General features: G+C 46.7%; 62 protein-coding genes and 3 long non-coding RNA genes across 177 annotated transcripts; 32 read left to right on the top strand and 33 right to left on the bottom strand.

Moving 5' to 3' along the window:
* Nucleotides 1–14629: 14629 nt before the first annotated feature.
* On the top strand, nt 14630–15427 carry LOC121588967 (transcription factor 21-like). Its single transcript, XM_041907454.1, has one exon. The coding sequence runs from the start codon at nt 14686–14688 to the stop codon at nt 15301–15303; it is 618 nt and encodes a 205-aa protein (XP_041763388.1). The 5' UTR covers nt 14630–14685; the 3' UTR covers nt 15304–15427.
* A 20951-nt stretch (nt 15428–36378) lies between these two features.
* LOC121588830 (protein atonal) lies at nt 36379–38056 on the bottom strand. Its single transcript, XM_041907235.1, has one exon. The coding sequence runs from the start codon at nt 37656–37658 to the stop codon at nt 36723–36725; it is 936 nt and encodes a 311-aa protein (XP_041763169.1). The 5' UTR covers nt 37659–38056; the 3' UTR covers nt 36379–36722.
* Nucleotides 38057–43370: 5314 nt separating this feature from the next.
* On the top strand, nt 43371–48884 carry LOC121590080. Of its 2 annotated transcripts, none has more exons than XM_041909461.1 (5): nt 43371–43880; nt 46929–47091; nt 47281–47423; nt 47894–48035; nt 48128–48884. In XM_041909461.1, exons 1-5 carry the CDS (start codon nt 43790–43792, stop codon nt 48399–48401), a joined length of 813 nt encoding a protein of 270 aa, XP_041765395.1. In that variant the 5' UTR covers nt 43371–43789; the 3' UTR covers nt 48402–48884. The 2 variants fall into 2 exon arrangements, with proteins under 2 accessions (XP_041765395.1, XP_041765396.1); XM_041909462.1 differs by lacking the exon at nt 43371–43880 and adding an exon at nt 46476–46695.
* Nucleotides 48885–50064: 1180 nt separating this feature from the next.
* LOC121590081 lies at nt 50065–51628 on the top strand. Its single transcript, XR_006004385.1, has 3 exons — nt 50065–50336; nt 50400–50557; nt 50711–51628. It is a non-coding gene; the product is annotated as an uncharacterized LOC121590081 (long non-coding RNA).
* Nucleotides 51629–67090: 15462 nt separating this feature from the next.
* LOC121587775 (estrogen-related receptor gamma) lies at nt 67091–103569 on the bottom strand. Of its 3 annotated transcripts, none has more exons than XM_041904894.1 (7): nt 102994–103569; nt 87956–88102; nt 71345–71485; nt 70969–71272; nt 70146–70897; nt 69873–70045; nt 67091–69788 (listed from the first exon to the last, which is right to left on the bottom strand). In XM_041904894.1, exons 3-7 carry the CDS (start codon nt 71477–71479, stop codon nt 69626–69628), a joined length of 1527 nt encoding a protein of 508 aa, XP_041760828.1. In that variant the 5' UTR covers nt 71480–71485; nt 87956–88102; nt 102994–103569; the 3' UTR covers nt 67091–69625. The 3 variants fall into 3 exon arrangements, with proteins under 3 accessions (XP_041760828.1, XP_041760830.1, XP_041760827.1); XM_041904896.1 differs by lacking the exon at nt 102994–103569 and adding an exon at nt 101049–101268; XM_041904893.1 differs by lacking the exons at nt 87956–88102; nt 102994–103569 and adding an exon at nt 80515–81551.
* A 455-nt stretch (nt 103570–104024) lies between these two features.
* Nucleotides 104025–105862, top strand: LOC121591067 (cytochrome c oxidase assembly protein COX15 homolog). The gene is made up of 4 exons (XM_041911430.1): nt 104025–104357; nt 104438–104585; nt 104777–104909; nt 104982–105862. Exons 1-4 carry the CDS (start codon nt 104187–104189, stop codon nt 105835–105837), a joined length of 1308 nt encoding a protein of 435 aa, XP_041767364.1. The 5' UTR covers nt 104025–104186; the 3' UTR covers nt 105838–105862.
* Nucleotides 105863–105866: 4 nt separating this feature from the next.
* LOC121591066 (26S proteasome non-ATPase regulatory subunit 1) lies at nt 105867–109276 on the bottom strand. The gene has a single exon (XM_041911429.1). It carries the CDS (start codon nt 109083–109085, stop codon nt 105957–105959), a length of 3129 nt encoding a protein of 1042 aa, XP_041767363.1. The 5' UTR covers nt 109086–109276; the 3' UTR covers nt 105867–105956.
* A 146-nt stretch (nt 109277–109422) lies between these two features.
* On the bottom strand, nt 109423–112088 carry LOC121591068 (transport and Golgi organization protein 11). 2 transcript variants are annotated; one of them, XM_041911431.1, is made up of 3 exons: nt 111367–112088; nt 110795–111122; nt 109423–110723 (listed from the first exon to the last, which is right to left on the bottom strand). In XM_041911431.1, the coding sequence occupies exons 1-3, from the start codon at nt 111617–111619 to the stop codon at nt 110507–110509; spliced, it is 798 nt and encodes a 265-aa protein (XP_041767365.1). In that variant the 5' UTR covers nt 111620–112088; the 3' UTR covers nt 109423–110506. The 2 variants fall into 2 exon arrangements, with proteins under 2 accessions (XP_041767365.1, XP_041767367.1); XM_041911433.1 differs by having other exon boundaries at nt 109425–110723; nt 110795–111110; nt 111367–112087.
* A 303-nt stretch (nt 112089–112391) lies between these two features.
* Nucleotides 112392–119345, top strand: LOC121591069 (ubiquitin domain-containing protein 1). 2 transcript variants are annotated; one of them, XM_041911435.1, is made up of 5 exons: nt 112392–112624; nt 112898–114521; nt 116933–117328; nt 117408–117511; nt 118115–119345. In XM_041911435.1, the coding sequence occupies exons 2-5, from the start codon at nt 114443–114445 to the stop codon at nt 118268–118270; spliced, it is 735 nt and encodes a 244-aa protein (XP_041767369.1). In that variant the 5' UTR covers nt 112392–112624; nt 112898–114442; the 3' UTR covers nt 118271–119345. The 2 variants fall into 2 exon arrangements, with proteins under 2 accessions (XP_041767369.1, XP_041767368.1); XM_041911434.1 differs by lacking the exons at nt 112392–112624; nt 112898–114521 and adding an exon at nt 114588–114706.
* Nucleotides 119346–119520: 175 nt separating this feature from the next.
* On the bottom strand, nt 119521–148519 carry LOC121587920 (chitin synthase chs-2). 8 transcript variants are annotated; one of them, XM_041905262.1, is made up of 11 exons: nt 148410–148519; nt 146226–146546; nt 132329–132452; nt 127460–127989; nt 126185–127399; nt 125515–126105; nt 124107–125431; nt 123126–123302; nt 121383–121586; nt 120950–121312; nt 119521–120880 (listed from the first exon to the last, which is right to left on the bottom strand). In XM_041905262.1, the coding sequence occupies exons 3-11, from the start codon at nt 132433–132435 to the stop codon at nt 120656–120658; spliced, it is 4737 nt and encodes a 1578-aa protein (XP_041761196.1). In that variant the 5' UTR covers nt 132436–132452; nt 146226–146546; nt 148410–148519; the 3' UTR covers nt 119521–120655. The 8 variants fall into 8 exon arrangements, with proteins under 8 accessions (XP_041761196.1, XP_041761197.1, XP_041761198.1 ...); XM_041905263.1 differs by lacking the exon at nt 123126–123302 and adding an exon at nt 123841–124017; XM_041905264.1 differs by having other exon boundaries at nt 148367–148519.
* Nucleotides 148520–149760: 1241 nt separating this feature from the next.
* On the top strand, nt 149761–151095 carry LOC121588262 (stromal cell-derived factor 2). Its single transcript, XM_041905993.1, has 4 exons — nt 149761–149945; nt 150168–150366; nt 150438–150565; nt 150624–151095. Exons 1-4 carry the CDS (start codon nt 149867–149869, stop codon nt 150884–150886), a joined length of 669 nt encoding a protein of 222 aa, XP_041761927.1. The 5' UTR covers nt 149761–149866; the 3' UTR covers nt 150887–151095.
* Nucleotides 151096–151705: 610 nt separating this feature from the next.
* LOC121588695 (TLD domain-containing protein 2) lies at nt 151706–258383 on the top strand. 31 transcript variants are annotated; one of them, XM_041906952.1, is made up of 22 exons: nt 151706–152062; nt 153304–153348; nt 168481–169053; nt 170382–170511; nt 170601–171065; nt 171764–171917; nt 226428–226534; nt 227482–227775; nt 229736–230663; nt 231092–231716; nt 231790–231935; nt 232487–232621; nt 233473–233612; nt 234655–234690; nt 235603–235765; nt 235831–235972; nt 236068–236124; nt 236413–236490; nt 255203–255324; nt 255419–255578; nt 255670–255839; nt 256247–258383. In XM_041906952.1, exons 5-22 carry the CDS (start codon nt 170909–170911, stop codon nt 256380–256382), a joined length of 3750 nt encoding a protein of 1249 aa, XP_041762886.1. In that variant the 5' UTR covers nt 151706–152062; nt 153304–153348; nt 168481–169053; nt 170382–170511; nt 170601–170908; the 3' UTR covers nt 256383–258383. The 31 variants fall into 31 exon arrangements, with proteins under 31 accessions (XP_041762886.1, XP_041762903.1, XP_041762904.1 ...); XM_041906969.1 differs by lacking the exon at nt 234655–234690; XM_041906943.1 differs by lacking the exons at nt 151706–152062; nt 153304–153348; nt 168481–169053; ... (1 more) ...; nt 170601–171065; nt 171764–171917 and adding exons at nt 195701–195786; nt 197321–198194; nt 212936–213852; nt 219454–219525.
* Nucleotides 258384–266509: 8126 nt separating this feature from the next.
* Nucleotides 266510–300829, bottom strand: LOC121587770 (serine/threonine kinase SAD-1). 5 transcript variants are annotated; one of them, XM_041904873.1, is made up of 11 exons: nt 300497–300829; nt 298927–299380; nt 276484–276973; nt 276179–276397; nt 275875–276050; nt 275631–275772; nt 275305–275514; nt 275071–275208; nt 273866–273989; nt 271848–273791; nt 266510–271597 (listed from the first exon to the last, which is right to left on the bottom strand). In XM_041904873.1, the coding sequence occupies exons 3-11, from the start codon at nt 276702–276704 to the stop codon at nt 271103–271105; spliced, it is 3669 nt and encodes a 1222-aa protein (XP_041760807.1). In that variant the 5' UTR covers nt 276705–276973; nt 298927–299380; nt 300497–300829; the 3' UTR covers nt 266510–271102. The 5 variants fall into 5 exon arrangements, with proteins under 5 accessions (XP_041760807.1, XP_041760808.1, XP_041760809.1 ...); XM_041904874.1 differs by having other exon boundaries at nt 300428–300829; XM_041904875.1 differs by lacking the exon at nt 300497–300829 and adding an exon at nt 299780–300417.
* An 867-nt stretch (nt 300830–301696) lies between these two features.
* Nucleotides 301697–303938, top strand: LOC121590223 (15-hydroxyprostaglandin dehydrogenase [NAD(+)]-like). The gene is made up of 4 exons (XM_041909699.1): nt 301697–302475; nt 302557–302677; nt 302762–303191; nt 303261–303938. The coding sequence occupies exons 1-4, from the start codon at nt 302383–302385 to the stop codon at nt 303373–303375; spliced, it is 759 nt and encodes a 252-aa protein (XP_041765633.1). The 5' UTR covers nt 301697–302382; the 3' UTR covers nt 303376–303938.
* A 134-nt stretch (nt 303939–304072) lies between these two features.
* Nucleotides 304073–317985, top strand: LOC121601994 (nucleoprotein TPR). The gene is made up of 8 exons (XM_041930782.1): nt 304073–305069; nt 305366–311340; nt 311556–311720; nt 311796–312718; nt 315687–316072; nt 316252–316778; nt 316872–317034; nt 317134–317985. Exons 1-8 carry the CDS (start codon nt 304904–304906, stop codon nt 317394–317396), a joined length of 8568 nt encoding a protein of 2855 aa, XP_041786716.1. The 5' UTR covers nt 304073–304903; the 3' UTR covers nt 317397–317985.
* A 126-nt stretch (nt 317986–318111) lies between these two features.
* LOC121590588 (choline transporter-like protein 1) lies at nt 318112–323782 on the bottom strand. 6 transcript variants are annotated; one of them, XM_041910390.1, is made up of 9 exons: nt 323520–323782; nt 321770–322026; nt 321572–321685; nt 320543–320662; nt 320103–320209; nt 319532–320018; nt 319097–319465; nt 318637–319017; nt 318112–318560 (listed from the first exon to the last, which is right to left on the bottom strand). In XM_041910390.1, exons 2-9 carry the CDS (start codon nt 321833–321835, stop codon nt 318294–318296), a joined length of 1911 nt encoding a protein of 636 aa, XP_041766324.1. In that variant the 5' UTR covers nt 321836–322026; nt 323520–323782; the 3' UTR covers nt 318112–318293. The 6 variants fall into 6 exon arrangements, with proteins under 6 accessions (XP_041766324.1, XP_041766325.1, XP_041766326.1 ...); XM_041910391.1 differs by lacking the exon at nt 323520–323782 and adding an exon at nt 323344–323509; XM_041910392.1 differs by lacking the exon at nt 323520–323782 and adding an exon at nt 322135–322178.
* A 444-nt stretch (nt 323783–324226) lies between these two features.
* LOC121588659 lies at nt 324227–336833 on the bottom strand. Of its 2 annotated transcripts, none has more exons than XM_041906853.1 (5): nt 336521–336833; nt 331649–331850; nt 330736–330961; nt 329265–330639; nt 324227–329174 (listed from the first exon to the last, which is right to left on the bottom strand). In XM_041906853.1, the coding sequence occupies exons 2-5, from the start codon at nt 331792–331794 to the stop codon at nt 326191–326193; spliced, it is 4731 nt and encodes a 1576-aa protein (XP_041762787.1). In that variant the 5' UTR covers nt 331795–331850; nt 336521–336833; the 3' UTR covers nt 324227–326190. The 2 variants fall into 2 exon arrangements, with proteins under 2 accessions (XP_041762787.1, XP_041762786.1); XM_041906852.1 differs by having other exon boundaries at nt 334601–336833.
* A 450-nt stretch (nt 336834–337283) lies between these two features.
* LOC121588660 (protein transport protein Sec23A) lies at nt 337284–341396 on the top strand. Of its 3 annotated transcripts, none has more exons than XM_041906855.1 (4): nt 337284–337447; nt 337537–339770; nt 340136–340153; nt 340806–341396. In XM_041906855.1, the coding sequence occupies exons 2-4, from the start codon at nt 337542–337544 to the stop codon at nt 340893–340895; spliced, it is 2337 nt and encodes a 778-aa protein (XP_041762789.1). In that variant the 5' UTR covers nt 337284–337447; nt 337537–337541; the 3' UTR covers nt 340896–341396. The 3 variants fall into 3 exon arrangements, with proteins under 3 accessions (XP_041762789.1, XP_041762788.1, XP_041762790.1); XM_041906854.1 differs by having other exon boundaries at nt 337285–337451; XM_041906856.1 differs by lacking the exon at nt 340136–340153 and having other exon boundaries at nt 337285–337451.
* Nucleotides 341397–341733: 337 nt separating this feature from the next.
* Nucleotides 341734–343167, bottom strand: LOC121588663 (calcineurin B homologous protein 1). The gene is made up of 2 exons (XM_041906862.1): nt 342932–343167; nt 341734–342250 (listed from the first exon to the last, which is right to left on the bottom strand). Exons 1-2 carry the CDS (start codon nt 342996–342998, stop codon nt 341748–341750), a joined length of 570 nt encoding a protein of 189 aa, XP_041762796.1. The 5' UTR covers nt 342999–343167; the 3' UTR covers nt 341734–341747.
* Nucleotides 343168–344049: 882 nt separating this feature from the next.
* Nucleotides 344050–348770, top strand: LOC121588662 (prolyl 3-hydroxylase sudestada1-like). Of its 3 annotated transcripts, XM_041906858.1 has the most exons (6): nt 344050–344340; nt 346737–346827; nt 346884–347023; nt 347109–347309; nt 347372–347590; nt 347659–348770. In XM_041906858.1, the coding sequence occupies exons 1-6, from the start codon at nt 344184–344186 to the stop codon at nt 348618–348620; spliced, it is 1770 nt and encodes a 589-aa protein (XP_041762792.1). In that variant the 5' UTR covers nt 344050–344183; the 3' UTR covers nt 348621–348770. The 3 variants fall into 3 exon arrangements, with proteins under 3 accessions (XP_041762792.1, XP_041762793.1, XP_041762795.1); XM_041906859.1 differs by lacking the exons at nt 346737–346827; nt 346884–347023; nt 347109–347309; nt 347372–347590; nt 347659–348770 and adding an exon at nt 344957–346646; XM_041906861.1 differs by lacking the exons at nt 344050–344340; nt 346737–346827; nt 346884–347023; ... (1 more) ...; nt 347372–347590; nt 347659–348770 and adding exons at nt 344363–344785; nt 344957–346648.
* LOC121588665 (protein lin-52 homolog) lies at nt 348704–349658 on the bottom strand. Its single transcript, XM_041906865.1, has 4 exons — nt 349381–349658; nt 349220–349291; nt 349068–349127; nt 348704–348977 (listed from the first exon to the last, which is right to left on the bottom strand). Exons 1-4 carry the CDS (start codon nt 349406–349408, stop codon nt 348832–348834), a joined length of 306 nt encoding a protein of 101 aa, XP_041762799.1. The 5' UTR covers nt 349409–349658; the 3' UTR covers nt 348704–348831.
* Nucleotides 349659–350051: 393 nt separating this feature from the next.
* On the top strand, nt 350052–355391 carry LOC121588661 (ceramide kinase). Its single transcript, XM_041906857.1, has 8 exons — nt 350052–350807; nt 351274–351528; nt 351903–352121; nt 352193–352468; nt 352544–352894; nt 352971–353350; nt 353449–353621; nt 353693–355391. The coding sequence occupies exons 1-8, from the start codon at nt 350696–350698 to the stop codon at nt 353832–353834; spliced, it is 1908 nt and encodes a 635-aa protein (XP_041762791.1). The 5' UTR covers nt 350052–350695; the 3' UTR covers nt 353835–355391.
* Nucleotides 355392–355660: 269 nt separating this feature from the next.
* Nucleotides 355661–357123, bottom strand: LOC121588664 (ADP-ribosylation factor 2). 2 transcript variants are annotated; one of them, XM_041906863.1, is made up of 4 exons: nt 356978–357123; nt 356535–356696; nt 355948–356336; nt 355661–355872 (listed from the first exon to the last, which is right to left on the bottom strand). In XM_041906863.1, the coding sequence occupies exons 2-4, from the start codon at nt 356599–356601 to the stop codon at nt 355786–355788; spliced, it is 543 nt and encodes a 180-aa protein (XP_041762797.1). In that variant the 5' UTR covers nt 356602–356696; nt 356978–357123; the 3' UTR covers nt 355661–355785. The 2 variants fall into 2 exon arrangements, with proteins under 2 accessions (XP_041762797.1, XP_041762798.1); XM_041906864.1 differs by having other exon boundaries at nt 356892–356985.
* A 1284-nt stretch (nt 357124–358407) lies between these two features.
* Nucleotides 358408–361726, top strand: LOC121589445 (peptidyl-prolyl cis-trans isomerase CYP95-like). Its single transcript, XM_041908385.1, has 3 exons — nt 358408–358755; nt 358853–361243; nt 361307–361726. The coding sequence occupies exons 1-3, from the start codon at nt 358654–358656 to the stop codon at nt 361349–361351; spliced, it is 2538 nt and encodes an 845-aa protein (XP_041764319.1). The 5' UTR covers nt 358408–358653; the 3' UTR covers nt 361352–361726.
* Nucleotides 361727–362397: 671 nt separating this feature from the next.
* LOC121590819 (high affinity cGMP-specific 3',5'-cyclic phosphodiesterase 9A) lies at nt 362398–484988 on the top strand. 15 transcript variants are annotated; one of them, XM_041910841.1, is made up of 15 exons: nt 362398–362466; nt 363695–364550; nt 391044–391111; nt 397300–398179; nt 414977–415015; nt 424912–424974; nt 443768–443831; nt 461850–463472; nt 468511–468836; nt 472645–472796; nt 475109–475216; nt 476180–476306; nt 476397–476692; nt 476781–477033; nt 477791–484988. In XM_041910841.1, exons 8-15 carry the CDS (start codon nt 462056–462058, stop codon nt 479597–479599), a joined length of 4488 nt encoding a protein of 1495 aa, XP_041766775.1. In that variant the 5' UTR covers nt 362398–362466; nt 363695–364550; nt 391044–391111; nt 397300–398179; nt 414977–415015; nt 424912–424974; nt 443768–443831; nt 461850–462055; the 3' UTR covers nt 479600–484988. The 15 variants fall into 15 exon arrangements, with proteins under 15 accessions (XP_041766775.1, XP_041766776.1, XP_041766788.1 ...); XM_041910842.1 differs by lacking the exon at nt 391044–391111 and adding an exon at nt 392065–392577; XM_041910854.1 differs by lacking the exon at nt 391044–391111 and having other exon boundaries at nt 476781–476905; nt 476969–477033.
* Nucleotides 428442–430277, bottom strand: LOC121590822. Its single transcript, XM_041910858.1, has 2 exons — nt 430030–430277; nt 428442–429866 (listed from the first exon to the last, which is right to left on the bottom strand). The coding sequence occupies exons 1-2, from the start codon at nt 430103–430105 to the stop codon at nt 429139–429141; spliced, it is 804 nt and encodes a 267-aa protein (XP_041766792.1). The 5' UTR covers nt 430106–430277; the 3' UTR covers nt 428442–429138.
* Nucleotides 471610–472281, bottom strand: LOC121590823. Of its 2 annotated transcripts, none has more exons than XM_041910859.1 (2): nt 472152–472281; nt 471610–472089 (listed from the first exon to the last, which is right to left on the bottom strand). In XM_041910859.1, exons 1-2 carry the CDS (start codon nt 472234–472236, stop codon nt 471803–471805), a joined length of 372 nt encoding a protein of 123 aa, XP_041766793.1. In that variant the 5' UTR covers nt 472237–472281; the 3' UTR covers nt 471610–471802. The 2 variants fall into 2 exon arrangements, with proteins under 2 accessions (XP_041766793.1, XP_041766794.1); XM_041910860.1 differs by having other exon boundaries at nt 471636–472071.
* A 941-nt stretch (nt 484989–485929) lies between the features above and the next one.
* LOC121590821 (estradiol 17-beta-dehydrogenase 11-like) lies at nt 485930–487649 on the bottom strand. The gene is made up of 5 exons (XM_041910857.1): nt 487172–487649; nt 486766–486942; nt 486437–486693; nt 486218–486346; nt 485930–486150 (listed from the first exon to the last, which is right to left on the bottom strand). Exons 1-5 carry the CDS (start codon nt 487538–487540, stop codon nt 486078–486080), a joined length of 1005 nt encoding a protein of 334 aa, XP_041766791.1. The 5' UTR covers nt 487541–487649; the 3' UTR covers nt 485930–486077.
* A 3283-nt stretch (nt 487650–490932) lies between these two features.
* LOC121589459 (poly(U)-specific endoribonuclease homolog) lies at nt 490933–494334 on the top strand. 2 transcript variants are annotated; one of them, XM_041908403.1, is made up of 5 exons: nt 490933–491041; nt 491183–491286; nt 492483–493377; nt 493451–493883; nt 493966–494334. In XM_041908403.1, the coding sequence occupies exons 2-5, from the start codon at nt 491232–491234 to the stop codon at nt 494197–494199; spliced, it is 1617 nt and encodes a 538-aa protein (XP_041764337.1). In that variant the 5' UTR covers nt 490933–491041; nt 491183–491231; the 3' UTR covers nt 494200–494334. The 2 variants fall into 2 exon arrangements, with proteins under 2 accessions (XP_041764337.1, XP_041764336.1); XM_041908402.1 differs by having other exon boundaries at nt 490946–491066.
* Nucleotides 494335–494676: 342 nt separating this feature from the next.
* Nucleotides 494677–539461, top strand: LOC121603511 (protein tweety-2-like). Of its 4 annotated transcripts, none has more exons than XM_041932347.1 (9): nt 494677–494810; nt 496325–497326; nt 523610–523882; nt 525062–525286; nt 527453–527695; nt 530273–530670; nt 530748–531050; nt 531574–531743; nt 531826–531919. In XM_041932347.1, the coding sequence occupies exons 2-8, from the start codon at nt 497183–497185 to the stop codon at nt 531698–531700; spliced, it is 1713 nt and encodes a 570-aa protein (XP_041788281.1). In that variant the 5' UTR covers nt 494677–494810; nt 496325–497182; the 3' UTR covers nt 531701–531743; nt 531826–531919. The 4 variants fall into 4 exon arrangements, with proteins under 4 accessions (XP_041788281.1, XP_041788280.1, XP_041788282.1 ...); XM_041932346.1 differs by having other exon boundaries at nt 494683–494789; XM_041932348.1 differs by having other exon boundaries at nt 494683–494789; nt 530748–530981.
* A 454-nt stretch (nt 539462–539915) lies between these two features.
* Nucleotides 539916–541740, top strand: LOC121590017 (bystin). Its single transcript, XM_041909346.1, has 4 exons — nt 539916–540275; nt 540342–540468; nt 540536–541336; nt 541406–541740. Exons 1-4 carry the CDS (start codon nt 540005–540007, stop codon nt 541680–541682), a joined length of 1476 nt encoding a protein of 491 aa, XP_041765280.1. The 5' UTR covers nt 539916–540004; the 3' UTR covers nt 541683–541740.
* Nucleotides 541741–541878: 138 nt separating this feature from the next.
* On the top strand, nt 541879–548656 carry LOC121601931 (secretory carrier-associated membrane protein 5B). 2 transcript variants are annotated; one of them, XM_041930732.1, is made up of 8 exons: nt 541880–542028; nt 542361–542554; nt 542650–542910; nt 543129–543137; nt 543779–544113; nt 544208–544460; nt 544562–544704; nt 546745–548656. In XM_041930732.1, exons 2-8 carry the CDS (start codon nt 542498–542500, stop codon nt 546752–546754), a joined length of 1068 nt encoding a protein of 355 aa, XP_041786666.1. In that variant the 5' UTR covers nt 541880–542028; nt 542361–542497; the 3' UTR covers nt 546755–548656. The 2 variants fall into 2 exon arrangements, with proteins under 2 accessions (XP_041786673.1, XP_041786666.1); XM_041930739.1 differs by lacking the exon at nt 543129–543137 and having other exon boundaries at nt 541879–542028.
* On the bottom strand, nt 548310–549519 carry LOC121601947 (60S ribosomal protein L36). 2 transcript variants are annotated; one of them, XM_041930751.1, is made up of 3 exons: nt 549427–549519; nt 549021–549152; nt 548310–548695 (listed from the first exon to the last, which is right to left on the bottom strand). In XM_041930751.1, the coding sequence occupies exons 2-3, from the start codon at nt 549141–549143 to the stop codon at nt 548477–548479; spliced, it is 342 nt and encodes a 113-aa protein (XP_041786685.1). In that variant the 5' UTR covers nt 549144–549152; nt 549427–549519; the 3' UTR covers nt 548310–548476. The 2 variants fall into 2 exon arrangements, with proteins under 2 accessions (XP_041786685.1, XP_041786681.1); XM_041930747.1 differs by lacking the exon at nt 549427–549519 and having other exon boundaries at nt 549021–549186.
* Nucleotides 549520–549787: 268 nt separating this feature from the next.
* On the top strand, nt 549788–552284 carry LOC121601910 (histone H4 transcription factor). The gene is made up of 4 exons (XM_041930719.1): nt 549788–550190; nt 550271–550922; nt 551004–551317; nt 551413–552284. Exons 1-4 carry the CDS (start codon nt 549891–549893, stop codon nt 552142–552144), a joined length of 1998 nt encoding a protein of 665 aa, XP_041786653.1. The 5' UTR covers nt 549788–549890; the 3' UTR covers nt 552145–552284.
* A 530-nt stretch (nt 552285–552814) lies between these two features.
* Nucleotides 552815–555099, top strand: LOC121601920 (40S ribosomal protein S6). Its single transcript, XM_041930724.1, has 3 exons — nt 552815–552928; nt 553468–553675; nt 553778–555099. Exons 1-3 carry the CDS (start codon nt 552923–552925, stop codon nt 554869–554871), a joined length of 1308 nt encoding a protein of 435 aa, XP_041786658.1. The 5' UTR covers nt 552815–552922; the 3' UTR covers nt 554872–555099.
* A 597-nt stretch (nt 555100–555696) lies between these two features.
* LOC121591154 (zinc finger protein 420-like) lies at nt 555697–557075 on the bottom strand. The gene is made up of 2 exons (XM_041911566.1): nt 556839–557075; nt 555697–556763 (listed from the first exon to the last, which is right to left on the bottom strand). The coding sequence occupies exons 1-2, from the start codon at nt 557013–557015 to the stop codon at nt 555882–555884; spliced, it is 1059 nt and encodes a 352-aa protein (XP_041767500.1). The 5' UTR covers nt 557016–557075; the 3' UTR covers nt 555697–555881.
* A 99-nt stretch (nt 557076–557174) lies between these two features.
* LOC121591157 (39S ribosomal protein L34, mitochondrial) lies at nt 557175–557716 on the bottom strand. The gene is made up of 2 exons (XM_041911578.1): nt 557569–557716; nt 557175–557491 (listed from the first exon to the last, which is right to left on the bottom strand). Exons 1-2 carry the CDS (start codon nt 557589–557591, stop codon nt 557242–557244), a joined length of 273 nt encoding a protein of 90 aa, XP_041767512.1. The 5' UTR covers nt 557592–557716; the 3' UTR covers nt 557175–557241.
* Nucleotides 557717–562063: 4347 nt separating this feature from the next.
* LOC121591155 lies at nt 562064–604763 on the bottom strand. 10 transcript variants are annotated; one of them, XM_041911577.1, is made up of 6 exons: nt 604586–604763; nt 603472–603676; nt 594537–595450; nt 581327–581475; nt 573051–573131; nt 562064–571697 (listed from the first exon to the last, which is right to left on the bottom strand). In XM_041911577.1, the coding sequence occupies exons 3-6, from the start codon at nt 594595–594597 to the stop codon at nt 571527–571529; spliced, it is 462 nt and encodes a 153-aa protein (XP_041767511.1). In that variant the 5' UTR covers nt 594598–595450; nt 603472–603676; nt 604586–604763; the 3' UTR covers nt 562064–571526. The 10 variants fall into 10 exon arrangements, with proteins under 10 accessions (XP_041767511.1, XP_041767508.1, XP_041767510.1 ...); XM_041911574.1 differs by having other exon boundaries at nt 603472–603741; XM_041911576.1 differs by having other exon boundaries at nt 604559–604763.
* A 67901-nt stretch (nt 604764–672664) lies between these two features.
* On the top strand, nt 672665–864478 carry LOC121590582 (furin-like protease 2). 6 transcript variants are annotated; one of them, XM_041910381.1, is made up of 18 exons: nt 678967–679393; nt 682727–683363; nt 738450–738511; nt 767597–768633; nt 809439–809543; nt 809648–809839; nt 819262–819396; nt 837814–837973; nt 840849–841152; nt 841243–842430; nt 842519–842706; nt 845243–845399; nt 853834–854108; nt 856807–857083; nt 857177–857376; nt 857594–857872; nt 857974–858224; nt 861824–864478. In XM_041910381.1, exons 4-18 carry the CDS (start codon nt 768136–768138, stop codon nt 862181–862183), a joined length of 4569 nt encoding a protein of 1522 aa, XP_041766315.1. In that variant the 5' UTR covers nt 678967–679393; nt 682727–683363; nt 738450–738511; nt 767597–768135; the 3' UTR covers nt 862184–864478. The 6 variants fall into 6 exon arrangements, with proteins under 6 accessions (XP_041766313.1, XP_041766316.1, XP_041766315.1 ...); XM_041910379.1 differs by lacking the exons at nt 678967–679393; nt 738450–738511 and adding an exon at nt 672665–672959; XM_041910382.1 differs by lacking the exons at nt 678967–679393; nt 738450–738511 and adding an exon at nt 672974–673095.
* LOC121590583 lies at nt 742932–750022 on the top strand. The gene is made up of 2 exons (XM_041910384.1): nt 742932–746034; nt 746103–750022. Exons 1-2 carry the CDS (start codon nt 743819–743821, stop codon nt 746143–746145), a joined length of 2259 nt encoding a protein of 752 aa, XP_041766318.1. The 5' UTR covers nt 742932–743818; the 3' UTR covers nt 746146–750022.
* A 798-nt stretch (nt 864479–865276) lies between the features above and the next one.
* On the bottom strand, nt 865277–894825 carry LOC121589008 (galactokinase-like). Of its 6 annotated transcripts, none has more exons than XM_041907538.1 (9): nt 894330–894624; nt 892217–892408; nt 882220–882409; nt 878428–878570; nt 872382–872552; nt 872191–872316; nt 866994–867175; nt 866767–866876; nt 865277–865655 (listed from the first exon to the last, which is right to left on the bottom strand). In XM_041907538.1, the coding sequence occupies exons 3-9, from the start codon at nt 882379–882381 to the stop codon at nt 865350–865352; spliced, it is 1200 nt and encodes a 399-aa protein (XP_041763472.1). In that variant the 5' UTR covers nt 882382–882409; nt 892217–892408; nt 894330–894624; the 3' UTR covers nt 865277–865349. The 6 variants fall into 6 exon arrangements, with proteins under 6 accessions (XP_041763472.1, XP_041763471.1, XP_041763474.1 ...); XM_041907537.1 differs by lacking the exons at nt 892217–892408; nt 894330–894624 and adding exons at nt 882914–882997; nt 883209–883409; XM_041907540.1 differs by lacking the exons at nt 892217–892408; nt 894330–894624 and adding an exon at nt 894758–894825.
* Nucleotides 894826–895036: 211 nt separating this feature from the next.
* On the top strand, nt 895037–939717 carry LOC121603510 (extracellular serine/threonine protein CG31145). 5 transcript variants are annotated; one of them, XM_041932341.1, is made up of 4 exons: nt 902789–903245; nt 903448–903872; nt 917354–917417; nt 932978–939717. In XM_041932341.1, exon 4 carries the CDS (start codon nt 934944–934946, stop codon nt 936576–936578), a length of 1635 nt encoding a protein of 544 aa, XP_041788275.1. In that variant the 5' UTR covers nt 902789–903245; nt 903448–903872; nt 917354–917417; nt 932978–934943; the 3' UTR covers nt 936579–939717. The 5 variants fall into 5 exon arrangements, with proteins under 5 accessions (XP_041788278.1, XP_041788275.1, XP_041788276.1 ...); XM_041932344.1 differs by lacking the exons at nt 902789–903245; nt 903448–903872 and adding an exon at nt 895037–895055; XM_041932342.1 differs by having other exon boundaries at nt 902789–903668.
* A 4201-nt stretch (nt 939718–943918) lies between these two features.
* On the bottom strand, nt 943919–945943 carry LOC121589032 (perlucin-like). The gene is made up of 3 exons (XM_041907596.1): nt 945590–945943; nt 945173–945491; nt 943919–945091 (listed from the first exon to the last, which is right to left on the bottom strand). Exons 2-3 carry the CDS (start codon nt 945234–945236, stop codon nt 944670–944672), a joined length of 486 nt encoding a protein of 161 aa, XP_041763530.1. The 5' UTR covers nt 945237–945491; nt 945590–945943; the 3' UTR covers nt 943919–944669.
* Nucleotides 945944–946707: 764 nt separating this feature from the next.
* LOC121589503 (perlucin-like) lies at nt 946708–947399 on the bottom strand. The gene is made up of 2 exons (XM_041908467.1): nt 947290–947399; nt 946708–947206 (listed from the first exon to the last, which is right to left on the bottom strand). The coding sequence occupies exons 1-2, from the start codon at nt 947351–947353 to the stop codon at nt 946803–946805; spliced, it is 468 nt and encodes a 155-aa protein (XP_041764401.1). The 5' UTR covers nt 947354–947399; the 3' UTR covers nt 946708–946802.
* A 13910-nt stretch (nt 947400–961309) lies between these two features.
* On the bottom strand, nt 961310–997965 carry LOC121590546 (protein obstructor-E-like). 5 transcript variants are annotated; one of them, XM_041910323.1, is made up of 6 exons: nt 997886–997965; nt 995653–996103; nt 964480–964704; nt 962666–962854; nt 961962–962197; nt 961310–961374 (listed from the first exon to the last, which is right to left on the bottom strand). In XM_041910323.1, exons 2-6 carry the CDS (start codon nt 995711–995713, stop codon nt 961336–961338), a joined length of 750 nt encoding a protein of 249 aa, XP_041766257.1. In that variant the 5' UTR covers nt 995714–996103; nt 997886–997965; the 3' UTR covers nt 961310–961335. The 5 variants fall into 5 exon arrangements, with proteins under 5 accessions (XP_041766257.1, XP_041766253.1, XP_041766256.1 ...); XM_041910319.1 differs by having other exon boundaries at nt 961310–961422; XM_041910322.1 differs by having other exon boundaries at nt 961310–961422; nt 995653–996046; nt 997886–997909.
* A 6830-nt stretch (nt 997966–1004795) lies between these two features.
* LOC121588699 (splicing factor U2AF 50 kDa subunit) lies at nt 1004796–1009330 on the bottom strand. Its single transcript, XM_041906973.1, has 6 exons — nt 1009178–1009330; nt 1008305–1008976; nt 1008144–1008235; nt 1005599–1005721; nt 1005380–1005493; nt 1004796–1005303 (listed from the first exon to the last, which is right to left on the bottom strand). Exons 1-6 carry the CDS (start codon nt 1009179–1009181, stop codon nt 1004962–1004964), a joined length of 1347 nt encoding a protein of 448 aa, XP_041762907.1. The 5' UTR covers nt 1009182–1009330; the 3' UTR covers nt 1004796–1004961.
* A 285-nt stretch (nt 1009331–1009615) lies between these two features.
* LOC121589323 (protein transport protein Sec31A-like) lies at nt 1009616–1011534 on the bottom strand. Its single transcript, XM_041908131.1, has 2 exons — nt 1010477–1011534; nt 1009616–1010404 (listed from the first exon to the last, which is right to left on the bottom strand). Exons 1-2 carry the CDS (start codon nt 1010865–1010867, stop codon nt 1009917–1009919), a joined length of 879 nt encoding a protein of 292 aa, XP_041764065.1. The 5' UTR covers nt 1010868–1011534; the 3' UTR covers nt 1009616–1009916.
* A 4373-nt stretch (nt 1011535–1015907) lies between these two features.
* On the top strand, nt 1015908–1020273 carry LOC121587929. Its single transcript, XM_041905291.1, has 3 exons — nt 1015908–1016250; nt 1018734–1019621; nt 1019694–1020273. The coding sequence occupies exons 2-3, from the start codon at nt 1018734–1018736 to the stop codon at nt 1020174–1020176; spliced, it is 1371 nt and encodes a 456-aa protein (XP_041761225.1). The 5' UTR covers nt 1015908–1016250; the 3' UTR covers nt 1020177–1020273.
* Nucleotides 1020274–1022996: 2723 nt separating this feature from the next.
* On the bottom strand, nt 1022997–1045531 carry LOC121587933 (extensin-like). Its single transcript, XM_041905297.1, has 2 exons — nt 1045367–1045531; nt 1022997–1024920 (listed from the first exon to the last, which is right to left on the bottom strand). The coding sequence occupies exon 2, from the start codon at nt 1024558–1024560 to the stop codon at nt 1023391–1023393; it is 1170 nt and encodes a 389-aa protein (XP_041761231.1). The 5' UTR covers nt 1024561–1024920; nt 1045367–1045531; the 3' UTR covers nt 1022997–1023390.
* LOC121587930 (atypical kinase COQ8B, mitochondrial) lies at nt 1032341–1034831 on the top strand. The gene is made up of 3 exons (XM_041905292.1): nt 1032341–1034064; nt 1034127–1034319; nt 1034403–1034831. The coding sequence occupies exons 1-3, from the start codon at nt 1032527–1032529 to the stop codon at nt 1034760–1034762; spliced, it is 2091 nt and encodes a 696-aa protein (XP_041761226.1). The 5' UTR covers nt 1032341–1032526; the 3' UTR covers nt 1034763–1034831.
* On the bottom strand, nt 1034842–1035596 carry LOC121587934 (general odorant-binding protein 19d-like). Its single transcript, XM_041905298.1, has 2 exons — nt 1035485–1035596; nt 1034842–1035409 (listed from the first exon to the last, which is right to left on the bottom strand). The coding sequence occupies exons 1-2, from the start codon at nt 1035548–1035550 to the stop codon at nt 1035026–1035028; spliced, it is 450 nt and encodes a 149-aa protein (XP_041761232.1). The 5' UTR covers nt 1035551–1035596; the 3' UTR covers nt 1034842–1035025.
* Nucleotides 1035917–1040272, top strand: LOC121587931 (probable glutamate receptor). Its single transcript, XM_041905293.1, has 6 exons — nt 1035917–1036566; nt 1036629–1036798; nt 1037195–1038037; nt 1038125–1038418; nt 1038493–1038786; nt 1039145–1040272. The coding sequence occupies exons 1-6, from the start codon at nt 1036485–1036487 to the stop codon at nt 1039373–1039375; spliced, it is 1914 nt and encodes a 637-aa protein (XP_041761227.1). The 5' UTR covers nt 1035917–1036484; the 3' UTR covers nt 1039376–1040272.
* On the top strand, nt 1041550–1046706 carry LOC121587932 (forkhead box C1-A). Of its 2 annotated transcripts, XM_041905296.1 has the most exons (6): nt 1041550–1042622; nt 1042686–1043018; nt 1043523–1044081; nt 1044215–1044404; nt 1044516–1045298; nt 1045373–1046706. In XM_041905296.1, exons 2-6 carry the CDS (start codon nt 1042934–1042936, stop codon nt 1045595–1045597), a joined length of 1842 nt encoding a protein of 613 aa, XP_041761230.1. In that variant the 5' UTR covers nt 1041550–1042622; nt 1042686–1042933; the 3' UTR covers nt 1045598–1046706. The 2 variants fall into 2 exon arrangements, with proteins under 2 accessions (XP_041761230.1, XP_041761229.1); XM_041905295.1 differs by having other exon boundaries at nt 1041550–1043018.
* A 133-nt stretch (nt 1046707–1046839) lies between these two features.
* Nucleotides 1046840–1055195, bottom strand: LOC121588760 (mothers against decapentaplegic homolog 4). Of its 5 annotated transcripts, none has more exons than XM_041907081.1 (10): nt 1054992–1055195; nt 1052809–1053091; nt 1052466–1052722; nt 1052211–1052385; nt 1051946–1052128; nt 1051557–1051772; nt 1050501–1051461; nt 1050264–1050432; nt 1050031–1050148; nt 1046840–1049951 (listed from the first exon to the last, which is right to left on the bottom strand). In XM_041907081.1, exons 2-10 carry the CDS (start codon nt 1052870–1052872, stop codon nt 1049740–1049742), a joined length of 2355 nt encoding a protein of 784 aa, XP_041763015.1. In that variant the 5' UTR covers nt 1052873–1053091; nt 1054992–1055195; the 3' UTR covers nt 1046840–1049739. The 5 variants fall into 5 exon arrangements, with proteins under 5 accessions (XP_041763015.1, XP_041763016.1, XP_041763018.1 ...); XM_041907082.1 differs by having other exon boundaries at nt 1054977–1055195; XM_041907084.1 differs by lacking the exon at nt 1054992–1055195 and adding an exon at nt 1054745–1054970.
* LOC121588770 lies at nt 1054195–1056004 on the top strand. Its single transcript, XR_006004211.1, has 3 exons — nt 1054195–1054318; nt 1055629–1055696; nt 1055844–1056004. It is a non-coding gene; the product is annotated as an uncharacterized LOC121588770 (long non-coding RNA).
* Nucleotides 1055308–1056900, bottom strand: LOC121588762 (protein unc-50 homolog). The gene is made up of 4 exons (XM_041907086.1): nt 1056484–1056900; nt 1056345–1056410; nt 1055916–1056275; nt 1055308–1055854 (listed from the first exon to the last, which is right to left on the bottom strand). The coding sequence occupies exons 1-4, from the start codon at nt 1056731–1056733 to the stop codon at nt 1055718–1055720; spliced, it is 813 nt and encodes a 270-aa protein (XP_041763020.1). The 5' UTR covers nt 1056734–1056900; the 3' UTR covers nt 1055308–1055717.
* A 253-nt stretch (nt 1056901–1057153) lies between these two features.
* Nucleotides 1057154–1068094, top strand: LOC121588758 (ubiquitin carboxyl-terminal hydrolase 8). 2 transcript variants are annotated; one of them, XM_041907077.1, is made up of 13 exons: nt 1057368–1058189; nt 1058276–1058414; nt 1058478–1058800; nt 1058881–1059011; nt 1059098–1059410; nt 1060139–1060148; nt 1063032–1063132; nt 1065608–1065738; nt 1065918–1066017; nt 1066525–1066641; nt 1066735–1066944; nt 1067044–1067405; nt 1067468–1068094. In XM_041907077.1, exons 1-13 carry the CDS (start codon nt 1057404–1057406, stop codon nt 1067589–1067591), a joined length of 2847 nt encoding a protein of 948 aa, XP_041763011.1. In that variant the 5' UTR covers nt 1057368–1057403; the 3' UTR covers nt 1067592–1068094. The 2 variants fall into 2 exon arrangements, with proteins under 2 accessions (XP_041763010.1, XP_041763011.1); XM_041907076.1 differs by lacking the exons at nt 1060139–1060148; nt 1063032–1063132 and having other exon boundaries at nt 1057154–1058189.
* On the bottom strand, nt 1063224–1064182 carry LOC121588769. The gene is made up of 2 exons (XR_006004210.1): nt 1063831–1064182; nt 1063224–1063670 (listed from the first exon to the last, which is right to left on the bottom strand). It is a non-coding gene; the product is annotated as an uncharacterized LOC121588769 (long non-coding RNA).
* A 186-nt stretch (nt 1068095–1068280) lies between the features above and the next one.
* LOC121588759 (transmembrane protein 169) lies at nt 1068281–1076500 on the bottom strand. Of its 2 annotated transcripts, none has more exons than XM_041907080.1 (2): nt 1076147–1076500; nt 1068281–1070562 (listed from the first exon to the last, which is right to left on the bottom strand). In XM_041907080.1, the coding sequence occupies exons 1-2, from the start codon at nt 1076324–1076326 to the stop codon at nt 1069432–1069434; spliced, it is 1311 nt and encodes a 436-aa protein (XP_041763014.1). In that variant the 5' UTR covers nt 1076327–1076500; the 3' UTR covers nt 1068281–1069431. The 2 variants fall into 2 exon arrangements, with proteins under 2 accessions (XP_041763014.1, XP_041763012.1); XM_041907078.1 differs by lacking the exon at nt 1068281–1070562 and adding an exon at nt 1070573–1073365.
* A 393-nt stretch (nt 1076501–1076893) lies between these two features.
* Nucleotides 1076894–1077495, top strand: LOC121588768. The gene is made up of 2 exons (XM_041907093.1): nt 1076894–1077117; nt 1077195–1077495. Exons 1-2 carry the CDS (start codon nt 1076998–1077000, stop codon nt 1077402–1077404), a joined length of 330 nt encoding a protein of 109 aa, XP_041763027.1. The 5' UTR covers nt 1076894–1076997; the 3' UTR covers nt 1077405–1077495.
* LOC121588767 (mitochondrial import inner membrane translocase subunit Tim16) lies at nt 1077437–1078205 on the bottom strand. The gene is made up of 2 exons (XM_041907092.1): nt 1077832–1078205; nt 1077437–1077757 (listed from the first exon to the last, which is right to left on the bottom strand). The coding sequence occupies exons 1-2, from the start codon at nt 1077992–1077994 to the stop codon at nt 1077516–1077518; spliced, it is 405 nt and encodes a 134-aa protein (XP_041763026.1). The 5' UTR covers nt 1077995–1078205; the 3' UTR covers nt 1077437–1077515.
* A 161-nt stretch (nt 1078206–1078366) lies between these two features.
* Nucleotides 1078367–1094794, top strand: LOC121588763 (probable maleylacetoacetate isomerase 2). The gene is made up of 5 exons (XM_041907087.1): nt 1078367–1078467; nt 1078657–1078777; nt 1079085–1079262; nt 1093059–1093177; nt 1093251–1094794. The coding sequence occupies exons 1-5, from the start codon at nt 1078433–1078435 to the stop codon at nt 1093587–1093589; spliced, it is 792 nt and encodes a 263-aa protein (XP_041763021.1). The 5' UTR covers nt 1078367–1078432; the 3' UTR covers nt 1093590–1094794.
* LOC121588765 lies at nt 1087890–1089085 on the top strand. Its single transcript, XM_041907090.1, has 2 exons — nt 1087890–1088032; nt 1088204–1089085. The coding sequence occupies exons 1-2, from the start codon at nt 1087985–1087987 to the stop codon at nt 1088903–1088905; spliced, it is 750 nt and encodes a 249-aa protein (XP_041763024.1). The 5' UTR covers nt 1087890–1087984; the 3' UTR covers nt 1088906–1089085.
* On the bottom strand, nt 1089909–1090961 carry LOC121588766. The gene is made up of 2 exons (XM_041907091.1): nt 1090806–1090961; nt 1089909–1090705 (listed from the first exon to the last, which is right to left on the bottom strand). The coding sequence occupies exons 1-2, from the start codon at nt 1090851–1090853 to the stop codon at nt 1090034–1090036; spliced, it is 720 nt and encodes a 239-aa protein (XP_041763025.1). The 5' UTR covers nt 1090854–1090961; the 3' UTR covers nt 1089909–1090033.
* On the bottom strand, nt 1091152–1092346 carry LOC121588764. Its single transcript, XM_041907089.1, has 2 exons — nt 1092168–1092346; nt 1091152–1092082 (listed from the first exon to the last, which is right to left on the bottom strand). Exons 1-2 carry the CDS (start codon nt 1092219–1092221, stop codon nt 1091372–1091374), a joined length of 765 nt encoding a protein of 254 aa, XP_041763023.1. The 5' UTR covers nt 1092222–1092346; the 3' UTR covers nt 1091152–1091371.
* Nucleotides 1094795–1103386: the final 8592 nt, after the last annotated feature.

Consider the following 1103386-nt stretch of genomic DNA (forward strand, 5'->3'; position numbering starts at 1 on the left):
AAAGTCGATCAAAAAGGGTTCAGTGCCGAGTGGAAAAAGGACCTCCTCAGCATCCTTCGGTGCCCCGAAAAAAGGATACGCTCAGCCGAGCGCTTTCCAATCGATCGATTCGGTGGGTGTGTTTCGACAAATTAGAGAAACTGACGATAGAAATAAAATTTTAATACCATCCTTGATCGTTGCAGGCCCGCAAACGGAGTAGTGGTGTTGTTTTTTGGTTTTGGTTTGGGATGCGTGCTAAGGGATTATTGTTTTTTATTCTGCGTTATTTACATGCCAAGCCGCCAAAGGGGGAAAGTGGTCTTAATAGTCGTGACAAGGTATTCGTGGCACAAGGATACGAAGGAACCGGGTGGTCCCCTTGAAAGGTCGTGCGATGGCGTTGCGGGCGCCGTTTAAATTAGAAAGAACCCGGTGCCCGGTAATGGTTGTGTGAAATTGTTAATGGTCGTCGGTGGTCGGGCGATTGAAGCCATGCTATGATTAGGATAGCGCCATTGATCCTTTGGCTGGTGGCGCAGTAGGCCCGGGACTAGATTGACTTGTAAAACTATGTTTGTCCCTAGGATAGGATGATCATTCAGCGATCGAATAAAAGTTATGTTTATTTTTATGATTCATATTTTAGAAATCAGTTGGAAAAGGGCAACGAGTGAGTGTATAATACAGCGAGAACTAAAAATAGGTAGAATATGCTTTAATAAACTGTAACTGAGAACATCTCAATCTTCCTTATGAAGAATTTTAGTGCGACATTCTAATAACATGACCCAAATAGTGCTGCTTCTCATCACAGCATCTCTTTAGACACCGTTATGCACATTATCACATGTCCCAGTTGTCATCCCAGTCATCCACTGAGCCCCCAAAACTACTGCACATACCCCTGTAGCCTGTCTGCAGATCATCGCCAAACAAGGGGCGGGGGCCGACGAATTGCAGCAGCAAAGACAACAACGATCGAGCGAATCGGCTCGGGTGTGTCATGTTTCAGATAAACTGTGTGTGGTTTAGAACGTTAAGCTGCCAAACGAGACGTCACTAATTCAGCGATCAAAAACGGTGGCCCCAGCGGTGGCCAAACATCACCGTGCAACGGGTATTTTCTTCTTCCCCCGGGGGGCGTATTTGTTGCCTCCTTTTTTACCGCTTGTGTCCCATTTACACCCTTTCGGTGCAATAGAAGCATTTACATTATCTCACTGTCATCAATCATTGGGGAGGAATCGCAGTGGCCCACGCACCGTGCAATGAAGGTGAGTAGCTTTTAATCACACAGTGAAAATGGTGCCTTTTGGGGTCTCGTTTGTAGTCGCTTAGAAGCTGCTACAATGTAGTGCACGGTGTTTATTGGCACGCCAGGCAACTCAACAATAATGAATGTGTTTGCCCACCAGCAACACCCTAATCACGCCCGAAATCGCACGTGCTTTGATGGGTCGGGAGCGTCGAGGCAGAAGCCTAAAACCGAGCATCAAACGGACTGTCGTCCCATGCACCACAGGTGGTTTTGTTAGAAAAGGCTGGTAATTGGAGTTTAATGTTTGACATCGCGCATGGGAAGGTGCATATTGCTGCGGAATCAAGCGGGATGAGCAAAGTGCGCATGCATGCTTTTTTGATGCTGGAGAAATAAATCGAGAGATGGAGAGAGGGAGAGCAAGAAAGAAAGATGGAGAGAGAGAGAGCATAGAAGAAAAAACCCGAAATATCAACGTTTCATGCTGTACAGAAACATCTTCAAGCTTTTACCGAACCAATCTCCGAACCAAGAGGGACACAAAAACTCTCCCAGGCGCCCGTATTCCCCCAGTTGGCACATTCACCCCCAGGGTGAGGTTACGAAAAATATGATCAAATTACAGCTACTCCCAGTACGCCACCGTACTCTCGTTTGGCAAGGAGAGCACCGAGGAGGACGATGGTGACGATAGGCAAAAAAAAGAAGTCTTTTCCGCTTGAGTAGCGCCAGAACATAACAGAAAAAAGTAAGACGCACCTTTTGCACCACTGCTCTTAAGCTCTGGTCGGTTCTACTGGATGGCTGGCTCTTAGGTCACCGTGGTAATGTCTTCGTCAGCGAAGATGACTTTTGCCTTGAGGTGATAGGTTTGGTTCCTGCTGGAAAAAGGTGCATTTCCAGGAACGTCCACACGCTAGATATCTTCCCTTTTCTCCTATTTCCTGCTTTCGTTAATCAGATCTTGCACTGGCAAAGGGTGAGATGCAAAAAAACAAACACTGAACTATCACCGGCAGCACGCTCTACCTCTACTGCAGAGTGTTGCGTTACTAGGTTGCGCTAGAAATAGAAGCAGACAAAGTGTAGCATTTCGCAGCATGCTCTGCCACGTTAGAGTTAATTTTGACAGCTCTAGCTTGCTCCTATTCCCCCTGGGCTGTGTGTGTGAGTGTGTAAAAGCATCGAAAAAGCAGCATGTCGGAACAGAAGCTTAAAACCGATAAGGATGGGATCCCGATCGACGATCCGTCCATTCGCGGGTGGTCCCGATACTTCAACAACCGCACAATTCGAGGCCGAGCGAATGTAAGTATCCGGCACGCCTGCAGCAAACCTACCTTCTCTGCCCTACCGCCTCCCTGGCCGGTGGTAATGTGGCCTTTCAAAAGTTCGTCATCACGACGGTTCTGCTCGGTCTTCCCACGTTACAGGTGGCGAAGACGACACTGACACTGATGCTGATCGGTACGATGTACTACCGGTTCGTCCAACCGAAGGCACCCGAACCGAAGGCGTGAAACCAAAGTGGCGAGTGTGGGGCGGCAAGTCTGAAACGCCAACGGGCTGCTCTCCAACAGTTGCACCAGTAGCCATCTGCCGTCGCGTGAATGTGCATGATTTGATTTCGATTTCGATGCCCCAAAAACGAGATCTAATAAACGTTTGAAATTTCCAAAGTGCGCACGTCCCAAACAGGTAAGGGCATTCTAGCGCGCAAGATGATGGTTCTGGAATCGACACGGCACACACACACAGGCAAGAGTGCTCTAAGGTTAATCTTAAATGATGATGGAAAACAAAACCAAAGCAAGTCTGAAGGATTTTCGTGTTTAGACACAGTTTTTTTTCCGTGGCCCAGAGAGGCCTGCCCGCTCGGGGTAACGGGGTAGAGATGGTTCTTCTTTTGAATTCTTGAGCTCCACGGTACGAGTGCACTTCAATGCCCTCCTTCCCTAGCTTCTTGCAGCCTGTGGGTATTTTTCGGGGCTGCACACTTGATCGGTCGAAACGGTCCTTACGGTGCGTCGTCGGTCCGCTTTTAATACTGACCGGTATCGTTCGGATCGGATCCACAGTTTTTCCCTTGATTCACTTTCATTACGTATGCAAATCATCCAAATCCATGGGAATTGCGTGTGAAACCCCTCGTGTCTGCACACCAAAGGTGGGGAAGGTAATTTGGCTGCAGAGAAGTAAACAAAAGCTGCTACTCTCGAGTTGTGCAACGTGCAGGAGCTAAGCAAACAGCCTCAGGATATGCACAATCTGCCCTGGAACGGAAGAAGCGCTCGATATCGTGCAGTGTGTGTGTGTGTGTGCACGCGCACAATACCTCATCGTGTGTAGCGTGCCGGCAATAGAGCTCGGAAAATTAGAATCAATTTATTTCATTTCACGTCATCGAGCTCATGCTCTGGTCAGTGTGCCAACATTGTTGGATGAGGTTTGGCAACTTGGGTGACGTGCTGAAGTCGGCCGAAGCCGTTTGCCGATGGTCCTTTTATTTTCGGACAATTTTCAGCGAGTGCTCCCAGACCGAGTGTGCGAGGCTTGAGATCCGGTCCGGCATCTCAAGTGCGACTGAGACTGATACGAAGAATCAAAGAATGTGGACGCGCACAAGTGAGGTCCCGGAGACCGATGCGCCGTCTTGGAAGTGACTGATCGAACGGAGCCCAGTCCGTCCAGTCCGGGACGGGGGAGATTCCATAGAGTTCAAGTAGTGTGGATCGACGGCTGAACGGAGCGAATGAACGGAGCCTAAAGAGCACTGCGCGAGCACCAGCGTAAGTATGTAAACGAGCACCCACTAGAGCAGGATTTTGTTTTTGATTTCAAGCTCCACCGTACCGTACCGTACTGGTTCCCCTATGTCCAGGGCTGTGTCCAGCAGCCGAGAAGCAGAAGAAACTGTCCAGAAGTGGATCGAAGAAGGAAGATTGTTGGTGCGATTGTCCGATGAGGCTTCGAAATTCTTATTTTTGTTAGAATAACAATAAAAATAATCATAACAAAACGTCCGGCGGTGATGAGTGCGCGGCGAGCGAGCGCTCGTAGCCCCGTGGATGTGGAGAGGGCGGGAACTCCGTGGATGGTTTGATGGCGCGTGATGGACGCTTTCTTTCGGACGCGACGCGCACGGCGGGAAAGCGATTAATCATCCTGATCATCATCAGCGTTCGTTCTCATCACGCGTTCTCATCAAGCGCGGGTCCCTCTCGATTGGACGCTCTCGATCGCGGCTTCGGAACCATTCAGAATATGTAAATTCATGCCACTGGCCGGGTCCGGTGTTTGGATAACACTTTTTCGGTAGTTCCCGTTTATTTGGTGTGTGTGTGTGTGTGTGTGGTGGCTCTTTTGGATTCTCCTTTTTTGTGGAGCCCACCGTGACGAGGAGTCGTGAACAATGGAAACACGCCGTATCTAAAATGCTAACCAACCTTCGCTTCGGATGGGATTACGGGGTTTGCTTTCGGAAGCTGAGCACATGTCAGCCTGAACAGCTCGTAATTGCTCCAATAAACTGATCCCTTTTGTGGGGCGTGATAATTGAATTGAGAGCAAGAGAGCGAGTCATTATCATGCTGCCACTCGGGTGGGCCAGCCACTGGAGTGCACGGCAATGGATTAACGCGATCGGCCGCGGGTCGAGGGCACTTGAGCGCGTGCTCTACATATCTACTTATGCAGATGTGAGTTGCTACTGGGTCCTGTGTTGGGTTGTGCTGGCGCCGAACCAAAAGGAGGTACGAATCGATATGCAAAGGACGATGAAGAGGAACTCATTTCTTTCAGCACTTTCTCTTGGCAGGGACCTACTTCTTTTTTACGCATTCGATCGGGTCCCTTATCTGCTACACGATTTGTTCTATCATCGACGCTTCCGGGAAGGTTGATCACGGACACTTGATCATTTTCAACGGTCGATCGACCGATCGTTACCAGGTGATAGTGTCATCTCGGGGCCCCTGGGGTTCTTAAAAAGGTTGGCGCTAGGTTGGTGGCAGAACAAATGAGCTACCATTTGTCACGCTGATCGTTTTTTAATGCGCACAATTCGCTTCGGGATGCTGCTGTAGCCGGTATGACTGGGGGAACCCGTCATGTCGGGCGACCAAAAAACATACCACACGCTCATGTAAGGGTGTCAACGAAGAAGAAGGGGTTTTAAAAGAAAGTGCATTTTTTTCTGTTGGGTTCTGTTTTTGTGCTCCGCTCCGGGGAAGGATGTTCTTCCGATGGGTTAGAATTATGTCCTCACTTTCACCCGGTGACAGGTCGCCCCTGGTGGTGTTTTGTTTTCGGACCACTTTGGCACTCGTGCTCGACAAATATTGCGCACAGATGAGTGAGAAGGAGAGTGTGAGAAAAGAGCTCATCTTCTAGTCGCAGGACAACGGACACGGTAAAGTCGGTAAGCCTTACAACAGGTAGAAGCCCTGATGGTAGGTTTGGAAGTCAGTGGAAAAACAGTGTATCCGCTTCTTCTCGAACGAAGTGTTTACATTTTTTCAACACACACACTCACAAGATGCCAGTAGCAACAGAAGCAGTACCGGATATGAAGCCTCGAGAAAGATGAGTTGCAACCCGAAAAAAAAAACTTTACACAGTCTTACCTAAAAACGGAATGCAGGCACGGCCGAACAACAGGATGGTGATTAATTAGTGGAAAATTTGATTTCCGCTGTTGTTTGGCCTTATTGAACGGAAAGCTTGCTTGCTGGATCGACGAAGGACTTGGATCGGATTAATTATTCTTAGTCAACGTTAATAACGTTCATAATGCTTGTTTTGTAAACAAATCCAACCCGATGGAAGCCCTCCAAAACGGATGCTCTCGATTGCTAATACACAAAATCAAGGGTCTAGCCTAGCGGCAAGGTTTAAACGACCGACCACAAAAAAAAAAGACTCAGATCTCTGTAAACGGAAGCATCAATTTGTGCGTAATACCGTTAGAAAAGTTGCAGCAAAGCTGGCATACCGTGAAATCAATTGGCAACATACATATCGCAATCGATCATTCTGCTGCAACGGTGGCTTATGCGGCCTATTAGGGTGTCGGTATGGTACCGAACAGCACCGGAAGTTTACCGGTTATATTCAAAAAGGCACTAGAAAGCGGAAAGGAAGCTAAAGGTCGATACAGTTAATCATAAGTGGAACTCCCTAGGATCTAGAGAGTCATCATTACACCATTAGTCATGAGCTGGTTCCGTTGGATTGTGGCCATTTTGGAAAGGATCATCATTACTCATCTCTAAGCGCATCAAAGATCAGTTCATCATTATTGTTCTAGAGGATAACTTAGCCTAAACCACTATCGTTAAGTTATTATAAAAAGCTTGCTGCAAAACTCCTTTTGCTCCCCGCAAGTGTAGCCGTCTCGAAAGCATTGGTTTTTGTTCCAGAATCTTGTTCTATCTCCTGCTCACCATGCAAGCACGAGGCACACGCGTTCGATGCCCGACAGATGTTTCGATTTGCATGCTGAACGGTGCAGGTCGCGCGTTGTTGCGGTTTTGCGCCCTCAAAAACCACAACGTAAGCTTCAGTTTTAATTAAGCAATCAACAACAAAAAAACTGCCCTATTCACCATCAAATCATAAACTTTCAGACGATCACAAAAAAACGATCTTCTGCTGATCAAATTCAAGCAAAAAACGACGGCCCAAAAAGTCCTTGTCGCGAAGCCCTTCAAGGGTAACATGCTTCTTGTGTTCTGAAATTTCCCAGAATGCTTCGTGAGGGTTTGCCAGGGCAAGGAGTGAGTTTTTTTTTGCCGTTGTGTAATGTGAAAGCAAAAACCTGAAAACTAATAAACGGGAAAATCTAACTCATCAAAGTAAAACTACATCGTAAAACGCGAACACGTTTGCTGGGAGTTGCCTTCCCTGAAACGCGTTCCCTCAGCATCCTTGGGAGCTCAAATTAGAAGGCGTTAAACAAACAACTCCACTCCAGCCTGGTTGTGGAAGCGTGTGGAAGCGGCTGTAAGGGTTGAGTGGCCGGACCAACACCATTGACGTGCTAATTAATGGGCACGCAGCGCCGCGTGAGTTATGAGTGAGTTGAGGTTTCACGCCGTGCCGTACGCTTCGCGGTTCGCGGATTCGGCCTGTCCTATTAGTGATCGTTGATGTCTTCATTATTTGGTTCGCACAGGTCGGTGGTGCTGGCGTTCCGTACAAACGCGAAGAGAAATTAAACCATAAGTTGACCCTCTTTTTCCAGCATTGGATTCAGCGAGAACTTTTTTAAAAGGAAAGTTTGTATATCCAGCCCCTGATGGGTGTGTGCAAGACTTTCGGAAAGAGATGAGATTTTGTGTTTTTTTGCATAAAATAGTAACGATGCATCAGTTTTGCAACAATAGTGCCTTAAATGACGATCCTCTCTGCGTTTGGGTGTGCTCGTTTCACAGGAAGAGTCCGAGTTTGAAGCGTGGGTAATGAAAAATCGTCCGATGATGAGGGCATTATAACGTTTTTAGGCTCCAAAGCAAGCAAAATACCTCCAATGTCTAAGGATTACTTTAAGAAAAAAAGTGCCCTTTTCACTGGCGAATCTGCAAATTTGTCTTTATCGTTAGATGACACACGTTTTTAAGTGCTCTTTTGCCAAAAAAACGGCTTTTTCTTGTTCCGAATAATCTTTTGTGATCGTTTGACAAATGAGAACGTAGTTTCGGCAAGATTTATAGCCCTTCGCACGTTGCTTCTGCTAAAAAAGCGCATCCCAAAGACGCTTTTGCGAACCTTTTGCCTAAAACGGTTCCGCAAACGGTCGATTCGCGGCGAAGACACAGTTCAGGTGACTAACCGACTAACCTCCCCCTGTCGGTTATCGAATTAATCAAACTATAACCGATCCGTTTGATCTTCTACTCAGTTTGCGGACGGCAGGCAGAGCTTCTGAGGCTCTTCTGAGAATCCCATTCAGCTCGAGTTCTCACACGCTTCGACTGCACCGCACGAATCGAACGAATCCGGCGCCGAAACGCAACCAACCTCAAACAAAGAAGCCACCGATCGAAACCGATCGCTTCGGCAAAAACGGAAGTTGCACGGGAACAGGGGGGCCGCCCCGGGTCGAAAATCATGAATGAAATCGAAATTTGAATGAAGCAGAAGCAGACCCATTCCATTCGGTGGGATGTTTGAATGGTTTCGAAATGTGGCTGTGGTTTGGTAGTAAAAGTAAAAGTTAACGGTCAATAAATTTACACTTTTATTGCGCTGTTAAACCACTTTAACCGTCTGCTCGATGTTTACCGTGAGAAGGACACTGGTTTTGTCACTTGTTTGGCCGGTTAAAGGATAAGATTAGCGCCGCTTCCTCACAAACGCCTCACGCCTACAAATTGGAGGACGGTTTGGTTCGTCCGACAGGGGTTCTTAAGACGTCCCAAAAATGCTTCCCATGCATCGATAAGATCGACCGGCACCTGACAGGCCTAACCCCTGGGAAAGGGGTTGTCCCACAGCCCTCTTCCTGACCGTGCCGAGATCATGGTATATCCTTTTGTTATCCTTTCGCTACCTGTTACAATTTCTCAAGAGCAGCGTTTCGAACCGGCACAGGTTCGTCGCTTGCGGCATCGTACCAGTCTTCCAGTGCGCTCTGTCCATCAAAACGCTCAATGAATGTCGCTGCCGCTGTGGTATGGTTGTTTGGCGCGTACACGCCTTCGTGCAGCGCTTGTAAAGGTACCGAACCGCCACACAAACCGCAACTTTCAAACGCGTTGCCTTGCGCAGAGTGGATCGCTTTAGCAAACAGTCGTTTTGTGTTGTGCCCTATCCGCCGCAATTGTTGCAGCACCGAGCCGAGCGTGTTGGCTTGTTGTGGGAAATAAAATCTCTATCAACGGGCAGGATCCGCAATTTACTCCCTACCATTCGAACGATAGATCAAGGGAAAACCGATGGAGAGGAGGTGGGAAATAGAAATAATATTTGTACCTTACACCGCGCGCTTGGGTTCCTTTTTTCCCATTGAATTTGGAGGTCGAAAGTTATATCACCCCGGGGTTTGCACCGCGGGGTTGGGATTTTTCATTTGAAGTTGTACCGAATTGACACAACGGCTCGAATGCGCGAGGAACGCGGTGGGAGGGAGGGGAAAATAGAACAAAAATACAAATTAAAACTCAGGCAGAGAGCAACAAAAAAAAAACCTCGATCGATGGTCCTAACCTAAGGGACTTCTACTCTCTCCCCTTAAGAGAATACCTTTTGCCACCGAATGCTGACAAGTGTTGGGAAGGTTGTTTTTTCTCTCTCTCTCTCTTTTTGGTGTTTTGGCTTGTTTGGTGAAAAAGAGAAGTGCTAGAAACCGTATCCTAGCAGCGAACAGGTAGACGAACCTGAAGTGGCATCGCCGAGCTCTCGACATCTTGGGAGAAGAGATACACCTAACCGTACCAAGGGAGATGCTTGGATGGCCCCGAATCCGCACACACCGACCAGACCCAAAGCATTTATATTTGAAAATAATTGTTTCACCCATTGTACTGCTCCAAAAAGGATCACGGCCAGTGCATGATTATAGCCGCCAGACTCTTCAATGGATACGCGCTGGTGTGTGAGTGTGTGTGTGTGAAAATTATTGCGAAGCGGAAGAAAACGAGAGCACTTGAGCGCTGTGTGCAGGAAGTGGAAGATTTGGTGTGGCTATGTGGCTCTGATAAAAGGGCCAAAGCTTTCGAACAAAATCACACACAGGCACACACCCAACAAAAAAAAAACTTCCAATTCATCCAGAATCCCGGAAGAGCGCTCGAGTGGCACATTTGAAGGACGAGCAGAAATTGATTTATAATTATAGTTTTCGATCGTGTCGTCCGGAAACACCCACGCACACACATGCGTCTCAGTAAACTGTCTCAGTGCACTTTGATATGATTTGTCAGAACCATAATTGGCGCTATTGTTTCGTCTAATCATAGTTTTGCTTGCAGCATGCCATGCCCACCAAACCACCCGGAAACGAATGTCAAACGGCAACGGGAAAACTGGAGTGGAAAATTGGAGTACTTCTTATTGGCCACGGCCATTGTTTAGCGAGCTGTGGCAATGCCACTCGATGCTGGTGCGTATGCTACCGTATGCTTTTGCTATAAAGTGTTTACCGAAAGCAAGATGTTCAGGTGCAGAGAGCAGAGCAGCAACAACAGCAAAAAATCACCCATTTTGGGACGATAGGAAATTAATAGCAAAAAAATAAGCAAATTTGATGCGTTTGATGCATGCACTTTTCGTGTTTGCAGCGCTAAGAACACACAAAAAAACACACACGCTGTTCATGCTTGATTATTGCGCAGAAGAGTGCAGCTGGAGAGAAAAAATCTCTCCCAGAGCAACAAAAAAAAAACACACGGTCGTTTGAACATTATTTAATTATGACCATAAATGTTAAAACCCTAAAACCGCATGCACGTTCTCTCACCTGTGTGTGGTTTGACGGTTTTTTTGTGGGGAGCGTTTTTTTCTACTTCTTCTGTTGTATCAACCAGCCTTTAAAGTCGTTTGTTCAAGCCGCACACGTTTTCAGTAGTGCGGAAAATGTTTCAAAACCACATGTAAGCTTACGGCCCGACCCAGGTACACACGACGTTTTGTGTGTGAGGTCTTAGAAAAGACAAGATGCACAGTGATGTCAAAGAATAAAACACGCACAAACACACACACAAAAACGCCCCATACAGCTGAAACATGAGCCCATATTGGACCGGGGGCAATTTTTGGATGATCCGAATGCACCTTTTACACCAGCACCAGTTGAAGAGGAGGGAAGAGAGAGATTAAGCAACAGGGGAGCATAAGGAGCAAAAAGGGTATTGCACAAAAAAGGGAGCTTCAAGCGTTGAAAGAAGAAGAAAAAAAACGGACAGTGAAAAGGACAAGTAGGAAAGTGGCTAGAACGTTTCGGACAGAACGAGTAGCCAGGACAGGAGCGAATGAAGAGACCTCCCCAACAACGGAAGATGTGATTTTAATTTCCTGCGGTGTTGTTTTTTTTACTACTAGAAGCAAGCGCACTTCCTGCAGCTCCTTTTTTTCCCCCCATCTTCAGAACGGAAGCTTCAATAGAGCGTAATTCCCTCCGGTAGACAGGGTAGCCGGTCGGGTACAGCAAAGCGAAGGCTTAAAAAGTCACATGAGCTTGCAGACTTGCTGGGCTGCAAAGCTTTACTTCTCCGTCCGAAAGACCGGCGTGTAGAGCCGGCGAGTGCGCAAACGAAAACGCAAACGCCGTCCGAAGGTCAATTTCCAAGAAGGTAGAAGTAGTTCTCCCGGGTGATCCAAGCTAGAACCGTTAGCGGTCGAAGCGATTCGATTACCATGCGCCGGCGATAGAAGTGGCACAAAACGATCAGAACAAATATGATCTAAAAAAAAAAGCGTTTTGCGTTAGAACACGCACGCACCATACGCAAAACGCGTTGCTAGGAAGGTTGCGTATGGGTGCGTACGGGTGCACACAACAAGGATAGGGAGGGAGTTTTTGGTGGTGTTGAATTTTACGCTTTGCTGAAAGTGTTGGAACGTATCAAAACAAAGGCTAATCAATTAGTTTGGCAGGCAAATAAAGGACGCAAACCCACCCTTTTTTCACCGAGCGGTAGAACAAATTGTACCGCGTACAGTGACCGCCAGAAAAGAGGTGACGGATGAGAAAGGGCGACCTTAACCCGTAAAATGAGCTTCCATTGTGCTACGACCACAGTTTGATTGTTCTTTTGAAACTCACTGTAACGCGTAAGCACACAAATAAACATAAACATACAGCACACTCAACACTTATCTCGTATAATTCCTGCTTCATGCTGTGTGCAATTTGTTTGGAATGTGCTTATCCCAGCTTATCCGTTCCTTTGCAAATGCACAACTGTACCGCCCAGCACTGTAGCCCAAAGCCTCATAAGCTGCCTTCTTCTTCCATCAAAGAGCTTGCTTCAGGCTGAGGCAGAGCAGCCTCCCGATCAAGGGTATTGAATAACATTAATACTAAAACCTCCTAATCCTTTTACCGACCGACCAGACGTACTCGTGGGTGGCATTGCATGTCGGGCTCAGACGCCCGAGCCCGTGTGTGTGTGTGTGAACGCTGTGCTTCAATATTAGGGCAGGTCCCTGGGTGCTCTGTGCAATAAATTCTCCCGTTAAAAGGACCTGTCCCAATAGGCAGCGAAAGAGCAGATCAGATTTGCAGACCCAACACCCCTAAGAGGAAGGGGGAAAAAATACTTCAATGGTGGCGCCAGACTAACGAACTGTGTGCGGAGGAGCTTTGAAAGATTTTCCATCGAAAGGCGTTTTATTGGATTTTAATTTTTGGTGGCGTGTTTTTTTTTCTTTCTTCTCCTTTCGGGACACATTTTGCCACCGAGTCCGTTTATCATTCTGTCGCTAGATCTCCGCCCGGTAGGACGGCAATATCAACAAACAACACACGCCCAAGAATGCCTGCGGCTGACTCTTCCAGGCCCAATGCTGCCTCACCTAGCAGTTGCTAGAGCGAACCATAAATAAATGCTACCATTGCTGTCACCCCCGTTCTGTCCTTCCGCAGCAACACATCTTAAGGCTTTTGGTCCCTTTTTCCGAGGACGAGTATGTACGAAGCTACAGTTCACCTGTTCCGCTCACGAGGGTCCTTGTTTTCCGTTCGGTCGGTGGAATTTTTCGCAAGTTCGCTGACCGACTGCGGAACGATCGTTGGGCGATCGCCAACGGCGCACCATGACAGACAGGACAATGCCGTCGTTGAGGGCGCGAGAGACCTCCTGCACGCTGTCAAAACTGCACGCTCGAGTCATAAACATTGGCTGGGGAAAATGTTATGCATGCCCCCCCCCCCCCATACTCCGCACCACTTTCGGTTGAGCTGTGCCACTGACAGGGGCTCGGAAATCGATAATCATAAAATTATAATCCTCTCAGAGCGTATCAATATCAAAGTATCACCAAAGTTTGAGGGCAACGGGTGCGGCTGCCGAGCTACCACGGCGCTGTTCACCAGTTTGGCGCTGTCCCATTTGTCTCGACCCTTCCGATTCGTTGGACAGGTTCCGGTTCGCTGTGCACGAGCCGGCCTTAAAGCGAAGGGAATTTTGATTTGCCGCACCAGATACAACGACAAAAGGTAGCCACAAACCCGGGTGCCGTCAGCCAGCACGTGCGGGTTTTGCATTTTTGCGCACGGTCTAATCCACCTGCCCATTTTTTTGTTGCTTTTGCTTTGTGAGGATCGAGATCTACGGAGCGTGTATACGTGTGTTTGGTTGTGTGTGGCAATGGTACCGGATCGGGCAGATCAAAAGGAAAAGGGAAAGAGTGTACGAAAACATTACTTGTCCTAGCAAAAATAGGCCACTCGTCGGGTTGGGACTCGACGGTCCCAAAAGGACCCAATACGATAATCCTTTCTACTGAACCGAATGCACGTCCTCAAAGTAGAGGGCAGAAATGCAGGACATTCCGATTAATCTTACACGGCTCGGCATTGGGACAGGAAATTGGTTGACTGGTATTTAATTTCCGCACGGCTTCGGCACGCCCTATCTACGATCAGCAAATATTGGAAGCCATATCCGCCAACTCAGCCCGAACGGCATCCTGGAACGCCTTCTCATTAAGTAGCTCCCCGCGTTTTTTTTTGAGGGGCAAGATCCAAATTATGTTTCCTTTTTTTACAGTTTTTAAAAAGTCTCAGGGTCAAAGTGGAAGTTTCTTGTGGACCGTTTCGTGAGAACGTTACCTTCCACTCCGAGAAGAGGCTCCTGATCCACCAAAAATCCCCATTTTCATACCGAAACGTGCTCTCGCTCGGATAAAGCACGGAAGCTGATGAAATCTCAGCAGCTTCCTCGTGGGAACTGAACGAATTATTAAACGCAGAGGCTCGATGTTGGAAAAAGTACACAAACGCAACACAAACTAGCCCCGATGCGATCAACCCTTGACCCTCCCTTGGCGCATCAGTGGGCGAGCTTCCATTCCTGACGGCGGTGCCTTCGGGGCATCCGATGATGACTTCTGCGCAGTGGCAGGCAACAGTCGAAGCCGATGATTGGTGCAGCAAGGGGACGGCACGCGTTCGTGTTTGAGGGTTTTGTTGTGGGAAGCGAGCACAAAACCCATGGATGGATTGGATGGATGGAAAGATGGAAGAAGCACGGTAAAGCAACATCGAGAAGGACCAGCAGCACGTACAGTAGACAAAAAAAGCTTACAATCGCGTTTCGCTTCGTTTGCACCTCGGGGCCTCGGGATCCGAACCCGAAGAAGAGCCCGACGAACGAGAGAAGCCTCGCACTCGGAGCGGTATAAAAAGGCACCTTAGGTCGGACGAGTCAGATCAGTTCTTGAACGTCAGTCCTTCTTCACGGCAGCAAAGCAAAAGTAGATAGTGAAACCAGCGTTACACCATGAGTGCGGCAGACGTGTTCAGCTACCAGCACAGCTTTCCATCGTACTACGGTCAACAGTTTGGTTTGGCGAGTGCCGGATCGTCGTTCGAGCAAAACAGACTGGACAGTTACTACAATGGCTACGGTGGCTACCCGACACCGAGCGGCAACAGTGCAGAGTCTTTCGAGCCGGTGACAAACAGTGACAGCTTCCTGCAGCAACAACAGCTCTTTTCCATCTGCACTGACACCAGCAGTAGTGGCAAGGGAAGCCCGCTAGCACTGGCCGACCCGCAGAGTCTGCAACTTCTGCAGAGCCTAACGTCCGATGATAGCAGCGGCAGTAGTTGTAGCAGCAGTAGTGCCGGTTCGGAATGTGACATCCCTGTGACGGTTGCGGCACCGGCAAAGAGCAGCAAGTCCAAGCGGGGCAGCGGTGTGCCGACGGTTGTGCGGAAGAAGCGTCGTCTGGCGGCCAATGCACGCGAACGGAAGCGCATGAAGGGGCTGAACGAGGCGTTCGATCGATTGCGCCAGTATCTGCCGTCGTTGGGAAATGATCGGCAGCTGTCCAAGCACGAAACACTACAAATGGCTCAATCTTACATCAGTGCGCTGGCGGAACTGTTGGATTAGAGCCGTTTGCAGTTGGAACGATGGCAGATGCTCCAGAGTGTGTTTTTGCTTATCAGAAGGATGCAATAGTTAATTTATTTATGTTTATTTATGATTCGCGTTAAGGCTGAGAATGTACATAGAGAGAAGCTGTTTAATTGTTAAATACATTAATGGAAAATGTGAAACTAAATAATGCTTTTTTGTGGTTGTATCGGGTTTATTATGAAAGAAACGTAAACTATTCAAAATTGATCACTTAGTCGTAGATTTTTGTTGTTGTTGAGCCAAAAGAAGAAGAAGAAGTAGACTTTTAGCCCTTTATATTTGGTCTTTTAAGTCTTCTTCTTTCTCCCATAGAAGGATAGTCAGTCCTATGTATGGCGACACGATCCATTAGGGGCTTGAACCCATGACGGACATGTTGTTAAGTCGTACGAGTTGATGAATGTACCAAGAGATCGGCCTTTTAAGTACCACAGCAAATTATTGTAGGATTTAGTACAGTAACTATATGTATTTAATCAAAATCGACATTTCAATGTATATTTATCCTACGGAGTACTAAAAATATCTTCTACAACCGTTAGATAGATAATATCTAAAAAGGGGTTGAAGCAAACAATATTTTTATTCAAATTATAATAAGAATCGGGTTTCGTTGAAGGAATTGTTTAGATTAAAAGTGGAGTTCAATCTGAGAACAAACAAGTAGAACACATAGAAAACAAAACAATTGCTGTAAAGATCGAATGAGGTTCGATTCCTATTTTAATCGAATACCGGATGGCTCAGTATGTGCAATATTGATGACTCAAGGATGCAATATTGTATTTTTGTCTTATCATTAATGCTGAATCTTCTACAGACTCTAGTAACCACACTGTCGTCATGAGGCATGAGAATATGAGAGGCGTATGAGATGAACTTATGCAGACATTACAAAAAAATACTACAAAATATAGAACTGCTACTTTCTATCAGTCACCGTCCGACGTCTTCTATCTAGAATATCCTTATTCCGTCATCCAACTCTACTGTCCGTAACAACCGTAACATAGCAAAACATCGACCGTGGACGGCATCCTTCAAGATCCTTGAAGTCCTCGGAAGCACGCAAGGTGCCAAAACGATACTTCATTCTGCCGAAAATGATGGGTTTTCGGTACATGAACGTCACATGCACACAAAAGGAAAGGAAAAACGGCAACCCATCCCCGGCTTCAAGCACGTGGGTGTGATACGTCTGTGGGCAGATTTTAACAAAACAAACATCACGTAACGTATGGCCCTTTTCCCGATCCCGACAGATGCCTCCGTCGAAAAAAAAAAGGTACAAAGGATGGCGGGCTCGTCTCTTCTTGAGAAGCGAATCGAGCAAAGTTCTAGGAGAGCTCGGATAAGATAAGCAAGCCAGCGTTAGCAGCATCAGGTAGACTCGGAGCATGCCGTACAAATTTGCCAACTGGTACACAGACGGCAACACTGGAACTAATGTGACGTAGCGCCGTTCGCAGATGCTTGACGCAGGGAGCCTATCTCGTCGGATTCCTATCGCCCGAGTGATAGTACGGAGCAATCAAATTGGAAGGAAAAACACGAACACCAACGCTCAACTCAGCTTTTGTCGGCATTGTGGCAAATGGTTGTCGGTGGGCACGTGTTGGCCAGGCGGTGGGCTTCGTGTAGTAGTGATCGGACGCAGGCACGAGACAGGCATTTAATTTGGAGCATGATCGCGTTCCGTTTTTGAGCCCTGGCGTGCTCGGCGGTTTAGCGAACGAACGAACAAAATCACCGAAAATTAGTTCCATAATTTGCCGGCACGCAAAATGGGCATCATCTGAAGCGTGTGCAGGTTTGGTTTTTGGGGCGGTGAGGATTACTTGGAAATGCTTGCAGCGATCGTTTGGAGGGTGCCTACGGCGTGAGGTTGTTGCTTGAGGAAGGATCTTGAGTGGGGCGGTGAGGGTGGTATTGAAGAAATTGGAGGAGTTTTGTTCCCCTCCAAGCTTGCAGCGCAATAGAACTCCGGTCCGGAAGTGACCATCAAAGGAAGGCAAGGAAGAAACAGGAACCGTTTGCTCCTCCGTTTTCCATCTCATCTTCCCCTTTGATCCTTCCACCGTCAACCTGGAAGAAACCACCGACAGCATAAGGCGTCACTTGTTCATCGGTTTTTGGGGTGTCCGTGTAGTGTTGCCTGCCACATCCGAAATGGCAACATATGTTGCCCTTCAGATCCTTTGGGTGATGAATTTTCCTACAACTTTGTGTGTGTGTGTGTTTGTATGTGTGTTACGCAGACTGTTGCTGTTGTCTGTGTGTAAAAGAAGGAGCAGATTCGGGGCAAAAGAAACCGGCGAAAAGAAAAGCGTCTCAATCCCCCCGCCCCACACTTCCTTTGCCAACGTAAGCCGTGCGCCTTCCTTTGCGCACAACAGGGCACGATCGGTTTGATCCCTTTGCTTCCTTGCATCCTGCGTGTCTGCCGTACCTTTTGGTGCGGTTAGCTGTGGCTGTGGCTTTCCAACTGACTCTCACTGGCTCGCTTAGAAAAAAAGGAGCAGGAAAAATGGAATGGAAAACAACGGGAGAAACAGGGAAAAAGTGCATATTCACTAGCATGGTTTGTGTTGTGTTGTGTGCACGATCGCCACTAGTGTGTTCACAGAGCCTTACGCATGGCTGCGTTCCCTGTAAGGCGGACGATGTTAATTGTATTGTGTTACCGACGCGTGTGCCAGTCGCGTGGCTTGTCCGGTGGAAAAAATACATGAGGATGGTGGAACAGTTTAGCATAAAGGGAGGACCTTGTCCTTTTGCAGCTTGTAGAACATTTTATTCTGAATGTGATGAAATGTTTGGATAGTTTTGATGTATATCAGAAGTCAAAGAGGCTCATTTTTTTCACATGAAGGTTGATTGAGTGAGTTTAATAAAACGTACTTGTCATTTATTATTGTTAATGCTTTATCCATAACCCATATGAAATAATAACCTGACCAATGAAAGCTTATAATAGAACTTAACATAAGAAAACCCTGAAAAAGCGACTGTTTAATGAACCAACTTTATGTTACCTTTCTCTACAACTACCAATCCCATCCAACTGATTTTGTGGCTTCCTTTGCCAGAGTAAATGGAAAATCATTCCGGCATTGTGCGCGAAAACTCGGACCACCTACATTCCGTGCGCTCGTCCTGGTTAAACAAATCCCGCGAAATTTTCCACTATTTGTCAAGTGCAAACAATCATACTCGCACACACACACACACACACACACACACACACACACACACACACACACACACACACACACACACACATTTGCTAGGCGGACACTACGCGTACGGCCCGGGTTGTTTGGTTCCCGGGAACGCGGACTTTGCCGAGCGTCCGATTGTTACGAGAGCTGAATGGGACGATTCGGCCTGCGCGTATTGACTTTTCGCAGTTGGTAGCACCGGGCCAGTGCCCGTACCACCAGTGCCTGGACCAGTCCGTGATGGACGCATTAATTGGTTCAGACATTGAAGTTTGCACCCTTTGCTTCGGTCCTCGATCGCGGGGCCCGGTGAGACAGATTTGGTTTCACTTGACTTTTTGAACTCGAGGCTTGGTGCAGGGTAGCGTCAGAATGGGGTTATGTTGCGCCCAACCGGTGAAACAATTAGCGCTGGGCGATTACGTATCGAGTGAACGAGATGAAAAAAGAAAGAACAGGGAGGTAATCTACGAGCATTGCATAATACTGTCCGATGCTGGGCCGGTGGGTTTGCTTCTTGAGCAAACATGAACATTATTTATTTGCAAATTGACTTTTTTATTGTGCGCTATGTACGGGTACGGAGAGGCGAAGGATACACAAAAGGGAACGGGTTCAGAATTTACCATTATGAATATAAATTTTCATGATGAGTATGGATGCCTTCCGACAAACGGTATCATGGATGGGTAAAGTGTGGAAGTGCCTCAAACAACCCAACGACCCCTCTATCGAAGGGTGAGTACGGGCTTATGTCCACTCTCGAACGTTGCACCCGAGTCGAGAGGCGGCATTGCCATCGAGTGCAAGGGAAAACAAACGTCCATTACATCCATTGCATTCCACACAATCAATCTCGTGCATGCATTCATCCAATGAGGAAGAAAATATTACCGTTTAACTCGTTCCATGCTATTGCCGTTGTGATTCGCTTTACCTCCACTCTGAAGAGGAATTGGCAACGGACGGTTATCAGTGTCAAATAACTGTCATAATAAAGGCAGGTAGATGGTTTTGCGAGGGTCACTGTACGTTAGTTGCCCCAAAAAATGGCATTGTTTTTTTTTTGCAGCAGCAAATCTCTTCCCTTTAGGCCCCATTACTATACGCTAAACATCGATCATACTGCCTCGACAACTGAGCTCCAGACGCTCGAGCATTGGCCAGTTGCGTCCAGGTTCACTTTTTAGAGTTATTTTTGGTTTCAGGACTGCTTCACGTGCTCGTGCTCGGGTTTTGAAGGCGGCAAACCTATAATTATCTAACGGCCACAACTTTGTAGCGCATTAAGCGGGAGGAATAAACAACAAAACAACACAACAAAAAAACACACACACACAGCCAACGTACCGTATAGTGCGTGCGTACCGCAACACGCACCCAACACTGATCCCAAACAGGCCGACGAGGATACCCCGAGCTGGTGGATCCGTAGGGCCCTGGATTGGGCTAGAAATCCAATGACCGGTTGATGCGTTGGGTTTCGCTGTTCCTGGAACTGAGAGCGGGCTACGAGTGGCTTCAGTAAATGCTATTTATTATTATTCTAAAACGGTTAAACCTTATGCCGGACCAGGTCGAATGAAGATATCAGGTTCGTAAGAAATCAATCCAACGCAACGGTGAAATATAAAAAAAGGATACAGATACATTCAAATGTGCGCGTATCGCGCCGATGTCCAGTGCGTATGATTATCCCAGCGTGTGCTCATAACCACGGTGTTTGACGGGGAGAAATGGGTACGAATTGGGTGCCTCCGAACGGCGTCGTCGGATGGTTTTGTTTTCAATAATAACGCCCCCCGAACTGCCGCATCGGTTGGCGGGTAAAACAAACAAATCTACCGACGGCGATGTTTGGTGGAGATGTTAATCCATCACACAAAGGGAAAGGATTGGCAGGATTGGGTTAGGGATGTACTAGAGACAGTAGGAAACTGCTTTGGACGGACTAGTTGCAACGTGAGGCGTTGGTTAGGCATTGGCTTTCGATGAGTTGCATTAGTGCTGGGACGTGGTGGGTAGGATCGAGCGAATTGAGTTCTCGTCCTTACGCTTTGCCATGCTTGTCAGGAAGTTTAATTGGGCACAAAGGTCTCCTGCAATGTTGGTTGTACAACCATGTGTTGCGGACGTGACTGGATGAAAATGCAGTGCAGCAGCGCTCAAAGTGTTGAAAGTGATGATTGGATTGATTGATGCGAATGGATTGGTTAAGGATGCACTGTGGATATAAGCCAAAAGGATGCTGTGAACATGATTTTTAAGGAGATGATTTTTTATACGCTTTCGTCCCTGTACTTTCGATAAACGATAACATTTAAGCAGAAAGAAGGGACACTCTTTCCAATAATTTCAATCCGGAGGACCCTTGTCAGAAAAAATACGTAATATTTGCCATCACTAAAACAACTTCAATCTTCATCAAAGCTCATCAAAATTAAAGACTTTAATTCATTGGTTCAGAGCAAAAAACAAAAAACCATTCTAATTGTTTGGTTTAATTATTACGTTCGGAAGAGAATCCTTTCGCAAACATACAACCGATTCCCTCCTAGAAGACCGCGACCGAGAGCCCGCGATCGATCGAACGATCTCTGTTTGAACAGTTGATGATAGTCATTAAGTCAGCACGATCGGGCTGAGCGAACTGGGTCAAAATCGATTTCCGGTTTCGGCCAAACATTGGATGCCGAAAGGAGTACTAAATTGCTAACCACACACACACACACCTTCGTTTAAAGTGCCATTTTTGTCATCGGCAGAAATGAAGGCTGTTTTCCTTGGAAACAACAAAACCCTTCTATTCGTTCCTTCCTTTCCTATGTTCTGAGGGCTTTCAGTTTGGGCGTAGTATCATGCCGGCGAGAAAGGATTCATCAGAAGAATAGGAAACATAATTTAATTTCTAGTTCCGAAAAATGAATTTCCTAGATCCTCCGAGGATCTGTTTTCGTGTCTTTCGGTCTGTTTTTTTTCGATCTCGTTTGTAGCCGTACGTGAAAGGCGAGGACGCAAACGATGTTTCGGTGTGATAACAGATGTTGGAGATGTGCACGGGTGGATGTAGAGCAATAGCGCGAAAGAGAAAGAAAGTAGAAAAAAACCCTTCAAATGACTTCGGCGATGGCGATAAACTGTGTAGCCCATCCATGCTGGCTACGATCGTCCCGCCAAGAGGTGTAAGGATCTGTGGGACGCCTCCAAATGTTGCCCCGTCACGCTCGTGATGATCCGGAACGATCAAGGAGGAAAAATGATCGCGCTGTAGCACTGTAGCTCCGCGGTTTGACTAGGATATGTTCCGGTGGATTAAGCATGCCGCCGACGGAACACGAATCCTGTGCACCCTTTAGGTCGCGCACGCTGGCCAATTATTTATTGCTTCCGAGGTTTACGGTGCGCTGCCTGCCCGAAGATGCAAACGAACGCCCCGGAGAGAGGTCGACGCAGAAGAAAGTGATCCAGGCGTGTGAAAAGCGCCCGGCACCGGAAATTGGTTATGTAAATCCGGTCACCGCAAGCAGCAAGGATAGCGCGAACCCGAAGGAAGCATCCCCGCGGTGCAACCGGAAACAGGCTGCCAGTGGATGAGCAATTTTAAGAACAATTCAGGTCCTCCAGGTGATACTTCCGATTTTGAGGGGTCTGTTGTTTTTTTTTTCTGAGTGAGTTTGCAAGGTGCAGGTGATCTCAAGAAGAGGGGAACTTTCGCAAATACTTTTGCCAAAATAAAGCTTAACCCTCGGGTGCATGGGTGAGGCAAGCAAGAAACCAAAATCCTGCCCATGGCAGCTGAACGATTGACGCGAAAGGATCAGTTTCCTGGCGATCGTACTCGGGACTCGCAACCAACTGACGGAGGAACGCTTTGCACTATGCAGTACAGCAAGAAGCAAGGAAAAAGCCGAACACAACATTGTACCCATAGCAATGCATTGCGGACCGCGCGTGGACACGTGTGCGCCTCTCGTTTGAGGACTAGACGTAGACGCGCATCGTGGTCATTAGATTACTATCCAAAAAATAGATGGACCAGGCACACGGGATGCATTTAGCGCAGACTGGCCGAGAAACTAGATTACTCTGCGCTCTCGTTATTTTCCTTTTGCTTTCGGGTGCTTCGTTTGGTCCAGCGGTCCAGAGTGATCGTATGGCGGCGATCTTCACTTTTAGGGTGACGGCGCACGTGCTGACATATGTTTGATGGTTTTTATTTGTTTTCTTGTTACTGCTTCTTCTTCTTTTTCATCTCGGCATCTCGCCTGCCGAGTCTAGTAATTAGCTCGCTAGATATCGACCAGAAGAGAGAAAAAAGGATCGATCGAATATGTTTCCCCCATCCTGGTAACAGTTGTTGGAGTTTGTAGGCAAGATGACCGTAGCTCGCAGTGCGCTTGATTTCGTCCTTGTCGGACCACTCGGATCAATATCAAATCCAGCGTTAAAGTATCGCTTACAGATCGCGATCGCAAACGGGTAGAAACGATTCCATGTCCTTTGGCGCTATGGTTGAGTGATCTTGAGGGCTTCTGGTATGAAATTGACCTTGAAGAAATAGCTCCGCACGCGAAGACCAGCGGGTTGGTTCAATATTGGTACACCCATGGCGCATTCCCGGCTAGCCAATAGATTGGTTGACGTGCGTAGATTAGGTTAATTTGGACACTCACTGACAGGTTGCTGTCAGCAGGGGCGCCTCACCATAATTGGCGGCAGGTTCAAAGCGTCTCGCACATGATTGATTCGCTCAGTCGCTGTTGTTTTGTTGGTGACATTGAATGTGACAGTTTTGGGGATCGGTTTGATCATTTGCCTAATTGGAGAGTGATCTTGTGGATCTTGATGCTGCATTTTTCTCTGATAATCATGATAGCTTGTCCGTCATTAAACATCTTGCAAGAAAATGCACGTCAAAGTGGCGACTACCTGATCGCTTTTGTTCTCTTTACGCATTCACACCATCCGGAAGCTACGGCATAACATCACTCTCGGTACGCTGAACAAACAGTCGGTGTCCGGGTCTGTGATCTCCTTTCCGCCTTTGCCTTAGATATGACATCGAAACGCCGCCACCGCCCGTCACCAATTAGGGCCACAAAGCCGGGGCCGCCTAGGGCCACCTTCGCAAAACCGTCGTGTGTCGGAACTAGATCAAACGCCGCCGAAACAAACAACGAAGAAAAAAAAAGCGATCGCATGCCCGCAAATCATCGGTTTGCGGAGGGCAAAACAAACTAGCCAAAGGATGCGGACCACTTCCGTATCTCGAGCAGGAGGGCCGAAGGATTAGGTTGAGGGTGGATCCCGGTCGGCACGAGTGTTGCTTTAACTAATTGCATCCTTTGCGCAAAAATAATCCACTGCTACCGTAATGAGAGGGCGGACAGCGATGGAAGGAAAAGCGGGCGTGCTTCCGGGGGCAAGCAAGCAGACTGGAAAGCTCTGGAAATGTTCTCGATGCTATCACAGGCAGATATAGCATACACGTCTTGGAGATGGTCAGTTCGGCACTAAAGAGAAGCAGTTACCGTTAAGCTTTCAGCAGATCGGAAGGTGTGAAAAGTGACCGCAACAACAATGCTGCTTACCACTTAGCCTTTTTTTAAAAGAAAAGAAAAGAAGCGTATCATTCGTTTCGATTGGGATTTCGCTTCGGACCGTGAAACTGGTTACACAGAGCCGAGGGGCAGGAGTGACATAAAGGCAAAGCAGGACCACCGGGCACGATTTGGGACCCGGGGTTTGGTGGTTACGCTAAAATTCGATAAAATTTATCGATGACCCCGATTCGGTGAGCACCGTTTAACGCAGGCGGTACGACGCTTGGCAGTGGACCGCGGCCGTACGGAACGGGACGGAGCCAATAGAGTTATAAATCAAGGGCAATAAGAAGGATGCGCCAGTGGAATGAGGGTGGATATATGAGTGGTCCGGTTCGTAGAAATGAGTTTTAGATTGGCGGTTTAGGGGCGTAATTTTAGATATTGGGAAGAGAAATTTCTCTTTCAAAGGCGGTGGTCAAGATTTTAAGCGTTTGTTCTCCGGGACAAAGGATCGATTCAATAATCGGTATTGATCGTTTTCCAGGTTCGAGTCTAAAGGTTCAAAGGTTATTAGTATTTTATTGTGACCGCCCAGAAAAGGAGTTGACCATTGGTACACATTGGTGGAAGGTATTTCATTATGTTCTACAAACAGCTTATTAATGTGGTCTAGTTTCAAGACAAGTAAAGCTATTCAAATTTCATCATGTTAATATCCTCTTTAGGATAGCCTTTAAATGGTAAGCATTTGATTAAATATTGTCATTTGCGATAACCGGTTTGTTCAACAATAACCTCAGGCTATGAGATTTAACCTTGTTTCTGTTGGGATTAACCAGATGAAAACGGGTTTCACCCCATACATTGAGGAACGATATGTTTATGAACTTTTCATGCACAATAAATCGCCCAATTTCAGCAATACTAGTATTATTGAGGCACTTAGTCGTTGCTTTTAAAAAAATAGTTCATAAAGGACTTTGCCTCAGTTTGATCTTAAGTAGAGATGAATAGATTACTCTTCAGATCTTGTACTTGTGTTCTCATTACCCATTATGGTCTATACTCAACTAAATAACCATATAGCATACTTCACGTTCGTTTTAATTGTTTGGTTTTAATTTTTATGACTTTTATATCTGTTTCTATCTCAAATGAGGGCAAGTTTAAAAAGTACCTCAGAAACTAATTGATAGTGTATAAAACGTGTTTCTTTTTATTTTTTTTTTCATTAGAATCGTCATCGCCAAAGAAAAAAACAACCTGAACCCATAAGGTAACACCGAAACTGCGAACCCAAACACGACGCGGCCTATAATTTGCCGTTTTACTCAATCACCTCAATTCAATCCCAATCGCAGTCCCGATTGCAGGGCAGTTTATTAAGCTAATCATAATCCTTACATCCGGCAACACCACTTGTATCCCTCTGAAGGGTTTCCCTCAATCCAAACGACACCATAGCGCACGCCTCGAGGAAACCTGCTGCGCTGCCGTAGAAGCGATTCGCTTGCGCAACCTGCCAATTTGCTGCAAAAGCTTCAATCATCATCATCCACAGCGAAAGCAGCGCGTAAAGATCGGCCCGTTATCGTGTGGTGATCGTGGGCAAGCGTGCAAGTGGGAAGGATTCGGAAATGGGCTTTGTTTGTTTAACCGAAAACAGAGGACCCAGAGGACCCAGAGGACCCTGAGGACCAGAAGGATTAAACGAGGGTGCGATATGTGTTACCGGCACCGAAGCTGACGAAAGTGCCGCGAAGTTTCACGCCAGGCACGGTTGAGATTATTGAGAAAAGGGGTTTCTTGTTGCCGCGGTAATAATTTTCTCATCGCGCTGCACAACAGACGATAGTGGCGTGAGGCAGCCGGGGGTAGGATTTAATCGATTGTGATGCTTGAAGGGTCCCGCGGTTTGGCCCTTCGAAACTGGATCGCTTTACCGGGTTGCGGTGCGATGATGACGATGAAGCAAGGATGATGGAAATCTAGAGAAACTTGATGAAAGGGTGATGAATTGAGTTTTCATGGGAATCGAAAAGCAAAGGTGTGTTTGTAAGGAGAAAGGAGGGCTTCTGTTAGGAGGAGGAAAGGGGAGTTTGAAAAACAAACAAAATTGAGACATTATGAAGTGGCTCTACTTGAGGTGTGCGGCGTGAGTGTGTACGGCGTCTTCTGGTGGCGCTGAAGTTCGTCCCTTCGTCCTGCTGGAAGCCAGGTACAACGTGCAAGGGTGAGAGAACGCCAATCCACGCCAGCTTACGAGCGAAGGACCTGCTGCTGTCGACAGTCGGACCGAGATTCAGTTTTCGAGGAACTTGCATTAGTTTAAAAGATGTAGCGATAATGATCCAATTCGCACTAATGCAACTCGCACCAGCGCTCCAGAACGGGCCCAGAAACCCCGAAACAGATCGAACGCATTAGCGCCGAGGGGTTTCCGACAGTAAAGTGCACGGTTTTCATCACTCCGTTACTGTTGAGGGCAGCGTCCTAACAAGGGCAGCGTCCGAGAGGATGAAAGGCGCCCGCGCCCGGAGATTAAATCGCCAAAGCGGATCATCTCCACGGCACGTCGGCATTTTGTCCGACCAATTACGATCGTTCGATAGATTGACGATGCGTTAACGGCCCTGGTAGAGGAAGAGCCCGCTCAACCAGCTCAGAAAACTGTCCCTGACAGGCGGCATTTGGGAGGTATCGGTGTCGACGCAAACGGTTGTTCACTAACTGCCGCACAACGGTCTAATTGCCAGGTCCTCGGCAATCAGTTGCCATGCCGTGATTTGCACGTTGCTCGATGCACAAAAACTGACCGACGCTTCCGGAACAGGTTGCTTCGCGGCGATTGAGCCCCATTTGTACTGCCTTAGACAACATTGTGCGTTCGGTGATGCGTGCGGTACAAAGTATGATTGATGGCTCTATATTTAAGATGCCAACTGGTCGAGAATGCTTCAAGAAAAACGACCAAAAGAAAAACGAGCCTCATGCCACACTCTCTTGCGCGATTGGCGAACATCTTGCGATTGCCGACTGTCGAATTTAACAAATTAAAAGATAATTTAACACCTTCCCAAAAAAGGTTTTCCATCTCCCAATATCCAATACCTCTCTCTCGCGTGTCTCCTTTGTCCACAAACGCATGTGTCGGTGTAAGCGTCTCTTTTTTCTAATGACGATTTTGCACTTTTGAACAGGTAGCCTCTTCGGGGCGGTTGGAGTCTCCCGGCAATCGAGCAATCGGCATGATGGGGCGGTCTAAGATCACTTTAAGCGGTCATATCACGGCACGCTATTGAGCGCTGGCAGGCCAACAGAGGCTGCTCACAAGTGCTCGGCTCCAGCAATCGAGCCGTTCGGTATGCGGTACGGTCGCGCTGGTAACGGTACGCAACGGGAGGGGGCGCGAACGCGCACATTTAGAAGCCATTATGCTAAACAAGTACACGGGTCGGGCGGGCGGGCCTGAGTGTGATCTGAGCCGCCCAGACATTCCTACCATTCTTGTCATTGTTTTGCCGCTCAGGTGGTTTCTGATTGAACGAAGCGAAGGTGCAAAGAATCCGGTTGCCGTAGGGTTGCACGAAGGCACGCAGATATTGGAATAGAGGGTCAGACATCTTCCATTCCATTAGTTGCAGGTTATGCAGAGCAATATGAGTGGATTCCAATCTACGGTGAGAGGAAGGAACAACAAGATTGTGTTCTAATGTTATTTGAAGCATTTGACACCTTTATTAACAACTGATTTTATTTAATTTTTAATTAAAAAAAAATAAAATAAAGTAAGAAAAATGCGCTTTTGTTAAGCGGATTGCATACTTTAAGGCTGTTCAATTTATGAAGGTACGCGGAGTAACATCTAAACTCAGTAAAATGCCCTCACCAAATCAATTACCATCATGTTCAATGCCTCACATTTTTTGGCAGTGCGTAACGCATTAAAAAAACACCAAACGAGTAACGAACAGCGTGCCGTAATTGTTTCAACGCAACAGTTCAAACAACCCCATCCTAATTGAATAAGAACGTACAAATAGCCTAAAGAATAATGTCGAAAGAATTGCTTTATTGAAGCGATCGGTGTACATGGCATTACAACCGATTTACCAGCTCGCCCGGTAAGCCCTGCCTACCCCGGGGCCTGTAAAAACAAGTGTATACTGGTAATTATGTGCGTTTGAGCACAAGGGTGAGCTGCGTTTACCCGAAAAGAGTACATTCCTTTAAATAGCCCGAAGGCGTATAGCGCAATGCGCAAGGGAAGGAACGCGTTTTACATGATGTTTTTGCACACCCCATCCCATGTTGATGTTGTCGAGCAGTTTTGAGAACAGTGCGTTGTTTCAATTTGGATTAAGCATACTGAAAAAAAAAACGAATCATTCCCTAATGCATTTCTTGTGCTATGCACGGATCCCATAAGGATCCCTGCTAATATTTAGATGAGCATAACCGTGGCTTGGAACGCTTTGTTCATCGATCGAACTGGTCAGCGGGATATGATTGTATTGACCGAACGCGGGCATTGGCGGTAACGTTGGCTTTGAACCCAACACGCCCCGGTGGTTCCAGATGCTCCAGATCCACAGAGAAACGGCCACACTCTCGCGTGGTGCACAGTCTAATAAAGCGATAAAATTGGCCACGGTTGCAACGGACAATTAATATTCCATCACGCTGTCCTTACACGCTCCAGCCACACTGATCCTCCGATCCGCACAAAAGCATCCGCGACACGGTCGGGTGTCCCAAACGAAACAAAAGATGCATCATTCGAGGACGAGGACCCTTTGAAGGAGCAAAGGAAACTGGTTCGGCACAACCGAACCGCGGCCACCAGGATCGAACCGGCCGGGTCGGGTGGGCCGGTCTTTGTTGTGATTTACGCATGGGGAGAAATTTTCTCACTTAATAAATTTGTTTGACGTAAAGGTGCCACCCGCCCGGACAGACAAAAGCGGATTCCGGTGGTGCCGTTCCTTTTGTTGGCTGGTCCTGGCGTGCCGTGACTCGCAGGAGGTGTTTTGTGGTTGAAAGGTGCGTGGTGCGTGGAACTTTTACGCACGATTTCTTTCCTCTTCGCAGCATCCTTTCTGCTGCGCTGGGAAGGACTTCAAAAGCACGAGAACATGACCGTTGCTATTGGATACGCTTTGGGTTTCTTTTTTGGCAGACTTTCCTACGGCGCAGATCGTAACTCGGCTTCGTTTCGCGGTTCAAACAAGCAACGGGGCTTGATCGTGCGATCAGCGTGCAAAGGGTACGGGGAGCGCAGTTGCGGATCAGGTGTTGTTGACCTACGCATAACAAGCAAAGGATTTAAATGGCGCAAGATCTTCAGCCTGTATCCTGTCTGTGCAGGTAGGTAGAAGCGCGACGAAACAGAAGACACGATGATCAAGGTGCAGTAAGTCAAATTGCGTGTAATTTAATCCTTCCCAAGCATCTTCCCAAAGCCAAAACCCCGAGGATTGGTTACCCAAGCGATTTGGGAACTTCTTTATCAGCCTTACCAGCACCGTACCGGTGGTCCTGGGACCGGTACCGTTCAACCGAGGCTCAAATCGATCAGACTCGACTGGATCAGAACGTCCACTGCAACGGTAAGCCGTCTCGCATGACGAGACGTGAGAACAGCTCGAGAGTAGTCTGCAATATCGCAAGAACACCGGACTCGCAGTCACAGTCTTGTTGATTGTCTTTGGCTCTATCTCCTTACTTTAGCCATCGATCCTAACGAGCGAATAATGGCACCGAACGGATCATCATTCTACGGGTCCTCCAAGTAGCAATCATCAAGGGCCGCGTCTTTGAAAATTACTTCTTCCGGAGATATCCTGCCCAAGGGGTAGCGGGCTTTCCGCACTCATCATCATTAGCAAAGCACGCTAAATGTGTTTAATTGCCGTACCGTGCCGATGTCCTTAATTAATTTCGGTGTCGGCGTCAAAAGACCACCTTCGTAGAGTAAACAAAAGCACCCCAAAAAGGGACTAGCGGATATTGGGAAAGAAGATTGATGCACTGCATTCTTCCACCGGAACTTGTATTATTTGAAGACTCGGTCAAGGATATTCAAACTTATTGTAGTTACTGCTATAATATCAGTTTTCTACAACCTGCTTTGAAGATCATCGACTGTATGCTGCCGCTTAGAATGGATTCGTTTCACTGATCCGCCGGTCGCCTGATTAATATAACACATCTCCCCGGGAGGTACTGGAAAGATGTACGAGCAGCCTACGGGCTCTGGGTGTCGGCATCTTGCAAAGCGATGAAGGAACTGGATGTGTCTCATTCTAATCATTCGGTGCCAACCGCACTCACTAACAATGACCATCATTAGGCTCTAAACAGGTCGTAACAGGCGGTCTCTGTTTTCCACCCGATGTCAAGCTCCACCCCAGTTCTGGACCCATTGTGTTACCCCTTTTCTTCACTTGCTCGACTTTTTTTGGTTGTTGTTTCTGTTCTAACCCGCTCGTTTGTGTGCGGCCAATTTGCTCTATCGATTTGAGCACGCACGTCTAAAGTCACGCTCGGTACACGCGACTCGTGCCGGTCGGTCAAGCAGCGGGTAATGGGAAGCGCTCAAATTACAAAGTATTATTCATGAAGCCTAGCCTAATCTCTAATGAGACGTTACTTCGGGGTCCTTTGGGGAGAACGGCTTCTAGGGGGTTTGGTTAGAAGATGTCGGGCAAGTGGTCGTAACAAGTTAAAGTGGAAGTCCCAGTGCTGGATGCTAGCAGTGATTAGAGCGCACCATTGATTAGAAGATTCGTTCCGTTTGCGCATGCAAAGCCGAGCGCAAAAGTGGATTCTCATTAGCTTAACAAGATACGGAGATGCGTGTGTTCGGAGTGTTCTTCTGCCAAGTAGGTGATGATGATCGCTTCAAGCTTCTTTTTGTCGTCATCTTGTTCCCAGCCCCGTTTTTACCCATTGGGACGTCAGTTCTGATCAGTGTGGAGTGTCCTTTCGGGGTGAAAGGACGATCTGCACGTTCAAAAAAAGTCCATCAATTGCAGCTTTGAAACAAACGATTGTTGGGGTAAGTTCTCACGGGCTGGGGCAGTGTGAAGAAGAGGGAAAGAGTTCTTCAGGCGCTCCTCCGTTTCAGCGATCGACAAATTATCCCTTCAGAAACTAACACTACATTCCCACACAGCATTAAGCAACGCACCAAACTGTGAACCAAAACCGATTCGCCCGATTGAATGAATACGCAGCGTACTGTCGCTCACTCTACGTTCAACCCGCACTTCCAATCAAACCCACTGTGACTGTTATTTTTCTCCTTTCATTACACACAAAAAAGTATACACACAACAGCCCCAAAAACCCAACATCATTCCCGCGCGCATTGACTTTACCAGGACCTGGGAAGGTGAATTAAGGGATCTTCAAGATCAGGCACTGGGCTCGTCCGATAATTTAAGCGAAAACACCCCACAAACCCAACCGAACAGTCGAGCGTAATTTCGTGATTCCGAAACGATGGTCGGTAGTGCCACATCGGAAACTCAAGGGGGGATGCGATTCGGTGTAAGTGTGTGGAAGAAAGTCCAACCAAGGTACGGCCATTCATCCTTGGCTTGGCATGGTCTTTCTCGCCCGTTCCGGTGGCAGCTTCCGCAGTAGGAGACGGCAGCAAAAGGGAAGCGGTTTCACTTTGCTGGGGAACTGCGCCGGGAACTGCGATTATCGATAATCGCGCTTGCCGAATAAAAACACACACACACACACACGCGCGCAGTGAAAAGTATGTGAAAAAAGGCGGATGAGCCGCAGGGAAACATGTCCAAAAGCGCAGCCACGGGCAACCATTAGCTGCGGCCGGCTCTGGTGCAGCGGAAGACGCATCCTGCACCGTTTCGGTGACTTGTCTGACAGGCAAATTAGGGTACCACTGCCTGCAGTGGTTGCCGATTATTTGGGCACTTTTCGGGAACCCGGAGCGCGGGTTAAACGATAATTGTCGGTGCGCTGGTTAAGGTCACTGGTAAGGGTGGGCTGGCGGGGATAATGCGGCAGTGCCATACCGAACGATGTGGCTGCTCACACGGCTCGTTGGGGGTTTTGAGTAAGTGTTTATCCCGCGCGAGGAATAATGCACCGTGAAAAGTTACGGAAAACAGAAAGACTCAACGGGAAAGATTACTTCCTTCCTTTGTGGGTTTGGGGTTTCTTTTTTTAATTCATTTCAAACAAATGAGTGGTTTCGGTGCATTACTGCTCGCACAGAACCGTTGCCTTTCCACTGACAGCACCGTGAAGAATGGGTTTAGAGCAAAGAAAAAGGAGAACTAACTTAGGAATAGATTAGCGCAAGAAGAATATTTATTTCCTGCTCATAAGGAAGCAACTAATGACTTGTAGAATTACTTTATTCAACTCTTTATGAGGATGATTTGTAGTTGGTAAGTTTGCATTAAATTTAGACTAATTTGCATGAAATTTAAAACAAAAAATACTGAAAAAATGTTGCTCTCTCTCTCTCTCTCTCTCTCTCTCTCTCCAAATACAATCTAAATCAATACTCACTCCTCGAAAAGGGCTCAAACTATTAGCTACTGACGCATTCGGAAGGAAATCTCCCGAACGCCTTAAACAATTAAACTACTGCCATCGCAGCAACTCTGCGCCTGCCTCAATCATCGTTTTTCGATAACATGTGGTACACCTCGCGCTCGAAAGGACGGGGCAAAACAAAACACCCTTTTCTCCCGTGGCGGCATTTGGCGCTCTACGCACGTGTTGCGTAAGGCTGCAAAGGTAACAAAGTAGAAGAGCCGAAGGTGAATAGGACAAAAAAAAATGAACCACCCCGGGGGACAGAACAACAAAAAAAAACTCACTCAAACTCGACGAAAACATTTGTGCATCCTGAATCGGTGCAACCCCTTCAGGTCCTGACTGACTGAAAACCCGAAACCCGCCTTGGACATATGGTGTGGTACAAATCTGAATCACAACCAGCACCCAGCCACACCTGAGACGGACACTCCAAGGATACGGCCAGGGAAGGGTTAGTAATCGGTTCAAATGATATCAATACTTATCGAAACATGCACGATTGCATGATGGATCTAATGAAAGTCCTGTAGGAGATATTAATTTTTCCTTTCCTCTTCTTAGCTCGGATCCTGGCGGTGATGTTTTGAAAACACGCCGACTGGCGCAAGGATGTTTCCAAGCAATTGTATCGTGTATCAAAGGCAAATCAATCAAAAATCCCAGTAGCGCAAACCACACACACACCACAGCACAGCATAGAAAAAGAAAAGAGCCGCCACTGACCATCCTAATTGCACGCTGGGCATGAGGGCAACTTCCCTCCGATCTATGCGGACCTCAATCAGCGGGGTTTTGCATGTTATTGTGCTCCTTTTGTCCAGTGGTGGTATACCACCCGCTTTGCGCATTTTGTTCTTCTCATTTTTCACGCATCTTGGTGGTTTAGATCCGATAGATCCTTGCTGCTTCTAGGGCTTGTGCATGATTTCAACCGATAATAGAGTCCCAAAATATGGCCACTGTGACCGAGGCTCTTTGTTCTTTCTTCTGTGGTGGTCACTTTTGGTGGTCGGTTTTGAATAATAAAAAAAAATTGTTTGCAGGGCGGCGCTATTCTTAGCGCCTCCCGTTCCGGGTCCTTTGCAGCCAGATGCTTTGTTTGCAAAACAAAAGATAGCTTCCCAAATTTTGTAACTTCTTAAAAAATTGGTCAGTTTTGAAAGAAGCCAAAAAAGCGAAAGAAAAATTAATGCAATTATTTCAACTTCCTTATGATCGCCCCCAAGAATTGTGATCACTAGTTTTGATGAAATAGGATTTGTGTTTTTTTATGATGCAGTTGTTGTAATTCATTTGATTCTTTTTGAACCAACCAAAAAAAAAAAAACGGTAATGAAAGAAATGGAAGGAAAAACAGACTACAAAGACGTTGGTAATATTAAAGCAACATGTGCGTGACTTCTTGCTCGTATCTGCATGATGTTGCAGCATTGGTTAGGGACAAACGGAAGAGAAATGTAGTGAAAAAGTTACAAAACAACAGCAGCACAAACAGGAAAAAACGGAGGAAATAGACTCTGGGATGTTTCTGGGCACACGACGCACACCGGAGCTGCTGTTGCGCACAGCTGTGATCTGTTCGCGAGCACCTAGACACACGGAGCAGTAAGAAAAAAGGAATCTTTCTTAGCGCTCTGGGCACAACATAGACGAGCGAATCGGAAGCGTACGACAGGCGTACGACGAGCTTTCGGTTGGTGTAACATATTGGTGCGTATCGAACAGGCTGAAGATCACAAATGGGATCAATAAAATAATAATGATCGAGCAAAAAAACACTGCTACCCGGAAAACGATTTAGGAGAGATATGTTGGAGTTTTTGAAGAGTTTGCTACTGTCAAACAGAACAATGGATGGTTTCAATGTTACAAAAGAACATGATTGAGTGTGTTGAGGTTTATGAGATTTGCTATCCATTTCTAAGTGGAGATAAATATAGAGCTCCGTTTGGTTACAGATTTTCCTGGAAAAACTAGCTTTAAAACACTTCAACAGATTATGGTTCTATTCCACAACCTATATTGTTAAAGTTTTCAAAGATCTGGAGCATGCTAATGTAGCAAAATGACTTCTAGACGGATCGCACCCGTAGCCAACCCCTCCTACATCCTGTCAAGAGCAGGATCCTTCAAAGTCGATGATCATTATACCCAACAAAACGGACACAGTCCCTGACCGTTGGCCAAACTATGGACACCTCAGGGAAAGTGTTGCTTTCTCTCGAGTCACGATCCTCGGCCCAACCAACCGACCAGCCATCATTAGCGATGAGCGTTTGGCGTTTTTGTAACCGATCCTTACCGAAGTAGGCGGGTGTAAGCGGCGCCAGCCAGCACCATCTCGCAGTACAGGCACCCAAATGCGAGCAAATATTGACTTCTCATCCATCCAAGCTGCGCTCAATGAACTGAACTGCAACTCGGCACCGCTCAGGGAGGGTGTGACGGAGCAGTTTTAATTGCGCAAAATATGGACCGGCTTCGAATCGGACGTCCGCCCAACGATTGCAGCATAATTTATGATGCCACAAGTATTCCGCAAACCACCCGAACCCGAACCACCGAAAAAAAAACCCGAAAAAGGATCAATGGAAGCGCGTGGCAGCAAAAAGTTCGCCAAACGACGCCGTAAAGTCGATTACTGGCAAGGGCGTCTTGGCGGGATGTCGCTTTGTCGGTTGCCGACAATGTCCTGGGCCGCACTGCAGGGGTAGAATGGACAAGAAGGCAACAACGGATAATGTCACCCAAAGGGTCTGAAAAGGCCTGGCCTTTCCCGTACCTGCCCGTTTGTGTGAATTGAAACCTGCAATTGCGTTAACAGGTACTAAGTACTTACCGCTTAGGGGAAATTTGCAGCTCGTTTGTTGTGACAGTGTTGTTTGACAACGGGAAGCCAGCGGTCGGGGTGGTCGTTGACAGGTTGGCTACTAGATCATTATTTGCAGCGCGCTTGTTACATCTTGCTTCTAATTTGCAAGGTTTATACATTTATTAGGGAGTCTTTATAGATATCTTGTGTATTTTTCTTGAAGCTCCAAAGTTCCTGCATATCTAGAGCTGATAAACTTAACTGAAAGCATCCTTCAAAGGTCTGCTCCGCAGTAAAAACTAACCAAAATTAGCAATAATTTAAATGGTAAAACCCCCGTCAACCCCCGTTTGCACCGACCAAATCGCTTAACGGCGTTTTTGCTAGCTCCCTCTCCTCTGCCTGCAGTAACTTGGCCGTACAGCCAAGAGGAACGAACCCAGCGTTGTTTAAAATTCATCTCCGTACGGGGTTTTTCTTTCGCTCAAGAACCCTTATGCAACGTAAAAACGGTCCTCTTCGGATGTGTGTGTGTGTTTTTTTTTCTTCTGCTTTATTCGCACCCTTTCTTTGCATTTGGTCAATGTTTATCATTAGCGGTATACAGCGGCCCGGTCATCTCAACGCAACCCGCAGCTTTGGTAGAGTGAGTGCCGTGAGAAAGTTAACCCGCTAGCACAAGTCAGTCAGTCACCTTCAAACACTGGAGGACCGTTTTGGGTGAAGAATTCTTAAGCCTTAGGGAGCAAGCGATCGATTTCAAGGTTGGGAATTACCCGCTGTATTGAGAGGAAACTGAGCTGAAATAAGCGTTAAATATCAAACAATAAATACACACACACATACATAGAGGTATAATGTTCATACTTGTAGTTTGTTTTATTCGCTAATAACTAATCAATAATATTAATAAAAGTAACAGTAGACAAATAATTTAACATTGTTGTTTCAGTTTTGTTTTGTTTTTTTACACTTCAAACTTAACCTTATTGCTATCGCCGGTGCATCATTCACCCAGTGCGTCGCCCCACAGAATATCCCAAAGAAAGCTCCCCGAAAGCGTACGGAAGCGAGCTTTCGGGGCTGGTAAGGGGAAGAAAATGTAGCCTCGTTTTAGGTTTTGTTCGCTGTATACGTTTCACCGCAGGCTTCCAACACACCCCGTGGACTGTACAAAAGGGGATGCAGCCTCCCAGAACCTTCGCCCAAAGGCAACAGGCGCGACTACTACTGCAGCAGATCACACAACGCCGTAATGTAGGTCTGTGCCATCTGGAGCGTCTCGTGCTTGGACAGCTGCCGATCGTTCCCGAGCGAGGGCAGATACTGGCGCAGCCGATCGAACGCATCGTTCAGGTTCTGCATCCGCTTCCGTTCGCGTGCGTTCGCCGCCAGCCGGCGCTTCTTCTTGATCTGGGGTGGGACCTGTTTGCGCTTCCGCTTGCCGATCACACCGACAGCGCCGCCGGTGGTGCCCTCGGAGTGCACGTTGTTCGGGTCTGCCGCCCTGGGGAACAGACTCTTGGGGAAGGTGAGACAGGACAGGTCGGCGCGGGAGGTGGCATCCGTTTCGGCACCGCTCGGTGGTTCCGGTTTCGCTTTTGGTTTCCGGTTGTACTGGCGCTTTTTCACCGGCAGGTTAGGGGTGGGCGGTGATGTGCTGCAACCATTGCTGGCAGGGTGGATTTGGCTTTGTGCGGTGGCGAGTGGTGGTGGTGGTGGTGGTGGTGAGAGTGGAAGTGTGGCGGAGGGAAGTAGTGACGGCAGCTGGGAGGGTTTCTGCTGCTGCATGGCCATCAGGTTTTCTTTGTACTCTTCCACATCGACGAAGCTACGCTGGGGGGAGTTGGCAAGCGAGTAGTAGTCGGGGCTTTCCGACCCAAAGCTCGAGGGGCTCGGGGTCATCCAGCTGTCCGGATAGTTGTCCATAAAGCCGGGCAGTATCACCACATTGGGTGCAGCCGATTGGGCCACAAGGTTGGTGTTGTTGGCGGAGGTGGTGGTGACGGTGTTGGATGCGTACGAGTAGCTCGAGTTAAGGTAGCTCGATTCGGCTAAGGATGATGGCACTTCGAGCTGTTCCATTTTGACGTTTACACTGCCGCATGCGGGTTCGTGGCCGTAGTAGTAGAAGGGAGCGTGTCGGCCAAATTCACTTGTCATTTTTTAACACGATCTGTTCGCTAAATCGTTTCGTCACGGGAGTTGTTCAAAACACTGAATGCTTTACACTGACGCAAGGCACCAACAAACACCGATCAGTCAATACTGTGCACACATTCACGGGCCGGACGCTTTTCAGGATCTTTCCAGCAGACGAGTTCGAGACGCTTCGTTCGCAAGGGTACGTTCCGCAATGACTTCGGGTTCGGTTTAATCCGCTTGTATTTATACCCTTACGGAACGCTTCGGAGCTCACGGCCTTTGCTTCATCCACCTGATTCTTCAGGCTTCAGGTCCGTTGTGCGTTCTGTTTTCTTCCACCCTTCCCTCGAACGTCCCAAGATCGAAACATCCTGCCATTGTTCGTTTCGAGCTCGGGCACTTCGGCTTCATCCCCACTCCGGGGAGCGGGCTTTCGTTTCTATAGCAACTGAAAGGCAGTGCAGTGTGCAAGCTAACGCCAAGCCAAACGAATCGCAGCCTCCCAAGCACGTGCCGTTCGGCCAATCAGGTGTGCTTGTACCGGGTTGGACCGTAAAGGGGAAGTAAAGACGCATCGAATATTATAATAATTCCCCCCTGGCAAAGCAATAATAATAATGATAGTAGGAACGATATTTGAAGCCGTTACCAGTCCGGCAGGAGGGCCGAAACAAGTGCGCCTACTTTGCTCGGTGCGAATGGGCAACGAGAAGCGCACTTGGAATAAGCATTTGGTGAATTAATGCAAGAATTGCAAAGCGCAAAACTACAATGATGCAGATGACGTCTTGTGCTTAGGTCGTCCGCGCGAAGGCACCAAACGATTACCCACGATGCGTTCCAGGAATTTGTGGTCGCACGTATGCCATGTCCTGGAGGTGGAGTAGAAGATCCTGCGGATATGCCGTTGCCATGCACCCCAACAGCCTCGTCACGGTCTTCTGGGTGAACATTGAAGGCAGCAATGGTGCGCATTCAAGGATCTTGAGACAACACATGGGCACGAGGGGCCCGATCGGCTCGACTAATTTCAGCACAACTCATCGGTTTGGTAAGTCATCTGGCACGCGCAGGCATCATGCCCCTGCGCGATCGAATTTGGAACAGGATCGTTTAAACACGTGTTAGAGGGGTTAGGTTTTGGTGCTGTGGCGCGGGTGTGTGAGGGTGACTGGACGGGTGTGTGTGTGTGTGTGTGTGTGTGAGGAAGGCTTGAAATAAATGGTGGTCCTCGGACTAAAAAAAGTTCTTCAGTGATCAATAAAATTAATTTTTAATGGGGTTGTCTTGGGTTAAGGATTGGAGTGATATTTGTTGGAATCTATCCGTTCGAATAACAGTTTAGAAGTAATAAAATTGTCCCGTACTGAGGACCGTTATATCCGGATGTGAAAAGGATGTCAAAAAGAAGTAACTTTTACTTCTTCGATACATTTTTTTGCGATATTTTTTTATTTGATGTTTTTATTGTAATTTTGTTGTGAAAAAAGGAAAATGAGTTTAAAATTTGAATTGTATAGTCATTTTTCTTCTTAAGAAGCATTGTGATACATTATTTAACATGATAAAACAACATGTTATTCGATAAACTTATATACGACAAATCTACAATTGTTAGGTCCCTTTTATAGAGTCCTTTTATATTAAAACAAGTGTACTCATACTTAACTAAAAAAACTCTATGTATAAAAAAGAAGATAAACTGCCAATCGTAACAAGTTGTGCAATGAATTTAAATATTTAAAGCATTTTTCTGCATTTCGCTTCCATTGTGCAAGCGTTACGCGATGCGTTACGAAAAGAAGGAGGAGCTAAAATTGCCCTTTACGTTACGCTAAAGAATAGAAAGAGAGACAGAGAAGGGCTGAAGTACAGATTGCCACAGTTGAACTGGGAATTTTGACCGTTGAAGCATAGTGGTCGGCAGCTATCAAGCACAGTGGACTCGAATCGTACATTTTAATAAATACGTTATATTTGAAATATTGTATCCTTTCTGTGCCACGTGCGTTTTGAACATGTAATATATTGTATTCGTGAGTTTTATTGAAGGGATAGACATTTTCTTGTGTCCCAATTTGTTGTTATTTGTAATCATTGCTTGTTAAGTACCTGTTTCAAATTAATGTTAATTTGAATGTGAGTTGTAAGTTTGATATGTAAGTTGCATATCAAAATAAATGGGGATGGAATAATAGAATATTGCTACAAATCTATTATTTCATCCACAAATGCTCACGCCTTGAATCCGACGAGCTTGCTCACTTACTTTGAATCATCGCATTTTAAGCATATTTCACATTCACACCCAGAAAGCTTCGCAAAAGCACAACGGCTCAGAAGAATGTGAACCATTGCTTTTGAGATACACATTGCCAAACGATAGCAGAACCCTCGAACCTCCCCGACAAAGGTTGGTGCAAGCAGTCTATTACACTCCTCGCTCGAGAACGACGACAAACGGTTCGCATAACTTCTCAACAGGCCCGAGTGTGGCCGGGATGATCGTCCTATCGGTCGGTCATAAATAGTGCGAATGGATGGCACTATCGCTGCCAAGTGTGGCACAGTGCTATTGAAATGAAGTTGTACAATCGAGAAATGCATATCAAGATGCCGTAAATGCATCGTACCAAGAACCAATCGGCATTGCAAGCAGTTCCAACGGAATGGGGAAACGTTAATGTAAAATTACATCTTTGGAAATTGGGGCAAGGTAAAGGGAAACAAATAAATATAAGGATATTGCTGGGCATGAAACTTAATGTTAAGAAAAGCACAATAAACGACACGGCACTTGTTTGAACTATTTTTTTGCGCACGTTTCTTCAAGTGATTATTAGCTTTTTTGCCTTTGCTTTATAATGAAAGTGCTGGGTGGATAGCGGAGGAAATTAATTTGATTACAATGTTGAACCAACAAACTGTACAAAAACGCTGCATCGCCAATCAATTATCGTCGGATTTCGCTTCACATCGGGGCTATAAAAAATGCATCCAAATCTCAACGAAGAAAAGGAAAAAAATGTACTTCAATTATCTAATGAACGAAGCACTGTGCTGAAGAACGAAAGTTTTCATACGTTTTGCGTAGGAAACCTACCCGACCCGTGTCCATACTGGAATGCAATCAATATTTTCGGATATCAATACACGAGGGCGTTTAGCATTAAGCAGAAAACGTCTTAACAATCATGCGAAAGAAAAAGAACTCAAAGCATGCACAAAGCACCAAATGTTTCATTGTCGTTTCATAGGAAAAAAAAAGGTTTAATTTGAAAACAATGTGTTTCGGAGAATTGAGATATTTTTTTACCGGAACGGATATTTACCACCTGCCCTCTCAGTTGGACTCTAACTGACTATGGAGTCGAACTAGAAGGTATCCCTTTTTTAACAGCCACTCTTGTATTTCATGCTCCACCAGTAAAACAAAATACGAAGAATGGAAAACTCAACCAGTTATAAGCGTTAAGCTGAAAAAATGTGGACATAACAGACAGTAAACATCCTCCCGCTCTCGGTTCTCATTTGAAGCGTGCTGCCTCGTCCGATGCCGACCCGATACAAACGAAGAGAAACCGATACCGACGGGTGGAGTTGGGTGTGAAAAATCGCTTTCCAAATATCGCCCGTATTTATGTGTCGTTTTTCGTCCTCCGATTCTCGGATATTGATTGCCCAGCATGGACCATCACGCAGACACACGGCGTGATCTTCCTCCCTATTGCAGGACAAACCGCAAGAGCTATACCGTTTCGAGTGACGCACTCTCAGACCGGCTGGTGAACCGTCGTGTCCCTCACTGACCTGTCGTTTTGCTCCCGTCCAACCGGTGCTGTCGTCAACGGCGCGCGCCATTTCTGTCTGCTGTCACGCACGCGACAGTCAATTCTGTTGACAGTGAAATTAATCCGATTTTCCAACGTAGTAAAGCAATCGCAGCATGGCGGAAACGAAAGCGAATCGCGGATATCGTGATCGGGTCAAAACGTCACTAATTTAGTTCTTCGAATCCGTTTGTGCTAGGCGAAACGACTTTGTGGGCACAGCACAAAGCATAAGCAAAAACGTGGTAAAATTTAATTAACTTCATGCTTTGATCCGCGACTGCTGTGATGAGAAAGCTGCCGGAATAAACGTGTCAACAAGTGTTCTTTATCATTGGCAGCACACTACAGTAGGCCGTGCGGCTGGGGTGTTCGTTCTTTGGTGTTTCCTCCTTGCAACTTGTAAGAAGAAAAACGGGGAAAAGCTCGTTTTAATTGATATCGGAAATGGACTTTACAACCCTTATCAATTTTATTAGAGCAGCAAGAATTTAATGTAGCAAGGTATTGCACCAGCCGACAAGATTGTGCGCTTGTTTGTCAGATGCTCTTTGCATTGGTTCAAAAGATGCCTAATGTCTCGAGAGTATCCCTCGCATGCTACTAATTCCTGACAAAATAAACATGCTCCAACAGTCAAGTAATTGCGTATGAAGTGGTATGCATTTTTAAATTCTATTTCGTCTTTTTTAAGGCCCCTTTTTTAGAATGTAAGAACGCTTTTGAAGTTTGCTTTTCGAAGAATTGCTTATCAATTTTCGTAGATTTTCTTATCAAAATAAGAAACAAAGTAAATACTTTACGTATTGCCAAATGGCCCCATCCAACGATCCAAGATTTAAGCAAAAAAAAGGCAGCAAATTTATTGATTGTTACTAGCACGACTGCTGTACAATTAATCTTTGGCTCGTACTTGTGACGTTCGATTTGTCTGAGCCCTGTTCAATAGCTCCTTCACTCGATATTGTTTTATGCTGCATCATTCACACGAAGGTAGAAGGTGCAACAGGGACCACTGAAGATGTCTTTCCTTCAATGTGACACAGTTAGTATCAAGAGATGACCGAAAAAAAATAAAGCTTCTGAAAGAGGCAGTGAGTAAGCGTCCCATAACGAGTATGTAATGACGCGAAGCTTACTCATCGCTTTTCGGCTTGAGCCCATCATTGCTGTGCTCTTTCGTACTTTAGTATTGACAAATAATCTAAACGGCTCATAACATAACTACATTACTGCTCCACTTGATGTTCAACGCTGAGCAGTATTTAAAATGTTAACAGTCTTTGTGCTTTATTTAATTTCTTTGAAATTTGCCAATGCTTGATTTATATTTTTGTAAATGATTGCATTATTGTTTGAAAATAAATTAAATGATAAAAATATAAAGAAGAGAAACAATCCAGCAGGAATGGAAACAAATATTGTTAAGAAGTACAACTGCTTGAACGTATCAAAAGCATTCTGTAGGCTTATCTGTGTGTACAACGTATTGAAGTGAGTTGATTCAAGCGTAATTAAAAAGCATGTAAACAAGACATTTTCATCATCCTCTGATTACTCCATCTGTTCTTGAGATGGAATTAAAGCATTCCTCCTAAACGGAACCATCAGCGCGTGCAATTTGAAAGTGATTTAATGAGATTCAAACCGTTGCCGGATTATCTTAAATAAATTATTTATTTCCGGACTAGAAAGTAACTCTAATCGAATTCCCTTTAAAACATTCAAACAATTCAATAGACATCCGCACCGGCATATTTGCATTAGCTTAAGGAATTCATTTTTGAGCCTAGCAACGCCGAAGCGAAGAGTGTGAGTGTCGAGCACGAAAGCTCTATGGGGCTCTCGGCGAGAACTCATGAGCGCTTCCCTTCGCTGGCTATTTAGTACAGCATCCTATCAACCGAACGCGTCAGTTATCCGTCAGCAGTGCTTGCTTACTCATCTCCACTAAACACGGCCTACTTCCTGCGGGCGGAGCAGATTGACTCGTGTGCGTGGCGATGTTTATTGAGCCGGTACGAAGATACACCGGCCGTCCGTCGGTGCTTTGTGATGTGATTTATGCTAAACGTTGCAAGTAGCCCACTTAAACCGCTTGGAACACCATTAAAGAGATATCCTTTAACAAATGGACACTTCAAAGTGAGACTGCGAGGGCGTAGTGCGGAAGGACTTGCGGAAAAGTAAAAGGACTGTTTGGCTGGCCGTGCAAGATAAAAGACCGAGTGTTCCGTTGTGTATACACACACGCAAAAAAGTATTCATGTGCAAATAGTGTAGCGCGTGTGAGTGAGGGTGCTTTTTTTTGGTTCAACCATGAACACGAGCACGTGGTACGGTTTAAGGATGATGGGCTTTAAAATTTGGATATTCGGTGTATTTCTGCTGACGGTGATGTGTCGATGTGGTAAGTGTTTTCCCTAGGCGCCGGGAGGGCTACTCTCGCCAGTTGGATTTATTCCTTCGTTAATTATGTGACGATGGGGAGGACTACCGACCTTCCAGGAATTGGACTCCGGTGGTTCAGGGACTCCCGCAATTAATCTGCCTCTGTATCCCTACTTAATGAGCCTAAAAAAGGTAGCAGGCAGCGAAAGTGGCCAAGGTTTGTTAAGCGGATTATTCGGGAGGGAAGCTAACGGGCAATGAAAATTCCGCACAAAGACATTTTGTAAGTCAAGTCAAAGTTTGGGCTGTCCAGATGGCATGGTTTGGCGGTCGATTAGGCTTGTTAAAAACTATTTCCAGAAGTTTGGGAAAGGTTTCGGGGAATCACGCGGCCTTGGCTTGGTGGTGGTTATTTTTGTCTGTAATTGTGTCAAGTCTTGGCAAGAGTAAGTTAAATTTGTACGAAAGGTTAACATAACACCGCTAAGTGCAGCCTTTTGTTGCCAAGCGCAAACTTTTTAATTGAGCGCTTTCAAGACTTAAAGAGTCGTTTTTTTTTATATTAGCTTGATGCTTGCCTCCAGTAGCGCAAACATGGAAACAAATCATGTTGCCTATAAATAAAAAAACACTTTTGTGTTTTTTGCAAATTGCATATATTTAGGCTGTTTTGATTGACAGGTTACTTAATTTGTTTAACTTCTTTGAGTCGACCGGCATCAAAGCGTGCGCTGCTTTGCTTCGTAGCAAACGCCTAAAGTTATGCAGGTCGCGTCTCCGTTTCGGTTTACTAATTACCATTTCGTTTGAATTTTTATTCGCGTGCTATTCAGCGCTCTGTTGTGCATTAATGAGTTACTTCAAAGGACCTTGTAAGGATTGGCTTTTATGTGCTGCAAGTTTTGATTTATCACATGGTCCCACTCACCTTGCCGGTACGTGTGTGACACCACAACAGCACGAGCAATTAGTATTATTTTGTTATTCATGGTTTAATTTAACACAGGATGCGTTACACAAATCATCCCATCATCTAATTAACAAAGAGCGAGTAATTAAAGAAGTAAAAAGTATCAACAATAAGTCGTAAACCATAAGCCACGGTGAACGGTGAAGAATTTGAGGTTAAGTTAATGTTAAGGTTAAGCGAATTATTATGTATGGCTAGCTTCAGAGCACACTGTACGTTTTCATTACATATCATTAAATATAAAGCTGTTATACGATTGTAGAAAGCATAATGCCCATAAAACCTATCATCGTTTCATCAGCCATTAGATCCATCAAGGGAAAATCATTGATCTGGGGTCTTTGAAAGTCAAAAGTACAGCGTTTGCCATGTTTACCATCAATGCGAAGAAGGGATCGTGGTTTAATTTATTTTTGATAGCAACATGCTTCCATTCTTCAACCAAACTTTGCCCCAAATTGCGTCTGCTAAGCAGATCAAATACATGTTTAATGGTTTTGCCTACACTCACCTACCTTTCTATGCCTCCCACTGAGCCGGCAATGGTTTATCTCCTACTCGAATGAAGCAAAAAAGGTCAACAATTCCTTTTTGCAGCTTCTTGTCGGTGGCGTTCTTTGCGGAATATGTTCGTTTTTCATATTTTTATACACTCACTCGTTGATTCCTGAAACCCGTTAGGATTTCGAAAAACCAAAGTGCGTGGCTGTGTTTGTCTGTGAAAGCACACACGCGTGCACGGCACAGCCCTATCTGAGCACCTTCTCCAGAGTGTAAATCACCACCACGTTTCGATTTGAATTTCCATCAGTGTGGAAATGATGTATACAGCACGTGGAAGATATAACGGTAGCGAGGGAGGCTTTTCATTTTTATTTCGCAGAAATTAAGGTTAATAAACAGTATCGAATCGATCGCATTCTGCTTCAGACTGATTGAATAAGGGAGCACAACACATTCCCTTTTATATTTCAATCGACAAGGTAAATGATCTGGATTGCTAATTGGATTCATTTGCTACAAAGCAAACACAAACAGTCGGGTGCAATATTACACTAATTAAATGAGTATTTACGGGATACGGGGGTTTTCACACACAAAGGGTGGATGCCCTGACAACGTCAAATCAACAATGTGCCAATGACATAGAAGGCTTAAGCTGTAATACTTTTATTAAATTACATGAATATGACACAAAAAATGGATTCAGATACATAACACAAGCATGCCCTTGTGTCACTATTCAAACAGTCTGTTTTAAAGTTTTTTGCAGTTGCATCACCGACAAACCGACGTGACACTTCGAACAAAATGAGCTTCAAAAGTTGTCTCCTTATTTCAAATGAAAATACGTTAAACACTAGCGCCATCTCTATAATGATTCGCTTACTACACTGACACAGAAAAGAAACTGCTAAACCCCCTTTTTGTTTTTCTTCGCAAATTCCAATGCGTATTGTTTTATGTACTTCCCACATCTTTTGCATTGATTTGGAAACTTATAAAATGATTTTCCTGGGTGTTTTGTCCAATAATTCTCACAAAATCTTGCCTCACACTTCCTTCGCCATTTGTATTTAGAAAAGTTGTTTACATCGAAGCAGCAGTGAACAGAGCTTACTTTGACAGAAGTGTTCGCCTCACTGTCCATCGCCAGTCCATCATAAGGAGTCCATCGTCATAAATTTCCCAATAACGACAAAATATTAAATTGCTCGTTGTGTTGGAATCACCCTACCTTCTTCTAAATTGTCCAAGAAACAACTTAACTTCGTCCAAACCTTCCACGAAGTGGCATGGATGGACGTGAAAAAGTGTTAACCTTCATTTTAACACTCTCGAACAACATTAGCTGTCTACGCTGGTTAGTAACCTGGGTGATGGCTAAAGATTGAACAACATTGCTCCTTAAAGAGCTCACTCGATGCTGTTTCATTGCCCTTGGGATGTGATGGACAAAGTAGTATAGTATTTATTATTTTCCGACCTGAAGCTCTTAATTCTCATTGCTCGCTCGTTGAGGAAAAATAATGATCGTACCTATTACTGTTTTCAATAAAAACAAAATTCCTAACAATCGCTTCCATCCCATTCCAGCGACTGCTCAAACACTGTCAGCCCCACTGCCCGAGCCGGTCTGTGGCCAGATCTCGCAAATGCTGGACAGCTGCTTCCGCAACTCCTCCCCAACGATTGCCGTCGAGCTGCTGTACTCCGTCAAGATACCGGACACGGTGGAAGAAATTAGCGACCGGTGTCTGTGAGTCGTGCTCCTTTACTTGTCGGCGCCCCTTGTTGTGGGTCAGCCAGCACTGTACACTCTCAAGCCCGGAATGTTTGCGATTCGCACGAAGAAGTGTAATGAATGTTTTCCTTCCGCTTTCTCTCTCTCTCTCTCTCTCTCTCTCTCTCTCTCTCTCTCCCTATCTCTCCCTATCTCTCCGCACAGACTGTTCAACCGGGGCATGGAATGCGTTCAGCACTATCTGAACGTGTGCGTCGACCAGCAGGAGCGCAAAATCATCGAAAATGAGGTGTACGGAGCGAAACGATTGTACGAGTTCCTGTGCGGGGACCGCTCATTTCAGCAGGGTAAGCAAGAACCTAACCACTTACTGTGTGAAGGAAAGGAAGGAAAGGAAACTAACAGAGTGTGGGAAAGGAAGGATTCTTTGTCAGTGGATTGGCGCACTTGATAAAAGCTTGCTCGCTGGAGGAATGGCACGTGCATGAAATCTAGACATTAATCAAACCGTTCGATGCTTGGAGCTTCTAACCACCCCCCACCAAACCCACCGGTTAACCGGATAAGCTTGGGTTAAGAATGGAGAGCCTTTTAAGAATGGGCCAAGCAGCACCTTTCCGTTTCCTAGCGATGTTTAAAATAGATTAAATTATGTTCCTCTTGATGTTGAAAACGGGGTTTCTCCAAGCATTCAAACTCATTTTCACAATCTACAATGAACCACGATCAAGCTGTCGATCGTGCGGTCCTTAATCATTTCCCACCGATTGCACAGCGGATTAAGCACCTGTTTAAATTCCCTTTTTCTCCCTTCCAGAGTTTCTGCGGCATCGAGAATGCTTTCAGCACGTCCATCGCGACTGGGACGCGTGTTCTGGCAAGTTTATCAGCATTCTGAAAGAGGAAATGTCCAAAACGACCAAACAATCGATGAATCTCCAGTACATGCACTTTTGCTGGTAATGCCACTCAGCCGGCACACGGTCAGGAAATTCAATTCATCCCTGTCCAATTACTTTTTTCCTCCCCTTATTTTCTTTTGCTGCTCCAGCGCCCGGTATGGGTATGAAAAGTGTGTCTACAACAGTGCCCGCTACAAGTGCCGGAATGATTCGGCCCTTTTCCTGCGTACCGTCGCGAAGCTGCTGTCCACCGACAGACACTTCCTGAACTGTGATAAGATCGAGCACGCGGTTTGCTCGGGTGGGGCGGTGCGGTCGGCGTGCTGGAAGCTCACCGCACTGGTGCTGGCAGTGGTGTGGATGATTTCCGTGTCCGTTTTTGACTGGCGATCCTTCGGTCCAGTTGCTACCCGCTACCAGTAGGGTATGGTTTAGGAGCGTGTTAGCATCGGTTAGCATGGAGGCCGCTGGCCCATATAGATTGTAAGTGATGCTCGTAGGTATAAAAATTGGTGGTTTCAGTTACTGGCTAGGCTTGCGGACACATTGTGCACCGTACAACGTTGTATAAACATATATAGAGAGCGATTCAAATCCACTACATTCTTGTCACACTCGTAGGTTATTTAAATCATGTTGAACAGCTACACGTTGTATAGGGGTTTTATAAATGCACAACACTGAGCAGGAAAGTGGGACATGTACATCGTTTGTGTTCGAGTGTGTTTTAAATTGGGCATAAACTGTGTAGTTTGTAAGCGTGTGCGCGCGCGTCTGTGTGTGGTTGATTTTATTTAGGGATACAGGCATGTTGTGATACAAATTGCATTCTGTTCGTTGCACTCTTGAATACGAATACGAGATTCGTTTGCAAATTTGAAATAAATATATGTCATTAAATGGACGACCGAATGGTGTGTGTTTGTGTGGGTGAGAGCTAGCTTGAAAGAAATTATTACTTACATAAGGCGTCAATTATTGTTCTAATTTTGAGCAGGTGCTTGGGTTGCTCCATTTGTTTGCGATTGGCTAGCGCCTGAAAGTAGACAATTTTTTTTCTAGAGCAATTATTTGCCTATTCGAGTATGTTTGTATATGTGTATGTTTGAAAAGCTCACAAAATCAGTATGGAACATTAATCATTAAATTGTTAATGCTATAAAGCTAAGCTAGTATTCAGGCAAAGCTAACAAATGCATTGCATACCTTCAGGCGCTTAGTTGCGGCAGCATGGAATGGGCAATGGTATCGGACATTGTGTTGCGCTCTTATATGTTTTTCTTACATTTCAATATGGTAAAAGCTCTTCACCTTGTATGCGCCTAATAACGTTATAGATTTAGGGTCACTCAAAATTTGCTTAATCAACCCATCAACGACCAGCGTGTAAAATTTCATAAATAAATCTATCCCTTCTATATCGAGTTGTCTAATTCATCCCAGAGTGTATATTTTATGTGTGTAACACGTTTGCAATTATTTATATTGCCTTAAATTTATTGTTTTCTATTTCTTAAATTATTTCTCAAAAGCATGTAAATCTACGTATGGGAAGCAACAATAATATTGAAAAAAACGCTAAAAATACGAAATAGATAAACGAATATGAAAAAGCACCTCAGCCCAGACCGGCCGAAGGTAAAATTTCAAAATATTCTATTCCAACTTTGCAGCTCAAAATAGCTCCTATCTCAGCTCAAAATAGCTCCCAAAACAGCTCAAACAGAAACCAATCAAACTCAACAAAAAAAAAAAAAACGCCACAATCTCAATCAAAGCTACAACTCACCGTTCGAATCGGTACCGCGAATTGCCCAAAATCGGAACCAAAATCGATTCCACATCCTGCTCCACTTAACCCACGCGCGCGTTCGCGTACCTTTCCGACACGGTTGTTGTGCTGCTGGCCCTTGTGCCCGGCACCCGTCGGTCAATCTACTATCTGGTTCACTGAAACAAACCTCAGGACGATCACAACAACACATGGGCGCGAATCAATTGTGCTCGTTGATTATTGTCCAGGAAATGGCGAACACATTCCGGATCAATTTACGATAATTCTATCTACACTACACGCTAGCCCAACCGCTCGCACGTGTCCGGGAAAAGCAATCAGTTTCTAGCCGATGCCCGTGAACTTATTGCATTGCGGGGTAGGCGATGAAAACCCCAACCCTTGAAGCGTTAGCCAATGTTTATTGGTGTGGGTTGGCGTGGTACGTCGGATTGTTGCCTTACCGACGGATTGAACTTGGTGTAGCGGAACGGGTTCGAGTGGTGGGTTTTTTTCTGATTTGGAACAGGCATCTCTTCTGGAAGCCACTAGCTGTTGATGACTGTAGGTGCAATAGTATACAGGTACGATGTGCACACAACAACATTTCGCTTGAAGTGGTACTCACATTTAGCTGCGCTCAGCAGGTGATTGCTTGGATGCCTCGTGGGCAGTGCTTACAATTTCCATGGAAACTCACCCCACCAGCCGTGTGCGATGGCTAAGAGAGTGATCGTGTCAAAATACATCCAACGAGCAATTGTTACTTCTACGCAGCCCACAAAGGATTGGTTGGTCACGTTCGGTAAGCGGGGGAAAAAAAGATTTGCTTTCAACGCGATAAAATGAGAAAGATTTGGGAGAAGAAATAATCTGATATTGTTGTGATTTCGTGTTTGATTTCTTTCAAATGTCCTCAACCCTTCGCTTTCTCCGTTCAATCTTTCATTGCTCGAAGCATTCACGATGCAATGTCCGAAATGGTCGTGGCCGAACGAGCTCACCGTAACACGATATGTCCGAACGAACGAACGCCCGGCGAACGGTGGTCCTGCGGTGAAATGCGTCAAAGATTGATTACTCCCTTGGCGCCCCGAACGATAGTTGATTAGACAGTTTCGCGAAATATTAAATCCCATCCCCACGTTGATCCACCCTGTCTGGAAGGTTAACAGTGGAGGTCAGCCGACCCGCTTTTGTCTCGCTGGTGGTGCTGTGTGTGTGTGTGTGCGTGCTGTCGCATTCAGCCTAACCAACCGCGTGGAATGCTGTGTGCTCATGGGCGGGGAAGCATGCTAATTTCCACGCGCTTGCGGATCAATTCATCATGCGCGTCAGCGAGACAAATAATTTGTTACCCTTGGGAGCGGTAGGACATGATTCGTTCGGCTGCGGTCGTCTTCTGTTTAGAACTGAAGCGAACGCATCATAACGAACAGGACGAAGAGTGTCGTACGAATTCGGAGGGAAAGTCTAATTTGCCAATCCAATGCCATTAAGGCACGGGGCATTCATAACTCAACACAGCTGAGTTGAGCTGGTGTGGTATCTATGCGTGTTTCCGCTTGCTGTCGTTTTGGATTTCATAGGATGGCTTCAACCCGTCACGTCAAATGACAGGTGGAGCCGGGAAAGTCTAATTTATGGGCAAACACAATTTAGGGCCATATCCAGGTCCGCACGTTTAATCAAAAGTCCGTCATGATCACATACTTGCTGTTGCGCATCGCAGGTGTGTAGGTTACATTCTACTATTTTGCTGAGTAGCTGAAAGATGAATTGAAAGAAGGGTCTAAATGATTTCTGGTATCATTTTCGAAGGAAGAAAATATATAAATAATATTTGGTCCTTAAAAATAAAAGTGGGTAAAAGTGTATGGAGAGCATTCATAAATACTGAATTTTTGAAATAGTGACAAATCCTGGTTAAAGTGTGGTGAGTAAGTTTATAAGAACTTTATAGAATAACAAATATGGAATCATGTTCAAGAAAAACAATTACTTCCAATTTCTGAACATAAATGGAGCAAAATGATGCGATACATTTTCCAACAACGAAAGTGCGTTTCGCGTAATTAAATTCTGGAGCTACACTTTCTCGCGGAAACTGTTCCAATTCCCCGTGGGTTTTACGTACCTGGTCACACGAGGTGTCGTTATTTTGTGCCGCCAACCCTTTATTTATGCTCGTACAGCTTCGATGGAGCCCGTTCCTAAATCGCGCTGCTGTCTACCAAACTAAAATCCATCACAGCCCAGCCCTGTTCCCTTTTCTCCCCGAGGTACGGACAGTAAAAACAACAGGCCTTTGCTTTCTGTATGCCGCCCGTTTTGCTGAGGCCGCTGGTAGAGAGTATATTTTTAACACAAAAAAAGTAATTGTAATAATGAAAACAACAATAAAAATGTTGTACAAAACCGACGCCGACGCCGGATGGGCCGTAATTTTGCACGCTTCGCTGCATGTCCCAAAAAACCCCCACGATCGAAGCGTTCCGATAGCAACAAAACGGTCACCATCATAAAGCATAAAGCGCGCACCATGAGCACCACAGCACAGGGGACGACATCGTGCAGTCGACGAGTTGAATAATATTGCTTCCTGTCCGGCACCGGCAGCGGCAACCCTTTCCGATGTCCATGCAAGGGAGGGTGGTGGGGAAGAAAGAGGAGGAAGAGTGGGTCATGCTTTTACTATAGACATGCCAGCACACACGTGTGCACGGCACACACACGCACAGGGAGGAAATTGAGCGACATATAATTCAGTTTTTACTCGCTCCTTTCCGCTTTCTGACACAGCCAGGTACAGGTGCAGCAGCTCTGTGAGCAGTAGAAAATGGAGTATATTCACAAAAAGGACACGTTCGGTTTGAAACACAAATAAAGCGCTTTAAAAACGATCGCTTTGGAAAGCAATTAATCTTACCTAGCTAGTATACTCTGTCAATGGGGAGTTTTACGATCCTAGTCCGTTGTTTTACATGGAGTTTGACACTTGGCGACAGAAATCATGTCAAAACTCAAACCAAAACACCACACGCAAAACTTCTTCTTCTTGTTTGGCACAACAACCGCTGTCGGTCAAGGCCTGCTTTAACCCACTAGTGAAGTGAGCTTGGCTTTCAGTGACTTATTGTTACCATAGCAGGATAGTCAGTCCTACGTACGGGGGCACGGTCTATTCGGGGCTGGAACCCATGACGGGCGTGTTGTTAAGTCGTACGAGTTGACGACTGTACCACCAGACCGGCTTACTACACGCAAAACTAGCCTCAGTATTTCTTCTTCTTCTTCTTTTGTGGAGCAAGATGTAATCTTTTATGTTTTATAAAGCCTGTGCTTTATTAAGCCATATTCGAAGACTAATCGCACTTTTAAGGGTTTCGACTACTCGAGTCATGTAGTACCTCTCCAACGTTGGGGACGTTGTATTTGTGCTGTTGTCTTGTTGATAGTTCTGACATATCAATGTTGTGTTCATACTTTGTCATTCAAAGTTTACATGTTTGTAATTGTGTATGAATTAAATTATTTGTTTTATTATGTTTCCAGTGTCTGAGAAGTGAATCTTCTCTGATGCTAGGATATATCTGTCTTGCCTCAGTATTTTCTGCCTGAAAAGTATGTAAACAAACGCTCAACTTGTCGTAGGCTCAATCAGGTTGGCTCATGGATGATTGTCTTTTTTCTGAAGCATAAACAGTTTGTTAAGTAAGGTAAAAAAATTGTTTGAATCAATATTTTGAAATTTATTACAGGTATTTTAAAAAACCCCCTTTTAAAACCCAAAAACTCCAAAAATAAAACAAACCGATTTTAAAATGCATCTTGTTTTGAACACAAATGGTGAAATCCAATATGGCGGGCTGTAACTGTCAAAAGGTTACGGCCTGGATGATGAATATTGTTCCACTGACAGGCTGACATTTGCAGCTTGTTGGTTTCAGAAACAGAAATCGGTCCAATGCTCGGACGGTTGTAAAAATATCAATATGATGCGATGCTGATTCCCTTTGCTTTAAACATTAAATTAGTTTAGCACAATATTGTGCTATTTATTACATCCTAGATCATTGGAAAAGAATGCATTCCTACAAAGGGATTTTAAATTTTTGTTCTTGTTATTGCTCCTTTCAACACTATCCAACAATGTCTGTTGTCTGCGACCAGCGTGCGATAGACAAAAACACCCTGCCGCAGGTGCTTTCAGCCAGCTAAAATAGCAAATAATAATGCCAGAGACAACATAGGCTAGAGACATTGTGCTCGTGAAAGCCACTTGTTCTATAAGTTTAAGCACGAACAACAACAACAACAACAAAAAGGCCATGTATTCCATTAACAAAGTTTGAGCGAAGTTTAATGAGGGATAACGAGGGCGCCTTTACCATTCCTTTGACCGGCTGGTTTCACTTAAAGCCCGGCGATAGAAAACCTTCCCAAACGCTTTACGTGTGTTTAATGATGAATTAAACGCTTCATTCGTTCGTTCGTTTAGACAATAGAAATAAATGGAAGAATGTGAGTGAGATCCGTAAAAAGAAACGAAGCACCTTTATACCTTATAAATCCAGCGGGATTGATTCAACGAACCGGCTACAATGCTTAGTAATAAGTTGTACTAAGAACCGGGCTGTTCAGCATCGTTTACCACAGCTAACGGTTTGTTTTTTTTCCGCAAAATGTAATGCATTTTTTACACCCTTATCGTCGCTGCTCGGGGTAGGAAATATTTCGTAAAAGAAACTGTTTTCTTGTGAAAACTAATTGTGTGGGAGTTTGTATTGTTTTTCTGCCAACACTGGAAGGAGAGTCCGGCAACTCTGCAGCCTGCAATAATAACACACGGCTCATTCGCGTGAAATGAAAATGTCCTACAGCTTGGTGCAGGAAATGTTAGCTGAACGGTTCACCGAACAGCGCGTGTCCCCGGTGGGTGCGAATCTCATTTTTCCCTCCTACCAAACACAACCACATTCAGTGTGTGAGTGTGTCCTTCAGTTGTTGTGACATGCACTGATACTAAGGCATGAAAAAGAAGCCCCAAAAACATGGGAAACAAACCGTGAGACGCTTTACCTCAAGCAATGCTGTCGTGCCCATTAAAGTGACAGCACGGCGTGCGATTGACTTGCCCGTTAAATCTACCCACCGCAACGCAAACGAAGGTCAACACTGACCAGGGACCACATCATCGCGCACTCGGGGGGGGGGGGGGGGGGGGGGAGCGACACACGGGGACGTGTTTGTAATTTCATCTCTTCCACCACGTTGCACTTCAATGTTCCGGGTGGTGCCAATGTTGGCCCGTTCCAACGGCAAAGGAAACAAATGTGTGACCGTTCCAGGAGGATACGCTAATGGTCCCTAAAGCAATCAAATCAATCAAGGTCACCGACCGGACGTACTCAACACACCGTACATCATCATTGGCGAGCTGCACCGTACACCCGTCCTGTCCTCTTGCCTGTTTTTCCGGTGGCAAAGAGGGCCAGGGAATATTGGGAATCAATTCAAAATTAATATTAAAACATTCACCACGTGCGCCGTCCGCCGTCCGCCGTGTTGACTGGTTGTGTGTGAAATGTTTCAGAGAACCTGGTTTAAAAAAAGGAAGGTGGACATGTTGGGAATTTTTGATATTAATTTTTATGCTTCACTTGCCAACTATAATTTTATTGCTTGAATCGTTGGAAAATGGTATAAATACGAGTACAGCAAACAAAGGATTTATAAATGAATTTTCGTTCCCTTAGCTCCGGATAGTTCTTTATCAACGATCAAACAAGTTTGCCAGCATTTTCGTGTGATAGGAAAGGACTTGAATGAATATGAATATAGACTTTTTTAACGTTTTTTTCCTGAAGGAAAAATGTCACTTAATTGGAAGATGTTAACGCCGTAAGGACTTTTGAAGGATCTTTTCCCTGGGGAACAAATATTAATATTCCTCTCAAAAGTTGTTATCATACATCTTGCATTTGCTTTTGCCCTGGAACGACTCCTGGACGGATCATGGCAAACAAAGTTTGTCTTCCATATTTTGCTAATATACTTTCCTCTATTATCCTTTTCTCTCTCTCTCTCTCTCTCTCTCTCTCTCTACTTATGGCACATTTTGGAGGACCTTTTTCTAAATCTTCATCGACCACCACTAGGGCGGTTTTGGAAAAAAAAACCAAAATCTAACCACAATCAGTTAAATCTTCTTGCCTGCTAGCACACCCAAAACCAAAACTTTCCGCCAACACGAAAGACATGAACGGTTTGCCAATCCTTTTCATCTTGCGGCAGGGTAAAGCTTTTTTTTCATTTCGCCCACACACTAAACCGCTTCCATCGCCAGAGCAATCTTTTGCTGCAGTTTGTGAAAGCAGCCGCCAAGGAAATGAAATTTATGTCAACGCAATGATGCATTTCCTTGGTGCGGCACGGCCGCGCCACCGGAAGGATTCACCCGATGCCGAGTGACAGGAAGTGTGCACAATTTAATAGCTCGCCTCTTTCCACCGACGCCTGAGGATTGATAAAAGTGCACAAAGTGTTACGGTCCCACAAGACACGGGCTCACCTGCAAACAGGATATCAGCCATCTGCGATGGCCTTTTAGAGCGAACTGTCTAGTGGAAGAAGAAGCTAGAGCTAGAAAGCTTAAAGCAATAGAAGGAAGCTGTTCGAGGGTGGTGTTTGTGACCGAATCAAGCGTGACCCCTCTGGACTGGCGGGTTTAAAAAGTTGCTGAACTGTGGCAGGAACTGGTTAAAGTACACCTTTTCTCTCTTCAGTCATACGAGACCGCAAAAAAAAATATTTTAAAATTCACTTTATCCCACTGCAGAGCTTGGTACACCTCGGTACACCGCACACACACGCGGCAGGGGAAAATTAGAACCCCAGTGGGACGATTTATGGTGTTCCGTGCATCCGTACCATGTTGCTGCGGGAGAGAAAGAGAGAGGGAGAGCACTAAGCCAGAAAAGCCATTCCCAAAGATTCCAAAAAGAAAAACAATCAAATGGGGAGGACGAAAAAGAAATAAATGGTAAAAGTAACATTAAAAGCATTCGTTTCCCTTGTTGCCACAACGGGAAAGCCATACAGCGTTGACTACTACCATTGTTTCGCGCCAGTCTTACTTGTGTACTGATCCATTTGCACGCATACACACACATACACACATCCATAGCTGGTGTGGCTACCAAAACTTATTGCATTTTCCACATAACTTTAATACACCACACCGTAATGGCTGAATCCGCGAAAGTTCCGCGCCGGAAAGAGTGCGCCGGTGCGCGATTACTTTTATCAGATCGCAAACGGGGTACAAATTCAGCGCGTACTCAAAATTTGCTACAATAAATTCAATTACCCTTAGCTTATCAGTATTCCCATCGCGGCACGAGGGCTCCATGACACGCACAGTGCGGGTGATGTATACGTTTGACTTTTTTCGGGAGAGGGGGCGGTTAAACTTTTCCTTTTTTAGCTCTACGCATGCAACGATGATGCGATTCAGTGTTTGCGCCACGCTACTCGTTAGCGCCAGTGGTTGCCGTTGGTAACGCACTCACGCACACGCTGACGAACGGAGGGAGGCAAGGTTCGGTGTGCTAAAACGTGGAGCTTAATGGCTTTTGGAGGGTTGAAGGTAAAAACGGGTAAAATAAATGACGCTACATTTATTTACTTAATTGTTGGTTTCTTTTTTCCCGCTTTTTGCTACGCAACGCATCAACAGGTAAGAGTCGTTTAATGGATGAAAAATTGCATTTGAGGAAATAAATAGTATAAAAAATTTGTTAACTCGTTTGAAAGGCAATTTCGCTTTAGTTGTAGTGGGTTAAAAACATTATTTAACAGCGTGACATAATAATAATAATAATAATAATGATAATAATAATAATATTAATAGTAATAATAATAAAAAAATATAATATAATCATCATCATTATTATTATTATTATTATCATCATCATTTTTATTACTATTATTATTATTATTATTACTCTTATTATTATGATTATGATTATGATTATTATTATCATTATTATTATTATTATTATTATTATTATTATTATTATTATTATTATTATTATTTTTATTTTTATTTTTATTATTATTATTGTTATTGTTAATATTATTGTTATTATTATTATTATATTATTATTATTATTATTATTATTATTATTATTATTGTTGTTGTTGTTGTGTTGTTATTATTATTATTATTATTATCATTATCATTATAATTATTAGTATTATAATTATTATTATTATTATTATTATTATTATTATTATTATTATATTATTATTATTATTATTATTATTATTATTATATTATTATTATTATTATTATTATTATTATTATTATTATTATTATTATTATTATTATTATTATTATTATTATTATTATTATTATTTATTATTATTATTATTGTTATTTTTATTAATTAAATATTTGATTTTCATTTAATACATTTTGATAAATATTTTAAAACGATAGCTTTGCTTTGGTTGCTTTTTTACACTATAAAAAAGAAAGTTTTTCATTTATTTTCATTAAAAAAAAACATACACCCTCAGTCTTTGCGGAAAATAGGCTGCCGCTAAAAACACCAACACCGAAAGGATCTCACGGATGACGCACGACCATTTTTAAATTAATCCAAAGCTCCAAAACTGCACGTGCTGTCCAAAAATCAAAGCTTCAAACCGAAAGTCACTGCCCTTTTTAAAATTAATCCAAAAAAAAACTATCCCACAAAAAAACAACACACCCACAAAGTGGAGCAAGAGATGAACTGTAAATAAGATAACGACAAACTTGTCGCAACTCCGGCCGAACGCACAAACCGGGCTAATCAATGTGGCGGTGCCTTCCCGCTCACCCGCCCAGACCAGCATGTAGGTGGAATGATAAATGATTGCGCATTACATCGCAACGGTCGTGTCAATCCGGCCCGCCAGTCGGTTGGCGACTATTAATCACGCTGCCTCGCCATGTCACCATGTCGACAAATGTACACGCGGTGGGCAAGATAAAAGGTTACGTCCTGATAATTCTGCAAACGATTGGTCGCTTTATTAGCCGAGCCTGTCTCGCTGTTGGGATGAATTAAAGCTGCTGCTGTCTGTGAGGTGGTGTGTGTGTGCTTCGTTTTTGTTTATTGATCTTCAGCTTTCGCTTCGGTAAACAGCAGTGGCCGGCTTGCTAAGTGGAATTAATGATCGCTTTTGCGGGGGTAACCATAACACATGCTTGGTGGGATTTGGTCATTTTTTTATGATCCACAGCGAACGCTCGTACGCGGGGCAGCAGGCAGGCTTTAGGGCAGTGCTTTATGGAAGTGTGTCCTAACACTGTCCATAACTAACGGCAACTAACAACACACCATCAAAACCACAAGCAGTTTCACTCCAAGGGAAAACTGTACCCATTATCTTTACTTTGTACTAAAAGGACGCTTTTCGGTCCAAGCAAAGTCCAGGTGTCCCGAGAGCGAGCGAAGTGCCAGCGACCAAAGTCACAAAACACCGAAAAGCGCTTCCAGTGAAACAATTATCAGCACGGATAACTTCCGGCGCTGCGTGGTCAAAACCGGTAATTAAACCGGATGGACCCCGAGTTCCGAGCGCGTGGTGATTTTTTAAAAGCGAACTTTTGGGGCTTTTCCTTCTCGGCTAACCACATTGGCACACAGCTCGTTGCACACGTTGGAAATATAAAAAGATAAATATTATTATGCTCATTACAGGGTCAAAGGAGAAAGGTTTTTATTGCTGTGGTTGATGGAGGTGCAGAAGGGTGGTTTTATTTTTTATTGTTGCTGGTGGTGGGTTGTAATTAAATAAAACCACGCTTGAAACGGAAAGCAATGGAGACGCCTGGTCGTTTGTACGAGCGTGAAAATCCAAATTCAAAGCAGATTCAATTAAAGTTAGATATACTGGTACACTACAGCTATTTAGAAAAAGATCTAACCTTTTTCGAAACAATAAGACTCCTTCTGCTACTGGTGGGAAAAGTCAACACTCACCCCCCCATTTGCCGGGGGTTTCGTCCTACACAAGTATTACTTGGCACGCCGTTTACATGGCACCAGATGCGCATCCCCCCCCAGCCATTCCAAGTCATTGCCTTTTTGCAGTATCGATTGCAGCCCGCAAGCACAACCTCGACCCTCGGACACGAAATCGGAGTGGGAAATCACATTTGCGGTTTGCCGAAGCGTCAGATTAGCACCTCGGACGGCCTTGGACGACCAGTTGGCGCCGTTCCTTTGCACACCGCGTTGTTAAACGACATTCTTCGCTCGCTTCGCTTCTAAAAGGATAACCCACACACACACATATCGCGTGAAATGGGTGCGAATTTATCGCCGAACGCTTTGAATCGCAAAAACTTCTTCAAACGAGCGTGTTAGCATTTGTCGCCGAACGGGGGGTTTAGCAGCAGCGTCCATACAAAACCATCCGAATGTGGCGAGCGTCAGGTTTCTAATAAATTTCTCCTTTTACCACGATGGCTAGCAAAAGCGTGCTTAAGCTTCTTGCACACAGAGCACAGCGAGAGAGCAGAGAGGGAGAAAAGGATAACGGTCGAACTGGCAATCGTTATCGAACATGATTACTGCAAATCGAAGGCAGTTCCCCCCCCTCCCCTTCTCCACTTCAGAGCAGCTTAGTCTGAGGCGGGTGCGCGTCTGTGCTCTGCGAGGGAAGGAAACCGTTTACACTGCAGACGATCGATTTTAATTAAAACATTGTTGCTGTTAATTTTCGTAACCGATACGCCTTCCAATCGCTTACGCCCTCCAGTGCTAAAGGGAGAATGTGCTATTTAGATTGCATTTTGCTAGCCCGTCCCATTTAGGTGAACCTTTTATGTAGAACCAATATTTGTACAAAAAAAAAAAGAAAGAAAGAAAGGAAGCTTTCTCGTTTGTTGCTGTGACAATTTGGTGCAGTCATGCTGAAAATTGTCTTCCAGGCGGCTCAGGAAGAAATTTTCAATTACAAACATATTTGGGGAACCGAACTTGCCTGCAAAAGCGTCCCAATGTTTGTCATAGCGACAGGACGAAACCTTCGACACTGCTCTTGCATCCGAGCTTAGATTTAATGGTACCAAAAACACACTTTATTGGTTTGGGAAGAGTAATAGGTATTAAAAAGAATGTTCCAATTTTCTGCTTGTACACCACCTTCTGGTACCTATGAAGCTATCCTCCACTGGTATGGTATTGGTGGCACTTTGGCGAAATTTAAGCACCACAGCATCCTTCGCTTTCTAATATACAATTTCGCGATCGTAGTAAGCCACACTTTCGAAAAGGTTTCTATGGCGCGCTTCTATGGCAGCGCCACAGACAAACCCGCCACACCATTACGATGCATTTTGCCGAAACGATACCACATAAATCTGCACCTCTACAGTCGATGACAAACGATTTGTCGAATACAGGCAGGCGGGAGTGGGGAACGGACATCGAGACGATGTCAGGCACTACAGTAAAAGCTTCTGCATTATCGAGCAACGCGCCAGCGCTGAGCAATGCAGGAGAGGCAAAATTTCATTTTACAACAATCGTTACAAGCAAGCAACGCAGAGAGGGGAACAAATTTAAATGCAAATTGTGCAACGGGGTCACCGGGGCTGAAACACGCGCCGTGTCGAGTGATTTTCCCGCCGAGCAGGGACAGGGCACGACAATAGAGGACATAGTGGAGCGACTAAACAAGCAGAGAGGGAAAGGGATGGAAAATGTGTTCCAAGACGGGGACGCTGCGAGGTAAGACACTTCGGCTGTCGCTTGATAATTTGTGCGGCACACAAGCTTCACGGCCAACCGATGGTACCGAATTCCCCATTGCAGTACAGTTGCGCCCTCGCTGAAGCATATTTAAGCGCTACCACGCTACCGGCGCTACAGTGCAAAGAGATTGTAGCCATGGTACAGCAGGAACAGAAGTTTTCCGCTGCATGTACTTTGCAAGTCGAGGCCACGTGCCACGTACGACACTGTAAGTAGTCAAAAGCTTACAGACACGTGCAACAGCTACTCTGTTCGGCCGACTGCTAGGTATATGTGGAAGCAAGCGCTCCAAGGCAAACATGGAACAATTAGAGCAGTCACAATACATAATCTGATTGAATATGTTGTCGAAATAGCATTCATTCCCGGATGCAAATAATCATCCAATTTTAGCATGATTTTCTACAGTTAATGTTAACGGGTGTACTTTTTTTTGGGGGTAAAAACGGCTTCAAGCACCAACGAGCCTAAAGGTATGCAACCCACATGACAATCGCGCGCTTGAAATTTGGCCTTTTCAATGGAAAAGGCTCAGCTGTGTTGCGATATTGTTAGCGCACTGTTCTGTTCCTGTTTAACGGGACAGCAATAAACATTTCCAAAGAACTTTATGGAAAGTTTTGGTATCGAAGCATGAACTCATAAACCATAATTTCAAAAATAAATACAGCTGAGCAACTTCAGCAAATTGCACGAGGCTGGTTCGACTAAACAAATGATGTATCTGAAAAGCGGAAATAAAACATAATCGCTTAAGCATTGAACGTTGAAACTGCAACAACGACTGAGGGAGAGTGATCGTTGCTTACCCCTCTCTCTCTCGAGAGAGAGAGAGAGAGAAAGTATTACTCACTGTCACCAGCATCGAGCCGCCTTTTCCCCAGAGCAATTCGTGAAAGCCTCTGTTAGGCACCCTCAAAATCCTCTCCTCAAGAGCTTAAAGCGGAATATTTCATGCAAAATTGATGGCTACAGCACACTATACCCCAACGCGTGAGCTACGCGAGTCGTTTCACGCTGTATGATTTACATTTCAGCGGGGCGGTTCCGTAACAGACGCCAAACCACCAAAAACCGGCCATCGCTCGTCCACTCCACCCAAAGACATCGTACAGAGCAGAAGCCCAAGCAACAGTAACGGATGGACTGGAAGAAAGTGGCGAAAGTGGACGGCGGTGGCACGACGGTGAAACCCGTGCCCGTGTTAATGTCTCAATCGAACGCTTCATTTGCACTGGACTGGTACAATAAGCGGACAGATTGTCCCCTGGGGGATGTATTCCAGGCACGAGCAGCACACCGAGGAGGTGATGAAATGAATAGGAAAGCGCTTACCCGATTATGAGGATCTATTAAACAAAGCGCTCCGTCGAGGAAATGGGGCACTGCAAATGAGCAATTTGCTAGCTGAATTTATTGTTCACGGTTTAAAGAGCGAAAGCGGGAACGGAACCGAATGTTAAACGAGCGAAAGCATATTCAAGCAATTCTGTTCTAGCAGTTCAGCAGTTCGCAGACGTTTCTAAGAGACGTTTGGCAGAATTAAGTTTCAATGGGTGCATTCGTGTGTAAACTTGACGAATGGTATTCAAAGCATTTCATAAAGATTCTCTTTTAGTTGATTGTGGTAAAGAAATGTCCAAAGTAATCGCTTTGGAATGTATTGTTGCGACATCGAAGGAATGCTCGTTGTTGCTTGAATACAAGAACAAAAAAACACACATTAGGAACACATTCACATCAGATAAGCATGAGGATCGGTATTGTTAACGCAAATTGATCGCTTCAACTCACACAGGACATTTCCAGGAGGAAAGAGAGGGAGAGATCGAGAGAGACAGGGAACAACCGTTTTATTTCTTTTCTTCTAGGTGTTATTTTCCTTTTTTTTCTCACTCACCCAAGCGTTAGCTAAAACATTCCACTCAAATTGGCCTTTCAGTTCTCGGAAATGGAAACAGAATGCAGCAGAGAGAAATAATCAATCATTTCCAATGAACATAAACACCGAAACAACACCGAGCGTGATAGTACAATGAACTGAAGGCTTTTGCAGGAGGAAAGGCTTTCCAAGGAAAACAATGGTAGTAATTGGAAAATTTCATTTGCTAATCTTACAAACAAAATTCCAGAAAAATTTAATCTACAAATGCTGGTTACACTTTGACTTTCCATTGTTTTTGTTTTCTCCATTCATTTCCATTTGGACAAGTTATTGGCATTGTTTCGTGCTGCGTGCTCACCGCTCGAATCATAAATAAATATGTTTTAACAGTCTACCGTCCATTTGCTCAGCAAATGTTTGTGCTTTTGGACAAAGCAGTTAACCAAATCAATTTTAACAATAAAAAACAGTCCTCGCAAACAACAAAAAAAAACACACACACACACTCACACAAAGCCTACAAGTCAAGCACTACCAAAATCCCAATGCTCCTATTCAAACATTCGCCCAACAATGGGCCGCCAGATCGTTTTGGTTTGTCCGCCTCCCGCAAATGAATATTTATATCGCCACCGTAAATATGCATCCCTTTCGTACATACACACACACACACACACACACACACCACACACACACACACCACACACACACCACACACACACACACACACACACACACACACACACACACACACACACAAAGAAAGGTTACCACCGCCCAACCTCCCCTGCCTGCGCTCATGATTTATGCTTCCATGCGATCAGCTTTCTGTTTTCACAAAAATATTAATTTATGCTCTCTCTCTCTCTCTTTCTCGCTGTCTCCCTCTCCACATGCAGTCGAGCAGCATCGGGATAGCTTTTAGAGAGCAAAAAACAAACCTCAACGCTTACTTCGTTTTCTGACCTTGAAAGAGCACCTGGTGAGATGCACTACCACCACCACTTACAATTGCACTAGTTAGTGATGGCTTGTAAGAGCACAGGAGAAAAATGGTAAAACAAAATGAACTTTAATTGAACCAGCTGCATCTTACCGGGCGGTGGAAAAGATGATGGGCATTAGGCATCTACCCAACCGCCGTTCGCTGGCTCAATACTTTATGAACACTTTTCCGTTGAAAGCTGAAAGTTTGCTGTTGCACCTGACCTCCCTCGCCTCCCTCCCCCCCCCCCTCGCATGCTGACACCTTATAAATGGGTACGTTAAAATTTAAATGAACCAATCTAAATTCAAATGGCTTTAGGCTGCATGGGCATGCCGCTGCAGGCGCACACCAATACGGACCGGAGATACTATCCTGGTGGCTAGTGGTGAACGAACGTGCAGTGTTGAAATGAATCGTTCCCGGAGCGTGTGCCGCAAAATGCAGATTTGATAGTTTGTTTACTGGCTGATTATTACTTCCAACGCCCAAATGAAGATAGAGCACCGAGTGGAGCGAGTGCATGCGGGATCTAAACCCGGAAGGTGCACAAGTGCGTCCTCATCTAAACATTGACCTACGGTACGGCCTTGTATCCGTAGCTGAACTTAGCATCTCCATCCGGTAACAGATACCGGACATTCTCGGAATCACTTAAAAAAGAGATATTGCCTATAACTGTCATGCTGATAGCTTCCTTTTCAATGCTGGAAAAACTCAACGAGCTCAAAAAAAAAAAGGGGGGACCGGAAAAGGAATTTTGCACAGGCACAAGGCAAAGCATCTCACAATAAATATAAAATAAACTTTGTTATCTTTTCCCTGCAGCAAACATCACAACACCTCTACCATTTCACAGAACCCCCTGAGAAAGAGTAATCACCATCCGGGAGGAAGAAGACCAGTGGGGCAATCGGGGGCCTACGACTATTTTTACTCTCCCTGTTAGGCGATTGAATGCCTTTGCCTGGCAGGTGATGTTTCACTTCCGGCTTTGCAATCATCCGGACTAATATCGATAACCATTACCCGGTGTTAGTATCGCTTGCTATAAATACCGTACAATGAGCTGTTCACGTTAAAACTTACGTCCGCGTCCATGATGCAGGGCTTCGAATATATCGGTTCGAAATAAAAACTGACTTCAATTCGGACGTTGCGTTGTACAGCTTCCTGCACGGAACACAGCAAGCAATCCCATCGCCTTAAAACCCGCAGGCATGCCAGTCAACTTCCCGGAATCGGCGTGCTTCACCTGTCATACACGGAAGCCAAAAATGGGTCCGACATACGGATCTCGCATTTCCATTTTCGGATAGTCCAATAGTCTTTCCGGGCACGACAATCGGAGCTCGGGGGGTTTTTTTTTTTTTTTGGACGGTGGAGTTCCAGAAATTCCGCACACCCACCTCCGTGTTCCGGTAGCCAACCCTGTGTCACGCCATATGACCCGACCCGACGCTCACGCCGGAGGGATTTAGGCTGCACATTCGTATCAGCGGCATTTAACAGCAACTGTCACACAGCCAAATGTCCCGAACGTTCCTCTTTAATAGCACAGCGTATCTCATATATGCTCCCCAGCTCATATCCCTCAACTGCCAGCAGCTGTCATTTTCCCCGACGCTGCACTAGATCGTACTGTTTTACCGGGTATAGCAGACAATTCCATTGCCCGTCAGGTGTCACATCTTGTTTGACTGTTTTTCGCCATGAAACGGTCCGCCATACCACGACCGCGAGGAAGTAGAGACAAGAATTGGCCTACACTGCCTGTAGCCGTGTGCGTGCGGTACAGGTAACACAGCGGGCAGTTGTAACGAATCAAAGAGAAAGTCACTAACTTACGTTACGCTATGAGCTCCAGGTGTGGAATTGCTTCAGCTTGATGATGATGATGAGGATGCTGCTACTGTGTCAACAATGGCAAACGTAGGCGTCACCGGCATCGGTATCAAACTTTTACATTACTTCTGTCGCAGGTAAAAGTGACCCAACATTGGTAGCTTTCGTCAATATTTGCCTGCTACCTGCTGCTGTAGGAATGGGCATGGGCAACCCACAGGAGAGAGGCTGGAAATGAACAAGCAAAAATTGCCCTAAAGGCATTAGGATGACGGAACGGTTTTTACGGACTATTTCTACAAACAAATGGTCATCGTTTGTGCGTGTATGTGTGTGTTTGTGTGTCGGATGACTGAAGATTTAATAACTATTATTTAAAACAAAACATAATTGTAGAAAACAAATCATCGCTGTTGATGGAACTATGAACGAAATAACACATTTGAAACATTTTTAATTAAAATTTGTGTCTGTAAACAAAAGATAGCGCACTAGGATAGCCGGGAATGTACACATATGTACATTTGATTAGTTTAATTAGCAAACTTTTTCAATTAAAACAACACATCACGTGATCACATCCGCACATCCATATACGAACATGAGCATTAGTAGATGAACTGAGAATGAGATGGAATTAAAATAAAGTAAAGTAAAACGGTCAGTCAACACTCTGACCATAGTTGAATGGACAAACAAACATAATCACCAAAGTGTCCCCTTGGATAGAGCTGACAACGATAGATTTCTAAGTATTTCTTTCCTTTACCGCTTCTCCCTTACCCCAACACTTCCCAAGTCGTATTTTCCGCATTAGCAAAATAATGCCTGCTGTATTTCTATTTAACGATCCATCATCATCATCATTCGATAACCATTCCGCCGCCCCAATTCAGCTACCTTACGCGTGACGGTGTAATGTTGTTGCTGTTGTTGCTGGAACGTATACGCTATCTCTCTCTCTCTCTCCCTCTCTCGCCGTACAAACCATCACCATGACGGCACTTCAATTTCAACTAACATATGCTACTACTCGAACAATGTCCAACGTCTATTTTGTTAAACTATCGTCACGCACACAACGCAACAAACAAATCGCGCTATACAATCCCTGAGACAATCACCTTAAAACGTACCCACCAGACTCGCGCACCAGCCAGTGCCGCCGCTACAGCTTTCCCCATTGTTCCTCCCCCCCCCCCCCAACTCGACCTACACGGTTAAAAATCTTGGAAGATTTTTCCTACTCGCTACTAGATACGGCTACGCTCCCGCATTTACTTGCTGTGCTGCTGCAGGCAATGGATAAATTGCATAATCTTCCGGGAAACTGGTTAAAGAACAAAAACACTTCCATCCAACCTTAGCCTTTTGCTTTGCTTTGCTGTCGAAGCCTAATAATGCCTTTCTATTACCATCACACGTTCACGTTGTATGTGAAAGGACCTGTTGTTTCAGTCGAATTGTGGCTTTTTGTCGTTTTGTGTCGCTCCGCACCTTCGTAGCGAAGTTTATCTCTTTCACTTGCAATGCGGTTCGTGTTACATCTCTCCTCTACTGTTGCATATGTACATAATGAAGGGTTTTGCAAATATATGGAACTGTTTCTAAGCGGCTTCACACTCGGATTAAAGTTTGTTTCCATTCTTCTCTATCGTTTTGTATCGTTTGTTGCAGTTGCTTGAAGACCATTTCGTTTTGTATGCCCGGTTGCTGGTTTTGTAGTGTCGTTTTCTCTCCCGTTTCAATACACTGTTACCTTTTGCTTGTCTTTCTACGCTTTTTGTCTGAGCTTTGCTACGCTCGTAAGAAAATATTCAACAAAAACTCTACCCTACAGCGACAGCTTTGTAGAATTTAGCAACTTTCGAACGAAATAAAATCACACTGATCTGATTGTTCCTCCCCTTGGGCGTCTCTTCGCCACGTTGAACGATCGTTTGCTCTTGGATAGTTGTACTGTAATGTTACTGTTGTAAAATGGGGGACAACTTTTATTCACACCTTCTCTTCGAATGTTCCCCGAGTCTCCGTATCCAAGCAGCTGCTTTCATAAACGCATTTGCGCGTGTGAGATTCAGCTGCTTTGCCTCGTGAGAACACACTTCCACATCGTTTAAACCACATTTACAGTAAGTGTTTTAGTTCAGCATCAGCCATCGTTAGTTGCCTTCTCCCTCTTTGTCTCTCTCTCTATTGCAATCGTCGAAGAATATTCATTCTTCTATAACGCGCACAGTGTGCAAACGATAAAACATTACTTTAAAAACAATACACCTGCCATACCCCATGTAGACGCGTACCACACGCTCTCACTCTTACGCACACACTCACACACAATTACACAAATCTTCTGTTTGATGCGATTACAAAACATTGCTTTTTTTCTGTACATAAATTACTACGGCACTTGTACGGCCACTATACGGGGGTATAGATATTGCAATATGAATTCTTAATTTTGTTCCACTGTCCCGGGCCGCTCTTGTCTGTGTCTAACTCTAGTTGTGTGCGTGTGGTCGTTATTTATTTTAAAACAAAAAACTGACTCTCTAAAACAAACAATACTCTACTGTTGAGGAATTTAGCGTTTAAAATCGATTTTAAAAAGTAAGCATCAATCTCACTGGAGTTTAGTTTGATCATACTGCTGCGCTAACACACGCACGCTACAAACAGTGCATTGTAATTTGCGACAATATTAACTGCAGTGCCTCAATCAAACAAGCAGGTGAGGAAGGAGTTCACCTCTTCTAATATGAACAGCCATCGGACCGGTCCGAACATTGCTCGACAATTGACTTACGATGAAGGATTGCTTTCTCTTCACCACATTACTGAGCCGGCGTGTCTCGCGGTAACTTAAACACAATAAACGTATAGCATAAGAAGGGACGACTGCGAATCTCGCCCATCGTATTCACGTCCACGTAACGTTTGAAATCAATCCGTTTGAAACCTGCAACCCAGTTACACAAAAAAAAACACACACTGAACATCAGGTGCTCCCTCCCAATGGATCAGGTGGTGGAGCAACAACTGTTTGCACAGCTGCAACAAGGCGCGTTTCTCTAAGAAACCGAGTGCGCTACTAGCAGAAGTAGAGTAAAACAGATATATGTATGTGTACCTTAAAACTACGTAAACAATTCGAATAACGCTGGGGTAACCATTCCACGAAATTATAGTCACATCTTCCAACCGTGACTGCGCCCGAGCGCGCCCGTTGCCCTTGATCTCCGCACTCTCTGTGCGCGTCGTGCGTTTGTAGCCATTTTGTGTTAGGGCTAGTTGTTGTTCAAGAGCTTGAGCGGTTGCTTTAAAAAAAAAAGACACATCTTATCGCGAGACCGACTCGAGCATTTCGACGAACAGCTTGTTCATCGTCACATTGCCCTCGATATGCACATTCGTCCAGAATTTGCGTATAATGTGGTCCGCTTGCCTTAAGGATGGCAGCAGCAGCAGCAACTGTTGCTGATGTGATACTGCCTGATGTTGCCTGCCGAAAGAGAGATACAGAGAGAGAAAGAGACGTTACACCATTTGTCGTTGCGTTGTTTCTTACCCAAGCGCCAAAGCTTACCTTAGCAACAGCACACAATCGTTGAGCGCGTACAGTATCGAGTCACGGATTTTCTTGAGCGCACTGTAGTTATCCAGTCTGATATCACAATTTGACAGCGACAGGGCCTTCAGCAGATAGTACTCCTCCTTGGTCGCCGAGATCTTTTCCAATCGTTGGGTGATTTGTGCGAGCTGTTTGAGGAAAAGAGATGCAGAAAAGGGTCAGTCAGTAAGAGAGTAATGCACCCATAAAGCGAAAGAACGCTTAGCTTGCTTCGTTTTACAAACTTACATGGTTGTAGAGATCAAGCGCACCGCACTCCTTTGCCGATCGCTCGTCCAGCCAGAAATCGGTGGCAAAGTACAGCCGACCGTCGAACGGTATCGACCGGTAGGCAAGCATTAGCGTCAGCAGCTCGGCCCAGCTCACCTGCAGCAGCCGCATCTGGTCGTTGAGCGGCAGATCGGTGAAGCCCGGTATCTGCTTCGCCCACCCGATCACCCCGACCAGCTCCTTATCGTATATATCACTCAGCACGCTCAGTATTTCCTGCGCATCGCCGCCGATCGCCATCCGATCGAGGCCGGAATCGGCGGCAGCCGCCGTGGCACCACCACCACCACCGGGCGAGTGGCTACTGTTGCTGCTTGCCGACGACGACGACGACGAGGACGACGAGTACGACGAGCTGGACGCTTGGCCACCGTTGCGCTCCTCGGCGACGGCCATCATGCTGTCGCCACCGGTGCCACCGATCGAGAGCGGATCCGGCTCGAACGAGGATAATACTTCCAGGATCTTGATGTCCTCGAGCGTTTGGGCCGTGTACTGCTGGTTCGACTGAATGATCTGCATCTGGTACGGGTTCGAGCACGGATTGCGGCGGTACTTTTGCCGGCCGCCCCGCACCCGATCCAACCGGACGCCCTCCTTCAGCATCCCCATCAGCAGACACTTGCGGAACCGGCACGCCTGGCACGCTTTCCGTCGCCGCTTGTTAATCTCGCAGTCGTTGCTCGCGGGACAGGTGTACTCGATGTTTCCTGCAAAACACACATAAACAGGACAAATTAACTCACATTCTGAACCTACTAAGCAGTGCTTTGCGTCTAACCTTGAATGGTGCGTTTGAAAAATGCTTTACATGCCTCACAGCTGGCAACGCCGTAGTGGAATCCGCTCGCGACGTCCCCACACACCAGACACAGGCGGCGCGGCAGCTCCTCCTTGATCGTGTCGTGGCTCGTCCCATCGCTGCCAAAGTCCCCGATCGCGGACGTAGTCGAGCTGCAGAACTGGCGGTCCGGCGAGCCGGGTGACTGGGGTTTAACGCTGCCGCTGCTTCCACCGGCTCCACCGCTGCCGTGCAGCTCGGTCAGATGTGTGTCGCCGTTATTGCTGCTGCATTTGAAATCCATCTGCGGAACAGTGATGCAAAACGGGGAAATGATTAAAACGTGCCCGGTACAATGATGAGCAAACCACTTTACCTTTCCCGTGGGCGAATTGCCGTACAGTATGTTGGTTTGGGAGAGGCTGCCGACCGACGACGGCGAGGGACTGCAGCAGGACGTTTCGATCAGTTCCTGTTTGATCCTTGCAGGCGTTCCATCACCTGCCATCATCGACACCTACACACAGAGAGAGGAGAAGAGAGAAAAAATAGCAAAAATAAGCGTTTATTGTTAATTACAAAACACACGAAACCATTTTGTTCAGCAATTTAAAATGCATTGTTTAAAGAAAAAAGACATAAAATAACGCTCCGTCTGTCGCACCTCATTTGTGCGACACAATTATCTGCCCTATTGTGCAACGCGTGTTCGGTCGTGCAACAACAAGAACAGAAAAGTAAACGAAGCTTAAAAAACCAAACTAATTTGCCACTTTTGAACTGTCCATAAATATTCAAACATATTAAATCAAACTGCAAAACACGGGTCCAAGATCGGCACTGTCTGAAGTGCACAGGGGTGCTTTTTTGCAGCAGCGCCACGAAGAACTAAGATCAACTTAATTACGAGCGGGAAAGAAAGAGGTGCTGGAGCGGTAGAAGAAGAAGAAGAAGCAGCAAAACTACTCCGCTTAAGTAGAATAAAATTAATCGCATTCAATGCGACGCACAAAGCACAAATTAGCCATGACGGACTACGTTTTTTAGCCTGCTGCGCGCTTCGGTCCTACGCTCGTTCGCTGATCACCACCCAGCATCAGTGTATAATGACGCTTTGGGGACGCTTATAGGGGTGGCGGATCCTACTACAGCTCTGTTTGCTTTTTTGTCTGTCCATCTCACCCTCTCCATCGAGAGACAAAAAAAAAAGCACGAGAAATTAACTGCACCACACCGAACGTGCAACGTGCGCCCAATGGCACAAAAGTGCCCACTTGCAGCTACCGGTTAAAAATTGACCGTAATTAATTCTATTTTTTTTTTCACCCTCTCCGGCTTCCTTTTGTGTGTGCCTCTCGGTTCGGCGATGTACGTTTTACGATGTGTGATAACAAAAAAAAAAAAACGTGCATCTTCTTCACGCTAGTCGATTTTGGGCAGTGTGTGGCTTTTGGAAGAACCAGGAGATTGGCTTCATTTTTTGGGGCCCTCCGCATGATGCACTCATTTCCCTCGAAAAAAAAAACCCGCAAACCAGCGCCACCACGACACTGCTGGACACGCTTAATGCACAATTGATTGATGGATTTACTGCGATTCCCCGTTCCCTGTTACCTGTCTCTTGCGAGATCGCGCCAGAACGACGACGACGGCGACGATGATGATGATGATGGGGTGATGTTGGAAATGGAAGCAAGGACGGTAGATGTTTCGATACGGTTGCATTCGCATGGTAATCCCCCAAAATGCGATCCACAATTACAATAATCATTTCTACCCGCTTCTCCCCACACCCCACCAACCAAGGAGGGAAACTGCATGGTCAGTGAGTTCTGCAGCTCTTTCTATTTATTTTTTTTTGTTGCTGGGTGGAGGAAGAATAAAATGCAAGCAAACCAGCAGACAACCACCAAAAAAAGGCCCATTAATCGATCCACCAACTACTCCTACTGGCAAAAAAAATAAAAAAAAACGGGAAGCGTGTAATGAGCTGCAGTTTCGATGCAGATTGGCGTTTCTTCCTTTCTGTCCGTTTGTTTGTTTTGCTGTGCAAAAGCTGGCGTGCTATTGTGCTTGCGTGAGCCGCTGTTGTTGCTGTGCTAATCCTTCCGGTCGTTGTGCTGCTGGTGGTGGTGGTGGATCGAAACCTTGACACTGACCAATGACCCTTCCCCTACCCCCCAGTAAGGTGTGTGTAGGGTGGATTTTTTGCCAAATAATCATCATGCATCATCATCATTGCCACAATAGTGCTCACTGCAGCGGGATGACGACGATATGATGCAGTCGTTGCAAACCGCGTTGAGGCGTGAAGAAGATGCAGAACACCGTGCTTCCAATTCGGGCGCAAGGAATCCACAACCCCTCCTCTTTTCTGGGTTGGTTGGGGAGAAGAAGGGATTGAATGATGTTTGTTCGATCGAATGAGCCAAACTATTCGAATGGTGAAATATACTTCGTTCAAAAGGGGAACAGCTCCCAGCAGCTTCATTTATAGCTTCATGCCCCCCCCCCCAAACGGTTCGCTCGATTCGATTTCGCGTCCGGGGTGGGTCGGAACACGTCGCGAATGAGTCGAGACTTTCTGCACCCTTCCTCTGTGTGTTCGGTCGTGGTGGTGATTGGCGTTTAATTCTTACCACCGGATCCGTGTCGGATACACATTTTACAGCAAATCCATTTCAGCAAAAGAAGTGGAAAAATAGCAATCGCACAGCACAACAACAACATCAACAAAAACGACCGATCTCGTCTCGGTGGGGTTTTATTAATTTATCACAGCATGATGATGACGATGACGTACGGCAGGCGGAAGTCGTCTCCGTTTGCTGAATGCTGAACAGAGGAGGCAAGTGGAGGGGAGGTTTTGGTGCAGCTAGGATGAATTACAATTACTAAATTTTTACCATTCGATACTTCATTAGATTGCCTTTTCAATCGAGATTAAATGCCAAGAATTCCCCTGCTTTCTTTCGGCCTCATAATTCAAATCGATCGGGTTTGAGAACGCCACCAGGGTTGCTGTTTTGTGCGGAGCTTTCAAAAATCCATTCTTAATCAAAGCAAAAGTAACCGAGCCGGAAATTAAACGCTACAGCTTCTCCCGCACCTATTAATCCTTCCACTCTCACGGGACAGCTTTAAGGTCGTTTTGATGCGGGTTTGTTGAAGTATAAAGTTCGCCCGAAATCAGCATCCAGTCGTCAAATTGGCATCTTCCGTATACCGTTTGTGCTATGCTCGTAGTGAAGCGTAGAAGACAGCATGATCTTTGCTAGACGCTCACTTTTACTTTCAGCGTGTCTTCTCACTCCATCATCATCACTTTCAATCTCACCGTAATCTATCGCTTCCCTGCTTCGACGAGCGTGCTTCAACAGACGATCGAAAACGAAAACCATATTCCTGCATTCAATTTCCCCTGTGCTACTTCCCTTGTGTTGTGTTGGTGTGCTGCTTTCGGCAACAGAGAACGCGAAGATGGGCCGCGGTTGTAGTGAATAGAAGCAGCAGAGATCTCGGGCTAAGAAAACGTTCCATTCCCTCCGGGCCCATCGTAAAACGTTTGCTAGAAAAGCAATTAGCAAGCAGTGCGAAGTGGCGTAGGCAAACCAGCGTCTAGCCGGGGGGGGGGGGGGGGTGGAGGGAGGGAGGCGGCAATTGAGGATGGTTGAGGTGTTGTTGTGTGCGCCTCCCTGTTGTTTTTCTGCTCTCTATTATTCTCACATTCGCTTCGGTTTCGTAACAAAATTACAACTTCAAGTGAGATGGAGCAACATTTAGAATGCTTCTTGCGTATGGACCGGGGGGGGACGCACAAGTGTGGGGGGAAAGGACTACACTTAGCCACCATAACAGCGCGGAAAAAGCTCAACGGGGCTTTTTCTCTCATTCCACTTTTCCGCTTTTCGGCTTCGCCTTCTGCCTCGACCGTCATTAAAACAGCAGACCCCGCCCCGCCGGCAGCAGCTTAGGCACGCTTGGTTGACGCGCTAATAAAGCTCTCCGTTCTCTCTGTCGCTCTTAAAGCGGCAGCTTGGTACCACTTTGGTCGACAGCTTTTCTCATCCATTCGGCTACACCAAATGGGGATGGAAAGGGGACAGCGATGGTGTACAATGGGGTGTCCATGACATAATAGTAGTAAAAGCCTCTCTCATCTCGGTCAAGTTCAAGGCAATCTAGAGAGGCGGCTGTGCCAGCACCACTAAAACTACGAAGACGTGTTTGTTTGTCTCGATTGCATCTCGGACGCTCATCTGCTGGATACGGCGCACTGTTTTGTGCTTGGTCCGGCTCGGTCGGTCCTCCATAGCAATACCTTTCATCTGGGAAAGACGGGGACTCATAAATCAATGGGTTTCGCGCGTTCGGACTTTCTCGCAAAGAAAGTAAATGTTTTGAGAAAAGCATATTTTGATTAAACTGTTCCAGCAGAAGCCGCATTAATGAATCGCATTATAAAGGGGGAGGAGGCAAAAAATAAGAAATGCATGTCCCAAACAGCAGCCCAACATTGGGCCGGCGAAAAGCGACAACAACAACATACTGATAGGAACACATCGCATCGCGCGTTGAGGGTCAAACTTATTCCTAACCAAGTCTACCACCGATTTCATTATGTAAACGATTGCACTATCTTCCTGCAGGCTGAATCGAGCAAAACAAGAACAAACCAAAAAAAAAAAGACCTGCCATAGAACAAAAATGCTCCACTGCATACAGCCTGCCCCCAGCCTCCGTGGACCGTGATCGTTTTGCATCCACTTTGACCCCACGGTCACGGTGAAAGATCAGAGCGCGCGCAAACTGTCGACCGTCGGCAACGAAACCGGATTGTTCCCGTCGCTTACTAAGCCCAGCCGCCGCTCCGAACTGTTTGATGTAATCTTAGCCATGCCAGGAGCCATACAGCCTCAGCCCAGAGTATCTCACGATCTGTACGACATGCAGGGGGCATTGCATCCTACCGTGCACACCTCCAATAGTCAGGGGGAGATGGCAAAGTCACTACAGCTTCACATGATGATGATAACACACGCCATCGCCCTATCAGCACTTGAATACAAAAGCACCACTGAGCAGCTGAGGGGTATGTAGGGAACGTTTCTCAAACGCTGATCTCTTCGTTTCGGCTTCGAGGACTTGGAGCGTACTGAGGATCGGCCGGGATTCGTAAACAAATCCAGTCGCTTCCAGACCAAACTTTGCACGCACGCACAAACCGCATGCGGCGATGAGCGATCGCGAACCACCGCGCCAGGAGGAGAGCCTGCCGTCATCTTGTGCTTCCCCAACCTCGGGTGCAATACGGTTTGCTTCTTGCAGGCTGAAGTTCCAGTTCCAATGGAATGCATTATGCAACACGCCATCTCACTATCATTCTTCTGTTGTTTGCGCAAACATTGCGTTTAATGGGAATCTGCTCGGGACTGAAGATTCCTATTGGATGATTGTTTAACTTAAAATTTATAGTTTCTTTGATGGTATTTAGTAATGTTGTATTCGACGATGCGATCTTTTAACGAATGTTTTGTGGTTCATATAACAAAATAATTAAATTATATTATTCTGAGAAACGTTTTAAACTGATCGTTTAGAATCACGCAAGCAAAACTCGCAACCCACACAGTAGCAAAACTCATTTACGCCCGCCTTCTGACAGACGCTCTCTGTTAAATCCTGTGTTCTCTTCCCCCCCCCCCCCCCCCCCCCCACACAACTGCTTGATCTGTCCTCAGCCTCCATCCTGCGTTACGTCTCTGCACTCTGCCCCTAGCCGCAAGCTGACAGGGCTGACAGAAGTGCTGGCAAGATTTATCGTTCCTCGGAATCGATCGAAAAGTGCATCAGCATCGGGCACGGAGAACACACAGGTGTGTCTGCTGTGCAAGCGGCTCGTTCAACGTCTCTTTAATGGCCTCGTTAAAGTCAACCTGCAGAGTTGTGACAGGAAACGGTCAGATCAAATCACACACACTCAACCACTGGCGCAGGATCAGTGACGGGCGATTTGCGTGCGCGCGCTCGTTCGTTCCTTCTAATTCGCTGTCAACTTTTCGTCATCGGGGAAGGGAAGATAAAACACAACCAAAAAAAAAAAAACTCCAACTTAATCGTTTCCCCCTTCATGTTTCCTATCTGTTGCCATAAATCTTGCCAACACAGCGGTACACACACACACACGTATGCTGGAAACTGCACTGCAAGTGGTTGTCGTTCGGGCAGCCACAAATCACGGCAAAGGTGTAGTGATAATTAAATTAAAAATGCATAAAAACGTATCACCCCCCCCCCCCCCTCGAACAAATCGCCTTCAGAGGGAAGGAACGACAAAACTGCGTTTGTTTTAATGGATGGGGTGGTGACGCGCGGTGTGTGGTATCGCTCAGGCAGTCACACGAAATTAAATGTCGGTAAGCGTCCGTCATCCGACCGGGGGGAGCTGCTGGCTTTGTCAGAGCAAAACCAAACGAATTTGGTCGAAAACCTCGGAACGGATGCGGAAATTCCGCGATGAGCAACGGACGAAGAAGATCTCGTAAAATGCGAATGTCGCAACTTACTCACGGATTGGAGAGAGCGCGATGGAGCGATCGATAAGTTGCGTTTAATGGCTCACCGGTTTAATTAAACAACAAATGCCAAAATGCTGGCTAGCAACTGTTCAGCACAAAATTCCACCCCCCCCCCCCCCCCCCCCAAAACACAGCTTCACTTTCTGGAAGGAACACATCAGCTCTGTTTGTTCCCGCAAAAAAAATCCCACAATCGCCCCAAACACTTATCAATCCAGCGCGGTATACACATACACATTCGCCGCGCGCAACACACATATGGGGCCCCGTAACGATCGCGTTTTGCATAGCGTGAAAAAACACATTCTCGTTTACAAAATTGCTTAAAAGGTACAGAAACAGGCAAAAAAAAACCACGACAGCGGCAACAGCGACGACGACAGCAAAAAACGTACACCACAGCAACATCATTTCATGTACGGCGGCGAGAGGCAAACCTCGAGCCGGTGTTTCGTTCGTTCCCTGGCCATTGTGCGCGCTGGGGGTGGTTCCGCACGGCATTTGCTTAGTAGGATGCGATTAGTTTTAGTCATTTTAGTCATTCCGACGGTAGATTTTTCCAGCGTTCGGTCTACCGTATCCGTTCGTCAGCTTCGGTTAGTTTGTGCGTGTGCTGTGCGCGCAACTTTACTTATTTCGTGTGCTCATGTGTGCGTGTATGTAACATTCTTGTTTCGCCGACCGGATAATTTTGAATCTGGATTCCCTTTCCATTATCGAACTAGCCCTCCTGATATGATGGTTTTTATTCCCATTTTCAATGCTCGAAACAGTTTTTGCCATCGTTTGATGGAATTTTCTTTCCAATGATGGAATTATTTGAACGGAAAGTGCTCTATTATGGATGAAGACGAACTGATAAGACAGTGTGAGGATAAATTCAACTGTTATTACAGTCATTGCAGCTGAATTTTGGCTCTAACTCACCAATATTTCAATCTCTAAGGCATCATGTTACCTGATGTCAGAAATACTCTGTTCCACGAGTGTTCCAATTGAAGGTAAGTAATAGTTGAATTGAATTTTAAATTTTACAATTGTTATGCCAATTTTGGAAGTTTTAATGGAGAGAAGCAAGTTGGCAGTTGATATTTTCAGGTGTAAACAATGCCTTGGGAATGTATTAAATTTAAATTTGCTCACACACAAAAAGGAGAAACAATCAAATTACACGATTTTTGTGGTGTAAAATTACTGTTGTCAAAAATCTGGTCAAATACTTCGCACTTCAAATGACTTACAGACAAATACTGTTGACGACAAGACAAAAATAGGTGCGTTAGAGCCAAAAATTGATGCGCATTGTCAAAAACTGATGCCGTAGAATCCGAAATGAATGCGCACTGTCAAAAACTGATGCCTTAGAGCCAAAATTCAGCGGCAACGACTGTATCCCCACTCTTTTTCCCACTCGATGTGAGGCTTTATTAACAATTGAAGTAAAACGCAAACCAACAAACGTGTATGCAATTTATATCTCAAATCATCTATCGAAGCTAAAACTGATATCAAGATGGTTTATCCCTGTCCTACCGAAGCTTATATGAAAGATCATACAAATTTACGCTCTTCGGTGGTGATCAACGATGGGAAATAGTTACATCCCTCACAATCATTCAACCAGCATAATTGCGTTTGAGCAATTCAACCAACCAAATACGCTCATAAACGTACACACACACATGTCAAAGAAGAATAAAAGACTATTGATCATACGATCATTACACACCTTCAACGTAGTACACATGTGATGCAAAACAATCAAACAAAAACTGACAGAAAACAATTTTAAAAGGCGTTGAAAGCTCAACACAAATCATTCCGATCAATCACCGATCGACACCAACCTGCCCCCTAAGGGGGTTTGGGATTTTTTTTTTAAACAAACAATTTAACAAACATTACAAATTGATTGACATTTTCCACCTTTTTTCATTGCTCTCTCATCAAACAAATTTCTGACGGACGCTAAACACAAAAGCTGGAAATGGATGGGCACAAAAAGGGTTTCTTTTTTTGGACGGAATTCACACTGAACGAAATCATGCACATAAAGGCTCTAGCTCTTCCATTTGCGAACGAAATGAAAATCCAGTCCGTCCATTACCGGCGTTTCATTGCCACTCTTGCACCCCAGCAAAAGGGCGGCGGCTGCCAAAAAACCAAAAGGGAAAGGGTAAAAAAATCAAACTTCCAAAAATTTCTTTCCACCATCATCTCCACCCACACACCTTTACCCTCGCACGCACGCACATCACCATCAATCATCATCTCTCGGTAGTTTTTCTCGCACAACGTATCGAACCAACGCGTTCCCCAATGGGTGGGGGCAGTGGCGAGGTGTGTGTGTGTGGCGAATTTACAACAGGCGTGACACGATAGAACATCAAGCAAACCAAAAAAAGGGAGCCTTCCCTTGCAACCTCCCCGGACGGGAACAACAACACAAATCGCGTTAGCGTTTCCCTCACACAACACCCCCTACCCGCACTGAGTCGCTCATAAACCATCCGAACCGAAGCATCGATCGATGTGGATGAATGAAAGGATGGTTTGGAACGGGGGCCGCCAGGAGGTTCGTTGGAGGACGCCGTCCAGGATTGGACGTTAGAACGTACGAGAATGTAACACGAGAAGGTAACGCGCGTGTGTGTGCGCACGGTAAAGGGCTGCGCGAACGGAAAGGAAGCGAGCGCGAGGGCCACTGACATAATAATAATAATAATAGTAGTGCGCGACTACTTATCCATCCATGCCGGTCCGCGCGCCCCCCCGGGGGTGCAACAAGCGAGCACGAGGGTGAAGGGACAACACATTAATTGTGCAATAACGCATTGTACAAGCGGCGTACGGGTGTGTGTGTGTCGGTGTTATATCATCCCTCCGATGCAGCAGCAGCAGCAGCAGCAGACAGAACTCCGCGATCGATCCGATTTGCAACGAAATGCACCGAATTCAACAAACTCACCACTTCTTGCATCCAGCTGTCCATCGTGCTGCCGGGTTCGGTATCCAGTGTGTAAGTGTGTATGTGGATTGACTGTGGGCTGAACTTCTTTTCCCCTTTCACCGCTGTTCACACGACACTTGCTGGGTCCATGTAGCGCCTGCAAAGGGTGCTTTTGTTGTTGATCACAATTGACTTCCACCCCCTTTTTTTACCACACAAACCGGCAAACTTCAAGGAAATGACACTGTACACTGCACCTGGTGCGCATCCAGCAGTGCAACGATATTGTTTGTGGGTGTACTGGTGCACAACACGTCGAATACTCTCCCTTAAACACACACACGCTGACACAATCCCGCAGTGCCGCAGCTGGATTCGCGGGTGGGAGAAGGCCCAGTTACGTCCGCTGTCCGCCGAGTGAGAGTGAATGTTTCTGCTGTTCCCGAACGACCGGATTTACACCGGTCTCCACCGAACTACGGGGGTTTTCCCTAAAGCAGTATTTAACAGCCACAACACACACAAACAGAGAGACGCCAACACACAACGGTTTTTGGAACGTAAAAACGGAGATTCGATCACACCGCGATCGGTGTTGTTGCTTGATCGGGCTCGGAACACACTTTACTGGAGCTTACAATCACACACAGAGCTGGTAGGCACACACAAAGGTACTCTTTTTCCGCTGCCAAAACTGTGAAACAAGAGGAAACAGCACAGGCACACACATCAACTGCACATCCCTTCCTTTACCGCCTCCCACCCAGTGTGTGTGTGTTTGGCGTACTTATTACAGCGTTCTTTACGATCACACAAGCCGTTTGCGACTTGTTTTTCGGGTTTCTGTGTCTCTCGGTGCGGGCTCTCTACCGCTCTCTCTCTCTCTCTCTCTCTCTCTCTCTCTCTCTCTCTCTCTCTCTCTCTCTCTCTCTCTCTCTCTCTCTCTCACACACACACACTCGCACCCGTACGATCGTTTGGTTTGCGTTCGGTGTGGCCTGCTTGGCTCGTGTCCGTTCCGTACCGAGCGACGGCAAGTCTCGAACTGAGCGCGGTGCGATTCGCGAATTTTGTTTTTCATCTACCCAATCCCCGTTGCCCGTTGTTGTGTTGCGGCTCCGCCAATAAACACGTTGCGCGTCGCAGCCGCCGCCATCGCCGCCGCCACCATTACCTCACACACACACACACACGCGCGCGGATAGAGAACACTCACACACGATCACTTATCGGTGCGTTGCGTTTGTGGCTCTCGTTGCGGCGCTCTTCCGCAGGTGTGTGTGTGTGTGTGTGTGTGTGTTTGAGGGGGTGGGTGTTGAGAAGGGGTGGGTTTTTGTTTTTATTTCAATGGCTACTCGCGCTCGGGCCGAAGAACAGCCTGTTCACTCTGTTACCAATACCTATTACTAGTAGCGAGCGTGCCGGCCCTCCCTGCTCTCTCTCTCTCTCTCGCTCGCACTACACAATTTAATAGCTCGCGCGTTTTGATATGCGTTTCTTCCACCCCACTGAATGGGGGAGCTACCACACGCAAATTTCCGACGGCCTCTCCGTACAGACACACACACACAGCATCGATGTGTTTTTGTCGTCGCCGTCGTCGTCGTGTCGAGCCTCCTTCACTCGGCATAAGACGTTCGCTGATGACGGCGTCCAAACAGACAGACGACGTTAACAGTGAGATAATGACTGCTGCTGATGATTGTGTGTGGCCTGCCAAACTACCGCCCCCCGCCCCCCTCTCCCCCTCCACAGAAAGAGACACAGACGCGAGTGTGTGGCATAAGAGCGGCGAGGTGCGGCTAAAGGAGACGCATTCAAGTTCGCGGTTTGGTGGTCGTGTACCCAAAAGAACATCGCGGTTCGGATACCTCCACCCTTCTCCCCGTGTTTTGGTATGTCTGTGTGTGTGTGAGTTTGTGTGTGTTCGTGCGCGCCATGTAAATAACAATCTCACAGCTGTTGCGAATACGCATACGCAGTTGAAATTGGAGTTGGCACACTGACATCATCCCTTCACTCGCTCACCCTTTACCGACACACGCACACACACACACGGGCGCAACGACAGAACCGTGACAATATGCAACCAAGCGTAACTAATCGACCGGCTCCAAAACAAAACAAAAAAAAAGTTGAAGAATTCAACACACCGACAATCCCCAGATGGAAAAATTTCCTCCCCAGCGGGAGAACCGGCTAGCTGGCTGGCTGGCTGGCTGGCTTGCCGATGGAAAGTGAATGGCGCTCGGTCCGACGAACGTGCCGCTTGTGAGAAAAGGAAAGAAAGAGTTCTACCCCTTCATCACCTCCCCCCCCCCCTGTTTTGGAAAGAAACACAAACACACAGATACATAGACATAAGGAGCCGAAGGGGGAGGGTGGGGGGCTGGAGAGAAGCTGTTGTTTTTATTTGTTCGCTTTTCTTTCGCTTCTTTTGCGTTCTTCCGTACTTCCTTTTGGATTCTTGTTTTATCGACATTTTTGGGGGTGTCTGGGGGGTGGTGGGTGGCTTTCATGTTACCTTTCGCATGACTGCCAGACAAGCAGAAGGAAGGGACGCGGGGGATAATACAAGAAAGGAAGCAAACACTCTTTCCCTCTCCGACCAGGCCTGGCTGTCTGTACACACGCAATGCAGCTCTAAGAGGGGCGCCCGCACGGGACTGAGTGTGTGTGTGAGGTGTGCTTTTCCGTGTACCCAGACACGAAAGCTTTTGCCTTTTGGTGTTGCTGGGGACACAGGGGTTGAACAGGGGGACAGGGGGGCGTGGAAGGTTGGCCCGAGAAGGAAAGCACAAGCACTTCCTCCAAATCATCAATCTCAGCTGGCGCCGTACAGAAGAAAGCATGCGATCGTAGCAGGCGCTGGGAAGGCAACGGTAGAATCGATTCGTTTTCGTGTTGAAACCAGCACAGCGCACTGAATGAACGGAACGGGGAGTGGAAAATGTTGCGTCTCAGCCAGAGGTTCTAGAGGTGGAAGTCGAAACACTTTCATTTCTTTTCTTTGTCTCCACCAACCTTATGTATGAAGAATATGATTTTTTTTATATTTGCCTTCTTATTTTCGAACAATTTTGGGAGGAGTCTTGAGGTAAAGCGATTCAAGTGCGAGTGAAATTTGCTTTCCAGGAAGCAAAGCGGAAGTGGGGCGTTTTGTGACGGATTTCACTCCCTAGCAGCTACTAATGGAGGCGCCCAGTGTGTGTCCTTATTCTGTTCGCAGTCTAGTTTCCTCCATTTAAGAATTAAATTGTAAAGATGTTGGTAATCATAATGGTAAGCCCACTAATGAGTTGCACAAAATTCTTCAAAAAAGGAGCAAAAAAAAATAAAGGAAATCAATGCACCACGATGAACGAAATCAAACCCGTCCAGGCCTCTATTTCCATTCATTTTCAAGTTCAAATCAAACACAGCTGACAATCCCCAGCACAATCCGCATCGACCCCCGTCTGCAATCGCAGCGGTTTTGCCCTTGCACGAACGACACTCACTGTCCAACAGAGCTTGCTCGGGACTTTACTTTGCATATATGTATACGCCATTTACTCATTCCCCAAGCTTTTCATAAAGCGGCATATGTTCACACACAAAAAAAAACAAAACAAATTCAATTCGAACCATCTTTAAATTCTGCCAGCTTCTGAAGCTTCTCGCACTGCTCGCACTTCCTCGATCGAATCACCCGGCCCGAGCTGGAGGGGGTTCGATCTTGACCATGAGAAGGAAGAAGGCGAAAGCGAACCGGCCGGGCTCGATATGCGCTGCTCGCCTGGCGACGACTACTGCTGCCGGCCAGCTGATAAAAAGAAAACTCCCGAAAAAATGCTAAAACAATCTACAGAAGAAAAAAACCGGGAACCAGATTTACATTTTTTCGTATCTTTTCTTCGGTCTGTCTTCGTGCAGCATAAATTTGGCACCCCACACAGTAACCGTCGTGCTCTGTGAACCCAATGGCAACCACGGAGCCTAGACACAGAGGGTGGTAAGTATGTGTGTACGTTTTCCTTGGCGTTCTTTCCCGATCAGCAGCCTTCAAACTATTACCTATCAGAGGCGTTCTTTTGATCGAACTTTCATATCGCTGCCTGTTGAACAAATAACAACAACGGCTCACAGCACCCGCGCGCACGCAATACCCGCTACACAGCATGCCATGGTAAAAACCTCCATTTTTATGTCATCATCATCATCATCATGGGGAGGGCCACGGCAAACCTGGGGCCATGCTGCGAGTGGGCGCTGCAGCACAAACGCTGGTCACCAAGCTGCACTTGTGCAAGGCAAACTTGCGTGCGCTTGTTCGCAAGCTCGTAGCAAACTGGCCGAGCGATGGAGGGCTGATAACGGCAGCACCACACTCGATATTGTTTATGCAAAGTTCAAACAAACCCCCTCCCCAACAAAAAACAATCCACCCTCTTCGTCTCCAATTTGTGGCCACCTCCCCCCCCCCCACCTCCCGCTGTGTGCGAATGTTTGCAAGTCCGTAGTTTCCTTATCACCGTGTGTATCAGAGCGCGCGCTAATCAAAGACGGATGGGAGTGCACGATTGATTGGACGCTGGAGGCAAGAAGCCGACACAAGACAACGACTAAAAAGGGGTTGTAATCGCGTGTTTGATGATGATGTGAGAGGCCTCGTGGCCTTAGCCCAGGGAGGTGTGATCCCCTCCCCTCCTGATAGCGCCAGTAGCTTCGACGACGAGTGTTCGTGCCCTTAACCGGTTCGAGCCGGACCCTACGGACGACAGAGCTCACCGGCAAGGGATGGGACTGGGATGGCTCGCGCACTAAGACACGGTAACGAAGGTTTTGATTCGCTTGATATTCCGGAACCATTTCCCCCAGGAGCGCTAGAGCCCAATGTCCGAGTGAACGTTTCACGCGAAGGCATCGCACCACGATCACTTATCTCAAGGAATATGGATGACCTGCGGTGAAGCCCACACAGTATCCCCGCAGTGGCCGCGGTCGACTCTGGAATGAGCGGACCGGCAGCTCCGCGAACCGTGTAGAAGCAGTGGTTCCTTCTGGTTGCATGCGTAACGAAGCGCACAGCTTCGGTGGAAAGGAAGTGTCGCTTACACATTCGCGATACTCCGAATGGGTTTGGTTTTTGCCGGGAATAGGACCCACCAACACTTTGAGAGCAATTGATCGCTGCGAATACTCGGCTGGTTGAAGAATGCAATCAGCATCTCTTGGAATCACAACTCGGTTGATCTTGCTATTTATACCTGTCAGCAGTGAAAGTGCGCTCGGATTGATCTTGACCGACGGTGTGCCGATCTGCTGAATGGCCCCGAACGCTAACGGTAAACCTGCTGCTGCCATTTCCCCAGGAAAGAGTCACGTTTTGCCGAACGTGACACGATCGCGCCACAGACGCACGGTGGACGCATCAAACGTTTCCCTTTTCTCTTTCTCTCTGTACGATCGCACCCAGCGAAACGACACCGCACGAAAGCGTCGATTGACGCATGAGGTTATCGCCGTCCGTGGGTCGAGATCGGTACTGATCCTGATCGAGCAGCGGACAGCATCTGGGAAGCAAGCGCTATGACAAGCCGGCCGGGATGGGTGGTTTTTGTTTTCGGATTGTTGAATGGTGCAAGCAAACGGCGTAGTAGCGCTCTCCAGGCGCACGATGCACACGTCAACAGGCTCGATCGATCGATTGTGCGCGGAGTGGGCGAAGGAACTTACTACGAAAATAACAACATCCCGAAGCTTTCCCCCTCGTCACGTTGGGTTTGTTGGTGTTTAAGGGCCAAACCCATCACACGATTATCACCTAGGAAGGGGGACCGATCAAGCTCCCGCAGAAGGATGGTCAATGCCATCGGAAACGTGTCACCGTTTTGGAAGGAACGAACTACTACTAGTACTACTGCTTTATACATCGGAATCTTAGCTCCAGAGTGATTAAACGTCTGCTTTCACAGCTCAGTAATTCTTCAACGAAATCCCTTGAATTTCAACCGTTACGTAGCCAAAGCGCCAAAAACAGAACTCCGCTCATTGCTTACGCGTTCGCGGCAGAAAGCCAGCGGAGGTTTCGCTCAAGTCAAGTTCATGGTCACACGTCTCTGTAAGCGACTGTACACTGTCGTGAAAGTGAAAATTTGCTGCCATTCCGAGACAACCGCACAACACCCTAGGCGCAGCGCAGCGTCTAATTTTAGTCCATCCATTAATCCTCCGAGTCGCGCCAAAAGTCGTCCGAGCATCAGGCGGAAAAAGAAAACGACTAGCGATCCCAACGATCGCAAAAGGGTCGGGCGGCGGCGGCGACGAGGGGACGCAACTAAATCCAGGCTTCACAACACAGATCGTAGTCGCCGCTCTTCTTGATCGTTCAACTCTTTCTTTTCGCTGTCTTTTATTGTCTAGACCACGAGACATTGTCGATATGCGTATTTTGTCTGCGCCTTCCAGACATTACGACCTCCAACAACTCCACTACACAACCAACTCCCCCCCCCCCCCCTGCTAGAGGAATGGTTAGTTTCCAAGGTAAGATAGATCCAGGAAAAGAAAAAGAACTCAAACCACAGTGCAAACGTGCGGCAGAACACCCGGCCTCCCGCTTGCACCATTTGGCACCGGGAGTGCCTTGGTGGTTTCGTGGAGCATTGAGTGATCGCTAGGTTGCGCTTCGCGGTTTCTTCTATTTCTAGCCAGCTGTCTGCCTCTACCAGTGCTCGGCTGTGTGTGTGTGTGTGCTTGTGCGTGGTCTTAACCCTCCCAGGAGCAGCAGCAACAGCAACAACCAAAAACCTCCCAATCCATCCAAACGTACACCCGTACACGTCGCTTCCTACCGCCTACCAGTAATGATGGCGCAGATTTGAAATTTTAATTGCCCAATTCTTGCCAGACCGGAGATTCTTGTCGGCAAAAGTATGCGCGCGCCCGACGAAACATGTCGGATGTCTAGCGAATTTACCTACATTTTTTCTTCTTCGTTTGGTTGCTTGCTGGCTTCCTTGTTTTTTTTTATTAGCCCCCTCTTCCAGCCACTTCCGCACGCCGCGAACGAATATAATCGACCTTTTTTTGGAACCTACGGGTTTGCGTTTGCTTTCCGTCCTACGTTTCAGCCGGTTCTTTTACATCGAGGAAATTGAATCTTCTGCATTACGATCTACGGTACGTTTTGAATGTCTGATATTTAGCAGATTCCTGCACGGCGAAAGAATGTTATGGTGTGGTTTTAGCTTTGGTGCATATTTTAAGGATTTGTGATAAGTAATTTGACCTCCGACACAAAATCTGAACGATTGCAAAGTCACCAACTCTACCAAATTGTTCCAAGAACTAAATCCAATAGATCTACTATTCATTAAGGTCAACTCCAGCTCATGATATCATAAGACCAATAGAAGTTCTTGTACATTTATCTCATTATCTACATTATCAATTGAACAATAACTCTATCACAAACCTTTGATTCTTCAGATAAGGCTCTTCAAAGCGGTACTGCAGCAGCTGACGTTGGGTATTGCTCGCTGCTCCAATCAGTCCATTGTTTCTCGTCTGTCGAGTATGCAACCAGTGGCGGAGGCCCTGGCCGTCCCGGAAGTGGCTTTATCTGGAAAATGAAAATAGGGAGCAAATCAGACGAGCAAAAATAATATTTTCGTTCCTCCTTCTTCAGGTGTTGAGCGCCGTAAACATACTACACCAAAGAGCAACCCCCGTAACCCATACACACACGTGTACCCAAAATTATACCCCACCGAACTTCGATCAGCTTCGAGTCCATCTGGAATCGTGGAAGCCGGTCGAAGAAGAGAAAAAAAAAATCGCACAACCATCGGAAAGTTATGTATTTTTATTTTTGTTTTCTGTCCATCGCGATCACGCACACTACCACAAACGATGCGCTGCCACAGATCGATGTATCATCTACGTGTGTACCTATATATATATATGCTCCGCTTGATCAACACGTTTCCAGCTGAACTCGGTTGTACAGGGGGGGGTGGCATTTCTGCGTCGATTAACGCCGATGACTTTCTGTGTTTCTGTGCGTATGTGTGCCGGTGTCTATCGAGCGACGATCGCGTTAGCATCAAGCGGAGGGCCGCTATGATAGTCGGATATGATCGCCTTAACACACTGACACCATTTCTTGGGCAATTCCCCAAGTTCTGGTTCTTCCCGTCTTCGCCGTGCCGGTACACTAACCACAGTTCGGTGTGTTTTGTACGCGAGGAGCATTCTTTAGCTGCGCTAATGTTTAAAGCATAACATTCCATTCCATTTAAAATAATATAAATCCCAAAAAAAAAATGGCTAAAAAGTTGTTTCACATGACAAGCCACAAATTGACGCACTGAATCTGTTTTATGCTCAATTTCCATCCAGCTCCACACACGCGCTCCTTTCTTGAAGGGCACCATTATTGGCAGCAACAAAAAGGCGATTATCATCGTCTACAACATCATCAGACTAATTGTACCGACGAAAACCAAAACTGGGGAGAAAAGCTCAAGAAAACGGAAACAAATCCAAAACAACTAACCCAACCCCCCCTCGGGGTTTGCTGCTGCTAATGCGCTTTTCGCTCCCCACCCAGATCGAGAGAACGTCGTCATCGTCTGGGGTCTGGGGTGAATAATGAATCTTAACAATGCGTCCACAGTCACCACCAACCACCCCCCTTGTCTGAGCCAAGGGTGGAAGTTTTCGGGGGTTGCCAATTTTCGGGCCCGTTGACGACCGCCCGACACGCAAAGCCCATTTTCCACCAAACTGACAAGAGTGCAACCAAAAAAAAACCCCCCTCTGCCGAGGGGGTCGATTGGTCCCCTTCCCATTCTGCCAGGCATGTGTCACACATTATTGGACATATTTGAGCAAATTACCCTCGCTCGATTGACGGAGCGATGGGTGGGAGGGAGTGCGAGGGTAATGTCACGTCGTTTTTCCACCCGTCATGGAGCATCGCATCCGTTTTTGTTTTCTCTCTCTTCTTTTATGTGCGTCTGTGTCTGCGTTTGATTTTGTTTATTGCTGAATAGTGATTTTTATATTTAAAAAAAAGTTTTTATATGTGTCAGCTAATATAAACCTTACATGCCAACTATTGAAAGTAGAAATACAATAGGAATACAATAGGAATATAATAGAAAACAATTCAAGAAAAAGAAATAAATTAAATCAATAGCTGCTGGTTTGAATCATTTCCTGCGTCAATCATTTGAAGTTTTTAGATAAATCGTAGAAAAAAATGCTAGCATCCGACCCAACGGAAAGCTCAGCATCGCTCGAACCGGCAATGCTGGACGTCTCATTGCCCCAGCTGTGTGGCTCCATGTCGATCGCGTTTCAATTTTATATTCCTCCCTAACCATAAACACACGCTCACACTCGCAGCAAGCGTGAGGCAGTGCGTAAGGCAATGCGGCAACGCACCTTCCGTGCCACCGGCTGTGCCACGCACAAAAGACGCACACACGCACCCGCCACTTTATCCAAAAAAGCTAGCAGCACACCAGCCCGAAAGCAAGCGAAACATGGAGGCATTAGAATGGCCCAAAACGATGGATGGATGGATGGAGCAAAGCAAAGCAGCGAAAAAGAGAACAACACCACGAAAGCATAAGCCAACCAAAACGAAAAAAGAGCGGTGATGGAGACACAACTACACACGACGAACCCCGCCACCAGTACGAACGCGCCGAAGCCGAACCATCATCGTCATCATCATCGTACACACTTTTGTGCAGAATTGACTAAAATAAATCTTTCCATACTCTGACCCTGAACTTGACTGCTTGGTGAGGGGGTTGCTGCCGCTGCTCTGGTGTGTGCGCTCGCTATCTCCATCTCTCTCTCTCTCGTGCGCACACACTCTTTTCGGTGTTTGGCGCGTTCCCGAGCCCCGGCGGCCCAAAAAAACCCCCATCCGCATTGACCATCGTACAGACCGGCACACACAAACACACACACACACACACACACACACACACACACACAGAGAGGTCTCCTCTGCAACGCGCGATGCAAACGCCGTCGGTTTTCAGGGCCAAAGCAACGCCAGGTCTTCCCCCCGCCTGCTGCGTTTTGCCGGCTCGTCGCTTGGCGCAGTTGCTGATGTATGTGCATTTTGCTGCCCAGCCGGTCTGTAATGTGGTGGTACACGGCTTACTATGCGGCCCTTTTGTTTCTGTAACAACGATTCTGCTGATTGGTTGTACCTTTCTCTCCCTCTCTCTTGCTGTGAGCTGAGCTCGATTTTGGTGCTCTAACGTGTACACGCTTCTTCATGGCGTTTTGCTGGCAAAATTTAAGTTTGCCAATGCTACAACCATACTTCTACAAACTTCGAAGGTATGAGGTAACGAAACATGCTCATAATATACGATCTTCCCGTTCCCGACCCACACAGCGACAAACGATTAAATAACACTTGCAACAGTGTTGTGTAAAGAAAGAGAGAGAGAGCGCACGAAGATGGTTCAAACCGGATGCACAAAAACCTGTACTGCGGAAAGGACAGGGAGAGAGAAGGCCAGCATGAAAGAGAAAAGTAATATTTTTTATATGTTTGCGTATGCACACACACACATGCATACTTGATAAAGCTATACGATCGCGTGTTGCACAAGCCGGCACTGCAGTTTTTGGCGGAGTATGTGCGCGATATGCATTCGCACAACGGGTGCATCCGTGGCACGATGGTCCGTTTACCACTACGACGCTAACCACACAGCGCACATCGGGCGGTTCGGACCATTAGCGTTATGATAAGTGTGAAGGCAGGCAGGCACTGCAGCAGCTGCAGCAGCCGGAGATGCACCACACCTTCGCACAATGGGACGACGATCGAACCATGTTGCACAAACTGCTAAATGCCGGGAATGCAGCGAGGGATAAAATTGATGTAATTATCACAGCGAACGAGCGGAAGAAACACACGATTTGCCCCGTGCCGGGGATGTGCTCCTCCATTGTTCTTCTCTCTTTTTGGGGCGGTTTTTGAAGTTCCAGAATCAGTGTTTCAGGGGGGGTCTAGTACAATCAGAGATGCAAAATGTGGAAGAATTCTTTCATTTTTTTCTCCCCCTTTTGTTTGCAACACAGAATAGAAAAGACAATGATTTTGGCAAGCGGAAAGAAAATAAAATATCTCCAAAGTTTTTTGTAGAAGCTCTAAATTTCTCTCTACCCTGTATTATCCCCTCATTAAACAACGGCAAGACAGACAATTGACTATGCAGATTGAAGCTGCAGCATGCGGGGCAGCAGCAAGTGCAGTTGACGCAACCACTTCAACAACGTGGCCCAAATGATTCATCCCCCGCGTCCCCATCCTCTTTTGTTGCTGCCTGACCGTCATTGTTTGGGCGCAAGTGTGATCGGGGTGATCGACCTACCGTCGTCAAATTTGACAGCCTCTCATCAGGCGACGGTCGGCGACACGACGGTTGGTTGCGGTGGTTGTTTTGCGGTGCATTTAGCGTAGGAAGTGCAATAAACCGGAGGCGGAACAGCACGGCGGGATCGGTGTGCGATCGTGTGTTGAAGGCAGAGAGAACAACAGGCTCTAATCGATCTGGCAACAGTTGCGTTGAGAACGTTTGTATATGGAGACTTGATCACTTCAGCTATCAAATGCACGTTGAGGACATGTAGATCAAGCAGGTTGTTATTGTTCTAAAACAACATGAGTTTAATCAATCATTTAGTTCAATTACAAAGAAAGGAGCTGCAGCAAGGAGCTGCAGCAATCCATTCTGAACCTCCAAAGTAAAGGCTGGAGTCGTTTTGACAAGACCAAAGTTCTAAAGGTTATTCTTAATTTTGATGATCTCTTTGGCGTTATTCGTTTAAAAGCTGTTGGCCTTACAGGGCTTTAAACTCTTCTAACGTCTTCTATATAACGCAATAAAATAAAATAATGTAATTAATAAAAACTAATTCCCTCGCATTGTTTCTGTTGCCACCGATTTGCACCTCAAATGCCTACTACCCACCGGCTCACAACAGGCGGGCTTGGATGGCTCTTTAGCTTGCTTGCTGGGCGCTTTCCATATCATAAATCATATTTCGCACATTAAAAACACTTTCCGTTTTATTATCGCGCGCGCGCGCGCACGATTAATAATGCATGTCCGCGCGCGCTTCGACAGAAACGCCTTTTAATGTTCCGAAAAATCACCGAAATTGGGTGTTTTAAACAGCATATTAAGCGGTAGTGGTAGGAATTACATACCCGTAAACCGAGCGCAAGGGATTTATTTCATTCACGTATTCACCAAACCATTTACGACCATGTTGGACTCCGGTTGGGGGTTGGCGAATTTTTGTTTTTTTTTTTTTTGTTTTTTTTTGGCGGACTCATTCCATTTTTGCGCGTACGAAACTGTGCAAGTGTCCATCATCTTCGATCGTGGTCGTGTTGGCTGTTGAAATTGTTGCACGCCTTCCAAACACAGCCCTTGCGCCTCACGCAGCAGCGAGGCGGCATCGTAAAAACTGAAAAACCACACAAAAGAACCTTTTGCAAAGCGAAGGCACACCACACACTAAGAACGTGCGAATGTCGTTCCGATAATGTGCATTTTGACAGGCAAGCGACAGCCATAAGAACCGCGCGCACTACACATAACCAATGCAAAGCAAACACAGCAGTAAAGCCGCAAGCCACGCATCCGCGGGCGAAGGATCGATCGTAAAATATAATGCAAATCAACGGCCGATGGAGGCGAGTGAAACGCCTCCTACGCGCAGCAATGCCATTGGCCACCCACGCAAAAAACATCACACATTCCTCCGCTGCCCTCTCCACTCTTCAGTCTGCAGTCTGCGCAGGCACTCGTATGATCTCGTAAAACTAAAAACGCACCGGCCAAACGGTCCGCCAAAAGTGCCCGATCCCTATCTATCCAGGCACGGTGGTGTATGTTAGTGAGGCTCGCGTGTCGCTTTGGCAGGCCAGCGTTTTGCGTTTGAAAGGAGCCATAACCATTTTTACGATCACCGTGCTACGTGTGAGCCTTCTTTCTTTTGCGCCTCGCCCCCGTTTCGCGAACGATCGTCTCCCTCGTGTTTCCCCCGACAAGTGTGCGCATCAACAGGATGATGAGTGCACAAATCCCATTTTTTGTTGTTGTTGCGCTTAACGCTTCTTTGCGTCTTTTAATTGACTTTTAATTAAAATGCAACGATTAACGACCATTCCGAGAAAGGGGGGGAACGGACTGTGCAGCATAGAACGATTAATTGTCAACGGAGCTTTTTGGCAAACGGACACTCGCGTGCAGAGAGGGCGAGAGAACCAAAACCACACAGAAAAAAAGCCACTTACATCGCCGTTTTGGGGAGTCATAAAATGGTGAATTCACAATCCATTCTTCACAGGTCTGAAGAGCCTCCCATACGTCCCCCCCATGGGAGGAAGGTTACCGCATGCATGTTCTAGCGCCTTCTGCTGCTGCAGCATCCAGACTAGGGGTGTGCTCTGTACTGAAGCGCAACCACGACTCCGATTAGTCCGATTCTGGTTCCAGCAAAATCGGAATCATTTGTTCTGCCCGGAGTCGTAGTCATCCGTAATAGTCGAAAGTCGTCTGAAGTCCAAGTCACCCGGGGTCATCCAGAGTCACCCAGAGTCGTCCGGAGTCGCCCGGAATCGCCCGAAGTCGTCCGGAGTCGGAGTGATCAGGAGTCGGAGTCACCTGTAGTCGTTTGGAGTCAAATGAAGTCATCCGGAGTCGTTTGGAGTCAACCGTAGTCATCCGAAGTCGTCCAAAGTCGCCCGGAGTCTTGGGAGTCGCCCGGAGTTTTCGGAGTTGTCCGGAATCCTCGGGAGTCTCAGGGGTCGTGCGAAGTCGTCCGGAGTCGGCTGGAGTCGGCCGGAATCGGAGTCGTGCCGAGCCGTCGGAAGTGGGAGTCGTTCGGAGTCGTCCATAGTCAGCCGAAGTCGTTTGTCATTTGTCTGCGTGGTGTTTTTTTTTCCTCTTTCGCTTTGCACGTGCATTTCCTAACAGACTCCGATCGGCTCTGGAATAGTGATCGGTTAAGCTGGAAAAAATCTAGATTCTAATCAGATTCGACTCTGAATATTTCGAAACCGACTACAACACCCAGCATTATTCGGAGCCGTTTGGAAGCATCTTAAGCCGTCCGGAATCGTCTGGAGTCATTCGGAGTCGACCGAATGGCGTCCGAAGTCATAATCGTCCGAATCGTCCGAAGTTGTTCGGAGTCGTCTGAAGTCGTTCGGAGACGTTCGGAGTCGACCAGCGTCGTCAGGAGTCGACCAGCGTCGTCAGGAGTCGACTGGAGTCGTCCGGAGTCTTCGGAGTGTTCGGAGTCGTCCGGAGTCTTCCAAATGTTCGGAGTCCCCCGAATTCTTCAGAGTCGACCAGAGTCGACCAGAGTCGGCCGGATTCTTCGGAGGCCTTCGGAGTCCTCCGGAGTACTCGGCTCATCCAGGAGTCTTCATAGTCGTCTGGAGTCGTCTGGAGTCGTCTGGAGTCGTCTGGAGTCGTCCAGAGTCCTCCGGAGTTTTGGGAGTCGTCCGGGGTCGGCCGAAGTCGGAGTCATCCGGAGTCGTCTGGAGTCGTCTGGAGTCATCCGGAGTCGTCTGGAGTCGTCTGGAGTCATCCAAAGTCGCCCAGAGTCTCACGGAGTCATCAGGAGTTGACCGGAGTCATCCGGTGTCATTTGGAGTCTTCTGGAGTCATCTGTTGTCATCTGTTGTCATCTGAAGTCGCCTAGAGTCGTACGGAGTCGTCCGGAGTCGATCGGAGTCATCCGGAGTCGTCCGGAGTCGGATTGATCCGGAGTCGGATTCATACAGAGTCGGATTCGTGCGGAGTCGGTTTCTTCCGGAGTCGGATTCATCCGGAGTCGTCCATAGTCGGAGTCATTCGGAGTCGTTCGGAATCGACCAGAGTCATCGGGAGTCGTAGTAGTCAGAGTCGCCCAGAGCCGACCAGAGTCGTCCGGAGTCGACCGGAGTCTGTTAAGAAGGAAAACGTGCCTCTGGCCGACTCCAACTGCGGCTGACTCTGGACGACTCCGAACGACTCCCATTACGGCTCCGCACGACATCAACTTTCGACGACTTCGGACAACTCCGGATGGCTCGGACTTCGGCCGACTCCAGACAATTCCAAACAGCTTTAGATAATACTGGGCGGACCTAAATTCCGAGGTCAGTCTCCGACATGTTCGGAGTCAAATCGAACTCGACACCGGATTTTTGCCAACCCATTACCCATCTCTAATCCAGACAGTCAGAATGCATCAAGCGCCTGTCTAAATCCGTTTCCATTACCCACCAGCCAACACCAGCCAACACAGCTCTGGTAGAGCGAATTGCATGTGGCCCACACGTCGTACGGCAAAGGTGCGCAAAGCATTTGATATATGCAAATCATCTAGAAATCGGTTACGTTCCAGGCACTTTTTTTTGGTGTTTGTTGTTTGGTAATGGTATTCTCTTCATCCCTAACGGGCATGGGGGGGGGGGGAGAGGGCTTTGGTAACGCATGGCCGACCGAAACCATCAAGTACCATGCTGGTTGTACTTCAAGCTTCCCACACCCCACCTCACTCACAACAATAGGATCCGCGCGGTCCGTGTTGAAGCACGAGAGTGGTTGCACTTCTCGATAAATGCAATAAATGCGCGTATGACTTCCTTTCTGAGCGAAAAGGAAGAAAAAAAGCCACCCCGAAAAAACCTTCGCCCAGGTGATTGAACTATGCAGCCGTGGAGGAGTCACAAACTTTTTTGTGCTATTTGGTGGTAGGTTCTCCTTCTTTTTTTATTTCGAGGGAATTTGTTGCAAAAGCTCTCTACCTACTCTTCCCGCAGCGAGAAACACAGCGGCGAAGATTGTTCGTGATTTATTCATCTTTTTTTGTCGCTGTATTATTGCTGTTGTTGATGATGTTCTGGAGCTTATTCGGTACGCCTTGTAAGTGCGTTTCGTGGAGAGGAAGTAGGTAGATGAGGGGGCACAGTGTTGGAGGAGATGTTATATTCTTCATTACTTCACTAAAGGGGCTCCGGATTTTTTTTTGTTACTTAATTTTGTTTGGTTCCCTGTCAAGTTGTTTTATTACTGTTCTACCATCCTTTCCCTCAAACCAACCCCCAATCCAAAGGAACGAACAATCCAAAGTGTGCGCGCGGTGGAGACTGGACCAAAAAATCTCGTCGACGGCGATGACTTGATGATGATGGATTTTTCTTTAATTTTGCACTCGGTGCAAAAAGGACCCCGCACCCAGCCACCTTCATGCCCCTGTCCGGTGCGCGATCATCCGTTGTCTCGTGCCGCAGAATAGCAGCTTTTTTTTTTGCTGTTGCATTTCCGCTCTTGGTCAGCACACACAGGGTTTAGATGCAATATAAATTACTGACGTGCGACTTGCAGCTTGAACCGCCGCAGCAGCAGGGGTAGTAAGTAGTGTGTGGTGGGTTTCTTCTTCCTTCTCCTCCTTTTGTTATTATTGTATCGCTCCCCAAAAACTCTTCAGTGAACAAAAAAAGCACTCGAAATGTGCTGTGCAGTGCGACGATCCGCCTAAAGCTCCCATGTTTCGATGGGTCGATTCGTCAATCCATTTTTGCCGGAGAGATGATGCTCTTGATGAGTCTTGCAGCTCAAAAGGTGCCGGTGAGTGTGTGTGTGCGTGTGTGTGCATGTGTGGTCAAAAAGTTGTGTGTGAAGAGCTTTACGATGTGCAAGATGGTGCTTGATGCATATCGATTCTTAAGGACGCGGCTGCTTGGCGGATGCTGTTCTCTCTCATCACAAACGGATTAACGACTCCACAATCACATCACGCACATCATTTGGACGGGGGATAGGATGAGTGGTCGTGAAAGCAAATTCATCGAGATGATTACATTAAATTCTAACGATAAGTAAATTAACAAACCCTCGAGTGTACAGGTTTTTAGCTAATTTATGCATTCAAATGAGCGTTTTTTAACGTTTTATTTTGCAATTCTTTAACATACTGGTTTTAATGTTCAAACATACACCCGTTGCTCTCTTGCAGTTAGACTAAAGTTCTCAGCTGACACAATAAAAGCCCTAGGTTTAAATACCATACCTACTAATCAATTTAAATGTACTAAATCAATCTAAAATGGGCTACTAAATTAAGCCATTTTAGCGACCAACTTTTCATAAACACCATGCACCACCTTAATCCATAAATTGCGTAGGAAAAATACACTTTAATGAACTGGCGTGTGAAAATTAATGAAACAAGATCGACAAAACCAGCCGCACATTAACAATCACCCGTCCGACCAACCAACAAGGCGACACAGGCGGCAGGCCGAACCGGGACCGTTCGGTGAACGTGAACGCGCGCAATATGCAACACCCAGTCCGTCGGCGGCGGCGGCGGCAGCGTCGTCTCTAAGCCCTCCCTTCTTCTTCCTCTTCCTCTTCGTTCAATCCTAGGGCGAGGACTCATTATTTTATGCACCGTGATAAGTGTGTTGCTGTGCATCAGGCGCACCATGATACCGACCCAAATACCGAGCCCGTGTGCATGTGTGTGTGTGTGTGTATGTGTCTGTGTTTGGCTGCCCCATCACACATCGTTGTCGCAAAAAGGGCAACCCCTTTTCCTTCCAGCAGCGGTGGCATTATGATTTATCGTTCACGATTAGTTTCAGGCGAGCCACAGCAGCAGTCGAAGCTCGCAACCACATGGTCCGCCCTCGCCGAGGACAGTGGGGGTAAAAGGGAATTCTTCCACCATGTTTCCATCAACCCCCCCCCCCTCCAGTGGCCGACCTTTCAAATTTGCCGTCGCTTGAAATCGAACGGCACAACACCAGCGGCCGCCGCTGGACCGGGGAACCGGAATGGCAACGGTTGGATGCCGATTTCTATACAGTGGCCGGCAAAATAAAGTGGCCACTACTTACATTTTTACATTTTTCTAATTTTTTTTCGTTAAAAGTGAAGCTATCTTTGTGTTATATTTTTTTAAACAATCTTCATTCTTTGCTCTTAAATGTGCAATCAAAATTTATTGAAAAAATCAAAGGTTTACCAGTACCAAAAATATTTTTAAAAAAATTAGTCCAAATCACACTGACAAAAAAAAGTGCCCACTATGCAAATCGATCAAACTTATCGTTTTTATCGTTTTGTTTTGACAGATTTTTTGTTGACATGAGGTGTTTAGGCAAGCGACCGGTTGCATGCATTAGCATTTGGCATTGAAGTGGATTCGTACTTTAATTTTGGACAATTTGGCTCAGTTGCACAAAATGGAAAACAACACAAAACAAATTCCTCTGGCTGTCCGAAAATTAGTTGTTCGCGATGTTCAGAACGGGGAATCACATCGAGCTGTTGCTGGCAAGTATAGCATCAGCAAATCAGCAGTTGGAAAAATCTTTAAAAAATATAGTACGTTAGGTTCAGTGGTAGATCGCCCAGGCCGAGGTAGGAAGAGAATAACAGATAGCAAAACAGACACCAGGATCGTGCGCGAAGTGAAGAAAAACCCTAAAGTAACAGTCCTTGAAATCAAAAATACACTTCAGTTAAATATATCCGATCGAACGATTCGCCGTCGCATCATAGAACAGGGGTACAATAGCAAATTAGCCAAGAAAAGACCCTTCATCAGTAAGGCTATCAAATCAAAACGGCTCAAATTTGCTCAAGAGCATGCGGATAAGCCGCTCGAGTTTTGGAAAACTGTTCTTTGGACAGATGAGTCTAAATTTGAACTGTTTAACCGAAAACGGCGGTCCCATGTGTGGTGTAAACCAGGTGAGGAGCTTCAAGAGCGCAACATCCAAGGAACGGTGAAACATGGAGGGGGCAATGTTATGGTTTGGGGGTGTTTTTCTTGGGGAGGGGTAGGAAGCCTGGTGCGAATCAACGGCATTATGACAGCTGATACTTATATTACCATCCTACAAGAAAATTTAGAGGTATCTCTAATAAAAACAGGTCTAGAAAATAAATTTGTGTTTCAGCAAGATAACGACCCCAAACATACCGCGAAAAACAAAAACTTTTTTCAACACATGTCGCATAAAACCGCTTGAATGGCCTCCACAAAGTCCTGATCTAAATCCCATCGAGAATTTGTGGGCCATTCTCGATGATAGAGTGAAAAAAACTGGCGTAACTAATAAAGATAAATATTTTGAAGCCCTAGAGAACGCCTGGGAAAATCTTGACCCAAATCATATAGAAAATCTAGTGGAGAGTATGCCAAAGCGCTTGCAGTTAGTCCTAAGATCCAAAGGGGGGCACATAAAATATTAAATAGTTGTTGTTTGTGTTTAATAAATCAATTTGTTGAAAATAATTCATGTGGGCACTTTTTTTGTCAGTGTGATTTGGACTAATTTTTTTAAAAATATTTTTGGTACTGGTAAACCTTTGATTTTTTCAATAAATTTTGATTGCACATTTAAGAGCAAAGAATGAAGATTGTTTAAAAAAATATAACACAAAGATAGCTTCACTTTTAACGAAAAAAATTAGAAAAATGTAAAAATGTAAGTAGTGGCCACTTTATTTTGCCGGCCACTGTACATACACACCAGGGCCGGGGCACCGTAATCGATAGCACACATCTAAAGTGTGCCCGGCGGAGATATTTAACCTGCCGGTTGGTGGTGGTGGTGGTGGTGTTGGTGGTGGATTGGCAAAACAAATGGCAAACAAATTGTGCTGCACTCTATTTTATAGCCAAACGGTCAATTATTCTTTCGGGGCATGTTATGAGATGCGAGATTGCGGCGTGCACACACATAATCGTTAAAGCAAACGCGCGTAAACATGATACGGGGGGGGGGGAGGTGGGTGGAAATTTGTATTATTAATTGTAGCCGGGTTGTTTTTTTTTTTTGGTAAACACCAACAAAAAAGGCGATTTACCTTCTAATGCAACCCGCAGGCACCATTAGTGCGTGCATCAAAAGCTTTCGTTTCGCATCGTCGAGCTTCGATGCTTTTGAATGCACCACGTACACACACACACAGTGCTGGTGCTCCTGTCATTCTGTACCCATTGGCGCACAAAATTTCGGGACCGGAAATTCGTCTCACCCATCAAACGCTACACACCGTGCAAAACCGATCGATCGCGTTATAGCCAGTAGAGAAAGAGAGAGTTGTGTTTTTTGCGAGCGAAACAAGCCGGCCAACAACAACAAAAAACAGTCAAAACGTCTCCATGCAACTCTGTACGGACCAGGCACCATATGCAGCAGTTCACTGCGCCCAATTAGTGGTCGATTTGCTCGAACAACACAAACGCGCCTTGCTGTTGTTCTGTCCTCTGGATGCGTTTTTCCACAAGGTGGACCAAAAAAAAAAAAAATACACACAATTTTGCACACTTCAAAGACACGGCACGACGTCGTCGATTGGAGCTGTGAGTTCTAGCCGCCGGTGCGTGAAATTTAACCACAAGCTACAAAACATGTGCAAAACTCAGAACATTTAAACACCAAAACAGCAAAGTGCCATTCGCAGTGAAAATGGTCGTACTTTAGGCTAGAATTTACTCACAATTTCAGGCAGCTGCTGCTAAACACTGAGCAGGAGGTTCGAACTAAATCTTGGCTCAAATAACAATATTACATGCCGTACCACATCACCAGCAGCAGAAGGAAAACTGCCAGCACGCCAGCCGAAAAGCAGAACCACCGTCTTTCTTTACCGACCAACAACTGAGGAAGTAAAGAAGGTGGTCTTTCACAGTGTGTGTGTGTGTGTTTGTGTTATTGTGTGCGCTATTGCGCATTAAAGAACGAACCGCTGTGGAAAATTCGGTTTTGGAAAGGAAGCAAAAACAAAAAACCAAGCGCCAAATCCTTCAGGAAATTCTTAAAGCTGCTCGTCTCGAGCATTCTATTACACCGTACAATCAAAACAACAACACAATACAGTCAAAAGCTCCCCAATCTCGACGTAGCAACGTCGCTTTCAGTGTTTCGCTGCAGGAAGCTTTTCCCATTTTTTTTTTATTTCCCCCTTGTAATTCCAACCCTGCATCTCCATCGCTTCCGGTGGATGAGAGCACGAACACGGAGCGAACAAAGAAACCTTCGCCACAGAAGCCGGAGCCACAGGGAGCTACAAGGATATTCCGGACAAAATATCCTTGAACTCGAAACCCGAACGGTGTGGCAAAGTGCCGAACGGGACACGAACACCGGGCGCCAGAGGGAAGCAAAAAAAAAAAACAAACACTAAATACGAACCTGCAACGAAGAGCACCAACAACCGCGGCACGATATCCGCCTTTCGAACGGAACGATGGAAATGGAGAAAGAAAGAAAAAACGTAAACATGCCAGCAGCACAAGAAAACATACATTAGATTGTCAGCAGGCTGAGCGTAAAAGCAGGCTGTGAAAAGCCACTGTCACTTGTCATCGAAAGGAAGCTCTTGCTTTTTTTACACCCCACACACACGCGGTCAACAGCAACTGGGCGGTGGTGGTAGATTAAACTAGTATTCTTGCATAATTTTACACCCAATTCCACCACCCGTGCGTACGAGGCACGGTCGTAGAACGGTATGGAGGAGTGAGGACGGAGCAGTGGAGGTAGATTGTTAACATATGGTGCCCTTTGGTGTTGTGCCGCTTAATGAATGGCTGGGCTGTTGCGTATCTGTGCGAACACGCTATTTGGACGCACGTGCTTCATCTTCCCACACAACCAACAACACAACGATCAAAAAAGGTTTTACTTGATCAAAGGTAATTACCTTCGACATTGATTTGATTTAATAAAGAACATAACAATGTATAGCACACTGTATTGAGCGCGACACGTGCGTTTCAAATAGTTTCGGTTGTTTAGCGTGTGCGTTACGCAACATACAAACACCCCCTCGGAGAGAGTTCTTTCAATGGCCACGGCAGTACGAATCGCTGGTTTGTCCTTGCCCAGAACGTAAAGAATGTGAGAAATTAGATAAATATAGTAAACAAACACCAGACCAACCGTCGTGTGACGTGTGTGTGTGTTTGCGTTCAAGGATGCGTTCCGTGGATGGCAACACTGGTCTTGCGGGAAGAGCGCATCGAGGCAGAACGCGCGCGCAGCATCGGAGCAAGCGAGAGGGCGAACCTGTCAACTACGCAAGCTCTGCTACGCAAGGATACACACACCAGGGATGCTCAACTTAGATGAGGAACGGAATAATGGTTTAGCTCTGTTCTGTCCCATCTTTGGTGTACGGTTTATCTGACACACACACACAGTGAAGTACAAAAAAAGAAACACTTCTAATCGCTACAGTATGTCACTATCCATTAGGTACCAGCGAAAGGGTTGCTCATCCCTGACATTACACGCGCGTGTACAGGAATGCACTGCAATATGCACCGGGGGCCACTGTGTTGATGTGTGCGTTTGTGTATTGAATTTTCCTCTTCCCACTCTCCATCTCTCTCGCTCGCTCACACACACACAGCCATGCAGATACACATTTTTCTACTTACCTATCAAGCGAGCACCACCACCGACAGTTCTTCCCGATGGGGGTAGGCTGTGCGTAATGTTTTCGATGCGATAAATAATGAACTTTTGGATCCAGCCAATATCCTTTTGCCACCGTTGGACACTGGTGCTATCTCACCGTGTCACATAAATTAATCCGGAAGCGAAAAACGACACCAGGCAGGGTGGCAGCTGCGCGCTGTGTCGTGTGAGTTTTCTTGCACTCACCAAAACCGTACCGTACCGTACACCACGTCGGGGCTCTTCGTTCTTCGAACAACACGTAACAACACACACACACACGCAAACGCACGAGTGCAATGTTATCAGTACGGCACACACATGATAAACACAACACGCAAGGATCGGAGCAAAGGATTGTGCACGCAATGGATGCAACAGCAAACAGCAAAAATGCTTCCCTTCGCTGGATTTTCTTCACTTTGCACTTTGCTTTGCTCTTCGTACACTTGATCAAATTTTCTTCCTCGGACACTTGACAGGCAGGCCCAGGGCCAGGGGACGTTGACAGTTTGGTATATTTATTATTGTTCGCATGCGTCTCGCAAGCACAGCGCTGCACATGTTGAACAGCAAGTGGCCGAAGCAAATTTTACATTTTGGTGGAAGTATAAATTATGTCGAAAATTAATGTACTGATATTAGAAACGTCTATTACCCACAATCCGATAAATTGTGATTAATATGTGCTTGCTACTTCTACTTCACGTTCAAAGCAAATTGGAATGAAACGTCAATCGCACATGTGGATGGTTTGTCTCAACCGGGCTTGAGTTTTACTGGACGAGCCTGCCTGAACCGGAGGGAATAGTCGCTTTATTTAGAGAAAAAGCTACAATTTTCTATGTTCAATGACAACAACAAGCAATCACACCTTAGCCTAAAAACTCATTAACTTTTTAGCCTATCTTTTACTATAACAAACGATTTTCAAACTGGTCAGTGTTGTTGTGCTCCGCGGTCGAAAATTAACCCTTGCATGGATCGTCGCTCGTTGACAGCATGTTGACATTCGTCCCTGCTGTCAGCAGCCGGTCGAAAGAAAAATAACATTTCGCAACATTTACGCAAAAAGTGCATTTCTTTACCAGTGGTGCATCACTCGCCCCCCTTCGTTTGTAAGATTTTCCACCAAAAACCCCATCATTAAACGCACCCTGTGACAACGAAAACCATGTACAACTGTCTACGACTTGCTTCCTGCATTGCACGAACCGGCACCACCAGTACTTTTAGCAGTTTTTCCGCATTTAAAACCATCAGCCCCGCCAGATCATTCGTGAGCAATGCACTGCTAGTCAGCAAACCAAACGGCGGGGGAATTACCTTTCGTGATGCAACAAAGGTAAGGCCTGAGGTTAAATAGTGCGATGTGTGTGTATGCTCATTGGTAAACTTTTACCGTGCTTCCCCGGCCCCTTGTAGAAAAGTCTACTCACAGTCGGCCGAACGTTCCGGACGCCCGTCAGCCGATACTGCACCAAACCGAGCGTACCGCAGGAGCGGGGAAGCAAAGCCGTCGGATACTGGTTGCTGGGATGCAGCGGCATGGTCTTCGTCGCCGTCATACTAGGTGGGATTGTGTACTATGAGTTTGTCGTCCGTTGCGTGTGCATCGTGATGGAGGAGGTTGTAAAACGGACGGGGAAATAAATGTGTAACCTACAGACTGCATCCGTCCTTCGCGTTCAGAAGAGCTTTGCCTTTATTCTAATGCTAATGCCTGCATTCTACTTTCAAACCAACCGTCGTCGGCCGGTGCAGGAGGTGTTACGCGACTGACCGAGTCGGGCCTATCGATGGTTACGTGGAAACTGCTGGGAGAGCAAATGCCCCGTACGGACGCGGAGTGGCAGCAGGAGTTTGACCGGTACCAGCAATTTCCCGAATTTAAACTGTAAGCCCCCCATTTCTGGTTCGTTTCATCTGGCAACATTTGACGAGAGGTTCGCTTTCTTTCCCATTGCAGTAAAAACCAGGACATTACGATGCAAGAGTTCAAGCTGATCTGGTACATGGAGTACGGTCACCGCATGTGGGGCCGTGCGATAGGCGCATTCTACAGCATTCCAGCGCTCTACTTCTGGACCAAAGGGTACTTTAACAAGGCGATGAAAATCCGTGTCCTCGCATTCGGTGCCCTCATCGGCGCCCAGGGTCTGATGGGCTGGTACATGGTCAAATCCGGACTCGAGGATCGTTTCCACGAGGAGAGCGATGTGCCACGCGTTTCCCAGTACCGACTCGCATCGCATCTCGGATTTGCCTTCGTGCTTTACTCACTATTTCTCTGGTCGGCACTGGATAAGCTGCTTCCGGCCCAGAAACTGGTCGGTCAAATTCCGGCCGCCACGTTCCGCTTCAAGGGTTTGGCCCATGCGACTAAGGCGGCCGTATTTCTGACCGCCCTGTCTGGCGCGTTTGTGGCCGGGCTCGATGCGGGGCTGATTTACAACTCCTTCCCAAAGATGGCCGATCGGTGGATCCCGAGCGACATACTGGCGCTGTCGCCCGCGCTGCGCAACTTTACGGAAAATCCTACCACGGTACAGTTTGACCATCGTGTGCTGGGGACGGCCACGCTAACGCTCATCACCGGCATGTTTCTGCTTTCGCGCCGTCGACTGCTGCCACCGCGCGCTTACAAAGCGGCCACGGCGGTGGCCGCCATGGGCTGGATGCAGGTCGCTCTTGGCATTACGACCCTACTTACCTATGTGCCCGTCCCGCTAGCGGCCAGCCATCAGTCGGGCTCGCTGGTGCTGCTCTCGCTGGCCATTTGGTTGACGCACGAGCTGAAGCTTGTCAAGCGGCTACCGAAATAAATAAGTATTTACTCACCAGTATGGAGACATTCTAGAGTACACGGGTTTTATTAATATTTCAAACGATTTGAATCGAAATCGAACACAAATCAAACACGAAAAAGAGCTGCGCCACGCTTTTAAGCATCATCCTCCACGTACTCAAATGGTTCCGGCGCTTCCGGCTCCTTCAGGTCGTCGTTCTTCGGGCCACAGGCGGCAACCGGCTCGACCAACACCTGCTCCCCACCGGCCGTGTGGTTCATCATGATGATTCCACCGATCGCAACGTCCTTCAGTGGGGTGTAGGCCGTACCCTCGGCAATGCTGATCACCTTCAGCTGCTGGCGCATGACGCGGGCCGGATTGGACAGAATTTCGAAACTCGGTTCCGGCTCCTTCGGCGTCTTGCTCGCCGTCTTGTCCGCTGCCTTGTCCGCTCCGGTCGAAGCAGAGGCTGAGGTGGCGGTAGCATCCTCCCCGCTAGCTGGTGCCGGAGAAGCCGCACCCGAGCTGGCCGATTTGTCCTTCTTCTTGGATTCCTCCTTAACCGGCGTGGTGGTGGTGGTGGTGGTGGTGGTGGTGGTAGCGGTGGGTTTAGCTTCCTCCTTTGCCTTCGCAGTCTCGTCCTTGCTGCCGGACGCATCCTCATCCACCTCCATCTTCGTTTCCTCCTTCGCGCCACCGTCCTTCGCTTCCTTCTTTTTGTCTCCTTCGCGGCGCTTGGCGCGGGCCGCAATCGACAGCACTGCCGTGGTGACCTTTTCGCGCTCTTCGCGTTTTTTCTCTTCCAGCGGCGCTGGGTACGCGTACAGCGACGGACGGGCGGCCGATTTGAAGTCAATCTTCGGCATCTTCAGGTCCGAGTTCAGCGCAATGATGCAGGTCGGCGTGAAGGCTAGGGACAGACAGTGCGACAGCGGGAACCAGTACCAGTACTGGGTGAACAGTAGCATGCCCACGACGGCCTGCAGATTCGTGTGGCCGGTGCGCGACTGCAGACTAACCGTCACGTTACGTCCCCCGGCGTCGATGATTCCCTGCGCCAAGATAGCGCCGAACTTGGCCATCACGTCCTCGTGCTTGTTGGTGATGACCTGGGTGTACAGCTGCCGAAAGAACGTCACCTTCGGGCAGGTCTGGTCGGTGTGCTGGATCAGAATCATGGCGGACGCGATCAGCGCACCCTGGCGCACAAAGTTTACCGGATCGAACTTGGCCATCGGTTCGAGCAGTGCGATCGCTTCGCGCGAGCCCGTGCCGGCGCAGGCAATACCCAGCGCCATGGCAGCGCCATAGCGCACGTGCGGGTTGTACGATTCCGCCAGCAGCGAAACGACCGACGGGCACTGTTCCGGCGAGCGGAACAGAATGAATCCGATGGCGGTGACGGCGGCCCGGCGCACATCGTCGTTCACATCGCTGACCGCCACGTGAAGCAGCTTGCGGATGGCCTGATTATTGCCCGTTCCGCAGTACGCCATCGCGATCGTGTACATGCCGCTGCGGCGCAGCACCGGATCCTTGTCGTTCGACAGGGACGCCACCAGTGCGTCCGCTTCCTCCAGCCGGGCGTACATCGTGAGCGAAATGCCCACCGCCAAACCGCGCAGAATCTTTTCGTGCTGCGTTTCCTGCGCGTACGAAACCATATCCTCGATCGCTTGTGCATGCTTCGAGCCGAGCATCAGCATGCCCATCGCAATGCCGGCCGCCTCACCCGTCACCGCATCGTCCTGGTACAGGTTGAACTTGAGCTGCTCGTACACATCCTGCCGGTGGGTGCCCATCGCGGCCAGCCCAAGCCCCAGGCAGCCGCCGTGACGGACGTTCTCGTTCTGTGCGTCCTTCAGCTGCTGCAGCAGATAGTCGATGATGTTGGCGCCATGGTTCGCGTGGATCAAACCGAGCGCGTACAGACCGCCGCCCTCCGAGTAGCCCGAGCTTGGGCCGCTCTCCTTCGGCAGATAGCTTTGCATCAGCGCGAGCGAATCCGTCTCGTGTCCCCGGTGAATGACACCGAGCGAGGCGGTCGCCGTCAGCTTGGCCCAGTTCGTTGCCCTCGCCAACCATTCGAGATTGTCGCGCAAAAACTGATCGCTCGTGGTGCCGCTGTGCATGAACGTGTTCGCGATGACGGTGGCCGTGTGGCAGATCGACAGCCGGACCGATTCCTTCGTCGCGCGCAGGATCTGCAGATCGGCATGGTTGCTGCGGATGAGGAACTGGAGCTGCAGCTCGATCGTCACCTCGCCGGACAGGATGCTGGCCAGCTTTTCGATGTTTTTCTGGTGAGTTTTTTCCGCCTCGTTCAAGCTTTCCAGCGTACGTTCCGCCTTCGGTTCGGTGGCCTCGGTGGCAGCAGTGGTGGCAGTGGCGTCGGTCGTTGTAGTGCCTTGCGGTTTGAAGTTCGAAATCAGGGCCGACGGGATCGGTGCGGTTGCTTTCAGCGCTTGCAGCACCTGGCCCAGGTACTGCTGGGTGGCGGATTCGTACAGATCGAAAGCGATCTGGTACGCCATCAGCACGGACGATTCGCTCTCCTTGGTGAGTCCATCGAGCACCTCGGCGACGGCCAGCGGATCCTCGAGGAAGATCAAACACTGGCACATGTTGACGTAGTCCGGCACGCCCGCATTGCGGTACAGCTCGACCAAGCACCGCAGGACCGTGTTGCGGAAGGCGCGGTTCTGGATGAAGCCCATCGTCACCTGGAACGCGTACGCCAACATACCGGGCACGTCGTCCGCCTTCATGATGGACGCCTCGACAATGTCCATGCGGCGCGTCTCCAGCGCAATGCCGAGCGCCTGCTTGTACTGCCCATCCTCGAGGCAGCGCTGAATCATCCGGTTTACGATCGCCTCCAGCCGCGCGTCGATCGGTTTCGCGACCAGGTTGTTCTCCTCCGCCTCCACCAGGGCCACCCGCAGCTGGGTGTAGTGATCGATGCACTTGGCAATGATCGTGTCCACGTACTCGTTGCGTGCATTCACGTCGAACAGGTCGCCCGCGCCCAGGGCGTACGTGAGCGAATCCTCGAACGAACCGAGATGGTAGTACACCTTGGAGGCCACCAGTGCCGCCAGCTCGTGATGGGAGAAGCTTTTGTCCTCGTGCAGCATTTCGATCTTTTCGGCCGCCTCCGAGATTTCCGGCCAAAACTCGCCCACAATCATGTTCAGCTTGTTCAGCGCAAATACCTTTAGCTCCGTGACCGGTTCATCCAGCAGGCAGATGATGCCGGCGGCCGAGGTGATGTTCACCATTGTTTTTCCGTTTGCTGTGCGGGCTGCTCGGGACGGGACTTTTACTTGATTCACTATTATCTGGTCGCGCGCTACCACTAGTTTAGGAAATAACACACGAAATGATACGCCGAGAGAGCGCTGTTGATGACTTTCACAAAATTGCTTACAATGGAGGAAAATGCTGCGAATGACAATGACCAAACAACTTCACGCTTGACGGATGTCATTTCAGTGACAGCTTGGCGAAGGCGGTTTGGAATTGAAAGTAGCGCGGTCACGAACGGTCGCAAGGTTTGAAAATGTCATCCAGCCGTTACGTTCGATTTTGTTGCTATTACCATACCCGGGGGTGCATTTGGCTTCAAAACGCTTCATTTAACTAACCAGTAGATGAATATATTCATTAAAAAGCAGATTTGATCAGTTTTTGCGTAAAATTTACAGGAAGCTGTGTATTGGAACAGGCGATTTCCATATGTGGCTCAGGGCCCCCGTTTCATTGCCGTCAACTCGTAGTCCAGTGGGGGGGGTTCATTGAACTAGCATGTTCCTTTTTTAGACACAACTAGATACACTCGCTTCGGTTTGGTCTGAGCACCGACTTTAGCCACCGAACACTGCACTCCTGAGCCCTTATCATTGATCCTCTATCCTGCTATCTATTTTCGGAGCAGATGTTTCGTTCGAGATAAGGGACAACGATTTGCATGCTTTTTTTTTATTCGTAACGATATTTATATATTTTCTGCAACTTTGCATGCTACATCATGAGTTTTATTAATCCTATCTCGTTCGTGTGTTTAAGCTTCGTGGAATAACTTAAAATGAACGCAAATATCATCGATACAGAACCATTCTTTATCGTTCTCGAGGGTCAGTGCAAAAAAAAAAAGAGGAATATAAAAAAATGTGTAAAAATACTACCCTTTTTGTGTCTTCTACTCTCACAGAACGTAAATCAAACGGGAAATCTAATCAACTAGCACTCAATTTTTTGTGGAAATACTTTAGCTTCTTCTACTAAATCGTACAGAACAATGTTTTTTGTTGTTGTTGTTAAATCACGCTCCTCACTATCAGTTTACCAATTCCCTTTTGAAAACGCCAATATTTTAACACACCCCTCGCCCGTCCCCGTGTATTCATGTACACAAACCAAATAAACAACATGCTTTCCACTATCGCACTTGCACCATTGCTGCAGAACAAAGAGCTCACGGCCTGCTCTGACTCGTCCTTGCACCTTGTGTGTAGATGACGACCTCCAACAAAGGTTTCTGATGAATGGTTATGGTATGGTGCTTGCTTGTGTGCCATTTGTCGGGCTCCATCCATTATGTTGGAGTTAGTACATTACATTCCCCCTCGTACGCTTTTCCGATGGACACAGCTATGCATGGCCACCAGAGAAAATTGGGTCGCGGATTGAACCGCTCGACTTACTTCCGGCTGAGCCACATGAAGGTTTTGAACAGGAAGTAAGCCATCCCTACGCAGTAGATAATTTTCTCGCGCTGCTGCCTTTGTACCGAATCAATCTCGACCGCCAGTAGGCGTCGATTTATTTTAGCCACCTGGCGCCTTAGATGCGTGAGCTCCTCTGAGGGTGTCAAGTTTTCGACACTACCACCGAAGGTTGGTGTTTCTTCGCGCATGCTGAAAACGGATGGACAGAACTTGGTTAAACATTCTACATTGGCACTACAGGACTGACACTACACCCTTACCTTCTGGTCAGCGTAAGCTCATTGTTGTACTTTGAAAATGCGGACCGTTTAGACGGTTCCCGGCCGTGCGCTAACGATGGCCGGGAGAAGTAAGCATTGCTGCTGTTCGGATCTTCGATCGACTCGAGCGAAGCCGGCCCATAGTTATCCTCCTGGTAGTTGTCTTTGGCGTTCTCTTCCGGTTCGTCCGAGGCCGACGGAAAGTGATGCTCCGAAAGTGTGATTACGCGGGGCGGCGTCGAAACGCGCACAAACCCCGGATCCTTCGGCAGGATGGAGTTCTCCAGCATTATTTCCCGTGGGGCCGATTTGGTGCCTGATGTAAGAACTGGCGCGATTAGATTACCATTTGTTGGTGGTAGTGGTGGTGCGTGTATACACGAGGAGAAAAGGAGAAACGTATGTGAAGCAGGATGTATGTTAGTAGTTGGACACGGTGAAGCGGGGAGAATGCCTTTAACGCATGGATGCAACAGCGAAGAATATACCTCCGGTGTGTGTGTGAGTGGTTGTGTTCGTTGTGTTAGCTGATTAGGCCGGGCAACACCGGGATAGACACAACCCGTACTTACCCAAATGCTGATCCTGACCAAGCACTACGATACGGTCCGGTACGGTCATATCGATCTTGTTGTGGTAGTTCCACGAGTTTATCTCACCATTGCCGTTCGGCAGCAGGTCCTGGTCGTCGTAGTAGTCCCCGGTCGCCCGGATGCGCTTCGGCACTCGCATCTGTTCGCTGATGTCGTGCGTAAAGGCGGCGTTCTGAAACATCGCATCGTCGTCGTAGTTCGAGTAGCCTCCGGGACTTATCGAGCGGGCCATTTTGTAAGCGCGTCCGTGTGACAAAGATTCCGATGGGCCCCTCCTCCTGGACAGATGCAGCGGCAGCAGCAGCAGTTCGCTCGCTGAAAACTATTTATAATTGCACTGGTACGGGCGGGTGCAATATGCTGCAAACATAGATCTTAGCACCAGCGCGCACTACGGTTACGGCAATGGAAAGCGTACACCCTTTTTTTCGTCGCGTTGGATAATGTTTTCAGTTTTCCTTTTTGTTGCGCGGACACGAATATTTTTCGCTGTTTTTTCTTCCAGGCACCAGTCCGTTCTGGTCGGTCGGGGTTGACAGGACGGGAATGACAGCAGCGCGTTGTAACGCTTCGCACAAATAACGCACTCGAATTTGCAACAACTGCTTTCGCGCACAATTTGGAATGCACAACCGTTTTGGAGGGATAGTGAAAATAAAACGAAATTTCTTGATGAGACAAAATATATCAGTGCTGCTACGCCAAAATATAAATCTGCCCTATTTACCGTTGTTGTTCGGTGTTACAAAAGGTTTCTATACACACAACATGGTGTTTTGGTTATTTTCATGTTTCGTAGTAATTTTTGAATCACAATTCAAAAAGTTTGATTTTGGTATTAGTAAATGCGTATTTTTAACATCAAATAATCATAAAATGTCGTCAAAATCCTAAAAAGCCGTAGAATTCTGTCGAAACGTTACATCGCACCTTGCATCTTGCAACACCTTAGCCGACTAACGTCACTGCCTCAGGGCTGTCAAAAATGCACTGCCTGACCTAACCCGCCAATCCCTCCATTCGCTTTCGCAGCCAAGCAGAAGCACCCAGCAGAAGAGGGCAGCAAATTTAGTTGTGCGTAGTGGATGAGATTATTTTCCCCGTGTGCATCCATCGGTCGAGTTGTCGCGTGCGTGCAGCAACCAAGTGTGTGAAGTGATGCATTAAGAGCGTGTGGTTGGGCCGCGCCACCAAGTCACCAGCAACACCATCCATTTGCGCCGTCTTCAAAGTATTGGTACGCTGCTTCACACTCTTCGTCATCGCACTTTTCTTCGCTGTCATGCTCCTCCACCTACTGCTCATCATCCTCATCGACAGCAGCAGCAGTGCCAGCAGCAGCTTCACCGACGTCCTATCTACTTGAACCTACCATCGTCGTCATCATCACCACCACCACCATCATCAACAACAACATCATCATCATCATCATTGCCATTGCCATCATCATCTCGATTTCTCAAGGTGTTGAAGAGTAATATAGTGCTGCTTGCGAAAAACCCCTCCTCAGAAACGACAGCAGCAACACCTCGTGACGACGGTGTGTGTGTGTGTGAGTGGTGGCGCTTCGTCCGGTCATCCGGTCGGTCGGAAAATATGGTCGCGGCGGCAGCGGGACCGTATTTCCTGTGCGCCTGACGATTGAGCATGTCAGCCGACGGTGGCGGTGCCAGGAGCAAAATAAGGAAACGCAGACGACGATGATGATGATGGAGGAGCAAATACGCCCGACGAACGCGCACTCGTTCGCCCCCTTGCCGTAATAGTGCATGTGTGAGAGTGTGTGTGTGGGAGTGTGAGTGTATGGTGTTATTTTTTTCATCGCGCTCGATCGGTGTGTGATATTTTATTTCGTTCGTTTCGTTTCGGTTCATCTTCAATCCGTGCCCTTACCTTGTGACTGGTCGGTCCGCCAATCCTCCCCCCTTCCCTTCCCTGCTTGCGTCAGGCCACTTTGTCGGCCACGGTCCATTCCGTTTCCTTTCCCCATCGCGGGTGGGCAAGAAATATCACCGGCCAAACACGAATCGCTTGACCACATCCCCGTGGCCGCTGTCGGGAGTGTCAAATAGGCCCCGGCACGAACGAAGGAAAATCCGAACATCCCCGTCGTTAACGTACCAAAAGACGGCCGCCATCATATCTGTTTTGACTGATATTTTCACTACCATCACTGCTACTACTACTACTACCACTATTGCCGTGGCCGCTGGCCATTGCTGGTGCAGCAAGAAATCGCAGCAGTGTTTTCAAAATACCTCAACGGGCGCCGCACAGTGATTTGTTGTTATGAACGGTGCAATAAAATGCGTGAAGCAAGTATGGTTCACCTTGTGAGTGCATTCGGTGCCTGCTACTACTACGTGCGAGGGTATCAGCAGAAACAGTGTATCTCGTCGTCTGTTTGCTCGCGGTGTTGTTATCACAAAGCAGGCCGCGCATCGAGCCGCGAATAAACGTGGAGCACACACACCGACTGCATGCAGGCAGGGGGCACACACATACAGGATTAGGATCGTGTGGTGCCAGAGTGTGTGGACCTTATTCGAGAGCGTGTGAAACTAGGAAACGAAAAGAAGGAAATGTGAATACTCACAACTAGCTTAGCAACTCACCTTTTATTATACCCCGCGAGCGAACGGGCACCGCTGCAAAACCGGAAGTCGTAGGTCTGCGGCTTTTGCATCGTAACGACCCCCCCTCCGCCATCACTAGAACAACTGCAACTGAAGGATTTCATACAGCTCACAGATACCTACAAACATACAACACAAAAAAGCAAACTGCAGGGAGCTAAATGCTGTGAATTATCGTGTTTGCCAACTACACATCTCAACCCCAAAAGTCCCGCCACGGAACGAGGGGAAACGGTCGTAGAAAGCAGGCGAAAAAATACACACACTCACTCAAAAACGAACCCAGGGATCATATACAACGGAGTGTCTACAAAATTGCAAAATTGTGTGGGGGAAAAATCTTCCCCGGCGAAAGGAGCAGCAGCAGTAGAAGAATCATCCTCAACGAAAGTACCAAAAAAGCTCAAGACACTAGCGTGATGGGTAACTGCATCGGAATCAATCGGAACGATGAAACGCTGGACACTGGGTCGAACAACGTGTCCCGACCAGTGACGGGTAGGTTTTTTTTTTTGCTTTCTAGCGCGTAATACTAACCCCACACGATGATCGTTCTTGTGTTCCGTAGGTTCGCTCTTAACGCTTCATGTTGTGTAGTAGGTCCTCCTCGGAAATCGATAACACAGACGGGGCGCGGGCGCTGTTGCGTACCCCGCTACTACTGCGTGCAACCTATCTGACCGGTACGCAGAGCCGTTCTCGTCTGTGTCTCCCCCTCCCCACTTCCACCTTGCATTGGTTAGTCACACGAATCGTTCGATTCTTGCTGCGAAGTTGACTGTGGGGATTCCGGATTTGCATATTATTCCCATCGCACGTTCTCACACCGCACGCCCATGGTTTCGAATGGCATTTAAGGGCGGTGATGGGGTGGTGGGGTACCGTTTTAGGGTAGTAATGGTACGACAACCATACATACACACACACACACACACACACACACACACACACACACACACACACACACACACACAGTCGCTTGTTTGTGGTTGACGGCAGGCCAAAACGTAAATATTCAACTGATGGCCGGGCCGGGTGAGAAGGCGTGAGGCGTGCACGGAAGGGCAGCCCATATCAGTCGCGCAAGATCGTACAGAAATAATCAGCCGTACAAAACTACGGCTACGGCGGCGGCGGCGGCGGCCCGATTCGTTGAGTTCCGTTTTTGAGCGGAACGCAGGAATAGTGCAGCAATTCATGTGTCTGCCCCATGTGCTCGACGAGCTTAGCAAAAAGATGTGTGGGGATTGGTTGTCTGCTTTGCCCTTAGAAGAATCATTTCCTTGATAGATCTTTCCAGTTTGCTAGAGCTCCTTCTGGCTTCGGTGTGTGTGTGCACTATAGCGCGATTAATGCTAAACGCTACTCTAATAATCCGCCTGCACCTGCGGCATGATAGAGTCCCCGGAATGGAATGCGGAGGTCTGGTCTGTGTGGAACCGGTGTCTGTGTGGAAGGGGAAACGACTTTTACCGACCACCCCTCACCAAACATACACGCACACACACACCTACCCAGTCGGGTGCGTTCGCGCAACGCGGTGTCCTTCAAACACTTGTTTCAATCATTAATATCGCCGCTAGAAACGGCTGTGGGTGGTGGGTGCGGTGGGCTGAGTCGCGAACGGTTTCGGCAGCCAGGAGGGCTATATTGGCGATGGTGTGCGGCTGTGCTATTTTTGTTATTAGTTCAGCGGCAGCAGCAGCGAACGGCAACCGGCCACTACCGATGGTTTTGAGTGACACATTTTAAAAAGATCGAAACAAGAGCTAAGAGAAGAGAGAGGGAATGATAGAGAAGGTCGTGATATATGTGGGGTGGGTGGGTGGGGCGGAGCTCCCTTGGATTGAAATTTGCGTATGTTGCGTGAATGTGGGCACCGCGCAGCGAGTGCGTAAATGTCGTCACGTTCATCGTGCAGGCGGCACACATGCATGTATGCGCTTTATTCAGCCGCGAGCCCGAGCTAATGCTTTTTCAAACGTTTTTTTTGTGTGTCATCGTAACCCTTTAACAATTGAACGGTCCATCTGTCGATGGCGGCATACCTGTTGTTACTGTGCCGTAGCGTTTTTGTACCGTCGGTGGAGGATTACGCTTCCACATCGTTTAACACGAATGCGAGTCGTTATGATGGGAATCGCTTGATAAGCCAGCAATGTTTGAATAGATAGTGGAATAGTCAACCACCGGAAGGAAGGTGAACGACGAGAATGATTTATGTAAATATTGATCAGTTTGTGAATGTTGTTTCATTTCAATGACTTCGAGTGAGTTATTTTTGTAGTGTTGTAACTGGTGCAAGGTGAAGCTCCATTACGATTTTCCCGTATTTTTTGTACTTTTTTCATCCAGTCTCGTTTCCCGTCTAAAATTAGTAGTTTAGGTAATCTTAAAATATTGATCCTCATCAGGCTTTTTTACTTTTTTTTCGCAGCAAGACAAGATTTCAGCTTGAATAGTCTTAAAAAATGTGAAAAAAGTAGATTAAACTGATCCGCAAAACAGATAATTCCGATTCAATTGCCTATTTATCGTCCCAGCTATACGGGTATCATCTATCAAGGTGCGACAATGCATCGCAATAAACTGTTATCGTCCTTGTTGTTTGATAGCGTTGCGAATTAACACTTGACGCAAGCAGCCAGCAATCAGTTGGAATAAAGGAAACCTTTTTTATTGATCCTCTGATCAACGTTGTCCAATAGAAAACCAATGGTGCGGTTTCTGTTCGATTAAACAGAAAGTTTCCCATCAGAGAAATTTATTAATTTGATATTTACTAATATAATTTAAATATTTACCTATCTAGTTAAATAGAATTCTGACTCTTGTTAGAGTTTGAACTAATCAAATCGTACATTAATGTATATTTCGCTCTATATCTCCCTCACCCTCCGCACGAACAGGAACGACATCCAGCTTTGTCGGTGTTCAGCGCAAAAATCATCCACTCTGTCACGAGACAATACGCTGGAAATCGGAAGTGCCATTAACGGAGGGGCAGCTAAGAAGCAAACGGGACGAGTTCTGGGACACGGCGCCCGCCTTCGAGGGTCGGAAGGAGATATGGGACGCGTTGCGGGCAGCGACCAGTGCTGCCGAGGCGCTCGATTTTCAGCTCGCTCAAGCAATACTGGACGGGGCCAACATATCGGTCCCCAACGGATACCTCACGGAGTGTTACGACGAACTTGGTTCGCAGTATAAATTACCAATCTATTGCCTATCATATCCTGTCAACGTAGTTAAGGAAGACTACGGCTGTGACTCACCAGCCGAATACTCGGAACCGGTTGACGGTGGTAAGTTGTGACGGGAGATGCAATCTGGAGTTACGAGGCTGTTGCTAAAAACCGTTGTCTACTTGCCATTCCCATTTAGGTACGGAAGTGATTCTAAAGCTTCGCCTATCGTCGACGTGTACAGACGTTAAGCTACCAGTGTATTCTAAAGACACAATTGGGCAGTGTAAAAAGAAACTTCAGGTGAGTGACAATGTTGTGCCATCTCATCATAATCATGTTCAATCGTGGCCTCAACTGTTGCCTACAATCCTTCTCCACCTGATATTTCCTCATGCATTTGTTGTTGCCTAGGATAACGAATTATCGATTTCCCTTAAAACTCACTCATGATAACCTTTTATCCATGCCATATATAGCCGGTCAATAATTAATTCTTTACAACCGTCTACTTCTACTTCCATTTTTCCTTCCTCTTATGTACCACCACGCCGGCCTGTCACGGTACGTTTACGCCTCCTACACTCGAAATCAATTGCACACGATGCATCTCCTAACGACGACCGCTGACGAACGCAAACGGTGTCTCCTGGGTCGCGGTACGATCGCGTGCGTACCCTCCATTAACTGTCGTCGTTAATATCCTCGAACCCACAACACGACCACAACAAAACACATCTCCCTTTCTGGCGTCCGGTGTATCCTGCAACTATTATTCTACATCACGCGCCACTTCCTACCGTCGGGTGTGGAAATTGGTAATGACTGGAAAAAAACGACCGGCACTGGTATGGACGATGACGCTTTCCCCACTACCACCCCCGTCATCATGACGAATGCGCACAGGCTCAGGAAGGAATAGATGCATTTACTCAGCGATGGTTCTACGGTGGCAAATTGTTAGGTGATAAAATGCACATCGATGAGGCCCACATACAGCCCGGTTACATTGTGCAGGTTATTGTAAATACCGAGAAACAATCGTCATTAGCCATCAGCTAGCCAACGGTGCCGTTAGTCAAACGTTTCTGGTACGCCACCATCAACCAACCACGCTTACGGAAAATGGGAGTTTCCGCGGCACGCTGCAACCGTCGGGCCGGTGTGCGCTGTACACTAAAACTGTCTAAAACTTACGCTGCTGATTTGTAATCGACGCCCGCCGCTACCCCGCTGTAGTAGTGGTTCGACCGAATACAATCCGGCTTTTACTTCTATGATTACACTCTATCCCCTTCCCCCTTACCTTTGTTTAGCAAAACCATTGTGAGGGAGAGGGCTGGATGGGGTAGCAAAACAAAAGTAGAGTAGAGTAAATGTTATTTGCTAGAAAATGCTACTGGTAAGAAGGCTCCTGCGCAATTGATCGATGCTCTGTACACATTTCGTTGATACATATATACTTACGCGCAATATATCTACCTAACTTACTCATAGAACCAAACCCAAACGGATACCATACTAATCGAAACGATACAAATCCAACCAAGTTACAACGCAATGCATACGCTGTTAGGATGATTTTACGCGAAACACACCGTGCGTGTGCAAAACGCTTGCTATCTCCTTTTCTCCTTGCTAGACAAGATTCTGCTCTGCAACCATAGCAGTACCATGGCAGACACTCTATAGCCCTCCCCCCCTCAGATAGGAGAAATCAGACAACAAAATTTGTGAATACAACTGTGTAGTAGTTTTGTAGCAGGGAAAGATGTCTGCAAATGTCTGTACATTCAAGAGCACGTGGATGGTAAGCCGCGATGGTACATTTGCAACTGTATGGCGGGAGTGATGATGTGTGCTCTGCTGTTCGCGTGTCGGCACGGTGCAAACATTTTTGCAACACTAAGGGGAAACTAAGTGCAACACAGAACACAAACTACTAAGCGCAAGTGCAACGCCCCACGTGTGCGTGTGCGCATTATGTAGCAGTGGATGATAAATATTGATATTAACAAGATTTAATTTAAGCGAACTGATAGTTATTACTTTTAACGATAGGCTATACATATACATACACGAATGAGCTAAACAAAAATAATATATTTGGAGATAACAGAACATATTTAATTTGAAACATTCTAGCGTCGTTAGTTAGCATCTTCTGGTTACTGTTACTGTAATTACTGTTAGCATCCGAAAGACACTACATTTTCCCCCCTAACTAACCGTAGTAAAGTGTCATCATTCGTTGAGCGATTTGCCAATGGTGAGTGAGAGAGAGAGAAAGAAAAAAAGCAAGCCCCCCGTTGTAAAACATATAAAAATAAGTCTATCAATTTTATTGTAGAGTACAATTTGCTGTAAACATCACAATCGAGTTCCATTACATTCGCTTTCCGTGTTTCGCGCAGATCCCGCCACGGGGGGCCAGGGGGGGCCACACCGAAACGCCGTAAAGTGTCGAACCGTAATTAAGAGTAGAGGTGAAGTAAAGAGCGAACACACCGTATTTTTGTGTACGTATTTACAAAGAAATCGCTTAATTTTGAACGCAACCGCACATTGCTTTTGATTCGTGATTGGCGAAACATGTGGCAGTGTCTACTCGTGTCTGTTTCGTTGCCGGGCATTGGCTTACACTGGCTGGTGCGTAAGTTGTACAACGCTAGTAATTAAATAAATATCCTACACCTCCTCTGCGAGCAAAGGCTTCACTGCGGGTGTGCAGGCACCACCCGGCTCGTACGCTAGACGGGGCAGTGTTGGGCAGCGGCGCTGGGTTGGCCATCCACGCTCTCTGTTGTGGCGGCAGTGGATGTTGGGACGATCTCCTCATTTAGCTCATTTAGGCTGTACTAAATTGTTCTACGTTGCTGAGTATTTAGTGGTAGTGTTTATAAACGGTGTGCTTTACACAAATGTTGGATCATTTTGAGCACGGTATGTATAGAACGCAGGCAGTTTCTTCTGTTGGGTGGAACACAGTCCAGCAAAGGAAAATAACTAACACTCGCATACTACACCCTGGTACGAATGGCTCCACGAAAGGTGAGAACCGTTTTACGAGCATTGTTTGAATATTGACTTGTAAAAAAGGGCTTAACACACAATCTATCTATTATTGTATAGCTTTTTTTTTTTTGTTTGCTTTTTGAACATTTGTCATTCATATCCTCTCCTCGCATTGCATCATCTCTCTTAACATAATATCGAGTCTATAAATTATTGCGCACAACAATCACACTTCACGCTTAATGCAGACACACTCCTCGCTCTCGCGCATGTTCATTCATTCGTTCGTAGGTATTGATCGACCGTTAGTACACTACGCCACTCTACAATCCGATCGCATCTATGGTAAACCCTGATCAGATCCGGTGCTGCGTATCGTAACGGCGCGTCAGCAGTCGAAAGGAGGTTTATTGGGAAATATCCTCACGTGGCTCACAACCGTGCGTTACCATTGTTACCCCAGGTGACCTGGTTGCGGGGCTGCAAGCGCAGCGAGTTGCGATCGTCATCCTCAATTACCGGTTCGTACGCTTGGTTCACCTGGCCAGTGACACCGTAGATTTCACCGCCGGGACCACCGTTCACGTTGAAGATGTCCTTCACGCTAACGCCAGCGTTCGAAGTACGCGTCGGCCTCGGTGGGGCGTTATTATTTCCCTGGTAACAACAACAAACAAGAATGATTACAACGCACCACAACGAAAGCGATCATGGTTGAATTCTTACGTTCGGCACCCCCGTAATGCCATACTCGTTGTTGGCCCCGAGTGTCTGCATTTGCGACTTGCGCCGCTCCGCCATCACCGAGTTCTTGCGCACCTCCAGCGCACGGATCGTTTCGCGGCGCATCGTCATCCGGCGGGTAAGGATCGGGGTGGCGGTATTGTTCTCGTCGGCCGTCAGCTTCAGGAACCGCTTCTTGAACGCCACATCGAGCGTACCAATCTGTCGGCGCGGTTGCCGTGCCTTTTCGAGGTTCTGGATCGTGCGGCGGCGTGCGATACGGTCCGGACCGCTGCCCGAATCATTGTCGTAATCTCCATCGATGCCTTGCAGTCGTTGCAAATTCTTGACTATCTCAACAGCGTGCTGTAGAGGCAAAACGTGTGTTTAGTAGTGAGCATAAGCACGCTCGATTACACAATGGTTTGCGCCTTACCTTATCTATGAGAGCATCCTGCGACAGCTCCTCCGGCTTCTTGTTGCAGGCCCAGTTGAGCTCGGTCGAGGCCAGAATGTGCGACAGCGTGCCGAACCGATGGAACATCATTGCCACAAACTGAATGATCAGAATCAGGGCGAAGAAGAACACAAACACCAGACCGATCGGTTCCAGCTGGAGATACTCCTTGGAGATGTGCACCTGCGATGAGTTCACAATCGTTATTAGTAGTGGACGACGGTTCATTCGCACCATTTTACGGTTGCTGTTAATAGGTTAGGTTGAGTTTTCACATGAGATGGTTAACACGCACGTTGTGCCCTGGGAAATGCCCTTCTCCTGGACATGGCCGGTAGATATGGCAGAGAGCCCAGCGCACAACGGAGGTTAGTTGGGAAGGGTTTGAACAATTTTGAACATCTTGTTAGCACAGAAATCCGAAAGAATAGAGGGTTAGGAGCACAATTTTGACTTAAAAAGTGAAACAAAAAAAAAGGAAGAAGGGGACTTGGGGTATTGGTGGGGACTGGTTTGGTTTGGTAGGATAACAATCGGTAGGGTAATCGTTTGCGTCCATGCAAGACATAGCCATGCAGTAGTAGCGGTAATAGTAGTAGTAGTAGTAGTAGAAGTAGTACAGATAATTAAGCGTCAGACTGTCACATTAAAGCCCTTTCAGTTCGGCGATCCGCCCCTGAGTCCGGGTAACCGGTGTCAGATTTGTGGAATTTGGGCATTGGAATTGGGTTTTGGGGAATGAAAGTGTTTGCACTTTCCGTAAGCCATGCTGTTTAGATGGCACCGAGAAGGGGAAGGGATAGAACATGCATGCACATTTGGTTTTTTGCTTAATTTTAGGTATCCATTTTAAGCGCGTTTTTGTAGGAAAAAATGGAGAATGAGTTGATATTTTTACGGTCTTTTTGGATCCTTTGAACGCTCTCCATTGTACAACTTCGTACTTGTTTGATACTTTTTTTTTGAAAATCTTTCTTGTAACAACCTATCGTCTTATCATTTTATCAGGATTTTACTCTATGCGCACAGCGTACAAATGGAGGATACTTGCAAAAGGGATGACTGAGGGTAATGTGCAAATGAGGAACATTAAAGAAGTTGGTTAATTACAGTTTGTTTTGTTCGTTATCACTTAACAGTAATTGTGTGAAACAATGAAACAAGTATTGGAAATGTGTAACACATGCACCCTGAGTGACGTTAAAAACTTCATGTTATCCAGTGGTCCCGATCATCAGATTAAAACCCATTGAGTTACTGTTGCAATCTCGCCCGACACGGTTCGACCACAACAAAATCGGCATATTAGATGCGGCAGGTTATCCAAAACCAAACCCCCCCGCGAAAAAAAAACATCATCCATTCAAGTGAGGGAAGGGGTTCCAACTCTTGGGAAGGATCAATTGCACCCGTGTTAGAATCCCGTGGTGGTGGTGGTGGTGGTGGATTTAGAAAAGGCAGAGTAGAAAACGAAACACAACATTCACCATAACCGTTGGTCAAGGAAGTCCCTGGGGGTGGGATTTGGGGGGGGGGCACAAAACCAGACAGTTTAATGCTTTAAACAGCTGGGAACCAATGTCCCAATGGCATTGTGGGATTACGATGTGGGAGCAACGCACATAGAACATGGTAATGGAAGAAAACAACAACCACAAAGAAGGAAGGAACAAATACAACAAGAATAACAAAAAACATATGCAAAGAAACGTGAGAGCAAACCTCGGCTGTAACTTCGTCATAGGTAATGTTCGTTTTGACGCCCAGCGGCCAAATGATGTGCAGCTTGTCTTTGTTCAACTGCAGCAAGAACACGATCAGCACGAACAGTGCGTTGAACATGAAGAACGCAAACACTGACTTGTTACGCAGTTCTTTCAGGTCGACGGCGATTCTCGCCTGTTTTTTTGTTGTAATATGTGGTGTGGTGTGTTGGTGGCATGTTGTTGGTCGCAGTTTTTGGTTGCCGGTCCCGGGGATGCCGGATAAATTGCAGTGATGGTGGACAGTGTGTTGTGCACAGGCGTACGGTTCGCAGGTGTTGAGGTCGTTGAGGTTTATTTTTTTTATGTTGACGGGGTTGGCCGAAAGGGGTTCAGGGGTGGTGATAACCGTAGTGTGGGTGGTGGCAGTTCGTACAGTGTGTTGGAGCGGAGTTTTGAGAGGAGAAGTTTTTGTTTTTTTTGGTATGCACGTGTCAGGTATTTTTGTTTTTCGAATATCCAGAATACGCAGTCCGAAGAAATGTTGTAAAATGTAAATAATTGCCAAAGGAGAGAGAGAGAAAAAAAAAACAAAAAAAACGATCGAAAGTTAATAAAAATGTCCCGAATGGAGACATCCGGTGCAAACCATAGCGCAGCGTGGGCAGCGTGTATCAGTCTATCGAGCCCATTACAATGCTATGGTGGTCGCACCGGTGTCTCCAGGAGTTTACCTCTTGCGTGGCTTCATCATAGGTAATGTTAGTTTTAACACCCAACGGCCACTTGACGTGGATGTTGTCCTTGTTGAGCTGTAGCAAGAATACGATCAGCACAAACAGTGCATTGATCATGATGAAACCGAACACGGCGGAGTCGCGCAACTCCTTGAGATCGTGCGCAATACGTGCCTGCGTAAGGGGGAGAAGAGTATATTGCGATTAGCTTCTGTCGCTTCTCTTTAGCGCTATTGCCACCGGCTACAACCAAATTTCCTCACCTGTTCCTCCTTGTTTTGATCGATCGGGTATAGGTACTTATCGATCAGGTCCTTCCAGAACTGGATCTCGGTGCTGGAAATAAAGTCCACCTCGCCCTTCTTCAGATCCGGATCCTCGATCCAGTACGGGTTGGTGAGGAAGTCGCGCTCGTCGCGCTGCAGCGTCGAAGTCTCCGAATCTTCATCCTCATCATCGTCCTCCGTATCCTCCGCCACCGAGCCAAGATGGTGATCCTTCGACCCGGCCGACGCAGTGCGCTTGCGCGTATGATGTCCGTGCGGGTCGATGTGCTTTTCCAGATTTTCAATCTTCTTCGTAATGGCGTCCAGCGCATCGGCAATGTGAATGAGCTGCGCCTTCTCGTCGGTCGTTTTGCCGTGTGTGCAGAGCAAACAGCGGAACAGGCCCGCGATCGAGATGTCGATCGAGCCCTCCTCATCCGAACCATTCCCAACGCCACCCTGCAGGAAGCCAAGCAGCGACTTTTGCTTCGCCCGTTTGGCGGCCTCCTCGGCGTCCTTCTTTTCCTGCTCCATTTCTTTCTTCGTCTTCTTCGCTACCACCTCGCGCGTACCCCACGAGACCACGTTCAGATTGATGATGGAGTAGAGGATGAGCAGCAGGTACATGGACGGAATCGACAGCAGATAGATGATGCCGGACGCGATACACCAAAACTCTTGCGGATGCAGACAGGCCGCTATAAAGAAGGACCCCGTCATTGCTATCAGGAAAATGGCCGACGGTGAACCGATGCCGTCCTCGCCGAGCTGTAACGCGGTACCGACAATGACGGCCATCATGATCAATGCGTACACGGTGGAAAGTATCTGCGCGACCAGCAGCTGTATGTTGGACTTGCAGGTGAAGCACACCAGCATGAACAGCATGATCGGTATGATGTTGTAGTAGAACGAGGTCCAGTTGTCGATCTTGAACGCGGCCACGAACGCACCCACCAACATGAGGAAAATCGTACCGGGGCCGAGGATCGTACCGCCCATCAGCATCATCTGGTAGAAGATGTACAGCAGCGAGATGTTGTCGTTGATCTTGATCGTGCGCCTGTAGTCCATCAGCAGGTCCATAATGTTGGCGATGGTGGACGGTACCCAGCGGCGACGCTGGTTGTAGAACTCGTTGAACCCTTCCGGGCAGTGGGTGTAGGCGTCCGAGGCAGCCGAGTACTCGACGCGGTAGCCACGCTGCAGCAGCAGCGTACACAGCCAACGATCCTCGCCCTGATCGTACTGCACGTAGTGCCGTGCCTCGTCCGAGCGTGTCGTGTACTTGCGCATTACATTGTCGTCCATCAGACCCTTTCCTGTGGAGGGGGGAGGGGGAGTGGTTCGAAGAAGAATTAGTACTAATCCACAGACACATTCTTCGCACTGCCTCATCACTTACCTCTGAACAGTGAAAAGCAACCAGGACTACAAAGTACACAACCGATCATGTGCTCCGTTGCCTTCTGCAGCCAATGGCCGATAGCGTACTCGAACTTCTGGTACCATACCATCGGTCCCGAGCCGATCGGATGAATACGCCCACAAGCCGCACCCAGGTTCTTATTCTTCTTCATCAAATCGATCAGCAGCGTCACGGCGCTCGGGTTAAAGTCGATATCACCGTCCAGCGTCAGCAGGTAGGTGTTTTCCGCCATCACCTCCTTACGGTCGACGGAAATCGGCAGCTCCATCAGCCGGTGGCCGAGCAGATAGTACATGTACATGACCTGAGACCAACGCTTACGGTGCCGGATGCGATCCTTGTCCTTCAGGTGGGCAATCATCTTCGTTTTACCGGGCAGCGTCCACACAAGTCGTCCACCGTACGGTGTTGGGTACTTTTTGGGCGGTCTCAATCGAATGTTGGTCTGATGCACTTCCGAGGCAGCTTCGTCGATGGTGTCGACAAGAATCTTCACGAACCGATTGCACTGAATGTCCTCGTCGCTGTGGTCCGAAATTTCGAACGCGTCATCGAAGAAGATGTGCGCTGTTTGGGAGTTGGAAGAGAAACGATAGAAAAGTTAGTTAGTTATAGAGATTTCACTTGTCTGCTGACTGCGACTTACTTTCAAACTCGTAGTAATCGGGATCAACAATACGAAGATACTTCTGAGCCACGCGTCGTGCGCACTGGTCCTCGTCCATACGCATGATCGACTTGAGGAACACCATCATCTCCTCCTTCGTTTCGTGCCAAAGCGTGGCGCAGGCGTAGATGCGCGTGATGTGATCGGAGGACTTCACGCTCGGGCGCGGCAGGGCCGAACCGTCCGTGTGCACCGAGATCGTTTCGTAGTACTCGTCGCCCTTCTCCTTCTCGATCTCGGCCAGATCCTCCGTCTTCACGTCGGCCTGATCGTCGCGCCGGCGGTTCATCGCCATCGACTGGTCGATCAGCAGCGCGCTGTACATCGGCGTCACGAACAGCTTCTCCGTGTTGGCCAAACGTTCGCACTTGGGCGTCCAGATGTGCAGCGTGATCCAGGTTTGCGAGAGCAGCCACAGCAACCAGGCCCACGCCATCTGGCGTGAGGCGAAATCGTTCAGCCGGAAGACGGGCGGACTCTCGAAGAACAGATAGTCGGGTATGGAGCCGTGGAAGAAGCACGGATCATCGTTGCGAATGCCGCACGCAGCAATGAGCAGCGAAATCGCAACCGGCACGGTTAGATTCACCGGGAAAGCGTAGCTGAAACCTTGAATAAGGATTTTGCACGCGAATTTGCCGAAAATGTAGCACAGATAGGCGGCCAATATCTGGATGATGAGCACGTACGTGACCGTGTTGTAGGCAGCATCGATGTCGATCGTGTCTACCGCTTGCGCAGCTTCGACCAGATCGGGCAGGGCGGAACTGAACGGTAGAGCTACCTCCTCCACGACGATCTTGTGCGGACCGTACCCAGCCCCGAAGAGTGAGAAAAGATTGGCCACCTCATCACCGCGCACAAACAGTATTACGCTTACGAAGCAGAACAGCAGCAGAATCTTCCAAACCGAAAGGAACATGTAGGTAAAGTAGCGCGTTTGCTTGAGGTCCTCCTTCACGCGACCAAGCGATCGTACGAACGAGAAGGGGCTCTGTGGTGAGACGTAGTTTTCCCACCAGCCGCAAGATGTTAGCAGAGCTGACACTGGAATCAACCAAAGCACGGGACGATTCTCGAGCAGCGGCCAGACGATGAAGCCGGTAATTTGTGCCGCAATCGCAGCCAAATCGACGATCGATTTTACCGCCCGTTTGCCTTCCTTGTTGGTGCGCGAAAACAGACCCAGCATACCTGTTGAGGGATGGAATGTTTAACTGACTTGCTGAAAATGGTTTGGTCGTTCCTACATACCCGGTATAACACACAGACAGTTGGTCAACATTGCACCCTTGACGGAGTCCACCTCGGGCAGCACGACGAAGAACAGCAGCACCAGCCCGATCGTGTGGAACGATTCCATCAGGAAGACGAGCAGAAAGTGCGATTTGAGCGGTTTCTTCATCGACTTGAAGAAGCAGATACGCGTCGACCGGATGAAGGTGCCGATCTCGGGCACGGCGAACGCTATCATCAGCGCCCACATCCACGCTATCCGCTCCTCCTCCGGCAGCGACACGATGAACGATTTGTCCCGCGCCAGATCACGGTTGCAGTAGGTAATCTTCCGGTCGCGGCGCAACTGCGACGACATGAACAGCACGCAGCCCTTGGCCACGACGCCACCGAGCAGCACGATCACGAAGGTGATGAGGTAGGCGAAGATCTTCAGGATCTTGATCGTCAGATCGAGGCAGGCCTGGTCCGCCATCGAGCCCGTATCCTCCTTGATCGGAGGATCCCGGAAGACGTCCCATCCTTTCGTTTCCTGCACGGTGCGCTGACTGGAATTGAGGAGGGGTGAGATATTAGATTAATGGCGGAATTACTACGCTGAGTTCACACATTAGTCGGACACTGTTATGATTGCAAAGTTGTCTCCGAAGCAGTAAAGTGACGGTGGTCACGGTTCGTTTCCACGCAGTGTATCGAGACAGCGAGGTCACGACATTTTTTTGTGCGGAAACAGTTTGTTTTGTTATTGTTACGACCCAATGTTATTCGACGTTAGCTTTGTGTGTTTTGTCATGGAGCTCTCCTCCAAAATATTGAAGTCTCAACTTCAGCATGTCCGAATCGCATCACATCATTTCTCTAATCTTCGTTTTGCTACTGATACTACTAAAGTTACGTGCAATTAACCCATTTTGCTGTTCACAAGTCACTAGCCAAAAGCTTCACCAGCTTTGAGGTACCAAACATTCGATATCGTACTATCGAATCAACACGCACCCGTGAGCACGATACTGTAAATCACTTTCGTTTACTACAGCGTTACAAATATGCGTGCCTACCACCTGCCAACGATACTACACTGCTAGAAGTGAAAGTTTCTCTACAAAAGGAATGCGTGTGTATCAATCCTCCCCCCCCCCCCTCCCTCCCTCCCAAAAACAATGACTTCCCATCAATTCCAAAGACCAACAGTTTGGGCTGTTGGATTGTCTAGCTGTAAGGATTTAGCATACATGAGATATTCGTCCTCGTCGTCGATATCGTTAGCCACCCGGCAATAGTGATGGCTCTGATAGCCGATGTAGTTGTTAGCCTCTGTTCCGTTGCGCTGCGGCTTGGGAAGCCCCGGCAGCGCCATCCCGTTCATGGCCGTCCCGCTGGCATTGCTGCTGGGCGTTGTTGGGACCGATGCTGCTGGCACTGCAGCACTGTTCACTTTCCGATACATTCTGGTGCCATGCGGAGGGTGGCTTTCGATTGATAGCACCTATCTCCCGAACAATCTCAGTTGTATCCTTAGATAACGCAACTTCAACACTATAACACTTTCTCAAAGATACTGAGATCACGCTTAATTCAACACAGTTTCGCTATTCTTATAGCTTCCAAAGCACAAATTTCGAAGTTTTCTGAAGTCACTGGGCACACCAGTGAAGACGAGCAGGCACCATCGATCACACGCCGACTTTGCACAAACCGCGAAGGGCACAAACGGTCTCTCGTTGCTTCCGATCGCAATGGATGAGCCGGACTGAGCGCGTCTTTCGCCTGGTGGCGTTTGGCTTGGTCGGCTTTCAATTGGCACCGGAGTGTTGATTGGCCAAGCACGCCACAACAGCAGCACCAGCACCACCACCACCAACAACGACAGCGATCGCCTCACCGTGTCCATCCGATCACAGGGAACCGATCGAAGAAGCATGCCGTTTCGGTGGGTGACCAAAAAGTAAACGCACTTGACCATACGGTGGAAAACAAAACAAAACGCAACAAAAAACCGCGCTGCCCATCGCTAACAATCCTTCCCGCTATATTTTTTTTTGTGTATGTCTGCTTCGCAGTTTACTGTCGTCTCTAGCCATCCTTTTTGTGCGATTTTTCTAATCCACAACCACGTGCTGCATTCGACAGTGAGAGTGTGTGTGTTTAAACGCTAACCAGAGTGCAGCAGTGTTATGTGCTGATTGATTGAGCAGTGTTATGTGCGCTATGCTGATTGATCGATCTATGCGATTTGTACGCAACAGCAACCATTTGGCCGCGGGAAGTTAGGCGTGGTGAATAGCCGTAGGCACCGAGCTGCACATGCGTCTGGCATTTTCTCCACACATTGTTCGACCAGGTGAAATGCTGTTGCTATACATGCTTTCCCATCCAGTGTGCACTGAGCGTAGATGGGGGGTGTCTTTGTTTTAACAGCTAGCGTAACATTTGATCGGTACGTGGCAAAGAAGGGATACATTTCAAACATTTTCGATGATGGTTGTAGCATTTTGAAGCATTCTAAAATGCCCATTAGGAAGTGTGACGTTGCTGAAGTATCGCTTAAGGCGTTTGCATGTTTTATTAATAGTGACTACCCGTTCGTCATTCGTTCCGGCTCGCTTACCCTTCCCGGATACAATCGAATTTTTCAAGCCACACAACACACGTACCTTCCGACCAAAATCGGCTGCGAATGGCCGCACACGTGTTGATCTGCCCGAAATTCTTCACTTCTGCCTCACTTCTTCACGTTAAAATGTGCAATATTTTTAACTGAATTCAAATTAACGCTGCTGCCGCTATGCGCTAGTTTCTCCACCATCTCGATCGTACGAGCGCGGTTACATAAAATCGCTGATCGCGGTGGAGCAAGTTTCGATTAAATTTTGAACGATTTCAGTTTGCCGGCTGTTGCTTATTCTTCTCTCTTTCTTTCTGAGCCGTACGAGTGGCGTTTGAAGGGTGAGAGTGAGATCATTCGATTAAGTTTTTAAGTAACGCAATGTAGCAACGAACTAGTTAGTGCCGGTCTCTCCGTGGTCTCTCGGTAACGCAATTCGCTTGACATAATGCAATCGATTGTAAAAATTAAAAGCCAACGCTGTTTGCACGAGTGAAGGGGGTAGTTTTTGTGTGATGTGGTGCTACCGCTTCCGCTTGCTCCAAAGAGGACAATAATAATTCGCATGCCCATATCTCAAGCATACCTGCACGAGCAGAAGCGAATGTGCAGTCATGAGACGGAGATAATTTCTTACGTCAAACCGTGTAACCAAAGAAATGGAACTTTGAAAATCGTACACCCAGCTATATCATGTTCTGTATTCTCTAGATTTTCATTACCTCTGTTATTACTTCTCCCAAAATCTTTGAGTCCAATACCCGTGTGGTAATTGCTGTTAACAACTGTTTATCACAGCTCAACTGCCATTACTGAACGTTACGTACAGTAGTAGTAGAAGTCTTCCGTGCATTAGCACCAAATAACTATGCTCATAAAATGGCAGCGGGTCTACCTTCTCAGACCTTCTCAAGCAACGTATCATCATCTTTGCCTGTGCGGGTGCAATCCACCCCAAACCGAGAGAAAGAGAGTGAACTGAACTCTGCACTTCGGCGCGGTAACGCCTACATTCTTAGACCAGCGGCCAACGGGTCTTGGTTTGGTGGCTGTGGCTTGTTGATCAACAACACGAACCGCCGACGGTCGATCGTAAAAGTGTTGGGTGACGATTGAATGAAGTAACAGCACTGCTAAACCCCACACACCGCACCGCACAAGTTGCATAACGATCGCTCCTCACAGCCATCGCCGCTGCTTCGCTGTCCGTCCACCGCAGTCGCTACAAATGATGATGTTTATGCTATCCCACGGATTCGGATTCGGAGGTCTAAAGACGAACACCGCGGTGGTATAGTACTGCTGCATAATTGTTGTTGAATGCAGCGTCAAAGCAACTGCCCGGGCAGCTGGTTGGCATAAACAGCGATGCGAAAAGGGGAGGGCTTTGCCGAACAACAGCCAAAGTGCATCTCGCCGGCTCGCTGTTTGTGCGGGCGCTTGTTGCACAGATGCTGCTGATGGTAACAGATTAGCCCGTCGTTGTGTGGCGCTTGCAATAGCGCGGGCTGAGCAGAATGCAGAAGAAGATAAGACCCCGCGCTAGCAACTATCTGTGTGCGGATCAGTGCTGTGGTGTGCGCTGCAATGAAGATGAGCGTGTTGCTCTGTTCTAGCCAAGGTGGTAGTGCCAGAAGCCCTGAGAAAGCTCACCCAAGATCCGGGTTGTGACACACTTTTTGGGTGGCTTCTTTCTGCGGCATTCCCAAACTTGACCGCTGACAGTAGTGGTTCCATGCTTTGCCCCATGCTCCCCACGCAGCACTAACACACGCAGCTGCAAAACGGCACGGCTGCGCATATGGATGGCACACAAACCAACTGGAAGCTATCAAATCGTCAACAATCACGTTTGTTTCGTGCTAGTGGTGTGGTGTACTGAAGACAGAGAGAAGCAGAAACAAAAAACAAACACCGCAACGATCAAACCGAACAAGGTCGAATTCATTATGCACAGTTAAGCGATGGTACATTCAATGAGGGGTAGCTTCTTTCTTCAGGTGCGTGATAGACAGCAACAGCTTGGTGGTTACGTGAGGAGAAAGCTGACATGCTGCCAAATCGTCTCTCGGAACCGCGGCACCACACGGTCGCCTTCTCTTGCCAATTTGTTTGGTTTTGATTGTGTATTTGGGGGTGTTTGAAGGTAGTCCGAACGAAAGACTTCAACGGAGTGATAGGCAACGAACGCGCTTTAGAGTGTTGGTTTAGGTTTGCTTTTTTTTAAATTAATTCATAATTCTTATCGTTCTTCAGCTAAACCGTGTTAAATCATCACTTACCTTCCTCCATAGATGTCATGCGTCAAGGGCGTGCTTTCGTCGTCGGAAAAGTTGTCATCGCTCTCGTTGGGACCATTTGCCAGAGGTCGATGTCTGATAGCAGACATCTTCTCGGCTTAAGCCTCTGCAAAATGAAACGGAAAGAAAAGAAAAAGGATTATTAGTTTGCTTTCAAACGAGGATGATGTTTGTTTGTTTGCTTTGTGAGCTTAGGTTAACCACAACGATCTTAAATGCTGTTGTGCCTAACGTTTTTCGACGTTCAAAGTATACATGCGTCTGCGGAAAACCAGATTGTAGCAGCAAGCAACTGGTCAAACTAGTGACATTTACACCCCAAAAGAACCTGCTGAAAAGGGTAACTAATATCTCAATGGTGTGGTTTCCGAAGAGAGAAAGAAACGAAACGAAAGACACGACTAAAAGATATTCGAGAACGTCCGGTCTAGCGTAAAGGTATCGCTTTGCTCAAGGTCATGATGGGCTGATGATGGTTTATGTATCATATATCATACCAGCAGTAGTGTTGTATTATGAGAAAAAAAGGGTCAGCATTTGCTGCCAAACCGCAAATCCAATATTCTCTGCAACTGAAAATGAATGACGACATTACGCTATTTACAGCGTCTTGTGGGGCTTGTGAACGGCTCATAGTTAATTGTGTTCCAAAACGAGCCAATAGATCATTTCAATCAAGCTCAACGTACAACATTGTTGCGAAAGAAAATCACTTTTGCCGCTGTGAATAAGGGCAGAGTTACAGTAGCCGAATTTTAAGAGCTATGGTTCCAACAACAAAAAACTGAAGCGTTACATTCCAATAGTTTCAATAGCCTAATCCACCTCAAGCACCACTTCAATCAGCCACACCTTTTCCTTATTAATAACAGTGTCGTTCGTTGCTATCACGCACACACAAAAAAAGGTAGAAGTCTGCATGACTTTCAAGAAAACAAGTTCCGTGCTAGAAATAACATAAACCAAACCCATTGCCACCGGGATCCATTTGGAGCGTCTGGTTGCGGTCAGTATTGTAAGGTTTGCCCAAAGCCTCAAACGCCATTTGGAGCACTGTAAATCTTTTGCTATCGCTAAAATACCTCCTATCCTTTTGGCGAAGGGTTCACTTTGCACGGCACGGTAGAGAATGGATTGGATAGGATTTAACCCCTTGCTGCGTTGCTGGCTGGCTGGCTAGTGACTCATGCACCAATTGCTCTTGCCTACAGGGCGGACGAATACGAATGGACGAATAGTGCTGCGGCTATGGCGACGCCAAAATCCCACGCAACGCGCCGTTGTTAAACCTAACGAGCTGTGAACGGCCTAACAGATCCGTTCCCTTTTTGCCAACGATCGACGAATAATTGATCGACATCACACGCAGCTGGTCAACCGTTTCGGGCCGTTCATTGCTCTTCTTAAGCATTGGAGCGTTGTGTTGTGGAAAATGTTCTTTTCGGACCAAACCAAACCAAACGCCCCGAACCTGACCGGTCATCATCCGTCTTACCGTGCTAATAATTCATTCGCATCGGAAGGAAGGTGAACGTTGGCGGTGTCGTCGTCACCGTGTTGTACCTCCCCGAAAACCGATCAGGAAAACCCTCTGTCACACAATGAACGGAACAAGAAGTGTGCTAACTTCCTGCTTCCGAAACTGAGGTGAACAGAATCGCCCAATTACGCCACTGAGAATGGGTTTTTGTGTTCCGTTCGTGAAGATGCCGTGGTGGGTTGAACTTGAACCTCGGGTTTGAACCGCATTGAGCAAAATGCGGAGGGGGGGATGTGGGTAGTAGCTTTTGGGTGGCATAAAACAACGATGAGAGTTGCACAGAATAGAATGAAGGTTATGGGTGGAATGCGGAAGAGCTGCCACTAACTGACGTGGGGAAAAGGTTGAAAAGGTGATGTAAAGAAAGTTAAAGACACGTGTGGGTCTCATGAACAGTTCGGGGTGGAGAGAAGCTAAAAAAGGCAAACTGTTTTATGATGTGCTGTTTTGTCTATATTGTATCACGTAGGAGTTTCCGATCAAAGAGAGAGAGTGCTATTAACAGTAATATAGTTGTTGGCTCTATCTTGAATATTAAATTATGTCTATACCATTCCTTTAGATTTAGCAAGCATCTCCTCCAGTTGGACACAACAAACTCCCAATCAATTCCTGCACGCCCTCAACCTTTTTTGATTTGTATCGTTCAGCCAGCCGCCAGCTGGCCAACAACACTCCAACGCCACCAGAACCGGTTCCACTGCCACGCAGGAGGACCGAGAACAACGCCCGGCACAGAACACTTCCTCCTTTCTCGTGCGCTCATTGTACAAAAATGTGAACGGCCGCTCCAAATAAAAAGTCGATTCCCTTTCCCCTGAGGATCATGCTCTCCAAGTGAGATTTATTTGCTCCCCAGCAGCAGACGCGTGCGGCGTACGCCTTGCAAGCCGTTGAACTCACCGTTCTGCTCTATTCTTGCGTCTTCCACCTTCAGGAAGTGGACGTGTGCAGTGGACGATCGGCACATTCTGATTTTAAATGTCAGTAAACTCATCCCAACCCAAGCGCCCAAGCTTTGACCTTCACTCGGCTGGATTGCTGGTCTGTGCGTGCAGAGTTGCGACACTGGGTTCGGTTTAGGGTGGTGCTTAATTTCAAGCCCAACCCATGTCCAACCGATGTCTGGAAGTCTGTTAAAACAAGAGACACCAAGTCCTTTCAGAGGTGGGTTTTTTTCTTGCTGCCTCGCATTCCTCTCCGGTAGGCTAAAGCCATTAGTCAATCGATCGGTACAGGAAACCGGCGATCGCTGTTGCAGCAGCAGCAAATGCGAAGTTCGACGACCAGTACACACGGTCCTGCTGCTTATCGGTGATCGGCGAATAGGCAACATAAATTGCAGACAGGCAAAGTACGAAACCGAAGAATAGTACAACGAAACATAATTCTACGCAGGCTAAAACGTTGAGAGTTGAGACTTTCAGCCGTATAATACCCTTTCCTGCTATGTCCTGCACTCGTAGTTGTCTGCTGGTTGGAGTTGGTTGGACTAAAAGATTTACCGGTAATCATTCGACGAGATCTCCCTGCCCATTGCTTATTTCTTGCTGCCCATTCTGCCGTCCGATCTTTCCCCCTTTTCTTACTTCTAAATGTACAAACGAGGTCGTTCTGCGCTCGTACTTCTACAACGAACAAAAAAAAACCGACGCAAAACGCAACCAACTCGATCGCTGTCAATCGATTTATACTCCCTTTTTTATAAATGTACCAGAAGTGCGCACAGTTTTTTTTTTGTTTCCTTCACACATTTGCGCTAACCGCTGCAAGAGAATGGCAGATATAATTTAGTTTGCCGCGGTTTCATTTTTTTTTGCACCCCGCGATCTGCGTCACTTTGCCAACTTCCTTGGGGTTGCTGCGCTGTGCTGCGCAATCCGTACCGGGGCCGGGCGCGTTGCGATCGCGCCGTTGTCATGCCGGCCAGATCAATATGCAACCGAAGCGGGGTTGGGTCAATTAAAATGGTGCCACGTCTCAACGGCACCTCCCCGCCTGCGCTTCGGCTGCTCCGTGCAGTTGGAGCAAAAGGAGCGTGAGGTAGGTACGTGTGCTTGCTCTTACGCTCTGGATAGGTTGCAGACTTTCGATTTCTTTAGCTCTCCTGTACACACCATTTGCATTGTAGCTCGCGGAGGCTTCGAGGTTGTGGAATGTGGAGGTGAAGGAAGTGTTCAGTTTAATTGGAATGTGGTTGTGTCTGATCCTTAAAGAGCCGTGATAAATGGGGCCAGTTTTAAGGAACAGGAAAAGGAATCATGTTACTAATAGGAAGAGTGTTAAATGATCATCTAGCGTTTTGTACATTGGAGTTTAAAAATGACGCTTAACTATGTCGCTTTACTAGTCATGATAACTACGGGAGAAGGTTGTTGTAAATAAATAATGGTTAGCACATTAGCACTCTACTTGTTATATATGTGATTCCGTGCAGTGAGATACATAGTAGGACACTGCTTGATGTATAATTAATGTATTCTGCATCTCTGCTAAGGGCGAAGACTCATTAATCAAACAGCACCTTCCAGTACTGCCCGATCGGAAAAGGGCGAGTGTGGAATTTACTTAAGTTACTGTCCCTTGCTACTCCCTCTTTCTTACTATTCAATAGTATTAGTAAGATCCGACTCGCACCACGTCATGCTCTGGTGTGCAGTGTGTGATCAAGATCGGTCCAAGCGTTGCGGACGACCTTGTCTTCATATTCTGCACGCTCTGTTGCCCCCAGGGCTTTCGCCTGCACTGTGTGAACTCCCAACGTAGGGAGGTTCTCAACCTTAACGCTGGTAGCCGCACGCCCGTTGGAAGTTGCAGTCAGAAAGTAGTCGAAAAGCGCTACCCAACCCAACCTTTGCCATGTCCAAGCCCACGAAGCAACCGAACTGGTTTCTTTGTTGGCAAAATGTTCGCCTCTTTGCAACGTTTAAGTGCGTTCAGCTCAACTCTTTTACGAATTTCGAGATCACAAACAGTAGTACTGGAGGTTGTTTCAGCTAGTTTTGAATGATTTGCTCCTTAGAGCAGAACACATCAAAACCTTAGAGCGACATCATCATTAAGTCGTCATAATCTCGTTCAACGAAAGGCGCAGCACCATCAAACACGCTGCCAGACGATGAGGTGCAAAAAGAGTGCCCAAAATGTCAGCATTTATCTGTGTCCTCTATGGATTTAGACGCACCGACAGCACACCGTTTGTTAAGGTGAGTGTAAGAGCACACACAGACACACCGGTTGCATACGAAATTATGTCCTCCGGAAGGTTACCCATCGCGGGCCCTAGAGCCTCAGCATGCATTAGGAAGAGCAGCAGCGGATCGTGGATACGTTATAAAAGAGCAATTTGATGAGCACGATTTCCATTTCGGGCTTCTTTGCGTTGTGTTTTTGCTGACAGGTTTTATGTCTTCTCGGAGGTAGGCGAGGGGTCGTTCTAGTGCACTCTCTAGGCATGGGAATTACGGCGATGACCTCCGCTGGTTCGGCCTAGCAACACACGTAGCCCACAAATGCCCTCTTCTGCTGCACGTACGCAAGATGATTAGGATCTCTGCTCGCTAGGCAACACATTGCGTGAGTGTTGCGTGCTGGGCGGCTCTATTTCGGAAACGAAATGTATTTCGTTTGATGAGTACCCATCCCGCAGACACGTTTCACTCTGGGAAAGATGTGCGTTTTCTTTTAGAAATAGAATAATTAATAATTGGATGAAGCTCATTCACTACTTTGTAGCCTTTGCAATAACGGCTTCTGATCATTCAACCTGTGCGCGATAGCGTCACTATAGCTTTTAGTGTTGTTTTTTAGATCTAAGTTTTGAACAAAAAACCAGTACTGCCAAAGCCTAAGTAGAGCCCAGCCAGCCGTTCAACTTGGTCGACAAGGCACTAAACAACTCAAAAAAAGAATAATAAAAACAGAAAGAAAACCAACGTCAACCCAAGCTACTAGGGGACAAGCGTCTCGGGCGTGTACTGGATTAATTTCCTCACTCACGCCTCAAACCCAAGTGGAGTGGTCAAACCAGTTTTCTAGTTTCGTCCGGACTTGGCTCGGTCCAGCTGCCCTCTGCTGGCTTGAGCCATTTTTGCTACGCTTCGAAACCGATCGCTCACGAAAGCGATAAAGGAAACAACTTTTTCTTTCGTTTCGCAGGCGAACGAGAGAGCCCGTGGTGCACAATCACCACCGTGCACAACGGGCACAACGGGCAAACCAAAGCAACCCCAAACCGGCCAACGTGTCCGTTCAGGTGAGGGGGAAGTGAGTCTTGTCTTGGATATTCGCCACTGTTGCTGCTATAGCACGAATAAAAAGGTTTCAACGTACATTGGCGGCCGAACGTTGGCGGAACGCTTGGATCGCATGCTTACGGAGAGTTGCTCCATTTGCTTAACGGCAGCAACGGCAGAACTTGCTGGACCGTAGTTTTGAAAGTAGTTTTCGGGTACATGATCAACGCCTACAGGAAATGGAAAGGAGTAGTGTACACGTTGTATAAATACAAGTATTTGCTGTCCAATATAGTTCCTAGTAGATGATAAATATTGCAAATTTTCTGGCAAATGATCTTTAAGGCCAGCAGATTGTTTGCCCAGACTGTCATTAGAAAGGGCTTAGTTTCGCTTAGCTGCCATTCAACAACATGCTCTGACCATTGTATTTCAGTTTTCCTAACGATCCTCTCCTAATGACTGTACAAAACCACCCTTCCTCGGGTATTCAGATTTCGCGTGCCTACTTCTAACATGACGAGCTGTGATGATCAACACGATGATGGAGCGCATTGTTCGCGCGCAATACCGTTAGAAGTGACTGTATGTTACTGTAACACATTGTTACGGGCAGTAACATTAGACTTGTGTGCGCACTGCCCCATTGCATGGCCAAGAAACGGATGCCGGATCCTCGCGATTCCATTTGGGTCAAGGATGATCATCGTAACGGCATTTGCGATCATTCTTAATGGTTCTGTTATCTAGCACCTGTACCGGACGTTAGATCATTAGTATTGCACGCTGTGCTTGGGTAGTAGTAGATCGTTAAGACACGTCAGCAGCATCTTTGGCGGTGAATCATGTCAACGATTTGTTCAATGTTCAATGTTTGCCCCAAAACAGTTGCAATTTCTCTATCACTGATGATCTTCTGAAGTTTCTTCGCCAAAAGATGCTTCTTTTTTGTTGTTGGAATCAGCCATCTTCTCGTCTGTCCCATCACGGTACGAACCAAGCGTGTTTGGTCAGGCATGAAGCAAACGGATCGAAACCAAAACTTTGTTTTATCGCGATCAAGCCCACTGAAGATGACCAGTTTCAGGGCCGCAGCATTACCATCGAATGGTGATGAACCTGTTTCCCAGCCGAAAGTTTATCTGTCTGTGTGTGTGTGTTTGATCGTAAACACTTCTTCCATCGCAAATATCATCGCAACCTTGGCGGCACGACGGTCCGATCGAATGTCGTAACGCACTGTGTTTGGCTATCTTGCTGTCGTTTCGTAGCAACAACAGCAGCATCAGTAGCTTCCGTGGAAAACGAAAGTGAACCTGACCAGCAAAACAAAACGAAATAACACATAAAAAAACTGATGTGATAAACTCATCTCGAAAGGAAGCGGACGAAACCGGAAGATCGATCTAAAACGGGATGAGCGCGATTGGGATCTTCAAGTGAAAACGGAAAAACGGAACGGAGAAAGCCACCACTGCCTTTTGTAGGCGTTTGCGGCTTTTTCTCCGCATTTTCTTCACATTTTCCACCGATTGGATCACAGTTCACTGTTGTTCATTTTGCACATTGGGGGAGTGTGTTTGAGTGTTTGCCATTGCGATCAACCGGATGTTCCATAGGGTGGCACAGACACATCTTTGCATCAATGGCCGTTTGTTGAACTTTTGCAAACGCTTCCATATTTACATTGGCAAACAACGTGAGGGCGATTAAATGTATCGCAAGTGGAATGGGTGGAATCACTGTAATGGAGCAAACAGCTGGAGCTGGTAGTGAGGTTTGAGATTGTTGATTGAGCGTGAAAGACTCTTAATGTTGTTTTGCTGGTTAATGCCGATTGATTGGAAAGGACAAAGCGTCATACAAAAGGGTTAAAGACAGCTTTTTTTCTCTGAAGATCTGAACGCATTTACAAGTGAATGGGATGTAAAATAAAGCACTGACATCCTAACAATTCCCTAATTCCCTAAATTCTCCTAATTTCAATAAGCGCGATACCAGTCATGAGGCAGCATTTTTTGCTCCAAAAATGGACCATCATTTCTGCTTCTGCCTCCCTAGCGACACATCCTTCGCCTTGAGCGCTCTCACCATCATTACTGTGCTGCGTCTCATCAAAGCTGACCAAGCATTTGAATACAGCTTACCATACACCCACCATCATCATTATCCTACCCCAGTAGCAAGGTCGCGCCGAATGCTTCATTGTTTTAAAGGCTTCTACTCCCAACGACGAAAACCCTCGACCGCGCTACCGTTATGGTTATTAGCCGTTTTGGGCACCTCAGCATTCAGCTTCCCTCCAATAGACTAGCAAACGCCATCGCCGTGGTAACGCACGCAAATGACACGCAAAACAAATGGCGTGGCAAAATGGTGTTACACATTACCGGCATAGCTCTCACCAGGGCCAGGGTAGACCAGTGGGCAGGGCAGCAGCCGTCTAACATGCTGGACAGCGCATTTTATTTGCGTACCGATTCAGCGCAAATTGCACAATCCGCCACGCCACGCAAGCGCGAGGATTCTTTGAGCGATTGTCTACGCGACGGCTGCTAGACCAGCCCGTGTGTGTGTGTCGGTCTATCTGTCTGTCGCCCATTCATCAGCACTCAGACCTCGACTTTTGGACACTGTCATGTATTTTTTTTTCTTCTCACTCTCTCTCTCTCTCTGTTGGCTCAACTTTCCAAACGGCCCAAAACAGTGGAATTTTGTTTTTGAATGTTAGCAGCCTCTTGCAAACGTCTGTGGGAGACTGTGTATGAGCGTTTAATTTTAATAAAAAAATCCCCCCATGATTATACAGCGCGGTAGAGTGTCCATTGACGCTGATGTGTTACGGTCAAATCCATGCAGTGCGAAGAAGAAGGCTAGAGGGGAACGAGCTCTCCAACGACTTGCGGTCGATGCTGAACCGATCTTGAAGAGCTCCGTGGGGGGCTTGCTGAGGCAATTCGATCGGATCGGAGGTCACTGGATCTCGTTTCGGGTGGGGTCAAGACGGGTTTGGCACAAATCAATTCTTCAAACCGACCTTCATTATTCACACACGCGCGCTGCTTGGAGGCGATCGTCAGCATTCACCTCAAGATCGTAGAACTTTCCTTAAGCAGGGTATGCATGTGTCGAAAAATGCACCCATTATACGCAATATTCAGATTACAGCATTCAGCAGTGTGCTGTTGATCAGCAGCTTACACTTATTGTAACAAAACATGAGGCACAATACATTATATCACTCGTGAGAATCGCAAAGCACTGTTGCGAGTGCCACCACCACTGGTAAAGACAAAAGTGTGAACTCTGGCTCTGGCAGCGACCGCTGTGAAGTGATTTGTGTACTGCCCTGCACTCCCAATATATGCCCGATTAGCGTAACAAGATGGCTAACACAACGGGGCTGTTTCTGTGCAAAACTTAAGACACTTCTTCTGCATTATCATACTCATTGTGTCTTTGATCTCTGATGATCATATTTAGAAGCAATCTCTCCAGCCGGCGATGATCGCAGCCTAAATCCTTTCCCTTCCAACCCTTGTCCACCCTCTCTAGCAGCATAATTACATGCGTGAATGAAACTGGCACACAAAAGGAGGAGGGCGTAACTCTTAGCGTACCTTATAATAGGTGAAAATTTCTTTTCCTACGAAAATTGCATCCCTCAGTCGGCAGTCAATACAGCCTGAATGGGGATGGAGCGGGTATTTCGTCGAAACGTTCACCCGAAACGCATCCAGGCCACCGAGCGCACTAATCATCGCCTGTTATTGTTATTTCTAATCGAGAGCGTAATTGTGCGGGATTGATGCACTCCTCGGGCTTTTGGTGTTCGTCGCTTCTCCGTTTCGCTTCCAGCAATCAATCTATCGCAGGAGGCTACGCGTGCTCGAAGGGAAAGCGGTGCGTGAAAGCGCGAGCTGCGCACGCGCACACACATGCTCTCGGGCGCATCAGCTGGCGTATTATGTTGCAGACGTTTAATTTGTTTTCTATTTTTCTATGAAGCTTCCCTTACGTTAGCATAAAGGTTGGTGAGACTTCAATAGACATAGTGTTGTGGAAAATTGTGCATCTAAGAGTAGTTTGAATGAGAGATTGGGACCTATCACTTATTGTTGTTATTTTGTTTTAACTCACTCGTCTAACTATCTCGATGAAATGTTTCTTTTCTCAAGCTTTGAGCACAAATTGAACTATCACTTGAAGGCAGATTTATTTTCAATCGCAGGAACAACCGAGAGCACAAGAAAAATGCCTCCAACGCTGTGTACGCTTTTGCTTTGACTGATAAAACCCCTATTGCACGGCATTGTGCCGAGTATGCCGTAGTAATGGGTGGTTCTTCCCAATTTCTCGCCTTGTTTCACCCAAAACAAGCGCTTCATTGATCTCAGAAAAATGCTCTATTTACACATCACTGGAAGAAACCTGGATTGGGATGTATCACGCTACCAATACGACCCGGAACCAATCAATGAAAGCTGCTGTATACCGAGTGCGATACCTTGAAACGATTCTTACAAATTTTCCCAAATTCCACGAATTAGTTCTGATACTAAACACTGATCGTGAACCATTTTCTTTCATCCTCCTGCGATCACGCAAGTTTGGTTTGTTTGTTTGCATTTGTGTGTGACTTTGTTTTAGCCGCTTTCCACCACAACCGATTATCCAACATCTCTCACTGGTGATGCTGTCACCTGTATTTTAACAAACTTCTCTCTTCTCATTCACACCCGTTGCGGTTTATCGTAACCTTTTCATCGGGTTTCACTTTCGCATTTTCGGAACCGTTTTGAAAACCGGCACGGGGAAGAAGTTTCCACCGTTCCGTCCCGGTTCGCGCGCTTAGGTCGACGATCTGTTGCGCGCGTTCGCGTTGAACCATCTTCATCCACTTTCCTACGACTCCCTGCGCGATTCACCAGCTCTCCTCTTTCTTTATTGCTTTTCGCATATTTTAGCTCCCCATTTTGCTGCGTGTGGCTGTCTGCGTGAGGCTGTGTGAAATGATTTTCACTTTTCAAATCTCCATCGGGAGGAGTAGCTCTTGCCGAGCGGACCGTGTCGGCCCAGTGCGGCGAGCATGATGTCTCTTACGTTCATTGAAGTTTTGGCCTACTTGGTGGCTGGAAATACGCTACTCGCCTGACGGTGAAGAGTAAGAAAATGCCCCCAACCTGACCTGTCCTAACTTTGGAGGTCGTTGATTCGTTGTCGTTGCTTAGAGTTGAAGGGATTGATTACTCTGCAATGATCCATTTATCAATGTTCGAATCTTTGCACTCAATTCCTTCTCCCACATGACGTCAGTGTATTTAATAAGCATATAAGAAAAAAACGGGTCTTTGGCTTAAATTATTGCAGATAGCAGGGCCGTTACGATGCCATTAGTACTTTCAGAGTGAGAAAGACAGACTCCCTCATACATCGGGTTCAATGGCAGCCTGCTGCACAAAAGCCAGGTGCGATATTTCTTCGTACATGCAAAAAGGCCTTCCCTTTCCTTTCCCCCCGCAAAACGCACGCCCCTCTTGGCCAGTTTTAGAAACAATTTCACTTTTCTAGCAGCGTTTCATTTTCGGCACATTTTCACTTGTTTCATGTGTTTTTCGATTTAATGGGCAGAGTCGATCCACTGCTTCTCTTGGTGGATGAGGGGAGTGCTGTGTGGAGTTTACTGACGCCGCCCCGGCGGCCCATTACTTGTAATTGCCGTCTGCCGCGTGCCGGTGAGAAGAAAGTAACGTCCTTTCTCTGCTGCACAGTGCCGTAATTGGAGGCTTTGTGTAGCTTTGGAGGTTACTTTGCACTGCACAGGTCAAAAATCCCTTTTCAAAAGAGTTTGACGTGTTTGGTGCATTGAAGCGGTGTGCATGATCGTTGATCTAAGAAGAGGAGAAAAAAAGAAGAGGAAACCGTTCTCAACAGAATTCCAAACTGTCTTTGTTCATGCATCCTTTAGATTGTGGCGAAATACCAGCAGACCTTAGTAGAGGAAACAAAGTACTCCGTGATCGTTATCCATGTCGATCCACCCTTTGGCTTACAGCTTACATGCCATAAAGCCTTGAGTGCGCCAATCGGCGCACAAGAAGGTTATGGAGTTAATAAAATTCTTACGACCCGGGTCTGTTCAAACTCGCACCCGGATCACCACTTGTGATCGTTAACGATCGGGTTGAATTTACATGCAAAAAATGGCCCAGTCTTGCAAGAAAAAAAAAAAGCAACGTGCAATGGGCCCACAACAGCACAGCCGAGTACGCGTTGGGTGTAAAAGAACAGACCGATTGAAGCAATGCCCGTACGACTAAGCCCACGGTCAGTAACGGTCGCGTCGAGTGGGGCCTTGCAAGTGTGAAATAAAACCAATGTTTCAGGCACGCTTGTTTTTTTTTTGCATGCTCGCAACGGTAACACCCTCCACCCAAAGCTCCACCCAAACGTGTCGAATTTCGAAGGCTTTCGAATGGCCCGAGGCGCTGCCGTAGAAATCCGAAGCACCACCGTTACACGCGAAAACCTCGTATGCATTTGACATTCTGGGTGATTTGGTTTCTTATGTATTTTGTTTGCTCTCCGCCACGTGTGCAAGCGTGTGTGTGTTGTGCACCAGAAACAATAACCATTTAAGCTCGAACCGGAGCAACCGAACGCGAACAAAGCCGAAAACGCACGGGGTTGTGGTTGATCGCGTTCTGATTGGTGCAAGACATGCGAGACAACCACCACACGCCCGAGGTGGCGTTGATTGTTGAACCACGGGTTGCGGTTGGGCGTCGAGCGTCGAGGGTTGTTTTCCCCTTCGTTTCGACAAGCAAGTAGAAACAGAGCAAAATAATTAAAAAAAACAACGCGCTTATGGGCAATTGCAGGGCAAGATGGTGTTGGCCAGTGTGTGTAGAGTAAAGTGCATATGCATTATTTTGCATGTTGCATGCCGGTTGCAAGCAACGTTTATGTGCCTAAAGATCGTTGTACAAACCGTGCACTAGAAGAAGAAAAAAACGGAACGAAACCATTATGGATTTCCACCGGAAAATGTACATCCGTTTCGTTGTGAGTGTTGTGATTGCTTCACTGAAGGGTGGGCTGAACAACACACGGGGCTGAGGGTAAGGGCAGTTGCCTAAGAACAATGCATGATATTGTTTTGACAGCTCGAAAAGCGAGGAAATTGGTTTGTTGCAACTCCAACGTTGATTGTCTGTCCATATTCCGGAAGGATATTGGGAAATCTGCGCACTGCAACAGCGTTTAGAACGCATGGCGTTTGCGCAAGTCTTCTTCACAGTGCGTAAGTAAGCACTACTTGAACGCAAGCTTTTAATTAAAAGGAAACAAATAGTAAAATTAAAGAAATTTCAATTCTTTTGGACCTTATACTTTATCTTTGGAGACCAAAGTGTATTGAAAAATCTGCTAACAATCGATTCACTCCACATAACTTCATTGAACTTCACTCGTTAATGAATAATCGCGTACGCAATGACCACGCAATAAGCTACGCATGAGCTTTTTTTCGTTAGCTTTTGTGGAGGCATAATGAAGTGTATTTTAAATCATCGTTATACAAACCAGAGACTGGGTAAGACAGTTTTGTTTTGGTTTCTTGTGCAAAATTTGTCAAGCTCTAGCGACCATAGCGCAACCAGCCAGCGTGAAGGAAGAAAAGGTTTGTTTTGATAGTGGTGCGTGGGTCTTACGAAATGCCGGGGCGAAAACAGTAATTTCATAACATTAACTAATACATATTATGAGGGGAAAGCATGCAATGAAAATTGTCGTTCTATGAGTGAGCATTCCTTCTCCCGTTCATGACGTCAGTGTGTTTAATAAGCATATAAGAAAAAAAACGGGGCTTTTGCTTAAATTATTGTAGATATTGTCAAATAATAGGTTTTTTTTCTTCATTCATTTCTTATGGCCTTGAGCTAAAAAAACACAGTTTGCTGAATATCAAGTCAAAAGCTTTGGTGCAAAAAGGGCTTCTCCCACCTCCAACGCAATCAACCTTGATTGTTTGGGTTATTTTTACTTGACAATAATACATTAAATTTGATACACACAACAACAAAAAAATCCCTCTCAAACTTACCTACAAACGGCTCCAGTCAACAGTTGATCACTCCAGCCCAGCTGTCTGCTCCAGCTTCTTATTCAGCCTGCTTCAGCCTGCCCTTTTACTGCAGCTGCTGCACGGTACTGGGGGAGGGGGATTATGCCGCCTGCCTTATCCAAAAGCCGCTCAATGCCGAAAATCAACCCTCCGTCCCAGTGCTCTGTGGCTCTCTGGTGCTGTTTTCTTCCACTCTCGATCTCCTTACACGCTCGGCTCAGCCGTTATCTTACGCAACCACTGAACGGCGGCCCAATCATTGACGACGACGACGACGACGGTTCGGTCGACGCACACTGCCTTTCACCAGAAGCGCAACGAAAATATTGACACAAAAAAATGTAAGTTAAACATTTTGCACACACAAAAAAAATATATACATGGACAGAAAATAAAAATAAATCGAAAGTCTTAACCGATCAGTATTGTTAAGTGTGTGGAACTTTTGAAGGGTCTATCGATTGTCCGATTGATTGATTTTGGGAAATGGGCAATGGAATATAAAGATGCAAAAAAGAAAGTTTTTTTTTCTTCATTTTCTCTGCCCTTCGCGAGAGAAATATTTGGGGTTTGGCCGTATTTTAAACTGAGCTGACTGTCTGCATCAAGGTATCTTCGGCCGCGATATCGAATAGAAATATGTATGCAGTTTAGCTGCATCAGCACTGGTAGGCCACCGTCAACCAAACAACCAGCGCACGGGACACATGGGCATTATGTAGCAGCTACCTTCAAAGACCTTCGCAACATTGGCCACTATATTTCGATTGCCCACTCATGTACAAGCACACACACACACACACACGCTGACACATACTGACTCACACAAACATACACACACACATAAAGTCACAAATCATGTCCATCGCAGTGTCACAAACGCGGTGGCGAGTAACGATCCGCAAGACAAACGGAGACGGGCGAACGATCAAACACCCCCACCATCCCCCCCCCCCCCCCCCCCCTACATAAGACGTAACGGTGGCATACCGCGCCTGGCACTGCGTCAAGGTACGCAAAGTAGCTTCGAAACCAACACATGCACACGACGATCAGCACCCACACACGCGATCGGGCGCGCTCTGCATGTGGCGGCCCACCGCCATGCTTCTTTCGATTGGCCACCCCTTTTCCCGCAGCCCCTCGCTTCCCCCGGTGGGGGTTGTCGGGTGCTAGAATGACTAATGAAGAAACACCAAACCGTTCGCTTGGCTGGCTTACACAGAGAGCCACGAATTGTTATTTTGTATTGCTGTATTGCACCGCTTTTTTGTGTTGTGTGTGGTGCATCAGAATGATTATTCCTTTTTTTCACATCACAACTCTACTTTCTTATAATGCACCACACTGTGTTATTGGAGAATGATTTGTCGTCTGCTACAATGGATCTCAGTTTGCGCACAACTTGCACAACATTTCAACATTCACCGTTCAACAACTGATCTTGGGGCAAGAATTTCATGTTTTACGAAGAAGAATGACTTCACCTATGTCCACTGATTTCCGGACGATCGCATCCAAATGGATCGTTTTAGATTTTGCCTCATTCTTGCTCAGCAGCGTCACTAAAATTCGTTCACGCAGTCGCCTATCGGATGCCCCCTTTTTCGTGGACGACTTTTGCTTTTACGTTCCATGGCAACACAGCCACCACAGCACACTGGCAACCGTCCGAAAGCATCAGCGAACCCGCTAAAATCCGTCTTGTGCTCTCAACATCGTAAAGGTGAAGGCTTTGACATTTCGAGAGAGCAGCAACGTTGTCGTTGTGGCATCATTTCAGAACTGGCTGACGGACGGGACTGGAATTGCGAGCTTTAGATCTCGATGCTCTCATCATTTAGTTTTTTTTTTTGTTTTTTTACTGTCACCTATTTCATCCCATCACCATCACCACGGATTTATGTATGTTTTTCCACTTTAACCTAACTCACAAACGCAGAACGTAACGCAAAACCGTTTGCCGACCAACTTTGCAGCAACCAACCAGCACGAGATGGAAAGCGAAACTGGAGTGAAAATTCCCCCCTCAGTGCAGCGATCAAGATACTAAAAGCGAAAAGGAAAACCACTACACTGCGTGTACGGGAATTGGTTGCACTCGAAGAAACCCAACTCACTTCGTTCTTTTTTTTTTCTTTTCGTTTCGTTTCGTTCACCCACCACGTCTTAACACACAGCACAGCTCAAGCACACGAGAGACACCAACCGCCAGACGACGCGACAGCATGCGACCAGGGTTCGTTGTGATCTGGCCGTTGAAATCTCTCTCCGACCTGAGTGAAACGCAGCCCGCGAGACACACATAGCGCGCGCAGACACGGCCGAGTCTGTCTGCGTGTATGTGTGCGTGTTGGTGAGCGCAGTAGGCGCCCACTGTGGCAGAAGAAAACCAGTTGTGTAGTCTCACCTCCCCACCCCCTCCCCCCTCAAGTGCATGTGGCATTTGCAGGGAAGTTGGTGAGCATGCAAGAAGCGTTTGTTGGTGGTGGTGGTAGTGCTGGTCGTAGTCGTCGTGGTTGCAGAGTTTCTGCTGCAGCTCAACCAAACACCCATCTAACTCACTGTTGTACACTGTCTTCGGTGGAGCATACTCAACCCCTTTGCTTATATGTATTTGAAAGTGCAGAATCGATGCATTTTTGTCAACCTCCTTCTCTGCTTAGGTATGTATGATTCACGCGTGTGATGATCCTTGAAGATCGGCCGGGAAGCGGTGATGATTTGTCTGTTGTTGAACAGCTGATCTGGGATTCCGTTGCAGTGGATCACCAACACGGAACTTTAAAACTGACGTGTGAGTCATTGAACAACTAAAACCCGAAGGACACTTTTAATATTCATTGGTTTGGTGATATACCAGTACCATTGATCCGATTTCGCGTGCACTTTAGATGATCCATTCCGTGATCCACTATAAATTGAAGATTATAGCATGAGCAACTGACTCTTAAATAACTTTTATCATTTGCACTTCAGTTTCCGTCGGGAATCTAGTAGTGCAATCAAAACCTACCAAAATGAATGAATTCACATGATCATATGAAAAAAAATCCTTTGATCACCTGTCCTGCTCATTCAAATTCGTGAGATGTTCCTATTATGCAGGAACTGTATTCTAATTAAATGTAAAAGACGGCATTTCTTAAAAATTGAATTATTGCAACGGAATATAACATTAAATGTTTTAATTTGAACTCATATAACAGTTAGTCGGTTTATACCAGTTCGAACCCTGTCCATGTGTTTGACAGCCAAATGGACATGAACAGCGGGTATGGCGTAAGACAAACCGTCCCATTCTGATTACAGTACGTCAAGTCAAGAAAGTGTTGGTTTAATACATTACTTTGTGCTATGACAATAACAAACATTACTAATTTCAATCACAAATGTACGATTTGGCAACAGTAAAATCGATTAATTTCAAATTAGATTCTGTTTGTCCAATTGGTGCAAACATTGTCCCACCGTGCGCTGTCAGACTCTGTTTGACATCTTCAAAAATCTCATATTCCCCTCCCACTGGCATTGGCTAGAAACTGCTCAGTGTGCAAAGTGTGTATTGTGCGCTAAAGTTGTTCTCGGATAGGCGTTTTCTATTAAAATTATTCTTAAGGATGTACAGCTCGCACAGGACCACCGTTTCCTTCCTAGTCGCTCTCTTCAGCATAGCCGGCACGATCAATTTCATAGAAGGTGGGTGTATATTTTGGAATCCCTTTGTTTTGCTGACGCATGTGTTGGGAAGCGACGATTGGCCCACAGCGCCTCTTGTGCTTTGTGCGTGTATGTGTGTGCTATGCTCGCCGGTTTGCCAACAACTCTGAAAACCACGTCAGTGTTATCAACAGCACGGCGTGTCGGTGTGCATTTCGTGAAACAAAACGAACTCTAATTTACTTCCCTTTTTTCTCGTAGCTGCCCGAAACAACAGGCATGTTACCTGCGGAACAGTACTCAAGCTGGTCAACACGGACTACAAGGTGCGATTACACTCGCACGATGTCAAGTACGGTACGGGATCGGGCCAGCAGTCGGTGACGGCTACCGAGCTGCAGGAAGACGTTAACAGCCACTGGGCAGTGAAGGCCGCGACGGGCAAACATTGCGAACGAGGGTAGGAACATGTTCGGGAAAGCCTTGAGGGTCCTTCCTTATCTCATGTCCGTGTGTGTGTGTTTATTACAGGGAACCAGTAAAGTGTGGCGACACGATACGACTGCATCATCTGGCCACGAACAAGAATCTGCATTCCCATCACTTCCAGAGCCCGCTGTCCGGCAATCAGGAAATCTCAGCCTATGGCGATGAGCATGGTAAGCGACCGGACACAGTCCTCCTTTATCAAACGATTTAAATCCGATTTGCTTCTAGGGGAAGGCGATACCGGTGATCACTGGCTGGTGGTATGCTCCGGCGATAGCTGGGTGCGGACGAATCCGGTCCGGTTGCAGCACATCGACACCGACATGTATCTCGGCGTGTCCGGACGCACCTTCGGCCGGCCGATCAACGGCCAGATGGAGGTGATTGGCCTGCCGAACCCGTACTCCGGCACGGAATGGATCGCCGCCGAGGGTTTGTTTATCCATCCGACGGAAAAGGACAGTGGTGCGCACGTTCACACCGAGCTGTAAAGGCGACCGCTAGGAATAAACCCGGGTGTGCCCTCATTGCATGACTTCTTTTATTTATTGCCGATAATGGCCGGCACTGTAGGAAGGCGCGTGGGAAGCTAGGATGGGCGGAAAGGAATTTGTACGGTTGACTATTCGAAAAAAGGGGTAGATTGCTCGCGAACAATAGCTACAGTTTGTGCGGAAATATAAAATTGTGGTTCAAAATACCATTTTTTGTGTGTTTATATGTTTGCATGACACAAATATTCGACGATTATATTGATTACGATTGGAAATAATATTACAAGCAACATTGTTGTCAACAATCCGAAAGCTCTTCCACACGGTTAAAATTGTTGGTTAGTTTTTTTTTTCTTATCAGCTGAAGCTTTCAGATTGTTTTGATTCACAAACTCTTTATCTCTCCTGTTTGCTCTCTTTCTCTCTTTTTCTCGATCTCAGCAATCGATTTCCCTCTCTAGATTATCCGTCATGTTCCGTATTTGGACATGGTAAAATAAACTCTTGTAGATCATTTGCTACAAATATGTTGCGGCAAGAACAAAATGCGAAAAAGCCACATTTTTAATTGTATACAGTATTTTAAAAATTGACTAAAATTCATTGGATTCACTTACATACTTGAAAATTAACCTACAATTGATTTTCAAATGCTCTATCTCACTAGCTCGGTCTCGTGCACACAGCGCGTTGTGGTCGCAAACATCAAGGTTAACTCAATTGCTGCTCTCCCGCAAACACGTACACACCGTGCAAAGGCACACCACACATACACGCTTACGCTTCCTTAGGGGGAGCATCGACCAGTTGGCGAAAGCTTTTCCGCTCCCAATTGCAGTTCGGACGCGAAAGTATTCGCAGGTGCTTCGTCTACACTCCGCAGCGCTGTTGCAGAAAGACAGAGCGAGAAGAGACTACTGAAAAGGGAGAAGGAGATACGACAACAAAAGATAACTAAAAGAAAGAAAGCAGCAGAAGAAAAAAACACACAACTATCCAAATCGGTTAGTTCCGTAGCGCGTTGATCCAAGTAATCTTTTTGTCGGGTGTCGGCGTTGCTGCTGCAACAAGCGGGCGCTACACAGCACAGATCCTTGCTGGTGTGCCTGTAACCGTGTGGTTGTGTCCGTCGATGAACGCAAAGTGAAACCAAAAAAAGTAACATTCGTTCCGGTAAGAAGCATTCCAGTGGTGTTGTGGGCCCTTTATCAATATCGATTTAGCCATCCAGCTCCTATCGATTCCTTCCCGGGGAAGCTAGTAGTGCTTTCGTGGGGAGTGTTAATTATCTAACCCCTCGAAATCCTTTCGCAAGCACCCAGTTTCTATTGGGGGTTTTGTGTCTCTCTGTCTCTCAGTGTGTGTTTGTGTGTGTGTGCCGAAGCGATTGTTGTTATCCATCCGTGGCCCTCTGTTGTCGTCGTCGCCGTCGACGTTGTGCTAGGGAAAGGTGTGTCCGACTTTCGCGCGCGCGTGTGTGTATGTGCGGTCGTTGGTGTGACGACCAAAGGGTGTGTAGCTCTCTGTGTGCGAGAACCCCATTTCTCCGCTGGCTGTGCGTGCGTGCGTGCGTGCGTGTGTGCGAGCGAAATAGAGAGCAGCAGCAGCAGCAGGAGAAGATATATCGATTTTTCCCAACCTTCTCGGGCGCGGTGATGTGCCCGTTGATGATGGTGGTGTGATGTGTGTGTGCGCCTGCCGGAACGCGATGTTATGAAGCATGAGGTGGAAGCAAAATCAGCCCAATAATCGTTTGGTGACATCTCATCTCGTTTAAGGCGCCCACGTAGTTCTTGCTACTGCCATATTGCTTCACCCTTTTTCGGGCCAAATCAGCAGCACGCGCGCGGACGACGGGGACCGTTCGAGGAATGTTTTGCTAGCGGGCGTGTGTGTGTGTGTTTTTGTTGTGTACAATTGAATTCTCCCTAATCCAAAGGCTCGAGGCCAAAACCTTGGATTGCCTGCCGGTGCAAGCAGAAAAATCATTCATCTGTGCTCACACTCGCACACACGATCGCACCCATACTACTATTACTTGTGCCAGCAAATGTGCTAAGCCGGCATTTACGATTTATTCTTCACCGCTGGTGCGGGTACGTTGAAATTCAGTGTTAAATTTCTGCTGACAAAGGGCACGTTTGGGGAACTAAGCTCCAGCACTCAGAAATTCGAACGTGTATAGCAAAAATAAAAAATAAAATAGGGAGCAAACATAGTAGGCAGAGCAGCAGCTGCGTAAGGGCAATACACGCGTGTGTGGCGGATGCAGTTAGATGGGCAGTGTGGTGGAATTCTAGCGTGTGATCCAAGAATCCAACGAAAGACGGCGCATACTGTACAACACTGCCCAGAAGCGAATTAGTGTGTGCGTTTGTGTAATTCTGGATTGTGTTTTCTCCTTTTCTTCGCAGTGGAAAACGCGCTGATAGCGGTACGAAACTCCCGGCAGACAAAATGTAAGTCAAAATGTGTCAAAAAATTACTCAGTGTTTTTTTCGTTTATCGTTTCGTTTTCGTTGTATTTCGTCTGCATGGTGGCTATGAGTGCTCTGGCTCCGATTGTGTAGCCAGCTGTGCTGGAATGCTGTAACACACAACACAATTCTTGTCCATTCTTTCGTTCCACACGCGTTCGTAAAAATGACAGCATTTCTTGTGCCTGTGTTGTCTATTGCGAGGCAAGCGACTTCCACGCAGCAAAAGGGCACTGCTATATACAGCTAAATTAACATTAACCAGGAGAGTAAATCCGGGAAGAGCGAGCAAGAGAGCGAGTGAGAGACGGAGAAAGAGAACGAAAGAAAAAAAGTCCAACTAGATAAAAACAGGTCCGTCAAAGTGGAAAGCAGAGAAGAAGAATACAAATTAGCATAAGCGTGCGAGTGAGACAGAGATACGGTTGCAATAGAGCTTTCTCTAAAAAGAGATAGTTCCGTGTGCGCTAGCTCTCGCCCCGCTTTCTATCTCTTTCTTTCCCTTTTCTTGGTCTCTCTTTCTGTGAAGCTCTTTATCGCCCGCAGACAAACGGCGGATAAAAACAAGTTCTATTATTTACCCTCCACACACACACACGCGCGCGCGCGTCACACGTTCCCCGCTCGCCGCTTTTCTAATTCAATAGCAGCACTCGCTGTAGCACACATACCGATGCATTTCCTGCTCGATATATGGGCCGGACTAACCGACCCATTCCTTTCTTCGCTTGTGCCATTTGGCCGCACGTTTGTTGTCCCCGCGCTGTTTTAACCCCACAAACGTGCTAATTGTGCCCATATGGAGCCAGGATGGAAGGTAGAATAGAAGGCCCTCTCTAAAAAGCTCTTCGCCCTTTCGCTTTTCTGCGATGGGAGCAGCAGCTGGGGCTGTTGTTTACTCAATTGTTTTCATCCTTCTACCCTATACCCGGTACCGTTCGATGCTTTACCGATCGATGTAATAAGCAAAGTCTACTGCTGCGGAACTACTTTTAAGCTGTTGCATTTGGTTGGATCAGAATTGGTTGATAAAAGTTCCTCATGTTGTGCGTGTGTGTACGAACCGGGTTTGTGTTATTATTATTTGATTTTTCCTTGATAATCCGTATTTTGCTGGATTAACATTGAACTTTTTTACTTTAATGATGTTGATTTCTTAGCAATAAAGCATGCCTAATGGTGGCTAATGATGTATTTGTTTATGAATGCTTGAAAAACAATAACTTAATTTAGAGTGATGTGCCACTTTAGTGCATTAGTATTAATGGGAAAACAAACCTTTACAACACCTACCAGTCCCTTATTCCCGTATGAGGTCAGCGTTGCATAACGCTTAGAAAGCTTGACATAATTTTCTAATACACACTGTGTCGCTTACGATTCTGCGTGTCCTTATCGTTCTTGGGCGCTCATAAAACATTCAAAAACAATCGTGCCCGCTAGTACGCAATGATTTATTCGCCTTTTCGGTACAGCTTGTGTGTGTGTGTGTGTGTGTGTGTGTGTGTGTGTGTTTGGTGTCCTTTGGGAATGCTGACAGCTGACAGTGTGGAGCTGAGGAGGCTACATTTTCGTGGCTCTTCTGGTGTGTGTTATCGCCCGTGGAGCTTCTGCGAGGTGAACAAAAAGGATCTAGCAGTAGAGCGCTGGCATACACACAAACAAGCAAAATGGTTCGTATCGCAGCTAGTGGTGTCCTGTCCATGTGTTCGTGGCATCGCAGACAAACGTCTTCCAAGAGCGCTCTCATTTTGTAATGCTCGCTCTCTCACTCACTCTTGTGCCTGTTTTGTTGCATGTGTTTTCATCTCCAGTGCCCTTTTTTGCTCACTAAATCTCGCATGGAAGGAAACACACCAGCTACACGATAGCGGAGGAAATGGTAGAAAGGTTCGGTTGCTCATACACACTCTCACCGCTCTTCTTGTTTCGATGTTGCTCTGCAAACATTGCTCCACGCTCGCCATCGAACCAATTCCAAGGACACCCGCGATAAGGACGTACGCCAGGATAGCATCGATCGGAAAATGCTGGAATCGGTAGCACAACCCCGCTGCTACGTAATAGCGATATGAGGATGGGGATAGACGGTTAGCAGCTACTACAAAAGTTCCCACTAACTTAGCACTTACTGGTTTGCAAACATGCTCTTCAATCAGCTTCTGCTACTCGCGCTACAAAATCATCCAGCAAGGCTTCTGGCTAATGCTCCAGGCCAAAGTTATGCTACACGGCACAACTCCATGTGAACGTTTTGTTTTGCCTCTCCTTCTGGAGCCTCCGACTTGGCCCCGGTAAGCGCTTATCTGTTACGAAACAGATGCGAACGAAAGCGAGCTTGAGCAAACAGATCGCGCAACAAAACAACACACAAGCGAAAGCATAAACAACGCGCACGCACACTCGTGCGTCTGTGCGCATCTTTTCCTTACTGTTCCTTCCCTAGTGGTGGCAGTTTGTCGGAATCTTTCCGGGGTCTTCTTCCTATCTTTTCTCTCTCTCTCTCTCTCTCTCTCTCTCTCTCTCTCTCTCTCTCTCTCTCTCTCTCTCTTTGCTATGTTGCTGCTCCATTTCGATGTGTGTGTGCGTGTACGTTTCGATTACGGAGCCCGAAGGTTCGACCCGTATTCGACATGTGTTGGAGCTTTTCCTTTGCTGTTGTGTGCCGACCGACCATCCCGGAAGCGGCGGCGGGTGTTCGATTCGCTCTTACTTACTTGTGCCCATCCATCCATCCATCCATCGTCCCAAAGCTCGTCCGTGCCGCTCTGTTGCGCTGGAGAGATTACGTAACCGCTCCCCGATGGCGATGGTTAGAAGAAGTCCTGCTGCGGCTTGCGGGTGTTTTGCTTTGTTTTGCTGCCTGGCAGAAAATTATTTTCTAACTCAAAAGAAAAAAGGATATTATATAAAATTGCTCCGCTAGGATAATTGTAGCAACGTGACAACACACGGTGTAAAATGGAGCGCTAATGGAGGCTCTATTTTGTAAGGGAAGTTTACGTTTAACGTGGAAAAATCAATCAATGAACCAATGAGCTTTTAGAATGCAGCACCAGTTCAGGGCTGAGATATTGCGTTTCATTGCATGCAACATTATGTATCTTTTTTTGTTACCTTTTTAAGCATGTAAAAATTGATGTACGTGGCTATGAAGCTAAGAATAAATTGATTACTCATCAATTGAGAGCCTCAGTTGAATTCAATCAATGAATGTATAACAGAATTGTTTTCAATTCAAATTCAAAGCAAGACGTTAGTACCTCAAAGAAACAACAATATTGATCTAAATTAATCTGAAAGCTTTTGATAATATTTGCTTTCAATATAAATCAGGAACACGAGATAGAACATAAGTCAAAGTGCTGGAGCTATATCACCTCCAAAGCTTCAAAGCATGCAGCAGGACTCTTTCACAAACGAGCGACCTGGCGTCTCCATCATCACTACCACACACAAAAAAAGCTCTATTAATTAAATTTTAGATGCATACGGCCACACCATACAGTGTCCATGCTTTATTGATATTATATTTTATGCGAATGCCATCTTGGATTTAGCAATTTCGGCAGATTTGAAGCTCGCTACTCGGGGGGAGTATTGGATGTTTTAAAATTGTGCAATTTTGGGTCGGGCAAGCTTTCAAAAGCCATCGCACCCGTAAGACTGAAACACGAAGCCAGAGGGATGCGGACGTGGCCCTTTGACTGGCCCAAGAACTGCCCTGCCTGCCTGCGCGCGTGTGTAGTGTATAGGTTGGGCTGATGGGATACCTTTTTCGATCGTAAAAAGCGAAGTGAGTGGGAAAAGGACGGTTCGCAAGTGCGGTGCTATCTCTGTATGGACGGTTTTCATCAAATTTTAATGAGTTTTTACTTAGATACGAGGTGCTGCAGAGATGCTGCCTTTTCGTTGACCTTTTTTTGTTGTTGTTGTTGGGGGAAGGGATTTTAAATTCAAAACGGGGAAACACAAAACCCATAAACCCTGTAAACCAACTAACCCTAACCCTTGATGCGGGCGGCGGGTTCCGCCTTATCTGCAGCGCGAGGATAAAAAGCCGAATGTGAGCGGAGGAGCTGTATAGGTGGTGTAGAAGCAGAAAGGCACACAGAGGTGAGAATATTAGAATAAAAACCCGGGTGCGGGTATGTGTATGTGTGTGGGTGTGTGTTATAAACAGGTTACTGGCCGGGAATGCAAAAAGACGTTAAACAGGTGTCGCCTGATGGTTTGGTTGGCAAAAAAAAAACAATTTATAGTAAAAAGGAAATAAAACAAAGCTTTCGATCCCATGAGCTTTTGCAAGGGCAAGGGCGTGTTTGCATAAGCCGAAATAAATAGGATTCGTGCTGTCGCAATCTGTTACAGTGTTGCGAAGAATGCTGCAACTCAACCATTCGAGAATAATAACCTGCTTGGAAGCTTATGCGCAAATGACGGACCTACTTTTGCATCCTTCTTTATTATCTTCAACGTAATAAGTTTCCAAAAGAAGATAAAAAACAATTGGTAATACTTAACAAGAGATTCCAAATACGGTATCAAACGTGTAAGAACCATTGTCACATTGAATTATAGCAAGCTTAACGCACGATTTATTCCGATTACAATGCTGCTCTTCAAAAGAGATGTCACCATGGAAGCTAAACACAGTCGGCATCGAGTCAGTTGTTGCCGTGGTATTAAACATTTGCTCAAGCTATTAGCATCTGTACAAAATTGGTAGAAGGTCGAGCAACGTTTGACTCTTGTGTGTTGAAGTGTATATTTACTCATCCAAACAATAGGTGTGAAATAAACAAAGAGAAGCAACGGGAGTAGGTGGCCAAGATTTCAAAGATTTTGGCTCGAGTTTGTAAGAGTTTGTTTGATAACAGTCGTCTGCGTGAATGTTATCGTTACTACAACAATAATACATTTATACTTCAAAGCCCCATAAACCTACACGACATTGCAATATGAGGATCACGAACCTCACCCTACAACCATAAGTTCATCGGAATTATTTATGATAATATCGATTGCTCGATACGCCAGTTGTACACGTTGTTGTTCGGATCGAATCTGAGAATCGATCGATAAGAGTTTATCACATAACGTATTACGCGTCGCCCGCAGCTACTGTCGATGATGTAAAGTGCTTTGATTGCTTTCCTGCCTCTCCTTGGGGGGAGTGTTTTGATTCGGGTACGGGGGGGAAGGGGGGGCGAGTTCGGGCGGTGTGCTTTTGCCCCGCGCCGAACCGAGACCACATGCTGCTGCTGCTGCTGCTACTAGCCAGCATTGCAATGCATCACAGCGGGATGTAGGTTTATCTCATCACGGTGGATAACAGTTGCTGAGGACGCGCGCGCTTAGTGGTTCAACTGATCCCATAATGGGTATGGTTATGGTAACGATAATGGCATTCTGGGAAGCTTTATGTTTTTTTTTTCATCTTCTTCTTCTGTTGTGATGTTCAGATTAGTGATGTGCCCTCTGGAGCACACGCACGACTCTGATCCGACTTCGACTATTGTTAGTCCGATTCCGACTCCGGCAAAATGGGAACCACTAGTTCCGCCCGTAGTCGGAGTCTTCAAGATTCGAGGTACCCGGGGTCGGGGTCGTCCGGAATAGCCTTGAGTTGGAGTTGTCCGGAGTTGGCCGGAGTTGTCGGGAGTCGTCTGGAGTCGTTCGTAATCGACTGGGGCCATACGCTGCAATGTGCTAGTGATAAGGGATTTCAGTTTTGGTTTTGCGCATGCACCTCGTGTACAGATCCTATTTTTGAAGGCCGAGTCCGAGCGACTCCGGACAACTCGGGAAGACTACGGACGACTCGAGAAGACCCCGGCCGGCTTCGGACGACTCTAGACGACACCGACTTCGGGCAACTCCGGGCCATCCCGAATGGTTCCAGACGATTCCGAAAGAATCCAGATAATGCTGTGCTGTGGGATCTACCTTCCGGAGTCGACTCCAGATTTTTGCAAACTAAACCCATCACTAGCTTTGATGGTTGCGGTGCGTTAATGTCGATAATGACAAAAAGTGCTCGTAAAAAGGGAACCACCCCGTTATGCACTGTTGCGGATGGAAATGCTTACAGACTGTTTAAGCAGCAAACTTTTCAGACGTTAATCGTTATCGTTTATAGATAATTGTTTGTGTGTAAGTTGTACGACATTTCCTACTTGCAGGACCGTTCGTTGTGTCGTTATGTCGACATAAGTGCCTACTTTTAGGCGCCGTACAAAACCAACGTTCGACATTCGCATGAAGATGAAGAAGGTCAACCCGTGTTTCCCAAAAAAAACCTTCCTTCTCGTATATAAATCTAAACATATCACAACCGCAAGAGCTGCTAAATGGAGTTGGGATTAGCGATGGCTATAAGGAACAGACACGGTTCGAGAGCGAAACCGGGCCCAAGCTCCGCACTCCAAGTATCAAATTGGTATCACCGGAACGTGCACACGGACTATCGCGACGACCTAGTTTCGATCTTGCTGCTACTACTCCACCCGTTGGTATCACCACACGGGACGGAAGGCCAAAGTGTGCTTGTCATTCTCCTGCTCGGTCGTGTTGTGTTGGTTGTTTCTCTTTTTTTTTTTGGCACTGCAAAAAAGTGCTGAAATGAATACCTTCACAAATTTTCCTCTCCAGTGAGGCGCGCGCGTACGAAACATCCTGCCCTGTGCCCGGTTTAGTCGGGTCTTCCGAGTGCTGTTCATCTCGTTGGTTGGCCGTTTTTCTTGCTTCCTTTTGTGCGCTATCTTCCGGTTTCCTGATGGTTCTAGGTCCTGCCGAGGTTGTGCTGCCCCGGTGTGGTTCTTATTTTCCTTTCAAACTTCTGCTCCTCTCCCTTTCCTGCCCCATTCGAGACCCGTTTATTCCGCTCTTCGGTACGTGAGATAATTTTCTACCGCTGGTTCATTGATGTTTTCCGCATTCTCAAGTTCATCGCTACGGGGGTGGGGAAAAAAGTTATTTTCTACCGGTCATGTGTCGTTCTGTCATCGTTGTTATCGTGGCAGCGGGAGAAAAAGGCTTACCAAAGGAGGATGGTCTTTTTGTTTGCATGTTGTCGTTGTAGTTGTTAAAAGTTGTCGTCCGCTTTCAGCCGCTCGGGTGGTTCGAACGTGAGCCACTCATGGTGATCATAAAAGAAAGTTTTTCGTTTTTCACATAACGGAAGACATCTTCTCTTGATGGGCCATACCGCAACCTGTGTCTTTAATCCTGTGCCGTACTACGCAACACTGGAGAAGATGGATCCAGAAAGTCCTTGCATATTGCTTTTTTTTCCTCTTTTCATATGCTGGCTTGGGTGGAACAAGTTTCCAAATTTCCTGAAAATAAATAAATAAAACCAAAACACACCGTTCTAGAATGTTGTAGTGAAGCAATGTCATAAATAAAATTAGAAACTGAAAATGCTGGCCCCTATATGGGTCGTATATATATGGGTTGCACACGACTGATGCGACATTCCGGCGAGCAACGACGAAGAAAATCAAAACGTTCCATGGAAAAGCTAATGTTTCCTTTTCCTTCCTGCTAAATGTGGCAGTCTCAAGCGTAAGTGTGTTGTGTTTATCCTAGCTACGTCTTAAGCGACAAATAAAATATCTCCATGACAAGGGGGTACAACATTGTGTTTGGTCCTCGGCCCTCGCAACCACACTCGCACGTTATGTAGGACAATGCTGCCAAGCGGTCGGCGGTGGCGCGCCTTAAGTGGTGGCAAATAAATGGGGTCACATGAATGTTTCCTTTGTTTCTTTGTTTTTGTCTCAAAATTCCTCAAGTGTGCCCCTCTTCCTGCTACACACATATCTTCCGACTGACTCTCTTGTATGGGTGTAGCGAGGAGGAGCGTTGCGTCACTACAGAAAGTGATTGTTTTATCGATTTTGAATCGCAATACAAAAATGGTACAAATTTCGGATGGAACGGATTTTTAGCTCGGTCATGTTTTTGTTCCCCGTTACGTCCGGTACCCATCCGCTGTCTAGTGGGCGTTTAATGTATCGTTTAGTACCTGTCGCATCCATCACACAATGACAATGCGCAATACGTTGGCACACATGATGGCCATTGCCGATGTATCTGTGTGTGTGTGTGTACTAATGTTTGTTTCCGAAGGGTTTTCCAAATTAAACATTCGACATCGTTACACTATCCAAAGCTCTGCCTCAAATCCACGAAAAATCAATTACTTTATCGATTCTGGTTTTTTTATTTTATGTTTCGGTAAAGCTTTTTTCCTCCGCAAAACACCACCAAACCTCTCCACCAACCGCAACACGCCAATCGTTTCGACACGTGCGGCTATCCCCTTGGGAGGGAACGAGTCCTTGCCCATCGATTGGACACTTTCGCCGAAGTACATTCCCCTGAGTGGTCGATTCTCGTTTATCGTTAATTGCGTCACTTAATGACTTTTGGTGTGTGTGCAGCCCTTGATACGTCTCTGTGTCCAGTGTGGAATAATGGCGCTTGTGCCTTAGTTCAGCGCACTGTGTTTGTATAGATATGTACGTCCATTTATGTATGTGTGTGTGTATAGTAGCCATAAGTAAAGCGGAAGCCAACGATGTTTGAACCGCCCAATGGGAAGAGAATTACGTGAGCCGTTTTTTTTTCTTCCCTATGATAAAAAGGCATGGATTTTCTTCTTATATTTACTCTTCGTGGTGCTACATTTTCTCATCCTCGAGTGTTCCATTTTCTTATTTCTGATTTCTTTCAAAACATATCATCCAAAGACACCACCTCTCTCTGCGTTGTGATATCGTCCGTCATCCGACGCAGGCTTTCGCAGGGATGCCCTCGAGAGCATCGAAGCTGCCTTGCTCGAGTGGTTTAAACGGTTTGTGGCTAAAATGAACAGCCAAAGCAAATACAGGCCAGAACGACGGGCTGCGCCGTCATTTATGCGTGGCATTAGCGATGCGTGCGTGTGTGCTATGGCGCAAACCTAGAGGTTTTGGCGTGTGTGTGTCTGTGGTAAACGGGAAAGAAAACAGAATTGCGTACGCAGGCGAGTCATTGGATTTTTGCTTCCACTTTTGCTGTGCATCGCCACGGAACGCGTTGATTGTGCCATCACGGGTTGGCTAGGATGAGACCGTCACTCCTCCCGAATGCTGAACTGCCGGTCGTAATGGTATCTCGTGTGGCCTTTGCCTCTCCCGAACGTGCGTGATATTCTATCCCGTGTTCTGATTATCGCGACGATGAGTTTTCAGTTCTCGGTGGTAGACGGTGGTGTGGTATCCTTTTTCCTCTTCCTCCTTTGCTAACCGACGAACGCGCACACATTGACAGCATGATCGAAACGCTGAAGTTGGCAGGATTTTGTGTAAGTGGCTGCTTATAAAACCACAAATTTTCTTTATCGTTCAGGGGAAAAAGAGCAATCACACGCGTGTAGCACTTGTTCTTAATGGCACAAGTCGAGCAAGTGAGTCCTTCTTTGACATTTGATTTGAACGAAGCGTGATGCTAAACAGAATAAGTGATTTAAATTTAGAACGCTAACCAACAACAAAAACAGAACAAATACCAAATGATAACAAAAGTGGTATTGTTCCTTTTGTCTGTTTTGTCTATTTTTAAAATCCCTATTGCCGTCCATTTTACGTATTTTCGACTGTCAATCGCGATGCTTGGAAAGAGCTTGGCTTCCCACCGATAACGATAAGTGGCGCTGAGCGATTCCGGCTGCGATGTGCGATGGAAAGCGTGTCGAGCCGAGCGTCTCGTTTGTCACGTCAAAGCTCGAACGTCATGTCAAACCAGAGCCCAGAAGCTGGCAGCAGCTCCGGCACACGACCTCTTAAGGATCTCTTTCCCACCCATCTACATAGCGGCACACCCAACCGAACGTTCTTTGTACCGCTGCGTACTGCGTGTATGCTATTGATTGCTTGTTTACGCCATTCCACTTGAATCGCTGTCATCGTGTCTTTCGCAAGTGCAATTAATCATGTCAAGATTCCTGTGTCATTAATTTTCACTTGTTCTTTCGGCTGCGGCTTGCTCGCTTTCCGGGTGTGTGGGGGGAGACGGCAGGAGGAAGTGCCTAACTTCTTCAACATATTTTCGACTATTGCAGCTGGACGGTGGTTGGGGAAGGGTAGTTGTGGGTGTTAAACAGCGCATCTCCCAAGCCCGTACGAGGAAAATGATTTGGACGTGTGCGGCTGTTTGTGCGAACCACCCGGTGGCTCATCAACGTAAAAAAACATCGTTACATAATTTGCCTGCGTGTGTGTGTGTGTGTGTGTGTGTGTGTGTGTGTGTGTGTGGGGGGGGGGGGGAGTGGTTAGAACACGGGACAATGCAGCAGTGGTAGCAGAGTGTGTGCTCGTTGTTCGTGTTTCTTGTAACGAATCGGCCTGTTACGTTGTAGCACGCTGAAAAGACCCGGGTTACGTCCCCAGTTGGGATTTGCTGGTGGACGATTGTCGCAGTGGTGGATTTTTACCAAACATAATGCGAAACTGTCAGCAGCGACCGAAGACTTGTTTTCCCGCGGGATAGGTTTTGCTCAAGTTGTCTCAGCGGGCTTGACGCCCTAAAAAAGGTGAAAGGATTCGCTTTTCCATAATATGATGTGAGATGGGATTGAGATGTTCCCGGTCGTATTTGTTAGCTGGGATTGCCGATAGTGTGTCAGTGGTGGTGTAGTAAGAGTAGGTTGTGTTTTGGATACTGCTGTTAGAAATAAGCTAAATTTGGACTATTATTTGTGCGATACACGAGAGAAATTTTTCATTTGTTACTGTTACTGAGCTAAAAGGAGCATTATGAGTCTTGCAATTATCAGTCTTTAAACGCAGTAAAACTTTGTACAAACTAAGTTTTTTCAGGATTTAGTCCCTATAAGAAAGACATCGCAAGCTTATCCATTAATTCACTTTGCTAAAGGGTTCCGTGGGCAGTCCTTGACATATTTGGACAAAATTGTAAGGTTATCTTTACCACGCGATATCCTTTATTTATTTAGACCAAAAACGTATTAGATAGTTACTCATATCTCTCCTTAATATGAACTAAAACACTCAAAAATCGTTAATAAACAATTTTAAGCAACTTCTTCATTGTGAAGAACATACGACTTATTTCGCAACGATATTCACAATCTATTCCCGCACTGTTGTTGTTCCAAGGAACGCTTTACTGAGTGACGTGCCTGGCAAGCAAATTACACGGTTGGACAAATCTTAAAAATGAAAACAAAACACGTGTGTCGTCAGCAGCAGCAGCAGCAGCATGTTTTAAAAAGCATGTCTTATCAGTATTTTATCCTTGCAAACGGTCCCCAACGGCAGGGAAAACGAATTGCAATCGATTCAAGCTCATCTAATTGAATCTGATAAAGCGAACTTATTATCACGAAATACACTTTGTTCTGTTGCCCTGTTTCTGGCACAGGCACTGCTGCTTTCCGTCAACAACTCAAGTTTTGTATTGCGTCACTGCATGCGCGTGTGTGTGTGTGTGTGTGTTTCACTGTGTGGATTCGCATTCGTTTGCTTGCCGTGGCCATGATGTAGTGGCAGTTCGTTTGCTGTTGTTCCCAGTGTAATTGAATTTTATCACCACCGAACATAATTGCCTCTATATTGTCATCGTGCGAAAGAGTGTGCCCAGCCCACAAAGGAAAGGAGGACGGGAGGATGGGGGAAGGGCGATACCATTGGAGAGGAGAGAAGCCCGTGTACGGAGCTTAATGTTGAACGAGTGTTTGAATCTGGCTAATCCTAATTTAATTGAGACTGATGGCATGAAATGTGACCTCAGTCAACTAAAAGGCTTTCACGACCGGCTACTACTACTGCCCGGTACCGTTGCTGGTGTGTTAGTTTTAACTTTTTTTTGTTTTATTTTGGTGTGCAAGTCCCTTGCTGTAAGAAGCGTCAGCTTACTGACAGCTGCAGCAGTGGCTTCCTACTGGTGGTTTGATTTTTCTCCCTTTCGCTACAAAATATCACCAACCACTGCTGCTTCTGTGCGACTACCCGGCTCAGCTCGAGTGGTTTGCTGCACGTGGGCGTAAAAATCTCATAAAGCGAGAAAAGGATTATGTTGGAGATTTTGTTGTTGTTCCTGCCTTCAACAAAAAGTGGCGAAAATTACTTTGTTTAGGACTCGAAACCGTTGCTGGTCGCGTCGCTTCATATTCTCCACTATACGTATACGCGTGGGCGCTTAGGGAAGTATAACAGCCCCCTTTTACTTACTGCCTTATACCGTCCTTTCTGGTCGTTTGCTGATTGTTTGGCAGATAAGCTACCATCTGGCTGACGGCAACGGGAAAAGTGGCCGATCTTCCGATGGAATTTATGTTGCAGACGAGAGGGACAGTAGCGCACTGACAGGGCTGTTTCACACCGCTGTAAAAATAATTTGACTTTCGTCGAAACACTCCATTCAACCAGAACTGGGGGAGAGAGAAAAAGGAAAGATGAAAATTTAGATGGTCGTTTGCGGCAATGAACAAAAAAGGAAATGATTTACTCAATGCGCGGGTGTTTTTGTACGTGACATTTTCTAGAAACTGTCCATTGTGTATGTGTGAAAAAGATGCTTTTTTTTCTTCAAGTTGTTTTTTTTCTGGTTAGCCAAGCTGGAATTGTCAAATCAGCTCTGTACAACAAGCAGGTTTAAAGATATATAGATAGAATCTGTACTGGATCATAAATATCGTGATGCAATCCAAATTCTGCCTTACTTTGCCACCATCTTGCTCCGGCAGTCATCTAATCTCTCCAAGGTCAATGTCTCCCAAGGTTAGCTCTGAGCAAACATTCGCAGGATGTTTGATTGCGAATGGCTCTCGTGTGTGTGTGTGTGTGTGTTTGTGTGCTCTGTCTTACATAGCTCGCTGCTAATTTGATCGCACTTGACCCATAAAATCTAACAAGTACACTTTCGGTCGGCCACACTCAACAGTTTGGGCCCAATAATTGGCTGATCGCCAGCGGCTCTGTTTGAGCCTGTTTTTGGTGTCCAATTCTTGGCGCGCGATTGGCAACCACACTCTTGCATGCAAACGTGGCAGCCACGATGGTGTGCAAGCTTATTTTTGGCAACGATTGCTTGCGTAGGGTATGGGAGGATAAAAAAAAAAGTTAACAGTGCCTAGATCTATTATCCTTTTGGAGTTATTTCATTGGCAAATTGGTGTGGTGTCCCAGTTGTGAAATAAAATGATGTGAAATATTCAGGAATAGTTTTTCAAAGGGTCATTCAATTTTTAACAGTAGCTTCTCTGGTTGTTGTTCCGATTTTTTATCCATCAGGCATTTAGTCGCACAGAGAGTCTTTATATAGTAAAAAAACTCTTTATGATCTTTCGAGGAGGAAAGAACGAATTATTGTTGGGGAGTTTTTTATGGAGAATGCAAACGACTCATCAAAAACGTACGGTTCGAGTGTTGAAACCTATTTTGCAGCGAAAAATGTCCGCTTGAACAGACGCTTTTACATTTCTATGCAAACACATGCAATGCATTCTCAGAAGAAAAGAAGAAAAGGTTCTGGAGATGGTCGCATGCGGTAGAGTACTGTGGTGATGAAATCAGGTGTGAAAGATGATTACTTAAATCCCACTATACAAATCAGGCTTGCGGAACGTGTTTGCCTGCAGGGTATTGTGAATTTATCGGACACGGTATGTAAAAAAGGGGTGAAAAATCTATTTTAAAAATCGTTTAGTCTAACGAAAATGTCAGTTTAGCTTCCTCGTATAATACAGCACGTGCGTTTTTTTTGTATAACACAACACTACAATCTTTCAGGATATTTAAGTAAATTTTTGTTCTGAAGCTTTGTGATGCAACACATAAATTCATTATGCCTACCAATGTTCAAACTATCGAGATATTCATACATTGCTCTTTCTTCTTTACTTTCAGGTGAGTGTACTTCAGACGAATCAGCCAGATTGTAGTGTCAGCTAAGTTGTAATGTACTTTTGATGTTTTGTTTAATGTAGGTGTGCTTTTTCTGTATGTTGTGTGCTATTGACCGATGTAGCATTTTTATTCTTGTTTTGTATCTTTCTACTTTCTATGGCATGATTTACGTTTATAATATTAGCATTTCACGTTTTGAGCCTGTTTCACTTGTTTCAATTCAACAACAAACATGTGATTTTCATCTGTGAAACAGCTCAATTAATAAGATTAAAGTTTGCAACGCCAAAATAATAGATTTTAAAGTATCTATTACATTTAACTTTAAAGAGCATATTCTTAATCTAATTCAATCATTACAAATTATATGTTAAATACAGTGGAACTCCTCATAACGAGTCCACTCCAACGACTCACTCGTTATGCAAAAAACTCGTTATAAGAGGTACTCGTTATGAGGGGATCCACTGTATGCCTTATCCTCCGTGCAAGTGTAAACGATTGATCGTATAATCTGACCTTTTGTTTTGCAACCATTTCACCACGATCGTGTAATGAGGCGGACAGAAACGACACATTATTAGCATGGAATATTGCACAATCAACTTCGCTAGGATACCGACAGCCTATGACCTACTCTGGCCTGGATTGCCTAAACTCACGCTCATTTAATTTTACCACGCTACCACCAACTACTGGTGCTTTTGAATCAATTTTCGTGGCACGTAACGATTGCAAAACTCTCTTTCCCCCCATCGGTGCGCGATCGGTGTAAATATGTATGTTTGTACTTTTGTTTTACAGCTCTGTGTGGTATGTTTTCTTCTTTTCCTCGCTGTTTACTGGCACGAACCTTACACAAGCAAGCAATTTTTCGATCGAGTGATTGTGTTACCGTTTACACCTTTATATATATACATAAATATCTGTTGATTTCGTTCCCGTTTTGCGAGTCTGAATGTTTGTTTGAATTTTCTCGTGCAAAATTGATTGTAATATCTACCATTTGTTTACTGTAATGCAGATTTGAAGCTGTATGATTTTTCTTACTAAACCTCCGTAGATCACTATTGTACATCTGAATTTACCAGCCACGTTGGTAAAGATAAATTTTGATCTAATGGTCTTTTTTTGTGTGTGTTTTGGTTTCTTTTTCTTCTCTTCTGATTATTTTTTGGATTCTCCTTTCTTTCAGGTTCACACAATTGGCTACCGATTAAGTTTGTGCTTTCGAACAGAAACGAAACTCCCTCCCGCCCCGCAAATTGCGAACCGTTTACGTTCTCTTTCGGCAAAAGCGCCTTTTTGTTTGTCACTCGCGGTTCCGTCTGACTTTGTATCTTGTTTGAGTGTATTGTATTTTTATTTTAAATTCACCGAGACACATTCGCAATAAGTGTTCGGTCGGCATACTCGGCGTGATATGAGCATCGCACCTCGACGTCACATATTCATGCCATCCTTCGAAACATCACCTGTAATTTTGTTTTGTTGAGCAAAAAAAAAATCACCTTTCTTTCTTCTCCCCTCTTACTCACCTTCCGCATTCACAAACACTACCTCCGGTGAACTGAACACAGACACAGACCAAAAGCCATACCTCCAGTTGTGCACGAGCAAAAGTTGTGTGGCAAACGTTGATAGGGAAACGAGTTTTGTGGCCCGTTTCATCAGGCAAAGCGTTCAGTCCGCGACTGAATTTTCCAGTCAGCACCAGGCGCCTCCATCCGCGCCCCGGGCGATTCGTCTGCGGCTCTCACACACAAATGTACGTGTTTCATCCATTCTGCTCTTCTAAGCCTCTTTCTACCATTTCCGCATTTCCGCATTTTCTATTTTCTTCTTCATGTTTATGTTCCTTTTCCGCTCGTTACTTCGTTCTCGTTGGTTTCGTTAAGTTTCTTTCTCTATTATGCGCTGCTTTCCTTCCTCCTCCATTGTCTATTGCGTCATTATGCGTTTCATTGTGCGTGCGCGCGAGTGTGTGTGTGTGTGTGTGTGTGTGTGTGTGTGTGTGTGTGTGTGTCTATCGATGTCAGCATAAAGTTTATTGTTTCTTTCGCTATCAGTCGCTTTACGTCTCGTCAACACGTTCGTCTATAACTCTTTCTTTCTGCCATAATCTCGTTCACTCTTTAAAGATTCACGTTCATGTAATTCCGCAGGGTTGCATTATTTTTGTACTGTGTTGTGATGCTGTACTTTCGCCAACCGTGTTACTTTTGCTTTTCCGAAACGATGCCCAATCAGGGTACCGTGTATTGCTTATTTAATTTGCTCTTTTCCAACTTGTGTTGCGGGTATCAGAGGGCATTCAATGTTTGGTAGAGCGCGTATCATTGCTTTGCTCTTTTTTCCTTTATGTCCATGCTACTAAAACTTACCCGTCGAATGGTGGATTGTTTCTAAATTTAATAACTTCTTGGAACCAATAATTTGGTTTCTTGATAAAACGTCGCTATCAAAATTTAATTTAAATTTTCTATCTGTGTAGCTGAGACATAAAATATTGTTTCGACGGAAATGTAATTCGCTACATTTCACATACAAACTTGTCTTTTTGTAAGGCGACTGTTTCTAGCTGCCACGCTGTTCATGCTTAAGTCGACATTACATAAAAAGAGTTTGCTGCAAAACCGCCTGAAGGTATGCAACGTGCGTTACGTTGATGTGCCGTACGGAGCGATCCATACTCGATATAGATGTAGTGGTCGTTCGGAAATTGCCTCGTTACTACTTATTCAATGCGCTGGATGGTCGGAAACAATTCACAACAATCACTTTTGCCGTAATCGTCATCATTTAATCGACTTTCGCGCCAAATTTTCTTCAAAGTTAGGTCTAGTTCTCTCTAGAATTAGTGGAACGGTGGAATGCAGTGATGAGTTTTACTTTTTTCCTTATTGTTATTTCTTTCACATTATTGTTCTGCCAACGTAAGCCGTTATGTCAACGTGGCTCTTTTATTGGGGAAATACTATGGAATAAGTGTTACTTTTATTGGCAAACTTAGGTAATGAAATTGCCTTTGTTTGCCATTCGAAGTTCAATTTCCTTTTACTCCAATGTCCACCCTTTCCAACTTTCCACATCTAGCAGTGTGCTTATCAGTTATGGATAAAAGTACAATAATTGGTCGACAGTGATCATTGAACAACAACAACAAACCCTTTTCGTCAATTCCTAAAACAATTCGTTGGTTCAGTAATAAGAAACATTCAACGAGGTAAGCAACGTTAGTGCAGAAAAGCAGCGATCGCTCAAACCACTGCTCTCTTTGTATGTACGTTTCTCTACCACTCCCGTTTGGAACAGGACGCCGCGCTACCACGTGCTTGATCTGCATGGAATTTGCTCACGCTTGCCGATGCTTGGTCGTTATCCGCTAAGCATCCCGCATCCCATCGCCTCGTTAACATATCCTCGGCCTCTTCCTGCGCATCCTCTGTCTGTGGCTCATCATCGCCATCTCCGATTAGCTTTTTTGTCGTCGTCGTCGTCGTCGTCGTCGTCGTCGTTTGTCGCCGTCGAGGACACTGTTGCGCTAGGCGAAGGGCACGCGCGCGAGACGGCCGTTTGCTGCAGCGTTCGCTTTCGCCACCGAACCCTCCGCCTCGGTCGCGATGACAACGCCATCTCGTGACTGCTCGCCGAAGCAGCGCACCTTCAGTGGTGCCGGGTCGGGTGGCTTCAGCGCACACACTTCGTCCTCTTCGTCGCTTGCCTCGTCGACGGCCGGCAATGCGAACTCCATCGAATCGTCACTCTCGTTCGCTAGTGGTACGTTTTGCTGCTTACTTCTCATCTCATCGGGTAGCGTTTGTTGGGTTTTGATGAGTTTCTTAGTTTTCTTTGGTTTTCTCTTTCAGTTTTACGCGCTTGCACATTTTCGTTGTCATATTCATTAATATTAGCACCTTTTTTGTTTATTAGTTTTAGGGAGAAGGATATTTGAAAACAGTTTTTGTTTAGCTCCACAGTTTTGTTTCTGTTGTGTTCTAATATTCATGTTTTATTATAATTTTAATTATGCCATTTTACATTGTTCGCTAGTGTGCTAATTTTGAGTCATTACATTTCAATTTAATTATTTCATCATCCCCGTTCAATCAAAATCGTCCCGTTAATGTGTTTTTCCCCCTCGTCAAGCATCAGCATCCACTTATGATAATGTTTCGTTCTTGTTGTTCCATTTTGCTCAAACCCAAAACCAATAAATCGTGGCTCATCGCTGCCTGTTCGTTCCGTTCTGAAACCGAAACACCACCATACAAAACATGCAAACAAACAAATGAAACCAACTCCTTACACCAACTGCAAAACATCCCTACGCCATACCGACGCCGCTATACCGTTCCAAACCGTGCGCGATGCTTCTCTTCCCGTCGCTCCCTGTCGTGTAAACGCGTGTTCGGTGTGCCGCTTGCTGGGTCCCACACCATCCCACACCACCATACCACCCATCCATCCACCATCAGTCAGCGGCAGTCCGACGAAGCTGTCGCTCTTCGGTAGCAATAAAATGTCGACCACGGGCAGCCCACCAACTCTACCGACCGGACCGGGCCCTAGCCGGCAGCGGTCCCTGCGCGATCGGCTCCGCGAGGGCATTACCGGAAGTCTCACCTGGCAGTAAGTCGTTGTTTCCGTTGTTCTGCTCTTTAAACTCGCTGTTATGTTTTACTCACTTGGGTTTAGTGTTTACTTTATTGCGGAGACGGTGCGACTGGTGTGCGACACAGAGTAGGCGCCGTACACCGGTTCCACCGGTAGTGTGTTGTGTAGCGTTAGCAAGTCGGTAGCAAATGGTACGTTGCCAGCTGTAGTCACGTTCTTCCACACCTTTTGCACAAAGCGCGTAGGTAGACATCACTCACTAGCCACAATTTGCTTGCGGGTTTACACACTGCGCTCTACCGCGCGTTCCTAGTGAAAACATGCCAGCAGGCGGTGGGGTGGGTCAGTTCATCTCATGCCCATTGAAACAGTTAGAACGCATCATTTTGTTGTTTCGAACGGTGACGTGGAGGTACTTTTTAAAGACGTTTCACTGTCATTCGCAGCTAGAGTAGAAGTTGAGTAGTTGTTTTCATAGTAGTTGTTTTTTATCCTCTCGTACTGTCCTGTGTTGCGTGATACGTGTTTTCTCTATACAAAATTGTATTTTTAACTGTTTATCAAAAGCATAGCCAAAGGTCCCTCGAAAAAGACTCGAAAAAGTCTGCCAACCTCTCCAGATAACCCGCTCCGCAAACGCTGTGGTACGAAAGTGAAAAGACGGAAAAGGAACTTGAAACTCCTGTACAGCTTACGCAAAAACCGTAACTACTACGTTTCCAGTACGGGCGACGACTGGTGGCTTGAGGAACGTGATTTCCCGCGCCCCGCGACCGGTTTATGCGCTAATTCTCCGGTACGGTGGGCAAACTACATAGGGCACACTATTTATAGGCAGACTGCGATACGCATCCCGCCCCGGACAGACGGAGCGGGTGGGGATATAAAATACTGGATCACTGCGCGACAGTCTTGACACTCATTAGCACCGTTCGGCCGGTTTGCTGTGCGGCCCCGTTCTCGCAGCTTAAGTACACTCTTTTAATGGTCAACACGCGCTCGTGCTGTTGGTGGCGCACAGTGGCAGGCCGCAAACCGAAAGGAGGCCATTTCCGCAACCGGAAACCTGTGCCGGTGATGAGAGGGGAGAGGCATGACGGAGGGTACACACGCGGCGGTACACTCGGAATTAACGCGTGCATTGATCGTCGATCCGGTTGCGTCGGCTAAAGCACGTGCGTTTTTGTGCTGGACTGCGATTCGCGAACGCACGCCACGGTATAGGCGCGCAGCGTCATGCGTTCGATGCTATGGAGCGAGTTTGCATTTGCAGCTTTGGTTTACATGTGTCGTTGATCGATTGAAGTGTTTGTTTCTACTTCTTACTGAAATAATTAAGAGTGGTACTGTTGTTCGTTTTGCTGCTTTTATAACATAACCTTATCAGAAAGTAAAATGTCATTGCTCGCTGTGTTTCGTTAACTAGCTTTTAGATGTTTTGTGACATTTTGGTGTACAACTTGCTCATACATTTACTGTCTGTAGCGCTTTGCTGCTGTTGTGTAGAATTGCTTTACGCAATCGTTTCATGTTGTCAGCTAACCCTGCTTTACTTTTATATTCTGTAAGATGTGCATGCATGTTGTGATACGTTAAATATTAATATTAAAATATTACTAAAAAGATAGTGAAACTTCAAAGTAAGTATAATTGGAATTATTTAATAAATGTTTATTTAAAAGAATTTATTTCCAAATACATAAACAAACTACAGTCGTCCATTTTGTGTCAACCCAGTAGTACTCTCGGAGCACTTCTGGTAACATTGATGCACTATTTCCCCAGGGGGAATCAAAAGGCAACCGGGCGGTACGAACAAACCTGCAAACAACGATGGTTGACCTTTAGCAACGAATGGGGACGTGTCGGTCCCACCGTCGGAATGTTTCCACAAAGTGGTGGTTCCTTCGGGATCGCGCAACGGTTTATTGATCGGCGTGATTGAAATATCATTTTCAATTTATCCTGCAACCGAGCGGGCGGAATTGCGTACTTTCCTCACCGTGCTGTGGGGATGTGTTTTTAACCAATTTCACTCAATCAACCATCAGACTGTCCCTCCACACCGAGAGCGAGCGCTTGGTGCCAGAACGGTTTAAGCGCAAACGAATCGGGGCGAAACATTTTCGCATTCTTGCGGAAGCACGATTGCGAACGCACACCCTTTACCATCCCGCACATCGGCATGTGCGGTGAACGTGACTTGTCACATTTCGGTGCTGTCTGACATGTGTGTGCCTTCACGCGGAATTCGCCCCGTTTGCGGACAAAAACAAAAACCCGGAATCGAACGGCCGCATCCGGCGGGTGGGGGAGGCTTTCAATTCTTCTCTGTTTCGTTCTCTGTTGCAAATGAGCGCGAACGTGCGTGCGTATGGCCAGGTTGCGTGCCAAACGTCCGTACACACGATCCGGCCAAAGATTATGCATATTAAATTAGCCGCGGGTCTCACGAATTTCGGCTCCCAAATTTTGACTCGCACAGCACACGGGTCGCCTTTTGATGGGTGAATGACGGTGCATTTAAACTACCTGTGCTATCTGCATGTTAACCTGCAAAATGGATTCCCTTCTACCGTTGGGTGACGCAAGGGTGTTTTGACGCAGCGTGTAAGCAAACAAACGAGCCCTGTGTGGCCGAGAGAGTGGCCCACGCGCGTAAGCATTCAATTTTTGAAACGATATTTACCAACAGCTCCCCAGCCCGATTGATTAGGGGGCGGACAGTGGTGCAGCAAACTCTAGCGATCACAAACATTGGGGCCTGTTTTGTCCGGTCCAAAACAGTCGACCCGTCGGTTGACGGGTGACGCATCAAAAACCAAAATCGAAAACGCAATCCCGCTTGAAGAACAAAGTTCTCGCTACACTGGGTGAACGAAAGGTTGACTGTCACTTGGAGGGTAGACCACAGCGTGGACCGCCATCCCGGCCGGGGTGCAGACCTGTCTGTCATCTCCATTCGTGGTCGCGCTGGTAAAGGCTTGACCTTGCGTTACACAGAGCCCTTTTTATAACTCGGTTGCGGGTCAAAGCGGCTAAAGCTAAATTGTTCACTGGTGTTGACGGAAGTGATTTTTGTTGGGAGGCAAAAATACTCCGCTTTTTCGATTTGATACGACGTGGTGAAGCACAGGGCTAAGTCAAGTTTGGCTTCTCTTGGTATCTCTTGATCATCAAATCCGAATGCCCTTTTCCAATGTCACACTCTCACGAACACGATGAAGTAGATGGAAGGTCGAAGGGCTTTGCTTGGATGCGGTTCAGTGTTTTGTTGTTATGCTATTGTTATGGTGGGTATATCTGGCTTGACAGCTCTGTTTCCGTTATTTCCGTTTTCCGCAACGGTTTCTGCAGGTGAAGGACCTGTCCAAGCGAGGCAATCTAAAGTTTATTTGGACAAGGACGCACACGCGGATTCTATTAAATTGAAACAAGGTAGTAAAAGCTCTATGGTTTTAAAGAAACTTCACAAGTAAAGTAGAATCCAAAATATTATTCTTTGATTTCTCTATTCAATAAATCGGGTTAGCGTGTGTACATAATTGAAACGCGATCTTTAGCAGCAAGAGTTTAATATTTATTGCTATCTTCAAGCCCAAGTGTCTGTGTGGGTTCTGTGGTGTCATGCAAAATGGTTAGTCTGCCACTCGGCAGATTGTGAGATCGAATCTAATTTGGATCTCTACCGATACTTCTGAAATTGAGGACTTGGTTGTAAAAAATACGAGTTTTATATCACATAGGGCATAATATGGTTGGAAGTTACAAAGATCAGCAAATTTTATCGCGTGTAAAAAGTTTGTTTCCTAGTTAACAAGGGGCATTTATAGCTTGATTGCATGCGAAGACTGGCCACGCTACATTTTAAACGACTTCTCGTTCTCTCCTATTTTCGCTGTTTCATTTTTGTTGTTGTAATGGATTAACAAGTTTATGCGTTTTCTTTTGATACTGTACTTCCAGCGATAAAGGTGTAGTTAAGCCTATATTTTAACCATTACTTCGGTGGCAAATCGCCGATCAGCTTTCGCGAAGCTGATCCCGGCCAGCGAATTTATAGCGTGCGAAGGGACGGACTGCCTGCCGAACATGAACGTTAAGCTCCATCTTACAAGCGATTTACACGGCTGACCGCTTCCGCTGATGGAACTGTACGATATGTTTCACCTTACACCGGTGGCATCAAGCTCGCAACAATTGCATCGCCCAAACCGACTAGAGAGAAGAAAAAGGAACACGCTATGCGTCCAGAAGTGCGTGCGTGAAACTGGAGCACACCACGGGCGCGTGACCTTTGGCTTCTTGCAGTCGTTGTGCGCTTTCTTTCCTTCGCCCTGCACGCGGCGGACCCGCAAACCGGTAATCCCGATCCCACATATTCCATCACGCGGGACGCGAGAATGATTTAAAGTTCAATGCAATTCATCGACCTTGCCGGTGGGTAAATGTAAAACTGCCACTGCCGCTGTCGCCGCCGATTGCCGTGTCCAATGCGATCTCGTATTTCTTTTTTTTTTTCTCTGCGCCTCCTGGGAGACGAATTTCGCCTGCACGCACACTCAGTTTTGTTTCAAGTAAAATTCTTCAAGTAGAAGAGCGAGCACGACAAAGAGAAAAGCAAAACAGCGGAAACGGAGCGGATAGTAGAATTCGCGAGAAAAATACGGTCAGATTACGCGATAACAATTAAGGATTATTACCGTGATTGTTTGATTTCTTCTTTTGCGGGCAGCCCATTAAATAACGTGCTTCCGTTAACAACACCTTGTTGTGTGCGGGTAATTGAGATAAAACGGCCCGGGGGTGCAAATTTATCGGGAAGGGGAGGTGAGGAAGCCACACACTTACCCGCCGATTAGTGGGGTGAGGAAACTTCATTCCTTGTGCGCATGCCGGTGGCGTCATTGTATTTTGATGAGAAAGAAAAAAGGATAGATTAATTTGCGATGCTTCATTCCAGGCAGCTGATCGTCCATTACAGGAGGGGAGAAAGCAAGGAAGCCCAAAATATGTAGAAATGCTTCTATAACATTCCATGCATTGTTCCTTATCTCCCACCTGGTCCAATCATAGCTCGGTGAGTCCTTTATTTAGCTTCGTTTAACAAGATTATCGTATGTATACGATCCCTTTAATTTACGTTCGCCGACATTGCAAGGATCTGATACGGGTCTTCCCTTGCGGGCATTCTGTGGCAACACGCCGTATTACAGGCAAGGAAAATCTTTTTTCGCAATGCAAAAGATCCGACCACGCGTCCTTGCATGTCCCGCCGACCGTCTCAATCGATCCATCGTTCGATCGATCATTTCTGGGCGTGTGAGAGTCAAATCAAAACGTTTAATAATCAAACACCCTCAGCTCATATGGCGGAGTCCCCGTTCGTACGGCGTAGAGCAACGCACAAAAAAGCCACCCATGCAAAGGCGATCGTTTTTGCTAAAGCGTTTTGAACACTCCAGAAAGTGTCCGCTGCTTCTAGAGCCTGTTTACGCGCGTGTGTGTTTGTGCGGGGTTAGATCGCGATAAACAGCAAGGTGGAAGGTCAGCATCGAACCGGGCTTGCACCGGTTCATAACTTAATCAATTTCAATATTAACTTAACCATTATGGTCGTTGAATTATTCATCAGATTGCCGTTGTGCTCTCCGCCGCTGCAGGAGATGCTGGTAGTGGTTGCTCGCCGATGGTTGTTGGACCCGCTGCAGCCACCTTTCGCTGTGCGCCAAAGTTCTGGCAGCGAGCTGGCTCGAGAGCTGGGCTTGAGTTCGGGAACACAGGTGTGTTGCAAGCGGTTACAACGGATGGATGAAAATCTCGTTAAAATTGCATCGTCCTTTCGCTCCAAAGGCGTGGTGCGCCTTACTTGGTAGTACCACCTCCTCAGCGGTGTCTTTGCGCAGTGATGGAGGTAGAATAGTAGAATAATCAGTTTAACATTAGCCTGGTAGCCTGGCTTTAGCGTTGCACCGACTTTGCATTATTTGTAATGGTTAAGTTTAACGAGGGTAAAATTGAACTTTTAAACAATGCGAATTGAAGGAAAACAAAATTCATTATTTATAGTAGGTATCTTCTCACGTGATAGTAGGTAGTAGGTGTATTTAACGTAATTTCGAATGCAAGCGATTATTTTGATTGTGGCGCAAGCACTAACCTGTTGCATCGTAGAATGGCATTATTTAACATTCAGGAACTTTTCGTTCCATCGCCTCCACGGTACGGTCGAAGGTTCCTGATATCCTCTCGTGCTACTTCTTGCCAGCAGACATTAAACGAGCAGGTTGCAGGTTGGCAATTAAATGCAAACGCCGTGTCGAAACTGTCACCACCGGACGACCAAGGAGAAGCAGCAGGACCGAGCCCGGAAGACCTCATCCTACAGCGCAGCGGCGCACGGATAGCACTTCCCGCCGGCGCGCTGGGTTGGATTGATGGACGTAATCAAATTAGATGACACGAAGGAAGATGGGTTCCCTCGGCGATTGGTTTCCAGTGCCAGCGAGGACGTGGCGTTTGCCATCATGCAATATAATGCGCTGCACTGCTCGACCGAAACGCACGAAACGTCAACAGTATTCCACTGAACGCGCCACAGTTCCGCAAGCGGCATGTTGCAATTGCGTTATCAAGAACACAACTTCCGTAGGCTGTGCTCGGGCTCTGGAAAGCGGGGAAAATGCCGATGAGAGCCGACCAGCACGCACGCACTCTGACTGATGTTGGGTGTCCGCTTCAATTATGTCTACCATTTTTCATGTCAAATTTGTGCCGTTGGTTTCGGGCGGTAGCTATGTCCCACTCCATTTGTGCTCAATTGTATAATAGAGTTTCCTTTTGGTAGTAGTATACTTGTATTTTTTTTTGGGGCGTAACGAAGAGCCGTGTGAAATGTGTTGCAGGATCGAAAACGTTTCCATGTTACATATTATTCATATTACAATCGAATGAATATCAATTATTTTGCACATAAAAGCATGCAATCGCATTTATTGGATTATGTGTTCCGCGCGTAGTGGATGTATCTTTACAAACAACTCTTAACACACGGTCTATCCATGGTGTTTCCTGTACCGTTCTCGGTACTTTTCACTCGCGCTAGATACACATATTCTCAAGGCCATCAAAACACGGCCACAAACTCTAAGCGACCGAGCGAGCGAGCGGCAATCAGTTCTGACGTGCTGCCCGAGATCCGTAAGCAGGATAATGAAAATTTTAAAATCAAATCAAGCAATGCCCGCGCCTTCCAGCCCAACCTTAGCGAACCTTAGCATTCAGCTCTGCCCGGCTGGTGTTTAATGTGTGTGTGTATTTTTTTGCTGTACTTTTTGCGCCAAGAAGCAAACCATGCTCTGCCTGCTTTTGTTTCACTTGCGGGTTCGTCCATTCGTCCTGACGCCACGGTCTGTGATAACGCGAGCGCTTGTGCCGCGAATATATTTGCATCTCATCAGGCACGTAACCGAATTGTAATTCCACCAAGCACGGTGATGCGGCACCACGCGTAAAGCTATCAGCGCATCGTTTTTACGCTGGGACTGTGCGGAGCCTCCTGTGAAGCAACCGAGGGGTGGATAACAGCAGGAAAGGTGGTAATGATGTTGGTGGACACACCCACCGTCTAATGACGAATAGAACGATCATTTGGGTGGGATTGTCGTTCGTCGTGTGCCGGCGGGTTGTGCGGAATTCTAATTGCATCTCCTCGCAATCTCCGGTCAACGTGCTGTTGCGGAAGGTTTTTTTTCGGCGTTGCGGACGCAGCACAGTTTGCATACGTAAGTTGGATGCTGCTCGTAGGCGAACGAACGGTGCGAAACGTAATTATGCTCTTCGTTAGTGTGTGTGTGTGTGTGTAAACAGGGACACGTGATGTTTATCGAATCTAGCAAACAAACATCTAGAAAAGAAAGGGAGAGTGAGAGATCGACTATGCATTTTTAAGATTTTAGTAGGAATGTTTTGTTCACGTGCCATCCAAAATTGTTTTTTTATCAAAGATACTTATCGATCGCCAGATAAGCTTAATTTGGTATAACAGCCGCTGCTTTTGGACAGCTTGAACCGATCATTCTGCTAAGTTTTGCATTTGCTGGAACTATAATAAACAAAGTAATTCAGCTCCTATCATCTTCCAATAATCTTGAAGCGCCTTCTTGCACCGTACCAAACCCAATCCAGCTGAATGCGGTTCTGTGATCTTCAAGGGTACGACCGACCGGGCTTCTCTTAGATTGATACCGCAGCTGAAGGGCAGCGAAGAAATTCTATACCCTGTTGCCTAACACTTTGTGGCGTTGTACGGCCTTGAGCGGGGGAAGTTGGATTTTTCTCCGTAGCCTTTTTAATGCCTAATGGAATGAAAACAACACCCGAACGTCCTTATCCACTCTCGGTTGCGGGAGACACAATTACACCGAAAGCAAGTTTACAAACCCTTCCAACGTGTATGCCCTCCGTGCGGCCGTTCAACCCTGTTATACATAGCAGCAGCATAGGGTCGTTTTACATGGCGATGAACTCTGAAAACTATCGCATCGCATATACGCACCCCAAGACCCGTAAGCACATCCATCTCCGAAGAACCGTCCCCGGGGACAGGTTTGTTTGCTTCTTGCTTCGCGTTTGTCTGCTGCTTTCATTTTCGCACTGATGACAAATCAGTACTTTTAAGACGATTCAGCGCCCACATGCGTGCGTTTCGAAGGAAGGACGACGAATAATTCTTTATTGAATGTAAATTATCCACCGCGGTAACGATGCCATGCGATGATGGGGTTGATGTGCGTGCTGAAAAGAAATACAGCCAATGGTCCCATTATCGGCTACCGGAATGCCACATCCGGAAAATAATAAATTAAATGAAAAGAAAAATAGTGTCCACACACCGACTTGTAAACAACCGTACCAGAATCTCTCGACCCAGTGCTCTTGTTTGTGTCTTGCGCCTTTTCCGGTCTTTTGGGTGCTTCTGTGCCGCGATCGAACCGATTGGTGCAGGTGAATGTCGTGTGTGTTAAACCAAGAAGGAGCAAGTATGCGACTGAAAGGGGGATTTGTTCTTCCCTTAACGCTCTGTGTCGTGCTTTGTCAACAATAACTTGTTTTTATTTTGTTGTGTTTTATGGTGCTTACTGCCTGAAATTAACGCATGAATGTGCGATTGGTATGTTTGCTACATCGCTATCTCTCTCTCCAGAGCACAAGACGTGATTAATCTGTACTTCATCAGCGACAAGCAAAAACCTAGCCCCGTCGCGAGAAGGATGATAAAATTTAATGTCCCCAATTATTTGGATCGTGTAAGACGCGTGTGTTGATGTCAGGTCCCTTTGGTGCAGCTTAAGAGCACCTTCAACCTTGTTTATGTGTTCCAACAATTTAAAATATTTAAAGGGAACAGAACAAAGTTAATGTCGATAAAATGCGTCACTTGTATATTCAGGATTATTGGTACGATTTTTATCATATCAAACAACATAAATGAATGTAATAAGGTGTACTGTCTATTGTCAAGAACTCACTTTCATTACGTGTACGGCGTCCCGAACCACGCCGACCGTATCGGGGCCATCGAGTCTGTTGAATTGCGTGTTGGACGAATTTTGGGTGAAACATTTTATGTTTATTTTATTCAATTCTTACTCCATTCCGCGCCCACCAGTACATAACCGATTGGCTATTACATTGTTTCGTACGCGTTTAGTTTGATTTCGCCCTGCAACAACACTGTCGATGTTACAAGACATCAAACCCGCGCACACCCGTACACACAGTCAGCGGCGGGTACAGAGCCTGCCTGCCCAGATCCGATCCAATCTAGATCGAAATAAATTGAAATTGATCGTTACCGACGAGTACGACCCCGTCGCGCACACACCACCAATACGAAGCGAGGTGGATCGAGTACTACGAACTCCTCCAGTCACTGTGGCGGGAGGAACAGTTTTTCCACCCCATGTCGTCGATGTGCAGCAGTTTGTTGGCAAACGTGCCGCTGACAGCGAACAAGCATGAGTGCTGTTAGCGCGCGCACATTGGGCTTGTTGCGTTTCAGGTTGTGGCTCGATGATCGTACGCAAGGTTCACGCGATCGTAAATCGTCCACTGCACCGCGAAGAGATCTCTCGTGCAGGTCAGTTTTACACCCCGTGCAGCTGAAATCCATCGTTTTGGGACGCTTTTTGCAATTGGAAGAATCGATGGAATGGTGGGAAGAGCACAACAACAAAAATGGCTGGAAACGATCGTTTGTTCTGCAAGAATTATGCTGCGAGCGGTCGTGGTCGTGGCGTCTGTAAGACAAGTTTATGATTTCCGTTCAATTAATTCTCGAAACCAATCCGGCTCGGGATGGGATGATGGAAAATTGGCCCTTTCAAGCAGCAGGAAGAGATGGGACACGAACCCATTAAAAAATAGAGCAAAAGTCAATGTCAAATGTTGAACTTCAAACCCGCGCGGAGTAGAAGACCTAGGAAGAAGCTGTAGACTTGATTTATTTTTTCAGTCACAGCAGTTCCATATTTCTCTTCTTCTCTCTTGTACGTCTTTTTTATCGCTTTCTATCTCACCCATTTTCAGCGTTGAGCGGATCAAATTTGCTTCGTGGTCACGTGGAGGATCCACGGCGCAGCGTCCAAGCGTCCAGTAACGCGCTAGAACTCGTCCCAGACTGCTGTCGGGTACTTCAATGTCGGTCGTCTAAGAGGAGGTGGTTCGTTGTCTGCGGTGGTGTCACTCGCGGAGGGGGAGCACTGTGGTTCCAGCTCTGCAGCCGGTGGTGGTGGTCCGCACACCGCAGGTTGATAATGCCTTGAACTTGGATTGTTTTTCTTCGCCATCACCTCCCACCCCTAACGCTCCCCCAGGCATCGTCCATCTTGATCATCGTCAGAAGCGTATGAGCGATGGCCAACCGGAAGGCTTTCGGGCGACCGCGGTCAGGGACGGCTTTCCTGTCCGCCGGTTGATACGATTAATTGAAGCGAAATTGTTTTGACAATCGTGCATACCCATCGGCGTCGAGAGTGGGGCAAACTTGACCGAAAGAGGAAGATAAATACCCAATAGAAGGGAAAAAGAGCACGTCTGCTCTACTCCAGATGTGTTGTTTGACAAAGATGTATGCGTGACTAAGTGGGTGAGCGTAAGAATACATTATTGCTGCCCCCAAGAGCAAGTCGATCGCTTGGAATACGGAATTTATGAGCCACAGTGTTGCAGTTTATAATGCTGCCAGCGCGGTGCTTAAAGTTGATGTTTATGGACCATGGCTTGCGAACCGATCTTAAAGGCCGATGCTGTTTGTTCGAAGATATTGCTCCTATGTTTAGTCAGATGTTTGATTAGAATGATTTATTGGTGGAATAAAATGAAAACCTCTATCGGTGTTCAGTTTCAGGGGGGACGCTTTCAAGTCCCGCGCTGTGAAGCTTTAAACGAGTCATGGGAATTAATCATATCGAGGAAGCATGATCAAAATCATTGACCTTATGGTTTTCGCTCACCAGAAACGTTTGCCTTGTTTGCGGCGCTTTTGCTGAGCAAACCGTCTTAAATGCATCCTTGAACCTGCTGTCTGTCACAAACGGCACAAGCAGCGCAACCAGCATGATGGTGAAAGACTGATCCGCCAAAATGGCGCTTTACTGAGAGATTAGTTGACGTGTCCAAAGCTCACACACTACTTTGGCATAAACCGTGCCGGAAAGCTTATCGGTACAAAATTCACACGTCTTCGTCGTTCTGAATAATGAAAGCATGAGTAAGATAAAACAACTCTTCTCCTGCTCTTGTACCGTCTCCAACCCATTCGTTGTCCAATTCAAACGTCCAATAATCAAAAGCCGCAAGTGTTGCGCTTCCGGGTCACAGACACACTGGCTGTCAGTTCCGAACTGGAGCGCGCGCGCGCAAAGGCGATCTCGAGAAGCTCGAGAGGCAGGAAGGGAAAGATGCTAACCGCAATCCACCGGCTCCACCGGTTCCGACATTCCGAACAAAGCCGCTCTGCTCCGGATCTGGCCTGAGTCTGGGCTGACTGCGACGCCCGGGCAAGGAAAGGGCACTGAATTGAATCGCAAGTGATAAAAAGGGGTCCCTCGGTAGGGGGGCAACGACGAGGGTAACAGCGAGTCGCGGGTTTAGTACTATTGTTTGGCTAGGTGGCTGGTATAATCATATGCAAATCGTATACATCCCCGTTCCGGCGCGAGTGACACAGACACACACGCGCGCACAGACGCACTCTGTGGCATACATTAATAAATCGATTTGTTCCGCGGGATGTCGGCACATTTGCCCGGGGGGGAAGGTGGGGTGCTGATGCGTATGAGCGTGTCTTGTCTCTGTGTAAACTGTTGCGAAGAGATGCTGTTAGTGTGGCGAGCAATTGCTACCAGCAGACGAATGAAAAAAAGTCGTCCCAGACGGCGAAACGAGTTAAAGTTTTGCCGCTGTGTGGGCCGCGAGAAATTTAACCTGCTGCGTGCGCGTGACCCTGGCAACGTTTCATTCCGGTAACAAAATGCGGCTTCAGGCGGTGGGGACTGTTAGTGGAGTGCAGGAAGAAGAAGTTTATTCTTTGTCGTATTTAACAAGGGCCCAAGAAAGTCCAGTCTGAAATCACGAACCCTTGTCCTGCTCGTTGGCCCAGCACGATTCATACCATTAAACGGAAGAATTGGGAAGCGTCTTCTTCCGGAGCAACTTTGTTTGAGTAGGAATTTCCTGGGCACTGCAGAAATCTTTCCCTTTCCATGAAGGAATTTTCCTCCTTTTATCTCGCTTGTAAATGTCCTGTTGCCTGGCATCGTAAATAAATGGCCGACGCTTCCGATACGCTCAAATGTACTTTTGATGTCGGTTTTAATTGACTAGCTTGTTCGAATTTGATAAGGTACACATAGACACAGTCAGGCACCTGACCGTGGTCGTGGTTGTAGGTGGTCCCTTTCTTCAGCTACGCATGTCGGCCGTGTGCTGCTCCTGTCCATTTAAAGCGATCGAAACGACCTTTCACTCCCGTGTAATTGAGTGCCACGATCTCAAGGATGCACACAGGTTTGCCCGTTGTCGTGCGGCGTATAAATTGTAATAAAAAAAAACCTTTCCCAGATTACACAGGAATAATCCTCCAAAAAGGTACGACTACGGCCTCACAATGTTGAACACCTCCAAGATACGGATCAGCAGACACTTAATGTCACAGCAATTAATCATTAACAAGCGCAGCGGACGCGGCAGGCAGGCTCTCTGTGTCTTCCCCATTATCCGCGCAGGAGGTTCCTCGGAGTTTCCATCCGGACCGCGTGGTTCCGGAAGGGTACTTGACCACCGATCTGGCCCGATGATACTACGATCCACTATCGATCTGCTCGATCAGTCGACGAGTGATTCCTCATCGCAGCAAGTGCTCGATCGATTATGTGTTGCGGCAGTTCCGGAGCTGCGCTGGTACGAATGATGAAGTCATGCCTGCACTTAGTCCTCGTGCGGTACAGATCTCAGACTGTTTGCTGTGCACAAAGTGCTCTAGCAAGGTTTTCCGGGCAGCAAACGACATTGGAGACCTTGCGTAGGCGAGTCGTAAGGGGAGAGAGAGAGAGAGAGAGAGAGAGAGAAAAAAAAAACACACGCAGTCAACACAATCACAACCGCGCGCAGCTCCATTCTTCAACTTCTAGCGCTGACAGTTCTAGTCAGTCTCAAATGTTGACCGTATTTCTAGGCCGTGTGTCACGTTGCGGTGCGTGGTGTGCCTGTAAGCGTTGCTGTCATATTTTTGTTTGATCAAGGATGTGTTCCAACAGCTTAAAAAGTGCTACTGCCGGTCCGGTTTAGCAACTAATCAAGTGTTTGGCGGATCATATTTGAATTAAAGTCAGATTAGTGTGCAGTGTGGAAGTCGTTGCTCTCTGTCCAGTTGAGATTGTCAATTCAATGCTATTTGTCCAGGCTGTTGTTCCTTAATAGTATGGTTCCAGTTCATTTCTTGTTTTTGTTTTGTCGTCTTTTTCTACCTCAATGCACCCTAACCAATCTTACCGTGGGATAGGATTTTTCTCCAAACATTCACTACTTCTGGACAGTTCAGACACAGTTCAACAAACCGTTAGTATGCAGAACTCCGCGACACTACTACTGCGTGAAATCCGTTTTACTGCTACCATTCACAAACAACGGCAACCCTCCCTCGGTACAGGTATGAAGTTGCTATGTCCCGCCCGTCTACACAGTTCACCAAAGCGAACAGTTACGCGGCAAGAAATCGATTGACCAGCGCACCAAATTTGAAACAATTTTGTTGTCGCTGCTCGCAGACCCCCCACCGCCCTTCGCCACATTGTCCTGTTAACCGTTGCAAAACGGCACCCAGTTTGCGTTTGCAATCATGAGCTCATTGATTTGAGTTCGATTATTTATGGGGAACGTGAACGATGTATGCCCGTTGCTCCATTAAAACCCCGCTGACATAATTATGGCTGGCCCAGTTAGTAGCGATACCTCGTGCGCCTGTCGGTGGTGTAATTTTCATTCTATTTTATGACAAATTTTACACCCTCATACAGTCAGCGTCCGTTGCGTTGGAACTGAACGCTCGCGCAGCAAGGTGAACAACGCGCAAACTGATCGGCGTTTCGCCTCCATTGGCTTTGATTTAGTTTACTTTCAGGGATTGATGTTTTCTTTGGGAAATAAAACTTATAGGTAAGGTATGTAAAGGTATATTATTAACAAACGCTATACACTTTTTTTTATACAAAAAATGTTTTACAACGGAGCAATCAAATGAAACTGCTATAGTCGTCTATAGGACACCTGTATAAACATGATTAATGATGTGATATCGTTTGAACGATTTCAATGTTCATACCAACTCAACTAAAGAACACAAGAGGAGCAAAAAGATTACACCAACATCCATGTAACATCCACACATGGCGACGCTATTGTTTTTGGTACAAATACCTCTCTTTACCACTAATATACCGATGATGTGCAAATGTTATATTTTGCCAATGCATGTCAGCAATACTTTGTAACCGCCATTGAAGAGTGTCGCACTTGTGAGGTGGCGAGAGACATCCCGCACTGTTCCCAACAATTCCCACTCCCACAGAAAAGTGGTAAAAGCGACGAGGAAAAGGAAGGAATTATCATCCCAGACCGTGTTTGAACAGCTGCCCCACTCTGTGTGCAATCGATTCTATTTGCGCACTCGTGTAACATTGCTTCATTTATGAATATCGTCAGCTCGGCAACGGCGAGCGACGAGAAGAGTCGGCGAAAAGAATGGTAATGCAGTGCGGGGCGCTTCTTTTTTTTTGTTGCACAGCTTCCTGATGGTGGGTCTCTTCCGTTCAACCGGTTGATTGGAATGATTGATTGGCCACAGCGATGTTGACTGATGAGCCCCATCGGGAATGAGATACGTATTTGTCACCGTTTCCCTTTCCATCAATACACACACACATACATATACACATGTGGCCTCACATGCTTGCTCGATCAAATAAGACGCACTTGTCGGGAAATTGCAATTGCTGCCAACTACAGTACGAGAGAGATTCTGTTGGAATAGGCGATGTGTGGGGCACATATTTCGAGCTACGGCTACGCTTCTGCCGCGAAGGCAACGTGAAATGACAACGCGTGGAAGATGATCGTTACATTTCTCTTCTGTTTGCAAAATATTGACGTACATGGAAGCGTTGCGGATGTAACACGTGCTCAGATGAAAAAAAAAATCGTGCAAAGAAGTGCTGCAACTTCAATCAACCACGAGGATATTGAGGATATTAAAGGCGTATTCTCTTTCTACGGACTACTGGATTATAATAATATTCAAAAAATACATCAATGGCACTAGTGCATCAACATGTTGCCGTTTTAATGATCTCTCATTGAAACAAGCTTCCTTCATAAACTTTGAGGTGTTCATTGAAACTTTGAGGTGTTCATAATTATTCTCCAAACCGCCTTCGAGCTTACACTTTCAATTGGACGATATTTGTTTTTAACGATATTTGATGTACAATATTTGTACTTAACGACAGCGTGGGTAATTTGCAAGTACGTACAGCAGATACGTTGGAATAAAACTCATTAATCGCTTACAGGAACTCATTACTGTGACAGCATTAGCACGAGAAATTGCAATTTAGGACCATTTAACCCCATCATGCGCCGCATGCTCTCCTGATGCTCTCCTCTGCCCTGTCATCTGTCGTACTTGCCGATCCATTAGAAAAAGATATCTCGCCATTACAACAGACACACACGTTCTCACCCTTCAGCACTTTGACACGCCAATCCGATCCTTGATCCAAACCTCAGGCTGACCTTTTTGCAAACTATTCGCGTTCGTGCTGCCATCGCGAGTCCTCCACCATTAAAAGTTCTAGCACAACGTGCGCACAAGGACGCACCAGCAGCAGTGTGGGCAGTGTGTAAAAGAATTGAACGGGGAGGAATTTCTGCACCCTTCCCTCTTGTAAAGGAATTGCCACGCACAATATTCGCGCCATGCGGCTCCACAACAGCACACGCCAATGCTAACAACATAATCATCGGTGAGCATCATGGGTGCGCGTGGAGCTGCGTGGATCATGCTGTGCGTGCGTGCGTGCGTGCGTGCGTGTGTGGACGCAAAGGGCTCCAAGAACGGGTACGACAGCATTGAAGGAACTAGAGCTCCTGCCGAGAAAAAGTTGGGAGCGCCTTCCAGCATCCCGTCTTCGTCGGCGCTCAATCGTGTCATTACCGTCCGTCTGTAATCGTCAGTTTGACTGATTGCTCGCACATTACCATAATTGATAATTTGATCGTATGTTCTATAAATCCCCCCCTTCCTTCCCCCGGTGTGATGGCGCCTTCGCTAAGCACGCACCCTGCTCCCGGCCGCTGTTTCGGTACAGGCGGCGATGTAAATGGTAACTTAATTTATGTTATTAATGTCCTCGTCCGCTACGAGCTATCGAGAGTCTGATACGAGGAGGAGGAATGGGGGAATTGTAGCCTGCGAGCATTAATCTTCCAGCAGATATGACTCGCTCTTGGACGGAGCGTTGTGTGACTTCAATGCTCATGCCACTCCGATACCTACCACACGTTTGTCCAACGGCAGCAGCGGTAACTTCCGTCTGGATTTGTACTTTGTTTCGGGGCGGTTTCATCTAACCCTGTGTAAGACCCCCGCCTAGCTGGGGAAGTAAAAAAAAAGATGAAGTAAAAATAGATTACACCCCGTTCGGCGTGCATTTCCGAGCTCTAGTGCCCGTCCGGTGCTCGGTCCTTCCGGTGCTGAGAGAAGCAGCACACACAGTCACAGTGTATCAAGGTTTCCGGTTCCCCTGGAGCTGTGTGTTTCGCTCGCTTTTGGGGAGTAGTACAGTATTGGTGCGTTGCACTCCACTACCTGTCCTCGTGTGGGGCATTTGCACTCCAGTCTCCGTTCCAGTATCGCATCAAAGCGCTCACGAAGCAGTTACTCGGTGTTGGATCCCGGCTGGCGGTGCGCTTATGATTGCTGTCGATTGTACACTATCTAACCTTTCCTCCCATCCCCGTTCCATTGGTCTCTCTAGGGTGCAAACGGGATGGGGAATAAACGCCCTAAAGTCCTCGCAAACTAGCAAGTGTGTGTCGCCCAACTGGGCAAAGAGGTAGTATCGTACGAAATAGACCGCCACGCAAGCAGCAGGTGGTGGGATGGTAGTTGGAGGAAGCACGTCGCCATGTGTTCCGCCCGGTGACCTTATGACCGACCTGTCTCTCCTAGACTGCTGTCGTGTGTTGGCTATCCTTTTCCGTCTGTGTGCTTTGGTCACATCACATGGGGTTCGCGCTCTAGCTTGCGCATGCCCTTTGCCTGTTGGAGTGTGTGCTAGTGCGCGCGCGCGCGCGTTCACAGCCATCCGAGCGCGGTACCAACGGTGGAGGTGAAGGCCATATCCTCCGGTCGTCGCTAAGCGATGCAATAATCATTCGCTGCATTATTCTCCCCTCCCGCCCAGGTGGCAGCACCAGTTCGGTACACACAGCGCCTTCTCGGAGCACACGATGCGTGTCTCCAGTCGCAATAAGCGCGAGAAAAATACAAAAAAAGTGTAGATATCGAGCAGAGTTTACAGTCAGAAAGAGCTTTTTAACCATGTTAGAATTTTAAACGAGAACTTGTAACATATTTAACACACATACAAGGTTTTAATGTTCCCTAAAATGCATTCAAATGCAACCGTACGCAAATCCTTTCATGCAAAGCATTTTTATTTTTATGCGCTCTTTCTTTTCGCCATTGCTGTTTTGCATCATAAACCCACAGTCTGCCCCACACTCGGTGTCGGCTCCTTCATTCTGTTTCAACTTTCGACATTTGGAAATCCCACCAAGAAAGTGGACGCAAAGCCGTCTGGAGGGCTCGAACGAAAGCAAGACATGTAAAGCCTGAGCGCTGTAAGCGTTACAAAGTCTCAAGTGGAACCCAGCCGCCCACCCTCAGGCAGCTGCACAACTATTCTACCGTACCTATGGGGTTAAAATCCGCCCTGCAGACAGACACTGGTGGTGTAATGCAGCGCCCGGTACACCAAACTATACAGGCTTGCTCTAGCAGAGGCATGGGAGGCATGAAGCATTAGTTATTTGCACTGTTGTTTCGTGAAAGATATAAATAATGCATTACCCCTTGCCTGGGCCGGTCAGGTGCATTAAAACCACTGGAAGTATGATGAGCCTTCCCTAGTGCCGAAGTTGAGGTTTTAAAGTAACCAACCAACTTCTTGGATGTGATGTGATTCTGTTTAAACCATAAACTCAGGCAGCAAACATAACTATTGATCAATTGTTGTGCGTGCAGTAAGAGCTCACAAATATCTAACCGTCAAAGATGTGTCAAAGTTACAGCTACTGGTGGTTCGTGTTTGAACCTTTGAACTTTATTTCGGTTTGCTTAACAGCATATCGAACAAGCAACACACACACACAGACCCAACCCTTACACGAAATGATATTCCGCATTCTCCGTACTGCAGTTGCAGCAAGCAACCATGCACCAGCGTGTCGTTGTTGTGTTGTTGTTCTGTTTGCGAAAACCTACAGCTAGACTGACCCCGATCGATCGTCTGTCTGGCGCGGGCCCAACAGTAGTAGCGGCACGGGCGACGCCATTTGAGGTGGGTAGAAGTCCCGCGTAGAAAAAAGAAGCCAACCCCGATGGAAGCAACACCGAAATCAAGAAGAGCAACACCGAAGAAGAAGAAAAAAAGTACACAAAAAATACCCATCATAAACGAAGAAACGATGTAACCGTGTGTAAAACAATACACCCCGTTCGGTGCGGTGGCCATACACGTGTCGAATGTGGTTGCATCTGGGCAAAGGAATGACTGACTGGGCGGTGGTGTTGGTCACCGTGGGGGTTAAACAAAAATCGAAAGCAGAAAAATGGCAGAAGCTTGCTGCAGGCAAAGCAGAAGAAGCCCCATTATGCCCGGTGGCCAGTGGCCCAAATCGATGAGAAACGGACAGAGAAAAGAAGCGAGCGATGGCAAGCAGCAGCAACTCGTAAATGGGCGATACGTAACATACCGAAAATTCTTCCCGCTTGACCGTCGTGTTGCATGGTGGGTATGGGTTTTGCGCATGTCAAGAGGATGTGCCCTCCCGAAGGGTAGCAGCAGCAGCAGCAAACGTCCAGGCATTCCAGGGTCAACGGGGTTCCCTCCTCTTGGGGAGAGATCGTGGTGAGGGGAAAGGATTTTACGATATATTCCACGTCGGAAATAACTTCACATCACATGCAAAAAAAAACCAGTGGTGCTGGGGTTGCTGTTCATTGTCGTCCCCACGGGTTGCATTTCGGCGGGCAAAACACCGTGTGCGGACGGGAGCTTGCTGATGCACCGTTCCGACCCATTGGCACGTTTGTTTATGGTGTGAAAATTCCCATAAAAGCCACGCTTAATGCGGTTCGCCCCGGTATGAATGGGCCGAAGCTGATCGTGTGGAAATAAAGGCTCCCTCTGTGCGCGCTTCCCTCTCATCCGCCGGAGGGTAGATCCACTGCAGACGAGTGATTATGATGGAAACAACAGAAATAGTAGCAGCAGCAGCAACAGTAGCAGCAACAGCAGAAGCAGCAGAGCACCAATAACGTCAGGCACTTCTTGCTCAGCTTCCGAAGAGCTTACTCCCGAGAGTCCATTGTTTTGGGGATCGTTTGTTTCAGTTTTTTTGTGCCCTCTCTGTGGCATTTATCACCACTCCCCGAAGAGCCGTGTAAATAAACTACAACGAAAAGGGGTTACCGATAGTGGAATCCCTCGCGAGAGAAGCGTTCCATTGGAAAGGATACTTCAGTGCACCGTGTGGTATCTGGCAGTGAGCAAGGAGAAAGATTTATTGGTTTCAATTGGCAAAGGACAAAGAGTGTGCGTGTGTTTGTGTTAGTATCCTGTGGAACGTTTACACAAAATTGCACCGTAATGCTTTCGTATTCGCAACGAGGAGTTATGGAACATTTGACATTGCTTTCCGAGCGTTTAGACGTGGGTGAAATCAGGGTCTCATTACAGTGATGTCTTCATTCCGTATCAGCCGCAATGCTTAAATGAATTGATCGCTAGGGTACGATGGTATAGTTAACTGTTTGTTTTCCAATATAAGACATCCAGTTGTGGAATCTTTAAAGTCGTCCTGATACGTGTAAACCTGATCTACTGCATAGCAATGACTGCAGCGTTATTACACCCTTTTCAAACAACGATCCGTACCATTGTGTCAATAGAATGGTTTGAAATGTTACCTATAGCTCAAACCTATGATTAAATAGCATCCCAATCCGTTGATTAATTACACCCGCCAACCGGTCAGGGCATCCGATCAACAGCTCGTAAAAGATTGAAAAAAGCGTCCTCCCTGTACCTGCACGCACGGAGAATGATTAATCACACGACGCGTTGAAGCGGCGTGTGCGCAAGCGCGCGTGCCACGAATCATGCGTTACCTTCGCGTATTTGATGATGTCGATGCGCAAAAAAAGGGATGCAGGCGCACTCGCGCCAAAGTCACGCCGTCGTGCGCTTCCTGCGATGTTCTAGCCGGTGTCGAAATTGACCTTTTGTGCATTAAACTTGCAGCAAACAAACCAAAAAAAAAAAAAGCGAGAGGTATGGAAAACGGAGCGATGAAACGAGTCGTGCGAAATAATAATCGTCATGATGCGCGAACTCTGGCAAGAGGCTGTGGTTGGTGAAGATAAAAGTGTAATGGTGTGTGTTTGTGTGTGCAGTGTACAATGTTGAAATGATTAACATTTAGAGCGAACGCGATGCCTGACTAGAGCTCTGGAGGAGCCCTTGGCGGAAAGCAGTATAACAGAGAGTTATTTATCGTTCAAGGATCAAGGGCTCGCGATTACCGTCAGCCTGCGCCAGGGCGTCCGAGTAGCATATAAACGGTTTAACAGTAAGCTCTGCCGGTGTGGTATATAGAGAGCGCGCGAGTTAAACACCACGGATGGTGCCACGTTTTGCATGTTTTACCACCAGCAATACTCTCTCATAAAAGCCTGAAGCATACAGTATCATCAGTTAATGTCGTTGTTTATAGCCGGTTGAAAACAAACAATTAATTAGGTGGCGGTATTACACACTGCTCCTCTCAATTGGCGAGATGATAATGCTGAAGCAAAATTGGCAATAAAAGTATATGGTGTAAGTTACATTATTGTGGTTTTATTTTGTTGCTCAACCAGTATCGGACGTCTTTTTAACAGTGGTTCACCCATATTTATTTACTCTCATACCGCTCTGGCACTGAACATAGCTTTAATAACTAGATTTCGATATCTACCAATCTCATCAACCAACAAAATTATTACAATTAACTACAAGGGTTCCTTGAGGGTTAAATGGTTTTTAGATATCTTGCAGCATTATACTTTAAGAGTCACTCAACGGTACGATAATATTGTCGTTGATCGCTTGTATTGATTATGCTATTGCCTTTCAAAAATGAGCAACAATCGTCCTACGGCAAGTTTAGTCAATTAACTTTGTCAATGTCAATTGATTGACTTGAAAATCTACTGATATACTTCAAACGCTCTCAAAAATGCTATTCCTTTTATAATAATCAAATTCATAATCCTTTCGTGACAGCTCAAAACGACCCTTTGCTGAGGGTTGGATGTGGGCTTCGTGCCTGCTTATCGTAGCCAACTCTTATATCAACTGCATAATAGCCGATTTGTCCGAGCTAAGCACGTGTCAGAACGTGACAGTTGCCCCGTTAGCAAGCAGCTTGCACTGGCTCTCTGGGCGAGCCAACGCGTTTCAAACCTTCCAACGCGTTCGGAGGCTGACCCAGTGCGGTGCTAATCTGACCGCTTTGTTAGATGATTTTCGCGATGGGGCTCACACACACATACATACATACATTATTGCAGTAAAACCATAGCCCACAATTGACTGCTGGCGCTTGAAACACGCTTCTTAGCGATCGAAGCTCACGATCGCGGGTGAACAAATTGCACAAATTTGCGTGAGAACAACACTCTACCTAGGCGGCGGCACGATGAGATGGGGCCATAACTGACACCGTTCGCTACCTGTGCGAGGAAAGGTGCAACGAAGGGAACTACGTTAGTGTGTGTGTGTGTGGGTTTGGGCATGAGTCTGCTGAATAGATTTGTGTACCTACCGTTTTATGCTGCACAGCACACTCCGGCAGGGGAACGGTGGCGCTAGACCACGGCATCGAGTGACCGTTCGGTTGTGACCTGCCTCACGTGAATTACCTTTCACTTTCCGTTTGGCCACATGGAACCAGTTGCCAGGCCAGCTTAGGCTTCTAAGACGCGGGCTCTCTTAGAACTGGCTGCCTGCTACACCGCAGTCAACGCGTTGGAGCGTCGCGTCTGCTGTTAACTTCACACTGTTTTCAACAATCTTTCCGCTCACGTTGACTTTTAATGTAGGTTGACTTTTGATTAACTTTTGTGACAGTGCGCCATGAGTGATTTTGATTCGCCTAGTAAGGTAGCCCTTAATGTGACCGAATCTACTCTTAAGGCGAGCTCCAAGATTTAGTTCGCACCTTATGCCGACTGCTATGGAGAGGATCGTGATGTAGTTGGATTGTCGCGATATTAGATAATACAATATCAAGTTCAAGCACACGTCACTTTTAGTGTTAATTTAGATCAATACTGCGTGATGCATGCCCAAAGTGTTCGAGTATGACCTTATGCTTGAATGCTTGATTAGGTCGTGGTCATTCAATGTGACTTTGCTGTCATGTACACAAAAATCACAATTTTAATTACCTATTTCCGCCCAACCTTCTTCAACAATAACGATGCAACAATTGCAGAACTTCTCTGTGCCCAGAAGTTCTGCAATTACCACTGCTTCCAGTGAAACATCACGATCGCGCCTCGGTCTTGCACTGAGTGACTGTCGAGAATCACATGGTACGAAAGCTCGGCCTGATCGTCTTAAGTCACTCAGTGCTGCAGGAAGAAGAAGCAAACAGCAAAGGGCACTCAGGCAGGTAGGTATACGACGATCACACGAAAGCTCACACGCGCGCACTGTTCCAGCGAAGCACACGCAGCACACAGTGGTGGAACTCGCGCGCGAGCTTTTAGCGCACCCGAGGACCGACCGTAACCGAACCGAACGGTCGAGGTACGATCGTGCCGGTTTTGGCCATCGTGCCCGTGCTGTGCGGCTCGTGAGCGGTCGAGCTATTAAACATTTTCGAACGGCAAACACGCATTTTAGTCTCCAACCAGTTGCTCCAACGAACGCAAGCGCCGCCAAAGGCAGCAAAGGCTAGCGATTTCTTCCGCGATTTTCGTCTGTTTTGTGTCTGTGTGTTGTATGTTTTCTTACCCATCTGTTGTCCAGCACCCCTTGTACGATCCCTTACACGGCGAGCCTAGCAGGTATCGCGATGTGCACAAGTGTACGAAGAAAAGGGCAAACGCGTTTAAAAATCGATTATTGGAACGTTTTTCGGGTTGATAGGAGTTGTGTGCTACACCGCTAAAAAACTTGTCTATACAGAAACTGCCGCATGTGCGTGGCTTGTGTGTGACCCTCTTCGGGCGGAAGTGTGTGCGTGAATTTGCGTGATTTGTGTTTTGTAGAATGATTATGATAGTGTGTCGCAATCTGGAGCTATCGTATCCTCCAACCGGACTGGCGCAGTGCAAGGATTAACAGTGGCAACAACAAAAATCTTGCATAAATACTGCACTTTTCAATCGCTATCAAGCTAGGCTTTCCCGCTCTCTCGATACTGTTGGCCTTTTCCATTTCGGTTCGGTGTGCGTTGCATCGTGGCGCGAGGGTCGTTACCATCAGCTTTTTTGTTGTTGTTGTTGTTTGTTGGTTGCTTCGCTTCTTCGTTGACGCCACACCACACTCCATCATACTTTATTTTCCCAGCGCTCGTCCACCGCCCGCCCGTCGAGGGTGGTTTCTCTTTCCACACACCCTCACACCCGCTCTCAAACCCGGCTACTTCCACTGGTGGATCGCATTTCTTGGCCTAGGCTAACGGGTTTGTTTGCCTGTGTGTTTGCGCGCAGTGCATGCGATCGAGCGCGCGTCCAACGACAAACGATGACGACAGTTGCTATTTCTGCAGATCTGCCGAGACTGCAGAGTGCGCGGATTCGTTATCGCCGGCGGAACAACGAGAGCGAATCCGAGAGCATATAAACACACGCACACACACACATACACTCATACATCCACAGGGTGACGTTCATTTTGCAAGTGAAAGTTAGACGCCCTGCTCCTCTTTCGCTATCTGCCGGCTGTGCGCTGCTGTGCCTGTTGGGGCCACATGTGCTTTCGCGTGTGTTAGCAGGGCAGGGTAATGCGCCGCTCGCGCTATAGGGCTGTTGATCGCGGCATTGGATTCGTTTTTGTTACTCTCTTTCGCCTCCACCCTGTCGCTAAGATAACAACACTTACACACGTGTCGCTTGTGACCGGTTGTTCCTATCGTGCGGCGCCTGAGTGTATGTGTGTTGCGGAATGCCATTAGACCATTTTCTTACACACCATGTGCGCATCTTTCGCTTGCACTGGCGCGCTTAGTAGCACTGCGAGAGCGTGCAATGTCCTTTTCCATTCTCTCGCGGCCGTTTCTCTCGCCAAGTTTCCTATAAATACAGCTCCGCGATTCTGATTGTTTCTGGGTGGTGCGACACACCTTTTCCCGTCTAGTGAGTTAGTGTGCTGTGGCAGGTCCGTAAGGACGCACACCGATCAAGAACCGCAATAGTAAAAGCACAAGCTCGAGAGAGGGATAGCTGTTGCGCTAGTGACGTGCTATAAAAAGCAAACAAATGTTTTAGTTCTCGTCTCCTTTGATTCTGTATTGTGCAGCTCAACAACATCCCCGTAAATCAGCAATAGTGTGTACCAGTGCGATGTGACTGTAACATTTGTCAAAGCTAAAGATTTGATCGTGGCAGGAAACAAAATTGCTTGCTACTTCTTAACGTTTCTATCTAAAATCGTCTGCGTGTGCGTGTGTGTCCCTAAGTGCGTTTGAGTGCGTATAGTGCGGCATCTAAGCCGTCAGTGTGTGTGTTTGTGTGCGTGTGTAGATGCGTGTCCCTTATTCGATATATTTTGTGCGGTGGAGATTCGTAAATGTGTGTGATCATCTCCCGGTCGATGTGTGAACACGTGTAGTGGCTGTGTAATTTAAAGTGTCTGCTAAAAATCCGGAGAATCAAAAAAGGTCGCACCAGTACCTCCACTGGGCCTGTAGAACCCCGAACCCCGTAGCCTCTGAAGCTCAAAATCGAACCACCGTGGCCGCTGTTCCGTTGGTTGGTGGACGTGGCACGAAAAGGTGCTAAAAATAAGCTTCCCAGAACGCCATTTCGGACACATTTGCCCATTCTCCGCAAACTGACGATCGGGAGAGCGCAGCACACCCACACAGCGACGAAGGTCTGGGCAAGAAGAACCACCGTATCCTGAATCTAACGAAACACATCTTCTCCATTGCTCCGTTCGAACGAGCAAAAGCCCGGTGGTAGAAAGTGAAGAGCGGAGCAGAGTGGTAACAGTAGTAGTAGTAGTTCGTCAACAACCTGCGCTTGACCAACCTTCGTTACATCCCTCCCTTCCTGTGTGTTTATGTGCCATAACAGCAGCAGTGCAGTCATCGCAAGAACAAGAGCTGTGAGGGCACGTGCTTAGCGACCGAGTCAAGGTGTGATCGAGATACAGTTGCGGTGTACCGGAAGTAAGTTTGTAATACCGATATGCTCAATTGTGTGACTGTACTTTAGGAACCATCGATACAGAAGCTGCAAACGATTGTACTGTACTTTAAACGTCCGTTAATATATTGCCGTATATTAACAACGTATGGCATTAAATTCTCTCTTCAAGATTGAATAGAGGCATTAGAATCTCTTCAAACTAATTTAATCCAAAGAATCGAATACCCATTTTGTGTGGAGTATCTTCAATGCGGAAAGAGGCACTAACTTTGCGGCACACTTGTGCGAAGCTGCGGTGTGTCGCATCATTGCCAAGTCCTCCAGTGGGGCAGCATTCCAGCTGTTCACACGCACCCGCACTAACACACGCGCAGAAAACATCTGATTTGCCCTCGTCTGCCAACGATCATCAGCTCAGCAAACGGTAGGGATAGAAAGCACGGCCCCCTGCGACGAGTCCGGCTGCCACTAACACACATACATTCTCTTTAGTGATGGCTTAAAGCGGTCCGCCACCCCCAGGACACCAACCTCTGGAGGGTTCCTTTCTTTTTGAGCTGCGCACGAGACTTTTGACGTCCCGTGCGGGTTCCGAAGGGTTAGGAAGTGGGCTGGCCGATGCCTTCGTTTTCCGATAATCGTGACCGGTTTGTGTCGCTTCTTGCCCCTTTATTCCCTTGTTTCTTTTCGTATTCCTGGGGTCCAGAAAGCGGGATGATCCGGCAAAGAAAGTCGAGTTTGAAGCACACACTCTCTCATGCACTGCCTTTGCCGCGGTAGGGATGTGGGCTTTTGAAAAGAGATCTAATTGACGCTAATATTGGCCTCAATTTTGGGGGAAAACAGATGCACGTTATGCTCCCCCCTGCACGATGTTGGGTGTTGGTGCATAACCCCGGTATCTTCGGAAATTCTTCGGCTTGAGCACAAACACAAGCAAGAGCGCCTTTGTGTGCTGCTGCTGTTCAATTTTACCAACCAGAAACCAGAAACGAGCAAAGCGGCGGCTAGTTCCGCGATCATAATATCAGTTTAATGGTCTTACGGTCTCTCCAAAACGGTGTTTGTTCGGGCGCTTCACACAACGCAGAGCAACGCTGTTCGCTCCAAAAGTTTAACCACTCCGCGGCCGGCAACTCGCTTGCCCAATAGTGCACAGCCCCTCGCCACCCAGTCGCACACGACGCACCCAGAAGCGTCCGTTAGTCAACGAACGGCACACTCCATAAGCACCATAAGCACGTTGGCTGTGTAGCGCTTGGACACAGTTGAAATCTGGTTTTGCAGCCTGTTGCCTGCGCGAGCCCTCGTCGCGTCGCTCGACAGCGTTTGTCATATTTGCCTTCCTCGCGACTGATCGCGCGAGATTGGCCCGCGCTCGCTCGCCCGTGTGTGTGTCTGTGATCAGTTGGTGAGTTTTGTATCCGATGGTTTGGTTTGTTGATTTTTCTCCCATCTTTCCTGTTTGCTTCGCTGCACGCCTGCATACGTGCGTTGTGAATCAAGCTAACAACCACGCCGAACGGCGGGCCCATCCGAGACGCAAGTGGTAACCTTCTGGAGGTGTTTCATGCCGCCAAGCCCCACGAAACCAGTCGCGTGTGTAGCGGCTGATGGCAGGCAAGCCGACTGCTGAACCAGACGCGGAGTGCTCGCTCTCGCACAACCATGGAGCCTCCTGGAGCGGTCGCACTTGTGCTTAATGGCCTCCCCGAGCACGTGGAGCTACGCACGAGGGCAAGCGTAGTCAGCGCAAAGGAATTCTTGATCGGTTTGACGATCGGTTTTGAACGATCCACTATCCACAGAAGAGCTGGACGAGATTTTATGCTAATGCGGGCAATGAAGCGGTTGTTGATTTGGTGGATGTTGAAAAAACGGTTCTCAAGGTGAGGTGTCTAGCTAACTTCACATTGTGCCGGCGGGGCAGCGCTCACGGAAATGGTGCTTAATTATTTTGAAGCCGCTGCCGCAACAAGTCTCGTCAGATGTTGATAAATCCAGCAAATGTCACAACTGATCACCATCAGCAGTGTGCGACCAGCATTCTAGTACGCGTTCGATGTTGTGGTGCATGCTGGTGTTGGTAATTATTGATCTTTTCCTTTCCTTCCCAAAGCACATACTGCAGCCACTAGCAGTAGTAGGCACGCTACTTCGTGCTACCAGGATGCAATCGGGCCTGCCGGCCTGCCAACAACCGGCCTGCGCTCGGCTGAAGGCCAACATCCTCGAGCAGCAGTACAATTGCAAGAGAACTCGATCGTTAGAGAATGCTGTGAGTGAATTGGACGGTGCCGGGGGTCCCCGCCTGCCTGATTTGTTGTTTAGGGTTTCTTGATAGATTCTTACTTTGCCTACACACCATGGAGCTGTTGTAAATGGGATTGCTCCGCCACAACCAGTAGTAATAGCAGGTGGTAGAGATATGCAGTATGTGTCTGGGGTTTCACTTTCCAAACTCAGGCGTTTTGGGTTGGTTTGAATGGGATTTGAGGTGCGCTACACCGGTATGGACTGGTTTAGCCGAGATCATCGCTCCGGTGCGTTGCACACACATCACCCACAAGAAAGGTTGTTAGGAACTGGTTTGTAGCATTCCAGCACTTTCAACACGCACCCAGGCCAGTGCCCGGCAAGCTTTCAATAAATCCGTCTGGAAGCATTGTCCTTTTTTGTGGTTGAAGTTTATTTGACAAGTATCATCGATTACTTTGGTATTTGGTTGGAAAATCAACAGACGACGAATACATGTTCTTCCATGACTAACCTTAGCTTATTGTTGCTCAAATTCCCCTTGGATGCCTCTTGACGCAAATCGCTAATCCTGCGTCAATGTAAATCCCACTAACATTAAGTGAAAACTTACTATTCCTGGATAGGTGATTCCCAAAACTTATATTGTATTAAAATATTGTATTTTGAAGGTTGAATCCCACTATTATGTGAAAACTTACAGTTCGGGATAGGTGATTTCCAAAACCTTTGCACGATTCCATTTTGGAGGTTGAATTAGATCAGACTTTTTTTCTCCCCCACTGCCACCTACGGAGATGAAACTCCAATATGTGTGTGTGTTTGTGGAGATGCTCTATCTTTCATTAGAGAAGCGTAAATTAAGCCCAGGCACCTTACCTGTTCCTGGCCTAGCTTGCTCACCTTTTTTTTCTCCTTGCACCGGTTCACCTTAGCACCCTCCACATCCACACAGGCTGATCGTAGCCACGTAGCCTCACTTAAACCGATACAAATTGGCCCTTCTTCTAATGTCCATAGCTGTCTCGCTGTCTCCTTTTCTATTCGGTATACACACACACACACACACAGTCCACACAGACTGCTGACGCGTTGCGTGCTAGATTTGCACGTGTGAAAAATGCTCCTTTCTGACCTTTTTTTCTCTCTGAACCCCTAGACGTTGTGCGACAGCCTTCAAATAGCTCGCGATTCCATTGCACCCTGACCGGATTTCCTCCTCGCGTTCTAGTGGTGGGGACAGGGCGAACAGAAAAAAAATAAATTAAACCACCCCATATCCAATCGTTTGCGTATTGCGTGAGGCAATGCGGCTCCGGTTAGTGACATCAAGATGGCGTTAGCGCCGGGGCTTTGTATATACTCACTGATGCTGCTGCGGGTGCTGCCGCGGTTTCAGCGGTGGATGAAACAGAAATTTTACCACCGGCCACTAATTAGCACACCGGTTAGCGTTAATTATCGCTTCCTTAGAGTCCAGCGCGAGATTGCTTGCCACATAGCGTTTTGCTGGAATGAAAATATCACACTCAGTTTGCACTTGCGCGCGCGCGCGCGTTCGCTTACCATGGACAAAGCACCACGTCGCCGGGTCTCTCGGTGTTTGCATTCAGCTGAAGGTGCGCTGAACGTGCTGTGATGAGCCGGCCCATCACACGCTTGCGTGCGCAATCGAAAGCGAAAGGACAACAACATCTTCATACGAGGTTAAGTAGCTTATTTAAGATCGATTGAAGATTTTCTGTCGCTGCTTTTTTGTTGTTGTGTTTCACCCGTCGATTTGCTCTTTATTTGTTCTTTTGCCGTGTTGTGAAGGTAAATGGTTATTTTATTAAATGGAAAATGTTCCATTAAGTCACTTAAAATTTTGCATTGGATGAGCTGTTTTAAGTGCATCAGAGGCTCAGTTTGAAAAGGCAAAACATTCGAAATGATTCATACCTTAACTTTCCATTCGTAGCAACTTACAATTTCTCGAAAACTGCAAAAGTTCCCACGCAAAAGCAAGTAGTGTGATAAACGATGGTGATTTTTACTAGCCTGTAAGGCAGTAAAAATTCACTTTAAACCCTCTAACCTTCACAATCCTTTCGGGAGCGATCGCTCAAAACGATCGCTTTTGCCTCAATGGTGGTGCGTGCGTGTTGCACCGTCGACGGCCACAGGGGGTGGGTGGTTGGTTCACGACAATCAACAGGTGTACGTATCTCGTAAAGCATGGTCTTAAAGTTTGCATTCTCATGGATATTATAAACATAAAAATAAAACACAACCAGATTCTTGAGCAAAACGGCCCCCGCAGCACATTCCGTACGCGCTCCAACACCGCCGTCGGACTGCCGTTTACATGACTGTTCCCCTTCCTTTATCCCTTATCTCTATACTTGCACTAAGGCAGAGACTACGCATTGCAGTCAATGTCAGGAGCGACAATAATCACAGCGACCGCCACAGATTCTGACACCACTGGGAAACCAATAAACCACGACCTCAGAGTGGCGTGGCAGTAGGGGTTCGAATTCAAGTTGTTCAAGTTCAATTCAAGTTCAAGCGATGGGGAGGGGCATCAGGTTGCGGTTATTATTTTGCACTTCTCGTCATTCATCCGCACGCTGCAAGACCACCAACGATTAGCGGTTCTGCGGAAGGAACTGTGCGAGACGGGGTGACTTCAGGATGCGCCAAGGGAGTGGCTGGAAATGAACAAGGTTCAGGAATCTGCTGCTGAGATGTGATCGAATATATCAACTCCTAAATTGGTTAAATTTGAATTAAGATCACTCAAAATAAAGCACTGTAAATGTATATTGGCTTCTTGTGCGTTAATGCTCGAGGGCTTTTCATAGCAAGACTCGCAGAATCGTTGGAAGTAGTCGCACCCTTCGGGAGAACAGTTGAACTGTAGTGTTTCACAATATATGGACGGGACGATCGTAAACTCATTTGTTTTCATCCTCCTTACCAGATAGAACCGGCTACGACTGGTTGATAATGCAATCTCCTTTACACCTCAGGCTATTAGTAGCATTTATTAAAAGGCGAACAAATGATTCAGGCTTGCAATGTGTAAACACACAGAAAAAAACTGGTTCATGGTGGAAGCAATGTGCACAACATTTTGATTTATCATGAGATGGATGCTTTTATTAATGGTGCGCGAGTACTAAAATACTTTTGACTTCAAGAACAAATCTTTTAATAGTGAACTACGTCCAATGCAACTTTGTGATGTTCATTCCTGTTGCTGCATGTGTTGCTCGCTGCAATCGTGTGCATCTGTGCGCGGCAGCAAAGGCGTCACACCCCGTTGAGAACGGAATGCTGCTGCTGCTGCTGCTACTATTGACCACACACAGCTGGTGGTGCAGACGACGGAACCGATGCAATCCGATGCTGATAGCACTGGGTTGCACAAACTAACACCATCTAATGGGTGCTACCAATACCAAGCTGTACCGAGCGCAACGCCGAAGTACCGTGACTCGCGCTGCAGCATTATTTGCACACTGACAAGAGGTTGACCTTGGTCGGTTCTCGGTAGCACCATAATACCTTTGGTGTGGTTGCCTCTAGCAGTTACCAGTCAGAACACGGGCAACCACGCACGCATTCGCACATATAAGAACAAAATCAGACCGGAGACACAACGCACCGCACCGCGTTTGTTACTACTCGCGGCGAGGCGTTACACTTACGTGCAGCAAAACCGGTGTAAGACTGCACGACCGTGTGCTGCGGTGACATGGGACAGGTTGAACAAAAACAACCACAAATGGGTGAGCGGGATATGATGGGAAGGCACAACGGTCGGTTTATGTGTGGCGTTGTGGTGTGTGATCATACACTTTGCTCGAAGCGTAGAATGGGTGGGATATTTGCCGAGGGAGAAGCTAGCACCGTGAGAACATTATAGTGGGATGTATCTGAAAATGTAATATCTTTTAGATTTGTAAAATACTTTAAGTAACACTTCTAGACAGCCCATCGACGACCCTCCTTTGCAGAATAAATCAGAAGAGATGATTACCATTCCGTCGCTTGAACTTCCCGTTCGACACAAACAAGTGTCGGCAAGACGCAAAAGCGCACACACCTCCTCCGTACGTGTGCAGGGAAATAGCAAACAACTTTTGTTGATTCAACACCTTCAAGACACACACACCCTGGCGCACACACACTTGCCTGCCAACCGCGCAAACCCTTTTCGCGTTAGCGTTTGATTTCGCCTCAACAGAAACGTTTGAGCGGACTATGATGACAGCATTTTAAAAACGGTTTATACCTGTTCCGCGTTTTCGGTTCAACGATTCGGGGGCCCGTTTCGTTTCATATTAGCACCTCTCCCCGATGAGCGATGAGCTCATTCTGACTTTTTCTGGTTCCGCAGAACCGTGAAGAATTTGGCAAACGATCCCAAACGGAAACATCCCTTGGAACGTAACAATATTTCCTTTGGCTGGCTTTTAACTTTGTCCACATGGCGCACGTTCATCACTGCACTGATGTTTAGGGTAAGAATTTTTCATCACACACACATCGCAAGTGCAAGGCCGTTCATGGGGTGGCCCCCGCACGCGTTCGCTCCCACGTGGCGCTGTCCTCGATTAAGGCGACGTCCGCCTGTGTGTTTGTGGAGAAGGCGGCAATTAAAGTTTTTAAACGTGCCGCGTGGCAAATATAGACTCCTAACCTCTACCGTTGTAGAATTAATTATTGGAGAGCATTAGTTTCTTTTCGCCCTAACTGAGACGTTTGTAATCTGTTCTGATTGTGGCGTTTTTAAAGGCATTTAATTTATTATTCTTTGCTGGTCAAACGCTTAAAGGTAACGCTTTTATTCACATTGCCGTTGCTCTGCTACGAATCGAGCGACCTCCAAAGTTCGCGCGTGATCTCACCTTGAGCTTGCCCCCTCCCCCAAAAAAAGGCCACATGTGGAAGCTATTTGTTTTATTTGCTCTCTCAAAATGAAATGAGACCCAAAAAAAAATGGCAGCGCGACCCTAACCCAAAGTGTGTTAGATGAAGAGTGGCAGGAATCGAGAACAAATGTCAGTTTCTTGGCTAATGGTTATGGTTACCATGGTGCAGATTTGGTCGACCAGCACACTGTTGTTGGTGGTATTGCTGCTTGTGCTGCTGCTGCTGCTGCTGCTGTATGAAGCAAATTGAAGGCTGTCAACGTCGTCGGCTGTCTAATCGAAATGGACGGAAAGGGAATATTTTTGCAACCATTTTTGCTCGCTCTTCTACCACCCGCTGTGTGTTGTTTCTGTTGCTTCGTTTTGTTTTTTTTTGCTCTCCCAAAATGTTGACCTTTTTGCCGCTCGGTGTTCATTACCAAGCGGAAGATATTTGTATCAAATCGGAAGATGAAGTATGCGCCCGTAGTACCGTTTTGTGGATGGATTTTATAGCGCATTAAAATTTTGAATCCCAACAATCTCAAAAGAACAATCCGTTCGAAGTGGCAAACCACACTTTCCGAAACATATCCCGTCCACGTGCTGTGGGGACGGGTTTATTGGAAAAGGTATAAAACTGGCTGTAATTAAAACCGATATCTCAACCGATTTTAAATTGCACAGCACGTTTACGCAGACCGTGAATGATCAGAACGTTGGCCGGAACGATTTGCAAAACAGCATTAGGAGAAAGGAGAACGCGCTTGCATGTGCCGGCGAACAGTTAAACAAAGTTTTATTGCTCATAAAATGTGTGGGCTGCTGCCGGTACGACACTTGAGGCCAAAACACTGCCGCCTGTTCCCCATCCATCATCATCCGGCACAAAAGCAGCACAGTGTGGGCCGCCGTCCCTGCGCAAAGGGACGACGCAAAAATACTCCCACCGAAAGGCGAGCGTTTCGGTAGCGTGAAAGCACCACAACAACAACCCCGAAACAACATGCACTCTTCTCCGATGCACATCACGACACTTACTTTCACGTTCCCTTCGCGTTTCACCCGCCTAAAAATACGCTGGCCCCTCTACATGCGCACCTGCGATGCGATGGTGTGAATGCACCTTTAGATGCAACGTGCAACCGCCGGCACCCCTTGCGGGGTGCAGGCCCGTAGCCATTTCTGGCCGGTGGCCAAACACGCTGCCCGGTTAAATGCACCCGGTTGTCGATTGCATATGCACACACACACACACACACATACACGTTGCGCACGGGAATAGTGGACGTGGTGTGATGAAATCGTGTGCCCGAAAACACAACTGTGACGAGACGGGTTTTCGTGGGGGAGACGGAATGAAAAATGCAAAAAAAAGCGAAAACAAATTGCGAGGGGGCAGTAAGGAAAGTGACAACTTTTCCTCTAAATTTCCTCCTTACTCGTGGTGCCTGCGGTTGTTGGGGTGATCGATGGATTGACGATGGAAAGCGAAAGTATCTTCGATAAATGTGTGGCTTTGCTAATGCCAACGGGCATTTGAGGCTCAACAAAACGGACCCTCGGTGATTTTTAAGGAAGGAAAAAATGGTTAATTTGCACACTATCATTTTATGTTTGTGTTTTACAGGATTTTGCAGGGGTTCTCATAGTTGTTGAGCCAAAGAAAGAAAAAAAAAGCCTCCTTGATGGATAAATCGAATAGAAATTTCCAAAGAGCCTGTACAAAAGGATGCCATCTAGTCCAATTCCCATTATTTAAAGTTCACTTCCCCTTAGAGTCAAAGAAGTTTTGGACAACTATGAGAACCCCTTAGAATCCCTGTAACTAACAATATTCCTCCAATTTTTATGGAGATATATGTTGACCAATTTCAAGCCAAGCATAATAATCAGGTCATATTGATAAACAATCTGAAATCCGGATTGCCTCATGCACATTACGGCACAGCAGAGCTCTATCCACTTGACCTGTCAAATTAAACCGGCTTACTACCCAATGCCCCCGGACCGCACCAATTTGTCCTCGTTCTTTTCCCCAGTACTTAGCCCTATCTTTACTGCTCCGAAAATTACTGCTTCCAAGCGCGGCTGCTGCAGTCAAACGAGACGACAAAATAAAAACAACAACCATTCAGGGCAGGTTCGGATAAATCGCTCAACTATTTGTTTTTTATCATTTTATTTCCCGCCTGTGCCATCGGTCCCTCAGGTGCTGCACCTAAGCAGCAACACACACACACACACACACACGTTCTCGCGCGCTTGATTAAGATATCGAACTGTACCAGCCCGGGCCACGCCAGCAGCAACCCGCCAAAGCACCGTGAGCGCTTTTCGTCCGACCGTTCCGTCGGTCCTCGTTTGGCTCGGACCGGTTGCAAAATCCTTGGAAGGGTTATGACCGAAGGTTACGACGAAAGTGGAACGGAAATGAAGGGCCGCGCTGGTGCCGCGCTCACCGGGACACCACAAAACACCTCCAACGGAATCTCACCGATCGGGTTTTTCGGTTCACATGCTGCTGCTGCTCCTACTGCTATTACCGTGTGTCTGCAATGTGTCTCGATGTCACGAGACGCACGCACACCCAACGGGTCTGTCGTTTTGATGGCTCGCGGGCAGTGTAATTTTAGTATTTTTTTGTTTTATTTCCATTTCCATTTACCGAACGGTATTACGGGCGAAAAGTGTCGTGTCCCATTACGCCCCACCTTATTTGTTTGTGTGTATTCTAAACCGGGCAATTTTTCCTCCATCAACTAAGGAGGAGGAATGAGAAGGGCATTGGAAGTAGTTTCAATCATTTTCACAGTGAAACAATGTTGTTGTATTTAAATCTGTAAATTCCAGTTCTGATGCAATGCCTCACACATCGTGATTCTTCAATGAGAACCTGAAAAATTCTGGTCTGTTTCCAACTTTTAAGGAAGCCATGAAAATCTCCCCTCCGAAGTCCTTATATTGTATTCAAACATTGCATAATTTCAACTTTCTTATTTGTACGGTTGTCTGAAATCTCATTAAATGGGCTCCTGCGCGACTAACCAGTTTGACCTCAATTGCTCAAAGCCCATCCAGTCCATTTGTAATAAAATTATCTGAATAGGACAACATTACGCTGTAATAGCTTTGCGCGATTGCTTTCCCGCATGCCACCCGTTAAACGTCATCGAACAAATGGATCGCGTTCGCAGCTTTTGTCCCTTTTGTTGGTCGGGTGACTTAATGTTGGGCCATATTTCATTCCCCGAAGCATCGATCCATTAGCCTTCGACCGACTGGCAAACCGCGACACTGACAAAATAGCGTGTGTGTGTGCTATGTCCTAATGCCGGACACACAAACACGATCGAGCGTCCGTCCCAGTGCGTCTGAGTGATGAGCCGTTGTACGGGCAGAGGTCTTTGTGTTTCTTCCGTTTTGTAGTGGTCCCAGCTATGTTACGCTCCTCTCCTTAACACTTAACACGGTAACCCAAGCCCATCCCGTTTTGCTGACCAATCGATGCACCACCATCCGAGCGGCACTGGCTGGCGCACACTGAGCGGCACAATGTGCAATGATGCAACGGCGGCGACGAAGCGGTGGTGGTAACCCCACTCATACACACACACATATCATCGACACCGTTTCGTGGGCTCTGGGACGCGGCCGGCGGAGGTCGCAGGCACGGGCTAAGATTAATCAGTACTTACACAATTTTCAGCTGCATTTCGTAATTTTCATATTTTCTTTCTGCACGCTGGCATAATGGTGCGAGCGAGCGGGCGGCACATTGCGTTTCGGGAGTTTGGCGTGCGTTAGGTTTTCTTCCTCTTTGCGATTCGATTGGAAAAACAAACACGCGTTGGAAAACGGTTGGACTTGTGTGTGTGGGCTCGTTCCACCGGCAGAGCTCGTTCGTCAGAGTGTGTTGTCGGTTTACCAGACTAAATCGATTTTTATAATCATGTTACAGTGCAAGCGTTGCGTCTACTTTAAACAGATTTCGTTCTTCTTTCGCCATCTTTTCACAACACACTGACGAGGGCACTGGGTGCACAGAACTCACGACTGTCGTTCACACATCGAAACGGATGTGCGCGTCCGTTTCGTTCGGCATTGCATTCCAGCTACGGGTGCAACGATTCGATGCACATATGGAACGCATAAAATGCAGCGCATTGAGCAACAGCGGTGGCGGGAGACAGTGCTTTGATGGTTGCTGCAAGCAAGGCGAAATCTATTTGCTTAACTTTTATTTGTAACATGGTTCAATAATATTGCAACAACATTACTTGTTTGGTAAATCAATTAGAAGCAATAGAATAAAACCAGCTGCACCACAAAACGATGGATGATTCAAAGCTACCATGTTTACATTGTACGCTCTTACCCCCAGGAAAAGCATGAATGGTTTTTTATTGATGAATGAACGAAAGATTAATGTTGCCAAGAACCGTGGCCGTGACAAATTTCTCACCTAGCAGCTCGGAATGTGCTGTTGCACATAAAAAAGGCAATAAACTGGCTAAATCGATTACGCTTACAGGCGTCGTAAAACGTTTGTCTTATGTCTTGATGCGATTTCTGCATTCAAAAACAAATGGAATAAAAAAAATCCTCTTTCCCAAGCCAAGCTATAAAGTGACGCTAACAAGATTATTGATACGATATGCATTTATGAGCTGGATATTCGATGAAATCGTTTGCATTTGTCGGTCGTTAAATTTGCACCGAAACACACTTACCGGAGTGGAGTAGAGAAACACGACAGAAGCATAGCAAACATCAAGCAGAAATGATGAACTATTTTTAAAATCCTTAATTACTTTATTGTTTGATGAAGAATAATCAATCATTGTACTTTTGTTCATTTGTCATTTTTCTGAAAAACAAATGAAAGTTCAAATAATCTTTAATGGCAGTTTTATCAACCGGGCACCTCTTTTATAGCTCGATAGGTTACTAAATGGGAAACTAATCATTATACTCTCAACATGAATCGCTATTTCACGCATTATTTGTTGCGGGATGATGATGATTAGGGGGTTTCTCATGCTTTCGATTCAGCACTAATGCAGTGTTGCATTTTCCATATTACACATCACTGACGAGGCTCTCAATCGATGAGGGTGACGCGCCATCGCGAAGCGAATTGAATTTAAATCGTTAACTCGTTTCCCCATTCGAACCAAACCGTAGCTGTATAGGTCGATCGGCCTTCTTTTTTTTCTTCACAATTTATATCTAAACTACATTCATTTCCATAACTGATCGCTTCGTCGATCGATCAAGGAAGTGTGGTGCACCACCACGTGGCACAATTAGCGTCGACAACACTAAAGAGAGTGGCAATTGTTTCTCCATCAGAACCAGCACCACCACGCCGCTCCCGGCCTGTAAGCGATCGTCCTGCGTAGTTCTAATAATAATTTTGCTCAATTGTCGCGCTTAATTATTGCTGATGAGGAAATAGTCGTTTGGTAGAACTTTTGCTCCGCTGACGTCGTAGCTTACGGCGGTATGCAATGCCGAACAATTACCTCCGGAAATGGTTCATTTTAGTGTGCACTAAAGGCACGATCGCACGCACGATATTGCTGCTCAAGTGTACGGGGTTTTATCAATTTTATACGAAACAAATCTATTGATTTTGGTTGTTGTGTGGCTTTGGATGATTAATTTAATTTGTGCACAATTAAATTAGGCTTTTCGTGTATGTATTGTTTTAAATTGATTGGTCGTATTTTTTTTTTAGTTTAACCATTGGCTGAGTTGGATGCGCTACTTTGGACGATTCACACACAAACGCACAATCAAATAGAACTGAAACGTTACGCCTCCTCCATTCCTTGTTCGCCCTTGCCGCCCTCCTCAACGTCAGTGAAACCAATGATGGTATTCCATTCGGCGTGTTTTGATTTGATTTCGATCGATTTCCAACATTTTATTGTTACTGTCCATTTCCTTCACCGCCCCCCCCCCCCCCCCTGGTCCTAGCTTTTCGAAACGACCGGCCTCAGAGGCACTCGAGCGTCAAAAAACAGCGCCACAGCCCAGAGCTTCATAACAATGTTTGCTACAAGAATCAAGCGCGGCCGGGTTAATCCCCCAGACAAAGTGGCTGGCCGCATGCGATGCATTTGGGCTGGGCATGAGAAAGAGAGAGAGAGAGAGAGAGAGAGAGAGAGAGAGAGAGAAGGAGAGCGAGAGGGTATGCGATGTTGGCATGCGGCAAACAAACTGCGCACCAAGAGGGAAAAAATTCGTGGTTTCCAATTACACGTGCCAGTAGTACCACAACCCAGATGCCCCGAAATTGGCCTGAGAGTCGCGTGTGTGCGCTGGTCGTTTTTTTTCTTCTTCTTCCTCTTTGCTTTTTCTATCAGCCGATGTGCCTGCCAAACACTTGTTGCCTTCGAACGACGGTGGCGGTGTCCACATTTCGGGCCGGTTCGATGGAATTGAACTAAATATTTACCGACTGGTTTTTGGTGTTGCGCGGGACCTGCGACAAGTAATACGCCGATAACCCCTCCGCATGGCAGTGAACCGGTGGATTGGAGGTTGTGTTTACAAATCGATGAAAAAATAATGATCGAAAATGTAACTCCATGACGCTGCAATGGGAAACCGTAACGTAAAGGCAACATTGTTGCCTCAGTGGAACGTTGAACGAACCTTACCGGGTAAATGAGGCTAATGAAAAGTAGTCAGCACGGAAAAATCTAACAAGGAATGATTTATTCCCCAGCTTCGCTATCGATGCTCGGTTGCATAAAGGCTGCAGCCAAGCCCGTCACGTGTGAAACCAAAAGGTTCATTTCCTTGGAGCGCTGTAGTACACCGCAATATCCATTAAGGAATGATTAAAACTGTCGAGCGGCAGCCACACTACAAGCAGGCGAGAGGCTGCTGGAGGAAGACTCACGTGGAAAACCGCAAACACAGTATCACCCTACCGGTAATGTTCGATATTCACTATCACGACACATTGTGGGCTCTGTGCATTGATGAGCAAGAAAACTGTGTGATATTTGTGAAACTAGTATGCCTTTATCACATCCACGTGTAGGGAATCTGAAAAGAAACATTCAAGTTTCCGTGGTACTAGAGCAACTCTTTTCATGAAGTGATGGGCGCCCTCAGGGTTGGTTTTGGGGGGCTCTCAACTTTAAAATACGAATCCACTCATACACTAGGCTCCTGCGACCTTGGTCGTGAAGTAGCTTCACCACCATTCACAACGTCCGGCACTCGGCACCGCCGGTCAGCACTTATCAGTAATACAAGCGAAACGTGACTACTCAAGAGTGTCCGTTCGTGTGGCTTTAATAGCCGTTACAAACCATAATCTCACACTACGCTGCTCACGCCAGCAATGTCCCGTCGCTCACGAGATACTGCCTTGGCAGCCAAGGGCCAAGGTTCGGATAGCAGAGAGAATAGGCTTTCAGGAAACGCACAAACAGTACAATCGTTTGCAAACGGCATCTTATCGATGGCTCTTTGATGGACTTTGGAAGTAACTGCAGCTCATCGTTCCGGTTCGTTCGGTTTGTTTTTTCTTCTTTTTTTCTTCCCTTTCCTGGTTCCGCACTCCGCTCGACTGCTGGCAGCATAACACCACCATCACCACCACAACCATGACCAGCATATTAACCGCGCCGGGCAAGTACCGCTCGCGGAAGGACTACAGCACAGGTTCGATCCCAACGCTAGTATCACTGGACGAAGAATCTAGTCTCTCGACAACGACGACGACCTCGGTCTGCAGCGATACCGTGCTGCTGCAGAGCCTACGTACAGCTGGCAATAGCAGCAACAATACGGCAGCCAGCAGCACCGCCAACGGCAACAGTAGCCGAAGCAGCAGCAGCAGCAGCAGTAGTAGTAATATGAACATCAAGAACGGACTCGCCACAAAGCCGCCGAGGCGCAGCTCGCTCGGGCTGGCCCTCCTCGGAGGCGGAGGTTCGCGCAACTCCTCTAGTAACGCCACAGAGAAAAGCAACAAACGGCGCAGCTCGATCGCTGTCGTCTTCCTCGGTGGTGGGCGCAAGGACTCGAAAGCGTCCTCCAGCAGCTCACCGTCGGCAGGCAACGGACATCATCATCACAACGGGCATTCGATCAGCACGATCCCGGAGAAGTACAGCAAGACGGGCGAATCGGACATTGAGAACGACTCACCCAACACGGACACGTTCGTGATGTTGGGCGATACGGAGGGAACGAACGGTGGAGCACTCGAGCAGCAAGACTCGTTTGGCAGTGCGACGAGCGGCCCGCCAGGATACGACAAGAAGCGTCGGCGGTCCTCGTCCTGGCAGACGAAGCTGGAGCGCCGACGTCGCAAGGGCATGATGGCGTCCATCGACGGTGGTGACACGCTGCAGCAAGATTCGGCCAGCTTTAGCAGCTTCGGTTCGGCGCACGGTCTCGACTCGTCACCGTACGGGCCGGGTGGCAAATATGGGCGCGAAAAGCGCCACTCCTGGTGGAACATCTTCGTGCCGGATAATCTCAAGCAAAGGTGACTACTACGTGCGGGTTCGCTCTACCAGGAAGGTTGTGTTCTCGCGTCGCGGGTTCAACGTACCGTGCTGGTGGACTTACTCCATCAATAATATCACGATCCATGTCCGATGGATTGTGTACGGTGTCCGGCCGTGAGAGTACCTTTACACTCGTGACAATAGCAGTTGCCAAGTGCAACTCGGCAAAAACCCACTCCATGGTCAATGCACCTTAGGTGATGATGTTGAAACTCCGCGTAAATGGTTTATTCACGATCTCTTTGCAATTTATCATTATGAGTTTTACATTGAAACGGATACCTTCCTGTATCAACGCTTAACCTTTAACCTGACAAACACTAGCTGGAAATCATTTGTCAAAGTTTCGCCGCACAACAGAGCACACCAAACTCAATGCTCTGCTTCGACGACGGCGCTCTCTTAGTCTAGTCTCGGAAACACAACACTGCTGTTTATCAATACATCCAGACCTGGAGATAGCATAGCTAGGTGTTATCAGTGTGATAGTATCTTGTCAGTGTGTGTTTGAAGCGATGGCTTCGGGCATCTTACACCCTCCCAACGCGACGAAACTTTTACTGAAACCAGCAAGTTAGCGGCACATGTTGTCGCTTTAGCTTGCACTTGTAAATCTGACCGTGACCTACTTCCCTATTGCATAAACTGCATGCGTTGCAGTACGTTGCTGTCTTGCTCTATCCGGTCGGTGACTTTGACGACTATAGTTTCCAGTTGAATGAAAAGTCGTTGGATTGAAAACTAGCATGAAAACTAGGAACATTCCGCAAAGGAAACAATCAGAAATCAGTTTCAATTTCCCGCCTTATCGATCTTTTGTTGATTTACCGATTATCCCGTGTACCTAACTTAACTTTCTGCTCACCAGTTTTATTTGCCCTGTTAAACAAACAGTAGGCAGTAATCGTCACGTACCCCAGACCCACGGTATTATTGTTGGTAGAGGCGGCGAAGCTCCCACCAAAGCAGCACCGATTGATTGATCTCAATTGAGACCTATCTCCGTGGGAAGGCTGCTGCTGTTCTTGTGGCTGCGAGCGATGCTCGCTTTAGAAAACCGAGACCGAGACGGTTCCATTTGTTTGCTTCCATTTTCCGCACAGTCAGTGTCAGGTTGAAGGCTAACCCTCATTCCCAACGCATCTGGACATGGCTACGTGACTGATGACAGGCAGCTCGTCCCGTGCATGACATCACTTCATTGTCGAAGTCTGACAGTAACCGCGCGACTGCTGATGCTGCTGCTGGTTTGGTACAGAAATAGTTTGTGTTTGCATATCCAATGCCAGAATCGTACGGGAATCGTTTGAACCGTTTCTTCTAGCTTCCATCGTTTATTTATTCGTTTTACTCTATTTCTGAACAAATAGAACAGAATGGAGCTGCTGCTGTACAGCAAAGAAAAAGATGAGCACTTGAAAACTAATGCTCTTGTGGCTAGTGGCCAGCAACTCACACCGCCTGATTGCTGTCCATCGTAAAGCGTCGCATTTATCGGCCGTGTGCCGATGAGGCAACAAATGCCATAAACCCCACCCACCCTCCCTTCCACTGGTGGTCGATATCCCGCTTTCGCAGGCACGACATTTTGATTTTGACATAAAGCGCAGGGATAAATCGATTGGCTTTTAGAATACAATTCATCTTCAACCCATTACGCGCACGAGAATCGAGCGGAAGCAGCAGACGGTCGGGCTTCGAGTAAACAGTGCCTTTGCACGGCACGTTTGTCGTTGGCTTGCGGCGGAGGTGCGGGACAGGATGATAATGTCACCCAAGTGCTTGACGGCGCGTACTTCAGATTATGGGTTGCACTTATACCGTCACCGAACACTTCTTCCATTCGTGCGTTAGAAGTGCACGAAGAGTGATGGAGAATGAATTTTGAATCGATCGTTTCAATCGATTCTCTTGGCGTTACCGATGCTGCCTATTGATGCTTTCATATGCTGACATTTTATTTCAGCAGAGCGAAGATAAGAGCGAATTGAAGGATGATGTTCTTCTGATTGCCCAGTTATTGTAACCATATAAACGACCGTCTGGGTGCTTCCAATGTACTGTGCGAACCCTTAAAATGTTTGTTAATAATGGTGAGATGATGCAATATCTTAGCAACAAGCAACGAATATGATCCGCTTAACAGAGAGATCGATAGGGCCTTGAGATTAATTTTACCACAAACACTTGCGAACATTTGTGCTTACAGGGTTTTCCATTCCAATTAACAACTGTCCACAGTCAACTAGCAATCCTCGATTTGAAAAACACGATTGTCTACCACTTACAAACAAGTCAAGCCGTTTTTGGTACACTGTCCATTTCAATTTCACAATTGTCGTCTTCGAAAACACACGTCAGATGCGGCACGGGTTGTTTTGGTTTTGGCTGGAACGTGTATCACTTGTGTATAAGAATTGAACCATGCTGTAAACAGGTCTTGATTGAATATGAGAATATGAAAAAGTTGAGCAATATGGACATGCTAAGCAGTTTTATCATTTGGTTTTAGTTATTATTGGAGCGTTACAGTTTTTAAGTTATTTTGGGACGTTGTAATTTTTTTTTCATTGCTACCAGTAAAAGCACTGATTAATGTACAAATTTTGCATTGTATTAAAAATTAAAATATAGATAAAACTGCCTAACATGTCCATGTTGCTCAGCTTTCCCAACTTCAAGTGATACACGTTCCAGCCAAAACCAAAACAACCCGTGCCGCATCTGACGTGTGTTTTCGAAGACGACAATTGTGAAATTGAAATGGACAGTGTACCAAAAACGGCTTGACTTGTTTGTAAGTGGTAGACAATCGTGTTTTTCAAATCGAGGATTGCTAGTTGACTGTGGACAGTTGTTAATTGGAATGGAAAACCCTGTATCATGCAACCGAATGCGAATGTGGCATTAGATAACTCCTTCATCGCCACATCATCTTTATCTCGGGCTCCACCTCCTACACGAAGCAAAACAAAAAGCATGGTGATAAATCATAACTTATCTCCCTTCGATTGAACAGTCGCAGCGGGATGGTTCAATCAGTGCGCTCACATCGTACCATTCAAAGCGTACCACACCACGTGGAAGAAATATGAATCATTTCAAAATGTTTACATAACATATGTTGACACTTCGATCAAAACATGGCAGGTTATCATGCTACCTACAAAAATGCCGCAATGTTCTATTCGGTAATCATATGAAACATTTCTATGATCCTCATCCTTTATGACCGTATCAGATGCACCCGGTTTTCCGGCAGCACAAAGTCTCTGCTGACGCAAACAAACCACATCCTGCACCCCTTTAATCCATTGCGAACAGTACTCGAGATCCTGCAAGAACACAACCGAAGGATTAACGATCGCTCCAGCACAGTGTTTCTGCAAACACTTTTGCCTTGCCGTGTGAATGGCTACAATGCACATGCAGCCAAAGTTCGTTCCACTATCATCTGAAGCACGATGTCACGTGCGCCCAGGACGGGGGAATGCTTCCCCATGCCCTGTTCCGCCAATAGAACCCGCAAAGAAATGAGTCCGCACGATAACATTCCAACAAGAATGGAAGGGGCGACAGAATAAAAAAGCGCGAACACACACATTCGTCCATTCTCACCTCATACCGTCACGCGTGTGGTGTGGTCTCGGACCGTTTTGTCCGGACCGGACCAGATAAGCGGCACTAGGTTCCGCCCGACTGAAGTGGTGATACACAGAGCCTGCACACTGCAGCAGGAATCAATATTTGGGATCACCTTGCCGCCCCAATCCGCCCAATACAGGTAGTCAAGTCCTACAAGCTCCCTGTGCACTCTGTTGTGGTTCTGCTACGAAATCTTGAGCAAACCCTGCCGTCTCTTCCGAAAGAGGGCGAACGCTTATCAGGCGCGGCCCATCATCACAATCATCAGCGTGTGTCTGGAGGGGCCCACCTACGGTGGGCAGTACTTGTTATCGCGCAAAGGGAACGCACTTTGTCGCTCTTCGTTTGCTGGACGAACTCGGTTCTGCACAACATTCGGGTTTGTTATACCGGTCACGACGGAGGTCACTATATACAAGTGAGAGCGCGAGCGCGCGCGCGCCTGAGTTTTGATTCCCTACATATCATCGCTACTGAGGGGACATTTGTTGTTTTGTTGATGTTTGCTTGTTGTTTTTTCCCACCTTAGTAAAATTGCTTGTGATATCGTTTAATAGAGTGGAGTGCATACAGTGACAAACGAGTGTGCACGATTGAAGAAAGCAAAAGTACACAAATTCGTGAAGCTCGTATTCTGGGTGAAGCGTAGATTATCCCAGTAAAGTTGTCTTTAGTATCCTACCGTATAACTTGGGGTATAGGATTTCGGCACTGTTTGCAGTTTAGTTAATGTGTGTTGTGTAAAACAACAACAAATAAATTGTGTGTGTGTGTGACCTTGAATGTGTGCTTACGTAGTTTTCGCGAAACGAACGGGCACAACACCGAACGATGGAAAAGCCAAAGAAGATTAAAAGTCACTTATCTAAATTTAAGGAGCACTACTGGTAAGGAAATCCGTTACGCCGTGTTATCTCAAAGCGCGCAGACTGTGTTTATCCCTGTTCTATTGATGGTCGATTTTCGATAGAATGATTCATACGTGCCCACTCCCACTAGCGCCCTTAGATCGTTTAATGTGATGTGTCATCTAGAAGAAGAAAAAACAACTATATTACTTTTCTAAAACATCTTCTGGTATAGCAACAACATCTTACATCGCAATGTGTGTTGTATAACTTGTTTGCAAGTATATATTGTTGAATTCGCTTAAAATCAAGCGCCAGGCCATCGTCAGCGCTCATTCGAGCCATACCTAATTAGAAATCAGCTATCGGAGCTGGCGACCTAATTTGATTGAATTTGGTTGCGCTTTTAAAATGATAATATTTTTTTTTTTGGTGGGTCTCCGTTATCACAACCCGAACTACCAGAAAGGCTTTTGCGTGTAAGCCTCTCGTAACGATGCAACCAAAACTCGCAGTGCGCAAAGGCTAGAAAAAGAAACCTTATTCCGAGATAGGGTGTACCTTTTGCAGATTAGATGGACGGCCGAAAAATGTCTGGAACTGGAACCAAGGGCATACAAAACGAAATTTGTTTGCTGCCTAGCTTGTCAAAATCAGGTCATTGTGAGGATTTTCAGATTTCTTTTCCTCGTGAGATAATCATCAATGTTTGTTTATAATTTGGCAAAAGATTGGATCACCATTTACTTGATGAGTTTTGCTCTTAGTTGTAGAATTAGGACCTTTGTTGTTTTAGTGCGTTGTGTTTAATAATTAACTTTTATTTTCACTTCTTATGTTCACTCCTTTCCATTTGCAGCTAGCGCCATTTTCCAGTGTATTAATTATCATTTTTGTTTGTTTTTCTTTATCTGTTTATTTCATTCGTTCTCTACTGTACGTGTCCTGCATCCCATTGCCTGCACTCCTTGCTCCCTTTCCACGTTTGGCGCCCGACTGTCTCTAATGGCACGAATGTAATCTATCCTGTCGTCTGTGTGTATTCGTGTTGCACTCGTCGTCGATTTTTATTTCACTGGTGCACAGGACTCGTAGAGCTAGTCAGGATGTGATACTGTCGAAAAGCTCCGATACACTCAGTAGCCCGCCATACCGAAGGTTAGTTTTATTTGATTTATGTTTTTTTCGATTTTAAGTTCAATTTTTCATTTATTTCAGTTATTTTTTTAAGCACCACACGATCTCTAACGATCGGTTTTCGTTACCGTTTTAACACCTTTACTCACAAACCACTAGATTTATTGATTGATTGATTGGGTATTGTTAAAGCATTGAACTGCCGAAAAATGGGCAGCTCTGCCCGAGCAGGGGGGAGGTCTAACAATAATGTATGATCATAAATTTGTTTAACGCCACGTTTCTTCGACAACTACTACACAACGCGGCACTACGGTTGTTGTTTACTACAGGTCGAAACATTCTTAGCTTCCGCACAAGCGCCTGACACGCAATTTGCCTTCTTGATGTTGTTGCCCACAACGCGTGGGTCACGCGATGGTGGCCGGCTTCCCCGGTGTCACTATTTTCGGCCAGCATCGAATGCGGTACGATGCTCTATCTTAAGTCTATTTTTATCTGTCACTCCGCTTGCCGCAACGCAACGATGCGTGATTCATGAAGGGACTGGAGTGAACAAGGGGCCCTTTCCAGTTGACCCTTTGAGTGTGATGATGGATGGATTGTAACGGAGTGCCACAACAGAACAACAATAACAACAACATCAACAAAAACCAGCGATCAACAGACAGTATCGCTGTGTTGACCTTCACCTGGAAGTGGGTCTCGCACACTGCCGCTTCCCGTTGGTGAAGAAAAATATATGATTCGATCAAACGTAAGCCGCTAACCGATCGCACGCTAGGTAGCTACAGATGTTCGGCGATTTATCATCATGTTTTTGCTTTGTTTACTGCAACCTCGTAACAAAGCTTCGGCACACGACACTTCCTGCGAGCGGCGGCGACACGATAGATAGGTTCGTGTGTATAAAATCGTTTTCAAACGTTCATTTCGAGCGTTTCCTACCATTCGGTTTATTGGTTGCCCAATCAGATGAATCAAAATCGATTGAATGACCAATCGTGGGGGATGCCGGTTGATGGTCAACCGTTAACACCACAGCGTAAAGCTCTGTTGGACCAGTTGGCGCAATCTCTTGATTTATGTGTGTTTGTGGTGGTTTGCCAGATTTGTTTCTTTTGTTGGTTGAACACATTGAATGATTGAAAGTGTGTAAATGAAGTGGAACATTGGATATTATGAATGTTCCTGGACTTTGAAGATCATCAATATTAGTGGTAAGAAAAAGCACAATGCACAGATGCACTAATTAACAGGGTCAGCAGATTGAAAGACGTGATAAACCGTATCGCTTGATTGCATAACATTACTTTCGTTTGTTATTGATTCAGTCAGTGCGTTTAATTCGAGTTCGAGTTTCATGGTCCCACGTCCCCATGTGTGTACTAATTAGCCAAATTCGTTGTCCAAAATCGAGTACATTCGAGGGGAGAGGGCGGATGGGGCACCACAACCCAAGGGCACGTTTCGTAACATGCGTTACATTGCGTGTGCGGTATTGTATGTCGTGCAGTGTAACACTAAACAAAACTACGAATGACTATGTGCTTTTTCCCTTGCCGTGTGACACGGTTAACAGAGAGAGCAGCATATTTTTTTTGTTTTATAGTAAGCCGTATCTTTCACCTTGACATTAAACACCATCCTCCGAAATGCGCTCGGGGTGCGTAACAGTGTGTCTAATCGAAAACAATTGCAATACACACCGCCGCGGGGTAAAAGTGTGAGGTTGCGTCGATCGATTTGTCGAATGACACACACTGTCAATAACCTTCGGGATTTGTTTACCACGCTTTGCAACGGGGTGTGTAATAATGTCTCGGATGGGGGTCTACTAATACCGCGCTCAGCTCCGTGCATAATTAGCTTCGGCCCCGCAAGGCACGGACGCCTGGAGCGGACGTATACCGTTCGAATGTACTTCCTTTCCACACTTTGGGAATCGTTGCCTATTTGCATATCCTGTGTGTGTGTGTGTGTGTTCTTCTGCATATATGGCAGCATGGCGTAAGGCGGCAGAACCATGGCGAGTGTGGGATTGTGTCGAACCCTGCCCGAACAAATGAAGCCATCGGGCAATAAAGCGTACAATGTCCTAGATACACTACAATTCAAACTACTGCCTACTTCTGTGATGCTGAGCGAAAACTGAGGGATGAAAATGTGTAATGGGTGTTGGTAATGGCATGTTAGCAAGCTGTTGTTTAATCGGTTAAAAAGAACTTTAATCTTTTATTAGCAAATTGATTCTCACGTATAGTATAGCATGTATTGACTGACCAAGCCTAGTAATACAGTGTAAGGGCAGGTTGACAGCGAGGAAGTCATTACGCCAATAAGATGATAAAGTACAGATCATCCGATCATGACATCCTATCAACATCGAATCGATTCAACATCGAAAATTAAACAAAACATAAAAATTTAGTTTAAATGCATTGTCAGAACAATCTTAAGTATTATTGGTGCCCTTCAAGCCGACAATCGACCCCGTACAGTCACCACCAGTTAAGTTCAGTTCACTTTTAAGTTTGAAGTTAACACAGCTTCTCAAGAACTTGTCCGATTCATCAGTCTGCTCGTCTGCTCGTCTGCTTGCCGCTCGCTATTGCAAACCTTGAAAGTAAGAGGAAAGGTAACCTCTATGCAAGCTGATCTCATTTTGTTGAACAGATCTGCATTCGTTATGTTTAGTCATAAACGCAAAGATGTTCAACTATACAGGATTATTATGTTCGACTATACAGGATATTTTTGTTGTGGATGAAAATCAGTATCATTATCCTTTCTATCTTAAGATCATTTTATCTGAACTGTAATATTTGATGAAACTTTTTAAGTAGCGCACACTACTTCAAATCCTCATGGGTTCCCTTCCTTAGCTCATGGGTTGTTAAGAAAACTTGTGAAAAACACAACTACAACATAATGAAAACAGATTGCTCCATCCTCTCTCTCTGGAACGGTGGAACCCACTGGGGTCAACCTTTTTCCGGATAGGTTCAATGTCACTCGAATTTGCGGTTTTCGCTCCGCTCGATTGGCACCGGGATTGGGATCAATTTCCGGCCAATCGTCTGCAGTAGCGCTCCCTCGGTGCTTGGTGGTCGAAAGCGTGCAGCACTTTCGTTCCAGGTGGCCGGGAACAACCCAGTATGATGGACGCTATTGCTTGGAATCGGTGCACGAATCGGTGTGGTGTGTGGTGCCGGGTGCTTTGAACTTGAAATTCTTCACCCATACGCAATGCCCGATGGTTGGATGTGCGCATATTACGCAGCCCGCACCTGAAAAAGGGCTTGCTTCGCTGCTGCCAACTGCTGCACCGGCAACCCCCGTTTAAACCGTACTCCAATCGGGTTTCCTACACATTTGTACACCTTCGGAGAGCAGCATGCCAAAATCGCAATCATGCGGAACAGTCGTAACACCGCTTTGGAAACCACATAAGTAGTTGGAAATGGCTCGGAGGGTTTGGTGCGGAGCGAAGCGTCTCCTGCTCCGAGTGTCGTTGCTTGGCTGCTTTCGGTTCATTTCACTTTTTAAGGTATTAATTCCTTCCTTTGCTATGAGAACACTAATCGATGCGGTTGAGTCTGTAACGTCACGGATTGACAGATTTATCGTGCATAATTTAATTATAAGGCTGTGGTCAACCGTATCCAATCGATCCGTACGCTCCGACATGACCTCGAACAATGCTGACGACTTGATCGCTTTTAACGTCAGATGATAAGATCTTTCACTTTAATCAATAGATCTCCCTCGGTAGCAGACACTCTGTGTGTGTGTGACTTTGTCAGCCATAAACACACACACAAACTCGATCAAACTTAGCGACTCAGCACATGTATCATGTCGATCTACAACCAAAGTCCATCTATTTGTCTCGCCCTCATGATGCCGCCTCTTGCCGTAACTACTGCGTAAACTGCATTTTTACACCATTCGGTGCCAGATGTTACGCTTCCTTTACAGGTCACAGTACTAAGAACACACACACACGCGTAAAGGGGTACATACGTTCGCCTTCCCTTTCCTTAGTAGCTGGGCCTCACTAATGTGCGGTATCGATTGCGTTAAATCTACTACCGATACCGATTGTAGAGATTCTAGAGCCCACCACCGAGTAACCTTCGCCTCCCAGGGGGGGAAGTCCGTGGTGGAGGTACAGTCACAGTCATGTCCTACGACAACACCATACATCAGCGGCATCCACTGTGTAGTAGAGTTCGAAGCTACTGATCGTGTCAAATTTGTGTTATAATTATCTTGATTCACGCCACCCGCTAGCCATCAGGTGTTGTTGCCCTTCTCTCTCTCTCTCTCTCTCTCTCTCTCTCTCTCTCTCTCTCTCTCTCTCTCTCTCTCACACTCTCGATAGCTGACGTTGGGACACCGGCGCAGTGGTACACAGCAGAGATTGGCAAGTGTGCGGTGCGACAACGTTCACTGACTGTCATTCATTCCATTTTAAAAAGCACACTGGTTCGAAGCCTGCAGCTATAATAGTGCTGATTTCATCTCTCAACTCACTACTCGCTGTCAAAGACCCCCGTCGTGCCTCCTCTAGTGTAAGTCAGCCCAGTAAGTCAATGGAGCTTTCTGCGCAGGTTTTCTGTCGGCAATGGGAAGCACACAAATGCACCCAGAGACACCAACCAGCTAGCTCCCCCTCCTCTCCCCTGTGTAGAGGAAGGGTAGGTAAATGGGAGCAGAGCAAGTGAATGCGTACGACAAGTTAATCGTGCTCTACCGGAAGCATTCATTCTGGTTTAATGTGGTGCAAAAGTTTTCCTTGATGGCCGCGTATGGTATTTTCTCTCCAGCTCTACCCCTCATACTCTACCAGCCCTCGTACCCATTGAAATAGTGACCACGAACAGTCACCGCCACCAGGTCACTGGCTCATGAGATGTATGTTTGTCAGAAGAGATGATGCGGGTTGTGATCGCAGCCAACGAACGATGAACTATCGGCACTGCTCGATAGATGAATAGGCATCGGATGCGTAGTTGTTGGAGCTCAGCTTCACTGGAAGTTGATTTGAAACCTACACCTATAGTAGCTGTGCTGCTTCTCGGCGGCGACAAAGCATTAGTGGAGGAATTTTACCCGACTAAAGTCACACTTGCCAGGCGGATGCCATGATTTATGAACCTCGATGTGGCCGTTCAAGGAGAGAGATGCGAAAGGGAGATCTTGCCATTCGCGCGACAATGGAGGTCGTGTCGCGGCATATTGCTGGTGAATCGTCAAGAAGATTTTAGAGCATAGGAGCAGAGCACGGGAGGAGGTTTGGTGTGTGCCTGTTGCGGCACTATAAATCAAGTTCATAGACATGGTTTTTTTTTTGCTTAACTTTTAAAGCAGCATGAGGTTTGACAGGGTTGAAAGGTAACTTGCAAGAAGCGGTGAGAAACGATACAGTGATATTCGAGCTATTTGAATACCCATAACCCCCCCCCCTCCCCTCCCCCTTTCGGGTAGTTGCGACCAGGATTGTCGCGAAAAGGCAAACAGCTGCTTCTGTCGAACATGTACTCTCTTAAAGTGGAGCCTAAGTGGCAGGTGCCACTATTAATGTCAAATGTGACATGATGGCAGTTGTTGCAGTAAAGTTTACTCTATAGTATGTGATGTACATTGGTGCAGTGATCGATTATGCGTTTAATCGTAAATGCCCTCGAAACTGACACTCGGTACCTATGAAATGTGAATTTTAGGTATGATTTAAAAGTTGTCTGAATAGTATTAATGGAATAATACACATGTACCAGTATTTTTCAGAACCTTCCGTTGTTAGTAATTATAATTAGTGTGTTTCTGCATACTATCTATACTATAAACGTGATATATCTATTATCATTTCATCGTCCACTATTATCAGCCCATTGCTGTAAAACCACATACTGTAAAGCCTGCAGCTATCCGGTCATGTTATAAATGACTGCCAAAAAAGCTCCAACCGTGTAAAGTTACAGGATAGGAAACTGAGCAGCAGTTATAGTTGTTATAATTATCCAATTAGCAAGTGTGACAACTTGCTCCTGCCCGGTCACTCTATTAGCCATGGTTCGCTTTTCGGATCTGTTCGACCAGAGACGGGCATTTCGTGAGCTTTTAATTCTGCTCTTAATCGAACCCGATTCCTGTGTCGATTAACATGTGATCGGTTTTTGCTATCCATCGAAGTGAACATGATAAAAATAGAAATTTCGCAGCACACTAACAGCAAAAAGGGGAACGATACATTTCGCGGCTGTTAATTCAAATGGCGATAATTTAATTATCTCAAACTGTAATTAGCTATATTTAGACGATCTGAAAGGCAATTTTCGCACTCAATGCATTACTAACAAGTCTGTTTGATTATGCTTTGACCAAGCTTACTATGGGAAAAAGAAATTGTTTTTACTTTAGAGACCGTAGCCATACGTGTGTGACTATCTTAATCTATCATAAATTTATTCCCGCCAAGTAGACATCGCAAGTAAGTAGTAGATGGTAGTAAAAGTGTTTAACTCGCTTTTAATTGCTAATATTACTCCAAGCACGTACAATAAAGCCCTCGCCCCATAGATCCTGCACGTGTGTGGATAATCCTGCACGCCTGTTGTTATGTGTTACCTGGGCTGTGATTTACACTCCTGCGGGGGGTGTGTGTGATCTTATCGAACGATTTGAATCACAAGCCTGATAGAGAGGGAGAACAACAAAAAAACAGACAAGATCTTTACTGTCCATTTAAGTGAATTATACGACCGTTTTACGATCGGCAGCACAGCATTGTCGCGAATGGCCCAAGTAACGTGCCGTTCGTGCCGTTTTGGTTGGCATTCGAGATACATACCAGTGTGTGCTCAGTGAATAATATCTTTTCTTTTTTTTTTCTTTTTTCTCGTTACTCACCAAAACAGGAGCAAATCCAGGAGTGTCGATCATGGACTGGCCGCACCGTTCGATCTAGACTCGCTGCGCTCAAAGGTTGAGGGTAGATTCGAAAGCATCGATCGACTATCAAAAGGTAATATCTGTTTGCATCATGTTCGGTGTCCGCTGTAGCATTAGAACTGTTTGTACCAAAAACCGTAAATGGTTCGCGATGGCAAACAAGAAAGAAAAGACCCGCCCATTGCCTCCGTTCTATGTGTTCTGCACACAATGTTTAGCCACCCAATGCTGCGGTGGCATAAGCACCAGCAATCAATAAATAAACATAAAACAGATTCCTCGCAGCTAGTGCAACTTTGTTGCGCTTGCCAGCCAGCCAGCTCCAGCTACACGGCTTTCACACTGCTGCACCCACTTCGGAATCAAGACTGAGCGCCGAAACTATCATCCCTTAAGTGGCAAGTGCGGTGCTCCGTACTCTCCTCCAGCGGGCTTTATTTACATTTGCCCCGTTGCTCTATGCCCTGCGCGGCGCTCGATCTTCTTACATTGTTTCAAACAAATATGAGCTTCTTTAAAGACAGAGTATGCTTTTGTCAGCAGATTTATCAAAAATCTCACTCAGTTGTGTTTGGCGTCAGTGTGTGGGCTTCGAGCGGAAAGTGAAAACGTACAAACAATTCTTGCTTGCTGCTGGCCATCCCGAGGGGTCCATACGATCCGTAGTGTTTGACGAGTGAAGACGGATCGATAAGCTCCCGGGCGTTCCCAACCGTTCATGGGCGCAGAGATGCAACGAAAAACGTTTATACTGTGTCGCCGGGAAAAGCCGTTGCTGCAGTACGCATTTATCGTTGTCTTTACGAAACGGTTGAACTGCTGCACGCCGTTGCTGCGCATTGACCCATCGTACAGCTTGTGGAGCTTTCAGCAGCCAAATCAGCGTTCCAGCCCAAGCCAGCAAGGTTTAACGGACATCACTTTCCCTACTTGCCATATGTGGTTCGATGTTTCGGTGAACTGTTTTCGATTTACACTACAAATAGCTCTAATTTTCCCCGCTTGTTCCTCTTCCCGCAGATGGCGAAAAGAAGCGTTCGATGCCCACGATACCCACCATTACGTACACAGTGAAGGACCGGGACACGCTGACATCGGTGGCGGCCCGCTTCGATACGACCCCGTCAGAGCTGACGCAGCTGAACCGTTTGGCCAGTTCGTTCATCTACTCCGGGCAGCAGCTGCTCGTGCCGGACAAAAATGCCAAATCGAGCGCGGATGGCGAGTCCGATGCTAGCACGGAACGTTCCTCCAACAGTCCCACCGATGGTCGCCGCAAGGGCTCACAGGAAGATTTGTCCCAGGACGAAAAAGGTATGTTGAAAAAATCATTCCTACGAGTTTTCTATTCACCAACCGGTTTGAACGGACCAGCTCTACTGTGGTGCTGATTGGCCCATAGTGCGGGAATATACTGTGGGTTTGCTGTTTTCGCTCGCGTTGAACGAGCGAAATGAAGGGCGAAAAACGCTGCTGCGCGGCTGTCAAACCCACGTGTGTGTATTGGTGTGTGTGTGTGTGGGTTTGTGTGTGTTGTATTCTCTCTAGGGTGTGTTGTTGTCCACGCAGCTGTTGTCGATACAATTTTGCAACCCAAGGGTGCATTCGATGCGGTGCGAATTTGTTTGTGAATTGTGTTTGGAATTGCACTTTCCTAAAATTGCGTCCGACAGAGCTGGATGACGGTCTGGCACTGCTGCCTTCACGCCAATAGAGAAGAGTCAGACCGACGTCAGCGGGTCGGACTCGGTTTGTCCATGGGCAAAGTGCGGGAATCGGTGTAAATATTTGATCAAATGTTGAAAACGGTGGTGTTTTGCAAGAATGGAGGTAAGTGTGGGATGGAAGCTATTACGTGTGCTTCACTATCGATGCCACAAGCACGCTGGTTAGTAAATGCTTTTTCGTTTTAGAGCAAATGGTTTGTATGTGTGTTTTTATCGCAGAACGGAAATGCATCCGTTGTAATTTTGTTGTGCTAATTTGCCCATATGCAATTCACAGATGATGCTTCTGAGATTATAGTTCATTTTCAAATTATTTTAATTTCATGTTTTCTGTAGTCAAAGCACATCTGAAGATTATCGTTGCATTGAATGTAGGAAAATTATGGCAGTGGACCATTCCCAGTTAATAAAATAATACTAAATATTTATTAGTTGACATTTAAACTGATAAACAACACTCTCCGATACAAGCAGCACAGTATTGAGTCACAAGAGAATTTTGATATTTCCATTAAAACTCCATTACAGCTCACATCCCATCCGCAAGCGACAGGGAGAGGGCGAATTATTATTCTTTAAAACAAAGGCGCATTAATTATTAAGCCTTTGCTAATTGTTCGTAATGTTGTTTCTCATTCTGCTGAAACGTATTGCCAGTACTGGCCCCAATGGCATTAAAAAAGATTTGGCGGCATTGTAGCCCCTGCCCCACATGACGAACCGAGTGTGACAACAATGATAAGAAAAAAACTGGAACCATTTTCTCACCAACACACGCATGCAAAGCCGATAGCGCAATAAGAATCTTTGCGGGATTGTGTTAATTGTGCCTTCCCACACAAATGCAACTCATACGCCATCATACCACGTCGCACAGTCGCCGGCAACAGCTGGATCATCGTTGTTGGTTGGTTGGTTGGTTGGGTGCCGGTTGTGTTTGTAAAGCTTCCGTGCTGTGATCGTCGTACGTACACTGTTACCCTGCTGCGGATTGCCCAATAGGGACCGGCGGTGACAGATGCGACAGATGCGCTAGTTCGCCCGCCCAGTAATGTAGTGCGGCGTGGTGCGCAAATTGTAATCAAATGATTACTGCCGCAGGATCGGACAAGTAAAGACAATTGTGTAGTGTCTGTGTGTGTGCAGTGCATAATAATTCACCCAATACCGATTGAATGATTGTTGGAGGAAAGGTGAAAAATGGATTCGTGGACACTGGATTTTGGAGTTAACTTTTTGCGCGACAAGCTATCAGGTTTGTTACAGGAGATACGATTGTTGATCTTTGCATCGGCGTGTTTGCTTTGCTGCTGACGACATTAACTCTTCGCCTCCAGGTCGTTGGGCTATGTTGACACATCCACAAAGCGCTGTGTCTGAGATGAACGAGGTTTCTTTGCTTCTCCAAGCTTAAGGTTCCACTAAAAGTGGAACAGAATAGTGAATCACTCTGTACAGTACAGACACGCTTATCACGCTTAACACTACCCAAGAACACTATCCAACGTGATACTAATGCATCATATCTGCTACGCTTTTCTTTTTAGATTTGCTGGAAGGACTTCGCCCGGGCTCGCCGAAGCCGGGCCACATCGAGCGTGTCGCCTCACCGAACACACAGAGCGGTGGCGCCGGCGGTGGTGGCGGAGGCGGCGGTACGGCCGGCACGGCGGCCGGCGGTGCCGATGACGACGATCCCGTCACCATCCAGCGCTTCCTGAAGATTAACGTGCGGCACATCACCGACGGGCAGGGTGTGGTGGGTGGCGTGCTGCTCGTCACCCCGAACGCCGTCATGTTCGATCCGAACGTGTCGGACCCGCTAGTCATCGAGCACGGGCCGGAAAGCTACGGCGTGATTGCGCCGATGGAGTTCATCGTGAACGCGGCCATATTTAACGACATTGCCCATATGCGCGTGCAGGGTGCGACCGGTGGCAACGAGACGGCGGAGAAGGCCGAAATCTACCATCCGGCGCCGGTGGAGAAACCGTGCTCGCGCTGCGACACCCACTCGCCCGGCAAGGATTCGCTGCTGGTGAAGGACGAAACGTTCCCGGAGCTGGGCGTCGGCTCGGTGGAAGGGTGCGACGATCAGGAATCGATCTGCTCGAGCAACGAGCGGGACGGGGACGCATTTCCGAAAGCGTTCGAGCGGGACCTGGTGACGCCCAACAACCTGCAGCGCCTGCACGGCGACTCGACGGAGAGCGGCGGCAGCTCGGTGGAGCCGAAGGCGTCCTCCACGGAGCCGCCCCTCTTCCTGTCGTACGATCGTGACTCCTCCCAGTCTCACACGCCCAACTCCCTCGACCACAGTGCCGGTGCTTCGAACGAGCAGCAGCAGAAGCAGGCAGGCGATAAGACTGACCAAACCAAGACCAACAGTATCTTAGAGGATCCCACCATGCGCTCCCTGGAGGAGCGGCGGAGAAGCCTACTCGACCAGCACTGGGCAATCCCCAGCAAGGACAGGTTAGCAAACGCGGGTTCATTTTGGTGTTGATACATTGCCTCCATCATACACGTCATCACAGCACAAAACACAGCATTGCATGTTATAATTTCATTGGTAAAATTTACTAACAACATTCCTAAGGTGATAAAGCGATAGTATAGGCTTTGTTGGTGACTTTCGCGTAACCACAACCACCGAAAAGCACAATCTAACACTGGAATGAGTAATTTAAATTGGTTTAAAAAGTTTGTTCTACCTAAGGAAATTGTTACAATTTTATCATGTTTTTTCTCGATTTTGTTTTCATCGTTTCTGCTTTTGTTTCCGTTTCTCCCGCATCCCAAATTCACTGTGCGCCCCCTCATTCCCATCATACAACATACCGCTCCCGCATCATGCTTCCATTCTGCGCTGTTACATTTGCTCCTTACCGGAGAGCGTATAGATTAAAGTGTTATTGCGATCAATCATCATCTCGAAGATCTCTGGACGACGAAGAGGCGGCAAGCACCGGTAGCGGAGCTACGGCCACATCCTCCTCCACGGCCGGCGCCGGCTCGATCGGCGGTGGTGCCACGGGAGGCGCCCACGGTGCACACCACGCCCCGATAGCGCCGATCGCCGAGGCAGCCGGTGACGGGCAGCTGGTGAAGCAGTCGTGCCACGATTCCGGCATCGATATCCGTGACCCGGCCCATGGCTCCTCACTGACGACGGGTGCCACCGGGGGCAGTGGCAGCAGTGCGGCCAGCTCGGTCGCCAGCATCCCCATTGTGGCGCCGATCGCAGCGAAAAAAGTATACAGCGATGCAGACATCGTGCTGAGCGCGGACTGGGTCCCACCGCTCACGATAGCACCGACCCACCTGCACGACAGCTCGCCACGCAGCAGCAGCTCGCTGGTGTCGTCCGCACACCAGAGCACCCTGTCCACGCTGACGTCCGATGCCGGCGGCCGGAAGAAGACGTCCAGCGTGAGCTTCAGCGTAGACGAGCACGATGCGCACGGTGCTACCGGTCCGGCCGGATCCGGATCGCTCGATAAGGGTGGCGAAACGAAAAAGAACAAGGTAGGTGTATCATTCAAGCCGTGCAATTCCTGTGTTGGAGAACTAACGGTTGTATTTTTGCCTCTTTTTTTAGATGCTAAAGCGGCTCTCCTACCCACTGGCCTGGGTTGAAGGATTGACGGGCGAAGGTGGCAGCAGCAGCCACAAGTCAGATTCGATTGAATCAGCACCCAACACCGGTGACTCTAATCAGAGCGTATTTTCAAAAGTATTTTCCAGGTAGGTCCAGCGTAATGTTTGCGCCCGTGCGAACGAATACTTTTTTTTTTCTTAAGATTTGGTTCTGATGCACAGTTTATACAAGCAACGAACAGTTCTTCATAATACCGACTTGCTACTGAAGCAAAGGGTCACCACGTGTGCTGCAGTATGCGTGCAGTACCACAGCACTCTGTCCAAACTTTTTTTACTTAACTTTTCTTACAATTCCGATCACCACAACCAGCACACATATTATTTCGGTTTCAATATTTTTACAACACAAACTGAACACGTTTTATTAACTTTACGTTATGTTTAAAGTGCACATTTACCTGGCCGGTGCGATTTGTAAGCGCGTACGGCAGGTTCTGTTTCCGTTTGAGGTTTTTTTTCTAGTTTTTTTTTGCCAATTATTTTTGTTTTTGGTTTCCGAGCAATCATGGCTAAACTTAGTACTAATTCCTCTACTTGTAAATCGATGCCAAATTCCCTTCACGTTCGTACCATTTTCTATCTTTTCTGGAAAATCACGTCACACAAAAAAAAACCTATACCTCGAAACGAAAAAGCTCACCCATCACATTGGTTTCGGAGCTGGGCGGAAATTTGTTTTTGTCCAAGACGCCATCGGAAGACTCCGGGGGCTCGCCGGTTCCGCCACTGACACCGCACGAGGCGCAAACAGGGGGGTCGGTTACGGCCGGGTAAGACTTTGTACTTCCATCCATACGACTTACGAACGCCAAACCCCCGAAAGCATAATAGCCTCCTAACCCTATTACGTCACTCTCTTTCGCTGTCGTGTGTTCTGTGCCCTTTTGTTTCACTCTCTTTCACACTATGCTGTCTTCTGTACATATTTCTTTCGCACCTTTCTTCGATGTTGAAACACTTCTTACACTTCCTTGACTGGATGAATGCCACTAGGCACTTTCGGTTGAGATTATGATTTTACTGTTTATTGATGTGTTTGCCATCTTCACAATGTGTGTCTTTTTCAGTTGTGGTATTTTAATAGCTCAATATAGTTCTTATAATTTCATATCTTATCACCATCCTGCTTGTGATCATCGAAAAGATGAAAAGGATGACATGATAACGACAGACTACAGCGTCGTCCTATCTTCTGTTTTGCTTCCAATGTCCTCGATCGATAGGATCGTGCCCATTTTTGTTTGCTTACGATCGATTTTTCCCCAAGTTGTCCTTGATAAACCGAACCGTATTTCAAAAGTTTGATTTCACATGTACGTGTTTTGTTGCCATTTTGTAGGAATTAATGTAATAAGCTGGCGACTATCCTCACCAGATCGTGGAACATTTTTGCGTTCAACAAACACTTACGTCCTCGTGTGTAAAAAGCGCGAACAAAGGACGACGTTCTCTGTTCATTGTGTAGTTGTATTTGTCCTATTGTCCATATAGTTCCAAACTATTTCAACACACCTTTTGAATGTGTTATGCCTGTAGAGTGTATGCTACTAGCGGAACTAGCCAGTAAAATGCGTACAGTAATCTGCACTCTTTACTAATCTGTTTCCTTCGCCAATTCCAGACGATCATCGATCGGTACATTCATTCGCCAGCATCCCTCTGAGGGTAGCGCGAACAAGCAGAAGCCGGCGCCACCGAAACTGGACTACCGTTCAATGGTGTCCATCGACGATATGCCAACACTGTTCGTCAGCTTTGATAGTAAGTATTTTTCGTTTCTACCTATCGAGTTCACATCATCGTTACAACTGTAAAGAGGAACATTAAATTCACCCTTTGTTCAACTGTTTCACTTGACTGTTAGTTCTTTGATGGAAAAGTTTGTTTGCGTTACGTTTCAAAGTTACTTACGCATTGACATGCGGCCTGCATTTTTTTACCGCTTGTTTAACAGTTTAGTCTTGTTCTTGATTGCCGCTAACATGTTCGAGTTCAGTTACAAAATACCAATAATGTATGAATTTATTCTACAGTTGGTTGTTTTAGCAAATTTCTGGAAATTGCGTTTGGTTTTGTTTAATGTTGAAAACTTTATTGCACACTTAGATAACTAACATCTAGAACTATTCACACCAGCATACATTAGTTGATACTGCAAATCAATGCGCAACCAAATCTAATAATTGCACTTACAATGTAGTAAAATTTCACCAGAAATCGGCGATAGTTATGTAGCAGACACCTTAGCGCATTGTCTCACACTTTCGTAGTTTCAAAAGTATGTGCCCGCTGCGATCTTTTATTCATTATCGTTATCAATTTGTTGAATTTTATATGTATCTTCTGGTCATATATCAGGGTCGTATTTTCAGATTAAAATTCGAGACAAATTGTTCATATAAAAATCGTTGCTGCAAGAATCTTTCGTGCAAAGCCTGTTGGCTAGGATTTGTCTTCTTTTCGTTGTCGTTTTTCAATCGTTGATGTCTCGTTGTGGATATGTATTTTGGAATCTTTTTCACTTCTTTATCTCTCTTCTTTACATCTCTCTTCTGCGCTCATACTTAATCCCCTCGATACTCTGCGTGCTTTCCAACAAACTCATTCCCCACGCCATTGTACACAAACTACAAAACCAACTACAACAACTACTATTACTTCTACTACTGCTACTGCTACAATATCCAACCCTACCAATCAATCATCATCATCACTACAACAACTACAAAAAAACATCAACAATATGTATCAACTATCACTACTACTACTACAACAACAACAACCGTTGCTCACAATCTTTCAGTGAAGGCCCCATTGTTTCCTCAGCTTGAGAAACTTGGTAGGTTAAACACACACGTCACACAGTGACGGCGCTCATTTGCAACTCATCCTGTGCGGGTCCTGTCTTTATTTACACTAATGTTGTCCCACATCCCATGCTAGAGCATTGTTTGTATCATTATTATAACAAAAGTACATTATTTATCTGCTGAATGTCATATCATGTTATTTTACATCGATCTTCCTCCTTCACCACCTTGTTGTTGTGATCTTTCCATTTCTTGTCACACTTGTTCTCAGCAATCGAGCGCCGTACCGTTGTCATACTCGTAATAAATCTGTCGTCTACTCAGTCCTCTCCTCTGTCTGCTACCTCTATTGTGCACTGTACTGTTGTGTGTGTTTTTTGTACTACATAAGGAGTGTGTGTGAATGTATCTAAACGTTTCGACGTCTATGGACAAACACATCGTGTCCTTCGGTTTCTAATTTATACATCCTGATTATGTAAAATGTTTTGATTTTCTACAATTTGTGATTGCCTGCATGTGCATTATTTCACTATTAAAGCAAATCTATAAAATTATTTCTTTCAATGCATGAATTTTAGCAATTATATTTCTAGTTGTTTTTTTTCAACAAAAAAAAACTGCTCTTTTGACCAAAAGTATACGATATATAAAAAAACTGCGTTTTACACCACAAAATGCTTTTATATCAATTTGACATCTGTTTCAATACAAAAAGAAAAGAAAAAACAAAAAAGTTCTTGAATGATTTACTACTGTTCTTCACCGGTGTTCACACGGCTGCATATTGCATGGCTTTTACTGCTTACTAACAGTGCAATTTCTGCAACCCGCTTGTAATCGATTCATGTGTGCAAGGGAATAAAATGCTCAAGTCAACATATGTGCCTATTTCACACCTCGCTATCATTTCACGCTCTCTCGTCGCTTTCTCGCAATAGAGCTTATCCCACGACCGGCCCGAGCTTGTCCGGACCCACCGATGTACCTTCGGTTGCGCATGGGACGCAAGATCGGCAAGAACACACCGCTGCCGACGACGGTAATGTCCTACGGCAAAAATAAGCTGCGTCCCGAATATTGGTTTAGCATTCCAAAAAATAAGTAAGTAGTGTTGTTAAGTGATAACCCGTCGAAAAGTGCTAAACCGTTACGCTTTATTCCTTTAGGGTTGATGAATTGTATCGCTTCTTGAATGCCTGGGTGCAACACCTGTATGGTGAGCTGGATGAAGCTGCCATCAAGGAACGAGGTTTTGAGCTCATCCAGATGGATACCGAATGGACGGCGAAAACTGGCAGTCCGTCGAAGGTATGCTATTATCAACATCACCACCGCCACAGTTGGGATACGTCTTTGAACCGATCTAATATCATGCTTCTTCTTTTTTTTTTTTTGTTCTTCAGGACGGTCGTTCTGCCAGTGAAGGCGAAATCTCCGAGTATACACGTGAATCGTGGGAGGTAAGTGTTTCACGACTCAAGTAATGATAAAACTATACGTAATAGAATGAAAAGAATGGTTCAGTTCGGCGTGCGAAAGAAGGCAAGCAACGAGGACTTCAAACTTTACAGGATGTGCTGCCATGATTTCATTTTCTTTGGAATTTGGAAAGCTGACTAATGATTAATTTCTCGTCTCTGTCTCTCTTCGTTTGTCTTTTCCTCTTGTTTCTCATAACTTACTTAATCGTCATCCTTTTAATGCCCATCGTCGTCGATGTGGTTCCTACTAACCCGCTAACCCAACAGCTGCTAAAGGCACCGTTCGTTAAAACCTACAACATAATCAAAAGTCAAACTGGATCGAACGATTTGGACGGTTGTGAGGTTAGAATTGTTTAAACCAACTACTATTGCCAAATTTGAATTTCGAAACATCACCACAGACTATTAGATCTGCTGTACAATGTCACACAATTGCATTTTAGCTACTATACTATACTATACTGCCTGTATACAAAGAGATACTCTCCTATACAATAATCATTTCGTATATGTACAACACTTTGCAACAAATGTTTCGTACTTGTAGTAGTAATGTTTTCGTAACACACACTTTTCAGCGATTGATGTTTCGTACCGTATTATCTGCCCCATTTACTGTCCTCTATATATCTAAACATTTCCTTCTTTATCTTTTTACAAAAACCAACATATTATAACTTTCATTACATTGCTAGACCGTAGAGTTGAAAGTTATAGATGATCGTGTGATAGTACTGTTATTGTGTTTTGCTCGAATTCTAGTGGCATTTTGATGTGTATAACCATCATCTGTGTTTATGTTCTTTTTTTAACAGTTACATAGTGTTTGTTAAATATTTTTGTTAATCAGAGATTTTGAATCTATCATATCGAATGATAGATGGGTCTGATCATAAGATCGAGTATCGTTTGTATTTTGGGCGATCACATAACACTCGTATATTGATCTTTTTTTGTAAAACTCTGATAAAAATTGTGACGAAAGATACGAAACTGTAAAATTTATATAACGATTTTTGAGCATAGAATGATAAAAATCGTCTTCAAACAATCTATGTTTGTTTTATTTCGTTGTTATTTTATTATTTACAATTTATAATTTCGAATGAAGTGTTTTGAAAACATTGCTTCATAAGGAAACAGTACCAACGGAATATTTAGATTAAGTTAGCTTCCAACCACACCAGCTTTTAGAGAACGCGAGCACATTAAGTGTATGCTGACTATCCTTTTAGTGTACATTTAGAAACAAAATTGCATCCTTAGTTGAATAGTATTCGTTTAATGTTTAGACAACTTTACTCTCGAAACTTTTAATCCATTAAGCAGACAGCTTACCCATTTTGTTTGCTTCTGTTGCTATCGCTTGGTTTTGTTGTGCTTGTTTTCCTTGAGAAATTGTAATGAAAATTGTATCCTCCCCGCAAAAATAGCCATACATATTAGTATTTAATTGATCCGGAATTTTGGTGTTAAACGGCAGGCCGCAGGTATAGGTTTCTGTTTGATGTCAATTTGATGTGATGTTAGCAAATGTACTCCCCTGCATATATATATTTGTCTATGATTGTATGTCTATGACTGTGTGCTAACTAGAATGGTTCCAACCCAGCTGTGATATCCTACCAAATGTTGTAATCAGAGACATGAAGAACTCACACTACCATATATACATTGAGATTAATTTTCGTTCGTTGGTACTTGCCCGAAAACCGCGTTACTTAATACTACAAATACTATTTCATTTCAGTATAGATGAATTATCAAGTCGTTTTGAGATACTATTAACGTTTTCTTTTTTGTTTGCGATTACCAATTTCAACGTTCGTAAACAACAACATAAACTTTTATTTTGGCATACAGCACAAGTCGCGAATCGGGGTGTATGTGAAATTCATCCGATGACATAATCAGTGAGTAAGAGCGTTTGTTTGTTGATGATTGATGCCACGCACCGGCCAGTTAGTGCCAAAGGTTATCGACGCTGTTTTACACCCATGCATGGCGTATTAAATTTTTCGGATGAATTGCGTTTTAATCGGTCCTGTGGTGTTTTGGGATTACGTTCGGTCCATGATGTAATGTAACGAATGAAAGTTTTTATACGCAAATGTTACAACTAACAGCTCGATACAGTGCTGCCAATATAAAGGTCCGATTTATTAACTGCGCTATGCAGATGAATAGTTAAGCCCAAACTTTATTTTTCCTCCAACGAGTTTTGCAATATTTGTAATGCCAATGTTCTGCAAAACCCGTCATTAGGTGCTGTCTTCTGACCGCGTTGTCCCGCCGCTACGTCAACACAGCTGCCGCGCGACGAACGCACGCAGCTTATGTTTTGCCGAAAAAGTCAACCAAAAACCTGTTTCGCGTGGCAGTGGCTCTGTAAACGGCAAAATATTATCGAACAGAAAACAACGGTGCGCTCGATGCGGTGCCTTAAAAAAAGCATCCGCAAACAATTTACCGTTTCTAAAAATAGCACCGATGGAACAGGTTTTTACCACAGAACCAATCATTGTGGTCGCTCTTCTTCGTTGTTTTAAACCAACGAGACACGAACATCCTTTGGGATGGATGCCTGTTTTCGGAGGGCCGAAAGTCGAATGCTGGTCTGGTACAGACGGGAATCATTGCCTGATGTTTTTTTGTGAGCTATAATTGACGATATGAGTTACCTTTTAGGAGATACACAATAATTGTCACTTTTGAGCGGAGAAACGACCTCGATATGTATTGAAGATACGATACCTGTAAAGATGGAGGATGGCATATGTTTTTCGAAACAAAAAGCAATGTGCTGTAAAAACAAGACATACATTATGTACACAAAAATCAAGCTGAGTCATGTTATGGTACTACCCATGCTTATGTGGCAACAATTGATCGTGCGTTTGTGGTGGCACATACACTTGCCTGATAGATCGTATGCCATTCTCTATTCCCGAGCGTTAAATGTTTCCCATGGATCAGACCAGAAAAGATCACCTTCAGAAGGACGCGTGAAGGAGCTGTGCTCTGTTCGCCAGGAAGTCAGGCATCGATTTGTGCAGATCGCGTGACTCGCTCGCACGCACAGACACACATGCACTGCAAGATATGCCACGTGAGTAATAAAGCATATTTCCGGTTTGCGATCGTCAGTCCTGTACCATTGCGCCCGTACCTTGGGACTGATTTTTAATGGTATCTCCTGCGCAGAATGTCAGAACCAGCTCAGGAAGCGCAAAATTCTTCTGAAAGTGCATTCTTCGCCAGTACATATTTCCTTTCTATCCAGACGATGCATGTTCTGAAATGTCACATTTGCCCTCGCCGCCAAACAGTTTTGCTTCAAGTGCTTTTGTTTCCTAGAATTCTTACTTTTAGTCCTCCTTGGTTCTTGGGTTTTCGCGATTTACTAGCTTCCGCTATACCGGAACGCTAAATATGGCTATCACAAGAATGGTGAATGTTTCTGCGGTGCAATAAATCGAAACGCTGCTCTAGCGTGTGTAGTGGCGTACAGATATGTGCACAGACACACACGGCTCGAAAGTTACCATCCTTGATTGGTGTGCGAAGCTACAGTTCTTCGATGTTACAATCGCTTCCTACCAAAGGCTTCTTCTGTCCTTCGGGGTTACTATCCCGATCATCAAACACCGACGCTGTAATGGAATAGGACTGCCGCTGGGGCTACTTTGAAGTAGCGCGAATCAGGCTTTCTGAGGGAGTCTAGCTGACTAATCTCTGCAAAATTAACAGACGTTCGGTGAATTGGAGCGCAAACTCTCTGTTAATTGTAATTTTTGCTTTACAATTGCAGCGTGACGACTCGGCCTATCACACGGCTACTTGTCTGAGTCGCAATAACCTGGATGTTGTTGATGTGTTTTTTTTTTTCTTCTACCAGGCTATTACAAGTACAAACATTCCTAGAATTTCGTCTTATCGCCCAGCTGCTCAAAAACAAGCATCTTTTGCTGTAAACTGTAAATATACTGCAAATAAAAGTACAATTAATGGCGGTGGAAAAAAATCAACGATCGTCAGCACAAACGCGCGTTATCGATCATCACATAACATAGAGCAGTGATGAGTTTCCTGTTAAAATCTCGCACATCTTCCTAACCACAGCTGCCAGCTAGCTGACCAGAGCAGACGTTCTGCAAGACTGACTTTCCATGACATGGCTATAGATCTTACAGCACACAAGCATCATGTTGTAGGAAAATTCCCAAAAAGCATTAGGAAACGGAACACACAAAAAACCGGGTCCACAACAACTAGTTACCGAAGACGTCTTGGTTCCCGCCAGACTTGTCTCCCTTTTTGCCCTGCGGTGGTTGTATTTTTCCATCGGAAATCCGTCTTACCGGATTTGGACCGTTTTGTCTACCCGTAGTCACGCCGGAAACAGGTATATTAGCGCGGTGGAACCTATATCTTCCATAAGGGCTAATGCGCGGCGGCGGTGGTAGTGTTGGTAGTACTTCTTCGCCCTATTTCACCAAAACGCGGTGCGCTTGGGTGAATCTATTTAAAGCATCTCTCGTGCAGAACGGTTTTGTTGGTTCGCGGTGCCAACAGTCGTCAGAAGACGTCACAATACACCTTATATCGGTTGGTTGATGATCCTCTTGTTCAATGTGATCCAATTCTGCTCTCTTCGCCGGGTGAATATTAATGCGGTGGGAGAAGTCCGTCAAAAGGGAGGGAGGTAAGGTTGAGGGTGTAGGGCGGTTTGTTTTTGTTTTCGCGGGCGCTCTCCTCATCAAGCTACTACTACTGATCGCGAGGGAATTTGTTGTTCGCGGAGTGTACCCTTGAACTGGGGCGGTCGTGTTGGAATTTGAGAGCGCAAATGCTATCTTTCACTGAAAAAAGGTAGTATACATGGTACGGCACTGACTGTTGGTAGTTGGTTGTACGGTGGGACGAATTCCATCCAACGCAAAATGGCCACCTGTTACAGCTCGGAGGATCCATACGGTCAGTGGCAACAGGAAAAAGAGAGAGAGAGAGAGAGTGAGGTCCACTGTTTTGCAACACACGCTATCGTTTTGCGATTTTGCATGTGATTCAAACTGTTCTCTTCGCCTGCTAAACACTAAGCCAGTAAACAAACCGCACTTGGGGCCAGCAGAATACACACACATACGCACGCTCCCCTGTACTTTTGGCCTTTCGGAAGAGATGGTGCGCGGTTTGGCAGTTTGGCAGTTTACCTTGCCCCAACCGTAATAGAGAGCGGGAGTGAGCGAGAGAGAGAGCGTGAGAGAGAGGGCGTCATTTGCCCAATGCAGCAGCCGGAAGAGAGTGAGCGCGCACGAGAAAGAAAGAGAGGGTGAGTGTATGTATGCGTGAACCTAACTTCGATGGCCACCGACGATCGGTGATCGTAAGAGGTGTGTGCGCGCGCGCGCGCACCCTCTTCACTGGCTGGCTAGTTGGCCATTTCATTCTGCCTTCATCTCCGTTGCCGATCGCGTGCAGGAGTGAACGGATTTTCTCTATCGCGGTACCAATAGTGGCATTTTTGTGGTGGTTGCACCCTGGTGTTTGGGGAACGTGGTGTGTGGTGTACGATACAACACGCCTTCCAAGTGATAAGCTTACCTACGGTACAGTAGTGCTTTACAAGTGTAAATTCGCTTTAGTCCTATAATAAGTCATAATAGGCCGCCCAATAACAGTGTATGTCTCTTGCTCTCTCTTATCATGGAGTGTTTTGCTAGCCGAATTGTTTATGGACGTGATATTAAATTGTGCACAATCGTTAAAAATGGTTATCAAACACAAGCGTCTTTGTTAAGGATCAAATGCGCACGTCTCGGTGATGGAAGAATCGTTGCATTCAGTCAGTTTTGCGAATCGTTAACATCACCAGACAGTGGTTTTCCTTCAGCTAGTGTCTTTCCCTCTCCTTTGTTGTGTTTTGAAAAAGTACGCCTCTTGTTTTTCCACAAACATCACAAGAAGAGCTACACCTTTACAACACAACAACAAACAGTGGCCGTGTGCGATGGTACATTGCGTACTTTCCCAAACCGTGTGTGGCCAACAGCTGCATGAAGATAGGTACCAGCAGCAGCAGCAGCAGCAGCAGTAGCTGGCCTGTCTGATGAAAGTGTGGTCGTGGAAACATCCTCCTATTTTGCTGTGCTCTGCTCTCTGTCTGACAATCTGTTTTGTGCCGCAAACAGCGGTACGTAATTTCCCATCGTCAACTCCCGTTGCACATCGCGGTGATCGTGCAAGTCCAAAACGGTGTAATGTACGCTGCCTTCCTAACCCAAAACCGTTTCAATTCGGCGCTCTCTGCCGCGGGAGGAGAAGAAAGGCTCTCTTGACAAGGAGCGTAACTACTCTCACCCGAGACGCGATCAGCGAGATCTTGCGGATTATTGTGTCGTGCCTCTCCGTGAACTTGAAAGTAGGGCCGATCGGTAGTTACATCTTGCTCGGGATGAAATGACCATCACTTTTTCGCTGTGCTGTGTAGTGTACGATCACGGGTGAAGAATTTATTTCTTGCTGCTCTGGTGCAACGTGGTGTGCAGGTGGTACAGTGTGTGAACAGGTGTGTGTCACCGTCGGCGCATTCCATTCCCACAGGTTTGTTTGTGCCTCTTGGGTGGTAAATAAGTAAAGTCTGAGTGGCTTCCCATCCAATCCCTTGCAAGCCTAGAAGGGACCCGAACACGGATCACTACTGTGTACTGCCTGAGCGTGTTTATTTTTGTGTGTGTCTGTGTTTGTGTAGCGAATTAATGCCAATTCATCCTAATCTTCTCTTCCCGGTGTGTGTCAATTTAGTTTAGCCCGTATCATCTGTGCAATGATTCAGTGCCGGTGCCGCCGTACTGTGCTCCCCACAAATACTCTCTTTATGCACGCTGCTTTATTTGCGATTTGAGCAAGCTTCCTGTGTCCGACAGGCGGGTACTGTCGACGGCACAGAAGCCAATCCCGGTGTACAATTCAGCAGCAACACTTTGTGTAGCTCTCGCTCTCTTTACAAGTGCTCTTCAGTGCTGTGATATCTGTGCGCATAAACTGTTCGCCGTATTAGTTTATTGAATCAAGTAATCAAGATTTCGTGCCAGTTCCGTCAGTTGTAAGCTGGTTCGGGGTTTTGTTTTTTTGGAATAGGAGTGTCGTACGTTTTTTTATATCTCAAACATCAACGATCACACACGCACAGAGTACCGTTAGCGAAAACGCTCGTTTATCTTCCGTATCCTGATTGATATTGAAACGTAAGCGCGTAAATGATGTCGAAATCGAAAATCAACAAACTGACCAAGTATCTCAAGACGAAGGTAAATCTTTTTTTTTTTTTTCTTATGTTAATAGCAGTATATCGCTCGACTCATTATACATCATTAGGTGCTAAATCTATCGGCTTAAACAGAGAAAAAAGGACAATATTTTATCAACAGTTCAACCTATCTAACTTAATTGTGATTGTCCACTTTGGAGAGCTACGACAAAAACTCAAAAGCTGCGTTCACTTAATAAAGTGATTTCTCCCTTTTGCCAACTGACCCGCACGTACACGCACGGAGTGGGTACATGGGGAGGGCAAGAAATGCTAATCATCCTAGACCTTCTACACAGCAGGTTCACAGCAGTGTTAGATGCTGCCAGCGAGTCCGACCCTCCTCGCCCATTGCAAGAAGCAAAAACCCTTTTTTCATCATGCACTCGTGTGTGTGCGCGTGCACCCCTTACCAGCCAGGAACAAATTGTTATTAACCTATAGGAAGGCAGTGGATAGTTACAAAAAAAGTCGACCCTAGCTTGTTTTTGTCCGTTGCGTTCTTGTTTTTTTTTTTTTTTGCATACTTTAAGACACACTCTCCAGCACAAAAACGCGCTCACGCGCGCGCGAATTGTTGCGGTGGATGTTGTGTCATTACACGCCTGCATAGGGGTGATCCGTTCTGAGAGCGCGATCGATCGTTTGATTCGCGAGAGGGAGACGTGGACGAGGCGTGGAATGAAGGAACACCACCGCCGCCGTCTAACCTTTGACGACCCTGACCGGCTGCCCTGTCCTGACCGGTTCCACGGTGAGGAAGGAACCGCATGAACGATCATCGACCGTCGTCGTCATCGTCGTCGTCGTCGTCCGCTTACAAAGTATGGCTGCTCAGCGTTAGGTGTTCGGCACTCGTTCTCTCAGTTACCGATTCCGGTGTGTAGCACGTGTGTGGCTTCAAAGGCTACGAAATTATGATGTTGTTCTGAATAACATCTTTCGAGGATTACGTTTGTGTCTTATTTGGTAATATGACGACTCATCCTACTAAAACTCATGCAAACTCAACAATCAAATTCAGTAACCATGTTGTCCTCTGTTCTTCAGTATGTTGTACCCTTTAGAGCTGTACACGATCAGCAGTTTTTAAACGATCTTGGGCTTACCTCTAACTGCCGCGAATCTATTTTCTACGCCGCACGTGTCCCGTTGCGTCTGCCGCGGCTCAATTAATGCGTAATGCAAATTAATTTCTTTTCTAAAAGCACCACCTCCTTATTAACTCATAGCACACCCCCATGCTTACCTACCGGACCTCGTACTCCGACGATTGCTAATAAAATTCAAGAAGCACTCAACAGGCCAGATCACCGCGCCAAGTGCTCATCTGCATATTCATATGTGTGCACTGTACTCGGCCTGCCTGTGCATTTCGATTCATTGGTTTGCTCGTCACATTTCTCGGTGAGACACGGCGCGGGCATCGAGTGTTGCACAGTTTGCCATGTGCCAGCTTTCAGCCGCCTTGGTGTGATGATCGTGTTAGGCTACCACTCCTTCGTCTAACGCGATCGTAAATATGGTACGGGGTGAATCGAAAAGTGTTATTGACGATCGATACCTGCTGGCAAGCGTGTTGTACCGGGAACTGGTGAGGATATATTGGGATTATCTATAAATATGTCCTCGCTGCTCATCAGGTGCCTGTTGGATAGCATAGCAACACTTTGTTACAATCAATCGTTGCACAAATGAGCACACAGCAGCTGCATAATCGACTATATTAACGAATCGTTTGTATCCTACCCTTAACGTCCAAAGTTCAACCCCCGTTTGGAGCTTCAAAAGCGACCGAAATTACTTTGGATTTCTCTGTATCTTGCTCGAATTAGTCTTAAATATTCTTACTTGTATAGTAAGCAGAGGAGTATCTTTTGGAGCGTAACTGCGAAACTGATTGTTCACAATCTGTGGCTACGGATCACCACATACTTATATCGACCTTGATTGCGGAACACAGTAAAGCAAAAATGCCCAAAACTGGATCATCGGCACCGAGTGGTATCGATGAGAATGTGCGGCGCAAAGCAAGCAAACGGAACTTTTGTTTTCACTCACACACGCAGACAAAACACATTTGACCTTTCGAGCAAGATTGGATTGTTCGTCGTGTTCGGTATGAAATCGTGCCTCAATTTATTGGTGTCTTATTTAGCAAAATAAGAAGAATGATTTTTCTGTTCGCTTTATCGCTAGCACGTGTTAGCTGTTACATCACGCATGCTGCCCTCCCGCCTATCAGTTGTGATAATATAAATTCAAATGCACACCCAACGGTTCGCTTGGGTTGAAAAGCTCTCGCGAAAGCTCCCAAAGCATTGGACGTGTTGCAAGTGCGCGCCCTTATGTCAACGACCTTGCCCGGAAGCAGCGGAGCTTTCGTTGTGCCCCGTAAGCTTTTATTGGCCTTACACACCCACCCTTATGTACATACAACTCTCCCCACTGTGTATATACATCGTGTTACATGGTGCAGCGGCATGTATACCCCTGTTTCCCCTACAATTCGATGTTGGAACGAAACCTGTCACGAATACATGCGCAATGATATGGTTGGAAACAGAGAAAGCAAGCAGGCGCCTACTATGTGTGTGCGTGTGCGTCTCCTCTCTCTCTCTCTCTTACGTGCGCTCTGGAAGCGCCGAGAGACTGTCAAAACTGTGGCGCTGCCTCCCATTTTCAGTCTGGCTGGTGTCGTTGGGTAGGTGCGAGAAAGGTCTCTCGTTAGTAGCGGGCGATAGTTTGGAAAGGATTGTCCAGTCCTTCTTTTCGATATTTATCATAGAAAAAATGGATGCAATCAAAGCGTGTTGCACCGGTCTGTTTGACATCTGTGCCGTGTGATAATGAACGTCCTGGGAAGAAATATGTGTGTGTACGTGGGTCCTCCTTTGAGGTGAAAAAGTGCAAGTGTTTGTTTGCGTGTTGCCGCTGCCATTAGCAATAGCAGCGTTTTGACATTTCATCTCTTCGCCTGGGTGTGCTGCTGCTGCTGCTGCTGCAACTCGACCACCGGTTCACTGGGGCAACTTTTTCCTCCTCCGTCCGTAAACCGAGGCCACCGTGTACATTCACCCGTGTTCGAAAAGGGGTGTAAGCACTGCATCGTATATATCCCCCAGAACGGAGACCACCGCATCGAATATGTCACGAGACCAATTCCGTTCGTTCCGAGCCGAATCATCGAAACGTGCCAGCGTATTTGCCACCCCTTCCAATTCCTGAGCTGCGCGATGCAAGGAATAATCTTCTAGTGCAAAGAAAACCAAACAGGCGGCACACACAACATAGGTCAGCGATATTTTTAAGGTGCCACCCTTACCCTGTGCCGCCGCCCAGACCCGGTGTGCATATAGAATCTGTGTGTGCACCCCTTTTCGAAAATCAACAAACACAGCGAGAGCTGCTGGTGTGTAGAAAAGCCACCACATGACCACTAACAGCGACCGTACGCATACACACGCACCGACATTAGATAGAAGTGGTTGAAGGTGTGTGCGTGTGACTTTCCTTCCTTTACACACACACACACACAGCAACGCAGCGCTGTAAACATTGCGTGTGGATGCACGTGTAGAGCTATATGTTGTGCCTTATGTACACTAAGTCCACCACTACTAACGCACGCTGTTGTGCAACGTACGGGTACACATACGACGAAACAATCCACCCCGCTCTCTCGGTGGGGGGAGTGTGCTGTCATGTGCGTAGCATAAACATAAACATCAAAACATAGCCACAGGGTGTAGCGTGTGTGCCGGCTCGCTGCCTGGTTAGACAATCCGCAACATTATCGGCAACGTTCGGCAACAAGTGAAAGTGTTACATCTGGTGCTGGGTAAAGCATCGAACAAGCTGTGCTGTAAACACACGTGATAATGTGGTATTTGGTGCTTGTGGCCCTTTCGGCCACCCTGTACTTCGCCTCGAAACGCTGGGGCCGGCAGCTCTACTACCGATGGGGGCGCCTCATCCCGTTCCGGCGAGCGATCGGGAACAAATCGCGACCGCCGACGCCACCGCTGATCGATACGTCCGTTCCTGCCCACCTGCCGGCGGGTGGGGTGTCCGGCAGCGGCGAGGAAGGTTACCCTTTGCTGGGCGGCAAAGAGGAGTTCGATGACGGTCGATTGCACACGGTATGGTTTGGAGGTGTTTTAGATTTAATGGGAACATTTTATAAGATTTAAATGATACAACATAGATTGCTTTTCCTCTGATGACCATTTACAGGGTTTATCAATGTTTTTTGGTTGTTTCGCAAAAATGTTTATTTCCTTCCTATGTTTGTTTGGTTCCCATCGATTTTGGAGTTTCGTTCAATTGTATTGATGTCCAATGGGACGATACCAAATAATTCGTTGGAACGAACCAAACATAAATGGGAAACGATTAATAAATCGTGAGACGAGCTAAAAAAATACGCGAATTTAACCAATAACTCGTGGAAAACCCTGTATTCTGCAATATTTTGAAAACGTCAAGAAATTTAATGTGTAACTATTCAATACTGGTAGTACTTATGTCCTTCCAACTTATGTCCTCAACTCAACCAGGACTTTATCGCATCGTGCGATCGTGCCTAGCAACTGTATGTCCCTATCGGAAATGCGTGCACCAATTGATGATAACACACTACTGGCTTCAATTAGAATTGCACATCACAAGCAACAAACATCTGTTCGGAATATTCCACCAGTGAACATACATTCTAACAAGGCAGCGCTTGTAGCTGCTGTAGCGAATTGATTGATTAATGCCATCCCGCCTGCCTCAAGTGCAGCAGATCATGACCTCGTCCAACCTCCATCTCCAAGAATGTACTGACATCGCTTTCCATTCGCGCGCATTCTCATTATCATAGTAGGTTTTCGCTGATAATCAGGCATCCTCCGATAGAACCCCAGTTGCTTGCCCCACGCGGTGGTGCTCCACGGCGAGGCTGATAACGACAAGCAGATGGAGCAGGCACCAACGATGCTGCCATCTGGCCGTTCCCGGCAGGGCCATTACCCTGAAGAATGTCGTGGAAAATTTTCCACTAGAACGTTGGCACACTATTTATTTGCATTCGTTTGCCTCGCTTTTGTGTCTCGTTCTCTCCCATTACGTAATGGTAAGGAGGGAGTTGGAGAGGGTGAATGCACTTTCTGGAGATCGTTCTGTGTGCTACTGCATCCCTCACAGAGAACAGAAAGCATGTGGTAGGTAAAGGTAGGTTCTCGACGACCCGTTCACCCGTTCCGTTCTGCTACAGCGCTTTTACCGTTTGGCTAGACCCAACTGCCAAGTGTCAACTACTTGTCCATCATCAAGGTGAGATGATGTTGGCTGTGAAGTTAGCGACGAGTGCGCAGTGCGCTACGGTAGCAGCAGTGCGCGCTCTGGCAACGCTCACACCTCTGGCAGATGCTCAATTAACTCTTAATGACTGCCGATCGTGGATCGATTTTTAGGAGCCTTCTTTTTATGCCGCTTTTGATTTATGGAGTGGCTTGCCGTTTACTGCACAACCGTTGCGATCCAATTAATAATGTAACGGATCCGTGTTTTAACACTTCAAGGGGACTAGTTTACGCCGCATCATGCTGCTCTGTGTGTATGTGAAATTTTGTTTAGATTCGAGAAGACATTCCTTAATAAGTGTAATAAAGTACACAGCGACCACAGCCATTTTTATGCCATGACGCAATGAGCAGCAGAAAGTCAGGCAACTCTGCAGACTAGAGTCTAAGCTCTCGCGCCCCCCTGTTTCGCTATGGTAATCGGTGTATGCACCGGTCGTAAATCATCGCGCACGACAAAACCTAACTGTAACCAGCGGTACGTCGGTTGGCACCTCTTGTGCGTTGTGAGTCCTACCCGCGCGAACCAAAACAAAAACGGTGCATTGGGGCAGACACCCAGCAGCAGCAGTAGCAGCAGCAACAGTGCTCTAGCAAAGCCTAACTAGCTAACAGGCAGTGCAAACAGGGCCGGTTGCGGCGACACCTTGATAAAGGTGGGAAACCATTTAAAGTGTGCACGGGAAATCCCTCCGATCTCGTATCGGCTGTGCCGTGCTCCAAGGTCTACTCGGTAACTGTACACAAAAACACACACACACACGCACACACTGGCTTTATGGCGAGCAGGATATGCAGTGTGGTAGTACCGTTTCTAGTTGCACGAACTCCAATAGAGTTTCTATTGAGCAGCACCTGTAAATACGACTCTGTAGCGTGACGACGTACACATCGAGAATCGTCGATCAGCTACATCCACGGATGCCCGGATCCACGGATCAGGATCAATCGGATTACTTAGAAATAAGCGCAGGCTTATTCATTTCCTTTCGCGCTGAAGCTTAACTCATCTCATCCGAATCGCGTGAGAGTGTTCTCACGCTGAGGTGCTGCATCCTACAGCTCATGAAACGCGTCAGTAGCGCACGTTTCGCGCGATCATTTCAATGCCCACACCCATGAAACCCGCATTGTGCCGCAGTCACTGCAGGTGTGGTCTGCGACTACGCAAAGCTTGAAACCATCCCACTGGCGCATCATCATCATCATGTGCATCCCGGAGCGGGTATCTTGGCGATCTCACGATACTCGCGATCAGATTACACTCTGGGTTAAGCTGTGCTTGAATTGCATACCACAAAGTGCGCAACAGTTTAGTCACACATCGGGGGCAAACCGTACCACACACTCATGTGACGCACTCTGGCATGACGCATTTTAATAGTTTTGTTTCCCGATGGTGCAATAGTTGCGCATCGAATGACTGACACAGGCCTCCTCGCTCTCTCTCTCTCTCTTTCTTGTCAATTAAATCACTTCCGTTCCGCAGAATCTGCGGAGGCTGAACAATATCTGGTGTATCATATTGCGATACGTTCTCTAGGGGTTCTCTATTTTTAGCCCCAGCGTTTAATTAAACTCTTTCACGATCAATTACCAATCGACGCGGCGGCTTCACTGTTCCAATCAAAAGCGTATTGTATCGTTTCTGATTGGGGTTTTCATCCTTCCAACCTACCTACCTGGTCGAAACAACACTACGGCAGTCGTGAGTTGATCCCAAACGGCTAAATAAAGGTGTGAACAAGGTTATTGTTTTACAGTCGGTTAAACCCAAGAAAACAGCCCAGAACATTCAAATTTAGTCTAATCCCCGATAAAGCGCGCGAAAAGAAGTAACATGTGCCAAATGATCTGCCGACAAGACACATTCGGCTATCATTGGGCTATCCAGTTCGTGACTTCCCAAATAGAGCCTCACGTTCCAGCATCTTCCAGGCCTGGGGCCGCCGGGAAGGAGTGATGCGCACCATTGTACATTCCGCACGCTGTCAAATGCCAAACGTATCACCTGTGTGCGATGGGCGGGCCTGTCTGTCCACTACACTGTCCGGAGCGCTGTCCAGAGCACATCATTTGTTAGAGACGTTGAAGCTGCAGTCAACCATAGTCTGTTATGTTTGCCATTAGTGTTCACATCGGTTTGATTGAACGGTGATGGCTTCATTCTCCTCCTCCACCTTCCATCATTAACTCTGGCCATTCTCACTCCGGTCGGTCTAACTACCCATATCAATTCAGCTCAATTTCACAAGCCATCCCACCGAACAGGGACAGATGGGCCACTTTAAGCTAATTAGCCCAGTTGTACACAGGCAAAAGGTGGTGTGTTGGTGCAGAAAATTGAGCTATCGAGGAACTGTTTATGCGCACCTTTGCATCGGTGATCGCACGAAGAAATCGCCCTCCTAAACACGATCATGTGTGTCCTTTGTTGGGCTTTTCAGCATCCAAGGACGTCCTTCGCATGTGCCGTTTTGTAAGGGCTGGGCCTGTTTTATGCACAACCGCCACTGCCGCCGCCGCCACCGCCCAGTACCTAATGTAGCGTATACGACGCATCAGCGCTACACACGCCACTTTTCCGGTCAGTTTGTATCAAAAGCGCTACAATTATTCCACTCTCTTTAAAAAGCCACTTTGTGTGCCCTGCCTTCGGTCATGTGTGTGTGTATACGCGCGCATGCAATTTGCTACCGTGGCGCATCCACGACCTCACACAACGAGCGATAGACGCGGGAAAAGGGCGCTGAATCTAGATCTGACCATAAAACGCTGCTCGGGTGGCAATGCGGGGGGTTCGCTCTCTCTCTCTCTGTTTCGCTTGCTCGCTCTCTATCTCCCCCTTGGCTCAGTGAAGCGAACAACAACCCGCGGGACACACAGGCAGTTACAGTTTACGCGGGCGCGCGCGCACAACCCTTGCTGTTAGTTTAGCGCGAGACTTCCACCGAACTGGAAGTGGCGGTTCCGACACACACTCTCAACCAAGCCGAGCATTCATTGAGGGGTATCAAGTGCAGAAAATAAAACGTGATACATATCCGTGTCTCCTTTCCTGTCCTCTCCCGGGGTTTTATATCTCGGCGGCACAAAAGGTGTGAATTCGTACGCATATCCACCCCTCCTTCCGCGGTACGCCGTTGCGTTGTGTGCTTTTCAAGTAAGCGCTTTCGCGATCGTGCGTTTTCTCGCGAGCAAGAAGATCGCACAGTTTTGGTGACAGATCCGCGACGCAGATCGATCGTCTGAGTGTTAAGGTGTCTCAGTGTCTCAGTGTGTGTGTGTGTGGCTAGCAGGGTTGAATGAATTGCTTGTGAAAAGGATCTTAAACTGTGGAACAACGCCCTACCCAGGCTAGCAACAACAATCAGCTCTACCGCCTTCGTCATAGTTTGCTATTAAAAAAACCAACCACCCCCCGTCGATCTTCCCTGTGCCGTGTGATCTCGTTTGTGCGTAAACAGTAATTAAACGTACGGCGGCTGCTGCGTGGGGTGGCCCCGCGGGGTTGATGCAAGATCGTATCATAAACAGTGTGCCAGTGGCAACGTGGGCCATTTTTATCGGTCGTGTTTCTAGTGTGCACACATCACACCAAAGCCGGAATTGTTGTGCCTCTGGGGAAAACAGTGCGAAAAAGTGAAGGAAAGTTGCATCAAAACACTTCATCCACTTGGATCAAGTTCGCCCTACCACCACCAACACGGGTACAACCATGTGCGAACTGCTCAATCTGGCGCCGTACGGCGATAAGGTGCGCCTAACCCCCATCCCCGATAGATTTAAAGCCAACTCTTCTCACATCTTCATTTGTTGCATAATGGTGTGGTGGGTTTCTTACCTACCTATCTCTTCTACTCGTTCCACTCTCCCGGACGTATTTTGTGATCGCAAACCGTGTGCTCGCGCAGCTGGTACACACTACACTTAATTGAGCAATTATTATTCGATGGAAACAGGATGAGCTTTGAATGGCGCTTGCGCCAATTTGGCTGTAGAGCCCAATGATTTGCATTTATTTTTTGATGCAGGGCGATTCCAACCGAGGTTGCTTAAAGCGCTTATGTGCTTGTTTAGAAAGCTACCAACGACTGGAACGACGAGCATCGCGGATCGCAACTGTCGTGTGTATCCAGGCCCATCCAGAACAGACGATGATCAACGCCCCAGCAGCATGCATTGTTTGCCTTAGTAATGATAGATTCCATTGAAAATTACAATTGAATTCTGCTACGATTTTCATTGTTCTTTGTAGGCTGAATGTGGTGTTGTGGGTCCCTTTTTTTTCGTTAATTGCACTATCATTAGCATCGAGCACGGGTACTCGGGAGCACCCCAAGGGGCCTGGATTGCTGAGGTGCTAATCAACTGAGAGTTCTGATATTACTTGAAACAATCAATAGTTTATAGGAAACAAAAAAACTTTTGAAGTAAGTGATGATCTTTGAAGGTTGTCGTACGGATGGACCTAATTTGAATCTTATCCGGATCGACTCCAGATATAAGTCCGTGGATGATCGCATAGTACTTTTGAGATGTTAAAAGTTAAATTTAATACACTTTTTGAAATGTATAGCACTAATTGATATCTTAAGATCCCTCTACTATAAATCAACAGAATGTTTGAATATGTATATGCGTCGTAATATCTACGATCCTAGGAAATCTAGTGTCATTGTAATGACGTACCCAAGCAGATAAATTCTGTGCCTATTAATATTTGTAGGAGTAGGCGTGGCGCTGCACCATAGTGTGTTGAGGTCATTAGTAAACCGTAAACAAATTATAATCTTACGCAAATTAACGCACTCCGCAGCAGAGCGTTGCCTTACTAGCGTCACTTTGCGTAAACAAATCACATCGTTGCCAACATCTGCGAAACGTCCCAGCATCACGTTTTGTTTTCCATGCATTTCACCGTCCTCCACCACCATTATCGCTACTGAATGGGGAAAGATGTGTGATGGAGATCAAACGCGATCGTGTACAATGCAATGCATGGTGGATGGGTTTAACACCACTATTACGCATTGCAAAGCTCACCTGGAGGTAAAATGCCCTGTGTACGATAAGCGATGAAGGGTTGTTTGTTGCGATGTTATTGTTCTCATTCTCCGTTGATACTAATGGTGAAATGCGTGCGGCAGCGCAAGCGTGTTTCATGTGTGCCAAGTACGCAAGAGACGTAATAGAAGGGAGCAAGTAGCGTACATTCAATCATTGTGTATGCTTTAATATCACGCGACACGTGTCACTAGACCATGTTTTTGGGGTTTACAGCACACAGTCTGTGGCCGAGACGAGTTCATATATCATACTGCTAGTCGCGCAGAGCCGCCAAAACCAAACGCGTCGTAAAGAAGGCGTATGAGACAACATCGCAAGCATGATGATAGCGCCAGCGTCTGGTCCAGCTCCCAGCAAAGCAGTGGCCTGTAAAACTAAGCCGTACTATGCAGTAGCTTGGAATTATTTAATTGTTTATGGCACAAACTTTAATCTTCGTGGTGGCAGTAACGTTGGGAACTCGTCACTCAGACTCAGTCTCAGGACTGGTTAAGATTTATTTAGTATATCCCACCACCACCGCTCCAGCAAAGACATGTTGGCACGATTCAAGTAGGAACCTTCCAACCGTATGCCGTCAGAGCTGTACTAAAAATGGCACGGACAGATAATCACCATGCGTGCATTGTTGTGGATCACATAATTTGGTTTGTTTTGATTTGGTTTTGAATATCTTGTTTGTAGTATGATGTATATTGTGTCAACGTGTACACGTGTAGCCAAACATATTCGTACCTGTTTTCTCGTTGTCGTAAATTTCAAACACGCGCCTATTGCCTCCACTCTACCTCTACCGTTTTCGTTGTTAGAGTAAACGTTTCTTCAGTTTCTAGTCCGTTTCTGTTCGTTGTCGATCTGCTATCGTTTGTAGTGAAATGTAAGGTCAATCCCTCCCCCTACTACCGCCACCATCGAGCATACGGCATTGGCCACATACGGGAGCGGAGGCCATTTCTGTCTGTCTGCCTCTCTCCAACTTTCTCTCTCTCTCTTTCTCTCTTTCACTAGTGTTAGAACGTTAGTGTAGTAATTGATTCAAACCACCTCACCCCAAAACCCATAACCCCTCGCGCCTCTCATCTGCGAATGACAGTAGACAGTCATCCAAACACAGAGCTAACGCCATCATCATCATCATCATCATCACTATCATCATCACCGAGTGCAAGCCTCTTGTTGTGTAGAAACCGTAACTCCCCATTTGACAGAAGTTGTGTAGTGCTCGAGAATCCTGAACACCCGATCGGCAAACCACAGCCACGATCGTACCGCAGCGAAAATACTAACCGTGCGCTTTCTTCCCTTCTCTTCAATCCATCCTCCCCAGGTGCTGTCTATGAGCACAGATGACTACAGAAAAGCGACCCTGTTTGCGTCTGGTTCGTTCGATCAGGACTTCCAGATTCCGGACCTCGTCGGTCAGACCGAGATCCTCAGCGAGGAGCACAGGTAAGTGGTGGTGCAGAGCTTTCCTGTTGTCAGTTGGGACGTTTCAACTCATTCTTTGCCTTCGTTCGTCTCTTCTTGCTGTGGTTTTTTTTAGGGAAAAGCTGTGTGCTCATCTACCGGCACGTGCTGAGGGATACTCGTGGTCTCTCGTGTTCAGCACCTCACAGCACGGCTTTTCGCTGAACTCGCTCTACCGCAAGATGCACAAGCTGGAGAGCCCCATACTGATCGTGATAGAGGATACGGATCACAATGTAAGGAAGCGGGCGGTTTATTTCAGCCATTTTTCGAACGATGTATTGTTACCATCTTTTACTATCATCCACTTTTTCGAACGATCCTCAGGTGTTTGGTGCGCTCACATCCTGCTCGCTGCATGTGTCGGACCATTTCTACGGCACCGGCGAATCGCTGCTGTACAAATTTAATCCCCACTTCAAGGTGTTCCATTGGAGCGGCGAGAATCTGTACTTCATCAAGGGCAACCCGGAAAGCTTGGCGATCGGTGCCGGAGAGTAAGTATCCCGCGATAAGGGAATGTCACCTAGAATAGATCACGGCGTCATTGCGCGAAGATGACATTATTCAGTCAGCCAGTCGAGCCCAAGCAGTTGGACAGACATCGAGAATAGAGTAGGAAATGGGATGTGTTATTGTTTACATTACCTTGTGGGGGGGGGGGACCGAGCGTTCTGCGATCCAGCCACTGGTATGGCCAGATCACGAGATTGCTTGATAATGGCGTATGGGATTTGTGCGGGTGATTTAGTGATGGAGATAACGGCGTCCGAACTCTGGTCTGTGTGCGAAAATATTTTACTCATTAGCTGGCACAAACCGCTGACCTCGCCATACATACCACTGCCTCCCCCCTTTTATGATTACTTTTCAAACTAACGCTACTGTTGTCTTTTACTTTTAGCGGCAAATTTGGCCTTTGGCTGGATGGCGATCTGAATCAGGGCCGATCGCAGCACTGCAGCACGTACTCGAACGAGCCGCTCGCACCGCAGGAAGATTTCGTCATCAAAACGCTCGAATGCTGGGCCTTTGTTTAAAGCAACTTCAGCTCTTCAAGGAAGATGTACCGGGGGACAAAACATAAATCGTTCTGGTGGTATAGGAAACCCTCTAAAACCAAGCTTCAAGCCCCCCTCCCCGCATATATGCATCCACACGCGCACACACACATATGCACACACCGTAGGTACTGTACGATCGTCTACTACTGCTACCCCCTATACCAGGGTGGTTAGATCCTCAAGTAGGGAGTTCGTCGTTCGTTGGCATGAATGGAAAGAAAAGCTCGTTTTGAATCGTCGCATAGGCGGATTGTATTCACTACCGGGTTTTTCCCCAGATCTCGCAAACCTCGTGAAGAGCGATGCTGGGTTGTGTGCGTGTGTGGGTGCGTCGGCGTGTGACGTTTACCGATTCGGTGCAGATCGAAATCATCGGCGCTTGTGTGTTTTGCTTTTGCGCCCGTACGGTGATCAAGCGGACAAGCCCGTAGGCGTAGGGTGGCGGCACGGAGTGCAAACATTCAAATTACAAAACAAAACAAAAAACAACAACATAGTGATAATGTAGCAAGAGCAGCAGAAACACGTTTACTGTAGACTGTAAGACTAAAGCGAGACAGAGACAGACGGAAAGTAATCCCCAATCATCCTCTATGCCCTCCCCCCCCCCCCCCCACCATTTCTCTCCCACGCATATTGCAAACAAAAAAAAAAGAATAAATGTTGTTATAGTGTAGCCTGAGCCTGGAGCATAATTAGCAAAAGCGATAGAAATGAGACTTTAGCAAGAGGGAAGAAGAAAGATGATGCGGAAGGTATATAGATATATATTTAAAGAAGATAAGCAAACAAACAAAAAACACACACAAACACACAGGAGAAAAGAAAATTGTAACCAAGAAAGGATCAACTTGTGCGCGCAGTAATGATGTAATGTCGGAAGCTTAACGGAAAAACGAGCAAGAAGAGGAAGCCCAAAAGCGGAATGGATGCAGAAACACAGAAACGCATAACTATTAAACTCTATCACCAAGACCATAGTAGTTGAATATCTACACTTTATCCCTACTTTATCCCTCTTCGGAAAAAAACACACATACCCAACACCCGCCCCTCCCGAACAAAACGAATTATTAGGACAAAGCGTGCTAAAATTAATCCCAACGGTGTGATGCTTCTAACGTGGCATCATCCTACACAGACACACACACAAACACACCACACCAGTTAATTAAGGTGCAATATTAGGGCACCCACCAGTAGCAGCAAGTGAATGTTGGTTCATATATCCCGGTTTAGGAGAAAAAAAGAAGGGAAAATTGTCTTTAGATGGTGCTTTACTAGAGGAGTAGTGTTTGCATGGCAGCGTACAGCTAGCATACCGTGCTTTTTGTCGCTGTGTGTGTGGTGTGTCCGGTGTTTGTTTTGCCTAGTGGTCGTCAACCCGGGCGGAGTGGAGCAGGAAGAGAAGGAGCCCCGTACATGTTTAGTAGCGGGGGGGGGGGAGTTTTGTTAGCTCTTAGCAAGCACAGCGGAAGAACCAGCATGTGCGGTGGTGTTAGTGTGGTGCAGCAGGGAAGTAGCACAATGATGCAGATCCTCAAAAGCAAAATCAAACTCTCTTGTGCACCGCAACACACACCCACACCCAGGTTGTTCCTGTCGAAAGGCGTGTGTATGTGTGCGCATGCACTAACCGCCATTTACCATTGGGATATGCTCTGATGCACCACATTTTCCACGTCAAGAAATTCATCGGTTGTTTTTGTAGATTGTTATACAACACAAACACACACACACACCAGATCGATAAGTTGGTGTGATTTGAATGTGCAATTACCCCCAATGTGCTTCTCGTTCTCTTTCGCCCACTTGCTTGCTGGATGACATTTGAAACCACTGTGTTTTGAACGTTCTTGCTGTGTTGTTAGCGATTTGCTTGAAACCAAGTGTACGCTAAGAGTAACGTAGTAGAGCAAGACAACATTAACGAATGAGCCTCTCTATTGTTGATTGAACCTTTTTTTTTTTTTGTTTAAGTAAACACAAGAAGATGAAGTGAAAAAACAGTCGAAAAAAGAAACCAACAACGCAAGACACCGTTCAGCAGCGCACACGTTTACTACAATCCATTGCGCCGAAGCACGAAGAAGAAATGAACAGAACAACTTGTACTTGAAAGTCGATCGATTGGCTTTTTTTTGCTGTGGAAAATTATCTACCAAAGCGAACGGGCGCGCAAACACAGCCGCAAGAAGCTGCGCTCAGAGAAAGGGAAAAAACAAGCTAAGAGCAAATATTTACAAACAGCCACGCAAATTATTCGAGTGCAATGGATGCGTGAAAAACTCTAGCGTAAGTCAGACGGTTTTAGTTGATCGGCAACAACTGTTTATTGTTTAACTTTCGTTCATTTAACTCTCTTTTTTATTTATTACTTCTGTTTTCCCCTCTTTCTATTGGTGCGGCAATTGGTTTTGGGCCACTGATTGGAGCTTTCCTTTCTCTCATTCTCTCATTCGAAAGAGGACTAGCGAGAAAGTTGGCAATTTGGCGATAGAAAACACACCCAACACAAATCAGTAGTACAAACACACACACACACAACACAAAAAAACCGAATCCATTCGGATTTTTGGCGGAAAGTTATTTGTATGGTTGCCCCAAACCATCGCCTAAAGTGTGCGTAAATTATTTTTGGAGCAAAGCAAAAGGGGAAAAACAGCTTTTTCCGCTAACTTTTGATACCTAATGGGGCGAGTTGGTTGTGAAGAGCATTGCAAAACCGGCGGGGAACCGCTGTAAATGTTACTATTTGTTATTGATTCGATTCTGATTCGGCATTTGGCATTCCCGCACGCCGTTCATTCGACACTTTGTGATATTTACCCTTTCTCTGTTTGTTGTTTTATCTTTTTTTTCCTGTTTTCCAACTTTCTACAATTGCATTCTGTTGCGGTTTTTTTGTGTGTGTTGCAAAATGCGTTTTCTTTCGTACTCTCCAGTACACACCAAAACACTCTTATTTATTAAACACACGCGCATTCAGTTTGATATTACGGTTCGTTCTGTTCTTGGTAGATGCAAAGTTGGTGCGCTCTTCCACGAGGGTTTGTTAGGAGGATACAAAAACAAGTAATATACAGCTCCCGCACTCCAAACATAAATATCCTTTCCCAATCTATCCCCTTTTTGAGCTGATTGATGTTTTGTGTGTATTATTTTACGTTTAATATATATAAATATGTAGCCGTTACTCGAGTCAAAGCCCCTTCACCCCATCCCCCGCTACCCTTTTCCAATTGTTAATATTTTAACAAACTTTATATTTAAGACAGTAAAACGCGCGTCTACAACACGTTTAGTGTGTGACGGGACAAGAATAAATTCATTCATTTTAATTGATTGTGTTTTATATTTTCGTTATTTTTTCCTTTTTTCCCCTAAAAATCGACTGTTATTTTTTAGCATCCAACAAACTTTACCCAAAAGAGAGCAACCCGAATGAAAGTGAAAGAAACATTGTTGAGATGACGAATTGGCATCGTGTGAATGCTTTTGTAGTCAAGAGTTCGCATATAAAAGTAACTATACATAGAAAAGTACATATACCGTATTAGCCACTGTGTACGCGTGTAATACGGCAAACGATTGATGCTAGTTTTGTATGTTTGTTGTAATAAATGCACTGGGCAGCAGAAGGAAAGAAAAAGAACCGAAACTTATAGCCGAACAAAAACGGAAACTGTTTTTTATTATTATATAACTGGGCTGTATAACAATAAAATTACACAAAAATTAGTAACTTAAACGAAATTAATCAAAATAAACAAAAAAGAAAGACCATTTGAATGAACGAACCAAATCATACAAATCAATGATGAACAAACTCAAAATGGTAAGAGCCGAATGATAGCTGTTGTTTGACTGTTTGTGCAAAACTTGCTCAACACAGCCGTACTTTGGTTTTCAATACTCATAGTATTTTCGCTTTTTTTGTAGATTAATTTCCAAACCCACAACACACATACACATACAGATTCCGGATCCTGTAGCAAACCTTCAGGTACATACTATTGCACGCACTTGCACTTCCGTTTACATTATGTCCTAATTTATACCTTTTTTCCTTATTTTGTGTACACTTCATTTCAGCACAGAAGACACGGACTACACACTGCATGCGTACCAAAAACACACTAATACACTTGTTAACTCTGTGGAACCTCCAGTTGCATGATTGCAGTCACAAAAACATTCACATCCTACCGCATTGGCTAACTTAAGCGTATGGGAAGAAGCTCCCCCAATCAACTACCATTAGGACAAATGGGTTTTAGAGTGGTGTGTGTAGATGTGGTGTAGCAAAACAAGCAAACAAGTGTAGATTTTCATCCTTCTGAACCACGCTAAAATAATCCCTCATAATAATGCGCTAATAATCCTACTCGATATTGTTTAAGGGAAGTAACTCAAACATTACAACATACTGTCAAATGAAGCTATTCTAAGGGAGAAGCGGATAAAAGAAAGGGTATGGCAACAACGACACATCGTGCGTTGTTGTGCTGTTGTACGCGATTTGCAACTACATCCCGTTGATTGAAGGTTTTTTCCAAAAAATTTAGATACATTTATCACAGAAACCTCATTTGTTGAAGGTGCGCTCGGTTAGCTTCGCAAGCAAGAAAAAAAGGCAGGAAAGCTACAAAATAGTAGCAACATGTGAAGGACAGGATCAATTAAATACCGCGAGTGACACAATGCACAGGATGGTTGTAGCAGCTGCAGCAACCGATCGAATCTGTTTGTCTTGCACGCTAGAAGATTAGTACCAACCGAAACCAACACGGAACCAATCATACCTAACAAACAAACAAACAAACGAACGAACACAAAAAAAAACACAGGAAATAATCTGCCTGCAACTTCAAAAAGGGCAACGGATGCTTTAAACTTATGATAACATATAATCTACTAAAAAGAGAGAGAGAGAGAGAGAGAGAGAGAGAGAGAGAGAGAGAGAGAGAGAGAGAGAGAGAGAGAGAGAGAGAGTGTATTGTTCTTCTCGCCTCGGGGGCGAATGATTGTGCTATTGTGTAGAATCTTATAAACGTGGAAGAAAATCTCATTTTTTTCTTCCCCCCCCCCCCTGTCTGTAGGAAGACAGAATCGGTGTAGACACCGTGTAGACACTGGTGAAAGCGTGTGTTTGTAGAATGTTTTATAGATGTCCCGAAAACGAAACAAACTGAAACAAAACCTATATACTGCTAAACACTGTAAAGGGTCGCCAGTAAAAGCTGTGTGCTGGAATGTTGGGTATCTCTATGAAGAAGAATCGAAAGCAATCGAACCAACAGAACCTACGCCAAGATAAAATCCAAACAGAGAATTCTGAAACAAGCAACAAAGAAGTCCAACTACTTTGTTCGGTATGTTTCGCAAAGCAAGACAAAATCAACTTTATATAGATATGTATCGACCTCTTTCGACCAATCTCGAAGCATGCATGTGGAGAGGAATGCTGCAATGGAAAGTTTTGAAAACCCAAGCTTACTTTTTTAGGCCAAATCGCAAATGTGTGTGTCGATCGAGAGATAGATCAGGAACTACCAAGGGGCAAGGACATCACAACCAATTTCCATATCGTGTACCGCGTCCTCTCATCGCTCAATCAATGAATTTGACAGTAAATCTCTAAACTCAAAGTGCAAGGGGAAATTTCGTACTCTTTTACCAGCTGGCCCCCCTCACTCGCAAAAGGACGAGGATTCTTTTTTTACATATATATATTACCCTTCCTACAAACCTTTAGTGTACCGAATCGTCAGGTGAGGGAGAAAAATCCGCTCTAGCAAAATCTATCCAGTAGTGTTAGAAACATTAGAAAAAGCTCATTATCTAACTTTGTAGCGAACACGCATATAATCAGATCGTAAGGATACGAATCGTAAGAGCCAGTGTGTGGAGGAGGAGAAGGAGGAGCAGGAGCAGGAAGTGATCGCTAAAGCTCTCTCTCTCTCCTTATCCTTACCACACACACACACTGCGGGGGCAAAAACACGTAGAGGAAATAAAAATCTTGTATATGCGGTATTAAAAGAAAATATAATGAAAGCTGTGCGCGCCTACTGACATAATAGGCTACGAGAATATATATATATACATATATTTCATATGCAAAATTATATTTCATAAACTCAATATAAAATATCTGAAGGCAACAACAACAAAATGCAAGCAAAGCGCAAGAATGTTTAGTAAATTAAAGATTGTGCGCAAACGCAAAAGAGAAGATAAAGAGAAGATTAAACCAAAAAAAAACCAGCTGAAAGCGAGTAAGACAAATAAAAAAGGAAGCCGGCAAGAAATCGTAAAAGAAGCCGAAAGTAAATTATGCACAAAAAGTAAATCAAAACAAACAAAAAAAAAAAACATTAAAGAAATGCTAGAGAAATCATTAAAAACACATTTAATTAAAAAAAAGACAAACAATAACATAAAATCGTTAATACAATTTGCACCAGTTGCTAGCAGAAAACGAACGGAGAAGAACACTTCTGTCAATTACAAACGTAGAGACTGGAATAATTATTATAATAATAACTAAAAAAGCAAAAGAAGAGAGGAAGAGAGCGCAAAAAATACACAACAAAACGTAACACACGAAGAAAGAAGGCAGAGAGAGGGAGAGAAAAAAAGGAGAAAAAAAACAAATGTTGTACGAAGGAGTTTAAACAATGCAAAACTCCTCAAAATAATCGATCTCAATGGATACAGTGTGTTATATGAAGTGTAAGTGACATATAAATCGCATATAAAAAAAACAGAGATAGCATCATACTCATACCCTGTTAGTCGAGACAATGAGTGACCAATAGCTTGGAACAGTGAAACATGCAATGGAACAGGAGAACACACAAACTACTACGACAACTGCTACTAATACTGTACGTTACTCAATGCGCCGCTACCTGTAGAGTGTGTAGTAGTGTTACGTTTGTTTGTTTGCCGTTGAATATCCTTCAGCCTGTGCACCGTAATTTGTTTGTAGCATGATGATGATGTATAGCAATGTTTGTTATGGGTGCAACAAAATAGTAACGAGATAAATCACCAAAAAAAAAAAAAAAAAGATGCCCATAAGAGAGCCGCGACTGGACGACGCGGGAGCCCCAAGCGATGATGTGTTGTTTGGAATGTAGATTACATATATTGTTGTGTGTAAAAGCATGGGCTGCTCCGTTTCTCTGTGTGTCTGTGTCGCTCCATGCTGTGGGCCGCACTATTTGCTGCTTGGCCATAGCTTGCTTAGACGGTACCGCGGTATCCCTTTGATTGGCTTGTTGATTGGTTGGTTAATTGGTAGATTTTTAATAGAAAAAAAGCGGAAAGTGATTGAAAAGTCAAGAAAAAAAAAACTTTATTCAAATTATTGCAGTCAATTACACTTGGTGTGCATTATTATATGGTACAGAAAACCCCCAATTTCCGTTCAACAATTTGCTTTTAACAACGCAATGCAGTTCTGAAAAAGTAAAACAAGAAAATGGATCACAAATCAACTATAATTTGAACCACTTTTTCCATTTTAAGCTTTAGGTTTTGGCATTTACACAAATCAAGCCCCCCCCTCCTCAACAAAATCCATCATCCAATCCGCAGTAGGCCAAGGATCTTCAAGGGTTGTTAGTTCGTTGTTGATTATTGATTAGCGAAACATTTCTGCTGAATGTAATATTATTATTACCTGCGTATATAGTATAAAGCTAAACAAAAAACAAAACTGGGGATTGGAGCGTGTTCTATTTACAGCAAAACCACATACTTGCACACACGTACACACAAACAAGAGCAAACGCGACAAAGATAAAACGAAAAACGTGAAAGCTTTGCTAAATTGGAAAAAAAAATCAATTATGCAAAAGAAACTCTGCAAAAAAAAGACGGGGGGGGGGGAAAGGGAGAGGAGGGAAAGGGATAAAAATTAAAGATGTATTTTTGAATATTTGCTTAGGGTGCATGGGGTAAAAACGCTATCGATTGTTAGAACAGAAAGGGGTTGCAACAATTGTAGCAACAGTCTTGCCTATAAATAACCTTTTCGTGCTTTTCAAGATCCCAGTAAGCCATGCGTGTAGCTTACACACACCCAACACACCCTTCCCTTCCTCCTGTGTGTGCGTGCGTGCATGTGTATGTGTGTGTGTGTGTGTGTGTGTATGCATTTATGACGTTAAATGTGTGTGTGTGTGTCCGCAACAAACACAAAAACACAAAACAATTAGTCAAACTCAAAGCTCGCTGCGGTATTCTCGCTAGGTCAATACAACTGGACAACGGGCCGCAAAAGCTTTGGCGTGTTATAGAAACCAAACAAGATTGGGTGTATTTTTGTGGGTGTTTTGTGTGCGTGTGTGTGTGTGTGCCATACATGCAGATACACGAACGAGAAAAAAACGGAAGAAACCGAAACACTCTAAATGCAACAGTCGCGCGGAGACAGCGGAGTTCCCCATATGTAGAGGGAGAATTGAACTAGCTGCACCCGAGGGAGGTGTGTAAAGGTTTAGAGAGAGGCGTATGTTTAGCAACAATTAAACGTCACTGTTTAGCAGCAGCAGCAACAGTAGTAGCAGTCTGCAAAAGACAAACCAAGTTAGCGAATGAAACAGCAGGAGAGCAAACGAGAGAGCGAGCAAGAGAGAGAGAGAGAGAGTTAAAATCTATTGAAAGTATATGAGAGAAGAAATAAATAAAAGTATATATATATACATATACATACGTGAATAAATATATAAAACCACATTTGCCTGTGTTGATTGATTCGTGTGTGTGTGTGTGTGTGCGAAAGAACAAAATTGAGAAAACTGCCACGAGGTCCGTTATGGCGGCACCATCGCAATCAGCTGGTTACTAGGCAACCACGGTAACAGGAGATCACGCACAGCGGCACGCAGCGGAAGGAGTTCGACGAACAGCCGCCGATTTCCCAAGCCGGGCAGGCTCTCGATACGGTTTTAGTAACAGGAGCGCATGGTTCGCAGGAAGGCAGGAGGCAACAAATTTGCGTATCACGACACACACGCACACAGACACACCGACAACAAACGACACCAGACGGGATGCGTGCGCCGAGCCGGTCGGTACCAGGTAGCAGGAAATCACGCGCGAGAAGAGGTACCATCAAGCCGCTGGTCCGCTTAAGCTTGTTCCACCGCGTTGCCTAGCGACCGGTCGGTATCGCACAGCTACATACACAGCTACCCCGACCGGCTGGTGCAGAGATGTCGCTTTAAGTGTGCATGATTTGCACCGTTCGGTTCGCTTGCGGTATCAGGAGCGCACAGCCGAGCGAAGGTAGCCTCTGCATCACCGGTTCGTGCGCACGCTTACCGCACCACACACCAGCACGTCGAACGATACACAACCAGCACGTCGTAACGTAACGCCTGCAACGTCGTCGTGCGCGCTGGTAGTGGAAGTAGTATAACACATGTGTAAGGGAACGTGGGGCGAAATGGTCGTTCTGTGGTATAACCTAAGGTCGCTACACTATCATATAATTTATAATTAAAAACTGTGATGCATGTATATTATATCAAAATGAAAAATTACAAAAAAATACGTGAATTATTGCAGTAGTGCAGCATTTTACTAAATTGTTTAACAAAACACTCTAATACTAAACTTAAGTCTCTACTCTCACAATCCTACCTGGATTCAAGGGCTGCAACTAAAGCCTAATGTCCAATGTTGTGGTCCATTTTGTCCCTTTGGTTTGGTGTGTTTCGACATTTATTGTGTAACCATTTTGCCCCGTTGTATGACCAATTATTTTATGTTGACTTTTAAATTTTCTTCATTTATATTTGTTATTAATGCATCTACTTCCGATTTGTTTTTCATTTATAAGATGTGAAGAGTATCGCAATATCAGTGTAAAGTGGTTTACACGCAATGAGATCCTTAACAGTACCATTTTGCCTCGTTTTCCCCTTACTTCTACTTACCTTTTTCGTACGGACACGTGTGCTGCACACACGCTTTCGGATGACAAGCGAGCAAACGCTTTTTGCAACAATCAAAAACAAACACACATAAATTTAACAGTTTTAAACAGCTCTTGTGTGTGTGTGTTTTTATTATAATTCTTTCCATGTTCACTCACTATCTCTCGCTCTCTTTCTCCTTTCTCTTTCTTCCTTTTCCCTTACACCCTACTACTACGTGTGGCTGCTGCTGCTGCTGCTGCTGCTCAGCGTTCTCTGGGTGATTGTGGTTGTGAAGATGATCTTATTATTACTACTATCCACTACACTAGGCGTGCATTTCGAGAATGTGTTACTTATTGGCTCTGTGTGTGTGTGTTGTGTGTTGTGTGTTTATTTGTCACTGCTCCCGTTTCTTCACTTCCTTTTTCATTTGACGTTTTGCCACTGATGACGCATTCGAATGTGCTTGTTTCTTTGGGGAGGGGGCGCCCTTGCTTCCTTTTGCACTAAAATGCACACAGTTAGACGATGAAGGTTGGGGAAAAGGGTTGCTTTTTGTGTTCTGCTTTCTATGTGTGCCTATGCCAGATTTGTCTTTACACCAGGAACATGCTTGCAGCTAAAACATCATCAACATGGTTGGTAGCATGCACACGATACACTCACGCACAGACACATACTCACTCACACACTCACACACTCACACACGCACATACATATGGAGGGTTGGAGTTCTCAAAACCGGGTTGCTTAGTTACACGCTCTCTCACACCGGCGTTGCACTACTGCTGTGCTGCTGTTATTTTGTTTTGTTCTTCCGCACATTCAATGTGACACTTCTATTTTCAACTGTTGAATCGGTTTGTTTAACTTTTTTCCAATACGAATGTCTCCATTTTCTGTTCTAGCTTATTGTTTCATTGTATGGTACAGTTTTGTTTAGTTTCTTTTATCCTTTTTGCGCTATTATTGTTAGCTGGACTTTGTTTATGGGTTGAGATTATTAGTTTGTTTATTGTTGTTTTTTGTTTGTTCGAGAAAAACTTGTACGAGTTTGTTTTTTTATTAAATTGAAAAGATTTGGAAAGGTATATTTTGCATTAACTATTCTTCACTCCCCCCTGTTTCTGTGGAATTGGATTTGTATTGTTTTTTTGTTTTTTTTTTTAATTATTGTTTTCGAGCAAAAAGTACGCTGCAAAGACGTTCGATGAGAGTGTACGCTTTTTTGTATTCTAATTTACCCCTCTAACTCTTACAATCGTGTTATACAATTATTGAGAGCGCGCGTGTGTGAGTGTGTGTGAGTGTATGTTAAAGGGAAAAACTGGATCATTCGCATAAAAAAGCACCAGTTAAGTAGAGGGCGAGCAAAAACAATTAAAATGTAAGTAGTTACCGGGAGGCACGAAAGAGCGAAATGAATGTTTAGCCACTGCACGGTGTTACGGATTAGGAAAGTGTTAGTTTGCCTGTGTGTGTGTGTGTGTGTATGTGTTCTCCGACAGTGGCAGAATTATTTAATTTTCAAAAAATCTCCTTCGGTTTGCCTTAAACAATAACTTACTATCGCGCTCATATAATTTTCTTTTCTTTTCTTTTTTTGCTATATGCTTCTTATAAACGTAACGTGACACACCATAACAAAACAAGACCAGCTTGTTCGTTTCGACGGCACCGCAATTAAAGTTTTTTTTCTTCTTCTCTTTCTTTTGTTTATATATCTTATACATTCTGTACGCCTCATTCTTATCCTAGCAGAATGGGGGCCAAATGGGGGAGTTATTATTAGGTATTCCATGAAGGTGGTGGCTGGTGACAAAATGGGGTTTTGCTGTACAGAAAGTGTGCCCCCGCCCGTCTAATCTTTAGTGTTGCGTGTTTCACTGTTCTTAATAATAAATCTAAACGATCATCCCACATAACGATCACTAATGTATGTTTGTGTAAGTTTGTTTTGTTCTCATTGGTACATTCGTTCGTTCCCTCCCCCCCTGTTTATCGCTAACAAATTGGGAAACGACATTGTCGCTCCGCTTTCTAGTGCTTGTACGGTGATTTTTAGTATAAACTAGAACCTATCCATCCACGCTACGCTTTCCTCGTCTAATCAGCATTCGTACTTTTTTTTTTGTATACATTTACGCTATATTCGAGAAGAGCTACTGTACTGTTTATGCGACACCTTTGAATGCGGAATTCCAGCGCCACGCAACACTACTTACATCTACCCACATTTCCCATTGACTTGCTACTACCCGGAGCAGAGGAGAGCAGTCAGCCGGCCCCACGAATCACGAATGTGTTTTCATTATCAACTGACCACCAAAACAGAAAGAATGTGATGAGCGTGCATACAATCGCGAACACTCACGTATGCACGTATGGGATTGCGAGGATTACGATCAGGTGTGGGGTGTGGGGGGGGTGCCCATCGGTTTTGGGATTGAGTTTTACTGTCTGTCTGTGTGTGTGTGTGTTTATCTAACAAGTTTTCTCGTGCAAATTGTGCTCGAAATTACATGCCTGACCGACAAGTACAATTTCTATCTCAACACCTATTAACACGAGCATCGATGAACAGAGCATCGATGGAATCATTCCTGTGTTTCGTGCGTTAGATGCCCGGGTGATGTCTCTATTCCCCTTTTCTATTTAAATAAAAATCAAAATATAGCAATTCATCGTTCGCTTTTTTGCTTTTGTTAAGGAACACACCGGAAATATACATCACAGTGCAAAACAGCGCATCAACAAATATCAGCAGCGTGTTTGTGCGGTGGCGGCTTCGCACGTCCGAGAGACGGTGGTATCGTTCTTGCTTGCCTGCTTTTCGACCCCCCGCGTGGGAGATGGCAGAGATGATGGATCGAACGTTAATTTACACACACTTAAGCTGCCTCCCTCCCCCCTGTCTAGTATAGGTATCCTGATTGTATTCAGTTCAGTTACAAGCTACATACACTCTTCTCTTAAGCCTAATAAATGCCCCTTTCGCCCGACGGGATGTTTTTGCCTTACGGTAGTAGTAGTCTTAGCATTAGTAGTAGTAGTAGTAGTAGTAGTACTAGTAGTAATAGTTATAGTCATAGTAGCTGGTAGTTGCAGTGCTAAGCGAACACACAATTCTCTTCACATGTTCATGCGCGCTACGTTCGATTCGAGTTTACTATCAGTTACCTCCTTCCCACCGTATCTCGTTCTCTCTTCATCGTACATCGTACTATCTTCAAGTAGATTCGATTTTGTCAATGCTTAATGCTTAACGTCTAACACATTCATTCCACGCGTTCGGGCGGTTTATAGACGATTAAACGATATTAAGCCGCGCTCCCAAAACCGACCCATTGAGAAAGAAGTGAATTGGCCTGTGCACAGCACATACACAAAATATAAATCGTACGGAAACACTCATACACGCACGTACTCACATCCCCTTTCCCGGCGGCGCCTTCCCTCAACACACACACACACATTCCCGGGTATGAAAAGTGAACATACCACAGGGACCACACACACACACACACAAAACCGGCGGCGGCGGCGGCTGTTCAAGTAATCGACAAAATGGTAAGATTTTTTGTTATCAAAAGTTACTGATACGCGTAAAAATGTGGTAAATTAGCTACAAAAATAGTGTTAGTATTTTGCTTCTTGCACATGTGTGTATGTGTGTGTGTGTGTGTCTGTCTTACTCTGCAGTACTTTGATAGTGTGCCATACTACTACACAAAAACCACCAAACCGGGCGGGCGACACAGCAACAACATCTACATCCTGGTTTGACTTTCCCTTTGTTCTACCTGTGCCTGGGAAAGTAGCTTTCCCGTGCCCTTTATATGTACCTTGTTGCTTTGCAGACTACAACGGTTCTAAGCTTAGGATTTTATTTTACTTTCTTTGCTGTCAGCGTCAGTGTGTCGGTCGAGCTTTTTCCAGTCCTTTTGACCAAGTCCACATACGAAAATGGTAAATAAGCTGCATAATCCCCTTCTGTTTAAACCCTTCCAAACCTCAGCATCGTCGCACTATCAAACTATTTGGTTCGCGAGCGTGTCACACAACTTCTGGGTTTTACTTAAAAAATAGCTCAAACTGCCGGCTTCTGTGACCATTGTGCGACAATCGTCCGAGACCAGCTGTAACCGTTTAAAAACAAGCGAACAAATGAGTTTAACTTAATCGTATCGTAATACTTTGCACCTTACAACCTATTCCTTCCGTTTTTCTATTCCGCTTTCACTGGGCACGCAGAACAAACCGAACTGATCTCGGACTAATGATAACTTATCGAGTGAATGTAACCCTGTGTCAAACGCATTCAACGAAATATTGCACGTGTCGTTTCCGTTTTCTTCCTAATGAAAACTGATGTATACAATGGGTTTTGCGATCATTTCCATTCCCTCCATCACTCTTTCGCTAGTAAAAAAAACTGGGACAAACTGTACATAAACAGTGGTTTGATTGTGTAAAAACTTTCGAAACGTGGAACAAATTAATTAAGTAAAAACAGTTCGACCAAACTTTGTCCTTTTGCGTGGGTATTGGGGAGACTACCTATATACGATAACAAAATTGCATTGCATGTCATTTGTATCGGCGCTTCGGGCAGGAGCGCCAGCAGGAGGGTAAGCAGGACACCGAGAACGAGCCTCACACTTCTTTTGCAAAACAATCTCTTTGGCTTAATAGCTGTGTGTGTGTGTGGTTTTAGAATTTTAGCATTTTTGTTTTTGCTCCTTCAAAACGGCTCTACTACGCCGTCTTGATCGGTACGGGCGGTGTCACGGCTGCCGCACCGAGCACCGGTGTCGCATGATCGACAATGCTGGACCGGCGCCCGGTCGATACAAGCTCGATCGGGGACGAACCACGGCCAATGCATTCGCTGGACGCACCGACACCGCCGCCCGTAGCCGAGAGCGATGCCAGAAAACCACTACTGCTGTGCAGTTGCTGATGCTGCTGATGGTGCTGATGATGGGAACCTCCGTTGTGATTTATGTCACCGTCACTGCCGAGATGCCGGGCAGCAGCTTCGCCGCCACCACCGAGACAATTTTTAATGATACGATTCTTGTCCGTGAATATCGTTGAATGGCGGCCGGTAGTGTTGGCATGCGAGCCGGCGCCACCGCCGTTCGGGTTTACGTTCACCTTGTCGCGCACGATCGAGCCACAGGACTGGGCCTTGTATAGGCGACCCCGCTGGAACAAACCGGACAGGGGAACGTAAATTTTCTTATGCACCTACGAACAAAAACGGAATAGGAAACATGTTAGTCACACAGGCGGGTTGGATGGTTCCACACACAAACGTTATTAATTCATTGCATTCATTATGGGCCGTCCCTTGCCAAAACAACATAAACACATAAACCCTGTAGCGTTAGAGCTACAGTTCGGAACTGTGTAGCAGCCAAAGGGCAAACAACATTAGGAAAGTGGTAATCCAGCGGCGAGTGTTTTGCAGCCAATAAAAGCCCCCCGGTTTGCTCACCTGAAAGTAGCGGCCAAGAATTTTGATCTTTTTCGTGTTGCCAGTCTTGCCCCCTTCCGTCGACGCGTTGTTCAGTGCCTTGGCCAGCTCGACCACTATCTCAATGTCGTCGGCCGAGCCGGTAGAGGGTGGATCGCTCATAGCGCTGGCCGCATTGCTGGCAGCGGTCGTCGTCGTAACCGCAGCCACCGGTTGCTTCTTGAACGTGTGGAATATTCTCGCACTAAGCCCCTTCGGCTTGGACGTCCCGTGGTGATGCTGCCGGGGCGATGCCGCCTTCCCCGACTGTCCCTTCTTTGTGCTGCTTGGCGTACCGGCTTCCCGGCATGCCGGTGGCTCCGATTCCGGTTCTCCAGACGCCCGGTCAGACGATGCGTTATCACAACTTTTATCCGACTGCTGCTCGCAACTACCCGCACCGTCCGTTGCGTTCGGTGGTTCCGTCGTCGGTTTCGCCACGGCACCGTTAGAAGTGACCATCTGTACCAGCGGTGTGCCCACGACCGTACTGCTGGCCAGCTGTTGTGTCACGGAATGACCACCACCACCGCCGCCACCGCCGCCGACCTCCGACTCTTGCACCTCGGTGATGCGGTTCAGGGACTGACTTTCGCGCAACCGCGTCTCGACCGGCCGCCTTCGCCCACGATGCCGCCGGAAGTCGACGGGCTGCGATGATTTCTGCCGATTGCTCGCGCCATGCTTATCGTCCGTCGCCGAAGACCCAGTGCCGCTTCTAGTGCCGCTACCGCCGCCACCAGTGCCACCGTTGCTGGTAGTGCTGCTGCTACCGTTCGTGGTGGCACCCGAGATGCCCCTGATGAGTGGTTTGCCCGCACCGCCCCCTCCCGCCACATTGCTGCCCTGGTCCTGCGAGTCGCTCGAGTCGTCGTGCGAGTCGCGCCGCTGCGACAGCGGCTTAACCGTAGCGTCGACGATTTTGTGCGCCCGCTTCTTCCGATTCTCCGAATCGTCGTCCGACGCGTCCGAGCTGCTGCAGGACGCGGTGCGCGATTTGTTGTTGAACTTGGTGCGCCGGTGCACATTGTTGCCGGTGCTGGCCGCCGCCCCACTCGCCGTACCATTGCCGGCCGGTTGGCTTTGCTGGCGGGCCGCCACAAACTGGCTGCGGATGACGGGCCGGGGCGTAGTGCTCGTACTGTCCGAGCTGCCCACGTCCGTGCCCTCCTCGAAGATCTCGTTCAGACAGTTGGTGGTCGAGGTGAGGATCGCGTTCGACCGGGTCGGTGACGGCATCGTCTTGTACTTCGGTATCGTGGACGCGGTAACAATGTTGAGCGTCGGTATCGGTATCGTTATCGTCGAGCTGTCGGTAATGATCTTGGTCGTTACGAGCTCTCCACCGCCGCCGCCGCCAGCCATGTTGCGCATGCACTGATCGAACGAACCCGACCGCACGCCCACCACCCCGTCCGTAATCTTTACCAGCGTTGGTTTCAGTATGGATGACTTTTTCGAATCGATGCTGCCGCCGACGTGCCGCTTCAGCTCCGGCATCGGTTTCCGGTGCAGCCCACCGCCCGCTATCCCTAGCCGATCTTTCGTGCTGCTGTTTTCGCTCGTCACCAGCGTTACGTTGCCAATGCCACCGAGCAGCGGTGACGTTTGGGGGTGTGCACGCTGATGGTTACCGGCATCGCCACCATCGACTTGATCCGTTTGTGATTCTCTGTCGCTCTCCTCGTCAGCGCTGAGCCGGCTTTGCTGCTGCTGCTGCTGCTCTGACTGTTGATATTTTTTCGCCTCCAGTTTTAGCCTTTCCGATTCTGCTATTCGATCCTGCACGGTTACATTGATGCGTCCCTCCGATCGGGACCCTCTCCTGTTCAGCGGCGTGGACAGTTCCTCGTGGCCAGCACAATGAACGTCATCCTCGTCGTCCTCCTCTTCCTGCACGATGCTGCACTTTCGACTTCGACCGGTCTGGGCGGGGAAGGGAAAAACAATTAAATTGACTCATCTCGTCTCAACCCCGACAATCTTCCCGAAGTGCTTACCTGGCCCGTTTCCGTGCCCGGCGTCCTGGGTACACTCAGATGCATGCCCAGTCGCGCTGACAGCAGTCCATCCTGCGTATCCTCATCTTCATTTGCTTCGTTTTTCTTAAAATTTTGAAGCAACCTGCAAATTAAGTCGACAGCAACAGTTCCGATCAGTTCATAGTGGAAAAGTATCTCTTCCGTCAACCAAAGATAATTTACAAAAATGTGCATCTGCAGCTACCGGAAACCGTCCATTATAAACGTGTTTTAGTTTATTTAAACAACCATGTAAATACACACACCATGCATTTAATGTAAATTACAGCTGTATTCGTCCTTGCCGACACAGTGATAGAATATACAGTAGAAAAAGGAACATTGATTACGTGTTAAACGAACTACAGATACGGAAACCCGTCGCTCCCTTTAGATTATTTATTTGTTAAACACACTTATGAAGAAGCTTCACCACAATATATTTGCCCACATCCCTGCAGCAGCGTGCTTTTTTAACTGTGCAGCCCCAAGAGTGTTAGATTCCTGCAAGCATAGTATTAAAAGTTTAAAAAGAACACCCGTGTTAGTGGTTTGGTGTCTGGGAGCGACCGTCTAAGGTCGTACGAGCGATCTTCAGTACAGACGCCCAACTACCTAGGTATATAGCTCACGCATATGATGCATTCGAATAAATGTTGCGAATCGATGATCGATGGCTTTACCCGCAACAGTTTTAACGACTAACGAACATACGGTGAAGCTTAAATGTTTTTTTTTAATTAGTGGGTTGTTAATGTTCATGTACCCTCTGTTAGGCATAAAACAGTTTTTCATTATTTTGAACGTGTTTGTTGCCTTTTTTCCCCCGCCCAATATTTTATCGCTTATCACCGAAAGTAATTGCAACTGAGAGCAAAACCAAGCTACGACGAGTCTAATGCATTCTACACGTAGCGCAAATGTATTAAAAATCTACCAATACAAACTACGGAAAAAAGGAAAAATAAACATAATCCAAACAGCTCGAGTAATGAGTAATAAAATGTTGAAAAGTACAAATTAGTGTGCAAGAAAATGACAAAACAACAATAAAAAAATAGTTAAACTACACCAGATTTAGAGAGCACAAATGGCAAAAATAAAACAACCTAATAACAAGCAATCCAAATACAAAGTGTGTTCCTCTTAACCAAGATGTTTGGTTAAACGAAATCAAAACGTACCGCGTACTGTTCGAAACCGGCAACGTTAGCTCCGGTTTCCGTTTTTGCGCTTCCTCCTGCCGGTGTGCACGAAGTTTTCGCTCCGCCAGCAAAAAGTAGGTCGCCGTTATGTGATTGTACTCGTTACGATCTAAAGCCCTGCGGTAGGAATTGGGGGGAGAGAATAACAATATATTTAAATTTGCTGCACGAACCTCACATACAAAGAAAAAAACCCCACTGCCGCACACTTACTCTAAGATTTCCTCTTTGGTAGCAATTTTGCCATTGATCATCTTCTGGATGATCAGCGTATGGTCCTCCTCGCTGACCTGCTCCCGGCTCACTAGGGGCTGATTTTCCGGCGTCTCCTCGCAGCTGCCCTCCATCAGCCACACGTCCAGCGCAATCTGCTGCAGCGTGGCCCGCTTCTCTGGCTCACGAACGAGCATTTTGCTGATGAGACTGTAGGCGAGAAGACGAAGAGAGAAAAAAAAAATCCCATTCGGTATCAGCATTGGCACTGGAAGCCGCCACCGGACGGAAGGGAGGAGTGCAGTTTCCTGCCAAGCAATACGTACTTCCGGCAACCGTCCGACACGTGGGCAGGCATCGTGTACTTGCAGTCCATGATCATGGTAAGCGTTTCGGAATCGTTCGCCTCCTGAAACGGTGGGTGACCGCAAACCAGCATGAACAGTATCACACCGAGTGACCACACATCTGCAAACATTAAACCAAACCAAACCAAACAGGTGTAAGCGTCCTACCGGATACCGGATATGGAGAGGGCATGGAGCGGAGCAGAAGCGCCACAACACTTACCGACTGCCGGTGCGTCATACGAGTCGCCGAGCAGTATTTCCGGCGCCGAGTAAGCTAAACTGCCGCAGGACGTCTCCAGTTTCTGGCCCGGGCAGAACTTATTGCTGAAGCCAAAGTCAGTCAGCTTCACGACGCCCAGCTTCTCGAAGAACACCACATTCTCCGGTTTCAGATCTCTGTACCGTGCGACAGTAAACAGTAAAATCAGAAAACAAACCTACAAACGTCCTAGCAAACCCGGTCGCGACTGGGCCCGCGCAACTGGACACCTTTTCCACCGGACCATTGACGTCACATCTCGTACCTGTGCACCACGTGCAGCTGATGGCAGTAGGAGATGGCGCGCACGATCTGCCGAAAGTACTCCCGGGCCACGTTCTCCGACAGGCCCTTCTCGTGGCGCATAATGTAATCGTACAGGTCGCCGCCATCGCCCAGCTCCAGTATGAGGTACAGCTTCGTCTGCGTGTCGATCACCTCGTACAGCCGCACCACGTTCGGATGCTGGACCAATTTCATGCAGCTGCGAGCAGAAGAAGAAGAAAAAAAAGAAACAACAGATCAGCGATCACTTCCTTTCCATCGCTCAACAGCATCCTGCACACTTACCGCACTTCCTGGAACAGGTGGGCGCGCGAAATCTCGTCCAGCTTGGTCTTTTCGATCACCTTCACCGCCACCTTCTCGCCGGTGAAGACGTGGCGGGCAAGCTTTACCACGGCAAAATGGCCCGAACCGAGCGTTTCCTCCAGATCGTACAGGCCGGCTATTTTGCCGTCGTAAACTCCTGCCCGGCTGGCCGCCGACAGGCCACCGAACGACCGCTGCATGCTGAAAGGTGGCGTGCGCGCGCTCGACACTTGGCACTTGGCACTTTGCTCACGGGGTCCCCCTCGCCCCCCACGGTCCAACGCAGCTCACCGCACAGCACCGCGAACCGTCGGCCGTCTTGCGTCAGATACGTGTGTGACGACCACCTGGTGGTGGTGGTGGTGTGGTTTCTACTCGCTCTCTAGCAGCATCCGAACGCGAATCGGGGAAGATTGTTACTCCTTTTCGATCACTCCGCTGTATGCCATTTAGCAAAAGTCACCATTTACTGTAAAAAGCATCAGAAAGGGAAGGAAAAACGTTCGTTAATATAGGTCAAACTTTGAATAAAAAGCATCGAGTATTTTGGTACATCCACATTAGCTAACTGATAAATGGAAAAACGCAACAAGCAGGAAGAACAAATAATTCAATTTCGCCTGCCAAATGATCGACCATCACCATAAAATTGCAACACACACCTGCAATTCATACAAATCAAGCGACCACTGGCACTGGCCAAACCAAACAGTCTCCCTCTCCTTCTCTCTCTCTCTCTCTCTCTCTTTCTGTGCTCATTTCACGCCACGTGAGCAATGGATAGAGCAACGAACAACGAACCGCACGCCAAGACACGCCGCCACGTGGCGGAAGTGTTTGCGCTACCGTTGGAATGGCTTCCCGGAGGAGGAGTCGGCCGTTATACGATCCGTGCGGGTCGGTTTGAAATTTCCCCTTCAAATGGGATTATTGGGAATATGGCTCGGCGAGCCGTAATGCGTGGGCTGAAAACAGTGATGGAAATTCGGGTTTTCGAGCAATATCCAATACAGGAAGCCGACAAAGGGCACACAATGTGTGGAAAGACAAAAACGTGCGGATGCACCAACAACAATAACAAAAAACGTGTCGCTCGCGGCGATGAAGGTGGCGATGCCAATTAATTACATCGGCTGGTCACAACCGCACCCGGTATTGGTTGAAAGGTGATCCTACTAATAGAATAAATCTATTTGTAGCACCAACAACAGTGCAAAAACAGTTATCCTTTCCAGCAACCGTGGGCTACAGGGGTGTTTTCGAGTCACTTTCGAATGTGCACATTGTTATGCATCGCCTTCAAGATGTTTTTCAACAGTTGTCAAATGGCTTCATAAAAAAATCTGTTCTTAAATATGATTTTCAACACATCACAAAGAACTGTCAAACTAAATCCGTGCTTGGGAACTGTGTTGAAAATCATGTGGAAGAACTGAAACATCATTGTGATGCAAATACACCATTTGACAGGCTGTTGAAAAACATCTCGCAAGCAATGGGCAAATGTTGTAGACATTGGAAATTGACTCGGAAAACCCTGTAAATGGACACATAACGGTGGTCGTTATGTTGAAAGCCGACAAACAATTAAACAGGAGTGCACACAGGAGTGAACCACTGATCGGCCAAATATAAACATAAAATGCGCGTTGAAACTCCGCAATCCTCCGCAATTCCTAGAAAACGCACAAGCATCATCATCGGAAGTGCATCGATCGGATTGCATTCTGCTGTGAGCTGTCTGTGCAAGCATGCTCTGGCCATGTGAGAGCGCGCGCGTGCGAGCAAACCGGGCCTGTAGTCATGCAGGCCGAGCGAATTACACAACCCTTTTATAGGTAGACTGGTTTAGAAGGGGCCCCGTGAGCAGCAGCAGCAGCAGCACAACTTGAACCACACCATATCGGTTCAAGCTGGCAAGCTGCAACCTACGGAACCTTGTCACCACCGGCACACAGAGCGAAGAGAAATAAAAACACACAAACAGGTACCATACAAACCTGTAAGCACAAGGACTGAATACTCGTAATATATTTAAATTAAAAAATAGAAATAAAAACCCGGCACATTGTTGTAGGCGAGTGTAGCGAGAGAGCTGGCACACACCCATAACCGCCGATATCTGCCAAGAACCTACGGATCTGCATCGCCCACGCAGCCTACGATTGTTACCCATTTCCGGTCCAGTTGGTCGACCCCCGTCCAAAAGGTTCTTTGGTACTGAGGGAGAGGGGGGGTCGAACTACAACACCAAAAACACGCCTTGGCATGTGGTGCTCGCCTATGCGTTAGACCAGACATGTCAAACATATCGGCCCGCGAAGGCTTTCAATGCGCAACAATTCAAAGCACTTTGGCAGTTATTTGAATGAAACTAATTTTTATTCGCTTAGGAAGAACGAAGAGTGGAGTAAGATGCTGATAGGGACTTCTAGGTAAGTAAACGCAAAGATGGCATGTAGCATGTGTTTTAATTTTTTTTTTCACCCATATGCTGACTTTAAGGCTTTCTGGATAGTTCGCCCATTCATGTATCGTAATAGCACTTTCTTCACTTCATCGATTGGGAGGTACTCTTTGCCTTTGCCTCTTTCGCCTAAAATAATGAGTTATCGTTATCAGTCATTATCAGGCGTTGACAAAAGACTGGATTTGCACTTCGTGTGCCATTTTGAACTGCTACTGCTATTCTAAGTATGATTTTATTTCCATATTCTCCCATTTCCCATGGAGCGGTCCCGTGGTACAGGCGTCAACTCGAACGACTCAATAACATGCCCGTCATGGGTTCAAGCCTACAATGGATCGTCTCCCCGTAGCCGCATGGGTTGACTATTATCCGGATGTGTGGTAATGATTTAAGCCTCGAAAGGCCTATTTAAGCCAAATAGAAGAAGAAGATTCTCTCATTTCTACATAATCAAATATGTATTGTGAAGAATTTCACATGCATGCATTTGTTGGAGGCTGCGAAAAAATACGATTATGATTTAATTCTAGGTCCAAGGATAAGTCTTTAATGATTTTCACGATCGAAAGCACCATGTGGTGTTAGTAGTGGCCGAAAGAGAAACCACCAGCAGACCAAAAACTAAAAAAATATTACTATTTTTTTATAATAAAATAATGGAAAACATGTACACACTCATAGCCATTAATTATTTAAACAAATGATTTTAAATCAAAAGCAATTTCCACATCCAGCTGTTTTTTTTTAATTTTTTTAATATTTCGAAAACTGGAACACTAAAACTGCAAAACCCCAACCCATTCAACTGCGGCCCGCAGAAATATTTTTAACTATAAACCGGCCCGCGACCCAAGCTGAGTTTGACATCACTGCGTTAGACAGTCACCAATTGACCCTTTCAGGCCGTGGTGTGTGTGTGTGTCAATCACATTACTCTATTTTATTTTTCGTATTTTGTTGCGTGCTTTCTCGCACGTCACACACGACGACCGCACAGCACCCGGGGTTTGCTACAGTTCCTGCTCGGCGTGTCGTCGTGCGTCAGCATTACCGAATATCGACCGCACAAGGGGCAGCCGACAAGAAAAATATAACATTTAAAGTCTCACAATTTCTTAGAACGCTTTCATTGAGTGACCGAGTCCAACGCGAAAAACAGGTTCATGCGCTTCTCCCACACACCTGAATGCGGTTGCAGTGTTGCATGTGCGATAGTTAGTGCATAACAGCGCACAAAAACGAGGTCAATATCATCTTACGAAACTTACGCCACACTACGCGCACTACACACTTTGCTCTCTATGGAGCATGAATGGGGCTAGAAAGATCATTCTAAACGCTTACCGCTTACGAAGAGGGCTAGGCAGCAAAAAAAAACACAACGAGACAACGGACTGACTTGGCAGCACACACACACACACATTATATAACCGGTAGCCCGCCCGGTGACCGTTTCTATCCGATTGAATTCGCGAAACCTTCCCCAACATATACACACACAGACGTACACGGATGATGGACAGCTTCATATATTGGCAGCAGCTCAAAACCCCTTTACAATAACCATCCCATTGCCAAAAAGACGCTCCCTTGCATCTATGATCTGTCCATCATCAATCCATCCACCAACGGTGCTCTCTCTCCCTTCAGACTTCCTACAGAAAAACCACCTTAAATCATCCCTTATTCACACACAAACACAGACAGTGTACAGCTGATTTGCATGTCGGGCCAGTGAAGCCCCCGTTTGATGTGCTTCTTCCCTTGAGGATCGGCCTCGAAACACAGACACACACACACACACGCTCACCACCCTAATGCCCAATGTCGCACCGCTCGGGATCGGTCAGTGTCGGCCAAAGGTATGTAGAGCAGCAGACCGACCCGGTCGGCGCGCTAGTGACGACTTCGTCTTGACCGCTTGGCCTCTTGACACCTCCCCATCGACGCAGACACAGACAACCGCTGCCACCGCCCGGTTTGGTGCCACGGGGGGACACACTGTGGGCAGTGTGGGAGGCGATAGAACGCGCTTTTATAACACGCTGACAGACTGGGGACGGTTTCGCGTTGTATAATAATAAAATGACACGGTGCGACCGTGCCGGGATCCCGACAGTCTTTGCCGCCCGAGAGACGACACCACCCAGAGTGTTTGAACTTCGTGTTTCAAGTCGCCCGCCCGGGAGAACCCACCTGGGAGCGCCTACCTCGAGAGCTAGTGCATGCGTGAAGTACATCGAATTCTATTAGATTTAGTATTAGATCGCTTCAATTGTGCATGGAACTAGCAGCATTAAAAAAAAGGCATCCACAGGTCGGGGAGGCGATCATTCACAATCCGAAAAATTGGACGCATAGTTAAATGCGTTTTACTTGACCATTTGATAACTGCACGATAAGCTTACAACACGCAGGCAACGGTGAATCTCTACCCTCAAACGAGCCGGCAGAACACACAGATAGTGTCCGTGTAGCGTGCGGCAGCAAACGAGCAGCACCACAACAGCAGCAGAAGCAACCATCAACTTTTAGCACGGGGCTTGACGTGACAAATGGTCCGCAAAACAAGTAACGCCACACGACACAACGATTGGAACGCCGGCAGGGCAGCATTGGGAGAATGGGGAGAGAACTAGTAGTGAATGAAAATAGCACTCATTCGAAGCGAGCTCACGATTTTCATTCGCATTTTCTCCCCACAACCACAACAAAGCCCGCGTGCTCCCGTCCCACTCTCTCTTTCTCTCTCTGTTATCTTGCATACCCCATGGTGGAGAGTTAAAAAGAAGAGTCGTCTAAGCGGAGGAAAAAAGAACCAAGAAAACAAACCACATTTCCCCGCGGAATTGCAGACAATGCCGGGGGGGGGGGGAAGGTTACAGTGAAAGAGAGAAGGGGGATGTGAGGGGGCGTGTGCATGTTCGGTGGGTGGGTTAATTTTGGCAGCAAAATGTTTTTGTTTTCAATTTTAATTTTAACCTTACGCCAACACGGACCATTCCCGCGATCGCCTGCCGCTGCTTCTTGGAGCGCTCTCGCTCTCGCTCTCCCTTCCCTAGAGAAGGTATGCAGTAACAGAGTCGCTCAGGACACCACCACGAGGAAAGCAAGCAGACCTGAACCTGAACCACCCACGGCTGCACGAAATATATATCCGCGGGCCGCGGTTTAGCCGAATAAGCTGAGGTACTTCTTGCGATCGAATTCTCTGCCACCCTGTCGTCTTCACAGTTCCTCCGTCTCCTAAAACACAGCCCGCGAATCTCGCTTCACCAGTTCATCCGTCCTGCATGCAGATCGAGGACATCGTTCTAGGAAGGGGAGTTAGTTAAGGGAGGGGGGGGGCTATAAATAAACCATCTTCCTACTAACGGCACAGTGCCGCTCTTATATCCTGTGCGCGTTTTCATCGATGGTTCCGGTGCTGTTGCGAGTTCTCCCATTCATTTGCCCGTAGATATTTTGGGGTAATTTTCTTCCGCAAATTCTTTAACGCTCTTCACTTTTGAAGTAAGCTGTAGAAGAGTGCTTCAAACGCTGGGAACCAGTGCCGCATCGACAATCTCAAACAGAAAATAACCCTGTATGACATTTTTGATAAACGCTGTCACGACTGTCATCAAGGCCAGACATTGACCTTCACGGCTTCGCGGCAGATATAGAACACCCCCCCTCGGGTGCGACACACACGCTGATTTCGTCCGATAAGCAGTGGTACCTTGTGGTAGTGGATAAACATAACCGGATGAGCCGTTCAACTGACACACTGTGTGGCGGTACGACGACTTGCGCCTTGTAGTTTGTCTGCTCACATCCAGCTACCCCTTAATCCAGCTTAATCGTAACTTCTAGCAACACCTGGACACAACACAACAACAAAAAACTACCTCCAATTAGTTCCACAGAAGCTGTAAACATGAGGGCGGTGCCGTTGCCCTCTGAAGTTGCTATCACGGAGGGTTCGTTGTTTCTTGCGCCTGCTGATAAGAATTACAGGGAAGGAGGGTGTAATAATAACAATAATAATATTTGCTAGTCGCTTGATAGTGTTGATAGTGATCTTTTTTTTTACCACTGACTGCTCTCCATTGGAATAATTTGCCGACTTTTCATTCATTCATTCTAATTACTCCGCTTTTGTTCAACTAGTGATTGGGTTAGAGATTTGGATCTTGCCATACTTCCCAATAGCACATATTTCACTAGACAGTTTCCCTCGGAAGGGAAAACTAAATTAACATATTTAGGTCAACAACCACTCGGTTTGCTTTCTCACTCACACACACACACACACTTACTCTCTTCTGCCAATCATGCCAACGCCTTTCAACTCTGCCCAGTGGTTCCCCATTGGCGCTTTTCGCTTTTGCACAACATACGCACAACAACAACCCAACATCCATCGGCGACAAGGTGGAGCTTTGCTGGATTTCGGTCACGAAAGTGGCGCAATGTGCAATAAAATTATACTAATAAAATCATAAACCGCTGTCGTTGTATACCGCAACCTAGGCAGTGGTGAATAGGGCAGAGGAGCTCCAGGAAAAACAAAACCCACAGCCGGAGCAATGCACAACAAGGTGAGTTAGGGGTTTAGTGACAGCAAGCACGGCCAGAAGCAAAAGGGGCCAGAGCGTGTGTGTGAAACGAGACCGTGCGTTGGGAAGGCGTCAAGGCCATCAAGGCCATCAACCTGAAGGACGAAGACAGTTTTCCCTTTTGCCCTGTGTGAGAATTAGTCTTCAATTCAAGTCTAGAGCATGTGTTCCTGGGTCGTCGTCATTAATTCATTCGGGTTGAAAGCAACGAACGGAGTGGAAATTTCACCAAACTGTTTTGTAAATATTGTACATAACTTAACTTAATTTCTACCAACTTCATGCCTGCGATTTCATTCGAAAACATTCCCTACTCAGACCACTTTATTTCGGAACGACACCGCTTTAGCTGTAAGCTCATCAAAACACCAGTCTTAAAAATAGAGATCTCTCGCTTTGATTGAGCGAATCTTCTGAGTGCTTTTCAACTTACCAATTTTCAGCCGCGATGTCATATAGTTTCGCAACAACTAGAAGCGGTATTTCAAATCTGCTTAATTTAATTTTTTGTAGCAGTTTTTTTAAGCCAATTCGCTCATTAACAACGTTAAGAGGTTGTTCTAACACAAACACAAAGGTAAAAAAAATGAAATACGAAATAACTGCTTCGCTTAACGCTCTTCATTATGACAAAAAAAGCTTCCCAAATTTGATGATCCAACTGTGGTTTACGTGACAGATATATTATTTACGTCATCCGTCAAAGGAAGCTCGAGGGCAAACCCGCGGTGGAGTGTTGGGCTCACCCCGCTCTAGTCTCTTCGCTGAAATGGATTATTTTGCATCAAATGTGCGCGGGAGTTTCAAACCCCCGGCGAAACAGAAAACCGGGAGGTTCGGGTCGCCAGACCGCAGCGCGCGTTCTGTCCCGTAAGAGTCGCGTTCGTGGCGGCCGGTCGCGAATGTGCGTCACATTCGCTGTGGTCCCCCCGTTAATCATCAATCCTTCCTGAAACCCAGAACCGTCGGCATCGCTGCTGCTGCTGACGTGTTTCTTGCACTGTTTTGGTCGCGTCGGTTCCACGGCAAAGCGTACCGCGGTACGCAACCGAACGACCCCGCAGCCAACGGCAGGGCGAATGCGAAAACAGATGGGGTGGTGGACATAAAAATATCCAAAACTCAGTATCTATTTTCGAAACGAAAATACAACCATTCTCCAACCCCTTCCTACGGCTACGTGAAGTTCATTGACAAATGTGCCAAATTCATCTGGCGAAAGGAAGTGACGTTTTTTTTCCTTACAAAAAGCCCCTTAGATCTTTACATTGGAAAATGAACCAAGGGAAATCAAGATTTAATTTTCAGAAGTGCAGAGTATAAACAAGCAATCGGGAGGAATGCTAATAATGTGGATGATGGAGACGATACAACTACTTTCAATATGTCACCACCGAAACTCCGATCCACCCCCGCGCAGTGTTCCGGGCGCGTTTGACCTTCCGGACGGTTATGCACGCGTAGTACAGGGTTTTCCAGGGGTTCTCGTAGTTGTGAGACACTTCCTTGACTCTTTCTTATTGGAAATGAACTTAATATGATGGAAATTGTACTCTTGGCACCCTTTTTGGACAGGCTCGTTGGAAATTCCTATTGGATTTGTCCAGCAAGGGATGCTATAGAGTCCAATTCCCATTACATTAATTTCATTTCACACAAGAAAGAGTCAATAAAGTGTCCCACAGCAATGAGAACTCCTGTAAAACCCTGTAAAACTCTGAAGCCAGAAGCACCACAAACACACACACACACACACACACACCCTTGGCTTGGTGAATGAATGTGCAAGTAAGCAAAGTCCTACCCAGTTGGGAGGGCCACAACGGTGAGTTGACATTTGCTCGAAAAGCTGTGTCCATTGACCGGTGTCCTCCAGCCGGTGGGCACAAGGATTGTTAAGCAATTGCGCCACAGCTTGATAGTGCCCCGCCGATTCGCACGAGATGCGTATCGGAACTGATAAAAGAGTTGAATAGCATTCGCGCCGGAGGAGTTGATTACGAGCAATGTATTATTTTATCACATTTGCAAAGGTCAAAGCAATTCATTACAATTACAGCTCCATAAATGAGGTACCACATGACAGCATGGTTAGGTGATTACTGTCAAATACACGGAGACTTGGAAGCGCAATTCAATCAACCTTAAGTTGCTAAGCAACTAGTGGCAACAAGTTCTAGTATAGCACAGTTTCCAAAATCCTCCTCCAATCTCATCTCATCTACTTGAAAGTCACTTTCCATAGATATAACATCATTTTAAACTGCGAGAGAGCACGTGCGAGATGGCCTAGAGATACCATCACGCCTCCATAACCGGACCGACCGGCAAGACCGTTGATTAATTCGTTTCCACCCAGCGCATCCCGACAGGGACATACGGGACGGGATGGGACGAGACACGCTGAATAACACGACCATTGCGCGGATGGATATATTGGGTACGCTCGATTGCCGCGACCTTCGCAAGGATGGTTGATGACCACCACCGTTCATGCTTCAATGACGACGATGACGGATGCACACACACACACAGGGCGGGCGGCGGGTGCATCATCGCCCATGGGGGCAACAGAGTAGTGCACAAAAATAACGTCTTTCGTGTATTCTACAACGGAATGGAACACATTTTATGCCGTTTCAGTTAAGCGAAGATGCCTCTTCTATGCGTTAAACCTGTTAATGCTCCAGAGTCTAATCTGGATGCACAAAAGTGCGTTGCAGTTCTGTACAACATCGGGACCGTGTTTTCTATACGATGACTCAACGACACCTCCTCCTCCATCCCACACCGCACGATCCGATCTTAGCCTTGCTCAATCAAATGCACATTAAAATGCAATTGCAACCGTTAAAGAGTGCACGTTACACTCTAATGCACTCGCTGTATAATTTGGATGCTTCCCCCCCCCCCTTCCTCCCTCCCCCCGAGAACTTCGCTACTTTCTTCCCACGCGCTGTGTCCAATTACTAGTGAGTGAGTTGTAAAATAGTAATAAAATTAAAACGAAAATACACACACACACACACGGGTAGGATGATGATATTCGATGAGCTGCACACGCTGTACTCCGTGTGTCTTACATTTGGGAACACACACAAACACACACAGCTTCTTCCCCTTCCCCAAGAGCTGTGCTTAGAGAGAGAGAGACCATTGGTAAGTATTATTCTAAATTTGGAATCGATCGAACGGGCACGGTGCTGCTGTGTCCATCCTTTTTACCCAAAGCAGCAGCAGCATCATCGGAGGACCCCGCCGCGGGACAACCCCCAACCAAAGTGAATCGAAGTAGGCAAAGCGATGAGTTAAAAACGGCATCACGGGCGAGAGAAGCGTTGCCATTATTAAGCAAACAGCAAACTAATCCATCTTTAAACCATGATCCTGTGAGGTGGAAAGTTTCATTACTTCCAGCGCATTACTTTCTATAAACGGGGCGACATTTGAGGGGGGGGTGGGTCAAGAAAGGGTACAGATACAAATTATACAGAGACTGGGGCATCGTCAGCCAGTGTGTGTGACGGTGCATTTCCACCTATGCGCTTCAACAGTTCGCGCTCAGAATGGCGCATCGTCGCCGGTTTTTGCACGAATCAATCGAGATGGATGGATGGGCTGCTGATTGATTGATTGATCGATCAGCTTGATTGATTGATGATGGACCGGCGTGGGGCAGTGGTAAGCACTCGCCGTACTGCAAGTGACCGGAAGTGAAGAGATATTTGCACTTCCTAAGGTTCGCAAAGCCCCCGGACGGACACTCAACTAGGGTGTAAAACAGTTTTTGGAAGGAGATAACACAGGACACAGCACATTGCAGCAAATGACAGCAAACCGAAATTGCATCTTGCTGCGTACGTTTCACTTACAATAAACAGCAAACTTCTACAGCACCACCGTCAACAACACAAGGACGCAAATTAGTACTAATGAAAATAAAGTGTTAGGTGCGAGTGTGTGTGTGTGTGTGTGTGCTTTTTCTCCGTCCATTTGCATATCCACTTCTCACATAGTACACGTCACGCGGGACCCAAGATCCGAGGCCCCTGGTACTTGGTCGAACTTGATCTTGACAACAACCGTTTGAGACGAGACGAGATCTGGAGCAACAAAGCAACATTATAAATTGAAATATCGTCTTCTTTTTCAATGTGAGAAATGTCCCATCTGTCTCACAATGTCCAGACATACACAACGCCCCATCGTAAACAGCTGTGTGTGTGTTTGTGCGTAAGTATCAATGACTTCGACTGGCGTGCGCGTGACGGATATCGCGCGCAATGTGTGTCTGTCTGCTGACTCGACTTTCTGAGACATCATCGCTCACGGTATGTTTCACGGTGGGTTCCCTCCCGCCTTCAGTGACGATGCCACTGACTACTACTACTATCACTCATTCTCACTGCTTAATTCACTGGCTGGTAGGGGAATGGGCTTTTAAAAATAAACAACCGACGCCACCTCACGGAACGCTCCATGAACATGACACGATAGCGATGATGATGCTGATGATGGTGATGATGAGGGTTCTATGCTGGGCCGCGCTGCTGCTGCACAGAGACGACCGGAGGACGACCGACATTCCTTGCGCGGGGAAGTGGCCGTGTGACCCACAGACGCAATCCCTTCCATAGTACGCAACCGCAACAGCACTCAACACAGCCAGCCGTGGGGGGAGGGGGGGGGCAGAATGGCCCCTCTACATCTTCTCTAGCAGCGATGCTTTCTCCAGGCTGGGCCGCAGAGGCGAAACACTTTGCGTCAATGCCAAAGTTCATGTACTCTACCCGACCGCACACGCCCGAACGAAATGGGGGGGAGGAAAATACGATATTTATATCGTGGTTGCATGCTTTCCTTCGCTTGTGCGGCTCAAGCCGATTTGTCATCGATTATGTGCAGTCAAATATGAGTGGAAAATTTATATTAAATTGAATAGAAGTTTATTAGAAGTTCCAGGCGTTTTCAATGCTACTTTCGTCACACTATGAGCTTGTTAGTGTTCTGAAACTGATGAAACATTTTTCTACAATTTTTCCCCCAAAAATGTGTTAATTCTGGTTTTTGTTTTGCCAGCAGGTTGAAAATCCAATATATTCCACAATATAAAAAAAGGGTTTGAAGAGAGTATAAAACAACACTAAAACGGGACTGAAAAATCGCTACCGATCGATTTTCATTTCAACCCCAATAATGCCTCCGTCACTATGAAGAATCCCATGTGTGGGGCGCGCGTTAGCTGGAGTTCCTATTTCCGTAAGCACAGGCCGGCGGGGGGATCGTACCGGCTGCCAATTACTTCCGGTCAGCCGATCAAACGGATCCCTCTCGACCGCTTTATACAAATAAAAAAAAACACCCCCCCCCCCCCCCCCCCCCCCCCCCCCCCGGCTCACAAACTGCTTCGGTAGCGCACGGCCAGAGAAATACGAGATGACTGACGAGGCACACAGTCTCACAGGGCATGGATGAGCTCTTTAAATGGACTGATTAAAAGGGGGGGGAAAGGCGGCGATGTAAAAAAGGGGTGCATACACGTGGCAACACAGGAAAGCTTGAGGCGTTGGGCACCGAGAGATGGGATTGGGGAAGCATTTGGTGACCCCGATATATCGCTAATCAAGTAAAACCACCCCCACCCCCCGTCATCATCATCATTAGCAGTTTTGAAGCGCGGACTCGATATACAGTAGTAGTAGCGCCCGAGTCGGTCCATATAAACGAGCGTTTCAAGTTGCGTGTTATGGCTGTGCTTATGCTGTGCTCAGCTCAAGTGCGACGATCGCAATGCGAGAAGGAGAGAGAGGGGGGGGGGATAAAGAGAGTGAGAGAGAGAGAGAGAAACGGGTGAGAAGGGTAGGTAGGTCGGGCACTATCCATCTTGGGCCATTGGTGTTGAGTAGCGGTTCTTTACTGTTTTTTCCTTGCACTTTGCCTAATCGTCTTCTCCTTCTCCGCTTCTGCAGGCATGCTGTCTTTTGTTACTGTTTTTTATTCTTTTAAATTTCTCACGCTTGTTATCGATTTTTTTTAGCACCTCACACACACATACACACTGAGGAAATCATAAAAATAACCAAAGAAATTAATTTACTACATGGGGAATCGAACATACGCTACTGCGCTTTGTTTTTTCTTCATCCAACTTAAATGGGTGGAAAACCAACATCAAAAACAACAACATCAAACAAGAAGACTGCAACAATCGATTGCATTCGGTAAAACTTTCCCCATACCTGCGCCTAGTCCAGACATTGAAAAACAAGCAGTAAAAGGCTGGTAAAGATCCCGTTTTTTTTTGAAAATGATTGTTCCAGCGAAATGTTAAAAAAACGCACACACCAATAACCAATACGCAACTCATGACCAGCTTCCTCTGTAGCTTACACCTTCCTTCCATGGCTAAAGCACACCTGGCGCGAACGCTTTTCGGAGTGTTTGAATGGCTGTTTTTCTTATCGTGCTAGGTCATTAGTGCACTCGATCATCATTTGCTTCTTCACCACAACAACAACACCAACAACAACAGTTTGAGCCTTTCGACATGAGCACTATTTTGCTGTTCATTTGTTTTACGTGCATCTTCCTTCCACTTGTTTCCTTCCCAGCATTCGATTACCAAAAAAAATGCCCTTTTTGTGTAAGAAAGTCTTTCATACTCTAACGGCTGCGGAAAGTGGATGCGGCGCGATCCTCAAAAGTGAACACACGCACATCAGCAAGGTACCGCCCCAGAGCAGGCAGGCAAGGCAGCCATGTCTCTCTAATGATTGTTCTATAAATAACCGTTAACACATCTCAATAAATAAAAGCACTTCAAATCACATACACGCAGCACGGCGGCGGTGGCGGTGGCGGCACGGTACGTACGACTTTCGCAGCATAAGCAGTTTATAATGCTGCATAATGATCCCCGAATAACAGTGGACGCTGGCTGCTGCGCTGCTATTTTCGGCAACCAGCGGACCACCACCAGCACCAGCACCACCAGCACCGACTGCCTTCCGGGTGTTGTTTGCGGCGCGTTTCGTGCACCATTTGGCGTGCAGGTTTTGCTTTGGCCGCAACGCGCAACCACCGAAACACGGCTAAGCAGAGCTAAGCAAACGAAACCAACTTTTCCGAAGCTTTTTATGAAACAATATTAACAGCACTATCCATACAGCGGCACTATCCATTTCTACGCACCAAAAGCTTTGCCACTATTGTTTTTTTGCCACTTTGCTACCGGCTGCAGCAATTCGCTAAATTGATACAAAAGTGCGATTCAAGTGCGCCACAGCAGAAGGGGAAAAGCAGAGAGACAATCCTTAAATTGCATTTTACTGCAGCGCGGGCACCGCTGCGATGCAGTTGCACGCGGGAACGAATCTTGGCATACGACGCACCGATGCAGACTAGCCTAACTCCCCATACCCCATTGCTTTGTCATTCGTTCAAAGAGTAGCTGCAGCTTCCACTAGCAGAAATGTGTGCCCCACCTTGGCACGAGCTGCATCCCGGAGGGACATTGTACGTCAGTGTGTCTCGGTTCTCCATTATTCCGTACCCGAAAACGCAAACTCCGCAGGGACTTCCGGCTGCTACCACCAGCGACTGACTGCGGTATTTTTTTGTGTGCTGCCTCCTGTTTTTTACTCCCCAGTGGACCCGCCGTTCCCGGGGTTCGGTCAACATCAATTTAAAAGACGTTTCAATCTGGTTCGAACGGGCAAGCAGGCGAATTGCAGTAATATAATGCGTCACAGCGCACAAGACCACAGGCACACAGTGCAGTGACACAAACGCACACACGGCTAGGGTGAGAAAAGGCAAAGAAAAACAAGCACAACTTCGGCCCCGTTCCCCGATCGCTGCAGTATAGTGTGTCGGGGTACCACCAGGCAAGCAGTGGAGAGACTATATAGCTGGTGTGTTTGCTACTGCTACTCTTGCTGCTGCTGCTGCTGCTGCTGCTGCTGCTGCTGCTGCCGCAATATGTCACCAGTTCGATGGATCGATGTTGAAAAGGCACCGGAATTGGAAATCAAACGACAAGGAACAACAACAGCAGCAGAATAATATACGGTCCCCCCGAACATAACGAACAACCTCCACCTCGTGCGTAAGTAGAGCAGTTCCGGACGATTTTCGCACGTGGGCCAAGCGGAGGGTAGTCATCGGTGTCGTACGAGAACTAGCGGAGTGGTGTATGCAGTGTGTGTGTGTGTGTTGAATTATTACCCGATTGACCTGCTTTTTGCTGGAATTGGCTATGCAGTGCCGTTGGACGAGCTCGGGATGGGTAATTTCAACACCGGGAGCAAATGGACCAGATTTTACTATGGCGAGTAGCGAGTGAGTCGAGGACACGAGAGGGAATTGGAATTGCTTTAGACTGGGTTAATGGTTTTTATCATAAAACCATTTCCAGCAGTGCAGGGAGGGAGGATTCATGTTTGCAATACTGGATCACTGGTTGGTCGGAGCAGTTGGTGACGGATGTGGCGTCAGGATATCAACAGTCAGCTACCGAGTGTTTTGTGAGTTCTCTGTTCGTCAGGGATATCTGTTGGGTTAACTTTTAACTACTACCTAAGAGCTCATTTTATGATATCTACTTCTATATTCTTAGCGTCTAGAAACTATCAAAATATTCTGTAAAACGCACAGTCTGAAGATACAGAGTGAAATGTCATGCTCTGTCAACAAGAATCTCTAGAATCTATCGTTGGCTACATGGTAGTGATGGGTAGGTTACAAATGGCAAAGGAGTTTCCAGAACAATTCTTTGGGAAGACTCCGGAAGATAACTCTGGACTACTTCAATCGACTTCAGACATTCTCTGGGCAACTCCAGACAACTCCGAGCTATTCAATTCCTATCTCGACTCATCCAGGCTTGTTCAGAGCTATCTAGATTACAATAGACAGCAGTTGACGGCCTCGGGAATCTTCATCCGGAGCCGTCGCGACTCGTTCAGAATGATGGAGTCGAATCTGAGTTTGAATTACAGTCGGATAAAGTTTATCAGAGCTGGAGTTAGAGTGGATTACATTACTACTCCTCTTCGGTTTACACATCACTACATAAAGAGGAAGCATTACAGATATCAGTGTCAAACGGATCGGAGTGTTGGGATGACAAGGTCTGTAATCTTGATGACATCGTCCACACATCTTCTACCTGCGAGATGAGATGGAGAACTACAAACAAAACCAGAGACCGCAAAGTACTTGTAAACGTAAATTAGATGTAATAGAGCCATTAATAACCCATTGGACGGCGATTAAACAAGACACATTACAGCTGACTGATCGATAAACACCTGATCCTATCGAGCGATCCCGTTAATGCTGATCGAGAATCGGAGAATAAATCGTCCATAACCCTCCCATAATATCCGTCTCGTATGCATTTGTTCCCCATCCAAGCATGCGTGATGCACTCAACTGCCACCTGCACTAACTGAAGGCACTGCAACACCGCATGCTTCGTCGCTGTCAACCGTAACAGGCAGGAGTAACGTTGTTCCAACGCGCCACTGATCGCAAACACGTGAGCCCCGAGTGAGTAACAAAGATAATCAACAGTGGGCGGGATGAGACGATAAAATTAATTATGAAATGCACACACACACACCGCAGAAACCGCATGCATTCACGTTCCTCGGACGAAGTGCACTTCGTCGCGTGATAGTGTGGTGTGGCAGTGCAGGAAAGGAAGGCAGGCATGCATCGGAGCAAAACAAAGCATTTCCATCGTGCCTCCTCCCGCTTGGCACGCAATGAGCAGAGAGCCGCCTCGCTCCGCACACGTGTTTGCAATCGCTAACATCGCCCGCGAGTCGCGATCAGTCGCCGACACGTTTCAGTGCAGTGCTCGTCCCAACGATAATGATGATGGTTAGTCTCTCTCGTCTACGCGCATCCTATCGCTCGTAGTTGAGTAGCACAAAAAGCAGGCAAAGCATAGCAAATGCGAAGCATTCAACTCCTGCTGCGGCTCGGATTTTAATGTATGCGATTAGCATTATCATGCACGATCGTGTACACATCCCCAGCCCGGTGTGCTCGTGTAGCATGTTTTAAGACACGCGAAATTTCCAACACAGACACAGACAGATGCACAGACACACTCCCTGTTTTTCTTTACCATCCACAAGGCTTATTTTGCCAATTTTAGACTAAGTCGTGTACAACCCAGCCAACCGGGAAAGCTTTAGGGGTGGTTCGATCCCGCTAGAATGCGTCAACGGCGAAGATTTAACACAGACAGAGAGAGAGGGAGTGAGAGATAGCGTGCGCGCAATGGTGCAGGTCGCGATCGCTACAGCTGATTGTGGCTGATGGTTGGCGACGCGCGGTCGTTTCCACCGAAAGCGGTCATTCACAACGTGATCGCCGGAACGTGACCGCAAAAAAGGTCGCCCTAGCAGTCACCAACCGTGCGGGCCTAGTATGCCCGTCTTGTACGTACACACAGCAGTAGCGAGAAGAGGAAATTAGGTGGTGCAAACTTTACGAATCCAGCCTGTGGTGTAATGTTTCATTACGTTTACTACCATTTTAACACCCCAATCATGTCACGGCGCAAAGATCAAAGATTTTGAAGTTGCTAAAGCGTACCTTGTTTTTGATGTGCCGTTCTTGATGCAAGTATCACCATATGGACATCACACGGGCTAAAATCAAAACCATGCCACGGTGTCGTGACTAGACACGTGGGCTACCATACCACAGGCCATCGGATCAACTCCCGGACAGGACTATCGGATGACGATGCTTTGCAGAATCGGCAAAAAGAAGGGCATGCTCTCAAGCTTTTGCTTCACTTATATGCCATATAACGGATAAAGAGAAACCTAAATAGTGTTGTTAGGATATAACATAGAGAAAAGAAACACTTGCCAACAACATACAGTTATATCTCGTTTGCAAAAACACTTTTCTCACTTTTTCCACTGTTTAAAAACTGTATTAAACATTCGCGGCATTAGTTGTTGCTCGCTCGGTTTCTCTTTTTCTCGCTTCTCTCAGACGACGACCATATGTTCGCAGCTCAGCAAAAGCGGTCAATCTACCAACACTGCTACTACGGCGCACTAACCGTTTCCCAAGCGCGAAGGCAGTTGGTGGTTGAACTCACGTTGCCTCATCGAGCAGACGACTGGCAGCAGCAGTAGCACATTTTAGGGGAAGCTGAATGGCTTGAGAAGAGGGACCTTTCGCCACTGCTGCTGCTGCTGCTGCTGCCTAGCCGTGCCAAAGTGGTTGAATAACTGGAGAAAGGTGGCTCCATTTTTTTCCTTCTCCCTCTGTGTAGTACATCCACTTTTGCTTCACATTCCATTCGCGATTAAACGATCGGGCATACCGTGTGCTCGTCATGAGCATCCGCAAGCCCGCAGAGTTTGATAAGAAAAGTGAGAGGAACAAAAAGCCCGTGTGCCCGAGCAGCACCCCGACCGGTGGGTGAATAATGCAACTGTGGTGCACGGGAGGCGCGTGCGTTCAATTTCTACGGTATTTAATCTATCCACCGATACAATCGCGTGGCCTGGGGAACGTAGGGGCGGCCGTTTTGCAATTAAAATAAAATCCCACCAAAGCCAATGAAACACAAAGCCAATGCACGTTGCCGGTTTCACGTTCACGGTTCACTTCCTGGGTAAGGGAATGGTAAGGGGGGAAAGAAAATTTGACCCACGTAGCTACTCAGCAAGTAGCTTGGAAAAGGTGAAAAATATTATCTAAATAGGAGCGCTTGGAGAAAGAAAATGGTCTCTAATATGCTTTACAATTCTTCAGCTTTGTGCGCCACTCTAATCGAACTGCTTCACGTAATCAGTTTCAGTATAGCCCTGTCACAGGGGTCACCCATCCGTGGCCACTTGTGCCAGCAGCTACCATCACTAACGTAACGTGGTACGCCGAAAAAGGGAAAACGATCGATGCGCCAACAATTTTCACTCACCAGCCGTTTTAGTTTCACTGATCACACACTGATCAGCGTTTGAGCTGATCAGCTACGTAATTTTGGGGACAAATAAGAGCGTAACAAGAAAATCCCCCAAAATGTAGTTGAATAATCGGTTCAGCATGCCTGTAGTGCTTCAATTTTTGCTCATAACCCGCATCAGAGGCACTGGATACTGGAGCAAATGAAAGAATGCTACTTGCTCCAACGGAAGTCCTTCCTCACTGCCACTGCTGCAGCAGCCACAAACGACGCCACGAATGTAATGCAACACACACTTTCACATCGCAGACATCGTGGCCGCGCACATAGTGTGGTTGCCCCATCAGGAGCCGCGGATGCGCGATAAGATGCGTAATTGAAAGATAATTACAATCAATTAATGACAGCCCGTTATCCACGCGGCGATTGCGCGCCCATCATCATCACGCGGGCTCTGCTTAAGTGATAAACCGCAACACGACCTACCGCAAAACGGAACCTCCTCCGCCGGGGCTTTAAAGCTAGTGGTTGTGTGGTGTGTTATTAGTTTTAGCTTTTTATTACCTTGCTAATGCGCATTTCGATCGAGCGCAAATGGGGGGAGGGTCATCATGTCGCTAATACGCACCGGCTCGTAACTAGCAAATAGTGCTGGCCACTTTTTTTGTCCGAAGCAGGACATTTTGTTACATTATTTCCATATAAAATTCAAACCCCCAATTTCTGCCCAATGTAACACTGAGTTCTGTTTTTCTGTTTTTCTCTGGCACACCCGGGGCATGATTAGCGCTGGAACAAACCGTGAATGAAACCGGTGACCCTGGTCTCCACATCCCGCCAACGACAACTGTATCGTATTGTTCCATTGTGACGCACAAAGCATGCACGCGACAAGGTCCACAACAAGTTTGGTGCAGTTGAACAAAACCTTGAAATACGGTTCATCTTATGTAAATTGAGCAACATTGTGTGCATCTTTCGAGTTGAGTGTTTCGCATAAAATATCCCCTTTTAAATAAGTCACAAAGAAAGTAGCTCGATGGTAGCTTTTCTTTTGCGCCAAATGACCTTCTACGGTGGCTACGTGTGAAGGGTGAAACAGCAAAAGGAAGAAAAATTCCATTTCCTTACTCCCGTTGCAACAAGCAAAAGATTGCGACCGTCATTTGCATCAACCACGCAAAAGCTGACCTCTCCCTTGTGTACTCTCAGGTGGAATGGTGGAAAACGGTGCTAAAGCGCGTATGCTTTCTTTTACAGTGGGCAGCAGAAGAAGAAAAACCAGTCCACGATTCGAGTACCCCTTTAGGCAGGGCATCTTATCCAGGGCTCATTAACTGTCAAGCCGACTAGTGGTGTGCCATCACCGTGCGGCACACAAGAGATGCTAGCAAGAGATGGAAGCAGTGTAGCAGCAGCAGCTGGGCAAATTAAACCTCGACCCTAGAAAAGGGTCCCTATCTGCTTAAGAACTATGAATGGACGAGTTTTCCCACAGCGATCTGCTTTCCATTGCTCCCGAAGGAAGCTGATCGGTGCTGTCTAATAGGATTTCCATTTCCAATAGCAAAAGCGGAAAGCAACAGGGAAATGATAAGCTCTTTGATCGATTGGTTGATAATTCAAAGTGCCACAGTGCAACGGCATAGCATAACTAAAATGTAGTCTCTAACTACAAAAAAGAACTTTACACTCTTGTCTTCGCATTGTTTTCATTTATTCTTGTTCCATCCGTCCGTTGAAAATAGGCGCTACATACGACTGTCCTTAATCGGATATCGATCGATCATCGTAAACACCCAGTTTTTTTTTTTTGCCCTTTGCTTTGCCTCTTTGCCCTCGTCCTCGTCTCACCGCTAACCCAAAAGTGGTACAAGTAGCGTAGGGGGGAGAGCGAGTAAAACTAAACTACTAAATCAGGTGTGTTTGCCAAATTGCTATGGCACTGGGAGTGACGTTTATGAGTCATGCCGGTACAGAGAGGGAGAGAGAGAAAACTTTGCGCAATTTCGTTTCCCGTCTAGGAAGAAACCTGTAAAGTACGACCGGCGAATTGTTCAATTTGTTCCCTTTTCCATTTCCCGTCGTGTGATTTTGACAGGAAATGAAATATGTTCCTCCTTCCACAAGGTGGGTTCCTTCCTAGCCCCTTTTGCTGTTGTGGTGTGTATGCGCCTAAGGCTCAATGTTCTAGTTTAGTTTTATTTTCCGTGCGTTCAATTCAACATTGTATTTCATTTGAACACTTATGAGTATTGTGGCGAAGAAATCTTTAAATCATATAAGCTTTAAGATGTTGATTGCAATTGCACTGGCTGAATCAAGATATTTACTCTTTAGGTTAAGTCCGATGATTTCTTTTCTATTTATAATAACAACGCTAAAAAATGCTCAAAAAGATCCCCCTCCCATACATACTGTTATTGCTAGTACTATTGATAAGAAAATATGAGTCCATTTAATCAAATTAAGCACTGCAAGGAACGAAAAAAAAGTGAGCTCGACTTATCATGAACATGAAATTTATGCTATTTTTATGTTTTGTTTTTTTCCCCCTAAAACCTACACACACGCGACTCCTTTACTGGAGAGTCATTACAGCATCAAAAGCAGCAGCGAAATCGGGGCGCAAATCTCTCGTTGTGTGTTGTTGCTCTTTAGAAAGTAATGACGAGAGCGCGAGCTTATCTCGGCTGCAAACTTCACAGCATAATACTAACCCCCCCTCAATCGAAAGCAGTGCGAGCATAGCCTAGAGAGAGAGCAAAAAGGAGGATTTTACGATTCCAAACACACACACACACACGCACACACTCATGCTGGATAACAGGTAGCACCAGCAAACATTCCACAGTTCATATGGTTTTCTGTTTTGGTTTTATTGAGTACTGTACTCGCCATTGAATTTGATTGAACAGCGTACGAAATGCAGTGCTAGTAATCTAATGTATTGTTGTTTTTTCTTTGCATACTACAAGCATAAAAATTGAAACATAAAAAAAATGGAAAATGGGAAACTGTTGCTGCCACAGCCGGTAGTGTGGAAAAAGGGGAGCCACCGTTTTGTTCTACGGAAGTCCTGCGGGTATACCGTTGCATAGCCTACTTGACGGAAAGGGCCGCCCGTGAGAGAGAGAGCAAGAAAGCAAAGAGAAAGAAAGAGAGGGAGAGCGTGCGCGTGGCGAAACTGAGAGTGCGATCGAGAGGAGAGCGTACACGCACCACAATCAGGGAGGGTCAAAGAGATGGAGAAAATTAGAAAACCTTATTTTCATGGTATCGATTTTCGCACCCGAAAAGCACTGGAAAGGCCACCACAAACAGACAAATAGGGCCGAAGGGGTTCACAGACAGACGCTAACTGTACAGAAACAAATCAATCCATTGTCGCAATGTATCTCTCTTACCTTCAGTGGACGCGGAATGATCCGAACGCTTTCCTCGACGCTGGCCGGTGTCCGGTGGGGCGGCCGGATCGAATCGAACACAAAATTTGACCACCGTAAGAGCCGACTCTATCCTTTCCTCCGCCACACAGTATACACGTCCTGCGGCAATGTATGCCGACCGTACGGTACGTACACTCCTTTGCACACCACTCCACAACGCTCCACCAGCCGGTACACACTCACTCACTGTACAGCTGCGGCCCGGAATTTGGATGAACTTTTTCCGCAACTCTTTGGTTTTCCACCCCCAAACTCACTCACTCTCTCACAAACAAACACACACACACACTGAAACATACACCAATCAGGACACTAAACACAACAAATTCACTGAGCAACGATCATTCTATAACGACGACAACCGTCGTCTCGCTGCCGCTTTAATCGTTAACAGCATTTTGTTTTCTGCTCTCTATTTTGACGGGGATTCGCCGTAGGAAAAAAGGGAAAGAAAACACATTATTATATGCATATGCGGATATTTAGGTGCTTTCGTCCACCACACCATCAACACAAACGCGCGCACACACACACACAACTAACTATACTTTGCACAGCTAATCCGCTGCTCGCGCCAGCAACAAAGCAAGCCACGCTCTCTAATACTACTACTGCTACTAAACACCAGCCGCAAACTATTCCAACCAGACAGCATTTGATGATTCCGCTGAGCGCAGTGTCATCAGCGCCATCCCTTTCCTTGCAGTGCTGTTGCTGCTATTTTCATGATCGCCGAAAACCCGTGATGCTGCCGCGAGGTTCCACAAGCTGTGTTACTCTCTGCACACGTAAACATGAGAGGTTGGATTACGACACGATTCAGCGTTTGCACTTAGGCACCACAGGGGCAGTAAATCTTCCACGTCGTTTGCTGTAGCTGTTTATCAGAAGGCTTTAGGGCGCTTCTAGACGATGCCCCGCCAGCAGGCAGGCACCACTATTACTGTGACACGAGCTAACTAGCATCATTATGTAAGCTACACCCAATGCCAACCTGATGCGGCCTGATGGCTTTCTTTGGTGGTGGGTGTGCTAGATGATACACAAAAAGCCATCACCAGTTTTCCGCCCGTTTAGTTTGAAACCCCCACCTACTGGGCATCACTGCAGTTGGAACTGTGTGGCTGTGATACTTCCTTCTGTTTTGTTTTGTTTTTGCTGCTTAAGGCCGGAAGTACAATCACAATATTATGCTTCAACCAAGGCATCCCTTCACGGTGACGCTCTTTTCGCTTCAATCCACAACCGACCAACAACAAGGGGGGTGTAGGGTGTTGCTGGAGTGTGAGAACTATTCTTGTACTGACGCGTACTGAAACACACAAACACACACACACACACGCATCCACATAAACGCCTACACTCGCTGGTGCTGTAGCGTTGATCAAAACAAACACAATTTTCCAATTGGAAAATGGGCGAGCTGCCCGCTACAATACTACACAATTTCCGCACATACACATACACGCCACTACACGCAATTTTCGGATGTTTGGCAGAGGTGAACCGAATCAACTCTTCTTTTTACCAAAGTAGCCAGATGAAAACCGATGCATACAGCACACACACGCGAGAGCAACGATATGGACACGCCCGCGATGCAGCACTATCGCCGAAGAAGGCTGGCCCGCTGCGGTATTTGACGCTGTATCCGTGGCGTTGAACGGGAATTCCGGAGCAGAATAACACGTTTCTGCCCCGGGGTTGGGTTAGTTTAGGGGTTGGGATGATCTGCTTCACAATGCAGCCGCTTTTGTTTTCGTGTCCCGATTTTCCGTCCGCCTGTGTACGCAAGTCTGCCACAAAACTGTCTGGCACACACTTTCGAACCCCCGCTTCGGTTTCGGCCTGGCCGTCGCTTGCTAGCCGTCGACCACACGGTGCAGCAAGTTCGCTCTGGGCGGCGTTCGGCTTTCACCCAGTGACAGTTCGCACACGGGTACGCGAGAACGGGTTTCGTTTGATCTTTGGGATTTTACGAACATTATTCGTTCGATCCAAACAATTTCAACTTAATATTAATTAAAAAAATAAACACAATACATTCTATCGTTTGTAATTCGGAGGTAACCTGAATAGCTTATTATTAATTGAGTAGGTTCTGATTCTATTCAGTTCGCAAGCAAACAAACTTCGGTGCGGTTGTGTAGTCGATGCCAGTCGGTCGTTTGAAAAGGGTACGATTTTCCGTTAGCTCGAATACCACCGATAAGTTAAACATTAACTCTACATCTTTCAATCCCAATTAGATGCAATCTTCGGTACACGGTAGCGCGTATTATTTGCTATTTTGTATTTGTTTTGTAAAAAATCGGATCATTTTCATAGAGGTTCGTGTGTTTCCATGCAAACTCGTAGGACCGCTTTCGTTCCGATCGAATGACAGCGCCTTGTTGTTTCGCACATGCTGCAAGCAAATCCAACTCAAGTAAATTCATTTCAAGCAAGTCATTTGAACGGGAATTCAAAGTGGAACTTTGTTTCGGTAAAACCCGTTACTAGTTTATGTTTTCAATTTTTTGTAAGAACGTAGACGTTATCTGCAATCAAAATTTAAATCCATTTTTTAACCCGTTTTAAATAGGTAACCAAATTCCCCGTTGAATAGTCAGTTGAAAATGAGGGGAAAAGCATACAAAACTAGCGCGTTGTGCGCATGCGCACGCAAAAGAAACGTGTTTTGCGAGTGAAAAGTTTAAAAAACAGACGAATTGTACTGCCAACCTTCAATGAATAACAAGCATTTCATAATGCTTTGCTAATAAAGACTTCTTTAATTACTGTTCTTTCACATATTTGATCATTCATATGCTTTATGTTGACTTGTCAATGTTTACTAAGACCCACCTTTGGTGTTTCCGAGCCACCCCACCCCCCCATTCCAGGATCACTGAAACATTATCCTACCCCAACGAAATGCGTTATTGGTATTGGTGGGCGGCAAGGCTTCAAAGCAACGGAACGACTTGTAGCTTGCTGTCTGTGTGTGCGCCGTGTTTTTTGGCAAAGGCCAGACAGGAACAAGGAGTGAACGACATTGGATATTCGTCTCGTACCTTCCGCAAGCAACCCGTTCTCCAATTTCATTCCTTCTAGCTTTTGGAACCCCTTTTCAGAATCGTTTGTGTGTTTAAACGCGAATCGTCCAGGGCCGTGGTCCAATATCCCCTTTATTCTGTTCCAAACCCAGTTAAAAGCTTGCGAAAGGCTTGCTGTGTAGTGTTTTGCGTCAAAGTCCTTGCGCGGGGTGTGTCTACAGTTTTCCGGGTGTGGGGTCAGTTCTGTGAATCATTCAGTCAGTATCATCGGTTGCTTGCGCTAACTTGGTACACATACACGCTGTCAGCGTGCAAACGATAAAAAAAGGATCCGCTGAACGGAGTTTGGTGAAGTTTAAGTGAAACAGTAATAGAGATGGATTTGAAAAATAAAGTCGCACTTGTGACCGGCGCTGCCACTGGGCTAGGCAGGGCGTTTAGTGAGGAGTTGCTAAAACATGGAGCTAAGGTATGTGCCAAATGCCATCAGTATGTTTTTTTTATGTTCAATTGTGCATTAAATCGACCTAATCGCCGTCCCACAATACAGGTTGTCATATGCGATTTGGACTCGGACGCCGGCGAATTGACGGTGGAAGAGCTCGAAAAACAATACGGCGCACGGGTACTGTTTTGCCATTGTGACGTGACCGACTACATCCAGTTCGAAGGTATATGAGGGGGTGTTAATGTGAGAACGGTACCTAGACAGATGGGTGGACTAATTCTCGTTACGCTAATTTCATTTCCCACAGAGGCATTCGAGTACACGGTGAACATGTTTAAGGAGGTAAACATTGTGATAAACAACGCAGAAATCATGAACGACAACTTCTGGGAGCTGGAGGTGGATGTGAATCTGAACGGTGCCATACGCGGAACGCTGCTAGCGCAAAAGTTTATGGACAAAAGCAAAGGAAAGGGGGGCGGCGTGCTGGTCAACATTGGCTCGGGTGTTAGCGTCACGCCGCAGCTATCGACACCGATCTACACCGCCACCAAGCATGCCATTCTCGGGCTGACCAAAGCCTGTGGTGATCCGTTCCATCACGCCAACACCAACGTGCGAGCATTTGCTTACTGTCCTGGACCGATCGAAAACTCGTCATCGCACAACAAACGGTTCATGTCGCCGGCGTACGAAAAGGCGAAAGAATTGGATATGGCTGGTGTGCAGCTACAACGGTAATTTACACTGATTGAGCCAGAAAAGACGCAAGGATACAATAACTCTATCTCTCTTTCTCTTTTCAGAATGGAACATGTGGCCAAAGAGTTGATACCACTGTTAAAAAATGCACCCACCGGCTCCATATGGCTCGTGACGGGAGGCAAACCGGCGAAAGAGATACCGTACAGCAGCATTTAAAAATATTGCCCCATCGGATTAAGTACATTCTTCAAACTTCCCATTCGAGCATTCGATTCGTACCATATTCATGTTAATTGGCCGAGTCCACGGTCAAGGGTTAACACAAGCGTATCATACAGATTCCATTCCAGTTCAGGGATGTAACTATCATTCGGTTCCATAAATCACTCTGACTTACAGCTAAAGCTCTACATACCATTGATTATGCTTCGCTCCATTTATACTATTACACCAGCGCCATTGAATTCGTGCACAGTAACGGCTGCAGTGAGCGAGTATCCCGCGCTCACCAGCACGTTTCCGTGCATTAGCATAAGAGAGTCGGTATCTTGCAAAGGAATATGACAATTAATCTCCAAACACATTGTGGGAATTGTCGCAATAGCAATGGGTTTGCGGGAAATAATATTGATATGATACCGAAACGCTTTTGATATTAATTACCATACCGGACAAGCAACGGAAACGAAATGCAATATCAATGTTGTAAGACAAAATTGATATGTTTCTAGTGGTAAAATTGTCGTAAAATAAAGTAAAACGCGTAACTAGTATGAAAAAACCTCTTTGGGAACCGAGTTAATCGTATTTATTTATTTTGTTCGAATCATAACTCTTGCGGCCGCATTAAACTCGCCCACCTATGGATATGCTGCTGTTTTCGTCGATTTTGCCGTTTCGTCGTTTCGGTCGAGTCGATAAAGCGCCGCGTCAGAAGGAGACAAATAGAGCAAAAGAGCGAGAAGTAGTGCATTTTGACAGCACGTATGGGTTCGGGCTTGTTCCACGGTTCGCTGGTGTAGAGGGCTTGCGAATTATTGTTTCGTTCATTTTTCCAGCAGACAGACGTCGTAGCAAGCGTTCCTCCATTGGGAAAGTGCATTTCCAGATATCGGATAAGATCGGTAAAGTCTACGACTAAGCGGGCGTTCCACAGTTAGAAAAGAGTTTATTTTTGTTTTGCTTACTGAAAAAGTTAATCCCAAAGTTCAGGCACTTACTTTCGATGCGAAGTAATCCATTCGCAGGGTAGTTTTCCGATGGACAATCGACGACATGTTTGTCTCTGTGAATGTGTGCGTGTGTGCGGCGTGAATGAAATATAAATGCGTGTTTATAAAGCGAATCACATGAAAGTTTTGTTGTAAGAAGCGTAATTATTAATAACACACACAGAGCGCAAAATTATTAAGCTTAAAAATCATCGCAAAGCGCTACAACCGAAGTAGGAAACAGCAAGCAGTACCGGTGGAATTGGGAAGCTTTGTTCCTTCTCCCGGCCATCGGAGTGTGTGTGTGTGTGCGTGTGTGTACGCGTGTAATTGTATATGTGACTTGTGCTGTCAAACGAAGCAGCATTAGCGGCGACAGTACCAACACCAAGCATCGACGGCGACGAAGTTAACGCGTTTCTTTACCTGAATTTCAGAACTACCATAGACTTTGCGCCCGCGTGAGCGTCTAAGTGTAGTGTGTTTGCCATAGTTTCTACCGATCAGCTCGCCCGTCTACTGCATTGCAAACAATGGAGGTCGACCAGGAGTCGGGTGTGCTGCACTCGATTTTAAGCCCCGAAGAGCTGGGGGCCATTCCGGAAGCATCGATAAAAAAGATCGAAAGCGCGTGTGAAAAGAAGTTTGAGGACTTTCTTACCGCAAAAGCGTTGTGCGAAACGACAAAGACTGACCTAGGTAAGTGGGAGATGAGTTTGCCATTTCATAATGTTTTACGCGAGCGCCTGGCACCCCAATGTTCGTAGCTTCTTCTTTCACACGCCAACCTGTGTCGACCTGTCAAAAGGCTGCTATCCCGCTAGAAAATAAGCGGTTGACGCTCTTTGACGGGGCGCAAATTTGTTTGGTTAAGTTTATTTATGCCAAATTCTGTCCATCCCCCTCCCATGGAGCCGGACAGTGTTCTATGCTGTTGTAGTGATGTGCACATTTGTTTCAACGTTTTGCATCATTTTCCTCTTTTGTACTTGTAGAAAAAAGCAAAGCAGAGTATGAGAAACAAATAGAGCTGCTGACACTCAAGGCGGAAGATGAATCGGCCAAATATCACTCGTCCCAGCTGAGCGTGAAGGAGATGCGTATCGAGCTGGAGGATGTGAAACAAGAGCTTTGCAAGGCGAAGGAAAAGCTGTCCTCGAACGAGATCGAAAACGATCGGTTCCGCAAGGAGCGCAACCAGGCGATGAATGAACGCGACGCCATGGACAGTGCGCTGAAGCGGAAGGAGCTGGAGGTCGAGCGGCTGCACCAGGATGTGCTCGAGCTGGAAAAGAAGCTAAAGTCGGCCAGCGTGGCCAAATGCGAAGCGCTGGCCAGGCTGGACGAGATCGTTAGCAAAGAGCACAGCCTTGAGTTTAAGGAGAAGCGCATGGATCAGGAGCTGTCGATGCGGGACCATCAGATCGCCCGCCTGACACAGGACCTGGATCAGGCTTTGCGGGAGCTGCAGGGAATCCGGCGCGATCAGAACATCAAATCGTTGACGGTGGAGACGAAGCTGTCGGAAAAGAACGAGGAGCTAAAGATTGCTCACCAAACCAACACGTTCCTGACGGAGCAGAACACGGAACTGTCATCGAAGGTGGAGGAGCTGGCGACCAAAAACATGAAGCTGCGGACGGAAATGTCCACCATGATGGAGCACTACCGGAAGGAGCTTGATTCGCAGAACCGGCTCTGTGAGCTGCTGCAGCAGGACAAGCAGGATCACCTGGAGCAGACGAAAGAGCTCGAGTCGGCCATCACCGCCCTGCGCCAGATGCTGAACGAAGCGACCGAGTCGTGTGGTACGATCGAGACCGAGAAGAAGCAGCTCGAGCTGAAGCACGCCGAGGAGTTGGCCGGCCGGGACAAGTCGATCGGTGAGCTGCAGGAGGAGCTGAAACGCGCGAACGAGCTGCTAGCGGCGGCTCACGAGGAAAGCATAGAGCACGCGGTGGAAAAGATAGCCCCGTCGGCAGCTGCTACCAGCCGCATGCTGAAGACGGGTATGTCACTGACGGAGGTGTACACCCAGTACGTCCGTACGATGGAGCTGCTCCAGCAGGAGCAGAAAGAGAATGGCAAGCTGAAGCTGCAGCTGCAGAACATCCTGCACGAGCTCGAGCAAAGTGCGCCGGAAATATCGCGACAGCAGAACGAAAATCACAATCTAAGAGAGGCAAACGAGGAGATTACGCAGCAGCTCAACAATCTGATCGCGAAGAGCGGCGAAATGCACTCGGAGATGGCGGCAGTGCGGGAGAAAATGCGCATCGTGGAAGCGGAAAACAAAAACTTCCGCCAGGAGCGGGCGGATCTCAGCCGGCAGATCTGTCACCTGCTGAACGAGATCGAGAAGATGCAAAACGGTGTCATTACGCAGGACATCGAGCTGGCGGGCACCGGCAGTCCGGGCGAGCTGATCTCAAAGAAGCTGGTGACGTTCTCCAACATCCAGGAGCTGCAGGACAACAACGTGAAGCTGCTGCTGGTGGTGCGCGATTTCAGCGCTAAGCTGGAGGAGATGGAAAAGGTGCACAACTCGATGAGTGCGGCCACGTACGAAGCGAAGCTGGAGGCATGCAACAAGCGCATCAACGAGCTGAAGGATACGGTGGAGAAGCATCGCAGCCTGCTGGAGCAGTGCAGCCAGCAGCGAGATCGGTACAAGAAAATGTACCACGATGCGATGCGCAGCTACAATCCCGCCTTCTCGACCGCCAGCATGAACGGTGGCAACATGCAGAGCGATTCAATGATGGATGGGCTGGATGAGGTACCGCTGGCCAACAGCAGCACGGCGAACGACACGAACGTCGGCAACAGCAGCAATCAGCTGGCCGCAATCGTGGCGGAGAAGGAGCGCAAGGTGACTGCGCTGGAGGCCAACCTGCAGGAGCTGCAGAAGGAGCTGGGTGGTGTGAAGAAGGAGTATGAGGCTTACCGGCGCGAGAAGCTGACCAACGATAAGGCGGTCAATGAGCAGTTCGACAAGTTCCGTACCGAAATCCGCGAGCTTACCGCAAACAACGTGAAGCTGATGGGCACCAACGAATACAACGCCGAGCAGAACCGCATGATATCGAAGAACATCACGACGTACAAGAACCAGATCACGGCGCTGGAGGAGCGTAATCGCAACTATGAAGGCACGATTGCCAAGCAGGAAGCCTCCATTATGTACCTGAAGGAGGAGGCGATGAGCGCACAGTCGAAGCTGGCCCGCGCCGAGGTACAGCTGGAGAATCTGAAGCAGGAATGCCGGATTCTAAAGGATAGCGAATCGCGCCTGCAGGCGGAACGTGAAATTCTCAACCGCGAACGCTGCAACCAGAATCTGCTGCTAAACAATCTGGAAATGATCAAGGTCAGCATGGAGCGGTCGGAGAACGAAGGCAGGCAGCGGCTCGAGTCCCGGCTCGACGAGACGTCGCGCGAATGTTCGGCCCTGCGGCGACGGTTGCAAGAGGAGCAGGATCGGTTCCGGGAGCAGATGGCTTACCTGCAGCGGCAGGTCGAAACGGCACAGAAGCGGATGGACGAAGAGGTGGCGATCGCCGAGGGCCACCAGGCAGCGCTGCGGGAGGCTCGCGATGAGCTGGAAATCAAATCGCGCAAGATCGACGATCTGCAGCGCAAGCTGCAGGAATCGCTGTCTACGAACGACGAGGACAATCCCGTGACGCAAGCGAGACGAAAGATTCGCGAGCTCGAACAGACCCTGGCGGAGAGTGCGGTCGAGGTGGAGTCACTGCAAGGGCAGCTGGCAACGGCCCAGGAGCACATCAAGCAGTACGCGCAGCTGTCCGAATCGGCCGAAAAGGAGCTGAAGGATCTAACGGAGCTGTACAACCGCACCAAGCAGACGAGCGAGCAGGAACTGGCGGCGGTGCGAAAGAGCGAGGAAGAGCTGCGCACTCAAGTGGATGAGCTGAAGACGCAAATATCGTTGAAGCTTACCGATGAGCAGCTCACCACTGGTGACCAGAATTCCGAACTGCACAAGGTGCAGCTGGAGCTCAAGAGCACGCTGGAAAAGCTGACCGCGCAATCGAACGAGCTGCGTCAGTATCGTGAAAAAACCAATAACATGGCAGATGAGCTGCGTGCCGTGGGAGAGCGGTATTCGCGCGAGGTGACGGAGCATTCGACCGACATTAAGCAGCTGGCAAAGCTGAAGGAAGAGATGCACCGCACTCAAGCCCAATTCGATGAGCTGAGGAAGCAGCGCGACCAGGCGCAGGAGCATCTGAAGACGAACGAAGAGTGCTGGAAAAATCGCGAACAGATGCTACGCACCGAAGTGTCCCAGCTCGAAGAACAGCTCAACAGCCTCAACTCGCAGAATGCGGCCCTGCACGACCAGATACAGAGCCTGAGCACTCGGTTCTCGATCAGTGCCGCGGCGCTCAACCAATCGGCCGTCCTGTCCGAATCAGCGGCCAATCCGGACGATTCGATGGGCGGCGCGGACGCTTCCATACTGAACCGCTCGCTGAACGACGAGGAGAAGCAATCCCTCGAACAGATGCTGCAGATCATCAAATACCTGCGCAAGGAGAAGGACATTGCGGTGGCGCGGTTCGATGTGCTGCGGTCGGAGAACGTGCGCATACAGTCGGAGTTCATGATGCTGCAAAAGAACTTTGACGAGTCGCAGGCGGAACTGAAGCAAATGCGCGAAAATGTCGACACCGAAACGGTAACCGCTGCCAAGCACGAGGAAATCCTGCGCAAACTCGACACGTACAACGCACTGACGGACAGCAACCGAGTGCTAAGGGAGGAACGGGACGGTCTGAACCAGAAGGTGCGAGAGCTGTCCCAGCGTTTGCTCGATGCAGAGGATAAGCTGTTCCCGCTCGAGGAAAAGGTACGCGAACTGACGGTTAAGCTGGAATCGTCCACCAACGAAAATACGACCCTGCGAATGGATGTGGCGCGCCAGCGGCAGCGCATGACAACGCTGGTTGAACGTTCGTCGAAAACAAACTCGGACGACTGGAAGCGCATGCAGACGGAGCGTGAAAATCTCGCCAAAATGCTGATGGCCGAGAAGGAGCTGCTGAAGCAAGCGAACGAAGAGCTGAACACGCACAAAGTCGAGCGCACGAGGCTGGAGGCGGAAATGGGCACCGTCAACAAGAAGCTGCAGTCGGCCAACGCGCTGGTAAAGAAGCTGTCGGACGATCTGGAAGCATCGGCAGTCCAGGCAACGGAGATCGAAACACTTCAAGCCGCATTGAAGACTGCGGAAGACAACCTTGCGGATATGCGCATCAAGGAAGGCCAGATTCGAAAGATTGCCAAGCGCTATAAGGATGCATTCACGGAGCTGAAGCGCGAGACGGACGCGCGGAAGGAAGATGAAGCAGCAGCAGCAGCAGGAGGGGCAGGAGCAGCTGGTGCTAACGCGGCAGCCGGTGGGTCGGCCGGTGATGGCAACGCTTCCGCCGGTGATGCAGCGGCTGCAATGCAGGAAGCAGGAGCAGCGGCGGACTCGGAGGATATGCGCAAACAGATAGCGACGGCTACCGAAGAGATTGACACGCTAAAGAAGGAAAACGAGCTGCTGCGGGCGAAGCTGGAGAAGGCCGAACGCGGCATGGACATTATGAAGGATGCGAAAAACCGCATCCTGGCCCTGACGGAGCAAAAGAACAATGCGGCACGGGAGCTGAACGCGGTGAAGTCGCAGATGCAGCAGCAGCTGGATCAGATGCGCGAGGAAACGGACACGCTGAAGGCACAGTACGAGGGGCGCGTGACGCGCTGCGAGAAGGAGAATGCGGACGCCGACCGCGAAAGCAAGGACGCGATCAGTCGGCTAACGAGGGAAAACGAACAGCTGACGATTCGATTGAACCAGCTGAATCGGCAGCTGGGATTGCAGCAGGCGGTGGCCAAACCGACAACCAGCGCGGTAGGTGCGGGCGCGTCCGACAAACCGGTGGGCGAAAGTCCCCGCACGGCGAACGTGAAGCCGATGGCCGGGCCCAGCCAGCAGCAGTCGGCTACGGTTACGCCGAGGCGGGTGAGCGAAACACCGCTGGCCAGCATCCGGCCGATGGCTGTGGGTAGTCGCACCGCCGCCGTGCTCCCGACGAGCCAATCGAGCAGCGCAAACGTTGCGATCGTGCAGGGTTCGTCGGCTGCCGCAACGGTGTCGACAAGTCCGGCGCAAGGGGTCAGCGTATCGGGTGGATCCGCGGCAAGTACTGCACCTTCCGGTAGCGGCAGCAGCAGCAGCAGCGCCGGTAGTTCCCTAGTGGGAGGTAGTGGAGGAAGCGGACCGGCTGGAGTGTCCGGTACACCGTCGACCGGCGGTCTCACCACAGCGCTCGTTCCGCCCCAGCAGCAGCAGGTGCACAGTGCAACCGCGACCAGTAGCAGCAGCAGCAGCACCAGCAGCAGCAGTTGCAGCGCCACTGGCGTCACCAATCCGATTGGTTTGAACGAATCGATATCCTCACCGACAAGCTCGCACACCGACTACATGCCGGCGACCAGCTCGGCCAGTGTGGCCGTTGCAGCAGTGCCGCCAATGGGCACCGCTTCCACTTCCACGGCCGAAAGCTCTTCCTCGTCTTCCAGCACGTCCACCCACGCGGAAGGGGAAAATGCACCGCAAATCGCTAGACCGGACGACCAGGCCCAGCAGCAACAGGTACAGCAGGCCGCCGTAGCTATGGTGATGCCCCATGTGGAAGGAGTTGTTGGCCAGCAACAGTCACCGCAGGCTCATCTTTCGCAGCAGCAGCCGCAATCAGCGGTACAGCTTCAACCACTGCAGCAGCAACAACAGCAGCAACAACAGCAGCAACAGCAGCAGCAGCAGCAACAGCAGCAACAGCAACAACAGCTCCAGCAGCAGCAACAACAGCAGCAGCAGCAACAACCGCAACAGCAACAGCTACAGCAGCAACAACCACAGCAGCAACAGCTACAGCAGCAATCGTCGGCTCAAGTAAGTGGCTAGTTACTTAATCGAGCGATGTAACGTGAAGAAAATGATTCAGTCTCACACCCGTAGCAAATGGGTTTAGATCATTTGAAACATGAATAAGATCTCATCATTTAGTGAAGAGGGAGCAGCCTTCAATTCTTCAATTACATCAATTATACTGCTTTCTATATTTACTATGTTGTATTCATGCTCATCTGTCTTTTTATTTGTTATAGGCCTCCTCCAGCAACACTGTAACCACTACACAGGCCGGTCACAAGCGACCCCGCGACGTAGAAGGTGACAGTTCGACCGATAACGCTGGCCAACAGTTGGTCAGTAAGCCAGCGCCGGCAAAAAAACGCCTTCGATTGGTGCAAGTAGCAGCAGACGGGTTCCAGGTAAGTTTTTACCAAGCAGTAAGCACACTATCAATGAGAGATATTCATTGGACGCATTGTTTCTCTCTTGCACAGGGTGTCAGTGAATCTGGTTTAGATGTTGAGTATCAAGTGCCGACATCTTCGCAGCGCGATCAAGAGGACGACATAATCGTGGTAGACTCCGAGGAGGAAGACGACGATGATGATGACGACGAGGAGGAGGAGGACGTTGTTATGGCTGACGAAGGTACGGCCGAAGCGGATGACGGTCCGTTCGATGCGTACGAAACGGAAGAGCTGGGCGTTGCCGGCGGTGTTGGTGCGTACGACGAAGGCGAAGGGCCGGACATCGACGAGGATAACAACATCCAGTCCGCCAACAATGAGGTCGATGTGGACGAAGACGAAGCACCGAATCCGTGCGGTACCACCTCAACTACCTCCACGTCGACGTCCTCCACCTCATCTTCCACGCTGTCCGCCAAGGTAATGGATACGACCGCGGACGTAGAAACGAGCAGTACCAGCAGCTCGACCGTACCCGCCGGCGGCAGTTCCGTTGCCGTAGCCGGTGCCTCCACCTCTACGGAACCGTCCTCCGCTGTCGAAAGCGGCGCCAGCACAAGCTCGACAAGCGGTGGCAATACATCGAACGATGCGCAACAGCTACCGCAGATCCAAAGCACTACCGGGGCCAGCCACGGCGAAGCATCTGCTGCCGGTCAGCAATCGTCTTCCTCTTCCTCGTCAGCCCTACCGTCGGCCGCAGCTGCGTCCTCGACGGGAGCGGGCAGTACCGCGGCCCAATCGCAGGCAGCGGCTGCAGCAGCAGCAGCTGTGGCGGTCGGTGGTAGCGGCGTTTCCGCCGCACGGCAGGTGGTCAATCCGCTCAGTCGCCAGCAGCAGCAGGCGGCTCATCTCATGCTGATGCAGCAAAACTACGACCACCACGAGGGTGCGGACGATCGCATCGTACCGAGCACACCGACATTGTACGCGCCTCGTCGAACAGATGGGTAAGAAACATGCACAGAGAGACCGTAAGTTACCGTGTGAGATATTTGGGCTGGTTGTTGGTATATACCATCATCTGTTCGCTGGGAATGAAAAGCTCTAAACGTTTTCGTTTTCCTTTTGGTCCATTTGCTTCAGCAGCAAATGTTAAATGAGTTTATTGGTTGTTTGTTAATGTATTAGCCACTCATACCCATTCATGCTTTTCTGTTTGCAAACTAATAGTAAATCTTACTGGAGTTAGACTTTAGCCTCTGTATCCTATTTCATAATGATTTGTTTTGTTGTATTGAATGATTTCTATCAACTTTGCTCAGTGTTATTAGGAAAACGTTCGTCATCGGTACGTGTTGTCATTAAATAGTACAGTACACTAATAACATCATAAACATTTCAACTTAAGCTTGAATCTTACCTTTGTAGCTCTTCATATTGCCTCATTTCGGCAACAACTAAAATCATACATTAAAACGTACTCTTTTCGACCTTTCGGTAGTATTAATTTTGGTACACGCAAATTCGCATTAAAGATCCCCGCCATATACAACTATTATCACATATGATGGAGCATGTATTCGACCGGTGTTTTGGTGCAGTCGCAGCACAATTTTTAAATAATATTTTTTTAACACGTTGATTGTGGCAGCACGAAAAGAGGAAAGATGGCACATTTAATTGCTCAACACATAAGTTTAATTTCCAGTTCAACGTGCATGGACAGTCAACGTGTTAAACAAGGAAATACATCGATCGTAATCATGATCTCTAGTGGAGGAATGGAATGTATTATTTTAATGATTTGATTGTTATAAACGAAAACTGAAAGCCTTTTTTAGTAAGAAACTCTCATTCTAACCACGTCTCTCTATCTCTCTTTCTCTCTTTCTTTGTTCTCAACATTTTGCATACGCCCTAGGCCATAAGACACAACGCCCACGGGGAAGATAATGGGACACTTGATAGCATACTTTTAGCTTGTTTCTTTCATTACTATTATTTTTTTGGGAACCAGTAAGCAAATCACTTCCGATAAGGCTACGAATAGATACAAGTTAGAAGAAGTCACTTGGTAAGGTCCAGGAATCCAGGTAGAACAGGGGCGAGAGTTGCACCAAGTTTTTTGCACACTGTTCAGGTATTGAGGATAGCTTATTCTGTCCCGTGGTTCAGCTTATTTCGGGGCGGTCTCATGGCACAGTCGTCAACACGCACAACTTAACAACGTGTGCCTCTCGTGGGTTTAGAAGCCACATATGCGACCATCTCCCCGTAGCCAGGGACTGACTGTATATCCCATCTGTATCGACATGACCGCGTAGGTCGTTGCGCAAATCAGAAGAAGAGGTTATTTCTGGTGTGTTGCTGCTATGTATACGCAATACATATGCTATGTTTTATGATTACAAATCGCATTCAACGAATAGATAATTTGCCGCCAAGCCCTTGTTAAAGCATTCCAAACATTCGCGTAGTAGCGGATTAAAAGAGTAAACTGCAGTTTTTTTTCTATTCCTTTCCTTTTTTTACTGCTGGGCACTAGGTAGCAAGGAAATGAATGGAAAACACTTTTAAAATATGTTAATGTTTTCACCATCTTAGGTCATTGATTACATTGCTTTACTTTTCCAAATTACATTCGTAGGAAAATGGGAAGAGAAATCTTTCGACAAACACATTATTTTACTAGGCTACTTAAGTTTACTCACGAAAATTGGTTTGAACACGCTCTAAGCGCACCGCAACCTCTTCGTACTATCCAAGAATACACCGTTTTCCGGGTCAGTTTTCAATGTTACCAGCATTGTTTAACGCTCACAAGATGTTTTTCATCCGCTGGTCATATATTTGTGGCAGCCGAACTGTTGAAAAACATCGCGCAAGTGTTGAACAATGTCGCTAACATGTGGAACTGACCCTGAAAACGATGAAAGATATTTTTGATTTCCATTTATACTATACTTAGTTGCGCTGCTTGATGCATAACAGGGATTATTACATTTCTGAGCGTATTTAATCTAATTTTAAAATGAGCAAATGTCAAATAAACTGACTTCTTTTAGTGTTAGGTGAAGAATTTTTAATAGCGTACAACAGTGTGGCAGTTTAGCTTTAATAGGAATCTTGTTTGTTTATCCGTGAACATTGTATAGGCGTCGTGTGTATGTTATAGGTGTTTAGAAGTAAGTTTAAAACAGAAAAGTTAGACTATACTAGGTACATACGATCAAATTCTCCAATATATACGTAAACACACGCTCCGACATACTCACCCTATCTGATATAGCAGTCATTGGTGGAACATTATCCAAAGGAAAGAAAATTAAAACAGCAGATATTCTTGCTTATTATGCACGTAGAGCACTGTTGTTATCTGGTGTAAGCAGCAATGTCCGAAAATAAAGCCATCATCCAAAAAAAAATCACATTCCACTGGTTGTTTGTACACAGTAATTCCTATTCAGGTAGAGACAAAGACAAGAGAGAAAGAGAGACATTATGCGAGAGAAGATCTCGAGACAAGTACAATATAAAATACGTCGTTCGCTTTTATCATTTCAATCGTTTCGGTTTGTGCTTTGCATTCAAAGAAGGCTCCTTTTGTAATCACCTTAAGCTCTAGCACCTCTTCAGAAGTATCCAAACTTTACCGTTCGCGGGCCGCATTGCTTCGCATGTAACGCTGTTATGGGTCGTGTTACCGTTTCCTTTAGCTAATGGGGAACACTTAATGAAGGTGTTACAATGTTTTCTGCTGTGTGATATCATAGTTATGATCATTTTTACTTATCCGGCGCTACAAACACGCCTTGTGGGCTCGTTTATTACAGCCGTTTAGCTGTTTTAGGGATCGTTCTTTAGTTAGTCTAGTTATGTTGTTTCCTCCAATGTGAGTGTGTGTGTGTGTGTGTGTTTGTCATACACTAAATGCGCGTTATGTGTGTTCTGTTCCCATTTCCCGTCCGCTTTCAGCTTCAGCGTAGGTTCGCCGCATCCCCAGGTACCAACTGCCCGCTTTACGTTCAGCGAAACGTCGGCCAGCCGTCAGTCGGTGGGTGTGGTACCGACCAGTGGTGGTGGTGGTGGTGGTGGTGTGGCCGGTGGCAGCAACGTCAGCTTGCCGGAAGGCATCGACGATACCCGCATCGATCTGTCCCAGCTGGACGAAGCAACGGTGGCCGGTGGCAGTGGACGCAGCGTACCTACAACACCGCAGCATACGACCCACTCGTCGTCGTCGGAACATTCCATAATGGGTGGCCTGTCGGCGGCGGCGGCGGCAGTAGCAGCCGGTGGGCCGACTAGCAGTGGCGAAAGCCAAGTTCCCGACATTCTTGTCTCTGGTGCTAATATCGGAGGTGAGTAGAAATGGGTGTTTTTTGGGCTGGATCTCGGGTGTGGTGGTTGTCTTGTCACTTGTACTAAAGCTACGTTTGTCTTTTTGTTCGATGTTCTTGTCTCCCGCCTTTTGTGTGTAATTGTCTTGTACTTGTCTACGTTTCGCGGTACCGACGAATTTTGCCCCTAACGTGTGTAGACGGTTATATCCCAGAGTCAACAACGAGCAGCTCGATCGATCCACTGTATTCCTCCGAAGCGCAGGCGTCCACCGATGCCGGCGGCCCGGGGGCGCTTGAACGCAGCGAACGAGAGCTGCTGGAGGAAGATGACGATCTGGTCGATGGTGGAGATTCGCGCAGTATCGGTGCGGAAGCTAACGCTACCATCGGCGGGGACGATGTGGACGACGATGACGTGGATGGAGACGTAGATATGGAGGAGCATAATACCAGCACCAGCACCACCGCCAGCACGTCTACGGGCAAGCCACGCGGAGGGCCGGCATCGGCGGCAGCAGCTGGGTCGCAGTCAACTACAGCGGCCCCGAGCACATCGGCCGCCAGTTCGGAATCTCCTGCCACCGGCACGGCCCAAGCATCGGGCTCCGCTAGCGGCAGTGGCTCTTCGTCCGCCCCGCGTAAAAACGAAGCCGATGCCGGTGCTGCCGACGATGGTGTCAGCTCCGAGGGTGAACATCTGAACAAAAGTTTAGTTCAGTCGCCGGTAAGTGGTAGTGAGCTTCCGGAGGGAGAATGTGTGAGATATGTTGGAAGGAGATTGACAAACGATTTGTTCGTATTTTTTGTTTTGCCGCAGATGGAAGAAAGCAGCGAGGCTGATGTGTTGGAAACCCCGAGCAGCAACATGCGTTTGCGCTCTTCCTCCACCACTCCACGCGCAGCGACAAATGCAACCACCCGACGGGCCCGTCGTATACAGCCACGGCCCCTGAATCGAATGCCTTGGGACGAAGGCAGACGTAAGCTTTTTACCGATCAAAGTGGTGCTAGCTGGGCTGAAGTCAATAGCTAATGGGTTTCTTCTTTTTTTCTTGTTGTTGCCTTGTGCCTCCTTCTAGCAAATCGCTCCGTTGCCCAGTCGATGGGATCTCCTCCGCAGGGTGGACATCATTACCAACCTTCTCACATGATGCAGCAACATATGCACATGCAGCAGCAGCAGCAGCACCAGCAGCAGCACCAGCAGCAGCAGCAACAACAGCAACAACAACAACACCAGCAACAGCGACAGCAGCAGCAACAGCAACAACAGCATCCGCAATCGAGACGCGGAAATCAACGTGGTCGTGGAAGACGCTCGAATGCTTACCGATATCAGTAAATCTGTGGAACTGTGGTGGTCGGTCGTTTATTACGTCCTGCACTTAGTTAAGCCCCGTACTCTATATACTACTCTACATACAGCTCAATACAGCTGTAGCATCGATGCCGGTGGGACCGTATTGCCGCACCGCCTACTACTACTACTACTACCGCTCACAATGTTGATTCCTATCGCGGGTAAAGTTCGCGGCTTAGCTTATGAAGCGAATTAAAAGACAAACGTTCTGCATTTGACGAATGCAGGGAGAAGGCAAAAAACATTCACAAACGAGAGAGGAGTGGCAAGTTTAATAATTTCAAAAATATGTCCTGACGGAATTACTTGTAGATTCGCTAGCGTTAAGCGGTGCTCCTCGTGTTTTGTGCTAAGGTGTGCAAATTATAATGGTTTTCCCTTTGTAAACTTTGTGTGTTTTCCAACGAGCGTCAGAAGAGCCCGCCAGAGAAGATGGATTCGTTTTTCGCACAAGCATAAATGGTCAGCGCGCTAATGATGATCAGCTAGCTCTGTGCGTAGGTAGATATGTACCGCATTAAGCGTATAATTAAAAATGAAATATAGAAAGTAAAAATATCTGGCTGATTAATGGTGGTGTGTTAAGGGAACTGTTGTTTTTTTTCACGAAAGAATATTTAAAAATATTTCTCTTGGAAAACTATTTAGTCAGCAAACAAGTACTATCGTTTTGTAATAAATGACAAAACCATTTAAATACTTCACACTTTCATTTTTATTCACACTTTTTTCAAGTTCTTCACACAAAAAAAAACCCTCCAAAAACCAAGCTCGGTGCAAAAACAAAGTATAAAATTGTGAAAAGCAAAAGGCAACCACACACAGACACACACGCAAGTAAGGCAGAAAATGATCTTAAACCAGGGAGAATCATAGTAATCAGTCTACTGTCTCTGAAATGGCCGTTGCACGTTGCTGGGCCGTGGCAGGCGAACCGCCGTTTGGTTTCGCCGACGCGCCCATCCAGGCTTTGCCGTCGCGCACCGATTGCCTGGTGCCGCCGGAGCTTTTGTCCGCGATGGAGAGTGCTTTCTTCGAGTTCTGCACAAACTCCATCAGCCCGCGGGACATGTAGTACGGTCGGCTTATTCCATCGTTGCTCTCACAATCCTCACAGAAGCACAGGAAAATTGTATCGACCGTCATCTAAACACACAAAGAGACAGAGGTTTGAGCTTAAACGCAAAACCAGATGGTTCAGATTCTTCTGTGACAGCCTTACCTCGTACACGGTCATAAAGCAGTGCGCCACCAGGTAGGCAAAGATACCGACCAGTATCAGCGGTACGTACGGATGATGCAGGCCAACCTTTTTCTGGATCAGTTCCACCCCAATCAACCCGGTGGCCACCACCACAAACACCTTGGCCAGCACCAGCACGAAATCGCCGACCGAGTTGATGGCAAACACGCGCAGCGCGTTGTTGGTGAGCAGCCGGAAGGCGTTCCTGCCCGCCTGACAGAACGGGTCGCCGTGCATCGCCGTCAGGATGTAAGCGTTGCGCGTCAGGTACTGCAGGAACCGCTCGAAACACTGCAAACAGCACTGGCAGCAGTCGAACAGGAAGCTGGTGACGCGGTTCTGCGGATTGCGCACCGAATGCTGGCAGAGCGCAAAATAAAGAGGAGGAAAAACGGCATTAAAAATAAACAACGCATTACAGATCTCGACAGTAGCGTACCATCAACAGTTTCAGCATCGCCCTCAGGAACTGCACCAGTGCGATCACGAACGAACCAAGCGCCACCGTGCCGAGATGATAGCGCAGCAGGTTGCAGTAGCTGCGCCCGATCGGATTGCTCAGGTTGGATTTGTTGCGCGTGAAAAACCAACCGGCCACGGCGCCGGCAATGACCATGTGCTGGCAGCCGATTACGAACTGGCAAAACCACAGGAACGCGAACAGATTGTACCAGCGCGTGAACAGCATGGTGGAGTCTTTCACGTACTTGGCGCTGTTGTTGCTTTCCACCACCAGCATGCCGGCACTTTCGATCCACACCGTGAAGTAAACGTACAGCACTATTACCGCCGCAATGGTGGCGAACGTCTGTGAAGAGACAACATTAATAAGCAGCTAGACCTCCTCCGCGTGTTACTTGCCGCGTATACGCACCAAAATCGGTTCCGCCAGCAGGAACGGCATGCTGGCGATCGCTTTGCCCGCCTCCTTGAACAGCTGCACCACGAGCTTGATCCGTTTGCGCATCACCAGTATGACGAGGTACACGAGCAGCGTGGCAACCGTGGCCGCGATTGCATAGTACAGCCAATTGTTCATCCGCATGCGGGAGGAATCGGCCGCACTGGGCGGCAAGTGTTCCGCTTCGTACTGCCACCGCAGCCACAGCCAGATGGTGCCTGCCGTGCAGGCCAGTACGACGGCCAACAGCACCAACCACACGATCAGGCCCGGTATCACGCGCAACAGCACGAGCGTGAGCAGCGAGAAGGCGAACGAAGTCACCGCCAGCCACACCATCTCCCGGTGGCATGCTTCCAGGTCCTCTGACACCTCTTGGAAAAAGTTGCGCAATCCGGTGCGCGTTGCCACCTCATCCGTTGGGTTGTTCTTCCGGATGCAGCGGTTGAGAAAGGGTTTGCTGGAATAACGGGGGGCACAGGACTCATTTAGATTAGTGTATGTTCGGGGTGGCGATCATTATGGAGGATGGAAATGAACATACAAGCCTTCAATTTCGTCGCAACTCGAGACGCACATGCGATGTAGATCGCTTTCGGTTACCCCGGATCCTTCGACCAGTAAAAACGGCTCCTTCGATCGATCTGCTCCCTGTGCACGGTTTAATTCAAATCAGAACGGGTGAAATGTTAAGCAATCCTTTTTTCCATTAACGCCATTAACACAAAATACGCCGGGTGAGTGACAATTTCTGTACGACCCTTAGCACTAAAGATTGACCATGAACTGTCTGTATTGGTTTCAATCTTCCTAAACTATACTCTAAACTATAACTATTTTTTTGACAAATTGTCTATAACACAAATATGTGAAAGCTCACATCATTAAATGCTTAAACCGTGAAAGCCAACGTGTTAAGTGCCACCCGTACCACTAACTTGGTACTACACGCGACCTAAAGCATTCGTAACGATGGGGACCTACCTTGCACGGCAGACTCTGGTCCGGCTTGTTGTCGCGCCCACAGACATTGGCACAGTCATCGTACCCATTTATTATGCGATAGATATCTCCAAACGCCATGCAGTAGATAATGAGCACCAGCTGCGGTAAGGTAAAGGACAAACAGACATATGTTACCACCATGGAATGGTTTTTATTTTCGGAGAAATTATGCACACAATGGATCTTTTCACTAGGTCATGTCCATGGCACTCTTGCCTGGTATTGGAGCAGTTGTGGACAGTTGTGACATCGTAATGAGTTGTTCAAGGATGGGGATTTTTAACAGATCGATTTTAAATGTACATTGTATGCACTTAACTGGAAATAGGAGTTATGATCATGGTACAGTCGTCAACTCATGCGACTTAACAACATGCCCGTCATGGGTTCAAGCCCCAAATAGCCCGTGCCGCCATACGTAGGACTGACTATCCTGCTATGGGGGGAAATCAATAAGTCACTGAAAGCCAACCCCACAAGTGGGTTGGCAGGCCTTGACCGGCATCGGTTGTTGAGGCAAAGAAGAAGAAGAAGATACATTACAAGTTTCCAGTCACAGTGAAAGTATATGACTAATTCTTTATACAGTCAACTCTCTTATTTGAGAGGCGATGGGACTGTCGAATAAGAGGGGTTTTCAAATTACAGCGGTTGAAAGTGAATGAAAGGTCCATCCAAACAAGAAAGAGACAGAGCATTTAGTATGCAGTCTTAACTGTTGCCATAGGAAACTGCGAACAGGATTGCCAATTTGGACACATCATTCAATAACCATGGCAACACCATACACAAATAAGAGGGATACAGATTTCAGAGGTTTTCCAAATTAGAGGGACAAAAATGTACTGGAAATGAAGGGACTGTGGAAAATGTTCAGATAAGAGAGGTTTTTCAAATTGGAGAGGTGTCAAATAAGAGAGGGTTCACTGTAATTAAGACCGATTTCAAACTACCGCCTATAATTGATGTTGTTCCGGTTCCAGCACTTAGTCGCTTAGGGGCACTTACCAGAATTAAAATGAAGGCAGCTTTTATGGCAATAAACACGATGTCCGTGCAATGCCGGTCGGCACGGAATATATTAACCGACTCATCGCTGCTCGGTGACGGGGATTTAGAATGCTGGAAAAAAATGGAAGGCACAGAAATATGAACTCCCACTTTGAATATGCCATCAGATACGGTTACTATTTCCGAAATACGCACATCGAACGATTCCCCGGGTGACACCTTATCCGTCCGGCTGGACAGGCAGCAACAGAACTGCTGCATTGCTAATTGCGTCCGTCAGTAGGCGGAATACTGTTAATTCTTTCCTTTTTAAAAGCACTCTGCAATGTGTCACATCCAACGATCCCTTCGCTTGTGCATTATGGAATTATCCGATTCGAACGATTCGTCCGGCCGAATTACCGGATGCACTTGTTTTCACTTTGTACTACAACTCCAAATCTGGAGGATCACTGTATAGATGAATATATAGAATTGTTATTAGATTCCCAAAAAAAAAACAAGAATTATCACATGTTAAGGATCATTCCCTAGTGACCGGAAATTTGTAGTTGCCTAACCCTTGGAACGTTTCACAGCATACTAAACTAGCACACATATCCTGCCAACGGCGACTGCGTGCAACACCAAACTCCTCTGGGGGCGCTTGGATTCGTATAGTAACGGAAACGGTGTTGTGGGAGGGGTTTTATGAGGTGCGGAAAATAATGATACATACACACAAATACCATCGAATGCACTTCACGCCACAACTAACACACCGGAGCGATACAACAAATGGACATGAACCTTAACATGGGCAAGTAACGTATCAGTAACTAGTAGACGAACAAAAAAAAACGAATGCTCCCAAACATTTGCGTATCTAAGGACACGTGCATTCAGCGATGAAGCGAAGTACATATTATTGTCTATCGGACCTTATTGTTCCACTATGTTTGGGGGGAAGGTGGTGGGTAGGTTGATAGGGTATTCTATGTCTACTGGTATGAGAACAAGCATACCAAACGGAAGCGTGTGTATCACCTCATATCGCGACGATCGACAACGATTGACTAAGCGCAAACAAACGTAGCAAGGACTTTGAAATTTGATTCCCGCGATACGGGCGCTTCGTGCTTGGCGCGTAAACGCAAACGGTAATCGCGTTCTCGTTCCACACCATACATTACGCACACACACATTGCGAAGCATTTTATTATGACAACACCCTACCCAGGTTGCAATGCCTGTTCAGCCCTCCAGAGCCGTCATTACAGAGTGGTAGCGGCGAAACAGCATTAGAAAAAAAAAACTATGAGCTTTGTAATAGTTTTGTCCCTTGTTTTATGAAATGAGGAACAACAAAACCGGCGCCCAGCCATTACTATCCTTTTGATTAGGTCACTAAATATCGATTGATGTGTTTTATTCCGTTTAAGTCAATTACACACTTATAGATGCATTTTAATTTCCCAATATCCAAGCATTGGCTTTCAATCGAACGCATAATGCCTGCGAGAGAAATAAATCAAATATTGGGACAGTTGAATTAAACTCAAACTAATTAGCCCAAACACTAGCCGCGTAGCACGACACGATTACCAGTATTCGCGAAACAAAAAGTAATTTATTGTCCCGCTATGCATAATTAATACACTTTTCCTACACTTTTCCGATGTTCCACTATGAACGTTCACACGTGAAAATCGATCTTGCTGTTGCAACACAGACACACACACGCTACTTGAAACGAACTACCCACATGCACTCAAAATGGATAAACTCACGTAAAATGCATCAAGCAATGGCTAAAGTATCGCAAAGTGCAGTATCCTTTTATTTGCGCTACAACTGCGTCCTTTCGTGATATAACAGTGTGGCGCGTGGGTCTGACTGGGTTGCTTCCCGGGGTTTCTCACACAGTGAACCTACGACTACTGCGACGACTATCAGTCTTCCTTACCGAACGACCAGGCGGCGGGCAACTGAACTCTTTGCACCCTTGGTGACCAACCTTCTATCGCACCAGTTATTTGTTGTCGTAGAGTCACAGGACGCATGCCGCTGGATGGGAAGGTGTTTTTCGCGATCTCCATCCACACTGCCACAGAGAACAGAGCAAACAAGGAAGTCCCGAGTCCCAGTATGCAAGCAACGCACAAGAAGAAGGGAGTTTCTGTTTCCCGAAGTTCCACACACAGGTCCCCTCAACCCCTCGCAAGCAGTAACTACTCTGCAAATGCGCGCGCCCCATTGCATAGCTACCGGGTGGCTTGATGGTAACCATGGTATTGCGAGGAAAATAAAACATACGCTCATAGATACACACAAACACACACAACTGTGCCCGCTGCAACCCGCCACCAAGAGGCCCGCACGGGACCGTAGTAACACGTTTTGTCGAATCACGGCGCCAGACAACCCCCCGACAACAACCCTGCTAAGGACCCCGCGCTCCTGGGCATGTGGAGTGGGAGTGAAGAGCGAAGGCACAGTTTTAGCAATCAATGTAATGTTTGCTTTGGTGTTTGTTTACTAGAAATTGATTTTATTTTAGAACTACGCTAGCGAGATGCAAGAAAAATAAAGCGCAATTGGGAACTCACTCACTCCATTTGAACTGTTTCGGACGGCTCAGATACAGATACAAAAAAAAAAAAACCGAATATGTTTTAGTTTTCCCGATCGTTTTTTGGAAGCGAGCGCGCCCATTCAATGAACAGGCACGCTGTCGCATTTTTATTTCATTTTGTTTGATTTTTTATTTGTTTATTTCTTTCGTTTTACTGTTTTATACGATCATTAACTTTTAATGTAACGTTTGCTCCCACGTTTGCCTCGCCCTAACATATTACATACAGCTCGGGGGAGGAAGGTGTGTTCCCCCGTTACTCCGCTCACACACGACGCTGAAGCTTTGAACAATAATTACGGGCGAAAAAAGGCGCATTTATAATCAGTGGTTATTAAATCTTGTGGAAATTAAGCTCACAATTGCGCTTACAAACGATCGTTCTTCTGTAAGCTTGTTTGCATATATGGGGTATAACAAATATGTATATCTTTCTTAAATGTTTCCTCGCCCTCTCTGGGGGGGTTGGTTTACACTACTTTCTGGTACAATTGTGTTCACTTAGCATACAATTTCGTTCTTCCGCATCGCTTGCTTTGCTTGTTACAAGTTATTCTGCGTAGCTTAGCAATCCTGTAGTATAACACTTTGAATAACTCCTACTCTGGTGTATCTAGAGGATGGATTAGGATGTTCTAGCAACACGTTTTCCCGCTAATTGTGCGCTTTAAAGCACCGTCAAATGATGAATATGCAAGTAGAAAATGTTCCGATTGCTGAACAAGTCTTCTCATGCAAAGCAGCTCACCCCTATCATGGAGCTGGAATTATTACTAACTTAAAAGAAAGCAAGAAAAAAACGCAAAACAGAGCAGGTTTTATCCCGCCAACTAATTCCTCCTTAAACTAAAGTACTGCAAAGGGAAACAATGAAAGAAGCACACATTTTCTGCTTGACCTGTATTACCAAAAAAAAAAACCATTGCCAGAATGCCTATCTGCCCTACGCATACATGCTGGGATAAGTTAGTTCGATCGTACATGGTACGACGCTATATGGTGTTGGTACGCTAAACGTTAACTAAAGCCATTATGTTACATGCTTTGCGCTGCTCGTGTTCAATCCCACACGCCTTGCGCGGATCGTATTGTAATCTTCCACGTTCCGTTGAATCACGCTGATCGCGTCTTTCGGTTCTATATTAGTTATGAGTAATGGTTACCTAACTGCCCTACATATGTTTCTTTTTTTTGTATCATTTTTCATTACCATTATCATTACCTCGGTATTGGTGTATTGTTCAACTGCTTTAATAGCCGCGCAGCTGCGAGCATTACTATTTTGGTAATCCTTAAGATACTCTTTCCACCCACTAAATACGGGGTGAGTAAGGGTGGTGAGTACGAGACGAAAAATAAGTGTGATTACCCTCCCCCCCCCCCCCCCCCCCACTTTTCTCTGGGTACTACCACCACCACTACCACAGGGTGTAGGCACAGCCTTCGGTGCAGCTGCAAGGCGCATACCAGCAGTGATTGCAGTATGCAGCTTATTGCTTTGCAGCACCATACCATCCATTTCGTACGGTGCAGTTGGGGAAGCGGCAGAAACAGGGAAACGTTTTGCTCACGGCGAACAAAATCTGGTAACAGTTCCACATCTGTCTGGTTGGCTGGACCAGCATGGCCACCCCAACTGCCCCACACAAGGCGCTTGAGGCGGCATTACTTTCTCCGTATTCGGTTAGCGAATGGTATCTCTAATTGAAATGCTTCAAATTAAAACTTCAAACTAAACGCATATGCTATTTTAGAACCGTTCACAACTAAAATCACGCTACGGGAGAGCGTAAAAAAGGGTTCTATTGTCTCCCTTATAGCTCGATAAATTGTGCTCCATTGTTCCGCTCTCTTTCCAATAGTAAATTATCATCTTTACTCTTGCAGCCTTTCTACTCTCATCACTAGGATCACTCCAAATCCAATCACAATCACATTTTTAGAGCCCCCCCCCCCCTCCTAGAGACCCGCACGTTCTAGACAAGCGCGCTCCGCACAACATTTAAATCTTCGGCAGCTTGTCCGCCACCACGAGCGGATTGTTCTTCTCCAGTATCTTGCGGCCCTCCACCTTGAAATCGTACGAACAGTTGTGGGCCTCCGCGTACCGGTGCTGGGCACAGAAGATTTTCTCACAGTGACACTTCATGATCATGATGACGCCCAGCTTCTTGTTGCACTGGGCGCACCGTAGCTTCTTCGACTTGATCTGCTCCGTGGTGTGGTGTTGCGTATCCGCTACCAATGGACCACTGGCGTCGCGGCCGCTGAGGATGAGGGACGCCTTTCGATCGGTCGGTTCATCCGTGAGGCGCAACAGTCGCTCCTTATCGTCGTGCACGATGATAGCCGAAGCGTTCGTTGTTGCACCGGGCAGTGAGGCCCGCTGGTCGCACAACTGGTCCCGATCGATGTGCTGGATGATGGAAGCAATACCGTCCTCTTCGTCCTCCTCCTCTTCCTCCTCCTGCTGCACATTCTGCTGTAAGCTTTGGCCCGCTTGCAGGAACGCTCGGCGGGCGGAAAAGTGTATCTCTCCGTCAGCGTTTGCGCGACTGGCCGAACCTACCGGACCGTTCACGGCACGGTAGTACTGCTTCCGTGCGTCACCGGCATCGGCGGAGGAGGAGGTGTAGGGTTTCGAACTGCTAAGCACTCGGAGCGGCAGCTCCAAGCTCTCGTCCGCAGTGAACGAAGCATGCTGATGTTTTGGATGATGTGGTGCCTGTTGCTGCTGCTGCTGTGGGGAGCCGCGCTGATGCCGGTCCGCATGTATTTCGGGCAGCAGCAGTCCCGCCGAACTGCCGCTGCTGCCAGAATCGCCCTTTCTACCTCCCGAGCCCGAGTTAATGTTGATAAACTCGGCACTTTCGAAGATGTCGCTCGTGTCAATCTCAACGAAATCGTCAAAAAACGAATCCATATTGAACAAGCTTTCGTCCGAGGGGAAGTAGTAGTCGGAAGGTCGCAGCGGCGTCGACGACGGGTTACCATTGTACTGCAGCGAGGTCGCGTCCTCGCCGAACAGGAAACGGCACCGATCGTCCATTGAGGAAGCGGTTCGCATCAAACCACCCCGATTGCTACCCACTGCCGCCGATGAGTGGTCCTTGTGGCGATAGTTGGTCCGTTGCGCCGCTCGACTATTGCCGCCGCCGCCAGGCGAGTACGCTTTCGTCGTTGGCCCGTCGCCTCCCGGAGCGGAGCAACAGCTGAGGCGAGAAAACCGGCACTCGAAATCACCTCCACCACCGCCAACGACGAACGATCGATTTGCGTTCTCCTCGGAAGCACCGCTCGAGCGCGTGCTGTCACCGTTGGAATAGCCCGACCCGTCGGCGGTTTCGTTCGCCTCCGAGTCCGCGATGCTGGCCAGATGGTCCCGAATGCTGGGCAGATGCCGGCCGCCACCGATCGACTGTTGACGCTGGCGCAGGTACAGCGCGTCGCTTCCGCCGGCCAGCGTTTCGTCACTGTCGCCCATGCGCCGGCGGGCTGAGGCGGCGCCCGTACACAGCGACACCTTGTAGCGGTTCAAATTTTCATTGCTCCGCACGTAGGGCACGCTGCCATCCTTGCGGTACTTTAGCAGCGTGGACGACAGGCCGCTCGCGTCGTCGCACGTCGGTGGCAGCAGCCCCTGGTGCTTTTTCTTTGCCGTCCCGCTGCTCACACATTCCAGCTCGGACGTGGAGCTCGACAGGCACGCGTCGTTTAGGTTCGTGTAGCCGCGCCGGTACTGCGACGGGATCGTCTCGAGCCGGGACAGCTGGGGCACGAGCCGCGTACAGCTCGTTCCGCCCCGGAAGCCGTTCAGCAGCGTGGGGCTGCTGCCGAACGCTTTGCGGAACTCGTTCAGATCGATCGATTTGGACTTGTTGCCGCCCGGCTTGTACGCACTGCCGACTGCCCCAGCACCGTCCCCTCGCATCTCCGCCACGTTCAGCAGATCGTCCTCGTCGGAGGATATCGACAGGTGGCTGTGGATGAAGCTGGTCGAGTTGGACGACTCGCGGGGCCTGCGTATCGAGGAGCAGGAAGACGACGTCACCCGGTCTTGATCCTGTCCCGTTTCGTCCTCTTCCTCCTCTTCGTCCTCCTCCTCGTCCTCCTCCTCTTCGTCATCGTCCCGCTCCTCGTGATCGGGAACTTCCTCCTCATCCAGCACCTCCTCATCGTCCGCATCCTCGTCCTCCCGCCCGAAGCGCACTGTATCCCACGAGGACAGCTGAAGCCAACCGTTGCTCGCGCCCAGGTTCGATATTGCCGGCAGCTTGATTAGGTTGGTGTAATCACCGGCACCGTTAGCTGCTGCGTCACGCCCGGCAATGCGATCCGACGCGTCTACATCGGTGTGGAAAAACTTCAGCTCCAGCTCGTTGATACCCAAGTCCGAATGATGACGGCGCGGATTGCTCAACTGCTGCTGGCTTGCAGTGGCGAAAGGAACATCGTGCTGGTGCTGTTGCTGTTGGTGGTGCTGTTGCCGGTGATTCCAGTGCTGGCACCAGGCAGCAGAAGAGCTTCCACCGCCGTTTGCAGCACAATGTGTACCGTCGCCACCGACTGCCCCAGCACCGGTCAGGCTGTTATTGCTGCCGAACAACGAGCTCGAGCTTAAGGAGGCCGCAGTGCCAGCGCTCGATTTGACGCTTTCGGCTGCTATCTGCGCGAGCTGAAATAACGATTCCGACGCCAGCGTTGCCTCTCCGACGATAGCAGCAGCAGCCGGGGGGTTCGCCGGTAATGGTCGCAGCTCCAGCAGACTGCCGTGGTCCGGCAGCATGGGTTGAGCTGGTGCATCGACCGCATTGGTACCTTCCACATCCTGCAGGCTGGTTGTGGACGTGAAGTTGTTTTTGGGCGATTCGCCACGGCGCGTCGCTGCGGCGGCAACCGTCTCCAGTTGCGCATAGGAACCAAGAAAAGACTCGACCGGAGAATCCTCGCGAATCAGCAGCTTCGGCAGCTCGTACACGCTACTGTCTGTTTTGTGTTTTAATGGCAAAGAAAGAGAACATGGGGAAAGCATTAGAATAGTTACGAAGCATAAAAGCGGCAGACTCGTATTCTTACCATCGGAAGTTGACTTGTAGAGCGTGCGAAAGGATTTGTCCATGCCGCTCGTGCTTGCATTCTTGAAGGCGTACTCCGCCGAAGCAATCTTACAATCCAGCCCGTCCTCGCTTCGCGTCACCATCTTTGGTACGGCGCCGCCGCCTGCTGCTGCTGCCGCCCCGGTTGTTGTTGCCGCTGCCTTGGTTCCCGCCGATGCTTTCAGCCCGTAATCGTAGTCCGGCAGATACTCCTCGATGTTGTTAAGGGACGGGTTTATCTCCGGCAGCGATTTCTTCCCCGCCGGTGGATGGTGATACAGATGGTGCACCTTCTTGGAGTAGTTCAGCATCAGCTTGTTGAGCGAATCGTTCGAAATGGTGCGCTGCTTCGACTGGGTGTACTTCAGCAGCTCGATCAGATCGTGCAGCGAAGCGGACGATACGCGACTTTCGTCCAGCTTGTGCAGGGACTGGGTGGTACAGGCGGCACCGCCCCCAACACCGGCCAGCCGCGTACCCAGACCGCCGGCGTGATTGCCGCGCAACTGACTGCCGCCAGCAGTGCAGCGCCGAATGTTGCTGTATCCCGCATCGAGCGTCGTTTCCGATCCCATTCGGCTCAATATGCCGTTGGAGTGGAAGGAAAGCGATCGCTCCAGACCGGCCGAACCGGTGTGTCGATCGCTCAAGCCACCACCACCGCCACCACCACCGGTCTGAGGCGAGCCCTCGCGAGCAAAGTCCAGATTCTTCGCACTGATCGTTTTGAAGGAACGGTTCCGCTGCAGATGCTCCCGGATTTGGGACCGCTTCTCCAGCTCCAAGGTCGGCGAGCGGCCGGCCGTTGCGGTGGCAGCTGTGCCACCGTGCAGCAGGTTAACTAACCCGTAGCCGAACGGTGTCACGGTCTGCTCCTGCTCCGACCGCCCGAGGTCGATCACGGCGGGCATGGATTTGCGGTGCGGAGCGCTCGCTGTTCCCGCGCTCGGTAGCATCGACCCGATCGTACCCACCATGGACGGATTGTGCCCGCTGGCTACGAGTGCCGTTGCACCGCCACTACCCCCGGCTCCTCCTCCCGGTCGATAGCCGATGGGTGTCTTTTCCTCTTTGATGACAGTCTCATGATGCGGGTGATGGTGCGGTTGATGGTGATAGTGATGGTGGTGTTTCTTGTGCCGGATGCGGCTAGCGTTGCGAATCGTCTTGTTGCTACCCACGGTGTTGTCGGTGATGTCTGCCGAACCAGGAGCGGCGGGACGACCGTCACTTCGGTGTGCGGATTTTTCCGACCCCGCTTCCGGTGCTTCGTTTCCTATCGCTTTGTCGGCAGCCTGTACACCGCCCAGTCTTTTCTTTTTCATGCTTAACTTTGCCTTTATTTGATCCATTTTCTGCAATGAAACGCAACGCGTCGTTTGTTGTGAATGGGAAGCTCGCATTTCAACCCCACCCACAACCCCCCCGTAGAGGAATGTATTCTTAAGTACCTGCTTGGTTACTGCAGCATCACGTTCTTTCTGGCTCATCGGGCCGCCGGGTCCGTACGTGCCCTGCCCGGAAGCACCACTTCCGATGATGGAGCGCGACATCGACCCTTTCATACCGTCGCAGCTCTTCTCGGCCCGAACTTTCATCAATCGATGGACGTTCTTCTTGTTGTCCTTGTACAGCAGCAGCTTTAAGCCTGGACTCTGTAGATTCATAAGATCTTCCCTGTGGAGTGAAGCGAGTGTCGGGGAATTAGTTAAGTGCTTTTAATATGCTTTTAAGTTTTCATGGTGGATCCTAAAAAAAAAGAAAGCATTTTAAAACAGCACGCTAAAGTCTTGACAGCACACACACACAATACCCCATCGTACCGCCCATATGCTTCCACAACGACATCGATGGGTCGCGTGATTTCGAAATCACGAAAATAGTTAAAAATAGTTTCGCTGACCGGCGGCCCCGGGGTACTGTCGCCGCCTAACGACGTCGAGAGATTTACTTTTTTTTTGCTTCTCTCTTTTCTCTCTCTCTCTCTCTCTCTTTTTTGTCTATCTTTCGCTCTCTTCCACCTCTTCCATCCGGAGAGCACATCCGGCCTGTGGGATGAAGTGACTAATCTTTAAGGGGGACTTTAAGCGAGACACGCCCCAACACCAGCGGTCCATCGCGCGCGGTCAAAAATAAATGAAAACGAATCGGCGTGGCCCAGCCACACGATTCAGCAGCCACGACGAGTGTCTTGTCATTTCCGTCTAGCACGGAAGGGAGACTGAGTGCTGACATAACAGACCGGCTCTGATGTCCTGCTTATCTGTGTTACGTGTTTCAGCCAGCCGGCAAAAAGCTAACGGGTTACGGTCAATCTTTTATTGCAATCGGTTGAAAAAAGGCGTAGGGTACACTACTACTAACCCAGACAGTACATCGCTCATGTCCAGCCAGTTGTCGTAGTCGGAAGAGATGGTGAACAGCCGCTTGGAGGAGATCGGTCCTCCCTTCATGCCGAGGACGAGCTTGACGCGCGATCCTTTCACCAGCGGGATGTCCTTCATCTCCATCGCGTCACTTAGCTCCTTGTGATTGTACAGCAAATGCTGCTGGCTGATGGGTATTCCTGTGAATTGGAAAGAGAATATAAAATAAAACGTCAGTTAACACTATTCATCATTTTCAAAAAAGGACAACACAAACAAGCGCGATACAGGAGCGGGGCCCGCCTGTTTCTGTGGTGCAAAAATAAAAATAGTAATAACAACAACAACAAAAACAACAATAACCAGTTTAATGCACAATTATTCCCCCGGCATGTGCGCCGGCGTCAGCTATGTACTGCAACCGCACCATATGACTGGGATAGTATACGCTTTATAAATAGAATCCTATTTTGCATCTCTGGCGGGCGCCTGCCGTACACCATTGAGCATTCGGGAGGCGCCGGGTAAACACACCAACACACACATACACATGTGCAAACAGTGGGTTTCTGGCCAGCTCAACATCACAAGCAAACATGTCAATCCCATAAAGCACATTTCAACAATATCAATGGCTACAACTCGAATGATTGGTCATTGGTTGCTTGGACTTGGCTGTGGCATTCGACACACGTTTACCACCGTTCAAATGGTATTTTATGGGTTAGGAATAAAGTGTACAGTGTTACACAGGCTAGTGAACCCTGTAAGATAACTGGCCCTGTTTCACCTATCGATTTGTATTGAATTACTTTCTGTTTTACTGGTTTTAAATGTTTTTTCTTCACTTTTCACACGAATCAGAATTTAAGTAAGTTGCCCGACTGATATCTATGACGGAGACTTCCCGTAAGCGAGTATGATGCAATATCAAACACTCCAAAAAGTAAGATGCTATCAAACATTCTGGATGCACTGGCAATTGAAGGCTATATTGGAACATACTACCGGTTCAATCACAGCCAAAACCTTGACATATAACAATACATGTAGTCTAACAACCACGCTGCTCTACCTTCGATCGGGCGGCAATAGTCAACAAAGACATGCAAAGAAAAGAGTTCCCTATCGCAGCGGAAGCATCTAGAGCGGCTCCGAACTGAACTAATCCACCCTTGCGAATATTATCGTGAAGACGACAGTGACTGATTAGGCACATGACAATGCTCACAACAAGACTTGAACTGGTTCCATTGCCTTAACAATCATTGAACCCTTAATCTTCACACCACTCTGCCACGTACTGTGTTGATGGTCGGAGCAGTTGTACCTTCCCGCTCCAGAGATACAATACATTTACACAGGTTGCATCTCTCTGATCAACGAAATTGGAGAGAAAGAAGAAAAAAAATAGCTCCAAAGACTGCTCTGGTAGTTGGTACTGGGTCGATTTCCCACGTTTGATCGATTGAAGGGGCTGTTCGGGCTCATCAATCAAACCTCATGATTCACAAACGCTGCAAGCAGCGATTGAGAATTGGTAAAGGCAAATAACCGCACTGGTAAGATCTCAATTGCAACAACAACAACAAACGCAGCTCAGTACCAAGACTGCGTGTACATGACCAACGCAATGGGTTCCACCATTCTATACCAATCGATTTTGCATTCCGCCATATCCTATCAGACCGGCAAGGCCGGCGTAATCTCCTACACCAAAGAGTTGATAAGACGGGCAGCAGCAGCAGAAGATTCACTTTGCGATACACGAATGCACGAATGAATATGCTACCTTCCGTGCCGTGGTTCCGTTACCATCCCAGCAGCAGCAGCAGCCAATGTACACAAAATTTGCACACACCAACACAAAGCAGCGAGAGCGTGCGCGCACACTGATGATGTGTGTTATCAGTGCAATCGAATCGTGTGACACGCGGCACAAAATGCACGTGAACAAACCGTGGGCGGCACGACTACTACACACGGCTGCAATCGCGTTCGCGTGCCCGTGTGTGTTAGTGGTACCGTGTGGCTGGAAATAATTCCTCCAACGCGCCCGCGATCCGGCGACACTCGCAAAAGTATCGATGACAATGCTAATTTGCTGCTATTAATAGCGATCGATTTGAAGCGTGTTTAAGGTGGGTGGCTTCCCATTTTTTTTTTTCCTTTACTGCGACCAAAACTAGGTCCCTGCCCGGCATAATGGGGGCCTTATCTAAGGGGCATGCCAACAATAATCGCTCACTTTTTGACTCCAAACCCTCGAATGATGAATCGGGAGGGTTGTTTTCGGGAAGCCAACGATGATACGATACTGGCTGCATTTGTTTGCCGTGAACCAATACAAAGGTTTCAAGTGCATTCTGGATCTGTTGTCCGCTGCACGGCAACGTTGCCGTTTCCGTCATACCATTCATTGAAGAAAGATTTGGTTGAGTAACCTAGCGACTCCTACACCACAGGCCATGCGACGTAAGCTTCCTGTGTTGCAGGTGATTGTGTAACACAGAGGAGCAACCGTGCATCTCCTGCATATGATAAGGAGCTTACAAGCGAAATAATATCGTGTTGGCGTTTTACACAGCTAAACGCAATATGGTGTCTGTGTGTTTGTCTTCTATGGCGTGCTTGGTGGCGACACGTTACACGAGGAATGCAAAAGGCAGACAAAGTAACGCATTAACGTTATCGCGATTAATCAATCGATCACAATGGCATAGCAAATAGCCAAAGAACAGACGGTTCTGGTGCGCCCTCCCCTCGTTGTCATGGGGTTTTCCTCAGTTTAATCTAACTCGTAGATCCTTCTTCGATTGTCTTTCGGATCAAACTAATTGCTGTTTTTGCTTGTTTCGTCTAAATCGTGTTCGGCGTCGGTTGTGATGCACTTAAAGTAGAGAGACAATGAAAACAATCACACGCTGTACATACACACCCGTATACATACCTTCATATTTTTGTATTTCTGACTTGAGATACCCAACCGTATCGCGATCGTTGACCGTCACCTCGAACTCGGAGCCGGTCAACGTTTCCACTATGATATCGTACGACGGCGTCCACATCGTGCCGTCCGTGGGGTGGTGACGGTGGTATGGATTGAAGGTCAAAATCGATATGACAAGGGGCTCCCCTCCACTTAGCCCACACCTCTCATGCGAGAATGCAATGCGGGTCTATCGCAGAGTTCTTTTATTCCTCCGGTTTGCTACTGTATATCGCTCGCGGACACTTGCAGTGCGCAATATTTTAGATGTTTACTGCAGTGCTTCAACTACACCACACCGAGGCAAAATATGCTGCCACACTGCACATACACACACAAACATCGAACTACGTCTAGCACACTTGGATCACAATATTGCAGCGTTAATCAGACAACACAGACCCGATAAATATCCGTTTCAGCAACCTGCGCAAACAAAGTTATCCACGAGAGACGACCTGACGGGGAGCGAAATCGGCTAACAACCCGCACACAGACGGCGAGCAGGTCACAATAGCGAGTGATGATGACACGGTTGCTGTTTCAAGCCACTGGCCATATGCCTCTTGCATGTGCCTTCTTTATCACATCCACTGGGGCCGTACGCGTCTCGGCCTGCTGCAGTGCCACGGAATGATGTGTATGCGGGTGTAGATGTATGTGTGTGTGTGTGTTCGTGTTCTCCGTATCCAACCAATATTATTAACACGCGACCACACTGGACTGCTTCCAATTATTATCACTTCACACCAGCTTGACGGGGTTCACTTTATCACGCCTAAGTCAGCACCTGCCTGCACCACAGGCCGGATTCTTCTCGTTCGAGTTTTGTGCTGTGCTGTGTGTGTTGCTTAATCTCGCGGTAAGACGTACGGGAAGGCTAAACTTGCGATGTTTAGTAAGGGGAAAAATCATTCACTCATTCTCAACACAACCTCCGCACGGAGCACACAGCGCGCGCGGCCAAACGCGGAAAATAATGGCGAACGAGAAAATCTATTTAATTTAAGAACCTAGGCAACTGGCCGTGTAAACACCTCCGCGTAGACCGAAAACGGAAGCTTCCTGCCGTCATCGCCGCCCTGCTGCGCCCATGGTATTATTTTTGTTTTTCTGTCACACTCGATCGCGCTGTCTCGCTCCTCCTTCTAAGGGTGGCCGTTTGCGCCCGTGAGCGCGCTCGCACTCTTCCCACACACACGCACACACAGCGCGGCGCCACTGACAGTTGGCTGCGCGATAACACACACCACTGCACACTGCACGAGGATCGTACACGGATGCACGTCACCTTGGTGCAACGGTGTGTATGTGCGCGGTTGTGTGTGGAGCGCACACTACTGCTGCACCAGTGTGCGTTGTATCGAGCAGCACCACCGATGAGTAAGAGGCGGTGTACGTAAACGTCGCCAAAAGCAGCAACGACGACGACGACGATGAATCGACACACATGCACACACTCATACACGCAGCAACACAGGCACGCCAATGCTACGGGTCAAAACGGGAATCGTCCAAGGCGAAGGAGGGTGGGGCTTCGGGGAGAGGGGTAAAGCACGGATCACGATTGTGACGAGGCCCGCGGCGGCACCAGTGCGCGAAGGTGAACCGCGCGCGACATGCGACGTAAAATAATGCGTTGTAGCTTTTTTCGGGGTCCCGTCGTGGCACCGTTTCCGCGACGGGGCTGAGTGTGTGTGCGTGTGTATGTGCCCCGTTTGACGATGACTCTTCCGTTTGCTCCACCAACCGTGGTATGTGCAAAGCAGGGTGGGATGATGAACCACCGAGCACAACCGAGGACACAACGGAGGGGCGGGAAAGAAACTTCCCGTACCTGCCAGATGTCTCGCAGGCCTTAGCGGCGCTGAAGCCTCCTACCTCACACCAGCTGCTGGATCGTCGTGGTGGTAGCGTTCGTAGCTTTCTCCTCTGCGCCTCCGAACAGCAGGTCGGTTGCAGCCTTCCGCTCCCCACCGAACCACACTGCTCGTCCACGGTACCGCGTTTGCAGCTGCCTCATTAACACTTGGATCCCTTTGGTTCGATCACTGCACTACCATTTACGGGGCGATCTAGTTCTGCGCGCCAGCAAGTTGAAGTTCACTTTGGACCCTTTTTTCTACGCCCATCTACGCACTGAAGAAGAGGCAGCGCAACGCGGACACTTTCTTCTTGCAATCGCTAGATGCTACGTAAGACCAAGGCACTTTCTTCTTCTTCTTCTTCGAAGTCGCACGGTGGCGAGGCAGTCGGGACATGTGTGGATGACATTTGTTGCAAGAAATTGTTCAAATAATTTAATAATATTGCTACTTTAGATAAATTTTATGCATATGGGCTTTTAATATGTAAAGTGATAATTTTTAATGAAAAACAAACTTATTTTCTTAACGGTAATATTTTGTATACTCTAACTAGAAGTACGAATCAGCACGATGGTTGCATTTTCTGTATGGATTTCTTTTTATCTGGTAAATATATGGTCCAATTCCGTTCCAAACAATAAAACGAGACTAATTTTATTTAAATTTAAAACTTAAAAGTCATTGTTTATTTTACCTAAAAAAAAAATAATCCAAATATATGAGCACCCCTGAAACGTCAAAATTGACAAGCGGGCGAAAACGCACGGGCGAAGTGACGTGTTCGGGCATCGCAAGTTTACGTGGTTTTGTTGGTGGTCACGGAAGCACGGACTGGTGAATGCGCACACTTTTTAATATGTTTTAGTTGTGAAACTACGGTCTTTTGTGTGTGAAAACTGCTGGAAACAGTTTCTAGAGTATCGACCATTCTCGTACGGCGGTAGGTAAGTGCTTTGACAGGGTATACTTTAAGCCTTAGGCAGCTGGTTTTCCTCAGCATCGCTGTATCTGTATCACTCTTCCGCACAGGCACGATGACGACGTACGAGGAATTCATTCAGCAAAACGAAGACCGGGACGGTATCCGGTTCACGTGGAACGTGTGGCCTTCGAGCCGGATCGATTCGACGCGCCTGGTCGTACCGCTCGGATGTCTCTACCAGCCGCTGAAGGAGCGCCCGGATCTACCCCCGATCCTGTACGATCCGGTCGTGTGCACGCGCCAGACGTGTCGGGCGATACTGAACCCGCTCTGCCAGGTGGACTACCGGGCGAAGCTGTGGGTGTGCAACTTTTGCTTCCAGCGCAATCCGTTCCCGCCGCAGTATGCCGCCATCTCGGAGCAGCACCAGCCAGCCGAGCTGATCGCCGGGTTCAGCACGATCGAGTACACGATCACGCGCGCGCCCTGCATGCCGCCGGTGTTTCTGTTCGTCGTGGACACGTGCATGGACGAGGAGGAGCTGACCGCGCTGAAGGACTCGCTGCAGATGTCGCTCAGCCTGCTGCCCGCGAACGCGCTGGTCGGGCTGATCACCTTCGGCAAGATGGTGCAGGTGCACGAGCTCGGCACGGAGGGCTGCTCGAAAAGCTACGTGTTCCGTGGCACGAAGGACCTGAGCGCGAAGCAAATCCAGGACATGCTCGGTATTGGGCGCGGGCCCGGCCCGCAACAGCCGGGCCAGCAGCAGCAGGCGATGCGGGGTGCGGCCGCACCACCCGCCCCGCCGGCCAACCGGTTCCTGCAGCCGCTGCACAAGTGTGACATGGCGCTGACCGATCTGCTCGGCGAGCTGCAGCGCGATCCGTGGCCGGTGCCGCAGGGCAAGCGGTACCTGCGCTCGACCGGGGCGGCCCTCTCGATTGCGGTCGGGCTGCTGGAGTGCACCTACCCGAACACGGGCGGGCGCATCATGCTGTTCGTCGGCGGGCCCTGCTCCCAGGGCCCCGGTCAGGTGGTGGACGATGAGCTGAAGCACCCGATCCGCTCACATCACGACATCCAGAAGGACAATGCCAAGTTCATGAAGAAGGCGATCAAACACTACGATGCGCTGGCGCTGCGCACGGCCACCAACGGGCACTGCATCGACATCTACTCGTGCGCCCTCGACCAGACGGGGCTGATGGAGATGAAGCAGTGCTGCAATTCGACCGGCGGCCACATGGTGATGGGCGATTCGTTCAACTCGTCGCTGTTCAAGCAAACGTACCAGCGGGTGTTTGCGGCCGACCAGAAGGCCGAGCTGAAGATGGCGTTCAACGGCACGCTGGAGATTAAGTGTTCGCGCGAGCTCAAAATCGAGGGCGGCATCGGCTCGTGCGTGTCGCTCAACGTGAAGAACGCGTCCGTTTCGGACACGGAAATCGGCATGGGCAACACGGTGCAGTGGAAGCTGTGCACCATGACGCCGAACACGACGATGGCGTTCTTCTTCGAGGTGGCCAACCAGCACGCCGCCCCCATACCGCAGGGTGGCCGCGGTTGCCTGCAGTTCATCACGCAGTACCAACATTCCAGCGGGCAGCGACGCATACGCGTGACGACCGTCGCACGCAGCTGGGCAGACGCGACCGCCAATCTGCACATGATCAGTGCCGGGTTCGATCAGGAGGCGGCCGCCGTGCTCATGTCGCGCATGGTCGTGTACCGGGCCGAGTCGGACGATGGGCCCGACACGCTGCGGTGGGTCGATCGGCAGCTGATCCGCCTGTGCCAGAAGTTCGGCGAGTACGGCAAGGACGATGCGAACAGCTTCCGGCTGGCGGAGAACTTTTCGCTCTTCCCGCAGTTCATGTACCATCTGCGCCGCTCGCAGTTCCTGCAGGTGTTCAACAACAGCCCGGACGAAACGACCTTCTACCGGCATATGCTGATGCGCGAGGATCTGACCCAGTCGCTGATCATGATACAGCCGATCCTGTACTCGTACTCGTTTAACGGGCCGCCGGAACCGGTGCTGCTAGACACGTCCTCCATACAGCCGGACCGGATCCTGCTGATGGACACGTTCTTCCAGATACTGATCTTCCACGGCGAAACCATTGCACAGTGGCGCAAGGACAAGTACCAGGACATGCCCGAGTACGAGAACTTCAAGCAGCTGCTGCAGGCCCCGGTGGACGACGCGCAAGACATCCTGCAGACCCGGTTCCCGATGCCCCGATACATCGACACGGAGCAGGGCGGCTCGCAGGCTCGGTTCCTGCTGTCGAAGGTGAATCCGTCGCAAACCCACAACAACATGTACGCGTACGGGCAGGTAAGTGTCGTGCCGAGTGAAAACAGGCTGTTTAACAACAACAACAAAAACGATTGTTTAATATTTTTGTATTCCCCCGTGTGCTCTTTTTTGTATGTATTTGTGTGTGGTTGTTGTACGATTGAATTGCAATTGCAACATTGATCATATGTCTCCATTGATCACACTTTCTCAACGCGGTTATACGACCCGCCTACGACGTACCCGACGGGGCCTTGCGCGGACACACAACTTTATTCTTATCATGAACCATCTCATTGGCTCCACACGTGGACCTCGATCTCTCGTCTCTCGATTGTCTTCCTACCTTCCCCACGTACCGAAACTCCGGGTTTCAACACATACATACACACACACATTGGCAGATGGCGGTACCGAGTGCGGTAGATATTTTTTGAAACTTTTTTTGTTTACTTCTTAAATTACTTCTTAAAGTATTGTATCAAAACTGTTCATAACTACCGGTGTACTGTACTCTCTCTCTCTCTTTCTCTCTGGTTGATGGGCTGGTCGCACAAAAGCACAATGTACATTCTACACACATACATCACTTTTAACTACGGGTTTCCTTCATTCGCATTACTAATTATGGGAAGAGGATTCAGTTAACATTCAGTACTATTGGGATTCTGGGAAAGAAAAAGGGATAAAGGAGTTTTGTTATCAGGGGCGATATGTTTTTTTAACTACACTTTTCTCTTCCTTATCTTAATGTAAGATATAACTTATCTTCACGTTTAAGACTGAACATAAATGGGAATTTTTTTAATGAAATTTAAAACTTAAGATACAAGAGGATCAAAAAGTTCACTCTAAACCAAACTGATTTTGTACACAATTAAATCTAAGAAAATGATTCATCCTTTCAGCAATGTACAATGTACAGTGGATAAAATGTAGAAAACATTCATTAACCTCTAACAGAAAGCACATATGTTGTCCCAAACTCGTACAAATGATTGTAATCTTTTATCGTGTTCTCCCTCTCTTTCTCTCCCATCTTATTTAATCAATCAAAATCAATCCCTTATCTAGGACGGTGGAGCCCCCGTGCTTACGGACGACGTGTCGCTACAAGTGTTCATGGAGCATCTGAAGAAACTGGCCGTATCGTCGACAACGTAAACGAAGTACGTCACCATCCATCCCCTCAGAGCAGAGGCATCAATTCTCAGTGCGCTTCAATTAAGTGTTGTTAAATTGAAAAGCCTTCCCACTGGTGTGGGGCAAAGAGAAACGGCAGTCAACGGGGTGGTGTATGGCAGCACTACTCACCACATAAGCAGTATATATATAAATATATTTATCGATGTTATAACAGAGAAGTATGCTGGCCACGGGGCGGCACGGTCGCCATTGCGACAGTGTGTGCGTGTACGTGGTGGCAAGGCAATTTATGTAAGCATTGGTTTGATTTTTGTTTTAAAATTTGGGCAAAATTAGTAACAGTAGCAGAGCGTTTATAATATGTAGTAGCTAAGTGCAATTGTACGAAGTTCAGTTTAGATGTGACATGCGCTTGATTTTGCTTTGAAAGGGTTGAAGTACACGATCATCGGATTAATATCCCGCTCACACTAAACCAATAAAGTGTAGAAATCCGTAATGCTGCTACACTTTAGCAAATGGAGCGATTTTCTTTGTGCGATTAACTATATCCGAATACAGTAGGCCACGCTTTTGTTGGTTTGGTTTTTAGCAATCCACCTTTATTCCCATTCCTTCAATGCCTATTTACATTCACCATCCCATTGTTCATTAATATATACCGGTGTCCTTCAAGTGGTGTTCACAATTGTTCACCAAAAGAAGCAAAAAGAAATAAGTTTTGTGCCTCTTGAAATCATTGTCTACCTATTATCTACATACTCTGGAATAAGGAAGCAAACCCACTCCCACACAAACACACACACACACACCATTGTTGCGGTCTCGGCTGTTGATCTTAGCTGCTCGTTCATGATCTGCACCCCGGTTTTAGTTCAGGAAGCGGATCGACATCTTCTGCTCCACCTCCGTGCGCTCCAGGGCGCGGCAAAAGTCGTCGAACGAAATCTTGCCCACGCCGACCGTATCCGCTTCCACGATCGTGCGCTCCGCGATGCTGTTCAGCTGGTCCTGGCTAATGTTTGCTCCGACCATCATCTGCAGGATGTTGAGCAGCTCGTCGCGCGAGATCGTCTCATCGTCGTCCAGGTCGTACATCTTGAAGGCGAACCGCAGCTTCTCCTCCCGGCTGTTCAGCCGGTTCTCCTTGTTCGGCTTGATCGGCCGGAAGTGGGCGAGGACGCGCGTGAACTGGCGGAAGTTGACCCGATCATCGTTGCTGTCGGCAAAGAAGGAGTGCACGATGCGCTCGCACAGCGGATTGATCGCCAGCTCGGGAATGCGCAGGAAGTCTTCCCGCGAAAGCGTTCCGCAGTCGTTGCGATCCAGCGAGGTGAAGCGGGAGTACAGCCGCTCTATCTGGTTTGGTGTAACTGTGGTGGGGGCGGAAAATTTGAAGAAAAAAGCATTTAGCGTTTAGCACAGGTATTCTTTTAGATAGAAATTGGCAGACAACAATTCCAAAAGAGATAAACAATTAGGAGAAAAATTTTGAGTGTCACGGTGTGTGTGTGTTGTTTTTTTTTACGACCCCTTGCTCAGACGATCCAAGTATGCAGTGACACGCGCAAACCCCCCACCCAATGACGTAGTCCCTTTTCGTGCAATCGTATTGCAATCAGACGTGCCGCGCTGAGAAAGCCTTTAATTATCTGCCCCGTGCCATGGAGCGTTGCTAAGGTCCAACGTCTAAACACATCCTATTGCTCAACGAGCACCGTGGTCGTGCACACCCTAACGTGCGCTTATCGCACCCGTGTTTAATTACGAGCACTTGGGTAAATGAAGGCAAGCTAGATAAAACGGAACGAACGGAAAGTGTGCCGCTGGTGCTCTAATTCTTACGGAGCCTCCTTGTCGAGGGCGGATGATTGACTTTTTCTAATTACGTTGCACACACTGCGGCCACGGGGTTGTTCCGCAAACACGTACAAACACACATACACACACACACCGTGCGCATTTCAAGGTTCTCCAACGCAACATCGACGTTTGAACACTGCAAGAAAAGCAAAAAAAACTTGCTGGCCGCTTGCATTTCCAACGCTACTTACAGCCAGTCTCCTCGTGGATTTGGGCAATCTCCTCCTCACGCAGCAACAGGGACGATTTGTTACCCATACTGTTTGCCCTAAAATGCACTTGGTCTTGGGGAAAACTAAACACAACACTTTTAATCAACGCGCAGAGCAAGCGAACACGACCGCACGAACGACTGGAAAACTTCTAGCAAACTGCGACTGCTTCTGTTTTTGCTGCCTCTCCGCTCGTTTGCTCCACAATGTCTGTTGACAACACGCAAACGAACTAGTGATGGGAGCTCCGGATTGGATTTGTGAATCCACTCCGACTCCGGCGTTCTTGATCCGGATCCGACTCCGAAATAAATATGGCTTCGAATCCGGCTGCTCCGAATTAACACAGATTCAAATGATTCCGTTTGATTCCGTTCTACTTCGGTTGAATTCAAATGGTTCCTATTGAATCCGTTTTACTACCGTACTTATTTTGTGCAGCAAAATATTTACTATACAAAAGCAAGTTTCCAAACAACCCTAGTTCCTAGCTAACATTGCTGTCTTGATAGCTACACTAATTAGCTAAAATTCTTTCGTCTTTGTGCGTACCGGTAGAAACCGTATATTGTTTTCCATGGTTTTGTGGTTGTTTCCAGATTTTATCCTAACTTTTTTAAAACTAATAATTCAAACAATTTTAAGCAACGTTCAATAGATTGTTGAATAGTTCAAATTGACTTGTTGAATTTAAATAATTTCTAGAACAATAAGTCGTGATATCAGCCCAAACACAAATAGGAAAATGCTCAAAAATTCTCATGAAACTTATAGTATACAGCTGCATGAATATACAGTATATAGGGGCACTGTATAATGCAGACAAAAGAAAATACTTATAAAAGTAGTTATAAGTTACTTGTTATGTATTTACTAAGGATAATTAATTTTTTTCAAAAAAATTAAAAAAAAGCTAAACATTTTACCAGGTCAACTGGCTCCTCTTCCACTATCTCCGGAGATAATCCGGATTCGAATCCGAAAGCTGCTGGATTCGGATCAATGCGAATCCGGCTGCAGGCTAATTTCGCCCATCACTAAAACGAACTGTCATCGGTTTGACGTTTTGGCGGCTGTCTAATGCATTGTATTTTTTTTTTTTGCTTCGCACACGCAAGAAAACAAGGTGGAGCTACTGGTCCACCGATAACTCTGCGGTACAGTTCTAGTCCCGTTTGGAAAGAGTAGCTGCATGTGCAAGCTGCAGCACGATTGCAAGTAAGCTGTAAGCATGAGTGCGAAGACGCCGAGTGAAGAAACAAAAGCACAAACCAAAGCGAGCCGCAGCAGCAGCGATATGGCCACCGACAAGCGGCGGGTGCAGCAGAACGACGATGCCTCCGGAGAACAATGCGAAGCCGGTTCCTCTTCAGCAGCGCGCGAGGATGGTAAAGCACCTCTTTTCATTTCATTTTCACCTTACAATTTCCCTCCGTGCGCTGTGTGTTCCATTGCCCCCTGTTCCATTGCCCAAAAGCATCCGAAAGCGTGTGTGTGTGTGTGCGTGCCCGGTGCACATGTACACAAACACACAGAAACACGCGCGCGCGATTTTCCACCCGGACGGAGGGGACAACCATGCGCCATGCGCTTTTCGCTTCATGCTCACACGTTTATCCAACATTTTTACCCGGATGAAGGCACTTGAAACGATCGGTTTTTGGTTTAACTTTCTGTCAAGATAAACCCCAAAACGCCCGCGCTCTACGAAACCGAACCCGCGAAACGCGATGCGCGTCCCGGAAAGTGTTTTATATTTTCAGTACGATCAGGTTTTGCTTTTAAAATCGTAAGCCGTGTCGGGAGGGCCAGACTCTGGATAAAAAATGATGGGTGAGTGTGATTTTCTTTCGTTTCCTTTCTTGTTTTATTATGTGGACTTCTACACAAAACACGTGACAAAACCCGTTCCGATTCCATCTTCCCATCACAAATGGAGTGTGCTTGAATGAGTTCTAACGTGGACGTTCCCCGTTTTTCTCTCTGTTCCCCCGCTTTTTACAGACACAGCGAAGCCACCCGCCTCCAAACGCACCAAACGATGCGACGACCGCAACACCGAGCTAGTCTCAATCAATGGATGCTTTTTCGACGACGAATTCCGCGAACGGTTCAAGGCGGCGTGGCAGCGGCGCGAAACCAGCGCCGGCTGCAATTACGAGCTCAAGCAGGCCCCGTTCCAGCTGGCCGTGCTGCAAAACTTCCTCCAGGAGGATGCGAAGCGGGCGGACGCCACGAAGCGGCTCGAGGCGGAGTTCAGCACCGTCGACTGGAAGCGAAAGCAGATGGATCTGTACGAGTTCTACCAGACGGACGATCTGTGCAGCCTCGAGCGGGACTACCTGCAAGCGTTCTACACGGTGCTGAAGGAGCAGATGATGCCGCTGGTGGAGGAGCTGACCGGTATCAAGCTGACGCACGTGTCCGCCTCCTGCTCGATGTACAACGCGGGCGACTATCTGCTCGTGCACGACGACCTGCTGTCCGATCGGCGGATAGCGTACGTGTTCTATCTTAGCCCCTGGGACTGCCACAGACGGTGGCAGGCGAAGGATGGCGGCGCACTGGAGCTTTTCCGGGCGGACGGGAATCAGCTGCCCGTGTTTCCGGTGACGGACAAGATCTACCCGCAGAACAATCAGCTGGTACTGTTCCGGGTGTGTGAACAATCGTTCCATCAGGTGGGCGAAGTGACCACCTTCGAGTATCCGCGGTTAACCATCAACGGGTGGTTTCATGGGCCGGCAGCACCAGTGCCGGCTGGCGGGAAGGGTGCGCTCGCCGGTCCGCAAGCTCCGTCGATCATTATCGATACGCATTACATGAGCCCGCGCAAGATCGACGCCGAGCTGGGCGAGTGGATCAACGACGTGTACCTCGTGGACGAGGTGAAGCAGAACGTGCAGAAGAAGGTGGAAATGTTTTCGGAAGTATCGCTCGAACAGTTTCTGCTCGGGCCCCGGTTTACGGCACTGCTGGAAAGTCTCCGTACCGGGGCGAACCTTGAGTGGAGAATCAAGGGACCGGCCCATTTGCGGAAGTACGAGGTGCTGAACTTTAAAGCACTGCCCGAGGCCAATCCGTTGCGAGCGTTGTACGATCTGTTCACGAGCAGAACGATGTTCCGGCTGCTGTACGACTACACCGAGCTAGACCTGTACGGGCGGAAGGCGAAAACGCCCAAATGTGCCATCGAGCTGCAGCGCTGGGAGCGGGGCTGCTACACGGTGCTGGGCGATTCGTCCACGTACGCCGACAGCACGCTGGACATTACCTTCTACCTGAACGCGCAGGAAAATGTCGGCGTCATTACGTATCTCGTGCCGGAGGGCGAGGGAAAGGAGCAGGAGCGGCAAGGATCGGCCAATCAAAGCGATGCGCCGCAAGCGTCGTCATCGTCGACCACCTCGCCGTACACGGAATGCTATGAGGATGATCCAGTGCTGCTAACGCTGCTGCCGAAGGACAATGTACTGAACGTGGTGTACCGGGCGGAAGGAACGACCAAGTTTACCAAATACGTTTCGCACAATACGCATCTCGAAAAGGCGGACGGTGATGGTCACGCTTACACCTACATACTGGTGTGCAGCTACAAGGAGTAGAAACAGGGACATGCGTATCGTGCGTAAAGAAAATAATTACAAATAAAAACATTGCACAACGATGGCACCTGATGAAACAATGATGTGTTTTATTATTGAATTGTTGATTGAACTTTAACTTATTTTTAAAACTATGTTCATGTATGCTAATCGTGTACCTTTCTCTACTCTATTTGCAGCTGCCATTCACATCTACGCCACGATTGCTTTCATAGTCATAATCATCGTGATTGGTGTGCCAATGTGGTGGAAAACGACCGAAGTCTACCGGTAAGCAGACTGTTTGAACGCTTGGCTTGCCCTTAACTCACCAATGCTCTTTACAGCGTTTCCCTACCCTACTCTGAAATTCGTGCCCTGAATGAGGATCCAATTAAGGCGACGTTTCGGCTGGGCCTGTACTGCCAGTCGGCCGAACGGCGCGAAATTCTATCATTCGAGTTGCGCAAAAAATTCGAACAAAATTGTACGTAAATAGCCGTTATTTTTTGCTTAGCAAAACTCTGCGATTAGAACGGAACCGGACAGTTAACATTTACTTTGAATTGTAGTTGTGTTCGAGCTGGACCTGCAGCTGCTGTCCCTAGATGCGGACACACTGTCCACAATTAAGACACCGGCCAGGCTGGAGGCGGAACTGCAAAAACACTACCCATCTACCTTGGGACATTTTCTGTTCATCGAATGGCCTAAGCTGGACGACGACATACTCGTTACCTCCGATCGTACGGCGTTCATATCGGAAAGTGCATGTAGGTGAACCATCACTACGTGGGACCGAACACGCTTAACTTTAGCGCATTTTCTATTGCAGCGTCCCTTAAGGCCTACCAAGTGCTGTCGTCATGGTTACTGCAGGAATACAAGCTCAAAGCAATACTTGGCTCGAGAGACGCGCAGCAGACACTGATGGGCCGCCAGCTGCGCCTGAACTCGGCACCGTTGCAAGCGCAGTACGAAGTGCTGATAACTGTGCTAAATCCTCGTCCCGAACTGCAGAAAGTGCACTGGAATGCTCGTGCCGCGGCGGAAAGTAAGGTGTTTGCGCAGCATCCTTACCAGACAAGCGTTACACACTCTTTGCTACTGTTTTCATTTTAGATTACATTGAACCATTTCTTAGCGAGCTGTCGGGCATCACCAACTTTACCATCAAGACGCAATGGATTTACCAGGTCGGGCTGGAAGGAGCCGGCGCACAGCCGAAGCAAGTGCCGGACGATTCGAAGCTTGGCCGCCATTACGCGCTGGCCGAGGATAGCTTGCCGCACATTATCACCTCGCTGGAGAAGAAGCTCGGCACACAGATCACCGACAATCCGTGCATTCATCTGGTCGTGTACGTTCCTCCCTGTGCGCAGGCCCCGCTGCGCATTTACCGCCGCGACGGGCAGCGTGCTGCCCCGCTGGCCAGCAGCGTGGAAGCGTTTACGTCGGCCAAATGGGGTGGCATTGTGTTTGCGAACCCGGCCGAAGCGACCTGCGTCCGGTACATGGAAACGGAACAGTTTAGCGATGTGTACATACACGCACAGGACGTAATGCCGGTGCTGCTGTACCAGCTGCGCAAAATATTCGATCTCGAAAACAATACGCCCCTGCTGGACGCAACGCTCGTGCCGTACAGTACGATCGAGCCGCGCGCCTGGGAGGTGGATACGTTCATGCGTACGAACACCATCTATCTGGTGCATTCGGCCACCACGACGCTGCAGTCGCTGATCCAGCTGCTCGGCGGCATCGAGTACATCGTCATCAATGACGAGGTAGGTGCGGCCATTCAGACCGCCCACCGAAAGATAGTGGCAGCGAAGCAGCAGCTGCGGGCGGGCAGGCTACAGCAGGCGGCCCTGCTAGCGCGGGAAGCGTACACGTCGGCGGAGAGAGCGTTTTTCGACCCGAGCATGCTGGCCCTGCTGTACTTCCCGGACGAGCAAAAGTATGCCATCTACATTCCGCTCTTTCTGCCCATCATGATTCCGGTGGTGTTTTCGTTCAACACCATACTGAAGTATTTCCGCAAGCGAAAGGCCACCACGGCGATCAAAGCTAAGGAAGAGTGATTGAAGTTAGCAATGACTCCCCTTCTATGGTCGTTTCGCGTGTGTTTTTGAATTGGTTGGTTCAAAACGCTAACCGAACGAAACGCAGTTTGTAGAAGGCTTACTTTATTCATTTCCTCGCGCAAATAGGAAAATATACTCTAAAACAACCTTATTGACTTATCATTCGAGGCGTGTGTAAAAGATAGATGCGAATAAGAACGTGTTTCGCTCACTTCCGTCGCGTCAGGTTGGAGAAAATTTCCAAATTTTTGCCCTTCGTGATCTCCTTTGCCTCCTGCAGTCCAATGTTGTACGCTTGGTCGAATATTTTCTTTATTTCCGCCAGCAATCCGTTCTTCGATAAGGCCCCTAGCTCTGCGTGCGTGTGTGGAGAGGGATCGAAATGAACAAAGTCGTTAGTATGGACGCGCGACGAGATAACCGCTGGCGCCGAGCTTTACTTACGATACATCGCATTAATATCGTCCTGCGTTAGGCCCTTCATCCACGACGGTGGTGTGAGTTCTAAAACAAAAAAAAAACATACAATTTAAAAATCTTCCCCTCATCATGCCGTGGATGGCGCTGGATGTTTCCTAACGGTGCGTCTCCCTTACCTCCCTTCGATTCCCACATCTCCGGGGAACCGTTGCGCTCCATCAGCTCGAGCAGTCCACTGTTATCCAGCTCTACGGGGGACGGAGTAAAACGGAAGCAAATTCCAATCAAATTAATTTCAAACACAATCTCCAAGGGCCACTGCGGGTTAAAATATTACCTTCCTTAATCTCGTACTTGTTTGGCATTTTTGTTTAACGACGACTTTGGGCCCCAGGCACGCGCAGCGGCTAGCAATGAGCAACCAGTTACGAGCTGGTCTGCGATAATTTGTACTTTTGCACCGTGCTGTGGACAACCAATCCCGTTGCCGTTGGGAAAAATTGGCCCGGAACTTTTCGCGTTTTGGTGTGGTAAATTTAAAAAAATAAGCAAAATTGTACGCGTTTCGTTGGTTTGTTGACATGAGCAACTGGAAATTTGTGACACTACCCGCGAAACACTGCGAGGGTATTTTGGGGATCTCTCGCTCTAATTCTATAGCTGTCTCGCATTCGCGTAGAACAGCCCGCAAAGCAATGCGAGGGTATTTTGGGGATCTCTCGCTCTGATTCTATAATTGTCTCGCTTCCGCCTAGAACAGCGCTCGCTAGCCAAACTTGATGTAACTAACATATATGCGTGAATACGTGTTTGTTTCACATTTTAGGGTAATGAAGTTATATACACTGAGGGACGCTACAACTATAGTGGTACGAACCATTGCTACGTGGAGGGTGCAACCATGTTCCTTCGTGCCATCCTGGTGGAATTTCACGGTTCAAGCTTGTTCAAAGTAGGCTGATCATTTTGTTTTGAAGCTAAAAACGCATTTTCTCACTTTATTCTGTAAGTTGTTGCATTGTCAAACTCATACAGCGTTTTTTATGCTTGGCTTGACAATGAACTTGTGTTCTATCGCACCGAAAGGACAATTTGCATCCAGTTGTAGTAGCAGCGCGGAACGGCCCGCGCAAGTCAAAGCAAGAGATCCGAAAAAAGTCCAAAGAGGAGAAAATGGGGAAGGCACAGCGAGAGTGTAAGTGTGTGCGTACAATTTTGGCCGATTTTTTATTTCTTGCCATGTGTGCGGCTGGTCAAAAGTCCAATGTCAAAAAAGCTCGCATACTCTTTCATGCGAGGTTGCCGACTATGAAAATGGAAGGAGTGCGAGCCATCGCAAACATCACCGGATTGTTTGACGGGGCGGTCCAAGCAGTGTTGTGCCGAGAAAACCTTGCCAAAATCCTTCGGCTGTCCAGCGGGCAACGAACGGCACGACGGCCAGACAGCACCAGCACCAGCAGCAGCAGCAGCAGCGGCAGAGAAGCTAGGATCAGCAGTTTCGGCGGACGTGATTGTTTACCGTTCTTTTTAGCCGTCGTGAACGGGCAGTTCGCTGCAGAGCGCTCTGTATGTAAGCGTCCGTGGCACGATTCAGAGCAGGGCCAGTTTTCCCAGTGGTCGTCGTCGTGTAGTGCCTCCGCGTTTCCGCAATGGACAAAGAGCACGAAGTTTTGCTCAACGCGTTTGTGATAGCCAAGAAGCGGTATCGTGTGTTCTACAATGCGGGGATTCTGGTGTGGGAAGATGAATCCTCCAAGAAAGGTAATTGTGGTACGGTAACGGTGAACTGTGTCGATTTCGAAGGTTGTGGAGAGCGTTTGTTTTGTCGGGTGGAGCTAGTGGAGGAGGAGAACAGGTATATGGCCTTGACCTTAAACCACGTAACACAGCAAATCGGCGTTGAGGTGAAGAAAACATAAAACAAACAACCCCCCTCCAAACCAGGAAGTGCATTGAACGAGCGCTATTTTCGATATTGCGGAAGTGTAAAAAGAACAATTTGAATAGAAAAACAAATTGGTTCAAATTAACTAAACAACGTTAACGTTCCATAGGTAGTTAGTAGTACTCCCCCCTTGTTTTTAATGCTCTTGTTTTGCTGAGTTGTGTTAGTCTGAATGGGGATTAGAGCTTACGAATATATCTTATCATATCCATCGTAAAAAAATCGATAGCACACGAGTCCCCACCGACTAAATCGATTTCTTCTTGTTGTTCGCCCGCGCAGCTAAAACCACCGTACCGATAACGGATGTGCTGTCGGTGTCGGTCTCGAAACTGCCCCACGCCAACGGCAAACAATGGATGAAACGGAGCAAAGCAGCAGCACCGCCGCCACCACACCCGCCGGCAGCAGCAATCGTGCGAAACGAGGCCCACGGCAGTCTGGACAGCGATCGTATTCCAGTGCTCTCGGGCTCAACCACAACCAACACGCTCGCGACGACCAGCAGCAACATTCCCCACAATCACAGCAACCGAGGTAACGTGCGGCGGTAAAGTGAAGTGGTGGTTTTTTGCTTTTGCTGTTGCTTGCGAAGAAATCACCGCCAAACACGTTTGCCTCGTTAGAAGTCTCGTTGCATGTATGTACACCGTCCAGTCAGCCGTCCGCCCCGTTTCCATGGCCCGGTAATTGGTGGCGAGAGCAGCGGATCAAGTCCCAGGGTTACGTCACAACGAGGCAGAATGATTTGCGCAAAGTAGTGAAGTGCTGGCAAAAATTGTGGTTTCAAATTGTATGACCCTTACAGCACGAGCAGTTCTTTTGGGAATTAAGCAAACTGTTTTTATCCCACTCCATCTCGGCTCATTTGCCTGTCCCCATTTAATGGTTGTTTTTATTCTACATTGCAGGCAGTCTGAACGATTTATCCGATGATGATCGCCGAGAAGCCAGCGACTACTTGGATGCGGGCACGATTCAGGCGGGGGATTCTAAATACTTGATCCTTCATTACGCTGCCCTAGTCTGCCAGAAAACGAACCGTTGGCGTGTGCGTGCCGTTGCCCTGCACAACAGCGAACCCCGTCTCGTGGAGCTCTGGTACAATCGGCTGTCGTCCGACTTAAGAGGTACAGTATTTGCCACCCAAAGCGCCCATTGCGACAATGATGGTGAATAATTCCCTTTCCTGTATCTACAGATCAAAATCGGCCCAAACATTTGCTGCTCTTTCTCAACCCGTACGGTGGCAAGAAGAACGCGCTGGCACTGTACGAACGGTACGCGAAGCCACTGTTCCGGTTGGCCGGCGTCGACATTAATCTAATTATAACGCAGCGCGCCCAGCAAATCTATGACATCGTCACCTCCAAGAGCATCCTGCTGGACAATTACGACGGGCTGGTGTGCTGCGGTGGCGACGGCACGTTTGCCGAGCTGTTCAATGGTTTGGTGACGCGCACGATGATGGATTGCGGTAAGCAAGAGATGAATGATGGCGGTGCGGTGTGAATGGTGCGAATTTTAAGCGTTTGCGCGTTCCACTTTCCAGGAATTGACATTAAGCATCCAGCCTACCTACCGAAACCAAACATTCCGATCGGCGTCATTCCTGCCGGCAGTACCGATACGGTGGCTTGCTGTCTGAACGGTACCACCGACATAAAGACTTGCATTATACACATCATACTGGGCCAGCACAGCGGACTGGACATATCGGCCGTGTACAGTGCGGACGCAGCTGCCAAGGGCGACGAAGGAGCGTCACCGGCCGGCACGGGCAGGCCGCGACCCCAGCTGCTAAAGCTGTTCGCAAGCGCCCTCTCGTACGGCTACCTGGGCGACATTGCTTACGACAGCGAAAAGTATCGCTGGATGGGACCGAAGCGTTACGATTACTCGGGTAAAATAGGGCCCCTTTTTGTGGAGGCAACATTTTGGAGCGTTTTATGTTAATGTTCCTCTTCTGGTTTTTTCAGGCTTTAAGAAATTTCTCGCCAATCGAGGTTACAATGCAGAAATTGTAGTGCATCTCGATCGGCGCGGCAAGCAAGACCCAAACGATGGTGTCCGCTGTCTCGACAAGTGTGCCCGCTGCCGGAAGGCCCAGTACGGGCGCGACTGCGGCGGGGAGCGTGCCAGCTACGAGGACGCCGACACGGAGCCGTTGGTCGTGCGGGGCAAGTTTCTGATGGTGAGCGGTGCCAACATATCCTGCTCGTGCGAACGCAGCCCGCAGGGCTTTTCGCCCTACTGCCATCTCGGGGATGGTTTGCTGGATTTGGTGCTGGTGCGCCACACGTCCATGTTTAACAACCTACGGCTGCTGCTAACAATGACATCGAAAACGAAGAAACTTGTACGTAGTTTGGTTGGTTTTTGTGAAATCCACGAGTAGATTCGCACCAAAAAGAAAATGTTCCATTTTCAATTATTTTATTGTTTTCGTTTTGTCAGAGTGAACTGCCATTTGTGGAAATCTATCGTACGAAGGAGTTCCGGTTCACTGCGAATGGGCAGAGCGAAACGAACGGGAGCGAAATTGCACCGGCAATATCGTCCGAAATGATGCGCCGTTCTAAGTGGAACTGTGATGGCGAGGTGCTGCTCGATACGAACATTATCGTTGAGTAAGTACGAGATCCGTCCGAACGGAGCGTCATCAACGCAATGGTAATAAAATGCTTTTTTCCCATTTTAGGTCCAATTGCCAGTTAATACAAGTGTTTAGGAGAGGAATACTACCTGCCGGCACGGCCGGCAATGGTGGAATCGACCAGCGGGCAGCAGCGACCAATCCAGCGGACGATAAGGAATCATGCTGTTTCGGTCTGTGTAACTAGTACTGTGTCCTTCTTAGTGGTGTTGGTCAGTATTTTATCCCCTGTCTTATCAGTTATTTAATACCCCTCCCTATTAAGCTATCGTAGCTGCAATAGGGAGTGCTCGGTTGCCGAACAGGCTATCAAGTCGTTCGTTTACCGGCAAATTTACTCTTACGTATTGCTTCCTTAGTTCCTTTATACTTCTATCGACCTTTATCGTAAACGATAAACTGTGATCATATCTTTATTATTTTGCTAATAATCCTAATACCCACTGCTGGTGCTGCTACAGCATCGTTTACTAACACGGCGATAATGGAGGCGAAAACTCTCGCCTCCCCCCCCAAAAAAAAAAAGGGAAGCCCTTTTTGCTGCTGCTGTTGCGCGAAACATTTATACGAACAAAGTATGCTAAGATAATTGGTTAGGATAGGCGTGCTTTCGGTTTAGCATCATCTAGTTTAGCATTTTGCCGAGATTCTTACCTTCTTTTTTTCTTCAACGTGTAAGCAATTTTAGACTATTGTGCAACTGACAATATCATTGTGAAAAAGGGGAGGGTTTTAGCAATGAAGAGTGAGCTTCAACATCGCACCATGGACTGTACGAATTTGTATTTGCTCAACTCGACCGGAACCCAACCACACGAGATTGTGTGAATATAGTAGTTGAATGGCGAGAGCTTACGTGGGTTCATTGGCCATTTGGACAATATTTGACTTCACGGCGAGCTAGCATGGCTGGCGGGTGATTGTAAAACTCAAATTATGGATTAAATTTACTAACACGGTCGTGATGCATGATGCAAAAATAGGAACACTCACAGCTCAAACGCTCTATTCTGTAATGCATTCGAAGATTAATATGTATTTGAAGTATTAACTATTAGAAAAAGAGCACATTGCTGGACCATTCCAGCAGACACAACTACCAAGTTCCTTTCGGTAGTTTGATAAGAAAGTAAAGATTGTTTAGTATTGTGGATTATTGATCCTATCGTAGCAAGAAAGCAATATAGCGTGTCAGCTCCGGCTCCCACAGTCACCGTTTGATGGCGTAATCAGCAACAAAAAAAGTGCACTCCTTTTCCGAGTACCATTGATAACAAAGTAATTATTTCAGTTTCTTAGCAAACGGAAGCATTCCAACTATTTTTGGGCGCAACAAGTGTGTAAGCGATTACTTTCTAATATGTGATCTTTCTTCCTTCCATCCAACGTGTATCGAACATACGTGAGACAAGCAATAGATGCAATATTGAAATAAACTGATAAACAACTAATTAGGATTTAGATGCAGGCAGAGAGAGGTGCCGGGATGGATTCTTAATACTAGGGGGGGAAACATAATCTTCAAAGAACAAAAACATGTGATTAATTTGGATTGGGAAGGCTAGAGGTTTGTGAGGAATAAAGCGGACCGCGAGCCCTTATTCCTTGCATTTGCTGCAAGTAGGAGCACGTGTAAAGCTGCCTTAGGTCGAGCGGGAGAATTGAATTGAACGCGTGTACGTGTAAAAGATTGAAACAGGAACAAAACTGCTCAAGACTAATAAATTCTTTTTTTTCCTACATTCGGCATATACTGTAATGATTCAGGCATACGGGGGACGACTATGATTAACCCATCCGAAATATCAACAAAGGGAATGATAACCCTTATCTGCGATGTCGCCTCGAAGTTGGCGTATTGGGCAGCGGAGCTTTTTGGCTGTCTTTTCTACGACAGTGACTTTTTGTTAGGAACGTTGCTAGCTGGTCTCCGGACGGTTGGTCCGGATTGAAAACACTGAGCTTTTGTGTGTTTCGTCGCTGTGTGTTTGTGATTACGTTGTTTACCTCATGTTAATGGTTGGAATTTTCATCCTACTGTTTATTCATATGAAACAATGAAATATTGTATAAGCGGTACGCCAGCGGCGTTCTTACAAAATAAACCTCTCCAGGGGACAGACCAGACCAGATTATCATCACTTTTTGGCTAGCTCGGTCGACAGCCAATCTAATCCTTCGTACAGTCCGTGGCCTTGGGTGGCGCAAGTCGCTTGAATATACCACTGCAATGAAACCGATGCACATTGCGGTTGTTAGCAGATGGAATGCAGCGCCTACTGCCGCTACCGTTTACTTACGTGTCTGTTCCGTAGCTGATTGAGGTGCAGTTTGTCTGTCAGCTCGGCGGCCGTCATCGCGTTGGGCAGATCCTGCTTGTTGGCGAACACGAGCAACACTGCGTCGCGCAGTTCGTCCTCCTGCAGCATGCTGTGCAGCTCCTTTTCCGCCTCCACGATACGCTCCCGATCGTTCGAGTCGACCACAAAGATGAGCCCCTGCGTGTTCTGGAAGTAGTGGCGCCAGAGCGGGCGAATCTTGTCCTGGCCACCGACGTCCCACACGGTGAAGCAGATGTTCTTGTACTCGACCGTCTCAACGTTGAACCCGATCGTCGGAATGGTGGTGACAATTTCGCCCAGCTTCAGCTTGTACAGAATCGTCGTCTTACCGGCAGCATCGAGTCCAACTAATCAAAAACAAACAATTCAATCTATTTAATCAGCTGTATGACTGTTTGAGTAGCTTCGAGATAAAATCGTTTAGTAAACTGGATACCTAAATCTCATCTCAAGTTTTGACTGAATTTAGTTTCTTAACACGTTCGTGGTATGAAAACATCATGCAGGAAGCTCTGCAATGTTCAATTCACTTACGAACCACTTACCCATGAGAATGCGCATCTGCTTTTTGCCGAATAATCGGGTTAGCACGCTGGAAATTGTCAGGCCCATGGTGCTGAGTTCAGCTGTGTTTTTGTTGCGCTCCGATTCCTTTCGCTGCAGGGCAATTCCTTTCAACGCAGTTCTGCCACGATTTCAACTCCGTCCTGTGGAAACAAAAACGAAGGCTTTGAATTGACCGTAAAACCAAATCTACGCCGCCAGGCCTGAATCATAATCGCTGCACTTGGGGGGGGAGGGGTATGCAGAGGAAACGGGCGTTATACCGTACTGGGTCAGCGGCAGAGAAATGCGTCACGAAGAAGGGGAATGACTGCTCGCGACGAAACCTGTCCTCTCACCTTGTCCCTGGGTTACGCCGTGCGGCTTGCGCTTGGGTAGCCGTCGGCTTTTATTCGGCGGAGTTTTGCGCACCACCTGAACTTACCCTGCTGGCGAAGGCTGGCGTAATTTCTGTAATTTCTATTGTTACACGAATCAAAACACAACAATATGCCACGTCAGTGTCGCCAAAGGGAGCCTGTTTTGCTGGAATACAAATTACAATTGGGATTTTAATAAATTCTGACACCAGCGCACCCAAGGTGATTAAAAATATCAGGTGGTGGAATTTAGAGCATTTTGACAACTCGTCACTTGGCGTAAGGTCCCCAGGATTCAAACTTTGTTTACATTTATTTAATTTGTTCAAACAATTTATCTACCACATTTTTTCGTTTGAATAAACAAGATTGATTCGAGTGTTATTTCGTGAATGTATTGTGTAATTTGATATATTTGAGGATAAAAACTAAGAATTTTTTTATTTTCCATAAATTCACATGGATTCTTCAATATTGAAGAGGAGCATGTGCAATTTAAATGAAATGTGTGATTTACTTGATTTTAAACCTCCTGAGAAGCAAAATCACTGACTGCATTGTTAAATTGATTTTTTTCGTAAATAACCAAAGCACATACATAAATGCATTTAATAAGCAAACATTTTTTTCTATATGCGATATTTTGCGGAAACCAGTGGTTAACGGTTCTAGAATACGTAAGGTCCTACAACTATGGCGACCGCCCACAAGCCATTTTTCACTATCTGATCTTTTTAATCTACCTTGGCTAGTTGTCAAATCGTTCCTACTAGTGATGGGTAAAGATGGCAACAATCCGGTGTCGACTCCGATCCGACTCCGATCAATTCGGAATCGGAAGCCTATCTCCGGAAACCTACCTCCGGAAGGTAGGTCCGCCCCGCATCATCCGGGGTCGTGTGAAATCGTCCGGAATCGCCCGGAGTCGTTCAAAGTTGAAGTCGTTAGGAGTCGTTAGGAGTCGTTCGGAGTCGTTCGGAGTCGTTCGGAGTGTTACGGAGTCTTTCGGAGTCGTTCGGAGTCGACCGGAATAGGAGTTGGGTGGTTAACGGAAGGCTCTGGACGACTCCGGGCGGATCTAGCGGTTCCAATTTGCCGGAGTCGGAATCGGACTAACAATAGTTGGAGTCGGATCGGAGTCGTGGGTGCGCTACAGAGAACACATCACTAGTTTCTACACTGGCGCCCAAGGAATATAGAGGAGATGTCTTCGTAGCGTTAGGGAGGTGGCCATTTTGAGATTCAGTTTGACAACAGCCGTTGATCTTTGTTTATAGACAACAGCCGCAATATTACGTGGAAAATGCAGATTTATGAAGTGTGGTTGCAAAATATAAGTTTTAAGTGTTAATTTTTTAAAATTAAATGTAAATAATTCGTTTATCACACCCATATACCAGCAACACTCGTCGCACTTGACAACTGCCGTCAATACTGGTTTTGTACATTTGTCTAAAGCCTTGATGACCAAAGGCTCTACATGACAACACCTCCTTTCTATTCACTTTGGCGCCATCCCGGGTTCGCATAAGCTTGGTTGGTGAGAAGAGCGAAGATTTTACAGCTAGCCTGCGCCGCCGCTGACTGCGGAAACGGACAGAAAAAAGTGGAAAACCGTTGCTCCGCGATGAATCTCAGCAAACTGGGGTGAGAGGGAACGTTTACCTTGACAGTGAAAATCAATTACTTTTCACCGATTGCCGTGCTGTGGCGTAGAATGCTCTGCTAAGTGTAGCGCAGGATGTCGAAGGTTTGTTTTCTGTGCAAAAGCAGCGAGGACGACGAGCTGCTGTTCGGCAAGTTCTACACCAAATGGAGGCTGTCCGTACATTATTATTGCTTGGTGAGTAACAGCCGAAGACGGACGAAGAGTTTGTGCAGGTGGATAATTACATGTTTGTTTGTGTTTTCTTCGTTGCACGCGTTGTACAACACTACAGCTGCTGTCGTCTAATCTGGTGCAGAACGGTGTGAACGATACGGTCGGCATCTTTGGCTTTCTCGAGCAGGATATCCGGAAGGAGAACGAGCGGACGAAGAAATGCCGCTGCTACATCTGCAAGGAGATGCACGCGAACGTGTCCTGCTGCTCGAAGAAATGCTTGCGCACGTTTCACACGGTCTGCGGCATCAAGAACCGCTGCCTGTCCCACTACACGGACACGTTCCAGTCGTGGTGCGCCTCCCATATACCGGTCGAGCGTGACGCCCAGCCGCACACGGCCGAGGAACCGTGCTCGATATGCTACGACGAGATGGGGCAGTACGATCGGATCACCTCCATCAGGGCGCCGTGCTGCCGGAACGGGTGGTTCCACCAGCGCTGCGTCGCACAGTACGCCCAATCGGCTGGGTACTTCTTCAAGTGTCCGCTGTGCAACAACGAGGACACATTCTTGCCCGAGATTCCACGGCGCGGTGTGTTTGTACCTGAGCGAGATGCGGCCTGGGAGCTGGAACCGAACGCGTTCCAGGAGCAGCTGGTTCGGCCGACCGCATGCGACGCGGAAGATTGTAAATGCGAGCAAGGGCGCAGCGTGGACAGCCACGAGTGGCGGCTGGTGATATGTGGGTCGTGCGGCTCCACCTGCCGCCACCGGCAGTGCATGGAGGCGACGCCCGAGCTGACGCGTGCCTACGTGTGCCAGCTGTGTCGGCCGATTCTTGGCGAGCGAGTATCGCTGGTCGAGGATAGCGACGACGATAGTAGCGAGGATGAGACGGTATCGTCTGGTTCGTCCAGTTCCGCGTCCCAGTTCGACAAAGTGCGCCCGGCTAAAGAGCTGTCGAGGCCGGGCTCGGGCGAGTCGGGCGTACACTGCTCAAGCTCAAGCGACGAAGCGCTGGTCGCCGTCTGCCGGCGAGCTCGCCGAAACGTGGCTACCATTGCGTCGGACGGCTCGGACAGTGAGCATTCCGATGCTAGCTCCGTGCAGTTAAGACGCTTCGTGCAGCAGAACACGGGGAAGCGTGTGCGTCGACTGGTGTCCGATGAATCGGACGAGGGAACTAGCAATCCCATGGGCGTGGAGGAGGAAGAAAAGGATCCGTCGGAAGCCGGTGGACTATCAAAGTCTGGTACCAGCAAGCATTCAAAGACAGACACCAAACCGACCACTGCGCTTGCGTTGAGCGTTGATCGCTCACCGGCTGAGCGGGTGGATGAAACGTCCGGCGTATCCGCAGCTCCTCATCCTGACGTAGTTTCTAATGACTCGACCAGTGAGAGCAACATGAGCATTAGAAAACCGAAACGAGCAAATGGCCGTCGGCGCAGTCTATCCACCTCCTCCGATGATACCCACGATACGCGTTCGGAAGACGGAAGTCATGTTTCGGAAGAGCTTGATGATTTGCCTCTGAGCATTTTCCGGCAGAAAATGCGTGGCAACAAAACGAAACCATTGCAAAAACTGTATAAGCCATCACGCAGGCGATCATCACTAGGACCGGAGCGCACCACAAAGCTTTCGGCCGATACAGGCTGCAACAAACCGGAGGACGCTAAACACACCAACCACTCAAATGCATCATCCAATAATGATGATGATGGCAGGAGAACGAGACAGCTGACCAGAAGACTGTCGTTGAACGATGCCGGCAAGCAGCGGTCGACCAGCGAAAGCAGCAGTGAAATACTACCACGGAAACGGGCAGTCGCGCGCCGCCCGAGACTTGACTCTTCCTCCGAACAGTCGGAAAAGCGAGAAGCCGTCTCAGACGAAACCACCAGCAGCAAGGCGCCGCGTAGCAAACGGCGCCGCCTTTCCCGCGAGCAGCAGCGGCACAGGCCGCGTATCGTCAGCCCACCAAGCACGCCACCGTCGCTTGCCTCGGAAACGACGTCGCAACAATCGGACACCGGCAGTACCACCGGTGGCGCCGACGCCAGCGAAGATCTGAAACACACCACCACCCCCACCTCGTCCTCCTCCCACCCCACCCTCGCTTCGGGCGGGAGTACACCGAACCGGCAGCAGTACCAGCAGTCGATTCTAAAGTTTGTCAACTGTTCGGCGCGCAAAACAACCCCGTCGAGCAGTAGCGATGGGTCGACGGAGGAGACAACTTCACCGCTCTGGTTGAAGCAGACTGGGAGAAATGGGAACAGTGACCCTGGCAAGGCGGAAAGCGGCACCAAAAAACAGGGTAGCCCAGCAGATGGCGGTAAACGTGCAATAGCGGTCAAACGAAAACGCAGCGCGACGGATCCACCAAAGCGAAGCAGAACGACCACGGAGGACACCGATGGCAAACAGCCGAACGACAGCAACGGGACACTGCAGGGGCCAACAACGAGTAAAGCGACCGCCGCAAACAAAGCAAAGAAGGTAAGGGTGTGTGTTGGCAGTTGACGGTTAGTGCGTGAGCTTATTTTCTTCTCTCATTTTTAGGACAAGGCACAGAACAATATACTGAACTATTTTAACCGCTGCTGAGTGGAATCTGCTACTGTTGGTTCGCCCGGCATTTAGGTGACTTTTGAACAGTTTTATCTTAGCTAATGAACGATACTGATTCCGGTGGGAGAGTGGTGTGTAGCAAGAAATGTTGGCCGCAACAGATTGCCAGCAGCTATGACGTGGGTGCCATCGTTGCCCCCATTGCATTTCTTTTTTTTTTATTATTTTCTTGCTTTCCGGATCATCCTGGCATTTACGAACATTTACCTACTGTATAACCTCGTGTACTGGATGGTGAATAATGTTATTGTTCTAGCTTATCTATTCTAGTATTAGTTTTTTTTTCTCTCTGTACAACCGAAACATGTTTTGATGCGATTTGGTTTTTAATTGACCCTTTCTCTGCATTAATTGCACATTGTACATTTTAACAAAAGCCCCATCGCTCCAATGACTTGCCGGACCGGCCGGCTTTAGCGTGTTACAAGTGAAATAAAACTATTTTGAAAATATGCCGCGCGCGCCACCCCGTAAACGTTGTGTGAATGTGTTTTGCTCTAATTTGATTAAACATTCGAAAACATAGCCAAATCGTTTTAAGGTGCCTGGTATATCACTAATATTCTTCTTGTTGCTTGGAAGCAGTTACAGCGTTTGTTGTAAATTAATAAGTGTAATTATTTTGAATAATATAAAAAAAGACATATTGCATACTTTCAGGCGCTTAACAAGGTCGTGCAAGTGAGGGTTTTTTGTAGGTATGGCGAACCATCGATTTTTTGTGTTTTTTTTGCTTTCGTTCCGCCCATAAGTGTAGGAAAAGCTTCCACCCCGGATCGATTTTACCGATCGATCGTGCATTGCGTGTAGATCACGGAAAGCTGCTTTACTGCCGAAAGTAGGCGCTGGGGTGGTTTTGTGCGAGTGAGAGCGAATGCATTCACATGCTCACGCCGTTGCTGCAGTGCTGCCTCCTCTCGCTCTCTCTCTCTCTGTTCCTCTCTTTTTAACTCTCTCTTTCTCGCTCTATCGCCGACAGCGTGGAGAGCGCGACGAGCAGAAAATCATTGATCAGTATGTTTTTTATCATCACCGCTGACGGACGACATACGACGCTGCCGCCGCCGCCGCCGTCGTCGTACTGCTTTGTGGTGCGTTGTTGGTGTTGGTCGTGGTTAACCCCGGGGAGGGGGTGGGGTATCGCGTACAGTATCGTTACGGACGTAATCGAGCTTGATAAGGGCAGGTGATATCGGTGCGATCAGTGCGATAAGCCGACGGCAAAGACCCGCCCTCCTGTTTTATCAACTTCCGGACCATCTGTGGCGTGCGAAAGAACGGAAGAAGGGCACCGGGAGCGATTGGTGGGAAGGGGCCGGTCGGTGGAAAAGCACCGGAGTGTGTGCGCAAAGGAGGACAAAGTGCTTTCGATCTTCGCGGTGTCAACGTGCGTGAATCAAAGTCGGTCGGTTTTGTTATCTGCATCTTTTTTTTGCACCAACCAGAGAGAGGCTACCAGAGAGAGAGCGAGCGCGAACGAGAGTAAGTGAATGAGTGAGAGCGAGGGTGTTGCAGGGTTGAAGAAAGCAGGCGACTGGTAATTTCTCAGTACCGTCACTAAAATTGGTCGTGCGCCCACCGCTTGTTTGTGTATGTGTGTGTGTGCGCGTATGTGGGGAAGAACGATCGTGCATACGTGCGTGCGTACGTGTAGGGTGTAGTGTAAGTGGGTGAGTTTGGCGCTCATGCAAAGTTGTACGCTAGAGTGGTGTGCGCCACTACGATCCGCTCGTGACAGCTGACAGATGCGCCCTGGGGGGAGGCGGGTGTGACAAGCGAGAATGCAAGCAGGGTGCGCTGCCGATCAAGATTGTTCTTGATCTACCGAGGGGCGGCAATCTCACACGGGGATGCTGCCGTGGTGCATGCGAGATCGTGCGGCCGCGTTTGTGTATGTTAGATGAGGGAGGGGGGGATCTCCAGAATTGGAAGAATCGTATCACGGACAGTGGCGTCTGCCTCGGGCCCAACCATCAACAACGAAAAAAAAAAAAACAAATACCAAGTGTGCGTTCAAGATTATCTGTAACCGCGTGCGTGCATGTGTGTGTTGGTTTGGTGAGATTTCTCGACATTGCCACACTCTCTTACTCGCTCTCTCTCTCTCTCTTTCTTCTGTCGTTCTTAACCGCTTGCTAGGAGTGCTGGGGCAGAGTTCTTCCAGCGGGGTCAGAACTTGAACCGCGCGAGATACCCCGCGCCACAGTGTCAAATACAAGGTGCTGGTGCAGGCACCGCCGCCCTGCGATCCGCTTCTCTCCTATCTGTATTCATTTATTGTTTATTGTATCATCTTCCTAACATTCTCTCGCTTCACAGTGTGCGTGTGTACCGTATGTGTGTGTGTGTGTGTGTGTGTGTGTGTCTGTTTATTTTGTTGATGTTTGGCCATCTCCCGCAGTGGGGATTGCACATTGATAACCGCTAGAAGGAGAGGTTCGGGAACGTGTGTGTGTATTTCTGTGTCGCTTGTGTTTTTTACGTCGAAGCAGTTCGGCTAGGTGTTGGCCCTGTTGACCGGCCGCACTGTCGTGACGGCCGTGATCTTCATTTGCACTCTACTGGTGTGCGTCTGTGTGTTCGATCGTGTGCGTGTGTAGATGCCGGATAAGCGCGCACGGATAAGCAGCACCGCGGCTGATTAGAGGCAACGCGCGTTCGTCCGTCCGCGAGAACGGATCTAGACGGCTGTGCGAACGGAAAGAGACGGAGCAGGCACAGTGCTCGCGCTCTCACTCGTACCACAGTAGGCCAGCAAGCGTGCGCGCGCGCAAACTCAGCTGTCGTCCGCCGTAGCAGCAGCAGCCTCCACACCACCATCGAGACACAAAACAAGAAGCTTATCAGCAAACACTTATCGATCGTGCGGCTGTATATGTGTGTGTATGTACGTTCTTTCTTTCTCTCACTCTCTCTCTCTCTCTCTCTCATGAAAGCGTGACAGTGTTTTTTTTTCTAATGGTAGTGAAAAGTGAGAAACAGCAACTGTCGTCCGTCTAACGCTGTCCCGCTCGCGCTCTGTTTTCATGCTTTGGAGCCATCCACACACATACACACAGTGACCGCATCGCCGCCGAGTCACGATCAACCGAACGGAACCGGATCCGACAGCGTACGGGTTTGAAAAAAAAAAACACTAGGGAAAGAGAAGAAGAATCACAAGCGCAAAGAGGAGGTAGGTACCAAAGTGCGTGCAAACTGTGTGTGCGTGTGTGTGTGTATGAACGGGTGAGGCTGTAATACGATCCATTGCGAATGCACTGATTGCGAATGGAGCGAATGGAGAGTAGTCTCCCCTCGCTACGCGCACCTCGCCTCCCTTGGCAGTTCAATCGGCCAGCTACTCCCGCTTTCCGGTCCCTTCGGTCCGGTCCCTGCTTGATGATGTTGGGGGAGGGAGCAGGATGCACAGCTGCAGGGAGTAATCTCGTTCAGGCACAGGGGGGGGGGGGGGGGGGGGTCGGTTAGAATGCCAGAACCAACAACAGTCGGCAAGGTCGTCGTCGTCGCCGTCGTTCGAGACGCATTTTGAGATTGATCGAATGTGACCGAATGTGCAACTACATCACATACAGACTCTGGGCCAGCATTACAAACGGCGGATGGCGCCTACTGCGTCCGATGATGGTGTTGGTGGTAGTGTTGTGTTTATTGTATGCAGCCCCCAGCACTGCCCGAGCGACGTTGCCCCCGTTACCGATGCAATCCGTTGCATCCCCCCGGTGGTGAACCGGTTTGTTCTTACCATCCGGCAACTTTCTCGCCACCCTGCTGCAGCTGCTTTGCGCCGTTGCATTGGCTTTTTTTTCTCCTTATAGGCATCTTCACACCGGGACCGAGACGAATGTATCGATCCCCTGTGGCATTCTAACGTCCGAGAGAGCTGCTGCTTTAGAGGGGGGAAGCGATTTCGATATTGGATCGGTATCGACGCTGCGACGCTGTTTTACTGTTGTGTCGTTGTATGTTTTTGATTGGTTGGTAGTTGGACGATACCAAGCGGTTAGGATCTGTTTTGGATCATAAAGTTATGAGTGAAAGAGATCTGACGACGAACATTGAGTTGAGAGGCTGTGTTCTGTATCTGTATTTCCTCCGTAAGTCTAAAATAAGCCAAAGAGTGTGCTATAAAACCATAATTTTCATTGATAACGGATGACCGAAACGTGACCATGATATAATGATTGTAAACGAATTCGCTTCAAGTGGGCCACTCGCGGTCCGTTGAATTTTAATTAATAAATAACAAATAACAAAAATAATTAGAGAAAAGCGCATTTGCCTGCCAATGGGTCGTGAGAGGATCTGATATCCATCACCACTACCCAACAAGCAGAGATAACGCACCAGATTTCGGTACTGAGCCAGGACACTTGTTGTGTCACAAAGGAATGCAGTTCTACAACAGAATGCCTAAAGAGGCAGTCGGTAGTGGTTCAGCATCTGAGTTTCGATAGAGTGTGCTGGTTAGAAGTAGAGTTGCCTAAATGGTTAGCGATCTATCAACTACGACGATAATGATGATAAAACAAAAAGAAAATAGAATGTGATTACATTAAATTGAGACGCGAAATGTAGACTTTTGAAATCAGGATTAGGCGTCAACAGGCAAGCAACCCTATGCACGTGTTTTGTGATTGATTTCTCAAAGATGTACTCGATAGCAATTGCAGCAACGATTAAATTACCCCAAGCTACATCGAACATCTCAATCTTATCCAAGGGTCAGAGGTGGGTCATCATCATCTGCATCATCATCATTCTACAGCCATTCTTATTCGGCTAAACTCGATCGTCTTGAACCTTGTCATACCAGTTAGAAGCTTTCCGTTCGATAAGACACCACTATCACCTGTGCATGCTTTTTGTGCTACATCATTCGTAGTGAAGGAAAAGCGACGATCTCCTCGTGATCAGTCAGCATTTCCTTCGTAGCAGATGAGGGTAGCCAAATGCAAAACGATGCTTTGATAAGAGCAACAGTTTCATCTCGTTTACTCCCACTTTACTTTGTCGCATCGTGTCGTGTTGTTCTGAGCTCCTGTGAACCGTCCACGTCTCTCAGGTCGTCAGGAGCTCCAATCCCGTTCCCGTTCGATGTTCTGGGTTGGGGCGGCGGGATACGTAGGAGCTTTTCCGTGTCTGCTCGCAGTACAATCGCGCCAAGGTCAGTAAATTTGACATTAACCTCTTCCAGCTGCTGCTGCTGCTGCTGCTGCTGATAATCGAAACATGGGAGGAGGAGAAAGTATTGGAAGTAAATTACTCTTCGAAGTCTAATACCGCGGCATCATCTCGATCGTTGATAAAGAACACGCCAAATAATCAGCAAAAATGAGTAAACCATTTGCCTTTCGCAGATTTTGCACAACTATCTGTGGTAAGGGTTTTGCATTTTGTTTTTTTTTTTGTTGTTGTGATCTTTAATATGTCTGAAAGAAGGGGACACACGAAGGGGCCAAAGGCTACTTGGCAAAGTATCCGCTTATTAAATGCACCGCATCTTTATCACGGCCCCGTAGTAAAGTTTGGTCCACATGGAGTTTAGAGGCCAGTGACTGGCGATAGAAGAGGCCAAAAAGACCGAACCCACCCGCGGGTCGGGGGTTGAGGGAAGGGTGGGATGTGTTTCTCATGCTTTGTGAGCTGCACCGGAAGTGGTTAGTTAGATGTTAGGACGGCGATAATAATCGGGGTGGTGGTAGTGGTGCCTTTCGAAGGCACGTCTCATGGGTTCCCCGATGGAAGTGGAGCGCTTTGTGTCACTACTTCGCATAAAATACGCCTAAACTGTGACACCCTTTTTCGCCCTGCTTGTATGTGTAAGTCAATAGAAAGGGGTTAGCGTTTGGCGATAAAGCCATCATCAAAACGATTGTGTACTACAAGTAGGAGACACAGCAGAAAACCGAATCTGATAGTCGTGTAGGAGGGAAATGTTGAATCAGAAATTGTTCACACCTTTTTTGTTGTTGTTGTGCAACTTGTGGGGGGGATCTTATTGACTCTGAAAACGACACTGGCGATGGTTTGTGCATTTCATTAGCGAAGGCGTATTTTCGGACGGCGTGTTGAGTATTTGCTGGGACGGATGCTTGGTGTTGGTACGCACGGCTGGCATTGTATTAAAATAGCCCTGTGAGGTTTAAATTGAGATGACAAAAAAAAAACTGAGTCAAAATTTTGGACTCAATTTTCTCGTCACCCGTTTCCGAAGCTCCGATCACACAGCACTTTGCGAAACACTGCCTGCGCTGCACCCTCCGATATTTATTCCACCTGCGTGAAAGGGATAAATCCAAACGAAGAAAGCGAATGCGAACGATCGTAACGAGCAGCTCATTTCTTACCCCTTACCCCGACCCCGACCCCCCGATGCCGTGTGCTAATGAATTTAAATAAACGGTCCTCCCCCCCCCATCCACCCACTGCTACTGATCCACCCGGGGCACTGCTGATCGGGGCGCGAGACACAATATTGTTGTTGTTTGCGGCTGTGACAAGATTCGTTCCTCAGCGTCTTGGCGGCCCAGTTTCGGTTTTATGGTTTCAGTTACACACTGTGCCTCTACCAGCCGTTGCTGCTGGTTTAATGATGTATGCAGGTGAAGGATTTAAAACAATTGCATGCATATGTATGTATGTCCGCGGCACAACCCACGCTGCGAACCTTCGGCATTTCTGCACGGCGAAGGCCTCTTTGGTGATGTGTGGGGTGGCTGTACCTTCGAATTTGGAGCTCAAACCAGTGAGGCTATTAGTGTGTAATGTTTTTTTTTTTTTAATTTAGCAAATTGATAACCCTGCTACCGCTCTTTACCCTCCCTTTTACCGGGTTAATGTGTTTTATATATTTTTGCTGTTTTAATTTAACGGGTTCAAAATCGCACTTTACGCAGAGAGTAGTATCCCATTCTGAAAACACTCAGTGTGCCCCGTATCCAGTGGGCTGAAATTTCCAAACATTTCATCATTTACTCTCTCGCGCTTACCACACCCCCCTCCACCTCGATCGTTTTCCTGCCCTCGATCGCGGTTTCGTCGCGGAATAAACCGAAACGCGTGCACATAAATCAGTCAATTGTGAGTAAATAAATAAATAATTCGTCTAGCTGTGGTGGTGGTGCACCAGAGAGCGCACCCGCGTGTGTGTCTATGCGCACTACTTACCCAGTACGCCAACGAAAAACATCACGATTTACGCAAACGCAATTAAAACGTAAAGTTACTGAGAAAAGAAAAGAAGAGAACATAACAAACAACACAAGTTCGTAGAGGGTATCATTTTGGGTGTTACTGAGATACTACTGTTGCGCTTGGGTGTGGTGTCTTGAGTGTCTAACAGAGAGCTGGGTGGGCTTTTTGCCTTGGGTGTAAGATTGGTATAGACTTCCTGCTTAAGAATGTCACAACAACACAGAGTGTTTTATCCTTAGAGGTGAATATGGGTATTTTATTTTTGGGCAAAAAGCAAATACACAATCACACCGCTTGTCGGTTATCATTTTCTTGACGGCAATAGCTCATACTCTCCTAGAAGACCGTCTTTTCTTAGCACAGCAGCAGCAGTGTGTGGTGGAAGTACGGCAGCTAGAATCGTACCCCCGATAAGCGCGTGTTAGAAAATGAAACCAAAACACACATGCATGTGCGTATATATATCATAAAAATAGCATATCTTTTACAGCTCAAGCACAGCTGCTCGGACGTCCTTTTCGTACCCTTCTTTTGATCGTGATAATGGCGAGGCATGCATAGTTCTCATCGCATCGAGCAGCGGTCATTCATTCAGCGGCTTCTGATGTCTGATGCTTTACAACATGAACCGTCCAGAACTTGATGTTCCGTTTGTTGTCGCCATTGGGTGGTGGTGTATTTGTCCAACATCGAATGTTTGCTATTCCGGTTAGTACGTACACCGAGAGTAATAGTCACGCACATTGTACGACGCGCTTGGGTCCGATTTCATAAAGATGTTTCAAAACGTCGTGTATGCGGAGCTGCTTTTCAGTTTCACACCGTTGGTGAAACATATGAAGTAATGTATTTAGTTCGGTAAGCCGACTTAACTTTTGCATAAAAAATGAACTTTTTTCGGCTGACTTCTTGCCAAGTGATATCCTTGGTAATGTAATTATTGAAGCACACTTGCGAAAATAAAACGACCATGCGAGCTGCCTTTCATCATGTATCCGCCATTTATGTTTTGAAGATAGAATTGTTGGAGTAGAGCTTTTGCATCATGTCGATCCAGAAATTTTCGATGGGACGCAGTTGGAGGATGTTGGACTGGTTCGCGTAGTAAGGTGTAAAAGGTTGGCTGATAAGTCCCCAGTCTAACAAAGAAAAACACATTTTTTTTTGTCAAAATTCGTTTTTATTATTCAACATAGTTCCCTTCAAGAGCGATACAACGATTATAACGACCTTCCAATTTTTTGATACCATTTTGGTAGTACTCCTTCGGTTTTGCCTCAAAATAGGCCTCAGTTTCGGCGACCACCTCTTCATTGCAGCCAATTTTTTCCCTGCGAGCGTCCTTTTGAGGTCTGAGAACAAGAAAAAGTCGCTGGGGCCAGATCTGGAGAATACGGTGGGTGGGGAAGCAATTCGAAGCGCAATTCATGAATTTTTGCCATCGTTCTCAATGACTTGTGGCACGGTGCGTTGTCTTGGTGGAACAACACTTTTTTCTTCTTCATATGGATGGGGCCGTTTTGCCGCGATTTCGACCTACGACCGAACTAATTGACATACAGACGTCAAATTTTGACACGAATCATTTGAAGGTTGGTACTATATAAAAATAATATGCATTTAATACTAGCGGCGCCATCTATGTGTCAGACCGGGGACTTATCAGCCAACCCGAGTTATCAACAAGAGGGGCAAGAGTGAATTGAAAGAAAAAAGGTTGAAATTGAGACGAAATTCGCTTGAAATGGTCGCATTGAGTTTTGGCGGCATTGCTTGCCGCTGCGAAGCCTGTGAACGCGATTTCTGCTTCCTGATATGGTTGTTTATGTTTCCCAGGTACTATTTCACTGCTTCGAGCTCCCGACCAATCGAACGCGGCGTTGTAACGATTCGTCCCTCGGTCTTAATTTTCAGCTGCTTCAGGAACCTCATGTCGCTGAGGGTCGTCGACGATTCGTCACCTGTCTTTTTTTTCGATTAGTGATGTGTTCTGTGGAGCGCACCAACGGCTCTGATCTGACTCCGACTATTGTTATTCTGATTCCGACTCCGGCAGTAATAGTAACCACTAGTTCCGCCCAGAGTCGAAGTCGTTCGGAGTCGGATATACAGTCTATTGTTTTGAAGGCTGCTCTCTTAGATGTATTTATTTTACAATTTCATGTGCAAGCTTCTGTTCTGCTTTGGAATATGATCATTTCATATTAAATTTATTCGATTTGCAGATATTTTAATCATAATAAAAATAAATCCAACACAGTTTATTACGAAATCAAATGAGCTGTATTTTTAGAACTGCATCGGGGTGTGTACGTACCGCCAGCGAAGCGACGCGCGCCGCAAAACACCGCAAGTGGTTTTGTGTGATGTATTGGATTACATGTACCGTTTCGCCGCCTGGCTAGACCTAGCCCCGAGGGTTCCGTATGGGTTTGCCCTTACCGTCGTAACGGTCCAGAGCTGCCCTTTCCTGATTTTGTTGCTGTCTGACGCATCTTTTTGATTGATCGGCCAACCATCACCACATACGGCCGACATGTCGCATGCCCAGACCCGAACGGTGGGCAACACAGGTGGAAAACACTACCGCCCATCAAACACCACCACCCTCACCCGGTCGGAAAAGGGGGGTTGGGTCTATTGCACTGCTCTTCTTCATCGGCGAACGATCGATCGGCGATCTTGTACGCGATCGTGCCGGAGGATGGAACCAGGAGAACGGGTTGTTGTGTTTCTTCTTGCAAAGGGTTTTGGCATGCTGTGTGCTGTGTGTACGTGTTGGTGCTCCTGCTTTTTTGTTGTTAGTTGTAAAGCAACCCTCTCCAACAGCCCAGCCAGCCAGTGCTTGCCAGCGTCTTCGCGGAATTTTTCACTCTGGTCATCGCGTCGCCGTCATGTCGCGTCATCCTGTCGTTGGAATGTACCCCTTCTCTCCCTTCCCCTTCTTCCCCTCCACCCATCTCCCTGGAGGCATGCAACCGGCGGGTGTACCGCGGGTTGGAGCCGTGGGATGATGGGATGTCAGATTTTTGCATGTTCCCCTATTCCCTTTCGTCCGGTGTAGGGCCCATTGGGAGGGGAGCGTTGGGCATGTTCGGGAAAGTAGTTTACAGTGGAGAGCCAACGAACAGCCGGCACGAATGTAATTAATGAAAAAAAAATTGTAGTTTGGAGTGAAAAGGAGTAGACTTTTAATCAACATAAAACCCTTTGTTTCAATCAATTTCCGTTGTGTTGCGTTGGTTGCGGGGGTATTGTCGCGGTAGAATTCGTTAGACATTGTATCACAAATAGGTAAAAATAAGTTCAGAACGGTTGTGAGTGGTATCCAGTGGTAAACAGACGGGTACAAAAATAGCGCAAGCAGCTGGACAAATACGGCGATCGAGCCGAGACACGGCACTGGCAGCACACCAGACTTGGCCAAACATTCAGCAAAACTAGTCCAGCAAACCCGAGTTATCAACAAGAGGGGCAAGAGTGAATTGAAAGAAAAAAGATTGATGAAATAAGCTATCGATTATAAATTACAGAAATGTATGAATTGGAATAATTATAGCACCATTTACACTAAATTTCTACCATCTTCGCATTGGCAGAGAAATGGCGGTTTGTTATGCGTGTCTTCGGCACGCGCTTTTTCTACCGCAACGTCAACAAGCAACGAGAAAGGAAACAAGAAAGAACTAAACAAGTTCCTCTCTGCCCACTTCGACCGCTACGGGTTTGCGCTTCCTTTGCACGGGCAGATCCTCCCTCCCTCTGGCGTTCATTCCGGGTGTGCCGCGTGTGCCTTTTTAATCGCCGCGCCACAGAAACACGCCGCTCGTCTAAAACCCCGCCCGGCTCGACACCCGATCCTGCCGAACCGAAGGTCGTTTACATGGCCTTCACATTGGCACAGAGCGGGACCGGGCACGACAGCTTCAGCAGCGGCTCCAGTTGAGGTCGCCGAGCGCGCCGGGATAGAGGCGGGCAGCAATCGGGAGAGACAGTAGGCGCACGGAATCTGGTTTACGTTACCGGAGGAGGAGGAGGAGGAGGAGGAGGAGGAGGAGGAAGGGTCGATGGGGTTTTTTTTCTCTCTCCTGCATTATGATCATCGTTTCCTCTCATGCTGGCGTTTTGGTTTTCCACTCTTTTTACTATTTTCGTTTCGGCTCTCACTCTGGATTCATGCTTGTGATGACGTAGGATCTCGATGGCCGTGTGGTGATGGGATGTGTAGCGTATGTTTGTATGAGACAAGATCAAGATCTGCAACCGATCTTGATGAGGTTTTGTTGCGCGTGGGGAGAGCACTCAGTTCTGACGTAAAGACAACCTTCTTGCAGCAAGCGCTTGTCCACGGGACAACCATCCTCCGCACACGTTGAAGACACACTCGGCCTGGTGAGACACTCGGGCCTATCTTAATCGAATATTAATGTCCCTTTAACTGAACCCGTTAACCGCTGCCGCAACGGGGCGGGCCATAGACGCAATGGCCATAGACCCAGCGTTACACTGCTTGCGGTCACGTTCACATTACAGCGCGCCCTGCGGGCTCTCTCTGTGCTTCTTTGTATTCTATCCAGTGGCGGGTGAATGTGGTTCCTGGAATTATGCTAATCGGAATCTGGGGGAGTGTGGGGAAGTGCGTATGCATGCATCTCGCAGTGTTAAAGGTTGTAAACATATCATTAAGTTTCGATTAATGTCGCGCCAGTTGGTGTGTGCCCCCGCCTGTAAGTGGGCCTGTTTGTGGCTTAGGCTCTGGCATTGCTCAAACTTGTGCACGTCTTTTCCACTGCAACGGTAGGAGACAGCGCGCAATCAATTAAAAATGGTTTCATCCGCTGCTTTATGCGCTTTTTTTTATGAATTAAACATTCATCGCATCCATTGCATCGTACTACTGCTGGGGGGTATGCGATGTAGTATTCCTTTCCTCTGCACAGCTCACCAGCGCAGCTTTCCCGGCTGCTTGAGGGTTCTGTTCTGTTATGCTTCCATATAGACCTGTGCTAGAGAATGTAGCGCAAGGTGCATAATAATTTTGTATACAGAGTGTTCAAAGGTGGTTATTTGCGATTGTTTATATTCTTTCGCTTGTTGAACAACATTTTCAACAGCAACTTTGCTTATGACCATGTTCTAACCTTTGGCGTTTCCGACCGGACACTTCGGTGAAAGGGTAGTGCCCGTTAAGATGAGCTGTGTAAGCTAGTTAAAGGAGAGAAACAAAAGTAGAACTTTCTTCCTCACAGTGTCTGAGCAGCAACTTTAAGCTGTTTGAATTGAATCAAGAAAATGCATGGAAAATCAAACGACACACTACACACAGCGTACGCTGTGAGAGGGAAATTTGCTGGGGAAATCGTAACCGGCACAAAGACAGATTGGAGTATCAGTTCAATCGAAACTCTCATATTGCTATTATTTCTGTAATCCGTCCCTATTGATGGGACTTTGTGTGCAAATGTGTGTGTATCTGTGTGCGGCTTCCATATGTGCTAGATCGCTCTGTGAGGGCTTGGATTGGGTGTTGTGTACGCTTCCCTTGGGCAATCGGTTGAAAGTGGTACCGCAAGCACACACGCACACACAATTCACTTCGCATTTTCCACCTCACCAGACGGACAGAGAGTACGCCTTTTGCTCCATTGGATTTCTGATTGTCGAGATCACAGGTGTCACATTTCCGGCATGTTGCACTGATGTAAGCCGCCGTACAGCCGCCGTACGTCAAACCGTACCGCTATCGGGTTTTCTCTTCGGTGGTGCTACACGTGTGTATCGATGATGGGCGCCGGGTAAATTGTTAGGCATCACTACAATGTACGTATGTTCATTCGGAACTGTAACACAAATAGCAAGATCATTGCGTTTGTGCTCTATTGGAAGTGTTACTGGTCTGTTTCTGTGGTCTTTTCTCACAAATGCAATAACTACATTTGATTGATGGTTAGGCAGTTTCTCGGGAAATTTACTTACCCTTCGGCACAAAATGCCACAAATTCTGATGCTTGTAGTATGTATGGTTGATGGCGGTAAACGCTCCTAACAACAGTAGCAACTCATCATTAATCAAATCGCTTTTATGCATCGTAACTGATGCAGGTCTTGTGCTCCAAAGATGACTGTGTGCGCTATAATGCAGTATTGTAGTGCCAATTTGACCGTACATTCTTTTCGTTCCGATGCTATTGGAAGATGCGTTGGTGGGTAGGATTTCTCCCCTCACAAGAAGTTGCATATTTCCTTGCACCACGCAACCACACTCCTTCTGCAGCGTGAGCGCTGAAAGAAGCGTATTGCCAAGTTGTTTTTTTTTGTCGTTTATTTGCCTCCATTGCTCGATCAGCTGCAACGGTGTGTAGCGAATGCCAGTTCGCCAGGTGATGTGGGTGATGATGTCTTAGTTTTTTCCTCCAATTTCTTCGTACTTTGCTGCACATACCAATAATGGATCCCGTTGTGCTGTGTGATGAAATGTGCTCGTGTGCGTGTGTGTGTATGTGCCATTAATTCTATTGTGATTAATGATTTCATCGGTAGCCTACTCGCTAACGTAAACCGTGTTGTACTAAACAACGGACGAGAGACGTACCTTAGCATGGACATGCACACGCGGGATCGCTTATGTATCCCCATGGGGGAGAGGTTTGTTTATCCTGCACCCGGCGGCGACGGCGGCGGCGGCCGCAGCACGCCAGCCCAGGTTGTTGATGGGGCAAGCAAGGTTTTGCTTTATTTGATTTTCGTTGGCCGAAAACAAGCATGTGGCGGGCAGGAAAACCTGGGCCCCGAAGTTAGTGCGAGTGTGCACGCAAACGTGGCTCAGGAAATAATGCTTTGCTGGGGGAAAAGGTATGGTCTGGGAGCCAAGATTAGGGGAAATGATGTCCAATTATTTGCAGTCGTTTGCTGGACGTCGAATTTAGTTACGCCGCCTGTACGAGGTATCAGATTTCGATTTGGTTAAAGCTAAAGCGTTCATTTTGTGCCATTTATTGGTGATTAGTTGGGTTCGCTTGTTATGGTATGGTTTAGGAATGGAAAGGAAAACAATAGCTGTAGGTTTTAGGTTTGCGTCCTTAAATATAATTAAATAATATATTGGAGTTATATTGCATACGGTTGTCGTGGATTGAGTCCTCCCAACTCCTTGCACTGAGAGATAGGAGACTGTTTTGCAAGATTGTTGTCATTGGGGCCCTTTCCGTTTGAAGTTCGTTGGCTGAAATTTCAGCCTGTCAGCTGTTTGCATTGTATAGCAGTTTTCGAGCAGCTGTCTAATATACAGGTGTGCTTATCCCAAGGTGTATGAATTTAGAAGGCTGATTTTTATCGCTTCTGCTTCTGAATAAAGATTTTAAGAGTGTTTTGAGTATTCATCAAGCCTCCAGAAAGCTCGTTGGAGCAAAAGTTTTGACTCGTTCTGTCAAAAAGTGATGTTCAAAATTGGTTTTAAAAAAATGCTATGAGACCACCTGGACTACATACACTTTGATTCCAGATTCCACCACGTCATCTCTTCCATGCACCTTGGGATAAATGTAAACAACATCTTGTTTTCGAGCAGGTACTCGAATCTAATTCTAGCTTTGTGGCTAGAATAGTCTAGACTGCAAAATGCAGGCTAGTTTTTTGTGTGGTTTTGTATGGAGTGTTTACATGATTTCAGCCTCCAACTGTCAAACTCCATACAAAAAACTAACTAGAATCGTGAAGGCCCCCATTGACAGAGTTTAATAAGCTCTGTGAAGTCGCTGTAACATAATTGATGTAATTTCAATGAGTCCACTTTAAATGTTATTGTTTATGGTTATGATAGTATGTCGGGAATTGTGTGAGTACTTTACAGCAACAATAAAATGTTATACTGAGATGAGTCCCCTTAAGCTAACCGATAGTTCATTAAATAATTAACATAATCAATTTTGCAGCAAACACCTTCACTTTGCCAGCGTTTTGTGTTACACAATTACCTTTCCTGAGTGATTAATTTAAATGTCCACTTTACCGTCTGTGTTTCAACGGCACAGTGCCAGCAGTACATTGTATCGGGCTAAACCAAACAGTTTGTCCAGCTGTTTTATGTGAGCCGCTAATTATGACAGTTGCATAATGCATTTGGACGGTGGCCCTCTGCAAACAGGGCGCACATAAGCCGCATTTGCGTCATATTTTTAGAAAGAATCCTTCTCCTGTTTGTGCGGTCCACAAACAAACGCTGCGGTGTGGCAAACGTTTCACGGCGTGTTCCGGGTTGTATGCAGAAATCGGTCCAATTTGGTCGACCGACTTGAGTTTGTGTGTGTTTGTGTTCCGTCACAATCATGCTGTAATAAGGATGCATCGTCGAGTTTGTATTGGACGAGGTTCAAGGTGCGTCCCACGTCTGCAGCAGCACCGTTCGCGCGGTTGGTAAAAAGTGAGAGCCACGGAGGATGGGAATTGAAAAACAACTAGCCAATATCCTATTCCTCTACACGTTAGTCTGTGGACGTGTGCGGCGAAAAGGGTTCGGGTGTGGAAAAAGGCCAATAAATTGTCCCCTGGCAAAACACAGCGTCCTCTGCCGTGTCCCGTCCGTGCCATCACTTACTCGGCGGGTGTGTGCTGCTCGCTTGGTTTCTCTTTTCCATCTCATTGCGCGCGAAATTTGCGCGCCAGAATGGAAAAGAGGAAGCAAACGCCGCTTCCTCCGCATCATCCATTGCTACCGGGTCGAGGCGAAGGTTTTTAACTTCCAATCCATCCACGACTGATGCTTCTGCCGCTGAAGGTACGATGGTAGCGGAAGGTCTGAAGGTATGCGGACAGCGTGCGGTGTACAGTAGCCAAAGGTGAATCGACCTCGTGTCAACGGTTTTAACGGTTCCGTGCCGTGCCGTGGGGGGATCCGCGCCGTGCACGTTTTGGATCCGGGTGAGAATATTAGATGAGCCGCGATGAGCTGTGTGTGTGTGTGAGGCATCAAGCAACACCCTCAGCACCACCCCGGGTTGACGGGTCGAGGATGATAAATAGGACTTTTGCCTACTTCTGTGCCAATGTGCGATGGGGGTGCAGGTGGAGCAGGGCTTACCGTTGCCGCCGTCCCGAGAAGATGACATGACGGATGTGGAGCCAGCCAGTAGCAGAACCGACAGGCTTTGGCGCGGTACGTTCCGCTGGTTTAAAATGCAGTTTCCAACAACAGCTGCGCCAACGGTCGCCCTGGTGTCATGTTTCGCCCGATACGATCACGATCGATCGTACCGTGAGGAGGTGTTGGGACGAGGAGTGTGGAATGGTGGTGTGCTCGCTGGAGCGCACCCATGACTTGGATCCGATTCCGGCTGTTGTTTGTCCGATTCTGAATTCGGCAACTAGTTTCGCTCCGAGTTGTCCGGAGTTGGCTGAAGACGGCTGGTGCAATGTGTTTGTGATAAGGCATTTCATTGCGTGGTGTTTTTTTACTGTTTTGCTTTGCGTGTGCACTTCTTAAACTGGCATTTTTTTCTAAGAATGTTTGGTTTGAGTCCACTGGAGTGGGATTCGGAGACTAAATACCTGATGAACTCTGACCTCCAGTCGACTCAGATTCCGGACGACTCCTATTCCGAACGACTCCAGATGACTCGGGACGACTCCAGATGACGCAGAAAGACTCCGATTCCCGACAACTTCGGCCGACTCCCGACGACTCCGGATGACTTCGAACTACTTGGGACGACTCCAGATAACTTCGGACGACTAGGGATGACTCCGACTCCATACGACTCCGGACGACTCCGGATGACTCCAGATGACTTCGGACAACTCCAGGTGACTCCAGACGACTCCGTATGCCTCCGAATCCGGATAACTCCGAGCGATTCCGGACGACTTCGGAAGATTCCAAACGGCGTTGGACGCTGAAAGTACCTACCTTCCGGAGTTGGTTCCGAAATTTTCCGAGTCAAACCGGAGTCGGCTTCGGATTTTCGCCAACTTTACCCATCACTAGTGAGGGAAGAAGGAGGTTTAGAAAAGTCGATAGAATACAACCAGCGATTTGTGCGCGGTTTTATAGTTTCCTTTCTTTGGGTTTATGAAAATGATGCTCAACAACAACAACAACAACAACAACAATGCGGTTTGTTGTGCGCGATGTTTTCGACATTCCACGGCGAGCTTTCCATGATCGATTGGCTTGTAAAGCGGGCCGCTCAGAAACAATACCTCAACGTCAAATGGTATTAAATTTATGGCATTTTTTATACGCACACACACACATACACAGTCGATTGAACATGCCCTTTTGCAGCGGTTCCAGATAATATCGCGCTGAACGGTCCGGGAATGGTGATGAGAGACCCTTTTTTCAATTTAACCTTAGATGACATTCTGGTGAAGGTGTGTTGTGCACTTTTTCAAATGCATTTAACACCATCTGTATGACGCCGTGTTATTTGTCGGCCTTTGCAGCGGTGGTGGTGAAGCTCGGATTAGTGTGATGAGGTTGTCCGAAGTTGTCGTTTATCTCCCGCACGCTTACATAACCATGCTTTGTGTGCCATCTCTCCCGTGTACCGTGTGTTTTGCATCGGCGCGGACCGCGCACATATTAGCATACGTGCAAATATGCATGAGTGTGTACCGTTTTGCCCTCCGCGTTCGCGCTGGCCAAGACAGAAAAGGGAACCGATCGTGATGGAGGGATTCCCCCGGGTGGGGGGTGGTTTGGCTGTGGATAACAAAGGGGTCGCATGAGTCGCACCCAGCTGCAAACGGCTTGGGGATTTGGCGTAGAGCTTGAGGTGTTGGAGATGTTTGCAAACTTTGTCACCGTCCGTCACCGTGTCCGAGGTGCTTAAGAAGCTGTGCCGGTGCCCTTTCGAGCGCTGGACTTTCCAATGATGGTTGTGAATTGTTTGTGGATGAAAATTGTGATTGCTCAGCCGATGGCAAATAGGGCCGCAGCGTGGTGCAGGCATAGATGCATCCCATATCGAGACGGTGCCGCTTAGATGGAGGTGAGATGATGGCCAGAGCATGCCTGAATGGGTTGAGTTGACCGCTTCCTCGCTTGGGAACATTTGATTTTGACGGCGGTCTATGCAGTATTGCGTACGACTCTTTCATACACCGTCTTTTACTCCCAATGGCTTTAAACAGTTCTAACGTCTTAGGAATATAACAGTTGCATAACTTCAGGCGCAATGGCTTCAACCGTTCTGCATCCGTTGCATGTAGAGTATCTTCCTTTTAGATTTCCGACATAACACAATTTTGGAAGAATACACCCTCTATTTTGGTCAAATCGACCACTCACACTCTCTCCCTGATATGTTGTGCGCAAAACCAAAGCTAATGAGGGATGAAGGAGAATATTCTATGTGTATATACTACACGTACTGATGCCCCTTTTCAGCACGACTCATAACACCGGACTAGCTGCTCTCGATTGGTATGTTGGTTTTAATTAACTGGGAAAATTTCTTAATTTAATCAACCATCCGCTTGCGGACGTGTTTGCCAGTGGCGTGTCTAATGTGCCCCTGTCCTTGATCGCCCTACATCGGTACAGCAGCGACCAGATCATTCTTGCCAAGCGTGCACACATACGGAGCTACAGTCTGCAACCGTTCAATGTGAAACAGACCATTTCCGCTCCGTTCAAAGAGAAGCTCATTCCGGTGTGTTCCGGTTTTGTTGGTTTTGTGTAATGCTGCAACGTCTTTTGCTACCTGGGTCCTTTGCTGGGTCCATCCACCGCCTAGTCGATTCCGGTTTTAGCATTGCCAAAGACGTTATCATTCCAAGAAGCAGCAGCCCACTTTTGTACCTATTCAGGGGAGAGGGAGGGAGGACAATACCGTGTACCTTTTCGAAGGCAACAGACAAAAAGCGTTCGGTGACGGTGGCGGTGTCGCTGTGTACCTAGGCAGCAAATCCGTCCCAAAACACCAACACCCAAATCCCCTCACGGTTAGGTTCTCCGCATCCGCTGTCATGTCCAATGCAAAGAGAGCGGTTTGAGGCAGAAAAGCCAATCATTTGGTACATTCTCGAATGGCGGTTCTTTGCAACCGTGTCGGTCGAAGGCGTGTAACGTAGTAGCCTGTGGATCGTTCTTGCCCGGCAACGGAAAAGCGTCGGTGGACAGGGGGTGTTTATTTACTAAGATGCACTTCCGGTGCATCGCAGTGGATGGAAATTCAACCTCCCCCATCTCGCCCAAGCCCAGAAATAGAAGCCATCACTTCCATTCGTCGGGCTTCCTGCCGGGCGGCGTCCTGCCGAGCGCGCGTCGGCAGCCATTCGGTAAAGAGCTTCCGTTCCGGTGAAGCTTTAAGCGGAGCAAAATATTCAATAGATATTGTGCTCGCCTTGCATGATGGTGCTGCTGCTGCCGCTTTCTGTTGAGAGGGAAGACATCAAATTGCAGTGAGGTGGAGGGAGCGTTTTGGGATGAGAGCAAGGGACATGGGCATGCAGGGGAGTGGTGGTGTTTTATAATATTTTATTTAATCAGTGCACCCGTCCGGGCTCAGCTTGCATGGCGGGCACTATTACGGGTGTGGGCATCGTTGGTCGGTGTGTGTGTGTAGTGCTTTTTTTGTTTGTTTGCTGGTTGCATGTGAAAAATATATTAGCATGTGATCGTAAATTTGCTTTTCAATCTGCAGCAGGAAACATAATTTGAGAAGCTTTTAGCTGGATCGGCAGGGCGTGGGAAGCATAAAGCAGAGCAGCGTCTGTTGAATGAAGTATGAGCTGTTAAAGGTGCATAAAAAGGGCGTGTGCGGTATTGTTTAAAGCAAAGTGGACGCCATGGCGGTGATAGAATCAACGGTGATTTTATAGAGTGTGGAATGATCGATTGTTTACATGCAGCGAAGCTTATAAACGGAAGTACATCTACATGAGTTATCAGACATGGCGTATCAACTGGTGTCAATGGTGACAAGAGTGAACTAAAAGGTTGTCTTTATTTTTCTATATGCTTATACATTTATTAATATAATACGGCCTGTAGATAAAATTCAGACGACTCACCAGGTCCGTCTGGCTATAATTTAAAAATGCTTATCCATCTTAAACTTTGCGCTGCATTAAAAGCCCATTATTGCACCGTAATGCAACCGCAACATTACTCTGCTCTCCGTTGGTATCCACGGAAGCCTGGTAAAACGGGATGCCAACTGGTGAGAAGCGAAGTAAGTTTACTCCGGGAATAGTTTATTCGTTTTTGCTCCTTACTAAAGACACTAGATGGTGCACTGGTTGGCATCGCTAGTTTATTATGGGGCAGACCGGGGGATGCGTATACCGTCGTCGTTGGATGCGCTTACCCATCTCATCGCCCACTGTCATTAATCTGGGCAATCATTTCTCCGTGGCTTCGTAACATTTGAAGACTGCACGGTATTGCAATGAGTGGGTAATTCCCTTGCAATTCTATTATCTACATTTTACTCCCTTTTTCACTGTTAGTTTCTCAAATGACCGTTGGCATTTGTGTGTGTGTGTTGGCGATTCTTCAATTGTTTGTCGAGGTACGTGATTTAAAGTATTACAATAACCAAAGACAAAGCTTTCGTGTAAGTTCCACAAGAAACTTTCGTTGTACGAACGATAAAGCAAGTAGTATAGACAAAATCAAATAGACAAAGCAAAGAGGCTTCTTTGGCTACAACGTGCTCCAGGCGTTTTACAGCAGAAAATACAGATGCAAGACAATGTAGAAAAAGTGTAATATGTACATGCTTGCTGCAATCAACGTTCGTTGTTGCATTGCCACGGTTCGATTTTCGCAGCTCAATTGGAAAGTGTTCACGATGTCCACAGGATACAGTGGCTTGCCAACCTCACCATACCCCACGGTAGATAAGGGATGTAGTGCTGCCGCTATTGCCATTGCAACCAATGAAAAGGAAGGCACAAGTAGTGCTGGGAATAAAATAAACCACTTCGACCTCCTCCCGGGAGGGAAGATTGTTATTCCGAGTGTAACTTAATTATCGGTCGTCATTGTGCCCACGCGTTCGATATGCGCCGCTTGGGTGGTGTAGCGGGTCAGTGGTAAAGTCGCCGCCCCGGATATCCGGGCACCCGGATCGGATAGTGGCATTGTGGGGGATGACTATTTTGTACGATAGGGAGAAAATTTTAATTTTAGATGTTGATACCGTTGTCCATTCTGTTCCTGTCCATCTGTTCATTTAAAGTGGCTTGTTTTTCCACTATATTTGCAGTGTTGTTTGGTTAGCTTTGAATAATTTTATAACGTATTTTTGTTTTTTTTTTCTAATAACGAAGCCATTTTTATTTTACGAATTTATCGAACTTTTGTTTTACTTTTCAACATGGAGTATGGAACTATTTGCACACCTAATTGCCGTGCTCCGAAACCATAGAAACAGTACGGAGTTGTTCGTCGTGTCTACTGTCTATGTATGTTTTTGATGCACACCAGATCCGGTCGGACAGTAGTTAATGCAAGAAGGGCTGTTCTCGGTGCGGCTAAGGAAATGGGTGTGCAGAAATAAATAAAGAAATCTGAAACTGCATAAAGTTCACTGTTACACAGTGCAAGGTGGTACTATGTTTTTTTTTTCAATCATTCCCACAGACCTAATAATATCTCACTGTTTGTGTTTGTCCGCGTTAAATGATAATTAATTTAATCCTGCATCTATTTGCCGTCCTTAAATTGGATGCCAACGACCTCCGCTCTGCTGGCGAAGATGCGCAACCGTGTTGGGACTGGTTAGTGGAATTATCAGTGGATAATTTACGTATTCGACCGCGCACACTCTCCGCTATCAGTATGTCGCTGATATTATGAGTTACACTTACCCGCCCAATAGGGTAGTATGGCGAATGTAAGCTGCAAAAGCAATCCGCTCACCCACGCGGCAGCGAGCTGGTAACAACTTTAATTACAAGCAATTAAGCACGTTAATGTGCAGTGTGAGCGTAAAATCTGCTGGGCATTGGTGTTGCTGAGTGACTGGCGGCACTGTTGCGCCCCCCCCCCTTCCCCCTTCCCCGGTACTGGACATGGTTCGCATACGGAAACAGAGCATTTGAAATCCAAAGTTCATCGCCTACGAACCACCAGGCGTCTCCATGGAAAAGGATGTGACGGTGGAAATGTCGAGGTCGGCGTCGCAACATCCACGTCCAAACCTCCCTGACATGCTGATTTAGCTGTATCCAAGCTTAGTCTTGGTATTGTTTCGTGTTTGTTTTTTTTTTATATCTGTTTCATTTAATCTATTTTTTCCATCCTTCCGTGCTTCGATGTGTAACAAAGACAAGGCCGACATAGGACATAGTTGTGGGTAAAAAACTAAATGCTTTATAGTTTGGTGGGAGGTTGGGGTGTTTATGCGAAGGGCGATTTGGGAGGGGGTGGTCAGCACTGGTCCAACGGTTAAGGGAGAGGCGGAATAAAATAATAACAACAACAAAAAGGTCAATACACATCCCATTTCCATCTGTCCCTTTGGCAGCCCAGAGTGTCGCTGGGGTCGATGTACGGAGCTTGTGGCAGTTGCGAAGGATGGAAGAGGATTGCATCGGCAGGACGGCAAAGCAGTTGAGGCTCACCGAAGTGGACTTTATCCTCCCATTCTCCCAGTTCGTTTGGGAAGGAAGCGAAACGAATGGAAAAAGAAACAGAGAAAGTCAGAAACAGTAGGAAGGTCGTGAAGGGTGTTTAACGCGGCAGCCATATTGTGTCGCGACGCAGTAACGTCATTTGGATCATTTTCGCTTCTGTATGTGTGTGTGTGTTGTTGTTGTTGTCGCTGTTAATGTTTGTTGTTACTGTTTGCCGGTGCGCCCCAGTGGGCAGGCAATATGTTAGCTGCTTTACTCTTTTCCGTCTTTGACGCCTCACACACACACACACACACGGACGCGGGGCTCGCGATACCGCCGGTGGCAGGGACCGGCAGCTCTCGATGGTTGAGCTGCTAAATGATATGCATAAAGCTATCATAATTATGATAACGTTTATGTTTATTTCCACCATCCTTTCCATGACGCCAGGCCTCTGGTGTGTGTGTGTCTGGTGAAATGCTAACACACCAAAAAACAAAGGCAACCGTGAGCCACGCACAAACGCGAACGGTCCATCACCCATCCCGGGCCTGCCATAAAGTGCCTGAACTGATGGTGTCTTTGTGTGTGTGTGCTTGTGTGTGTTGGGGTTTTTTTTTTGGGTTTCAGCACTCATCCTTTTCTGTGTTTTGTTTCCGTTGGAGGGATGGGCAAAGGGAGTAAAACGACAAAATGCCTGTCGTGTGGGGTTTAGCATTTTTATTCGCGCGTTACCCTTACTCCTCCACTGGATTTGCACCGCGTCGATTGCGCCCCGTGGTTTATTTTTGTGCGAGTGTGTGTATGTTTGCCGTTGCTGTGCGCACCGGTCAGTGCCGGCTGAGTTCGTGGCCTGTTAATTTTGCAAAGCTTTCTGTTGTTTTTTTTCTATTCTTTCTTCTCCTCTCCTCAGTTAGCGCTTCGTTTCGATGTGCCTAGCTGAGTGAATGGTGTTTATCCGTGTTGCAGGCTGGCGTTTTTCGCGGAAAATGATAATTCGAATGTACTGGAAGGCGAACATGAAGGCGTTGTTGCAGGCTTTTGACGACAGATCGAGCGGGTGGGATTGGACATTGCGGGGGCAAAGTTCGTTGACTGCGCGCTAGTGGCTTGATAGAGAACGGAAAGGACGGGTAGGGATAGCGGCGCAACAGGGAACAAATGATGTTTACATGCATATTAGTAAATGAATAGCACCAAAGTGTTTGATGGGTTGTGTAAGATTAAAATAGAAATAGAATAATATAGAAAATGGAAAATAATGATTATTTTTAATACTAAACTAACTAAACCCAATCAGAACTGGCTGACCGATGAGCCGAAGGTTTTTCATTAGGATTAACATCGTTGGCAAAGCATTCAATTGCGTACCTTGCAGTGCGTGATAAATTGCAGCCTGTGCGGTATTAAATTTCTGCTAAAATGGAACGCAAAACGAGCAAACAATGCTATTGGCTGTCTTCATAAAGCCTTGTATTAAAATACTACGATCGCAAAAAAAAGGTGCTCCGTCTACCGCATGCAACCTGCATAAAACACCAGCAACAGGACATGAGCGCTCCATTGTTGGGGTAAGTACATAGGGCACATAAACACAGTGGGTGTATTGTAGCGGTAGGGGTTACTAGTTGTGGGAAAAGTTAGCGTTTCGGTTGCTGGTTGGCGCTGCTACCCAGCAATAGTGTGTGGAGTGGTGCACGAGAAAGTGTTGCATATGTTCGAATTGCGTGATAAAAAAAACGTATTGTATGCTTAGTCCGTTACACACGAACACACACACACTTGCTGGAGGATTCTTGTGTGCTGGTGTCGGATGAAAATTAATTTCTTCATGGAGTTTTCGATACACCCAGGCAATGCAACAGGATAGAGAACCTATTGCATTGAAACCAATCGCTATTAAAAGAGGTGAAATATATTATTTGTTATAGTTGTACACTTTGGTACGGAAGCATGATATCGCCCAGATGTCGTTAGTTAAAAATGTTGTTTAATGATTTAAAATTTCATTCTATCTACACAATCTTGATTTGATGATAAACATGTGTCCGTGAAACACAGCTTTCCATCACATCAACGGTGCAGTTGCAACAAGCAGAAGTTAGCATCGAACCGAACAGAGAGCACACCTTGTTTTTCCCTTCCCTTCTAACCTTGCTCACTTCAAGTAATTGGCGGGGTCCTTCGGGGGAGGAGCAAGCAAAACGGTTCAATGCAACTTTCTTGGCGAGCGTTGGTTGGAGAAAATACGATCATTCGCTCAAAGTGATGGTGTTTGATGGTGGAGGTTTTCGTTCTTCGAGCTGCTGATTATGCTTCACCGCACTCGGGGGGTTATTGTACCCTGCTCGATTAATGAAAACAAGCGACCCAATCCTCAGTCAGGTGGATGAAATGGAGAAAACAGGTCAATTGCATCTGTGCTAAGTAATGCATTGGCAAAGCGTTCTGCGAAGAGAGATGTTTTGCCGTCCTTTATTGTCGGTTTTTTTTTCTCTGTCTCTGTCAATTTTAATGTGGCTTTGTTCATTGACCTGATCTGGCATTGTGTGCAATAGGTGTACACTAAAATCCATGCATGAGTGCATTAGCATTAGACCAGTTAGCGTAACAAGACATTAGGTCTTATTTTATAAATTCTTTTCTTTATGATACTCTCCTAGCCAGTCGCAACGAAGGAATGGTGGTTGCAGTAAACAATAATAATCCTGCACTTTGTTTGATGCAAATGGCGAAACAAAATCGGAAAAACCGATTGTGAACATTGAATAGCTTGAAAACAATTTAATTACCAGCCCTGGTTGAAACCGTAAGCCGCCTGTTCATGCCATCCGCACTTTGTTGATGCGATGCAATGGTACACAAGAATCAAGCACAAGATCACTGGTGCAAACTGGAGTCTCCCATTCTTTGTGGGGCTACGAGATTACGCAGCTGTAAATCTTTCAGCTCTTGGCCAGCTGCTTCTCGATTGCATATGCCGTCTCTGTTCTAGTGAGCTAGTTATGAGGAAAACGAGCGAACCCCAGCTCGGGGGCTCTGTTTCCATTTTCCGGCAGCCACATGCACCCGTAGTGCACTTTCGCTTTTGCAATAATTGCATAGATTTATGCACAATTTCCGTCGCCGGTTTCCCCTTTGGGGGAGGGGCCGGAGAGAACTCCCCATTGTGGGCACGGAGAGATTGGAGATGATTGTCTTGCACAGGGTACACCGGCGCTGGTACTGGGGATGTGGTGTGTACAGAGTGCGCGGTTTCGAGTTTTCCATTCCATCGCCACATATTGGCAGAAGCTTGTCTGGGCGTCGTCGTCGTACACCTGGCTGCAAGGGAGGCAAGATCCTTTTGAGGTGAAACCGAAGCGAATGGAACGAAGGAAATCGATTTCTAAATTTAATCTTTCAACCTCTGCCGAGCGAGCCAGAGCTGTGCGGTGGAGGCCAGCAGCTGTTGTATGCGGGTTTCCGAGGGAGGGTTGCGGTTGTTGTGGTACGCTCCCCGGTCCCCGGCTGGCAGGAGGGCGATGAATGGAAAGTTTTTAACGGTAAAGGGGGTTTGCCCCTTGCTGCTGCTGCTGCTGCTGCTGCTGCTGCTGCTGCTGCTGCTGCTGCTGCTGCTCTCTCTCTCTCTCTCTCTCTCTCTCTCTCTCTCTCTCTCTCTCTCTCTCTCTCTCTCTCTCTCTCTCTCTCTCTCTCTCTCTCTCTCTCTCTCTGAATTTTATCTCTCTCTCTCTCTTCCCGGCTGCAAGACGCAACGATGGGGGTTTGCCACAAAATTCAATCACCAAGAAAGAGAATTGAGCTCAATTAGGAAGAATAATTAAACTATACGGTCATTCCGGATTGTGTGTGCCCCAGTGACCGAACTTGTAATAAAGAGTTTCTTTAAATTCGGTTACATTGCCATTGCTTTCGATTTTACTTTCAATATAAGTTGATTATGAATTGATATAGTTTAAAGTTAAACTGTTCACTGGCCGCCACTCACTTCTGCATTTACCAACGGCACTGAAGTAGCTTCTCTTGCACTACTAATTGTGGTACATGCGCTCGAACGTTCGTTTGGATCAATTAAAAACGTGATAGTGAAATGTCGAACGTTCATACTTCAACGAAGTTCGAACCGTGGGAAACCAAACCTACCTTTATGCTAATCACACACACACACACACACACACACACACACACACACACACCGCTTAGCGATTGACATTGGAGTTTTTTGTCTGTTTGTTGGCTTTGAAAATTAGGGCTAACTGTCATATCACACACCTTGTTGACAACCCGGGTGCCCTTGTCCTTGAGCGGCAGGGGAAAAGCAGCGATGCATCCACACCACACCGACCATTATCGTACCACGGGAGACGCAGGGGCTTCATTTATGCAAAACCAGCTCGTGCGCCCGGCAGAGGTGCTATTGTGTCGGAATTTTAATGCACCGCTACGAGGTACGTGAAGCTAATTGTTTTGCATTGGAAATACAATTTTCACGGCAAAACTGCCGTGAAGATAATGGACCCCCCCCCCCCCCCCCGCTGTCATCAGCTGCCGTGACGACGAGTGGCAGACGGTCGGTTTTTACCAAAGCAAATTAAAGGTTTAAAATCAATTGCAGTGTGTGTGTTTTTGCCTTCTCTTTTTCATGGGTGAGGTTAGATAGTTTGAAGCTTTTGGGAAGAAATTGATTGCTGAAGGTTTTGTTTTTTGGTTTTTAATTATTTGCGTGATTTTGTTCGTTTCGATATTTGGGATGCAATATCATTTATGGAAAGTAATAATAGGGTATGTCTATATAATACAACAACTGCTAACAAAGCTTCTAGTGCTGACGTAATACAGGCCGATAAGTGATGCACTTTGCCCTTTCAACCGAAGGCTTTTTGATCCCGAGAACTAGAGTGCACCTTCTTGTGGCCCACTCATTGTGCCCGCTTACCAGTTTTGCCGACCAACAATCGAACTAGATTCGGGGTTCACCTCAGTGAAACATAATGAAAATTGAAAGTGCAGCGAATTTCGCCCTTCGCGTGGTCGATAGTAGTTTCCATTTATTGTTTTCTTGCACATCATGGCCCAAAATGGGCGGCGTGATGTTCATAATGCTCTTTACCATGATGATGATGATGATGATGATGTCGATGGTGGCCGGTAAGAGTGCGGACAGCTTCTAAAGGCCCCGTTGCGCAATGTAATGTTGCAGTATTACGTGCTTAGGTTGCACTGTAAAGTTCGTTAACAGTTAGCGCAGAGCGAGCGCGAACGTCGACTAGGAAACCGGTGGGAGCTATGGTGGCTGGCTCTTCCTGGGGACGTGCTGGTGGTGTGCAGCAGGTATTGCTTTTGTTTTGTTCTTCGTGAGGTTTTAATTATTATTTGTTCCGCACGACCCTGGACGAGCGTGCAGCAGTAGTACCTCCTCAGCTGGCACCACCATCACCTCGTACGTTGCGCTTTGGCCGCTTACAGTTACATTCCGCCCTACGAACGGCCCAACGTCACAGTGCGGAAAAAGGGGTCAATACGTTGGGAGGAGCGAAGGGTGCATTGGAAACACGTGCCTCATACGTGTGCATGTGTGTGACTGGAATTGGTTTTACATCTGACCCAGGTTACAATGAACAGTCCCGCATGACCCCGCATGGTAGCATAAACGGCAGCTCATACATAATCACGTAGGGGGATTGCTATGGCAAAGGGCGTGCGTCGTGTGCGTTTCGTTTATGTAACATGTAGCCGTATCAATTGAATTTAGCTTTCGACCAAAGTAATATAGGTAGAGCGGTTCGTTTAGACCGATTCACCGTCCCCTTGGTGTATAGAGTCTAAAGTCTTTTGAAAATAGAAACAGAACCAACAGCAACAGCGCACGCATTTGCGGGGCAAAAAATTACGCACACTTGCTCAGGATTGTCAGAAAGTGCAATCATTCGTCTACCAGAAAACGGCAATGAACGTAAGAGCAAGCGTTGGCTTGATCGCATTGACGAGAGACACTTAGGAAAAGGGACACACGATTAAACGATGAATCGAGTGCAGATGCAAAACGGTAACGTTTCCTAGAATCGGATTTCACGTCCGCATAGGGCGCATAGGTGTGTGCAACAGGAGCGAACTCGAAGGACCCGTTCTGTGTGCATGGGTTAGCTCCGGTGAGATTCGCTCCGAGATTTGACAACCAATCAGGAGTGATCAGGCAGGCAGGCGGTTCGACGAAGGTCTTCTGTGTGGCGCCGGGGGAATTTTACCGTCCGTGCCGAACGTCCGTCGCATGTTTTCTGATTCAAGATCATCCCGGGCTGCAATCCCGGGATCCGGCAGAAGGAATGTGTTGCTGCTGCTGCTGCTGCTGCTGCTGTTGGCGTTAGGTAACATCAAACGTGTGTGTTCGCGGGAAGCGTAATCGGACACCAGGTTGGCATTTGGTTACGTCAAAACTGTGATCAAAGGCGATGATGATGATATCGATTTTTGCTTTCCGAGATTTCAGAACCAGCGGCGGCGGCACCATTTGTGCTACGTTTTGTGTGGTTTTACTGAAAGCAAGAGATGATGAAAATTCAACATGTTTCTCTTAAAATCCATCGCTAACAAGAAACATTTACGTCGTTTTTAAATGTTGTTACTAACATTTGAGACTGTTAAGCCGGTCTCATGGTACAGTCGTCAACTCGTACGACTTAACAACATGCCCGTCATGGGTTCAAGCCCCAAATAGACCGTGCCGCCATACGTAGGACTGACTATCCTGCTATGGGGGGAAATCAATAAGTCACTGAAAGCCAACCCCACAAGTGGGTTGGCAGGCCTTGACCGGCATCGGTTGTTGAGCCAAACAAGAAGAAGAAGACTAACAACATATTAAAATTTGATCGATGCTACAGTTGCACTTTCTATCTATTTTCAGACTTGCCAGTGGTCGGGCCAGTATGTAGGTCGTCGATACTCGTGCACTGGTCGTCGATACACGTACGGGTGGGTAGAGAGATTAATTGTATCTAAACTGTTCCACCCGTCCGGCATGTCATTTGCAACGGATTGCACGATATTTAGTCCGCTCAGAGCAGTGTGGTCAGCCGCAGAAAACGAGCTAGAGAACCCAGTAAACGAGTGAAAAGGAAAAAAAAAAATCTCCCGATGGTCACGCAATCGGCAAATTTGGCTACCTGACAGCCAGGGGCAGACGGTCATTTGTCAGCTGGGAACGATATGGTTTTTGTTGGGGTACCGAAACCCATGCGAAACTTTGGCGAACAGCTTGACGACTGTACCGCCATTAGCATGGAGATATTGGGATGGGATGATGGGATGGGTTTGGATAAGGCCGGGGAAGGCAGTTGGACAGCTGATTGGAAGTGATAGACATTTGGCAGCTGACTGTGGGCAGTTTGTTTGTTGCTGTTGCTGATGGCGCGCTGCTCGGGAACGGAACGGTAGGCAAGGGCATGTTGTGTCATCATCCTAGTCCCAGCATTTCGTGACGTTATAACAGTGTCCTGAAATCGGACGCAGAATGTTGTTTTCTGGGCGCTACGTTGCATAAGTTCCCATCGTAGTTAAGACATTAAGAACACCACCATGATCCTCGACTACGGTAAACCTTATTGCTTTATATTTTGTCTGTCGGCGCAAAAGCACCCCCAAAAGATAACGAAATTATCACGAAATCAACTTCGGCAATACCGGCGGCATGGTCTGATATCTTTGGTGCCGTATTTGTCGCTTCTGCCGTGTACAAACCAGGACCGGAACCGTTTCGAACCATTGCCCCGTACCGCTCGGTGCACAAATCACGAAAATACAATCATTATCGCTTGGTGTGTGCCACCCGTCCGTGCCGTGCCGATGTAAATCCTGCCCCCCCCCTCCCCACCAACTTTATTCCCGCAGCAAATTATAGCTCTTGTCTTGTCTGCGCCAATTCTCAGGATCTCCCGCACGCCCACACGTAGCAGTGATCCCTGCGCTGTTGCGTCTTGCGGGCAGCAGCAGCAGCAGCAGCAGCTGGCAGCGGCTATATGTTAACGGTTCAATCAGCGCACAACGCTGACGGGAACATCATAATCAACAATAACATCGTCACTACTATTGTCGAGCATGTCGCTGGTCCGGGCGTTGGGTGGTCGGTGTCCGGGGCAAGGCGGCATCACCGTCGTTAAATTACCGAATCGAAGCGAAGCACGGAAAACCCGGACACCGGGTGTCCGTCTCTGGCGCTGTCGAAGTACGCTGAATCGGTTGCAGTGTGGCGACCAAACCGTCCCACCAACCGATTGAACCGAAATGTGTTCGCAAGGCTCGTGTTGGTGGCTCCCGGGAAGACGCCCAACCAGGGTAACGTTCGTTTCCCGACCCATTCCGCCCTCGACACGCGTTGATCTGCGTTCCTGCGGCAGTAAAATTACGAGCGGCGAATAAAAGCCGCACAGCTGAGTGCGCCCGTAAGTTGGTTTACTTAATCCCCACCCATCAAATAATTCTTCCACCTTCCAGCAAGTTGCGCACCGCTAGCCACTTACCGCTTCCCAAGCTGCGGCTCGCTCACTGTTCCCCCCTTGCTAACTGAATCATTCCAAGCATCCGTTCGATGGGCGAGATGAGCACGGGAAGAAATCAAGACGAGATAAATAGAGGCAAAACGCAAAGAAAGAACGGAAGGAAGGAAGGAAGCATGGCTCGCCAAACCCGGAGGATTGTCTTCGTTGTTCGTCCCCTCTCACTTTTCGTACTCTTCTGCTCTCTCTCTCTCTCTCTCTCTCTCTCTCTTGCACACACATTATCTCGCGATTGTGATGTCCATTCGTTGCCCTTGGATGGTGACTTCCCCTCTGCCCCGTCCTACCCTACCAATCCCCGGGACTGCTTGTGGATCACGGTTTGTTTGCTCTCGCTGTAATCAGTGTCGCTTGAGCAAATCCTATAATCGAATGATCTACAAATAAAATAAGTACATTTCTTCGGCTGATTTCTAGCACAGACACCACCAAACGAAGGGATAGGGAAGAGGGAGGGATAAAGCGGCGGTGGATATAGGGGATCCCTGGTACAGGGATACTTTATCTCACTGTTGCTCTCTCCTTCTATGGACCGGCAACTCCGCTACAGCCACACTCTTCGTTTCGGTTCCATTTCTTTGCTAGTGTTTTTTTTCGATTTGTGTGTTTCATACTTTGTGGTACCGTTTGCTGAAGCAGAAGCGCGAGCCCTCGCCCCAACTGCGAGAGGAAAGCTAAGTGAACGAGCAGGACATCAGATTCGCAAGGATATCATCATTAGTTCGATCCCGACGCGAACGCTGTGTGTGTACTCCTCCGTCCGGGTTCCGATGGGCTTACCCATTTCTTGGCAATATGATTTATTTATCTTTTATTTTTGTGCCGCCAGCTGACCCCCCTCCCTCCCTCCTCTTACTTCCAGTGCCAGTTGCAAGGTGTCTCTCTATCTTTTTCGCGATATTGATAGCTTACCAAAGTAATGCCGGCAGCGGGAACTTGCTGGAGGGGAGTTCTTGGGTGCTGCGAGTTTCTGGTGGAGGCATCAGACTGCTAGCGCCCATAAAGAACGTGAAATGAATACGCGATCTACCTTTTTTCCCCTGTACGTAGAGATGGAGGGATTTTAGAAAAATAACTTCTTGCCCTCCCCCGCTGCTCGTGTCCTATTTTTGGACCAGCTGGAAGATTTCTTGGTTTCTGTTTTTCGGTGTACTTTCTATTTCCACTGTCTCCGTTTCTTTCACTCTGCTTCAATGTTCCACGAATCAAAGCAGCAGCTCGCCTAATCGAAACAGACACACAGCCAGGATTTGTGCAGACTTGCCGAAGTAACAAAAGGGTTGCCTGCCGCCTGAGACTGCTTGACTTGGGGGCGGAAACTCGGGTCGCTAAAAGGGCGATGGATCATCAAACGTTACATTGTCCGCTGCGCTAGAGGGTATTTTTAGCAGATAGCAAATTAGTGCAAATTTTGGAAGCACTTTGCAGGCAGGCAAAATTAAATTAAAGCACCTCTTGTTGTGTCGGTCGACCGACCGACCCGTCGCTCGATTGCTCGCGGGATAATAGCGTCATACATGGTTTTTGTAATTGCATTACACCTTCTAGCGAGGGGTTCTTGTTTTTTTTTCTTCTCATCAAAATTTGTGTTAGTGATGAAAGGGTTTTGTGTGAAATTGGGAGTGTTATTAAGCGAGATATTGTTGAATGAAAAAGAAAAGAAAATGAAACGAAATAATCTTACACATTGTTTTGGATCGAAAGCTCAAAACATAAACGCCTAAAGTCATGCAATTTGCAGCACAAAAGTGCCTGCTTGCTGGGCCGGTGACGTACAGCATTCCGGTCGCTTGTAGTATCAGACTATAAAAATGCTACTCACATGAGGCTTTGTTCAGCTTGAACGTCTTACGGTGCAACAAGTGTTTACTTTATTGTTTGTCTCAGCTGATAATACTCCAGCAAACGAACAACGTCTTTGCCTCTATTCGTATAACATTGTTGTTGAATAGAATTACAGAATCCTTCAATGCCTGATGGGTTTATTAGAATATTTTGCGAATGCAACAGCGCTCCTAAACAGACTCTCCTGGTGTCCGTGCGCGGTTTTTCTTTTGTTCATGTGTCGACTCGATGCTGTCCGTTCGATGACACAATGCGAAAAACATCGTACATCGCTCGCACGAATTGAATTACGCGTGTGGTGGTTGCCATTCCGTGTAACGGTGCCATCGATGGTGCAGGATGTGGAGTGCCTTGCAGCGCTGCAAAATGACCCGCACGCCCAGATATACCTCCCCCCGCCCCACCCTCTTGGTCCTTTCATCGCTAGTCTAGAATCAATTCTACCTGTACCTGTACGTTAGGAAGTGGGCCGGGTGAGTTTCGATACAGGTGAGGTGCTTATTTGCACCTTCCCACCACCGCCACTACCACCACGGTGAAAGGATGGAGAAGATGCCTTGGATAGGACAGAGTGCGCATGTACATCGCACAAGGGGTCTCGCTCGATCGATCGGTTTCCCTTCGTGAGCGCGACGCCGCCATCGGGCTGCCCGAAGCGCTGGCTGCCGAAGCTGGTGCAGGCCTTCGCCACTCGAAAAACGGGAACACCCGCGTCGGCTTTTGCTGTGACGCGACAGTGTCGGAAGCGCAACCTGCAACGCTGTACTCTCCGTCGTCGGAGTTCCTTCCAGTCGCTGCCGAACAACGCTGGCTAACGTTACAGCAGCTGAGAAACGTAACACGAAACAAAAAACGCGCCTGGTGTGCCGCGCGGGGTGGTCTGTTTTTTTTTTGCTTCTGGTGCGAGCCTTGCTTGTATATGTGTATGTGTGTGCGTGTGTGTGTGTGTGTGTGTGCTTAGAAAGATGAAAAGGGAGAGGGAGGAGCGGTCGTGATAGTGCTGTTCTGCACGAAGACTTGCTAGAAACACGGGAATCAGCTCAGCTTGTGTAGATACACACTTTGCCAGTGTGGCGACCTTGGGTTCTTTAGGCATCAAATTGGTATTGGTGTAAGTGTGTGTGTGTGTGTCTGTGTGGCATACATGTGTGACACGGTCTGACGGTTTTGTGTGCTACCACCTCGCTTGTGTTAACGGATTTCCGGAAGTGGTATCAACCGGAAGTGTTCTGCATTTCTCCCTCCATTCCCGCGTTCCCGCTACCGTGCTCCGTGGTCAACTTCCAGACATGGTTGTTCTTGCTTTTTTTTGTGTAGGCTCCCGCTTTGCTTTATGACGGGATATTTTACCACCCTTCATCCAGAACTTTCCCTTTTTTGTTTTAGTCTACTGCTGCTAAATGAGACAGTCGTGTGCTGTGTCGTCCTGTAAGGAGCTTTTCAAGGTTTAGAAATTACTATAAAAAAACCACATGCTTACTTCATCTCAAAATATAAGTCTGAAGTAGCATAGAATGCTTCTTTGTTCTTTGGATGAAAAATCAAGCTCTAATACTTACAAATGTACACATTCCGTTTTGTTCCACGGTTTTTTGCTGTTCAGTTTGTCGTTTATCATCTCACTGTATCATTCGTCAGCTTGTGCTGTGCACAAATACAACTATACATTGAGGTCAAAAACGTTAGCCGCTGTGTTGTCTTTACGTCGAACGTAGAGAGGGTGAAACACAAGCCCCAAAGCTTGTGCCCGCCAAGCCGCTTCTTGATGATGTGGTAGCACGGTCTCCGAAACGCACACGGTTAGCGAAGAAGCCATGATTGATCTGATTATTTGGCTTAAGTGGACAACAAATAAATTGTGTACCACTGCGGACCCTTCACACACACACACACACACACACACACACACACACACACACACACACACACACACACACACACACACACACACACAAGCCACAGTCCAACCGGAAAGAATCAACCATTTCAACAGCACACAACAGGACAGCCACACATGGAGTCACACATTAAGGGGGTAGAAGCGGCAAACAAACCAAAAAAAAAAGCTACTCAGTCTAGTCAGTCACCACCGTCAGCAGTGCCACTTGAAATGGCGATGGCACCGAAGTTAGCCAGCGACAGTCTTCAAGCGGCTGTAATCGGATAACATTTGTCCGGTACTTGTCAATGTCTTGAAAGTTGGTTTGCGGCATGCGGTGGCCGAGTGCAGTGGCAGTCTCAAAGAAAGCTGCCGATGCTCATGCTGGTCGCTGTTCGAACTGCTCATGCAAAGATTCTTCATTTGATTCCTGTTTTAATGGCTTAAGCGGGCGCGCGCGCACGCGTGCTTGCGTGCTGGCGTCCCCTGAACAGACATAATGGCCGCATAATGGCGCATCTTCACTAATTTCGGACCTCAGTGGTGCTGTAAGCAGAAGCCGCTTTTAAAAGGCACATCTTTTCGTTGCTGTGGTTTCGTTGATTAGAATCAATTGGGAAAATTGTCATATTTGGTTGCCTTTTCATCGTCGGATAGGTTCAACAGATGACGTCGGTAGCAGCGATGTGGCAATCGGGTGGGTTTTGGGGTACTCTAGCCAGTATGGTTTTCTTGTGTGCTATGGTTTTACTCTGTTGTGTTTGCGATCACAGACCGTGGCCGATTGACCATGGCCGATTGCCGGGTAAGAGTGTTGTTATTGATGTGAATCATGCTTAATGTTTAATGTGTGTTTTTGTGTGTCTTTTCATACCACTTCATAGCTTAATGACAGTTCATGTTAAAGTGTGTGCTACAAACAATTCTGTTATATGAAAACAAGTGAAGAAAAAAGGAAAAGAATCCCAAAAATGTAAAACAAACGTGTCGTGTAAGAAGGCGTAAATCTAAATGGTTTAATGTTTGATGAAACAATTGGAAGTAATGGAAAACTATAGTACATAAAATATTGTGTGTTTGTGTGTGTGTGTGTGTGTGTGAGTGTTAAACCAGCGCAACGAGCAGCAAAGAAGCGCTGTAATCAGAGTGTGACATAGTTTGTGACAAAACAAACCGAAAAAGAATAGAAGAAAAGCAGGATTAAGTGATATTTCTACCCACTGCGCACGTATTCGGGTAGCTCATGTGTAGCACGCGAGAAAAGGTATGGAATGTATGGAAAAGTAATACGCCCAACAAGTTGCAGCTAGTTGCGATAAAAGCAGCTGCGGTGTGTAGTCGTCGCAAGAATAATCCCCTCAGAACTTCGCTTCACGTGTGGCGGACCTCGGTATTAGCGGACCTTTTTAACGCTCTGTCCTTCAAGTGGTGGCGTACGGTGATGGTCCGTGCTTAAACCGTAAAAGAGACGTGTTTTGGCGTCTCATTGGAGCTGTAATTCCAGCTACTGCATATCACCCTGTGTCGGCTACGATAAAGAAAATAGAAGTAAGTCTTACATGCAGTTTGTTTGGATTGCTGCATCCCGTGTGTCTTGGTAGTTTGTGCAGTGCAGTGTTGTGCTTTTGGTGAACGAAAAAGGACGGAGACGGAGTGCTGGTGAACAGCATCGGTGCACAGATAAGGCCTATCGAGAGAGAAACCAATTCTTGCAAGTTCCTGTGCCAGGACGTCGTCACAAAACGGACTCCGCGAAACTATACGGTGAGCGCTTACAAAACCATTCTATTGGAACACCATTCATGACGCGTACTGGTACCGCGTAGTGCTGAGAGTATGGGACATCGTTGTACAAGGCATGCCGTTGTCAGACGCGTTTGCGACTGTGGGAGAAATGGTACCCAATTGTTTCGCGCCCCCCCCCCGTTCCGGGAAAGATCGATTTCTTGACGGAGGTTAGCAGGTTGAGGTTTTTCCTTTTTATTCAGTGTAAGGTAACATCGTTGGGGAGCCAAAGCTATCAGCGTGAAAGTTTTGTGCCTGCTTCTTGCTATACGTTCCTGTTGCACTCCTTTCCCTCCAAACATCCCAACCCTTGGGTCGCTGAAAAGTCTTTGACTTTGTGCCGCAGCTCGGCAGAGCCGAAAACTTTGACACGCTTCACTGCTTGCTCTCACTCTGTCAAGTGTGGCTCCCTGTTAGCCAGTTTTCAATCAGTCAACTTCATCCACGGCAGGCCGCCGCCTACGACCCGCGTACGACAGCCGCCAAAGACTCTATTATTCATTGCACCTTGGCCGTGATGGTGGTGGTGGTGATGGTACCGCTGGTACCACCCGGGCGAACCAATCGACGGAGCTTATCAGACATTTTATAACTCCCCGTGCCACTCGGAGCATGTGTGTCTGTGTGTGTGTGTCTGTGTGCTCTTTTTAACCGTACCTGTTGCCCTTCGGTACGGTTGCGCAGTACTTGAAAGTATGCGCTATAAGCACCAACGGGAAGCAGCTTACACTTACCGTCCGTGCGGTTGCAATTCGGACCTGGGTTGTTTACTACCGGAGTTTTTTTTTCCACCAGAACCAGCCAACATTACCATGTTTGGCTTGCTTTTTTCTCTTCCTGATGACTGTTTTCTTAATGGTTTTGCAGCTCAATTCTACCGAGGGTTTTTTGCTCTCTCTCTCCATTTCTATCGATGTCTTGTTGGTGCAAGCATAGCGTGCAGGGGGAAAAAGCGGGTAATGGGTCCCTTAGGCTTCTTTTTAAAACATTAAACCCAAGCGCGCACGGTTGGGACACCTTCCGATGGGTTATATCCGTTTGGGCGAATAATGTGGTGCATTCTTGTAATTTTTTCTTTCAGTCTGGCCCGTTTTGCTGGATAGTAGGGAGGGTGTTGATCGTATTTTACTATATTATGTAACGTTAAATCTCTTTCTTGTTATAGGAATATTAAATTTCCTCACCGTTAAGCTTTCTTTGGATAAAACAGAATGTTGAGTTGATCTGGTGTGGAATTGGATGGCGTGTTAGCACACAAAGAAAGGTATTGATAAAATATTCGATTTTCCTGTTTTCATCCAACACACCTGGAAAGCCAAAATGTGTCATTGATGTATCTTAAATCGATGACCGCGATTATCCAAAAATGCATCGAAAGGGAAGTAGAGCAACTGATTGGGCATTTGGCCAACATTTTTCATGGCTGTGCTGTGGTCGTTGTCAATTTCAGTCGTTGGAATTTTGGTTTTATTTTTGCTGGAGTGATTCGATTGGTAGCTTCTCTCCCTCCTTCTTTCTCTCTCTCGCTCTCGAACCGTAAATAGTTCAAAACTCTTAGTAAGAGGGCACACGTCGGTCAAACACAGCGCCAAGGCTATCGGGCTGGAATGTATGTTCAGATGTCTTCATCATAATCCATTAGTGAAATCTTCGGCAGGTGAAAACCATTCCATTGGCGGTAGTATGTTTCTGTAGTATTTTTGGTTCCTTCCATCTGCCACAAACCAGCATCCTGTTTGGGTGAAGGTGTAGTGTACCTTTGGACCCGCCGAGATCTCGAGATGGGCTAGTGTTACCTTCCAACGAATCGATTTGATCGCATTCTTGTGGCCCTGTGATGGAGGGGGGAAAAAACGAGGTAATGTAAATATCGGAACCCGGAGCCGTGGATAACCGCTGGCTTATGAAAGAGGAGAATGGTTTCACTAATAATATTTTCCAGTATGTTTCGGTGGCGATGCGAAGAAAAACGAAAACATCCCCCACCCCCCCGGCCTACCGCAAACCACCGAAGTGGCTCGTGACATTGGCACACCGTGCGCGGGAGCGTTTTCTCCCCCGAAGTATCGCCGGTCCGGTTCCGTTAGCATTTTCTTTGCACAAACGTGGCCTCCAAGGAAAAAGGGTAGAATGACGCAAAAATAAACAAATAAACAAACAAGCAAACAAATAAACATTGCGCGGTTTTGCGCAAGCGAGAGGAGGTCACATTCGACGTAGGTTCTTTTTTTTTGTCGAACTTTCTGCTGCCACGAAGCAAAATGTTGCTTACATTTCTATGAAGTTTGACTTTCGCATGTGAATGTAGTTTTTACCTTGGCTTCTAAACGTTTTTTCCCCTTGGCTCGTCCAATTATCATGGTGGTCCAACACAGCCAGTCAAAAGTTTTCCAACACACACGTAATACGAGGGATAAAGAGAGAGAGAGAGAGAGAGAGTGAGAGAATACCGATTTTTGCCTAACATTTTGCCGATGCCAAAAAGTGAGAGGATGGACGACGATAAAATCGATTGTGGTCAATAAATTATGGCAATCTTGGTGCGGGTGTGGGGATGCTGGAATCGCCAGGCCAGGACGGGAGGTAATATTGTACCTGACCGCCCATCGAATCTGGCCAGTAATTGGCGGCAGCGTTTGAAAATAAGAAGAAGAAGCAAGATCAGATGACGACACCGCCGACGAGCATGATGATGATGACGATAATTTGCGCAAATTATGCATCATTTACCATTTTGGCTTGGAGACTGTTTTTAACAGGAAGTTTGATTGAAATGGCATGGGACGGATGGGCCGGTAGGCCGTGTCGTTGTATTGATGCTCGGATTTCCACTCGAAACGGTCGTGTTCCGAACGCACCTTTCTCGCTCAGCGGATATTGGACTGGCATTAACGTTTGATAGGTTGAAAATATTGTGCTACATGCTACATGTCGACAAGGCATACGATAGCAGGAGCTCTTTTGCTCCATCCCCGCCTGCTGACATGTGCGGAATACAGGGTTTAAATGTTATTAATTACGGCGTAATTTAATATGTGGTTTGAGGCTTCTGATTGATATGATCAGAATATCTGTTCGGAATTAACAAGTTCGGTTGTTCGGTGTGGTTGTCGTTGTTTGTTGCATTGATTGGGAGACAGAGCTTTAAGTGTGTGTGGTAAAAAGAGTTATCGTTCTTTATATTTATTCCATGCCAAAGGGGAATAATTTACCGAGAAAGATAACTGAAATACGAGATTTTGTTGTCGCCCTAGCAGCATAACAAATGGTACGTGACAAAACTGAGCAAACTGGGGCGATTGTTCGTCAACTGTTGGGGTAAACCCTGTCATACAGTGCTGAGAATAAGTATAGGACCATTTAAGTATCGAAAAAGTGCATCTTTTCTTGGAATTATATTGAATCAATTGCCCTGGGCATGGGCTTCGCGAAGTTTGTGCTGATTTGAAATGATTTATTTGCTCAGAAATAGCCATGGTTGAGGCTACATTTACTACCAATAGTGTAGTGTAATATCTTTTATTTTTCGCCCATGTCTGCCCATGTCGGCTGACGAAGCAAGAACGGATTGAAGTTCGTGGAATAAGTTTCTTCTCTCCAAAGAATTTCTCATTCGTCTGCTCAATAACAAGAACCAGTTTTGGTGCCGTGTGCTAGAGCTAGCTGCCAATGCCAATGGCTGGAACTCCACCAGGCGATCCGAGATACGCCGGGAGGACGGGCGGGAGGGATAAAAATTGTCCAAAATCTATGCTTTTTTGCCAATGTCCGCCAGACCAACCATGTTCACTCCTGCTCAACAAATCATCTTTTCACCTGGACAAAGAAAACTTTACGTGCGATGGCATAACAAGGATGGGAGGAAAATAATGACCTGACACCCGAAAAGAGCAGTGGCCGACGGTTCGTGTTCTTCGAAACATTGCCTCTCTTCGTTCGTTGTTTTCGTTACCATTCTGTCCCTTTGCAATCCCGATCGGCCCCCGCTGCTTGTTTGATGGTACGAAACTCAATCTCACACAGTTTTTCCACGCGCTTTCTTCGCCCCAACCACCAACCAACCAACCAGCCAGCATCATCCTGCCCGTAAACCGCAAGAATTGTTTCGATTGTGTCCATGTGCTGCTGAGTTGAGCGAACACGGAAAAGAGAGAGGGAAGACAACAAAAAAGAAAAACTCCTACCGAAATGGTACGAATTGGAACCGCGGTGGGACAATAGTGGTGTGCACTGGTACAGTGAAAGATGGTGGGCTGGGGAGAAAATACACAACGGTACATACAACGCCGGGCCGGGTTCGATTTGGCGGTGACTGAATCGTTCGATTCCGAAATGGTGGAGACGCCTGGTGCCCGCCGCTGCCAGCCGGGGTGAGGTGGCGTTTTTCCAATTTGCTTTACGCGAGGTGATGGCGAACAAATCGAAACGGACGTTGTACGCGTAGCAGCACTTTGCTTCGTTCACCCAAGGGTAATAGAGCTTTGGATGGAGGTGGGCAGGGTTTGCAGGGAATTCTGTTTTGCGGATCACCTTTATACTGGTCGCTGGATGAAATTTCCGAAACGATGAAAAGGAAAGTTAAGGGATGAGAATACCAAAAAAAAAAAAAAAACTCAGTACATAATGGAGGTGCGGTGAGATTGTTCGACACTAGAACGCTATGCACGGTCTACTTACTGTCGTTGCGTTACAAGCTACATTTGTTCCTTGGTAACTGTGCGTGGGAATGTGCATGAAAACGCATGAACAACAAAACAAGCTGATGATTGTTTAGACTTTTACTGATGTTGGTACATTGTAATATTCCATTTTTTACAATGTATTTGTATGCAAACGGTACTGTATTTCATTTTATATCTGTTTATAGATGTACAGTATTGCGCATTGGTAATTTTATTATTTACAGCTTTGTACTTGTCAATGATTTTAAAGTTGTCCCTATCAATGATTTAATGTTACAAACTTTAGCAGAAGACCTAACTTTGAACAATTTCAGCATACAATGTGGTTATCGCTTATGTAAGCATGCACACAAAATCCGCTACAGAACTGTTCTGCTTAGCTGCTTCCGACGAATTGTCTCCGTGATTTCACTTCCTGCCAGCCGAACCGAACCGAACCAACCGTCTGCAACGACGAAAGATTGGCCGTTAAAAAATCAATTTTCATTTCCTTCCCTCCTTGCTTGCATCCACACTCTGGCTGATCCGAGCACTCCCTCCCCCGCACCAGCGAGGGATTTGCAAGCTCTGATGTCCGAGGCGTAATAAATCATGTTCAAGGTCCAGATCCAATCTGGGGCACCGGCACATTTTCCATCTTAATGCTTGACGGGAAGTAAATGGTTCACGGCATTCCCCCCCCCCCCTATGGTCCTTTGCCATCGCGTGCGGGAAAAGGGCGCCGGGGTGAGCCCCACCTGCGCCGAGGAGGATGGAGAGAATGGGATTCATTCTTTGAGTGCGAAACCGGGCAGGTCTGATGATAATCCACCGCAAAACCCTAACCTATCCTACTCGCTGCACTGTTTCATTTTAATCACATTAAAAAATATTCTTCCACCGTTTGCCTTCGCTGCTGCTTCGGTTGATACTGTTCGTTTCGTTACTTTGTCAATTCCTCGCGAGATGGCAGCACAGGGAAGATTGTATAAAAAAAAACACAGGCACCTCACGGGGAGCTTGCCCACGCTGGGACGATATCATGGGACGCTGGAAACGGGAAATAAGTGAAATCGTAATTGATGTGACGCCCGACCGGGCAGTCAAAGGATGAACACGAATGGACATAACAAGATTAAGTGTAGCTGTGGCAGTGTGTGTGTGTGTGTGTGTGTAGGTGTGTGAGCGTGTATGTGAGTAAGTGTCCAAGTCCGAGTGATGGCTAAAAAAGGTGGACATTTTCCTAGCGGCCGTGGCTGCGAACCGAAAGGAAGCGAAAGAAAATTGAGGTCAGTTTGTTGCCTCAAACGGAAGGCAACGAGAGAGCGAGTGCCGCCACTCGACGCTTTATGCTTTTTATTTGCGCTCCTCTGTTTGTGTGACGTTTTGCCTTCCGATTGGTCGGGCGCGCTAGTCCACCGATTTAGGTCCGGGGACCGCCAGAACCCGGCCACTATCGCAATGGCAGGGAGCCCTGTGCTTCTTCTGCACACAGGAAATGCGCAAACCGGGTCCATTTAACACGGGTCCGGCACCGCCACACCATCATCATCATTCTCATCATCATTAATCACGCGCTAGTGGTGGCATTTCGGCTGGTCGTGGGTGCGGGCAGGACACAGCTGGGTGGGTTTGCTTTCCTCCCCATAAAGCCATACCCTGAGCATAGGGCGGTTATTTTCTGGCTCCGGTTGGTTTCGGTTGGCTTCGGGATGGATGTCGGTTTTTGGTTTTGCACATTTAGCCCAGCCGCTGTCATTTGCGATAGCGAGTACAATTGCCATGAATAGGCTGCTGGCCCGGATGGGTTCTGGTGGGTAGGGAGTAGAGCAGGTGTAAACGGGACTGAATGCTGTTCGCTAAAAGCCCTAGAAATTATTTGCTTTTTATTGTTGTTTAGGAAAATAGAAGTTGCATATCGAAATGAGAACTCGCGCCGGTAGGATAACGTTCAGAGTGTGCGGAAACTATTTTATGCTAGACACGTGGTAGTAGAGTTCGAAGTTGGGCATAGAAGTGGCCTGCTCATACATACTTAAATTATATAAATAGTTGATTTCGCAGGCGTAGCAATATTTAACGCAACTGCATTTGGCAGGAAAACCACTGCAGTTGTTTTCAGAACGTCATCACATTTAAGACAACCTTCGGGCTAGATATAGCAATATCACAATTCCAGTGTTGTGGATTCAAGCAAGTATTCATCTACTTGTGTTTAAATGGATTTAGATCAATTGACAGCTAGACAAATTAGTTGTTTTCATGTTTTTACGAGATTTTACCAAAAAAAAAAGCAAAATACTGTTTCTCGTAAAGTCACAATTACAAGGGACGAAATCCTTTACCTAATTCTGTGCGTAAAATTTTCGAGTTTTTGAAAACGTTTCTGAGCGTTGGTTGAATGATTGCTTCAAGTCGCAAAAACTTTTGTGATATTGTGTGCCGCGCTTGCGATATCGTGTGCGAAAGTTATCTGAAGCGTGATGACGTCCCGAAAACAACTGATGCGCTTGTCCTGTCAAATGCTACTATTGCGTTTAACATAGCTACGTATGCGAAAGCAAGTATAAAAACCCTGCAAAGACTTATTGAATAGTTGATTTTTATTTAAAAATCTTGCTGCTGTTGCTATCCTACAAATCGAAGCATCTTTGCAACCAACAATGGATGTAAACATTAAATATAATATAACATGATTCGTGAAAAGTACCCATAAACCAACCCAAGTTCGATTCCGATCGGAACAACGTAGTGCACTTGTTGTGATATTTGTAATATCCCAGCTAAAAAAGAAGAGAAAAAAAGCAAGCAGCCTAAGCAATACGAAGAATTTGGCTTTGAAATAGAGGTTCGGGATTTCAATGAAAAAACAACAACAAACCGAACAAATTCTCTCCACACTAGCAGTGAGGCGTATATTCCCTTCCCCCTTTCTCTTTTAGTTCTTTTTTGCTTTGCAGATAAACAAACCACACCGAACGTACACACAAACGAAACAGAGCGCTGACGCTTCCAACAAACCGGAATGGAATAGAAACCAAAAAAAAAAAAAAACCAGACGTGGGTTGAATTTCTCCTATCACAAGCGTGTAATGTCGACCGTCGAGCAAAGATCTGAAGGATTTTTGCGTGCGTTTGAGCAAAACAAAAAAAAAAAAACATGGAAAGGATTCGATTTGTTCGGAACGGAAGTCCGCGTCACGAGTTTCATTGAAGCGCTTATATGCGCGGGACGAGAATAGCGAATGAATGCAGAGCCGCCATCACAACACTACAAAAGCATGGGATGGATAATGTTGCGCTGCGCCAGTATCAAATGGCTGCGTTGGGATGAGATTTCCTTTTCATTTTCGTTTGAACCGCCACCACAGCACCACGGCGCTGCCATGGCAGCTGCCTTCTTGCGAAAGGAAAATCAAAATCTTTCATCTCTCCCGGATCTTCCAGGATCCGAGCAGGTCCCAGATCGAGTTTTTTCTCAAACAGTGAACCAACACCTGGCTCCTTCCCCCCCCCCCCATCGTTCCACGTATTGTTTGTTTTGTGTTATCATTGTTTCTTTATATTGATGTATGTGCCGAATCGATGCTGGAGGGGTCGAACCGAATTCATTCGGTTTCAGGGAGCGTGCATGCAAGAGCGTGGTGTTGTGCGATGTGTGGGTTTATTTTTGCACACACACACACGCGCCGCCTCTGTGTGGCCTCATTGGGATACGGGTTTTTTTCGCACCATGTTCATGTTGGGTGTGTTGTTGTTGTTGCTTTCTTGTCGTGCAAATCCAAACCATTAAATTCACTCACCGAGATATCGATTCGAAGGACGTAGAAGAACACTTCTTCCGAAAAAAAAGGATGACTATAATGAGGCAAATCCAGGGACGCTGAGGAATCGCATCGAAAGGAAAAGCAGCAGGAGCTTGCTGCTGGACGACCATCCAGCTCAGTGGGTGGTTTTGCACAGCCTGGACCTACGAACCCTCCTTCCCGTGAGATGCTTAACCATCTCAGCAGGATTTATCGCCCGACGGTTGTTATTGACACTGCACTTAAGTGTGGGAAGCTGTGGAGGAGTTGCAAAACCGTGGACATGGAAAGGAGCGAACCGGGCCGGGTAGGCAAGAGGAACGGGCCGCTTTTATTTACATATGTGATTGGGTGCTCCGTTGTTGGGCTGCTCCAATCTCACCGAGTGGTGGTGGGTATGTTGGTGAAGTTGGTCAAGAGCCAGGGCGGGATGAAAAGTGGCACAACGGCACGCGCCATCTTGCAATCGTTCAATCAACATCAACATTGCCGTGCTGCTGTTAGAGACTGCTGCGATGTTTTCGGATTGTGCTGCATTCCGGCGTGTCCGTCACTACGACAGTGAAGTGTGTCAGGCGTACTGTTAGCTTTATGTGTACGTACGGTCATAATCTGTGTGCTGTTCACTTTTTGTCAGCTGTGCTTTCCGAGCCTACACACTTAGTGCAGCCGACCGACAGTGTCCGGTGTGTCTATTTGTAGTGACAGTACGGGGCATAAAAGTATAAAATAAAGGGAACAGTACGGGGCATAAATGGAAAAAAATGATAAAAAATGAATATAGTAAGTGAGGACTGCCCATGCTGCACTTTGGCGCTGTTGAGCGTGCGGTGGTCCAGTCCGATTGGATTTTCCTGCTGGCTTGGGGCTTTTTTGTTGCTCCTTCCAGCCGCACCACTCGTTTGTTGGTTTTATGGATTTTCACTTCCCAATGCCGCTCTGTTTGTGACTTTGGGATTACACTCGGTGGAACAAGCGGACGCAGCACAGCGTTGATGGCGAATGACGTCCGGGCTTAAAAGTGGGCTTACCCGGGGGCTGCACGGCACTGTTATCATTTGTACTATTTTTATGTGTATTGCTTTTTGTTTTGTGTTGAAACAATAAAACAGCTTGTTTTGTAGCCTTGGCTATTGTGAGCAGAACGGGAAACAGCATCCGCATTTTATATTTGCTTGTTAAAATTAACTCATTTCTCATCCTTCGCACAGTTATGGTTTAATAAGTATGAAGTTTGATTGGCACAAATTTAACCCCCCTGCAAGGAGTTAATTTCACCAAACTATTCATTCCCTATCAACTTCTTCTACTGATCACAAGCTCCATCCGCATCCGTATAAATTAAGATGGAGCAGCCCGGTGTTTGGTACCGGGCTCTGCCTGCTATGTTTTGACAGCAATTCAACCGCAACTTAAGTGATTTAAATAAGGCATTACAGAGTGGCCTCAAACCGCCGTGAAGCTGAAGCTTCGGCAAACAGTTCAGCATTTTGTGGAGAGCATTTTCTCGCCCGGGGGAACAGGGCGCTGTTGCTAATTACCTGCGCTGTGGCTCATCCTCATCTATCCACTTTAAAATGTCAAGATAACGAAGCTGCTGGAGTAGCGCTGTGGTTGCTGTAAAGTTCAAGTTCATCATGAGTGCTGGCGCCATTCACAAGGTCCTTGGTTCGCTTTAAAACTGTCCTCAAATTACGAAGCATAATCCTGGCCCGTACGTACGGAAAAATAGGGCGCCCACCGCTGCTAATAACCGATGAACCACAACTTTCCAAGGATACCACCCCACCTGGGACCATGCTTGGCCGATCCCGGGAGGGTATAATTAAATTATAAAAGCTCGGCCGAGGTAAGAACTTTTCCCGAATAGTGTGTATTTCCGCTCGGGGAGGGTAGTGTTTCACCCCGATTCGGTCGGTTAAGCCGCCCTCCCCCCATTCCGGCTGACGTTTACGAGCGTTCGTCGGTCGTATCGACCGTAGGTGGATGCTGCATGTAAAGTTGCGCTTCAGTCACTTTATCACACCGTCGCGTGGGAGATCGTGGGAAGTGTAGCAAACTGATGTTCCCCGTTGCGGCTAGGCAACATGGGGCTGTGGACACGGGGAAGCTGGGCTGGAGAAAGTTTCAGCGATATTTTAAATAATTAATTTCTAATTCAAATGAAATGTGTTTGTCAGTTGGGTCCAGGATACTCCAGCGAACTGTGTCGAGAGATTATTGGATAATATTGGATGATGTTTTCGTGGGTAGGTGGACGTGAAGCAGCAGTACGAATGGTTTCTGCCGTTAGGATAAACCCTTCGAGGCTTCCGTTGAAACACATTTTGAAGAGAAACTAAGTAGAATATAGCAATTATTGCTCCAAACAACACGCACATGGGAACGGACACATTTTTCCATGTTTCACTAAAGTTTACTTTTAAATAGTGTGCTTTTTCCATACCATTGTACAGATATTACTTACAGCATAATCTAACACTGATGTCCGATAGTCACAGCAATGTAGCGGATTTGGAAAATTACACGTCAACTACAAAAAGTGGTTTTCTCATTTTTCCCCCATCGAAAACGTTCACTCCATTCACATACAAAGTTTGTCTCATTTCCAGCCTGCATAAAGCGGCGAACCATTTTTCACTCCATTTTTGATAGTAGCGTTAAAAGTAGTAAAACACAGCACCCCTTTTTGTCCACCACTATATCCCAAAACAGTAGCAAAAGACCGAGAGAGAAAGAGAGAGTGAGAGAGAGAGAGGGAAAAAAACTTGTGCACCAAAATGGGGGCTGAAGGACATGAGGACGGCTAGGGACAAAGGCATATGCTTTTAGGTGGTGTGCAGTGTAAAGTGGAAAGTTTCGATGAAAGGTAATAACAGCGTGGAAAGTGGGTTGAAGGCGGACTTCCCCTTCCTCTCTTTTTCGGTGGTGAAATTGAGTTTCCAATGGACAAAGGATGAACGAGCAAAAACAGCAAAAAACGAGCAAGTGTGCACTTTCGGTTGACGGATGTTTAATTGCAATGTTATGCGTTCGCAAAAGAGCGCTGTGCAGCGGTAGCAGCTTACTCGCTCCAGCAAATGGTTTCGTAGTTACGATGGTGAAGCTTTTGAAATGGTTCTTAATTGGTGTGTGTGTGTGTGTGTGTTCTGGCGTTTCTATAGTTTTGGGGGCAGTTTAGTTGGGGGTTTTGCTTTTATATTACTTTGTTGCGAATTTGGTTGCTTTAAGATTTCTGTGATCTTTGCTTCGCTTGTTTGAAGATCGTGTACAACGTTACAAAGTGTAGTAGTGAATTTGATGTACATAAATTGCAAAATATCATTTCAATTCAACCTTTACCGATTGCATTATGATAACGATTTTAATCGAACTTTGGTACATCTTTCGTTCTCAATTGAACTGTTTCAATGTAATAAAAAGTAGCTCTCGTTTGATTGCTTTTCACATTCACAATAATCCCATTTTTTCCATGTTTTCCCCATTCCACCACGGCAGTGTGGCGCGCATCGCTTGAAAACACAAAAAGAAATTAATGCAATACAATATTTTATAATTACTGGAACCCCGTTTCGTTTGATGTTGTTATTCTACGAAACGAGTCGTGCGTGCTTGCATATACCAAGGATAACACAAATCCTCTCTCTCTCGTATCTCCCAGTGTTCGTCCTGTTCCAGCATCCTGCTGTGTGGTGACAGTGGATGGATTAGTCGCATTATTAAAACCGACAGCGCTTAGCCAAGATTGTGACACCGGGTAACCGAAATGAGAAACAAAAGAAGAGTGAAAAAAACCCCCCCACACACACACACATACATGCTCACATTTGGCGTCGTCGGTTTGATGTGACCACAATGTAATGTTGGCCTAAAGCTGGGTCGGTGCGGTCGGTTTAATGGGTGGTGGTGGTTGGGTTTGGTGATTTTTGTAAATTTTATAACATTTCCCGGCCCTGTTGCCAAACCCGCCACGGCCGCAAGGTTCGTTTCAATGTTCCCCTGCTCTGACAGCCTCAGTGCTCAGTGCTCAGAGTAAATGTTATGACAAGCCCCTGCCCCTCCCGTGAGTATAGTCGTGGATACGGCAGCTCGATCGTGTTTGGATCAGGCTTCAGGCGCACACAACAGCACCATGCTTAGATGGTGGCAAAACGGAAATTGTGATCCGTCCCAGGGGAAGCAAGGGAAGGGGACGGCAGTGTGCTGTGACCGAGAATGGTTGGAAAGGTAGCGCGTCTTGCCGTTGGTGTCCTTTGCGCCAGCTGCCTACCTCCTTGGCTGTCGCCATGGGTATGTGAGGTGTAACTTTAATGATATTTGTGTTTTTGTCTTTCCTTCGATATTTCCCCACTCGCTTGCACCCCGTCCGTTGTTGCATATTTGTTGCTTCATTTCCTTTCGTAATCTTTTGTGTGTTTCGGTTTAAAGTACGCGAGGAGCAGGGGGGGGGGGGGGTTGATGAAAGTTTTTTGTTCGCGTAAAGTAACGACGCTTCATCTACAGCACATGACGTGCGCGCCCTATGGTGAAAGCTTGACGTTAGACGGAACACAATTTGAACTTTTCCTTTGTACGGTGTTACTTCACCACCCAGACCGGGGCTGAACGGTGGTGGCTGGGTGAATGCGAGGAGGTTTCCATTCCCCGCTCGTTGACGGATTTCGGTTGACGCAGGAATACAGGGCAAAAGTTTTACCCCGAAGTGGGAAGAAGGAACTTCAGCTTGAGGCATTGTTTTTTTCTCTCTCTCTCTTTTCTGGTTGGTGCGAGAAAGTTTAACAGTCAGACCTCTCTTTTTTCTTCTTCTTCCGCTCCCTCTTTCGCATCCTCTTTCTGATTATCTCGTCCTTGGGTAAAAGGTTGGAAGACAACAGACATCACAACATTGGAAAGATGTTCTTGATACGTGTCCTACTGATCTGTCAATCATTCTTTCCCATTCTTATTTGTTGGATCTTGGAAGCAGTTCTATTAACCCTTGGGTGTTACGATAAATGGAAGTTATTCTTATGCAAACATTTCAAGAATAATTATCTAATAGTTCTAATATAATCCAAGACCTACACCTCCTTTATAACAGTTTCGCTAGACTTGAAGTCTCTATACAAAACATATAACAGTTGTAGCACAGTTCAGCTGTCAAATTCGACGCACCTGTGCGTGCAGAAATACAGCGTTACCTTTGTTGTTTGTTTCGTTAAATCCATCGTAGTACACAGTGTGCTGTTGGTTAGTTTTAAGGAAGTTCAGTACGTGTCGTTATCTAAAGAAATATTAAGTAAGAGAAGATCCTGCTAGACTTGCGCCTCTAGCGATATAGTCAACGCGAATAAGAAAATAACTGGTCAGCGGTAAACTAGAATTTGTTCGAGTTTCGGTTAGAAATTCAGAAGTATCAGCATGACAAAAAACGCCACTAAGATGTCTTGTCGTGTGAATAAGACAAAATGAAGTAGAAGTTGAAGGAAAGACAAATAATGTGATATCTCCGTTTCTACGTGGCTTTCGTATTGGTATGTGGGGAATAAATAAAAAAAAATATTTCAATACGGCTTGATAAAAGTAATACCCACCAAACTAACGTGCAACGACATCCCATCCGTAGGAGGTTACATGTTTACTGACGAAGAATCGTAACGTGTCTCATTAAATAACGTTTACCTCCGCGTGATTGGTAGTATTAGTTTGTTTGGAATCTGACTGGCTAGGAAAATATTTACACTGGCGCCGCCGTACGACTTCGTCCATCGTTGACCGCTCGGGGATGGCTTTTAGCGAAGCACCTATAAAAGGTGGATATATCCGCTTTCAGGCCATTCGCCATTGTTCTGTTAGCTTTGCCTTTGCCGTCCTCGTCCTGGTACGGGGTTTACTGTCGATCGTATCGCTTGCATGATTGATTGATGGTTTCACCTGGGGTTCGTCAGGATGAGAAATTGTAATGAATAGGAAAAGGTGAACGAATCATGATCCAGGTAGGGCGAGTTAAATGATAGTGGGGGTAATAATATCAATGAACAATGCTGGATGATGTGATGATGTATCAATAGATAAAAAAGTGTTCTCAACTATCTTAAATGTTGTTTGCGTTACCGTACACAGATGAGTTGTTGCTGGAAGGCTTCTTTTATGTCGCAACTTGAGGGGATCAGATTCTTGGAAATATTTTATCATGAGAATACCGTTCGGTAGTGAATGCAACCAGTCGGTATGTAAATGTAAGCAAAGTAACATAAAAAACTCCAAATATGTGAACCTGAATAGATCACAATCGCTGTAGAACGCTGTATGATGGCACGTTTTCTCTATTACCACCCTTTTTAACCCACCCGCCAAACTTCTTCTCTTTTGTTACCATTACAAAGCGCACGGTTTTGGATTCTAAAAACTCGAAAATTAAGTCACCACAGTTACGGATCGCTGGAAATTCCTCAAGCGTTGCGGGCTTGTTAGGTTCCGCTTGTGCAAAACCCGGGGCACAAACAGAATGCTCCAAAGGTTTTTGTACCAAATGTACCACACCATTCAGCTACGATACAGATGAGATCTTCTATTCTGCTTCTTCTTGTTTTGCTCTTGTTTCCAGTTGGTTTACGTCTCATTTCGGTGCCTGTTTTATGGTTAAATAGCGCACGGATTGTTCACTCGGCTCGTTTTGGATGCTCGTTTTTACCCCCGCGCAAAGCAGCGTCGCGTCTTTCGGGTCGCGAATGCAGTGCACTCTTCCACGTTGACTGCAAGTTTTTGTTACGACCACGACTCGCAACATTCCTTTTGGTATTTTATGTGGAAATCTTTTGTGTAAAATAATCTCAACTGTGGGTCCTTTTTTACGGCGATTTAATAAGGGGTTGCGCGTATTCATGATTTTGTGGTCGTTAGTCATCTGTTATGGTTCGGATGGAGATCTTCACCTCGTACGATTCGTACCAGTTCAGTTCACACTGTTCTGATATTTTAATCAGTGGTGAAATACTGCGCTGTAGCGTACATGCGGCGATGGAGCTGTTATGTTATGATGCTGTAGAAATATTCGACGTATCAGGGTTGTAATGCTCGACCAGTTGAACATATTACGCTGAATTCACTCAATGTTTTCACTGCATTTTATATGACAGCAGTGTTGCTAAGTTCTGTACCGAGTAGGCACCATGTGGCTTCAAAGTAGTACATCTGGAAACGGAACATGATAAGCCAAATGTATCCATGCTACTGTCAAATGTTCATTAATCAAGTCGAGCGAACTTCCAAGGTATTTTAGAAACATATACAATTGACCGGCACTAGTGCACGTTCGCACAGACCACCGTTTCTGAATCGGATCATAAGCACGCATCGGAATGAAAATTAATTATTTTCACGACTAAAGTACAAAGCAGTCAGGTGCTACTACGCGGGTGTCTATGTTCAAAACTTATGGCCCATGATCGATGCCTTCTGTATCTTACCTTGACGCATTTTACGTACACAGTTCTGGAACCAGGCCACTCTAGCTAAAGGCAATAGTTACACCCGTCTCACTTCAGGCATACTCTCTCAAATGACCGCCATATACAAACACTTCAAACTCCGCCATCAAGTGGAATGATCCAGAACACAACGATGCGTTTGGGTGGGGCCTTCGTGCGTACACTACACGTGTCTGCAAGGTGGTTTATTATAGTGTTTTATAGCCTTCACTACAAGGTGGCATTATTTTAATCAACCACCAGTCCCCACCAGTCGATGGAAACGGGGTCATCGGGGCCCTGTTTGTATTATTTTTGTGTCGTTTGTTTCAGTTCCTGTTTTTGAGGCTGGTGCACATCAAGGCTAATGCTGGCTGTCGATAATATTTATTGCCGGAAGTGTGACAGTGGTGGTAGAATGGGTTGGTTCGGAATCGGATAGTACGGCATTACGTTCGCACACTGCGATCGAAAGCAATCAACCATCCGTTAGCGTTACCGCTTACCGTACTTAAAATGACAGACATAAAGGTGGTTTACATTTGGCGCTCGAAAAGAGGGTCCTAAAAACAATCATCCGGTTGTAAGGGATTATGCAGAAAGCACACATTGGTGAGAACTTACAAACTGATTTATAAAGTTATTTGAGGAGATGATTCGGAACTTGATTTACTTCACGTCAGATTAGGGATGATCACTAAACCTGGATGATGGGTAAATGATATTCTTCTTCGGTGTCTATGATCTGGTATTTGTGTCTACCGTTGTCGATGACGCTATATGAACTGTACTCTCGTTGCTTCCTTGTGTTAGCAAACCAGTAAACTGATATTTCTGTCTTATCCTGCCATATCGTTTCAGCTATTAATCGAGCGGATGTTTGGCGAGCCGTGCTGTCAGGTAATTAAATTCATTCTAATTTCACTTCAATTATCTGCGGAAGAATGCGATAGCGGGCTGCTGCACGCTGTTGAAACGGCGTACAGCCTTGCGGTTTGACTTTGAAGGAGCTATAATCCGCCATCGGCTTGGGGCTCAGGACGAGAGCCGTAGCAATTACTTCTTCTCGGTGCGGTTGCCGTGGTTTGGAAGAGCCACTTGCAACGAGTGCAGAGTGTATAGTGTTTGAAGACGCGGTTAACCGACGATTGCGTACTCCCTACCCACTGGGCTTATATTAATCCCCTGCTTGTGGAGCGGAAAATTATGGATCGAACGGAATTTATGAGCAGCAGATATCCGCTTGTAAGACGTTTATTACGCACGGGTGCGCCCCTTTACAGCAGCTGCTGAGGACTGATGAGGACTGATATGAGGTTGTTTGTTACAAGTAGAAGTACGTTACAAGGCGTATTGCCTGGTTGCGTGAGATTGAGATGAAACCGCTTGGAAGATGCGGCTGGTGTATGTGTTATTTTATTCATAGTTTTAAATGTATCAAACTTAATATATTATCTATGTGAGGACATGTAAAAGATATTCCGCTAACATTACGCAGTTTATAACAATGCTTCCGTGACTACGCACTACACAGTATGTTTGCCCTTGAGTGGTAAAGGTACGGCGTCCGGCATGGCTCAAACAAATCAACAATTCTTCTAATTTATACGTCAGAGGCAACTTCAAACAGTGGTCGTGTTCCACTATCCCCACTATCGTTCGAGTTGACAGTTGAGCAACACTCCATCATCGAACGCTTACCTCCAATGCAACACTTCAGCAGCACGTGAATGGATGGCACGGCGCGTGTGTGGTGTGCAATTATTTTATTTCATTGCTCTTGTGCAATCATCTTTCGGTCTCTCGCGCAGCTTGCTGTTCGAGATAATTGTTTGCGTTACTGTACTGTTTATTGTAACATCTCGCAACAGGGGCGGACACCGGTGGAAAAACAAATACTTGCTAGCCACCGTATCGATCGTGTCCGTTTGCCAGAGCGGCGTCGTACAGCTTCATGATGTGAAGTGTCTGTGGCAGGCAGTTGATAAATTAATTGTTCAACGCTACCGAGGCGTTGGGTTTTTCTTTCGTGGGAATGCATTGGGACCATGTGTGTGTTTGTTTGTGGGACTCATAATAGTGAGGAGTGCTGTATTCACACGGCACCGAATCCGTTCAGTACGGAAGGGAGGTTAATTTATAAAACTTTGACCGTGATCGAAAGACTCACCCCCGGCATTGTTATGAACAAACGTGCTCTGGTGGTGGTAACCCTTCCAATGCAAGCAGTCCATTACTGATAGACCTCGGTCTTCAGCAAACTTTACACGATCGCGTGTTGTGGAGGAGGTGTTTTTGTTGGACGAGGAATGTAGTTAGCGTTGGGAAGGTAATATTGAAACAGCTGCCAGCTAGGGGAAGGAATGTTTACTCTACCGTCCATCATTGTGCGACATGCGAGTTGGTGAGTTTTTGCTTTGCTCCTTTTTATTCGGATGCCTTGTGCAGCCAGGCCAAGCTTCGCCCATACCAGAACACACTATAAAGGGCGTTGGAATTGCAGGTGGGATTGTTTGATCATGCCATGCGTGGTACTACTACGATGGCGATTGAGCCATCGTGTCAAGTTTGTATTGCCCTGTCGATGGTGTGGAAACAGGTGGAAAGAAAAAAAATGTTGCAAAATCTTAGTTGTAGTTTTGCAATAACAGTTACGATGCTTAAGATAGAAAACAACAAACACACACTGCGGAGGAATAAATTAACACAGTAATTATTAAAAGAAAATGGTTTCAAGAAACAGATGAGAGCTAAATTCCTCTATTATATGCGAACAAAAACTATCTAGCGACTGTTCCAAAGATTCATGCTGCATATGTAGCAAAATGTAGTATAGTAAATTTCTGTTAACATTTCGATCACTCGTCTGTCCATTTTTGAATTGAATCAGTGTACAAAAAAGCACGCCGACTAACGCGTAGCAAGAAGTTTCGCTTTGCCAAGCTTTTCCATCACTGTGCTGTTACGTGTTTGGATGAGTTTGAACGAATTTTACGATTTACTTTCCTAGTGATGTGTGGGTGGTGCGCTATCACTGGCACGTCGGCTGAACTCTTGTTGTTGACTTAGGGAAGGGTGGTAAAATATCACCCAACACTATCCTTTCATGCGTGAATCCTGACCTGCTCTGTCTCTCTCAATCTCGTTCTCTCACGGTCTCGCTCTCTTTTTCAGACTTTCAAGCAACATCGCTGTATTTGTCAGTGGCGTGAATTACGAACGAATTTGTTCGTAAAATTTTCTACGCTGCTCGGGATCATGTTGAATTCACATGGCAACTTTCGCTTGCTCGCGCTTGTTCGCAAGATTTGGCGTTAGCTGTGAAAGTGCAAACAAGCCATGCCTCCTTGTCCACCACAGCCCCCGTACAAACTGGAGCTGTTTGCTTTTCCCTCGCAAAACCGCAGCAGAGTGAGTGAGTGAGTGTGCGAGTGAGTGATGGAAGGATGTCAAGATCAAGAACAAGTTGTAATCAATTTTATTCATCAATTTCTTTCCGCTTTTAGCTGCATTCGATCCGCTTGTACCTTTGCGTCGAAAGATACTTTCGCTCCAGTTGTTGAGTTATGACAGCCTTACGGAACGGCATGAGAAGGAGATGTTTATTCAAATCATTTTACAATTTGACGGATGTAGGCATACATGTCAGGAGTTTGTCAAACATCGTGATGAATGTGAATTGCATGTACACCGTGCGGTGTGTAGTAAATTTGAAAACTTAATTTGAATTTTCATTATGGCGTATTGGTTCGCGATGTGGAGCACTTTATTACTATGGTTTGGTTGTGATGATGATAGGAAAACAATGGCCAAGTAATGGTTTAACTGAATAACGGTTGACATAGGAAAGACGAAGAACATATCGCGTATATTTGAAGGCGGGTTTGAAAGGAAGTAATTTGGTTGAAACATTCAGTAACGATTTTACGGTGCCGACTTTGAATAGCCTTGCTCATTATGTAACCTTCTTTTTCCGTATTATGAGCTACAAAATTCGCTATGTTCCGTTTCAAAGGAGCATTTAATCTACAGTCCGCTAACGCTGTCTTGGATAGCAAATTAATTGCTGTACTGACACAAGCATCATGTTGTAAATACAATCCAAAGTGAACAAATTAACGCCTTAGCAGTCCGCCATCTGCTGCAAAAAGTTTCTCAATACAATATGTTTCCGTCATGATGGTGGTACCATGCCGGACTATAGCTCCATGATTGTTAAAACAAAGGAAACCATTGAAGGTCGTAAATAAAATTTCTTCTTGAGCGTGTAGTTCATCAGTGCGATGAATTTCCGATAAACTTCCGCTAATGTAGTCTCATTTATTTGGTGGTACGGTCGGTTGCGTGAAGCAGATTTGAACCCTTGCTGAAAGTAGTTTCTCTCGGCCATTCTTAGACACACACACACACACACCCCGCAGCCAAACATACTTGGGAAATCCTTCGAGAGGGGATCTTTGTGCGCGGTCTTGTATTATCAACCCATCCTTCCTTCTCCATCTTTCTCCGTACACAGCCCACACGCGGCCTTTCCGTTTGCCGATTATCTGATTTAGGCGACAGGCAATCGGAACGCGGTGCATTAACGCGTCTGTGACGCAAGCAGGGCAAAAGTGGGTAAACCATCTTACCATCGCTGCCTCCCCCTCCCCCCTTATCGTTGGCAAACGGGGGTAAATCTGCAAAATGGTAATGGAGAAATGCTCGCTCGAGAAATGTGGGTCGTTTGTAGGGAAGTTTAGGTTGTGCTCGGTTGAAGGGATTTATGAGAAAAGTTTATCCTGCACTTCCTGCGCCGTCTCCTACGCCATATTCCGCCGACTCGGAATAAGTTGGTAACTGGTGGGTCCCTTACCAGCACCAAGAACCTTGAAAAGATGAATGCTCGCGCACTCGGGTGGGCTGTTTATTTGTTGTTTTGTTATTGTTGGTTTTTTTTAAGCTAAACTTCTACCAGTGCGAAAATGTTTGAACTATGCAAACCAACGACCGGTTCGACATGAGGTAAAGTTTACTGTTCACCGTTCAGCTTTCGAATGGGTTATGAGCTACCCATGGGTGATTTGGCTTTTTCCTTCCCGGAAAGGACCCAGTGGAGTTCCCTTTCGGAGGGCAAGCTCAATTAGTGTTTGGGATAGGTTTTTTTTTTTCTTTCTCAAAATTGAGCTTTTTCCAATTTCGCAAAAGGGTCGACGCTTTTCCAGTACATCAGGCGTGCTGTGCGAAAAGTTTTCTTTGATGGTAGCAATTAAATGGATTATGAAGTGTGCTCTTCGATCAATTATGGAGTGAGAGGAACCAGCAGCCTGGAAGGGAGAAGATAAATAGGCTTTCCTGACGTCCAAAATACGTGCTTTTTTCTGATCCTTAACCAGAGCTTAAAGCAGTAGTTATCATAATTACGATTTTTGTGTATTCTATTTATATTTTGCAGAAGTTATTTGTTTTCTGGCATATCCTATGTAATAATAACTTCCTGTGCAATTGATGTTTCACATGCGTAGATCAGCGTTTGAAACCATTGAATTGTTGACCTTTTTTGTATTTTGTCCATCGGGAATTGCACGGTGAAGGTTAGAGGAAACGTTGGTTTTAATAATCACGAACAACCTGGCGTCTCCATTGGAACCGCGTGTTTTTTTTTGTGCGGATACAGCTGTACATCATTACCAAAGATGCAAACCATTTCGGTGCACCGTTGGATTGCACCTGCCGTCCTCAACGAAGAGGTGCGAAAAACAACCTTATTCTGGTGGCAGCTGAAACAGGGCAACATGTTTGTTTAAAATGTTTTACATACGGAATTTTGCACCTCTTCTGGAATAACTCTGCTCAGGTAGCCACATCCGGGTGGTTGACTGGGAATTTCCTTTCGCTGAGATGCGTGTTTGTATTCTTGTATGTCTATGCCTTTTCACCGAGAGCTCCAGTTACATCTAAAGGTAACCCTGTACAATGAAGGAAATACTTTCTTGTTTAGATGTGCTGCTGGCAGGGAAGTTTCGGGAGTTTCTGCACCTGCGTCATAGTTCGCCTGGCTGTAAATACGTGCCGGTATAATAGTGGCAGCGGCGAGAAGCTTTTTAATTAAATTGTACATAAAACTGGGTACCGGTTTTGAATGCACGATGGGTCGCGCTGTTGTGGGATACCGGCACGAAATACCAATTTGCAGAGAGAAACAATTATGAAATGGTTATTATTAATAGAACGGTTTGCTGTATGGGCGGTAGCACATACAAAAAATGCTCTGCCGAAGGGACAGTGAAAGGCAAACGAAAAGGTTAACGTGACCACCAGTCAGTAGCACGACCGCGGTGTGGTTCGAAATTAGTTATTTATGTAAAAACGCCAGCAGAAAAGCAAATAAAAGCTATTTTACCTTTATCTCACAATGGGAGCTGTGGGTGCAGGTTTTGCTAGCATTGTTTGCATTGTACTGGGTATTAGTGTTGATACTTAGGTGCCTTTCAGCGGTATCTGGGATTTCACAGATTTAGCATAGACTTACGCTACAAAAAAGCAGCTTATTACGGGAATTTATAATCTAAAACAATAGTAGAAGACCCGAAGAAGAAATATTACCATAAAAGGGCATGTCTTTACACGTGTCGGTTGTATCGTGTCATGACTCCTGTTTGACCTGTACCTGTGCGTATCTGGCATGCGTTTGAGCGATGTTTTTTTGTAAATTTATACGTCCCAGGGGAACGATTGAACGATTGAACGAAACGAATTGCAAACACAATATGATTGAATCTATCGAAGCGTATGAAGTGCTGCACCGCTTCCAATTAGCTTTTGGAAAGGTTGATGCTTTCGTTCGGTTATGGCTTCCGAAGACAAACCACAATTTGGAAGTGAGAGAGAGAGAGTGGCATCGAGAAATCTGCGTAATTGAAAAAAATAAAATCCAAACCTTAAAGGAAAAGACGTCGATCTGCGTCCGTTGCATGCTTGGATCGTTTTGAAGCTTTGGAAGCGTTTGATTTGCTCGTTGGTATATTGTGTTTCGGTGCTAGAAAACATCAAACGATCCCTTTCTTTGCTTCTGCAACGTCCTTTATATCGAGAAGTAAATGTCGGGTGAAAGGTCATATATGAGCAAGAAGTTGGTAGATGGAGCGGGACAAGTATGTGCATACAATAGGCACACAGCTACCGTGATGTTTGCAACTGCGTAGTGCAATGTACAGTGAAATCTGTGCGCAATTTGCTGAGAGCTTTCTGTTGAAAGGCGCAGTGCAAATGATTCGCTTTTGAGCTTTCAAATTCAATAGCACGCATCGTATTCGAGAGATGTATATGTAGGACGTTTGACAATTGTTGAAGCGCTGAATTGTTGTAGTTAGATAAAAAGTGTTTTTTTAAAACTATTTAAGTAAACTCATTTCATGTCATATCATGTTTGTATTGACCAGTCAATAAACAAACATTTATATGCGCTTTCCACAGGCGCTATCGTGAATGGATTTTAGAATATTTGGAATATAGCGATAGTGTCATTCATATGATATGAATATAAGTCTTCATCAACATTGTGCGATCAAAACTCGGCTATCAAAGAAAGAAAAACAAAAAAGCTGAGACAAAAACAGAACGGAAAGGGGACAGCCCTAGAAACGAACGGATCAGTGAAATGTTAATTAAAACTTCGTTTTCCTATTTTTTTTCGTAACAGCATCTCTTGGCATGTTTGGCTTTGGTTGTTTAGATGCTTTCCCATCATTTTTCACAGGACTGGATCCTTTGGGGATGGGAAATTCCCTGTATCGCTGGTTGCGGGATTCGCTTCGTGCGATGTGCCTTTTCAACGGCATCTTATGGTTTGATTGGTCCGTTTTTTGTGATAGGACCTTTTTTGTTTGATCCATCGACGAGCAAGATCGGTAGCGCGTAGTGGTATTTTGAGGAAAGTAATTTTCAAATTAGTCCGCACTCCATCATGGTTGTTCAATGTCTCGAGTATTTTCAGGGGGGTTTTTTATTACTTTGTCTGGCTAGAAGTTGGCGGCGGTTTATTGGCCTTTTGTACATGAACTTTGACGAGTAAATCAAATGTATCGGAGCTGTTGTTGATTAATTATGCCGTGTGCGTAAATGCTTTTGTCATTTGGTCAACATAAAAACCTATCAGTGAAATTTTATAATCTCTCGCGTTTTAAAATATTTGTCGTATAAAAGCATTTCCAACATAATTCCCAAAAGAAAGGCGTCAGTAGTGAGCTGTCCTTTTGGATCGTAGCGAAGAATTGTATCGAGTCACACGGCAGAATTCTCGCTCAGGTTTCTAGGTTATGCACTCGTAGATGACGAACTAATCGATAATACTCCTGTCCCAGATAGCAGACGTACGTGTGTGCTCCCTGTACAAACTTACACCAAACACCGTCGGCTGCATTTGTATTCGTTTTCTGCTGATGTGTGCGGAGCGTATGGGAGGAACATTTTCTTCGCCAGCACCACACACTGGTCGCTCATGGCGTTTTCGTACCGCTAGCGATGGAAAGTAAACGTCTCCAACCTGGAATGTACGAGCCGAGCTACATTTCTGTTGCGTTTGAGAATGGGACGGAATAGGGGAGATGCCTTGCCATCCCCGGATGTCAGCAGCACACCTGCACGTGATTGAGGAAGTGGTTGTATCTCTTTCCCACGCCGACCGCACTCCCACGTATCATCGTTCCTCTCCGCTCTGCATTTGAATGCAAAATTGTGCACATTAACTACATTGACTGGTTTGACTTTTTGTAGCATATACACGGACAACACTACACAGCAACACACTACAAGCCCATCCCAGCGTGGATCTCACTGTGCCGAGAGTGTGTTAACTGGGAAACCCAAGTAAAGCTTACCGCCGGCACATTTTCAGTGCGGTTGAAAGTCACCCTCGGAGTATCAGATATCTGTAGTTAGTTCCACACATTTCTCCCGACGGAATAGGGGATTGTGTTATAATTCTGACCATCGCCAGGACAGAAGCACTCTACTACTGGTGCTAAAAACAACCTTGCACAAAGTGAGTTGGTCTAACTTTCCTAGGCCCGAAGGCGTATTGGCCCGGGCACAAAAAAACCTCATACGGCCCCGTACAAGCCTGAACAAACATTACTTACGATATCGCAATCGAACGAGATAACCTTCGACCGCTTGTACTGCACTCGTTTCCGGTTGATGTGTCCAACGGCGCTAGTAATCGTAGTGGTCTGCAGCATCCTTGTGGGGCAAAAACTGGTTACGATGTTCGCCATCGTGGGAAATGCGCCATAGCTTTGGAAAAGTGTTAGAGGAAAAACGAAAAACAGGGAAAACGGGGAAACTCATACCAACTCGTGCACCTGTCTGAAACTTTCCGACCGCAAAAATTGCTGTCAGAACTTTGGTGATCCTTTTGTTTTGCTACTGTTGTGTTTGTTTGTTCGACTCGGAAAGGGCTTTTTTTTTGTTTGATTAACCTATACATAATATACGTGTGACTTTATTATTGTACACTATTTACCAACACGAATTGTGTTTCATTTCACACGGTCAGTAGTGGGGATTTGTTAATGCTCAGTGTTTGATTTCAAAGCTCGATAAAGCTTCATACTTTATAACATGTTTTTCGTTTTTAATTAAACTCTTGCAATGCCAATTATTGAATTGCATAACTTAAAAAATAATCAGAATTATTTTTCATCTATTTCTTCTATTCTTTCATTTATGTTTCGATCTATTTTTATGATAGTAATGTTATGATGGCATTATGTTGAGGGTTTCCTTTTGAATGCATTAAATCAAAAGAACTTTGCAAGACAAACAAGATGTTAAGCAGTCCAGAATTATGTCCAGCAAAGGTAAGAACAAATCCGCAAGACAATTTTCACCCAGCAGCAATAGGCATCGTGAGCCTGAAACAAAACAAAAAACGCAACGAAATCCGAAAGACAAACTCTCAAATCACGCTCCATGAAATGGAATGTCTTCGTTTATTTAACACATTTGCAGGATTACCGGCAAAATTTTTCATTTGTCTAAGGTTTCTTGGCCCACTCCTTCCCCCTTTTATACGCCGTGTTTGCGTTTGCTATCCTTCCCGGTCTTGGCTCGTTGTGTTCGTTGCTTTGCCACAGGAAAGATGGTGTGCGAATGTTCCATTGTTTTGAGTACCAAATAGGGAAAGCCTACGGTTTCGAGCCAGGCTAACGTTATGTATTCAAGAGCCTGGCCGGCCGCTTTCTTTACACAGCTCCGGTAATTTATAGTGAAAAGATGAATGTTTTGTTTGTTCGGGGTCCATAAAGTTTGATGATGGAAACTTTGGTGACATAATTTGGAGACAAAAAAACCTGTTGATGAAGTTTTTTCTTTCTAATAAAGGGCTGTTGTCCGGTAGCCAACCAGCTGAAGAACACTTTGTTTTGGGTTTAAATGGGTTGGAGTGAGTTAAAGTAGAACATTCGTTTGATTTATAATTAAACCGATAGATCTGTAGCACGCGAGTAAAATTATGAAATTTATTTTATATCTCTATCACAATGAGACCCAACAGCTCAAATTTGTTTGGCAAAGACAACTTATCACTCCGAAAACATTCCGCATTCCTCTTGTTAGTGTTCTATTTTTATCTCCCGGTGACATTGACATTTTTTGTATCACTCTTCCCACACACCATAGTTAAGCAGCTAAATGTGCTTAGTCACTTGTCCCTTTGCTGGGTGTAAACATTTCTCCTCATTATCGCCATCAATTCGCAACCGCTCCGTCCGGGAAGTTGTTTAATTATTTGCTCTTTTGCGTTGTTCCACTTACAGCTCGAGCTTTCTGGATGCGCGACAAACGTAGGCAGTCCGGTCCGGTGTAGCGGCTTGTTAGCGGTAAGTAAAAAAAGAGCCAAGAAAGTAATGAAGCTTTCACCGAAAAACCTTTACCAAGAACAAGAAATAAAACAACTGTAAGTAAGAGAGCAACGAATGACACGATGCCAAATGAAGTGCGTTTAAATATTGACGATGGGAAGTGGACACGGCCGTTTCCTCGAGTGTCAATCGAAAAGCACAGTAGGGCGAACAAAAAGTGAGCCCCAAATGGGGGGACCTTTTTTTACGCTTCCACTTTTTAGTCCAGTTGTGGCGGGCAGTGGTGGACTCCGTTTTCTTATCTTTCTAACTTGCCGCTTGCCGGAAGTATCCCTTATTCAATTTCTCACACTGTCGGGAAGGAGAAACTTGCTGTGCTACCGAGCTGGGTTGGGCTGAATCGTGTTATAGTGGGATTATCTGAGGAAGCAATGTACAGGTAAATGAATTAAATTAAGTTGAAGGAAAAGGGGAAAATTAATTAAACAAAGCCTGGCGAATGTCTTGGCTCGTTTGATGTTAGTGCCGGTGTAAATCTTTGTTGAAACGTTTTCTAGCGTCACTTTTGTACAGTGAGGCCAAGGAACGGTCAGTAGGCGATGACGAAAGCAACGAAGGATACTAACGTTTACAACAATCCATCTCACCGTGTTGTTTAAATTCATCAGACTGTTGGTAGTGCCAAGGCTTTAATTTGAAGTATACAGCTTCAATTAGTGACAGCGGTGTAGCGTATATTCTAAAAAAGTATTCTAAAGATTACCCAAAAGTATTTTGGTATGCAAACAGCATATTAACTATGAATTCTAAACAAAACCAAGCATGTGACGTCGGTACTGTACATTCGTGGTGATGTCACTAAGTATTCAGGAAGCTTATGTTCATTATCGTGCCGTTTTGAACGAGCGAGCACAATGAAGATCGATCATTTGAGCGTTTCACTAAAACATGCACAGTTTCTTATTCTGTTGTGCTATACCAAATTCCTCGTGCTGCGTGCTGAAGCAAATGAAAAGCTTACATAAAAAAACAACCTGAAAAACCTCAATGTTTTGCTCGTTTTTCTGGGAAACCATTTTCGGCTGGTGACGCGGAAATTTTGCTGTAACATTCCATTCCCTGTTCAGGTAAACAGTCAGCAGGCTTTTGATTGTTGTCGGGTTCGCTTTATTCTATTGCTCCGCCCCAAGGGCATGATGTGGTGTATCAAATAGTCTAGGGGTATGTTTGGCTAGAAGTGATGCCTGCAATTGACAGGCACAAACCATTGAAACGTTTGAAGAGAGGTGTACAAATTAGCTCGTATCGGTTGAGTGTGTCGTTTTTGTTGTTGGTATTGTACTTTGTGCCTATCATGAACAACCAGTGCTTGGAAAGGAAATTGGCAAGTGGAATATGGTTGGTTGGAGGAGGCTGGCAGGGAGGACAGCAGGGGTATATGTTACCTGTCGATTTCATCCCGTACCATGGTCGGTAACTGATACAGGGATAGCTTTATTTGAAACGCATTGGAAGTGAACATTATCGTTGATAATCGCCCTTAAGCAGGTTTGAAGCTGATCAACGAATGGTAGTTTGTTGGTCTGACGCATGCTTGTAGCGTTTGTCGATTGATGGTGATCCGTTCCTAATGGCAGTGCTGGCACAATACAGCACAAGAACGTTCAACGAACGAGGGCATGATAGGATCAACCTGTATCTGGCAGCATGTATTAAAATCCATGACTTTTCGCATCCGTAGCCCAGAAGATGACAATCGATTGCTTATCGGTTGCTTCTGCTAGCTAGCAAATAGGTTACAGCTTGGTTGGTACGGCGCTGAACGAAGCATGATCCGTTCATTAGAAAGTGCAGCCAAGAGTACTTGCGAATGGGGGAGCAAGGAACCTTTTACTGCGTACTTGTCGAAGCATATTCATTTCCTTCCTTTTAGCCCTTTCGAAATGAACGAACTGTGTGGGGTGGTAGAATGGGAGTTGTTCGATGGCTATCGGCGGAAGCCAGCTGACGGTGCAGTTTATGCATCTTAATGCACACCATGAGTGTACGGGTGAGATAGAAAATCGCTCAAGGATACGTAACGGGGTCGTATGAATCGATATGATCGTATTGCTGTTGTTACCCTTTCCAAAGGGAGGACGTCCATCCATGCTTTATGCTCTACACAAGAGGGTTGAAGTGTGGGTGTACAGTTGATCTAAATATATGTAGCTTACCATGGCGAGTCGCCAGGTACCACGATGATGGTGGTTCAGTTACTACCGACATGGCTAATCAATACATTTAACGTTTTTGTATGTTTCATGAACTCATTGTTTTTGTTTTTTGCACCTTATCAGTAGTAAACTAATAATGGTGCATTTTTTGGTTCAGTTGTTAGTGATGTTTATCATGATAGGGAATAACAATTCTGAAAACAAAATTCTTGATAGTCAATTTTTAATTTCTTCTAAAAGATTCGAGGAATTTACATCGCTGGTGGAACGTTCAACCGCATTATCTCCCCCATCATGGTAAAATCCGATGCTACAAGACCGGTCGTACGCTTATCCCAGCGATGAGATCCTTTGAATTGTTCAACTCGTCCCCGTAATCCGTCCCGTTTCGTACGAGGATTGATCATTATTATCGTTTCGAGATTGAACCGACAAAGCTGCACAATAAGCTTAAGAGCTCGGGAATCCTCCCGATTTGCTCAATCACAACTGCAGGGCGGACAGGGATTGACCTACGCGTCGAGCAGCTGCACTTGCAGCATCAATTGGAAGACAATTTTCAAACCCCTGTGCCCTCGTTGCTCCCTGCCAGCTGCGCCTGATTGATGGCAAAGTTGAGTCAATGGCAAACGTGCGATCGATAGATGAACCGTTGCTATGAACCTGCATGCATTGCCCCCGTTTCCAGCTTGCTTCCTTCGCTTTCCTTCTGTGAGCCCTCAATCCGGCAAAGCGAACCTGGCAAACGACGCGGGATGGAAATAGCGCGCTTGTTGCCATAAATCTAGGGATTGTTTTTCCGATCCTTCCCTTTCGTAGCGCACCGACGGGGCTGATTGTAGAACCTTTGCTATTTTCTTTTCCCACTTATCCATCCATCGCAAAAGCTTATGATTAACTTATGGATGTTAAATCGCTGTTTGGTTTGATCGCGCTCGGTGGCAGGGTTTTTTTTTTCCTTTTTCTTTCTGACGAAACGTGAAGAAGGGCAAAAAGTTTTTCCTCTCGAACGGTATGGATGGAAATGTGGGGACTTAGGGCAGGCGCGGGGAGTTTTTTTTTTCGATCGCTTCATGTCACACCCTCGACGTCGATGGCAACGGTTGCGCTGCGCTCGCGAAAGATAATCGTACAAGTTTTGGGTCAGAACAGAAGACCGTAATGATTGAAGCAGAGAGAAAGGCTTACATGCCCACATGCACAGGCATACACACAAACGGATGCAGGGTAGAGGCACGAAATGATGAACAGCGCAAGATCACAGATTTAGAGGTGTCGTAAATGTGATTTATGCTTGCGTTTCTCTCAATTTTGGGATTTTCTTCAACATTTTGGGGCTTCTTTTGTTGCGTGCATGTTGTTGGGAAGGGGTTCACACTGTGTTAAAGGTTTTACGCTTGCTATGGATTTGTAGTCATGGAAGATAGATTTAAAAACTTTTTGTATGCCTCTCTGCTCGATGATGATGGAACGCTTAGATACAAGTTTATTGAAAAGCATACTGTGGGAGGACTGATTCTCAAAAGTCTGGTTCAAATTTAAACTTTTGAAAGGGATCGTAAGCAGCAGGAAGACAATCATAAATCAGAGTCTCAGCTATTTCAGCACCCTTGCACACACGCTCGGAAATGGTAACGAATACAATTTTCTTCTTTGCAAATTTTATAACCTTTCCCCTAAGACCCCTTTGTAGTTTGGAATACATTTCGTTTCCTTTCTCAAACGATCCACTGCTCCATTGAGGCATGTTCTGGCAGTCGCCCGATACTTCTTGCATCACTATTTTACCTTGCGTGGAAAAACATAATCAATGAACGTTCCGAACGCCGTGTTGATGGTGGTCTGCTGCTGTTGGAACCAAGATGAACCACCTCCAACAACCACCCTTTCGGCGGGTGGCTTGATTCCAGGCACAGCACCGTTAGCGTTCCCGGAACCAGCGCCGTGTTCGTGTGCCGTCGAGGGGTTAGTAATGAAACTCCTCCAACCACGGCACGGTATCATCGATATCCGCGTTCAGCTCGACGGGCTCGTCGTAAAGCGTGTTGCCGTCCGTATCGGTTCCCTCCTCAACCTCTTGCGCACTATCGGGCAGGGGCGGTGGTCCGGCGGTGGTGGTTGTCGGACCATCTGCTGGCACGTCGTGCCCCATTACGTCGTGTATGATGTTAACCGGACACTCGATCAGGTGCACTAGCAGGTCGATGATGTTCTTGTAGATGCGCTCGTTCAACTCCATCTGCCGCTCGGTATCCCGATCGAGCCATGCCCGGGGCAGTCCAGCGCTCTTCGTTTTCGGCTCGAGCAACGTTCGCATGCTTCGGTAGCGCTGGTCCAGCACACCGAAGCCCTGCAACTTTCGTTCGACAGCGGCCCGAAGTCGATGGGCTTCCTGGAGCAGTTGGTTGCGCTCGGTGCGAGCCCCCCTGGCAGCAAGTCCGAATGATGGCGGTCGCCGTGCGCCGGCGGTACGCTGGTACTCGTCGAAGCGGTGCTGTAACTGTGCGGCTCGTGCCTGTAAGGGGCGCAGATTGGCGCGGGTCTGCTGTAGCCGTTCGTGCAGGGCACGATTAATGCCTACCAGTTTCGCTTTGGTGTCGATGGATTGCCGAATTACAGATGATGGTGACGGTGATGGTGGTTGCTTCTGTTCGATGATTGGTGATAGTTGGTGCAGCGATTGTGGTGTAATTGCTGTATAAAATTGAAGAGGCTTTAGCTAATGCATCTTATTACATCCGGAAGTGTTTGCCTATACAGTCACACATATCGTGGACGGTAGTTCTTACATGAACACATCAATTCTGAATGTGATAGTTTGACTAATCTTCTGGATAATGATGAACATGACCTTTACCTGTGACGTACTGCAGCTCCAATGTGAACAGTATCAATCCTAACGCATACAAACGACGTCCTTTGAATGAAAACATCTCGCTAAACTATAACTTTGCTCAATTGTGTCGAATGGCAGCCTGGATGTTGAGCTTTTATCTCAACTCAAAACAGGAAATTAGTTTCGATACGGTCAACCGCACTGCTAACACCGCACTGGTTCTATTCACCAGCAAAGTTGTTTATTTATATTTGCGCTAATGTGCTTCAGCTCGAATGACCTGACCGTAAAATGTATCCTCTAAAGCTGGTGCATAATGTGTCTTTTATGGATTGTACGGTGGAATGTACTGCATTAGTCCAGTTTAACGACGACCGTTTTGGGTTCCCTGCAATTAATTGCATTTCCGTCGCTCAGGGTGGTAAAAAAAAACAATGTGTGTTAGTGAGTGGGGAAATGTCCAATCAGACAAGCTGTGTTGCGTTAAAATGCAATTTAGTTCGCTATTTTCGCTGCACAATCGTCTGTCGGACGAATCATGGTGTGTGTGAATGGGATGACTTTCTACGCGTTGCTAGGCTAGAGCGAAAATGCAGTGGAGCAAGATGCAAATGAGCAACAAAGGCAAAGCTAAATACTTGTTGAAATTAAATCTGTTCCATAACGATTTTTTTTTTTTTGCGGATTCACTAGCTTGCTTAATGAAAACAAGCATTTGAGGCGCACTAGTGAAACAGTACAAAGTATCACAAACGCAACCCATTTCACTGCTGGGATGAATGTACATTTGTACATTTTCTCCGTAATTAGCGCGGTGATGAGTATCATCGCATATTTCTAAATGATGGGAGCCTTCACGCCAACCGCGGACTGCAGTTGGAAAATTGAAACTCATTACACTCGCTCGCAATGGGAGTAACCGGGTAAAAGTGATTGGTATTTTGTAATTAAAATTTTATCACTTCAAACAGAATGAGATACAAAGGGGAAGAAAAAAGAGCACAAGAGCGAGGCAGTGAGAAAGTGAAAAACGAATGCACGGTGCATCAATAAATGCAATCTCACGAACAGCTTCGAAAGTAGGACAGAAGCTTTTTCCGCACCGTTGCCATGTGCATCAGGAAGTTTTTCGGGAAATTGTTTTCCCCCATTGCAACCAGTACAACGTGCTGGTCGTTGATGTTGTAATAAAAATAAGCATTTGCATCACTCATCCGTAATTCCCATGTGTAATTTTCGATGAATGTGTGGTTTCACTGGTCCCACAGTAATAAAAACGGTATCATTTATAGGATTTTATTCACATTTTTCCGTTCCGGCAGCAACTGCAATGTATTACATTCTCTTAAAAAACAATAACATAACAAAAGTTTGTTAAGGTTGTATTCTTTCCCTTTCTCGGCACTTTTTCTTGGAAGATACTTTATTTATTTCATAATGCGTGATTATTGATAGAAGCTGATGGTAGAATTTCATGCTTGCCATATATCGGCATAGTTCGGGGAAGGAAAACAATAATAATGCTTGAGCTATGCTACCAACCCACATAACAAAGTTTTCCCTGCTACCTATACCAAAAACGGTCTAAAATAGTGATTTTTTTGTTGCTGTCCAGAAACAGCCAAACCCCCTCAGTGAGGGAAAACATCCCTGATCGATTCGTTTTTCGTGCTCAATTCATGCGGTTCCCGTTGATTGATGCATAACAGATCGTCTATCGATGGGAATTCATCTTTCCTGGCATGGGCCCGGAGTTTGTTATTACCGTCGATGCTAAGGGTTCTCCGGTGGGAATTCATATTATCCACCACACGAACCACCACGCGAACCTGAGAGGACGAGGTTATCCGTTTAATGGGCTAACCAAAGCAAATGGTACGAACATTCATGAAACAGTTTCGCTTTAATGATCGAAAGGGTAATGTTTTAATAAATATGATCAATTGCACAACGGTATTAATTTTGCGACGAAAATTGGTGAACCTAGAGAGCGATGTTTGTTAGATGTATTTGTAGTTATGTTTTTGACCGACCAAACTATTAATCATTTGGTTTGGATGAATCAATTTCTATAATCTATGATTGAGATAAATGTAAATTTTCGAACAAGCTTCAATGGAACAATCGCTAGTGTTGCAGTTCAATGGTGATTGGGAGTGAATGTTTTGGGCTTAATCATTCATTAATGAATTTTATTATTATATCCATACAATGAGTGTCAAACAAAAAGGTTTGGGTTACTTGGTATTGAGTTTAATTGCTTTTGTGTTGTTTTTTTTACTGTGGAATCATCACAATGAAACAGAGTGAAAGTTTTCAGTTTAAGCTTTTCTTTAAGCTCATCTTAATACCTCGAGAACGTCTCTGTTACAGAAACCTGTGTTGAAGCTTTTGCACTTCAAATTGTGTTTTCCATACTTTAGCCATTTAAGCAGAGGCGTTATATATTAGTGGATCTGATCTGACCCAGTACAAAGAAAATTCCTGTAGTGTTATTGAAAATGGCGCATTCAAAAATGTACTGCTTGTTTTTCTCGACCATCTGTAAATAATGGGTGAAGTAGATAATCCGCTTTATGGGGTAAATAGCTCACAAGAAAAATGCTAGAGCAGCAGAAAAAAAGAACAAAGATTTATTCAAGATTCGCACCTACACATCATGCAATCCAGAGCGGGCTCATTAGCGTAAGCTGCACGGTTTATGTACAGCAGGTAACCGAAAAGGCGAAATTGATTCACTGCCAGTAACATAATCGTTACTCGAGACATCCTATCCAGAAGCATCAGTGTAGTCGAAAGCTTTTCTGAATTGCCTTTCTTCTTTGAGGGTTCGACACGATTCTGCCCAATGCCGACAAATCTTCGAAAAACTAGCCAGCTCGGTCGAAAGCACAAAAGCTTTCCTAGTACTTGTTAGGGAATTTCGAGCCTTTCTAACGTTTACGTAATACCTGGATGTATCTATGACCCGTGGGCAAACGAATACTCATCTTGGACGCTACAGAATCGGAATCAGTTTTGGGGGTAACATTTGATGAGCACTCTCGAAAAAGTAATCTGCCAAATCCAATATCGTGCATGAAACACATCAGCCAACATGGTCTCATACGGATGGTACATTTGATCGGCTCAGAAGTACTCAAAAACTCCGGGGCTCTATGTGTGCGAAACTGTGATGATGGTGTATAGAGCAATAACCGTGTGATGCATTCATTACACATGCCTGTAAGTTCGTGGTAAACTTTGAAATGCAATTTTTCGGTACTTTATGTTGGCAATGTTATACAAAGCTAGGCTAGGTTGGAGCATCCAAGCCATTAGATTGTTACAGTGTAAAGCGAGAATCGTACAAAAGTTTAAAATTATTTTTGTGTTCATTCAAAAGTATTTTGCGTAGTATCCTTAACACAACGACTGTTTGGTAATCCTAAAAAATGAGGTTACAGATTGAACATATAAAGCTAGACACAGTTTTAACGCTTAATTCATTGTTATTGTGTACATTGTGAAGCAAAATGTGTTAGAATGCTTCCTCCGCTAGCTCGTGCTGTACGATAAAAATTCTTCTTTCTTTCCTGATAAAAATGTTTGCTCCTGTCAACTGCACATATTCTCAACAAGACAGCTGGTAAGCCTCTTCCATCAGCATTTACCTTGCTATTTCCCAAAACAAAATGCTCCGTTTGCTTGCACGCTTACCGTACCCGTTTGCTTAGTTGCACGGGCATACATACAATCCTTACGACCTAAAAAAAAAGCGCCTTAGTGAGCCCGTTGTAGGCCACTGCCGCTGCAGATGGTCCCGTCGGGATTCATTTTATCACACCGTGTTATCGTTTTCGTTTTGCGCGACATCTCGAACTGTGCTATGGCACAACATTTCGCGCCCTCGGTTCGCTAACCTCGCGGAAGGGACCGATGTGAACAGAGCTAATGAAAATTTAATGTATCAAAACTCATAAACTGTCAGCACCACGATGAGCACGGTGCCCGGTGCCCGGTTACCTATAAACCTTTCCGGCCTCTCGCACATGCATCTTGCCTCTTGCCCACCGAGTGTTGGCGTGAAAAAAGGACGAAAGGAGAAGCGTGGGGAAGGATCCAGTTTTGAAAATATCGACCATTTGTTCACATCCTTTTTGTAGTTCCAACACCCACAGCAACTAAAAGTTGCCGAGTCAGTGAAAGACGCTACCGAACAGAAACGAGACAAGTTATTGTTGTATTGTGCTATGCTGAAGCTAAAAATTATTCTTCGGATTATGCATTTGTTACTACTTTTGCTGTGTTTTAATTAGCTGATGCAATATTTGGGAAAGAAATGGCAGTAAAGAAAGATGGAAAGACAGGGACAAAGTTTTTGAATTATGCAAACACGATAAAAACGAAAATAAAGTTCTCCAAATGCTGTGCCGCCGTGGCAAAGGTAGCCGTGAAGAAACATCATTTAATTATTTAAGCCATTTCTTGCCATCATTTCCACCATTTGCAGAGTTTGTGCCAGCTTAATTATTGTACCATTTTATTTTTTGTTTCTTTCTGCAAACCGAAGCAGCAGTGAGAAATGCAAGAGAGCAAACACAAATTCTAAATAGGGAAAAACTTATCAGATCAAAACACCGTGGCGCGTCGTCTACGTAGGAGCGAAGGTGCTATTTGGCCTTTTTTCATTACGCATTATGTAGTCAAATTGAATGAGGGAAAGCATTATGACGTCAGCAAAACCGGCAACCACACCAGCGCGCGCAACGTGTAACCCACATCCGGTAACACACAAGGGAAGAATTCTTGATTCCGGGGGAAAAAAACGTTGCACGTTCAGTTGTTAATTCCACGGGTACGCTAATTAAGAATAATGTTTTTAACTGTAGAGGCTATGAATGCACTCGGGGGACGTACTCCGGATGTGTGATGTGATGAATGGAGAATGGAGATTCATCTCGTGATGGCAGGAGTGTGAGAAAATGGTTGGAACGAGAAGTTGGCCGTAGTAAAGCAGGGGAGAAGCGCGGGCGGTCCTATCCTATTGTGCAGGTTAGGCGATGCCGGGTCTGCATACAAGCAGGAGCCGGCCGGGAACCGTGGTGCCCACAAAGTGAATGCATTGTTGACCCAATTTAGATATGCATCGACTTTTTCCTCGCTGACGGTGATGATGAAGAAGATAATGGTGCTACACGTCGGCCGGCTTCGAGACGGGAGAGGAGGTTGGGAAGGGCATGATAGACCAAAGGGTTTATTACTTTTTTAAATGCATAAAACTGAAATGTTAGTTCCAAATTAATAACCCAACTGTTATTATATATAATTTTATGTATCTTTTTGGTCAAAGTGGTGAAGCTTATGAGTCTTAGTTATGTCTTAAACAAGTTCATTAGATAACTTGTGACGAATATCTTTGGTTTTAAATCATCATAAATATTACAACTATTGTAAGTATCTCTAATTCCGTGGTGCTTATCCCAGTTACTAGCATAAAGCTTGAACGATGTACACATGAACGGAAACAAAGAGCTGGTGTCAACATACTTTACCGTTTCTTAAACGCTTAAACGCTGGAGTGGCTAAATCGGTGCACCATCATCCTGGGACTAGTTGCGAAAGCTTGATACGGCAGGGCAGTAATTATTTAAAAGCTTTTCACTGCAATTCAATTACATGCCGTGCAGTTATGTTGCATTTGCAACTGATGGTTTGTCTTTGCTGAGAATCATAAGCACCTTACCGATCCTGAGAGCAAAACTGCAAACATTTGTGTTATTTTGACGTTGCTGTAGCTTTATAATGTCTAAACATTCGTTTTACTTCTCAAAAGACAAATATTGGATTTATGTACAGCCTTTTCATTGTATTGATTATATTGTACATTGGTCGTGCGTAGGTTGTCATCAACTGTGAATGTAGCTTTAAATGTAGCTGCCTGTAATACAAAACCATATTAGGGGGACCTGGGTAGATGGCCACAGTTTTCTATGAATAAACCCTTGTGCGGTTGTTTCCTCGCATAAACACCCCACAAGGAATCTGGTTTCACTCGACCGTCAAGCGGTAAACAATTGTTGTTAGCTCCTCACCACGCCGGGAAGAGTCTCGGGAGCTTTTGGGGTTTGTGATTGCGGGAAGATAGGCGATATGGTATGGAGCAGGTGGATGTAAGGCGAGTAGCAGATTTGCAGGATGAATGAGGGCCACTGTGCTGGGCTATTCTTAGCACATCTTCGGCCTGTGACATCTACGGACGGAACGTCAAGCTCTATCAGGCGCGTGACAGGCAAAGTTGTGAAGAAGTGTACCATCAATCTCATCTCGGGCTCTTTCTTTTTCTTTTCAACTTCTTTTCAACCACCTCCTCCCTCTCCCTTCCACACCCCTGGTCGTTCAAAAGGCGACCGGATTCTTCTGGTGTAAGGCATGTGCGGATGCGCGCTAGACGTCATCGTTTCATCTTCACACATAACCAAGGGCCAAGGATGCATGTACAAACAGCGGAGGAAGGGCTCTTCAATGCCCCTTGAGAGGGAACCGTGGACAAAGCACGGCGTGGAAGAAAAATTGCAATTGAGAGAAGAAAAGCTACCTACACATTCAGAACCACACATACAGAACACGGGCTGCACACCATGCCGTGGGAAGATTACTGTCAATGCATTAACAAAAGTGTCATCATGAGGGGAGGGGGGGGGGAGCTCTTGGTGGAAGTCGTTAGTTTCTGTCCACGGTGAAATAGATGACATTTGTCCACCGAAGCCCTCTCCCAGTTACCCTCACAAGCGCTACCACAAAATGGGACATTCATCTAAATCTTCAACATGCGGTAATGGAAGGAGACGAAGACTAGCGTTTTACTGAAATTAATTAAAATTGTGTTGCCCTCGTAAGCTGTGATTAATATGGGCGCACCTTTTCTTCTCCTTCGCATCCTTATTACCATGGTAACGGTGTTTAATTTTTGTAATTAGATTCCTGCGCAACGGTATTGGCAATACGCAGCTGTGCCTTGCCTACTTTTCCGTATTTGTGGTTCTGTGAAGTTCCAGAAGGTCTGCGAATTCATTCGGTACGCTGATGACCCTATTGCCCAAAAACGACCATCCTCCGAAATGCTCCTTAGCTTACAGTTGGGTACCATGCGAGGGTTATCATCCCTCAAAAGATTTCTAATGACGAATTGATCCCTGAAGGAATTATCAATCACCTGCAGCAGCAGCAGGAGCGCATGTACCGTGCCGCTTATTATTTTTTCTCCCCTGCTGATATTCAATTGCTCGCAACACGGCAACCACGCCAACCTAGCAGCAAAATCGACCACTCGGGGGAAAACGGCAAAAGGACACGTGACTTCTGTTGCAGATGGAGGATGCCTTTTGCGGGTCGGTGCGAAAGATTAGAAACATGTAATACGTCCCTGTTTCCCCAAAAAATGGCCCATCCGTGCCTAAGACGCGCTGCTGGTCCCTGGTGCCTTCTTAGGAAGTGGATCTTTTACCATCGGGCAAAAGCCGCAGAGGCGGGCCCCGTACTCGGAAGTACTCGGGTGCGGGTGCTATACGGTGTTATGTACGGTCTGTGCGCTTGATCTGCCGTTCTTAGTTCGGATGGCTTTACCGTGGGCCTTGATAGCCCTTGGAGGTTTGGTATTACTTTTTCACCGACACCAACAGCGGTGGTTTTATTGAAGCAAATCCTCAAACTCAAACGAAACCAAAACAACGAAAACGTAAGTGTCGGAAATACTACTCCACGTGTAGAGGGGCGAGTGCCGGCGATGGTGTTTCAAATTTGTTCCCTCGGCGGGTTCTTTCTTTCCCCGCTGCTGCGACAGCACCGGAGGAGCGCTGGGGCTTACCTTCTCCCTAGCAGCAGCAAAGTGATCTGCAAAAGGAAAAAAAAAATAAATGGGCTGACATTTTCTCATTCCCGATCAATTTTCAATGCTTTTGCTGCCGAACGTGTCTTGACTGATCCCCAGATGGGGTCTTATTTTTGGGTCGTTTGTTGTATCTCCAGTGCGATGTGCTTTTATTGCCAAACCGTATTCTATCCTTGGAGCATCTGCGTCAAATGACGCTTTAGCGACCGTTGACCGGCGAAACATTAATCTTTTCGATTCCTTGCACGTCAGTCTCCGCTTTTTTTGTAGTTATTTGGCTTACTGTTGTCCCCAAAGGTAAATTGATCCTTTTTTTCGCCTCCTTTGAGATCGTGACCGTTCGAGAGGACTTCATTACGACCTATAAGGATTATTGTACGCGGTTTACAATTGAAATAAAACGAGTGGTAAATAATTAAGCGTTTAGCAATGGACCCCTCTTTATAGCGAAAAGTTTGACAGGAAATAGTATTAATCATCGGGCGACTAATCTCGTTTAAGGCTCGTTTTGTATGTTTCGCAAAATACATGCTGTACTGCTCAACTCTTAACCGCTGCAAAACATAGGACAGCTATTTTCTCTTTTGCTGCTATTTTTTGGTTTCCACCCACCGCCTAATCGTTCGCACATCGTTAAAGCCATCACCATTAAAGACGCGTCTCTTCTGCAAATGGTCGGGCTACGGAGCAGAATAATCAAATTACAAGTTTTGTCATGCAAATGACGAGTGTGTCTCAGTGGCGTTTAACAGGTTTTTTGTTGTTGTTTTGTTTGCAAAAATATTTCCACTTTCAACCAATGCAACGTTTGCAAGCAGCATCGTCGTCATCGGATCTTAGCCTTGGATGTCTTTGCGTTCGCCTGCCAACACCCCGGCAAAGTTTCTGTTTGCCAGTTCTGTTGCGCGGGACATTGCCAGTCGCGCTAAAGTTTCTGTGAATGTATTTACATAAATTGTATCGCCGCGCGAGCAGTTTATATGCGCGGCTTCGCCAGTCACCAGTCGCCATGTCTGGGATGTTCATTTAAGCGTGTGCGTGTTTGTATGTGTTTGTATGCGAGCGTGCCCGCGCGTTCCTTTTGAAAATCACCTCACACTAGTCCACCTTCTCCGGTTCGCAAGCAATCAAAATGGCCACTATCAAACGATAGGCAGATATAGTCACAAACATTGAAGCCACTAAAACTCACATCCGGCCAGTAATTTATGCTCACATAATTAGTCGCTAAGTGTCGGAACGTGCTCGAATGGAGGAACGAGATTTTTTCGAGCACAACTCCATTAGCCACGGTCCCCCCCCCATCCTGATCAACAGGTACTTCAAGTGTGAAAGAGCAAGCGCGATAAGCACAAGGAAGCAAAATATAGTGTAACAAAGCGTGGATGAGAAGGAAACGTGCACGGGCACACTTTTTTTTGCACCAGATTTTGCAAATCTGCGACACAGCAAAAATTGAAGCATCATGCTCAGCGAATTTTTCCCTCACTAAGGTGGGGCTTTTTTTTTTGTTATACTCGGGCTGCTTGTTGAAAGCAAATGATAAACGCGTGGCAAAAGTATGTTTCAAACACGCGACAATGTATACCACCGTCCGCCCCGTGCACTTGTGGCGCTCCTGGTACAAGAATCATCACGGCGGTGCCCATACTTCGCCGCTCGCTGGGCTGATTGTGTGGAAAGCGTAAACAGAAGACGCGATGCCAATTGAAAGTTAAATTAATGTACAAAATCAAATTTCAAAATCATCGCAAAAGCCATTTTCCTGCATTATTAAATCGTGCAGCACCGTTCTGGAGCAGCACGATGTGTGTACGATTTTGTGCTGCCTAGATGGCTTCATTTGGCTGAGCAGCAGCTAGTAGAGTGTTGTGCAAAACACTCAGCCGAATGCTTTTATATTAATTTGAATTCAATATTTCCGAAGTTTCTTCGCTTTCTGTCTTCGGAGAGGGGTGGGAGCAGTGAAAAAGCTGCTTTTGAAGTTAATTACGCTGCAGGCAGGACGACAGAAATTACGCATCGTATAGCAAACATCAGCTCACAAACTACATTTTCTGTCCATCGATGACCGTTTTTCAAAATCAATCGTGTATATTGTTGGCAGAAAAACGGGTTTTAGGGTTCAGACGCGTAACGGAAAATCATGTTTCGGACGCAAACCTATAAGCTACCTTGATAGCACCATCACGGCAGAACGACATCCGAATGAGACTGCTACGGGTCGAACAAGCAACAACGAAGGCGCCTCACGTACGGGATAACCGAGTACTACCCCCCAGGCAACGAAACATGCACGTGAAAGGCCGTTCCGTATCCGGCACACCCGGCAAGTGCTTTGATGTCGGAACCTAAAAGCGCTCTGCCGTATGATCTTCTCCGTGCAGAGCGTTTTTGTTTGCTCTCCGTTCCAACATTCTTCCGCCTCTTGAGCTTTCATGCCAGGAAAAAAGCAAACACGAAAGGCTAATAGAATATGACAAGACCTACACCACTGACGGTGTAAGTGATTTGAAGGTTCATAATTGCTGCTAGACTACTCCCGGGCAAGCGGGGATCATCGGAACAGATTTGCATGGGTTTTTGCGCAGATTGGCATCATGTGCCAAAGTCTATTTTCGGATGTTTTTTTTTTATTATTGCTTTCCTGTGCTTCCTTAAACGACTGCTAGCTACTGTTGAGCGAAGTAATAACAAGCCTTACATTCTTTTGATTACGAAAAAAACGGCTATGTATGCTGTTGTATGCACGTTTGAAAGAATCATAAATCAAAGCCACGGTACCGTGGGAAGAGACATAAACACACACACACACAGAGACACTGACACAGGCGCAGTGATGGTTGAATGTGAATCATGAATGCTAGCAGCAACACGTCCAATCACGAGTTTACTCACCAAATTGGGCGAAAAATTGGATTTTTTACACACGCCGCCTAAATTTGATGCGAAGATTCCGGCGTGAATGGATTAGTGAGAAGAGCCAAAGCGAGTGAGAATAAAAAAGATCGAAAAAGAAGCGCCCAGAACGTACCTGATCAACATACGGACGTGAGCGTTATGACATTTCGGGGGAAAATATGCGGCATTGGGCAGTTGTAAAGTCAGTTGCCGTGGAGAAGAAAAGTCGCGTAGTTGTGTACAAAGTGTGATGCAAATGTCTGTGTGTGTGTTGAGGAAGCTCCTGTGCTTTTCAGGCGAGCCACCCATATCGCTTGGGAGAATTTGACTTCGGCATGGGGAAGTAAATTAGAGTCAAATTAAATTAAACTTATTGAATTTTCTACGAAATGGATACAGTCTTGTTCGAACTTGAAGCAGCCCGCTCGTACATTTCACACTGTCTGTGTAATGAGGTTTGTCGCGTGGGGCAAATTTGCTTTGATTGTCAGGAGATTTGTTTGATGTGAGGTGGTAAAGTACTAGTATTGCATAGCGGTCCTGTCTTATAGGAAATCGTATCTAGGTGTTTGACTGCTTTTCATCAGGATAGGGACGTTTGAAAAATAAAAAATAATTTGTTAATAGTAATGTTTCATAAAAAAAACAGAGTTTAATAATATAATCCTAAAAGTTACATCCTAGTCACATGCTATTTTTGGTCGGTTTCCTTTATTTCATAACTCGTCTCATGAGTCTTACGTTGGCTTTGGTCTGTATTTTGCTTCCAATTGATAGTCCAAACAGGCTCCAAATTATTCGGACGGCTTTCGATAGCTCTTCAGGACAACTTGTGGCAGGACCACCATCAGACTTCCGCGATGAATGAAACACTACCTTCGCACAGCAGTGAAATCAAGACACTCCGCACGCTTGTGCCCCGACGAACCAAAAATAGCATCACGAAGAAAATGTTTACCTTTTGACCATCTCGAGAACGTACCAAACTTATCACCACGCCGTACACGGTGCCCACAAGTTCAAGCTTTTTTGAGTGACGTTTAGAGGAGGAATGTGATCCGTTGGCAACGAAACTTTATCCTGGTGCGAACTACCTGTTCGTCCTCTTTTAATGGGAGGGAAAACGGTGTGCACGCTCACGACCGGATCGCGGAAGTTTGCTCACGACCACGGTAAGCAAGATGGTAGCAACAAAGAATATATTTTGGTGGGAAAAGTAGGGATGCGTGAGGAGGTGGTATGCCAGCCGTGCCTAAGTAGTATCGACAATTGGCGAAAGTTTCCGACACTGTTTTGCTTTCATCGCGAGTGCAATGATGAGATAAGCGGTGGGCGCGAGAAGAAGAGAAGGTACTTGTGCAGGTGGGCAAAGGGAATGGGAAAAGCAGCGCATCCGTTATTGCTTAGGTCACCGTTTGTGTGGCGTTGATGTTGTGATGCTATGCAGAAAATATAAGCTGCTACTGTAGAGAATGCTTAAAAGTTGTCAAGTGAAAAAGGAAAGAATAGTTTGAAAGCTTTGAAATCACATAAAATTTAGCTTGCAGATACGACTTCTTCATTGTAAGAAAAGTGAAATTACATCAACAGAATAATGTTGGGGGAATCATTGTTCTAAAGATTAGAATTATGTATATAATGAAGATGAAGAATCAAATTATCATAAGCTATTATTTATTACATTGCTATTATTTACGAGATCTCCATGCACAGCAGCCAACAATAACCGGCCACAACGCATCGTCAAGCTTTGTTCCCTCTACATCGATTATCCTTTTTGAATTACGCCGTACACTTCCACCCCTCAGGCAGTAATGTTTCAAAAAATCAACAACCTTTTTTGCTATTCGTTTTGTACACACTCACTTCAAACCCGCGGAGCAAACGAAAGACGTAACAACTTCCCCTGAATGATTGCAAATTATGAACCAATTATCCTTCAATTAACTTCACAGCTGCTATCGCGCTGTGAAAAGGGGATGCGAACAAATACGAAAAGAGGTCCATTCACCATTCACAATATTACCTCCTAAACGATTGTTGAAGCATGAAATTGGTCGATGTTTTTCTTCGCTTGTTTTCAACCAATGCCATAAAACAGTCTGACCACAATCGGGTTTACTGCGGTATTGCTTTTTTGTTTTTTTTTCTAAAACCCAGTTTCATTGCAAATTCATACAAAGGATGTTTAGTGAGCAAAAACGGAACATAAAAAAAAACACACACACACACAGGTTCACTTTCCGATGGGCAGCGTCCAGGTGCTTTTCGTGGGAAATTATAAAGGATGATTTAATAAAGGTTTACTTCGCCCTTCAGTTCGTCAGGTTTTGTGCAGGTTTTTATCAACCCTTCTTCTAGGTATGATGGTCACTTGCTTACTTTTCATGAAAACTTGAAAGACGCTACTTGAGGATGCTATACATTCCTATATTACAGTAAAAATGTAAGATTTACAATCCATCAAGACTAAATTACCTTTAAATTGGGTTTGTTTTTGGGCAAAACGTGAAATGAATGTGATGCCCGTTGTTCGTTTTATTGGCGTAAACAAATGCGCACTCGATGGAGACGCATGGTGTTTCTGAACAAATGGAGACTCCCAGTAGCTGATGGATAAAGAAATGTCGATAGAGCCGGAATTTCTTTCACAGCCAGAGATGTTGACTGACCAGCGATAAGAAAATTAATTGATTCTTGTGTGCAAGGGGAGTGACATTTAATCGCCAGTGTCATTCACGTGCCAATCAATTAGCAGTGGCTCTTTAAGTATTTACGTGATACGTGGGAAGGTTGATTACTTGTTCGTTCGTTGCTGTGTTGTGTTGCTTCGAATAAATTGTGATCAAACTCGTATCTTACTGTTTTGTTATTTTGCTCACTGAATGCTGGTAATATTGTCCGTGATCTAAATACTATAAATATTAGCCTTTGCTGGGGTTTGATAATCTGTTCTAACGGTCAACAATATGCCTTTTCTACTTGCAGAGAAATGAAAACTAAACTACGATGATTCGCAACGGATTTAAATTGATTGTACAGTAACAAAAAAGTAAGTAAATAATGCAAAATTAATGTAAATTAGATAAATAGCAGTAAATGATTGTGATTGCACTGAAATGTTTTTTTGGTAATTAAATAACGTTGCTGACCCAAAACAATTAACAAAACGCCAGACCCTCTTCCCCACCATATTATGACGTTTCACGAAGGCTTGAGACGCGTCTAAAACTGTTTTTTTTGTACCGACCAAAGTATCGATACCTTTACAAGTCTGTTTTTATTACATTTTCAAGTGCCAGAAAATGGAAGGAATCGAAGGTTGCATAAACAATGAAAAATGTTAGGCACGAAAATAGCGCGATAAATTCCTAAACTGCTAATCATAAAGGGGCGTCCATAATAGGCTCCTGATGGAGTGGGACGGAATCTCCGGGAAGCATTCCATTTTCTTTTTTTTTGCATCGCGTCATGTTATTTTTTTTATACATTTCTCAGTGATTTAGTGTTTGCTACTGATTACAGAAGGTTCGTAGCATGTATAGATCTTCCAGAATACAAGGGCGTTTGAAGGGAGGTTTTGTTTCCTGTTATTGTTTTCCCAAATAATACTACACACAAACACACACACAATTACTGACGTCATTGGATCGACAGTCAAAGAATGCAGAAGGGTATAGCCAGCCGGCACACCCCAAGGGAGAGCGTGGACAGCTAAATCCCGAATGCTACACCCCCATCGTGAGCAACGTAGGAGGATGTGTCGATGTTTCGTTTCGCTTTAGGTAGTGATTGTGAGCTGGCTTAATGACATGACTAGCGGTAATTTGTGCACATTTTTCCTTTGCTGCCTCTAGCTGCCGAACTGGTGCTGTGTTTTTGTGTTTGTGTGTACATGAGGATGTGTTGTGAATCGGTTTCGGATTAACTTCCGAACCCCAGGACTAATGTTATTTTTGGATTTTCTTGTAAATGGTGTTGATTAGCTCTTTAATGGCTGCTACATGCCTTTTTCTTATGTTGAATCCGTGTTGAATGGCAGCAAAGATTACCTTGTTTCTAGAAAAAAAAACTTGATTTACTCCATCGTCATGTATGTATCGGTTCAGGTTGTGGAATGCAAAGAATTTATAAAACTCAATTTTCTCAGTTTTCCTATAGATGGATTATAGATTCGATGCACTGTTCAACGCATTGGCACTGCTTGAATCAACATTCATTCTTGCGTTTAATTGAACGGTCGATAGACAGAGCCTTCTATTGAATAGTGGTAGCGCTTTCCCTAAGCAATCCTGTAAATCACAAACAAAACCCATTACAAAAAAAAAACAACTCGAGGCAGTTTTCTCCAGTCAAAAGGGGTTTGACGTAACAGGGTTCCGCTTGGTTCGGGGAGTTCAACTTTGCCCCGAACAGCCCGGGACTGCGCAAGGTGAGCTAAATTTGTTTCCAACTTTCACGGAAATTGATTCTCGAAAAGTGTTTTAACAACACTCACCCAGTTAGCAAAGTCACTAAGCACTTGGGAGGCCGTACGAGTGGCTGGTGGAGGTATGCATCGAAGGCACACCGCTGCTAGCTTGAGATTTCAACCGGTTTTTGGTTGGAGTTTTATCGATTTTCAATGAGTGGGAAACCCTTCAACCATCGCACCTGGCACAAGAAGAAGACGCACTCAGCGCGCCAATCAGTCGTACAGTCAATTGATGGCTTGTACACGAGTCACGATTAAACTTTGCTGCCTTTCCTTTTTTTTTGTTTGCAGAAAGGTATCGCGTGTTTGTTTGACACGCAAATATTGTTTGATGAGCTGAGATGAGAAATTTGAGAACGTTGTGGTTTAACACCAACACAAACAGGTAGGAAGTTGAATACCTTCTATACCATGCAGGCTATTAAAATTAATCGATTAACGTGTACACAAAAGAGCATTTGTGGGAAATTAATATTCGAATTATTTGAAATGTTTTCGGAAGCGCAGAAAAAGTAGATCATTGCGTAATGTTTCGTTTTCTCTGTGTCAGACGGAATGAGATTCGATACCATACGCAGCGAAGTGTCTATGGAACAATAGCGTAACATTTTCCTTCGTATGCCATTTGAAGGTGTCCTGATTCCATTATTCTGCTTGCCTGCTTCTTTCTGTAAAATTTTCCAAACAAACGAACACAGAACGCAAGGGAAACCGTGAAGGATTAAATTTCAATTAAATTATGATTTATTTCTCGTCCGGCACACTGGCTCAACGAAAAAAAGGGTGGGAATGGGCTACGGAAGCTTTTCGTTACATCCGCAGGTACACGTCCCGCACACTGCCATCCCTCCGGGAGCTCGCTTCCCCCACCCCCATCCCAGGGGGTGAAGTGAAGTGCTTCACGCGGTTATCACTGTCAGAAGAGGATTCGTACAACTCCATCGGCAAGTGGCAAAAATGGTGGTGGTAAATCGCGTAGCTTACGGTCGAAGCGTTTGGTTGTTTCCCTCGGCTGTTTCTGGGGATGGCGACCACATTAGAGAGCCGCAAGAAGTTCTCTGCTGCCGTCATGCTTTTCAAAGCCATTTTCCAGCCCTGACACACACACACACACAGACAGACGTACACAAACACTCTCACACACGAACAGCAAACAGGATGTACGTGCTTGGCTCGGTGGCTTAAAGTATCGCTAGCATGCTTTAACGAGGCTATTTTTGTGGCACGGAGGCTCTTCTGTAGCACGAAACTGTCCATCCTGTGTGTGTGTTTTCTGGCTGGTGGGAGGGAAGCGGACGAGACTTAAAATTCAAATGACTCAACCATGCCTCGCTCATAATTGCGGAGGAAGCTTTTTTATTGAACGGGAGAAGGCGCCCGCGCACGTTCACGCGAACAGGTTGATTAATTTTAGGGGCAGACAGGTATAAACAACACCGGAAGTCAATTAGTTTTGAGTGCTTTTCATAGCTGGGAATGGTTTCGTACTGTGCCTTTTTGTGAAGTGAACGTGAGAGCAGACGCAAATTAGCACACAGTATCACCGAGTGGTAGAATAACATCATTTTATCCCGACTCCTTTCAGAGAGAGTTTTTTTTGTGTTACCAGCTTACAAAACCCACAAAGAGCATTCTTGCCAGATGATTCAACACTTAAGCAAATCATTTGTTCGAATAATATCCATAGTTACTTTTTGCTGTATAATTCTTTTCCTTGAGCTTACACACATACACACCGAACCAATGAATCGTGCTTTCAACAAACGCGACCGCTCAATTACGGCTCAACTCGTTTTGGCTTTTAGCACGTTACCGCGCTTTGATGGACGACAATCAGCCCGAAAGGTATGGTGTAAAGTCACCGATTGAAAGCAATTGAGTCTATTTCCGCATCAGCTTTTAATCGATTTGATCCATCCCCGTTTTGGCCGAAGTGGGACGCGCCTTTTGCATCTTCATTTTTATCTTTTTTAAGTTGCACAGCTTTGCATACTAGACCGAACGGTTGTGGGAGCTATAAGAGAACAAAAACTCCATCATCTTCTCTACGGTGCCCGAAACACAAAAAAAAAATCTATTCTTGTACCAGCATTAAATCGTCTTCGCTTTTGTGGCTCGGATGAGCAATTTTTTACGCTGCTTACAGTGAACGAACTCGCGCTTCCGCTTCATTTTATATTATTTTATTATTTTCGCTTGCCTTGAAAGCGTTTTGGGGAGAAAATGGGCAAATTGAAAACAGCCACCCGGAGGCCACGCTAACTTTCGATGCTATTGCCGTGCACACTGGTGTGTGTGTGTGTGTGTGTACGTGGCAATAAAACGAAGACAAATTGCCACCTTAATTCGTTCCCTTCTTGCGCTGCAAAGCGCTGCGAGGAATGGAGTCTTTCTCTCTCCATTTATTTCATTTATTTTTGTAAAGAATCACGCATCATTGCACCATTGAACAGAATTCCGATGGGGGGGGATGGTTGACTTCCAAAGCATCCTCCCCCATTATAAGCGGATTGTGGAGCGAAGCTTTAGAGGAATTTTATTGTATCTGTTTTTTGCTCTTGCTGAAAAACAAATCCAAGCAGAGCTAGCAAAAGGGAAATAAAAATGAAATTTTGTTGAGGTATGAAAGCTCTCAGAGTGCAAACTATGTTCAGGAACAGTGTGTTGATTGATGTCTGAAATGTTTTATACACTTGCTTTTTCATGAAGACATTTGTTAGTTTACATAGTTTTTAATGACTAATGAAGGGTTAAGGAGGTATGTGGCTAGTGGTAAAATATAATGTTTGACATAGTTTTGTTGTTTTGAGAGATTTCATTATGTGACTGGATACATTTTCTGATTAAAAAACTGCTGGTAATACTCTTCATGAATTATGTTAGGGAAAAGTTTTTATTGAACGACTTGAAAGCTTTTAACTTAACACCAAATGGTTGGTCAAAGGTTTGTGCATTATATTTTATGCTACACAATGTTCTGTGTTTAGTTAAATAATCCCCTTTTCCTTTATGCATTGCCTCGCACGGGGTGGGATTAAAAAAAAAACAAAAACATTAAACTTTCCACATTGATCTACACTGCTTTAACTGCTCGCATATGCCAGCACAAGATAAATAAACGCCTGCAAAGCTTTACGTTTGACGTCTTGGCGCTTCTTGCCGGTACCCTGGTAAGCTGCTAAGGTCCGTTTCATTTGTTTGTGGGTGGAAATGGTTCACAAATGACGGCATAGAAAGCATCAGCATGTATTTTTGCACTTGTGAAAGGTACTCATCACTGGAAGGATTGAGAAGGGAGAGAGAGAGGCACTAACGAAGAATAAGAGGGCGCGTGTGTAGGACGCCCTCACTTCCCTAGACATCGTTATCTAGCAGGCACCTGTAGGAGATTTCTGTTTCCTAACATTTTTGTCTCATATCATTTCTATGCAAACTGGGGGCGCTGGGTAGAGTTTCAGTTGACTTAACTGAAAGGAAGTTTGTAAAACACCGAGAGCATCTAACCAGAGGACGAGTTTCACTGAACCCTAACACAACAGCACCAACACGCCCGTGCATTGATGCCCTTGGCTGTGGTTCTGTGATGTGTTGAATCTTTTCTTGCTCCCATCCATCGTCAGTGTTTGTCGCTTTTCCGTACCGGCGGCTCAACATTCATTTGTCAAAGCGAACGCTCTCAACCATTGCGGCCGCCGTATGGGATTGTATGGTTGGGGTACAGTCTTAGCTTAAGCCGCCCACGTCATTGGTGTTTCTGTCGCCACGTTCAATGTAAGAAACTTTTGCGATATTGAGGCAGCGTGATGGAAGGTGGGCTTTCTATTTGAAACCATTTTTTAATGTTTTGAAACGCATACACACGCAAGAAGATCGGAAACTCTTGTGCTGCGAACGTGTGATGCGTTGAGTGGTTTTCTAAAGACGGCAACTTTCTTCACAGCCTTTGAAACACAGCAGAGAATGTGGGGTTGTTTTGTGTCGCAAACAATGAAACCACCCGGTTTCCGATGGGCCGGATTTGGTCGGAGTGGAGAACCCCCGAGGGCAAAGGAAAGCGGCTTTAACAATAATCTGAGTGAGTTGATTCGTATTTCAAGCGTGTGTACCTGCCAGTGTAAAAGTAATGGGTTTGGTATTGGTAAATTGAGTCGATATATTCGGTAAAACTATACCGGCCCAGGGTCCTGGAAACTAAAGCAAAGCGATGGTCCCTGTTTCATTAGTAATGCAGCATCCGGAATCATGTCGTTTAGAACAAAAGCGAGGATGATAGTTTTGCAAGATCGAAGCTTTTGTCCGGAGTCTGGCATTGCTAGGACAATCATCTTCATCCAGTATCGTTGGGCTGAATTCAATAGCAGTCTCAACACAATGGTTTGCCATGTCAGATAAAAGACATTGGCTCATATAGTCCTTGACAGCAATAGTCTGCTTGTTTGCGGTTTAGAATCGATCAGCATGTACAAAACGAAGATCAAAGCATACGTATGGGTTAGAGCAATATAACAAGTTAACATAAACGCCAACAAGTTGTGTTTAGGGAATAATAATTTTGAAATATGTTTTTTTTTACGCTGCTTTAATAATAATGATAAGTTATCTTAATCATCAATCATCATTTTTGTATTGCTCACATGCTTCTTTCTACAATTAGTTTCACTACTTTTGGAACGAACGTTGACAGCATTGCACACACTGTGCATTTTGGTCTCGGTCGAATAAACTTTCCTGCAAACCTGAAACACTTCGTTCATTGTTTGCTTCTGAGAAACCGTACATAACAGTACGGTATGTATGACGGAACCAACCTTGTTCCTGGAACTGCAACAACGATTGATCACACAATTTTACATCACTCAGTATGAACGTAAGTAATTGAGCGGAGTGAGCATATGAGAAATTAATTTAAATTATTTTTGCGTTGATAGGTAGAGCCTTCTTACTGCTTTCAAAATATCATGAAATAGCTCGTAGGCTTTGCCTTAGCATAACTAAACCAGTTATCTATATACAAAGTGAATTGCTGAAACGTTAGCAAAGAAGTAATGCCATGCATCTTTGCTGGTAGCAATATCGAACTGTACGGAATGGCAAATGAATCCATCATCATCTCCCAGGCAGTATGCAATCCGTGCCAGCCATCGCCATCGGAAAAGGCACCATTCTGGACCCGCATTATTACGAGATGTGTTAATATTCATGACTCCCAGTCGTTACGCGAGCTCCTCCCATTTCCCTTCTGTTCCGCTTGTACACTTGGAAGGGGCGTACGTGAATGAGGTAACTGTTTCGATACCACCTCCACCATGGGGGGGAGGGGGGTCATCCCGATGACGAAGCCTATGCATAAAGATGAGCAGTGAAATAAATAAAGTAGAACAAGACATCGGGCACAGCTCTTCGCTCACGCTGCGCAAAGCGGGAAAAGCCACCAGAACAAATCATATGGAAGGTGGGTTTTTTGTTGTTGTTGAACTCTTTTCCTTCAATTGTAATGTGAAGAAAAACATCCTCCTGTTTTTGCTCACGAAAGGATGATCTAGCTGGGTGATCAATATTCATCTCATGATTGCTACAAACCGTAAAAAATGAAACCTGAACCTGATGAGTCGCCAGAGCGTTCTGGATACAATGTTCCGTCGAGGGGAATGGTAAAGGCAGAAAGCAGAAAGCTGAGGTTGTGCAGGTAGGTCAGCGTAAGATTGTTCCATCACCAGACTGTACAACCGCCCTGCTGCAGTTGTAAAATTGGCACTCACATCAACTCGTGTTCACTGCGTCCCAGCTGTTACTTGTTAGACGTGGTGCGATGCTGAAGCATTGTTTTTGCTTTTTTATGTGTTTTCTGGTGTAAAATCTCGTCGTTGTCTGGCGATGCTGCTGAATGGGTTTTGCGAGATAACAACAGGTGAACAGGTAGAGCGTAGATTGGCGACGGAACATAAAAACCATTTCAACCGGTTAAAAGCCCCGTTGCAGTGCGTGGTGGAGGATACGTTCGATTATCCTATGCTAAATCCGTAATCCTTGACTGATAGCGGCGATAATATGTTGCGAGCATTCGACGCGCAACAGTCACTGTCAAAGCATCGGTTGGTGGATATGTGCAAAAACGTACTAAAAAATCGCATGGAAAACATGCCTGCAAGCTTTGTTTGCTTTGTTACGGGGTAAAATATTCCGTTGACGTTCCATCGCGCACTGTTGTGTAGCCTTTCGATCTGGGATGGTATGATGTTTGTTTATGCGTCTGATAAGCAGCGCTGATATATTTTTTTCTTTTTGATATAAATCCTAGCGCGCATGATATAAAAGGCCGAATTCTTCAACCTGTTACGATACACATCAGGTAGGCGCAGAGTTCGCAGAAATGGTGTTTGTTATTTTTGTGAAATTTCTCTATTAGGGTTTTTAAAGACTTGGATTTTTTTTAAATATTTAAATGTATTTCCTCAAATGGATAACACTGAAATTGGTTTAAGATTGATTTGCTCCATTATTAAAGCCGTTCCAAGCACGCTGGAACATTAAAATCAAACAGCAGTGTACAGCCATCAACGCAACGCCCTTTCCTTTAATCATAAGCAAAGCTCCAATTTCGGCACGATCCTTGGTAGTCAATTCCGGTGAACGATGAAGCGTACCGTGTTCAACCCTCGCTTCAGCCTGTCTCCAACCATTTTTACCATGGCTTCGGAATTGGAACGTTACATTAATCCATCCATGGTTTTAAAGCATTTTGGCAGCTGGCCTCAACCAAACGCTTCTCGCTTGCACCCGTGCCATGAAACCGACTGGAAGCTACGGCCATCAATGAGGAAAGGGTGCCAGACGATGGAGATAACCTCTAGCACTAGATACATCCGTTTTTTTTTTTTTTTTTTTGAGGAACTGAGAAGATACAAAGAAGCACACCCGCTCAAACTGGAACAACACCAGGAAAGGATTTAGCTGACAGACAGACCCGTTGATTTGGGTTGATTTCGCTTTAAGCAAACCGTATCCCATGCCCCCGCCTGCTAGCGTGTACCCAGGCAAACCCTAAACAAATGTTGGATTAAGCAAAAATACACACACACACTCGGTGTCTGTCGTCCATATGGACGGGAATGGAACCTGCCGGCAAAGCCGGAATCGGATACGATGTGATCGAGGATGATGGTTTTGAATATTTTGAGTGAACGCTTTTGTTCCTTTGGCGAAGTGTCTATCCTCTGGTTTCGGGCACAGTTATCGTTTTTTTTTTTGCACATGTTTTCAAATAGGACCAACAATCATGCAGCACGAATCCCTCCGGGTACGACTGCCGCCGGAGTGTTGTCCCCGGGCACAGGACGACGGTTGGTGAGATGAGAAATGGAACCATTTAGCACCTTTCTGGTGCTTACTTTCGCTCTGCTGAGCAATCGACAATGTTACGGGAAGCCGGAAATGGTAGAAACACACCATCCGATTCCCATCTTTTGATCCCGGATCGGTTCGGTCCCACTGATGCGCTGGAAAAAACTCGAAAGTCAGGATTCGTTTGCTGATGCTGACTTTAATGTCATTCTTGTGTGAAAAGGGCCGTTATTTAAACAGCTGGTTCCGTGCGACGTGGCGACCTGGTCTGGCAGTTGAAAAGTGGCAGGTGTAAAGAGATATTTATTTTTGCTGTAAAGTAGACGATGAAGGAGCATTAAAGGTTGGAAAAGAAATTTCCCCCGTTGAAGAGATAGCAATCGTTTTGTAACTGTGCTGTAGTTATTCTTTGCAGCCGTTGTAGTTACATGCGAATTTTTGATCACCATTTTTAAGTTACTGTATCTTTTTTTGTGGCGATCTCAACAGCTTCATACTAAGGTTTCAAACTATTGAAATATATTCGAAATAGAAGTGATGACACAAGCCATTCGATTGAAACGATATTCATCTGTTAATACAGTATGCTTGAAAAAAAATGTCCTGCAATTGCACCTTACAAAGTATATTGCAATCCAAATAAAAATGTCATCGCTATTGTGCACGAAACGTGTACCACAAATCGTTACGCAACAAACTATACGCCATCGAACGTGCGCGGAACGGAACAATGTACTAGCACAAGTGTACAGTTTGTGTCGTGCAAACGGCTGACACCTACAATACACATCTTGCGCAAGGCACTGGGGACAGTGCGAGAAGCCATGTGTACAGCCCGTGCCGTGGACGAGCAATTAATAATTGAGTGGACAATTATAGTTTACAGTTTTCGCACCGTCGCGCTGCGTCACGGTGCGAAGCGATCGCGGATGACCTGTACAGTAATCGACCAGTTGGAGAGGAAGTTGGCGCACCGCATCCAGTGGCGGGCGGATCGTGACCGTGGCGGTGGTCGGGTTGAGTGACACCTTCGACTTGCGAGGCGTTAGACCAGTTGCAAATAAACATTTATCGTTTCCGTAATGGCGTTCGGCAAACCCGGCTTCACCTTCACACCCGCAACCCATCGGAGACACATTTGCCCGAATCCATTTCACCACGCTTAATGACATTTTGGCCAAATTGGAAAATGGCGAGCAGTTACGGCGCAGATACGACACTGTATGTGTGTGTTTTTGCTGGACATTCTGTTTACTTGCGGTAGAGGATAGAGGAAAATAGCAACAAAAAATCTTAACATAATTGGAAGGTTGTATTACCACCGGTTGGTCAGATCGGATCGTTACCGTTTAGATTGTATCGAGCATTGATGTGACATTGCACCGTTTATGTTTGCCCATTTTGATGTGTGCAAATGACAATACACGAAATTATACCTATTTCTAATTACCGATAGCTGTAGGCTACACCATGGCGCTATCGGTTATGTTTAAAATGCTGTCACGGTAAAATCCTATGGTTGGATGTCTTTAGACACTATTGTAAGCAATTTAGGACTTGTTCGAATCTCTTTAACATTGATATTTTGATTGAGCGTTTTAACTTTAACCTACAAACTGTTCTGTTTAAAGCACTTCCAACAGCACTGTCTTGCTAACGGTTGACTATTAAAATCACGCCCCAACCTTGTCAGAACATAAAAGAAGTAGCACAATGCGGGCAAACAGTAAGAGTCGATATTGGTCTATGAATGCGCCGCTAAATAATACGCATTTGGCGGAATAGCAAAACCATGCTCAACTGTCGTCCCCTCCCTCAAGTAAGTGGTGCGTCAATGTTTGACAGGCGCGTCCGCCAAACGAACCCCCCCCCCCGCACCCGCCGCACCGAATTCTATATTTGGGCAGGTGAAACCGATCGTTAATGGTGGGCCGTTACCGGCCAGAATTGGATTCGGGTGCAGTTCTGATTATTGCTGATCACCGGGTGTTAGTGTTATTGCTGTTTGGAAACGTATTTACTTTATCCAATTAATGGCCTATGACGTCCGTGCGCTCTGTTCTCCCTGCCTCTGGCCGTGAGGGGAAGAACAGCGCCACCGACACCACGGGCCGTTTGTTGTTGTTTCTTCGCGCTGGACCAGTGCAAGGCACTTACCCGGACACCCGAACTGAGGAGACAACCCGACACGTGGAAAACAGGACGGACCCCCCGGGAAGGACGGGTGTGTACCCTCGTTGTTCGAGAACTTTATTCATATTCGCTCGTCCAGTTCCACAAACGTCCTCTGCCCTTCGGCGTCCACTGGCCCAAGGACGACTCAAACCGGCCAAAACGTAATAGGTTTCGCGCTTAATTGCGCTAACCGATTGTCCATAAATCGCTGGTCCATTTTGCATTTACAACGCCACCTCATCCGCCTTGGGCGGAACTTCCTCCAATCGCTGGTGGTGTGCATAGTTGTGTTGCTTGCACAGGAACGAGATAAGCTTGCCGTGTGGGGGGAAGTGGATTGTGTCGGATTTTCGGTAACTCCAACACCAGCGCCGGCACTCAGGTTCCCCCACTCCCGAAAGGATGCTTTAACCGGGTGGTGGTTGTGTGCGACATATCAAGTGGTGATGAGATTTGGGAACCTCTCCCACACAAACACATCCCCCAGGTACCTCCGCTTACTACCGGTGCAAGATTTTACGATCACAATTAGACGGTCGACCACCGGCGGCGATAAATTGTTGCACGTACATATTACGCGCATTATTAACGAGGTGTAAAGGTTTGGCGCAGAAGACTGGCAGCGCTTCTGCAAACGCATTGCCGCTGCTGACGGGCTGTGTCGAGGGGCGCTGTTTTCGCATTGCATCCCACCAGGTGTCGTCCATGTGGGTGGGTTTGCGGATTAGCTGGATGGGACACATCCCATCGAATCGCTACCATCCTGACTGGCCGAACGGTACTGTAGTCGTTCGCGTGGTGCGTTTAGGAAAGGGTGCGTTTGTTGTGTATCGCTCTGCTTTAGCCACTGTCGGGTGCGCTTCGGACGGTGTATGATTGCGTTGGGAAAGCAAATTAATGCGAACAAATATACGGTGCACGAGAGCAGGGGAGTGGGACGTGTGTTCTGCAAAGTGTTTGCGTTGTTTTGTTAAAAAGGTTTGGATAGTTGTTGCAAGCAATATGTGTACAGTCGCATCGTCTGGATGGTGCTTGGTGCGCTTGCAGGCACGGTGAAGATATTTATGGACAATGGAAATGTGAGTCCAACATGCGCTAGAGTGTTGTAAAATTTTAGGAGTGTATTTCGTATAGTCAAAGTAAGTGCTCTTCTAAAAATTGCTTAAGCTATAGCTTATAAAAATACACCATATGCTAGAAAACTTTTACATATTGGTATAATATTCAACAACAACAATATTGTAAAAAGGAACGTATACCTGCAGTATTATCAAAATAATGCCAGGATCGTCGTGCTGGATGGCAAACGTTGTGTGCGTGTTGTGGCTTAGAACTTCATTAGTGTGATTGATTTTCGTTAGAATTTCCCCATGCCACACGCTGTGCACCTATTCCCTCGTGCCTGTTCCATTCACCACTCGCACCAGCTCAACGTGCCTGCAAATTCCATCACAAAGAATGCATTGGACCGAACCCTTCCTCCCATACGCAAGAATGCATGAGCCATTCGTTGCGGAGTTCATTAATCGTACGCTGGTACACGACCCAGCACATTCCGGCTGGTGGACTGATGAGGTTTTGGTTTGATCGGGTGGACTGTAATTATGAAATATGTCGGTGCAGAACAATACTGCGTATGTGCGTCGTTCATAGCATCATTTGAAGTTGCAGCACAGGTCCCTACTGGTTCGTCAGTTTGATGAAATATTTAAAATTGTAGTACACTATATTGAAGTTTATATTTCAACTACTTCATTGTACTGTAGAAGTGTGTTCCACCACATGGATTGTTAACACATAAAGCATAATAAAGGAAGTTTGGATTCGCCGTCACACGGTTCATTAATATCTGCCCTCAATCATGATCGAGTTATATATCGCAAGGGATCATGTATCAGCAGATTGTTTGTAATATTATTTTTTTACTACAAGTTCACAAATACATTTCGATGCATTTTTATATGCGTTACCGTTACTCCATTTGGCGGGGATCATTTTATACCCTCGAGGGAAACGCGGTCGGATGTAAACCCGCAGTGCGAAATTCCATTCCATCGTCAGCCATCATGATGTGTATGTGGTTGTGGAGTGGCGAATAGCCCTACATGAATGTAACCTCCCAACGGCACAGTACTTTGCCGTGTGTTACCCTTTTTCGAGAGCTTTAAAATCCAGTGTATTGATATTGATTATAATGTATGTTCAAAGGGACACCAAGAGCCTTCGTTCGCGTGCGTTGTTGGATACTTTGCCCTAAGCTAAGAGCCAATACTAACTATACTTTTTTCAATTTTATAAAAACAACAAAAAAATGTAGCAAGCAGTATGCTCTCGTCGGGCAATATTGAAAAATTCGCTACACACAGATATGCGTTCGTTTTGTGGATGGCTTTCACATTCAGTGTTATGCATTATGCGACACCGGTACACAATATTATTCACACGAGAGAATGCTGCAAACTGTTTGTTATGACAACAGTACATCTATTAAGTAATATTGGAAATATTAGTGTTATATTATCAAAACCCAAAATGTAGCACAAAACCAAACAATGCAATAATTAAGCTCAACCGTTCAAACAATTCAAATGTTTGTGTCGATTGTTGTGAAATGGGAAAGCCATCGTCAGCACAATCCGATTACACACGAACTGGCTTGTCAAGCTTTTGAACCGGAAAATAGGATCCAAAACCATCTGTGTTTACCATTATGCTCGAATTTGCAGGCTTCATTCTATTCCATCTCAGTTATTTTCCACCGAAATGTCCGAAATGTTTTCTGTCTGTTTATTTTTCGTATATTAACTCTGAATAGGATTTACTCTGTGATAATGAGGCTGAATTATCGCTCTCTCTTTCTCTTTCTCCTTCTATATATCTCTCTCTGTTTCTCTTTCTTTATTTATCTCTCTCTCCCACATTCACTCTTTCGTACACGCCCTGTTCCTGTTCTGTTCTGAGAATTGTTTAATGCGAATGGAAATGTTCGATGAAACATGTTCATTCGGTTGCTGTACTTTCAATTAAATGCAATTACTCCCATTGCACAACACCTCCATACAGATGCAGTGGATAATGCATGGATGCACTGCCATTAATTTGCATCGCATTGGCTCGTTAGAACTGACGCTGTTCTGGCCGGAGAGATTACACAACTACCTGCCGTTCGTTACATTTGTTCATCCATTCGTGTTGAAAATCGATTACCCCTTAAGTTCGGTTGGGTTCAACCTGGACCGACCGAGAGATCATCGGTTAAAATCGATCGACAATGCAACAAACCCGTCGCGGGTTTTCACGGATATGCACTCGGCGCTTACAATGTACACACACACACATACAGTAAAAGCCAAGGGTTTGTGCTCGCAATGGGTAGAGAGATGCACTAATTAGCTCTAATGGTTATTTTGACTCGGTCGATGGCATTTGGTTGACATGTAGTTTGGACCGATGCCCTCGGTTGGATGGCGATGCATGATGTTGCAACAACGGGACGTACAATATCAATCACCGGTTTGCACATGTTTGGAATTGTGCATGACCTTGACGATAGAAAGAAAGAACAAACGCTCAATGGTGTTGTATGCGTTCAGAAATTGGCAATTATTTTCTGTCTGGGTGTTATACTGAGATGGAATAATAAAAAAAAGATTGCTTTTTACACAACACAATTTCTCAGTCGCTTTGCAGATGTTAAATTATGAAACTATTGAATAAAATTTATATTAACTTGAAAAATATAATAATTCAATGCTATATCTTAAATGCAAAATATGCAATGGTGTAGTGTGGACAAAACTAAAGCATAAAAACTTATATCATATAAAAAAATCCTGCCTGTTACAATCTCATTTCAAGTCTACAACGGAAAAGGGTTTTATTTGGAATTGGTTGCGAAATTGAAACATTCTGAAAAGAGGTACCAAAATAAGAGCGCCATGTTAAGGTGAAGGTTAAGTTTACGATCCTTTTACTTGGGATCGGCCGAACTTATCCCGTAAAAAATGGACAACCCGGGACAGTGCTGGTGCACGTGCGCCTCCGCTACCGCTACGGGAAGGGTCCATCACAATCCAATTAAACTACCACACAATCCAATTAAACTACCACACAATCAAATTGCGGCCTGTCTCAACATATCCCCTTTTTCGTCTGAAAAAAAAAATGGCTCCTTATTGGCTTTCAGAGAAATGGTTTCCGATCGCGTTTTTACATCGTTTCAAGCTTCCCGTTTTATGAGACCGTGCTCTGAAAAGCTCCAGTCAACTTGCTGTTGTACTTTAAACGATAGCGCTGGTTTTCAGTAAACGAAAAGGAGTATGTGTTTAGGAGGCATCGTTATTAAAGTGAGCTCTTCGATTTTCCATTGCCAATGGATAGGTAAAAGTTTTAATCTAATTTTCTCGACACATTCTCGAACGAATCGGTCTCGGGCAGTTTTTTTTTTCGTCAATCACATCCGGTTCCATTTCGTACCTATGGCGTTGTGTTGTGTCACGGTACTTTGATCATTTCAGGCATTAAATCTTCAACACGAAGAACCAAAAAGCGAACAGTACGATGGTTTATATATATTTAGAATGTGCTGGTTGGGAAAATTGATAAAAAAGTTAAGAAAAAGGTCCACATCATGGGACCATGATGGTGGTATAATATTACTCGATTATTTATGAAGAACTTGACCCAACCGTCGATGGACAGGCTGTCGGGCTGGGGCAGTCGGTGAAGCTCATAAAATCGTTAACAATAGCACGACGGTCAACTTTGACCGGACCAGTTGCACTACCTCTCCGCCTCAGCATCCACGCAAACTTCATAATCATCATCAGGAGAGTTGATGATGATTTCTTCATCGGGTATGACAAGCGAAACAATTTCATCTCTCTCAGACCGCAAACGATGCCGTAATACTGGGAAGGTCACTTTATAGATCACAGGGGCTGTGGAAAAGTTTCCCAATATTCGTCACCTTCGTACAATCGTTGCAAGAAATGGAAGCTTTCCAAAAAAGGTGGTGGATGTGGAGTTGTGTGTGTTTGCGGAGTGCGAATCCGTGTGAGTGTTTGCAGACTGACCTTCGCCCTCGAAAACCACTCAACGCAGCGGGAGGAGGCTACGCTTGGAAGACATCTCTGACCCTTTTTAACATCGTCGACCTCCCGTCAGCTCCACTTTGACACTTTGAGCTGTCAAAAAATCAACCAGTAAAGGAGAGTGAGGGGTCTGCTTTTCCAGAACTCAAACCGCATCCATATTGTGTCGTGCCATCATCCGCAACGGGTGCCAATCGGAGGCTGGAGATCAAACTTCTGAGGACACTTGAATTTCCAGGATATAGAATCGCCGCACACCACTCGGCCGCGTACACACGAGCCCTTGGCAAAGGACACAAGCGCGTGCAGCTTCCTGCGTGACAACTGTCAAAACCAGGCCCGGCTACCTCAATAATCCTTTGCCTGTTACTACGCGCTGTGCACGCTTGAACTTGGCTCGATGGTGCGGTGTGTTCGTTTATCTAACTTTTCCATACGGTTTGTGGTGCTCTGTTTTGTTTTCACTTCGTTTGTTTCTGCCTTTTGCTGCTGTCCGGGGGAGGTAGTTACTGAATGCTACCATTGGATGGGACGCCACAAAACGCTTCCGGCCAGCTTGATGTTTGTAATGTCGTTGAACGTCGTCGTTATGTTATTGTAAGGCGTATTCCAAACAGATCCTATCCGTGCATAATTTGATGCTGTATTTGTTTGCCTTTGAATTTTTTACACGGCACGGTTAACATGGGGTAAATGTGTTTTTTTTGCCGGAGTTATTGTCCTTGCAAAAAAAAATGTCTGAAAATTGGGATAACCCTTTGGCTAGTTTTAAGGCGCACATATTTGGTTTAAACAAATCTATGTTACATCATGAACCTTTGTTACATCATGACTCTATGTTACATCCATACTTGGAAGCTTTCCGACTATTGTTAACCTTTGTTATCTGTCCACGAACACTGCTATCTAAAACGGAAGCATAAAAAAAGTTTACTCTGAGTCCTACAAAAACCGTGCCACTCAAACACTCAACCAAAATTAGTTGCATAATTCTATTTCAATCCTGCAGCGATCGGAACGGAACAACGGGCACGTTGTTCCGGGAATGGTTCCGGCAGCATCAACAAACACTTCACCATCTTACCGGTCCTCGGGTTCGCAACATTTGCAAAGTGGTTTTAGGATCGGAGCAAAACAGGTCACACTCCTGCGCGCTCGAATCGATAAGACTCACCGAACGTAACAGTTTATATTGGTGGAGCTCTATTTTCATCAACTTCACGTTAAAATGTAAAAGCAAATTGATAGATTTTGTTTCCCTCGCAGAAAATGTGTGGCACAAAAAAGGCACGTCCCTAGCAGTGGCATGTGCTTCGTAGAAAGCGGCGCACAAAACAGCACTGCAGTGTGAAAGATGAGCCTTTCTGCCCTATATCAATAGTGAACGGTTCGTCCCCTCGACCTCGACTGACCCCGTACGTACGACGTTGAAAGATGACTAAACCACTTTTGACACTTTTGAAACACGTGACCTCTAACCGTTAACCGTGACGGAGGTTGTGCTCTTAGCTAATGGAAAGTTTACAATCTAGCGAGTGAAAAGGCTACGATGGATCAGCTGCAGAATTCGAAAGTTAACTCGAAGGGAAGCTGCTAGGGAAGTATACGCCTACGAAATGGTGCAGCGGGCGTATATAATTTCTAAGTAATTATCACGCAAGCAACAGGTTGCAGAGATTACTTACTTTTGCCCCGGGAAGTTTCTGAAAAGGGGTCGACCAAGTGTCGAAAGTTTAGCCGGTATGTCGAAATGCTGGGAGGGGAGAAAAGTAATCCTTTTCAGCAAAGGTGGAAACAATGGAACACCCCCGTGTTGTAATGAGATATGATTAGTGACTTACAGGCGCTTTCCAGAGACTCTGAAATCGCAAAAGTTATTACAATATGATAGACTTACTTTGTATCGTACTTACTCCAACGAAATAAAACAGAAGGAGAACTCAATGCTAAACGGTTTCCTTTATTTTTCTTTCAATTTTATTCGCAGATCGACCATTCAATCCTTTGGCCTTCGGTTCATTAGTGTACGCAGTGAAGCTACTCACGATTTGATGACTGCTGTAGACGATCGCTTAGCTGCACGTGGGCGTTTAGGGCGCGGAGTCAAAGGTGCGACCGGACGATAAGCAGAAGCATACACGCATCCAACGCATATATTCCGCTGGTGGCAACGGACGTGCAACGAGCCCTCGAATGTACCACAAGGACGGAACCGTAGATGTGAAGCTATTAGCCGACCTTGGGTACATAGCCGACCGTCTCCGGAACCTTGAGCAGAAGTGGGACTTGACCGAGCTGAAGGATCTGCACCGGCGCATCGTACTCAAGCTCGACGATCCGCCGACGAGCGTGCTGCGGCTTAGGGAAACGCTTGCCCGTACGCCAACCGTACCGCCGGGCTCCCCCGACCAGCAGTATCAGCAGGAAGGGCAGGAGGAGCTTACGAACAGCACGAAGGAGCAGGAAGACGCAGGCCTGCAGCTACCGGTAGTAATCATCGCCGATGAAGTAACGCCACCCAGTGTGATTGTAGAGGAATGTGCAGAGGCATCTGAAGTGTCGCCGACAGCCGACCGTGGGGATGATGAATTTGGCGAAAGTAGCAACCAAAGCAACAGCGTCCAGGATGTTGGCAATGTTGAGGAAAGCGTTCGCAAACTAGACCAGCTAGAGGAGCTGGTAATTGCCTTCTATCACAGCTGTGGCCGACGCAGTTCGCGCGGGTGTGCCGACACCGAGCAGACGGCCAGTGAAGCGGTACGCGACGGAGCGAGCCGGGCACGGGCGAAACGAACCAAAAAGAGACAGCAGCAATCGAGCGGGGAAGCGTGCCCAGGGGCGTACCATCCAGATCAGCAGCACCAGAAGCGGCACCCCGATCCGGATCGTACTATGAACCAAGGCACCGACCCGGACCAGGATCGGGATCATCTCGCACACGCAGCAGCAGCAGCAGCAACGTCAGCACCATCCGACACCAGTGCCGTCCCCGTCGGCGACGGTCGACAGCAGGCACAACCGCAACCGTTACGCTCGATCCACGCTGACGCACCTGAACCGGGATATTGCCTCGACCGGGACGTGCCGCTTGACGACGAGGAGGACACGGTCACACTGACGGCGGAAACGAGCAGCGAATGCTGCAGCCAGCAAACGGTCGTTGCAGTGGTGGCGGAGGAGGAGGAGGGGGAGGAGGCGGAGGCGGAGGAAGTGGTAGAAGACGGATCATCGCCCGGTCACGATCCGACCGAAACGGTCGCCCCGGGCAGTGATACGACCACGGACGACGAGGTCGAGAACGACGATACGGGCGGTTCTGACGCGGATGCAAACGATGAGGCGGAACCGGGCGACACGTGCACCAGGCGAACCGTGCTAGGGCAGGACTCGACGCCGTCCTCCCGCCGGTGTTCGCTCGGTGGCGAGTTTGAGACGGAGCAGAACCGGCGCCTCCGCCGCCGGCTGTCCGAGCTGACGAACAACTTCTGCACGCCGAAACAGTTCCAGCAGCTGTGCGACAATTTGGACAGCATTACCGACAACGATCTGAAGCTGCTGGTCCGGGAGCTCAAGCGAAAGATCGAATTTGCCGAAAGGATGAACTGGCTTTGTAAGTAGAATGAGATTGACACGGGCTAGGAATTGAATGACTTTTTGGGGGAAATTACAAGTATATCAGTCGGCCATCCTTCCAAACTAGCTCTAGCTCTTGATGTTGGGGCCGAGTCTTCTGAGTGTCCTTGAAGGGGGAAAGAGAACAAACTATAAGCCTAACCTAACTAGCTTAACGAAGCTACACGATCCGTGATACGCACTAATTACCCGTTTGACCTATTTCGTTGCAATCCGATATCTATATCCTTATCAACTTAATCGTGTGTTGAGGGCGTGTTTGTGTGTGCTGCCTAAATGAGCGGGCACGACGCGTGTGTGAAGGTGAATAAGAGCAAGCAGGGTAAGCAATCAGCAGCGGAACCAATTTTAGGCTAACCTAATCCAGCGGTGCAAGAGCTGGATGGAAACACAGGAACAGGTAATTGGTGTGCTTTTTATCGCCCAATCATACGTGAAGCTGTCGGCTTCCGGTTACGACGCACTAAACACCGTGCGTAATGAATATTCTGTTGAGGAAGGGCAGAACCTACTACCTACTATCCTGTTCTACGCCAACGTAACCGATGGAGGGTAATTTTGATACCGAAAAGTCGGCTTCATCCGCCAAAGTTGCTCGCTTGGTTTAGTGGCTAGACACAATAGCACTTTGGCGTGCCCCTTTCGCTGGGTGGGTTGCTTATCTTTTTAGAACCAATTTAACGACGCAATCCACGACGCTTCATCAAGCAGATGCGGGTTGGAATGTAGCGGTAAAGCGTAATGGTATAATGCAATCGCGAAAAACAAGAGCTCGTAAACAGTGGCATAAAGTTGCTCTCCTTCTTATGCGGTGCGAAGCTCCCGCAGGATTGGCAGGGAAATTACTGACACGCTCTAGTCTGGGAGGAACAATTGTCCCAGGCAATGGGGAGAAGAAGGACATTGAGCGCTTACTTTTATTTCGCTTGTTCTGCTTGTGTGCATCGATACTACTCTGTCGTTGATCGTTTGTGTTCTGTTCTGCTGCTGCTGCTGCGGGGATCAAATCCAGAGCTCAAAATCACATAAAATTACTTTATTGCTTGTCCCATAATTTGGAGTACGGGGGGGGGGGGGGGGGGGGGATCAGAGTTATGATGGCGGTGGCGGGAAAAACTGCAAGGCAACGTAATGCCCGCAGCTAAATTTCTGCAACAATTTACCACCATAGTCCGGAACCATCGAAAAACGATTAGAACGACCGGGGATTCGGATCCCGAGGAAGGGTAGGGAAATATTTCCCGGGGAAGGGTAGTCGCACGAGCCGCAGCTTTATTACTGGATTCGTTTTGCGCTACCTCTTACTTTCGAAGCCGCGGCTTGGAAGTTCAGCTGTGTCTTGGAATTGTTTTTGGAAATGGTATTGAGGGTGCGTTGGATATTTTATTTCTCCTTCAAATTTACGTGGACTTTATTCGCTTATCTGTTACAAACACATGTTCTTTTTCTCTCTTTCTCTCTCTCTCTCGCTCTCTCTCTTTCTCTCTCCCTCCCTCTCTCTCGCTCAAAAGCCTGGAATTTTGGGGAGCAGATGTTGATATCGATGCAAAGAATGTCGTCTTCTCGGTCGTTTATTGATATTCCAAGAATGTTTTCATTATTCCCATAACGTTTTCCATGTATAAATGAAGGGGTTTTTCGAAAAACCTTCAATACATTACTTGGTTGGTTGGAAACTGTATCGATCGTTGCATTTAAAATCGAAGGAATGAATAAAAAAAAAAACAACGCATCACTCCATCCGGGTCTGCGCGTAACGAAATTCATACCAATTTCACGTAGGTTTTGCAATCAATCTTCCCAACAGAAAAGATACTCTGTAAGCCGGTATCTCAACTTTACCATGAACTGCACGATACTTTCCCGGCGCAACCTGCTCCTGTACGATACGCTACACAAGCTTCCCGATCTAAATCCTACCCACGCACAAAACTCGTCCCGCGCGACGACACCCGTTCAACGGAATCCGGAGATCGGTATCGGCCGGTCGGAATTGTTGTAAAAGGATAATTGGAAGGCAAACGCTAACGGTACACGGGGATGGGGTTACATTTCATCCACTTTCATCACGCACACGGTCTCTGCCCCCGCTTATCTCAACGTTTGCACAATGGATCCGGTTCGCCGGCATCCGAGAAAGCCAACGTTGAACGGGGGCGTACGGACTGGGCGGGTGTTGTACCAGATTGATGGTTTGACAGTTGAAAGTTGGCAGATAAGGTTTGCGAAAAACGACGAGAAATGAAAAAAACATCACGAGTGAATGAAGCAAATTATTCCAAACCCAGCCCAGCGGGGGAGATACACATTCGGATGCGGTCCAGCAGCAACGGATGACCAAGGTCCAGCGGGATCATCGGACGTGCTGACGTAATGTGGAAAAATATGAAATGCCACCGTTGGTCCCTTTTTTGTGTTGGAAATCGTACTCATTTTCCGTCCGTTCACAAACACATGCACACTCACTTAAAGCTACAGCCCCACACAGCTAATGATCCCGTATCATCATGATGGAGCGGCGCGCTGGCTTTAAGCTATGATACCTGGTTCATCTCATTAAAATCTATTTGTTTTGCCTGTCGTGCACAGAAAAGAAGGTCAGCAGAAAGGTCTCCATTACGTATTTTGACCTGCGGGTGATGGTGGAGGTTAGATGCTTGCGTGTGCTTCATTAAATTGTACCACCACCAGCACTGAGGGAGAAGGTTGCGTATCAATCATCTTCTCCGGTTTCGCAAGCGTCATCGATAATCATGATCCTATGGCGAAGAAATGGGATTCGATCATTTTCCCCTCATCAATTATGTCATTACGGTGTATGCGTACGTTTACAACCTAATCCAACCGGTAGGACGCTGGCAGCTGAAGGCAGCGTTAATAAGCACAAACGACTCAACTTAAATGATGTCTGTAAGTGCACGATGTACCGTTTTTACACAAAAATCGTCACAAGTGCACAAAAAGTAGCATAATAGCGGCTTTATGGCCATCGTGGTGTTATTCGTTGCACACATCCTCTTGCCTACTATGAAGGGAGCTGCATTGGCTCTGGGTGTTGGTACTAAATAAATATTCAACGCACAATTTTCCGATCGACTTTTCGCACATTCCTTGTACTATCAAACACAACGGCTAGCTCAAAGATCAAATGCGACAAAGCCCATCGAACCATCCCGAATCAAACGTTGGTATTTATAAACAGCGGAATTTACCCATCCACCCGCTTGCTGCATTACAGTGTTATAAGCCTTTTTTTTTTTGGTAGTTCCCTTTCACCTTCTCCGGAATGGAGGCGACCGACCAACAATTCACCTTGTGCTGCCGAACCGAACCGAAAATGTTCAGTCTGGAATTTTTGGCTTTTATGTATGGTCATCCATTTTTTTTGTTTTCGTTGGTGCTTATTGCATTGCTCACGATTGGCTGACAGGATTTGGTGTTGTTCCCGTGCTTTATTTGCGCAATCCATCGCAGGATGAAACTATTCATCGATCGGTCCACGGTCTGGCATGGCAACGTGGATTCTGCTGCTCCTATTTTTATTTTCACCGTTCGCCCGGGCCTGCCTGCTATCTCTCGTCGGATAGTTCCATCGAACACACGCCCTCTGTACACGGGTTCCAATTTTGTTGACCTCTCCGAAACCGTCCGACCGAATGGGTAGGAATTTCAACACTGTTTTTGTTGTGCTGTTTTTTATCTTCTTTTTTTATATATTGCTCTCATATCAGTTTTCAGCGTCCATTGTTTCATTCGGGCGTTCGCATTCTCTAGCTCCTACGGTAAAGGACGCGCTGCACGCGTGTGGCATACCGGTGGGTGGGTATGGGTATATTACGATCGAATCATTGTGTTCCACAAAAGGAAGGACTTGCCAGGGTTGGTTGCTGGTGAATTGGGACGAGGGAGGTTTTGTTCGATACGGTTGTATTGTTGTTCTTTGTCATCGGAATCGTCCTGCCGGTCGACTTCCCGTGCACTAGGCAATAGCAATCGGCAACCGTCATCAATATTCAATCATTGGTGCGCACATGAAATGTGTAGGTGTGTAGGGGGCTCTATAGCAGCCCATTCATTCCAACCAAACAGACAGCCAGCCGTGTGATGGTTGATGAACATTCTTCTTCGGATGCTACGTGCAGCTACCGTGGCCGTCCCGCCGCCGTAAGTTTGATCCAACAGAGCTCGCTATCTGCGTCACTGCCTAAGGTGTGTTCCTGTGTGGGGTGGACAAGAATTGAAAGAACGAACAAAGTACGGGAAAAAGGTTGGAAAAGCTCATAAACGGATTCATTGGCCCGCCGCCCCATCCCTTGCCGGACCCCTTGCCGAGGAATGTCTTTTCTTCTGCACTGCAAATGTTGCAAAACTGGAAAAAACGCTTGCACATCGTATTGAGAGAGATAGGGATATTGCAAAACATTCAACCCCTTTGCCTTCGTCGGAGGGTAATCAATTTTGCAGAAACACACCCCATTGTAAATGAACACTATTGGCAGAAAACTGTTGCCCCCTCGCCTTCTTATTCAACGGTAGAATTAATCATCATTCCTCAACCGGTGGGAGGAGGGCACCACTATCTATTTATGTTGAGTTGGTTGAGGAAGATGGCAGTTGTTTTTCACCATAACGCCTGCGTATCAGAGATGATGCTATTTATTTTGCAACGAGAAAAACACTTTTCTCTGTTGTACACGTGGCGGCAAATCCTTTCGCCCGGAACGTTTGCAGCGCTTATTTTCCGTGCCGCCATCCTTCGTTTCGAACCGACGGCAGGACGTTGGAATACATTTTCCAGCTAAAAACATTTCTGCCACACCCCGACCCCGATTCGCGATTCCAGCTAAAATCCATTGCAAAAGAAGGCGCATGATATGAATAGCGCATCCTCGTCCCACGCTGTGCTGCAACCTTTTTAATATTTCAATCTCTCTCTCTCTCTCTCTCACCCCAAACCGTTGCCTTTTTGTGCCTTCTCTATCTCTCTCTCTCTCTCTCTTGCTCTGTCGTTTCAGGTCTATCGAGCAGACCGCGCGGTCCACCGCACCGGAAAACTAGCCTACCAAAGCACACGGACGTCAAGAAGCGCTTCCTGGAAACGTGCGACAAGACGCTGTCGGACGAGGTGAAGGCCGCCCTGCGGCTTCCGGCGTTCGATTCGTACGAATGGGAGGACTGGGACGTGATCCACCTGATGCAGACGATGTTTGTCGAGCTGAATCTGCTGGAGAAGTTCAACATACCGATCGTGACGCTGCGCGAGTGGCTGTACGAGGTGTACAAGCACTACAACGATGTGCCGTTCCACAACTACCGCCACTGCTTCTGTGTCGCCCAGATGGTAAGCTATTGCCGGATTTCCACTACTAGTGTAGTAGTATGTATGAGTAGCAGTGTGCAGGGCAGCAGAAACGCAAATTGCTACTGATCGGTGAAGCGTGGTAGCAGTATTTCTTCGCAACAAGGCGCTTCTTCGTACCCATCGTATCATTATGCATTTCTTAGAAATTGTTCCCTTTCCCCCATCTCTATGTAATTATGTTTTTTTCTCCCTGTCTCTCTCTCCCTCTGGTGAGAGCTGAATCTGATCCTGCGGCCATGCTTTTAGTACGAAATGCTTCAATCTTTGTCACGCGCCAGCGTTCGAGAAGCGGGCAAAATTGGGTGGTGGATTATGTTCCATGCCCCGCAGCAAATCGGGCACACACGCCACACCAGTGGGGACAAGCTTACATACATTAAGCTCCATGATTAGCTTAAAATCTCAGCACACGCGGTAGTTCTTTGGCACGGCAGTAAACGTGGCGCTGCGCCATAATTAACTTTTCCGGTTGGGTCGATACTTGGAGTGTCTTTTCATTTCATGGATTTCATGTGCATATTTGTGTCCATTTGTAACTGGTGTTCAATTATTAGTGGGTTTCGATTACCCTTGAATTGCTAATGAGATCGACTTTTCGATTAGCTTTAATTATTTGTCAAATTATGCACTTTTACACTAACCATCGTCATAAGTGTAGAAAATTCCGGTAAAAGACCGATTACATTAAACAGGGGGCGAAATAGTTTAAAAGTATTCCACGAAACAGGACGAAAAGTACTTTCATCTCATTTATCTTCTGGAAACTGAACGCCATCCTATTAGCCCCCACACACACACACACAGGCGCGCGGGGGACGTAACGAGAAAAGTACGTACGCCCAGATCCTGAGAACTCCACTTATTTGCTACTCCAGAACGTAACCGTGCCATTCGGTGGCTGGCAAAGAAGCATTACTGGCTTGCTGGTCTGGTACGGCCATTAAAACGTGGCTGTGCGGAGAAAAGTGAGCTAATAATTGCATACCACCATCTAAACCGGGAGAAGATTATCGTCCCAGCCACCGCTGGCTCTGCTCGGTAGCTTGCAGCGCGCTTTTCTCGCCTTGCCATTCCCATCCTATCCGTGTACGGCTTCCACCTTCCGGAGCAGGGTTCAGGTGGCAATCTAATCTGAAAACGATTTTCCGACGCTCTCTCTCTCTCTCTTGCTGGCTCGGTACGGTACGGAACACCCTGGCGCCGAACATTGGAATGGCTCAGAAGAGGTCACCATTTAATTAGTGTGAAAAGCTGACGGTGTTTGAAAATTTCGAAACGACGTCACAGCGTTTTCCTTCAATGCTGCCCCGTGGAGCCGGGGGGGGGGGGGGGGTTGTTGGAATGCTTTCGCAACTCCCCGTGGTGCGGCGAACGGTCGATTTTGTGGTACGCGCACACGGGCTGGATGGTTGCATAATGCATCATCGCAACACGACCGCTTGCATCCGGGCGGGCACACGGTACACGGACGGACGGTATAGGGCGCCCGCATTAACAATGGGAAAAATGACATCCATCAGTTTCACTTGATCGCTCAATCCATCAGACCATCAGTGGAAGAGCGGCGAGGGGAAGAGGGGGAGTTGGTTGATGGGTATGATGTTGTAGAAGGGTTTATTCTTCTTTATTTTTACAATTCCTCAACAGCCAGCACCGAGCACATTGGTCCATTTCACTGCGCTGTGAACGCTTCTTCTGTTGGAAGGAGCAGGTGTGTGCTTTTGATTTTGGAAAGAGTGCCGAGAGAACTGTAGGGACATCCTGTATTCGCGTCAGACACACATACATCGCTGTCGAAGTGTGATGAATAGACATAAATAAATTGCTGTCCTTCCAGTGCCTAAGCACCGAAGGAAGGAATGCTTGTTGTCACCCTCACAAGTACTGCTGCCATAAGATACATGGGTTGTTGTGTAGGATTCCCATTCACAGTTGTGTCTCGTCTGTGGACGACCGGCTGGAACCGGATGGCAAGGGAAAGTGCTGTTCCTATGCGAGCAAATACACAAATGGAAATGCAATGGGAATGGTTTTATTATAAATTCATTTCTTCCTCTCCCTTTTGACGTGCCTTTTTCCCTAACAGCGTTGATGTACGATGGGAAGATGTTGTTAGGTTGCAATGTACTGCAGTTTGCTATGTTAGTACAGTTGCGTGCATTCCATTACTGAGTTCCAATGAACCTAATGCATGGGCCGTATTGTTGTCCTGTTCGTCATTTGGGCTGGATTTTGATGTGCCTGTTGTACGTTCACTTCTGAGTGCAGACCACGCATAAAAAATGCTGATACATGCAGCATTGTGCAGAACTCCGAATAAATCCCCCTTTCTAATACCTTTTCTGCATCCTTCCATCGGTGATGCTGGTTGCGTATCGCATTCGGACGGCTTTGCATAGTACAACTTTGGCCCCAACCCCATGGACATCTACGACACACGAGGGAAGACGAGCTGACTAGAATTAATGTGCGCGATGGCATCGGGAGATTACATCATTACGCGGGAGTGGCCATCCGGTGAAACTCGGTTGAAATATTACGCCAGGCCGCGACTAAATCATTTCCACTAATTGTACCGGCGGCGGTATGACCATTCGGATCACCGCGTACGCGGCGCGCATAGTGCAAACATATGTCGAGCATTAGATGCAATTTATAGTGCAACGGGCGGCACAGTACACACTAGACACATTAGGAATTGGGCAGGACCGACCCCCCCATAATTTAGGCCTTCTGCTCTGTGGTGCGATGGCTGCCATATATCAAACCTAATCTAGATCCTCGCAATTTCCCCAGCTCTGCCGAAAAGGCGCGAACGTATCAGCAGCAGCTATTGCAAGACCAAACGAACGCGGGAGGATTCCGTTTGCATAATATTTATTGTTTGTTTTTCTAATGCCCCCCCATTACCCCTCTGCACACTGTCTCACTTTGGTGCGCACTATCTACACATCTGCCGCGGCCGCTGCGTCGTCCGGCTGCTCGTCTGCCTCGTCGGCCACATCCTCCTGGCTGAAGCCACCCTCATTGACCGGCTCACTCACGCACGAATTGTCCCACGCGTCCGTCCCATCGGCTTCGGCCGTGCTTAGCTCGGTGGTCACTTCCGTTTCGCCGTACGCCTCCTCGGCAAGCCGCCGCAAGTAAGCCATCTCGCTCGAAGACAGTGGCCCTATGCCAAGGCGCTGCTCAAAGTACGGCACTGCCGGTTGAACTGTGAATACATTCGAAACTGAGAGGTTACTGAGAGCTATTCTTTCGGCACCTGCAACCGGCCTAATGTGTGAGACGCACCTGATGAAGCGGAGGGCAGCAGTGGCAGCAGTGTCGTCGCACCGACTAGCACTAGAAGAACCAGTTTCGAGTCCAGTTTCGTCATTCTTTCGGGGCAACCGGTGTTTTCGATTACTCTGAAGCTTCTGCTGGCCAGTTGTCAGCTCGGTGCGAGTTTTATATGCGCCACTGTTAGTAAGAATCGAAAACATCGCAAGAAGATGGTAGGAACTGAGGTTTGTCCCCCCGCTATCGTACCGCGATTATCATTTCCCGCGATTGTGTGAGCAGCAAATTGGGCCCCACGCAGTAGGCCATCGGGTGGCCATTTCCCAAACCAATCAAGCCGCTCGTTGGACCGACCGACGACATCTACTTTGATGTAGCTATTATTCTGATCATTGCGTTCGAATGTTTCGCCAACGTCGACATGCGCGCGCGCCCGCGCGCGTCACCGTAAGATGCTTCATCATCTTATTTGCTGTTCTCCATTTTCTTTTGCCGCTATTTTCAGATGTACACCATTGCCTGGCACACGAACCTGGTGCAGCGGTTAGGCGAGCTGGAGGTGTTGGTCCTGCTGGTGTCCTGCATCTGCCACGATTTGGACCACCCCGGTTACAACAACATCTACCAGATAAACGCACGCACCGAGCTGGCATTAAGGTAGGTAGGGGAAGAAAAATCCGTTCAACCAGTGTGTGTTACATCACGCCGCAGTTTAACACAGCAAGGAATCAGCCAGACTCTTCTTCCCACGCCGGCTAACGATCATCCAATTGTCTGGAGAACGCTCCTCAGCCCCAAACAAGTGCTGTCAATGGAGCTAATTAACCGGCGCCACCGGGACTACACACGTGTGTGTATCTGTGCGCCCACTGCTCCAATTGCGGAGTACAAATCCTTCCAGCAACACTACTGGCTGGGGTCTACTGGAGCGTGTCTGCGTGTCCGTGTTTTTGGGTGGTACTTGAAAAGGGCGTCAATGAGCGCGATACACCGATCTCACACAGTGGCGTCAATCATCGTGTCAAAGTGTGCCACTCGAATTGCGTTAAGATGACAACCTAATTTACGGGCACGTATGCTTGCCGCACACATACACCGACACACACATACACACTAAAAGGGCGAAAGTTTTCAACGCTCCAGTAAAGCGGCTTACTTGCTTGCCGGTGGAGAATTTGAAACATTCGCGCTTCTTGCAAAGTCTAACCCGCCCTTTCTACGTGGGGCCAAACTGAAACCAATTTGTGTTGAAAACTTTGCGCCCATGTTCGCCTAAATTCCCAGTTTCACTGGCGTACCAACTCCTCGGGGCAGGCTTTTTTTTATTGTTTTAAACAAACTTTTGCCAACCCCGTAAGACCATCACTCGCTTTCAGCCGCTGGTGGTCAACTAGCGGGAGACGGGGGGGGGGGGAAATACTTTCGACAAGTACACTTTTCGTCGGACCAGCAAGTTTGCTTAGCGTGCCAAACGGCCGACGGTCAACTCGACGAGGTGGAAACAAATCAAACAAATATAGCCACGATATGGTCAAAGCTTTCTAAATTTCCTCCCTATTTCGGATTGTTCGGCGAGCGTGCGAGCGAGAGTGAGGGGTTTCGCGCGCGCGCGCCTCCATTAGCTAATGAAGATTGCCGGCCTCTGACGGTCTGATTATCCGTTTGAATAAACTCCGCAAGTACCGCAAGGCTTCGGAATTCTTTAGAAAACGGTCGCACGTTGCACAATATACCAAACCGCTCTGGTTGAGGAAGAGGTGTTCCGATCGATGATGAACATCAAACGGAATCGGAGGGGCTTTTTGTTAGATGAATGGAGTTACATTCAATCACAAACTTGGTGTTTTTTTGTTCTGTTAATGGTGTACAGAGAGGTTTTTGCTTTGCTTGGTAGTACATTAATGTCATGAATGGTCATTGAACGATAGAACAGCCGTTTGTTAGACTCTTTGATTAAATAGTGGCTTTGGTACATTTTTGAATTTTATTGTGATAATTTACCTAATTTGTTCTGAAACATACGTATCTAGCCGAATCAATCGGTACTACAGAACTGGTAAACCATCTCCCAGCAAACGGTACTATCTAGCAATAAATGTTCGATTCTGAAGTTTTCCCAATGACTGTGCAACCAAATTGACTCGATTGGCTTTCGCAAAAGGGAGTTGAATAGCTTTCGCTACTGGCACACCGACCAAACCATCCAAATGTATCGAGCGTTTCGTTGCTGATAAGTTAAACTACCAACAGCCGGAAGGAAAACAATCGCAATGGAAAATATCATCCCCAGCACCGAACCCCGAACCCCAACCGAATGCAGCCACAGCCCACCGAGGGGGAGGGAAGGTTTTTTTGGTCGACTACTCTTCTTCTCTCTCTTTCTCGAGGAATGATGCTGTACCACAATTCCCGAACGGCTCACCATCTGTGTCCTTTCACAGTGCAAGCTCGCACACACGCACACACACGACGGTGGCGGTAGAGTTTGTTGACTTGCACACAAATTGATTGAACCATTTGTTTGTCCAATTGAAGTGTTACGCTTCGATGCTCTATTTCTGCCAGTACAGCAGCCCACCATACCTACGAATGGGTCGTGCTCTGGGTGCATCGCTGTAGTAGCAGCATGGAAAGCAAACTGCCAGATCGTTGAGCTATGATTTTCCCCTTTTTTTCGTCCGGTTTGGGTAGAGGACGGGTAGTCTGCAATATAAAAAAGAAAAAAAACAGTTTGATACTACCAATAAAGCCCCTATTTCGGGTACCGTGTGTACGCTTGGCAGTCTGTGGTGATGCTGTATGAAGGGAAAGATGCAGCAAAACGGCCAAACGATGTAGCCCGACTCGCAATGACACTGGAGAAATTGGTTATGGATTTGCTACTGTTTTTATTTTTCATTTTTCATTGGCTCCCTCGCACAAACACACATCCATTTATATTATCTGTTTCCATTGCTCTCTTCTTGTAGGTACAATGATATTTCACCGCTGGAAAACCATCACTGTTCGATCGCGTTCCGACTGCTGGAGCACCCGGAATGCAACATATTTCGCAACATGAGCAAGGAGATGTACAAGTAAGTGTGTGGAGCGGAGAGGACGAGATAAACCTACAGACGGGGCAGGGTCCTAGATGCATGTGTTCAATTCATCGTATCACAGCGCGCTACACCCGTACGAAATACCATTCTATTACGATTTAACCAATCAATTCAGCGCGTTTTCCCCCAAGCCGCCGCGCAGAGGCGAGTCCGCGGGAACACGGGAACAACTTAATTGGGCATCTAATTGGCGACCTCTAGGTACCCGGGCGAGCGAGAGCTAGCTAGGTCAATGCGAGGGATTATTTGTCCAACAACACAACCTGTTGTGCTCTCTGCGGTGGTGCTCGCCGTTCCCGGGATTTGTACCCCGGGCTGCGAAAATGCAACGGCTGGTAGACGGGGGCGCTTGAACGCATCTAATTGGTACGACATCTAATGATGATTAATGCATGGCGTCTACACGAAGCAACACGTTCAGCGGGTCGGGCGGGGGCATCACATCGTCAAGCAAGCGAAGCCGCAAGACGTTCGCAACCGGATCTACGCTTTCGACGCGTCCGCAAGCTCTCTGCTCGGTGCCCGGCTCGCCGGCAGCTGTGTGTGTAATTGAAAGTGAGATTGAACTCAACCCGACGGCAATCGACAACACCTTGATGGTGCGAGTACGGTGGTGACCACACGAGCAGGGACTCATTAACGGCAGGGAAGGACGGTTGTGTGGTGGCCCTGCACCAAGGTGCCAATAATTGTGCTTCCCCTGAAGCCTCCACCACTTGCAAAAATCGTTTCCAATCGTTTCGATGTAAGTGGCGCCAATGGGGCTCGGTCTTTTGCGGGCCGGAGAAATCGCAGCGGCCGCGCTGTGCTGTGTGGAGTAATTTTCCCTTCAACTACTCTCGTGACGCGGGAGCGCTATTTAGTAGTTTCCATTGCCCTTTTCCTTCCCCACCGGTCGGTGGCGCTAATGTCGTGCATCCATGTTCCTTCTTTTTTCAGAGATGTACGCGAGGGAATTATCCGGTGCATATTGGCCACCGATATGGCCCGACATAACGAAATCCTCACCCAGTTTCAGGAGGCTACACCCGAGTTCGACTACAGCAACAAAGTGCACACGAATTTGGTAAGTAATGGCGTTGGTAAGGCGCTCCTCCACATGCTGTGCCTTCACTATTGTTTCACGCCCGGTTCATGCCTTCCGATCGCCGCACAGCTCTGCATGGTTCTGATCAAGGTGGCAGACATTTCGAACGAGGCGCGACCGATGGACGTGGCGGAACCGTGGGTCGACCGGCTGCTGCAGGAGTTTTTCGCGCAGAGCGCCGCAGAAAAGTCCGAGGGTCTGCCGGTGACACCGTTCATGGATCCGGACAAGGTGTCGAAACCGGGCAGCCAGGTACGGTTCATCGGGCTGGTGCTGTTGCCGCTGTTCGAAGCCCTCGGCGAGCTGTTGCCCGAGCTGACGGATCTGATCATCACGCCGGTGCGCGTTGCCCTCGACTACTATCGGTAGGTAGAAGCGGATGAAAGGATGGCCTTGCGGAGGCTGTACCTTCCCCAAACCAACGCTAACCTTTACTTCTCCGTTTCCTACTAGCCGACTGAACGATGCAGCCAACAAGACGCGCCGCTCGATCGCGGAAGCAGAGGCCGCATCGTCCGAGAGCGGCGGCTCACCGCAGCTGCCCCGTTCCCAGTCCGGCATCAGCGTCAAATCGCGACGTAGTATTCCCTCGCAAAAGTCCGCATCTCGCACGTCTGTTGATGAGCCTATTTTAATTGCAGCCGAACTGCACGACCTACCGGAGGGCAGCGAGAGTGGCGACTCCGAGACGGCCACCGAAGTCGACGTAAGTGGTGGGGCCGCCGTGCCCAGCCTGTGCGCTCCCCTGCACGGGAGTGCCGAGCTCGATTCACCCGGCGCTAGTTCTAGTGTAGCAATCTATTAAACCGCCACCTCATTCGGCGTGCGCGTGTGTTACTGCTAACGCCACGCACACATACGTAAAAACAAAAAAAAAACAACAATCCATTCGCGCACGTTGTTCCGTAGAGCATCATGTAGCAAACGTGGAACATTCATTAACTTCGCTTTAGACCAAAAAAAAAACTCCCTCAAAGGGATCCGCAACCAACCCAAATCTGCATCAAAACTCACACATTAGTTCTAAGCAGGAGCTGCCTCCTGATGCTTGTCCGCGCGAGTGCTCAAACCATTCGTAGAAGTAGTCCGCACACAAAAGAAGCTCTGACGCCCGATTGTTGCCTAACGTTCGTAATAATGATGTTTTTCTTTCTCCTTCCCCCCCTTTTCCCGATGGTCACCAAAACTTCGGTTTACTTCTGCGGGCCAAACCTGTCGCACTGACTACCTGTGCGTGCCACGCTATGTATACTACGACGATTACCTCTACTACTACCTGTTCCCGGATACTACCGACCGACAAACCGCGTGCTTTGTCACACACTACTCCACACGGCCGACCGGGCGTAATGCAACGTAATGAACCAATGGCCTGAATTGAAATGCAAACAAATGCAATAACTTGCCTTGCCCTCTAAACCCGCCCCCGAAACGCCCAAACTACTGCCATGCCGCGCGAACAGGTGGCGGAAAAAACGTCCAAGTTCAAGGTGGACACGGAAAGCATCCACCGCAAACAGTCGCACCCGAACTCCCGGAAGGGTAGCCGCGAGAAGCGCCCGTCGATGATCGGTGAATACTACACCACAGGTACGCGCACCCGTGGCTCCCACGGCAACATACAGCATACTAATAATCGCACGTATTTTGGTTCGAATCGCGCCATCAGCCTAGACCAGTACAGTAACAACCGGCGCATGTCCGACGGCGTCCCGATACAGTCGGTCCACTCGGACAACAGCGTGCTGTACTACCATCACCAGCGGCAGCACCGCAGCCTCGACCACGACACCATGTGCTCGTCGTCGGACAAAAGCACCAGCCTGAACAGCACGCACGACACGGCGCCGGGCGGCGACCCGACGACCATCCTGCACGTGCCACCGCCGCAACCGCCACCGCCGACGGGAAAGCAGCGGCTCGGCAAGCTTTTCGGTAGCAGCAGCAGCAGCGCGTCGGGCAGCGCCGCCACCTCCGCCGTGGCGAATCTGAAGAACAATAATAGCGCCGGTCACGGGTGCACGGCCGTCGGCGGGTCCGCATCGACTAGCGGTGGTGGTGGTTCCGGTAAACATTTTAGCCGTATGTTGAGCTTCAACCAGCAGCAACGGCTGGACAAGCTGCGCAACAACAATAACAGCCAGAGCAAGAATAACAACAACAACAACACGAACAACAATGGCGGCGGCAGCAGCATTGGCAACAGTAACAATAATAATAACAATAACAATAACAATAGCATTAGCAACAATAAGAACGCACCGGCCGGCAGTGCGGCCATCAGCCAGGCGAAGCATCTCGATGGGCGTGAGGCAATGCACGGGGCGGCCCGCATATGCCCCGGCCTCGGCAGTGCCGCCGGTGGGGACGGTGGATTCGACGGGACCATTTCCGGGAGTGTCGGCGTCGGCGGCGGCGGTAATCAGGACGGCGGCAAGGGTGGCAATGGCAGCAGTAGTAACGGCACGGCGGCTCGAACAACGGCAGCCGCGGCCTCCACCGCGTCGGCCGGTTCGAAATCGTTCCTGTCCCGGCTGCGACAGTTTACCGGCCGGCTGAGCTTCAACTTTGACTCGCGGGAATCGAAGAAGCTGCAGCTGCTGGCGGGGAACGCACCGACCGACCTGAAGGCGAAAGGCGCCTCGGCCGGGCCAAAGCGGGACCATCGGCTGGAGAAGTCGCGCACGGTCGACGTGGGCGACCTGGGACCGGTAGCGATCTGTGGCGACAGCACAATGTCCGGCCAGCAGGCGGCCATTCACCAGCAGCAGCAGCAGCAGCAGCACCAGAAGCAGCAGCATCTCTCACTCGTCCCAGGTGAGTCCTTCTACGGTGGAGGACCGCCGGTAGTAATGAACCAGCCGAAATCAATCTCGCCCATCCTTATGCAGCACCGCCACAGTGAGGTGCTCGGTTTGGGCGGTGCAGCGGGGGCGGCCGCCCGCAGCCGCGCCTACAGCCTGGACGTCCCGATCGGGGGCCGGCACTGTTGCCGCAGTCTCAGCGGTAGCACGACCGGGGGCGGTGCCGGTTCCAGCTGCGGTGGCAGCCACAAGAGTCTCACGTTTTCGCTCAACAATCGCTCGCTGACGGAGGACAACGACGGGGGCGGCAGCCTGGCGCTCGTGTCCGGCGAGCGAAAGTCGGGCGTTGGGGTGCAGCCGCCGCCGCTGCGCAACAACTCGCTGCTGCTGCTTGCGGACGATCCGTCCTCGTCGTCGGCCGCCATTGGCGGTGGTGATGGTAGTGCGCCACCGAACGAAACCATATGACATCAGCAGCACCTTCAGCACCTTCAGCAGCAGCAGCAGCAACATCTGCTCCATCACACACACTCTTCGTACGAACCGTCGCTGCAGGGTATACTGCTTACCTCGACCTCGCTGCAGGCCGACTCACCACAGTCGCAGCATCTCGGGCCGGCGCGCACCTCGCTAGATTCGGAGCGACGGGCCCCGTTCGCCGAATCGGAATCGATCTCGTCGAAGCACACGTCCGCACTGGCGAGCTACTGGGTCTGTCTGACCGAGCGGATGAGCTCGCTGATCTGCAAATGCTGCGAGCGTACGCTACCGCCGGCGGAAAGCGTCTAGTGTCTACCGACGGTGGGCGGGGGGGGGGGGGCTGGTGAGCTGTGTACCGGCGGTGTACCGAACCAGCAGCAGTAGTGTAGTACGCCCGTAGTACGCCCAAACTTGGGCCGTGTTTTAACCTTACACTGTGGCATGCTCGCTCCTGTCACCAGGTGTATGTGTACACGTTTGTTTGTGTAAGTCTAAGTTTTATTATTTTCGTTAGCAATTACTAAACTAGCTGACTATCTGACTAGCACAGTAGTACGTGGTGACGTCATTATTTCTTCTGATATTTTTTGTTTGTCGTAAGCTGATACACCACGTGCGTTTGTTTCTCTAAGTTGTATCAAAGTTTAAATTTTATCATCCTGACTTTAAGTTTTCTAATACGCGAGCTTAATTCAGCCCGAAACTGTTGAAGTCGCATGAAGCTAGAAATGGATGAGTAGGTGAAAGTTAGTTTTAGACGAAAAAAAAAACACATGCCAAAACATAGGAAAAATATATTTAAAAAACAAACTTGAACATAATAATGGATTTAAAAAAAACATGATAAAAGCGCGTATGGCGTATACATGGTGACTAAGAACAAAGAACCGACAAACAAACAAAAAATGAACTGAATGTTAGTCCCCTTGGAGAGGAACCAGTGGCGCAAAGAAAAAGAAGAAGAAAAAATAATAATAGGAAAATACAAAACCCGATTGTTGTACACACGATTGAACTCTGTATTGAATGCTTTACTTCTCTGCCCTGCCCTTGAAACTCTAACGACTTTACGAGAAAACGGTAACAAAAACCAAAACTCCATGTGAAACAGATCTGCTAATGAAAACATATCACTATTACGGTACCATTCGGAAACGAACCAACCAACATACCTACAACAGCAACAAAACACGAGATGCGTTCTCCCATTTTTTCTACCACAATTTCGCGAACCATCATAATCTTTGACACGGCCTTTTTCTACCAAAACAAGAAACAGCACAATTTTACACTAAACAAATCAGCGAACAAGCATACACACCCTCAAGCGCTCTAGCAAAGTACATAGGCAAGAGATGGATTTTAAGGGGGAATCAAGGAGAAGAAGCAAACGAAGTGCTGTATTTATTGATCACATTTAAATTTTAATGCCCACGTGGTCATGACCACGTGCTACGTGCTATTAGCTCTCTGTCTCTCCCTCTCTCTCTCTCGCGCGCGCGGGTTGTTCCAGCAATCAAGTTTTCAAACTGTGCAAATGCCCCAACACACACGGCCACACCTGGAAGCGCTTCAAAAGAAATGCGTGGGGCGGGGGTTAATTCTCCTTTTCCGATGATACTATTACAATGCTATGCTATTTTAAAGCTAGGAATAATTCGAAATATCTACAACTCATGCACACACACACACATACCACGCCTTCAGTAGATTCGGAAGAACTTGTTCTCTCGTTGCCTGAAGCCGACACCTCCATAAGCACCTTGACGAGCGTCCCCAGTCGACACGTGCCGGCATGGTGCGCAAACTTAATTTATGGAAACTTTTGACAATGGTCTTACATCATTACCTTCGACGCTACACAAGACTAGTGGTGCAGGAGTGGTGAGAGAAGGAAGAAGAAGACGAAGCGAAATAGCGAAAAGAAATAGAACAAACAAAGCAAGGAGAGAACCCACACGTACACAGCACAAAAAAGAGGCATCACGGCAAACGCGTTATGAAGGTAAACAAATTGCAGAGTAAATAGTACATATATATATTATATATATAATAGGAGCGTGTAGGCGAGTGTACGACAGCTAGATATTTGATATTATTAGAACTGACTAACAATCATGTTGCAGGCGACATTAGAAAATAATAAACTGACAAAACCCACAACTTGTCTACTGAAAATGCTTATTTGTCTAACTGAAAGTGTTGTACTGTGTATGTACGTGTACGTTTGCCCGTGTATTTGTAGGGAATGGAACAAATAATAAATGTTATCTATTAAAAACAAAGTAAGAAAAGAAGTAACATATATATATAAACAAACAAAAAAAAACACGAAACAAAACCAATTATAAAGCCCCAATATAGTGTTCTTGCCTACCTTGGCTCTCTCCCGTGGCCGAGAGTGTGTTGTTACGGTGAAACACGGTTACACGGTAGTAGGTAATAGGCACCAATCAATTTGTTGTTTATCTCTAGTGTAGTTATCAAGAATTGGATGACGCCAAACAAAACGGAACGAGTAGTAGAGACGTAGAGAGACTCGAGGCAAAACTGTGCAACAAATAAATGAAACATTGGGAAAAAGGAAACAGAAAACCAATTGAATATCATGTGTATGAAACGATAAGGAGTAAGCACAAAACTATGCAATTGCTCTCTTACTAGCTTGTTGTGTTATTCTCTTCTGTAAGGTTCAGTTTACGTGTTTTGCAGGGCTTTTTTGTTTGATTTTTCATTCATTTTTTACTCTTTTTTTACAAAACTTTGTTTCTTTTAACTCGATTAACTCTTACTTGAATGTTTTTTTTTGGTCTATGTTTTTTTTTGTTTTTGGTAAACTTAAACTAGCAATCTGGAATTAGGTAAAAGCACAGTTAAACGATATTGAAACGCTGCAATCGTTTGCAATGCGCAACGCAACGCAAGAGCCTATTTAAACGCGTAAACTGTGGCTGTGTGACGTCAAACGGAAAGTTCTACAAACGTGTTAACGCTTCTCCCCCACCTAGAACTGATGGAACTCGAATCCTCTTCCTCCACTCCTTCCTCTATCACACCAGGTGCAATTACAGAGTACTGAGTAGTAAAACAAACAAACAACATAATTGAAAATCTTGGCTCTTATATGTATGTATATGTATGTATGTATGTATGTAACTTTGCATGAAAATGTCGCCGTGTTTCATCAAAACCCGCCACTTTACACTATTTGAGCGAGGAAAACTGAAGATATCCTGCAAGAAGCATATTTAGAAAAGAAAAAGAAAAAAAAACACTATAAAAAAAGAAAGACCAAAACTCCCACAATGATGGTGGGTATCATGATCATCACAGACAGAATCCCAAAAAAAGAAGAAGAAGACACACACACACACACATATATATACCACAAACGATAACAATCAATCCGGTTCCATTTTGCCGTAGTATTCCAACAAGTGTTCGCAATGCGATCCCTTCTCCACTAACTATTAAAGTAGACGACTTTTAATAGTAACCGGCCCGTTAGAGTAGTGCTCGACCCCCATCATAACATGATGGGAACATTGAAGAGGAAGCAGGAGCTGGGCTGGGTTGGTTAGTTTAGGATCTCAAAAATGTCAAATTAGAGTGTGCGTCGCGTTACCGGGCAAGTCCAACGGGCCCAATCCTATCCTAGTAGGCATGGTCATGTCTCGACGTCTCAGCAGCAGTAGTCGATCGTTTAAACAAGACGATGCCGCCAATTAGTCGGAAAGATGTACGGAACAAAGACAGGGAATGTTTTTTTTTTTTCGGGGCGTGATAAGCAAATGTGCCATTAAAATACGGGCGTGTGGAAATTTGGTTTGGATTTAGTGCGCCCGTACTCTGGTAAACTGCTGGAAACCGCGCCTTTTAGTGGGCACTACAGAATCGAACCATGACCATGATGTGGAACAGAAGGTAAATTAGTGTTTGCGTGTGTGTAAGATGTTCCGAAGCAGGGCCTCCTTAGAAAAGTGTACCAATTGGAACGTACGTCTGTGTGTGTGTGTTTATATTCCCCTACCGGTCCTTTTCAATGATTCACGTGCTAGGAAGCTTACGCACGTTCAGGTGACTTTTGGGGGGAAAAAATGGACCAATAGAAGCGAGTACGCGACTCCCACATCCCGGTGTGCTATTACACTAGCACATCAAAAATCTCCTCAAAGGTAGTGTACTGTAAATCCAACATGATATTTAGTGCCGAACCGATGTACATATGCAAAGGGAAGGGAGGGAGGGGGGGGGGTACGATCGTAACACACTATCACTATCATTACACTCACGTGCTTCCACCCCGTGCAAGGGGAAGGAAAATCGCGGGAAGCGGAATTAGTGTCATTTAATTGTAACAACGTTTGTAAATGTGCATAGACGTATATGTATGTATGTGAGTGTCAGTTTGTGGACCTGTGTTTCTGTGTGTGTGTGTGTGTGTGTGTGTGTGTGTGTGTGGGGGGGGGGGGGAGTCTGTGTGTATTTTTGTCTGTATTGTTGAGAGCCTACCCCGGCTAACCCTCACCCAGCTGTTACGTTTTACCGATAAGAAGGGAGGCGGTGCGGCAAGACGTTCCTGCTCCTGCTCCAACTAATTTGCAAATCCGGTGTAGCAATTAAAATGTTAGCAAAAATAATACCCCGTTTTGAACTGAGCAGGCTAGAGGGACAGGTGAATTGTTTGTTTGCCATGGTAACGCGGGTGGAACTGCTGGCATGGGCCTCAAAAACGAAACGCCAACATACACGCACGTGCTATATGCTGGGCGTTTACTTATCCCACGGGCTGGGCCCGACCATTCGAAGTAGAAGGAAACTGAGACTGTGTGTGCGTGTGTGTGTGTGTGTGTGTGTTTGTGTCATCCTCGCGAAAGGTGCGCTTAGTGTTTATGTGGGAAGAAAGCGATCCGAAGCCGAGCGAAAGCATACAGTTCTTGTTGTTCGTTAACAGGGCAAAACACGCGGGAATGCGGGAGTGCTCCACTCTTCTGTAAAGACTTTCCTGACTATCTACTACGAACGCATTTGGGCGCATGCAAACTGTGAAACAGAATTTAATAATAGAACGTTAGGAAACGATGGGAGGGAGGATGCCAGGATGCTCCCGATCACTTCTTCCCCTATGAAAGGCGCCAAGTGGACCATCCGGGCAGGGAGTGAATGGAGGGAAGAAAGGGGAAGGTATATTATACATATATATAGAGATACATATTACAAAAGGTACATATTGCAAACGATCGTGTGTGTGTGTGTGTGTGTGTGCACCAGGTCCACGAAAAAACGGGCTCATAAAACACTAGCAAACATACTGAATCTGAACTGGATGGAACTATCGAGAGAAAATAAAATCTATAGATGTAATAATACAACAAAACAAGAAAACCGAAGTTGCCTGGTGGTTGTTGAGAAGCTTATTTCCATTGTCCGAAATTAGTAGGCAGGTATATATTTTGGACCGAGCAGGAGCTGGTCATGATCAACGACGGAGAACGAACGACCCGATGTCCTTAATTATACGTCCATATCTTCAAGGAGAAGTCGCTGCGTCCGATCCTTTTCCACACAGCTCACCTGATATCGAATTAAGGAGCGGAACCGTTCCACCAGGTTCGCTCATCGTTGCCCATCCCTACTTCCCTTTTCCCAATGGTGCTGGTAAAAACCTTCCCCAAGAAACAGGAGAGCACGCTGACAGGAGGTAACCTCATTTTGCATCCCACTCGCACACGGTCGGATCACCTGAGCCGAACACCAACCACCGAATTGGGCCGAAGTATTAGGGAAGCATTCAGTGAAGGAGGTAACATTTCATGTCCTGCTCATCCGAGATGCATCTATCTCTTTCTCGGGCACACGAATGAAATCGATCGCTTAGAAATTTGCTACCCAAAATACCAGGTGATCATCCAAATAGGATAGTACATCTCTTATCATTGCGTTATCATACTGTCATCTCGCTCTCGCTTACACTACCACAGAACAAGAACTGCAGGAGACAGGAGAACATCCTACGCGTATATGCGTCATCCTGCTCTCTCTTTCTCTCTCGCACACTATCGATCGCCATATTTAATTCGCTACGGCAGATACGGATTAGCTAATCCAATTGAAGAAGAGTCACCACAATGGATGAAAGCCTCAATGGGTTGTCCAATTGAATTAATGACACTTTCCAACGATCATCCTGCTGTCATCCTGCTCCCTCGTACAAGATCAGACAAAAAGCATTACTTCACAATGGAGGAACATAAATTTTGATGGCGATCTTCGATGCTTTTCTCTTCAAACCCGTACGCAGTAAGAAAATGGCTACAATTCTTAGTAATGTAAATTTATTTCCCGCAGCAGCTACATTTTATCTTGCACACAAATATGCAAATCAAAGAGCATGATCCGATAACGAAAATGAAATGCCAACAACACAATTTCAAATAATTTGATCATGGTGATTGGTGTCAGCACGCTAATCTACCAACTTTACCTCGCCCTGTGCCATTGTTCGCGTCAATAGCTGGCGAATTTTAATGGGTAGATTCCTGGAAAAAGATTAAATCAATCATTGGTTGAATAAAGCTATATCACAGCCAGCCGATCAACACTCACTCATAAAGGGACAGCTGGTACGGTTTCAACACTTCCGGCACTACCACCTTGCGCTGGTTCGTTTTGATCGCTCTCACCACCGTCTCACCGAGCATGGCCGGCTCGTAGATTGGTATACGAGTAAGACCGCTGGAAAAAGTGAAAATACAACAAAAAAAAAATAAGTCCTTTAATCACACCACCCTCACGCACGTGATCGCGCCCGACGGCGCAACTTACGACGATGCTTTCAGCAAACTGATCGCCTGTTTGCGCGTGTTGAACGCGAAAGGAAACACGGTCGTAGTGTGCACATGGTTCGCCTGTCCCCGCAGGTAGAGATCGTCCTCGAGCGCATCCATAAAGCCGCGCAGCGCAAACTTGGTCGTGGCGTACGTCTTTGCCCATCCCGGGGCAATGTAACCGGCAATCGAGCTAATCGCTACGATGTGTCCCTTCCGCCGCCGGATCATGCTGTCGATGAAGGTTTGTGTGGTCTTTCGAGGGAGGAAATCGTAGATTAAAAAATCACACAATCAAACTACACATTTAAGGGCTGCACTATCTACCCAAAAGCTGGACAGCACGTTCACTCCCATGCTTCGTTCGATGTGGGAAGGAAGCGCATCCTGGGAGAAGCTGGTAGGCAAGATGCCGGCATTGTTCACGAGAATATCGACCGGGCCGAGATCTCGCTCCACGTCGCGTCCCAGCTGGCGGACAGCTTCGTAGTCCGAAACGTCAACCTAAAATTGAGAAAAAGTTTTCCATTGTATCGGACACACAGTAGCCATTGGTCCCAACGCTTGATGTGTCAACCTGATGATGCCAATACAAACAATGCTCCATTACGAATAACACTTTTCATCTTCTTCCCTCTTCGCTATCTAGAGCGACCTTTGCCCACTCGGGAAGCCATCCTACGTATTCTAGACGTCTAGATAGTACGTCTTGCTTATCTCGCAAACCTCGTACCTTGTACGCCTCGGCAGACACGTTGTAGCGGCGAAGGTTGGCCACCGTTTCCCGTGCGTTCGTTTCGTCCACATCCACTACGGCCACGTTGCAGCCCTCCTTGGCCAGTGCGATTGCGATCGACTGTCCCAACCCGTTCGCACCACCCGTCACCAGTGCCGTCTGGCCGGATATGTTTTTTGGCCTCGGCGTGACAAACTGTGCGACCAGCGTTTCCCACCAGAGGGGCACCGATTCGAAGGCAAACACCAGCAGGCTAAGCAGCGTCGCGAACACTTCCCTCGCACGCTGTAGGCTAGTTTTAAGCGGCACCGGTTCAGCCCATTCGTAGGGCTGGGTAAGGTGAAGATCGGGCTTCGGGGCTGTCATCGTTTGGGGAGGGAATTGAAGAACAAAAAAAAAACACTGCACGGCACGGCAAAATCACTTCTCACAGTATCGATGAAACGGAAGCTACTGAATCAGCGCCGCATTGAGAGCAGCTCGATATGGGTCGCTGTGGAAGCGTTAGAGCGAATCGGGAGCGAAGCTGTAATCTTATCCTATATTGGCAAGGGCGAACCTTAATCGAACGCGCCGTGTGCTAGATAAGGTTCTGTGGGTGATAATTTGCCAATCGTTTTGGTTTTATTGCCGCAACCCTAGCGAGAGCTCGTACACGAATCACACGAATTGGTAGTCGGTAAGATAAGACGCAGATAAATGCGAATCGGTTTCAACTAGTATTGAGCATTGTACATTGGGCCTTAATTGTACATTCAAGCGAGGTTAAAGCTCCCAAGCTAAGAGGCTGTGTTCCTTCTCACAAGACAATTCATTTCGTATCGCTCTGTGCCAAAGACCCGCATCCAAAGCAAGCTGTTATTACGATCATGCTGTCAAGCAACTTGCATACATTCAGGCGTAAACCATGTGTACTTTCTGCCAACTTTCTACTACCTTCGCTGCCTAGCGCGTACTGCTTGCTGTGTGCTGTACAGCATTCTCTCCCCACCAAACACCACACCCGAGATGACCCATCCAAACGAGAGTAATATTAACAACGGCACCATATGCTCAAGCTGCACCAAATCTTCCATAATCGCAACCCGCCGTACATCCGCCTCGAGCAGATTGTCGAACAGCCGATCCATCAGTCTCCTAAACCCGAACGCTCTCATCCAGTCGAGATGTAGCGCGAGACAGTCGCGCAGTGGTGCTGCCGTCCGGGCAACCATATAGGCGGCTGGGAAGCTGCTCACCGTTTCGGGCAGGATGTACGACGCTTTCCGTCCGCTCGTCGGGTCCGTGCTCTGCAGCACGGCAATCGTGTACGTGGCCCGATCGACCGAATCCAGGTAGGCGTGAGTGAGCGACGTTCGATCGAGTCCGTCCACCAGGACCGCTCGCGCCAGTATGGCGGCCGTCACATCCGGCGCTAGCTGGTGTACGAAAGCCAGATGCGAGCTCAACATATGCATCGGTATGTCGGTGGCAAAGAACTGTGCGAGTGTTTCCGGTTCGGGCTGGAAGCGATGCACCAGAAGAAGCGATGTGACCCGGACAAGATAGCACTCGATCAGTATAAACTCTCCGAAGCTAAGCACGATCTGTGCGAAGCGATGCAACGGACTGGCGTGGGTAAGCGTTCGAAGTAGCGTCCCGGCCTTTGTATCACCTTCCCCGAGCAGCTTCACACCGTACAGGAGGAAGGAAACACAACCAATCAACGTCCACAGGTCAGTGCTGAAGGGTTGAAATAAGTTGTTGAAAAACTCCATACTGGATTTTCTCGGCACGACCAAACAAAAGCGGATCAGCTCCGGCACGGCAATCGTGGGCAGAAAGGGTGCATCCGCTATTCTGCGCGTTATCATCAGATCTACCGTTCCGGATAGCAGCCTGTCTATGCTGACGTATAACATTTGCTTCGCAGAAGCACCGGTAACCTTCACCTCCCGCCAATCCCACCGTAAGTAGTAGAACAGATGCGAAAATAGCACAACATCGATCCCATCCAACGCGGCCCGCCGATTATCGAAGGTGTACGGGAAGGATATTAATGCCTGAACGTGTATCAGCAGCTGATGGTTGATGAACATTCGCCGGTAGGTGTACGTTTGTTCGAAGTTTAGCTGCGCTTTAACCGTGATCGATGTGTTTCCATAATCCAGACTATACAGTAGATAGGATCCTCCCTGAACCGAAGTGACGGACCAGTATGAGATACCGCAGTGTTTGAATAACGTCCTAAGCAGTGCAAATATCCTCTTGTCTTCCAGATATTGATCTTCCACTAGTGCAACTACGCGTGCATTCCAAGGCGAGGTCTCTGGTAGATCGTGGAACGTGGTTAAAAATGAATCTTGGAGAGCTCCCTGGAAGATGGAACAGACACTTTCCACATTCAATTCCAATGCCTCCCGAATGTAACATTCGTAACTTACCACATCCGTGAGGTTCACGTACATAAGCACCAGTCGAGATTGATCCAACTGGCCAATGCTCCTATTGCCATCAAATAGTATCTTTGGAAAGGGTAGCTTGTGTAGCTGATCGAACACGCTCCATCGTGGAAGGTTGACCAGATATAGGGTGCGGATCGATTGTTCGAAAGCATCACTCACGAACGCGATCAAAGCTGGAGTTGAGTTTGCAAGTGATGCCACCGCTTGGAGCAAAAACACTGTCGTTAGAAACTCTGCCCGAAGATTCATTGCGCTTTCGTTTTAGACGAGTGACTGATCCACTGACTGGACGAGTTATCCAGCATACCAAAGCTGATAAGAGTGCATGCTCATTTCAATTAAAATGAAATTGTAATTAAACTGTAATAAGTTAATCGAATTCCCCTCACACCGGCAGTGCAGTGTACTGTAGCAATGTAATGTGAAGGAAACAGCGATAATTCATGTGTAAACACTGAGAGTATAGAACTATTATTAAAAAAACACATATAATTTATTTTGCATATCTATCAAATGTATCGATCGGTATGCTCTTGCGCAAAAAGGTCCATTGCGTAGAATGTTCCAGGTGTTAATTAACTCATGTGAATATATTGCCATAGCAACATGTAGGAATAAACTCGATTTGGAAGCCTGCTTGGAGCTACATATACACTAGTTCTATAAAGGTGTATAAAAAGAGGTGTGCTAAAGAAATTACGATCATAAAACTCGTCCACATCATGACTAGCAATAGAGCTTATAGTATAAGCATGCATGTTTGATAGTGTCACACTTCTGTTTTGCCATACCTCAACATCTGTGTTCTGTTTTGTAAGCAATAAAAACACGTATCTGTTTGCATCCACGCGAATGCATCGAGCGAGATTACCCCTGAACGCGAGACGATACCGAAATAGATGCTACAAAAGCTGTCCTGGCTCGCTGCAGCTAAGTATGCCTTTTTTGTGTCCCATTAAGCATGCTCTGCCGGACCAGCACCTTGAAGAAGTTCGCTCGCGAGTAGCTAAGAGAGCACGAAAGAAAGCCCGCATCGGCTAGACCGATTGCGAGAAGGCTTTCAAGGCCTTTCAGCGCTCCAGAGGTGAGATAATCGTCGATCTCTCGACGGCAGAGGTCATCGCACACAGTGGAAGTTCCTCGGGCGAGAAAGAGGGAACGAAGAAAGTCCGATGGACTGGCCCCGGGAGCCTGCCGAGATTTCGAGAAGAGCCCGAGCCCTGCCATCAAATAGAGACGCGCATTCCGTCCGATCAGCTGGCGGTGAGCGAGAGGAAGAGAGAGAGAGAGAGAGAGAGAGAGAGAGAGAGAGACCAAGAGAAGTGCCGCTGGTTGAGCTGGGTGGGAGATCGTTCCGATCTTCGTTTCGCCTATTTGCCATTTGTTTGGTGTTCGTTGGATCGTACGGTTCAGTTTTCTTCAGGTTGGCAAATACCAATACATCTCAGGTGTGGTGTTTTTGTTGTTGTTTTTTTGCTCTCCGTGTGTGTGTGTGTAGAAACCGATCGACGTCTAATGGATGTTTAATGTTGTGCGTGTGTGTTTGTGTTGCATTTGTTTACAGCTTTGCTAGAAGATAGAAGGCACAGCACGGGAAAGAAGCCACAAACATCATGAGGACACTGCAGTTCGGGACGATCGTATTGCTATGCCTAGCAATATCGATAGGTAATGTATGATAAAGCTACGCGCTATATTTTGTTTGTTTGTCAGAGCAAAATAGAGGAAAACAAGACAGCGCAGAACACGAGAATCGATGGTGATCGGACCTTAAACGATCGCGCTGCTCTGTGTGTGATGTCATCCGATCCGGTGCATAAATTAGCAAAGCGACCTCCGAAGCCTGAAGGTTGCGCTGTGTTTCATTCCGAATTGATTGATTCAATTGAACCCGGTTAAACTTGCAAATGATGCAAACTTGAACATGATGCACGTCTCACTCGGCTCCACTGCTCCGGCGATCACTCCGAGGTGATCGTTGCTTGGTAAGGTGAAGGTCAATTTGAAACATATCAAAATCGAGCACCCTTGTCAGGCGAATCAGGTACCATCACCAAAACATCGGTACATGTTCTGATAATTACGGCACGGTTGAGCAAAGACCGTGCTTCGTCGGTTCCGTCTTTCGGAATCGGAGGGCAGCACCGAATCACACAATCGCCTGACCTTCCTGAACCACCCGGCGCGGCCACCACTGACCCTATTTCGAGCGTTTTGCTCTTTCGTATCAATTAACACTTCGAGCCACTTCGCGTGTCACGGTGGACGGCGGGTTCCGTCGAGTCCGTCTCGTGGCGCGTTGTTTACTTCCACCTCATCAAGCGGAATGCATTTCTACCCGGAATTGCTATGTTTTGGTTTTTGTATTATTATTTTTCCCCGCCTTGAAGCACACAGAGATGAAAGTTTGATTCGAATGGTACTACCGTTTTGAATTGTAAACGGTGCAATCGTTTCTCAAACGTGCCACGTGCTTTAACGAGAACCTTGGTTTGTGCTTGAGACGCATTAAGTACCGCAGCCAAAGGGCAAGCAATCAGATCTGGGGTTTTTTTCTCGGGCTAACAACGATTAAGCATTTTAGAATCGAATGGACATTCCTTCCAGCGAATGCAATTAGAATGTGTGTGTGTGTGTGTGTGTGTGTCTTGGAAGTGGAATTAATTGTGGCTTAGTTCCACTTAAGATGCTTTTTAACATATTTGTCCCTGACACTTACACATTGCCGTGTAAATAGCGTATCGTTGCATAAGTCTGTTACTTTCTACCGAGCCGAGTGAAAGTAACGGGTGGACAGAGACGAGCGTTACTCAATTGATGAACCATTTAACCGTCGCTGCTGCTTTTGCTTACCCTTCCCCCAGACGCACAATGGTTCGGCAGTGGCAAAAAGAAGCAGGAAGAGGACCCGAACGTGGCGCTCCTGTCGTACGCACCGGTTGACCCGAACGTAACGCCGCCTTCCTCAACGGTTGGAGTCATCACCAGCACGACGCCGATCCCGTCCACCACGACGAAGAAGGGATTCTTTGGCAAACTGTTCGGCGGTGGCTCAAAGAAGGAGGAAAAGACAACCACTACAACGACTACGACCACCACCACCACGACCGTCGCGACACCGACCACAAAGAAGCAGGGCTTCTTCGGTGGGCTGTTCGGCAAGAAGGATAAAACGTCCACTACCACCGTCGTTCCGTCGACCACGGCCCGTGCGGGAACGACACTAAAGCCGGGCACTGTTACGACCACAGCCAAGACGTCCGCCGTTCCTAGTTCGGTCGGCACTACGGCAAAGACGCCCGTTGCTGCTGCTGCTGCTGCTGGTGTTACGTCAACCACTGTAAAGGCGGTGCCTGCTGCGTCTAGCACGGTTGCCACGACATCGACTACACCGAAATCGAAGGATGCTTTCCCAGCACTTCCACCGGCTCGCAGTGGCAGCCCCACGCCTGCTCCGGTTCCGACGTCCACCGTTGCCAACGCGTGGACACGCACTCCACCGACCGTACAGCCGGGTGGCAAGCCGGGAGTAAGCTTCGTACCTACCACGCCCGGAACGCCCGGCGCACAGAAGGTTAGCAGTACGCCGGCCGCAACCGCCGCCGGTGCCATCGGTGATGGGCCGGCTACGGACGAGGAGCTGATGGCACTGTCGGAGCTGCTGTTCACGAAGGATAACAACAGCCCGAGCAAGTTCGTTACGATCAACTACCAGAAGCAGACGTCGTCCTTTGTCAACACCGATGAGGCACCGAATCCGTACGTTCTCTCTATTCTTGTTACCGGTATGTCTCCAAAGGAATGCTAAGCAACATTCTTCCTGTTCTTACAGATTCCTAACGGTGGACGAAGCCAAGATCTACGCCATCCCGACGATCGAGAAGATGCACGCGTTGTTCAACAACTACGAGCTGGACACGATGACGAACGAGTTCGTGACGCCGCTGGAGAAGAAGGAGGAGAACGACTTTGTTGATGCACTGCTCGCCACGAACGTGATGCGCCAGGCGATGCTGTTCCTGCAGAAGAAGGGCGTCGTGACGGCTGATCCCAAGACGCACCACGAGCTGCTGAAGACGATCTGGTTTACGCTGTACTCGCGCGGCAACGGCAAGATCGGCAGCTCCGGCTTCGAGCACGTGTTCCTGAACGAGGTCAGCAACGGCACGATGATCGGTCTGCACAACTGGCTGTACGTGTACGACATGGAGAAGGCGGGCCGCATCGATTACAAGGGCTGGAACAAGAAGATGGAACTGGGCACGGTAAGCTATTGCTGGAGGGGGGGGGGGGGACTTTTCTTCTTTGCCACACTTACTGAACCCTATCCCCTTCTATCGCCCGTAGAAAGGAGAAATTGCAAAGGTGCGACTGTCGTTCGATAATCTGCAGAAGCCGTCCAATTCGCTGTTTGTCGGCACGTCGCCCGAGCTGGAGATTGCGCTCTACACCGTATGCTTCCAGCTGCGACCGGACAAGGAGTGCCCGGTGGCGGTCAACGGCAAACCGTTCACGATCAAAACGTTCACGTTCCGGTACCGGGGCAAAAATTTGATCGGAGGCGCTTGGCCAAACATTTAAGCACTCTCGAACGATGATTACTCTTTCCGTTCGCACACCGTTGTATACCTAGGCGGACACGCACGCACGTGCACGATATTAATCAAGCAGCAATACCTCATTTGTAATGAAAATAAAGATACTTTTTATACCTAACCTTCTCAATGGGATTTTTTTTAGAACATTCAACAAAATGCATTTCTGGTCATCGTTGTACGTAAGTAATGCAGGTATTAAAATTTATTTACAAGTCTGCTTCAATTATTAGTCCTGGAACCCTCTTTTTGTTGCCTTTTTTGGTAAATTTGAGAAAACATTTTTTTAAATTGCATGTCAGGCCCTACAAACGGCCAGTTCAAAATTTAAAATTATCTTGAACAATAAACAGTACTAGCAAACTTTCTTGCAGATACGAATCGTTTTTAGAACAGTTTCGAACGTGATCGGCAAAATTCGGATTTTTTCAAAAGCTGTGTGTATAGTCCCCCGGGTTCAGTTCTGCACAGAACCAACACGCCAAAATACACGGGGAAAAAAATAAAAAATACAGAGCCGTGAGCTGGTTCGGACGTGTTTTGGTGTCGCTCGTGCTATTTTCCAGTTTTAATTGCGTGAGTAGTGTATCTTGTGTGGTAAAGTCGCCTTATCTGGTGCTTTTTACAACCGTGAACGTTCGTATAGATTGATGGAAAAGTGTTCCGTTCATTTTCGCATACATATGGCGTGAAAAAACGACGCAAAGCACGGCAGTGTATGGGATGTGAAAAGTGAAATTGAATGATCTCGCTCTCCGGAGTAGCGTGCAACACACAGTACGCTGCTCAGCGTGTGTTTCGGATACATTGAAAGCAAACCCCCAAAAGCATGCCTACGGGATGTGAAGTGTACTGTGAGCCAGCATCGAAGGGCACTCTTGCTTAGTCCCTTTACCAGCCTCACACACACCCACCACGCAAAAACGCCCTGCAACAACCACCACCGACGCAAACTGTTGGAAAAGCCGCACCTTTCTTGACGCGACACCCGCAAGATGTCCTGCCGGGACGTACTGGGGTGGTAGTGCCCGTGGTGCAAAGTTGAATGCAACCCCATTCCGGGAAGCGAAAACATTTTTCCAAAGCACCAGGGGTGGCTCAAGAGCATCCATCCCGGAGGCTGCATTCGTCTCGTTCACGCATGTACGCACGCCCCGGAGCCGCGTTGCCAGGACGAAGAAGCCTGGCGAGCTGGGTGGGATGAGACACATCGGGACGGTGTGAAAAGTCACGGCGTGTGAGGGTTTTTTCTTCTTCTTGTGTTCCTTCTTTTTTTTTGCTCTTCCCAAAGCTCGCTCTCTCTTGACTTTTAATTGAGGCAAGCGAAGAATTGTTTCCGGAGTTTTTGGCTGATTTGCCATGGAACTCAGCTTTTCTGTTGGCGAGGTTAGTGGGAGGGCTGGGAAAGCATTATCCACCATTAACCGAGTGGCACGGCAGCCGTGGGTAAATGGATGAATCACAGCATCGGATTATCCTTCCGGCAGGGATTACTTTGATTACGTAGCATCCTTCTACGCAAGGCGTGCCGAGTGCCTATATGTGTGTGTGTGATGCTCGCACAGATCCTGCTTGATGCTGAATGGCTTCAAAATGCTGCACGTGCGTTTGTGCGCGTGTTAACGGGTGGCTGGTTTTTCCGACTCGTACCATGCGAAATAGTCTTGTCGGCGATATTTTTTCCGGTTCAAAACCCCACCCCATCGATTCCGCTACGGCAACGGGAACGCCACACACTACCACAGTGAAGCTGTGTGAGGCTGTCAAGAAGTCATGGCTCGCTCGGATAGAGTCCTTAACCGCCACCAGCAGCATCCCTAGTTTGACATCTGAAGTAGCTGCGTTGGTGGTTGTGCAGCTTGTGAGGACGTTTTTGCACGCCATTTGTATGCGTGTGCGTGTGTTGATGGTGGTGTAGGTATACGTGCGCGTGCCCGCCCCTGCGAGTGTATTGAAACAATCGAAGTAATACACGGGGTTCGCCACACATTCGACTCCTTTCCTCGCGTGTGTGTGTGTGTGGGTGTGTGTGTGTGCGTTTGGTTGTTTTGATTATTCATCCTTTGCTCTGTGGCATGTCCTGTTTGCTCTCTTCCTGTTCTCTTGTACAGCTTGCGGGAAATATTGCGCTAGCGCGCGTGTGTGTTTGTGTACGTGTGTAACTGTGTGTGGGTGTGTGTGCGTGTGTGTCTGTTCACGATGAAATATTTTCGCGTTTTGCGGCGGCGGATGAAGGATATTCTGGTGTGCGACGAGTGAGTGAAAGTAGCGTGCCGTCGGAAGCAGACCAGCGTCCAAGCGGTTTTTTCGGGAAGGGTTCGCTGACCATAATTCCCAAGCATTCCGGTTCAATCCGCCTTGCGGAGCAGTGCACAAAAAAGGATCTACAGAGATAGCTTGTATGTGTGTGTGGGTGCTTTGGGCAGTTCCTTCTGCGTAAGTGAGTGTGTACAGTGCGGTAGGGGGAGGAAATGTTTTAAAAATTGGGCCACATTCTCAAAAAATAGAGCTCACAGCATCCCCAGAGTGTGGCAGTGCAAAAGTAGAAGAAGAATATCCTTCCTCATCGTGTGTGCTGTGTGTGTGTGTGTGTGTGTGTTGCGCGTGTGTATATGATCTACTTGTGTTTGTGAGTGTACGTGTGTACCTCGTGCTTTGCGTTGCCCAAAATGCGGCATTAAGGGAAGCAAGTGCGGTTCGTCGTTTGCGGATAAGTTAGGTCGGTCGAGACAGCAGCAACCAGCAGCCAGCTACCAGCCAGCCAGTCAACACCACTTGCACACCCCCAAAATACACGCACGCTCACGTGTTAGTGCGAGTGTGTGTCGGTGTGCGCGCGAGTCTGTTGGGGGTAAACGAAGCGGCGTTTGTTCGCCCGGTGTGTGGCGGAGCACGACGACGAGGCACGGTCGGCGCGAGAAGTGCGCGAGAACAGCGTCAACCCCTGCTTCAACTCCCGCAGCGACGCGATGCAGTACGGGAACGTGATCATGGAGCATCATCAGCCCGCACCGTCCTTCCTGGTGCAGCTGCTGCACTCGGTGCCGCACATCAACATCACGCTGCACCGGGTCAACGATACGTTCAATCCGAACAGCACCGTCTACACCGAGGTACGTTTCCGTTTCGTGTCTCTAAGCAAACATTGCCTCTTTCTGCTCGCTCTCATTCTCACAAACACTCTCTCAAGCTGTGTAAAATTTTCCGACAAAACATTAAAAAAAACAACCCAACATTAGTGGCCGTGTTCATATGTTTCATATTGAGGAAAAGGTATTAATTTGCCTTACACTTTTTTGGAAAAATGTTATAGAAAACGATGCATTCACTCCTGCAGTTCGCTCGCAGCCGGGAACTTCTATGGAGATGAATACCGGAGAGACTCAGCAGAAGCACAGCATCCTGGGCCTTCTTGGGAGAAAGTTTGTTGACAGCATCTGAAGTGAAATTCTCCCTCTCTTTCTCTCTCTCGCTCTCTCTCTCTCTCTGTTTGTACGTGCCCTTTGCTCTCAGGGCTGAGAAGAAAATTGGCTGGGCCCTCCGTGTGCCCGTACTGGGAAAGAGAAACTTACCACAATGTCAACATTATGTCAGATAGCAAAATGCTCGACATTCCCCCCTAACTAGAGCGGAAGTTGTGTGAGATTTCGTGTCGAAGGCAGGCAGGCGGCGGCAACACGATGCAAAGTAAATTGATTGATTTTTCTCCCACTTGGCTGTGAGGCAGCTCCGCCTGGACGCGGAGAAACAACAATACAGCTGCTGACGTCAAACGTGGGATATGTGTGTGTGCATGTTTGGTGGTTCAGTCTGTTTTTTTGCTTCCGTTGTGGATGTAAGTTTTCTGTTATTTTTGTAACACGCGTTTGGGTTATATCAGGAAGGAAAGGGATACGCTTTATGACATTATTACTGTTCAATTTCCAGCTTTCAAAAAAAAAAAAACTCGTTCAGCGTATTTCAGAATATCCGCTTTCCACCAAAGATCTCTCTGGTCTGGAGTAGAATCGATCCTAGGATGCGACGATTCTGCAGCCCACGGCAGAACAACTTACCCATTTTTATTTCCCACCGGCATGCACCGTCTTCAAGGCAGGCGATTCGGTTCTTTTTTCCTTCACCGCATGGTGTGTGTGTGGACGTAGAATGGAACAACGCGTATCGCTTTTTGTACTACACGCAGTAAAGGACACCGCACCTACACAAGGATACGTCACCGTACGGGATGGCACGCACACGCGTGACGTATGGTTCACGCAATTTGCACTCCCGCTCTCTCTCTCTTTCTCTCACTTTGTATGTTTGTGTTTGTGGCTGTATCCTGCTCGCTGTTTCTGCTTCCGACATATCCTTCGCGGTTCTCGTTGACGTATTGCACCGGGAGTGGTGATGCGGAGGACTCTTAATTACGTTTATTGTTTTCTTGTGTTCGAAGAGCAACAAACTCATCATGTCCTATTGGTTATTTTGCCTTCTGGCATGCTTCCTACACACACCCAATTTGTATCATTTTTAGCCCATGTACGTCTGTGCGTGGTTCAGTGAGAGCGTTCGAATCTCTCACGGCGTGTTGTGCTGGCTGTGTGGGTGAAGGTCGCACAATGGTTCAGCAACCACTACCACCAACACCACCACCAAGACCCCCTGATGGTGTGAGGTGTATGCGTGAGTTCGCATCCCCCAACAACACCGGACACGCGTGTACAGTCCTTTAACTGCTGAAAGGAAGGAAGTCGTCCTCCCGTCTACGGGGTGGCAACGGTCTTTGCTACGTTACGATGACGCCATTAAATATGCGTCCCGTTTTGGCGAACCTGCCACACCTCTACCACCGACTAATGGCTACTTTCCCTCGCCGTGACAACGAGGAGTAACAACGGGAATTGGTTTTAGCAGCTCAGTGCTCGCCAGGATCCTTGTGAGTAGATGGCAATACCCTTTTTAAAAAATATTGTACACGGTGTGTGTTTTTTTTTTCAAGGTATTTCAACCAATTTGCGATGCCTATTTTTGGCACACGACACTTTCCGCTGCTTCCGTTTCGAAAGTAGACACACAAAACGGATGATCCCAGTTCCCCACTAATGCTGACGGACGTGTCCCCTTCCCCAGCCATTCTCTTTTGATTTTAAATAATTCATCCCACCTTTTTTGCATCTCCATGCGCCACACTCGTGACGTAAGCAGTTGCTGCCTGACAGATGGGTTACCATCCCAACACCCAATCGTGGGTGGGGTGGCAGCATTCCCACGAGAACGCTCTTCCGCTTTTCCCGCTCGATTAGAGCCCCGTCGCCGCTCCGGTGGGCTTCGATTCAGGTTTTCCACTGCACGGCGATGTGTCACCCTGCGATAGGCGTTGTCTGCGAACGAGTTTAGCGCGCACCTTGAATTGTGGGGCAGGCTTTTTGATTTTGATCGATTGCTGCTGATGATGACGATGATTATGGAAGGGAGGAACCACCCCCTACAGCAACGGGACCGGGCGGGGTTTGATTGAATTTATTTTCCCGTGATTGTAATTAGTTGATTGCATCGATTTTGCCCGATCCCGCGTCGCTCGTTCGCGCGGTTCACCCTTGCCGAGCGTTAGGAAAAGAGTGCCTTTCCCTCACACGGTGGTGGTGGCTTCGTGCTGGGAAATTTTCGGCACGTTGACGTTATACTGCACACACATACACACACAATTGCACACAGAGCGTGGATGCTGTGGCTGTACGCATTATCAGTTTAATTGGTACCGGGCGAAAATGGAGGAAGTAAACGATACAAACCATTCATGCATTGCCAGCATGATAGCGCGGTAATGCTTATCGAGCATGCGAGCTTTGTGGTTGTGATGTGATAAATGGTGCGCTATGTTTATGCTGTTAGGGGGCCGCGTGCGTGATGCGAAAACCTATCGCTGGACGGCCGATCATGGCATGGTAGGAGTGGAGCATTTTTTTCAAAACTGCTCCATATTATTTGAGGCTTACACACGATATTTTATTGTAATTATTAAAGATATTTTGAGTATTACAATTATTGTTAATTCTTCCAAAAAAAAATCACACAATTAGGGGATCTAGTTCTAGTTCTAGTTTTAGGAATTCTAGTTCTATTAATTCTACTAAAGTGGAAACAACAAATCCTCTTGTGTGACATAACAATCTTCCAATCCTGTGTACGAATCGTGTGCGGTTTAAGACCTAATGCTTTGTACGACGACAAAATGTAAAATTGGATTTGTTGGCTCTCTTCAAACGAGTTCCATAACGAGCTTCGGAATAGAAATTGGAATAGCTACAACGACTGTACGACAGAAAATGCTTTCTCCCAAAATATCGTAGCCAAAAGTTTTATGATCAAATGGCTGACAATGGTGTCTCGCTAGTTGTAATGGTGCAACGCACATTGGCTGCGGCCGCTTCGCTTTATTTCCTCTAAAAATCTTTGCTTTAGCGTCGTTCCCGTCGGTGGGGATTTACATTGTTTTGTAACCACTTTCCGTTCTGGTGATAGCAAGAGGTAAAAAAGATCAACAAAGTCACAGAGGACCTCCTGCGAGAGAGCCATTGACGTTGATGGATCGAAACGCACGAGGCAAAAGAATTTGATCAGCCTTTCGCACGTAAGTGGTAAGCTATTTTGAGACGAACTGTGTGAAGACTTCCAATTTAGAGCAGTTTATTGAATAGAGAAAAAAATGCTCCAACCATTCCAAGTATGTTTACCAGCGGAAAATCAATCGCTTTTCGCACACGTTCGGTCATTCACTTGCCTAACAGCAATAATTTCCCAAACAAAAATACAAATAATGCAGTCGTCGGTCAAGGCTCGACACTTTTGCGACACTGTAAGCTACCAAACAATGGCACAAATGGCACACAAACCCCACGACGACGCACATTCGCATGAGGCAAAAAACTGTTGGGCAAAAACAAATGGGCTGTCTGGGGGTCGGTGGGCTTCGTGGGCACTTCTTAATGCCGGGCCCTGGGCGATGCGAGCGTGAGCAGCATTAAATCGCAAGAGAGAGGAGTGGGCCACGGGGTAATTTAACGCGTTGTGCTCCAATTTCGACCGACCGCTTGTGGTGCCCGGCCTGAAATCGCCCCGCGGTTTTTGATTACTCATGCAGTGGCCCCCTCATATTCCACGTTTCTCCTCGTGTTTTGTACTACGGGCAGCACGCGTTACTTTACTGTTGTGTGCAACCTCAATACTCCGGTCACGGAATGTGTGTGTTCGTTCGTCTAAAAACAAACGGTCTCCTTCGTTTCGCCAAGCCTCTTTCTCTGTGTGTGTGTGTGTGTTCGGAATTTGGAGCGGATCTGGGGGCAAATAAGATTTTCTATTAATTTTGGGGAACCAGCGGGAATCCGTTCGAATTTTCGTTGCATCGCGTGTGTGACTGATTTGTGGGATTGATGATCTTTTTTTTTTGGTTGGTATTTTTGGAAGGTACGAATCTGTACGCGGAATACTGATGTAGGTTCCCATCGATCTCTCGCTCTCGCTCTCTCTCCAAGCAATAGCTCTGGTACGTGCTATCTCAAGCAAACTTGCTTCGATGCAGCTGCCGGAAGCGCACTGCTCGACAAATGCTCTGGTTCTGGTTTGAAACCTTTTTTTTGTTTGTTTATTAGTTTGCCCTTCCATCTTTACTTCACGTGTAGGATCGTGATCAACGCTGCACCAGCGAATGCGCGCCCACATCTTCCGCGACGGTCACGTTTTGCATCGAATGCAGCTCCACCCCTAGTGCGCTCTGCTGATAGTGTGTTGGGTGGTGGTGGAGCAAAAAAAAAAAAAACAAAAAACCCTTAGCGTGTCCTAAAGCAAAACTTGCGACGGCAGCTGTTGGCAAGAGTGCGATAAAAGCTTACTGCAGACAGCGGACGCAGGAACGCAGAGCAACGTGCACTGCTCTGCGATACTACAATGCAGCATAAGAAAGATAACAAATAGTACAGGGAATGCAGCAGTGCAAGATCTTCCTGCTCCCGGCGAAACCAACCGATGTAAAATGCCCAGCGGAAACGCTCTGTAAATTCTTGCCCTTCGCTCGACGCTTCATAGAAAAGGGGTCTACGATATCTGATCGTCGCATTTTCTCGCCCTCCACTTCCTGTTGGAGTTTTGCACGTTTTTTGCAGCAACACTGAGCCCTTTTCCGTTGAGGCGATGGTGCGTCTTTTCTAGCAACTCCAATCTGCTGTTCAGCGCAACGCCACTCCCAGGAAGCTGCAATCGGCAACGCATGCTTTAAACACGGTTTGGTCTAGTTTTAAAATATTTACCAATTGCCATCTCATGTCAACATTTTTTGCACTTTCTGCAAAGCCAGTCCAAAGATGATTTGCGTCTTTGGTGGATGATTTGTGCCGTGATAAGTGCTGTTTTTAATTTGCATTTTTCAACATTCTTATCGTTGTCCAACAGCTGACACTGGTTGGCACTGTCAGGCATCATAAAAAAACAACACTCCATGCAAGGGTCACACGACATTGATTATCAGTCGTTTGAACACTCACACAGCAAAAAAAAACAACAAACAAAACGCCAGCCATGCATTATTACTCCGTGTGATGGCGCTACATGAGCGTTTAATCACCGAACGCTAGATGCCTTTGTTTTCCCCCCTTTGGCGTCACCGAAGTAAGCATAATACTAATACGATTTTAAAACTGCATAATAGGTCACTTCACACTCCGCACGTGCTTTGTTGGGTGCTTGTTGCGCTGCGTACCCAAGGTGCTCCCTCGAGGTTTCAATATGATTCCCGCACTGTCTAACCGCACAATCGTACAATCGCGGGAAGTTTAATACATTTCACGCACAGTCTAATGGTGTGTAGCCATCGAAAGTGCGCCTGTGTAACTGCGCATTGTTACCGTAAATGCGCGAGTAACGTCGCGTACAGTGTTTGTACGCTAAACGGACGTGTTTTCTATTTCTTCTCCTGCACATAATCCCACATAATGGTCCTAATTACTGGCATATGTTTGTGAAAACGGCACAGCTTGTTGGAACAAAGAACAAGGCAATTCTTTTTCGATTTTGTTTTATGAATCACCGTTGGGAGGCAATAGTAGCCCCGAAACCAAATCTTGTGGTGCAAAATTGCATTCATTTATGTGTTTTTTTGCTAAATTCGTAGGGAAACTTGGTTACACACATGTCACGCATTTGTGAAACATCTGATGGAATAATTTTAATTATTTATAAAACCACTTACATTTGGTGTTTAGGCATTCATTAATGTGGAAGAGGAGTGAGAAGTAAAACAACAACCAAAATCATGTACACTCGTTTGCTTAGTTCCAAAAAAGCATCTGTCAGCGTCACTGTCAGCGTACCCTTCCCCCAATATATCCCGTACGGACATGTGTGTGTCTTTCAGCATCTTGCGTGCATTATCTTCCCTCATCAGCAAATGAGCCAGCAACTTTCGAGAGAAACTCTTGTGTGTGCGCCTTTTTTGCTGTTGGTTGCTGGTTGCTGGCTACGTCCATTGGTACATTTCTTCACTGACAAAACTTTGTACATCTTGCCTGCGCGTTATTTTCTTCCTCCAACACGTGCGACACTTCCGCAAGAGTTGTTTGGAGATGGAAAAGACAGAATAACAGCACAACAAAAAAAGCCAACCCCTTTCCCTAATGTTGCTTTTACTCTATCTCGCACAGCTCAACCGACGAATGGTTGCGGCTGCAGAAAGTTGGGGCGACATCTAACGGTTTGGTGTTTGCGTATAGTGGCGGTATGCTTTCAGCTGCTCTGTATCCGAAGCCTCAACGAGCAAATGCTTTTACATGCTTTGCGGCTGCACCCAGCCAGATGTGCTATGCTGAATGTTTTGGGCAATGTTGAAAAGGTGTTTGTGTGTGTGTGTTTCTTTTTCACTCCCTTCACTCAATTGGAATGTAGGCGGTTAGTAGGGAAAGATGGAGGAAAGAAGAGAATTATGCTGGCAATGGCAGAACCGTGTTTACCTTAGTGGCGGCATGCAAAACAAAACACGGGGATCTCTTTTCATCTTTTCGAGCGGAGCGTTTGATGAATCTATCCATTATGTCAATCTGTGGCTTTGTACGAAGCACATTTGATCGTAGTTTTCAAATGTTTGGCTTATATTTAGGTAAATCATTCTAAACAAAATCCATTTTTAAATCTACAAACCAGTTTTTGCTACACATTTGAGGTGTTTGAGCTTCTAAGAACATGCTCATTCTAGTGTTTTGGTATTTTGCCCGCGACTTTGTTTTTTTTTTGCACAGCTAACAACCGCAGTAGCCAAACATCACGGTTGTTCCGCACGTTTTAGAAAGAAAAAGAAAACAACTTCTGTGTCAAAGTTTAACGCGTCTTTATGCGGTATTACACCCTGGTGACAGTGCGATGTTTGGTTACGTCCATTCCTAACCGTAGCTGACGTCAATCGCAGTTTAATGTTGCCGCTCTTATGTCCCGCTATACTTACAGCAAAAGCCGCCGTCTGTCGTGTTTTGTGTTTAATTGTGCGACGGAGCTGCACTGAACAAACGGTTCAACGCTGGGCGACAAACTTATTTGTACATAATTAAGCATCGTTCATAAACCACGGTGATCGACTGTTATTGTTTTCCCCCTCTTGCTTGGTACATTAGTTTCGTAACATTCGCCTTTCGGTGCGATATCGTTAAGAGGCTGACAAACGCGTTTGCCGTTAAACACGCAAGCATAATCCCTTGTTGTTTCCCTGCACCTTGTTTTCATGTGTGATTGGTTTTTGCTGCTCCTCCGTATGATCATCTCCCCATGGCGCTTAGCCCCCCTTAGGTGTTGATGCATTAAAGTCCACTTTCACTTCCATTAAGCCGCCAGACCCCGAAGGCTTTGCGTGGCCTTTACGTTGTTCGAACATACCGCAGAGCGGGTTGAGGTGCTGATGGTGGGATTGGCCTTTTGTCTCGTGTAGAAATTACTTTCCTATGCGTTGATTGCAGTTTCCCTAACGAACAACGATTTTTTGAACAATGCATAAAGCAATGTGCTGTGGTGTACACGTAGAGTATAGTTACAACTTAATAGAATGACATTTTTTAAGCCTTTGATAACGCTCACGAAAAAGGCAACGCTTGTCTCCTGCTCGATAGTGTACCCCAATTATCCCCCACCAGATTTGGCTCCAGTGTGCGGCAAAATCCCCATGCGAGGGAATCCCACAACGACTGTGCAAAGTTCCCAATTTCCTAAACCCAGTCGTATTGCTTCGTTGTTTTTGAAATTGACAATCCATTCAATCGCAAAAAGGGCTTTCGGCTTGTGCTACTTTTACTTCCATGTTCCCGTCTTCCTTATGGCAACTCGTTGCTCACCCCCCTCGTTTACGCCGCACCTTTTAAAAAAAGGGATCATTCATCTCAATTTAGTCCGGATTATGGAAGCGGACCCAACCGCGCAAAGTGTTCTAGCGTAACAACGTAACAACACCCGCTCCGGTACCGCCGTCCGCTCAGCAACCATTGTCAAGCGTAACGTTGCTACTCGCATCATGTTGCCAAGGGAAATGGGAACGTATCTTCGGTGGAAGTTTTTATTTTACTTCTTTCTTTTTTTCACGCCAAATATGCCAATATCATTCCACTACGCCCACCTCAATTGCGTGCCCGGTGCGTTCAATAACCCGCAACCCGATCGCAGGTAACGGGTTCTTCTGTGTCCCGGTGGGAAAGTGCGGCCTTTCGTTCTCATGCGTAACGGTCGTATAATGCTGGGATTTTTTTTTTTTTTGGTTTTGGCGCTGGCGCTTTTCTCCCGAGCTTAGTGGTATGAGCACAGTGCCCCTGTGCGCCAGCATTCGCCAGCTAGCAAGGGCAGATGGAAAACGGAACGAAACGAAGTAAAAATAATTTCGTTCTTATAAATATTAATTTCCGCAAAAAACCCAGTTACTCGACGTTGCCAATGGAGCGGTCAATTTTTGGACACCTCGATCAAATTGCTTACAAAAGAACCGCCGGTGTGTGTGTGGAGTTGGTGGAAGATAGGGCAGTAAAACCCCCTAAAAAAAGATTAAACTCTTCAGCATGCCGGTGGTTGGGTTAATGATGGTTGAAACACGGTTGCGGCGATGTCGTGCCGGAGGTTCGAACGCTCGCTTATTCGCTCGCGACCGGAAGTTGGTCGTCAGTACGCGTTGGTCGCCCATGCCATTGGCACGGCAGGGGAGGAAATTGTTATGTTTCGGGTTCGTTGATTCTCGTTCGAACTGGAGCACTTCAACAACACTCACACACCCAGCATGAGATATGCTGCCAGTGTGTCTGTGTGCGTGAATCTGGTAGATCCTCCCCCGGCTAACGGTAATTAATCAGAAAATGTTAATGTCGAATCTGGCGATATTACAAACAACACACCGGGATGGAGTGTGATGTGGAGCAAGGTACGAAAGAGTTAGACGGAAAGAGCAAAGGCGTGCGCTTTGGACAAGGAAAGGCAGTGTGTAGCCTCCCTGCCTAGTCATGCAGTAATGGAAAACGAGTGGCTGGGGAGTGGCTCTCGGGGAGCATAAAACAGCATTAAAGTCGCGCCGGGGGGAAAAGTTCTCTTCTCCAGCGAAGCCCGTGCTGGTGGGGGCTCGTGGATCACGTGGCATGTTTTGCCTTCGTTCGTTTATTTTTAGATCCCCACTATCCTCCACTGCAAACTCTCCACCCAACGGATAGGCAGGTTTTTCCGTCTCAAAAACGAAACTTCAGTAATTGAGCTACAATATCAGCGTAAATTGCTCCGTCGTCTTATTTCCAATGTTTACCGACCATTCATTCCCGTGCTCGTTGGGAGGGAGGATAGAAACCCCCACTAGACACCATCGTTGCTGTCGCCATTGCTGCCGCTGCACTGCACACAGCAAGGCGGCCGAGCAGCGGGCTGGATGCTTGGCTCGGGGCTAAACAGTATATCAAATATTTATGTACATTTTGCACTCCTCCATGTTTGTTTATTTTGCCGCTAGTGTGTGTGTGTGTGTGTCTGTGTGTACGACGACGTGTACGGAAGAACAAACCCTCCACGAATGTCTTGTGCGGTGGCACTTTCAGGTCGTTCAAGCTCGTCGTTCTCGGTGGACGGAGAGAACGCCACCACCTTGAAGCGGATTCGCCGAGGGTTCAAAGTTCACCAGCCAGTCGCGAAAGGTGTAGCATTAATTGACTAGATGTGTAGACGCCGCCGCCGTATGCTTGCGCCTATCCACACGCGCAGTCCTCGGCCCGGGCTCGACTGTTGAACCTAACCTAGATCTTTGAAAACTCGTTTCTCTTGAACTGTTCCTCTTGCAGCTCGGCGTGATTGGGTGGATTTACACACAGTCTCTCTCTCTCTCTATGCGTCCACCACACTTCACGCTGTCCTCACACCGCCTAGCACGGGAGATGATCCGACGTCGTAAGCCGATACCACACCACCCGTGCTTCACTTGCATCGAGGTCAGAAACGGCAATTTTCATTGCGCTCTACCGCTTGCCTCCTACTAGACGCGTTTGGGGACGCACGGAAACACGAATTCTATTTGATGTCGGTCGCCGCTTTTGAGCTCCGCAATCTCAAACTCGAAACCCGTAAAAACCCGTTACCATATTTGCCTGCTGGTCTGATTTTGGTCGTTTTCCGTTGGCATTCTAGCTTCGCACGGTTGGTCTCGCATGCAACAGTCCTTCGAAGGGAATTCTTTTTCGAGGTCCTATTTGGCGGAGCAATTGGATGATTGGGCGACACGGAGCAATTGAGCATAAGACTAAGCGCAACCCATTCGGTAGGATTACGTTTGCCTTGACCTGGGAACATTTGCACAATAACGCAGCAACAGCTCCACTTTCTTCTGATTCGTGTTACTTCGAGGTATTTGTGTGTTGTTGCTGCTTGTTTTCCATTGAAGCCTGCGATACACGCTTATTTGATATTAATTTGCATTCCACTCATTTCCGTTGATCGGTGTGGTTCAATTTACACCCTGCTGTTAATTATTTCTAGAGAAACGAGTGCTAATACAGCTCATTCGCTTCCATGGTATAATTAACTGTAGCATTACTATGTGAAGTATGGCATAATACGAAACCTGCATTTCCAAATAAATGATATTTGATACTGAATACTGCTTATCATAGTAGTATCTGAAGAACTGTTTGCGGAGAAATGAGATTATGAACTCTTAACTCTAAATTAGCTACAGTCCTTTTCCTATTGCATTATATTATTGTCAAACATTACCGAAGTCCTCGTTATAGTCAAAGGTCAACACAGATGGAGTATCATAAGCTTTTATAAGCATGTCTTGCGACATACATAAATACGGGTAGCGTCCCCAACTATATAAATTTCTCTACAATGCCTGTTATCGCCATACAAAGATGTAAGCAACGGTCGTACGATATATGAAGGTAAATGTTTAAATGTGTAGCTCGTACGCTAACCTCACCAAAACCCCCACAGTCTTATCTTGTTTGTTGCATTCTTACATCAGCTCCGAGATATGCACTCCTTACAACGGTATCTTTCTTCCGATTGCTGGTGAATTCACGTTCGTTGCACCTCCAATGAATCACACTGTGGTATTTGCGTTTCAAATCCTGTTGCTTAATGGGGACCATTTTTATGGGCTGTTCATTCTACAAAGTAGTTTGTGAAATCAAGGCCCATTTGATAATTGCGCCAGGAAGAATGTCAAGCTGAAGTTTGCTCGTACCAGTATGAATCGTATGCAAGCGTGTTTTTCTCCACCGCTCGCTAGCGTACGCTCAAGTGCATCCAATCGACAGGAAGGGAAGGAACGTGTTCGAGGTAACATCTGGTTAAAACTTTACAGACGTCCCGGGCTGTGTGTGCACTCGAAAACTCTTCTTCGAGTATTACGGGAAGCATCCGTTCCAGTCGCCATCACGACAGGTTAGACCTCGAGCTGTCTCGATGCTCCAATAAACAAAACCAACCGTTCTGGACGTCTGGACGGCACGGACCAACGGAATACTCTGGTCCGGTATATGCGGTTTTCCAGCAAAGGAGAAGCAATCGAACCGGAGTGTTCGTCCGGCGCAGGCAGCGGAGGGCCAAGGGCCAGTTGAGTGCATTTAGAGCCATTCCGTGGGCGTCAAACACGCGTGGGCTGGTTTGTGTTGCCCGTGAAGAGAAAGTTTATTGAACTGCGAATGCAGACACCGAAACAAATCAACAGTGGTTTCGAGTACGATTGAAATGGGAGAAGCCAGTTCCATGCCGGTCGTGGATGAAAATATGTTTTAAGGGTCTGTACGTATTGGTTTCATGAGGAGTATCGTTGATGAAGAGGAAGAGCCTGGAGCGGAGCAAACTCTAGAATGAGGAAGTATTTTAATCCGATCTCTGAGACCGTCTGTTCTCAGTGGAAGTCGAAGAGATAGTTTTAAACGTGGTAATACAATATGGGACTAAGACAATCTACAAATTGTAAAAATACTTTAATCATCACTGACCAATACAATCGAATTCCAAACAAAAATTAACAAATTCAAGCAAATAACACTGGAAGATAAGAACTTTGAAGTGTTCCTACTGAGAGGGTTCGATAGTGCTTGAAACAATCTCATCTCGAAGGTTGTCGAAAGAGGGTGTGGCAGAAAGATCTTCTAATTGTTTACACACACACACTCACACACACTCTCGCTCATCTCCCGCAGTGTAATCGGTCCGAAATGCACTTAAAGGAAATTGTCTTGCTGCGTTACAACTTTCAAGGGACTCGTACCCAAGCGTTGGTCTCCTGCCGAAGCCGCAGGGTGTGTTGTGTACCCTTATACGCTTGGCATTTGTTCACTTTTTTTCAACCGTTAAACGTAACACAGACAAAGCGTTGTTAGGTTTTGCACGCTGCATCGCAATTACAGCATCACTTTCTACGTCATTCCACAATGTGTTGCCTGCTCAAAGTCCTTGGCTTTTTGTTCGGAGATAGAGTGGTGGTAGAGACAAAGGGATAGATGGAAAGATAGAACCGCTTACGTTTTCCAAAAATCTCCGAAACGAGCCCCTGATCGGTTGCCTTGAAAGTGTGATTTAACCTAGTTTCCTGGTCCCTAGCTACCAGCCCAGGGTGTGCTGACTGGGAATATCCTTGTTTACGTCACTGCCTGTGCGCTGATGACGTCAACGGGACGGGCCTGGTTCACCAGGAAGCAGAACGTCGACCATCGTTCGTTCCCGTTTCGTGTTCGCTTCCGCTCTCTTTCATACTTGTTCTCTCTCTCTCTCTCACACACACACACACAACATTGGAGCATCGAACACGTCCAGGGCAACCACAAAACTCTGCCACACAACTGGCGTTGTGCGATTCTTTCGTTTTGTCGTGCATCGCGATGAAGTGCAGTTGTCAGTATCGTCTGTTTCTACCAAACATTCCATACCCATGCTTCTCACACTGCAACGCAAACGCTCGCTGCAACGATTGCAGCGAGGAACCGGCTTCAAACAAAGCGTGATTGCACATAAATTAGAAGAAATTGAGTTAGTGCGTTCAGTCGTCAACATGGTCAACCGCTGTTGTTTACCACTTTTGCACCCGTCCAGCCAGTCGTCCCCCAGTAGTCAGATGTCACCGTGTGCTGGCTGGGCGCTTATGTCGCCCACTCGCCGCACGCCCATCCCAGCGCGAAGCCGGCCTCGCTCGGGTCCAGCGTTGAACGAAATTTATGATTTTATTCGATTTGCTGGAAGATCCAATTCACTAGATATACCATACCGCGAGGGCCGCCCGCTCACACTGCTTCACGTTTGAGCGCTTGATTCGGGAAATGGGCAACAACAGGCGCGCAGGGCAGCAAATCGACGGTCTGTGTTTTTAGGGCACAGCCGGAGCTGTAACTGTTGGAAGACGTTAAAGTGTGTGCCCTTGTGCATGAGTGCGAGCTCACCCGAGATTATCGGTCTCTGCAGAGCTCTGGGACCGTGCAGTTAACGATAAAGCATTATTTTATTTATCTTCGGTGCGTACGGGTTATGAACCTACCAGAGGAGGGTTCTTTTAGTGTTTTTTGCTCCGCTCCGCTTGAACGGCGAGTGGAGTGTAGTTTGTTTTGGTTTGGGGTATGATTTATTTACGCCACGGTTAAATAAAGAAATGTGTCACTCTTCATAAATCTGTGGGCAAACCCTTTTTCCACTTTAGATGGCGGTGCCGTAGCCTTCGACTGATCCGTCAAATTATGTGTATAGCGAGGGGGTTTGCTGTCCTGTGAGTCACACACTGTTACGCTGTTTGTGGCAAGCAGATGTTCAAAACTTCGCCTGCATGTATTTACTTCGCAGGCAGGCAAATAGTTTTGAAATAATCTAACAAACATCGAACAAAATCGCAAGTGCAACATTAATTCCATTTTCATCTAACGCACTTGTAAAAGCAAAAACACATAACTCAATGTTGGAGCTGGCGGGCCACCAGCGCGATATTGTTTCGAATATCAAATCATTCTCATCTTCATCTTTTTTTTCCCACCGGAAACCGTACATCATCCGTTTGAGCGCTAGAAGGAACGAAACGGCTGCATGCAAAGTCTCGGCTTCCTGCCATGGCGCGAGGGTCTCTTTTCTTGCCGGTAAACCCAAACCAAAAAGAGTATGGCACATGGACCATACATGCACACGGGTGCAAAGCTTTCGGGTGCTCTTGTTGCCCCTCTCCCGCTGGACTGGTGTGTGCTCTCCGTCTGGTGTGCAGCTAAGCATTAAAACGTTCGCAGTCTTGTGCAGCATGATGCAGGCAGGCAGGCAGAGACATAATTTTCGTCCCATTTCCCATTCCATCCCATCGCGCTTGGGAGGCGTTGGCCGTTGCGATGGGCGATGCGTAGGCAAAAAGGGCGCTCAACTACAGCTGCGTGGAGCGGTGAAACGAGGAGGCGAGGCTCTGGATCTGGTAAAATGTGACTGTAAATCTCGGCCAGCAAAGCAAAACATTGACTTTTCGAAGCCAGAAAACGTGTGTGTGTGTGTCTCTCTCTCTGGTTGTGTTTGTGTGTATGCTGTGTGGCCGTGTTATGTAGAGAGTGCGAGAGACGGAGAGCACGGACAAGCTGCGAGCATACTACATACATACATGCATGCACCCGTGTGGTGGTGTAGAGAGGAACCGGTTGCGTCGAAGCGTCGAACGCGTAAGCAGCATAAAAACCGGCAGCATAAATATTCATAAATTCCATTTCCTCTCTCAATAATGTATCTCTGGTATGCACACTCCGGGGAGGAGACACTGCGCGCAGCGTGTATCTTTGCTGGTGGGGTTTGTATGTAGGCAAGAGCAAACGAAATTGTCAAATCGACCGCCGATTGGGACGCCGCGTGTGGGGGCAAAAAAGTAAGAGTGAACACACACACACACACACACACAAAAGGCTGAGAGCCAGTGCCAAAGCAAAGGTATTTTTTCCTCCGTCTGGTGGTAATGCTGAGCCAAGAGTGTGTCGAGAATGAAGACAATTTTTCTTTTTACTTGTTTTTTTTTTTTGACCCAAAGTCACATACAGCTATATCTAATCGTCACCTCCCGTAGCTGGTTGCGTTCTTGTGTATTTGCTGGTGGTGAGACCACAAGACCTCCATCATCGTGGAGAGCACGGTTGTACGTGTTTGTTTGCATGGTTCGTTATGTAGAGCTGTTTTTCTTCTTATTCCTCTTCATTCCTGCTCAATTTGTCACAAATCTGTCGAGGTGTCTGGGCTTCCGGTGCGATAAAAATGTGTATGTGTGTACTTTTTTGCTGAAGCATAACATATTCAATTTTGTAGAATGTTAAATGGCAATTCACAGCACATACTCTCGATTGGGCGAATTATATTATTGATACAAATAAAACGAACTATGAACGATGGTTTGCAAAGATATAAGACAAAAAAGAGATAAAATCACGAATATTGGTCCCAAAAAGTCACATACGACCGCTAACCATATTTCACTTTATGACCTGACCGCGCTTCAGTCACCTTTTGCTTCGTTGGTGCTAAATTTTACAGCTCCCTCTGCATCGGTATGTGTGTGTGCGAGCGTGATTGCGAGAATGATGGATGATGAAGGTGTGATGGAAAGGGAAAGTGACCCCTACGGGTCATAATTCGTCGACAACATAATTGCAGTCGTAGGTCAAACAGGCCCCACAGTTGTAAAATAAAGATGTCAATATGAAACCTCACTCTATACACAGCGAGAAGTAGTGTTGAGCACCACCACTCCACTCTAGTTACTAATGACTCATATCTGTAGAAAAAGAGTTTCAACGCTCTACAAATACAATGAATAAAACAAGCAATGCTTATGGTTCGCTTTTTTGTCCTTTTCATTTTCTCTTTTAGGTAAGGCCTAAAAATCGCATGACGAAGGAGTAATTGAAGAACAGTGCCCGGTTTTGCATGGAACCGCGACCAAACCGCGATGGTGTACCATTTTACAATCCATCATTATGCTAGACATAAAACACTTCTGCCCAAACAGTCTCGGCAACAAGACTGGTGCTATGATTTATGATTTGTTGAAACATGAGCCGAACTCAATAACGGCAAACTTAAACAAGGTACCTACGCAGACGAAGCACTATCGAAAGGGCAATGTTTATAAAGCTGTGAGCATGAGGTGTAGTCAAACCTGTTGAGAGACTAACGTGTGCGGCAGTGGCCGGTGGGGTCGATATTCGCCAGTGCGGAAGTTGACTTTTTACCTTGGGAAGAAACGTTTTTTATCTCATATTGTTATCCAGCAAATATTTTTGCTGTGTGGTTTTTCTCTGTGGTAATCATTGACCAAATAAAGAGAAATGTTTTACCAAACCACCAAAGAAGCGTGATAAACAAATTTCATGGTATTGGTATTGGTACTGAGGATCACGTAAAGCAAAGGAGTATCTGATGCAATGCCCTTCCAGAATGGACTGGAGTTCGGTTAAAACGCATGTTTGCGTGGCGATAAGATTGAAAAATCAAACAAGCAGCTGTATTTGCAAAGCAGACGAAGCAGACAGCAATACCACCTTGCATTTCGTTTACAGATTCAAATAGGTTGAACGTTTTGAAAAGTATAAAGAATGGGCTCATAGTAAACTTTCCTTAGTTCTGGTTTTATATACCATTTCTCAGCTGCATAAACATTGCAAAGAACACTCAACATTAAAATTGAATACCGATAATTCACATCGATAATATCTCGTGCCGCACGCGGCAGTCTGTTTTAATGGACAGTTTAAAAATAAAACGCGAGCAACAACTGATTGGAAACAAGTTCCCTACGCTGGGAATGGGCCAGCAACAGTCATTTTGTTGCTAAAACCACCCTTTAACATATTTCGCCCCCGATCGCAACAAAAAGAAGCAAAAATCAAATTCGAAGCGAGACAGAAGAGAAGCAACAACAAAAAACATCCAAAAACGATTATCAAAGTGTGTCCCCCGTAAGCTGTTAACGACCTTCCATATGCCGTACTGGCGGTGTCCGTCCTTCGGCGTTTAATGTTGCTCCGCTTGCAGCGGCCGACGCTTCCTTCCCTCCCTCCCTTTGCGGTAGTGTCGCTTTATCGATCATACTCGAGAACGATACCATTTCGCGATATCGACATTGTTTGTCATCATCGTCATCACCAGCACCATTAGCCCTAACGCCAACGACATCAACAAGTAGTAAATCAAGCTCACTTTCTCGCCAGCGCAAATCGCTCACTTGGGTCCGTTGCGTTTCTGGCCAACTTTGTTTCACGACCTTGGAGCAAGTTTGTCAACTTCATTCGGCTGCTCTGTGCCCTCCTTTTTTCCTTTCCTTAGCCCTTCCTCCATTTATGGCTCTGGTCACCAGAATCTGGGTGGAGACAACGGCCGGAATATGATATCGATGTAGCAAAGTGTCTCTGTTTCAAGACGCGCTGACGCTCATTACCGAGACACCCCTTGTTGGTTTGCGTTTTTTAGCTTCTCCAGCGAATCAACATACAACAGATATTGGTGTGCTGTCGCGTGGTCAAATTGCATCGCCCAACGGTGTGACTGGTGGCGAGAGTGGAGCGGCAGAAAGCGCCACAGACTCACTTGACTGGAATGTGGAATTAAATCCGCCGGCTCTGTTTGTACGGTTGTTGGTTTTGTATTTTCGTGAAACCCATTTTCAGGTTAGCCTACTGCTTCCGTTTCCTGCTTCAACCGTTGCGGACTTTCTGCAATTGATATTCCATCGATGGCGGGTTCCTGCCGCGCGGGGTATTCCACCCATTTCCAACCGCTCAAACGCTACTACACGCTTGTTGGGTGCTTGAAGAGGGTGTTTCTTCGATTTATGAATTCTTCCCATGTCCTCTTACAGATCAGTAAATTGATAAGTTTGTGGCGTGATGCCTGTTGCCTTGCAGCGTACATCGGTAACAGTATCCCTTCTCTAATCGGGCATGTGTTGCGAGAGGCCGCCCGAGTTGACAACCACCCTGGGTGGTGGTACGATTCTGCGAACTCTCCAGTAAGCATTTGAAAGGGTAATGCATTCCAGCGGAACAACCCGTTCGTTCCATCTTTCTCCATGCGATGTTCGCTCTGTTGTTGAGATCAAGACATCAAGTGTTGAACGATAATAAGACGGACTCGGAGGCCGTACTGCTTTTGGAATTCAATTACCTTTATTTAAATACTTCACATTGGCTGATCGTAAATGGTTCGGGTTTAAAGCTACTGGTGATTCAATTAAAAATGGGTTCCATGGGCACGGTTGCAACTGAATTATAATTGGCCGGAAGTTAACTTTCCTCGTAAGGAAATCAATTGAATTTAATAATCTCTACGACCCAAAAAAGAACTAGCGACTGGGCGAAAGTGAGCGACAAGGAACTGTGTTATCCAACAGCGTAGCGACCAAGGCCTTGTTATTCTTGGCGACAAGAAAGTGCTTGCTGTAATGAAAGATTGGGATTTACATCCGGAAGCCGTAAAACATGGCTTCCTTTCTAGCAAATACAATCTTTACAAGTGATCTGTAATAATCGATTGTCTTGCTTCCTGGGTATGAGTCCTGGGGCGTTTTGTTCAAGCTTCACGATCTGTTTCAAGATATTATAGGGGACGCTGGCTGGCGTACAATCTAAAATGATTACTTCGATATTGCTGAATCGAAGATAATACGTTCTCAAAATGCGTACAGCATCGTGCGATACTAGCAGAGTAACATTTAACGATAAATGGAATTTAGGAAATAATGCACCTTCTTGCTGCTCCTGCCGCTGCGTCCACCAGCAATTGGAAAGATTTGTCTCGAAACGAACGTACATGGGACAGCAAAAAAAAAAAAAAAAGAAATCAGATCGACAATCAGACGAATGGCACGAAATGAAACTGTACTCATGGAAATGTCAGCAATTTTCCCAGCGACTGTGTGCTGGTAATGAATGGTTCAAGTGAATCGCTCGTTGAAAACTCATTTCCGTGCCAGAGTACACTTTGTAACGGGTTTTCATATAGTTCTTGTTGTAATACTGCCATTTGGCTTCAACATTTAAAAGTAATCATCCACTCACTTAACCTGTTTTTTTTTTTTTTTGGCTGCCCTACTAAAACGGGAAATAGATTTGCCACTAGAGATAGTATTCAATTTAAATTATCGAAGAAGAGATATCGGGTATCGGGATTGCAATATCTATTCTATTTGTTTTGTTACTTTCACCTAACAGCTCGAGAACAAATTGCCAGATTTACCTCCTCACGAGAGATTGTGCAGACTGATTTCACTTTTTTCTTTGCACTGTTCGGGATAGGCGCTTGCTGTAGAACGTCTTGGATGTGATAAATTGTAGCAAGTCTTAGCGAAGGTCAAAGTTCTCGCAGGGAGCTCTCCAGGTTGAACAGTACACTTCATGCTCGTTTCTGAGTGAAATCCAATCTAGAAGAAGATTGAATTACGTAAGCAGCGGCGGAAAGTTGTGCAGAAGTGCGGCAGTGGGGGAAACGGTGCCAACTGGACGCATGAACGCTGGCACAGGACTTTCTTTCCGGGATGGTGATTGATCAATGGCCTTTAAATAAAGGTAATGGAAGATTGAGACACACTCGGGCTAGGAGTTTGAATGCCGAGAGAGTTTGAATGGATTGATTAATCACGTTACGCGTGTGCTGGATATTGTAGCAATGGATAAATGTTCTGGGAAATAGTTCCAGAGCCCGAAAAAGGCACCAAAGTTTAAGTGGCTTTTGCCGGAATAGGCCATGATGTATTGCCAAAATGTACACTGACACTGGTACAATAATCCCTACTGCTAATAATGGTTACTAATGCTAATGCTGCCAAAAATGTATTAGAATTTACATTGTTTTCAAAGCTAGGATTGAATATCTAAAAAAAAAAAAAAAAACACGCAAACCACAACGAAAATGACCGATGCAATTGTGGTTCTGTCAAAAGGTGATTCTATCCAATGCCAATGTTCAGCTCTGCACCGTAATTGATACTATCATCAGCACAAGCTCCGACCGACCGGCGAGCCTCACGCAGCACTTGTCCGACAGAAACATGTTTCCCGTCTGTGTGAAGTGCCGTTCTTGGTGGCGATGGATCTAATTTCATATTTCCATCATTTTCAACGGCGAGCGAAAAACCAACCCGGCCTGAGTGTGTGGCAAGCATAGCTCTGTACGCCCTGTACCCGATTCAATGGGGGTTGAATGATATATCCACCATATGAGTTATTGCTGTTTGGCTTCATCAAGTATTTACGCGAGTTCAACAACGAGCTGATAAACATAGTTTTTAATGGATGGATGGATGGATGTGTTTTTTTATTCGCCTCCTTCCAAATCACGCCGAAGTTGGATTGTGAGCAGCTATTTTTGTAGCGAAAAATCAACCCTCAGCGCTCCATCAGCAGCAGCAGTAGTAGTTGTGTGGTTTGTTTGCAATTGAGGGTGGTAATATTTGGTATACGGCTAATGATTTTGTGCACAGCTTGAACGACCTGTCAACACACATCGGAGGGGTATAGCAGCATGGTGATGGGTTATGATTTCATAGCAAGGGAGAACATTGTGTTCAATCACAGACATGGAAAGCTATCACGAGGATGGGCGTGTACTGCATTTATTTTGTAACCCTTTTGCATAGGCTAGCACTGAACAAAGTCATTGCGTTTCATGCGAGACATGGAACAACAAAATGCTCAGTCGCTTTTTCGTTGATTAAGAGAACTACTAGTAATTATAAAAAGGGCTATCGTCATTTGGAAACGCTAATTTTCCCCCTTTCTTTCTTTATATTCTTGGCTATTCGTTGTTTTTCTTCGAGAATTAATATCCACCACAAGAAAAATATGACCGTACTCAAAACCGATGACGTATTATTTGGGCACGACACAGCGAGATGTGTAAACGACGGTGCAAAAATAACACAGCTGTTGTTCTATAGTAGTGGGCCACAAAAATAAAAACCGGAAAATTCTAATTCAACACCATTTTCCCTTCGTGCTCTCTACGGCACACTGCGCTACGCTTGTCTTCGTTCGATGTGTGCCTGCGTTTGAATTGGTTGCCTTGACATTGATTGGACGGTTTTGTCACGGCTGACTGATAAAAATATGTCCCACAGCAAGACCAGGATTGAAGAGGGAAAAGAAAAAGAAAACGTATTTCAAGAACCGCGTGGGAGTTTGAAATTTGTCAAACCTTCAATTGAAGTCAATTTGCATACCCTTAAAAAGAGGATGAATGTTGAGGGAGTAAAACCGTCTTCCATCTGCTGCGGTGTGACTGACGTTGTACTCCTGTCGTTTCTGGTTTCAAGGTGAAGTTTGAATCATGTACATAAAAAGCATTCCTTGATGGGCTGAATCACCGTCTTTTTGCTCACAAGACAAAGGAAATGGCATAAAGGGGATGATTCATTGGACGCATCTGATGGCGCATCTGCGAGATCTGATGACGCATCGGCGTAGTGGTCGAGGAGCTGAGAAAGGGAAAGTGCAAATACATTGGATGTGTCGCATTCCAAATCATATTTTATCAATGTGCCATTAGTTCTCCAATGTGTATGTATATATGATTACTATATTATTTATACATTTAATTTTACTATATCTCAATCATTTTGACCATGATTCCTGTGCAATTTTCATAAGGTCCTGCATCAACACTTTTTATCATTATAAGAACGCGAAAAACACATATTAAAAAAAAGCTTTTTAAGTGTAGTAAAGCTTTGCTATGCTAACTTTTGATCACTCAGCTTCTTTCCACGCAAATAGGGAAAAGCCAATTAACGGGAGAAATTCACTTTTTCCCCATTCATGGTACGGTGCATGCAAGTACTGCCGCGTCTCTATTGCAATCGTCCAAGCATCCCAACCAGGGATTCCAGTCGAGTGCAACAAACCCATTCAAATGTGGCACTACTACCCTCACCTACTGTCATCTGGATGGGCGTGATGCAACGGGAACTTCCGACCCGAGGGGGCCAGGAAAAATAGACACTCTGCTATAAATAAACTACATCTCTCCCTCTGACCCTTGTTTTGGTGTCTGGAAGAGCTCCGGTGGAGTGCCGCATCTCCACAACACTCAACTCAACTCGGCTTCTTTTGCAATTCTTTTTTTTTTTTTTTTGCAATCCTCTCCTAACTATTGTCAATGTTAACAAAGGCAGTGGAATGCATAGCCCCCGTATGCGAATGGTGTACAATGTCCTGACACAACGTGCTGGAGGAATGTAACGGCGGAAGCGGATTGTGATAACAGGACATCACTAAACTTGCCAACTGGAAGCATTTTTTTTTCATGCCCTCTCTCTTTACCATTGTTCTCCGGCTGCAATCGACAGGAAGCGTATTTAATTCGCTTTCCTACCTTCCAATACCCTGTTTTCCCATCATCTTCAATGCATTTGTGGACTTGCAAATGCAGGGCCTGCGCCTTGTTTCCCCGTAACTTCCTGCATTGCATTCAGCCCCAACCCTGTGAGTGCTGCAAGCCGCGACTCGCTTGTCGCTTGTTCTACTCCAGTGTCTCTTATTTGTCTGAATATCGGATTTCCGACATGGGAAGAATCGATCCTACTGTCTCCCTTGAACATATATCCACATGTCCACCAATGCCTTCCAGGCGTTTATTTTTTGTTGTATGCATATCCATTCTGTGTGGAAGTAATATTGTCTGCAAGGATGCTGGAATTAATTATGTGCGCTATCACAAACCCGCTGTATGACATCTTGCCATTGTGTGTGTGTGGCTCTCGATTCTACATATTAAATCTAGCCGTTCTTGTTCAATGAATTTGTACCATTTGTCTGGGGCGACGGAAGCGGATGGATGGACGAGAAGAGGACCATACCAGATACAGAAACAGTAGGAATAGGCTCGTCGTCGTCTAACGAATCGGTGGAGGCAGCATTATGCTATAATTACATTCAACCCTAACGAACGATTCATTATTATTCTTGGGTTTAATAATTAATTTTCTTCACCGACTGGCACCCACCACAGCACACACTCCAGCCCTACCCACACCACCTTTCTTTTTCTCTATTTGGTTTGCTAGACGTGATTTCCGCCCATATCTCAATGAGACACGGAACGTTTCCGGAATGCGATGCAATTAGCTTTTTTATTATCCCTCATGATGGGCAGTTTGGCTGGGTCGTGTTCTGATCGCACTCTGCCACCAATGAAAATGGCTGCCTTCGTTAGCGCCTGCCCGGCTTGCATAAAGGTATTTGGCCGTGCGCCATGGATTGGAATGAGCTGAAGAATTTCAGCCCTTCCCTGCCGCAGCAGGCGCTCTCCCATCCCTTGGAGTTTGTTGTGGCCGACCTATCGTCGGACTTTCAGCGGTGGGCTAAGCTTTAGCTGATTAGGTCATCGAAAACTAAATGGAAGCCCCATACGTGAGCGTCGTGTGTCCGCGGGCCATCCTTCGCAAAAACCTCTCGCTGAGGGGCCAACAGGTTATTCAGCAGTGTGTGTGTGTGTGTGTGTGTGTGTGTGTGTGTGTGTGTGTGTGTGTGTGTGTGTGTGTGTGTGTGTGTGTATGTGTAGCATTTTGGGTTCATTTCTTACCTACCGACTGCATTACACATTGTGTGCGAATCTGGGAGAAATTTGCAAGTTTCCAACTTGATTCCTCTTTTGCTTGTACACTGGAAGTGAAGCACAATTTGTATGTTCCAAATATTGTCATCCGGAACAGTGCCTAGATATCACGTGTTGCAGGTGGCTTATAAACAGCCATTTGTGGCCCATTTCCAGCTCTCAGCTGTGACATTCTTGCGTGGTCGCGCTTTGTAAAGCAATGCGAGCGCTCGATTTGCGACCGTTTGTCGCCACCATTCAAGCAGTAGGGGGGAAAAAAACGCCTGTCCAGCAAAGTACGAGAAAAATGTGTGCATAAATTAAGGCATAACATTCATCGCGTGCAGGAGCATTAGTTTAAAGCATAATTAAACCGCCAACCTGCTCCTTCCCATCTCACGGTAAAATGTTTGACCAAATCCAGCAAGGTGTGCAATAGAGTGAGGGAGAGAGGAAAAGGAACAGAACAGGGTGTCTTTGGGCCAAATCCGCAAACCGTTGCCCTGCAAGCGGTAGTTGGAAAGTTCAATTAAGGAAACTAAGGATTAAGTTTCGCCCTTCGTCATCGTGCTCCGGTGTCGTTTCGTGAGTTCCGGTATATCTTGCCTTTCAAAGGTTGTGCAGGTAGCGCTTCGGGGCGGGACGGTAGGTGTTTTCATTTACGGGGGCATATTCGGGTCACCACCGATGCGGTGCAGAGAACGGGGCGCGGCTACACATTGCTTCCCCCACCGCAAAACTACTGCCCCTAAAACAGAAGTTTTGGGCTTCTTGGAAGCTCTACTTAGACGCATGCGAAAGCGCTCGCCGGCATTAACACGGGAAATTCGGGCAAACCTCTCCTCTACCTTGCCACCCACCGGCAAATGATGAAAGTTTTATGGTTTCTGCTCATCATCAAGAATCGACAAACTTCGGCTTCCGGGCGAAGTATTTTTATGTTTTACTGCCATTAAAAACAACCATTCTGGCCGTTCGGTCGGGCAATAGCGCGCTGCGCTTCTGTTTGATCCAAACCAAAATGTCTCGCAAGACACACACACACACACACACCGGAGTGTAGAAAGTGTATGCACAGCGGGTTTTCTTCTTATTTTAATGGCTTCAATAATTCAGCAGGAAAGATTAGGTAGTCGTGAGCGCCTGCTCGCTGTATGCGCAAGTCGAGCGTTCTTGCAGTAATAGACATCCGGTGCGCGATGAATCGTGGCTTTAATATGCACACTCACACACACACTTATGTACGTGTACGGTAACAACACAAAATCCGCCAATTGGACTCGCGGTCCCATTCATACAACTTCCGGTGTGTAATGGCATCGGAAGGAACCCGCGCGCACAGAAGAAGGAGGAGAACCATTACCAGCTGGGCCCGCAGAGCAAATAGCGTATGCCGCGAAAATGACACGAAAATAAACCACCATTGTGTGCAGGAGGAGGAGGAGAGTCGGCTGCGGGACCCATTCTAGGGTAGCACCGTGGAACCCGCCATGCCCTTTTGCCCCGCAGCGCACAGGAGGCATATGAATAATTTGTCCTGATTTGTCCTCGTCATATTCATGCACAAGGTGTGTCCCACGTCGGTTCTTCGGTTGTGAGCGGGTGGTGGTGCAGTTGCAATTGGATGAAACTGTGTCTGAGGGTTCACTTAAGCGTCTTTTGCCCGGGCTTTGCTTTGCTGCACTTGAAGGAACTGCTTCGGTCCTCGGGAGCCCACCCCGTATCGGTGGTGTGTGCTGTACACTCTCCGCTTCCTTACCGACGAATTACAGACACCGCTTTCGATTGCTTTTTTGCCACGTACCCCAAGCAGAAAAGGAGCGAGCCGGAGTGGGAACAGTACCCGGAACAGCCCGATGGTGTTTCGCCTTGCGGCAGCTGCCGTCGGTTCTACTCGACGAGCCACGCTGGAGCGGAACGTTCTTCCCAGTACCCGGGGGCCTCCTGTAAAACTTCCCCCGACAAGCACGGTCCGTCTTGCCTGTTGTGTTGTTGCAGAAAAGGGGTAAGGTCGGTACGGTACGGCAGACTACGGTGGGGAAATGTAATTTTGCATAGTTTATTGCTCGTTAGCATGCTCAACCATGCTGGGGACTGCGGGAAGGGCGAACGTGGTTTGATTTCGCCCGTGGGGTTGAATCACTTACACGCTCGATGGACCTGTTTCATTGAAAAGCGTTAAAGAAAAATGACACTTGCAAATAAATATCTGATGTGCGGCTGGTTGTGTAGGGGTTTCACGCGCCGCACAATGGCTGTGGCCCAACAAATCAAATCACCCGCTCAAATGGATCATAATTTCACCACTGTTTCTTCTTCTTCTTCTCTTTTTACAGAGCCTTGGCATACTGGCGTCCATACCGGCCGCGCTGCTGATCATTTCGCTCGTGTTTCTGCTGCTGTATCTGCTGACGCGCTGCTGCGATCGGAAGCCGCGCAAACCGAAGTCGCACGGCTGCCAAAAGTGCACGCTGATCTTTTTCGCCATCATCTGCTGTGCGGCGATCGGTCTCGGCCTGTACGGCAACGACGATCTGCACAATGGGGTGCTGCAGATCTTCGGCTCGGGCCGCAAGATCGAGCAGCTGATACTGAACGTGCGGAATCAGGTAAGTGCGGAATGTCTGAGAGGGGAAGGGTTTCTTGTTGTTGTTATTTGTTAGTTCGATGCCTTGCATTCGACTCGAAATGCATGCTTGGTTCGAGAGACACCATCAGCGTAGTTGAAATATGTCTTCATGTAGTAGAGATAGGATTTAGTTTATTTGAAAAGATTCCGCGGACATATAAACGGGTTTCGCGCGGTGTCTTGTACTTTTGCAAGCTCCAAGAAACAAGATTTGGCTGGTTGATATACTACCATTCATTTCTGTCGATCTTTGCCAGGGACAGAAGGGGATTGTGGTTAAATGGTGCGAGATTTGTCTCTAGAGAGACAGAGACGAAGCGAGTGAAACGATCTGTTCCTTTACGTTTAACATTAATCATGGTGCGGTTGCAAACGCGGTTACGGCATACTTTGCGTACCCCGTTTCGTTGCAGTCCCCCGTTTTATTTTTCACTCTGGAAGCTTAGACTAATGTATCTATTTATCCGACTATAGACAGCAGTTGCCACATCGCAATGTGACCGCGATGCGATCAAGCATCGTGGACACACTATTTGGAGTACCTTTAGGCAATGTACTGCAATAACTCCCAAATCTTATAATAGTAACAATTCTTTCAAATTATTTATTACTAATATGTTACTCGTAAAAGAGCATGTTGTGATACATCATATTTCCAATGATCTGAATTAATTGATATGATCCTCTAATGCTCGTTCGAGTTGGAATGATGAACTTTACATGATCCTCTATCGACTTGTAGGGAACAGAATGATGCGTTAACGGCAACCCTTTTGACTATCCCTTGACCGGTTTCACGTTGTGGTCAAACATGTCAAACACACTTAGCATCTCTATTCAGATGTTTTTTTCTTCTTCAATTCTTCGTGATCTACCCAAGTAAGAGAACATCAGCATCCGGGAATTATTTACTCACCACTTAATCGTATCCACTTAAAACCGATCGCCGTGGAGACAATACCCTTCTGTCTTTGCGTCGCCCGCAGCAAGTTAAGCGGCAAAGAGCGTGTTGAACATTGTGTCATTGGAAGGTACCAGCATATCGCTAAACGAAGCCCTTTCCCTTGCTTGTCGATCAACAGTTGACCAACTGAATTCTTCCCGTGCGGTGGCTATATTAATTAAATTAACACTTTTCCCCACACGTTTGCTTTCACAGACGGAAATGGTAAAGCATAACCTTAAGTCGAAGGTGGTCCTGTCGGAACTGGAGCAAATCTTCGAGCAGCCGCCCCATCGACCGAATGTGACTGCCCTCTACATGCTGCACGACACGGTTAAGATGGCCAAGGACAACACAACCTTCGCAATCAACGCACTGGAAACGATCGTCTATCTTACGCGCCCTGCGTATACGGACATTACGCTGAAAAGCTTGCTGGATGTAAGTATATCAATAAGCATTTGAATGCATAATTTAGAAAAGCCGGCTTCATACTGTAAAACTTGATTTATTTAGAATAACTCTTAGCAATATTTAAAATTTAAAACTGTGTTAAACTCGTCCAATTATTGTTGGCCAGTTATTTTTCTCTGCATCAATATGCCCACAGCGTACAGGAGCGAAATGCAAAGAGCGGCACCTCCCTAGGAGCAACTTTATCGGAGTGCAATATTACTGGTGCTTTTTAAGCCCACAATATTTCCCGAATCGCTTGCAATATTGCACCACTCGAATGTAGCCGCACTTAAGCCGAGAAGTGCTTAGCAAATGCAATGGTAGAGCGTCGGTGCCAATGCATCGTTCCCGATATCATCACTCTGTCGATTTGGGGTGCATCATACTTACGTTTTCGGTTTGTTCATCCGGTTGACCTAGTTTCTGATAGGGCAGCGGCGGTAATAGTGGTGAAGGTGTTGCTAAAATGAAAAATGTAGTGGCGTAGATCATCCTGGATAGCAAAGTGTCGTCAGCGGTGGTAATCTTCCGAGTTATTAAAATGTTGTACCATTTGCACAGAACGCGTATCGTGCTTTTGTATTTTTTTTTTTTCATATAAAACATTTTAATGTCATTGCAATTGTACCGAGCAGTATTGATGTAAGGGTTCATAGTATAGTAGTTGTAAATATTTGAATATTTCTCATAATTTTCATTGCTACGTTTTGGCACTACTGTGTGTGCGTTAAAGCTCCCAGTTTGTCGTTCTCGTTCCTTTTCTCTTCAGCTGTGTGGCCTCATAACTTCCACCGATGTTATACACGGCGTGCGGAAACAAAAGCTCTCCCAGAAGATGAAAAATTCACGCTTCAACGCCGCCAGTGTTCCGGTGTTGCCAGGCCTTCGCCACCGAAAGGCAGCTAAGAAGTGATTCCATTCTATGCTGAAGTTTTTCATCCTGGCAAAATGGCGTTTACGATTGCATAAAACAGTGTTTTGATGAAACGGGTGGTTTTCATTTAGGTTTATCTGTGCATTTGGTTTATTCTGCAGCTCTCAGTAGTTGAGCAGTTGTGAGTCTTTCGGTTGAAGATTAGAGTTTGAAGGCATTTTTTATTATCAAATTGTGTGGCACACACTGCTCACAAATGGTAGCAGGGAAATATTATTAAATTTTCTAAAAATCACCATCCTGTCAATTGACCATAACGTAGCGTAATCGAAAAAAGGGCACACCGCTAGACGACGGAAGCTGGTGGTTAGCAAATACATTATGTCGCCTATTTTGCCTATCACACACTCTCTCAGCACCTTTGGCGTTCGATTTTTCACTTCCGGAGTTTGCACGCAAATATAGAACAGAAATGAACGCGAGGATATTCTGTTGGAAGTTTTTTTTTAAGTTTATGTTTTCTATTTCTCCATAATGTGCTAACACTTTTCACAATTTGCGCAGTGATTCCAATGTTAACAGGCTTTTCGGCAATCTATCTCAAACTTGAACTATTGCCTACGGATTCCTACCGTTTGAATCCGTAGTCGATGCTGTTTCGCTATCCACACTCTACCCCATTGTTGTTGAGTGGTGATAATTTAATGAAAACACAAAAAGAACTGCCGGACTGCGGAAGCTGAGAACGACTCCAGTGCGAATGCATGAAAAGTTGTTTCCCCTCGCCCAGAACTTCCCAACTGCTTTACAGGTGAAGCGGAGAAACTTTCCTAATTAATAATTAAAATAGTTTTCCTGAGTGTGTTTGCCTCAGCTTCCGTTCCCGGACAGTTGGGACCCTTGTTGGGGCAACCGCCGTGTACTCCTCACTGCCGGGCCAACACTGCGTGGTTTTTTCTTTGGGGTGGTGTTCAGAATTTTGATGAAACTTTGCTAAACTGCCGCAAGCAGCAGTTTATTGATTTTTTCTCTCTCTCTCTGCTACTATTCCTTCGGCGATCTCTTTCATCTTACAAACTTTTATATCCATTTTTTCAATGTTTTCATTTTTCAAAAATTTGTTGAATGTTGCTTTAGAATACTATTTAACTATTCGACTTAACCTCAAGCATTCAAGCACTATATACATATAATCACATGAGAACTATAATCGGAGCACATTTAGTATACAGCATCGCTCACTATATACATTGAATTTTCTCATTCTTTTTCCACAGACCTACGAGTTTTACGAGGAGCTACGGTGGCCCATCACGCTCGGCTTTCTGACTTTCCTGTTACTGCTGTGCATCATCCTGATGATTGGAGCGACGCGGAGCTCCCGTTGCGCCCTGATCTTCTTCAGCGTCTGCGGACTACTGGCCGTCACTGTGTGCTGGCTGCTGTCCGGCATCTACTTGGCTAGTGCTGTCGCGCTTGGCGACTTCTGCATGAAACCGAACGACTTTATATGCAGCCATGTAAGCTATGGAATCGATAAAACATTACCAGCACAGTATTCCTTCTTCCCTCTCGCGTCGGTGTACTAGAGAACGTATAAAGTTCGCATAAAAGTCGGAAAAGCAAGATAGGGGACACGGAACTACATGTGATTCCCATGAGATGTACATGCTGGGGCCGCGTTTGCACTCACTGCAAAAGTATCGTGGCATTTTACGTTGTCCGCTTTTGTTTTGGTACTCTAAAAATATAACGAATGTTCGCTGGTTCTGGTCTCTCGTAAAGCACCTTGGCATCCACTTTGAAGAACAACGCGATGAGCGGATAGAGTGACTGAAATAAGAACACCTATGATGGAAACAAATATTATTCTGACAGTCCCTCCACTGAATTGAGCATTTTATAATTTTAATACTCTTTTAAAGTACTTTCCTCATGTTGGAAACCCTGGAGCTCTTGTGCTTTGGTATAAATGTGCGCGTCGTCGAGGAAATTCCGTGGCATCGCACTAGAAACAGTGCGGATGCCACACATAGAACACCACACATCATGATACCAAGAAGCTCTTTGCCGTTCATTCAACTCGGCTTCTTCCCTTGTCTAATGATTATTTTTTTCTCTCTTTGTACTGCAGTCGTGCTCTGGGTGCACACGCACGAATGTGTATGTGCTTCTATAAAAACTTCATCGTCTCGTATCCTGGTGGTTGGGAGGAGGATTTCAAGGCTTTCGCCATTGCTACATGGTGCACTGTGTAAGAGAATGTGCTGTGCCTGGTCGAATGGAAGAAAAGCGGGTGTGTAGAGTAATTATCCAGTGGTGTTCCTAGTGCCTCTCTGCTAGAACCTTCACTATCCGCCACCTTATCTAGGGGTCCATTCAACCATGGCCGTCATTCAATTGCTTGGTTTTATTTTATGATTTTGTAAAGAAAATACTACAGCGAAAGAGGATAGCCATTCACTCCCTGTTACATGTTGGAAATGTTGTCTCGGTGTGCAATCGTTAGCGGTGGTTTTAATGGACTGTGCGGAAAAGATGTTTGAACTCTTTTAAATATAAATGTTCATTACGATGTTGGAAGAATATTACGTACAAACAAGAGGATTTATGTCTGTCGCATTACCATGAAGGAAACGAAGCATACATCAGACAAGCTAGTTTAGGCAATCGTGTTATTCTTGCGATAGATAAAATTATTTGCCTGTTTAAATTCTCAAAACCATCTGCCTGGCGCACCATTAGAAGGTGCAGTTAAGAAAACCCGTCTTTAAATCGTTCCTAGCAAATCCCTTGCAAACAAATTGGGCATCACCAGAAGGGAAAGGGTCGGTTAGTGTAGGCGAATGTGAAAATGTTTGATAACATTTCACTCGCTCTTCCGCCGCTCCGGGGGCGGTAAAATTTGTAACAAAAAAATTGGCTTCTAAAGATGGTGGGGAAAGATAAACAAGATATAAAATTATCTCCATTATGTCATATCTCAACGTTAATTGGATAATAAAGTTGAAAGTTGCAAGAGATTGAGTTGTGCTGAATGCAAACTCCGCCGGCAGAAATCGGCAGCGGCGGAACGCGTTCTGGTGGGAGGATGGGGCGGAGCGGGCGAAAACGACATCATCTGGGCGCTGGTCAGAAGAAACGGATCGAGCCCAAGGGAGAACGGTGGCGGTAGGATATTAAGAGGTTCAAGTTCGTGCACGAATAAACTCCACAGTATTATTGTGAGTGTGTGTGTGTGGGCGGGGGATTCTTTTTGCTGGGAGTTAGAGCACCCATTTTCAACCGAAAGAAGAAGTGGTTTCGCTCCAGTTTTTTTTATGCTTTAAGGACTAAGTCTCCGTTTCGCTCATTTTTTTTTTTGCAATAAGGACCGGCGAGCAGCTTTCTATAGTGCTGGCACAACTTTGATCTTCAACTTTGTTTGGCACTGTACTTTCAGCTTGTGGCATTATTCTTTACAATCACGCGCTTGAATCTTAAAAGAGTTTGTTAGGATGTGATGGGTTACAGCTAGGGAAGATGGGAAGTGCACTTTTCTGCAATGTGCATGCACAAGTTTAAATATATTGCTGTAATTGTTTTAAATGCTCTGACTAATCCCACAGCCACATTTCATTTGTAGTTCAACTGGCATTTAAGTTGTTATAATGAAAGACTGGTTATACTGGATGGGTTTATCCCATGTAACGTTTTGTATAAAAAAACTTTAATACTAAAAGGAGTACCGATTCTATGCATAATTTACGAGGTCATTCTTTATTACATTTCTACTGAGTATTTAAGTACCGTTCTACTTAGGCACTTTACGGTTCGCGTTAATGATAACATTTATAATGCGCGAAGACAATGGTACTTGGCCTGACCCTTGCTTAATTCTTGCCGCACCAGCTTTATGTTCGCAATTACCCGTTTTAACGAGCCATCTCGTCCTGTTCGTTGAATGTTGTTGGTTGCAGTACTATGTATGGTTAGCCCCCTATTTGTATCTGATGAATAATATGTAAAACCAGCGAGCTTACCAATTAAACGAAAATCGATCCCTTACGCGACAAATACTGATCACAACTTGCCTCACTTATTTCGTATCCTTGCAGCCAAAGTTAAAAGACGTGCAGTACACGTACTGCAGCACCGTCGGCACCAACCGGTACGTGCTACGGCTGAACGAGTCGAAAGTTCACGTGGACCGCGCCAAAGAGTCGCTCGAGACGGTGACCAGCATCGGCATGGACCTGTACCCGGGCATCCAGATCAGCTCGAAGGTGAACAAGATCAATGGGGAGCTCGATGACAGCAAGCGCCAGCTGACCGCCCTCTCCGTCATGCTGGACCGTCGCACCGTGGCCGAACACTATGCGGACGCCACGCGCAGCCTGTGCGAGGGTGGCTTACTCGGGCTGACGCTAATGCTGCTGGCCAGCTTAGTGTCGGCGGCCATTCTTAGCTTACTCGTGTGTGTCGATTCGCACACCTGGATTTATCTGACGAAAAAGTATGGCCGAACCCGTACGCCCCGCGATGCATTTGCGTTTTACTAACGTTTGCTACTCTCTTCTTTCGCTTCAACAGACGACCAGGATATGAGGATAAGGCAGAGACGACACCACTCTTTCCGGCCGGCGCCAACGCCTCGCCCGCCGCACCGATAATTGCGTCCGGCACAATGACGGTCAACCGGACGCTGCTGCACGCCCAAACTGCCACCAGCAATGGGTCGACGGGAGGGGCTGCTGGAGCGGGGGCCGGCACCGGCACGCTCATCCCGACCAGTGGCCGTAACGGCACCACACACGGAATGCGCGGGTTTGCATCCTATAGTGGCGATGAGTCACCGCCACCAGATTATAACGTTGTGGTGCATGATAACAACAGGCATGGCTTATTTTTCTTATTTTTTATCCTAAGTTTACACCCACATCAAACGATCTTATCTTGTATACACTCGGCAAACGGATTTTAATTCATAACTGGATGATATTTCAATAATGCAAGCGGCACATGCTGATACATTTGGACTGGATTTCGGCACATGTTCGAGACTCTATCAGTGATTTGCTTTGATAGCATCATTTACAACCTACCCTATCAGCCATGCAATGTACATTTAATCACGGAGTCATATCATGCACATCAGCACACTTTTGTTAATTTATTTTCCCTGTATTAGGTTGATGATGCCCTTCAATAGTTTTACGTTGTATTTATTGCACTGCAAAGCTATAGGTTTTTTTTACTACACCGTTTTAGTTTAGTCGTTAGCATACAAAACTTGCTAGATGCTAGTCGTTTATCAATAATGTAAAAGTGAAGGATGAATTTCCTTTTAATTGTCTAGCATATTCGTTTGCCGTTTTATGGTTTTAGGGTATTAATTGACCTTTATACAATTTCGCAGAGCATCTGGGCATCACACTCTTGGACGGCTACCGTCGCAACACGCTCCCATGATGGGTCCGAACAATGGCAAATATGCTACCCTAAGTAAACAGTGCAAAACACTCGAATCGAACGATTTCTACTGAGAATCGCCTGCCTGCAATATGTCTGCAGGCAGCAATAAGCTAGGTAAGGATTTAAGCAACAGTTATCTCTATTGATGCAACATCGTATGTTAACACGGACCTTTGTTTCGTTTCGCTACCCTTAGATAAGAAACTGACAGCATCTACCGCAACATTATCCGACAAAGATCCGCGTGACATCTCCAACAATGGGTTCAATCGCTTCGACCCGAAATATGTCAGCATCGGACCGAAAGCCATCCGCAACACGGTCAACAACGTAACGGCGAACGTAAACAAGTGTGCTACGCTGCGTCACGGTGGGCGGTACGGTGGTTCGCTGAGCGTTAGCGCGGGTATAGGTGGTGGCGGAAGCCATCATGGTTCGGCCGGTCTGGGTGGTGCTCGCTCGGGCACAAGCCCAAGCCCGAATCTCAAAAACGTTCAGCAACCAATGCTGAGCCACAGCCAAACGCAGCAATACAAGCAGCACCATCCGGAACACCAACTGTCGGCTTCCGGGACTGGGTCGGCAAACGCTGCCGGCGGTGGTGCATCGGACCGCACCGAGCAGAAGCTTGCAATTTCAACCGTATCGAAAGAGTATAGCCAGCAATCGGCCTCTTACTCGTGTGCCACACTGCCGTACAAGAAGCCGGGCAGCGGGTATACTGAAACGTCCATTGCACCCTCACCAGTAACCACGTCAATATTGAAGAAGGAAAGCAATCTCGATAGCCAGCATAACCAGCGATACGCCCCAACGGTGTACAGTATCGATACTTCCGCCTATCACCATCAGAGGGAAGGCAGTGGTGGTGGCGGTGGCGGTGGGTTCCATCATCATTCATCCCAACCCTCACACCACCAGCAGTCGCTGGCGCAAGCTCAGCAGCAGTCTCAGCAACAGTATCTACAGCAGCAACTGCAACAGCAACTGCAACAGCAGCAGCAACAACAACAACAGCAGCAACAGCAGCAACAGCAGCAGCAACTGCAACAACAACAACAGCAACAAACACACCACAGATCGCTGTCCAGCACGAATCAGTTGTATCAGGAGACAGGCGCGGGTTCTGCATTCGCCAGCCCACCGCCATCGATTGCGTCCACAGCGACGACCCGCTCGAATGTGTCCATCATTAACCAACCACTGCCAGACATTCCGACCAGTGCTGGTGGTGGTGGTGGCGGTGGTGGTGGTGGCGGTGGTGGAAGTAGCTCAATCAAAAACAGCCAACAACCGCTTTGCGCCGCCACGCTGAACCAGTACCGTTCGCTGCAGCGACCGCACAAGCAGCAAACCGGCGGCAGCGGGCTCTCCACGCTAGCAACCCCGACGGGAAAACCGACCGTTCCACCCAAGGTGACCCCACCGATGCTGCCACCGAAGAACCGGCACAAAGACGACGCACAGTACCAAACGAAGGCCGCAGCAATGGCGTCCGGTTCGGGCGGGTCCGCAATGACGCCGCCACTGCCATCCTCCCGGCCACAGCAACCGTTACCTCAACCACCTCCACCGCCGCCAGCGCAATCGCTTCACCATCACCACCACAGCCAGCCGGGAGGGCAGCAAAGCAAGGCACAGTCCTACGGCGGCGGCATGAGCATCTCGAGCAATTTCAACGCCATCCAGCAGCAGCTGCAGAACCAGCTCCACTTCAAGCAGTACCATCAGCTCACGCAGCAACCGTGGCAGCGCGAACAGCTGCCCCAGAATGTAGCGAACAGCAGTAGCACGTTTGGCAATTACGAGCGCCAACAGGCCGGGCACGGGACAAGCAGTCGCAACCGGTCGTACTCCGGGGGCAGCAGTAGCACCGATCAGGCACCGCACTCCTCCTCCAAATCGAGCAATATCGAGAAGGCCAAAAACCATCATCACTCGTCATCCGGTTCGGCCCAGCCGGCACCCACCGGTGGAGGTTCGATGGTGGCGAACTATCAGACGCTTCCGAAAAATCACCATCATCACCATTATCCACAACAGCAGCAGCAACAGCATCAACAACAGCAACAACAACAGCAACAACAACAACAGCAACAACATCAACAACAACAGTACCTACAGCAGGGTCAATCAAATTCGTTCGGTTCCACTAACAGTGGTGGTCAACATCAGCCGCAACCGAAGAGCATCCTCAGCAAAACACGTCCCAACGAAACGCGCGAACGGGAGCAGCGCGAGCGGGAACGCGAACAGCGGGAAAGGGATCGGGAACGGGATCGTGATCACCACCGTGAACGGGACCGGGATCGTGATCGAGATCGTGATCGGGATCGTGATCGGGATCGTGATCGAGACCGCGACCGGGACCGTGATCGTGATCGTGACCGTGATCGGGACCGCGACCGGGACCGCGACCGGGACCGTGATCGTGACCGTGATCGGGACCGTGATCGGGATAGGGAACGCAACCGTGATCGCGAACATCGAGAACGAGACCGTGAACGTGGGGATCGGGACAGAGAGCATCGCAACCGGGAGCGTGAGCGGGAAAAGGATCCGGACCGGCACGGTGAGCATGCCGAACGTAGCCACCATCATCGAACCAGCCACGAGTATCATCAGGACCCTAGCCACGGAACGCAGGCCAACAACAAAAACCCGAACGTTTACTACCGTTCCCTGCAGCGCGGCGGTCTGCAAGCCAATAACGATCTCTACTCTGTAACAGAATTGTGAGAAAGGTTTGACTTTTAAGTTTGTTCTTATGCTGCTTAAGTTCAACTTGTTCATCTCCATCCGACTACCACCACCACCACTACTACTACTATTACTACTACTACTACTTCTACTACTACTACGAACATATGCTCTCGATCGATCCTTGGCGATCAACTTTAAACGTGGGTTATCGCGTTCGGTACGCCCTCTAGAGAGCAGGTTTCTCATTGCGGCGTGTCGATATAGATGCCCCCGTTTGGTATCACCCGGAAACCTTTTCTATGTCCAGCCTAGGATGTTTTGTCGAATCCATTTACCCTTTCACTCGCGTTCTTATAAATTATACCAAAATTTCCGAATTGATATATATATGTCGAACAAAAATCAATGCTCATACGTAACGCGACGTAGCTCGGGACAGCACTAGCACTTTCTCTGCGGCACCGAGAAAGCAGTCCTACCAGCAATAGAATAGTGAGATAAGCAAAACACAAAGCAAAATAAACGAAAAGAAATTCAATGCAAATTTTAATACACAACCTCGATAGGAACAAACATCGTGACAACATATATAGTAAGCAACCCTATAATAGTAACGTGTTGCCTACGTTGCGACATGTTCTCTGTTGTCTGGGTAAAAAGGCATTTGTGGCCAAAACCAAGCAAACGATTACATGAAATGCGAAAAGGAAAAAAGAAACTGTGCTGTTATGATGATGCACCGGGCGGCATTAGCGGGGAGAAGCGTAACAAAAAAAAATTCTAACGAACCAAAAAAAAAAGAAAGAATGAAAGAATTCAACTCTCAATTTTTACACCAGCTATTGTTGTCATGGGCAATGTGTCACGCCACTCTTCTGTACATAGAAAGCAAACAAAGGGAAAGGAGAAAAGCGGAAAAAAGACTCAAGCGGAGTGCGGATACATTTTACTGTTAATGTTATGAATTACTGTCTTGTAAGACTAACGTAGTGCAACCAGAAATTAAAGCAAATCATATAAATAGGAAAGATCTCTTTACTCTATCAAACACAATAGAAACTTCAAATTAAACTCGCCAAACATAAGCAAACAAATGAGACAAAACGGAGGGAGAAAGAGAAACGGTTTGCACAGTTAGGAAAGAACACACCCGATAATAGCTTTGTGAAGAACCATTTCGATCGAGCCACATTTCTCCAATGGAGCAAACACCGGTGGCGTAAAAATAATTTTTCTAACGAATCAAACAAATTTGCCAACAAGCGCAAGGCACACAATTGCTCCGCACTTGGTGAGACAGTTTCAAGTCTTGGGAGTAAACTATTGGAAACAAAAACAGCAAATTCGAACCATGAAATGTTTTAACGAATACCAGCAATATGGAAACATATTAAGGCGCAAAGTAGGAGACATTAGGTATGGGCAACCATGAGTCCCCATCAATGGGTATTCATGGGACAAAAACGAAACGAACATTGCACGTAAAATATTCTAAGCGATCGAGCGGTCACCTTTACAAGTTGGCAAGTTAAGCAATTACAAACACACAAAAACCTATTTCTCGATTTTTTGGTAGAAAAATTCCTTTTTTTTTTTCGTTTTCGTCAAAGCAAAGCATAAATCTGTTGCTCATAACTTCATGTGTATTTTAACCGTTTTTTCTTCTTTTTTCATTCATTTGTTTCATTTAGCATTTAGCTTCACTCCACTACCAATTCATTATATTTACCCTACTTGCGTCAGTTTTCTTATCTAGCTTATTTGTTGCCTTTCAAGCATTTAGTTTGTTGTCTTAAGTTTAGCCTTTAATCTTATATTGTTCCAAATAATACGTAGTCTGAGCCGTGGGTGCGTGTGTATGCGCCTACACTATGATGCAAAATACGCAAGGGTAATGTTAGAAAGTTAGAAATAATGAAAACAAACAGAAATTTTTATACCAAATCACGTTAAGAAAAATGAGGGAAAATTATATAGATCTTAAAAAATAAAAATAAATTAAGCGTATCAAGCGCATTCTCATAAGCATGTATCAATTCCACGATAGATGAGAGACTACTAGAGACCGCTAGCGCGGGATTAGGGATTATTAGGTAACCGGTACACCCAACACAGCATATACACGATCACATTCACACATACACCTATTCAACCACACACTCCCAAGAAACAGGCATAAACGCTACGAGCGCCTCTTGCACACCGGACAAGGTAGAAGGCAGGTAATTAAATACGATGATGCATTAATTAATTCTCGAAACAAATCAAATTCTAATCATAGTTGATGATAAAAAAAAATGAAAGACAAAAAACCAACCCAGAAACACAAGAAATCTCGTTGCAAAAGCATTACATTCAAAAAGCGATAGGCGCATGTGTATCGTGTAACATTAATATTAAGCATTATTGAAAAAGCATTACAACAAGCATTAAAAACGTTACAACCGGATATAGACGAACAAGTTGAAGTGGAGTGACCGAAGCACAGCAAATAAGGGAGAAGTGAGCGAGGAGAGTTAATGAAGAAGAAATGATCGTTTGCACGTAAGCAAAGTAGTTTAGCTCTGTTAGTCAGTGACACAAGACACAACTGCCATTTTTTCAAATGGCCCAATCCGTAAAAAGTCATGGAAAATAGGAACAGTAATGGTCATCCGAAGGTGATGCTCCTTAGGTATATAGAAGGCTGTCGAAAGAGCAGGAGTTCTTCACAGCGAGGGAGGAAACCATTCAGCTGGAATACGCATAAAACAAACGAATCACGAATGAGCTGTGGTCGATGGAATGGAACCGTGAAGCGCTGAAGCAGTTAGTGAGAGCAAACGCAAAAAACAAAACAAGCAATGTTTCGAGAGATAGTGCTGACGCTCAATACGAAATGGCGCAAAGCAGTTACACGATGATCGTGCCCATACAACACAATAGGTGGACGGTATAGAAAACACTGCGTCGGCGAACAACTGATGATAACGCAATGGTGAAGAAGACCGTAGGTATTTGCAAGCATTTTCAAGGGTCAATTTACTACTGTATAAGGGCGGCAGGGTATGAAATGTAAAAAAGCTATTGAAATCCTTAGTAGTTAAGTAAGAGGAGCTACAATCAGCCAAAAGACAAACGAACGAACGAACGAACGAACGAGCGATCGAGCAAGCGAGCGTAGTTGCGGAAGCTTTGGGTTTTAATTGTTGGACAGCTCCCTTGTGGTTGGTTTTATGTTTTTGCCACTTTGCTCTCTCATCAGCAACCACACAACACTGTTTCGCGCGGCCCTTGCCGGCGTTGGTGCACCCTCAGGCGTGGCGTAGTAATGTTACAGTATTTTAAATTGACTTCTAAACGCGGGCAGAAGTGATACACTGCATGTGGCCCGTGGCAAATGACAATGATTTTACAACAGCTTCAGTTGATTCAAGATCGGCTTTTAAGACGAGAGGATTGGCGCAAGACCGAAAACTCACCGTACCCGTAGTCTCATCTCATGATGTATGTGTATGTGTGTGTGTATGTATTTTCTTTTTTTTTTAAGTTCCGCCTAGTAGACTGAAACTAAGAGTTAACGATGCGAAATGGGAAAGCATGATAGAGGGACTGGGGAGTGAACATCCAGTGAATGGGATGGTGGGAACCACAATGATGAGTGTAATTGATGGAATACGGCAGTGTTGTAAGCAAAGCAGTGAGGTTGGGGGTGGAGGGGGGAGGTTGTACTGTTGGGTTTTAAAAGCTAAAATTTAACCAATCCATAGATAAACCAAGTTTCCAAGTTTATGCACCGCACTGGCAGCAACTTCCGTGAATCTGTAAAAAAAGACATGAAAAACCACACACCAACTGAGCTTTTCGATATCAGGCAACAATTAAATATACAGGAAGCAAGCACACACACACACACGCCATGTATTAATTTAGCATCCGGTGGCATTGTCTCACTCCTTTCGCGAGGGAAGGATAATAGAGTTTTTTTCCGTTACAACTGTCCTTTGATTTAAAACCATTGTAATAAACCAGCAAATAGTTTTCTGGTTTTGAAGCAAATGAAAAAAAAACAAACACAATATTAATTGGCTCAAAAGAGAGAAAAAAACTATAGGCGAGCGACTCAGGCGCATTAAGGTTATGAAAAGAAAAAGGTAGAAAAAACGTATAAAAAATGTAACAAAACAAACAAAAAGAAGAAGAAGAAGAGAATTAGCAATTCCAGCCGCGGAAGCACTTGGTAAACTGTTTGAAGAACATGTAGATTATGTCAAAACTTTTAGGACTTATTATAGTACAGTAAGCGTAAGAGAGAAGCAAGTAAAAGAGACGCAAACCTTGTTAAGCCAAGAGCAGCGCAAGTTTCGTTGTGCAGATGGCAGTTGGAGGAGCAGGGCCAGAACGGATGATGTCCTTCGGCGGTATCTGGATAGCCTGGGGTCCCGGTTTTACACTGAGCATAGACATGGAAGGAGGAGCGATTGAAGAGAGAGAGTGTGTGTATGTGTGTGTGTGGGTGCGCGTTTGGTCGTTACAGTAGACCGATTGTTTATGCTGTGTGATGTTGCTAGTTTATGAAGGGTGCCATCTTGAATAGACATGAACACAAATAATCGTAATTTTAGGACACGCAGAATGCGAAAGCACGTGCGCAAGTTTCACGACAGAAACGAGCAGGCGCACTAGTATAGCAGCACTCGGGGTTCCGTTAAGTTTAAATTTTAAGTGCTCGTTGTAATTCGATTTTTGGTTTGTATTTTAGTAGTTAGTTTGTGTATAGCTTTTAAGCTGATTCAGTTTTATGTTGCAACCGATTTTTGTCGTGATGAAGAAGATGAACCAAGCGTTCGAACGGGGAGCGGACCGGATTTCAATTCAGCTGCAGCATTGTGTGTTTTCCTTTTGTATGTGCGCATGTAAACCAGAGCCCCAGGCCGGTGCACGTGCCGGGTTCGGGGGTTTATTTTTGCATTAGTCATTAGTAAAGGAAGCGATATTTATTTCCTGTACAACTTCACTTGTCCGTGCAACACATTGCCGTATCGATTAGTGTTTCATATTTAGTCAGTTTTACTTCCGCAATGAAATACACAAAACCACACAGATACAAGATTGTGAAAAGGATTAATAAACAAATCAAAATAATTGAACATGTGCTTGCGTTTGTTTTGCGCTTTATTAAGTAAGTGTGTGTTGTGAAAAGAAAGGCAAGAGTTTCCTGCGGGCAGAAAACTGTATTGTTGTATTCAATTCATGGCTACAGCACTTGATTCTACGTTGTATGTACAGTCGGTAATGGATAGTACATGTCGATTTTTAGTGTAACGACCACGTGTTCAGTCTGGTCATATTTTAAATTACTCTTACTGCCCCAAAAATGAATTAATTGATGCCGATAGTCTTGTAACATATTTATTTTCAATAGTCGATTTATGATGTTTAATTTTGAAACATCATTTTTGTTATAAAACTCTAAGAATGTTTTCTTCAATCAACGTGCATAACGGATTTTTTTTAAATTAACCGCGCTCGCTGTAATGACATTTGCAAACTGTCAAAGTATAGTCAATTTCACTCGCGCCTGGCTTGTTGACAGCTGCTCACACGAGGTTTTTGTTTTCGTGCGGTCGCCAGTGCGGATTTGGCTCGTGTGTCTCTTCTACAGGGAAAACAGTTTTTACTTCCAATAAAAGATGGGTAAATCCAAGGCACACCGTATAAAGAAACTCACTGGACCAAAATCGTCCTTTGACGAACAGCCGAACGAAGGCCGCGTGTCCAAGAAAGCAAAACAGCCGAAAATCCGACTGCGCGCCGAGGAAGGCAACTATGTGGACTCGAAAACGTCGAAGAGGATTCTTGCCGTAGCTCGCAAACAACAGGCCGAGCTGAACTTCCTCGACAGCTCCTTTGGGCCGACGCCGCAAGAATCAGCTGCGGTGAAGAAACGGCAACGATTGGACGGTAAGTGGGGTGTGTTGACTGGTGATAGATTCGGCCTGTGCACTAAACTTTCGGTTCCCTTCGTAGACAGAGGATCCTCCGACGAGTCTGATCTGGAGGAGCACGATGAAGGCGATATCGATGGAGACAATTTGTTTGACGATATAAAAATCAGCGAGGAAGATGAGCGTGCGCTGCAAATGTTTCAAAACAAGTAAGTGTGTTCGCGAGTGGATTGTAGCCGCTTTTGTTCTGATAGTGGATGCTGTTTTTCCCCGTAGAGATGGCACCAAAACACGCACCCTGGCCGATATTATCTTGGAGAAAATGACTGAGAAGCAAACCGAAATTCAAACACAATTCTCCGACAATGCGTCACTCAAGCTGGACGAAATCGACCCGAACGTGCGCGAGATGTACAAGGGCGTGCGGGATGTGCTGAAGCGCTACCGTAACGGCAAAATTCCGAAAGCGTTCAAGCTCATCCCCAAGCTGCGCAACTGGGAACAGTTTCTGTACATTACGGAACCGCAGCAGTGGAGTGCGGCTGCCATGTTTCAGGCGACGCGCCTGTTTTGCTCCGGCCTTACCCAGCACATGGCCCAGCGGTTCTACAATCTCGTGCTGCTGCCACGTGTGCGCGACGATTTGGCCGAGTACGGGCGGCTGAATTTCTATCTGTATCGCTCGCTGAAAAAGGCCCTGTTCAAACCGGCCGCCTTTATGAAGGGCATCGTGCTGCCTCTGCTCGAGGCAGGCGATTGCACGCTGCGCGAGGCAATCATCATCGGCAGCGTGATTAGCTGCACGTCCATCCCGGTGCTGCACACGGCCGCGTGTTTGCTGAAAATCTGCGAAATGGAATACTCCGGCGCGTGTTCCGTGTTTATCCGCATCATACTGGACAAACGGTACGCCCTGCCGTACCGTGTGGTCGATGCGGCCGTGTTCCATTTCCTCAAGTTTGAGCAGGATAAGCGGGAGCTGCCCACGCTGTGGCACAAAGCGCTGCTTACGTTTGCCCAGCGCTACAAGAACGACATTTCCTCCGAGCAGCGGGACGCTCTGCTGCATTTGCTGAAGTAAGTATCCTTAAGTGGTTAACCCCGGGGAAGCGGTGTTTTGTCTAACAGTTTACTTTTTTATTGCAGGAAAAAAGCCCATCCCAAAATCACACCCGAAATTCGCCGTGAACTGCAGGCAGCCCAGTGTCGCGATGTAGAAGTTGGCCAGAGCTTAGCGCTCGAAGGGGAGGTGGAATTCGAGGAGGATAATGATTACACACCCATGGAGGACGATGAAATGGGTCACGGGTCACAGCGGGGATCGAAATCTGCCAGCGGACAGCAGCCCGACGAAAACATGGATAGCGATGAGGACGACGAGGATGACGAGGATGACGACGATGATGATGAAGAAGAGTTATAGTTTGTAGGGAAGAGGGAAGTGAAAACCGTATAATTTGTAATAAACTAAAATTACTTCATATTCAAACTCCATTTGTGTGGCATATTTTTCAAATATCAGCCGTGTTTTCAAAAAAATGTTTTCTGTTTTATCATTTTTCCAATCAAATGTCACATTATATGACCACCTCGGCAGCACTGTGTGCGAATCCTCACAAAACTCAAGCTGTCAAGTGGATGAGTAAGCCAAGAAAAAGAGAAAAAAAGAAACATCCCGTGCAGTTCGCTTTTCCAGCTGCTTGCGCGAGAAAACATACGAAAAAGTGTCGATATTCTGTGTCCCATCAGCCGTCGTGTAGTTTGTTAAAGTAAGTGTTTGTACGGCCATCGTCCTGCAAGTGTATCGCTTCGATCGGTTTGCGTTTAGGTGCTAAACAAAGCTACCATACTAGCAAGTGCCGCACACTGATAACAGAGCCCAATGACGTAGCTGCTGCTGGCTGTACGTTAGTGGGCAGTAGGAGGAAAAGTTATCCTCCTCCTCTTTTGCCGTGTCCTCGTCAGCAGGCTCAGTTTCTTCCAGCACCGGGAGCAAAAGTGGCCCCCGATCTCCCACCCCAACACACACCCTTGTGTGTTTGTAACATCCGAAGAAGCTTTTATTAATCGGTCGGCATTTCTCTGTTTCTTCAATTACCAGCCCACCTTCCACCTTCGGTAGGCGTTTGGAGTGAGGTGGTGTTGGTGTTGCAGGCGTGACGCAGCCAAGATTGTGAAGCTCGACAAGTTGTATCGCGGCGGCTGCTACGGGTGCGGTGATATTGAGCGCACGGCACAATGGCAGGATTGAACGACAATCCGTTCGGCGAGCCAGAGATTGACAATCCGTTTGCGGTAAGTGTCGGGTGTAATTCGATCCGCCGGCGGAGAAACCGGGAGTGATTTCCTACTCTCTAGCTCGCTTCCTCCATTTGTTCGTCTTTTTGCAGGATCCATCGATACAGCAGATCACGAGAAACACTACCAGCTTGCAACAGACCCTCGACGACTACCGACCGTTCGACAATGATCGCAATGTGCTGGGAAATGGCAGTGGCGCGAGCCAACCGGCCACGCTGCATCCGTCCACACAGTCCCCGCCGGTGTACAACCAGAGCGGTGCACAGTTTCAAACGAACAGCAATGGGGCAATGGCCGCGAGCGGAAGCAAACCGGACGGAATGACACAGATCTCGACCGCTGAACTCGAGGTAGGTTTGGTGTCAGTGTGTTGATTGATTCCCACAGGTTCCCAGGACCCCTTCCCAGCTGGTGGAGCGCACCTGTGACCCATGCACGGCACGTCTGTACCATATGGCACGCATATCCGACTAATCGGTTTCTATAATATATTTTCATCTTCCACCACATTGGCGACGATTCTTCCGGTGCGGCGTCTCGGCGACCTTTTTCCGATGAACCTATGTAGAATCTTCGGGTATGTTTGAGTGTGCTCTGTAGCACTTGTCCTCATTTCCGTTCCTTCTTTCATTCTTTTTTCTTTTTTTGTTACCAATCTTTCTCAAAAATTTCGGTTTTTTGTTTGTTTATAAATTGCCTCGAAATCGGCTCTTATCAATAACTCAAGCAAGAAATATGATTTGCCGCTTCTCCTATTAGCTAACGTAAGGGTTTCTTTTCTTTTTTCTACGTGCTCCGTGACAATTCTGTTCGGTGGCACTGTCGAGCACTGTGCCTTATCAAAACTCCCAACGCTACGCACGAGCCCCGCACACAGCGAAAGGCCCGTTGCGAGCGTGTTGGTGAGATGACTAATTAACTGCTTCCGCTTCCTGCACTGCTGCTCCGCTGATTGATTTTCGTACTTCGATTAGGTGCTGGAATTGGTCCCAATCAAAAACGCATTTTCATTGCTTAACTCACCACGGAACAATTCTGCAGTACAAATTCATTTGGTTGCTGTTCTATTGTTTCCCGTCTTATGTACAGCTACTAACAAAAATATTGATCACATTGAGTCACTTTTTTTTTACTTTTGTTCTCTCTCTCTCTCTCCAATACTTGCCCGAATGCTTATCTTACATGCCGATTACCATCTCGTTGTCAATATTCCCGCAGCGCGCCCAGGAAGAGTTGGAGCGCAAAACGCGTGAACTGGAGCGCCGGGAAGCGAACATGATGCGCAGCACGAACGGACAGCCGAACAATTGGCCCCCGCTGCCCGCGTTCTGCCCGATGCAGCCGTGCTTCTACCACGACATCAGCCTCGACATTCCGTCCGAGTTCCAGAAGACGGTCACCCGGCTGTACAAGCTGTGGATGTTCTACGCGCTCGTGATGGTGGTCAACATTCTCGGCGGGCTGGTCATACTGATCCACTCGGGCGAGTTCCGCACGTTCGGGTTGAGCATCTTCTACGCCGTGCTGTTTACTCCTGCATCGTTCCTGTGCTGGTAGATAGCCATCGCTGTGGGCCAATGGGAAACAAAAAAGAATTTGCCCCACTCACCTATGCTCTCTTTTCCCTTTCTCCCTTCCTTCCTGCAGGTATCGCCCAGCGTACAAGGCCTTCAAGACGGACTCGAGCTTCAACTTCATGATGTTCTTCTTCATCTTCTCCTTCCAAGCGCTCGTGACCACCATACAGACGATCGGGTTCCCCGGTTCGGGCACGTGCGGCGTCATCATGGCCATCAGCCAGTTCAGCTCGGGCTGGGGCGTCGTCGTTGGCCTGTTCCTGATGTGCATAGCGCTCGCCTACGGTACCTGCGCTGCGGGCAACATATTCATGCTGACCAAGGTAAGCTGTCCCTATCCCGCTGCACCCCACTCCCTATCGATGGGACCTAACGATTCGTTTTCTTCACCTCCCGTTTACATTGCACACACACACACACATAGATACACCAAATCTACCGCTCGGGCGATAAGATCACGATGGGCAAGGCACGCGAAGAATTCCAGAGCCAGTTTATGAGCAACTCGATCGTGCGGGACGCGGCCGCCGGTGCCGCCCGTGCCTCCGTTTCGAGCACCCTGAACAGGTACTAGAGGAGTGGGAGTGGCGCATTAGATATGCGTTCACCAAATTCCTCTTCCTCCTCCTCACTACTTTCATTGCTACTTCTACTTCTGAATTGCGAACACACACACTCTCCCCTCTCACACACACAAACGCAATACGAACTGTTACGTTATTATTACTATTACTACTTACATCCCTATTACTACCACCCCCCCCCCCCCCCTACAAAACAACTCGACGTCAAGATGTACTGTGTTTAATTATCAGCACTACCACCTTCCATTACTTCCACCCCCTGTGCGAAACTCGTATGCTTCGAATGCTTCCATCCCGAAGCTTTTGTTGAGACATTAGGACATTTCCATTATTATTCTCTGTTTCCCTTTTGCCGGTGGACAGGCAGGCGGTGCGGCATAGTAGTATCCCTATGATGTTCCCAAGCATACGAAAAAGTAAAAAAAATCGATCAAAAGTAGAACGTTTCGCAATTTGTGCTGCTTTAGCAGAGCAGTTCCAAGATTCCTTTTTGCTCCGTTACGGTATTAGATGTTTAGTAGTGAGCTAATTTTTCCCCCTTTTCGCTAGTAGTAATCTTTCCAAACTTCCTGACGCGAATCCGTTACATTGTAGTGCCTTACATATTCTGTTTCGGGGTGGGAGCGCGACTATCCTTTTCTCTGTTATGTTTAATCGTTGCGTTTCGTTCGAAAAAAAAAGGTGTATTATACGGTGGTGACCACCTACCCTTTTTCCATTCGATGCTTTGATTTACCATTATATTGTGACCTGTCTGTGGTGCGGTTCTCCAACACTCTTGCCTGGTGTTTGGCGTTACTACGGCCGCACGTAATATAACGAGCAGGCAAATCAAAAAAAGGAGTAACATGTAAATGACAATGCACGCTAATCATCGGTCTCGCATTCAATTCCGTTACTTAACCAAAGCGGAAAACGGAGTAAGAGATTAACGTTTAACGATAGGAATTGCTGTTGAGCAATGGAAATGAATTAACGTTTACACTACTGCGCCACGTGCTGTTAACACGTTTACGTTAACAGTTTGTTTTCTTCTTTTTTTTCTACTAACTTTATGTGATCATGATTGGGAGGATTCACGCTTCCCACCTTTCCTTTTTACCCTTAATGCAACACCGATTCCGCTGTTGAGTTGAAATTAGCTCCCGATCGCATTAAATATTGATTCATTAGTTTAGGCAAAGCAGACGGAAAAACAAATTCATTAGTAAAGCGGTAGGGCTCGCGGCATTGCTGGTTCTCCGCAATTCACAGCAATTTATATGATGCAGTCGAGGCAGTTAGGCGATGAGTCCATGGGTATAGTAAAGTGACTGTTGATGTATGTTTAAATTTAAAATGAAAACCCTTTTTGAGCTAATGGTGTGCAAAATTGGGACGCCGCGGTGCGGGATGAGATAAAAAGCCACGCTGCACGAATCATGTTCATGGAAAAAACTTTACTTATGATTTATATTTATCTTAGATTTACGATGACGTGACCGAGAGATAAAACCGAAAACACTATTACACGAATAAAGAACTCACGACAATGAACAAATGGAAGGTTGTAATGATGGGTTTTGTTTTGTTGTTGTTTTCATTAGGTCTGGTCTGGTTTGGCATGAGAACTATGCATTTGTAGCATATTAGCATATTATTTTAATTCGTTCTACACAGTTCTTATCGTTTAGAAGCTTTAGCCTTCCCGTTCCCACATGACTCTCCTTCCTCCAATTTCGGCAAACCTTTAAAATCCCCACCTTCTGGAATGCGATTAAAAGAATAGGCTAAATTTTCTGATTTGTTTCTGATTTGTTGTGTGATTTTGCATGATCTCTCCACCAATTGCACGCATCGGCTGGTTCCTACAAAGGACCCAGCGTATTTGCGGTAGTGAGTGTGTACCTTAATTCTTCATTCTACCCTTTCTATCCGACTGCATCTAACAACTCCCCTAGCCCCGCAATTAGATTGATTGTCGATTGGTGAAGTAATCAAATCCTCTCCCGTTCTGTATTTGCTGTTATCTCTACATTTCTAGCCCATATTGAACAAACCGTACCGAGCGCACACAACCGTTCGATGCGATGCTGGCCCCCTCCCCCGCCAGCCTATCTTTCCCTCATTCATCGCGCGCGTGGTCTCGTGGATAGGTGGCAGGATTTGGCCACCCGACTTTCTAGTGTCTCTAGCCATGTCCCACACTCCCGCACACCCTTTCCGCGGCCGGAAAGATAGCATGAGGGCAAGCAGTGTAGCACCACCACCACCACTGGCGTTGCTACCGTCGTGGAGGGAAACGTGTGTCTATGCTAGGACCTAGATGTGTGTACGTGTGTGTGTGTGTGTGTGTGTGTGTGTGAGTGTATGTATTGTCCTATGTCAATCTCTAATCCCGATTCCAGCTGGCGCATGGCTTCCATTCTTTTCTCATCCATGCCTGTGTCATTTCCGCACCGTTTTGGAACACCCTTCCCATCGGGAATTACATCCGTTGAGGAACTAAATCCCTTTCCTCTCGACTTGAGGACGTTTCAATTCGTTTTTTTTTTGTTCCTCTATATGCTTTTATGGCTATGGCTTGTAAAGTAAATCCCACCCGAATGAAATTGATGTGTATTCGTCGATGTTTTTATCATATCGGTGAGGTCATTTTCCTTTACGCTCCCTTCCCCCTCTCCCGTCCTGTGCGCTTTTACGCTTGTTTATGATTGGACCAGTCAGGAAGAATTACCAGTCGCCACGTGGTAATCGACCGTAATTGTAGGTATAATAGAATTTGGTTAAACGTAAATGTGTCAAAAATGTTTAAATTATTACCGACACGTTATCTGCTACACGCACCAATAGTGGAGGATGTGTGTGTGTGTGTGTTGGTACTTACACGAAACGAATGAGCGTAAAGTAGGCTATGCTGTGGATGGGGGGCTGTAGTATTTGAAATCTCTTCTTTGTTTCCTACTATGCACATCCCGCAGTGCGCAGATTTATGAATTAATATAGTAAGAGGACAAACTCTCACGTGTGCTAAAGAAAGGCTAGATGTAACCGACAACTGTGAGAAAGGAAATATCTTAATAACAAGGATCAAACATTACTAACGGCAACCCCATACCATTAACAAGAATCCAAATCCAATCTTCATTAAAAAAAAAGACATTTAGAAGTAATAGTAGGCGAAAAGGTAGGAGGAGATTGTTACTAATTGATAGCGCAGAACACGAGCGCAGCAACTGAACGAGGATCGCTTGTTTTATCAACATCTAAGGTACATATATATAATTTATGATGCACTTTTACCCCACAAATTGAGGAAAGCAGAGTGTGCAAGGGAATAGAGATTAAACTCATAACATTATGTGCTCGATGTGAAATTTCTAATGAACGAATAAAACTATTCACTGTACCCATTCACAAGCAGCAGAGACCAGGTGTGTTCAAGATCGGTGGGATAGATTTTAATGATGACACATCTTGGCCGCATTGCTTTCGCCATGAAAGCGGGCAAAGTCAATGGCCACATGCGCATGTCACCTGTTTTAGATTCTTAATTGTAAAATATTCCAGCGACAGCAACAGGCGGAGAGTACTACAATGCGCAACGAATTGTTGTTGTTTATGATCTTAAGTTTTTATTCGCTCAAGAATGTTTCAATCCTTACACAAACACACACGCACCATCATCACAAGGCCGACGATGCGCAGTAGTGGTCGTCACCATCTTCCCCACCAGCCGGCGAAGAGGGTAACAGGAGGTTGGTGGTGCTGGTGGCTTACTTGTGCGCGGCCTTGCGCATATGGGCCAGAATGTTGGACAGCTCCTCGCGCTTCCTCTTGGCACGGATGTGCGTGCCGAGGCGTCGCTTCAGGAACTTGAGCGCACGCTTATCCTTGGACACCTTCAGCAATTCCATACCGCGCTTCTCGTACGGGGCATGACCGACGACCTCACGCACCAGATCGCGCACGAACTTGGTGTGCTTGGTTTGGATCTGTGCATTCCAGGTGGAGAAAGAGATAGAAGAAGAAGAAATTGGGAATGGAAATGGTTAATTATTGCTCTCAATGGCTGGAAGGGGAAAGGCTTTGATGTGTCTTTAATAGGTCAGAACCAAAGTTTAACCAGGGTGTACGATTCGGCGAACCGAACCAACAGGAACCGACCAATAGAACATTGGCCAGCCTGCGGCCAGTAGGTAAATGCGTACTGTCTGTGAATGGATTAATGGAGGTTTCATCATGGACAAACTGAAGCGTTCGGTGCACTGAACACAGCAGAGGGGGAGAGGGACAGATTGTGCCGTGTATCATACTTACACCCTTCAGGCGGGACGGGCGGATTCCCTTGACTTTGCGGTCGCCGCGGTACTGCAGCTGCTTGATCTTGGTGGTCTTGTGGCCCTTGTTCAGGCCGACACACATTTCGTATCTCGGAGCCATTGTTGTCTCCTGCTCGCGCGCACACACACACGCGCGTGACAACAAACGCACATCAGCCAGCGGCAGCACACCACACCACGGGAGTTGCGGGAGTAGAGAGAAACAGTGAAAACATCGCGTTAATTATTTGCTTTATGTAGAGCGCGAAATTGCACCAAAATCTGCTTCACGCGTAGCCGACCGACGGTGGCGCAAGATGTCGCCATTCTCGGCTCGAGCCCGCCGGGACCACTCGTGAAGAAATTGGTGAAAATATCCGCACGACAGCACGGTCACATCTTACCTCCTCGCGATTGACAGCCGGAAAAGAACACGAAAGGCGAGTCGAGATGCGTAGATGGGTCGCTCAGGCGGAAGTTGATCTTTTTCTGACAGCAGCTGCCACTGACAGCTGTCAACGTCGATCGGGCGAATGCGTTCGATGGCGCGCGAATGTCGACCTGAGAAGAGCGAAATTAAAAAATTCCAGGGAGTGTTGGATATTTGAAATGCGTAATTAATTTTATTCTTTTTTAATTATAATTTTGAACTGTATTGTGGAAAATAATATAACTCATAAACCCCGCAAAGGATGGACAAATAACGCCAGCCTGACCGTTGCGGCCGAGCATGGATCGAACGTGCTGTCAAACGGGTATGTTTACATTCTCAACAGCCCGCGTTTTGAGCGATTCGCGAGGAGGCGATTCTAGCGTGACTTTTTTGTTATTTGCAGTGTTTTCCGAGCCTCCACAAAAAACCTCAGCAATGGATAAGCGCTCGAAAAAGCGTAAAAGTCAACCAAGCAGCGAAGTGTCCACCGAATCGAAGAAGCTTAAGCTCGCGGAAGAGGAACAGACGAAGGAGCCAGCAGCTTCCGAGAATGTTTCGGAAGAGGCGGCGGCAGCAGTGCCACCAAGCGTTGGTCAATTACACGACCTACAAGCAGACATCAGCAGTTGGCTCGAGAAGCAGGAAGAGTTCGACCAAATGGACCAGGAAGCGCTGGAGGAAGCGAGTAACCACGACGATGAACCGGAGGATGACATTGATTTGGAAGCACTCGATGTAATCAATTGATCCTACATTTTTACATACACCCACCGTGCTAACACGCTGCTAATTGTGGTCTTTCTTCCATTCGCCAGGTTCCCGTTGGCGTAAGGTGTGCAAAATTCACCGATAAGGAGATGCGAAAAAGCTACAAGTACGAGTGCGAGTGGGGCAAGTGCAAGTTCATGACCGGCACGGATCGCAAATACTTCCTGCACGTCGAATCGCACGCCGAGCTAGCGCTGGAGACGGAGGCCGGAAAGTATACATGCAGGTGGGATCTCTGCGAGTACAGCACCGAGGATGGGTACGAGTTTGTCGGCCACGTGCACTACCATGCGTACCATACGAAGTTGAAGGTGCACGGTGCCAGCCTGCATTTGCTGCTGAAGCTGCCGAACTGTAACAACGACAGCCGGACGCGGAACACGATCAGCAACCGGCCGGTCACGTTCCAGTGCGAATGGAACGAATGCAGCGATCGGTTCAACAAGGCACTGCATTTCTTTCACCACGTGAAGGGCCACATTGACGATATGTGGCCAGCCGGAAAGTGGGCAAGCCTACAATTTAGCTGCAAGTGGGGGCTTTGCACCACAAAAAGCAAGCTGAAGAGTCGGAAGGATTTGATGAAGCACCTCGTAGCGCACACGACGGAGCGGCTCATTGCGTGCTTCAACTGTGGTACACACTTCCGCATCCGCGAAAAGTTCGTCGACCATTGCAACCGACAGCTGGAAATAGCACGTAAGTTACCCTCGCCTACTATCGTTTTATTGTAAAACACCCGTTTTGAGTTACTTGTCGCTCCCATACAATCGCAAACAGATCGCAAGCATCAGTGCGACCAGTGCGGTCGGTACTATGCCACCAAACCGCTGCTGAACAATCACCTGCAGTATCACAGACAGGCGCACGCGTGCGAATTGTGTCCAGCTAAATTTTCAAGCCAGGGCTTGCTGGCGGCACACATCCGCATCAAGCACCTGAACCAGCGTGACTTCAAGTGCCCGCAGTGTGATTATTCGTCCCATTACAAGAAAGATCTGGTGGCTCACATACTTGGCCACGAAGGGAAGCTGTTCCGGTGCGAGGAGTTTGGCTGCAATGTCGTCTACCGGACGTTACTTGGTTTGAAAAAGGTAGGTTCAGAAGTCGGTGCGGGGAGGTTGGTTGGCAAATGTCTTCCGCAGGTGTGAACTGTACGTTTGCTCTTTTTCCCCTTCTTCATCATCAGCACATCAGCTGGCATTATAATTTACCAACACCGGTGTACGCGTGTCATCTTTGCGATAATAATCGCTACAAATCATCGACTTCGCTGAAGAAGCATTTTCTCTTTAGGCACGATATGGTACGGCCGCCGGGGCTGTCGCGGTTTCGCTTCAAGCTCGACACTGATGGCTTGTACCGCCTGCAATCGTTCGTGGACGAAAAGCTGAGGAAACACCACGAAGAGCAGCAAGCTCTAGAACAGCAACAGAATAGTGATGAGGCTAACGAGGCCACTGGGCCGACTGGAAGCAAGGGCAAAAGGAAACAGCAAACATCACAAGCGAAAGCGGTGCAACCAATGCAAGATAAAGCGAAACCAACCGCCCTGGCGGAGGCAATGGCTGCGCCGAAACCGAAGCTTAAGATAAATTCCATGAAATCGATTGGCATGCGCAAATTTGAGATTGAGTTGGGCGTTGAAGCGGTAGAAGCAGGATCATCATCAACCAATGCAGTGCTAGCAGCGACGGCATCGCCATCGGAAGGTGGCGCAGCGATTGCAAAACAATTGCCGGGACAGCACGGAACAGTAGCAGCGGAAGCCGCTGTGCGTCCGCCGGTGGGTATAAAGCAGGAGGTGGAAGAATCGAACCATTTCGGCACGGAATCGACCAAGCAGCCGAAAGATGTGAAGGATTTTATGGTAATGAAGCGGTACTTGAAATCGAGCGCAAAGCCGTCAGCCAACGCCTAGGTGCGCGACAAAATCGAACGTTCGGTGTAGTACGTTGATTTGCTTTGTAGTGTGTTTGGGATTGTAGTTAAATGCTTGTTTTCTTAAGTTGAATAGTATAAATTCGGGGTCTGAATAAAATAAAATTATTGCTTGACAAACTCTGCAACACAATTGAATCGTGGTGCTGTACTGCACAATTCAGTCGTAGAGCAGGTCATCGCGAAGAATCAAATTGAGAAAAATCAGCAGACAAAAATCATACGGGACAAGGGTCCAACGACCAGCATATGGATTGGCCAGAACTGCAAGAGGGTTGTCCCTCTAGATCCTGATCGATTGTCAAAATTTCATTGAGAATAGAGAAAGAAAAATATTTCTGGGGCCGTTAATCCTGGCTAAAATGTTCTGGAGAACGTGTGTGAGCAAAAGTCAGTGCCAATCGCTTTCAAATTAAAATGCACGTCCGAGTTTTATTCCTTCACGTAGAAATGGAGTGAATAGGAAACTTCCCTTTATGAAAAGTAATTTTGTTACTTTTCTGTGGTAAAGGAGCAATGTAATTAAAAAAAATTAGCTCACAATTTTTGATAAATTTTCGAGCAACAATTCAAATGTCGACATAATCAGCGGCCGACATTGAACGCATTCGCCCGCCCGCACGGTACACGCTTGACAGCTGCCAAACGTCATTTGCGCGACGGAAAACGGAAGTCGGCAACGGTGTTCAGCTTGGCAGAATCGGTCCATTTTGACAGCCTTTTTACTCTCCTCGAGTGTATGGGAATAGACGTGTAAAATGAAGGTACGATCGAATAGTGACGAATTTCGGGTGAAATGTGGTGAAATCGGACCCAAATCGTATCGCCAGCCCTGCGGCAATGCGGTGGCAATGTTTGCCGACCGTTGTTCCCGTTGGGCCGACACAAAATGGGGGAATAATTGTGTCCAGCCGCATACAACGCGTGTTTGGTTGGTGGTGGTGTTTCGTTGTCGTATCCACCACCGTTTGACAGTAGTGCGGTCGGGGTGTGGGTTTGGGGCGACGGGATGGATGGATATATGGAAACCCGGCAGGCCTCATTGACTCCGGGGTGTGTGTGTGTGTGCGTGTTTCAGGACCAAGTAGAGTAGCAGTGCCACTGCGGGGAAGATTTTGCTCAGTTTGGCCGGCGATCGATTTGGAACTCCGATGTTTATCATATGTTTCGCCATGAATACACAACGCATGAGATCTGGACACAACCGGATATGATGGCGGCGGAGGAATGCGGATGATGTTGATCATCCCGTTCGGAGGAGAGGTGTACCGTGTGCTGATTTGTTTGTTTTTTTCTCTTCCAGTTGAACGTATCGTTTCCCGCTACGGGGGCTCAGAAGACCTTCGAGATCCCCTCGGACGACCACAAGCTGCGTCACTTCTATGACAAGCGTATGGGCACGGAGATCGGCGCCGATCATCTCGGTGAGGAATGGAAGGGTTACATCCTGAAGATTGCCGGCGGTAACGACAAGCAGGGTTTCCCCATGAAGCAGGGTGTGCTGACGAACAGTAAGTAATCGATCGCCAAGGACTGCGTTTATGTGACAAATCGCGAATCTATCTGACCGAAACACACACACACACACACACTCTCCCTTTTCACCACTACAGCTCGTGTTCGTCTGCTCCTGAAGAAGGGCCACTCGTGCTACCGCCCGCGCCGTGCCGGCGAGCGCAAGCGCAAGTCGGTGCGTGGTTGCATCGTCGACCAGAACCTGTCCGCCCTGGCACTGGTGATCGTGCGCAAGGGCGAGAAAGACATTCCCGGGCTGACCGACGTGAACGTGCCGCGCCGTCTCGGTCCGAAGCGTGCGAGCAACATCCGCAAGCTGTACAACCTGACCAAGGAGGATGATGTGCGCCACTACGTCGTCAAGCGCCCGCTGCCGGTGAAGGAGGGCCAGAAGCCGCGCTTCAAGTCGCCGAAGATCCAGCGTCTGATCACTCCGGTGGTGCTGCAGCGCAAGAGACACCGTCTGCTCATCAAGAAGCGCCGCTCGGAGGCGCGCCGCGAAGCCGAGTCGCAGTACTCGCGCCTGCTGACGCTGCGCCGCCGGCAGGAGCGCGTGCGCCGCCACTCGCGCCTCTCCTCGATCCGCGACTCGCGCAGCTCGCTGACGTCGGAGAAGGACAAGAAGTCGCTGGCCGCGGCCAAGAAGAAGGAGGCCGCCTCCAAGAAGGAAGCCGCCGCGCCCAAGAAGGAGGTGGCGCCGGCCAAGAAGGCTGCGGTCGCGAAGAAGGACGCCGGCAAGAAGGACGCCGCCAAGAAGACCGTCGCCAAGAAGGAGGTGAAGAAGGATGGCAAGAAGGAGGTGAAGAAGGATGCCGCCAAGAAGGACGCCGGCAAGAAGGAGGTGAAGAAGGACGCCCCCAAGAAGGACGCGGGCAAGAAGGAGGTGAAGAAGGACGCCGGCAAGAAGGAGGAGAAGAAGCCGGCGGCAGCGTCCGCGCCGGCGGGCAAGAAGGCCGCAGCGAGCAGCGCGAAGCCGGAAGCCGCCAAGAAGGCCGCCCCGAAGACCGAGGGCAAGAAGCCGGCGGCAGCAGCGGCCGAGAAGAAGCCGGCCAAGAAGGAGTCGGCGGCACCGGCAGCGGCCGGAGCCAAGAAGGAAGCCCCGAAGCGCAAGCCGGAACCGGCGGCCCAGCAGAAGGGTGAGGCCAGCGCAGCCAAGAAGGAGAAGAAGCAACAGCAGCCGAAGAAGAAGTAAATTTCTTGCAATCGGTAGCAGTGGCGAGTGGAAAAGCGTTAAAAAAAACCCGGTACCCGCCCCCCAACGGCGCCGTACCGCGGCACCGATGCTCCGATCCTGACTTCGGACACCTGCGACCCGGGTTCGTTCCGGATTCGCTACTAGGGGTTTTGTAATTTAATCTTAAACGATATGAAGAAAAACACAATACAAAGGTAATGATAAAGGATCGGACTTGGTGTACAATTGGTTGATGTTTGCTTCTTCTTTTTCCTGTCGACTGTCGGCATTTCTGCATTTTGCGTGCGGGAAGCCGAATGATCCGAACGTTTCGCAATAGTACGTAATTTAGTCAACATTAAAAACTCCTGCATTCAGGGTCAACGGACGCCCAGACACATCATCGGATGGAGTAAACAAAGTTTGCTATAGGGAATGTTTTTCAACTAACTTGGGAATTATCTGGAAATCACAAGCTTCTCAAGCCAGGACACTCAGTCTACGGCTCCCATCTTGGTATGTTCCGTTCCCATAGTTATTTACTTACTTACCCAGTGCCAGAGTTGCTTTACCTTGATCTTCACCGCGGACAGCTCCACGCTGCTATCTTGCCGCATAAACTTGCAAATATTCCTCCATTTTCTTCGCGGACTGTTTCAAAGGAGTCAATTAGGTGGTATCATCGGAATCTGGCATGCTTGATTGAGATACTGCCCGGCAGTGATATGATCATTGTAACGACTCCGCCGTTGCCTTTTCACACCATGGTTTCCATGGTTACCACGTGGTGTGATGGTAATGGAGTAGGAGGATTTTTTTAATTCGTTTTCTTTTGTTGAGTAATCGTCCAGTGGTTCGTTTCCAATTTTATTATTCCTTGCTTACTTTCAAAATTAAAAAAATTCATGCCAATATGGCCCTACAGCATTAAAAGCTTACGCAGCTAAAGAGGGATGATTGAGTGCAAAACTCTACAATCAAAAAGTCTGCAGTCACTCCACCACTGCCCCATTCATTTTCTCCCCAATTTACTTTACAACGCCTGCCTCCAGCGAGACCGAGATGTTGCTGGTCGGATGCATCCGGGTCAGATGGTTCCGCAGGTGCACCTTCTGCGTGAAGAACCGCTCCGGACAGATGACGCACCGGTAGCGCTTCTGGGCGGAATGGGTCAGCTTGTGCTTGCACAGATCCGAGCTGCTTACGAACGCTTTGTCGCACACGTCGCACGCGAAGGGCTTCGTGTTCGTGTGCGCCAACATGTGCGTCTTGAGGGCGCTCGATTGGGTGAACCCCTTTTGGCACACGCTGCACCGGTACGGCCGTTCCGCCGTGTGCGTTCGCATGTGCGACTTCAGATTGCCCGACTGCACGAACCGCTTGTCGCAGAAATCGCACGCGAACACCTTCAGCTGTGCGTGCAGGCGCAAATGATCGACCAAGTTCGACCGGCGGAGAAACGATTTGTCACACTCGTTACACTGGTGCTTGAGCGCAGACCTGTCGGGGCGCCGTTTTTTCTTCTGGGGCGAGGTGGTAATCTGCTGCAGGATGAAATCTACCGCCGTTAGGCCCCGGTTTGTCCCGTTCGGCTGTTCGGGAGTGTCGTGACGCTGGTACTCGAGCTGTTCGTCGTCCGGGTGTTCGGGCTCTTCGCTACCTTCGCGTTGCTCGTTCTCGTTCTCCTCGTCCGTCACGATCTGCTGATCGGTTAGGTCCAGTTCGCATAGTTCTTGCACGGTGGTTAGATCTATTTCTTCCGCCTCTTCTTTGTCGCATTCTTCGTTATCGAGATAGTTCTGAAGCATCTCGTTGGTACGATGAAAATCGCGCACGAAACAAAACGCATCATCTATTCGGGCCGCGCAATGTCTGCAAATTTTCGACGGTAGCTTATTGTTGGAAATTAGCTGGAAACAAAAAAAATAAGGGAAAAGTGTCAACCAATACGTAGACGATGCATTTATCTACATTTCGGTGCTTACCTCTACGTTGGTGATTTTCTGTATGGCTTCCACGAACGTTGTCTCGCTGTGGGAAGCGATCGAACTAAGGTAGATGTCGTAGTAATCCTCGCTCTCGCTGCACGATAAGCATAACCGGCAGCAGGTGGTAAAGCTAGTTATTGTAAACTCAATCTGGGATTCGTCTTTGAGGTCCATCGCGTTACCGTACCGACCAGAAACCGAGCGCCAAGTGCGGAGCTTTGTTATGATGCAGCTGCTACTGTCAAAATGTAATGTAAACACAACCTCCAAGGCGCCGATACAGGGTGCTTCCGAAAGATGCAATCGTCCAAGCAAACTGCAGCACGTTTCGAGTCATTGCTACCGCATCGCTTTATTTATCGTAAATATCAACTAAAACACCCCAACAGCCCACGTTACGCTAATGCGACAACACGTGTCGGCCTTTCAGTATTTTACGCATCAGCACCCGGCGCCCGGCCAGGGTAGACATCCTTTTCCACCATCCGTGCACCCGCACACGCTTTGTTTCTCGTGCGCGGGGGAACTGATTGCGGATTACTGTGCGGGCCGACAGCAGACCCCAGGCACCGCCAGCTGTAGCTTCTGCAAGACCGTTGAACAGATTGCCACCGAAGAATGGAACGGCCGGCAGCTTGGGAAGGAGGATTCTGGAAGTTACGTAAAGATATACAGTAGGTTGGTAATAAGCGTTTGTTGGCCTGATCGTGGGACAGATGCTACTTACTGGAAAGATCTCACCAACGCCATTGGACAATCGTTGTGAAGGATCGATGAAGAAAAAAGACGGTGTTTTTATTGTGTAAATTGTGTGAACAGGAATGGACCACACGGTGATGTTTTGTTGTGATTCCGCAAGGCGTTTGACAGTTGAGAAGTTGGGCACAGGGTGTGCAGAAGAATTGTCCAAACTGATCTAGAGCAAACAGGGTGTGCATTACAATATGGTGCAGACTGAAAATTTGTATTCAAAATGACCGGTAAAAACAACAGAAGTCAAAATTATAACCGTTAAGTCAATGAACAAACAAACATTTGGTTTAAATAAAGAACTTAAGGAAAGAATTAAAAAAATCGTAAAATCAACCTGAAATTAATGGAAAAAGTTTTCTATTTCAATGAAACTTGCCGCACTAAAAATCGTTTGATGTGTGTGATATTATTTCGTTTTAAAACAGAAACAGGGACTTGCTTTTTAGGTTTAAAAAAATGAAGAAATGTCCACTCACATTAGTGATTGTGTGTTTTTTTTTATTTCATTAAGTGGTATTTATTTTCTTTAAGATTATTTTCCTGTCGGATGTCAAAACCATTTAAAGTAGTTTATCATGTTGAATTATTTGCTTTCCATCCCTCCCCTCCCCTATTCCCTCCACCCATCCTCAAGAAGGGTCCATGGAGTATTGCATTCTGTTTGTTTGATTCTTTTCTTACCCCCTTGTCTTCTTGATTTTCTTTTTTTTTTCTGCTAGATTCAGTTTCAATTTAGTAGCTTTGCTTTTCAGAATAATTTCGGTATGTTTGTTTCCTTTCCTATACCTATAGCTAGTTTTTTTTCTCTTTAGTTTTTTTTTGTTGCTGATGGAATTCGTCCACTCACATTCTTTTTCAATATTTTCAATAAAAAATGAATAAAGCTTCAATTAGTGTGCATGCGTGTTTCGTTTCTCATTTTATAAGAATATGTTTGAATGTTAGTTTTGTTCCACCGTTCTGGAGCGCATTGAATTGGGCATTTAGTAGTCGGTTTCGGTTTTGCTTCTTTTAAAGAGTTGAGCTTAGAAAACTACACGGGCTTAGTGGCGTAAAGTTTGGTATTTGGTTGCTGTTTTTGTTTTTTTTATTGGGGGGGTTTGAGATAAGTTGCTGAGTGCAAACGGGCATACCTCCACATGATCCTGCCGTTCATATATTACTATTTGCTTGTTGCTATTTTTTTCTCTTCTAATGCTATATCTATATCGCTTTCAATAGGTGAAAACAGTAGCATTTTGTATGGTTGTGTGAGAGTGTTTTGTTTGTAATTGGCATTGTTACTTGAATGTTTCTAGTTAAAAATAAAGAACAATTCGTTGGAAAACCGTAAAACATCTGAAGAGATTCAACAATCGTAGATGAAAAACCAACACTATTTTACATTATTGCACGCATTTGTAGGACTAATGGGTCTATACTTAGCCGCAGAACCCTTGCTTTGGGTGTGTTTGCTTTGGGTGCCGCTATTGAGAATGTTCCTAGCTAGCTCTAGGCGAGATTTTATTGGTGAGATTTTGCAGTTTGACTGCATCCTCAAATTCCTCTCAGTTGATGCGTAACTTTCTTATATGATTAAAATCTCCAATAGGGAAAAAAACACAGTATCGATTAACGCTTTGAGCTTTCGAGTTTGTTGGCGGGAAAAACGGAAAAGCATCGAAAGAGATAAACATGTTGTAGAGATAAAGAGATAGAGAGAGAGGGAGAGAGAGAGAGAGAGAGGGAGAAAGAGAGACAACGAAGCAAACAGGTTAACCGGTTAACGTGGTTGAGCGTGTTGCATGTCGACACCTACTTGATTTTGTTTTTATAACGCGGCTCGCTCGGATTCCCGCAAACATGTTCTACCTAATCCGTACGCGAGGCTACTAGGATTCAATTAATTAGTAAACTAGAACTAGATGTGTTGGAAGGAGACTGGCTTAACGCTAGATTTGTTTTGTTTTGTTCATTTCTTTTAAATATATTCAACCTGGATAGGCGCCATTAACAAACCTTAGGTTATCCGTTTTTAGTGTTTTGGTAGAAGGAAAAACCAATCGAGCTTTTATGTTTATATCGCGATATGCATAATCTGTGTGTATTTTGCGTGTTTTTTTTTTGGTTTTTGTTGCGAATTTTGCTCACCGTTTAACAACAAAGCAAAAAGTGGATATCTATTGCTGTTATTATTACTACTACTACTACTACTACTACTATTTACTATTCTTCCTACATACTGCTCGCGTATAAAGGTAAAGCTTTTGGATGGGATTTAGGAAAAACGCATATGCACGAGCGCAAAGTGCAGTCCTTCGCATTGTCTATCTACCCCTGCCCATATCAGCACAAGTCCCTCGATATACTGTTTTTTTTTAAACCACGTCCTTTGTTTTGTTTATGTTTTTAAATCTCACCATCATCTTTTCCGAAACGACCGCACATTGCACCGCGGCAAAAAGCTGCTGGAACTTGTTTTACTGCCGTTCAACCTATTGCACACTTAACATGCTTGTTTTCTCTTCTTTTGCCACTTTCATTTGGGTGTATGTATTGTGTGTGTGTGTGTGTGTGTGTGTGTGTGTGTGTGTGTGTGTGTGTGTGTGTGCGTGTGTGTTTATGTGTAGTTAGTTAAGTTTTCGGATGCGCCCCATTTTGACAACGGTTTGTCCTGACGGCCTTTTCCTTTTTATAATAAGCTTTCTCTTATATGCGCAGCAAACAAGGCACTGTGGAATTTTATCGATTTAAGTTGTTGTTTTTGGTTGTTTGTTTGTTTTTGGTTTTGCGACTTTGCGAGTTTTTTTCCCCTTCCGATACCAGTGTTCGGTTTCGATGCCGAAGGATTTGAGCTCTCCTTGCTGGACATTTCCTTTCACTTTTGGCTTCACTTTTCTATCCCATCCCGCTTTTTTTTTGTTCACTTTGAATTCACGTTTCTCTTACCTACATTATTCATTCCGTTTCTATTTGCTTTACATACCATATTTTTTACATACCATACCTAGTAGTAGCACACAAATTCTTGCTCCCGGTGCTGTACTCCCTTTTTTTCAATGTAAAACTTCCTAGCCTATCATCACCTTTTGGGGGGGGGGGGGGGGGGGTTGGCGTTTGTCGATGCTGGCGCACCGTTTTGTCCCCATTGATTACCACACACTGCCACTGCCATCGTTTTGCGTCCAAACCAAGCAGTTGCGACGGTGCCAGCCTCGCTGCCTGGCAGAGGAAAAGATATCTCCCGTCCAGGACCAAAAGCGTGCCCGAAGTGGGCCGACCGTCGATTTGATTGGAGTCGGTATCGGGTTAGCAGCGGGAAAAAACGTTAAGCTTTTTTTTTGTTTTGGATGCGCCTGGTGCGTAGCGTTGTATTTGTTCGTATTTTTATCTAATGTTTTTTTTTTTTAATTATTTGTCTGGTAATATTGGCGCGTGCCTTCCCGGAAGCGGTCGTCAAGCACTAGCCGAGTGTGTGTGACATACTTAGCACTTAGCTGTCTGGGATTTCTATCTTTGTTGTTTTGTGTGTTGTTGTTCGTTCTATTTTTGGTTGCTCTTGGTTTGATCGTCTTCCGTACATGTTCCGCTGTTCGATACTGCACTGATAAAAATGTGTAAAAATCTGCTTGTATATCTGCTACCTTTTGTATCATACCTCTGTACCCACCAGCCGGTAGCCGGTGGTAAAAATGGTACTGAGCTGGCATGGTTCCGGTAGGTCGGTACAATTCGGAAGTGGAAAGTGAGTGTGGCGAAAGCAAGAAAGCTGTTGGAGGCAAGCCCTTGCTTCGGTCTCGACAATCCATTCATGGCGTGTACGTGGACGTGTTCTGCGGCTAGGAAAAGGAAATCTGTTTAGCGACCCTATCCTCACCGTTCTACTCAAATCCATTCTCTTCTGCTAAGAATGACAGCTAGTTTTCTATTATTTCTGTTGATTTGTAACAATTCAACTATAATACTATTGCAAGATTTTGTATTGTGTTATTATTTGGAGGAACAGGTGGAGTGACTTGTTGCTGCTGTGGTGGAGCATTGTAGCAAGCTTATAATGTAACATGAAACGTAAACACCTCCCCATCATTGTTAATGAACAACCGCATCCGCAAAGGAAGGAGCAAATAAGGAGGAAATTTTACTTTCTATTCTAAAACCCACGGGATCAAAAACCAACAACCAAAACCAACGGAGAAAAAAAAACGAAAAGAACATGCCGTTAATGAGCATCAACCGTAGTAGAAAGTATTTTGGAAAACAATATCATCGTAAAAAATAATAAAAGTATTTCTCACGGATAATACATGTAGGGTGAGTTTCCAATACCAGTCTTCTAGGGTATAATCGCTTCCACGCTCACACAAACAAGGACCAAGTAAATCGAAAAAAAGAACTTGTGACAAAGTTTGAGAAAGTTTATATCTGTGCGTGTGTGTGTGTGTGTGGGTGTGGGTGTAAGAGTAGAAAAGCAGCAAAAATAAGCTTTTTTGATGTTTGCTGAGAGGTAAAGGATTGCACGCAAAGCGATATCTAAAGCGCAAACAATCAACCCCTGCATAGGATCGTTTGATTGACAAAAGTTCTCCTTCTCCCTCTCTCTCTTTACCTCTCTTTCTCTTTCTCTTTCTCACTTTCTCTTTCTCTAAGCAATCAACGCCACACCGCCGTCAGTCAATAGTACCAGCACGCGAAAAACTCTAACCACCAAACAGCTGGTGACTAGTTCGTGGAATCGAGCGCTCACGATCGATCCGAGTTTTGTGTGTTGCGATACCACCCCCTAATGGGTTCGAGTGAAATCGGGCAAAAGATGCCAGTTTCGGGCGAAAGTCACTTCTTAATTGTCCCCCCCCCCCTTTTGGTCCGAGTTTGCAAACCGATGGTAGAAAGTGTTGTCGAGCAGCGCTTAAGCGCACAATTAGCGAATTACGGGACGGGTCTGGCACTTTCCCGCACATCAATTAGCTGCCAAGGAATGGTGTTTGGTGAGAGATATTAATTTCCCTTGTACGAGATTTTTAAAAACGATGGTTTAGTAATTTTTGGTCCGCGCGATGTAACGTTTCCCAGCAGAGAGCTTTTTTTTTTAAATTAGAATTACGAAAATCTCTTTAACTTTCGGTTTGCAAACAAACCGCACTTTGCACTGCGGTATCGCTTCCCTAGCACCGACTGGAGGTTTCAATCGTTTTCTTGGAACGTAACGTATGCCCTACCAATCATAAAGCGCAGCATGAAACGCGCGCTCCCGAAGCGTGGCAGGTAAATAAATACGCGGGCAAAAAGTAGATGGTTGAAAGAATTTTTTACGCTTGGTACGCAACGGTAATTGAGAAGTGGGGGATGGGGAAGTTTGGTTTGGTATTTACGTTTTCTCAGTCCGTCAGTGTGCTGATGCTTTCACTGTACATTTTCCTTGGCCATTTTCCTTTTGGCAGAGGTTTGCAAGTTGCGCGCAGGAAGGGTAAGTTTTACCCCCCCTCGTGTGCCCTGGTGTGCCCTGGTGTGCGAACGCGAAAGCAACAACGGGAGAAAATGGTTGGCTTACACCGTAACCGGTGAGAAAGAAAATACAAAAGCATGGGGCGGGAAGGGGGTTTTGCTGCACACTTGTATAGTTTTGCAAACTATTTGCAACCGTGGTTTCACACAAACGTGCTATGGATAAAAGGGGGGTGGGGGGAAGAGCGCAGGGGTTTGTGATGGTGAACAATTAAAAGAGAAAAGAAGATTATGACACTCTCAGCAAATTAGTCTTGCCGGCTGTTTTGTGATGTGGAGAGTCATCGGAGCGTTGACGTGGGGGGAAAGGTATTTTGTTTTACCGAGTTTTTTTTTCATCCCACATCTGCAGCAGTTTATTGTTTGCGATAAAGCGAAAGGTATCCTTTCTACTGATTGGCCACATCAAAGTGCAAAGTTGGTAGCTATAGTTATTGTTCTGAAGAAGTTATCCGCCTTAAAGTATGCAATTTGTATTGCATCTCTTAAAACGGCATGCAAGAACAGCGGCAAGCTTAGCTTGTTCTGTTTTCTATTGAAGGGGAGTCGTTTTCGACTTATAAAAAAGATGTCCCAAGTGTTAAAAAATGTCTGCTCGGCAGTGGTACATTATTCATAGCAAATTTGCTGTACCATGCATGTAGATTTGATTGATTTGAGTGCGCTGAATTTTGATTTATGAAGTTTAATATTGCCTTGAACGATGCAACTGAAGCAACCGCAACAGCCTTTGTCCTACATTGACCATCTTAAGTGCTGGATATCTAAATCTAAGACATTTGGACGTTCCAAGGTGCCTAGACTGTGACAGAAAGTTCAATCCCCAATTTCTCCTACTTTTTCTCTGAGCATGTATGAAAAGGAAAACTTAAAATTCCTAAAATTGTTCGAATCATAGAAGAACACTCAAAAATGTGTATTTTAAATTTCGGGCACTTTGTTTATAATGAGTATAAAATACAAAATATTCTAAATTAATTTCAACTCATTATGAACCATTCACAGTGAAACATTTTGTAGGGAAAACATTTTTGAAGGCCAATTTTGTTAAAAAAAACAGCTAGCGTTTTAGCTTCAAATTAAAAAAAAAAACATGTAAGTGCCCGAAATTGGCTGTAAGTGTTCATGCAGACCAAATCATTATAATACGTAACCTAAGACGAATTCATTAAGAATTGAATTCATATTACCGAGTTTTGAGGAATGGCAAGAAAGGTAAAAAATACTTTAAAAAGAAACTGTTTAGTGCCATGTCGTTCGAACGGTAATCGCACCGCTTCCACGACCAAACAGGCCCCACCGATGCTGTTCCGAGTAGTAAGGCGAAATTGCGGTCATTCTGTAAGTTATAACGATACAAGCAAAACATCTGCCCTCATCAATTAGGGTCAAATGGTAGCACACAACCTAACGTGATGTGTTTGATGATGTTTAATTTTTTGCATGCTTGTAAAGCTCGTCGGTTTAAAAAAGAAAAAGATAAAACCATTCGACAAAATGTCCCCTGGCACACATAAACTTTGCTACGGCCCGGCTCGTGCCCGGTGCCATTGAACTACACGAAATTCAATTACGACCCATAAAGTGTACGGTATGTCGTAGGAAGCTTTTCATCGCTTCGTATCAACCATGCTTCACACTCCCTCCCTCCCCCATTTCCCTCCTTACAGAACGAGAGAGCGAAAGGTATTGGCGAGCGGGAGATAATATCCGGCCTCACACATGCACACACCCCTGTTCCCGGGAACTGCCCCGTGTCCGGTCCGGTCCCAACACCCACCGGCCCATTGTGGGATACATTAAATCGATGACAAAAATGTGTCGTCCAGTGCCCGACCCCACCGCACCGAACCAATCCCATCGAAGTAATCTTTTTCCATGGCCGATTTCCCATCGGATTACTGTTACTTTTCGTAGTGCAGGCAAAAAAAAAAAAAAATTGATCCCTCCATTTTCCACTCGAGCACGGCCGACTGGGGGATCGGTTTTTGTGTGTGTCTGTGTGCCTGTGCTTTGTATAAGGATGGGCTTATTCCTCAGCACCCATTCAGCCACGCAGCACCCCTTTTGTGTGGGGGTGTCATTTTTGCTGATGTTGTTGCTACTCTTTCCCGTCTCATCGATCTATTATTTCCACTGCCAAACAATGAAATTATCGACGGTAGCCTTACCTCTTTGTTTGGTGATGGGGCGGTGTTTTTTTTTTCGTTTTGCTACTGTTGCTTTGCTCCGTTTGTTTTGGTTTGGTGCCGCTTTTTCCACCGTTCATCGAGTATTTTGATCAGCCATTTTCTTGCTCAACTCCTTGCACCTCTTCTGTGACACTTTTTTTTTTGCTTTATACGGCGACAATTTCACCAATGAACGATGAGTGGCCGTGGTTCGTGGCAGTTCGAGTGGCTGAAGCCTGAAGACTTTTATGGGTTTTGCTGTTGCTGTGCGCGGCACCACCCTCCTGTATCGAGGACTGGCCGGCTGGGTTGGGTGGAAAGAAACGGTCGCTTTTGCGTAAGCGGATCGTTATGAGAAGGAACCGGTGGGTCCATCCGGTGTGCAAAGTTCTTCAAAGTGTTAGCCTTTTTTTTCTCCTTTTGATGCGATCAGTGTCAGTGTCGGTGGTTGAGTTTGAATGGGCTTTTAACAGGCAAATTGTACGGTTCAGGTGAAGGCTTGTGAAGAGAGATTTCCGCAAAAATTATGAATCCCTTTTTTGAGTGGACGGCTGAGCAAAGCAACAGCACGGGAGGGTAAAGCACAAACGACGAGCTTTTGTTTATGCAAGTCAATCAAGTGTAAATATTTGATAAAGATGTCGAAGGTTTTAAGACGCCGGATTGAGTGTGTAGGAGGGATGGAAATTTAAAAGCATTTGTTAAATGATTGTTTCTTTGCAGAAGTAAGAGTCTAGTGTGAATTGTTTGAAGAATTGTTCTAATTGTTGTTCGAAAAATAACGTCCTTATGAAAACAGCTTCAGGCAATCAACCTGTCAAGTTGCATACCTTTAGGCGTTTTGCATTTTAAGCTCGGGTTACAGCTCCAGTGAAATTGAAAGTGAAATTAAGAGATTTTCTACTATATTTTATTAAATTCCCCAACTATTTAGACCATTTAGACATGTTACAATAATGAATTAAAAGCATTTCCTTGGGATTCCCCGCTTTGCTCACGGTAAGAACACATATTTCAGCGATGAATCCCACGTAAATGCTTTTTATTCATTATTTTGACACGTTTTATAGTCAAAATTATTGGAAAATCTAATTCGCTTTCTTTTGGGGCCATATTTTGATCGATGTTTAATGGAATATAGCAAAAACAACAAAAAAAAAATTCATTTTCATTCGATCTGCAACCCGGGCTTTAATAAGAACAATCCAACCTTCTGTTGCCAGGGGAATGTATTTAAATCCTGCTGTTAGAGCTTTCACATACCGATCCCAACAATGCGATTGTACCCGTTGTACCAAACATTTCACTCTCCAAGCGCTTCAAGCGCCCATGCAAAAGCCACATTTTGCCGTACCGTGTGTCACGAAATGTCACCGTGGGAGGTCCTAAATCTTTGTTATTGTTTTAATTATGTGCTTAATATTTGACGATGCGTTCAGCGCTCAGCCAAAAGCGGGCAGACGAGTGCTTACTCACACAAAAGACGTGCACGTGCCCGCTGTACGATTCTTTGAACTGCTTCAACCGGCGGCAAGGATCAAAGCCAAAGCACACGCCCCTATCTCCCGTCTACCGCTTTTTGTTCAGCGATACGAGGCCGGCTACAATGCGCACGAATCGAAGCAGGCTGCGACGTTGTAGCCGCTCCCGCAACTCTCTCATTAAATGGAGGAAGGAAAGTGAGCACTCGGTCGAAAATGTCACCGTACTTGCTATAGGAAAAGGAAACAAAACGTACAACCACGGTGGTAAGTTGTTCGCTTCAATTCCAATTTCGCTTCGGTTTCGTTTGATATTCACCACAAAACAAGTGCCCGCGTTTGATGTTGAAACCCGGGGCGCAGCACCGCACAATACAGCTCGGTGCGCTACAGTTTGCGCACAGTACGTCCGACAAATTGGTAGCGCGACTGGCGAGAGCTTTCGCGTGCATTTTGGTGGGTTGGTCTTGGTGGAGTTGAAATTTATGAACCTAATTTTAGCCCAGCGCAAAAGGAAAACAAAAGAAAGCGGGTATCGTTATGCTGCATTGTTCATAGCCCCCTGGGGAGCAATTTGAAATATTATCTACGGCATCTTACAACCGAGCAGGGCTGCCGAGGTGATGAGGGTGTACCAACCGGGCATTACAAATCGATCCGGGGATGTTGTTGTGAATCGAAGCAAACGGTTTTGCCCATCGGTTGGGAGGGAAACTGGAAGGAAGCGTCTCAAAAAAAGGGACAGTAGACAGATTTGGGAACAAAGATCCTCGCTTTGCCGGCGCTTTCACTCGCTCGCAAATGCGGGTTAACCTGCGGGACCGGCGGGAAACGGGGGGGGGGGGGGGGTTGCTTCTCCCCACTGTGTTCACTGTGCTTTAAATTGATGTGTTAAGGAAGCTAATACCGCACAAATGCGCTCTGTTCGGGAGGGCAGCAGCAAATGCAGAGAGCCGAAACGATCGACCGACCGACCGACCGTGAGGTCCGCAACGGAAACGGAAGGGTTGATTTTGAACAATTCATTCACCAATTGACAGGTAGTCAATGGGGCGGATGGAACGACCTGTCCGACACAAAACGGGGACTGTATATTTGGAGGGGTCGTCTGGGGACACTAAGCTCTGGATATTTCACAATTTAATCCCACCAGCAGCAGCAGCTGAATTGCCTGATGTAACCTGGTGGCGTGGAGCAAGACAGCAAAACCCCGTTTCCCCAAACATAGAACACACAAAGGAACAGAAGAGCCGGAAAGGATTGCCGGAAAAATGTCCTACGCCGATCGATTTTTCCCTCACACGTGGTTGTTGTACTGCATGCGCGTGTGTGTGTGCTTCATAGGCGTTTTTAGGGAAAGCAAACGGAAGCGATCTAATCAACTTTTTGTTTGCGTTGTTTTACTCTTGTTTGGTACGGAGAAAGATGTTTGCGATTTATTTTCCATAAAAGCGACAGTAAGCTTGGCATGTACTTGCGATTGTACTGTTTACATTATCTCGAGCCGGTGTTGGCAACAAATTTAGCCGAACAAATAATAGTACGTTATTGCTGATGTTAGAAACGTTTGCAGGCAATTTGTTCAACTTTTATAGAAAAGATTCACACAACGATACCATGTTTGCCACTCCTGGGTTGGCAAGTGTACAACAGCCTTCCGACAATACGCACGTTACCTTCACGGGGCTATCTCAACATCTTTTAGTATTCATGTCCCGTAAAATATGCCACCATATCAGGGCGGGACGGAAATTCCTAGAAAATGACTTGCGTCATGATGGACCCAGGTTCGGAGATGGAACAGTGATGGATAAGCGAATGAAAGCTTCGGCAAAAATGAAACCCAATCGGTGGTTTCGGTGGTGGTGGTGGTGGAACAGCGCCCCGGGGGTGCGGCAGTCAGAAGAGCCGTTGACTTCATGACCTTCAGCCAGCGGTGGCCTGGCGTACCGCGGCTATGGTGACACTGTTTTTTGTTGTAGTTGCCATCGCAAATGCATTGATTTGGTCGGGTTCGTACAGGCTGCCCATGGAGAGGTATTGCACACACAAACTTCCAATCAGTATGGAAATTAATTACAAAGAAATATGGTTTATTTAGGGCAGAGAAGAAGGGGAAAGGGGGGGGGGTAGGGAAGGGGGTGTGGAAACTAGTAACAAATTTTATGATTTGTAAGAGCGTCTCTACTCAGTTCAATGGAAAACAAGCAAACACATCCTTCCAAAGTTTAGCTGCCGCGAAGGTCTAGACACGCGATCCATGGCTCGTGCGGGGCGGAAGATGTTGCCGCTCCCCCTCTCCCCACCCTCCGGCCCCCTCGGGGCCATACCCGAAAACGGAAAAGTACACACAGGGAAAATTGGATTTGTTTGTTGTGGACATTTTTTCCACCTGGGCGAACGATGCCTTCGCCTTCCCCGATGCTACCCTGATTTCGACAGCAGCATCATGCAAAACGGTTTCCGCCAAGGGCCACAGGACGAACAGAAAACAATTTTTTGCTTCCAAAATCGGACCATTTTTCAATCTGCCCCCTACGATGGTGGGGCCGCTACCACTTTCGCTGTGGCGGTGGCACATACTGCCGGACCGAGCTGTGCGCAGGGATTTGGTTCGTTTGGAGCAACTTTCGTAACCAACGGTCGAAAAATTATATCGTCATCGTTCCCCTGTTTGCTGTCCCTTCTCCAGTCCCGGGCTAGTTAGACTTCAGCTTCACTGACTCCGGGGAAAGAGAAGGACCTAGGACACTAGGCAACCATTTCGAACGAAAGTCGTAGTTACCGGGAGTTTTTGTGTTGAAAAGCGAAACAAATTTTGGCCACGATTGGCAGCAGCAGTAGCAGCAGCAGTAGCAAATGCTTCGGTCGACTTGTTTTGGACACTGCGGGGTTCTCGGGGCCGAATACCGGGTGGTATAATGTCCGCTCCCTCGCGTCGGCTTGGGTGGCTCCCAAGGTTGGGACGGAATGCGATTACGGAAGCCGAACTCAAGGCAACTCATTTCTGCCAACTTTTCTGTACGTTGGCAGTCGATAGAATGTAACTGCAGCCAACAAGGTTAAGGAGATTGGCGAATGGCTCCGATTGGCGCACATAACACGTAATGGAAAATGAGAGAGGCGGGTTATTTTCCGTGCAAGAGATAATTAAGATATCCCGGCCCCTTGGTGGAGGATGTTCAACACCTACGGCTTGTTTGTTTGTTTGTTTCTACAGGTTTGGATGGTTTTGTTCCCGGTTTGAGTAAGGGTGTAATGAAGTTGTCAAATTTTATCTCATTTCTTATGACATGCGGAGTTGTTAGGTATACTGCTAGTTGGTTGTTTTGTAACAAAAATCGATTGTGTGAAAAAAACATAAGATAATCAGCATAATATGGTTCCCATGAAATAAACAGATACTGATGTACACTACCGAACTTAAAGCAGCTTTTCCTCCAGCTACAAAAGTCGCTCCAACGCTGCAGAATATCGCTAACCGCTCCCTGAACCAGGGTCGAAATAAGCACTATTGGAAATGTTGGAAAGGTGTTACTTTTGTTCGTTATAATGCTACAACACTGCTACGTTCGTTCTCCTCCATTGGAAAATTGGAAGTATTCAAACACTAAGTACCAGAAACCGTTTTAGATGTTACAAAAAAAGAGAAGATTTAATCAAACGCGGACGGTACGCAAACTGGTACGCACGGCGGCTTGCTAAGCCGCGCACATCGGCTCGCTACAACCACGCTAACGGTGCTACTACTGCCGTAGTACTAAAGCGCTCGGGACGCAAAGAGATTTGTTTACCTCATGTGTTTTTGAGAAGTGTTTGTGTTGCTACATTCTAACTCCGCTTCTAAGAAAGACTCGCCTAGCTATGCTTCTGGGGCTGTCAGCACGAAATTGTTCTGCGTGCCGTGGTTTAATTGTACTGCTGCTAGTGGACGTCTCGTTGAAATTGATGCACTCTCCGCCCTTGCTACCACTGTCTGGTGCTACATCCATAAGATTTATTTTTTTCCCTTTAGAACTTGTGGGTCGGTATTTACGAGCAGAGTAATTTCAAAATTTGAGGATTTGATCGTAGAAGGAATAGGATGGATGGTGAGGATGCTATCGATTGCTGCTTTGTTATTGCTGTTGTTGGTAAGCGCCAACGTAGTTTAGGTTTGTGTTGTAGTGTTATTTATCAGTAGTGTCCGTCCGTCCATCCACTAACGATAACGCTCATGATTGTATTCCCACCCTTCAACGCGCGTTAAAAGCAAAACTCTCTTACAGCTAGATTTGTTGTGTTGTATGAGTGTGTGTTGATTCGTTAGAATAGCTAATTGTCACGCTAGGACCTTATGACTAGCAGGTCTGCTAGCAATCACGTTTCATACTGGCTTTGTTGTTGTTTTTTTTATTATTTCTTATTAAAAAACTGCATTGCATAGTTTAAAGATTTCTCGCACCTCGGCTTCATTGTGTTTCGCGTGTTGCGTTTGCTGTTCCACTTACCACAGTGTGTATGTGTGTGTGTGTGTGATACGGTTGGCCCAGGCTGAAGCCCTTACCTTCGCGCATCAGTTTAGAACTTGGCTTGCTTTCGATTTTAAATATTCTATGACGCCTATGATCCCGGCTCCAAGTCTGCAGTCGCATCTTCGCCAGTCCACAGCCGTACCCGAGTGTCGCGTGTCCAGGGGGGTCGGCCGTGATCGGCGTGATCGGCTCGATTCGCCTCGAACGCAACAAAAGGTGTTACGATGGGCAGCGCAGTGTTGGGCGGTTCGGTGTGCTGCTGTTGTAGTTGTACCCTCAGCAGAGCTATGACGGCAGCAGCAGTAACCTTTGCGTAACGCTCTGCACTAACGCTACCAGCAGCAGCAGTCCGGCTACGGTGGCACGGCTCGTCGGCGACCAGAACCAATCGCCGGACCGTGACGGTGTGCTGGCTCCATTGCCGGCCAGTATCTCCGCACGCTTCCGGAGCCGAGCCTAGGAGGGGGTGGGAAGAGAAGGTGAGAGATGCAAAATGGATGAGCATATAAATATGTCGGAAAGAAGGGTTCCTTTGCTGCGTGTGAAAGATTATCGGCACGGAGCGAAACGAACGATGGGGGGCAGTTTTCAATGAGGCGTTGCCACCGCCGGGCACGGCAGCGTTAGAAGGCACGAAGCAAAAGCCCTTTCAGTGCTATGACACCGCTGGGAGGTACTCTTTGGAGGAGCTTGTGAGAGAACGGAAGGAAGGAAGGAATAACGAACGATAAATTATGAACGCACTTCAATAACGCTATGACAGGTTGGCATGGCAAGTCACGATGCGGGGAGGGCCAGTTTAAATGTTGGATTGAATAACAACAAGGCATAAAGCGGACTGTGGCTTCCAGGAAACCGGACACCGGGCATTGTGCTTCACTTAAACGGGGTAAAGTTTTCGCCCAGAGGTAAGGGCATCCGTTTGATTGACATCATGCACGAACGGATGGTTCATTGTAATGCATTTTGAGCTTGAAAACTTCAAACGATCCGATGATCCCGAGGGTACGTAAAAGAGGACTGGTGTTTTTTTTAAACAAAAAATCGCGTAATAATATGAACGAGTGTACGACATAATACGATAAAATGGGAACACTATTCAAATAGTTATAATGTTACACAATTACATTTAATGTCATATAATTCCCCCTTTAAAGCTACTATGTATCGCTTTACATCTGTTTTATCTCATTATGTTTGGAGTCTCCTAGCAATACGGCATGAATAGGAAAAAAAACAACTCCATACGACATGTTATCAGTATCAGTATGTCGGTGGAGACGCCTGGTAGCTTGTAAAATAAATCTTGTACAGGGTTTTCCAAGTTAGTTTCGAATGTATACGTTGTTATTCACCGCGTGCAAGATGGTAATCCACATAAATCTGATATTTCATTTCGATCATCATAATTTTTAATTTCCTCAGCATGATTTTCAACACGTCTCAAGCACGGATTTAGTTTGACAGTTCTTTGCGATGTGTTGAAAATCATGTGTTAAAACTGAAATTCCATTATGAAGCAAATACACCATTTGACAGACATTGAAAAACATCTTGGGGGCGGTGAATAATTATGTACATATTCGAAAATGACTTGGAACACCCGGAATGAAAAAAAAACTTTTCTTTTTCAAAGCAAACGTATACTTTCCTGAATGTATGATATGTTTGTTTATTACATTGTACACCGTTCTTAAAGGGAGTTTAAATCATTAAAATGATTCAATTTTCTATCTACTTCAAAACTACGATCTTAAAATTTTCAACATTTTTATAACTAAGCTAAAATTTAATTTTGTTATTACGTACCTGATACATTTCGTCCTCTCCGGGTGGATCGAGACACTCAAATTCACAGCATCGTTCACCTACGCGAAACTTTTTACAGAACTGTAAAGAAAACGATAGAAACAGAGTAAAAATGTTTATTGCTTCTACCACATAAACGATAATCTAAATGCTTTCTACTGTAAACCAATATGGAACGTAATTTAATGTAATATTTATGAAAGCGGCTTATTGAAGTAATATTTCAGAACGATCAGAAGAAAAATCCTCGTTTGAAAAAAATGCTCTCCGAACTCTATCTCTTCTCTAGAAGTCATGCAATAAATGTTGATCTTCTAGAAAATTGGTAGGACTTTGGTTTGTGTATATACCATGAAAGGTAAAATGCTAACCAAATCAAATAAATGTCCCGTTGTGGGCGAAACGTTTCATCAACTTTAGCGAGAAACATTGTGGAAACGTAAATTAATAAGCCTGGCGCGATTATGCTCAACCTCAAGCAACCCTCGAATGGGATGCTGCTCCAGCTGTCCGAGGCTGGGCCCGTAAATCCGCTTTGGTTTTCCTTCTTTTCGCTGTCCTTCAAAAGATTCAATAACAATCGTTCGAATAATTTCGCGGCCAGGACTCGTACACTCCCACGCCGAGCAAGATGGAATTTCCGGCGGATAAGTCTTCAGGCGAGGAGGAGTATGCAATTTCTCATCTGGTCCGCAGTTCGGGGAAAAGGCAAGAGTGGAAGAAGGTCCAAAGTGGCCCGTGGTATAAAGCGAGGTATAAATAGATAGCAAATGCCCAGCCACTGGACGTGCTGTTCAGTTTCCGGGGTTTGGCGGCGGCACTGGCCGGCGTTTGCGTAAAGGTCGTCTCACCTTTGTTGCAATCTCTTCCAGCTGGGAAGGCAAACGCATCCGCATCGAGGCGGCACATAATTGAGTAATGGTGAAGAAGAGTGTTTGCTTTAACGCTAGATGCTAGAGTGTTGGTGCAATGAGTTTTATGCGGTAGTTCAGTGCATCTTGCTGGTAGTGAAATTGAATTTGCATGCCGTTGATGAGGAAGCTCGTAATGTGTTTGGATGATGGGTCGGGTGGAAACAAATCTCTTCGGTGAAGGAAGATGCACTCACACTTAGCAAGTGAATAGTAAATGCAACGAGTTGTGTTATTTGAATGCAAGGAACAAGCTGCAAGTGATTGTACATGAGCCAAGTGAATGTAAATAACAAATGCTAAAAATGTACGACAATACAAGAATTCCGAAACGTGGTTCATCGTTTCCATTTCGATTATACAAAAAAACGACGAAACAGTCATTCTTCTTTTCTTCGGACGGAAATATAGGGATTTTCTTCTTTGCTTAATAGATGTGCTCATCCTTGATACTTCTACTAACTAGCAGCAGTCGTCTAAGTGAAGCAAGCTACTTGTACGTCAATCGAACGTATTGCCTTTATCAAAGTACGGCCAACCAGATACGTTGTTCATTATGGTTTTTTTGTTGCTTCCGCTCGCCCTTCGATTCGAATCTCTGATCTGATTGGATTGGATGTTGAAGCAATGCTTTCACCGCATTGATACATGCAATGATCCGTATAAGGGGCGAAACGAACCACACGACGTACGTCAGTGTACCTATTTTTAGCGAGCAACAATCTTGTTAGAGGTAATTGCCAATTCATTTGAGCCGAGCATCGAGCCCGGGTTCGAGCCTTTAAGCCATATATGTGCTCCATTCGCGTACGGTTTTAGCACACCAACTAGCGCGCAGGGATAGAATATGAGGAGGTTATTTTTCTTTTCTTTCCTAGCGTTCCCGTGCTAGGATTTCACACGACCAAGAAACAAGTTGCACAGTAAGCAGCTGCTCCCTAATAACAGTTCATTGTAGGCTGAATGAATGGCCTGTTCATTAGCGTCACTTTTTTGTTCGCAAGGAACGGCAGTACGGCCTCTATCTATAAATTACCTCCGACGTGTGCAATTGCGTGGAATGGAATGTATTGCACATGACACTAATGAAGCATTTTTCCACTTCACGCGAAACCATGGAAATCGGTTGCATTGCTCTATTATATCTCCCCTTATGCAAAGTGATTGTTAAGCACGAAAAGCTTTATCTGCTTTAACAGATATTTTTACTACAATCCAGCAGGTGTGGCTGCTTGCGATAACCGTTCCAGAAAATAGCAATCCTTAAACGCAAGAGCCACATGGTTGATATTATGTAATTACGATAAAGGGCACATAGCCGGAAATTGTAAAGGACGAACGAGCGAAAAGTGGATGAAAAGATAAGCCTCTATAATGCGTCCAGACATTCTGATGACGCTGGGAAACATGAGGACGGTTTGCGCGTGATGTAAAGTGAGATGATGTAAGCAAAAAATTAAAAAAAGATGTACAAAAGCGTATAATCCTCCCATTTGGTACCCGAAACGATGGCCAGGTTTTGGGGGGGAAAAAATGGAAAACAAACTTACATGTTGCCCAAAACCGTAAGCTTTAATGATACGTTATATGAAAATTGTCTTGAAAATAAAGTCGTAAAGAATAGCTTGTGTGTTTTGTTACGTTTTTGCAAGAGATGGTAGAAACACGGAGATAAAATGTGATCCACCAGAAGGTGATCTGGACCTTTCCAACCCTGCACAATATGTGTAAAAAGAAACACATTTGTTCATGGCACGCTGTAAACTCCCATCAGGGAGTTTGAAATTATCTCGCAGGACGTGGTAGTAGCGTGGATGTTTCGTTTTTTTTTTTTTTAAATTAAATCGGTTCATATACCAACGGAAAGACGAAGCAAGTGTGTTGAAATTAGTGGCAAACAGTGGGTACGGGGTCTGGGAGCGCATGCACGCCTTTGCTTAATTGCTGTTAAATTGCATTATATCCCAAACTAACAGCGCCTCCCCCCCCCCCCCCATCAGTCGGCGGGATGGATGATGAAGTGTTTCTGTGCCGTAGTAGAGCCACCTGCGAACGATAGAGCGGGGCTCAAGCGTTCGCTATAATTTCCATTCAGTGCAACTCGGTTTTCGGTTTCGATGCTATCGTGCTCGCGATCATCATTATCATCGGTGACGGTGTCGGTCGGTTGCTTTTGGAAGGAGTCGCAGCATCCGTTAATTAAGGGTACATAGAGAGTGTAGTAGGCGGTGTAAAATCCACCGCTCATCGGTCTGGTGAGCCCGAGCGATAATGAACTTCGGGGGTGAGGTTGTGTGCTGGTTAATATGGCTGCTATGCAACGGAAATGACAATCTCGAAACAGTGCTTACAGTCCACCTTGGTTTGGCAATGAACGAGCCGGAAGTGGCGGAAAATGTTGTGAACCTTCAGCTGTTGGTTTTTGTTTTATTTTTCAGGCGCGATTTACGAAGAGACCTCATGCGACACAACCGGATCCAGGATGTGGTGTCGAAACCGCTACACCAGCCGCTAACAGACGCGATAGCCCCCTGTAACCAACCATGTCCGCCAACCATTCATAGGGAAAAATTTATTTGCAAGCTAAGGCAGGGAAACTGTTTGAAATGAAAGGGCTGTGTTTTTTTTTTCGAACCATGCGCTCGTTTCTGTTCGGAAGCTGTATCGTTTCCCCGATACAGTACCATAAAAACGAAAGATTGCTAAAATATTTCGCTTTTTCTTCTCTTTTGCACCACCAACATGCGAGCCGCTTGTAGCCATAAATTGCATTGTTTCCATGATGCGAACACATGGAAATGGTTCCATCGAATGGGAATTGTTTTACGCTTGAGCTGAAAAGCTGAACGTTCGATGTTTGTCCGCAGCTGTGTGCGCACACATTGCACTCGAGCGGTTTGCAACAAGTGCAACAAGTTAGCGTGTGCAGACGAATGGGAGAAAATGCGGCCAGGCAAAATGGTGGATTTTTCGTTGTCAGCGATACCGGTGCAAAAATGCCATCAACATTCTAAACCGGGGCAGTTTTGCTTCAGTGCAAAGCGCTGTCAGACGGAATTGGATATTTCACACACCGATGAGCTTAAATATCGTCCATAGCTCGCGAAGGTTTGTTTGCTGGAAACCATTTTCAATGTACTCTGTTTGATTGTACGTTCACAGAGTTGCGCTACTCATTTTAACATTATTCTAAAAGCTGTTTGTTTATTTTTTTTGGTATTATACTGAAGCATGCTTAGAGTTGTCGTAAGGATCATGAGCGAGCTTTAATGCGAGCGAGTTTGATTAGCTGATTGAAGAGCAAAATCCTTGAAGGCTTACCAGAACAAACGTTCTATGTGCGGTGAGCGTTGCTCCGAGGAGAATACACGTTATATAGCGGGATAGGGATCCATTCATTGATACACAAACCCTCCAACACACACACACACACACACACACACACACACACACACACACACACACACACACACACAGACATGAAGCAATTCCGTGGCTGTGACGGCAGTGGCAGTGCGGTCTTAGCGTTGTTTTACACGCCAGGTTGACATTTATCCCGGCTCATATACCTGCAGCATTAAGCACGTGATCTACACGATACGCGCGCCACGGTACCACTCGCCGAGGGCTTTAGGTAGCATTACTGCACAAAAGCCACACGTACCATGCAATGTTGGTGGTAAATCCGGATCGAGTGTAGCAAGATGAGCAGAGTGTGCGCCGAGCACCGGAACGTTTCAGCACACTGCTCTTTCACACTGGCCTGCCCTGGGTTGGGCTGGTTTGGGGCTAGGTATGCCCATTCCCATGTAGGTTTAACGGGGGGGGGGGGGGGGGGGGGGTTGCCTGAGGTGCATCGTTGGGCAGCGAGTGTGTGGTGCAAGCTCGTTGAGCGGCTTTGATCGTCAATTCTCTTTCATACTGCTTGATGGCAAAGATGCGGGCGTTAGTTCATGTGGTTCAATAAACACTGCAGTGTAGTTTCCGAGCGAAGCAAAACTAACTGCGAAGCACGGTGCCCAAGATTGCGGGCTAGAGTGGATGGTGCGCGTTTTGCATGGAGGCAAAGCAATTGCTATAAATAAACAGCGTCCCTTTAGGATACGATCAACCATTACAATACGCTGCTGCTTGTGGGGAAGCAGATCCCTACGTCTTAAAATGCACTCATATTCCAGCGGGGCTGGCCATTTCGAAGAAACATTGAGTATAACACGCAGTTTATGCATTGCATTGCAGCTTCTTCGATAAAGCTAATGCTTAACAGGATCAGGTTATATTTCGTTACACTCTCGGGTTGTTGCAGCAAAGCTGAAAACTGTTTCACATTTCAAAGCACTAAACTTTCTATTCCATTCCTTGCCTTTAAAGGGTCTGTTGCAAGTGATTTCGTGTGTGCTCAGCGAATCATTTAAATACAGAGAAACAATTAAAGCGTAACTGCTCTGATTTACACACAACAAAAAAAACCTTTGTGTTAGTCTATGTGTGTGTGAGAGAGAAGGCCAGTGTTTTTGTAGTTACTGTTTGAAGCTAAGTGCTTGAGATGAAAGAGTTCAAAATTATACTACCCTGAACTGGAAACACTTCATTACCGTAGTGCTTTGACGTCGTTCGGCCAACCAGAGCCAAGGCGCTCGGCGCACGAAACGAACAGCCGTTTTTTGTATAACACTTTAGTATGCAAATAATTTCAAACAACACGGCTGTGACGGTGGCCGGTGGGAAAAGTGTGCTGAGCTTTTCATGCAAACACTTACACAAACACTCACACATACACACACACACACACTCACATCAAAAGACCTAACCTCCAAGTGCTGTACCCGAGTGAGCGGTGTGGCAGTGGGTACAATCTCGGCTGTTCGGTTGAAGTGTTTGTTTAAATTAGAACAACAGGATAACAAAGCACAAAGGTCTGCTGGTGGCAGCTTTAAATATGGTGGAGATGTTTGTTGATGTGTTGTGTCTGCATTCGTCGTGCATTTGTTGACATAGCAGTTTTTATTTGCTAGTTTATTGACCTGAATTATGGAATTGCATTGCAATGGAAGGAGAGTAACATATCATATGCTACAGGAATTGTTTTAAATATACAGTTGGAATTTAGAGTGTGGTTATCCCTTGCTCTCAATCTACCATGTTACACTCAAACAAAATAAGCTTAAAATTTAACATGCATATGTAAACATGTTCTGTGAGGCATAGAAGATTCCGATGTTGTGTAATTAAATTAACTTGTAAACGTAACCATAGCCACCGGTGTGATCTACAACGGTACCACACGCCAAAACAATCTTAATTAGCAAAACAAGATGCTAAAAAACGCAGTACAAACGGTAAACAGCATTTGCTCAACGCTGTAAGTACAATAGCGTTCAGGCACAGCAAGACCACCAACCGAAAGATATGCTGAAGCGCAACAATCACTCGTGATTGTGGTTAGAGTCGTGTAGGAGTCTCTTCACACACACACACACACACACACACACACACACACACACACACACACACACACACACACACACACACACACACACGCACACACACACACACGCACAAAACGTCAGGTCGAACGTGTGTTACGACAATTGTTCGCTCACCGATTGTCACTGTCTTATCGGCGCTGGCTTCACTGTTTGACTGCTGATGCTGAGGAACGTGGAAACTTTTTTCCACGTGATTTAATGAACTGCGCGGTCGAAGTGGCTTCGCCGGGGTGGCACGGGAAAGTAGCTTCAGTTACGCCGATGGAGGTGGGAAGCCACCAAAACCGGTCCCCTCCTGCGACTGCGGGAGGTAGTTTATGAGCATGCTAATTGGAGAATCTAATTAAAAAGTTTCCTCGGTTTCGTTCGAACATTTCTGGTCGGTTTGTGAACATTGTTCGGTTGGGTTGAGGTTTGAGGTTTGAAAGCTGATGCCGCATCGGCGAGCTAGCTTGGTTTGACGTTTTGAACGATCGGGATGGGCGTTTTTCGGTGGAAGTGATGGTTGAAGTAATTTATTTTGGGGTTTTTTTCCCCCCATTAAAGGTAGGCAGCGAGGCAGCGCATGGGCAAATGGGTGGATGGTTCAGCTTTTAAAACGAGTGCAGCAGGAGAACGGGGTTTAAATTGGTCTGAAAGATTCTGGTCTGATTATACATTTAAGTTTCACCCAAAAGGTACCGGGTTGGTTGACTGTCTAGATTGAAGAGACTGTGAACCACTCAATCAGCTTAACCGAACCGAGTGAAGCCACTTTCGAAGAAGCTTCTTCATTCCAGTCGCCGGTGCGAACGGTGCTGACATAAAAGCTTACCCATCGAATAAGCTGCCATCGGAAGAAGAAAAAAAAAAACAATCTCGTACGGTACAATGCTATTGCCTATTAAATTATACACCACAACAACATTATGCTCCAAAACCCGCGTAACAAACATTGTTCAGCAATTCAATGAGCCCTCTTGCTGCTCGCTCGTTCAATCGATCGACATTACCGTCGATGTGACCGTCATTTCAATTGCATCGCATCACGTCGACCGTAAACAGAGAACAGATTGTACAGTGGCTGTTAAAAATGTTTGCATAATTTTCAGCCCCCCTAGGTCTTCCTCCCCTTGCAGTGCACGCGCACTTTACGCACGATACAAAAAAACGTTCGTCCGCGCAGGGTACGGTTTTCCTCACGGATGGGTGGCTTTTTTTTCGATGCCCGCGTTGCGTTCAAATTTATTGTCGAACATTTGAGCGGTTGGTGGTGGTGATCATAAATTACGCTTCATTTTGGAGCGACATTGAGTGCGTGGTGGGAAAATGCCACAAATCGACGATACGCGTAACAGTTCAGTCACCGGTTGTTTCGGTTCGATGGGAATGGGATGTTGAAATGTGTTTGAAGCTTGAACAAATTTGGCCAAATTACAATACACCCCAGCCGTGCTGGCATTGCAAGTGGGGCAAACATTTCCGTTTATCCCTGCAGCAAAGGGTTAGGGTGTATTGTTAGGGTGTAAATTTGTGTAACACATTTTGATTGTCGAATGCTTGCGCAGCAATCCAATTTGAAGTTGTGAAACCAATTGCCAATTGGAATTGGTGGGTTTCGCTGAGAATTTTGCTTATGCCACGACAACATATTTCCCTCGTACAACATATTTCAATATACCTATCAGAGTAATATTATCGTAAAGATGCTTCCGTTCTTCTCAAACCTGTGTTGGGGTCTTATCATCATTGCCAAACTAATTGTATGTGGGACTAGGCATGTGTGCGAATGAAAAATCTCGGTTACAGAGTTAGTTTGTTATTTGGCAAATATATCGTCCATCATTTTGACGCAACACAACGAATGCAAATTATCGCACAGTTACAAGTCACTTACATAAGGAGGATCACAGTAGATTGCTTTGCACCATAGCGGCTCAGAGTGGTAGCAGACGCACAAACTGCACACGCCCGGTCCAGGTACGTAGAGTAGACCGTGTGCGACCGAGTTTCCCTGGAAGTCGACACAGTCCTCTTCTAGGCTAGCTGTAAAGACAGAGAGAGAAAAAAACGAGAAAAGAATTGAACATCGTTAGCAAGCAGCAGTGACAAAAGCGACAAAACGTGGAGGTAAAAATAGATTCTCTCCGTTCCGTATCGGTTGAAAGTTATGAAGTTTACAGCAACTCCGATCGGTTGGTAATCGATGATGGTTTGATCATAAATCTATACCAATCACTTGTCCAAACTGTACGCTGTATTACCAGCACACAAGCACACTCTTGTAGAGTTTGTTGGGCGAGTTTACCTACGGTAGTTTAGTGAACAGCGAGATGAAGAGGAGAAAGAGAGAGAGAGAGAGAGAGAGAGAGAGAGAGAGAGAGAGAGAGAGACAAACTTGTTCCGGAATTGTTGAAGAGTTAAACTTTCCTGGTGAACAACCAACCAGCGCACCGAGTAAAAAGTGAGGGGAAAAACGGATCGGTTGAACAAGTGTGGCATCTGTTAGTATTCAGCTTTTTCTTCATAATCCTTCGCTCGGTAGGGAGAGGGTTTGGTAGTAGTGGAGCACATAGAAATAAAAAAAAACATGTCATCCTATTTCAAGGAAATAAAATCAATCGACTAAATCGTAGGTTCGTTTGTGGTTCGGGGTGGATGTTTACAAGCAAAAACAGATTTGAACATAATCGATGGACTAGTGTCGTGTGTCGTCGATTGATGATGTGAGCATTAAGTCATTATAATGTAGGTATCTTATGTATGACAACCGTGCGAATGTAACAAGTGCAGCTTGTCCCTCCCTCAATTACTCATCCCTGTCGCATGAAAAGCGCCGCTAAAGTAAAAGATTTTCGTCATTACTTCCTATCATTCAATACGCAGGAGCGTAAACCTTCATTACGCTAACCGTACAGTCTTTGTTCCTATCCAAATCTTTACGCTCTGACGGCTGGCCTGATTAGTTATGGTTACTAAAACGGCCCCGAAGTGTTCAGCAGAATAGGAGAGTTTGCGTCGCAGCTTTCTTTAATCAATCGCTCCGAATGGGGGAACCTACGCCAAGATTGACAAGCATTGCACGAACTGCGGAAGAACCTGCTTTGGTGTACTGTTGCTAAGGGGCAAATTCTACCGGTGCTCATGCACATTCAAACTGCTCTTCAGCTTGTAGAGAAAATTACTGCAGAGGAATTAAGCAGGGGCTAACTGGGGTTGGTGCTATGAGTGCGGAACACCGAAGTACACGTCTTCAGCGCTTCAAGCCGGTACCAAATTTGTCTTGTTAGTGGTTGAAGTACAATGAGCGAAAGTTGTGCATAATCTACGGCGCACCGGGTACGGTGGATGGAACTAAAGACAGTTGCCGTTTCTAGCAAAAGAGAACAAAGTAACGTCATGAGCGATTGCAGATTTAGCGCTGTTGGAATATGGTAGTCAAATTTGAAGCATGCTTCAAGCAGTACCAGCTAGTGAGAGTCGACGGGTATGGTTTCGGTTGCATTCAACCACTTCAGGACGTGGAAATCCTGCCCTGTGGTTTCGGAGTGAATGGCAGTGATGTAAAGGTCACGATAATCAAGTCGGTCTACGCAAGCAAGACGTTTTGGTGCGGGGAACGAGCGATCCGAGAAATTAGTTAAACAAACGTTTTGTTAGCGCTTGGAATCAAATGAGCTTGGAAGAATAAATCGCACCATTTTCTTTGATACGGTAAGGATTGTGAGGGAAAACTAGGGGTGATTTTAAGGCCATTTTCATGAGCTCTACTACTACTTTTAATGATGGATTCATTGGCAACCCATGCGCGAAAAATCCCTTTTGACGCGGATGGTTAATATTTGCGGATTTTGTGGTACACCGACTAAGCACTAAAATGAAACATTAAAATTCGTTATTAATTTGCATTTCAATTAATCTGAAAATGGAGGTAAGCAAGCAGCAGATTGTCGAACAGCTCGATGCAACCATGGTGGACCGGTTGCTTGTATGGTTTGATTGCCGGACCGGAATACAGGATTTGATCGACAAATTTTAATTACGCGTGAGCGTGATACAGTATAATACACCTGTACAGATAATTCGAAGCTCCCGCCGTGTGCTGCACTTGGACTATAAATTCTATACCCCGTGGAATAACTAGGTCACCCGCTAAGCGGGTGCTACATAAATGCATAATTAAAACAGCTCCTCCATCACATACATACCGCATGTGTCACCTCATATGCCAGAGCATTGTAGGCAGAAATATAATTAAAAATAGATTCGATACCATGATTGTGGTAATCCAAGGGGTAGATTTATTCCGAAAACGGCACCAGCATGCAATGGTGAGGATGAAATGTTGCGTTGGGATGGAATTATTTTTAGACACCAGTGCTGCGTTCCATATCGTGCCTTTATTTAGCTCGACGATTTTCTAGTGTAGATGTGGCAGGAATTAAGCTAAAGCATCACGATTTTACAGGCAGAGCACGTGATGTTTGATGTTTCAGACGTGTAAGGTCAAAGATTTCCCAAGGTCCTGTCGGATGCCACGGGCTGGAATAAGTTGATCGAATTTCATATAAATGTGTACGGGTGTGTGTGTGTGTGTGTGTGTGTGTTTGAAGGAGAATTTAATTACGATCATGGTACCGTGTTGGTTGTAGAAAACGCTGCTGCTTCCTTCCACCACTACGTCGCCAGTGGTGCGGAAGTACGTGGGACGCACACAACTCAAATACGAACCAGTTTCCCGCAGGCTATGGGATGGAATTGCTCGGCAACAGCAACACCACAGCCGCTTCGGTACCGTGGGCACCGACGTATGTTGCTATTTACGTTCCAGCTCTCGCTGTCCGCTCGTGGAAACGTGCGGGCAGTGCAATTATGTTTGTTCGTCGGGTCGGGCTTCCAATGGACTGTCAACCCACCATGGCAGTCTGCCGATGGTAGTGGATTGCTGTGGGCAATACGAAACTTGGTTTGCTGGTTGGGTGTCATCAAGCGATAGAATTACATTAGCAATTGACCAGGTGCCTGTGGGTGCCGGTGAGCGTGTAACGTAACAACAGGGTTAAGGTGAAAGTTAGTATGTTATTTGAATATGGTTCCCGCCTGAGTTGCTGGATGATGGAATCTTGAATGGAGGTTTGTGTGGCTTGTGGTATATTTTAATTTGTCAAATGATTTCTGGAATCCAAGCAACCATCTTGCCACTTTATATTTGATATAGTTACTCGTATACGTATATATTTATTTTTACTTTGAATAACATGAAGATGAGTGGTTTGCTTAACACAAGTTCAACTCCTCACCACAAACAATTATTAGGAGTTATTTATGAAAAGATTGTTACGATTCATAAGGCTGTCTTGCGGTTACATCTGTACTTGTGCAGCTTAGTGAGTACAATAAAGCCTTCGATAGAGCCTTTCACGTACAGTTGCAAAAGTCTGTACAAACTGTGCCTTTATAGAGCAATTGATGGTCAATTGTGCTAGCTGGAATTGAAAGTAGCAAGCGTTGCTTTACTATTACTTGGGCAGGAAATCGTTTGATTGATTGAGCCTAGATTCTCGGAAACACTTCTATTGCCGACGCTGTGTAATTTAAAACGGACAGAGCACCAATGCTTCCCTGTGCCTCGTCGTTTAGCATTCTTGCTTCGACAGCACTTTGAAAATATTTGCATACTCGTTATTGGTTACGCAGAGCAGCGAAGGATGGAAAATGCGACAGAAACCGGCAGAGCGGACTGTACTTTCTCAAACGACCCTTTCGCTCGAGCTTCCCTCACATGGTGTGCTTTTGCAGAGTAGTTTCTCTCTCGCGTCGTTGTGTGAGCGGCACTCACAAAACGAATGGAAGTGGCAGCGAGCCAACGGGTGAGTGACTTGCGGTGAGTGCTCGCTCAGCAAAGCTCAGGAGCAAACGAAAGAGAACATAAACTGCCTGTTCAGTGTTGGTGGATAGCGTCGGACGGAAGCGCAGCATAGTGACGTCAACATTGACACACATACTTGGTCGCGTAGCTGCCACCGTCAGATGTTGGACGCTTTACGAGAGAAATCCACCACCGGCCGGACATGCAGTGTCGCCTTCCTGGTGTAATCGTGTTTCTGTAATACTCCGCTGGTACGGGAAGCAAATGGAAGAACTGGACTGGAATGGACTGGAGTGCAAGGGTATCAAACGTGCAATTGTAGTGTGACCATTTGCGTGGCTCTTGTCCAGCAAAAGTTCGCCTTCGGATGTAGGGTAAAGGTCATGCTGAAGTCTGTAGCCAAAGGAACACCACAAGAAACAGGCCAAAGATACAGTTCGTTTGATGTTGGAATCGGCCAACATTCTTGCACAATCGTGTTGGAAGTTGAAGGAAATCGAATTGATCGAATTTTTGTGTAGCGTTTTGTTGCATTCTTTCCGTTCTGTGCTTGCTTGGAGTCGGAAAATGACGCCGGATCAATGTCACTTCGGGGAAGAATCGTGTCCTACCAAAGTTTAAATTGCTTTGGAACGACATTATCCGGATGAAAAATAGTTGACAGAAAGTAGTTGCAGTCACAGCAGTACAACGAATAATGATCAACTAGAACAGCTTGGTGTACTTAACAAATTTGTTTGCATCTAAAAAATGGTTTTATTGTTTTTTTTTTTCATTTTATATACCTTCGTACGGTTATGGGCGATTGGAGGTTAATTTTACCACGTTTGTAAAAACGATTTGTGAACGATTGTTTAGCTTTGCGTGGCACAAAATGGTGTGCCGATTTTAACCTAACCCTTCTTATACCAGCGCCACTTCCCATCGAAACCGTTCGGGCATAGTGAAAGGAAAACGCTCAATGGAGACGCCTAGTGGCTCATTGTTTCAGGGCGTGGATGAGAAACAATTGGAAACAATGCCTTCATCAGCACGGCTCGCCTTGCTACAGCTACGAAGGGGCAGCATTGGATCCGGGTGTGGTGCAAAATAAAATGCACAACTCAACGGCCCATAACACGGGCCTCCCGTGGCGTCCTTGATGTCTCGGGCGCAATGGTTCGGCCAGCGAACGGTAGAGTCGGTTGCGACAGACAAACAAGAAACATAAAACAGGATGCTATTTTAACTTTGCACAACGATAAACCAAGCTGTGAGGCCCTTCGAGGTGAACAGTTTTATGTACCGTGCTTGCGGGTGTTTTGCGGCGCACTTTAATTGCGTGGCGTAGGGGAAACGGGGGGGAGAACGGGCGGAAATTCCGTGAGTAGCTGGCGCCGCGCGCTGGTAGCCAGCAGGCATTGGCGGAAATTAAAAATTAGAAGGAAGGAAAATAATGTTTGCAACCCGTCACGCAGTACAGCAGTGGCGTTTGACGGGCAAAGTTATAGGGAAAAACGGGTGCAAAGAACGCTAGATTTAACGCAGATAATGGGGCGGATCGATGGAGCTGTACGATTTGCTCGACACAGTAGAGTTTTCACTTACAGCGTGTAGATGTGTATTTGTCAATCCGGAACAGGTATTTTGGAAAATAACGCAGACTTTCTTATCTTTTTTTTATTCAGGAGGAACGGTCTGAATTATAACTGGCGGTTCAAACAATCTTCAACCAAACAACCTGAAGCTTCTTAGTCACTATAATCAAACATTTAGCGTGCGCCATTCAATGGCCAGCACGGATTGGGTTGCTATCTTAGATTTTTATTATTTATTTTGTATTCTGATAAGAGCAGTGTAGTTAAATTTGCATGATAAAAAGCTGTCCTTTTTTGCCACACCTTTCTACCAACTTTCGCTCATGAAATACTTATTTTCACCGTGCTTTGGTGCCGATTTGAACTATTTTTAGCATTGTGTGCATTAAATATTTTAAATGTTTCGTAATGCTTCAGCACAGTGGCGAACACAAAGACCACAATTTGGACTCCGCGTCGTGCGTTCAGTTTAAAGCCTTGTGTAGAAGGTTGTGGTAAATAATTTAGCTGTAACTGAAGACCAGACGGTACTGCGTCCTGTGTCACGGTTAGCTTAGTTGCGCAGCCACGCTTACTCATACATGCTTAACTGCCCTTACAGTTCGTTCACAGACACACGCTTTCTTAGGAATGGGAGCAATAATTTCCCCGAAGGGACGGTAAAGAATGTGTTGCCGCTTTCTAATCTTTGCCGGTGCGAGCATTCCACCGGCTATGCGAGGAACTACTTTGGTCTTGGGAGGTGTGTCGTTGCTCATTCCTTATTAAACGCCCCAACGTTAGCGAAGATGGCAGAGTGATTTTCGGTTGCGCTTCACATTTGGGTGACAGTGGATTGCGTTTGTTTAATGCTCAATGGTTCGTAAGCGGTACCGGTGTGCTAGGCCGGAGCTCTGGTAAGTTTTCTGCGGGGTACGTTTCTTGCGCCAGGTAAACTTTTATGTATCTTTGCATTTCGAACCTGAACGGTGCGACTGAAAAGGGGTAGTAAATGTTTAAGTGTCGAGATAATTACACACTCAAGTCGTTTGTATCGCAATTCGGTTGCAGGCGGGTCACGGTTCGTTACGGCGTTAGAGGCGAATGAAATGGTAGTTTCGCAAATTTGATTTTTCACCTGTAGCAGTTGCCGAAAACCCACCATTAACCCATCAGTCACGGGAAGCTGTCGGTAAAGAGCCCTTCCTCACTCTTGTTCACACTTGCTTACATTCACGTTTTGCTCTCATGCTTATCCAGCAGACTACCTTTTTGAAGGGTACGCCAAATTCCTATCCCTTCTTGATGCAGTTTCCGTTCGGCTGACGAGTTTTCATTTGCTAATGCGCACGCTTCTCTCCCTCTGTCTCACTCGCTCCTTCGAGCTCGAGGATCTATTCAGTGATGTTTGCGAATAATTTAAATCATTCGCCCTTACATTCTGAGCTCGCTAAGGAAAGTCTTATCCTTACGGTTCAAGCATTGAGCCCTGAATGAGCATTGGTTTTGAAGGGAAGAAAAGCAAAGCAGCAACAACCACACCATTACCATTCCCATGCGAATAGCGGACTTCTTGGCTACGGGTCACTGACAAGACAAACATTTTCTTAGATTGTTTGGGGACGCTTTGGGGAAGTTTTGGTCTTCTTTTGTTTGTGAAAAAGGTTTCATATTTTTTTTCTGGGCAGGGGTTCTGTTTTTACCTGTCAGGTAAGAATCATCTTACTGAAAAGGTGTAGTGCAAAGAGACCGCTGAGAAGGCGAAATGTAAGAGAGGGGAATAAATTTAATTTCAGCGACCGGGCTTAGAACCGGTTGACTTTGGCCGTGTTCCGACTGACCTGATTCTCGAAATGGATTCAGAGCTTCAAGTTCTGAGAAATGGGGGCGAGATCCGGAGCGTTCCTGAAACAGGAGACCGATTTGTAGTAGGTGTGAAATGGAAAGGATTTGCAGCGGAACCTTTTTTCTTTACGTCGAACGTTTGTTTTCCAATGGTCTGATAGAAACGGAGCTGTCCTTCTTGAAAGTGATCGTGTATCCATGTTTACAAACAAGTCAACTTGCACTAAAGAAACAGCTTTGCAGTCGGTGCATGAAAAGACCGAATAATTGTATGAGGATGATTGTGTTTTTAGGATCTTTTCTTCAACAATGACTCTTTAACGCTAAATGTATATTATTTGGATAGTAATCAGCTTACAAGCGCAACAAACAGCAAGCTAATAGACATGCTAGCAGTGTAAGCAAACGTTCGGCTCGAGCGGTTGCCATGCTTCGGTTCAAAATTATTAACTTAATTACCAACCAAGCGTAAATGAAACGCAATGTGCTGCCACTCCTTAAATGTTCTGCCTTCAAAATCACAATACATTATGAATGTACTCGCCGTAGTTTGCTGGTGTCATTTTAAACTGCTTCAGGCGCATTCCCTACCGCAAGCATTTATGAGACAGCTCATGGAAAGCGAAACACTGCCTGTTTCATCGGTGACAGGGCGGCTGTCTGAGCCGTTTCCGCTGCCACGAATGCTATTTGCCTGCTATTCATCGTCACCGACACAGACACACACACACACGTTCCCGGCTGTGGGAAATGGTAGTTCTTGTCTGCCAAGAGTTTTAATATATGTGCGGCAGCATTTAGCTCGTGCGCTCGCTTGGCCCGGTTATTATCGTTAACATTTTTCGCCGAAATGTATGCAAATTAGATCGCTAGTGCTAGTGGGGAACGGGGAAGGGGAAGGGGGGACCACGACGCACACGCTGGAATGTGTAATGGAAACTTGGAACGTTTTGTGGGTGTGGGTAAATGGAACGGGCGAGCACTAAAGCATGTCGGTTACAGTTTGGCGAAGCTTAGTAGATATCTTCGGCTGTGCGACAGGAAGACCGGTAAGTGTGTTTGCTCGTGTTTGGTGGAAAATAGGTAAGTGCCCGTAGCCGGCGCGGGCTGGATGCTGTGAGGTTGGTGTACGGATGTGAAGAATGGTAATATTTTGGTATCTCTTTTGAGCCTCTGGCAGTAAGGTTCAGTTGATAGCTGGAGGTGACTATGATCCTTAAAAACCTGAAAATTCAGAGAAGTTTGGAAACAACAGTGGACTAAAAGACTGCAAAAGAATAGTGTATAGAAAGAAAATACGTACGACTCATTAAATAGGATAATGTAAGAATAGTGTAATGGATATTTAGCCATATTCCAGTTTATCACATCTTTGTTTTTATATCATTCGTTATTCATAAATATTCGAACTTGTGTACTTTTTCCTTGTATCCTGGCAAGCAGTTACTCAAGAACCGTTGAAATGATTCCACGTAGATGACGTTGCCTCAAAAAGCTTTGTACACGATCAATACATTTCATGATCGGTTGTCGTCGAGAAGATACTTCAAGCTTAGCGTTTAGTTGAGAACATACAAATTCACGAAACGACGACGTAGATGTATTTTCAGAAAGCTCGTAGTATTCGTTGGATTTTTATCTCCAATTTGGATTGAACATGTGTCCATGATGGTAAGATGTTTGAATTGGGTTGGCTATATACATATATATTCGTGACAAGTCGTACTCTCAACTCACATTATGCTGAGTGCTGATGACTATGATTTGCTTGAGTGATTTAAGACAAGGGTACATTGGGTCCGTGAGTGTAGCGGATGTCGTGTTGAGCGTTACAACAGGAAGCACCATTCATGGGACACAAAAAGAGGTAGCTTTCAAGCAGGAACAATTTGCAATATCGATCGGACATTGAAAATGGAACTGAAAAATCGATCCCACTTGAACGTGGTGGTAAATGGCGGTCTAGGTGAATTACGCGGTACGTGGTAAGCAATCTGTGCCATTGAGTTTCCGTTTGAAATTGTCAATGAATGATGTGCACACGGACGCAAACGCATGAAAGGTTACTCAAGGCTGCGGTGGTACTTTACCGTTTGATATCCACAGCAGTCAATAGCAAATCGGTGATGGATAGAGTGGATTTTACCTCCACTCATACTAATGCTGACGGTTCTAAAGCTACGAAGATAGGAAGCAATTTACGGCATGATGCAAGGGAAGCAATCCGGGAGCAGGTGAACAGTGTTTATGATGGAATGGGATGTGTACAAGCATATCAAACATGGTTTTGATAGGAGCATATTAAACTTGCTTGTACTGTCAATAGATCTGCTCATCAAATGAAAACCACACACACATACACGGACCGTTTGGTCTTGTGATGTGGGGCTTGGTTTGTTCGTAAATTGTTGATCACTCATTGAACTTAAGTGTTTTTCTCGCTCTCAACAAGCTGTTTTCTGATGTCGTTTATCAAATATTTAATGATTTGGTGTATTTCTGTCTAGAGACATTCTTTCCCCTTGTAGTAGTAGGACAGGTTAATGGTGCTCTGATCAGCAAAGAAACAGGGAGAAGCTTTTCCCCGTTTTTAATCTCATTTTAACGTGCTCGTTTATTTCAAATTCAATCTTTCAACCACTCTTTAGCAAACGAGATAGTCTCCTGGCATTGATTTCACTCGTCCTTTTTCGTTGATTTGAGCTTTTGAATATCGTCCAAAATGTATCGCATCTAATGCGATAGCAGAAAGGGCGATGAGTTCTCGCAAATCTGCACATACCTTCCCCCTACACATTCCCACCCTGAACGGTCTCTGTGTTGCTAAAACTAAAAGGATGAAACGGTCCTGCCATTCTCACGCGATGTGTCCTGGATCGAAGCCAACCGCCGCTTTGGCTGTGCTGGCCGTCGGAAAGGGTACAATGCATGCTGGCGCTACTAATTTGGATTACAAATCAAATTTACCGTTCCATTTCCATCTTGCCTGAGAAGCTGTCACTGTGCGAGGAGAAACTTTCCGATCAATGAAACTGTTTGCAAGTCTGGTGCAAAGGTGTGGCGTGAGAGGACGAGGTCACGCATGGTAGGCGAATTATTTGGGCATTGCTGAGCACATTAGGCATGAACTTTGCTCTGCTACGAATGTCACACATCGGGGCGGGTTAGATTAGCTGTCCGACCCGACTGGGAAGGGAATTAAGTAGCTCGGTAAAGTCACACCTTGATAGGACCGTGATTCGCACAGCACGGCAACCAGAGGCATTTAATTATGCACCAAAGTTGTGATTGGTGGGGTGTTGAAATAATTTGAATGTGATTAAGAATTTGTATCGAGACAAAATGTTACCGAAAGCATCGTTAAAAGCATTCTTCGGCGTTTTAATAAAGAAACTTAAAGCATTGCAGTGAAACCCAGGCCAAGTAATGGAAATCCTGTGCCTAATCAAATAAATTTTTGCCGAAACAAAGAGCCAAACGCACGGAAACGATTCTTCGAATCGACACACATACAAATACACACACGGTTTTGGGGCAGCTAGGCCGAGTGTTTCTTATTACCAGTTCCTGAAACAAATCACAAACCAACGGCTGTCTCCTTCGCCCGCTTGGCCAGGCGGCTTAACTCCCTCCGGAAGGAAACAATGTTTCGAAACGAGCGTCGGACAGAAAAATGCACAGCGAAACGGTGCCTGTCAACAATGTTTATTGCCAGGCCGTAAAGTGTCCTCGTGTGCGCGCCCGGAAGACAAAACTGTGCAGACCGGGATTGCAACCGGGAAGGTGGTTAGCTCCCTCGTTCTTCCTTTTTCCCACTGCAACAACAACAACAATGACGAGTTACCCCAGCGCTAACGGGTAACACGGCAAAGGACAAAAACATATTCGCAGCGCTTTGTGCTTTGTGTTTTCTTGCGAAATTTCCCACTTTCTATCCTTCGCACTTGTGCCCGCGCTCGTGTTCCTTTTTACACGCGCAATGTTTCGGCTTGCGGGGAGAAGCGGGCTGCGGGCATGCTAGGAACCGGTTCACCGACGGTGCGTGGTAGAGCGTCAGCGTTGCACTATGCACTCCAGGCCCCGATTACTTCACCAGTGGCTGTTATTTCCTTAGTCGCACTTAGACTCTTACTCCCTGCCACTCCACGGCACGGCACCGTGTGAGGTTATGATCTCGGTCAAGTGAAGTGGTGCTTGGGTCGAGCCTTTGTAAACTGGCTAGTAGCTGTGTGTGCGAGTGAGCTCCTCAAGTGTACCCGTGTGTAGGGTGTTGAGATGTTTGTAGTGGCACCAGATTTCAATAGATGATTTCCAAGAAATCGTAACTGGGAAGGTGAGGAAACTTTGTGGAAAACGGTTGGGCTATAAAACCTTAAGCTAATAAAAAAAAAATACTGTAATTAGAACGAAGATGAAAACGAATACAGTAGCAAGAAAACGTCGACTGGTGTGGAATAATTCCAAAAACATTGACCTAGTTTAGTGCATCCAGAGCAGATAAATGCAGGGTGTGTGTGTGTCTGCCACTGTACTCGCACGGTATGGATTTGCTATGAAAAATGAAGGGAAAAGGTTAAATGTTCACTCCTGGCGAGGAAAAAAAAATACTCGCGTGGGTTAGATTACATGTGATGCTGTAGTGCTACAATGAAGCGTACAGAGATGCCTGCTCGTTAGGGTAAATTAAACGTACGGTAGTGAAGTGCATAATTAGTTCTTGCTGCAGGCCGCCCGGAGGAGTAGTCAGCTCTGCAGCATGCGCTTTTCGCTACCACCGTACACGAGGTATCAAGTAACGAGAGAAGAAACACTGCTTCAATATTGCCGTGCGGTCCAATTACTTACGGACTGGAATACGGTCAAAGGCATGTGAGGGGAAAAAATCATATCACAGTCTGCCTCTCACTTCATTAACCAGAATACTTTCAATGGCTACCAATATCTTCAACATACGTTTATTGCCAGTACTTTATTAGAAAAAAAAGTAAGCATCCAAGAGCAGTTAAACGATTGGGTGACTTTCGCACAAGGTCAACCACAAGCTGGGCAGAGTAATCAACACATACACATGACTTCCCCAAAGTTATGGAAGGAAAAATAATGAAAAAAGTACTGCAGTTTCATCCGCATCTGTACCACACCTCAAGCCAGCGTAGTGTGTTAAGGCTGACATTTACTGGTAATTCAATGCCATGCAGTGATGGCTGAACAAAAAGTAAGCGTAAGCATGTGTGTGTGTGTGTGTGTGTCTGTGCGGCTTTCCGGGTTGGTGAAAAGTTTGTCACAACTTGGCTTCCCGTCCGTTTTACGGGGCCCAAATGTCGTCTGGCCAAAAAGTTGGACGTTTGAGGCAAACGCTTCCGAACGTAGGAAATGTTTTCGTAGCAAGCAGACCAACGCACAGAGAGACTGTCCGGTAGGAAAAGTTTGAAAGCCCCTTTCGAAACAGATTGGACAGGCGTAGTCACGGCGCAGATACCTCTTGACATTCCACCGACCTGTGGAAAGTGGTTTGAAAGCTGCAACGGAACGAGTTAGAGCGCTTTGAGCTGGAATGGAAGCTATTATGAACTGTATCGTTTTAATTCGTTCTGAAATTCATTTGGTAGAGCAATGTTTTTTTTATCTACTTTGACAAAAAAAAAGATCCTTAAGTGGCTTTTCCTAGGTTAGTGCGGTGCTGTGGAGTAGTATGCGCCTAATCAAGGTATTTCGAGTATCTACCGTGTTGACTAAATACGCTATCCAAATCCTTTAGAAACCGACTGGCTCGAGAGGGTCCTCAAATAATGCTAAAAACAGTTCTTTTTTCATAGGAATTTGACTGCAGTACTTACCTACATAGCCCACGAGCAGGCTAAGCAAGGGTACGGCCAGTAGATGCAGCTTGTTATTCATTCTGTTCTACGCTGTTACGCGCTTCGCACCCGGTGAGTCAATGTTGTGCGATGAATTGGTGTCGACTGGCCAGGAGAGCCGACGAAATAACAGCAAGTGGTCGGAAACGTTGCAGGTAGCTTCTTTTTTTCCTTGCTTTGGTCGAAAATTCCAACACTATCCGTAACTACGGGAACAAATTGGTACGATAATCCGGGAAGCACCTTTTTTGGAGAGCGCAAACATGGAACAAACTTACGGCGAGGAAGTGGTAGTTACGAATGAAGTGAAACCGTTTTGCATTAAACGCGGCGTTGCACGAGTGGTTTGCACTTATATTACCGGGTACGAGGTGCGCCCTGCACTGTACTAGCGGATCCGGCACATCCGGCAGAAGCAGCTGGGAAGCATCCTCCAAAATGCTTTAAACGCACTTTACAGATTTGGTTGCACTTTTGTGTTTCACTTTCACATCTAGGTGTATTTTTTCCTCCCGATTTGCTTACTTTTCACTTACAAACACTATCACACATTCACACACGGACAAACACACAGCCAAACAAACCTTAGTGGATGAATATTTTGCCATTCAATCGCTTCGCAAACTTCGCTACAATTCGAACACATGCGCCGACGAAACAAAGCAGCTTAATTTAAAGATTCATCACTCGCTCGCCGTGCAGTCACTGAAGTATATTGGAGGTTTCTGCTTCGCTATCCATACCGCACACCGCCGATCGATAGCGTTCCGGCCGACATGCATCCAGGATAGAGCTGGCACGGATGTTTCCTCTTCTTCCCTTTCGGCAGCACCCGACCAGGGGGGAGGATAAAGGAGATGGATTGATTTGGTGGCGGTTCCGGTCGAGGCAATCTGAAATTAACGTTGAAGGCAGAGGAATAAGAAATCATGATTTTGCTACTCATGACATACTATGTAAGGTGTGTTTGTGTGTGTTTGTGTGTGTTTATGTGTGTGTGTGTGTGTGTGCGTGCGTGCGTGCGTGTGTGTGTGTGTGTGTGTGTGTGTGTGTGTGTGTGTGTGTGTGTGTGTGTGTGTGTGTGTGTGTGTGTGTGTGTGTGTGTTGTGTGTGTGTGTGTGTGTGTGTGTGTGTGTGTGTGTGTGTGTGTGTGTGTGTGTGTGTGTGTGTGTGTGTGTGTGTGTGTGTGTGTGTGTGTGTGTGTGTGTGTGTGTGTGTTTGTGTGAATGTGTTGGTTCGATTAAGCCAATGGCACTACGGTCGGTGGCTTAGGTCTTTTCACTTCAGTGGCCGTGAGTCGAACTTGGTATACACGCGCAACCTGTAAATATATTACCATTTCTAGGGCCTTTGGTAGTCGAAGAAGGATCCACCACTGGTCGATGAAATAAAGAATGTGATGAGGAAAAAGCTGCAGTGGTTTTGGTATTGGAGAATGTGGATGGAAAGGAACAAACAGAGCGTTCGGTGGAATCCGGAATTATAGCCAATCATTGTTGTTGACGTTAAATGCCAACTTTTACGTTTGCTTCTTGGCATGGTACGTTTGTATTTTTCATGATGAGAATATGCTTTAAGGTTTGAATACTGTTCCATGTAAAATTATTTCAGTAACATTTTATAGAGCATAAAAATACATCACAAACAGTGTAACTTGTAACAGTGAATATTGGTTCAAAATGGTCCAATAAATGCAACAATTAAGGAATAATATTTTACTGTTCAAAAGCCTATGAGCATGGTAGATAAAACTCAAACTCACGTTGCGCAAAGAAAACCCATAAAAGAAAAACTACGAACGATGAAAAGCAGCACAGCACCGAACGCGTTATAGGTTGATTTATCATTAGAAATGATTTATGAGCCAAACCATCGCGAGCCGCCACGGCAAATGGTGTCAGCTGCCGTTTTCGCTAAAGCTTTTCCTTCCCCTCCTCCTCAAGAAAAAAAAAAACACTCACCAACCGTTTTCCCCGTCGGGCGCAATGTCAAGGGCGGAGTGAAAATTAAGCGCAACAAAATCCCACACGGCTGCCCGTGGCGGTGGGAGGATCTGGGGAGACGTATTTCGCTACTCCCCCGTGGGATTGGCGAAATGCGTCAAAATATTTCACATTAAATTTGACTCCACCAATCTGCGCCGCCATGCGGGGTTCGGTTTGGTGCGCGACACAAAATAGAATAAATCATCCAAAGCAATCAAATTTCGTCCGAAATGGGGCGGCGAGCTAGCTGGCCGGATGCTGGGCAAACGAAGGATGTAAACAAATTAATGCGAAATTCAAGCTCTACTGCAAACCAGACACAACACAACACGCTGACAATGGGTGTGTTCGGTATGGGGAGGGGGGATACATCGAAAACATGCTGCACCTGGGTCCTGCTTCGGGCGATCGCCCCTCTTGCTGCGCATTTATCGCGTCTTATAATCGAATTACGTGACGTAGCGATGCGGTGCGCTAGCTAAAGGACAAGATAATAAAGGCGCCGTCCGCCTGCTTACGATCGCCGCTGTTTACTTAACGTTTGAATGTTAATTAATTCGGCTTCGCGGCATCAGGTTGACGGTGGATCGCAATATGTCGGAAGGAATTATCTAAAGACATTTCTCTGCAAAGGATCCACGCGTTTGTGGACACATTCCCTCCGTCCCAGGCATAGCGATGTTACTGCACAAACAAACTGAAACATAACCCAATAAATCGTTGACAGCGTGTAGACTGGCACAATAAAACGCACAGGATGGTGTACAGGACCACTGGACAGCGCATCGCAAAGGGACAATTTTGCATCAACAAAAGTAAAAAAAAAAATGTTGTGCGAACGCGTTTTTGGGGCGCATAATTCCAATGCTCCCCTGAACGTCTAAGCATGCCGGTTGTTGATCAGGGTGGCACAAAAGGGACCTGTTTTAATTTTACTTTAAAGCTAACGATTTGTGGACTGAGACAAGCGAGCTGTGCGTGAACATTTTTGTGGCCGTCTCTGCTTCGACGTATAAATATTCACCATAAGACCATTAAAAGTGAGCGAGTAGAACATTGGGCGAAGGTGCGCATAAAGGTGATGCTGCGCCACCACGGTGTGAAAACAACCTGCTGCAAAAAGCAAGCAGTCAGTCGCACACCTCCGTACCTTTTGTGCCGCTCAGTTCCGCGTGGGTATGATTGTGTATTTATAAAGTGTGTTGTCACTTGATGCCTTCCGCAAGAGGCTGTGTGGCGCGCGAGAAGAAGAATATGCTGTAAGGTGAGCTCTGTTGGCTTCTTTTCGCTCTTGTACTACTCATTTCCTTTGTTTTGTATTGTTTGTTGCTGTTCGTGTCTGCCGCGTGGGATCCATGACAGCAAACGACCAGCAGCTCTTGCGTACCATGAGGCTTGTGGATGTGTTTGAGTGTTTGATTCATTGCTGTGATAATTCCTGCATGCAACAGTATAGGCACTAGCGTACAGGATACTTCCGCTAAGCTTGCAAAAATGGCTAAAAATGTAAATAACCCTTGAATGTGAAAAAACTTTAACTAAAGCGTAGAAAAGTTAAATAAACTGAATCATTATCTTCCATACAGTTTAATAAAACGCATTATCAACATTATACGCGAGAAGTACATAGCAAAACTTAACAAGACTTTGCCACAGTATCTTAAAGTGCGAAGGAAAACGCAACGTAAAATGAAACAACAATTTCCCGGCTGCCAGTGCGGTACGACCGCACCACCGTAGCCAAGGTCAAAAGTATCCATCCAATTCAGCTAAAGCTGTTTTGTCCCACACCGTTTTGTTTAACCTCCAGTGTAAACGGCCTCGCCTTTACAAGCCCTTACCATTGCCACCCTGCGGCTGCGGGCTGACGGGTGACAAGAACAGGACTAAATTGACACATTCCGTAAACGAATTTTCGTGACACAATGCGCGCACCGTTGCGCCATTGTTTGGGGGAAAAGCTGACGCTCACGCTGGGCCCGGGTGATTTCGTGGGCGAAGAACTTCCCGTTCCCGTTGTCTTTTCCCATTGAAACCAGCAGCAGCAGGGTGGCCGGGAGTGGCGTAGATGGCGCAGGGTTAAAAGATTCGCCACCCACCAACACGCCACTCGTGCCGGGTAGGGGAGCGGTGCAATGTTTACGGAAGTGAATGGAAAGCGATCGTTGTGCCGTTTCCGCTTTTGGCTGCTGTGCATTTCATCGCCAGCATTATTTGTTTATTAGTTGCTGTCGAGGATGGTCGCTGAGCTTCGCTACTTATATTGTTTGTGTGTGAGTGTGGTTTTCCGTAAGCGATTGCGTTGAGTAGTAGCGCCAAAAATGCGCAGACTCAAAGTTAAGACAAAGGTCTGTGCGGTGGTGCTACACAAAAAGATTTGAAAATTTAGAATTTACGGAACTACTAGCATATAGGTTATGTTTCAAGATTAAAATAAGTTTCAGTTAAAGTCCGAAAAGACCAAACCAAAGTGACAGCAAGATTTAGCGCTTGTGTCTCATCCAAAACTGCAAAACAAAACCAACAAAATCAGCTAAGTTTAAGCGTAACACATGACAGCAAATATTTGATTCGTTTAAACAAAACCTAGGATTTTGTTTCAGCTTGCTCCGCACCACAGTAACAGCAATATAGAGAAACACAAGCTCTTGCGTTTGATAACTAAGACACAAAAGATTGCTTTGCCTTTTCCATTCCATTACAATGGACAAACAAATGTATCCCAAAAGCGAGCGACAAAGCACTCAGTTCCATCCAGTGGCTGAGTAATTTAGCATCGTCAGTCAGCCGAACAAAAGAAAACACTTGCTTGCACTTGATCAGAATTGGTTTTTGAAGTGAAACTGAAACAGTGAGGTGGATCATCGAAGCCTCGAAGGCACCTTTACGCTGTTCTACGGAAGTGCTACCAACGAAGACAAGGCGCCGTGTGAAGACTATTGGTAGAGCGAATGAATCAGGGAAGGTAAGGAGAAAAATAAGATCAAACTTAAAAGCAGCAAACGAAAATGCACGATTCTTCTTTCTACCATTTTTACAAAGCCATACACACACATACATATAAATACGCTCTTCACAGCGTTGGTGTTGTTTGTTTATTGTGTTGCTTGAGGGGAGTCGCCCATCCATCATTTTGTTGCAGGCAGATATTATTTTTGGCAGCTTCGTCACACACTGCCCTGGCCCTGGGCTGATGATGATGATACTGATGCTGATGATGTTGTTTCGAAGTCGATGGAAACAGAGCAATTAGCGTAGCCGAATGCCTTTTCGGCCTAGCCTTTGAGATGAGCCAGCTGAGAGTGAAACTCGCAAAAGGCAAGCATTGCCAACGCTACGAAAAGACAAAAATCGCACATTCGGCTTGGACGCGCCCAGCAAGGTTACGACGAAAATGTCGGCAGCTGCTAAAAATACATCAAAAAACCGTGCCAGACCGTCAGGGGTGTGTACCGGGTGGCTTATTGTGTAGTGTGATTGGTTCTGTTTGCGAGCTGCCGAGAGTGTTTGATATTTTGTATCGTTTCACGGGCGGAGAGGCTACAGCGTAAACAAAACGGTTTGTAAACTAACAATCCGGCTCGGTAAAATGGTATGTCAAGGAGTTATGTTAAGGAAGGGTGGGAAGTGCTCGTCTAAATATGAATCGTAAAGCGGTTAAGTGTCATAGCCATCCCAAAACAGTTCGTGAAAGTGTGCAAACTGTTTCGAGATAAACATTAGATACGCATTGATATGAAAATTCTGCTCTTGCGTCCTCGGTAATTGTACAATGGCTTGCATAATGACAACTAGGCTTATTCATAACAAACACACTGCTAACTAGGTATGAAATATGTATGAGCCCCGTAAAAAACATAGAAAAATCTATTCTTAATGATCGAAAACCTCACACAACACCTCCTTGTCGCTTATGCCTGGCCGTGAATGCACCTTTAAGCACTCACCCAACCAAGCTAACTGCCCAAGTACGCGTGATGGTCGAGCTCGACCGTTCAACAAATAATGACGATCCAAGGAAGAGGAAAAAAAAGATTATGAAATAAATCGAATTTAAAAACTTTCCCTCATTGCTAATGAAAATTAATGCAAAACTCAACGAACCGCAATGTAAATTAGGATTCATGAGTCGGCAGTTCTGCATTCACGCGTTCACGGGCACACCGGGCGCGCTATGGAATGGGACCAGGAATTCATGAGTTGCCCCCGTAGGGTACGGCACGCTGCCGTCGAGCGAGTGGGTAGTACCATTTTGCCCCCGTGTGACTCCACCGATGGCTGGATGGATGGGTGTTGTTGATCTTAACACCCCGGTTCGGTTTTGGAGCGGGGCGGTGCTGGAATTCATCAACGAAAGCGACTAAGGGAACATGCAAATATGACACTGCGGTGCGTGGGAATGGTTTTCCATCTATAAGAGAAAAAAAACACGATCCTCCCGTGGGAGAGAGAGAGCGGTCTTAGCGTTCATTAGCTAGCAGACGTACTGACGGGTTGGGTTGGGTTCATTTAGATGAAGGGGTTTCGATTTGAGTGTTTGCGGGTACAATCCAATTGGAAGGTAAATGAACATTGACGCAGCTTTGCATTGCCGTTTGGACGCATGGAGCCGTTTTTTGCTGCCTATAATTACACTAATCACGTGTTTTGCTGGGCTTCCCAGTGCAGAAGGGTGCGGTGCTATTGCGCCGATAATTGTCCGACCGGTGGGTCGATAGCAAGTGGGAAGATGTTGGGTTAAAAGCGTTGTTTGGTGGGCATTTTCAAGATAATTATCGAGCGGTCGTAATTACAAGTGTTGTGTCCCGTCCAGGGGTTTGAATTACAGCACAAACTGCAATGTAGTAAGGGACTTTTATTATTTGCGTACCCTTTTATGGTACCATAACCAGTTTCAAGTAAATATTTTATAGAGCTCTGTGGTGTTTCAAATCCAAAGAATTTTTAATGGAGTAAAGCTAATGTTTGTGGATAAAGCTTTATAATCTTGTTCGTAGTAAAAATACATTGCTCGTGTAAAACTCGTGGTCATCGAAAAATCCCTCCCTGCCATCGGTATCAGACGCAAAATGTGTGTACACCATGCTACCCTGCAATCAAGGTGCGATCATAGTTTAACGGGCTTTTCCGTTTTCCACAGGGTGGCAGGTTTTCGCGTGACTAGGCTTTCGTGTTTGATGGTGGCGGGCTGTAGAAAATCACGAAATTGATTAGTTATGTTAGGCTGCCGTTTGATGTACTGAGCCATAAACCACTCAAGTGATAATATGGAAGATTGAGCGCGTATAAGGCACGATAGGCAGCTATTATCGGGGAGGTGATGGACAGTCGATATGTGTGATAAAAGAATGGAGTTGAAGTAGGAAAAACTGAACCAACAGTGCTCGAAATATTTAATAATGTTCAAAAATTTGACATGTCGGTGGCTTGAACTAATTTTCCTCGTTGGCATTAAATAAACTTCCATTGCAATAACTTTTCTCTGCATTTCGGCACCAGACGATAACAAAGCCGCATTGTGCCACGTGTTAAAGATACGCTTTTCGGTAGCTTACTTCAGCCGCACGTGCTATTGTGTACCGAGAATGCCCTGCTGCAAGCGGTTTCAGGGGTGTGATACGGTGAAATGTTACTGCACATGGTAATTTCGGGAAACGTCTAGATGGGTGATGGATGGAAAACAAGCACACAACATTTCGCCCAATCCCTGCAGGCATCGGTGGGGTGGATCGAATGGACCAGGACTGAAAACAAGCCCCAGTGTGGGGCGACCATGCAGTCGGTTCCGACGTGCCGCACCGTAATGGATCGTTGTGCAGCCAGTCACATGGCAAAGGTGGTAAAGAGTCCTTCGGGGTAGCGTCATTATGTGGGAACCGGAAGCAAAAACAACCGGAAACTGATGAGTGGCGTCTGTTGCAACAACGCTTCGGGAACGAATCGACCGTACCGAGCGATATTCACTCCGGTGGCTTTAACGGTAGCTAGCTGCTGGATGCTGGCATGAACACTTTTGACGTAATTTAATATTGCATTATAAGAATTAGGGTAAATTAATAGCGACATATTTTACCGCTAAGAAAATATTGAAATTATTGCCAAACAGGGACAAAGTATTTACTTTTTACAACGAATTACAACAGTTTCAACCTTATTACATGAATTTAGAACGTTAAGTAGAACAGTGCAGATAATTCAATGTCAAACCCACCGAATCTCCGCTTCGGACGGAGCATTGTGCTGAAGGGGGCCGATGGGTTGACACAGAGTACGGAAAAAAAACCCACGCCTCCGTCAGAGAGCAGTGATATTTTTAGACCATCCGAATGATGTGCGATCTTTCGCCTGCTTGAACACAACAGTAGAATCGCGTCAATGTCGCGAAACCGCACGGGAGGCTGGTCACGGTGGAAGGTTTTTCAATTTCCCTCAGAGAGTAGATATTATTAAATTTATGTGGATACAAAATACGAAACAATATGGTGCCTTTTTTACTTTTCAAAACTTTTCAAAACACATATAAAAGCCATCAGTATGTGATAGTCCTGCTTTAGGATTTTTATTCCGTGGAAAATGGAAAATAAATTGCATTAATTCTACCTTAATGCTTTCCTGTTGTGTTTGTAAAATGTATAGATTATTACATCAACATTATTATGCATATACACACACACGGATACACATAACAACGATGTATTTGCCACCATTATCAAGGACGGGTAAGTTTCTGCCTTTGTTTCAACCGTCTCTTTCAGGCTCATGCACTTAAACATGAGCAAGCTGATGAAAATTTAAACTTTGCTGCATTGAAGCTTATTCACAGCCTCCCTGGGTTGAGATTCGTCGAATGTGGTCGTATCGATTCTGGTTTGCTAGTGTTTGTGTGTGTATTTGTATGTTTTTCGGTGCAGTGTAAGGGTAGAACTTACGTCTTCAATGTAGAACCAGCATGTACGCTGCTTGAAACTGCACTGTATTATTCCTATGTAAAGCTGCTCGTTACGGACGGGATAAACATTGCACAAACTGCACCGAACGGTCGCACCACACGGTTTAATTGGATCCACTCATCACATTGCACACTACACACACACACACCACACCAAGCAAAAACACCTAAAATCACCTAATCCTCTGCGAATCAATTGTAAGGATGAAATCCTTTTTCCGACAATCGAACAACGGTTGAACACTTTTACCTATACGCACAAACAAAAGCACACACACTTTTATTGGCGACGAATGGTAGCGGTAGCATCAAGTTGCCAAAAAGAGGGAAACCAGCGTTACACATCCCAAACCATTGTTGTGACACCTCCGTTCACCCTCACGAACCGTGCCACGAAAAGGGTCACACAATAAGGGTCACGAAGCAAACTGGTCACTACCGCATCATCAATCGCAGCCGTCGGCGTATAAGCCTCGCGTCGCACACAAACATCGCAGAGACGAACAGACACACGCACGCCGCTACTTTCACTTTGCCACCATACTGGCACACTGCGGTAAAACTCACTGGAGACAAGCTTCCAAAATTTTCACAGAAGGAAACAAAAAACAAAAAATAATAAAGAGGAAACACCGCAGTGGTACGCGCTGGTGCGAGCTTTCCTTCGGGCAGGCGAGGTTACCGGATCAACTTGTGCTGCGCTGGAAGGGTGGTTTTTGTTCACCGTTTGTTGTTGCTACTGCTTCTTGTTGCACTTCTTTAGCTGGTATTCTTTTTTTCTGTTTTTAGTGTGGGGTGCCTTTCGCAAAACCCTCTGCACGAAAGGCGTCCAACCGTCTGCTGGTTTATCTGCAGTCTGCAGAGTTGGGTTGTTGCGTGCGCGCGCGACAGAGAGAGAGAGCGAGAGAGGGAGAGCGAAAGCTATCCTGCGAGAACGGGAGCAAGATACGCGTCACTGGACCACCGAGCCGAGCGACCTGGAAGCTAGGCAATGGCCACCTCTGGGTCGCCCCGTCGGTCGGCTGGTGTGTTGTTACGCATCGTACCGCGAACGGTGCAGAATTCACCTGAACGACTCAACAAATCGATCGCACCGTAGTGTTAGGGTGAATGTGGGTGTGTGTGTGTGTTGGTAGAGCTGCGACCAAATGCAATCGTTACGATGATGGACCCAAGGTGTACGCGCGCACACGTGTCCGCGTCTAATTGGCACGAGCACACTTTTGCAACTGAAACATTCTGCTCCGATTTTGGTCGGTCTCGAGACTTCAAAATACTGCAACGTCTCCCTGCGTTCCGCATGCTTTGTTTGCGGTCAGCTGAGCTGCGGAAGAGAAACATGCTGACGAGAGCTGCGAGAGCGTTTGAGAGCGAGTGCGCTGGCGGATACGCGCGTACCGGTGAGCGGTGAGAGTAGCGTGCCGTTACGCATCGAGCGGTCGGCATGGGATGGAGGCGCCTGGTGAGTGACTTGCGTTACAAAAAACCGGCACAACAGCGGAACGATGGGACAGGCACTCTAGATATTTTACATTTGCCGGCAAGTTATTTTGTTCCCCCCTCATGGGCCTCCACCCGCACGAGCAGGGGTGTGAGTGTGTGGGTGTGTGTGTATTGCGTTACGTTGTTTTGTTAGCGTATACGGCACGCGTAGTGCCACGCGGTTGGATGAAGAAAACATCGCAGAACCGCTATTTTAAGATGAGCTATTTATTCAGGATTGTTTTCGATGCGCCGGGGGTGAAATTGGTAAGCAAACAAAGATGAAGCTACTTTGCTGGAAAGGGATACAGACATCACCGCATCCTGAAGAGATTTTTAAAACGAACCCATGACCTGATGGTTCTTGTTAAGTGAGATTGATAGGCAAATAAATCAATTTTAGTTTCAATAACCAAATGGAGTCGTATGGATATTTTTTTGTGTTGTATATTTCTTTATGTTTTAGTTTTATTTTAGTGGTTCGTGTTATAACCATTTGTCTGAGAAAATATAATTTTAATCTGAAAATTCAAAATTGATTTATCTTCGCTGAGCCGAACAATTACTCTCCGTTGCTGAAGGTACATTTTAATGCTTTTGCCATATGGGTTCTTTGCTTGCACAAGTCATGCTGGAATTTAGAGCACGTGTGAAAAGGAAGAAAGGTGACATGCCATCTTTTTGCGAAGAGATATTCGGAAAATGTTGATCCTAAAAGTGACACAAAGTGTTATTTTGAACATACCAAGATGTGCTGTGTGGTGCCTGGTTTGGGCGCAAGTAAATTCGTTCCTCTCACTTAGGAGAAACGGAGAAGCTAAAACTTTTTCGAAAAGAAAAAAAAAGCATTTACTTCAAGCTTTTCGTTGGCTACCATTTTGGAAGAAATGTTTCCCCATTCAGATTGAAGCGATACACTTGTTTCGGTAAGCCATTAGGGGGACTTTTGCTGCTGCTGTTTTTGCTAAGGAAAAGAAAACAGCTGCCTTGAGATGGCTTTTCGCTTGGAGAGGAAGCATCGTTCGCTGGCTTCTTGCATGTGCCGTGGGGAAATATGTCATAACACTGACGTCACACTGCTGCAAGCGTACACACACGTTTGGGCGCTCGCCAGTGAGTGTGAGCGCTTCGCGGTGAGCTTTCGGGTTGAGTGTAACTCACAGTTTGAAAGTTGTACGGGAAGGCATTGCTTTAGTAAAACAAAGTACTGCATTTGCTGGAGCGATGAGTGTTGTTTGGGAATAGTTTTTCTCAACTAAATCACCAGTTTTGTGTTTAAGCTCTCCGTAAACTCTCATTTGCTGTTCATCTCTCTCTTGATACCCGATTTGTTCATCATTTACTTGTTTTTAGTCGCTTTTCTCACCGTTTCTCTACAGTGCGACTTGTTTTGGGCACGTTGCTATTATCCTTTCCGTTATTTCCTATCTCTGAAGCGGATGTTTTTCTTTTAATGGGGGTTCCTTCCACGATGCTATCAAAGCTGTGTAGTGTACTATAGACAAAAAAGGTGGAAGATACGCTTAAAGATTGTAATAATATCATCAAAAATGCTCTCGTGCAATACAAAAAAAAGAATCAAAGGCTCAAATATTTTACCAGCCCATCAAGCTAATGATAATGGTCATCAATTAAACAGCATAAAAACATCGCCATTTACTAAAACCATTCTTATTTAACTCTTCAATTTTGCGTAGCTGGTGAAGAAAAAATAAATAAAAATAGCTACCTGTTTCATCCCATTCAAACACTTCCACTGGCCACGATAGAATCCCGTCGATTGAGTTAGTTTCGTGGAAATCGGCTAGAGGTAGTACTTTTACCTCTAGCGCCAAGAAGTTTATGAACTTTCCATTGGCGCACAGGACAGAGATCTGTTTGTTTGTATTCCCTTGGTTGACGTTTTGCTCGTCGCTTTAGCGAGGGGATTCCTAATTGGTGGAAGTTTTTCGACGGAAATCCTTTGCTAAGTGCCATACTTTTCGATTCGGATTGGGTTGAGCAATGGAAATGGGCCGAAGTTCAAGACAGTTGCTCTGCTCGAGTGGTTCAGCAAATTTATTAGCCTCACTTCAGCGCCACTGTTGAATCATTTTCATTATCACTTCAGCTGTGTTTGGGTGCGCTCGCGTAAGGAATATCACCAGCGGCATGACACGCCGGTGTGAGTACGGGGTTTTTTTCCGCCGGCTCCCCGCTAGCTTTTCATTTAAAGCACTTACTGTCTTCCCTTATTGAGATTTTGCTCTCCTTATCCTAGTTGATAGGCTTAGCATGATTGACAGCACAGCTTGGGGTGTGTCAAAAGAGAAAGATTTTGGATAACAAGAAGGAAGATTGCTTCAAATTTCGTGTTTAAAGTCATCTGTTAATAATCGTTTGTGAGAAGCAAAGCCTTTGGCAGGTCGTATAATTCATCAAGGATGACATTAGCTCTGCTTATAACACGTATAAAGCGAAAAATAAGTAATATTTGTTTATCTTAGTAATAATAATACGATAATATTTCAATGAATGTGTAAAGAAAAATAGTTTTTATTGTGAGGTTGTTTTATTTTCATAGACATCATCATCTCTAAATATAGGACAAGAATGGGATGGAAATATCAAGAATAAACATAAAATAAAAACAAAACAATCATGTTTCACCCAACCCATTTACGGACTGGAACAACTGAAGCAAACATTGTATTAGATGAAAGCAACGGTAGATAATTGCATTAAAGTGCTTCGGCTGTGCTTGACATTGAAAACATGGTTTGCGGTCATTGAGTTGTTCAGGGGAAACGAAAGTGGAGAACAATCGTGATGGTATTTGGTTTAAAGTATTGATCGTACAAATACGTTAACCCATTCTATGTACAATGGAACAGTATACGTAGTAATAATATAGTGAATATTTTACATGCACATGCTTTGTTTAAAAGAACCATAGCAATTTGTTTATTATTTGTCCGTGTATAAGTACATACAAACTCAATAATAAAATGAAAACAACCAAATACAATAAGCAAAGTTGAAACCCGGTCCAATATTTACTATTGTTGAAACCTTCCGTAAAGCCAAATGCTATGCAATCACAGAATCTTAGCAGGATATGTGCTTCACTCGAAAGCTGTTTAGAAGGAAACATGAAAGCTTCGTGCTATAAGCTTTCGCTTTAAGGAAAGGAGCTTTTTGACATAATGTCGATCTGTCATATACTTTTGTGAGATTTGCTATTTTCACAATAGATGGTGTTAGCAACAAAGTTGCGCTCTGTTCTATTGTGATAGAACAATTTGATAGCTTTTTTGTATCAGATTTGGTTGTTAACGTCTAATAAAACGGGGTTCCAATGTTTTATTTTTTGCGTTCGAAAACGTTGCTTTTTTTAATGTTTTTATATTGATGGCTTTGTGAGAAAGAGGCTGGTGTTTCTTTAACTAAAAATAGTTTTCATATTTATTATATTTTTAATTATGCTTTTATTCCTTTCGGTAAATAAATTAGCACAGCACTAATATTGGCAGATTGTGTGCACGTCGCTACGTTGTACACAGTTCGCACCGGTAGAAAAGATATCCTGCCAATCATCCAAATCACGATGCCCATCGTTAATGTGACCCTCGAGCGCTCCATCCCGCTGAATGACGCACGGTGCCAAATCTTTGCACTGTCTCGAATCAACTGGTTGTTGATTGCTAGCCTTCAATATGATTGAATTGTGCGTCGTCCTAAAGGTAAGAGGTGTGGCAGGAACCGGTCTGAACTTTCTCTGTACCTTGCTGAGGAAATTCTTAAGCCAATAAGCCTGCCACCGCCTGCTTTGGCACTCGATTAAATATTGATTCTACCAAAAGGGGTAGTGGAATGCTTGGAAAATTGTAAGCGAACGGCCGTTTGGCAAAGCCGGCTAAGCTGTAGGCGAAAATTCGACGGCCGGAAATAATCAGAAAGTCTAATCAATCAATTCGACCTACATCTTTTTGGGCTAGCAGACTGTCGAGCCCGGTGCGGCGACATGATTGAAGAAGTTTTTCAGCGCCAATCAGAGATGGAAACGGATTGCTTTATTGTTTGCTACCGGTTGATGAGACGAAAGGGGTGACCGGGGCTTAATAATGCTGCTCGGAATTGAATCGATAAAAAAAAGTTGGAAACTGTTGTCGATTTCCCCGGAGGCGGTAGGCGTTTCGGGGCGATTTGAATGCGAAATGTTGGCAGCGTCAAAAGGTTTGCTTTGGTTTACAATTATTTCATTGGACTCGTTGGTTCTTTGTTCGAAAACATCGCCCAAAAATGAAATTTTTAATTGATTTTGGATCTAAAACACATTGAAATAATACACAAACAATACAATACACCTTGACAAGGTGCGTTTAATTAATTGTACCACACCTTTGGCAGGGAAAAGTGAAGCCAGTATTACCTCAATTACATGGCCAACTTGCTGAGCAAATTAATTTGCTGCAAGCAAATGGTGGCCCATTCACAGCCGTAACACGACGTACCCTTTTTGGGGGGGAGTGAAAATTGATTCACGACTGGTGCCGATTGCAACAAGCGCTTAGCCGGTATCAAAAACCAATTTATCAGACAATGAAAGCCAGACTTACCATGTGCGCGGGACGTTGGGTGTGTGTTTCTGCCGTTCCTCGGTCCCGCACATGGCATTTAGTCTCGTCTCCTCGGGTTAGTGCCCAACATGGTACCGTACACACAAAACAGCTTCTTTATTTGCTATCGTAAACCGTTGGGGGGGGGGGGGGGTCCATGGTACGATCCTAGCGTGTGCATGTGTGTAATTGTTTGTTTTATTAGTTTAGTCACACCATTCATGCGCTTAATTTCAGCTCACCATTAAAGTGGTTGGCCCCAGTCAGCTAGCAGTTTGTAGCTTTGCCGCACCGAACGTCAAACACGGAGGCTGAACGCTGTTTTGTGAAATGTTTTGCGTTGTTTTATTTAAACACACTTCTCGCACGCACCCTTCGGTCGTGCCACTGCCGTATGGTTTAGCCTTAATCGGAGCCTGCACACTGGGTGCACTCTTGCAGTGCAGTGTGTGTGTGTGCGCTCAATCGGTGACAGTGGATAAGAATGGAGCTGTTAGCGCTGCAACCCGTTCAAGCGTGCCGCTGGCAAAATGAAGCTATAAATTTTCACCATGCACTGGCGTGTGTGCTTGTGTTTGTGTATTTGCGTTTGGTTTGGTTAGCAGGAACATGCAAAATTGGTCATAAATTTGTGGCACCAATAGAGTCATTAGTATCACCCGGGGCGTGTGTTGTTTTAAACCCATTCTTCTAAGGTAGAAATAATTAGGCATGTGAAGTTGTGGAACAAGCTACCGGCGATGCACAAAATGAACGATTTAGTTTTGTTATTTAAAAAAAACTACATATTCAGCATATAAAGCACAACGCTTAATGCAAGAAACGATTTAGTTTATCTTTTTCGCACACACTCCACTGGATTGAGGTTAACAAGCTGTAAAGTTTCTTTTAGAAGCAGATAAAATTGAATGCATCGTCGAGAATAGGGAGTGATTTTCGAAAAAAAAATGCAACTCCTATCATCATCCACCGAGACAAACCTAGCTGCCAACTCGTTCAACCTATCTGATCCCGCAAGCCGTCCCGAATTAAACGTCACTTAAGGCGTGCTATCGCGGCGAGCCCGTGCATCGTTTTGCTGGAAGCTTGCGTGGAATTTTAAGTTTCCGTTCCGTCTTCTGGGCAACGGGCCAAATCTAATGGCGACAAGTTTTGCTCTTCTTCACTCATGCTGCGAGGTAGAGGAACTGCGGGCTACGATGTTCACCCGGCACGCTCAAACGCTGCTGCTACAGTTGGCAGACGTGAAATCGAATTTGTGAGACCTTTTAAATCACTACCACACGCCGTGGGTGGGTAAAAAAGGTGCTGCCGTGAATGAAGCATGCATGGCGCAATTTCAGGAGTTGTAGGTAAAAATAAGCTTTTAAAATTAAAATAATTTTAGTTAAAAATTGGGTTTTTGATAACCTTGGTATAAGCTTGTACAGACATACATTGGCTAATTGGCTTTGGATTACGAATTTAGCAGACAATTTTTCTATACATAAAAAGGATCACCACATACATCAAGGCACGATGAAACAAGCAGTGAGCATATATTATGATTTACCCGGCCTTGGGATGGGACAGCTTACAACTTACTCCAGACGATATGGCGAAAGTTTCAACCTCACATTCATACCCAAGTCGCTGCAAAGTCCCCACCGTGCGGGCAAGTTTGCCACAAATCTTGCGCTTAGTTCGGGGCAGTTGTGTTTCAATGATGATTTATGCCAACCCGCCTGAAAGGTTTGAGGTTTATGGTGTCAGTCTTCATACGGTGAAGAAAGGTCCTGCCACAACCACCTTCCACGCATTGGGTAGAAGAACTTTGCAAGAGGATACGGTCCCGTTCCGTTCGAACCCCATAATCTATGGACTTTGGGTGTTGTGGAACGTCACGGCTCAGAAAAACACACTGGTTGAGGGTAAACCCACCGTGAAGTGAGACGGCGACAGGGCAGGAAATAACGCTCACCCAACAGGGCAGAAGAGTACCCACCCATAAACATCCCCCCGCGCACGAGATTCTCGCCCCCCGTATCGCAGGGCAGAGCGTACTGAACTTAAAAGCTGATAATCACATTGTAAACTCAACAACGTCAACGTTCGTTTTGCCAGTGACTTACGGCACACCGGGCAAACCCGGCAAGGGGCCGGCCGGCTATAGAGCTGTTGCTATAGAGCGTGCCCACACTCGTCAGAGCATATGTTTGCATAAGCCTGACAGCTGGCCGGACCGTGCAGCCCGACTCGCACTGATCTTGTTTGCAGTTCATGCAGAAAAGTCGCTTTCCATCAGTGCACCCCACCGAACGGCACAGGGCGTAGAGAGCGTAGCAAACCCGATGCAAACCGGGGGGGGGGGGGAGGCAGTGCGGGGGATCGCGGAACAGGTTCGCACACCCATGTCGAACACTGTTATTTATGGGGCCGGTTCGAAAAGGGTGACAAAATGTGAATTATGTACTCGTAATCCAATTTGTAAATATTTCCTACCGATTTCCTCGCAGTTTTTCGCGCTGGCCCGGTGGGTAGCGGCGGTGACCGGAAGACCATTTGTCATAGTGTCGAGCCCGCAGTGACCGAAAGAATCATTCGTACAGTGCAATGGAAAATGGAAGTCGTATCAGTTGCAAAGGACTCATCGGTGTAATGATTCGGTTGAAGCCCTGAGCAATTGAGCAATTTTAATACTATACTGACCTTTGACCTTCGGTTGAGGTGGATGTGCAGAGTTGAACTAATGCTGTCCGGTAACAAGCGATAGTTCCGATGACAATTTGGTGCGATCGATCTACTTCCTTAATCGTCCATTTCTAAACACGTTAACGGTCATTTGAAACTGGCTCAGTGCGCTTGGTTTGATGTGCAGATAAATATGTCTATCCTGGAAAGCCCTCCATTTCCCAGCAGCTTACAGGCGGCAGGAAAGCAACCAGTGCCGGCATACTAGCATCCGATAAACGGCAAGCAGACCCGAACCATTTCAGCCAGTTCCACAGTTTGCACAGAGCAGTGCAATGGTTAGATTCTTGGCGCGGTTTTCGTCAGCGGCAAGAATCCGGCTGCTAGCGCCAAGATGCTGCTGAAAGGCAGAGCTCAACAAAAGCCGTCCGCCAGCGTGGGGTGTGGTGTACGCTCGGATGGAGAATGATGATGCAGTTTACGGCTTTTCTCCTTTCTTTTACGACTTCAATTTACATAATTGGATGATCGGCTTGAAATTATATTGATCGTAAAATTCGTTCGTTATTCTTCCCGACGCACTCCCCCGGTGTGGATGCCGGCCCGGGGTTGGGCGCACGTTCGGGCCCGAACCCCAGAATCCGGCAGCCGACCGGCAACAAAGGTGGACAAATAATACAGATTTGTGACAATTGCGATGGTATCATCGAAGGTTGTACCGTCTTCGGCCCCGGGCTGACGCTGAGACCGACGCTACGCTCGCTGAGGGACAAAGAAGGGCGCCCTAGCAAGAGTCGCACACGATTGAGATAGGATACGGATACGGAGCGTTGGAAGAAGTCCGGCTTTTCAAAATTTACTGTCTACGGAACGCGGAAGGAAATCGATTTCGAAGATTTATGGCTTATGGTCCGTCACGAGAAAGCACCTTTTTGGGCGAAGCTGGCTGGTTTTTCTTAAGACGGGGTGGAGACGGCAAACCAGGTACTGAGGAGGCAGTATTTATTGTCCAGCGTGCCATGCATCCTTGCTGTGGACACATGTGCCCGAGTTTTCGGTAGTGTTTTACGATTGTTTTGTAATAATCGCTGGCACTGCAGGAACGGTTTTATGGGAAACGATCGCAATGGATCGAATGGGGATAGAATATATTTGTACATTTCGTGACGCAAAACTCATGCGTCAAGAAATGTGTGTGTATGAAAATAGAGCGTGACTGTAAATATTATTGTTTACAAGAGTATTCTGTATGCTTACTAACAGCAAAGCAACTAAAAAATGAAACATTTTGAAAGACTTATCATTGGTAAAATGGTCTCTTCCTTTTAGGTTTGTTGTGGAGCAAGTGTAATATCCAATAATTACAGGACAATATTTACGTTCTCGTCTGCTGCGTCCGTAATCGACCAGTCACTAGAACTGTCCTTAGCTTGTTAGTCAGGATATTATGGCAAAATTGTGTTTTCCAGACAAGAAAATGGAACAGCAAGAAAAACACTGCATCATCGGCTAGCGAGCGATAAATTTCAATTCCCATCTACTTTGGCATCCACCGTCCCACCGTTGATAAAAGACACAACTTTGTCACTATCTTTTTTGTGCGCTGGTCATCGATACGGTTCCGCCAGCCGGTAATCCTTTGCCCGGTACCCCATGCCCATACCGACCACGGAGCGCGTTCAACCCAAACTCAATTATTGTGTAATAATAATCTCACTCGCCGGAAAACGTTTGCGTGCATAAAATGGCGATAATTTACAAACTTCCTCTCGGGCGGCTAGCCTCGAGCTATCGCAGCGCTCATGTGCTGACCACAGCGTTCAGCGTTCGATGTTTCATCCCGGGCCGGCAGCATTCGCATTTGGCTTATCCGCCACGTTTCCGGTTCCGGCACGGTTCCGGCCCGACGCGTCCGAATGAAATTCCGGTAAGCATCAGGGCACGGTGGCGTCTATCTTACTTCTTGCAGCTGTGGCACGAGGTACACATTTTTGCACACTCTCTCCGAAACTCACTCTTGATCCTCGAGCGGGCGAAGTTCTTTTCGGGGTTCTTACACACGACGAGACACCAGGCCGGGTTGTGATTGCTTGTGACCAAATCATCATCATCATCATCATCATCGTTATCTACTCGTCGCGAGGAAGTTTCTCCCATATTCAGCCTGGTGAGCGTGTTTGACTTGCCAGGATCCTGATCCGGCGCTGCAAAATGAAGTTGCTCACGACGACCGTAACGGCTCAAGATGGGTGCGATGGCGCGGTTGAATACCTCCGTTTGGCACCGCCGTCGCTGTCGTTGCCGGCTGCCATCGTTGGCAGCTTACCAAATATCCGATCAGACCACGAAAAATTATCACCGGACAGAGTGCATTATCATAACCATTTATTCATGTGGACAGAATTAATGAATTTTTTAATACATTGTACCACGGCTCCGCTACGTCACCCGAAGATCCCGAGGCCACACGGGGGGACTTTATTTGCTGTTCCATCGCCGGTGGGTCCAACGGGGGTTTGAAATGGCATTTGCATTCGCGCAGTCCCTGTACCTCACCGTGCAGCTCCCACGGGGAAAACAAATTCGTTGGTAATAGATAGCGAGATCGGACTGTTGAGTAATGGTGTCTTCCTGGAAAGTTGCGTCCCATCGATGGTGGTTACTTGATTACAGACGCGATAGGTTCGACCCAACCTGCTTTTGGCGTCGGTCCATGGGTGGTGCCGTGAGAGAGTCGAATAAAATATACGTTACTTTGAAATGTGTGCACCAGATTCTAGATAAAACCAGTCCGACTTATCTTTGATTTCGAGTGACCTGCGGTAGCTAGTTGGACGGTTAGCACAAAGGGAACAAATCCGAGAATGGAACTGGTTCAATCCTCAAAATTTTAAAGTTTCCTTTGAGAGGCAATGAATTGTGGACATGAATTCTAAGTAATATTGTAGCTAATATTAGAAATTGCTCAAATTTCTTATCAAAGACAGTGGTAACCATACAACGTTCTACTAGATTTCTAAAAGTGTGCCTGTAGTGACAGTGATTTTCAAGAAACATAGTTTATCTTTTCCATTAAAATTAAGTCTGGGAAGAGAACATTAAATTAAGAAGGTGCTTAAGGACTACACGTTTAGCTTTGTCTCACGCGTTGTAAATTAATTTCCATACAAAAAAAAAAAGAAAGAAAAAGGCACATCATACTTGCACAAGAACGACTGAATACAAAGTTGAGGAGCGTTCCAAATGGGTTCGTGATAAAACAAAAAATCACTAAACAATGTGCATGCACACACATCAAAAGAAATGACAAATGTAGAAAGTTTCCAGCATCATTTCCTTCCATCTCGCCACAACCCTCTGCTTAACATACAAACACGAACAACGCGGTGGAGGACAGTGGAGCCAAAAGCTGAGCAGAATGAGCAATACAGCGCGGGAAAGTTGGCCCTTTCGTGCGCCATGCAATGGCAAACGGCAGCAGCATCGCTTCGTACTGGGGGTGGTTGTTCTTACGCTGGATGAAAGCTCATGAAAAATTGAAACCACGATACGCGCCCATCCACCCGTGCTTGAGTGCATCTGCATTTGAACGACCGTTTCGTGACAAGAAGAGGAAAGGGAGGACGAGGTGACAGTTTAAAAGGCACAGCTGCATCCTGCAACTGCAGCACGAGCATCGGCAGCAGCAGCAACAACATTCGCGAGAAGAGTGCATTCGCGAGCGCGTTGCAAACGTGGGAAGAGTTTTCCCTATTTTTTCTGGTCCATTTACTCTGGCACGGAAGAGCTTCGGCCAACATCAAGGAAAATCGTGTCCTCCGGGGGGGCTGATGCACGATGGTACGTAGCGTACGTACAGCGCAGGGAGGGGAAAATTGGAACGTGCTGAGCCGAGTTCTTTGTGTGTGTGTCTGGGTATGCGCTGTAAAAGTTTTTATTATCTTAGCAATGGCAACAAGCGAGCGAGCGACCGAAGTGAAATCCAAATGACGCAACAGTGGAAATGGCTCGCAGACGAAGGAAATGGGATAATGGGTGGATCATTGTGTCAAGTCAAAGTGTGGTGGTTTGTGGGTGGCGGTGGAGTATGCAATGTTATGATGTATCACATGCACACACACACACACATTCGCTCGCCAATGGATGGATGGTGCTTTAGTTGACTGCAGCGTAATTGAATTGTTAACAGTTCTTTTATATGCGCACTCCCCTGTTGTTGCTGTGATTAAATCACGTATACGACGAGAATGAGCGAAAATTCAAAAAGAATAACGCAATGTATAAATACTCACATTTTTATGTCAACTCACGACCCTAAACCTCGTCTCCAAAATTTTAGGATAAATTCCACATAAATGCAATACCACAAACTTTCATGCACTGAAAACAACCAAAACCGATTTTAGCTGTGATTACCATAATAACAACTGCACGTGCCGTTGCATATGGCTCCACTTCTCTCTCCCTCTCTCTCTCTCTCTCTCTCTCTCTCTCTCTCTCTCTCTCTTTTTCTTTTTCTCACATTCCCATAAAACGTTATTAATTGCTCGAAACACGCAACACCACTTCATACCGAACATTGATGCAATGCAAAGCACAAGTCCCAAAATTTTCCCGCAATTATAAAACCAATGTTCGTGCTAATTGAATTACCATGAACCATTTGATCTGGCGGAAACACTCACATGTTGTTTCGATGTGTGTGAGTGTGTGACCCCTCCGGTTGATTCCTTCCATCGCTAGTGCCGCTCTCTACCGGTCAATCAACTGCACCGTTTTACCAATCACTGCGGCGAGTTGAGCAAAAAACGGAAAAGCCTCCACCATCACCTTTTTTCCCCTCCCAGCAATCAACAGTCCATTCAGCCGGATGCTATTCTTTTTACGCCTGATTTGATATTTATAACTCTGCAGGCCCGGGTTTCGGGCCAGGGGTGTTTTTGGGAGAAGGACCACAACGAAGGTGGAAAAATAAAACGCACACATAAAGCATATACTCACAGCAATCGTAAATGAAAATCATGCTGGCTGAAGCGGTGATGAAGCTCATATGCATATCACTTGGGCAGTGCGGTAGATCAACGAAATCGTGCGCTTCATCAAATGCTCTGCACTGGACTGCGACCCTTCGGTGAACGTGAGCCGGTGCCGAAGCTGGAGCTGGGCACAATCAGGGCACGGCTCCATACAAACACATGCACACACACACTCGCACCGAAAAACCGCAATTGAGTATTCGGACTGAAAATTCTGAATTTAATTAAACGTTCTTTCGTGGCCTTGCATTGGAATTCAACGTTCGATGGGACAATACATATGCCGAAGTGTGAGTTCGGGATTTTTCCTCGTTATTTTGTTGTTGTGCCTAGTTCCTCACAGGAAAGGGTTTCGTGCACAGGCCACAGTGAAAACAACTTTTCCGTGCCTCAGGTTTTGGAATCAAAAAATCGTTCGAAAAATATAAAACAAGCTCGGAAACGTATCAACTTCCGGTGTACGGTGGAAGGTGGATAGAATTCAATCGGACAGCTTCCTTTCAATTGAATTGAATAGTTTCCGGGTGTGGGCCGGGACAGGGGTGTAGGCATGTGGCTATATCACAGGCAAAGGAAGCAACTGCCGTCTCGGAAGGCTCTTGCCTGCACCGGAAACCACTCGCACTCTCCCGTGTGGGTTTGCAATGTAGCAGCTCCGGATGGAAAATATGTTGATTATATTCCAACGATTGCTGCCTGGAGTGGGTACTCATGGGCACTTCCAGCGCTCCAGCGCTCCTGCTTCAGCAGCGATGCACGATGTGCTGCTGCCTCAAATCACTGGTTTCTGCTTTTCTTTTTATGCAGACCAGAAAACTAGAAAAGAATTTGCATATGAAAGATTGTTAGCTTTTACTCGTGCCTCGAGTGTGTGTGTGTGTGTGTGTGTGTATGTTATGAGTAAGTTTTATATTTGGTGTGACACTGTGCGGGAGATCGGTGTTTGGTTTCGCATTTGCACACTGCAGTGCAGCCGGGAAAGTTGGCCCAGCGGAAGGCTGCACTGAAAACAAGGACACACCAGTACGCTATAATTCACTTTCCCCGACAAGAGCACTGTCGAGGGTGTTGAAGGAGGCGAAGATAACAGCGATACAGTATCAAAAAGCGAAAGCTACAGCTTGCATCGAAAGGTGGAAAACACACATAAACACACACACACACGTGTGGGGTATGCATTCGTAAGAAAAGATGGAAAGAAATAAATCCAAGACGTGCAAGGAGATTTTTATTTTCTACCTCCCCCCCCCCATTCCAGTTTCCATTGCTGTCCCTGTGTCCATTTGCAAAGAATGGATAAAAGTCGTCTCGGCTTGTGTCATAATGTTATTTCACCGCTAGAGTATGCTTTTGTACAGTACAATTTTTGCCACAACATGCAACGATAGCTTTCCAACTCGTTTGATAATGGTCAAGCTGCTAGTAGATTCCTCAAAGAGAGAGAGAGAGAGAGAGAGAGAGAGAGAGAGAGAGAGAGAGAGTGTATGCTTGTGTGTGTATGTTGGTAAAGAGCTAAATTGTGTGAAATTTATTCGCATTGCATCTTTTGTGCCCAGCGCTTCTCAAAAAGCGTCCTGAAAGCCGGCCACAACGAGCAAACCCGCTTTTAGTGAGCACTGTTGAGCTTTGCCTTCTTTTAGCCCAACCGGCCCAGCCAAACCTTTCTCGGTTGTCCACTGTGGTCAGCCCAGTGGACGAGTTCGTTGCATACATATATATGTTTTTTGGTGTTGTTTTAGTACTTTGCTGTAGTACTTTGCTTAGTCCCTCCCGTCTCGGAAAAGTTTGCCGCACCGGTGCATCAACGTCATCGGAAAGGAAAAATAGAATTATGCGATAACGTACATATCCCTGCAGACCCGTAGAGAGCACATTGAAGGGGTTGCTAAATGAGATTTATGTGTTGCCACAGGTTTTCTTTGGTCGGAGATTGAACTCTCCGAGTTTGTGTGATCAAGGGTGAAGGAAATCTTATGGCGGTCCGAAAAAGTTTCGCCGTTACATTATGCGAACCGTGTGGAAGGTTGTGGAGTTGGTGGGCCTGGTGGGCGAGTCTGACTCGAGTTATGCGTCGTTTGCAGAGCGAGAGGTTTGCGGGTCATTCGACAGATTATACATCTTTTCTAATGTCCCTCGTTCGTGCTCCACCTCACCCGCTGTAACGTGCAAAAGTTCATACAAAGGCCATACAACCCACGGACCCATCTCCGTCCCTTTCGATGGTAAGTTTTGTGCAAAAGAGCTTTCGGAGGGAGGCAACATTTTGCTAAGCATTAGAGCAGTGCCTGTCAGCAGCCAGTCTGACCGCTTTATGTCGACGGTCTACTCGAGAGGACAGCCAATATATTATCACAAATCCGTCATTATGATGTTCACTGTTTGCCTGCTCTTCCCTTCACCACGGATCAGGGAATGGGTTCGTTGGGCAGCGGTATCCAGTTTATGATGGATTTGCATTATTTCCCAGAAGTCTGTCACTAGCAGCGATTAGTTTGGAGGGACCATATAAAAGCTTTGTAGTTGACCGGAGAATGCGTCGCTTGGAACAATGTGCGTTTATCTTACAGATCATGGAGAACGGACAATAGTGCAGTATTCATAGAATCCATAATGCAACCTGTTATGAACAAGAATAGGATGCCGGACTTTGTACAAATAAATGAATAATTATTTAAAATTGGTGAATTATCCGAAATGCCATAGTGAGCCTTCTCTCTTTGAAAGAGGAGTATTATTATGCCGAAAAAAATGCTCTTCTATTCAAACAATCTACATTCTTTATAACATTTATTGCGTATTCATGGCGACTGAATTGTAAAGCGAACACGCTCTGTGCGTATGATTGCTTTTCATCATATCACACGTGTCATATCGCTAACAGAATAGATTGCAAAGCCTCGTACCATTCTTATTCACATGAAGGGCTTCTTTATTTCGCTCTTTGTTCAATTGTAACCTCACAGTACGCAATTTCTCTTATCAATCACTCGTTAGGCAAAAAGGCGTTTTTCCATTTTCATATTTCACATAATATTTCTCGGGAAAAGGGTGAAAGAAAAGTTCCGATCCTACCGAGTAATTCGATGAACTTTGGTCGGGGACGGAGCATTTGAAGGGCTTACATTTGTAACACACACGGAAATAAAAGTCTTATCGAAAAAAATCTAGAGAGAGGAAGAGAGAGAGAGAGATAAAGAGAGAGCAAGTTCATGTTTGAGTGAGAGAACCAGAAACAACCCTATAATCCTACCACATTTGCCATAGTGCTGTTGAAAACAAGCCGCTTAACCTGAACCTGTTGGGGAAACATAAAAATATGGAAAATAATCAACATCAACTACCATCCAAGGGTGAGAGAAGCACCGAGCGCGATTGAGAAGCAAGAAAATGTTGCCCCGAACTTAACGAGAAATCGAACAACAGCAACAAAATTTGCAACATTGGAAATGGAACTCGACATAAAGAAGCGAATTGGTTTTCTACCGTTGTGGCCGTATTGTTGCTGCCTCAATGGAACCAATTTAGAGAAATCCTTTACAGCGCGAAGAAGCACTGAAGGTGCAGGTGAAAAAAACATAATTTTCTTTGGCGCAATGTGTGTGTGTGTGTACGCGCGAAAGCTCCGGCTTAAGCATACAAGGTAGCAAAAATATAACAGCATCTCAATCATCTTTTGTTGCGAACGGGAACACAATTTCCATGAAGCCAAGGTTTGTGTTTGATGGAAAATCAATGCACCATCCCTATCCTAGCGAATCACCCTGCGCACTGCGTGTGTACTAGTCAATTGTGGTGTGCACGGTGATTTCTTTTCCTTACTCTCGCCACTTACATACCTCCCGTCCAACGTATGTTATCGTCTGAGACCACATCAATAGTGGCGCAATGATAAACGTCCGTTTGGTTTCACTTTATTGCCACACATGACCCCGTAAGCTTTGGGCCAAGATGGTACCGTTCACGTTGAGAAGCTTATGGGGATTGATTTGGTCCTGTCTTGACTGATTTCTCCCCAATGATTTCCATTTTCGATTGCTAGACGATCGGTGTATTGAGGTGGCAAAAATAAATTTGATTGCTCAGCATGCAATTTTGACTTTGCATGGTTCAAGTTTTTGCATTGCCAATGCCGTCAACTCGTTTGTTTGGCAGGATTTATGCACATTTACCTTGCTCATTTTGAAGTAAGATGTTGATTATCTGCTTTGCGCATCAGCATTGAATGTGTTATTTTTTATAGAGGAAAAAAACCATTGCAACTGTATGCTGGTTAGGAAAAGTGAACTTGCACACGATAAATTTGTCCGGGACGAGGATCGATGACGATCCATCTCGTCAGCACTGTCAGACAGTGCAATGCAGCGGACCGCAACCGTGAAGCAGCTTGCGAAACGTTTCGCCGACTTACAATGTGCCATTCGACGTTGATTAGCTCGGGCGAAGATGTCGCTGAAAATGATTTCATGCGAAAAGATGCCCGATGCTAGTGTGTGTGTGTGTGTGTGTGTGTGTGTGTGTGTGTGTGTGTGTGTGTGTGTGTGTGTGTAGAGCGGTTGCTTGGGTCGTTGGTTTGGTTTGGTAGCGATGCAAATGCTTACCGGACTTGGAGCTACCGGACGGGTAGACGGTACGGGATGGAAATGAATGGCTGGCCGAAAATGATTATAGCTTCCGTGCCGATCCGACCGTGTAACGTCTGCTAAATAATGCATCCACTTAATTATTGCAAGCCATTTGACGCTGAGTTTGCCCGTTCATGGCTGTCGCGCTTTCATTGCTGGTTTGCTGCGCGTGAAAACGGATGCGTTTAGCAGACGAATGGAGTGGCGAGCGTTTCGCATTATGCTTTGTAGCTTTCGAGATAGCTTTGTGGTGTCTTAGAGGAGTGTATAAGTAAGTAAGTAAGTAATGGAGCTTAGTGTGTATAAGTAAGTAAGTAAGTAATGTAAATACACATATCTAAACTAGGATACATCTTCGCTTGCGACAATTTACTGTTTGATGTTGAGAATTACTATGATTGTTTCATACTCATTTCTAGTATTCTTCTCAATTGTTATTCTCCGCATTATTGTCTATATGAAAGATTCCTCACAGAAATTACCTATTAAAATGGATGTTAAAGAATATTTCACAAACACTGTTCATTTGAATCATCTTAACGTTTTATTTATACTCAGGATTTTCCTCGCTTGTACCAGGTAGCAATTATCTGTTCCTTTTTCATTGGCAGTGACGGTAGAGTGCATCCATTATCGTTCGCTTCACTTCCTTTCAGCGCGGCAAAGCGAGGATGGTTTTAGTTCAAATGACGAGTACAGTAGTTCGTGCTACAGCTACAACGATTTGCCGGTAGTAAGATTGAAAAACTAAGCTTTATGTGACTATGATTTTAGCTGAAGTAAATAAAAAGGGGACATAAAAAATGGCACCCAAAACAATTACGATTTGTCTCTGCGGGCCACTAAAAGAACGCCATTATGCAAGTGTATCTAACATTGCAGGGGTATGTGATGTAGTTAATTCGTAGCAGTAGATGGTAAATGAATATTTATAGCTTAATTACTTTTATCAGTTACACAGAGAAGTGCACGGATGTACAATGCAATTACAAAAATACATAATAAAACAAATGCTCCAAATAATGGAGGTGCCTGGTGTTTTGATACATTGCAGCTCCTTGGCGAAATGCATGAATTAAAATCTATAATGATATTTTGTTTTGAACTTAGATGTAGTAAAATGTTTGCAAATTTGAAACAAATTTAAATGATTGCATATAAGCAACCTTCATGCTAGCAATCGTATAAGCAATCGTTTGACAGTGAGAAAACACCGACCTTAAAAAATCTTATTCCAAGCATTCTTTGTGTGTGTGTGCCATGGTTCACAACGATAGGTCAGCTTCCACCTATAGTCATAAAAACCGGCCACCTAGAGCGAAATGAAGCTTTCTGGGGGGGCTGATGGAGAGGGAAATTTTATGCGATGCCACTCCTTCCGGTTGGCCTCACTCACGAGTGGACCGAGCGGTTCGCGTTCATTTACGAGGACCACCCGGACGGGTCGGCTATACGTTTGGCACTACCGAACCTTCTCTTCGCTTTCTGTGCATGTGATAATTCGTTTTGATTGGATCTATCGCTCGTCGGAACGATCATGGAAAGTTTTTTTTCTCCGCCCTCCGCCCTCCGCCAGCCAGCCAGCCAGTGCTGTAGAAAAGTCAGTTTTATGATGCTTTAGGGTTTTCTGTATTTTTTTTTGTCTGTTTGCAACCGAGGTTTGCTTGCGAGATCAATTTATGAGTTAGAAAGTTTTTCGCCCTCGTTGTCACATAACTTACGCTAGCTGCACCATCCATTTCGCTTGAGATAGTCGGATTAGTCAGGTTTTTTTTTTGCGCGGGTATGATTTTTCGCCAGCCTCTGCTCGTCTGGCTTTTGCTTTTGCAATCGCTTCAGTGATCAACGGATACTCCATCCTGGATAAAGTTGATAATATTTTTATAGAATCACAAAAACTAGCTCAACTCTGGGACTCATTTAGAACGACCTTAAGGAGACATTTCTTAAGAAAAGACAAAAAAAAAATACACCACAACCAACCAGATCGTGTGTCATTATCATTCTTCATCTGGGGAAAGCTCTTCCAACGGTGCTATCGTCCCATTGCATCCGCGTCCGGCATGTGTCTGCATGTGTTTGTAAGTGTGTGTGTGTGTGTCGATTTACGACCGAACAAATGTTGATTTACGATCACCGAAAACACACGGCGAACGCACACAGGAGTGTCCCTTTTCCGAAGTGGGTTGCTCGGGGGTTGGGAAAAACGCATAAAATGGACCTAAATCAAAATTAATGTGTTTTTCTCCCTCCCAGCGGTGACCCACAAAGGCAGCAAGGCTGGCGCGCCTAATCGGTTAGGCCTCCGAAGGCGAAAGCATCGGCCGAATTTGTCGGCAAGAAATTGATTTTCCAATCTTACGAGAAAACGCTGGACGCTTCCCCACAGGGGCGGGCGGGAGAGTTTGAGCGTTTGTGGCATCCGGATGATCGATCGCTATCTTAGAGTGGAATGAATATAAAAGATGACCCACCCGCCATGGGTGAGATTGTCTAAGCCGGGGATTGAAATTTGATAGGCATCTTATGGGCCCACCCCGAACCACCGGTCGCAACAAAACATAACTTTTTCTTCGTTCTAATTTAGATCTAATAGAGCGGGCCCCTTACAAAAGCATGCGTTCCGCCGATAGAGTGAGGTCAAGTGAGTTGTTAAAGAGCACCGGGCTCACCGGGGGTTTTATGTTATCCTGTGCGGGGCCGTAGCAGCAGCACTGGAAAGATTCTCCTAATAAACCTTCCATAAGGCGAATCTGCGCTCGGTAGAAACGGAGTAGGCTCAGCAAATGGTGCTTGACGTGCAAAAATCAAACTCCCATTAGTGCAGCTGGTTCAGAGCGGTCCTGGTTTGTGTTTCTGAAATAAAGCCGTCTCGGGCCACTGCACATAAAGTTGCTGATTGGAAATGAAGCACAGCATTCGCATAGGCCATCGAGGAAAGGACGGCCCGGGGAATGGTTTGATGATGGCGATTTGCGCTTGATAACACGAATGGCGTGACGAAGAAAGAATGGCCTAAGAATGGCTTTATTCCGTTGAGCGGCAGCAGATCGAATAACGGGTGCAATTGGAATACAATTGTTAAATCGTCACGAATCGAGAAACAAAGCAAAAAAAAAATGTTCCCCTCCAACGAATGACCGTTCAGAACGAAAGGTCTTGGTGTTGCGTAAAGCAAGCAGTAAGCAGGATGGGCTGATTTCTTTTTGATTTCTTCGTTACCTGCAAATGCGATCGGAGTGGATGGTATGGAGCGAAAAAGTGTGTGCCCTTTTCCGAGGGATTATTTCCAAACCAAGCAGTGCGCAAAAGGGTGTAACAGGTACCGCTGTGCGATGTGCTTTCTACTGGAAGCGTAGAATTTGCATGCCCGATGTTGTTTTTTTCTTGTTCGCCGAGCGGAAAGAATAAAAATGATTAAAAAAGTAATCAATGGAATCGACGGATCCGGTACGATGACTTACCGTTTTTGCTATGTGAAGCGCACGGTTCGCTGCCCAGCATGGTCAGTGATTGGTCTAAGCTTTCTGAACCCGAATCCATAAATTGAACATCCACTCAGGAAGAAGTGAGCTTGTCTGTGGGGTAAAACTAATTCTTCTTCTTCTTGTTTGGCACAACAACCGCTGTCGGTCAAGGCCTGCTTGAACCCACTAGTGAAGTGAGCTTGTCTTTCAGTGACTTATTGTTACCATAGCAGGATAGTCAGTCCTACGTATGGGGGCACGGTCTATTCGGGACTTGAACCCATGACGGGCGTGTTGTTAAGTCGTACGAGTTGACGACTGTATCACCAGACCGGCCCCAACTAATTATGGAACCATTTTTTGTTGTCGTTCACCTTGCACTTGAGCATGGAGCGAAATTGTGAAAGAAATCCAAATGGATTGGAATGCATGTACGTACCTTGTTTGATATTGAAAAATTAATGTTTAATCCTGCAAATATTACCATTGCAACCGTTGCAATGATATCGATGCCGGTTGTGCAACACTGTCCAAATCCTTATGTCGGGGTTTGTGGCGCGCTCTTCGCTTCTGCTTTGGATGCCATTCCGAGCATTCGGATACGATCGGAATCCAGTTAATTGAATGCTTCATTAAGCAACAAACCGCCAGTTCTAGAGCGTAAGGTAGCTATTTCCGGTCGAACACCACCGTACACAGACTATTTCCGCCGCTTGTCGGTTTATTTGAGCCCGTAGTGTAGTGTACCGTCCGCCCAATTGCATGCCTCGGTGGCAAGCAGCGAGGCAAACGAAGCCGACTGTGCTGGAGGATGAGGACAGAACATTTTTGGCAGCATTTAATAATCCGAATCAAGTGAAGTGCACCGCATCACTGGCGTGGATGAAAAGGCCCCCTTCCCTCCGCCCCCCCTACCATAGGGTGATAATTTGTGTTCGAGATCGGTTCGGTTACACATCAATCTGCAGGCCTGAAATACGGAAATGGCAGCAGATGGGCGGGCAGCGTATTTTAATGATTGTTTGGTTTCGAACTGCATAAACCACCGTATAAAGTTTCGGTGCAGGAAAAATGGCCTCTGCGTTGGCGGTTGGGTACGTTTTATTCGGAGAGTGTGTTTTTGCCACGGATCGTTAGGGGAGAGTATCTCGTTAAATCTCGGTTTGGCGTTGAAGTGGCAAAACCGATTGGCCCCATGTTACTATGTGCCGGCGTGGTATTATCTCTTTCCTGTGCGGACTCCGGTCATGCCGAAGCCCCATGTAGGGCGTTGGATTAAAGGACTAGCCGGATGGGTGGCAAACGGTCGTTGTTTAATGATGATGACAATGGTCGAAACATTTTACTCGCACTCAACAATTGATGCATTATTAGGATGTTGCAGCTGGATCGTATTTAAATTGTCACAGCTCGGCTCACTCAGGCAGGGCTTGATTGGGTGGGAGGCGCTTTTTGCAAAATTTACGTGTGGCTAGATAAAATGAACACTTCAAATTGGATTTTGTATCATGCGTGGCACGGGGGAGTTGTATTAATCGGATTTCAGAGCTAGCGTTGCCATTTGGCAGTCAAATTTGATTTCGTGTTTTTTTGTGTTATTTCCGAAAAAAGCTTCATTTAGGAAGCATCGATGAACTTACTGATGCGAACATATTCAATATACACGATTATATTCAGTTGATGTGTAGGTTGTCAACACCAACAAATGCTTTTGGGTGTGGTCTTTGCTTTGAAAAATGATTTTTCGGTTGAACAATTGTTAATGATATGGTAGCTTTGAAGTATAATGCTGTTCAAATTGATTGGAATACGTGTTCATTTTAACGCATCATTTATGGTAAAAATGTTTGAGTTAAAAAAAAAACACATTTTTAACCTTAAAACATCTGCTGTGAGCATAATTTAGTTTCATCAAACTCCCCTTCCTTAACTGCCACCAAAAAAACGGAAATTCAGTAACCATTTCAGTCAACGGGAATGGGCAAAAAAGTGCAATGCAAGTGAAGTATGCGAAGTAACCATGCGCATCATTGACGTTAGTCGATTTGATTTTCGACGCCGCACATTGACCCCTTTTGTGGGCCGTTCTCTCATGGTGGAATGATTTTCCCATCCACTGTTTTCCACTGTCCAATTACTGACATCTTCTATCACCTTCAACGAGTGTGGCATGTGATCGAGAAGCGGATGCAAAGGCACCATGTACGTGCGCCAGTGCCGTACGAACGATCGGATCGGTGCAAATCGGTGCAAAACGGCTGTGAAGAACAACTGCAGACCATCGACCACATTTTGCAGATATCGAAATCGGAACTGTCGGATAGTCGGGTCAGTGGGAGGGTACGAAAATGCTGTCCGGAGGAGTTGGAGGGTGGTTGATAAATTTGTTCGGGAAACTAAACCGATCGGAACGGGGTAGCAAATTCTTTCTATGCTTGTTCTGCTCGCCCCCCCCCCGCTACCCCCACGAAGTGGCGGAAGTCACTTTTGCACCGCACTTTATATTCAAATCACATAATTCAAAGACAATACCGAGCGAAAATCAAATTCATAATAGTAAAATATGATGATGGTTTTGTTGGGAACGAGTTGGGAATTGGCTGGGGGAAGCGGGCGGAAGCCCGGACGTCGTTGGGTGCTCCGTTATTGTTTCCGGATGGTCCGGTTCGGCACTGTTTTAACAACCAAACCAAAAAACGAACCAAGGGAATAGGGGGTTTGGAGTGAAATTTTTACTTTTTTTTATCCTGCAACTCCCCCCCGGGGGTACTGCAGATGGAAATTCTTCGAGTCAGTTCAATGTTTGTGTGGTACTTCATTCTTTGCGAAGCATTTCTTTTAGAGCGTGTTGTTTTTTTTCTCTCCTCGAATGCAACCAAAAGGAGGAAGAAGTTTGCTTCACCCTTTTGTTTCCCTTTGCCCCGACTGGCTCCTCCCTTCGCACCAAACCATTGTTCAGGCATGTTTTAAGGAAGCTCTCTGATGGCAAGACAAATGGTATGCCACTCGAGAGCAAACATGTCGGTCGGAGAATTTCCCTCGCAAGCGCTTCTTCTCGTGCATCGGAAGTGGAAGTTTCGTTCCTTGGGTTCCATCAAACCCCTGCCATGCACGCTACTGATATTTTTTGAGCTTGTGTTGTGTTTGCCTTCGACAAGAGCTAAAATAAAACTCCCGGCAAGAATGAAAGAAATGAAGGGGCGAGAGTATTCAAATCGCTCGTTTGCATGCTGTTTGCGACCTGGGCAGTGAGGAATGTTTCCTTCCTCCATCCGGCTTTGAAGATGCAGTGGTGATCGGATCGTTTGCATAGTTGTGTGCAGATTTATCTAATTGTGTAAGCAAAGCATTTTTGCCTTTGCAATTGGCAGCCTGTAAAGTGTAAACAAATTGATGCAAATGAATCACTCATGTGCTTGTATGATGTGTCGGTGTGTTTGGGCAGCTTTCTGATTCTCATTCAATGATGGTTGAGAGGGCGCTATTTGCGGCAGCTTTCAAGCAGTTGCAGATATGCTGCAGCAAATATGATAAATGAATGAATTTTGTGGCATCAATCGAGAAGGCATCTGTGCAGTGCAGTTTCTTTGCGATAAAATCAACCTACGTTTCCGGTAGCGTGTTTTGTACTGAAGCATTGTAAGCAGATGGTTATTTACGAAAGACTGGTTTGCTGAAGTCTTAAATTTTATTATTTGTAAGTAAATATCTTCTTATAACTTATAAGTAAATATCCTACTGACTATAATTACAGGTGTGCTATAGGCTTACTTGTATGTACGTTACTTACTCCGATTTGCTTATTTGATTGGTTTATTGATTGATATATTTTTATATTTATGCTAGTAGAACGCTTCCAATAATAAAAGCTCGAAAAATAATTTCTACAGTATTGTGCATTGAATTAAATGCGATTGTTAAATGGATTTCCTTCCACAGGCGAATGGGTTTAAATTGTACCCGTCCCTTACAACATTCCCACCATTTAATACATTTTTCATGCAATCCCTCTGTCCCCGACTTGGCATGCCAATCACGTGCGGGCTTTTATTATCAATTTTCGCCATTGTTCCCATCACACTTTTTTGTTAGCCAGTGCTTATCGTCCACTACCGCCACAACACCAACGGCCCGTACCATCCGGCACCATCCACCAAAGGGGGTTAACATCCGGTCAATTTCTAGATGCTTAGTGTAACGATTCGTTTGTCCGGGTTTGCAGAGCCAGCGTAGAGGCTACCACACATGGCTTCGGCCCGTTGCCGTACGCCGTTAGCTTCATCGTACGGCACTTTAATGGGGAAATTTATTTGTATTTCCTTCTGCCAGCCCGTGTTCCCGTGTTCCCCCTTTGTGTGGTACGCAGGGGTACGCAGGGTAGGGTGAAAATCATCCTTCTGTGGCCGTAGCAGTGTGCATTGCGCGAAATGAAACTCACCTTTTTAGAAGGTTGAAAGCGGGGAACGGGGGAAACGAAGACGTCCCGGTGGACGCTTGTGAGAATGCCGGGTAGATTTATGGGGCCGGTGCCTTATAGCCTACCGTTCCCCGCTGGAAAAAGATAGGAACGTAAAACGGGGACCCAGCACTGCCATTTTCCACCACGTGTGTGTGTGTGTGTGAGAACGTTGGGCCGAGAAATTCCCCCATGAGAGTAGGAGAGTAGGGAAAACGATTCGTAGAGCCGTCCGTTTTCCCTCGATGGCACTGTTCTGTCATCGTTAAAGAGCGATAATTTAACAGAGGCCTTAATTTTTGCCGGCCGCCACACCCCGTCGAGGGACGCCTTGTTGCACGATGTAGCACGAGCCAGTACCTAAGGTTCCTGGGGAAAAAGACATATAAAGTGGGTACCGCTTTATTGCGTTCCCGGGGACCAAGGTGCGCTACGGAGCGTGTAACGAGAGGTGATGTGTGAAGTAGATAATTCTTTTGCTGATGATGAGAATGGATGAAGTCTTTGAAGTAGTTCGGTAAGAGTGATATTAACGGGGCGGTTTGAGGTGGGCACAGTGCGTCATTACTTATTTAATTGCTGCAGCACGACGTAAGGTGCCCAATCGGTGGCTGAGAAACGAACCACGAAATGATGACTTTGGACAACAAAGTAGTTGGAGGTGTTTAGTTTTTGATAAAGTATATTTCTTTGTGCTTTTATTCTTAGTTATTTGACTGTTTATACTATTAGTACACCACCAACTCTCAATACTATTGGTAGTATATTAATACTAGTTGTATACAGTATACTATTAGTATCACCAACTCTCAATTTAAGACTATTTACTAACTTAATTACATGACCAATTACATCGTTGGCAAAATCTGTATTCCTCAAGTGTATAATCGATTAAGCTTTCTGCACTACAATGAACAAAGAAGAAAAAGCAAATTGTTCAAATTTTTGCTCCGAGATTTAAGCTCGAGACGGGCAACAATAAATGCCTAGGAATGAAACGAACCAACGGAAGCCAACTCCGAACACGTACAACGAGAAAATCTTTTGCAAGGAAGGATTACACATTTTTTCTACCCCTTCCTTCTCTCTCTCTCTCTCTCTCTCTCTCTCTCTCTCGCATTCACCTCTTGCTGCTTGGTCAGTTTCAGCTCACTGGGCTTGAGCCACGCAGGATCGATGATGAAGTGAAACAAAATCAATTTCATGGTGCTGAATGTCCTTCGCGTTCCGCGGTGATTACAGTACAGAACTCACTGCCACAATACCGCAGTCCATCCGATGTGCCGATGTTGTGAAGAGCAAGTTTAAATCTAGTTGAAATGAGTTCTGACCTTCCCGGTGGTTTGGTGGAGTTAGTGCGCGTGACAAGCAAAACAAACGTTCGCCGAAAGGTGGACGGAAACTTGGCGTTCGTTTTTGGATTACATTTCTATTATAACATTTTTTTCCCCAAGCTGTGCGGATGAAGCTGGTGATTCGGGGAAGGATTAAGGCTAAGCTTTTTAGGGATTGGTGATAGGAGTTTGTGAAGTTTTGTTGTTCTGTGTTTTATTTCTCGGTCAATGTTTTTTTTTGTATTCAGGAAGAAACGGTCAATGATTGATGTGCTATGAGTAAATGTAACGATGTGATAATTAGGATGAATATTATGACTTTGTTCATCGAAGGTTTAGAACAAATGGGACATGTGTACACCTGTAAAAGGAACCTTTATTTTGTAAGGAAAAACTGTATATTGGAAATGTATCTATGACATGTTATGAAGATTGGTTTTAGATTATGTCTAGAATCGATTTGTTAGATATTCAACTAAAACTATCTCTTCCTTGTCTTGGTCAGAATTGCTCTGAAACACACAACCAAATCCATCGTTTCCGTAGTTTTCAAGATATGCCCCTTAATAAACCTTACACCAAAACTTTGGCGATTGGAGACTGAAAGCTGCAGTCGAAAGTTTAAATTCGAATCGGCAAATTTCTCAACGAAATGGTGTATTGTGTGCGTTTCCACTAAGTGAATTAAAACGCCATTTGTCAGGGACCGTGTTGCGGGGTCAGAATGGAACGGAGGTCAATGTGTGTGAGTCGCGCTACCATGCAAACAACAATGCAAACAATTCCAGAGTCTTAGCAGCTGGGAAAGGGTGCTCCACTTAATACACTTCCCGCACAAAACGCTGTGAGTGAGGTACGAGGAATGCATTCTTGCAGTACGGGACAAATGAGGAAAATCAGACGAAAGCGTCCGATGGCGAAGAATCGCAACTAAATAATACAGTTTTATGTTTTGCTGTATAAAATTCTACGACAACAAAGCAATTTCATTCCCCAGCATTTCAATCTCGGGGAGGAGAACGGATGTAATGTTGCATGTATGCTTTGCACCGTGCCGAATGCGTCCAGGCTCCAGGCGCTGTGCGCTGTGCAGTGCTGCAAAATGTCACCATCAATATCACAAAAAAAACTGAGTGAAACAAAAACCTTGTCAGCGTCACGTACTCAAATGCGATTATCACAAGTGAAATTCTCAAGTGGTTCTAACGAGTGATATGATTGGTGACAATTTGGGAATTAACTTTTAATCAATCGCTTTTTAATGAAATTTTCTGGACCAGGAGCAGCACTGTAAAATATCACTGTTTCAGTCACCAACGCTCATGACTGAAACGAAGCTCAAGTCGACTCACGTACACAAGTGCGATGATCAGGCGCAAGATGAACATAGTCGTTGTGACGTGTGACCAGATTGGTGACATTGCAGCAAGCACCTCTTGGTCGGTCACTTTGACGTGACTTTGTTTGTCTGTGATCTATTTCGAAATGTCACTGATGCTATCACCAGCACTCGTGATTGAAATGAAATTCATTTCCGTTTACGTACACATGTGCGATGATCAGAGGTAAGACGCACATGGTCGTTGTGGCGTCTGATCTGATTGGTGATATTTTGGTAACCAACTCCTGGTCAATCAGTTTGTCGTGATTTTTTGGTATTTTATTATCGCGATAGACTTAGAACATACGTGGCGCGGGCGAGTGGTGTTTTATTAACCATGTGCATATGATTAGAAGCAGTAATCGGTTCTGCTAGCTGGTCAAATGATCCCGCATCCTACATATATTGCCAGACTCAGTTTGCTGATCCAAACGTTTATGTATGAACTCTCGTAAGCAGTGCACATGCAAGGATTACCGCTTCATAATGTATTTATTAATTACTCTAGAAAAACACTTTAGACCCACAAACAGCCGGCACCGGAATTTGAGGCAATTTGGAAGAAGGGAAGGAAGAGTCAGTACGACTTTTAGCGGACATTGCCTAAGTTTCTTGTCCAGATGACCAATTTTACGCTGTTCGATGGTAAGGGGAATCCTATGTTAATGGTGATCTCCGGAGGCGGATACACAGGCTGTTGTTGGTGGCAGTGGATAGACGCTAAGTGTCAGCATGCCGTGCCCGTTAGAAAATCCGTACCCGTGTGCGGTGTCAATTGCGCCAAAGGTGGATTATGAAAGGTGCTGGAATTTGGTGGCTTTGTCTAGAATAAGTGCTTTCGGATATGAAAATAATAAAACCAGGATATAAAACAAAAACTATCTACCTTTTCATCCATCTACAAAACATCTTTTTATATTTGCACTATGGAGAAACTAACAAATTACACGCCTCGTATGCTAAGAATATCACCGATTCGATTAAAATTATTACACTAACAACACAGTGAATGAGGAGGTGCCGCTGAAGTGAGTTCACATCCGAGGAGCTCTGCTTGATCGTTTTCCAGCCGAAATCGAACGCCGACGCAAGTACTGGAAAACTGCCTACTTTATCTTTTTGAGTCGACCGGATTCTTAGGCCGGTTCCTTGGCCAGACACTTTACTTCGTTTTGCCAAAATTCTCGATCGGGCCGACCATGTAAAAGGCAATCTCTGTCAGTTGGTCGAGTTTGCCGTTCATGAGCATGGTGTAAACCTTGATAATGTTCTCTTTGTTCACCAGCTTGCCGGCATAGCCCGTGAAAAATTCTGTGACCTGAAACGCCTGCAATTCGAAACGCTGGAAACGGCGCATCATGCGCACAGCACATCATATTATGCGCGCATTACAACACAGCGCTTAAAGTACGCGACTGTGCGGAAAGTTTTACGTGGACGTGGAAAAAATGGAGACCAAACCCCAAGTGCTCAAAAAGCGGACAGGGCTCAAAAAATCAAAGCGCATATCACGTTAATAGCACAAAAAGCGCACCGTTCTCGTAGACCAAACTGTGCGAAAAGTGCTAGCACAATGGAATATGTGCAACACTACGAACAGCTCATTCATTGCCAGGATGGGAATTATTTCCTGGAGCGTCCTGTAGTTCTACAGGATCCGCTGCACGCCACGGTAAATGTTATAATGCTCAGTGTCGGTAATGTTTGGGTCCATTATACGCGATATCGAATCCAGTGGATTCACAGCCAAGTAGATGCTTATTTCGATGATAGCATGCAACAGCATGGTGACATCAAAGCGAGCAAATGTGGTAGTCAAAACTGGATCGGTCAGAGAATCAGCCGGCACATCAAATGGCCTGCACCGTCGTAATCGTGGCAATGCACTCCTGTATACATCCAGCGTTGGTTAGTATCCGACAGCGAGCGGGTATCCTATGAAACCGGCAACACTCGGAGAAACAGCTACATCACACGGTAGAAGCTGTTGAGACGCAATCGAACTAAGCTGGAAAAATTTCGCTCGAGCTTATTACATTATTAACCGTTCCTAAAAATAGCAAATAATAATATTTATCAATCAATCGAGTGAAAGAAAGAAGCAAAACTTACCATGAATTAAGTATGAGTGCTAAGTATGACACCAGCATCCAACGATGGTGCATGGTTCCAAAATATGAAGCCGTTACTTCGATACCATTCTACGTGTGCTTCGACATGCTGATATGTTAAATGGTATGAAACACGAATCGTTTGCAATTTTATCTCCTAGCTTCGAATAACAAACCAAATCGTTTTCCGCTTGATATGCCTCTTGAAATGTTAATATTACAGGGTTTCACACTTTATCTCAAGACCGCGGGACCCCTTCCCGAATCTGTTTTAGCCAATGCCAAGAATGCGGTACAATGCTTGAAAACGTTGATGATACCTGAATTCATCGGATGCAATGCTGAATCTGCGGCACATTTCTCGAACACACTGTTCCGCGCCGAGGACATGCGGTCGAATATTTTTTTACACGTATAACCTTTGAGTACATCAGTGTATTACAAACACCCAATTATCCTTTTCGCGTTTTTACCAAAAAAAGACAATTTAATAAATTTAGTGAATGCATATTTGTTTAATTAAAATATTTACAAGTGTTAAGAAAGTAGTTTCAACTGTTTAAATAATCTTTTTTGATAAAAACACGAAAAAAATAATTAGCTGTTTTCAGTACACTGATGTACACAAAGGTTATACGAGTAAAAAAAATATTCTATGCTATGCCGGCAAGCTGGTGAACAAAGAGAACATTATCAAGGTTTACACCATGCTCATGAACGGCAAACTCGACCAACTGACAGAGATTGCCTTTTACATGGTCGGCCCGATCGAGAATTTTGGCAAAACGAAGTAAAGTGTCTGGCCAAGGAACCGGCCTAAGAATCCGGTCGACTCAAAAAGATAAAGTAGGCAGTTTTCCAGTACTTGCGTCGGCGTTCGATTTCGGCTAGAAAACGATCAAGCAGAGCTGCTCGGATGTGAACTCACTTCAGCGGCACCTCCTCATTCACTGTGTTGTTAGTGTAATAATTTTAATCGAATCGGTGATATTCTTAGCATACGAGGCGTGTAATTTGTTAGTTTCTCCATAGTGCAAATATAAAAAGATGTTTTATAGATGGATGAAAAGGTAGATAGTTTTTGTTTTATATCCTGGTTTTATTATTTTCATATCCGAAAGCACTAATTCTAGACAAAGTCACCAAATTCCAGCACCTTTCATAATCCACCATTGGCGCAATTGACATCGCGCACGGGTACGGATTTTCTAACGGGCACGGCATGCTGACACTTAGCGTCTATCCACTGCCACCAACAACAGCCTGTGTATCCGCCTCCGGAGATCACCATTAACATAGGATTCCCTTACCATCGAACAGCGTAAAATTGGTCATCTGGACAAGAAACTTAGGCAATGTCCGCTAAAAGTCGTACTGACTCTTCCTTCCCTTCTTCCAAATTGCCTCAAATTCCGGTGCCGGCTGTTTGTGGGTCTAAAGTGTTTTTCTAGAGTAATTAATAAATACATTATGAAGCGGTAATCCTTGCATGTGCACTGCTTACGAGAGTTCATACATAAACGTTTGGATCAGCAAACTGAGTCTGGCAATATATGTAGGATGCGGGATCATTTGACCAGCTAGCAGAACCGATTACTGCTTCTAATCATATGCACATGGTTAATAAAACACCACTCGCCCGCGCCACGTATGTTCTAAGTCTATCGCGATAATAAAATACCAAAAAATCACGACAAACTGATTGACCAGGAGTTGGTTACCAAAATATCACCAATCAGATCAGACGCCACAACGACCATGTGCGTCTTACCTCTGATCATCGCACATGTGTACGTAAACGGAAATGAATTTCATTTCAATCACGAGTGCTGGTGATAGCATCAGTGACATTTCGAAATAGATCACAGACAAACAAAGTCACGTCAAAGTGACCGACCAAGAGGTGCTTGCTGCAATGTCACCAATCTGGTCACACGTCACAACGACTATGTTCATCTTGCGCCTGATCATCGCACTTGTGTACGTGAGTCGACTTGAGCTTCGTTTCAGTCATGAGCGTTGGTGACTGAAACAGTGATATTTGGTAGCACTGTACACAGCCAGCAATAGTCATTATGATGCTTATGCGGGCATTATGCTAAGCTTGTCAGTCAGAGTATCGCGTTGGACTCAAGAATTCACATGTCGTGTTGAGCATGTCATGACGCACTTTTATTGACTATCAACAATGAGCATCAAGCTACCACGGATATGTTCATTGTTTTCGTTGGTGAAAATCTCGTGATACTCATGACATTTTGCAGCACTGGCGCTGTGTGAAACGGTGCAGTAAAACGCAACTACCGCTCGAAGCTTTACTTAACGGGATTCCTTGTGTGAATCTTTCTGCATTGCTTTGTATATTTGAACGACCGCGCTGGTGTGTATGTTTGTGTCAGTGAATGAGTGTGTGTGTGTGGCAAATTTCTCCTCTAATGCCACCCTATTCACTTCCTCCAACACCGAACACACCCGTCTCGGTGGACAGCAGAAACTATTTCAATTTCACCGAAAAGCAATCAAAATCAACTTACATGCTGCTATTCATGCAATCTTTTTAGCCCGGTTGCCTGCACGTTCGTACATCGGGACGATCAGCACGAACCTAGCCCGCCCGAGGAAGCACAGGATGTGTGGGTTTTGGAAAGTAACCGAAAAAAATTCAAATCTAGCGGCATTACCGTGTGCTTTTATCGTTTTTTTTTCGTGCTTCAAGAAAATGATCATTTTTCTTCCGAGAAGCTTTTTACAATTTGCCTCGATCTTTCACTTCCTAGCGCGAAAGTGTGCCTTTCTTTCCATCGTTTTATTCCGATCGCGCACATCATCTCGCCTGCTCTATCGCGTTAGAAGGGCTACGATTGAAGGGTTTCCTCCTCCCGGATACGATTTCCACCCTCGCGTTGGTTGCTTCGGGCCAAGCTTTCTTCGATCGTTCGTTACCTAAAGGTTACGACGCCGTGTTTGTCGATTGTTTAATTTGCATGCCTTCGTATGTGAGCATGGAACTACCGCATTTTTCCAATGACGAGGCGAAAGCATGCAACATTCTGGGCCGGGGGCTATACTTTCCCTACTGGTGCTGGTCGTAAGATTTGCATATCGGACGGTGATGTGATTGAAAAAGCATAGCCATACCATATATGCTTTCTGCGCCAGCATAGCGTCATTTGATCGAGGGTAATCTTTCGTTGGGTGAACGGTTTCTTATCCTTGGGATTGAAATATCCTGTGCTGAAAAGAAAGTTGGGTTGATTGGCTCTCCGCTTAGGGTGGGCGGTTAGCACACTATTCTCTTACCGCACGTGATGATCTTTCCCTAGGTTCTGGTCGTTTATGTGGCTGTGTATGTACGCGTTTGTGTTTAAATGTGATTTTCACTAACGATGTCTTCGGGGAGTTGATTGAAAATGAGCAAAGAGGAAAAGGGTGTCTATTTGAGGATGCAGAGCAATGGAAGCATCTGCACTGCTGCATTTCGTTTAGCATTTGTTTGTGAAAGTAATATTGAGTAAAATGGTAAATAGTAAAACTACTAGCTCTTTTGTCAAAAACAGCATTATAATAACGTCAAGAACCATTTTAGAGTTTCAAAAGTTTCCTTATCGTGTTGCACTATTACTTCATTTTGAAGCATTGTGTACTCGTTATATCCCAATTTTTGTGTGTGAAACGAATACAAAAACTCAAAGCGTAGGAATAATAATAGATTCTATTCTAGGAACAATGCTATGGAAAAGGGGAACTAGCAACTAATTAAAAGGTAGTTGTTGGTTAGTTCTGCCCTTGCGAAAAAGACGACACATTGAACTTGCTTTGCTGCATAGCGCTGATATTGCGGTGCTAATGCAATTACACTTGACGCAAAGTGCATGGTGCGCAAGAAACACAAAACAAACCATAAACAAGGCACATAAAAACGCATCCCATTTCAGCTAAGTGGAACTGCAAAAATGAAAACCTCAACCAGGCGATGTGGGCAGCACGGGACTTGGTGTCTTTCTAGGTGTGTTTTAATCTGTAGGTGCTTTTACTGTATGCTATGCCTCTATTTGCGTCCGAGCAGAGGAATGAAACGGTTGAAGGGAAGAGTAAGAGAAAAAAAAACTTCAGTGCAATGGCAGTGAGGTACTGTTAAAGTTTTCCTTTCTTTCTTTTTTTTTGCCGGTAGCTGCCGCTGCAAAAGCGGGCTGTTTATTTTCATTCGTTTCTGCGCAATTGGACATTAACGGTGGTTGAGCAGCAATTAGAGGGAAAAGCTGCAGTTCCTTGCAGCATGTATTGCTAGTTTCCATTGCATTGCGTAGCAGCTACGCTCGTTGTCGGCAAAACTTGACATTAAACCAGGTTGTGGAAATAGGCTCGCTTTATGGGTTTCATTTAATGAGCATATTTCTTTCGCCTATTTTCAGTGAAGGCAGTAATGATCGGAAACGCTCCATAGAGCCGAGAGAGTAAATTTGCGAAATAAAAAAAAAAGGTTCCACACGATTCAGATGTTTCTCGGTTTCACTAAGAGGATTCCGTTTGCTAATAGTTTTTACAGATCAACAACAATGGCGGGTGGAGAATGATGAAATGAAGTTTTCTTGTAAGTAAGAGCATGGTAAATTCAACTTAAGGTGGAAATGATAGGAGCTTAATGAGCTATAAAAGTCAAACATCCTGCAGGCTTCCAAACATCTGGAAAAAGATAAATTATGAGCATGATACAGACATGCCGTTGTTGAGTCGTGTCGCTCACGGGCTCTTTATTGCTCAACGCTTTATTCAGTTTTAATTTCTTACTCCTAGGTTATGGATCTCTTTTTTTTCTCCACATTCACCCATTTCATCACTCACCCATTCTGCCTTTCTTGTTCAAACCTCCTCCATCGTGGGTTCATGAATATGAGCTGCATTTTGCACTGATAATAAATCAGAAATCTTCAGGGGCAAAGCTCGGGGCAGAATTAATGAATCCGGGCATCGTACAGTCCAATCGAACGATGGCCATCCATCCTGACAAAAACACAGCAGTCACCGGCAGTCCATGGACAGCAAACCCATCGTTTGGACGGGAAAGCAAAAATACGTAAACAAGCAAATTTTAATTTAAATGCAAATCAGCAATGCAATTTAGATTCGCTGCGATGCTGCTGAACTTTTGATTTGTTCTGACTCTTATTTTTCTGGCCAATGTTTTTTTTTTTTTTGGTTTTACAACAATTCAATGAAGCGAAGCTAGTTTTGCTTTCATTGTATGAGTTTGGTTTGTAAAAGTGTGTTGCTTTGGTAATCAAATAATAACTATCACAGTTATGAGTTATGAGTATCACAGTACACAATGTTTATAAGGTTTTTGGTTAGCAGAAGTGAACAAACAAACAGCCAATAAAGTAATATTGTATCTTTTTATTGGTTTGCCGTTGTTGTTTGCTTCAATCCTGATTATTTTGTGATTCGCAGCAATGAAACGCAGTTTTAGCTATAGTAAAATGATTGGAATTTTCATAAATATGCACGAGGAATACAACATCCAACAGCTTTAGCAACAGAATGTCAACGATCAAACAACGTCACTAATTTGTTTGTTGTCATATACTTTTTATCATATACTTGTTGAGAGTTTGTTGTCATATACTTGTGTAGAATTTATGAACAAAACTCAAAACCTTAAAATCATATGTACATTTTAAAATTAATCCTTTTCTACCCTAACACGATCTCTTGCTACTGGTGTAAATGGAGCTAGTGAGATAACACTACACTAGTAAATAAGCATTAAATTCAAGCGATGCGACGAGGCTTATAAAACCAAAAAGTTAGCAACTCCTTCGGCCCAGCTGGACTGTATGGGGAAAAACAAGTTGGCTGTGTGATAACTGTTCCATGCCTCGCGTTGACGTTGTGACCGCTTCTGCACTGTGCAAACTCAATAATTACTGCAATGCTGTTGTCCCTAGCACTGGCTGCTGAATCGCACCCATAGGCTAACCGTGCAGTCGTGCCCTTTTGCGGTCGCTGCTAATGGTGTAATAGGATAATTATACTGCCAACTAACTTTGCTCTCCCTGCACACGTCATATTATGAGAGCACAATAATGAAAATAAAACTATGTGTAATGTCCATTTGTGTGTGTGTGTAGTGTGACAACGAAAAAAAAAAGGCGGATCAAAGCAGCGCAAAGCAAGTGGAAATGGGAAACTTTTCCTATACTCGTTTGTTCTAGCGACATTGTATATCCATGGCCAGTTACAGTGTGGCCATAAAAAAGGTGAAAAGAGTGTCGTTCGGTGGTTGTTGCCTTATTTTTTCTCTCGTTTTATTACACACCCGTTCTCGCTACAAGAATTGTCCGTGCAGGACATAGGGCGAAAGAATAATAAAAACTATTCCAAAACCCAATTCAGCGCAATGATTCTGAGCGCATGGGTGAGGCGGTATCGGTGTTGGGTGAACCGTTAAATTAGATATCCTTCCCCGCACGGCGAAGCTCGTTCGTTCCGTGAAGGCACCTTTCCCCATTTAGTGTCCTCGAAGTGCATCCAGCACAATGGCTTCCGGTGGTCCAAAATACGATTACGATATGTTGACACCATTTACGGGATAGTTATCTCGGAGAATTGTCAACCCGGAAGTCTGCATTGCCCGATCTGTGACGGTGTATGTGTTTGTGTGTGTGTGAGAGAGAGAGAGAAGTAGGGTGGAAAACTTTTCCCAGCCAGTTTTAGGGATGTTTTTTCTACTTTCTCGCGTTCGAGGTCTTGCAAGAAAACGGCACCAAGGTGAGAAGTCGAAACCAGGGTGCGAAGGAATGATGGTTACAGTAGAAGCTCGAAAACTCGATCGTACTACCGACTGGGCCGTGGCAGGGAGTTAGGTTTTGCGCTAGGCATGTGTTTGTGTAAAATGAAAATCTGCCGAAAAGCTTATGGTAAACCGCAAAAGTTTCATGTTGAACTTTGTCATGTTCGGAGCGTCCAGAGCGTCCCAGGACCAGGAAATGGGGACGGGCATGGTGCGAGTCGTTCGGATCCGGTGGGGGGTAATGCGTTCCCTTCGATTGGACTGGAGCTGATCAGATATCCTTGCAGTGCATTTCCTTTCTCTCGTTGAGGCTGAATCCATTCATTCATTAGACAAACCATCCCGTACGGTGTGTGTGTGTGTGCTTGTACAACCAACCCACGGTCGGTGCAGCTGGTTCAGCTCTTGCGGTTCCTCTTATTACGAACGATGAGGAGCACCGTTCGAAGGGATGCTGGGCGCTTAATTACTCTCCAATAACCAACGCTCACCGCCAGCGAGTTGCATCTGTTCCTTTATTGACTAACTCGGTTGGCTTCGTTAAAGGTTCACGTTTTGCACGTGATGGCTTCGCTGCAAAGCACTTCTTACATTTTATTTCTTCTTTCGGGCGCTTAACCTCAAATTAATGAACTCTTTAAGCGTAAAATGGGTATGGGTTCAGACGGTTATGGTTGTTTTTTTAATTGGTTCAACAGTTTAAGGTGAAAATTTTTCCCAGTTAGTTCTGCACTTCGTTGCATTCGGTAATCATAGTTGAGGTCTCCTACCTGAGAATAGCAGGGAAATGTTATGCAAAGTTTGGCGGAAGAAACCTAACTAGCTTAAATGTGATAAAGTGTTTAGTGAAACATGAATTGGTGGATTAGACAAATGTATTTTTCAAATTTAAGTTCAATGTTTGGTGGATGTTTTAGAAATGTTGAATTTTATTGTTTTTTGGATTTACTTTACACGTGTTAAAGACATCATTACATTCGTCTTCGCGACCTATCGTCACATCAGAACATGTTTAAGCGCAGCATTTAAGTATCGTTTGTACTTTACGTCAGTAAAGAGAGCGCATTTTTCACACATTTTTCCGTGAGCCATTACGTTTCCCATTACAACAGGTGCATGTCTTTTTTTGTTACCGTAGCTTCATAAAATATACAAATTCCCATCCAATATCCAGCTGCGCTGTAAACGCTTGTCCCATTTGGTATAAATTCTGTAATAACCTTTGCGCCGTACGGACTAATTTCACGTTGGTGCCGTTGTGTGCATGTGGTAAGTCATGTGCCACGCCGCAAGTTGATTGTGTGAAGCCGCTGCTTACAATTTTCCCACACGCAATTTTCTATGTCTATTTTACGACACCGGTTCGAAACTCTCAGGTGTGTCGTATGTTGTAAAGATTGAGTTTGGGGGAAAAAAGCGTCCTCAGCAATGCGTACGCCACGCACTGGATGGTATCCAAATTGGGGGCTTAGTAAAATGTAATGTTGGGCTTTTTTTTTGTTGCAAAAGCTACAGCCTGTAGCGTGAAAAGCCAGGATGGGGGAACAATTTGTGCCTTTGCCCCAAATGAGTCTGCACATCAACCGGTTTTGATTTTTTTATTACATTGTTTAACGTTCTGCCTATTATGTGTGTTTTTCGACGCACGGTACATGTGGTGTAAAAATAAACGTTACGTTTTGTATTGACGATGTAAAAAATCATTTAACTGTTGCCTTTTTTTTGTCTTTTCTTAGGGAACTAAATTGGCTGATGATTGATTATAACAACGTTCTTCCACATGAAAGAAACAATATCTTTTACTTTTACGCTTCTTTGGTATACAAAAATCTAAGATATTTAATATCAACAATAATGTAATGATGTAGGCTTCAAAATCACACACTTCCTAGCATTTCTGACACGCTCAAAGCTCAACCTTGTCATTGATGATGCAAATGTGGGTATATTTTTTCCTCTCCATCCTTCCATCCTTCCATCTTCCATCCTAGCTCGGGCTCGTTGGATTGCTTCTGCTCTGCAACTTACCGCTGTTGTAGCTCACACAGCTTTTATTGCCCCGATTATGTAAATCGTTCCCATTGTCTACCTTTGTCTTACTGCACAGTATGCTATCGTCGACCTGACGCTGAATGCAGCCTAGACACGACATCCTGCCGTGGACATTCCAATCAGTCAACTCGCAGATAACGCAACCCATCAGCGACCGTTCGGCAAATGGGAAGCAAGGGGAATTACTTGCCCTTACAAATCAACCAGTATCAAAAGAAACCGGTCGTGGCAACAGTGCTGCTGGCAAAACAAAGCAAAATAACCGACAGCCTGAATGAAGTCAAACGCAGACCGGCTGCAGATGATGTGGATAAGCGCCAGCACACTGTGTGTATGTGGCTTGTCGCTGAGCTGGTTAGCACACGGGTCAACGGGATCTTGTCAACAGGATAGGGCAGCCGTCGTGTACCGTCCATTCCGGCAAACTGGGACGGCGGCTGTGGTTCGGGGTGGCAGTTCTACCAAGCAATCTGGCTACCGGCACTGGTTTGGCAAGAAGTAAGAAGACTGACCTCACCATTTGCATAAAGGATAAGCCTCAAGTGCTGTAGCTTATCGCGCACGAAGCCACTTTACTTTCAGGCATCTTTATATACGGGTTTGGACTGAATTTCGCAGGTAAAATCCCTTCCCATCCTTCACTCGCACAGGGCACTCGCACTGGCTGGTTGGGTTCGGGTACTGGTAGTGTGTGTTTCGGAAGAATCGTAAAGAATTTAGCATCTCTCACTGATGCAAAGTGCTGGCATTTAACAAAGGGCTGAGGAATGCATTGATCCGTTTTGCCGGCATGCTTGCGGTATATACAGGTGCAGTTTGGTAGAAGCTCGACGGTCACGCAGAAAAGGCAGTGTGCCGAAATGTTCACCCATTCCACGCTGGACTTCATTCTCTTATCGACGTCCCAAAATGGTCACCCCGTGCGGTATTGGTGCTCTCTTGCCCGGACGGAGGATTTAATTGTCTTTGCTTATCTTTGAAGTATCGTGCTGTGCGTAGGGAGCACACTCTTGATGGTACCGGTGAGTATCAAGCCAGTGGCCTGTGTTTGTCGCTAGAGTAATGCTGTCGTTGCTGTAGTAACTGGTAATACATTCCGTCGGACGCATAGCATGCTGTGGGTTGATCTTACGGTTCACTTTTATTTGACGAACAAAGCCGTTCGAAGCTTGAGATGACCTATCATTTATAGGGGAAATACTTTCAAAGAGATGCTTTGTATGATTAGGCTTTATGCGATAGTTGTTTCTTTAAATGTCTGCCAGTCAGGAATCAATTAGAAAAGTACAGATTTACTTTGTATCCATTGCTTATGACATTTCATGATCACAAGTCTTTACCATTTTTTACGGCGCTGCCAAATAAACCAAAGTCCTACCGGAACTAAAAAGACAAAAAAGCATACATTCCTTCTGGATGTACAAAGTTCTGTTAACTTAAATGTTTGTCCATGGCTTCCTGACAGTATGCTCGATGCGCGTACTCCTTTAAAGTTTTTATTATGGAAATAAAATCTGTCTCAATGACCGTAAGTTTATGTTAAAGCATTCCATGCTTTCTAATATATTGTTCATTAAAATTTAATCCCTGATCCAGTCCAAATTTCGTGTAACTAGTATCTTCACTCATATGCGCCTGACCCAAGCCTGTACACTGTACAAACGATACCGCCACACGTGTTCGTTGCTTAGGCATCCACGGATATGAAATAACCATGGAACCAACCGCTCGAAGCACGTCGGCAACATTAGATGAAACAATGAGACGGACCAAAAATAAATACACTCATTCGTGTTTCAAGAATTGTAGCACACACACACACACACACACACACACACACACACACACACAAACATTCAAATTACTGAAATGTGGTTTATCGTTCGACCGTCCGGGTCCAGCCGAGGCAAATAATGCTCCAACCCCAAAAACCACATTTTCCTATTCATACAGGTTAAAAATACAACCAAACGCCGTTAGCCTAGACACGGTAGGTGACGTACTCGGGGTCTGTGCATTGTGGCGAGGAGTGAACAACATCCGCCCATCCGACGCAGGTGTTGGCGTACAAAGATACCGGCATGTTTCGACGCCGGTACCGTAGGCATCAGCACGTGATGGGAGCTGGATAATGAAGAAATCCACTGTGTGTGGTACTGGCCGAAACGCTGAGAGACTGCTGGCAACATACGGTAAGCGCTTTTTGTGCGAAGAAAACGTTCCATCTTCCTTGCTTCTATGTGCCACAGCCGGACAGAATGGGAGTTTGTAGGGCACGGTCACGACGGCGCTGGAAGGCTGTCCCGTGTAGCACTCTGGGAACTGGTCAGCACGACGTACGTACCATTCTGCTCTCAATTAAACGGCCCTGATATTCGCATCAAACGAGGAGGCGGCATAGGGCGGTCATGTCAGGATCTTACTGACGGTGTTTCTAGGTGTTACGAATCCCGTTGCTTCCTGCTACACCTGCAAGCTGTGCACCGAGCAGGGAAATTGCAATCTTGCAGCGCACTCTTTTCGCAAACCCTGTTTCCATCATTTATTCAGTGTGTTACGGGGTGCACTCTTCAATTCGGTATGGGTGTAAGGGTTGTAAGTTTAAGCAGCAGTTGGACAGCAAACCCACTGCAACCACCACAACCGCAGCAAAATCCGTCGACAGTTGAAGGGGTACACACGAGTCCGACTCTTTCGTAAGCGGTCTAATAGTTGCTAAGCGCACTTTCTGCTCAGTGGGCCGTGCGCCACCCGGACTGTCATATAATTCTTTCGCGCACGTCGGCCTCAGGAACGTGGTGCAGTGGACGTCTAGTGGGAAGATTTGATGCATTGATTCGCCTAGCAACTGAAACCATTTCACGCATCGTTTCTCGGCAGACCGTTTAGAGTGGGGCCGATGGGGTAAGATCGGAATCGAGATGCCAACAAGGTTGGACGTTGTGCTGGCTTTCTTCTACGTGGAAACGTGGGATTTTGGTCGTTTCTAGGACGGTTGCTTAAATGGTTCGGGCACAGTGAGAAGAGGCAATAGTTTAGGCTGCTTTAATACCAGGTTTCCATGCAAATGTTTGCATTGTGTTTCAGAAAAAAATGGGTTTAAATCCAAACCATAAAACTGAAATTTGCTTCAAAAATCCTATTTTAAATCTATTTATAAAAGTTTTTTTCAAGGTTTTTTTCTCATTGTGATTTCATAGCTAGGCCTCCAACACGACAGCGAACGTTTTGAAGAATCGGTTGCAATTCCTAGGACCACCTTATGCAGCCCGCGCGTTTCTTTTGCCAAATGCATCGTTGGCCGCTGAACGGTTGCCTCCCGGACGGTTCGCATTCATCGCACCCAATAGAACGAGTGCTGAATAGTTGATTGACTTTCGATACAAACGCCAGTGGGACTGGTGCGCTGCCTTGATAGGCCCCTGCATCAAGAAAGAAACCGCTCGTGACCGATCGAACCAGACCACCATCCACTTCTATCGATCAACTTAAGGCTACGCTAGGCCGGCGTATTGGCAACCCACCCACCCCTATGCTGATGCTGATTTGCCTGATAAAGCTTGAAACACGTACACTTGGCCGACTGCAGGGCAGCATTTCGTTCGCACGCCCCTCAGAAATCAGAGACGCGGCACCAGGCGCCTCCACTGCAAATGGGCATTATTGCATGGTTTTTGTCACGATTGGATTGGCTTTTGGGCGGGGTTGTGGGTTGATGAGTCGCTGTGAAAGTGAAGAAATTCAGCCGAAGACATTCGGGGCTCGGGCTATCGATACTGACGCTGTTCACAATGCTGTATGATGGTTTGGTTCGGTACAGCACTTCCAAGCACGTCCGGTCGTTGATCGAATGCTTTGGCAGCTGAGATTGCTGTTATTAGGGGCAAAATCGTAGCATCGATGAAAATAGATTAGCAAACGTGAACGTGAGAAGAGTAGAGCGGGAGAAGCACAATTAAATGCAGCCGAGAACGTTCAAGTGGTATAATTTCCGTTAACAATGCTTCAACCAAACTGGATCCAAAACATGCTAGCACGACGTTCTGCCCGTAAATGCTCTCATCTTTTTCATTCCATTCCACCGCACATTGTTAGGGGAAATTACAGCGAGACTATATCACTCTCATCAAACAAATCATTACACCCGTGAAACTCGCTCGGTAATGAAGCACACATCTCATCCCCAATAAATTGCATCCGACGCGACCCTTATCTATCGTGGTCGGGATCGGGGAGAGTTTTTTTTTCTCCTTCTTTGCCTCTTTTCAGCGAGTGCCGTCCAAGCGCAACGGAGTGCTTGGTGAATGCACCATTTCAGCTCATCATTAGATGGTGGTGGAGATAAAAAGAAGCACATTTGCTGCTAGCATTTCAGTGGCGGCTGCCACGGAACGCGATGGCAGCCAGCAACTTCTGCACTGCCGGCTGCATTGCGGATCTCGAGGGTGGGTTGGTAATTGCAGTTTGCACTTATCGTCAATGTATCGCTCGACATGTATGACGGTTCCTTCACTTTTCACTCCCACTCTGCGTACCATACTGCGCTGTGCAAAAGCTCACCCGTGCGGGTCACGGCAACCGGGCACGGCTGATAGTGGTGAGCGGTGTGGTGGGGTTGCCTCTCTTTTTTTTGTTGCATCCCTTCCTTTTTGGTGTCACATTTTCGAAGTACCTGCAGTAGCAGTGCAAGGAAGATGCGCCCCCGTCGTGCAACATTTTAAATTGAATGAATTGCCATTTCATCGCACCGGATTGGTCGGTGTGGTGATGTGGTTGAGATTTTTTAGGGTTACCGCTTGCCGTACTTCCGACGTTCCGCTTTCCGTTTTGGAATGGAGTTCGGGTAGAGAATCTGGTGGTTTTTGGCTCCTGCTCAGTGTGAATGGTGAGTGGTGATGATGCAGGTGAGTGTGATAGTGTATGCTGGCAACTACATGAGCAATTCTGCTTCATCATGCATATTTGATTGCCGCAGGTGTGGTGGGAAGTGGTGGTTTGTATTTCTTATTGCAATCAATCTGCCAATTTGGTGGTTATTGTAGTTGCTGCGATAAGGGCATGCATAGCAACCTACCAGTAGCTGTGGAGAGATATTAAAGAAAATATTCAGTGTTATCAAATCTAAATAACTTTCGTTGTTTAAGAGTTTTGTAGTGAACAAGAATATCATTACTGAAACGTGTGATTTTTGAGTAAAACCAGAAGACTCTTTAAAGAATTTATCTACGATTCAAAAGAAATGTTTACTCGATCTCAACCGTTTTCACGAAATTTGATAGAGCTCTAACGTACGTTTCGCATTCAATTTCCATTTCCACGAAAAAGAAAATAACTCACCTGCTTAGTACACTGTACACACTCATACTTATCATACCGAACACTCACGCTTTTCCTACCTCTGCAAGGAAACTATCAATCATCATAACATTTGCCGAGAGAAAAATCAACATACATCAAATCAAACCTCCTGCAGGGATGTTTGAAGCACTTCCCACATTCCAACTTGCAGAAACCATCGCAACCACTCAGAAGCTTCCTGAAGAGTGGCGTGCTTCGCTTGTTTCTATTTCGACAACGGCGAACGTAAACATTTCTTTCTCACATTGAATGGATGCAACGTTAAAAAAAAGAGAAAAGTGAAACAAATTTCAGTCGCAACCGAAAAAAACAGGATCGCAGTTTGTTTGCGTCATAAGTGCAGGCTTTGACTGACGGGATGGGTAGTGTGTGTAGCGCTTGCTGCGTGTAGCGTTTTGCGGTACGGTAGGAGTTGTAGGTAAACTTTACCACTTTCTTAACGTGCGCAAATTTGAAGCCCTACACACGACACACGAGCCGTACACGACGAGGTAAACTTGCACCACCCCTAAGGACGAGGGTTTCATCCCGCGAGAAAACACAGTAAGACCGTTAGGATGCAAGCACCGTGTTCTAGCGTTTCATTTTCTTGCCTGTTCTTTCTTTTCCTTTCATCCCACTCTTCCCAATGCACCCGTTGTGCCAAAGTTGATTTTGGAAGCTGACAGATTTAATGATGCTTCAAATTATACTCCTTCTCTGGTTGGGTGTGTGTGTGTGTGTGTGTGTGCACAGTATGAGTTGCGACTGTGGACTGACTGTAGTGGCGAACGGGTTGGGGAGGTAGTGAAAAATGATGCATCTTATCGCAAAGCGGAACCGAATAGTTGGTAACTGTTCTGATATGATCGCTTGTGACTGTGTTCTTCCTTAGCGGTTGGTTTGGCTTCCGACGCTGTGCTTTCCCAGCAAAAAGCGAATCCTTTATTCCCTAGTCGAAGGAGTCTGTTTGTTCTCGGGTGCGAAGGGAAAGCGCTTTAGCGCGTCCGTTTGGCAGTCTATCGTTTGTTTCTGCAGCGAATGACAAATTGAGACACGTCTCGTAGATTTGCGCATTTCGATTTGTAAGCTTGGAGGATGGACGGGATTGCTGTTTGCTGTTTCGAGCGGTACGAGGCGTGGGGAAATTTTTGTTTAATGATAGTTTACGTAAAACAGACCAATTGCATGAATGGAATGTTGCGTTCGAAAAGGTCAACATAAAAGTTGAAGCTTTTCTTTTATTGAAATTAGTTTCTCTATATGCAACAAGAAAAAACTGAAAACATGTAAAAATATATTAATCAAAATGTAAGTAAAGAAATAAGGTCTGAAAATAATTACACTTTAATACTTTCAAAGTTGTTGGGCAGGATGATTTCTACGTGTGCGATGTGTTTTTGATAGTTTTACATCAAAATGCACTCTTCTGTTCGAGACAACCGGCTCATATGATTTGACCCTTTTTTGCTGAGAGCACTAAACCGAGTGACTTATCTTGTATCATTACACTATGGGTATTGTGTTATGATTGTGGGTTTATCTTATAGTTGTATGGGGTGGACAGCTACGAGTGCTGTAAAATAATTTGTTTTCAGATGATTGTTTTTTTTTAATATTTAATTCAACCCATTCCTTCCCGAGTCCTACCAGCATAATGACGAAAGCTTTTTTATGTATCTACCTTTTAGAGATAACTCAGCATTTGCTTAGTATTCTTTAAAACACGAAGAAGTTTACCGGAACGAACAAGATATCCATTTTGGATTGAAAATCGGATTAAGCTTCGCTCTGTCTTCTCAAGTCGAGTTGTGGAGGAAAATCTTCATCCGACAACTTCATTCGAGTACTCCAACAAAGCATCAAAAGTCACAATAGTGAGCAAAACGTGAGAAAATATCTATCGCAAGCAGTCCGATGCACACCCTGTACCATGCAAACCAAACGGGAGCAGGAGAAAGTTAATGAAAAATTCAATAAATTTATCAGTTCATCGGCATTATTGGGCTCGGGCCTGATTGGGGTGAGTGGCCGTCCACAGAACGTGACAATGCCGCTTCGTTCCAGACCCGGCTATGACAGGGACGTGAGCGAAACGGTAAGAAAAATTTCGAACGGCTTCTAGGTGGCATCATTGCCCGCCAATGTGTGCAGCGATGGGTGGGAAAGCAAAATTGATTATATAAATTGTTTGATTGGAAAATGCACTTCGATGAAGATGCATTCGCTCGGTATGAATGATGATAATGGGACCAATGAAAATGGAGACCTTTCGATGCAATTGCAAAACGTTCGTGACAAACGATTTTCATCGAATTCGTTAGTATAATTTAGTAATTGTTAGAGACCCGATAGCAATCCATTTGCCAAGTTTAGCTATGGATTGAGCTATTACGGTAGAGCTATTGATTTTTGTGACAAGATACTATCCGATGCTGCTTCAATGGAGAATTGTGTGCAATGTTTAAAAGTAGCTGTCAATATGTTCCTTTTTTGATATTTGTTGTTTATTTTCAAGGTAATGTTAAACCTACAATTATTGATACAAAGAACAATGTGAATAGTTGGATGATACTCGTTGCAATGCTATTCGTATTGGACATTGTTATAAAAATTGTATCAAATTACCATGATTTTTCACACTGCATATCAACTTATTCAATTGGCAACATTTTCGATTGTTTATTTTTGTGTGTGAGCAATTCTGCGAAAAACGTTACAAATACGACATTGCACAACATTTACAACACATAACAAGCTTTTTATGTTTGGTATCAGTTTCACCCATCTGGGTGAATGATAATCTCATTACCGGACAACATGTGAAAAATTAATTTCATTTCGAATGCCCCATTAACGAATCCACTCCAGCTGAAATGGCAGAACAGGGCACCGAATGCGCTGATTGGGGATATCGAATAGTGACCAATGCGTTATGTTATGCAAGGATATGGCTTTCCTGTCTGTTTTCTTTGTTTTATGTTTTACAACCCATTCGTGTGTGTGTGTGTGTGTGTGTGTGTGTGTGTGTGTGTGTGTGTGTGTGTGTGTGTGTGTGTGTGTGTGTGTGTGTGTGTGCTTATTATGAGAGCGAAGGTTTTATTTTACCAGCGAATTAATATTTTAGTTCCATTTTATGCGTCCCGTCCAGTGTGCCCGCAAACGAAACGCAACCAAAGCGCAAACGAAGGGAGCAGTTGTTACTGGTGGAGCTTTTTCAATCGGCAAACCAAGCACACGGTTACTGTGACAACATGACACAGTTCGGCACGAAAAGGCTCATCCCGTGCGCAGTAAACTGGCGGGCAGCATTGTAGTTGGATTTCGTTTCATTATGTGCCCGTTTATCCCGGCGCGTTTGACAGCGTGAAATACACAAACCGCACTGCCCACCGAAACCGCAAGCTCGGGCTCTCCTGTACTCGTGGTTGTACTGATTTATGGTGAAATCGTACGAAATGATGTAGCGACGGCACAATCACTGCAATACTGCTAACGAACGCAGTACGCCCGAACGGGTGGGGAAAGTCAAACAATGGGTCGAGTGTCGCGCGCGTGAAGTGCTTTTTACTGATGATGTGAAGCACAAACAAGGGACGTGGAACTGCCTTTTTTCTCCACGTGTCAAGTTGAGCATGGCGCATGAAATGAATGTTATACTGTGGTGCTGGATGGGTGGTGAGAATGTTTGAGTTTCTTTTTTTCTTTGCTGTCGCTGTTGGTGCTTTCATAATCCCTGCAGAAAGCTAGATTTGAAGGACTTTCACGGTGTGCTTGAGATCTGCACTAAAAAACAACGTCAACAACACACCATTTGATTCAGATTTCAATGCATTTGTGACACCCTTTGCTCTGGTGCGGTACATTTTCATTACATCCATCTCTAGCAAAATCTAAAGCTAAGCTAAAGAGAACGAAAAACACACACGAACCATCAAACAATGTGAGTAGGGACAAAGAAAGGCAGCCTGGCTGCCTTTATTATGAACGTAATACGTTGTAGGAAAGAAAATCACCCAGACTTGGGAAATGAATATCGCAAGCACATTGGCGACAAAAGAACAGCTTCTTTTAGCTTGACAAAAAAGAAGCAAAAACCACCACATTATCATTATTAAAGCACTTGCCTACGGCAAATAAAGGATAGTTTCGGCAATGGGGTCGAAGGTGAGGTGAAATAAAAACACAAACAAATATGCGGCGTACATCTCTCTAACGCACCACACACGCCTACCATAACACGTACTAACATCAAACGTGGTGGTGGTGGTAGTGTATTAAAGGAAATTCTTATTTATGCGTTACGCCGATGCGTTCGGTTCAGCACCCGCACCCAGCTGTCCACCCCGCCAAGTAACGCGTCCCTTTTTTGCGGGGCTTTTTGTTGACCGATCGTAAAGTTCTCTGACAGGGGCATCGAATGAAATGGTGCCAATGAAAAATGGTCAATATGAACGACACAGGCAATGAAACGTGGCGGGAAACCGTGCTGACCCTACCATGTTCCATGGCGCATCGGTCAATAGGTTGTAAATTGGGGGAACGTTTTGAGTTGAACTGGCAGAATGAACCGTGCAACTCGTGGTTCGTGGTTCAATGTTTTGTTGTATTTTATTACATTCAGGTCAGGAGAGCAGTTAATATTAGGAGTACCAATAAGTTCGTAGCGGTTTTACATGGACACATTCGCTGTTTAGTGTGGGAAATTGGCGACTCCAACGTAGATTAAACTACATTCGTGTAATTTTCGTCGTTTTCAAGATCTTTTCCCACTCATCTTGAGTATGATGTTTAGATACCGGATTGAAAAAGTTGCAGCTAATATTTTATCGATTCATTTTGTACCGTAACGTTATTGAAGAATTGCTGATAAAACAGATCTTGCCTCATCGAGCAGAATGGATAATAATTCGAAGCAGCAATGTCTCAAACATACACTGAACAGGATAGAACTTTACATTTTAGTGATTTGTGGTACCTTGTTTTATACTTTTAGTGCCTTTTAGGGATCGTAGGAGTAGTTGCTCTCAAATGATCAATCGGAGTTCGTAGTACCTTACAGCCAACAGTTCATTAGGGAATAATTTCCCACCCTGCTGGATCATTCTCATTGATTTTCATCGATGGGAAACGACTTGCCAAGATTCTCCAAGTATATGTCATGTTGCTGATGTGTTTGGGCAGGATCTTCATTTAGGATCGCTACTAATTATCCTTATTTAATCGCCGCATACCATTCCTGAAAAGATTACTCTGAAAGATGTTATCATTAACTTCCACTAAATACGATGGAACTTTAAAACACTTTTAAATAAAGATGTTGTCTAATTTATAAAACATTGTATAAACAACAATGAACAAGAGAAGGCCTCAAATTTCAAAACTCTACGAACTTGTTGGTACTCTTAATAATTAAATTGTTACTATGTTGCATTGTAGATCATTTCCTGCATAGCACTGTAATAAACTAAACTGTATAGTTCCAAATGTGAATTAAATATCTCATAAAGTCATGCAGTTCATTTTAATGTTTACATCCTGCACCAAAATCGTTGGAAAGCATTGTAAAATTGTATCCAACATTTCTTAACAATACTCTCCCCATTCCTAGATCCTTTCTTTTACTGCAAACATTCAGCGCTTTTGTGCATTCGTAGAACGAAAACATCAGCAAAACTATTTATTACCACCTTGACCGAACATTACGACCGTTTTAGAAGACGATGGCGATAGTGAATCAATTTTTAAACCTATTTACGCTGGGTGCAATCTCCCCGGGCGTCTCGCAACAAAACGGGCACGAGTGAAGGAAAGTAATTGTCATCTCATTGTCGGAAAATTGGTAAACAATTTCTTCCCTGTTGTTTCCCTGTGACTGTTGAGACAGTCCCGGGGCACCACGGAAGCGCACTCGACTGGAATGCCCTCGAGAGGGGCAAATTGTCAGCCGAAGACACTGCAATTGGGTGAGCATGCGTGTGAAGGTGAAGAAAGGGGCCACATTACGACAGTGTACACCGTTCGGTCATAAAATCGTCCATTTTAGAAGACCATTCCAACCGGTGCTGGTAAAGCTAGCCGCCGTACCGTGGCCACCGTTTCGGTCCAGTTTTATGGGAAAAGTTTTAAGATGCTGTAAACGTTCGAATTTACGACAGCGAAGGATAAAGTTATTGCTGTGCCATCGGAATCCGATGCACACTGGAATGTGTGTATGGGATGGGTAGATAGGGAGACAGGAGGCGAACAGGCTGCTGGATGGATGATGTGTACTAATTTTACCGGAAATCACCGACACGTAGGCGCTGATTAACTGGAAATACCGGGCGCGCGTGGTGGATGGAATGTTCCCATATACTGTTTGATCCGCGGCCGTAATAATGCGTTCGTTGGGAGACTGTGTGGTCCACGGTGGGGAGCAAGCTTTACGGGCTCGGGGCTTGATCTGATCTGGTTTAAACCTGATCGATTGTGACTCGAAATGGAACAGTGGAGTTAGAGGTGAAAAACGAATGCCAGAAATGTTTATGGTGCGGAAAGGTTTACGATGCTGCGAAGTGTTGTGGCATTTGGAATATAGGACCGAGGTATTGTGCCATAACGTGATATGGTTAACCGGTGCCATCACCGATGTTGATGTGAGGCTATGATATTCTCTGTCGGAAGGAGCTGAAAACATTTGTTCCTCAAAAGTGACTTGAGATGAGCTTTTTGCAAGACTAAAAGATGTAAGTAGTGCAAAAAAGATGATTTCTACTAACCGTTTATCGAGAGAGAGAGAGCTATTTTTATTTGCAATGCTCGATTCATAAATGCAATGCGCGATTCACATGCACATTCGAGCAGTACGTCATATATCTTATAACTAATGAAATCCGCAGTTGGTATTTTATAGAGATAATCTACAACAATGATGGCACTAGATGGCCATAATAAATGTAATCCAATGGCCATGAAGCACTGTATCGGAAATGGAAACAAAGTATTTGAAGAACTCGGAAACGATATTCCTATTGAACGATAGTTGCTGCTCTCTTAGAATAATGTTCATTCAGAAATTAAAAGAGTAAACAAAGAAATGTAGCATTGTAAATATTAACCGAAATAATGTCTTCCTTTGTGGGCCGGTCTGGTGGTACAGTCGTCAACTCGTACGACGTAGCGACATGCCCGCCATGGGTTCAAGTCCCGAATAGACCGAGCCCCCATACGCGTAGGACTGACTATTCTACTATGGTAACAATAAGTTACTGAAAGCCAAGCTCACTTCGCTAGTGGGTGGGGTACACAGGCACCGACAGCGGTTGTTGTGCCAAAGAAGAAGAATGTCTTCCTTTGTTTTGCTTCTTTTGTCTCCTGTTTAAATGCCAAACGGAGAACATCAAAGTCTACGATCAATGAGGCCTTACGCGTAGTTATTTCTAGCAAACTGTTTGACCAGCATCGACAAAAGATTGCGCTTAGCATTACAAAAGACGCCCAAATAAGTGACCATCTCACCTTTCCATTGGACTCTTTCCAGAATAGCGCCACTTGCTGCTGGTTCATTACGCTCTACGAACTGCTGTCGGCATTCGATTGCCTCTATTAGCAAGGGTCGCTATCGTATGGATGACATTTCCACAGCACCGGTTCATTCCGTTGACAGCTTTCTTCATGGCCAACCTCATCGCCCGCCCAGCCCACGAAGAACCGTTCGAATTTCATCGTTAGTGCGCGTTCCATGCTATGTAGTATGCTTCCGGTTGTGTTTTCGTGTCAGTGATTTGAGTGTTGACGGCAAACCTCCCTACCTTCAACCCACCCGGCGTGAGCTGCGGGCCTCAAGTGGGTCAATTTTATCGTGCACTTTTCCGTTCCGAAGTCCACTTTTCTGAAGCTCAATCCGTCCACGCAGCAAACGGTGTGACGAGCAGCACGCTGCCCCTGTTGGGGGTGATAATTTGATTTTTCCACCATCGAATCGTCACTCGAGGAACTCAGTCGTGCACTGAGCGGAGCCGAACATTCCCACAATGGAGCGCAATGTTTGCCCGGGCATAAATCACCGAATACCGGACGTTGCATGATTTTGGCTAATTCTTGGCACTGCTTCCAACTGGCCTTACTGGGCGAAGTTGGTGTGTGGATTCGACGCTCCCTTCCATAACCAGGCGCAGCGAACGTGATGGGCCTTCTGTGTACAAGCTGTGCGAGGACGAGCGCTGGGTTGACCAAAATTCATTTCCGTCCACCGGTGGCAGGATTTCGGAGATCTTCCGTTAACCCGCTTCATTGGAATTGGTAGCGCTGGGCAGGATTTGGTGGTGGCTGGTGGCGGAAGGTGAACACATTCTCGTAAGTCAATTAGATGCGTCACCGGTGGCAGGCCGTAAATTACTTTTTCGCTACGCAGCGTATCCGCCGTCTTCTTTGCGGCACAGTATCTTACCATCCCGGCGTTACGGGTGGCCAATCCTTCCAGCACGGGGTTTTCACATGGGCTTGCGACTAAGTTTAGTGAATTTTTTGTGTGTTTTGTTTGCCTGTTGGAAAATCGTTTGTTTGTATGCCCAGTGCGCTGTCCAGCATTACCATGGAGCCTTGGTAACGAAGGTTTTTGGTCCCGAAAGCTTAATAGTCATGGTGGGTCATGAGTGACGGCTGGTCACGCATTAACTATTCCGGTGTCGTGTCTGGTAGAAATATACGCGTTTCAGCGGTTCGGGCTATCTTCGGTGTTGGTGATTAAAAGTTTTTTCCCCCTCGCCGAAAAGATTGTCAGTGGGTGTAACCTTTTGTGTGCCCTTTTCGCTCTGCTCATCAGTTCAGTGAGTTGTCGTTGTTGCTACTGCTGTGCAACTGTATAACCCTTGGATGCTTGCGAATAAAAGAGTTTCAATCATTATTTGCTTATCATCATTGTTTTATTTGGGCTTATTCTTTAAATTAAATATGTGAAAACATAACAGAAATCGTTTTCAATGTGATTTCCTGATTAACTTATCCGTTTTTTTCATTTAATTTGTACTCTCATTTCAAAATGTTACAAAAACATTCTTGTGGACCGTTTTCATCCTTTCACGAACGAGATGTCTATAGAGTTGGACAGTTTTATGATGAAAATCACGTAATGTTTTTGTAGCTGTGGTATGCGCGTTCAACACCTCCAACACGTCAAGCCCCATGGACCCATCCATCATGTTCCACCTGCCCGAAAGTCCGGTTAATCCGATGCTTTCTATTCGTCAAAACCGTAACCGTTTCCGTTTAATCAAATCGGCTTTCTGGCAACATCCCGGACTCGAGGAAAGAGTACAAAAAATAGATCTACCTTCACCTTAATACAGCGATTATATGCTTTACTTTCTTCGCTTGGTTGTTAGTTTTCGGTTCGGGTCACTGCTCCGCAAGGACCAGTGCCAGCGACTGCTACTGGCGCGCTTATTATTCTGTATCCGAGCTACCGAGCTTCCTTCGTTTGTTCGTCAAATCCGTCTGCCCGGTCAGCGGTGGTGCGTTGCCCGTTCGTTTCATTTCAACCGGCACGACCATAACGCTACACTGTGAGGAAAGATTGCACACCTGGGCAGTGTACCAAATCCGTCCGGTTACGGGTAGGATTTAGGGACAACCCGCTCAGGGGAATGCTACAAAAGCAGCACAATTCGTACGTGATTCTGTTTCGGAGTTTGCAGCACAACCTGCAGCAACCAAAAAGGGGACCCGGGGTGCGATTGTATTAATGCAATTCACGCCCCAAAAGTTGGGATTGGTTTTGATTAATCTGCCCTTCCATCAACTCGTTATGATCGCTCGAGCTGATGAGATAATCCAATGTGGTCGTTTCTAAGGCCGGAGACGGAGATTTGAATGCTGGATATCGCACATGGAAACGAAGATAAATGGACTTCTAGTATCGATACAGCGTACGTTCGCGTCGATTTATTACGTTCGCGTCGGAATGTGTTTTATTGCCCGGTTGGTTGAGGAGATCAGAGTCACAAAGTTACCTATCAGAAGAGCGTGATAATGTCATAAGCTATATGAATTATGTAGCTTTAAGCTGGGCACAACACTAATTTAGCATATTTGTGTTAATGATATAACTACAACGAAAACAAAACTCCAGCACAGTACCAGTGAACGAACACGAAATTCCTCTTCCAGTACATGGTATCCCGTGTTATTTTTATATTATTTACTTTTAAGATGTCCGAATGAAATCGTGTTTACATGTACGAGCTTTGGTGTGGAATTAGGGTTAAAACTTGATTTTCGCTGTACCATAGAATAGTAACAGCATCTTATTTACATACAGATAGTGTTACTTTCATTATATCTGGAGAATCTTTATAGTTATAATAGCCACACACACCACACAATAACCTACTTTCAAAGTGCTACGCGATCTGACGGGCTGTGAACATTAACTCATGTGCACAAAGTATTTCATTCCGTTAGACAACGCTATTCTACCTTATCTCGGCCCGAGAAGCGGGCGGTACCGGTGGCGTATTTAAATAAATAATATTTTATGTTAATGGTGCTGAAAATGATTTATACTGTCAGTCGCTCGTCGTGGTGGCAACGTCTAATCGTCGACCCAGTGCTCTGGTCGAGTCTCTAAGCCGACAGTCCTGCGCTTGTCTTCATTTTGCAAACGAAAAAGAGCTTCAAATGTGAGAACTTTGCCAAAGCGTAAGACAGCGCATAGTAATGTGCGAAAGTGTGGTCAAAACGTTGGGCTGAAGGCGATGTTGGTGAAGGCGTGAAGTTACGTCCTGTCGTAATGGGACCGTTCACCGAGCACCGTTCATTCGTGTCGTGGCCACACTATGAATTGCGACTCGCAAATGCGCTCCCGAATCCACAAGGCACGATGTGAAATTTATATCTTTTTCGTGGCCGTGGCCGACGGGTGGAACTTTCCATGCGGTTCCCCGAAACCATCCTGAAGTGTCGAATTCGAACGTACCGGACCGGGGTGCGTGTATGTCAGTTTTTGGAGGGTAAAGAAACTATCTGCCATGATTTGGAGGAACGGCTCGGTTTCGACTTGCCGCTCTTCCTTGAAGAAGAAAGTGTGGAAATCTTGTGGTAAACGGGGATTTCTTAGACGTCTTGTTGAATCAGCACTAGATTTAAGTTTTCCGTACACGGCCACACTCGCCCACTGCCGGTGTTGGCTGTGGTTTCGGTTGCTGATAGTTGACATTTTTCGTCCACCCCCGAGCGATCGTAGCGGTTGGACCTCCGGGGTTTAGTGAAAAAACCACAAAAGATTGCACACCAGTGATCGTGACAGTTCGACCGAACATCTTCAGGAATTGGTACCCGAAACAGTGGCCAATAGCTAGAGCGCCCCAAATACCCAAGAACTGCTGTCAAGGGGCAAAACTTTGTTCTCTCACATGTTTCGACTTCCTGGACAAGACGCGCGATGCCACGCCGGTGGTTATATCGTCGCTCAAAGTGTCAAAAGCGGAAATGACACTCGTTAACAGCAATCCACCCGACAACGTTCAGTGATTTTCGGTTCGATTCAGGTTGCGAAGCCAAAAAAAAAAAAGCCACCTCACAATACCGCACGTACCGCGCTGCTGGAGAGAACATGCTTTCAGAGTTTTGGAGCGCAGGAAATGAACTGTGAAGAAATTAAACTTAATGGACACGCCTGGTCGGTGACAGTGGTTTTTTTTTGCTTCTTCTTCTGATGTCATTGCAAGACGCTTGCCATTCCGCGAACTGATGCGACCGACCAGAGCGGGACATCTGTTTTGTGACATCCGAAGGTTAGTCTGATGTCGCTGTGGCGATAAGGCGACTGCTTCAACCTCGTACGGTGTTACATGAAGCGTAACACACACTGAGCTTCCACTTTCTTCCTCTGCACAACTGTGCCAGGAAGTGTTGAATGAGTACGAATGGCTGTGTGTGTGGTTAGTGAGAGAAAGAAAAAAAGACCATCTAGAAATTGTTCAACTTGCAAAAAAAAAAGAGAACAGATCCTCACCGTTAGCTTCACTCCAAATATCATATCTTGCAACACCAGATAAACATTCTAATTTTCCGGTATGACACAACCATTAGCGAGCGACCAAGTTTCATCGTCGGCGAGTATCCTCTCCTGCCCGAACGTACGTTTATTTGCGAATGTTTCTGTACGCTCTGCGGTGGGTGTGGGTTGATGTGAACCGGAGTGTGAACAAAGTCTGACCAGAAAGGGAATAGTACCATGCAGCGAACCCGGGATGACATCTTCATCTTTCTTGACAAACGGGGCGCCGACCGACGTTGGGGACGAGGTATGATGGATTGGTCAGGGAAATGGAAAACGTTGTCAACCTAGATATCCGACTCGGGGTAGCTAAAAGCGATAAGCATCCACCATGACCGGAGGTTTTGCTAGGAATGTGTGGATGTTGATTTGAAAATATTATTGTTTTCTCCTGTGTTTTGTGTGTTTTTTTTCGTCCTTCATTTACTGCTTCACGGGAAGAGTGTGCAGTGTAGTGCTGAAACCGAAATACAGAGAAAAGAGCTTCAAACCGGGAAGGACATGGTCCGGGACAAGATAAACCACAAATTTAACTTATCTATTTAATTTAAACTTTGCAAATGGAGAATATCATTTCATTATGCGGTGACCGTTTGCGGTGGCTTTTGTAACGGAGGGATAAATATCAGTTTATTTTCATAATCACTCGTGTCAGGGGCAGACGGGCGTGGGCCAGATTTGTTAATTAAATGTCTGACCGCCACAGACGGGAATTTAAGGTTCCCGGTGCACAAAGTGTACCAAAAAACCCCCCCCGCGTTTGTTATTGCACGGTTGAAAGGTTGCGAAATGAAATGCGTTTGCTTACAGACGGTATATTTAGAGTATCAACACATCTCGTTTATGTCCTGCATCGTTAATTGGAATACTGTAATTTTCAGAGCCTTCATAGATGGTGATGATGATGAGTTATTCTTACTTAAGCAGTAATAACTGAAGACATTATCTTTTTATTCCTGCTTTATTGTAGCCATCTGTCACATTGTTTGTGGAATTCCTCTATCTTATAATTAATACAACTTTGTTCGTAAAACAAAACACTGCTTTGCCTTTCGAAGAACGGCATAACTTTCCCCCAAAGAAGTACAAACGCAGTTCACTCGCAGTTCCAAACTGTACCGTGCACGATTTCCAGGAAAATAATTATCTTCCTAGCAATATCGTGAAGCGTGCCTGCCGTAACGACCGAAGAATGTTTGCAAATCTGCTTAGCATTACACAAATGATATGCTCTTATAGAGTGTTTTCTTTCGTGTCTCGCTTCACCCAGGAACGCTTGGTACAGGTTTGGAGGGGCTTGGTGGAACGCATGTGTCCCGGTTTGTTATGATGCTGAGCATCATCATCGCACCGTGAGCAAAAGTTCGGCTGAGGAAAGATGTAACACGTACTCGCATGGTGCATAATGTCAATTTGACAATCAAAGCACGCAGCTCTTATTGTGTGTAAGAGTGGAGTCGCTTTCGGCGGCATGATAAGATATGAAAATGTGTTTTACTTTCCCATTAGAGTTGTCCGGGTTGTTGTGAGTTTAATAGCAAAGTGGGTGCCTTCGTAACAGAGAATACCGATTGCATATGCTCCATCCATGATACAAATCTGTCCTGGAGTAGGACTTATGTCATCGTTGCTGAAAGAATAATTTAGGTATACGAGAAAATGGGTAAGCAATGCTTTTCAATACGTTAAAAGTGGACTAAAATTGCAGTGAATCGTTATTTTTGATGCTCGCAATTAGTGGAACAATCCTTAACCGCTTCCCTTTACATTACGGTTGACGAATGCATCTTGTCCGAATAATTGGATAACTTTCCTTTCCTACAGCAATTAATGTTGGTTTTCTGCTAGTTTTGCATTTCGGGTGCACATGCGTGTTCCAGAGTAACCTCACTGTGATCATCGAGTGTGTAATTTCATTAGAGTATTCGTGTTCTACCTTGCTTCCTATTACTATCATTGCCTTTCCATTTTATATTATTCATGTTCGCAAAAAAAGGGAATAACATTCATTTCAAAAGTCGTTAGCACAAACGTCTGATAACTCTACGGGTTGATAGGACACCTAGCCCGCTACCAAGATTGTATTCCACAGCATTTCCATTCCATATTGCCTCTCGAAGCTTGCATGAAAATTTACGATCTGAGACTAATTTGGCCAATATACATGTTACGCTTGGAAGAAGCTGCAGGAAATGAAAAAGCAAACCTTCTTCAGAATGTGAAGGGAAATGAATGTTGGCCAATCTATTGGAGCAGCGTACAGGTGATGCCCGTCTTTTCCATCAATATCTCTCAAAGGTTGATTCGCGATGGCCCTATGTGGCAGAAATTTTTCATTTCCACAAGCGTGCGACGTCATCCTTTCACTCGAGGAATGTTTCCATTTTCGGGCCATTGTTTGTCGAGATGAGTTTGCGACGTCTTTCGGCATAAAAGGCAATTTTTGAGGGAGGAAAAATGTGGCATAGGTGCGCTGTTTTAATCAAACGCTCGATTGGCATCATGGAAAGATGTCATTTTGGGCGATTCTGGTGTCGATTGAATGCGCTTGAAAGAGTGCTCATCAAAGAAAACATCATCGTCAGGGTAAATAGCATTGCGTGATGATGATACCGACGTTGAAGATGATGATGAAAAAACCCGTAAAACGTAGGTGAACAATCGGCATCGGTGAACGGTTTGAATGGTTTGTATATTTTTTGCCTAGACGCTAACGCTTCGTTTATATGCTGAGTTTAGTGCAAATATTGAAGAAGAAAAAAAACAAATTTGGGAATTGGGGAACTTATAAAGCTTCATGGTGCCACTTTATCTGTTCAGTAACTCAGATCACACCAGAAACTACTATCAAAAAATATGTATACCAACAAATATGATAGTGATGTGGATAAATGTGGGAACATTTGTTAGCAATTCAAATATGTTGTGATAAATGTCAGTTTAAGCGATTGATTTTTTAAAGAGACCCTTCCACAGCACGATTGATGTCAGAATCCTTCTACAGTTTTGCTCTGCTTTCACTTTTTAGGGAGCGGAAAAAATCCCCATAAAACATCCCTTTTTACGCGGATGAGTGAGAAACAATTGAATCGTTTTATTCGGCTCCATTCCCAATGACTAATGGGTTGCATAAATACAGGTGGAACGGTGCCACGAGAAATGGCACGCTCCAACGCGTTGTGAAGGCAGGCTGGGATGCTTAAAAATATCCATCGCACGAAACGGGGATCAACACGCACCCGACTGTAACCTTCTGATAAAGTATTACCTTTTTTCTTGCAGCAGTAAAGGAAAGAGAGATAGAGAGAAAAAAAAGCGTAACGGCGAATCATGTTGCCGTGTAAAAATGACACAGAGTTTTATGTTTGAATTTCAATCGAGCACATCGACCGCTGGGGGTGTCAGGCTGGAGAGGCTGGCTGAAAAGCGGAAACAGAGCTTTATCTGTTACAACTGACACACACACACACACACACACACACACACACACACACACACACATACACAACAGAGCCACTTGTTGAGAAATGCAAACACATCGTCGGTCGGGCATTTGTCAATGGTTTTAATAAGACAAACATGCAAGCGCTACGCATTATCGCCTGCGGCTCGAGATGGTTTGAAAATTTGGTTTACAATAAAAGCAGCTTGTATGCTTTATATCCCCTCCCCGTCGTTACATTCTCCGGATGATGCAAACTGTATGTTGACATACCTTTTATCCAGATCACATCCGTTTCGACTTCGACACCGGTGCCGGTGTCGGGCATTGTGATGAGGTTTTACAATACATGTAGCAAACAGGAATAAAAATCCACCCGCAAGCCGTAAGAGCAGGTTGTGTTGGTTGTTCTTTGTTGTACATGTCCTTTCGGTGCCGTTGAATCTTTGCACACAATTACACGATTTATGGTACCGGTGTTGGGTGTTGGTGGTGTGCAAACATATTACGCGGGTGCGCTCCTTGCGGCGAAAGCAAACAGCCCTCATTAGAGTGCTGAAGCGAACCCAGGATGCCACCGCGAAACCACCGCGCAGGAAGTGGGGAAAGGTGTAAAGGTGTTGATAAAATGTTTATTATACCACCGACTACTACACGTCGCACGGAGCGTGCCACGGCCAAACCACCCCCGGGGACAGCTACCAAACAACCAAACAACATAAATTATGCGTGAATTGTTGATACATGTGCTCGGTGGAAGAAAAGACGATTTTTCGTCTTGCAATCGGATAATGGTCGGGAGGGCAATGGCTGTTGCGTGAAGAATGTTTCCGGAGAATTCGGAGCAGGAAACAATCTAACCGCATCGGTGGGTGGGTGTTTGTGTACATCCCCGTTCCACACCTGATGCCGTGATCTACGGGGGCAATTGAAGGGTCGACGAATGTTCTACAATTAATTCTTATTTATGGGTAGTAACATAAATATCTGCCACCATTAGCTCGTGTGAGTTTGAATGTATATATTGCGCAAAGTACGATCGGTAAAGTGGGCTACTACTTAAATGCAGTTTTGTTGCTTATTGTAGTGCCTAAACGGATGTCCGTGCTGATGGGCAGTTGGAGATAATGGGTAAAAGTTGATCAAACGATGATCCGATGAAGGTTTGCTGCTTGCGATGATTGTACAAGTTGTAGAGCAATTTTCTTTAGGGAATGTACACTTAAATCTATATCAATCGCAAACACTTTAAAAAACAATGTAACGTCAATATATTAAACCTCTGGAACGATCAATTCGCGAGCTATCTCTTTCACCACACAGCCACTCATCTCATAACTAATGATCGACGTTCCCAAACGGTATCGAGTTCTATTGATTTACTCTGTAACAACCCGGGGATGGGGTGAGTTATGAATGCATGATTGCACAATTGCAACCGCTCCGGTGGGAAATGCTTGCTCGTTCGTGGCCGATGATAAATGATTGATTTTTTTCTTCCATCCATCCTAAAACAAAGCGTTGGTGCTGCACAACCGTACCTGGCTTCATCATCCATTAGTGCAGCGTATTGGCGGGTACGTGTTGTTTTTTTTTTGCTTCCCACTGACAACTCATGAAACAATGGAAAAATTCGATCCGTTCAATCGTTCGACAAGGAAGCGTCCAAACATTCCACAAGGCCCGGCAAAGGGGAGAGTTTTAGTGGAGGAAAAAAAAACCATGGAAATAGGATAAAGTATCTGCTTCCCGTGTTTTCCCATTCCCGTCCAATTCTTAGTAATGGCGGTGTCGATAGAGCCATCGTTGAGGATGTTCACCCGTTCGGGTTGGCAGGTTGGCAGGCTATATCGTATTGCAAGCACAGGGTATGCTGAAACGAGACGACACACTACCCACCGCCGTAGAATGTCCACAACCTCGACTGGCGTTGATTTGTAGGGGCGAGGTGCAAAAGCAGTTGAAGAAAGCAAGCACACAACCGTTGCCCTTTATCGAACCTGACCCCTTTTCAGAACTCGTCACGTTAGCCAGCGGGGCAGCTCGTTGTGATTGTGTAACGAAATCAACGTCTCGTCCCGTTGATGTCCCGCGGGACGGGCACCATGACGATGGTGCCGAAGGCATGCTTGATGCACCGGCACCGCACGCTCGCCCGCTACGATGTTCTTCGATGGGAAAACAATTTTCCCACCGGTTATCGGATCCATCGGATCGGATACTTGGTTCTTGGTAGCATCCGAGAAGATGATGAAGGTTTTCCCGTTCGCTCTGACTGTTGCTCCTTGGGACCCTTTGGCTCAGACCATTCTGAGCGAAATTTTGACGCCGTCAGGCGATGAACTCACGGGGGCCGATCTCCGGCAGTCGAGATCAAGGATAATTAAATTGAAACTTAGCGTGCTCGTCGCACTGATGACAGGGAGATCCGTATATGTATTATTTGTAGGTGTATTGGCTTTTTTATTGGAGCTTCGATGTAAAAAAAAACGCTAACTGTTTGACAAGTTCATCGGAAAGAGGACGAGAGCGGTCTTTTGTTGTGGAGAAAGAGAGCAGAAATTGAGGAATTCCATCGGGAAGCGTTGATGATCCATGGTGCATCCGCAGCACACAAAAAAGGGAAGGTATGGGGGGTTGGGCTTTGCGAGCAGTAGCTCTAGAATGCAGTGTTGCGTGCTTTTTGTTTTGTTTTAGGCAGGGGAATTGAAAAATAAAATAAAATTCAATCGAAGGGTGTAATTGGGGCCAAAGTACAACGAGAGAATATTGCTCCGGGTTGTCTGATTTTGGCACGCTATTGTACACGATACGCCATCGAATAGAGTGTATTGTTTGCTTCAAATTGTGTCACTTTGAGTACGAGTGGGAAAACGAACTTTGGTGTAAAATTTTCCGATTTTATTGATGGAGTTTTTGTTACGGTTATATGCGACACGTGATGCTCGTTGGATAATTGTTATAAGCTGGATAAGCCTCGGGCAGCGTTTTAACGCTTCGAGCACGTACAGCGCTTTGTGAACGGCACGGCGCTAAGCACTGTGTTGATTATAGGATTTCGGTGCAAATCCAACGTACCAAATGGATGAAATAATCTAAATCATTGCGCTTTGAGCTATCGGCACAGGGCTGAAGTGTCTTCTCATCCATTTGATTGTGTTCGCCCGTTGTACAGCAATCGTTTTGCTACATCAACGAAATAAATTTGGTCGACTTCCACGAATTTCCCGGACAACGCGGGCTTGGATCTAAAATAAAGTAATGATGAAATCTCAATTTTCCATCCGTCATTCGATTCTGCTTCGGTCTTCAATTGGGTGAGCATACCATCGATACCAATTAGTTTCTTCCATCATGGGGTTCTCTTCTATCGGAATGCATTCATGCAGAAAGCGATCGCGACCCGTTGTCCCATTTAACCGTTCTCGGGGTAAACCCTTCGCCCCATCCCCTCACGCCGAACAGTCCGAAAGGATATCGAATTTTTCGCGTAGCTATTATTTGTGCCAATTGGAAAATTCAACATGACAAACACACCGAACACGGGGTGGCGAAGGCAAACAATGGGCGGGAAAAAAAACACGGGTTAAAACGGGGAAGGGATGCTGCATGGCAGCTGGAGGTGGCACGATTCATCCCATGGTCGACCATGGGCGACCAGCGTGACCAGAACACGATGTAGGCCGAACAGCCGAAACATAATCAAAAACCTAATTTGCTGCCTCAATTACGCTGGAAATTAAAATCTCGCCGAGCATGGCGGCGGCTTCGAGTGCGATGTGGCGTCAAGGAGTGAAAGGATTTACAACAACAGGTTGTAAATTACATCGAACAAGCTGGCTCGTCGCTGGAGACGTATGTGGACATGAATAGCCGAATCGGTCTGCCCCGTTTTTCAGCGTGATGTGTCAATGGCGCAATGTCCAGTGTGGAGTATTTGGAGTGTTGGTGATTCGATCTATGAAATTGTCTGTAGTTTAAACAAAAACAGGTACACTTTCACAGTATCATTAAGTCCTGTACCGGAATAAGGTCTGTGCGTGGTGTATTTTTATGCTAGACCAACAAAAATCGAAATAACGTTTTCTGCGTCGTCATTTTTCTCTTATAACTCAACCCTTTTTCTATCGGCAGCAGAACGTCCACAGCCGATTGATCCCTAGAGATTTATTGATGGCAGGATGAAAAGGATATGGTAGTCAAAACAGTCAGTCAGAATGTAGCTTTTAAAGGTTTCAACTTGTGTTAAAAATCAACTGTTGAACAACATAGCTAAATTAATACAAATATTTTGAATGGTTTTGTTAATTGGACAACTGAAAGACAACTGATGAATATCCTCCTAACCGAGTTTATTTAGTTTTTTCCGGAATTCATCACGGAATTCCCTTCATTTGAAACTTCTTTCCATTGCTTGTTTGGTACCCTCACATTATTTCCGTTCCGCCAAAATTTTCTAACCCTGTCCGGGTTCGTTGTAGAATGTAGAATGTGCACACTGGTGGAACAAACTTCCGGCGAAAGCACATCAGATTGAGTTAACACAAATTGCATACATTTTCTTGCGACTTTTGTTTTTCTCGACCAAACTTTCGCCCGCTTACCCGATCCCAGAAGTGGCAAAGTAAATGTAAATAAACTTCCGGTTCCTGATTTGGTTTTTTTTCTTTGGGTTTTCTTCCATTTTGGCTCTAGATTGGAGTGGGCGTGCGAGGCCGAGCCGCTTGTCAAAAGCAACTAAACATTTTTACACACAGCGCTAGAAAAGCGGATAACTTTGCTACCAGACTCGAAAAGCGTATTTATCTTTCCACGCTTGTGTTCTTCCGTTCCCGGTCTTTGCCGCTGCTTCCGGTGCGGTGAGTGCAATTGCACTTCTTGTATTTTAGGTATGTGTGTGTGGTTTTTTGTTTCTGTGCGCACCCCGCTATGAACACACCTTACATGGTGCCAAGAAGGACACACGGGTGTCAAAAACAGTCACGATAAGTTTTCGCAAGCAGTTTCTCTTGTGCAGGTACAGCGTAAGGCCAGCATGTCCATTTTTCCTTTATGCTCTTATCCATTTCCGGTGAAGGTTTTGCGCTGGAAACGTTTTGGGAGAAGCGTTTCGTTTGGTAAAGTTTTGAAGCATTGTCCAGTGTCCAGTGTCCAGTGTGTATGGGTAATGAGTTTAACGAGACTCACAAAAACAAAGACAGGACGATCTGGACGAAAAACTGTACTGTTTCCTTCGCCTAGCTGCACAATCTTTCACGACGAAACTTTACGTTTGTAGAAGGAGAAAAGGACTCTGGCCACAAAGTTTTGCAAGAACCTGAATGGCCGACACGTCAGAAGTTGTGTCCCGCCTTGGTGGTCGCCTATTGAGAGTCAACTTTTCGAGCTTCCCACGGTTGTCGGTAAGTATTTTTCGCACTTTCGTGCCCGACATTGTTGCGCGGCGCGGCTCGGAGTCGTTCGCATTTACGAGATGCACTTCAAAGTTGGTGTGCCCCCATTGAAAATCCACTCATAAAACATGACTCGTACCGTAGCAGATTTGTGTGATGACTGAATTTGATTATTCCGCCTCAAAAGATGAATTGAAAAGATTGTAGTTTGGATGTGTCGCTGAAATGAGTTGCGACGCAGTTGAATGTTACGATGGAATGTCTGAAATGGGTCCGCTTGGTAGGATGTGGTGTGTGGGGGAAGGATTCTTAAGTTACTTGTAACCGAGTAACTCCTTCCTTCCTGGCGACTGGGACAAACAGAAACCAAAGTCTTTTGAAGAGATTTGAACCGTTCTTATTGTTTGGGGACGCGTGGAGGAACAGTTCCTAAAGACCTTCTAATCATTCTCCTCTGCAGCTGGTAGCTGTGGTAGCGACAGCCGCAATCGAGTCGGGAACACCGCGTTGGTGTGCATTCATTATCTTTCGCTTTCGCCAAAAATTAGGCTGATGAGTAATGACACACGATTAAAAGTTGCTCTTGAACTGAACCAACGAAAGAAAAAAAAAGGCTAGAACGTCTCACGGGCACAAGTAACGAGTTCCAGCCCCAACGCTCGCCCGCCCAAGAGTGGTGATCTCATTCGGGTGGGTTTTATTTGAAAACTTTTTCGCAACTAATTTATTCTTTCGCGAGTGAAATGGGTACCGGCATGTGGGAGTGTTATTATTTTAAGCCCCAGTTTTTTTTAGAAACCGGCACATGATTGCATTGGAATGGAGTGTGATGATAAATTGGAAGCGCGTGACGCAGAAATTCCACCCGAGTGGTTGCATGACGAGTCGTCGGTTGGCGGGTTTCGTGGGGTATCGTGGGCATAAATTATGCGAAGAAAGAAGTGCTTATTGCTCGTTGTGGGTTCGTTCTGTTGACGGGTGTTTTGTTTGCGCAACCGCATTTGCGAATAATGTCGAAATTGTTTCGTCTGTCCCATTATCGATACTCGTCTAGCAATAAGGATGTTAGAAATGAATCACGAACGGTTTTTGTAGTATGTAGCAGGTTAGCTCTTCTTCTCCTTCTTGTTCCTATTTGGCGTAACACTGTACCTGATTGTCGAGGCCGGTCTTTATCACTAATGGAGTTGGTTATTGGTGACTTATTTATTACCGATGGCAGAACGTTATGGGAGACTCTCTCGTTGACTTCATACAGGGCTTTGAACCCGTTACGGGCATGTTGTGTATGTGGACGACTGTACCAGGAGACTGGTGAAGGTTCGATGATTTACTAACAAACAAAATCACTATTTTTCTTCAGGATGCTCGGTCTCTGGCCGCAGCCTCCCATTCATGTAGACACTCGATCTCCGACAGTTCTCGATTCGCCTGATCCAGCTATCAGTTCCCTGTGCTCCCCTGCACCTCTTGCCGAACTGGAGATTGCTGTCGAACACCTGCATGGTGGGACATGAGTCTAGCATCCTCATATTATGCCTCAGCCATCGTATCCTGCCAGTTTTTCGCTACCGTCAGGATGCTCGGTTCGCCGTACAGCTCAGCAAGCTCGTGGTTCATCCTTCTCCTCCACGCTCCATGCTCGAACACACCGCCAAAGATGGCCCCGTAGGATGCGTCGTTCAAACACGCCCAGAGCGCATCCTCCTCTCGGATGGTCCAAGACTCGTGTCCATAAAAGACCACCGGGTGAATCAATTTGCGAGATATCTCACATTTCGTGCGGGCTCGAAGTCTTCTGGACCTCATAAGTCGGTGAAGCCCGGATGTCGCTGCTGATGTCGTTGTCCGACCGTCTGAGATAGCAGAACTCCTTCACTACCTCAAGATTGTCGCCGTCGGCCGTACACGGCTTCCCAGATGGTCTGAGTCTCCGGCATACAGGTACTTTGTCTTCGTCGCATTGATCCTCAATCCAATTCTTGCCGCTTCGCGTTTGAGACGGGTGTATGAGGCACACCTTCGCTGTTGTCCTGCCGATGATGTCGATGTCATCCGCGAAGCCAAAAAATTGGAGAGACCGGTAAAGGCGCCACGGATGTCGTTGTCTAGCCTCACGCTTCAATGACCCCTTTGAAATTCGAACAGTTCCGACATCCAGCTCGATACTCGATACTTCCGACTGCAGGGTGATTTGCACTGCACCCCGTTCATGGTGGCCTCTAACGGCCAGATCAGCGTCCCAGGGAAGTGTTCCATAGCTCTTTCCCGCCGCCGTGAAGGCGATGAACAGGTGGTGCGAAGGGATCTGGCGCTCTCGGCACTTCTGGAGGATCTGCGGGGATACAACGATGCGATCGGTGTGGATTTGCCTCCGATAGGACTGGGAACATGCCCTAAAGGCGTCCGTGAGGCTACGAGAAGCTTCGTCCAATCCGGAATTCACGCATGCGCAGGCCCATGTGCGTCTCGGATGGCCAAAACAGGACTCCTCACTCGTTTTCCACGATCGCTGCTCGCCTTTTCCGTTCGATTTCGCGCGAAAATCGCGCCAATTCGTTTCGACCACGTGTCGCGGCCAACCGTCAAAATTGCAACAACAAAAAAAAACAAAAACAAATTTTTGAATCCGATCGCGAAATTTGAATTTTTCCGACTCCCGCCGCATGCGACCGTTGAAAATTGCGAAAAACTTGCTGTTCAAGCGGAATTCGACACATTTGCCAGTAGTTCGTAATTTTCCCGTGCTTTGTGTAATTTATTCTAACGAATTTCAGCAATTTTGCGTAATTTTTGATGATTTTTTTGTAATTTTCGTAATTTTTGCGAAAAAAAATAATTTTCCCAATTTGCCCAACATCTCCGTCCGACGGCCCACCACTAGGCACCACAAAGCGCTAGCGCTGTTGTTGTGGTGTGGCGGCGCTCGGTACTACTGCGCAAGACAGCTGATTGTCAAAATCGCTGCGTGTGTCCGTTGTTGTCGTGCGTGTGGGGGGGCTGCCAAACAGGTTTCGCTCGCACGGGGCTGGCCGCGTTTTGCGTCGCTAATTTCACGTGTGCCCGATGCTGCAGTCGTGATCGCTGGTGCCCGAACGGGAAGTGCAAGTGCAGTGTGCGAAGTGAATGCGCCTTCGGTTCCGGAAAGCCCGTGCACCCCGCGGGTCCGGTTTTGTTGATAAGCTTCGGCGTGAGATTGTCTCCATTTGTGTCCCGCAGGCACGACCCGTACGACGACTCGAGAGACAGGCAGACAGGTGAGGGATCGCGACCGCGAGCACGGAGGAGACCGGAATAGTAAAAGTGCTTTGCTTCCTCTACCGGCTAACCTTCCCCCACGAGCGGCCGAGAGGTCGGACTCAGCTGGAGGTAGTCGGAAGCGGGAGAGAAATGGTAATTTACTTTCACTTTCCGAATGGTGTGCCAGCCGTTTCGGGGTTCCCTTCCTCTTTTCTGTGTGTGTGTGTGAGGGTAGCGGATTGGGACCCCTTCCGTGGTGTCCGTTTCTTTCGGATGTGTGAGCTAAAGCGGCGAGAGGGCTGCCACTCCCGGGTTTGGTAAAGGGCACGCCGGCATCACCGTGAAAGCTCGCTCAAAACCTGTGCCGCCTGTGCGCGAAACCAGGAAAGAAACTGCATCCGAAGGGAAGAATAGGCGAATCGGTGCATCAGGGTGCACTTGTTGCACTTTCGCGCAACCATTGCGCGGCCCCTTTTGTGCAATGCAGCAATTATTGGGTCCTGCAACTTGCATCACGATCAGCAGCATCGTGTGCAAGAACGTCGTCATCGATGGGATACCGTTGCGTTTCACCCGAACGATCGTTACTCACAATATGTAAAGTGAACGATCCAACCGTCGGACCCTTCTGCACCGATATGGGCGGGCTGGAAAAGGGGCCAGCGAACACTCAATCACGGCCATCAGAAGCGGAGGCCCTCCCCGTTGTTACGTGATTATCATGAAGACACTCGAACGGGAATGATGTTGCAACCCGAAACGATGCAGTTTGCTTGATCCGGATCGAGTGGTATCTCATAATCCTGAATTATAGTCCGCAGCAGGCTTCACTGGAAGGTTTATTATGAAGGCGGGTTAGGAAAACGAAATGAAGATTTTTACCGAAAACCAAGCACAGTGTCAGTTTGGTTAAGCATTGCCATTCTTGGTGGTCATTTAAAACCTGTTGCTCGTCCGCCAAGCCCCACTCCAGCACCAAATGATTCTTACGATGGCTTCACATCGACCGAAGGAACCAAACCAGCCATGAAATAAGAGGCTCAGTGAGGCCACATCCATTACAGTGGTGGGTGTTTTTGCACAACAAAAAGAAGGAAAAAAACAAGAGCACGCAAATGACGTAAGCGCCTCAACAGCACACACGAACTGTGTATTCCTCCCGCAGGCCAGACCAGGCCAGGCGGTACGTACGTACGCACGGCGGCATCAGGCGGTTTGGGTTTGTTTATTCGTTTGCCAGACTCTCTTGCCTGGCCGGGCAGTTGGCGTGTACCGTCTTGTGGGCACGTTTGCCGTGGGTCTGAAATGCGCATGTTATTTACGGATCGCATGTGAGCGGCTTACCAACAGACGAGTTTTTAAGAAACCGAACCAGAAGCACGACCAAACGTGGTACAAATCGAAATGAGGGTACTTGAGGATTGGAGCTTCCAGTATCGATAGGTGACTCAATTGGCATGGATTCGCCACCCATGTGTGTGTTTGTGGTTATTTTATCTCAACATTATCATTTAGCGCAGTAAGCGATAGAGCAAATCGAAAAAAAAAACATTCCCCATTCGACACCCGGCCAGTTACTGATAATAATGTTTGACCTGACCCACATGCCACCCCGGCACACACCGGAACGATTCGTCGGGCTTTAATTATCACCGCTGGTGGCAGCAGATGGACAATCCAAACAACGCACCTACAGTGGAATGCTTTCAACTGTTCCGTTCTGTGCAAAGAACTTCATCTTGAACATCGCGTTTGGACAGCGTTCAAGGTGGGACACAACACACTCAAAAACACACAAAGCCAGACCAGACCAGGCGTCGATGCGAAAAATCCCCTTTGTGGTGCGTTTCTGTTCACGTACACGTCCGCTGCGCTGCGCTGCAGGTTAGGTGCAGTTGTCCACTTCCGGGACGGTTCCACCGGCGACAGACAACGAATGGAGGGGGGGAGGGGGTTGCGAGGTCACGTGTACGGTGATAATTGTACAGCAAACGGTTAAACGAAGGCCGCGCGGCGGAAGGGTGTGCTACGCTGCAAATCGTCGTCGCTGGGAGCGAACGTTGGAAAGCGAACGGAACAAAGAGGCAAACCATCACCACCACCCGGTTGGTGTGATTTTATTTTTCAACCTTGAATCGTCAAAGGTTGAGCCGAATGCATCTTCGCGATTATATCACCGTGTGTTGTCGGCAGAGGGACTGGATGAACGACGGCAGTGCTATCTTCACGCGTTCGATCGGTTCCGGCCGTACACGGTTGTTGCCGGTTGCGGCCAGCAGCACCGGATGAGTTTGATTTATTGAAGCGCTTATTTATGGTGGCGTGATTTTAGCGACTAGCCGGGTGTGGGCTATTGCAGGCTGCCGGAGGTGTATTTCGTTTATTGGTAAACACTGCTTTATTGACAGTGTGCATTAGCAGTTTGAAGGATGAACTCAAGCGCGAACAATATTCGATTAATTCTCTAACGGGTGTAGAGAATTTAGAAAAACACTTAACGACCCCCCCCCCCCCCACTGCTCCAGAGTAATGAGAAGCAACGTGGCATACTTCACGAAACTCATTCTGACCACCACCAATTGAAACCGGTCGGAATGGTAGAAACAGGTCTTGAAAGTCACCAAACATGGTCCCCACTCCCCCTGTTTTTTTGTTTTTTGGACAGCATCCTACGACAAATGGCCACAGTCTCTGCTGCCGTCATACGATGGAACTCGCTTTGAGGTGGCGCAATTTAAACCCACCGCTTTGCACCGTCGCCGTCTTTGCCGATCGGTCGTGGCCGGCAGCACAACGCACTATACTCGTCGTCATTGGCGTCATCGTTTGGAATGGATTTTTCAAACATCGATGCAAAACCCGCCGCGCCGTGTTAGCCGTGTGCCGCGTGCGCCCCGCGACAACCTTCGCAGACCGATTGGCGGGATTCCCTCCCTCACTCCGTCCTCGTCACGTTAATCCCCTTCCCAGTGTCGCGCTTACCAATGTGGCCCGGGCGCATGTATCGGCTACCCGAAGTACGTGCTGGATTGTGGTTTGAAAGTTACGATTAAGGCGAACGTTTTAGGGAGGGAGGGTGTTGTTTTTTGTGTTGTCGTTGGCTTTTTGTCCACCTCTCCTCCGCTTTTCTGGTGGCTCCACAGCGTTGTCCAGCGCTTTATGCAAAAGTTAAACTATTCCGGGGCGCAGGTTTCAGGTGTTAGATTTGCTACAAAATCATTCTACTTTATAGGACAATCATAAAGCGAAGCTTTTCGAAGCTACAAACTTACCGAATGCATGCACAATGACCGGGGGTTTTTCTCTTCAAATGGTGCATCAAGCTACCGTTTCGTACCTAGGCACATGCTCGCGCTCCCGATAAATGCCTTCTTTTGTTGCTCTTGCTAGACGACCTGGTGGTGGTTGCTCTGTTGTTTTTTTGTTTGTTTGCTCCCCTCTATTTGGAGCGGTACGTGTTCGCGGACCCGGCATGCGCCTTCGCGCTGTTCGTTTGTATTCTGACAATTCGCGTCTATTTCAAATCACGCCAGCAGCAGCGGCCACGTGTAACCCTTTCCGCCCCACCGGTTCAACTCCTGCCCAACTAGTTTGGGGGGGTAGTTAGCACGATAAGGGGGACCACATACCACTATCAAACCCGTGTCACACACATACTGGAAAGGGAATTTCGCTCACTAGCGAATGCACAATGGCGGCAATTAAAGCTGGTGTCTGTTACGTTACAAGATGCGCGCAGGGCAGTAGTGGAGACGAGGGGAGTACAGCCGTTTGCCGATGCACCGCGTGTGTGTGCGTGTGTTTATGCAAAAGGGTAGCAGTTCTTTTTTTCTGCGTTTGTGTTTCGCTTTCCGCGAATCGCTTGATTGTCATCGGGGGGTGGTGGTGGTGGATGTGATTTGTCGGTTTGTTTGTTTGTGTTTCTATTCCGTCCTTATCGCAACGGTGCGGTGTGTGGGGTGCATCGTTTTGTGGTGGCTTTTGCAATTGATCAATGGTGGATTGATTCGTTTGTGGAAAAGGTGGCAGTTTGACAGGCCTTTCTGCCGTAGCGTTTCATCCCTCTGAAGTTTGTTTCTGTTAATGATGTTTGATAGGAAATTATTAAAAAAAACTTATTAAAAAAAATTAAAAATAATTTAACTTAGGTAAAATTTGTACACGCAGTTTCCGAGCTACGTGGTACCTCTTGTACGCGGATTTGGGAAATGCGAGTCTTTTAAGTTATTTGAGCAAATTGTTCCATCAATTGTCAAATACAAAATAAATGTAATTTTCGTCGATCATTGAAAAAAAGGCTGAAAATTGTGATCTTCAGTCAAAATAATTTGATATTACAATTTCAGAGGCTACATAATACCACCTCAAGCAAAAAAATTACATGACAATTAGCGTATTGTATATTTTGGTGTGAAAAATTCGACTTCCGCAGAAATCCGATATAAACGCAGGTTTCTTTTCGGTTCGTAACCCCTGCATATACTAAACAGTAGCTAATTTAAATAGACAGATTAGTTAGTAGTATAGTAGTGACTGTGTGGCAATAAAAGTCCCGTATAAAAATTTGAACCGTACACGAAATACCATCCCAAACGAGATACGAACTCAGTTCTTATCGTGCGCTTACCCGAAGACTTTACCACGGCACTATGTGCCCTACCCAGCTTGGGCGCGCTTGAATGACAATATAAAGAGGCGAAGCAGTATATGTATGTGCGTTAAATGAATTCTCTTTCCAGCTTTGGGTTGTAGCAAGTTTTGTTTGAACCATCGTTTGCCGTTGTTCGTGTTCCAAAAAGTTGCCAACGCAGGAATGCAGTTTTGTGTTTGTTGGTTTTCGTTTTCTATTTTCTCGCACCGAATACATTTAACCCTGAACTACTGCCGCACGGCTGGGCGCCGCTTCCTTATTAACGTTTCCAGTGAGTGCTGACCCTGAGCTGGTTCGGCTGAAATCCATAAAATTAGTTTTGCAAATGCTGTTTCACTTCTGCTGCATCGGTCCATCGGTTAAACGAAAACGTTCCTGTGGCGTCTTTTTTCCAGTTTGTTTGTTGTTTATTGTCGTCTTATTTCGTTATTCATTTCTTATTTGGGGATTCTCGTTCGAGACGCATCTGCTTGTTTTTGTGTGCTGGTGTAATCCTCCTGCCGAATTGGATACTCACCGGGGCCGGCCTGACTGGCTGACCAAACCGCTTCACGCGATTTCACTTTTCTTTACCGTCCGCTACATCCCCGCTCCGTCCCATAGTCGAAAAAGGGAAGGGGATTTTTGTGGTGTGACATTTTTTCTTCTGTTTATTTCTTAATGTCTCTCGAAGGACGTTTGCGCGAGATGTGAGGCAGTGGCAGAAACAATCTCCTATTTGTGAATGTTGTTGTTGTTGTTGCTGTGGTTGTTTGTGAATGTATACTGCCAGAGCCACCGCGGTGCAATCGGAGAGCCACTCGACAACGCTCCGAAAAGAGTAGTGTTCTCTTTTCGGTGAAGGGCCTGAGAGCGTCCCTGAGGGCGAGTTCGTCGTTTTGAGCACGAGTTGTGTGGGGGGGAAGAAAGTGGGTGATGGTTCGGGTTTGCTTTTGTAGTTTCTTCACAGGAAGCTGTATCGATACTGGTCGATTATCAAACGTTATCGTGCTCTACTGTTGCGGCCGATTGCGTGAGGGGTTTGTAGCCACCTTATCCAACGCATGGTTTGTGCAACCGAGGTGCCTTCACAAAACTCACCGGTTGGTTAATCAAGATTCGGACCCCAGGTCGCCCACGAATTCCCATTCCCACTGTCGCGGTGAACCGCCTTCCGAGAGCAAAAATGTGCGTGTACTACGCGCTCTTCTCTCATTCTCTCTCTCTCTCCCTTTATCTGCGATGATGTTCATTGCTCGGGCGTTTGCGAAAGCTTCATCGCGCCTCGTGGGTTCGGGTTTTCGTGCCTCGAAGTCGTCGGCCGCGGTCGTGTACCGTTCATTTTGCGTTCATTTCACACTGGCCACACAACACCACGGGGCCACGAGCAACGACAGTCTCGGGTCGGGTTTTGGGGCGGCATTCGGGTGGCTCAGCAGCAGCTGTTTTTTGGAGCTGGGCAGCAGGTTCGCTATGCCGCGCCGTGTTCACGCATTCATTCAGTGTTGGAACGCGTTCCGGTGCGGACACGGTGTGTCGAAGACGATCGACAGCGGCGATAAACGGACGAACGAACGCGAGCTCGCGGTGGTGTGTTTTTTTCGGTTTGTGTGTTGCGTTTTACCACTGGGGTGAGTGCGTGCTGCGTACCGCAAGCTGTTTCCCCCCACCTCCTGGTTGTCGTTGCGTATGTAGCGCACCTTGTGCTCCCCCCCCCCGCATCGGCTCGGGACGACTTTTCCCTTCCGGTTCTTAGCTGCCCGGAGAAGCGGAAATCGTGTGTCGCTTAATCTAATCGGCTCGGTGTTGGAAAAGAAAAGTGTAAGTTCCTGTGTTCCCACCCTACCCTATGTGCGTTGCTCTGTGTGTGTCTGTGTGCGTGTGTATTAGTGGTCAGCGCGAGGCCCTAACCCCAAAATTCATCCCTTCCGCTGTTGCACGGTGAATTCCGCGGGTTGGCAATTCGTACTTCTTCGTACCACTCGCAATGTACGTGTACTGGGTGGGTTGCGTTGCGCTTTTTGTCTTGTTTTTTGCTTTTGCCCCACGAACACGAACGAACGCCGTCCCTCCCGTCAATCTCGCTGGCTGGGCATTCTTTTCCCCACGTCGTGTCGCCATCGGTGGTTGTCGAAGATGTTGTTGTTGTTGTTGTTGTTGGCTGGCCAGTTCAGATCAACTGCTGCTACCTTGTTGATCACCTTCGGGGTCGGTGTCTGTCTCTCCGTCGCGACTCTTCGCTCACAACAGCCCCCCCCCCATCCCATTCAGCTCTTCAGCGTTTTTGCTGCTGCTGCTGTTGCGTTCACTGGGCCTGGGCTGCGAGGGCACATGAATTGTTGCGCAAAGCTTACCCACTCGGTTGGAACTACGTCCAAGCGGGTTTGTGTGTGTGTGAGTGTTCGTATGCGAGCGTGATTTGATCCGATCACGGGTCAAATATGTCCAGCAGAAGTGGACAGTCTCGCCGCAACCATAAAGCGATGTAATAATCGGCCAGCAGCCCCCAGCTAGCTGCGCCCCTCCTAACAACAAATCACCACCCCACAGCATCAATCCAGTGACTTTGTGTGTGTGTGTGTGTGTGGTTTTTCTGCCATTTTTACGTCAAACGGAACAATAATTTCATCACAAAAGTTCGTTAACAGTGCCTAGTTTAGGGTATCTCTATGTACATGTGTATCTGTGTGGGTGTGTGTGTGTGCGCGCAAAAGAAACAAAAGTGTGCGAATTGTGTTGAGCAAAACAGAAACAAAAAAACATTAGAAATTGAAGCATAAAAAGCTCCCATGCCAATTGTGGGGACCGGTCGGGTTGTGTGTGTGGGCGTTGAAAATTAAAACAACCCACCGGAACCGGAACCCTGCGATTACGCTTCCCACCAGCCCAGCCGCTGCGCTGCCGGTGGCTTTGTGTGGCTGGTGTTTCTCGCATATTTTCCCTCCCGCCCGAAGAAAAGGGAGGAAGAAGAAAAAAAGCGATCCTTTCCACCTCACCTATACTGTCCAGGTATTCGGGTAGGACGTTTTTTTTTGCACCAAACATACCAAAAAATCCTTGTCCAATTTTCACCAGAGCCCGATCTGTTGGGTTTGTGTTTTTTGTTCTCTTCTGGTTTGCCCCATCGCCCTCGATTGATTGTGGCTACCTTTTTATTGTGTGCGTGTGTGTGTGCGCTTCTCTATGCGATATGGTTTTTGTTTCATTTTGTGCGCAAATTTTGTTGTGCCGGGCACGGGGGATAAGGTTTGCAAATATTATTAGGGATACGGGTGTTTTTGGTTAGGGAAGCAGCCCACACAAACTAACAAAAAAAAATCCTCCTCTTTCTGTCTCTCTTGCACGCACACACTCATCGGCAAAAGGATTTGGCTCATCCACCGGCAATAGAGCTAAAGCTGTGCAGCTTTAGTCACGAACACAGCACACTGGCAATTCTCGTGTGCGTTTTATTTCATGCTTCCCGGGAGAAGTATTCCAACACCCGACCGATGGCAGCGGGCGTGGAGGCGTTTGGGTTTGGGTTGGGTTAGGTCTGTGCGTTTTTTTTTCGTTTTGTCTGTTGTTTCGTACTTGGCAGACAGGACCAGAAAACCAGGGGGGACCTGTGTGCGTGTTTGTGTGTGTGTATATAATGTCTGCTATGCTGCAACCGCTCTGTTGTAGGCGTTTCAATCGTCCTTTTTGGGATAGATTGTTTTCGTAGCCTCTTTCTTTTTGCTCACCTAGCAGCACCAGCAGTCCCAGGCAGCTAAGATCCTGGAACCACTGCCACTGCTGCAGTGATTTCATCATCCGGCACCTTTTTGGTTTGGTTAGGATTCCCCCCTCCCCAACCTCCTGGTACGTCAGATTGCAAATCTCGCAAGCCCGTCGCGCCCGCAACTCGGTGTCTCGGTGCGTATTGCGTGCCCCGGGAAAACGAAACGACCCTTATCAAAGGCGCGTGTGAGGTGGACGAAATTGGACACCGGGAAAAATATTGGGCCTATTGGTGGATAGGTGTTGCAGGCAAAATGGGGGAAAGAAGCTTTGCGAACGGAAATCAGGCGGCTGCTTCTGTGTGTACCGTGGGTCGTTGTGTGCGAGTAGTTGGGAAGGTTTTGAAGTGCCAGGCCATGGAAGGACAACAAATAATTCAGTGTTGAATGTTTCCGTTTTTGTGTGGCGAAGAAGTGAAGGATTGTTTGACGCTGGTGAGGAGCGAAAGAGAGAGACGACACAGAGGAACAAACGTGTGTGTGTGAGGGTTTGCTGAGTGGGTTAGGCTTTTAAGAGTTTGTTTCTTTGAGTCATACCAACACCATACCAGCAATGGATCGGTTTGTATTCTACAACCGGCTCATCGTGTTCTTGAGTTGCAGCAAACTGGGGGGTACACAATGGCGATGATGTCATGCTGTTGATGCATTGGGTGTACATTGGATTTTGTTCGCAACCTGAAAATCGCTTGAAAATCGGAATGAAATTGCGCTTTTATGGTCAACTTTAATAATTCAAGTTGTCCTGATGTGTAAGGCCTTGTATTAGTGTGTATGTCTGTCCCAAACAAAGGTTTGTACAAAGAATTTTACTTTCAAATTTAGTAGACTTTGTGCAATCGGCTGGTACGCTGTATCGATTGTGGTTGGAAAGACCTTGTAACTAATCTCTCATTGCCGAATGTTTAATGATCTTCCTAGAAGAGCTTTCTAAAGACAAATATAAATCACACATTTTCCGGAAAGATCCCAAAGTCAATTGAAACAAAACTGTAATTCCAATTTGAAATCACCTTAAAGTACTCTTCCGGAGCAACTAAAACTCCCTGTTGGGACACGTTTTGGGCAACAATAAGCGATTAGCACCGCTGCTGGTTTGTTTAGCTGCTCGGTCTCCCTGATCCCTGCTCCTAAAAAAAGGGTCCGTATCTTACTGTGGCCAGCACGGTTTTGTGCTGTTGATTCCAGCGCTGATTAAGTCAGCTGAGACACCCATCTCGGCGTGCTAAAAACCCGCCCCCGGGGGCTCTCGCCAACATTGGGACAAGCGCAAACTTTTTCCATTTAAAAGCAACTCATGATTATGTGACAGTTCTTTCGTTCCAGCGTTGGAAGTTGTGCTGCTGGGGTGTTTTATTTTTAACATCCACTTTGTTTTTTTTTTCATTTCCAGAATAAAGAGCACTGAGACTGTGTGCGCAACAGTTGCGGTCGTTCGGTGTGCGTAATTTCGGGTCGCGTGACGACGGTGACGTGTGCAAGGAGAAGTAGTAGATGACGCATAGAAATCATTCGCAATCGCTAGAATCCGTCATTCGACCCCGTGCGTGTGTGTACCGTTTAAAGTGTGCGTTATAAATGGTGTGAGCCCTTACCCCGCCGGTGGGCTTTTGCTTTTGGTTGTTGCCATTGCGAAGAGGCAAATGTGCAGTGGAAAATTTGGCCTAAAAGGCCCACGCGTCGTAAAGCTCTTGCAAGTGGAAAGCTGAAGTGGTTCAAGAAATACTCGAGTATTAAAATAGTAAAAGAAAAGGTGAATTGTGAGCTTGAGCGTGACCGGGCGTGAATGCACAAGCTCCTCTCCGGCTTCCAACGAGTACGTTGGTTTAGCTTGTGTACGTGAAGATACGTGCGCATCAAATTCCACCTAAGTGTCAATTTTAAAGGTACCGTACCTGCTTTGATCTAGCTCGTTGCAGTGCAGCGTCGTCAAAAAAAAAAACCTCCGAAAGATTTATATATTCAAACGCCGCCTGTCGCGGAGTGTCAGTTGCAGAATTGCTGTTTTGCCGACGCACCAATAAGAACAGGTAAGTTTAAGACATTGTTCAGTGTAATGTGATGACGAGGCGTACGCTGGAGGAGAAGCACATTAAATAGAAAGAGGGAGACACTTTGCGCTTCCAAAAATGATTAATGAGATCTTTGTGGAATTGGCGTGTGAATGGTTTTGGGGATTACGTTTAGTGTTTCTCGAGATGGATTGTGGATAATAGGCATCAATTCCGGAGCCTATTCCGATTCTGGGAACGATTCCGATTACAGAGCTGATTCCGCAGCCAACTTCTCACAATCTGGAATCATAATCGGCTCCGGAATCGGAACTGGCATCGAAATCAAAATCATTTCTGGAATTGAATCTTCATACAATACATGAATTGAATCTTCATACAATCGTAGCTGCGCAGGACCCAAACGCCTATTATCAAGGTGACGTTGCAATTGATTCCGATTTCGGAGCCAATTCAAACACCGGAGCGGATTTCGGACCCAATTCTGGAGCTGATTCCGCAATCGATTGCGTAAACTGATTCCGCACCTACTACCCGGATTCGATTTCAACGAAAACTTCATTTTTCCCATCACTAGTGGATAAAGCATTGATAAGGTTGAACAAGTTGAGGAGCTTTGTTTTTGATAATCATTCATCTAACCGGGAAACATTCTGTCATTACATTAGTCTGTAGTAGAAATGACAAAATAAGAGAATATACTCGAGCCTAAAATTTGTCTTGAAAAGCATTCATTTTATTTAATTGCTGAAGGATGTCTGTAATTCTTGTTAAGATTATTCACAAAAAGCTCTAGCAAGCGAATATTACTTCATGAATAACAACCTACAAACGTATTTCTGATCGTCGCAATCCCCTTGCTTCGATGTCCTCTTTGTTCACCTTACAAACCTGTCCAGCATTGAGACACCATTTAACGCATCTTGTAAGCGCGAAGATACAAGCTGCTCAAATCCATCGGTACAAGCCCAAACACAAATCCATCATCATGGCATTAATCACTCACCTGTGTGACATGTCGTTTGGCCGCTTTCGGGGTTGTGCGTGGGCCACCGCCCGTCCGAGTTTGGCCCATATGTTTGGCCCCACACAGCTCCTTCCACCTCTTGTTAGCGTAATTTTTTAACAACGCATCGTGTGCCGTTTCACGATGAACGCCGGTATGATGCAACCGGACCGATGCCAATTCACGATCATCTTGCTCTCTGGGGGTTTGTGCGGTAATACGCGAGCCGCTGAGTCCGGGTGACTGGGTGAAGCAAAAGCTTGTTTGCGCTTGGTTGCACGCAATCGAAACACAACGCACGATAACGCACATATACAGGTCGGTTTCGTTTTTCACCTACCGTAGTGCCCACTTTTCTTATCGAGTGATCGAGTTTCGAAGATGTTCGCCACCACCACCGTGCGATTGACGGAAATTACGGCCCGACTGAAGGAAATTACGCATGACTGCATTGGGGGGGTTTCGATTTCAGCTAGAGTCTGCTCTCGATTTTTAAAAGCAGCTTTTGCATTTGCAGCTTGTGTGAGTCGGTTGGCCGATCATCAGCTGCTGCTGCACGAGTTTTGGGTGGAAGAAGGTGGTCGTGTCTGTGCTGATTGGATGAGGTGGTTTTCGTAGACGAAGCGGCGACCATAAACACGTTACTTAACACACGCTCGGTGGATCTTTCTTTATGCGTCGTCAAGTTTTTCAAAAAAACCGATCGGTGCGCATTTCCCTTTATTATGTTTCCTTCCCTAATCGTACGCTTTCATCGCCCTCGACTGTGTGCCCTACCGTGTGCTGTTGTATCAGCTGTGCGTTTTCGTTTTCCGCTCGGTTCCGACGCATTAAAAGGCGAACTATTTCACTTTGCACGTCCGGCAAAATGTGGAAATGTGCGTTTATAGGGCTCGCGACGCTGGGTTTGAGGTTTTATGTTTTCACTTTTTAATTGGAAAAGCTGGCTTAAATGAGTGAGATTTAAAAGAAAAATCACGGGAAAGAAAGGGGAAATCGATAATGGAATCATAAAAATGAGCTTCGATTGAATACTTTTCATGGGAAGATTGGATGAAGGGTTGATAGAGAGAAAGGTTCATGTTTTTCATTTGCAAGTTTCTCTCATTTTATGTCGAACAATGCTAATATATAGTAAAAAGTTTTAAAAACTACCCTCGTTCTGTAAACTAGAATGTTTGACATGATGTTAATTTTATAGTTAGAATGCGATTGGAATGATTTCTGCGCTTCGTTCGTCGGTTTTATTTCGTTTTTTTCCGATAATCCAAAACCAATAAAATATTGTCAATGTAATATAAACATTCCACGCCGTCCCCTTGAAATTGTCAGTCCAAATCGTGGACAGCAGTTTCATTGCACAGTCGGGAAAGGAATGTTAGTTTATGTACTGTGTGAGCGTTCGTGTTGGGTAGGTTTTATTTAAAATAACGAATTTGTTTTATGAATATTCTACCCTTTCCACTGCATTCTCACACAAATAAAAAAACCCCAACCAAAAAGCACAAGCGGCCGGTAAGGCTGTGTGCGTGCTATAGCCATCGCTCGGTTTAGTATCGCAAAAAATGGCCACTTCGTTTGTTCAACTTTGACTGCGTTTTAAAAGAATCGAATCGGGAAAGCGGGAAATTGGAGCAAAAGGCAGAAAAATCAAACTCCATCCAAAAAAACCTCTCGCCCAAACACGAAAATGTGAGCATTTGCAGTCGGGTAGGGTAGAGGTGTGGTTGGAAAAATAAACAAGAATCCCGAATGATGGGTCGCACAGGAGAAGGAGAATGAAAAAAAAAATAAAAGAATTAACGGGTTGAGTTGTGCATTTTTCAGCTCGTTTGAACGTAAAATTTACACTAATCAGTAAACTTTGGTTGGTTGGTTGATTCACTTCACCGGTTCACCGTGCGAGCTTTTGACACACGAACCGTCCGCCGGCAGCGATAAGCGACGGTGATCGTGATATGCGGAGAGGAGATTTTTTTTCTTCTCCCGATCGGGTTCCGTTTTTCCGCTTCTTTCGAGATAAATGTTTTTTAGGTTTTTTTTTCATTATTGCGGGGTTTTCCTGCTGCTGCCGGATATGCCATACTATGCGAGCGATGCTCGGGGTACGCTGCTGTGTCAGGGGTTTTTCGGGTGTTTTTTTTTTTCTATGCGCACCAGTCACGTGCCTTTGTTCGATGGTGATTGAATTTCGGTTGACAAACTTTGGGAAAACTATTGTGCGCGAATAGTTGTTTGTTGCCTGTTTTTTTTTGTTACGGTATTGGAGGAGGAAAAATAACTTTTTCAAAATTTTATTATCATTTTGCATTGTGCGCTGCCTGTGTGCCCCGGGAAGCGTTTGCTGGTACGGTCAAATAGCGCTTTAATTAAATATTTGGCATTTTTACGATAGAAAGTTTTTGTGTGAATGGTGATCAAAGTGGGCAAAATACATTTAACTATGGGAAAAATTCAATTAAAGCTTACAAACAGCAATAAGACACACAAATAAATGTCGATTTTTGTGTGACTTGAAGGTTATTAATATATGGCTTTATATTATATGTTTTTGTTCTATATTGCTTTAAGAGATTATGTTAGGAATAATCTCCAAAGAGCTTCTCGAACAACAAACCATTAAGCTAAACCAATGGTATTGTCTAGTAAAAGGGGTGGTCACTTTGTAGAAGAAAGTTAAAGAAATGTTTTGGCAATGTTATGCTATTTAGATATGTGTGAACACTCTGGAACGGACATTCAAACATACTATAAAAAGAAAAGGAATGATTAGCGTTAAAGCAAAAAGCCGTTAGAATGTGATTTTTTTGCTCTTAAAAAACTGTATTTTTGAAAACAAAAGAATCATTTGTACCTTATGAGTCAGTGCTACAGAAAAGCAAGAGCCAATAACCTTCGGACCGGCCGTTTAGCACAATGAAACTGTTTCATATTTCACTAATCATTGTGTGTGTTTTTGCTGAGTTCCCCCCCCCCAGAAACCTTCCATAAATTTGGCAATAGCTTTATTACACCATTGAACCCCCATCCCCACCCGGCACACTGTTGCTGCGAGACGGCACACGCTTTCCCCGTCTGTTTGCTTATTACCATCCGTCTTGTGTTGCGGTTTTTGGCGGGTCAGTGTTTTCCCCCTTGATTAGCAAAACGGGGACGCAGCACAACGCGGAGGAAACCGAAACCGAGCTGCTAGAATTTAATTTACGTCACATCAAAACGTGTGTTTTTAATCGCTTGTGGTGTGTACCGTTTTTCGCTGCTCTTTAGTAGGGGAGGTTTTCCACCGTGTTTGAGTTTCTGCTCCTATTTGCTATAAAGAAACAAAGTGAAGCTAAAAACAAAAAAAACAAGAAGCACAACAGGAACATCGAAACGATGTTGGTTTTCCTCTCGATTTACTGCTTGCGTTTGAAGTGCATTCGATTTAGTTGTGTATGTGTGTGTGTGCTGGAAGTTTTCGCTTCCTTCCCCTGTCCGGTCCGCAGCAAAAGAACGGACGCAAGCCCAAACGCCAGTGGTCAGCTCAATTTACAGCGTTCGGTGTGTTGGGGGGGGGGGGGGGGGGGGGTGCTGTTTGCTCGTTTGTTTTCCTCCTGCTCGCCGTCCGGTATGCTCGAGCGCCGGCTCCTTACGAATGCTCGACACGTCCTGGCACGGTATTCTTGGCGCTTGGCATTCCTTTGGCACTTTGCTGCTGGTATGAGGAAACCGAAATCATGATGTAAGATTTAAGACGCTCTGCGCGGTGGAAAGTTAGGTTTTTGTGTTTTGTTTCCCGTGTTGTTTTGATTTGATTCGAACTTTTTTGGCTTTGTGTGGAGTGCGAGGAAGTGGGGAGGGGGGATTCGGTTGTAGAGGAGTATCAGAAACCGCGCCTGGAGTCGGTGGAGTTTGGCAAATGCCGGAGATTTGGCCCGCGAACCCCGAAGCGCTGGAAATTTTGAGTAGAAATTTCAAATAGCTACCGGCACACTGCATGATCGTTTGGTTTGTTTGGTTTCTGTGTTTTTTTTTATGGTTTCACGTCTCCAGCATTAAATCGCATTAAAGCTTCGCGAAGCTCTTTGTGAGTGTGTGTGTGTGTGTGTGTGTGTGTGTGTGTGTGTGTGGTGTGTGTGTGTGTGTGTGTGTGTGTGTGTGTGTGTGTGTTTCGCTTTTTCTCACCCTTGTCGTTGCTCCCGTGGCTTTCCGTGGCTCTGGTTACACAAGTGGAAAAATATATTTCCACTTTCCTTTGATCTGAGGTAACTGTACCAGCTGGAGGAGCTTCCGGCACACACACACACACACACACACACACACACACACACACACACACACACACACACACACACACACACACACACACACACACACACACACACACACAAGCAAACACATACACCCTGCCCCATCTCCCTGAACGATTTGCCCTTAGGCAATGATGAAAAGTTGGCTTTCGCGAGGCAGCGGAAAGGAGCGAAAGATTTCATTTCCTCTCCCAACAGGAAAAAAAGGAAGAAAGTAAAAGTCTTATTGGAAGGATGTAAAACGAGCAAAAGAAAAAAGAAAAGAAAAAAAACTAAATCAAAAAAGAAAAAATTAGAACAAAAAGTCGTTTGCGAGTTCAAGCTGAGCTGCTTCTGCTGGTGGCAAATGTACGCTTTTTCCCCGTTCTCGATGCGCGCCGTCATCCCGCCCTGTACACGCGGGCTGTAAATAGCAACAGGAAACAGCAAAGAGACGGATATGTGAATGTGGCCGCGCCCCGGGTAAACCATCGGCGCCCGGGACGAGCGTAATTTCGTTTTCGTTGGAAACTTTTCTACGTGCTCTCCAATAGCTTTACTTAGGTGCTTATGCTTCTAAGGCGCGTATAAGTGTGCGCTGTACAGTCCGCTGTGTACAAAGTTTTCTGGTCGTGTCCTGCTTCTTTTTTTATGGGATGTGTTTGGTGGGTTAGATTTATTTGCGATTTAGTTTGTTTTATTTTACCAGTTCAAGTGCGGATTAGTACGGTGGAAAAACTCGTGTGCTTAATCGTGTAAGGATGTATCGCACTACGTGGTCAGATTGAAAGGAAGCAAAACTGATTTTTTCTTCACTTTCTGCGCTGAGGTTGATGTTTCGTGTTTCGAGCGTTTTTTAGTATCGTAAGAGAGAAAGATAATTCAATGTGCCATGAAGAGAGATTTTGTTTGAAAATTAACCTTTATGAAACTAATGAAACGAATTGGTTTCGAGCATTGCCTGCACACCTCTCGGTAAAATGGATGCAGTGTTTGGATGCATCCGCTGCAACACTAGTCGTTCGAGTCGCAGCTGTTCGTGAAAATGCACCACAACCGACCTGCATGGGGGCGCTCTTCACGAACCGCCGCTACTTGCTAGTCAAAGCGAACATACACGCGTAGGGGTACGACCACTTCCTGGCCGGGTTGGTAAAATTTAAATGTAGTACACGTCCGACCGGTCCACAGCCCGGGCCACCACTGCACAGGAACAGGCTAATTCCATTGCCCATTTTCCATTTTCCATTAGCAACCGCATCCGCACTGCCGACACAATTGTGTGGTGGTCCTCACGCAGAACGCAACCTCGCGCCTGGGAGAAGGGATGAATGCAGAAAGGAAGCAAAAAAAAGAATGGACAGAAAACAAACCAACACCAATTGCGCACCGGTTTAGCGCGTCTGTACGCGAGTGTTTGTATAAAAGGGGCGAGGGAAAATAACAGCATAACCCCAAACAGGTTGGCTAAAGAGGAGGAGGAGGGGTTTGGTGGTGGAAACACTCCAAATGTGCAAACGCTAGCGTCCGCGTTGTCCGCGCTAGTAGATGTCTGTGTGCGTGTGTGTGGAAGGGCATATGGTGGAAAATATTGCAAATAATGAAAAAAATAAAAATCCCCCACCAAACCACATACACACAACTTGAGTGAAAGGTGAGTGGAGTAGAGATGGAAATGGAGCAAAAACATACACACAAACACACACATCATGGCACGGCAGGGGAATCCGCCGACGGCTCTAACTTAAAACATGCGGAAGATGTTATTGACCAATGTTGCCTATTTGTGCGTTTTCACTGGTCCGGGAGGTGAGTGTGTGGGTTTTCTTTTTTCCTTTTTTTAATTTTCACCCGTGGACGCTTGTGTTCCCACCATCAGGGGTTGTTAGCATACTACAGCACGCGCAAGTACACACTGTAAACACACACCCACACACACACACACACACACACACACACACACACACACACACACACACACACACACACACACACACACACACACACACACACACACACACACACACACACACACACACACACACACACACACACACACAACACACACACACACACACACACACACACACACACACACACACACACACACACGTGGTTCTTTTGCCCGAAAGTGGTCGGTCGGGCTTGTTCGGACCGGGCTCTGCAGGCGGTTGGGGCCTTTTTTTTGTTATTGGCCTGGGTTCGTCGCTGCCGTTGTCGCAGATCCCTTGGTAGTTGTTTGCTTTTGGGAAGCTTTTTGTGTTCCCTTTATTAGCACCCTTCCTGAGCTCTGAGTTGGTTGTTCACGATGGGACGATTGCATTTTGCATTGACACTGGCGCGGGAAACAGAAACTAACAGGGTTCGTCGCCTTGGTGAGCACGTTTTTTTTTCAAAGTGCCTAGAAATTGTCTCTACGTGAATTGGGATGCTAGGCACATTTGTTTGTAGACGAGTGGTAAGGCATTGGCGGCAGTTGGTTGTTGCAGGTGTGCCCGGCCCAAAACTACATGCAACCAACCAAAAAAAAAAAAAAAAAGGTTGGTGTCTCTCCTAGGTGGCCAAACGGTGGCGTTAGCTGGACGACGGGTGTAGCAAAAAAGAGAGTGTGTTTGTAAACGACCGGTTGGCGATTGCCAATTACAGCAGAATGGAAAGCTGTTAGGCAGCAGCCGGCACTCACAACGGCATGGCAAAGGTTCAGCGCTGCTAACGGATGTGACGTTGTTTTAGTGGGTGCTGAAGCGATGGCTAAAATATGCGTTTGAAATGGTGACTGGTACTATCGATGAGGGTTTTTTTTGTCGTTATACACATACACTTGAACGTTTGATTTAGTAAAGAAAAGGAATGAAACTAGAATATTTGCTGGAATAAGAAAAATAGTTCATTTTAATGTTATGATTCTAGTAGCATGAATATCAAACAGTGAACAAAACTACACATTTTACCGTAGATGACATGACATTATGATGAACATTGTCATCAATTTATGCTTTAACTATAACAATGACAGTATCAACAGAGCGAAGCCTTGTATGTTTTTTTACATGATGATTTATTCTATCGCATTTGCTCGGAAGCAGAAATGCTGATGCATACCTTCCAGCAGTGGAGAGGCCACAAAACCGTGAACTACTAGCGTGAGCAATATTTCCCCTGAATTGGTTAACGCACAACCCGATCAACGCGATTCGCAGGCATTTCACAAGAATGATGATAATCATTATTCCAATACCATTCCATCATCATTAGGATTAATTATTATTGCTATTCGCGGGAGGCTTGCTGTGCCGTTCCTAGCGTTCCGAGCATATGTCATCGCGACCAGACTATAATGGGATTGAAAATGTTGGTTTCTCTGATGCTGACGAAAACCTAATCCGAGTCTCTGATCTTGTGGTACGTGTAGCGCACTTTTGTGTGATGTATGCAGGCTGTGTAGCTAGAATTCAACGAAATGAATGTGACATTGCATAGATATCGTTTTCAGAACTTTCTATGGTTTTAATGAATTTAGTTTCATTGTGTGCGTTTTATTATTTCAAAGCAATTACAGCCAAAGGAAAACAGAACAAATTAAAGTTCTGTCATTGTATTTAAAGCTGGTTATGTTTTGTCTGTTAAGAAATATACAAAAAACCCTTCCACCATCTAGCCCTGTACCAGGGAAACAACAAGTTCAATTACAACTACACACTACCGCTGTTTGTACAAATAAAAAAAAAGTTCCCACGATCTAGCGCGCCTGGCTCCTGCCAGGACTTCCGTAGCATTCCTGTTTTTATTCCCGTGCCGTCATTAAATTGATCGCCTAAATGGACAATATTTCCGTCCATTTAATCATCTGTTTATGTGGCCAACTATCGGGCACTGCCAGTCGCGAAGCATGCGTCCAGAGACAAACCACCGCACCGAGTCTCTAGCCGTTGTGTACATTCGTGGCTCGAATCGTTCACCGGCTGCTTTAATAAAGTCTTTTCCCCCGTGCCATTCAATTTTCCGGCTTTAGGGGGGGGGGGGGGGGGAGGTCGCTTTGGCCGTTGCTGTTGTTGTTGTCGCGCTGGACGAAAAACTTTTGTGTTCCGCTCGGTTGCGCTGGCCCAGGCTGGATGGCTACTGGCTGGTTGTCGGTCCAAAGAAGGACTTCATTGCGTGAGCCCCAGCGTCAGTGTGTAATAACCAACGGTCACCGCAAGAGGGCCGCGGGGCGGCAGCAGCTTGGTCGGGAGACGGTGCCGCAACTACTGTACACTCTACGTGTGTTAGAGTGTGTGTGTGTGTGTAAGAGCGTAGAACTAACGTCGTTCCCGATGTACATTACCGGCTTATTGCCTCTCGGTTTTCATCCCTCGTCATCTCTCACCCCGTGCCTGTCGTTGGGCGGTCCCACAAGCGCGATATTATGTGAGCGAAATGACCAATAAATCCTGGAAAAGCACTATTGCCCTCTAACCACGTGGGACATTTTTATGACGCCTTCCTGGCTTCTCTGGATGCCGGACGATTGGTGGGCCCGGCGCTGCGACAGCACTGGGAACGTGAGAAATAAAGAAGTGTGTGTGTGTGTGTGAGTGTGGTTTACGAGTGGCGGGGAGGAGCGCTTGGCAAGAGGATCAATAAAGCCCGGATGGACGGTTGTGTGCCAGGATGCTCTTTAGAGTGGTCACAAGGTCATAACGGTTTTGGGTGACATTGTCCACTGGTTAGCGGTTGCTGATAGATCCCGGCGGTGTACTCTCGGCATCACCTAACACTGCACTAAACGAGTCACTGGCAGCCACCGGGGTTCATGAGCGCAGCGAGAAGGTTGTTTGCTTTGGAGCGTTGTTTGGTCTTAGCATAAAAAGGGGACCAGTTTCCTTTCGGGGCTAATTTTAATTGAAAACGATTTCTTGGAAGCCGTTAAACCCAGCGTACTTAATCCTTGCGCTTTTATGATAGCAAATAGCGTGGAGTAAACAAAAAAAAGCGCAAGAGATTCTTAGATATAGCAACGGGTAGTGGTGCTAAGATAGCTAAAGCCAACGATTGTACCTAAGACTCTACGGGAAGAAACCTGCCTGACTGATGAACGGGCAAACACACGAGAGGCACTTTGGTGGACTGGACTTGTTTTGAAACTTCGTCCCGACCGCTTTGGTAAATGTTAGTTTCAGCTCCCTTCGCTCGCTGCACTAGGACACCCTGCCAGGCTGTGGCGGTGAACTCGGGGAAAGCTAGTAGATGACCGGAAGTGTCCGTTTCCTGGTAGTGATTAACATGAGCAACGTCAAGGACGTGAGCGTACCCACTAATGTGTTCATTCTGCGTTACTTTCTGGACATGTGCCTACGTCTCGTGCGCGTCCCGTAGCAGCTATTGCGTTATTGAAACGTCCAACCAACGATAGCGCTATTGCCTTAGTTAGTTTGGGCTAGCTTCTGGATCGAAAGGCAAACCGTTTCACGCTGCGTTGAACACGTGGAAATGAGCTCGGCACACAAACACACACAATAGAGCAGGCAATGGAGCTTCACCATCCGCATCAGCATCGTCGTCGTTGTCGGACCAAGTGGCTATGGTGCTGCCGGTCGGTCGTCCTTGCTGCATGGAGTGCACATTTTCTTGGAAAAGTAAGGCGCACCAAGAGGTGATTTGGGTGGTTGTGGCGTCTTGCTTGAAGTGGCGGATAAAGTGTTGTTATTTTGGATACGAAAGCCGATTGGCCGGGAGGGAATTTATCGGCTCTCCATTCAGCATTTAGACGGTGCTAGGTGTTGTTGCTACAAGCCTTACCTGCTGATCGACAGCTTGGTCGGTACCTTAGGTGTGGTGTGGTGTATCCGCTGTGATGTAATCTTAATGCTGATGCGGTTCCGAGATATTTCCACTTCAGGATGGTATCGACGGTGTAGTGCTGAAGTCCCCCTGATGTTGCGTTTATCGGACGGGGCTTTACAGCGATTTGCGAAGCTTTAAAGGGAGGCTTCCAATCGTAGGAAACATTGTTGCTGGGGAATAGAAATGTGTGTCCGTGGATGACGCTAGCCACGGGACAAGAGGTACTGGGCACTACAAAACACATTGTTGAAAAGTAATAAAAAGTGGGAAAAAAACTGCGTTAATGTTGAAACACCACCACAGAAACATCGTCTCTATTTCTTTTCATGGGTGCAAATTTTAGTCCGAGCTTAATGTGAGTATGGTGAGCGCCAGCGGTTAGTGATGCAATGGTGCAATTTTGCTCCCCGCATCGTAACCCTACCCTTTTCCCCTGCCCCGCAAACTCTGTAGCATGATTGCAATTTTGTTATTAGATCTTTGTATTCATGCAGCCGGCCACGACCCCACAAACCGTAGAAAGTGGAACGGGGGTGGCCTGTTAGTGTTCCGCGGTCGCTAAATGAAGTGTTCCGTCACGGTCCGGAGCGTTTTGCAAAACGTGTTCCCACCCGCGAACAATCGACCCATTCCCGTGGCATGGCGTGGCATGAGGTGCGTCCGTGAAAAATGGTCCGATTAAATGTGCTTTGATTAGTTTAACACCAAGGGCAATTGTTGTAAACCACACCCGAATCTTACACGGTGCAGCAGGGCGCAGCAGGGTTTGCAATGGTGTGAAATTTCGTGCCGATGGTGCGCTGGCCGTTAATACACGTGGTGTGCTGGAGGGCTTGTAGATTCCGCCTGAACCTTGATTTTCATTCCACGGTTGCACGTTTTTTCCTCCTTCTTCTGGCGTTCGCTTTCGGTTGTGTTGCGTTTGTGTGGGATGGAAGGAAGTAGAATAGCACTAAGTGGATTGAAATAAATGTGGCCGTCTGTAGTGTGGCGCTAGTAGCAGCGAACTACCAGCAGCAAGCTACCAAGCAAACGAAGCTTGTTTTCTATTTTATGTCTGTCCATATTGTGAGAAAGTTTCCATAACAATTGTAGCGGGCTTTTTTTAGCAAAGGTTCATTATGCTTGTTTAGCGTTTAATGCTTTTGTATCTTGTTGTGCGGAAATGTGTTGCAACTATACTGTTGTTATTAATGCACTTTTTCTGTTTTATTTGCGGCGTTCCAATCATTATTGTGAATCTTACCATTTGATTGGGGATGGATTGAAAAGCGGTAACCACTATAAATTTTCCTCCGTTTATACACCTTGTCAATCGTATTAAAGAAATTAATCTTGCGCTTTGAACACAACTTTCCGCTTCCTCGTCCAAATGGCTGCTTCACTCTGTACAGACAGTGTTTTTTGATAATATTGTCTTTGCCCGAACCTCCTACGTGTCCTTGGGGCGCACACGTTCGAGTTGCTGCTCTTTCGTAGGCCCTTCGTTATCACGCCATTCGTTACGCTCTGTTTGCTCAACATTCGCGCAAGTACTCGAGGGATTGGAGTTGTTGTTTTCTCTCCCACCCTGGTGCGTGGATTGATGTAAACCAACCGTCGGTGCCCCACCCGACATGGATTATAATGATGAGCGAGGCTTAGAACGAATCGGTGCGGTGTGTGTGTGGGAGCAGTAGAAGAAAAAACCTACCACGACAAAAGCCGGTTATGTTTATTTTTTTCTGGAAAGGATTTTCCTCCGCACTAATCCGTCGCACGCTGGGTTCGCAGCATCAGCAGAAAGCCCATCGGCTGCGAACGGATATGCAGCCACCAACAGCAGGCGGCGCGTGTGCACCTTCACCGTAAGTCACGGGGCTTTCTGCTACCGTAAGCTGGGCGAAATGAATTTGCCACGAGACATCATAAGCACGCAGGAGAATGGAGAAGCGCGCTCGGAAGAATATGTTTTTCCTCTGTTGCTTTTTTTCTATAGCCTTCTAACTCCTCTCCCTCCAGGTTAGCACAATGGCACTACAGCACTACAACATGCGCATCGTACTGGCGGACGGGCTTCGCGATGGGTGGAAGATCAACATTTACTTTACCGCATCGGGATGCGTATGCTCTGACCCCGGGGTTTCTGACGCGGGAACACTATAGCGCACACTTTGTGCTGTTAGTCCCCACCCAAGGCGTACCAATGCAGCGATAGCAAAACAAGCGAAGGAGCAAAACAGCGAAAGTCTTCATTGGCAGGCGAATGTAAAAGAAACATACGCAAACGCTGGATATTGTTTATGGGCAACTAGCAGCTGCTCCGGGCACGTGATCGGAGTCATTCTCCTGCGGCACAGTGGATGGAAAGGAATGATGTTTCACCAGAAGCTTTCTCTATTATCTGCACGTTTGTTTCCTCGAACGTCTGTGCTTGTAACGGGCAAGTGTGATGATCTTTCGTTAGTTTATGGATGCTTTTGGGGGCATCCGGTTTCATGGAATGAGCGTAACTGTAAGCAATGTTACGGGCTGTTTACGTGAACAATGACGCTAGGGTGATTTTTTTATTTATTCTTTTGCCGCTTGTTTGCAAGTTCATCGCTATTTCTGGATTCAGCTGAAATGAACTGTTTTGCGTTCATGTGCTTTACAAGGAATCGCTCCTATCACTTTCCGGTGAAGTATATGCTTAGGACAGCGCAATAATACATCCGTTGCAAATTGCATGTTGTTTTCTATTTTGTGAAGATAATTGTTGCACCATGAGCCGTGGGCGAACTTATAATCAGTAAGCAAGCTGATTGAAAAAATGTTATCGCTAATAGTTGACCTAAGGCTTACACTCCATCTATTATGAAATTGATTATGAACAAAAAAAAACATTTCATAAAATCACAAGCAGCGCAGCAGTAGTGATAGAATAACTGGAACGGGCTTTTCATCAAAAAAGCACTTGAGTTGAAAAGAGCATAAGCATCGCAGAAGCACCCTAACGTCTTTCAATCGGTGAAAACTTGAGCCCCTCCGCCAGATCGCCAGATTCAATAAACACAAACCGACCGAGGCGAAACCCGGCGAGAGCTTCAGCAAATTGATGCAATCAGATGCCCGGGCCGGAGCTTAAAAGGGTCTTACCGTTTTACGCTGCCACAGCATCGGCAAGCAGTATTTCTCCAGTCGAAACCACCGGTCCGCTGGGGTCGGGTCATTTGAGCGGGGCCACAGTCCTGACGGTCGGGAAGTGGTGCGGGAAGCCAAAACAGCACTCAACATTTTCAAGTCCACTCGAGTGCATTAACATCTTCTATCGCGCGCACAGGACCGGGTTTTGGGGCAGCTTCCGAGCCGGGCCAGCCGAACACGTGAGCGACCTGCCGGCGCTGTCAAGTGAGCAGAGTCGCTTTTGGGGATCGGGCGGGTCGTGTACCTTAAGGAGCGCCGTTCCCTTTAGCAGCCACGTTTGGCGCTTCGATAAGAGAGATGGCCTTCGTGGTCGTCGCACGTGGAGCCGGGCAGGGATGGCTGCAAGCGGTGAGCTAACTTACGGGACAGCCTAATTTGTCGCCGGTAGGAAGTTTGGAAGAAAACTGGAGAAGAAAATGAGTTATTATGCTAAGAGCATCAAAGCACGCCGTCCCCGAGTCCCCGCACACCATCGGGCCTTCGCTATCTTTCGATTTGACTGGCTATTTTTTTGTTGTCTTGTTGCCGGCGTACCGAGGTCAGAGTGTGAAACGAATAATTACTTTCGTTCGGCTTCGTCTGTTTGCCACGCGTTCCGGTCGGCCTAATTATGCAGCCATCGGGCCCTGCCCAAGTTGACTGAAGTGGTCGACGCTCTCGTAGAACGCTCTCCGTCTCCGGCACACTCATTGCTGTGGGGTGGAGGGCGGAAGAGGGTGAACAAAAAAAACTTTCCCACTCAAAGGTCCAGACCTCGGCAAGGTTTCTTTCGTAAGCGCGCACTGGGCTTGCTAAATTGCCCGAACCGTGGCAGTACATTTTACAGCGGGGCTGGGCTGGGCTTTCAACTCTCGGCCCTTCGCGAACTTGACCTGTTTGGTGTGTGTAGCAGAAGAAAACGAATCGACCTCTGAAGGAATCCCGAGCAAATGGTTTCCCCATTCATAAAGGCCTGTGGAACCAATTAAAGAGCATCGGAACCGGAGCTGGTCGTTTGCGTTGGAGCTCATTTTGTGTTTCATTTTTCCGGCACCCACGGGGCCAGAAGCTGTATGCTCCGTATGGTATTGGTCGTGTTCTGATTCGCACTTCCAAGAAGGGTGAGCTAAAAGCGAAATCAAAAACAGCAAAGCGTAGAATGGAAGGGAAAAAGCACACTCCCAATACGAAGAGCGAGTCTGTTTCACTTTCCAGAAAGGCAAAAGGGAAAACGGTAAGCGCGCATCAAAGCGAAGGATTCGACTACTTCAAAAACAAAACACACTTTGAGGGGACTCTGCTACCGATGGAGGATTTAATTTATTGAGTGCAAACAAGCTGAAAAGGGCCCTAAGTGGGCCCATTGAGTGAGTGGAAGAGCGAAAGCGAGTGGGTTGTATTTACTTTTGCTGCATTTAATGGCTTGAAAGAAGTGTGTGTCTTACTAAAAAAACAAGCCCCGACAACATGAAAATGGTACTCCGAGGAAAAAGTTAGTTCATACTCGGAACAATTCTGCTGTTTAATTGATTCTCATCACATTGGATCAATTTAAATGTGTTGATATTTTTGAATGTTTATTTTAAATATTTTGGAATAAGAAATTCAAATTGAATCAAGCTTAATCAAAGAATCATTGCATGGCAGTCTTTATTATCCTGCAATTTTCCGTCCTTTGCAAATCAACTTTTCATCCTGAACGGAATTCAATTTTCATAACCAATATCGTTCAGATTTAAATCTTTTCGCCAGAACCGCCCTCGCCCCGCCCGTCAATGGGAGTGGGTTGAGAAGCATTAAGCAGTACTTAAATCTTGTTGTGAAATTAGGGGAACAGGAAATCCCAAAATTAGGAATACCCAATTAGGTAAATCTTGTCCGTTTCTTCAGGTTGGATGTTTCCGGTAGCAGCATAGCGCAGGAACGTTGAGGATCCAATCCTTGGCTTTGCTCGAACGAACCTAACCAAAACAACCTATCATCTTCCCATGAGCCACGAACGTGCAGGAAGGCGTGAAGGGCGGAGGTGCATTGTTAATAGTGTCTGTGTGTTGCTGCAAAGTGGAGCAAATTTGTTTTCCATTATCCTTTCCGGGGGGGGTTTTTTGGGTTTAACCCGGGATCGCAGCGAACCCGACCCACGGCTACAACATCGGCCGAGTGGTGCGACGCACTATGTATACTGGATAGTCATATTTCGTAAACGGAAAGAGGTTAGTTTTCTGCTTAGGATGCCAGAGACAGTGAGACAGTGGGCGGGAAAGCGTCCGATACATTCGAATCGGTCGGATACGTATGTTTTCTCCCGAAGGCTAAGGGTTCCAGTTGCAAAACCGGGTGACTGGGTTGAATTTCCCCTTGACCATACAGATGACCAATCGATACATTCGTGAAAAGGTAAACAGTGTGAGTTTGTTGAGCGCACACAAGCAGGCACAAAATATTATAACCCGTATGGTGAACCGCAGAATCGCATTGCATGGAGCGGCTCCACCTACTGCCAAATATTATAGGTACGCGGTGGAATTGGCGGAAGGAAGTTATCATAGCGAGGATAGGGGTTTCTTTTCCCCGGGTGTATGTGGTACGTTTTTCCCGCTGCACCTTTGCAGCTTAGCCTAGAAAGTCAAGATCTATAGGTAGGAGCAGAAGGGCGGCGAAAAGAAAATACGGAGAGAAATCTTTCCGCGCATTGCTCCGAAAAAAATCCCACAGTTCACGGACCCGGGTTTCTAGGTGGCAATTTAGGCAGCATGCATGAATATGTTTGCATAAGCAGCTACAGCGGTTCTCGAGAAAGGCTACATGGCCAGAAGCAAAGGCAGAAGAAAAAAACATCTTTCTTCCATTGCCGAAGCAACCATACTACCAAGTTCAAAGAAACCCTAACCTTAAATATTGCTCTCAAGATATCGCCGGAATCGAAGGATATTTATACGGTCCCGTTGAAATATGTATCCCCTCGTGCTCCTGGCCAGTAGCTCCCTCTACCTCAGCTCCATTCAAGCTTGGCCCCATATTTAAACCATGAATTATTGCCCGATTATTTACCCTTCAATAAACAAACCATTCCGGTGCAGGACACCTCGTTTGGCTGGGACGACACCCAGTTTGCCGAGCGCGCGCTAGAGAGAGGGAGACCGGTAAAAGGATAGTGAATGGGCCGCGGTAAGGGGAACGGATATCTTTAGCTTAGTTGGGGATCACTGTGGCAGAGTATCGGTTTCTGTGTGTGGAAAAGAAGGCATCCGAGGCTTCTGGAGCTTGCACACACACGCTTACACACTGCGTATTCATAACTTCGGCCCCACACATGTGCAGGCCCAATAGAGGCGCCGCTTTTTGTTAGCAAATCGAGGGCAGAGTGGCGAGTTAGCCGAGGCATGAGACACTTTTCCTTCCGGCTGGAAACCAATACGCGGGTGGTCGGGTTTTTTCCCCTTTTCCTTTGTGAGCTTCTGCGTGTGTGTGTGTTTGTGTGTTTGTGTGTGTTTTGGTATACCTTTTTTTGCGCTGTTGTGGTTCTTGTTCCCCCTTCGTCGATGGGTTCTTTTCACTTTTCCTTTCGATCTTTTATTTATTAGACGCAAGATCAACTGATTTATCTTTCCCTTTCTGGCGAGGTAAAGTTTGCTTTGGTCGGATAGCGAGATGAAAGCGCCCGAAAATCAATCTTTAAGGCAGATTTCTTCCCTGTTCGCAGGGGGAGGTGGGGGGATTGGGCAGTTCATGGGAAGAAAACACCATTACTGTAGTCGGTGGGCAAAGGCAAACATTTATTTCACGTCGACACAGACCACCGCCAAGCCTATAGGGTCAGGTCTCTCACATCAGGGAGCAAGGCCGGAAAGTTCTGCAGGCGGAAGAAATGAAATAGTTATATGCTTGGTGTAATATTTTCCCTCTTGTCCCCTAGTGCCCTTATGTGTATGTGTGTATGGCTTTGTGGGTTTATTTGTGGAAGGCGAGAATATTGTTTGGTTTTGTTCGGTAGACTGAATAGATGAAACAGGATAGGCCGAATATGTTTGCGCATCCGGCAGAGGAGGCCGTGTTTTTTGTCTCCTCTGCGAGTTTTAGCTGTCTTGTGCGAAATGATACTTTTCGATAAATAATACCAAGAATGGGTGCAGCAAAAAAGGGCAGGAAAAACCTCCCGCTTCTCGTGTTTCCGGGTTTGCCTGCTTGGCGAAGTCGAATCCCAGACACTGTTTTATTTATTTCCTCCCACGATGACTTGCCGCGCGAGCCGTAGCCAGGCATACGGCTGCTTCCGGGGCTGTTAATGCTTAAACAGCATCTTGTCCTATTGTCGCTCAGTGGCATTCATTCAGCTGTCAGTTTTAATTTTAACGCTCACAGCGTGTTACATGCCGTTGTCTGTTTTTTTGCCCGGTACACTCAGTGCCCAGCCGAACGCGTTTCGAAATAATCATGTTGTTTAGTTTTCTCAATACACTTCGTTTGCTGCCGATTGTACCAGTGACTGTGTTTGTTTTTTCTTCTTTCGACTGTGAACGATGTTATCCTTATTTTTCGTCCCTTCCAATCATTTACAAATGTATGTGGCACGCGCGTACAGAGTGGCAAAGTAAAAGCTATTGAGGTGGAAAATTGGTTGACATTCAATTGGCAGATGCCTGCCTTAGATGTGTCTTATCGGGCAGGCTGCTTTTTTGGTGCCCTTTTTTGGGACGGTATCGTCCAGCCTCCAGACGATTGAAGGATAGCAATAAATTAGTATTATCACCAATATTTATCTACGCTGCCTTTTTCGCCCATCACCACCACCGCGCGGCTGTCTCGTTAGGTTAGTGAAAGGGAATTTCGTCGGAACGGACATTAGTAACGAATTCCTGCGAGGAGATGGAAGTGTAAGCGAAAAAAAAACTGGCCATCCCTTGACTAATCCATCCAATACAATACACTATGCAAGGATGGAATCGGGACGGGAAAATAAATCTTGCAACATGAAGCCTTTTTATTTCCTGCTGTAAATAGCTGTTGCACGTCACCGTCTGCTTCTTCTAGGCAATGTGTTTCCAGGGAAGTGATTTAATAGATGTTTGGTTTTTCTTATCATGAAGTGGCAAAAATGTTATTAAATAATGAAATTCGTCGTACAGAAAACCGGAGATGTTGTACAAAATTGTCTACGGTTCCACAAATTTCCACGACCATTCGTTTCTTCGATTTCATGTTCTTGAGAACCAGCACTGGTAAGAGCACTAAAATGGTTTGCAAACATCGATATTGCGCGGTTGTATGTACGGTTGCCATCGTTTGTCCACGCTAAACCACCAAAAGTAAGAAACCAATCGCCCAAACTCCCAGCCAGACTTTGGATTCCGCTTACTTCCGCCTGATAGCGTAGGTAGTAGTTTCGTTCGTTCGTCACAACTTCCGCAAACACGAGAGAGAGAGAGTCACCGTGAAGCGGGCCGAGTTCAGTTGTGCACTCAAGTGGATGGCTTTTTCTCTCACCGTCCAGCGGAAGGGAATACTTCAAGGGATTTCTTTAACAAGATTTGGATCCTGTCCCTGCGTTTGGGGTTTGCGCCTTGACGACATTGAATCCAGTAGGATCGTGGAGTTCAATCACGACCGCGTGGACTTCACCGAGAGCAATGTGTAGCGCAAGGGGAGAAGCAGCTATGAAGTCTTTTTCCGCATCACTTCCGAAAAACTATGCGCCACGAGGGACTCACATATATACACAGTAGCGTACGCGGACAGTCGCCAGTTTGTCGGCGAAGAGTTTCCAGACCCCCGGGAAGGCAAGACTTGCGAACCGCACAGTGACGCCTTTGTGGCTTCTTAGTTCTTCTTAGTTGCGCAGAAAGTTGGCAGAAAGTTTGCAAAATTTTCGTTTGGCTATTTGGGAATGCTAACTTTGTTTGGGGACGTACACCCGCGTCCCACACACACACTCACAGACACACACACACATATATATACACGCACTCACGTGGGAAAGGGATGAGCCAACTTTGAATCAAAATTTAATTTTCAAATTGTTTCGTTTTTGTGTGTGTTGGAAGAACGACTTCTGCCGCTGGAGTCACTTACCTAACCACCTGTCCTCCCTGTTCTGGGCGTGTGGTAATAGTGGTTTTGGCCACCGGGGAGGAGTCACCGAAAAAGTTTTGCAGCACGGCAACCCGCGCTCGTGCTTGCATGTTGCCACGAAAATTGAGTTAAAGCATCACTGGTATGAGACTTCCGGCAGGGAAGTTGTCTGCGATGTTTGATCCAGTTGAAGTTTTATCAAACTTCTTTTAAAACATACAAAAAAAAAGCTGTACTAGTTTCTTTGTCTATGTACGTATATCTCTGTGTGGCACGGGACCTTTCACTTTCTCATTCATTTTAGGGTTGTGTGGTTTTTTGTTACCTCTCTTAAAAGCTCTTGTATCGTATTTTGGGAATTTTAAAATATCAGGCAAATATAATTGATATCTTTTTTATCTGCATTGTATAAAGTACTAGAGCAAATGATGTTTACTCCTAAATGCCTTTGCAAGGCCGCAAAAGAATCCTTAGTTAAGTAGTTGAATGTCATACCATTCTTCTCTTGTGTTTCCCACGATAAAGTTCCTAAGGCGATTTGAAAAAGACCACCAGCAACGCTGCGCAAGAACTGAGCTGAGCATGGTAGTGTAATTCTATCATTCCATGTTTTGCTTTGTGGATGGCATCAAACTAGTTGATTGGGGTAAAAAAACGAAACCTTTGCTTGTAGCGCGTACAAACGATTGAACCACCTTGAGAGTGTGCTCTCGATAACGGCCTTCATCGGAATCACCGATCAAAGCGAATGAAATCGAACGAAAGTGAAACGGTGACAAACCGTTTGGTACCTTGGCGGCTCCGTGCGTACGCCACGGTCACCGGATGTGAAGGAGCGAAATCGATCAATTCGGTAATTAGTTCGAATTCGGGGCAGACGTCGCAGCACCATACCCCAAGCCAAGGACTGGGACGAGTAGCGCTTAAGCGTCTCCACTTTGTCTTTCCATTCAGCCCTGGTCGATTGGCTTCCATCAACCGGGTAGGTGGTAAAAAGCATTTTAATTGCTTCCGGAAGCGAAGCGTATAAATTTGAGCACACTACTACCGGGTCCGGTGATGTTCTGATAGAAGGTTTTTTTTTGCTGTTGTTGAAAATTTAAAGAGTGGATTTCGCTTTCACGGTTGATGATGTTCTCGGAAAGCTTTCAATGACAACCGAGAGAATCTTTTTTTTTGTATTCTTTCGCGACAGCTTTTATCCTTGACTATTTCAGTCTCGAGTTGCACAACACCAAAGCAGCAACAAAATATGTTGCCAGTGCCAGTGCCCTTCCCACACATACCCCTTTAACCACAACGACTACCATCCAGTGGGCGCAAGTGTTGCTTCATTTCTAATGTTCATTTAGGGATCGTTAGTGCACGGACAGTGCTCCGGCGATCCATCCAGCGATAAAAGGGCCCGATAATTATAGTATACCTTGCACACGGCGGCGCACACGGTTGCATAATGCCCGCCTCCTGCCCCGGCTTTTCCTCGGGCACGGGGAAATGTGTGAGATTGGTGTGGAAATGAAACCATTTCGTGACCACAACATCGCACGTTCGGGCTTGTTAAAATCTACTTTCGTGTGTTTGGACGCTTCGGGGTTTCGTTTGCGTCCTGCTTCTTCTGCCCCTGCTGCTACCGAACGGGGCCGGCGTTGGGTCCGGTGGGAGGGGTAGGGGAGGTGGTATATTCTCCCCAGGGGGAAGGAAAGGTAAGGATCGCGTGCCACACAGACACACAGAGAGACCGCTGGCAAACACGGACCGCGGACGGACGAGAATCTCATTATGGTTGAGGTTCCGGGGGAGGTGAGCAGGCAGAAGAGAGAAGGGAAGACAGAACAAACCGTTTTTCCTGTCGGGTTTTCTGTGTGTGTGTGTGTGTGTGTTGAAGGTATTGCAAAGAGAGAAAGTACACTGTGAGTAGGTTTTATGTAGCAAGCGTGCCCCAGGGCAGGAGAAAGCTGACGGTGAGGTTGAGAACGCTCGGTTAGATCACGTGCCTAGCGGTGGGTGGGTAATGGGGAAACTCCTGGGTCTCCTGGGTATCATCAGCACCTGGTTGATTTCATTTGACACGGCCCGGAAACACCGGCCTCCGGTGGACATTTCGTGAGTGTTTCAGTGGTATAAAAATGTCTTATCAGACCGGGTGGCAAAGAAACAGGCAATGCATGCGGTGGTGGTGTGTGTGTGGCGGGGTGGATAAACATCTGTGTACGGTGTTTGAATACGCTCTCGTTAGGCTCGTGGTGTAGGCCGCCATAAAACAGGTGCTCATGAAGGATGTGTAAATATGGAGTAATGGTTGAATTGTTGAAGAAAATGTGGTTTATTATGTCACTCGAACGAAATGAGTTTTATTGATCGGTTCTTTAAATACATCACAAAGGAAATTGTGTGCTGCAAACGATTGTATTGTAGTCTTCCCGTTGAGGACATTTTCCTTTTCAAACGCTGCTTTATGAAAGCTTTGAGCAGGCAGATGCAGCGATTCTTCCATGCTTCCTTCGATGGGCAGTTCGGGACGCTGTTCCCAGTGGGCTTTGGGTGTAAGTACTGCCAGCCAGCATGGTTGGACAACGGAAGCCACCGCCGAAAATCGTAAACCACCAAAGCCACGGAAGTCCAGGGCAATTTCGGCGCAAAGTGATCGTAAAAATGGGGCAGAGGGTGCACATTTCAACCGGTCGTTCGTGCGGATCCGTGGTCGTCCCGCGTCCTGCGAATGAGCCCAACGGGTGTGCGTGAGCGGGTTCTGCTTTTTTTTTTTTGAGTACTGTAGGTATGTATGAAGGGGTATCCAACTGACCCGGCACCTGGATAAAATTGCCGTTCCTCCTGTACTCCCCGTGGCCGTTCCTGCGCCCCCTTTTGGATGGTAAAATAAATTGTTTCAAGTGAATAATTAATTTAATTAAATTTCATTTCCACTACTACTGATGCAGCACCGATTCGCACACGTGTGGATAGAGAGATATTGGGATACCGGGGCAGGGATACCGCGGGGCTGGAGGAGTTTGTGTACCCTGGGAAAATGTGATATAGCCAAATATGCTCGCACACACAAAAAAAGGGGAAAACACTACAACAACATTCAACTGTTCAGCTGGCCTGGTGCGCATAAACATGGGAAATGGATTGTTGCCAGTGAAGGCCCATGCTTTTGCCCTTGCTCTGCCTATGAGTGTAGGCGGTCACGTGAACGTCCAGCGCCATATACCACCGCGTGCAACATAAAAATGCTGACCAAACACGAGCGCTGACCCCAACGCTGCTGGATGCTGCTGCGGCCGCCGCCGGCGCTCGATTGCAAATATTTCTTTTCGGGGAGTTTTTTTTATTGTTGCTTTTGCGTTTGCTAGAACGCGCGAAAGAACCAAGGAAATAAAGGAAGAAAAAATCGCCCGCAGCTTGTGTGGATGTGGTGTGCCGCGCCCTGGCGCTGGCCAGGAGGCAGGTTGTGGAGATATGGCAGGATATGTTTCATGCTATTGGCACGATGCACGTGCGGTGTACCCTTCATTTAACCGGTGGCCAAATTAATGGACTGGCTCCACCTGTGCCTCTCACTATCCCGGTTGATTGGTGTGTGTGTGTGGTGGGCATGATGGCGTGAAGGACTGGGCCGTTTTGCGGGTGTACAAATAAAACGTATCAATTTGAGCGCACCCATTTGGCTTAAATCACCCATTTATGACTCAATTTTCGTAATGGGTGTCCCGCGTGGGGACTAAAAACTAAAAGCTAAACCTAATCGAAAGTGTTTTCGTGCTAATTTGGGTGAAAAACTGTACGATTGGTGTTGCGGTCGGCTTGATAACGCGGCGTTCAATGCGTACCAGGTGGGGATGTGAATAGCGCACAATCAACTGATGATTTTATTGAGTTTAGAGGGGCCTGTAGCATACAAACACGTTGCAGGGATAGCTTTTTATCGATAGGTAAATGTAATGGATGACTATGACTCGTGTTGCTTGAATATCTATGCCTGTCCGGAAAGCGATTGAACTTTTTATCTGGCTCGAACCACCAAATGCTTCAAAGCTTAATTGGTGCTACGAACGTATGCTAGTAACAGGCAGCTTTTCCCGAAATTAGAACAACCAGAATGCTCATGTCCGGATGCGTAGTAAATGCAATATCTAACGAAACGTGCTCCTCTGCCGCCCTGCATCGCAACAAAAAATCTTACGCGCGTCACAACCTCGTGTCTGTTTGGGTGGTTTAACTTTAACACAGCCAGCAAAACCCGCGACTGCCACGCTGTTCAGTAGATTACGCTGTTTTAACGGGCGCTGTTTGTTGACGTTTTATTTCCCAATTCCCCTCCCCGTTTAAAAACCATTCCATTTTATGCGGTTACCGTTTGCCCGTCGCCGACGCCGACCTTCGCAATTTGCTGGCCACGACTTGGCCCATCTTGGACCGAACACAGGTCGTGTGTCTGGTGCAGGCGGAAGCGAACGGACGGTGCTTGCGCCCGTAAAAAGGAAAGCATCCTTGGCATCCGTAATTTTTACAGCTCGCTCTCTTTCTCTTTGCCTCGCATTTCATTACACGGTTGTTTCCGGTATTTATTTTTGTAAGGGCGTGTGTACCTTTTTTTGCTTTTCTTTGGTGTGTAATTGGTGTGCGGAGTCAGGAGAGAGCGGATGAGACGCATAAAACCCTCCGCTCGTTCGGTGCAAATGGCTGTCCGAGAGCTTGAAATGAGGTTTGATCCCCTTGATTTGTGTGTGTGTGTGTGACAGCTTTGGTGGGTGGGATGGGCAGTGGATTTAAAGCGTGCTCACTTTCGGCCAGTTTGAGCTGGTAGAAGTTGTTTTCATAAAGCTGATCGTTCTAGTATTTATTCTAATGCGTTTTTTTTTCTTCCTCTCTTCTGTGTACTTTGATTTCTCTTTGCAGGTACGGTTGTGCGCTCGATGACTTGGTTTGATAGAGTAGCTTGGTAGCCTGGGCAGTCCTCTATCTCTTCTCTAATCCGTATCCATGGTGGGACCGGCCAGAGGGATCATTACGGATCAACGGAAAAGGTTAGCCCTGGTTGGTGTGGTTAGTTTTTGAAAGGTTTCCATGGCTCGCATTGTTCGCAAAAATAGCAGCATTTGGTTTGGCCGTATCTATTTGCTTTGTTCGCAAGCGCTTGTGCTTGTGCAATTTGCTTGGGGAAGCGAGAGGAACAAACAAAAAAACTCCTCCAAAGCACATTCCATTTCAACACAACACAACAGATCGGGAGGCTGTCTTTGCGAGTGGATTTTATGCTAATGGAACCTTTTTTTGTTGTTATTATTTCTACTCTCTCATTGTACATCATTGGCTGCCGAGTTGATGAAGGATGTCGTGCCGGTTGGGCCGGAATGCTCGTTGCCGGAAGCTTCGGCATGGCTTGATTGTTGGGGAGTTGCGTTCGCTACGAGCCTGATTGGCATTCTGGGGCACGCTTTTTGCTGTGGGTTCTTGATGAACAGAAAACATGCAGCTAAATTAGCTTTTATTTATAAAAAATCATATGTTTTAAAAGTATATTTGTTTTTTAATTATTTCTCTTCTAATACTTCGCGTATGGGCCTTGGCGGTCATGCCACAGGTACACACAGGTTTACTAAGTTCCAAGCATTTCTCGCGAGTAAGGAGTACCAACTGATTTGGTTTGCTCAAATCGTAATTTTGAATGCATTTTTGTATGGCCAAATACGACCACTCCTTACGATAAATAGTAACAACACCTGTTGAAATGTAATTTTGTTGAATATATCAAAATTTATGCTGCAATCAATTGTGATTGATACGTGTTTGTTACTACAAGGCATGGACGATTTCCTGCGACTCGGGCTTCTCCGATCGATTTGTAGTGTGGTTATCAAAACCACAAGACATAATGCAATTACTTCATTGTTATCATTCGCTGTGCAGATTCTCAATGCAAAGTTTTCTGATTGTTTTGTGTCCAAGAACTCTTTGTTTAGGACAGAGTACAGAGCAGAGGACGATTTAAAAAAAAGTGTCCAAAAGTGCATTCCACGCATAAATCATCTTCTGAATCTCAATGCAATTTGGATGCTTGACTAAACGGCGGACAGTGAGGGTGCAAACCAACCCAACCGAAAGCTGCTCCCAAACGGGTAAGAGTTCTACGCGAAAGCGATCTGTTTACCGTTTGTGTGGGCAAACAAGGGCACAGACGCCCGCAAAACCTCGAGCGCCATCACAACATTAGCTCGAGTTACAAGCCTCACGACGTTTGCCCTTCCTTTGCCTCGCCCATAGATTGAACAATTCGCGAAATGGTGTGCTTTGGGAAGAGCCATTTCTACGAATTTGTAGCATGCTGGTGTGTACGCACACCAAATGCCGAAGATGAATGGATTAGCTTCTGTTGTTTTCGTAGCGAGATTTGTCAAAACATAGCGCTCTAGCGCGGTCCGACACACCCGCGTCCGTCGCCGCGGCGCCTCGCATTGCATCGCATCGAATCGGCCAATTTGCGTCCGGTTTTCGTGTGTGTGTGGCCTTGCCGGTGGCATTAGTAAAGACACGAGACGGATTCGGCGGGCAGTGTATAGTGCGAAGGGGAAGGGAGGGGGAGGGTTTGATGTTATGCTCATCGCCATTGTACTGTCGATCAATGTCGTTGCGGGTCGCCCGGATGGGCAGCGTTTCGCGTTGCCGGTCGCTGCGCTCCATTTCCATCTCCGCTCCGTCCCGACCGTTTGGCTGCTGTTGTGTGCGCGCGCTGGCCGAAGCATCGATGCGGTGGTAGGTCAAATCAAGTATGAAGATCACTCTTTGATGTGGGGTGGGGGTTTGTGAGGTGATGTGATTTTCCAGTAATTGTTTTCCGGACATTTTCACGATCGCATTTCACGAATCGCTGCGGAAGTGGGGGATGAGCCGGGTATGTTTGCTCGCGGCAATGAGTGGCAATTGAGGACTCGGGGAGGAAGAAGAGTACGTTGTCTGACCGACATTAGCACAACCGTTGAGCACGCGACATTCCATCTGAGAAACCGTGAAAATCGCCGTTTCAAGCGACATGCGGCATTACCAAAATGCATTGCTGACGGTCGGCTGGGGTGGAATGGGTGGAAGGGAACGCTCTGTTCGGTGTTCGCACACAGAGACGGACACGGAATAGAGAGGATCCGATGCGATTGGTGGGTCGCTAGCGCAAGCATCGCCACCATCATTACTCCGACATCGCTGACCAATCGAAAACAATCGAGCGATAATCGTTTCCGGCATTGTGGAATTGTTCGGAGCTACAAAGGCATCGTGATGTGCGCCCGTTGGATGATCGGAGTCCGCGATTGATCTCACATTGTGCCCGGGGCAGGACGGAAGGGCAGGGCTAATTATATTACACCCTTCGCTGCTTGCACATCCCCTTCGCCCTGGTTCTGGTAGGAGGCTTCAGATTAAAGCTGCTGGTGGAATGGTTGCTTTCGATGTGCTAACTGAACACATGTACTTTGCGCGTGCGGACTCCTATTCACGCTCGGTGCTTTTGCCCGATCGGCGGACCAGATAAGCGATGTGCACGTTTCGCGTGGATTTGTCGAAGAGTTGGGGTGAGCGGTGGGAGCGCGACCGCGATCGATCCGGTGCCGGTTGGACGTGAAATCTGCTGCCAAGGTTATCATTAGCCAATTTGATGCGTTTGTCTGTTGGGCAGCTGTAGGGTACAGTGGAAGAGCAACATCATTGTTGTTACTTCAATTCGGTCTTGGTTGGAGTTGTATTGTGAACGGCTTGCCGTTACAAAGTTAGTCAAACGTTGTGTAGTGGGCAACCAAAGGAACAAAGTACATGGAATGGAAGTGGTCGAAATGCGTCTGAAAAATGTTAAATTTGTACATCCAACCGTTTGATTCCCTCTTTAACTTATTGAACGTTCACGGTGCTTGTTGACCCCGTTCGGAGCTTGTGGATTGTAAATTTAAGTCGAAACCGAACCTCAAGAAGACTCATGAAAACACCAAAGAACCCCCGAAAACCAGATACAGAGGGTTATTTTTAACTCGTTTGTTCTCATTTAACCATGGTCACCTTGAAGCCGGTGCTGTGCATTCACGGTGCATTTGGCCTTCAGGTTGCACAGTTCCTTCGCCTTTGTCTGGAACCTGTCTTTCTGTCGCCATGTTGTGTGCCAGCCATGCTTCAATCATGGTTTAAAGTGATGGCTTTTCGAAGCAAACGCTACGCGTATCTGGTTAGGTTTTGGAACCGGGTTAAGGATCGTCAGGGTTTAAGCTTTAAACGAATGAATTCAACGCTTGTTTCATAATGCTCATTCGCGTGTGCAAAATGTGAATCTTTTCATTTCATCAGCATCATTCCAAATGCTATATATCAAAGTGGCATTGATGAAGCGTCATATTCAGAGTGTGCGATGCGCCAAAAGTGTCTAATACTCAACATCAACTGTAATCAAACGTGAATGCCCACGCTAACACATATATTCCTCTGCTCCACTGCCTCAAAGGCAATATACTAACCGGTCCGTGCTAGTTTCTCGGTTTCCCAGCTGAGTGGCGTTACTCAATAAATGAAACCAATTAGGTTCCATTTCACATGAGCGCACTTAACTCACCGGCCCTTTCACCAGTCTCCATCCATCTGATTTTAGTGGGGGTGCCTGATCGGAACTCTCCCTTCCCATCTAGCGGGGAATGACTGATAAACGTATAATTTTGTAACCATTTCCGACCAACCCTTACAGATTCATTAGCGCAGCATCGATGTTGCGGTATTGATCAGCATCGATGAAGCTAGCGCTAATGACAAAACGGCTCGGTGGATGGAGAAGGGTTTTAGTTTCGGTAGAAATTGAGGCCCAATTCAAACCGGAGCTTGGGGGCTCTTTTGGAAGGGGAAGTAATACGGTACCGTTTCGCATCGCTGCCCATAGATATTGGGTTCGTATGTGGTTTCGTAGAATATGGGTCGTGCCCTTGCCGGAGTGTCATGTATTTTCCACAGGCATCGTGTGCTGTCCTTTCAGCTTCATTAGTTGGAGAAAAGAATTCTCGTTAACACCCATCAATTTCTGTAACGAAAAGCCACTGCCATTTGGAAATGTTATATGACTTCGTGTTTGTTAAGGTAGAACAAAAATTGAAGCAGGAGTTCCGGTTGATTCCGAGATATTATGCACAGAGTAAGGTAGCACATACCCATTACTACACGGGAGTAGGTGAAGTCAGATAGAATAGCAGCTAGTTTTAACATCAGATCGATTGATTAGCATTATTATGTGCCGGCACGTTCTGGTGATTCAAACCGGCAGCAGGAACGATTCGAAGGTGCTTCCCATATGCCTATATCGACCGATGGTCCATCAAGTACGCGGTGTGATTTTGGATCAGATTGCTACGTCCTCATGGTCGTGGTCGAACACATCATTGGCGGTGATGGTGGTGCGCTCGGTTGTGTAGCTGCGAGGCATATATCTTTCTGAGGTGAAAGAAAAATCGTACGAAATCGCCCCGAAACCGTTGGTGGAATGTGAAACCGATTGGCAGGCTCTAACAGGTGGTTAGCGTCATCGAGCTACATATCCTGCACGAGCAGAGCAAAAAGAGATCCACTCCATGGAACGTCAGGGAGCGTTCTTGGCGGCATGTAATCAATAAAACGGTTGCCCTCCGTATCGAACGGATTCGAACTCGGGCGAGTTGCGACTGGTTTCTTTCGGGTTGCGTTTCGCCAATTTGAGCGACCGGTGTGACGGCCTTTGGATGTCTGTGGCGTGTGAGAGCTGCGCACCGAGGGTAGCAACGGTACCGCCGTGGCATTCATTTCGGCCAAACGAAGGCTTGATGTGTTTCGTGCGCACCGTAATATGTCACGTGGTGTGTTACATCGTGGTCTGATTTATCGTTATTGGGCCTCCGAATCTCGGTTTCAGCTCGGGTTGGCTGGGTGTATTTTTTTTTGCACCAGGTGAAATAGCACGAAAGCAGCGATTACTTACGCTACAGTTGCAACCGGCGTTACGGCCACACCCACCGTGCAAACGCCCAACGTTCGTCATTTGGTGAAATAATGTTCAAACGTAGAGCAGGCCTGCCCTCACGACTCGATGTCATACGATTGCAACCATCGCTGGAATGAGGCACAAAAAAAAAAACCTCAACACTACTACCACTGATATATTATTGCGTGAACGGCTCACCTGTTGCTGCGTTACAAATGCGTGTAACACAATTCATCCGCCTTGTCGTGTGTGCTAGTGTGCACGAGCTGGGCAAGATAGATTGTGTTTCTTGCGCTGTTGCGATCAGTTGCTGATTTTTTTTGCGCACTGCTTACAGGTTTGTGGTGTTTTTCCTCGTCCAGATACGGGTTGTTTTATGGATTGCTGCTGCTGCTGCTGCTGATGTTATGCTTGTTGTTACATTTTGTGTCCTCGGACTGTTTCTGTATCATGCGTACGTAATGCACACGGACGTGCACGTGCTGCGTTTCTATCAAGAGCCAAAACTCGCGGCTGTTTTCTGTGCCATCTGCGGAGCTCTGGGACAAGTAGATGCAGCTAGTGTACCCAATGCGAATGGCATACAATTTATGAATTAGCTGTACGGTCCACTCTGTGCCACACGCTCTTTACCGTGAACCGGGGAGGTGTTGCGAGAGCCTGGTGATGTCGTTTGCGCTTGCCGTTGTGGTACGCGTCAGGTACGCACCATGGCGAACGGGAGCACCGTTAATGATCGGTCTTAGAGGAGTGAATGGTGTTTTGGACGTGCTGAAACGATGCTGCATTCATTGGGGGTTTGGATGAATGTTAGCCAGTGGTGAGTTGGGCTGATTTCTAAGCGGGATGGCGAGGATTTCGTTGCAGTAGAGGGATACTTTTGCTATATTTTGGATTACCATTCTCATACTAATCTGCTGTTTTTTTCTCTTATCCGAGCACGTAAAAAATGAATGTTTATATTGATAAGAACCCTTCAATTTAGATATTTGATTTGAATTTGATTTTTATTAAACGAAGTGGGCAAACACATGACCAAGAACCGCCGTTACTCTAATTGGTTACCAGATCCTCATTAATATCTTTACATCTGAAAGTTTCTTATTAACTTTTCTTCACATTGATACCTTAATTCTTGATGCCAAAACACACTCTTGTACAACGCTCACCCTTTCTACGTCTTAGCGTGTGCAGGTTTGCAGGGAAAGTTTGTTATGCTTTTACGTTCACTTTGCCCACAAATGCACATACCGCTTACCTTGTCGCGAGTGTTGCTAAACTAAAAGAAAACTGCTTAATAATCGTCATTAGAAGCAAACGTTCGTCCCGCTTGTGTGTGTGTGGTTATGGTGTAACGGACGTCTTACTCTGGAGGCCACGCGTCGGCGTTCGTTAGTGCCACACGACCACGAGCGGGTTGCCGCGCCAGCAAAAAGAAAAACGGTGCTGATGGGTGCATGTTTATGTTGATGCTTCGGTGTTAGCGCAACGGATTATGTCACGGTAGCGTTTCTCGTCGCCGTCGTCGTCGTCGTCACAGAACCGGTGAAGGTTCTTTCATGGTGAAAAATGCTCCAGTCAGCAAAGCTACTAGTCGGCGTCCAATATCGTAGTGTTGCACGCTTTACTTTCGATGCTTCTTGCTGTGCGCTGTGTGTTAAATAACGCTCCAGGGGAAAGTTAATTCCCGTAACGGGGTTTGTACAGAAAACTCACACTATTTCTCCCTTGGCATGGTTTTACGCGGCCGGCTGTACTGAATGTGCGTGTGCAATCGCAAGCCCTGGTGGTGAACGCAGGCCTGAAAATGGCCCAGGAAAGGTCAAGTTCCGGCGATGGCCGCGGGCTGCTGTGCTGTAGTACCCGCTCGTTAAAAGGTCGGTTGCAATTATTGACTGAAGAAAGAGTTCACACGACCCGATCGTTGCGTGTGCTCTGCTGGTGGTGGGTGCGGTGAGCTATGATCGTAACCTAGAAAAGAAAATCTGTGCTAAGGTCTCTGGCGCCGGCCTGGCTGCGGGGCACTCGCTGGTAAGGCACTGTGATGCGCTCGCTCATTTGTGTGCATTTGGCGGACAAAGCCTTGTCGATTCTTCACGGTCCGCTGTCGGTGGGTGCTTGTGAAATGTGAATAAAATACAGTAAGTGCGTTCGGTAATGAAGTGAACGTTGGTGAATGGAATCCCGCCGTTTCTAGGGTGGTAGTCATTGGCATTGATTGGTTCATATGTGTTATTTAGAGCTGAATAGTTAGTTAAATAGATTAATACAGCTTCACCCTAAAACGGTAGTTCCTGTATATTGTCAACAAATAAGTTGAATCATAATGACATTGAACATAATGAAACTCTTATGAAAGGGTTTGAAATAATGATTAATGAAATGGTTTGAAATAATGAATAATGAAATGGTTTTAGTTCTAATAGTTTTGCATCTGTTGGCGACAGGTGGTGCATTCGGTAGCCTAATTCCAAGAACTCATGCCTTAACACACTTAGTCAGCTTTAAACGATCAAATAAGCGAATGATCCAATTCTTGACACGCTCGAGCAAATATCTAGGCTTTCGAAGCTCGTTGCGTAAGCCCAATACCGATTATCCGTGTGCCGCCCAAACCCAAACTCTGTAGCAAAACACGGTACACATGCGACGAAACCTTCGTCGTCATTGCGCTCCGAACGCAGCATACGATGAGCCACAACACTGTGACACGACAAAGCTCGGTCCCTATCCTTTTGAGCTGTGAAACACATTCCAACCACTCGTATTCCTTGTCGTTCGAGCGTATTAGTCGGTGTCGGTGGTACAGGGGGACTCTAATGCGGCTGGTGAGAGGGTACGCAATGCATATCCAGGTTTGCAGGAGCTGTCCGGGTTTTACTGCCGCTCCGTGTCATTCATGGTTATGTATGCGTCCGTCAGGGGATGACGCTTGAGAACAGACATTACAACGTCTCAGTAACTCGCTGCCCCACCGCTTGCCCGCTCGTCTCGATCGAGATAGAAATTAAGCCTTTCCTTCTTTCGTTTTCAACGGGTTGAAAAACAAAGACGAGACATCTCTCGAGCTGAGCACGGAGGTAGCATGGCATTGCTGCACCGATGGCGTACCGATGGTACTGTTTGTTCTATTCCGGGTAGAGCGAAGCGAACCATTTCGATTACTGGAACGGGCATGCTGGTGATGCATTTCTACACCCGCGGGGATGGCAGACCCGTAAGGGAAAGCGAGCTGCTGTGCGAGCTGTGTACAGCTGGATGGAAATTTAATTAAAGTACTCTCTACAGATCACTCACGGAGCGATGTGGGTCCTTTTCCGTACCACACACACACCCACAGTTACTTGGTTTACTGTAGCAGTTGGGCTGATGAAGCAGACGCGGCAAATGTTTGCCTCGTATAAAGTAGCCCGGTGGCTGATAATTCATCGTCACCAGAATTCTGCACGAGAAATCCCTAAGGCAATGGTGATGGGGGGTGCTGGGTAGGGTACCGAGCATTGTGCAATCGATATCGAGCTTGCGTTCGTTAGTAGTTCGTGGTTGAATTAGTCAACATTTACAAGATGTAGGTTAATTCTTACCACTTGAAACGGTTTTCAATGACCTTCTCATTAATGAACCACGTGCTAGATGCTGGTGTGTTAGCAGTAAACCCATCTGTAAACGGTAGCTCTCGTCTTTTACATCTTCTTGATTTAATCGAGTCGATTCATTGTCGGTTATCGCGTCACATGATCGAACCATAAATTTGCTCACATAATGGCCGCTGGTCAAGAAGCCCACAAAATGACATAAACAGCCACAGTGTCGTCGTCGTGGTCGTCGGTGTCGTCTAGGGAAACGGAACCAAAGCCATCGCTTTTGCTGCTGCCTAGGAAGAAAGAGCGGATGGTTGGGCTATTTCTCTAACTGAAGTATGGCAAACGATTTTGCTTCTACTCGGACAGGAAAATGGCACAAGCACGAAAACGATACCATCCACCTTTCTAACGCAGGGAAGTACTGGTGTCCTCTCGGGACGCAACGGTATAGCAACGTGGTCGGTTTCGATCTCCAGCAAGGAAGGCGATAAAATTGACCGAGTAAGAAATGCAAATAAAAAGCTGTCAGCTTCACCAGCACAGCTTGATGTCTCTTTTTCTCTCTTGGTCTCGCTTTATTGCACTGAATGGAAGTGTTAGTTTTAGTCCACCATTAGCATTTCAGACTTACACAAGAATATTTTTTTTGGTTTACAAAGACAAACCAGACGGGGGTAAGTGGCTTAGTTTAAATCCAAGAAGTGGACCGGCAAAAAACCTAAAATTCCGTGAAATATACGAATCGTTCACACATCCAAGTACTTGCTTTTCGGTGTGTGGAAGCGGCACATACAATCATCATTCTCATACTGGTCCTGTTTGGTCGTGTTAGGTCGGTCACGGTCTACTTGTGAGAGCATGTGTCGCAAGTTTTTGGAGGAGTGACAACTTTTCAGAAGCAAGTGCAATCGGCAAAAGTATTTTTTTACAAATGTCTTTACATGTGTTCCCTGCCGCATGTATGCTGATTCGAAGGAGGGAAAGACTGTCGTTCCCTGGATCATAAGTTCCAATATAGTTGTCATGCACTAACGGAAACTGGAATTCAGAAGCAATGATGGCGACCAGTGAGTTCATTGAAAGAATGAATCAATCTCCACGCCAACCAGACATCGCACTACTTCTCCAGCTAATTCTATCAGCACGGTTGTAGCGTCACACACAGAAAGTTCTGCTATGTTCGCCATTAGTTTTCCTCGATTTGATCTCGCCCTTCGGCTACGGCTGCTGGTTGAAGTTTCGATTTTCTTTCTTCAAATTTATTTCAATAGAATTTTTGCTCGCTTACAGCACGTGTGCTTCAGCAGCCACTCGAAGTAAGCGTGTTCTGGGTTGGTACATGTATTTCCTGATCATCGTACTTTTGCTTTTCCACTATCTGTGCCGGAGACAGATCTGGTTGCCTTGTAGGGAGTAGTGTTGGGAATTTCGTTAAAAAAAGGAACGGAACGGAACTAGTTCATTTTTCAAAAAGAACGGAACTTGAACCTGGGGTGCAAAAGTACCGACCCAGAGCTTAGAAGCCAAACTGTCATCCGGGGGGGGGGGGGGGGGGGGGGGGTTGTTAATTGTTACAGGATATAAAAAGGCGTTTCTTCAATCTGAAATCATATCTGACACCAAATCTAGATGGGTTCAATCTATGTCCAGTAAGCTGTACCAGCTGTGCTAATACAAAGCATGCATTTATTATCTAGCATTTTTTAACTTTTTAGATGCGACGACCATTTTCGATCAAAACCTTCCTGTACCACTGATAGGCTTGGCAATCAGTTACTTAAATGCCCATAGCAGGATAATCATCCCAGCGTATGGGGGCACGATCCATTCGAGGATTTTACCCATGCCGAAGTTATTGAGTGGTCCGAGTTGACGATTGTATCACGAGATTGACTAATTATTTGAATTTCACTTACTACTTAAAACAAATAGTTTTTTTTTACATAAATCGTTTACAACATCACGGCACTCAAACGGTTGTCGAATGGAACAGAATGCTTCGAATCGAATGGCTAAATATTGGAATCATGGATCAAGTGGATATCGTGGCATAAAAAATAAATACATTTTATTCTTCGGACCAAACCAAGCCGGGGCGTCCTTTACCAGGGCACGCGTTTTGGTGCTGGGGGGTTGGGCTTGTGCTATACACACCTGTGCAGGGGTGGTAAGGCAGGGTAAGTAAATGTATCCGCAGATAACGTTTCCATTTCGAATCCTTTCTGGGCAAACGTCCAAGCTCTAGCAATATCCTTCCTGCGTTCTCCATTCGTTCCAGCTTTCCTCCAGCGTACGCAGCCGCGGAAGGAGAACTGTTAGTGTAAGTTCGCTGGCAGTTGGGGCGTATATGTCGCCCTTGGGTGAAATTGTTTATCGCAGCTTCTGATAGCTGCAAATGGAATTAAAGCTTCAGATTGATGCGTCGATAGGTGGGGTAGGCTCGTTTGGGAATATGTGATGCTGCCCGTGGATGAAAATGCAACACTAGCGGTCTTGGCGGACAATGGAACTAATACCATTGTTTTGTAGTGCAAAGCAAAAATTAAAAAATTATCAACATTATTTCTATTTTAGTACCTTATTGTTTATTAAAATAATTTCTATACGATTCAGTGTTTTGCACCAGCTAATGTGTGAAATAGATGTGTAACGACTTTTCTTTCATTTACGGTAATTTTTTCCATCGCTGGAAAAACATTCCATCAAATGCAATATGCTTTAGCACCTTTGCAATCGATCGAGCAGCTCCAGCAGCACCAGGTCAGGTCGCGCTGTGTGCATCGTGCGCTTGGCAGGAAGTATTTGTTGAAATATTTGCCAAATTTAATCCCAACTCGTCCTACTTGCACATTTACACGACGAGTGGTGGTGGTTGGAAGAAGAGTACGTTGAATGTAGCGAACATAGAACGAAATGCTGCGCACCCTTTTTCTAACGCGCCTTGCAATGTGTGCTGGCGAAATTTCCGGTGTGCCAAAAATGGAGCGCAGAAAAGCTAAACTCTTTGCAAGAACCGCAAACCGAACGAAATGAACCAAATTGAAGCGAATCCCGTATGCCGTAGTTCCCCTGGCTCGCGCATGGTTTTGGCGCGATGAACCACTGTACGCTCTGCACCCAGACCGTCCGAACCCTTCAGCTGCTCGGAACCCTTCAAATGAGTGGCTGCTCGTACGGAAGTTTCACTCACGTCCTGAACAGTGAAGGAATAAATTCAAAATTTCCAACTTTTAAATGAGAATTTATATTATTTACTATTGTCGAGCCAGTGCTCGCTAGCCTCCCCTCCCCCACCGGCGACCGGTCGGATCCGGTGAAGGCGGATAATTTCGTTTAGCAGAAACATGGTAATGGTTAGTTTTCGGGCTAGGTGTAAGGTTGGGACCGAAAGAAAACTTCCGAAGCACGTAAATCGCTCCGTCTCTTTCGTTCTGAACCGTACACCGGCGTGAGAAAAATCATCATTTTCCATCGCGCCCGGCTGCAAGCAGGTTGCGCAAAGTTGTTTCTGTCGGAAAATGTACCCAAATGCCTGCATTGGGAGCGGAGGTGGCAGAGAGGGATCCACGTAACCGTGCTGTAGTTAATTTGCACGCCTGCTGTTCGGCCGGAAATGGAGGTGGCGGGAAAGAATGAAAAGTTTCCCCTTCCTCCCTGGCTTGTTTGCAGTTGGAAGAGCTGTGCAAAGGCAGTTTTATCTTATGGCGTCTTCGTGGCGACGAGCTACTACTGACACTGCTTTCTAGTTTGCGCTGTGGTAGGGTAAGAATAAGCCTCACTGTAACGAGCGTCTGTGTTCGGTGCGCGTTAGGAAACACGTGGTTGAATAAAAATTATTATAATTAGCTTCATGGTTGGAGTTCAGTGGAGCCACGAAAGGAAAGGCATTGCGAGAGGCAATAAGAGCGACGGTGAAAAGTGAATAAGGGAGAAGAACAGTACAAGTGATTTCAGTGTGTTTTTGCCGGCATTGCTACAGGGCTATGCGTTTGCAGCGTAATGTTGTGCCTCGTGCTGGAAAGTAGAAGGTAATGAACTTAAAGTTTATGTACCGCATCTTGTCGAATGATGCGAAGCTTGCAGTATAGTTATAGTAAGTTTAAGATTATCCTGATTACCGTGCAATATGTTTTGAAGGCAATAAAGAACAAACGTATGAGAAACGATTACAGGGGAAGAAGTTGGAGTGGTGCTAAAGCTTGGAGCATCGTCGTACTTTTTACATGTAGGCCAAACTCATTGTAATCCTACTGATATGTTCTAGCATGAAAAGCGATCAATTTTATGATAAAATGTGACGAAAGACTACTAATACGGTATATATTAGTATGCTGTATCTTAGAAATTTTAAATTGAAGGAAATTGCATTCAATTGCATTGAAGGAATTTTATAATCTTGGCTTTTACTACTCCATGGCATTTATAAATTAGAGGAAAATGCTTTCCCCACTCGTCAGAAAGGTTTAAAAAAGCGTTGAACAATATCTGGCCAATTTTTTGGCAACACAAGCGTAATCTTATGAACAAATGAAGCCAATGACAATTTGAAAGCTTTATTGTGAAAATGTATCCTCGCCAACTACACCTGAAGAAGTCATTTAGATTTCTATATTAAAAACTTCAACACTTTGTTGAATATAAAGCCTTATCAACAAACTGAAAAAAAAAACTTAAAAAAACAGAGAGAGATTGAAAAAAAAAAAACAATCAGCGTGACGACACATCCAAAAAGCCTCCGTAGGAGTATTATCGTGCAAGTTTACTTCCTGTTTGTGGTGACGGATGTGGTGGTTCACGGTGGTCGGAAGTCAAGAAAACGTTTAAGGCGTCGCTGATACTGCAAGGTGGCGAAACAGCCGAGCTGCAACCTTCTGTTCTGTGAAGGAGCAGCTTGTGTTGGCTTGAGCAAGAAGATGAATAAGAAGAAGAAAACATCGTTTCCTCCCGAAGGTCCATGCTGTTCGTGCTGTAGGTGAGTCGGATTTACCAGGGTTTTGCTATCATATCCCGTTCGCCTCCCATGGTTCGTGCATCCTTCGACAGAGAATGAATCGTTTTATCTTTGCGGAAAGTATTTTCGCTGCCGGTTGTTGTTTTTGTGCTTTTCTTGATGCTGCTGCTGCTGCTGCTGGTTTTTGCTGAAGCGTTGCGCATCTTTCGGCTTCGGTTCCGTGTCGCCCGAATACGAATGTGGCGTGCAATAGCAACAGCAGAACCGTGTAATGTAACGTTACTAAGTGCGCGGTCGTATCCTATCTTCTCCAACTGCACCACTGCCAAAGAGGAGCAGCTAAGGAAGGGGAAAAAATAGCGGATGCGGAGTGGTTTTTTGTCTCGTTTATCTGCTCCTTTGGTTTTTTCCTCTCAGTGGTTGATCCTTTTCTTTCTGGCCCACTTTAGTAGATTGCTTCGTCCCCGAATGGTTTGAGCCGCTTTTCCACAACAGAGTGCTATTTTTTTTGCTTTCACCTCGAAGTTGTATGTCATTTAAAGATTTCCTTTCAAGAAGGGGTCTTGAAGGGGCAGATTTAACTGCGGGTGTATGTTTCAGGGCGGAAACAGAATCTAAAGTTGTGTTATCTTTTTGCACGGGCGTTAGAATGTGCACATACATCGACACACCCTGTTGCATGCCGCCGGCGTGCGCTTTCAAATGATGTCATCAGCTCGCTGTTCCGTTTCCGTCGTAGCTGTTTGCGAGACAGCGAATGGTGTAATTTGCCTTCTCTGTTTGATTTTCGTACACTGGTGGGACCGTGCAATAGCGAGCACGGTTCGAAGGAGATAAAACACGAACGGGAATTACTGACATCTTGCCGGATGGCACCACGACATGTGTGGGAAATCAGCAGCCTAGGGGCCGTTGAAAATGAATCGAATGTGGTATGGCAAAAGGTATGGTACAGTGCTAACATTTTTGCTTTTTTGTTCAGATAAAAGCTATGCAAAGTTAGATTTAAAAAGCTGTTAAAAATTATCCTAAATGTCACGCAAATTACTTTTTGAATTCACATCCATCCGAAAAGTGTTCTGTTGTTGTTTTTTTTTCGGGGAAATCTATTCCGATGGCTATGCATACGCGTTTCGTGATCGACAATGAACTGTACCGCAGCCAGTCATTTCCTTCTCCAGCGGGAGAGCAAAGTGAAGCCATCTTTGAATGCACGTAGCAACATCCCGGCTTAACGCACGGCCCCTCCGCCCACATCCTTTCATTCCGCTGCACACTCACTGGATGTTAAAATATGTCACTTTCAATTAGTAGTTTATGCGCCGGGCAGGAAAATATTGCTGTGGGAATTGATTGACGCTCTTTACGAAAATGTTCCACATCCACCACGGCAAGCTGTGGCGTTCGCGCATCGATGGCGTTGGCGTTTGCGCGAATGGTGAAAATTATGATGGAAGTTGGACACCGACACTCAGCTCTTAAAGCGCCGTACCGTACACCGTACCGTGGGAAAAATAGTAAATATCGCTTGCCCAGGTTTCCCCATTGGGTTGGGGCCGGGTGAGTTAAATGTTTTCCCCATTTTGCCATGATGTCGGCCGGTGCGATAATCACATGCAAACGAGAAGAATGATCCAATATTGTTTGTAATGAAATTTTTCGACCCTTATTTAGCGCTTGTTTTCTCCGTTCGCAGAACGGAACGGAGGAGCGCTTATAGCGCTCGAATGGACGCTGCACGTTGGTTGGCTGGCAAGGTGTGTTCGGGGGCCTTTTCGTCGCCGTGCCTTTTTGGCTGGGGTTGGGGGTGTATCGTCATCAACGTCACGGCCAGCCGTAGTTGTTGCTTTGCTAATGAAATTATCGTTTCTCATTTCAGGTCAGTGAGCGCTAATCGGTTGGCTAGAGGGATCAATATCCTACGACAGGTCGGTTACGTGGCGGATGTAAGCGTTAGTATCAAGCGCACTCGGTTAGTGTATTACGTTAAGTTACGTGGCTGTCGTGGGTTGTGTTCAGTGGCGGTTTTGGATGAAATTTGCCAAGAATTGAAATTGGCAGATGCCAATTCTGAGAGGGAGATATTATATGTAATCATAGTTGCAACCTATGTTTTAATGATCAAAGCTGTTCTGTACTTTTCTCGAAAAAAATTCTGTTATAATATTTAAAGCCTCTTGTCTAAAGCCTTGTTTAAAGCCTCTCGTGCAGCCCTCTTTTCACTGGTTGCAATTCAATAATGTGAGATGAAAATTGAAATATTCGAAGCACATCTTGATTGAAATATCCGTGACATTTCAGTGATGAACAAATGAAATGAAAATCAAAGTTAATACAAAGCTCCCTTCGGCACTGTTTTTCAACCCTATTCCATAATGCAGCTCCAGAACCTTCGCGTTAGTTAACATTATTTTTAACACTTTAATTTCCTGCCCGTCGGAAGTAAGTTCGACACTATCGTGTGCACACAACTCAGTTTGGGGATCGGTTTTGTTTCGGTCGACCAACAGAGACGTCAATCCGCGAGGCGGGGCTGTCAGCCTCTACGGTGAAGTGTTTTCATAACATATTATCTTCTCGGTTTCATTTTAGTATGACCGTGGGTCGCAAGGGTGGGAAAGAAAGGCGCTTTTTCCGGCGGCGTTCCAACGACAACCGAGTTGGGTGGATGCGCTCACGCTGTCGTCTATGAATTTGACAGCCGGAAGATATCGAGAATCGGTCGATCGAGCTCTTGCACTTTCCAGTCACGTGGAACGCGACGGAATGGGAAGTGGGTGTGGTATGCTAAGCTGTAAGCAAAGCAGAGAGTAGCCGTGTGTGTGTGGTGGTTACACTGCTCTCGTCTATACATGGGACATTTCTCCCGTTTCATTCCTCGGTGTCCTAGACCGATGGCAGTGGAGTCTGTACGAGCGCATGGTAATGCCGAGGACTTAGAGGCACTACTGAGTAGTCGTACGGCTGCAGAGCGGACCAAAAGGGGAAGGTGGGGAAGAGATGAGCTGTCATCGTTTCCATTGCATACATTATTGTCCCCATCAATTTACGAGATACGGCACTCGATCGAGTACGCCGTACCGATGCTGTTTGCTTCGTGCTCCTGCTAATAGTCGTTACGGCGGAAGATGGTTACCATGCGTTTGGGGTTTGTTGGAAATGTAGCAAGGATGAGGCGCTCTGCTCAAGCATCGCATGGCACGTTGTGGTTGTGTGCATGTTGTTGTTATTGTTGTTGAATCGGATGTGCGGATGGATTGTGTTGCAACTTTTCAGATGAAGTACTTCGTTGGCTTCCGTTCACGCTGTACCGTTCGCATGAATGTTGCTATGGAATGCTATGCTGTCATGTGTGTAACCGAAGGTATATTACTTTTCAAATTGTTGTGCATGTGTATGTCACAATCGAACAGCGATGTGATGTAATGTGTGTGTGTGTGTGTGTGTGTGTTTTTTTTTTCTATGCACAAAGTAAAATATACGTTCGTTAGTGAAGCTGTAACAAGTTACATATGATGCAAAGAAATACATTAATGTATTATTATAGCAATTATTTATGGAATAACAGGTTGGCAAATAATGTTGGGGTTTAATGTGATGTTGCTTAGCACTTTTCACATAAAATACATCCAACGTGTGAGTATAATGTTTTGACATCTTCGCATGAACATCCAATTATCGTGAAATGATTTTGAGAAGGATCAGTTATTGCTCATAGGTTGATTTTTTAATATCTAACTATACGATCCCTTGCCAATTTACAGAAACCGTTTATTGATGACCTATTCAGTTCCTATTCACATGACGGGTCTTATTTGTCTGGGCTTTCTTTGCCACAAAATGAATGATTGCGTCCTTCTCAGCACCAGCCTGCAGTAAAAATAAAACGTAACATTTTCTGTGTAGAGATGCTAGGATCGAAGAAAACACAATAGTACAAAGCAACACCTTTTTACTAAATTCCAAAACGTTCATCCACAAAGTGCTTTACATGATGTTCTAGAAGCACGTTTGTTTTCCTGGAAGATCCTACCAAAGCTATGTCCAGACCGGTCATAAATCGCAGCAAAGCGGCAGTTTGACCAGCTGGCATTATAATCACGCTCACTCACAAATTGTAACTATTTCACCAGCACCCAGCACGCCACGTTGCACCGGTAACGCGCGTTCCTGGAACAGTCCTTTAGTCCCAATAATGTGACTAATTGCGACAGCTCAGGTGTGAGGTATGAGAGCATGGAAACGCCATTACACACCCACCGTGCGCATCATCTGCCGAGGAGACAACGGACGCAGCAAAGGACCAGCCAGTGTGTGTATGTGTGTGGGCACACTGGGTAGGCGTTGATGTTATCATTAACGGCTCAGCTTTCCATTTTGCCAGTATGACTACTTTCCGGAAAATGCATCCCACCGCGCACGAACAGAAATGACCGGTGATGATAATGGTGGTGATGATGATGATGATGATGCTGCTGCTGCTGCCGCTGTTGGGCGCTGTTGATAATATGGTTCTCCTGATTGTGGGCTGTACATGCGTGTGTATGTGACGCGAACCCATTAATTGAGTTGTTTCACTTAACGAACCGAAGGACGATCTCGTTAAAGCAATCAGGTAATGCCACAGCATTAACTGGTGCGCACTCGTGAATTGAGTGGAAATCCCGCTTACGCCTTGCTGTCAGGTCCCGCTCCACGCACACATTACAATGCGGAGGCGTAGAGAAATCGTTGACTGCTACCTAATTGACATTTTTCGTGCCCAGTGATTTACTTTAGCCAGTTACGGTGGAAATCCCTGTGCCTTGTCCGCTGTGATTTGGGTTTCGTACTGTTGGGCTGGCGCTTCCAGGCAGGCTTGTTAGCTCTGTTTGTGTACCTATTTTTCATTGCTAGAAGGGTATGAGTTTTGGGAAAAATGAGCAACAGTGAAATGTGCAATTCCATCAACATAGAAACTTATATTTCTACAGAAGTATGATCGGTGTCAGTTCCTTCCATCAAAGCTGCCTGCCAGTGATTATCTCTGAAATGCTTAAACTTTTTACAGAAAAAGAACATTAAACTCACAGAAGCCTACGGTCACGTTTACGATAGCTACAAGTTTGCTTAGTGTACACCGTGGGTGGACAGTATTTCCTTGGTATAATGGATTTTTTTACTGCAAACTGTCTTAAATTATCCTTTCTTAGAGTCGCTTTTGCAGGGCAGTTTTCCTATCACCACTCGACATCAAATTCAAACCTCGAAGACAAAAAGGGCAAGTTACGTCACGTAACATCCGCATGTTACCACTATCCGTCTGCTTCCCCGCGGCTTTTGTCCGGTTTTAACCGAGAATGCATGCCGGCTTTGCGGAAAAGCGGACTGTGGCGCTGCTCCGAAAGACAACTTTACCTTTTTGTGAAGCTCGAAAGGAACGCCTTTTTCCCGGTGATTGGTAGTTGATAGCGTAACGAAAGTCGTTGAATCGTAGAAATTAATTTCATTGTTTCACCGCAACGCGGGCGGAACCCGTGCAATTCTTCCGAATGGGCTGGTTTGGCCAGTCGGCCAACAATTCGAAAGTTCTGCGCGAAAGTTGGGCTTAGATGTTGGAGATGTTTTGTGTCCGGTTTCGTGATTTGATGCTTTCGATTTCTTGCTATGCTGCAGGTTGGGATGATACCATACCATTTTTGGGAAAAATCGATTGAAGTCCGTGTACATTCTGTGTAATTTAATGGATGTCTTATTCTCCGATTTCTCCAGTCTTTGTATTGATCAGAATAAAAATTTGTATTTATTGAGATAATCAATGTAGGTTGGCTTTCTGATCTTTCATTCTAGAATCTTTAAACAATCCCTGTTGACCTACGTGCAATATAATCCTTTCTGTAACATTTTAAAAACTAATTGAATGTAATTGATCTATGACAAGCGTATGCAAAATAAGTTCCCATGAAGAAATCACCAACATCTGTCTTACTGTGTGTGTTTTAGTGCCATAAACTGTCTTATTATGTTGTCATATCAATTCATTTTTGAGAAGAATATGTACTCAAGAAGCACGGTGATTGGAATCTTCACTCCCTGTCCAAGTGTAGTGTCGTTCCACACTCTGTCCTGTCTCTGGTGTAACGCATTCACCTTCTCATGGACAGCAGTCGAATGTGCGGCTCAATGTTGTTAAGCTCGATCCCCGGAACACATTCCTCGCCAACTAAGCTGAGCACTCGGGAATACTTGCCTGGGATATGCATTCGATTGTAGCAAATGTTGCAGCAACGGTACGATTTCAATCCACCCGTGATGCTATGCCCTACTTGTGTCCACATCACCAGGTCACTCACACACAAACACACATCCACACGGAGGAAACCAATTCGCACGGTCGGTCGGGAAATAGCTTGTCAATATGAAATACCGATTGCAAATTGTCGTCGGTGAGCCAACGAATGAATATAAATTCAAATCAATTTGCATAACGAATCAGTTCGACATAATTAGCATAACTTGCCATTCGTCACGCCGAGAGACATGCATTCGAACCAACTGTACCGTTGGCGACAGTGTTGCAGCGTGGACGGGTAGCTGCTTCTTCACCAACGAGAAGTGTGCGAAGAGCGGTCATCAGGAAGCGGAGGTGGTCGAGAAGAGCTATCAATTTCTTGCTTCCTTCCTGTTGTGAAAGCATTTGAAAGTATTGTCAGGGTGTGTTGGTGAGTGCAGGTGCATGATTGTAGCTCGGCAGAAGGACACAACAATAACATGTTCCGTCCGGCGTACATCGTTCTAGAATGTTTTGCGATTTAGTAGGTTAAGAGGGCAGGAAACTCTCAACAATGATGGGTATGGACAGGATCATAGCATGATGCACAACATAAATTGACTAACGTATGTAAATGGAAGTCGGTCCGTGCCGGTAGCACTGCACTCTGCAGATGATCAAAAATGGGTCTGTTTAGATCGAAAGAAATAGTAATGAAGATTGAGGCTTCTGCGTGTAATATGGAAGAACAAAAGTTGTTGCAGCAAGAAAATACGCACTAATGTTACAAAAGCTTATACTTTATTTCTAAATAATTTGATATCACAAAATACGATTGATTAATTTAAACGATCAAACGTTTCCACATTCGTTTCAAACTCTAGTTTGATCGGTTTGATCAAACCATGGTTCAATATTGTTCGTTCTAAAAATTCAATTAATCATTGGAAGCACGGTCCCTATACTAAGCTTGCGGTTTTACTGGATCCAATCATGCGAAGCGCTTGTTTCGTGATTCAAAGAACTTGCCTGATTGCAGCCATATTACAAACCCTTTCCACCGCTCCGTAGTGCACGACGGCTCAATCAGAACCATTCAAAAAAGCGATCCTTTTTTTCTCGAATCCTTCAACCCCTCGAAAAAACAACTAGGGTTCTTATTAAGGAACTGTTTCAGAGCCTCGTCTTGCCCAAATTGCATGGGACGGCAAGTGAAACCCAGGAATGCATGCAAATTGGTTGCAAATCATCGTCGTTCTAGCTGAAACAAGATCTGGATGAAATATCCTTCCCTTTCGTTCCTTTTTTCGCTTCACCATGTGTAATGAAACAGCAATTGGTATGAAGGAGTATTGGATCTGAAGCGATTGATATGTTATTGTCTGCCCAAGCATCTGTGTGCATGTATGTAGGCAGTATGAGTGTATCCTTGAACGATTGAATTGCCATTCACGGATGTACACGAGTTTTTGGAGGAGATGTTTCATCTGCCACTTACAACCGAAGCGTACTCTTCTGCTGCCGACTACGACGACAAGTCGTATCATTTAGGAAAAGTACAATGTAAACCCAATTCTCGTTGATGCTGGTGCGGAGCATGGGAAGACGCGTTCGGAGGGATTTTGGTAGATGAAATTGCAATTTCTTACCTCCTTGCAGCGGAGGTGCTGCTTCAGGACATAAGGGATGCTCCGGGAAAGATGCAACACGTGCTTGTGCAGTGGAACTCATCTGTCGAGTTGCTGGTGAGGGAATTTCCATTAATTGGAAGCGTCTCTGCTGGGTAGTCGAATGTGGTTCATTCGGATGGAAAATGCCAGTTACACGAGTGCACGGGAGTTGAAATAGTTGTTTACACTTGGCTGAACACATTCGCACCGAAAAACGGTGGGAAGGAATCTTCATTCACCATCAATCGTATGATGTTTCCCCGGTTTTTGGGTGGCAGGACAGCGAGGACGATCTGATAAGTATGTTAATTGGCACGAGGTCTAACAGCAGCCTGATGGAAATTCAAATCTAGCTTCGGTTCGTTTAACCGCAGTCGGTGAGAGTGGAGATTTGTGAAATTAGAAAATTGGCTGCTAAAGAACTTCCGGTTGGAATGCATACATTGTTATGAATCAATCTGATGTGATGTTTATATTCCGAGAACGGTTCTTTATGAGCGAAATTAGCTAACGTTTGAAAAGTTTGTTCTCCCATGTGGCTTGATGTCTGTTTTAAAATTACTATATGTTGAAGAAATAACATTCAAATTAGAACAAGAATTCGAAAAATGTTTCGAATATTTTAATTGAATTGGTAAGAGGCTTTCGTGTCGTCCTTTCAAATCTTCCTAGAAAGTGTCATGTATCAGAACAATCAAACGATTTTTTAGCTGTTAAAGCATGAAACTCAGTTCCGTATAAAACACTGCTGCTCTGTGAATGTCCTAGTGTTGTTTAACTTGACACTCGGATCGAATTGGAAGAATGTGGGCAAGTAACACAACAGTAAAATAAAACCATAAAATGAGAACCTTGGAGGGTGAGAATAAAAAAAAAATACAACATAACGGAGGAAACTGCAAATAAATGTGATTTACTGTCCGAGTAGGACAAATGCCTATTTAGATGGTGTCAATTTAACGGTGCCCTAAAATATTATTTCATGCTTAACAATGTACATGTGCGCGTTCCTTTTTCGTTCTCTCTCCCTCTATTTTGCTCGTTTCTTCCGTTTTAGTCACCATTGCGTATGGAGCTGTATTAGCTGTATAGTAAATGCTTTCCTATGCAGTAGCTTGGTTGAAGCTTTAAGGATAGTAGATGAAAATGAAAGCTTTCATACTGATGGAATATTTATCTGAACTCTAAAGCACAAATAACAAGAAGTGTAAAATCGTACGTTATATACACAAAAAAAGGAATGGAGAAAAGATTGAGAAATAATTGAGACTTTGTCAAAGTAAAAGTTTAGTTATATATATGAAACCATCGACAACGAAAAACGGCAGTGAAAGCAAACAATAACAATAAACAATGAGTGAGAAAAAGAGTGTTTTCGATTATGTGTATGTGTGTGTGTATGTGTAAGTTGAAGCAGTTCTTCAGACAGCAAGAGGCTTCTGGGGCGAAGCAAAACTTGTTAAGTGGTTAAAGAAAGACCTAAGCAGAAATATAAATAAAATGGGTACCGGCTCCTCTCGCTCGCTGACTAGAGCTGAAACAAAAACATTATCACACACATTCACACATTTAGAGTGATGGGTGAAGATGGAGGGGGTTGGAGAAAGCGGAGAGCATTGATGGACACAACCACCATCGAACCGGAAATCGATAACGCACCAACTTCTCGGTTCAGTGCTGATGGTATAAGGTTTCGCTTCGATAAAATTCTCTTCTTCTGCTCGCTTACTGTTGCAACCACCAACAACATGAACAACCACTATCACTACTTATACTACTAGTACCACTACTACTACTACTACTACTACGGCTACTGCTATGGTTGGTACTACTTCTTTTACTGCTAGCACCGACTGTCCCTACCTTGGAGCGCAACCCTGTGGTGTCATAAAAGCTTGCCTCGTGTTAGCCCGGTCACTGACAGCGTAGTACCGATGGTGGAAATTTATTTTATGACTCTATCTTTTAGGAAGTTTGACATTGTTGGGGTAGGGCTGAGTGGCAGGAAGCGCACCGATTGTTTGATGATTTACCCCGCAGGCCAGGCAGTGAGGATCGTAGAATGCGGCAAAAAAAACGAACAAATTTTCGACGAAAAGAGAGACTGTCTTAACTGTCTTGGTTTTCTTTTTTCCTACGACTATTTTTATATTCGGAAGCAAACAACCGGCGAAGGGAAGATAGTTACTTCCGTCAGAATGTTTTACGATCGGCGGGTGAAGTTTGTCTTGATATGTTTCATCGGTTTTCGCTCTCCCTCTCTCCCTCTCTCTCTCTCTCTCTCTCTCTCTCTCTCTCTCTCTCTCTCTCTCTCTCTCTCTCCCTCTCTCTATCTCTCTCTCTCTCTCTCTCTCTTTCTCCCGATTGTGTGGTATGTTTTTCGTATATCGTCCAGTAAAAGCAGCCCATGGAAACTCTGCAAAACTGGGACAATTGCATCTCGTTGACCGTAGCCGTGGATGGGTTTATTCGCGTCTAAGATGTGTTTCCCGTAAGAAGTGTGCCAGGATAAGAAAACTGCGATCGATCGGCTATAGTTTATGTTTGAAATCAAAGGATTGTAAAATAATAATGAAAATGGTATTTATGGATATTAATGGAAAGCTTAATGTAATTTCAAATTTGATCTAATAGTGTTTAGTTCATTCATTTTGTCTCGTCTGCTAAATCCTTTAAGCGTTGTTTTTTTTTAATTATGATGAAATTAATATGTTGCTTTAACTTCATTGAACAATATGTAGCAGTTCAGTGGCTTCATGGCCCAAAATTGATGCTCATCGCAGATTGCAGTGTTATCTAACCATACATTTTTCCCCATTCTTAACCATAGCGTTGCCTGCGGAAGCGAGATTCAATTGTCTCCCTCAAACATGAACGCTCCATCGTTGCATCAAAATATAAAAGCCCTTCGGAGCATCGTACGCAGTGCTTTCAAGTATAACGTTGCCAGTCCCCCAATGGTGCGTCTGTGGAATGTTTTACAACCAAGTATGGATCGGGTTGCAACCGTACTCTGGATCGCCTGCCAACCCAAAAACATTGGGCAGTCATCAACTTGATGTGTCCTTTGAAGGTGCTCAGTTGTTCGTGCTGGAGCTGGGGCTTCAAGCTGATGCTGGTTTTTTTGCATGTTGCTGCTACTTCATCGAGCCTTTTATGAGGCAACAAAGCCAACGCACAGGTGGGTTCGTTCGCACCGCCAGTGTGATGTAGGTTTACACAGATGAATATGCATCGAACTGCTAAAAAGTGCATCCTTTTAGGCTATTACTAGCTAAACAATCAAGAGCACGAGCTTCTGTGCACTTTTTGTCATGTACTTTGACACCAACACCAGCTGTTGAAAAGGTATTCTGAAGCACTCGGTTGTTGCGTTAGACTGTCCGGACGCATGTATTGGATGCATTGGAAGTTCATCTTTCTGGACGGTGAACTCCCGAAGTGTAGCTATTGGCCATTTCCTGAAACGTCCGGGGCTTTTTCAATAGCAAATGCTTGAATGAGTGATGTTTGCCCCAAAAAAAAAAAAAAAAAAAAAAAAAAAAAAAAAAAAAAAAAAACATCGAAAAAGTCGGAATAGTCGATCGTCAAAGTGGTTGATGGATAGCAGTGTGGGTTATGAAGGATGTCAAAAAATGATGCTTAACCAGTATCAAATTGCAGAAAACAAGCAGTCATGGTTTTAAATTTTGGAAAAATGCTTTAAAAAGGCGAAAATGTATCAATTGTGAGCTGCCTGGTCTGTTCATTAAGCTTATAGGTTTATAGATGACCAAACGATTTAGTATTGATTTGTTTCGAATTATGTTTGAGTTTTTCTCAATAGCTCTCGATTCCTTCTGCTGTGCTCATTGAAACAACTAATCGAAGCATTTGAAAATGTAATAAATCAAACTCTAAACAAAAAAACGTAATACGATTGTGCAAACAAGTGGCATTGCATGCCAAGGGCTAATGTGTCCAAAAACGGCTCATAACTTTTGTCAACACTCATATCGTATCCCTGCGACGAATGAGGAGAACGTTATCTTCGTTTTCCCTTTGTGCCTCCAGCACCACATTTAGCTGATTTTGCTTAGCCCCCAAACGATCGCATGTTGTTTGCTGGCTAGGATCAAACCATCCCAACGAATCATAAATCAACCATAATGCATGCATAAATGACGGCGCTAACGTTCGCTGCAGTTGCGTGGATAGAAAAAAGCACCAACGTTGTTGTTGTTTTTGCCGTGCCGTGCCCAAGTGGGGAGGGAAGCTTTCCTTGTTGGTGTGCTAAGAAACGCTCAAGATAGGCAAATAGCTAGCAACACCGTTGCTCGAAATTTACCCCCTCTCCGTTCTCTTCCCATCGAACGTTAATGGTTGGTTAATGGGTGGAAAGCTAACCACCTCGTTCATTCTTTCGATAGGGCTGCCAGGGAAGAGAAACTGCTCGTATATGCATGTACGGTTGACCCTTAGTCTCGTAGCCGTGTCAGCGGGGATCGTTATTCTTCACACCTCGCCCCACCACCGTTTTCCAACGTCTTACCCATGGACTTTGTGGCAACCCCCATGGTGGTGTTGCGGAAAGCGTGCATCATTGCGCGAGCTGTGTGGTTGCGCTATGGCTGATGCATTTTAGCACGCCAAACCGGTGACATTGCGACGGTAGGGCAGCGCCGATGTGAATCACAGGCTGGGATAAAATCGAGGCCAACAATGTCGCTCGATTGTCGCAAGGCCGTCGCCGTGGCGTTATGCAATAACACTGTGCGCCTGACGACTGTTTTGCTTCGGTGCGGTGGTAGATGTCATAAAGCATAGTGGGGAATGTTTTTCGAGCTTTTGAGCAAGATGTTGCGCTAAAAAATGGGTTTCTTCGTGTGATTATTGTGACGTTTGGGTAAAAAATCTATCAATGTCATAAGAATAATAGTATATTGTGTTTCAAGAATGTCTTTGCAATGTGATTTTTTTAAAAATTAACCATGCTTACGCACATTCAGCCATTTGCGAGAAGAACATTGATGCCTGTTTTCTGCCGTATCGCGAAGTTAATCATCTATTTTTGTTTCTTTTCATCGAACCGATGCTTTTGGTAAATACATTTGATTAAAGAATATAGCTTTAATGTTTACCTTGCTTACTTAACTCTTATCGCTTGTCGATCTGTTCGTCCAAGATGTATCTGTGCCTAGAAAGCAATAGTGTTATCACGGTCTATCTGCTACCGCTTCCCAAGTACTAGCAACGCAATTCAATGAGATTTGATTTGCATCGGGGTTGAGGTGTGTGGTGTTTCTACTCACTCTTCGCATGGCAGCGACCAAGCGACAGTTCCAGTAACGTAGTTCCACGCACGGTTTTAATCGATTGCAGATTATACCATGACCTACCACACACATACGGTTTGGCGAGTGCACGGACACACTCAGCACACGCATAAGCAGGGTAAAGGGAAGGGGATGTCGCTGTTTAGTTTTTTTGCAATGTTGGCATTCATAGCATAGCGGTCGGTTAGGTTAACGTTGTAAACTGTAAATGCTGTCGGTATAAGTGAAACAATCAGCCATATGAAGGTTCGTACCCGTGTTGCACGGTGTGTTATGCATTCGATTGGCTATCGTGTTTGTTTTCTGCTGTCGTTGTTTCTTTTTACCTACGCTGCTGGCTGTTGTTGACATGGAATGAAAATGACTTTATTCCGCACCGGCGCTGCACGTGACATGCTTGCCGAGAGAAGGCGGCAAGCCGGTGGGGGACACTTAATCTACCTTTTAAGAGAAAATTGCGGCAGTGCTGCAACACTCGACCGGCGGGGAAGCGAGTGGAGGGGAGAAAGAAAGAGAGAGTTATGCAGGTTAACCATTATGCAAGCATGCAGCATGTTGCTGTGCGATGAGATTCGTGCAAAACATGTAAATATTTAATAGCAATTAGCAGTGATTTTGTAAAATAACTTGTGTGCTATTATGACGTCAAGATAGGTTAAAAGAGTTTTCATCATGTTAGTGTAACATCTTAACTTTAGTGTAAATCGAGACGGAAATAAAGATAGATAGTTTTACTGAGTATTAGTAAAAGAGGAAAGTGTTATTAAAGAGTTTAATTTATTCCCCTATTATGGCGCATGTACAGCCGTATAAGTATTATGGAGTTATTAAAACTTTTATCAAACAAATAAAATATTAAAAAAACTGTTTTTAAATCTTTCAATAGCATTCCCAAAACCACACGATAAAAAGGATAAAAAAAAGTGAGCACTGTTGAACTCTATCTCAAACGCGAAGGACTCCGTACCGCCGAATGGATACATCCGAATGGCATCATCAGGACGACATTAAAATAATCCAATTTATTCGTCCAATACCCGGGTTGTGCACCGTGACGATAGACGATTCGTATCCTGAAGCACGATCGGATATCAGGTGACAATCTATCGTCAAACGGTACCGACAATCGTGCTTCATCCAATGCCTTCTGAGCTGCAGTCGCCTTTTCCGGTGCCCGTGGACAGTGGCGATTCTATCTTTTTTTTACTTCCCATCTGCGTCGTCTCCTGCGATATGGTTAGGCTGCATCTGCTTCACCAGAATCAACCACGCTTGAAACTTAACTATCAAAACTGTTCACACTCGTGTGTGTGTGTTTTTTTTTGCTGTTCATTTCCATCCATATTGCCATACTGGCCACCTGGAAGGCTCGCTCATTCCGGGCTTGATCCAATTTCCATCGTTGATGTGTGCAGCGCCTGGTTACTGGTGTGCCGTCGATTGCGCTGCAGTTGTAGAGAGCGCAGCCCAGCATGTCGGTGATGTTAAAGATTCCTCTCGTGATCGTGATGAGCAAACATCATCATGTGCCGGCTTGCGCTTGATGATGAAGCACATGTGTGTGTGTACGAACCTACGAAGCCGGTGTACCGTGCACGTAAATGAACAGAATGCTATTGCTCTGAGATTTGCTACAGCAGCAACGCCGGACAACCGTTGACCGCTTCTCGCTGGTAGAGGGCGAAAAAACGAGCTGCTAACCCAAAGTACCAGTCCAAGTGATATGATGAATGCAGTGTATGTGTTTGTGTGCTTCACTGACGTTATACCTTATATGGCCGGTTGGGAATTGGTAGATCTCGCCAGTGCTTCAGTTTCGCTTTCGTTAACTCGAACTGAGCGGTAAATGAGCAAAAATTCGTTTGCAAATTTTGATTAGATTGGGAATTGGTGTGTCGTCGGTTCGACTTCCGATCGCAACGCAATAGTAGAGAAGTTCGTTGGGCAGATGATTTACGCTTCATGAATGGTTTGATGTAAGATTCTCAACAAGATATATGAAGTTTAACAACACATCAATGCTATGATATACTGTAATCTGAAGTAGCTTTAAAGTGGTGCATCGCAACGCAACGTCTTTAAACGCAGACGCGAATCTTACATTTTACGACCTTGAAAATTCATTGTCAAAAACTATTCCACGACATTACCATGAGCTCCTCAAACCGCAACGGCATGGAAAAGTTGATTATCACTTTCATGCTCAATGAAATCTGGTGTTACGAATGCGATAGAAAAAATGCAAACAAAAGGTTACGAAGTTATTGTTATTGACACGTCGGTCTGACATACTTTTGCTCGTTTGGTTTCGGCGAGGAAGTCAATTAAAAACGAAAACGAAGCACTCGATGGTACGGGCGGTACGAAAAATGTGTCAAAACCGTTACAATCTCGTTGAAATGTTGCTTCATTCATTCGTAATTCAATTAACACCACCAAGAGGCAAAAACATACCATCGCCTGGTTTCGTGTTCAACTTTGTATTGGCGCCTACAGTGCTGTGCCACATTTGAATGTGTTCCCGTTGAGTATTACTTCCATGTGTTGATATGTTTACAAAATCAATAAATTGTCTCATGGTGTGTCTGGGTCGATCGGGTAATGTGATGCTTCGATAAAGGGGTAAAAAAAGGTTTCGCGATTGAATTCCCTTGCAGTTTGAGTGGTTGTGAGTGTGTTCAGTTAATGACACCGGCAGTGGGTACAGTTGGGAGTCGTGGGATTTGGAAAAAAATCAATTCCCCTTTACTTGGAGCTCATGATGTACTCTCATTTTATGGACTATCGCACAAGCTTTATGTTTTGAAGAATATTCTTTCAATTTATGTAGATAATATTCCCGTGAGGATTCAACGTATGCGAATGTCATAAAAAAAACTATAATTCCCTTGCAAGTTCGCTTACAACTGCTGATATTTATTCGGGTAGCATTCCGTAGACAGTTCAGAGAAAGGGTTGTGCAGCTAATTAAAATTCCTTTCGCATTTTTCCTGTCGTGTAGCAGTGCTAGCTTTGTTTTAATCGTGTTTTCTCTTTATCCACTTGCAGGTTCGTGTGTTGCACCGTTACATGTCAATTTCGGCTTCAAATTTAACTTCCGCCAATGATGGGTTAGTATTGTGTTTGCAGTTTCCAAAACATGTGATAACCTTAGTAAGAGTTTCAAAAAACGACAGCCCCCAAAACAAAACTTCAAGAAAGCTTCAAAAATGCCATCAGATTAGTCACATTACCGTTTCCTACCGCTTTGTTACTGCGGTGGTGGTGACCTTTGGAAGTCGTGACTCGGGCATTGAACGCTGCACGGTCTGGAGTAGAAAATTAGAATCTCAAGCGCATTGCCGAAATAAACTGTGCAAGGGCAATGGACAGTTTTGTTTTTTTGCTATTGGAAACATGCTTTTGCAGGCATTAGCATGTTTTGTTCACACGGCGCATTATAAATGATCGTGGCTACTGGAGCTATGTTCGAACAGTCGGTTTCGTATGTTTGTCGGAATCAAACCATTTAATATGCAAAAAAAAAAGATGATTTGAAAAGCGTGACGCGAAATGCTTTTCGTGACGAATGACAATGAGTATAGCGGTAGCGTGGTAAACGTACGTTTGGCAGCATTTAACATTGTGATTCAGCAAATGTTGCTGTTGATCTTGTGGATGTTGAGGTACAAAACATTGATAGAAATCGATGATGGCGTTTATATTTATTTACAATTTCAAAATTCTAATTAAATGCAAATTGAAATTAGCAAATACTTCCGCATCCAAATGCTATTATTATTTTTTATAATTAATAAAAAAAACATATTTTTAATCTTATTTTACGCCCTTCAATCAAATAATATTCTAACTGCTGTCCGATAGAACTCTTATCTATTATACCATTGCGCCTTTTGAGACGAGTATTCACACAGGCAGTGCTCGCGTGGTAGTTAATTTGCTCCCCACTGAACTACTTAATATTCCAAGCAACGTTGAACCTTGTTCAACGAGTGTTAGCATTACTTTTTTCTCAATATGCTATGGCCCTGCTATTGTTGCGAATGTAAAATATTTGTCTAGTTCTGGGATCGCTTCTGTGTTGTTAATTGATCAGATTTTTTTGACTGATTGTAATCGAGAAAATACGAGATAGTGAGCATCGTTTCATTGATATTACGCATATAACGCTGAGCTGATTACCATTATTGGAATAACATGAAAAAGCATGTTTGTTGGTTTGTTTCATCAAAGCTTAGACGAGAACAAAACTTGATACGTGATAACAAACTTGATTGCATCAGGTCTTCGGTGTGAACCTCTGATTCATATTAATCATTTGCGATAATTTGCAGTAAGCTACAGCTTGTCGGTTTTTTATTTCTCGCTTCATTTTTACGATTAAAATTAAGGCGGAACAAACACATATTCTACCGGTGGAATTGTGTGCGCAGTCGTACTCACTGGAGTAAAATTGTTACCAGTGAAAGTGAAAATAGAACTCGTTATTTTGTCAGGCGATTCGATAGAAAAGGTTCTTCTTGCTCTGTCCGTTCATACGCTAGCTGGGATTCGGGTTGGAAGCTTCGCTGGAACACTCTATTTTTCACGCCATCTCGCTGGCTGTTTTGTCACACAACTTCCACCCTACCTTGTTCCCTAGCGTTTGCCACAGCTATAAGATGCCGCCGCCTACCCGAAAACCCGAGAACACATACTTATGCTGACGGGCCGTAAAATCGCAAAAATCTAATTATTCTTCGTATCGTGTGTGTCTGTGTTTTGTTTTTTTTTTGTTTGTGTTCGTGGTAATTGCTGAACAGAACCGAAGAGGCTTCCATTGTGTCTTGCGTCCCACCGAATCGCTGTCGATGTGGCGTGTGGCTCAACTGTATGCTGTGTTACGTGTGCGAGGGAATCACGAGAGCGAAGCGGAAGCCTCGGGACATCCCGCGCGCGTCTGCCGAATTGGGGAAACATAATTAAGCCACTGCTTTTCCGACCCAATGCGGACGCGTTTTGCCGGGTGAGCCCTCCGGATCAGGGTGAATTCTTTCCGCTGCTTCCCGTTTCTCCCCTCCCCCCCTTATCATCACCACTGGGGCATTTTCGCGCTGTGGTAGTGGTGTTACGCTCGCTGATATCTCAAGGCGATATTAATTAACCAAACTTTCGGCGCGCGCTTCGTGCGCGTTGGCAAACATCATCTTTCTTTGACCCTGACGCTCGCATGGATGGGTTCGTTGAAGGCGACTCGAAACTGTCGCCCGATCGTTGCCGTGGCGCTAGGGGAAAGCGTGTGTTCGAATCGCCGCGCCGGTCGGGCGGGGAAAGGAAGCACAAAATTTAATTACTATCTTTATCTAAATTATAGCATTCAATCTCATTAGGCTAGCGGAAGGCGTCGTCGTTCGACACATGCTCTAACCGCTCGAGGGAAAGCGCTAGGAAAAGTGCCTCGCTTGGCAAACTTATAGAAATGTTTGATCGGCAAAATGTTTTCCCATCTCTGCAAACAGCAACAGCAGTAGCAGCAGCAGCTGGTGGACATCCATTGAGCATATTTCGTTTTCTCGTGGTGAATACAATCACACCTTAAGGCTTAAGCGGAAACTCGACTCCACTGCACCTTTTGGCACTGCTTTTGTACCGAGACAGGGTAATAATTGAACGTGTGCTAATTAAGTTGGTCGATCCTTTGTAAAGGCGTGCGATGGAAAACGGCAAGCCTCCGCCGGCGGTCGACTGACCAGCGAAATGGGCTTCCGGTGCGGTCCAAGATGGAAATAAATATTACCTAATTTACAAAGACGCTTCATGGGCTTCCCGGGACGCAGACGCGTGGCCTAAGAGGTGACGCAGTGCTTTCCGCTTTGTCAAACGACGACGACCGGCTGCAAATAAAAATCAAAAGCTCCCGGAACGCTGGGAACCCAATTGCTGGAGATAAGCGAATGCGAATCCCGGGCGTAATCTTATTTCCGTCTCTGGAAGGACAAATGGTGCCAGTGTCTACTTTACGGTTGGTTGCCCTGCCTACGTCGTCTGTGTATTTACGTGTATATATATAAAGCGAACCTTCCCGCTCCCACCGCTATCCCCATTTGCCAGCCCTACGAGCGCAACGAGCGCAACGAAAATGGCTCGGTCCCTTCGCGGTCCACTTCAATCTACTGCTCATCACACCGCACCAAAACAACCCTCGGGCCCGGGGCAGCGGTGTGGACCCGGAGGGACACATTTCTTTCCCATTGTGCTGCTGCTGGCTAGCTGGCTAGCTGGCTGGCTTGCTCAAACTGGCCTCGAGCGGAAGTGGAAAAATGTATGATAAATTTAATTAACATACATTTATCAGCGGCACCAGAAGAGACCTCCGCTGGGACGAACGGCGAACACCCAGAGCGGATGTGGAACAGTGCGGATGTACATGTGTGTGTGTGTGTTAAACGTGTGTTTGTATGTGTATGTTTTCGATGGTAACATCCGATGGCGCCCGATGTCCGACCTTCTTCTGTATGTGTGTGTGTGTGTGGCGGTCGGTTCGGGTCGTAGATTTCCCAGAAGAGCGATGGGTGCCGGAAAAATTACCTCAGTGGCCAGCGCCGCTTCTGGCGATCCGGTGTCGCCTCCGTTGGGGGAGGACAGAGACAGGGGAAATGTCCTGCGGTGGTCGCAATGAGGATTTCATTCTGTTCGCTCTTTTTTTTTCTGCTGCTACTGCTGCTGCCTCTGTCAAGTGACCTTTTCGTCGCCGTTGTACCTTTGGTCTTTGCTAAGCAACAGTTCCTCACCAATCGTTTGAGCACGGTAGTTCATGCTTCTGTATGTGTGTGTGTGTGTTTGGAATTTCCCCTGGTGAAATTGTCCGACAGAGAGCGAACGGTTTTTGTGCCACTTGGACAGTGGGGACAAATTTTTAATCAAGTGATTTATTGGATTTGACGCACGGTTTGTGAGCGGTTCCGGTGAACAAGATCCACTTACGGCATTTGTTTGTGTTTGGGGTTTTTTTGTTATTGTCAATATGATCACCAAACTACCAGCGGTTGAATTGTGGCAGGGATTTGTTTTATATTTCTGTATGTTTCTATTTCGATTTTGTGTGCTATGGCTCTGTGTGAAATACGCTGATCGGTAAATATACAAATTTGAATTTTTTTCGTTGCAACATATATTTACACAAAAGAAAGAAATACAGTATCAAATATGGTGGTTCATCTGTTTCTAATCACAAACGTCTGTCAATTGCTAAACTACTGTGCTGGTGCCGTAAAAAGCGTGCCCCACAGCACGTCCGTCATCAGCAATGTATATCATTCGTATCCGTAAAGTAGCCCAAGGCCAAACCCTTGCTGAACGAGTGTTTTAGTGAGATCTGTTTTGTTCCATGCATGCAGTCCTCTGGGCACAAAAACTGAGGCGCAATAAAGCACAAAAACTAGTTTGTATGCTTCCCAGCATCATGCAGACCAAAACTGGTGCGAACATTATGCGAAAAGCCATCATAAAAGCGAAATGCAACAGCGGCTGTAGCAGCGTACACAGTAGTAGGTACGCTTTTTACGACGTCGTGTTAAATGTGAGAAAGATAGTGCTAGTGATGCAAATTCATGCTATTCGTGTGCGAAACAATCGGGTGCTGCATTTGGTTTGACATTGGCCGCACCACGCTCATCAAGCCGATCGATTTCATGAGGGCTCAGGGCTGTTGCGAGTGCCGTTTTTATTGTGCTGAAACGGACTGTTACGCACGCGATTCTAAATTTCTTTTTTTTACCAATCTGATCATAGTAACCATTATTTATCCTTCCACGTGAAAATAAGATGTTTCTGGAAACACGAATTATCCCGTCCGAACGGATATTCGGGTAAACTTGTGAGGATAAATTTAGTATAAAAGTAGGCCATATTTTAAATAAAGAAGGATTCAAACGCAGAAGCTCTTGGAGTAAAGACGTTTAATTCTAAATATCCGAAATAGGACAGAGCCCCTGGATTTCCGAGCCAAACACCCCCTTCCGTCTGCATAGGCTTCCCAACCTTGGATCAGAAGCAACTAGCGGGAAGGACTGGTTAGTAGGCGAAGTATCAAATACTCTGTCCACTCTGCTGCTGTTTGTTTCTCCTCCGTTACAACCCTGCAACTCTTGCTGAGGGCCAAACCTTCGCGTGGCCTGCCGGAGAAGCTCGGTTCGTAACATTTGGTGGCTCCAGAGAGGAAGAAGATTTCGCGGAAAATTACGATTCCGAAACTATCGGTTCTTGAAAGACGGAAGAAGATTGAACAGAAAATTTCTTTTTCGAAGCTATCGGTTTCTGTGAGAATTTTCTCTACGAAGCATTCGATCTAGAAGTCTGTTGTGTCGGAGACATAATTTTTCTGCTTGTCGAAAGGGATCTGTGTATTTTTTGCTGCACAGATATACTAACTTTCAACAATGGCGAGCAGAAGATCATATTTTGTTGAAAATGAGCAAGGTGCTTGTCGCTTGTGCACTAGGCCAGATGAAATTGATGATATGGTACGCTGCGATGAATGCGACCGTTGGTTTCACGCTTCATGCGTAAAGGTAATACGATTGCCCGATGAAGATGAAGAATTTGTTTGCGTGAAATGCAGAAACGATAGGGCGGAGTATATGGAAATTTCGCAATCCACAAATCAGGATACAACCCTAAAGGCACTAATTGAAGCGTTGAAAATGAGTGGTTTGACCTCATCAACTCATATCAAACGCATGACCCTCAATAGTTTGCCAAATTTTAATGGTACTTCAAAAGATTGGCCAAAGTTCAAACGTGCCTTTGAAGAAACCACCGAGGAAGGAAGTTTCAGCAATGTAGAAAACTTAAATCGTTTACAACATGCTTTGAAAGGAGAAGCAGAAAGATGTGTTCGTCGATTGTTTCTCGAACCAGACAACGTTCCAATCATTATGAAGAAATTAGAAGAACAGTTCGGGAGACCAGAACAAGTGTATCAAGATTTACTTGGAGAAGTATTAAAGGTTAGAGTCGAGAACCAGATGAAAATACCGGATCTGTCAGATGCTTTGGAAGACATGATCATCAACCTCAAAGCTATTAAAAAAGAGGGATACCTTCAAGACCACAGATTAGTAGATGAATTAATTTTTAAATTTTCGACCGATAAACAATTGAAATGGATCGAATTTAAGTCTAGCCTTGAGAAAAAGAACAAAATACCAACACTTGAACATTTTAGTGAATGGCTTTATCCGATAGCAGAAAATATCAGAAAATTGCCGAAAAGGAATGAAAGATTTCGACAACCTGTAAACTTTCATCGTCCTCAATTTTCGCCAAATCAACAACGTCCAGCGGAAATAAACAACAATCGTCCGATGAATCGTCCACCACAACCTCATAATTCTCACCCGATGAACACACAAACCAGACCATTCAATACACGTGTGCGGAACGTTCAACGATTTTTCCAGCCATGTCCATGTTGTCAGGGTTCTCACGCACTATATCGATGTGAACGTTTTAAGAATATTCCGGTACATGAAAGACTAGAAATAGTGGTAAACAGCCAGCAGTGTCAAGCATGTTTGACATCGAATAATCATAGCCAGAACAATTGCAATGCGGCTAGAGAATGCGGTATTCAAGGATGCAGAGAAACCCATCATCAGTTACTGCACACTGGCGACACAGTGCGGATGAATTATCATCAAACAATCCAAAATGTCTACTACCAGATTGTTCCAGTGGTTTTGCGAAACAATAATCACACGTTAGAAACGTACGCATTTTTAGATGCCGGGTCATCTTTAACACTCATCGAAGAGAATACGGCAAATAAATTGCACTTAAACGGTGTAACCGATCCATTAACCCTAACATGGACACAAAACCTATCGGTGCAGGAAAACTGTAGCAGAAGAGTGAGCTGCATGATCAAAGGAATGAACGAGAAAAAAGAACATTTACTTAATGGTATACGGACTGTGAAAAATCTACAACTGCCAAGTCAAACGTTATCTGGCAGCATATTAGCAGCACGTTATCCGCATCTTAAAGGCATCAAATTATCCGACTACCAGAAAGCTCGTCCAACTGTGCTGATTGGATTAAACCACAGTCATCTTTTAATGCCGGTTGGTCGAAAGATGGGACGACCGGAAGAGCCAATGGCGATTAAAACCAAACTTGGATGGTTGATTTTTGGCATCGACAAAATATGTCTATCAGAAACAAATCACTTAATGATTCACAAGAGCGAGGATTTGATGACTGAAATGATGCGACGATATTTTTCCACCGAAGAGTTTGGCGTTAAACCGGTGAAAACAGTAAAATCTCAAGCATTAGAGAGAGCGGAGACCATCATCGAGAAAACACTGAAGAAAACGGATGGTAGATACGAAGTAGGCTTGCTATGGAGAGATGATAACGTCATATTGCCGAACAGCTATAGCAACGCGCTCCATCGCCTAGCAACGCAAGAGAAACAGCTAGCAAAGGACCCTGGTTTGAAAAATTGGCTGTGCAAAACATTTGAAGAGTACCAGCAGAAAGGATACATACGCAAGCTTACGAAAGAAGAGTTGAAACGGCATTCACAAAAAATATTTTACATTCCTCACTTTGTGGTAGTGAACAAAAATAAGCCGATACCAAAGCCGAGGTTAGTATTTGACGCAGCAGCAAAAATCAACGGCGTTTCACTAAATTCACTATTATTAACCGGTCCAGACGAGATGGCATCTTTATTTGGAGTGCTCCTTCGATTCCGTGAAGGACCCATCTGTGTGTGTGGTGACATCAAGGAGATGTTTCACCAAGTGAAAATTCGGAAGGAGGATCAAGATGCGCAGCGAATTTTATGGCGTGACGGCGATAGTACCAGAACACCAGATACTTACGTCATGCAGGTTATGACGTTCGGAGCAACTTGCTCACCGGCATGTGCGCAGGTAGTGAAAAATCGCAATGCGGAAGAAAATAGTGAAATGTACCCGTTAGCACTTGAACCAATTCGAAACCAGCATTACGTGGATGATTACCTCGATAGTTTCTTTTCTATGGAAAAGGCGATCAAAACGGTGACTGAGGTGATTCAGGTTCACGAAAATGGTGGATTTCATATAAGAAATTTCATCTCGAATAAGCGAGAGCTAATGGAAGCTATTCCTCAAGAACGACATCAGGTGAAGGCTATCGTCAATATAAAGGAAAAAGACTCGTGTGTCGAGAAGATCCTGGGAGTCCAGTGGAACACACAATTGGATTGCTTCGGGTACAAGGTAGATCTTGGACGAATAAATCTGGAAAAGAAGCCAACCAAAAGAGAAGCTTTGAGCTTCGTAATGAGTGCATATGATCCACTTGGCCTCATTAGTCACATAACCATCCAGGGACGTATTCTAATGCAATCTATCAACGCCGCAACAAATGATTGGGATTCGCAGATTCCTGATAGTTTGCATGGAAAATGGATCGAATGGCTCAAAATGATCACCAGCGTTAAAGATTTAGCCATCCCAAGACCAATTGTTGCTTCAATTATGAATCCAGTTGAAATCCACACATTTGTAGACGCTTCACAGGAAGCATTTGCTGCAGCCGTATATGCAAGAAGCAATTTCAATGGGTGCTTTGTCGTACGACTAGTTGCAGCAAAGTCTAGAGTGGCTCCAACGAAGGCTTTGTCAATACCAAGACTAGAGCTACAAGCAGCAGTTTTAGGAGCCAGATTGACTGCTAGCGTAATTAAGGAGCTTAGATTAACGATTAGTCGTACAATATTCTGGAGTGATTCGAAAATTGTTCTTGCGTGGATTAACAGCGAACATAGAAAGTATGAAGTTTTCGTATCGCATCGTGTAAGTGAAATATTGGACACAACCAGTGCCAACCAATGGAGATGGGTATCCACAAAGGATAATCCAGCCGATATTGCCACGAAAATCACCAGTAATTCGTGGACATGGTACAATGGCCCACAGTTTTTACAAGAGCATGAACGCGACTGGCCTGGAGTACATGAAGTAGGTGAAGAACAGCACATCGTTACCGTGCACAAAGAAACAATTGCTCCAGAATACTATTTTTCATCGTGGGACAAATTGCTGAAGCACCAAACAGTTATGAAAAAATACGTCGATTTCTTGAAGAACCGGAGCAATTTTTCTCGAACCATATCGTACAGGGACATGGAAACGGCTAAACTCTCATTACTGCGAAAAGCTCAGTGGGAAGGTTTTCCTGAAGAGATGGAAGCTCTCGAAAAAAGAAAGGAGATTTCGAACAAAAGCAGTATTCGAACACTAGTACCGTTTCTAGATGAAAAAGGAATATTAAGATCAAGAGGCCGTCTAGAAAATGCATCATGCTTGCCATACAGCGCGCGTTTACCAATCATTTTACCCCAAAAGTCACGTGTTGTGAAACTTCTCGTTCGAGACTACCACGAGAAGTATATGCACCAGGCAGATAATGTTATAATCGGAGTTTTAAGACAAAACTATTGGATTATCAATCTACGAACAGTCTTAAAAAATGTGAAAAGTTGCTGCCAAAGATGTATTTTGAACACCGCTGCTCCTAAAGCACCTCTCATGGCACCGCTACCAACATTTAGAACGCATCCATACAATCCTCCATTTCTACATACAGGAGTAGATTACTTTGGTCCTCTAGATGTGACCGTTAAGCGCTCTACTGAGAAACGGTGGGGAGCGATATTTACCTGTATGAGCACAAGAGCTGTACACCTGGAATTAGCAGAGAAACTGGACACCGATAGTTTCATGGTGTGTTTGAATAACTTCCTTCATCGCCGCGGAAAGATAACACATCTGTACAGTGACAACGGAACAAATTTTGTTGGCGCAGAAAAAGAATTGAAGAAAATTGTCGAAGATATCGATCTAAGAATGGGACGTGAGGCTGCACTAAAATATAAAATAGAATGGAAGTTCAACCCGCCTGCAGCACCGCACTTCGGAGGTTCCTGGGAACGTCTGATTCAAAACATAAAGAAAGCATTACGACATATGGTTACTGAATGGAAGACGCGGCACCCAACACCAGAAACATTAAGAGCGACTTTAATTCAGATCGAATCCATTTTAAATTCGCGACCTTTAACACATTTGCCGCTAACGTCAGAAGAAGAAGAGGTTCTTACACCATTCCATTTCTTAATTGGTAGAGGTGTAGATTCCTTACCAGCACCTACTGAAACATCGCAAGTGGATCGGCAACAATTTAGATTGGCACAGCACAATGCTAAAACATTCTGGGATCGATGGAAAAAGGAATACCTGCCTACTTTGATCAAACGAAATAAGTGGACGTGCAAGGTAGAACCCATCAAGGTTAATGATATAGTGATCATCACGAATGATAACGCTCCACCTGGACAATGGCTTAAAGGAAGGGTAGTAGAGACTGCAACAGCACCAGATGGACAAGTTAGATCAGTGTCGGTCAAAACAGTCCAAGGTGTTATAAAACGACCAGCAGTGAAGGTTGCAGTCATAGACGTGGAGCAGAAAGAACATTTGCTGGTTGTGAAGAAGCCACCGCCATCACCAACAAAAAGAAAAGTGCTATCTGAAGTAAATTTGCAGAAAGTCCCGCCAAAGAAACGCATGATAGCTCCATGCAATTGGGCTCCGAAACTTATACAACAGTTGAAAAAAGAAGATGATGTATGAATCGCGGCCAATATAGCATAATCCATTGGGATGAATTATGGTGGGGAGAATGTTACGCACGCGATTCTAAATTTCTTTTTTTTACCAATCTGATCATAGTAACCATTATTTATCCTTCCACGTGAAAATAAGATGTTTCTGGAAACACGAATTATCCCGTCCGAACGGATATTCGGGTAAACTTGTGAGGATAAATTTAGTATAAAAGTAGGCCATATTTTAAATAAAGAAGGATTCAAACGCAGAAGCTCTTGGAGTAAAGACGTTTAATTCTAAATATCCGAAATAGGACAGAGCCCCTGGATTTCCGAGCCAAACACCCCCTTCCGTCTGCATAGGCTTCCCAACCTTGGATCAGAAGCAACTAGCGGGAAGGACTGGTTAGTAGGCGAAGTATCAAATACTCTGTCCACTCTGCTGCTGTTTGTTTCTCCTCCGTTACAACCCTGCAACTCTTGCTGAGGGCCAAACCTTCGCGTGGCCTGCCGGAGAAGCTCGGTTCGTAACACGGACATAAACCCCACTCTACGCATGCCAACCTTTTCATGGTTTGGATTGAAAGGTTATTTTTGATTGGTTGTTTTCAACTGCAGCATATTTAATATAGAAAGCTAATTCTGATGATAGTTAATCCTGCTAGTTCAACAATTTCATTCACGCAATAATGGTTCAGCCCAGAGCGAACGGTAACAGCCACCGGTCGGTCTTGATTTCGCATGAGATGCTTGGTGCAAGCTGCTGCTTGCCACGCGACCCCTAACTGTACTGGAGTAACTGATCCTTTGCGTCAGATTTTCGGAAAACCGGTTTCGGCCCGATCACTCGCTGCTGCACCGTACGGTGGTCGGTACCATTTTGTTGTGATATTGTATCGGTTTTAATATATTTTCCCAAATTGTAAACATTGTGCAGTAGTGTGCAAGAAGACCTCCGCACCTTGCACTAACGATGCAAACGAAGGTACCAGCGGGCGGTTATAGTGCCCTTACCTACCGGACGGCCTTCCGGGCAGCAGCTACCGTGTAGCTCCAATGTATCATCTATGAAAGCTTCCGGTGGGAGAGGATGGATGTGCACGGCGTCCCCCTGTGCACTATCCAATTCCGACCGGATGCACATTCACTATCGGGGCGCGGTGGGGTAAGGCAGTAGACGAGCCAGTAAGGTAAGCGCAATAGAGACAGAGCATAGAAAACTGAACCCGAAATACGCAAAAAATGTATATTCACATTCATGCTCTCTAGCGTGTGTGCTGTGGTACCGTGCAGTGGAGAGCAAGAGGGCGAAGAAAGAGAAGTCTGGGAGAAAGAAGAAAAAAAAAACACATAAAATGGGATCGAGGCCACACAGAATGAAAAGAAACATTCTCGAGCGGGAGTGGAGTTGAGCAGATTTTTTTGTTGCTCCAAAACTGAAAAAGTAAGAGAAAAATGCAACCAAATCGCACGGGTGCAAGTGCCATCCCACTTACTGCACACATGTGTTGCTCGGTATGTGTGTAGACATATGCATACACACACACACACACACACACACACACACACACACACACACACACACACACACAAATATATACACGCGTACAAAAGCGCACTATAAAAAGTGGGTCAATCCTGAGGCCGCACTGGCAAGGCTCATCCACATCCCCGGTGGGCTCGAAAAGTTGTCTTCGCTCTTGGTCGTACGGGCCTTTGTTGGGTGTTTGTGTGTGGATGTCTGTGGAAAGGCGATGACGGTGAGCAGAATTTATACGCCAGCATCCGGAGCTGAGGTACGGCAAGGTTGTTTTTTTTTCTGTGTATGTGCCGCCGTTTCTTCTGGTGTCTCGGTTGGTTCATCGCGCACATTCGAATGCGATTTTCCATCATCACTATCGATATTGAAGCGGCTGCTGCGGGATGTTTCCACTCCCATCGCGAGGCGGCAGTAAGTGGTGGGTGCAACGGATGCCGGCAAGCATTTCACTATTACCAGCGTGATCGAGCGGTGCTGATTTTTTGCCCCATCCGCTCGCCACCCGAGTGGATGGAAGGGAAAAGAGAACGCTTTCCTGAGCGTAGATCATCCTTCTGGCATCATATTCTGTTTCGACTCGCCTGCTATGAAGGAGCTTCGTTCGTGCGGGCACGTTAGCACACAGCGAACATATGTGTACCGCTGGCTGGGGAGGGGGCTGTGTCTGTTGAGGAGAGGGCCGCGTGCGCTCGGAACACTTCATGTTGAAAATCTAATAAAATTTGTTCATTTTCTATTCTACCTTTTTTTTGCTCTCCGCATGTTTTCGTATGCTGTACGAGATCACTTGCACTGGATTGATGCTGAGTGGGGGTTTTTTTTAAAAGCATTTTATGCTGTAATGTATTTAAAAAAAAAGGGTTGCCCTATGATTGGCAAACGACAAACCATTATTGACTGCTTTGACTGATTCCATGATGAATGATTGTTTCTAGAGCGAAGGAGAGCAGATTGGACTTGATGGTGCCTGGGTAGGTGTCTTGATGGGATCATTACTTAGTTTTGACTATGTGCAATGATTGCTGTTGAGTGTTTCGTGCATAATTACAAATAGTGGAACACTATGACGATAGAGTGTTGGTGCTTTGTCCTAGCGTGGATGATTTTTATTGAAATTTTCCGTAACTTTATCTTAAACTCTTTTGACTTAAACTCTGCACAACAATATCTTGGTTTAATATTCTGTTGGTTGAAGCAAGCCTAAATGAAATGGAGTGTACTTGTGTAATGTGTGGAATTTTTATATTAAAGCTAACTGGTTTGAAAAGTATATTAGATTGTGATGCTTCACAGTAAATTTCAAAGTTATTCTTTTTTTTCAATTCTCAACTCAAAGTTCGCTTGAATTTGTCGTGCTATATTTTCTTATGCAAATGCTGAAAATGTCAGCATAAAGTTGATTTTTCTATTGCCGGCAAAACCGAGAACCATCCCGTTAGTAGGAAGCGGTGAATGTAAAAAAAAAGCGCACTGCCGGGAAACTTGAGTGGCGAAAGAGGAAAATGGTATTTCCAATTTTCCCACTCATTGGTTCGGCTTTTCCCTTTGATGATTGAAAGCAAATTAATAGGTTGCTTGCTTGCTCGGTTGCCGCAAAAAGCTCGCTCTCTTGGCGCCCTGCACACAATACGCCAGCGCTTGTATGTGTGTGTATGTGTGTGTCATTCGATAGGAAAAACAACGAGCCGATAGCTCCTGCCAATACCACCTCGATGACAAAGCACAAGCGCCCTGCCCTCCCGAGAGTGATCGGAAGGAAAAGTGCACGATTCGACAAATGAAGTGGAAATTTCGCATAAAAGTCGTCGCCGGAAGGAGCAGATGCAGATGCGGCTAGACAAATACTGGCGCAAATAGTAGGGCCTCGGACTCGGTCGAGTGTCGGGAACCGTTCGCTTCTCAGAGCAGCAGCGAAAGGAGAGTTCTTTGCAGTGAAGCACGCAGTGGGATGTCCGCTTCCATTCTTTTTCCGACTGCTTTCTTCGCAAACCGGTGTCCCCGGTGAGACAAAACCGGTGAATTTGAAAGACACCGAACTCCTCCGCAAAGAAAATAGCCGAGCAGGAAAGTGTTTTCAAGGAAAGTGTACAGCTAGCAGGTACCAGTTTGCTGCTGGCCGCGCCACCAGCCATATGCCGGGTGGGTTTGTTTTTAATTTCAACATTGCCAAACCAGCCAGCGGCGGATGGAAGGAAGGGCAGCGCACGGGGGCCGGCGGGCTGGTGCAAATTGAATAAAACAATGGTCGAAAAAAGCACCATCCGTTAGCGCTTTGTATTTAAATAGAGCAAAAAAGGGAGAAGCGGACAGATAAAAAGGCAAACTTCATCACCGGGTTCCTTATTTCCATGGAAGAAAACTGCTCAAGAGAGGTGTGTTGGTGGTGCAGGTTTGGTGTGTAGTACCGTTTCTCTAGGTGGTGGGTTTTTTTTGTGTCTTGTTGTCTGCCGCTTTATTTCAAAACGCTTTCGTACCTGAAGCACACCGATACACAGGGATGAAGAAAACTGGCAAACAGGCTGCAAAAAACACACTATGCAGATCTGTTAACGAGACAACCGAAAATGGGATGTACAAATTGATGCTTGTGTTCACTCTCCAGCCCCCAGCTGCACCGTTGCTGTGCCTCGGACCGGTGTGAGCCCATTTGCCTTCCACTAGGCTAATCTGTGGACGGTGGTGGAAAAAAGATCCAGCAAAAATGCTATGGCTCGAATTGACAGCCAAGCAGGAGTGCATTGGGAGTGTCATGAGAGAACAGGATCCTGTGTTGTAGCGTGTATGGGTGTGTGTGTGTGAGTGGGTTAGCTTGAATGGATAAATTGGAAGCAATTCAAGCGAAAGAATAGGAGCAACCTCAGAAAAGCGTTCGCTTAATTTGCGATAAGGGCTCTCTTTCTCTCTTCTTTCTATTTTCTTGCATGGAGGTTCGTTTTCATCATCATCACTATTTCGTATTCGTTGGTTGAGGTGTCCTTTTTTGTATGTACACCTTAACTTTCATAAAACCACCACGATGGAACCGTCGCCAATCTGGGCAACAGGTAATGCAGTTCGAGAAGATTAAAAGTATGAAAAGGTTTTAGCTAGTGAACGAAAGCAGATATGCATTCGTTCAGTTTTGTTGTTGTTTGTACTGTGGCTTTTATTTATACTATTCGCAATCGGAATTTATCTCGAATTAATGCGATAACACAGATCGCTTTAATGACTTTACGCAGTATGGCGTGCATAGGATCGGAGTCGGCACTGTATGAAAAATCACTTCATTACAAAGTTGCTCAGCCACAGCACAGATGGTCACAGACACATCATGGCAGCCGCAGAAAGAACGGACCACCACCGGTCGGCCGCAATCCGGCTATACAGTAATGCCCCGTGCTCTGAACGGCTCGTGTGACTGGTGTGGAGAAAGTTTAGTAAGCCGATTGGAAAACTATCGCCAGCAAGCCTGGGCGGTAATGAAAAGCGATCCACTCCAAAGCGCGCAGGGTGCATCGGTTACCTTCCCGATCGGGTCGTTTGTCTTGCGAACTCGGTCATTGGTGTGTTCTGTGACTTTACCGTGGTTGAGCAAATATTATTCCACATGCGGACAGGTTAGCCATTAGTGCTAATACTACCAACGCTGCTAAGGACGGCATCCACTTCCAACCGGGTAACTTTTACGATGGTGGTCATTAAAAGAGCATCACCGATGCTGCTCCATTCCATATCGATTCGGTCGGAATGTAAACGAGCACTGTTGAAGTTTGGATTGAATTATGAAAGGGAAAGAAAAGAAGCACAGCAGCGGGAAAAGCAGAAAACTGGTCATTATTATGTTGTTCTGGGAAAAGAATCGGAAAAAAGCCTTAAATTTGTAGCAAAACTAATGTTCTCAGAAAGACAGACGAATGCGATGGATGAGAGTCAATTGTTACACAACATGATTGATGGTTGATGGTTGTTTCATCGCGTCGGCAGCACGTCGGGCGCAACTGCGGTTGCCCCTGCTTTTTAAACTAGCAACGGCACGAAAATCGAAGGAAACTCATTGCCAATATGAATGATGCAGCTTTTTGAGCGGTGTTTTTGAAAGTGAGTCTTGCTATTTTACTAGGCATTGATTTTCCACCGTCGCCGTTGGCCCTTGGTGGATGATGAAGTCAAAAGCGCGTGATTGACTGACTTTGGTCGGTCGCTTTCAGCTCGCTGCTGGTGCGGAAGGTTCGCCCCACGGTACGATGATGCAGCAGCAGCAGCAGCAGCAGAAAATGATGGTGAAACATTTGTGAATAGAGAGAGTGTGTGAGAGAGAGAGAGAGGGGGGGAGGGTGGGGGGAAAGCCTTCTAAATTGGTTGGGCTGGACAGAATCGACCTCGTTGGCGTAGATAATTTAAAATCGATTATACGTTGACCTCGTTTGAGCGAGGGAAATGCTTTGCCGAGCGAATAGAATCATTTGTTCCCTCGATCTATTGATGCCTTATTATTTTCGGCTAATGGACTAAGAATAGAACGTTCGTAAAGGAGGAAAACATATAACAAATTTCCAATTTTTTCCCATCCAAAGGATTCAAAAAATATGATCGCAATGTATGCTAAACAAAAATACAATTCTTTAAACACACAGCATAGGATCTCGAACAACACCTTTAAGTATAGTCGTGGGAGCTTCAAACCCTATGTCACTGGCAGGAATGAAACGAACCAACACCAACGAACACCATCTCTGCTACTGTCCCGATACGAGCCTGGAAAAACAAACTTTGCATCGGGTTATGCTAAAACTTTTCGTATATCGTTCTGCGCCACCGGACACGTTGTGACAGGAAAATTGGTTCCACCGGTGCCGGGGCACGTGGGAGCGGAACGACATCCTATCGAAGATCGAACCGTAAAAGGCGGCCAGGTCACTCTCTCAATTTTCTGCGACAGAAGCTGGTACCGCTACTGCTGCTGCTACTGCAGTCAATCCTTTTCCCGATTAGAAACTTTATCCAATCAAACTTTCGCTGATCGCGACCGTACAGAACACCTTTTTGCCCGGGTGCACTTCAAACAGGCTAAAAGGAGGGTGTCGGGCAGTTATGGTGTGACCGGGAGCGAGCAATATGCATACCACCGTGTGTTTGGTGGCGCACGGCCCATCGGGTGTACAGGCTGAGAGTGTACATTTCACCCTGACGTGGCCGTAGCCGTTCGATCTCTGTAGTTTAGAATAGTTTCTGGTGAAAGTTTGTCGTACTTTCCAAACGGTGCTTGTGCGAGCACAATCATGTGCCCCCCCCTGTGTGTTGGCCCGCTCCGATAAGCAATGATGGATTTGGTTCGTAGATTGAGTTCATTTCGAATGGCCCCGAGGCCAGTGCGGAACAACCATCCCCGGCAGCTGGCAGCAAAAGTACACTGCCACATGTCCTGAAACATTACGCGTAGTTCACATTTTCATTGTTTAGATGTGTGTGAGTGTGTGTGTGTTGTGTGTCCTTTATGGCTGCTTTGTATCCTTTGCTCTGGAAAGGACCCCACTTCCAAGCATAAAGCATTTCGGGATGGCGACTAAATAATAGGGAAAATCCTTCGCAAATCCCATCCTTGGCAAATCCTTGACGAAGGTACGGGATTAGGATGGAATGAAAACTCTTCCCGTGGCTGTTGCCTGTCGTTTCACTGCTGTCGGTAGTGTAGTGGTGTGATTTCTTTTTTACCTTATCGAAAGGATTTGTTATTCAAGTTCCGTACACGCTCCGACTCTCCCCCAATATCTCCCGTGTGTGTGTGTTTTTTTGGAGTCGAAGAGCGGGCGAGGACGAGTAGAGTAGTAAGCAGCAGCAGCAGCAGCAGCACATGACGCGGAAAACGAAAACAAACCACTCAGCAGGTTAGTTTGGCAGGTGGCAAGCAGATGACATTTCGGCTGAACTCCCTCGGGTAATGCTTTCCAATTCATTCTCATCTCGATTGACGTGGATGGCGTTACATAGAAATCGACTTCAGGAAAGTTGTTTGGAGAATGGGAAGAAAGTGTTGTGGAGGTTTGGTTGCGTTGTGGGATCGCCAAGGGGATGCGGGCTGTTCGTCTCACGGGGCTCTTGCTTTCGCTCTCGTTGAGCCTATCGCGTTGCGCGTGCGATAAGGAGACGAATGGTGCCCACCCCATCCGACAGTACACATCAGTCACATTCGGTTTCGCCCCGTGCGAGGATATCCAACATTTTGTTTGCCGTCTCGCTAGAGATTGGAAAACGCTTTCAATTTGATTTAGTACTTTGGATGTTTGACACTCGGCAGTGGCGAACTCCAAAATCTCGCCCACGGTTGGTCTCGGAACGGTTTTTTGGTGGTCTGCGTTTTTTCTGCGTTGTAACCGGACCCCGGGTCTTTAGTGTGCGGGAAGTATTACTCTTACATATTATTGGTGCGTCCTAGTTACAACTTTTCGAAAAGATGTCAAGAGTCATGGTAGAGAGAAAGAGCGAAAGAGTGATCGTGTATTGGAGAAGAATCGGTACCGCACAATGTCAATATAATACACACATCATAACATTCCAGCCGGCCAAAGCAGCGGTAGATACAGCTGACAGCTTGCCTGAACTGCTGCTGCTGCTGCTGGTCGTCTATTATCCGAGCTCGCTAGATCGCAACTGGAGATGACGTCTGGTGATAGTCGTGTGAGTGAGTGCGTGTGTGTTTTGCTACGATCGAATCGACAACAACACCGGACGACAAAAGTATAGACGGCGACGGCGGTGGTTCGTGTTCCCAGGAGACAGCGAGGAAATAAAATCGTTTGCTTGCCCGCACACACACGCCGGAGTGAGACATTGATTGAATTGAGAGTTCAAAAAAGCGTCTACATCTCGGCACCGACGTCGGTCTCTTCGTCCTGGAGACTACATCGCACTTGTTTTTTTTTTTGCTCTCGGTGTGTCAAGTATTTTTGAAACAACTGTCAGTCGCCCTTCGCACGCAGTGGCTGACACCGAGTGTCAGCTCACCTCATTATATTGGTGGTGGCTTGGGGAACAGGAGGATTGCATTTGCTCTCTTCTACTAGTATTTGTCGTAAGTGAGACATCATCAACAGTCTGCTGGACATTGTTTTGAGAGAATGGTTTGGAATTATATGTTATAAATAACTTTATCTAATAAAAATTGTGATATAAACAAGATATAAATTGTGATCTGTAATCTATAGTACGAAGATGATGTTTTCTGATATGTTCAAAATGTGTTTTAATAACACTTCCATCACAAAACTGACACATCATTACATAGTGGATGCCCACAGATTACATTGTTCAGCTTGCCCTCCACAGCTTTTGGTCGGTATTCTTCCCTTCTTCTCGCAAATAGATGCTGCAAGTTTAAACAGAACTGTAGATGAAAAAATAAAACCTTGCGAACAATTTTTTAAACTCCCACAACCAAACACATTAAGGTTCGGGCTAGAACGAAAGGTGTGGGAAACCCATGATAAAGCTGGCTATAGCTGTCTCCTTTCCCTGTTTCTTTCTTGCTGACGCTATCCAGGCATCCACGGTTCGTTTCCATCCCCTGCGTGGCGGTTGGAGGTGGTGCCGACCGACCGCAAAGGCCACTATCAATCATCTAACGATGACTAATGGTAGAAAGATGTCTCATCTATCTGGACGGGGCGCACACACGCTGAGGAAACTTATGCACACGAATTGCGGGTGAAGGATGCTGAGTGTTGAGCAAACAACCGAAGCAACCGAAGGCAATAGGTAGTTTCACGCGAATGTCTTCCAGGCCACGATTGTGTATGTGTGTGTGTGTGTGTTTTTTCCCTTTTCTTCTTCTTTCGTTTCTGGTCCCTGTCCTCGGTCTAATGGATCGGTGTACGGTGGCCCACGTACCACAGTGTACCACCATTGCTTGTTAACAGTAAAAAATAAACTCCGCACACACACACACGTTCAATGATAAAATGGAACCTGGTAGTCTGCAGGAAGGGAAGTGTATGTGTGTGTATGTGTGCCGGTGTTCCTAAATACACACCGCACTACCGGACCGGATGGTTCCAGATGGTGCATCGGCGTATGAATAATGTTCTCCCTGGCCGGAAAAAGCGGCCGGAGAGTTTCCCACCAGTTTCCCCTGGTCCACCCCACCCGTGCGAGTGTGAGTGTGTGAAGAATAATAGAGATGATTTGATGATCGAATGTGGGCAAAAAGAAGTATGTGTGTGTGTGTGTGTCCACCCCGGGGTTTGTTGACTTTCCGTCATGTCGGTTGACCACAGAAGACAGATGCCCGTATGCATCCGCGCCAGCTGTTTGACCACTTCTTGACCGATGCCTGCTCAACGTTACTGCCCTCCCTTCCTCCCTCTGACCGTGCATCCACACATCGGTATCGTTATGATGAAAATGTGTACTCCAGATGATGGTACACGGGGGTGGGAGTGGTCGATTCGCCGGGTCCGGCTGGTCATTTGTTATGTAATTGGACAGTTGATTTCCGTCAAACTGTCAATTACCGTCGAGTGGGAAGTTTATTAATATTTACTTTCTTGGATTCTTGGTTTCTTGGAAGGGGGAGGGGAGCAGCCGGGTGTTTGGTTAGTCCGTTATGGAAGAAGAGCCGGATCGCTAGGATGTATGTGTGTAACTGAAACACGTGTACATAAGTGAAGGAGCGATTTCATGAGCAGGATAGTACGGGACATGGGAAAGAAGTAGAGAATAATGACAAATGAGCATAAATGTCAATACAATTTATTCTACACGATGGAAGGACTATGGAATAACCTTTAGTTCGGGAACAATCCGACTAGTTAGCTGGCTTGGATTTACTGTGTAAAACCAAAGAAGGTAAACTCTCGGATTTTCTCTCAGCCCAGTTTCCGGTTTTATTAAAAATACATACAACCTAGCTTTCGACAAAGTGGGCGAGATCGATCTCGTTATTGTCACTGTTCAATAAATTATTCGCAATGTGCCTTCCGCGTTGCTGCACAGGGAGACTCTTCAGCGTGTTTGAATACATTATCCTGCGCTCGCTCAATCGCTGGCCCCCTTCGCACCGGTGGCTCGAAATCACTCAGTCGAACGTCGAAAGCATTGTCGGGCGGGTTGCGCTGTTCAATATTTGATAGCAAACAAACGGGAGGCAGCAACGGTGAACCGTGTTGAGGGTGGGACCTCGCAAGGACTTTCTTCCGAATCGCTCCCGAATACTCGGTGTCCTTCGCATGCATGCCAATTTTGCTGGTTTTCCTTGGCAGTGTGTGCTGAACGCGGCAAACTCTTCACATTTGCTGTTTAGCTGGAGAAAGCTGTCGATGTTCATCTGTTTTTTTTTTGTGCTGTTCTCATACGTATCATCTTTCGCATCTCGTGTGTGCCTGCAAGCGTCAATTTGAGTGGCTTCTTTTCGGGTGGCTTCTCACCTTGGGGAAAGGTGAGAAAGCATGGCTAGCATTATGTTTCGATAGGTTGCACTGTTTGTTTTTTTTTTGTGGGCGGGGTAGGATTGTGTTGCTGCAAAATTTAACCAACTTGAAAAGGCGTCCTTTGTGTGTATGTGTGTCGATGCACATTATGCTTCACTTCGTTTCGTAGTCGATCGCATGATTTGCGCAAGCACAGGGTCGAAGAAAAAGAGTGTATGCATGTGTGTGTGCATCATCATCAGCATCATCCGCTTGACGTTTGCATGCACTTGACGCATAAAGGCGACAGATAATACGCCATCAAACATTGTGAAAAGGCGCAAGTATGCGAGGTATGCGCCGGGAACGGAAATTAAATGGCAAACAATCGAACCCCGCTCATCGCATGGCCGCTAGTGGGTGGTGTGGTGGCGGGTGTGCTGCTGCTTTTGAATAAATAACTCTCATGTCCGGAACTCCGGAATGGATGGCTGAGTCGAAGGATTTGGATATGTGTTTGTGTATGCATGTGAATCGATCCCTCCCTGTTGCATGGTGCTGATGTCAGTGTGAGGTGAACGGCATCCGAGCGCGGGCGATTGAATAAATTATTTGTGTCGGATAAATACGAAAGAAACCGGTACAAAACAAAATGTGTGTCCGATTATACCCTTTTTTGTGTTTGTTTGTTTTTCACTTGTTTTTTTTCTCTTAATGGCTGCTTTTATTCGCGTTTGATAAGCTGCGCTTATACCTTGCAGGGTTGCAGAACGGGGTTTGGGGTTGAAATATGATACAAAAGATAATTGAGTTTTGTAGCATTTGACCGTTTATGGTTTTCGGCAAAAACAGCTAGAATTCATGGCAAAATGCATAAAAAGCTTTTGGAAGGATGGTAATGGGTAGCTAGTAAATTGAAATTCCACATAGCCAATAGCATCATCATCATCATCATCTTGAGTCTCAACTGACCCCTTTTTGGACTGTGTCGAAGACAAAAAAAGGGCCCAAAAAGCCACTGACAAAAATGTAACAGAAAGTCTATTCCGCGAGGTCAGCGTGTGTGTGTGTCGTTTGTTGTCGCCGAACCATCCTGTACAAGGTTTTATCTTCACCTACTCTCGCTGCTGATTAGTGTGTGACTTTGTGCGGGATTTTCGTTTGACCCTCCGGCGCACGGTTGAACGACTGCAGACTCCGGCCCAAACAGCGGTCTATCGTGTCAGGTCAGCCAGGATGAACATTATCCTTTTTTTTGTTCTTACCGTGTCGCCAAAGGCTAGCAGTCCTGTACGATGACGACACACGGCCCTGTGAGCGACCCGAAAGGAGCGGAGGAATCACTTCGTGTGCTTTATGGGGCGTAGCAATGGGGCGTAAGTGAGTGAATCGGCATTGGGAAAGAAGGGAACACACCTCCCGTGTATGTGTGCCCTTCAAGTTGCGCCACAGTGAAGAGAGGATGGAGAAAGAAAAAGTACACATTCTGCATTTAAGGCGGGAATGGAGTGTGTATGTGCCTTTTTCTTCTCTTCGAGGGCAAAACCACGCTGCAGATCATCTATCACGACCCAGTGAGTTGGTGCCTGGGGGCGCACGGTGGGCAGGGTTGAAAGGCAAAATGGAAAATGGTCGCCCGCCATATGTTTGCCTCCCCGTACGGCGTCCCGCTTGGCTGCATAGGTTAACCCGTGCGAGCTTTGTTAACGGTTTGCAAAAACTCGCTCTCTCTCTCTCTCTCTCTCTCTCTCTCTATCTCTTTTCTCTTTACTTTCGTTCAATCTCTCGGTGCTCCCGACGTCCATAACAGGGATATCCTGCATATCTGAAGTGATTTTTACTTCTGCCCTTTTGCCCTTGATTAATCATTCAAAATGGCATTTCTTTTCCTCCCGATTCACCTGCTCCTTGGCCATTTGACCAACAGATAATGGAGCAGTCAGTCGCTAAGGGTGGTTTTGTTTCTTTTGTGTGTGTGTGTATGTGTGTGATTTCGCTAAGCTTTCACTGCCACCCGAAAGAAAGTAAGTCGTTACTTGAAACAACATCAAACCTCAGTGCTCGTTTGCTGCGTTGCTCTTTTTTCTGCCTCCTTCGCCCAAGCAGAACTCTTTCTCTCTCTCTCTCTCTCTCTCTCTCTCTCTCTCTCTCTCTCTCTCTCTCTCTCTCTCTCTCTCTCTATTTCAATCATACGGTCGGTGAGTTTTCCGTATTGTTCTTAGAAAAGGGCCAGCAAATGGCTTACTACTTTTCGACGGTCGGTTTGCGATCGGCTTCCACAGGTGAAAAACGCCATTGTTTTCCGACGTTACTCCTTCCTTGTTCCATTCGTTCCCTTTTTGCGGCCACTGTGGTAGTGATGGCTTTTCGTATTTTATTGACCGGATAGCTTTGTGTGTTGTGTGTGTGTGTGTCAGTGTGGGATTGGCATGCCCAGTTTGACACGGGCTATTTTTCGCTCGTTTTCTCATGTCAATACAGAGAACGGCAATGATGTTGTGGGCTGGTTCGGTTTTTGGGAAAATGAGCGGATGGTTTTGTTATTTTTGCGTCCCAGCTTATCTGCCCAGCCCTTCTCAAAACTGGCGTCAAAGCGGACCCGCACTCTAATGCGCTAGCTTCAGCATTATTGTTTCTTCCTTTTTTTGTTGCCGTGTGTATCTCGGGGTGAATACTGCCCAACAATAAAAGGGGGTGCTTTCAGGCAAATGTGTTTTGGTAGCGGTTCTTTATTTTACCGAGAAGTGTTGCTGTTCCGTTTTCGAGTTTTACTGTGCTTCATCAAAAGCGTTCCAAATTGTGTAGCTTCTAGGGTGGAGGTACTTTCCTGAAGTGTGCCTAATAATTGCTGACACTTTTCAATCCGACGAGTTGTGGAGCCAAACAAAAAAGCAGCTACTTCTTTTTGGAACGGGGTTTCGGGTTGTTTGAACGAAAAGAAAGCAACTGGAGAACAGCACGGCAGAGCAATGTGAACGTATTCGGCAGCTTTTACATTAAAAAAGGGTAGCTAAGCTGTAATTCGGAAAAAGGACATTTTGAATAAGGTTATTTGAACTACTCTGCTGTAAGTGGCTGTAAGGAAACGGCGCAGAGCGCTAAAGGGCTGGGAAAGATACGCCAACCACAGTTAGAGGTACAATCAGACATTATAAAAATAGAAGTGCATGGACAAGCAGGTACATACCATAATAATTTGAGAAAATGGTTCGTCGTTTTATTTAAATAATTGTATTTTCTTCAGCGAAATGCATCTTTCACTGTATCTTAGTTCAGCATCGATGGAGCATTGCTGGTGTCCGGTGATCGGCAACAACCGGATTGAAAAAAATGAATAAACAAAGAAGACAATTCTTGAGTGCTCTTTATGAAAGTGGTGGTGGTAGCTTGGACTATAAATATGAAATAAATGAAACTGACAAACAGCAAACATTGATAGTTACGAAGAACCACTTTGCTTAAACATATTTATGGCGGAGAAATAAATGGATGGAACATTACAGCTACTGGTTTCCTAGCTTTTAAAAGCTTTTCTTTCATTCAAAGTACTGCTCTTTTGTTCGATGGACAAATTATTGTTGATTTGCTTGCATCCAATAGCATTATTAACTATAGTTTTCCATTTCTATCCAGTGTTTGAATTTAGCTTAACATCTCTTAGATTGTAATTCAGCACATAAAATAATCATTTAATGTACAGTTGAACCCCGCAGTGGAATACACCCGCATAATTGGTTTAATTTGTTACAGTGACTAACTAATAGATCATCGATTCTACCACTGCAAATGTGCCGATAGAATGGGCCTATATGCAGCTGAAAAACTGAAAAATGTTTTATATACATGATACATACGTAGGACTAACTATCCTGCTATCGGGGGTAATCCAAAAGTCACTGAAAGCCAACCCCACAAGTGGTACTGGCTGGCCTTGACCGACAACGGTTGCTGAGCCAAAAGAAGAAGAAGAAGAAGAAGAAGCAATTGGTGGAACATGCGTTGATGAAATCATAGTAAAACACTCGCCAATACACTATACATCTGTGCAACATTTATTCGGTATTCGGCTCCTCCTGGCAGGTAGTTTTATATTACACGAATGTTAGGATTCAAACCCATTGGTCTGAGTGAAAATCAAAATTAAGCAAATGCTCAATGTTAACCGATCGTGATCGTGATTTCAGTTTAGCTCCCAAAACATGTATCCTGAACACAAATGGTATTGCTATGCGAGATTTTATTTGTTAAGAGATGTAACACGGGGTACTCGTTATGAGGAGTTCCACTGTAATTGCAATGGAGACGCATGGTTGTTTATAGTGGAAACAAATTAAAAAAAATCAATCTTTAGTAGTTTTATGAATGCATGAATTTACAGATATCCTCATGTTGGGTCAGTTGCTTCTTTTCATAGCTTAATAAAAGGAAATTTGAAATTAATCATCAGAAATCACAAAATCATCATTTGCATTGCAATTATAATAAATTTGAAATTAATTTTATTTCGCAGAATTTTGCCACATTTATGAAGCTTTAGTAAGATTTTTTTAATATGCTGTAAAGCCACCATTCCTGAGAAGCGAGTCGTTATAGAAAATTATATGTCATTCAGTTTTCAAAATTAAACTTAAATCCCTCACCTGCAACAGTCATAACATCCCGTTCGTTACTTTAGGGCAGGTCATTTGTTTTGCAGACTAGCAACAGAGTTTAATTTATTTCTTGCCTTTTAATGTTAATTTTCCTGTCGTTTTTCCTGTTCCGTTTTTCCTTGCAACGTTCTCGCCCCTGCCACCATTAATTACCATTAGATCAGACGCAGAAGGTCGCGTTCCAGCGAAGCTCGCAAAGCCTCAGGGACGGTTCCTTTCGGCATGCTGACGATTAGATGTGTGTTGTCGTGTTCCGTTTCCCGTCCGTACCGCGGGGGTTCAGCTGCCTCCGGTTCGTTTCCTTAGATTCGGCACCAATATCGGAACTTCTTAAATCCTATTCAACCTTTTTTTTGCGATGAGATGAGTATTTGCTGGCGGTCCACCTGGGCAACAATCTTGCTTTGCTACATTAAATCACAAAAAATACACCCTCCGCCCTTGCGTCCGTCTCGCTCGCAACAGGAACGCGTAGCGCCATCGTTCATTCTTCTTAATTGGATTATGGTTGTGAGCTGTTCCGACAAAATATCCCTTCCCCCGGCGCACCACTTCCCGTTCTGCGCGGGAACCATCAGCGATGTCGTGGTTGTTTTTCCTATGTCGTGTTTTTCCATGTTTCTCAGTTACCGTGGCAAATGGAGGGCAACTTTGGGTGAAAGGTATGAGTCGGTTTTTTTTGTTGTAATTCTGCCTTTTTGTTTAACAGCTCTCGGCGCAAACACGTATTTCAGGTGAAACGGCACTACCCACCCATACAGGTGAGGGCAAAAGAGAAAAAAAACAAAACAAAACGCAAATGAATGTACGTACGTTCCGCTTTCTTACTGTGCCAAAAGTAAAAGAAACTCGCCCGCAATTCCCTACGAGCAGCGGCACAACATACCTTTGCCGACAGGTGCGGTCGGGGTACGAGGAAGGCCAGTAATGGAGGTGCCTTCCGGCCCACGATGCCACAATCAACCTGACAAATGTTGATTATGTTTTAAATATTAGAACGAGCGCCGGGACGGTGTGAGGTGTAATGGTTTTCGAAATGAGGGTACAACGGGCGGTGTTTTGCGGCAACGCGGCATGCGGCTCATGGCATGTTGCTTTCGGAAGCCACCACCGCGACCCGAGTGATACGATGTGACGGTTTTGTAAATCAACTGAAATCGTGGTTCTTAAGGTGCTGGTGGATGTACGACGCGGAAACGTTTTGCCTGCGATGGTAATGCGAAAGCCAAGATTTGAAGTGCTTGTATTTGTTGGTCCTTTTGCTCTGCTATATTTCATCTGCTTGTTCTTGTAGCTTTCTAATCGTTCTGTTGTGCGTGTGTTTATGTGCGCTAGTGAAGTAGCACGTGCTCAGCCTTCAGCGGGTTGATTAACATTTGAATATTTATAATTAAAACTTCCTGCCACTGTACAAGTGGCTGCGAGTGGCATTCAGCTTGTTGGGATTTGGCATTGCCTCAGGTTGGATTGTAAACTTGCGCATCTTTTGGCGTAAATGTAATTAGTTAAGAATTTTATAAAAGCTTCCCAAAGGCACTGTGTACGTGTGCTTTGGAAGTTTATTTACACAATTCGGTAGGAGTATTATACAAAAATTAATAAAATTAAGAGCTTTGCACACTATCAAACCTGTACTAGCATGCTTTTTAAAATAAAAACCGTCGTAGCAATATTTTTTGTTGCTTGAAATTGTAGTATGGAGTTCCTTGGCAAGGTTATTTTCTGTCTTTAAAGCTTTATCATTTATGTTTATCTCAAAGTGTCAATGTGCTTTTGTTCTTTGTCGTTTACGGCTTTCTTGTGATTTAGTATCGGTAAAGGACATAGAAAGCATACAATTGGGGAGCTACGGTTAGGGCACTCCCTTGGGGCAGGTTGAGATTCCGCATCAAGCAAGTGCAAACGGTGTTAGCGGTGGTGCGAACGCGCCGTGTTTGACAGCGGCAAACGCGACAACCGATTGCAGTGGGAATCCACCAGATAACGAACCACCTTCATGGCTATTTTGATTACTTTTTATTATTATCTACGATAGCCATCGGGCCCGGGTCTGAAAGCGCCATAATGGCAGTAGACAGAGACCGGCGTAGATCATCTCCCAGTACCGTTGCATGGTTGCCTAAAGCTGGCAAAAGAACCTGGCAGGGTGTGGGAATACAAACCTGCAGCATCCTGTAACCGCAGCAACCCCAATGGTGAGAGTCGAGCTGAAGCTGTGCGCGTTGAATGTACGTATATTTGTGAGTGTGACAGTAAGCTTGAGGAAATGGGAGGTTTCATGTTCGCTTGCACTGCAGCAGAAAGGAAAGTCGAGCGCCTTTTTTCTTTCTTTCTTTCGCTTCGAGCACCACGAGTAAGATGCGCGGTACGGGCAGCATTCTGCCAGCATAGCTGCCACCGGAGAAGCTTATCGTGGCTGCCGCTAAGCCTGCCCGTGAGCCTGTGGATAATGATGTTGCTAGCTTTTGCCTCGAACTATCACGAGCGTGGCATTCAGCCGCCAGTGTAATTCTATCTTTCAGAGCACGCTGATGCTGCGTTTTGTGATTTACATTTTGATCAACCACTGGCAACGATACCGTGGTCAGATGCAACAATGTGACACGGGGGTTAAAATTTTCCCTTTTTCCAGCGCACTGGATTAAAGGAGCCCGCCTGCACGCAATGGCTGTGGTTTGTGTTGGTTTAGTTGTGCACGGGAGTTTCCAAGTTAATTTGACGTCGCTCGCTTTTGCGCTGATGGTGGTCGCAGTTGATAAAGCAAGATTATCTACTAACTGCTGGCAATGACGGGATATTAATGCTGATCCGTCCGAAGCATAACCCCAGAAAGCTCAAAGCAGTACGCGAATGTTTTAAGGTTTTTTCATGGATGTTTAATTTTAATTTATTTATGTTGCAAAAGAGTTGTCATACAGAATGGAATTGTAAAGAAAAGCAAACTCTTAATTTATCTCTTTTTGTTTTCTTTCCAGATTGAAGTTGCTGGCGATAGGAAGTGACCGTGGCGAATAATTTCAAAATAATCGTGCAAAATGATGAATTGAAAGCAAGTGATGTACGCCTAATGTGTCCGTGCTGCTGCAAATGATGGTCGGGTGAAACGAGCAGTATCCGAATCCGAAGTGTGTGCCATTGTTGGTGCGATAGTGCGCCCCCTTTTTTTGTTTCCTAGAACAGCACTACAGCCACTACAGCGCCCCCCCAAATTCCCTGTAACCTTTTCATAATCCTCTGCACGATCCTCCGCTCTCGCTTCCCGTTTGCTCTCCATCGCGCAATTGTTGTGCTGGGTGCGTGCTTTTCCCAGCTGTGTGGGTAGTGACGGGTGCGTGCGTGTGTTTGTGTGTGTGTGTGGTAAGTAAAAGAAATTAGCCAGCGTTTATGAGCGCGCTAAGTGTTCGCGACCGAGTAAACAACTGCCCATCGCTACTCCGCCGCAATCGGTGTTGCTGCTGTCAGCCGTCCGTCGACCCGACCGCAGTCACCAGCTAGGACCTGCGAGGTGCACAAAATGGCGGCACAGTCACTGCGGCCATGCTACGCCACCGCTAACCAGAGCCATCGAGGGCAGCGGCAGCAATCTGTCCACAGCAAAAGCCACGCTCGCCGGGCTCAACCCAGCAGCAGTATGGCGGGCGGCAGGTGGATGCAGGTCGCAATGATGGCACTGGTGGTAGTAGCGGTCGCCCTGCACCACCACGGTGTTGGCGCGTCGCCGAACGCAACCGTCGCTAATGGAAGCGTTAATGGGAAGCTTTCGGAGCGGCACAGTTACAACGCGAGCGCTAGCGATGATCTAATGAGATCAACGCCGGATGAGATCAACGCCGGGCTGCTCGAGTACGTTGCCGGCCCGCTGCCGCTGGCGGCGATGGAGGCGGCCAAACCGAAGCGTGCCAATGCGCGCCCGGCCGCCATCTACATGAACGAGTTCGCCGTCTACATTCCGCGGGGCGCGGACGTTGCCGACTCCATCGCCCACAAGTACGGATTCAGCAACATGGGACAGGTAAGGCTAGGGGCACCAGTTTGCAAATATCCTTGCCATTAAGAGGCGGGAGGGGGGGGGGGGGGTTAAATGTCAGGCAAAATGTCAGCTCAAAATGACCGGGCGCGCGCGCTCGCACGCTCGCCAGAAAATGATCATGCGACAATGATGCGGATGTGACAAAATTACAACACCATTAGACACCTATTATTGGCAGCAATTTCAGGCGTGGGGAAGGGAATGGGATGAGTGGGGGTATGCATTTTGCTGCATAGTTGTGCAGCGTGGGGTAGAGCGAGCAATATTTCCGCAGCGTGCGATGTATGAGGCCATTTTATACGTTAGTTTATGGAGCCATGATTTGTTAACCCTCTTAGCAGTGTCACCGCCACGCCACGCTGCCACAGCAGCACAGGGCGAGCTCCCGGTCCGGTCTGGCAGGCAAATGAATATTAAAATGTATAATCATAAACCGTTTAGGAGCGGGCTAATCGTTTAATAGGATTTTGATTGAGCGAGTGAACATGGTCCCATCCCGTTTCGTGCCTGTCCCGTCCGCGCTCTGCACAGGACCGCGGACCAAGCGGTCCTCAACATCAACAAAACAAAATCAACATTTCCGAGGACCAAGCGATTTGTAGCTGTCAGTATTTCGATTCCCTTTCGGACGGGGAAGCAACCCCCCAAAAAAAAAAAAAAAAAACGATAAATCGATGTTCGGGCAGTAAAAGGGGATGGTATGCGCTATCATCACTTCCAAGGTTGGCTGATAAATTGATGCAGATTTATCATTTATTTAGATGGAGCTTGATTTGTGCGGTTATTTTGGTGACGTGGAATACGAAACGATGTAGAACGCAGCCTCACTGGTATGCATTCAATTTAGGCGCTGTTCAGAATGGTTTTACGATATCGATTTATGCCTAGGTCTTTTGAAAGTTCACCGTGACAAATCACACTCTTGTTGATAATTCTTCCGATCAGGGCACGTTTGGACTATTATTAAAAGACCTCTCAGTTGCGATGTGCTTCATGCGCGTCATGCAATATGTATTTGAAGTTGCACGATGCTGGATTAACAGGTCCGGTACGGTCTTTTTCGTTAATCTCCTGGGAGCAACCCTTGCCAACCAGGAACTGGTCCGGAAAACGTGGCTTCTCTGTACGGCACTGCCAACTGGTTTGGCGAATATAGAATGCTGGTTTGTTTATTCGCCGCCAGGAAGCTCGGTACGTCGCGCCCACTGGCCGTCGGTGTGTACCAACCATTCTTGGCACGTACTTCAATTTGTCAGCATCGTTGAGCGCTTTCACACTTTGGGCATACTTGGGGGGGTGTTTTCTGACAAATTTGAATGGTACATTTGGTTTTTGCAGTTGAGTTTGGCCACTGGTGGAATATATTTTCTGCAATTCAATTTGATTTGAATTATATTTTTGAAATGAAAAAAATCTTATTTGACACGGACATTTGGTTTCACTTCCCAACTCTGTCCAGATTCGTATAGCATATTCCTAACTAGTAATAGAAATGTGTATCTCAAAAACAAAATAATTTAAAGTACGATTTCTCAAAGAATTATTTAGGTTGGTCGGTTCTCATGGATGCATTTTCGTTGTTATTTTTAATGCATCATTATCATTAAGCTCTAACATTCCCTCGAACACATTTTGTAATGCCCCGGACGCCACAAGTAGGTGGGCCATAGATACGACACCAAATGATGGGCTTGCAGTGGTGGTAAAACCAAATTAGCATAATTTTTGCATATCTAATCCAGTCAGATCAAACAAAAGCTACCTTACTTAATTAGTGACAAATTAGTACTGCCTCGGGGTTCCATTTTTACCCGGCCGGAGGCAGACGAACGAGAAAACTGGTGGCAGCCGCGACGCCCTGACGACCACAGCATGTCTTCTTTCTCGCTAATACCAGCCAGGCCGAGATAGCAGTATGCTTTAGCGTCGAAAAGAAAGGACTGTTGTTAATAAAAGTTTGCTCTTGGTATTCAAAAAAAAAAAAAGGAACGATACCACCAAATTTCCTTTGGAGTTTATCGTGAAAAACAGTCAAAAAAGAACAACTCAAGAAGGATCTGATCAAAATTCGACTTCTCGTTTGAGACGACAGGGAGGACCTCCGACGTCAGCTAGTCACCATGTCTCGTAGGGCGCTCAGCTTATCTCGCTGCTGTAAGATGAATAGCAAATCAGCATAAAAATGCCACGATGATGGAATTAAAATCCATCGCTATTCAATCGAATGCCCTTTGTTTGTCCCGAACCGTTCAAAGGATTTGCCCTTTTTCCACTGCCATGAATGTTGAATCGTAACGCCGTATTGAATCTCATTTGAATGCAAAATCGATTGACTGCTAATTACGGATCCTTTCCAAACAAAAAGGTTAAGAGCGTGGATGGTGGGCACGAAAATGAGGATGGTGAAAATATACTCGAATCCGTAGATGAAATTTTTCGGAACGATCCAAAATAAAGGCAGAACAAAAATGAAAAGACAGTTGCTGAAAACTCTCGGAGGACAATCTAGCCGCGCGTTTCTAGCCTCCCTGCTTAGTAACCTTCACGACTGTAATGGCGATGGGAGCGAGCTGTGATCCAAACAAGTTCTTCCCTTGCTGTTGGATGGCTTCTTTCGCCCGATGCGGGAGACGGGGATTCAGTTTCCGTGTTCTACATCCCGCAAGCATCTTCGTCACAGAAACAATGGGGTCGGTGATGGGCGGAAAAACTTGTGCCATACCAATTAAACCGTTTTACGGAACCGGATACCGCACCAGCATTTCCCGGCCAGACTTCCGCTTCTGCGAACACGAATAGCTCACACTGCTTCGTGCTTCTGGGGTGTAGCAGTCGGTGAGCCTGAGGCAGGGAGACCGGTTACATCCCTCGAGCGAGGAGAACTCGACTCCTTGAGACACTTTCTTTAGCGTTTCTTCGACACTAGTCTGGTGAAGTTGTCGGCAAACCTTGAGATCCTTCGCAGGCATTTTATGAAGTTGATGTTAGTTTGGCGAAGATACTTCGAGTATAATTGATTCTATAGCATTGTCTTTTTGAAGATCATTTCTAGATATAACTTTATTGGTTTTTTGTAGTACTGTTCAGGTATTGTTGTGTATCATTTTCACTGTCCATCCTCTAGTCTTGTTTGAACGAATTATAGAGTTTTACAACTGGAAGCTGCTTCACGCCCCAGAACCACAAACCAATTTTGATTCCTCCAATCCTCTTCTAACCGCCTTAAAATCGTGCAAGTGAATAATAAACAAGATGGCAGATTACACTCGGGCTATTAAAGCTCTTCAGGCGCACTCAAGGTACTTTGCATGTGACCGCTCCCGCTCTTTGAAAGGCTGGCTGATTATTTATGTTTATTAGACCATTCCATAAAACGCCCTTCGCATAATCTTTTCATAAACTTGGACCAATACTGACTGACTCAATGAGGGGAGGTCGAAAGAGGGTCCGAAATGGGACGGGCAGGGCTTTTGTGCTGGACGCGGTTGTAAAAATCAAACTTGCCCCGGCCGCGCACTGGTCGGTGCTGGAAGACACATAACAACCTTCGCACAAACCCGGCTCGGTGATCGGTCGGAGCATGCCTAAGTACCGCATCTAAACACGTTAAACGAAGCAATACAGGTCGGTAAGTAAATTCATCACACCCACGGTTGCCCGGTCCCTTCGCACCGCCTAGTGGCGGAGTGTGCATAAATGGCGCCGTTACCGTTTAACCCTTACGAACCCACTAAAAATGCCATCCCGTTTTCGACCCGGCAGCGACAAACGAGCACTAGTATACGAGCACCCATTACCATCATAACTAAAAAAGCGAACTGCTCTCCTTGGGCTGCTCCCCGGCGGCGGAACCGAGACTTGACGTTTCCGGTGCCGATCCTGCTGTCGCTTCGTCCACCTCTCCCGACCGGAAGTTGTGCTACGATGGCACTTTGACGATGCTTGTGTACGTACGTGTTCCGTGTGGGTGTTTTTTTTTATATTTTGCCCCGCCTACACTTACATACACAGACATACGAGACGACGGTGTCTTGGCGTTCCGGTCGCAGCAGAACTGTGCGCCACTTCCGGTAGTGTGTGTGTAGTTGTGCGTGTGCATGTGCCAGCGATGAGCGAATATGTTTGGTATGTTACGTGACTGGAACGGCACACTAAAAACAGGCAAATAAATTTATTCAAATTAGAGTCACTTTTTGGCACGCCAGGGGCCAAAAGGCTTCCTTAAGGCCTGCCGTTCTGGCTGAAACGTGTGATATAAGTTGAAAATTGTTCGATCATATGCTCTGGAGTGCTTTCGTCGAAACATTCCGGTTTACGTTTGAGGCAGTCTCGTGAAAAGAGATCTCTCTTCGGCGCCTTACATTCCGTGCCGAATGTGGCATCAAATTAGCACCCTTTTGTGTGACCTGACAAGATCGGTACAGTGTGATGATTGGCCCGATAAGCTCCTGTGTCGTCTTTGAGAATGATCCCTTTGCCTTGTAGTTTAAAGTATTGTTCGTTCAAACTTTTATGATGGTTCGTTTTGGGTGCGAATAACTATTATTGTTCATCTATCCTTACTAAACTCATGCAATCCCCTCTCTCTCTCTCTACGTGAAACCAGCAACAGCTTGGGAAAAGATAGCAACAGCTTTATAAGTCAATTTAAAATACATAAAGACACACCAGACGACCCACGTATGGATTTGTTCTGGTTTCTTGTTTCTTTGGGGAATGTGTATATAATTGCTTGGCTCAAATGTCTTTAATTTATTGTAGTCCCTTTGTAAGTACGGTTGCCTTTCAGAACTAGTTTTCTAGCATGACCGTGTATGTGTCTTTTAATATAATGCCAAAGATTGTGTGTCCTGACCGTTGCAGGAATTGGTTACTAATCGCCAAGGTATAGAATAATATGTGCAAACTCAAAGCTGGGCTGATGAGAAGCAAACAAATTTTCCTAACAAATATTTACGCTCTTAAAGATCTCCCAACACAGTTGAAAGCTTGGCTTGGCTTGTTGAATGATAATTTAATGTTAGTAGTAATGGCAGAAAAGAAGAAGAAGGAAACAACATTTACAAAACACATTCAAAACAATATGTTTAAAATTGTGAGATTTCCCAGACGAATTATTCCCCCGGTTTTGTTAGTAAACGTTGTGGAAAATCTCATTTCAACCCTATGCTTCCTGTCTGAAAACCGTTGTTTGCCCGTGGCGCAAAGCTGCGCTTTGTCGGTATCGATCCTGCTGCAAGTGCCTTGCATAGCCGCAAAACCTGCAGCACACGGTAAACGCTTACCTACCCCTACGAGCATGTGAGTGCTGTTTGAAGTACGTAAGCTTACCGCTTGGAATGGTTTAAAGTATTTTGTTGTAAAAAAAAGCAGAATTGCTCCTCTCTGTGATTTTTTTCTTTCGTTTTATGGTGGCTACGCTGTCGCTTGCATTGTTTCCTGGTGCACATTTGCTGGAGATATTTGCCGAGATTTAAAGCATAGTTATCGTGTGGTTTTAAAATATCCGATTTTTGTTGGAAAATCGCCACGCTATATAGCGGCAGCGATGATATGTTGTCGATTATGAAACGGTAGTACCAAAAAAAAGGAGCAGGAAAATAATGTTCTCCTGTCCCGACGCTATCTTTTGCTTTGGAATTTTTATGCGCACCGCTTTTACGCAAAAATGTACCTCCAAATGGATAGGTTTTTTTTAGTCATTGTGCAACGTTACTTTCTGCATGCGGATGAGTCCTGTTGAGTGCAAATAAGCTGAGCATAAACGGTCAGAACTGGATAAGGCTGTTTGGCTGTTTGTTGTGAATTTTGGAAATAGTACAACTTATTATAGTATCATTTTTTTAATGCAAGGTGACATGTGTCTGATGTTGAATGTTCATTCGATTTGTGACCGAGTTTAAACATTATGTTCCACTTCACATATATTTTCGACACCCCACAAGAATATAAACAATTCAGTCAATCGACTGCTTTCTTAAATAATTATCCAACTAGTCATGTTCTATAAATACGAGGGACTGTGTTATTGGCCTAATTCACCCAGGGGGAAAGTTCAAATTTTAACTTGGTGAATAGTGCGTTTTTATTTACCGTTCGGTTGTCTTTGAACTAGTTTTAACCGGTGTAGAGCAACCTTCAAGGAACGTTCTTCAGTGTTCCTACACGGTGAACAGCTTCCTCATAGCCACCCAGCAGTATTCACTGCACTTGATGGAAACGGTGCTCTCTCAAGCTTTAGGCAAGCAATATTGTTGTGTTTGGGAAGTGCACCGACCAAAACTTTTCCGGTATTAGATCAGTTGATTACGGAACACCGACGAGGCGAGCTGCAGTTTCGGTTCCTCCCACGTGGCTAGGGATTAATAACTCACCAGTAAACTTGTGCATGGCATATGTGTGCTAGCTTTAGTAAATGATGCTTCTGCCGCCAGGCATTGGCCAAACTCTGAGAGATAATTTATGTATTGCAACCGTAGAAAGTAGAACAGATTTCCCTGAGAGGGTACGATAATTGGGACAGTTGGAAGGTTGCGAATGAGGTAGATGGAACTGGACATTAAAGAATGAACAGGAAATGCTAAAGTAGCTTCTCGTCCAAACTCTTCCGGAGGCACTTTACCAACAAAGTTTTAGTTTAAACAAGTTATAGCTTGCGGGCGTTGAGGTAGTATATTAGTTATGTGGAATGTAAAGCCCGGGGACAGCAACATAATATCTGACATCGGCAAATATGCACACAAACCGTACCTCCCGGTATAGCTTCTCCACAGTAACGACCCACAGCAAGTACACTTACAAAACTGCATTCTTCGCTGTAATGACATTGTGACTAGTAACGTACTAGGAAGCTACCCTCAGGCTTTGTTCCATAAAGCAGCAGCAAATCTCGATCGGACCCGTCCTTGCACACTCACTCACTTGCATGTGAAGCGGCAAGATAGAATGTGCCAAGATGGGAGATTCGTTTGCACTCCAGCGTGTCGTAATGGCGCATAAAACGGACACGGTCATCAATCAATCGCTTTATGGTCGATAATGGCTTCGAGTTGGTACTGCCATTGGAAGCCACCATCGTAACAAAGTTCCGCGGGCAAAACTGCTGCCTGCTGACGCGAAGCATTTGAGCCTCGGAAAGGATTTTGGGGCGCTTTGGTGACAGGACGTCCAACGAGGACTCTTCTTTGCATGGTGGACAAAAAAGTCCTAAAATTGGAGCACGTAATATCGGCACACTAAACGACTGCTACAGGCGTGTCGCAAAAGTAGGTAGCGCGACAGACAGCCGGAGGAATGAAACATATTGTCATCAGGGTAGCACTTTTATCCTGCGGGCCCTGGCCAAATATCAGCTGGAGTCAGTTGGACGTCGGACAAAACAATCCACACTGTTGTCGGGGCAGATTTCCTGAAGTCCTGGCTTCCCGGAATAGGTAGCCTTCTAGGTACAGAACCAGTTTATAAGTGTATATTGCACGTCGGTTCTAATCAGAGCGCTACTCTTGCTCGTGCAGGCGCAGGTCGACATAAAACAAAGTAATTGTATTTTGCAGCTGCTTCCACTTATTCGGCAGCAATCGGCGCTTTATCACAAAAGGCTTCGTGTACTTTTTTCCCCTCCCAGAACCTATTTTTGCCTAGTCAGCTTTGCGCGCCATGGATTGATGGGGAGCGAGTTTCGTGTTTCGTTTTCGGGATGAAACAAAGCCGTAAAAAAAAAGTGCAAGCCCAAAACCCAAATTCATCCATCCGTTGTTATTGCTTCCGTGCAGGGCGGAACCACTCACACACACACACACACACACACACACACACACACACACACACACACACACACACACACACACACACACACACACACACACACACACACACACACACACACACACACACACACACACACACACACACACACACACACACACACACACACACACACACACACACACACACACACGCATACACAGGCAACATCATAAGAAACTAAGAATAATGCCCTGTGAAGCGACCCTGTGAAACGGAAGTTGTGTGTCTAGGACCGGTACGGTCGGCAAGAACTAGCGTGGCAAGGGAAATTATGATCGATACATGGCACAAAATTAATAGTCTGCGACTACACCGTCATCATCACCCGCGGATAGCAACGTTGCTTGCCAAATCCCCACACACACACACACACACATGCACGTACTGTTGGGGCGAGGTCACCATAGTTCGATTTACGGCACGCGGACACGCTCCTCGAGACGATGACGGTGCTTTTCCTGTATTTTGCGAAAATGTTCGCCCTGGTCTCGTGTACTCTTTTTCCAAAAAAAAAAATCTCATAATGCCCCGCTAGCGGAGACCGCAGGCTATAGATTAAGGGGGAGGTGAACGCCACCCCTTGCTGTGTATTGTTTAAACATGGTGGCTTCTTCAGGCGACGTAGCAAAACCTTCGCGTCTGCTCAGCATCCTTCTCTTCGGTTTTCGGAGCAGATCAGTGCTTGGCTTTTGAACTACCGATCGCGGACCATAAGCTGTGCTGGTTTGAGCACCGATCGCTCGGTTTTATTTTGCAGTATTTTACCTATTTTTTCGTACACTTTTTTCCAAAAGCTCCACCACTCGCTTGCGTCACTTTGCACCGTTGCAAATTATAGCGCGCTTCGTTATAAACTAAGCGTAGTTTTTTTTGTTGCTGTTGCTGCTCCTTCTAGATCCCCGTCCCATCGTGCTTCGTTTTTGGCAACCGTTTCACTATTAGGGTCGTTTCTCTTCGCGTGGAGATTTTTGGGGCGCGGTGGCGTGGAATTGATGCTGCACCGCGCCCAGAAGCTATAAGCAGCTAGAAGTGGCGTTTGAGCATGAAAAGAAATTCCAATCTAATCTGATGGTGTTGTATATTATCATACTATATTTGCTTTATGTGATAGGAATACTTCGTTTGATGGGCCACCCGGCACCCACTGTTTTTGTTTGCGAGCTCAACAAAGGAAAGTCAACGGTTTTGGGGGAAGAGGGAACGGTTGGGGTGAGGGAAGCGATACGCGCCAGAACGAGGATATTTAAGACGCCACAGCCACAGCGTACCAGAGGCTAAGCGGTGTGCAAAATGTTGGTATAACTTTCTTTTCTTTCGTTTTTTTTGCCGAGCAAGAAACAAAACTTCGCCCACAAACGATCAGTGGCGGCGGCTTACATTGTACAGCCACGGGAGGTGGTTCCATGTGTATTAGTGTGCTGTAATTATCTGGAGCAATATTTTGGACGAGTTTATAAGAGAGTGTACGAGTGTACGGACAGCAGCAGCCAGCTGCTCGGCGGCGAGGTGGGTGCAAAGATAATTCAGAAGCATAATGATATTCATAGGATTATGCGCTTTTGATGAGTTTGTCTCGGGTTGGGCTTTTGAGAAGCGAAAGTTAGAGGCAATATTGTTGAGTTATTTATAGATTGCTTTCTGCGCATTGGGTCGAACATATTACAAGCAGAATGGAAATGAAAAGAAAGCTCACCTTTGTTTTGTGGAATTTCTGGTTGGAGTCTTTGTTGAATTTTTGAATCGCAAGAGATGAAGCAATTGAGTTATGAATCGAACTGTGAATTGAAACCATAAGAATCTTTTGATTATCGTGGGAGATTGATTTTGCTAGAATGTTTTGAAGATTTCTACTCTCAACGCTTCATTTATTCATATTAATGATTTATTTTCAGAAACCATTCCGAATCAAATCTACATCAAAGTAACGAATTCAAGTGGTTGAAATCCTTCCGTCGGGTTTCCAAGCAATCAGTTTCAATATTGAAGCAATGGGTGACAAAAATGGCATATTACCTTACGCTACTAGTAAAAAGGAAACGACATTGTGCATACACACACACACAAAAAGCCTTCAACCAAATCCTCCACACCCAACGCTGCTTTGAACACTGTCGCAGCAAACATCATCTACACCGGTGTGTACATTATCGGGCTATTTACGTGGGTACAGTGGCCGTATCGGCTGCACCATCCACGATGACACAGCATCCATCGGAAAAATTGTTACCACTAGCAGAATAGTCGCAACAAGAGCGAATCCTCAAAAAAACTGCCCGAAGGTACTAAAGGCTGATGAGAAAAAAAAATCAAGCAAGAAATCCCTCAATCATGCTTCGCGCGCGTGTCCCTCCAACCGTGTGCGTCACCACACGCCTGATGGGTGAAATTTGTTTTTGATTGATAAGTGATGTTTGAGCCGTGTGCACGATACACGTTCGCGTGCTCAACAACCCTCTCCTAGCAACACTGTATCTGTGTGTGTGTGTGTGTGTGATCCGTCGGTTAAAATGTTGTGCTGCTGTCGCTAGTAGTTCCAGCGATGGTATCCAACGATCCGAGCCCCGTCCTTGTGTCGCGTTTTGCCGAAACGCTGGAAGGCTTTTGCTGGCAAAGCGGAGGTCGCAGCGCAAAACATCATGTCATGACATTTTGATTTTCGTATCGTACCGTTCGGTCGGGATGTTTTACTTTTCCTCGCTGCCGAAGGGTTACATGTGGGTGTGGCCCACCAGGAAGGGTTGGGAGCTATGCATACGGGTTCGGTGGTAGAAATAAGTGCTGGCAAACAGATCATAATCCTGTAAAGCATGCACGGTATGTACATCACGATGTTGTCCCCAGTCTGGGTTAATACGTTGACTTTGTTTTTGTGCTATCTTGATTGCTAAAACGTTCTCTATCGAATGCTTCTGAGCTGCAAGCTATTTGCGTTGAAGACTTACGTGTATTTGCGTGTGTGTTTTATGAAATGGCATCACTTCCATTTTTTGGGCGAATTCTTTTAATTTGATGAATCTGGTCCATATTTTCAATTACCTTTAAATACATAAGCTGTTCGTACGTAAGCTGTTTACGTAAGATGCTTACTGCTCTCAACAAAAATAGGATAAACTTTCTCACAGATGGATCGGTTAGAATGTTCAAACTTCTGCAAATTTGGTTTCGACACGCCTCCGTGACAGTGAAGGATGATTCTATTTTGATGGTTGGTGCAAAAGAAAACTGACTTAGTATGCGAAAGATTCACTTTCCATCACCCCCAACACACGCGGTGTGTCATTATTCCTCCCGTGCGACACCTGCAGACGAACGAAAAGTGACTAAATATTCCCATCAGGGACGCTGCTGCCATAGCATCACGTTTCCGCCGCTGACGTAATCTCGTGCGGCTGAGAATGCTGTATTAGCAGTGCAGGACTGTTCACTTTTCCACTATCTCTCTCCTTCGTTCGCTCTGCTCGCTCTGCCAACGCTGGAAGCACAAAATCAATCTCTCCCGTCACATCAATAACCGATACCGGGTAGCTGCTGCTGCTGCTGCTGCTACTGCAAACCCGATCGGCTTCCCGAGAGACACATAAGACAAACCGAGTTGATGTGAGGCACACACAATAACAAAAAAAAAAAAAAAAAGAATCCCAAACAAAAGAATACTTCCAAACGAAACGAAATCAGTTGTGAGCCGTGTGGAGTTCGTAGTTGGGGGTTTCCTTACCCGGCCGGTTCGAACATTTCTCGAGTGACTCAACAAACAAAGGCAGCTTCCGCCGCGCGTGCATGTGCAGAACGCCCTGCACATTGAGCACGAATCCTGCAGCAAAGTGTGGGTGTGTGCAGGGAAAAGGTGTAGAATAAATCGCAACCAGATGTCAGGTGTCGAACGGATTGAATGATGTCATGAGTGATAGTAGGATTGAAAACACATAAACTCGCACTGGTTTTCCTCTCCGGTGGGCCGGCAAAGAAGGGACCTGCTCTTGGGGATTGTGTTGGTTAGCCCAATGTTGCAGATTGTTGCAACCCATTCGGTAACTGTCGAAGTGGCAGAAATGAAATGGTGTGTGTGTGTGTCGGTGGTCTTTTGCGCTGAAGAGTCCCCATTGACTTATTTTAGCTCGGCTGGAGATGGCTGGTGGTGATTGATGGTTGAAGCAGAAGCGAAAAGTGGAACCGTCTGTCTTCTCCGCATCGTCGTTGCCCGGGATGTGTCTGTTGAGTAGTGTAGTAAGATAACTATTGTTTATGTCACTGCAGTCAGTCGAAGCAAGCAGGATGTTTGGACGAGAAGTAGCAAAAGCAAAGCAAGCAAACTAGAAATTGGTTGATATCACTATGCTTCTGTTCATAGAATGAATGTTTGTGCTTGTGATGTAAAGAAAAATGCTGTTTGTGAAGACACTGGCAAATACTCTATTCAATCATTGAATGAATTCATTTTGAATCTTTTTCCCAACTTGGGAGATATTTAAAGCAAGAATTTCACGAAATTAGCTGAATATTATCATGAAAAAAAAAAAACTCCAAGATAATTTTATTCAAAATGATTTATGGCCTTTTCTCTCTCCTCTTTCGCCTGCAAGTACAGGAAAGTGTGTATCACAGCACGACAACACACTGTCGATGTTGCGTACATTCCGTACCGGTTTCTTCTGCCCGAGCGCAAGACAACCTTGGCCGATCGTGTTTCGCTCGTGTCAACGCAATCGACAACACTACTGCCGCCGCTGCAAAACTCTGCGCCGGAGAGCGTAATCGAAAACTGATGACCGTTTTCATCACAATCATCTTTCATTTTGTGTACGTTCGTGTGTTCGTTAGGCATTTTCCTGCGGCGGAAGATTTTGGCAAACGAGCCGACCCAACACGGGCGAGCAGAGGAGGAAGTGAAGATAGCGAGCGGTCCCGATACACCCAAAGTCTTAAAGACACATCTGTCTTCCGGTCGTAGAAGCCAAACGTTGTGTCGTTTTTTTTTTTGTGTCGGTTTTTCATTTTTTTCTTCCATTTTGGTTTCTACCACCACACAAGCCGCCGGGAAAAAGAGGTCATCGACGGATTTATGCGTTGTTTAGCGCTCGCACAACAGTGTTCGGGCGGGCAGAGGGACGAAACAGGCAGTCCAAACTTCAGGGCCTCCTGATTGGCGCCGCCTTTTGGTGTCTGGGGGCGATTGATGGTTGCTCCTGCCGTGTCTGGTAGGGGCAGCAGGGAGGCATCAGAAGTCGAAGGCACATGTTTATTAATGATCCGGTATCGAGAACATCAGCCATCCGGATCGGGGAGCAAATGCTGAGAGTGGGAAAATGCATTGGCGATGTTTTGGGGACGAAGATAACGGAACGATGCGTTTGGTATCTTGTGTTTTTTTTTTGTCGGTTTCATTGTGGTGCTTCGTTTAGCATTGTTAAGCGGTATCGCACAGCGGCGGATGGTCAGGATAAGATTTGGACCGTGCTGTCGCAAATCAGTCGCTCAGGATTGTAGGTTGACGCCTCTGAACGCGTTTGAAAAGGTCCTTGGCTCCTTGGCATCGGTCGTTAGGAGCCGGGCCAGCTGGTTCCCGTCGGACCTGTTCGTAGCGTCGGCATTAGGAATAGAGTGTGACAACTGATGAATTGGAAGCAGGAAAAAACCGATTCGATAGGGAACATGATACATCCCCATGTACTCTACGGTCTATTATGGAGTATCACAAAGGTTGATGTTAAATCATTACTACAAAGACAGCTTTCACGAAAAAAAGAGTGTTTTAGGTCACGGATAGCTATTGCTTTCAATGTTGAACTCCCGAAGCCTGTACATCTGCTACAAACTTAATCATAAGAACAGAAACCAAAAATCATTCAATTGTGATTGTTTTCTTCAAACACCAACGCACACCAAACTCGCAAAATGCACGCAAATGACAACGACGCATTAATTAACTGTCCGTGGAGAGAGCGTGGTTAAAATGATACAAACTTCATAAGAAAAGACAACGAAAACAAAAACACATAAAAGAGTCTGTGAGGTAAAAAGTCATCGTTCGCGTAAGCTTGGGCAACAAGTTTATTTGTTAAAGTGTCCCAAGCTTCTTTCTTATATCCTGAGCCCGTACGACTGCCGACCGGAGTGAGTCGTCCGGCCGCCCGACAGCCAAAAGAACTTGAAGGCGGTGTCAAAATGTTGCTGCTGACCGTTTGCAATGGTTATTAATCATTGCCACCAAATTGTCTGCGCAGTAGACCGGCAGTTCCGAGGGTTGTGTACTAGACGTCCTATCTTACCTGACTTTTTGTTTCCTTCGGTGCGTTTCTTTTGGTACCGTGGTGATCCGGCTGGAGTGGGCCGGATCCAAAAGAGAAACAATTTGACGTCTCGTCGTTGTTGTTCCAAGTTGTGGCGTGGGCGTTGACCATGGCACATCGATTAATGGTCGTATCAAAGTGAACTCCATTGTCGGTGGGACTCGTCTAGAGCTTTTCGCTTTTTGTTTCGTTTGCTTTTATTCTCTCGTTTGTTCCTATTAGCTTCTTTGGTGTTATTGCTCGTGGCCTGTTTGTTGTACTGTACATCTTTTTTGTTTATGTGAAATTTGCTGTTGTCTTCGCTTCACTTTTGTTTTTAGAATTGTCTGCAGGTGCTATTATCCATGACGGGGAGAGAGAAATGATCGCTTTAATAAAAAAATAAGAAAAATAAACATTAATATACAACTTGATTTTAAAATTACTTGTTTCTGAAGCCCGTTTATGAACGTAATACCTATATAATGAAAATAAAAATATCTCTTATGGTGAACATTAATGTATAAAATCGACCCATAAATATGGACCGTTCAGTGAGGTGAGGAAAATAAATTAACTTGATAAATTTGTACCCTTCGTTAAGTAATTTATCACCGGATTACCGGCAGCCAGGGATTGAATATGGGTCTGCTTTGAACACACAAAAAATATGGCTGCTTATCCTGCCCTGATGACATTATCAAATTTACACATTATGAACCCCCGGGGGGGCAAACTTATAATCTCCGGGCCAACCGGTTCCCTTCCCCACCAGCAATCTTGTCTCGCATCAGCAAACCAGTGGCGGAAGCGCTCCCTTTAGGCACCTTTAGGTTGAGGTCGAGGCCTCTTCTACCGAGCAACCAATAAATCAATTAAAAAGTCATCACCCCAATCAGGATCCTTTGACACTGGAAGCTCGTGTCAAAGCGGGAGAGAAAAAAAATAGAAAAAGCAAACCGTACTCAGCGCGGTCTACGTTGCTCACACTTTCCCACTCACAGTTTCGCAACAGTGGAAGAAAAGAAGCACAAAGCCCCGGATCTCCTAATCCGCTTGGCGATCTTTAAATCCTTCGAAAGGCGACGACAATCTGGCGATTGGAAGTCAGTCAAACTTTTCACGCCAATTCGTCCGCTTGACGGCCTGGTTGGGGTTATTTTTTTGGCTGGTAAGGGTGGAAAGAACGGGCAACGGAAAGCGCCCGTTCCCCCAATGCTCTGCGCTCCTTTCGCTGCTCGGCAGTGAAAGTTAGAAGTCAACTTCGAAACCTCTTGTAAATACACTGCCACACGTATACGCGCGCGCCCTCACGATTTCTCGTGGACGTGACGAAAAAGTTTTTCTTTCCTCGTCGCTTAACTCCACGCTGAACCTTTCCCTCCCTTTTTGGAGTGTTCCAATTTTGTTGCCGGACGAAGCACGGCGGTGGGAGAATACAAAAAAAAATGTATGAAGAAAGCCGATCGACCTTAACCATCCTTCAATCTAATAAAACATGATTAATAATTCAATCAAAAGATCTTATCAAACTTTAACAGCGGCCCTCAGCCTTCCCTTCCTTTGCTTGGGGGCACCCATAGTAGTGAGTGTAGGAAAGCTCTTTTCTTAAAGCTTCCCAGAAAGTCGGGCAAGAATGTTGGGTCGGGAAATTAATTGCAGTATATTGGTGAAATTCACTCGCGCAGCCCACCCCTTCGCGAACTAGGAAGGAGCTACGTTCTGCCAAGCTTCTTCAGCACTGCAAAGTGTGTCACTCGAATCACGTTCCAACGGCAATGAAAGGGGCGCTTGATTTCATGCTTCTTGCTCAAGATAGTCCTGCTGACGTCTGCCGGTCTGGTTGATTACTGCAGTGCTAATATTTCTTGCCCCAACCGGCGGGGAAAAGTTTTTCTTACGAACAGAAACAAATACCACCCTTGCAGTACGGATCGAACGGAACGATCTGTTGCAAACCAAACCATTACGGGAAGATGTCCAACATCCTATTAGTGTGTTCTGATTACTTTGACCCACCGGTTGACCGGTTGACCGGTTGGTGGTTGGGAAAGTTTGTTGGCTGCAGCCACAGTTGATCTACTTTTACGCCTGATGCTGCAAGGTAGTTTTCAATGACTCACCCGACAAGATGTCGCTGGTCAGGTCAGGGTGTGTGTTTGTGTATGGAATGAAAGCATGAGAATCTTGTTCTCATACTTTGGAAGTGAATAGCGGCTTTGAAAAGTTTGGGTTTCTGGGTTTCGAGTTCTAGGCTTTTATTTGAAGTTACCTAGCTACCTCTCCATTGAGGTGTGGAATGTCTTGCTTGTCACCTGTAAAGTTTGCTTGTTTGCTGCCTCAAAGTTTAGATATATTCCAGCGTTTTACGAGGCTTATTTGCTGGTAAAATTTTCTGTCTTGAGACATTTAAAAGAGCGCTTTTTTGAATGAATTAAATTGATGATACATGGCCTTTGGATCGGCTGTTTTCAAAGAAGTTTGGCATCAGCAATCATTTGCAAAAAGGAGTTGTGTGGGTTTTTTTCCATTTAACGATAATTTTCTGTAACTTGCATGTCTTCATAGCCGAACAGTTGTTGCTTGGTCGTAAAAACCAACTCATCCTCGCTAGTTGACTGATCGGCCCGCAACAAACCTGATTGCTCTATTATCTTCTGCTAGAATGTGTCACAGCACAGAATGGCGACGTTACATCGGTGCCCTTTCCATCGCTTCCCTCTTTCTCGCTCTTTTAACGTGTAGAAGCATTTTGCGGCGAGCTTTTTGTTTTGTGCTGTGCGCACTTTTTTCCAACGAGAATATTCACCATCGCTTCACGGCCGTCATGCTGAAAAGAAAGAGCTGTTTGTCGCTCTACTTTCCCGCCCTGGTAGAAGGTGAATAAAATCAAAGACTAAAGCGCAATATGATGTGCTTGGCCTTGTGGGCCTTCCTCTTATCTTCTCTTGATATTTTTGCACTCATCACCTTTCCTGTGCTGGTGGTTGTTTTGTTTCTGCCTTTTTTTCTTTCTCCTCGCTAAGGAGCAAGCACATCTATCGTGAGAGGGAGCGAGGGAAGAAAAAAAAAAACCGGAAGCCATCTTCGTGCAAGAAAAATCTTTTCCCTCGTGTACATGGAAATCTTTCAACGACGGCTGCTGCCGGCAAAGTTGGAGCTTCCTCGTGTATGCTGCTTTGTGAGTGGTGTGGGAACCGAACAGGGGAGCTGCCACTGACATGGGTATTGCGATGGGCAAAGTTTGCTAGCAGCCTCGCGACGACGACGGACGACGACGGACGCCGAGGGAGTGTATGAAAAGTCTTTTATGACAGTTCATTATTATCCTTCGAGTTATTCTTGCCATTACAACGGCGATATCCGATCCCCTTGGCAGAGCTCACCGCACGGGTCGGCCGGCTCCGTTCGAGAGTTGAGAAAGAGAGTTTACCTTTTTTGTAGTTGTCGTTGTTTGGTTACATTCGCGCGCGCACACACCGGGTTTGCGCGATGCTTGCGAGATCCGTGCCGTGTCGTCGAGACTTTGCCGCCAGTTTCTTGCCTGCGACTTTTGGCGACCCTCTTCGCCCATTCCTGCCTCCCGCGCTCTGTCCCCTCCAGCACAATTTGCAGCATTCGGTTTCGAATGTATGTGAAACCGTGACTAACGACCCGCCCCGTCGTAGATTATTCGTCTTCCCGCCACAAACCGGGTCACGCCGGAGCGGGGAGGTGTCTGTCTAAGTCTCCCCGTTCGCCTCCCCGTTTCACGCAGCTTCCTGCAACGGTCACGAACATGTCATTATTTTTCCCTGCTTTCGCTCCTCCCGGCCACTGCTCCGCTCTTGACCGTTCGGTGCGCGTGGGTGCGCCGGTTTGCATCACTTTATTTTTCCTTCCGAGGTTCCGGTGTCGCTGCCGTGTGACGTGTGGAGTGAGAGGGTCCTGACATCTTCCGGCTGCATGGCTGCTGTCAACGGGGCATATCCTTTTTGTGTTATTTCTGTTTTTCGTCGCTGCCGTTGTTGTGCTGGTCTAGTTTTGCCAAGTTTCAGTTCAAGTTCTCTTGGGTATTATCACTGTAGTGTTGGAAATGACTGTGGGACCGTTTTTACAGCGTTTTACGCATATAATATTCCTCCATTGCGCTCTAGCATGGTTTATCAAAATCGCAGCTTCTTTCGGTGTAGATTGTGGCTTAATTTTGAAAACTGTTAATTAAACTATTCGTTTATTTCCTATTTGTGCATAAAAATTACGACTTTTGGTGCGTTTACAAACTCTACAGATCAATATAAATCTTTTCCAAGTATTGTATTACATTGGTCTGTTTGCCCTTTCCCTTTCTCTCTTTCTCAAAACAGACGTACAGCTGTTGTTAAACCAAATGTTTATCAAATTTCTTGGAAACATCAATCTTCTCAACAACGCCCTGATTTAACGTCTATTTTTAACTACCAAGATGTTTTTTTTTTAATTTTTGCTCAATAGCTTCACTTTGCCATTTATGCGCCGGTATCGTTTTATCGCTTCAAACTTCTTCGCGATGGTCGCAACAACAAATTACCTTGCTGGCAAAGAAAATGGAGTAGTCTGGTCAGGGGCTAGCCGTTGTATCCTCACTGCTAGTGGGTCTCAATAGCCGAGCAGCCGCACTCGAAAAGGTGCTTCCATTGGCTTAAATGGATTTTTTATGGGTAAAACTTTTTAATGCTTCATTTCTAGAAGCTTTTTGGCGAGTTTTTTTTTTTTGGGAGCAATATTTTGCCTTTCCAGCGTTGGTATCTACAGCAATGCGCTGTTTTTGCAACCATTTTGCTCTAACATACACTCTACGCGCTGCATTTAATAATGATGGATTTTTATTTTCTTTACAGGTAAATTTCATAAATGGATATGCTGTTTTTAAATCTGATTTTTACCAGTTTTTACCATGAGTAAGTAAAATTATCATACGATGCTTTTCATAATATGAGTTTCCATTGGGCCAACCAGGCTTTGTCCATGAAAGGCTTTACTGCCATCCCAACAACTGCCATGGTGACGACCATACACGATTTGGGGCTTTGATCTGCCAGGTTCAATTGACAAACGAAACGCACCCATAAGTGCTGCAATATTTCACGTGATTAAAATATGCTTTCGAACATTCAAAGGAATTGTGTGTGTGTGTGTGTTGTGTGCGTGTGAGCCCCGGTCGCTGTTGAAAATGCATGGTTAGCATATTTTTATCGGCTCATCATACGGGAAACAAAACCAAATGCGAGAAAAAAAACCCTTTCCCATCCACCCGTCAGCGATGTCACTTTCAGCATATTTATGCACTGAAGTGAAAGACATCTCGACACCATCGAGTGGCAAACGTGCGGGCCGAACACTGTGTGTGTGCCCACGGGTCAGACCCATCACGCTCGATTCGTGCGGGCTTACACGTGTGTGAGCAAGTGCGTGTGTAGGTATGATTGTGTCAAAGGTGTCAACAATTTTCCACGCAAGTTGTGGAAAGCATTTTTTTTTGTTTTGTAGAATTAAAAAAAGTTTTCGCTTTCACACGCCGCTTATCGCTCGAGCCCGGGCATAATGACCTTTAACGGAAGCGTTCAGCTACCGCAGTGCTACAGTAGGGCGATGTTTTTAGCATGGATTGCCCCCCAAACCACAACCCAAAGATGTGACTTTGCTTGTGACCTTAAACAATGCCGGACTTTCATCGCGCCAGATATGAATTTGTGCTGGGCTGCGGACGTACTTCATTATGTAATTAATTTTTGTGTCTCTTTTGCAAGCTACTGGGGAGGGATTGGACAGTACTGTCCGTTCCACGAATACTGGTGTGTTTGCATGTGTGTGTGTGTGTTTGCGTGTGAAATTGAAACCGTCCTGCCCGGCTCCAAAGTGGAACAAATGGCAAAACTCTTTGATCGTGTGCAGCCCACCGGAACAAAGCTCGTAAATTAATTAGCATGGTAATGTTTGCTAAGTTGATGCGATTTATTTTATCACGCCCTATTGGTGACATGCGTGTGCGGATGAGGAGGGCAAGGAGGAAAAAGCAAGAAAAAAACATACAACGCGAGTGCTTAACAATATCTATTTAATTGGTTTTTCACCTGTCACTTGCACGTTACAGCCTTTTGTGAGCCTGTACGACTGGCATCGGTGGCTATACATTTTTTAAACGCTGATCCATCCAATTAGCAAAGGCTTTGCAAACGGCGGTAGAGATTGGTTTTTAAATATTAAATCATATTAATCATAAGCCAGCAATAAACAGTACAACGTTGCGTATGGTTCGGTAATGTTAAAAGTTACATCACTCGGAGCTGAAATAACTCCACAACAAACGTTCTGAATATCTATGCTGGCTTCTTCTTTTCATGTTCTCCCGATTGCAACAAAGATACTGTGGGTAAAAAAACACTAATTGAACTCTGAGACTTTTATCATTTAAATTCACTTCATTGCCTGGCACACGGCTCAAAACTTGCCTTTGACAATGTGCAATAATGCTGGCCTGTTACTGTCACTGCTATGTTGAATGTCCCTACAAAAAACACCCATGCATCGATGCATCATGGATCGATAGCGCACTGAAGCGTTCAACCGAAGGCGTCCACACACAGGGTACATTGACTTATTCATTAGAATTGCTCCCGCCCCAGAATTGTCTACCCCAAGTGCTGGTGCAAAGTGTAGCGCGCCTGCTGAACAAACAGAGAGCACATTCCGTTGCCTTCCCGGAAGCCGCACTAGTTGCAAACTTTGCGTTGTTTGCTCGAAATAATTAAACCCAATGTCATTAAGCTGCTTCCGTTCTGTTGGGCTCGTGCTGGTTGACTTACTTTAGCGTAGGTTTTACAGACTGCTGGCGCCGCTTGGCAGCGGGAGCGGGAGAGGTACTGTAATGATGATGCTCGGGCTCGCGTTTTGTGTACTGGTCGCACACAAGGAAGCTAGACCGACGAACCTGTATAATCATATTTCCCTTGCATTTACGTTTTTCAGCTCATGCTGGGTGTTGCTCGATAGGCGAGATGCTACACACCCGCCGAGATCGACTACCGAAAGATTTAGCCGGTCTCTTTTTCTCTCTCTCTCTCTCTCTCTCGCTGTCGCTTTCTCTCGAACAAGCAAGAAGCGGCATCCAGCAACAGGGTCCAATTGTCAATTGCATTCGCCGCCCGTACGGTACAGACAGGCCAGTGGGTGTACGGTGCGTTTGACAGTACACGCAGCTATTGCTTCGACTTCATTTTCCGAGCCTCTGCCACACTGCCGCATTCCGGTTCGGTCCGCTTCCGCACGGAGGATGAGGCGTCTCCATATCACGCACCAACGACAGGGCGTCTCCACCACTGCCACCGACAGTGTAACGCACTCTCTGACGTTACACTGTGTGCGATCGTAAAGCTTTGCCCGTCTGACTTCTCGGAATCAGTTTCCTGTTTCCTGCGTGGAAATGCTGCTTCCGCCTCTGTGATTCACGAGTTTCTTTCTTCTCATACCATTGGCCTTTTTTTTTTTTTTTTTGGTTGCCAGTCGACGAGGAAATGATCCGTTTCCAATTTATTTATAGCGCACATCTTGTGTGTGTCATCGTTTTTCGTGGAGATTTGTCTCTCCGCTGGCTGAAATAATGAATAAATAAACAGTCGCTTTTAATGCTTCGACTAAGCTCATGCGGTGGGCGATGGTTTTGAGGAAAGTTTCGCGTCATTAAGTGCATGCAACGATGCGATTTAAAAACAAAACAAACAACATTCCCGTCACATGTTTGATCAGTTTACTGTCTCAGCTAAACAGTACAATATTACACCGTTTCCGAGGCCTAGTAAACAGATGAAAGCTATTTTTTTATCATTATTCAACTGAAAGTAAACATTCAACGACCAACTGAATCATAGATGCCTATCAGAACTTCGTTCAATCGCAACGAAACAAGTTAAGCCTAGGAATTCTGATCCGTTTGCGTACGTACGTAAATTTACGTTAATACTAAGGAAAGCAAATGTTTAGGTGCGATTGAACAATATTCAGGAAGGCATCAGCATTTCAGTTGGTCGTCAAATGTTTACTAATAGTTGAACAATGTTCAAATGCACCGTAGCATTGTTTAATTGGGCTTGAAAACGTGGGTGCGCACCCTCTAAAGCGTCAATGTAGGCGCACAATTATATGCATAACAAATGATCATTACTTCACAATTGTTACTGTAGGCAATGTCAACCTTTTCATTTATAATAGTTGCGTTAAACGTGTACTATCCGTATCCAAACCATGTTTTCTCGTCGAATCGCTGCGAATGTCGACATCCCACGAAGGATCATACTTCCGTGTGCGTGTATATGTTGCCAGCTATTCGTTCAAGGAAGCATGCCTTCGTGGGTCCCGCTATATCCCCTTCATGCTATGTTTATTATTTATATCTTCATTTGCCGAAATGAGCTATTCATTGAACCGTTTCATGACCCCACCACAGAAGACGTCTTTGGCGTGTTGTTGTTTTTATTTTGTTCCCCTTCTTGCTGGCTTTCGCCCTACGTTTCCTTCCGGTGGCGTTAACCGACGGGCAATGGCATTTACCACTCGAGTGTGAATGTGCGCGCACACACATACACCCACACGCTAGCCCAGCGGAACAATGCCGTGTTATGCAACCAATAATACGCTCTTCGGGGATGGAAACACGCCGGCAACGCCAAAGTCCTACCTTCCTTCCGGGGGCGGGTTGAGCGGATCGCCACGTCGAGCGGCGAAAGGCGGTGGTAAAAATAGTCGCCAGGACCGCAAATCTTGGGTGGTAGACGGTTTTCCGCACGCCACTCCATTTCCTTCCCGGGCAGAGCGTGTGTATGTGTGTGGGAGTGAGAAAATCTCTTCGCTCCTAATAGTTTAGGTCATACGAAAATGCGAAGACAATAAAAACGTGATCGGAATTTTATACCCTCAGCAATTTACCTCACCCCTATTTCCCACTGCTCCCCACACACGATCGCCTTTCTGGGGCTTGTGCTGCCAACGCTGGTTGCCCGGTGGTGCCGAACGGTCGAGCGATTGCTAGTGTCGGCGACAATGTGAATGTGTGCGTGTGAGTAAGACGCGAGAGAAAAGGAAACAACATGGTGTGTGTGTGTGTGTGTGGCGCTCGTTACTCGTGCAGTTACTCGATGGGGTTGCCCTCACAACGCTACAACCCCTTTTGTGTCGCGCCTCCAACCATCGCCCTCCAGTTTCCAGATTGCAATGATTTTCGACGGCACCCTTGGGCGGTGGTTTCTGGCACGGAGGAATGTGAGCAGAACCTATCGTTCTCTCTCTCTCTCTCTCTCTCTCTCTCTCTCTCTCTTCTCTCTCTCTCTCTCTCTCTCTCTCTCTCTCTCTCTCTCTCTCTCTCTCTCGTTAGTTCTTGCAGAGTATATCTTCCTTCAATTTTGCCACTGTCTCTGCCCGTGCAACGTGCTCGGGCTGAACAATGAGATGAGATGGAAGAAAGTGCCAAACCCTCCTCCCTATTCCCTGTGCTTGTGCGCCTCGAACGAACGCGCTGTAACCGCACCCGGATCTCACGAAGAAGGAACCAGTTCCACATTCTTCATCCGCCGGGAAGAGGAGGCAGCACCCGCCAACGAGATAATAGGGCGATTGGCGGAATGGAGAAAAACGGTGCACACGGGGAGGGTGAAAGAAAAATACGACCGGGCAAACAAGATGAGGTTTATCCTAGGGTATTCCCTATAATCATAACAGCATGTGACGACTGCGGAAATTTCTCTCAGCCTTGTTCGCCCAGGCGCACCACCGCTGCACCGCCGTTTGGCAGTGGCAGTCAGCAGATTCCTGAAACAATGCTTTGGGGTTTTTCACTGTCGTCCTTTTTCGCTTTACGTCCCTTGGTGACTTGGTGGCACCCCGCCTGGCAACTTACTTCAGTTGTTGATCGCACGGTTTGGGACACTGTGCACAATGGCAGTGTGTAGCTGAAGATAGAAGCGAAAGGAATGGAAATTTTACATAAGAAACAGCGAACTATTGAGCTTGCAATTTGATTGAAACATTGACATTATTGGATGATGCAGCACACCCTCATGGAGGTACACAAAACTCGGCCACTAAACACCCTGCATTTGTGAACGAGCGAACCCTTTTCCCCATCGTTTCACACTTAGCTGCCCTCACCATAATGTGAGCTTCCTGTTGCCAGCCCCTTGATTGCGTTATGCCAGCACATTTTCCTTTCACAGCGTTCCAGCGCGCGCCGCACGCTGTATAGCAAGTGTGAATAAAGACTTGCAGTGTTTGCAGCAGCGGTTGCATTAAATTTGGCAATCACAGTGGCCCAAAGCCCACCCACTCCCGTCTGTCTTTCTCGCAGAACTACCCCCTGGCGGTAGTCGCCCTGCACGGGGCGGTAGAAAGCAGGGCGATAAACGCTAAATGCATTCTCGCTTACTGTCGCTGTAAGCGTTTTTCCGTTGATTGCAGTTTCATGATTAGATTTCGCCGGAAACCGTAACGTCATAAAAACAAACCGGGGGCCGGAAGTGGCCATGTGTACTTGTGTAAGGTCATGTGTGTGTGTGTTTGGGTGTGTTTGTGTGTGTGTTTGTGTGTGTGTTTCTGTCAGTTGATGGAAATCCAATCCAATCAACGATCGTTTGTTTGCCCAAGCATCCCATCCCAAGCTAGCGATGGCGAAAATTGAGCGCAGTATTTGCCATCGATGCTGGCAGTGCGGTAACGTGCGCGTGTTTGTGTGTGCCTGGTATATCTGGTATGTGTTTGGGGGTGTGAAAATCATATAAAATTAAGTTAAATTGTTCCCCGATCCCCACAGCCGAACACAAATTGAATGATTAGCTTTTGCCAGGCATGTGTTTGATTGCGATTAAGTCAGCTGCGGTGAATGAAATTTTGCGATAAAATTTTGCGACAAACGGTTTGTTTGGAGAGGCGATTAGCCCTAACATGTTTGTAATGTTTGCATTATCGATTAAATGATCACTATTCACTTACATCACACTCTTCGAACGACGCAGATTGCAGCTTTACAGACAATAATGTTGAGCTGTTTTGGAAATAAATTTGTAATGTGCAATGCATTTAGTTTTGTACTATTTAAATGTCAACTGCTGCGCAAAGTAGCTTATCACAGCCAGTTGGGCCGGTGAAGTTGTGCGGAAAAGTGGTTTTGACTTGGCTTTTTTGCCTTCTCTTCTTCTGGTACCCTATTTCCCGTCCCGAGCTAATGAATTAATTAGCACATTACCAGGCGCTGACGGGAAGCAACAATTTGCTCTGAACTTTCCCGGCCTGCCCGCCCGCCCGTACCGTTCTGGCGCGGTCGGTTTCTGGCACGTCGTCCGGGGAAGGAAGCTTTTTCTGGAGTAAAAGTTACGCTACGCTTCCCGTCTCCGTCTCCGGCTTTGGCAGCCGACTGGTGTGCTATTGTGTACGTAAGCGTGATAGTATGGTCATAAAACATTAATGCTGCCGCTTGATTAATGGGCCGCCTCTGGAAGTGCTGTAACCGGAAGGAGCACAAGCCTAACGGGGAGAGAGGAGAGCAAGGCAGACGGCGCATCCGAACGTTGCACGAGAGATGTTGCACTAACCCGGAACAACATGTGAAAAAGTAACCAGTAAGCTTTTACGAGGTGTTGTTTGGGTGCGAATGGGCAGAATCTACCGCCACGGAGAGAAGTTTATTTGGAGGAACTTCATAATAAAAACAGTTCAATTTTTAAAATTGCCACGTTTCCGTTGCAGCTTAAATTGATCGTTAAAGTAAGATCTTTTGTACAATTGGAAAGAGAATTATAAAATATTAATTTTGCACTTAAAATAACTGCACTTTGTTTAACATAAAACTTTTTTCAAATTGTTCAGTTTAAGAAATTAATGCTGATTGTTCTTGGATTTTTGTTGACAAATGCAATGTTCAAATTTCCATTACAATAGTTATATTCCCTTCTTTTAAATTCTACAATCACCGATAAGTACATTACACTCTTTGATTACTCTAATCCTCGATCTAGTGCACGATCCATGCTTTGCGTGTTGCTTTTCCTTTTACAGTCATTACACTTTTGTGGTCGAGTCACGCTTTAATCGGTGCCAACAATCAAATTAAATTGCGCTTGCTGATTCGCTTACCTTCCTTTTACTCTTGCCTGCTCACGCAGCCAGAAAGCCGGAATAAAAATAATCAAAATCCAACCATAACTGCAGCTCCAAAAAGAGCGGAACAATTTTTAGTTCATCGATTATTGGCCGGTGTATTTGAGGCCACCATTCAATGTGAATAAGTGTGTGTATGCGTGCGATAGTGGTGAATCTTATCCACTCCTTTTACCTTGAATGCTCCGTGCTTGCCGTGGTGTGCGATTAAGTACAATTCAATGAACTGACGGTGCTGAAGCTGCCGCTACTGACCGTGGCATTTCCGGTGCGCAGCATCCTTTTTTCCCTTCTCCATTCCACACTCTAGTGGAGCTGTTTTGGAGTCTATTTAGCCTCATTTAAATTTTTATGCAACCTCTTTTCAACCCCACCAGCCAAACTATTGGCAGCAAACGAAGTGTGAAAAAGGATGATGGTCGAGACTGAGCACTGAACGAGCCATCCACACGATCGAAGCGTAAGAGATGAGTATTTCTTTAAGGGGGCAGTTTGGGGACGGGGAAGCTGGGTCGACGCGGCAAATCAGAGCGAAGCGCACACACACACACACACACCATTGCGCTCCTTGCTTGGAGGCTCACTGCGAAAGGAAGGAAGGAAGTGAAACAAATTTCGCTGCAAACCTTCTCATTTCCGGATCATCATCATCATCATCATCGGATTCGTTGGCATTCGTTGGCGTGGTTGTTGCGAAAGGGAACAACCCCCCCCTCCCCAGGTTTGGGCGAACAGCCGTCCGTGTGCCGGGTGGAGCAGGATAATAAGAGAACTTCTCCAAAATCCAATTTCGACAAAAATCGCATTATCCCTCAAGCGAAACGAACGCGTGCGCCCGGGAGTGAAAGAGAGAGAGAGAGAGTGCGAGCGTGAAACTGTATGTCTGGTGGGGTTGGTGAATTTCGGTCGAAGTTGGGTGCCGATGTTGTTGTTTGGGTTGCAACACTAGCGTGTACGGGTTGACGCCGGTTGATCCGGCTCGAAGTCTCGCCCAACTGGCTCAGCTCAGGGCTGGGGAGCAGTGGACACGGAAGTGGACCATTTTGACGACGCTTTTGGCGCTACTCGTGTACCATTTTCTTTGGCCGCCTTTGCACTCACACAGAAAAGAATGACGCCTCGCTGGAGATCTCGATTTGGCGATAGTGGCTTGCAGTTTTCTCTTTCCCGGAGTACGAATTTTATCGAACTTGTTCCTTGAACCACCCCCCCCCCCCCCCCGTTTGCCTGTTCATGTTGATCTGTATCTTTTCCTTCCTTCACTGTGCATTAAAGTGGACGTCCCTTCCCGTTGATTTGTCCAGTGACAACACTTTCCTTCCTTAATCCAATAGTCCGAGCGAAAAAAAAGGGACAGATGAAGGCATAGCGTCCTCCCTTTAAGTAGGATGTTGTCCCGCACGCCTTACAGGGACGCATCAGTGTGTGTGTGTGTGTGTGTGGTAAGTGAGTTAGTAAAACTGAACATCTCGGACCCATATTCGTCCCGTTTTCAAACAGAAACGGGGATAAAGTTTTTTTTTCGTAAAAAGACATGTATGTTGCGGGATGGATTCAATTTTCAATTTTCCTCGCGCACATGCTCGTACCCCGGGTCTGGTTGATGATGCGTTAGAATCCTATTAACACTGAAAGGGTTCTCGTTTTCTCGGCGGAAGGATCGCTTTCTACTGCTCCGGAATGCAACATCAGTGTGAGAGAGAGAGCGGGTTGGTAGCTTGAACCAAATTTTCCTTCTCATTTAAATGGAAGCTCTTAGTCGCTTGGGTAGTGGAATGGAGTAGGCACCGTTTGGGACGCTGGTTCATTTTTAAAGAGATTGCCGGGATAATAGGGCGATACCGTAGCTTCGACAGGTCGAGCGATGCGGTACACAGCCTTGGGAGCACTGTATAGTAGAAGACGCTTGCTATTGATCAGGATTTTCTGCTCGTGTTTTCATAGGATTTTTCGCACGAAATCCCTTTGGTCCGGGCTAAGCGATTGGATAAGCAACATGGCAACACGTTTGATTGGGACCGTACCGATTCATTAGGATCATTTTACCCCCGCCCCAATAAATACTTTCCTAGTAGGTACGTTATTCGTGATATGTACGTATTCGTGTTCTGGGCAAACTGAGTACACTTTAATCTGAGAATGAGATGACTGAAAAGAAGCTTTGCTCTCCAATAGCTTGTAAGTAATATTGTTTATTATTATGTTCATACTTTCGTTTGCTTGGGATCTTCCGTCCTGCATCAAACGTTTTCCAGCGTCCAACGTTCATGCCGGACCTTGAGGATTGCCGTAGCTTTTTCCTATTATCAACATTATCCGTCTGTTAATGTCTCCGCCAAATTGCATGACTCCGTTTTCACCTTCGTTGAAGACCGGCCTCGGCCTACCGACGTCCGCTTTTGATAGCAAGCACTCACAGCCTAACTTCAATTTTTCTTACTTTATTTTGCTTTTCAAAGGCCGTTATTTTAATAGCATCTTTCTTCGCACCCCGCGTCCGGGTGAAGGGTACGCTTTCTTGGTGTGCAAGCGAAAGTACAGATGAATTAGAAAAAAAAGTGTGAAAAAACCGGAGGATTGCTCCGACTCCCCGGCATCTCGCTGCTTTTGGTCGATGTCGAATGTCGATTGAAGTGGCTTTCTGTTTGTGCCGCACATTGCTCTCATCCGCTTGCCGCTGTCGTTGCCGCTCATTGCGGGCACAAAGCAGAAGAAATGTCTGTACCATCTTGTCAGCGAATGCTGCCGTCTGCGCTCTTGGGACGAACGGTGCCGTGATTTTGCCAGGCCGGGGGAAAAAGCTCCGCCTCCGGGGCTTACCGAACCGGACGGGCAATGATGCGACAATGACACCAATCTTAACGGCTGTTTCCGGCCTCGTTCGGTCATCCGAGCCGCATTTTCCTCGCTAATGCTGCGCTAGTTTGCTCGCATTATTGTGCGAAAAAGGGATAATGAAATGAGAAAGGATGGTGCACGACCCGTCCCGATCAGCCGCGGACGCCAACGGGGACTGTACACTTCCGGATCGCTGGAGTTGACCCTTTTTTTTGTTGTTGTTAAATATTAAGCCCCAGGCGTCTTGTTTTCTTCCTCTGCTTCAAACCCGAAGGATAAAACGGGGAGAGTGGTGGACGAGTCTGGAAGCTACGGCTCCTTCAAATAGGATTATCATTCCGGCGAATGTTTCGCCAAAAAAGGCTCGAGAGGCTGCTCGTTCAACGTGAATGGCCAATGGCTGGCAAGGGGAAAAGGGTGATTACGAAATGTTAGCCATTTTGACAACCAAACCAAACGAAACATCCGGCAATTATGGTCACGTGAGGTTTAAACCTCACGAGAAGGCGGCAAAGGGAAAGAACGAACCTGTTTGGAGCGTTCGCCTTAACGTGCCTTAAGAGCACACATAAAGCGTCAACTGTTGTGACGGGTTGGCAATGGTGAGGTTTTGATCATTACTATTACAGTCGATTAGGATCGTCCAAATTGAGACTAACGAGTGGGGTTTCGGGAAACGATGCCTTTTGGTCAACCGGAGTGGTGTGTAGAGGCATGTTTTTAAGCTGCCACTTAAACATTGGAGCTTTGTGCGTTCAATTAGGTGAGGGATTATTATCGCTATTGGCGCTTCGCATTAATTATTTCAGGATATTTCAATCGAAGAAGTTGTTGTGCCGTTTCAACTGGTCAAATTATAAGTCCGCTCTTCAACAGAAACACGTTAACTAATCGTGTTGAGTTCCCGCCGGCGTAAAAAAAAAACAAATGTTTTATATTGATTTCCATCGATAAACATTCTTCTAACCCGGCTAAAGTTGACGGCAAACCCGAACCAACCACACTGTTCATAATAAATGATTCGTCGATTGACATTCTTCGACATCCATGCGACCCGAAACGCGTCCATCAAACATCAGCCGTGGCTTGCCGCAACCATTTATCACGCCGCTCTCGACGTTTATGTTTGCGTGGCTCAAAACGCATGGCCCCAAAACCGAATCGAATATTTGACCTAGCCTCCAAATACATTTGGGCGCATTTGGGTGAGTGGGGGTAACCGCTCGTAGCTTGCAAGCTTTCCTCTTTACGCGACCGCGTGCGATTATGAGCAGTAATTTAAGATGCGGCGTGACCGAGAAGAGTTCCGCGATCACATTAATCTTGCCTCCCCATTTGCACACAACCATTCCCTCCCCACTTGCTTCCGCCTTTGTTTGTGTTCCGCTTGCCCTGTGTGACAGATGAATTCGAAACCGGGCATTCACGTGCCACCCATTATGGGCATGAGCATCAGTCCGCTTCCGGCACTGGACGGAAATATCACATTTATTTATCATCTTCATCGAACCGAGACTGTAACCTGAGAGCGAGAAAGAGATAGAGATAGAGAGATAAAGAGAGAGAGAGAGAGAGAGAGAGAGAGAGAGAGAGAAAAGACAGAGAAAGACAGCTGGCTCTAACAACGACCAAAACCAACCACACACGTTCTTATACTTGCAGGCGACGAAGCATTGGCTGCCCATGTTCCGTGACGCAAGGTTAATAAAGCCATTTGGGGCTCCTTTTACGTGTAGTAGATTTTGCGCTGAGGGTAGAAACTGAACAGCTTTAATGTGTGAAAAGGATAATAATATTGCACACACGCACTTTCAAATAACAGCGAGTATTTATTTCGTGATGTGCTTCAGAATTTATAACAAGATGTAAAACATCTCTTCAGTATTCAAGCATTGGTTTTTAGTTGTTTGTTTAAGTGGTTAATGATCTTGTGTGTACATTACCAATCTTCTTTTGCAAACAGAATCATTCGATTTGATTGTTGCAATTGATGCGCATTCCGAAAATGTCGCTTTTCTTGTGACCTCCATTCCAAAAATATAGGCAACGGTTTTGCTTCCAATGCCCTGATGGTAATTCTTTAAAGAAACTAATGAAATCTTCCTTAATAACCCGGCGGAAGCCCTTGACTTCACTCTAATAAACCGCGCTGCTCTCTCGGTTAGTTAGATTTTGCTCCAATTTTGCTTCCAGAGCACTTCAGAACGGACCCCTTCACTGAGGTACACCCTCCAAACTGCCGTACGCCGTAACGAATCTTAGTATTTCATCCCATCGTGCTCCTGTTTCGCTCTCTTTCTCTCTCTTTCTCTCTCTCTCTCTCTCTCGCTCTCTCTCTCCTTGTCTATCTCCTGCTATCTCTCTTTCCCTCTCTTTTGCTTCATCCACTCTGTTGGTTTTAACGAAATAACTAGAACAGTTCTAAAGCGACCTCGAGAACGACCGTACCGTTTAAGATGCTTCTCTTATCTGCCATATTTTAATGGTTTACCCTAGAAGCCGAGAAGAGGTTAGCGTCCTCGACAGGTGAAGCAGCCACAGGTGCAGACTGTTAAGATTCTTCACCAACTCCCGGTGGGAACGTTGGTGGTACGTACGTTGGGTCACTACTCTTCCCGTGGCTTTCCGAGCTTCGAGGAAGCATTAGCAAACGGCAAAACCAGCTGCATCACGCATGCAGCGCTGCAGCAGCACCGGGAGCAACGAGGAAAGGGGCCGATTTCAAAGCATCTACCCCCGCAGGGGAAGCATTGCAACCCTCTTCAAAGCACCTGCACCGCAGCGCCCGATACACTCCTCTCCGCGTTACACATAACTGCATGGCATTCTTGAAGAAGATTTGCACAAGAGCACTAACCGAGGGTAGGAGATGATCCTCTGATCCACGTCTTGAGTAGCTCGTAGCACATCGTGCGAGGGAAATCCTTAACATTCGCCTCAAATACCAACCAAGTTCAATGTGTGTGTGTGTGTGTGTGTTGTGTGTGTGTGTGTGTGTGTGTGTGTGTGTGTGTGTGGTGTGTGTGTGTGTGTGTGTGTGTGTGTGTGTGTGTATTTGAGTTGCGAGCGAGTGCGCGGTATGCAGGTAGTGTGGGCAACGATGGAATGCAGTTTTCCACATCCGTAAACGTGCAACAAACCGCCACTCATGGGACGCGTTTGCAAAAGCGGTCGGGACGAATGTACGGTCAGGGTGCGGGTCAGGGGCAAACGAAAAAAGGAAAGAAAAGTAGAACGAGCAGAAAGGTGAGAGATAGCACAAGACACGCGGCGAGCACAATTTAGTAAAATAGCTTCAGCTTTTGGAAATGTCTTGCTTCGAAAGTGGCGGTGAATAAAAACTGGCACGGCGACACATTTCCTCCAGTTGTTGGTTTTCGCTCCTGCTTTATTCTCACAATAGGAAGAAGTGTTTCGTTTGCACACGTAGTTTTCTACCACACTTAGAAATGTTACCACAAAACAGCTAGGAGGCAGTCTACAGGAACAGTTACATCGTTGGCAGCATTTCTTGTTGCTGTTCCGTTGGGAGGATCTTAATTGAAACGTCCTTGATGTAAGGAAAAGATTATTAAGCCTGCGTCAGTATATTTAACACAGCAACGTTATGCTATACGGAGTTGTTTAAAAAAATGTTGCAGTTGGATGGAATGCCACTGAATCAATTTCCCCGGCAATTGAAATTAAAGTAGCTTGCTCGTAATGGACAGATATGCAGTTTCCTGGGAAACAAACAAGGTGAAGCATTTACCGACAATCTGGTAATAAAATTTAAAATGTACAAATCCGGCTCCAACATCTTTCGTTTTGCGCTCAAATGCCAACAAAATGCGCATGAAATACCACACCATGCGTCTTCGTTAAAGTGTCATTAAAACAGTCATAGCAGCTCACCCGATTTTTGCATGGCTTGCTACTACACCTACTTCAGAATTGTTTGCGAATTAACTGTGATTTGTATACGCTTTCGTTTGACTTCCACCCACAATCGGCTTGCGGAGCAAAAGGATCCTCACACTTGACTTGGATAGCTACACGCTACCTTGCACACACAATCACAAAGTAAGGCTTCTCGCAAACCTCAACACGGCATTCAAAGTCCCCTCCGACTCCCACTTCACCCTTCCATTCATTCACTTCGGCCCGCTTCGACACTCAGTCTTCGGCATGTCGAAGTCGTCTTCCCGACCCGAGGCAGCGGCGCACGATAAAATGTATTACATTAATTTGCATTTTAAATCCGGTGGCAAATCATTACACTCTGTGGCACACGGCGGCGACGGCAACTACGCCACTACTACACGAGGGTGGCCTACCCTAGCCCATGCCATCGCCGTGTCATCCAGCCGTGGCCATGTGCTGTACGAAACGGCTTCAACCGGGTCGAGTTTGCGCTCGGTTGAAGCGACAGATAAAGGAAAACGGCTGGAAAGCATATGTGACCGTGCGGCGCCGGTTTTCCTTATTTGAGCACAAAAGCAGCAGCAGCAGCAGAAGTAGCAGCAGGCCCTTCTGCCTTGACGACACCGCTGCTTGTGGGTTGGAAAATTTGCTCACGCGTACCATGTCGAGCGCGCGCGCGTGTGTGTGTGTGTTGTCACTGAATGGGTGCTGGAAATTACGTCTAATTATATGATGCTACCTGACGTTAGTTGTGACAGTTGTGACACATCCCGAAGACGAGGACACTTCGTCGCCGGTCGGTTGCCTCGTTGCTCCCTGAGCGTTCTTGAGCTTGGTTGAAAGCTACACGCACCGCCGTCTGCCGATGGTTACGTACGCTGTGTCGCTGTTTAGAAGTTTGGTGGATAATTAAGACGAGCTATGGCAGGCTCTTGTGGGCAATGTCATGTCACCGTTGCCACCAAGCGTAGTGGTGTAGTCCTCCAAGCGCGCTCCGGAGTTGGGGCGGGGGGCCTTTTTTATTCACTTTGTTTCCTTCGTCAATGGCGCGACATGTGGAACTCTGCAGAAGAAGGAGCGCCTTGCTTTTCTGCCAAAGGGAAAAACTAGGTTGAAATGAGCGGGTGAATATGGGTTGTTGAACATCGTGGCAATGTTTGCGGTTTTAATTAGAAGTCATAATTTGCACTACGCCGCCAGAGTACATCCCACTTCAGCGATACAGTGGCATGTTTTATGTCGACGATGTCGGTGATGCTGAACATAAATCTGATGCGATGTAATCCTGCTGGCGTATCTTGTCAATGGAACCAGATGCAATATCTTCTTTTTTTCATATAGTAATTCTTATCAAATACTAACATTCTTTCGTAGGGTGCAGCAATGCTTAAATAGACCATTATATCGCATGCTATGCTATTTTGTCGCTTCTATATTTTGTACTGCTTCAGTACCACAGTTGTAGCAACAACATAAGAAGCTCTTATAAAGAACCTGCGTTAAGAAGCACACAACTAGCCCATCCACATTCATCTGAAAGCAAGATATCATCTTCGAGCCAATTGTCTGGTGTGCGTTTCTCGTGATTGAAATTCTAATTACAGAATTCTTCTGATTAACCTTGCTGCTTCCTTTTCATTTCCTCGAGCTTTGTATTCTTGTAAACATAAAAGGGTTATTGTAGATCCCAATGTGGAGAAGATTGATTGGTCTGTCGTGTACTACATGTCAAATGACTTAGTTGTGTGACAGCTTTTTGCTGAGCATTGCTGTAAAATGCAGTTGAGGAAGATTGTCTCTGCAAGTATTAGCTAATTGCACAATGCAGCGTCTTTGATCTCATAATTCCTTTTAAGGATAATAAAGAACGCATTGATGACATTGATATTCCTATTCGTATACAATTGAATATTGCTTTTTTGTTTGAAAAGTTAAGAGCTTAACATTTACCAAAGGTAACATATTATTCAAGTGCCAAGATATTAAGCTACAATCAAAACTTAAATTGTTACAGAAGATCTGGATTTTGCAGAAAAGACATTCTTAAAGTAAGCTCATGACGAATGCGAATTTCCATAATCGAACCTTTTTTATCTTCCACTTACATCTTTAGCGTTAAGTTCGCGTACTTCGCGGGCCAATGCAGGTGTCTGTGCTTTCAAAACCTAACCTAATTTGTAACCTTCGCTTTGCACCGTTAGCTTTAAAGCGTCGGCCCCTCCAGCTATGCAATGACGCCAATGATAGCGCAAAATGGGACGTGTATTTTTTGTGTTCGCTCCTGAAAAGCGCACATAATCAACAACCGTACTGGCAGCGCCACCGGGCGGAGGTTAGAAAAAGTGCGCACACAAACGACGCAGAGACGCGGGAAGAAATAACGTCAGTAACAACTGTTGCGACAAACGATTCGCCATTCGGCAGCCATCATCTCTCGCACCAGACATTCGCTAACGATGAGCGGGAAATAATTTTCTTCAAATTCATCCAACCGTTAAGCATGCCACTCCGTTCCCTGCTCCCTTGACTCCCCCCTCCTGTGGTGCGTTTTGTGCCCGAATGCTCCATTTCCTGAAAGACACTTCGCCAATGACTGACACGCTAACGCCCGTTACTCGACTCCGGATTGGGTACAAGCAAAAGGCACGCTAGGCGTGCTAGGAGCGTGGAAGCTGTACGCCTGGTGCGAATGCTGCGTAAAATTGTCCGCCACGACGCGCCTCGTGCGCGGTGCGTTGCTGCTGCTGCTGCTGCTGCTACGACCAGCGAAGACAATAAAGCTTCTTTTTGTTTTGTTGTCGCTGCCACCCTTTTCCCTTCAGTTTCCTTTTCCAAGGCGACGCGCCATCCGTCGCCGGGTGAGGATGAGATATCGCCCTTTTTGCTGCTCATTGTTCTTGACTGTTAAAAAGCCCCTGACGGGCAAAATGGCTGACGAAGACGTTTGCTTTCCGCCGCCGGCCTACGAGCGGCCAATTGCGAGGCTGCGGCGTTATCGCTGTCGCCCCCTTTTTTTTTTTTTTTTGGTCGATAAGCACGCGGACCACGGCATAAGGCAGGCTGGACCGCGGGGCGTTATTACATTTCTTGTGCTTCGCCGATACGATACCGAGAGCGTGTTGTCTTGGGAACGGGCTGCTGGTAAAGCTTTGCTGCCGGAGAAAGGGACGGCAAGGAAACAAAAACGACAGGACAAGATGTCAACAAAGCTGAAGGGTCTTGTCCGTTATCAGATGGGGCGATTGGAAAGAGACCAAGATATTGATATCTTAATATTATCGTAGTCTTGACAGTTTTGTCTTCTTTTTTCTGTGCTGTATGTTTTTTTTTTCTACTGCAACCGTTGGGCTATCGGGAAGCAGGAGAAAATAGATTAAATCGAAACCATTGCCCTCCACACTGTGCTGGGGAGCAGTCTGTGGCGATGGTGCCTACTGGCTTGGGATCAGTATCCGAGCTTTATCGGGTTATCGATCGTGGAACGGGTTTTGTATGGGGGTTGGCGAAGCGTACTAGCAGCAGCACTAACGGCAGAGAAAACTTTTTAATTGAATTTCATTCTATCGTCATTGAGCGCGGTTCGCGCAACTATTGATAGGCAACAAATTGAACGGCCTAAGGGTATTAGCATAACGTGAGCATAATGAAACTCATGGAAACAATAAAACGATATTGAAACCAGTAGAAAATGTTCTTACTTTTTGTGTGAAGTAGTTGAATCATGTGTTTCTGCTTTTTTAACATTTTTATTATGATACGTTTAATATAAGTTAGAAAGAAATAGAAATATGGAACAGCTGTGTTTACAGTAGTCGTAAGCGTAACATTAATTATGTCGGCAGCACTTAGCCGCGATTGCTCTGCTGAATGAAAAATCTGTTTCATCACTGCTTCATCCATACGACTATAGGTTTACTTGCTTTTGGGAAAACAACGAAGCAATGCCAACCCATTGCTCCTGAGACCGGTGCAAAAATGGATTAAAACAGTTTCTTATCGACAGTTTACAGGGACATCGAAGCCGGGCAATAATTTGTCGGGTTTCACTCGGTAAAATGCAGTTGCACATGCAGCAGCTGTTTTTTTGCCTTTCCTTTACAAGTGCTGATCCTCTGTGCTGATTTTTTTTTTGCCTCGCTATTTTATGTGTCCTGCCCTAGTTCACTACCACACCACGCCCTGCATACGCACACGCACTCGTGTACTACAATCCATCATCAAATTAATCCACAATTTACGAGCCAGAGCTTCAGCTAGCGCCGGTACTTTGCACAATCCGATCGGTGAAATGATTGCCCAGACTTCGATTGCACATTTGCGCCGCTTCACGGTCTCTCGCAAGCTTTCATTTTCCCGGCATGTGTGCGTGCGATTGTGTGTGTGTGTGTGTGTGTGTGTGTGTGCGTGAGATAGTGCTAGAGCCATTTTTTCTCCTCCTCATCTGATCGGGTTGGCCTTTTTTGTTGCCCACTTCGCTTGGCTCGTAATTCTTCATTTTCTGGTCGTGTGGTCGTGTCCTGTAGTTTTTTGTTGTTGCTTTGGATGGTGCATTATTGTGCAGTGCAGAAGCTGTCGATGTAGGCGAAACGAAGGTGCAGGGCTTTTCAATGAGGTGGTGGCATAAATCCCTGCTTCGACTCGTTTTTCCCTTTTTGGACGCCAATTTTCTGTACCCCTTTTAGGCGTTTTCGCTTTCAGCCAGTATCGAATTGCGGTAGTTCTGTTCTGCTTTGTTGCGCATGTTTTTTGACACATCTCGCATTTGTACAGCTGAAACATCCCAGTTTTGGTAGTGTGCAATTTATTTCTCGAAATTTCGCAACAAAACAAAACAAACGAAAGCAATGGCAAATGATATATAAAAATAAGCCACTGCTACATATCGGTCGGCGTACAAGCAGTAGGTGGCGCTTACGCCGTCGGTACGGTATTATCGCTGTCTGTGTGTCGAGTCCACATTGGGTGTTTTGTACGCCCCAGGCGGGGAGCATCTTCGGATGAAATATTGCACTTTGATTGCTGACCTTTTGCCCGTAGTCATAAATAATCGGTGCAGGAGGCAGGAGCGCTTGGCGTGGTTTGCGCTGAAGCATGGTGTTACATGTTTATTTTTTCATAAGCAACTTTCACCTGAATGGTTTTGTCTTCGAGTGCACCTTTTTGTACGTAATTAAATTAAACAAGCAAAACAATCACAAACTACTTAGGGCAGTTCAGATAGCTTCATTCGATGGTTGTTATGGTACTTTCAGCGATACAGCAAATCAATTTGCGTAATAAGAATTTACCAACGTCTGGAGTTTCTTGCTTATCTTTTGTGGATTGAATTAGGTTTGCTCATTATTTTTACAACGTATATTGCTGCCTAACGTCTCGGAGCGCAAACTTCCGTACCTATAGCCGGATCGGATGTCATCCAGCGATCGTTTTCCGGTCATCAACGGCACCCTTTTCCTATCCTTCCAAACCCTCAGTCCCACCAGGGTTGGAACTAATTGTCCATCTTGCTTCTATAGCCTACCTTCGTAGGCAAGATTCAGCATTTTCCTCCCACTTGGTTTTACCATAAAACTTGTTACCCCGTGCGTAATCGGTCGTAAACTGGTCCGATGAAGCCCCTCAGCAAGCGTTAAGTCATTAAATGGTGTGCAAATGAAAGGGGCAACACGAAATGACTTCTGCTTGGTGCAAGGGCTTGTTCACATCCGTGGGGTTCGTTTTGATGGAGCGCTACCTGTTTGGTTTGCTGTCGTATCTGTGGACCAGCTGTGATGTACGTTGCGCTGGCGCTACATAGGATGAGATTATGATGAATACAGGTCGATACACTCATTAGTAGAAGGTGTTCTTTTGGAGACAAGTCTTATTTAGTTTTACTGACACATACACAGTACACGATTTACCTCTTTACATTGCAGTGCATCCCCAAGCCCTTAAATTACCACGCTTCGTTAGTTCTTTTACGATTATTAATCTTGCATACTTGTGCGCGGAACCGCATTGCAACACGTGTTTATATGTCAGCATCATTTCACACCACTCTCTGCATACCCACTGCAGCTGGTACACGGGGTTGACCTGTGGACCGGTTTATGTATGTTTTCTTTTCTTTTTTTCATCCATCGACCTGAAACCTGAAAGTTGCTGCATCACGACCATAACATGATCCGATGGCTGATTGCAATGTTGCATCAAACTGCAACCGAATGCGCCTGCTGTTAGCTCACTGGCAGTGCTATTAAATAATGATCTGGCCTGCAATGTATCCGTGATTGTGGGTCGCGTTTATGTTTGGTCAGGGACAGTACGTTTTCAATTTATTGTACAGTCGATGTTACTTAGATAATAAAATGAATTGAGCATGCAAACATGCGCAAATCAGTTTTAGGTATTGTTTTTGTTAATTTAACTGAAACTTCTCAGTAATTCTCAGAGTGTTCAGCGCATACTGAATCTGGCTATCTTGAAATCGGTAAAAAGCTATGTTAATAGAGTTGCACCTTAAAGCATCTTAAGTTAATTTCAGTACACTTGGCTGTACTGGTTTTTTTTTTTTATCTAGATTGGGAAGACATTCGAGTATTCTGAGGACATCCTTTCATTGCTCAATTATTTCATCAACATCCTTTGCAGTACCTCAACCAGCATCACCATGCACGACGCAAAAGTTATTTAACACTACCTTCGATCACGGGACTGTACTGTTCATCTCAGGTGCAAGCTCTCACTTAATCGTGCTGCATGCTGCTACATGCCTTAGTCCTTAGTCCCAACAGCAGGTGGTAACCTTACAGTAGGTGTCAGACGTGAACGTGGTGGTAGCATACTTCCACTGCTACTCGGAAGTACTCTTGATTTGCTAATAGAAACCCAAAGACCCTAGATATAGCGTATGTGAACGCTTGGGTGTGTGTGTGTTTGACGCTCCATGTGGTTAGAATCCACCGTCAACACGGACGCTCCCCGACAAACATCCCGGGTGCAGCAAAATTGTAGCAATCTTCTTCGCTACCATAAATATTGGTCCATGCAGGGACGACGTGTATCGTTTAAATTACTTGATATATTGGAAAATAAATCAAATAGCTCGAGATTTCCGGGCTCTGGCCGTATCCCGTTTGGTTTCCGCGGGAGTAGAGCCGGGTGTGCGGTTGGGGCAGGAATGAAAATCCTTTCGCAACACTTCCCGGCAAACGATCAACGATGGGTTTTCTGCCCGGTTCTGCTGCTGCATCCTTTGGCTCCCCACGCGGCACGGTTTCACACTCCCTTGGTCCAGAGGGTGTTGTTGTACTTCTCACCGTATCCTTTTCACTCTTGCCACTCTTCGTGGCGAGGCAAAGGAGGAGTGTAGCTCGTGCGATGCTTTCTTCTGCTTTTGCCAATTTCCAGACCTCTATTGCTTCGGTTTCTTCCATGCCCGATGATGGTGGCTATTATTTTCTTACGCTGCATCCATTTCTTGCGCCCGCTTCGGACGGACGGCAGGGCATCGTTTTCTTGAGCCAGCAGTAGTAGTTGCACCGATGTTCCAGCATCATTGACGTGCACTTCGTTCGTACGTGCCTTTCCGACCGGATGCTTGCTGTTGAATGGACAAAGTCTACGAGAGCTTCGATCCGACGAATGGTGCACTTATGCACCACTCATTAAAGCTGCGAGCAAGGTTAAAGAAAAGGGGGGGGGGGGGATATAGTTAGAACAGATTTGGCTCACTGATTAAATTGTGACAGTATGGGAAGCTAAAGTCATGGTTTAAGCACACCATTTTCACGTTAATAATTTATTTTGATCGTTCTTTCTTTCCCTTTCTAGATTGGTCCGCTAAAAGGATACTATCTGTTCCATCACAATCACGTGCGCAAACGCTCGGTAGACCGTAGCGAGGCGCATCACAACGCCCTGAACACCGAGCCGGAGGTAAGTGAGCGCTGCGGTTACGAGCTCGTCTCGCAGTTCCCGATACCGCGCACACGCTAATAATCCTTTTATGTTTCCCCCTTTTCTTCCCGCTCTGCCCGCAGGTTCGATGGGTGCAGCAACAGCACGAAAAGCCCCGCTTCAAGCGCGACTACAGCACGTTCGATCAGGATTTCGTGCGATTTCCCGGCTTCCGGTCGCTAGTGTCCGGGACGCGCATGGCGTACCGGGACACGAGCACCCACAACATCTTTCCCGATCCACTATTCAAGGAACAGTGGTACCTGGTGAGTGCCGTAGGTGTTCTTTCTACTCTCCGTTTCAAATCGTTTTGCCAATGCATTTGTGTGTATGTGTGTATCTTACTTTCAGACAAATATTTTGTCGGTTTTTGTTTAGCAAAGCGTTAAAATGTGAGGTGTCGTTTAAAATTAAAAGCTTCCAATTGTAGCAGCTTTCGCTCTGGTACTTTTGTTGTAAATTGCATACATTTAGGCGCTCGCATATACAACTGATACACAACCAAAATGAGTAGCGTTTTAAATCAAAGCCTTTGTATTTCGTTTCCATCCAATGCCCAATTTGTATCGCCCAATTTGTATCGCCCAATTTGTATGTAATTTGTTGAGAGGGATTCAACATCACATAAACGACAGTTCCATGCTACTCTTAACCAAGTGCACGCTGCAACGTCGCAAGTCACTTTGCATCAGTTACTCAATTTTAAAGAGTAATTCAATTGTTCGACTTAATCACTTGCTTACACCTTACACCGTACAGAAGCAGGTCAGGAGTTATTTGTTTTCCCGTTTGCAGCAAATCCAACCCGCTAGCGCGTCCCCATGTGCGTATCAAAGCAAACACGCACCGTACCGCCAAGTTAAAGTCAAGCCGGTTGGTTTAGCGAAGCAAAACAAGAAAATTCAGCAACAAACAAACAGCTCCTGGCTGGCTGAGAAGCTTCACAAGCTTCTTTTCGCAGTTTTATAAAAAAATGAAAACGAAAAAAAAAACAGTAGCAAAGGAACAAAATGTTCCCAAAAGATACAGCCCGCGCTATAATACGCGTTAAAGTCTGCCTCGTGTGCGTTCGTTGAACCGTGAACTGCTGCTGTATGTGCTTTTTCCCCCTTCTCCTTCCCCTTCCCCTTCCCTTCCGTGCCGCATATGTTCGTGCGGGTGCTACGGCAGACGGCAGAAAATATAATCAGCTAGAAATTCAACATGAAATATTTAGCTCAAATATTGTTCTTGCGAGAAGTGTACCGGAGCAGCCGAGCAGGGCAGTGCAAGATCGCGACTTTTCAGCACCCGTTGATGAGAAGCTTTCTGTTTATATTCGCATGTTTATACGCCATTTTTTTGCCTTTTTGCTCGCACCAAAAATACCCTTTTGCCGAGATCTGCAAAATGCGGATTCGCTCGCAAAGATTCTAAAGTGGTAGTGTGCCGATCGTCCCAGCCCCCTCCCCATCGTCTAGCTTCTAACTTCTCGCAGCGCGTTTTTTGATAACGACGACGCACCATGTGTGTTAAGATTTGCTGGCAGCATACTCTTCCACTCCTGTTAACGCGCGCGCGTGTTTTTCTTGCTTTGCCGTCTCTTCTGCCTTGCTCGCGCGCATCTTGGCACAGATGCGGAACCCGAACGCCACTGCCGCGCCAGTACTATCGCCTTGCTTTTTGCCTGTGACCTTCGCCTAATCCTTTCGAAATTGTAGCGATGTTTGACTTTTGCTTGAGAGCAGCTTTTGATTTATGTATTTTCCTACGCTTTCCACCCCGGTTGGCCGGGTTTTCGGGAGCCTCTTGCGCTCGCCTGAAATGTGATATCCTCCGACAGTTCGGTTCTCTCTTTCCGTTCTTCCATTCCCTTATTTGTGATTTGGTTTGTGCGTTTGCGGGGGCCCTGGTGCTGATTGTAACCGGCATTCGAAACTTCCGCCGGACGGCCGGCAAAGCATGCACTGGCAGGTTGGATACCGCTTTCCGCCAGGAGCGTTTCGAGCGCAAAAGGGAGAGGGAAAATAAAACGAGGGAAACATTCCGTTGGTCGCGGCTCGACAACATTGCGCTCGACTACTAATGACGCTGGCTGTTCGCCGAAGGAAGTGGTGTGAAAATAAATTTCCAACCATCATCATCACACGCACACACACACATACCGTTGTTTGAGTGGGGCCAGATTTTCCTGGAACACTTTCTCCCACACCAATGGCAAAGTGAGGGGAGTTGGAGGTAGGAATCGGTGCCTGGTACGCAAAACCCCAAACCAAGCCACCAAGGGACCAGGGCGGGTAAGCTTAACGGTTTGAATTTAATTACTTTTCGAAAACGAGATTTTCGCAGTCAACTTTTTCGAGCAAACAGGAGGCGGTTTCCGGGTTGCTCGCCTGCTCTCGGTCCTATTTTCTTTTGTTCTGTACCGACTTCGGCACCCCCCCCCCCCCCTCCCGCCACTGGACAATGTTTTGTCGCCCACAAACCAAAGTCCCATTTTCACAGTATCACATTTTCGCATTTTCACCGTTTCGCATTTCCACCGTGCCCGTTGCTTTGGGAAGAGTTTTCTTTCGCATGCTGGAGGGGAGGAGGGTCGTCGGGCGGGCCGAGTGTCACAAGTTACACAAAGATAGAAAATAGGGCTTCCCGTTATCGATAGGTTTTCCTTTCGCGCTTTGTTTGCCGTTTGCCACCGGTCCGCCGCCGGTGCCCAAGATCCGCACGGTTAAATACATTTCCCTGGAAAAAGGCCGACGGAATCCTTTGCGTACCGTGCCCCTGCCGGTTCCGGTGTCTGGTTCGGTTTCCCATTTCGGGCTTTGGTCGTATATCATTCATTTTTACTCGTTCACCGTTCTGCCGTCGTGCGTTTTTTTTTTTTGTACTTTTCCGTGCCGTTTTCTTAGCGCACGGAAGCAATCGTTCCACTTGTTCGGAAGCTCGTAAATATTAGCACCCGAGGAAAAGTGAACTCGACGAAGAGAGAGAAAGAGAGAGATAGAATACAAAACCGGTTGCCTTCCTTCGCTCGTTTCCCGTTTGATGTTGTGAAATTGGCAGCGAGGAGATAACTTGCTTGTTGGAAAGTGTCATCAACAGCCCACTCGCTTCTTTGCACTTCGCTATTCGCTGCTCCCCTCTGGCACCGAATTCGCGCGAGCCGCGTATCAGTTCGGATTGAATCGGCCAAAAAAGTAACATAAATTTTCCAGTTAGTTTACCGCGACAGTCTCCGCGCTTGGTCCCTCTTCCAACGCAATTGCTAACGGGCTGCCCTTGGAAAGGATATTTCCGTTGTATGTATGTGTGTGTGTGTGTGTGTGTGTGTGTGTGTGTGTGAGGTTTTTTTTTAATACTTTCTTCCATTCTTTTCCTGTCTTATTCACACATCAATAAATTCTACAGAATGTAACATTAAGATGACTTACGTTTTTTGCTGCCATCCACATGATGCATGCAGGATGATGCTGTACGCCGGGGTAAACCGCTTGTCTAGTGTCAATTCCGGTTCTGCTTTCTTCGGGCTTTAAACCGCAATGTGTGGAAAAAGGAGCTTTTTAAGATGTCTTTGATTTATGACAAATTAAAAGGCTGGATTCTTACTGGATGATTGTTAGCCTCGTTTTTTTTTTGCTACATGCGAATCGGAACGAATTTACATCGACTGAAAAACTTGGACTTGATTTCCGAATGTCATACCAGCAAAAGCTTTCGTCACAGTAATTGTTCCATGTTTTTATCCAATAGCGATGTTAAGCGTGTTATGTGTACGTGTTCCACACAAGGACGTATTTTTCACACCAGAAATGGAAATTGGATTTCACTATTTTTGTTTGAAAATGCATTTTATAATGGCGTTGTTTTCTTTTTGCTGTTTGAAATGACTTAAGTTGTTTATTTACTTTTTTTTCAGGCTGAACATCAGAGGTCCTTTTTGCGTGTGGTTTTGTATCGAGCGTTGTCATGATTTCAGCCGCCACGTGTCAAACTTCATGTAAAACAGCTGGCTAGTATTGTAAAAACCCCACTGTTGGCAATTTTCAAACATGGTATATCCTACGATACCTTATCGAAATTTCGTTTATACTTTTTGTTGCAAGTAATGGTAGGAAAATTATCCAAATTCGTATAGGTACATTCGGTTATGATTTCCCCTCTCTACCATCTACCATCTGCATACAATCAAATACAATTCCATGCTCCAAGGGCCGCGTCGTGTGACGACTTTATTAGCGCACGGGAAGGCTCGGCGGGGAAATCATGCCGCGCGTAAATCGAGCATCAATTGAAATGAACACCCCACCGCTTCCGCCGCCCGTATGTTTATTAATAGATCGCTCAATCGCCCGCGGGGGCTAGTGGTTTGCAATTTACACACTCGCGCGATTCATGCTCGCGTGCGCACCCCGTCATGCTCGTCGCTAATTATGTTCGACGGAATTTACAATCCAGTGCATCTTTACTGCACACTGACCACTGTACAGCTGACCACCAACCTCTTTGTGATGGCTAATGGAGGTTGGAGAGGGAGCAATGTTTCCCAAACTTCCCCCGCGGGGGTGACAATTAACAACAGTAAAGCACCCGCGTACCGCTCCGGTGCTGTGGTAATGGTAAGCCCTGCTGGCGTGTGGTGGTAGGTGCGGTACCCGCTGGCATAAATCGAACCATTGCTCATGATTTATTAAAATCCCATCCCCATTAGTCGGATGCGGGATGAAGCTTAGGCTGGGGATGACCGCGGAAGGGAGGGATGATGGTGCAAACCGAGCAGAACCGAGGTCATCTTTGTGCAAGCTAGGCGCGATCAAATCCAACAGTCCAGCTCTCGACAATAAAGCCATTAATGCCGACCGATTTATCAAACGACCTAAAAGGCCCCCGCAACATTCAGGATGGTGCCCGCAAGGCAGTAACGACGCTCCTCCGAGAGGCTTTGTGCTGTTATGACAGAACCGTGCGTGTGCCTGTGATGTGCCTTTTGCGTCTTACCTTACCACCATCCCCTGCACGCAGCACATGTAAATCCAGCAGCGCGGTGGGATTAAAAACGTTACGCGTTACGCGTTGGCAGCAAATCCCACCCATCAATCGGAAAGTCAGTGTTGCAAGTGTTCGATTTACATCGGCCATAAATTATCTTCATTTCCAGTGTGCCACCAGTGGGTCGGCGAGAACACGGGCCCTGGTTGTGCGAACTTCTGTTACTGCTTGCTGGACAGGGGTAAAGGTTATAAAGTTTCGCGCGAGCTTTCGTCCGGCCATTCGAAATGTGACGGCTATGTGGCTTCACTGTCACACGCCAGGTTCATATTGCTGCTGGAACGGATTTCACACGCCACCCGCCTGCCACCCCATCAAACAGGGCCGCGAAACACAGCTTTATGAGCTGCACACGGGCACAATAATTGCAAACTAATGTGCCTGTGCCGCTCTGGTGATCGGGTTTCGGTACATAATTAATGTGAAATTTATTCACTTTGCGCACAGGAAGAATGGGGCAGCGGCGCGGGAAACGACATTTGACAACATCAAACGACGGCTCGCCCTTTAGCTCCCACTCCACCCTCCTCTCGGAGGGTCGGAGAAATGGTTTGTGCGTTGGAAATTCGCGTTTTCGAGAGTCCTTAAATTGGGCGTGCCTTGCGGTTGCGAAATGAGATTGGCCCGAGGGTCTCTCTTAAATCAACACAACCACAGAACGGTGTCCCCAGCGCGCCCAGCTAGCGTGTTCAATTCATCCCCCCTCCCTCCCCCGATGTACCCCTGCTTTCCTCATTAAGTTCTTCTTACTCTCCGGCCGTCCTTTTGCGTGCGGTCGCGACCGCTTCGATGTGTCCGGCTTGCGTGTGTGCGGTTGACGGTCTGCGCTTCGTGTCGTGGCTCGATAAATTTATTAAACATGCATTTCGCTGACATTCTCAATTAATTCATTTTTCATTTCGACCCCCACCTCCGCGACCCATAAACGGTAATTAGCTTCCGCGGTTTTTCCCCCTGCACCAGTCCAGTCCCACTTGCCAGTTTCCGCTTTGCCGGTCCCAATGCGTTAACTGCATTTCTTTTCCATCCTTCTGCCGTTACCGTACGGCGTTCATTACGGCGTTTTGAACGACGACATAATGGCACACGGACCCCAAGTGAAAGGGAAGAATTAATTTGAGTTTTGTTTTTGCTGCCGACACGCAGAAGAGAAGCAGTTCTCGGAGCAGGTTAGAACTTCGCTTCCCTGTTGAGTAGTTGTCTCGACAATAAAAAATTCCTTTCAATATAAAAAAGGTCGTAGTAGATGCGAAGATGCCATGCCAAGTAGTCTTACGGGATTTTATCGTTTTTGCGCTACCGTGTGCGGGCTGGAAGTTTCACCCTTTCCCTCCATGAGTATGATTTATTGCTTTAAAATGTGAGGCCCCGAAAACTCATTAAGCAACTTAGCCCATAACTCGTTTTTAGTTTTTCCCACGCTCTATTTTTTCCCCCTCTCGCGTAACTAGCAGTTTTCCCACATGCTTTTCCGAACCGGAGGGGCGTCCTCTTCCGCACGTCACGCCCATGCCGAAGCAAATACGGTGCCGGTAATATTTATCTTGTCGCAATTCATAAGCCTAATGAAAAACAAATGGCACAACCGTGGTGCGCGAAACACAAACAACGGCAAGCAAAAAATAATAAAAAAGAATAAGAAAAAGCCAAAAATAAAACAAACTGTCTGTGACAACCGGGCTTGTAGCAACACAACGCGCGCGCCCGCTCCCTTACATGTCACAGTTGTTGTACTGTGGCTGGCAAGTCCTTAGCATTCCGCGTGTCACGTTCCCGCGTCGCTTCCACGCAACTGATGGCAACTTCATAAGTGAAATTGTTTTCCCAAAACCTGCCTGTTTGTGCTGTTGCCATTCCCGCTGTACGTGTAAAACTTTCACCACCTTGCCTTTTCCCTGTCGCCGCCGTGTACAACGTGTGCCGCGGAGGAGCGACTCGGAGAAAATTTGTACATTCATGAGCATAAACTTGATTTCCAAACTATCAGCGCGACACGAATTTTGCAACATTCATAAGGCTGTTGCTGGGCCACACGGTGCCGTTGCCAGCGCCTGGCACTGTGGCCGACGGTGTGCTGCGGGAAATTACTCCTGTCACAAACAATGAGCGGCGGCGGCGGCGGCGGCGGCCGGTGTGTGGACGTTTTTCCAGCGCGACCATCGCCACAAGGAGAGGCAAATGGAATTTGCTTCAACATTTGCATACTGAGCAAACCGTTCCCCAAAAGCCCGCGAACTATTGCACAAGACCTCAGCGTTCCGAATACTTTCGGCGCTCGCTCACGTGACAAATCCCCCTGTCCCGCCATTGGAGAAGAAGCAGCAAAGACGTGTCATGTGAAATTTCGCTGTAGAACCCCAAGCAAGCAAAGACGATGACTATCGCCGGTGAAAAGTCATCACTAAAATGTGCCACTTTATGCTCGCTCCGTACGTGCAGTAAGGGAAGGGGGAGGAGGGGTAGGAGTTTTGGGTGGAACGGTGGTGGCCACGATGGGAAATTTGTTTGCAGTGACACAAGAACAACAGTACAGGAAAGCCGATTAGCGCAAAAGCTTCGGTTTGGTCGTGGGGTATGTCGGTGGCAGTGTTGTTGGTAAACGAAATGAAAGGAGTAAACTCGCGTAGATGGCATGTGCATGGGTGGAAGTTTACGTGCGGAAACGCCTATCTTGAGTTTGTTAAAATCCAAACGACATCCAGATAAACTCAACCGCAATCATTTACGTGGCAGGGGCGAAATGACAAAAAAAAAGAATCGTTCGCGTTGTATTTTTTATCATCATCCTCCGTCGTTGTTTGTAGTGTGCCTGCCTGCTCACCGCAAATTTGGCTGTTTTACACATACACAGAAGTGGATTTCTTTTGCTAAAGAAAACAAGAAGCAGCACGAGAACACTCTCAGCAGCTGAGGAGTAGAACATAATCATGATTATTGCTGTTGCCTGGCTTTATAGCCCCTATTTCTTCGCAGTTTGCGGGATCATTGATTTAAAGGTTTTATTGCATATTTCCAAATGCATATTAAAATATTCAGCATGAAATAAACTGCCTATCGTATACGGTTTTGTGGGAAAAGATTTCGAGAAAATTCTATAAAAAACATGATCATTCTTAAAAAAGAAAGTTCAATTGTTTATCGTTGGATCCATTTTCATTCTACTTGTAAGTTTGCTGTATCACAGGAAATCAAGAATATTTTATGGAGTCCTACTTCTCAGCATTCTCTGCATATTCGGAACCTCTCTGTTTATGTACTATATATTTTTGATGTTTAATTTAAATGCTACCTTTTCATAAAATTCTGTGTTTTTTATCAATTTGGTATATTTTTTATATGGTGCGATGGCGGCTCTTAACAGTTGATATATATATTCGTAGAACTTTCACTCATGTTTGCTCTTGGTTTAACTATTTGGCTCTTCACGTGAAACTCTACAAACATTTTTGTTGAATTTGGCTCTTTCGTACGCCAAGTTTGTCGACCGCTGAGTAAGGGTTCAAATAATTAAAATAATTTTTACGAAGGACATTCATAAAGTACTATACAAAAACATTAAATTACAAAACAATCTACAAAACTTAAATCTTCTGGCGCCAAGGAACGTAGAACGTTGCAGAGAAACCAATTCTCAGGCAAACGTATCCTTATCACTTAATTCATAATCATATCGTCCACTCTCCGCCTTTGCCCCGCAAGCACAACCCAAAACCATATAACCAGTGCGACCGTACAGCGTCATAAAAGTTCCATTAGATTGCTCTTAAGGATAATGCAAATTCATTGCGTAAATTATACGCCTACCACCAGCATGGGACCGGACTTGTGCATGTGTATGTATGTGTGGGAAATCGTTTTCTTTCCGGCTCTGATTTGCTGGTGGTTTAGAAATATTTAAACATAGGTCCCGAAGCAAACACCCCGTATGTGTGTGTGTATGACCCTGTACGCCTCTGTATGTAGGATGAGTTTGGGCAGGAAACACGCAAGCAGCACTTGTCGACAGATTTAATCAGGATACGGAACGACAGAGACAATGGACTTTTGCCATTTTCTTTTCCGATGCAGCGTGCCGGACGTACGGGGATGGTGATGTTCCCTCCGGCCTGAACTTCTGTTTCTGTCACAACCCCATACGGCTCTGTGTGTGTGTGTGTATGTGTTTTTTAACTAAATTAAAATGTAACGGCTCTCACATTACGCATTCACATGAGCGGTCACTCCGGGGTTGACCCTTGCGAAACGAGAGCCTTTAAGCTTAAGGGGAAATCGTTGCTGACATAGATTCCATCGCTCCTTCTGCCTCTCCCCTTCCCCTCCCAAGAAGGGGCTCGACAGAAAGGAAGGAAGGAAGGAAGGATAGTTTGGTGGAGAATCGTGTTGCCCTCAATATCCTGCCGTTACTTGTACTGTTAATTCATACGAACAAGACCACTTTTCAACGACTCCTCCCTTCCTGTCTCATCCGTTGCAAAACCCCTCCGCTGCCGTCCTTCATTGTCCATTGTTTGCTCTTCCGGCCGTTAGTGGGAAATTTGTGTTGCGGACGGTCTTCTTTTAGCTAATGACAACTTAAGCGTTCCGATGCTTTCGCTTTACCGCTTCGATGTGTGCTAACGACGACTGGACAACGGCTTTGCTATAACGTTTTCTCGCTCTTCTTCTTTTGCAGAACGGCGGCGCCAAGGATGGACCGGACATGAACGTTGGCCCGGCCTGGCAGAAGGGTTACACGGGCAAGGGCGTCGTCGTGTCCATCCTGGACGACGGTATCCAGCGCAACCATCCGGATCTGGCGCTCAACTACGTAAGTAGAAACGATTTGCATTTCACCGAGATGTGCCCTGTCCACTTGCTGTGCTACCCACTTTCTTTCGGGCCGTGTCTGGGTGCGTGTTTGCTTTTGCATTGATAGCCTGCAAGTTTAATCGTCCGTTTATGCATTGAGCACACGCACTGTATTTTCGGTTCCAGAAAAATCTCTATTTCGATGATATTCGGTCGAACACACTCCATAGCAGGGGTTTGTTTCAGCGTGATGATCGAATCCTCGTCGAATGTCGCGTTTGCGCCTGTTGAGTAGAATTTTTAATCCACCGTATGAAATCGATGCGCCGTTTTGCACCAGAAAACGCTTTAATATTCTCTGGGCAGGGATTGCACGATTTCCCCATTCCTCTCAGCGCCAGCAGTCAGTGTTTCGAGCGGCATGATGACACATAACAGACCAAGCTGCTATTCCAGCACGCGCTGCAGCATTCCTCCAACAAATAGAGCCTACCCCGGGACATGTCGTTTATCGAGCAATATGCCTATCATAATCAGACACATCGACACCGTTGCGCAGTTGCGGTCCCGCGTGTATTGCGTGTGCAAATATGGTTCCCGAAAGCTTCCCGCTCGGTTAATCGTCACGTGCACATCATCGTTCGATCGTTTGCGCCCCGGAACGAATGACTCGGAAATACCCGGAAACTGACCATCGCCACGCAGCCCAGCCTAGGCACGACTGTGGGATTTGGTAGCTTCCGCTCGAGCTGCTGCACTGTGTACATTATCGGTACTCGCAGGGGAGCGTCTCCTGTCGCAGGCAAGCATTCCGAGAATAGGCCCTGCACGATGGCATTCCGAGATGACTTGCGAGATTATGCATCATTCATTGGAGCATACACCGTGAGCGACCAAACTTCGTCACTGTGGCTGAGCTGCTGCCATATGTGAGTCTACCATATGGCTATCAAAAATGGCGTTTTTGTCTCTCGGTGGGCAGGGTTTGGTTTCAGCGCTTGCCAAACAAAAGCAAACTATTATTAATAACAGTTTCATAGCGGAACGTTTCTATCCTGCTGTTTCCTATGCAATGGCAAATTTCGGTTCAGTTGAAAAAATGGCAGTAGCGTGTTCAAAAACTGATGCATCAACTGATAAGGGAGTGCAATAAATATTTATAGAACGCGTGAAGCCTTTCCTGCCAGCTGCTTTTGTGTTAGTTTTGTCGAATGAGGTTTAGGTATGTCGGATGCGCTGTTTCCAAAGTTTTGCAAAATCTGTGCAAATCCAATCACCACAGACAAACTACCATTCTAGAACTGAACTGATACGCAACAAATCCTTCAATATCCAGAATGTATAGTGCAAAACATGTTGTCCATGTGCTCGTGTGACGCACCGATCTTCCGGTCAGGTCAAAGCCACGTTCACGCATCGTCAGCAGCGTCGGTTTCTGCGTGCTATGTTTGAGTTAATTATGAAAATGAAGTATGCGGCCTCTCGATGCTTGCTAGCCGTTCAACGGTGCGCTATTGAAACACGACTGTCCACACCGGAAGTCGCACTTTCCACGTCCGGCTGATTGGGGGTTTCAGATGATAAAGATGAAAAGCGTGTGGTCTACACGTGTGTTTGTGTGGAAGTACGTTCAACGGATGCCAATTGTGCGCACTTCCATCATCCAGACACTGTGGGCAATCGACCGGACTATGTGTCCCTGCGAGGATCGGCATGGTGGGGACGATGGAAGGATGCAATCGATACTAATCAAACCAAGCTATGTTAATTCTTCGCAGCAGCTAAATAGTTTGATTGATACGATATTAGGAAAGATCTCAGCCAAGCAGATTTGAAATCTTTATTATATAACGCTTTGATTTATTGTATAACTTAGGATAACTTAATTGTAAATAGTGCTCCTTCAATCACAGTAGGATTCGTAGGACCTTGCAAAAACAATGATTTCACTGTTGTAAAATGCGGAAAAATCGAAAAAAAAGTTTGAAGATGACACTTCAAAATAATCGTATAAACGCTACGAATCAATTCATACTCCTACTTTCCAATACTGTATACCAGCTACTTACGTAGTTTTATTACGGGCATGAGTATTCTGCCAACATAATTTAATCTGTATCTAACTCGAAGATGACCATAAAAAGAACACACATTAAGCTACCCAATACTTTATGAATTTCCAATATCATACATTTATAAGACTTATTCAATTGACATTCTTTCGTGTTAACGACTTCCCAAAATCATTGATTTTTTTACAACTTGTGGATACTTCCTAGCTTTTATGATTAGCTAAATTTATTGTTCATACTCATGCTTCCCAGCTTTAATGATTAGCTAAATCTATTGCCTTCTTGAAGAACGCGATAACATCATTAATCCATATTAGTTTTCCAACTCACGCCGCCACCCTCGTATCCCATGCGGAAAAGAATTGCAATGTGACAGCTCCGGCGCCCTCCCGAGATGACAAATCACGAACGTACAAATTCCATTCATCAGCAGGCGGCAGTTGGGGGAGCCGTTACAAATGTGCCCTCGCAGCAGCAGCAGCAGCAGCCTCAGCAAAACCCCCCGTAAAAATGGGGCTCGAAATTCGATCAAAGCTCCAGCAAAACTCATTATTCAAATTAACCTCCCCGGCGTTTCCGATCGCACGCTCTGAGCCATTTGCTCTGTCGCGGTAACGTGCGGTGGCTTCAGATGTTCCCGGGCCGTGTTCGGATGGCATTTGCCAAATAACTTCCACCGCCTCACTCCATCGTCGAGAGTGCGCTCCCGCGTACTGGCGTAGCATTCCTAGGCTCATTCCTCCCGATCCGATGCTTGTCAAATTAAGGTCCTTGTAAATGCCCCACATTCCCACACAGCCAAGTGGGCGATAATAGTGGTGGTGGTGGTGGTGTTACAGGGGGGTTTTCCACCCCGACAGCACGAGGCATGCTGTCGCATCCCGCACTGTCACGGGCGCTTTGAAGTCTTCGGTCACGATGGTAAAAGGTTCCCAAATGAGAAGCTCCTGGTTCCGCTTCTTCCCGCTGCCGCCTAGTTGATCTTCGGCTTCGTCCATTCATGACCAATGGCGCGAAATAGTCCCGAATTGATGGAAATGGGATCTTCGCGAGCTTATTTGACGGGGCTGTTATGGCTGCTTCGGGCGGGATGCATGTTCGCACCGATAAGACCCGACCCGACCGTTAAAACCGATCAATCGAACCATCCCCGGGCTAAATTTATTCAACGCTTTCATTTACTTCGATTTTTATTCACTTCACTGTTTTCACTTCATTCCCGGCAGCCGAAGCCAGACCGTGCGTGCCGGGCCGCTTGTTGGCTAGGCTAAGGATCCTTATCCTCTGCAGGATAACAAAATCGCTTCCCACACCAAGCGCTCCCATTGGTGTTAGGGTGGTCTTAAATTTATCTTCAATTTGCAACGAACCAAGTCGAAACGTTACAAGTTTTAGCACTGATTCACGCAGTGGCAATTGTCCCGTGCCAGAACCCGCCGGAACCTAACCCGCGCAAGATACGGCGCAGGGAAAACAAAACAATGGCCCTGCATTTGTGGGCCCTGGTGTACTGTGCAAAACGCTGGCAGAAACAAAACACCCCATAAAGCGATGATTTATCGATGTGCGACCAGGAGGGGTGGGTTTCTTTTCGTATGCTACCACCGCTTCCTCGTCTTCGAATCGGATTAGCGATGGAATCCATTTCATTAGCGAAGCGGTGCCCTTCTTCCTTCCGCTCTTCGAGCTACGCGAAACACATTTCCCGACTGTTTGTCGCTCGGTGTCGTAATAGGTGAGTTGTCGTGTAAATTGGTAATGCATCAAACCCCGTCGGGAGGGAGGGAGCAAAGCCGTAATTCTTTGTAATGACTTTTCAATTTGTTTTTGGCGCAATTGATTTCCCGACTGTGTGGTGCGGAAAGCAACTGGTAGAGATGTCGCTTTTGGCGGTGGAAGTGTTTATTTCGGTACCAGGAGCTCGTAAAACGGTTTCAGGTTCTTTATTGTTTCAGTTTTATTGTTTTAGCTTTAAGCTTTGTAAGCGTTCTCTGTGACTTCAACGGATAAAAGCGTTTAAAAATGACGGTTAAAAAGCTTATCGTACATCAGCTAATCACATTGGTGTTGGAAGGGTACTTTTTTTTCTCGGCTCAGAACAACAAACTCACTTTGCAACAAAGTGTACACAACAGTTGCACCGCATTGACGTTTCATGTGAAGATGCTGCACTGTCGGTAGTGGTCCGAGCTCCTCCGGCGTTGCTAGTGCCCCCGTGGGTACCATTGTCGGTCAAGCGCTTGTCATGCTGTGCATGTTTCATCAAGGTACGAGTCCGTACGACGTTTGGTGCATCCACGAGTGCGCTTTTGCTTGCCATTTTTGCACCGAACACAATGTCACACTCAGCACATCTATTACAGCCATCTCGGGGAAGCCATTCTTCTGCTGTTTTGGACGAATAAATTCCCTTTTCTCATTACTGGAACGTCCAACACTTGAAATGAACGCTTGCGCATGGCACAGAGCGAGAGCACCCGAATAAAAAATAAAGTTACACAATCGTTTTTAAAAGTTGATGACGTGTTCGTTTTTGTGTTCATCTTTTCGAAAGTGAATCACGCAAAGCTCACAATTTTATCAGTAGCTTTGTTTTGTGCTTGTGCTACACATCAAATCAGCTCAACTTGCATACGCTTCTTTGTTTGAAGCGAACGTTTGCCAAAACTTTTTCAGCCTCAACTTTTATTTAGTCTTCTCCATGGCAATGCTAATCGGATTACAAAACCTGGGAAATGATCACAACCTGTTTTATCTTGGTCGTACCATCAGCACGGTAGTTTTGGGTGTATGTTTTTTTCTGCTGATGTGCGTCTCTTCGTCCGTGCGTTCTGTAAACAACGGGGCAAATTTGTTGTCAAAGAGTTCTCTCGACTCGTCAAGGATGTTTTAAATATTTTATTGTTTGCTCGGTATGCGCTGGTTTGGGCTTCTTTGAGCACACCATTGGACTTAGTTTAGTAGCTTAGCTTAGCTTAGTTAGTAGCCTCGTCACAACCAGTTTGTTCTCGTCGTCACTTTCTTTGTTTACAAAGGACATAAAAGCAACAAAACAACAAGCAACGCATTTTCTTCCATCTACGCATCTTACACCTACATGTACGCTCCTGGGTGATACTGGGTGGTATGTGAGTTCCACCATTTTCCATCACTTTTCCAAAGAAGTTGTATTTTTTTTTTTTAGTTAGGAAATGCTGTTTGCTTTGAAATCGAATACGTTTATCGCACTGCTCTAGGGGTTGATGAAACTTCCTGGCTGGCATTGTTAAGCAAAGTTTTCTTACGAAACACACACACACAGAAGAAGATGAAATAAAGAATAAGAAGCACCAATCCTGTGCATCAACGCGTTCGTATTCCAATTTTCAATCAGCACGTTCAACCACGCTATCGACACTCCAGAAGTCCTGAAACGCTTCAGAGGTCCCGTGAAAAGTGCTTCAATCGCAGATTAATAAAACAGAAAGTACGCACCTTTGTAAATTGCGCGCATCCTTCTTTGAAGCCATTTCATCATCCGTTTGTCTAGCAATATGGTCGTGCCTGTATCGAACCTTCGTGGGAAAGCTGGTGCGTGCGTGTGGCTGTGTGGTCCTGCCACATCGGCTGTGTGCGGCTCAATTTGTGCTCATTACTGGTGGCTGACAGCTGTTGTTGTGTGCCCAAGGGTGTACGAGATTGCGTTGAAATCACGAAACACCCAACCAACACCGCGACCACCGCCACGTCTCGATACCCGGCGAGTCGGCAAATGGAATGAAATTTCACCCAACCCGTCGACGGCGGCATAAGCAAATGAGCATACGACGATGACACGTGCTCAAAGTTCGATGGTAAAAGTTCCGATTTAGATAAATGAAACTCGCGCGTATGTTCGACTGGGTGTTGCCCTTTCGCCGGTGGTGTGCACAGAATAACGCAAGGACCTGTGCCAGAAGATTGAATTCCTCTTAATTTTGTCAAACGACATCATCGACGCTGTTGCGGCACCGATAGACATCTCCGCCCTTCTTTGTCACGAGTTCGCACGAGGGAAATGCAATATTCAATAACCGGGCAGCTGTTGCCGTTGCCTGTTTGTGCTAGTGCTGTTCTAGTGAATCGATTACAAATGTGAGCCTTGATGAGCAGCGTCCGGGAGTTGTTTGCAGCGTGAAAAACTTTCCATTTCGTTGAATTGGAGCTGGTAGGAAAGCGTTTCCGTGAACTTTTTCGTTCCATCATATTCCTAATGAATTAAAAGTAAAACGAAACTTTCCCAGGGAATGTTTTTTCTTCGGAATAATCCATTGAAAAACTTCAACAGATCTAGTCAAAACATAATTGTTTGCGGACAAAAATCATTCGATACATTTCTTATTGCGTTGTTTGATGGCGCTTGAGTTTCTAGAGCGATCTGCCAAACGTGCTTTAAACGTTTCAAAATAGTCCTTATTTAATTCACACTTGCCTGATAAAGTATTCATCGATATGTTCCCTCGCTAAACGGTCCCCAACAGCAATTGGATCAATAAAATATGATGAGCATCATTGTAACGTCTACGCCTGCCTTATGCCCACCGACAAACTCGAAGCAAGTCGTCGAATCGAATGGTCGTCGATGTTAACCCCGGGGCAGAGTGCTCGTGCTGGTTAACACACTGGTCCCGTCTCACCACTTGAAACACTTGTCTCACATACACACACACACACGGACGGGCGGAAAGTTTCGCCTACCGTCAATCAATCGAAACTACCGAAAAGTCCTGTAAACGAAACTATCAAATTAGCTTCACCGTTCCCACCGACACCGCGGCAACCGTTTGCAACGTCGTTGACCCCTTGGGCTTGCCACTCTCCATGGCTATCTAGGCGGGTATGGACCTATCCTTTTCACCCCCGGGTGTAGCAGTCAGGGCACGTTTTTCCGGTGCTTTTCCGGTGCTTTGCCAGCAGTTTTGCCCCGGCCAGCCCCGGAAATCAGGTGGGAGAAAATTGAGCGCAAAAGCGTGTTGGGAAAACGTTGTCGGTCTGCTGCTGCTGCTGTGTGTGTGTTTGTGTTCTGCCATCTTCTCGCACTCAATATACACCCCACATCCGACACATGTACGGCTGCATAAGCTGTGGCGAGTTCCGTTTTGCCGAAATGTCGACAGACCGAAACTTTGACAGACAGCTAGAACGGATCGGGGGCATCTGGCTTTCGGTTTTTGGTTTGTGTGATCCTGTGCGCCAGAGGAGTGCTGCCTCTCACCTACTGCTGGCTTACGGGAAACAACGGCGGTGGGTTTTTGTTTTTTTTTTCCTTCTCCCCAACCAAGATGGATGTTTTCTTTCCCGTGTACCACCCATCGCATTCGACTTCGACCGATAAACTCCCAGTTGGCAGACCCGCTTTGTTGGCCCCTTGTCTGCGGGTTGAAGGCTTTTAGACTTCAACAGGGCTCGCACGTTGCCCGCTGGATGTAGCCCGGGTGGTGTTAGTTAGTGCTGTTTGTTTGCCTTTCGACTTCGGCCACACATCAGCAAAACGTGCCCCCCCCCCTCCTCCCTCCACCGTGGTGTGTACACTTTACCGCCGCTGCCCCTGTACTCGCTCCATTTTTCGGTAGGAACGGTGCCGACTTTGCCGGCTTGGTGGCGCTACTGGAGCTCATAACCCATACACGTACCAACCCGAACCAACCAAAAGAAGGCTCTCCTGTTCCATCAATCATAATTCTGCCTGCCGAACCACCACGGGCTGTTGCTTATGCGAAGCAGGTCACTTCCAGTACGTACGGGGAAGGAGGAAAGGTCAGGTTCCGAGGCTTCATCAAACAGATATCTAACGAAGTTGTGCTACAGCTGGTTTGGCTTCCATTACCACAACGCTTGCTGCCAGCTCGCTTCTGCCCGGCGAGTGCGTCCATCAGTCGGGCCCGTGAAAGCATTAGCTCACGCCGTATGTCGATACGATTTGGCAGGGTCTTCGCATCCTCATCGCTCCAACCGCGCCTCCCGTGGGAGCAATCCTTGGGGCCGAACATTTGGATTGCCACTTGATCCCCGGCGCACGCGGGGTACACCCGGGCAGGAGCGATCGTTTCAGCAACAGGAATCGAACCCGCCTGCTTCACCCACCGTATGCCGTACAGTGTGTAGATGCTTGGATGCTTGGAATACATTAATTCTATCCTCTGGTCAGCCGCACGCTGCACCGTTGTTCACCACCGCGTGGCACAGACGGAGAAGGCCGTCCGTTTGCCAGAAGAAGTGCAAAGGTGGTTGCTGGCGCAAGTGTGCTCAATAGCCCAACTTCATGCCCATATGGCACCTTCAGTTGATGAGCTCGTGAATTATGATGGGCTGGCGATGGGATGAAGCTCGGGAAAATAATAAACCTCCATCCAGCCGTCCAATGGATGTTTGGTGCTGAGGGGCAAAGGATCTGGCCCGATTCCGATTAACCTGTATCAATCATAGTCAATATTGGCTTGTTTTGTGCCGATGTCGTGGTTTGGTCAGGATTTTGGTCAGCATAATATTTCGCCTCCATCACTGATCGAGCGAGGTTTCCGACCTTGACCGTTTGACAGTTATACCGTGATTAGAAGCAGCTGCAACACAAATTACGCCTTTCGTCATTCTACGCAGCGGCAGTCGGTGGGGGGAAAAAGCAGATTCGTTTCATTTGTTGCGTTCATGTTTGCGTTGTTTGCAGCGCGCAACACAACACTATGATCGATGACCGGCGCTCTTGATTAATGGTCGCCAAACATTTTTCCGCCTGTTTTTCCCCTCCCTAAGCTTGCGGTGGAAAGGGCAAAATGCGAGAAAGTCATCTGCAACATGCCATTGGGCTGCCAATTACATTTCGCCATTGTGCTGCTATGCCGTTTGTGGAACGGAACGGAAGAATGCATTAGTTTATTGCTTTATGAGTATTAATGTGGTCTCTCGCAGTGTTCAATGGGAGATAAAATTTGGAATGTTTTGAATTGCACAGCACATACAAAGAAGAGATATTTCCTGTTTGCTCTACACAAACACGATGTGTCAAGTAAAATCATATCTCAAATTTCTCTTTTCGGACAGCGCTGCCGAATATTTCGGCATGATATATTATACGCAAATCATCCATACCAACGAGACAACCATCGATTGTCTGCATAGCTTGTTCACCTTCGTTGGCGCAGGAACCGTGATTGCAACCCTTTTTGTTCGATCCGCAACCTTCGCTACCAAATCAGCCAATTGGAAAAATAGTGTCGAAATCCGGTTCAACCTCAAAACTCTAAGTACGGCGCTGACGGCGCCTTTCATCGGCTTTTCGGCGTGCTGTGCTCCTCCAAAAAGCCCAATGCTACAATCCGTATTTATCGAGTGCGAGAGGACGGTAGATAACGAGAGGTACACGGCAGCAGCACTCGTAACAAACGACGCGGGTACCGTTTGCCTACGCCGACATCCATCATCAGTATCGGATCGGAATTTGGCCGATTCCGCCCTCCGCTCTCATCTCCTCCCGTGCGCTGCCAAAATCGGGCCAAAATCATTCATCCGATCCTAAGCAAAAGCTCGAAGGACGCGCGGCTGCAGGTTACGGAAGACCGTTGCTGCGCGGGCATTGTTAGGGCCAAAATGAAGACGAGCCACACCGGTGAGAATCGAATCAGAGATTCGCCCACCGGAACGGGGGTTTGATTTGCGTGCACTGCGATTTCAATCCTTTCCCCCCCTTCGCTTGTTTGTTTGATTCTCCCCCCCCCCCCCCCCCCCCCGGTTCGCCGCCACCACGGAACCGACCGGTCGACGGGCTAAACGAAACGTTATTGTACGCCTCGGAACTCGAGCCCCGCCTGTATGCTCCGCCAACTGAGTCGGCCTGATTCCGTATGCAGCGGTCGTTGAGAGCCAGTGGCAGTTTCATCCCGCCAGCGACCAGCCGGGAAACCCCCCCCCCCCGCATCATCAGCGGTGGATTTGTTTGCTTTGATTGCGAATTGTTGTTATTTGGGCAGGTGGGAGGGGTTGTGCAACCAGACCGAATTCCACCAAACACCGAAAAACCCCTCTCATCGGTGTTCGGTAAAAGTATACAAAATCCTTTTTCTTGGCCGTGGCAAGTTATCCTTTCGAGAGGGAGCACTCAGAGGGAGTTTTTTTTTCTGGTGCTGTTTGTGTTTGTTTGAGCGTGTGTGTGTGTGTGCATAAAAGATTGTTTCCGCTTCTTACAAACGCTGGCGATGGCTTTAAGGGAAGGAATTGGAAGCAGCAGCAGCAGCTCGCTCCAGTGGCTCAAAGCTCATCTAACCTCAATGTAGCCCTTAGGAGTCGTTTAGCAGTGATGCGAATAAAGTGTATGCGGGCCCGCCAGCGTCAGGTTCTCCCGCGGCAGCATCGTGTATCTTGCGTTCACGAATCAGAACGGAAAGGAGAACTTTCCCATCCTGCCTGCCTGCAAAACGGTAAACAAGACACGGGAGGGAAGGTAAGCAAGCGCAAGCAGAGACCGGTTGTTGCGTGCTCCGGTGAACTATCTCGTTAGACTACTGTATCGGTTTGGTGCAATTGCATTGCCCGACGTTGCATATCGTTAGCCAATTGCATCCGTAACAGCGTGCTGCACGTCTAGGGGATGCAGGCAGGCAAACATACACACACACACACCCAAACCTGCCTTAGATTGGCATCGTAAATTTTCCTCCTGCCACGCCTTGTGAAGGTCACCACTTTCTCTCTCTCTGTCTCTCTCTCTCCATGGTTCTAACACCGCAAACGCAAAAGTGGCAGAAGTTTGTACAGATTGAATAGATTGAAATGGCGTATATTTTTCCACTGGGACTTGGGTGAAACCCTTGCGGGGGGGGGGGGGAGGTAGTGCACCGCCACACGTAAGAAAAAGATTTGGTTTGTGCGAGATTTCGGTTGACTGTGGCGCTGCAGTGGGGTGCACCGTAGTGCTCAATCACGTCTGCAAAGGTTTCCTATTTTAATTTGCAACTGATTGAATGGATACTTTGCATGATCGTTATGTTTCGAAAGGGCATCCAATCCAATCCGACAGCGGATGGTTTGCGTAGTCACCAAACCCGCTGACAATAGTTTGCTCGAATGATGTAAATGTGTTTGATTGAGTTTCATAACGATGTATTGTAACATTGCCGTAGTATTCTGCGTGCAAATGAATAAGAGGCAGCAGGATTTTAAATGACTTGTATCCAGAGCGTCTCAACCGTTGTCGGTCAAGGCCTGTTTGTATCACTTGCGGGTTTGGCTTTCAATGACTTATTGGTGTCCTCCCATAACAGGATAGTAAGTCCTACTTTTGACGGTACGGTCCATTCGGGTCTTGAATCCATGACGGGCATGTTGTTAAGTCGTATGAGTTGACGACTTTACTACGAGATCGGCCAATTTGCACTATATGACTGATGAAAACAGTGAGCAACGGGACTCATTTGATCCGTCCAACTAGTGAGACCACTTCCTGCCATAATGTCCTCGACAACTTCTTCACCTTACCGCTCCGGTTAGCATGGGAAAACACTCTGATGTCTTCGCATCAGCATCATCGCCATCATCATCATTACCGACTGCACAAACGGACCGGTAAACGAAGCACCAGGGCCCGGCGTCGTTTAAACAACCGTAGGCAACTCAGAATTAAGATCCGCTACGTGAAGATCAAATGCCGACTTTAAAAAGGCCAGCACCACTCACATACGCCTCGTTTACGCTTTTTCCGATACGAAACTGCTGAACTGCTTCAGATGGGCCAGCATGCTTCAGTTGCCCTCTCGAAGGCACGGCATCATAACGATGCACAGGACCACCGTGCATTCCAACAAATTTGCTGCTAGGAAAAGTTGTGCATGGGGACGGTTTTTCATTGCCCCTCTCTTGCTCATGGCAGTACCATCATCATCATCATTCTGCTGTGCTCGATATACATTCCCGGTTTTAAAGGATAAGAATCGTGCTTTACGGTAAAGTATGCAGATGCTGCTAGGTATGCAGCTTCTGTCAGTGTGTGTGGGTGTGTATGTGTTTGTACGTTTAATACGCTCAACCTGATGAAAGGAGTGTCAGAAAGCATCCTTAAGCCATGCATTGTAAGCACTGGGTAAAAACATTTCCCCCACTTTCAAAGGAAAACCTTCTCCCACAAGCCGACTCTTGCTGCATTGAAATTGCAGGTTAAACGGGGGTCACTGAAAAGATTCCCACACTGCCGACATTCCCAGCAGGAAGCAAAGTGCCAATCCAATACTCAACGCCTCATCGCGATCGCGTTTGACCAAAGTTGCTTGATAACACACGTTATAGCACACCTTCGAGGAATAGTTATTTTCAATCGATTCCGACACCTTCCCGTAGTGACGCTTGAACCGTTTCGCTAATGAATTTTCACAGCGTGTGATGTGTGTAAATTGACAACGGACACAACCAGCGCAACGTTCACACATTTCTTTCACCAAACGGATACCGGCACTGTTTGGCAGGTAGCATTGAGCCCGAAACAAATTGAAATTAATTGACAAAATTAATTCGATTCGAGTACCTAATTTATCACAACCCTACTCTGCTCGGTCCGACCGGCATGAAATGAAATGGCTTTATACCGTCCGCCCTGTCACAGAAACAAAAACAACGCCCGCAGAAAGTGTACAGCCCGCAGCTGATTGCTGATTCCCCTTTACCCCCTGGTAGCCCGGTTTGATGCAGTGTGATTTATCATCACACGGTCGCACAAAAACACGTAGCAGCACCAAACGTCCCCATTTACATTCTAGTGCCATTGGCCCCAATGCTTTTCGATAGTAAAAGGACACACACACACACACACACACACACACACACACACACACACACACACACACACACACACACACACACACACCACACACACACACACACACAACACACACACACACACACACACCAACACACACACACACACACACACACACACACACACACACACACACACACACACACACACACACACACACACACACACACACACACACACACACACACACACACACACACACACACACACACACACACTTTTTTATGTTTGTTTGTGGCGCACACTTTGCAAACAGCAAACTTTCCAACGGCGGCCTTTCGCACTCTCGGGTGCAACTGTAATGCAACGGAACAATGATGCAGTTTCGTCATCATTTCAAACCCTTTCCGGGGCGATGATGACGATACAACTACTGCAGAGAGGGGGTGGCGGGGGAGTACGGTATGGTACGCATTTCCTTCCCTTCCGGCAAAGGCACGGGAAGCAGTGAACGTGAGCGATATAATTTGTTTAAAAAGCATTAATATTCTTGCGCACACTGCACGGATGCATTCAATTTCGTTTCCTTTCCGTTCCGGGGGGTTTTTTTTTTTGCTGTTGCTTTGGAGGTAGTGGGATGGACTATTTGTTTTTGCCCCAAACCCCAAACCATAAAAAAGGAAAGATGTACGAGGGTAAGCTGGAACCGTTCCCACCGATAGAGCGAGGGTGTAAAACGGTTGCAAGCAAAGCAAACAGCAGCACTCGTTTGGTCATCTCAATTTGTTTCTGTCATTTGGAAAATGCAAAAACCGGCTGTGACTCGCTGTTTTGGCGCTGCAGCACTATGCTACTATGCTGGGAACTTTATGCTGACTAGCGCTCCCACACACACACACACACATACACATTTCACTGCCTGTCGCCTGCCTGGGAAAGGCGAAAGAGCGGGCAAGCGAACGAATTGCGCACAATTGCGGCGCGCTTACACTGCAGCGTCCGGCTGGTCGGTTTGCCCCGGGAAAAGGGATGTGTCGTGTGTAAAGTATGATAGATTGTTTATAATTTATTTTCCTGTTTACTTTTTGCACACTTTTTGTTTGTTGTTGTTTGTCTTCTTTCTGAAGCGCTTTTTCATTTATGTAGCTTTCCCAGACTTTTCACCCCAATGTACAATTGATCCACAACTAGCTGCACACTGCTGCTGCTGCTCTTTCTGATCGGTTAGTAATCCGTGTATGTGTGTGTGTGAGTGTGTGGTTGTGTATGGTAGCATTACATTTCATCGAAACAACTGAACCATGTACACCCACGACGCTGCAAGCTCCTGTTCTCTCTCTTTCGTTTCCTGCTAACTTGTATCGTACTGCTGCTGCCTGCTTCAAATTAAGGTTTAAAAGTACCCATATGAGTGGGACTTTATTTTTTTCCATGCCTCACGCTTTTTCCACCACCCGCTCCGCAAGTCTGGGTGCTAAGTGGCGTACATTAGAACCGATCCATTGTTAGCTATGGCCTGGACACTGTCCCTTCCCTGCGTTTTTCCTGTTTTTTGAGTTATCCACCCGGTACGATCTACGATGCAACTGTTGCACCACCGACATCAACTGATTGAACCATTGAGATCCGTTGCCTTTGTTGTAAATAGCCTTGTGCGCTTGTGTTGTGGGGTGAAAATTGCCGCCCAACCGCTGCGATAGGGCGGAGGATTTACTTTTTTCTTCCCCGCCTGCGGCTAACACGGTTGGGATTCTAGCGCTGCGCCACAGCACTTGATGTTGATGGATGGTCGTGATTTTAATTAAACCTCCAATCGGGAATCACTAACAATGTAGCAGGGCAACCGCCGCCGAGCCTTTTACCGACATGGCAGGAACACAGTTGAAGCTGTCTGTTCAAAGCATAGTTTCGTGTCATGTTTTTCTTTATTTCCTTTTGCTCATTCAATCATCTATAATTGCTATAATGTTATCGATTATTAGTTATACCAATTTGCTCTAATCGCTAAAAAGAGCCGAACCCAAATGCTCACAAACTGGAAAATTCGTACGTTTGTAAAATTGAATGTAACTCATTGCCTGCTGAAAAGTTGTCTTCATTTGATTATGTTACGTGTCTTTATCGATGAATATTGATGGCATTTTCCTGCAAGAAAATTTAACTTACAATCGCTTGTAAAAATGCTTCACCATTCCAGTGAGGGATGGGTAATGCTTTTTATTCCAATTTTCCCCCCTAACGAACAACCGTGCCCGTACCTCTGTGAAACGTTGCAACTTTATTGATTGCTTAATTTTTTACCCTCCCGAAATGTATGCAAATCATGTACACACGTCTACTGTCGCTTCAGTCCAGGTGTAAAAATCGTGATGCGATAAAAATCAATCGTACCGCAATCGATGAAACGGGTAGATAAATGGCGCAAAGTGCGAAGGCGAACAGGGGAAACATTTTGCTTGGAAATTTCCCCAAAACATGAAAAGTATTTTTTAATTTACACCAATTCATGCCGCCTCGGCACCACCACAATTCCCCGGCACCTGCGGCACCACGCACACCTCCTCCGCATGTGTGAAAAAGTTTCTTTGAAAAGCGAATACCACATCTGCCGCAGCCGCCACCTCCTCCATTATTTTCGCAAATTTTCACCCCTCCTTCAGTGTGCGGGCAAAAACCTTGCCACACTGCTATCGTACACACCACCCCGGCAAAGGGGCGGGTGCTCCATGGCGGTGGCAAGAAAGGGGAGAGCAAAAAGTTTTACCAGCGTTCAAATAATATAGAAAATCACTTTCACCTGTCCGGGGAACGGAATGGCAGGTGGGCAATGTGAGAAAGAAGGCGGAATGAAAATCAGGCCTCAAGCGATGCCAATGAGAAACGTTCAGCTTAAAATGCTTCTTTTTATCGACGATTGGCTCAACAACGGCAGCAAAAAAAAGGAAAAATGGAGCCCTTTTTTGGGAGGTTGAAAATCATAAAAAGGAAAACGGAACCGCCGCAAGAATTGGAGTGCACGTACCGATCCTTCCGTTCATTTTTTCAACCTACCTTGCAGTGGAATTTTCCCCAAATTGGGGGCCGTGCGGCAAATTTGCATTCCGTATTAGATGCAGCTGGATCGAGCCGACGGGTGGGTCCATTTCGGGCGACCGTGGCAAGGGGAAATTTCTACAATCTCCTGCTACCTCCTGCCAGGTCCCGATTGCATGATGATCGTCCTTGGGCGTGTTTCATTTTCTATGCCAGCATGCCAAACATTCAAATGAGTGTGTTTGAAACAACACCCGCAACGTGTTGGATAAACTAAAAGTTGTCCAAAAGTTATAACTTGTTCGCCATTCGGAAATGGGGTGGCACAAAGGAAACGAACGTACCGCTGAAATGGAACGTTATTACGCAGCGATACGAATGGGGAAAAAGTGTGTTCAACACACATACACACACTCCTTCCAATGCATTTTCTCTAGCGCAAATACGACCACGAGGTCACGTGGCAGCATGTTGTACGTACCGATCGTTTCAAATAATACATTATTACGGTTTCATAAATCAACACCCGACCGACCGACCGACCGACCGACCGGACGGAGTGCAGCGGCTTCCGGTGGCCCCGGTGTGTGTCTTGCTCAAAATCACCGCCCAGCAGTGGACGGGTAAGGACGAGTGTAGGCCGTGGCGAAGGCGGCGGAAACGCAACGTCAGCGCAAGAGTGATGGCCCCTAATAGGCACCTTCTGGCAGCACCCGGGGTCGAACGGGCGCGTAACTCCCGGGCAAAACATTGACAAAACGATATTGACCACCACCTGCCCACCCATCCGCCATTGTTGCTGACCTGAAACCGAACAACAACATCACCTATTATCATCATATCACCTAAACGACCATCGGAAGTCGGGCTGTGTTGTCGGGTTGCTGGGTGTGTTGAGCCTCATCATGTCGCTTCCCGTTCTGCTTCTTCACGGGTGAGCGGTGGCAAAGGTGTTTGCATCCTTCCCCCCAGCCGGACCAGCTTGAACCTGAGGTCGTAATTATGAAAATTAATAGCGCTTGTGAGGCTACTAATATTCGGTTGAGCTATCGATTGGTGTTGGTGTTGAAGTTGTGTGGGTAGGTTCTCGAGCCGGGAGCAAGAAAGCCACCATTTCCGGCTGTGGCCATTTGGGGCCCGGTCTCGGCCCATTCGTCCGGCTAGTGGCGATGGGGGTAATTACGCCAAAACCTCAAGCAATATATCCATTACCAGATGGAAACGTCTTGTGGACTTATGGATCGAAGGGATCGGACAATCTCACGCGCCTTACTACCCCGCGTACCATTTTGACCGGATGTCGTTCGGTGTTTCCAGCATCGGAAGTATTCCGTGCGGGCCTCGTTAGCCAAATCCAAAAGGCTCGTACAATGCGTATTTAGACCTATTATTCAGCGAAATATGATGGTGTTTGGGACGTTATGGAACGTTACAAAATGACAAGCATTGGCAGGTGGCTGCCGGCTTTGAGGAGAATGTTTCTATTTTCAAGAAAAACAGATTTTTTTTCAGTATTTAAGCGTTAATGCGTCATCTTTAACAATAACTGAATATCGCTACAAATGGATTGTCTAAGACGATCAGGAAGGATACAAGTTGGCTTATCGTATTAAAGCACATTAAAGCTTTCCTATTTTCTGTTCATCTTTACTCTTGTCAACTTCAGCAGAATCGACCTTAAAGAACGAATATTAAAGGAACAAAAAACACTCCCGTCCCACGCTGTGTTTTCGTATCGTTCGGCTTTTCCATTCTCTTGTCTCACAGAATGCCAAATGCCTTTAACATTTCCCTACTTTTTATATGATGTGAGCATTCTATTCACCTGCCCAACGGCGCCTTCTATTGTTTCGAAATCGCACGTTGAAGTCCCTTATCCCCGGTTCCGGTTTATCGATCGTACTGAAAAGCACTTAATCCTTGCCCTTCCCTGAGCTTTATCGTTGCGCCATCGCTTCGCTCGCCCGTCCTCCAATATTCTCATTAATAATCACTGGAATTGATAGTCCATCGCATTAACTATACATTTATTGCGCGCTCCATTGCGAACGACAGCAGAACATCTCGCTGACGCGGGGAAAGGGGGTATCTCCCGTTGTATAAAGAAGGACGATTGCAGGCGGCTACCTACAGCAGGGAAAATCCTCTGCCTTATTCGATTGTTATCTTTTCATTCGTGCTAACCGTGGGTGTACGGGGCGGCCGGGGATATGGGGGATTTGTTGCTGTTATTCCAATCGATTGAATACAACTTTACTCCCCCACATAGCCACACAAAGCCACACACTTACGTACAATGTATCGGTCCTCTACAGAGGATGGAAAAATCGACCCATTAAAGTCAGCGTTGTGGTTGATCGTGCCAGCAGCAGCAGCAGCAACACTGCCAGAAGAGTTGTCTAATTTCGTGCCAATCATTCGCGTTCAGTCCTTTTCCGTTTCCTTATCTTGACCGATTGTCTTCGAGTGTTGGTCGAGCAGGTCGTTGGTTGGGTCGCTTTTCACACACACACTTACACAACGTTTGTCCTTTGTCTAATCAGTGTTTGTTGTTCTTGTTGCTTTCCCTCCACAGGACCCGGCCGCATCGTACGACATTAACGGCAACGACTCGGACCCGATGCCGCGCGATAACGGTGACAACAAGCATGGCACGCGGTGCGCCGGGGAGGTAGCGGCCGTCGCCTTCAACCAGTACTGTGGGGTCGGCGTGGCGTACAACGCAAGCATTGGTGGTAAGTAGCCGGGGTTCGGGTCCAAGGGGTATCGGTAATCATCACCATGTCCTTGTCGACGGGCGGTAAAGATACGGAAAGGTTCAAATAGTTTTCGCTCCATTGTTTGTGCTGCGTTCTGTGAATGTTTTTTTGGGGGCAGAGTTCGGGTTCTTTTATTCATTCTTTGGAAAGCCCAAATTAAGCGATAACCGGGGGCTAATGAATGCGAAACAAACTGTCGAAAAGGACAAGCAGTTGTTGGTATTCGCCTTCCTGTTGTGTGAAAATAGGATGTTCATTCTTTTTCCCTTGCTGAAACTAGGAGAATCATACTGTGGATCTGATGTTCTTTGTTGTAAAGTGAGTTCTCTATCGGTCTTGAATGCTCGGCGTAATATTGCATCGTACTATTCTATCCAAAATTGGGAAGCAATCAACCCTATTGTTGTGAATAATCTTTAAAATTATATTATCTTGCAAAGCCAACAATTTGATCCATTATCAAGCTGACCATTCTATTCCACGTATCAATATTATTCTACAGAACTTTTTGTACCACTCTCGATCGGTCATCGATCAAGACACCTTCTGTCTTTGCCACCCGCGGCTCTTATTGAACCCTCGTTCGATAGTCATAAGGACAAATGGACTTCTAGAGTAGAAAACTTTGGAAAAAAATTATTTGCAAAACAAATTTCCTTCATCCATCATATCCACACGGTCCTGCCAGCAAAAAAAAAGAACACCAACTAGCCGTTCACACACACATATCTGTATCTTGCAGTAAGGATGCAGCCCGGCACAAAGTGTAGGACGCATTTGACGAAGGTATATAATAAAGTTTCGTTTCTTCATTTATAAAACAACCTACACGGTCGGTGGTAGGGGAAAGCAAGCAAAAGGAGTGAAAAATTTAGTCCCACCCTCCACTTAGTTTCGCTCTCCGTACTCATCCATCATTGATCAAGGGGACCTGCTGTGGAACGGCTGATGGGGAACCATTTGAAGGAAGGAAATAAAGGAAAAGCGCACTGTTACCTTACGCACAAACGAACCAGAGGGTGTGCGGGTGGTGTGCTCTTTCCATTTGCCGTTTCCGTTTCCCTTCGCTCGGCCCGAAAACATTCCAGCATATGTGTGTAACGGGCGTGCTACCATTCCATTCCTCGCAACTCGAAACACGGATCGTAATAGGCATTTTGATTAAATATTTTCAGCTGCTCCGTGCAGCGGCAGTTCATTTTATGTTCGAGTGTAACGCGTATGCCCTTTCCCACTCCCCACCCCCTCCGTTGTGGAGCAGGGCGAATCATTTTTCTCCATTCTTCTTCCTCCCAGGCAGACACGGGCGTGTCACAAAACGTTTTTGTAATAAAAATTGTTGATGAAATGTTCACGCACCACTGACAGGCAGCGGGGGAGACCGAGCGGACCGAACTCATTTCTTTCCATTATCAGTTTCGTTCATTTAACCCCGGGAATGTTGTTCGGCGTGCTGTTCTCGGTCGAACGATTTATCAAAACGCTCTAAGATCAGATTACATCTAAGCAGCTGGAACAAATGTGTGTCCTAAGAATCGCTTTGCTACCTGTGTGACCGTAATGGTTGCTGGTGGGACCTCCTCGATTGAGCAGTATTTTTTTTTCTCGCATTGCTTCCGGCAGAGAGGACGGCACTGGTTTTTGGCTCGCGCTCGAATTAATCCCCGCTAAATCGACCGTATCAATCACTATTGATCAATTTTAAATGGATTTGATTGGATTTCGTTTTGCGCTCGCTTGTTGGTTGGAGGTTTTTGTACTTGCTCTCTTTGTACGTTATTTCATTCGTTGTGAGGCCTAAAACAGGTTGCCCGTAAGAGCGCTATGTTAGCGATAAGCGATGCACATAACACATTACCTTGGGATCAACTTTAATTCAGCACGCAAAACGATCCACTTTATCGTTTAAACCGGGGAAGCTATCGACCACAGCTATCGAACCTTTTTAAGTCATGAAAACCCCTATGCTTTTCTATTTCCTTCGATACGTTATGCCCCAAAAATCCATCAACAACCCAGTAGGAAAGGTTAAAGATGATCGTATGGAATCGCTCCCAGAAACCAGCAGCAGCCGAGCAGCGAACGAAGACGGAAAGGATCCAACAACAAACAAACAAAAAAAAACCCCAAACCCCAAACCGTAAACACCATGCAACGAAATTCCTATCATGAGAAGATTACATATTTTATGGTACCACATTTTTCCTCGGCATCAGGGCGCATATTTTCACCCACCACGGGTGCTCTGCGCGTTCGGTAATATTTCTTCCAATTTGTTCGACGTTCTCTACCGCTCAGCGCCCTCAGCCCGACGCCCAATATGTTGTTACCACGTTTGCATATCTTGCGAGCACTCCGCTGCACGCAGCCGAGGGGTTTATCTCTCGCGCTCCATTGGAAGATCCAAACTGCCGTTTCTTATCACCTTTCTCGTTCTGAGGTTTTCGTAGAAAAATATGATTCCCAAGAGCATATTGTGAAACAAACGCACACGCTCTTACCTCTTTGGCGTTGAATTCCTCGCTGGAGCACAGCAGCAACTCCCTCCAGCAGGAAAGAATAAAGAGGGAAGGCGCAAGCATAAGGATGCCATAACTTGCAAACGAATTTATTTTTATCTCTTCATTGGCTGGTACGCTATTTTTTTTTATTTTCGGGTGAAATACGTTCGATACCTCTCTTCGTACTACTTGGAAGTGTTGAGGGCCGTGCCTTCATTTTTTCCCCCGAAAATGATAATACCAGCAGCTACCGGTCGCACGTGTTTGGCAAACACTTTCGGGTTTTCGGCAAAAAAAGGGAAGAAGTAAACTTGTGTCTTATCGCGTTGTCTTTTGCTTTGTTCCCACAGGCGTCCGGATGCTGGACGGCACGGTAAACGATGCGGTGGAAGCGAAGGCACTCGGCCTGTATCCGGACCACATCGACATCTACAGCGCGTCCTGGGGCCCGGAAGACGACGGCTCGACGGTGGATGGGCCGGGCCCGCTGGCTCGCCGTGCCTTCATCTTCGGTGTGACGAGCGGCCGGCAGGGCAAGGGTTCGATCTTCATCTGGGCGTCCGGTAACGGGGGCCGCTACACCGACAGCTGCAACTGCGACGGCTACACCAACTCCATCTTTACCCTCTCGATCTCGAGCGCCACCCAGGGCGGGTAAGTACACCCTTTCGCACACCCCTTTTCTCCCATCCTCTCTGTAGCTAACGAGGTTTTGCTCATTTTTTTTTTTGTTCTCGTCTGCAGCTACAAGCCCTGGTATCTGGAGGAGTGCTCGTCCACCCTAGCGACCACCTACAGCTCGGGCACGCCCGGGCACGACAAGAGCGTCGCGACCGTCGACATGGACGGTTCGCTGCGCCCGGATCGCATCTGCACGGTGGAGCACACGGGCACGTCGGCCTCGGCCCCGCTGGCGGCCGGCATAGCGGCGCTGGCGCTCGAGGCCAACCCGGCCCTGACCTGGCGCGACATGCAGTATCTGGTGGTGCTGACGTCACGGTCCGATCCGCTCGAGAAGGAGCCGGGCTGGATACTGAACGGCGTGAAGCGCAAGGTGAGCCACAAGTTCGGCTACGGCCTGATGGATGCCGGTGCGATGGTCAGCCTGGCGGAGCAGTGGACGACCGTGCCGTCGCAGCACATCTGCAAGTCGCGCGAAATCAACGAGGACCGGCCGATCGAGGTGTCCGTCGGCTACACGCTCCAGACGCACATGGACGTGAACGGGTGCGCCGGCACGGTGAACGAGGTGCGCTTCCTCGAGCACGTGCAGTGCAAGATCACGCTGCGGTTCTTCCCGCGCGGCAACCTGCGCATCCTGCTGACCTCGCCGATGGGCACGACCTCGACGCTGCTGTTCGAGCGGCCGCGCGACATCACCAAGTCCAACTTCGACGACTGGCCGTTCCTGAGCGTGCACTTCTGGGGCGAGCGGGCCGAGGGCCGCTGGACGCTGCAGATCCTGAACGGGGGGCCGCGCCGCGTCAGCCAGCCCGGCATCCTGTCCAAGTGGCAGCTCATCTTCTACGGCACCCAGACGAACCCGATCCGGCTCAAGTCGGAGGGCACGCGGACGGCCGGTGCGGCCGGCTACTCCGGCCTCAATCCGTTCGTGTTTCCGACGGAGACGGACCTGAACCAGCAGGCGGGTGCGCTTGGTGGGGCCGGCGCCGGCTACTACCAGTCGGCCGACCTGTACAGCAACTTCATGAACTACCCGAACCTGTTCAGCGGGGCGGGCAGCGGCATCGACAAGACGGTGGCCACGCTCAACGGGCACAACATACCGACGGCCCAGCGCGAGAACGTGATGGCCGACTCGAACAACAAGCTGGTGGTGCTGCACGACTGCGACCCCGAGTGCGACCAGCAGGGCTGCTACGGCAAGGGCCCGACGCAATGCGTTGCCTGCAAACACTATCGGCTGGACAAGTAAGTGGTCGCCGCGTTCACTAGCGCTGTGCTAACCTAACCGTTCCATTAACGGGTTGGGCCTGTTTGTTTTCCGTTCCCGTTGCAGTACCTGCGTCAGCCGGTGTCCCCCGAGGAGCTTCCCGAACCAGGGCGGCGTCTGCTGGCCGTGCCACGAGTCGTGCGAAACGTGTGCCGGCGCCGGCCAGGACAGCTGCCTGACGTGTGCGCCCGCCCACCTGTACGTTACCGATCTGGCCGTCTGTCTGCAGGTCTGCCCGGAGGGCTACTACGAAAGTAAGTTTCGCTTCCGAAAAGCTCATTCCCGCGCTGGCACGTCCTTCCCCCTTTCGAGCACGGATTTAATTATTAACTTCATTTCCGCACCAGCGCTTGCCACAGCGGTGAGTGTCAAAAACGGTGCCAGCACGGTACGACCTCGCATTCTTGGAGCGTGCAGTTATCCGGACCGTACTGCCAACACGCTTGTTGAAGCGTGGCGTGAAGAAGCCACACTCCTCGCTGGCCTTCCGGGCTGCGATAACATAAAACACAAGCGCCGCACACAGATTCTGTCGCCTGCGGTCCAAAGCGTGTCTCGCTCAGCCGCGTAACAGGAAGGGGGTTACGGGCATCGGGAGATTGTATGAATTTAATCCGTACTTTGTGCCACAATATCTTTCGCTTTTCGATTTCGGAACGCAAAACCCCCATCCCCGTGCTCCGTCGCTTCATCCCATTCCGTTTCCCGCCGTGGCCGGAAGGGAGGTGCTGGAACGCACGAACCCGCAAGGGAAAGAATGCTTTCAACCGGCTTGCGCCGGAACGTGATTGGATGGTATGGTGATGGCTCGGCTGGCTCGGTTCGAAGCTCGGTTTTGCGCGTGTTTGTATTTGTGCGCAGCATTCACCCCGGTCCCGGTTGTGTCAACTGTGTACGAGCTCGGTGTGTGGGAGTCGTCGTTACACACGGCATCAGCGCGCTGTGAAATTGTAATTCCACACCCATCGTGTACTCTCTCTCTCTCAGTCTCCCGCTCGCTCGCCGATGTCACGGGGGCACGGGGCAATGTACCGAGCACACCCAGCCGAGAGGACGACGATGATGATCACTCCGATGAGCACTGCTGTAATTTGTTTTAATTATGTTTGTTTGTCATTTATAATTATTAATTTTAATGCCGACCGGCGGACGCGTTGTTTGGTGCACGCGCCTCGGGCTTGGAGGCCGTTTTTGAAGGGGGGGGGGGGACAAACGGAAGCGGGTGACACTCGCTCGTGTTCTGTTTGTTTGCGGCAGTTCGCGTGATTCGCTTCAGGACCGGTGGGGACTCTGGCTTTGGTCGCGTATTAAACAATGTTTGCGCAATTGGAGCTTCGGTTTCGGATCCCCCGTGGCGTTATTTGTAAAAATTTGCCCATCCATTACCGCACCGTGTTCCGGCCGTAATGGCCGAGGTAGAGGGCGTGTTTTGAGATGGCACTGTTTGTAAGGTCGGTCTAGTAACGTCACGGGGAGTAGGTTGTAATGGCGAACAAACTTTGCCTCAAGAAAATGCGGCACAAAACAGCCTTCGGTGACTTGTTGCATCCTGAATGAAGAGGACTTCAAGCTTGTGTGTACAATCTTATCAAATTGATGTTTTAAAGCAGCTTGAGGAGGAGCTGAAAACTTCACATAACTCCCACAGCCACAGCCATTTCAACACCAACGCTCCGCACAACCAAAATCCTTTCAGTACTGGTACCGTTTGGTACACCAACTTTCAATCGCGTAAAAGCAACGGTTTCGACACGCCACGCGCCCGCTAACCACGGGCAAATGGTATGGGCCGGGATGTGTGTTAATTGGTGGTTGTAAACTGCAAGGCATCTCCGCATGCACAAGACAGCAGCAGCAGCAGCCCGCAAAAGCCGAACAACAACCTGACAAATGTGTGATAATGACAGCGAAGGAAATTAGGCTGCGAAAAGTTGTCTTTGATCTTTGTTGTTTCCTAACAGCGCTGCACCGTGGTGCTAAAGGAGCTAAAAAGGGAGAGATAGAGAGAGGGGCACGTGCGCGTTCCGAAAAGTAAACCCCCGTTCGGTAGCCGGCATCTTTTCTCTAGAACACCACCACCACCGAGCAGCGTATGAGTGTGCAGGCGTTTTGGTATGCTGGGGCAAACGCAAATTCAATTATCTTCAAACTAATCGGTCCCGGCAAACGCGGCGAAGAGTGCGGCGAGCGGCTTGCCAGGAACCAAACACCAGGAACCCATTTTCCGAAAAGAGTGCGATGGTACGGGGCAGATTAAGTGCATGCGATAGTGGCTGGTTCGCTCCATCCCGTTCCCTTTTTCTCCCAGGGCTCCGAACCCTCACGGTGTTCGGATACGATCTCGTTCGACCGCTGTAACTACCTCTCTCTCTCTCTCTCTCGCTCTGTGATGTGCGGCATCATGCAAGCATACACTTTTTGATGGAAATGCTCCAATCCGGCCCAAAGATGCTGATGTTTGCATAATTACACAAGAAAAGCACATCGCCAGCATATGATGCCACGGGGATGCCTTCCCTCAGCTCAACTTGCCAGCAGTGCGCGATGGGACTGGCAGCGTTGCGGGGCATTTGGGGAAGTGGGCAAGGGGAAGGGGAGGGGGGGCTGCGTTGGTCATTTACTTTAATTTAATTCTGTTTACTTTAACTCGTGTGCTACGCCTCCGCGCCTACGTTCGATGTACGCTTTGCGCCCGAATGTAGACTCCATCGCTGAAGGCTGGTTTCGGTTTGGTTTTGTAGCCTGTAACTAACCATTTTCTCTCTTTCTCCTCCCTTTTTTTTTTGGTAGACTACGATAATCGAACGTGTGTGCCGTGCGAGGCCAACTGTGCCTCCTGCCAGGATCGGCCCGATTACTGTACGAGCTGTGATCATCATTTAGTTATGCATGAGCACCGCTGTTACGCCGCCTGCCCGAAGAACACCTACGAAACGGAGGATTACAAGTAAGTACTGGTCGGTTTTTGTTTGAACCCCGCTTTGCCCACCCTCCCACCAGGGTCGTCTATTGTTTACCTCCCGGGTTCGGTGCTGGAAAGGACATCGAGTGGTGGATCCGAAAAATTGCAAAGGAATCAAAGGTGCGCTTCGTGCTGTGGAGGGTAGGACACTGTCACTGTGATAATATTAGCGCTAAACCTCAACCGGACTTCTCCCAGTAGTGCCGTGTGTGTGTGCTCGCTTCACCGGAAGTGGACATACAAACGCTCCAAGTCGTTACCAGACGCCTGGAAACATGTGTACACATGAGTGTTTGCCCCTTCGGTTTGGGTGAAGAAAGAAACGATTAGAACCAGCGTCGGGAGTGTGTCCGGCAAGAGTCAGTCGAGGTGCTTACCTTTAGCTTCAGATGTATTATTTTAGGGCATTAACATGCTTGACCGAGTGGTTTGAAGTGTGGACCACATCCTGGGCTAGCACAATGGGCACCGCCCGCTGTGACGCTCTGTGTCCATGGGCCTCTATCTGTGGGCAAACAAAAAGTTGCCACATATGGTCGAGGTGAGGTGCAAATGTTCTTGTTGTATGCATGGAAGTAACCGTCTTTCTTTGGTGGCGGTTGTCGGTCTCGGTGGAAACTACTTCCCACTCGGAACAGACACTAGCACTGATCCAGCATAATCCTCTACGTAACACACGGGGTGTGTGCGTGTGCCATCGCACGCTGTGCACCATCGAGCAACAAATTCCCTTCCCCAAACCCGTTCTCTCGCTCTTGGCCACTTGGCACCACTTTGCTATTGGCTTGCCTCATCATCTAGTGCACCAACCGGCCAGGTATTCTATTGCCATTGTGGGCTTCGCTTGCGTCTTTAACTTCTCGGCTTGCGGTAACATCGATTCCATGCTCTCCGTTAAATATTGATTATGTCCTACCAAGAGTACTCACACACACACACACACACGTACACACAAAGAAATCGACAAAGAAACTGCATGGAAACGGACGGGGACGGTGTTTAACTTTCTTGTAAACAAAACTGTAACAGGTTGTCGATTGGGTTTGTACGCTTCCCTGCCCTCAATCAAGGGGATCAAGGGGCTCGGTGCGGGATAGGAAAATGGGCGTTCTGCTAAATATGCGACCCGACGGTGACGACGGTGGTCAATGGCGGCGGCCATCCTGTGCTGGTGCTGACAGTTGTCGATCCGGCCGGCCCAACAGTGCAAACGTCCTCTCGAAGGACACGCTCGAATGGTTTCCACCCCTCCACACGGCGTCCCTGGCAGGTGATCGACACCGTCATAGCGTACCGGGGGCAAATTGAAAACAAGATAAGCAATCATTTAATATTCCATTGAAGATGTCCTTGGATACGGTAACGGTCCGTTTTTCTTTGCTCGTGTTTGTGTTTGTGTGTGCGTACTGTCATAACGAGCTGTCCTTCCCACTGCGCCCCTTGCTGCTGTGCCATCGTGCTTTCAGGAAGCACAGGGACAGTGCTCAGCCGTCAAGTACACGGGCAGCATCGTCGTTGTAGTAGCGCCCGCACACCATTGCAATGAACCCGTAGTCGTGGTAGAAAACATCGCGCTAGCGAAGAAGGCAGGAAAACTAGCGCTCTAGAATAGAAAATTTGCTTTTGATAAAATTTCCCACCATCCATGGCATGGGCATTAGTGTTTGGGGCTACATTCTGTAAACTTCCAAACAGTCACGTGTCGTCGTCGTCGTCGTTGTCGCCCGAAAGCACTTCTGGCTTTACCGTGCTTTCCCTCAACCTCCACAACCCACCTTTTATCGAAATTTTGTTACGCCGGGGGAGATCACAGATACACACTCACACATACAGAAGAAGGAAAAAAGAAGATAATATTTCGGTTATTTTATGAATAAAATTTTATTACATCTCGTTTCCTCCCGGAGGCGCACAAACGTGACGAGCACGAACTTCACCGGCTGTGCTCCGCTGCCCGCCGATGGCGCCCCGTCCCGTATAACGAGTATGTGTATCTTTGCACCTCATTTCACACACCTCCCAAATGTGTGTGTGCGTTTAAAGTGACGATTGTAAAAATAACGCTTATGCTGCACAATAAACGGTATGTGTCGGTTTTATTTTAACGCTTCCCCGCCGTCTCTGTCTCGCCTACCGACCGATGGAGTCGCATGGTTTTTTCTTCTTCTTCTCTGTTTCCCATCGGAAGGAAGTACGGCGAACCCTGCTGCTACTTCTCTCCCTCCCGGGGGCAACTGAAGGTATTTCGGAAGCTGTGGGGTTTGCCGTGGGGTTTGCCGTGGGAAAATTGGATCGATTGTTTCGATTGCTTCCGAGAGGAATGGTTGGCTGGAGGAGAGGCAAAAACGAATTTAGAATGCCCGGTATGGCCGTGTTTTTTTCTCTCTTTTCTGTTTTATTTTGTTTGCGTAGTGTGTGTGTGTGCTTATCGAAGGACCCTTTTTTTCTCGGTTTCTGCGTTCGTCCGTTCGGCACAAACACTTTCCACGCGGGCTTTTGGGATGGATGATGGATTAGCCGTTCCGGGGATGTGTAAACCAATCCATTTGTGATGAGGTTTCGGGCGTGAACTGGAACAGATAAAAACAGGAACTAAAACAAAAAAGATGGAAAGTGGGATAGCAAAAAAAACAAACCATAAGCACAGAAGCAAACTCTCATCAAGCATAATTGATTAGCGTCTGTGTGGAGCTTTTTTATCTTATTGGAATCCGACGAAAGGAACAAAACATCTGCCCACAGACGCACTCACACACATACAAACAGGGGAACAAAGGTGTACGGTAGAACACCAACACGGGGTCGTTCTAATCGCAAACAAAAAGTAGGCAAAAAATATGCGCCAACACAAAATTAATTTAAATTCCATAACCAACGGTGCCCGGTACCGGCTCTAATCCTGTCCGGCATCGGATTACGTGCCAGCCCGGTGTGAGTGCGAAATGTTAGATTTTTTGTGCCGTTTTTTTCCCGGGTGTAAATTCCTACCTACCATCCCTTGGGACAAGGAAATTTGCGTAATTTTACGTGGTCCCGGGGTACCCAAATTTACTTACACTTGCACGCTGCAGCGAGCGACACGAACGAGCTTTCACATTAAACTATTGGCAGCAAATCGTTCAAACATGCAGTACCCTTTCTTGGTGTGTGTGTGTGTGTGTGTGTGTGTGTGTGTGTGTGTGTGTGTGTGTGTGTGTGTGTGTGTGTGTGTGTGTGTGTGTGTGTGTGTGTGTGTGTGTGTGTATGAGTTGAGTGTGTCTTTGTCAGAAGGATAAGCGTTTCCCCGACACTTCCTTTCCCTTGTCTCACGCGCGCTTTTCTTCATTCACTGTCGAGCGAGAAATTTCCATGCTCCATTTCTGCTTCGCCTTTAAAGTGTATGAAGATGTGTGTGTGTGTGCAGCGCCATTTTGCTGCCAATTTTCGATTATGATCCCGCTGGCGTAATTCTATTGATTTCCATTTAGCAAATTCCCGCTTCGTTTACTTCCTCCCTCCTTGCCCTCCGCTCTTCCTTGGCTTGTTCCGCTCAAGTCGCTGAGTGCGAGTAGCGGATTATTTCCGTTTCGGATATTCCATTATTATGTGCTCGATTGAACGCGCCATCATAATTTGATCCACTCGCTCTCTCGCTCTTGTCTCGCTCTGTGGGTACTGCGAACCAGAATGCACTGGCTGGTGGTTTTCATACACTTGCCACAAACACACAGGCGTTAAAGGGAAGCAAAAGCGGGCAGCGTGGGTGCCCTAAAGATGGAATTTGTTTCCCACCCGCCCCACCGAAGATGAGTGCGAAAGTCCAAGAAAAGAGGTTTACATTTCTCAGGCCGGATAGTGTTCGTCCTTTTTGCTTCATTTAAACAGGATATTTTCTTTTCTTTGGACAATCGAACGACAAACTATTTGAACAGTTTGTGCTGCGCAAGGACAAAACCAACCAAACTACGGGAACGGGAACTGTTGGACACCGTGCCAACCGCGTTAGGTACAATTTTGCGCGAGCATTGTTTACGATGTCTGCTCGCGCAACGGTCATTGTGTGATGCCATCGACAGCCCAATGGCTCCCCCCTCCCTCCCCCCGCAGTCTTCTGGGGAAATCATTCATTGTTTGGTGTCGTTTCGTTTTCGTTTCCCCCCAGCGAACCACCACGAAACGTCGCCTCGCTCCCGGTTTCGGAAGGAAAGCGCTTTTCTTTACCGACGAATGCTAACTTCCCCACCACCACCCACGATCAAACACAGTCGTCGCCGCGGTCGCGGTATATTTTCTGCGATCGTAGCGCGTTTTCTGGTGACGACGGATTTCCTTTTATGCTACCGTCACACCCTGGCGTGACTGTTCCGCGAGCACAATGCGTTCCCCGTTGTAAGCTGGAAAATGGGAAAAGAGAAATGCTGGAAAAAAAAACCGCCGAACAAAAGAAACGAAACAATATTATTTCAGCGAAACCTCATCGCCAATCGGTGGTTGTGAATTGTGTGGATTTGCTTTTCCATTTTTCCGCCTTTTTTTGTTGTGTGCACATTGTTTTATTTTTATGGGGAAAACAGCAGCCATCACACAAATGGGACAGAACCTGGTTTGAAACACACAACACAGAACATCAGGCGAAAAGGAGAGCGTGTGTGTTTGTGCGTTGTAAATTCAAACGATTCAACGCTACAATACCACGGCTCGGCGAAATATGATGCATGATCGGAAAGATTCAACTAAAAAATAAAATTCAAATTGCATAAGGAACTACCCCACCCAGCGATAGAGTGAAATGAAAAATTAGATTTCGGGAAAATCAGAATAATAACAATCATAACGTTGATCGCAACCTCGCTTACTTGGAATGTTAATTCCAAGAAGAAAAAGAAAAAAACAACTGCTGAACAGAGGAAAACTGAACAAAAGCGCGCATTGTTCGAATGGATGATTTGTTCGGCGAATTTTGCCAGTGAACATAATCGATTGATTGGTGTTTGCCGATTGGCAATTTGTTTGGCATCATACTATCACTTTTCCCATTCATTTCAAATGAAACACGAGCCACAGCTCTGTAGCACGGTGACAGTCATAATGAGGTTTTGTATCTGGTTGCGGCTTTCAACGATTTTAACGATCAAACTGATTGTGCTGATTCTGTGTTGGTGCTTTTCGTTCATTTGTATTGTTTGTTTTCGTTATTTTGTGCGCTACCAGCACCGCTACTCTAGCTTTAAAACACAAACAGATTGCATGTACTAGCATAAGAATACCGTTCGTTTGCTCATTTAACAAATTGATTAAATTACTTCATTTTGTAATGCGTATTGCATACTGGCAGGCGCATTATGGCTACCGTAGTTAATACACATATTCTATTGCCTTATGTTTTTCGTTCATGGCAAAGACAGTTTTGTAATGCTTGTTGCATAACTATTATTTAAATTCTATTTCCACTTATCAACGCTTGAATCAGTGCGATTGATTCAATATTTCATTTATTGGGATAGTTTTGCCACGATGATTGCATAACTTTAGGCGAGTCTACACTCAGCTCCATTGTTACGAGCTTTGTTTGGAATCTTTATAAATACCACCTCGACCCCTACTTTCTTGTCCTACCCTGTGGCCACATCTTTTCAGCCACCCAGGAAGCGTTAGAAGAATGCAGATGATGTAATGTGCTGCACTATCGTGATAAAAAAAATCATTCCTGCAGCATCAAACTCACTAGTAACGACATTATTTCTCTTCCCTTGATGCTGCGTACTTGGAGTCTGCCTGCATTTTTTTTTCTATACCAACGACTTTTAGACTTTACGCGCTTACCTTACCCCAGCACGTCCTTCGTGTGCATTACGCTATCGCTCGTTAAAATCTCCGTTCACCAGCACAGCACCATACACACTGGGACAGCTGCCGCAGACGGAGACATCTTCCTGTGCAAGGTGCACTTTTGTTTGTGCCGGTGCGTTTTTTGCCCCGCTGACACCGCTGTCAGCTAATGGACACACACAGTGTATCTTGCAGCCGAGAGCGTTATCTTCCGCCATTTTTTGTTGCTTTTGTTTCATTTGCTGACGTGTACAAAAGGGCGCACAAATGGTGCGGTAGATAATTCTGCACCCACGCGACGTGGGGTCATAAAAATTGAAAATAAAATTTCATGCCATCTTGAACCTCGCATATATATATAGCAACACTGTCAACGTCACGAACGGTGACGGTACAGTACAGTGCGGGCATTAGTGCCGCTGTCCTGCCTGTTCCTCCTTTCTAAAGCTCTTCCGCGGTGTCCTCGTAGGTTGCTCTGCGACTCGCACGCTCACCCATATCCTTGGGAGCAACCAGTGACGGTGGCAAATATTATCTGTCACTTCATATATTTTTACGATTATTTATCGCAATTTGCTGTCGCGCCATCGTCTTCCCGGGTGGGGCGAATGTTTTCGGCAGAGCGCTATCCAGATGGCGCTGATGCTACTACCGTATCACTACGGCTCTACGACGGTGGCGTGGCGTGTACCAGTGTGTCTACAGTGCTTCCGTCCTCCCGTCCCGGACACATCCGTTGCGCGCCACGCGAAAACGGATAAAGAGTGAAGCAGCGGACCTAAAATTGCTGGAAGCCACCGGGGTGCAACCGGGGTCTCATATTTTCTCTTATTTCATTATCATATGACACACGTGCTGCGAAAAACCGGGGACACACCTTCCTCACACGGCTGCCGTGTGTTGTGTAGCGTGTAGAGGCCGTTTCTTTCCTCCTTCGCGTTGCGTTTTGGCAAAGGGGCAAGAAGGGGTACGGAAAGCGAGTCGAAAGTCGCGACAGAAAGGTGCAAAAGTGGCAATTACGTGCGCCGGTGAGCTTTTGCGCCGGAAGGATGCTGAAACGCCGCCGCCTAGGATGTGGACGGTGGCGCTTCTGTGTGTGTGTGAGGGTGTGTATGTCTTATTTCACATTTTTGTTCCCTCGCTTTCGAGGACACCGGTTTTCTGGGGGGAACTAGTTTGGACGTGTTCCGCTCCACCTGCTGGCGGTAATGTAGTGTGGCATCGTGCACATGTGCACACACTTGGCATGTGTGTGTGATCTAGCATAGCGAAAAGTCAATTTCAGGTGGTTCACCGGCGCACTGCCGGATGGTCGCACGCAAACATAACTCATACGGGAGGGGGTTTCCCGTGCCTTCCCGTACACACCGGTGGACGTTCAGTTCAGCTTCAACAGTGTTGGCGATCGTGACACAGAGGATCACGGGCGGACGAAGGGCGTGTGTGCATAATTTATGCTGCTTGAGGTGTACATAAAAATTCTATCTGTATTTAAGTGCTTCCTACTCGCGTTATTCCTCTACCTCCGCGTGTGTGTGTGTGTGTGTGTGTCGCCGTTCTATGCAACACTGGGAAGAAACACAGCTCCCGGGGCGTTACAGTACCACCGAACAAGACGCCCTAAACTCACCCTAAATGTGTCTCCGTGTGTGTGTTTAAGTGCGTGTTATATGAAAAAGCATTCGTTGCCGTTGCTCTCCCGGTTCGGTTGTACAGCACGGATACATTGCACCGGGATGGTTGGGTTTGGCAGCGTCTCGGGAAAGCGCACCAGCCACACTGACCATCTTTCTGCATTTGGTGCTCTTTGTTTCGCTGTTAAGTTTTATTGCCACATCTGGCGATCGTAAAAGTGCTGAGTGCGGGTCGCCCGCTCGCCGCTGACTGCCAAACCGCACAGGCGCGACGCGGGCCCGGGACTATCTCTTTGGCGGCAGCTTGTGGTGACCGTTCCCGTTTGGCGGATGTTTTTTGTTTCGCGTTTTCCAAGCGTTTAACACACGCATATCGAAGGGATGTCCTCTTTGTTTTGTCGGGATGGATATTCTATTAGTTAATTCGAGCAACATAATACATGATGTTCGCTTTTTTTTTATTTTGCCTGCTCGTTAAACCGGGAACAACGTCCCCGTGGGCATTTTCAAACAGCGCGAACAAAAGAGCGCTCCAATTCATTAGCTGGAGGATGGTTTACGCTTTGTTTTAATGCTTACAAAAGCGTTCCACTAACAACATTTCTTTATTCTATTGGATGTGTGCGATACGATTGAACATATTTTGATACGTGGAATCTGATCAGAACAATTCTGATTGAATAGGATACACGACTAATTATTGGCAACCAACCAATTAGAACATTCACTAAAATCCTCCTTTCCAATGTGATAAATATTGCCTTTCAGCTCAACTCAGCTTTAACGGTTGCAGGAGGAAACTTTTTTATTGTTCATTCATTTACCTTAACGAACTGAAAAAGTCTCGGGCTTCCCTCAATTGGAACAAATGATGCATCGACCTTAAACTAACCAGCCCCAAAACATAACTCCTTTAATTACACTATTTTTAACAACCAAAAAACCGCTCGTCCGCTTGTCCAATTTCGTTTTTCCAGCTGCGCCGATTGCCATCCGTCCTGTGCCACCTGCAACGGGTCGTCGGAGAGCCAGTGCATCCTGTGCCGGGCAGGCCGGTTCGCGCACGAGGGCCGCTGCCTGAACGCGTGCCCGGACGGTTACTACGGCGACAAGAAGCGGCACGAGTGCATCGCCTGCCCGCACGGCTGCGCCACCTGCGGCAATGGAGCGGTCTGCATCACCTGCCACGACAACTGGACCATGAACCGGAAAGGGAAATGCATCGCCAACGGCAACAACAACTGCGACGAATGTAAGTGCAGCTCGTTGAAAGAGGGTTGGGAGGGGGGGGGGAAAGCTTTTAATAGATAGCGGGGTAGGTAGGAAGAGCGAAGAAGGAAGGCAATCAAGCAAGGTGTGCAATATCCTTTCGCTGCGATTGGGAAGCGCTTTTCCCTACCCTAACTCGATCCGCAACTTGCCACTCCCAAGGGGGTGGAAAAATCCAAACCAAATGGAAAACTTGGCACCACTTAGCGGTGTTGGTCTGTGCTTTTTTTTCGGTGCGGGAACTCGTAAGCCCGTGGACGCCGATTAAAACGCCGAGGCAATAATGGATTGAAAGTAATAAAAACGAAAGCAACCATTTCTTCTTCATTTATTTCGCCCTACGTCACTCACTCGCCGTATGGCCAGCCGATTGACCTCGGGAAAGCAGGGGAGATGAACGGGGCGCGAAGCGTGATTGCAACTTTATTTCACGCGATAAAAGCAAATGGTGTGCGCCGCTTCTCGCCTCATTTGGTCTTCGAGGCGTTTGCCGATGTCGGCCAGCACGACGTCGCACGCCAGGTTCGGAGCACGTTCGTTTGCATTTTGCCCACGCGCGCACATTAAGCCAATGGTTGCCGTGGACCGCTTTCAACGCTACGAATCTATTGAACTGTGCAGCTATAGAGTGCTGCCATTCTTCCTGAACATCATAGCAAAATCCTACCAACGAATTACAGATGCATTTTTTTTTTTTGCTGCTCTAAAGCACCTCTTCTAAAACGGGGAATAACTTCAAACCCCTTCTCAAGTGGGATTCCATTTTGGTGCACATGCAGTTATGTTACAATATGTTGTGCAACTTATCCTGCACTAGAACGCTTTGCGGTGCGTAAACTGGAATCTAATCTAGTTGCAGTTATGCATCAACGCATCGCCATAATAAAAGGTAACAGATCGCTTTCGTCCACAGTGTGCAAATATCCGCTGTTTTCCCCCTCATATTTGCTAATCATACCAAGCATCATTAACGTGCACAATATTGCCCTAACGTTGCGTGCTCCACTTCCAAAGTGCTTCATGCGAATGACGAACCACACCATCACGGGATCGCAATTAATGCGTTCGAGTGTAAAGCGTTCAATGGGATCATTACGACTGCATCGGTGCGCCGCTGCTGCTAAACGCGAATAACTACTGCGATCGGGACAAACAATAAAATACAATTAACCACATGCAACTCAATACGAGCCGCACCACCGTCTCTGTGGATGCAAGGGAGAAAAACCAGTGCAAAGAATGTCATCCGCAATGAGTGACCGTTGGCCCCGGAAGCGTTGACGGTACCGGTGTAACGCCGGCTACCATGACGACACCGACGAACCCCACGAACCATTGAGAAGAGATGAACTCATCGCGCGTGTGCATGGATGCTGAAGAAAACTGGAACGCGATTGTAGCTGCACTGGTTCGCTCATTACTGTGTCGTCGTTCGGGCATAAATGAACTGTCCATTCGAACCCGATATGCGCTCCAAACTACACTGCCACCTGGACGGGGTGGGTGTTTTGCACCTTTACGAACGATACGATGTGTCGGTGTTCACTAGTACAGTGCGTCCAAAAAGTATTCAGGCTACTACTAACAATTGGCGAAAACATTCTACTAAGATGCATCAGCAAATTCGTATGTAACCGGAACACCACGATGTCATGATACTAGAGCTCATTCAGCATAGTTGATACAGTAAAAATGATTCAAATTGATATGAAAAAAGATTGGGAACTACAAATCTTGTATGTTTAAAGTACTGAGAGTTCTAGCTCCGAGGACATGCTTTTAAAAAGAATCACATGTTTCAACACCGGGCAGAGCGGGAGAATATACAGAGCATTGACATTTGTGCAAAAGAACAAACCAGCCGTAACTAAACTAATGCAAACGACTAGATGTACTCTCAATATGATATCATTTGTAAATTTTTCAATTGTAACTTGTCCACGTGGCTCGGAAATGCAATATTACTACCAGAGATTAATTCCAACAAGTCTTGTAGTGATGAGTGATGCAAAAATACGCCTTTTAAGGTTCAATTTAGTTAGCGTGTCGTTAGAGTCATAGTTATAAATAAAGTCAGGAACCAGATCAAGTTTTTTGTTTGATTTGTTTTCATACGCATGATTACGTCAAAACTAGACGTAGACGAATACTTTTTGCACACCCATCCAAGGCCTTTTTTTAATTGTTTTAGTTGCTATTACTCTACTTTAAAGATTATTGTTTTAGAAATTTGTGTGCATTGAGTATCCCTTTATCAAACGTTATCATTACTTTTACCGAGCCAAGCCTACTCACCTTTTGCTGTACAAAATTCAGCAAGACGAATACTTTTAGGACTCACTGTAGGTGAAAGTATTGTTTATCAAACAGTGGAACGACATTAATGGTGTGTGCTCGCTGACATCTGCAGCGGTCTGGTTGTTACGGAATCGGTACCAGTTGTGCAAATATTACGATTGATTTTAATGAGATCAATTTTGGAAAACGACCTCATCGCGCCTCTGGGTATTTTGTGTTGTGCTGCAAATAATTAAACACTCATTTTAATGATGTCAACTGCACGGCGCGTTTCCAAGAAAGGAAAAAAAAGGACAGTTGCAAATTGTCTTTTTTATTTCAAATCGAAACAAAGTAAACCATCACCACCGTTAATTGTGCCCTGCCCCGCTTCCCATTTCCAGCGGAATACTTTGAAAACGGCCACTGCCACCCGTGCCACTCGACGTGCGAAACCTGTACCGGGCCGACGGAGAACGAGTGCCTGACCTGCGCCTCGAACCTGCTGCTCCAGGGCGCGCGGTGCGTGAACGTGTGCGACGACGGCTACTACATGGAGGTGGGCGTCTGTGCCAAGTGTCTGCACACCTGCACCCAGTGCGTGTCGCGCATGAACTGCACCGCCTGCATGAAGGGTTTGCAGCTGCAGAGCGGCGAATGCCGCACCACGTGTGCCGACGGGTAAGTTCGTCGCTTGTCGCAAACCAAGAGAAAACCAAGCCTACTAATGTGCGCGCTCGATGCGTTCCTCCCCCCCCCCCTTTTTTTCTGCAGCTACTACAGCGATCGTGGCACCTGTGCGAAATGCTATCTGAGCTGCCACACGTGCAGCGGGCCGCGCCGGAACCAGTGCGTCCAGTGCCCGGAGGGATGGCAGCTGGCCGGTGGTGAATGTTTCCCCGAGTGTCCGGAAGGGTTCTTCAAGACGAAGTTCGGCTGCCAGCGCTGCCACCATTACTGCAAGACTTGCAACGGTAAGGATACGTTTGATAAACTAGCTGCTGGACCTTACAGTTCGCCTAAATGTATGATATTCGAGTGCTACAAACGCCTAAATGTATGCTATTTGAGTGTTGTAAGCGCTTTTTCAGTGTGCAATGGCTGAATTCAAACCCAGAATGCTCTTCATACAACGATGAACGCAATAATGAATGTTTCTCCTTGTTGTATTCCCCTCTTGCCGCAACACAGGAGCTGGCCCGCTGGCCTGTACGACCTGTCCCGCGCACAGCATGCTGCAGAACGGGCTGTGCATCGACTGTCTCGCCTCGCAGTACTACGATCCGCCGACGCAGACATGCAAAACGTGCCACGAGTCGTGCCGGACGTGCAGCGGCCCCGGACAGTTCTCCTGCCTCACCTGTCCCTTCCCGCTGCACCTCGACCGACTCAACCATCAATGTGTGCCTTGCTGTGCGGCGGACGCATCGCCCGACGATCAAAGCTGCTGCCACTGCGACAAAGCGACCGGTAAGTGTGTGTGTGTGTGTGTGTAGAGTGAGCAGGAGCCAGCATGCAGGAGCGCACCAACAGCTTAATGATGGCTTTCCGTTTTCGGTATTACCCCACAGGTGGCTGTATTAACGCATCGCCCGCCGGCAAGCGACGCATCGGTGCCGAGCAACAGTTGCTGCAGTTCGGCGAGGAGAGCGGTGCGCCAGCCGTACCCGGCGATGGCGGGGCAGCGACGCCCGGTCAGGCGGCGGGTCGGGCCTGGCAGCAGTTCCTAACTAGCACGTCCACGCCGACGCTGATGGTGGTCGCCGTGTCCGGCTGCCTGCTGATTGTTACCCTGTTTGTAGTGATATTTACCGTTTTACAGGTGAGTTTTGTTTCGCCGAAAGGAGCCTTTTGCCGCTTTAAAGCATTCCAGTTCCATAGCTTCAGTCAGAGTGCCCATGAACCAAGGTGCAAGGTTGTGTAGCGCGTCTGATCCGCACCGATTGCTTATTAATCTTATTCCTTAATTAATCCTACCCTCAATCGTCGTTCAATTTACCCTCTCCGAGGCGAGCACACGTGTTCGGATCAGGACATGTCGGGACGATCCATCGGCATCCAGGGCCCGTCAGTGTCGTGATGCAATGCTGTGGAAGCGTCTGAGGGATTTTAACCGGCAGATTGAACGATTGGTGTGCTGCTCGCAATTTCCGATACGTATCTGGCACCGCAAGCAGATTACGAAATCATTTTTGAACCCGTCGTGTGTGTGTGTGTGTTTGCCAATGTCGCGCGCCCATCCACACCACCTACGACCGACATCGATAAATCACCACCAGAGTTGCTCCATCGATCGGATAAGCTCCCGAAATGACTGCTTTGAAGCAGGGGAGCCCGCACGGTAAAATGCTGCCAGAGAGAAGGGAAAATTCCAATTATCCATTCCACGGTGGTTTTGCTGGCTTTTCTGGCCACGGCGACGGGAGAGGTTGTTTAATCGGAAATATGATTAAATCTGATGCGAACCTCCAGCACCGGGCATCCACCTCCTGCCCCACGGTGATGAGCTTGTGAAGCGATGTTCTGAGGATCTGAGTGTGTTCCCGCTTGCAGAAAATCAAGATCCTTTCCCACTCAATGCGCCCCACCGAGAAGGAAAGGATGATTCCGCCGGCATCTATATTGACGCACTCGTGAAGGGAAGCTTTCTAACCCAACCCACCACCCAGTGGTGTAGCACAACGCAGCACAACCAGAGGGCGACCGCAATTTTCGGCTTTGATTTACGATGAGCGAACCGCGACCGTGCTTTGCGAGGGACGGTGGCGCCAGGGCGAAAGGAAATGAAAAGAATCCCCTTGTTTGCGCAACACAGCGCGACGAACAGAGAGGCAAGTTTTCCTTTCTCTTCGCTCCCCCTGGAGGACGTGGCGATACGTCGGCTAGGGGTTTCCCCGTAAACGCACCTTGTGCACGCCGACAAGCCGCAAATCAATTTGTCGCGCTAAGCCAACATCGTCACTTCCGGTGTGCCGGGATGGTTTCCATGCCTTCCGCGGGGAGGGGGTGGGGGGGAAGAGCCCACAAGCGGATTAGCGGGGCGCACCTTCCCCGTTCATGCCTTGTTTGCCGTTGCGATCCTTGGATTGCGTTACGTGTTGGTGCGCTACAGCTAATCGAACTATGTTGACAAGAGTTTTAAGGCGCGGGAAAATCCCGTGGCAAAAACAACGCGAGTGGAAATGGAACCCCCTCGGCTACCGGTGTGGCACTTCCGCTGGCAAAATTCGGTGCTTTATTTATGACAACAACCCCGCCCACTTCACCCGCAGAAGGGTATTATCAACTTTTGACACCACTTTCTGGTGTCGGTGTTTAAAGTCGAACCAGCGTGTAGCGTTGCCTCACTTTCACCGTCTGAGGGGACTGAGGGGACTGAAGTCCTATTTGAAACTGAATCGGATGTGTTTGTACGGAGACTACGAACCACGGAGCTTGGGGGGGGGGGGGGGGGGGGTTCTTTTATTTCTCGTGTTTTGTTGCCTTAAAGCGCGCTCGTGCTAATTTGAGTTGTAGTCGGGATGGCTTTAAACGCTTTTTGCGGCTTCCGCCGATAAGGTATTTTGAGTGTACTTAATGGTTTTAAGAGACCGCCGAGGAGACATTGCCCAAAGCGATGGTCTGTTATAATGACTTTTTAATAATGTTGCCATCATTTTGAGGCGATTTAAATTGTAAAAAGTACGTCTGGTACTTTTCGAAAACATGCAAGTTCAACTAAATGACAAATGTTGTACAGATAAATCAGAAAATAACTTTACATACAGATTGCATACTTGCTGGCGCAATACGGAGCACCGCCGTAGGCGTCTCTTTTTCTTGCGCGCCGAATTGTATGCAAGCTGCACTGCATATTTGTTTTTATAAGCAGGCAGTGCTGCAAAATGTCATGAGCATGACGTGACGATCACCACCGAAAACAATGAACATATCCATGGTAGCTTGATGCTCATTGCTGATAGTCAATAAAAGTGCGTCATGATATGCAGAACACGACGTGCGATACTCTGACTGACAAGCTGAGCTTAATGCCGGCGCAAGAATAATCATGATTTTTTTCTGACTGTGAATAGAGCTGCCAAACACTCATGACTGAAACAAAAATAAAATCTGCTCACGTACACAACGGGGATGGTCAGAGGTGAGACTCAATCATTTTCGCGTCACGAGCACTACTGCCAGAGGTGAGACTCAAACATTTGGTGGACCATCAACATGCTTGGTGACATTTTTTTAGCACCCATCTCTTTGTCACACACTTGGTGGCGACATTTTCCGGCGGTGATAGTCACGAAATTCTTAGAAAATAATTGGCGTGTGGTCCCAAGCAGCAAGATGAGCTCGGTCTATTTTTATGGTCTGTCGGGTCAGACAGAACGAGAAACCATGCTCATTTTGTTGCTTGGGACTACCCGCACGCACCGCATTTCTCCCATGACTATCGTGATGATCAAGAAAATGTCGTGAACAAGTGACTGACCAAGAGTTGATTATAAAAATATCACCAAGCACGTGATGGTCGCACCAGCTGATCATCACAGTAGAGCTCGTGACGCTGACATGATTTTGTTTTAGCCGCAATTTGTTATGACTATATCAGTGACATTTTGCAGAACTGATCTCAGTAAAAAAAGTCACGATAAAGTGACTGGCCAAGCATTGGTTGCTAAAATATCACCAAGCATGTATTGGTCACACTAACTGTCTGAGTATCACCACTGATCATCACAATTGAGTACGTGATGTTGACACGGATTTTGTTTCAGTCAGAATTTTGTATGACATTGCCAGTGACATTTTGCCGCATTGTTAAAAAGTTTTAACATTTGACCAATTGCATACATTCAGGGCTCAAAGTGCACCTACATCAGTGCTACCTGCATACCAAATCTATCCTGTTAGTATCATTGCTAATTCTATTGAGTTAAAACGGCAATCAACTGGAATGTTTTCTCTTTTCCCTTTGACGCCCTCAAACAATTGGCTCAGCTAACAAGCAATTCCAATCCTGTTAAGCGATTTATTCGCGCGAGTGTGGTTATAAAACATAAAACGAATTCTATTGCATAAGGGATGTGTTGTCACTTCCGAGGAGAGTGAGCATTTGAAAAGAAAAACTACTTTTCAATTATACGACAATTTACCATAATGGATCAATCGCAACCGTTTTTAGATGGATGAATGCTCATCACTTGTAGGACTCTGGGTAGGAAGGAGATGATTTATTTGTGAATTTGTTTTACAAGTTGTACGATTAAAAAAGGTGTGATAAATTGGTCTTTACATACTTCTTCAAAAAAGTACAGAAAAACCAACAAAATAATTCGTTATAATACATTTTTTTTCTTTCTTTTTTATCTCTTTTCATCTTTCTCCGTCCCGATCTGCAAACTTTGTTCCACCAATCGACCGCGAGCGTAGAAGCGTAGCCAAACGATGTACACTGGAATTAAGTATAATAAATTAGGCAAGAAAGCAGCGTCGGGCCGAACCACCAGGATATCGATACCGGCCGATGGCGATGATTTACTGGAACCAATTGTAAATAACGATGAGGATGAGGAGGAGGAGGAGCAGAACGACGACGACGACGACGACGACGATGAGGATGAGTCTGGCCAATCGGGCCCGGATGGTGGAGAGGAAGAGAGGCACCAACGACGTGGTGGTGGTGGAGGACGTGGCGCTCGCTTTGACAGCCGGAGGTCAACCGCAGCGATGGCGACCGCCGCCCGAGGGAAGCGGACGTTCCGGTATGCGCCCACCGCCCACCGGACCTAGGCTGTTACGCGTGGCTGGATGGATCTGGAAGCGGAATGAACACAATTTTACATCTCTCCATCCACATCCCTCCTCAAACAAATGACCCCTTCCTCTTCCGTTGTCCTTCTGCACTTTCATCATCAACCAGCAACCAGCGGCCCCCTTGTATCATCCATTCAAATGAAAATGGCCCTAACAAGGAGTGTGCGTGTATGTGTGTGTGTGGCATAGAGAAGCGTGTGTGAGCAATGTTGGCATGTGTGTCGTGAAAATATTTGCGTGTGTGTGTGTGTGTGTGTGCGTGTATGATGAATGCGTTTTTGAGTGTGCATGTGATTATGGGAAATTGGTCACCGGAAAAAAAACGGACATTTAATCAAGCGAAAGCCAACCAAAAACCGCGGCAAACGGCTGGATCGGCAGGGCTGACCACAGACGGCTGACAGGTGAGGTGAACGAACGGGTGCGTAGTCGCCATTCATCATTAGTTGCATTGCAGCGCGGTTGCGTGGAAACGGCCGTTCCCTTTCCAGCGAGCGACTGATGCGGGAAGGCTGAAATTTGATCTTTTTTCTTTCTTTCTTTTTTTTCGTTAGCGCTTTGATCCTAGGATGCGTGAAAACAAAAGGGAGGGGTATTTCGGAAGGGTTTAAGATGTGTGAGAGGGAAATGGAATTTAACGCAAAAGAGGTCCTGCGGTGGCTTTTCCGCTCTTTACCACGGTTCCTTGCAGTTTCAGCAGCAAACGGGCGTGATTTTACGCGAATTTTCTGCTCTTTTTGTATGTTTTGGATTTATTTTGTGCTCTTGCTTTCTGTCCTGTTTGAACACTCTTACTATAGTTTCTTTATTTGTGTAATAGAATGATCTTTTACATCAATTTTTTCCCCTGTTTTGTTTTCTTTCCATTTTTTTTATTAATTTCTACATTATTTTTCGCATCTTTTTTCTAATCCTTACATTTTTATCCTTCACATTATCTCTTATTTTATTGGAATGTCTTACATGGTTTGCCAGGAGTTATCATAGCTGTGGAACACTTGACCACTTGCTGTGGAACACTGTGGACTCCTTCTTACGTGAAATGAACCTAAAGTAATGGGAATTGGACTCTATAGCACTCTTGTTGGATAAATCTAGTAGGAATTTCGAAGGGCTCTGTCTAATAAGGGTGCCATAGATTCCAATTTCCAACAGATGAAGCTCATTTCTAGTAAGAAAAAGACAAGAAAGTGTTTCACAACTATGAAAACCCCTGGAAAACCCTGTATCCATTGTTTCTCATTCTCGTTTTACTATTTTCTTTGCACTTTTCTACGTTTCAACATTACTTGCTCTTTCTATTCCACTGTTTCTTCTAATTTTTCTATCAATACCTACCACTTAATAATTTCTGAATGCGTTTAATTAATTCTGTACGAATGTGCGCGTGACTATGTATGCCACCAATAGTTAACAGCATGTGAGCGTGAATGTGAATCTGGTGTCGTAAGTGAGTAGGAAACGAAATCAAAAATCCCTTTCAATTCAAGCGCACAAACGCAACCACATCATGCTTGTGGTGCATGTGTGCGTGTACGTGTGTGGATTGGTACATGAAAATGCAACTAAAGTGCGGAGACAGAAACGAAAGAAGTTAGGGAATATTATATATATATACAGATATATACAACTACACTTAAATAGATATATATTGAACTATACATATTTTTTATTTTGAAAACGTGCGTCCCACGAAGGACAGCGTGCTGCAGGGGGGGAGAGACCGTTGGCAGCGGGGGTTCAGTGGAAATGCTTAAAACGGGAAGGGGAAAAGGAACATCGAGCAGTCGCGTCGAGCGTTGAAGCGAAAAGTGTTTCGCAAGTGTTGCTAGAAGCAGACCCGGCGGAAAGGAAGTGGAAGAGACAAAAAAGAAAACTCTTTTTAAAACACGAACCATCCCCATCCCCGCTCCATCCTGCATCTTTGCAGCGTGGTGTTGCACATTGTGTACAGGAAACCCCCGTTCAGGCAATCCCGCTTATAGCGACGGTTTTAGCGACGGTGCAGGAAACGAAGGGCCAAGGAACAAAAGTGCTTGGAGTTTAAAAGAAAAAACCGCGAAACGCGAGAGGAATGGACAGCATTTTCCACTGGGAGTTGATGAAAAGTGGAGAAGGGAGGGGTAAAACATGCATCGTTGAAGCAACGTGAAAAACACTCGCATTAAAAACACACAAACACTCACACTCACACACAGCAGCCACATTGTTGAAACCGAACGTGAAACGATTGTGTCCGGTACGTTGTTCGCGGGAAGGGGTAAAGCCAAACCGAAACTATTGCATGGGGGAGTGGGGAGAAGGTGCGACATGCAAAAGAATGTAAATTAGAAAACAAAAACAACAACAACAACAAATGTGGAAAGAAAAGAAAACAGGGGTGATATGGTGTTAAGCTAGATAAATTTAATTATGTTTTTAAGTTAAGCAGATAAATAAACGTAAAGAAAAACAAACAAAACAAACACACAATTTGCACTGGAGAAAATACGCGAGAGACACAACACAATGAAGAGCAGCGGGCCGAAGCCGGAGTTGGAAAAAAGGCTAACTTAATGGGACGAAACTGCTTGACTTGAATTAAACTATACAACAGAACACAAAAACAAGAGACTCTCAACGACTAAAATCAAAACAAATAAACAAAACAAAAAAGGAGAAAAGGGAAATGTGAACAGAAGAGGTGTTAAAGGGATAAGATAAATAAAGTTTGAGCAGCGGATGACACACACGACCAGGCAAATGCTGCTGGCCCTGCTGAGAGAGCACGCGTCGTGAACAAATGTTCGTGACCCATTCGTACTGACTCTCGTGCCGTCTCGAGAGCAAAATCTCTACCACTGAAAGTGCATGAAAGCAGCAACAACAACACACAAACAAAATGTTCGACTTGTTTTTGTAAAAAAAAGGATTGAATAAAATGGAAACAAACCAAAATCCGTGCCGACGCTGCTTCTATTTCGATTTTTCCATATTTTAGATAAGCAGAAAGAAACGACGATTGAAGGGGAACTCAAGCGAGAAAAGAACGAACGAACGCACGAAGGAGAGAAATAAAACTAAACAAGGTAAGGTAAAGCTTTAATTGATTTATTTCCCTTCGTTTCATAATGCTCTAAAAACAATGGAATGGTCGCACACTCTACCGCAGATACTCGCCCAGCTCGATTGGCCGCGCGCCGTTGCCGGGCTGGGCGAGATAGAAGCGCGCCCGGTACTTGCCGCCCGTTTTGCGCGAATATATCGTGTCCATCTCTTTCACCACGTCGGCAAGGGCTGCCCGCTGCACCAGCGTCACCGTGCAGCCACCGAACCCGCCGCCGGTCATGCGCGATCCGAGTACGCCGCGGGTCGCGACGGTGGCCTCGACCAGCAGGTCCAGCTCGTAGCAGGACACGTCAAAGTCCTCGCTGAGCGATTTGTGCGATTCCGTCATCAGCTGGCCCATCTGTGCGCCGTGAACGGCGGGAGAGAGAGAGAGAGAGAGAGAAAATAATGAAACGAAAGGCAAGTCACAACAAAAATGGAGACCTCCCCCGAAGGCGGATCGAACTCGACGATCGAAATTCGTTCGCGATCGCCGTTTCCCGGGAACGATCGACGCGCGCAGAGTTTTGTACCAGGCAAGCAGAAGCGCAAAGAGGTAGCGCCCGCACGATGACGATCAGACGACGCAACAGCTATCTGACTCGCTCTCGCACGTGATGGGTGAAGCGAGCAAGAAAGATGCGATCAAAGTTGCATGGAACAGAGTTAACCCTTGAGTGGTCAGCGGTGCCAATGGAAGCGTAGCATGCCATACAAATATTATAGCTGTATGCTATAAAATGAATAAATTGTTTTTAAGTCTTTCCGATGGAAAATAATTCATTTCCATTTGCCCATTGCTGGAATTTAATTATCTATTGCAAACGAGTTATCTCGCAACCAAGTGCAGTGCTACATTATTATTTACTGGCTGTAAGTTGTTTAACGAATCGTGTGTCCTAAAACTTCAAAGTATCAAGTCGGTTAGAATGAAATTCATTTACAGGGTTTCCCACGATTTATTGGTCAGTTCCCATGATTTTTTGGTGCGTTCCCACGATTTTTTGGTCGTATCCCATAGATTTTTGGTTCGTTCCCATAATTTATTGGTATTTTCCGATTGGATATCAATACAATTGGACCAAAAAATTCTGGGAAACGACCAAAAAATCGTGGGAACGCATCAACAAAATATGGGAACCCACCAAAAATTGATGGGAACCGACCAATAAATCGTGGGAAACCCTGTAATAAAATATGAGCAGAAAGCATTAACATTCCATTGCTAATTGTTTTTTCCATAATGATAGCTTGAGCTCACACGCATCGGACACATTTCCATTGCGTACACCCGTTCACAATTTCCCAACTGTGTCGCACGTGTCTGTTAGTGCTTCATCCACAAACTACCACCGGCTGGTGCCAGTAGGCAGCTTTGATCAGCTATTATTATTTGTCACCATCATGGCACACACAAACCACCTCAACAGGTGCGAACGGGGTGAAATTAATTTCCCCAACTACGCCCTTACCTTGGTAAAGTCCTTCGCCTTAAGCGCTTCGGCGGCCGCCTTCGTACGCTCGATCTCCGTTATGACGTGCCGGGCTCGGCGCACCAGCAGCTCGTTTGCATTTTCCAACGCTAGTGTGTGAGGGAGCGAATAAAATTGCAATTGAAATCAAATGGCACAAAAGGTAACAATACGCTAGCACCAGATGGTTCGGATGCGAACCAACAGCAAGCAGACCAGCGCCTCACCTTTCAGATGCTCCAGCGTGGCATCCCTGTAGCTGTTCAGGCCCATCAGTTCCAGCGCTTCCTGGCACTGGCGCCGCCGTACCGGGTACTCGCTAGAGGACAGCTCGTGCTTGACGTTGGAGTTGCAGATCAGTATTGCCAGCTCGGGAGCATCGAACGGGATTGGTTCCGTGTCCAGATTGCTGGAAGTAAACATTGAGCGGAAAAAAAAAACATTGCCGTTAACGTTAAAATTGCACACGAAATGCAAGACGGTCGGCAGCTGGCTGAAGCATCTCCCGATACAATTGCATTGTGTGAACGTTTTCCTGGAAGCTTCTGCTGCAAGCATTCACAATTTCTGCAACCAGAGGCAGCATTTGTGCCAGCAGCAACGTGCTTCGAAAGTATACACATAACTTGCCCTGAAGATAAGAAGTTTTTCTACCGTTACATGCATGGGTTGCATGATGATGGGAGGCGGGAGATCACATTCTCAAAGAACTTGCTCCTGGCATGTTTGGTGAAACTGCAGGCCGTAAGCCCGCAGCTCGGGCGAGAAGCGGAACAATTTGCACATCACATCACGTTGTGGCTTCCAACGCTCAAAGACGCAGCGCCATCCATCTTCCTCCTAGCGTCACCATGGGGGTTGTTGTGGTTATGGGCCCTTCACTGGCTTCATCCACCCATCCAGCCCAAGGAGAAGCAAGCTTCTTTTTCACGCACACACACACACAAGCACCTCTACCGTTTAATAAAGCACACCCAGCATGCGGATGATAATGGTTGCCGTGGTCGGTTTGATGTGCTGCCTTTTAAAAGCGTCCTTAATTTACACACCTTAGTGGCAGCTTAGCTGACTTAATTGACATTTAACGCTTCAGGAGTTGTGCTGCTATGAAGGATATTTTGCATCAAAACCCAATTTACCGAGGAAAAGATGGTTAAAGGATGCCTCTTTATGTAGATGACAATGGATTGGATTGATACGATCAATCGATTACATGAGCAACTGGTTCTTCTCGAAACAATTTACTAATGCTTTTACTAAGAAAACAATCACTTCAACGTGTGCTCTCGTGTGCTCTCTCTCAATGGTGGTAATTGATTTTCAATTGATAAAGAGTTCCAGCGATACCCAACGCACGTTACCAGGATTTATGGTTCTAAGTATGATAACAATTCTTTACAGGAAGGTAAAATGTGTTTTATAATTTACCTTATCAGGGGTACATTGCAGTACAATACATTGTACACCCATTAGCGTAAGAACAAATCGGATATACAGGGTTTTCCGGGGGTTCTCATAGTTGCGGAACACTTCCCAGCCTCTTTCCTATTGGAAGTGAACTTCATATGATGGAAATTGGACTATATGGCACCCTTTTTGAACAGGCTGCTTGAAATTTCCTATTGGATTTGTCGAACAAGGTTGCCATAGATTCCAATTCACATTAGATTAAGTTCATTTCAAGCAAGAAAGAGGCAACAAAGCTTCCCACAGCTATGAGAACCCCTGGAAAACCCTGTAATGATTGTACTGTATGCTTCATGATTTGCACAATTTGCACAACACTGTCTAGGACACAGCTCAAACCTTCTCCATTCGAATGTCTGTAACTGCTACCATCCTGGTACTGGCGTTCCGCATTAACTCTGCAATTGTTACTAATTGTGCCGTGTAATGTGTGTGTGTGTGTTTGTGTGCCTTATGCGGACGGGGAAAACTGTTGCAATGTTTCCATCGGTTCAAATGTCAGCTGCACATCTGTAAAGCCACCCATTGCAACCGTACAAAACGCAACCATCTTGCGTTGGCAAACGTATCAAGCGGCTGATTAGTAAGCCCTCGTCAGTGCAAGGCCCTCGTGCGTATCGCTCGTACCTTCAGTAAATGCATGTGCACCCATTGCTACCACCAATGGCATGTTTCATATTTCCGCTTCCCGTGTTAACAACAGGGCACACGGATGGTCCTCGAACAATCCACCTTTCACATCTTTCACCGGCGTGTGTGCTTAACTGTGTATCTGGTCCGGAATGGGAGGCTTTTCCGGTGCATTCGATCCGTTTCCGATCCGATTTTCTAAGGCTCCGTTCCGCAGACGGGCGGCGGCTGACTGACGCTGAGGAGTAATGAATGTCTTCCGGTGTGCTCCTGGATTTCCACCCAGTATATGTCCGGTTGCAACCCTTGCTTCATGCCCTGCAAGGCATTCGCTGTCAGAATGGCTCTGTGGGTTGATAAGGAACGTCTCGTGCGCCCCACAACCCGACACCTTTTGTGTGTGTGTGTTGTTTGTATGTGTTGGGAAGAGAAAATAAGACGTAACTCCCTTGCAGCCCGGAAGAAAGATAACACCGGGTTGACAAATTGTTTCTTGGCATGTTTGCATTCTCTAGCCTGTCTGCTCAAGTAGCAATGGGAGGGAGAGCCAGTGGAAGGTAAGTAAACACTGGTGACGAATTTCTACGTCGGTGTCGGTTTTAGGGATAAATATTGCCAAGGAAGGCGTTGAATGTGTTTGTATTGAAAAATTGTTTCCGACATTATCCGATGTTATGTTTGAAGTTATGTTTAAAAGGAGATTAGAATTTAAAACGGTAGTAAAGCAATTGTATAAAACTATCCAATACGAACTTAAAGCCAGCTAGTATTCCAATGCATGAGCATCAAATGTCCAGGTGCACCACATTTTGTCCGAATCCATAGCAACCACCTGTGAACAACCAGGTAGCTGGCTAAACATTCTTGTGCTTTCAATCTTTCGCAAATAAAACATTTTTGGAAGCAGCAATCAAGCGGGAAGAAGTAATGCATTACTCAAACGCATACTCTCAATGAGCGCATAGCTGCTAGCGCCCTCTATTGTAAAAGCCTCCTAACTACCTGGAGATGACCCAAGCAACAAAATCAACCTTCCGTCTCGCTCTGTCAGGCTTGATGGTCTGTTGAGCATGCACTGGTGCCATGTTTGGGAGTTGGCCGTGGTGAATCAAATGTTAGAGGCTTCCTTCGTCCCCGGTTTTGGCAAGATTTGGGAGAGCGTAATCAAACGTACCAGCATGTCAACATGCTCTAATCATTTGCAACACCGAACACTGAGCACACAATGAACGGCATACAGCCAGCCGGGGCAAGCTTAATCCCCACACACGAGTACGGCACGCTGCAAAATGGAATATTGCTGCTCATACTCCATCGTCTCGTACGATGCACCAGATGGGAATGGAGAATATTCTAACCCATATATCCCACCCACCGGAACCGTTGATAGAGAAAGGATTAGCTAGCACGGACGGGCGGCATCGCCAGTGGTGTTTGAGATTTTGTTTAAACCATCAACCCCCCTGGGCCCACCCGTCCCATCCCGCTGTACTCCGGCACGATTACGTTCGATTCACCGAACTTAATCGTTCGAACCGGCATCCCGATCCTTGCAGTACGCAGAACGCTTTGACAATGACGGAGCAGTGGGGCTGCTTATGTCCGGCAGGCGACATCTTCGACAAAGAGTCGTTGGGACTGGTTGAGCTTTTCTTGGAAAACACACTACGCTACGAATATATTAGCCACGAAATGTTCCCCTGCAAGGAGAGTAGCTGAAGCCTGCAGCGTGCTGAGGTTTCAGCTCCGGATTAGAGACGGATGGCTGTGGGGAATCATTTTGTGCACCTTAATTAAAGAGATATGCATCCGGGTAAGGCGTTACACTCGTTGTCCGCATCCGTTTCATCCACCGAATGGGCAGGGGTTTACCTCACGTCAAGTGACCGTTTCCGGTCCGGAGACGGAGCGGATGAGAAGTTCAGCATTATGTCCAGTGACAGCCGGACCGGACCTTGACCACCACCCTCGTTCGTTCGCTTTAGGGCCACCTGACGAGCTTATAGCGAGCGGATTAAACCACGTCCCCACTGGGTCGTTGTCCAGAAGCTGCAACATAATGCTGCACCACCACGAGTGCCGTGATTGTGTCACGCATGAGAAGATGCCTTAAAATCACAAAACTCTTCCTGCCCTGTTCGCTGCGACACGTGTTGCTGGTGATTCTTAGGGGCAGAAAGCAAGATATACTAAGGCTATTGGCTGCTTAAAAGCTGCTCAATGAGTGACCAAGAGGTTTCGTAAGGGAAGATAACGACAAAATAATCTCCATCCCATGCCGTGACAATATTTTTAGGTGACAATATTGTATGAAAAAGTCTTAGAGCTGGTAAAAGCTTAACTCTTTATCGTAAAAAGTATGATGAAGGTTTCTACAGGTAGGGAATGTTGTCAGGATCATATAAATCCCCTGAAAACCGAACCACCATGGCCATGTTTTGAAGAATTATCAGCCCAAATCCACTCAATGTTCAAGATTTTGACCAACAAGCTATAACGTTTGCTGTGCTGTGAGGCTTTAGACAGTTGCCTTTGTACCGAGATACCGTGTACTGCAACTAAAACTGAGTATACTGATGCTTCCGAGTCCAGGACTCGTATTTCTTCGCATTGAAGTTGTCACAGATGGATCCGAAAGCATTAAAACACTTACGAATGGTTTGCCAAACATTTCACCGTCTTCGATTCTTTGTCCAAATGGAGTTGTCAGCCTTTACATCTGGTCATTCGGAGGTGTTTTGTAACTGTAAATTCCACGAACACTTCATCAACCAGGATCACCAGTTTTTAGCACAGCAGATAGTCACTTTTACGGTTCTGGGTTTCAGGCTTGCAAGGTCAGGCTTTCGACCCATATTGTTCTTGTTATTAACGGCTTAGTTTCTCATTTTTTTACGCTAACTGATTCATTAGAACTTCGGAAACCGTGCACCTTTAGTCGTCAAGAGCACCCAAATCGTTGTGAAATCAATTGAACGACCCTGGCTTTCGCTGTAGTACCGTATGATTCCCGCAGAGGGCGCACTATAACAAATAATATAAATAGAGGAGGATCGGGCACGAAGCCCTCTTTATCGACAGTTCAAGTGAAATAATATATCAGCTTCAGGGGCAAAGTTATAAATCAAACTGTATGATCGATTAGAATAAAACCAAGAGCATAGACGATGTCATCTGTGATGGAAGAGCGACATCTTCTGGGATCTGTGCCAATGCACAAAGCGTACATTCAACTGAAACCCCGCATTCCTAAAAATTGACGTAATGCTAAGAGCCCAAATATCCCTATTAAATCTATGGTTTTAATAAGTAGTGATGTGTACTTACCGACAATCGATCAACAGCGCATGATCGGCTCGACCACCGAGCGCAATCAGCTGGTCCATTATGCCACACGGCACGTTCGCGAACGTATGCTCCGCCCGCTGGCACATCTTGGCACCGTCGGCCATACTGTTATTGTTAAAAGAGTTAAATTATTCAATGATAAACCATCACCACCCATCCTTCCGACTAACCTAGGCACAGGTTTCCCAGTCAGCCGCTCCAGAAACGTTAGGGTGGCGACCTCGAGGGCGGCCGAGCTGGACAGCCCACTGCCCACGGGGACGTTCGTGTGGATGACCGCATCGAAGCCCGGTACCGGCTGGCGGAAATGAAACATCACACCTTTCACGTAGTTAAGCCATCTGGAACAAAGGTTACACGTTGCACGTTAGATTTATTCCGCACAGCCTTTCGAACAATTATTGGTTTGCCCAGCGGAATCGTTTAGTAACGACAGTTACACAAGGATGATACTATAATTGCTTCTTAGCTTGTTCCGGTTGATCAACACGAAGCTTTAATTAAATCGACCACCCACCATGCGCGATCCCCTTTTATCCTTCACTTTTCCCTGCATCCCGGGAAATCTCCGCCAAAGCAACTAATCAATCTCAGCTCTAGTGTGAACACACCAAAAATTCAATCTAACAACTCGTTTTCAATTACATTTTCGCGCGGAAATTAGCTTCCCAGTAAGCCAACCGATTCTGCCCTATCGTTTGATGCCACTCGTCACGCGCGTGTGTGTGTGTCGGGGAAGGTTTTGTGAAATATGATTGTACCGTGAACGGCATTGTTACACGTCCTCCCAATGCATTTCCGCGTTCGCACATTACACAATCATGAACCATCAACGGATCTGATGCAAACACTCCGAAATCGGGGAGGGTGAAAAAATAACATCAAGCACAAACAAGCCCGCACCGAATCATCCCGTCGAACGGATTGCAATTATAATGATTACGATGGTTAAAAAGGATTCCCCGGTACGCGGGGCAGAGAGTGTGTCGAAACCGTTGATTACAGTGTGCAGGGCGTGAAAATTGAACTAACCGGACCGGCTGGAGAAGGGCACGCCAGGTTTGGGCGGAGCAGTGAGGGCAGTTTCTGCTGCCTGGTAGCACCAATGCTACAGGTTGAAGTTTGCTAATTATAAATGCAATTAACTCGAGCCCCATCTCAAATTAGTGCTATTTGAATGGGCATGGGTGATGGGCTCGATACGGATGCGGAGCGAACAGGGTAGTTGGGCAGGATCAACAATAAGCTCTCGAATTGATGAAATTTTCGGACGAAAGTTCTTTTCCGCAACGCAGCTGCTATGCAAAAAAGAAGGGAAGGATGCAAAGCGTTATCCAGAACAAAGATTCGTTGGATTGGAGGTTTACGTACGGTAGGTATCGTTACGATTTGAAACGAATTACATTAATTGTTTGACAAAGAAAAAGGCCTTTTCCCCACAGGAATGGGGATGGAGCATTCAAACTAACATCCTCCTGCTGAGGATTATTATGCTAACTATTATTCTTGGGTTTTGTATTTTACACAGGATCTGATCGCTGAGGTTTGCGCTTTTACCCGCAATCATGAATTTGTAGCACAACTCAAACAACGTGTGAACGATGTGTGAAAGATGAGTTATGGCGCCTAATATTAGACTTTGCTTTATTTTCCTACAGGGAATGCGTATTTCACACTTTCAGGGCTTAATATCTAAGCTGAATGTGTGTGTTGAATTTATTAAAAGAAAGAAAACACTAACTGCTGATGAAGATGGTACATTGACAAACATGGTAGCGGAATCAGCTAATGGATCGAATTGAATACTGTACTGGTTCAAGAAGCGGTACCAGTTTGCGATCCGTACCATGACTGAGTTCTAGGAATAAAATCGGGAACAGTTCTATGTCCGGTATGGGATCAGTTCCAAAATCGAGTTTAATTCGGGATTTGATCCAGGAACGGTACGGGATTCCTGGATCTGATCCTGGAACGGTTTTGACTCAGTATCAGTTCCAAGACCAATATGAGTTCAGGTTCAATTCCAGGAAATGCGTTCAGAATCAATCCCAGGACCAATATGGGTTCAAGATCAATTGTATGAATCAGTGGAATGTGCTAAGGAATTGTGAAACAGGACCAGTTTAGGTACCGAATTACGCGAATGCTATGGGTACAGGTTCAGTTACAGGCCCGGTATACATTCAGGAATAGTTCCCGGGTCGGTATGGAGATCAGTTCCAGGATCAGTGACCATTCCAGGATGTACTCAGAACAAGTCGGCCCTGGAGTCTGGTAAGGTTTCCATATCAGTTCCTGGACCGATATGGGGTTTGGATTAGTTTCAATCCCGAAATGGGTTAAGGATGAGTCCCAGAAACTGGCATGGAATTAGGATCATTTTAGGACCAATAAACTGTCCAAATTAACTAGTCATAACAAAACTCATGAATCAAAGAACTCGTTTTTGCACTTCAATATGTTTGTATGTGATATATAACTTAAAATTTAACATATACTTAAGCATCCTTCTATGTGTTCAATCTGCTAATAGGTTATGCTTTAACAGGTGATCTATATAATAAGACAACCCATTCGAGGTCTACAAAACAATTGATTGCCTCGTCGACTAGCAAACAGTTAGCCACAAAGAAAATACCGAGTGTGAAAATATTATTATTGCATTCAAATGGTTTACCAATGTGATACAAATTAACTGTTGTACTTATATCATTGCACATAACAACAAAAAGGAAACTCAATACGATAAAATACCCTCGTGTGCGCTAACAATGACTTTGTCGAATTAAACAGTGCAACAATCGTGCGGAAGAGGCTTAAAACTGTTGCCCAAACGCTGTGCAAAAACTGGTGCAGTGCAGTACAGTGTGGGGGGGGGGGGGGGGGGGGGGAGGCGTGTGCATTATCGCCTTAATCACAGATAATCACCCGATCGCACGCACGGCCTATCCCGGTGGGAATCCACCAGCAATCCACCGAATCCTGGCCTGCTACGTCTATGTGTGTCTACAACTACTTTCACCGTCCATGACGACGATGATGATGTCAACGTGGTGGATAATGATCGCCATGACTAGCGCGTTGTTTTTCTTTGTATGTTTGTGTGCGTGTGTGTGTCTGTGCAGGTGTGTTGTTTAATTCTTCCACCATTCCATCCCGTCCCGAGTTTCCCCTTTCCATGCCAGTAACCAGCTAATTGGTGACAACAAACGCGCGCACCATGAGGAAGTCGCCCAACAGGCAGCTGTTGCCGGCCAGCCGCTCGGATTATGCACCCAACTGCAATGGCGAAACCCCAAGCCGCAAGTGCGATTCGGCGAACGGGGGAGGTGTGCCATGGGAGAGGGGCCTTAATCAAATTTTATCTTCCACCCACCACGAATGACACATGTTTTCGCAATCCGTTCCCACGCAAACTCGTACCACTTATACACACACATATGCATAGCAGGGGGATCGTTTTTTTACTTCCACCCCACCATTTTATGTACAGAAACCTTTCCACGCGTCGACCGACCGTGTACCTTCAAATTGGCTGATGTGTGCGAGAGCAAATGAGACAGCCAGAAAGAGAGAGAAAAAGAGAGGAAATGCACACAATTTTGTCCCCAAAATCCTTGTCACCCTGTGTCGATGTTGTGCGTTTGTGTGTGTATGGTGGACTGGAGGGGGGGGGATTAATCAATTCGGCTCGGAAAGCCCCGTACTGTTTTCCTGACGGAGGAAAACATTTACCAAATCCCACATGCAGCCAACTGCAACAAGCTTTCGCCTAAAACCGGGGCAAACCAAATCCGGTGCTGTTCTCCTCCGAGAAAAGGAAGACAAAATGGAAGAAAAATGGAAGAGCAAAAAAAAATATACCACATACCTTGCCCTTTGGTGCCCGTTTTTCCCCCGCACGGGATGCGGGAACAAGTACGCCATAAATAAAAACCTCCCTACCCCACAACAATCGAAAAATATAAGGACACGCTCGGGACATTTAAGCTGGACGATGTGAGCCGATTAGTTTTAGCTGCTTCACGCGCGCACGTCCTTGTGTGTGTCTGTGTGTGCATGGCAACGGCATCGCTTACTCCAAGCAAGGGCAAAAAAGAAAAAAAAAACCAAAACACCCATAACGCTCCCACGGGGAACATGTGAGAGTTTCTTCGCCGCGCAACACGGAACCCCCGGAAATGTGCCTGCCGGTTGTTTTTTCTTCTTCCTTTTTTTGCGCCCCCAAAACCCGGTAGCGCGCGAAGCTCCACTAACAACAGCGGCAGCAGCACGGTTGGGCGAAAAGTTTGCATGAATTATGTACACGTTTGCACATTCATTATGCGCGCGAATTTTCCGCGAGTTTTGATGTCGTATTATTTAATTTAAATACATGAATATGAAAATGAACGTGCACGCGCCCCGCGCTGCTTTCTTTCCGCGTTTTTCCTTGCGTAGGTGTGCACGAGCGAGGAGGTGCATCAGAAAGGGGAAGGTAAAAAGAAAACATCAGCACACACACACACACGCGCGCGCCCACGCGCGCATACTCTGGCGTGTACCTGCGATGGTGCATTCGTGTACCGGTGAACTTACGGGACGGTTTGGCAGGCACAGTGAGCCATCGAGGTGGTTAAATTGAGATGGTTCTCAAAGTTGTTGAATTTGGTTCACCAAAATGTTTTCATTCTTTCAGACACCATTAATTAAAAGTTTTCTAAAGTTCTGAAGTAGACAAAATTTGACACCTCTATCAATCGTACTCTAACCGTGATGGCCAAAAACGGGAAGCAACTTCCTTTAGAAGTGTGTTCTGTCGGAGAAAAGCACCCCACCACAACGAAAACGGACATCGTTTGTGGGCTTCGGATAGGTCCCTCCTGGTATCTACAACATCTTGGCACTATTAGACAACCATCAGTGCATCGAAGGAAAGTTCCCAGTACCGAATGGCCGACGACCCTAAGCACGTAGAGGCTCCAAAGGAAGCTGCAATTGAAGACAGAGAGACAGAGAGTGGTGGCGTTCGCTTGGCCGAGAGGTCGATGCAACGCGCCAAACAGTGTAATAGTACCTGGGAGTACCTGGGGTTCAGAAAGCAGAACTCGTATCCACGCGAAGGCTTTGCAGCGGCAAACAATGACTCCAAAACTTAATGCGACCTTTTCAAGCGATTTTCGGCCGAAGTTCGAAAAAGACACCCTAGTCTGCGAACCATTTCAACATGCTCCAGCAGCGTCGCATCAAAATTTGCCGCCATAACACGATGCATGAGTTGTACTCCTACAATTTGGACGCGATAACTGATGAAGAATTAGCAAAAAATCCAAGGTAGACCTTAAAATATACCAGCTCGCAAGGTCTTAGATTATTTTTTTTGCAAATAAGCTTTAATGACTTCCTTTCAAAGGATGTTCGGGGAAAGAAACATCTGAAAAAGTCATTTCTTTTAACTGCAAACGTTAGTTTAGGGACGTATTACTTTCAAATAATAAAATCCCTTTATAATCAACCAAAGTTTGACGGTTTGTGGTGTAGAGTTGTGTTCACATTAAACAAATCTCTTCGAAAAACACCACACGTGGTCCAATTTCTCACGAAAACAACCAACTCCACCAGATAATTTCAAACAATTTCCTAATAATACAGGCCCACATAGTTCAGAGAAGCTTGGCACACTGTGCGGGCATCGTATCGCCTCCAACAGCAGCGGCAAGGTGTAAAAACACACGAACACCACACACTCAAACACAAAACACCGCCCCGTAACCACCGCGTTTCTGTTTTCGGTCGAAATGGCCGAACAAGGATCGCGCTTACCACACAGCGGCGGTGGCGCCACAGCCCCAACCCTATCGGAAGGCTCCGGCATGTACGTGTGCTCGCGGTCACTTGCTGCAGTGCGGAATTTCGCGCACCGGCTCGTGTACCGGCAACTGTTTGTCCTGTGTTTGCGCGGCCCAGCTTCCCGGCCTACGCATTCGCAAGGGGGTAGAGGCCGTTTCGCGCGCGATTGGCACCTACACCATACGATGTTTATGCTATCGTTTCCAATGCAAACCCCCTTCCGAACCTGCGATGGGACACGCAAATGCAAATTATGCGTACACTTGGGGGGGGGGGGGAAGTAGTCGCGATGGGTGGTCTGCAATCCGGGCAAAACGGTGTCTAATTAATTAACTAGCGTTTTCGGTAGGGCAAATTCGATGGCGCGTGAAGCATGGGCGTGCTTACTTGGGCGATCCTTTCGCGATGGTGCTGCTGTCGAATTGGGCCCGCTTCGTGCCCTCCTGGATGCTGTCCGAGCAGGTAACGACGTCGCAGGTTGAGTCGGTCCCATTGCGCCGCCCGACGATCACCGTGCCGAGCTGCAGTGCCTATCGGTGCCGGATGCCGGTGGGTTTTTGGGGGAAGAAATTAATGGCGGTAAACAATTAGTTTTAGCTGTTGACTGTTGGTGCCGCGTGTTAGTGTGTGTGTATGAGTAATTATGTCGAAGTTGGCGGTTGGTGAATTTACTGGAATATAGTTGAAATTAGTATTTTATGTAGTGAAGTTAATGGAATTTAGTTATGTGTCTATCGGTCGATGAACAATTATTCCAAAATCATTTTTTCGCTTAGATATCAGAATTTTACGTATTTACTAAGCGATGCATGGCGGTCATTTATGTATACTTTACTAAAAGAAGTATTACAATTGACACGAAACAGTTAACATACGTCTTACGAATGCAGCAAAATGATCAGCTGCATCAACGATCGAGTAAGACTGAAATGTAAAATGGCATTTACACTCACTTTAAGTATGATCATTTCTTAAAAAATAGTAGAAATAGTAGAAAGGCTCAGACTACAAACAAAATTTTCTGAGTAATTAAACTTCACAATAATCATTATAACAATTTATCGACCTTGGGAAGATCTTAACAATAGGCCCTTGGGAAGAAGTTGAAACTAATTTAAGATTATCTAGTGATGTTGTACATGATTGGATGATTATTTTGAAACAATTCGAACATATTACAGTCGTTGCCACTAAATTTTGGCTCCATCACACCTATGTTTGTCTCTAAAGACAAAAATTTTTAACAGCGTGTCACAACTTTTGCCTAAAAAGCATCAATTTTTGACAGTGCGCATCAACGTTTGTTTCTAAGGCATCAATTTTTTACTGTAAGCCGATTGCGTTATTTACGTAAAATTTAACGTAATTTCTGAAACTGTGTGTTCCAAAATTATTGAATTTAAGTTAAGTAGTTAATTATTACAGCCGGTCTCATGGTACAGTCGTCAACTCGTACGACTTAATAACATGCCCGTCATGGGTTCAAGCCCCAAATAGACCGTGCCGCCATACGTAGGACTGACTATCCTGCTATGGGGGGAAATCAATAAGTCACTGAAAGCCGCCAACCCCACAAGTGGGTTGGTAGGCCTTGACCGGCATCGGTTGTTGAGCCAAAGAAGAGTTAATTATTACAATGAAAGAATAAAAAATGTAATAATGTAACGCCAAATTTGACAGTTTCAATGGAGTGAAAAAATTGGCATATATTTTCAGGTGTAAACAATGGCTTTATAATTCATAAAATTTCATTTTTCTCACACAAAAAAATTTACAAGGTTTGTTCATGTGATGTAAAATTACAATCGTCATAAATCTGCTCAAATATCATGTATAATTATAATGATTGATACAAGATTTCCTACAGTCTAAATGGATGATCTACAGACAAAAATAGGTACTGTCTAAAATGGATGCCTTACAGCCCAAAATTAGGCGGCAACGAGAGTATGCTTTATTCATCAAACTTCAGCGCAGCAGCTTTGTTAAAACGATACGCTCAATTATAAGAGAAGCCAATGAAAGCTTGACTCACTCCTAAGCGAAGCAAAATGCGATTCATTTCGCTTTTGCCAATCATGCAATGCTTAATACAATTCCAGCGATCGGTATCAACGTTCTCGGAATGCCGATTCAGGTGTAATACAGCTTATCGTTGTCGGAAGCCAAGCTAGACAAATTTGCACAACTGCCAGACAAAAATCAATAATCTCCTCACCGCCTCTCCCGAGAGGCGGCTAATAAACACTCGATCGATTAGACAAACTGCTCGTGCAACCCAATATCCCCCTTACCAAACCTGGGCTGCAGCCCGGAAATGAATCGGATTAGAGCATTTGCAGCGGAAGTGTAGTAAACCATTTCGGGCAATTGCTTCTCCCTTCTGTTGAGCGTGCTGGCGAGAGAAAGGCGACTATTGGATCGTAAAGAAGCTACAGCTACATTACCTAGAAGCCATTGATCTTGGTGCATTGAGCTCGTAAAGAGTTGCAGCAATTGAAGGAATCGGAATAAAGGGCAATTCAATGCCTTTCCTCGGAAGGTACATCACACAAGCTTTCATGCAGCATCGTGTGCACAGTTTTCCACCGCAACCGAGCGGAAAAATTTTCACCACTCCGAACACATTTGCACCTTCGACGGTAACTTGTCCCATCGACTCAACCCCTTTTGCGGTTGGCCGATAAAAATGCCAACAAGTGTTATTCTTTCATCAGTTCGGCACACCTCACGCAGCCCTTGGCACGCGGCCCCCAGGGTTGGGCAGATAAATAACGACCCCAAGCTCCCGCTGATAAGCCATCATCGCGGTCGGCGCTGGATGTGGCTCGGTTGATAAATCGATTCAAATAGAGCGAGTGCGTTAATAGCACCATCGGCAATAGCACTCGCACCGCATATCAGTCTCGCTCAGGGTGGAAAGGATGTTCTTTTACAGCACGGGACACGGCATTGGATGAGCTGAGCCGCCATCCAAAAAAAAAAAACCACCACGAGGGTTGTTTTTTTTTTGTCGTTTTTATTACGATTGTCTATTCAATTTCAGCGCAGTCCTTGTCGATTGTTACGAGGTTATTTTACGATGCCTGGTGAAGCTAAAGTGCTGCTGCATTTGTTTGTTCTCCCAGTGTTGACATACACTGCCGGCTTGTGGCGAACCGATATGAGGCAGAGATACTTTATCCGGCCTCAAGGTTAAATTAAAAATCAATTTATAACCGTCTGGGTGTATATGTAGGAATTTGATATCATATCATCGCAAAAATCATACGATTGATGATATTGGGAGTTTTTACGATACTAGCCAGCTGTTTTATGTGGAGTTTCATATTTGGCGGCTGACATCATGACAATACATCGTACAAAATCCAAAGTGTATGTAGACCAGGTAGTCTCGTCCCATAATATAATTTGACAACTAATTTCTAGATCAAAAATGCTCCATTTGACACAAAGCGGGTGTAATGATTTCCCATAGGAACGGATCGTTTTTCATAGCAGCACACGTTCAGATTTAATTTAGCTTACAATTAGCAGTATTTCACGTGTCTTCAACAACTTTTTGTGAATAAAATGAAGATTTTAAGAGTGTGTTGGGTATTCGTCAAGTTACCAAACAGCCTGTTCGATCAAAAGTTTTCACCCATCCTGTCAAAATTCATTCGATCATTTTCACCCGACCATAACTGTCAAATGGATACGACCTGGATGATGATGTTCTTCCACGGACAGGTTGAAATTTTCAGCTTGCCGGCTTCAAACAGAAAACGACCCATATTCCCATTCTGTTTTTCAATGGAAACTCAAATGCAATAACACCGACAATCTCAGTTGTCTTTAATTTAAAAAGGAAAAGTCGTTCAAATGAAATTGCAATTAAATGTATCTTGAACTCTGGAATGAGATGACAAGCTCTAAAAGAAAAATGTTCCGTTCCAGAAATAAAATCAATCTAATCACCAATTTTGAGGAAAAGGAAACGTTTACACCCATGTTTGCTCTAAACGGCGTGCGATTGTCTAATGCTGCTACATTCCCATCCCCGTACAGGCTTTTCTGTATAAATGCGAAAGCTTTCCTCCGGGAAAATCTCTCGCTCATGACACATGCACACAACCACAATCAGTACACACACACACACACACACACACGAACAGACAGACAGACAGACACACTTACCATCGGCAGGACGAAGCCATCGTTGTAGTCGATGTGCTCACCGATCAGGTTGACCCGGCCGGGGGCACAGGCGGCCAGCTCCGGCTCGGCACCGAACGTGTTGCGGAATGTTTCGATTGATGTTTTAACAACCTCATCAAAACTAATTACCCTCGACAGCATCTCGATGTCCTCGGTGTCGGTGGAATTCCTGGGCAATGGCGGGTGAATAGAGGGTGAGGGTGAATGAGGGCAGCGTAACAGCATGAAAAAAGGGGTCAGCGCTTTTGTGGTGTATGTGTTAAATAAGCGAAAAACGACTTAGTCGAGGTTCTATGGTGGGGGGCGCGCTGGGGCCTGTTAATGACCTGCGGGAATTGGGCACGCCCCGGAGGGCTTGCCGGATGGAAGCTACATTTTATCGACAGCAATCAGGGGGTTCGAAGAAAGTGGAGGCGGGGGAGTTTCAAGCCAAACTGGCGGAATGTAGATTAGTAATGGGTCGTTTGGTGGTAAAAGTTACATACAATGCAAGTATACTGATTTTGTGTCATTCGCATCAAAACATGTTAAAAGAAAACACATATTTTTGCTGCTGCAGCCTGTTTTTTCTACAAGGGAAAATGCTTTCAACCTACTAACGAGTTTAATATAATTTCCTATAGTTTTCTCTATTTGCTCAAGCCTCAATCAATCAAATAACGCAAACACTCACACGCGGGGTGCAAATTTGCTGCAATATGTTCTGCCACCCGTTTATGCTAGTTGTTGATGAAAGCAAAACAAAAATAGCTCCCACCTGCAAGAACATAAATCAATGATATGTGTGACCAAACACTCCACCTCTGACTGTCAGCTAATTAATAAAGGTTTTTTTTTTGCCATCACACACTACATGAAAAGGACACTTGACGCCTGGCTACATCACGAACCCATCCAGTAGCTTTCTAACTATTCACAGTAATCATTGCAATCAAGCGAATGGTTGTTTGAATGGTGGTGGAACGCACATTTTACTTCCCCGGTTCCAGTTCAAACAAATACGCCGGAGTGTCACGGCAATCGAGTCGATATTGTTGTAATAGTTTAGAGAGGCTTTGGCTTCAACGGAGTTCTTTCGCCTCTTGAATCGAGTCAATGACAGCGTACTGTGCGCACGAGTTAGCAGATATCAACTGGTGCAACTCCGCCCGAACGACACAAGATCGACCCCGGTTCGGGTGTGAAATTAAACACATCCAGCATGTTCCAACTCAATTTTACATCCAGCTGGCGCGCGTACCAATACCAAAAGGGTTCGCTTTTGTTGATACGGTGCGCGTACGATTACTGCATATACCACCACCAACCAGTAGTCGGGCATTAGGCAAAGATAAGCGATGGATCACACCAACACACGCCAATCGTAATGCTGCTTGTGTCGTCAGCTAGTTGGGGGGCGCATTGTGCTTTGTGTGTGAAAGCCACTTGTCGTATCAGCAGCCGGCGGCAGGAGGTTCGTGCGTCGGGCTACGCGTTTACCTTACACGTCGTTATCAAATTACTTGTCGAGTGGTCCGATTGATGGGATGCTGGGTGGAAGAATGCATAATGATGAAGACGTAATTAGGTAACGAGCTGTGTGTGTGTGCGAGAGAGAGAGAGGGTTTTTTTTTCAATGTGACACGCAATGTGCGCGAGCAGTTTTTTTTGCTTCTGTGGGACACGTGCTTAAGAAAAATCATCAAGGGTTGATATTGTATTTCTTACAGTGCCGTCTAGACTCATCATTATTTACCAAATAGCTACAAAAATAAAATAAAAATAAGGGGCAAAAACAATATTCATAAAACGGAAAAAAAATAGTTTCTTCGTTCGCTGATGTGAAAGCGCCTAAATGTATGCTATACCCATCGCATCGATGAACCGCGGTTAAACAACAAGGGCAATGCAACGCAACAGTGAGGCACAACATTAACTAACAGAAACTAATGTGGAATTAATTATCTTTGAGTTGAAAGTTATTTTTCATTACTTTATTTTTAAATATTGTGGAAATCCTTCTTTTCCTATCATTTCATGTTTGTGTTTCAACTGCTAATAGACGCGTTAATGGCTGCCATTATCAGTATTCCAAATTGAATCAATATTGAATGTCGGGGCTTATGTGTACTTATGTTACAATAGGCAAACATAATCGTAAACTAAATTGGTGGAATATCTATATTTAATCGATTATGGTAAAAAAAACTCTAAAATATGTCTTGGAAAAAACATTTCCAACACCACCAATACGTAGAACCTGATTCATTCATTTTCCACCCAACATCGTTGGCAGCATCGACCATGGAGGTTGGATAATTTCCTCTAATTGGTAGCCAGGGGAATTCCGTACAGCTGATTCGATCGAGAATTTCAATAATTTCCCCACCCTACTGAGAAATACGCCACAATCAAACTCGACCCTCCTCCCCATTTAGCTTGCTTTTATTTGCTGTCCTTCCAAAATGATTTACCATTTCGTATCGCAAACAAACTAACCAACCAAAAAAAAAAAACACTACATTCTACCGACCAACACTTGGTCCCTTTCAGCTCATACGTTGTTGTGTGACGTTGGTTTTACACAAAAAAAAAAGAAATCAAAAAAGAGATCCAATAATGGAAGCAAATCCATCAACCTTCCCTGCGCCCGTGCGTGCGAATGGTCCCGGAGCTTTGTACCAATTATTCGCATATTTAGTGTCTAATTTGTGAACCGCGGCCCGATCATATGCAAGCAGCCCAACACGCGGAAAGGATCTCGCGGAGGTCAGGCACGCGGATTGCGCAAAACATTTCATCAAACCGAGCCGTACCCAACTGTTGCCAACGATACGATGCTGCGTTCTCAATCGAACGGAGGACGTAACGATTTGAATCCTATTAGTAAACGGCATGCTTCCCGGAAGCACGATGTCCTCCCCCACCAGGACCAGGAGCGAGAAAGTGCGCTTCCGCTGGCCCTTCTCCGCACTCAGTACGGCCCGCGCGTTGCACCGTTGCTGTGGTACAAATATTCAATCACAAGCAATCTGGTATCTCCGGGAATCGGTCCTACCATTGGACCGAACGACCCATCAACCCAGGAGGGGGTTATTCGTTGAACCCAGAAATAGAAATATTGTGTCCCTCGCAAAGGACACACTTTCACACGGCTGGTTGTGATTTTTTTGTTTACTTTGTTTGCTTCTTCCTGCACGTGATGATTCCTGTGCACAGCGTTCGGAAGGACGGAAAAATTGGAAAAACAAATGGACAAAATAAAGGAAAGGAATACTAATCCTCGTTTCGGGCGAAAACCGCTCGCGCCTCGCTCCCATGGCAACCGATTCTTCGCGCCCGCGTGCATGCGTACGTTCCGGTCGTAAATCCTGTAATTTATATTCAATTTCATTTTCCACAATTTCGGACAGCAGGCGCCCACTGTCATGGCCCCTTTTTTCTGTGATGTCCTCCCACCAGCTATGTGTCCTCTTCTTCCCTTTATGTTGTCGGGTCGGGGTTTTTTTTTGGCGTAGTTACTGCTGCTTTCTCGCATATTTACAGCACGCACAACAGAGTCCCTTTGAGTGTGCGCGACTTTCGCGCGACCAATTTTCGGTGCGTATTTGGCATAAAAATGATTTATTTATTCGCCATGGCAGCGGTGCGTCGCGCAGGACAACGGACGCAGGACCACTTCGGATCACGCTGATGATACTGATGATGACGATGATGGTGTAATGCATACTGGCCGGTAGCGAACCGGCTGCCAACCCCTTTTTCCCCGAGCCTTCCTACCGAGTCTTTCGAATGGCTTCCCCGAGGCCTTCCTGTCCTTCGAATGGCGCTTTCGTCACCCGGGCAATAGGTACCGAGGAATCCAATACAGTGAAATATGCCCTGATAGCCGTAAACTCTCATTCAGTGCAGGCAGGCCGACAAATACTCTGGCGAAATTGGTCCCGCTTTGCATCAAAAGGATAGTGGCTCGGACGCGGGAAGGGGCGAGTGACATTTTGAACCGAGCATTCAAGCTTACATTCAAACAAAGCTCGTTTGCAAAGTGGCAAAAAGGTTCTATTTGAAACTGCATCCTTTTTGGTGATTAAAAATAGCACCCACCACCACCGTGGGTGTCATAAATGTGCTGTTGATTTTGTCCCACACGGCACACACCGGCACACGGCAAACAGGTGGCTGCGGCATGTTTATTAAGTGACCGGTTTGCTTACCAATGTGCTCTATGTGGCTGGTCGTTCGTGTCTTGCGCTACCACCGCTTTTTTATCTAATCTTTTGCGTCATTACACGGCTTCGAAGTACGATCCAAGCAGCTATTTTTGGGGCGTTAGCTTCTTCCGGAAGGGTTTGGCTACGCAACGCACTGAAGCTGTGTGAGCGCCGGTGCGCGAGACACTCGGTGTGCCTTTGCCAGCAATGCACAAACAGGCGTAAGGTAAGATAAATGATACAAAAATGATATACAGTTTCTTGTGAGTGAAGCAGAGTGACGGCGGAAACCTGACACTGTGTGAGCGTTAAAGCTCAAGGTCTGGTCAGAGTGGAATAAATCTTTGTCGGAGGTATTTTTGGTAGAATTTTGATACTTTCTTCAAGCGTTGCCCATCTTTTGCCACTCAAAAGATGGAATGTAACGTATCATGTAACGTTTTCTGATAAAACCTTTATGCTCAAACCAACGAATAGCAAATCATGCATTACATCGCAAGTACCAAGACGCAAACAAACTCACACCGAAGTACTTTCATCCTGCTCCAACATCGCTACACTAAACTCGACGCCTGAAGTTACAATAACATCGATCAAACCATCAACCCTCCTCTCCCTTTCAATTGGAATGCTCCATTTTCCAGACGCCAAAAGTCCACACTACTGCTTCAATGCAATGGTCCGGGGGGGGGGGGGGGGATATGGGAGTCGGTCAATGGGCGGGATTGCAGCCTCCAAGCCTTCCAAATGGCCCGTATTGCGACTGCGAAATGCAAATGCGAACCTGCACGTGCAGCCGCCGTACGACGAAAGCGAAACCGGAACACGGTGGAGCGACCTCCGGGCACTCACCGGGGCCGGGGATTGATCCTTGACGTTTGCAGTTGAAGTTCAATACCGAAGCGGCTCGATGCATACAGAGCGCCAAAGCTCGCGGAACAGGTTTTCTTTCCAGCAACCAGTTAAACTGCAACTGCTACTTGCCCGTATTAGTAGTACGCGACCCCATGTCCGTGCATGACGGCATGAGTGAGTAGCCGTGTGAGTGGGGCGGTGGGAGTAAGGCAGCAAAAAGAAACTCAGCCCCTTAGAGCCACACCCTTTCCCCGTGAGCTGGACATGTTTGAGCCGCAACTCAAGGGCACTGGAACGGGCTGGTATCGGGCCCTGTTCCATGGGTGTCTTGGGCGGGTATTAAGTGTGTGTGTGTGTGTGTGTGTGAGGAGTGGACTAACTCGAAGCTACACACCACATTTGCAACCAAACTCGCCAACATTGACCGGGTACCGTGCGTGGCCCTCTGACCGGGTTTTCGCGCGTAACATCAAAACAATATCCCTTCCCGGGTTTCTACGGGCTGGTACCAGCGCAGTCTGTTTGCTGTTTTCGCACGTGCCCGTACACATATGTGTATGTGTGTGAGTGTGTTTGTGTGTGTGAGTGTTTGTGTGCTGTTGCAAAAGATGCAATCATGGGAGATAGATGCATCACACCGTAGCTCATGGTCGCGCGCGAGTCTTCGTAATCGTGGCGCCTCTCATCCTCCACGACCTGTCCGGGACGGGGTCGGTGTTGACGCCGTGTCCGATGACCTGTCAGCTGGACGATCGTTTAAGTTTCCCCTTTAGGCTATAAATCCTTTTTTTTTCTTGCAAAAGCAAATAAAACCCTAACAGAAAAACAAGTCTAGGCATAGGCAGCTCTCACGTCGTAGCTTATGGGTTGGAAGGTTAAGCGCGAGCGTTATCGAATCGATCAGTTGATTGTCAAACGATCACTTCCGTCATTTCAAGAGCAGTTTTTTGTTCTTCTTTATTCGTTATTCACACATTGGTAGCAATCTGCTGCAAAACAAGTAAATGCAACAAAACCGCTTAACAGTAATGCATTTGGTACGCTTGTCTCGTCATGGTACCTGGTTGAAGCGACGCTGGAATACAAATTAGGCGATTCTAATTCTAATACGGCATGCTAAATGGTGCAGCGTGATCACACAGTTACTGCATCCTCTGCGCTGCATCGCCAGCAGCAAATATATGGTCTTACACAAAACTGTATCCATCAGCAAACCAAACAAAACGACAAGTTTGCTTGAACTCTCAATACAGCTAGCACAGTAGAACAAGTTGACTGCAAATTGTGGCTTTTTTTTCATTCATAAATATTTAAGACCTCCGAACGACTCGAACCGCCGCTACATATATCATGTGCAAACACGAATGCAAATTGGAATCGACTGTAAATATTTAACCTGCTGATGCGGCACCCCCGAACAACGCTCCCTATGCAACAGTGCGCTTTTTTAACAATAGCAATAGTTTGTGCTACAAAAGCACCCATTCGCACTGCAGACTGCTGGCTGCCAAAAATCCCTAACCTATCGCCCAGCGTGCACTCTACGCACCACTAACCAGCGCGAAACCGGCCAGAAGCGAAAGAGGCTGAAAGACGGTTGAAGCTGTGACCGCGTGTCGCTGCTCTCGTAACCGTATGGCTCTTAATTAATTTACGGCCACCGAATAAATCTTCCCCCTTTCCTTTTGTGCGAGATCATCTCTCCGACTACAAAGACACAGTGGCACACACACAGGGAGACTCGCCACGAAACGGTCGCGAAACTGCAACGGCCTTATCTCGCTGATCGCGCGGCCCGGTCGGTTTGATGCGGTCGCTGCAGTAAACATGTTGCAGCATTCGGGGAGTGGGAAAGATGGTTTCGTGGCCACCATTGCCCATCATCGCACACACACACACACACACACACACACACATGGTTGACCGATGGTACATACGGCTTATTGTTACACAAATTCACCGTGCAGTCAGACAGATCGAATGACTTGGAGTGGGCAAAGAAAGTGGGAAACCGAGCGCAATGATCAGCGATGCAACTGAGGCCAAACGTGTGTGTGTGGTGCCGTGAATGGCCGTGCGTGAATGTTCGGTAGCAAACGATGTGCCCGCACACAAACCAGCACCAGTGTGACAGCGCTCTCAGTTATCCGCTAGTGACGGCCGTTTCGGTTTCGATTGCTCCCTGGGATTAGAGCCGCTGACAGGTCCGTGTTAAGACGAGCCGATAAAGCTACCACGGCTGCTAAAGCTGTGTGAAATTGTGTGTGTCTGAAGTGTATCTGCACTCCAACGGAACCCTGCCTTCCCGTCTCCAGTGTGTCCGCATGTGTACGCGTGAATTAAAACCACCGCTCGACACGTGTTTCCGCCATCGAAGGCTCACTTTTCTCGCTGCGAAGAAAAGCAATTCCAACACAACCTGCAGCAAACGCCAGGCTGGGAGATTTCTTAATTGAAATCTTTGCCCCGGCGGTAAGCGCATCATGCTTCGCATCGCTCGTGTGCCCAGCAGGGTTGGCTGAGGTGTTGAGCATTCCGGCATTACGATCCGGCACGCCATCGAACGTGTGGTGCCCCGCAACGCGATAACGATCGTGGGCCGCCCAGCGCTCCGGCCGGAGTTAAATTCTACCTCAAATCGTGCTGAAAGCTGCCGCCCCGATAATTGCTGCAAAAGTGCGAAAGAACCTAAACAAAGGTGGAGTGGGAGATAGTGGGAAATTTCTCAACCCGACAACACGTCCATTTCATCGACCGGGCGCATCGCACGGGGTAAGTTTGCGAGGGGAGCGATGGAGGGAGAGTAGCGTTACTTTGGGGCTTGCGCGGGGTAACAACCCTCCTCTGGATGGTCAGCCCCGGGGGCCCGCGGCCGCCCCGGTATGTGCGTTCTTTTCGCATCATTCTAGCTCACGGGTCCGCAAAAACCACCGTAAAGGTGCAGCTCAACATCCGTTAGGCGTATTTAAAAACCCTCGGGCAGCCATTTAGGTATTTTAAAACAGCAAGTGCACAAAATTACGACACCACGCGCGCACACACACCCGCCCGCGTTCTGAGGCGTGTAAATTATTTTCTTACCGTTTTGTTTTTAGAATTTCACAAGCACTAGCTAATCTAACGCCCTCGGTGTCATAGGTAGGGGAAAAGGTTGCAGAGTGTGTGTGTGTTTTTTTGGCTACATCTCGACCGGCGTTTGTTTAGATGCAGTTGCACTGTAATATGAGGCGGTCGAAAGGTAAGCGTGAGTCAGCGTTAGCGTCACTCGGGTGCCTATTTAATGATGCATTTTCTGTGCATTTGCGTGCTGTGTGAATATTGCAGAGCTCAAGGTGCAAGGGAACAACATGAGGGAAATTTGCCAGGGGTGCCAAGATATGTGATACAAGAATTGTTGCCTTTAGCTTCAAATTTATCAAGAAGAGCTCTTTTAAAAAAGCTCTTAATGTAATAAGTGATTTCTTACTCCTCTCTGGAGCTCATTTGTTGATTCGTGGATTGAAAAGAAAGAATTGATCACTAAGAATTTCTATATCTCCAAAGCCCAATTCATCTCATTTTTACCAATCACATCATTTGCATCATCCATTTCTCTATTTCATCTTCAATCGGTCAGGTCATAACAACTCAGTTTAACACCTACCACGGAAGGTAGCAATCGTTACCGATCCTAACATGATAATGATAAAGCTTCAGCCCGCTAATAGAAGGGGAGGGGGGGGGGGGAATCGCTCCCCTCTTGCCTCATTACTTTGCATCGTGTATCGTTTGCACGAGTCAAAAGGTTACGATTCATTCTCTGGTTACTGACACATTTCTCTGGAAGGAGGGGCACTAGAAAGAGCAAAACACACAAGAAGCCACTCAGGGACAAGAAGGCAAGGCGCAAAGGGAAAACCACCCACCTTAATCAAAACATACAATCAGCGGGAATTAGCTTTATTGCTATTATTAATCCATTAGAAGACCATGGAGTCCCTCCCGTTTTCGACTCATTCCCATGCGGGCGCGCTCGTATGGGAGTCAGCTTCTCGCCTGCTGGAAGTAGCGGAACTTTTACATACGCGCTTCACACAGTGCGCCTATGCGCCTAGGCTGATTACCTTCTTCGCGCGTGATTTAATAGCACCTTCTAAACACCCCCTATCTCCACCGTCCGTTGATTGTCAATAGATATCAATTAGCTGGCCCCGTCGGAGGAGCAAAACAAAAAATTTGCGCCCAATTTAGCGCCCATTTCGCGGACTTCAGCTTACTCGGCGTGAATTAGGGGGGATGGTGATGCTTCCCTACTTTATGCGAACGTCACTCCCGCCAGGTACGTTCAGATAAACCCATTAGAGGCGATAATCGATCGATCGGATGGAAGCAGTCCCGGAAGAAGATCGCCCCCCTGCAAAAGGGCTCGGGGAAATTTAGCTTCATTTGTTTCTGGACAGACCATTGAATGTGTATAATCCATTAGCGTGCTGATTCTTGATTGAGTTTGAACGTGCGGACGGACGGGTGGAGTTGGGTTGTAATGAGCAGTAGGAACAACCCCCCACACACACATACAAACAAACCCATTAAGGGGACCGACAAGCGCAACAGTAGAGGTGTAATTACTACAAATCACTCGTAACCAGACAAGACAAGTGGCAGAGAAGATTGCGAAGCCTTGGTCTTAATTGAAAAGTGGATGAGAGAGTGAAGAGCTGTACAATTTCCGTCCGATTGAATCCTTCTTTTCTGGATCTGCGATGCGAGTTAGCAGATTGCTAGAAAGTGGTGAGGTTTTTTTGATGTAATTCTACAAGGCACAGCGTGTTTTTTCTTTGTCCCTCGCAGCAAACAAAAAAATAATCGTTGACAAGTAACACTCATTATGCAAATGCTAGTGCTCTCCAATTTCTTCCCCGGTACGGTATCTTTCAAACGCGGCGACATACCTTTACACGCACCACTAAATGGTCATCAAAGCCGTGTGTTACAGCCGCTCGCCGGCATCTGTCTCCAGCCCAGCCGCGGAACAAGTGCAACAAGCGCCAAGAATCGTGTGGCCGGTGGGAGCGCTTAATTAGTGTCTTGTTGTAATTATGATTTAATTTCATCCAGCCCGGGCCCGGGTGGAAGAATGCGGGCTGAAAAGAAAAACATGCGGGGGCCTTTAATGATGTCTGGCACAGCCACTCGTACGGCCATCGTCCTCCGGACGGTAGGTTGAATGATTTAGAACCAAGTTCTTTGCAACCCTCATCCACCACAAAGGGAAACGGTAACTCTTCACACACACACAAAAAAACCCTTCTCGAAAATTGAAGCAAAAGCTACGTAGCCAGCAAATTGTCAGCAACGCATACACTAAGCTTCTTGCTTTCCCTGCTTTTTTACCTTTCGCCCCAAAAACAAGACCAACTCAGTGCGACCAGGACCAGAAACAGAAACAGTCGGGAATATTCATGGTAATAAATAAAGACATACCCGAACAGAACACCATTCAAACACGACGAAGCAACTCAAAACTTTCATCGGAGAGAAAAGACACACACACACACACAACGAAAAAAGGACGCTACCAGCAAAAGCTCTCGACGAAGAATAATTAAATGCTACAAAGTCCCTCCCTTGCGTATCTCTGTCTCCACCCGGCCAATTTGTAACCAGTGTGCATCCAGGCTGCACCGGCTTTAGTGCACCCACTGTGCTGCAAGTCGGTTGTATGGGTGGATGGTTAGGAGGACGAAGCTTTTGGCATTTTTAAGTTCCTCCAACCCCATCGCTGCCCATTGCCACCGACGGTGAAGGGCGTTTGCTGAGTGATTTCAATTTTTGCCCGTCGGTAAATAATTCATTTGCATCTGCTTTGTTTTCTGTTTGTCTCTGTCCCTCCATCGCTCCATCGCTGAGTTGGCAAACTGCTTGTAACTGCTTTTTGCAAATGCTTAATTTTTAATTCCACCCCGGTGTGTCTGTGTAAGCTTCCTATTTGCCTACGCTGGTGCGCTTTGAACGGATTGGTGCTGGGCGGGGTGTAGTAAACTCGCAAGTAAAACATAAAGACTTAGCAGAGAAAAAAATCTTCCTTGTACTGAGAAATAACTTTCAACGCTTAATCAATGGCCAGCAAAACCTGAACGGACGGAGCAAGAACCTTACCACGAGAGGTGCAACAGCCGCAACGCGCTTCCAAATGCCGTTAAAGATTTTGCGTTTTACGATTTCAATAAACTCAATCAAATCATAAACCGTCCGATTTGACTTCCCTCCCCCGGGGCCAAGCGGAGAGAGACAGAGACACGGGGTGGGGTGTAGTAAATCATCGGGCAAAACAATCCGATGGTGATTGCATTTCCATCCTCCCTCTTTCCCATTTCCGTTACGTTAGCACGTTGTTACGGGTAAAGAAGGGGGAAATAAAACTCGGTCAAACTGCTCGCTGGTGTGCTTTTTCTGTTTTCCGGTACTGCCGAAGGGGATGCAAACGCTGCCCCGTTACGTTCGATTCTAACGAAAAATCATACAAAACCCATAATCTGCAAGCGCGCGCGCGTGTGTGTGGGGTTCCGCTTCACCGTTAGCGGAGGGTGCCGATGCTGGGTGCCGAATGCTGGGGGCTAGCAAACCGGAACAGACCGGAGAAAGTTAGGAGAACGTCTTTCGTCTTGGCCAGCAGCGGGAAAGCAAAGCGGGCCATATTATTCTGTCACAGCTGGATGGTTCTGCTGCCATCCTGCTGCCCCTTTCCTGCGCGGTGCTGTGCTGTGAAGATGCTTGTGCCCCGTGAATTGAACCACACGGTAAAGGGCTGTAAATTGATGAAAGGAAACTCCCGAATGCTTGCTTTATTGTGGTACCTCAAGCTGGAATCAATAAACTTGCCAGAACGGGTGGCGTACTGTGCAAAGGTTCACGGGTAAGTGGTTGAACCGTTCCGCAACTGTTTCACTGCCATTGCGATATGGTTTATTTTGGCTTCAATCGTAATAAAACGTGATGATCGAGCGCCAGCGCAGGGAGGGTGAAGTTCAGACAAACAAATGTGATTCTAAAAGACAATTTTACCTTTTTATGGGGTTAGAAAGACCCGAATTTGGGAAACTTTTGATTTGGCCTCTATTGCAATGCACTAACAAACACTGAACACTCGAAGTTCTGCGAGGCTATAAGACACACTGTACGAGAGCCCTTGAATTTGTAACCACGCTTGATTGCACCAAAAGCACTACACACTATTGACACACTTCAGAACCGTTTAAACCTGGTGTCTAAAACAAAAAAACAAAAATCCGGGCAGCTACCGGAACGTTGCACGGACGCAAGCGAACTGATTACTTGCGCCGGCGCAGTATTACGTACGCCCGGTGCCGATGTCACACAAGCGCCTGTCAAGGGTATCAAGGGGAAAGGTCCATCCAGCAAAGGCTCCAGCAGCAGAACGAAAACAAAACCCCAGTCAGACACACGCACACACACACGGACAAAACACAGACCTGATATGCAGGAAGAAACAGAATCCAATGTAAAATAAAAGACGATCGTCACTCGCCCGATGATTGCCGGCCCATCGCTGGAGAGTCTCTCATCGCAAGCGCAAGGTACTCGATCAGGCCTTACCTCGCTTATCAGTCCTTCTTCGATGATGGTCGGATCGTTCGAGGATGGTTGTTGATGTTGTTGTGTGGCCGGTGCCGTATCGAGGGCAGAAGTTATCAGTTCTATTCTAGTGCGGATCGCAGTGTGTGGAGGGAACGGTCACCTCAATACATGCTCAGCTCCAGCTGACTCCCGGTGAGTGGTTTTGAAATGAAAACTAATTGGTAGATCTGTTCGATAGTCTTACTTGAACAGAAACACTGGAATCGAACGATTAGAGCCTTGGGGTATGTTTTGTAAAACAGGTAAATAAATCTGCCCATCCGATTAGAGCGCTGTGAATTTCCCAGCCATTAAAATTGGCCCATTATCATTATAAATTACGTAAAAGGTTTGTGCAGTGCAGATTGCAGCTGATTGCAGGAACATTCCGTTGAACATTCATTGCGCTTCAGTTTGACTGCAAACGATTTCCCGATAGGTGGCGCTTGTACCGTTTAGTACACAACGGCGACGAAATTGAGTGTCGCTTGAACTGGCTCGGCCAATCACTCCCTTTTGCCTGTTTTTTTATTTAATGAAACAGGACCATACCTCAAACAGTTTCACTGCATTTAAGGTAGAACAATGCGTGAACTAATAACGTTCCCCATGCGTTAAACATCTAAGCGGTTCTCCACTTTCACTTCGACTGTATGGCAGCGAAACTACTGACAACCTCGAACTCAACAACTTTTCACCCTTATGAGATTGGTTTTGTACTTGTGCATGCCACTGGAATTGCATTTGGAATTGTCACTGAACTGATTACGCTGCGTTGCCTGAGCTGTGTGCATGTGTGCGTATCCTTGTGCTGGAAATGTGTGAGGGTAGCCTAACTTTACAGCTAATCCTGGAATCCGTCATCGAATCTCGGCACCACATACTCGTCAGACAGCGTGTGCCTGTTTGTATAACGAACGCAATGATGACACGCTTCTATGCCGTCCTGATTCATCAACGCTGCGGCAAGTAAACGTACAGGGGATATTGAAATGGTTCTAGAACAAAAGTTTTCAATTGGAGCCACTTGAGAGTGAAATGGCACTGTTACAACTGGTAACGCCAACGCTACCTCCAGCATATAAGCCACCCTAGAAACGTAGCAATCGCGTACAATTCGGCACACAATGCCTGAAGCTACTCTCAACTAATTACCAAACTCGACGTGGGAATAATGTTACAAATCGGCGACGAACTGTGCCGAATACCAAGGCAAACACACTCTCAGGTCACCTGTTCCTACATTGATTGCATACTTCCTCTGGAAGGTAATATTTGCGTGCTGCAAACGGTGCGAGAATCGTTCTATCAGGAGGACATCCCGGGGATGAAGATAAACCCACCCCGCCATGAAGAGTCAAATAGGAATTTAGTTGCGATTGCTCAAATCTCGACACTCGTACACCAAAACTCGTTTTCGCAATTGCACTCAAATTGATGGGAATGAAGAGCGGGGTGGGCCGAACAAAAATGGAAGCAGCAACAGGCACCACTTACGATGAGCGCAAGGGTGGAGAAACCCCGTGAAAATGATGCATCTGCTAGCACATGTACTACATGCGTTCAGTAAAACCACACTTGAGGCTTACCATGCGTATACACTGCAGCGCAACGTCAGGGTGTAGTGTCACTGTCGCACTGCTCTCCCGTACACCCGCCCCGGTACGCCCGGTGCAATCGAACCGGAGGATGGTTTTCAATCTGTTCGGCACCCATTTCCATTGTGTCAACTGGCTATCGGCGCCATCTGTAGACTCCGCGGACAAAGGTCGATCGCTTAGCAAAGCGTGATTCGGCCCCGATGGGTCAGGTCACCGTTCAGCGAATGATCGAGATGCATACGGACGATGAAAACCCCCAACGGGAGTACTGTGATGCTCTTTTTTTGCGACTGGTGTAATGCTAAAAGAGCAAACGTACTGCGCTGCCCGGGGTTTCATTAACAATGTTCAAACATCATTCACACAGTGGGTGATTGCAGGAAATGGTGCATATTTTTCCTGGACGCTCCTGGCTCCTATTGTTGACTTATGCACGAACAATTATTGAAAAGGGATACTACATTTCCTGGAATTAACTGAGATGCTCGCCGGTAGCACCTGTGCTGCATGAAGCACGTCAATCAATGCATCCGTGCAGGAGGTTTATTGAAGTCAACAAATTTTCTTCGAATCAAACAGCTGCTTTCGCTCTGGTAATCTTTACATGCCATGCAAGATTCGTTTGCTACTAGGTACAGGCGTAATTTAATGGTTGGATTTCGTTTTACTATAAAAAAAACCTATTCACACTTACAATACATTGTGCATTATTTTTCCTATGATTCAGATGCAGTTTTGAGTAGGTCGTTCCACTTCAGAACAAAGCGAAAGCTTCCATTTCTACCGTACCTTACTTGACGCGAAAGTTGACGGAATATGTTCCCTGGTCAAACATGTTTAAATCAAGAATAAGAATCAATCTAACAAATGTTAAACAATTCCAATTTACTTACAAGAAATGCGTTACGAGCCATTTCCACACTTATCGCTCTTTTGGACGACTAGACGACCCATTGCTGTAATAAAGCGTCATCTCGTTAAAGCCTCAACAAGCGTCCCTGAACAATCGATGAGAGCAACCACTCCTCCGATGTGATCCATATCGTTCGCCTTTTCAATCCCGCTGCCGGTGTCTAATTAATTTCAGCCCGTTCGGCGTTGTAAGCATCAATTTCGGGCCACCAGCTCTTTGATTTCTACCCAGCGGATCTGTTACGTTGGCCCCATGCAAGAAGGCTGCCGCTGCATGAACTTTGCGCTTTCGGTCACTATCGCGAAATGGTCCACCATTTCAGCTGTTTGGTTAGTGGCGGTGGTGTTGGTTGTGTTTTGGAAGATTCACAGATCGCTTCCCACTCCAGAGTCACGGTCGCACTGCTTCTCACGAGCCCAACCTTCCCACCAGCTGGTTTGTTTTCGACGGGTACGGGCAACTCCACCGAAAAACCACCACCGTCGGCCGTGTCGGTTGGTTTTGCCGGTCGGAAATGTCTATGTGTGTGTGTGTGTGTGCGTCACGAAAGAGATGAAAGGGGTGAGTTCGAGCGTATTATGCAACATTCCCACAGCTTTATGCTTTTGGGCGCTGCAGCATGAGGTTAGCCGGGGCAAGGGCGCGATTGCGGTGGGTTGCCGTTTCGCGCAAAGGAAGATCGCCAGGTTCCGCGATTGTTCCGCGGGCACGGATCGCGCACGGCACGAAGGGTGAACTGTTGTTTCGCAAGATGCATAATTTCGAAGACACCCCGACACACAGAGCAGCCGTGTAGCCGGGCCGTGCACGGACGGGCAAAATAATAAACCCAGCGGGTCGTGCGCTTTTGGCACGAGTCAGTGTGAGTTGGAAGGCGCACCGTTCGCGTGCTGGTGTTGGTGATCTGACCCATTGGATGCTGTAGAGATGGTAGCCGGGTGGGGATGTTGCGTTCGCCTCAGCTGCGTTTGGCTCTGTCTGCACAAAAGAGTTTGAATAGCTACCATGTTCTTTCGAGGGAAATTTAGCATGTCGAACTGATGAGTGTTGAATATTTCATTATGCCACTAAGTCTGATGCTGCTTAGTGCAGCTGTGTTGCAGGATGATTCATGCACTAAATAACATTTATTACCTGTGTCTTATCTGTGTTATCTAAATCATCACGTGTCCCGTGAACAGTAAAGGCGTCTTTGTCCGTACATGAATAAATTTCTATTTCGCGAAAAACAGTCTGCTTCTTCAGCACATTAACAAGCGTGCGCAGTTAATGTTAATTTAATTAGCCCCAACATGGCTAGTTACCTATGCCGATCAAAAAGAATATTCCTCCGTTGCTGGTGGGTTGGGTTTCGTCTCAACCAACCACGACACGAACCCGTCAACCCGACAACAGGCAAACATTCATGCCAAGATAAAGATCGTGCACGTGCCGCCGTTGGCGGTGGTGGATCATCGTTGACGTGACGTATACGATGGTATAATAATTTTCCATAATTTGTTCAACATAAACCTCCATATGCAATGCCCCAGTGCTGATCGTACATCCAGTACCGTTTAAGTGCATCCCGTACCACCCCATCACTGATCGTCGCAGATCGTGATGCATGAAAATGGGGAGGAAAAGCTGACACCTTTCCTCGAGGTTCTGTGGCGTGCGATTGAAAAACGAATTTAGGTTAGTCGATGCTTTCACTGCGTTGCTTTAAATGAAATCCTCAGTGCAACATAACAAAGCCGTCAGCATGAGAAGGAATAAAAATGGAAAAGTGTTTACGCTTCACATCCATTCCGATGGTCCGATGGTAATAAATGTCTTGCAAAATTGATCGAGGGTGCGTTTTGATATTATAATGAAGTTTTTCTTTCCATTTTTTTTTGTTCGCGTGAATACATTTTGTACTAATCGGATGCAATTATATACTCTACTGATAGAGGTAATATTAATTTATGCGTACATGTTTCGCACAGGTTCGCAGCAGCAGCAGCAGCAGCAGCAGCAGTAGTAGTGCGTTTGATGCATATGGATTGAGAGAAAAGCGAGCAAAAAAAGAAAAAAAATTAAAAAGCGGTATGAATTTTGCGCACGATAAAATTGATCAGCGATTCATTTGGAGGAAAGTAAAAAGGTGGTTTTTTAATGTGTGAAAACGAAATTCCTTCGATGATCGTTGACGATTCGCCGGGGAGGAATGGGAATTGAATTATTAGTTAATCGTTAAAGATGAATTTTCTACAACAACATCTTTTCGTTTTCATTTGTTAGTTCTTAAACTGTCCTTTTTTTCAAGACATTTAGAATTAAAACTACTAAAAATTCTAGTTATAGTTATATGTAGTTGCCGTAAACTCTCATTGCAAAAGAAAATTAGAGCAATCAAAATGACGCACTCGGAGACAAAGGTAAACGCACCCAATAGACTCTACGTTCCCGGCAAGAAGTAATAAAAATCGAATAAATTCTCATAAGTACCGTCCACTGGACTAGAACGCTTCACCATCTTCATCTTCATTAGTTTAACTGAGGCTCTTAAAAACGCGTTTCCAGGGTACTTTTTCTTTCCGTGCCACCCCCCGGGGGGGGTGGGCGAGGAGTCTGTCATCCCGGTCCTTCCCGTTCGTCAAGACCAGTCAAGACTGAAATCGTACTTGAAAACGGTTTTGTAAACGGGCTAGTGGCTGCTACCGCGGCAAGTTCAAAGCAAACTAAGCCACGGTTACCTATCCCTGTTCGCACGGCGTAAGCCAGGGAGAAAGGTAACAGGGAACCCCGAGTGCCGGGCTGAAGCACGGTATGGAAACACACAACTGCAGACGGACAGTCCCAAATGGTGCCGGCATCCACTTGCTGGTGCTGCTGCTGCTGCTGCTGCTGAGACAATTTAATTTAAATTTGCACAGGAAATTGTTATTGCTTCAATGAGGAATGCACGCTGTCCAACGGTTTGGTGTGCACACACACACACAGAGCTAGCCATCCACATCACGCACTTCAGCATTGTTCGTGTACTAACGGAGAACCAGCGAGTGACTGTTTAGAGTGACGGAGGCAAAAAGAAGTCCAGCCCAGACCGCGGGCACGGGCAAATTGAGTACGATCAGTTAACTCGTCCCGGTTGCTAGCCGTTCTTCCCCCTGTGACTTCTTCCAGCGACGGACTGAAAGTGATTGCAGGGGCAGCAAAAAGAAAGGGGGAAGAGCAAAAAATAAACCAAAAATAATAGACACTCCTTGGCGGAACGCAACTACGGCTAAGACGACAGCAGCAAAGCGATGGCCCAAGACATGCGCCTTGTCCTGCACGGTAGCACAGCAAATAATCAGCCCGGGCGGGTGGAAAGTAGACGGCAATGATGCAATTCAAAATAGTGCAGCAAAAGGTGCTTTCCAGAATAAATACCACTGGATGGTCTAAAGTCCTTTTTGCGAAGCATTTCAGCAAAAACAGCATAGCTTTTTCTTTTAAGAAGAGCACCCTTAAGGGTTCGCCTCTTTCCGGGGTTTTGCGTAGTTTCTTTGGAGACTGCAGGTGGTGATGGTGGCAGAAAAATGGAGCTCGGCGGGGTGACAGGTGCATTATTTTCTACGCCATTGCAACTCACTCTCCGCCGGGTGGCTCGGACGCTCCGGCAGAGGGGCAAACGAACGTGGATGCACACCGAGCGATAGAAAGTGTAAAGAAAAATCTATCTTGATGTGCATTCATGTGCTGAGCCGTGGGGAATCCGGAAGCAAACGGTTTGCCGCCATAGTCACGATCGGACGTGATGGCTACGTGGGAGCATTACTTAGCTTTCCGGGAAAAGCGAACAAACCGACAACAAGCCAAGCTTAAGACGCTACATCGCACACATCGGCACTTCGCTACCCGGTGGTGTGTAGCGGGGCGGGTGCTGTGTGGTTAGAACTCGTTCTCGAAACCGTGCAATGTGTCGGAACTGACACGTATCACCCACTCCCTGTTCCCGCCCGCCCGTTGCAGTCCAAGGGCAAATGGGAAGTTCGAGTTTATCATCATAAGATAATTCGCACCCAGTTTCCCACCAGGCCGGGCGGGTGCTGCACCTAATTTTTTGTTTCAACCCGCCTGCAAGTGCATTTCGCTCTGCCTCGTGGCCGCCGTAGCTGCGCCGTTATGTTGCCACCCGTTAGCACAGATGATTGTCGGTGGCGGGTTTGTTTCGACGGCTCGCTCACACCGTGCTGCGGGACGGGTTTTGCATTTGCTGTTGACATTTAGACTCGGGTCCGGTTTTTGCCGCGGGCGGGCAGGGGGAAATAGTGTTTTGGTTTAGAAAACATTGTCAAATATACAATGAACTTCAGTTTTGCATTAGAGCTAACATTCTAGCCGGGTGCTTTGAGCAATAAGGCCTGCGCACCACATCAATAAGGACTTTAAAATAACAATAACATATATCAAATGTATTACCAACTACTTATCTTGATCAAATAGTAGCGATCATAGATAGCTCTTAGCAGAAATAAAAATCATCATTTTAGACAGTGCACACTATAGGCGTGCAGAGATAATTTTCAGTATATTAAATTATTTTAGAATTTTTAAGAATTAGGAATACTTTTATTCAGAAGTAGATTTTGTAGATTTAAGAACCTAACTAACTTTCGCAAAGAAAAAAAAATCGGTTTTTCTGTAACTAAAGATTCTCTTCGACCATTTTTACCTCAACAGTTTGTGTTGTGATCTCACTGTGCGCATATAAAAATGTAATGAAGAGAAAACTCAACACAATTCAATTGAGAATAGCTCTCTCGCGTAGAGGAGACTCGATTTCTCTTTTTCAAATTCTCTCGCACCTTTTGGGTGCGTAAAAATGAAACCGTCTAATGTTTCTAATGGCGCAAGTCAACACTTTCTTTCTTTTCATGTTTGTTATTGTATAAAGAGGATTAGTAGCTTAATTGATTTATATTCTCTCACGTAGAATACTACTTACAATTTCTTTTTTTGTTTGAATTGTTTTTTCTTTCTGTCAAACTATAACTGTATGATTTTTTTACTGTGTCATTTTGTGCTTTGATTTTTTAAATATTTGATAAATTTGTTGTTGAGTAAATAAATAAAATACAATTAATACAAACGTTTCGTTTAATGGTTATTATGTTTACTACAGCTTCTTGTTTTGCTTAAATACAATACTACACATGAGTTAACTCGTTTAGGTTATATTTTTTCTTATTTTAAACTGTTCCACTTTTTTCTTAAGAACTTTCATTTGCTTCGTGTTTGTTGGTTAGTGCTACTTTCTTCTTGTCTTATTTAAGGCATCAAGACCAAAAGTCACACAGTTGTTTTGGCCTGCAGCTAGTGCGGATTCAAATTTACACACCCTGGCGCACAAACTCAACCAATCGTTCGCTCTCTCTCTCTCGCGCGCGCTCTCCCATCGCTGCCCTAACAGACAGGGCAGCCTGGCTGTTGTTTGTTCGCCCCGAAACCAACGGTTGTGTTTTGTTGCCCGTGTGTTGTGTTCCGTGCGACGAACGGAACCGTGTGTGTGCGGACTTTTTTTTCGTTTTGTGTTGTGCAGCTTCGTCTAATAAAAGGCTAATAAAAACGCGAAATGTGTTGTCGCCGCGTACTCCAGGCACACAGGATTTAGTATCAGATCGCAAGTGTGGTGAGCGGTGGCGACCGACGTATCTATCGGTTGGCGTGTGCAAATTCACCCGAACGGATTGGTCTCGGATTGGTTCCATCTTCTTCGAGCGCATCTTACGCGCATTGAACGCGCTATCAGTCCGCGAGTTCGCCTGTGCGTTATCATCTCAAGGTGCATCTTACGAGCAATCCATCAGCGGAAAAAGGGTAAGCAATCGCCAGTTGCGACCGAATGTTGCCAGAGGAGGCTGTGTGTAGAGCATTGCAGTGGAATTTAATTCCGAACGGGATCGAATTCCTGCACCCACATCCGCGGAACTCGGATCGTTGTAAACAACGGGTAGGCGCCGTACGTCATCCGCGCGACGAAGATGTGCGCGGCGTAGTTTTCAATGTTATTTCCGCCTAGATTTCAACCCCGATCCAGTGTGTGTGTCGGCCAGTGGCGGAAAGTGATTTGTTTAGGAAATCTCCCTATCAACATTGTGAACAGTCACGGGCTCTGATGCAGTGTTTGGTTCGCGTGTAGTGGTGGTGGTAGTGATGGTGGTGTTGGTGTGGTGCGCATTGTTTTGACGTTTGCTGCAGACGTGAAAATATCGAACGAAACCAGCTGCGTGAGACGGCGAGGTGAGATGTGCCCGGTGACTGGTGTGTGAGGAGGAAGCTTTGAGAAGGTCGTGCACCGCTTTTTTTTTGGGGTCATGCGGGTATGTGCAAAGACGTCTGCCGTGTTGTGAAATGTTAGAAAATGCCCCGAACCTCCCAGCATCTAATTCATGTTGCACGAAATCGCCCCGCAAAGTAGGCTGGTGGATGGGAGAAAAATAGCAGGTGAGAGAGGGTTTATCGATTTTGTGTCAGCTTCGAACCAACGGTACACCGTCGAGCAGGGGTGAGCAACTTTGTCGGGAGGTATGGTTGACAAATGGAGCTGAAACAGAATTTAAACATTGTTTAGTTTTGTGGCTCACTGAAACGAAAAATTGATAAACATTCTTAGTAAAAGTGAAAAATGGGCAAATTTGTGATAAAATATGCTCAGTAATTCCTTATGATACGAAACAGTGTATATTAAAAAAATGTTAGAACATGTACTCTTTATTGTAACACAATCTGAAGGCCGTGGGTTGCGTACCCCTGTTCTCCGTGCGGAGCTAACATTCTCGCTCACGATCTCTCTCACGCATTCTCTCGCCAATGCTTCTCACGCAGCATCATCGTCGTACTGTAGCATATGCACAGCATAAGCGAACTTCTCATCTGGTGTTTTTGTATGACATGCCACATGTTTGGTTATTTATTTCTTACTTGGCCAATACTTTTGTCGGTAATGAATTCGGTTAATGAACATAATGAAGTAGAATGATGGTTGTTGAGGTTTCCTGGAATATTAAAAGGTGAAGAATAAGTTTTGGGATGAAAAACTAACGTACAGAAACGATGTGTTTCCTCTTGTGACCTTGTTTGACACAATTTAACCTCTAGCACATTGTATGATTGGATTCTTTTCACTCCCGTATGAATGGGAAGGTATCCAAATGAAAAACTTTATTTAAGTTTCACTTTGACCATAGAACCTAAGCACAACAAAAATTCTTGCCCAGTCTATCCCCTGCCGTGCCCTTGCTCATCACGGAACTCTGTGAGAAGAACCTGTTTGCCTGATGTGTCTCCCGTTTCACCGCTCACCCGATGAGATGCGATCTTGCTGCTTCATCCTCCCCACCAAAACGGTGGAGATGGCAACTCCCGACGATGGCAAGGGGATTTCACTTTTTGTTGATTTTCTGCCGCTGGCTGCAGCGTTGCCGTTCCGTATCGGTGCACTGGCATGCGATTGCATTCCGGCGAAGCCACAGACCCCCCACCCCGACGGCAGGCGTCTGTGCATAATGCACATCTCCCGTGCGCTCCGCCAAATGGTGATGGCCGGGTGAAAGCAAACTCTGGTGCAGTGAGCAGGGGGATGGGGTGGGGGAAATAGCGAAGGGGGATGTGTGAGAAGTGAAATCTTTCCCCATTGGCGTTCCCCGTCTCGCACAGTCAATCTTAGGACTAGGGGGGAAGGCGGTACGAAAGCGAGTCGAAAGATCGGTGCGATCATTAGGCCTGCGACACATGCAACACAATTTAACTAGCAGCTCAATTACTGAACACAGTAAATTTGGTCCAGTTTCGATTCATCTAAAGAGCGATGAAGATTGATTTGTGGTGCATGCGTACAGGGGGAGCTATCGCTCATTGAAACAAAGAACACAAACATCACAATTCAGTTGGTGGAAGGCGCAATTCGCTGCAGCAGCGGGATTGTCTCCCCCCCCGGGGAAGAATGCATACATTGATGACCCCCAGGGAGAATGGTCACGTCCCGTGCTCACCGGGGTTCACCGATGCAAGCGACCAGCGTGCGTTTGTGCAGAAAGAAAAACTGTACCGGGAAAGTAGGTCAGTCGAATGAATCTCGGCTTTTCTTACCCTTCTGCATTTATTTGCCCCAACTTGTCATCTTGCGCGCGTACGCAGCCACACGTTACCTTTTAAACGAGCTTTGCTCCCCCCCCCCCCTCCCCCTTCCTTTCCCCTCCGCTCGAGCACACCATTGAACCCTTCTTGCAATTCAAAACCCACTGACCCAGTGAGTCCCCGAAAAGTGCGACCCGCCGCCAAGCGTTCGCCGACCGAGAATAGCGTGAAAAGTGCATTCATGTGCATTCAGCCATGATCGCGGTCAGTGTCCGTGTGGTCTGCCAACCCTTAGAGAGGGGAGGGAGTGGGGCAAGTGGGAACAGTGGTAAACGAGTCTTGCAATTCCGAGGTGGAGGAAAAACGATGAAGGAAAACAAACGGACCAACTGCGCGAATATGCTGCAACGGTTGGGGAAGGGAGGGCGTTGCAGTTTCTCATGCATTCGGGGCGTTCGGGGCTCAGCTCACGTTGCGTTGCATGGGGTGCATTCGTCTTAGCATGGGTCGTGCTGTTAGCCCAACATTGGGACGAAGTTTTCCAGCTTTCCCACACCGCACGACTGTCTTTTCGATACCGAAGTCGATTGTTTGATTGGCCACGCGTCCTCCCTTTTTGGGTTTTGAGGAATCGATCTCGGCCAATATTCATGAACTCTAGCTGTAGCTACAGCTAGGCAAAAGTGGGTGAAGTACACGATCGATCGGCCAGCTTATTCGTGAATGGTTCGCATCGTTAGGGGCCGAGCATTGGAGTTGGGTTTGCTGTTTTGTTGTTTCGCCGGTCACGATGAATAATATAAAATCAATTCCGATCTAAAGGGCACAACCACCAAGAAGTTCAGTGATGTGCTGGTTAGTTATACTTCAAACATAGTTAAAACTTAACAAATATGTAATACTGCAAACATATTTTCCTAGCTACACCGCCGACGAGGCTTCTCGCTTTCATCTAGACCGGAGCAGACGGTAAAAGAATCCCATCAGAACAAACTTATAATCCATCATTAACGTGCCGGTGCCGGGCGGGATTTGCATCCAAAAGATGCGATTTTACGACCACGCATGCGCACGTGCGCCTTACGCAGCGGGCGGGAAAAACTCCGTCACTGTTTGTGTTCAAACTTTTGCAACCATTTTGCTACCGTTTATTATCAAGCGACGGGCAAGCTTCGTTGTGCCGCATGAAAATCAAACGCACACACAGCACACAACAGCCAGAAAAGAAAAGAAAATCAAATCTTCCATAAACAAAGCAAAAAAGTTTCTCCCGGCCCCGCGATGCCATCATATTAGAGGTTCATTATTTCATCTTTTCTCCGCGCGCGTCTGCATTTTTCTTCAACGCCCGCCTTTTTTCATTCCCCGGGTGCCAGACTTCCGACCCAAAGCCTTTCCAGCGCCAAACATTGCAAACATTTTTTCCCCAACTTCCAGCCATTACTTGCGCGAGAGAGAGGCCAAACGCGGATCATCGGATCGGATGGCGCACCGTGGCAAGATGTTGTTTTTATTCCGCCCCCTCCTGCTTTGGGGCATCAGGCAGCCCTGACGTCTTCTTGCTTTTATGACGCTCCACTCTACATCACTCTTACTTTTTACGTCATTGGAACCATTTTATGGCACGCTACCTGGTGGTGTGGAGATTTTGGGGCTGTGTTTTGAGGTAACAGCAGTGGCGCAGTGGTAAAGCAAGAAAGAGGTAGAAGCACACTAATGGGCGCATTGGGTCTGTGCTGGTGGCGGTGGCCACTTGGACTCGTGGATGGTGCTTCTCGGTGCAGTCGAAACCCCGTCTCTTGACCTCTCGCCGAAAAGTTGTATTAACAACAGCAAAAAGAAGATAATTTTGAAGCCGCGCTTTTGGAGACGGCATTCTCTTTGGGCATTCGTTTGCACTGGCCGCGTTGAGTAAAGTGTAGTTGGGTAGTTATTAAATAAGAGAAATTTGCCCAATTCTGGTGGGGTGAAGTTGTTACGACCTGATCGTTTCATCAGCGTACCGTCGAATGGTTGGCATTGACACTGCAAAGAATATTACGCTAAATTGAGAATAATTGATAATCGACCTTACGCATAACTATATCAATCTTTTCTGCCATTTTCCGTAAAAAAAAGTTAGGCTCTGATTCACACCAAAAGTGTGTGCTGCCCCTAGGCAAAACAGCAGCACTGTGTTGCCTTACAATGTTCCTCCCTTACTTTCGATTCGTCTTCACATCGCTTCCAAAAGCGAACACTGCTTGTGCACGTTGACCCGGCCGGAGTCCACTCTTGGGGGCCCCCACGAGCCATACACGAGCCTCAGAATGCAACTGATTTCGCGCACAACTCAGCTTTCCCATTTCCATTTTCCACCCCGGTGGAGTGGTATGATCGGTTCGGCTTTGTTCATGATTTATTAGCCGCGTTTAAATAACATCATGAAACGTGCGTACCGCGAGCGTTTCTATCGGCACGTGAGTCGAACTTGAAGCAAAATGAACACACACACATAAACAAAATACCAGTAGAAACAGGGGAAGGGGTGTGAGAAAATAGGAGGCAAAAAATAGAAAACTTTTACTCTTTCCTATGCGACGCACCTTCCCCACAGGTCGGTGTACGATGAAAGCCCCAACCCAAAACTGCAGAACAGATGAAATGGGATGGGTAAAATGGTGAATCGCGTGAATGGTTCGAGCCGCGATCCATATGGCGTAAAAATGCTTCCACTTCCCCCCAGTCGGATAAAGCATTTTCCACCACCTGAAAGCCGCGCATATGAAAAGTGTGCGATCCGCACGCTGGCCTCGCCATTCGATCCAAATACCGATCGATGGCTTTGCGTGCGAGCGGCGCGGCGAGTGCGTTGGACGGAAGACACCACTACCTTCACCACTACCATCATTCGTGACTGTGGAACATCGTTGTTTGCTGTTTTGCTGAGTTTTGAGCGCACAAAAAAAGTAAAAATAAAACCCCGCTGTGTCGTTCTCTCTCGAAAGACCTTGGAAGACGGTGAAGCTGTGCGATGACCGTCGCCAACGTCGTCTTCAAAGAACGTTCGCCAAGACGGGATGTGGACGTTTGTGTAGCCCCCCCTGCACGCGTGTAAATTAGCCATCGAAACCTGTTTTCGTAGGATCGTGTTTGATTTTTAGCTTAACGTTTCGGTGGTCAATACTGTGCTAACGATGCTGCTGGTGGGAGCTTTTTGAGTGCAGATAGGCCTAGACGCATTGGTCTGGTTTGCTGCTGGTGCGGCACCAATCACCAGATCCACCAGTGAGTGGAGGTTAGTAATACGCATAAGGTCTCGCGCTGAAAGATTAAGCCCTCTGGTTTGAGTCATTCGGGTCAACTGTCGAGCTTGAAGCATATTTGGTAAAGATTTTAATACAATCACTTAAGCTCGTTCAGCTCGGACGAGGGATGGACCAAATCGTACAAAGAATTATGTCTAATTATGGTGCCACTTTTTATTGGATCCGATGTCTTTCATTTGCTGCCACCGGATCGCAACGCAACGACCTGATGACAATCTGTGAACCGGAGCTTTGTTGACCTACTTTCACTGGCCAATTTAAAGCAGCTACCTGTGGCTGAGCTGTTACATTCGCGTAATAGGAAAGGAACGGTTGCTAAACAACGTAACAGCGCATCATTTGGGACCACCTTCACACAATTCGCAAGGAGCAGAAGCGAGGGGAGCATTTGTAAACTGATAGCAAATAAACAATACATTGGGGAAAAAATAGTACAACACCATGCTACGGGCGTTAATGTCAAGACGTTCGGCCAAACTTTCGACCCAGATTGAGAGCGCTTCGGGGCTCAATTCTATGGCGAAAATCGACCTCCCCCGCTCAAATTAGCAATGGTTCACACCGCGTGGTGACACCAAACATTACGGATGTGACGGGCTCTCGCCCCGCAGGGCATCTATCCCACTAACACAGAACGGTGTCAATGCGCGAGAACCTTACAGAAATCGCTCGCATAGAATCGAACGATCTGAGCAATGGTGTGTGCGATGGGTGTTTCCTTACCGCTTCGCTACCCGGAATTAAGCCGGTTTCGGAATCGTGGGTCGAGCGCTGATTTGAATTTACCTCCCATCCCCGCGTCGGAATTCCATCCAACCATCGGCATTCACGTCGTAGTAGAAGCGTGGTTTGAGGCGCTTTTCCTTTTTCGCAAACGACAGCTGCAATCGGTGAGAACGTTTGCCCGGCGTTCCGGCGTTTTGCAACAATACCGGAGGGGTACACGGTCTGGGGGGTCAAATCGGCATTAAGATTTCGATCGCCCCGGGGGCGCACCTCGGTGATTACATCACAATCGTTGTTGGCTGTCGATAGTGTGTGTGGCTCTATTGGGATGGACTGTTTTTTTTGTCTATGTCACTGCTCTTGTTTGTTACTGTCAACAGACGAGAGGAGTGGTCTGGTTTGGAGTGGTTTCTTCCTTTCTTTCCACCGCCGGAAGCCATCGGTAATCGAATCGGGATCTGATACACGAAATGGTCATTAGCCTGGGTGGCAGATGTTATCAGACCGGACCGGACAGCCAGCCGAGAGGTGCTTGTGTGAAGGGTGTCTTATTTGTTCGATATACATTGTGTGAGGTAGGTTTGTCGTTGGTATTTAACTATGATTGTATCGATGGAAGATATAAAAATAGCTCAAATCGATAAGTGCTGTAGCGCTACAAGGAAGCATGGCTGTCTAGTGCATTGTCGAGAGGAGCATTACTGGGCAAGAAACGAGTTATACAAACTGAACATTTTCGGTAAAAATGTATTTCAAATGCCTTAAAGTTTCCCACACAAAAAGCTGTAACTTTAAATTCATTTAAACAACTGCATCCGTCCGAACTACCGACGAGGTTCGCAGTTTCCAGCCCGCTTACATGAGCGCACACGAAGAACGGGCCCTTTATCGCAGCAGCGCCCGTCTTCCGACCGGTCGCACTGATGCTAAATTCTGAATTCTGAAGCCCTCAGGACACGCTGGAGCTGGTTGATGGTGGAATTACTTACATCGTCATCGTGCAGCGGACCGACCGTTGCTGCTGCCGAGCGTGGTTGCATGTTACTGTACAGCCCGCTGGGCACGCCGTTACTACAACAATGATATAATTAATCAGACCCGGCGAAGAACCCAAGCGGCCGCGTGCGGTATTACACGCTCTCGCCCCGATTGCGAAGTGTCCGAGTGTGCACTCGGACAACAAATCTGCAGCGCGCTAGATAAAGTGTCCATCATAACTGCACCAGCACCACCGTGCTTGGGGAAGGGCGGTGGAAAACCGCGAAAGTGTAGGTGCACCTCGCACCATCGACATGCTCTCCAGCCCAGCTTATCACTGTTCCAGCCGACACAAGCCGGATGACGCCGGATCGCCCCCTCCCGGTCGCCCTGTTAATCCCGGCGAGTGGAGGGCTGCCATCGTATCAGCTGCCCGGCCCACAGATGGTGGAGGTGGCGAAAATAAATATGTTTATTATTAGTGCAAATCAGAAGCTGTCGCAGCCAGGCAAAGTTTACCCCACGGCGGCCCTCACGGGACGGCTTGCTGACCGTGGAATGTGAGTGCAAGCTTCCGGGAATGGGGCTGCAGGTTGAAACCGTCCGTCAGCAAACATGTTTTCCGGCCCGGACGGTTGCCGGTGCGGGGTCCCGGGGTCCCGGGGCAGTCTGCAGAAGATGTGTCATTTGTACGGACATTCGTTGGAAAATTGTGACACCAGACCAGACCAGGACGTGTCCAGCCGCCACCGTCCATCACGATAGTCCTCTGTTCTCGATGTGTTATGGCTCGTGTTTTTGAGGCAGCACAGCACAGTGTGTCGGCAAGGATGGGCCGTCGAGTGAGGGTTTGTGTTCGATCTCGTGCCTTTGCACGCACACGCACGGACCGGCAGCACCATGTGACCGGTGTACCACGTGCGGTCTTGCGCTGAATTGCCACTGCGGCCGAGCTGATACGGCTTAATAACCATAACGAACACGTAACGCTGCACAATTCATTCACCCTAATCGTGTAGCGTTTGGCTCGGCCAACCTACCGGCCGCCCACCCATCGATCGAGAACTTCGCGTGCAGCATGCAAATCAGATAAATCAGTGACGGGGCTCGTTGTTGTAGGAGGACCGTTTGTCGATGCTGGGGGACCGCCGGGAACATTGGGCGTTTGTTTTAGGAACCGTCCCAGTTGCCCGAAATCCTGAAACGTGCGCGACACTGTTGTGTTTTGCGTTAGTGGATTTGGGGTAGCGAAACTGTTCCGAGGCTGACGTACAGCATGTCCCTCACACATGTCGATGCGCACTTTCAGTGCTGAGCAAACGCGGGGGTGCATAGTATGGTATCATTAGAACCGGAACTAGCGGTCATCGTATCGTACGGGAAGAGAAGGAAAGAGAGAAACAGAAAATTCACACACAAAACACACATTCAACTGTTGATCGGCTCAATGATGGCTGGAGATATTGAGGCCACTGTGGAATCGATTGCCCCAAGCGGTACTGTTCCCAAATTTCCCCCCTCGCCAAAATCGTTCTCGAGGGTTCTAGCTTCCATCAATGCTAGTTACCGAAATCACTGGGAAATCGTAACGAGCGAACCGAGCGGCCGAAGAATTCAATCCATTCGGATGCGCCAGCCCGACTTCGCTGCCGTGGTTAATTGGTGTGGAATTCTAGTTGCATTTTTAGGGTGCCGCAAATGAGCAGCCCTAACGAGGCCCTCCTTCCTCCCCCGAAACAGCCTGGAATACGTCCATCAGCGAACAGGGAACTCCCGTTGCGCTTTACACTGCAATCAATAAGCGAACGGAGCTTGGATTTGCAGCCGAACATCGGGAAGAGCGGAGTAAAAGACTCATCGCATCACCACGGAACCTGTGGCTATCGCGCAGGTTAGCTCTGAATGCTGGATAAGGAAGGAAGCGTGATGGTGCTGGTGGTAGGCACACGAACCACCCGGGCGTTTTTCCCACGGGCGTTCCTTTCAATCGCCCGCACATGAAATATTGATGGCCGGGTATGGTTTCCCACAGCGTGCGTCTCTGAGTTGCCCGTTTGGCTGCCGGTATGTGCATGGTGTGTATGTTTCAATAATTCGAAACACCGGCCCGGGAGTCCGTGATTTTCTGCCCCGGGTTTTGCGGACGGGACGCGGGACGCGACTTGTTACACAATTCCGGGGCTGTTGAAGCGCTGCTTAACTGGTTGTTTAAAGAGGGACACTTTAATTAGCCAGTGCAGTGGCAGTGTGTTGGAATGTGTGGCCACTTCCTCCGCCCACCCCCACGTGAATTTGGTTCCCCACCGGCGGGGTCCGGTAATTGTTGGTCGTTGATTAATTGCCAATGCTCGTAATGACATCGCGTAAATGAGGTGCCGTGGGGGGCTGAGGGTTTTACGGTTCGGGGTTTCCTCGACGACGGTTCGTTAGCACGCAATAAGGAAGATTCTGCCGCACGCACACAAGCCAACCAACCTGTATTGAGCGATAGTTTCTTTGTTTTGGTTTTTTTTTGTTGTTGTTGTTGCGAAAAGCTCAAACCAACCAGTTGGATTGTAATTAATTGTGACAACCTTAAGAGCATAGCTCCCGAACCGCAAGAACCGCGGAGTTGTAATGGCAAACGGGCAAAAGCGGAGAAATTGTCGACCCCCCCGGGGAAACCCTGGGGCCACCGATTGTTGTACGCCTGGTTACGCGCTTGTGGCAGGCTTATTAAATTCTAGCGAAAGTGTTGTGACACCGAAGGTAAAAGCGTTTGCCTAATGAAGCTGCTTTAATGGAATTTTGTGTAGGGCGCACATTACGGCACGTGTTACCGCTAAATTGGATGAATTAAATTCTGGAAGTTTGGCTCACTGGCATTGGGCTGGCAGCACACGTGCTTTGAAGCGCGAATTAAGCAAAGAACTTCAGAGGAAAGATGATCATTAATGCAAACCAATGCTCGAGTGCGGAAACCCATTCACACTTTTACTATTTGTCTGTCGGGGCGCCCGTAAAGAGCATCTTAGCCAGTTATGTCCACAGTTACACACGTTGCAAAGAGTTGTTGCAAGGAGATGCTACAAAAAAGAAGAAATTCAAAGTTGCATAGTCTACGCTCAGCACAGTACAAATTTCGGTTTCCTGCTTAGCGCATTCTTCTGCACACGGTAAATCGGAGCCTCTCTGCGTTTGTCACTTTTTCTTCCCGCAACATTTGTCTCGACCCAAACGAACGATTTGACTTCTGATCCCGCCGGCATCCTCGGCTTTGCAGGGCATGAGTTTGCATTTTATTTACTTTTCAGGATTTCGGCATTAGAAATTCCTAACAGCTCTCCACTAGCGCTGTGCCCATCATCCCGCACCAAGTGATGGATCGTCCCGGGCGACCATTGCCGTCGAACGGTGTGAGCGTGCATGTGTATGCTAAGCCCCCGATACGAACAGCTCCTCCGAGCGGGGAAGCCTGGGAAGACATCAACATGATCGACATTTTGGACGATTTATGCACACCCATCCATCCAGCCACCCATTCATCCTACCAAACGGTGGCCCTCCCTCCCTAGCATGGCACTATTTGTTATTCCAATCCAGTCACGTAGTAACGATTTGAGTGTGTGATTTAAGTCAATGCCGCCAAGATTTGTCCTTCCCGGCCCGGTGTCGGTTTAGACAAAACGTGGGACAAAAAGCTGAGGCCCGTATGGCCCGATACGCCGAGACATGTGGAGTCGATTGGCAGTAAAAGAGAGCGAAAAAAAGTGCGCAGGTGACATTGGGAAAGCAATTCTAATCGATGATTACGTTTATCTGTTTGCTACTGCTTCTTTCTTTGCGTTTTTGTCTTTCCTCACGGCTTGATGGTGGGTTATGAGTTTTGGACAAATGATTTTCATATGTTAAGCTAAGTTTGGTTCGGAATAGGTAATACGGAGCACCAGTTACGAATTAAAAACGACTTCCTTTGTTAGGTGGATTAAAAATTAAGTTTAAACGGTGCAGAGTGTTATCAAATCAATGCACTACCCTTATTGTTTCTGGCTCTAGTTTTATCTCGTGAATACCAGCAACCTACGCGGCCCCTATACGACGACGCAATAGAGCTTAACAACTATTAGAAACCGGTTATAATGAATAAAAATCATATGCATTTCATTGGCAAGCCGGCTGATATCACCTCGGCCAAACCTCAGATTAACGTCATCACACCACCCAGTCTGTGCGATCGATCCGGAACTGGATTTGTTACCGTCCGATGGCGCGATAGAAAAATGTTTGTTTATTTATTCACAAATCACTACAATCACACCGGCACACAGGCACTGCACACAAACAGAGAGAGAGAGAGAGAGAGAGAGAGAGAGAGAGAGAGAGAGAGAGAGAGAGAGAGAGAGAGAGAGAGAGAGAGAGAACGTTGCCACGCAATGACAAATGTGTGCCGGTTGACCATTAAAAATAACTCGCACCACTCGTTGCCCGCGAGCAGGAAGGAATGCAAATGTGCAAGCTGCATTGTTGTGTTTGGTTTGCTGCTGCGGAAAGGGGGTGGGTAATAAAATCTTGCTACGCGATCCAACCCACTTGTCGCTGCGGTCACATCTCGGCCATACCACTCGGACGTTTGCGGCGTCTTTCGCGACAGGACAGCTGCTGTTCGACGTAGTTTTCTTTTTCAGGTGTACCAGCGTGGCAATAACACTTTTATTGCCGTTTTGTAGCACGGTTTTTGCAACGTAAGGTTTTAGAGCTAGACCGCTTTATCGCATTACAACGTCCGGTTTGGGTACGATTAATTATGCCAAACCGTGTATGGAAAGGAAATTAGCTCTCGCTCTTTCTCAAATCCATCTATTGGATGAACAAGTAGGTTACAAAGTCAGAATGCGACGGTTTTGTACTGTGCACGGTACAACTTGAGGCGTTCTGTAATGCAGATTGCATACTTTCTGCTTCATACATCTTTGCAATAATGTTGCAACTTACAGGTTCGCTGCAGATCAACAGGTTCTTTGTGCCAATCATTCAAACCAACAGGAAATGCAACTTTCTGTCCATTCTTTGTAATGGACGATACACAGTTTTGTAGGCCAAATTTCACCGACGCAAAATTGGTTTGTTAGCTTGCTCGCTATCGCTCGAAAAAGGGCAAAGCTTCTGATCAATCGCGTAGCCAAAAACAAAAAACAAAAAAAAAGAAGCAATGCTCCTTTTCATCTAGCACCGAGAACCGCGTATATGCGCCGGAAAACACGAATGCAGTCGTGTTCTGGCAGCGAGAAACAACTCAATCAATCATGAAAATCCAATTATTTTGCCAGCAACCGAAACCGAAATGACTTCTTTCCCGTGCAGTGCAGTGGTGCACCGTGCGCGGTACTGTGTAGCGCGTATCATATCTTCCTTTCGTCGGCTCCCCGGAGGCGAAGTGCGAATGATACGCGAATTAGTGGCAAATTATTCCACACCATGCACTCGAGACCCGGTGTGTCGAATGTTGTTCGCTCAGTCAGTACCCCTTCCTCCTCGGTGAACGGAATGGAGCAACAACAACCAACCAAAAAAAAAAAAAAACGGCTTACCAAACGAACTGCAAACAAATCGCAATCCTATCCCCTAGTTAGGCTGTTTGCGGGGTCAACTATGGTGTGTTATGATGCCAGCTCCCAGGGCGGACACATGCACGCAATGCACAACTCGTGCGCTCTCTCACTCTAGCTCTCGAATGCATAGTTGCCTCTAATGCAATCAACAGCCAACGCAGTGACCAGTGACGCGCATGGCCGAACAAATTCTGCCACTGCTGCTGGATCTGGACTTCAACTGGCTCTTAATTAGCCTTTTCCGGTGTAGCACTTCCGCGGTTGACACGGGGCCCGAGAGATGTTCGGATGACTGTGCGTGACCCGGCGCTGGTCGGACGGATTTAGGACCTCCGGGAGATTTGCTCCACTACCACCACCGCGTACTGTGAGCCGTCCCACGTTCGACGGATCATCACGTTCGTCATTGGCCTCGGCTCGTCGGACATGGCCGTCGCCTGCATCCCGCTACCCACCAGGGAGGCTGGCACAGTATTGGAGACTTGAGGAATCCTTCAAACCATACGAAAGGAGCGATTGATTATTCAACTGTTCAACGGTGGGTCCAATGGAATGGTTCAAAGCGCGACAGGCCACGAACCCTTACACACCTCGTTATTGTTTATTCTGTATCTCAGGGGTGAGTGTCCGGGAGTGGATTCACTACTACCACCACCTCCGCCGCCGCCGACAGCTAATGACATTCCGATCCCAGGGCGATTCCGGAAGCATTCCGGATGCATTGCTTACTCCGTTGGGTTGTTGATTGTGTCAATATTGGCATCTAGCTCGCGAAATTTGCGGCCTAGTGTGCGCTTTTGGAGGCATGTTTGGCAGTAAATTTGATTGTGCGCACCTGGAGCGCATGGGAGAGCGTGTTTGATTTGGCCGCCGGGCGGGCGGACGGGCATAATACCGGGAACAATTTATCGGGCAAATGGTGGCGCGGTGCTGGTGCTCCCGATTCAATTAGCTTGCTTCTGCAGGTCGGAACGTTCATATTCGTGCGCTGGCAGGTCGGTCGGATCGAGAGATTTATGAGCTGATATACACAGAGACGATTCGGTCGTAGGGAATAGTAAAGTTTGGGTTAAACCATTTACGTGCAGCACACTGCACACGACGTAATGATGTTGGCTGTGGAGTTAATATTCCGTGACTAAAATTTATGCTCCACAATCATTGGGGAATCACTATGAATCTTTATGAACTTAACCTACTTATGGCTCATACTGATCTATGCGTTTTTTCGTGTGCTTTTCTTTCTCAGCTTCCAATTATAAAGCGACCGCGATGCGTGTGTGAGACGAACCATGCTGAAACCGTAAACTTTTGTAAGTATAATTTTCCCGAATTTCATGTACAACCTTGAACCTCAGTCGCCAAACAATCCGCTCGTGGTGGCGTGGTTAGATTACGTATGAACATGAAAACAGCTCTACACATGATTCAATCAACCCGGCCCGGGGACCGATGGGCTCACCCGATTACGTGCGCGGTACTGTTTGCTTTTGACAGCAAAGTGTCACCGATCTGCTCGGGGCGTGCGGATGGTCCAAACCCTCCCCCATTTGTTCCACATCATTTGATGCTGACGTAAGCGAAAACCCGCGAGTGGTGCAACGTTAGATCTCACGTTTACGCGAACACCGACGGCTTTAAGCCACGCAGAACAACCAGCACACAGCTACAAGCTTTACAAAATTTCGGCTTTTCCGCCAAATACAAAATGATTTGTCCACCCTCCACCCTTCCTCAGCAAAACAGATCCATCATTGGGCGGCGTGAGGGCGCATTCGGGCCGAACGGGCACATCAGTTTATCAGCATCATCCGCGCCATGGATGCTCGCGCTCCATGTACAACCGGGTTTCGCCGAGATGTGTGCTACCGTGCGTGACGCGTCAACCTTGAACCGATCGATTCGGAACCCACCTCCCACCTACCGGTACACTACAATGTTTGCATACGTGTGTGTGTGTGTTTGCGTTTGTTGTAGTTTGCCGGCGTAACCTAAGCGCAAACCGTTTGCATGTTCCTTGTATGTCACGTGTCAGGAGAGCATGCCGATCAAAAGAAGCGATGCAGCCGCGCCACCGTTGCCGTCCACCGACCGACTGCTTCCGTGCGCGTGTGGAACGACTAGCGATCGTGCCATTATTCCGTCGCGGTATGTGTGTTTTTGTACCCCTTCGCTTTTTTTTGTTGTTGTTTCTGGCCAGAAGGTGACACGATGTAAAACACATCGAATCAATGCTAGCCATCGCCCACTGGCGGGTCGCGATCAGGTGCGGAAATGGGACACCGGCACGGCAGCACCGGAGATCGGCGCAACGTGAGGCAGGTGAAGCTAATTTGTCGTGACATACTCACGAAGCAAACGGGAACGGGAGTGGAACGGGCAGGCCCGGCGGAGGGGTGTGGTAGAAAGTTGGAATGGAACCGAATTTGTGTACCAAAATTTAGGGACACACGGGTACACACAAACCGGGCATGAAATTGCTTCTGACGCATACACTTGTGGAGCTTTTTTGTATTTTTGTTGAAGGATTTTAATCTGCCTGCCATTGTGCGATGCTTTGGGCTGACACTGAACCGAACAATATCGTTTCAATGAAGAGTTTATGGTCGAAGCATTTTGATTCAGATCTGACGGTTTGATAGTTAACCTTTTTCGAAACCCTTTTATAAAACATGGCACAGCTGAGAAGCAAAAATGTGCGCTCAACCATTGAAAAATATGTATAAATATAAATTTAAATAAGAACTTTACCACCCAAAAAGCGCCTCTCAATGTTTGATGGCATAAAGCGTTTGGCTTGTAATGGCTTGTCAAACAAAACAAAAAACACCTGTCACGATCTGAAAGCTCCCCAGATGCAAGCCTCACCACGTCAAGGTCGACGCCGACGGCGGAAATTGAATCGATTAACCGACTAGGCAACACCGTTACAAAGACGCCGCTTCCGGTAGCACGATCCAATTTGCTACATCGGCCATACCCTCGTACTCTTCCTACCAAAAACACGCGCACACACACAGACAGCAAACTCCCCTGATTTCCATGTCGACACGGTTAATTGCAGGTGCCGGCGTGCAAACAACCTCATTTTGCAGCATCATTGCAACGCATGCCGCAAACCCTGCAAAAAAAAAAGATGGAAAGAAAAGCCCAACACAAAACCACCATCACCAGGTGAGAACCCCAAAATTATACCGCCACCAGCGTCCGGCGTTATGCCAGTATTGTACAGCCCCGGCACCGCTGGGGGACTGGGAAAGTGTCCAATTAATTGATCAATTTTTCAAATCCCCTCAACCGCGAATGATGACGCTTTGCGGGCGGGGTGCGGGCAAGTTCCGACCGAGGCCTAATCGGCACTAATCCAGTTTGGCCAAAACGGCGGTGGTTTTCGGTGGTGCCCGTAAACCGCAGCCGGTACATTTGTGGCGCTATACCATTTATTAGGATCGTGTTTTGTTTTTTTGTTATGTTGGTGCCGCTGTCGGTACTGTCACTCACCGTTTTAGCATAGCTGCTTCGAACGGAACCGAGCATTGAGTGAGCAGTACAGCGGGAATGGTTCGAGCCGATTGTGGCGCTTTTTTTTTTGTTACGTTTGCACCATCGGTGTTGTGTCTTTATTGCAACCGAACTGTGTTCGCTAACCATGCGCTAACGATAATGCCACCATTTCGCTTTATGGCCATCGTTCGGCTAGAATGGTTTGCAAAGGCGTTATCGGAATGTGTGGGTTACAAATTGTACCGAAAAAACAAAACGCGCCCTCATAAACAACTACATTATTGTGCTCCTTTAAACTTTCATCGTATCCATGTAGCTTCTAGTAGGAATATAATTGATGCAATTGAACTGAAAAGAGTATCCTTTCTATTGCTAACTTACGACGTTCAGCTTTGTTCCACGAACGATGTTGCCAAGCTTCCAAGCAAACAAAGCCGCTGTTTTACAGATTATTAATCCATCGAACATTCTTTACGAAGCTCGCTGCTAATTCGTGAAAGAACACAGGCTAATTGATAGCACACAAAAAAACGACCCATTGCACGCCACCTTTAACAACAAAGAACCATCGCGTCTCAAACGATCCAACAACGCTGTTGCTTTGTTGTACCTCCCCGGGGGTATTCTATGAGAACAAATTCTTCCTTTCTCTCTTGGTTGAGTCTGGACTCGGTTCGGACCCACTAGAGGGATACATCGCGGCACTGAGAGGACTGGTGTCTTGTACCGCACAAACGAGCACCTTCTGTACGAAGCAATGAACGATGCCGCCCGGTGTTTATGAAGTTATAATCGTTACATAAATGGCGCTTCTGGTCCGCTGATGGAAACCGATCCCCGCGCCACCGGCTCCGCTCCATTGGTCCGTCGGTGCACGGGAAAATACAATTCGTAATTGAACCATTAAGTCACCTCTTTTATTCCCTTGATGATGCTTCGTCTCTCGTATCGGGTCCAGCTTTAAAACAGCTTGATTGTATAAGCGTAATCGACTAGCTTTGTTTTTAGATGGCTTGCAGTTATAAAGAAGAGGCTCGTCTTGGGACGTGAACACGTGAGCGCCTCTCGCCAACACGAGAGGGTGTTGGATGAGTCTTACGTTTGGGCGTAAGACTCAAAAGTCAAAGCAATAAGGTGAAGCGAAGCGCTAGGAAAAACAAAAACATTACCCCTAGTACCGTGTACCCTCTTACACAGTGCAGTAAGACCAGGCGCAAGATCCAAACTCGTTTGCATGTCTTCAATTTTCCAGCTCGTGCTCGCTCTACTTATTTGCTCATATCTTTATTCGGTGCGCTAGATCGCCCGCTCCGGGTTAAGGGGTGGAGATCTTCTTCGACCGAGGTCGGTAAAGAAAATTTGATTGTAACCTCCTGCACACTGGAAGCCACTGGAACGCATAATGAGATGCATCCATACAACTATCTTGATCTTTGTTCCATATACTTTCTCCACGCGACTACTTCCTTTGTTTCTGTAGGGGAGAGCGAAGATCGGGCTCGCCGGGAACTGGTAGGACGTGATGTACGGGATACGCATCTCACGGTTCACGATTCGGAAACAACCGATTTCCGGGTGCGATCTCTTTCGTAACCGATCCCTCACTCCCCAGCTTTTTGGAGCAGCTCTCTTTCGCTGCTCCGTTTAAACCAGCACGAGCTTCGTGGCGTGTTGAGTGCGATCAAGAGTTGCCATATATCATTGGCACACAAAACAAAGTTTAGTTGCTTTCTAATCAACTTGTGTTTTGTAGCAGCAGCTTCCAGCAAAACTGGCAACAAGCACGCAAGTGGCGTCTTAAAACCTCTCCAGCACGGATTCATCACACCGTATTGCAACAAATCCTTGCAAGATTTGCTTTTAATTACAAACTGCTGGAAACCAACCGAAGTGTGCACCTCAGTTTTTGGGTAAAGTTTTTGAAGAGCGCGATACACTTACGCGATGGTGATGTTGTTGCAGAGTTAGCCAAAACCCCTTTCCTACTGCCAAATCAACCAGCTTCATGCAGCGTGTCGGTACCGGTATCATCTACTTGTGCGCTCAACAGTTCCCACAATTGAACAGCACTACATACGATTGTTTATGTTACGCTTCGATGAGGCTGCCGAAAGTTTGCTGCACGGGATGATACCTGTTGCAATGGTGGCTTAAGGGTGATGGTGGCGGACGTAATTCCTTCTGCTGAAGTATGTTATCGCTTTCGAGTGTTACTTTTGCATTTTGCACACGCCGAGCGGAGCTTGGGAATGGGAAAATTGAACATCTTCTCGAAGTCTATTGGGCCTAACGCGGTTGATGGGTTTTGTTCGTTTTCAACGGTTGAATATTTCATACTTAGAATAATGTATTATTTATTTCAATCCGCTATTCAGCATACTGGACGAGATAAAAAAAAATCAATTTTCGGGAAATATTTTCAATGACGGTCATTGCATTGGTATGTTAAATTCATAAAATTCCCACTAATTTGAAGCACTGCCATTCAATCTCATGTATTGATTCTCACATTTCCTGCATTTTTAATATCCATCCTAACCAAAACACAAATACAATTTGCCGTTCTTGTTTTGCCGTTTCATAAAATCCAATTTTTGTAAATGAAATTCTGATTTTTCCCAACCGTCCAAACAGCTCAGCTGTTTGCGACAACATGAAATTTACAAACAATTGTGCGACGACCTTTTGCAATCTACCAAAAACTGCTCGCAAAAGGGAAAATTGCGAAAAATCAATTAAAATCAATGTTAGTTTCGGAAAAGCTTCGCTCGCTCGCAGCTGCCCTCTCTTTTGTGGGCAGGGATTTGTGGGGAATTAAAAATGTACAAAAAAAAGCAAAAAGATACACCATATTCGACCAGCCCTTCTGCACACCGAAAGCACGGGCTGTGGAGTGTTTGATTTTTATTTCCACACTCTAAAGGTCAACAAAATCAAATGTGTGCACAACCCCTCGGTCTCGATAGAATTAACGCGAAAGTGTACGCAACGCTGTTGGCGCGTGTTTGCGCAACGGTGTTTTACCTTTTGGGGAATGTTCGGACTTGTTCCATTAGGATCTAGTGGGATAGAAAATATTTATGAAAATTTTGTTTTATTTTATTTTTTTATTCCTAACTTTTCAAATCAACATCATCGCTCCCGAGCGAGTGCAGGTTGGAAATCAGAGCAGGAAAAATTAAAAAAAAAATTCATTCGTCAATATTTTCACCCGAAAAAGCCATAAACAGACATACATGGTCGAAAGCATATAAAGTTTTGCTGCCGCAAAACGCACACAACACAATCAAACATTTATGTGTGTATCGGTTAGGTCTACAACACCACTTTGCATTTGCGAAGCTATGGCTGCACTGTTTTGTGTTATAACATTTTAGTTCTTTTCTACTCCTACCAACCTGGAAGGAAGGAAACATTTGTCAGATTCAGTGACAATGGGCTGACGACTTATTGGCAGCGGAACACGCTTAAATACAACCTAAACCTTCCCGCCTGCTCTGACCGGGAAATGGGAGTCCCTGCGGATTGTGTGAAACAATAGCCAACCCACCGACACCGACCCTTTGTTTCCCTCACCTTCGCCATCGATAGTGAAAGCTTGTAGCGTCCAGCAGAGCGAAGACGCTCGAGAAGAAGATGGTCAGGGCTATCGATTTGTCGCTGTGTGTGGTTGAAATTGAAAAACAAAAACAAGAAAGAGAGAGAGTGTGCGAATCGTAAGAACAGTCGCGGAAAGACAAAAACAAAACAAACCCAGCATATTCAAAGGAAAGGTAAATGAGTTGAATCATCGGCGGCGCGCTGGTGCTGGCGGCCACAACACGGGGCCTTCACCTTGACAGGCACCATAAATCCGTTCGGCTGGCGGTTGATTGATTTATGAAGCCTCTCTGGTCCATGCGTGTGTGTGTGTTTGCAGGCGGCCGGGTTTTTGTGTGTTTTGTGTTTCAGTGCTGCTGCTGTTTTTCTTCGCTCTGTCCCTATTTTCCACCGTGCTAGCGGCAGCAAACATGCAAACCGTGCAACGCCACATGACAACACATGCCGCTATCAAATTCGCACCTCACGCTCTAATACAATGCAGGCGGGAGACAGACGCGTTCGGTTGCGGGCGCACAATGGAAGGGAAAGGAAAAGTCTTGCCTTTTTTGGTGGCGGTGGAAATGGGGAAGGAGGATGTGGTAAAATGATAAGTCGCTCGGGGCTGGGGGACTCACACACTTGGGTCACAAATCGTTCGCGTCGCGTACGGCGGGAAATGTTGTCGTCGTGTGCATGAAAAATGCACCATCAGGCCGGCACTGTGAACATGAATGATGACAGTTTGCAGTGTCATTTCGCGTTTTTGTTTTGTCCCCGTACGAAAGAGCTTTTAGAGGTAAACCTGGCGAACGTGTCGGTGGCTTTTTGCAGTTTGAGGTTTTGTGATCGATGGTCAATGACGGACGATGAGGGTGGATAGGGGTACTGTACTGTTTTTATAGTGTATTTGCGTTCTAAGCTGTGTTGTTTCTAAGCCAAACAGCCAACAAATAGATACAATAGAAGTGGAACACAACAAATAGATACAAACCATTATTTTCATGATTAATGCACTTGTTGTATTTCAATGTCATTTACTTCAATTTTATTGCACTAACATGTGTACGTGTTGGAGTATGATTTATCCCCTCAAACATGTTTGAATAATTTAGTTGTGTTATTACAAATATTGCTGTTCATGACTCCATACTATTGACATAGTCACTCGGGTTGTTCTCACTCTCGCAAACTTCACTCGTAAAGAAAATGACACCGATTTCTTATCCTCCAGTCGAACAGCGCCATCCTTCCAGTGCCGAAAAAAAACCCCCAACAAAACAACACTGTCACCGTAATTTTAAATCGCTAAATGCCTTTCTCCTTGCACCTGGTCCGCCAGCGTCCAATTTGCCGCACTTACAGAGCAATTCGTTGCTACATTAGGAGCTGATTTGCGTTCCGCCCATTGCTTACCGGCGACACTAAGCGCCCTTGAAACGAGTGACTAAGTGGCGGTACCAAACTACCAAACAAATGCACTTCCCATCCGCTCGATTGGCTTTCCTTTTTTTGCTTTTTTTTTGTTTCTCCAAATCGTCGAATTTTCCCTTTTCCTCGCACATCGCCGGCGTGGCCGGAGGTTCACTTTACGACGCGTCTCGGGCCGATGCATCGTTCCCATCGTTGTCACCATGCGTAACCGGCATTTGCGATTCTTTCGTTTCGTTTCGTTGCGCTATTCTCGCCCGGTCGCTATTTTGTGCGCGCGCCCATGTTTAACCCGCGCCGTTTTGCCTTTCCCCGCCTTGTTGTGTTTTGAGGACGCCCTGGCATGGTTTCGCTTTCACCGTTTTTCCCAACATTCGATGGGCCCCGGGAATTTCCCTTGCCGTGGTTTCGTCCGTGACAGTTTGGCAGCGTTTTTTGGTTTTCCTTTGCCCGAGACAACAGTTTCTTTTTTATTTGCAGCTGCTTCATGCTTGATCTTTCACTTGAATAATCGTTTCCGAACAGAGCATTCACACGCATTACCGCAGCCTCGCCCGTGCGGTTGTGTTTGTCTAAATATGCTGTTTTTTTTATTCTTCTGTTTCTCGCCGTTGCGAAAGGTGCTTTGGTTTAGTTTGGCTTCCTCATTGGATGTTCATTTTCCAGCACATAAGGTCGCAAATTATCACACGCACTGAGGGTGAGCGGCCTGCTCTTGTACCATGTTCACCACATCACGATCTTCGATCGACAGCCTCCATCTGGCTAAGAGAGGCTCGAGAAAGGCAGCGTAAAGATTCACCTGTGCTGCCAGTTTTCGTTTTGCGTTTTTGGGGCCAGCTCAGAAACGGGCACACAACGCACCCAAACCAAGCGCCTATTATGTCGACATAATTGGGTCAATTTCTGTGCTGTGCATCAGACGCGAGGGCACAACAACAACAAAAAATGCTTTTTCCTTCCCCCCGTTTTCTATCAAGCGTCATACCATTTTCCATTCTCTGGTTTTCGCCGACGATCCCGACGATCACTCTTGCTTTTCAGCCACACGCTTTGGGTGAAATTCAGCAATCAGGTGCGCCCCTACGGCAACATTCGCAACATACCGTCATCTAGCCCATGGCATACATGGGGTACGGTATGTTTTCCTTTTGCTTGCTATACGCTCACGCACACGCACGCTGTGGCGTGAAAAATGGTAAGAAATCACACAAGCCGCCCGCGCCGCAAGACGATGGACATTACTGCACCGCTGCCGTTGCTGCGTTTCGTATTTCCGATTTTGAGGTCGCACCGGCGAAAGATACGTACGTGCTGAAAGATGTTGATTGCACGCGAGCGCCATTTAGTCGCCGAAGATGATGAAGATTGTGATAATGAGCTGGCTGCCGGCAGTGTCTGCACTGCGGACGGCGCGCATCGCTCTCTCGACGGCTTCTCTTTTCGCACTCAACTCCTGGGGCTGGGTCAAGAATTAGATATGCGTTTTCCCTCCGCTTTTTTTTTTTTGGTACAAAAAAAAACACATCATGACATGAAAAACGGTTCCATTCTCTGCATGCCAGCCGGCCATCTACCTGTAGCCCCGATCTCGAAAAGTAGCTCACGAAGGTGGATTTTTCTTTCCCTTCTGCGGACTCGGCGGTAATGGATGTCTCAAAAATGTTCGCATACAGCAAGCGGCTACAACGACGCGAGACGATTAATGCGGCCGAATGGGGCCGAAAATTGAAAACAACACCGGCACCGCCGTGGACGTGCAAGAAGAACGGAAATTAACACCGTAACACGCGGAGGACCGCCGTGGAGGAACAAAAGAAAATGAAGCCGAACGATGGGCACGGGCGGGGCGATACCGTTTGCGCACCTGCCCAGCTAGTTAGTAGTGTGCGGCGGCTGGTAAACCGCCACAGGGGTCGGTACGAAATTATGCGAGCGATTACGTCGGAAAACATTCACCGCCAACGACGAGCCACCGCGCGCTCCCCGCGTGACCTGACCCGCAAATGGGGACGCATCGACGCGGCTGCTGGGCGGGATGGGAAAATTTTAGGCTCTGGGGCTGATGAGGTTCGCTGATGTGTTCGGCGTTTGTGTTCAGCACGACACGGGCCTCCGTAATCGGGGGATGAGCTGGCCGGGCGGGACGGACCTAGACCACAGTCGGTTACACTTTTGCAGCCTTCATAATTGAATGTCACGACGGCGGCGGGAAAACGGTACCAGAGTGCGAGAGAACGGCCAGTTAGCTGCAATTGGCTACGCAACGAGGCTTCTTTCATGGGGAACCACATTTGTTAGTCATAAAACCGCAGCGACAGTGGACAGTGGTGGGGCCGACCTAGACATCGCACTTTAACGCATCGCTCAGTCCAATGGGAACTCGGTCCCCGAAATGGGTTTTCCGACGATGGTCACGATATGTAGGTCAGGTCTGGTTGAAAAAAGAGCCCTTAAGCATATCATTGGCATAGCGTTTGCTGGCAGATTTACATCATAAACGTCGTAAACGCTTCACGAATTAAGACACCAGTGGAGGTGGCGGGAAGCGACCAAGATTTGTTGAAAACACTCGAATACGAAAAAGTAGACTAGATCGTCGCATCAAAACACGCTGCGCAAATATTGTGTCAGACAGAGTGTGTGTGTGTGTGTGTTGTTGTTTTTGGGGAGGAAGACTGTATGTAACCCGGCACAGATACACGGCGTCAGAGCTGGTGCGAAGCAAATGGAAATGGTTTGGGATTGTTTGGAGATAAAAGCGTCACAGTGCGTCACGCCAGTCAGGTAGGCCGGCACATGTGCACTCAGGACGTGATATTTCTGTATGGTTGGATTAAATATATGAATCATAAGCACTCCCTGCGAGAATCAATATTCTTGGGCGATTGATTGCATAGAAAGTGAGTAATGACGGTGTCAACGAATCAACGAATCAACGAAACTCAGCAGCTATTACGTCAACTAGTCAACTCAACTAGTTAGGATATGTTAGGAAGTTCAATTAATCTTGGTTTTATTGGAATTTCGCTGTCTTTTTGCGGTTCCAACATGTTTTGCTCAATAGTAATAACGAATTTGTATAAAAGGCAATCAAGATCGATCTTACGCCATGTGCAACATGCAATTCTTTATTTCAATTGCTAGCAATCATTATCATCACGTTCGTACCGCGACAAAATGCATGCAACTACAACTACAATTCATCGTTGCAAAACGCCACAATTACAGTCCGCTAACTTTCGTTCCTCAGATGTAACCTTGCAAAAGGGACGGCCGTGGTCTCCGAGCCTTCCAAGCCTTATCTCGCGATAGGGTTAGCGTGGTCATGTCGACTCCGCTTACGCGACTCGTGAACGCAATGATTGATTGGCGATCTTTGATTTGCGTCTGTATGCTGGGCAGCGAGCCAGGCACGAACACGAACGTAGTCGGTTATTCACTCGTACCATTGATGTACGTCTTATCAAGAAGCTTAACCGTCCAAATGTCTGGTCTGGGGCGTCTAGTCCCGATTACTAACCACCTGCTAATTAATAGCCGAAACGGCAGCGCTTCGCATGTTTCGAGCCTCTAATGCAGTAATGGAATCAGGCAATAAAACGGTGCCAAGATAACCCATCCGATAGGGGAACGAACTTCACACACAAAAATCGGCTGAAGCCTAAGCTACGCTTATGAACGATGGTGTGGTTTCTGCTCGTAAATAAAAAAAACTAAATCATATCACTAGCTCTGCCAGCGCAAATCCAAATGATCGTTAGATAAAGGAAAAAAAAATGCTTTTAGTTTTGTGAAATGCCACCAAACAACAACGCTCCATCAGACCACTTCATTGAGCAAAAATCATTTGACGGACAATTCTTTCCTCACCAACGCTAGCCAACCAGAGCGCTCCGCTTATCAAGCAATACTATCGGAACGGAATCAACAAACGAACAAAACACGGCACAGCAAATCCCTTCAAACTCGCCGAGTTCAAATACCGATCAGCGCCCGCCCCGAGGTCAATTGCAGCGCGTTTATGCAATTGTGCAATTGTTTTCACACAGCAGTGCCTTTCACGTGATCGCCTCGAGCGGGTCAGTAATTTGAGCACATTTTCTACTCTTTGTTCACCATGCAAGATGAGTCGTGTGTAAGTGGGAATGTGCTATCAGCAGCACGGGCTGTAAAAGATGTGAGAGTGGCCGATCGTGCACTGGCAATGTGGGAGTTAGCAGATCGCTTCTGATAGCCGAACTTCTGAAAGAGCGGGTAGCTCTTTCCAAGCAAAATACTTTGTAACAATTATTTGCCGTTAATCTCGTTTTACTAAACCTGCACGGGAAAAGGTCAAACACGTGATAAACTCCCGCAGAAAGCTCCCGGGGTTGGTTAACATTTCCCGAGCTTCCCACTCACATATGCACACACGTGTGCACCGGAAACTTCCCCGTATAGTTTATGTACCTGGTCGTGTTCTTTTGCTTTATCGTCCAGTTCCAGCTATACAGCTCGTGTAAGCGATGTTCGAAGCCATTTTAATGAAAACGCGCTCTACCCCAATTAACCCACAAACCAGTGGCAAGAAGCCTTATTTCACTGCCCATTTAAGCAGCATCTTTGCATCTTCCAACGCCACAAACGACCGCCATCCAGATCACCTTCCGACGCTACTCCATCCAGAATTTGAAGTGTTCGAATGCACAAAAAATCCATTACACACAACATACAGAAACACAGCATCGTAAAGAGTGGGCTCAGCGGGCACAAAAACCAGGCCAAACGGTACCGGGCACGAGCCTTGGGAGCCTTCGGGAACGTGGCAACGTGTTCGAAATGGTCAAGAATCTTCGCATTCGTGCATTCGTGAGGATCGCGTTGCGCTTGGATGTAATAATTAGAAGGTTTACGCCCTGCCCAGCAGGCACCAGCACCGCTACCAGGGAGGGCAGTGAAAGAACTGCAGCTAACTCAACAGTGTGCTCCTTTCTGGGTGGCTTATCGATCGATGGTAATGATTTATTATCGCCTACCCCGTGGAAGGTATCGAACGATCCGTTGGTAATGTGTTCCGGCACGCTCTGCTCTGGCCAAAAAGATAAAAAATGAGATCAACAACCACAAACAACCGTGGCCAGGGGGATTGTTCCGGATACCATTCATCAATGGTAATTAAAGCCTCACTCAGCAGGCGGCTTGTTTTTTTTATGGAGATCATGAGCAATCGTACCGTTTCTTCGAGCAGAGGCACACATTTCTAGAACGATCAGATTTTGAAGTGATTGTAACCTATTACGGTGTGGTAGCATTCCAGGAAAATGATTCCTTTTGTTACATTGAGTTCAAGGGAATTTAAAGATCTTCCTTCTCCAAACTCCAGGCAGCTCCAAAGTATTACTATCTCACTATTTTTCTTCATCGAAATAGGTTGAAGTTCTTGCTACGACTTCCAGTAAAGAAGCGTTGGAATTCCTATCAAGATGGTAAAAGGCAATGTCTGACACTAAACTGTACCTAAAACATTGCATTAAGCGGCTCATACACAACCGTCATAAACGGTCCCGAAAACCACAACAATGACCAACAGTAATTGTATGGCCATCAGTACGTGTTTGGCCCGACAGCGAAGAAGCGTCAGGCGCTTTAAAGTTCCGTTCCCCGAGCAGCGATCCGTTAATGATGATCCAGCTACACTCTATGTAAGCTTTGTCTCGGTTTCGGATCCAGTATCGCGTTATTAGATCCTCCGAAAATCCCTCCCTGGCAATAAAGATGCCACTGAGACGATAAGGAATTCTCCTCCCATTCCCGCTTGCTGCGCCTTCGTTTGCCCTTTGCTCCGCTTCCCATCTCACAAGTGTTGCGCAACAGGCCAACTCTGATCTTCTGATCCGTTTCAAGATCCACATCTATCGCTGCGTTTAAGCGGGAGTTTCGCTTTTGATTGACTTTCGGTGGGAAGAATAAAAATAACAAAAAACAGTACACCAACCTCTTTCATAACTCGCGGGAACAAGCAGTGCAAGGCTGTGTACGGTTTAATTATCGCTTACCCGGTAGCAGTGGCAAAGGTTCTCCTTTACGTGATCTTCTCTTGATCGCAAAACGCCCTTCCCGTCGTTGTTGTCCCACGTCGGAAAGTGATCCATTTCATTTCTCAACGAAGCTGGTCGATATGGCTGGCACAACGATGCAATAAGAGATCGGTGAATCAACCGCGTATGTGGCAGTAGTACGGCAGAACGGTCGGAGAACGTTTGGCATTTTCTTTTATTGTGCTTAATTTTTATTTCTCCCTTTGGATTGGAACGTTTTTTGTTGCTGCTGTTCGGTTGGACGGCGGTGTTCGATAGCGGTGCTTCTTGGCACCGGGCAATAACGGCGGTTAGCCGCGGGTGAGGGACCCGCGGCTAGCTAGCTCTGGACGGTGGTCCGTTAGCTACAATTACCGCAGCGCAGCGCTTTTCGGTGAGGATTAATGTCTTGTTCATCGATGAGATAAGCACACGGCCAAAGAGCCGGTGGCGTGGTTTGCATCAAGGGGACGGGGAAGGGTATATCGATAAAAAAAAGAAATGGAAGTAACAACACAAAACCCCAATCAGTGTAAAACCACAAAATCCGCACCCGTGGAGATTTCTGCTCTAAAGTGTAACCCATTTTTCTTCTTATTCATACAAATTTCCCGTCGTCCCGTCCAAGCCTTAAATTGTCAAAGCATTTCCCATTTTCCATCAGTTCCGTTTGGGGCTTTCCTTTAATTGCCGCCCGAACGTTAGTTTCAATTTGATGCAGATTATGTGTTTTCGTAGTCGCAGAACGGTAAACACGTAAACCACGTGACAAAACGGCGCCACAACCGAAAGACCGGGCGAGCGCACAGTCGCGGGACCGAAACTATCAAAAATCAATTTAGATGCCCAGCGAGCATGATGATGCATGGGAGGAAAGCTACAACGAAACAACCCAACAAACACAGCAACCGCCGACTAATCGTGGGCATGGGGTCCGCCGCACTGTGCCTTGTGCATTTCCGGTCATTTCCTCATTCAGCGGCTGTTTCCGTTACAGTTTGGCTGACGGGACGGGGCGGTGTGCTAGCTGGGTCAGGTCATCGGCCCGGTGGAGAGGGTGGAGGGATGGTAGAGGGGATGGACAACATTTCTCTTGTTTGCATCGTTTGAACAACCCGTCACACGGCCATCACTCACACACTCCCGCTTATGGGGAGCGAAGCTGACGGACATGCGTGGCAGCCGCGCTCGCTTGAACCTTGGTGTTGAATATGATTTATGTGGATCAGTGTTCCCATCCACGATCGCATCATCTCCTGCGGAGAGCGCACTGCAGGCAGCGATCATCTCCTGCGGCTTATGTGAGCGTCTTCCGCCCCGCCGGGAATCCAGATTCCCCCAATGGAAATGCGTGCCCACGCTGTGCTAGTCGGACTAATCCCGCTTGGTTTTACTTCGCCCACAGCCTTTCTTTGCCGCGAGCTCCCCAATTTTGTCTAGTTTTGTATTCCAAAAAATGAACCCGAGCGAATGACCTCGTTTGGCGTTTTGGGGGAAGATTTTTCGAATTGGGTTTTTGTTTTTGTTTTATCGCCTCACCTCAACCGACCTACCCGAGGGCGATACATATATATATTGTTTCCGGTGTGCAAAACAGGCAACACACACTCCCAACTCTGGGAGATTGGGTCAACGTGTTTGGATGCACATCCAATTAAATCTAATCACCTCACCACGCCAGCTAGGCAGGTATTCGCACTCATAATGACCGTAATCAAACGAAACGGATGCTCTCCCGCACTTCTCGATGATAAACAGTCTTGACGGATGGGCGCAAAATCCACCAAAAGACGGCGCACATATTCCGCGCACCGTGTAGCCCCGTTTGGCAAGACGAAGCACCAGCACGGTGCGAATCGGCCGTCCAATCAGGAGGCATATGCATAGATATATATGGGTCAAGCTGTAATTATCCACCAAACGCATCATAGATCTCGTGCTGGGGAGGCAACAGCGCTGTGTGTTTGTGAATGGTGTTTGGGATGGTGGGGAGATCGATACGATCAGCAATCATCATGCACGCATGCACCACGGTGGCCTTGTTCTTGCAATCATAATTTCTCCCACCCCACTGATCAGTCAAATCATCTACATGCCACAAAAAATGCAAACAAAGGTGTAGTACACTGAGCAAAACCATCTGCGCGCGCGTGTGTGTGTGTGGCAAATACATGAAAAGGGGGTCAAAACAACCACCTGCATGAATGCATTACGAAAACACATTAAATTCAATTTTTCTTAGATTGTTTGCCTGAAGTGCAAATTACTTAATGTGTGCTATTCTCTTCTTCTAATTGCAGACACGACGTCCACGGCAGCCTGCTACGCAGCAAGAGCCACTGGTAGTGATCTCTCGCATCAAGATCTCTCTCACTGATAGACGATTCTTGCAACCGCCCGAGAAGCACCTGACTTGCCTGCTGTCGAGCTGCTGCTGAAGCAAATCTCCCCCAAAGAAGTGTCCACAAACCGCTAACGCACTTCCTGGGGCACCTGTGCGTCCGGTACGTGCCGAATAAGCCCACCGGCTCCCAGCTTCGAAGCTGTTCCCCGGCTCATCGATACACACCACTACACGCGTGACCATCAGCATCTTCTTACTCTCTATCATCCCTCCCTTCCTTCGCACGGCCCACGATACACCGTGCACAACCGTTGAGTAAACTAACGCAATCGTCAGAGCGCATCCCAATACCCCCCCCCCCCATGTGTAAAAGCTTCCCCCAAAATACCAACCCCCTCGTTCGGTATCAAAGTTCTCCCCGGCAACGCAACGCGAGAGAGTGTTTGTGAGAGAGAGTGAGAAACAATTGGCTTAGCTTCCGACAACACTTAGCCCCATCAGCTGTGGGAAGCCAGCTTTGGGAGAGGAGCACAAACAGCACCGGGCAGGGGAGGGGCGAAGTATAGGAACCGCCAGCAAACCCCCAAACCGTGAGAGTACCGCAGTATATCCAGAGCGGAGGCGGCGCGGTCCGACGTCACGGAGTGGGAAAAGGGTTCGGAGAGCCGGCCGGGTGCGCGCGATAGTTTAATGCGTCGCCGCGAACAGCGAACGGCGCAGCAACCGGCAGTGTTGGGTCGAGTTTCGCCCGAAACACGTCGCGAGAGCCAGCCAGCCAGACAGCGAACCCGATCTACTGCGAGCCCCGGGCGAACGGGTGACGTACACAGTGCAGTGGAGAGCAGAGGTGTTATGTAAAATCGAACGAACGAAGACGAGTTCTCGGGACGAGTAGAGAAGCTGCCACAAACCACATACTCACGCACACACTTTCTTATCATCCTGCATCGTGTCAGCAGAGCCTGGGCGTTAGGCGCGGATGTTTGTGACGCCGCGTGTAAGACAAACCGGGCGCGAGTTGCTTCATTGGATCGCCTTTTGTTGCGCGAGCGGTTGAGCAGCAGTTTCGGGTGGACAAACAGCGTCGAACTCACCGGTGGCACCGAGCAGCCGAGGTCCCAAACATGCTGACCGGTGCAAAATAAGCGATCAGCAAAGTGCGCGACGGCAGTGTAAACAGCCGACGGCAGCAGTGGCTCGGCGCGTCCCCGACGATGGTGTCGTTAGCGACAGTGCAGCACAGTTCGCTCGGAGCCCCACGGATTGCCATTCACACCACCGGCCACCACCGGCTGACCGATTGGAGCGATAAGAACGCGATCGAACCGATCGCCGATCGAGTGCCAAGACCTGGCGCAGGCGAATGTTCTGGTGATAGTGGCGCATCCCTGAGGATTCACCGTGTTTAGGAACGGGTCTCTGTGTCTGTGTGTGTGTTGTAGTGTTTATGTGTGAGGGCTGCCTCCTAAAACTGACCAAGGTGATAAGCTTGTTGGAGGGAGGGGTAGGCGGAGAAGGTGCTGCTGTAGTGAAGGGTTGGCGGCCACACGCCGGCAGTCGCTGTCGTGAAGGTGAAACGGTGAAAATAGCGCCCTGAGTGAGTGAACCTTGTGTTGTGTTATTATTTATTATTCTGTGCCCTCCAGTCACTGTGTGTGTGTGTGCTTCAAGACAATTCCGGAAAGGTGTCTGGCGCTGGTTTTGCACTCCCGTGTAAGTGCAACGTTGTCAGCGATCCAAGTAGGCAAAAGGTGCTAAAAGTAACATTTTGCAACATTGTGTATTTGTGTGTGTGCGTGTGTGTGTGCACGGTTAGTTAGCATCTTCCCCCACGTCTGGGCCGCGCGGTTCGGCTCACTCGGTGAACAGACACCGTGGCGAACGGATCCCATCCACCGCCCGGCCATCCACGTCGAAGCATCATGTACTGGATCCGGTCGAAGAAGCTGCGCGAGCGGCTCGCGCTCGGGTTCGGCGCCCTGCTCGTCCTCTTCACCCTGCTGCTCGTCGTCGACCTGCAGATGGATCTGGGGGTTTCGCGCGGCGAGTTCATACCCTCGCACGCCCGCATCCGGTACGCGAACCAGCCGGACCGGGCCGGCATCTACAACGAGTTCCACCGGAAGTATCTCGCCAAAAGCAACGCGTCCGGCTCGAAGGAGTACCTGACGACGAACGCGCAGCAGGCCCAGCACCGCGGCCACACCGACACGTCCGGGCCGGGCTACCCGGGCAAGGCGGCCGTCACCACCACCGTACCGCCGCCGCACGATCGCTTCAAGGATCTGACCGCGCTGGTCGTAGCGCCGCGCTCGAGCAAGCACCGGGCCCCGCAACCGTTCGAGCGTATCATCGTGCGCGAGGAAGCGTACACGGACGAGCCGCTCGACGATGACGAGGCGAACCCGACGCTCGGCGAGCTGCTCGATCTGCGGCCCGGCCCGAACGCCTCCAACCTGGAGCGCTTCCAGCTGCGCATCTCCAAGCGGGAGCTGTACCGGCGGGACGACACGCTCGTGAACGCGGTCATCGACGACATGGTGCGGCTGCCGATCCTGCACGTGGTGCAGAAGGAGGGCGGCACCCAGCTGAAGCTGATCATCGACTACCCGAACGAGGTGCACGCCCTGTTCAAGCCGATGCGCTTCCCGCGCGAACAGCAAACCCTGCCGAACCACTTCTACTTTACCGACTACGAGCGGCACACGGCCGAGATAGCGGCGTTCCATCTCGACCGGCTGCTCGGCTTCCGGCGGGCGATGCCCGTGACCGGCCGCATCCTCAACATCACCACCGAGATCTACCAGGTGGGGGACGAGGTGCTGCTCAAGACGTTCTTCGTGTCGCCGAGCAGCAATCTGTGCTTTCACGGCAAGTGCTCGTACTACTGCGACACGTCGCACGCGATCTGCGGCAATCCGGACACGCTCGAGGGTTCGTTCGCCGCCTTCCTGCCCACGCAGGACGATACGCAGCGCAAGGTGTGGCGGCATCCGTGGCGCCGCTCGTACCACAAGCGCCGGAAGGCGCAGTGGGAAACCGACTCCGACTACTGCACGATGGTGCGCGACATACCGCCGTACGACGAGGGCCGCCGGCTGCTCGACCTGATGGACATGGCCGTGTTCGACTTCCTCACCGGCAACATGGACCGGCACCACTACGAAACGTTCAAAATCTTCGGCAACGACACGTTCCCGATCCATCTGGATCATGGGCGCGGGTTCGGCAAACCGTTCCACGACGAGCTGTCCATCCTGGCGCCGGTGCTGCAGTGCTGCCTGATACGGGCGTCCACGCTCGAGACGCTGCTGCGCTTCCACAACGGCCCGCGGCCACTGTCCGAGGCGATGCGCGAATCGATGGCGGTGGATCCGATCGCGCCCGTGCTGTGGGAACCGCATCTGACGGCGCTCGATCGGCGCGTCGGCATCGTGCTGCAGGCGGTGCGGGACTGCATCCGCAAGTCGTCCGAGGAGGACACGGTGCACGGTGGCATACCGGAGGTGCCGAATGCGCTGGGACAGAGGGATGCGAACGGGTTCTATCGCTCCTAGCGACTGGCGGCCTACCGGCACGGGATGGAGCTGCAGGAGCGGCACGGACGGCTGCACGCCGTGAACCACCGGTACGCGCGGGCGGAACAGCCGGTCCAGTATCAGCAGCAGCAGCAGCACCATTACTACCAGCAGCAGCGGGGCGGTGCTCCCCGAGCCGGCTCCTCGACACGCTTCCTCGACCGAAGCCGCACACTGTACATAGTTGAGTAGGTGGGACGAATCCTAAGGGTCGCCGTGTGTATCAGCACACCGTAAGACTAATGGGACACATTACTAAGGCAATGTTAGGCTGTAAGGTAGGAGGGGAATTCCTTTGCGCGAGTATATGTGAATGATTTGTGTGTGTGTGCGGATGCGAATGATTGCGAATGGTTGCACGAGTGATATGAGCGTTTCTTGTAGGGCTAAGCATATAATTCTACTCCCTCGACATGAGCGGCCTAGAGGTTCCTAACCAGCATGGGGGGGGGAAGAGTAGCGTGTGTGTCAAACGAAACCGAACCGGGGTCGGAATCGGTGAATGTGAAAAGCCAACAAAAATCCGCGGGGAAAAAGAAGAGGAACTTTTGTTTTGTTTTTTAAGTTGTTTTAGTCACTGTAAGAAATACTGAAGCGACACAGTTCGGATCGAAAGATCGAGCGTAAGAATGGAAATAAAAAGTGGCACCACCACCCACACGGTGCGGAACATTGACCGCCTGCATTGAGGTTAGGGTCGCGGCCGGTAAAGTCCACCCGTTATTCTGCACCGAGCTGTGCCACTAGTTGTGTTTTAGGGATAGAGTAGACGAGTTAGCAATACCCTTAGTAGCGCAATAGTTAAACCCCGATCTTCACCCAACACCCCCGTTCCCTCCCTCTTCCCGCGGGGTGCCGGGTTGAAGCTTCTTTGAGGCCAAAGTTTTTAGTACACCACACATGCACCCACAAACCTACACACTCCCTGTCAGGACGATACTGCAGATGAAGTAGAGCGAGCGAACTGAATGGTTATGCGTGTGTGTGTGTGTTTTTGTTGTGTTTGCGTTAAATTTTCTTGTTACGAACGAATCCAACCCGATCCTCGAAGCCTCGGAGTGCGTTTTCTTGCGGAAGAAGAACACGTGTTGTGCTAAGTAGGCGTTCGCTGTTGCGCTGCGTTTTCGTGCGTTCCACGCGACACAGTTGATCGCTCTAAAAGGCCAGTAAATTAATAGGAAGCGAGTGAGTGTGTACGAGACGCGAAAAGAGAGAGAGAGAGAGAGAGAGAGGAATAATATAGAGCAATAATAAAATTAAATCCAAATAACAGTCTATCAGTGTCGATAGGAAAACAGCAAAAAAACACCCCAAAGGAGGGCAAAAACAAAACCACTCATGCTTGGAAAGTTGATGATGAGATGTGGTAGCTGAGCATAAGCATAAGTTCACACATTACGATAGAGGAGAAGCAAACGCATAAAAATGCGCATCATGAAAGGGAGAGAGAGAGAGCGAATGTTTTGGCGCATGAACGCAAAAGTCAATACGCATTTTCGCATCGGGCGCGTCGCAAGTGTGCGCGCGCGTGCACGACTGGGAAGCCATTGTGATGTATGTTTCTTGTTGTTTTTTTTTGTTTTGTTACGTTTAAAAAACAAATGGAGGAGGTGAGAGCAGGTAGCGAGATGTTTCAAAGTTCCGTCAAGACGCTGTTGTACTGCGCAAGGGGGAAACGGGATGAGTTTAGTTATATGCGCAAGCACGTTGCTGCACGTGGCTGCAAGTGGAGCAGCAGAGAAACGGTAATGCATCAACAAAATGTATTTAATAGGGGGGGGGGGGGGAGAAAAGGGAAGAAGCGAATATAAAACACACACACAAATAGATACCATAAACACAAACCAACCATGATAGTAAGAATACAGTAGAGCGGTACGAATAATAACTAAAACAATGAAACATATGTAACGAAAACACCGTAACACACGAGAAGGACATGAAGCAAAAGAAGAAAAAAAACAAAAAAGGTAATACAAAACGTGCTAATCTTTCATCCACTTATGTAGATAACTCTCTGCTTTTTTTAATGTTCTTTTTGTTGTAAAATTGTACACTGTTTCTTTCACTTCCTAATGCCAGACTGTTGTTTCGGTACTTGTCTACTGTCCTTCTCGCTTTTGCCCTTAAATCGATGGAAGTAAGAATTGAACCTTTTGGAGTGGGTGATTGCAGCAGACTGCTTGCAGAAATTGAAGGTTAACAAAGATGCCAAAAATAGTTAAAGTACCGTGGGCCGCATAATACGTTGCAATTTGGTGGCCATTGCCACTGCCGGAAACGCCAACATGGGAAAAGAGAGAAAGAACAAAACGCTCCATCGAAAGGGAGGGTGGGCCGATATCGATTACTGGCCAATCATGCTCTTTGCCCAGCTCTTTGATTAAGTTTGATTTGTTTTACTGTTGCCCTTCTCTCTCTCTCTCTTTGTCTCTCCCTTCCTTATTATTTCGCCCTTGTGGCCCTTCTCATCTGGCGTGGCTCAACATTCACACCCCGAGAGAAGAGAATCGTCGGAAATTGCAACGAAAATTTGCCTAACATCAAAAATCAATGACCATAATGGGTACACGCATGGGAAAGTGAATGGCGTGCCGGTCCCGTTAGCACGGATTTCTGGTGCGCAAAACATTACACATTAAGCGCAATCTGTTGGATTAGGAAGCAGCATCATTCCACACTTTTTCTTTTGTAGGGTTTTTTTTTGGTGGCTATTTCACAATGCGCCAAGTGTACATTTTGTAAAAATAAAACCGTTCTGTTTGATGTGGTTGCCCATTTTTCCATTGAGGCGTGTGTGCTTTGAGTGTGTGTATGTGTGTATGTGTGTCTTTGTATATAGAGCCGTCCGCTCCCCGTGTCTGTTATCCACTTAAATCGTTAATAACGTCTACTTCCTTCCTGCCCCGTTGGTACATGTGAGACGATCCCTCGTTATGTGGACTTCGTTTTATTGCCTCTCTCTCTCTCTCTCTCCCCTTCTCTCTGTGTGTGTAATCGGGTTTGTTTTGTTGTCTGTTACAATTACTGCCACTATCCAGCACACAATGTTCGCAATTTTGTCAATGTTAAACCAGCGTGTCAAAAGTTAAAGCCAGATGCAAAACGATTGCTATTTCAAAAAAAAGAGAACAAAAGGCTTGGTGGGTGTCCGTTTGTACGTTTTATCCCTTACTGCTAACTATGTGAAGAAAGAAAGAAGGAAAATCTGATATAAAATATCTCACTTCCATTCTGCGTCATGAACGACATTTTGTCATCACCATGCGGTCGTCAGGAGGTGTAAGCGTGATTGTTGTGTAGTAGAGATATTACTGTGACCTTTTTCTTTTCGTTTTTCGTTTCTAAGCATTAAAAATGAGCAGAAGAAAAATTAAAAAAAAAGTTAGGAGAAGAGAGACAACAAAATGGGAGTAAAAATAAAAGTCTGTTACTACTGTTTAGCTAAAACCTATTGAAGTGGGAATGGTAGTAGTCGGTTGTAATGGTCGGAAGGGAGAGGCAAGCGCAAACGTACCGAAGGTATAATAAATAAATAAATAAATAAACAAATACACAAATAACTGATCAGCTGTGGTATCGATTATGAGCTAATGATATAACATACCTAAATATATATATATAGATATACATATAAATAGTACGAAATGGAAACACGAACACGAATAAACTATTGAAATTTGACAGCCAAAAACGAGGTACAATTCTAGCGGGTGAGCGAGTGTGTAATGTTGATCCGAAAAATTGGCGTACTGATAATTGAGTACCTGGTGAGTTTTTAAGCAATGCTAGAACCTTTATACCTTGAGTTGACTGAACTGTGTAACTTTGACAGGTAAATATATGATTAGCAGGTTTGGCGGTGTACAACAAAATGTACCTTGAAACTCACTCCGTTGGACATCGTAACGACCTTCCAGATGTAAGTTGAAAACCAAAGAATGTGTTCTTTGCGCTGCCAAAACCAAACAAAAGGGCGTGTGTATCTAAGCCAAGACATTTCTTGCCCTAAAGACAGCTTCAATGAAAAGCCCCTTCATGGCGAGGTGAATCATAACACTGAATGTTGCAACGTGTCGTGTCCTCGCTCGCTCGTCCCAGGGACAGTCTTTCCTTCTCATGCTGTGCTGTGTTCCCCCGTGCCATCTAACCACCAAATGACTGACCTCCTGCTACCCGTGGTGACATTTCAAAGTTTGAAGCTAGAAGTTCTTATCAGAACCGTCTAGTTAATGGCACACGAGAATTAGGGTGGGTTGGCAGCAAGTGGGAAAACTTTCGCTAATGAAATCATTTTATCAACTGTCCGTCCGAACCGAACGAACGTTGCCGCTCAACTGTGCCAGTGGTTTTTACTTGTGGAAAGTGTTCAGCTTTTGCCCAGGTTGCAAGATACACACCGAGCTCACCCGACCTGGCCAGCTGGCTACCATTTGCTTGGGTGGGTTGATATTTTGCAAAGAATTCTGGCGAAGCAAGTCGGAAATCATTCCACCGCACCGATTCGCTTTCTGGCAAATTGTTTGCCACTGGCCAATTTCGTAACACCTGGGTTGGGAAGAGTTTCAGCAGAGCTCTGAGCGGGTACGAGCTGACATACTTTTGCACCAATCCGGGGGGGAAGCAGGAGTTCGCGAGGTTCTGCACTATTCCGCCGTGTGCTAATAATCATCGTATTTACATTTTTGTCACCCAAGCAAGCATGCGGAAAGATAACGGAAATTGGCACTGGCCAGGGTTTGGCCAGGGAGCGCGGAAAAGAAACGTTGTTTCGCTCGTTTTACGGGCGAATTGTTGTGAGAAGTGGGATTATGTTGAATCAACTTTCAGCACCGAACAAAGCCTGGTTTACAAGCTGGATTTATTATTGTTTTTTATTCAATGGAAATCTTTGGTCTTTCTGCAGCTTGGGGAGGGTGTAGATGTAACTCTGGGACTGGTGAATGCATTGCAATCACCAAGCAAGTACAACGCAAGTGTTAATTATTTCTCTAAAATCATCTACGCTCTTTTCTGGCTGAAATGAACCTTAAAGCACTAATTTTTTTACATAACAGCTTGATAAATCTTTCGTGACTCAATTGTAAAAACCACCCCCCCTCAGCAAGTATCATCCAGCTTGCAGCTCAACGAATCCGCCATATCACACGCGAACCTAGCGCAATTGCGTAAGCTTCCAGTTTTTCTTTTCTGCTGGACAATGGGCCACTTACTCTACAACAACAACAACAAAACCCGACTGGGAAAAGCACTTTTTTAGACCACCGTGAGACATGGGCTTTACTCCTCCACGCAGCCTTCTTATCAGCGTTGCATCTTGACGCGAGTCTCAATGCTGGCCGATCTCGAAAGAAGGGAAAACAATGCCGCGGCGTTACGTCTTCGCTTCCCACCCGGCACCCGACCAGTCATCGCTGCAGTTCGGCTTCAAACCAGTGCACCAGTTGGCGTTTGAAGCGCACAGTGATGCAACAGAAACAACACCACTCGAACGGCCTTGGAATGGTGATGCTGCGGGGTCCGTGAAGGGATTGGTGACTGTCCGGCATCATCCGTGCATCAATCAATGTTCTTGCTACTATCTAATTAACAACAACCCCTTGGCCCGAACAATAATCCAGCACCAGTGGGCTCTCCCTTTCTTTCTCTCTCTCTCTTGTCAAACAATCAATCCGAAGTGCATTTCCGTCGGGACCGCTTCTACGAAATGGTTCGCATTCTTGCCCGGTTTGGGGGTTCTTGCTTCGCTATCATCATCCCCTAAGTGACAAACAGCGCGAATCCAACTTTGGAGCGAAACTTTTGCATCAAACTTTCTCATCACTACGGGATAATGAGAGCAACTCTTTTTTTTTTTTTTTGGGCTGTTGTCTGTCCGTTTCGATGCATTTCAATTCCAGTGCATACCATTGAGGGATCAGTAATTTATCGTCGTACTTATTTAGTTGCATTGCAGAGGAATTGTTGTCAAAGTTCTTTCGGTGCTAATTAGCTCTTCGAGCTTTATTTGCTGAGAGACGGGAGCGGTTATTTGCATTCCAGATGATCCAATTTATTGAAAAAAGTTATTCATCCAGATTCAACAGTTTTAAAGTTTTCCTAAAATGTGTAAAAAGTTGGCTTACTTGTATCATTTCAACACTTTTCCCCCATCAAGCCCAACCGGTTCACTTGCAAGCGCTACGCGTAACGTCGGTAAAGCAAAAATTCACGTACTGCGCATTGCATACATTTTGGCGTAAATGGTTGCGGTGTGGTAAATGCACTATGCGTTGGGTTGAGGACAAGTGGAGTGAAAGATTATTATTTGATACCTTTTTGACTTTGAGCCACCTTTCGCTAACTGACCCGACCTGACTGATCACAACAAATTGTCCACAATTGAGTCATCCTGCTGACGCAAACCATCACCACCGTGCCGCGCCGCCATTTGAGAGTCTCAGCAAATTATGAAAATTTATTACATTCCAACCGCTGCAACGGAAAGGGGCAGGAAGCCCTACCTGGCGCGCTATCGAATAAGCTCGAAACTGAGCGAAGCGAAGCAAGGACAGCACTTTCCTGCACAAATGATGGTTAAAACTTTAGCCTAGCCACGAGCTCGCTCCGCTAACTCGCGCACTTAAGTACCAAAGAAGTGCCCACCCCGTACTCCAAGTGGCTGAAGAAGATGACGCACGATCGCGGCGGCCCCTAGAAGAAGGTAGACAGCTTTCTCAGTGCTTTATGGACTTTCGAATAAAAATATCATAAATCTTCACGAACGCTGATCAAATTACAAAACTTCCTACCTAATCAATTTGCACTGGCTTCAGCCGTTTTGCAGCAGCACTACGCTATGGAGGAGCTATGTGTGACAAAGGGGCGCATCGTGGTCGCATAAAAACGGCCGCGGAAATTGCTCTCCCTGCCGATGGACAGTGGCATCCGTTGTCGCGCATGTCGTGCCACTACCAGCGCTCTATCTCGTCTACTGTTTTTGCTTTCGACAAAACTTTCGAACGAACTTTCCACGATTCATAAAAAGTGTGCATCTCTCCAGTCAGTGCAAGTGCCTTCATTCTCTTTCTCTCAACATCTTTAAATGCGTGTGTGTATATTAAAAAACAAACATTTCCGTCCCGTGCAACGCACAACTTTCACCACGGGGAGTCGTCATAAACTGCGCCACTGTAAGGCCAAAAACTTTTGGACCATAACACTACGTAGCCACACCCAACTTTGAGCCATTAAAAGTGCGTCTTTGGCGAGGAAAGTTTATCCTAGCTACTAGAAGGATCGTCAACACAACGGTTACACGCACAAACAGTCGAATCACACGTACGAGGGGGGGGGGGGAATCCGTAAGGATCCGTTTCACCGACACCGCGTTCCCAGAACGTGCCAAGATGATGGAAACGATGCTCAACCCAGCAAAAGTTCGACTGTATCTAATTATTGAGACCTCATTCATTTACCCCATTCGGGGGCCGGAGAACGCAAGAACGCAACAAGGACGGAAAGGACGATAATTATGACAACGCTAGGGCAAGATTTATGATACACCCGTCATGTTTATGATAAGTGCCTGTTGCCCGGTTCCCGGAGGGACCTCTTTCACCCTGGCTATACGGTCGGATATCATAGTCGGGAAGAAGGTGTTTGCAATCGGTTATTAAAATATCATAGTCTCGGTGGTCGTAAGCCCACCTTCTTCCGTCTTTTCAGCAGAATGCTGAACTAGCTCTCTCGCCTGTTGGTCTGCTTCGTGCTGAAAGTCATTTACATAATTGACTAAACGGTTTGCATTGGACTGAGCGAGCTGCCTGTTGGATGAATCGAATAATTTGCTTCTTCCCTCTATTTAGTGGGCATGACTGCTCTCTTCCGGTTACGATTATGCTGATGATCACGATAACCATACGCAGTTTAGTGAGCAATTAGGACTCGTCGTATTTTAAATCGACGTCCTACTATAATCCTATTCGAATATGGACACGAATAAACATACAAAACAACAGCAACAGATTTATGCGTATCACATTTCATTGCTATCAATGGACATCTCCCGTCTTGAGTAAACCGATCCTGCTAAGACGCACTCGAACTAGTGGACTTGAACGCACAGATGTATCCATCCAACCTGTACAGACAATTTTGATCGTCCCATTTGCCACGGTTGTAGCCGTCCGCGACGCCCACGGTCAAGCAGTCCTGCGAGCCACCACCATTGTCGGGCTGCCCGGGGAAGAAGTTCGTGTAGCCACCGTTACCGATCGGCTTGTTCGAATGGATCCACATCCAGCGGCCCTTGCGGCCCAGGTCCGTGCCGCCGAAAAAGAATACGGCCCGCGGATCTCGCGCCTTGGCCATGGCTTTCTCGACCCGCGCCTGTTCCTGGGGCGATTCGATCGAAGCCAGATGGCCTCCCTTAATGTTACAGTCTTGCCAGGCTTCGAAGAACGTGGACGGTTGCAGAATAGCCACATACTTGTACTTTGCATCGGTAGCACCTGAGAGAGAAAGAACGTTAATAACGGTCACACACACACACTTTGTTTGGCAAGTTCGTTCTTTAGAATCACCGGACTTACCTTCGATGCCACTTAACGCCACAAACGCTACGAACAACGCCGTCGCCAGGAGCTGGGCTGCCATCGTTGGACGAATGGACGTTCACCGCTGGTATGTAAAGCTGTGATTCAGGCTGACGTTTGAAGAGTTATTTATACTACTACACATTAGCAGCGGGTGTAAATCTCTACTACCATACGAGAATTTTCTATTTACGCAGATGCTAAGTCATATGGCAATATTACAACCGCTTCAATGTGGGTTTTTCTTTCAAGTATTGGTAGGGGAGATATTTTACAGTTCACTAGACAAGTTCAACGGAAGACATACACCGCAAATCTACGAAGATATACACGATGGAGCGATAAAGAGAGAGAAAGACAAATAGAAGGATATAGAGAGAAACGCGACAGCGTGGTTGATATCCAAACACGTACAGCTTCTGCAGAAAACCGACAAGCTGCTGTTTAAATTAAAAACGCTGTTCAATATTCAGTGGAAGATTTCTAAATTAATCGCAAGCACCGTCATGGGTTCTTGCACTCGCAGCTGTTTAAAGCAAAATGTAAAACCTTATCTTTGCACAGAACATCTTAGAATGCAGGGTTTGCGATCTGAATGTGTTTATTAGTGCACGCCCAGGCATGTCAAATTTCGTGTACACTTCTAATGGATTCTACCAAGACCAGAGATTCTTTTCTATTTAGATTCGAATATCGCTACGTAATGGATTCACCGTTGAGCAGTTGAGCAGTGTCTCATTCGCAGTGTTTCGCTTGTAGCTTCTCCTGGCTACTGATTTTCTCACCTTTTTCTTTCTCGTGACACGTCCTCTCTCGTGTGATTTGTTTATTTTAATGAGTCACTCTTGTTTATAGTGTGAATTCTTCATCCGGCATAGGTCAGTTTGATTTGACAAATTGACGTTCAGTAAACATCATGTGAAACTTGTAGATTCCATACTGAATACAGTAGTTTTGTTCTGTATATGTATTGAATTTCATCAATATGCTTTTCCGGAAGTCAGGCATGATTAAGATATTTTATAAATTTTGAAAAAAATATAAGGATTCATTAAATAATCATTTTGGGGTCAATATTTGAGAATACATGTACCGGTTTCAACAACGACGGAGTTAGTTACATTCCAACTTTTGGAACCTTCCAGCATAGACTGATTATCCCGAGTGAAGAGTGAAAATCAGTCTAAGGAGCCTGTGAAGATCAGTCTCGATACTTCTGCTAGATCAGTGGTTTTCAATCTTTTTGTAGCTTTCCCCCCCATGTAGAGTGCATCTAGGATTTCATTCCCCCACACACAAGTGCATGAGTGGAAGGAGAGCGTGGCAACTGATGGTATTTAGCGTAATTTTGATTAAAAATCTCCTCATCTCCCACCCCTCTCCACCATAATTCAAAATTCCCACCTTGGGAGAGTTCCCCACCGGTTGAAACCACTGTGCTACATGTTACCGATGCGTAAGTGTAGTGCGCATTGCATATCTTTAGGGCGTTCAAATCAAAATCTGCGATACACACACTCATTTGATAGAGGGAAAGATTTATTGGATTTAATTGTTTATTATTTTCATTTTTTCAACAACCAGCCTATATTTAGTTACCGCATCTTATTGCAAAGCGTAAAACAGCTCATGCACGGAAAGCGCAAATGTATCCATCGAGCTTCTTAAAGCACTCCGTGTCATCCCATTTGCCGCGGCTGTATCCTTGCCAGTTTCCGATCGACAGACAATCCTGGTCACCACCAAGGTTGTTGGGCTCTCCGGGGTAGAAGTTGGTGTAAGTGCCGTCCTCGAGCGCTTGGTTCAGACCGATCCACATCCAGCGGCCCCTACGACCCAGGTCAGTACCACCGATGAAGTACACAGCCGTTGGGTTGCGCGTTTTGGACATAGCTTCTTCTACGAGGAGCTGCTCCTGGCGCGACTCAATCGAAGCCAAATGACCATTCTTGCTGTGACATTCTTGCCACGCCTCGAAGAACGTGGAAGGCTGGAGAACAGCCAGATACTTAGTCCTTGGTACCGTTGCGGCTGTTCACAAAAATGAGAAATTCAATAGAGGAAAATCAATGAATTGCCAAAAATGCAATTCGATTTTTTTTCTCTAAACTTACCCTCGATACCATTGATGGCGAAGAATGCCACGCACACCGTCAGAAGAATTAACTTGACTGCCATGGTTAGGTCTGAGCTAGAGCACTGAGCTATCTGTGATGAGCAACGGATTCTCGCTCATTTTTTATACTCAGTCCCAGCATACAGGAAGTAAGATCTTTCGCTTACACAGGTGGTGCACCATATGCGTAGAATAATTGTATGGAATCTTGCTGATCACCAGTTTCTACGTCCCAAAGTGTTTAATTCGTAATTCACAGAAGCTGTAACGGTCATCCCGAATGCTTAAAATCATTGTAAAAGATCGCTAGCTGGTCTAATTACGTTCGATCTAAAACTCTAAAACTCTAAAGAGTCTAAAACTCTTCAAATGAGAACACCAAGTTCGATTATTCTGGAACTGCCACGTGTTCGCTATCTGCTCCGGAACGATTTTTTCACGAAAGCAGCATCGACACAACATGCACCACCTGAGTCAATAAATGCTCTTTGCAATGCGCCAGGAGGCAGTATATGTAAAGAGCCCGATCATAATTTTGCAGACCAGTGCTTTGCTGAGACCTAGCCATGTCTGCTAAGCTATCTTGCCCATACAAATGACAGTAACCACGGCAGCTAAGCTTTCGTTTGCTATGTTTGATAGCAGTGCTAAGGCTTAACAGATCCACGTAGTTATACATGTGGTGAATCTGGTTTAGATGAATCTTTAAAGGACGATGCTTCCGATCTGTAAAGCTTCACACTATTTGTTGGTGACAATATTGTCTGCCAAATGGCTTTGTGGCCACTGGGTGGTTGGCAAAAGGCTATGCTATGAAGAGCACAAACAAGGTCGTGGGATAATTATGAACACAACAAATTTCCTCAAAATCTTATTGCCAAATCATATGTTGTTGGAAAATAATTGGGGTAAATATATTGTTTTTAGAAGAATCCCATACATGTCGTCATTTTAAACTGGTTTTGATAGTTTTTCTTAAATACATAACATTTGATACATTGTGGCTCGGGACTACTATAACAGTAATTATATGGAATATTCAAGATACAAAATAGAAAGAAACAAATTTTAATTTAGTAAAAGTCGTTTTAGGAAAAGAAATATAAATAATATTAAGATTTGAATTTCTCTCATTTTGCATAAACTGGTTTCATTTTGTCCCTCTATTCCCTCAATTACGTTGCCTAACTGTCTAAATGTTATGACCGACACAGTGGGAAAAACGTTAGTAATAGTTTATACTTCATACAACATTGCAAATCCAATGACCATTTATTCGTTTTCAATACAACCATTTCCCGACCAATCCAATCTTTAACTCGTTGCACTATCCCCGTGCATCAACGAAGGCAGATTCGCCGGCGACGGGGAAAGCGCATACATACCCATCGACCTTGGTTGTGCACTCCTGCTCATCCCATTTACCCCGGTTGGGTTTATCCCAGTTGCCAACGGTAAGACAGCTCTGTCCCCGACTAATGTTGTTCAGCTCGTCGTGATAGAAGTTCCTGTAGCCACGGTGCTCAAACTCTTTGTTCAACCCGATCCACATCCAACGACCATCGCGCCCGATGGCCGTACCTCCAGCGTAATAGACGGCCGTTTGGTTCCGTGCTTTGGCCATCGCTTTCTCCACCAGGGCCTGCTCGGCCGGAGATTCGATCGATGCCAAATATCCACCGTCAATGTTACACTCTTGCCACGACTCGAAGAAGTTGAGGGGATACAAAAACGCGACATACACCTGCTGTGAATGGGCTGCACCGAATGGGGGCTGTGCACATTTTAAGCCAATTTCTTCACACTTTAATTACCATCGATGCTACTCAGCGCCAGGAGCACCACACACAGCCTGAAAAGGAGCGCTTTGCCTACCATAATTGTTACTTGCACCGAGACACCACACTTTCACGTGTATGTGGTAGGCAAAAGCATTTCGGATCTTCACTGTACCCTGCTGCACAACGATCGCAGATCCTCTGTTGACGCAGATGGTGTTACATATGCCAAATATACACGTTTGCAAATAAAGCTTTCAACAGTTTGGCAAGGCTAATATTGAATAGGAATCGTCCCTGAAGCTTTTGGTTACAGTCAATAAAGCTAATTTCAATTACATAAACCATTGAATTTGTAAGCAAATTTGCTTACTAATTTCCATATGCATATATCCAAACAAGCATGCAGCATGATTTGTTCGCTAGCTTACAGACAAAACGGAACCTTAACGCAACGCTACACATCTGTTTCAACGGAAAGCTTTCGAAGCCGCCACTTGCTCAAACAAACGTTTCTGCTGCGCGTCTGGAAAGAAGTTGCGATTGACGTCAATCGCTATTCAAACTACACTTGTTTAAAGTGAACTGAAAAAAACCCCTACCCGAACTGATTACATTTCTCAAACCCTCTGGTCTGGAAGTGATTGTTTGTTTGTACCAAATGGCTTATCGGAGAAGAAAATTACACTACACAAATATTGTTGTCATTAAATGGTACACACTGAACACTTGCAGTTGTATACTTGAAATTGAAAGTGAATGTTGAATTGCGCGGGGAATGCTATTCAATAACTTACTAAATTGATTCATAGCAATTCAATCCATTTCATTAATCATTTCCATTCGTTCAATATTTCTTTCATTGAGGAATGATCAACTAAAGTTGGTAAACAAGCTGTCCATTTTGCGACGATTTTTGCCACTCATTTGGATTCACACATACACCTTAGTTTTCACTTATTTGGCACCCTCCCCTCTCCAAGGTTCAATGCCGCTGCAAACCAGCGGGCAAGCTACAACATCAATGAATAAAGCGAAGAAATCCCCATCAGCAACACTACCACACACTAGCCAACCGTGTATTGCAGCAAAATAATTAACGTTGCAGCTTCTTCGGGAAACCTGACACTATCCAAACCACCCGGGCGCGGACCCACGGAACTACTCCCGGGGAAGAAAGTCACTCGCCGTAATGGCCGCACGGTTCACCATTGCACCGACTTGCTCTACAGCAGCAGCAGCAGCAGCAGCAGCAGCGGAAGCCGCCGTCCTAATGAGCTACGTGGCGGTCGCCTGTATTGGGAGTAATTTATTTTGAGCAGAAAATTCCAGGTGACCATTAAACTAATTAAACGGTATCCAGGCGCTGCAGCAGCTCTTGTTGTGCAGCTAGCCCGTGCTAGCTAGGTCTGCTGTCAAGGATGGCGCACAAGAAGGATGTGCAGCGACACACTGTCCCATTCATTCCGTGACACACTCGAGCGACCTTTTTCACTTCCCTTTTTCATCCACCTTATCTCGTGCTCCAGCGAGATTATGGAGCATTTCGCATTTGGTTTGTTGTCTTTTTTTTGTTGCTTTTTCGCTTATCCGTTCCTTCCGGCCACAACGTCGCATCCTGTTTATCTATCCGAAAGCGTAAAGAAGTGCTTTCTTTCACAGCACGCAATAGCTGACACTTGCACTATAGAACGCTGATACAGCACTCACTTCAAGAGAGAGAGAAAGAAAGAGAGAGAGAGAGAGAGAGAGAGAGAGAGAAAGAGAGATCCAACGAAAAGGTGGCAATTTTCGCGTTAAGCACTTGTGTATGGTCAAAGTGTCATATTTTCATGGCTTCGTGCTTCAGCAGCGCTAGTCGGCGCAGTGTTTGGTTTGCTCCACCCGTTTGCTGACTTTATCATTCTTTCCGGTGGTCAAACACAGAGGTAAGACGAGATAGAAATCGTGTCTGGTCAGCAAAAGGAGGCAAGTAGTCGTTTCCCTTGTTTTTTTTTTCTTAAACAGTAAAGGCCGGGCTACATTGATCGTACTCCGTGGTGTAATTTTATATTCACTAGCGCATCTGGCGGCGGCTGACCGAAGCATTTTGCCAAACAATTTGGAGCCGTTCCAGAAAATATGTTATTTTTCCATGTTTTTCACTTTAACTGGACTGAGAAAGCTTTGTAATTGATACATAAACATGTTGTGCAAGTATTTCAGCCATTTTCGCGTCAAAAAACGATGAAAAAACTACTTAATTTTGAGATCCGGCACGACCATTCCCTCGATGACCAAAAAAAGCTTCCACCAGCCGCCGCCAGATGCGCTAGTGAAAATCAAAATTACACTACGGAGTACGATCAATGTAGCCCGGCCTTAATGCAACCTTGCACTGTGTTGCAACGAAACTTGTTGGTGAGGTGATGAAAAAATTCGAACACAAAAAAATTAACAGACGAAAACTTTACCCTCTTTGTTTGTCCGACATGGGAAGCGACTATAAGGAAAATACAATACACAACTGTGGAAAGCTAACTGAATTTCTTGATTTATGTTGGACCATCTTTGGCTTGAGCGCGATGGATAAATAAAACAATGACCCTCATGACCCCGGTCATGCTGACTGCTTCGCTTCGAAGCAGGTACCTTGTGCTGGTGTTAATATTTTATCACCGCATCCCCGTAACAGACACATAAATTAGCTCGGTTCTGCGGATTGCACCAAGGATTGCAGCCTCGCTATCGAATAAATCAAGGTATACGGTTTATCAATTACACGCAAAGAACATGGGTTGTTTGTGTGGCGGATGGTAGCATAATCGGTATTTTTTCTATGCTACAAGAAACATTATCCCATCATTGCAATTGCAGGGAAATATATATATTTTTTAAATAAATATAATGAAGTATTACAGCATTTGCAGTGCCTCATCATGAGTTTTGGACATATTGAACAGATATTTAAACCGGTTTTCAAATAGTTTTTAACAATAACAAATGAATAATAGTAGCAGAACGATAACAAAGAGCTGTAAAATGTCAACTATTCGAGGACAACAGTAAAAGTTGTTCAAATTAATTAGCTGTTCATGAATCATGTACGATTGATACCAAAGGAAGTAATGTTACCAATATTAAAATTTGTTAATATTTTTAACACGTGTCAGGCAAACTTAATGCTGTGCAAAAATAGCATACAAATGCAAATCAACATCTTCCCTCTTTGAACAGTGCAGACAGTTCATACATAAATACAACACACACATCTCGCCCAACAAGCCCTCGTCATAGTACAGCCAGTTTGGCATCATAAAAATGCCCATTTATTTTCTTTAGCGCACATTATTGCCACTTCTGCCAGTGGCCCCTCACCACCTCCACAGCCCCCTTGCCAGTGGAGTGGAGTTTCACTTTTAATCAACATTTACCAGCGCCAGCACACACACCCCGAAACCTGTTGAGAGACGTCTTCAACAGTGCAAAACGGCTGCAAAAATTCATCAAAAGGTTAAGCCCATCGCTGGCACGCTGGCCAGGCAGAGGGCTTCCGGGAGTACAGCAAAAGCACACCAGGTTTCCGGTGGCCAATCCAGCCCGACCGACGGTGCCTTCGCACGTCAGCTTAATGCTTCAATTTTCGCCTTCCATCACGAACGCGAGCCACCAGTTGGTGTCAGGGTGATGTCCTTGCTGTACCCTTACCAGTCAACCAGTACGAAATGGCGTCACCATTTTAACTCAATGTACAATACAAACATCCCACACACAAACACACTCTAGAACGTGTAGGAAAAGATGGAACGAGATGGGAACCGCCAAGCGCCCGTTATGAAATGGAGACGCATGGTACTTCCATCTCCGGCAACAGCAAACGGGCGTTCGCTTTTTTTTCTGTTCATCCCACTGGAATTCTTTCTCGAATGATGAAGTAGTAAGTTGCTGACGAACGGGATGGTCACGGGAATTGGGAACAACAACATCCTAAAAAATACGGACACCAAGCGCCCGCGGTTCGTTTGTGGTAGAGAGTGGAGCAACTAATAAAATTTACCCCACGAAAATCCTTACGAATCGTTATGCACTATGTTTGCGGTTGCCGTGCGGGGTAGGTTTTCAAGTTTCTCTTATCGTTTGCTTTTTTTTACCTTCTCGCCCTTCACACCCAACAATCATCGCTTCGCCCTTTTTCGTATCGCGCTGCAAAGCATACCGCGAATCGCAATAGCACTTGCGTTGGGTCCAGGGTGTTGGAAACAACAAAAAAAAAACGCTTCGACGCCTGTGCTCGAGGAAATTTATGACATCAACAACATAATATCACTTTGTCCTCAGACAGACACACACACATGCACACACATGCACACTTGCACAAAGCCTTGGTTGGGAATTTATGTGTGCTTCCGGTGGTATCACCCTCACTGCAAGCCAATTTGCCACCTTTCGCCCTTTCCCCCATTCGGTTGTGGTATTTTCCACCTCACCTTTGGCCGCTTTTGCAGATGAAAGTGGATGCAATTTCATTCCTCTCCAAATCGTGCTTGGCAATCGAAAACAATCACCAAACAGACACCCATACACATTTTCTCCGGAAGAAGGCACCTGGTTACACATGCAAAAACGTTCGCTAGAGGACGGAGGACGATGACTGGGTAAAATGATAAGACCGACACAGTATACTGCCGATTATCACACACACACACACGAACACACAAATGCTAGCAAGGATCGCATTTCGAAAAACACAACACCTCAAATAAAGCTATAAGAGTTCCGTGCGGGCGCACAAGCACGAGCCCAGAAACGACCCAGAACGGCACCCAACAAACCCCAATTTTGTTCACCACCAGCAGCGCAAGATTACGGCGAACAACAGTAATAACTGGGGTTGGCTTAGCAACAACAAGAACACACACACACACACACAAAACGCATTCCAGCCCACATAATCCCACACCAACACAGCCAGGTCAGCGCAGAACACATTGGATAAATATTGGCACTAAAATGCACGCTGCGCTGGAATGTGGCCGGGAAGCTGGGGAACAAGGAAATCATCCTGCCGTCGTCCGCCCGGTTGGTTTTGCCAGCAGTCGAAGGCCACTGGCTGATCGTTCTAAAATTTTCACCCCCAAACAAAAAACGTGAAAAAAATAACAACTCCCGGTCTCAATTACTGCACAGCTCGCAGTGCGCTTGGGTGGTCTGTCTCGGATAGCTACGGATTCCGCTGCAACTCTGTGTGGTTGTGTGTATGTGTGTGTGTGCTTGGAAGGAATATTTTGTAAGTGTGCACACAAAACCATTGCACACAGTGGCAGCAAACGGTAGCACCGCCATTGTAATGATCATAAAATTTCAGTAAATATTTCAATTTCCGGTTTTTATTCCACACACACACACACACACACACACACACACACACACACACACACACACACACACACACACACACACACAAACTCACACACATTGAATGCTGAAGAGACTGGGAAAAGAGATGGCGGGTTGGGTTCGGCGTATGGCCTAACCGCAAGCACGTTAGCGTTTTAATGTTTCTTCGTAGCGTTGGTTCGTTAGTTTTGTTTCATTTTATGCTGCCGCTTTGTTTGCATTTGAGCACTGCACTATTTTACAGGATCAAGCATAACAAGGTTGAACGCGCGAAGTGGGAAACGTTGTTTGATAATGGAAAAGATGAGCGAAGGGGCTTCCGAAGCTAGACCGTGCAGTAGTTGGGCTCCAGACTACGCACGATTTTTCCAAGATCGTGCGAACGACTTTACTGTAGACAACCTTAATGCACATATGGTTGCGAAATTAATTACTTACTTACTTATCCGGCGCTACAACCGCTTTGCGGTCTTGGCCTGCCTCAGGAGTGTCGGAAACCGCACATGATCTCGCGCCTTGATACACCGGTGCCTGGCGAGCTTGATTCGCTGCAGCTTGATACAGTGAGGTCGCCGTACTTCTTGTATAGCCCGTCATTATAGCGGCTCCTCCGTTGTCCTTCCACACATACGGGGCCAAGTATCCTTCTGAGCGTCTTCCTCTCGAACGCGGCTAAGAGGGTTTCGTCAGCTTTGGACAGTGTAGATGTCTCAGAGGCGTATGTGAGTACCGGTACTATATAGGTACTATATAGTCCCAGCTTCGTCCGTCGCGACAGATTCTTTGAGGTGAACTGATTTATCAGGCTGTAGAATGACCGGTTGGCAGCCAGCATCCTTGCACGCAACTCATCTTCCATGCTATTGTCATTGCTGACCTTTGACCCAAGATAGGTGAATTCTGGGACGACTTCATAAGTGCGTTCATAAGTGTCTTTGCCTCGTTTATCTGCAATCCAAGGCTCTCTGCCGCCTGCTTGATCCCTTGGTAGGCTTCTGCTACATAGGAGAGCCGCAGACCAATGATGTCTATATTATCAGCGTATGCCAGGATCTGGATTGACTTATAGAAGATGATTCCCGAAGTCTCCACCCTCGAGCGGATGACTCTGTCAAGCGCCAAGTTAGAATTAGTTAGTTAGCGAAATTAATTAGTTGTCCAGATAATTCCCGCAAGTAGTTGGTTTCCTCTGGCTACAACGTCATCGATGTTGCTGTTCAAAACTGCAAACTTCAGTCTAGAAGAATGCCCACGTCTTTGACGTAATTGTGTCGATTAACTGCGATGCCGTCTATGAAGGAGGTTGCAGTGATTGGGTCGCTTGCATGGACAAAGGGACACACAAAAGCATTTCTCAGAGAAGCGGGCCAATATTGCTTCCTTATGACATTCCTGAGCTGCTGACTATTTCTAGCGAACAGCGAAGTCCTAGCTTATCTAGTTTAGCAAGAAGAGTTGCGTGCAGTAGAGAATCGAAAGATCAAATAGCTTCTATGATTTCATTTATGATTTACGTACTATCCCAAACTATGCTTTTTTTGAATAATGATTAAAAGCTATGTTAAAAATAATAAAATAATAACAAGTTTCTTTGTTTTGACTGTTTCGTCTAATCCATGCTCATATCACCCAAGCTCCCCGGCTGAACCATTTGAATTGCCACATCGCCGGCCACAACGCTCTTTGCTCACGCACATTATCACAAGCTATCGTTCCCATTGCATCTCTCCATGCAGCCAGATTAACAGTCCCATGTTCTTTGCCAACTTCAATTGCACCCGCTCGTCTCAGTTGTGGTCAGTTTTATGGAACGGTTTATGGAGAGCGAAACACCGGGGCGAGAGAGACGAAAACGTGATGCAATCCTACCAACTTGCTGCTGTCCCGGGTACGATAGAGCTAAATACAAAACAACATCCAAACAAGTGAACCAAAAAAACACCCACACACCCACACAGATAACTTCCAAAAGCAACCGACGAGTGCAGCGAAGGGACAATCCACTGAACGGAACAAATCTCCCGCAACGCTTTTCGGAAGGATAGTTTTATTTACATTCTAAACTTTTCCATTTGGCGGTAGCGAACCCAACCGCTTCATCCTTTTCCTTTCCTTCCCCACCCCTTTTTTTCATTGCAATTCGTCTGAACCGTGTTCAGCTGTTGGTTGGCTACGGTTTTTTTTATACATTTGCTTTACCTCCCATTCCAATTCGGTTTACATCACCCTCCCAAAACGGCACAACTTTACCGGTGGAAGTTTCTTCGAGCTGTTCTGCTCCCTCGTGCATCGTGTACCATAAAGAGGTGGCGGCGGTGCCACTGTGTTTCATTCTCCACCGTGATAATGAGATATGATGCTGTGAGAAGAAGCCTGCGGGAGGTAAGGAAAAAAGCGAATAAAATGACATTCCCCCCCCCCCACCCCTCATTCCCGGTTCACTGTGGAGCTGTTTTTCTTCCGTTGTTTTGCATTTAAATTTGTCACACCACGAGTCCAACTAATAAGCGGTCTTATATTACCAGTTACCACCCCCTTGTGCACCCCACTCTCGGTCTGCTTGATCGAGCAAATTGGGGTTGTCTGCTTGAATGGAGAGGAAGCCAAAAAAAAAAGGCGAAGGAAAAACAACTCTCGCCACAGACAAAAAAGCTCTCAAAAAGCTCACCATACCCGGGTAGTGGAGAGGGGAGTAATCGTAATCGTAGCAGGCGGAAGAAACAAAAGCCGAATCTCCACACCCAGCGCTAGCAAGAAACTAAATGGCCTCAGATGTAAGGCCCACCCCTGCGCCCGATTTGCCACCCAAGCCACCCAACAGGATATGGAAAATGACGATCAGCACGATGTTAGTAGGCAACCACCGCCCACAAAGATCTGGCCCAAGAAAGTGCTTGGTGCTTTCACTGCTGTACCCCATATCCCCCCAGCCCTGCTCCACATCCCCACCTTTTTGGTCGTGGTAAAACGCGAAAAGTTTTCCAATAAATTTTATTTTTAATTAATTTTAAATTCAGTGGTAATTTTTGTGGCATTAATTTCACAGATTTCCCACACACAGACACAGCTGTTCGCCACACCACGGAAGCGAATGTTCTATTCTATGCGTGTGGCTGTGTGTGTGTGTGTGTGTGTGTGTGTGTGTGTGTGTGTGTGTGTGTGTGTGTGTGTGTGTGTGTGTGTGTGTGTGTGTGTGTGTGTGTGTGTGTGTAGGGCGTTATTTTTCCTTCTTCTTCTTCTTCTGCGAGAGATTGGAAGAATGAAGTGGTTGGAACGCGGTCTGAGCAACGTCGGCCAGCGCTCCCCGGCATGTCCTGCTGGGCGCGTCCCTCAGCGTGGGGCGAAACGGTTATGCTTCGAAAATTGGTAAAACCTTGCGTAAAGCCACGGTCGAAAACCACGACCGTCGTGCGGACCTCCCGATGTGCGGGGCGTTGTTCGAGGCTTATGATAAAAATTTCTTTACCGAGCTTCTGTCGGGCGGAAGGTGAGTGAACCACAACGAACCGCCAACCGATGGACGATGGAGGTGCCAGCCACAGGTACGGGGGTACGGGTACGGTACGGATGATCATGCCGTACGATGATGTATTTTTTTTTTTTTTCACTCTGCCCACTACGGAGGACCCCACGGGGCACGGGTGTGGTATGAAAAGTAGCATCGTGTAACAAATGTCCGACGTCCGCGGGCGAACAGAACAGCGTACAACAGCAACAACAACAACTACAAAAAGAACATTGCTCCGACATGAAGTAACATTTTCACCCGGCTGAAGCCGTCCCGTTGCGTTAGCTTCAATTTTGGAAGCCGCCATTAAACTCATGTTGATGTCCAAAAATTAACGATAAAGCCACACACACACACACACACACACACAGCACAGCGCAGCGCGTGTTGGTGTTAGATTGAGGAGGAGAACGTTGACGGAGCGGAGCAAATACGCGAAAATGTAGCACAGAACAGTGAAAAACACTTTCCAACACGTTCGGCGTTGTACGATGGCGCTCTGTGCGAGCCCGATCGTGATGGATGTGGCCTTCCTGCTTAGTCTTCTTTTTTTTTTGTTTGGCTTTGTGCGGGCTACCGGAAGTTGGACTTTAATTTCGACTTGCTCCCGGGGTGTCCTTCTCTGTGCGTTCGTTGAGGGAATTTAAAAAGTTTCACCTAGGCGAAAATAAACGACCGGGAACACAACAACAATTTCGCCACCGCCGCCATGATCGATGTGGCTGACAGGGACAGGGCCTTACATTTGTCCAAATTTATTTTCTACACGCGTGAAATATGACGGAAGTGGGTCACTTTGATTTCAGGGGGCGGGGGGGGGGGATTTTTTGTTTGTCGTTGTTGTTGCTGTTGTGAGCATAAAGAGACGTAAAGCACAGTTTAATGGTAACCTTCAAGTACAGCAGCGTAGCGGTACGATTTATGGCCGTGGGAAGGTGACGATGATCATGTCGAGATTAATCAGTCCGCTGGAAAGTGATTGCGATGTACGACTTGACACAGCCCGCACAAACACTTGCAGACATGTATTTCCTGTGAGCCGTAATAGAAAGAAGCGTTGGAAAATTGGGTTGTTTTAATGGGAAACAACCCTCCATACAAGTTGTAACTTTAATAAAAAGATATTTAAAAAACTCGTTTTTAATGCAATTTTAGCATTTGTTGTCTAACTACGTTTAATATTTTGTTAATCAGACTCATCCTGCTACATGTATTACATTTTCATAGCCAAAAGTAAGCGATTTGAATGAAAAAAAACCCATCCAATGTATAATTGGAGTTAATTTTGTCCTTAAATTTATATTTAAAATGCATTCCAATCCTTGCGAAGAGAGAGAGAGAGAGGGATCGAATAAATTAAGCGACTTTCTGCTCACTTTTCATCCACTATAGTTTTCCACACTTTGCTGTAAACTGTCCACTGGTACTGCTGGTGCAACAAACAAACAACGAAAACATTAGCTTTACAATAGCAAACTTGCCTCGGTTTCGCATTCATTGCCATTCCTTCCGCAGCACGTAGCAAAACACAAACATTATTGCCATTGCCACAAATCATAATATGATTTCCCGCCTCCTTTCCTGTGCCTCCCGCCCGAAACTGCATTGTGCAGTGCACGCTGTCAGCTGTCCTGCGGCATTTCTTTCTGGTGTGTGTGTGTGTGTGTGTGTGTGTGTGCGGCGGCGACAATTGTTCTACCCGCTAGGCTCATCAGAGTTCGCCGCTCTTGCTGCTCCGTTTCGGTGCAGGAAGTGCTAAAGAAAATGCGAAAAAGGGGAGGAGTGGGAGAAAGGGAGCAAAAAACTTCCAGCAACATGCCGTTGGCAATTTTCATTTATTGTTTTCACTACGTACCTCACCCCCGTGGGAGTGGCGAGGAAAACACCCAAGCAAGCCAACCAAGGCTTCGGCTAGCCGTCATTCGGCTGGTGCAAGAAAACGCTGCAATGCTTGGTTCTCATTCCGTTCAACAAAACCACATCGTTCTTCCTCTTTTCCGACACACACACACAAATCAACGCAAGAAAATAAGTTTTTTTTCTCTGTTTGCTGTTCACTTTCCGTCCAGTCCCGAGCGGAAAACGAAGACGAACTGCCCGAATCAGAACGGACGATGGCTTGCGTCTACCGCTTGCGCAAACAAAATATAACCGTTGGCGAATAGTGCGAAAAGCGCGAAATGGACGGAGAAGACATCGTCTTTGCACATAAAACTGTCATATTAGAGAAGATATTAAATCGTTCGTACTTGTCACGGGCGTGCACGCGCGCATCGCCCTTTCCCGGTGCAATTAGAGCCGGATGCATCAGCCAGCTGCTGCACCAACCCCCTCCCGGTGGTGGATATTTATGGCTTTAAACTTTTTACTTACGCTACATTTTTTTTTACTTCCTGCCCTCACTTTGTGGCTCGGGCCCAATGTGTATGCCAAGTGTGATTAAAAACAAAAACCGTCTTTTCTCTCTGGAGATAGAGAGTTCGTTTTCTTCGCAACGTCGCAATGAAAAACACAAGAACACCAACACGATCCTTGATTACTTCTACACTTTTATTTACGCTTTAGTTTCCACTGTCCTTGGCTTAAACGTACGTTACACAATCTTAAATAGTGACACAATGGGAATAAAATAAGGTAAGCTTGTTACCTTCGCGCCCGAAACGCACGCGCATCGTACACGGATCGGTCCTATGGATGAACAACAGCAGGGTGATGAACAACGGTGTCAGCAATGAAATGTGGGATGCGGAAGGGAGGAGGGGAGTAAAAGAACCAAACTGTGGCAACGGGTTGCTTGGATGAATTAAACTTCGCTTCGAGCAGGCTAGAACAGTGACGGTGACGTAGTTGATTAAGCTAGCCGTTAGAGCTCATTTGCGCGCCATTTTCGCTCGACACGCCCAGCCTCCTGCCGGTGACAGTTGGGGAAATGTTCCTGCAGCTTGTCGTTCACCCACATCCACACATCGTGCAGCTCTGTTCTCCAAGCTGCGAAATGATGCTCTCCTCTCGCCGGGTACAATGTAGCGCCAAGGTAGGATGCGCCACCCATAAGACGCCGAAAAAAAAACTCCAATCCAATTTCCACCCTATTTCGGAAACGTTCCCAGGAATGCTGACGGCGGTGGGATGCAAACGGGAACGGGACTCAGAACGGGGTTGCGGAGAAGAGGTACCGTCGATCGGGGAGCGGTGGTTGAAGCGAAGATAAGCAACACACGCGTTCGCACGGTATCAGTGCCCTCGGGTGAATGTAGTCGGCTGTGTGTGTGGGATGGGATGGCCAGGCAAGCAGTTGATCGTTTGGTTTTCGGCCACCAGCCGGAACTTTTGTGTGTGGGAATGGGGTGTGTTTATGTGTTGGTGGCATGACAGTGATTGTTTAGTTCTTGTTTCGTCCTCCCGATTGCAATTTGCCACCCTGCAGTCCACCGGCGCCGGACGGTTGGTAAATGGCGTTTGGATTTCCCTGAAAGCAAATCGACGTAGGTCGTTTGGTGCACAAAAAGCAGAGGAAGAAGAAGAAAAGAAAAAAAAGAAAAAAAGGGCGGGCATTGGCATGAGATATTGCACACAATGGTGTCGTATTGGGTAGAAGTCGAGCTTTAGAAGTCGAATAAATGTGTTAAAATGCTTAAGAGTTAAAAAAAAATACAGTGTTAGACAAAAAACACAACATTAATAAAACATAACTAGCTTTTTGCATACTTAAAGGCGCACCGTGTCTTAGAAAAATCAATTAAAAAGCTTGTGAGCAACCATATTAAATTCTATTCTTCAAAAAGAACGCTATCAATAAACAATACTGCTTCCAAAATGAATATTATGTGATTGTATGGTACGTATTGTACAGCGGATTGCATACCTTTAGAGTTTGCCCCCAAACAGTATGCAATTCACAGCACCAAACGTAGCAATTAATCGCCCTCAGCCTACGCGATCGTTTGCTCGTTTATTTCAAGACAGTCCAGTTTGTATCGTTATAAAGTAATTATTTCCCAGACATACCTTGCCCTGCTGTTGCTGCTGCTGCTGCTGCTGCTCTGGTTCGTATTCCAAGGGCAGCGGGGTCGTTGGCACATCACAGTCCTCGGTCGGTGGCACGACACAGCGCAGACTGCGCCGATCGAACACCAGCATGGCGGGGCAGCGCTGCAGCCGCGGGTAGCCACCCTGACACTGCCAGTAGCGATTGCAGGACTTGCCTAGCGGCACGTTGCCATTCGCATCCTCGTTGCAGAGTGCTGTGAGTGCGGCGGGACGCCATTGGAGGGGAGAGCGAAAACAAAACACATTAGAAAAAACAATTCTCTATCGAGGAAAGCTTGCATCCATTCCGGAATTTCCTGCTTTGTTAATAATAGGGAACCTTCCTTCGAACGGTGTTGTTTTTGTTTGCAGTTTTGCCTCTCTCACACAATAAATATCGAAACACTTACTTTTAAATTTGTTCAAACGACATAATCGGAAACTAAAACGACGAAAACCCCAAACCTCGCTCGTCCTCGGTCGTCCGTGTGTCCGTTCATTCTCACGTCCTTTCTAACAAATTGTCACCATAAAGCCCTTTGCCGTTGGCACCTTTTTGTGTGTTTTGTTTCCCCCGTGCAATGGGTTATTTGTAGTGCACGTTGTATCGTTTCGTCTGTGTGTGTGTGTGTGTGATGTGTTACGAACAACGACTGGTGCAGGTTTTATTTCCCTTTACTTACGGTGCTTCTGGCATCCATCAACGTTCTCGGGCCAATCGCAGCTGTGCGCGTTCTCGTTGTACAGCAGCCCACCGATGCAGAGCTGCTCCGTCGCCGTACCGTTCCAGCAGGTCCAGTACCGCGTGCAGGACGTCTCGTGCCCAAAGATGCCGTAAAGCCAATCGCAGTGCTCCGTCGAGATTGGCCCGTCTGGAAGTGTCGTAGCGGAGAGGTTTAGTTTCGTATTGTGCCAGAGAGAGAGAGAGAGAGAGAGAGAGAGAGAGAGAGAGAGAGAGAGAGAGAGAGAGAGAGAGAGAGAGAGGCAGCAAGCATCGGGGGGGGGGGGATTAAAATTATCGCCCGTCCAGCCAGCAACGAACACCGGACATACGGTTTCACCTCCTGCAGCAACAAACCCGAAACACCGGGACAAACTTTGCACCCGGTCATTACGCCCCCACTCACTCCTCTTCTGCTTCTCGCTCCTCTTCTGCTTAAAACCAAAACGACACTCCGACACCGACCCAAAATGTGCCTCCGGGGTCGTCGTTCCTACACACGGCGGTGGTACAGTGAAGTTTTCGGTCGTCGATTTCGCATTGAAAAATTCCCCCCCCCCTACCCCTCCCCCCAGTTGCACTCTCCAAGGGATGATTCCTCGCCATTAGACGGTACGCGGGAGCACAGCAAAAAAAGCCCCTCCCATCGCTGGCGAGGCACGTCCACACACAAGTGCACACTTCAATTTTCAGCTCTTTTGTTGCACCATCGCCGAAAAACCAACCTTTTCACTACCACCGAACGGACCACCCAGGACCGGACCGGCACTCTGGGGTCTGTTGTCCATGTTGTTGCTCCACACCCCCCCCTCTCGCACCAAAGACGCGCGCGCAATTGAACAAAGACTATCAAAAAACGAGCTCGATTAAGTTTTGAGATCCCGCTTGCACCCAACTCTCACCTGAGCAGCGCTTGCTTTGATGCAGTTAGCGTGTACTGTACCGAAGCACTGTTTTGAGGATACAGCGTCCTTCCTACTCCCACCGTACTCCCCCTCCACCGCCATTGCTGGATAAATGAGCGGACCCGTACAGGAGAGTACACTGAACTCGCAACCTCCCCTTTTGATGGAGTTGTGCTAATTCGGAGTTCTGCTGTGCTGAGGCATAAGGATGGTGGCCCGCTTCATGTTACGGCTTCATGGTAGAGCTGCATAATGCCCGGCGAATTGGGTTAATTTGCGGAAAATGCACCGGCAAACTTTGTTGCACGTTCAAGAGCTTTTACTTTTCTTTTCTATCGTTCCTTTCTTGTTGTTGATTCGCTCTGCCATCCCGGTCGGGTTTGATGTTTTTAACGGGCTGGGCAATCATACTGCACACATAGCGCGCTACGATTCAACTCGATTCCGCCCGGGTTCGCACTTCAAAGCGAACGATTGTTTGCAAAGTTGTACCTTGGGCCGCTTTCTTCGCCGTGGTACAACAACCGTCAGGATGTGTTTTCTGTGTCAGATGGTTTCGTTTGTATCAAAAGCGGGATGCAGTACGGCACGAAATCAAAATAGGGCGTTGTATTATGAATTATACTTCCTGGAATGGTTGCAATTTGCATTCTGTTTTCTGCATTCTTCGTCCAAAATGAGGCGAAAGAACTCCGTTGGAGCCAAAGCCTCTCAAAACTGTACAAACAACAACAATCTTCGTCCAAAAACACGCACCACACCAAAGCGCCCAAAAGTTATGCAATCTGTGCAGCAAAATTGCCCTTTTTAACGTTTTCCTCCTTACATCTGCCTACATTCAGCTCTTTCTCACCCACATGCGAATACTTACTTGCCAGTTGCTTGCCGTCGCAGTAGTTCGAACGCCACGGGTAGTCGCAGCCCTCCGTGACGCCCCGGTGCTTGCCGGCGAACACGAGCCCGTTCGGGCAGTCGTACAGCTCCGGCTGGTTGTTGATGCACTCCCAGTACCGATCGCAGTACGTCACGTCACCGACCACCTTCGACTTGGTTTTGCACGGGTCCTCCTGGTCCTGGCGCTGTCCACTGGCGAGCCCTGTTTCACAAACGGATATAGCGCGTTAGTAAGCTGAGTTTGTCGGTTGTCGCTTTTTGTACACACACATGCACACAATGTTGTTGCTAGTTGGATGAAAGTGAAAAACCTCGCAAACTATTGCATTCCACTTCGCTCGCTTAGTAAAGTACCTGTTGCCTCTGGTCGCGTAAGCCAATAAAGTCACCGTGTCGACATGTGATGCGAACAAAATACCCCCCCCTAAAGCTCCCTCGTCTCGTCGGACGACTGCTTGGTTCAAGTTTCTTATGTCACACGGTAAGTTTGAGCCAGCCGCTGACAGACGACGACGGCTCCGAACGCAGGCAAGGAAATGTAAATGCAAATGAAAACACTGTTGCAACATAAGGACACCACACGTCGATCTCGTGCGCAGATCAGCGCCAAAAGTGTACCGCTGGCAGACAGAGTGTGGCGGGCGGATGGAACAGCTCACAAACACCAGGACACACGCGCACGAGATCGCGAGCACAACAGAGCACAACTTTTAATTACATTCCAATGTAATTGAATACCGTTAGCGTGGGGCGAAGTGCAGGGGCGAAACCCGCGGAGTAAACCTTCGCTCCCTCGTCGGTGTCTGTATGCTCCAACGGACGGTGTAGTTGTTGCTAAAGTGAAACTTTCCTTCCCTGGTCGGTTGATGAACTTAGCTTGACGAATGAAGAATAAATTGAGTGCACGATAGTGCTGTGACGGGTGGCACATTTTGACAGCAAGTCTGTCACAATACAGGCATAAAGTTCACAGCCGGCAAGCGAAGGAAGGATAAGCAGAGCACTTCCTTGCGCTACGTTATACACTAGAAAATCAGAGACTGGTTATGTTTGAAACGTGCACGGTTTACCTTACTGTTTTCCCACAAAACCCACCATTGTTTCTTCGACACAACGCACAATCCCGCCTCACGCTATCTATTTCTGACCGATCCAGTCAGCGCAACGGCAACGGGCAGCCGAAACCAATCAAATCAAAAACAGTCTACAGCGGCTTGGTGTTTCTAAAGCCGCGCCACTAAATGCCACTCTGTCAATTCAATTTCACCTCGTCGAATAAACAGCTCTGATTGGAAAACTTCATCAAAAACTCTCAACCCTGTCCTGCCCTCTCAACCGTCCTGCCTCCGACCCGCACTACAACACTTTGCCCACGGCCCGTGATTGAAATGCCACCTTCACCTGCACACAGCCCGCGCGGACAAAGAGCGGCAAAAGCTCGGGCTGATTATCCGGCCGCGTGTTGCAACACGTGCCAGACTTTTGCGTGCCGGCCAGGCAAATCGATCGCTCGTCTCCCGCTTCGTCCGGGCTGGCCGGCCGTGCGAGTATTTGCACAAATTGATTCGCACACAACCACAACCGACACACGCTTTGCTCACTAGCCACCGAGCTCTCCGATCGTTCCCGGGGCGTGTACTGTGTTTCGATTCTTTCACGCGAAATCGTGCAATCACACGCTCCGCAACCGTGGACGGCATGCGAGTGGGCAGCGAGAGCAGAAGAGATAATTAATTCCTTAATACTTTAAGCGTTTTAACGGTCGGTTCGCACGCCATTTTACTACGGGAAGGCACGAACGACAACCCGACAGGTGGTCGGATTTCACGCGCAAACGGCACCGTCTGGCACGGTCCCGGGGACCGTATGTTCCGGCAGCATTTGCGCCACCATTTCATCATTCGCCACCATTCGCACTGAATCGGTGGATTTGTGGAAAGTGAGCGCTTTACGCGCGATAACATAATGTAAATTCCACATCTATCGCTGGTGGTGGCCACGGGTCTGCGCTCGGAGTTCTGACCAAAACCATTGACCAATCGCTAGCCGCTTGTTCGCCAGTCCCATTGAACGGGCGTTGTAATCCAATTCCAGCGTAGCAGCACTTCGATTGCACTTAACACTGGCGACATCGAGAAAATGGATTCAAAAAAAAATCAATGTCCTTTAAACCGTTAAATTAATTGCATTAAAATTTAACACTCACATTCACCGATCGACCGGTCGAGGCTCGTGCAAATGTGTGCTCGCCCTGCCAGCCCTAGGGAATTACACCGAAGACGGAAATCTTCTCGATTCCTCGATTCCACTTCCCCCTCCACAGCTGGAGTACAGTAATTAATTCGATTATGATGGAAATATGATTTCCCATTTCCACCTGCCCGCCAGCCAGGCGATGATTGAAGCCTCCGACCCACACTCAGCAATGGCAATAAAATGGATCCCTCGAAAGGCGGTTTGCACGACAAAAAGAACTGGCACACACACAAACCGCTATTCCACCGAGAGAAGCAATGCGTCCATTCTAGCTGTATCCCCCGAGAGCATGTGCTCGGAAGCCCTCCGCCACTACTAATCCCCAGTGGAAAAGGAGCCAAAAGAGAGAGAGAGAAAGAAGCGAACCCACACAACCGGAAGCGATCGGAATATGGTGTCGTGGTGCCACCGACAGTAGCAAATCTATTTATAATCCCATTTTTTGTCATTTTCCCACACCGATTGTGTTGCCGTACCTTTAGCGCACGGTGCGGGTAATTCAGCACTTTCGCCCGATAAACACATTACACGCTTTCTATTTGGCACAATTAAATTCAATCAAACCAACCTGATGGCTGCAACCGGGGGCTATTTTTTGTGCCATTTCTTTCCACCCGGAAGATGCGCTCAGTGCTGCGAGCTTCGAAGATGGATGATGTTGAAGCGACTAAAAACGTCAGAAATTTAATCCCTATTCCTTTTTTCAATGGTGCGCTAAAATGGACTGTAAATTTAACACTCATTATCTCGTACACACACACAAAGAGATTGAAGGCAAAGTCACAGCAGCATCCATTAAGGAGACTTTCGCGAAAGCACTTTCCACCGTTATGGCGTGTGTAAGATGCTGCGCCCATCGAAGCCTACCCGATAATTAAATTCATAAATACGGGCGGTGGTCGGTCGGTCGGTCTCGGCCCTCGGCAGTTGCGCTCGCTCTAAATCATGCCATTCCCAGCGGGCATGAAAAGCCTTTGTTTGCTTAACGTTCGTTTCTTATCATTTGTCGCTCTTTTTTTTTGTCAGTTTCTTCTGTTCAGCTCACTCGTCCTTCGGCCCCACTGGCAGCAGCAAATTCGATAAGACTGATTGCTTAAATGACTATTGCAAGCAAAAATGGCTTCCACTTTCACTCCACCATTCTCCGCCATCGCCCATTACCTTGCCCCTTCCGCTGCAGGCGAAACCAGGTGAAACAATTCGAATTATCGTTCGACGCGCTTTTTACTCTCCATCCGCGACGCTTATCTCGAAACGGTTGTCATGTCGTAAATCGCTCGTTTCGCATTATCCCGCGGGTGCGCCACGATGGAGGCGTCCGGTCATTCACGCGCGATGGAGCAGCCCGGTCCCCTGTACACCCGCACGCCCGACACACATTCACGCTTATCGGGGATGTAAGTCTTTGCTCCCGGGGCACTCAAAGCATGGTGCCATAAAAATTCACTACCACCGGTGGCCAGTTTATCTAATTTACCGCTCCCCGCGCGATCGCTTGCCTGAATGTTAATTACTGCGATTTGTTCAACCGTTTGGGTTCAAGGTTCATTCTTCCTTCTTGCCTTTCCTTCCTTCCCCTTCGCGCGCTCATTTCGCTTTAACTTTCCCGCGTTTGTTCTAGCTTGGCTTTTTTTTTCTTCGCCGATTTCTATCTCCACTGTCCACGGGTTGGTCATCCTAATTAGACTTCGGGGTTCGAAATTGCAAACTGTCAGAACTTTATGCGCATCCGAAGCAACACATTTCCACCTCCACGGGGCAGGAATCGGCTATTCCGATAGGGCCAGTTATTTATACGATACGAAGCAGTAACCAGCGACGATTCAAAAAGGGCAAAAACGAGCGAAAAAAAAACAAAAAGAGAAAACAGAGCAAAATAGCTTTCTTAAGCGAATTAAACACCGTTGTTTGGTTGTGTTTCGTTCCGCTTCAGCCATCGAGAGCAAGTTTGAAAGCTGGGAATGATTCTACAGACTCTATCCCTGCTGCCCATCAAATCGCCCTCGAGGGTAACATTCAACTGCCAGGTTCAAAACAAACAGAATGGCACTGGTTTAGCTTAGCCGTAAGTATTATCGGCTATCTTTTTGCGGAACGGAACACCTATCCCTAATTTACTCCCCTTTACCCTTATATCTCGTTGATCAATGCTCTGCACTACAAAACAGCAGTATCAGCTCCATCTGTCTGCCAGTGTACGTGCGATCCATCAAAGCAAACCTTCGCCGAGCGATAATTATAAATTATGATGAGCTAAAATGTCCGCCTGGGACTCCGCAAGCAAAACGGGGCACCAGGCACGGTCCCGGTTTATTGCACTAAACAGGTAAGCGATTGCAACCGTCGGCACAACAGACATGTCTGCCAAACGCGTTGCCGCTCCGTTTGCAGTGTGAATGTGAAATTGAAATTAAAATAATTATACGAATTAAAACGCTCCACTGCGGCGCTTGAGACTTGGTGGGCTGGTGCGCACGACAAGCGTCCGTGTGCCGTCCCCAAATGGTCCCGTTGCGGTGATTGAAGCCAACATGGAGTCGGCCCAGCCTGCTTGCTTGTTCTGCTTGCCCCACAGCTTCCCCGCTAAGCATAGTTGCAAAGATTTCGGCAGTTATAATTGGAGAGTCGAGACCATAGCTTTCTTCCTCTGCGGGAAGGTCGATAAAGGAGAAACGATCCTATATACATACACACATACACAGAACAGAGGAACCTCCCAGCACGTACTACAGTAATGTCCTCCCCTCTCCCCAGGCAACGGTGTGTGTGTGTGTGTGTGTGTGTGTGTGTGTGTGTACCACATTATGAAAAGTGCTCATTACATTAATTAATAGTGCAATCGTTAGCCTCATCACGAGACTGCATCGTTTTAGGTTGGGCTTGTTGGGGTGAGCAGTAGCAATTATGATGCTTTTAGAATAATTGCTCTTCAACTGTTTGTGAATACAACTACAGTAAAACTCTCTTTTTTATTTTCAAGCTTAGACACTCCAGCATCATGCAAAATGCAAAACCGCCCACCCAGCAGCTGCACCAACGGCATTCGTATTTCTAGCGCAACAATTGTAATATTTTAATTATCCTGATCGTGGGCGCAATGATGAGCGCAAACAACGATCTATTGCATCTCTCCCGGAAACGTGCAACGAAGCGGCAGCGCGGTTTCCCCTTGCATAGATACACCAAAAGCTGTGGCATTGCATAGCGAAACAACTGCGCTCACCGGGAAAGAGGCAAAACAACACCAACAACAGATAAAAAAACAATCCCGGAAGTAAAAACCCATCTCATTTCCGTTGCTTACCGCAAGGTCCTGATTAATTAACCCAACAGGCAGCAAGCGATCCGAAACACTAACGCAAATAACTTTTCCATAAACCGCCCGCAGCCCGACCCGACCTGCTGCCACCGCGCGACCATCTTTGCGATTTGCTGTGCGCTTATCTTCGCGCTCGTTGCGCCAGCGCTTGTCGCCTGCACTTACAATCATCATCCACGGTTGGGAATTAGCAAGTGCTCACTGCTGAGCAGCGCTAATGAAACCGCCGCTTACTCACGGGATGGGGGAAAAAAACCGGCACCAGAACCAGCAGCACGGCAAGCAGGCGAAGCACGGAACCGCTGTCCGCTTGCGTGGTCGAGTGCGGCAAAACTGGCGGCGTGTGAACGCAGCAACGGGAAAGAAATGTTTCAAATTCAAATTCAAAAGAAAATTTCAAATACACAAACTGCACCCAGTGTGCAATTTATGCTCGGTAAAGCGGCACTGCCAACCATCCACATGCATCGCTTATCGGTTGAGCCCACGCTCGATTGCATACCTTGCAGGCGCAAGAGCTTACCATACCAAACTGTGCGGTCGGGGGCTGTGTATTCATTTGCAGCGTCTTAGTGCCCACCGGAAGCTCCACATCGAAACAGGATCATTTCGATCACCTTCTTGCTTCTTCCGCTGCTTCGCTGCCCGTTTCACACACTATGCGCAAGACACACACCCGCTGGGCCGTCGTCTTTCAAGAGCAGCGGCAAAAAAGTTTGCGTTTTAATTAATTTCTCAATAAATAAGTTTCGCATGCCGGGTCAGGGGGAGCGCCAACGGGCATTTGCTGCGTCGGTAACCAATAAAAAGCTGTAATTAATTACGGCCAAAGCGTAACACTGACCATCCCCGGGAGGCCAGGATGCTCGGATGCGATCGTGGCAAGGATAGGACAGGGCAAAGTTGTGCCGTTTTGCCTGCCACGATGACGCCCCAACCTTCCCAAAAGAAAAACCACAAACCGTGGGAGGTGCGGCCCCGTCCACGGCACGGAATGGGACAGTTTCGGGGAAGAAATTCGTACCCCTGCCCGCCCTGGCCGCCACAACGAAGTCATGCGGTTCCGCAAAACTATTCACCATGTCAACGAGTGCCACAAGTGCCAATTTTCTAAGGTTAACTTTCGCACTCTCTTCCCCTGGACTTCCTGGCGTTTTCCCGAGCTCTTTCCACGCATCCTCTTATCAGCTAACTTATTAAATCCGATTTCGTTAACTTTCTTAACCCATGAACGCTTGAGCATCATCCCAGTGCATGGCGATGGGTTTGTTTGATGTGGTTGCTGGTCCGACCACTAACCGGGGCTTGTATAAAAAGGGTAAGATATTTCTCAATCTTCTACTGCAGCCGACCGACGGTACCTTGGTGCCCGTTTGGGTGCGTAGCAACGAGGGGGAAAGGGGACAAAAACCACACCTCGGGAACGGTTCACCGAACATTGGTTCATTGTTCGATGGGCGATGGTTGAAGAAAGCTTTGATTATTCTAATTAGATGCACAATATAAAGAAGCTCGACTGTTGTTTCATTACGCACCAGGGAGCTAATAGGGCGGCCAAAGTCAAGCAAAAGAAAGCTAATTTAAGTTTGAATATTTTCACTGTGATCTTCGTATATGGTCTATGATTTTATCGCAAATTTTTGGTTCAATTATTTCATCGATTACAGAGAAGGATCGTTTCGTATATGGCGACTCGGCGATTTGAAGATCCACATTCACATAATCTTAACGTTATTGTAATGATTAACTAATAGACTCACACACACAGGGTCCATCCATTAAATACCTTTTCATTAAAAGGTGCATTGCCACAGCATTACGTGTCCCGTTTCCGGAAGCTTTTAAAGTAATTAATTACCACACCGCAAAGCTCCTACTTCCGTATATGCACAAACCTCTTTCTAAATCCAAACAAGCTCCACAAACCACTCTGTCCAATGAGCTCGTCCAACGCATTAACAAAAAAAAAGTGAAGCTTCCATCCATCCCATCCGTTCCGTTGTTTACCCGTTGGTGGTGAGATTAAAAGAAAACATACCTACGGCAGCGTTCAGCAAACTTTTGCTCCTCCTGCTCACCACTGAGCGGTCCCTGCCCGCACAAAGTCCCTTGCAGTTATTTCAAACATTTACACCCGCAAGGCGAAACGGTGCGTACCACCCGGCCCAGCCTTAGAACAATTGCGTAGACGCGCATTCCCTTCGCCGCAGCAACAAAAACAAGGGCTCATCTACACGGCTAAGCCATGGTCTGGCCATACAGTCGGCCGTAGCAAGGTAGGCCGTCCCGTGCCGTACCGTGTGTGTTTCTCGTGCGGGGTAAAATCAACCACAACATCCATATTCCACCCAGCAGGCCGTTCTCGCTCTCCCAAAGGCGAGCCCGGTGCCCGTTCTCGCCATGCATGACCACCGCACAAGAATAGCACAAATATTTTCCACGAGACAGCCAAAGTTTTGCCGGTAAATATTTGTACATTATCAAAGATTTTCTACACCAGCCGCACCAGGTTGGCGCTCGCACACGCACTGCCTAGTCTAAGGAAGGTTGCCGGAATTCGTCCACCCACTTTGGGCACTTTGCTGATGGGCCACCGGCGAGATGACTACGTATACTAGGGGGACTAGGGGAACGTTTTACGGAAACCTCATCAAAAGGTGTCCCCGGGAGTTTGATGAACAGGGGAACAGAGACAAGAACCCTCTCACATGCACATATACACACGAAACCGTCCGTCCGTCCGTCCAGTGCTGGTGCCTGTAGCGGCAGCAACTATCATCAAGTGGTACATTTTATTGGACCAAAGAAACCTCGTCAGCTCGGTTTCGGCCTCGGTCCGAGAAACGCATCAAACGCTCCAAACATTTAGATGGCCGAGTGGCAGGCCCAGCAATATCAGGACACGCACGCAACCCAGCGTAATAACAATTTCGGTAAAACTTAATCAAACTCGTGCAGCCAACTTTGCCCCATACAGTGGACAGCTGTACTGCATGTATACATGTGTATTTGCCACCTCTACCCAGTCTGCTTCCTTCAGGCACCGCTTTGTTATCTTGCATAACAGTTTATGGAAAAACATATTTACCTTAAACCCACCGATTCTCTCTCTACGTGCCGGAGCAAAGTGAAACGTCATAAAATCGACCACCTGCAGGGAAACAGACAGGCCAACGGGCTGTGGGTGGAAGAAGGAGAAGAACCGGGAAAGCATGTATGCGTGATGCGTGCTGTTTGCGTGCTGGACGACGTAAGCCAAACAAGCCGATGCAAACTTTTCATAAAACATTTTCGACACCTTGGCAACGGCAAGCTGCAGGACGCTGTTCCTCGAGACGATCGTCACATCGACGGGCGGCAAATTTCGTACAGACCACCCTGTTCCCTGTACTGCTGTGTGTGCCCCGTTCTCTGTCGGACAAACAAACGCGTTATCAGCACCACATCATCGGTAACCGATGGCAACCCTTCTGTGCTTTGCAAAAACCGACCCCATCCCCCAATTTCATGATGCCACTCGTTAGTTGCTACCTCCCGGAAGGAAAGTATGAACTGCAAAGAAAGTGTGAGACGAAGAAATTTGGACAGGCAACTTATGGTTGATGATGTAGTTTAGTGTCCCCGTTCCTGCTAGCACGCGCCGTGATGCTGTCAGCGAGGATAAACCATGTCACGTTTGATTGCTTTTTTGGCTGAATGGCAGCCGGGCCGCTTTGCATTGAAAAGCCCACCCAGCCCAGCGTTTTACAATATTTTATCATCCAATTTTAGTGCCATCTTTCGCTTCGGCATGAAGTAAATCTAGGCCCATTGTTTACCCACACCAAGCTTCAGCCGAAGTTTCAATAAAACTTGTTTACAATCTTACATCAACCAACCTGTCCGATTTAGGGCAACAGTTTCTGCGTGTTCCTACAAAACCCATAACCTCAAACCGAGCACACCCTGCCCAGTAGTTCAAAAAAACTTTATTAATTAAAAGCCCGTCCAAAGTGTGTTTGCATTGTGCAGGGTGACTGTCACAATGACGGTGCATGCTCGAGACGGAAGCGTATTTCATTGCTTACTATTCTATGCCTGGACCGATCCCAAAACGATTCGTCACAAACGACGCACGCTTACACAGTGGGCTATTACCGCGGAACCGCGCTAAAACCAACACACCAAACCCCCACCACTTCCGGATAATTCCACCAGCAGCGAGTAATTATTTTGCACTCGACAGCAGCAGCAAACCACCCAAAGCCCCATTTTTGTTCACCCCTCAGCGACCAGCGCCGCAATCAAAAAGCCGCTGTACTGTGTTGTCTCAATTCATCACCGTCTTCAATGACGGAGGTGATTATAAAACTTTTCCACCCAAAGTGGCAGAACTGGCACAACCTCTTTCCGTTTCGCAGCAACAACCAAAAAAAACCATAAAAGGCTGTCTCCAAAAATCTATCTACCAACAGACCCAGTCAGAAATAACAGCTAAAGAGGAAGAGTGTGTGTGTGTTAAGAGGAAGAAAAGCACTGTTGTTATTATTATTTCTGCCCTCCCTTAGGAGAATTATGACCGCACCCCTTTTTTGACAGCACTCGAGCAAGCATGACAGAGAGTGTACTAACCTTTCCCTTTCACAGCTACACTGTAAAGTGTTAACCCCCCCCCCCCCTCTCTCTCAATGCTTCAACGACGACGAGTGTCTGCTTAATTATCTCTACGATCAATAAAGGCGAAAATAATAACAATAACCACGGGCATTAGGCAGACATTTGTCCCCCCCCAAAAAAAAAAAAAAAAAAAAAAAAAAAAAAAAAAAAACCCCGAGACGTACGCAGCAAACGCAATAAGTCTCAGTCTTGTCCTCAGGAAAAGCTTCACGCTATATTGGTACGAGTGTAGCATTAAAAAGCTTTCCAACCGGTCGCCCTTGCAAGATGCTGCCCACATTTCATCTTTTGGGCAGATTTTTCCCCCTTCTTATTCTTCTTCTTCTGGCCCGTGGTCTAACTTTTTAAGCCGATTTGAAGCCGATTCGTTAGAGAGTTGGTTTTGGAGGGGATAAGGGCAGCTCCATTATGTTCTACAGTTCGGAGTGGACTAGCTGCAAGAAATCTATCAGGTGACGCAGGTGCTTGTCAGTGTGGTTCAGCCCAGCGAGCCAGAGTGATGGGTGCGATACGTGCTTATTCTTCAATAATTTCTACAAAAACTGGTGAGGCCACAAGGCAATGCTTTCTGGAGAATTCGCTCCAAAACATTACACTTTTTGCACCCTAGCTCGCCTAAAAACAAAAAAACTCCATTTTCAAGCACAGTTCGCGCGGGTTTTGAAGGGCAGTGCCGGAGGCAGAGAAAGCTGAGGGAGGGGTTGCCTCGCTTCAACACCATCCAACAATGACTAATTACCATATTCCAAACGGGCATACCGAAACGGCCATTCGGGCAAGGCGAGTCCATTTCGGTACCGAAACACTTCTCGGACGGGGAAGTTCCCTCCACCGTCAAGTCCCACCGGGATCAACCCGTAACTGGGTCGGATTTGTGTGTATGTCTGTATGGTATCTGTGTGTATGTTTGTGTGTGTGTGTATGTGTGTGTGTGTGTGTGTGTGTGTGTGTGTGTGTGTGTGTGTGTGTGTGTGTGTGTGTGTGTGTGTGTGTGTGTGTGTGTGTGTGTGTGTGTGTGTGTGTGTGTGTGTGTGTTTGTGTGTGTGTGTGTGTGTTTAGCATCACCTACGGGTTAGCATATTTCAAGGATCATATTCTGCCCCGTTGTGCTGGAGAGTTTAAATTAGATTTAACCACCAGACCAGCTCCCTACGTCCCAAACAAACTCACACACTTTCTACTTCCCTCACTCTATCTCTCTCTCTCTCTTTCACTCCGATGAAAATATGGAAGCGCGTAGAGTGGGATGATCTGCTGAACAGTCCGTGCTGCCGAGCAACGGGCATATTTATGTTAATAAGACAAACTTCAATAAATTTCAATAACTTTCACAATTATGAAATGTATCCTGTGGCGAAAGTTATGGCCGACCACCGGCAAAGCTCGGAACACGGGACCTCGTCTAAAACCCATTTCCATTTGCGGACCACACGCCGGGCAGTGGGAATGGTGACGCGAGGCCGGCAACAGGCACAGTGGTAACAAAGGATAACAAGTGCCCGCACTGGCCGCACATGTAAGGCCCGAAATATTTTGCTGATTCGAGGTGGAGAAGACTGTGGCCCAAAAACCCAGAAGGAAGATAAACCGTTTCACCGTTTACTTAGTGTCCGTGGTCACCACCCCGTCGCCGTCCTAGCAGGCCGGGCGGCGGTGCGGTTTGCCGGGGATCTTGCCGCCTCCAGGGCCCACCCAGGCCAGTTTTGCGTGCAGCAAACGAACCGGCAAACCCGTCGAAATTGGATTGGCTTGATGGCCGCCGGAGCGTGTAGCCTTACTGTAGGTGTCGCGAGGGGTGAGAGAGAGAGAGAGAGGCGAGGTCGCATCGAGAGTTAAGCCGATTTCGTGGTTGTTGCGGTTCCTGCGTGCGGTATCAATTTAAATTAAGACACGACATTTAAATTATCCACCGGCCAGCATCTTCCCGAGGCAGCCGACGGGGTGACCGTCAGCAGGAAAGCAGGATCCAAAACCGCAAGTCCGACAGCAGCAAACCGGTGATAGCCCATTATCTCAGCGCCCGGGAGAAACCGTTGCCAGTTGACAGCGAAGCACGGCGACTTGCGGTGAACGATTTGGTGAACGAAGTGTCGCGCGGAGGGGCGAACAGTTAAAGCGAATCAAAGCGCTGGTCCTTTCTACCGACGAACCACAACTGCTACCATTGTTTCGGGCACACTTTAATCGTCTTAGTCTTGTTCTCATCTGAATCCTTGTGGACAGTATGCTCTTCCCGGCTGCTGCCAACGGGGGAGACCCATCGCCACAGGTAACGAATGCCGGGAAGAGCATTCTTTCTTTACGCGGACAAAAAACTTTCCAACCAGCATTGGACATGTTTGACATACGCGGCATTCCTTTTTTTTTTTCTTCTCCCTTTAATACACCTTTGCACGAATGGGAACAATATTGAAAGCTTCACCATGCTCCAGCATCAGCATCAAAACGGCACATTCAGCACTTTAGTGTTTCAAAGAAGGGAAAACAAAAAAACAACCGATTCGTATGCCATACAAAAAGCCTCCAGCCTCAGCGCCCAAACTGTGCCCAAGCCACGAACAATAGCGATGCTGGAGCAATAGGGCGGAAATGGATCCGTTTCGGTTGCGTTATTTAGCGCAGGAAAACTTCTCCCACGCGTTTTCTGGCGCGTTTGGTGGCGGATGTGGATCTAAAAGCTTCGCGGGAAAACTTTCCAAACAACCGTGCGTGGGCAACCTGGGGCCATCGCGCAAGGGGAAAAGCACAAAAGGGGCGACACGATCAACTGCTGATGGCTCTGCTTTGATTTCCCTTTTGTTGATGTTGATGTTTTTTTGTTGTTTTTTTTTTGTACATTCATATACACTTCAGATGGTCGCATTCGCTCACTGCTTACAAGCTAGTGTGTCAAAGTAAGGAGAAAGCATGCCCTTGGTTACAAAAATAAAGCACAACAAATGAACGTTGCCTCGTAACGAAGAGCGTAATCATGAGGATTGCCAACATCACAGGGCCCGTGCCGTTTTCGAAAAGTATTTGCAAGTGGGCTGCACTGCACGGCTGCTAGTGCCTTTCAATTAGCGCCTATCGTTCCGCTTGGTGGGAATTTTGAGAGCATTTGCATCATACGCTGGTTTTAATCAGACCACAATGCACTGCATTTTGTTGTTTATAGGTCGATGTAATTGAGAAAGCTACCAAGTGTGTGTGTGTGTGTGTCTGTGTGTGTTGGTACAAGATTAAACAGCAACTCCAACCACAACTTCAACTACACAAAGCCCACAACGGCGCTGAGAAACACATTGCTCTCGAGGGTGCTTCAATCTGGCAAAATTTATTTAGCGTTACATGCCACGCTAAACCGCTCGCCCCGAAGCTCAAGAGGGCCGCTGAAATCTCGCCTCAAGTATCAAAAAGCTGCAATTTGATTTCGCGCCACCAGCACCAGCCACCAGGCGAATAGATTGGCTCTCGTTCGTTTGTCGTTTTGGTGTATTATTTTTACCGCGCATTTGCAGTAAGTGTGTGGGGCTACGGTCGCGACCACATTTTTGAGCAGGTCCTTTTAATGAACGCTTCCCCCTGCCCGCCCCTCTCCCCCAAATACACTACGCGCCACCATCTTCAGAGAGGCGGTAAGTAGTACCGTCGACCGAGGGAGTCGACCCTTGGCGCTCTTGAGCTCCGTCCCGGCTCTAAATCTTTTTTGGAATTGATAATGAAACTGTGGTACCACTAGATATAAAACCACCAAGCGGCAAAATTCGTTTCGCTTTGGCTTTGATACTGCGCTCTACTGGCCGCCGCCTCCCTTTTTACACACCCAGAACAGATGGTAGTGGGGGAGGGAGGATACATTCCACTACCTTCAAGAGACATAGCGAGAGAGAGAGAGTACTTCACCGCGCACAGCGAGTTTACCCACTTACCGTACATGGCGAACACTGGAAGCGAAACAATTTTCCACCAAACAACTCCGGAGCGGCCCAAGCACGGGGGGGGGGAGGGTTACCACAAGACACCCTCCAAAAACAAAAATACAGTGCCCTCTCCCCTTCACGGTTTCAAGTGCTTTCATACAATAAAAATAATAACACCACCGCCTAATACTCGTCCCGTCGTTGCGGTGGGAAAACAAAGCTGAAGCGGCTGAAGCGCTAATCCTGTCAGTGCCCGCCCTGCCGCATATCTGACGCCAAACGAACAGGCCAGCCGGCAAGCAGGCAAAGAGGAGATGATATCGACATCAAGAGTGGCATTTGGCCGACCGGGCCGGGCACGCACACTGCCGCGAGGTCCGGCTCAAGGATCAAAGCGCTGCCAACTGCCTTCTTCCGTAGCGCGCAGGGCAGAGTGCGATGGAGCTTGCGGAGGACGCCCGAGCGAGCAACAAACAAACGCAGCGGCAGCAGAAGGCGAAGAAAACGGACGGCGGCGGCAGCAGCGTTGGGGCGGGTAAGTTTAATAAGCAAAAGAAAAGATTAAGACGGGCCCCGCGAGATAATCGCATTGTGCGGAGAATTATTGCCTCCCAGTGGGCAACGGCAACGAATGAGGGGGTTGTTTATGTAGCGGAAAGCGGACCGCGCTGCCATTGGCAACGGAACGCCACGGCGGCAATAAACTCTTTAAGTGACTCGTCAGTCAGACTAACGCACTGACTAACTGACTCGCTGGCCTGGCTGTGTGCTAAGCGAAGCAAGGAGACAAACGCAAACAAACAAAGCAGTGCCCCAAGGTTCACCCAAGAGTACACCCATTTGTGTCGCGTTTGTGCCGCTCAGGCAGGCTGCTGTGGCGTTTTATGCTGCTCTAGTTTGCATGCTGCGCAGTTTATACGGCAAAATCTACAACTGTCACGCTTCGCCGAACAGCCAACGAGGCTGGTACGTAATACGGATTGCATACCATTCAGGCGCGCACACTAAACCACGGCTCTTTATCGCTGCTGGGTGGGTGTTCGTTCTTTCTTGTGTTTGTTATTTCAAATCAGTTTCTTTTCAAAGTTTTGTTCTTCCACTCTTTGGCACTCATTTGCAAAAGTCGTGATATTTTAGTAATTAACAAACACCAATTTCTCATTTGCAGCAACTTTTGGTTTGTTTTTTTGTTTGCTCAGTTTCAACGCTCGTTCAACACCTGCTCTCGAACCAAACATCGTGATCTATTTTCACAAAGCCTCCTGCCCCCTTCTGCCCTTACCTGTTGACGCGTGTGAACCCTGCCCTTCAGTTATCTTCAGCCAACGTCAAACCCCACCGTCGCCCTTCGGGTTTGTTATTAAATCTTAAGATTACGTTTGATTTAAGCTCTCACTGGCAACGCCCTCCCAACCAGCATCCTTTGGATGCCGCACCCATCACCTTGCCATTTCCGCCTTGGCGTAATTGAGAACGCTTTAAGCGTTTCAACCGTTTCCTTTCACCCTGTTGTTGGCTGTTGCTTGCTCTCCCGTCTGCAGCACGCTTTGGTGGCACGCGAAATGGCACGCTCGAAACATCATCGCGTCAAAAAGGGATCAAAGGAAACACTGAAACACACACACTCACACACGCACGCTTGTACAACCGGGAGCATATGACCCCGGGGACACGGTCGCGGTCGCTTACCGGCATAGACGGCGCGTTTGAAGATGTCAGCGCGCGAGCACACGGGCGCACCTTTCGTGACAGCTGTTGCGGTTACTCGCACACTCCCAACCCACCCACCACCACTTCCGAACAACCCGTTCGGAAGACTTTATGAAGTTTTGGCCAGGGCTGTGGGTTGCAAAACGAGCGTGTACATAGCGGGTGTTTTTGGCTCTTTTTTTTGTGGCTCCACCACCTTAACGATCGCGACTCAGATCAGTTCTGCCATTGCGCCCATCTGGCATGGGCGGAGTGGTAGCGAACGTGTTCGAACGATACACCGCTCGCCCAAAATTGGATTTACGTAAAACCCCCGGCCCGAAAGAACCTCCCTCCCCCCCTCCCTCCTTCCACATGATTGGGTGAGATGAAATAAGGACGAACGAACGTGCAGTGCCAGCGCTGTATCATCGTTCCCCGCGTGACCTGACAGCAGCAGCAGCAGCAGCAACATACGCACGTTCGCTGTTAGACGGATCGACGGACTTGCGGACGGGTTTGCCGTCTACTTCAAAGTGAATCACTTTACCTCACGGTTTCACTCAGCGGGTACCCCACTCCAGCACAACAACGGCAACGGCCAGCTTCACTGTAAAGCAATTTGAGCGAAAATCAATCTTCAGCTAAGATTAGGTGAATGAGTTTTTGTGGTTACGAAAACTCGCCCACACAAAAACGGGAACAATGCACAAAGCACTCTCTCTCTCTCTCCCTTTCTCTCTCGTCGTCAAACTGTCAACCAGCTCATACGTTTCGCTCCTCATAAAAGCGTACACAAACACCGGCCCAATTCCATCCCATTCGCCCCGTTTGGCTGACCCCAATTGTGACAAGTCAATAATTCACTCCGACCATTTGCTACCCCCTCTCCTTATTCCAGGAAAGAGTAGCAGCCAGCAGCCGCAATTTCGATGCAACTAACCCACAACCAGCAAGCAAACAACCGGAAAGTACACTCAAACGCTGACCCGACCGCGTACCACGGAAGACGTGCCGGCAAAAGTTGCAGCGGCCAAGAGTCACCAAAGCTTCCACCTCAACCGGGGTGCCACCTTTGGCAGTAACATAATTAACGATAATAACACTTAAACGATAGCACTCCGACTGCATGCCACGCGCGCGGGCATGCAGTGAGTCGAGTGCACTGTTGCACCTTCGCAAAAACTTTCCCCCGCCGGTCGTTCGGTGTTATCGAGAGCCAATCGGACACCAATTCCGACGGGAAAGTACGCCTTGACTTCGGCAGTTCACGATGGCTCCGGGGGGGGCTGATGGCCTGACCTTGTTTCCCTGGCTACTGTTTGCCAAAGAACTAGACAAAGGAGCAAAGCTACTTTCCTCGGTAAGCTTTTACCTTGAGAGGGTGGGGAAATGGGCTTGACACATTTTCCGATTCAGTTGAAAGCGTACAAGCGAAGGGCGAATGGTTTTCAGCTCACCGAGCGACTTACTTTGCAGCTCCGCAATGAGAAGAAGCTCCATTGAGGATATCTTCAAGATATTCTAGGTAAATAACTTCCCCATTTTAGCACTGAAGCGGCTGAATGTCTCAACTTTGAAGATTTATGAGGTGTTTGCCAGGTAAGGTACATCTTCGTTAGGTGAAGATTGTTTTGCAGTTGGGAGTGAACATAATTAGAATCTTTATTAGCATGAGCAAGAGCATTTACACTGTTTTCCAGCTCAGTTTTCAATGTGATTGTGACGCGTTTTTCAAAACTTGCAAGAGGTTTTTCAACAGATGTCATCACAAGTGACAGCTGGGCTGTTGAAAAAACCTCTTGCGATTGTTGAATAATGCCGTTTCCATTAGAAACTGAGCCGGAAAGCAGTGTTTTACTTATACTGTCTTTTAGTCCTTCGAACCGGATTCTTGAGGTTGAAAATTGATTATTCCACTCATAACGCAAAGTTTATTTGAAACTATGTTTCATTGTAAAGGAATTATCGTTTTGATTTCTCCAACATAAACTCTTATAATTATAATAGTCTCTATTTTGGTTAGTAAAAGTGTAAAACTAGTACATAAGGCATTGGGTGCGATAAAATTGGACGAAAAGTTTAATCCAATCTCCCTCTAACAAAATCGATTGCGGACTCAAACCCTCGCAACAAACACAAACAATCAATTGTGATGTGTCGAAAGGATTGCGTTGCGAATTTTATCCCTTACTAAATAGACAGTACACGAAGAACGTTAACCTCGCATCGTGACAAACAAGGGCAGCTGCAACACACACACACACACACACACACAATAAAAACCAAAACAACTACAAATCCTCCATCCAGACCAAAGCCAGCCCATGCACACTGAGCGACTTTTCAGCTAAACGTTTGCCCGCTGCAAATATGCATTCGCCGGGTGCAGCATTCCAACCAAAATGTCCCTCAACCCACACACAAAAAAAAACGTGAGAACGAAAATATGTCAAACCAAACGTTGAAAATATGTACTTTACGCGGTGCACACACCACACGCCAATCGGCCCCTTGCGATTGGGAGAACATGGATGCGAGAGCTTCCCCCAGCACAGAGCACACGAATATCGCGTGTGCATTCAACCAGCAGCCGCAAAGTGCACTTTTGCAAACCGTTCACGCTCACAAAAGTCACGTACACGGCTGGCTGCAAGGGGGTTCGAAGAAAGCTGAAGAACGCACACACACCCATCCAGCATCACCCACATCGAAGCTTTCGTTCTATTCATCCCGTTTTCGGTTCGTGCTTTTGCTGGCCCTTGCCTCTCTTCCTTTACATTGTTTGTTGTATTTACCATCGCAAAGATAGACAACAATGCTGAAGAGAAAATTATAATGGTCCTGCGAGCACCATTCGGCAGAGCACCATCATCATCATCATCATCACAATCATTGCCGTGGTCGGAGAAAGGGTACGGGGAGTCGTCGAAAATCGTCGTGAAAAGCGTCGAGTCCGTAGCGAAAAATGCTTCATTCCCAGGTCGGAATAATATTTGCCCTTTTTGGCCGTATTTAACAAAACGCAAACCGTCGCCGCAGGCCGCACCTTCCATTCAACCCCTTCGCGTTTTGCGTTGCGAGTAGCGCGCATGGGAAAATAAAATAGATCATACTGGGGCATCGTCTTTTTTCTTTCTTGCTTTACTCTCTTTTTTTATGCTAACGTTCAGCATCCCAGAACCAAACCAACAACAGCGAGCTTTTCTTCATTCAACCATTTCAAGCCGCTATTTTTGACCTCGTAGTTTGGTGGTGGTTTGTGGCGAGGTAACAGCAGCAGCAGCAGCAGTGACTGAATGTCAAGAATGGAAAGCTCGAAAGGATTAACCTCAAACCTGACATAGTTGCAGTTGTGTGAGTTTGTCTTTCGAACGTTGGGAATGCTTTGAGTTCGTGCAAAAACTGAGTTTTTTTTATAAGGAAAGTCATTCCTGCAAGCGGGGATAAGTTGTGTAAAAAAAAAACACTAAAAACCTAACCTCTGCATAAAGGGTTTAGATTATGTTAAACAACAGCGATGCACTCCTTTAAAAATCCATAAAAAAAGAACATCGTTTTTATTCCAAAAGACTGCATAAACGACAACACGTTCATGCAATTCGTGTAAAGAAGTGACTGTTGCAAATAAAATTACTGTACTTCCCTTCGCCAGACTCTCAACTCAACAACTCCATCGAGAGCAGCGTGCAGTCGTCATCCGCGCGGACGTACAACTTTCTTTCCCCATTTCCCCATCGCCGTTCAGTTTGCATTCTCAGCTTATCGCGACACTCGCGACAACTCTGCGCTCACCTGCGCAGCCAGCACCAATTTCGCAGTGCCCAATTGTCTCTCGACGGTGAAAAGTCAACCTTAAACTTTTATCGCGCGATAAAATTACCGGGCCTGTGAAAAATGAGCCACAGGAGAGGGGTGATTTGGTGGAAGAGGGGGAGGGGGGGGGAGAATTACAGTGCTCCACACCAGCAGCTCTCCCGGATAAACTTTGGCGTCACTTTAAAGTCATCCTGTCGGTGAAGTTATTCATTATGATTTCGCCCAGGCCCGTGTCGTCGCGGACACATTAGTTTGCATCAAGCACCAAGCGCCAGCAGCAGACCAGAAATGCACCGCCACGGTACTTGCCCATCCTTTTCCCCGCTCACGCACACCGCCCATCACCACGTGGGCAAATAAATTGCCCATCGCCCATTCGGGAGACGGGGGTTTACAAAAGATAACATGCACCGTGTCTCTGTCTGTCTCCGGTTTTGGTGTTGCCGCCAGCGCCGACGCTTTTGCCCGCTTCAGTTAGCTTTTGGAAGGGGAAAAAAAACTTTTCATTTCGACGACAGCTTCCACCCCCCCCCCCCCCCCCCCCCCGTCTCCACTGTTGCGAGGTGATGGGCCGGAGAAAATTTGTTCATTTTTTAAAACCCGTCCGATGCGCGTGATCCTTTGCTGGGCGTTCGCGGGTAAATGGACGACCCAAGCGCAAGCTAGATGAATGGAATGCAGCCTGGGTGTAAGAGCACTCGGTGCTGGGGTTTGCATTTGTTGCAAAACCACCAATCCACCCTTTCCCCCCAACCAGGGCAAACCCTTTGCAAAGTTAGTTTGCTGGGGTTTGAGCGAGCGGCTTCCCGGACGGTTTCAGCTTTGGTCGGTGGTCTTTATCGCGCACGTTCTCCGCCATTCGACCAACCCCCCCAAAAAAAAACAAGCCATTTGCGCTTTCTTTCCCCTTTCCCGCAGACGAGCATGAAGCGAAATGCGCTCCACTTTTGCCAGTCACACAAACTGGCACCATAACTCCAAATCGCTTTTCACCGCCAGCCAAATCCCTTTTGCTCTCGCGCGCCATTTCTTTGCGCGCAACGTCAAACGGGCGGAAATGGACTATTTATAACAGCCCCATGCACTTTTCCCTTTCGCACATTCCCTTCCTCTCTTCGCTTGTCTAAATTGGGAGAAAAATGCGATGGGGTGAGGCAAATTTCCATATTTGTAAAATAAATATCTAATTTGTTTTTTGCAGCAACCGCTCCGCAGCGCTCGAACGCTATACACCACACCGTATCCCGCATATGGGAAATAAGAAATAACTGCACATCAACATGGTGAATAGCCATGGTTTTTATTCTTCTCATTCTCTCTCCCTCTCTCTATCTCCTAACGTACAGTTTGTGCATATTTTAGCAGCAAGCTTTTTGTGTGCTATTAATTTATTTCATTGCTCCACTGTAACAGGTCCTCGGTTGGCTGCCCTTGCCTGGCTGCACTCATTGCATTGCGCTGCTTTGAGTCCTTATTGTTTAACCCTCGTCTCAGACATGCCCTTTTTGTGTTGAAGTTAGTGTTTTGAATTTTGAGCTGAATTAAATACAATATGCATCCTTTTATAGTTACATCTGTGATCAATGACATCCAATTTCAACCAATGACATCCAAAGCAATAATAATGTCCAAAGTCATATCAGACCTTCGCCACTCATCTTCATCATAACAGTCGGTCGATGTACTATCTGCACCAAGCAGCACAAATACATTCGACACCAAATGACTATTGCACACCTTCGACAAACAACGGCGCAGCAAATCGTTTTCTGGGGGGGAAATTGTATTTAAATTTTAAGCAAGTGCCACATCGCCCTTCTTCCCACACACCACCACCAGGCAGACATTTTAATGAAACTTTGCTCTCCATTTATCGGCAGCCACCCGCAAAACTCTAAACAACAGCTCCATCACCAATGACACTACCGGCGGGCATCGTTGCGACAAAAAGAAGGGATTGTCCGGCAACGCCAGTCCAAAGTACACCATGTGGGGGAAGAGAGAGAGAGAGAGAGAGAGAGAGAGAGAGAGAGAGAGAGAGAGAGAGAAGGAGAGGTTATGCACACACACACAGTTCCACCTTTTCGATAACAAAAAAATCATGTGAGCTCCCCCGCTTGGGTTAAGCTACAAAACCCCGAACCCGTATGCAGTGGTGTTTAGGGCTGCATGTTTCTGGCTCACCGAATCGCAAATAAATGAGTCATGTGCACCGAAAGCGTGTGCCCTTTGCCTCCTTACAGTGCAGTGTGTGTGTGTGTGTGTGTGTGTGCGTGTGTCCGAGGTTGTCCCAGAGCCGGATGTTCGCCACCATCTACAGCCAAACTACACCTGGGGATGCGTTTCCTGGGTGGCGCTAGGCAACCCCGGACATGGAGAGGTTGAGAAATACACTCTCCCGCCCCGCCCAACACAGACGACCGCAGGGACCGGCAGCGAGCTCGTACGTGTTGGAGAATATTTGCAATTTTACAAATGGCAACTTTCGGCAATGTTACCGTACACCAAGCCAGGCCGGGGGCTGGGTGTGCGCTCGCAAAAGCCTCGGCGTGGGGGGAACAAAACACGCCACGGCAGGACACTTTCGTAGCTTTTTAAGCATTCCGAACCTTTAAACAATAACCCGTTTTGCAATCAGTCCCCACTGCAGGGTCGGAAGGTACGCCGGAAGAAGAAGGGTTCCGCCGTGGTGGAACCGTGTTGCTCTGGTGGATACCCCCGGCAGCTTCCTTTATATCGCTACTCACACACCCACACGTGCTTTAATTTAACGAAAGCTTCGTACGAGGGCGATAGTTCCCCCCGTTCTAACCCAGAGCGAATGGGTTTCCACGAAAACGTTTTTCCTAATTTGAATTGTCAGGACGGGATGAAGTATTTCAATTTACCGTAAATGAAATTCGGCTCGGAAAAGTTCCATTTCGGGCGCTAAAGAGTGCTCTCAACGGGGCATGGTAGTTAGCATGGCTGCCACAGCCAGCTTTGTTGTGTGGTTTAAATTGTTCCATGTTGGATTGGTTTTTTTTTTTGCTTTTTATTCTTGCAAGGAAAACCAAAAGAGGTACTAAAAAGGTTATTTGAGGATTTAGAAACGCCAAAAAAGAGACATTTTCTACACTCTTTTTTAATTGACACTTGGTGCTCATGGTTTTACTCAAAGTGTATGAATATCAGGTGGTCTCGTCCCATACAAATTGACAACTAATTTCGGAATCAAAAAAAGCTCCTTTTGACAGAATGGGTGAAATGAATTTCCATAGGAACCGTTCGCTTTGTTCTTAGCAACACATATGTAGTACACATTGGTGTCCTCATCGACGGCATTATTTTGATCCAAAAATGGATTTAAATAGTTCAGATTTGGTTTAGCTTACAATAACAAATATTTTGAGTGCTTTTTAAGGTATTTCTGTGCAAATAACGAAGATTCTAAGTTTGTTTGTGTATTAGGCAAGTCGTCAGAAAGCTTGTTTGGGGAAATGTTTTCACCCATGCTGTCAAAAAGTGACGTTCAACTTTTGCTATGAAAAACAGGCTATGAGACCACCTGATATTCATACACTTTGGTTTTACTAAAGTCTTACCACATCTTTTTCCCGTAGAAAAACTAACATTTGCTCAATTCTTTTGCATGATTTGCTCCATGGATGACTTGCGCTCTCCGACACAATTTCTTATGGTTGTGTTTTTCCACTGCGAAGATACTAAACCTCTGAGGTAATAAAGGACATTACAGCTACACCAACAAACACTACACTACAGAAAAAGCTAGTCATAAAATTCAATTGCTCCTCATTTTTAAGACCTTCCCGTACAAACAGGCAACATAATAAAGGCACTTAGAAAAAAACCAATCCTACGAAACCCGTAACGGCGTGTACCTGTGCTAATGCTTTCTTCTTAAAGCCGCCGCACGCATTGCAACCATAATCTCCCTCACCCACCTGCGTCCCATCCCTCCCATCATCCTTATCGTCATTTAAATGGCATCCCAAAATCATAATCTCCCCCCCCCCCCTCACACAAAGCTTCTCGCCAGCCAATCTCCCCAACCCCTTACCCAGGCACGAGCAAGGCAGGTGCCAACGCCGATTAGCACGGGGTTTCACCAACCATACTTTCACCGCACACCACACACAGCACACGCCGCTCCGTTGCTCCGACTCCGGCAAGGCAAGCAAGGCGACACCGAAAGAAACAGAAAAGGAACCACGCACCATTATTGTCCACACGCGCCGCCCGCTTTCGCTTTCGGGGAAATTTAAATTGAAATCCACGAGACCGCACTGCCTGCCCGGGGTTTAAAGGGCGAACGCGTTTAATGAAAATTTAATTGACCTCGCAAGGCGATGGCGTTTGCCGTGGGCGCGCCCTCCCCGGGGTGACTACTTCCGGTCGTTTTCTTTCCCGTGCTTCGTTAAACTCCCAAACCGGTGACCGGTATATATCCTTGGAAACGGGGCGAAAGCTTAGATTAAAGTTCAACGGTTCGGTTTAAAAACGCACAAAAAATGCCACTAAAGCGCTGCACAGTGTGATTTCACCATTTTCTTTCCGGGATTTTCTCGCTCTTCTTCCGTTTCTTTGTCGCTCTCTTTTCGCTAATGGAAACACGCGTAGTAAAGCGTAATGTAGTCCGTTTTCCACAAGCCATCAGATCCGGTAGGTTCATTTTTCTACTTGCTTTTTCGCCTTCGAGCGCCTGTCACCCTGTCGAGGGCCTTAGTGCTTTATGAAGTTCCATTGTAGGTAGTGCTGTTGTTGCTCAGTATTGGGAGCAAGGCTCTATATATATATTTTTATCTAACCGCATTAAGCTTTCCGCCGATCATCCCCTCGTCAGCAGCTCTGCCGGAACAGTCCCGCGAGTACAGTCTTCTCACGCCGCGCAAAGTTCACTTTAACATGGTCACGCAAAAGGCACACAGTTTGCGTTAGTTCATATTTCCCCCTCCGCTCCTAGGCCACAACAACGTGAGGTGAGGAAAGGAACTCGCGTTAAATCAAAGCAACTACCGAAGGGAAATGAAAACACCCTACCTGCCGCCTGGGAAGCCCCATAAGAACGAGCGGTGCACAAGCGGAAAGATATTTAAATAATTCAAGATTTCCGTTTTCGTGGTCCAAATTAAGTCCAGGTGATTACAGCTACAGTTCCTTACTTAGCGGTACGATAGCGGAAGCAAAAGGAAATGAAACAGAATTGGACTTACAAGGGAGCTGTATGTTGCTTTTTTTAAAAGGACTTTGCCTGTTGAAACCTGCACTTCAACGTACGCTTAATGAGTGTTTAGAGGATGCCGGCTAGTTTTGTCTTTCCTATTTTTGTAGGTATTACTGAAGAATTCTTTAGGCTGGAATTTAATCAAACAAGTGTATTGGAAAAGATGTAAATGATCATTTTTTCCCAACTTTAAAAAGGCATCGTTTCTAATTTTGAGCAAATTGTCCGTCCGTCAAATTCCGTCCGTTCAGCGAGTCCATCCGGCAACTGATCCACTGATTGGAATGATTTGGTCCTGGTAGACGGAATTTGGTGCAATAGCTGCAGGACATGGACACGTACATACAGGGTTTCCCACGATTTATTGGTCAGTTTCCATGATTTTTTGGTGCGTTCCCACGATTTTTTGGTCGTATCTCATAGATTTTTGGTTCGTTCCTATAATTTATTGGTATTTTCAGATTTGATATCAATACAATCGGACCAAAAAATTCTGGGAAACGGCCAAAAATCGTGGGAACGCACCAAAAAAATATGGGAACCCACCAAAAATTGATGGGAACCGACCAATAAATCGTGGGAAACCCTGTAATAAGCGAACATAATTTAAAGAAAGTTGTAGTGCAATCTGTACGTAGAAAAACACGACGAACAGAACGTTCGCAATGTCCATTAATTTATGTTCAGTTAAATCAGTTTAATCATTGCATTTTAAGTTACACCTCTCGTTTTCCCATTCTGCGCGGTGTTTGCTGAATCTGGTCCAGTTGAACTAACAATAATCATAATAAACCCAATTATCTTCCGTCCGGGGCCTACCGCTACCAACCCAACGGTTAGAGAGTGTGGCTCGCGATGAAAATGAAGTGATGGAAAATTAACGCTTTGATCACTACCACCGGCGCCACACTCGGGTACCACACACACACACACACCTCACTGCAACTATTTTACGTCTGTCCGCCCGGAGGCAGAAGGAAAAATAAATAAATAAAAATAAATTCAATAATCATCCGCTGCGTAAATTGGCAGTGCTGTGATTTCCTGATTTTTATTTGCCCCATTTCGCTGGCATTGTGCGCCCCGGTGCCAGTGCTTTATCACTGCCTGTCTCCTGTTGTTTCGTGAAATTGGCTGCAACGACCTGCAACCACGCCAGTACGGGGTGGACGGACCAGACATATGCCCGGCGCGCCAGATTTTGCACATCAAACGCCAAATTACATTGTCCCCCGTCCGTTCAACCGATCATGCGTAAATGACGCACTGCCTACTAGAGTGGCATCGTTTCGCCTCGATGCTCCATGTGCAACATATTCTTTTTTTCTCTCTCTCTCTCTCTCCTCTACCATGTGGCAAATTAGTCAACAAACTCAACTCGACCGCCGAATGCTTATGCACATCCTCCCCCTCGAGCAGAAAAGCGTGTGTGTGTGTGTGTGTGGCGGAAGCGTTCAAACAATTTGTTACCATAAAACTCACACAAATTAATTAAGCCACGATTGGATGCAATTAATAATTGATTAAATTCAAATTAATTGTGCAAATGATCTAGGAGGTTATGGGGACTGGCGACGGCACATTGTCTGAATAATGCAGCTCTAGCTGTCCGCTTCAATCGCAGACTATATCGGTGAAAATGTGAAAAAACCTTCTTTTTATACAATATCACTAATAATTTAAAGAACATTTTAAAAATTACAAAATTTCTTCATATCGATGTAGGAAAAAAAACATTTAATTTTTTCACACGCCATCACAGCTGTTGTGCACGGTTAATACCACCAGCACCGGCGTATGCGTTTTTCAACATCTATGGACAATAATTCGTAATTACACATCGCGGACCTCTGCCGGCCTCATCTGTGTTGTGGTGTAATTTTGGATGCTCAATCAATCACCTGCATTGCTGCTGACATATACTGACGAAACATTACAATTTCAATATACAGCGCATCATAATCTCGCGCTTCAATTCCGCAACCAACACAAACCCACTTGAGCTGATTAAAAAACACACACAAAAAAACATTCAAACCTTGAAAAGGGAAGAAAGAACACGCATTGCCCCGCTCAATTATAGCTTTCAAGACCAGGTCGGTCAAACATTGCTCACAATTGCGCTTACACCCTCTGGCCCGGCGAACACACACACATCGTTACAGCATCATACAATTTCCACCAGTTACCAGGTCATTCGGGGTTGCCGTGCATTTAATTAACCAACCGGCGGCGGCAGTGGTTTTGTTTCGGTGGCTGGAAAAAAAACCGGGCCACCTCTGCAGGTTGGCAAGTGCGAGTGGTGGCGGCGAGCGTTGTTCGAGATTTTTCCCTTCCAGCGTTCATTTTGGGACCAAACCCCAGATGATGAGCAATCGGTGCCACCAACAGCAGCCACACGCTATGGGAAAATAAGCTCAAGTTTGCGTGCTTTGTTGCCTGTATCGTGCCTGTCAACGAACCCATCTTTCTCATCGATCGGTTGACGCTGTGACGCAGTTGCCGTACCGTACCCCTGAAAAGATGTGAGTTTTGTCTTGGTAATGATCAATCTTTACCACGAAGCTTTTTACATTGCAAGCACACCCACCCAGCTCAACCGGTTCAAGGTGCCAAAGCTGAAGAAAACTGGAACGCATCATCTCAACCGCCATTTCACCTTCACATGTCATTTCACACGTCACACACGTGAAGCGGTGATGAATCGAGCGGTGGTGCGTTGCGAAAAGCAGCCCACAGCGGCACGATTCGATCGACTTGTGGTCTCGTTGGTCAATGTATACAATTTGTGTTGCTTCGTGTTGTTTTGTTTCTTCTCCTTTCGGCATCAATTTGCTGTTAAATAACATGACATTTTAGGTCGAAATGTCACGGCGGTGGGTAGTGGCATCCGGGCAGAAAACGATATTGCTGACCATACACGACCATACACCGAATCACACGAACACACGCACACACTAATGAGTGCACAATTTTGGTCGGATTTTGAAAAATTGCTCATTTTTTTTTAATGCCCACAAATATTGCAAAACAAAACCATTTTAAACCCCTTTTAAAAGTCCAAAAAACGAAAACGATCGCGGTTGGTTCACACCGTTCTTCACGCGTGTACTGCTGCGCCTGGTGCAATAAACCATCATCATCTTGGCACTTCTGATTGCCGTTTTTATTTTAATTTCCCATCCCCATGAAGAGTCTTTGTATTTGTGCCAGCTGCTCCATTGAGTTCTTCCCTGTGAATCAATTGTTTGCCCTCTCTTGTTTCTCACGCCTCGGCTGATTGCGCATTTGCGTGAGGAAGAGATTTATGAAATAAAGTACATTTTCTTAAAAATTGTGAAATCAACACACTACACCACTGTGACGCTGCACTTGAGGCGCTGCCAATAGCCGTGCTCCAAATTCTGCCGGCAGCTAAACAACAGCGACAACGCACGCATTGTGCGTAATCACACTCTTGAGCCCATCAAAAACGCTTCTCCATAGACGATCACTCCCGGACGGGATCGCGCCCCCGGGGGACTGCTTTGCTAACGAGCCAAAACAAACAAACCACACCTCCCATGTCCCCACACTCAACCCAATTCCTTTTGCAACCATTTTCGAGCTGGAGCTCACCGTTGCATAACAACGACCGGAGAATGGGGAGCGCAGAAGAAATATCAAAAACCAAACCATTCATCGTACGCGGCAAAACGCAGACCAATGATGCTCCTGCAGTAACGTGCATAATGAGAAGCCGAAACGACCAAGCACCAAATCACGACGTTCAGCCGCCCCAGTTCCAATTAACTAAACGTGAAAATGCGGGATGATCGTTAATTCCGATCACGTTTGTACGTACCGGCGCTGTGTTGGTGCTGGGGCACGCGAAGCGAAAAGCAAGAGGAAAGCCAAATGCAGCGCGCACAAGTCGATGAAAGGATTCCTTCCCCGTGGTAAGCCTCTTACAGTTCCAGCCTGTTTTTATTTTCTTCCATCTTAAAATGGAATCATTTCACCTGAAGTGCAGAGCATGGTTTCTCCCAGCACTTTCCCAGCGGGGCACGTTTTTTTTATGTGAGTTAGCATAATATCTTTCCGGGCGAAAACACCTCGAAAAGGGGGAAAATTATTTTATTCGCGTTTAGCGCACTAGTACATCATCCTCTCGACTGACTTAATTAGTTGCAGCGTGTTTGCCACCACTCCAGTGCGCTGGCCCGTGTCCAGACTGCACCGAGCTTGGTTTTGCATTTTGTGCACGGGAAAAATAATGAGACAGGAGAGAGAGGGAGCAGGAATCCGTCTTTTCCACCAACAGACAGCTTACCGCAAAGCAATGAGCAGCGTAAATATGTTTTTCCCCTTAAGAATTAACAATGGTTTGAAGATAAAAGGCTCTGATGGTGTTTATGCACAAGCTGCACATTCAGTGCAATAAAATAAAGCAAGCATTAAGTGAAGCCATTTTCAATGCATTAACGGCATTGTATCTCTATAGTATCAGCAGCAGTCATAATGCGCTCGTACACCACTCAAAGAGAGCTTTAACCAAAACGACATAATACGACATTTGTTTCAATATTAATGGGAAAAGTCGTTTTCTAACGCCATTGCACCAAAACCAGCAATTGCGTAGCCACCACTGCTACAATCTCGTTCGGTGAACGTAATCAACGGACACTCCACCCATCATCAGGTCATCAGGTTATCTTTCATCGAAATGGCAACATACGAGGCGGAGCATTACTACTTTTTTGCTCCTACTGCCTCCTAACCTAACAACGAGAGCAAAGCGCCATAACGCATCATCCACAAAAGCGAACGACAAACGAATGGTGCAAAAATTATTTGAACGATTCGTTACTGTCATTGCTAGAGTAACCTGACGATTTTACTGTTTTATCGCACGTTTAAGCTATTTTCCAGCGAAAACGAGTCCACTGGTTCGCACTAATTTGCTGCCATCGTTTGGCACACAAATGGGAAATGCCACAGAAAGAGCTTTCAAACGAAAAATGATACGCTTTCCGCAACAAATAAAACAAACGGTTTTGTGGGTATTTTTATTAAATTTTACCGATTTTTCTCCGAACTGCGTTCGTACATAATGAGGACACTTCCCAGAATGCTATTATTATTATTTCTGTTTCCCACAACCCGGTCGACAGGGAGATCTCGCCCGTCGTCCCAGGGTCTTTCGGGACGCAGATTGATTACACGCTTTTCCTGGCACACGGCGACACTCATTCGCCCACCAGTCATCGTCGATCGGCCTTTTTTTATCGAAGCACAGTTCTGGTTGATTGAACAGTTTTCAATCACAACCAAACGCCGCGGTTTGCCCGGAAGTGCATTCCGATACTCTTGAACGTCAACGACGGACGATGGTGCAGAATTGAACAGATTTCTCTATCGAAAGCGATTCTTGTAATTTTGGATCGAAAGCTTCCACAATTCCGATGGTGAAAGACCAATGAAAAGCTGTGGCGCTCGACAGCACAAAATAAGAACAACGCTTAAATAGCTCCCAGCACGCCGGAAGGGTAAATGGATTGGAATGCAGAAGAATGCTCCTTCATAGAACCCCTCCAATAAAAATGAAACAAACGGCGCTATAAAAAAAACCCCACGGCCCCAAATGGTGATGTCTGTGCTTACTTATAGCAATAATAATTTGTTTTTATTAAATTGTGTTAAAACTTTCACAACATCGGTTCACAAATAGCTCAGAACACTGATTTTACCCATCGAGCAGAAATTGAAGAACGCACACACAGAGAGAGAGAACATTTAAAGCGGATTCTAGCCAGTGACACAAATGCTTCACACGGCAGAAATGTTTCACCAACAATCCAACAATAACCAAACAATTGGTACCGATTTGCCAAGTGTCCCAGCGGGAGTTCCACTCCTAAAAGTGCGGTCCCCGGCGTTATATAACCCATAAAACTGCTGAAACTGTTTTATTCCGACCGGAGCGATGTCCCCCATGTCCCCGAGTGAAGCGTTTCCTTAAACCCGCAATGGCTAGAACACCAACAAACCGATGATGCTCGTTGCTGGGAAACATCTACAAAAACTTTATGCTTATCATTAAACACTTTCCGTGTGTGTGTGTGTGTGTGACCCCTTTGGCACTCCGGATGTGCGCCGAAAAGGTCTCGCGCGTTGGGGACTTGGGGGGGGGCCATTTCATTCCGTTATGATTCCGCCCAGCGGTGTAAAAGTGAAATTGAATTTGTGCTGTGCGCCCTCCCCGGGGCAGTCGTAAAACGTGTTTCCAGAACGAGCGCAACTTACCGATCACCAGCGCCGCCAGGATGATCCCGTGCGCTTTCCACGACGCTTGTCCCATCGACATCGTTATTGCTGAGTGAAACGTCTCGTCCGCCAATGCGCCAAAGACAGGGCTGCAGGGCTGGGTTCACTTTCTTCGGTTGATCTTGGCTCACTGGTTTCACCGTGCCGGGGTTTCACTTTTTCTCACCGGTAAGCGTCGATCTGGTTTTGCGATCTCGATTAGCTTTGCACTTGCACTTCTCACACATGCAGCATCGAATGCGCTCACTAGCTGGCATAGGTTTGCACACCGCCGCACATTGACACTGACACTCACACAGACGCGCCAAATTCGATGCTGCAAACTTGTTTATTTTCCTTTTTTTTAGCACTTTCCTGCAGCAGCAGATTAATGCTGGTAGTTTGTAAAATTTACTTTTCAAAATAAATAGAGCTGCCGTGTTGAGAGAGGCTGAAATTTTAAGCATGTAGCCTTTACAAAATCGTGCCACTATTCAATCAAACAATTATTTAGCCCGAAACAAATACGAGAAAAAGGCAAAAAAGAGGGAGAGTATGATCGTTTTTAGGTGAAAAGTTAGACAAAGCTGCAGCATCAGCGTTTGTGAAATAATAATTTGCTTTGTTGTGGTTTTCAATTTCACATACAAATTGTAACCATTCCGGTTGATTTTGCTGTGCGGTTGCACAGTGTGTTGTAGCCTTTAGTTTACTTCCTTCCGGTGGTGGGATTTTTCATCGCCTTTATTTAATTAGATTCTGCGGTTTGGAAAATGTGTTGGTGAACATTGTACGTTTCGGTGGTTTTGGCCTATGAAATGCATCCGGCTTTGCATCCGGTAATGCAAACGAGAACTAACACATATGGAGGAAAATAGGAAAATGTGGGGCAAAAAAGACTGATGTTTGTAAGCTATAATCTAAATTGATTGACGCATCGCCTTCCCCATGGACGGACACGTTTTGATTCCCTCCCAAATGGTCACGAAAATAGCGACATATCGCTATACACAAGTATCGAGGAGTAGCACCGTTAAGCAGCACGCAATCAAAAGGTTGTAATTCCTTAGCAATAAGCAAGCTCAAGTACCCATATTTCATGTTTAATTTATAGAGCTAATTACTTACTAAAACAAACTATTGCGTGGATCACCGAGCTGCGAGCCCACCGCCTATGTTCGGTAACGGATTCTTTGTACAGTGCAAAAATACTACGCAACACAGTAGGAACAGCGATGGAAAAATTACACAAAGCAGCTCCTCGCTTCGCCTGAGCTGTGTCCTTTTATCGCAAAACAATCGGCAAATCTGCTCCGCGGTACAATCAAGAGATAAGAGAAACAAGCAACACCGCTTACTTTTTTACAAATCTCCGCTTCCCTTTAGCTCCCCCACTAAGGCATTAGGTTCGCATTCGCTTTGTCGCTAACGACCGGAAGCAAGTAAACAAGCCGCTTATCACCGCGTCATGAGGAACCTAACAGAACAACGATCAAACGTCTCGATTTCCCACAAAGGTATTAAAAAAACACACACACACAAACACACATACGAACAGACGGACACACGAAGGCCCATATTGTGTCGCAGTGACTCAGTTATTAGCCACAGCAGAGAGAGAGAAAAAAAAAAACAAGGAAATGTCTGCGGAAAGGTGAGGATGATTTTTCTTCGCTCAATTTAAACTACAGTGACCGCTAGGATGCGAAGCGAGGACAAACGAAACGAAGGGTAGGGAGAGATAGGGAAAGGGCCTTCTTCCAATCCGATTACTGCCGAGACTAAGAAGGGCTTACAAAGATGGTTGGCCGGGTTTGCCCATCCCGCCCAGCGCATCGGGAAAATGTCACACGGTCCGTAATTTTCACTGGCCAGCGGATGTGTGCATGTGTGTGTGTATGTGTGCGTTTGTTAATGTCGACTGTAAGCTGTTTCCCCCCAAAACAGCATCTTGTAAGGTTCCCATTTTGGGTTTTGTTGGGTAAAATTGCACTCAATCCCAAGATTAGAAACGGATCGCACACAGTTTCACACACACACACACACACACACACACACACACACACACACACACACACACACACACACACACACACACACGGACAGTTTTCACTACAACATTAACAGAACAGGACAGAGAGCACAGAATGCGATGTGGCCCCACAGGCGGGGGATGCTGGTTTAAGGAAGATCCCGCAGCAAACCACGCACAAGCAGCAGCAGGGTAACCAACCTTACGCGATGTTTGTCACTGCAGTGGCCAAAACGAACTGTGAACCGGGCCGCGCGATCGCGCACGACGGCGAGACCAGTTTTACCGACCGGGGAACAAAACCGGGCAGGCCAGCGTGCGTCGGCTCGGTGGGAATGCGCGACTGTGCGGACCTTTGGTGGGAGTTTGGAGGGTCTCGCTCGCTCGCTCGCTCGCTTCTCTCACGCCTTCCATTATGAACATGATCAACAACTCCCATCTCGTTCATTCCCTTACCCAACACACACACAGACAGGCAGGCAGGCACAGGTATGGGCCCCTCCGGGCAGGCGGAATCTTCTCGGTTCCTCTACTTTGTCCCTTCAGGCGGAGAAACATGCTGCGGTAAACTGCACCGCAGGAGCATGGAAGAGAACGGGGTGGCGCGGCATGAAAAGCGAATGGCCCGAACGAACGGATCGAGATGAACCACATCGTAGACACAAAGTGAGTTGCTGCTGTTGCATTGGAGCTGCAACCAGCACGACGAACCCCGCCGCTGTGCTCTTTCAAGTGATCGTGCTCTTTCGATCTTCATTTCTCTCTTCCTCCTGGTCGCTTCCCCGCTTCCCTCTCATCAATCGAGTGGAGCACGTTTTGCTACAGTTCTGCGGTGCCTTCTGGTGCGGTGCAGCCGACCGAGATGCCTGACTTGCTGGCTTGGGTCCACTCCACTTGGGATGAGCGTGGCGACATTTGGGGGTTTTTAAAGCTTTTTGCAAATTTTCCCTTAAAAAAACTATTTCCCTAAACTAAAAAACATTTAAATCAATACAGCTTTCAGCATTCACCCCGGCCATCGACACCAAACGGGGAAGCGATCCGCTTATCTTAATTTGTTTGTATCTTAATTTAAATCTCCCATTCACAGCAGAGAGTGGGCCATCAGTTGTTACTTAACATTGCTTACCTTATGTTTTCGGCACCCAAGCCGATTGACAAGCACATCGTTTTTTTTTTTAAATGCTTTTCTTACGGCTCCAAAAGTGGCTCCAACGATGAGCCCACACCAGAAGCCGGACGGAGAGAGAGAAAGAGAGAGCGAAAAAGGGGGATGCGTGTAAAGCTGCCCGCTCCTCTTGCGTAACCTATTTTCGCACCGTTTTACGAATGGCCAAATAAAGCCGCGATTCCAACAAGCAGCAAGTGAAAGCGAGAGTGATGACGTTTCATGCGCCACGAGCGCCACGAGCGCCCGCCACACGCTGCGCATGCACGAGGCCGCGCGAGATGCGCTTCGAAACGAGACGCTTGATTTGATGCGCAAGCTTTCAACCTGCCAGCGGCCTGTTATGGGAAAACAGACAGATTGAAAAGTAACGCCCGCCGCCCGATGAGTCATACTCGTCAAGCCGGCTATTCTAAGCACGAAAGAAAAGTGCACGGGGTTGCACAAAACTTTTTCCTGTTTTTTTTTCGTTTGCGACTTTTAACGCACGATGGCATCAGTCCATAGCCGACACCTTGGCAAATATTACATATATATATGGTTTGATTTTCTCATCAGGGTGTACACGACATGGCGCCCTGCCTTCAGGGTTCGCAGCGAGAGGCTGCAGTCGTTGGGTTGTGTAACGCCAAAACCTACCCAAAGCAGCGGCGGTGCGTTTTAGTGCGATCTACTCCAGGTTCGCTGCGCGAGGAGACCGCTGTTTGGCGCGTTTTCGGGAGGGCGCGTCGTTAAGATCATTTACATAATCATGCAACCCAAACACGGTCCCCGTCCCCCATTGCTAAGCAAAAAATAATCAATTTCGATCCCTTCCGGTTTCCGCGGGCCGGGAGGAGCGTTTTGCACAAAGCACGACCGCAGACCGGCAAACGGGCTCCTCTCCGGCAGTAGCACGGCCAAACGGCAGTCTTGTTGTCTTGGTGTGTCTGGCGCGTGAGGCGCCTTTCTTTGTCGCTGCAGCCGAAGGGGTAAATGGTTGGCCCGGTTCTTCTTAATCTACTTTTTCTTATTTTGTGTTTTTTTTTGGTGGCAAAAGTTATATAACTTATTACGGTAAGCAACCTGAAGGAGGAATCGTCAGATTCCAATACCATCTTCGCTTGTGTTCGCAAAATCGTCCGGGAGATGAAGGGCAGAGTTGCCGTGGCGCAGGCTCGAGGCTGACATTTAAAACTCCGGCCAACTGGCTGACTGCCTTGTATGAACAAGAAAGGTGGAAAGGGAGAGAGAGAGAGAGAGAGCCATCACTTGCATCAAGCACACCACCAAAGGCAGTAAAAGTGGGGCAGCTGTAAATATGGGAAACTTACATTTAGCATCCAGTTTATTCCCACACACACACACATACACGCAGCCTCCTTCCCCGCAGAAGAGGAGGTTTTCTTCACCTTCAATCTCGGTGTGGTCGCTTCATTGCAACGAGCAACGAGCACAAGATTCGTCCGAAAATACCAAAGGATCGTGCAAAGAGTGACTACAAGCGACGAACCCCGTTCACGCCTGACACCCCATCACGAAGCGGCCGTCGAAACAAGAATCCGGCAGTCGTTGTCGGTCTGTGTGTATGTGTGTGTGTGTGGGTGTGTGTGTGTGTGTCTGTGTGCATCTTTTCTCATCTCGATCATTCCCTTGTTCTACGATCCAACGACCTTGAAACGGTTTGCGGCTGGCGAAACCTGTGCAACCTGTTACTCCGAGCGTTTAGGACTCGTGCTACTGCATGCCACGGATTAAAAAAAACGGGATGGGAGACGGGACCTTTGTGCACGATCAAATTCCCACAACCGAATGCAGGCATCAGTCTGGAAAGAGAACGAACAGAGCGAAAAAAAAAGCATTCACTAATAGTTAAATTTATTTGTGTGGTGTGCTTTGTTGCATTGCACGAACTCGTCCAAAAGGTCCAAAGCAACAACAACAAAAACAACCTGATTCTTCCTTAATGCTTCACACACGGCAGCGGATACACACATTGACCTTTCGCCCCCGTCGCCCCCCAATCGGTTATATCACAGCGTTCGATCGAGCGCGCTCGGTTGCTGCCTCGCCACAGCTTCTGCCGATCGCTTCTGCCAGCAGCATACCCCAAGCGCATGATTGCTTTCCTTTCGCGTGCCCTTTTGCCCTTCAGTAAAGCCCACCCACTGACCTACCTGCTCGCCGGCGGTGGCGTCCCCATGCGCCCTCGCTCGACGCTCTGCCCTTTGGCACCGTCAACCCACCGCCGGCGGCGCGACGGATTCGTTCACCTTCCTTTCGCATGCGGGGTTAGATTCGGTACACAGAAAGCAATTTAGAGGGGCAACTGCATTGTGCAACATGCAGTTTGACGGTTGTTGTGTAAAAAAACAAAGGTTACCGAGAAAGCCATAAAACGTTAGTGAAAAAGGAAAGTAAATCAAAAACCATATGACCAGTCAGCATGAAAGGGAAACGAGAAAAGCTGACACAAAAACCCATATTGTTGTATCTACAATGGGTATCAGGTGTGCTTAAAACTAAACGCCCAAACATAAAACAATCCAAAACCAAACAAAAAACACACACAAAAAAAATCCCGAAACCATCCCGCAGTGGCAGTTAATGAGGATAAACAACTCGTCACACGCGCTAAACGAGATGATCCGATAATGGCAGTTAAATAAACAGCCCCCGACCGACTACCGAAACGGCGCCACCAACCCAACCCAATCCAATTAAAACTCCACTCGCCTGGGCACACGCGCTATTTTTTGTTTGACGCTTGACGCCATCTGCAACTGCACCCCAACCCCAATGATCTAATCACCGGTAAAACCAGCTTTTACTCTTGTGTTAATCAACAACAAAATAGCACGTGAAAAAAACACAAATCACCGCTACAAACAACCCCACAGGAAGGCACACACACACACACATGCTTGTCTGATCGGCAGGGGGTCAATAATTGTTATGAAATCAACGCTCCCTCCCTTTGCCGCGTCGAAAGAAAGGTAATTAGTCAGTACTGCACACCAGAATCGATGTTATAAAAAAATCACCCATACGCACCTGGGGAAAGTAGAAGAAAGTCCAGTGTGCAGCTTCTGTACTGTATGCAGTCCTCGCTATCCTGGAACTTTAACTGCATCCAAGCGCTTTGTGGATTGGCGTTTGAAGCTGCTAAACAGCGCTAATGATCGCCACTAATTGCAAATCGCATTGTACGATGCTGTCGACGCTGATGACCATGAGCAAACAGCAACCACTGTAAAGCATGAGCGTTGTGTAAAGGTGTCCCATGAAACGAACCTGAAAAAAAACAAGAAATAAAACTATTAACTAAAGTGTTTCAGAGAGGGCAAACAAAAACAGCAATCAAATAGGAATTATCTGTCTGTTGAACCCGCTGCCGGGGAATGGAGATTTACCTTTCATTTCAATTACCATTTGTTTCCAATTCGATTTCAATTATTACACGCTTCCAGTGGTACTTTCTCCCGCTAGTGCAACACCACACTAGCCCACCAGAACGAACTGTTGTCCTCGTGAGTGATCTCTTCTGGCAGGTTTTAAACAAAGGCGCCTTCGCTGAAAATGCATCCAATTCCGGCGCAGTGATTAATAATTGCTATCACACCCGACGCCATCTCGACCATTTCGTTCCACTTAGTTGCACACACGCACACACCGATCATTATGCTGCCACCGTTGCGGATCATAATTATGACACGGTTGTCGCCCTCTCACACACATACAAACATGGCGGGACAGTCACTTTTCCTTCCTAATCTCATCAATCAGTTATGCCACTCGGCATTGAGCGGCCATTCAGCAGTAAGACGGAGCAGGCGGGGAGGAGCGCATAACGAGTCGCGAACCATGTGTGTGTCTCCCCCGGCACAACCAAAAGACGGTGATGCCGGCAAATGATGATCGTGTCCGGTTGGGTGTGTGTCCGCGAGCGGGAGGGGGATGAGTGCGAAATCAACCACCCGCGAATGACCGGACCGGAGCACGTGTTTTGTTGTGCATTCAGCGGTTCGGTTGAATGGTTGTCGCGCGAATGATAGATTAACCGTCGTCCACCTCTACCCCACTCCCTATTCAAAAATGGGGTAGGGGGAGACGGGTCAATGACTTCGGCCCGCCAGCTGGGGGCTTGTTAGTTGGTGCGCGCGGCTGCAAGCGCAGTCGGAAAATGCATTTAAATCAAATAAATCATCATCGATGTCTCGATTCGGGTAGGTTGGGTGGGGAGAGAGTTAGCGAAGGGGAACAATTGATTTCTTGCACCACCACCCCCAGTCCAGCACACACCGTGAATGCATAAATTGTCAGGTCATCAAAAACTGGCAAAATGGTTAATGCACAATTGCATTATTCAGATGTGCGCGTTTTCGTCTTGCCGAGCTTCCACCTCCCTTCGCAACGATGCATCCGCGTGTTAAGGCCTTTTGGGCATCTTATTGAATATACATAAAATTATTTTGTTACGTTCAGCTAAGGCAAACTAAGAAAAAGTGCACAACGTACAATAATGCAACTTTCGCACACAAAGGTGAGATATTCATATAAACCTTACGAAGCTTATATTATTGGCTGCACTTGCAAAAGGCACCACACTCTGGGGTGCTTGGGCAAGATCAGATCATCTTGCCGTTGCGTTTCGGCTGACGCAAGCAAGGCACATCAAACGCGCGTGTGGCCAACAACACAAACAACCAAACAACAACAAAAAGGCCAGCAGCAACCAGCGGGCTTGCGCAGACACCTTCGTCTCATTCATTGTGCATTCAAAGCGCGTCAAAAGCGCACACGTACTCACCAGAGATTGGAAGGCAGATGGCTCAACGGTCGCCACTACTATAGCCCTGTGCCACGGGCTCTTCCCAGCGTGGCTGCATTACGCGAACATTCGAACGCAGAGCCAGCCTGCGTGCGTATGTCTGTGCTTTTTAATGTAATGTTTACTTGCTTCCCCTCTTCTATCACAGCCCATAGGCACCGATTGTGGGATTTCGCTGTTGCAAGCTGAGCGCAGCGCAATGTGATTAAGGTATTGTGTGCCACAAAAATAACCTCCCGCTTCATGAAAGACTGTACGAAGTTTAACATTTGCTTTCAAATGTGTGCCAATAACCAGCGGCTGATTCGAAATAATTATAATAAAACATAATCTGGAAAATTTAAACTGAAAAAAATAAAAGTAAATATTGATTAAACATAAATTGTGACTTTGATGTCAAGAGCCAACCGCTCAATCATACATACAGTTTTCTTTCAAAATCTCGTTTTCTTCGAACACACCACCTCCGGTCGATTAGTACTGCATGGTCATTTATTTATTCAATATATAGCTTCGGTTCGACGCGTCCGTTGGGAAAGGGTGAAATTGTCCACAAACTGCCACACACCGTAGCGTTCGTCGTACTCTTCTCTTTGTTATCTTAAACATCTACGATAAAGTTACCCTAGAGAAAATTGCGCAATTTCACCGTGAAGATCCTTTTAAAAAAATCGCGTGCTGTTCGTCCCGCGCTGTTGTTCACATTCCGTGCGCTGACACCCTAGGAAAGATCGTTGTCGACTTTGGTCCGAACGTTGAGTTTTTTTTTTGTTATTTTTTGTTTCTTTTTTTTTTGTTGTAGGTTGTTACATGGAAACGCAACTAGATTGGCAAATGCAGATAGTTGTTACGTTAAAATTTGCTGAAAGAAGCATACATCCTGTTCCTGTGATCCACTTCCTAGACAAGTGACAAAATAGCGTGAGCACGTAATACGTGCATTTGCATCAGTTCTGTTAAGTTAAATTAGGCTAATTAAAAAGTTTGCTGAAACATAGGTTTGAAATCGGTTTTAAAGATTTCGATCCAAATCATTCACAGTGTCCGCTATCACGAATGATCGGCGGTTCCTTGCACTACGTTTGAAAAAATGTACATTGTTTGCTTCTTCTTACTAAAAGTATGCCAAAATGTTGACTTATGGACAGCTGCGTCGGGCAGGAATCTTCAAGCGAATGGAATTGTGTAGATTTATGATGTTTCAAAGTTGCAGCGCTCGTCACTGTGCACACCGCACAGAGATCGCCCGCCATAAGCAGCAGCAGCCCGCAGCAGCTGCACTGATGTGGAGAAAGTCGCTTAAAATTCGCGCCGATGATACTTATCTGGATCGAAGTACGACGTGACGACCACACGGTCGCTAAACTTGCGCCCAGTAAGCGCTTGCTGCGCCTTCTGGCAGTCGACGATCGAGTTGAACTCGACAAACACCTTGCCGCAGCCGGGCACGTCCACCCCTTCGATGGGGCGCGGGATTTCGACGCTCCGCACCACACCGTACTTGTTGCACTCCTCCCGAATGTCCTCGAGAATGTCCTCGTACTCTTCCTCGTCCTTCAGCTCGTCCGGCGTGACCATGTTCAGCAGGCACAGCACCTCGGTCGGAGGACCCGACGAACCGACTAGCGAAAGACCGGGCACCTACGGTGAAGGGACGAAAGAAAAGGGTGAGCCAAATTTGTATCCAAAGTACACATAAAGCCCGACCGCCACAAACCTGAATCTGGACCGGTGCGACGACGGCCGCGTTCGAGTTCTTCGCTCCTACACTGGCACGTTGTACGATCAGCTTTTTATCGCCCAGCTGCATACCGTTCAGCCCTGCAATTGCCTGTAGAAAGAAGTGGGGGTGGGGAGGTAGAAAGGAGGGGAAGCAGTAAAGTACAATTAGCCGTGTGCGCTTTGTGCTATCATCTTCCCATCAGCCGTCACTTACCTGATCCGTAACCGTGTACTCGACGTACTCGGCAAAGGCATAACCTTTACCCAGCCCGGTCGCGGCGTCCTTGACCAGATTGAACGCTTTCAGTTGACCGAACGATAGCAGCAATTCCTTAACCTGTTCAAAGAGCGGGAACGATCGTGCAGCAGCAGCGCATCGTAGCGTGGAGTGTTTTCGTTGGAATTGGGCATTGAGTGGGAAACGGTGGGCGTGAGGTAACATGTAATGGATGGGAAGGAAGAGTATTGTAGGGAACATGGATAGAAACGAAACAGAGAAAACGAACACATATTAGTATCATTGTCAGCACGGCTATGTTGTGTTGTTTTTGGCGATCGAACGACGAAGAATAGACAAGATCAGCATCACGATCTTTCGCTTAGAAACCACCTTGCTATGCCTTTCTAGCCCTGACACACGTAAAAGTTGGTAACAAAATTTGAAAACAAGGAACAATGACATCGATTTTATCTGCCCAGCAATGTGTGTCTTTCCGATCTGACTATTTCTCCTTACTGCGTCTGCTAACTGCTCTACTACGGATACTTACCACCATCGATTGAGAAAAAAGTACAACTAACCCTATCGCTCTAATCATGATTTGCCACAAAACACATTGTCGATTGCTTTTTTTTTTTTGTTCCTTTATCCGTTATGCTAACCGTCTTACAAATTGCCTAACATTTCCTCTATTTCCTTTCCTAACCAAACAGTATCTACGCGCACATTTAACGCTGAAGGCGAGAGCACGCTTCCTGCAAATTATTATTGGGAATAGGAAAGAATTGTGGTGCCATTTTTTGTTTGCTTGCTGAAATGCACTTGCCTTGTGGCCAAACGTGAAACATGGACCCTTTGTGCTCCATCACTTATACTTTAGCCCGCCGGACCTAAAAACACCCTTCGCCCTGGGGAAACATTTATTGCCTACAAAAGAAAACCTCCACCACCGCCAGCCCCAGGCGCTTTTCGCGTGAGAGGCTAATGCGTTTCACAGCTGAAAAATGATAGCTTCAAACAGGAAGATACGGTTCGCATGTTTTTTTTGTTTTGTTCTCGATAATTTGTCACGCACATATTTGTTGTACTGTGAAGCCTGCAAAAAAAAGGGGGTACGGCGGGCGAGGTAGGGGGAGAGCTAAGAAGGTAAGAAATGCCTAGAACACAAAACAATGCAACGCAAAGAGAGTAATGCTCAACGACAATCAACCGATGTGGTTCGCCCTCCGTTAGAAACTGAAAAACAAACGGCGCGAACACCACAAACGAAACCCCGACCATTCCGAGCATAGTGGCCTCAAACCGAAGTCGGGTTGTGTCGGAGCAAGGATGGAAAGAGAGAAAAGAAAGAGAAGAAAAGAAGAGAAAATGGATCAGTTCTAGTTATCAGGCTTGAATTGGAAACATAACGAAAATGCAGATATTACACACTGGTTGCGGTGTTTTGTCGCAACCATACATCGGCATACCCGCTAAACGATAAGGATACACGCTGTAATAAGAACGAAATATGAAACAATTCTGCAACGGAAATAAAAATTAACGATCCTTTCAAAAGAGCGGCGTGTGTGAGTGAGTGCATGTTCTCTAAGCTGGACGACCATTGCCGGTACGCGGTCTGATCGAGACGTGGCTGAAAACGTTTTGACTGAAATGAAACGGTACGAAAGGTGCAGAGCTAGTAGATGCACCTCGCCGACTTTCCCCCAGGGGGAGCCTGGTAAGCTGCTCGGGTGGGTATGAATCATTAACAGGCGCACGCTAGTATCGAGAGCTAGATATGCAAAAAGTGCTGAAAGTTTAAATTTAATGCTAAATACAGATCCTGTGGCTGCGTTACGCACACGATCGCACGGAACCACCTACTACACCGAACTACAACAAAACAACAAGGATATCGATGATCCATGTAACGGTCGGTAAGGGGACAGGGTAAGAAAAAGCATTGTACCTGTGCTAGGAAAGCAATCGTCCTTAAAAAAGAAGCTATTAAAGTTTGGCCTGAAAAGAGCACCTGAAAATGGAACAAATTTACCGTCGTCAGATCGAACACACGCGGACGGGACCGTTCTGGCTCTACACACGGGCCAGACGCTTTAACGTTGCTAGGATAAAAACAAACCAAAAACCATTCTAAGGCTGAGTGGCAGTAGCGAAGCTAGAAGTGACTCATGTGCCACACACACACGGAAATGCCAAATGGTCGCTGTACCACTGTACATCTTAAACAATCGCTAATGTTCAATACATCTCGTTTGCTGTATCGGTTTCGTTGCACCGTTGGGGCGGTTTTGTGTTTGACAAGGCTAAGAGAAAAAGAACGGAGAAAACGACGCAAATAGCGACTAAAACCTCGACGAAAGGTACTCCATTCGCATGCATTCTGCGTTCTTTTGCATTCCCGCAGCATTGGATTGGCATAGACACAGCGCTTCCTCAATTACTAGAAAATGCAGTTTTTGGGGCTCAATTTCCTGCTTGTAGGCAAAGCCTGCTACAACGTTAAAACACTTCTTCAACCTGTTCAAGCAACACTTACCTGGTCCTCGTTCAGATAGTTCGGCAAACCTCCGATGAAGATCTTGTGCGGCGAGTCCGGTACCACTGTGCTGATAACACCGGAGAATTTTTCTAAAACGACACCACCGAGTCGATTAGTAAATAATCATCAACCCCAAACCCACGCCATCACACACTTACCGGGAACGTTGACCGCGGCCGAATCAGTCATACCGGGCATTGGCTGGTAATCGTGCGGTCGACGAATTTTCAAGCTTTGCCCCTTAAAGTTAATGCTGTCGAATGCCATCGCTTGCGTCGTTTCGTCGATCGAGCGGAACTCCAGGAACGCAAAGTTTTTGTCCAGATTGATCTGACAGGCCAGCACCGGGTTGCCGGCCGCCTGCGCCAGCCCGGAAAGGTGCATCTGCTGGTTGAAGAACTCCATCATCTCCTCCTCCGTCACGCCGAACGGTATGTTGCCCACGTACAGCCGGCGCGCCTGGCGCGTAATCGTCGAGCCCACCACGGGCACGGCTGCCTGCGGCGTGTCCGCCACTATGTTGGCCGGAATCTGTCCCGCCGCCTGCATCGCCTTGTACTGTAGCGGCGTAATGTGCTCGAAACCGGGCGGTGGAACATCCCAGTACAGGGACGGCTTGCGCCTACGGGAACGGTGCTTCCGGTACGGCGAGCGGGACCGGGACGATCTTCTCCGTTCTCCCCTGCTCCGGGACCGGCTGCGACGACGCTCGCGGGACCGTGAACGATGGCGTCCACCACCACCACCACCTCCGCCGCCGCCTCCTCCTCCGCCACCACCACGACCACCTCCTCCTCCTCCGCCGCCACGATATTCTCGATCTCGATCGGCTAAAAGTAAACGAAAGAAAGAAAAGTAAGTCGCCAGTCACTGACATTTGACGCGGAAAACGCCGCGAACGAGAAGAAAACTCAGCCCCAGGCGGAAGAGCGCTAGCGACATATTGATTTTCGCTACACCGACGCCTAGCGCTCCGCAACATGCCGGAAAGCTTCGTCGGGCAACGGCACTAAAACACTGCCAATACTTACACATTCTATCTATTGTGATCGGTTGAACGATTTTCTCGCCGATGAGTGATGGTTTCTGCCGTTTTTGAACACTTTTTCGATGCAAAACTTTTCTTTTCCGTGCTTGGGAAAAAGCGGCAACAACACGGTATTTAACACCGTTTTGGAGTGACAAGAGGACAACGCCAGAAAAGAAGAAGCGAAATCGACCTGTCAAACTTCGGCACAGCTTCGGGAACCGTTTCGACCAGCTTCGTGCTGGTATAAAGCAGCAGCTGTCATTTGGCTCGTTCAAAATTACCGTTATTTACTTGTAGGATTCGTTTTATTTTTTAAGCATAAATAATTACCCGGAAATCAGCAAAACAACGAGTTTCTCAATAAATGCTCCTCTCTGCACACATCTGATATTAGTAAAACTCTACCTCAAAATACTTTTCACGTTTTATTCGTGTCTGGAACAACTGGAACGGTCTCGGTCTCGGGACGGGCACTTGTTGCATAGAGGGTAAAATCGATATAAATTAGTTAACAAAACAGAATGCACTGTTGCATTAATAGGATAAGGACCGTTAATACTATACAATCTTCCCTAGAGGGATGTGGGGGGAACTGGTTTGACGCAATCTGCTATTCAGAAACTCTGGCCAATGGAAACCGATCCCTGCTGGTTGGTTGATTGTCATTTCGATGGGCATTTCAGGCGGGGATTTGGTAGTGATATGCAGTACTTGCTGCAAGATGTAGATTCAGCGCACCTTCAGGCACGAATGCTCTTCACGCCCTTCAGGTACACACTGTCACCCGGCGATGGCACATACTCGTTCGTGTTAAAGTTCATCTCGGACGGGTTGATAAGGAACCGGTGCGGATAGTACGACAGCACTGGGCTAGAGTACTGCCCTACTGGGCCACTTGCGTAAGCGGTCGGAGACTGGGGCTGGGGATGGCTGACCGGTGCATACTGCGGAGCGACCGGCTGGAACGGTACGAATCCGGCCTGTGTAGTGGACGTGGTCGGTGGAGGCGTCGGAGATACGTTGTAGGATGGTGACGGAACTGGGCCGTGCGGGGAGTTGGTGAGCGTTGCTGGCGACTGCTGCAGATAGCCCTGATACTGCTGATACTGCTGGTACTGCTGGTTCACCCCGTACGGGTAGACCACTGGGCGGAGCAGCTGAATGTACTGCAGGCCTCCGGTCGGCTGGCCCTGTGGATTGATGTACTGCATGATCAGTGGTGTCGTAGCTGTGGAATTTAAAGGATCATTAGTACGGACATACACGAGAAAGAGAATGAGGAGAGCTAGAGCCAACATACCAGGCTGCAACATGTGATTGCCGGCGGACTGGGGCACCATCGCTAGATAGTACTGACCCTGGGCAGAGACTTGCGAGATGGCCGGTGCCGCCGGTTGCCGCAGGTACGGCGACGGTAGGGCGACGTTTGGCGGTGCGATCGTATGGAACGGCGAGGCCACTTCCGGCGCTTTCGCCACGGTTGTGGGCAGCTTGCTCGCTGGGATCTGCACGGTCGGGGCCACCTGGTTCTGCAGCTTGCTGAGCGTTTCACTGTCCGGCGGGGTGATGGTATTGTAGCTTGTCGGTCCACTGGCAGGGTTTCGCACCTTGCGTGCATCCTGCGGCCCGAACGCACCCGGATCGGCCCGCACCAGGACGGCACACAGCGCCAAGCACACAAACAGCTTCATTGTGAACGGCACTCACAAGCACAAACAACCACTTTAAGGCACTCTGGAACGGTTAAAGTCACCCCCAGGATCACGGACACGAAATAGCGTAGATGCACACTAACGTTGACAGGGAAACAAGGGAGATTATGCTCGGTACTGCGTTGCTGCTGCACCACGGTGCAATGAATTTGATTGATAAATGAACACCACACTGATAGGTGCTGCGTCTTTTATACATGTTACGCGCCAGTGCGCCAGCCGCGTGTCCTCTGGAAGGGCGTGTGTTGTTCGCGATACCCATAGGGACAGGAGGGAAGCAAACAGCTAATCGCCCTCAAACCAGCGCACACTAGATGCAGTGCTGTTAACTTTTTTTCTGCACACCCTACAGCCCCAAGCTGGCGAGCGGAAAAGAAAACGTGGAAAAGCGGAAAAGCCACCACGACGAAAAGGGACGGACGGACAAGGCAACACACGACACCACCTACCCTGATAATGATGTGGCTGGTTTCGGACGCACGGTCGGGTCGCTTCGGATCCGGAGAGAGAGAGAGGCAGAGTGGAGGTAGCACTGGGAACGCGAAGTTGCACTACAAGGAAAATCATACGCCAGTTGGCGCAACAGGCTGCCCCGCGGAGCCCTTTTTTGAGCGACCCGCACGTGTGTGAGTGTTGATTGCGCGCTGCGTTGTCTTAGCCACTTCCTTGCTGCACTCGATCCGATTCCGATACTGCGATATGCGGGAGTCCCCGGAACATTGGGAGGGCGGAATAAAGGGTACCTTCGGCAATATCAAACCATCGCAGATGGCGCTGCAAGGTGTTTGGGAGTGAACATGCGTTGCCTGCGCCGCCACGTTGGCTAATCATAGCGTCAACGAGGTCTACTTGGATTGAAGCCGAGGTACAAATCCAACTACCACGCGAACGGTACACAGCAGCGCTCTGAACTCTGCCACATTCGACCTAAAGCTACGCGCAATGTACCGCAAGCCTCTACGCCTGGTGTTAATCATGCGCGCCATTATCTGGATACTTCCCCGCAAACTCGCTCAGATTAGTAGGGAACGGGCCACGCGGCCCGGGCCGTTTGTTCCGGTATGTATCATCCGGTTTGGCGCGGTCGCTCGATCCCAGGCGCAGGCACTAAGGTCCGGTATGCGCATGCATTGGTGCTATGCAAATACACGCGCTGCTCCCTTGCACGCTCTGCGATGTTGCCCTCGCAGATGCATCTGGTGTTCGCCATGCGCCAAGTTCAGTGTAGCAAGGCTTGAAAATTATGTAGAAAGTAATCACACGAACAACGGCTAATCATCTCAAGCCCCTCGCCGAACGCGCTCTGAAGTGGGGGGGAGTTACTTCCCGCTGGCAAGATGCCGGGAGACCAGTACTGGAGCACCCACCTTCACGTTTCACGCGATTGCATTCGGTGAACGGGACCAGGCGGAATGATTCCGTGCGATCGGTGATTAAAGTTTCAAGTTCATTATCCTGCTTATCGTTTCGGCACGGGTATCGGACAATCGGACAATCGGTCCCCGGGCTTTCGGTTGTATCCAGAGCTCGGTTCCAATGGAGGGGGCTACAAATTATTGGACACGACAAAAGATACGCACAAAGGTATGGAATTATGTGTGCAGATCTTCAGTTGAAACCGTCCGAAGTCTTCGAGGCTGTTTTGGTAATGCCTTAAACCGTTTTACGACAGCAGGAAAGTAGCATATTGAGCATGAAAACTGAAGATACTCTACATACACTGCGCAGAGCTACGTAACAAACAATTAAAACGGAACAGGGACAGGATTTGAAGCGTGAGACAACCAACCGCTCAGCAACACGCGCATAAAGTCGTTAAAGTTTTATTCCTTTTTTTTCGGAGTACATAAAATCATAATCAAGTACATTTCATCATCATCATCGTTGACAAATATCTGAATGATTCGCAACCAACCTCCGAAACCTACCCGACAGACAACTTCCAGGTTCCGCATTCTCGTCCACGCAGCGCATATTACGCCATTGCGGAGGAACCACGTGTTGTGGTACGATTTTGCGATCGCACTCTTTGCGAATACAGTTCCACAAACAGTGCTTCCGGTACGGCTCCTAAAGTAGGGTAAACAAGACACCAAGCCAAACTCGTGGCTGTTCGAGTGTCACACATGGGGTCGTCTTTTGGTCACATGCCTTGTGGAGCGATGATTGTGCGTGCTGTATCGAACGGCGTTGCGAAGGCAAAAGAAAAAAAAAACAAAACAAACTCGAGTAAACGCAAAACCCTTCCGTCCACCAAGCACTACACCTTTCGCCCTATTTGCCAGCGTGCCGTCGAAGAAGGGAAAAATCCAAAAAGGGAAACACTACAATTCCACCTTGCCCGTGTTGATCTGCTCCAGTGGACACAGTACGGATGGACACGAGCTGGAAGAAAAGCAGTGCAAAAACACACACTTACAGTGCATAGCGAGCGGATGAATGAATGGTACGGAGCAAAAGGGCACCCTACACCCTGTGACATGAGCCCTTGCGTGTGTGTGTGTGTGTGTGTGGACACACCAATGACCGGTTTACAGTGTGGCCTCTTGCTACGAATTTGTCAAAAATGGGAATTATCTGATTGCATCACACACCACGCTGCTGCTGCTGCTGCTGCAGCAGCAGCTCGATCACGCCTGGCGACGATCGTGCAGATTCGTCCAACGCCGTTTCCTCCCGGTAGTGAATCGAATGCTGCCCTGTGCAGCAGCACAGATATGTCGTGTTACCACCTTTTTTCCCGCGTGTGTAAGCGCATGTTTTGCTTTCGCTCTCGTTTGCGGGCGCTTTTCCGCCCCAGTTCCGGGGCTCGCGCGATCATCTATGGTGACGACGGGCGTTTGTCGATCGGTGTCGGTATGTTTTTTGCTGTTCGAGCTAATAACGACAGTAATTACATTACGCTTGCCCGCTAACATAATCTTTCACCGTGTGGCTCCGTAGTACCGGCTCCGGCTTGAAGGAAAGGGATTGTAATCATCTTCGCTAATCCCGGTTATTGTACCAACGGAGATGTAGACCTCCTCAGATCAGGTTGGAGCTTGTTTTATGTTTTCTTCTCTCCCGTAGCTTAAGTAGGTAAGCTGACAGCTAGACGGAAGGGTTTTGTTGATAGATCAATGTTGAGTTTTGTGTACGATCGTTTCATGCAGATCGACAAATCCTAGTGCGTCTTGTTAGTGCAGTAATGCCTATGTTGGGAAGCTAATTTACAGCCGCTTTGAATTTTAACAGCTTTCCAGATACACGCACACAAGTCACCTTTCTTTCACCATGCTATTTTTTAGTGAGACAGTGAGAGGTGTGCCCCGTGCTGCGTAATTAGAGCAATCACCACGCCGGCACTAAGACCGGCACTCTTGAGCATATGAGCAAATGGTTCGACATACACTCGCTCGGATGTGAAATCCTGCTTGCCAAAAACTTCGATTGCGATGATGCAATTTCGGTACGTTACACGTTTTGGGTACGTTTCACCAGCTCTTACCAGCAACCGCCAGATGAGGAGAGAAAGAGAGGGGAAAACAAAAAATCGAGCCACCATCAACGCGACCTGCGGGTATAATGTCTTCCATTCGACCTTGCCCCGCTATAGCTGCTTGGCGTACGAAGCTCCGACGTGGTAGAAGACAAAAAAAACTCCCCAAAATGATCCGTTTCGGAGTGTGTTTCCTTGTTCATCTTCATCAGGCCCGCTCGTGTGATGCTTGGAACGCTGATAAACTCTCGGCATGGGCGGGATGTTTTCTTGTTTGCGGGTTCATTTATATTCCATGAGAAAAGCCCACCCTGGAATTGTATTGTCGGGCAAGTTCAAGGTTGCGTTTGGGCATTGTTTCGGTATACTACGCCCCATTTTTTCGCAGATTAATGTCGTGTCTCTTCTACTGCTTGTTCCGGTGTTGCCTTAGGTCACGTGGATTAAAACATTCATCCAAGTGTCTTCAGCTGACCCATGCACATCTCGCGGCCTATGGAAAAAAAACAATCCGTTCAAACGCTTTGCCATCTTCCGCAACGCGTGCGCAAAGTGTACATTACGAATTTCGACAGCTTATTACAAGACTCACGCTCATACACACTTCAAAAGAAAAAAAGTTTTAACCTGCACTAGCCATTTTCAATGCAATCCTCTTGCAAAACTCTCTTCTTGTGGAATGTAGCCTTAACCCGCGACCGACGCTTCATCTTCAAGGACGCACAGTTGCTATAGGCTGCAGCAGCAGCAGCAGCAGATGCATCCTGGTCACGGCATCGACTTCTTGGATCGTTCTTTTGCCCATTGATCTGTGCATTACTTTCGATGCTCATCGATCACGGAGAATTGCAATTCCTTTTAGTCTGGTCTGCTTCTTCTGCTACTATTGCTGCACTTTGTTGGCAAATAAAGGAAAAGTCGTTCATGAATATTTGATTCTGAGGTGCTCACTTTCTAACCTCTCAATGGAATTGTGTTTTCTCTTTTTCTTTTGTTCCAGTCCACTGGTTGGTTCGCAGTTCCTTTTGACCCTCAGGCTTTGCAGTCGAGCTCTTGAAATCTCCCCACAAATAAACCCTCACGGCAGTAAATTTCACTCCTAAACACTCCCCCCTTGTGTTTGGTAATCGTTGAACACACTTCCATTGATCAATCCCTCGGTCCCAAACGAGCGGTGTCGATTAGTGTTTAATTAGCGTAAAAATTAGCTCCACATCCATCCATCCAGCGTTACCGTATCATGCTGAACAAATTGATTGAAACTAATCCACTCTCCACCACCCCCTCCCAGTAGGATGCCGTTCGGATGAACCAATCTACATTGCGCGAGCGCGCTGAAGTGGAGCTTACGCACCACACGCGGGTGTCACTTTCGTTCGCGCTAAGCAAGCAAAGCAACGCATCTCGTTAATATAAGCGAAGAAACAAAACAGGTGTATGGTTTTAGTCACGTTTTATTTCACTTAAGTCGCTCCCAGGTCGCTGCAAGTGCTGGCCACTAATGCCCGTGGTCCACGGCGTGACGCGGGCGAGTGGCACTGCACTGCGCAGACTGATTGTTGGCGACGCATCGCATCTTCTTTAAATATATTTAACAGTTATTGTAGAGTTGCGTACAAGCAGTGTTGTATGCAAGAGAGAGAACAAACATAGAATGAGGGGAAGTGTGAGAACGTTGACTAAAAGAGAGGGAATTGTGGGAGAGAACATTGGTCACTGTTGGAAGTTATATAAAGAGAACGTTGGTGAGAATAGGCAGAGGGTGAATAAACGGTGACGAGGAAACATCAACGATACCGTGTTTATCATTTAAAAGAGGAGGATTCTACAATTGGCGCAGCCGGTAAACGAAGCACAGAAAAGAGGAAATTTGAAACGAGAAAGGTGAGTCAAGAAATTTGAGTACAAGAAGAAAAAAAATGGTTCAATTAATCATGATAATTATTATAAAATAATTGTGAAATGTGCGAGTGATAAACATGATTATGGTAGCAAAGTGTGGTGAAACCGGTTATAATCCCGAACGAACAATGTGAAGTCCGTTATAAAACGTAAAAACGAATAAACGTGTGGTAGTAGTTAGCAAGCGAAACAGCCCAACTAACAAGAGAATAATAAAAGAGTGAGAATTTAAAAGCTAAAAAAAAAAATAATAATAAAAATATAATAATAAAAAAAAATTAAAGATAAACGAAGATGTGACAGGTTAAAACAAAAAGAGTCCGGATATACCGTAGCAAAAGTGGCTGAGACCGGTGTGGTACCGTAGCGCCCAGGAAAGAGTCCGGATATCCGTAGCAGAATTGTGAGACCGGTTCATTCCGTAGCACGTATTTGAGTCCGGCTATTCCATAGCATAAAAGAGTCTGGAAAATCCGTAGCATAGCGAGGAGGAGTCCGGTAGAACACCGCAGCACCAAGGGGTCCGGATATACCGTAGCAAAAGTGGCTGAGACCGGTGTGATACCGTAGCGCCCAAGAAAGAGTCCGGATATCCGTAGCAAAATTGTGAGACCGGTACATCCCGTAGCACGTATTTGAGTCCGGTTATTCCATAGCATAAAGAGTCTGGAAAATCCGTAGCATAGCGAGACCGGTAGGATACCGCAGCGCAAAGAAAATTTGATAAAGCGAAAAGTAACCGAAACCAGTGCGGAACCGTAACATAAAAAAAGGTATATAAAGCAAATGAAATTAAGGAAATTAGAAAAGATAAATAATGTGCGACATCAAAGTGTACAGAGTGGAATGAAATGAAAATGTTGCAAAAGAAAGGACAAATTCGAATAATGTAAATGGTCAAACAGAGCGTGTGGTCAAATTGTATTGCTAGAAGTTGGTTAAAATAGTCTGTGCCTGAATAAACAAGTGGCAATCTAGACAACTGAGGCACGACAAATTTTTAGAAGACAAAAGAAAAAAATGAAAAGACATGTGTGGTCCGACGTGCATTCGCGGTGAGAGTAGGTAAATTTTAAGTTCTTTGGAACAGTAAGACAGCAGCTATTGTGTGACGGATTCGACCGATGGGACAGCGTGTGTGTGTGATATAATAAACAAGTGACCATCTGGACAACTGAGGCACGACAGATTTTTTTTTAGAAGACAAAAGAAAAAAAATGAAAAGACATGTGTGGTCCGACGTGCATTCGCGGTGAGAGTGGGTAAATTTTAAGTTCTTTGGAACAGTAAGACAGCAGCTATTGTGTGACGGATTCGACCGATGGGACAGCGTGTGTGTGTGATATAATAAACAAGTGACCATCTGGACAACTGAGGCACGACAGATTTTTTTTTAGAAGACAAAAGAAAAAAATGAAAAGACATGTGTGGTCCGACGTGCATTCGCGGTGAGAGTGGGTAAATTTTAAGTTCTTTGGAACAGTAAGACAGCAGCTATTGTGTGACGGATTCGAACGAGGGGACAGCGTGTGTGTGTGATATAATAAACAAGTGACCATCTGGACAACTGAGGCACGACAGATTTTTTTTTTAGAAGACAAAAGAAAAAAAATGAAAAGACATGTGTGGTCCGACGTGCATTCGCGGTGAGAGTAGGTAAATTTTAAGTTCTTTGGAACAGTAAGACAGCAGCTATTGTGTGACGGATTCGAACGAGGGGACAGCGTGTGTGTGTGTGATATAATAAACAAGTGACCATCTGGACAACTGAGGCACGACAGATTTTTTTAGAAGACAAAAGAAAAAATATGAAAAGACATGTGTGGTCCGACGTGCATTCGCGGTGAGAGTAGGTAAATTTTAAGTTCTTTGGAACAGTAAGACAGCAGCTATTGTGTGACGGATTCGAACGATGGGACAGTGTGTGAGTGTGTGTGTGTGTGTGTGTGTGTGTGTGTGTGTGTGTGTGTGTGTGTGTGTGTGTGTGTGTGTGTGTGTGTGTGTGTGTGTGTGTGTGTGTGTGTGTGTGTGTGTGTGTGTGTGTGTGAATGTGAGTCATAATAAACAAGTGACAATCAGTGACAATAGAACCAACGAATTTAGCGACGGTTGAGAACCCAAGGCGAATTGAGCCCAAGGCGGGGCAGTAGATTAATATTTTGTTGTTTACTTATTTTCTTTACTACATGTAGCAATTATTAGTAAATGAAATTTGAGTAAATATTATTCCACATAGGTTTTAAATTACATACAAGTGTGAGTGTAGGTGCATTTCATATTGATCAAGTTATTATGAAAGAGATAGAGCGAAGTTTATTGCGGAATATTATTGCTGGTTCAGTAGTGTATTTAGAGTATGGGAAATAATAACAGCAATAAATGTCATAAAATTAAAAAAAAGGAAAATAAACAATTAATACAAATACTAATATTTATAATTAAAAAAAAAAAAAAATTAATTACAGATGGATACTGAACATTGGCCTTTGCAGCCATTCAATGATATTGCGGATGCATCGGATCTACGTCGCGAGTGGGAAGAATGGCATAGAGCATTTGAACTGATTGTCACACTGAAGAAAATCGAAACACAAAGCGAGAAATTAGCATACATGCTGGCACGTGGAGGTCGGGGCTTGCAGCGGATATATTTCAACTTAGCAGCGGTGCCAGGAGAACAACATCCAAGGGCAGTTTCGATACCGTTTAAACAATTACCAGTACCGGAATACGACAATGCCATCAAACGACTGAACCACTTCTTTCTCGGGAAAAGAAATGAAAGGATAGAGTTAGAAGTGTTTCGGTCACTTAAGCAAGAGAATGAAGAGTCCGTTAATCAATATGTTCTGCGTCTTCGGGCACAAGCTTCTCGATGTGACTTTCAGGACCGAGTAACAAAAGAAATATTACATCAAATAACAATAGGAGCAAAGGACGAAAGAGTTCGGGACAAAGGCTTAGAAGACATAATGGAATTAGATGAGCTTATTAATTATGCAATTAACAGGGAAGTATTAATAAGCCAGAAAATGAAAATTAAAGACAAAGAAATTGAACCGTCAATTGCATACGTCAAACAACAACCAATGATAACAAAAAGAAAATGGCAAGATACTAGCTGCCACCGTTGTGGGTCATGGCGACATAACGGAAATTCTAATGAGTGTTATGCTAGAAAAGCTCGTTGTAATGCTTGCGGGCGCATAGGACATTTCGGTAGATGTTGCAAAACGGAAGGAGAAAATGTAACAAAGAATAGGTTTCAATGGAAAAAACCGAAAACAGAATCATCAGGACATATGCAGCGAAATCAAAGACGAAACTCAGATGCGGTAGACAACCTTAATGAGGTAATATAATAATAATGAGGGCTCGTAGAATCCTTGTAGATTTGACAATTAAAATAATTAATATTATTATAGCGATTAACGACATCACGGCTTTGGGAGAACGGTATGGTCACATGTACATTGGATCATGTTCCTGTTGAATTTTTAATAGATTCAGGTGCGTCTGTGAATACCGTTACGGAGGAAGTATGGAAAACATTACAAGAATTCAAAGCAGATATTCACGATATCACGTACGACTGTAACAAGAATATAACTGCGTATGCGAGCAAACAACCCATAAAAATAATTCTTAAATTTAAATCATTAGTAACAGTTAACGAAAATAAGCCAACGGTATATGCGGAATTCTTTGTAGTGCAGAATAGCAACAAATCATTGTTAGGCAAAACTACTGCCGAGCAGTTAAAAGTGTTAAAAGTAGGTTTAGAGGTACAGAATTTAGAAGAAAAAATACAACCTTTTCCAAAATTTCCAAATATTCAGATCAGATTATCCATTAATAAGGCAATACCCCCAAAAAAATATCGTATATTAGAGTTCCAATTGCGTTAGAAAAAAAAGTAGACCGTAAAATTCAAAACATGCTTGATTCTGACATAATTGAACCAGTCTTAGGCCCTCCGGAATGGATATCCCCAATGGTAGTAGTACCAAGGGAAAAGATGATATAAGAATTTGTATCAATATGAAATATCCAAACCAAGCTATCCAACGCGAACATTTTCCGTTACCAGTCATTGAAACATTGTTAAACAAGTTACGTGGATGCAAAATATTTTCTAAACTCGATATTACTTCGGCATATCACCACATTGAACTTCACCCAGACTCAAGAGTAGTTACCACTTTCATGACTAGCAAAGGGCTTATGCGTTTCAAGAGATTGATGTTTGGAATTAATTGTGCACCAGAAATATTCCAAAGAATTATGACTCAAATGTTAATAGGAATAGATGGAGTGGTAATTTACATTGACGATATAGTTGTAGCAGGTGAAAATAAAACAGAACATGATAAACGCTTAAGGCAAGTGTTAGGAGTCTTAAAACAAAATAACGCAACCTTGAATAAGGAGAAATGTGTAATTAGTGTTGACAGTTTAGAAATACTTGGGTACAAGATATGTTCGTCAGGAATTGCACCCGCTGAAGATAAAGTAGAAGCCATTAAGAATTTTAGAAAACCAGCAACAAGGGAGGAAGCTAGAAGTTTCTTAGGTTTGGTAAACTTTGTAGGGCAATTTATCCATCATCTATCGAGTAGGTCAGAACCTCTACGTAAGTTTATTAGAGGAGAAGTAGAGACATTTGGCAAAGAGCAGGAAACAGCTTTTGATGACCTGCGTACAGAGTTGTCCAACAATGTTCGTGAATTGGGGTTCTATAAGCCCGAGGATGAGACAGAATTATATGTTGACGCATCTCCATCGGGATTAGGAGCTGTTCTTACCCAGAGAGATAAGGAAGGAAAATCTCGCATTATAAGTTTCGCGTCAAAGGGTCTAACGAAAACAGAAAGAGTCTATCCTCAAACTCAAAGGGAAGCTTTAGCAGTTGTATGGGCAGTGGAAAAAATTTTATCCATACTTGTTTGGGATAAAGTTTACAATTTTCACCGACCATAAGACGTTAGAATACATTTTTGAAGGAAAACACCAAAATGGTAAACGGGCATGTTCAAGAGCGGAAGGTTGGGCTTTGAGATTACAACCATACAACTTTGTAGTTAAATACATTCCCGGAAACTGTAATATTTCTGATAGTTTATCGAGATTGGGATCAAATTGGGATATCAACAAACCATTTGACGAAGCTTCAGAGCATTACGTCTATACTATTGACAATGAATACGAGGCGATAACATTAAGCGAAATCAGGTCAGAAACAGCACAAGATGAGACAATGAAGAAAGTTGTCAAAGCTATAGAAAATCAGACATGGGGCCCAAACTTGGCACATTATCAGGCGTTCAGCAAAGAACTAGGAATTATACAAGGTATGGTTGTGAGAGATGACAGGATAGTTTTACCAGGAAAGCTGAGACAAAAAGCATTACATATAGCTCATGCAGGACACCCAGGAGAGGTAACAATGAAAAGAAAATTACGAGAGAAAATGTGGTGGCCATTTATGGACAGGGAAATAGAGTCGTACGTCAAAACGTGTAGTGGATGTGCAGCAGTAAGGAAAATGGGCACAGCAGAACCAATGATACGGAAAGAAATGCCTGAACGACCATGGCAAGACATAGCAGTAGATTTTTTTACGGTAAAAGAATTTGGAACGTTCCTGGTACTAGCTGATTATTATAGTAGATTTTTAAAAATTGTGGAAATGAAAAACATTACAGCAAGTAAAACTATTGAAGCTATGGAAACGATATGCAAAGATCAAACATTCCCCGAATCGATCAGGTGTGACAATGGGCCTCCATTTAGTAGTGAAGAGTTTAGATCGTATTGCAAAACAAAAGATATAAAGATAGTACATTCAATTCCCTATTGGCCCCAAATGAACGGACTAGTAGAGCGAAATAATAGAGGAATACTAAGAACATTAAGAATTGCAAAAGCACAAAACAGTGATTGGCGTAAAGCTATTGAAGAGTATGAACATATGTACAATACTACACCACATTCCATAACAGGTAAAGCCCCCCTAGAATTATTAAATGGAAGGCCAGTTAAGGGACTATTACCATCATTAAAACAGCAACAGATTGGAACCGCGACAAAGATGTGAAAGAGAGAGATGCGATACGGAAAATGAAAGGAAAAATCTATGCGGATGAGAAGAGACGATCCAAACCTTCTGACATTGAAGTAGGAGATATAGTTCAAATATGGAACTATCACCAAGGAAAGGCAGAGCCAAAATATGGAACTGAAAGATTTAGAGTCATAAAAGGGTTGGAAACGATACTATAGTAGTAAGTAATGAAGGAGTTAAATATCGCCGGCCTGTTGCACACTTATATAAGATTCCCCTGGTAGAAGCGATAAAAACAAAGAATTCACAAAATAGTAAACAAAAAGATGGTAACCAAAGTGTAGGTAAACGTCCAATACGAGTTCGAAGAATTCCAAATAGGCTAAAGGATTAAGATAATAGTTTTTTTTTTCTCTCTCGTATATCAATGTAAATATTAAAATACAATGTAAGTTTTGTAGTACTTTTGAAATTGGATTAACTTCAGAGGAGAAAAAGGATGTAGAGTTGCGTACAAGCAGTGTTGTATGCAAGAGAGAGAACAAACATAGAATGAGGGGAAGTGTGAGAACGTTGACTAAAAGAGAGGGAATTGTGGGAGAGAACATTGGTCACTGTTGGAAGTTTATAAAGAGAACGTTGGTGAGAATAGGCAGAGGGTGAATAAACGGTGACGAGGAAACATCAACGATACCGTGTTTATCATTTAAAAGAGGAGGATTCTACAGTTATAAGTTATCGTTACAATCTAACAATCTCGACTTTGCAGCGCACCTCTCCGTGCTGCAGTGGCGCATTCATCAGCCGTTCGTTCGCAACGGTTGCAAACGAGCCTCCTCCTTCACGTCACACCAACGATCTGTTTAAGGCTTTTGATATGTATATGCGATCGTTACCGTTCGTTGATCGCCACATTTTCCCCATCCTCGTCCACGTTGTTTTGCTGCCGTTTTTTTTGCACCATTTGGTCATTTGGTCGGAAGCAACAGATGGGGAAATGCTGTACAGAAACCTGGACGCATTGCAGCTGGTGCAGGACTGGACTGGACGCTGGCCGACTAGTGCTTCCAGTGGTGCGACGCTGTCACGGCCGTTGGCGTAGGGACGGCGGCGGTCGCTCCACTGTACTCGAGACTTTCGCTCGACTGTTCGCTGCCGTGGTGGATGTGATGGTGGTGATGGTGCTGCTGCTGCTGTCCTGACGGCTTCCGGCCAGTGTCTTCGTGCGATCCGGACGGTGCAGAAGATGCAGAGAGTGGAAGGTAGTTCGAGCTCGGCACGGGTGGCAGATATCCGTGGGCCGGTTTTGGCGGCGGGGGAAGGTACGCGTTGGTGGACGGGGGAGCTGGTGGCAGGTAGCCATGCTTGGCCGGCGAGTCGTAGCTGAGCTTGGGCGGGAACGGTGCCCCTTTGCTGACCGGGGGCAGGTACTGCAGCGAGGGCGCCAGATACGCGCCGGTGTGCGAGGTGGAGGGCGCCGAGATGGTTTCGTGCGTCGAGCCAAGGTAGGTGGACGGTTTGAAGGGCTTCTGGTGCGCACTGCTGCTGCTGCCGCTGCCGCCGCCTCCGACCGTAGAGTGGACGGAGGTGTGCAGGGGCGACACCATCGTGGCCGTCGTGGGCTGGTGTAGATTCAGCGTGGAGATGTACTTGTTGCCCGAGTACAGATCGCTGGCGGGGACGTTCGGGGAGCTGGAGTAATGGCGCAGCCCCTTCACACCGCTCGCGTACGACGGTTCGTGCCCGAGCGAGTGTGCCAAGTGGCCGTACGTGGAAGACGTCGACGTTGGACCGGCCGGTGCCGTAAGGGCGGCCGCTTGCGGAAGGCTCACGCCATGGGCGAAGCTGGCCACCTCCGGGTGGAACTTTAGTGGCATCGGTTTCAGGTGGAAAGCGCTGCTATCGAGCACGACCGAGGGGCTAGGGTGGCCAGCGTCCTGCTCGGGGAACGGTGATCCGTACGCGTAGCTCGCCGGGATGGCCTTGATCGTGAGCGGCCCCACCGAGTGCAGCTGTTTCAGCAGATCGGACAGCTCCTTCGAGCCGAAGCTGCTGCCGTACTTGAAGTGGGTCGGCTCGGGACCACCGAACCCACCGGTGAACTGGTGGCCCTGCCCGACCGCCGGTGCGAAGAACGCGTGCGAAGAGGCCGGCGTGTACTTGTAGCTGGTGGTGAGCGATGGCGCCGGACCGAGGTAAAGCTTGTGGCCACCGAACGAACCGTGCATGGGCGGGAAGGGCGAATGCTGCGGGATGCTGTAGCTGTACGAGCCGTGGCTGGTGGCCGGGGGTGCGTAAAACTCGCCGAGCGGCTGCGCATGGCCCGCGAACGAGTAGCGATGGTGGGACGGCTGGTAGTGCGGCAGTCCGTAGGCGCTGGCCACCTCGCGCTTACCGTGCGAGGATGCTTTCTTCGTTGCGGTGGTCGGCGGCTTGGACGGGCCGGATGGGTGTAGCTGTGGTGGCGGCGGCGGCGGCGGCTTGCTGGGCGTGCTGGCCACACCGTCGACCGGTTTGCCGCTGGCATCTTTGCTGGCAAGGACGGCTACCGCGAGCAGCAGCAGCAGCGAGGCTACCAGTTTAACGGCCTGGAAATGGGACAGGATGGGAAACACGTTTTATTTTGTAAACTGGTGCAAGTTCGGGTGCGTTATTGTTATGGTAATTAAAAGAGAGGGCGAAATGAAGGCAGCATCGAGAGAAAAGCAAAGGTTCGTCGCTTGTCAGTCGCGGACGGGTTTATGTCCTTAGCTCTTGAAATGATGGCCTAAGCGAGCAGATTGAATGTCACTACGGCAAGGTTAATGAGTGTCTAGCTCATCTCTAACTTGAGACAGTTTCGAACGACTGTGCTTCATGGACAGTTCGAGGAAAGTTGAACAAAAGAATCTGATTAATTATACTTAATGTTACGAAAAGTAAAATCTAAAAAAAAACCAAATTAAACACCACAAAACATATCAGGATCGAATTTCAAATGTTCGAATCGCAATCATCCTCTTGTACACGTCCATTTTCGGTTTCACTCGTTGGACACGCGATCGAGCAGGGGCACGCGAGGGAGGATTGTCTTGTTGTGACAATTTCACTCTAATGAATCACTTCCTTCTTTCGGTTCAGTGCGCTCTTCTCCCGCACACACACACACACGATCATACACGCACAAACTTTCAATCGATAATCCCATTCCGCTTTAATTGCAGCCTCACTAACCATTTTATCGCGTTACGCGCCGCTTCAAACACCGCTCTTCGGGAGGCTTAAAACTTTGCCCAAATTGCACTTTCTATCACGGTAAAACAATCACACATTTAACACGCGACACACACACACGCACGCACGCACAAACGCTTCTTATCTCCTCCTCCCAACACGCTCCTTATCACACGAGGGGGTTTTGTTGTTTTGTTTGGCTGGTAAATGTGAAAGGTTCGTCGCCTGCTGCTCGCTCGCGATGACCGATCTGCTTTCAATCACCGACCGCAAAGGAATGCTTCAAAGGCTGCCGAAATTCACCTGCTTATATACCACCACCAAACCGTCCAAACACGCTCATTGTGATCGTGTGTCGTGTCTCTTTTTTCTCCCCCTCCCCCGCGCGCGCCTATTGTGTTTGCCGCTGGACGGTCGCGGTTGGCGATTCTGCGAGGCACCGATGATCTTCAAAACAGCGTCCACCCAGCAGAGCACAATTGAAAGGTGGTGTTAGGAGGGTAACAGATGAACGGGTTAAGGGTGGGAAGGGGAGGACATACTGTCCACCGGTAGGGACAAAAGCGAGATTGAAAGGGACACTGGAATCGATTGAATCGTTGTGCACCTTATCTAAGCCCTTTTGTGCCCCACTCCGCCCAACCGCATAACCACAACGGTGGAATGTGTAGCACGTGATCGAGATTCCCCGTGCTGATTCCTTAGGCCACCTTCATTCTGATATCGGGCCTCAATTTCACTGGACGTCACAGGTTGGAGATGTCGGGGGGAAACCCCCTAGGGTTAAGGTAAAAGAAGAACACTTGCAATTGCATTTCCGGCCACGTGCTAATGCTCTGTTGGAGAAAGTGCTTTTTGGGGCCTTATTTAATGCCTTAATGCAACAGACGCGAAGAAGAAAAGGTCCCATCGTGCCTGATCGTGCTGTGTTCGTCAAATTACACTTCTAGCCCACTCACAGAAGATTACATGATCGCAAGTAGTATTGTTTACTACGCAGATTCGCCTAAAAACAGGCGTCATGGTTCGTCGCTTTGACGCGAGTTCCCACAATTTGTTCTAATTAAAGATCGTCCGATGGGCTTTTGTGTGGTGTCGTCGTTTTTGCAGATTCGTATCTTCCCGAGCACCACAAACAAGGAAGAGCTTCCTATGGCGAATCTATACCAACGCGAATGTTTACGACTAGAAAATTAAAAGCAACACTATGGGTGAAAAAAGTGAAACCTTCGAAACCCTCCGGTGCTGGGGTCGAACGCACAGGGCTCGAACCTTTGTTTTTTTCTCCTTCGACATCCAACGCACTCCTCCACAAAGCGAAGGGAAAAGCGCAACGCATCCACGGACGGATGAGTACGATCCGGGCACAGAAGACAGCAATAAAAAAGCCCAGCCGAAACGACATAAACCTCCCCCCCGCTCTCGATTGCTCCAATCAATCGCTGATTTATGTCGCTATTTGCCGGCCAGGGTACGCAATTGCAGGCGAGAAGGAAAGCAAACGCAACGCAGAAGAAAGCGCAAAACGAGGTGAGACATAAACCTCTTGGGGGCTGCTCTGGCTGGCAATAAGTGAGCATGATACAGGGAATGGTAAAATATGAACTGCTAACGTGCCACCGATCGTCGCGTGTGCGTAAAAATCTGTGCACGTTTTCCCGGGCCAGGAGGGTTGTGGTTGTTGTTTTTTTTTCGGGGATTTTTTTTTTTTTGTACTGTTTTGACGCTGTCTTTTGCTTCGATCATTTGAATTATGAATTCGTTGATCGTTTTGCGTGCAAGTTTTAATGGTTCACCGTTTTAACGAATGAAATGGGGAAGTTTATCCAAGAATTTGAGGTAAGCGATGCTACGTAATAGTTAAACAACTTCATTTCATAATTATTTGTGTTCCAAATGAGTATTTTTTTATCAAATTTGAAGAGCGAAATAGATGAAAGGACAACAATTTCAAATGAAACAGTTGGTGCCGTGACCAGGATATTAAACAGAACTTGTGTAAATCGTGTCAGATAAAGCATTTAACAGTAATGGCTTTACTGTATTGCCAGGATACGTCCAAAAAAATAACAAAAAGCAGCTTTTGTAATCAATATCACTCATTAGGCTACATGAATCTCTGATCGTAAATAATGAAACAGCTCACTCCACCAGATCTTTGCTTTCAACACACACACATACACGTATACAAAAGCGATCAATCTTGCTAGGATTGCTTGCCTCTTAATGGCCAGCGAAACACAACAACACATGTCAAACCATTCATGAACGAACGATCAACCAACTGATGGACATTTTACTGATCAAGATCGCCAACTCGGCAACTATGAATTTTGCAACACCAATTTTCCTTGCAGCCAATTTCCACCAGCGGCGGAAGTGTGCCACAGACCCGGGCTAACGAGCTGCTTAAGCTCAATCGAGACACCCAAAACATACCCTCCCTCGGCGTCGAAAGGCTCCAACATTAAAAACCAAAAAAAAAACCATACAGTCCAAACCAATTGCCCCGCCGATCATCATCATCATCGCGATCATGTGCGATCGCCGGACGGTTTAGGTGGACAAAATGGTTGTACAAATGGTTGCGCTGAAATCACCTCGTACCCTATTAGCGAAGGAAACTCTCGCACTCCGGTTCCGGTAGTGAAAATGCTCGTGATGCTCTTTGGGGAAGATCTTGGCAATGCGTTCAGGGTGCGATCGTTTGATTTTTTGAGTGTGTGTGTGTTTTTTTCCTTTGACCTGAAACAACAAGGCGGAAGGGTAAAAGAAGAAAGGAAAAACTCTTCAACCCACCGGTCTCTCTGTTCACCTTCACCGCGGTTGCGCGGCGAACGAAAACTCGAGCTCTCGAGCCAAAAAAATCGCAAAGAACCGAGAAGTCGAAATGACCCCCAGTTCACCAAATTACCGCCGGTTCGATCGCAGATCAATCATTCTCTCCATCACCACCCCCGACACGTCTCCAGCGGGGGGAGGATAGTAGAATTGAGGAAAGGACGAGACGGAGAAAGAGACCGATGATCGGTGAATGTTAGAATGTGAAGTGGTGATGCCCGGCATGATCGTCATCATCAAGATCAAACGTTGTGCAACAAACGACTGCCTTGTGTGTGGCAGGTTAACAACAATGTTTCGCTGCAGTTCCTTCTGCCTGCTTGTGCCCCCCTCCCCCCTCTCCTCCCCCAAAACACGGAAACGCTTGGCAGGGGGTAGAGCGTTCTCGGCGCGCTCCTGCACTATTCGCCCGATCTATCGCACGATCAAGGAAGCAAAAGAATCGCTTCCAGCTACTTTCGCTCGCAGCACATAAAGCAACAACCACGAAAAAAAGAGGGGTAAAAACGGGCAATGTTTTAATAGAGATTAATGAAAGCACCGGCTGGTCAGCTGGTCTGTGGCCTGCTGGGCGGCAAGCTCCGATCCGAAAAATGGTGCACCCAGATCATCTCGGGAAAGCATCGCCCCAGCATTCCCTTTGCCGTATGCAACGCGCTGCAATCAGTCAATTGGAGCGGTTGCGTAATAATTGTGGCAAACTGGTGGTCACTCAAAGTGAAATGGGTCGAAGCGTGGAATGGGCCGTTTCACTATTATGCATCACCATCATGCGGATCGTTTCTTTCTTCTCTCGCTCAACAGCCAGCGAGAGGGAGAGAGAGAGAGAGAGGGATCGAGGAGATTGATCAATGACGCCGGTCTAACATCGGTAAAAGAATGAGTGTTGCTTTTGTTTCTAGTGTTTGTGCCATTTGTACAACAGCACATGCGAATAATGAATAGTGGGACAATGTATTGCAGCTGAACACTTGCTCGTTGATCTCCCCTACTGCTCTCGTTATAATTGAAAACGCTCTGTCACTTTTCGCATACAACATTGAAGCAATTCCTCACATCCATCTTTTGTTATGATTTATAGTTAGGCAATCTTGCTTCGAACCAACAGCAAAGAACAAACCGATGGCAAACCCGAACCATTGCCCATCTTCTGTGGAACAGCTTTCGTCCGTTCCCTTTTTCTTTTAGACAAATAGATCCTAAAGCGAAATGGATTACAAAACTAGCATATTTCTGTGCGTGTGTTTTGTGTTGTTTAAAATCCTGTCCTCTTTACATTCATTCATCTCTACGTGAGGTTTAGGCGGCTCCCGTTTCCAAAACCACACAAGCATAACTTGTAACCGACTCACGCATTGGTCCAGCCGCACGTGGGACAGCAGAAAGTGTAGGAAAAAATAGAAAAAAGAAAAAGATGATTTATCATCCCCGTCCGATCTGGGCAAGCATAATAGCAATGCGTTGTTACGACAGTTTTGACGCGTCTACTAAAACAATAGGCACATGTTGGGGTAAACTAGGGGAGAAGGTCACTTTAACTGGCTGCAATTTTAAATTGCCCCTAGGATTTTACGCCACTTTTCACACAAATATGTTTTGATACTTCAAATTTATTGCTCCTGATGGCTTCCAGAAACGAGATTCAAATACATTTTGACTAGGTTTCACATTAGGTCTTAACATCTTTACTAAGATTAGGCAGTGTCTGACTTATCCATGAGAATAAAGCAACAAAATAATTCAAACTAACATCCTGTCCTGGAGAATTTGGTTACACTGGTCAATCACGCCAAGTACAAGCTGTTCGCTTGACTATACGCTCGTACTAAATGGCACCGGAGGCGTTAATAAACTAGTCCACTCCATGCCCAGCGATACAAACGTTGAGAAAACGGAACCACCGAGCGATACCTAATTTGCAAACAAACAAGAACAACAGGGGCAGCCCATAAACCCACTCATGGGCCATCGGCATTTACCCAGGCACTGCAAACCCCTCTCAAGGTTACCCGGGTGGGCGGTGGGTTGACATTGTCCCACCCAGAATATATGGGTTTTGATGGGGTTGAAGGAAACCATCACAAAAAAGCAGCTCATCATGACCCCACTGGCCACCGAAGCAGCAGCAGATTAACTCATGCTCCATCACTACGAATTGTCTGATTACGCCAAGGTCCGGCGGATAAGAATGGCAGACACTCCCCTTTCTGGGTGCGTGCGCCATCCATTGCTTCAAACATGTTTATCCATGCTGAAGGTTTTTGGATTGTTAGAAGCATGTCCTGTCGCTCCATTCTTTTCAGACAACGATAACCCCATTCGCTCACCAACGCTTTCAGCTTTGCAGCGATCCGCTTTCAAACAGTTGCAAGAAACGCCTCGACTCCAGTGCAGTTAACACAACTGCAACCCATCCCACTTCCTAGGAGGTTGCGCATCAATGGAGACGCGCCGGAAAATGCCGGCCCGATGCGCGACAGAGAAAGTATTGGATTGACGGAGCTAGGTGGAGAAAAGTGGCTCCAAAATACGGCGTGTTAGTGATTATTGTGCGTCGTAAAGCGATGAGCCGCGATCAATCGGAACAATTCGGGTGGTGGCAACGCACGTAGCTAAGAAAACAGCCATTGATTTTTTGTTAGTTTATTCAATCCACCTCCAAGCTAGGCGTTAGGACTCCTGCCATCCACCTCTTGCAAGCGCACACGCGTGACGTAACGTGAAAGGCTCTGGACACTTTCATCTTGCCCTGCTGAATGCGCGCACAAGGAATACGCATGCAACACGTGCGCAAGCATATCCAGCCTTCATTTCCAATGCTTATATGTACCCGGGAAAATTGATTAGTTTCGCTCGCCATTTTTGGGGGGAGAGAAGGCGAATTCGTCTGTTTGGCGAAATTGTCTAATCCATTAATTCGCCACCTATATCATCGCGTGACCTAATTTATACGCTACGTCAAGATCACACGGGAAGCAATTTAATAGCTGTGCGCCCATCGGTTACATCGATTTGATTTGGATTCGGTTTGGAGCAGAGAGGATTTTTTTTGTTGGAATATATTGTGTCATTTTGTAAATTTAAATACGCAATTGGTGGTCTAGAAATTGATGCAATTTGAATATCAATAGCTCGAATATATCTTTCACCACATGTAGTACCATGTTTATTATGTGCTACTTTCACTAACTTGGCTTAAGTTTAAATTGTTCAATCAATCAATCATAAAATAAAATAAAAACACCTTCAATTTAGAAATAGCTAAAAACAGGTGATCAACACCATTCCACAAACGTAAGAGGCGAATGAGGCCAATTGGCTCAAAGTCTCTATAAAAATGAAGAAAAAAAAACCACAAACCGTCAACCGACAGCAACGTTTAAAAAGCTGTAGTTCCGCTAGCTCCCGCCACTATCGCTACAAACCGAATCCGCGCAAGCGCGCTGCTACCAGTGTGGCCAGTTTTTTGCTGTTTTCGGTAGGAACGTCAAACTTTTATCGGTAGTTTTCGATAGAAATTTCAATTTGTATTACCAGTACGTCCAATTTCATTGAATCTCATGAAGTACAGACACAAGCCCTAGTGGTCAGTGTTGAACTTCTGGTTCTGGTCACTAGTGATTTCCATATTTAATATGGAGTATACTGCAATAAATCCTTTGGAGAATGGTTTTATGACTCTTCAGGCGAAAGAACTCCGCAGGAGCCAAAGCTTCTCTAAACAATACTAACAACAACAACATTTATGACTCTTCGGTCAGTAATATGAGATAACCTGTGATATTCGCCAGGATGAATGAATAATCGGTAGTTTTAGGGGCGTGATCTGTGAATCGGTAGACATATCAAAAATTGGTAGGAATACAGATAAATCGGTATTTCTGGTCACTCTGGCTGCTACTTCGGCAATGTTTACGGTCGCACGATTTGACAGTTCTCGAAGCATCTTCGTGTTTTTTTTTTGCTCTAACCGGAGCATGTTTATTATCTAATCGTCAGTATCATGTTGTGAAATAAGAGACTATCGAGCGCTGTTTTATCGAATCTTTACCACAAATAAGTTTTGTTAAGTTCAAAAGTTGATGTAACTTATACTAGTATAAAAGTGCTTCTTATCTCCCCCTCACCCTCACATACACAATGTCCCGTGCACAAGACGCCGTCGGTATTCTGCGGGGCCTCAAGATAGTGGCCGATGCCGTTGGCAAATCGCAATCCGAGTACGCCAAACATCTGTGGGCCAATTCAAGCGTGCGGGAGGTGCTGGAGCAGCAACTATCGACCGGCGAGCAGTCGGTCAAGCAAGTGCTGAACAATCCGGCCCAGGAGCTGGAAAAGGTTGGTGGCAAGCTGCGCGAAACGATCGAGCGGACGGCGGTTGTGGCGGAAGGCCTCCGGCAGCTGACCGCAGCGGCGATACCGAAAGTGGGCCCGCTTTCGCCGGATGCATTTCTGAACCAGCGCATTCCGTCCGCCGGAACCGTTGCCCCGCCCGGGTCGGAACCCTCGGGAGATATAGCCAGCCTGGACATTTCCAAGATTACCCTGAAGGAGCTGGAGTCGATACTGTCCGAGCACAGCAAAACTCGCGAGATAAAGCTAGGCTTAGACAACGGGAAACGATCCACCGCAAAGCATGTGGAACCGATCGTTGCAACAGAAAGCCCAGCGGTGGCAGCAGAATCACACACAGCAGCACCATCACAAACCACTCTACCTCCAGAGCCGGCAGCCCGCCTCAAGGAGCCGGCTCGTGAAACGAAAGCTTTTACACGCGACGAGCAGCAGATAGAGAAGATGTTGCATTTTGTTTCCTCCTACGATAAGAACCCGTCGGCGACGGTTCCACCGCCCGCCGTACCGCCGACAAATCCAGCACAACCGATCGAACTACCTCAGCTCAGCACGGTGGCCAAGCAGCGCAAAGTCCCTTCGTCACGCGTCGCACGACTCGCCTCGTTCGGTGGTCTGTTTGCCGGGCTCGGCCTGGGCACGGTGAACGAGCTGGCGAAGGGTGCCCTTGGTATTGGCGGTACGCTGGACGTGAAGCAGGCCCTGTTCAGTCCGACCAACGCGGAACGCATCGTCGACACGCTGTGCAAGGTGCGGGGCGCGGCGCTGAAGCTGGGCCAGATTCTGAGCATTCAGGATTCGAACATCGTATCGCCGCAGCTGGTGAAAGCGTTCGAGCGTGTCCGGCAGGCGGCCGATTACATGCCGGACTGGCAGGTGGAGCGGCAGCTCGTCAGCGAGCTCGGCCCGGACTGGCGCTCCAAGCTGCAGAGCTTCGACCAGAAACCGTTTGCGGCCGCCTCGATCGGCCAGGTGCATCGGGGCGTACTGAAGGATGGTGGCATGGAGGTGGCCATCAAGATCCAGTACCCGGGGGTGGCGAAAAGCATCGAAAGCGACATCGACAATCTTGTTTCGATGCTGAAGGTGTGGGACGTGTTTCCGGCCGGCGTGTTCATCGACAACGTGGTCGCGGTGGCCAAGCGCGAGCTGGCCTGGGAGGTGGATTACACGCGCGAGGCCGAGTACACGGAGCGATTCGCGCAAATGATACGCCACATGCCGGAGTATCGGGTGCCGCGCGTGGTAAAGGAGCTGACTTCGAAGAATGTACTGACGACGGAGCTCGTACCGGGCGTACCGATGGATCGGTGCTTCGACATGAGGTAAGTTTGCAAGGGAAAACTTACATTGGATTACGATTAATGGTTCCTCGGTTTTCCTCCAGCCAAGAACATCGTGATCACATTGCGTACTGCGTGATGAAGCTCTGCCTGAACGAGCTGTTCACCTTCCGGTGCATGCAAACGGACCCGAACTGGTCCAACTTCCTGTACGACGCGTCGACGAAGCAGGTGATGCTGATCGATTTCGGCGCGACGCGCTTCTACCAGAAGGCATTCATGGACGATTACTTAAGGGTAAGTAGGCACACATAAGCACCGCTCACAGTAATGTTTCTCTTAACCCCAAACCCGTTCGTTCGTTTGTTCGCCTTCTGTAGGTCATTATTGCGGCGACGAAAAACGACCGCCAGCAGATACTGGAGCTGTCGCGCAAGATGGGCTTCCTGACCGGCTACGAAACGCCCGCCATGGAGAAGGCCCACGTCGACGCCGTGCTCATCCTCGGCGAAGTGTTCAGCGTGCCGGGCGAGTTCGAGTTCGGTCGGCAGAGCACGACGAAGAAGATTGCCGCCCTGGTGCCGGTAATGATTGCGCATCGGCTCTGCCCGCCGCCGGAAGAGATCTACTCGCTGCACCGGAAGCTTTCCGGTGTGTTTTTGCTGTGCGCGCGGCTTAACGCCAAGATCGACTGTAAGCCTATCTTTAACGAGGTGATGCAGAATTACAAGTTTGACTAAAAACCATCCAGTACAAGGCTGTTGCCGGGCAATAAAGCAACCTGACTAAATAATCCGATTAACACAGTACGCAACAATGTTCTGGTTTAATCAAGCAACAAACGCTCTCCTCACAGTCATCGTATCCCTTTCTTCTTTATTCTTCGGTGGGTAATGCTACTAAAGTTTGCACTTGTTGCGTTGTTGTCGGTCGCTTTTTTCTATCGCTGTTCGTTTTCGTGCTGGTGAATTGTGTGTTGCAACACACTCTACCCCTTCCTCGCTCAGTGTTTCAGCTCAATGCCGTGCTTTTCGGCCGACTCCTTCAAACAGTTCATAATGTCCACCGCCAGCTCGCACCGATCGTCGTTCGCCACCTCCTTACAGTCGGCCGCAATCTCCTTCGCCAGCTCGATCTTGGTCTCGTCGCCCTTCATTAGCATCTTGGCGATCTCGATGAAACCGTCCTCCTGGAACGCTTTCCCGTTCGAGACGCCGAACTGTTCCTGCATGCAGCCGGCCAAACATTTCTGCGTGCGCGACTCGGGCATCTTATCGTTGACGAAACCCTCCACATCCTCGTCGGTGGCGCCCTCCTTCGTTTTGCACTCCGCCGCCAAACCGCGCAACATTTCCTTCGCCTGCTCGAGCTCCTCCGCACTGCCCGCCTACAGCCGGGAACGAATTTGTGAGACTGGGAACGCTCTTCGGGGATTCGGGGAGACGGGGAACGCTTCACTTACCTGCGCCCGACAGACCATTGCCGTGGCAAGCAGGGCAAAGTACAGGACCGCGCTGGACAGCTTCATCGTACACTTTACTTTTAGAGTCACAAGCACAAACTATTCACCGGCCAGCGTTCGGTGGGATTCTTTTATACATGGGAAGCGCAAAGATTCAATCTTTGGTGTCGCGGTTTTGGCCTGGCTGCTGCTGTTGATGCTTGCATGTGTGCTTGCCCCTGTTCCCCCCCCCCCCCACCCCCGCTCTACTCTTCTTATAGCGACAATTCACGCATCAGTTAATTATAAACATTACCACGTATCTGGCGTGTCCGATTTCCGTACGAAGTATCCGAACGGCCACGATGACGCGCGCCACGCTGCCTTCCTACCATACAGACACACGCGGCGACCACTAGCGGAGGGTCCACGTGTTTTGTGCGCCTGATGGAAACGATAAAGCGACTCGGTGGTGGTTGCTTTGCATGTGCGATGTCGGGACAGGTGTACATTACGAGTCGATTACGAGCTGGAACAGACGGTATTTCTTCCTGCTCTCGGGTCAACAGTCAACAGTAGCTAGCATCGTATAAGCATCGAGCTTACCCTTAAGGGTAAATCAAATCGATACATGAAGTGTATCACTATCTTGAGGGAAAGCTAGCGCGTACTATCTTCCAAACAATGTAGTTTGGATTGCAATCATCCGTAATTGAGAAATTTGTAATTGAGTCAACAGTTTAACGACTGTTGCCGTTGAAATTGTTTGCCGATAATGCTGATTGGAGCCAAGCACTGAGGTAGTTTGATAATTTTAAAGCGGGAATTTCAATTGAAGCTGTTTGCCTGTAAACAGAATCAGACCAACAGTGCGAACCAAGATGAGCCCTCGGTGATGTATATTTAATTTGGCTACCATAAGTAGCACTGGTATAAATACAGATACCGCCCAAGTGGAAGACAAAAAAGCGACAATCAGAAATACGGGCAAGTTTTGTGGAAAACCCTCCCACAAAAAACTATGAACTACAGTGTGGAGCTTTCGGAGCTGACGCATGGCGAGCTGTTTCACTTTGAGTTGAATCGACTGTTGAAATGGATCTGTAAGTTCCTTGTTTTTAACGGTACAATGTGGAGGATCCCTTAATCGTTTCTCATTTTGTAGTTCTACAGCATTTGGTAAGCTTTTTCTGCACCTGTATCGTGGTGGGCACAGGCAGCTCCGACCATTGGACAGCCTCTGCCGAACAGTTCCCTCATCCGGTAATGGTAGTTGCCCTTTCCTGCAACGACGAGCTCGACGTGCTGCTGAACGCTATCGAAAATGGATGCCAAGTAAGAGTATGAAGCTACAGCTACAGCTACGCAACAGTGTTCAAGTGTAGAATTAGCTTGAGAGTTGTTCATCTTTGCTTATGTGCGAACTAAGAATCAAAAGATCAAGCATCCTATCCAAGAAGAGTAATAGTAACAGTTCAAATTGGTTTGTTTGTTTTCAAGACCACAGCATTAGCTCTGTGTTTCGTGTATTCATTCGCGTGCACAACAAGCATGATTCATTGGCCCTGACATTCGTATTTCCGTGATAAGCCTCACGAGCCGATACCATCTCGCACGCGGAATTGTAATAATCCGATCCCGAGCTAATGACACACTCTGGATAAGTTCACATCCACCAACCGGACATTGCAATTGACTCTTCCCCCCTCTACTCCCATCGCTCCTCTGCAGACCTTCATTGTGGCCCAATCGACCGCGATCGAGTTTTTGGATGCGTTTCGCTACGTGCATGATCGTGCCACCGTTCGCTACCCGCACAAGCGTGTCATCATCCTAGCCGATGACGCAGACGTGCAGTGGCGACGAACCGTTTTCGAGCATGGTGCGTTTCGTGACGTGATGGATTGGCTGCTAGTACACCCCCAGCCGGATGGAAAGCGTGTCGATCTTCTGACGACTAGTTCAGGGCACGACGAGTGGATACCTTTGGCAAGTCACGACACATCCGTGCCGGGCATATTGCCTCGTACCGTCGAGCTGTTCCCGAACAAGCGCACCAACCTGTGGGGTCGCTCCGTACGGTTGGCCATCTTTAACTACGAACCGTACACGCTGTGGAGTGCGGTGGACGATGCCAACGATGCAAACGCCTTCTATCAACACAACCGGACGCTCGTCATCGACGGAACGGAGGCACGGTTGTTTGTTGAGTTTTGTGCCAAGCTGAACTGCAGCCTGGAGATCTCGCTGGACGAGGCGGGCGAGTGGGGCCAAATCTTCGACAACCGTACTGGGGATGGCATTATTGGGGCTGTGGTCGAACGCAGGGCTGACATTGGAGTCGGTGCACTGTACTCCTGGTACCACGAGTCGCTGTATCTTGCCCTCTCCAAACCGATCTCCCGTACGGGCGTTACCTGTATCGCACCGAAACCGCTGCCCCTATCCTCCTGGATGACAGCACTGCTACCCTTCTCGACCGTGATGTGGCTAGCCGTACTGGGTACCATCGCGGTGTCCACCGTGTGCGAGATGGTGGTCAGCTTCGTGACGCAAAAGTTCAACCCCAACAAGGTAAGATATGTGTGCGATGTATGGAAGTCAAAACTGATCCGCTCCATCCTCTCTCTCACACGGTTGCTCCACTGCCACCTCCAATAGATGCATCGGGTAGACGCCTGCGAGTCCATAATGGCGATCATCTCCATCTTCATACTGCAGGCCGTGTTAATACGCACCACCCGCAATCCCTACTGCTCGCAGATGATCCTGATCGGGTCGATCCTGTTCGTCGGCCTCATGATCGGCAACGCGTACAGTGGTGGGCTGGCCAGTGTGATGACGGTGCCACGGTTTGAGAAATCCATCGATACCGTGCAGGATCTGGCGGATCGCAATCTACGCTGGGGCTCGACACACGACGCGTGGATCTTTTCCATCCAGCTCGCAACGCAGGTCAGTGTCCTGACGAGGCATTAATTCCACCGAGGTTGATTCTCGACACACCTTCCACACTCCCCACCCAACAGCCCACGATAGTGAAGCTGCTGGAGAGCTTCGTCACCTACCCGAAGGATGTGCTGCACGAGCACGCGAAGCAGCGCAACCTGGCGTACAGCATCGAGCGGCTGCCGTACGGACACTATGCCGTCGGGGACTACATCACCGACGTGGTGTCCAGCAACTTCGAGATCATGCTGGAGGACATCTACTGGGAGAACTGTGTGGCGATGGCCACCAAAACCTGGCCGCTGATGGACGAGCTGGACGAGCTGACGTTGCGCATTTTCCAGAGCGGAATTCAACGCTACTGGGAACTGGAGGTAAGCTGGCAGGTGTCGGAGAGATTCTTATGTACACGCTGGGGCTGACGACACATACACAACACCATCAATGGCTGGGAGGAGGTGTTACTTGGTGTGTGGTCAAGCAGTCCTTTATCGTCGTGCCGGACAGGGACGGCTGCTGTCACCATCGCTCCCTAATGCGCATGTATACTGACAGCTACAGACGATAGGTCAACCCCCATTCACGAGGCGCTCGAGTTTTGGGCCAAGTATCACCCTTCGAACATGGACGACAAACTTCCCGTGGGCCATTCCATTCCTGCACGGGAGACCTTCTCAAAGCACACCACTCTTCAAACACTAATTCATCTTCTCCCGTTTTGCATCCGGAAAGGTGGTGACCAAGTTTGCCGATAATAAGGTCCAGCACGCCATCTCGACGTCGCGTCATTTCGACAACCCGGGCCCGATACCGCTGCAACCGTCGCACCTGGTCGGAGCGTTCTTTCTGCTTGCCGTGGGACTTGGCCTCGGGACGGTGTGCCTACTGCTCGAGCTACTGTGGCACAGATTAACCGCTACCAATGATGGAACAGGCATGGCCAGGAGAAGTGAGACACCTTAGACAAAACGCCTCATGCTGTCGTACCGTCAACGAAGGACACCCTCCAGCAGGTAGCAAGCAGCGTTGTTTCCGCGTACCCTTTCATTATGAGGGGATGAAATGAAAGCAAATAATTTCTCCCCTCACAAAAAAAAGGAAAAGCAATCCAGAAACTATTCCTCCCTCACGCACGTACGATGACTCGCCATCACACACCCCAAGCTGTGCGGCAACCGTACTGATCGTGGATTGCGGGTATTGCGTGGGTCGCAGCGCAGTAGATAAGCGCATCTAGATTGCGTGCAAGGACGAACACACGAATTTCCCATGCAACACCTGCAGTTTTGTTCGAGGAGTTTGGGGCACCCCGGGAAAGGACGTGGTTGTGTTGGTTGTTGTTAGTCCTTTGTGCGGAGGGGCCCAACTTGCAAGGTTCGGATTGCTGTGGGGTGGCCCGTCGGGAGAGAAATAAAACACTTTCCACCCCAAGGGGATAAAACAGCATTTGTTGGCAACGACGACAAGGGACAAAGTACGTGTGAAGTGCCGTAGATGCAGACATTTATTGGTGGTGTCAATTATTGTCCGCTCTGAAGGTAGCTGATGATGATGGGACGTTTCGTTGAAGGTGGGAGAAAGTAATAAAAAACAGGTTTAGATAAAGTGGCTTTGGGAATTCAATGACGACGAGGGCTTAATTCATCCGAGCATTAGGCTAACAATTTAGATCCATTTTGTGGTGTACTATCTATGCATCTGTCATAGGAATTTGACTCAAAGTTCAACCTCAACAATCTGTTTAGGCGTAGAAAATAATCACTTTAATTGATAAAGTATGACTACACAAGTACGGTACCATTCTACAATAAACCAAATGACAGGATATGTTGCAAGGTTAGTGAATAGAAACACATAAATTATTAAAACAACGACAACCCCGTAAATATCCTGTCTACATCGGTTTAATGCTATAACAGTGTAACCGTTGTTCCAGCAATGATGACGCAGTTGCTCAATAGTTACCCATCATCTAGCACCGTCGCCCATCAATTGCAAAAGGGAACATCCAGCCCTTCCCGTAATGCTGCACACACTGTGCCACCTTTCGCTCGATTCGCTTCACTGCACCTGCTGCGGCATAAGCGACGCGTGGGCCAGCATGAAACAAATGCTTCGCGGGACATATGTCAACGATTGCTAACGTTTCGGTGCAGAGACGACTACGGAGGCCGAATTCCAACCAGCGCTAGGCTTGCCAAGGCTGAACCATTCGCACACGTGCTGAGGTCAAAGTTTGCTCCCATTACTACAGGAGGCTCGCTAAGAAGCCCTATGCTAATGACGGCCTTTTTTCTATGTCCTTTCCTTGCCTCGTCGGGCACTCAGGCAGACGGTCGTCGGCCAGAGGAATGACCGATACACGCACTACAATGGCTAGAGCTGCGGGGACTACACATAATGACGTCATAGTGTCCTGCTTTCCTTGCATAGAGCACCCGCAAAAACACCCGACCGGATGTAGTACTATATAAAGGACCTCAACTTAAAGGACAAACACACACACACACTCACAAAATCCGTTCCGTTTGCTTGCGTTCCCGTGCCGTTGTAGTTCGTTTTTAGGGACCCCTTGTTCCTTCTTTTAACACCTTTCTCACTCTCTTGCTCTTATTTGTATGTAAAATTCAGTTCTCTCTTCTTGTCCCTTTCGCAAGCAGGTCCGGATGAGGTCCTTGTGTGTTCATTTTTTATTCATTACCGTTGGCTCGCTGGAAAAACTCAGTCAATGGAACGAGCCCAAACGGGGGGGACTTGAGAGGGGAAGAGAAAGGAGAATAATGGCTAGAAGCTGGAACATACCGCGCAGGGCGTCCTGCTACCAATGTCCCAGTGCACGGCCACACTTCCGTTGTTTTCCTCTTCTCTTTCCCTTCTCCTCTATACAGGCTACCCATAGGTTACAGCGGTCTTTGCTCAACCGTTAAACAATTTTAAACGTATGCACGAACGCATAGCCCCAGGACTGTGTCCGCATTTGTGTGTGTATGTGTTTTTAAAGAGACCCCCACCACCACCACCAAACACGCACACATGATGCATTGAAGCAACGCCAACGGGGAACAGAAATTATGTCCACTCGGGAGCGGGCATTAGAGCGGGACGACCTCTACCATACACTTCATCGAAACAACGAAAAAGGACATCTGCCGAACCGGGGGACCAACGATCGAACCACACACACAAATAGGCACACCAAAGGAAAAGTGTACGCACACATTGGACCCTCTTGGCCGTCGGAGAGCGGAGATGCTAGAGAGCAGCTAGTGCACACAATCTAGCAGGACAGAACGTACCGCACCCGTCTCGGGCACCGCACGGGACGGTCAACTCGGGAGAAAGCGACGAACCCCCGCCGCGACCGCCCAAACCTGCAGGCAAGAACGGGACGAACAGTGATTGCTCTGGAACTGGCCCTGACCACTGGCTGACCACACGGGACCCAGGCACCCAGGCGAAACCCTTTGTCCAGTCGGTCGTCGTGTCCGAAGTGGCTGCCAGCACAACGGTGCTACGTGTCCGTTAGCGGTTAAAGGCGCGCGCGCACAAAGCAGCGCCAGTGAAAAAAAGTGGTAGAAAATCTATGACCCTTACCCCCCCTCCCCTTTTCCACGGACCCCTTTCCCTTTTCCGTGCGGGGGGTTGTGAAAGCGTCCTGCCTGCGTCGAAACAATGTTCCCTTCGAATGGTTGGCAAATGAGATGCCGTGAAAATGGCGACAAGATACACGGGGTTCTCTAGGTTCTCTGGATTCAAGCGCTTTCAGCAGCAATCGATGAACGGTGTCCAACGATCAAATCGTTACGGCGTTACACTGGACGTGGCGTGGCGTGAGTGAGTGACGTTAAGTGCTGTGTGGGTTCTTTTCACCGTTTGAAAATTTGTCATCGATCCCTCTCGAACGCAAGAATTTCCATGCGCGCTGTCGATGTTCGAATTACCGATGACTTGTTAAGCATCTAATTGTGAAGCTTTGTGACCAGGAAACTAGTGATATTGGTGTTTTATCGCAAGGAATATCTGTGTGTGTGTGTGTCTTGGAGTGTAAAAAGTGAAGAAAATTGCACTCCGGGAACGCGTTATGCTCGATTGTGTGAATAATTAATAACGGCGGCCTCGATTGGGATTGGGAGCGCTTACGCCATCATCCTGCAGTGTGACGGTAAAAGTGAAGCGTAAAAACCCAGTCCTCAATGCATGTGAACCAATGGTGCGTTTGTGTGTATGGAATAGCATAAAACCATCGTTTGAATATCATGGCATTTGTTCCCAGTGACTCCAACGACGGATTAATAGCCTCGGACCATGTACGCAGTGCGGAATTTCTCCTATCGCTAGGATAAAGGTAGTGAAGCAGCAGCAGCAGCAGCAGCAGCAGTATATTTGCTCGGGCAGTTTGGTTCTTCATAGCATCTACCACTACCCCTTCTTCGCCGTGTGCAAAGATTGAAATTGGTGCAAACGCAAGCATCGTTAGAGAAGGCGGGGTCCCGTCTTCTCTCGGGTATACGCCATCGCACCATGACGCAACTGGAGGATGACGACCTTTTGAACAATTTGCTCAAAATCCCGGGCACCATCATCATCTACAACAATGATATGAGCTGTAAGTGCGACTTGAAGCGGTGTTTTATCTGTTTTTTTTTTTTGTAATTGTCGGAGGTGGCAGCTGGTCTAGTTGAATGGTTCGCCGGTATCTACAAGGTCAAAAGTGAATCTGTTCCCATCCTTCCCGTTTGACACAAGGACCGAGGGAAGAGTCTTGATAAGATCCGTATTTCTGATGATCATGTAGAACGCTCAAACCTTCTAAAACGAAAAAAGAAGAAGAAGAGCCGAACTTAAAACGCGTCTTAATTCTTCCAATTCCAATATTCAATATAAGTTGCGCAATATCCATAAGTTCCTAAACTGTCCATTCTCTGCTAGTCAGTCCTTCACAAGAACGACGTTCTTTTACAAGAACCATTCCAAAATGACATACAATAGCAAATGTGTCTAACTGATTGCTGAATAATTGCCCTTAGCTAAAGGAGTACTTCCACGTCCAATTGCACCTCTCGTAGCTCCTAAGCCCACCCCTTCTTACGAATCAATTTCCCTTTTGCAGCCTACGATTACGTGCTAAACGCCCACAATGTAACGCTCCCGCTGACACCGGCCGCCTCCACCGCCGGTTCGGCCACATCGGAACAATCGGTGGACGACCTGAACAGCAGCGCATCGATCGATGCGGACGTGACATCTTCGCCAGGTCCCACGAACCAGGCCGGATTTTCGCACCTGCCTTGCGTCAGTTCGCCCATCTCCGTAGCGCTCGACACTCCTGCCAGCTCGGAACTGGACCAGAGCTTTGGCAGTGTGGAAACGGCCGGAGTACCGGGTGTATCATCAGCAACTGGAGATGCCAATGGAACCGGGTCGCTGCTCGCTGCGACCGCGGAAGACATCATCGAGGGAGACGAGCTGGAGTACGAGGAGATGGAAACCGGAACGCTAGAGGAAGCGCGCGAAGGGGAGGAGGACGACGATGACGATTCCGAGCCGGAGCTGACCAATCTGTCCTGGCTGACGGAGCTGAAGAACATCACCAACCTGACACCGTCGGACGCACCGCTGACGGATTTGCCAACGGCACGGTTTAACAAATTTATCGCCCAAGTACGAAGGTAAGTGTGTGCGTGTGTGTGAGAGAGAGAGAGTCTCAGTGTAGCCCAGTTGGCGACACCGTGGTAAGAGTAGGGCCCATATCTTCGGCACCATATTCTATATCCGTCCGCAACTGCTTTCGCCATTCGCCAGGAGCCGGGAGACGTACGACAAGCGCAAAGAGCAGTACACGTCGCTGGCGAGCTCGCTGGAAAAACCACCCTTCAACTATGCACAAATCATCGCCATGGCCATGCTGGAGGAGGGCCGCATGACGCTCAAGCAGATATGCAAATGGATTCAGGAAAAGTTTGCCTACTACAAGGTGCACAAAAACTGGAATGTAAGTATCGCACAAAGGTGCTCGCGATGCGTTCCTGCGACGGGTTTTTCATTTGTTTATTTTGCTGCATTCTTTCCCCTCGTCCACCGTCTTCCCCCGCCGTGCCATCAGAACTCTATCCGGCACAATTTGTCGTTGAGTTTTTTCTTCACCAAAGTACAACGGGCCAAAGACGAGAAGGGCAAGGGAGGCTACTGGGAGCTGTCGATGGATGTGTCAAAAAGCGAACGGCGCCGGGTGCGCGTTCGGCAGCGGAACAAAGCAGCCGGCAGCAATGGCGTACAGTGCAATCGGCGAACGCTGGCGTCGGCACGGTTCGATTCTAAGGGATCGTCGAACGGACCATCCGACTCTGCTGGCACTACTAATAATAACAACAACGAGCAAACGGTTAACAACAATCTTCCCAAGTATCCAACGGTGTCGGTAAGCGATACGGCGCCGGAAACGATCGCAACTACCACCACCAGCTCATCACCTGCGGCCACGAACGAATGCGTTTCGCTGGGTGACTCGATTGGATCGCACCGGGAACAACAGCTGACCACACTAGACAGCAACAATAACAACTGTTTAGAGCAGCAGCAGCAGCAGCAACTACCAACATCCGGTCCCTTACAGGTACAGAACGTGATGATCGATATTATCGACAACTACAGCAAGTCGACGATCGATACCACTGTGCTGCCAGCAGTAGCACCCACCCTATCCGGTGCACTGCAACTGTCCGGCGAAACACACCTGTCTACCCTGCAGCCGGTCGCGGAGCTACCGGTCAACGAGGAACAACTGATGCGGGCCAGCGCCATGGTGGACGGTTGTACGATCAACTTCGATTCCATCATCAATGGCGAAACTGGGGCCAGCATTTTCAGCAATCTCAACGTGGATGAGGTAAGCGGCAGTGCCGTTGAGGTACTATTACTAATATTAATGGATCAATGCCTAATACGATCACTTACCTGCAGATCTTCTCCGACAACGAGATACCGCAGCCAGCGAACGACGATATCATTGTGCCATTCTTCAGCAACGTCCAGCAGGTCCAGGCCGGCCCGAACGTGGTCGTCGAAACGATACCGTACTATCTGCCCGACATGGGCCACTTCGACGAGAGCGATTTCGGCAATCTGATCAACATCAACGAACAGGAGATTAGTGACGAGTTCCTCAACGAGCATGGATTTCTTTAGGAAATTCCCGGGCAGGATGTTCAGGGTTTTCGGGGACCGAAGAAGTTAGCAGCCTTTTTTGTGGGTCAGTGGGATTTAAAGTAAGTCTTGTCTCTATTTCTCTCAAGCCCCCAGTGTCCATTCCGTCCAGGTAGTAAAGTTAAGTAGGGAAACATGTCTAGTCTCGTCCAATATGGGCGTAAAGCTAAAGCAGCCGAATGCAGTCCACACTGCATGCAGCGCGCTCACTTAGCATTAGAAATAGCAGAGTAAGTACAAGTGCAGCGGTTATAACTAGTGATGTGCTCTTTGGAGCGCACCCACGACTCCGATCTGACTCCGGCTATTGTTATTCTGATTCCAACTCCGGCAACATCCGAACCACTAGTTTCTCCCGGATTCGGAATCGTCTGGAGTCGTCCAAAGTCGTTCGGAGTCGCCCTGAATCGTCCGAAGTCGTTAGGAGTCGTCCGGAGTCACCGAAAACGTACGGAGTCGAATAGAGTCGAGTCATTCTTGAGTCGGAGTCATTCGGAGTTGTCCAGAGTCGACCGGAATCGGACTTGGTCGGAGTGAACAGGAGCCTTCAGGTGTAATGTAATTGTGATCAGGCGTATCATTTCGTTGTGTTCTTTTGTATTTCGACTACAACCGTCCGTTCCTACAACCGCACGACTTGGCCTCCAACCGATTCCGGACGACTCCAGCGACTCCGAACAGCTCCGAACGACTCCGGCCGACCCAGAACGACTCCGGCCGACCCAGAACGACTCCGGGCGATTCCGGGCGATTCCGGACGATTCCGTATGACTCCGGACAAAGCTGGACAGACCTACCTTTCGGAGTGGATTCCTAAATTATCGGGCGGTTTTTGCCAACTTTACCCTGCCCTTAACACTAGTTATAACGCGGAATGGTGGTGCAACTCTAGCATGCTCGCCTGATGGGACAGGTTTGTACTGGGAAAGCCACAGCGACAGGCACTATTGTAGCGCTACAGTCTTTTTAGTCGTGTACCATTCTTTGAACCATTCTTCGATTCGCAAACGAGTTTGCTCTTCGTCATCTGTAAATACGTATTAAGTGCATGGATAAGTGATCGATAGAGAATGATCCAATAAAACCGTTTTCATTTCATCAGACAGTTGGTTCAGTTGGTAAATCCATTTCGTTTCATGATCCGGTAAGTAGTTTCGGATTGTTACAGGGGCGCTGAAATAATAAGCACACCTGTTAGCGCTTTTTGGAAGCGTGCTCTATATGTGTGTGTATGTGTTTTGTATTTACTTAAAAATAGTGGATCTGCTTTTTATTCATAAAATGATGCAACTCATTTACACTTCGTAATAGGGATAAATCTATAAAGTATATAGTTTGTTTCTTATACTCAATCGTTCCTCAATCGTCAATCTGCAAACTTTTTGTGACTTTCCTTTTTCTTCTAAATCGGCTTATCGTCGTTTATGTTTTATGATGATCGATGCATCGGGTTGGTTTGTTTGTTTATCTGTTTAATTTTGCGTTTATGCTTTTCCGCTACATTTTGTGCCAGGTCACGTCGCTACTTCTCTCTTTCGAATTGAGCTCCTTCTGTTTGGGTTGGCGTTTAGTGTAGATTCTTCGATCATAGTTGCATAAAACTTGTATCAAACAATACGTCTTCAGTTAAAACCATTTGTTCGTGAGCAGAAATAGCTTCAAGTTAAGAAACTAATAACCTTGTCAAAATAAAAGCCATCACAGCCGAACAAAAACGGGACGCAAAAAATTCATTCTGATGTGACAAACTAAGCGTGAATTACAATCGTGTTCCAATTATAGCGACCAAGAATTGTGGCTTGCAACAAAAACATACGACTTGTAAAATAATTATTCCATGAAAATGCTATACACATTTCTTTGACCACTACTGCAGAACTAGATCGGCAAAACGGCAAACAGATAAAGGCACAAGTAGTTTTCATGTTAGTGGGCTAGTGGTGCTCTCACCATGCATGTGATAGCTGGGTATATCTTTTGAAGAAAATGTGATCCATTGAGAAAAAAGAAATGGAATCTATTCCGTTTGCCATCCAGGCCATTATCGTTGGTAAACTAATTGATGCTCGCTATGCAAAGAAGAATCTTTATGTGTTTGTTGTGTATTTTTGACTACCACTTGTCAACGGCACGTGTGTTTTCTGTTTTGTTTGTTGATGTCAACTCCTCCGTAATAGTTACATTTTTAGCAACGTTTGATTTTATTACCATTTTTCTTCCTTTCTTAAAGTTGGATTCATTGCACTTGGGGTCTTCCGAACGATCGTAACGATGTTATTTCTACTTTTGTTTCGTTTAACATATCCATTGGCTCGACACGTTAGCCTTCTATTCTCATCACCTTGCACATTCTTCTTTCATTTTATCGTGTTTTCCAATGCACCAATCGATTTACCATCCACAAACGAAAGCATTTAACCGACCCTTTTTTCAATTTCTAAGGACAATATATATATAAAAAAAACATGCGATCGTTCAACAGAAAAGTGAAAGCATTTTTGTAGCAACATATAATAAAACAGAACTAGTTAAACTAGTTCCTAACTTCAACAAACTACTGAAAAAGAGGCAACATGCAAAACAGAAGATAGATGGCACAAAAAGACATATTGAGCTGCATAACGAGATCGCTTCATTCCCGGCTGGTTGGGTCATGTTTACAATTCTCTCATTGAAATGGCAGAACATTCGGCTGTAGGCTCTGCCTGTAACAATCACTACGGCGAACGTATGTAAAACACACAAAACAAACTCTTTTTGTGCTTATCGTTTAAAATGAAAACCTTGCACAAAGAATCGGGTTTTTGTTCGCCCAAAACTAGTTTACGAATTTATTCATATCCCACATCTTCTTCACTCTTTTTTTAACGTAGCATAGTTAAGAAGAATGGAGCTAGAACACGGTGCCACAGGAACGCTCTGTGAAAGCCCCTTCCTGTCAACATCCCATCTATAATTCAACCTTTGACCTCAGACAGGTAGCAATAAATTCAATCAATCTGGATAGCATTGTCCACCAACAGGAGCTCAATGTTTGTTTTACATACTTTTTTTCTTCTTCTTCAATTAGAGGTAGAACATTTTTGTAGGTTGTTTCCGTTTGTAGTGTTTTAGCTTTGTCCTTTCGCCTTCTACATTATGCTTTTCGTTTCTGTCAGATAGTAAATATCGCTCATTTAACGTTAGTGCTTGATGCAATTGTTACATTGTTTTGTTTGCAAAATTGTGTTTCCTGTTCTTTCTTGCTTGTTACCTATCAACAGCTCACGCGCCATCGATCGGAGGCAGTGTGTTCTGCTGTTTAAACCTACTGTGTTACTTTTATCGGCATTTCGAGGCAACATGCAATCTACCTTCTGCGTCTTTAGGATTTCCATTTTGCTTTCCTTTCTGAACGCTCCTATTAGAAGGAGCATACGGGGTGTCATTATGCCGGTGTTGCACATCCACTAGTTTACGACACTCTGCTTTGTGTTGGTTTTTACGATCGATGGAAAACTTCTCCAGATAGTTTTGCATTTGCGCTTCGTTCGAGTTGACTGTATCATACATATATCATCATTTCAGCAGTTTTCAACTTTACCAAACATTAGTATACATGAGAAGGGGTTTCAATAACGCTGCATCACTTTAACGCGCCCTAAGGTATTGTAGTCATTCTACTCTATCCGCTAGTCGACCTCCTGTACCGGTGTGCACACGGAAGTGCATACGCATTTCGCGCATGCCATATCTTATCAAACTAAATCTTTGTCATATTAGAATCACACTTGTACACACTACGAAACCACCCACGCATTGCCGTCGTCACCCATCTGTCGCCCTCCTGCAAACCCAAAACTAGGTCCGCACCTATATTTACATAGTCTATTGTACCTTCAATGGTTCAGCCACACACGCTCGTTCGTTCCCTTCTACGATTTGCCATCGTATGTATCTCGGGGGTATCATTCCTGTCGCTGGTGTCACATTAAAGGGGCACCAGGATCTTACCTTTACCTCTTACCTGCGCCAAAACGCCTAGGGCATTTGTTGTTTTTTTCCTCGCTTGGGGACAGCAATGAGTAGCAATGTCCTGTCTGTCACTGACCCCGCAAACCGATCTGTTGCGCGCTCGGTTGGTTTTACTCGATTGCTCGCGGCCCATCGATCGGCATCTGATGCAGCACCTCGTCCAGCAGCTGCAGGGCCCGGTGCAGATGCACCTCGACCCAGCAGGGCGTTTCTTTGATCGACTGTCGGGGATAGTCGGGGCCCCATCCCTTCACGAACGACAATCGCAAGATGCAGAGGCGCCGTAAATCGTCCACCCCGATACCAGCCGCTGCGGAGAGGCCTAATGCAGAGCAGGGAAAGAGTAATTAGTAGAATCTTGTCTATCCGTATGTGTACGCTATCACTCGTAGTATGCATACTTCTAGGAGCTCCAACGGCTGATACGCCCGCCACAACAGCAGCCTGCATCTGGGCCGCTTTCTGGGCACAGTTGGCGAGGGATTGCATCTGCAAATGACACTGTCGCAAGTCAAATACCTGTTGCATAAAAGAGAGAGAGAGAGAGAGAGAAGTGTAAAGAGACAGTATATTAGACACGTTCGGTAGAAGCAACTACCGCCATCGACCATTGCGTCGGACAGCGTCAACCCACCTTTATGCACGCTCCGGGATAGATTTTGTGTACGGCATCGCCTGGCGTTCGGCCCGCCTCCCGGTCGAGGTAGTAGCTCTGTACGAATACTGAATGGTCACTGAGACACCGCAGCCAGACGTCCCCTTCGCCGCGCAGATCCAGCTGTACACCTTTCCCAATGTGTAGTCTGCAAACACGCAAAAAGTGTTATTCAATGCTATTCAGTGCCTCTCCACCTCGCCTTCCCAAGCTTACCTTGCCTTTTCGCTCTGTTCCGTTCGGTGCACATTGCTAAGCGCACCGAGACAGAAGCGATTGCCACCGGACGGATCCACATACCCATCGATGGTGACGTTCGGGCGGTTTGAGGGCACTTTAAACATTTCACCCACCTGGGTGTCCAGCTCAAAGTAGGCCACCGAGCACCAGTACTCGGGCGCGGGCTGGCGCGACAGCAGCCGCTGCTGACCGGGCAACTCACCGGCCAGCTGTCCGCCGGTCGCGTTGCCGACACTGGCACCAGACGGCGCCACAACGGCGCTGGACGAACCGCCAGAACCGTGGGGCCAGTACTGTGACTGCTGTTGCGACGCTTGCTGCTGGTGCGAGCCGCTAGCGTGTGCCGGTGGCTGTATCGATTGCGTGTAGTTCAGCGTATTCGAACCGGACCAGGTCGCAGAGCCGCTCTGCTGCTGTTGTTGTTGCTGTTGCTGTTGTTGTTGGGACTGTGGCTGTTGTTGTTGTTGTTGTTGCTGCTGCTGCTGTTGTGGCTGGTACTGTTGGGCGGCCGATTGGCTCGGTTGCGCTTGCCCACTGGCGGGACCACCGGCCTGTGCCGACTGGCCGTTGCTAGCGGATACGTATCCGTTCTGCTGCAGATGGGGTGAGACGGGCGAAGTGGCCGAAAGCGATCCGGACATGCTGGGCGGACCACCCATTCCCGTTTGTGGATCGTTTCCCATCGACGGGTCGCCCGCATTGGTGTAGTACTGCGACCCGTCCGTACCGAGCAATCCGCCGCCACTGGGGCCGCCGCTTCCGCCCGCTTGACTGGAGCTGCCCAGCAGACCGTTGCTGCCACCGTTCGTAAGCTGGGCGTTGGACTGTGATGAAGGCTGTGGCTGCTGTGACGGTTGCTGCTGTGGCTGTTGCTGTGAGCTCGGTGGCGCTCGCAAACCATTGTTCACCATCCCGGGCGGACCACCGATGACGGATGCTAAAATCATAAATAAAAAACAATTACTTGCCTGTTCCTAGATCACCTAGATCCTGGCTTTGAAAGTAAAGATAAAGCAAAACAAAAGCGCTTACAAAGCGGTAATGAAGAAGACAAACGAGCGTGCTGCTGCTGGCCGCCGGACGAGGCCGACAGCATGGCAGCCGCAGCGGACGAAGGCCCACCGACGCTGCCGGCACCGCTCATCCAGCTGCTCGGGCCACTATTTCGGGACGGGTCGGCGGACTCTAGCTTCGGTATCGGCCGTGGACCGCTGCTAGCTCCATACAAGCCGCCCAACTGTGATGGGTCTTTGGAAAGGACCGCAAACAACAACGTAGTGGCGCGATTGGTGCGTTACAGAACAGAAGAAAAAGGAAAAAAAACAAAGCAAAAACAAAGAAACAAAAAATGAATAAATAAATCAACTTAATCGGGAACAGAAACGACTGCTAGCAATCGGGAGGAAGACTCCTCTGCTTACCGGGCACTTGCGGATGCATTGACATGGTACCGTATGCACCACTCGCCACCATCGAGGGATGGTGCTGTATGGTGCCGATTTCATTGCCATCGATGTCCATACCGCCACCGACGACCGAGCCCGGCGTGTACTCGTCCTTGATGAGCCGGCTCGGACCGGACTGTAGCGTGAGCCCCGAAAGATCTACAACATCAACAACAAAACACATCAATGAGTGCGCACTGCACGGTGAACAATCATTCCCCAGCAGCTGTGCAAACCCTACCGATTCCGGGTGACACGACACGCTCGTAGTGGTACGGATTAACGCACACCGAGTCACACTTCAGATCGAACGCAAACTGGCAGAACTTGACGTGCTTGAGCTCGTTCTTGTGCAGATCGGGCCAGCGCCAGATGCGGGCGTAGATGACGTGCGGGAATCCTTTGCGACCTGCGACCTGCAACAATACACCAAACCAGCACGCGGTTGTAATTAGAGAGCGAGAGCGCCTTTCAGGGCCCACCCTTCGTAACTCACCTGCAAGCGGCCATCGAGCGTGCGTTGTATCGTGACGCACTTGCTCGGATGTGCGCCGTTCGTTGTGATGGCCGTGATGAGCGAATCCAGCTCGTCCCGCTTCTCCTTCAGCTTCTTCACCAGCGACTCGATCGCGCGCTTGGAGAAGCCTTCGCTCTCGCCTCCCTGCCGGTGGCACATCAGCGAGTGAACGATGCTCAGGCAGGCGTCCGCACTGGTCGGGGCGGCCGTTGGCATCGCTGCCATGTCGCGGACGACTGAAAGGAAGAAAAGGAGAGCGGGATTTTCATTAGCCACGGGGTTTAAAGGACGGCGGAATTCGGCGAATGTGAACAGTGCGTACTTTCCTGTGCGGCCGCCGGTATGCCGGCCGCATAGAGATGCGATCCACCCGTCAGCCCGACCATCCTTTCAAAATCCTGGGAAAGACCCAGGTTGCTTTTAGTATCCACTTTGCTGAACCGTGACGGTGCCGTCTACCCGGGTGGAGATGTTTCTGCTGCTTTTTTTTGGTTTGTTTTTAAATCACTAACGGAAACGTTTAGTTCACACTTGGAGGATTGCACTTGCACATGTAATCACTTCCTGCTGTGCACACATACACTGTTTAAAAATCTGCTTTTTGCCTGCTCAAGAGATAGATTACATCAATTACAATGGCCATAGAGCTTGAACGTGGTAGCGAACCCTTCCGAAAGCACGTTACACTTGCACCACGCACCAGCCCAAACTGAATGGCTACGGTCACTAGATTGTCCATCTTCTACTAGATGCAGCTCCGTTACTGTGTCACCCTTTCGCCCCTTTTCTCCCCTCCCAGCTTGCATTCCGAAAACAGGAAATGCATCCTACCGTTGCACCGTTGCACAGTTTTCTTCTAAACTCCGAACCGAGACACAACAAAACAAACTGCTTACTCGCGTAACCCTGACCGGACACACCACCGTTCTGTCCGACCGTTTTGGAGTTGGTGAAAGTTTCGCGTCCCGGCAAGGTAACGCCCGCCATGTCGCGCCACCCATCATCAATCCTGGGGGGGGGGGGGGGAGCAACGGTCCAAGCGCGCTGTTGTTAGTGTTGATTATGCACTGTTTTACTACACAGCCCCACCGCGGCAGAAGACATGCCAGAGGGAAACAAAACACCAACAAATCTCTGTCAAAAGACGGAAGGTTTGACAATTCTGTGTACGCTTCCAACACGCACACTGCCGCGAGGACGCACGCGCTTGTATGTACGCTCCCACACACACACACAAACACATACACACACACACGGGCGTACGTTCAATTCGCCAAAACCACCCCTAGGAGTAGTAAAACGAAGGAAAAATTTGCTACTTCCTAATGGTTTCAATGGAGCATTGCAGTTACTACGGGTAGAACATGTGCACGTCCATCGACACGGCCAACACGGCCAACAGCTTGCCTGCTGCTTGTCCAACTTGATCCCAAACCACACTGGCAAAAAATTCACCCCCCGCACAGGGACCGCCGCTACGAAGAACGGGCATAGTTCTTCGGAGGGAAAGTCACGGGCTTCTCTTCCTCTTGTTTCATTTGTTTTCCATTCCACTCTGCTCTTCGCGTGGGTTTCATTATATGTACTCCTTTTTGCTGCGGCTTTCTTTTCTAAAATGAGTCACACACATATGCACACACACGCACCAATGCGCTTGCCGAGATTCGCAACTCACACAGTAGGCCCCTGCGGTAAGGTTCTTCACCCGTTGTCTTAGTAATGCTTTTACTTTTTAAAGATTTAAGCCATCGATGGCTGTGTCGCTGTAAAGCGCTTCGACCGCTCCGTATCCCTGTGTAGCAAGGTCCTTCTAGGTCTCTTCCGGATGTGAGGTAATAGAGTTGAGTTGCTTTGTTGTTGTTTTCTTTTCTACCGTCGAACCGCTTTTTGTAGCACTCCGCACACACCACCTTACGGGAGGGGAGGGTGTAAAGGTGTCGAAATGCAACAAAACCATTCCTTTTACCTCCCCTGGCTGTGGTTTGCATTTCCGTGAACAATGGGGAGGGGGTGAGTTTAGTGTAACACAATTGCATCAACAAGCCGCACACAACTCCACACACACACACACACACACACACACGCAGAACAGGTTCTTTTACCGTAGCAGAAGAAAGCACTCCCTCTTTGCCCCTTTCACACACAAGCAAGTTTCTAGCAAAGCGGCGGCGGCGGCGGCGGCTGGGTTCTGTTATTTCGATTTTCACTTCCTGCACTACACTAACGCCACCCCGGGCGGGCCCCACTCCCCACCTCACCCACGATGCAAACTTTCTCAATTCTAGGCGAATGTCTGCACTTGCTCCAGCATCCTCTCCCACTCGTTCACGCACACCCGCATTCGGGAGGGGGTGGGTTGTGTGTACGGCGGGGTCGGAAGACCACAGGAACGACGATCTTTCTCAGTTACACCATGTTGCGGAACAGGCACTGGGAAACCAGCACAGCGGAAAATTGGACGATGCAATTCAATGGTTCGTTCTGCTTTACCCCCACACACTCCACCTTCGTCCGACTCTTTCCGTATCCGATACTGCAGGGAGCAATCGGAGCAGCAGCAGCAGCAGTAGTACCAGCAGCAGCGAGTGATAGACTTTTTAAAATGGCGAATTCCTTTTTTTTGTCTGCCCGATTCGGGGTGCGTTGTAATGGTGTTCCCTTTCGTGCGCACGGTGAAAGGGGTGGCTTTCTGTTTCGCTCGCGCGTTCGTTTGTGTCCTTTCGCTGACAGCTGGTGCTTGACAGTAGGCATAGCGGGTCGGGTTGGGCCATATCACTTGTGGTAAAACCTATTTGACAGTTGCACTCGAATGTGGAGCAAGTATTTGAATATTATGATTTTATTGTTTTTTATATCGATTTTCTGTAAGTTATGGATCTTAGATACACCGTAAAGTGTTATAGACACTTTAGCTGAAAAAAGATAGAATAAATAAAGTGTCGTATAGCCTAAAAACAATTTACAGAAACTGTCTCCGTAAGCGCTTCAGCGAACTGTTATATGAAACGTTTTCAGAATATGCACATATTTCTATTGTATTATGCTAATACTAGATCTACTGTAGGATCCCTAAATATGGCTATGGTACATGCTACTGTATTATAATTGAATTGTTTCTCCTGCTTAACTCATCTATTCACAGCGATCACTACCACGAACCAACGATCGTCGCCACACGCTCATTTAAATATCGTAATGCGCAACAGCCTTGTAAGTATGGAACTTTATTGTTTACAACACTCGATAGTGATAGTAGTACATCAGCGACACACTCAAATTCCATCCTATAATTAACGTCACGACGTAGAACAAACACAGAAGCGGTAGTGTTACGAGAATTATTCGCGTATTTTTCAGCGACGGGACAACTGGAAGTGCAACGAAATGATGTTAGTAGCCGCCTAAGCATCCTCACCCTTACACACGTACCATTATATCCCAGGAAAGTGATATAGATGTAGTATCCGAGCGCCAACAGCCAAATGGTGTTGCCGATGAACGTTGATATGAACCAGTCCCTGCTAATCAGCGGATGGTAGAAGAACAGCTGTATGAAATGCAGCAGTATCAGGGGCGGGAAGAACGCATTCAAATGCACATCGAACGCGTAGCCCCACTCCATGTCGAAGTCACTGTTTCGATCGCGAAAGTAGCGATTCGCAATCACCCAAAGCAGCGTGGCCACGATCATGCCGCAGAATATGCAGTCGACAAACACGACGTACAGTGTGAACAGGATCGTCTGCAGAAACCCTAAGCTTAACACCCACGCGAACCCAATTGACGTGACTGAAAGCGGACAATGGAACAGTGGTTAGTTCGAAATGGAAACCTTCCTCCCGATTGATAACAACATACCACAAAGGCAACCCACTAGCAACACCAGGAAGGCTGGATCATCTCGAGCAAATTGTGATTTGGTTTCTGCAAGAGGGAAACAACAACCGATTAGAAGTGAATCCCGAACGGTCAAAAACGGCGCGGCGACATTGCTCACGTTTGCGGTAGTTGAAGTTGCGATAGACTTTCTTCGGTGCGATGAATAGGTACACCATCTGCCACATTGCATACTCAAAGTCCATTTGGTCGAATTTGATGAAACGCCGCAGGTATTTGTAGCTTTTCGTTGTGGCGCTCATGCAATCGCGATAGTTGGCCGGTGCGGGCAGTGGCGATGCCGTTCTGGAAGACATCCCCAGCAGCGAGCTGTTGCTCCGGGATGGCGTAGGTGACGTAGCGTACTTCATAGCTGCTGCGCTATGTGTGTCGCCTTCGATGAGTTTCTTACTACTTCGTTTGCGCTCCTTTGGTAGAATTCGAGAATGGACACAGCAATTCAGTGGATCTTTTCGTCACTCATCGCTCCGTAGACGGAAAATTATATTTTGGTAAACAGTAAATAACTGCACGTCGATGACGGATCGTGACAGGGCTGGTCTGGGATAGTGACATTTCACGCAGGGTTGGATTGATATGCAGCTGCGAACGGTAGCATACACTCATTGTTCTCATCCAATACAAATTCTTTGGGAAACATTTAATTCTTAATTTAATTGCAACTTTCTGCTGTATTATCTTAATTTAACTGCAATTGTTTAATCCTTTTCATCTCGTTTTTATGCTTTATTTTGTACATCTAGCTCGAGTAGATGTCCCCCTTGCGTTATTGGCATTTTGACAGCTCCGGTCCTCGACAAAAAAAAAGTTTGCGTGATGCGAACAAAAACACGGCACCTGTGTGTTATCAGTTTTGGGTGAAATCCGTGAAAAGTTTCACTTTCGGAAGATAAATTTATTGTTGTAATACGCTGTAACTATCCGCCAGTCGGCAAAACCACCCACAGCACCCGCAACGGTAATCGATGATTCACGCTGGCGTAAGAAAATTATGCTAAATCGGCCACCACCCCAACCATCATGAACCATCCGAAGCAGCTGTACTTGGGCGAGCGGTTCGACGATTTGGAGAAGCTGTACATGAAGCTGCCGCCCGACATAAAGGACCGGGAGATCGATATTATCTGCCGGTCGGCCCGGAAGCTGATGGAGCAGTGCGATGAGAACTACATCAAGCGGGACGAGGAGCTGGCGTACGTGGGCTACATGAAGCTGATCAACCTGGTGCAGGTCATACGGAAGAACAAGGACTATGCGCGTAAGAAGGAAGCGATCACGCGGCTGCTGGGCACGCAGTCCGACTTTAATCGCATCTTCGAGAAGTTGAGCAAGCTAAAAAACAGCCTGGAGGCCCGGTACGAGGAGCGTGCCCGGCAGAGGGGTGGATCCGCGACCCTATCCCGGGCGGTAGAACTGGAGCGGGCCAGCAACGGAAGGCAACCGGTGTTGGGAAAGGAGGCGCCGATGGTTGTGCCGATCGCTTCCGGGCAAAGGCAATCCGTCACCGCCACGGAACTGCACGCCATGATAAACGATAGCCGGGTCAGCATGCTGATCATGGACTGCCGTCCGGCGAAGGACTACGAAGCGTCGCACCTGCGGTACGCCTATCTCGTGAACGTGCCGGAGCATCTGCTCGTGGCCGGTATGACGGCGGGCAAGATAAATCACGCTCTGCCGCCGGAATCGCGCACGCTCTGGTCGAACCGGATGGTGAAGGAGCAGGTCGTACTGATGGACTGGAACACGTCCGGCGTACCGGTGAAGGATACACCGCTGTACATCTTGAACTACACGCTTTGTCATGTAATGGTGTTTCTTTTTGTGGTGCCATGTGATTGCTTGTTGCCAATATTTAATGTTTGTTTACCCGCATTTCTCCCCTGAAACAGTACGATCAGGACATTGAGGACACGAAAATCATTCGACTGGATGGTGGATACGAAAGCTTCGTGCTGCACTACCCGGCCAGCTGTACGAATCCTTCCTATCGGCCACCGACGGTGTTGGACGCCATGGGTGATAATATAGGTACGGTGGCAAGCTAGAAAACGAATCAAAACAGCAAACTTAATATAAATATGTCCTTTCCAGACGATATTGAATATCCCAACATTAGCGATATACCGATGAAGGAGGAAAGCTTCACCAAGCCCGGCTTTAAGCCAACGATCGATCGTAACAGCAAGGTGGCGGCAGTCACCCTGTACGAGGCGCGCAAAAAACCGCTGGAAGACATACTAGTCGAGCACGAGCAGATACTGGACAAATCGAAGCAGAATGCGCTGGAAATTATCAACACGGAAACGGAGCTGAAGAACCTGGAGCAGCAGCAACCGCTCGAGCCGGGGCTGGACGAAACGCAAGAATCGCTCCTGTACGAAGTGATGCAGCTAAAGGACCGGCAGCGCGATTACGTACGCACCGATCACTTTTCCATCTTGGTGGTGGTAGTTGTGTTGACAAAACTCTTTGCTTTTTTTTCTTCTTTTGTTAGGAAGCAGAGAAAGCACGCATTCTGGAGGAGGAGCAAAGCTACAAGCAGCTGGAGCAGGAGCAGAAGGAACGGGGTGAACAAATTTCCTCCGAGCAGGCGGAGCAGCTCGAGCGGGAAGCGTACGAACGCCGGTACGTTGACGCAATTAGTGTCCTTTCCGTCTTTCCACCTGCCATGGTTTACTTATGCGCTTGCGTATGTGATTACCTTTCCGCAGACTACGCGACAAGGAGCGGGAACAGCGCGAGCTGGAGGAGAAATGCCAACGGTTGGCGCGCGAGCGTGAAACGAAGCTTGCGCTGGCCCGTGAACAGAAGCGGCATCTTAAGGAGAACAACGTGCCCGAGCCGGTAAAGCGGGCTTACCCGGAAGACGACCAGCGGTCCGGCCCGTACGCCGGCAATGCGACGCCCGCCCGGATGCCCCTGTTTGACCGGTCCGCGAAACCGCTGGCGGATCATAATCACAACGTGCGTACGCGCGATCTGGACGTGGTGCAGCGCGACTTTGCCCCAGTGTACGGGAGTGTGGTGAGTAGAATGAGGGCTTCTTCTTACCTCATACGGGGCACCATGGTGGTGGGGGTTTTGCTTTTGTATGATTTCCAATCCCAAATGTTTTTACTATCGCTGTATTTGTGTGTGTGTGTGTCTGGTTGCGTTAATTCGGTATCGTTGTTTAGAACGTGACCGCGGCTGTGGATTATGATGTGACGTGTGCGCACATATGGCGTTTCATGCACACAACGTGCTGGAAGTGCAAGAAACAGGTGACAAAAGAATGTCTCTGTTTGAACTTTCGGTTTCTACAAAAGAAATGTTTCGCAAATAGGAGAGCAGATCGTCTCATTGTCATTTGAAAACAGACAAAAATGCTAAAAAATGGACACATTGTTACGTCAACAGCAAAAACAGTGGTTTACAAGCTCTTAAGAAACGGAGAAAACTAATTGATTGGAAATGTCCTTGACCTTAGCTCGCTTCAATGCACGCACAAGGTTGGACCATTTCCTCCCGAATGGCGACGGAAGCTAAAATTAAACCCAACTGTTCCAAGAAAGCCCGAATCTAAGAAACATTATTAAATTCTAATCTTGCTGAAGTGTTTACCGCGAACAAAAGAGCAAACAACATCCATTTGTCAAGTGGATCTTAAGCATCTGGGAAGTATTCGTCGCGTGTCGTCTGTATCACATTTCAGCGAAATGCTAATAATAACCAGAACGACGCGATTTTGTTGTTGTTGTTGTTGTCTCCAGAGTGCCTATTGTATGCCAACTTTCCCCTAAAGCGGTGCCATTTCATCCGCAACTGCTGGTCCCTATTAAACCAAATCAATAACAAACTTTTACGCCAAGAACGTAGCGCCACCTCCGTCCTTTTTAGCAGAGCGGATGTGTCTCTACTCTTCGGATGTTATTTTCCACCAATACATAGCAATCTTTTGCTAGTAATGTGGTGATATTTGACCCTCCTTCCCACCCGGCCGTAGACGACGCCAACACACACTGACACTGAAAGGATGGGAAATAATAGAGAGCATAATTGTGATGCGCCGAAAGCGTAACCGAACGGCATGGTATTGGTGATGCATTGCAGATGTAGACGAGCAAATTGTCATGCAATTGCCATGGTGGTTGACTGGCTCAATGCGACATTTCACTTCGCTTCTCATCCTTCCTCTCCATTCCCCCAATCGACAGCATCCCAACCTCCTCCTACCAGGTGGAACCATCGAGAAGGCACACGAAACCTTCCCTCTTAACTTCCTCGTATGCTTTTTCCCCGTTTATAGGTGCGTTATTTTCCTCCCCAGTTCAGGAAGCGCATTTCGAAACGGGTTCCATCCGTTTAAGAGCCTTTTAGAAGGAAATCATATTTGCGTGTTTCGTGGTTCGCGCGTCAATGGAGGCGCCCAGTTGTTGACGCAAAACGTGGCTCAAAACTTTCCTTTGAAGTGTACAACCCTAAACTGACAGTATATTGGAATAGAAGTACACAAGAAAGGGCTGTTTATTGGTTTACTGTGAAAATAAAAGCCACCCAAACTGCATCACAAACAACGTCAAGCGAGACAATTAGTACAGGCGTAGTTGTGGCGCGTACGTGTACAACAACAAAAACGCACATGTCTGCAGTGTCACACACGTAGACTGGTGCATATAAATCTGTTACCGGTAAGCCCACGAGCCCTCGAATCATTCTGCTAGACAGACAAGAACGATGGTGGTGGTGGTGGTGGGAGGTATGCGGTGGAATGTGTATAGGAATTAGCCACGCGCTTTTTACGCTGACCACGTGTATCGACTGGAACAGCAAACGCTAAATGGCGGCTTTACCTTTTCCTCCCCCCGGAAATGGGGTGAGCTTGTGTCCAGAACACGTTGCGCTGCCGTACGTTCGGTGTTTTGAGCAGCATTCCACGGTGTGGTTTGAGGTCCTCTGTCCTGTTGTACGTCTACTCTCCATCCATTTCGTTCGTTCCAGCACCCTCACACACATCAGTGTAGAAACCCTTGGCCGTAACATTCACCGGGCTTTAGCGCGGCTTGTTTACCGGCTTAACTGGCGTTGCCTGCCCCCTCTTTCTCTCTCCTCGCCATGGCAATGGCTTGTTTTGCCATGTGTCGGGTGCGTTCGTGTTCTGTGCTGATTCTCGCCAATTAGTGCTGTCTACCGTTCCAGGACGTTGGAAAATAGAGAGAGAGAGAGTGATCGAAAGAGACATCCAAACGAGAGACGTTCTTGTCGCTATTCTCTCCCTCTCGACGCTCTCGTCAATCGGCAGTCCTTAGCTACGCGGCCACATTCCATCGAAGCAGCAGTAGTTCGCGTATGCCGGAACGTTTGTGACTGTTTCAGGCAGGACAGTTCGTCCCTGGACACCGGTGGTGAAACGTACCCCCACGAGTCTCGTGTGCCAACGCGCACAGAGCACAGTTCTAGCCCACAGAAGCCCGAGCTTTGGGAAGTTCAAAATACCACAACGTTTGACTATTTGTCGCCATTTGACTACGTGTGTGCTTGTGTGCGCTTGTGTGTGTGTGTGTTTGTGTGCATGAATATTGTTACCGTGCCAGCCTTTGTTTGTCCCCTTTGGTGGAGCGCCCCGTTCCCGGTTGCGGTTGACGACGGTTCACGGTGGAAGGAAATCAAATTCTTTCGCGCGGAAAACTCCATTCCCGTGGCGAAAGCTAGTTCGTTTTTGGTGCTTTCTTCATTAACGCTCTGCGGTTCCGTTTGCGCCCTTTGGGAGAGGTGGTAGTACTATTAGTAGTAGGCTGTGGGAAGGTGAAGAGCATCTCTGTTGTTTTGTTTGTGATTTTGGGTCCTCCTCGCGCGACTGAAATCAATAGTGGATTGGAGTTTGTGCGCGCGTGTGTGTGTATGCGAGCTTAAATGTATTAAAACTACACAAACAAAAGGTGAAAAAAGAACGGTAATGACGACGACGGGTTGAATACTATTGACGTTTGCCTAATTGGACGCTCTGTGGGTAAATATTGGTTAGTAGTCGTCTGCACGTCTCGTCTGTGATATCGAGCCCAACCACAATCGATCGAGCTAAACCCCGAAAAAAAAACGGGAAGGATTATAGCACGGAATAATTAACCTATTAAGCGCGTGTGTGCCTTGTGTGAGTGTGGAGAAGGATTGAGCGATTTTACGAAATACCGTCAGCCACAACACCTCTCTGCCAGACCTCCGCATATCTGCCGCGACCCGTTTGCAACGCTTGCACGACGGCAATGAGAACTGGTGCGGGCGTCGATCGTTGTTTGAGTTCCACGCGTTCCCCGAATGCATCCGGCTTGCCATTGGATTTGTGCCTGATTGAATTTACCACAAAACGACGTGGTGCACTCCAGCGGAAGAGCAGCATCGGAAGGGCGACAACGAAACGACAGACCATTCACGGCAACGAACACCTCAAGTGCCAAAGCAGCAGATACAGCACCGTAGCGGCCAACGAAAGCGCTTCTAGACGGTGTTGTTAGAAACAAAGAAAAAGTTCGGATCAGTTATCTGTGCCATCCGATTCAGGGACACTGGAAAATACACAGAGAAACACATCGTGTCTTTAGAAGTCCTTAAGAAAAGGACACACAAACGCTCATACAGGGAAAAGAAGTCTTTCGAACTGTTCAACAGCAACGTTTGGCAGCTCTTCAAAACCGGACGGCAAGATGGTCGTTGTCGCGGGATATAAAATAAAGCTTCCACACTACCATCAGCTCATCCCGTACAAAAAGGTAATGTGGTACAAAGGAACTAAGGGATAACATCTTTCAACTAAAAAACAAAAAAAAATGTTACTAAATGAACATTATTTATACAAAAATATCTGTTGCCCGTGTTGAAGCTTTCAAGCTTTGTATATTCGTTCGTGTTTATTGCTTAGAAATTAACCGGGAGTGGTATTGCTTTATCACACACTCACACCCTACACCATCTGAGCCGCGCGAACAATTCGGAACTTCGCGCCATAGCGTGACAGTGGCACGTGAAGAGAAAATTAAGTTTCGTTTTTATCATCTTTCCCTTATTCCCTGGTTGCTCTTGCTTTGGGGCTGAGTGCGTCCCACTGGTCCTTCGGTGAGGCCACCGCGTGGAGGTGAAGGACATCCACATGCGCTGCCGTGGCTTTCGCCCGTTGCCTGAGTGCCAGCGAGCATTAATTAGCATAGTCAGTGAGCCGTGCGTGCGTAAGCTGCAGGGGGGGAATTAATAATTTGTAAGCATCCTTTTTGCAGCGTTCCTCCAATGTCCCGGTGTTGGTTTTGCAATGCGCTTTGCGCGGAAATTATTTACAGAACATTGCAGAAATAGAGCCACACCAAGTGAAAGGGATTGTAATGTCACATGAATGAAAAGGACAAGAAAGGAAAACGACATAATGACCGGAAAATGAACATCTGTTAGAGGCCCAACGGTCTGGTCGGTAACTTACCGTGTTTTGCTATTTCAGTATATGGCGAACTTCAGGCGAAGTCGTCGGGGTCGTGCCTACTGCGATGCCGCGACGGTTGTTGTGCTTGTGTAAGGGCTGCCATTTTCACCCGGTTCCGGGTGGATTTGGAAGCCGTTGAACCACCCCCGAATGACGTTGTACGGTACTACGCGAAGGGTTATGCCCGGCGGGAGGCAATTCCTCAAAACAGACTCTGCGCCTCCCCGCGAAGGAAGTAGGAGGACGCTTTAATTATTCACCAATTTCTTCAGTAAACTATTTTTAATAGTGTGAGGGAAGGCAGAGCATGCAAACGACAGCCGCGATGGTGACTGACGTGTGCGAGCGTCGGCCTACCTGGATGAATAGTGGGAACGCTCCTTGCGGCCCTTAGTGAAGAAGGTGGTACACCCTACCACCTCCTACAGCGTCTGGCGAAGTGTTTGGCTCGTTTGCTGATTCCAATCATTTTCTGCGGTGGGCAGAGAGAACTGTACCGGCTTCATCGCGAATGTTTGCTGGTGACATGGGGGGGGGGGGGGGGGGGGGAGGGGGGTTTATACTGGCGTCACTGGCCCCATTTGTTTGTGCCACTGGATTGGATGGATTGGATTGGGATGTGATATTTTTGGTTCACTTTCTCTTCCCCATTTTCCCAAACCACCATCTGGTCCATTGTCCGGGTCCTGCCGGCAAAGATGAACGACCACCAGCACCAACAGCCAGAAGAAGAAGAAAATAAACTAGCCAAGAACTTACTCACACACACAAGGGCCTGGAGGGATGGGTTGCCACAAAGGATGCAAGTTTTGCCGGCTGCCCTGGGAAGCGTGTGTGTGTTCTGGCATTTGTTTTTCCTGTTTTCCCGTTTTTTTTCGTCGGCACGATAACACGCCAGGGCGTCTTGCGTGTGTTGCAGATGTGTGTTATTCGATAAGGCTCTCCGACACACAACAAACGGGACTGAGGTGTGGGGATGAAATTTCCATAACAATGAACCGCTGGCTATATCGAACGTTGCGCGGAAAGCGTTCGATGGGCAAGCGAAGGGCCCGGTGAAAACACTGGAAAGGGTGAAATTAATGGCAGTAATTGATTATTTTCTTGTTTTGTTGCTGTTTGTTGTTGAGCGCTTTCCTTAAGTGTACTTTTGCTGGCGATTTAGAAGAAAGTTCATTATGCTTTTATCCATACGATACTTTATTTTAGCCACTGTGGAGGAGGTTAGTGTCGGCAGATGAGTGAAGGGGTTTATTAAAGGGGTTAAAATAGTTTGTAAAAATAAGACATATACTGCAGCGAAAAAGGTCTAGCAGACTCTAGCCAAATGCCGTGACTTTGGTGTTCTGGCGTTCAAAAGTAAGAAACCGCGATCGATCGCTATTACTCAACACAGCGTGGAGTGGCCAATTACACGCTTCGCTTTCAAGCGAAAGGCAAAAAAGGAATTTGCTTGTTTTGAGTAAGGAAATTATTTTTGTTCTATAGTTTAATTCAATTACCACCAACACAGAGCGTGCCTTTGGTTGAGAAAAGCGCGCCATACGTGTGTATGTGTGTGTGTGTGTTTGTGAGCGGATTACAAGTTGTCTTGCTCCCCGTGCCCCAGCCGTCCTTTTGTGCCGGCACTCAAATGCATTTTGGGCCTGTGCACTTCAAAATGAAATCAACTGAAAACTATATGGTTCATGACTTTGCCTTGTATGTCCTTTTTTATCATATTATATACTTAAAACCACGCTCTTACTCTCTCTCTCTCTCTCTCTCACACACACAGGGACGCGGTCTGACCGGGTTGAAGAATTTAGGTAACACCTGCTACATGAACAGCATACTGCAGTGCCTCAGCAATACGCACTTTCTCAACGAATTCTTCCACGATCCGTCGTTCAAGATGCACCTCAACCGGTGAGTATGATTGTTAGCTTCCTACTTACTGCTTGTACTCATATGGCATCGGGAAAGGATTTCACCCTCCCCGGTCCGCGCATGATGTAAGCGCTCGGTAAACGGCGCTGTGCAGTTACGTAGTTTTTTTTCTGCTTCTGGCTTTTATTTAAATTCTTGTCCTTTTTTTAAAATTGCAGCAACAACAAAACGCAGGGCAAGATTGGGGAAGAGGTGGCCGCCGTCATCAAGGCACTGTGGACGGGGCAGTACAAGTGTATTGCAAGCAAAAATTTGCGGGTAAGTTTTTGTTGCTGGCACCGGGTAAGCTTCTGGGTAAGCCGACAGGTGGTGGTGGTTCGTGTTTTGTTTAATTTAGCATGATGCAAACGAATTGCTTGCCGGCGGGTCGTGAGAAAGTCTGTAGTAATAGGGAGTAATTAGCTTACCCACTGTGTAATCGGGTGGGCTTGGATAGGGAGTAGAATAAATTATTTACCGCATAATGTACGGTCGCGAAAGGAGGGAGCGTTTCGAGGGAAGATGAGAAGTGTGGACAGTTTTATGAAATGTCGTTGATGCTCTTGATTGTTTTCGCACGACGAAACGTCCTTCGATAGGGTTAGCGGATTAGTCCAGTTTGCGTGTTAAATTAATCGCTAGCTTAGCCAATGTATGACACGGCATCATCATAATCTGGTTAGGCGCGGTGTACTGTTGCAGAGCGAAGGAAAGGCTCTATTGCTCGCTGGCGGTAAGGTTTTGCTAACCTTTTTTCTTATTGTTCCCCTCTTTCACTCCCTCCAGTACGTCGTTGGACAGTACGAGCGCCAGTTCGGGGGCATCGAGCAGCAGGATTCGCACGAGTTTCTTACCATCCTCATGGATTGGCTACATTCCGATCTGCAGACGAAACAGATGCAGGTAAGCGCGGTAATGCGTCAACGAGAAAGAAAACAAACGGACCAATTTTAATAACACACACACACCTATTGCCCATCCCGCCCCGCGGTACAGATATCGACCAGCCTCGATCAGCTGCCCCCGTCGGAAAAGGCATGGATAGAGCATTTCAAGGGCAAGGACAGCTACATCTCGGAGCTGTTCTACGGGCAGATCAAAAGTACGGTCAAGTGCACCCGGTGCCACAAGGAAAGTGCCACCTACGAATCGTTCTCGAATCTCAGCCTGGAGCTGCCGCAAGATTCAAACATCTGCTACCTGGAGGTAAGGGACGAAGGTTTTGCATTGCGCTCTTCCCCCCATCCCCAGCATTGCTAAAGCACAATCTTTGTCTCTTTCCATTCCATCGTCTGTTCGCCACAGAATTGCCTCGACATGTACTTCAACGGCGAGGAGGTGCGCGGCTGGCACTGTCCAAAGTGTAAGAGCAATCAGGACGCGATCAAAAAGCTGGACATCTCCCGGCTACCGTCGATACTGGTGGTGCACTTCAAGCGCTTCTACGCCGACCCGGACACGATGGCGACGGTGTACCGGAAGAAGCAAACGCTCGTCAAGTTTCCGCTCAGCGAGCTGAACATGACGCGCTACCTGGCCCGCACCGAGGTGAACCGGAACAAGCGGCTCACCACGTTCCGGTACCATCTGTACGGCGTTTCCAACCACTACGGCTCGATGGAGAGCGGCCACTACACGGCATTCTGCCTGAACAATATACATCAAAAGTAAGGCTTATATCGCTCATCGAGCATTTCAAATTTGCTAATACCGTCCCCTTTGTCTACAGATGGTTCAAGTTCGACGATTACAACGTGTCCAGCATCGATGCGTCGGATGTGCAAGCGAGCGCAGCGTACATTCTTTTCTACTCCTGCCTACCCGACCGGCCACAGTCGGACACAGTGCGATAAGGCGGCCAGTGGATCGTTGTATCGGTATTGTACGATCACAAACAATCGTTGCGCATTGGTTTGCAAGAGACTTGGTGGAATGTTCAAAATGATGTTAACGTTATACATAAATACGACTATTGTTCGCGCGAAACGAGGGAAAGAACGTAAGCAACGGTAGGGGGGGGGGGGGGGGGGGGGGGGTAAAAAATGATAAGAGCTACCACTACCACCACACTACCACCGCCGTAAAGTTTAACGGATTGGGCAGGATGAACAGGGGGGGGTAGTCTGGATCTGGAAAGGGCGAAGATACACGCTGTGGAGGGCGGCAAGGGTAGACTCATTAACTATGCATCTAATATACATATATTTATATTGCTAACACCTACATACTACACACACACACACTGTGATTGCCAATCAAAAAAGGGATAGAAAGGAATGGGAACTACAGAACCACGAACTAGCCAGGATTATGTAGCGAAATTGAGCCGTTGTAATATAAAACCAATGCCTGTGCATGTTTTTTTTCGTTTTTTGATAATTTATGCTGCGTGTGGTAGGGGGGGTATGCGGGATGTGAGACGTCTTAGGTAGGAATTAAAACAGGAAAACGGGAAAACCGAGATTCGTTGTGTCTTCAGAAGGAAGGTTCAGAGTAAACCAGTGGACGAGACGCGCGTGTTAATTACAGAGCCAGTGTGATGTATGTTGAAAGCTACGAACAACATATTTTTTGCAAGCAAATATATATAAAATCATCCAATACGGGTATTGGATTTGACTTCTAAACCATTCTTCTTTCTGTTTTCTGGTGTTGTCGTAAGAGAAAATTGAGATGGATTTGTTCGATTTTTTTTTTCAGTTATAATGAATACCTTCATTGCTTATATGAATACATTATTATAATGCATATTTTCGCTCAATGTACTCTAGCATTGAGTAACACGTCGTTTTTTTAAATTATTTATATACGCTAGCGCTCTCTTTCACGCAACGATCTATATATGTAGATGCCGTATTGCACCGTTATGCCGGTGTATGTAAAGTCTTATCATTTGGTATTAAATATGGTTTGATTTTAGCTTGATACGCACCCTCAATTTGAGCTACACAGTCTCACAGTATTCGGTTTTGATACGGTATCGCTTTAAATTTGTTGCTTAAATTACCAGAAAACCGTTTCATTTAAGAAGAACCATTTCGGGCTTTTTTGTTTTAATTTTTGTTTTCTTGTTTTTTGATTTTTTGTTTTAATTTGATCGAGATTTTACGTTTACATTTAACAACTAAATTGAAAGCTAGCGCAGAAAGCTACCTAACATATGTATAGTTCGATAGTGAAGCAATAGAACACATTCGTTCGGCAGTTTGGCGAGAAAAGCGTCGTAACACGTACTTTGTAGAGTTTTATGGACTTTTTGTTTTTCGCTGCCATCGTTTTCTCGTGAGAATAGTTTGGTCCCTCGCACCTTTTTCTACGGAACTGGGGCTAAAGGGTGAGGGAAACATGTTGCTTCTTGCTGCCTGATAGTGTAGCCGAGCGCATAAGATAAAGTACTTTATGGGAAGAGCTTGGCCCTGCAATGACTAGCAAAGTACGCAGAGCAAGTACACTACACTACCGTTTTACCACTTTTAGCCACAATGCTTATGATGTGTGTTTAGTTGTTCGTTTGTAAAAAAAATACCGTCTTTTTTAAACTGTCCCTTTGTTTCCTAGAAATGCCCTACAGAGCAAACACGTGCTACTGTTACCACTTATCAAATTACGCACATTCAAACATTGTATCGGGAAATGAAAGAGCTTAAACACATAAACACACCGTTACGACTTACCACTCACACCAGCTTCCATTCAAACCGAAAGCTCCTCGGTGGAAGAATTGATTTGTGTCGACTCACCCTGCAGCCGGCCATCGCTCGGATGGACCCGCACACCGGTCGGAATCGACCCATCGGTTGACCGATCTGCCGTTCCGCCGGGCGCAGGAGTGGCTGGACAGATGTCGGTCAGAATGACCACCTCGTACGGGCTGCAGTCGGACAGGTGCAGAAACGAGCACAGCCAACCGTAGAACCCTTTCTCGATGTCGGCGATCTCGTTCAGCCAAGCCCGAAAGTGGAAACTGATCTGCCGGATGCCAGCGTACAGCGCGAGCCCCACCGTACACAGCACGATGCCGAGCGGGTAGGCCAGAATGAGCAGCGGCGACATGAGCAGCTTGTGGCAGTACGATCGCTCCTCGTTGAAGTACGTGAACATGTTGTACCAGGTGACGGTGCCCATGTAGAAGGAGTAGATCCCGGTCGTAAGCGTCACGAACGGCAGACAGACGAGCGACAGGAGCAGGATGTGAACTCCCGTGCGCAGCGTGCAGCAGCTGCGTTCGCTGCGACTAGACTCGCCATGTACGGCCAGCGCCTGTTTGCTGATTTGCTCCAGCTCTTCGCGCGAAATGTTTAGCTGCACATCGATCGATTGGCCCTTCTTGCGGCCACGCTTGATCGTGCCCGTCATCGTCAGATAGTTATCGGTGGAGGAAGCGTACGAGCGGTTCGTGTTGTACCGCTCCAGGCTGTGCTGGTCGAGCTCGGCGTTCAGCACGCTCGTCTCGCCCGACTCCAGGTCCTCGTAGTTGCAGATGGCCGACGGTGACCGACGCCGTCCTATTTCGTCCAGATCGGTGCGAATGTTGACCCGCTTTTTCGAGCGCTTGCCACTGCCGCCGGTAAGCAGTTCGGCCGACTTGCTCGACTTCCGGTCGAGGCTGCTCTCCGAGATGCTGCTCGGCGTCACGGTGGAGCTGTCCTTGAGCGGATGAAAGTGCTGCAGCTCGTTCAGATCGTCCTCGTCCTCATTGGTGCCGTTCGCAATCGGGCCCCCTTTGCCGGTGGAGCTGATTTCGATGATCTCCTCACTGTTCCAGCGCTTGTTTCTTCGACAGTCTTCTCGTTCCGGTGTTAGATCCCACTCTTTACGGGTACCCTGCAAGGAAGGACAATTTAATGTTGTGTGTGTGTGTGTGTGTGTGTGTGTGTGTGTGTGTGTGTGTGTGTGTGTGTGTGTGTGTGTGTGTGTGTGTGTGTGTGTGTGTGTGTTGTGATATGTTGCGCTACTTAACAACGGCCAACAACGCGGGAAGGGTTTAAGCTTAAGATGTAGGTAAAAACCGTGTATTCACTAATAATATCTTTGCCCTTCTGCCTGCCCGTACCGAGTGCCCGACCGCCGCTCGGTTCCCGCTTGATGCCCTCTCATTCTCCCGAGAGACCCGACCTCCTACACTCACACATCACACGAAGACCCTTGCCTGTCGTCGGTGAGTGGCCTAATGTGTTAGGCAGGTTGGGCCATAACATCTCCCCCTTTAAAACACGAACGCGTCGAACCATCGCGGGGGTCTTCTATTCCTCGAAGACCGACGAGGTGAACGTAACATGGTAGTACTGGTCTCCGGGGGTGCCGACCGCTCCGGGGAGAGTGGTTGAGGGAGAGGGTCCGAGCACGATCCTCCTGACGTATCGGTTAGTGGTAATTGATCGCTCACCAACGGAAGTTTCCATTCATCCAGTATAACATCAATGGGTAGTTGAATGGATTCGCTACCTGGCTGCAGTATCTGAGGGATGTCCTTCGATGCTCGCTTCCGCATTTGGTTTTGATGTCTTCGGAGCATTCTGCCATCTGACCCTTTTAGTTGATACATGACGTTCCCCAACTTACTTATCACTTCAGCCGATATCCATCTCCATGAATTCCGCCCATACACTTTTGTTAAAACAGCGTCACCTGGCATAAATCCTCCATAAACGATATTAGTTTCCCTTTCAATTATAGTTGGCGGGCGCAAAAGATCGAGGTGGGTTCTTACGGAAAACTTAACCATCAATTCCCCTGGCGTTTCATTCCCCTCAAGCGCCGGATTAGGCGTGGTACGATAAGACTGCAGAAAAGTGTCCAGCGCCTCATCTATAGACATGTCTCCTGTTTGTATCTTTCTTAATGCGCGCTTTAGGGTGTCTACAAACCGCTCTGCCTGTCCGTTGGACTGCGGATGAAATGGTGGCGTAGTTATATGTTGAATGCCGCGGCTCTCACAGAATTCCTTAAATGCATCACTTGTGAATTGCGGCCCATTGTCACTCACAATTGTAAGGGGCATTCCGAAACGTGCAAATAATCCTCGTAATATGGCAACCGTAGCTCGTGTAGTAGTTGTGGAAGTTTTTATAATTTCTGGCCACTTGGAAAACGCGTCCACCACTACTAGGAAGTAGGCGTCCTGAATTGGCCCAGCGTAGTCCACATGTAGTCGTTGCCAAGGGCCGGAAGGTTTCGGCCACGGTGCTGGTATTGCTTGAGGTGGTGACTTGGCAGCCGCTGCGCACAGTTCACAAGTAGCTACGTACTCTACTATTTCATTGTCCATCAGTGGCCAGTACACATAACTTCGCGCAAGCGATTTCATCCGTTGGATTCCTGGATGACCACGGTGGAGCTGTTCCAAGCACTGTGTTCGCAGGTCTGCGGGTATAACCAGCCTCTCCCCGAACAAAATGCACCCTTCAACCGTCGATAGTGCCTCTTTGCGGTCATGGAAACGCGCTAATTCCGAGCCGTAGCTAGTCTCACGCGGCCAGCCTTCTTGTATATAACGATAAACCTCTCGCAGCAAAGAATCCGATTGCGTACTTTGTTCTACGTCTCTAAAACAAAGAGGAGAGGAATTAATTATTGCATTCACTGCTACTGACCTTACATCTTCCTCCAAGCTAAGGCTGGCGATTACGTATTCGCGTTCCGGTTTCACGTGGTGTCTTATAAGCCGCGAGAGGATGTCTGCATTCCCGAAATGTCCTGATTGCACGTACTCAATAGAAAAGTCGTACAGCTGCATGGTCAGGGCAAATCGCTGCAATCTGGTAGCTGTATAGACGGGAATGCCTTTCTTCGAGCCAAAAATCCGGAGCAGGGGACGGTGGTCTGTTTGGAGTCTGAAATGACGGCCGTATAGCATCTTATGGAACTTGGTAACTGCATAAACGAGGGCCAAGCCTTCGCGATCAATCTGACTGTAGTTAAACTCCGCATTGGTCAGCGCTCGTGAAGCATGCTGTATAACCTTAACGCTTCCATCTGGAAATTTATGGCTAATAGTAGCTCCGATTCCAACGGATGAAGCGTCTGCTGATACAATTATTTCTGCCGTAGGATCGTAGTGTGTTAATAGCAGCTCTGATGACAGTATTTCTTTAAATTTCTTGAAAGCTGCTTCGCATTCTGTTGTCCATTTAAATTGTTTTTCGTTCTTTAGAAGATTATCAAGGGGGAATCTTAGATCGCGCATCATTGGAACAAATTTTCCATAATAATTAATTGCCCCTAGGAAAGATCTAACTCCGGCAATATCGGTGGGGGCTGGTAAATTCTGTATAGCGCTAATCTTTTCAGGGTCAGGACGTATTCCCCTGCCATCGATTACATGCCCAAGATATTTAATCTGACACATTTTAAACACACATTTGTCAGGTCGTAATGTGAAACCAAATTCCTCAATTCGTTTTAGTACAAGATTTAGCGTATTATCATGGTCTTTGTCTGACATACCTCCAATTATGAGATCATCCATATAGCCGCAAACTCCTGTTATTCCTGCCAACATGGTATCAATCAGTTGTTGAAATGCTGCTGGGGCTATTTTTATGCCGGGCGGTAGACGGTTGTAGTGGTATAGCCCACGATGGGTATTTATTGTTAGCAGCGGGCGAAATTTTTCATCAATCTGCACCTGAAGAAAAGCATCGGAGAGATCAATCTTACTGAAAATTTGGCATCGGGCTAACTTAGCAAAAATGTCCTCTGGCAGTGGAAGCGGGTACTCATGTGGTCGTAGGATGTCATTCAGCCCTGTCGAGTAATCACCGCAAATCCTGATTTTTCCATTTGCCTTCCGTACAACCACTATAGGGGCAGCCCAATCCGAGTAATCCACGGGAGTAATGACTTTCAGGGCTTCCAAACGGTCCAGTTCTTCATCGACAGTCTGTAGCATTGCATAAGCCACGGGGCGCTTAGGACGAAATACAGGGTGACTGCCCTCTTTTATTTCCAATTTTATGCGCGATTTTAAACAAAGCCCCATGCCCTTGAAAACTGTCGGAAAACGCTTCTCCCATACTGACTCAGGTGTACTCACCGCATCGATGTTACTACAGAACTGGTCCATCGGGATTGATCCGAGCTCAAAAGCTTCCACCACGTCCGCTCCCAGCAGGAAAAGGTTGGCCCGTGCGACTCGGATTGTTGCCTGTTGAGTTCTAGAAGCGATGGTTATTGATGCATCAAACTCACCCTTTAGTTGCAGATAATTTTGCGAGGCTGTCTTCGCTTTTACTGTTGCTGCCATCAAAGGAGGCTGTCCGACATCCCTCCATAGCCCCTCGCTGATCACTGTGATATCGGACGCCGTATCGAGCTGCAGCTTAACAGGTGTTCCATTTATCAACACGTTCACATATTTCCGCCTTGCTTCTACGTTGCACATATTTACGTTTACGACTCGCGTTGCAACTTGTGTGCTCCCTCTCTTGTTGTCCTGTCGCTGAAATCGATTTGCTCTTTCACAATATCCTTCCCGATGTCCATATCTTCCGCAATCCGTGCATACATGTGACTTATATGGACATTCTCTCTTCCAATGGGGACCACCGCACGACCAGCACGCATTCGTTGGCTTTTGTAAATACATGGTGTTTCCTCTGGGATGTGTCTGTGTTTGTTGACCGAAAGGTTGGTACTGCTGCCGATAAAACTGCTGTTGATGCGATCTTTGGCCACCGTTTTTCACCGCAAACACTCGTTCTCCGTGATCATTAGCGATCAACGCGCTATCCACCTTTATATTAGTTATACGCTGGCATTCCGCCGATAGCTGCTCCAATGTAACGTCATTCTTCTCCTCAATGCGGGCAAGCAGCCGATTGCGCATGTCGGTATCGGTTTCCTCCTTAAGCCCGCACACCAGGATAAGGCACTTAAATTGCTCCTCATTCATCCCAGCGAACTCAAAATCGACACACGCCCTATTCACACGGCAAGCAAACGTGAGCAGATCTTCTTTGCACGATTTAGCTATCTGCATACACTTGTAGCGTTTGCTTAGTAGAGACTCTATTCTGCCGAAAAGCGCCGTTAATTTTTCAACTGTCTCATCGAATGACATGTCACGGGGTGCGCGGGGTAAAATAAAACTGGTATAACGTGCATGTTCTACGGTGCCCAGCTTACGTCCTAGGAGCCTTACTTTTGCACCGTCGTCGAGTCGGGAAGCGTCCCGTAGAAACAGATCTTCATACCGCTCAAACCATGCCTTAAATGTTGCTCCCGACTCTGCATCATACCGGAATTCACTTATATTGCTTGCTAAAGCTTCGAGGATAAGCTCGGGGTTTGTCGGTGTCGAACTTTGTTGCGGAGGCTGTGGATGCTGTGGCTGCTGTGGATGCTGTAGCAACTGTGCTGCCGGTTGCTGTTGATATTGCAATATTTGCGTCATAAGCTGTTGTTGCTGACTCATTTGCTGCTGCAATAGTTGAATCATCTGCGAAAGCCCAGCGTCCGGGCTCGAGGTCGATGCACCTTGCTGCGATGGCGCTCCGGCCATGTTCTGCGACTGTGGCTGAGCTGGTAACGCTGCACTGTTTGGCAATGGCTGTTGCTGTTGCTGCTGCCCGTTGCTAAAACCCGCGTTTCCCCAATTTTGCGATAAACGTCGATGCTCTTCATCCTCCATCATTTCGTCCGGGTTTAACATCCTTCTACGCTTACGCGAAATTGTCCCGTCTTATTAGCGCGATACACACAATATAAAACACTTAGAGTTCCATAAACGACACACTTTTAACAAATAGCAAGCAAATTAAAATTCGTCGGGTTCGATAAAAGAAATAAATACTTATTTGGAATAAAATAGTCTCTCTTTTCTTTTACTCTCGTCGCCACTGTTGTGATATGTTGCGCTACTTAACAACGGCCAACAACGCGGGAAGGGTTTAAGCTTAAGATGTAGGTAAAAACCGTGTATTCACTAATAATATCTTTGCCCTTCTGCCTGCCCGTACCGAGTGCCCGACCGCCGCTCGGTTCCCGCTTGATGCCCTCTCATTCTCCCGAGAGACCCGACCTCCTACACTCACACATCACACGAAGACCCTTGCCTGTCGTCGGTGAGTGGCCTAATGTGTTAGGCAGGTTGGGCCATAACAGTGTGTGTGTGTGTGTGTGTGTGTGTGTGTGTGTGCAGATATCCAAACCGAGCCTCCAAGCAGGTCCCTCCAACCGGCAAAACGGACATCAAAACAAAACATCCCGCTTGCTAAACACACTCACACAACCGTACAGTCAATGGCACACGTCAAAACATTCGCACCAATACTACGACACCATGCCAAAGAAAGGATATTCGTGACAATAACAAAAGCAACAAGAAAATGACCCACCCAAACGACGGGGACGCTATCCAAGCTGCCGATCGCACATTCGTACTTTTGAATTTCACATGTCCGCTTACCTGTATGTTTACGATGTGATCGATATGATTGCCATGGTTTGTCTTCTTTCCTGTTTGCCGTTTTCTCGGCGGGATAAACACGGGAAACTCACTCTGGCCACCGCCTAAATGTCGGTTTGGCGACGGCTGCTGGTGCTGTTGCGTCCGCACGACCATATCGTCCGTTGCTAGGCCAACCATGGTTTACTTTATCACTGGCGATGGGGTATGCGGTTTTCGTGCTATTTCAAACCTTATCATTTCACGGCACCGCAAAAAAGGATATGCTACGCGGGGAAACAGGACGAATGGGCGACTCTGGCCGAAGGTCCTGTTCGAAGACTTGCTGTCAAATATTGTATCCGCGTAGCGTCCATGTCCATGCACAGACAGGCGCAGTGCAGCTCCGACGTCTAGATATCCGGCAAAACCACGCAACGGAAGATCCTGGAATGTGTATGTGTTAGTGTTGTTATTAGAAACTTACTACATTTTGCATGAATTGTAAATTACTGTGTGAAATCATTAGAAGACTACCAATTCAATTCGAGCTTCAGATTCCCAAGCTACCGTTCCGAGTTCGAGCATTTCAATTATCAAACCTTGAGAATGTTTTGGGATGCCAATTTTGACTGTAATTTTGAATTTTCATTTCAAGTTCATTAAATTCCATATTTTCTCGAACTGCTAACGATCTTTTCCCTGCTTGTTTAAATTTGACTCACGGTTCTGCCAGTCTGGCAACACTGCTTGATGCCGCTGCCAACTGACCGTTTGTTTACCATCCATGCTGTTGTGCAAGGGGCTGATACAAACAAACCAGCATGAACCAACAATTTAGGAGCGGGCTGTGTAATTCCAATCGATAAAAGATGCACAATTCTTCCTCGCAGTATTCATCGCTGATAAAAGAACAAAGACAGCTGAAGAAGGCCGAAACAATGCTGCAATCAATGATCGATAAGATCAATCACGAACTGAACCAGCTGGTGGTAAGCAACGGCGCAATGCACCACATCTTAAATGACCGTTGGGACACATTTAATCGTGAAAATTATTCTTTGCACAGGTGGAAGAATTGCAGATCAAATCTCGCGATGCACAGCTTAGCGTAGAAACAACAACCGCCAAGATGGTGAAGCCAGATCCACTGTTGGATGTGGCTACGTGCAGCACAGCTGAAATCAATCAACAAAAACTCGACCTAGCAGTGCAGGATGACAAGCTTCTAAAATCACTGGAGGAGTCCGAAGACGATCTCGACGATTTGGTGGGATGATTTCTCACGAGAGCAACAACAAACGAAGATCATTGTGCCATTTGTAGGTGCACTAAATAAACACGTTTACTTATCATTTTAATAGCAATCCTTACAGACAACCCAGTTCGATTACTGTGCCACTTCACCGGGCTTCCCTGTGCCGGTGTCTGTTTTCTCTCCTTCCGGTGGCTTGGCCTCCTTCAGCTCCTGATCTATTCGCTCTTTGGCGCGGAACACTTTCGACTGTAGGTAGAACGAGCCACCCTTCGATTTATCGTTCACGCTGAACAGATGATCGTAGTTTTTCTGCACCTCCTCTGGGTCGAGCTTCGTTACGTTGAGGATTTGTTGTGCCTCTTCCAGCGTCATTCCTGCCGGTAGGAAAACACGTGTTAGTGACGTGCTCGGATGGCGGATCCCGCGCGTTAAAGATCATCCAGCTTACCCGTTCTCAGATTGGCTGCGGCACGATTTTGTCCCTTCTGTCCACCGCCCGCTCGCTTAGCCGCTTCTTGCGATGCTGCTATCTCCTGCTTGAGGGCCCGCGTGAACGCCTTTCCAATGATTTGCCCACCGAGCACAATGATCTGTGCAATGTACTTTGCCATGTTGCGCTCGTTCGTTTGCGCTTCGCGTGCGTTTCTGTTTTACGGACGTGCGGCTGGATTTACGATGGATTTGTCGGAGGTAGGAAGGTTGTTTTCCTGTCTGTAGATTAATGTAATTTCATCATTTCTTTTCGGCAGCTCCGGTTTCTAGAGAAATATCGAAACAACTTTAGTTACACAACGAGCTTCCACTTTTGACAGATCATTGTTGACATTATGCTGCACACTGGATGCCACTGTGTGGCGATGTTTTTCTTTTTTTATTATAATTCTGGTATGCTCCAAACATATGCGAAGGTACCTGTACTTTTTTAAGTATTTTTGGATAAAATATTTGGTAATTTCCGGCTCTGAGTTACAAACCGTAATCACCGTTCGTCTCCCATTGTGCACGGCAATGGCCGTCGGTTGACAGGAACAATAAAGCGTAAACAAACGATGCCGGCAATTTTTGCGTGCTTGTCGAAAAAGTAGTGAGTTTCCCGAGAGCATACGTTTGTGCAACACTAGCAGTATTATCGGCTCGTAGCACTTCCACCTTTTATTTACATTCCCCGATTTTTTTGTGGTTTTTGTTTTTCTTTTCTCCCTCCATTTACTCCTTCCCTTGTCCTATTTGCACTCCTTTGCCGACGAACTTTGTCGCTGATCCCCGTTTCCAGCGTGCTAGGCGCGGCTACTGCAGGCCTTAACAAATTTCCACTGCTGCAGTCGTTCACCAACAGCTCCAAAATTAATTACTCCAAGTTCCATGGCTCGATGTCGCTCTCGGCGATGTCGAAGGTAAGTTGAAGCATCGACAAACAAACAAAACCCACCGCCGGAAGATATGCAACCGGCGGAGCATCATGTGATAGCTTTTATCGACTGCGGCATTTCGGGTCTGTCTCCAGGCAGTGGGACTCAGATCATTAGAATAACGATTGAAGTAAAACCAGTTCTCGATAAACCGGCTACATTCCGTCGAGAGTACTCCGTTCTGAACAAACAAGTCGCTAGCGCCGTTGCATTCAGTTTCGATTGTTCCCAACGTACGGAAGTGTTTTAAAATCTCAACATGGCTAACGTAGATATTCTTCCCGAATCGCAGCCCATCCTGTACTCGTACTGGCGCAGCTCCTGCTCCTGGCGCGTCCGCATTGCGCTGAACCTGAAGGAAATCCCGTACGATATCAAACCGATCAGCTTGATCAAGTCCGGCGGCGAGCAGCACTGCAACGAGTACCGAGAGGTGAACCCAATGGAGCAAGTTCCCGCACTGCAAATCGGTAAGTGTGTTTTTGTTTCGTTTTTTTATTGCCACTGTTCTATTGCGAAACACGTTTCCAGTTCCTTCTTAACGTAAGCGATGGTATAGTTGAAAAACAGAACGCTCTGGGCGAGGCAAAGCTCCAAATTGTTGAGCGCATCGGTATAGGCCTTCCCGTTGTCATCGGCAATCGTTTCCAGCTCGAATTGTACATGAAGCCACGCTGCCTCCAGCTCCAGCAGGCGTTGGCTTACCGCTTGTAACTGTTGCGATGGATCACTTTCACTTTGCAACACGTGTAACGCTCCCGTGACGGTTTCGCTGGCTAGTCGATTCGTGGTTGAATGTGCTGCTACATATTGCTTCCCGTTTCGCAGTTCTAAAATCGAACCGTGGAAATAGTCACTACATTGCGAAATATCATCACTGAACAGTCGAGCGTAGGTCGTTTGAGCTTCGAGAGCTTCCTCGTAGCATACAGCTTCGCGGGATGAAAGCTCGCCGTTGAACGATTCGATAAAATCCAGCACCTCTTGGGTACGGTACCGACCGACGATGGTCGTGTCGCCGATTTGCCCTAACGCAACGGATCGGATGTTGTCGAATGCAGTGCGTTCGTTTTCTCGCACTTGTACCATTTTAAAGTTTATACTTCGGCCTAGAGTTGCGAACTTGGTTTGATATTGCACCAGGCTAGTACAGTAGCACGTTGGTACGATCGTGAGAAGGATCATCACTAGAGGGAAAGATAAGTTCGCACTTCTACTGGACAGGAGCATGCTTATGCAAACACAATGTATTACAAGCGACCGATAGCTCCAAAGTGTGAAAAAAGAAACAGCTATTGACTAATTTTATTAGCATTTAATCTGGAAATGTTTTTGCTTATCTGCATAATGGCTTAAATGATAAGAATGATTTGGTTTGAAAGCCGTACAATCGGTTATATTTCGGTTAATTAATTACAGCGTTACAAAGTACAATGTACCCGATCTGTCCCGATCGTGTTTGTTTGTCTTTCTTTATTTAGAGCTCGTCTTTGTCCCGCTTTCACAGTTCGTTTCGATTTCCTCCTCTATCACCTCAACATCGACCTGCTGGTAGACGAGCGCCCGATCGATGCACAATTCCATGCGTCTCATGGTACCGGTAACAGTCTCGTCATGCCGCTCGAGCTCTTCTCGTAGCGTAGTTTCGTATGACTCCCAAGTGCTCCGATACGAATCGAGCTCATCGTTGAGCTGTTCGCGAATGCCCTCACCGTTAAAAATGTTACTCATGCCCAGGGTGCGGATGACCTGGTAGGTGGCAGTTTTCATGATGCGTTGCGCCGAGGAAGCCTGCGGCCGGAATCGATCAAGCATATCGTACTCCAGGTCTTGGTGAGCTTCACGCATACAGTTCCGTATATCGACACCCCACATGGAACGGTAGAAGGCGTAATACTGGTCCAAAAATTGCCAGCAAACATCACTCAAGCTGTCCCGCTCGTTCTCCAACAGCTCTGCCACGTACGCATCACGGATTCGCATCTGCACGGTAGCGTCACCGATCTGTGCCAGTATTCTACGGTTGAACTGCCCGTTCAGTTCACTGTTGGCAGTCCAGCTAGCGGCCACATCCCGTACCGCCTGTGAGCTTAGGTTGGCCAACTCGTCCTGATACTCCAATAGAAAGCCATCGACCGTGGTTCTCGCAAGTAGGGCCGTCCCGAAGACGCACACTATACTTATCCACTTTGTCAGCATTTTCTCTCGTCGGGTGCTTCGGTCGACCGTCTCTTTTTGCAAATGCGTAACTGAACGCAACTAATCACACCGCAATCGCTAAAATGAATGGATTTTCCCTCGGGCCCACCGAAAAATAAAAACGGAAGCAATTTGTCCAATGAAAACGAACCACCGAATGGCGTCATCTACAACCGTGGTTTATGGTTTTATTGTCGGCACGATAATTTAGCTGACCGTGAGCGCGCGTTTACGACCTCCGCACCGACACCTTACAAGTAGCAGTTATCGTCCAGATAGCTCTTGATGTACTCGGTATCGCTGTCCTGCCAGTAGAACGCCTCATCGCGGCAATCTTCGAAGCGATTGATCGTGATGTACGCATCGTCCCCGTGCTTGGCCAGCTCCTCTTCCAGCAGCGTCCGGTAGCTGTCCCGCAGCACGGAGAAGTATTCCCATTCTTCCTGTAACTCGGCCACGACCTCCTCCTCGTTGAGCACGTTCGTGCGTCCGAGCGTGATCACGGTTTGGCTGATGGAGCGGAAGTTTTCCTTTGCGTACGACCGTTCGACCGGCAGGAATCGGTACAGCGCATCGGCCTGCAGATCGGCGAACGCGTAGTACGCACAGTCCTGTATGTCGTACTCCTGGAATATGCGGTACAGCTCGAACAGGAACTGCGTGTACTCCCGGCACTCGTCCTCGACGTCGTCCCGGTTTTGGATGTACTGCTCGAGCTCGCGGCTCGCCTGGCGCATGCGCGGTACCATGCTGCCGAACTCGAGCAGCAGTTCGCGGTTAAACTCCCGGATTAGCTCACCGTTGAACTCGCGCATCTGCTGCAGCTCAAACTCGACCTCGCGCGCCAGCTCGGAAAAGTTACCATTGTAATCGACCAGGAAGTTGGCCCGCGCGGTACCGGCCCAGGCGGACAGAAGCACCAGGGCGAGGGGCACTAACAGATTGGCGGTGGAACGCATTTTTCTTTACACTTTCCTTACAAACGAATCCTTGCGTAGACAAACGACTACTGAAACGACGGCTGTAAGATGGCGCAATAATTACGGATTCGAGCCGAAGGTGTTAGATAAGCCGGCATGAACCAGTATTAATCTTATATCTCTGGTTGTAAACTTCCAAGCACTGGAGGAAATTATCTGAATGTCGTCCCTGTAGCGTGTGCGTCACAAAGTAGATGTGGAAGGTTGATTCTCCAATGGCAATGACGCAACGATTGTAGTATGAAATGTTTCTGTTTTATTTCCTCCGTCATGTTTGTACCTTGTGCCGTATCGTTCAAATCCTTATCGTCCTATCTATCGTCATCGATTTACGCGTAAATGGTGCACAAATGGTCAATCTGCTTATACTTATAATCAATTGTAGATGCGTTTTAATGCTTCATCACACACTGTGCCGACGGTATTATTTCCAAGTCATGCAACCAGTGTCCAAATACCCAAGGACATAATCCATATCGAGCTGGTGCAGGGTGACCGTCGTGTCGAGACAATCGGACAGTGTAGCTCGCACCGGATGGTCCGCACGAGCGAAGCGGTCCAGCTCCCTATTCAAAACCTCCTGTAGCGCACTGTTGTAACTGTTAAACGCGTAGTACTCTTCCTGCAGTACTTCAAGTATGTTGTCCATCTGCGTGATCTTGTTGTACTGCTCCAGGATGAGTCCAACGCGATGTGTTAGTTCCGTCGCATCACGGTGGACAATGTTGGCGAAGCTGAAGAATCGTTGCTTTGTCCAGTAGTCGAGCAAACCCATCGTGTAAGCGGCACAGGCCTGCAACTCAGCCTGCCCGATCGAGCGGAATATCTTGAGCAGTTCCAGCAACAAAACACGACACGGCTGTCCGATCGTGTCGGCCTGCAGGATCGCACTCTCGGTTGTATTGTCGATTGATCTCATCTCGAGCGTAGCATTGGCGAGCAGTTTTACCAGCTCCTTGTTGAAGGTGAGCGTTGCGTTCGAGTTGCCCTGCCGCTTTATCTGCATCGTTACTTCCAGTATGGAGGCGTAATCGCTGAACCACTCCTGGTGTTGCACAATGCCGGTCACCTTTTCGGATGCACTGGACGCAGCTACGTAAGCCAGGAAAATGGCACACAAAAACAATTTCCAATTCCATCTTGGATGCATTCAGGATGAAGTGTTTTGAACCAGATCGGTCGGATTCGTTCGTTAGCTCTATAAGACGGAATTGTGTCGTGCTTAATTGACACGCGATACGTAACTGTAAGGCAAATTGTACTGCCTTCCAGACGATCGAGATAATGGTCCGGTTTGTTTTGGGTTCGCCCGATGCGACGTCAATGAAATATTTCGTTATCAGGGAGGAAGTAACCGACAGCAGTCGAAGAATCGTCCAGATGGATAAGGTTGAAATATTTCATATACTTTGCTGTAAGATTTACTACGATACGATGTAGGTTTACATTCTTTAGCAGTTGGTTCATTTTTACTACCCTTTATTGTCGTTGATTACGCGCACGTGTGCTGTTGTATTAACAGTAAAGATTAACATAATCCAGCACAAACTCCATGTCGGACTTGTAAGCCATCAACATGTCGTCCAGACAGCGGTACAGCTCCATCCGCAGCCGATGTTCGGGATCGTCGAAACGCTCGAGCTCGTAGTCCAGTATAATTTGGTAGCTGTTGTAGATCCAGCTAAAGTTTTCATAGTACGCCGCCAACAGTTGCTCGATGCCGTAGATCTGAGCTAGAGAGTTATAGCTGGACGCGTATGACGCGGTGCGTCAGTTGTGTCAGCTGCCCGTTCACGTAATCCGCATACCGGAAGAACCTGCTCGTCGTCCACGGTACCATGTCCTGGGCCGTATACCAGGCGCACTGCTTCATCTCGACCACCGCGTACCAGGTGTACTGGTTCTGCAAATCCAGCACAATGTTCCTGCACGCATTGTCCGTAATGCCGGCATCCTCGATCGATTGTAACGTTTCATTGCTCGTTCGTCGAAGCGTTACCGTCGCGTTAGCGAGCATTCGTAGCTGATCGGTGTTGAGCTGGCGTGTGGCAGCTGAATTAATGTGTCGCCTTTCCTGCATCAATTGCTCCCCATCGGTCGAGTGATTGGCGAAACGGTCCTGGTAGCTGACGATGGCAGGCACAGCGGAAACACGCTGCCAGCCTAGTAGCAGTATCGCGCAGTACGCTACAATGTTGTACAGCTTGAACGACATTTTACACCCCTCCAGCGGTTTGCTGGCCCGAGAACTGACGTGCGCATTCCGAGTGCCCTATACCTAACCGATCCAGCAGAATCAGCGGAACACCTTGATAAGCAGGCGATAAGTGGCTTACGTGGTTGTAAATCGTACGGCTCCTGTCGTGCTGTTATCGCAGATAGTGCTTACGATATCCTCAAGGATGCTGTTCCGGTTCCAGAGATACATTTTATTTCAAAATCGTACATTACATTGCTAAATCAAAGCGCAATGGCGCTCTAAAGCTTGCTTATTTCGGTGTTGCTTCCTGTCACCTGTTTTATTTTCTACATCTATTTGTGCTTAATCTGAAAGCTCGCCTAACTTTACTAGTCCTGACAGTTGGTAGCTATGTAGCTGAGCGTGTACTCCATGTCACTTTCATACCAGCCGACGGTGGTATCGAGACACTCGTACAGCTCCTTGCGCACCGGATGATCCGCATCAGCGAACCGTTCCAACTCGGCACTCAGGATGAACTGGTAGCTGTTGTAGATGTAGTTGAAGTCTTCGTAGTACAGCTGCAGCTGATCGTCGATTTGGTCCATTTCGCTGATCTTGCTGTACGTCGCCAGCACCTGCGAGACTCGGTAGGTCAGCTGCGTTAGCTCTCTGTGCACGTAGTCGGCATAGCGGAAGAAGCGCTCCAGCGTCCACGGTTTCAGCTGCTCGGTTGCCGTTTGGGCACAGTAGCGCATGTCAAACTCGCTGAACACGGTTAGCACCTCGCGCAAGTCTTCCACAAACTGGCGACACTCGTCGTCTATGCTCTCAGCACTCACGATCGTCTCGATCGTAGCATTTGCGATCTGCCGTAGCTCTACGGTAGCGTTACCGAGCAGTCGTACCAGCTCGATGTTGAACTGCGACGTTGCCATCGAGTTGCCGCTTCGCTTCGTTTGCATCAATATCTCGCCAGTCTGTGAATAGTTACCGAACTGCTCCTGGTAGAACATAAACGAGGGTACCGACTGTACGAGCACCGGGGCGGCAAGCCCCAGACACACGAAAGCAATCGTCCAGGGTATTGTTTTTCGGCTCATCTCGCTTTTTTTTCAGCGTCAACGTAACACACTTCCTACCGTGGCAAGGGACTGATTACTTGTAAGCTTATTGTTTGTTGGGCACGGCAAACTGAGCGGATGTTATAAAGCCTGTTTTATGCCTATCCGGTTATTGCGGATGATAAGCAAGCGATAATTCGATTACTGAACGTTGAATTTTGACCACTGCTTTTCGTGATAGCGATAGATTTCCGTTTGTTGATGGTCGGTGCAATAATGTGAAATTCGTCAAGAGCGACATTGTTTTGAGTGGAGTACATCGAAGGAGCAACCGACTGAGGAAAGGCTTAGCTGTGGTCAGTTAATGGTAATAAAGATGGCTGATAATGGTTCCAAGGCAATCGACTAATGTGTGGTCATGATCGATTCACGCTGGCGACATCTGCTGGAATATTCACCTACCATTTAAGAAAGCTTTCCGGTGGCAAGGCTGCAAGCTTAGGTGAAGTCTCTTTTGTTAGTACTTTTTACCCTGATTCGCACTACCCAAACCATAGCTGGCATCGCGAAAGAAATGGTTTAAAATTAACAGTCGTTAAAAATTAACCAGAGTCGTTAAAAATTGCTAGAATTTGGCATCGCGTACGCAATGAGTTAATTTGTTAATTTTAACGACTGGTCCTATGCCGTCGTTAAACAAACGACTGTCAAGAGCGTATGCGATACAAATTAACAGTCGTTTAATTGTACTGCTCGAATTTTTTCCCCGTGTTTGCCTATATGAGATATCGAGCAGTCGTTAACTGTTTTGACGATCGTTTATTTTAACAGGAATGAACAACAAATGAACTCAGTTAAACCAAAATGAACTTTAAACGACTGTTAAAATGTGTTCATTTATTCGCGATGCCGGCTCATACTTAATGTTAATGTCCTAGACAAACGATCCGTTACCCGGGTTACCCCAATCTACTTTGTGATTTAAATTCATTATTTGATTGAGAAAACGTGGTAATGCTTTTATATCTTTATTGTTTTTCACAATGCTTACTATCATATAAAACTGAAACAGTGGTCAATATTGAGTATTGCAGGCACTTTCCACATAACTTAGCACATAGTCCATATAGAGTTGATGAAATGTAACGGTCATATCAAGACAGTCGAACAGAGACGTCCGCAACGGATGGTTCGGCGCGTTGAAACGTTCCAGCTCTAGATTCAACGCGTTCTGAAACTGATTGTTGAAGTTGTTAAATGCGTAGTATTCTTCCGATAGTACTTCGAGTATGTTGTCCATCTGCGTGATCTTGTTGTACTGCTCCAATATAAGTCCCACGCGATGTGTCAGCTCCGTTGCCTCACGATGGACGATGTTAGCAATACCGTAGAATCGTTCATACGTCCAGTAGTCGAGCAATCCCGCCGTATATGCGGCACATTCCTGCAAATCTGCCTGTCCTTTCGCGCTATAAATTGCAAACTGTTCTAGCGCTAGCCGGCGACATGATTCATCGATTGTGTCGGCCTGCAGGATTGCACTCTCGGTCGTATTGTCGATTAGCCTCAACTGGATCGTAGCATTTGCTAGCAGCTTCACCAGCTCCTTGTTGAAGTAAAGCGTTGCGTTGGAGTTACCCTGCCGCTTTATCTGCATCGTTTCTTCCAGTATGGAGGCGTACTCGCTAAACCACTCTTGGTACTGCACAATCGCGGACAGTGGTTCGGTTGCAGTGGTGGATACAGATACGTAGAGCAGGAATGTAGCACACAGCGCCAGCCTGCAGCTCGAACGATTCATTGCGGTATGAAGAAAAAAAATGGTTCAATCGGAATTGAAGGTAAAAGCAATAGAGAATGCGTCGTACTGCGCTGAAGCGAAATATGCAACTGCGAAATTTTACACTATCCACATGGAGTAAGGTTAGCACAGGGGATAATCAAGATAGATAAGAATAACGATTATTTCGTTATAAAACAAGAAAAGACGATTGGGGGCTGAAATATTTCATGTACACTGAGAAACTACAATGCGCAGAGCTTTTTCATTTCTCAGATCACGAGCAGTTTGTGTCACGACGCGCTTGGTAAGCGACATCTGTTTGGAAAATAGGTGAATAAACGTGCCAGGAAAGCTTTGATGTATTGAATGCTCATAAAATGTGTAAATATCAAGTTTAAACTTTATTTATGATAAGTGATACAGAAATTCGTCCTACCATGCGTGTGTTGGGTTCTTGAAATGGCTTCTTATCGCTGGATAAGTCATACAACACATTTCAAGCTTCAAGATTTTTTCCTGTTTATCATGAATGAATTCAGCATTTTAGATTCTTCATATCTCCACGGCATGTGAATGTCACATCACGAGGGCAGGATATAAATCCCGTGAAGGTATGAGGGTCAATTGCGTTATCAGAGCGGTAGCGAGCAACCTGTGCACACCTGTTGAATGACTGTGGCACCAAATTTCCGCAATCTTCAGCGCTCAGGTGCTCTAACATCTGGAATCAGGCGCAAAAGAAAACAAAACCAGAAAGAAACGCACATGGTACATCGCGCACGAACACGGTGTACCTTGCCCCAATCTAATCGGATGGCCTGCTTCAGCCCCGATTAACTCGAACTGCCCGATCGGCTTCCTTCGCTTCCGCCGTTACTGATATAAACAGCGCGGAGCCGGGAGCTGCTGCTGCAATTAGGTAAATTTAGTGGTTGCGCGTGCAGTGTCCGTTTAGAAGAGGTTGACCGAAGTAGAGCATTCAACAAAATGGCGTGGAGTTTGTCGTTCGTTCTTATCGCAGCATGCGCCCTGCTGGTGAGTAGCTTGCCGAAACCCACTACGTGTCAGCGCGTGAGGATCGGGATGAATCATGGGCCCCTTCTTTTGCGAGAAAAGCGCAAGTTGTGACACACAACGCATTTTGGGTGCGATTAGATACCGAGCCACGATCACGTAATGATCATGTACGAAATATCCAATCTGTAGGCTAGTGGCGTTAGTGCTGCACCATCGAAAACGGCTGTCAAACCACGCAGCCAGGAGCTGCGCGATGCGATCGAGGAGTACCGTGTCCGGTTCGATGAGCTGCACAAGGAAAAGGATCAGTTCCTGCAGTTTGCCCGTACCGGGCTTTGGGCTACGGTGCGTGCGATGAACGAAGAGGTGCTGCAGGATATGGGCGAAACGCGCAACATCGTGGAGTACGGTTTCGACGATGTGCGTCTAGACATCAGTCTGCTGATCGTGGAGGGCAACCACAACGAGCAGTGCCTGCTGGATCTGGTGTACGAAATCGTGGAGGAGAAGGTACAGCTGGGCCAGGAAATCAGTCGCTGTGCGGACGATACGACCGATGCTAAGGACTCACTGCCGGAGTCGTTCTACGAGTTCCTGAATCTGCTGCAGCGTCTGTCGAACTCGATCGCCGAAACGACGCTGTACACGTTCGTGAGCCAAAACTCGGTGAACGATCCGGAGCGTCATCTCGAGTTTCTGGAGGAATCGTTCGAGGAAACGGACCGTGCCTGGAACGAGGAAACGTTGCCGCTGGTGCAGTTCGAGCTGGACGCCATGGAGTACAACCGCCCGCTGATTGTGGCCGACAATGCACAGTGCCTGCAGGCAATCAACGACAGGCAGCAGGCATTCGAGGACTCGATCCGCGAGCGTATCCCATCGTGCTTGTAAACAAGCTACGTGGGGAGAGTGCACTCATTACTAAGAAATAATACATACAACTACATACTACCATTGTGGGAAACGTTCCCTTTAAAATGTGATTAATTGTTTTAATGTTGTTCCCATTGGTATCTGGGATATTTGAAAGAGTGTGTGTATATGTAATAAATGTCAAATGATTGAATCAGAGATAGAGCACGATATTGCTTTTATCACATGGCACACTGTTGTTAGGTTGTGTGTTGATTGAAAGTCGTCATTGTTGTGGTCACAATGCCTATTGCCTCTAGGTACTCTCTACCCATTGAACGAGTATTGCCAACATTCAGGCGTTTACATGTTATGACGAATGTTATGAGCGCAGTCTGAAGTCGCCTGTGGGAATTACAAAACCTTCATTCATGATTAATTTGTGGCATGTTATTGTATATTATGGAATGTAGCATCTTCAATAGTGGCAAAGAATATTGCAGTCTAACAAGCAACATCGCTCCACGAACGTATTCGTACAACAAAAACCTTAAACCTTTGAAGCTCCAATCCCCAGGTAATTTCGTCCATCCTTCGCGACACATAACACCTTATAACAGCTTACGCGGAATAACGTAATCCATAGCACCATCAGAAACGGAGAGATAGTGCCGCGCTTCCTGGGATGTGGTGGTGTGGTTTCGCCGATAAGGAAAATTGTTTTTCACCTTCGTCATTCACATCCGATGATTATCGGCTAGCGTGCAATTTGATAAAGCCCCCCCTCCACCCCCACCAATATATTTGGGGTGGTGGGGCGACCTTACACCCAAACCTTAAAAGGGGAAGCCGGCTCCGGTTAATCGTACCTCGATGCCCTTGGCTTATCTAAATTCCGTTCGCAATTGGTCCATTAATCTATTAGCTAACAAACCATCGGCAATCCGATAAGGTGCTCAATTGAATTATCTCGGTGATATGTGTGTGCGAGCTTTTGATGCATGATCGAATGTAATATATATTTTTTTTATGTGTTTCGTGGTTATATTCTATGCAACCGCATATTTAACGCTAATAGTTTATTGCACAACGGTTACGCAGGAAATGCAGAAACGATGGGAAAGCCTGCAGTCTCTAACAGATGCTGTACCGATGTATCCTTCCCAGTTAGCAGCTGTTGATCTGACCGCGCACGGTATTCATCGCCGTGTTGAGGCTTGCAATGACCGCGCTCAGACAGACACGGTTTTCCTCCACCAGTGCCGGGCGGTTGATTTCCAGATTGTCCAGATCTTCCTGCGCTTCCGGGCGCGCCACATTGTCCCAGAACTCGACCTGGTTGGCGAAGTTCTCCTCCAGCCACTCCACGTGCTCCTCCGGATCGGTGAACGAGTTGTGAATGGCGAACGTGTACAGCGTGTACTCGGACGCAGCGGTAGCGATGCGCTGCAGCGTGTTGGTCAGCGCCCGGAACTCGTCGCCCAGTCCCTCCTTGATCTGGATCTTGTCGGCGGCACAGGAGCTCATGCCCTCGCCGGCACGACGGCCCTCCTCAATCACCCGGTCAACCAGTCCGAGCAGGCACTGTTCGTTCGCGTTCGGTTCGAGAATGGCATTGGCAATCTCTTCGCGCGTGTCGGCCAGGATATCGTCGATATCGTTGCGAGCGTTGCCGAGATTGACCAGCGTCGCCTCGTTCAGGCCCTTCAGCTCGGCCCGAATCAGCACGCGGGCAAGGCGAATGAAATCGTCCTTGTCTTCGTGCAGCTCGTCGAAACGCACCCGATAGTCTTCGGTAATTTCGGCCAGCTCGCGCATCGACAGTTGCGCCGTGACGGACTAGGACGGGGGGAAAGCATGCGTTGAAACATCTCTGTTTTCACTGGATTTTTTTTTCTCGGCAAATTGTCACTCTCCGACAGCTGGTTTAACTACTTACCACGGCAGCAAAAAGGACGCACAGGGCGAACGAAGCAAACGTTTTCATCTTTTTGTCACGTCGAGCAGCGAAACGAACGGTAGTAAGGAGTGCTATATGCTATATCAAAACAGCGGCCAAGCGGCGGCTCTTATATAATGTTGAGTTCTACTCCTGGATAAGCTTGGTACGGATAACTTCTGCGGCAGTGAGCAATTTTACGTCATATGTTGCCCATTATTTGCCTCCTTAGCGAACGTGCCACAGGGGCGCAAGCGAGAGGACCAATGTTTTGCTATCGTTCCGATTAGATTAGTGAATACAGTTGAGTACAGCGGTCTCTTGTTTAATCAGGAAAAACAACAACTTTACCTAGTAAATACGGGTTTATTAGAAGCCATATCTCGAGAATTGAGCACCACACACCCTCAGGCGATACGCTCCATTCCTCCCTGTCCGTTGCCCCCTGTAGGTTCTCGATTCGGGCGATATCTTGTTACACCAGGCTCATAATTCAACCGGAAGATGGCATCATCAACCCCCCGCGAATATAAGGCACCCAAGCGGGAAGACTAGGGAAAGCCATGTTACGAACACTGCAATGCATCCTCGAGCAGAAGACCCATGTTGAACACAAAGTTACGGGCGATCGTATCGGACATTGCCCAGATGTCGCGGCGCACATTGTTCACGACCTCCTGGAAGTTGGCCAGTTCCTGCTCGATGCCGGCCAGCACACGCTCGATTTTGTTCTCCTCGCCCTCGTAGTAGTACGCCAGCTCTGCGAGCGTAATGTCCAACTCCGTCACCGCGTTCGAGCGGCTCAGCTTCTCCACCACCGTGCTCTGCAGGGCGGTCGAGCTGTTCTGGAAGGCCTGCACCTGCGGGTAGAAGAAGACGCGCGATGCCATCGACATGTCGGCGTAGGCCAGCTCGGCCGCCAGGCTAATGTCGGCCGCCGATTGTGTAGCCTGCCGGATCGCTTCGTCGTTCTTCTCGACAATGCACGGGTTCTGCGTGTTGCCGATCTCGAGCGCGTGCTGCAGGATGGCGTCCTTCACGCGCAGCTTCTCCTCCTGTATCTGGGTGATCACAATGCCGAAGCGCGAGATGAACTGGGCGTTTAGGTTTTTGATCGCGAGCGATTGGTTCATGCGCAGCACACGCAGCTTGTAGTCAACGTCGTAGTGCAGCTGGTTAAACAGCCGATCGAACTCGATCAGCACCTCGCTGTCGGCGGCACGGGGCAGCACCTTTTTGACCACCTCCGGCACTGCGACCGTTTTCGACCATACGAGCTGTACAGCAGGGGAAAGAGGGCACAACGATAGCATGAAATATTTCACCACCTTTCAGGGGTAGGTTCACTCTCGTTTAGCTCACCTGCTGGCAGGCAAAGAATGCCAACACCGTCAGCAGTGCAAACTTTTGCCACATGGTGGATGCTTGATGTCACTTTCACTGAATCTATCGTAGCTTAAAACACAAACACTATTTAGAAGTGGTCACCTTCGATCACCTCAAGTTCTGGAGTAAAACTGATGCGGATTTGCTCTTAGCACTCGGTTCTATAGCAGTTCCGACGGATGCGCCATATTAGGGTAGTTGAATTCATCGGAAGCGGAATTGAAGCGGTCAGCTATACAGGTGACGGTGGACAATAAACGTGCCATATACCCAGCGCTTTATGGTGTGTCTTCTATCAGTGGGTTCAATGAACAAAATGCCGCCAAAACCGCCGCCGACGACTTCATTGGTCAGTGTGTATCTTCTGTAGTGCGTAACCGTTATCACAATTGCTCCAAACAGATGCTTCTTGGATGTTACGTTTGGAATAGTATGGCATTATTGGAACGATCGTTTGAACGATCCGTGAAATATTTCACTACTTCATAAAATGGAAACTGTTTCGATGAACTATCGATCAGGAGCGATCGCTCGTAATGAATTTGTTACCAAAAAAACGGGGAGGAGCTACACCAAGAAAATAAAGATTGAGGAGTGATTGTCCATTATAAGATTAGAACAAAACTGGCAAATGAATATCTTGTATGGCCCAATTACAGAATAATGTGTCTAATATGAACCAAAAAAAATTAATATTATCTATATCTTAGTCAAACTGACTCAAAATGTCTAAAAAAAAAAGTTTAACAATAATACACCAAAATTGATTCATCATTCATTTCACACAGCAACCGATCGTTCGTGATCGATCGATCATCAGGACACCTACCAACGATTGCTTACGAGAGTATTGTGTTCCTTTTTCAGATGGCCATACGCTCATTGAATCGGTTTCGATTATGTACTATCTGGAAGAAACGCGCCCTCAGCGTCCACTGATGCCCCAGGATGTTCTGAAGCGTGCCAAAGTGCGGGAAATCTGTGAGGTAAGTAAAAGATTTCCCTTTCTCCCATCTCACTCCGACCGGTGTTACTAATCGTGAATTTGTCCCGTTGTAGGTGATTGCATCCGGCGTTCAGCCACTGCAAAATCTAATAGTGCTGATCCACGTCGGTGAGGAGAAGAAGAAAGAATGGGCTCAGCATTGGATAACGCGCGGATTCCGTGCGATCGAGAAGCTGCTCTCCACGTCAGCGGGCAAATTCTGTGTGGGCGATGAGATCACCCTAGCCGACTGTTGCCTCGTGCCGCAGGTGTTCAATGCGCGCCGTTTCCACGTGGATCTGCGCCCGTATCCGATCATTCTGCGGATTGATCGCGAGCTCGAGGGTCATCCCGCATTCCGAGCGGCTCACCCATCCAACCAGCCCGACTGTCCACCGGAAGCTGCCAAGTAAGCGGCGTCGATCGTTTTCGGTGTAACACACGCCTGTGTGTGGGGTTTTGGCGCAAGAAATTTGATTGACTCATTGCATTCCCCCCGGGTTATCTCGATACCTTTCCCGCGTGTGTATACGACGATTATGCGAAACTGCAGAAAACGTGTAACGTGTTAACAGAGAAGCACAAACTAATCGCATCCCACCTGCTCTCACTGAATACCTCTGATATCCTAGCCAAACTGGCGAAGGATACTGCGTTTGCCAGATCAATGTAACATGAATTTAATCAGTCCCCAATGGCCATAAATCGTAACAATCTATCTAGTCGAGAAATTAGAAGCGTATCGTCGAGAATACGACCATTTGCCACTACGAAAACAAAGAGATGAATCACATTTTATTTACACGATAGAAGGATGTACCAAGTAACTTCACTCAAGCCAGTTGAGGTATCATATTCGAACAAAAGGTCGTAAGCGAATGCGCAATTTAGCTGGCTGAACACAATTAATGGAGAGCGTGTGGTGAATTTATTATACAGAATCAGTTACCACAGCAGATAAAAGTGAGAAAATGTGTCTGCTTGTCTAAATAACACTGCTACTAAACATGCCAGTCTTGTATTTGAGTGATCGCTTCCAAAGTGACCGAAGAATCATTTTCGTAAAGTTTGCTTGCTTGGCATTACAAATCCTTTTAAAGCTTTCTTTTCTTTACGCTATAATGTTTGCCACATACCATTTAAAACGCACATTGCCAAAAAAAAAACAATCACAACTGTTTGAATTTTGGCGAAAAGGTTAAATCTCACTTAAACTGCAAACCGATGAGAAGCATCTATAAAATATTTACTTCTCTTCTTACATTTATGTCCCGGTTAATTCAAAAAGTGTTTTAAATATCCTTTCCTTCGACTTAACATCAACATTACCTTTGAAAGAGACATTTTGTTCGCGTGAATGTGTGTATGTGCCACTTTGGTTAGAATTTTATGGTAATACGACTTCAAAAATTAAAATTTAATTCATGCTTCCGGTTATGTGTTGCTTTATATTGGCTTTTTCAAATGTGTGTGTGTGTGTGCGTGTTTATGTTGTAAAACAAAACTGCTTTCCAGCAGGAAAGAGAGATAATGATATTGCGTGTGGTTTTCTTTTTTCAAATACGGAACCAATAAATATGTTGTAAAACATGCATTAAAATGCTGATGCAAACAGCAACAATTCTGGTACTGTTTTTGTAAAAGCTTGCAATAAATTCCGAACCTAATTGGTAGTAATTATGATTTTCGATAGAAATGATTCAACCCGCAGAGTGAATTCGAGCAGTTTATGTGCATGTGAGATAGCCAACTGCTCGATTGCGCTCTGCGTTCACTGGGTGGCGAACGTTGGCGTTTGCTTTCGTTAAATTCTGTTGACGTGTCGATTCAAATAATACGTTGCAAAAATCATTCTTTTTGCCCAGAACAAGCTGTTTAATAAAAAATAAAAATAATTGAAATTGGTTTTATTGAAATCTATAAACGATTTCTTTTACAATTTTTATTAGCTATGCTTGAATAATTTCTAATAATTGATTCGCAGAAAAAATACATTTTACAATTTACCGTAGAAAAATAAACAAAATCTTGAAAAGTGATATTATTTTAACCAATTCATGCACACAACCATAATATTTACACCAACGTTAACACTGGCAACACTTCCCGAGAAGGCGTGCAGCGCTAATAAACACTTCTTGATTACGATCAAACGCAACGCGCAGGCTTCTGCGGAAACGAAAACGGAAAGCCAAACACAAAGTGCAAAAATTCTGGAAGAACCTTACTACGAAAACCATCACACCAGCGCACACTGCAGCAATAGACCAATTTTCGTCAATTGAGATGTGTTACCGGATGATCGTCACGAAACGGCACAAACACATGGAAGAGCCAGCAAATGCTGGGGGAGCGATATGGTTTTGAACAGTCTCTTTTTGCTCGGTTTCGCGGTTTCGCTCATACAATACACCAAAGGCACCCGGTCGGAAGGGGGCACCAAAAGCACAACACCGCATAAGATGACCACGGTTGGTGGCTAGCTCACGTTAGCGATCGCAACTTCGCGTGGTGTCGAAGGTTAACCAAGATTGAACAGTGGTTAACCATCTTCCATACACTGTTTGTCTTTCCGTTTTGCATCGAACGCTGCATATTACATCATACGGGCCCGTAAACATATACGCGCGCGCGTGTGTATAGTGTTAGGTTTCAAGACACACGCCATTTATCACCTATGCGAGATGATTGGTGGAAGAATACACTTCAACAGTAAGTTGATAAGTTCGCTTCAAAACGACACTGTCCAGAATGGCTGTACAAATGAGGGGCAAAAAAGCTCGACCATCCCTAAAAACCACCCTTCCCCATACGATCAAGCTGAAACGCATCTGCTGAAAAAAAAAAAGCGATAACATGCGCAACTTCACGACCCCGCCCCCAGCGCCACGCGTTTGTCAATGCGCCACAACTCGTCGCAGGGCCTAACTCGTTGCCAAGGCCAACCGTGTTAATCATATTCCGCTGTAGCTGTGATCGTCGGCGTCATCATCATCGTTCGGTCGTTCGGTCGTTGCGGTCTTACAATCAAATCGTCCCGGCCGCATCGCCTCTCCGGTGCTGTAGATGCACTTCTGCCCCCAACAAAACAACCCGTCGTCCGGGTCCGACACACACACATACGATACGGATGTGAACATTAAAGCTACACTACAACCGCAGTGCGATCCGCGTTGCAAACTGCACCGTGATCGCGAAGTTACGCGTTCGTAATGAACGCAAACACACACACACACACACAAGTTCCTTCATCGGACGAAGTTAATTTGAAATGCAAAAACTTTGCCTGCCCAAACGCACCCGCCAGAACGTGGGGCCATATTCTACTGGCTGCCCTTTGACCCCTTGGCTCGCTCTGGAGGGGGGCTTGAGTTTGAGTTTGGCGGTTGGTTTGAAGTTTAGCTTCGTGAAGCCGACAAACACTGGCTGAGGTGTAAGGTCGGGAAGCTACATTTAACCTTGACATTGGTATCACTCTCCGAGCAACACTCCGGCGCGAGGCCGTACGTCAAACCCGGCAACCCGGCCCAAAACATGTTTCCTCTCGATCTAAAGCTTCGTCTAAATAATATATCTACTAGCAGCCAATGTAGATAATTAGGGTCTTCCAACCTAATCACGCGCTGCACGCAACAGTACACGAGCTCACCTTGCTACTCGTGCCCGGGAGTTGAATTTCCTGCCTCATCCACTTAACAATGAACCATTGTTTCCCGCCGTCGGACGCGATCGGCAGTAGCGATGGCAAAGTGCATCTGCATTTCCGCTCGTGCAAATTGCGTTTTAAGAGCAGTTACATTTTGAGCATCCACTTTGCATTGGATTACGGCCTTTTAACTCCCCAAACAGATGCACTTGGAAGCTGTAGAGATGGCTGCGTAAAGATCAGAGTGATTGTTGCCAGTCTGACGACGGTCGTACACGTGTCGCCGATACCTGCGCGAGTGCGTTAGAATTTGAAACTCTCGATGTGGTGTCTAGTTGCAAATGCAAACACATACAAAAACAGTATATTCCTTGCCCCCCCTCCCCCCCAGGGTCTGTGTCCTTGACATTTGTTTTCCGCCTTGCGCCGCTGCGGCCTTCGTGACTTCGGCATAGTTGAAGGAAACGAAAGCTCCTCCTGCAGGCCTCACGGATTCGGTTGCATTTCTTGCGCCGCTACAGCCACACAATGACAACACAATAATTCGACATCGCCTGCTCGTGTGCTCGTGTGATGAATGTGCGGTTTGCGCCTGTTTTCTGACGTTTTTGTTTAGCGCCCCCCGATTTTAGAGGATTTGCTTCGATGCTTACGCACGGGCAGCAAAATCCTTCAAATTGACACCTAGGTAGAGAGGGATGGGTAGAGAGAGAAAAAACACGAGTACTTCTGCTTTACCTTACAGGTGACCTTTGTGATGATCGGAAGAATGTTTTTGTTTATTGCTTGAATTTGATGTGAACGATTGCTAAAAATAACTATAAACAAGCAAAAAACGGCTAGCTGCTTAGTATTCGTCGTTCTAGAAGTAAATTCTTCCATTTTGCCACCAGATGGCGCTGACGACATCTTCTAAGATACCAATAGCTTATGAACCAATGTGATAAATCCAAATTAAAAAAAAAAAATACATCTAAACTTCATAACAGTTTTGGGATCTTTGATTCCTATTCGTTCAACTTGTACATCCGCATGGCATGCTTCACATTAACTTCCGTTTATGGGCGTTTCAGTGCTCTTCAACACTCAGTATCTTCTTATCTCCCCGTCTGTCTGCCTCTACGTCTCTACCAAGACACTCTCCAGGCCATGCCGTCGCTCGTCAACAAACTTCACAAAAGCAAACACACCAATCGATAGCGTGTTTGATTAGCTGCTTCATACGGTTTTCGGACAGGAATCGAACACGTCGATCGACGCCAGCCCTATTGACCGTCAGCCGTCACCCTCAGCGTCCCTGCCCCCCCCCCCCACCTGGTTACAGGCTTATCTAATCGTAGGCATGAATTTCGGGGTGCCGTATTCCCAGCCAATCTCATTCTTATCACTTTCGTAAGCTTACCTTTTTTTGGTTTTGCTCTTTCCCTCCACCGGTCCGTGAAAGGCTAATGTGGCCCGATGGCGATGGTTCTGTCATGGCTTTTTCGCGGTGCGGCTTATCGAAGACAGTGTACGGAGCGTACGGAACGACGTATTTATGATCGGCGATTGCACCAGGCGCGAACCATCCGTGTTGATACTGACGGACGAGAAGCACTGGGACAGGATGAACATACATTTCGAGCTAACATCCAAAGTGAAGCATTAATAAGAGAACGCAGCTCCTGGGTGAGGTGAGGGTGTCAATTGTCCCCTGTCTGATGGTCGTTTATGGTGCAAAATTTATGAACCTTACACACCCTCCCGGCAGGCACACGGTACCGAAGAACCAAACCCGGCCGGAAGTGGTGAAGCGACTGTTGTTGCTGTTGGCGACGGCGGCAGCAGTGGCGTGACCGACCGGCCCCAATAGCCTGACCCAGAAAGAGTGTTTATCGGGTCCACCATCGAGCCGATATCCAATCCAATATTGGCTTGAGATAGGCCGTGGGCATGCTGCGGTATGTTGCCACTAGCGTTGGCACGTGTTTTGGCGCAGGGTTGTCTAGCAAAAACTGAACGGCTGAAGACGGACAGATGGAGACGGGCAGCGGTGTGTAGATATTCCGGAACAAAATTGTGTTCGCCCTTCGGCGGGGGAGGGGAGGGTGTGCATGCCTGCCACAACGGACGTTTGGAAGAAGGGCAGAAGGGCCAAACATATCCTCGCGATAGCATAAATAAACCAATCGATCGTACTAAACCGAGCCCAATATCGGATGACCTTCCGCAGCTCCAGCACTGGGGGTACACTGTGGTCAGTTCTGTCCTCCCCCCCCCCACCCTCCTCCCCCAATTAAAACGGAATGGACATGAAATTCAAATTATGTTTCGTGACTGGTTGCAATCAAATCGGCACTCCTGGCGCGTAAATACGCCACCCTCCCTCCCCGGGGAGAGGTTCCCATTGAGCCGCGTGTCTGATATCCATTACTCGCACGTACAGTTGGACGTAGAATTTGAGAGTACTTTTGATGGTTTTCTGGCAGGGTGGGACGATTATTATTAGCGATTTCTATTCTGTTCGTCCCAGCGTTGGGCCCTCGTTGCGCCCAGAGGGGGAATTCTTGTCAAATCATGACCGTGCCATCAATGAGCTGAGAAATTAAAAATAAAAGCGTTTGTGATAAAATCGGACAAAGTTAAATGTAGTTAAGTGTAAATGGTTAAATAATCTATGCGAGGTAGTTTTGGCACTCGATCTGAACGCTTCAGTTTTCAATTCCATTCCCCTAAGGATGTGGTACTGATTGACAGAATTAGCTTTGGGAGCTTTGCAAAGTAATTGAACTCCCGAGCTCCCGAGGGTTAAGGTGTGTCTATTACGGAGAGAAAGCAAACCAACACCTTTGCAGGCCCTACCCTACATTTTAGGGAATATTTATTTATCTTATTGTATCTTTATTTAACTGTACACTCGCGTTCCACTCAAAGCAAGGGATGGATTCTTCATTCGCACAAAAAACGCACATTGTTTCGTACAAAAGAACAGCCCAGGGGGGGGGGGGGGGAGGAGGAGGCACCATGACCACCGTCAGCTTTGTGGCAATGTGCGAGCATATGATTCACGCGGCCATTCGGTCGCCTAGCCGAAGTTGGCTGACCACCATCGCCGGGATCAGCTGGGAGCACCATGACACGGTACGATGGGTGCTAAAAATAAACAAAAACCCCCAACAAACGTTTGTCGACCCTTCTTCCCTGCTGCTGCTTTCTTTGCAAGGAAGCATACACACACACACACACACGAACACATCTACGGCCAAGCAACAGTATTGAGCAAGAGCGCGAAAACTAAAGCCGCCGACCTGCAAGAGGCCCTCCTCCCAAAACCAAGCAAGCCCCAGGTCCCGAATGCTTCCACGCGGTGCTCTGGGGACACGGAGGGAAACCCCCGCCATTTCCCGGGCAGTGGAACAACAACAAAAGGAGAAGAGCAAGACAGGTTTTGGATGGGGTAGCAAAATGTGTCTGTGTGTTGCAAGATTTTCTCTCGATCGTAACAGGCGGCGATGCCGAAGGGAAAAAGATGGTTTATTTTCTGCCCGGTGTACCAGGTGAACCGAACGGAATGTGCGTCAAGTTGTGTGGTTCGAGAGATCTTAAGGGGTGGTCACAGGATGAGCCACTGCACCAGCCAGCCAGTCAGCTAGACTGCCGGCTGCAATCGATGACGATGATGATGATCGGAGCATACCGGTGTTCCGCTTTTTGAAGTATCGATACCCAACGAAAGGGGGGGGGGGGGTCAGGGCGTGTCATGGTTTTGGTGGAAATATTAAATATCATTCGTAAGACACTCACCATTGAGTCAATTTGGTGTTTCGTGTTGGTGTGTGTTTAGAAAGCGTGGCGTAGATGACGAAACAAACCAAAGTGCAGGGCGGTACAACCCGACAATGTGACACCTTAACGGTCGCATACAGTGTTTAAAGTGTGCATTTGACTTGCAAAATCGACCAGAAGATAAGATAGCCGACATTATACTAGCTAACAGCTATCCCACACACACACACACACTTTATCGTGTCTCCGCCTTTTACACAACCGGTCGCCAAAACAAAAGGGAAAAGGGTGAAAGGGCCCGCTTTATGGCCCTTATTACATGCCCCCAAGGGCGATGGACCAAACTCAAAGTGTAACGAAGATTACGTGCGTCAGCGTTACTGCGTGCTTACTGACCGAAATCTGTCCAATTGTGACGATCGCGCTCACATCATAAAGGCTTTGGCGTACGATCGGATGGAAAGGAAATGCTCCGTTTAGAAACGCTGTAACTTTTGAACTATTTTCGCCCCACACCGCTACTGAAGCAGGCGTTTTGATTTTCCATAATTATGAAAGTGCTTCAAATCCTGCTGAGGCCGGGAAGTCAACGTAAAGCGCAAAGTTCATCTTACTGCTCAGTGAGTCAGTCCCTCGGTACCGAACCGTATATTTTGGTTTGTTTGTAAAACCGGTATTAAGTTACACTGGACTGTCTAAAAATACTTACAAATATTGAAGTATGGATTTGCTCACAAACATTCAACAAAATACAAACAACAAAGATGCTTACAAATAGTGTACAATGTTTTGTCAACAATAATTCGTATGTACAGCTAAAAAACACGCAGCCCGTCATAACCGAATGTTTTGTGCTGTGAATCATTTCCTGCCTCGTCATTCCTTGTTGGGTTTTGCCGGATCTTCACAAATTCTATAACATCGGCAAACGGCTCATCGACAAGCATTAAAAATCCACAACCGATCGATTCGTAATAGAATTAAGTTCCACTAAATCAACCCCTTAGCTTCTTTTGTTTTGTTTACCGTCTTCAAGGAAACTGTACTCTTTTGCACCGTGTCTGTCATGGCCTGAAGGTCTTCGTTCGCCAATTCACCACCCAATTGGACGATCTATGTGGTGTGGGGCCACGTGTTGGAGCACGTTTTCCCCCTCCATCACCCGTGACCGCGTGATCGCTTTGGATCGAAAATCCAAAGTCGAAACCAGACAGAGCGGTGATAGTGGATGGTGGTTCTGTTTCATAATGAATGGTTGTGGAGATGACTTAATAGTTATGTTAGGATGTTTGGGACAAATTACAGCTGACGCTTTTAACAACTCTTCATTTTTATGAGCTGAAGTAAACGTGTTGCTTGCGACGTGGAACCAGTGCTAATGGAAGATGTTTATGTACTAAATACTGCACAGAAGGGGGCCAGAGTAATTGTGCCCCCTTACGCAACGCATCAGGTGACAAACGATCAATCCCTGTCAAATGCTGTACGCGGTAGTGGCCCACGGTGTAATTCCTGGTGCGGCCACGTGTTCTCTAACCCCCATCCAAACAACCCATTGTTCAGTAGGCAGTGCTTATCAGACAGTGTCGGATTGCGATACGGGGAGAGTGAGAGAGAGGGGTGAGAACCAAGCTGGTCATAAACTGGACGTGCATCTTTAACGGTCACAGATATTTTACGTTTTAAACATTTAAAAATATCCCCAGCCAGCCAGGTTCGCCTAATGCGCCATATTTGTGTTTTCTTTCATGGTTCAACCTTAAGGTCAAGCGCGTAATACCGATCGGAACCGGGCACGATCGAATCGGTTCGTTTGCCCTTCAATGTATGACACCACACATCACATCGCCACAGATCACACAATGGATGTAATCAACGCAGATAAAGCATCTTCCTGCAAAGACCTTCTAACGGCGGGCTTATGGGCGGGTATGGACAGAAGGGGAAGACGATCACTGCTTATGACTGCTGCTGATCTTCTCCTCCATCGTTGTGTTAACCTTCGCTTTCGCAGCTGCAGTGCAGGTTTTACGGTGAATGAAAAGTGAACGCCATGTAATTGCACACACGCCCGCCCGCCCGCCCACCCGGCGCCTGTTCCGGTGGATGGTGTTGCGATCTTCCGGTGGAGCAAAAGCGAAATCACGATCACGGCCGCAAGATCGCTTATGCTATGTGAAGAGTAGCAAACAATTGCTCCAACTCAAAACTGCACTTTTTAAGGAGCGATTGAAAGATGTTTTTTTTATAAAATAGTAAACAATAAATTAAATTAAATTAAACAAAACATAAAATGAGAAATATGAAAGTGCGCCCGCGGAATTAAGATTTTTTACACTTTCGCCATTCTAACCGCTACGCCACCGAGAGCGAGAGAAGGAGCTAAGTAGACAAACAAGAGAGAAAGAGAGAGAAAGACGCACACTAAACGGTGAGAGCAATTGATTTACAAAATTATCAACAAAAATGGGTTTTGACCTGGCCCGCGTCCAATGTGCACGGCCAATCGCAGTTGTGTTGGTCCTTTTTAGGGAATTTAAACAAAACAGACCCACCAAAACAAAGCCGTATTACAGCAACAGAATATAAAGGATGTTTATTTTATTACAATCACTCAGAAATGGTCGCTTTCGGTGTATTTTTGTGCATTAATCACTGTCGCGCAGCTCGCTTGACATAATTTAAATACTATTAGCCGTCTCGATGGGGCCCCACTAGCATACAACATTCCACCACAGTCCGCTCTCAGTGACACATTCAAACATTCATACACACACACACACAGAGGAACGCGCTCGC

The sequence above is a fragment of the Anopheles merus genome, chromosome 2R, assembly GCF_017562075.2.
Source record: "Anopheles merus strain MAF chromosome 2R, AmerM5.1, whole genome shotgun sequence".
Taxonomy (NCBI): Eukaryota; Metazoa; Arthropoda; class Insecta; order Diptera; family Culicidae; genus Anopheles; species Anopheles merus.

Coding starts and splice junctions, on each gene's coding strand:
- LOC121588967 (XM_041907454.1), top strand. CDS start 14,686: ATGAGTGCGGCAGACGTGTTCAGCTACCAGCACAGCTTTCCATCGTAC.
- LOC121588830 (XM_041907235.1), bottom strand. CDS start 37,658: ATGACAAGTGAATTTGGCCGACACGCTCCCTTCTACTACTACGGCCAC.
- LOC121590080 (XM_041909461.1), top strand. CDS start 43,790: ATGAACACGAGCACGTGGTACGGTTTAAGGATGATGGGCTTTAAAATT. Junction 43,881..46,928: donor GACGGTGATGTGTCGATGTG/GTAAGTGTTTTC, acceptor ATCCCATTCCAG/CGACTGCTCAAACACTGTCA. Junction 48,036..48,127: donor CAGTACATGCACTTTTGCTG/GTAATGCCACTC, acceptor TTGCTGCTCCAG/CGCCCGGTATGGGTATGAAA.
- LOC121587775 (XM_041904893.1), bottom strand. CDS start 80,538: ATGGACAGCTGGATGCAAGAAGTG. Junction 70,898..70,968: donor TTTCAAACGCACCATTCAAG/GTTAGACGCAAA, acceptor TGTGTTTTGCAG/GAAACATCGAGTACACCTGT. Junction 69,789..69,872: donor GATTGTGTGCTGTTGCTAAG/GTAAGCTTTGGC, acceptor CTCTTTCGGCAG/GCAACATCAGGCAGTATCAC.
- LOC121591067 (XM_041911430.1), top strand. CDS start 104,187: ATGTACAACTGTCTACGACTTGCTTCCTGCATTGCACGAACCGGCACC. Junction 104,358..104,437: donor CCTTTCGTGATGCAACAAAG/GTAAGGCCTGAG, acceptor GGCCCCTTGTAG/AAAAGTCTACTCACAGTCGG. Junction 104,586..104,776: donor CTTCGTCGCCGTCATACTAG/GTGGGATTGTGT, acceptor CGGCCGGTGCAG/GAGGTGTTACGCGACTGACC.
- LOC121591066 (XM_041911429.1), bottom strand. CDS start 109,085: ATGGTGAACATCACCTCGGCCGCCGGCATCATCTGCCTGCTGGATGAA.
- LOC121591068 (XM_041911431.1), bottom strand. CDS start 111,619: ATGGCCCGCTCGATAAGTCCCGGAGGCTACTCGAACTACGACGACGAT. Junction 111,123..111,366: donor TGGTCAGGATCAGCATTTGG/GTAAGTACGGGT, acceptor TAATCGCGCCAG/TTCTTACATCAGGCACCAAA. Junction 110,724..110,794: donor GAGCTTACGCTGACCAGAAG/GTAAGGGTGTAG, acceptor ATCCGTTTTCAG/CATGCGCGAAGAAACACCAA.
- LOC121591069 (XM_041911434.1), top strand. CDS start 114,610: ATGTTGTGTAGTAGGTCCTCCTCGGAAATCGATAACACAGACGGGGCG. Junction 117,329..117,407: donor CTCGGAACCGGTTGACGGTG/GTAAGTTGTGAC, acceptor ATTCCCATTTAG/GTACGGAAGTGATTCTAAAG. Junction 117,512..118,114: donor AGTGTAAAAAGAAACTTCAG/GTGAGTGACAAT, acceptor GAATGCGCACAG/GCTCAGGAAGGAATAGATGC.
- LOC121587920 (XM_041905262.1), bottom strand. CDS start 132,435: ATGTCTGCTATCAGACATCGACCTCTGGCAAATGGTCCCAACGAGAGC. Junction 123,303..124,106: donor ATCAAAACAAGGAGGAACAG/GTGAGGAAATTT, acceptor ACAAAAAAACAG/GCGAGAATCGCCGTCGACCT. Junction 121,587..123,125: donor ATGACGAAGTTACAGCCGAG/GTTTGCTCTCAC, acceptor AACTCATCGCAG/GTGCACATCTCCAAGGAGTA.
- LOC121588262 (XM_041905993.1), top strand. CDS start 149,867: ATGTACAGCTCGCACAGGACCACCGTTTCCTTCCTAGTCGCTCTCTTC. Junction 149,946..150,167: donor CACGATCAATTTCATAGAAG/GTGGGTGTATAT, acceptor TTTTTCTCGTAG/CTGCCCGAAACAACAGGCAT. Junction 150,367..150,437: donor GGCAAACATTGCGAACGAGG/GTAGGAACATGT, acceptor TGTTTATTACAG/GGAACCAGTAAAGTGTGGCG.
- LOC121588695 (XM_041906943.1), top strand. CDS start 212,963: ATGACCAGCATATTAACCGCGCCGGGCAAGTACCGCTCGCGGAAGGAC. Junction 235,973..236,067: donor AAACTGGCAGTCCGTCGAAG/GTATGCTATTAT, acceptor TTTGTTCTTCAG/GACGGTCGTTCTGCCAGTGA. Junction 255,840..256,246: donor TTGGCGATCGGTGCCGGAGA/GTAAGTATCCCG, acceptor TTTTACTTTTAG/CGGCAAATTTGGCCTTTGGC.
- LOC121587770 (XM_041904873.1), bottom strand. CDS start 276,704: ATGCAGCGGTCGTTCGGTGGCCTGTCGGCGGCCAGCCGGGCAGGAGTT. Junction 276,398..276,483: donor CACCTGTTCCAGGAAGTGCG/GTAAGTGTGCAG, acceptor TTCTGCTCGCAG/CTGCATGAAATTGGTCCAGC. Junction 276,051..276,178: donor CAGCTGCACGTGGTGCACAG/GTACGAGATGTG, acceptor CGCACGGTACAG/AGATCTGAAACCGGAGAATG.
- LOC121590223 (XM_041909699.1), top strand. CDS start 302,383: ATGGATTTGAAAAATAAAGTCGCACTTGTGACCGGCGCTGCCACTGGG. Junction 302,476..302,556: donor TGCTAAAACATGGAGCTAAG/GTATGTGCCAAA, acceptor CCCACAATACAG/GTTGTCATATGCGATTTGGA. Junction 303,192..303,260: donor GCTGGTGTGCAGCTACAACG/GTAATTTACACT, acceptor TTCTCTTTTCAG/AATGGAACATGTGGCCAAAG.
- LOC121601994 (XM_041930782.1), top strand. CDS start 304,904: ATGGAGGTCGACCAGGAGTCGGGTGTGCTGCACTCGATTTTAAGCCCC. Junction 305,070..305,365: donor AACGACAAAGACTGACCTAG/GTAAGTGGGAGA, acceptor TTGTACTTGTAG/AAAAAAGCAAAGCAGAGTAT. Junction 311,341..311,555: donor AGCAGCAATCGTCGGCTCAA/GTAAGTGGCTAG, acceptor TATTTGTTATAG/GCCTCCTCCAGCAACACTGT.
- LOC121590588 (XM_041910390.1), bottom strand. CDS start 321,835: ATGCAGCAGTTCTGTTGCTGCCTGTCCAGCCGGACGGATAAGGTGTCA. Junction 319,018..319,096: donor CGATGCTGAAACTGTTGATG/GTACGCTACTGT, acceptor GCGCTCTGCCAG/CATTCGGTGCGCAATCCGCA. Junction 318,561..318,636: donor GCTTTATGACCGTGTACGAG/GTAAGGCTGTCA, acceptor TTGTGTGTTTAG/ATGACGGTCGATACAATTTT.
- LOC121588659 (XM_041906852.1), bottom strand. CDS start 334,718: ATGTGGACGCCGTCGTACGATATCATAGTGGAAACGTTGACCGGCTCC. Junction 330,962..331,648: donor ATGAGCGATGTACTGTCTGG/GTTAGTAGTAGT, acceptor TTCACTCCACAG/GGAAGATCTTATGAATCTAC. Junction 330,640..330,735: donor ATGCTGCAGTAACCAAGCAG/GTACTTAAGAAT, acceptor GTTTCATTGCAG/AAAATGGATCAAATAAAGGC.
- LOC121588660 (XM_041906855.1), top strand. CDS start 337,542: ATGACGACGTACGAGGAATTCATTCAGCAAAACGAAGACCGGGACGGT.
- LOC121588663 (XM_041906862.1), bottom strand. CDS start 342,998: ATGGGTAACAAATCGTCCCTGTTGCTGCGTGAGGAGGAGATTGCCCAA. Junction 342,251..342,931: donor AATCCACGAGGAGACTGGCT/GTAAGTAGCGTT, acceptor CCCCCACCACAG/TTACACCAAACCAGATAGAG.
- LOC121588662 (XM_041906858.1), top strand. CDS start 344,184: ATGAGTGCGAAGACGCCGAGTGAAGAAACAAAAGCACAAACCAAAGCG. Junction 347,310..347,371: donor GTTCATATCGGAAAGTGCAT/GTAGGTGAACCA, acceptor TTTCTATTGCAG/CGTCCCTTAAGGCCTACCAA. Junction 347,591..347,658: donor TGCTCGTGCCGCGGCGGAAA/GTAAGGTGTTTG, acceptor TTTTCATTTTAG/ATTACATTGAACCATTTCTT.
- LOC121588665 (XM_041906865.1), bottom strand. CDS start 349,408: ATGCCAAACAAGTACGAGATTAAGGAAG. Junction 349,292..349,380: donor CAAGTACGAGATTAAGGAAG/GTAATATTTTAA, acceptor CGTCCCCCGTAG/AGCTGGATAACAGTGGACTG. Junction 349,128..349,219: donor GATGTGGGAATCGAAGGGAG/GTAAGGGAGACG, acceptor TTTTTGTTTTAG/AACTCACACCACCGTCGTGG.
- LOC121588661 (XM_041906857.1), top strand. CDS start 350,696: ATGGACAAAGAGCACGAAGTTTTGCTCAACGCGTTTGTGATAGCCAAG. Junction 352,469..352,543: donor GCGCACGATGATGGATTGCG/GTAAGCAAGAGA, acceptor TCCACTTTCCAG/GAATTGACATTAAGCATCCA. Junction 352,895..352,970: donor GAAGCGTTACGATTACTCGG/GTAAAATAGGGC, acceptor TGGTTTTTTCAG/GCTTTAAGAAATTTCTCGCC.
- LOC121588664 (XM_041906863.1), bottom strand. CDS start 356,601: ATGGGCCTGACAATTTCCAGCGTGCTAACCCGATTATTCGGCAAAAAG. Junction 356,337..356,534: donor GCAGATGCGCATTCTCATGG/GTAAGTGGTTCG, acceptor GTTTTTGATTAG/TTGGACTCGATGCTGCCGGT. Junction 355,873..355,947: donor ATCAGCTACGGAACAGACAC/GTAAGTAAACGG, acceptor GTTTCATTGCAG/TGGTATATTCAAGCGACTTG.
- LOC121589445 (XM_041908385.1), top strand. CDS start 358,654: ATGTCGAAGGTTTGTTTTCTGTGCAAAAGCAGCGAGGACGACGAGCTG. Junction 358,756..358,852: donor CCGTACATTATTATTGCTTG/GTGAGTAACAGC, acceptor ACAACACTACAG/CTGCTGTCGTCTAATCTGGT. Junction 361,244..361,306: donor CCGCAAACAAAGCAAAGAAG/GTAAGGGTGTGT, acceptor TCTCATTTTTAG/GACAAGGCACAGAACAATAT.
- LOC121590822 (XM_041910858.1), bottom strand. CDS start 430,105: ATGTTTTCATTCAAAGGACGTCGTTTGTATGCGTTAGGATTGATACTG. Junction 429,867..430,029: donor GGAGCTGCAGTACGTCACAG/GTAAAGGTCATG, acceptor AATTTTATACAG/CAATTACACCACAATCGCTG.
- LOC121590819 (XM_041910841.1), top strand. CDS start 462,056: ATGTACCACAAGGACGGAACCGTAGATGTGAAGCTATTAGCCGACCTT. Junction 476,693..476,780: donor GTTGCCCTCGACTACTATCG/GTAGGTAGAAGC, acceptor GTTTCCTACTAG/CCGACTGAACGATGCAGCCA. Junction 477,034..477,790: donor AGACGGCCACCGAAGTCGAC/GTAAGTGGTGGG, acceptor CCGCGCGAACAG/GTGGCGGAAAAAACGTCCAA.
- LOC121590823 (XM_041910859.1), bottom strand. CDS start 472,236: ATGACGAAACTGGACTCGAAACTGGTTCTTCTAGTGCTAGTCGGTGCG. Junction 472,090..472,151: donor GCTGCCCTCCGCTTCATCAG/GTGCGTCTCACA, acceptor GTAACCTCTCAG/TTTCGAATGTATTCACAGTT.
- LOC121590821 (XM_041910857.1), bottom strand. CDS start 487,540: ATGACAGCCCCGAAGCCCGATCTTCACCTTACCCAGCCCTACGAATGG. Junction 486,943..487,171: donor TGTCTGCCGAGGCGTACAAG/GTACGAGGTTTG, acceptor TCTCAATTTTAG/GTTGACGTTTCGGACTACGA. Junction 486,151..486,217: donor TACCAGCTGTCCCTTTATGA/GTGAGTGTTGAT, acceptor ATCTTTTTCCAG/GAATCTACCCATTAAAATTC.
- LOC121589459 (XM_041908403.1), top strand. CDS start 491,232: ATGAGGACACTGCAGTTCGGGACGATCGTATTGCTATGCCTAGCAATA. Junction 493,378..493,450: donor ACCGATGAGGCACCGAATCC/GTACGTTCTCTC, acceptor CTGTTCTTACAG/ATTCCTAACGGTGGACGAAG. Junction 493,884..493,965: donor AGAAGATGGAACTGGGCACG/GTAAGCTATTGC, acceptor TATCGCCCGTAG/AAAGGAGAAATTGCAAAGGT.
- LOC121603511 (XM_041932345.1), top strand. CDS start 531,719: ATGTCTGCAGGCAGCAATAAGCTAG. Junction 531,744..531,825: donor TGCAGGCAGCAATAAGCTAG/GTAAGGATTTAA, acceptor CGCTACCCTTAG/ATAAGAAACTGACAGCATCT.
- LOC121590017 (XM_041909346.1), top strand. CDS start 540,005: ATGGGTAAATCCAAGGCACACCGTATAAAGAAACTCACTGGACCAAAA. Junction 540,276..540,341: donor GAAACGGCAACGATTGGACG/GTAAGTGGGGTG, acceptor TTCCCTTCGTAG/ACAGAGGATCCTCCGACGAG. Junction 540,469..540,535: donor CTGCAAATGTTTCAAAACAA/GTAAGTGTGTTC, acceptor TTTTCCCCGTAG/AGATGGCACCAAAACACGCA.
- LOC121601931 (XM_041930732.1), top strand. CDS start 542,498: ATGGCAGGATTGAACGACAATCCGTTCGGCGAGCCAGAGATTGACAAT. Junction 544,114..544,207: donor CCTGCATCGTTCCTGTGCTG/GTAGATAGCCAT, acceptor TCCTTCCTGCAG/GTATCGCCCAGCGTACAAGG. Junction 544,461..544,561: donor ACATATTCATGCTGACCAAG/GTAAGCTGTCCC, acceptor ACACACACATAG/ATACACCAAATCTACCGCTC.
- LOC121601947 (XM_041930751.1), bottom strand. CDS start 549,143: ATGGCTCCGAGATACGAAATGTGTGTCGGCCTGAACAAGGGCCACAAG. Junction 548,696..549,020: donor GCCCGTCCCGCCTGAAGGGT/GTAAGTATGATA, acceptor TGGAATGCACAG/ATCCAAACCAAGCACACCAA.
- LOC121601910 (XM_041930719.1), top strand. CDS start 549,891: ATGGATAAGCGCTCGAAAAAGCGTAAAAGTCAACCAAGCAGCGAAGTG. Junction 550,923..551,003: donor CCGACAGCTGGAAATAGCAC/GTAAGTTACCCT, acceptor AATCGCAAACAG/ATCGCAAGCATCAGTGCGAC. Junction 551,318..551,412: donor CGTTACTTGGTTTGAAAAAG/GTAGGTTCAGAA, acceptor CTTCATCATCAG/CACATCAGCTGGCATTATAA.
- LOC121601920 (XM_041930724.1), top strand. Junction 553,676..553,777: donor GCAGGGTGTGCTGACGAACA/GTAAGTAATCGA, acceptor TCACCACTACAG/CTCGTGTTCGTCTGCTCCTG.
- LOC121591154 (XM_041911566.1), bottom strand. CDS start 557,015: ATGGACCTCAAAGACGAATCCCAGATTGAGTTTACAATAACTAGCTTT. Junction 556,764..556,838: donor AGAAAATCACCAACGTAGAG/GTAAGCACCGAA, acceptor TTTTGTTTCCAG/CTAATTTCCAACAATAAGCT.
- LOC121591157 (XM_041911578.1), bottom strand. CDS start 557,591: ATGGCGTTGGTGAGATCTTTCCA. Junction 557,492..557,568: donor GCGTTGGTGAGATCTTTCCA/GTAAGTAGCATC, acceptor CGTAACTTCCAG/AATCCTCCTTCCCAAGCTGC.
- LOC121591155 (XM_041911577.1), bottom strand. CDS start 594,597: ATGAATAACAAGCTGCATCTACTGGCCGTACCCTTGCTTAGCCTGCTC. Junction 573,132..581,326: donor TCTACTGTGATCCTCCTTAT/GTAAGTGACTTG, acceptor TTTTCTTTACAG/TTCTGTAAAAAGTTTCGCGT. Junction 571,698..573,050: donor GAGAGGACGAAATGTATCAG/GTACGTAATAAC, acceptor ACCCCCTCCTAG/GCTCGGCTCCGGAAGCGTGC.
- LOC121590583 (XM_041910384.1), top strand. CDS start 743,819: ATGGCGAGCAGAAGATCATATTTTGTTGAAAATGAGCAAGGTGCTTGT. Junction 746,035..746,102: donor AAGCCGATACCAAAGCCGAG/GTTAGTATTTGA, acceptor TAACCGGTCCAG/ACGAGATGGCATCTTTATTT.
- LOC121590582 (XM_041910379.1), top strand. CDS start 768,136: ATGGCGGCACAGTCACTGCGGCCATGCTACGCCACCGCTAACCAGAGC. Junction 809,544..809,647: donor CCCTGAACACCGAGCCGGAG/GTAAGTGAGCGC, acceptor CTCTGCCCGCAG/GTTCGATGGGTGCAGCAACA. Junction 858,225..861,823: donor TGATATTTACCGTTTTACAG/GTGAGTTTTGTT, acceptor CCGCGAGCGTAG/AAGCGTAGCCAAACGATGTA.
- LOC121589008 (XM_041907535.1), bottom strand. Junction 872,553..878,427: donor ATCGCGAAAGGATCGCCCAA/GTAAGCACGCCC, acceptor CCTTTGTTCCAG/ATGGCTTAACTACGTGAAAG. Junction 866,877..866,993: donor CACGCTGGAGCATCTGAAAG/GTGAGGCGCTGG, acceptor CTCACACACTAG/CGTTGGAAAATGCAAACGAG.
- LOC121603510 (XM_041932344.1), top strand. CDS start 934,944: ATGTACTGGATCCGGTCGAAGAAGCTGCGCGAGCGGCTCGCGCTCGGG.
- LOC121589032 (XM_041907596.1), bottom strand. CDS start 945,236: ATGGCAGCCCAGCTCCTGGCGACGGCGTTGTTCGTAGCGTTTGTGGCG. Junction 945,092..945,172: donor GGCGTTAAGTGGCATCGAAG/GTAAGTCCGGTG, acceptor TTTCTCTCTCAG/GTGCTACCGATGCAAAGTAC.
- LOC121589503 (XM_041908467.1), bottom strand. CDS start 947,353: ATGGCAGTCAAGTTAATTCTTCTGACGGTGTGCGTGGCATTCTTCGCC. Junction 947,207..947,289: donor CGCCATCAATGGTATCGAGG/GTAAGTTTAGAG, acceptor TTTTGTGAACAG/CCGCAACGGTACCAAGGACT.
- LOC121590546 (XM_041910319.1), bottom strand. CDS start 995,713: ATGTCGATGGGACAAGCGTCGTGGAAAGCGCACGGGATCATCCTGGCG. Junction 964,705..995,652: donor CCTGGCGGCGCTGGTGATCG/GTAAGTTGCGCT, acceptor TTTGTGAAACAG/GGCTCGCCAGTGGACAGCGC. Junction 962,855..964,479: donor CGACGGCAAGCAACTGGCAA/GTAAGTATTCGC, acceptor CGACACTTCCAG/ACGGGCCAATCTCGACGGAG.
- LOC121588699 (XM_041906973.1), bottom strand. Junction 1,005,494..1,005,598: donor AGTACACGGTTACGGATCAG/GTAAGTGACGGC, acceptor TTCTTTCTACAG/GCAATTGCAGGGCTGAACGG. Junction 1,005,304..1,005,379: donor TCGCACCGGTCCAGATTCAG/GTTTGTGGCGGT, acceptor CCTTCACCGTAG/GTGCCCGGTCTTTCGCTAGT.
- LOC121589323 (XM_041908131.1), bottom strand. CDS start 1,010,867: ATGAAGCTGTTTGTGTGCTTGGCGCTGTGTGCCGTCCTGGTGCGGGCC. Junction 1,010,405..1,010,476: donor CAATCACATGTTGCAGCCTG/GTATGTTGGCTC, acceptor TAAATTCCACAG/CTACGACACCACTGATCATG.
- LOC121587929 (XM_041905291.1), top strand. CDS start 1,018,734: ATGGATACTGAACATTGGCCTTTGCAGCCATTCAATGATATTGCGGAT. Junction 1,019,622..1,019,693: donor CGGTAGACAACCTTAATGAG/GTAATATAATAA, acceptor ATATTATTATAG/CGATTAACGACATCACGGCT.
- LOC121587933 (XM_041905297.1), bottom strand. CDS start 1,024,560: ATGCACGGTTCGTTCGGTGGCCACAAGCTTTACCTCGGTCCGGCGCCA.
- LOC121587930 (XM_041905292.1), top strand. CDS start 1,032,527: ATGTCCCGTGCACAAGACGCCGTCGGTATTCTGCGGGGCCTCAAGATA. Junction 1,034,065..1,034,126: donor GATCGGTGCTTCGACATGAG/GTAAGTTTGCAA, acceptor GTTTTCCTCCAG/CCAAGAACATCGTGATCACA. Junction 1,034,320..1,034,402: donor TCATGGACGATTACTTAAGG/GTAAGTAGGCAC, acceptor CGCCTTCTGTAG/GTCATTATTGCGGCGACGAA.
- LOC121587934 (XM_041905298.1), bottom strand. CDS start 1,035,550: ATGAAGCTGTCCAGCGCGGTCCTGTACTTTGCCCTGCTTGCCACGGCA. Junction 1,035,410..1,035,484: donor CAATGGTCTGTCGGGCGCAG/GTAAGTGAAGCG, acceptor TCCCGGCTGTAG/GCGGGCAGTGCGGAGGAGCT.
- LOC121587931 (XM_041905293.1), top strand. CDS start 1,036,485: ATGAACTACAGTGTGGAGCTTTCGGAGCTGACGCATGGCGAGCTGTTT. Junction 1,038,419..1,038,492: donor CCATCCAGCTCGCAACGCAG/GTCAGTGTCCTG, acceptor CCCACCCAACAG/CCCACGATAGTGAAGCTGCT. Junction 1,038,787..1,039,144: donor AACGCTACTGGGAACTGGAG/GTAAGCTGGCAG, acceptor GCATCCGGAAAG/GTGGTGACCAAGTTTGCCGA.
- LOC121587932 (XM_041905295.1), top strand. CDS start 1,042,934: ATGACGCAACTGGAGGATGACGACCTTTTGAACAATTTGCTCAAAATC. Junction 1,044,082..1,044,214: donor TTTATCGCCCAAGTACGAAG/GTAAGTGTGTGC, acceptor GCCATTCGCCAG/GAGCCGGGAGACGTACGACA. Junction 1,045,299..1,045,372: donor GCAATCTCAACGTGGATGAG/GTAAGCGGCAGT, acceptor ACTTACCTGCAG/ATCTTCTCCGACAACGAGAT.
- LOC121588760 (XM_041907081.1), bottom strand. CDS start 1,052,872: ATGGTCGGGCTGACGGGTGGATCGCATCTCTATGCGGCCGGCATACCG. Junction 1,052,723..1,052,808: donor ACCGGCGGCCGCACAGGAAA/GTACGCACTGTT, acceptor TCTTCCTTTCAG/TCGTCCGCGACATGGCAGCG. Junction 1,051,773..1,051,945: donor AATGCATCCGCAAGTGCCCG/GTAAGCAGAGGA, acceptor TCCTTTCCAAAG/ACCCATCACAGTTGGGCGGC.
- LOC121588762 (XM_041907086.1), bottom strand. CDS start 1,056,733: ATGAAGTACGCTACGTCACCTACGCCATCCCGGAGCAACAGCTCGCTG. Junction 1,056,411..1,056,483: donor CAACTTCAACTACCGCAAAC/GTGAGCAATGTC, acceptor TCCCTCTTGCAG/AAACCAAATCACAATTTGCT. Junction 1,055,855..1,055,915: donor CACTTTCCTGGGATATAATG/GTACGTGTGTAA, acceptor TTGCACTTCCAG/TTGTCCCGTCGCTGAAAAAT.
- LOC121588758 (XM_041907077.1), top strand. CDS start 1,057,404: ATGAACCATCCGAAGCAGCTGTACTTGGGCGAGCGGTTCGACGATTTG. Junction 1,063,133..1,065,607: donor AGCTCATCCCGTACAAAAAG/GTAATGTGGTAC, acceptor TCACACACACAG/GGACGCGGTCTGACCGGGTT. Junction 1,067,406..1,067,467: donor CTGAACAATATACATCAAAA/GTAAGGCTTATA, acceptor CTTTGTCTACAG/ATGGTTCAAGTTCGACGATT.
- LOC121588759 (XM_041907078.1), bottom strand. CDS start 1,076,326: ATGGTTGGCCTAGCAACGGACGATATGGTCGTGCGGACGCAACAGCAC. Junction 1,073,366..1,076,146: donor ATCACATCGTAAACATACAG/GTAAGCGGACAT, acceptor GCTTTTCTTCAG/GTGCAGATTGATGAAAAATT.
- LOC121588768 (XM_041907093.1), top strand. CDS start 1,076,998: ATGCACAATTCTTCCTCGCAGTATTCATCGCTGATAAAAGAACAAAGA. Junction 1,077,118..1,077,194: donor ACGAACTGAACCAGCTGGTG/GTAAGCAACGGC, acceptor TTCTTTGCACAG/GTGGAAGAATTGCAGATCAA.
- LOC121588767 (XM_041907092.1), bottom strand. CDS start 1,077,994: ATGGCAAAGTACATTGCACAGATCATTGTGCTCGGTGGGCAAATCATT. Junction 1,077,758..1,077,831: donor CGCAGCCAATCTGAGAACGG/GTAAGCTGGATG, acceptor TCCTACCGGCAG/GAATGACGCTGGAAGAGGCA.
- LOC121588763 (XM_041907087.1), top strand. CDS start 1,078,433: ATGCCGGCAATTTTTGCGTGCTTGTCGAAAAAGTA. Junction 1,078,778..1,079,084: donor CGCTCTCGGCGATGTCGAAG/GTAAGTTGAAGC, acceptor CCCGAATCGCAG/CCCATCCTGTACTCGTACTG. Junction 1,093,178..1,093,250: donor AAGTGCGGGAAATCTGTGAG/GTAAGTAAAAGA, acceptor GTCCCGTTGTAG/GTGATTGCATCCGGCGTTCA.
- LOC121588765 (XM_041907090.1), top strand. CDS start 1,087,985: ATGGCGTGGAGTTTGTCGTTCGTTCTTATCGCAGCATGCGCCCTGCTG. Junction 1,088,033..1,088,203: donor TCGCAGCATGCGCCCTGCTG/GTGAGTAGCTTG, acceptor TCCAATCTGTAG/GCTAGTGGCGTTAGTGCTGC.
- LOC121588766 (XM_041907091.1), bottom strand. CDS start 1,090,853: ATGAAAACGTTTGCTTCGTTCGCCCTGTGCGTCCTTTTTGCTGCCGTG. Junction 1,090,706..1,090,805: donor GCGTCCTTTTTGCTGCCGTG/GTAAGTAGTTAA, acceptor CCCCCGTCCTAG/TCCGTCACGGCGCAACTGTC.
- LOC121588764 (XM_041907089.1), bottom strand. CDS start 1,092,221: ATGTGGCAAAAGTTTGCACTGCTGACGGTGTTGGCATTCTTTGCCTGC. Junction 1,092,083..1,092,167: donor CATTCTTTGCCTGCCAGCAG/GTGAGCTAAACG, acceptor CCTGCTGTACAG/CTCGTATGGTCGAAAACGGT.